General features: G+C 40.9%; 35 protein-coding genes and 1 long non-coding RNA gene across 60 annotated transcripts; 14 read left to right on the top strand and 22 right to left on the bottom strand.

Moving 5' to 3' along the window:
- Window positions 1-22,441: 22,441 nt before the first annotated feature.
- On the bottom strand, window positions 22,442-115,159 carry LOC311023901 (uncharacterized protein). Of its 3 annotated transcripts, none has more exons than XR_014598256.1 (5): window positions 115,034-115,159; window positions 113,175-113,536; window positions 68,316-68,452; window positions 41,166-41,228; window positions 22,442-23,876 (listed from the first exon to the last, which is right to left on the bottom strand). XR_014598256.1 is itself a non-coding variant. In XM_084026012.1 (5 exons), exons 1-5 carry the CDS (start codon window positions 92,753-92,755, stop codon window positions 23,799-23,801), a joined length of 345 nt encoding a protein of 114 aa, XP_083882138.1. In that variant the 5' UTR covers window positions 92,756-92,811; the 3' UTR covers window positions 22,442-23,798. The 3 variants fall into 3 exon arrangements, 2 of the variants coding, with proteins under 2 accessions (XP_083882138.1, XP_083882137.1); XM_084026012.1 differs by lacking the exons at window positions 113,175-113,536; window positions 115,034-115,159 and adding exons at window positions 66,858-66,895; window positions 92,727-92,811; XM_084026011.1 differs by lacking the exon at window positions 113,175-113,536 and having other exon boundaries at window positions 115,034-115,151.
- Window positions 115,160-119,642: 4,483 nt separating this feature from the next.
- sox4b (SRY-box transcription factor 4b) lies at window positions 119,643-124,235 on the bottom strand. The gene has a single exon (XM_084026800.1). The coding sequence runs from the start codon at window positions 123,589-123,591 to the stop codon at window positions 122,326-122,328; it is 1,266 nt and encodes a 421-aa protein (XP_083882926.1). The 5' UTR covers window positions 123,592-124,235; the 3' UTR covers window positions 119,643-122,325.
- Window positions 124,236-208,101: 83,866 nt separating this feature from the next.
- On the bottom strand, window positions 208,102-425,052 carry cdkal1 (CDK5 regulatory subunit associated protein 1-like 1). Its single transcript, XM_084026002.1, has 15 exons — window positions 424,916-425,052; window positions 423,700-423,860; window positions 420,759-420,871; window positions 384,478-384,562; window positions 353,816-353,912; window positions 350,206-350,254; window positions 344,095-344,215; window positions 328,204-328,307; window positions 300,763-300,929; window positions 291,405-291,550; window positions 271,330-271,510; window positions 260,451-260,513; window positions 225,900-225,983; window positions 222,201-222,365; window positions 208,102-209,450 (listed from the first exon to the last, which is right to left on the bottom strand). The coding sequence occupies exons 2-15, from the start codon at window positions 423,852-423,854 to the stop codon at window positions 209,286-209,288; spliced, it is 1,695 nt and encodes a 564-aa protein (XP_083882128.1). The 5' UTR covers window positions 423,855-423,860; window positions 424,916-425,052; the 3' UTR covers window positions 208,102-209,285.
- On the top strand, window positions 407,611-621,985 carry LOC311023896 (tumor necrosis factor receptor superfamily member 11B-like). Of its 2 annotated transcripts, XM_084026005.1 has the most exons (7): window positions 407,611-407,614; window positions 605,300-605,375; window positions 613,996-614,223; window positions 614,685-614,829; window positions 618,451-618,666; window positions 620,316-620,540; window positions 620,625-621,985. In XM_084026005.1, the coding sequence occupies exons 2-7, from the start codon at window positions 605,328-605,330 to the stop codon at window positions 621,017-621,019; spliced, it is 1,257 nt and encodes a 418-aa protein (XP_083882131.1). In that variant the 5' UTR covers window positions 407,611-407,614; window positions 605,300-605,327; the 3' UTR covers window positions 621,020-621,985. The 2 variants fall into 2 exon arrangements, with proteins under 2 accessions (XP_083882131.1, XP_083882130.1); XM_084026004.1 differs by lacking the exon at window positions 407,611-407,614 and having other exon boundaries at window positions 605,227-605,375.
- Window positions 425,297-437,500, bottom strand: LOC311023895 (transcription factor E2F3-like). The gene is made up of 8 exons (XM_084026003.1): window positions 436,951-437,500; window positions 434,723-434,843; window positions 433,534-433,664; window positions 433,111-433,199; window positions 432,290-432,448; window positions 431,982-432,096; window positions 431,228-431,369; window positions 425,297-429,736 (listed from the first exon to the last, which is right to left on the bottom strand). The coding sequence occupies exons 1-8, from the start codon at window positions 437,230-437,232 to the stop codon at window positions 429,438-429,440; spliced, it is 1,338 nt and encodes a 445-aa protein (XP_083882129.1). The 5' UTR covers window positions 437,233-437,500; the 3' UTR covers window positions 425,297-429,437.
- mboat1 (membrane bound O-acyltransferase domain containing 1) lies at window positions 439,133-447,207 on the top strand. The gene is made up of 13 exons (XM_084027991.1): window positions 439,133-439,375; window positions 439,728-439,873; window positions 440,154-440,231; window positions 441,356-441,451; window positions 443,313-443,368; window positions 443,597-443,651; window positions 444,521-444,713; window positions 444,948-445,140; window positions 445,346-445,449; window positions 445,567-445,631; window positions 445,712-445,844; window positions 446,130-446,281; window positions 446,681-447,207. Exons 1-13 carry the CDS (start codon window positions 439,280-439,282, stop codon window positions 446,856-446,858), a joined length of 1,545 nt encoding a protein of 514 aa, XP_083884117.1. The 5' UTR covers window positions 439,133-439,279; the 3' UTR covers window positions 446,859-447,207.
- On the bottom strand, window positions 453,465-483,321 carry LOC311024676 (transmembrane protein 65-like). Its single transcript, XM_084027196.1, has 8 exons — window positions 483,094-483,321; window positions 482,452-482,784; window positions 469,732-469,776; window positions 466,898-466,965; window positions 465,643-465,697; window positions 462,087-462,129; window positions 457,293-457,398; window positions 453,465-456,656 (listed from the first exon to the last, which is right to left on the bottom strand). The coding sequence occupies exons 2-8, from the start codon at window positions 482,747-482,749 to the stop codon at window positions 456,498-456,500; spliced, it is 774 nt and encodes a 257-aa protein (XP_083883322.1). The 5' UTR covers window positions 482,750-482,784; window positions 483,094-483,321; the 3' UTR covers window positions 453,465-456,497.
- On the bottom strand, window positions 484,067-533,183 carry LOC311023892 (protein MTSS 1-like). Of its 6 annotated transcripts, none has more exons than XR_014598251.1 (17): window positions 532,681-533,182; window positions 530,766-530,827; window positions 525,218-525,291; window positions 502,602-502,686; window positions 501,241-501,332; window positions 500,927-501,001; window positions 495,059-495,216; window positions 494,725-494,832; window positions 494,436-494,533; window positions 492,813-493,077; window positions 491,141-491,248; window positions 490,481-490,723; window positions 490,048-490,275; window positions 489,222-489,381; window positions 488,830-489,087; window positions 484,913-487,912; window positions 484,067-484,878 (listed from the first exon to the last, which is right to left on the bottom strand). XR_014598251.1 is itself a non-coding variant. In XM_084026000.1 (16 exons), the coding sequence occupies exons 1-16, from the start codon at window positions 532,750-532,752 to the stop codon at window positions 487,368-487,370; spliced, it is 2,631 nt and encodes an 876-aa protein (XP_083882126.1). In that variant the 5' UTR covers window positions 532,753-533,182; the 3' UTR covers window positions 484,067-487,367. The 6 variants fall into 6 exon arrangements, 1 of the variants encoding a protein (XP_083882126.1); XR_014598252.1 differs by having other exon boundaries at window positions 492,813-492,942; XR_014598250.1 differs by lacking the exon at window positions 490,481-490,723 and having other exon boundaries at window positions 532,681-533,183.
- LOC311023899 (secretagogin-like) lies at window positions 531,719-699,911 on the top strand. Its single transcript, XM_084026009.1, has 12 exons — window positions 531,719-531,722; window positions 689,349-689,431; window positions 689,767-689,837; window positions 693,400-693,492; window positions 695,275-695,364; window positions 695,534-695,590; window positions 695,846-695,923; window positions 696,844-696,899; window positions 697,082-697,127; window positions 697,279-697,338; window positions 698,541-698,609; window positions 699,322-699,911. The coding sequence occupies exons 2-12, from the start codon at window positions 689,362-689,364 to the stop codon at window positions 699,454-699,456; spliced, it is 825 nt and encodes a 274-aa protein (XP_083882135.1). The 5' UTR covers window positions 531,719-531,722; window positions 689,349-689,361; the 3' UTR covers window positions 699,457-699,911.
- On the bottom strand, window positions 534,543-540,455 carry mal2 (mal, T cell differentiation protein 2). Its single transcript, XM_084026357.1, has 4 exons — window positions 540,199-540,455; window positions 539,268-539,438; window positions 536,498-536,698; window positions 534,543-535,994 (listed from the first exon to the last, which is right to left on the bottom strand). Exons 1-4 carry the CDS (start codon window positions 540,313-540,315, stop codon window positions 535,917-535,919), a joined length of 567 nt encoding a protein of 188 aa, XP_083882483.1. The 5' UTR covers window positions 540,316-540,455; the 3' UTR covers window positions 534,543-535,916.
- LOC311023900 (CD209 antigen-like protein C) lies at window positions 542,818-547,924 on the bottom strand. The gene is made up of 4 exons (XM_084026010.1): window positions 547,813-547,924; window positions 547,487-547,561; window positions 547,119-547,337; window positions 542,818-543,355 (listed from the first exon to the last, which is right to left on the bottom strand). Exons 1-4 carry the CDS (start codon window positions 547,916-547,918, stop codon window positions 542,979-542,981), a joined length of 777 nt encoding a protein of 258 aa, XP_083882136.1. The 5' UTR covers window positions 547,919-547,924; the 3' UTR covers window positions 542,818-542,978.
- On the bottom strand, window positions 549,505-562,908 carry colec10 (collectin sub-family member 10 (C-type lectin)). Its single transcript, XM_084026008.1, has 8 exons — window positions 562,672-562,908; window positions 559,597-559,668; window positions 555,061-555,132; window positions 553,227-553,280; window positions 552,355-552,450; window positions 551,507-551,718; window positions 550,021-551,317; window positions 549,505-549,789 (listed from the first exon to the last, which is right to left on the bottom strand). The coding sequence occupies exons 1-7, from the start codon at window positions 562,769-562,771 to the stop codon at window positions 551,048-551,050; spliced, it is 876 nt and encodes a 291-aa protein (XP_083882134.1). The 5' UTR covers window positions 562,772-562,908; the 3' UTR covers window positions 549,505-549,789; window positions 550,021-551,047.
- On the top strand, window positions 624,751-627,052 carry LOC311024275 (tumor necrosis factor receptor superfamily member 6B-like). Its single transcript, XM_084026601.1, has 5 exons — window positions 624,751-624,837; window positions 625,542-625,908; window positions 626,007-626,186; window positions 626,283-626,364; window positions 626,454-627,052. The coding sequence occupies exons 1-5, from the start codon at window positions 624,820-624,822 to the stop codon at window positions 626,653-626,655; spliced, it is 849 nt and encodes a 282-aa protein (XP_083882727.1). The 5' UTR covers window positions 624,751-624,819; the 3' UTR covers window positions 626,656-627,052.
- LOC311024580 (F-actin-uncapping protein LRRC16A-like) lies at window positions 627,680-689,083 on the top strand. 2 transcript variants are annotated; one of them, XM_084027043.1, is made up of 39 exons: window positions 627,680-628,032; window positions 632,405-632,502; window positions 649,006-649,056; window positions 654,822-654,881; window positions 656,185-656,306; window positions 657,105-657,202; window positions 657,413-657,483; window positions 657,812-657,885; window positions 658,118-658,193; window positions 661,429-661,517; window positions 661,675-661,769; window positions 662,312-662,398; window positions 663,851-663,954; window positions 664,738-664,815; window positions 665,348-665,424; window positions 666,277-666,381; window positions 666,749-666,818; window positions 668,134-668,215; window positions 668,362-668,461; window positions 668,730-668,784; window positions 674,525-674,697; window positions 675,048-675,116; window positions 676,691-676,784; window positions 676,914-677,012; window positions 677,137-677,265; window positions 677,388-677,519; window positions 677,992-678,167; window positions 678,289-678,376; window positions 678,475-678,615; window positions 679,715-679,732; window positions 680,429-680,495; window positions 681,353-681,579; window positions 681,681-681,790; window positions 681,916-682,221; window positions 682,308-682,518; window positions 683,678-683,714; window positions 683,847-684,116; window positions 684,223-684,372; window positions 685,322-689,083. In XM_084027043.1, exons 1-39 carry the CDS (start codon window positions 627,993-627,995, stop codon window positions 685,489-685,491), a joined length of 4,299 nt encoding a protein of 1,432 aa, XP_083883169.1. In that variant the 5' UTR covers window positions 627,680-627,992; the 3' UTR covers window positions 685,492-689,083. The 2 variants fall into 2 exon arrangements, with proteins under 2 accessions (XP_083883169.1, XP_083883170.1); XM_084027044.1 differs by lacking the exon at window positions 679,715-679,732 and having other exon boundaries at window positions 627,682-628,032.
- A 13,100-nt stretch (window positions 699,912-713,011) lies between the features above and the next one.
- Window positions 713,012-716,669, top strand: LOC311024370 (CCN family member 3-like). Its single transcript, XM_084026743.1, has 5 exons — window positions 713,012-713,198; window positions 713,685-713,913; window positions 714,073-714,327; window positions 714,742-714,971; window positions 715,081-716,669. Exons 1-5 carry the CDS (start codon window positions 713,151-713,153, stop codon window positions 715,372-715,374), a joined length of 1,056 nt encoding a protein of 351 aa, XP_083882869.1. The 5' UTR covers window positions 713,012-713,150; the 3' UTR covers window positions 715,375-716,669.
- Window positions 716,670-718,357: 1,688 nt separating this feature from the next.
- LOC311024233 (zinc-binding protein A33-like) lies at window positions 718,358-722,158 on the bottom strand. Of its 2 annotated transcripts, none has more exons than XM_084026551.1 (2): window positions 722,057-722,158; window positions 718,358-719,954 (listed from the first exon to the last, which is right to left on the bottom strand). In XM_084026551.1, exons 1-2 carry the CDS (start codon window positions 722,097-722,099, stop codon window positions 718,717-718,719), a joined length of 1,281 nt encoding a protein of 426 aa, XP_083882677.1. In that variant the 5' UTR covers window positions 722,100-722,158; the 3' UTR covers window positions 718,358-718,716. The 2 variants fall into 2 exon arrangements, with proteins under 2 accessions (XP_083882677.1, XP_083882678.1); XM_084026552.1 differs by lacking the exon at window positions 722,057-722,158 and adding an exon at window positions 720,124-720,430.
- Window positions 722,159-725,387: 3,229 nt separating this feature from the next.
- Window positions 725,388-755,204, top strand: sntb1 (syntrophin, basic 1). Its single transcript, XM_084027079.1, has 8 exons — window positions 725,388-726,155; window positions 736,494-736,749; window positions 742,082-742,199; window positions 742,326-742,415; window positions 744,365-744,501; window positions 745,343-745,539; window positions 751,726-751,955; window positions 753,643-755,204. Exons 1-8 carry the CDS (start codon window positions 725,609-725,611, stop codon window positions 753,733-753,735), a joined length of 1,668 nt encoding a protein of 555 aa, XP_083883205.1. The 5' UTR covers window positions 725,388-725,608; the 3' UTR covers window positions 753,736-755,204.
- Window positions 755,205-778,262: 23,058 nt separating this feature from the next.
- On the bottom strand, window positions 778,263-803,797 carry mtbp (MDM2 binding protein). The gene is made up of 23 exons (XM_084026694.1): window positions 803,629-803,797; window positions 803,281-803,364; window positions 802,232-802,305; window positions 801,472-801,614; window positions 801,098-801,156; window positions 800,055-800,199; window positions 799,343-799,457; window positions 796,513-796,629; window positions 791,359-791,453; window positions 791,078-791,144; window positions 790,829-790,946; window positions 790,211-790,393; window positions 788,335-788,448; window positions 786,466-786,624; window positions 785,042-785,135; window positions 784,077-784,235; window positions 783,455-783,550; window positions 781,899-782,162; window positions 781,639-781,757; window positions 781,282-781,394; window positions 779,522-779,635; window positions 778,879-778,944; window positions 778,263-778,791 (listed from the first exon to the last, which is right to left on the bottom strand). Exons 1-23 carry the CDS (start codon window positions 803,693-803,695, stop codon window positions 778,753-778,755), a joined length of 2,604 nt encoding a protein of 867 aa, XP_083882820.1. The 5' UTR covers window positions 803,696-803,797; the 3' UTR covers window positions 778,263-778,752.
- Window positions 803,798-804,003: 206 nt separating this feature from the next.
- On the bottom strand, window positions 804,004-815,244 carry zfat (zinc finger and AT hook domain containing). Of its 5 annotated transcripts, none has more exons than XM_084027973.1 (24): window positions 815,079-815,244; window positions 813,964-814,122; window positions 813,424-813,594; window positions 812,999-813,124; window positions 812,694-812,804; window positions 812,432-812,554; window positions 812,247-812,320; window positions 811,773-811,858; window positions 811,509-811,607; window positions 811,106-811,254; window positions 810,598-810,689; window positions 810,258-810,406; window positions 809,324-810,173; window positions 808,588-808,714; window positions 808,240-808,472; window positions 807,960-808,041; window positions 807,694-807,813; window positions 806,605-806,778; window positions 806,408-806,496; window positions 805,951-806,089; window positions 805,739-805,845; window positions 805,100-805,187; window positions 804,863-804,960; window positions 804,004-804,466 (listed from the first exon to the last, which is right to left on the bottom strand). In XM_084027973.1, the coding sequence occupies exons 1-24, from the start codon at window positions 815,095-815,097 to the stop codon at window positions 804,266-804,268; spliced, it is 3,666 nt and encodes a 1,221-aa protein (XP_083884099.1). In that variant the 5' UTR covers window positions 815,098-815,244; the 3' UTR covers window positions 804,004-804,265. The 5 variants fall into 5 exon arrangements, with proteins under 5 accessions (XP_083884099.1, XP_083884100.1, XP_083884101.1 ...); XM_084027974.1 differs by having other exon boundaries at window positions 811,509-811,604; XM_084027975.1 differs by having other exon boundaries at window positions 811,773-811,843.
- Window positions 815,245-816,801: 1,557 nt separating this feature from the next.
- On the bottom strand, window positions 816,802-825,543 carry LOC311025085 (protein tyrosine phosphatase type IVA 3). 2 transcript variants are annotated; one of them, XM_084027795.1, is made up of 7 exons: window positions 825,093-825,543; window positions 822,529-823,014; window positions 819,809-819,946; window positions 819,550-819,642; window positions 819,314-819,444; window positions 818,941-819,015; window positions 816,802-818,604 (listed from the first exon to the last, which is right to left on the bottom strand). In XM_084027795.1, the coding sequence occupies exons 3-7, from the start codon at window positions 819,902-819,904 to the stop codon at window positions 818,487-818,489; spliced, it is 513 nt and encodes a 170-aa protein (XP_083883921.1). In that variant the 5' UTR covers window positions 819,905-819,946; window positions 822,529-823,014; window positions 825,093-825,543; the 3' UTR covers window positions 816,802-818,486. The 2 variants fall into 2 exon arrangements, with proteins under 2 accessions (XP_083883921.1, XP_083883922.1); XM_084027796.1 differs by lacking the exon at window positions 825,093-825,543 and adding an exon at window positions 824,619-824,749.
- A 9,234-nt stretch (window positions 825,544-834,777) lies between these two features.
- LOC311024197 (protein NDRG1-like) lies at window positions 834,778-839,072 on the top strand. The gene is made up of 12 exons (XM_084026500.1): window positions 834,778-834,995; window positions 835,190-835,295; window positions 835,730-835,850; window positions 835,975-836,037; window positions 836,154-836,214; window positions 836,564-836,650; window positions 836,816-836,872; window positions 836,975-837,141; window positions 837,323-837,422; window positions 837,657-837,692; window positions 837,798-837,849; window positions 838,001-839,072. The coding sequence occupies exons 1-12, from the start codon at window positions 834,945-834,947 to the stop codon at window positions 838,228-838,230; spliced, it is 1,131 nt and encodes a 376-aa protein (XP_083882626.1). The 5' UTR covers window positions 834,778-834,944; the 3' UTR covers window positions 838,231-839,072.
- Window positions 839,073-841,904: 2,832 nt separating this feature from the next.
- LOC311024572 (focal adhesion kinase 1-like) lies at window positions 841,905-902,000 on the top strand. Of its 8 annotated transcripts, none has more exons than XM_084027033.1 (35): window positions 841,905-842,209; window positions 849,737-849,763; window positions 862,763-863,049; window positions 863,150-863,316; window positions 865,685-865,772; window positions 866,263-866,342; window positions 866,542-866,604; window positions 866,715-866,769; window positions 867,093-867,233; window positions 867,652-867,729; window positions 869,574-869,681; window positions 870,164-870,281; window positions 870,605-870,635; window positions 871,048-871,118; window positions 871,545-871,562; window positions 872,258-872,314; window positions 874,107-874,127; window positions 875,694-875,791; window positions 876,077-876,161; window positions 876,314-876,414; window positions 876,859-876,974; window positions 877,394-877,494; window positions 877,670-877,759; window positions 877,927-878,131; window positions 884,427-884,538; window positions 890,530-890,607; window positions 890,944-891,132; window positions 891,786-891,911; window positions 894,847-894,909; window positions 896,275-896,314; window positions 897,172-897,275; window positions 898,658-898,813; window positions 899,279-899,359; window positions 899,526-899,611; window positions 899,768-902,000. In XM_084027033.1, exons 3-35 carry the CDS (start codon window positions 862,807-862,809, stop codon window positions 899,892-899,894), a joined length of 3,297 nt encoding a protein of 1,098 aa, XP_083883159.1. In that variant the 5' UTR covers window positions 841,905-842,209; window positions 849,737-849,763; window positions 862,763-862,806; the 3' UTR covers window positions 899,895-902,000. The 8 variants fall into 8 exon arrangements, with proteins under 8 accessions (XP_083883159.1, XP_083883154.1, XP_083883157.1 ...); XM_084027028.1 differs by lacking the exon at window positions 841,905-842,209 and adding an exon at window positions 843,858-843,990; XM_084027031.1 differs by lacking the exons at window positions 841,905-842,209; window positions 874,107-874,127 and adding an exon at window positions 843,858-843,990.
- Window positions 850,451-851,634, bottom strand: LOC311024152. The gene is made up of 3 exons (XR_014598276.1): window positions 851,610-851,634; window positions 851,270-851,435; window positions 850,451-851,081 (listed from the first exon to the last, which is right to left on the bottom strand). It is a non-coding gene; the product is annotated as an uncharacterized lncRNA (long non-coding RNA).
- A 3,020-nt stretch (window positions 902,001-905,020) lies between the features above and the next one.
- LOC311024792 (lipid scramblase CLPTM1L-like) lies at window positions 905,021-911,993 on the bottom strand. Its single transcript, XM_084027373.1, has 17 exons — window positions 911,625-911,993; window positions 911,125-911,216; window positions 910,852-911,029; window positions 910,602-910,729; window positions 909,959-910,037; window positions 909,743-909,860; window positions 909,518-909,612; window positions 909,270-909,354; window positions 908,967-909,067; window positions 908,817-908,876; window positions 908,654-908,704; window positions 908,475-908,557; window positions 908,252-908,286; window positions 906,239-906,294; window positions 906,078-906,122; window positions 905,838-905,971; window positions 905,021-905,733 (listed from the first exon to the last, which is right to left on the bottom strand). Exons 1-17 carry the CDS (start codon window positions 911,823-911,825, stop codon window positions 905,667-905,669), a joined length of 1,608 nt encoding a protein of 535 aa, XP_083883499.1. The 5' UTR covers window positions 911,826-911,993; the 3' UTR covers window positions 905,021-905,666.
- Window positions 911,994-913,252: 1,259 nt separating this feature from the next.
- On the top strand, window positions 913,253-924,909 carry mrs2 (magnesium transporter MRS2). The gene is made up of 12 exons (XM_084027724.1): window positions 913,253-914,063; window positions 914,177-914,235; window positions 914,419-914,455; window positions 914,648-914,760; window positions 919,929-920,090; window positions 920,210-920,340; window positions 920,607-920,723; window positions 921,729-921,798; window positions 922,078-922,160; window positions 922,825-922,942; window positions 923,166-923,279; window positions 923,392-924,909. The coding sequence occupies exons 1-12, from the start codon at window positions 913,721-913,723 to the stop codon at window positions 923,443-923,445; spliced, it is 1,401 nt and encodes a 466-aa protein (XP_083883850.1). The 5' UTR covers window positions 913,253-913,720; the 3' UTR covers window positions 923,446-924,909.
- On the bottom strand, window positions 917,149-919,580 carry LOC311025050 (integrin beta-PS-like). Its single transcript, XM_084027725.1, has 6 exons — window positions 919,486-919,580; window positions 918,591-918,848; window positions 918,231-918,441; window positions 918,021-918,156; window positions 917,516-917,822; window positions 917,149-917,407 (listed from the first exon to the last, which is right to left on the bottom strand). Exons 2-6 carry the CDS (start codon window positions 918,845-918,847, stop codon window positions 917,164-917,166), a joined length of 1,155 nt encoding a protein of 384 aa, XP_083883851.1. The 5' UTR covers window position 918,848; window positions 919,486-919,580; the 3' UTR covers window positions 917,149-917,163.
- A 972-nt stretch (window positions 924,910-925,881) lies between the features above and the next one.
- On the top strand, window positions 925,882-935,131 carry LOC311025136 (uncharacterized protein). Its single transcript, XM_084027881.1, has 5 exons — window positions 925,882-926,166; window positions 931,193-931,325; window positions 932,351-932,574; window positions 932,984-933,284; window positions 933,383-935,131. Exons 1-5 carry the CDS (start codon window positions 926,107-926,109, stop codon window positions 933,544-933,546), a joined length of 882 nt encoding a protein of 293 aa, XP_083884007.1. The 5' UTR covers window positions 925,882-926,106; the 3' UTR covers window positions 933,547-935,131.
- Window positions 935,132-937,645: 2,514 nt separating this feature from the next.
- LOC311024573 (carboxypeptidase Q-like) lies at window positions 937,646-952,138 on the top strand. Of its 2 annotated transcripts, none has more exons than XM_084027035.1 (11): window positions 937,646-937,797; window positions 937,928-938,048; window positions 938,646-938,861; window positions 939,142-939,258; window positions 939,360-939,567; window positions 939,648-939,855; window positions 943,378-943,489; window positions 944,102-944,193; window positions 944,540-944,635; window positions 945,287-945,392; window positions 950,187-952,138. In XM_084027035.1, exons 2-11 carry the CDS (start codon window positions 937,928-937,930, stop codon window positions 950,396-950,398), a joined length of 1,488 nt encoding a protein of 495 aa, XP_083883161.1. In that variant the 5' UTR covers window positions 937,646-937,797; the 3' UTR covers window positions 950,399-952,138. The 2 variants fall into 2 exon arrangements, with proteins under 2 accessions (XP_083883161.1, XP_083883162.1); XM_084027036.1 differs by having other exon boundaries at window positions 937,650-937,668.
- Window positions 947,394-949,653, bottom strand: LOC311024577 (uncharacterized protein). Its single transcript, XM_084027040.1, has 3 exons — window positions 949,244-949,653; window positions 948,412-948,532; window positions 947,394-948,279 (listed from the first exon to the last, which is right to left on the bottom strand). The coding sequence occupies exons 1-3, from the start codon at window positions 949,496-949,498 to the stop codon at window positions 948,131-948,133; spliced, it is 525 nt and encodes a 174-aa protein (XP_083883166.1). The 5' UTR covers window positions 949,499-949,653; the 3' UTR covers window positions 947,394-948,130.
- Window positions 952,139-954,290: 2,152 nt separating the features above from the next.
- On the bottom strand, window positions 954,291-956,133 carry LOC311024574 (sister chromatid cohesion protein DCC1-like). Its single transcript, XM_084027037.1, has 6 exons — window positions 956,044-956,133; window positions 955,703-955,841; window positions 955,511-955,563; window positions 955,221-955,375; window positions 954,645-954,793; window positions 954,291-954,472 (listed from the first exon to the last, which is right to left on the bottom strand). Exons 1-6 carry the CDS (start codon window positions 956,126-956,128, stop codon window positions 954,361-954,363), a joined length of 693 nt encoding a protein of 230 aa, XP_083883163.1. The 5' UTR covers window positions 956,129-956,133; the 3' UTR covers window positions 954,291-954,360.
- Window positions 956,134-958,370: 2,237 nt separating this feature from the next.
- Window positions 958,371-960,998, top strand: LOC311024811 (large ribosomal subunit protein uL13m-like; the record flags this gene model as incomplete). The annotated part of the gene is made up of 4 exons (XM_084027391.1): window positions 958,371-958,491; window positions 958,855-958,948; window positions 959,479-959,539; window positions 960,837-960,998. Exons 1-4 carry the CDS (start codon window positions 958,413-958,415, stop codon window positions 960,996-960,998), a joined length of 396 nt encoding a protein of 131 aa, XP_083883517.1. The 5' UTR covers window positions 958,371-958,412.
- A 1,558-nt stretch (window positions 960,999-962,556) lies between these two features.
- Window positions 962,557-964,862, bottom strand: LOC311024068 (uncharacterized protein). Its single transcript, XM_084026265.1, has 3 exons — window positions 964,408-964,862; window positions 963,567-963,687; window positions 962,557-963,434 (listed from the first exon to the last, which is right to left on the bottom strand). Exons 1-3 carry the CDS (start codon window positions 964,660-964,662, stop codon window positions 963,286-963,288), a joined length of 525 nt encoding a protein of 174 aa, XP_083882391.1. The 5' UTR covers window positions 964,663-964,862; the 3' UTR covers window positions 962,557-963,285.
- A 3,921-nt stretch (window positions 964,863-968,783) lies between these two features.
- On the bottom strand, window positions 968,784-972,508 carry LOC311024120 (sister chromatid cohesion protein DCC1-like). The gene is made up of 9 exons (XM_084026385.1): window positions 972,189-972,508; window positions 971,683-971,851; window positions 971,440-971,574; window positions 970,729-970,819; window positions 970,389-970,527; window positions 970,196-970,248; window positions 969,906-970,060; window positions 969,329-969,477; window positions 968,784-969,160 (listed from the first exon to the last, which is right to left on the bottom strand). The coding sequence occupies exons 1-9, from the start codon at window positions 972,356-972,358 to the stop codon at window positions 969,049-969,051; spliced, it is 1,173 nt and encodes a 390-aa protein (XP_083882511.1). The 5' UTR covers window positions 972,359-972,508; the 3' UTR covers window positions 968,784-969,048.
- A 127-nt stretch (window positions 972,509-972,635) lies between these two features.
- On the top strand, window positions 972,636-981,861 carry mrpl13 (mitochondrial ribosomal protein L13). Its single transcript, XM_084027039.1, has 7 exons — window positions 972,636-972,747; window positions 974,784-974,907; window positions 975,272-975,365; window positions 975,707-975,767; window positions 977,048-977,134; window positions 978,167-978,288; window positions 981,363-981,861. Exons 1-7 carry the CDS (start codon window positions 972,721-972,723, stop codon window positions 981,385-981,387), a joined length of 540 nt encoding a protein of 179 aa, XP_083883165.1. The 5' UTR covers window positions 972,636-972,720; the 3' UTR covers window positions 981,388-981,861.
- Window positions 981,862-984,008: 2,147 nt separating this feature from the next.
- LOC311024386 (collagen alpha-1(XIV) chain-like) lies at window positions 984,009-1,098,962 on the bottom strand. Its single transcript, XM_084026760.1, has 48 exons — window positions 1,098,801-1,098,962; window positions 1,097,123-1,097,238; window positions 1,087,199-1,087,315; window positions 1,080,866-1,081,009; window positions 1,079,238-1,079,333; window positions 1,063,729-1,063,884; window positions 1,063,494-1,063,613; window positions 1,063,080-1,063,244; window positions 1,061,920-1,062,084; window positions 1,060,625-1,060,776; window positions 1,059,625-1,059,754; window positions 1,059,219-1,059,364; window positions 1,058,945-1,059,074; window positions 1,058,561-1,058,700; window positions 1,057,919-1,058,045; window positions 1,056,618-1,056,757; window positions 1,054,558-1,054,690; window positions 1,054,112-1,054,147; window positions 1,052,512-1,052,654; window positions 1,050,502-1,050,634; window positions 1,048,578-1,048,700; window positions 1,046,315-1,046,464; window positions 1,043,271-1,043,387; window positions 1,040,220-1,040,366; window positions 1,038,930-1,039,004; window positions 1,036,355-1,036,494; window positions 1,033,807-1,033,930; window positions 1,028,113-1,028,256; window positions 1,027,659-1,027,823; window positions 1,027,462-1,027,500; window positions 1,027,115-1,027,253; window positions 1,024,598-1,024,740; window positions 1,023,578-1,023,687; window positions 1,017,278-1,017,436; window positions 1,015,439-1,015,516; window positions 1,014,634-1,014,720; window positions 1,011,049-1,011,102; window positions 1,008,421-1,008,516; window positions 1,007,196-1,007,249; window positions 1,000,866-1,000,919; window positions 997,277-997,330; window positions 997,075-997,146; window positions 994,344-994,379; window positions 992,841-992,907; window positions 992,449-992,640; window positions 990,114-990,191; window positions 988,817-988,972; window positions 984,009-985,225 (listed from the first exon to the last, which is right to left on the bottom strand). Exons 2-48 carry the CDS (start codon window positions 1,097,214-1,097,216, stop codon window positions 985,197-985,199), a joined length of 5,349 nt encoding a protein of 1,782 aa, XP_083882886.1. The 5' UTR covers window positions 1,097,217-1,097,238; window positions 1,098,801-1,098,962; the 3' UTR covers window positions 984,009-985,196.
- Window positions 1,098,963-1,106,451: 7,489 nt separating this feature from the next.
- Window positions 1,106,452-1,131,266, bottom strand: deptor (DEP domain containing MTOR-interacting protein). Of its 2 annotated transcripts, none has more exons than XM_084026768.1 (10): window positions 1,130,957-1,131,266; window positions 1,130,594-1,130,686; window positions 1,126,943-1,127,121; window positions 1,126,401-1,126,524; window positions 1,120,237-1,120,418; window positions 1,116,651-1,116,833; window positions 1,115,716-1,115,853; window positions 1,113,919-1,113,989; window positions 1,113,651-1,113,755; window positions 1,106,452-1,109,757 (listed from the first exon to the last, which is right to left on the bottom strand). In XM_084026768.1, exons 1-10 carry the CDS (start codon window positions 1,130,968-1,130,970, stop codon window positions 1,109,635-1,109,637), a joined length of 1,212 nt encoding a protein of 403 aa, XP_083882894.1. In that variant the 5' UTR covers window positions 1,130,971-1,131,266; the 3' UTR covers window positions 1,106,452-1,109,634. The 2 variants fall into 2 exon arrangements, with proteins under 2 accessions (XP_083882894.1, XP_083882895.1); XM_084026769.1 differs by having other exon boundaries at window positions 1,130,594-1,130,683.
- Between the last annotated feature and the right edge of the window lie 1,309 nt (window positions 1,131,267-1,132,575).

Raw genomic sequence — 1,132,575 nt, 5'->3', positions numbered from 1 at the left:
TGATGCTTCCTTGTCATTGTATCCAGGACACATGTCTTCCTCAGATCAGTGTGTCATCATGTGCATTGAGTGTATTTAAAATGGAAGGTTGTATTATGCAAAAGCAATAAGACTATGATCAGCTACGACAATGGCATTTTTCTCACAACAAAATTACACTCATAATCTTCAGTTAAGTCAGTAATGGTATATGATTTATTATTACAACAGTAAAATAGTTGTTGTTATTTATTCATACACTGTTTACAGTCAAACATCGCCGACATAAATACATCAGGACGCTCTGCAAAACATGGAGGCAATTAACAGGGATCATATTCATTTTTAATATACTTCTGTCTTTGAGTTGATATCAGTAGAACAGTTATGATTAGGCGCAACAGTATACACACTACTTACATAACCTCTATTTTGCATTCTCCTTGCATTAGTATGATATTGACGACTGTCATAACATTAGTTATAATTTTTCATGTGCCTCAGAACAATTATTTATTCATTAGAACACTGCATTAATTAACCATATTCGCTGTTAGAATTTTAAGAACTGGTGGAGTTTACATAATGATAATTAAAACCATTTATCTCTCCCTGTCTATTGCTCATTCAATATTCGTCATAGTCATAATTCCCATTATTTCTCTTTTAATCGCAGACTTTTTTCCCCTATAAATTTTAAATTCTTCTCTTTCTCCCTCTCACTCATTTTCTCTTCATTGTATCGGGAATATGTTCACGCACCAGGCCAGCTGTTGACATGCTATATCATAGAGTGTTTATAAGGAGCAGACATGTTTATGATGGATTGAGGTGTGTGGTTCTATGTTCCACCCATATCGTATTGTATCTGTAATGTGAAGCAGATTTTTTTTACCAAAAAGACTCCACTGCTGCAATGGACAATAGAATTAGTTGTGGTGAATTAGGTGTGTCCAAACATTTTGCTTCCCATGTTCAGCCAAATGAGTATACATTGGTATAACTCAAAAAGCAAGACTCATTCTGAACATACTTGTCTGAGAATATATCAGTGTAATGGTACAAAATGACAAAATTAAATTCAGATTTTCAGGTGTGGTTACTAATGGGAAGTCCCACTGGTGTAAAGGTGAGACATTGAAGGTCAAAAGAAAACCATGTGGAGGCTTCAAAGGTCACTATGAACAGTGTCTCTGAATAGTTGGATGCTTGTGACTTTGCAAATGCCAAATCTGTGGTTATGATTGGATTGGCAGTAGTCAATTCACATAGTGGGCCAGGGTCATGGCAAGAGAAAAAGACAGGTTGACAGGTTACAAATACTCCATTGTGTTGTTTAGCTGCAGTAATTGATATGTTTAGATTAACCATCAAACAACTGTTGCTGATGACAGGCCGGTGAATATGGTTTAGTACTTGGTGGAGACCAAAGCAAAGCTAAAATGAGTGAATGTTGGAAATACTCCTCCAAATGAAAGATGATGCTGCTGTGTGTGGTGAATGTATTCATAGGTAACTCTTGCACTTATTGGAGTGGCCAAAAACACATTTAATGCAGGTTTGGGAGCAAAATGTGCTCATAAAATCAGAAGGCCGAGACAAAACGGGACCAATGTAAGAATGAATTGAAATCTAGACTCTAAATTAGTGAAAACATGTTAAGTTAGTCACAGTTGCTGCATGCTGTCTTGTGAGACCGCTTCGACACAAAGTGTCATAGCATACAAAATGACAGATGTGTGCCTTTAACCCCCTGAAGTATAATTGTGGACAGGAAGTTGGGTGGGATTTATTACCTCTCATCTACAATTGATGAATGCCTTCCCGTCTCCTGTCAAACACAAACCTTGTCCTAAAACGAGACTCTATTGGAAATATTTTAACATGCTGGCATCTCTATACTTATATCTTGATGAATTAAACAGCCCTACGCATGTGTCTCCTGTAACAGTTTCATGACAGCTACATGACATATAATCAAGAAGAGCGTGGCATACTTCATGTCAGCCCTCATACAGTATTTATGAAAAGGCATTCTGTTTGGGACTGGAGCTTCAATTTATTAAGTAAATATTACCTTGCTAAGTGGAGTGGAACCATGTTAGAATTGTTTTGTGTTGACAAAAAGATGCAATTGATGATGAAGCATACTGACCTTCCCCGCCCAAGATGCGCACACACACACACACACACACACACACACACACACACACACACACACACACACACACACACACACACACACACACACACACTTACAGAGGCTCCACTTGGAGAGAAAAAGTTGATGTTGATAACTTGCATAATGAGTGCATCAATATTAAAAAGGTTAATGCCATATTCCCATTTGACATTTTACTTGCTAAATATTCACCATCCTGGATTTGGAGAGCTTACTTCCATATGAATATGAGGTTATTGAAAAATACATTCCAGCTTCCAGTCATGACTGATATCACAGAGAATCCACATATTAACTAATAAAAAAAAATGGAACCCAAAACAGAAACTTTGGTCTTAATCAAAAAAGCCTTCGTTACTTATTCCGCTCCATGGCTGATAGTGACGTTTCCCTGAATGTAATTAAGCTTGAGCCTGTAAGGATAAAAAGTAAGCTTGTTAATACGTTCTGGGAGTAATGAAAAAAAGAAATACAAAGAATAAAACACACACAAGTACAGCCTCCATTTATTGCTTTAGAAATGATATTGGATCTAATAACCCAGAGCTGTGAGACCACATAGCAGGCTATCATTACGCCAAAAAAATCCCACCTGGCAACTGAAGGATAGAGGGAGAGAGAAGACAGAGGTGAAGGGATGAAGAGAGAGGGATTAAGAGGTGGAGGATGAGGAAAAGGGGTGAACAAGTGAAGAGAAGAATTTGTATAAGAAGGGGAAGCAGAAATCGGTTGGGACGGTGAAAAAGAACAGATAACACAACGGAATCAATAATCCACAAGACATCCTGTTGTCTTTGTATTTCACTCCAACTAAGAAATCTTAATTAAACCAATGAGCGCAAATTGCACCAAGCAGAGGAGCCGGCGCTGGGAATGATTAATAAGCTGTTACCAACCACAATGTGTTTATTAACTTCCATCGATTGCTAAGGTCAAATCCTTTCAGCGTTAAGTGAAGATTATTGAGAAGTATGGAGTTATTCAGTCGTTATGATATTCATAAACTGCACTTTTAACAAATTGAACAAAAGCAGCTCTGCAAATGTACTCCACAGCAATTTGACATGTTTCTCATTAAAATATCAGCTTTCCCCGACTTGTTGCAACAACCTATTTTTTCCTCAGCATTATAACATTTCATTACTACTAATTATACAATAAAAACATTTTAATGAGAAAATCCATGGCTTCTTTTTAATGGATTTTTTTTTCATCTCCATGTCTATGGATTTAGGCCACCCACTTGATGTTTTATTTTGCAGTGAGTACAGAAAACTCAAGCAATTATTCAATCTACTAGTTCATGACCTCCGCTTCTCCAACTGCCACGCTTTAACTCTGAGTTCATGCAGTTCATTCAAAAGATAATCCTCACTTCAAACAAGCCTAGGCTTCCCGCAGACAGCCCTTGAAAACACTCCGTCACAAGCCTCCTGCTCTTCCTCATCATCATCATCATCATCATCATCATCATCATCATCATCATCACCACTCGTAACTACATGCACACGTTCAGTCATGCACACATACAACCTCCCTGTCGCCCAGAAACTTAGCTTCATGCACACAAGATACAAGTGCAAATCTCCATATGAGCGCTGCAAAACAGCAGTTTGTGCATCTTAACGATGCCTAAAAATGAGCACCCACACTGACACATGCGGCCACAGGCGCGTGGCACTCCTCTTTTGAAACTACATATGTTCTTGGCTACAAGAAAGAGAGAGAAGGCAAAAATGGGGGCAGGGGAGCAATCTCTTCAGCAGCACCAGAGTCTTTACAGTGAGTCACGGTGAAGTCGTCTGGAGAGAGATGGAATATCCTACCGAGCATGGATCGTGGTAATTGCCTCTGTGTCTGTGTATAGGATAGATAGAAAGAAAAAGAAAAATTATGTGTGTGTGTATGTGTTGCCAACACCACCTCTAGGCTGAACTGATGAGCTCATTATTTTTGCTCCCAGAACCCCCTCCAGTCTCTGGAAACAGCAACACACAGCGGTGCTCCCTGTCAGTGTGTGTGCAGGACGATGGCCTTTCCCTTGGAGTTCCGCCTCTGAACTATTTATTGTAAAAGTGATAGGGATAAAGAGAGGTGAGAGATGTAGAAAGTGAAAAAGAGACAAGCGGGGAGAAAAAGACGAGCGAGACAGGGAGGGAGAGCTCCGGTCACGTCATCGACCAATGAGAGTTGAAAGATACTATGTGCCTGTGGATGATTTAAACATGCCATATCAGACACCAACATTTTATCTTTCACCAAGATTGTGCCAGAGAGGATCGTAAACTTTGAAGATTAAATTACAGCTGTTGACAAAAGCTGTGTCAGATCTTTGTGATGCAGTGTTTTCCCTGCTTTGCCTCTGCTCGAATAATAAAATAAGAATCCTCATCACCGATCCAACATGAAAGAAAAAATGCATAATAAAATTGTAATTCAATTATAATTTTGTTTTCAGTGGAGAAATAAGTCAATATTTTTTTTGTCTCAGGCAACACATTTTAATACTCACATGACGCTGGGATTTAGCAGTGATAGCCTACAAGAAAGTATCTTTTGCCTTTAAAGTGTGACTCATGCAGTGCCTGATGAAATCTGTTTTACTGTGTGCTGTGATTTGAAATGAATCATGTCATGATTATAGTGTACATGAAGGGAATCATGTAAAATCCCCAAAACACAGACATATATGTGTAAGAAATGTAAAATAAGTATACCTTGCAGTGAATAAATAAGCCTACCTTGGTACCTCTTGGTTAACGTATAGATTTTCATGTCGGACAGCTAGAAGTTTGCTGTCTCACACAGCCAGCAGGCTGATATATGAAGTAAATCCCCAAATGACTGCTGTATAATTAGCATTTCAACCTTCTGAGTTAGATTAGGGAGTTGCATATGCATGCACCAACACAAACACACACACACACATTCACACGGGATCAGCTCCCTATCATTTTGATAATTAATGCCAATATAATAAAAGGCAGGACGTCTAAATTTAAGACTCTGGGCAAGACAGTCATCATATGGCAAAATTAAGCTGCGTGATACAAAACACACACACACACACACACACCCAGCTGTGCTTTCATGTGGTCTGAATTTGGCAATGGCACTGTTTGTGTATCCAACTGTGTGTTCAGTTGATTCAGTTCAGTCTAACTGGAATTTACAGTTTTATTCCATCTTTGTTTATTTGTGCATGCCGATGGTTGATTTTATTCCATCTTCTTTAATTTATAGGACTTTTCTTTACTCAACAAGCTCAGCTCGGATCAAATCAGCTGAGCTGCTTTCATAATTTTCTTTATCAGATGTGTGCGTGTGTTGTGTGTGTGTGTGTGTAACTTAATCCCAGACAGCATGTTTATAATTAACAGCATGATAAACTCTACTGTGTTCAAATGTAATTAACACCACTAGTCATCTCTCATATCAGAAAATAACACAGAGGCGTGAGCAGGGTGGACGTGTGCTCCATCATATAAACCGAATTTTCTCTGTAATCACATTTGGAAAAATAAAAAAATTCCATCCGAGCATCTGTCCTCTCATTCAAAAACCAATCTATCAATCTACATTGATATCTATTTGCTAATTTTGCCTTTTCCTCTGCCACCATCTACATTCGTTTGTTCCTTGACTTTAAAGACAAATGTGTCTCATTTTTGCCACCGTCAAAAGGTCAAAGGTCATCCGGAGAACAGTTTACTGGTGATCTGAAATGCTCCACATCTCCCATTTGACGGGCATCAGTGAGCACAGCATTGGACCTGTTTGAGTTAAAACAACTAATATGAATTACATTAAGATGCTTGATGTCGAAAACCAGTTCTCCCTTCAGGTACATTCATCAGTACGTAGAGGTGTTCTGTTACAAAGCCTGTTTATTATTGAGGGGAAAGTGCTAACGTCAGATGTTCAGTTTATGAATGCTATCATTCATCGTCTAGAGTCTGGTTCACATAGTCCCTCTGTGGGCCTTGTGATTACATCAAACGTGTCTGTCATAGCCTGGCCCTGAGAAAAGCAGGGTGGGAGGAGACAGCGGTTTTGCACTCGGTTAGAATGGATAGAAAGGGAATTCCTGACAAAAAATGTGAACACACCTAAAATGATTTGGCTGATTCAGTCATGACGAAGAGTTTGATAACGTCCTCGGAGATACGGACGCCGCTGTCGTGTAATGAATGGCAGTTTAACATTCCATCCGGCCACATGTGCTAGTGAAGAAAACCAACATTGTACAGTAGTTGCAAGAGATTGCGATGGTACATTAGGAAAAATGTTGGCAGGCAACGAGCTAATCATCGCTTTGTTGGAGAAGAAGAAAGTGGTAAAAAACCTGACACGGCGCACGTTCACCATATTTCTTCTGTGACATCAGCTGCTAAACTTGTTTTCTGCTTGCAGCATCGCAACTTCCAGCCCTGAGTTGCCACAATGTCAAATAATCTGGTAGAATAATTTATAGTTTACTGGTAAACATGCCACAGTGGATGTATCATGGTCCCAGATCTTCACTTTAATGATGATGTGGCGACAATATCCAGTCCTATTTTTCCTTTGGGCTCGTATACACCAGACTCTCTGTACGTGTCTGGCCTCGTCAGCAGCTGGAGCTGCAAGCCTCATTTACCAGATTCAGATCAGGTATGTTGCGCCACAGTTTAACTGCTGCAAAATACAGGAAAATAAAGAAAGATAGCATCTGAACTAAGAACAAACCAATAAAAATGTCCCCTTGCCGTGGCCATTACTCTGTTGTATAAGGCTTTGAAATAAAGCCAACGGTATTAAGAATTAAGATATTGCCAGGTCAAAAGTTGCTTGCAAAGCAGTTTTAGCTCAGATAAGAGCTGCCTTTTCATTTAGGTCTCACGTAAAGTAGGAATAGATAACAAGGAGGGGGTGCAGGCTACACTGTAGGTGAAGATAATGACAGACAGAGGGGAGAGCGTAAAGTCAAATATACATTAGTAACATGCAGGTGGATGTTGTTGTTTTCAGCTGGAGTGGTAAAGCGCAAAATTAAATATTTCAAATGGGTGATAAATGGGAAGGAGTTGTCGGCCCTATTTAGCGAAGCCCCATCTGTATTACAGTATGTTACACAACAGAAGTGGAATGAAGGTCCTCTGACTGGAGGCTGGGGCAGAGAGAGGACAGAGAATTGGATAGAGTTCGTGCCTGACAGCATGGGAAAACGGCAGGGGGAGGAGACTGAGGGCCAGAAGGGCAAAGCGATGCAAGATTGAAACGAAAGAAAGAAAAGGGACAATGACGGTGGAAAAGGCAGGAATCATCTGCATTGTGGGAAAGTGGGGTTGAGCTGGCTGTGTCCAGCCGTGGCTAAACTGACATGTGTGGGGGCAGTAAATATATCTGCTTCCCGTGACAGAGCTGGTTGGCTCTGCTTCGCTGCAGGATCAAGCTGCTCACTGGCTTGTAAAGCCAGCATCCTGGAGTAAAAAATAACAATGCTGGTTTTGTGGCATAACATTTAAATAACATATATGTTTAATAGTTTTTTTTATATGACCACTACAACAACAACAACAAAAGTATATTAATCAAATATTTGAATCAACACAATCATTCTGTTCTATGGCTGGTTATCACAAATGTGAAAGGAACTAAAAGGTGTCCGCAATACAGCAACATCTAAATGATTGAACTGTATTCTGTCCATTTTTGAGAGTTTAACAAGATTAATATAACTTTTCATTAATTTTTCATGTTTGTAAACAAGAAGCTACTAATAGCAGCCAGTTGGTTACTTAGCTGGGAAACAGCTACCAGCCACTTTATAGCTCGCTTTATAGTTATAATGTGTTTGTTTCTGTTTGTGTACAAAAGCAGGAGCATCTACAAGGTGTGTTCTTATGTGTTTGGCTTGGCCTAGTCTCTTTGTCTAAGTCAGCTAACCAGCTGGCTGTAGTTTCCCATTTACCTTCACCCCTTAAGATTGGCATCAATCTCCTCCTATAACACACAGCAATAAAGTGAATAAGCACATTTCCAAAAATCTCGATCTGTTCCTTTCAAGGTGCTAAAATGCCTCGTCATGCCAGGTGTCTGACCCTGCTTATTGGTCCAAATGCTCTTTGCTGACACCCAAAAGACTCATAGCAAAATAATAGAAAAAATAAGAAAAAAATAAGAAAAAAAAGTGAAAATACAGGCAGATGGGCAGGTTCTGTGTGGATACAGACACACTTGGAGTGTAAGTGAGAAAAGAAAGATTATTATTTGTGCATGAAACTGTAATTGAACACCATTAAATAAGTTTTAGTACCATGATATCAGTGTTTCAACTGCTCCTATAGGCACTACAGTACCGCAAACTTGCAGGATCACAGCCTGTACAGTGTTAGGACCATATGGCCTAAATGCTGTAATTATTATACATAGAAGTGAACATGCAGGTCTCAGTATCTATAGTCGTTTTAACTGAGGGATTATTTTGTGTAAATTGTCTATGAGTAAGTCTATTATTATTATATTCCAAACTTTTTTGGAGGCACATGCTCAACATAAGTAATGCAGAGACAGCCAGATAGAGTTACAGATGTTTTATGATGTGAGAGACAGAGGAGGGAGACAGTGAGCCAGCTTCAACCAGTGGGGGAAGAGAGGAGAGAGACGCAACAATAGACGAGGCTCACGTTCAGTCAAGTGTCATATTCAAAGCTCATCTATTAGTTTGAATTATGACATCCCGCTGCACATCTCATCATTGCTTTGACCAGCAAAGAAGCTATTGAGTACGGAGAGGTGAGTTAGAGACAAGACACAGCACACACATCATCGAAAGTTATATGGCCGAGGATTGTTTTACACAAATCTGCGTCTTCAGCTTAGAAGGTGGGGCCAAAAGAGAGTGTTTGTGTGTGTGTGTGTGTGTTTGTGTGTGTGTGTGTGTGTGTGTGTGTTGTCACATGACTGATGCAGCCAATCAGAAAACTGTGATTCAGGTTCACCGCTAAGTTTACTGGGTCAAAACAGATGTGAGGAGAAGGAGGGAGCACATGCGATAGAGGAAGGGAGGGAAAAGAGAAGCATGCATTGTGAACCAGTAAAATGTATTCTCTCTCTTTTTGCACAATGTTTCTGTCAATCTTCGATTTTTTCCCTCTTCTTTTTATCACCGTCTTTCTGCGTTCACATTTTGTCCTTGTTCGCCCTTTTGCAATAAATGTTTTATTGTATTGCAGCATTTCCCCCTTGCTGACCAGGCCCCGTGTTCTAAATATATCTGTTCCCTCGGGTTTTATTAATGCAGTTCCTTAAATACTCAACTAATGCACTGGAATCCACAAGCAAATAAACAACTATTTGGCAGAGAACTGTTTTAAATGTGTGTGACTTTACATACAATCAATGAGGTAGATAAAAAAATGTTCCTTCCAGCTAAAACTCTTCGCTGTTTCTTTGAATCCAGGTCCCAGGTGGTTCAAAGTTAAACACTTTGGGAATCTCTGGATTCAGAGGTTGTTAAAAATCTAAATGCAGTTATCATTGACAGCACAAAGTGTGTTATTATCATGTCTTAATCTCAATCATTTTGTCCACCTTTTCCTCTTTGCTTCTTACTTCTTTCCCTGTGCCTGTTATTACTGTCGTCACTCCTTTGCCTCTCATTCTCACACAAAGTAATTTTCTTCCTTTATTCTTGCATCTTTGTTGTTCTTTCCTCTCCCTTTCTTTCTTTAAGTGGTCTATGTCTATAACAGTATTTAAGAAGTCAGTGAGGATGGAGGATGAGTATTTCTGTCAAGTTTTAAGATTTTAGATACGAATATGCACAGGAGTCATTTGAGGCATGCTTTAGCTGAGATCCTGCTATTTTCTATTTCCTTAACATGGCTTGTGAAAATGGGATGAAACTATACTGCATGGGGAGGGGAGGGGGGGAGGGGGGGGCAATAGGCATAAGAACACTAGATGAAACAGAGAGAGATGCTGTATGGGGACGATAGAAATCACAGGGAGAGAGATCAAGAGTAAAATATAAAAAGAGCAGGAGACAGTGAGAAACACAAACAAGGGAAATAATAATAGGCTAAGGCAGCTGAGAGATACGAATGAAATGTGAAATGGAGGCTTGATTGGGATGAAAATGAGATGACACAAATGAGACGGAGAGGAAGAGAATTGATACGGCATTTACTGACAACACAAAGAATGCCACACACATTCCTTCATAAACAATTTAACCATATCTCCCATACAACACACACCCTTAAGTTATTCCGCACCATATGCTTGTCCCATTTACTTATGGTTTCACATGCAAGCAGTGCTGTGGCTATAATTTAAGAATAATTTGTTCCTGCTGTTTCATATGCCCATATCTTATTGCTACCCATATGGCCAAGCAGCGTGGCATTCAGTTTACATACAGTGTGCCTCTATTTCCAACATCTCCATCAGATAACATTCAGCACAATCACGCTCGATATTGGACTGGCCATTCTTTCCCTCATAGCACAATGTTTTTCTGATTACCATCAGAGGCAATATGGGCCACCGCAATTCACTTGCAAATGTGGCATGTATAAGACTGCATTATGCTTTTATTGGCATCTGAAAACATTTCTAATATAAGGACAGACACGGGGGGGAAGAATAAGAAGGCACTGTGCTGGGTGCAGCCTTCAATAATACAATTTTGTGTTCCGCAGCAGCAGAAGACTCCCTCCTGTGCTGCACATATACTGCACTGGCCTGTCAAACAGGCTTTTATTATGAGAGACAGGGAGGGAGAGAGCGTCTGAGACAGCAGGAACAATTACAGTATTATTTGGGGTTTGGTTATTTCCTGGCACCCTGGAAGATGCAAGCTGGTGTGCATGGTGGGGTTTGTCTTTGTTTATACTGTTTGTGCTTCACTCAGATAAAAATTATTAAAAAAAAGAAAACAGGAAATGCATCCGTAATATTAGATGGAATTTGTCCGCTTGATTTAACCTAAAGTGATAGACGTCAACAGCAAACTCTCTGCAAGGTATAACTCTGTTTAGTCCACCAGATAACAAAATATTCTGAGTACAACATGGATGTGGCATTGATGTGGTACATTACAGCAAACATGGTTCATTAGGTTTGTTTACTTCCCCAACTATTTCTGTGCAATCACATGTTGTTTGGAGGACCAAAACAACAGGTGCAACAGAAAATCTGACTTCTTCTTTTCTTTCTGCTTGATTTAGGCTAATTGATTATACTGATCCAATACTGAACTCAAGCCCAGAATTTATGTAATGGAAGCAGTTCATCTTCAATTTGTTATTTGACGTAAATGAAGTAGGAAATCCTCACAGTGCCTCCTGGCTATAGACCAGCCAGGTCCTCAGAGGTCCAGCTAGTCTGGTCAGTGGGTGTTTATTGGCTGCCAACAACAATGTGGTCCAAGAAGCAGGTTTAACTGAATTGTCTGCTACTTTACTGAGTAAATCCAGAAGGATTTTTACATCTGTTCAGGTCCCTGATTTGAGCGAGTGCCACACTTTTACTAAAAAAAGCAAAATATCTCAGTAAATGTAATTCTTGGACAAGGCCATTTTGGAACAGCTGCTGAGCTGTTTGTCACATAGTGTCAATAGTTCTGGGGGGACCATGTTATTCAGTGCTTTATAACCATTGGAATGGCTGAAGGCTGGAAGGCCACATAATCCATCACTTGCAAAATGAGGGTATAATCTGCAAGGATTTAATGCTAACAACAACAATGGGGTTAACATACAGATCCTCGTGTCAACAGATTGTAATACATAACCAGGCCATAAAATAGACAGAATTTTAGTCAGCTCTCGGACCTTAAAAAATATCTGTTAATAGCTACACAAGGTATGCAGCTGTAAACAAAATAAGCTTCCCTTTCAATATATTGCTATGTTGACAAGGTATTAACAAGGTGACCTCTACGTTGACGGCCATGTTAAATGTTATCAGCATTCAATTGCTGACACAGATGCTGTGAACCTGGCAAAAGCCATGCGATGAGAGAATGAAAAGGTTGGTCTAATAAAAAATAATGAGCTGCCTCAGTTGCTTGCATATGAGCCATAAGCGACTGATATCGTTAACATTTGTCAGCTAAACATGACACTTCTTCATATCAATAACGTTTCAATTCAATAGGGAACTAAATAATTAGCCCCAAAACAAAACAAATCACATTTACCTGACCTTAGAGCTCGCAGGCAGTAAACCGCGAGGAAACACTGAAGCGTTATTGGCTGATTGCGTCAACAACATTTGCAACAGACTGGCTTCAATTGTATGAAAGCAACAGTCCTCCTCAAAAGTTGGTGAGCTGCAAGTAATACTAAACTTATGCGTAATCTATTTTTGAATATGTGTGCAAATTGCATCTCAGTATACAAGTTGTTTTTAAGAATGGAACAAAGCAATTAAGATTGTATTTCTATGCAACACCATGTTTGGGTGTCAACACAGAAAAGTTGAAACACTGTGGTTGGTAATTAGTGTGATTTGAAATATTATAACTTGCATTTATACCAGCTGTTACAGCCACCAATCATCCAGACACAACTGTCAAGTGCATTAATGTCACAGCAGAGTTCATTACCCAAGATGTAAGTCAATGGAAAGTAATTTGCCGAGCCCATAAGGATTTCAGCTGTGACACATTGTTCGATGTTCCCTACTGTTATTACTTTACCAAATATGAAATGACACAATAATTATGAGGTAAAAGACTGGCAGCTTTAATTAGAGGTTATATTCAGCCATATGGAGTGAACAATTAAATAACTACTGTCATTTCATATCCAAGGTAATTAAAACATCAAACAATGTTTCACAGTCAAAATACTGAGAATGCAGAGAATCACAGACAATACACCAGAGGAGGAGCTCAAATGGCAAATGGCATTTTTGTTCTGTGTAATTCAGACACCCAGTGAACTTCTGTAGACCTATCTAGTGTAGATGTATAGGTCTATTCATTATTAAATCATTTTTACACATGGTGATCGTACATGATGTGATATAACATGAATTCATCTGAATCATTATTATATATAATAAGTTATTTGAAGAAAGGCAATCATGTGGCCACTTAACAAGACAAGAAACAAAAAAACATTAATGAGCTAATAGAGCTTTTGCACTGCAGACATGTGGGCTACCATATCGGGAAAAGCCCGACTCCTCAGTAAGTGACGCAGGAGCGGCAGTGCCCCCTTGTAGAGGTCTCTGCCTGTGCTTATAGATCTAGGGTTACTATATTGTAACCTTACACAACCTTATAGTAATTCACGCCCTGCCACATCCACCTCAACCAACTAACGGGTAGTCACCGCAGCCCACCTACTTCTTGGCGGCCCAGGCATTACCCCACAGAGGTCTTTGCTATGGCGTATAGACACAGTGCACATCACATTGGTGTGTAAACAAGCGCTGGGAGGGTTCAGGTGCAACAGACCAACACACGCCCAGTCCTTTGTACAAGTCATGTGTCGCCCCTGTGAGCACAGACCCCAAAAAGAGCCCAACATAAGCCAACAAGAGATAAAACGATATGAACTATATCATCAACCCTCATCCCACTGAACAGAGCCCTTGACACTACTTTGCCATGTGTCGTGTGTGCCCAGACCATGGTCGTAGTGTCCTGACCCACACCATCCCCAAAGCAGACAAACTATGCGTCTGATGGGGGCTGTGCATTAATGTGCCAATACAAGCACTCGCCAGGGGAGCTGCTTAAGTTCTTGGGGACAAAGGAGGGATTAGATCAGAGCATATTCATGTTAATACAAGATGCTGTTAAGACAATAAGGTGTAGCAGATCTATTATAAACAGCAAAAATGATCCTCTCTAACTGCATTACTGCAATATAGTGGTGGTTGGTTACTGAGCAGGCTTATACATACCCTCCAATCTTGGCTTCCAGCCTCTTCTCCATCATTATTCCCTGTATGTATAATGCAAATGCAAAGTTCTAGCAAAATGGAAGCGCACGTATGAAAAGGCCAAGCTGAGCTGGAGGCAGCCCAGGCGGAGGCCAGATCTATGAGCACTGCACAGTTTTAAATAAAGAACTCCTATCAGGAGGCTTAAGGTCAATTAGAGATCCTGAAGAGGGCGAACAAGAAGCAACAGTGTACATCAAGCACATTCTTTCTGTGGTTAACATGCAACTGTATGTTCACGGAATCTAGAATATAACACACTTGAATTCAATGCTTCCCCTTCTATATGAACAGATTTAATGTAGGTGCTCAAAGTAACTCACTGCTGCATTCAGTCCTGTTTAGGTTACTAACATCAGCTTTGAAAGGCTACACAGGTAAACAGTAAATCCAAGGAGAAAAACTAGGAAATTGTCTTTACTGATATGACACTGCCTACAAGGCTCATATCATATCAATTAATTTATGTCTGCATATGAAAAAATAACTAGATGCATGCTATGATACACAAGGCATGAAAGAAGGGTTGTTTTACTTACCATCAGTTACCCGGCATGCTACATGGCGTACTTTCAATTATTTGGATAGCATTCAATCATGACAGAGAGAAAAATAAAAAGGCTATTCTTGATAAATAATATCACCGTCTGCTAGTTCTGTCTTTGTGTTAGAGTCAAACATTATGGGGAAAAGAGTATTACCAAGTATCGCATCATAAAAAAGCAACTCTTGTTAATATTTTTAAAGTGTCTTCGTATAATTACTTAACATTTCCTTTTAGTATGACAAAATAGCTTATAGTATCTTGCAGGTTTCTTCTACTTTCATTTACTTTAACATGTTAGAAAACAAAGACTTACCTGTGTTGTACAGTAATCAAATGGTTTCAGTACACTGCAGTATTATAGGGACTGAATTCTAACAAGAAAGACATTTACTTTTGCCTGATTGTTTTGTCGCTGACAGATGGCAATGTGCTATCAGTGTCAATGGAATATGCATAACACAGACCCAATGTGTTGGGAATGTTTAATGCACTGCAAACGAAACAAAAATAATCTCAATAATTACTTTGATTTATAAAAATATAACACAATGTCAGCAAATCATAACATTTGAACTGTGTGTACGGTATCGCCTCCCTGCTGCAGTTCACCAGATTGATTTATTGAATTAGTCTGCGATATTTTAAGTTCCTTGACAAGGTTACCCCGTAAGCATGAAGAGTCCAACATTCTATGTGTTCAGCTTCAGCTGAACATAGAGGTCAAGAGTGAGGCTGACAGGAAGTTGGCAGAGAAGGATGAGGAGATGGAACAAATTAAGAGGAATAGCCAAAGGGTGATCGACTCCATGCTGAGCATCCTGAACTCTGTGGTGAGGAGCAGGAACAATGCTGTGAGAATCAAGAAGGAGATGGAGGTAGACATGAATAGCATGAAGATTCAACTGAGCCAAGTCAATTGCCAGGCTGTCAAGGCCCAGAAACAAGCTCAGAGTGGGTTATGGGTCGTTGACTCAACAGTAAAGACACCATTTGGGTTACCCCTTCTCTATTTTTTTTGATTATTTGTTTTTTGTTTCATTGTTTGTTTGTTTTTTGTAAGGCTACCTTACTGTACGGAAGCAAGTGAAAAAACATTGTAGGCTATTACTACAATAAACGTGCAGATATTTGTATGTTCAGATGATTATGGCTGCATTTCTTTGCAAGCCAGGGACCAAATATTAAGTTACAACAAGTCACATTTGGAGACATGTTTTCAACTATTCTGCAGATATTTTTGCAATACTGATCAGGTGTAAAGGATGTACATCTCTTTACTACTAATGTAGTTCTGTGCCATTAGTAAGTATAACAATACAGAGGAAATACCCAGATGGCCATGACCACAATGCTGATAAAATTGCCATTTTATTCATTATTCTGGTTAGTGTGCACAGTTGTGAATACAACCTCCTGCAAATGGAGAGGTGATTTTGTTTGTGATTCTTCTCATCACACGGGGGGACCAAAGGGCCAAAAATAATCCAAAAACCAGTGCAATCATCTAATAGCAGTGGAGCTTTTAACTGAGAGAGTGGAAACTGAGCCACAGCAGTGGCACTAAACTGCACAGGCTGATTGTGGGCTTGATTTTAAATTACATGACTTCAATTAAGTGGGGTGATGTATAGGATCTTAACTCTCCAAGCCAGACATTCGGCAGGAACGATACCTGCAACAACACAGAGGCAGTGATGAAACTTACCTTCAGGCTGCGCTGTAGGAGTGAACAACAGAGGAAGCATCCATTTCTGTCTGTGGCAGGTACACACAAAGACACCCACACTCAGTACAGCACACAACATACTGACATTGATTGGTACACAGGCACAAACACACAGGCACACACTCAATAGGTGGTCTGACAGAAGTGGTTTATTGTGCATGAATGCTCCTCAAATTTCACTATGTTGCATCAGCCAGCCAACTGTGTTTTTGCTAAATTAGTTTGCCCTCGTTTCCTAGAGCAAATGAAACAGTGGAGTATGCAGTGTAAATGACATTTAGATCTCACATTTAAAGTGAAACATCTCTGTGCAAAATTAAGATATATTGTGTTTTTTAGGGTTACATCCCCTGTCATTTCCCACTTACTCTTTTTCCTCTCCCTCTAATGTCTTTGATATATTTTTAATAATATAAAGCAAAACACATTTTATACAGAAAATATAGGGAGTAGTTTATCTGGAACATTTTAGCATGGGTTGTTAAAGGGGAACATTTTATATTCGCCAGACATGAGTTTACTACATCTGCTTACAACAGCTTCATCATAATCATAACAACCAGCAACCTTTTGTTTTGATGAATTAACACCAAAGACTTGAAATGTTGTGGTTGATCATTTTTTATGCAAGTTTTATCGTTCAGTTGATGCAGCTTTGTGGACTGTATTTTTTTAAGTATTGCCATTGTGTGCCCTGTTAGCGTTGTTAGCACTGACAGCTCAGTCATCGTCATGTTGAGAGCCATGTGGAGGCACTAGAACATCTCTGAATTTTGAATTTAGCACCTTTAACATTATTTGGCAAGTAACAAAAGTACCAGCATTACATTCATCTTGTCTATAAATATAAATACAGCAGGTTCTTAGAGATTCCTTAAAAAACGTACCCTTTAATGTAAATATAATTCTAATAATAATCATGCCTGGAAATGCATCTTCCGCTAGGTGGGCAAACTAGTCGGAAAACACTTTCCGCATTAGTCTGATTGTGCAATTATGGTGATGAGACTTTGGCCCATTGTCAGCCTCTGACAAGCGCTTGGTTTGTTTAACTAATTAAATGATTAATCATTTCATTACTTATTCATTTATTTGTTCATATATTTGCCTATCTCATCAGTCATTCATTGAGTCAGATAATGTGATACATAGACTTTATCACCATCATAAATAAATTATACTTTTGGGGCATGATAAGTCAACGGTTCAGTCATGACAAATTAATAGTTCTCACATCTGACCGTGGCCATTTGGCCTTATGCACATAGATCAGGTGAGATTAGCCATCTCCCTACTTTCTGTTGACAAAGAGTCAGATCTGCAGATGGGGGGAATCACATACATTTGACTCCCAAGTATAAAAGTATAAAACAGGCCTTGTTATGTCTTGCAACTACAAGGGGTGGCTACACACACATTTCACCCCTGTCATCTTTTATTCAGTCGTGGAAAAGCATGTTGCAACCGCATAACAACGTTGTATTCCATGTCAAGCAGCCAGATCATGAGTGGGCAGTTCAAGAGGAGATCCAAGGCAAACAAATCAATGAAAATGGTATGTTGTTATTGACAACTGTAATATGCATGACATATTTACTTTGTGGAGCAGCATCAGTGGACTTCAGCTCCGTAAATGCATCTCGTCTGAGGTCTTTAAAACCTCTAGCAAAATGTATTCACCGGTTTAACACAAATCAGTCATATCAAATAATGCATAAACCCAAAGTAACAAGCACACTTTTCTGTCTACCAAAGCCGTGCGTTGTGCCTCAAAAACCAGTGTGGTTCTTGCATCTATGTATTTTATCAAACGGCTCTTGTTCTTGGGTGTAGATGATAGCTGGCAGCGTAAATGTTTCATCATTTTTTCCTGCCTCCTGTCTTAATAATACAAAAAAACAGGTTTTCTTTTTCAGTCTTAGAGAAGGCAGAAAAGCAGCTGCTTGTGTGCATGCTGAGGTACACGCATATGTATATGCACATCCTACACACACATCCACACGTGTGCACCCACTGCAGGCCTGTCAGGCCTCGTTTCTTCGCTGAAGTTACAGTGTGTCTTTCATCATGGTTAAGAGAATGTGTGCAGGGCATAGTGACAGTTTCACATACGCAGCCACTGAATTAGGCCCATCCCTGCTGGTATTTTTAGGTATCGAAAAAAACATTTTTTTTAACACTGAATTTGTCTGCTAGTAACTTTGGGCAGCAGTGTCCTTGTATCATATTAATCCATTCTCACATTGTACTGAACACTCTTTCTTCTGCGGGGTGCTGGGTTGTTTTGTTCTCGTCTGCTCTTGTCTGCAACCGCTTTGGTGTAGATTGTTTGTTTTTGTAATTTTATGTTCTATTGGATTCTATTTTACGATAAAGGTAAATGTGTACTACTGTAACAGTTACATACAATGCCAGAATCCAGCCTCCCGCCCTTCACAGATATTTATAACTCTTTTGACAGTTTTTTTCCAACAGAACCTGTCTTCGAGGCAGATGGTATAGTAAAACTTGTGGTGAATTTTTTGCTTTCTCGTGTCACTTTTCTCCCTTCAGATCTGCTGTGTTTGATTTCCTTGAGTTGTGTGTTCTATTTTAAGGTGTTCAGTTGCTTTTCTCTTCCATCCTGCTTTCCTATCGCCTGCTCTTCTCTTTAGTGCCACCGCTGCATCACATTTGTCTATTCTGACCTTCCTGTTATTTGCTGCGTTTTTAGCGTCTCAGTATCAGGTGCAGTGAGTGACAGTTATTGGTCTGGTGTTAGTGGCTCAGGCGTTACCTCCCTTTAAGGCTGATCTCATTTCCTGCACGCTTCCTCTGTGGGGTTAACGGTTGGCAGGCTCATACACATCCTGTCTGAGGTACATGCTGTAGGAGGGAAAACAAAGTAGGAGCCATTGCTGTCATGGGAGCTAACAAGTGGAGGGAAGCATGTGTACTCTGGCATTTCACAGCATAATGTCCAATTAAGCCAATTGATTACAGATGTCATAAAACACTATGGAGCTATGATGATCATAAGTCTTCCTTAATTGTCCCCTAAAACCTGTCATTTCTCATTCTTGCTTCTCCTTCCCACAGTGGTTATGTGCCTGAGCCTTAGTTGAGCAGGAAAAGTGCAGGTAACATAATGTTTGCTTGATTATATGAGAGTTGTTATCTAATTTTGTAATCAAGCGTTCAACTGTGTACATCAACTGTGTAGTGTTTAGAACTTGGAGGGGAAAACGTGCATTTTCAAGTAAGTTATTTGTAGAGAGCTAACACTGATGCCATTAATTAATTTAGCTTGCACTGTCTAATGGCTTGAGAAGCCCATCCAAATGTTTTAGCCCAAGTGAAATTAACCTATTGTTGTATGTTGTTTTGAGAGGCTGTAGCTTAAGTGGAAAAAGCAGTGGGAAAATAGACGGTGCAGAGCAGACTGATGATGTTCCTCCAAGAACAGAAGGTACACACACTAGTGGTGGTAATGTTTCCCATGTTGTGTTGACGTTTGAAAATAGAATTGGGTCTTAAAACCTGTATCTCTTCAGAAGACATGATGAACATAAGTTGTAGGATTATTGCGTTAGTAGACTTTTCTAGAACGTATGTTTGCCCTACTTTGAGTCACTGTGTGTGCCAGACATATGGAACTCTGTGTTCTACCTCACAGGTACTGTTCAACTAAATGTTATTAATAAGTAAGTTATAAGAAGCAGGGACGTCACATAATATTAAACATGTCTACTCACTTCGACTACAAAACATGCTGCTCCTGTTTTTTTTCTTGAAGCTGATTCTACATCTGAAGCTCAATTCATGAACCAGATAGCGGCTTGCGAGAATAAGACCGGATGTTGGACAGAGCTCAACACAGAGGTTTTATGCTCTGTTCCCTCTTCCGAAATCTCTTTCTCAATGGTTGATAGAATGACTGTGAAGCCGGCCTAGACTGACAGAAAGTGTGACAAACTGCCTTAGAAAATAATACAATCCCTTTACCTGGCATTAGGTCCATACCACATAATGACTGAAATCAACTGAGTGACAAATGATTTATTAAATATTTGATTTAATAAAACTCAACTCTATACAGTTCCTACGGAATAACATTCATAGACAAGTCAAACCTTTTTACCCTTACCATGCAATTCCATACCATCCAATATGTATGGGCTCATTTTAGTTAACTTTCAATCAACCCAATGTGTGATTCAGACATTTATGATCACTTGTGAGGGCCGTTAAAGGAAAGCTCAGCTCAGACCTCCTTCCTGTTTTGTGTTTACTAGTGAGACTTTAATGTTATATATCATCAGAGCCCTGTACAGTGCAATATACCATTTGCACTATAATGGTATGTCCCAAAGTCTTTGATTTTCCTGTCTGGCAGACTGACTGGGGGCCCAGAGCAGAGGGAAAGGAAGTGTGATAAACTGTCTATGGAAAACATAGGGGGCCCCTGTCTGACCACTGTATCTGGGGTTAGTAACCACAGACAAAGATGGAGGGAAGCAGATAGGGAGACTGTTCACTGCAAGGGTGTATTGGGCCGACCCAGCTCTGGATTCTATGTGTTGTTTTTTCAATAAAGAAAAGACGCATTTCCTTCCTTATGACTGGTTTAAACACACGTTAAATAGTCACACACGCACACACTTTGTGTGTGCAGAAATGCATGGTTCCCTGAGGATGAAAACTAGTGACAATGGCGGTCCCCTGTCTTTTAATTTCCACTAGAGCCACCAGCAGGTAAAAATTCATCACTTATCCTGTGAAATTAGCCTACCTCGAAATCTACAATGTATGACATGAAATTTGTTTTTGATTATGTATCCTAAAGACGTTTCTGTTGAGCTCCTAGTGTGGTTGACATTTGTGGATTTCAGTTTGATGTCTTGACAACTATGGGATTGACTGCCATGTAATTTGAAACAAACATGCATGACTAATGCAACCACCATCAGTCTCAGCTGAAAGCATGTCTACACGCTAAAATATGCACATAACATGAGCATTTTTGGTATTGTCATTGTGATTGATGTTAGCATTTTGCTCAAAAGCCTCTTCAAAGCATGCCTAGCAACCACTAGCATTGCTATAAGCACTTAGTCTTATTTTTATTAGCCTATGTTAAATCATCAAAACTACAACAACATCTCAGCTTTAAGAGCTATAACAAAAAGTGGTCACCAAATATAATTATTACCTGATGTATGAGCAAAAATATGGTCAATAAGATATTGCAAATGAAAAGACTTTTGTCATGAAAATATGTGATGTTAAATTAAAGAAAATAAGTAAGTCAGATCAGTTTGGACTGAAAAGTCAAAAAAAGGAAACCACATAATTGCAGATTGTAAGTACACCTATTATTACTGTTGAGAGGTGGTTTCTATCCAGGGCTGTTGGGGGGTGCGAGGCCCTGTGCCCATGACATGATAAGCCCTTCTCCTTGACATGCATACGCATGAATCACCGACACATAGCTATTCTAGTTTTAGTCTGGCCCAGCTCAATGAGGTTTCCATGAGGGGTCTTCAGGGGGCAAATTTTTGCCTTGCGTTACTCGCACAAGTACGAAACAAAGCCGAGAGGGGGGGGGGGGGGGGGGGGGGCAAAATTCAGAGAAAATAGTAGCACATTTTTAAGAGAAAAAAAATCACAAATTTAGAAGATTATAAAGTTGCAAATAAACAAGAAAAAAGTTGTAAATTTACAAGATTATAGAGTCGCAAATTTACTAGAAAAAAAGTTGCAGATTTACGTTCACATAGTTAGTTGTATGCAATGAGACTTGTTTATTTTTATGAAATCCTACTAGAAAATGATTTCTAATGTCGAACATGTACATATAGCTGATAGAAACAAGCCTCATGCTATACTATACAATGAATCAATGAACACCCACAGCATGACAATTTGGCCCATTTCAATAAAATCAACAATAACCATGAACAGCCATCACCCTAAGGGCCTGAGGCGTTGTCACAAGTTGTGATATATTAATTAGAAAAATATATGCGTAGCTGCTAGGCCAGCATAAATGTCCGTTGTGTCCATGATAGCATCGTCATTTACGGTACAAAAATACTAAAGCAAGCTGACAAAGCACAATAATTTAATCAGAATACATTTCCGACTTTTTTCCTCATAAATTTGCAATTTTTTTCTCTGAATATTGTCCCCCCTTTCTATTTTTCCTACAATGGCCCTAACACACCAACGTAGTGGAAGTCCCAGATACGCCCGGAAACCAAACATCGTCTTGACTGAGTTCATAACATCACCCAGAGGTACTGAAATTCACTGAGCTGTGTGTAGAGAAAATACAGGCAGAGGGCGGGCTGTCTGCAAATACAGACTCCACCACACACTTGGTGGGTGATTAGTGGTGATTTATGGGGATTATTTTTGTTATCAGTCTATATATTGAAATTGTTGCTTTTAATACCTTTGGCCACTAGGTTGACAGTTCGATCCCCTGCTCCTCCTGTCAAGTGTCCCTGAGTGAGACACTGAACCCTTAAGTTTCTCCCTTGGCACTTCACAACAGCTCCCTGTTCCTAAATGCCATTCGGCCAAGAACAGCCATAAAAAGAGGCTTAAGAAGACTTTAACTCAATAATTTAAAACATCTTTGCATTTATGGCACATTGCTCTCTTTGCATCTCAAGTCTCAAACGGCATTACCACCTGCAGCAAGCCACTTAACTATTAGCTAAAGGGCTTTGAAGCACACATGTGGAGGAGAGGTACTCCATACAGTGCATCATTCTTACACTGCTAGATTCTCATAACTGTAGTCCCATGTGTTCACGAGTCTGTTGAGTAACCATTCCACTTCTTTATTCAACCTTATATTACAGAGATTTCTTTGCATAACAATACAATATCCATTAATAATCTAATACAAGCGGAATGCTGTACATATACTGTGACATTAGATCTCTTACAATCTGGGACTATTTCTCCACAGAGCTTTACATATTGCATGAGTACATGTCCTGACCAAATTGTGATCATTTGTTCCGAACAGACTCAGTGGATTCACATGAATATGTAATTGTACCAGACATTAGGGTTGTCAAAGCTGTGTAACATGGTGGATCCTGAGATGCATACATTGTCCTGACCGCATGTTCTCACATGTACATACATGAGAAACAGCCAAGGAGAGCACGGACAGGATTGAAATCACACAATACAATGCTTACACAGTTAGTAGCAAACCATAATGCATTTTTAAGTTATTTACAGTGGTAAATGTGGAAATGTAACATTCGAGAACCCTTGGTGGTTTCAACTTCTAATTTGGACTCCAAAGTCACAGATATTTCCAATATATTTAAAGTTGAATACTTGAGTCGCAGTCGAAGGAGTTACGTGACAACAGACATTCAGATGTTACCATAAATGTGACAAATAGGCATAATTTACTGTTCGATCCATCCGGCTGTTTTCCTCTTTATCGTCATTTTCTTCTCCATTTTCATGCAGCATTCTTTGCAGATCTGCATGATAAAACACAGAGAGAGAGAGCAAGAGAGAGAGAGAGAGAGAGAGAGAGAGAGAGAGAGCAAGCATATACAAAGATGAATTCATGTAAATATGAATGCATGACTCTCATATAATGCAATGCAAGACAATGGTGGTTTAATTACAGTAGACCTAACAACTAGAAGAAAAGAACAACAACAGAGTCTAAGAGACTCTAGCGGTCCCTAGAGGTTGTGCTGCTCTTTACATCAGCAACAGCAAAACCGTAACCACCTGACTGCCATCCTCAGCAGCCTGCACTGTTGCTTTTGGACTGAAAGCCTTAAACAAAGGACCAACTTGGCCTGTAGGGGATCTGCAGCTCATGGTCTGTCTGTCTGAGAGTCCCACATGGTGCCTTCACTGTTAAACATTATCAAACAGTGCACATACTTGTATTGCATCTGCTCTAAAGACCATTATCTAGAGACAGGAGTTCTCCAAGATAAAGACTTTTGCTATTCTGGGAAACTCAACATGGGATCTTTACTCAGCATGTTACAAAGTGTAAAGCCTGTGTCTGAATCTCTCTATGTGAAATGAAATGAAAATGGCCTCATAAATCATCACTATTTAATACTATATCATTAAGCAGGAACTGACATATAAATCACTACAAAGTCTATAATATCCTCAGGGGGTTTGCACTGTCAGGCTGTCTGTCTACCAACATGTCAGTCTGGCAGACTGTACGTCTGGATCACTGTTATTATGAAAATCATCACATTTAAAAGGCTATGGTATTTTAAATATCCAAAATTGAAAGGTAGTGTCTTCCCGGATATGTTTTACGTACAGTGTATTTTTAGACTGGAGGATATACTGACTACATATGTGTGTCTTACTTATAAATTCCATGTAAACCATGTGAGTGGAACTAAATACAAATAATCAATAACATATAGAGCATATAGATACAGACTTACAAATGGAAATGGAACTTGAAGGTGAAGTAACTCTTAACAGCAAACATGATTAGTCTGGTAGTGAACTACAGCATCATCTGAAGAGGACTCATGGCCAAATATGGTGGTTTAAGATTATATTTTGGAAGTCATCAAACCTAAATAGAGTCAGGTATTAGAGATGTATGCTTAGAACAGCAAATTAGACCAAATTACCCAGCAGACATGTTTTTCATACGTCGGTCAGTCAGACAGTGTATCAGCATGTGTAGTTGTGACTCACCATAACAAATCTGGAGTTTCACACACAAACACAAACGCAAAAAAAATGGCCTACTTTAATGTGCAAAAACGTATAAATAGCCTGTTTATTCTTGTCGTCAAAATGAACAATTGTTCACAGTTCATTGTAACGGCCTATCTTATCAAACGTGAAAAATCCTCAGCTTTTATCGGAATTGTGACGCAACAATACGGCAGAGTGAATTTTATTGTCCAGAAAATGTGTGCATGGTCATCTCAGTACAAGCTTTGTTCATCATCTTTGTGGTCCCACGGGACCAAGAATAGCCCGACACATGGTTTCTTACTCACATGAGTGTAAACAAGCAGAAACAATAGCAGGCACCAATCCACACAACAACAAGTCAGCTCATGCAATGATGAAGTGAAGAGGAGAGAGGGACAATAATAAGTGTGTGTAGAAAAAAAAAGATGTCTAGTGACGGGAAACCTTAAAGACGTTAAAAATAAGCCTGCCTCTTCCCCTACATTCCATTTTCACTACCCCAATCTGCTCTTTTTCAACTCATTTTGCTGCCTCACTTTCTCTACACCCCCCCTTCAATTCTTTCTTTCTGTCAGTCTCTGTCTCTGCCTCTCTCTCTCTCTCTCTCTCTCTCTCTTTCTCTCTCTCTCTCTCTCTCTCTCTCTCTCTCTCCCTCTCCCTGTCTCTGCCTATGAGCAGACAGGCAGAGACAGGGAGACTGTTGTTGTGCTTGCAGTCTGACACTATCAACTCATAAATCCCTGTCAACAGCTTGTATGCCCCCCCCCCCCTCTCTCTCTCCCCTCCCTCCCTCTCTCCCTCAACAGTTAAAGGAGTGGAGGAACCCAATGACCTGCCTGTGGGGGTTTGACTGGCACAGCCACACAGACAGACACATACGCGTCTCGGTAAAAGAAACACATACAGAGGTATGGATGTGCGACAGACAGACAGACAGACAGACTGTGCGACAGACAGACAGACAGACAGACAGACAGACAGACAGACAGACAGACAGACAGACCGACAGACAGACAGAGGCATGTTTTTATGATTCCACCTCCCTCTGTCTCCTTGTCTCTCTTTCTCCCTGTCTTTCCCCCAGGCGATGTTTGCCGGCAGACAGTCATCACTGACAAGTGCTTCCTGTGGTTGGGGGTAAACACCTGGGTAATGAGGCCACGCTGCACAGCAAAGCCCCCTCCCCTCACTGCACGTGACACATGCAGGCATATAGGGGCACACATAGTCATGCATTCACATACATGCACAGCAATCTTGCAGAAACACAAGCACAGACGTGCATGCACATAAACACACACACACACACACACACACACACACACACACACAGACAGCCACACATGCTCGGCTCACACTGCCAAACAAGCAGTGAGCCAACCCAGCCATGTCAGCCAAAACTCAATACCCAGACTGACTGCAGTGTTGAAGGCACGCTGTAGTGAGCCGAGGTGAGGGGGAACCAACCGAAGTCGAGCTTCTTCCTCTCCTTCACCGTAACTAATGGTTTATTCTCCAAACTTAGAAACAAATCCCGCTCAGAGTGTTGTCAGTGGGAAGTTAAGTTTGAACAGTTTGCAGTACGTCTAAATATCCTGACTGACTGCAATGCACAGTTGTGCTGGGGTGAAGAGAGCTACTGCAGTGAAGGTAGAGCTGTCAGTCTGACTGCAGTGTTGTCAGTAATGCTGGGGGAGGGGGGGGGACCTCTTAGCCTTATGTCCCTTATGACATGATAATCAATCTATAAGTGGCAACATAGGGAACTTAATATGAAGTTATAATGTTTTTGTCACACATCTGCCCTTTTACTCATCTTTTGTATTCTAGGCTAAAACATCCCCGGTATGCGTACTGGACACACAAATATGATACTGATATCAATCTTCTCATGTGACTGTGGATTTGAAACACAGTATGCTCTTCTAAAGCTCTTCTTTTCTTCTTCATATCCCTCTCATTTGTTGGAAAAAAAATCTTTATTCTGCTCTTGTTCTGTACAATGTACTGTTATCCAAACCAAGTAGCTTCACAACAGAATTATATCTCTCTCTTCCACTGCCTGAAAATACTGTGTACATATCAAAGCATCAAGAGTGTTCCGTGTCGAAAGCACTACAGTTCAAGTGATTCACTCAAGAGTCATCGCATTGTGTTATCTGTGGACAGTACGGCGCAGCCTGCATCGTATGTGTCATGAGAACAACAGGGAAGCCTGCAGTGAATCATCAGCCCTGCCAGAGTGAGCAGACAGCTAGAAAAGCCTTGGAGCACTTCAAAGTTTTGCAGAGGTTTTACTGTCCAACGGATCTCAGTAAGGTTTTTGTGTTAAGCATTACTAACTTTGGCAAAACACTTTGTATACTGTATGTACTTCTGTGTGCACACATGTGGCAATGTCTCCATGTGTGTGTGTGTGTGTGTGTGTGTGTGTGTGTGTGTGTGTGTGTGTGTGTGTGTGTGTGTGGCCCACACATGTCTTTGCCTGCAAAGGAAATGGCTGACAGTGAAAAATGTGACCAATTCTAATTTTAATTGCCAATGAAAAAGAAGGCCTCAATATTTATGGGTTCTGTCCAATGAATTGACGAGAAGGGTTTAGGCATGAAAGCATATTCCTTATCACAATTAAAAAGTGCTTTAACATGACTGCAGCCCTTTGAAGTTTGATTAGCAGTAATATTGGACAGATCAGCCCTGGCTTCGAACAATGGAAACTGAATGGGAAAATATATGATTTAACAGAGCCAAAGGTAATGCTTCCCTTCCGTTGTCTCTTTTTTTTCCCCCCTTGAATTAGCCCCATGCTATTTTTTTTATTTTTTATAGATTTTCTTGTGTGGAACCATTTTTTTCTTTCTTTTCAACATTAAATTACTTCACGTGTACATGAAAAAATATGCTTGGAGTCCAACCTAGGGACTTGATTGGAGGGATCAAAGAAGAAAGGAACAGAAAAACTAATTTGACAGCCCAGTTTGGGATCCTTTTTTAAAGCATTTGAAGCCTGGAGTGAGAGAAAAATATCTTTCTGGTTGTACATAAGGCAGAGCTGCTGAAGGACTCACAATGAGTTTTGATAGCATCTTGATTGTGAGGATCTTACACCATATAGAAACTGTGTGTACAGGCCATCTACACATACAAACATAGGGAAAGATACATTCAGACAAATACAAATGTGTAATTCCACCAGTCCTTACATAAGGGCATATAAACCCATGGGAAGTCACTGGGCCGCAACAGAGAGCTGTGTAATTAGATAGAATAAGAGGAGACATAAAGAGAGAGAAAGAGAGAGATAGCCTAACCCCAGGCACAGAAACGGAGAGAGAGAGAGAGAGAGAGAGAGAGAGAGAGAGAGAGAGAGAGGGAAGGAAAGGTGACAAGGTTGAGAAAAATCCTCCCATGTTAACCCAAAAGAGAAAAAAGAGAGGAACTCGGAGGGCAAAACAGCAAACAGAGAGCAGCTGCTGAGGATTTATGTGCTGTAAATAATTCATGTAATCAGCTGTAGGAGCAGAGAGACGGAGGCACAGACAATAAGATGGAGAGATGAGCAAAGACAGACAGGTATTGTACATTGTAATAGAGAGAGAAAGAGAGAATGTAACACTTATCCTGTTGTCCTGTCTAGACAGGTGATCCCCCCCTCCCTGAAACTCTCTCTGCCACACCTGAAAACACAATAACTGCGTTTATATGTATTATTCTCCAGTTTCATGCACAGTTTCAGATTTCTGCTTCCACGTTATGAACGCCAACCAATTGAAACTGTATCTCCTTTGAACTGGTTGTCTGTTGGACATAATGCTAGGACTTTACTAGTCCTCTTAAAGGCTTGTGTATGTGTCTATAACCGGATGAGTGTATAAGCCCTATGAAGACACCTAAATGTTTAATTTCAAATACTATTGCATGTGTTAGCGCCAACTACTGGAGGCCTACATGGTGCTTGTGCAGTAACGTGTGGGAGTGTGCAAAGAAGGTACAGTGTTGCTGTTTCAGAGCAAAATGTTTCACACTTCTGGTGTTTACTGAAAGAACATCAGTGAGCTATACTTCCTGGTATGGCTGGGTGCACAGGCCTCCAGTTTTGACTTTTACCACACACCACAACTCAGTGAGAAATGAAACACAATGGCTGACTCCACTAATAATTTATATATGTACTTATTGTAAGTCGCTTTGGACAAAAGCGTCTGCTAAATGACCTAAATGTAAATGTAAATATATGTATATACTGTTTCGTATGCTGATTACAAATATCCCTGCAGGCAATATTCTGAATATTTTCATTGAAGCTGAAATGATATAGAGTGCAAAACCCCAACAGCAAACATATTACATATGTAACAGCAATTACATAGTAATTACAGCTCTCTCTGAGTTTTCTTCAGGTTGGGTAAATGCATGTATGAGAGCCATATTTAATGTATGTATTATCAAACCTTGTGTAGAATTAATCAAACTGTCTTCTTCTAATATATTATTTAGTCTCTCACTCGCAGCGCATCTGTGCAAAGATCTGACGGTTGTGGCGGAAGTGTTTTAAATCATAAGATTTGGGCTAAGATACAAGTTTTTAAGGAAGTACTGAGCATATGACTGTATAAATGACACACAGGTTATACTTTTCCGTTTACTTCAATTCATCAAGAGCGTTACTTCCTTTCCCGCCCTTTTTGGGGATTACTGTTTACCGTTGAGTCATGCGAGAAAAACTTTTCTTCAAATATTCAAGGAAACACATGATGATTTCTAAAAAAGCAACATAAACATGTACAAAATGCCATTCCAGGTAAAAAAATATATCTTTTTTTTTAACCAGTCACATCTGATTAGATAGTCTGACTCCTAAATTATGTCATCACTTATCTTTCTCTCCCCAAATTCACCCTCCACTATAAAAATATGGTATACAGATTAAATCATTAAGAAACACATGCGAATAACAAACTCATTGCACTCATTCTTTGCTCAGTTACACACTCTTGACGCCCAGGAGCTTTTCGAGAAGATGCTGATCAACAAATTCTCATGGGTTTGGTGGACTGGACCAGAGCCAGTGGAAATTGCAAACAAACACTGGAGCTGCTGACTCTGACGCGAGTGCAAACAACCTCAAAGCCCTCGTTCTCACACATCACATCTGTGTGTGAGATTGTGTATGTGTGGATGTGCGTGGAAGAAAGTGGTAGAAAGTGAGAAAGCGATTGCGTGCGTGTGACTGTAAGGCCTAGAAGGCGTTTCAAAGGCATTACAGCATGAGATTTATGAGGGCATTCGCAGTAACACTGGCAATTAAACAAAGATCTCAGCTCCTGTCAAAAGTTCATATTAGGTCTTACTGTGGCGAGAGTGTAGGAGGGGGGAGAGAGAGAGAGTGTGTGTGAGGGAATAGGGGTAAAGAAGGAGGTGAGACTGGCGGGCCAAAGAGAAACACAAAGACATTGAGAAAAAGAGCCAGAGAGTAGAGGACACAAACAGAATTATTTCAGAAAAAGGGGGGAGAGAGAAACCTCCTATGACAGGCCAAAGGCGAGAAAGGACACAACCAACAATTCAAAGAGCAACCAGAGAGAAACTGTTACCAGCTCTCCCCTAACCTCCCATCTCTCCGCCCCATGGTTTCAGCAGCCAAGCCCTCACCACATTATGGGCCCTGGACTTTTTTTTTTTTTTATAATGGCTGGGTGTGTTCTGATCCTGCACTAAAGTCATCTGCAGTTAAATCCCATTCCTAATTAGTGGTGGGAACCAAAATGAAAAAAGGGAACTAAGGAGATCGGTTGAGGAACAATTAAACATCAGTGAGGGAAAAATATTTCACATCATTGGGCGTGATGATGCCACATAAGGCCCATAATTTGTACTGATGATGTGAATTTCAACTGATGATGATCACCTAAGGTGAGTCTACTTAATACAGTATAGTTGCAGCTTAAAGGCAGAGTAGGTAATTTGGAAAAACCATAGAGACTTTGACTTTGAATGCATTCCCAAACCGAGAAAGTCCCGCCCCCTTCATTCAGACCTCTGTTCACAGCCGCTCCACTAGAACTCCACATGAGGGCTCGAGATGGTCAGAGTGCAATCAGGAAGTAAGCATTGACAGACAGTCCAATTACTTTCTCCGGCCCAACTTTTTTGATTGGACAGGGGTTTAACAGTCCTGCCATGGCCACAGATGGCATTTTTTATTTATTTATTTTTTATGTCAGAACATTTAATTCATTAATTGCTATTGGTATGTTACAAGGATTTCAAATAATATGACAGAAAGTGTTTCTGAATAGAATCACCTACTCAACCTTTAAACTTCAAAATGTCTATCAAGGTAATGCTTATTTCACATAAAACTAAATATAGGGAGGAACATCAGTGGAATGCATCAACTGAATCTTAGCTTTGTAACAATGTTGAAACTTGTTTTCTATTAGGAAGTCTTGCAAAGGTTGAATACAATGTGGGGCGATACTGATGCAGGAATCACTATTTTTAGAAAGCGCTGACATTTTTAGTGAATTTCAATGCTTCCCAAGGTCCTATTGCAGAACATAAAGCTGTGGGGTGTGTGGGACCACTTCAAACAGAATGTCCCAATCAAAACGGGTTGTCTAATGACTAAAAAAAAAAAGCTAGTCATCAGAATTCCTGTAACAACTGGAGATTGGGAGTTTTCTGCTAACAGATGTGGTGAGCAATGCTTTGAAGTCGAGAAACGTGTCGAAAAACATAGAGTAATCGTATTGTAACGTGCAGTACATGATGTCAAATGGCATTCCTTTTTCTTAATTCAGATCACATTTTGGTCGTAAGTATGTGTTCTTTCTTACAGCAGATAAAACACACTGAGAACCATATGCACACTGGCCTGTACAGGGAGCTGATGTGAATAATCTTAGGAATGACAAATGTAGAGGTGTCAGTGATGAAGTATGCCATTTTAATTGTATGTTTATAGACTGGCATACATGGAACTGAGAGATCAGTAAATTATGTGAGGATTAAAGGTTCCACTTTTAATGAGATGTAGTGGTATAAAACCGAAATAGGAAAATTCACACTTATTCACACAGACACTGTTTTAATTGAGTATCTGTATCTGTAAAAAACACTTTCACTGAGTGCTGAGAAGCATCTCATTCTTCAAAAGTGCAACATTACAACTTTAGAGCATATGATTGAGGAATTGCCTCCATGTGGCTCTCAACATGGCCATGGCTGAGCCGGCAAGAGTTTCTGAGTTGTTAACCTACCGTACATACTCAAATGTCCCACAATGCAGAGCGTCTGGGTGCCTGGAGAACAGATTTTGAACCAGGCAAATGCTGTTAATATATCGTTTTATGACATTTGGTTTTGTTTTCATGCAAGGAAATAAAAGTGGAGATTGCCAATATGTGGTCAGTTTATCCAAATATTTGTTTGGAACCTAGATGCAATCGTTTACAGGGATGTGACAGAGCCTTGAAACTGGTGCAACCATTGCATGAGCATACTTCAGTGTGAACATTCTGGTAAAATAAAATGCATAACAACAGGATAGCAACTAATATACCCAGATTTCTCAGTTCACAGTACACTCACAATATTCTACCTTTTATTGTGGTTGCTGCCCAAACAGCGTAGATCTACTGACACTATGATGGGATTAATATCACATTATTCCATTGTGTGTGGGCTCTGAGATCAACATATGCCCAGGCAGCAAAACCTAACAGAACATGTGTTCATTTGCTTTGAAATTTGCACCGTTCACTTACAACCACTCACGTATTTCTTTATTTCTTCATTAGACACTCGTTATGACTGAAACCTTCTTCATAGGTTGGATTTTGTACCATGACAAACGGAGCTAAAAACATCATGGAACCAACCATGGAAACGATAGAAAAAATAAAAATTAATTGACTGTTACAAATGTAATGTTTTGTTTCATTACCACTGGATTTACTTTTTTTGTAGCAAAATACTAAAATGTTGACTGACTGCACATCTCTGTACTTTAAAATGTATGTTTTCATCTCAGGCACATTTGAGCTTGTGACACTGTTAATTCAAAAGCAGGCTGTAGGATGCGGCACAGTAATGCAGGAATCTGTCGGTCTGCTGCAGACAGTGGCAGCAAACTCATGTCTGTCTCATATTAACTGACCTATGCTGGTAGCATGGATTTAGCTTTTAAATGATTGTGAGGCAACATAATCAGTTTGTAATTATGGGTCGCTGTTGGTCCTGAAGTAAAATTCATCACATTACTTGTCTTTTCTTGCTGCTCCCTCTCTCTGTCTGATAGTTTTCTCTCTCTACGCGAATGCTCTTGTCAACACAGTATTTCTCAGTGTCATGTTAGAAGCCAAATGTGCTGACTCGCAGCACGGTCGTGATGTCAACACGCTGGAATGCGTCTCCATCTCTAGAGGGGGTGGAAGGGCGAGTGTATATTTGATTGATTGACAGGTGGCGAGTCAGGCCACTGAGTGGTGGAATGTGTTCTGAAAGAAAGCAGAGAGGGGGGAGGGGGGGGATTATGACTGATTGACGGTACCCACTGAGCAATTAGAGTGAGATTAATTGGTCGGTTGTCACTTCATTGGACCGTTATTAGCCTAGCCGCTCCTCTGTGGAAACCATTTAAATGTGAGCTAATTGGCGTAATTGTTCTGAAGACGACAGAACTCCTGTGGTATTACAGAACACACTTCCTCGGTGGGTTAACAATGAACTAAATGGTAATTGATCAAGTGTTGCAATTCAGAGAGTGGAGGCAGCCGCAGTGAGAGAAAGTGATGAAAGACAGCAGGAAGGGAGAAAGGAATAAAAGAAATACTGTGTGTGTGCACGTGTGTTTGTCTGTGTGTAGAATATGAGTGTGGATGTTCGAACAGCATGAAGTTGAGGTCATGGAAACTTAACCGCCTGTGTATTTTGGCCTGTGGATTAGCCAGGACATGCCTCCACTGGCTGGAATGCTTCACATACACACACACACACACACACACACACACACACACACATGAGGGCAGTGTTTGAAATGACCTTGTGAGGCTACTTCTATAAACCAGTTAAAAAGTTGATAGGATTTAAAAATGATCCATCCAAAGCATTAACACACATCACATCATATATTCTTGGAGCTGAAGCTCATTTTGTATTTATGATGTTACTAACTCACACACTTTAAATGCTGATACTGCCTTTTAATATTTAAATGTGTGTTAAACATTTGATAAATTGTGTATAATTAATGCAATGCTTCCTACAATGTTGTTTGAAAAAAAAAACCTGAGCATATATTTTTAAACCTCCCATATCTATATTTATTTTAGCTTGCCAGAGAATATTTACGCTGTGCAACATGCATATCAGGGAAGATCAGGAGGAGTCAGCCTCCAAAATAGGCTGTCATGGAGATTAGAAGTCAGATCAGATCAACAGCATTCAGGATTTTGCCCGAGTTTGCAATACGATTCATTAAAAAACATCAAATTATGTGACAAAGTGATAGATTGTTTTTCAGAGATGTGACATAAACCAATTAAGGAAAGTGTCTTTTTTTTCAAAATCTCCAAGATGATCAGCACGATAAACAAGCAGAAAAGCAGAAAATGTATTCACTTACATCCGCTGCTGAAAGGGGATGTTTCATAACTCCAGGTAAAGCAGCTTCTGTGCTGTGTTTACAACCAAAGTCAGACTGTTTCCAGAGATTCTGATGATCTAAAGAAGGTGCTGGGTGACAGCACATGCGTCAAACATTGTATCCAAGAGATGCAACTGAAGTGCTAAAATAAGTGCTGAGGACTGACAAGACTTCTACCAACAGTTCTTTTTATATAAAAATCTTCTCTTCAAACAACTATTTCAGCTTTGCATTCATCCTTCAGACTTACACATTTGCAAGACACGGAGCTAACTGGGTCCTTAGTTGAGTATGACTTAAAACCAAGTGTGACATGTTTCTAAATACATGTCTCTTAATGGGCCATATTGATACAGGATTACCAGGTAGGTGTGGGCAATGAAACCACTTAATTAGGTTTTCGTAAAACATCATGGTTAAAAAATAAAACAACACTTTGGGACAACACCGGTCTCGAACACTGCTCTCCTGGTTGAAAGTCCCGTGTTTGTTTGACCCACCCTCCCTGTGTGTGTTTTTTTCTTGAGTCTTTATACTATAATCACACATCCAAAGCATTTTCTCTGAATGTCTAATAGCAATAGATGCTCTCATACAGACATTGAAGGGTGCCTTGTGCATTGATATCAGACACACAGATACCAGACTGTTTTCTCTCATTTTTTGAGTAATTAATTAATTGATTACTGTCAAGATGTAGTGAGAATTTAAGCATATAACAAAATATTTTTTTAAAACAAAACCAACCCTTACATTAAGGGACTCTAAATTGCTGAACGTGTTTCCTGTCGAGTACTGAACGTCCCCTAGAAAGATTTTTTTTAAATTCACCCACCACCTGGAACGAATTACAGTAGGTTACAGTTGGACATATCTTTTCCCCAGTGCACAGGAAATGGCTTATTTCTCCTGAGTAGACCCTGCCCCAGCTAGGGAAGTGGCTAACCACATGAAGCTAGTGTGATCCGCCTGTTTACACACAATAATTTGCACAGGTGAGGGAGGCTGGGATGAATAGAGCAGAGCCTTGTTTAGTCCACCACCACTGGGGAATGGAGGTCCTTTGGAAAAAATTCTGAATTCATTTCATTCATTAATCCCAGCCTAAGATCTGTTCAGGTTTTAAATCACACGTGTAAAACAAATATTCTTACACAGATTTAAAAATAGAGTGTGGGATCTGTATTTTAAGTTTAATGATGCATGGTTGTGGAACTGTAGCTTAAAGTAACTTGGCAATATTAAAATTGCCTCTGGCAACATCTGTGAAATAAGGCAGTTACCACTTTCACCTTTTGTCCAATGAGTGAAATAATAGAGGTTGCTCAGAAGTACGAAGCCCTTGTCCCTTCAAATCAAAATATTTCTATTTTTGAGTTTGCTTTTTCCCCCATACTGTATGTCTGTGCAGATTTTAACCAGCTGTTCCAGACATATCAGCTGGATTGGACTGGAAATGAACCATTCTATAGCATGCATCCAACTATATTCCATCTGAGTAAATAAGTCCCATTCGAGTTGTGGAAAATAATCTTTTTTTGCAAAGGTAATTTCTCTCATGGAGCTATTTCAATCCTTGCCTTGTTTCTTTTCATGGCTTTTTCCTGTGGACAAGTGGTCAAGTGTGTTCATCTGGTCTGTTGTGCAGACTGCAAGACTCGTGATAATGTCGCGGAGCCGTCGCTGGCAGGGTGAAGATGCACAAAAGTGTCAGTCTGACCCAGTCGAATCGGCCTCGCAGCGACACTAAAAAGACAGACAAACACTTGTGAACACACTGGCACCCCTCCTGCAGCTCCTAATCATCCTTATATTTTGAGAGAGCAAAGAGCCTGGTTTCTAATCTTTCGTCTTCAACGTGTTCACAGTCAAATTCCATATATCTTTTTAGTCTGCAGCCCTTTAAATGCTATTGTAAACATATATATCTTCATTCTGCCTCTGTGATCTCCATCCTTTCATTCGCTCACTTGATTTCCATTATCTGAAGTTGCTAAAGTTCTCTGTCCATCTTTCACCTGTCCTCTGTCTCTCCATCCCTCCTCAAGGTTACTTTACTCCGACTTACTTATTCTTAATAACCTCCCATCCATCCACACTTCCTCCTGTGGATTTGCCTCTGTTACGAGGTTATTCAGACTTGTTTACAACTCCCCCGCCCGCTCCCTTCCTCCGATCCATCATTCGTCCATCATCATTGCTGATCGTCCATCACCGGTGCAGCCGTTCCGCCCTCTTTTTTCATCCGTCTTTAGTAGTGTTTATGCCTGCTTGACTCTCAGCCACGCTGTTTACTGACCGTCCTTGCTTTTTTTTTCGGACCACTCTCCTTCAACTCTTCAGCCTGTCCTATTTATTATAACTTCTTTCATCCTTTTCAATCCATCCATCCGTCACTACACTTTTTTGAAGCTTGCTATCTATAAAAATCACTACTTTCTCTTTCTTTCTTTCTTTCCATCCCTCCATCCAGCTCTTTCACCTTTGCAGAAAGTTAGGACACTATAATAAAGCTGCCTCTTTCATCATTGCTCTCTTCCTCCCCGCTTCTCTCTCTCTGTCTCTCTGTCTCTCTCTCTCTCTCTCTCTCTCTCTCTCTCTCTCTCCCTCCATCTATATATCTATCTATCTTAAACCAGTTATTTTAAGTTGTTTGGGTTTGTTTATCGAGCAATCCTCATCTTATCATCCCTTATTCCCTGTCGGCCCGGTTCTCCGTCCATCCCGTCTCCCCCTATCCACGTCTCTACTCTAACAGTTCATTTGCAGACTGTAAGCAGCTCCCTCTTTCTAAGATCATACACAGTCAAACGTTGTGGTCGATGCTTATTTATCTGCTAAGATGAAAGGCTGCTTAATAAATAAATAAATAAATATGACCACAACAAACCAGGCCAGACAGTCAACACCACCCCACACGATGGGACGGTGTGTGTGTGTGTGTGTGTCTGGGGGGGGGGGGGGGGGGGTGAACATATGCACCCACCACCCGGACAGCCGTCCATCCCACACTTCAGAATTTATTTTCTTCAGCTTTATTTATGCAGCGATTCCCTTCCGAAATCCGACGTTCACCCGTTCCTCTGACTGACCAGCTATCCTCGGTTTCTTTCTCAATAGTGTTGAATTTCATAAAACTGTAGCAAAAGACAGGCTGAGCGGCAGCAGGAATGAAAAAGACACACGGTTCAGGTAATAACAAGATTTTGCCTCAGTCGGTTTTGATTTGAGAAAAGGAAGAGTGTGTCAGAGAAACAGCAGGCACTCTCCTGTCTCGATTCCGTGCCAGATTTTTTTTGGAGAGAAGCGAGAGAAGGATAGAGACGCAGGAATGAAAGGAGAGGAGGGAGGAAAAAAAGCTGAACAAAGAGAGATGGAGACAGTGAATCACACCCCGTGCCAATAAAATGAAGTGAACTGACACAAAGAGACGGAGATACCATTGAGAAAACGAGTGCACTACAGAGGGAGACAGGGGAAGGGAGATGGAAAGGGGCGAGTGGGAGGGTATTACCAGTGAATGAATTTTTAATAGCATTGAGATCAGCCGTACCAAAAGCTTAAACAGAAATAAATGCCATGCCTACATAATTTAAAGCTATTTTATATATATAAAAAATGTATCTAGTATGTTTATTTCTTGTATCAGGATGGTTCTTAATCAGTCAGCAAACATGACAGTGTGCCAGTGTACCTGACACCACAGACAGGCAGGGACAGGCAGGCTTATGGGCAAATACAGCATCGCATGTCACTAACACCACGCACTCGCAGCCAGCTGATTACCCCAGGTGTCTGTATTCACACATGAGGAGCATTTGAATATTAAACTCCTCCAAAAACATGTGTCAGCCCTCGCCCGTCTGTCTGTCACCCTGCAACGCCCTGACAATAGCACAAGCACAATTAATGTAAAGCTGGGTGGATGTGCCAATTTACCCCCAATTTCCTGCTTACAGAATCCGACTTTTCCTTTCAAACGTGTATTTTTTTAGCATAATATATGAGGCGTGCCATTTTCCCTGCCAAAACGCATCTCCATATCAACGAGGGGTGTCCCAATTTGCCCATTTTGAAGCACATCCCAATCCCGTGCTGACTGTGAAACATTGTAATTTTAGCAGCTGTATTCAAATGTGCACAGCCACATGAAAAAGAGCACATTATATTTTGACGCTCACATTACATTTTCTTAGAATTATGTTTTCTTTCAGCACGTATATTTTTAAAAGAATGTTCTGAGGACATTCTTGCTTTCTTACAATGTCCAGGATTTGCTTTTGTGCAAGAGAATGGCCGAATACTAGGCAAGCTGGGAATCTTTGTATACAACTTCATTATTTTCTTTTTCTTCATTCTGCCAAAAGATACATTTGTCCATTTTGATTTGTATCAAAGTTGCACCGAACGGAGCCTGTGTGTTGATGTTTGCTCAAGTAAAAATGCAGAGTGATGTGATTAAACGTTCTGTACTGATGATTTCAATGTCCGTTCTTCATAATATAAGTATCAACTGACTACGGATATGCAATATTAATGATAGTCAACCTTATTGTTCCTATGTAAAGGCATTTCTCCCTCATCTAGTCTGTTTTATGTGACACTTTTCCCTCCCTCAGAAATCTGTATCGTCAGATCTTGCATGATGATAATATCAACATAGCATGATGCATAGTTTATTCAAAAAGACCCGTATAAAAAGATGTAAATAACTCTTCCATTGCTGATAGTAATTGCTTTCTGTGAGGCTGGAAGCTGTCAACAAGGAAGAATGCAAAACAAAAAAAACAACAACCAAAATAAATAATGGAGGCCTTATGAGTCAGTGGGGTGTCAAGAAAAGGGAAACAGGTATTCAGAAGCCTAAATCTGTAATAATCGCCTAAATTTTACCTCAGATTTTATTCCTTGTGTTTGTTTGTGTTGCACAATAATTGCATTGGTGGAAGTTGTTATTCAGTGTGCCTTTGAAGCAGCAGCTCATTTGTTTAGAATCAAACTTCCCAAGATAGTAAATTCTTGTGGAGTAGGTGGAATGAAATTGTGTGAACGCTGTCGTACAAGCACGCTGATTTTATTCACACTAATGGGCTTCGCAAACTTAAAAATGAAGAAACATTCATTCATTCACAGTGTGCCTGTGCATGTTTTTGTTCATCCACAGAATTAATGTAAGCGTGTATGTTCAAGTTAGCAGCGATTCTCTATTTCTCAAAGTTGAAGTAGAGCCAAAAGCAGAATGAGACCGAATGACAAGTCATATAAATGATGGAATTCAATCAATTTTTGAAGGGCAGGTTTGTCGGTGCGATTTTAATAAGTAAAACGGCTCAGCAGCCACTGCGAGTTTGGGTTTGGTTATTGTATTCTCGTTCCCAGGGAGATGAAATCATAATGCACCACACTGACCTTGTGCACAATATAATGAATCCAACTCTATTTAATTAACATACAATACTTCTGTAATCACAACAGCTGTCAGGTTTGTGGAACGGAAGAAAGACGCGAGACGGAGGAGAGAACGACTAAAAGAAAGATAGAGTGCACTTCTGTAAGCTTGCCTTTGTTTGTCCCATGGTTCTGCTTAAATCGAGGATTCTATTGTTGCCTTCAGGAATGATAAACACTAAACAGCTCTCTTTTCCCTCTCCCTCGCTGTACGCAGCCGTTCATCCATTCAACAAGATTTCCCTACTCTGCTGCAAAAGTTCTTTGGGCCAATCTCCCTCTCTCTCCCTTTGTTTCTGCCTGACTGTTGGCCTCTTCCCTTCCTTTCTCTCTTTCACTCTCCTTCGTGGACCCTGAATTACGTACTGACGTATTCTATATATTACCATGAGCCTTACTTAACTTAATTCGCTTAGCAGATTAACGTCATTATACTTGTATATTCACCTTAATAACCGCCATGGTGAAAGTAACAAAACATAGCAGTAATTAAGTAATAACAGGGCTTGCTAATCAACATCAAGCCATGCTGCATTCTGGGTCTTTGAGGGGCTAATCCGCCATATTTGTTGGCAGCGGATGTTTGTTTGCATATGAAGCAGAGCATACAGAGGGAAACTGTACGGTGGTAACACATTTAACAATATCATACAGAGGCAATAGTATTCCTTCCTGCACCTACTCCTATTATCAAGGGCACTCACAATGACTCAAATTAAAAGTCCCCATTAATCCGACAGTGTAATTCCTATTCAGCCTGAGTGTGGATTAGAGAACAGTGAGACCCTGTGTTGGTGGTCACTGGTGTATAACACCTCATAAAGATAATATGTTGTGTGTGCGTGCATGCGTGTGTCTCTCGCTGTGCCGGTGGTCAGCATTGTATCGCACAGAAAGCTTGTGCGTGTGTTTGGGGGGGGGGGGGGGGGGTGTACAAGTGGATAATGTGCTTCTTTTCTTCCTTTGTGGTTACCTGGTGAAGGGGAAAATCCCTGTGAGGTGGTCTTCTTGCAATGTGGACGACATAGAAGGGGGCCTGTAACAGAGGAAACAGTGAATTAATAAAAAATAAGCCCCCCCTGAGTAGAACACTATTTCAAGTCAGACGGCTCAGATTGAGGAGGGGAGAGTTCTAATGGATAAAGCAACGGAGGGACCAAATATGGGGACACTTCATTTACATTTTGTCTCTTTGTCCACCACATAGTCATATACTCATTCAGAGGGCTTATTTGGAGCCATCCACCCCCCAAATAAGCCTCTCTATTCTGACTCCAAATTGCCATTTTTCTTTTTTTCATTTTACAGGACACTTTTTTGTCAGTCACCCTCCCTCCTCACCCTCTCTCCAGCAACTCATCATGTTGGTCACACCGTGTGCTTTATTCCTATGCACAGTACCCCCAAAGTATCTATAAAATCCTAATTCCATGCCCCGCAGAGAAAAAAGAGAGCAAATGCACTTCTTGACCCCACCACATCTCATTCCCTGAGATCATTCGTTAAACGCAAATTGGAAGTGGTGGGCAAGGAAACGCAGATGGCGAATGGGAAACTGAAACAGTAATAATAATAAACATTTATATCCCTCTGTTGCTGTATGGGAAAATCTATACTGTACAGCCTTCATACAATCATGAAAAGATATCGGTGGGAGATGCACGGCTGCACAGCTCTCACTGGAGCTCGGAATGAATGTATTCATCATGCACTGTTGTTGCATCCCAAATGGGGACAATCTTAAAAGGTGGTCCTAAACATAAAAACAGTTTATCTTCATTTGAAGCAATGATGCATAGGGATGTGTGTGTGTGTGTGTGTGTGTGTGTGTGTGTGTGTGTGTGTGTGTGTGTGTGTGTGTGTGTGTGTGTGTGTGTGTGTGTGTGTGTGTGTGAGTGTGTGTGCGTGTGTGTGCATCTAAGAGATGTACAGTATATATTCATGGCTGACTTTTATAGTCACGAAAACGAGGCCCACTGGTCTACAGAAGCAAACACGCAGATATTATTCCATTTCATCACCACAAGCTTATGAGACGGTAAAGCCGAGTGTTGATAGTTTATTACGAACCATCCACCAAGTCAAGTGTGTGTGGTCAGAACTGAACCCTAAGCATACTCATTCATCTGTAGTAGTATGACGATGTGTGTTATTCTGCTTTTATTGCCAGCAGATAATGGTACAGAAATGTTTTTATTCAACTCTTTTGTAAATGGTTAAGTAAAAAAAAAAAAAAAAAAAGAAGTAAATTAACTTTATGTTCTTTTCATTTAAGTGGACTATCATCATTTTATCTGTTTCAAACTTTATACACACGTCAGCAACACCAAACCCGGAAAGCAAAATTAATGTTTTTGATTTGGAAATGGAACAATTTGCTGTTACTGAAGTCCCACTCGCTTGCTAAGCTGTCGCTTGCACCCCTGAGATGCATTGCTTGTGGAGTGGCACCAATATCTTCCCATTAGATCAGCAGTTCTTGCGAGCAATGCGTCATTTTGCTACTGCAGCCGTTTATCCATTTTTGCAGGCCTGCTGGAATGTTTCCCCCGGCACCACCAAACCAAAGGATTTTTCAGGGAAATTCCTGCTGTATTAATGCAAGATACGTGTAACCTAGTCATGCTGTAAAAAGCATGGGTGGGCATGCACAAAGTGTCAGGTACAGTGCAGAACAAAAATCTCCTAATCCTCTAACTCTTTGCTATTCATTATTATTTCACAGGGCAGCCTTCCCAAATACATATGGCCCCTACCCTCGCTCAGCCCAGTCTGCCAAGCTCCAACTCAGGGTTTGATGTTCCTCCAACATCCAACAGGGTATGATTATTTCATTCCTTTTTTAACATAAAGCATCAATTATTCAACCTTTGCTGGACCAGATTTGATTTTTTTTTTTAACAAAAATGACTGTGTGTGTGTGTGTGCATCCACATATCTAAGGGGAGACTGAATATAAAATGTTCGGCTAAGATAATACCTCATGCCTTCGATGATTGATGGATGGTGAAGGGGTGGAGTAGAAGAAGGGGAAAAAATGCAAGTACTCTGGAATAAGTGATGACTGCATTAGCATAGGATGGCAAATGCTCCTTTCGTTCCAGGATAAATTGCCTTCTCGTTCTCAAGGCAAACCGTCCGCACAACAACAAGTGTAACTGTGACAGTGTGTGTGAGTGAGTGTGTGTGCGATAGTGTGTCTGTGTGTGTGTGCTGTGGACTTTCCCTTTACTGATTCTGCTGGATTTGTAGTAGCATTGCATCAAGCACAAGAAAAGATTAGATTATTATACATTGCCACCTCGAGGTTTTTGCAATGCAGTTAAGTCATTTCAAATAACCAACGGGTAGCAATAGTAAACTTTTACTATATAAATTATACTAAGCCCTAAAAGTTATAACTTTGTCCCTAAAGCATTTCATTGTCAAATTAATTAGCTTGCGATGCACCAGCTTCTCATTAATTCATACCTTTACAAAAATGATTCCTTTATCCTTTGGCCTCATTTCTTCCTTCACTCCCCCTTTCTCTCTCTCCTTCTCCCTCTCTGTCTCTCTCCCCTTGCCATTCCTCTCCTCTCCTTACATCCTCATCTCGACTAATGAGCCCACTTAAATCTATGCCAAAACACAAACAGCGAGAGGAGAAGAAATAGGTACAGTGCTTACTGGAAGCTCTGTTTGTTAAAGGATTCATCATGTGAGCTGTTTTCAATAAATAATAAATGCAAACGCTGACTTTTTGTCTGCAGACGAGACTTCGGGACATGAATTATGCATTGTTATTCCTGGATAGGGCAATACAGGGACAGCATGGTAGTGTAATGTTGTGCGTGTATCCTGGTGAACACTGTGAATGCGGTTTCTGAGGCTTACAATCACGGGCACTTATGTGGACACAACTCACTGTGATTACGCCTCGTAAGACATTGTTTTGTGTGCAAATGATGTAAGCGATCCGAACCTGGAGGCTCCTGGAGGCCCATTTTTTTGACTTTGTGTTCACACTGACTCAAAAGGATCACAAACTGCACCGCTGAATTATTAGTGGTAGTTTATCTTATGCTAATCGAGTCGCTTGATTGGTCAGATGATGAAGAGCAGGATGTGTGTGTGTGTGGGTTCTCACCCGTTTGTCCTGTGTGTGTGGGTGGTGGCCCTCCCAGCACATTTGTGTTTACAGTATTTTTTTTTTTCCATTTGATCTCTACTCTCTCCCTTCTCTCCTCTTTTTCCTGCTGTTTCCTACTCTGTAATCATTATAACAACAAAGGAAGCTGCGCTCCCGCTAGACAGTGGAAAGGTTCCACTGGAAATGCTAAAATGCATGTGTGTGTGTGTGTTTTTTTTTTTTTTTTTTTTTCTCGGTCTGTTGTCACAGGGGGAACATGAGTGGAAAAACTTGATTGAAAATCAGGAAAAAAGGGAATAATTACAAAGAGGAGAAAGACACCCATCCACCCGCGACAGCAATCATCAGTGATCTCTGCTGTCATTTCATTCCATGGTAAATAATTCATCAAACGAAACAAAGGGGAAACAAATATGCAAATAAATCCCGAAAAGGCCAGTAACATCGGCCTACCGCCACATGGGAAGAATAGTAGTGGATTATTATCACGGCAGGTTATGACTGTGATGAATCTGAATTCCTCATGTTTCATCTACCTTGACAGTACTGAAGTCACGCATGCACAGAGAAAGAAGAAAAAACCTAGAGGGATTTGAGGGTTTGATTGAGGAGGGAGGGATGGAGGGATTAAGGACAAGGGGAATGGAGGGATTGAGGGAGGGGGAAGGAGTGGCAGGGAAGAGGGGTAGCCGACATTGGAGGGAAGAAGAAAGAGATTTGGAAGGGAGGGAAGGAGGGAGGGAAGCTTTTGAGGGTGTATTCGACAGTACTGTGAAAGGTAGCCATCAAGAGCTTTGATGAAAAGTGCAGGCCTTCTAAAGCTTAGGAGTGACAGCATATGATTTGGTCAAAGCATGAAGCTTTTCAAAGGTAGACATTCTCGCTCCCCTGTTCGTTTCTTGCAGGTTCAGTGTAACTTTTGGGGCTGAGCTCTGGCAAAATTCCAAATTGGTCTGACAGATTGACTGCATGTGGCATTGTCCCTGTGACTTACGAGCCGTAGGGCGGCTGGAAATGTAGACATCCCGCAATAAAGGGGAATTACATGTAATGTTTCAAAACTGTCGGAGATCAGCAGTCATGCTGAAAGCCACATTTTTTTTAATTGAGGAAGTGACAGAAGATGCAATATTTTGTACGCTTAATACCTCATTATCATTGCCCTTGGTTTTTTTTAGCCACACAAAAGTGCTTAATAAAAGAAGCTATGCATGGAATAATTCGGCGTGTGATTGACACAGTCCAAAAGCATGTCTGTGAAAACATTCAGCCGCCCTGACTTCTTCCAAAAACCCATTTTTAATTCATTTCAAAGCAAGGAAAGCACTGCATTTAGCAGATTTTACACGTTATGAAATCATCTTTTTCCAACCCTCATGCTAGAAAAACAAACCCTTATGGATGTTATATGCGTTTCCTGCTTTTGGCAACACCTGAACACACAGCCACTGCTGTGCCAATTGCCACCTAGTTTTCTTGGAGTGGAGCTTGAGGCTTATTAGTAGTTTGGCTCTGTAGCAGCAATATGGACAGGCTTTCTGAGCCAACAGTCGTTAAAACGGAGGGTTGAGGTTTACAGTCTCAGGTCAGTGGTAAGAGGCAGCCTATCAGATGATACCAGTGTGTCATTTTCACACTCACACACACACACACACACAAATTACATTATGTTGGAAATAGCATGCAATTTAACACCTACGCACAAAGACGGACAAACACACTCATGATACTGCTCTTTACATGTAAAAGCATGCATGTGCACAAAATTGAACACGCATGCCTGTGAGGCTCTTGTCTGATAATGGTGTCTAGTTCACTCTCTCTCTCTCTCTCACACACACACACACAGAGAGAGAGAGACAGATAATAGTATCTAATTTAGGCCCTCATATCTGTCGAGTTCTCCAGAGGACTAGACCTCATCAGGAATATATTGGTGACCTACATACTACAGTAGGAACACACAGACAGACAGAGACACACACACACACACACACACACACACACCGACATAACTGCAAATGCTTCTATACTGGGACACAGACATCTACAGTACAGGCATCTGCAGCACATGCATGCATGCAATTACAGGCACAGAGACGTTGCTGTACACTCCGGGTATAACTAAGCCACCACAATCAGATATGCACGGACATGCAGGCGTGTAAACATGTCCATGTGCTGCAGATGTGTCTTGGGCCCAATCCACAACACATACAGACATAATGTATGCAGGAAAAGATGCACTCCCACATCTTCCTTGAAAGGTCTCCAAGATATATTGAGAAATATATCATGAAATGAGATGAGTCTTTCATTCTTATTATATTTGCTTGTTACCAACTTTTTTTCAAACTTTTTCTTTTCTTGGCCCACCACCACCCCCCCACTTTTCAAACTTTAAAGTATGATTAAAGGGCACCTACGTTATATATATATATGCATCATATAAGGTCTACGACCAAGTAAGTTCACACTGAAGATCTTTCACTACTTCAATTTGACAGTGATTCACAGGCGCAACCAACTCTTGCTAGCTTCTTCTCCATTTAGGATTCTAGGTAGGAAAAACATGCCTGAATTCTGTGTTCAGTGCCTTTCCACTTTAAGTGGATCATTGGCAGATCTGCCCAGAGCAGATCTGTGATACAGTAAGAGCACCATGTGGCTGGTGCAGAGGACTGGAATCGCTGTATCTGTGCTGTATTATGCATTCTGTTGGCAGCAGACAGACCTCCAGTCATCATTCATCATTCATGGGCATCGTCTGTCAGCTTCACAGTCTACTAAATGGCCGAGAGGACCTGACAGAGAGTGAAAGAGACAAAATCTCAACAAAACACACCAGAAGACCTGACTCATACACAGTTATCCCCACTCCAAACACCTAGACGGAGAGTACGTCAGAGGACACTGACCAAGAGACAAGAGAGTGAAATATGAGATGACATGACAGGGAATATATGAAGGATTCTTATTGCTTTGTTCATATGGGTCGCAATATCTTTTCATGACCCTGTGTCATGGTGGGAGCAAAACTATATTCACTGGACGTTAAAGAGATGTTGAGAGCCCCTGCTTATATATATCTGCCAACGGGTGGAGGCATATGCTGACATTTATGAGTGACTGTCTGCTCAACACCACGTTTATAAATGGCGAAAAGAACCTGACAAACACAGTAGTGGTGGTGGCGGCTACGTATAGAGGAGAAGGAAATCTGGTTTCAACCAGGACCGATCTAGAAATAGCCATTTGAACCAGCATGGAAACACTTGAACTATTTTCGTGTTTATGGGTGGCGAGAGGGACTTGGCTCGAAGAGGACCTGACTCATACGTATCTTTGTCCTTACTTAACACAGCAAACACATAATGGCAGATTTGGGAGCTGGTGTTGGACCACAGCTGATGGAGTACTCGCTCACTGCAAATACAATTCAAGGAGACACACCGTCCCATGCATAGTGTATTCACAATAAGTTGCAGTAGATTCTGTTTGGATTCATGTCCTTTAAAAAATACCAACTATGGATGGGGTTTCATGACTCAGACAAAAAAATTATTAGATGTGTATAAACGGCTATTAAAGTCCCAGTGATATGGATATAAAATAGTCTTTACCATCTGTACTGTGACATATTCCCCAGTGAAACAGAATATTAGATGTACAAGAGGGATTTCAATCAATCCCTTTGCATTTGATTCAACCGCTAAAAGGTAGGCAGGCATAGAATGTAGCATAATATAGAGATACAGAGGTTAAATGGTTAAAAAAAGGCATGTTTCATTTCAACTCGACTTTACCCCCTTTATCTGACTCATCGCACATGCAGGGTCGTTCGGAAATGTTTCACAAAACTCTAATTTCTCGGTTCATGTTAACTGAAGTCGGGGACGTTCCTGCAAAAAGGTCGATCCTGATTCCCTCACAGAATGAGCCTTGAAGGCAGCACCTTTTACTGATTGTGTAATTATCTGCTGCCTTTGTGAATTGGACTCTAATTGAAGGCAGATTTTGTGCACAAATTGAATGAAATTTGTGCTGCGCATTGATGTCCATAAATCTGGCCCTGAGAAGCAGGAAAGTTTGAAAGTTTGAACTCGAGCTAATTTAGATGTTTGTTGTGATTTGAATCTCGGACAGACTCACGCAAGGAAGTTACAAAATTGTTAACTTTAGTTATTGTGCAGGCAAAAACATAAAAGCTAAGTTGCTCAAAGCAACATGACTCTTCGCTTCATACAGGATTGCAGGAACCAATAGAACTAGAGCATAAGAGTAGAACAGTTAACACAGCAGTCTGCAAATTCGGATTACGCCACAATATAACAGGCTGGAGAAAGAAAACACGTATACAGTATTTCTTATTCACAATCCAAATAAGAATACAATTTCACCAAAGCTGTAAATAACTTACTCCAGACTTTATGACCTTGCCAAAAAAAAAAAAAATGAATAGCGTTTTCTTCTTTGGGGGGAACATGGACATGCAGGGCAGAAACTCACTTTGTCTCCTGCTGCCTCGAGGCAAGACGGGAAGAAGACAAATCATCAGTGAACCTGCACTTAGCTGTCTTGCTGCTATACAGTAGAGATTTACACTATAAGTTGGTGTAGAAACTCTAGCAGTTGAGTGTTATGTGCACACGGCGTCTTTGTTACCTGTGCCATGGAAGTTTTTAGACTTTGAATTTAAATTAAATTGGTTTGAAGTGATTGTTTTCTTGGTGAGAATCGTCATTTTTCACCAATTCATATCTTTAGCCCCAGCTTTTCCCCTTGTTCCACCATGAGGTTGGTTTTCAGTGAAATGCCTTGATGAAGATAAGATCTTAACTGTCCAATACTTTGGTTTATGAGCAATACATTAAAAACAAATGGCATTCACACAAGCTTTACTTGTGTTGCTTTGCATGGTAACACCCTAAATGACAATGCTAAACATGGTAAACATTATACCTGCTGAACATTAGCATGCTAGCATTGCCAGTGTGAGCATTTAGCTGCTGCTAAGTAGATTTTCACAGAGCTTCTAGCCTGGCTGGAGATTCTTAGTCAGTTTTTCGTTTCTATCTCAAGCCAAACAATTTCTAGGGGTTTGGCATTGAGCACAACTGCTATTCAGCATTCTTCCCACATATTTGATTTGATTTGAGTTAAGAACTTGATTCATTTATCTGGATGTACTTGAGGATTTTGAGGATTGAGGCAATCTTCAGTGTATATCACTATATGTACTTTGGTGCAGATTTATACATGTTAATAGTTACTATAGTTAATTTTTATTGTGTTTCATTTACATTACATTTACATTTAGGACATTTAGCAGATGCTCTTGTCCAAATCGACTTACAATAAGTACGTTTCCCTGCATATATACAGATAATTATTCATTTGTTTTATCGTATTGCATATTTCACTTCTTCATTTTATTCCTTTATCTACAACTTCCTTTTGTGAATGCTTTAGCACAAATGTAACCTGCCATGCCAATTAGGCAAGTTGGAATTGGGAGGGAAAAAAATTAGAGAGGTTGTGCAGTGTTATGATGATGATATTACTCAATTGCATGCTGTTATTTTCCCAAAATGAGACAGAAAGTGGCAAATGTAAAGGGACAGAGAACGGTAGACTGACAGACAGACACAGGGTGCGATGAGGGCGAGTGGAACAGACAGCGTTACCGAATCACACATTCAGTGTGCGCTACCAAAGAGCTGAGCCACTGTTATGTAAACCAGGATGAAACATTCATGAGCACAGCATCATCTCACTCTCAACCCGTTGGGAAAGTGCAATGAATGACCCATATGGTGGCTTGGCTACTATCTGAAACTCATCTATGGCAAGGGGGAACACTTTGAAAGGTTCAATACGAAAAAGGCTCACATCAAACCCAGAGAGACGGACAGATGTGTGCGAGGGTATAAAAGGGGAAACCTTTATTGGCATGAATGGAAAGGATCCTATGTTGCCAGAGCAACTTAGGTTATATTCAAAACCTTGAGGAAAAAGCTGGAGAGGGGTGTTTGGGGGTGAAGGGAGAAGAGGAAGAAGAGAAAAGGGGGAGGGGGGGTATAGACTGTAAAGAGGAAGGGGGGGACAAGGAGGCAGGGATTAGGCAATAAAAAGACAGATGAGATCAAGAGATAGCTCTGACACGCTCAGGCAGCATATGCTTTATGTAAGCCTGGCAGCACACACACACACACACACACACATGCATCACGTTGTGATGTGGTTAGCTGTGACTTTGTCTCTGACTGGGTGTATATATGAGATGTTTCGAAAGGGGAGCTGTACTGTAGGAAGTTGTGCCAGCTCCCCAACACCACACCCCACCATCATGAGGAGAAGGGGACTTAGTGGGCTTTGGGCTTCTGTTGTGGTCGCTTTAATTCTCTCCCTCTCTTTTTTTCCTGTCTCTGACTCTCACTCTATCCCAGTCTATGCTGTCTGTCTGTTGCTCGGTCCAACGCTCTGCTTCACTTTGGCTGTTTCTCCGTCGTTTCTTCTCTCCATGCCCATCGATCTTACTCTCCTCCTTAACCCCTTAACGCCTTCTAAGAGGCAATACACGTCCACAATGTGCATTTGTAGCGATCTAACAGTGCAACGTCTGCATTCAAAGAGGCAGCGTAAATGTCTCCAGCTCAGCAACATAAGAAGCACTTTAAAAGCCTTGTGACAGTGTGTACAGTGTCGAACACTTATCGAGTGTGAGATTTTTTTGGGGAAAAGTCAGATCTGTGCCACAAAGGGTTAAAGAACCTGATCTTTTAGTCATGTGGAGGCCTAAGTGTTGTAACATGAACACAGGAGGAGTTTAGATTATGACTGTAATAAGTATAAGAACCTCCTGCCAGATAAACCGCACCGCTCTGTAATCATAAGGTGGTGGGCTTCATTGAGGTTTAGGGCTTCAGTTGTGGTCGCTTTGTACTTCACTGCTTTTCTTCTTTCTTTCTTTTTTTTCCGGGATTATCATGACATTCACTCAGCATTTCTCCATCAGTCAACCTCTGTGTCTCTCTCACCCCCTCCATTCCTGTTTCTTTCTCCTACAGAGTGTGATTTCAATATCCTTTAATGACTTGAATATGGTATGTACAATAACCAGAGCTACATTTTTGCCCTTTGATTTCCTCAGACTTATAACTGCTCTTATAGTTCCTTCCCTGCTCCCTCCTCCTCTTTCTGTTCTTACATAAACCTTGCTCTGACTGAAGAAAAAGAAAAAAAAAACGTAACTTAAAAGACATGTCATCCTGCCTTCTGTGTCACTATAGCCATGCAGGCGGGATCTTGAGATCTGATTGATCAAACATCCACACACAGAGCCACAGGTACACACACACCCACAGAGAGCCCTGGGTGCACTTAAATGCACATGGACCCCAACAACTGATTTTCTGCCTCTATAAGCACACACGCATACTCTTGCCATCCACCACCACACCCCATTCTGCTCCTTTTTTCCTAAACCTCAAACACCCACACATTGCCTCTTGATTCAATTAAACCACAGTCAAGTCTGGATTGTGACATATACCCCACGGAGGGAAGTGGGAAATGCGTGTGCATGGTGGGTTTTTCCGTGTGAATCAGAAAACTTCACCCATCTCCTTTGCCATGGCCCTTCCTGCTCATTGCTGTAATGGATAAGCGACCTTTGACCCTCTAATGCATTCGATGCCTGTCTTCCACTGCTGCTCCCTGTGTTTCTTTTCCCCTCCATCTTCTGTGTTTTTTGTTCCTTCCTGCCCGTCCGTCTATATGTCTGTCTCACTCAGTCTCTCTTCCCTAATGAGACAGGGACCGTTCTCCCCATGGGGAAAGAGGTCACAGCCCCTGACACACACACACACACACACAGATTAGCATACAGACGTAGACTGCACACATGCATACACATGCAGATAGGACACATGCAGACATGCATATATCCATGCAGATAAAAGGACAAACCCCCACTACCACCACCGCCACACACGCGCCGCATACACAGACACATGCACACGCTGACCCAGAAATCCCATCTCTATTATGCAGAACATCAGTTAGCTGATGGTGGAGCTGATTATGCAGCTACCCTCTGCTAGCCCACAACTCCCTGTTGGATATCTGCCTTTAAAACCCCAATCCCAAATGTCTTTTTAGCATATCAATAGAGAATTATATATTCATAAACAGTAGGACTTGCATACATATAGCTTCTCACAACTTTCTCATCTCATCATGTCACACCATGATCCTATTTTTAAAAAAAAAGACAAATTTAAGCAAACATTAAAGCATCCAAAAGTAACGTTGAGCTGTCACACTGATGTAAATATTAGAGAGGTCCCCCATCATGATGTGTTTCTCTTTCTGTTAGCATACATTCTATAAATATTGGATAAGCACGTTCAGTTATGTTTCTTTCAAAATAAATAATGAAAAATGTTGGTTATTGGTCAACTCACCCATTAAATAATTAACAGATCCTTAATTACCCACAGCGAGAAGCAACAAATAAGCATGCACTATGTCCAGTAATAGCAGGTGATTGGCATTTCACAAGTAAGGAAAAGGAGAACATTTCAAGCTGTATGGTAAGTAATGTTGCTCTATCAGAGAAAATGTTACGGGAGTGAAGATTTGAATATTCCAACGCTTGAAAGGGATGGTGACTTGCCTGGTTAAACAAAAACTGAAACTGAGAACATTTTGATCCTAAAAATAAGTACATACAATTTCAGTAGAGTAGGTAAGTGAGCTACTGCATGAGTCCTGAGGAACACTGCTGCAATCCCTGACCTCTGATTTCCCTCTGTGGGCTGAAGCGCAGCAGGAAGCACAGGTCGACCACTGATGTTTAGAAGTGTCAAAGTCTCCAGCTGTCCTTGGTTAGACATTGCAGATACAGAAATGTGGTCAGACCTGCGTGGCAGTGTGTTGTCGTCAGTGTGCAAGTGTGTAGGACAATCTCAATTAATGTAGTTGAGCATTTCAGATAACTTTTTGATCGATTCAAAAAGTATGCTATGGAGCATTGTGTTCTGTATTGCAGTGACAAAGCATCAGATTTTGACCTCCGACTGTAAGTATAATTATTTGCTAATTATATTATAGTATATTATTGTGAAAATATCCATGGGACGATGTTTCTGTGTTTAGTAATATTGTAGTAATGTGATCTTCCAGTGCAGAAAGGACCCTTCCAGTCATTGTCCTCTCTCACTCTTTTCATTCACCACTGGCAAATTTGAACTTCTCAAAGGTCCTTTTTCTTACTTTGAATATTCTTAATGTCCCATCTAACTTAGCATATTGAGTGTTGAAGAGTTGTTGTGGCAAATCAGAGGGTAAAGGGCCTGATTTTGATAGTTTCAGAATCCAAAAACCTCACAGTCATTCTAAGTTCTTAGTTCTTAGTTCTTAGTTCTTAGTTCGGAAGCCTCCGGTAGAATGTGAACCAGTAAGCAGTATCACAGAAATTAACTAGAGATCACTCTAAAAATACTTAAGCTCGACTGGGACCCAGAGGGCTGGCTTTATAGATCTGTGTACTGCAGGACTGAGGAGTGGTGACCCCAGCAAAGATTGCTTGCTAAGCAAACAGGCAAAGTAACCTGGCTCTACGGGTGCGTGTCCACACATGCAAGTGTGTGTACATACACCATATGGTTGTGTGTTTATCTGCATATGTGCCTTAGCATATCTACCTATCTGTGTGTGTGTGTGCGTGTGAGAGAGAGAGAGAGAGAGCTGAGAATGTGATCCGTGTTGCATGGTCATTGATAATGCCATGCATTGCCATTCTGCATGTTTTAGCTTGGTAATTGAAAGGCCATCTGTGGTCTACTGGGGAGGTTTAGTAAAGGGTAAACCACGAGGCTCATTATTTTAGGAGCGGGTGGTCCTTGGAGGCCAAAACAGATTAGTTTGTGTCCAGTTTAACCTTCAGAAAACTCAATTACTGTAGGTGCAGGCGTGTGCATGTGCAGTATTCATGCGTACGCTTCAGGAGTTTGTGCACACTTGCATACATGTTCTCAAACAACAGCCATAAAACAAAGTCAAGCTGACCTGTGGTCCTGGGTAGACAAAACCAGCTCCCACTTTGTCAAGCAGACAACATTGTTTTAGGGAAATATTTGTCCAACAGCACCACAGCGAAGACAATTGATTGCACATAGTGAGTGTGTATGTGCTGGTCTGCTCGGTCCATAAACACGGACACAGACATGACCTGCATGTCTCAGCAGTTTCCTGTGTAAGCCGAGCTGTGTGTGTGTGTGTGTGTGTGTGTTTGCGCGTGTCCCCATGGTTCTCCCGTCACTCCTCAGGCCTGCAGAGCAAAGCCTTCCACTCTATTAGCGTGTCTCGATGTCTGCCCACCAGCACATGTGTATCTGCCTTTACATGTATGTGTGTTTCCATCTGTCTCCTGTCACCAGCAGTCCTCTCCGCACCATTAAGACCTGTTAAGATCAAGGGTCATTTCTCCAGAGGTCAAAGTTCACCCTTCAAAAGGTGAAAAGCCACCAGGGTCAAGTCTGGTGTGAGGTGACATTGAACAAGCGCACAGCTGAAGGCTTGACAACTAACACCTTTGGGAACTTAGGGAACGGCCCATGTGGGCGGCTGACAGTATATTCAATATAAAGACGTACTACAGTTCTCTTTTATAGGTAAAGTGGCATGGGAAACTACCCAGAGATAAGTGGTTACTGAACAAAGAAACAATAATAATCAATGCCTTATGGTTGACAGTAGGATATAAAGCCCCTTGTGGGTAGTATTTGAATGTCTTTCACTTGAGCAACTCTGGTTGGTAGTATCAAAAAACATACAATGTATGCACAAAGATCCAACCTTGATGGTGTACCTTTTGGACTTTCTACAAACCAAAAGGTACACCATCAAAATTACTGCTATAAGATATGCTTTATTATTGGCCAAATGATTGTTGGAATTTGCTGTAGATGCTAAATATGCTGTATCCTATAGAAGGATGTTATAAGGACAATAAACATCTCCATAAGGGAGAATGAGTGAGAAGTGACTGAGAGAGATGACTCATTTAGAAACGTCTCGTGTCAGTCTGTGTTGAAACGCAGACTTGAAAGAGCAGGAAGTCTAAGTTCACCCTGGAATTACGGATAGGGGCTGTGTGGCTTACATACACAGACATCCGTTAACATCCACACACAAACGCACCCGCACGCTCGCGCACGCACTGTCCAGACAAATATCTCACCCGTGCACCAAGTCAACCCATTCACCCAACCCCGGCGGTTAAAAACAAAGTTTTCCCCTCCAACTAAACTCAAGTCTGACCATAATTGAGTCTGCGCTTTCAAGTGTTTTTATTTAATTCCACTTCACTGCAGTATTTTTTATTGTTTTTACTTTGTTTTCTATACTGCTGCGCTTTGTTTTACTGTGTGTTTCAATGTTTGATACCTTGGGAATAGAAGGGAAATAAATGTCACCATACGCCGATACATTCTTTTATTTATGTTTTATTTTCAAGCCTCTCGCGATGATATTTGCTGCTACGCCTTTTGGGATATTTACAGTGATCATGTGATGGCAATGCAACATCAACGCTTATGTCTCTATTGTTGATTCATCATCAGTGGCTACAGTTGCACAGGCAAAGGTCTCGGGGTTTGGAAACGATGTATCTGAGAGATGAGATAAGAAGTAATTGTCAGTCATTAATGTAGTAAAAAAAAAAGATACTGACAATTATACATCCTTCTTTTACACATAAATTCTGACATACCACAAATGGACATACAGTATATGGACATAACAAACTGGATCCTCCATAGACTAGTGCTACTGCCCAGTATGCAGAGGCGTATACAAAGCTGTGACAGGCATAATGAGGCCTAATATAAAGGACTGGCTAGATGTTATCACAAAAGAATGAAGTAATGTAATCCAGCAGGGAAAGAACGAGGACCAGACCTGCTGTTTTCTTCTCCTTTATTGTATTGGCAGGGAAGGGACCTTGGTTGCCAAGGCAATATTTTTTTTTTTTTATCATTTGGGGTAATTTTCTTGAATGAACAAAAGCCTGGTCCATCCAGTAATCAATAAACGGCAATGCTATTGGCAGTAGTAAAAAAAATACCTTCAATCACAGTTGAACTTCGTTCTCCATTTCTGACACTGTGTGTGGCTGTCTCTCTCTCTCTCTCGCTCTCTCTCTCTCTCTACTTTTATCTCTGCATTCTTTATGTTTGCCCTGTTAAAGCCCCATTGATGACATTATATAAAATGAATATAAACAGATGTGCAGGGGATACCTGTTGAAATATGGGCTATAATAGGGATTCATCTTGTTCAAGTGAGACCTCTTTTATTCCTGGGAGCAGAAACTATCCTGGCACCTTGACTTGTTTATAAGGTACAACTTCAGCTCCAGTCGCTGAACCTTATTGTACATATTTCAAGCAACACTAAATACAACAAAGAGAAATATGCCTATGGGTTCCCAAGTTGAACGCTTTAATGGCATTGATAATTATTTTGCAAAAGAACACCTTTTATGTTAGTCGACATTAAAATGAGTCATATGTTTCACAGAGACTTGGCTGGTGCTGCTTCTGTGTGCGGATGTGGCGGAGTGGAGACTCTGGCGTGAAGGGGAGGAGGCGGCATGATGAATAATGCATAAACTAGACAGAGGAAACAGAGTTCAGCTTTGCTCTGCTGTTCCCAGTGCGTAAACACACACACACAGTCTCTCAGCCGTCTGCTTCGGAGCAGCAGCAGACAGCTGCTATGTTCACATTTTGGAGATTGTAACGCAATTCATATTTTTCTCATTAATGGTGTATCATTTCATTCATCTACAACCCATCCGCGATTCATTTTGAACATAAATCTTTTTGGCCTGACCCACCACAGTCCGCCAATCTCCAAGGCACAAGTTGAGCTGATGGGATGACGTTGTATGATTTTATGTCACAAATGAATTGATTGATTGATAACAAAATAGGCAGCTTGGACTTAGCTGCAAGGAATATGAGTACAGAACAGCTTAATGGAAGTGACATTTGGCTATTTTTCATTGTAGTAATACGCATATTCTGTAAAGCTAAGAGTCTTTATTCTTTATTGTGTATGTACTCTTTTTTTCGAGTACGCTAGGTTTTTTTACCGTCTTCCCGTGATTATATTTCCCAGTGAAACAGGAAATAGTTTGGATGTGCATTCCCGGGAATTCTGCTTCCCTGGATTGAAAACTATAAAGTAGGATACCAGATGCCTCTACTTATTATTTGTGTCAATAGTATATCTGAGGCATGTTTGATCAATTTGGTGCACATTCCTTGATAGGCCAGTCCTTTTGTTCTAACCTGAACCACTCTTATTGGTGAAACTGTTAAACCTCTGAATTTACTCCCAGCCCACACAAACACAAACCCCTCAAACACCAGAGTGTGTATGAGTGTGTGTGGGTGTGCATATGTATGAATGTGTGTCCATCTTCCCTCCAGTTGAACAGGATGTGGGAGGTCAAATGAGGGGGGCAAAGGTCAAAGCCTGACTAAATAATTAGCAGATACTCTGCGCACGCACACACACACACACACACACCAGTCCACAAATGCATGCACACACACACAGCCGTCCACAAATGCACGCGCACACACACTAGTCCACAAATGCACGCGCACACACACACCAGTCCACAAATGCATGCGCACACACAGCTTCAAAACTATATGGGTTGTTATTTTTGAAACGTCTGGACAGTGTCTTCCTCTGTGACCCCCTTAGCTTGTGCCCACACCTTCACCTATGCACAAACACACACTTGAACATGCTCTGTTTCTCCCCCTGTCTCACTGGCACTCACCCACCCTCACACACACACACACACACACACACACATAATATCCTAGACTAAGCGCTTGTCCCACTGACAGGCTATCAGTCAGGAAACAGAGGGGAGAAAAGGAGACGAGACCAAGAGCGAGAGGCAGGGTGGCTAGATATAGCCTGTCAGTCACAAAAGGTCAAGGGTCGCACTGAAAGCCCATTGACATGTATGCACATACGCACATAGGTTTGTGCACACACACACACACACACAGTGTTCATCAAAACAAGGTCACAAGTGGGGGGCAGACAGCTGGCTAAGTTTACAGAGAGAAAGAAAGAGAGCAGACAGCTGGTTAGTTTTACTAGCGTCTGCCCTTTAAATAGACTGGAAGAAAGTTTAAAGAGGGCACAAGTGAATGTTTACAGCAGGGCAAAGAGGTGCAAGCACTTATTTCAATTGTTCTGGATGAATATGATATTAGTAACATGCCTTCGGGAATTCATGAGCATACTGAAAGGGAATAATGGGATCAACAAAAATGAGGGACCCAGTAATGTAATTGGAGGTTAAACTTTTTGTCTTGATATTTTTGCCACACAACTTAGCTTCTCTTTTTTTTTTTCTGGCATCCTTTTTCTAACTGTTAAAAGAGAGAGGAAGGATGCAGGTAGAACAAACACACTGTGCCATATCCTCTGTTTTTCACATCATATCACTGTGGTACATCATGCAGATTAGTGTAGACTGGTACACACCAACTCACCTCCTGTCTCCTGTCCTTAATTAGCCCCATAATGAGAAGGCATAAGCAAAGAGAGCTGGGCAGAAAAAACACACACACACACACACACACACACACACACACAGGCATGGGTTTATCTGCACAATCACACAAACACATACACAGAGACGGCATGGCCTGCTGGTCAGGTATTTGTGCTCACAAGCTCTAGGCCAAGACAAATTAGACCTGTATTGTCTGTGGCTGCAGGAGAACGTAATTGATTCGTCATAATTGACAACTGATTTTTGTCAGTGTACGCTGTGTAGCCCTGTTGCCACAAGATGCCAGAAGAAAACAAGCAGATGATTTGAATATTTTTTATTGAATTGTACTGGTTGGGTAACTTCTGTGGAATATACACTTGCAAATGATAGTAGCAAATATGGATTTGTTTGAAAATGTCCGTAAGCCACTTTGCATTTGTTTTGTTTACCCAGTAGGATTTATTTTCATGGAGAAGCACTTTCACCTGCAGGGACCCCACATGGGGCCCCCCTGAAGGATGAAAAAGATAATGCGCTCATTCATTGCAAAACAAAAAGAAAAAAGCCAGGCCAGACCGAACAACATGGGTGGTCAAGGTAGAGCGGCCAGGTGGGTTAAAAAGGAGGACCCGAGGAAAGGGGAATCGAGTGGAGCGTGTGGTCAACACAGCGGGAAACCCAGTGGTCATTTCACCCATGGACACACACGTACACACACCAATTGATAGACTTACTGATAAAATGAAAGATGCATGGTTATCCAAACAGGGAGACAAACAGCGAGACAGGCACGGCTACAGTCGCACACACACATACACACACGCTCACACACACAGACAGACAAACTGGTCAACCTGGCCAGACAGGCTTTGCTTTGCCTGCGGGGATGATCAAGGGTAAGCTGGGATACACGGTGATTTGTCTTATTAATGTTGCGCTGTCTAGGTCATAAAAATTGCTTCTTTCTCACAACTCATGTAAGAGTAATGCTTTCCTTGTGATTTTATATTATCATCTCATCTTCCAGCCGCGCCATTGATCATTTGTGTGTCTCGGAAAGGTGAATAATAAGTGAAGGTTTGTGTGTTTAAAAATTCAACACAACATTATAGTGTATGAAAGTCCACACGCTGGATGCGATGTAGGTATAGGAATAGGTTTTAAGTGAATATGAATGCAATGCTAGGGTTAATATTTCATTTGCAGGATCACTTATATTTTTCATAAGGCTGTGTCAAGTACACTACAAAAGCCATCCATCTCACAAGTAATTTCATCGCACATTCAGCCTTCAAGTCTGTGTGGGACCATTTTCAATGCCACGACTGCCCACAACACAGTTTCTAATAAAACTCAGCCCCGTCCCACAGGACAAATAAGACACATAGCATTATGGATGTTTTTAATCTAAAGAAATGCTAATGTAGTTACTCAGCTGTTTACAAAGAAACCTTTAGAGGACTTATTAGATGCCTTAAAGACAAAAAAACCCACCTTGCACTTGAACTTAAATTTCACACAAATTATTATGCATCATGTCCTTATTTCTCAAAGTTCCTGTTGTTTGCAATGCCAATAAATACAAACCAGATCTGGGATCATTAGATTCAGATGGCAATTGTTAGTTTCACTGTTATCAAAATAAAATCATCTACACAATATTCAAAGTAGTTTGCTTATCAGATTTGGATGAATAAAGTTTATAGTTAGGCCAAGTCATAATGGTCCTTACGATTATGCTATTCATGTAAAGGAGATGATGATGCTGATGGCACACTTCCACATAATGTTGGTGCAGTTCATATCTACCTGCACAACGTTTGTTTCGATCTCGTAGCTCTCTAATTTCTACCAGATGAGTGAAATAACAACACAGGTTATGTTTCTGTAAGAAATAGAAAGTATTACAAACAATCAAATGTGTTTGTTTGCAGTTGCAAGATAAAACAAAAACACTCTAGAAGTCTTCCTGTTTGTTCGGACAGAAAGTAAAGTCAATGGGAAGAAATACAATTATTCGCCCAAAATTCACTTTCCCCTGGGCTTTACCAATCTGCTATATAAACATTGAGAGATGGTAAAGAACAGGAGAGAGAAAGGAAAATAACAGAAAGAACCAGAGTTTCTGGTGTGTTGTTGAGTTAAGAGCCTCGGCATTAGATAAATAATAATACATTTTATTTATAGTGCCCTTTTCATCCGAAGATTTTAAAGAGCTACAGGTTAAAAGCAGTTTTGTTGAAAATAAAATAAAAAAAATAATAGGCAAAACATATTTTTCTTTAATGTTTTTTTTAAACATCTAAGAGGGGGAAGCAAACGTTTTGCAAGAAAGAAATGTCTTAAGACCTTTTTTAAACAGTCAGCAGATTGTGGTGCCCTCAAGGTGTCAGGGAGGGCATTCCACAGGCGTGGGGCAGCAGCACAGAAGGCCCTAACTCCCATGGTCTTAAGTCTGGTTCTGCGTATAGGGAGTGGGTGGAGCGAGCGTGTTGTGTTTTGTGGTTTGAGAAGTTCTTTGAGGTAAGGGGGGCATGTCAATGGATACATTGGTGTGTGAGGAGGGAAACCCTATACTCTAACCTGGTAGAGACAGGAAGCCAGTGAAGTGAATGGAGGATTTGGGAGATGCAGGCTCTTGTTCGGGATCCCGATGAGAAGTGCGTTCCAGTAGTCCAGGCTGGAGGAGATAAAGGCATGGGACAGTGTTTTCTGCGTCTGAGAGGGAGAGAATGGGGCCGAGTTTATAAATGTTGCGGAGGTGATAGAAGGAGGTCTTGCAGAGGTGGTTGGTATGGGATTCAAAAATGAGTTGGGGGTCCATTTTTAACCCAAGATTTGTGACTGCTGATGAGAGAGGGACATTTGAGCCAGAAAAGGTGATGCTGGTTATGGCTGATGATTTGGTCTGGTGAGAGAGCCGACCAGGTTCTTGGTTGTTCAGTTGCAAACAAAGACAAACGGTTCAGTGTGCAAATGATGCTAACCCAAAATGTCCTTCTCTTTCTGTCTGAACAAACTTTTAAACTCCATAATCCTTAACAAATGTGAATCTACATTAACTGTAAAAACACTCAAAGTGGCCTTGACTGTGTATATGGTTGTATTCACTGTGTGTGTATTTACAGCTCCGTATCTACAAATCAAATACTGCTCATTGCATTCCTTCTGGATGCGTGCTAAATGTCTACAATGGCCAGCGGTGCACTTGTTTGTGTAATGTTTACCCGTTCTCAAAGCCTCTCTTATTCTGTACGCCTACTTTCATCTAATTCCATCCGCAGCTGCTTTACCTGAAAAGAAATCACTTGGAAATACACCGCAACATCCGAGCTAGATCAGCACAGCAGAGCACTGTTATCTGCATATTCATGTTCATCTGAGCTCGACTATAATAGTGCATTATTACGATGGTGGTGTGACAATACAATCTGATGGCAGTGAAAGCTCCACCCAACCACGCTGGGAGCGGAGAGATTTCATGCAAACGCCTTCTCTCTTGCTAAACCAGGCGAAGGGAAATGACGCCTTGCACAATGGCTCTGTTGTATTATTAGCCCCCCTCGGAGGACGCTACAATTGTCGGATCAGACTCCGAAAAAAAAAGAGGAAAGTAAGTCTGGGAAAATATCAGCTTCCTGTCCGTGACTTCAGGGTTTAGCATGAGTAAGTGTTTGCTGCCTTTTTCTCGCCGCTTCACACACTTTTTGACCCTGTTTCTCTCTCTCTCTCTCTCTCTCTCTCTCTCTCTCTCTCTCTCTCTCTCGACTTGGCTAGCTCCTTGTTTACTCAGATCAAACTTGTTAGGGGGAAAGCCAAGTGAGTTTACAAGAACACATGCGCACAGACACACACCAATCAAAATTAGCCAGCATCGAGGCCCCACAACACATTACTGTGAAAGCACCAACTGCACCAGATTCTCAATCGCATACAGTACACCAGAGATTATTGCTGTAATTTATGTTGACATAAATAAATCATCTGTGTGTGTGCGTGTGTGTGTGTGTGTCTGTGAGTGTGTGTGCGTGGGCGCACATGGGAGATGAGATGGAAAGGAAGGCTGAGGAGTGGAATGAGAGACAGCCTGTACTTCATTTATTCTAATTATTATTTGCTCTAATGGTCAGATTGGGTTTCCGAGGAGCTCTTCTTAGCCTCCAACGCTCAGTGGGAGCGACGAGCACGGAAATAAAAGAGAGAGTGAGAGGAAATACCAGGACGTCTCCTTGAGCAGCACACGCTGTCTGTCTGACCTCAACTGAACTCAACTCAACTGCAACAGTAGTCTCGCAGCTCATGATGTGGAGCTGGAGGAGAGCAACAGAGAGGGGAGGGAGGGGGAGAAACAAACTTGCTAAACATGTTCCTGGTGAAGAGGCGAAACCTGAATCCAACCCCTCCATTAAACTGCTGTAAAGACGCTTGATAAAATGGATACAACTCGTTCAAAAAGCAAAATTATACAAATGCTCAATTGGGAATACATTTTTTTTATAGACACATCGTGACTAACTGCACGGACAGCAATGACAATACATTCTTATCCCGACTCGTCACAAAGTGATGCTTGGATCAGAAGCTTTGGTGCCACTTTCTAACCACTATGGTCACAGTAAACATGTGGTTAATGTTTTTAGGCAACCAAACCATTTAGTTTAGTAAAAACAAACACCGGTCTCTAACACAGGTCTCCTGTGTTAGAGACTCCTGTCTCCTGTTTGAATGTCCTGTGTTTGTGTGGGGAAACTATATTCAAATCTAATTGTGTGTGTTTATGACTGAGTCACGTTGTAACAAATAATCCCCCATCATTTTCTCAATTTGTATTGTGGCATACTGTATTCATATCATGTTTGTATAATTTTGTGTTCATTTCAGAGATGGGAGTTACAGCACGCAGACTGATTACATTAATGATTCGCTGTTATCTCTTTCAAATAGCTGTTCTTCTGTTGCCGAACTTGAAGTTGTACAGCTTGACATTTTTGTCTCTTGGAAAGCCAATGAGGCATATTTTAAGTTAAAAAAAAATCTAGATTTGAAAGATATGAAGAGATATAGAAGGACAGAGGGATGTCAAGGTAGTAAGAGAGAAACCCATGAGGAAAATAAAGATGGAGGGGAACAAAAAGAGTTGAGATTCACAGTTAGGGAATGAAACAGGGGGAGGATGGAGTGATTGAAGGGCAAGGAGGGAGGGAGAAAGATAAGGAAGGAAAAAGGAGAGTGGGTGTTCATAAGCGCGAGACACGGTAAGGGAAATGATGGAGTTGGCTCCGGAGAGCAAAGGTAGGGAAGGGGAATGATGAGTTTGGAAGAAGAGTTCAGCAAAGGCCCTGGATCCAATCAAAAGGCTGTTTTTGATTCTGTTTTCCATTTCACCTAAAATAATGTTTCAATAGTCGCTTGCTCATAGCTAAGCATCAACCTTGGTCTTTGAATGGGTGCTCGTTTTGAGCATAACACTTCTCTGTGGCCCCAGATGAACTGTGTGCAGCTGTATTGGGGAATCAAGCGTTGAAGGATTAGCTAACCTTGTTTCACTCCCAAGAAGAATTTTTCACACTTTCGGAGATGTAGTTTAGATTCTTGGAACAGAACAGAGCTAGCTTTTCATTGTGTGAATATTTAGTAAGGGAGCCCTGCATCAGTGAACCCGTTTTATTTATTTTTTATGAACTGACTGATCAATGTTATGTTTACATTGATTGTTAAGTAACAAATATTGGTTGGTTAACTTAAAACCGACATGCCACCATAAGTAAAATCAAAAACAATGGTAATGTATAATACTTTAATAGGTTTTGATCTGAAATATAGACTTGAAATATAGTATATAGAATATATTACACAATAAATGTATCTTTAAAAACAATTGAAATCAATGAAGAGTAAAAGAATGAGAAAAAGGTGCAGAATGTTATTTACTTTGCATCACCTATATCCTGAGGACACACAAATTCAAACCCTGAAAAATGTTTCTCAAACTTTTTAAAATGATATTCAAACAAGCTGCATTTTTTGACAGCCCACTGTTGATTTGGGGGTCTACTTCTCCTTCAAAGCTTAAAAATGATGCTATGGGACACTGATGTAAAAGCTAGGTGGTGCACTGGTAGCAACCGTCATAAATATAGGATGTATTACTACAACAAATAATAACTGAAATTTCAGCTCGGCCCACAGAAATCCACACAAGAGATAAAATATTGATTAGGATCGATATAGAGAGCGTGAGTGGTACAGAAAAACAGAAAAACATGGAGTTCTACAAACTAGGTCTTGGTCTCACTGGTAGCGGTGTTTACAAGAACTGAGCAAGAGGCACATTGCAAAAACAAACTGCACGCTTGTACAGTACCGCGTGGTCACTCTTCATCGCGAAGCACATACAGACGTGTCCCACAGGCGCCGCATGGTCACATTAAATGTGCACGGTGAAACAGGCATGTGTGCAAAACTCCTCAGAGAAAAACTTCTCCTTCAAAGACAGACCAGAAATGCTCAACAGCGGCAGAGCACATGCACATAACTTTTTTGTACGGGCACAAATGTGAACTTTCTCAAACATAAAATTACACATTAAGCCACTAACAAATACAGAACAAAACCTGCATGTATCGAGCTCCTCGGGAACTCATACATATATACATAAAGGTTCTCACATGCACACACGTGCAGCGCGGCTGTCGGCCTCCCACATGCAGGGTTTGTGACGCAGAGGAAAAGTCATTAGATCTGCACTTCCTCTCCAAACAGAAGAGAAAGAAGAAAAGGACGCCTTGCATGAAACGCACAGGAAATGTGTGGGTGACTGCCTGTGTGTGTGTGTGTCTGTGTGTGTGTGTGTGTGTGTGAGTGTGTGTGTGTGTGTGTGTGTGTGTGTGTGTGTGTGTGTCCATTTGTGCACATGCATGTGTATGCCCCTAGGGCTGGCGACCAGTGCCTTGTAATTGCTTGCCTTTGATTGCTTTCATTGAGTAGATTACAGCCAATTAGAATGCAGAGCTAAGTGTTGGCCTGCTCAGCAGACAAAAGGTGATCTTGTGGGTTCAGCGTTTGTCCAAAGCTTCTCCACCTAATTTCCAGATTAAGACGTGACTGAATTATTCTAAACTGGAGAGTTCCCACTCTAGTTATGTAATGACCAATGCTTTGTTGGGATAATCATTATTGTAAATCTTCAGCATCAAAGGTGGATGGGCATTATTCTGTATCGGACAAAATGGGCTTGACACATTATTCATTTCAGGCTTCAGCTGACGAGTTTCATTTCTCCCTTCGCGGAGATCCAAACAGTTGGCAGCTTCTGCGTTTTTTATGGAACTCATGGTTCTTATTGTGTAACACGTTGTTTCACATAGAAGGGTGTGTGTGTGTTTCATGTCTTCCTACATGAGTTATCATTTTTACATAACATCCAAACCAGCACTTCCTTCTGTTTCTGCCTGTGCGCAGGTGCATGCTTATCTGCATATCCTCAGTCAATATTCTGTGTGTACTGTGTGTGTGTCTGTGTACAAGAAGTTAAGTTGAATAGACGTGTGTTTATAGAGAGTCAAAGAGGACAGAAGGAACAGAAACAGGAGCTCAGGAAATCCTAAGCAACAGAGACGGGAAGAGGCAGAGGGTGAATCCCGGGGTTTGGACATCTGCTGAAGCTTCAGGAAACTCAATCACTTCATGGCTGAAGGTCTTACCTGTCCACACTAATTCATGCCAACATCCAGTACACACACATGCACAGGCACACACACACACACACACACACAGAAAATGTCGTGAAAACAACATAAGCACGTGAAGGACAGCTTTTCTGACTTCCATGAGGAAGAGCAGTCCCCCACACAAACACAAACCTACACACACACAAACACACATCTACACACACTGGATTTATTTGAACACTGCATCTCATCACTGCCTACCTTTGCCATGAACATCTGTCTCCTCAGCAGGATCCGAACTGTGCACACACACACACACACACACACACACACACACACATACACACACACACACACACACATGCATGCACACACAATATTTATTTCTCTCTCTCTCTCTCTCTCTCTCTCTCTCTCTCACACACACACACACACACACACACACACACACACACACACACACACACTCCTGTCAAAATAAATGACTAAATTTGGCCCAGTCCTCGTGTGTTACTGGTTCAGTATTTTATCACTGTCTGTTTTTCCACACACACATTTAGCCAGAGCCATGCAGCATAACTGAAACATCCTCTCTGGTTTGTGTGTTTACCTGTTTTTTTATGTATTGGAAACAGAACTATCCATGTTAGTTTAATACCGATTCCTTGTGCAAAAACAAACCACATTATGTTGTTTCCCGTAAGATTCTCTGGGGTGTATCTTTTTTTGCCGCAAAAAGTGGCTCAGGTGTTGTTTATTGGCACGTGAAAAGGAAAAAAGGTCTGTGCGTGCAAAGTTCTCTGAATATTTCACACAGAATCGGAAATCCCCACACACAACATATGCAGGTGTTACTAGCTGCAATCTCTAGCTTTTGAGCTTCAGGGTAAACAGTTTGCATTACTCTCTTCAAAAGAACAGTTTCAGTGTTTTGGGTTCTAATCTTTCAAACAGGTGTGTCTCCCGTCGCATGTTGTTGCTGTATACTAGTTATTATGTTTCTTCAACCACCATAAATCTAAATGTACAATAAATGTTTGTCCCCAAAATGCATGGCAACCATATCTACAACAAGTTGAGTGTAAATTGGATACTACAGTGAGGGGAAAGTTCATTGCCATGTGCAAAAGAAGAAAATTGACAATTTCATTGTCAAACATGGATTTGTGGCTTAATAAAATGAATAGGTCAACAATTTCCTCAAAAAGTAAACAATCCATGCAAAAACAAATGGTTTGCCAGCATCATTTTCAACTTTTTGTGAACTTCAGTAGCTATATGTCAGTTGTCAGCTGTTGACTGTGGGAAACTGCACATACAGAGTAGGTGGATGCATAATGAAGGGGAAGTGCCAGTAAAGGTAACCCTCTGTTGCAATTTCCCTTCCGTCAGTTACTTTGAAAAGTTTCCTAATTTCCAGTCCAGTGAATACAGTAGCTGTCCACCTTGCAATGTTTTTTTTTATTTATTTACTTTACTTCTTATTCCTCACGTTAGGGTCTGGTGGAAAAAAATAGAAATTTGCTCCCATTTAATTTAACCTGTGTTGTTCTTTATCAGGGTTTTCTCTAAAACAATGCTACATTACAAATGCATTATTAGTATGGTTTTAATGCATCTAATTACGTTGTAAATGCAGGGAACACAGTAGCTGTAATTGGAAAAGATATTAGTGTACTGTATATTGCCAGTAAAAAACACATTAACTTAGTGCCTTACCTTGGCAATCCAATTCCCCTGTACATTCCCATTGAAGAGGTCTGGAGCCAGTGAGGATTCCTCCAGTGTTAATTAAACCATCTGTCTTGTAGAGAATTAAGGTCGTGATCTCCCAGACCTCACCACTCCCACACTCCCTGAGAAGAAAAGAGAGAAGAAAAGAGACTTAATGAAGGAATAAAAGGATGAAATGACTTAATGAACTGCCTAACGAGGCCTGCGGCCGTTTAATAAGGGCTTATTAAAGCTCAATTAGAGCAATAATCCAGCTTGTTGGGAGTCAGTCAGTGTTGACTTGTGGCTGATTGTGTTTTTATGGTTACTGCATAAACAAGGAAGCATTGTCATTCCACAGGAAGGAAGGCAAGTGTGTGTGTGTGTGTGTGTGTGTGTGTGTGTGTGTGTGTGAGGGAGGTCTGGTCACATGCTTCAGTCCGATGCAAAAACTCTCACATCTCCTCCTCAACAACAGAACCCAAAGCAGATCTAAATATAAATATGGACTAAACATTTTTGCTCCGTGGATGTCAAGGTAGCTGTCATATACCTTCACACCTCTCTGTGACAGCTGGAGCCCAAAGCACCACACCCAGTTTCACAGATCATGTTTTTCCGATCTGATAGCAGGAAGTTACTTTGTGGACCATTTTCACAGATGAGTCACGTGTAACCCAAATGATTCAGCCGGCAGACTTCTGGCTGATTTAAAACACAATACACAATGTCTCCTCTGTTGACATCATCGTGACTCGCGTGAGTCCAAGACCAAGCTGTATTGTGCCTAAGGACACATCTAAAGCGAGTGCATGCAGCACACTTTAAGCTCCAGGTTTTCATCGTTCAGAGGATGATGCCATCACCCCTTAGAGGACTGAGTCAACCTTATAGCATGTTATATCCTAAACCACTCTCATTACTATAGCTCCTCTGAGTCATTTTATATCCGTGATTCAGATTTGTAATGCCCGCAGGCCCTTGTAGCGGTTAGCAATAACCAGAGGTCCCAGCAATGAAAGAGGTTACTCATCCTCCCCCCTGATCATGTGAGAACCCACCAGATGACCCTGTCAAACAATACGATGTCCTGACCCATACAATATGTTTATGACATTCAAATCATCAAATTGGATGTCAAATGTGGCCACCCAGCGCTGTATGTAACAGGATTGGTATCCGGTAGGTTGGTATATATAAAGCAGGCCAGGAGCAATAAATGTCGAGGACACCAGCATGTAACCTGTGAATTTACCAGCAGGTCCTAATGATCAGGACTTGTAGATCAAGATGCCGGCACCTTCTCAATCATACCGACCCATAAAGCTAATGGTTGTGATTCAATATTTAAATGCAATCAGCGTTTTGATCCAGTACCAAAGCGTTAGTCGCATAAATGACATAATCATTTATTGAAATAGTGTGCCACTCGGTTGGCGTGAATAGCAGCAAGGGTGACTCCATCAAGTCTTACCTCTCTATTCCCTGATGTCTCATAGCTATTTTTACAAATCCACTTCAAGACAAACACTAAAAGTAAAATGAGCTATTGAGACTGGAGTCTCATGAAAAAACTTGATTTGACTTTCTTCATCAAGGCCGAAGCGGGGATCCCTCTAAACCCCTTCAATACTTGGAGTCATCGTCTAGTGGTCACTAGAGGAACTGCAGTGAGGAAGTCGTATAATACGGCATGCATTTCTGACACAATTTCCTGCAGTTTATACTATATATATGACTCAGATGGCTGGCACATGTATATTCTGATTAAAATGTCTTTGATGAAATCAATAAAAATGCCAGGCATGGGAAGTCACTGTGGAAGCAATATGCATGTGTACTCACTCCTACACACCACACAGTGACACGTTAACTGATGCATATTGCTATTGCTGGATTTAAACAAGATGACAACAGATAGCTGCCAGCTCTCTGAGAAGGCGCACCACTTTGATTTTAGTGTGTGTGTGTGTGTGTGTGTGTCTCGGATATTTTGGGCATTTGGCATGTTTTTTTACCACAAAGTATCTCTCTCATTCTCTCTCTCTCTGTCTCTCTCTGTCTCTCTCTCTCTCTCTCTCTCTCTCTCTCTCTCTCTCTCTCTCTCTCTCTCTCTCTCTCTCTCAGGAACTTGCTGACAGCTATATTAACAAACACAAACCTTTCACACCTTTCTAGCGCTGCGGTCATCATTTCCCACCATGCTGTCACTTTCAGGGTGCTAATCCACTGGAGGAGTTCTACACACACACATACACACACACACACACATACACACACACACACACCACTACTTAAATCAGTTAGCGTTTCTTGATCCAGCAGGATTTAATTCCTTTTGCCTGCAGCACTTTTGATTTTAGTTAAACACAGCTGAATGAGTCCATCAATCACTTATGGCAGATGAATTCCCGATTCCAAGTTTCACTAATTTACTTCCTGCAATCAAAAACATTTGGAGAGTGGAGGAGGCCAAGTACTCTGTGTTCAGATCCAATCATGTTGGGTTTAAGGCTTTTAACCTTTAAGCGCTCCAATGTGGTTATGCTTTTTCAAATGCTTTCAAGCTTCTTACTTCCCAATCTTTATATCAGTTTCACCTTTTAAACATATGATCCCAGAGTCTGGGAATTATGTCATTTAACCCAAGGGCAGACTGAAGTCACCTTCCAGAGGGTTATTAACTGATTTTAGACATTACAGCATAGATACAGTTGGAAGTTTGCACAGAGAAGTATGACAGCATTTCACAAGGATTGTTTGAACCCTTTACAGTCACAGTTCATGGAGCGTGTCTCTGGCAAGTCTGCTGCTCTGCTAAAATACTTCAATCCCCTCCATTTATTTCCAGAACGCCAAACAGCTGACAATTTCCCTGCAGAAGGGCCAACGATTTCCATTGTTGTCATACATCTCCCCTCTTCCAGACATATGCCAATTTAATGTCAGAAGATGAGGGATGCCAGTTATTGTTCTGCAGCATGAGAATGATGTCAACTTTCCTACAGGGCCTTTTCTGTGAGCTGTAGACAGGGAAGCAGCTGACGATTCCTGCGAAGATGCCAACACATCACATCATTTACAGAACTACTTCCCTGCTCTTCAGCTCAGTCAGTCGTACCCTGGAGAGTTAGAGAGGGGGGGTAATGATGTCATCTTTCCAACAGGGCTCTAAATCTCAGCATTATGATGCTCATGCGTTGAGCTCTGGAAGATAATCATGATGATAATGGTGATGGTGGTGGTGGTTAAAGCTGTGGCGATGATGATGATGGTGCCGGTCAGTGCAGTGGTCATGGTGGTGATGACAATGACTGTGTAATCTTCCCTAAAGCCTTTTCCCGTTTAGTTGAAAAACATGAGCAGTTCACCACTTCTCACCTGCTAGTGCTGTAGCGGAAAAAACGGTGCTCATATGACTTCATCTGATTTATCTCTTCTAATAAAAAGAAAATCCTTGTTGAGTGGTGGAGGAGGCACCACTACACATAAAACCCTAATGTTGATTTTAATATCATCAATGTAACAAAAACAGTAGGGGAAATTAGGCTTACTTTATTATAACATGATGTTATAATTATGTCACCTGAAAATCAGGTATAAAATGTCTTAAATGTTTTAAAACAAACTCAAATTAGAGTGAAAGGATTGTAATATGAATGGGTGAATAAAACATGTTTGCTTTAAGATTGATATAACACAGGAAACAATTACATTGTGTTATCTATTTACTGAAAACACTAAAACCTGAGCTGGGACGCAGAGTCCCACCTCTCTCACTCTCAATTGCTCAGTTGATATAATGAAGGCAACTAAATAGGCCGATCTAATGTCATTACTGGTGTTTTGCTGAAAAGAGTCCTCATGTTTATGAGCAGTTTAAGCTCCACTGCTGAATAGGCCGTCCGTCCTCTGTTGCCCCACTCAGCAGCACTGAAGAGACGCTGTGCTCATTGTTTGTATTACCGTCAAAAGCAATTACTTCAACATGCTGAAGTTTCTAATGTGAGCGAACAACATATCATCATGAGCCCATGCAGACAAAGTGTAGCCAACATTGTTTCCATTGTGTTCAATCTTTTTAAGATTGACGATTCCCTGCTATTTTCCAGTCCCGCCCCGTGTGTTGGTTTTAAACTATAAATTATCTTCCTCTGCCACTGGGCTTCTTGCTCATTATGGCTAAACTGATAACATATGCAGGGAACCTTTTCACTGTTAAACATTTCAACACTAAACAGCTGACTGGGCCAGAGCTTTTAAAGGGCTCGCACATGCAAAAATCAATTTGAAGCCAAGAATCAATTTCTTCAGCCAAGCCGAGGTAAAACACATCGATACGGGCCAGGTTGTCTACATTGTTTTTGTAGTGTAAAGGATGTTACTGTTGCAGGGCTGAGAGGTCCACAGGTCCTGCTGGAATTAAACTCGAACATACAGTCTGATTCAGAGATGGGAGTACACCTTTTGCTTCAGTGTATAGTTTTGCACCTTTGCAAAAGGTGGAGAGAAGAGTCATTTTTTTAACAGTTTCTGGGCATTTTTTTTTATCTCCATTTGTTTCCATTGGTCTCAGTTGTTTCTCTCCCATTTCCTACGTTTTCAGTCACACCCTTGTGTGTTAAGTTATATCTAGTTTTACACAGGGCATGATGTCATTCTGCCTGCGGGGCTTTCCCACATTCATGGCTCAGCTGATAACACATGTGGTGGAGAACTGTTAAAACACATGGGTGTGTAGCAGTTTTAAACTCCTAACCCATGTCAACCTTCCCTGAGAAACCGAGCGAGGAGGGGCTTTGGCAAAGAAAACAGGTCCCCCCCCCCCTTTTTTCCCCTCCCACCAGCAACCATCAGCTTGAAAGCTCATCTAGATTGTGATTACCTTGGCTGAATATTATAACCCAGCCCATGCTGTTTCAGGCAGGCTACAGCTGTGCTCCACTCTATAAAAAAACAAACCAAAATCGTTTCATAACCCTTCCCTTTACCTTTTGCTGATTTACAGTCTACACGCTCCAGTCAAGCAAATGTACAGGAGCGCAGGGCCTTTAAAATGGCCTGAGTGAGGCTGTTGAATTCCACATACCGGGGTGCCTGAGAGTTGTTTGACATCAGTGGAGGTTGTGGTTGCTCACTTGATCCACACTGCTGTGCAAACCAAACACTACTTCACCAACAGCCCAGTGCAAAGTCAGATGCTTTCACTCAGTTAATCTGTGCTGTGAGTCAGGGACACACAAGTAGACTCTACATACATCTGACTCACCAAACAGATCTTTTGTGGTTCTGCAGCATGCTGGTACCTCTGTGTCAAACACTGTAGACCTAAACACAGTATTGTGCTGAGAATAGCAAGTATAGTTTCATGCCGCTGTACAAAATGAAAAAAGATGAATACAGAGTTTAGCTGTGTGTGTGTGTGTGTGTGTGTGTGTGTGTGTGTGTGTATGTGTATGTGTGTCTGCGTGGGTGTAAGGGAGGGAAGGATACTCGTCCCACTGGGGCACTCACAGGATAAGCTCAGCTGATACGGCCCCTCGGGAGGAAGTTGGACTTGTTTATGAAGGAAATGACATCATGGGCTTGGGTCAGACAATGACCTCATGCTGACAAGATAGAGAGGTGGCTGAGTGCACCAAGTTTATTTTTAAGCCTTTAAAAGTTGAGCGTTCAGTATTTTGTCAATGGCTAACAGCAACACTTGCTGATTTTACACTGATTGTTTTAATGTCAGATTAATTGTCTGTCTTGTGTACTGGACTTGAGCAAATATTGGATGTAAAAACATCGGTCTTGTGTCTTCAGTGCAGTACTGAGACTGTGGAGTCTCAAATCTACATTGTGTTACAAGAGAGAGTGTGACAAAAAGACAGAAAATGATCTGTTGTCTCAACAAACATCCCCAAGCATTAATGCGACAGGTGGTAACAATTCATTAGCACTGTGGGATATTGTTCAACCAATGTGTGTCAAAACATCAGATCTCTGATGTTACTGGCGGATTGGGATAATGAGCACAAGCAAAAGAAAATTAAAAATATATTCCATTCAAATTTCAGAGTTTGAATAAGACCTGGGATGGAATTTCAATGAATGTCGAGGCAGAACATTTTAATTTTCTTGGACAACCTCAACTCCCAAGAGATTTGGATAAACAAGATTTTGCGGGAAGTAAAAATTGTTAAAAGATAAGCAACCTATTTCTGTTTCTGTATTATTCATGTCTTTCTTTTCCCTTTCAATGTTGCTGTTCCAAGCCTATTCACTTACACAGGGGACCATTTCGACTTTCCAAAATAATATTCTGTTGCTCTGCACTTTCTATAAACTGCTCTGTGCTGAACTCTAATTGTCCCTGGGATTGGGACCGAGTGATTGAAAATTAAAAAAAAAAAATCCTTCAAGCCAAAATGTGACTGGAGGGGGTTTGGAGGAGCTGTCGGACCTCCCAGGAGTAGAGCTGGACTAAAGCCCCATAACAAAGCTCGCTGCCGGGTTAAGGATCTTAGAATATGCCCTGGATTGTGGAGCCAGAGAGCCAGAACATACCCAGGGACAGTGGTGGAAAACTAATACTGATGTTGGCCAAAGGGAGATACTGAGTTGTGTGAGAGACAGTTTGTTCAGCGTTGTTGGTATAATGACAGAATTCAGAGGATGAAAAATAATGGATTTTAACAGGGGGAGTTTGCTCTTAGCTAACAGTTAGTTTATAATGCTGTTTTTCCTGCATTTGTCCATGAGTGGTGGGCAAACATAATTAGAAATGATAACCACTGCTAAAATAAACAAAAAAATATATTAGATGGCCCATTTTCTGCTAGAATAGCTCCAGTGTTTTAGAAATCATAAATTCCAATATGTGGCAGAGTAACTGGCAAAGTGATGAATACTTAAAATGAAGCATAGATGATGAGTCATGTTTTGTGGCAAAAAGAACAGAACCAATAGGTTTCAGTTTATAAATACACTCAAAGTAATTTCAGTCGAATCCTAATGGATTAATGGTATGATATTTAGCCACATTGTCACCATTGTTGCTGTTTGTAAACACAACATTCAATCCTCCTCTCCAGCTCAATAAGCGAGCAAGAGAGAGACAGAGAGAGCACAGTGGTAATCAAGGTTGAAGAGGGAGAATGGCGTTAGTGAGAACAAAGCCATCAGTCAGAAGCATAAACTTTTTTTTTCATTACCAAGGTTACATTCTTAAGCACATATAAACATCCCGCAAGGTGTCGGATTTTGAATGAATGCAGCCCAAGGCTTCATCCTGTTGTGGACTGTCTGCTCTCTCTGTCTGTTTTAGGCCTGTATTAGGGGAGATTAGGGGAAGATTGTGGTTTTTGTTTAATGGGGAGAGAGTCAGCAATGACTTGAAGCAAGAAACACGAGATTCCACCAAAACCAAACGTTTGACGCGTTTTAATCAAAGTGCATTTGTTGCCTAAACTTGACCACAGGCAGCTGTCAAAGTCCTTTGCCTTCCATGTTTTTATTGCATTTTTATTATAATAATGGCACTACGGGACCAGCAGTATACACTTTGTTCTTATGGCAATGTGCCAGCCATTCACAGTAAGGTTACGGCAGGTTCAGGTGGATCCACCAAAACAATACATTCAAGACAGAATTTAATCAGTCAATCAATCCTCATAATTCTTGGGCTGCACCGCAGTGTTCATAGCATGGAGGTTGCTAGGGGTGGAGAAGAAATATGTGTGACTAGAAACTGTATTTAAATCATATTTGAACATTTGGGTTGAAAAACTGAATCTGAAATTTAAATTTATTATTTTAGAACTGAATTCCAATATTCTGTAGTGTGTATTTATATCAAAAAATGGATCAAAATTAGCTTTCAATTTCTATGTTCCAAGCCAACAATGTTTTTGGCAGAAAAACAACAGTTTGTAGGATGCAGAAGAATTATAATGCAGGCTGTTGAGGAAGAGCGATCTGAGGGCAGATTCTGACAACTCCGGTCCATTAACCGATGTTTATTTTGATAGTTGGTTTATTGGATTAGATCCAAAATGGCGAAAATGGGAAAATTACTTTGATTTCCATTTGGTCCATCTGTCGCCAGGAGATTACAACGTCGGGAGGAGAGCATGTGGCAGCGCCGGAGACTTACCTTCCGTTAGCGGCTATAGACATTTAAATTCAACCAACACCAGGATCACACTCCATTGCTCTACCTCAAGGACGTTTTAAAATTAATTTTAATGCAGTTACTCAGTTGAGCAATTTATATACAAATGATTCAATTTCTAGTGACACATATTCCTGCCCATATGTTTCTTCTTAAAGTTGCATACCTATAAATGTTTCAGCCAATCCATTGTATTTCAGTGTATTTCTTATGGAAACGTTTTCAAAGGCCTGTCAAGAACGATCTCTCCAGGTCCGACGACAAAGAAGTCGAGTGAGTTAATTTACACAAACAGAATGGTCCCATCTGGCCTGATTAACATATTACATTGCTAATGCTAACTTTTAATGGTGTGATCATCTCACCCGCTCATTTTCACTGAATTCTTAATACAAAATTTGCATATTAGAACAACATATTGTCTCTCACTAGCCCTGGGGCCCGATGCAAGGTGGTGTCAGTTCCATTTTTGTCTTAAGCTGCAGTTTGAACAGTGTACATTTGTGTTCACTTAAACACTCTGAGGGGGAAAAAAGTTCACGTGTCCCTGGACAAGAATCTAATTTGATTAATTGCCTGTTTGACATAATTGTCTGTCAAACCATCAATACATTGCGAATGAGTTTTCTCAGAGTATACAGAACATTAATGTATATCGAGGTGAGTTGATTTAATTCACTATATGTTGTGTCCAATGTGGCCACTTGTATCAAAATGCAGTGTAAGTAAACTAAAATGGCATCAATTTTGCTCTCCTAAGCATTTTTTTTCAAATCAGCAACGATTTAAATTCTTGTTCTTTAACTTTCCACGAAAAGTATGATGTGAAATTTGATATGTAATCATTGAAATGCATGCAGCACAGACTGCAGTCTCGCCGATCCGCCCCCTACACACACACACACACACACACAAACCAAATTACTGTCCTCTGCAGAATCTGTCGCACTAATAAGTCATATAGTGTCTCTTCATGCAAGGGAGAGGAAACATAAAATAAAAATGCAAACGCCGGCAACAGCCTTTTAATGTTGCTATAAATCAAGAAGGACCATCAAAGGTAGCTGGTAGCTGTAGTGAAATAACTGCCTCTGTTAGCAGCACACACACTCACGCACATACACACACACACACACACACGCACATACACACACACACACATGAGAGATGGGTGGACAGAAAGATCAAATCATATGTACATTCAAGAAAAAAGGCTCAAAAGTTCATATTCCCCTTGAAGGAAGGATCGATCTCCTCCCACATATAAGATAATTCCTAGAATGAAAACATATACAGACAGTGTGTTACCTCAGCTAGCATGTCCTCGAAAATAACACACGGTATAGATAAGAGCTTTGATGAGTGTTTATTACCCTCAGTCACATACACACAGGCGTCAGACCACCATCGGAGGCAGTAATAACCCTGGCTAGCCTTCTTTTGAGCCCAGAGAGAGAGATAGAGAGAGGGAGAAGGAGATAGGAGGGCTGAAGACAGGTGGGGAGGGGGGAGGAGGGAGCCGGCATATTTCACCTCCATTCACCTGCTGACATGGTCTCTCAAAGAAACCTTTCATTAGACCTTCAGAACAGTCAGCTTAGTCTGTCCAATGCCGTCAATTTAGCTGTCATATTACACCGGCTCAGTCTCTGCTCTTTCATCTCGGGGATTTTTCATCTCATGATTTTCATACGGGAGGATTGGCAACAGAGGTTGAATGTGCGGAAAAAAGCCTCAGAAGTCGAACCATCTAATACATCAGTTAAGTGATTTAAGGTTTGCATGGTTAACCTGCACATACATGAATCCACCCTAGCAGGAGGAAAAAAGTGCTTAAGGAAGTAACACCTTGAAAGAGAGTCAGTCTTTCAGCAATTCATCACTTTTTTTTCCAAAGGTGATTTTGCATTACTTAAGCTTTTATCATTCAGGCAGAGTTGATGGAATAAAATGTGTTACTCATAGCAACATGGCTTAAACCACTTCTGCAGGCAGTGTTTCCTTCAATGTGTTTCGGGGCTTAAAAATGGGCCATGACCCATATTTTATTCAAATTTTCTCAGCACTTTTTTTGGGGGGGGAGGGTTTCAGGTTGACAAAGAGCTAAACAGCCACAGATTATAACAGTTTTGAACAAACTCTTTTTTTGGATTCGGGTAGGGCGAGGCTTGGGCTTTCTTGGCGTCGAGCTTTGCTTGCAGATATGTGCGGTTAACATATGGGATCTCAATGGGTCCTTTCAGAAGGTGATAATTTAGCCTGCCAACACCTCTTCTGAATCATTAACTTCAGGGAAAGTTAGCCACGCCGGCTTATTTTCTGACATAGTGAGGGAAGTGAGGGAGAACGGGAGATACAGGGAGCGAGAGAGACCCTCAAAGCTCTCACCTTAAAATAGAAAACATCAATAACATTCTGATGTTGATGTAAGACTTGAGGGGATTGGCTGGTTTCACTTTCCACGGAACAAGCTCAAACTATGCTCCTGCCTCTCTCAGGGTTTCAGGCCACCCACAGATCATATAGAGACTCTCTATAACTCAACAGCCTAAAGAGTGGTGTCAGCAACTTCTCATACCATCCTGTTGCCTCCCTCTTTGACTATGTCTGATTTATACGGCCAGTAATGGAGTACGCAACAGAACCACCTATGGACATATCAACTCTCAGGATCTGCTACACAGCTATTCATATTTAAGCTAGTTTTGCTTCATCTTCCCCTTCCAGGCTTCAGTTTTCTAGGCCCTGACACGTTTGTAACTATGACCGTGTTGTTGGTGAGCAGACCTTATAATCTAGAGACACCATAAAACCCCACTGTTTTACTTTCTTCACGAAGAACAGCTTTGCATACAGAAGCCTTAATACATAGTCACTCCGACAGATCAACGTATATGTTTAATACTGCAAAAAATGTACTGTAGGGTTACACCTGGACCTGGATGGAAGTTTTGCATGTTGTTAGTCTGTGGTATGAAAACAAACATTATTACGAAGAAAGAGAAATAAAGTGTGTATCAGTGATAGTAATAGCCTTCTTAGTTGGGGGTTGGAGTCAATATTAGGGTGAGTTTGAACTTTTTCTGTTGCATTATTACTTTTGTATTAAATCAGTCGCATGAATAAACAACAGTATAATTGCGGTCAGAGCACGAGCACAAACTTCAATCTCAAGTAATTACTACCCATGTTAAGATATTGTTGTCAAAAAGCAAAAAGTCAGTTAAGGGTTATATTGTGACACCATCTACCTCTCCAAGCTGCAGTGCTGCTGTAGTTAAGCTTGACCTTTGACCTCAATAAGAACAGAGTATGAGCATAGGGATCAATAAAGCATCAAAATACAACTGTTACAACACATTCAAACATGAGGCTTCTTTAAAAGGAGCCTTACAGACTGGTGATCTCTGTGTGTCTGAGAATTTATGATGTCATCCAATACAGCACTACTCCTTCTTATAGGCTTTAATACAGGTGTGACAACTGCGATAACGTAAACACAACAGAGATACATCACCCAGTAATGTGTTTTTGTTCATACCCCCATTCCTGTATTTTGATTTATGTTATTGTCCCTGCAATTTCCAGTGATGTGACTATTTTCTCTTGATGCTATGAAGTATCAGTGTGTTTTCTTTCTGCCAAAGACACTGAAACTACTTGTCTTCATGGAGGGACCAGCTAGCGAAATTCACACTAAAGAAAGTATCATTCTGCAATGTCATTTGTTTCTGTTTAGACAAACGTGATCAAATTGGAGTCGTCCACGGTGGGACGAGCACAATCTGGGTCATGAAAGGTCACAGTGTGTCCACAAAACCACACAGAGATGCATAAATAGACAAACAAAAACACACGTACACATGCAGACCGACGCGCAGAAACACACACAGTTCGGCCACCCAGGTTGAGCGAGATAAATGGAAACTTCAACCGTGTTTATAACCTAACTCTGGATTATAGGGTAGACGAGGAGAGAGAGAGAGGGGGGGGGGGGAGAGAGAGAGGGAGAGAGGGGTGGGGGGGAGTTTCAGTTGCTCAGCTGTAAATAATTAAGATTTAGCCCTCCCCTACTTGCTCTCTCCTGCCCTCTCTCTATCCCACACACTCACACGCACACACACACACACACACACACACGCACACACGCACACACACGCACACACACACACACACACGCACACACGCACACACACACACACACACACACACACACACACACAACAACAACAACAACCTCTATCATCTTTATCATAACTTCCCCTCCTGATACATATTAGTTGTCGATTTTACAGAGAACAAGCACAGCAGGCTTATCTTGTTAAAACACAAGGTGTGTGTGTGTGTGTGTGTGTGTGTGTGTCTGCGGTTACTGAGCTGTGTCAGGTAGAAAGGAATGGCTGGTTCCACCACTGCTGACAAACACAAGCAAGCACTCACACGCATGTTCTCCTCTCTTCGGGTCATGGAGTTTTCGACGGTGACCTCAGGAGCTAAAAATGGGCTCCTTTAATTACTTTGGCGAAATTTCCACCCGAAGTTACATGCAAGGTAATACTAGTAAAGCTTGCCCAGGCTGCAAAGTCATAGACGTGGGGCAGGGTGACTGACACTGGAGGTCAGTAACCCAACACAATCCTTTTCTGGCTGCAACCAAAAAATAATAATAATTTAGAAAAGTTTGAAAGCCACCGTGCGTTCAAGTCAGCTGCAAACCATTTACTGCGTACTTCAGACTAGCTGCCAAGTCTTAAACAGCATGTCTTATTGGCAGAGCTGACACACAGCTGAAAGCCTTATACATGAAAGACATACTGTACAAGGCCGCGAGGCCCATAAAAGCATTTATAGTGTGAACAAAGCTGGGAAGGTTACTTTCAGAATGTAATCTATTACATATAAAAGTTAACCTGCTTAACAAAACACAGAACTACTTTAAGTCTTGGAAGATAATCAGAGACCCCAAAATGAACCCACTCAAAATGATTCTCCACACGACAAATACCGACATGTTTTAATGAGCCTGCGGGCCAGGATCAGGGAAACAGAAGGGATGTAGATGTAGTGCGGTGATCGCACTTGAAAATGATCTGATTTTACTACTAGCTTTGAATGTAGCCTTGCTTTGCTGCTTGTTTTGGAAGATGTTTCTATTTTTTTAAAAAGGCAAAAACCAAACTCAAACCAAACCAATATAAACTACACCCACCTAGCAATTAACACACACAAACACACACAACACACACACACACACACACACACACCATTGCTGTTTCCTGAGTAGCCTGCCAAACGATGCATGTCCCGAGCCAAGGATATGCACTGCAAGGGGTTAAGGGTTCAGCGCATATCAGATGTGCATTTCACTAGAAACATTAAAATACACACGTGCAAACACTCACACACAAATACATCCAATCTCATGGTAGTTGTCCTTTTGACCCCTAAAAAAGGCAAAGGGTCATGAACTCTCAAAACTTTAAAGACTCGGACATGGGAATCAAGTATCATTAATGCTGATTCAAAAGCTAACTTTCATCTTTATTTCCTGTCCACTGTATTTTTTTTTTTAACTTTACTTTCTTCGTCCATGATGTTTTTCCCATCCAAGACACGGAAATACACAATATTTCACCATTTTCCTTTTTTCTCTTTCTGCTTCCTATTTTTCTCATCTGTTTTGCTGATGCCTCCTTTATCTTTTCCCCCTGTCCTCTCTTTAAGTACAGAGATCAAATAATGTTCAATATATTGACTCTCCAAAGATATAAAAATGAACGCTGAACACGAAAGAGAGTAACAGCGGAAAAACACAGGTGTAACTCATTACATCAGCAATTGGTTTAGGTATGCAGAGCACAACGAGGGCGCTGTAAGTGGCAAACCTAAATTTACTGCAGCAATTATTAATGGTATTTATTTATTTTATTTAAGTTAGAATGTCTGCTGTAAGAAAGGCTCTTTGAGAAAACGTTCCTATGAAATCCATTAAATAAATTAGAACACCTCTAATAGTGTAAGACTCCCCGAATGCACCATCAGACAACAACAAGAAACTATTCAATATCTGTAAACAGCTGAGTTCGAGAGCAGAATCCACACACTGGAACTATGGAAATATGGAAATATGTAGAGTATTTGATGAATTATATTCCATTCTCATCAGGAAGGTGCATTTGTAGACAAAAATCAACTTTGCTAGACTCGAAGTAGCAGAATACCTGGACGCTAACTGAACATAAACTGAGAAACACATGATACTGACTGTTGTGGAAATGGCCTCTTCCCCAGAGAGGACGTGCAGTGCGTTCACCGAGCTAAATTGCCTTTTACATTGCAAACATAACAAAAATAATAGACTCCTCCATAATGTGGTCGCAGCCATATAAAAAAACATACCTCCAGTACGAGACAGGGAGTTTACTATTATGTAACTCTGTGTGACCAACATCGACGTAGAGGACTACTGATTCAATGAGCACAGAAAAACATAATTTCTACAAATCTGTCTTTCCAACTGGTCAAATGCCAATGCACGAAAAATGACACTAAGACTATGACGCTTTAGGTAGCCCCCTAGTGGCAGGTTTTGGCTTGGCAGGGAGGCCGTGCCAGTTCCCACCCATGTTACAGGAATGGTGTCTTTTCAAAATAAACTTCTGTCTTCACAGGAAGCTGTTAGTTGCTCTAAGCTCCTAATAATAATGGGTAGGTTTAAACTGTTAGCGGTGCTTCGGTATCAGACACCGATGGGCACCGACCAAGCATCGGCATTTGACGATATGTGAGTGCAAATGTATCATGAGTTTCTGAGCCCACCATGTATTCTTGTCCTCTATCGTTTTGTTTTGCTCCGCTTGATGCAGTCAAAGGAGAGGAAGATGACAGGAAGCAAAGGGAGAAAGAGAGTGTTCAGCTTGATGGAGCTTCATCTTGACAGACGTTGCCTTCAATGGAGAGAGGGGGGGGGGGGGCGAGAGCAGGACCCAGCGGTCAGGGTTGGCACTGGGCGGCCAACTGTGTCAAATGACTGACCTTCCTGAAAACCTCTCAAATGACCAGCTTTTTCTTGCTGCCATCCAGTCTCTCTCTCTCTCTCTCTCTCTCTCTCTCTCTCTCTCTCTCTCTCTCTCTCTCTCTCTCTCTCTCTCTCTCATATCTCCCCCTCTATCGGTTCCTCCCTTTTTACCCCATCTCTCTATCTTCTCCTCCCCCTCCACCTTCATTCATCCCATCCATCTATCTGTATCCACACCCCCTTTCCTCCCATCTTGCCATAAGTCTAACCTTTGCAATGTCAAGTCCTTACTTTTTCATTACGTTTCCACAATAGACCTCATGCCCATTTCACTCTTTGTCAGGCGCGACAGTAATGATTACAATCTCAATCTCCTAAATGCCCTCGTGCAGGACTTACTTATTTTAATTTATAACCTTTAATTTCGCTCTCAGTCGCCATAACATTTCCTTTTGTCCACAACAAAACGACTGTTATGTTCACAAAGATGTATAATGGGCCTTATCATTGCAAATAATGAAAATGCTTCACTTTGCCCTTTTACCACATCTAATGCCTTGTTGTAATCATTTTGATTAAAACCATTTTCGATAACCGGGTAATTCACAGTAATGTTTGGGGGTCTATTAGAGGCAAATCGACCCCAACTCTGCTTCTTTGAATCCAGATGCATCTTGTTTGAATAGAAATCCACTCTAAAGAGGAATTTTCACAATGTTGAAGTTTAATAAAAAAACAATGACCAATGTAGTCCGCTAATAAAAAACACATGTAAACAAAAGCTCACAGGCATTATATCCCATGGGTGTGTCCACCAATCGCTGCGTGTCTTAACAAAGTGTCATTAAGCAAACCACTGAAACTGGTACTTGTTCACAACAAATTTTAAAAGAATGTGTCATAATAGCGGCAAACAATTAAGTGAAAAGGAAGTTGACTCAGGTTTAATGTGATCGAGTCTTGGGTCTCTTTTTTTCCCACTTTGGACAATTGCACTCAGTCAAAAAAAGCTGAATCTAATATGAAGTATGTTGGGACAGAATGTGAAGTGGTTTCAGCGTGTGCTTTCTCGCTAAGAGGTGTTTTAAGTGCACCAAAATGAATCATTATAACTGTCAGCGACACCTCTTGCCACATCTGGCCGAAACGGATCCTCTTTTTTTCCCCCGCTCCCCTTATCTCTGCTATAGCTAACCTTATCTCACCAGCGGGGCCCCCATACAGACACACGAATGACCATATATCAGTGGCACCAAAGTGGACAAACACACACAATACACACATATCATGTGCGTTAATGGTGCTGGACTCGATCTTTTTCTATTTGCAGTGAAAGACACGCCACATTCAAGGGGGGGGGGGGGCTTTTTCACCGATGAAATGAAAGGCTCATGTTGCAGTGATCTGTCAAAGCAAGCAAAGGTTCATCGGTGGGTCAGACTACCGGGGGATTTTTTTGTTCCCTCTCAAATTACATAGTGGAAGTGAGAAATAGAAGCAGAGGAAGGGGGTGATGCTAGACAGCTGAGGCATAGAGAAAACGGTTGATACACTTAAAGGACGGCTTCAAAAAAAGTTCCATATTCATGAAACTTAGTTTGCATGTTTTTGTTGCCAAAATACTTTTGCCACATGTTAAAGTAACGTTAATGCACGGAGCCTCGCGTTGTAAAAGATGTCATAGAGTTCACAGAGAAAGTAGTTTAGCAAGACTGCGAGGCAGAAAAAGAGGCAGCGAGGGAAGAAAGAGACACCAGGTGGATGAAAGGTCAGTGGGGCAGGGCCAACATCAAGGCAATATCTAGCTGTACAATTCTCCCTCTCTTTCGCCATCATATCTGTATCACTCCCCATAGCTCTCTGGTCCCCCTCTCATCCTGTTACTCTCTATTGCCTTGTCCTCTTCACTGGATCTTGCGCTCTTTCCCACTACTCCTGTTTCAAACGCATACACAAGCTCCAGAGTCAGTTCAATCACCAGCTGAAATGACCGTAGGCACTGAGAGAGACGGGGAAGGCATTGTGTGTGGGGGTCGGGGGGGTAAGGAGACACAGAAAGAGAGGTGAGCTATGACAGACACAGAGGGGAGCGAATGGGAAAAGGAGACAGGCAGAGAGGGGGACTCTCTCATCCAATGGAAGTTGGGGTTAAAAAGTCGAAGGCATCATAAGCGTCAAAGGCAGACTACAGAGGCCATTCTTCTGCTGTCGTCTTCTTTTTTTTCAAATACAAGGCCGTCGTGTAAGACTGAGTTATGGTTAATTCCTGGAGAGTAAAAATGTTCCTCGTCTATCCATTGAGCAATAGAGGACAGACGCACAGCACATTTCTAATGCTTCCAAAGTAAATCGGAATTTGAAAAATCCTTTTAATATTCATGCATGCAACGGCGGGGCTTTGAATGGATTGTGAATGCTTATGCTGTATTCGCTCTCGCAAGATTGAGCCACCACCACAACGGCTGCACACAACACTACTATGGAAATTCTCACCACTATAAAACAGCTTGTTGTTGGTCATTTTGACTGACTGCAGGTTTAAAAATGCTCAAACACAGATATAACCACATTAGCAATGATTTAAATATGAACCTACCAACCCAAAAGTTAGCACTTGCATGTTGCTAAGCAACAGCCACTTGTTTAGCTACTGTTCAAGGACTTTGCTGAGAGGGGGGTAAATGCATTTAAATCTTATTTATTAAAAGGAAAATGTCAGTTGTGCCCTTTGTTATTGCCCCAATCTATTACCACAATTTCATCTGAGCAACAAGCCTTGCAAGGTTTTTCTTTAAATTTTTAGAGCAGCTAAGAGCTAGTCGATAAAATACATATTATTCAATTAACTATCCAGGAAATAAGTGATTGTTTCCATATGAAAGCTAAGAGCATTTTCAGCATGACAGTAAAAGTAAAATAGGAGAAAACAGTAAAAGACATCAAACCACAGCTTTAAAACATTACCACAGGGAAAATACTGAGGAAACAGTTTCCCATTTTACCTATCACTTCTAACATCCATATAACATCTGACAAAGCTGAACTGCCATAAAAAAATAATCTAGAGGGAAATAAAAGATAAGTGGGCCGGAGCACCATGAAAATGAATACATTTCTCTCTGCACTGTTACTCGGGGAAAATGAGTCGGGATAGGGAGGTGGCACATTTAGGAGTTATAAACAACTCCCATAGAGATCACAGAGATTACACAGACAAAACCAGAAGCGTTGAGGGTGGAAATCACAGAGCACAACCAGAATAAAAAAGGAGAACGTACAAGGAGATAAAAAACAATGTGAGGAAAAACAACAAGATCCAGCTTACAAACAGACAAGTGGATAGAAGCAGAAAAATATACGAGCCCGTACTTGAGGATAATTCTGACACTGATGGGAGGAAGGAGATGTAAGAGACCTGCTAAGAGGGGAGAGGCAAACTGAATGAGAGAAACACAGATGGATGAGATTGTTGAAATTTTGGTTGCACACAAAAATGTGCTACGGCTGTGGCAGACATGAGCATAATAATATGTGCCCCCCCCCCCCCCCCACTTGGGATGTACTGTTATCACCAGGCAACAACCTCTGGCTCTGAGAAGTGAAGCCAAAGCAGAAGTGCCTTAAACTTGCATTCTTTCTAATGGCCAGCAGAGGGTGTCTCACCGGAATCGTGTTTTTGCTCTGCTTGGATTTTCTGTTGATAACGATTGATTTTCTTTTGTCTCTTTGTCTGCTCAGCCATGTTGGCTATCAGTGCTCATGCTAACTAAAGTATATTAGTATACATATATCCCATATTTGGAACAACAAATGTAATAGCCTACAAGATCTGTCAAATAACAAACTAAATGGCAGAACTAATGGGAATTTATGCAGTTTATGACTATTCAAATCTTCAGATTTTGCCAACAATACCACATATTAAAATTGTGTTATATACTCGTGAGCAGATTCCATCAGTGTATCCATTTACTTTACAGGCACCATGTAAGGGTTTCTAGAAACACACTAACACTGTACTGTAACCCATCCCGGTATGTAGAGCCTTCTTTAATTAAAAAAAAAAAAAAAAAACACTTTCATTGTCACCTACAACACCTCCCTCAAAAAAAAAAAAGAAAGTCAAATCAGAAATGAAGAGAGCTGTGAATGAGAATCTCCCTTGTGAGATTTGCAGACTGTTATTTTCACTGAGATTTGTTCTGTTGTGTTTCTCCAGTAGGCTGTTGAGTGCTGTAGCAGGGGGATAGTCACGCCAGAACTGCTTTGTATGAATAACATTTCATGTGCAATAATCTGTGGCTTTCTTGTCACAAAATAACAGACAGACACTCTCTCTCTCTCTCTCTCTCTCTCTATCTCTCTCTCTCACACACACACACACACACACACACACACATACACTTACGCATACACACACACTGAGTTGAATAATGGCCTCAACAATCACACATTTTCTCACTTGCTCTCTCTCTCTCTCGCTTTCTCGCACACACCCTAGCAACAGAGACAGACCCAAATTAAAGAATTTGTGGGGTTCACCATAGCAACTGATTGACCAAACCAAAATGTTATAATGGAGGCATTTCCTATAAATAAATGTCTGTTTTTGCTTTCTTTGTCTTCTTTCATGCATATGAGAGTTTTTTTCTCCACCCGTCAGAAATTGTATAAAAGTGACATTCTCTGACATTCTAACTGAAATAAATGTGAGTTTTATACAATTTGTCAGTTGATATTCCTCCTTCTGTCTCTCTGCGCTCTCCTGTCCCCGTTTCTGTCACTCCGCCTGCACTGTGAAATGAGTAGATGAATGCTCAATCTTTGAGTCTGTCAAAATCTATATTAAAGTAAGAACTTTGACATTTTGATATAAATAAATATCAGTTTAGCAACACTGTATTGCTGACAAGATTGCAGATAATAATCACTCAACATGCACACTTACTTCTTAAAAGTAAGAGATGGAAGTGAAGTAAAGCAGATAGAGAGACTGGAAACAGAATGAGAGAGCTACAGGCAGACAGACAGAGAGCTGATGAGAAATGAGGTGGAATGGCCACTTGATGCAAACATTGTGGATGTGTTGGAACTGCCAGCATTACTAAGAGAAAGACTTTTATTTAACCTACTTGTACATGCCAACCTGTTCCACTGACACGCAGATACATGCTAACCTGTGAAGCCAAACCACGGCTACAATAAGACAGCTTTTTAGCTGTAAATGTTCACATCTTTTGTCAAATGAGACCCAATAAGTTTCCACCAAACTGTGCCCACTCCACAAAACAAAAACCTATTCAGAGAGAGATCGTTTAAACCCAATAAATAAACTAATCTGACCCAAAATATTATGCTACGGCTAGTTGTAGTGACTAGCAGTAGTCGCTAGCTTGTTCCTTGACCAATATCTAACGAATGGGCAATCTTGTTATATATTTACGAAATATCTATTAACCTTTATTTGCATATTGAGGGTTGAGAAACCAAATTAATAAATGTTCCTCCATTTGGGCAGCAAACTAATAACCTGGAGGTCTGACATCACACAGGCAGAAATATATTGTTCTGCATGGTACACATTTTTGGTGGGTAATGGCTTTAAATGTCAAGTCCTCCACTCTAGTTTAAGAGTTGGCCACTTTTTCAAACTGTAAAGAACTATGATGTCATATTAAATTGTAGCCTTTTTGGCCCCGTGACAAATGTTGACAAGCTGCTTTTCCACTTAGTCAATAATAAATCAAATTAAAATGGGAGTCAAATTTCTATATTGAATTAAAAAAAATCCATTACAGAGATTCAGTTACCTGCTGTGCGTGAACAATCAGATTTCTCACTTGCTCTTTAATGTATTTGCACCTTTCATCAACAACAAAACAAACAGGCTGCCAAAATCTCACTTCCCTTACTAACGAATGAATACAAATAAATGTCACAGTACTTTGAATAAGTCATTAAGAACACATAAATGAGCAAGTGTAGAGATACATTTTTCACAACAAAGTTATGAATATTATATTCCAAAATCTGACAATAAATCCCCCTAAATCCTACACAATAGACCTTTAAAAGTAGGCCTATTGATCCCTCAACAGGTCATTGTTGTGTGTGTGTGTCAGTGTGTTTGTGTTTATGTGTTCCTCACACAAGGGCTTGTCAACCCTCGTAAATAAGGATCACAATATAGATGCACTGTGACAATGAAATGCCATTTAAGCTTTTCTTTGAATTATGCAGATATTTTGTACGGACGTGTAATTAATGGTAGTCAGTTAACACAGTGATATGATAATCATCAGTGGTTGACATGATTAATAAAAAAGAACGGAGGCGCTCATAAAAATGATGTCTGATTCTTTAATGAAATTAAATCTCAGTGAGATAAAACAATGTTGGCAATGAAGTAAGTGTGATGGATATAAGGGTGAAAGAAAGGGGGAACCAATGACACAAGTAGAGAAAACAACACATCCACAGGAGGTTATAGGCAATAAAACCACTTCGTTACGTTTAGGAAAAGACATTAACTTGACGGACTAACGACATGACTAACTAGTGACAATCAAGTCATGTGACTAATGACTGATACGAGAAAATGTCAATTTTACTTTAAGTTTCACATGTGACACGAACAGTGGCCTCCTGGACAGAAGTCCTGTGTTTGTTTCTGCCTGATTTCATGCATTTGGTGCAACAGCAGGGTGGTAAAAAAAAAAAAAAAAAATTGAGACAGTGAACACAATGAGGCTGAAAAAAACAAACTAAAACATGGAGGTAGAGAATGCAGTAAAAGCCTGCATTTGTACCAAACCATTCTAATCTGTAAATATGACCAAAGTCATTATCGTATTGGCACATTCAATGAATCGTGACACACAAGTCAGGTTACTTTCTAACTAGGACTTGGCACGCACCTCCCGTTCCTTCGTCAACACAGATCATAACATGGCATCAGCTGAGACACGTCGAGAGCACACACACCCATCATACACCCATGCCCACGAGTTACGATACTATCACACTGTTCCGAACGTGCTTCACACCTTGTCACAGTCTACCTGATTTGCGGGTTTCTCAGCCTTACAGTCAGGTCATGCAGCCGCACCGTGACATACTTGTAACACCAGTTTTTAAAAACTGTTAATGGGGATGTGAACTCCTGGTCAACTGGTGCCACATGTCTGTGTGTGCGAACAGCACCCTGGAACAAGATTAAGAGACATGTTCAGACTTGTCTGGGATGATGCCAAAATGGGCAAGGTTGATCACCAATCTCCAATCTAGACACTTTAGAAACTTAAGAGCCAGAAGTAAAAATGTATCACAAGGACTTTACTTCAGAGTTAACTTAAAATTTACAAAAAATCTCCCATCCCTCCCTCTGTTAGAAGTGATGTCAGTATTAGAAACTGGGGTAATGATGACCAATGAGGTGATCAAGGTGTCAAGGATGTGTCCCATGAGAGGCATAAAGCCTTCCCTCCACACATATGGAGCTATTTACATGGAACAGGTGGTGGGGCAGTGAAGACCGAAGAGTCTGACACACACCCGTGCACACTGTCTCGTTATCTCCACTCTCAGTTAATTTATGGTCCAACATCAAACATTAGAAAACGTCCCTGACACCTACATATCATAGAAGAAAGGAACGAGATGGATGGAGGCTGACTAACAGCTGTATAGCAATTTACAGCTCTCATCAGATTAGACAAAACAATAGGGCACAAGGCCGCTGTTTGGTGACCAGGTTACCGCATGCCGTTACCGCATGGCGCAGGTGCACAAGTGGAGAAGAAGGGGTTTCCCACAGCTGTTGGTTTATGACTTATAATTACTGTCATAACCATAACTGTCATTAAACACCACATAGCCTCATTGCAGTGCGTGTGCTTGCCGCACTGTCAGAGAGCTTTTTTTGTTTGTTTTATTATTTCCTTTTGTTTACTTCGTTTGTTCATTTCCTGGCTCTCGTTTTGTGACTCAAGGCTTGTCTTTGTCCCGTCACTTCTGAAAAGAAGCGATGAGGCAGAAGAATGAACGGATGGGTGGATGGATGCACGGATGGACATGGGCATCTTTGTAAGGTTTATCACATTTAAAGCTCATATTCCAATCTTTTTTTTCTTTTTTTCATTGGCTTTCTCTTGCCTCTCTCTCTCTACCTCTCTGCCTCCGCTTTCAATTTGTCAACTTTAAAATCAATATGAATCTAACCAAATGTAAAAACAACCATACCATGAATGCATATTTCACCAATGTCATTCCCCCTCTTATTTAAGCCACTCCGAAGCCGCCGCCACCACAGGAATGACATCCCTTGTTGGGATTCTGTCACATCAACCCAGCAGATTTGAATGCTAAACCCATTAGCCAAGCATCACTCACAGTCAGAGCTGGCGATGATAAATAACCCAACCAGAGAAATCTGATTAGCAGAGTCGGAGGCAGGGGATCTGAGGGAATGAGTAACAGCAATGTCTGCGTTATCAGGCCTCAGTCAGATTGGAAATCACACACCGAGAAAACATGAAATGTTCATCTGCAGCGGGTTGTGTCGGCTGTTTTCCTAAATCATGGGTTGGGACACGAAATTGGGTCTTTGGTGGGTTGCAATTAAATGAAAGCTGAACTTTGCGGGGCATGTTGCTAAGCTCTGACATGCCGGAATCAAGGATCTGCACAACAAATGCTGGTTAATAGGTATATTTTTTTATGCTGGAAGAAACTGTGAGGTTTTTTTTTGGGTGGTACGTTTGCCTCGAGGCTGAGGCTGTGCTTGAGTGAATCATTCACATTCACCTGACACCCAAATACACTGTTTGTGTGCCGTCTTGAACCTGGTTTACTATTTTCATCCTGCTCTACGATCAATAAAACTGGAGCGTGATGGTTTATTATTCATCGTATTTTGTTGATATCTGCTTTATGGCAAACAGTTGACCTCGAAGAAAAACAAAAATGAAGGGCACGAGTATGTGTTTTGGAGATTAAACGGAGGGTTTACAACAGATTTCATAAGCCATTCTTTCATGACACACTCTTGGCATGTGAAGACAAAGTTTGGCAAACAGGGAAATGCTTCAAGAACAACACAGAAATGTGAAGCGCTCATTCCACATTAAGAACTCCCAAAGAATTATTTATTCATTATTTGTTGTTGCTGTTAATATTTGAAACAGTTTTGGCAGATAATTATAACAACATAATTTGTAGGTCAATGTGCTGTTTGTCTTACCTCCTCTGGTTTTCAGAGTAGACAGTCATGCTCCACTGGATATACAAGGACTGCCATCAGGTGTGTTTTGACTCACCGCACTCACCAAATTCCCACCAGGGAGTGGCCTCCCAAGCTGATTTATGAGCTGTTTTTAAGTATGGGTTCACTGAGGCAGTGTGAACCGTAACATCTTAAATATTTATATGCAACAAAGTAGACCTCTTCACTCTAGGAAGTTGTGCTGTGTTTTTATACGTTTGTGCTGAAAGTTCACTATGTTAATCTTAATATGCGTTGGTGTAATGTTCCTTCATGCTGTCCAAATGCAAGTTCAACTAGAGTATTTTTTTTAAAGAAATAATTTGACATGTGAACATACAATTCATCATTCAAGACTATGGGAAGTATGGTCTTTGTCCGAGGTAGAGCAATTCACATACCAGCACCTCTACACCTCACTATGTTGTACCTCATAGTCTTTTACACAAACAGAAATGTAAAAGGTATAATTGTATTTTCTTGTGTAAGTCTTCTGCCCTAGGAAAAGCGATTATAATGTATGCATGAGAAGTGCTATTAGTTCAACTTTGGTCTGTTTCGAGCCACATTTCCTCGCACCGTCACACTAAAAAGGTCAACCTGGACTCAGCATGCAACATCTCAATGAGGCAATCGATTCAAACCCCTTAACCTGGTCACTCGGGTCAGATATACACATTTACATTCATTATAGTTACCCTTAAGGCCAAACTGAATTCAATTACATAATTTGGCACTATGCAGCGATTAAATCTGTGGCCAAGATAATTCAGTGCAAATGAAGGCGTTTTAATCTTGTTAATATCATAAATGAGTTTCAGGTTCAAATAAGTCGATGTAATGAACGGCCACCGGCTCAGAAACACAGTTTTGTTTCTTCACTTTGAATCTAATGACCTAGCACGGGTATTTTAATCTAATGGTGAGTGTACAGCAAAGCGCAAGGACACACATTATGATACACAATTACAATAACATTTGATTGCATATCATTAGCGAGATTTCCCCCGCTGCAGCCACATGAACACATCCAACATCAAACCATCAGTCCTGGTTAATTATTAAGAGCAAATTCAATTTACCCTCAGCAGTTCACTGACAAGCCCATATACCTTCTAAACTCAGCCACTTATAGCTTGCATAAGCATTCCCTGTGACAAACAATTACACAAACACACACACATGCACACATACATCGATTGACCTTTCCCGCTGAGTGTTATTAATACATGCAGGTCATATTAAGAAAGGTTAACGAGCAGTAAGGCCAGCACGGCTCACATGGAATACAAACAAGAGCTGTAGACTCCTCACCCTACATGGATGAGAGAGGGGTTCACGTGACTTTTGGTAAGGAATTCATATTAATGCAACAGAATGTTTAATGGTTTCAAGAAGAAATGTCCAGCATTTGTATTGGGTTCAAGCCATTAATGCAGAAAGATGCAGAGGCAAGTCTGTCCTGAGATTAGTCCTGAGAACATCCATCCATCCATTGTCTACCGCTTATCCTGTAGGCTATTCAGGGTCGCAGGGGGGCTAAAGCCAATCCCAGCTGTCATTGGGCGAAGGCAGGGTACACCCTGGACATGACGCCAGTCTATCACAGGGCCGACATGTAGAGACAAACAACCATTCACGCTCACATTCACACCTATGGGCAATTTAGAGTCATCAATGAACCTATCCCCATCCTGCATGTCTTTGGACTGTGGGAGGAAGCCGGAGAACCTGGAGAGAACCCACGCTTACACGGGGAGAACATGCAAACTCCACACAGAAGGAACCCAGGCTGACCCGGGAATCGAACCCAGGGCCCTCTTGCTGTGAGGCGAGAGTGCTACCCACTACACCACCGTGCAGCCCGTCCTGAGAACAGTCCTGAGAAAAGTCCTGAGATTAGTCCTGAGATTGTCCAGAGACTAGTCCTGAGATTAGTCCTGAGAAAAGTCCTGAGATTAGTCCTGAGAAAAATCCTGAGATTAGTCCTGAGAAAAATCCTGAGATTAGTCCTGAGAAAAGTCCTGAGATTAGTCCTGAGATTAGTCCTGAGAAAAGTCCTGAGACTAGTCCAGAGACTAGTCCAGAGAAAAGTCCTGAGATTAGTCCTGAGACTAGTCCAGAGACTAGTCCTGATACTAGTCCTGAGAAAAGTCCTGATATTAGTCCAGAGACTAGTCCTAAGAGAAATCCTGAGATTAGTCCATATACTAGTCCTGAGAAAAGTCCAGAGATTAGTCCAGAGACTAGTCCTGAGAAAGGTCCTGAGATGAGTCCTGAGATTAGTCCAGAGACACCAGTCCTGAGAAAAGTCCTGAGATTAGTCCTGAGAAAAGTCCTGAGATTAGTCCTGAAATTAGTCCTGAGATTAGTCCTGAGATGAGTCCTGAGATTAGTCCTGACAACCGTTTTGGGACAGACATGCATGATTCTCTCTTTTTCCGTTTGGAAGTTTTGACCAAGTCAGCGGCAGTTGAGCATCTTTAAATATCCTCTATCGTATGGAGACTATTTCATCAGTCAGATGAGACATAACTATATAAACCAAAGAGTTGCTATAACTTTTTTTTTAGGTTTTTCTATATCTGGGTCTTACAGGGTTAATGTCAAAAGATGACCAGTACAGAACGTGCATGTTGCTACACTGTGCGTCATCTAGGAAAGTACAGCACTGGGAAAAACCATATGTGGTTGCACCGAAAACACACGATATACATCACAAATAATATGAAGTTGCTTTCTTTCTTTCTTGCACGTCCAGAAAAATGTCCAGTCACTCGGTACATGGACATCCAGAAAAATATCTCTTCATCGCCACATCATAGCGTGTCCTTGTGGCTCAAAGCTTTAATGGTCCTGGAAATTACTTAAAAAAGTCACAAAAATAAATGTAAGTAACAAATGACTTGGAACACCCCTGCTCTCTCTCTCTCTCTCTCTCTCTCTCTCTCTCTCTCTCTCTCTCTCTCTCTCTCTCTCTCTCTCTCTCTCTCTCTCCTGCCTCTCTCTCTCTCTCTCTCCCTCTCTAACTGGGTCAGTGTGATGATGGTGTCAGTGTCTGGACTCAGCAGCAGCATATTTGCATCAGTCATCCCAACTAGACCGTGAAGAGAAGGATTTCCCTGCTCTGAGTCAGTGAAATATACCCTCATAAAACCCTGCTGGACTGAAAAGAGGCCCGAGGAAAACTTGGATCCATTTAATGGGCTTGACTTCAGGCTCTTTGCTCTTGGAAATGCAGATAATTTGTAAGTGGAAAGTAACATCCTGAGAGAGCAAAACTTCACATAATGATGCTTTATAAGGCATGTAGACGTCATTCTTAGGGTTTCTTATGGATGACTTATTTTGAAGGATGGATGACACATTAACCAATTGAAGAATCTGATTACTGAAATCATATGCAGCCATATCTAATAGGGATGCAACAATACAGTTAGCCCACAGTTCAATGCGTACCTCGGTTCTTGGGGTACGGTTTCGGTTCTGTTTCGGCACACATTTTGTGCGCAGGAGAAAAAAAATTGCTATTTATATATTAAAAAATTTAAAAATCTTTATTTTGCTTATAAACGAAAGTTTTTTTTTACATATTCAAGTGTATTGTATAATAAAATAAATACATATTTTAAAAAATGCAACACTTTAAAATGCAAGTGCGTCTTAGCCTTGACAACTGGTATAAAAGGGGGTTAAACAAAAGTAAATGTATTTGAAATATGTACATATTTAAAACATAAAGTCACTGTTTTAAATAAATATATCTGTACATATAAAGACACTATTGTAAATATAAATACCATTTAACATAAAGTCACTGTTTTAAATAAAAATACCTGTACTTCAGTAGCATATGAGTATGTGTTCTTCTTCTCCCACTTCGACATTGCGTTAGTGCTGAAAAGTGTGCGCGATGGCAGTGTAGCGCGCATTTTCCTGCACCGGTAGAATCGGCTTGTTGGAAGGCCTCAGCAAAAGACAACTGTTTTTAACTGACGGTGTTACCTGCTCAGCCGTCCTGCTTCCAGGATGTTGGATATTTAGTCGGCAGGGAGGCGTTTCCCTGCTACGTTCAAGTGCTCCTCTAAAGCTCCGACATAGCCAATTCAGAGAGAAAAATAAGGATGGATAAGTGAAATTACATGAAATGTTATTGCAAAACCCAAAATACCTCAATTCACAAGTGTGTATTGAACCGTGCATGGCGTACCGTACGGTTCAATATTATATTGAGAACCGTTGCATCCCTAATATCTAAATACTGTGCTCCTGTTCCTGTATTTACATTTGAATGAAATAAGAAAATCATGAGCACAAGATTTCCTTAAATGCTGAGACACCAGGACGACCCTCTGGTGTGCTTTAAGGATGGATAAAAACTCAGCCGTGCAGTCTATGTTACCAAATGCATCCTTTAATTGGGCCTGCTCGACCAAATTTAGAAGAGTGTGGTAAATTAAAACAACAAAAAAACAAAAAAAACAATTCCGTGTTATAATCAGCCTCGGGACATCCTTGAAAATGTGTCTGCGATTGCAACTTTGTGGCTTAATTAATTGAAGAGTCTGGCTTGTCAGGTCATATTAAAGTAGCTTGGGATGCTATTACAATATTGTGATGAGGCTGGAAGGTGGTTAATTAAAGCCACTGTGAGAGCTGAGCGTAACTCACGTGCCGCATCTTCAGTTGCAGGAAGCCATGTTGGTTCTCACCTCGCCGACCACGAGGTCATGCATCGTGTCTTGAATAAAACACAACTGTGTTCATTATTCAAGTTTGCTTGATGGAAATGTTTAACAATGTGTAGTGTGATACTGTTGACTGAAGTCTGTTTTCATTCGTGGTTATCATTTAGTCATTTGTGCTTTCATGGAAAGTGAACAGTATAGGGAGGACTGACAGGGAAAAACGACAATGGACAAGTACAAACAGTAAGACAGAGATAAAAGTCCGTCTGACTCATCACCTCACTGACAGTCCCTCCCCACTCCCTCGTTCTCACCCCAACATATCTCCCCCTCTGTCTCTGAAGTCTTTGATTATTACTCCTCTAAACTGATGTGTTTTTTTCCTCTGGACATGGTTCAGCTGAGGGTCAGCTAGCTTGGGCCAGGATCCTTTATCCTGAGCTCACTCTCAGGTTAACTTTCAACTAGAAAGAAAAAACCGTATTACTTTCACTGTTCATCTCCCCTCTTCCTCCTCACTGCCCATAAGTGCTGTTGATAAACCCACTTTAGAGTTCACTGGTCTATCACAAAGACATTACCCACCCCCACCCACACACACACACACACACATACCCATCGCAGTACCTGACTGTTTAAATGCCACACTGATAACCAATCTGGAAACAAATACTCCTTGCAGCCTCTCCGATATGAATGTTAACTTGTGATTAGCAGGATGCAACGGACTCACACACAGAGACCGTGACACACAAAATGCAAGCGTACCACACTTATTCTTGTCATTATCAGAGCAGGCAGCCGCTCACAGCCTCAGACTCCACTAAGTGCCCCGGACAAATAACGAAATACTTAGTAGGGACGAAACTGGTCTCACTCACACACACAGACGCAGACACACAAACACATTTGATCTGTGGTACCACTTGCTGTGCAAAAAAAGGACAGTTCTCCTGCCAAGGCGACATGCTGTTGGCGAACGCTGCGAGAGGCTGTCGTGGAGTCTTCTGCTCACTTAGCACTTCACACACAGTCTGTCATTCTCTGTGTTACTCACTCAGCAAAAGCATGAAGTGGGCGCTGGTGAGTTTTGTAGCGACTGTCCAAAAAAACACAGTCCAGGATAACCTGGAAGGAAAGTAAAAGAATCGAGTCTAAGTTTCGAGGCTTGGCTGGTTCAACGCCAGAGTTTTCCGAATGAGCTCAGCCTGAAGCCAGCGGGTTAGAGGATCCCCCCTCGAGAGGACGCTTGATAGCTGATGAATGACTCCCGCAGGTAACACAACATTTCAGCTGCACATTTTTTTTTTTTCACACCGGCTTGCCAAGTGCATGAAATGTTGTATGGCGTTAACCACAAGGGGGCCACTAATACAGTGTGAATGACTTCCCCCCTCCCTTAACTTCACCGTAGCACACAGTTAGCCATGTGTTTAGATTAAAAATGTCCATATGGAAAAGTCACACACGCACGCACACATACGCCACACTCACATATGTCCAGACATCCTTCACTTCCTTTCTCCCCTACTATGTTCATCGTGCTGACACAAATACACCCCTCACCCACTCACACATGCACACACACACACACACACACACACACACACACACACACACACACACATGGAGACACACATGGAGACACACACACAGACATCAAACATCACTTCTCCTGGCATGCCCACAAAGAGTCACAAATTACCCCACCCTCCCCCCTACACACACACACACACACACACACACACAACTGCCTCCTTATGAGAGAAACACTTGATGTTGGCCAACTACAGTGAACAACTGTGTGTGTGTGTGTGTGTGTGTGTGTGTGTGTGTGTGTGTGTGTGTGTGTGTGTGTGTGTGTGTGTGTGTGTGGTGCCTGCTGTCCGACTGACATCATGCACTGTATGTGTGTGTGAAAGTCAGAGACGCAGCAAGTGTATTTTTGTGCACTCACTGATGCTAATCTTTAACTTTTAGTCCAATGATCCAATCTCTCTCTGTGTCACACACACACACACACACACACACACACACACACACACACACACACACACACACGCACACACACAAACAGCCACCACTAAACCCCTACTATTTCTGAGCATGCGGTTGTGCCAACAGTCAAGGGCACAACACACACGCCGCACGCACAATAAACACAGTGTGACATCACTTTCACCACAGGCATTTTGACAACACCTCACACCGCTCAGCGCTGCTCTGCCAAAGCCTCTCTCAGGTATCTCTCACCGCCTTAATGTGGGTGATGACAGCATGCAATTGGAAGTTCAGTCGCTATTAACGTTGTGTTAATGCCTTCACACCATCATCTGTATCTTTAATCTGACTGATTTAGGGGAGTTTGTATTGAAGAAGCCATTGTGTCACATTTGTAAATGACAGCAGTTGAGCCCAGAGAAGCATTGTCAAAGGTCAATCTGTGTTTTCATCTGTTATGAGCCTAATATTGGGAGTAATAGGAATATGATCACAGCCATGATGAAAGTGGAATGGAGGGCCCTGTGTCTTAGTTTGTAAACATACAATGAGTAAGCTTTCAGTTGTTGTTGTTCATATTTGTTACAGGAATAAAATCACTTCAACAAATACAATGAAAAATGACAGAAAACACAAATCCCCCCGAGGGCAGCTTAGACTGGAGATTAAGTGCTTATGGGCTTTCATGGATATGTGCGTGCTGAAAAGTCAAAATATTTCACCAAAATGAGGAGGTGTTCTAAGCATCAGGCATCAGTCTGATCTGCTGTCCTGTTTTTTCTCCGAATGACCGATGAACTTGATCCAGCGTGTCAGGAAGGCCTCCAACAGACACACAGACCAACTGACCTGAAACAATTAAGACTGAGTCCTGTCACTTTCTGCCCCCAGCAGTGTCAGTCAAGTATCCACTCAAACACACGCACAAACAGTATAATTCAATTACATTTATTTAATAAGTGATTTGTTATTTTCAGATTTTAGAGCACGAACTGGGGCAAGAAATAAAAAGTGAAAGAAGAAACTCCACAGCGAGAAATATTTGCATATTGTGTTTACTGTGACAAAAAATAACCAAAAATGACTAACCAATAAATGACATTCCATCAAACAAATCTTGCATAATTCTGCGTAAAATCTTATTATAACTAATGTCACACTGAAGCTCACTGAACACAGTTCACGTTCGGCAACAAATGTTCAAACATATGTACCATTCTCTCAGTTACATGAGTTCCTGGATGAAGTTATATAATAATAAATTGAAAGACAGCTTTAGGTCCATACGTTGCCCTCAAGACAAAGTTGAATAAAGGGTAAATGTATATGGAAACATGTACATAAAAGAAATGCAGGCAGCTTCCCAGATGTGATTAATGAAGTGAGAGTCTGAGTCGACCCCTCTGACCTGCACCGTGGCCGTATAGGACTAGAGCCACGGAGCCCCGAGGCAGTGTGCATGTTTGTGTGTGTAAATGGCTGAATGAGAGAAAGATGTGTGTGTGTGTGTGTGTGTGTGTGTGTGTGTGTGTGTGTGTGTGTGTTGTGTGTGTGTGTGTGTGTGTGTGTGTGTGTGTGTGTGTGTGTGTGTGTGTGTGCGTGTCTCATTTTATGTGTGTTTATGCATATGCAGACGTTCATGTCTGCAAGTGTGTCTGTGTGTGCACTCAAAGCAACATACCCTGAGGCTGTGACAGACGGACTCTAAACCACGTTACCCACACACCCCACTGCCTCGCTTAATAGTGCATGAGATAAGAACATTTGGACTTCAAAATAGCCCCCTCAACCCACCACCACCACTCACTCCTCCATGGGAAATTGAGTTTTATGGCTCCCCAGATTAAGACAATGGCTTCGACGGTTTGGACTGCTGAAAGGAAATTCCACGTCAACAACTGAGTGGGTTGACTGGGAAACCTAATATTAACGCTCAACTATGTGGGATGGGTGAAACCGGGCGCTTGCGTATGCACGCAGTGGTGATCACATACGAGGCAGGCCTGTAGGTAAACAGACACCGAGTTGCACAGATGCACAGGCAGATACATTGCACACATGAACATGAACACATGGACGTGAAGGGACACATGCACAAGGGCAAAGCAACGTCACGTTACATAACGACTCATCCACCGAGATTTACTGTACATAATATAAACATAATATTAGGTCCAGCCGCTCTTCCCATCATATCAACAGATCAGGTTTGGTCTGTATGAGAGGTAGTAAAGTATGTTGAAAGTAAGCACATTTTGTTGAAATAACACCAGGGGACAATTCCATGTGTACAGAGTCCGGTTAGAGCCAGAAAGCTGCGACTTTACAATCTGCTATAGGCCGCCTAACATTTAAAGGGGAACTATGTCCATTTTCAAAATTCATACATGTTATCCATATGGTTTAAAACAGTCCAAAAATATTAGCTAACATGAACGACTCAAGTGCAAGAGTGAGACATTCTCAGTTCCCCATCCATTGTCTATGGAGCTGCTCCAGACTTTACACTTCATGACATCACAAGTTTGACACTTCCTTCTTTTTGAGAGAGTAGCTCATGTTACAAATATTGATTGACCTGCCCCAGGCCAGTGAAACAACATATTGGAATTCTAAATGTAGTTCGTGTTCTCCTTTTAAACTGCACCTCTCCTGTCTGAGATCCTGGTTTAATCATCCTCAGGCAGTTAGAGTGTGGTAGCCCGAAGAATGTAACTCAAAACTCCAAAAGTAATAAATGAGCGTTCTTCCGATGCGAGTTAGAGGTAATCCGAGGAGTGGAACCTTCTGAAGCGGTAAACTCTCACAGGGATCAGGTGAACACGTGTGACTCTGCAAGACAGTGAATGAAAGAGAGAGAAACAGCACTTTTAAAAGGCCCCTCAAATGATGAGAAGACATTTATGCTCAAGTGCAGTGCAGACGGAGGGAGATGGAGAGAGTGGGAGGAAGAGGCAGACAGAGACACGCAGCCAGACACGAACAGAGAGGAAGAGATAGAAACAGACACTCAGCCAGCCAGAGATCAAGATATATAGTGAGGGTGAGAGAGAGAAACAGACAGGCGTCCCGACCGGGACAGGCGGACTGCATTGGCACGAGGAAACGTAAAGTGCAAATACTGAAAGACAGCAATGCGTACCAGCATGTAACAGAGAGAGAGAGAGAGAGAGAGAGAGAGGCAGGAGGTGGAGAGAGACCAAGTGTACGTAGAGGCCAGAGAAGAAGTGACAGAGGAGGTGTGTGAGCGAGAGCTTGAGATGATGAGAGAGACGTACACACTGAGTGATAGAGAGTGCATAACTCAGCAGGGATTCTCACATGCGTGTAAGGACACAGTCCAACAGACAAAAGAAATACTCCACATGACAAGGACAACTTGTCTGGCTTCCACACTCTCTAAGCTTGAGACTGTGAAACGGGCTGTAAAACGTCCTGTCAGATGACCAGCCTTCCACGCTGTAAAAGATGACAGCATAGGCAACTTTGTTGTGTTGATCGAGTTCGTCCAAGGACCTTACAAAGGGGCTGCTCTAACTTACGCTGAGACTGTGTCCCAGAATGCACTCTATTTTAAGAAATAATAATGCCACTTAGTGCGGTATTTTCATCAAATGGGATGGTTTTGTTGTTTTTTTGCTGTCTGACTATATTTTTAGATCCTTTGGAAGCTCCTGGGACGGATGAGTCAGCACAAAATGACAGCATATCATCAGTGTATCAGACTTAGATACCGAGTTCCCACAGAGACAAGAATAATACAGGCCCTTGTCTAAATATCTGGAGTCGCCCTTTCAAGTGAATGCAAATTGGTACCTGAAGTTCCGAGGAGTATTGTTAACGTGTGTGGCCAGCGTGGCTGCTGTCATCGCCAGATTTGCATTTCTGTCCAGCATCATTTCCGTCAGCGTGGAGCCGAGTGAACTGTCAATGAACTGAGGAGGCTGGCTCAGTGTGTCTACTGTGGCACAACAACATCTCACTGTGTGTGTGTGTGTGTGTGTGTGATAGAGAAACTCAGACAGAAATAATAAGTCAGAGAAAGAGATAAAGAGGCAGAAAGGAGGAGGAGACGGAGGAGGCAAGGGAGATAAAAAAAAGATGGAACAAATGACAAAAACATAGTAAGAAAGGGAGCAAAATGGAGGGAGAGTGTGTTGGAGAGAAGGTGTAAACGCCTATTTGCGAGCAACCTTTGTGTCTGCGCGCTTTCATTCTGAATATCTGTGTGTCTGAGTGGCCGCAGTTCACTGTGTCAGCAGCTCTCATTACCACACACAGCTGAGGACATCAGAGCGCATACTTAGTGGCTGGTAAAGCAGTATCTCTCTCTCTCTCTCTCTCTCTCTCTCTCTCTCTCTCTCTCTCTCTCTCTCTCTCTCTCTCAATCTAAAAAACAAACATAGGCAGCACAGAAGCCGAGACACACACAACAAACAGCAGGAAAAAAAAGAGGCTCACAAATGAACATGGAATCACTGATGCACATTAAACACTTGCACAAGCACACGCACACACACACACACACACACACACACACACACACACACACACATGCGCGTGTGTAAACCTTGGACGAGGCTGGAAGTGGATTATCTACCCAACCCAACTGAAAAGTAGTCTGACTGGTGCACAGGGATTAACTTGGTATGCAAAAGAATATTCAAATGAATCTGAATTTAATTTTTTGCCAAAACGAGGCCAGTCAGGTTCCTGTAGGCTGCCTGAGGTGGCGATGTGAAGGCAGGTAATTTGGAATAACATTAAATGAGTCATATTAACGGACAATTAAGTCGCATGTGAACATTCTTAAATCCCTCGAGGCCAATTAAGGTGTTTGGATGGGTCCGCTTCAATTTAGAAAGAGAGCAAATTAGTCCTGTTCACAAGTTATTAGCCTGAATGTAACAGTTACACTAGTTCCATGGGGGTGTCTACTTGAGAATTGCATTGCTATAATTAGTCGTGATTAAGTAAACAGTACATGTGTATGTAATAGGGAGTTTCTCGCCATTTTCTGGTTTCTGAGTGAGGACAACGTGCCGACAGATTACAGGGTCACTCTCAAGTCTATCCTGTGACGTCCATCTGAAAGCTAACACTGCCTGTCTGTCGGAGAGTACAGGCTAATGCATTATTGAAAGCATGACTCATGCTTACTCAACTCATTTCTCTGCTCAAGGTGACGCTTTGACCTTGTCTGGAATGAAATGTGTGTCCACTGTGATTCAGCACTGGTTGGTTAGTCTTAATAAAAGCAGTGGCTTAGCTGAGGTGTTGTGGACATTGCCACAGGCTATATCGAGCAAACACTGTGTGTGGGACAGCTTGTGTGTGCGATAAATTTAGTGTGTGAGATTGTCAGCGGGTCACACACACCGACTGTACAGTACGTGTACTTTGACTCAGACTCTAATTTTATTCAGCAAGGACATTTACAAGCACCACGGATTTGACCTTGTGAGCTGGCGCTGGCAACGCAGCGTAGTGCACAATGGCTAACGGCTGACGCATAGTAATTAGATGCATAATAATGAGCGCAGGGCATGACTTGGCCTTATTCAGCCACATTCCCACCAGAGAGTACGCACTGACTTTGTGTGAAAAAATCCATATTAATATGTCAGTCTTTATTCTCAATTGGATCTTTTATATTGTCTGCTTGAAGTTGCAATCTGCATTAAGTATGCAGATTATTTTAAATCGCTCTCAAATTAAATTCAAACTTTTATTCCACTGTGCAATGCCATGTTTTATAAGACATTTGGCCTTCATCCAGCAGTGTTCAGCATACAGGCTATATCCAGCATGGAGCTATTGTACTACATTATTGAGAGAGCGGAGCATTTACTTGGGCTTATTCAGTCCATTTCCAGGCACTCAGATTATGCCTCGCACTGGACTGGAAAATCATGTCAGTGCAGATGCTTACGGGAAGGCTTTCATAGTCTGATGCATAATCTGCCTCCAGGAAACCCAACTTTTTTTTACATTAAGCATCACATGGCTATAAATGGCAGAGCCATACAGGAAGGTTCTCAGACATGAATGATCTCCGATGCAGATTATTAAAAGAAACGTGACAATCTCTGTTCAATTTTGAGTCATTTAGCATTAGCATTATCAGCAAAATGAGCATCTGAAAAGGGAAGACGATTCAAATGGTCCGTGAACATGAAGAGCTCTGAGGACAAAAAAAAACAACAAACGTAGAGTTACAGAATGTGTAAAGCAGCATGTATGATCTAATTCGAATCAATCCTGGTCCAGTCGACATGTATTTAGGGTGTTGTCTGGCTGCTATTATCGGCTGTCTTCATGTGATAAGTTATCTCTCCAAGAGACAGATGTAGCAATGAGTAAGACGATGCAGAGATCTTAATCCCACACTATTTGTATGGTAGGTGATAGGTATTCCTGCAGAATTGTTTGTGTGCTTAAGCAAAGGAAGAAAGGGATTTGTGCTGCATCCACAACAGCACAGACTGGGACAGTTAAAAGTCTGATATCTCAGCTAGTGTTATGGGACATAATGTGATTTATCACACCATATCCAGGTAAGCTCAAAGATATCTCCATCAGAACAGATCTGATTCAGCGATAGTCAACCAAAGTGCACAGTCCCCACAAGGTGGTAAGATGTTAGCAGAAAAAAAAGTACGATACCAGATAATATTTTGGATTATTACTTGTCTTGACTTTCACTGCCTTGACCGTGGCACGCATATAGCATGAAGCATCACATAAATACACACACAAATATAACACGAGATATTCAAGTCAAAATTCCCTTGCTTAAATACATATGTCACCTCGCTGTAATCTGACAGCTGTATCCAAACAAGATTACAGCTAATCGCAATACCTCCAGGGAAATCGCTCTGAGCTCTCAAATAGCCGCATTACCTTGGATTAGCATTATACAATATCAATGTTCAACATGTGTTTTATGTTTACTTTTTTTAAGATGTTAGAGGGAGGAATTAATTCACACATTCAGTAAGTAAGTACAATATCTTGTGCCTTAATCCCTCTATAAAATATTTGCTATTTTGCTGTGATCTTTTTTTTGTTTGGCAATGTAAATACACTGTCGCCCATAAAGTTGGAATATTTTGTTTTCAGACACAATCCTCGGTTTATTCCTATTTAAATGCATCACTTTTGACCAGATGCAATGATTACATTATGTGTCCCAATAACCCAGGTGAAATAATTAATTAATTCATAACATTTGTTTGATGCTGGATAAGACAAGACATTTGCAAATTATTCCAACTTCATGGGCGACCCGATATATTAAATAATTACGGTCATATTCTCAGGAAATCACAGGATTCTAGTTTCAAACACAAATTAAATTTTTTTTGCTTTGATTTTTTTTTTTTTTTTTCAGTTTACAGACTATGGCTGGCAGGCCCTTTAGTTTGTGCTTAAAGGTGCTAAAAATGTAAAATGATTTTCTATGTAAAGGTGGCCTGAGAAGAGAATGACATCATTCTCCCTGTGTGTGTTGTAATCCAAGCTTCTCCATGTTTTATTTACATCACTGGGCCGCCCGTGCATGCATGTTAGTGCACGAATCCCAGTGTGTGTGCCCCATTGGCTGGCTAATCCCCACCACTCTGCAAGGTGCACATGCATCATCACAAAAGCCTACAGCACCCACCCTCTGGTTCCCCCTGAGGTCAACACTGTAAGCTCTGTAACTGTTGCTGTTGTCTGCAACATCCGTACCATTAGCACCCCATAGCTGTTAGCCACTGGCTCAGTCGTCGCCATGTTGAGGGCCATGTGGAGGGCCATGTGGAGGCAATCCCCCAATCATAGATATGCTCTGAAATTTGGATATTCTCTGGAATCTTTAACTGATGTGTCTGGCAGTGAAGGCATGTTATGCTGATGCAGAGAAACATTACTTTCTGGCTGCCAGAAATGTGGAAAGGATGACACAGCATTGCTAAATATGTGTTTACAAGTAGAAAGAGGATGTAAGCAGTCCCCTCCTGTCTTAACTCAGCTTTGCTTTCCCTAAATGATATACAACCTGGAAAAGTGATGCTCATGTTGGGTCTGCTTCATTCAACTTTGCTCTCTAAACCCTCCAGCCAAAGCATAACTTCTCTTCACTTGTTGTGGTCTAACACCAAAACACATCAATTCGCTTTGAGACATGGTTGATTTTAATAAGGCTGCACAGACAGAGTACATGACCCAGAGTTCTTTTCCTCAATGAGACACAACATGAACTTTCCTTGCTTCTGGTTCTCAAATTGGTAAACACAGCAGATATTCATGGAAAACTACTTCAGATTTCTCCACATCTATCCACTAAGGACTAAAGAATTAGAAAAGCCTTTCCACTGAAATGACCTATGATGAGCTTAATGCATATCTTCACAATCACACAATCACTTCTCAAATGGATCATCTTAGATATATGGTAGATATATAGCAAGGCCAACAAAAGGCTTCCAGATGATGCATAAGCACAGACGGGCATGACCATGTCAAAGTTGGTGTTGTTTGCCAGAAATGTAATTCTGAAAATGATTTCCTCAGTCTTTATTGAACCACCAAAATCACAATTAAATGGAGGCAGTACTGGCGTGTGTGTGTGTGTGTGTGTGTGTGTGTGTGTGTGTGTGTGTGTGTGTGTGTGTGTGTGTGTGTGTGTGTGTGTGTGTGTGTGTGTGTGTGTGTGTGTGTGTGTGAAATCACTGCTCCTTAATCTCCTAACTATCAGACCACAACAGATTTGTCTGTGATAGAAATCCTGGTCTACACGTGTGTCTGTCTGTCAAGCAGGCAAGTCTGTCTTCATATGAGTGTAGTTGGTCTGTCTGTTCCCATGTGTGTATTCCTGATGCATGGCCGTCCGTGTGTGTGTGTGTGTGTGTGTGTGTGTGTGTGTGTGTGTGTGTGTGTGTGTGTGTGTGTGTGTGTGTGTGCGTGTGAGGAGCAGATTTAGCCTTTGATAAAACCCCAGTCTTTAGAGGGATTATCAGTCCATCCCCAGACAGCAACATGCTGTGCATTTATGGTGGTAATAAGTTGACCTGTAATAGACAGACAACTGGCTAAAGCTCTTATTGGAAATTGTGTCCCTATATCTACACCTGGGCGAGGATGAGAAGAAAGCAATATCTTCAGGGGAGGTTAGACCCGCTGCACAACACACCACGTGAGCTCCCATCCAGTGAATTTTGATTTCCCGCACACCTTTATGGCTCTCCCGAATGATTTGTCATGCCATTGTCTGCCGTTCAGTTTTGACTTCACTAACATCCCAGAGGGCAAATGGGCAGCAGGCAGAAAAGCACACAATGTGGCACAAAACAAGGAATTAACATTTAAACCCAAACATAAAAGAACTAAATAGCAATCTGCATGACAAAGCCTCATACTTATTTTTCCTCAGAGATCGAAATCAGCACCGTCCCGCACTAAAAGCAATAACAATGTCTTTAGCTGGATTTCACTCATTGTGCCATTATTTAACATCATTCGCCCAGCTATTTCTCATTGCGTGATTTGGATATTTCAAAAGGTCACATGATGGTGGATGGCGGTTGAATGGTTTTTGGGTCAAAGTGCTAAAATAAAACTGGACGACTATTATTTGCCAAAGCAAACCTTGTGTTGAGCTCATATCTCATTAACATGTTACCTATCTGGCAACAAAAAAAAATATTTGTTGTAACGGATAAAGAAGCTTGTACAGTCAGACGTACCCCACTCCATCATGGTGAGGGAATTACTACAAACTGAAGAGAGACAGATATAAAGAGCATTATAAAGCTTACTATGTGTCTTAGGATTGTGCTTTTCCTCTCTCTTTCCATCGCACTTCTCGACTTCTTCCTCCTGCCTCCTCTCTTCCCTGCCCATCATTCACCCCAATGTCTCTTCTCCTTGCTCCATCTCCCTTTGTCCCCTCTCTATCTCGCCCCCCTTTCCTTCAAATGCTTCTGCCTCGTGCGCAGTCATAGAGAAATAATGTATTCTTGTCGTCCCCCCCCCCAGTGCCGCCACGTATTAGCATGCCAGCAGAGCATGTTAACTTATCTCGCGGCTACAGGCACCGAGTGGTAAAACTAAGCTCTGATAGTTTGCAACAGGATGACCACAGAATGCCTGTAGCTCGGAGAATTAGGACTGTCATCGCAATTAGCGATGGTGGGCCTAATGTTTTACTGCACTGAAATTTACTCTACTGTACTCACAGTGTCGTGCGCCATATGACTCGATGGTCTGTGCACAAAGGGGAACGTCCACCCCAAAATCAGCTGGGAAGGAAAATTATTATCATCATCTCATCTTTATCAACAGAGTCTCTTTTTTTGTGAAGCACCACACACATATCTGTTGAGCGGCTGTTCCACTTTGAGGTTCCGGCTCGAAACGCATCAGTCCCTCCGTCCGTGCTCGTAACAGAGCAGCAAACATACATGTCGAACTGCGGAAATGGCTCGAGTTCAATGAAGCGCACTGTAAACGTGTACAGCAATGGGTCAAATGCTGCAACAACAGTTTGGAACTTAACTGGTATTTGTTGTCAATTTATTGTTTGATGAACCAGATAAATCTGATGTATGCATCCATGTAATATAATGATTTAACGTACTGCCCACAAGCTATATGCAATGAGTGGTAAAACTAAACCCGATGCTTCATGAGGGCCGACCACAGGATGTCTGAGAGAATTAGGCTTACGGTAGTGATTGGTTACTCTAGGCCTAATGTTCAGGCCTATCCTAGTCTAATGCAATTTGAATAACATCAGGCCGGCCCGCAGGCATTCCATGCACTACAGAAATAAAGGATAACGCAGACTAGGATGCGTTGCTGTCTGTAGGATTGGTGTCAATTTAATATGTTGCTCCAACGCAGCAATATGCTTTGTGGTCCTAATCAGACTCCACCAGATAAAAAGAGAATGAAGTACTTTATATTAATGCAATAGCAAATACAGATGGGATGAGAGATTATGGGGACACAGATTTAGTTGTGCATATGCTGCAGAGATGGAGATGGTGTGAAACCATTGCCCGTTTTAATGAGCATTCCAGCTTAGAGGGATATTGAGACTCCAGAGCTGGAAGATGCCACAGATTGCTCTGCAAATGTTGTCCCCAGTAACTCAATGGATTAGGTTTAGAAGCTCAACTCCCACTGGGACGTCTGTACAAAAAAATAAAAAAAATAATGCATTCTCGACCAAATGGCAAAAACTGCACTGTACTTGATAATAGCATTACAGATAAGCAATGTAATTAAGCTGCGCATAGTGGAGCATACTGTATTGTAGCGGAAACCATGCCTGTGCGATGCCTATTAAGAGCTCAGCGCTGGGCTTGTCACAATGATTAGTTATGCTAAAGCTGATGTTTCTGTTTTACTCACAAGTTCATTAACCGGGTAGTGGACTGAATCCACACGTGTAATCCACAGGTAGGCCGAATAGTAGGGCAGAATGGTTGGAGGGCTCCAAATGTATTAAGCACTTTATTTGCACTTTCACATTAAAGGAAAAAGCCAGAATTACACACATATATTATTCTTACACAGAGCTACCATGCAAGAAGTTGACATTTGTAAAAAAAAATATATATATATATATGCGCTTAACAGTGCAGACAATCATTCAATTCTATAGTCCATATTGCATATGCAATTACGTTTACAACAATGAAGCAAGAAAGGTGAAATTCAAGAGTTACTGAAGCAGTAATTAAGTTAATTTTCTCTCTCTCTCTCTCTCTCTCTCTCTCTCTCTCTCTCTCTCTCTCTCTCTCTCTCATCCTCTGGCCCTACTTCCTGTATGTATGCATGACTCATCAGCACCCATACTCTACCACTGCCCTACATCTGTCCCACCTGACTGACCCACATTTCCACTGATCCATCATTTACAGACTGTGACCTAAGCCTGTTCCATGAGAGCAGCAGGAGGCCGTTTTCCCCACGTCTCCAAGCTCTACTGTTCAAAATGTACTGCCTCATCAAAAAGAGAGAACATCAGTGGGGTCAGCGTACTCCTTCAATCATTTGAATTCATCAGTCTGTGTGTTGTAATTTAAGTCTAATGCTTCAATGGCTAATGTGTTCGCAATGTAAGCAAAGAAAATGCCTCTTCGCCCCTCGTGTTGTTCTTATGCTTACAGAGATTAACCAGCTACTTCTGTGCAGACATGGTATTACCGTAACATCAGCACACACAGCCAAGAGCAACATCTCTGTTCCTCTGCCTCTCTCTGCAGCAGAGTACGGCGTGGTGAAAATGTGATGCTGCAGGACCATGTGGGCTGCCATGCACAGACGCTGGAGGCGGAGCTTGGATGCCGACAAACACCACCGCATGCTCTCATTGGCTCCCAATGACATCATTGATAAGGAGTGTGTCTTGTGGCCCCCCCCCATCACACCACTATTGTATAAGCACAGGTGAAAGGAGCTGCTTGCATCTCTCATGCTCATGACTATTTTCTTTCAATAATGAAGATTAAGCACGCTTGCCCAAATTAAGCGCTGAGTATGTAGAGGCAGAATGAAACGTCTTAATTTTAATTAAGCTCGTTCAACCCTGTTCTGCCCTCTGAGTGTACGAAAGGACTTTGAGGAAACATTTCTCTGACTGGGGTCAATTGAACAAGCTGTAGTTATATCATAACTCAGATGGCATGTAACACAGAAGAACTGATTATGAACAAATTAATTTGGCCAAACATTGCATTGGGTAATTCAAATCTGCAGAAACAGAAACGTTAAACACAATGAAGTTGTATAGAATAGAGGATCAGTCAGGAAATTGTAAACTATCTTCTCAATGAAAAAGGTTTATGTAGTAATTTGCTAATCTATCATTAATTATCAATCTTCGATAATCAGCATTTTATTGCATTCTAAATGTCTATACAAGTGAAATTGAGAAATGAAATTCAAATCCAGGTTGTCATCAAAACTGCTTGTATTAACTTATTTTCTGGGGAACGACTAACGACTGACACAATGCGATACACCGTTGAATGATGGAACCAGATAATGGTTTTTCTCTTAACTACCACAGGTTAGAGCAGAGGTCTTCAACGTTTTTCAGGCCAAGGACCCCCTATTGGCTTATAGTGACATGGTGCATGTATAAAAGTACTTTGTAATGATGTATGTATGCTAAGCCATTAAAATAATAATTATTGAGGGAGTCGTATATTTATAGAACATATCTTAATTGTATATTGGCTTTTCTACACCACAATTCAACAACTAGAAAGGTTTATATTGCTTATATTATAGGGTGTTTTCATGTTAATGTGTATTATTGGGCATATTTTTATTTTTGGAAGAAAAACAGTACGGGACCAAATAATTCCAGGGACCCCCACCTGCAGTAACTCTGCAGACCCCAGGGGAGTCACGGGCCCCTTGTTGAAGATCTCTGGGTTTGAGGGTAAATCAACTTTGATCCAAGTTATGGCAAGTGTACCATAAATAGCAACGTATAGGGGCAACACAGCCTACTAAAACTCAACTAATATGGGAGAAATAAATGTGGTGTGTGTGTGTGTGTGTGTGTGTGTGTGTGTGTGTGTGTGTGTGTGTGTGTGTGTGTGTGTGTGTGTGTGTGTGTGCGCATGGAGGGTTGCTGGTCACTTCTTCACTTCTAAGTGTGCAAGAAAGCCCTATGAACAAGGAGTTGAACAAGTGCCACATCCCAGTACAAAGTAATAATATCACCTACCCATGCGAGGATCATAAATGCAATATCCTGCTCTCCCAGTGACTTTGGGCTGAGACGTTGTCTTGTGGAGAGACAAACTACACATGTTTTATAATCCTCAAAGTGTCTCCATGAGTTTCAGATTTCCAAGCGTGCCTGAAATGCATCCCGCCTGGCACTCCTGAGGTTTAAATCCGTATGAGATGAGTCTTCACCTACTCCAAAAGAAGAGAAAAAACTGCACAGTCTCTTAATCCTCCTCTGTGTCTCAAAAGCAGCTTGATAGGTGACTCTGTGCGTCTTCCATGTGATTTCCACATTTTCTTTCCTTAACCTCCAACTGGAGAAAACGCTTTGCCGGTTAATCTGGTGCTAGAATCCACCTAAGGACAGATCACGGAGGAGTAAAGGAACAAAAGAAAGAATGAAAGTGTAGTTAAAACTTCATGTAAGTGCAAAAGGGATTTGATTATTGCTGAAACTGGTAAATGAAATAAAAACAAAATGATACATTCTTTGATAAATGATACAGAGCCAAGTTACACTTGCGTTACAGTTACGCTGTGCTGTGTTAAAGTTGGTATGAGTGGTATGAGCTGGAAAAACAAACATGTCTGAAACCAAATGTTTTACAGAATACAAAACTCATTTTGATTTATAGAACGAATAAATCCTAAATAAAGTGCAGATTGTCTCATGTCGCCTAATAAAAAGTGAAAGGGTAGGGCTACTATACAATGGAATGCAGCAAATTCAAACAAGTTGTTTGGCCACACCTTCACATGATGAAGAAAGTTTTTGTTTTAAATCATGTAAACTGCATTTGTTATGTTTTAGACACTAAATAAAAAGTCAAAGTGAAACTATCAAATACACATTTAGTAGTTAGTAACTAGGCATATTTATCTTGCTGCATATGGGTTTTATATATTTTAAAGAAAGGGGGAATAAAAGCTTATTCTGCACTTCGGAGATTAAACAACTACGTTCAAAAAATATTTTTTTTATCCCGCTAAAATAATTTCAGGAGTTAAAAAAGTTGTTTCCTTGTGGATTTGCGCTCCTTTCTGCTGGCTTTCTTTGTAAGGACAGAGAACAAAGGAGCCTTTACTGTAACAAAGAAGCTGCAGCGACTTATACCTGTTGCTCTGTTTCCAATCAACTACAGCAAGTTTCTTGGTGCTTTTCGAGACGAACCTAGTTGCCCTTATCTTTTTCTGTCTCCAAACATCACCCCTTATTCGTGCAACAAGTTTAATTCTGTGTCACCGTTTGCTTTCTTGGGGACTTTACACCTGATTGCATTGTTCTGAATTCCCTCAGTGCACTGGCAACTTCGCAGTCCCAACGAACGCCTCTGTCACCAAACTGCAGCACGAGGAGGGGAAAGTATTTACAAACTGTGTGAACTAATTCTGCTCACTTTGTCTGTCTTTCCAGCGTGCGTAAATAAAAAAGGTCCTTTTCTCCGCAAACTTCTGACAGGCGGTTGCTTTGTCTTGTGCGTCGCAACATCCCCAAGAGACAAAAATACGGCGGCGGCACAAACTCCATCTCACCTCCACTAGGGCTCACTGACTATTCATTCTAACTATCCTAATGTTGAGTATTATTCAGCGTTATGAAGATGCGTGCCTGAGCATCCCCTCAAGTTCTCCCCCCAAAGCGCCCCGCATCAGACAAAGGAAAAGGGGACCGCTCCTCTGGCTCTCTCTCTCCTCGCTGCCTCTGATTCTCTATGTCTCTCTCCCCCTCTCTCTCCCTCTCCTGCTTTGTGCTCAAGTTTGAGCGCTGACGCACCAAGTACAGCAGCAACTTTTAACTGGAAATAAATTCGAAAATCACTCCGGGGCTGCAAGCGAAGGCAGAAGGCAACTCACCTGCGGCTGTTCGGCTGTGCGCGCGTCGCCGTGCGTCGTGGAAAAAGTTTGAGAGGGCACATCTAGCTTTGTGTTGTGGAGTCCCCCTTTGTCTACACGTGTGATAGATGGATGGGGCTCCTTTTGGCCGCGCCTAGTTCATTTCGCTCTCCAAAGAGTCCCGCCCTCTCAAAGTCAAACAACTATATGCACACAACAGTGTGGACGGACTGTGGATCTGTCTGATCGCTAACAAGCGACTGCCGTGGCTCGTTGTTTGTTTCAGATGTGTTATTTATTTATTTATGTATTTATTTTAAGCTCACCAACTTGATCGCCTCACCTTTTTTTACCAGTCAATTAAGCAATTAAGCTTCATGCATCTCTGACATGAAATATGTATTTATTTTAACTTCAATTGATTTTTATTTTATTCATTTTTTTTCTTTCTTTTTTTTTACGTTGTGCGTCCACTCACCTGATAACATCTTGCAGGGTTCTCCCTTTGATAAGTCTCTCTCTCTCTCTCTCTCTCTCTCTCTCTCTCTCTCTCTCTCTCTCTCTCTCTCTCTCTCTCTCTCTCTCTTCTTTTATTCTAGTGGATACTAAAAGTGACACTTAAAGCCCTCTTTGCTTCATCATTTCGTTCTGTTTTTCTGTCTTTTCTCATCCGTTTGGTGTCAAGTGCAGCCTTCCCTAAAACTTTGCTGGCTGCACCGCTGAGACGACCATTGTGTCTGGACAGCAGCAGCATGGGAACAAAGGAGCAGACAAAAGAGTCTCATTGGTTTTTCAATGCACAGAGTGGCACGTAAATATAAATAATGGCAAGGCTGCTAAGGTGAAACCTCTCCCACTGAAAAAGCATAATGTGGAGTCAGAGTAGGCCTCTGGGGGTTTTATGTTTTTACAATGTTACTGGAATGTTTCGCCAACTGGGGATTACAATAATGTATTTATTAAGGAACTTAATTTCCCTCCATTCATTTGATTGTTTTAATTATATATAACTATCACGGTTTGAATCCACTCCATCCAGACGTAGCGTTATTAGTTGTTTTTTAATTATCATTCCATTCTATTATTAACACCTGCTGCTGATTTCCGAGAGAATTCTGATTTGCTTGCTAAAATGTGTTTGAACTGAGGAAAACAGGTAAGAATCTTTAGGTTTTTGTATGAAAAATAGAGACAGATTGTCTGTCAGAGTTGTAGATGTATCCCCCAGGTGTAAATAGTAGCACAAGGTGATGATAGAGGCAGTCAGTGGGGGGGGGGGCAGAACCAGTCTTCTAATAACAAACCAGACAAACAGGAACTTGTCTGCGACTTCCAGTGTGCGTGATGTTTCTGTTTGGGGCACAACTCAGATATGTGGAGAGAGACGGACAGGTGAAGAAAACTAGAAAAGTAAAGTTAACAGACACCACCACCGTGTCCTCCATTCATATACCAGACAGAGAGAAATAAATCATGAAAAGGGATTGGTACTGTGGTGTGAGGCGAAAACAACAGAAACACAAACACGTGGTGCTGTCTAGTGCAAACCAACAACAACAAAAAGATATTGGAAAGAAGCTTTAAAAAATGTATAAAACAGAGAGATGGGAGAAATAGTCATGCCGTCACCAGCACCACAACACCATCCACCCCCTCTGGGCTGAGCGCAGAGCAGCTACCTACACAGACAGGCAGATGATACAGGCATGCCTCTCTCAGCCCCCTCAGGCGGAGCTCTTATCCTCCCTGCTGTGGTTTTACTGGGCCACTGACTCCAGCAGTCAGCCTGCTCTGCTCTCCTCTGCTCTGCCCTGCATGGTGCTGCCTGCATATCTCCCACTGCGGAGTCAGCTGAGCCAGGCATGAGACTACACACTGAACTGGCTACATACAGCTTAGACGAGCCTAACACACACACACACACACAGAGAAGTGCTGCATCCGAGGATATTTCTCCTTGCGTGATACATATTTATTACAGGGTGTTAAGAAATGAAGTAATATACGCTGGGTGTTGCAAAATGCATATGACTGCCAGCTGAAAAGACAGTGTTTATGTCCTGTGTAAAGTCCGTCATTACACACGGCCAATTAGGCTGAGAATAAATGCATATATCTGCATATTGGTGTGATGCTGCTAGGGGTTTACTTGTAGCAGCTTCATCAAATCCCTTATAGATTGATGCACTAGGACACACTTTATTCCCTCTGCTTCTTGCAGACGTCTACCGAACATTGATTGTGCTGTACAAAATACAGACATTCACATGTGTGAATCAGAACTCAAGGCTAATTCCTCGACATGATATTGTATATGGTGAATGAAGCGAGCCTGATTTGGACAATGCATTTTTTTTTTATGGAATACAAACTACACATCTTGTTACTTAACTACTCGTTACACACAAGCAAATCATCTAATTTGGCATGCACAAGAGTAAGTATTTAAATGACACTGGTGGAAACGGCTTGCCACGTACATTACATAACGTAGTGAGATTTTTAATGAACACGTGCTCGCTATCTCAATGTAATTTTGCATCCAATTACAACATTAAAAATGCAAAGCTCTGTGAACTGAAACAACCACTGGATGTGTATGTGCAGTCAATGACTAGTAACAGCTAAAGCACCTGTAATTTCACAAAACTAATTAAGCTATTGCACAATAGAAAACACAACATAATGGTACTGCTTTAAGGAAGTCACACATGATGCACTACATAATACGTCCTGCAAGGTTCCCACTGCATGCTAAAGATTCCTTGAGGCTAAATTGTCACATGGTTTGTTGTTTTATAACACGAATCCTTCCAGCAAAGGAACAACAACTTAAAAGAAATACGTTTGCTCATGTGTCTGCATTCAGTGTCTGGTCTTACTGCAGGGATACCCATTACAGGTGGTTCAATTTTATGCATAGAATTTCAACCAGATCCATACACACGCGCACACACATACTGTAGACAGACAGACATGCTCGTCAGCTATGCTGGAGGGCCCTTGGCTGACTGCTGCTAAACCAGCCCTTCCCCCACCATAAGGGTCTGTCTGGGAGAGGGGGAAGGGAAATCATGACCGTCTGAACACCAGACAGCCAGCATACAGCACAACGGGGCTGGAATAAAAGAGAATCAGCTTCCTGGGGGATGAAGCCAAAGACAATTTACCTTTTGGACTGATAATTGTGTATTCGCCAATAAACAGCCTTTATTGCAGCCATTCCTTATCATTCAGCCAATTAAAGTGACCCCTCGTATGTCGTGCTTTTATTAATGATGCAAATGAGCAAGATTTTTATTCTTCGGCCGGAATACATTTCAGGCAATTAGACAAACTTAAGCAGGCAACATAATTGGCTACTCCAGAAGCACATTAGTAATGAAACAGTGCTGTTAGTCATGGGATGGTGGTGAAAATGTTCACCTTCATCACTTCATAATCTGTTTAATGTGGCCTCTAGGTGAATGTCTACTCGACCTGTACAATGAACACACGTGTTAATAGTAGTCTTGTGGAGCTGTCTGGTCAGTACAGGTTAGCCTGCCGGGTTGGCTTCTTCTTCTGTAGATGAGTACTAGGGGCGGATGCAGGCAGTATATGTACATCTGCAGGTATAGGCTTATGCACACACTGTGATTGTTTTTGCAAAATATCAAGCTGCATCCATTGCTATTCATTGTGTTGTTTTACACTTGTAGAGACTCATGTGAATTTAAGAATTGATCATTTGTCATTTGTTGGGATTTTTGAAGACACACATGGCAGGTTAATGAATGTGCTTCAGTGTTGTTGGGATTACAATGTGTACATTTTCTAAGTCTAAACTATGTCCTGTTATATGACCTGTTATATTTAATCTTCATAGTGGGAGATAAAGTTACATTTTGAAAGCATGACATAGACTTAAGCCTTATGGGGTCTTTACATGAAAACCTACCAAATGTATGTCACGATAGGGTTAAAGTAATCTCATTGATTTGTTCTGTCTTGGTCTATTTGAATGCATATATTTCTTGGCTTCAGAGTGCAGTTTGTCCTAAGCTTCCCAAAGGCTTTGCAGCATCAAGTCCATGCATCCTAAGTCTGTTGAACGGAGAGCCCGCTGTAAAAGTCTCAAAAGCAGTCCTGCCTATTGTAGTGTAACTGGGAATGAATGTGCTGTGCGGGCGCTTTTTCATAGCTCAGTGATGAGCTTTCCAAGAGCTTGGTGGAGTCGTCTGGCCATTCATGCTCAATGTAGAAAAAGTTGTTGTGTTGCATACCGGATAAACGTTTTAAGAAGGATGTGCAGACAATGACAATTGCTACTGACTTAAAATGTCACTTTTCCATAGATGGAGAGCTTTGCAAAACATTTTTTTATTAACTTTATGGCTAGTCCATGTTTGGAACCAATCCATAGTGAGTTTAAAGCAGGTGTGGTAAACTGGCTTTGAGGGGCTTGTGTGTTCTTTGAATACTGTCCTTTTAATATATATTTTGGTAAGCATTGCCAAAGAATCAATGACATGCTAATCAATGCACAAAGCTGATAGTGATATGAAACTAAACTGTGTATGCAAACGTGTCACTTTTTACATACCATTGAGTCAAAGAGAGATCGAAAGAATCAAGAAAAGAGGTGTAGTTTCAGTTCCAGCTGATATTTATTTCCTTCCTTGAAAAAGTTCTGTACACAAGTTTATATCAACAATCTGACAGGCAGTGAATGGACACAATTTAGCTGGCATGAGTTTCCCCCCTCCCTTTTCTCCGAGTCTCAAAAAAAAGGGTGGTTCCTTTGTTTATGGCATGATTAGAGACATTAAATGATAATTCTACACAGCATATTGCACAGGATGGATGAAAAATAAAGTCAATATATTTAAAAATGCTTTCATATATATATAAAAAAAGAGTCCTGAACTGACCACCTTAAATGTAAGTAAGGATGTGTAAAAGATAGCAGTTCTAGACAGTGCCTGTCCTTGATAGCAACAACGTACATAAACACACAATCTTTTTGCTTTATGATACAGTCAAATATACAAAGATCGAGTTCACGTTTCATCATTTTTCCTCATTTTTTCATTTTTTTCTGAAAAACACAACAGCTAATAACCTGAATCTGAAATACAAATGCTATTCACCATGCCATAAAGTTACTAAAACAATTATTAGCTAATAGTTAGCCGACAAGTAGAAAAGATTATATATTCAAATACAATGAGAAACGCAGAACAAGTAGGTGTTGCGGAACTCAAGTCAGAAATTTGAATATGCTTGATGTTATCATCCTTGTTGTTTGCTTGCTGTATGGATAGCCGCTTCAATCCAGAGGCTGATTGGCAAATGTGACATCACTTAATGAAAACATCAAGAAATAAATCAAATTTAAAGCTACAATCTCCTCATGTGTTGTCGTAGGCAAGATATCAGACGGGAAATGCAAAACAAAAACAAAGAAAACAAGTGGCTGCTTAAGATATGTGATGCTGTTAAACCCACGTGGTCCACAGGAATAGCCTCTCGAAATAATGCATTCCTGTATCTTTAAGGAGCCTCCAGACTGGCACTGTAAACGTAGAAGGTAGGCAGATACAAAGGCTGGTGCTGCGTTCAAGTGCTGTCGGGGAAAAAAAATTGCAATTGCACCCTTGTAACTGGGTGATTAATTATACCATGTCTTCACTGACATGTTCGGGGATTAGACGTCAAGGAAGTCTTGTCACTTTGTGCTGGTAAAAGTCAAAGAATGTTTGCCAGATTTGTGAATTAAAACATCAATTGCACACCTGCTTATTAGCATCTCCTCTGCTTGGGTCACACAAAAAAATACCTTGGTGCCATTAGTTTCTGAAAATCAAACAATGGGCACCACAGTGATAGTAGGTCTATTTTGCTGGTTGTTCTTACAAAAACATTTGAACAGGCGATTAAAAAACAATTCACAAGCACGAGCTTTACCGTGAGCACTTGAAGGCAGCATGAAAACCAGCCTGCCGGGTTATTAAAATTAGGAAATCCAATACAGCTGTATTAGTAGGCTACACACACCGATTGTTGACTCCCCCATTTTCTATATAGATTTGTACAAAAATACACTGAGAAAATAATCAAACTGTTCCTCTCTTTTAAGTGTCCAAAAAAGTGTGTCCATTTAAATATAAAATGAAATCAAAAGTTGTGTGTTATTAAAACTCTAGCCCTTCGCCTGAGAAGGAAATGTGACAGACATAGACAAACAACGGTGTAAGAAAAAGAAACAGGACTAGATCATGTGTACAAGAAATAAAAAAAGAAATGATCAAGTCGAAAATGCTTGGCCCAGTATATAAATACAACATCCCATATAAAATGGCATCTGAATACATGTACAAAACAAAGCTCAGAGGATGAAAAAAAGAACCGGTGAGGATTTCTCTATAGCTATCATCTGAAATGAAAGACGTTTGGTCCTGAATCGCAGAGAACACGTGTAGTATAAAGTTCAGCACAGATTTGAAGTTGCGTTTGAGTCCTGAAGTTTGAAAAAATTACAACAGCTGGTGATTGTTTCAATGTCCTTTTTTTGAAAAAAAGAGAGAAGAACCGAAGGCGAGCGCCACCTATCCATTTAAATAACCCTAATACTAGTTTTCAAACTGCTCGACAGTCTCACAGAAAATCTCAGCACAAGGAACAAAGTAGGCTATCATGCTTAACGTGTTTTTTTGCTTTTGAGAAAAAAAAATTCAACTTTAAAAAACAAACATCGACCCACCTCGGTTTTCCTTTTTAAAAAAATCCCTCTGGGTGACACCACAATAAAAAAGTCATTTTTTATGTACCTTTTAGTGGTGAAGTTCACTTGGCGGTTGGTAAAAAAAAAAGTTGTGAAATGTCCCTTTTTCTTTTTTCTTTTCTTTTTTTTTTTTAATCAGCAACGACATTGATTAAGTGAACGGCGGACCGCATAACGTGCAAATCAATCACAGTTAAGTTGTTCAGTTCAAAAACAGTTCGGAACCGAGCTGTCGGGAACCCCCCACACCAGACGGTCTCGCATCGTCCCCCCTCCTCGTGTCTGCGCTCCACTTGTGTGGTTGAACCGAGTCCCCGGTCCACGCATCCAAACAACAAACAAGCAAGTTGCTCGCTTTTAAAGTTGAGCTTCCCGGGGGTTTGCAGGTCTCGAGAAGGGACTTGGACTAGTCTCAGTGGGGTTTTAATAGTCTGGACTCAAACTATGTACGCCCACCGTCCCAGGAACTCTTGTTTCTGCTTGTGGTCATATTTCAGCTCACAGGAAAGGTTACCTGTCGCGTTTTTGCCTTTTTTTCTTGCCTCGCTCAGTACGTGAACACCAGATTGGAGATGGTGGACTCCAGCCAGTCCCCGGAGATCATCTCGCTGACTTCGGGCGTGCAGTAGTCGGGGAACTCGAAATGGGAGCCACCGGAGCCGGACTCAAAGTTCAAATCCAAGTCCCTGTCCAGCGCCGAGGAGCCGAAGCTCCCCAGCGACATGCTGTCGAAGCTGGGACTCGGGTTGATGTCGAGCAAGTCGTCCTCGAACTCTTCGTCTTCCGAGGAAGAGGAGGAGGACGAGTGGGACGAGGCGGAGGAGTGCGAGCCGGAGGGGGTCGGCGAGGAAGCCCGCCGACTGCTGCTGCTGCTGTACGTGTGCCCGCCGTGGCGCTCCGAAGGCCCGCCCACGCTGCCGCCGCTGCTGCCGGGAGACTCGGCTCCGTCCTCTCTGCCGCTGGCCGCGTCCTCGTACAGGCTCAGCGGGTCGCTGGAGTCCGCCGAGCTGCTCAGCGTCGGGCTGGCCGGGACCACGACCGAGGACGCGGGGCTCACGCTCAAGTTGGCGCCGCCGCTCCCGAACACGTACACCCGCTTGGGCTTCTTGCCGTCCGGTATCTGCTTGGCCGCCGACGAGACGGTTTTGGACTTGTAGAGGGAGTTGTGGTGGTGGTGCTCTGACGTGTGCTCAGAGGCAAACGGTGATGCTTTGGTGCTGCTACTGCTGCTGCTCCCGAAAAGTGATTTGTGGGGTCTGCTGCTGCTGGGGGATTTGGATCCGCTCTTCCTGGAAGATGAGGACGTCTTAGTGCTGGTGTTGTTGGAGCTACTGTTGAGTTTCTCCGCCTTGTCCCCGTTGGTGCCGGGCTTGGAGGCGCTCGATTTCACCTTCTTCCTCGGCCGGTACTTGTAGTCGGGATAGTCCGCCATGTGCTTGAGCCTGAGCCGCTCCGCCTCCCGGATGAAGGGGATCTTGTCGCTGTCTCTGAGGAGCTTCCACCGCTTCCCCAGCCTCTTGGAGATCTCCGCGTTGTGCATGTCCGGGGACTGCTCCATGATCTTCCTCCTCTCAATCTGCGACCACACCATGAACGCGTTCATGGGTCTCTTGATGTGGCCGCTGGGCGTCTTGCACCACGCCGGGTTCTCTCCCAGCTTGTCCCCGGCGGTCGAAGACGCCGCGGAGCCCGGGGAGAGAGGCGAGGCGGCCGGGTCCAGGTCCATACACGCCCCGGAGTCGGAGCTCGAGTCCCCGCTGAAAAAGGAGAGCGCCTCGGCGGTGCTCTCCGTGTGGCTCATTTTCTGCACCATGCTGCCCAAGTTATACACAGAGGGAGAGCGGTGTGCTGGCTCTTTCTCTCTCTCCCCTGTCTCTCTCTCTCTCTCTCTCCTTGGTCCTCCGGTTCACTTTAAAGCAAACTCAGCTCTTTTCTCCCTCTCTTCACAGTTTGAGCTGAGTTTTTAGAGAGAAAAAACGCGCAAGAAACAAGTCACTCCTGAGATGTGCAGTAAACTCGGAACAGTTCAGTCCAGTGAAGCCTTCAAAAGGCTAGATGTGTAGAAAAAGAAAAAAAAAAGTTTAATTTCCAGGCTCTGTGGGTGATAAGACAACACGGGCTGCACTGAAATGCCCTGTTATCTGCCTCTCAGTCTCTCTTCCTTCTGTTATAAAAAAAAAACAAGTCAGCCGTGTGGTGGCTGAGCGCAGTCTATGCAGCTGCGGAGCGCAGACTGAGTGCCACACTGTGCGCTCGGGCACTTACGAAGGGCTCCCGAGTGCAGCGCGTACGGTGAGTGCTTGTCTCTGCATCGGCTCTGTCCCCTCTCCTAGAAACAAAAGCCATGCATGCTGGGGAGGAAAAAAAGGAACCTAGAGTTACACTGTCCGCCTTCCATCTGCAGACCTGCAGTCGAGTTTCAAGCAGCCCTCCAGTCCCGGCCCCCCTTTGCTTGTATTTATCCCTTCCCGGAGATACAACGGCGATAAAAATCCACCAATCGGACGCTGTCGCTACCCTGCCTCAGCGCCAAACTCACGCCCCGCTCGGCTCTGATTGGCCAAAAATGGAATCTAATAATAATCAGCGCGTGCAATGAGGAGCCTCGTGTCTGACCTCATTCCAGAATACAACAAGAAACTTCAATTTTTTTAAGAGACACTGGCTTGTGTTATGGAACCCCCTTTTTTTCTATTTTTTTGCTCTCTTACCACCAGCCCATGTGTATGACATTAACATATAGCTATATGGGAAGCGGAGTGTACTTTACCATAAGGAAACTTTAACACGGAGGACACTTTGTACCGCTGTGTTGCCCGGGTAATGCTGAATATATAAAAAATATTTAATTATTTTTTTTCTGTGTTGCTGTTATGAATGGTGCACACCTGTATAATAGCGAACAGAGAGAACCTGGAGCCGGACCACTTGCCAGTGCAATGCAGCTGATGTAATCATGCAACTAAGCATTACCTGTGATGTTTACAGTAAAGACACGCACAGTGAAACCCAAAGATCTACCTTTTATGACACAATGTTTTTGTTTTTCTCTGACGTACTGCGTATTCTAAAAACAGTGCTCACTTATAGGAAGGATTTGGTAATTGTTTTTAATCTTTTTAATGGTTTCAGGTGATCGCTGCCCGACGTCTCGCGCGTTGGATGCGAAACGAGAGCATGTTCAACAGTTGAGCCTTTCTTAGCGAGGCGCTTCACAAACAGGGAAATGTCTCTGAGACACATCATGAACGTTAAGCTGGTGTGAGAAAAGACTCTAAACCGAGTGTGCTCTGCGCTTTCAACCCAGCCACCCCCTCTCTCTCTCCCTCTCTCTCTCTCTAGGAGGCGGGGGTTGGGCGGTCCTTTGTCACATAACACAAATCGAACCAACCCTCTCCAGCACACCAGACAGAGAAAAGAGAGGGAGGCGAAGGAGCAGGCGGCGGTGTGTGCACGCTGCCTCTGCCAACACGCACACACGCAGACGCACACGCGCGCGCGCCTCTAAACTGACAACCGGCGCACTTTTCCGATCAGTGACACTAACAGGAACGGGTGACAGAAAAAAAAATGCGCAAACGTTATCCATTTTACGCACGGACGAAAACCTAAGTTAGTAAAAAGCAAAATGATGTAGTAAATAGTTTTGTTTTTTTAAATCACAGCTGAAAAGTCAACAGGAGACCCTAGTCATGTTTTTATTGTTGTTGGTAGTAATGACCCACACCCTTATGTAGTAAACACCTGTCGTCGCCGATCTGTGTTTCCTTTCCAACAAAAATAATGAGCAGTTGATTCCACGTTTAAACCGATGAAGGAGAGATGAGGTGGGATAGAAGCAGGCAGGCTGCGGTGCGCTGTTGGACGGTCGCTAGATGGCGTCGCAGAGCCGGACTCAGCTCGGCTGTGATGCAGAGAAGTTAGGGAAGGTAACAGAGATCAGACCGAGCATCCAAAACGGTTACCACGGGTGAATTACATAATGTCTCTGTGCGATGGAGAGGCATCCGAGCGATGCTGTTGTGCAGCGTATGTATGAATGAAAGTATGAATGCATGACAGTGAGGAGGGAGAGCATGCGGTGAAATATAGGAGAATTAAAGAACTTTGAAGTTGGTAAAAATAAAAAAAATCAGTTCCGTTTACAATCACTCACCAGTGTAATGATTTCAACTTCCAACAGAGCACGTTTCTGCACACGAGAAGGGCATCAACATATGAAATGAATTGGAAAGTGTGTGTGTGTGCGTGTGTGTGTGTGTGTGTGTGTGATGTTCTGTGTCTAAATGAAAGGAGAGTCAGAGGTGACTTGGATCACCGCTGGGAAATTAGTATGAAAGTATAGTCACCAATGTTGCTGGATGCATTTCACTGGGTACAATTATATTCAATATGGCCTCATATCTGCAGTGCATCCAAGTAAAGCAACGGGTAATTGGGCTCCAATTTGTGTGTTCATGGAGCAGAACTGCAATGGAAATAAGAATGTTAACTCATAAACTCACACCGCTCCTCAATGCCATTATAATAAGGAACCGCAAGGAAAACGTTAGTGTGTGTACGTCTGTGCTATAGAAGTGGCACGCTTTGGCGGAATACCATAGAAGTTCAGGAAATATTTTAAATCACACAAGGAGGATTAAAAAGATGCAGCACACATTTAGACCTCAAACATCTAAATGGGAATATGTTTATTCCAGTATGCACACTGTAAATCTGTGACTCTGATATCTTCAAATATCTTACATCACATTCTTCTTCGTTGCTTTTTTACTCTCCAACAAAGTCTTAGCAACTCAGTGCACCTGGAGTGACAGCTGGCAGGCTCTTTAAGCAAACACCTTATTCAGTACCTTGAGCAGGTGTCCGCTGTTCTATTATATTCTATACCACAACCCAAAGATAAACAAGACCTTTCACCTGCTTTTGGCCTCATAGTTAACTTGAATACACATGTCTTTTTTTTCTTGGCTTCCCGTACTTCTATGTCTCTCTTTCTTTCTCCCTCTCTCAGTGCACACATTAGTATGCCACGCACACACACAGACACACACACACATGTATGCACACACACACACACACACACACGCACACACACACACACACACACACACACACACACACGCACACACACACACGACCTGAAAGGATAAGTAGTGCATTCAAACTTTCCTCTCGCTTTCTCTGTCTCTCTCTTTTACTGCCATTGTTCCAGTGAGGTGCAGCTGCCACGCGAGTTGAAGTGGGTCGCGTGCCAACCCTAATCTCAACAGGTGTTCATTTGGATGCCCCCCCCCCCGACACTCCCCACTCTTCTTCTTTTCTTTGTCTGTCCTCTCTCTCTCTCTCTCTCTCTCTCTCAAACCCCCACCCCTGCACTTCACTTTACTTACTTCTCCAGTTCTCCTCCTCCCAATTTCAAATTAGCTTTACAAGAACCACCATAATTAAGTTCACGTCTGCCAAAGCGGGTTGAGGTTTATAACGCAAGCATCAATTTGTAAGAAAATAAATGCACGTTACAATACTAAATACACTTAGCATACACTATACCACATAGAACTAAAGTTCTGAACAACATACAAAGGGTTAGTTCGAACACATAATCAACTTATTTAAATTAACCGATAAATGTCATGATGATAATGATGATGAGGACCATCAACTCAAAAAGAGGGGGCACATTTTGAAGGATGTCAGTCCAGTTTCATGCTTTTCCTTCAAGCTGAGAAATATTCTGCCCCTTGTATGGCAAAGTCTACAACATTTTTAAAATATATTATTATCAAAGCCAGTTCTTCAAGTAACTAAAATCACATTTTGTTTTGGTCTGAGAGTGTGTGAACTCTTGGTGTGTTGGTTTTATTTTGTTAAGGAACTTGAACTGTCTGTCTTCATACAGGCTGTAGTAAAGCAGGGAGCCTTCCTCCCTCTCTGATCTCTCTCGCTCTCTTCCCTCTCTCTGCCTCTACTCACCGTCTCTCATTCACTCCCCTGTCCCTGCTCTCTGCCTCTCGCCTCGGTTTAGCTCGGCGTGTTTTATTGGCATGAATGTTAGATGAACAGCGTTTGCCAAAGCAGCCCCATCTCTCTTTCTTTTCTCTCCCCGTCTCCCTCTCAAGATAAATCTGATCTGAGGTCATCTGTTATTCAGAACACTGACACCATATGGTCAGCCACCCACTCAGAGTACATCCAGTCAGTTTCATGAAAACTTAAAATCTTCCCATATTAAATATTGATGGAGCTGTATATTGACCGGCTGTCACAAACCCTACTTAGAGTTTAGCCTGCCAGAACTTTGAATCATAAGTAGCAGATCCATTACAAAATATGTTGACCTTAACAAGTCAACTTTTTAAAAGACATTGCTAAAAAAAACAAGGGTTATATGCAGACATAAGTAAAATATAAGATAGAAATGCAAGAAAGATGAAAAAACACTGCTTTGTGAAAAAAACTTTAATATAAAGTAAATGTTTTCCAATGTGCTTGTCAGCCTTGACAAAAAAACTTACTAATTCACATGAACAATTATGATTCTGCTCTACCATATCATGCTGTTCATCACAGCCACAGCAGGTCGACCTCTTTTGCAATTAAAACTAGGATGCTTCAGGCACTACCTTGGTCCAACCCGTTAAATAGAAATAAGCATTTTGTGCAAATGGACTGTCCTAAGGGCTGTCAGTGATGAAAAAAACCCAGGGAAAGTTTTAATTGTTTACGATTTTTTTTTTTTTTTATGGAACTGATTGAAGTCTATGTCCCCATTCATCCCACGGATGTCAGCATCTCTGCCACTGCTGATTATTTCCACTGTATTAACTGTCAGACTGTATAACATACCAAGACATACAGCAACATGCCAGTTTGATGTACACACATGCATGGGTATTTTCCGGCAGCTTGATGTTGGTCGTGCAAGTGTGAATTAAGATAACCTACAGATCTGGTGTGTAAAATCACACTTCATCTCACATCCAGAGAAAAAGAAGGTTTTCATATATGAAGATGGCAGTGGAATTAGGGATGCTGGTGAGAATCCAAAGTCTTTACTCTGCCTTCATAACAGCCAATGGAATTTAAGAAAATAATTTTTGGAGAGGCGTATGTGGATGCACCTTCACCAATGGGGTATACTTGTGGAAAGTATACTGCTAACCGGTTGGATGTCAAACACTGACTCCAAAATTGCAATGGGTAATTGGATAACTCCCTACTGGGAGGGGGGGGGGGGACTCTTGAAAACATTTTGTCCCCACATCACAATCGAGCCCACAGCATGTATCCTCAAACTAAAGTACTTAGAATGAAGCTCTTTGATTTATTATATTTTCACTGTCATCAAAGTCAATGTTAACAACACAGTCTTTTACAACCCTATAACAGACAGATGGCTGGTTACTGTATATATGAAATGTATTTATTCAGTCCCATTTCTAAAGCTTTGTTTGAACAGGTGTTTTCAGGCACAGATACAGACAAAGATGCAGACATAAATACGCACAAAAGAACACGCACACACACGCACACACACACACGCACACACACACACACACACACACACACACACACACACACTCAGCAGTCAAAGTCTTATCTTATCCAGAAAGAGCAGCTGCAAAGTGTGACCCTAGCTTAGCTGTTAATGATTGGTAGTGTGTATTTGGGAGTGTGTGTGCGTGTGTGTGTGTGTTATTTCACCCCCCACCATCACTCCTCTTTCTCAACTGACAAGAGCTCATTATTAGTGGTCTAGCTTTGATTTGTGAAGTTCAGCAAGGTGAATTTGAACATCTGTCGCATTTCAAGGTTGTTTCTTTAGGGGAGTGTAAACACGGGTGGGGGGCTAAACTAGTAAGGTAGTGTTTAAACAGAATACACACACACACACACACACACACACACACGTTCAGTAGATAAATGTGTGACTAACCATTACGTATGATCCAAGCAGTTTTATATTTGCACAATGAGGTCTCGTGATGTCATTGATTCACTTTGAGAACATATAATTACGTGAAAAATCACTGCTGAATATTTAAAAACTGAGTTTGGAAAACCCAGAGAGATCTTTTTCTTTTTGAAGTCATCGTCGAACGGAAAAAGTCCCGCCCCCTTCGTTCAGACCTCTGTTCAAAGCCGCCCTCCGAGAATGCCAAACAAGTGCTTGAGATCAGCAAAGGGCGTGCAATCAGGAAGTATTGACAGACAGGCAGGCCGTCCAATTATTTTCTCTGGCCCGACTGTTTTGATTGGACAGAATTTTTTCAGTCCTGCCATGGCCACAGAAGACTTTTTTTTAAAATGTTTTATGTCAGATCATTTCATTTATTCATTGCTATGGGTATGTTATGAGGATTTCAAGTAATATAACACAAAGTGTTTCTGAATAGAATGACCAACCCAACCTTTAAAGGACTTAAAAAAGCATCAGTTATCATATTGCAAGTACAATATCATGTAATTGATCGTGTGTATAACTGAAATGTTTGATCCTGAAGCATTGACACTAGGACACAATACAACAGGCTGTAATATGGTGTAAAATGCTCAGGGTGAGAACAAAGGAGTAAAACTCTCATCATCCTGAGAGTTAACAATGCTGCGCAATTCATGTGGCACATACAGGTTAAAGTCCTTATGAAATCTGACCCCCATGTGGAAAGTGCCACAGCGTGAGGCGTCATGTTCTCACATTGCAGTAAATGAATGGTCATTGCAGCCGCTACTTCAATCTGCCACATACAGTTGTAGAGTGGCTCAAATCAGGAGTGAATGCGTGAGCGGTTGGTTGTGTGTGTGTGTGTGTGCCGCTGTTTGCATACACCCAAGTTTATCTGCACATGAATGTGTTAATGTTTGTGTGGGTGGGCAGATGTGTCAAGTCTGCAACGCGCTGCATGTTTGTGCATGTACATCTGTGTGTATTTACATATATAAATTTGTGTGTGTGTGTGTGTGTGTGTGTGTGTGTGTGTGTGTGTGTGTGTGTTTGACCGCATGTGTGTGTCCAGTCAGAGGTGACCAGTTGTCACTGAGCTCTGACAGAAACCAGGTATCAGAGCGACATGGTGTCACCTTGTCTCATCCAACCTTTACTCTCGGGAGCCTGTCCGTGTGTGTGTGTGTGTGTGTGTGTGTGTGTGTCTGTGTGTGTGTGTGTGTGTGTGTCATAACTCTCTCTCGAGACCCCTCCTAACCCACCTGAGGCAGACTGCATGGATGACACACACGGTAGGGTCCCAGGAGTGAACCTCAGGTGATGAGGCGGCAGCATGTGTGTGTGGTTCACAGCTCTCCTGAGATCCACTACCTCCTTTAGAGAATGGATTACACACACACACACACACACACACACACACACACACACACACACACACACACACACACGCACACGCACACGGTTTTGACTTAATGAAGGTTGAACTCTGCTCTTCCAGGGGCTCGATGGTGCAGTCAGTCAATATCAGGGTCAGGTTTAAAGGAAGAGGGGGGAGTTTGAGTTAATACAACTTAAAATTGTGGATGAATTGTCATTCTCATGACTTCCTGACTGAGGGTCTGAGAGACACAGAACCAGACGAGCATATTTGCCATCATGTTGGTGCTACAGATAGGAGCGCAATACTCTAAAAAACAGTCTGCTGAGTTACAGAATTCAACAAACTCAATAACACTGTCATACATTTTTAATACGTTTGTTTTACAAAGCTCCACCATTGGTTTACCGTTGTTGACATTTTATTGACAAAGCACATATAATATGCACTGTCAAATATACAAAAAGATCAGGGACCATACCTACTCACAAGACATCCACTGGTGGAGGATAGGGGAAACTCCTGAGAGAAGTCTGAGGCATACTCAGACCTTCACAATCTATCGAATGCTGTAGGAAATGTGCCTCATCGCATCAGTATGGTGGAAAAATACAAGAATGTAATGAAAATAGTTTGCTTTGCCAATGAACTGTCAGTGAGCATTATTCCTCAAACCCAAAATCAATATAATCACAATATAAAATACTTTTAAAAAGCTTGTGTCATGGTCATCAATGGTTTACCTGTAAAACTTCTACAATTTTATTTGATACATACTGTATACTGCATATTGTGGTGGGCCTAACTGCTGGAGGAACTTTGGTTACAGTTGCTCCCCCACCCTTCTTTCTTTTGATTTTTACCTGCCTAACTCTGAGCCTGATTCCCCACAATATATAAATATATTTGTTTAATTTGTTGACTTAAATGTTGATTTAATTAAATTCCTAATTTTATGTTAAGGTTCTCTATATATTATTCATATTATGGTGGCAAAACGATTTGCATGTAAAGCTATGGTGGAGTAATGTCTACCAGAGTTGCTTCACATCTGTTTAATATGAGCTTGTCCCTGCTTCGTTTACATAGCCAGGCTGGCCATGCCTGCCTTTTAGTGCATGTCCGTGCATGTGAGCATGCCCCACTGGTTGGCTGCTGCTCTACACTGCTCATACAGCACTTACAGGTGACAACACCGTCCCAACCGATGTGTGGTGCAGAAGCATAGCAACCACGCTTGGATTCCCCTTCAGGTAAACTGTGTAAACACTATTGCTGTTGTTTGCAACGCTAGCACTGTTGGCACCATTAGCTGCAAGCAGCCGACTCATACTATGTTGAGCCGTCCGAAGGCGATCTTTCAGACGATCTCTTAAATTGAGAGCATACCTATGAATTTGACTTGACTTAAAAAAAAATGTAAAAAAAAAATGTGTTTGCAATTTGAAAATGTAATCTAACCTCATCCAATCTAGTTCCTCTTTTCACAGCCGTATTTTCTTTCACTTTCCCTGACTGGTGACCGGTAACCAGTTAATGTACACATAGTGAGTAAATCAACTCAGAAACACAATGTCATTCATAGCAATGAGGGAAATCACATTCTCCCAGTCAAGTTGCACTATTTGTGAATACAAACTGTTATGAGCATTAAGAAGGACTCCTCGTGGTAAGTTAAGACACTTAATAATATAGCCCAGGGCTGAATGTATGTGTATGGTGTGAATTTGACTAATTAGCAGTACCTGAACTTGTGTATCTCCTGTAAATATGATGCATTATGTTTAAAAGCAATTAGTATCCTTCATATTTTAGATTTGTCATTATTTCTCATGAGCTGTTCTGTGAAATTAGACTAATACATATCAAATATTTTAGTTAGTTTGCTTTTGGAGTTTGCTGTTGTGGATTTCAGTAACAAGGATGGATATGATTTCTATTCTCTCTCTTCCAACATATTAGAAACATATTGGACGTAATCTATCCCCTTTCCAGCAGAGTGACAAAGTGCCTTCTCACCAATTACTGACTGCCATCTCCCTCTTCACACCTGGCAGGCAGAGGATGTGGCTGACAACGTGTAGTGTGAGTGACAGAGAGGGAGAGGGGGAGGCGAGAAAAGGAAAAAAAAAATGGGCACTGAGAGCCACACAGACGGATTAAGTCAGAGAGAGGTTTTAAAGAGGTTGTCACTTGTGCTTACGTTTCCTCAGTCTTCATCAGGTGAATGACACATCTTCATCTCTGTGATATCACAGTGTTGTTCTATAGTTATCCCTCTAATCCCTCTCCCAGAACCCTTCTCCTCTATCAGAAATGTTTGCATTGAAACGTTTAAGTACAATATCGTGATTCAGCCTCAAAGTTTAAATTCAAAATGTTCTCACATGTTGGATTTCACATGGATTTTCACATTAAATAAATGGAACCGTAGTAACATGATCACAAAATATTAATACAAAAAGGAATTATATGTCTGAAAGCATGAAGTGCTTGAAAACTAATACTCAAATCATTACACATACGCAGCAATTTGAAGTGTAGTTGGGTGTTAGAGTCCTGCAAAATATGCCTAAACTACAGAGGTGCCTCCCAGTTCAGGATGCACACACTTTACACAAGGCCTCCCTTTCACTGGCTTCAGCCTTGGAGGTGCAGAACGGCACCCTCACTAAATCTCAGCAGGGAGGAAGACAGAAAACAAGAGTTTACAGATATGAACAGAGATATGAACTAGTTAGAAAGTTAAAGAGAGAAGGAAAAATCACCTCCCTTTGTGAAACACACTATGTGCCGAACGTAGAGAGCAACAGGTTAAAACTGGTTTGAAAAAAAGTTGTGACAGAACATCAAGACAAGAGAAGATGTAACAAAGGAGGAAAAACAGCTCACCATCCTTCAGAATAGACTTTTGATGTAGTAAAATGACAAGATTGGTGCCTGGAAGGAGGACAACTGTAGGAGGAGAGCAGCCTTCGAAAAAGACATAAAAGAGGTTGAGGTCGAGTGGGCCACCAAGCTAAAGGAAGTGGGAAAAGAAGGTGAGCTATAGCTTCAAGAGACAATGAGAGAAAAGGAGGCTGAGATTCGACAGGCCGCTAAACAAGAGTGAAGCATCTGCAGACCTTGGCCATGCTGAGTGTGAAGGAGGAACAGTGAGAAGCCGTGGAAGGACAAATACCAGCACCAGTCTGGAGGAGGGCTTCAGAATGGAGCTTGGTGTGAAGGAGCGTCAAGGAGCTGGAATAATGGCTCATCAACCAGAATTGATATAGAGGCCAAGCAAGGATGAGGAGGAGATAAAACCCCCGATAGTGCAGGAAAATCAGCTACAGGTACGTTGCTTCATCTTTTACATTGGAAGAATGGTTTGCTGAATTATAGCAGCATGTCTATAGATAACTTCAGAACTAGCCTTCGGGAAGTGAAATACATATACTTCCATTCTCTTTTCTGGGTGCATCTTTTTGACAAGTCCAATGATACCACACGCACCCTCAAATGCATGTTTACTCAGTGAGGATGCAAACCAGGCACTACTGTGTCTAATCTCTAGTACACAAAAGTAGGGGATAACAAAATAGAAAATGTGTTATAAGCTAATATATACCTGAGACCATTCAATATATATATATTTTTTCATTCCATTGTAGTATTTGCCCTGCTGCTCAGTGACAGAACTCATTGTTATGGACAGCACGTGAGACATGCCGCATGCAATTTATTACATTTGCTATAATAAAAATTAGGATTATAAATAATGTATTTAAGTTGTTTTGAACAGCTACTCAAATAGCTCAAATGAACTCATGTAGAAACCATGAGAGGGCTGAACAGAGTCTTATATTATTCAGTCTTATACTAGTCCTTGCACCTATAGAGCTGTGTTGAAAGACAAGTGGAAAATGTAAGCATTCTTCCCCTCAGAAAAGTTGAGGAAGAGAAGAGAGATGAGAGGAAAATAACAGGTTTTGCCTCAATGGTAGGTCTGTGACTTCCTCTTCAACTTCTTTCTTTCCCCGTCTCTCCATAGTGGAGCCTTTGGAATCAAGGGCAAAGCAATTTATTTGTTATTTCACAGAGACGAGCAGGCAGCCATAGTCGTGTTTCTTAGAACCGGCTCTTTCCATCTTTTGAAATAAGGTCATTTAAAAATGGCCACCAAGATCATGCAGTATTATCAAAAAGTTACTCTTAAATGGTTGAAATAGCTGACGGGGAGGGAAGGTGCAGCGTTCTGTGGTCCTGAGTGAAACACGCGCATTTTTGCTCTCGGCCTGGTTCAAACACCTCCGTATGTGACATGTTCATTCATCTGTAGAATAATTAAGTGTTTATCAATTAACAGGAATAAAGAGGCATCTGCTGAAGCAAAGCAACATCTGCTTCTGAGCCAGGTAAACACTGGTCCATAGGCGAAGGTGCACTGTGAACACACGTGGTCTTCTCTGTAGAATAAACTCTACTATAATCGCTTGAGTCATGAATTTGAACAGTGTGTGTGTATGTGTGTGTGTGTGTGTGTGTGTGTGTGTGTGTGTTTATGACAGTGATTGATAGTTGATTGATGGCCTCAGCTGATTGCTGTACTACAACACCGCAGCCGGCCAGCCGGCTACACACACTCACACGCACACACACACACACTCACACACACACAAACACTTTTCTGCCAGTCTGCCACCACAGAGTTAGCAACAGTCTGCGTTTTGCCTCCCTCACTTCTCCAAGCCAGTCGCTCTGCACTGCGGCAGGCAGGGGAAGCAGACACACACTCTCACACACACACACACACACTCACACACACACGCTCTTCTCTGCTCCACTCCCATATTTTTTGGAAGGGAACAGACGAGGAGCGAGCAAAAGCAAGACAGCACTGCGTTTTTCGTGTTTTTCGAACGGAGAGCGGCTGCAAAAAATCCAGCAGGCGTTTCAGGGATTTGGGTTTTCCTTGTCTCGTGCCGAAAGTTGTTTCAAAGAGATTCGGAGTATCGTCATCACGAAGAGGAATATGCATAACTCGACCTGCCAGCCCCCCAAAAAAGGCATGCACACAAAGTGGGAAGAAAGAAAAGGAGACTTGGAACTATGTGGTTGGATTTTTGGAAGGGAGCAAACACGCAATGGTCCGACGGGCTTTATTTTTGGATGGGAGTGAGATGGCAGGAGTGATGCCAAAGGTTTCTCCCTGCTCCTCGATGAAAACCCTCTCGCTACAGATGACCCCTTTAGTCTCTGACCATCCTCAGTCTCCACCTGCCTGCTGCCGCCGATAAAGCGAAGGAAATCTCCATCTCCATCTCTCATTCCAGGATATAGATGCAGCCGGGCCTTGCGATTTTGCGGATTCTGCACTCTCCATATGCAATATAAATCAAGTCCAGTACAGCGGCATCCAGCTAGGCGAGCGGTCCAGCAACCGGCACCCAGCTCGGAGAAATTGCAGCCCCAGTGGAAGAGAAGGAGAGGCAGGGAACGATGGATTTAATGAATGGAGAGAGAGAGAGAGATAGAGGGAGGCTTCCAGACAGGGTGACCTACATTCAACACTGTCTGGAGTTAAAGACAGACTGAGAGTGAGACGGAGAGAGAGAGAGAGAGAGAGAGAGAGAGAGAGAGAGAGAGAGAGATGCATGAAGAGAGAGAGATGCATGAAGAGAGAGAGAGAGAGAGAGAGAGAGAGAGATGCATGAAGAGAGAGAGAGAGAGAGAGAGAGAGAGAGAGAGAGAGAGAGAGAGAGAGATGCATGAAGAGAGCCAGAGTGAAAGCGAAGGGAAAAGATAGCAGTAAAGAAATAGGAAAACCGGAGAAGAGAGGGTTACAAAAACAAAGAGAAAGAGAAAAGGCAGAGAGAGGCAGCTGATCCTCAGCCGACATCATCCATTTCTCATCCTGTGCATCCTGTCTTTTGGCTTTTCCTAATTTCACTCGATGCCTCTTTTCCTCCCTTCCTCTTCACATCTCCCCCGTTCTCCTTCTACCTGCTGTTCTGCCTCCTTTCCCCCCCTCAATCTCCTACCATTAATCAACCATTGTCTGGGATGTCTGGGGGAATGCAGCCGCCTGTGGTGTAACCTCAGTCTGGGGAACGCAAACAGGCAGAGAAATAATCATTGAGGATATTCACTTTTCACACTTTTGTTGTTTTTTTCTCTTCTTGTGCTCCTTATCTTCCTCTACAAGCTATGTTTCCTTTGTCTCTTCATCTCCCATTGCTTGCTTCTTCTCTCCTCCACTTGTCCCCCCTCCCTCTTCTCTCTGCATCCCCTTATTTTACCCTCTTTCCTCCATGTCCAACCACCCCATAACTGCCTCCCCATCCGCATTTATCTCTTTCCTCCTTCCTCCTCCTCTTCCTCTGTCAGCATTTATCTATTGCTGGGTAGCTCTAACAGTATTTTTATGGTGGATTACTTTGTCTAGCTGCATGCTGTTATCTAGCGTCACTGGAGGGGAAGAACAGTACAAAAGCAGCAGCAGCGGCTCTATCTGTCTATCTGTCTGTGAGCCTGACTGGTGAGCTAAGCTTCATATCTATCTGATTGCATTTTGGATGGAAAGCTGTCTGTCTGAAAGCTAGTGGCTGACAAACAGGTTCTCGCAGCTTTTTCTTGCTGAACGTTCGATTCAAGTGCGTCTGCCTGCCTGACTGAGCATTTGTCCGTCTGGCTGGATGGGTTTTACACCGTTACCTACAGCAAGGTATCAGACCGACTTATGGATGGCTTTGTTATCTTCCTGTCTTGTCTATATATCTACGTGTGATTTTTTTGCATACAAGCCCAAATATTGAGGATGTTATTGCCTGCTACTATCTTCCTCCTCCACCCTTGTCTTTCCTATAGCTTTTACCACTCTTTCTTCTCCCTCCCTCCTTCACACGCCATCCCTTCCCTCCACTTCCATGTCAGTCCTCAGGGATCAGTGTTGAGGGCATGAGAGGGGATTGCAGTTGAAGGAGAGGAAATGACATGGGTAATGGAAGAGGACACACAGGCACCTGTCAGGGAAAATCAAGGGTGGAGAAGGGGAGTGCATGAATTACTCATGAGACAGAATTACGCTGCTTTCACCGTTTTGAATAAGCTTGATCAGAATCATGTGTTTCCCAAAAAGTCTTCAAAAAGAGAAATTTCTGTTTTTTTCACGCCCCTTATTTCTGACTTTTAGCAGCATTCATTTAGCAGAAATGTAATTTCAGAAATCATTGAGATATTATCGCTGGTTTGATTTCCAATTGTGTATACCCTTGTGCTTCTCCATAAAATGAAGACTGATATAGTATTTCATAGATTTTTTTTTTTATAAATGACATAGTTTACAGGGGATGTCATTTCATTGCATGTTTATTGGTCTCAAATGAATACAATGGCCAACACCAACATGCGGTACTACTACATGGCCATCCACTAATGCGTTCTTGTTCCAATGTGTCAAATAACGCAGCTCGCTCAGCGCTAAAGCTTCAAACTCAGACTTTCTACATGCACCTTAAGCATCACTTCTGCACATTTCAGTAACGGCCCATCAATGTGCACTTGTTGCATAGGCCTACATAGTATCTAAATAAACCTTCGTCTTCACAGGAGCTAGGATTTGGCAACAAAGCCACTTACTTAGGCTGAGGAAAAGAACGCTGTTGACTTGAATAACTAACAACTGCGTCACAAAATGTCAACATTTGCTTTGAGTTTCACACGGGCCCAAAATGGCAGTCTCTCTGTTTGTTTGACCCAACCTGGCCTGTTTGGCCCCTCCTTCCCTCTGTGTGTGGACTATCTCACTTTACATGATGTTGCTTTGCCCATAATGCAGCAGGTGGGTGCATCACATATACATGCTCACACGCTAAAGGAGCGTTGGCGTCGTATGCCAAGGAGCACGCAACAAACGTTGCATTATTTGATGCCTTGGCAGTGAGAACAGGTTGAACCCACACACATAGAGAGTGTGAGCATTTATATTCATATGAAGTTGTTAATAAGTATTAGTCATTTGCACCTCCTGAAAATTCCTGATGTCCTAACGTTACTGGTGCAGGAGTTATATATTCACCATTGCAGCATTCATGTATTCACTCCTCTCTGTGGTCAGCACAGAGCACACGTTGCCCTGCCTCCACATCTCTGATCTGGAATTGTGTTTGAGAAATGTGAATTGATGTGAATTTTTAAATGGAGTGCTCTTCTCCCCTTCTTGTTGCACGGTAGTCTCCGAAATCATCGCTAACTCCTCGCCTCCACTCGCCGTAACCCTGACAGATACTCGCTCGCCTCGGTTGACAAGCTTGTTTAGGCCACTGTGCTCTTTCTATATCAACATAATAAGGTTGACCTTTACATAAACATGCGTCCAATGAACTAGTAGCATCCCCCCCACTTCTCCACACTGCCATCTTCCCACATTATATGACAGGTCCATTATTTGTAAATGGCAACTACACAGTACATCCCCTTGCTTTAAGCCACTTACAGTGAATCACATCTCTTTGTGTATGGTGTTTGCTGTCTTTCGATGTGTCAGAATTCCCCACCATTGTATGCATTAACATGTCTACCTTCTCACTTGTATCTTATATGCTGTGAAACCTGGTTTTTAAATGTCTCTAAAGTCATGGACACATTGAAGAAAAAGCTTCACGATTGTAGTTATTTCAACATTATACAGTGCATTATCAGTGGTTGTCAGGAGTACACGGCAAACAATACCAGCTGTCAATTGGAGTACAAAAAGTGCTGCAAAACTGCAGTATTTTGTAGGTGATGGTGAATGCACTCTGCTTTGCACCCTCTTAAAGTAAATGCCATCTATTTGTGGAATGGCGTGAGTGAGGTACTCTAGTGCTGTTTTTTATTTATTTATTTATTTTTTGCATCCTCACTTTGTGGCTCTATGTGGTACCTTGCAAAGTATTTTGACATTGACATAACAATGACATTTTCTCAGTGAATAGTGGATGCCTTTTTTTTTACCTTCCCTTTGCAGCCTTTTTCTATGTCTTCTTTGTAGCAAAAGTTAAAGTGGGACCCGAGATACAGAAAAAATAAAACACACTGTATGGAGCATGTTTGTAGCAAAACACTGCTGCCAAGCAACCACCTAACTGTTTGAAGATATCAGGGAATGATTCAAGCCCAAAAAGCTAGAAAACATTCTTCAAGAACAATTAAAAAGTAGTGTCAGAAGCATTCATTTCATTCTCTTTGGGAAGCTTTTGTGTCAATCAAACTGTCGGCTGCCTGTTTCTTTTTAAAATAGCAAGTTGTTGAAACCATCAAGTTTGTTCAAAAGGTAGATTCCCAGATATAATATAATGGTAGATATAATGGAAGACATATCCACATCCCCAAAATTTAAAATGGTTGAATCCTAATGCATCAATGTCGTGATACATGCCGTGAACCAGTTTTAAACTATAAAGTATGGTTGACATGTCGTAGGTCAATATGATTTTTCTATTTCCATAGACCTTTAAGAGACAAATTTGCATTTCATTTCACATTTTTCAGAGAGTCATTAAATGTTTTTCAGTTTTGTTATTAGTGACATAAGGAGGACATACATTTTGTATTATGTTTAATTAAATCTACGATGAATAAAGCAAAAATGTTCCTCTCTTTCATCAGTCACGTTTTTCGCTTAAGCTGCATTTTCTCCCGGTGTTTGATACTTCTCTATTGTCAGCAGGTGGTCAAGTGTTTAATATTAAATCTTCATCATATTATTTTCCATCTCTCTCCTCTACGTATAATAAACCAAATGTCCCTCTTAATCGTATTCTTCCTGCTCAGACATGCGAGCGGAGATTGTTTTATTATGTGAAATGTTAGACTGTGACAAGCTTCTTCACACCAAATCAGAGGGGTTATTCTAAATGTATTTCAAATGAAGACAAAGTGAGAAAATCATCTTTTAAGCAACTGTTAGATCCCCTTCTGCTGTCTTCTGATTCTCCTGTCATATTTGTGAAAGACCTGCATCTGCTGTGTGAATAACGACGGCACAGTCACTTTGGTCCAGAGCTATGAATTGATGTCTGACATATTAAACAGAGCAAAAATAATAATAATTGATCTTTTTTACTGAGGTCTTATACATTTCCTTTATACAACAGAGCCCAAGCATTAAAGCTCTTGGGCTATTATATTAAGCCATTAGATTTTAATCAAATTTGTCTTCAATTAAGAGTCAATACTTCCAATGACGTGATCGCTGAATCGCAGTGTACCAGGTAAGTGGTTGTTTGCTCAATTCTGCAGACAACCAAGCGTATCCAATATCAATCGTCTTTCTCATCTAATTTGATCAATTTGTTTTTTTAATGGGTAAATGAGAAGAATTGTACCAAGAACCTGTCTCCAGATCTGTGAAAAATGCAATCAATTAAAACAATTTGACAACGTGCACAATTTTGTCAGTGATGTATTTGTCCTTACTCTGCTGCACACAAAGACAAGAGCGAAAGCGGGGCGGCGGTGAGAGCGTGTCACATATCCTGACGAGATCAAACGGCTCTTTATAATCATGTCATGAATGCCCCATAACAACTGTAATTATGACATTTCGGAAAACATCACACTTCCTTGCCTGAAAGACCTTTTTTTCACATTGGTGATTGTTGCTTCCCGAACGAAACCTCCACTGCATTCAAACTAGTACGCCACTAATGCAGACACGTATTTGTAAAAGAGAAAAAAACCTGTTTCTTAAAGATTCTCTATGCCATAAGTAATTAAAAAGCTTGCAGGTGATTGTTATGACTGTTTGTGCAGCGTCTCTCTATTCCAGAAGGTGAGGAGCGGGTTTCATGTAACAGACAGGTCCAACCAGCTTTAAACCACTGACTCAAGCCAGCGACTCACACACATTATGTTGTGTCAACAGACAAAGAGATAGCACATTTAAACTCAAAGGGAAAAATCATACACACACACACACACACACACACACACACACACACACACACACACAGGCAGCTCATGTTCTGATTGGCATGGACACACTGAACTGTGTGCGACACATCACAGGTCTGTTTGTTCACTGAAGTTCAGTTTAACTGATGCAACTGCTGCATTCTTGAGAACTGGAACATCTAAATTAATTCTCCTTCGAAAGTCTATGCCTATGTAATGTAACCATTTAGTCTTTGTCAAAATATTTTAACACAGTACAGATAAATACAAGATTTTTTTTTTTTTAATTACCAGATTAGTAGTGTAGCCCATACAGGTAGATTTTAAATTGTGCCTAATATGTTTGCAATGCCGATCACAATAAACATTACTGGTTAATGTATGCTTAATTGTTCGAGGATGTATGTGTGTGTGTGTGTGTGTGTGTGTGTGTGTGTGTGTGTGTGTGTGTGTGTGTATGCTGGTGTGTGAGCATGCAGGTAGGTAGACGGTTGATGTATTTATTTATCTTTCTCTTAGAGGGCGTGTGTGTCTGTGTTTGCCTGCTTGCCGTGCCTGCCTTCTTTTATCGCTTCTTATGAGCACAATCAGTGTGAATACAGCTGCACGCTGACACATTGCATCCCGGGGCCACTGGCAGAGCATCAGCACACAAATGGAATGCAAACATTCAGTATAACATACATTAATGATACACAATCTGACTTAAAGACACACACGTAAGCATAAGCGTATTCCTGTGAGGAGCCTACGTAGAAAGACTGACTGTTGAGAGGTGAGTTGGGATACAAGTCATGCTTGTGGGTGCACTGCACCAAAAGTACAAACACAGATTAAAAACCACACAAACAGCCTGAAAAACAACATGATCACACACAAGGGTGGTTGGGCAGGTTCACGGAGTTCGCCCTCTCTGGCATATTTTGTATACGCTCACAAAGTGTGTTGTTCTTTCTCACATACAGCAGGGTTTATCCTCTTAAAACGCCCATGCAATGCGAACATCAACACAGCACACACCGGCTTTCATGGCCAACCACACACACACACACACACGCGCGCGCACAGGCACATTACTCTCCCAGACAGTCTCATATGGACTCATTAGGGGCCAGTCTATCGCCACCTGTGCAAGGTAGGGCCCAACGGGCCGGCTTTGACACTGCCAACGGACAGGAACTGTGCAGGGAATACACACACACACACACACACACACACACACACACACACACACACACACACAGGTGTAGGGTATCACGAACGCATATGGACACACATAAGCATGTGCACAAATACAAGACAGATACACACTCATTCTTGGAGGCAGGCATGGACAGCTCAGGGACACTGTGTGCACTAGCTTGAGACTAACAATAGAGAGACTTTACCCACTGATGTAAGAGTTTTTCTGAAGACACTCTTGTCACTGAAATGTCTAATTATCGCCCTTATAGCACAATTATTTAGGAAACATGTTTGTTATGTCTGATCTTATGACAAGAAAACCAACTTTTGAACTGCTGTCCCATTTACTTACATTTAGATGGAGCCAGTTTTACCACCTAAAGGTCTAGAATAGTCTATAGTACACCAAGAACTCTGTTTGGATATATGGAGTTGGAGTTCTTCGTCTTGAATCACCCACAACCATGTGGGGAAATACAACACATTTTAATGCAAATCAATGATGAATTCAATTTTATTAAGACATTTAAACTTTAAATCAGCTACCAGTGATGATGCCTCAAATATAGCTGAACTTTTCAGCTCTTTTGTTTAGTTTGTTAACTTAATTGTGGGATTTTTAAAACCTTCCGATTTATTTTTGTTCTGCAATGTAAATTAGACATTAGACAAAAGCACATGTACTTAAAATCCTGTCTGTCTCTGTCTGGCCTTGTGCCAAACCATAAGAAAAGATGGAGATGGCAGTTGGGGGAGATAATGATTAGAGAGCATGAGCACGGGTACGGAAATAATAGAACAGAAGCAATGCAAGATGATGAAATGATAAAGGACCACAGGCTGGTACATGAAGAATTTAACAGGAGCGCAGATCCAAAAGAGAACATTCTGTTTCAGTCCTTTTTCATTGGTTACCCGCTGTTCTTCTTCATTAAAGGAAGGATCGCGGGCAATCAGTTGTGTCAGTGATCCCCCAGGATCCCTAGCTCTGGGAAAACTGTGATCCAGGCTACCATATATGCGAAACCCTCGACAGTCACCGTCCTAGACTTCTTACCAGGGGACATGATCGACCTGCTCAAGGGGTTTATGTGTGTGTGTGTGTGTGTGTGTGTGTGTGTGTGTGTGTGTGTGTTTGTTTGTGTGTGTGCGTGCGTGTGTGTGTGTGTGTGTGTGTGAATACTCCCATTGGCACTATCGAGCGTCAAAAAGTAACTCCCAGGGTGCCTCTCGATCTACCTGCATTAAAGGGTGTGTGTGTGAGATGAGGATGGGGGGGATAGGCTGGGTGGGGTGGAAGTGTGTGTGTGTGTGTGTGTGTGTGTGTGTGTGTGTGTGTGTGCGTGTGTACTGTATGAGACAGGCCCTCCCTGGAAACAGATGGTCCTGTTACCATAGTGCTGCTTATCAGGCTGATTGCTGAATTATGGCTGAGGTTAGGGGAAGTGGCCCTGTGTTGGATTTGGATTTTGTCCATTTTAAACACAATATATAGTTGTTTGTACAGTAGTTAGTATGCAAGTGGCAGCAGCAGCAGCACTTGTGAGCCTACCACGTTATCATAGCAACTGCATGTCTCTGTCACATCCAAAAGATCTATTCCAGTGTGTTAGGAGCTTTAGTGTCTGTTCTACATTTATACCATGGCCTTAATGAAACTTCTAACCACAGATGGGTAAGAGCATGAGTTCAAGCCGAGCACCGAAGTCCATCAGCTGCTTGGCTATCAGCTGTAGTCGTAACATTCAATCGTTGTTCATACAGGTGAATAGCATAACCTCCCTTAACCACCCCCATCCTTATGTGCCGAGCATCTGCTTCCGTTGAATGAACCAAATCAACTAAGGTGCTCTTCTCAGCGCGGCTCTGTGGTTCAATGTAAAAGTTTGTTAGGTCACCGCAACTGAAATTTAATTATGTGCATGCCGATACAGCATTTACATTTTAAATGTTTTGTTTTTTTAATTCGACACGTTCTTTGCTCCGCTAAGTGCTTTCGGTGTCTTCTTCGTCATCTATAATAATAAATCTCTTCAACCAAAAGTGACATTTGTGTACGTATGTCCCTCCAGATTTAAAATCATACTTCAGCCAAGCTACGGCAAACCAAAGTTACACATTTTCACAGCTATATTCTGTGAAACAAACTTCAAATTATCACTTTGTACACCCATGAAACGGGTAATTCTTGTATCCACATACAAGACAACGACTCAGAGACTCCTGCTGTGTCCATTGAACACCACTGTGACTACTGTTGTAGCTGTGCTTCCCGTATCCTATATATTAGTGTCTGTTGTGTTTCCGTCCAGGGGGAATATTGTACTTTTGGCAAAATCCTGCGCTCACTGGCACCCCTCAGGAGCGCATGTTCCACCAGCTCAGTCCACGTTGAGACTGTAATCACTGTACAACTATTTTAAACTTACCAACTCTACAACCTATTTGAAAGACTACACATATGAATGGTTGCATCTATAAGCCTTGCAATATGTATTTCTGGGGGTTTAAACATGTTATAGGTTGCAGCCTATTAAAACGCCCATCGGTGAAATATACATCAGTCTGTCAGGCCTCCGCTACAATGTGCAGACTCTCTGGCGCTGCCCACCACCCCTTCAGAATAGAGTGACCCTTCAACCAAGTTGCTCACAGCGTGAACGCCGAGTTACATGTTGTTAATGACCTGTCAAGGTCATGTTCTACTTTGAGCTGTTTCTCCGTGTTTCCACACTTCTCGGGGGGCACAGCATTCATACTTCATCACAGTAGGTCACAGCCACACGGCTCCCCACTGTATTGCAGAGGGTTACACCTTCCTATCCCCTGTCAAGGTAAAAACTTTAACCATTCACATATGCATGCCGATGTGTCTTCTCACACACACACACAGCCTAATAATAGCCTAACCTTTATGCTGGATCAGTTACTGATGTCTCGGGATATTTCATCATGTTGAAGCAAGGTGAAAGATCTCGTTCTCTCGTTTCCGGCTGCTCTCCCTCTTTTGCTTTGGCTCTGTCTCCCCCCCGCTACAATCCACCCCCACCCCCACCAAACTGGCCTTTATCGGTGAACTTTGCTTGACCCTCTCCCACTAATCTGCCACACTCTAGGGAAGCCAGCGTCAAAATTCAGAGCTTTAATAGAGTCTGGGAGCTAAGGGCTCGAGTAACACAGAGTTAAGGGAATAAGAGATGGCTGCTCGTAGCATGGCTAATGCCAGGCTCTGTGAAATACCAGCTTTCATCAACTTGTCTGAAGGTGAAAGATACCTTGTCATTTTCATCATGAGTGAAGTCAATTTCTCTTGTGTCTTTTTTGTGTTAAAGCTGTTCTCATTAATGTATCTCAGTCATTCACTGTCTGTTTCATCACTTTACTTGACTCCTTTTCACTCCTTTCCGTCTCTCTTTTTTTCCAACCTATCTCCTTTTTCTTCAGACCTGTCCAGAATTATCATTGTAAAATGCAAAAAAAAAAAAAAATACAAATGGATGATGTCCATACTTTTCCGTTTGCACCTGTGCCAATAAAGTCCATTCTAAACATAGCCAGCAGACTGAAAGCAACGCAGTTCACGCCATGTTTTTGTATTTTCACGCATTTAAATCAATTTAAATCCAGTACTTTCACACTCAGCTACCTGGCACGTTTTCCAGGTTTTGCAGGGGCCTGTTTTAAATAATCGACAGGGTTCCACTCAAACTTCCACAACTTTGACACAGACGTCTTTCCGCCACAGAGGGCAAACACATGCATGGTGGTATACTTCAGCAGGAAAGTCTCACCTCATCCTTACACACTTTATGCCATCTTCTTTCCATCTCTTGTTCCCTCTGAGCTGCTCCCTTTCATTAGACGCCAACTACCAGAGTCAGAGTGCGGGTTGGCGGAGATGGATGAGAGGGAGAGAGGGACAAAGAAAGGAGACAGGAATGAAGGGAAAGATGGTTCTCAAATAAAGAAGCTATTTATTGCTGCTTCCTGTTTTTTGTTTTTTTTTAAATAAAACTTCACCTCAATGACAAGATATTTATCACAAGAAGTGATAAATATGTGATCATACATTTGACTCATGCTATTTTAGAAGCTTTTCTTTATTTTATCTATTAACATGCAACCTTGGACATCTTAATCATTGTGCAAATAAATAAATTAAACAAATTGGAACTGCACTTATCGGTTTCACAAGGTCTAGAAAGTTGCCTTCTATTGAGTTCATTTTTATGTATTATAATTAAGAGGCAGAGGTCAGTCAAATGATGAGACGTGGACAACAAAAGGCATTTTCTTCACCATAGACTATTGAAACATCATGTTTTTCTTCCCCACTGATTCCGCTTTCACCTTTTGACCTCCAGCATATTTACCTGAAGAAAACAGATAGGCTACATTCTTTAAAAAAATGTGTATGAAAAACCTTTGTGAAACAATTTCTTTCTTTTCAGCCCTTTAAGATGGACGTTAAGATTTTTTTCACATTTTCATGCGGTTCTGCCATCGCGTTTTTTTCCCGGACCATTTCCACATAAATGTCCTTCAAATCACAATATCCCTTCAATGGGTCCAGTTAAAAATCAATTTCTAACTCTTGTGTGTTTCTTGTAGATTTTTTATTTTTTGGGGGGGGGGGAGTGCGACCAACACGTCATCAGCATCATCTTGAAAATGTAACTTCCTGCAAGTGAGGCAGGTTTTCACATCAGTAATTTCAATTAATCAAGGCAAAAAGGGGCAGATTAATGCTGCTTGAGTTTGGGACAATGGGATGCTACTCTGACTTTCCAATTTATACTGCACACTGATGCAAACTTGTACTATTATTATCATCCTGTTCTTTGTAAGATTATTTATCAAAAGGAGGCCCGAGGGAGAAAAGGTTTGCCATAATAAAAAAAAGAAAAAGACAAGACGATAAATATGTACACACAAGAGACCTTAGATGCGCCTCAGCAGGGTCAGAAATCATTGGCATTTTTCAAGGGTTTGCTGTTATTTCGCACCACTGGACGTGAGAAACTCCAAATGTGTAATGCTGGTACCCTCCTTTAAACATTCATGCAAATAAAATCTGGAAAGCTTGGTACAGTCTAATTTGCAGCTGAAAAGCTTTTAATTGTGCGTATCAACAAGGTGCTTGTGTGCCCCTGTACATGTGTATGTACATGTGTGTGATGTCCTGGTGCATTGCCAGGGACTCGGTCATTAGCATCCTGCCTACGCACACACACACTAAGAGCCAATATCAAACACAAATCCAAATGCAGACACACACACATGCACCACCAGCCAACACCCTGACACACATCCGTTATGCCTCCTCCACTGAACACACATTGTTCCTCCCATTTACACACATCCTGCAAATACACACACACAGACACACACACACGCACACTCATCCCATTCAATTTCACACATGTCAGGGGAGACTCCCAACCAGGCAGTCATATTAAACCAGCTCATTATTTATGCAAGGGGAGAGATTGCCAGTCCCCGGTTCGCCTCATAAAATGTTAATATATTCATCGGGAAATTGTAGTCTTTTAATCTGCCCCACCAGAAAAAACACTTATCTGCCACTACAGCACCGTGTTTTACAGTAGTTCTCTCTTTCCTTCGACCCACTCTCCTTCTATATCTCTGTTTCTCATTCCCTACCTCTCTTTCCTCCTCCATCCCAGCAGTAGCTGGTAGAGATCATGTATGACATTTGGGATGCTAATTATTTTTGTCTTCATCGTATTTTAATCATCAAAAATTAAGATTTAGAATGTCATTGCTTCGCACTGAAATTTTCTCTCAAATGTTTAGCTAGTGAGAGAGATTTATTACACCAATATTCAGGAGTGTTTTTGTTTTAGCTAAAAAAATAACAAAAGATGTGTTTGGGAATGGAACAGTAATGATACTCTGTTTATATTGTATTTTTAATATTATTGTTAAACTGATTGAGATCAGTACATTATTCTAGACAACTTGAGGTATATTTTGATCAAAATCAGGGTTATTATTGTTAAGTTATTCTCCCTGTTTTTTTCTGTTCTTTTCTCTCCCCATTTCTATCGCTGGCAGAAAAAAATATCGCCACTCCTCCTGTTTTATTAAAAAGAAAAAACATTTATATCACCTTAAATGAAGCAGTGCTGAAAATTACCTCGGTTGCTATGCAACGGCAGCATCCTTGCAAAGCCCTGTCATTTCCCAAGCCAAACTAATATCCCATAATAACCTGAAATAAGCCCTCTGCTGTGTGTGTGTGTGTGTGTGTGTGTGTGTGTGTGTGTGTGTGTGCGTGTGTGTGTGTGTGTGTGTGTGTGTGTGCGTGTGCGTGTGTGTGTGTGTGTGTTTGAAAGACAGAGAGAGAGAGAGAGTCCCTCTGTCTGTCTGCATGAATATTGTACTTACATGTGTCCTCATATCTGTGTTCATGTCTGTACATAACAATGATAGCATAGCTGCCTGTATGCCTGATTACGTTGAGGTCAATCCGAAAGAAAAATGCAACGTGAAGCTGTGAGAATGCAAGACAGAAACAACTGCACTACAACTACACTCATCAACACAAACAATAACACTCTGACTTCGGTGTCAACTGATCTGGGCTATCAGTATCTGCAGCTGAGATTTGTCATAATAACATGTTGAGAGCTATGACAAGTTTTTGCATGTGTGCCATTTGCAGGACGATAACTTGCACCGCCAGCAACATAAGAATAAAAACGATGGCAGCTCTCACAGGTTTTTGGGGTAGGATAATGTTACATAAGTATCGTGCCATAATAGTAATTTTTATGTCCAATATTATTGAGGCTGTTTTTTTAGAGTTGTTGCTTAATGTGGGCCTATTTCTAATGTTGTTTTGTTGTTGTTGTGTTATATTGTAAGGTTTTTCTTTAAATATATCCAAACATGATGTGCCCTATTTTTACTGTATAAGTCAAATTCCGTGGAGGTCCCGCGTTCCAAAGCTTATGTGTATTTTTAAAAGGCATTAAGTGATCAAAATGATTTCCATGCATGAAAAGCATTTGCACTCTGCGTTTTTGTTATGTGCTGCCTGGAATAAATGTATTAGCAATCACATTTAAACACGTGGTCATGAAAGATAGGCATATAAACCTGCTCCATTTTCTGAAATAGATGAACAGCAACTGTAGGTCAAAGACAAGTCAGGGTTTAAAAGAAACCTTTATTCCTTCATCCAGCATGTATGCTGTTTGTTAATAGGATATTTGACCAGTGTATATTCAAATCCAATATTCCTCCCTCAGTGGGAAAAAAAGGAAAGAGTGCCCTGAAGTGATTATAGTGTAGTTTCTCTCAGAGAACGTGTCTGACCCTAAGAAAAATGCACAGGACATAATCAAATAGAAAAGATGTCTTTTGATGTTCTGCTTTATCTGCTTTATGGTGAAAGTAAATGACTTAATGCTGGAAGAAATGCATTCAAAAAGACTGCTTTGACAAAGGCAGAGTTCACGCTAATAAAAACAGAAGAAATAAAGTATAGCTGAGAGAGAAAAACATATTTAAGTGATCACTTAAGGCAAGTCACTTCTATATGTTAAAAATGTCTTGTCTGTATGTCCTGCAGGAGTTTGGCCTTTCACTTCAGCACACGTTTTGCCACAGTAAGGGAACAACAGGAAGTGTCAACCTTAACTATTCTGATAAAGATGCAATTAATATTCAAATCTGGACTTTTCATTTAGGCTAATGTGGACCAACCACAACCTGTGCAAATATCTGAGTTTGGCATATCAATACCACCCCTATAGACCTAGAAGTTAAAACTTCTTACAAAAAGTAAACCTTTCCTATTTTACGTCGACCAAATAATAATAATAATAATAATAATAATAATAATAATTATTATTATTATTATTATTATTATTATTATTATTATTATTATTATTATTATTATTATCATCAGTATAACCCTCTGATGTAGTTCTTTTTAATCCCACTAACATTAAATCTTGAGTATACCCCTTTAGTGTTTTATTTTCCTTGAAGCAAGTGATGGTTTTAACAAATCGGTTTTAAAAAACTGTTCTGAAAGTGTCTTTAACTTTTGCATTGTTTTTCTTTTGCTATTGAAGGCCTTCCAATACACAGGAAAAGCATTCTGCGACATGACAGCCTCCTTTTTGCCAAAACTGCCGATCCATGAGTTTTCAAAGAAGTGACAACAACATCAAGCCAACAAGAATGTTTTGTACAGGTATGGGCTTTCCTGTTTGAATCCAACCATGTATAACGACAACAACAACAACAACAACAACAACAACAACAACACATTTGGCTTTTAAAACTCTTAATGATTTAATTCCAAATTGCACACTGAGTACAAACTTCAGTCTAAACTTTCTTCAAAAGAAACGACGTTGGCCCTGACAGCATGTAACAGCCTGACCTTCTGTACTTTCCAAATATCAAAAGATTAATTTCAACACCCATTCATTCACTTTCACACATTAATATAACACATTCCCTGGTACAATAGGCCAACATACAAACACACGCAGATGGCAGGCGCTGGGACCAATCCAACGCATGTGTGTGAATGTGTGTGTGGGTGTGTGTGTGTGTGTGTGACTGTGGCTGTAGGAGGTTGACAGGCAGCGTGTCTGTGATTGTATGTCCAGTCCAATTCTGTCCATGCCTGCCTATTATAGGAGGCTTAACAGTCAAGCAACATGGCTGTGTGGGATTCTGTGAGTGTATTTGTGTGTGTGTGTGTGTGTGTGTGTGTGTGTGTGTGTGTGTGTGTGTGTGTGTGTGTGTGTGTGTGTGTGTTTGTGTGTGTGTGTATGTGTGCGTTAAAACAGGGCAACACATGCAAACATGTGTATTTACGTGTATTAACTGTAAGAACGTCTGTGTGCAAAGGCAGAGACAGATACAGAAACAGGCTTTACTCAGTTACTCAGTATTTCTGGCACGCTGATAAAGCTCTTGAAGCCATCAGAGTGAATAATATCCAACAGACCGGGAAGGCCTGCTTAGATTCTCCAGCCAGCCCTCTCTGGTTTGATAAGATTGTGTTAGCCACCACCTCGCGCCGCCTCAGACTTCAAACAGTTACATATTGCTCTGGAAATTGTCGCGGGGAGCGCGTCAGGCAGATAAATTCATTTCTGATCTTACATCTAGCTCAATGTATTTATAGTCGCGCCAGCCAGCCAGCCAGCAAGGCAGCAAGTGTGTGTGTGTGTGTGTGTGTGTGTGTGTGTGTGTGTGTGTTGGGGGGGGGGGGGGGGGGGGGGGGGGGGGGGTACAGCTGGAGTGAAATAAGAGAGATGGGGAGTGAGATGCATGAAGGAATGAGTGGTAGTAGTTTTAATCATGAGAGCTCTCCTCTCTCCTCTTCTCTTTTCCAGTACCTACTTCTCCTCTTGCCCCCCCCCTTCAGGATCTCAAGTCATGAATGAGTATGTGCCCACATGGTCCCAGCAGCATGCAAGAGAAGAGTATATTTGGTTTGGATCTGAGGTGTGAAACCTGCACACCAACAGCTCAGGTAAAAAAGCATCTCGTAGCCTCATCAGCCAGATGAGTCTTGCAGATTGATCACACCGCACAACACATCTGGCCTTGGCCTCGCTCCCCCTATCAAGTTCCTTTTATAGGAGAAGATTATGTTTCTCGTTTTACTACTAGACTGCTAGCTCTGTTTGAGGTGGGGAAAAGAGCACAGTGGGAGAACCCGAGCACACATTTGTGTCTCAACTGGTTGAACCCGAGGAAAAACAAATCCCTTGACATGCAACAGTGTATCACCATCTCGTATATTTATGGAAGAAATCGGTTTTTTGCTCTTTCATTTGCCCGAAACATGATGGCTTAAAGGTTCTCTGTAGAATATGCAGAGCATTAATATTGCATCACAATTTGTAATTATAGTACAGATATAGTGGAGTTATGTCTAATTGAGCAGAGAATGAAGTCTCTCTCCCTGCTGTATTCAGAGCTTCTCTGTGCTGTAACTACATATAGCCAGGCCGGCCACGTGTGCCTTTTACTGTATGTGAGTGCATGTGAGCATGCTGCACCGGCTAGCTCGCTGCCTCTGCACTCATACAGTAGTTACAGCTGATAACAGAGCTCTGTCCCCTCAGGATACTGCTAGCTCTCCCACCACTGTTGCCATCGTGTGCACTGTTGGCACAGACAAACTTGTTCATGCGTATATTCTCAGTAGGTTAGATTACTGTAATGGTCTCTTTACAAATCAATCAGGCAGCTGCTCATCCGGAGCGCTGCCGCCAGAGTCCTGACCAACAGGAAAATGGACCACATCACACCTGTCCTTAAATCACTGCATGGCTTCCTGTGTGTAAAAGGATAGATTTTCATTATGAAGCATCCAGACCCCACAGGTCAGCTGGGAGAGGTTAATTCAGGGTTCCCAGGATCAGGACCTGAAGACATTATTGTTTACTGCAGCTTTCTCAGAAGTGCATCTATTTCTCCTGCTTGTTTTATTGTTTCTTTAAATCACCCTTTTACTGTTTTTATTCTATTTAAATTTGATACTTGTGTATGTTTACTGTCTTTTCTATACATGTATATCTCTGCCTCTGTAAAGCACTTTGAATTACCTCGTGTATGAATGGTGCTAAACTTGCCTTGCTTTGTTATTATGTTATGTTAGCTGTGAGCCGCCGGCTCAGTCGTGGCGACGTTAAGAGCCGCATGGAGGCAATATATATGCCCTGAATTTCGAATTTAGTACCTTTAATGTTTAGTTGCAGCTGTGCTCATCTACACTTGATCATGAAAAATTAAAATTGAATGTCTGTGGATAGAATTCACAACCCTGCATATGGGAAATAAGTTACATAACATTGCTTGATATATCACGTTCTGTTTTTTCACACCAGGCAGCAACACTGAGTGAAATCAAGAACAGGTACCAAAGCAGCTTCTAACACAAGCCTCGTCTGGATCATAAGAACACCGTAGAGTAACATTTACTGACCAATTGAGCCTCATCAATACTTTCCATTAGTGATCTAAATAAAAAAAAAAAACTGTATCTACAGCATCAACATGAAATGAACCACGTTTTTATTTCAGCCTGTGTCACGATTCAGTCCTATTTTCAAAGTGTAGACATGCATGTACTTTTTTTAGGTTTAATTTCCTTTTTTTTTTCTTTTTTTTTTGCAACATCTGCAGAAAGACAGAATCTCATCGCTCTCTGCTCCACCATGTTTTAACAAGGTCACACGATCAGTGATAGAAGAAACAGGCTTCCATTATGAAAAAAACAGACATCATTGACAGCATGTCTCACAGCTGTGCGGTGTGTGTGTGTGTGTGTGTGTGTGTGTGTGTGTACATACACGTTCACCTCATCAGGTGGTTATGGTGTTCTCACGGCGCTCTGCGCTGACACCCCTGCTAACTTCCTGCCTCTAAGTATTTTTAGTCCTGCTGTTTAACCTCCGCAGTCTCGCTCTTGCACACACATCACAATCTCTTATATTCAGACGAAACATCATGTTTACCTCCCCAAGCCCCTCAGCCTACTCAGTTATACAGACATTAATTTTGACTGTCTTTCACATTCTTGGCAAGACCTGCGAAAAAGCCTTTTACCAAATGGAAAAGCCCTGCCCTCTCTCCTTCGCTCAGCAGCGGATGCATGATGACATTTTTATGGTCATTATTCTTCCACCTCCGGGCGGACTTTAGAGGCAATCAGCAAGGGGACAGTAGTTGACCGCTGCATCTGAGTGGATGTAATGTAAGTGAGAAGGGAGAGATAACACAACTTGCCTTTATTCTGAGTTAAAGTCCAGCTTGTTGAGTTGTGTGTGTTGCTTTAAACTTTATAGTGCTGCTTTATACGCAGAGGAAGGGTTTATTAAACTGGGACTGTGGGACTCCAAATGTGAAATGCAGATGTTTCTGAGGAGCAGAAAAGTCTTTAAGATGTGCAGCTTTCCGGCAGCGGTGATTGTTCAGCGGTGGAATCGAGATTACAAAATTAGACATTTAGACAAAATGTGAGAGAGAAAACGCCTTCCTAAAAAGGTCAGCGGTCACTTCTCTGTGTCTGACTCAACAATAAATATCTATTCATTTAATGAATATAAAATTAGTCACTGTATTTCTTAAGATAGAAGGAACCAAAGGATCACTGATATGTATGTGTCATCAGCCGGAGCATGAAGCAGATACCGAGTCCTGTTAAATTGTCTGGTGTCCACCTCGGTAATCCTTTATCAACTAGTGTGATGAAACATTGTCTCATTCAGATTTGCTGGGAAGACAGTGCTTGCAGCTGCAGTCATATATAGAATGAGAATGTGAGAGTGGGTGTCGAGCTGACAGCCTCCAGGACAGACAGTGACAGTTATGTCTCTGCAATACAGCTGCAAACGCTCACTTGCTCGGTAGCAATGACACCTCGACCTTTTCAACATCGGATGTTATCCCAGCAGTGCAGGTGACAGCACAAGTCAAGTGATAAGTCAGGCAAGCAGCCCACTGTATAGGTCTAATGAAGGAATTAATGAATGTTTTATTAAGGTGAGCTACAGTGCTGCAGTGCTGACAGCTAGAAGACGGACCATGCTGAGAAAACGTAACGCTGCCTCTAATTAACTCTTTTGACTTTGTCTGTGGACTTTTACACTTGTACAATGCTCACGGATAACTGTAGTTAGCCTATGCAGTATATAACAGTGATATGCACTAAAATATACACTAACAGAATTGTTGGGGGGGGAGGGGATTTTTTTTTCATTGAAATATTGTGTGGTGCAACCATGAATCATGTTGATGTTACATCCGATATCCTGTGATGATCTTTTAGGTCTGGTACATGTACATCTAGAACTTGCATGGAAAAAAACAACAACTTGAGTGATAGTTGTGGTCTTAAATATCTTGAATAATAAGATTTAAAGCCTTGCACTCTATGTACTGTGCAGGCAGGCTGTTGCAAATGAAAGTCTAACTCCACCACTGTCTGTCTCTTTGTCCTCATCAGCACTTATTGGGTTTGAAATGTAACCCTTAGTTTCCTGCCAATCATTAAAATTAACATAAATCATTTTGCAATCAATTTCACAGTACAAACAGTGCCAAAGACTCCATTAACAAGACTGTCTGAAATATCTATATTTTTGAAAAGCATAATGTGAGGCATTGGACGAACACTTAGCAGTTTATTCAAATATCTTTTTTTTATCATAGGTATGCAAGCTGTTCCTACGTGCTGGCCCGATGGGGCTGGGGGCCATGCAATGCAATGCAATGCAATGCAGTGTGGCTCCCAGTAACAACATCGCAAAGATTTTTATCATTAGGGGTCCAAGCCTGAGGCAGCTAGGGGCCAAGCAATGCAACAATGTGCTGTTTTTTTTTCTTCACTGCAGCTAAAAAGGGAATTTTACATTTACGAAAGCTGATATAACCTTTAACATCTTAACCCACATAAATGAAGGGTTTAAAAATCTGCAGCACAGAAGCGGTTGGACCAATACTGTGCAAAAGACACATGGGAGCAGGGCAGCGCGCCTTCAGGCTGCTCATCTAGAGATTGGGCATGTCGCCGAATTTTTCACAGCAAAAATAGACAGTGAAAATGATCTGTTGAAGGCTGGCACCAGCAGTATAAGCATATGAGCCACAGCAGTTCAACGGCTGAGACGACCTGGAATGATAGTTGCTTGTCCGTAACCATCAGAAGTCAATGTGGGAAAGAGACATCGTTTTTGTATTTCCTTCTTCTTTTTTAATTGTAGCTCAAACTATAGGTGTGAATAGCAACACATGAATATGTCATCAACATTTTAGTAACAACAGCATAGGAGTAGTGATGAAATTGTGTTTTGTAAGAATAAAAAAGTGGTACACAATATAAGCCTTTATAACTGGCTAAATGCTGGCAGTATGTTCTCCATGACCCATGGCCTAATCTAAAAACAGATTGAATAACAATTGAACTGAAAAAAAACAAAAAACATAAATGCATTTTACAGGGACTGAAGGTATGAGTACATGCTGGAGATGGAATTGTCTATATCACTTCTGGCATAAAAAATATTTTCATTAAGTTTTATTGGTGGCTCACAGAGTAAGAGTAAGAGGAAACAAGCCAAAGCAAACCTGTGAGTGAGACTCTGTTATTGTCTCACTTTCTGGATTCTTTCTTTCTGTCTCTCTCACTGAGCTCACTTTGGCAATCGACCCTTCGCAAACTCCTGCCTCCCACCGCTGCTCCATGCAACAGTCAGAACCTTCACGGAGCCCACACTGTCACTGCACTCCCTGAAGGTTATATCTAAAACCATGAAAAGAAGCAGACAGAGGTCTATGGGACCAGGAGCCAGTTAGTTGTCGGACCCTGGTCCGAGCTGGACGATTTGACTTAGCAAAGGGTCAATTGCAGATCTTATTTTAGCTTTGTGTCAATTGCCATTTTATTTATAAGGAACCGTTCGGGATTTATGGAATGGACCACCGGAGGAAATTGGGGGGGGGGGGGGGGGGGGGGGGCAGTGTCGGTTATGTCTTAATATTCTTTGTTGAGGGGTCAGTCAGTCAAGCAAACAGAAACATTTCAAATATATATATATACATTCATGTTTTAAAGTTATATTTTCTTATATTGCGGGAGGACAGCGTAAGAGTGAAAGGGCCGACATGCTTTAAAAGAAGGCCGCAGGGCAGATTCTAACCCGGGACCGCTGCAGGGAGCCTCGGTACATGGGGCAGTACCACCAAGCTATCAGCACATTCATTTAATCAATCAGACCTACTAGTGCTCTTATGATGGGGCAGTTATATTATACGACTATTAACTTACGCATTCGCACAGTCGGCCAGTTTTTGCAACTGGAGCAGATGTTCGTCACACGATGTTCTTGATGTGAAATATTAATAACTGACCATTCGTCACTCAATTTGTGACATATTTAATTAATAAGTTGGGGGGGGGGGGGTTCATATTAATTCTGCCATGTCAATTGCAGGGTCATGTTAAAATAAATTATATCGCCCGGGGTGTAATGCATAAAGTGATCAGAGGTCCGAAAATCCCAACGGTGGGTCGTCTAAAAAACGAACAGTCCCTAACCTCGAGACTTGTCTCTAAGTTTTGAGTCAATAGATTTAAGTCCTTAAACCTCACATAGTTCAAAATAATCTGTTCTGGCCACACAGTGCAAACATTAGAAATTACAACTGACTAAGATTTCACGATCCAACCGATGGTCATGTAGTTTATCCCCAGCATTAAGGTATCTCCCATGCAAATAATACATGCACACATGCTATGAGGCCTGTCTTCTCTCTGCTGTTGTCTGATTCCCCGCCCATGCACATGCTGTCTGTTTAAGTGGAATATATATCCACAGATGAGCCACATAATTGATGTGTAAATATTAAAAAGTGATGGACGGGGTGTAGTGTGACAGTATTGGGGGGTGGGGTTCCAGGATGTCCGACAGAGGTCGTTAATCAGGTAATGTGTGCATGTGATGGATCGCATTAGTGATGTGAATGAGTTAGAAGTGCAGATGCAAAAAGACAGTCGGATGTGTTATCAGGTTGTGCCGAGTCATCACGGTGAAGCATGTAACAACACTTTTGAGCTAATTGCCGTGTTTAGCGTCAACTTTTGTAAAGGCAGCTAGATGTCTCCTTTTTCTGACTGCAGAATGCTTTACTTGTCTCGTACTGATGAAGAATTATGGGGAAATGGTCAATAATTCATCCTTTTCATTCTGTTTCTCTGTGCCATTTTTCTCACACTGTCTGTTACTCCCTTTTTTCAGATTTTTACATTTTCAATCTTGTTTCGAATCTCGTTTCTGACTCTGAGGCATAATTTAATTTGACTTTTTTTATTAAAGGGAAGATATTATCCCTGGTGGCAGGGACCACAAGGGGTGGTGTCTAATATAAGAATAAAATAAAAATAAAACAAAATGTGTATCCCACACATAAATACAGCATCAGTACTCCTACTTCCCACAGCTACCTTTCTTCCCTCTATTAATTTCTCCATATTTCTCCTCTTTCCCTCATTTAATCCGACATCCTCTCTGTCAAAAAGAGAGGAAGAGAAGACAAAATGCAGCGTTATTAATAAACCAGAATTCATTCATTTATTCCTTTCCTCCCTCTTAGTCTATACTATCACCCTCTCTACGATTCATCCTACACCCCTTTTCATTCAGGAGAAATTTGATAAAAGAGATACTGGATCATGGATCGTATAGATATGAGATGCAGCCTTTAATCATACTGATGTTAAAGAGATTATCTACTGGAAGCAGTGTCTATCTATCTTGGTGTTATCTAACACTACCCCACTTAGCATGCTGATAGCGCGCAAAAGGATTTGAATAATATTGAAGCTGACATCCATACACCAAGAAACCTGATGTTACAATATTGCATGTATGCAAATATGTATTTGCATACATACTGCAGGTCGTGCTGTAAAATATGGCCAGAGGAAAAAGATTGATTAGAAAAATAAGCTCGTAAAAGTTGGGTATGTGCTGGTGTCCAGCTTTGACCTATAAGAAATGTCATTAAATTCATTTTTTATTGGTAAACGGAGAATTTGTCATTAACTCATCTGTTTAAGTTAGGAGCCATGCTAACATAATGGTTTCATAAAGCAGTCTTACAGTAATACTAATGCAGCTCTATTCATTTTTTCATTGTTTCACAAAGGAAACAGTGCTCAAATCTTATAAAAGGTCAAGTGTATGAAAGATTCAGTCAAAAATGCAGTGTTTTAAAGTAAGCAAATCAGAAGAAACGTATTAAAGCATATGTTCTGTCTTTAATATATCTCTTCTGTTAAAAAATATTATACTGTACTTAGTAAAAATAAAAACGTGTACAATAAAGAGAATAGAAGAGAAAAAAGAGAAGAGAGAATTTAATAATAAACCTTGCATTATTAATAAGAGCATCATTATGGCTGCTTAACAATGAAGCATCCATAAAAGGACCTGAGTCATTACTGTGTCTGTACTGACGCCCATGAAAAGGACTTAAATTAGGGGTGGGCCATATGGCCAAAATCTTCTATCACAATATTGGTCACTTCATACCTCCATACAGTATAAATATCAAAATGTTTCTGGTAATTCTATACATATTTAGTCAATATAATGGTTTTGAGTAGCGAAAATATATAAACCTTGAATGAATCTGGTGCTATCATAAATAGTAACATGAGATTCAGGTATTGATATGTGAAATGGAGATAAAGGTTCAATATCTCATTTATAGTATTGTAGAAAGTTGCTTTACATGAGGCCTGAAGCGATTACTGGAAATGTCAGTGTTACAAGGCATGATGGTGTAAAGGAAGAGAAAATATGAAAGGAAAACGACAGAAAGTGGTGCCTTAATCACTCACTCATTCCTCTCTCTGATTCTCCCTCTCTCTTTCTCTCTCTGTGTGCCTTCAGAGACGCTTTAGTCACTATAATCCGCTGAGCGTTGCTTTAATCACATCTTCGTGGGTCTCCACTTTTTAATTAAGGCCCGTGTTTCAGCTCATTTCACTGCGCATATTTAGCGAGCCGGTGGGACGCCGAGGCATTCATCAGACAGACAGTCTAACAGAACAGCATCAGGCCGCTCCTGAGCACGGATTTTAAAGATACTGATTGGGTTTTGAACTGAGGGCAGACGAAAGCACACACACAATTATAGACACGAAAAGATAATTGCATAAACTCTTATCTTAAATACATTTCCACGGGTTGCAGATCAGTTTTTTCCCACCCATTTTTACATACACAATGCATTGATTGCAGAACTTAAAGGGCACCTCTGACTCTTGGCTCTTTCAAACAACACAATTAAACATAGTCTCCGAATAAAATCCTCTGGATATTTATATCGTACCACTGATGTTACTTTAATAAAAAAATTTTATTATTTATTCCTGATTTAGTTTTTTTTAGGTACGACAGCGTATTACTACGATGGTGTATTAGGGCCACTGTAGGAAAAAAAAACGGAGCCAAGAGAGGTGGGCAATATAAATAGAGTTGCAAATTTGCACTTTAAACTCTTTTTTTTATACAATTAAGAATCTTGCCTCCCTCTCTCACCTCCGTTTCCTTTATTCACGTGCACATAAAGCCGATATAAACAAGTTGCTTGGATCCGCCAACACCGGTGTTTGTCGTTGCTATGCCAACAAGTGAAAGCTACTACTAGCATTTACTCCAACTGACTGATCAATAAACACCCATAAGATGACAATTTGTCCCATATAAAATCAACAATAACCATCAACAGCCATCAGCCTAAGGACCTTAGCAAAGCGTCACACGTTGTGATGTATTAATTAGAAAAATAAATGCGACATTCATTTATTTAGCTAGCATAAATGCCGGTTGTTAGCATCGTAATCAATTTGCAACTTTTTTTCTCAGAACATTGCCCACCTCTCTCGGTTAAGAGAGAGCCCTAAAACGTTGTCGTGTTCTAACTCAAATGTTATTAATTTAATTACTGCATATCTTAATTTTGAAAAATAAAATGGTGAGTCCCCCTGCACACTGAGTAGTGTCATCGAATGCTGCACAAGCAAAGGGCAGATTGACAAACACAAAGAAGCACATGGACGTGCCTCCGCAAGCATATGCATCTGCACAAACATGATCTCGGGCTTATTTCCATTTCTTAACTTCCCAGAATTCCATATTGCCGCTTTATTCCCCTATACTCACACTGCCCTTTTAGTCTCTTTATCTCTCTTTGTCGCACACACAAGCACACGCACACGCACACACACACACACACACACACACACACACACACACACACACTCACATCTCCACCCATTGCTCCATCAGTGATCATCACACAGTCTTCCATTAACTTCGCAGCAAGGGGTTTTCCATCTCCCTCAGATTGCTCTTGTTTGTCATCCTAAGCTCTGCCTTCAATCATGTTTGCCCACGCCTTTACAGCACATTGCCCGTTTAATTGGATTGAGAACCCCATTTTGAATATGTAAGAGCAGGAGCTGCATAATAATCAGAAATATTCAAATGAAGGACAGTGCTGTTAATTGACATTTCTGAATGCATTTGAAAGGACAGGGTTGGGTTTTTTGTATGGAGGGTAATGATGTTGGCTTTGTAAGAGGTTTGTTACAGAGTGAAATCAGATGAGAAAATAAAACGTGTAATCAGAATTTTTCATCTTAAATGGAATCTATCACAGTTTTTTTTTTCGATTGCTAAACGACAGCGGGCACAACTGCAGCAAAACTCTCACTACAGTCTGCACAGCAGCAGTTCATGTGGACCAAACTCTAAAAAAACGCTTGTTTTTCATTTCTTGAACACAGTTTTCAAAACTCTCTACACTTCTCTCCTGGCTTTAACCACAATCTGCACAACTCTGTGGATTTACAGCTTTTTGTTCACATGCTAAACACACCGCTGCCAAAACTGTAAACCTCACATTCAAAACAGGATGATTTCAGCCTGGTGACTTTCAAACACTGATGAACTCAATTTTAGCTGAAAGCCGAAGCAGGTGTCTTGTTTTAGATGAGTTAGTGAACATATATAGATATAGGGAAAGAGAAGAAAGACTTTTTTAGGAAATGGACCAAGGAAGACAGGTTGGTGGAGGGAGAAGAGAGACAGGAAGACAGGTTGGTGGAGGGAGAAGAGTGGCAGGGAGACAGGTTGGTGGAGGGAGATGAGAGACAGGGAGACAGGTTGGTGGAGGGAGAAGAGTGACAGGGAGACAGGTTGGTGGAGGGAGAAGAGAGACAGGGAGACAGGTTGGTGGAGGGAGAAGAGTGGCAGGGAGACAGGTTGGTGGAGGGAGAAGAGTGGCAGGGAGACAGGTTGGTGGAGGGAGAAGAGAGACAGGGAGACAGGTTGGTGGAGGGAGAAGAGAGACAGGGAGACAGGTTGGTGGAGAGTAGAGTGGCAGGGAGACAGGTTGGTGGAGGGAGAAGAGTGGCAGGGAGACAGGTTGGTGGAGGGAGAGGAGTGGCAGGGAGACAGGTTTGTGGAGGGAGAAGAGTGGCAGGGAGACAGGTTGGTGGAGAGTAGAGTGGCAGGGAGACAGGTTGGTGGAGGGAGAAGAGAGACAGGGAGCGTGCTGCGGAGGAAGACCTAGAAAAAGGGAAAGAGCTGTAACTTCCAATGAAATGCAGGCCACACTTATAGACCATGCTGTGGATCCTGGTCTCTCATTGACAGAGGGGGGTTGAGGGTGCAACCCAAACTCAATATATTTTTACAATAAGACCCGAAGGCGGCAGAGGAAGGATATGTTCAGATGCCAAAAAATGCTGTTGTTGACATGGTTGTTTTCAAAAATAGCATTAGTAAATTACTAGCAAAACAAAAAAATATATATCTATTGAAGCAAACTGCTGATTTTCATTCCTTCTATAAAACTGGTATGTTATAAAATTAAAATGCTCATGGGAAAGAATTGCACTCTTTTCTTGAAACAAAATATTGATTTGTGTGAAGTCACTGAAATTATTCAATCTGTAAATTGATTCAAGATTATTCAAGTGTCTAACTTGTGTGTTGGTGTGTGATGGCAGTGTTTTTCTGAGTCATGACGATGGTTCACAGTGTTCCCTGCACTGAGCCGGTTTTGCAGGTGATGTGAACTGTCTAGCTCAGGTTATTGTTGTCAGACTGTGGTTAGAGTTTTGCACATGTAGCTGCAGTTGTGCTCACTGTCGTTTAGCAATCGAAAAAAAAACTGTAACACAGCACTTTAAAATGTAGTCTGGGATGAGATCAAACATTATTGATTAGCATGAGCAAATCAGGTCATTGCCACAGAAAGTGAGCGTGAGCATAAGAGCGCAAGGAACAGATATTGGAATGAAAACAGATTGTAAAAAATAAGCCATACAACTGCAATAAGGATATAATAGAACAATAAAGCAAAGTATAATAGTTGTCTGTTTATACTGTGTACAAAACTGTTACTAACAAATTACTATGTCAACTATTTAGCTAAAACATATGGGAAGGGGAATTACTGAACTTAAAGAAAAATATATGCTGTTTTTCACCTCCATACAATATGCTATACTATGTATATATATACACTCAACAAAAATATAAACGCAACACTTTTGTTTTTGCTCCCATTTTTCATGAGATGGACTTAAAGATCTAAAATTCATTCCAGATACACAATATTACCATTTCTCTCAAACATTGTTCACAAATCAGTCTAAATGTGTGATAGTGAGCACTTCTGCTTTGCTGAGATAATCCATCCCACCTCACAGGTGTGCCACATCAAGATGCTGATCTGACATCATGATTAGTGCACATGTGTGCCTTAGACTGTCCACAATAAAAGGCCACCCTGAAATGTGCATTTTTTTGCTTTATTGGGGGTCTGGGAACTCAGAACCAGTCAGTATCTGGTGTGACCACCATTTGCCTCATGCAGTGCAACACATCTTCTTCGCATAGAGTTTATTAGATTGTCAATTGTGGCCTGTGGAATGTTGGTCCACTCCTCTTCAATGGCGGTGCAAAGTTGCTGGATATTAGTGGGAACTGGTACACGCTGTCGTATACGCCGGTCAAGCACATCCCAAACATGCTCAATGGGTGACATGTCCGGTGAGTATGCTGGCCATGCAAGAACTGGGACATTTTCAGCTTCCAAGAATTGTGTACAGATCCTTGCAACATGGGGCCGTGCATTATCTTGCTGAAACATGAGGTGATGTTCATGGATGTATGGCACAACAATGGGCCTCAGGATCTCATCACGGTATCTCTGTGCATTCAAAATGCCATCAATAAAATGCACCTGTGTTCTTCGTCCATAACAGATGCCTGCCCATACCATAACCCCACCACCACCATGGGCCACTCGATCCACAACATTGACATCAGCAAAGCGCTCACCCACACGACGCCACACACGCTGTCTGCCATCTGCCCTGAACAATGTAAACCGAGATTCATCCGTGAAGAGAACACCTCTCCAACGTGCCAGACGCCATCGAATGTGAGCATTTGCCCACTCAAGTCTGTTACGGCGAGGAGCTGGAGTCAGGTCAAGACCCCGATGAGGACGACGAGCATGCAGTTGAGCTTCCCTGAGACGGTTTCTGACAGTTTGTGCAGAAATTGTTTGGTTATGCAAACCAATTGTTTCAGCAGCTGTCTGAGTGGCTGGTCTCAGACGATCTTGGAGGTGAACCTGCTGGATGTGGAGGTCCTGGGCTGGTGTGGTTACACGTGGTCTGCGGTTGTGAGGCCGGTTGGATGTACTGCCATATTCTCTGAAACGCCTTTGGAGACGGCTTATGGTGGAGAAATGAACATTCAATGCACGAGCAACAGATCTGGTTGACATTCCTACTGTCAGCATGCCAATTGCACGCTCCCTCAATGCTTGTGGCATCTGTGGCATTTTGCTGTGAGACAAAACTGCACATTTCAGAGTGGCCTTTTATTGTGGGCAGTATAAGGTACACCTGTGCACTAATCATGATGTCAGATCAGCATCTTGATGTGGCACACCTGTGAGGTGGGATGGATTATCTCCGCAAAGCAGAAGTGCTCACTATCACACATTTAGACAGATTTGTGAACAATGTTTGAGAGAAATGGTAATATTGTGTATCTGGAATGAATTTTAGATCTTTAAGTCCATCTCATGAAAAATGGGAGCAAAAACAAAAGTGTTGCGTTTATATTTTTGTTGAGTGTATATATATATATATATATATATATATATATATATATTTCTTCTGTTCTGTCAATGGCTGAATGTTAATTATTGACGTTCTTAAGAAGGCTGAACATTGACATTCTTTACATCAGCGGCATGTTTGAGTCGATGGGTTTAAGGTCAGGTCCATGGAGTCAGAGTTCACGCCAGAGTGAGATGAGACCACGCTTTGCTGAATAATATGTCGCTGTATTCACTGGAGGTGAACTAAACAGTTCCCACTAAATGTCCCAAAGGGTAATGGCCTGTGGTAAGGAAAACAGCCCCATTACGTGGTGAGGAAGCAGATCGGATGGATGGATGGATGGATGGATGGATGGATGGATGGATGGAAAAGAAGGATGTAATATTTTGATGTTGCAGTGAATCGGCTGACAACAACGAAGGCATTATATTTGATCCCCACCCCGGCTGACAAAGAGCTGATACCTGCAAAGTGGATGGAGCTGCAAAGCATGGGTCCATCCCATGTGTTTTGAGATCAAACACCTGGAATGGTGATTAGAGATTCACGTTGTAACGAGACCACATGCGTAGACCTTGAGAGAGACGTGTACGTCTGTACGAACACCTGCTGCCTATTGCTGTAATTACAGAACACCAAATACGTCGTTTGCTGTATTGTTTTATCCACCAAGTGCTCTTCCTGCAATAGGAAAGCTGTGGAATGTATTGATAGGAGGAGGAAGGCAGTTGGAGTGAGCAAATCAGAGAGATAGATAAAGGGTAAACTGAGAGATGGTAAAGGCTCAAACGGAGAGCGTATGCAGACAGCATAAAAGCAGTGACTTATAACAAAGTGACAGAGTTCAAAGCAGGGCCGAGTCCTCTTGTCTCATCATTGCTCCTGTCATGCGTGCATGCGCGCAGACACACACACACATGCGCACACACATGCGCACACACATGCGCACACACATGCGCACACACACACACACACACACACACAATGGCTGACAGAGAAAAGGGTGATTCCATTTCTCTGAGCTGACATAAAGATCAGTGTTCCGTGGCTCAGGGGGCCTACTGAGCGCGCTCACTGTCGGCTCCGACACTTCCCGGCACTGCTGCCTCCGGGACAAGAAGACCCTGCCTCTCATGCTCGCTCACACACACACACACACACAAAAATGGAATCCACAAGACAAAAAGGCATTTTTTGTGTATGCACGTGTGCTGCAATCTCCCCTTGAGTGTGCACCTGTGTGTGTGTGTGTGTGTGTGTGTGTGTGTGTGTGTGTGTGTGTGTGTGTGTGTGTGTGTGTGTGCGTGTGCACACTTCCAAACTAAAGGCGAAGTATGTGTGTGTGTCCGTGTATGCTCGGGTGCATGAGTGTGTATGACACTGCCCTTCTGCCTCATCGGCAAATGCCAGCAAGGAGCAATGTGTCAGTATAATGTGCAAATGCCAGTCATGATAAGGGAGAAGGGCAATTACCACTAGGGGCTTTGGAGTAAGACAGCTTAAAGAAAAAAGTTTAAAAAAAAGAAAAAAGACTTAAACATTTAGGTTTGTATTAATCAGATGTACTCTTCAGTCTATAAAACCTGATTTAAACAAACAAGATTATTGAGAGTGAAACTGGCACAGCCTGTTAGAAGCTGAGCTAGTCCCCATAATTGCAACGGTTACCCTATCGAGTGCCCTTCAGCAGGACTCTCCTGTATGTAGGTTTCATGTATGAATGCCCTGGAAATGAATACTAAACTGACGAGACATGTGCAACTGCTGTACTGAGGGAGAATGGGCAGAAACAAGTATATTCAGGACTGAAGGCTGAAAAGGCATTTCATTGACTCCAATCTGCTTCCAGCTTTGTAAGAGATTCACTTTCATTTGCAGATATTTAAGATCAAATTTCCCCAGTGAGAAATGTGACTGGACCTTTGATTTTATGTTACCACAGGGACATCCAATGTAAATCTGTTTCCAGTGGGGATATCCTGTTAGGCTGTCTCAATAAAAAAAAAAGAAAACATCAAGTACAAGGTCACTGCTTCTAGCCCTGTAATATGTTTATGCTTATGGTCCCAGTGATGCCTATTATGCAACACACAAGACGGTCCGCCGGTACTTTGCTGTGCTCCAAAACTATGAAAGAAATGTTCAGAAAAACTTGTGAATGTATTTTCAATTAAAATTCAATTATATTCATAGTGTCATATCATAACAAATAGTTAACTCAGGACACGTTTCCAGGGGGCTCATGATTTTTTAAGTCAATGCATTTCAAAATCCCAACATCACCCAGAAGCATTACAGCATAGCAATACTACCTTAAAAGATTTCACTTCTCTAATGATCATAAATGCAGCCTATTTAAGAAGCAGAAACTTTATGTTAACCTGAATAGAACTGTTTGTTTTGTTTATTCTTAAACATATGCATCGCCTCTGCTTGTAACAGGAAAATATAGCATTCTGTTTGAAACATCTCAGGTCAAAGGACTTCACACATGAGGTGCTTTTAGGCTCGTTGTTTATCAACATACTTACCAAAGAATGTATGCAAGGCTTTTAGAGTAACTACGGCGAGGTCTCACATTTCTTTGAATGCACAATTCTCCCAGTACAGATCACACAATGCAGCAGCAGATTTGCTCCGTGCTGTAAATGTCGGTGTATCGGTCTCCCTGCACATTTGCATCCACCTGCATGTATGAAAAATTGTCTCTATGTCTATATGTTTATCTGTGTGTGAATGCATGACCATAGAATGTGCAAACACATATCAAACAGGATTGGGGTCACCAGTGTAATGAGCTTTGTTGTCCCCACATGGTCACTGGGTATCGGTAAAGGCCTGAACAGACACGGACACGGACACAGACACACACAGACACACACACATACACACACACACACAGACAGACAGGTCCCCCTGGAGCAGCGTACATATAGGCGACATGTTGGCACTGATGAGGGCAGACAGCTCGCCCCCTACACATAGACAGGCCCAGACAGGATGGCATGGTGCCAGCAGCAGCTAAGAGGTCTGTGTTTGTTTGCGTGTGCATGTGTGTGTGTGTGTGTGTGTGTGTGTGTGTGTCTGCTCTGCCCGCCTCAAGTGTCCTGCTGAGAGGTGGGCTCCATGATATAAACAAACAAGTACGAGCAAATAGGAGATGGGAGAAATGGAAAGAAAGGGGGAAACAGAGTGAATGTTTATGTTATGTTATATATTATAGTGTCTCTTATATATTTTTTAGTGTACATTTTTATTCCAGTCCTTTTTCTCTTTTTTATTACATGTTTATTGTATGCACCAAACACAACCAAGACAAATTCCTTGCAAGTGAAAACTTACTTTGGCAATAAACCTGATTCTGATTCTGAAACATAAATATCCATTTCTGGTTTGGGGGTTTCTATGAATTCATCGATCTCTCTTTCTTCCCACTTAGTGTCTCTTTCCTATGAACATGAAAAAGTGCAAAAAAAGAAAACTGAGAGAAAATGAAGACGGGCTCTTTGTGCCAGGTCAATTCACAAGTCAAGCACCTTCTCTCAACCATATGCTTTATGGTTGAGAGAAGGTCTCCTGTGTGTGTGTGTGTGTGTGTGTGTGTGTGTAGGCAGTCTCCTAGATCCCACACCTCTGTAGGTGTAAATGAGACTCAGACAGCAGGCAGGGGCCTTCTTCTTCCTAAGACAGAGCGAAAGAGCAAACAAGGGAGAAGACTGACATTCTGTCCCTTTAAAGTGCTTTCCTCACATACACACCTCAAGCAGGACGACGCACACACACACACACACACACACCTACGTACTGTACGTGAACCACACAGACCCCTGTTGTTCACGGCGGTAGCTAGTTATGCTAATATGTCTCCTCACTAAGACTGTCAAGGCGTGGAACAGGATTAGCATAAAGTTGATTTCAAAGGGATCACTTACACACACACAGAGAAAGAGAGAGAGAGAGAGAGAGAGAGAGAGAGAGAGAGAGAGAGAGAGAGAGAGAGAGAGAGGCATCTGGGTTATTTAAAATAATCACTCTTCAGACTGAGTAGGAGTAATCAGTGTACATGTATGATGTGTATGTAAAAGCAATGTCTGCAATAATGACATTGTGAGCCTATACCTTCAAGTCATTTGCATTTTTTCCTGAATTAGGAGTCAAAGGGCAGACGTAATATTGGATTAAAATAAAACAGACAAACTTCCTAAAGAATGTATACTTGAAGCTCACATTTGCAAAAAAAAAAATAGCAGGCAGCTGACAGGAAAAAAACACCACAGTTTAATTTGCACTTCAACACCCTATAGCTGCATTTTGTGTTAACACGAGGCAGATGTAAGTTTTTCAAGCCTGACTACGTAAACACACCTCAACATAAAATTTCATGGAGTTATGCTACTTTGGACAGGGCTTGCACACAAGCTGCAAGCAACAGAAACAGGTTTCTGCATTATGTGCAAAAACCTGAATAAAAACGTTTTGAAAAAAACAGGACATGACATTAAGTGTAGCCCCTATTTAAAATACCACACAGCTTCTTATTCTATTTTTTTCTTTTCTTTTTTTTTGAGCGTGTGGTGAGCGCATTGAGTTTAGCAAGGTGAATACTTGAGTTGAACCTGGAGCGATATTGAGTGGAAATGAACTTTTATGTAATCCTGCTTTAAAATATGGGAGATTTGCTATCAGCAAATGTTGATTAATAGCCCTCGCATAACAACCATTTTGGCTATTTTCCTAAATCCTTATTCCAAAGCACATATTTTGATTTCTAATGCTTTCTTTACTTTTCAACTTTTATTCAAACTTAACTAAGTTGGTCACGCACTGGATAAAACAATGAATCTCTGTTATTATAGAACAGTAAACATCTTCTCTCTTTTTTCATTCAATTCATTTGAATGAACATTTGATTGAAAGACATAAATGTAGACTTCCTATGAAAAAGGAGCGATACACGATTCATGGAAAGAAACACCTACAGCAATTACTGTGAATGTGAGAAATACTCATAAATGAGTATTAATGATCTCTCTCGCTGTCACATACACAATGTAATCAACGTATACAGTAGAAACTCTATGTATATTATTGAAAAGCTATATAGTGCCACACTTCAAATCTCATTCAAGCCTTAACACAAATGCGTGTGGTGGGAAATGTGCGTTCAAAGCCGAATTAAATGGCATACAGCTTCTTCTACCTAAATCACAAGTCCATTAATTATCTCCTTCTTCAGACGTGTGTTGCGTGAAGACAAAGCATGGACGCGAGTGTGCACACATGCACACATTCACACTCGCACACAAAGCGGCCACACTGCGGGGCTATCGGCTCCGGTACACCATCGTGGGTTTCATCAGATGTTTCACTTGTTTTTTTTTTCTCTCCCTCTGTTTTCACTTTCCCGGCGTCTATGGGAAACGACAGATGGATGGAGAGGAGGGGAGAGCAAGGGGAGGGAGGAAGGGGAGGGAGGGGGTGGAAAAGAGAACCGACGGTGGTTTCTTCTTTCCCTTCTTTCTTTTTTGAATCTAAACTAAATCTGAATTCTGCGCTGCCATATGCTGACCTGCAGAGGAATGCGCCATATGCTCAGAGATTCATCAGCAGCACTGGAGGCAAACAGTGAATGAGACGAATTATAAAGTAAATTCAAAGAGCACTGCCAGAGAGACCTTCGTGCTGTAGCGGCGCTGCCGAGCGTGGCGGTGAAACTGTGAAAAGGTTTTCATGAAGTGATGCAGCAGGCGGGCGGGGATTAATGTGTGAGATTAAACTTTGAATATATGGCCTTGCGCACAACTGTCAAGGTGAATATGTGAAGTATTAGAATAAAGCAAGGCCTGCAGATGCTCCAGTAAATGATGTATAAAAATGGACTAAGTGATGCCTGCAGTGGCTCCGGGACATGATGTTGAGGAACACCTTGAATTCTCCACCTTCATTCTCAAAACACTGCTGCTTTACATCCACACGTTTGTGTCAGTGTGGAATGGTATAGCTTTCATCCTTTTATGGATCCATCTGGAGTATTTGATATCTGACTTAAGCTGGGATATGTTTTAGCTCCCCACATTCTGTTTTTTATTGGAGATGAGACATACATATCAGCTTAATAAAAAAAAAAGCCAGTGCTAAATATAATAGCGCTAATCTAGCCTACACTTTACTGCTAAGAGCAAAGATTTTTGTCCTTCAAAGTTGTTCACTTTATTGTGGTGTTATTGATGGAGCATGATTGATTTCCAGCCGTGTGTGATGATGTCACTGCTCTGAATTGCTTTCCAAGTAAATACAGCTGTCTCTGAAAAAAAAAAACTGCTCATCTCAGGAACTGGAAGCATAAAAGATTTTTAGCGCACGTGAATAGTAATATATAGCAATTCAAAATGTAAGAACCGCGTAATCAAACGGTCATTGAAACTAAAATACATATTTATTTTTTCTTTTGAACCATCTTTGACTTCTCTCTTTGGCCCAGGCCTCGAGCAAAAAACAGTGCACTGAGAAAAACATATGGAAAAATACGCTGTTATATTCAATTATATGTGCCTCTTTCGGATGCAAGTTTTCAAAGATGTTTCCACATTTGTGGAAATACAGAAATAGTATGAAATACATATACTTTGGAAGAAAAAAGAAAAAAAAATGTGAATTTCAAAAGGAGGTTTTTCAAATCAACTGCAGTGAGTAGGGGGATGCCCCAAAGGCCTCGCCTTGATCGAGGGTGGATGAAAATGCACAGAGCTGGTATTTTGGTCCTCTCTCTCTCTCTCTCTCTCTCTCTCTCTCTCTCTCTCTCACTCTCTCTCTCTCTCTCTCACACACACACACACACACACACACACACACACACACACACACACACACACACACACACACGGTCAGGCAGAGTGATATGGGGGGCTCTCCCCACAGATGTGATGGGGGATCATTTGTGTGCATGTGGTGAATGAGCACCCCCCCAACCCCACACACACACACACAAACAGACAGCCTGGGCCCTGCCTGTCTGCCACGGGTGTCAGTACATCTAAAAGGTCTCAACATAAATGGGATTAATGCAGTCTCTCTCCCATCGGCAATCATTAAGCATTCTGTTTAAAGCGCAAACACACGCAAAATAAACGCACTTCCACTCTCCCCTGTTGCAGTAAATTATTCAAAGAAGAAAAAAAATTAAAGGAAAGAGAAAAAGAGAGAGAAGCTGAGATGGGGGGTCGGAGGGGGGGATACGAGCGACTCCTCTGAGGGGGGGAGGTGTGGTGGATAGGAGAGACAGATAAATAATAATGCAAGAGGAAAGAGGGAGAACATGAAAGAATTGTTTTAGAGCCGAGAATCCTAAAAGGCAAGCGGCTTTGTCACTCAGGAGCGATGCCCGCTTTCTCTCTCACTCCGTTTTCTTCTGCCTTTGCCATTTCTCCTTTTTCTCACCCGTCATCCCTCTCATTCTCTCCTGACACGTTCCTCCCTCCTTCTTCAACGTTCTCCTCCCACCTCCCTCCCAGTCGAAATCCCTGCTTGCTGCTTGCCATACGTTAATAACTATTTACTTCCCACTGAGAGCAATTAGGCTAAGAGGGCTTATTTTCCTCTTCTTTCATATTGTTGAACTTTTGAAACTGGGCATATAGTTTGAAGTCCGTGTTTGGAGGCCTTAACTTCTGTAGATAGAACATTGGTAGTTTGGCTCCCTCTTGCAAATACAACATTAGGTAATGGGACGAGATATAAAGACCAGAAAAAGGCTTTGTGATATTTTGAATTACATTTCTTCCAAAAAAAAAGTTTAATTAAGGTACAAGAGATTGTCTATGTGGGGTTCTTAATTGGTGCTAATAGAAAGAGAAGTATTCGTTTGACAGCATGGTTCTTCTATCCGTTTACTGTACAATAAACAGAATCAGGATGCAGTTTATTTGCCCACTAAATGGAAGCCTTTTTTCTTCCATGCCATCTTTGCCCTAACACTGTACAGCGTGGCAATTGGGAGGTTTTCTTAAAGTTAAAAGCCTCTGGCTTAATGAAATGCTGTGCGATGTGTCCATAATAATCAAATCAAAGTGATTAAATACCTCGGCTATTCAAAGCAGAGCATTTATCGGCTTACTTCATGAGCTGCGGTAGCATTGCTTGTATAGGCCAGGCCCTTCAACCAGACTCAATGAGTGTGAACAATAAAGGAGACATGAAGAATACTCTCGGATGGAATCAACATTGCTTGTCAAAAGGAAAATGAATCGTATGTTTGATGAATTGAACGTCACCTCGTTAAAATGTGAATACACACGCTTCCATAACTATTTTTTCCTCACCTTTAATGAAACTGCTTTCAGGAACAGAATTCCATTCATGCCTGTCTGATTTTGTTCCGTCACCTTTGCGCTTTACATATTCATGTGTAAAAATAAGAAAAGTGTTCTCACTTATTCAATGTGTCTAAAGCTAACATAAAGCTGAATGTCCTTATTCAAATGTTTTTCCTCACTTCTGTCTTCTTCTATTCATTCATTTGGATATGTTGAATAAAGCCATAATCACTTTCGTTTTGCCATCTCAAATGAAAATCAATAAAACAAAAGTCTGACAAGAGATTGGGTTTTAGAAATACCAGTGGAAGCGCAAACACTTCAGTTTGACCGTTTATTTTCTACATGGTATATTTTTACTGGTGCTTCGTCAATGGCTCGTTTACATGTTCCTTCCTCTTCACTTTCTGTTACCGAAGGGCATAATCTGAGCTCAGAAACAAAACAAAAGTGTTATTTTTTCAATTATTTTCAACCAATCTCATGCAGTATTAGGCCCATCATCATTTTGAACAATAAAAACACATGTACAATGAGGCTGTATTGATAGTATTTAAGGTATTACAGTGCAGTGCAATCATCTTCTCTGCTTCAAACAGACTAGGGGTGTCGTTTAGGCTTCAGAAAAGATCAGAACATATGTAAAATAAGTGTGCACTTTAAGTAGGGAATTTCAGGAAGATCCTACTTTATGGTACTTTAGGGTTCATTAATTCCTTAATTAGTCAAGCATCTCTCTGAGATTAACATATTACCTAAAAATGTATTAACTGACATAAAATGTATTTAGGCCTAGTAACATCAAACTCATTCAAATCTGCTGTCTCAAAATGTCCTTTTATTTTAGGGTATTTTCTTTTAAAGTATCTTTCTGGTTGCGAGAACAAGTCTTCAACATGTTGGTGCAATTACTGAATAAAACCTGATCAGTTGAAGTGAATTAAACAATTGTGCAACAAATTACAACCTTGTTATCATGACATATACAACACGTATAACTATTGGCATAAAATAATGGCTACGATTTAACTCAACATGTTAACCCAAATCAGTCTTCAGCTGAAGAGTAAAAGTCAAGGGGGAATGAGGTCAAAACTTTCTTCACACTATTAAACATGTTCTCAACTCATCATAACAGATCAAGTAAAGAATATTTTGAATTTATTTTAATCTTTTATCCACAATTGAATGTGTCTTATCTGCTCCAAAGGAATGAAGGTGGCTAACCTAGGCTCACCCCCTCTTTAGTCCCTTGCTTCATAAATCAGTTCGAGTGTCCTGCTTTTACCACAGTGTTGTCGTTTAAATAAATCATTTTTATTTGAAGTATTCATCTATTGTTCCAGCACGTGTGCAGCAAGTATTTAGTAGCACTAATTTAATATCTTTACATTTGAGATCAATCTCAAAATGAAATTCTGTGAACTTCTGAAACTGTTGTTGTGAGCGCTCCATTGCTGTGGTTGTTTCCATGGTGCTGAACTGACCCAGAAGTAACTTCTTTGCTTTTTCCTGTTATCTGGCATCGTTTGTGTGATCTTGCAAAAATCTATCTTTTCAACCAACCATGTCTCTTCCAGGCACTCTGTAGCAGAGACATGTTAGCGATAATGCATCCGATGTAAATTAATTAGTTGAAAAAGCAGAAAAATATATATAATATCCTCCCCCAGTTTGTATTGTGTTTTTATTGTTGTATATACTCTTCACTACTCTCCTTTTTCTGCTTCTTTTTTAAAAATGATTTCCCCTCCTTTTGTGGGGAATCTTGTCCATATACTGTAGCCTACTGTATCTCCTCCCGTCCGTCTTTTCCCCTCCTCCTATCATCAAAGGGAATTAACAAGTAGACATTCTGATTAACTTCACATGTCATATAAAGCCACATTGATATAATACATAAAAATAATTCACACTTTTTTTTCCCAATTAGCTACGACTTTGCTGTGGTTAATTACATTTCTCTTGGCTCAGAAGCGAGATAGAACAAGACTTCTAAGTGTAGATATATATACACCACTTATCTGTGCAACAGTGATTTATGAAGCCTTGAGATGAAACGGCAGAACTCTTGAGCAATAATTCTGCTAGTACATGGTTTGTATTCAGATTATTTAAATGTATGCATCTTACAGGTCAAATTAACGAGTTACAAATAAGTTGTTTGTGGATATTTTTGAGTATTTTTCAAAGTCAGTATTTCAACTTATACTAAAGTTAGTTTTAACAAAAGAAAACCATTCATGGCATGTGTACACCCATCTGTTGCTGATTAAATTATTTGTTTTTAAATGATCAACAGATTTTGTAGAAAATCTGTTAAATGCTTCTAATTCAAATATCTGTATATGATCTTCTTTGAAGCTCTTCCTTTTTCAGTTCATTATTTGAGATGTATATTACGCAACATTTATTTATTATACACATCTATTTTGGGGTGGGGAGTAACTAAGTAACTTTTACTTTAAGTACTCTTTAATTGAGCTACTACGTGTACTGTATTTTTTTACGAAAGTACTACTCGTACTAATTAGATTTCAATCAAGTAACTGTACTTTTATTTTAGGAGGACATTTCAGTACTCTTTACACCTCTGGCATTTTGTCAACAAGTGCTTCTCACAAGGTGAATTGATTTTTTTTTTTTTTTATGGCTACAGCTTTACATGGTTATCATTGTATTCTATGAAAAGGCCTGTACGTTTGTAAGCATATAAGTGTTGATCCAGTTCAAACATTTTGTCACATGACAGTTATGTCATCTCTGCTCTCTCTGGTCTCGCAACACCATAGACTGTCAAATCAATCAGGAAAATCATGAAAGTAACCCCAGAGTTGGAAAAAAAAGAAGTATACATTGAGTAAAGGAAGCCTTGTGAGCCCTGTCCATGACAACTCGAGTCTCCAGCCATGAGCTTTGATGAAATATAGTTCAAGGGATGGGGGGCTATAACATCCATACCTTCTTCTCATCTCTATCTCTCTTCTCTTTCGCCTTCTTTTCATTCATAAGTAATGGTACACAGTAAGACTCATCAATAACCTAAAGCACTCCTCTGTGAAAAAGTATCATGCACATAAATGTTATCATTACCCCCAATATATAGCACTAGACGGTATCATATATCAGTGGTATCTGTGTGCAGGCACGCATGTTTGTGCTTGTGTGTGAGAGAGCCAGAGGAAGAGAGAGAGAGCCAATGAGCCATGAATGAAGTTATTTTCATGTATATTGTATTGTAAATGCATACATTCCCAGGGGTAAACATGGCGAATGTGTAGATTTCTTTGTTAATGCGAGTGGAAAATCTTACTCACAGTGGCTCAGGGCTTTTTTCACCCTCTTTACCACATTTGTTATGACATTGGGTCAATGTGACAGTTTGCTCCAAAGCATTGTTTGATTCATCAGATTTCATTAGGATACGGACCCTAAACTGGTTGGTTTAAACTTATGCTAAGTAAGTAAGTTATATCTTGTTGGCACAAATTGGCTCTATATTATATTCTTCCTTCACAAATGTGATGGTGTGATTATGGCACACACTGGACACAGGGCTATCACTTTTTATTACTTTTACTGAACTGAAACCAGAAAAGTGACACCATTGATTATTTGTTAAAACACTTCACACTGGCGAACAGTAATTTTGGCGGAACATTATCCTTCATTTGGCTCCATGTCTGCGGCCCCCATTCACTCTCTTTTTGGTCTTCACCAATTTGTGAGGGAAATATCTGGCATTTACCTGCCAAAAGTTCTGTTATGAAAACCAGATAGGTGCAAACAGTGTCGGTCATCTATTTGGTGCTGAGCAAGTAGTAATGTGCAGTAGGTTTTTAGAGCTTGTTTAGATACTTGTCCTTGAAGCTGAGGCGAGCTGCAGATTCATTAATTCTCAGTCACTCGTACAGTTCTTCACAACGAGGGACTCTTTTCATTTACATTTACGGCACTTTTCACATTGTCATTATGATTTAAAAAATATTTTGTTACATTTTCCTGAAAAGCAATCTGTTTTTGTATAAATATCAATGTAGCAAAGATGGCAGAACTTTGATATGGTTATGCCTTCAAAAATGGAAGGAGGTTGGGGTGCATCATCGGCATAGGTATTATGTCCTTTGTAATTTATTTTATTTTGAGACAGGGACAATGCACAATAATACATTAATGTCTATGGGGGGGATTGGATTGAATGCAGCAGACTGATGCTAGTTTTCTGTTTCTGCCCAACAATCAACCATGTTTTATTTGAACCACATTAATAAAACATTCTTCATCCATCAGCAAGGGATCTTTATGCCTTAATCAAACCTTAATGATAACCAATTTTGACATTTATATATATATTTCTTGTAAAAACAGCAACTTGACACACTCCAGTAAATGTTTTCACAGCATATTGATGTGAAACTATGATACGTCTATGCTATTTGTTTTAATGGGTCCTTCCTTCATAGTGGAAAATGATGCAGCCTTTTGCATTCAAGATCATTGTCAACTCACTAGGGGGTGAAAAAATCTTAAACACTGATTCTTGTTGATGTGTCCTTGAGCAAGACACTGGATGGCCTGCCTCTGGGATGGCACCATTAACTTAATTAAATGTTCATCATCCTGTTAAAACATGTACATGTATGCACCTCTCAGAAACATATCTGTAATTACAAGGCCACTTAACATGACCAGTGAGCACTCTAAATTCTCAAGGAAAAAAAAAGAAACTTAAAAATAATACCATTTCCCTTTCATCCGCTGCCTTTTGTGAGCATTAGAGAATGTAAGTTCACAGGGTTCACATTAGCCGTCATGGTGGTCGGGGGGTTAGAATCAGAGAGAGTACTTTGAACATATTAATTAATAATCCATGGCTTGGTTATTAGTGTATGAGGGATTTCTGGCCCCTATTACTGTAGATGAGAAGAACCAGAGGCCAACATGGGTAGGGATGAAGGAAGATGACCCATCGCTTCTCAACTCTTAACGCATTAAAACTAAATGACTACATTTGGTTCTTTAAGTCTGTGGTCAAAGTTTTTTTCAGGAGCTCATGGACTTTTGGCTAAAACTAGAGTTTTCTGAATATAAGTTCTTAAAGTCTGCTTTTACCCAAGTACAAGTTTATCTTCCGTGTCTAGTCAAAGATAACATTCTTAAATTAAGGTGAAATCCTGACTTCTCTCGTCCCATCAATTTGCTATGACTATCGAGCATTTTAATTAATACATTATTCGATAAAGTTTCTATCAGATATGTAAGCCTTAATAAGCTTTCGCGATCTAAAAGCACCTCATCCTTACACTGCACAAACTGAACACAAATCTTGTAAGAAATCATCAAATGCAGTCCATTACCCACACATCACATGGAAAAACACCTTGAAGCCACCACGCCAGTATAGCCAATTTAATTTCCATACGCTTATGCTAATTACCATGAAATAATCAAGCTAATTTAGAAAGATGCAAATGTGTTTGAGGTTGGGTTCATTAGTTAAGGGGGCTAGTGCATGTGTGTGTTTATGAGTGAGAGAAAGAGAGGTGGGTTTCATTAGTGAGGGGCCCTAATGTGTGTGGAGATGAAAGCTAGGAAGTAAAGGAGAGAAGAATTGTGAATATGTGGTCATTCACATGTTCTCTGAAAACGCATGGAAAACCCCAGCCGTGCTGCTTTCATCCTTTTTCTTCTCAGGTGCTTGGGAGGTTGCGCTCCTGTCATGCATGCCGTCACTAAGCAACCTAAACCTGTGTGTTGTGATGAAGGTGATGATGATGAAGTTGTGGTAATTTAGCAGTAAGACTCACTGAATGAGTAAAGTCAGAACATGGATTTCCAACTATTTACATCCCGCACAATAGCTTTACTGCCTGATTTGTCCATGTCAATTTGCCTGACTTTTCAGATGTAGTGACGTCCTTGGATAGAAAGGGTGTAGCAAGTAAAATAGTCAGTGGAACCTATTGTAAATCTCTGTGCTAAAGTGGTTAACTTTTCGATATATTTAATGTATTTACGAAAAAGAAGAAACAAATACCTTCCAGCTAAAATTGGTTGGTCCTCGTCACATGGCATGCAGTGTGAGTTGCAGTGTTCTAAAAGTTGTCTGATTTTCGCCTTCCACGCATCAACATTGAGGACAATGGATTTGTGGGCGTAGAAAACATGGCAGGTACAGTGTCTTTAGTGTCAAAAGCGCATATGCACATATTCTTTCTCTGTTTTTTTTTCTTCTTTTTTTTCTAATAGACAGAATTTGCACATAAATGTATTTTCTGAATCTGTTCAAATCAGTCTCATACCATTATATCACACAAGGACAGATCTTTTGCAGTTTCTATCTTAGACTTGTAAGATGAGACTTGTAGCTATTAATTAAACATTGTCATACCATAACCCTGCTTCACTAAGAAGCTGGAGTCTCGCATAACACACAAACACCTTTTCTGCAATTATTCAGATTGCAGTAGAGCCACTGTGCGTTCAAACACATACATGCATGCACACATTCAGATACACATACAGTACATATTGTCACATACACACACATACAGACGTACTCTGCCTGGTCCCTTAAGGCCAGGCTTCGGTGCCACTGAAGGTTGTAGCAATTAAAAACATCATCCTCCAGTTGTGACAAACATGATGAATTTGTACCACCAGTGCAGTAAGGCATAACTCCTACAACCCACAATATGTCACTTTTTTCTCTCTCTTCTGATGCTTTGCTGTGAAATGATATAAAAAATAGAAAAATACTTTTACATTTTTGTATTTTAACAAGGTTGTTTACTTTCATGCTGACGGAAAATTACGTTTATCGTAACACCAACTGGCCGGCAATTGTTTAACGGTTGGATTATAGAAGTACCTTGTTTTAAAAACAATCTGTTACAACCTGGCTCAAAAGGCTGCAACAAAGATGGAAAATCAGTTTAAAATGGATAAATCTGCATATTTTTAAAAATCAAAAACAAAAAATTTAACATTAAGCCTCTTGGGGTGGTGCATCAGCAGATACATACGATTGCCATTTCAGTGACAATTTAGATGGCAGATTTAAAAGACCACTTGACTAGTTACTTATTATAAACTGTATATAACTGGTAAGTAGCACAATAAACAAGCAACCACTTGTCAACTCAAAGTCATGTTGAGGCTCAAACATAGCTGAAAATGGTCAATTCCTTTAGAATCATTGTCTCAATGTGGACACAAATGCCCAGGTCATCTCCAGGTTCTCAGAGCTATTTAAATGATCACACACAGTGTTTGTCTTGACCATCTGAAAATGACTGACATCCATGAAGGAGATGAGAGTGGTTGAAATGCCTGAAGGCATCGCTTTCTGTCTCTCTTTCCTCCCACTGGCCTCTTGCATGGTCGCTGGTCTGTTTGATGGTAAACAGCAGAACAAAAGGAAAAAAGGAATGCGGGCGAGCTTCAGAAGCTGCACTTCAGTAGGCCTACAAGATTCTCAATGACTGCCGTCTCAATTTGTTTTGTTAAGAGGGCGCACATTATGATGCTGAGAGTGTGTGTATATGGATGAATGTCTGTGTTATTCTACTTGCTGTTTTAACTGCAAGACACCACACAACAACAAGCCTCTCCCATACATAGGGCTGCAGCAATAAACACATCACCGGCGTATTAAGAGGTGCATCGTTGAGCCCATCACCGCTATACCATAGTACACTGTCTTTTTTTTTTTTTTTTTAATCTCTCCAGACGCGAATAAGAAAACCTTCTAAACACCCAAGTCTCTGTACAGACCATGAACATCATCTAACAATCTAACAATTGCATCACGTCATCGTAACCTTTTGGTCCTGACCAATCAAATCAATCCAGAACACGGACACAAAGGAGAAGCAGTTAACCAGTCTGAGGTAAAAGAAGACGTGATGCTCCCATACCAATGAGATGTTTTCCACTTGCCTGGTGGCTGATTACCAAGTATCATCTATACTTGTATCGAAATTAGCCAGAAAGTAAATTAGTAAATGTTGCATTCAAATAAAAGTGACCAATCGCAATTCAGTTCAGTTTTATTCATACTGTAATATCATACCAGAGACACATTTGACTAAGGTCTCTGGTGCCACTAAAGGTGACTCTTTATACACATTTGGGTGTATAATCAATATTTCTGTGAGTGTTATGATTAGCATAACATCATCAAAAATTCTATTAGAAGTGTCATTACTGCAAATGTAATGGTGATCCGTTGATGGCAACCCCATCGTCCCCTTCAGATTGGAATAAATCATCAGTCTAAAAATCTTCTCCCTAATGCAACCCATCGTTAAACAATCAGAGCTTGTTAAGCCCCTTGTTTGTTAATCAAGCACTTGCTTGTTAACTGGGAGATGAGATAATAGACCTCTAGTGTGTGTATATAATTTTGGGGGCTGTCTATCTGCCTGATTGTTTATTGCTTTTAAATTCCAGGCTCTGCCGCAAAGGCTTTTTCTAATTGGTTTGTTTGCATTGCCTTGCAGCACTGATGGAGTTTGACTCAGTCAGGAGTTGGATGTGTTTTCCAATCTGTCGTTTTATCTGTCTCCTAAAAAATCCTCTGTTTCCTGTGATATCACAGTGCTTGGTTGTGTTTTGGATAAAAAATTAACCTGCTGCAAGGTGCTTACAGTGAGACAATTCTGTTGGATTTCATGCTCTCTTTTGCTCAATTTCCCCTAATCTCTTGTTTATTTCTCCCGTGTTTCCATTGACGTGAACATTTTAATCTGACAGCCTGTATTTTATTGTGCAGTGATTTTAAACATGAACTCCAAATTGTGTTGATGAGTCTATCACATGACGGTGTTGTACACTGGCTATTCAGCTTTGATGTAAAAATACCTCTTGTTGGTAAGGTAAATGAGTGTGCATGTTATTACAAAAGAAATATTCTGCAATCCACATAGATTATCAACCTCCACTACGCTAACATCAAAGGTTGAGAAAGCCTTCACTTTGTGCGTCAGCCTACATAGGCTAACCATAAATCCTGAATCCTAAAACAAGGAAGGGTTTAGGGGAACGTAAGTCCCTTTTTAGAGAGGAAACATTGCTGACAAATCCTTGTCAATGAATGAATCAAACCTGATCAGTCTGGATTTTATTAGCATTATCTAATATGCTTTTTAACAGAGAGACAGAGGCAAATGGAGAGGGAACGAGAACGCATGTTTTTCTTGGTTTTTGAAATAATTTCATTCTGAGCCAATGGACAAACAAGTTGCTTCTGTTAAGATGCTTTGAGGCCTAAACTGGCTGAATGGTTGCATGAGAGTGTTTTGATGTTGCAGCAGGTAATTCATGCCGTATTGGCCTAAAGCCGGCCACAGAGCTATGCCAGATGATAAATAACATGGATTTAGTCAATGATGTCTGTTCTTGTCAGCAAAGCCTTTTTCTCTCTCGCTCAGGATTTTATTTTTCTAGGAGGCTCTTAGAGGAAAATTGTCATGTTTTCATGTCAAAGGCGGGCTTTTATCTGTTTGTTTTCCAGGGTGCTTAAAGTTGTTTACTGTGCCAGGGGGGCTTTCAGTCTGTGTGTGTGTGTGTGGTGTGTGTGTGTGTGTGTGTGTGTGTGTGTGTGTGTGTGTGTGTGTGTGTGTGTGTGTCTGTGTATTTGTGAGAGTGTGTGATAGAAACACCTCACCATGGATGATGCAAGACGGAGGAAGAAACTCGACATCTAAGCCTTAATGTATCACTCTATCAAGTACAGAAATGCAGGACAAAATTTAGCAATGGCCAACTTATCTTTGATCACGAAAAGCTACTATTGATTCTCAGCCAAATGTTGACATGAAATGAGTCAAACGTGCAGATGACCTTTATGAGTCTCCCAGAGCAGAGAAGGGGCAAGGTACAAAAGCTGGCAGAGTATGTGGTGGAAATTATTCCTCCTTGACATTTCAGGGACCTCGGCCCATCGGTTTTTAACATTCCAGTCCAGACACCATGAGAAAATGTCACCTTTTTATTTACTTGAGGGAATACACCAATTAAATGTGACTTTAAGGCCAGGCCATGATAGCTCTTCTCTACCACTGCCATGGTGGCTCATGAGCCAACACACACTCACACACGGACACAAGCATGCACACTCTAGAAATGTGTCCTCATCATTTCAGTGACATTTTAAATAACGCTGATGCTTGACCTTGTTGAGTTAACCTTTCTTACACAGGCAATTTAGAATTATTCTCTGTAGCTTTCTGAACTAACCGCATTGACCTGTGGAACCAAGGTTAGCCTTTTGTATGTTCGAGTGAATGGCCGGTTTTCACCTGTAAGCTGTCCTGGTTACAGCTTTCAGTGCAAACTCAACTGGGACAGCAAGTGGTGTACATTCCTCTATATTCCTATTTAAGTGAGTCATGTTGGGACAGGGTATCTGAGAAATAAACCCCTCTCCCATTTCATCCACTCATGTATAGTCAAATTAAGCAGTGATGCATTTCCTCGTAACATCATTTTTTTTTAAACTACAACAAAAAACCCTTCTTCTGAGAACACCGCATGCTGGTAGTAATGGGCCCAGGTTACGTACTCACGCAAAAAAAAAATCACAAGTAAATTATTCTGAAGAGAAAAATTCCCAATCAGATTTTCAGTGGGAGAAAAAAAGGTAAAAAGGTATTAGATGATTAGTTTAGAATCTAATCATCTAATATCGTTTTACCTTTTTAGAATCTAATCTAATCATTAGATGATTAGGTGAGAAGATTATGTGGCACCACATGATGTGAAACGAGCACATACACAAAAAATAGCAGGATATGTCTTAGATGTGGCTTTGTAATTAAAATAAGTCACATATCTGTGTCACATCATGGCGATGGTAGCTGGATCACCCCTACTGGCATACATCTGTGACTACAAGGCAAAGAAATTAGTCTTAGTCCCGCCTTTTTGACAGCTTCATCGTGGATCTATATTGTTTAAATGACAGTGTAAATTCTATTCTAAATTCTATCTTATTTAGAGTCATGTCACCTTCATGATCAGAATAACGTAGCAACGTAACCACGTGTAATCACAGAAGAGTGAGAGGATCATAGAGACACACGCTATTCCTATAATGTTGATATAATCATTCTGATTATGGTCCTATTGGGCCAAAGGTTCTTGACAGTAGAGATGCAGCTTTTCTGGCAGTTGCAGTGCAGTTATGCACTACAAGAGAGAAATAATAATAATAATAATAATAATAATAATAATAATAATAATAATAATAATAATAATAATAATAATAATAATAATCTGTTTGTTATATCAAAAACATTCCTCTTTATAAAATGATTGTGTTGTGTGATACATAACCCAGTTATCAAAAATATCACTTCATGCCAAATAAAAATGATTAATTCTTCAGCGGCAAGAAATTCAAAGATTAATAATAATTAGACATTAGCACACAGAAGACACAGAACCCATGGCCATTATCTCAGTGACAATGAAGCATTTTGAGAACATCCTACGCAGTCATATCCTTGCCAAGTTTCCAGTTTCACTTCAGTTTACTTGACTGGTTCAATCAGCAAACCCTGTGGAATAGTGACTTGATGTAAAAAATGTACAACTTTATGCAAGAAACAGCAGATCAAAAATAACTGATGCAATGGATTAAATTGGACAGGAAATGTCTCTGAAGCAGGGGATCTTCATCTCTCCCCCCTCCTTCCCTCCCCCATAACGCCCCTCTCTCTGTAATTAGCGATTTTCAGTATTTCCAGCAATGTTTTCATCAGTGTATAGCTCTGCTAGCCTCGGCTGAGAGAGAGGAAGAATGAAGCGGGGGGGTGGGGTGGGGGTCCTCTGTGACTGTTAATAGTTCTCATCTCTCCCCTGGACTCTCCTTTAATTGCTCTGCTCTGCCTGCAGGGTCATCATTACTCTGATCAAGTGCAACTCTGTTTTTCACTGCTTTTCATGAATATCATTTTCCAAAACAACTGCTTTGAGGTTTCTCAGGCAGGAGATCAAATTAGATCACCTACCCCTATGTAAATGTAAGAGTGTTCTTGGCATTAGCAGGACACAATGTCTTTCATATGCAGGGCTTTCAAGTCTTCAACAAATCTGACAACTAAAACACTTTGAAGTATGTTTTTCTTGTTTTCTTGCTTTAATCAAGCAAAACGCCCTCTGAGGTTTTGACAGTGAGTGGTCAGAGAGCATAGATTAGTTCGGCAACTAAGTGAGATTGTTGAAGGTCCCGAAATCCTCATATTTGTATCTTCCTGGTAAAATGGAGCTTAGTTCCCCTGGTCCTCCTTTCTAATTGCTCTGCTCCGTCTCTCTGGTTATTATTGCTCTGATCAAGTGCAGCTATGTTTTGAGAGCTGTTTTGTGAGCACATTTTGTATAATAGTCCTGGTCTTCCAGCATAACGGGGGTTTGAAGTCCACAATGATTGGGCAAATTATTACAAAAGTGTATTTGGGGAACGCAAGCATAGAGCAAGAAGGGGAATGAAATAGCTCACCCTCTAAGTGAGGATATAGTGTTGAATCTTGGAAAAGGATACAGATAAAGCACACATTGATTTGGGGAAGTAAAAATGTAAAGATGTGTGGCAAATCAAGAGTACACATTGGGCCCTAGTTTCGTAGACCAGGCGCAGTCAGCTTTCAGCGCACCTGCGCCGCGCCGACGGGGTGTGTCCGCCTGGACTTTGCAAGTTTCGTGGCTCGCGTCTCGCGCAGGCTCGCGCGCAGCGCAGCTCGCGCAGGCTCACCTCCCGTCTCGCCCACCGGCGCAAGTGGGAAAGAGGGAGGAGAAGAAGGCGTGAGTGGGAGACGAGGAGGAGACGAGGCGTGGACTGGGATTAATACAGCCGATTCAGATCTTCACCAATCAAATGAGCTCCTCTCCTCGCCTTTAATGCGTTAGGGGAGGTTCAGTGTAAGTTCCGTCACTTGACAACCCGATGACAGAAGCAGCGCCGGCGCTCCCACCACGCTCATCACGCGCTGTGCGCGCGTATCATAATAATAACAATGCCGATATTATAAAAAACAGGAGAGAGAGAGGGAGATGTTTTGGTCCGAGAGGCGGAGTTTCCGTTACGCGTGCAATCCGCCTTTGATCTGACGTCAGATGTGACGGGACAATCTATATAGATATAAATTCACGTGTTGATTCAATGAGTTGCATTAAATAGTGTTTGTTGTGATTATTTATTGCATTTAAATGTGCCTGGAACTGTGGAAACCTGCCTGTGAGGTCTCGGTGACGTGTGCGCACTGCGCGCCGGTCCGCCAAACTTCCGATCCGCCAGCTGTGATTCGCATTGAATCAATGGACTTTATTTACGCCTTGCGCCTTGCGCCGAAAGTAGACCAGGTCGGAGCTGGCGAGCTTTCAGCGCAGTCTCGGCGAGGCTTTTTGCCACGAAACTTCCGCTACGCCAAGCTGAATCTGTGACGCCTCCCCCTGCTGCGCCGCCACACCCATCTTGGCGCAGGCGATCTACCAAACTGCCAAACTGACGGTGCGCAAGGCTGCGCGGGTCGAAACTTGCACTGCGCCGGCTGCGCCACCCTGCGCCGCCCTGCGCTGGTCTACGAAACTAGGGCCCATTGTGTCTATTTTCCATTCGTATCTTGAGGGAAGCTGGTTAATAAAATACATTGAAAACATTTTCTTCAAATGAGAGATGAGGCAAAAAAGAAATTCACATACAAAAGATAAAAGTCACTTTCTGTACAAAATCTCCACCACCTTCCACACGGTGAATTTATACAATGTGGGGCTAAGGTGTAGCTCATAAGTGCACTTGCTCTTGTCATTCAAAGTTATGCATTTAGACGAACATCACCTATTGATTGCTTCCAGATGAATAATGTCAACTCTTGACATTTAAGATTTTCTATATCGACAGAAAGGTTGTAATGTTTAGGTAGAGGTGCCATATTTGAAACATCTAACAGATGGTATTTGACATTTTTTCAAATATGTTAACTTGATAAAGATCTTTGGATACAGGAGGGAGCAAGGAGGCATAATCTTTAACAGTAGTATCTTTACAGCAGGCATATATTTAGCCATGTGAAAAATGCCATCAAGTATCATTTAAAGTATTAGAATAAATGTTCATATCTTAACCTTATCCTAATTAATTTAGTATTTAGAAACAGCAGAAGCGCCAATGTGCCTGAAAGGAAAAGTCCCTCTCTCCCTCTGTTGTTTGACAATGGTTAGTCAATTAGGCAATCGCTGTGTAGTATGCAATCTGTTCAGGAGTTGTCAAATAAACAAATGGATCTTCAAAAATAGAGAGGTTTATCCCTTACTTCCATTCCTTGGGTGTTTTCTAATTTGTATTGTCTCACCAGTGTGGTGGTTCTTCATGCAGATTTCAATGAGGAGGCTTAACACTCCTAGAAACTTCATACCATCTCCAGAAACAAACTGTCTGGCCAGCTTTTCCCTTTGGATTTAGTTTCATCTGGTGCACATTAAACCAGATAAACAAAGCAAACATATTTCAACCGTTTCACTTTCAAACTACTTCCTTAAAATGAGCACCATGTGGAACAATTTGTTCATGAAATCAGCTCTCAGCCTGTAAATAATATCATCCAAAGCAGAAATATAAACGATAAAAGTAGTCCAGGTTAATATTGAAAATTGGTTTTACTCGTTACACTCGATTACACTATAATTTATCATCACCCTTGTAGCTTGTTCAGGGTATTTTGGGTATCAATGTCACGTTTGTGGAATTAAAAAAAAGAAAAACATTACTGACCAAGTAGTGACTGGATGCCAGTGGGGAAATAATAAATACCTTCTTCTGCCAAAGACCAAACTGCTTTAATTATCAAATGATTGTGGACCCAAAGCACCTCCATTCTTGGCTTGGCTGAATAAGCTTTGTAACAATATTGTCAAATGTACTTCTTCTGGGTATCAGAGGCCGTCTCTTGCCTATGATTCAACTCAGTAATGTGGTTCCAAAAAGTACGCTTTACATCCAATTTTCTTGGACTACTCAGTCTAGCAGCCTGCAGGCAGGCCAATCAAAGCAGAGGATTCTGTAATGATTGCATAGCTGTTGAAACAATGTGTTATGCAATGTCTGAAATACAGGAAAGACATGCAAGGCAGAGTTGTCTTTTTACTCCCAAAATAACATAGAAAGAAACACCCATTTTCGATTTCTATTATTGAACAATGATATCTGGATTCAGCCCCATATTCACATGTAGAGGTGAGCTCGTATAATAATAAACTCATGAATGTCACGGAATCTGTAATTGTATAATGTAAGATAAGTGTGGGTTAAACTGTTCTCACTGATATGAAGAAATAATTCACACATAGGGCATGGTATATCAACGTGGGCTATTTTCTCATAATGAGACACAAGCATTAATACTTAGCCTATACAATAAACATCATGACCCACTCCTTATAAAGTTGTATGAATTTAATTGGCTTTCTGATTGTATGTGGATGTTTGTGAGTGTGTGCCTGTGTGCCTGTGTGTACATGCATAGAAGGTTAAATAATCTAAAATAGCATTTTCTTCCACTTACTTTCCACCTAAATCCTGTTAGGATTGTAATTATTAATCAAAGGTATCATGCTGTGAAGGAGGCCCTGTCTCTTGCCCTCTAATAAACACAGCAAATAGATAATTCCTAGTGGATTTTGCAAGGAGCCTCGCTTTGCAAACGGCGGATTGTTAAGATAATCATGAATAAACACAAGGAAAATCTGCAATGTGTGAAAACATTGTTGAATTTTGAGATAAACAATTGTATGTATTAGCTATACATTTCTCATGTCAGCATGGTTTGATTCAGAAGCAGATAAGAATTGAAAATTGTAACTATAACTCGGCTAAACGTTGTTTATCGAGCAGCAACAGCAATGTGTACAACGGCAAAATCGCTTTAGAAATTCATTGACATATCAGCAGAGCCAGCATTATGAGCAGAGAAACTGACGTGATATAGAGCAAGATAGTCCACACAACAAGACTTTCACCTAGGAGACCCCTGTTCATGTCCCCTATGAAATAATAAGTAATAAATAATGAGTTAACATTTCTTTTCTTTTTTTGACATGTCAGTTACGTGACTCACTCACTTAATGCCGGCTTTTGCTAACCATCTATGAATACAATTATATTTCTCGCAATTTGTTTATTACGTGAAAAAAAATGACTTTTCTGGTTTTGCCCCCAGATCGCAAGCATTTGTCAATTTAATTAAATTGAATTTAAAATTACTTTCTCTTCTCTTTTTTACTTGGACTGCTACTTTGTCACTGTTTGAGCTGCCAGCCCAAACCTGTGATATTGTGTAGTTTTAACCCACAGTTTTTGGGTTCGACCTGCACATCACTAATGTAACAACTGAACATCTTCTCGGTTTTTCCTGTATTTTGAAGGTTTGCATAATTTAATAGGTTTTAAATCAATTATTGTTGACATAATTGATTTAGGCTTTTATTAAGGTGTGATTTGATTATTTTGGGGGGTCTTGTAGCTTTTGTGTTGTTGTTTCATTTTGTGAGTTAGGTGCCTAATGAAGGTCTATGAATGAAACGTTGCATTTTCTTCGTGTGTAGGCATTTAATCTACACTGCAATAGGTGAATAGGTCAAATTTGAAATCCACAGCAAAGCGCTTCTGTGAGCATGCTTCATCATCGTGCTCATAAAATGGACTGGTATTTATAATCTCTGGAAAAATCACAACTAAGATGTTCTTCATCTTTGGCAAAGCTTACAATTACAATTAATTATCTGTATTTTTCTTGAGCACACATACATACACACACATTATACCCACAGAGGGATCCCAAAGAAAGGATGTCAATAAATCAAAATTTGAATTGAATCTGCCAATCAGATCACTCCCCCCGGTCAATCCGCCAGTCATATTGGTTTTTAGGAGGTCAGGGTTCATTCAGCAGAATCCTATCTTGTCAATATATCACAGTTTAGTCTCTAGTCAGCATCTGGTGTGTGTGCGTGTTTTCCCGGCAGACGTGCCATCGGCCCTGTTTCCACAACAAATGTGTGTACAATCCAACGGGGAAGAAAGTCAGTCTATTGATCCAAAGCAAGGGAGGCATCAAAAGATCTATATGAGAAAGAGCTGAAAGAGAGGGCTAAGAGTATGAACATCTCTGTGTGCGTGTGTGTGTGTGTGTGTGTGTGTGTGTGTGTGTGTGTGTGTGTGTGTGTGTGTGTGTGTGTGTGTGTGTGTGTGTGTGTGAGAGAGAAAGAGATCACAGATTTCATACATGTTTTATTAGGTAATATTTTTTTGTGTATTGATTTTCTGTACATTGGAGAGGCTCCAAATACTTTTTTACAAGTATCAGAAAATGGAATAGAATATCTTACCACTTCCCAGATTATTGAATTATTAAATATTTTGTCTACAAAAAAACACAATGTCTTTGCTTTACATTTTACCCTCAGAAGAAAAAAAATACTGTAAACGCAACTACAGCAACATTTGTTATTGTGATTTGGTTGGCTGAGGGAATTAAAGATGCTGTAAAGCCCTGGCAGCACACACACATACAGATAGATCCTGGGCTGAGTGACTTGCCAAATCTCAACACGGGCCCTGTGCCTAAAAGTGTGTGCATGTGTGTGTGTGTGCGTGTGTGTGTGTGTGTGTGCGTGAGCGAGAAAGAGAGATTGTGGGCATAATACAGTGAACATTTGGAAAAGGCCACCACATGTACCAAAACAACATTTCAATTACCATTCTGTTACATCAACCAGGTTTCAATCTCTCCCTCAACTAATACACACACAGACAGACACACACACACACACACACACACACACACACACACACACACACACACACACACACACACACACTCACCCACCCACAGCAGCTTCTTCTATGCATCCTGTTTGTGACAAAAAACACAAAAAGAAAATGTGGCCCATTATGTTCATGGCTAGAGTCAGATGAAACATTGAAAGACAAGATGAATAGAAGCAGACATGTAGAGAGAACCTTGACTTACCTGAGCTCCCGAAGTTATTTTGATTGCCAAACGGCTCCATTAAGAGCATTTGTAAGGCAGTGCGTTGCTGTGAAAAGTCCCTTGTTTATTGAAGACAATGAAAGCACAGCTATTAGTCTGATTCACATTTCAGAAAGGGACAAAACACAGCAACAACCAGGGACAGCAAGACCTTAAATAACTTACCCCAAAACGACCATGTCTGTATTAATTACTCACCCCGTGTTACCTTGGATCCTTGAAGAAAATATTGTTTTTCGTGCGTGCATTTGTGATTAATGAGAAAACTGACAGAAAAAAAAGTCTTCATGAATTGAAGCAGATGGGAGTCGTGTTTACAACAGCAATCAAAACATCTGTTTAAAAACCCTCACACAAGTCAGTGCAGTACTGTTAATCTCATTTATGCAATCTATTTACAAAGTTGAAGTAATGAATCACGTAATAATTGGACTTCTTGTATGCAAGTTTAAGGCACTTCTGCATGGGCTTCACTTTTCAGAACTGGATGTTGCCGCCATGGTTGCATTTAAGGCTGTACAACCAGTTATGAGAATATGCATAAATAATGAATTTGGTAAGGGTAGTTTGTCCCCAGAGGATGATTAGTTTTTTATCTGTCTACCTTCTGACTTATCTTCTAGCACCATCATGAGATCAAAACTGTTCCTTTCACAGATATGTTTTTGACAGTGTATCTCAAAAACTACTGGACGGCAGAGAGATAATACATGACATGTAATATGCGTGGATGGATATGAATTCCCTTAGAACTTTTCTTTCACAACATGGAAAAAATCTGTTTTTGTGTATTTGTGTCCAGTCTCTAGCACATTCATCACCAATTATATAGTTATTCACTGGTCCTTAGCTGACTCCATCTGTTGACTGTCAACTGATGCAATAGGAGGCAACTCACACTGTCTATATTTATACGCAGCCCGGTCTCTCTCTCTCTCTCTCTCTCTCTCTCTCTCTCTCACACTCACACACGCACACACACACACACACACACACACACACACACACACACACACACACACACACACACACACACACACACACACACACGGACATTTAGTGTCCCAAAGGAATTCATTGTTGTGTTCCGAGTGAACAATGCATAAGAACTTGTTATAATGATAATACATTGAATGGAATTCTAGGCCAGCATCATGCAGGCATTTTTTTAAATCCATATCAAAGATGCTGCATGTCCCACGCATGTGTGTGTGTGTGTGTGTGTGTGTGTGTGTGTGTGTGTGTGTGTGTGTGTGTGTGTGCGTGTGTGTGTGTGACTAAGTATACATGTGATTATGTGTGTGTTTCTCTCTGTCTTCCTATCTGCTTTTCGTTTAACCTATTTAGAGAACTGGCTATGTAGACCTCCTCCCTCTTGCCTACTAATTCATCTTCCATACAGATGACACTAACAGTCCTGGGTACAATATGGCTTAAAACTGGCACATGGCGAGGGCACGCTGGGTCAAAACAAGACAAACACACAAGCGCACACACGTACAAAAGGGGATGGCAGACGGGACAGCGGTAGTGCATCTGCTCTTTAATTAAAATGAGAGGGGGGCCCACAGACAAGACCTGAATCAGAATGGGACCCATGTGTGCGCACTCACACAGACATGTACACACACACACACACACACACACACAGACCTCTGCCGTTTGTCCGTGAGGTCCACACTGAAAAGGTGAGAGACAGATGGAAGGAAATATAGAAATATAGAAAGAAATACACAAAGAAGACAGATCATGAAGGGCATCATAAATGAAATGGGAATCGGTGGTATAAGTAGAAATATATTCAACACAAAAATCTGAAAGATACTTATTTCCTTCTTACAATAATGTTACAATAAGTGGATTGAGGTCAGCATAGTGTACTGAAGAGTAGCTCCAGAGCTGGAGATGTTCACAGGAATCCTTAACAGTCTGGGTGTTAATGACCAGAAAACCGCAAATGTCTGCTGGTTGAAATTCAATATATCTCCTCCACACCACCACTCATATAGAAAGGACAGGAACTGCGAAGGCATGGACTGTAGATCCTCATATTTGAAAGACTCATGGCAGAACACTAACACACTAGAGAAATCTAGGCTTAATGATTTGGTATGGAGCAGTAATCTCAGGGAATAAGGGAGTAATCTGAACATTTCAGTGGGCTGACATGAAAACATCAATCTACTGTTGTTTTGGTCTTTGAATCAAATCTCTCTTTAGGTCTCTGTCTTCCCCCTCTCGTCTTGATCTGTTTTAGACAAAAAGACACCTTCATATAATGCTTTCAAAACTGTACAATATGCAGAAAAGCCTCAATGCCTTTATCGGGTGGATACCAGTAGGCAAATATTGTAAAAGTAAAACAGACAAAGACAATATTACAAAAGAAACGACTGAAATGAACTAGAGATGAAAATGGAGATAGAGTATTTAAGATGATTTCATCTGTGAGATCGTGCTCATGTTGAACGTTACTGGCGTGTTTCAATTCATGCATCAAAGACACAGTTAACAGCCAAAGTGTGGTTATGTTGTTTAAAGGCAGCATAATGCAGCCCCTGATATACTGTATCACACAACGGTACATCGGATGTGTATTCGTGTAAACGCTTCCCTGCTGGAGTGTGTGCGCTAACGTGCGCTGTGCGTGTGCAGCTGAGTCCATAGGGTCTCTCTGGGGAACGTCTCCCTGGAAGAGAGTCAAACAGAGTGAGCAGGACCCCATATATCTACCGTGACTAACAGGATTAAACCTGACTGGGTAGGGAGACAGATAAAAAAAAGTGGGGTGGGGGCCATGAGAGAGAGAGAGAGAGAGAGCAAGCGGAAGAAATCAAGTTCTTTTTTGTAACGATAAGAGGAAGAGAGAAGTAGAAAAAGAATGAAGTTATGAGAATCAAGAAGAGGTGTGCATGAGGAGGAGGAGGAGGAGGCCCATATGGAGGGAAATGATCAGTCTGGTCAAGCCGATGGGGAAAGCAGTGTCTGTGCCCTTTTATTTGAGCATATATATGCACCCAGAATGTGGTTTGTGTAAACATATGACTGCAGTTCCTTCTTCTACATGGAAGAGTGATGTTCCCTCCATTAGCACTGCGGGGCATATATTCACCTAACTCCTCCCCAGAGCAATTTAAGAACAATTTAGAAAAGCTTTCACACTTTAATGCCTTTAAAACTACTGAGCATTAAAAGACACACACACACACACACACACGCACATAGACACGTGCTACAGGGAGCATGAAACCAGAAAGCACAGGTCAGCAAGATGTGCTGTTACTAATCGTACGGCATCTATTAGATTAATATTTAATGATATTACGAGAAAGAGGGAGAGAGAAGGAGAAAGAGAGAGAGAGGGAGGGAAATATGAAGCCTGTTTTTCCGGCAGCATCCCATGCTGGGTAAAATATGTTTTCCATAAGCTTGTCCTCTGCAAAGTGTGAGCCCCGCTCAGTTGGGTTTATACATTAACACCCTGCAAAAACTCATTTACCACAAGCACTGCAATCTCACTTAAGACAACATTTGGAGATGTTATATTGCATGATGCGGTTTGGAGGCTACCAAATCTTGTGGGAGTGTTTCGATTATATTTCTGCAGGGATTTAATGCCCTAAAATCTGTTGTAAATGTGAGATTTTGCTCCAAGAAGTGCAAAAATGAATCGGATTTGCTTAGCAGTGCATTTAGTAGTCGTTACTACATTACAGGTCCCATGGGTGAGACTGGTGAGACAGATGGTGAAAATCAAAATAACTGATCAGACAGGAGAGCATGATTTCCCAAAATGCTGCTCACTTATGAAAGTACATCAGCTCTGTCAGTAAAACCTCACAGGAGTTTAGGAGTTATGAGTTTATCTAAATGAAAACAACACTAAGTTACCCAAAATGTTAAGGTTCTCATTGCATATTCACTGGACAATAAAAACGATTTTTTTTAAAAAGAAAGAATAATCTCGAAGAGGGCACCCCTGATTCCAGTGGTGTGACATCCACTCTGCTAAAGAGCCCTACAGGTTAGAGGAGAGGGCTTCAACTGGTTCCCGAGGACAGCTTTAAAAATGCAGATGAAAGTGAATGAGGGGTGACCTAGTCAACCGTGCTCAAGTCCCACGTCGGTGTAAAGCAGTGAGAGGCAAGTAAGTGGAGAAGAGCGGCAGCAATTTCCGCTCCCTGCTCGAAGCATCCTGTAATCACTCTGCTCCCAGGTGCTGTAGGATTTCTATCTGCTGTTCCCCACTCTGGGTTTTTTTCCTCTCTTTTTCTTCTGCCCATGCAGAGAAGCAACCTGTTGGCTCCGTAGCATGGCTTGAAACAGGTTCAGTTTGTCACATCAATGGTAACAAAGTGTGAATGCTGCCCTGCAGTTGCTCTACGGGCTATTAGAAAGTCAAGCAAATATGTAGATTCACCTTCAGCAGCAAAGACACTGCTCAAGTGTGAAATGTATCACCTTGAGTGAAAAGTTTGCTCTTCTCCCAAATTGCTCACCACCATCACTCCCATAATGTACAGAGACAGTATCAAAACGGAGGAGGCCAGGAGGAAAAGAGTAACTCAGTTTCAGCTCCTGATAAGCCTGATCTGTCATGAAAACAGTGTATGGAGGAGAATGTCTGCACTGTCAGTGAGGGAACACATCCATGGGCTGTTCCTGTTGGCTATGGACGTGTGTGTGATGTGCAATAGCAAACCATTTATTCCATTCAGAGAAATAAAGCCAGTCAAAATATTCTGTTGATGATGCAGCTATTTGCCTCAAACTCAGCTCCAAGCTAAATCATGCCGCTCCACTTTGCAGCGCTCTCACAATCGGATTTTTTTTTTTTTTTTTTTTAGCAAAAAGTATATAAAAGTAAATTCAGGATTAAAAAAATAAGTCAAATACATGTCATGAGTGTTAAGACGTAATCCACGCCGTTACTATGAATGCTGCAGTCCAAGTGAAGTCAGAACATAAGTGTCTGGTTCTGATTTAATATCTATCTAATATTTAATATCTAAGTAAATCAGTTGATGGAAATCTGATATGTAGGAATCCTTCATTGGACAGCGGACGTAAGTGACCGTGCTCTGCAGTGCCTAGATGTGAATGTGACCCAGAGAGTTGGTGTAATAAAACCAAGCGTGCTCAGTTGACTTTCCCTGGATGACTAAAGGTTGATACCCTATAAACGCTGATGACTGATACAAACACTCAGAGAGATTATAGAGCGCTTGTAGGCTACACAGTATGCAGCCAGGAATCTGAGAGAGGAACTGGAGAGTGGAGATACTATTATAATGGGAATAAATCAAGCTGCACTCTGGGGCTTGAAAAATGAAACCTGACGTGGGCCATAAATCTTGAGGGATGTAAATAAAACAGGACCAGAAATTAGATACTAGAACTTCCATATTAGATGACAGTGCAATAGCGCCTCAAAGATGCTCTTGTATTTACCTAAGAAAAAAAATCTACAAATGGCTACCATGCTCCAAGAAAGAGGATGATAGAAGATAGAGGGAGAAAAAGATTTAAAGAGAGCAAAGGAAAGGGGCAAAAAGACAGATTAATGCAGACAGTAGACAGCATGAGAGAGAAGGAGAGAAAAAGACAGGGATTATGGGTACTTTTCTTTTGCAGCCTCATCACAAACAAATAAGCCGATCATCAAGCCAGGCAATTAATATTCAAGGAATTAGTTTTCTTTTTTAAAGGAGGAGTTGGGGGGGGAGACGGGGGGGTCGGATTTAGATTCTTTTCCCCCTTTTGCTGCACGAGGATCCATTTTGTGAGCTTAGGCTATAAACAGCTTGAAATCACTTTGACAGCCTGCTCTATCTCATGGAATACACACACAGAAATACATACACACACATACCACGGGGGATTTTAATTTCAACCTGTGAAATTGTAATTGCCTCTTCTGTTAAAGGCAGAGGATTGTGGGAGAACGGAGTACAAACTTCCAAGTATCAGTACCGCCAGTCAGACAGTTTATTTTTCATTTAGTTTACATTTCTTATCCATTTATTGATTCATTCATAATTTTTTGGTTTTTACTGGTTGTAATTTACTTGTTTTCCATTCTTTCCCCTTCCTCTTCTGCTTTCTCTCTCTCTGTGCCTATCCTCTTCTCTCTCACTCTCTCCTGTGCTAAGATCTGTTTGCCTCAAAATGATGGGGCGAGCCGGCAGAGCTGACATTAAATTAACTGGAGCTGTCAAGAAAGAAGAAGGGCGGCCAGGAGAGGAAGAGAAAACGAGCGCAGGCAAAAGAGGAAGAAAGTAAAGGGGAAATGAACAAGGACGAGAGAACGAGTGATAAAAGAGGTAAAAACACACCACGGGGCGAAAACCCCCATGACACAAAAATGTGATGAACATTTCTTAGGGGCACTTGGATGCCATCATTATTTTTCTTCTTTTGTTCCTTTTTTATTTCTGACTCTCTCGCTACGAGGCTGCCCGCGTGAATTACTTCTCAACTCTGTACGTGTGATTGTTGTTCTGCAACGTGTCGGGAGCGACCGCCTGGCTGTCAGCAAAAGCCACATTCACCCTCGGAAACAAAAAGGAAAAAGCTTCCAAAGCAGGAGGCAGAATAGACATGAAAGGCCTGCACGCGTGCGTAATTAGTTGTGATATTAAGTCATTTCTAACCTGTGACAGCTCTACTCACTCACTGAGACACACACAAACACGACGAGGTGAAGAGGTGCCTATTATATAACAGCCCCTCTTATCAGGCCTTTACAGAAAAAGGTACTTTAGGTGTATGACTGTGTGTGTGTGTGTGTGTGCGTGTGTGTGTGTGTGCACACATTTGTGTGGCTCTCCACAGGGTAAAGAGAGGGCAGGTACATTCATATTCATTCTGTTAAATTTGTAAAGGCATCTTTTTCTCTCCATTACAGCCTTCTCTACAGACATTTTTCTGACCCCAAAACAAAGTTTTTTCCAAAATGACCAGCAGAGTGTAAATCTCATAAAGGGTTCTTGTGTTGCAGTGTGTGCAGGGTTATGCATTTTAAACATCACTATAGCCCATTTTACAGCGCATCTGTCATTAACCTTTATTCATGTTCAATTTGTCTGACAACACTGTGGCCATGACATAATGGTTTGGTCGGCAGAGCTGTCTGTTCAACTTCCTACCATGTTGGCTATCATGTGCAGTTTTGTAGTAGCCAAGTGAAAGAGGGCGGAGAAGATATTCATGTTGTTCAGGTGTCTATCTGTGGACTGATGTCTCCAAAAAAACAACGAGCAGCGTTTTAAATATGTCCTAATGCAGACGTAGTCTTAAAGCATACTGGCAAAAACTGGCAATAAATGAGGAATGAAGAGATGAAAGAGAGATAGAGACAGATGAGAGAGGAAGAGGAAGACATATGTCAAATGTAGCAAGGGGGAAAAAATAGGAAGACGAAGATGAATGATGAAGTGGGGGGGGGGGGAGAAATTATGGCCTGCCGCTGCTGTTACGTAATATGCTGCATTGCAAAAACCTAGTGATCGTTGCTTCTCTCACATGAACAAGGCTGAGAGGATCATCAGGGTGGATTGGAAAGCCTGAGTAAGGTTAGGAAGAGTCATGTTTTACACAGAGAAGCAGAGCTATAAATTTGTCAAGTTGATGAGATAGAGAGAGGGTGTTAAGTTCCTGATCTGTCAGGAATCATGAAGGCTTGCTGCCTGCTCAACAGTGGCCTGGTGGTCATGTTCAGTCCTGATTGGTCTATTGGCCTCTATATTGGTCTATGGTATTTCAATTTGCTGGCGTTGGTTTATCCCAGCATGTGGCTTGCTATAAATGATGAGGTTAGTACCTAAATATCTTTAATTGGTGTCGTTATTTCACTGTCATTTCTCAATTTTATGGTGAAGTTTTTTTTCATAATTTCATATTTTTGTCAATCATTTTAACTTAAATGGTCAGACTGGGCCAAGTGTCCAATACTTGCTCTAGCACTTTATTTAAAACTTTATTTAAAAAAACTGTAATAATGACTTGCAAAAGAGCTTTCAAAGTAGTTCCTACTTACAATTCCCTCACTGTGTTCTGGCAGCATCACATCACAGACCTCATGTTAACTAGACCGAGCAATAAGCAGGCGACAGTTTCGCACAAACACAAACTTTTCCCACACTTGACTGGACAAACCTGCTACACATGGTGGGCCGTCCTGTTCAAACTTTCCAGGTTGAAAGTGGAGTTTTTCCCCAATGAACAACTAAAATAAGCAAAACGTAGTTATGCACTGGCAGAATAATGCTAGAGCCTATTTTCATTCATTGTTTGTCATGTAGAAGACTGTCAGCAGATGAGTCACTTCTCCACACTGATGTAGTGAGTTGGTCTCTGTGAGGCTTATCTGTACTCGGCCTATCAGAAGAATGATCCCTCCAAAAAAAACAACAACCTGTAGGTTTGTAAAAGTTCAAGTGGACAAAAACATCAAATAAGTTTTATTGTAACATTTTCACATGATGCAAGTTATCAACAATTGACTCCTCTAGTCCTGAAAAGGCCACGTTTGACTGTACTTCAAGCTGTGCGACGTGTCTTCTATTGGTGCTGGTTGTCATTTCTCGGTCTCTGCAAGTACTTTTATGGCTCTTTCTCATGTAATAATTCTCTTCCCGCCTCATGTTCACATATCTTCCTCTTCCTTTCCTATCGGTCATTTCTAATTAGCAGCCAATAGATTAGTTCCACCATCTTTTACAGCATCTGCTTACCCTGAGTGTCTGTCTTTATAATTCAATCAAAAATAGTCAACAGACTCCTTCCAAAAATCCAAACATGACTTTCCATTAATTTCTTTCTACATTTTCTACATTTTATGACAAGGTCATATCACAATATCAGAGGCGGGCATAGTTGCCTCAGGCCACATCGTGAATGAATGTAAATACAAGCAGGTTGTGTCAAAGTATTAAGATGCAGTTAGGTAGAGGGGATCGATCGATCTATCTATCTATCATTTTTTTTTTTCTTCCAGGCAACATAACATTATATTTGGCCCAACGGCTGTCTTGGCTCTGTTGCTTCTTGGTTACAAAGTCCATCCAAAGCCAGTTTGACCAATGGGATGCAGCCAAGGGAACATGTGTTCCTTGTGTTGTGTTGTGTTCAACATCAATAACTTGTATAGTACTTCAATGCAGACAACAACATGCTAACATGCTCACAACAAGGATGCTAAAATGTTGACTTTTCACAGGTGTAATGTTAACTATGGTCACTATAATGTTAACTATGGTCACTATCTTAGTATCATATTTGCATGTCACTAATTAGCACAACATACAGCTGAGGCTGTTAGGAATAACATTATAGGTTGGTCATAAACCAAAATTTTACTTCTTTGACAGTAATCGGTTAGAACTCAGAGATTACTAGCTTGATGGTAATATGGATGGACATGGATGCATGTATTACATTTTAAGGCAATCCATTCAGTAGTCAATATATTTAAACTAAAACCACATATGTGTAACTCTCAGTGAAGGCAATGTTTGCATCATCTGGGAACCATGAATGTCTATAATGTTGTAGATATTGAAATATTTCACTAGGATATTATTTTGTGTGCAAGTCTACTGCTAAGGGATCACAATCGTCATTAGGATTCATCCTCTTGGCACCATAAACACATTTACTTATTTGTATGTCTCCATCATAGTGGTGAAGACTTTTTACAAAAACAACCCAGAAAAGTCAATCATGGTGGCGCTGGAGGAAAATTGATGATATTGGATGGATGTTAGTCGCTTCAAACTGCTCAAATGCATGATTTTTTCACTAAAGATATCAGGGCATAGCACTTATCGAAAATCTGATCTGTTAAGAATACTCTGAAAACACAAGAACCTGACCCAGCCTTAGATAATAACTCTCTCTTAGTTTATCTGGGAAGGTTGCCATTAAACATTAGCAATATATTTATGTAAATGAGCATTGTTTCACGCACACAGGAACACTTCACCATGGCAACAAAGCAGCCCTCGGGAGTCTCATGCATTGTACAGTTATTTCCATGACAACATCATTAAAAGTGTCATGGCTACCGTCTAATCAAATCAAGCAAAGCAGCCATGAGACCTCAAGGTTACTTCTCACCTTTGTTGTATTTCTTGTTAAAATAGATGCAATTACAGCTGTTAGATTAAAAATTGGGACAAAACTACTTAAATGGTTCATTAAGCCAAAACCTGCTAAATGCCTTTCATTGCGGTAATGACAAAAGTTTCCTTTCACGGTAACTTTTTTGACACTTCTTAAATGTGACTTGTCTTGCCAACATCTCTTTCTGCTGTGAACTTCTCTCTGAAAGGAGACTATGTGAAGTTCAAGAGGATGGTGAAAACTCTACATCAAGTACCCATGATTCCTGACAGTTTGTCCATGAACCTCTAACATACGGGATTTGGATACAGTGACTCAAGTCAGTTCAGGATTACTTCACAAACACTCCATTTTTTTATTTTTGATTCAACAATTGAATTCACTTATTATGCAGACAATACATAACTGAGACAAATAAAGTGCTAAGAGAGATTAGAGCAAGCATTTCCCTAAAGCTAAACCGATAGTTATGTCTTTAAAACTGTCTTCAAACTAATAACAACTTTAAACACAAAGTAAGATTGCGGTGCTGCCATGTCTCTGTGTGGTTTTTAAAGAGTGTTCAAGAACAATGCTGCTGTAGAGCTAAAATATTGACTCTGGTCCCTCGTCCCACTGGTGAATACAAACACCCTTAACTGCTCAAAGTCAAAGATGTATAAGCCCATCAAACACACGCACACACATCACACAAAACCCCACATACACACACACGCACACACGCACACACGCATAAAGACATGCACGCTAAAATAGAACTGGCAAGCCACCAAGACACTCAATAGAGCCAATCTCTCCCTCACACGGCAGACTATGAATTCCCAGTTTGCTTTGCAGCGACAACGGAGTGTATATATATGTGTGTGTATATATGTGTGTGTGTGTGTGTAGATAAAAACGCAGCAATCACTGAATGCAGGCACAAGGGCCACCAAACTAAATGCTTGGACGAAGCTGGCATAAAGGACACCCCCCCCCCACCACCACACACACACACACACACACACATGATTAGGAATGGATATGCTTGCCAAGTCATTTCCCCTCTGTTCCAGAAGGCACTGAAGTGCTTAGCACACAGTGAACAGACCTCAGCCTATAGAAATGGAAAGACAGAGTGAAACAGAGAAAAAAAGAGGGAAGGGTGGGAGGTGGAGACAGAAAGCATCAAAGCATGTTGGTCACCAAAATTGCAAAAATTAATTGGTCACGCCCATGTGGGTTTGCATTTGCATCCACCAATTGCACTTGAGCCGAGTTGAAGGGAATTAGAAGCCTTTGTTTCCCCCAAATTTTAGGTTAATGTTTCAGTGCAAATATTTCGTGATCATAATCTTTCCAGCTGCCACTTCAATTTACAGCATGGGTATACGACCGTTTACAATACTGTGTTCACTTCCAGTTAAATTTACAAGCTGTTCCAGTGCCATTACAAAACATCATTTTAACAGCTGCAGTATAAATGCATGATTTAATAAACGTATATTTACAAGGTGAGCAGAATTGACCTAAACATGACATAAGGCAGATGTTCTCCTGACAAGGGACTTGAGCAAATAAAAGTTTGTCAGTAAAATATATATTATGTGCATACCCTCGTCTATATATTAAATGTTTGTCAGTATGCCATCAGATGAGAAGTGTCAATAAGAATGGAAATATGCGATACATTAGAGCTTCATACACAAAAACCACTGATTCATATTCTCCTAAGAATTCTTCATCATACCATATGTTCAATGTATAAGGTCGAAGTAGCATGTATTGAACGCTGTATATGTAAACGTATATGTAGTGTGTGTGTGTGCTAATTAAGACACACACACACACACATTATTAACAGATATTGCTTCAGCCAGGCCTTGTGTCAGTCACTGCTGTTACTGGTTTTCTGCCCCGGGGCTAAGTAGACCTCCTGTACTCCAGTCTCACACACACACACACACACACACACACACACACACACACACACACACACACACACACACACACACACACACACACACACACACACACACACACACACACACACACACACACACACACACACACACACACACACACAGGCGCTCAGCACAGTATTTTCATACTTTGTCAGTGACTGCATCCTACGTCAATTAACGTCAGTGCTAAAATAAATGCGATGTGAAAGCTCTGGTCCTGTAAATAATTTAATTGCACCTTCAACATTATTGTCTATGTAATCTATCAAGCTGCTGAAGCTTTGAATGACACCTAGTTAGAAGTTGGTACATTTTGGAGCTAAATCACACAGAGGAGAAAAAAAATGAAAGTGATGATATTTTTAACGGAACCATTTTGATACATGACGAATGACACCATTGTAAATTGACTGGGCTAAGTTGGGCTGAACTTGACAAATATCAACATTGTAATCATGTCAGATTTTCTCTCCATACATGCTGAAAAAAGTTATATGACCAGAAAACAAACCTCATCAAGCCTGGGAAGATAAATGTTGCTTTCATCTGCACATTTCTGTACATTTCAGTTTATTTATTTATTTTCTAACATTTTTGACAGTTCAGTCAAAAATAGTAGCCTGAAACCCAGACATCCACTTTAAAAGAAAGCAGCTACGCTGAAAATTGGGGATGTACGGTAGCCTATTTATTTGTTTTATTGCCGAACGTTAAATTATTGGTATCATTTCTGATATTGAAGATTCAATTTACTCCATACAACACACACTTTATGTGATGTGTTGTCCAATATAGAGATATCCAGACAAACACACAAGCAGACTATTAGTTAAGTGGTGCAGAAGTTACTGGGGAATTTACTTCGTTAAGCTGAAATGAAAAGGTCACTGCCTGAGATGGTGGCTAATGAGAAGCTCTGTCAGAGACCTCATGGTAGCTAATGTCAAGACCCTCTGTATCAACTACACTCATGCCAATTGTTGGCATCAATTCAATGGTCTACCAATGAATGTGCACTTCGTGAGTATTTGACAAAGCATTTATTTCAGTACTCATTTTCTGCTAAATTTAAGCTACATTTAATTGTCTTTCCTGAACTTCTGATCAGCTCAGCATGAAGGATGATTACCAAGCTTGGATGTCATACATGCAATAGTTTACTCCACTGGTGGTGCAGGTACTGGGTCCTGACGGCTCAGATCTGACACTCATACACTGGTCCAAACACTTCTTTCATTTGCATGACGACTGTGGAGTGATCAAACACACCCTCATTTAAATGCAACAAATCCGGCTGTGAATCAATAAAATATCTGCATTATGTGGTTCTATGGGTGTCTTATGTGAAGCTGTATTCAGGTGAGTTTTTAAGGGATTGGATCACATTTTGCATAACACTATATTTGCGTCAGATAACACATACATTCTTATATTGTATCAACAGACAACATCACCAGCTTACGTTGACTTTAGATTTGAGAAAATACATCACTGCCAACTGTATTTTTCTATAAAAAATGAGCCAAAAAAGTCACATTAACAGATTGATTAGTGAAAAGTGTCTCCATATATTTCAGGCTGTGTCTCAGTTGTCGGGTCATCCACTAATCTAAAAGGTTTGATGCATGTCAAAGTGTCCTTGGTCAAGATACTGAACCCCAAAATTGCTCCCGTAGGCTGTCCCATCACCGTGTGAGTGTGTGTGAATGATTCCAATCTGATGAGCAGGTGATACTTTGTATGGCAGCCTCTGCCATCAGTGCATGAATGTGTGTGAATGGGTGAATATTGACATGCTGTGCACAGAGCCTTTAGTGGTCGGAAGACTAGAGGGAAAGAAAGTCCATTTTGCAATTTGGCTCATTGTGAAAGCTGACTTTATATTTGTAATTTGATAATTCTGAATTTAGGCTGATGTTCATTTGTATCTGTTGTTTTAGAACTTGTTGCCTACAGCAGCATTGTGACTGGTGGTCACAGACCGTAGTCACAGAAACCTAATCTTGTTGCATGCATCCATCCCTCTGCTTATGCAATATACCTATGTTACACACCGAAATATTATTGCGGCTCATGTCATATGGATTGTCTTGTTTTGTGTTTTCTACAAATCATTACATCCACATGACAAAGATATCATAACAGGCACAAATTCATTGTTGGATCTAACAATTTGGAATATACAGGACTGACGTATAGCGGCACTTCCACATTTGAAAATGCATGAGAGATATTTATTTATGTGTTTGTAAAATACATACGCTAATTGGTATAACTATTGTTATAATCTGACTTCTATAAAACAAAATCTGTCCAACCCCCAGAACAGGCTCACTGTCATCTTTTCTTTAGCTTTACACACAATACAGTAGTACATGGTCTCAAAACATGAACGCCCTTCTTTGTTTAACAATACCTGCGATCTTATGCAATTTAAAACACTTAAAACAATGAAATGAAAGATAAGAAATAACACAAGCAAGCACATTAGTGTTCAACCTCCCTTACATTTGTCTTGTGTCCAAAGTCGCTCCGTTTCGCATCAAAAGGACGTCACAGTGTCAATGACAAATTGACAACAGCTGCAACTAAGACAAAAATTCAGAAACTCTTGCTTTTATTAGAACCAAGTGAAGTGAATGATGCAAAGTGAATAATGATCTCCTTTCCATGGTTCCCACCTCAATATTTCATAGTAAGTGATGATCTCCCAAACATAAAGGGTGTCGTTGCATCCATATTTCATTGGAGAACAATGCAGTGTAACTGACATACACAGTGAGGAAATGTGCTTACAAAGCATCAAAAGAACTGTCACACAGTATGGATGGCTGCAGAATAATATAGGGCACTGCTGGCTGGATGTAACAAGCTGCATAGCTACACGCATCATTTGATCACATAATACAAAGCTAGTGTGTATGTCTGTGTGTGAGACACGCTTCATTTGATCGGGTAATATAAAGCTTTGCTGCCTCTGTCTGTGTGCAAGTTTGCTTGACGTGCATCATTTGCACACATATACTAAAAAATTGCAGTATGCTATGTGTGTGTGTGTGAGACATGCGCAAGAAGGGGAAAAGCCTGGTTACATGCATGTATCTTTGTCAACAGAATGTGTGACATGAATCATATACTTAGATAATACAAAGCTCGTGTGTGTGTGTTTGTGTGTGTGTGTGTGTGTGTGCTACAAATAGTGGTATGTCTAATAACAGAGCTTTCTGAATGAGAGAGTGATGAGTCCCGTCACTCCTGAAACACACACACACACGCACGCATGCTGGCTTTCTGTTAAATTAAGCAGGAGGAAACTACAGACACTACATCAGACAGCACGAGCATGTACACACACACACACACACACACACACACACCTTCTGACACAGGAACAAGCTCACAAACAAGCTGAAAGAGACGAGGAATATATGCAGGGCATGTGTACAAGCACACGCAGATGAAATTGCAGACAAGCTGACAGAGACACGTGCCAGTGCAATGCGACACATAAATTGGGGCATGCATTATTAACTGTCGGAAATTTCAGAGCACATGTTGCGATCGTTGTACCTCAAAACGGAAAGACTTTAGAGAGAAACACAAACAGACTCCATGCATGACAATAACCGAGCTATTCGGAGCACTGTTCAGGGACATGGGACTCTCCCATATTCATTCTATAGGGACTTATTCAAAACTAAAAAATGTTTGCCGTCAATAATTCAATCAATCAGCAAGCAATTTCACACATGACAAAATGCATTTGTCTTTTATTAAACTCTTTAAAACCGAAACCAAAAATGTCCGACTCAATGACTCAGACTATGTTTTCACCACAAGTAGCCCACATATAAATTACAGTACTCGTACTGCAAACAATAACGAGCATCTAGCAATGCTTACAGTTTTGGGCACATTTGCCCCCACTTAATTTGCCTTCATTATATCAGAGATGGATAATAAAACTAAAAACATGACACAACCTTTTAAAATAAAAGAGCCCACACTGGGTGTGTGGTGTTGTTTAGGACAAAATGATGAGTCAGTTACGTTTTAACGAATCAGATAAGATAAGGGTAAGACAAACATTAATTCCAATTGACTGTGTTGCATTTTGGCTCATACATCAAACAATGTAAAGAATAACATGTTAAAACAACGTCAAAATCAGAAAGAAGTTTGTTGCAAAGATCCGAAAATAAACTGCGTTTTTCTTATTCAAAAATAAATACTTTGAAATGAAGCTTTAACAAGGGTATTATACACATCCTTTCCACGGAATAAAAGCACAATTCAACGTATCGAAATTAGGATGGACAACTCTATAACTCACAATACCAAAATAGAAAATTCATGAGAACTCTCATGAACTCTCAATTTCAGCATCTTTAGACTTGTGCAGAAGACCAGAATATGTTTTCCACTAAATATCAACTAATTGAATTGTGCTTCATTTTTCTGCGAAACTGTTACATAAACCAGTATTATCCAGAACACGTCCTTACCAGTTTATGGACAATGTCAGGCTGCAGTCATCAGTGGATAATAGACAAAGCAAAGCATTTTCCTGAAACACTTGTTCAACAAAAAATGTTCAACATGAAACAGAATATGTACTTCTATTAAGTTCCTAATGAAGTTGAGTGTTCCTTGTGTTATTTTTACTGAAAAGGGCTGTGTAAAAGAGTTGTCTAAGGTCTGTGAAGAATGTTGACCTGTCATTGCCCATGTCAGAAGACACCAACATCACTTTGTTTGGACCAAACTGAGTAAAAACACTGTGAAGTGGTCACTTCTTTTTTCTTTGGACTCATTTAAAATTGAATAAGAACATGGGGAGTATGTTACAAGGGATCTATGGTGGCTTCTATAATGTCACTGTCCTCTCTCTTCTGCATCGTTTTCTAGTTTGCAGTTGCTCCATCAGTAAAGTTTCTCTACAATGAAGGCCAAAATGGCTGCTGCCAGAGTGAGCCCAATTCCCAGCGTCTTCAGTACTTCCCTGTCCAGACTGTAAGAGCCGATGAATGAAACCGAAGTAGAAGTCAAAGAAGAAGCAGGACCTTGGATGCCATTGGCCATCTGTTCCTGTGGGGGGAAATATAGAGAAGGGAAGTCACATTAGACTGAGATCAAGAAAGGTAGAGATTTCACTTTTCATCACTTTTTTCAATAAAGATGATTTGAGGTTTGAGTAGATTCACTACTGGGATCTTATTGACTCACCCGCCTCAGTTTGTCTCAGGTGAATTGTTGTATCGCTTAAGCTACAGTAAGTTTTTGTTATTGGGATTACTTTTGGGTGAAATACTCTGAGTGAGCAGATTTCTGCCTAAAGTCTGTGAAGGCAGTTTTTTCCTCGCCACTGCTGTGCTGTAACGCTTGCTCTTGGGTGATGTTGAAATTCATTGACTGTAAAAATCATGAGCGTGTTGACGTCCTTAAGTGACACATACATGCACATTTGACAGAACAAGCTAAACTATCGCAGACAGAACATTTTGTAACAGAAATATCACATATTTATAACAGTAATGAGCTGCTCAATTAGCTGATTAAATTTGTTTGATTTAATATATTTTCTGTTGTTGAATTTAGTGCACATTTAAACAACTGTAAACATAAAAATTAGCTACAATTAAATCACCAATAAAATGTTTTTTGGCAGCACAGGACAAATGGGTTCTTTTGGGGGTTTAAAATGAGCAACTTCAAATATCATGGGACAAATCTGGTTGTGGAGACTAAAGAGTTGAAAAAATCGAATATAATAGAATCTTAATATCTCTTTTGAGTTTATGTGAATATTCCTTTGTGTGCAAACACACAGACTGGCCCCGTCTTGCCTTCTCCCACACACAGCACACAGCACAAGTCATGTCCATTATTCATAATTAGGGGATCATGTTTAGATTAAATCAACTGGCCACAGTCACAAATCAAACGGCGAGACTTGACAGCAAAGTGGCCGGTGATCCAACGCATCAAATGTCTGTAATCAGGGAGTTCTCTTTAGGCGTAATGTGTTGGACCACTAAAAAGGCATCCACCACTGAACGGATGTGACAGTGAAAGATTGGAAAGAGCCATGGTGAGAAGAGTGGAACAGGAGAAAAAGATAAACTGTCCAGAGGAGGGGAAGATGAAGACCAAATTCAGATTGTGTGTTTTTTGTTTTTTATTTTGCCACATCGTTCAAACAAATCACAGTCTACTCAGCCCTTGGTTCTTCATAAAACAGCCATTGTGTGAGGTGGTATATGACCACCCTTCATGCATCATTGCCACTGATCATTATTAGAAATAAATCTATTGATGCCACTTGATATTAAGATCTTGCATCATTTAAGCAAGCAAAGAGGAATTACAGAGCTTTATCATTTCCTACACTTTCCTCTCTCTCTCTTGTCCTCTAAGCTTGTGTCTCTCTTCATCTGCATTCTCTCTAAACTCCTTTCCTTTTGAAATTACCAACACAATAATAAACTGAATTTTAAATCTGCTGCTTATTTCGATATTTTGTGGATGGAAGCATTTGTAAAACGAGCGATTGGCTTATGCAAATGACTGCATTTCAATTATGATGCCATTATCTCTGTGTACAGCAGTTAATGCAGTTTTGTAGTGATTCAATTATGACAGAGTGCTGTCTATTGAATCAAGCTGATGTTGAGGACTGCACAGTGCACTGTGATATAGTTATATAGGTGAGCTTGGAGAGACATGAGAAAATAAGACGTAGCTTACAATGTTAGCAGAGCCGAAGCAAGACGATGACTGTGACAGAGCTCAAGTTAATCTTTCAGCAGCACGTTTTCATGTTGCTTTGAAACAAGGTTTCTATAGCGAGTATCACTTCACATAACATTGCTTCCTACAGCAACACTGATAATTCAGTCAGAATGTACCAAAAGCAAAGACTGCTTTGGGCTGAATTTGAGGAGTTTGTGTCTTTGGCATGCTGCCAATAGTTAAACAGGATGCATATGAGCACACGATGCTGCTTATTGAAACAACACGGAAAGCATTTGTGATAAAAGACCAGATCAAAAACAAGCTGTCAGTTTTCAGTTGTTAATGATGTTCAATATAATTCAGATGGAAACACTGAATGCTATTTCTCCCTGACCTCCACACTACCTCATTGATTATCATTCCGTTTGATTACACATTAATCTAGTTTCATCTTCATGTCAGAAAGTACGGACCTGAAGTACACTTTCAAGCAAAGCCAATTGATTACTTAATAATAAATAATTCTACACAAGATGTGACTCTTTTAATTTAAGCATTAAACAAATTGGATAGGAGAACCAACACATGTCAACATTTCTGAGTGGAGTGGAAATCGATCTGCATGACCTTGTGGTGGAGCCTATATGTCTCCTCCGGCATGACAGTTGGCAAAATTCCTTAACACCAGGAAGGTAGATTATACGGGGCGATATTGAGTAATTGATCAGCGGCCTTCAAGGATAACCTTTAATCAAGTTCACTAGGGATAACTGTAAGAGGTTTGGCTTTGATATTTACCACAGGAAGATTGACCCCCCCCCCCCAAGTATCTCCAAGTCTTGTTAGACGACCTTCTGTCTCATCTGTATCTCTTTCCTCTTTCGATTGCCTGGAGAGGAAAACTCAATTTTTCTTTCATCCTCCATATGTTTTCCCTCAACCAATATTATCTTTAGTTTACTATCTTATATAGTTGAAAAGTTTCTATAGGAAGGAATTTCAGAAAAAGTCCGAAACATACTAGAAAAGTTTGCAATTGGAGAGCATTTGTATGCACGCTGCACTTTTGACCTATGCTTAAGAGTATTCCTGCATTCATATGGAATCAGGCTGACAACACCTCCTGAACACCACGGGAAAAACTGATAGTCCAGTGGACGGCAACACATAGCCCGCAGGTTATGTTGCTATAGTGATGAATGAAATGTACTAAATAAAATTATTCTGTGTCTTTTATTATTATTTTACGCAATTATTCCATCAATGCATGCAGCTATAAAATACAGCTTTCTGGTAATATTCTAGAGGACGGGCTAAATTATTTCAGATTTTTGGATGTTAATGCCGTCTAATGATCTTGTCCACTAAAATATCCAGTTTGCTATTTACTCTCTGCCCGATTCCATCTGAATGCAGCATTTGACAGATTTTGTGGAGTACAAATACATCGTAACGGAGAATTTGTGCACGCCTACACGTGTTGCATTCACATGGCTGTGTGTACAAGCAGCTGCACAGCATCTGTACTCTCTCTCCTCCACCCGCTCCCTGTCCTCTTTGATGCTTGTGAACGCCACCTTGCCACCCACACTTCTACTCACCATTGTCGCTGAATTGTTTCCTCTGTTACCACAAACAATGGAGGATGGATAATGTGACCGGCGACGCCTACGTGACACATCTATAAGTCACTTACAGTAACTTTAGACAATAGATGGAAGAAGAATCAGTAACAGGTCTGGCTGATGTAACATCATTGGTGGACTCCCGAATGGCAAAACTGATACGCTGTTTTGATGCTTGGAAAACAATGCTTCTTTGGGTGTATGGGGTCACACATGTCAAGTCTGTCATAGTACATGTGCTACTTGTTACTGAGCTTGTGAAAAAAAAGTTCAGTACTATACAGCTACTTCTACTCTTGTTTAATGTTCATTCATGAGAGTGTAAGAAAAAAGAAAAGTAGTTTTTCCATCATTCATAACTTAAACTAAACAGGAATGAGTCACAGAGAAAAGCTGCCTGTAAAGCCATCAATAAAATGCACTTGGTAGTTCAAACTGTGTTTCCTGCTTACTGCAGGAAGAATGGGAACAAGATGCATATTTAATGGAAACAGACAAAAAGAAAAATAGATTAAGAGCAAAGGTATGGTGAAATAGAAAAAAAAGTGTCAAAAACATTATCTTTCTCTAAATTGGGAGGCCAAGTATACGACCTTCCTTTCTGTCCACCTATTTATCTGTCTCTCTGCAGGTGTCTTTTAACAACGGGGTGCCAGGCGAGAGACTGAATAGCACAGTCTAAAATCTATTACTAGTAGGGAGGATAAGTGAAAATCCAAGTGCCAGTAGGTGCGTGTCAGCACAGTGGGAGAGAGGGGAGGAGAGGAGAAAACTGAGAAGAAATGAGGGAAGGGGGCAGGAAAAGATGAGAGATGTGGCTTTCAATGGTAGTTCACCACCTGCGAGCTGGCACGCTGAGTTTGTGCATATGTCTGAGAAAGAGAGCTGGCATTTGTGAGTGACTGTGTATACATGTAGGCCTGTGGTGGATAATTTCTGTCTGCTCACAGCGGTAGGGCAAAAATAATCCTCCTGAAAATCATCATCAACACTATACTAGCGGTAAAGATTGGCTAGCACAGCTAGATACCTTTTCCCTCGAGGCCGAGGCCTCTCAAATGACTCTGTCTTAAAAAAAACTCCAATTCCTTTAAAAAAAAAAGTCTGTCTGGGTGTTGGGTGCAGTCTCCATCACACACAGTGACATGCACAACACATCACGAGAGCCAGAAAGCACAATACACAGTGGTCACATTTCTCACATGATCCTCACCAGCTGTCAGCGTCGCTCCAGACACACAGAGACCATGGAAGAGGTTAGTTAGTGTCCTTATGTGTGTGTGCACGCTTGTTTTTGTGTGCCTAAACAGATCCTGTAACAGGCTCCTTAGTCACGGGTGATTTGACAAAGCCATAGTGACAATCACAATGAGCTGCAGCTGTATTTTCAACTGGATAGAGAGATGGAAGGGACAATAGGAGTGATTACAAATATAATTTCTGATACAAATAAATGTTGTTGCCTACGGAACTCAAAAAGAGCAGTGAGGCTCAGTGGGGAACTTGAGTCATGTTCTCTGTCTCACTTCCTCTTTCTCATCACACTCAACACTAAAACATCCTCCTGTAAACATGTTGTCAAGTTACACCTCTTTCACAGTGTTTCTTCATGCCACACGTGTATGCATTTATGTTGATTTAATGCACAAGTTAACTTGCAGAAACGTTTACTAAGCACACATCACTTTCTATATATACAGCAAACGATCAACGGAAAGGTTAATTGTCATTGGAATCTAGGTTTGATTTTCAGAATAAAATAATTTGCCAGTAGATTATATGTGGTTTGCACAGACTCGTTCACCCCTTATCTAACAGAAAGAGCAGAATTACAGCCAACAGATGTAATAAACCCTTCAGTACATCCAAGTGTCTGCAGGCCATGGGAGTGGAAATCAATATCACCAGGTCTATCTATCATAAAACAATCACAAAGTAAGAAATATCTTTCTTGGGTGAAAGCAACTGTTTTCTTACGGCTATTTAATGTGGTGTTACTGTGGTATGTCACCACTTTGAACTGTGGACTGCAGTCAGTAGCACTGGTGCTCAAGCCAGACAAGTGTTTTTGTTGCTTTGAAAGCAAGAGCAATGGTTGTGTGTCCAATTCACAGGTATTTGAAGACAATGACATACGATAGATCTGCACATCACAGCATATCGTACCTTTAATTGACAACCAAGTCCGTTATCACCTGCATTCTATGCAAAAGCCTGACCCATCTCAAAAGGTTTGGCACACTAAAGCCCAAACCAACTTCAATCACTGTACTGTTCAGAACATTGGGGCAGGATCATAAAAAAAATCTCTCTCTCGCGTAAACACACACAAAAAAAGGTCAGTGTAATATGGAAAAGGCATGAAAGCCGACTATTTGAACACACACACACACACACACACACACACACACACACACACACACACACACACACAGTCAGACCAATTATTCCTCCCACAGAAAAAGGAAAATGTCTCCTGATATCTCAGCCGCATTGTATCTTTGCCTGTAAGTAAAGAAAGGAAGAGGCCTGAGGTGGTTGTTAGACAACTAAGGACATATTTCAGATTTAATTTGATGTCATACGATACACCATTACATTAAGTAACTTGCCGTTTAAAGTGCTTTAAGCAGCAAGTTCAATCTGTGTCTTGGGAGTCATTCCAGGTAATGTGTCTCAGGTGATTAAGAAGCAAGGTGTTTTCCTGAGCCTGGGATTAGAGAGGGCAGATTACATTTCTCAGGTGGATCCCAACACTGAAGACAAATTTAGGTGAGCAAAGACATTCCTGTAGCCTATTGTTGTGGACACCATTAGCATGATTAAAGACTGGTAAAAGTGTTATAAAGTAAAAGCCTGCAATAAATTGTTGGAAGGGCCTAATTCAGTCACACATCAGCACAGGGGAATGCCCAATAAGTAGTCCAACAAACAGATCCCCAAGTCTTTCTTCTTGGTTGCTTAACCAAATAGCAGAAGGGACAGGATGTTAAACCCTGCAACCTAACAGGCACGTGCAGACTTGATGCCCAAAGTGCCCTTTTGTCAAAGGTATTTTTTTTTGTAAGTGTGCGTGTGTGTGAAAGTCTGTCTGTGTGGCCCAAAATAATAATAAATAAAGCAAAATAATAATAATTTAGATCTACCTTGGTCGGTCACATGATCCACAATGTGCCCTCACTCTGCTATTTCTGCCCAGACATGCCCTGCTGCTAATGCTAATCTGCTGGAGACCACTGCTAGGCTCGTGAAACCGAAGAAGACCCGAGGGAGTAAACAACTGGTCCGGTGAGTAGGTTTTGCAGCGGTATTCGTTTGTGCACGGTGTATTCTTGCAAGATGACGAAGTTAAGTGAGCAATGAGCATCCTCTGTGTCGTCCAGCACACACCTCTCACAAGTTATAGCCGCTAATTAACCACACACAGCGTGCTGTGGAGGAAAAGTATCCAGGGTTTTTTTTTTGTTTCTGTCTATTTCTCTTGTCATGGGCAAAGTGCATTAGAGAGATATCATGTTATTTTACTGTCAAGCTGTTTTTTGTTTCATGAGACATAGACTGTTATTTCACTAAAACTATGCAAAATGCATATTCACATAATGTTGGAATATTACAGTATAAATACAACAATAATAGAAGATTTTCTCAACCTCTCATTTAAACATATCAGTACTTGTTTGTTTATAACATTTACACACAAATTAAATATAATATGCACACAAATTATACAACTTTTAGAACCTTGCTGTCTAGCAGTGTGTGTATGTGTGTGTGTGTGTGTGTGTGTGTGTGTGTGTGTGTGTGTGTGTGTGTGTGTGTGTGTGTGTGTGTGTGTGTGTGTGTTTTATGAGGATCAGATTGTGGTTTAACGAGCTGTGGACATTATATGGTATGTTGTGATTCCATGTTACATTCATTATGAATATGGTTGCTACCATTAAACTGGTTATATTGCAGAGTATGTTTCTGTATGGTGTTTCAAATTCATACTCATATGCCCCCTTTTAACTTTGAGCACCTGCCCCTCCAAAGGTCTCTGCACGGCCCTGCAACCTAATGCAACCAAGGCTCAGGGTACGCCTGAGGGGTTAGCAGGTAACAATACCCAAGGGGTAATCCAATGCCTATACAGTTAATCACCTGAAGCCAGCACGGGTTACTTGAAAAAGGCCACTTAAAGCTGAGCCGTAGGTCATAGGTTTTATAAGTTTTAATATCTCTGTTTTCACAGCATGGGTTGTAAATTAAACATATCTTCTCTTTCAGTCTAAACTGCTTAGACATATTTCAACAAATCTGCAGCTGAAATTCTGTTGAGATTGCATATTGGGCTTAAACAGTGTTACTACATGTCATGTCCATTGACAACAGCAGCCAGCTAGCTTACATAAACCTCTGCGAAGTTTACCAAAATGGCTTTGTTTTTTTTTTTTTAGATAGTTTGTTTGTATACATTTTGTCCATATTCAATAAACATTACGGAATGTATCTGAAAATGCTTGTCAATGTTTGTAATGGCAGTGTAATGGCATTTGGCCCAACGTCTGTCTTGGCTCTGTTGTGATTGACAGCTCAGAGGGCAGAATCAAAGGAGGTCAACGACTGGCTGAAGTTTACAAGGGCCCAATCTGAGTACAATAACATGGAAGAAAAGCAGCAACATACAACCCCAAAAATAACAAACTAACTAACTAACTAACTAACTAACTAACTAACTAACTAACTAACTAACTAACTAACTAACATCTCTTTTACCTAAGTTCTTTGTTATGTATAAATTGTGTGCGTGGTTTTAACGCAAACTTAGATAAAGGGGCATTTAAAACCCTCAGACATTTTAAATAAACAAAACAGAATGCCATTTGACATGTTACATGATACTGAAAATAGATGGCTGTTTTGATGGGTTAACATGTATTCCTTTGTTACTGTGACTTTCAGTCTTCAAGTATACACAAAACGCAGGCCGTGCTAATACAATTTGACATGCTAAATGAAATGCTTAAAATAGCTGCGCCTGCTTTTTTGAAGGCAAACCAAATTATTTGCTACGAGAGTAAACAAAGTCATGCAAAGGCCAAACACAATCTTTTGACATTTTGACAAAAAAAAAAAAAAAAAAAAGATTTGAGAGGATTAACTGTATCCCAACCAGAAAAGACGGCCTAATCTTTGATTTCTGTTATTTTCCCTGACAATACAGATGACAACACGATGTGTGCATAACGCAACATCAAAGTAACAATCCATAACAGTTGCATGTCAATGCAGAGCAGTTCAATTGTTTGGGGTGAAATACAGATTTTTTTGGGATTGTTATGCTGCTGTGTTTGTGTGTTTTATCTACATGATGATTATGTGTGTACAGCCACAGTCTCGCTTAGCCTGCAGCTAACAGTTCACCAATGAACCTGTAGTGTATGTTAGTGTGTGTCTGTGTTAATGTACTTAAAGCATTATGATGCAAAATACCAGCAATCCTACCCACTCTAAGTACTCAAATATACAAAGATACAATTATAAATTGACCATATCCATGCAACGTCTGTTTTTATATTTTTCCACACATTTATGCCAAACAAGTGAAATACACACACACACACACACACACACACACGAGATGGATGAACTGTTTAAGACTGAATTGGGTGCACGGAAGAGCAAGAGCTAAAAGGAAGAAAGGTAATGAGAAACATAATGAAATGGGACACAAATAGACAGAAAACCACAATGACAGAAAGCAAGAAGGAAAGAAACAGAGATGTAAAGAAAAAGAAAGGAAGCCACAAGGAAGGCTGAAAAGAAAGGCAAGAAAGCTGAGATCCGTCCAGTGGTGGTAAATTTGTGGTCGTAGAGGGACATTGTTCCTTACTCATATTCCTCTCCCAGCTCTCTCCATTTTCTATTCTGTCTTTCATACCAACTGTCAATTTTCTGCCTGGTGAAAGGGACAGAGACGTTTTCTTCTCTTTCCTCCTATTCTCTCGGTCTCGCTGAGAAAGTATGCTGTGAAAAGAACTGATTATTGGGTGGCACTCAAGCTGCTTTTCTGCTTCCTGATCTCTCAGTCTACCTTGCTCCCTCACTTTCACTCGTTTCATTTTTCGACCTCACACGCACGCATATACACACACACCTCCTCCTCTTCTATCATTTAATTTCATCTGAGGATGAGGACTGGTGAAGATACTTTCTCTTTTTCTTCCCCTCCACCGTGCTGTTGAGTGCTTTCTCTGCTATTGTGCCCCACTAAAAGACTCATTACTGTCCTTCCCCTTCTGGGGAAAGTGCTGTTTCTGTGAATGAAGGGCTGACAGACGGAGAGATAGAGAGCGAGTACGAAAGGGAAACAGAAGAAGAGATGTCATTCATGCCAATAAAAGCAAATTTCTCTTTCTCTAAAACCTTGGTCTTGTTTCATGGAATGGAATGGCGAAAACACCGAGACCTTTTTAAAGAACGTGTCGCTCTGGACAAAGGAATGGATATTGGGCTGCACATGGACAAAGAACAGTGTGTTGTAACATCACTATGAATCCATCCTCACTACCCCTCCATCCATCCATTCATAATTCCTGCACCTGTCAATATATTCACACATCCATGCATCCATTCATCTGCTCATCCATCAGTTGTGTGCATCTAAACCATGCTGTCTCACATCCTTGCATCCATATCTATCTGTCCACTTGCAGGTCCGTCCTTCCAAAGCCATCCAGACAAGCTTCCCTGTGTCACTCACTTTTCTATAAATGCATCCATCTATCCATCCAGCCACATTGCCTTATTCCTACACACATCAGTATGGATGCAGGCTGGTGTGCAATCATCTCCCCCCCATCTCAGAAATGAGAGATCTCTCACTTTATTCCTTTTTTTTTTTAACAAATGGACATTACGGACCATACTTGGTCCCTCTACCTATCCAATCACCCACTTATCTCCCCCTCTCTTTTTCTCACGTTCTCTTATGACACTCCTGTGCATCTTAGATGAAAACGACAAAACTCAGACGCTGTCCTTCTATCAGCTTCTCAGCTATCATGCACCTCATCATGCAATCTCTCTCCTCCTGGTCCTTTATCGTTCTGTTTTTCTCTCACTCTCCACCAAAAGACTGTAATTATAGACTCTGCTGCAAGACATGGGGGTGAGCATCTATCTGCCTTACCCTTATCATTCATTCATCTCATACACACATTCAGCTCAGTATGTGGTGGATTCGCAGAGACTCATAGAAAATAAATGATCTTCAAATATGTATAGGCCAGGCTGCAGTGTGTGTGTGTGTGTGTGTGTGTGTGTGCACAAATGCATATCCTTAGATATGTGTGTGTACATGTGTATGCCAGAGCCAGATTGAACTGAATGTGTGTATGCACGTGTATATTTTCAATCACATCTCTTCACTTATAATAATAATAATAATACATGTAGATTCTGGACACATGGCCGTCAAGGACATCACCTGTACCAGAGTGTTGTATTAGTCTCTGTGTTGCTAGCAAATAGTGCAGTGTTTCCAAGCCATTAGGTCACTTATCTATTAGCACTGTGCTTCACTGCCACTCTGGTGTCATTAAAAGCTAACAATGCTGGTCAAGGACTACAGATTCCAGATCATCAGCAGCATCATTGCAGCTCACTTCATATAACAATATGTTAATTGACAATATGCTGCGGACAGCAGAGACACGGATTCAGTATTTTAATCAAAGACACAAAGAGCCAAAGTTAATTTTATACTCCCCCCAAAACCTCAAAGCACCAGGCATGGAGTGTGAAACAGACACAAAATGAGTTGGTCTATCATTTTAAACACATCTTTCTTTCAAATTCTAGATCTCTACATGGACTCTCCTCTACAGCACTTTGAGGGTGAGAGACACAGAATGTGCGTAACAGTACCAAGAGTTTGACGTGTGTGTCAACCTATGTGCAAGAGTGTGAATGCGTTGTTACGTCAACCCAAGACACATGAAGGCATGGGCATGTTGTGTAAGATCGCCGGAGAATGAGAGAGCGTGAGTGTGGGGGAATGTAAATGCATGCAGGCATGTGTGCTGGATGGGCTGCAGACTTTATGAGGCAACTAGTTTTACAACGTCTAGTCCCCGCTGCTGAACTTTTCATAGCTGAGTGACGTGTTGCTTGGCTTGCTGTGAAACCTTTTTCTTTCTTTTTTATCATATTCTCTGCTATCCATCTCTGTCTCTGCTTGCTTTCCTCTTCATCATTGCTCCCCTCTCCCTCTCTCATGTCTCTGTCTGTTCCTTTCTTCCCCTCCCTCTCTGTCTGGCAGTAAAGGCTGATGGAGTGTGAAATTAGAAAGTGTATCATATTCTGCTCTGTGGCTCCATGTCCTGAGCTATAAGCTACAGCTAGTCGGAGTGAAAAATAACATGCAGTGAAACAGATACATTAACATGGTGTTTGTGTGCGTGTATGTATGTGTTGGTGTGTGTGCATGTGTGTGTGCGTGTGTGTGCAAAAGGAAGACTGAGGACAGTTTAGCCAGCCAGTTTATCTTAAATTACTTATCTCATGCCTGATACACTGGGGCTTTTCCATAATCTGTAGAAGCGAGAATGGATTAAAAATGTGGACACACACACACACACACACACACACCCCTTATTCATTTGCTGACTGAAGCAAATTTGAATAGCCTGTTATAAAGACAACTTTTATAGTTCTGATAAGAAAAGAACACACAGTGAGGGTTGACAGATGTAGGATAGATTCTCTCATTACCTGGAAAAGCCAGGTACACATGGTACACACCTGCACACTCACACAGACACACACGGGAAACTGATTTAAAGTTGCTAAATATAGCCTGCGCTGAACTCTTCACTCATGTCAGCAAGACAAAGTGACTTAATATTAGAGGTGTAACAAATTAATACTAGAGTCAGACATATGGCTGCACTGACAGACAACCACAGATGCAAACAAAATGCAGTGTGAAATTAAATTGAAATGAGTCAGTGAACTTGGGATTTGGGCATTGACTGTAAAGTTACAGAGAGCAACAACCAACCAAAGGTGAATAACGCCAGCAGCTAAAACGACTTCCAAGGCATCCTGGCCCCTAAATCTAACAAAATATGTGGAAAAAGCCAAATGAAGTTGGATGACAGTGTCTTTGGAAGTTGGATGACAGTGTCTTTGGAACCATAACAGAAAAATGAACCTGCTCCAAAACTTCTGTATATAGCAAAATATGGTCCTGGAGACACCAGGATGCAGCATCCACTATAAAAGCGTTATTTTAATTGACTTGATAGCATCACACACACACACACACACACACACACACACACACACACACACACACACACACACACACACACACACACACACACACACACACACACACACACACACACACACTTAAATGTACTGTAGCATTGAATTGGGAACATGCAATTCACGGTGTTTATTTAAGTATGTATGCATCTTCCTGTGTGTTTACCTGCATCAGGCCAGACACCTCTCCTTTCTGAAGTGGTGTGGCGATGGAAGGAGTGAAGGGCTCACTCTCTTCTACTGGTCGGCCTTTCAGGAAGTGTTTTCCTGCCTCGTAGATGTCCACCTCAATCATCTTCCCTTTGAACTCAGGCCTCTTAGGCACCAGCACCTGCAAACCAAACATTATATCTGATGTCACTTCACATTTTTAAAAGAGAACCACAATGACACATTATTCCACTTTAGGGATTTCATTCATTGTAGCAGTGACCGTTTTATTCACCAAATGTGACATTCATCCAGCAACTTCCTGTCATTCCCCTAGAAAGGTAGACAACCATCCATTCCACCAAATAATCATCCCTCTGCATATTTCACCACATCTGACAATTACATTTTCAATTATCTGCTGCTCAAAAGTGTTTTCCCCATTGCCCCCCCACATTGTTATTTTGCTAGTCTCTGCATGCATTCAAAAAAAAGACAGGGCTGAGTGTTTTCCGTTTCATTTATGGAAGCCCTCAAGGTCAAAAACTACGGCAACAGCTGTGAGATAAACCACTGGGATTTTGCGTGTTTGTCTTATTATTTCACCATGGCAACAATAAATCACGGCTGAAAGCAGCAGGAAGGAAGAGAAAACAAAGAGTTATAATGATGGCCTAGTGTGAAATGGAATTTGTTCTTAATGACATCAGCCCTGTAAATAAAGATCACATGCAAATGGTTTTACTTTCAAAAAATATTTTCAAACAAACCACAAAGTTGACTGATTAACAATGATGTATGCTGATCGCTGTTAGATTACTGATTTACTTCTTTCCCCCAGCTCTTGCTTCAGCGTCAATGTCTACTGTAAACATTAATAGAAAGACTGGTGTTGTGATTATTAGTGGGATTTAAAACCATTTTCAAAACTAAAGTAAGGGTTTTCTTTCATAACAGCCTATGATATATTTATATTTTCCATGTGAAAGAAAAAGGCTCCCCCTTAGTATATGAATGATCACCTTATGATTTAATAAGTGATATTATCCTTTCTGAAATAGACATGAGCAGACATCGCTCTGCTCTGGCATTTATTCAGGAAACAGTTATCAAATTGTTAATCAAAAATAACAAGATGATAAGTAATAATTTGATAATAATGTGATAATTTATTACATCTAGGATCAGCAGTAGAATAGCAACCTTGGAGCTGTTGAGGATTCGATGTCTTGCCCAAGTACACTTCAGCAGGGTGACTGCATGCTGGCTCAGATCATATGGTGGTCTGTCTAACTATTACACGACTCTGCAGGACTGAGGTCCTGACTGGGCATGTGAACTGGTGGAGGGAGTGTCACTGCCGTGATGGCAGGACTAAGCCTGGCTCAGTGTTAATCTGTCAGTCTTTCTCCAGCTGGTGGAATATGATAGCCAGACAGACACACAGCCACACAGCCAGCGCCACACCTGCCTAATCAACGCACCTGCTGCTCGACACTCTGACCACTGTGAGGGTGTAGATGTGTATGTAGGCAGTCAGCAACCAGGTTGAGAGCAGAGAGGTAAAGCAGCAGGGCTGTGGGGGAGGAAGGTGAGTGTGTGTGTGTGTGTGTGTGTGTGTGTGTGTGTGTAGGTGAGGGTCATTTGAGGCCCATTACAGGGTGATTAAATGATGAAAGAGCTTGTCTGATTTCATTGGGAACCACCCCCCCTCCCCCCCTTCCGACTTCCTCAATCAGCCATGGACGCGGGCGCGCACACACACACACACACACACACACACACACACACACGCACACGCACACACGCAGGTGGGTTGGGTGCCTATTATACCCGTCAAGATAGATATCCATCTGATGGTGTAAAAGTGAAACTAGGCCATTTGTTCACGCTCACACCTCTCTCTACCTAGTTCCCGACTTCCCTCCGCCCACCCACCCCATCTCCACCTCTTTCAGTCCCCTTTCTCCACTCCCACTACTCTTTTCATTTCTTTCCTGATCCTTGACTTCCCCATATTTCTCCCTCAACCACCTAATCTTTCCGATTGAACCGCTGTATTTTTTGCTTTTCTCTTACTCCCTTATTAAACTTAATTATAATTACCTACAAACATTGATCTTTGTACTGGAGTGTAAAACTATACTATACTATCTAAATATGTTATACTGTCTTACCACATCATATACTATATTCCTACTTTGCTATATTAATACAGATGACACTAAATATCATTACATGATTACAGGATATATTATTCTGCTCTACACTGTTACTCCTATGTATATATGTATATAAATATATATATACATATATATTTAGAATGTTGTTATCCAGAGTGATGTACAGTGAAGTTAAACCTTTAAGTTTCAAGTGTGATCGCATTATCGCACTAAAAAAAGGAATATTAAGTTCTTAAAAATGACAGGTGGTTGCCATAATACAACTTGCGCTGTGAGTCAGACCCTTTGAAATGCATATCTTCATGTGTATGTACTGTATGTGTCTGCGTGCCCTGTGGATGGAGACATACAGTATACATGATACGGGGGTGTATCTCGGGGGGACAGATTCAGGAACATATTGGTACATAGTGTTTCCTTGTTCTTTTTTCAAGTCGGAGCGTGATTTAGGAGTACATGATTTAGGAGTACATGCCAAATACTTAATGTCCAAAAAAAAAAGTGGGAGAGGGAAAACATCAAACATGTCATCGTGCTTTCCTCTTGAGCACAGTCAACCGACACACATGACATACATGCCCGCATATGCACAAATGCACACATTCACGAAGGAGTGTGCACATGAACCGAGTGACACTTGTAACTTAAGTTTATAGCCTGCAGAAGGAGGTGCAAAGGAGGAGGGAAGGTGGGGAGGAGAGGAAAGTGGAAGGGAGGAAAAATTATTACCATCCTCTGCCCTCCCTGCTAATAAAAAGCATAACTTCAAACATGTTTCTGATGATGGTTAAAGCAGGAGGAAATTGATTTATTTGAAGATGTTTTAAAGTGAATTTTTCACAGGTTGAGAGAGGGTCTTTGAAGCCACACGGATGTGTGTGTGTGTGTGTGTGTGTGTGTGTGTGTGTGTGTGTATGTATGTTAACTGTGTGTGTAGGATGGAATGTTCATGTCTTTAGGGCTGACCTTAATGTTAGTACAGTAAAAAAAAAAAGAAGCAAAAAGTACCGCCGCTATCAGACGCCAAATGCTCTCATGACCACCGCAGGCTATGTGTGTGTATTTGTGAGTATGTGTGAAGTTATAGCTAACCTACTTTAGTCAATACAAGCTTAAGCCTCTGACACCTGCTGTGAGTACTCTGTGACATGCAAAGCAAAGCGTCTGACCTGATTTACTAAGTGTGAAAATGAGGGAGGGTTGGATTAGCTTCACATACGGCAAAATTTTCATCAAACAGAGATTAACTTAGCTTTTTCACTCTATGTTTTTGATGATGGATAGATGGGATAAACTATTTTAGGATTCGATGCAAAAACAAATATCCAGCTCCAATCAACTGCGTATGCTGATATCCATAACAGCGAGGGCAATTCAGCTTGATTCTAAGTTTGATCACCCAATGTTGGATAACAACTAATAAAAATTAACTAAAAAAAATGTAATACAATACACAAGTAAACACCACCAGTACTTTTTTCCCTGTTAAGTTTCTTTTTTTCTTTGTTAAAGCATTTTAGAAATGTTCTTACCTGTTCGTAGAACTTGTTGTGAGACACATAGTATTGGGCATCAAACGACTCCTCTGTCACCAACACATGTTGCCTCTCCCCAACCTACACAGTGAGAGAGAAACCATTTCTAAGACAACCAATATCAAACGCATACACATTTATTAACTAATGAAACATCACACTGTAAAACAATATTGCAAATAGTTTTTATCCATATACATGGCCATCTGTGTGTGTGTGTGTGTGTGTGTGTGTGTGATTGTGTATATCATAAGCCATAGACTGAACATTTGAAAACAAACAGGCAAAACAACAGTTTCATAATAACACTGAAAACCATTTTAGACCCTCACTTGTCTCTTTTCTATCTGCATCTGTCTCTGGTTATTTTAGTCTGATTACATCAGTCAAACGTTTTCTGGATAATGAAATCCTTTTGAGTCAGAAAGGCTGCATATTTACTTAAAAACAACAAGATTAGAGGGGAAAGTGATATGTATTTTCATTTATTTGTAGCATTTCATATTCTTGCCAACATTTTTGCTAGAAACGTGTTAGAAATGAGTGTTACTTGCTTCAACCGAGCTGACAGAAACATCTTGTTTCATTGCATATTTAAACATCTTCAAATTCCATCTGCTGACACACATTCCTGATGTAATGTGACTTATAATATGCTTTACTTAGTTTACATACAATATGAGTATCTACTGCACATACACAAGCACTGACTATGAGTTTACTGTTATTGTTGCACATGCTGTGTATATGGGCTGGGTGTCTTTTTAGGTTTTAAGTCAACAGAAGCGTGCAGCCTCGATCATACAATATGCTTCTATTCATCAAGATCCCGAATCCATCAAAGTTTTGCTCTTACATGTTTTTTTCTGTTGGTGCAGTTCAGTATTTAATTACAAACTCAAGGTTCCTGAGACACTTCAGTGTTAGCACTTTGGCTGAGGGGGAGGTGATTACTATGAAACTTTGGTCTTTACAAAAAAGAAGACTTGAAAAAAAAAAACTAGGCTATAAAGGACACAATTACAATCAAACACTACAACATGGCCTCCGAAATTTTGTATGACAGAAATGTTGTTGACTCAAAGGAGAGGATGAAGAGTTCATTCAAATTACTGCATGAGTATTTTGACAATTCATTTTTGTCAAATATTTGACTGTGCTTCATGGATCCATGTGCATTTAATTTTAAATTGCTGTAAATCATTATTTTGTTAACATGGTCTTATGCTTAATCCCCTGTACTGGCCTAACTGATAGACAATTTTATGTCAGGTGTATTTACCACATTCAAATCAGCTGAAAAATAGTGTACTGACTGATATGCATTGCATTTTTTGCAATTTTTTTTTGCAATTGCAATTGTCCTGTCGGCTCATGGGCAGTATTTGCATTTTAACTCAGTCAGTGATGAGCTCTGTACTGTAAAACTGTGCTGACTGATCATTTCCTTCGCAATATGTCAGAGCCTTAGAAGTCGTGGCTCTGACACATTGCTCTGGGTGTTTCCATTTTTGCAGACACCCATCTTCTGTTCTCTTCTCTTCCCTCCTTCCCATCCTTATCATTTTGCTTCCATCCCTCTCTCCTATCTCGGGGCATTTTCTTTGTTGTTCATACCTCTCTTCCTTCCACTATAACTCCCCCTCATCCCTCTCTCTCTCTCTCTTTTTACTGATTTTACTGTGTGTGTGTGCGTTTGTGTTAGAACACAGACAGCACCTGCCCAGGCATGCTGACAGACTTAAAAAGAGACCAAATAAATCACTGTTTCTTGCAAACAGAGCAATTTCCAAAAGAGGGTGGAAAAAAAAATATCCTTTGAACATTATTATTGGATGGCGAACATTTGATTTGGGCCTTTTGTTTGCTCCTTTGGATTGAAGACAGATGTCACTGCTGTGAGGCTGAAATCCTCAGCCCACGAACAAAGACTATTGCACAGTATTCACGATTTAAGGGAAATATATTGTCTTTTAAAAAACCCTTAAAATACAGAGAACTTGCCTATAAACATTTTATGATTCTGTTAACCATCATTGTTTTGTTTTTTTAAGTTATCCTCATTTTCCTCTGGTGACAGATAAATCACCCTGGAGAACACTTTCTTCTTAGAATCTCTCTCTCAATTCAGTTCTACAGCAAACATGCAGACCAGTGCTCATCTAAAGTTTAGGTAAAACGTGGTCGGTACGAGTCATTTAGCTCTCAACCTTTCATTTAGTTTTCAGTTTTACACTGTGCACCAGAAGAGAGATCTGGATGAACTGAGAATTTGTATGGATCCGCCTGACTTAATAATACCACTAATAAATAATCCACCCCTAAACAACCAGCGAGGAGCTATGATCTGGGATTACAGTTTATCCTCATATGTTGATTGGACTGTGAAATAAGAGGATCATCATGCATGAACACACCTCAGCACAGACCAGTGACTCATATGTCTATGTAGAGAATTCAGTAAATATAAAGTTCATGGGCTGCACACACTTCTGTGTACCACACCATGAGCTGTGTGCATTTGTGTGTGTTGGTTGTTGCTTGCATACCTGCTTATGAGAGTCTGCGTTTCGATTTGCATTTACTCCAGCTATTGAAACACGTCACAGAATACCAAACAAGCCACGTTGTGTATGTCTTTGCACAGGGAGTCGTTATTTACTTCACTCTCCAGAGAATAACAACCCGTGATACACAGCAGATCCACTACAGATTTGTGGGATAATAAGTTTAATTGATCATTAAGTATTTATCATTATCATAACTAGGATTATAGGAGAACTGTGGATTTGAATTGTATTAAACCTTTTTCGTTACACAAATAAAGGAGCAATTCGCTTGTTCATTGCATAAAAATTGCTTGCTGCATCGGTGCCCCCCCCCCCTTTTTAAACCATGGAGCCCCACTATGTTTCTAAACAGGCTGAAAAGCAACCAGACTGTTGCATGGGATTAATTCTGAGGAGCAAATAGTCAGTGTCAAAGGAAACAAACAACAAATGAAGACTAAAAATAGACTGATTACGCACACCTGCTGTGATGCCAATGTGACTATGCCGAACAAAGGATATTAAAATGTAGTAAATAATTTACAGAAATGTCAATTCCGAACGTCCTTTTGCATGATGATAGTCTTAATACAACGGCAGCCACATTCAAACCCATGATGCCAAACACACATCATGTCTCTACGATGAGCACAGACTACATTATCTTAACCTATTATGAAAATGGAATGCATTACATGCTTACTCCCTTTAAAACTCACAGTAAATCATTAGATAAAGATGATATATTACATATAGTGATATAATATAACAAAGTATAGCATTTTTTTTTACATTTATCCATTTGGCTCAAGACAAATGGGACAATGCGTCAAGTTAATAATACAACGTGTCCATGGATGTACAGTGTAACACCAATCAAAGCACGAACGATGGCGCCTTGTCTGAATAAAACTTGGTTTTCATTGGCTATAGGTGTTCTCAGATCTTGCTATGTAGATTTAATCACCCCATACTGCTGTGTCATAACTACATAACTTAAAATAACAATCAGCGGGACATTTTAAGTCCCCCTGTTTAGCATTCATAAGCAGTATATAAACATTAATAGATGATTTATAAAATGCCATCCAATGAGTCAATCATTGTAGTTAAGACCTCGGATAACCATCCTAACGATGAGTCCCAAAGAAACCTCAAAATGTTATTTTAGTAACACAAGTCCTCTGTTTCGTGACTATTTTTTGCCAAACTACATCAAAGTAATTTTATTTGTAGATTTCTTTCTCCTGAATGGTGTTGTTTGTTACAGCAAAAAAACAACAACAAAAAAAAACTAAACTTTTATCCCCAACCGGTTTCCAGCTTTTCATCATCAGTACAGTTTACAGCAGTGTTTGCCAATACACAGCCGTGTGTGAACCGTACCCCCCACTGTTAAGCACTGGCTAGCAGGCTTATGCAACACCAGAGCTTCTTTCTCCCACTCATTGTACATTTATGTATCACTGTCTCTTACTCTGACCTAATCATTTGTATTTTAAAAATGAACAATCAGCATCCCACCCACAAGTACACAAATAAATAAATAGTAAATAAAATAAATAAACACACACACACACACACACACACACACACACACACACACACAACCTGCTGTAGCCCCTTTTGGAAATAGATTTTGTTTTGTTGCTGGCTAAACAATCGTTGCATGGAGTGATTTAACAGGGCTAAAGAGAGATGCTCTGATCTTTTGGAGGTTCTCTTTGAATAAGCTTCTTGAAAAAGCCCCCCCCCCCCGTTGGTCTGGGTATTTTGTTTTACCCTCAAAGTCAAAACCAAAGTAAAGGAGAGTCAAACTTTTCAGTGTTTGCTACAAAGACTGAGGGGATTAAGGGTGGCTTTGGTTCAATGTTTGTGGGAACAAATGTAAAATCAACACAGATCAAAGTTATACAAATTAACTATATGGAACAATGCGTATTATGAGTATGAGTATTATTAAGTAATACACTAAAACACGAAGAAAAAAGGCAGAGCCACATCGACATATTATGACATGGACATTTTAATTTGAAGAAGGTTAAAAGAAAATAATAAACTGAAAAAGAAGATCTTGAAGTAAATAAAAATTATTTGACCTCTGCCAAGCAGCCTAGATGAATCACACACATTTACACAGACTTGACTTATTAATACTGTAGTACTTTCTCCAGTTGAAAATATGGCACCACGTCTGTCTCTTCATGCAATGCACTCCACTGTCTTTTACATTACCCTCCAATATCTTTGTTCCCAATACTTATCAGGTATCTGGGTTTACATGCTAATATGTCTGAGGAAATGGGCACTTTGGCAGCCAGCAGGCTGACTCACTGTCTACCTGCCATGTTAACCACTGCTGTGGCATTTACAATCTGATACCACTGGCTCCAACAGTCTATGATGTCAGATTAGTAATGATGTTTAAATTATTGGTGACCACTACAAAAGACATGAAGAGTAATTCATGGTTTTGGTTAATACAACGCATTTGAATTGTTGATTAGACAAGGGTATATATAAGAGTGCAAAAAGAAGGAAATACTGCAGTTCATGAAAAATCTACTTCACTTTGAGAAACAATAGGTTAGAGATTTCAGTGGTGACAGAATGCAAACAGTGGAACAAAAGCAAGTTTGCAAGTGGTTCAGCTTTGACCAGACCCAGACAGACAGACAGGCAGGCAGACAGACACTCCTGCCAGTGAGATAAGTGGACTACAGAGTCATGAAGTACTCTCTGAAAGGCACATGGTATCTTTATCCAAACACCTCAGAAAGAGCAGTGGGTGTGTTTGATAGAGAGTGGGAACATATTTCTGATGTTTGTTATGGCAATCCAACTCAAAATCCATCCACTGACCTGAAACGTAATACGTGTGTTCATGTACATTCTAGTGTAATCTAGTGTGTAAGTCATTGAATAGAAACATTTTTTCATGACCTTACTCGGGGCCTTCCATAACATATACAAGTAGCACCATTATCACCAGTGCATTTTTCATGGTTCTTTACTTTAGGTGAACATATATTCAAGGTTTTGTATTGTCATACTTCATTTGCCACTTTGGATCTAAAGAATTTATCAGCAGCTAACATGACTTTTTACGACCTTCCACAAGTTTCGCAGTCTCTTTATTTAAGCATATCTTAATAGCCCTAGTTTTACAGAACAACTTCCAGGCAGTCAAAGATCAAGGTGCTTTCTACTCCATGGATTCTGATTGTCAGAATGGAGACTCAATGAAAATAAAGTTTGTGTAGAGGAGATGTTGATGAATAAGAAAGGAGAAGACAAACAAGGTACAATATGAACCTTGGCTGAAAAAGGGTGCTGCAGGGATGAAGTATTTTTGTAGGCCAACGCAGACGTTAGCATTGCACTTTCTCGACAAAAAGCCAATGTGATTACTTTTATTGGGTTATTTCAGAAAATAAGCTCTGTGGCAAACATGTTTATAATACTTACGTGTTTTGCTCAACAAAATACAAATGACACCACTTTTATGACTTTTGGAGTATAAATGCAATCGGCAGAAGTAAGGAGCTTATACTATAAACAAACTCAGGCTAAAGGCACACTAGCTTTCAGCCAGATGATGTTTAGTGGTCTCCTTTAGCCACTTGTTAGCAACCGCCTCTTCTAAAACACATAAAGCTTCAAAATTCATGAGAGGGTATTTACTGACGTATTTTATGTCGTAGAACAAAACTTTAAAATCCCTTAAGCTTGTGTTAGCCACAGAATTTATTTCAGGCATCTAATTAAAAACCCATTCCAAAAAACCCAATGACTTCGAGACGAGGGAGAGAGAGAGAGAAACTAACAACAACAAAACACAAGTGGAGCAAAATGTGAACAGAGATGAAGCTTCATACCTACAGACAAAGATCCCAACACACAACTATACTGAGCATCTCTTAGGGTGTTTAATAACAATTACCCTGTCATACCTCACTCAATACACACTGGGCCTCACTAGGTCTGTGTGTGTGTGTCTTGAGGCTATACACCAGACCTCTTATGCTTTCTTGACTTTCGTAACCATCCCCGCCCTCTCGCTCTCTCTGAACAGGGCTGGTGAAATGTGAGAGGTTTTTGCCAGGAAAGAACACTGTGCACCTGCATGAAAACTACAACCCCCTTCAGGCCTTCTCCAGCATTCCCTAAGCCTCACACACGCACAAGCTAAAATAAAAAAAACAAAACACAAAAATGGTTAAAAACCATTTGCTGCTGATTCCAAGAAAGCAAGAATCAGAAGATAGATATAAGATGCAAGTGAATGACAGACAGTGACCTACAGAGGTTGTACCCACAAAGCAGACTTTCCAAGAATGAAGAACGGTGCTCTTACTATCCTAAAACCAAACAGAGCACTGTGTTTGGTTTTCAGAAATGCTGAGGTCACAAAACTTACTTGGGCAAACAAGGACTTTCCAAGAAATGACATGGAGTGGAAGAAAGAATGGCAAGCATGTGAAGGTTTGTATAACAACAACAATGGGAAACTACTAGATATGTCGCAAGCCTTTTTCAGTGTTGGTGCAGGTTTGGTCTTCAGTGGCAGCTCCGATAACCAATTCTAAAACATTCTCACGGTACTCACTAAATATGTTGACTAAAACCATAAAAAGGGAAACTTCATCCAAAAAGGCAATGCAATGCACTTTTCTCCAGCATATCTTTATCTAGTTTTATTTTGTGTGATTTAATAAGTAACTTTCTCTGTATGTCAAAGTGGTACAGTAGATATGACTGCATTCGTTGTATCTCCCTCACTAAGTTAAAAAAAATGTAACATACAATAAAGTATTAAGCCTACTGTAATCCATGGAGAAAAACTTCAGAGAATTCTATTTTCTACCCGTACTACCACCTATCATTAAAACATTGGGGAATCACAAGGAGCACACTGTGCACTGCAGTCTGTGAGAATATGGAAGGTAACACGTCTCATACATCAGGGTTGCAATACCTTCATTGGTAAACCAATGTGGATGTTAAATTAAAAAGAAGTGGAATCAACACTTTATGGTCAATCTGGTCGTTTCATGTAATATCCAATGTCCCGAGTCATCATCAGCCGAATACTGCACACACAGTATAACAACGGGTACATTACAGCTAAAAAATATACGATATTGTTGTAGGCTTTTTTTAAATAGGACACCTTGCTGATTCATGTGTTACCATTTTTACAACCTGAAGATCATTATACTAATGTGCTCTGTATCTCTTTGACACGACTGAATCTATGTATACGAAACATACCAAATCAGACGCACTTGATTGCCTCATCAATTTCAGCTATCCAGCAGAAAAGACAGTCTATTCTGCCACCAGTGACACATCTAGTTTGTCAAAGGAGATGGATGGATCTCTCTCTCACACACATAGACATAGACACACACACAGGCCTATGACAGTGGCCTGTAGGCTGTTTAGTGTCTCAGATGCTGGAATGAATCACATCAAAAAAGAGACATGGCAGAAAACACAGAATGAAAGCCTCAGAAACATTAGTTACCTGATGTGTGTATACACCCCCCCAAATACACACATACATTTATCATATGCAAAAGTATTTTAAAAATACAACAAAGTTCTACAATAAAAGATGTAGTTGGAACTTCTCCAAGTTGTCTTACATCAATTAATCTAATAAGTAGGAAAAAACAGACAATGCAATATTATGCTACAGACACCTGTCTGCCCCAAAAAAAGAAAATATACAAACAACAACAAGGTTTCATGTATGTCACCTTTCACTATAGAAGATACCGCAGATCTCACCTCCTGACAGACCATGTAAATAATGCCCTTTGGCCCTCAGGTTCTATACTCTAAAGCACTAATCATGTGTTTCTTTCCTCTGCTGGAATGGTTAAAATTGATATCATATCTCATGAAGCCAGAGCGATTGGAAATCGTGAAAACATTCCATACTCTTTATTTATTCATCTACTGGGGTGCTTGTTTGACAGTACGCACGCGTGTGTGTGTGTGTGTGTGTGTCTGAGGTGGGTGTGGGGATCAAGCCCTTGGCATTACAGCATCTATGTCTGAAATTGTGTGGGTTAGCAACTGCAGCATCAATCAGAGCTCAGCTGTGATTGTCAGGCTGATTGTCCGTTGTGGGCCTGGAGGCCTTGGTGTGTGTAATTTGTGTGCGTATGCGTGTGTAAGACACACAAAGAGCAAGCATGAGAAAATGCATGTGTAATGCACATATTATACATCCACATTAATCTATAATTGCAGTTGAAACTAATGCCTTGGCAATAGTAGTATGATTATGATTATCACTGGAGGCCATACCTGAAGACACAACAAATCATACATGCATAAGAAAGTCTATCTAGCGAACGCGTCTGATTGCTGTTCAAGGCTAGCCCTCCAGTCGTTTTATAAGAATGAGAGAAATGTATGTATGTGTTTTGATAAGGGAGGGAGAAAAAATGAGCTGCAAGGCCATCCCAGTGGCTGTGTGGGATAAGGCGAGGATCATGCACTCCTAATGTCTGATTGGGTTAAAAGCCGGCTCATGACCTATGATGCATGTATCTCCACCTCCATCTCCACCATAAAGGTGATTGGAAAGTTGGTTGGAAAACTGATAAGGCTGAGAGAATTGTGTGTGCTTCCAAGAGGAGCAGGAAGGGGGGAAAGCAGTCCCGTCAATGTAACAGACTACAACTGCTTTTCCAAGTGAAAAAGTTGGTGGATGTACAATATTATGTTAAGAAGGAAAACAGCTACCCCCTTCAAATGCAAAATCCTCTATTATTCACATTCTGCAGTGCAGTCTCCAATCTAGACAGTCAGTGGAAGCACATGCATGGGTGTGATGTAGTGGATGGACACACAACACATGCAACAACTTAACCCTAAAGTTGAGTGACAAAATGTAGGGATCAAGCCAATCTGCCAATATTCAACCTGAACGATTTAGTTAAATGTTGATTAAATATCAATCAGACACATTGACATAACATATACATCCCACTAAATCTGACATTCCATATTTTCCACTTCTGTATGACGACGCCCTCAATATCAGCGTTATCAGCTGTAACCACCGCATGAGTAGTACAGAGTGGCCGCTATGGGTTAACCTGTGCGGTACACTCACATACACTAGAGAAGCTTTGCTCAGGAAGACATTAGAAGAAAGAAGAAAACCTTTGTTTGCTGCGATATTATTGCTCTGAAAATCACATTTAGAATATTAAAAACAGTAGATGTTTTTCTTACAAATCTGTATTTCTTGTTGCATTTTTGTCTTTCAGATGACTGTAGCATTCTTTTCAACTGAACAAGAAATAAAACGAGTTCAGTCCATGTCAACCAATGTCAAGGAAGCCCTTAATAGCTCTCATCGTTTACCACATACAACCCTCTTTTCTCTCTCTTATGCGTACAGAACAAAGACAGGGGATTGAAGTGTTCTGTGATGTAGAGTGTTCACTCTTGAATGCTCTACTTTTTGGTTCCCTTCATGGGCAGCTATTTGTGTGTCAGTGTGTATTTGTGTGGGCACGCATAGCTCAGCATGCTTGTGTCCTCTTCATATGTCCCGCTGATGGTACATTCTGAAGTGGTGCAATGATGGACTGTCAAGTACTCTGCTGTATTTTCTCTTTCCGACTCACTCAGGTACCCAAGGACAAGAAAACAACACAGACCAAGGGCATATAGAACAGAAGAAAAATAGGAGGGGCGATTTGATTTTCTTCATGCATTTGATTTCTTCTTCCAGCTTTATCATGATCACTCTGATTTCCATTTGGTACTTCTGCTTTATTAGACAGTAACCACAGCTGAGTGGAGGTCTGTGGTGCGGGAGGAAACACGGTTTTAATTTCGGTTCAAACACACAAAACAGCAATAACGTGTGAGCAAACAATCCCATTCAATCGGGGTAAGTATATGTAATATTCTGATAAGATCATTGTAAATAGCTTTAAAAACATCCAGAAATTCACCTAAATTAGATTTCTTATTGTTTGAATTTGAACATGGTTGTTACAAACGCTTGTTTAGACAGTGGACACTGGTACAGCACCACTCTCTTGTTATCCCGCACTGGAGAACAACGGCATAGTATGTTAAGAACCGGTGCTGTCTTTCCTGTAGTAGCAGGAAAAATGCCAAGAAAGTGAAAGTGAGGTAGTGCAAGATACACGTAAACAAGGATATGACATATTTACTCCAGGGTAACTGAAATTCAGACTAGCCACCATGGGACATAGCCACTCTATGATTGGTCTGACTATACGGGACAAAAAGAAGAGGCCGAATGAGAAAATGCTGACAGAAGATCTTGATCCAAGGAAAGGGACACTGATGAAATGTTAAATTCCTACACGTAGAAGTGAGCAGAAAGAAAAGTAGACGAAATAACTCTGCAAAGCCTTGAGCTATTACTGGTATAGATGCAGTACAGCAGGAGAGAACATTGGGGTGGAAAGCACTGACAGTATCACATGTATATATATATACGAAAGGTCACATAGCAAGGGAAGCATGAAATCCACAGAATGTAGTTCCCTATGGGGAGACGGCAAACTTGATGTGACAAAAAATAATGTATACTGAAAGGCAAGTCACCCAAAAGGCATTTTGACCATTCTGGCACGTTCAGCAAGAAAAGACAAGTAACACCCACAGATTGCTTGCATGTCAGTAGCTTACACCAGACGGACAGAAGCGCCTTCATTAAATTTCATGTGTCTACCACCTCTAATGATTCCTCCGAGATATCCCCACAATATGCATATCACCACAACAGACCTGCTTGTATTTCCTCTCGAATAGATTTCCTCCTTCACTCTATTTTACTTTTTCTTGGGTTTGCCGCCTTTCTTTTGTTGTGTTTCTCTCTCTGTGCTATATATTAGTTTCACTCACATTTTAATGTGAAATACACCCATCCCAGAGTGCCTTCATAGCCGCGTGGTATGGCACACTACTGCAATGACCTGGGTTCGATTCCAGCTTTTGGACCATTGTTGCACGTCATACCTTTCTCCCTCCCTTTATTTCCAGTCTCTGTCTCTAAAACTGTCAAATTAAATGCAAAACCATTTTAAGATAAAGTATATAGATCCTTTGTAAATATATAATCACCCATCCCAAAAATAATAGTAAACATATTATAAACCCTAAATCAGTTCCAATTAGTCACTTTGATCCATATTTTATCATTAAACCTATTGTACCTTAAGAGCTATGTAACACACTGAATCTAATGCAGCCTAGCAATCTTCAAATCTTCCTTATTCCACATCAAATGCGCTGCATTTAGAGTGTTACATGCACTGGATTCATCTTGCTAACGTGAATATAACCGAAAAGCTTGTTTTTTGTATTAGTGAATCAAAGCCATCAGAGTACACAGGGGGCAACATGATTAGAATGCTGAAGCACTTTCATGTCAAGGTTAAGAGCCATGCATTTACTTAAACCTTTACACGCTCTCACAGCGACAGAAATGCATCATAGGTCGAATATGCTCTTTAAGTTAAATAGTAAATACATCGTGGAGGTTGCAGAATAAGTACAGTATGTCATGAATGTGTTTATGTGAATGATAAACACTGAGTGAATGGAGGAAAAAAGAGATGAATTTAGTCTGTTCAATGGCCACAGGGTCTGAAAGAGTTGACAAACCAACACTGATGTGTGTGTGTGTGTGCTTATTAGCCACTGTATGGACAATGTGTTCATATAGCATGAAGTGAAGGCTGTAGATTGAATCTATGTATGTGTCCGACAGAAAAGGAATGTGACACGATGGCGGGGAAACATGTAAGCTATGCACATAATGTGCAGACAATGTGCAGTTTGGAAACTGGCAACCCAAAAGGTCTTCCGTCTTCTGAGGGTGGGAACGGGATTCCCATCAAATCATATAAAGAATAATCTACTGTCATGACCATGTAATTTGCTAAAATGTCCCACTCTGTCTAGGTTGAGAGGAGGTTAATGTAGTATGACCGTTGGCCACAGGCTCAATGAGCGCTGACACAAACCCACAGTGATGTATGCGTGCTTACTGGCCAATGTATGGACAAAGTGCATGATATGCAGGCTTTCGTATATATGTATGTGTCTAAGATGCAGGTAATGGGTCTGGACAGTTGGAGAGAATACTGACGTTTATTATGTATCCTATTGGTTTAATCTACATAGAAAGAAAGACAGAGAGGCAATAAGGATAAGAAAAGATGAGATGCACATGCAAGATCGCTTGGCAGATTCTAACTTCATCAACTTAAACGTGCTCAGACTGGACACTCGTGATTTTTTGAAAAGGCTTTTTCTCTAATACCATCCAGCAGTTGGCCTTATCGTTCACTTATATTTAGCATATAGAAGTCATGCACTACTTGAATTGTGTATACTGTATACAAATATATTCAAAAGTAAAAGTCATGTTGAGTACAAAACTAAGGAAATATTAGTAATAATCTCATTTATTCTGGTCAATTCAAGCAAAACTCCACTTGTCCCTCTGGCTTGAGTCTATTCATCTTTTTCAAAGACTCAATCTTCCTCACCCAAAGTGATACAGAAACATCAGGTCCTGCAAAAGCCAATCAGCTCGCAGAAAGTAATCAAGTGCATTATCTTACTGAATCCTTGTTTCATCCTTTCCTTTCAGTCTCTCCCTACATAGATGAAAATATGAGACTGAGATTAATTTAAATAAAAATTAAAAAATTACAAAAATTAAAAAACTCGAAACGGACAAGTCAAAATTCTCATAAGTCAGTTTCCTTCAGCAAGATGAGGCTTGAATGAGCAAATGGCTCACAAAGGGGCCAATATTAGCACTTCAATGGTGTTGATTGATTTGCGGTGGTGGATGGGTGGGGGGGATCCTTTTGAATTGACTCAAAGAGCACACGTGCACGCTTGCACACGCAAAGGCACACGCACACACACACACACACACACACACACACACTCAGACATAATGAACATTAATCAAAGGGAGCAGGTAGTAATCAGACAGAGCTTTAAGAGGGTAGCCTGCTAGTGCACAGCTGTGCCATTCAAACCAACAGTCATCAGAAGCAGACAGGAAAAAAAGCTCAATCCCTCAGCATTCACTCAAGACCTGTAAAGCTCACATGTAGCTAAAAGCCAGGATACTATCATAATATTAATCGTGTTCACTATAAGGGTCTATTAAACCAATTAAAAAATGCACAAAGTATCTGTTGGTTCTAATGAAAGCATGAGCGTGAGCTCACTATTTTAATGGTCACTGCGATGACATAACAGCAGTATAAAATAGGTAAAGTGGCCGCTGTATGTATTGATTTCTACGAGAGTCAATATCCAACAGTATTTCAAACCGACAAAATGACAGAGATGCAAAACTGTGAAGAAAGTAGTCAGTGAAAGAGTGTGAATTTCCAGCACAGAAACATGACAAATCAAATGCAAATCCAAGTGCAAGTTGTGTGTGTGTGGATGAGACATGGGACATGTTGGCAGGCCGAGCCGGCTCTCATTGTGAGCTAATGGCACACATGCAAATGAGGGTCTGATCTGAATGGCTTTAACATCATTTGAATATGCATTATACCAGCCGGTGTCTTTGTGTGTAGTCTCTTCTGAATGTGACTCTGCGTGTGTGTCTGTGCCGTTTGACTTTTTGTGCACTGCCTTGACTTCGCCTCCCTGAATGTGTGTGCATTTTGGGAGGCTGATTTTGCATATAGTAAGCTCTGATCTGCTGTTTAAACAAACAGGGATACAGGGACCAATATGACAGGCCTATACTTGTGTCCAAATCTACGGTTTCAATACTGTGAATGAGCTTTTCCAAATGGCAGGTAAAGAGGGAGTGCTTCATATAGTGCTTTGTGTGTTTTTCTGTGTGAGCGTGTGCATGTACGCAAATGTTTTTGTGTGCAACACAGAAAAACTGATTGCTTCAGTGTGTGTTGTCTCTTGTTACTGTGTGTTTTTGGTGCAGCAGATGCCAGGCCCTCGGGTGGCATATGGCTGAGAGGCAAGGCCAGTGTCTGTGTGTTGTGTGTTTGTCCATGTGTGTGACAAGTCACACGGCTGGGGCTTGAGTAGGTTTTGAACCTTCATCCAAAATTAGACCCTCTATATTCATCAACTCTGACACACGCGCCTCCATGTTTGGCACGGAGGGCGTCGCTAATTCGTAGACAGAGCAGACATTTGGAGCTACTGTACTCATCAACACAAACCCATATAGAAATAAGCACACGGAAAATACAACCTCCTTCCTGAACAGAAACACGCAGATAATACACAAAGATATGCGTGGACAAATCATAAACTAAAAAGTTTTTGCATGTAGCAGCACAACGGTATTTTATGTCAAGGCAAATATGTTGCATACTCGTATTGTATACTTTTCTAATTGGAAGCTCATTCTTTTCACAGATGAATAAATGTGACATGTGAAGGACTCATGCACTCTTTGAATAAAAGGCTACTCTTTATGGGTGCAGATGCTGAAAGAGGACCGTAAACCACTAAGTAGAGAGCATCATTCAATATGATGACAAAACATGACCTGTAGCCTGGACCAAGATAGGGGTCAGCAGTTAATGTGTTGGTCCAGTGGCGGTTCAGGGAAGCAGTCTACTCTGCAGCTACTACAACAATGACAGATGATGTGACACTTCATTATGTATGTATTGCTCATTACCCCTCTCTAAAGTTGGACAGTTGATGCTGTGGCTATGGATATGGTTGTTGCTTGGACTAGTTAATGCATGAACCAGACTTGTGATCAAATGTCTCTACATAATGTATATATGGAAACCTGTGCTTAAGACTGACTTCCGCAGTTTAAAACAATATTAACAAGCTTTTAAGGCCACAAGAGGCTGCTGGGTTGTGACCTTGTTTGTCAAAGCAGATACATTTTTCCCTCTACTCACATCTCTTAATAGGCACTGAATGAAACATATCAACTGGCATATTTGCCTGTGGTTAACTTGATACATAAACAAGCTTACTGTATGTACCCAATAAAAGCCAATGGCACTTTTGCCAACTCCATACGCTGGCCTGCTAATGGGCACACGCTGTCATGCTCTAATGTCAGCAGCCATTTACCCATAAACAGGTCAAAGCAAATGAAAATGATTCCATACTACATTCGATTAATAAACTAGCTTATGTCCTCCACAAGTCCTCCACACAGTTCTCAATTTAATCCATACTTGCCAGCAAAGGTTATTCACTCATATATGGTACATTAGATACATAAACAACTTGTGTCCTCAATAAAGACCTGAGGCATTCCATGCACCACTCTGGAAAGTGTTATTTACTCGTGAAATAAGCTACCATATCACATAATGTTCTAGCTAGTGGAGCCACTGAATGACTTTTGACTTGTTCTAAGGCCTGAAAACAAATACTAAAAATCATGTGAACCGACACACACATAACACACGATGTGCTCTGTAAGAGCCTGAAGCACAGCTGTACGATGCCAATCAGGTACAACTTTAGTGTAGGCAGCATTGTAGGCCAAAGGGAAAAATGATTATTTAATGAAATAAAAAGGAACATATGCCATGTACAGTAAAACCATTACACACTGCTTGCAAACACTGATTCCCACAGTTAGAAATGTATAAAACAACAATGTAACAATGTAACAGACAAACTGATTTTCTTTCTGTATGAACAAAAAATCAAAGAGAAATAATATGTAATAAGTAAACAAACTTTATTATGAATACATTAGGAATGTAGTAAACAATTTATATTACTACTTTACTCAGACAAAACACTTGTTTCTATTTTGTATAAAGCAGCAGTATGAATACAGAAAACAAAAGTGAAGGAACAGTTAAGCAAGAATGCATTGGGATTTCAAGCACGGCTACATCTTCAAATGCATGAAAGAAATGAGCCACACATCCTCAACAAAAGCCTTAAGCGCTGGTTGTCAATGCAAACTAAGGTTATTCACATTTTATATATGCCACATTGGATAAACAAACGTGGAGAAGCCCAAAAGCACAGTTATCATGTCCACAAATAACGCCGTTCATTCACATTATCTACTGAACAACTTAAGCCAAACACAACTGACAATTTACCCCACAGTTAGTAAATAACTGTGCCCTTAATACTTCAATGAACTATCATATAGCTGGTGCCAGATGTGTAGAAGGTAACGCACTTATCAGAGGACACGTAGTTATCCTATAGTCCACACTGTTGTTGCCGATGGGGAATTAAATGCATTGGTTGTGTCTTCGCTCAACTTTAGCTGGAGGACTTGTTGTCACTACATGTGTCGTCCTGATGAAAAAACACTCTCCAAACAATGTGATTACAATGTGGCCTCGCAGTGACTTGTACACATACCGCCTCAGAGTACGGCAGTCACAACACACTGAAAACTCTCTCACACACACACACACACACACACACACACACACACACACACACACACACACACACACACACAGTGTGGAAAGGCAAAGCTTAGTGTCAAAGGCACATCAACCACGCCGTGCACAGTGATACGGACTGCATAGACGCACACCACAGACACCTCAAAACACACACACACACACACACACACACACACACACACACACACACACACACACACACACACACACACACACACACACACACACACACACACACACACACACACACACACACACACACACACACACACACACACACACACACAACCCAAAAAATCGAAGGGTTGAGAAGATTCACACAAAACGATGCACATACATCTCCAGACACGCACACAAAAAGAGCTGTAGGGATCCGTTGACTTAATTTGTTTATGCGAGAGTTCCTGGAAAAGATTGTGCTCAAGGCAGCGCATCCCTTCTGCATGAGAAGAGATGGCTGGCCCTGGTCTGCCTCTCCTTTTATTTCTGCCTTTCGTTTTCATGTGTTGCCATTCTGCATCTATGACAGGCATTCATACAGGCCTACCTCCAACATGAACTGTAGCCTCCGTTTATCCTTCTCTCTTTTGTTTGACATTTTTTCTATTCTCGTGCCCTCTTTGCAATGCGTCATTACATCTCTGAGGAAATGCAAGGTCTATGGAAGAGACAGGGAGGACAAACACACACAGACACGTCTTACGCTACACAGATCCTGTACATAGAAATTCAAGGACATTATATGGGAATTGAGGCAGATTGAGGCAATCGGGATCCCAGCATAAACAGATTCAGCAATGTTACAGCTAGAGCACATACATGTTGGGTCACAAAGAGGTCACTGAAGCATTATAAGGAACCACCATGACCTTTTTCCACACTAACTGGCAACCCCAAAGACTCTTGACCGCTGACTACGCAGAGATACCACGTGATACGTCGTTATTCATTTGGCTCACAAGCCGTGCTAGAAGCCGCAGCCACACATCTACAAAACATTAATTACGGGCCAACAACATTTTTTTAAAATTATTAATTCACAATCAAAATTTTGATTTTTGATACTTTTGATTCTGCACCTTTCTAAAAGCTATGTACAGTAGATGTATTTTCTTAAATTATTCGTTTACATTACAATGTTATCAATATGACCTTTAACTAAATCCAAATGTGTGCGATTTGTTTTCTTTCTCTTACTTCTGTCCAAAATGTATTTCTATTTGTTTCAACATGCAAAGCACACTGTGAACTAACATTAACTAACTCTAATAGAAATATAACATTCAAACCATCGCTTGGACATACTTCAAATAACACACACACGCACACGCACACACACACACACACACACACACACACACACACACACACACACACACACACACAGGTGGCCATTAAGCATTTGATCCTCCCTGGTTTCTTTCAACAGAAGCATCATGTCATCGAGTTGTCTTACAAGCCCTCAGGGCACTGCTTCCTTTCAAAGCTGGACTTATTTTAACAATATGACAGAAACAACTAGAGACAGATAGAGATATAGTAGATTAAAGAGAAGGAGACCTAAACAGGGAGGGAGAGAGAAAGAGAGAGTCCAGCTCATTTTAAATGGGTGCGGGGTCTGCAATGCTTCCGATAGTTCATTTATGCAAAATATGTAAATGATTATGTTAATATGGTAAAGAAAGTATGAGGGAGGAAATGAGTGAAAAAACTACAGTCCTGGTCTGAATGACCAAGAAAACCTTTCCCTTATAAAGAGGGTCTGACCACTGCTCCTCCTCCATGAAGTGAACACAGGAGTTTTGGGTAGTTTAGTCAATAATTAAAATGCAGATTCTCTACTGTTTTACAAGCTATGAGCAACGATGCCCACTACAATTAGTGGGCATCGTTGCTCAAGTGGTTAAGCCACAGAGATTCATAGTATGCTTTAACTGACAGCAGTTATTTTCAGCGCTTGAGCTGATGCTCCGTTCGTGCTACTAATTACAGTTTGGAATACAGTATTTATTTAGGAGTGAAAAAAAACATGAATTTGAGGGTTGAAGGACAAAATAATTTTGCACTGGCATAGCCAAACAGACTGGTGCCACATAGATACAAACAGTTGGCCAGTTAAATCACGAGATCAGAGATGAGATGAGATGAAGCGTGAAAGAGCACAAGTATTAAAACCCTCAATTACCTTATACTTTGGTTCAAATAGCACTATTATTGTGCACAATAAGCGACCAAAAGAGTCGCTTTGACTAAGAAACAGACAAATAATGCAAAGGCTTGAGCCTCACCTGTGCCCATTCACCTTTTTAAAGGCATGAAATACAAACAGGGAGGAATAAAAACAAGCTTCTCTAGTCAGAAGAAAGAGAAATCCCTGGTGCTTTTTTTTGCTGTTTAATGGGCTTATAGTCCACTTTTTCCAATGGCAAGACTTCAAACAATGAACTGTAACTCACTTCAACAAGTCTGGGCTTTCACGTATCAACACTCAGAGAGAAGAGCAGCATGGCGGCTTTAGAAAGAAAGGAAGGAAGATGAGCAAAGTGATAAAAAAGGACAGAAGTAGAGAGCGCTAGTTTTCAATCACTCAAGATGACAGACTTTTGACCAAAATTATACAGACTTCTGAAGGTGAGAGGAGAAAAAATGTAGGAAGATGACAGGGGGAGAAAGATTGCTCAAGAATAAAAAGGCACAGGGGCCATGAGCTGCTCTCACTGACTTACAGCAAACTTCAACATCAGGGAGGAAAAACATTTGACTGCTCTTGAGATTGACAGGCCCATCTGCTTTCCACCACATATATACTGTCTTTTCACCACAGCATGTGTTATTGCAACACACTGTCTATACATCTTCAAAACAAGCTGACGATACATCAAATGCTGTTATACACTGATGCAATTCTGCACTACAACTGTGATGTACAATACACGACAATTAGAAAGGATATAAACAAACCATCAACTGATCAAATCAACATATACTCAAACAATTGTTATTGTACAGTGTTTAACGTATGCATTCTCACCAGTTTGATCTTCAGTAATATGATGTATGATGTGAAATTCGTGTCAGCCTAACAAAGATGGGTTCATTTATTTTAGGTAGATTCATCTTCCTTATGTGATGTGATAATGCCTAGTTAATTAACTGGTAATTACTGGCAAAAAAAGAAGTAAAACAAACAAAGAAGAAACATGATTTGAAGGCTTTGATTGGTGCTATTAGGAGTAATGTACAGCAATGAGCAGGTGGGGAATTCAGTCTCAAGAGAAAACCCTTGTTGGTCCCAATAAGACTTAACTTTTTACCTATTTAATCTAAACCATCCAGAAGAAAAACACCTTCCAGGTGGATGTTTCCATGTGGCATTTCATGGTTTTCCCATGACTGATTTGCCACAGCCTTTCCATCCCTGCCCCACCTCACGGTGCCTGTTAATTATAGCTATTTATTAGCCCCAAACCACTAATTAACAGGCCTTCAGCACAACAAGCAAACACGCTAATCTATATGCAGCACATTGAAAGATGACTCCACCGAAGAATATATACGAAAAAGGAATACCATGGCCACTCGTGAATTGGTGTCAAAGTTGAAAAGGGCCTTTGTTTACTTTTCTGCGATCTGATTCCATAAATATTCAGTTAATTTTTTTTTCCTCAGGTGTTTGTTTGCGTTCTTTTGTCTCACTTTTTACCCTTCAGTGTGTTGAGGCTCTAGACAATTTCTCCCTTTATCTTTCAGTGTTTGTCTCCTTTATTCTCCAAATCTGCACAGGGTGTTTTGAGAGAGCAGTGAATAATGATTTTGTTCCATTCACATCACTCTTACTGCAGTGCTATGGTAGCAACAAGGAACTGACAAAACAGCTTTCCCTGCAATCAAACACAGTTACAATACATTTCTCTCAATATAATCCAGACAAATTATATGCAGTTCTAGAAATCATCAAATGGATGGATGGAACTGCATTTATATAGCGCCTTTCTAGCTAACTAGAATGATTCACTAATGGAAGAGGAGCTGCCTGTACATCAGGATCTAACTCATTCATACGCCGATGGCACAATTTGGGGTTCAGTGTCTGCCCAAGGATACTTCGGCATGTAGACTGGAGGAGCCGGGATTCAAACCGCCAGTCTTCCCATTGGAGGAAACTCGTTCTACCTCTGAGACACAGCCGCCCATCAGCCAAGCATGTTTCACATTTTAATCATGGAAAATGTCTTATGTTGAAAAATAAAATCTAAAATCACACAAGGCAGAAATTGATACAAACTACAACTAATGTGATGTATCAATGGATGTATCAATCATAATCAGTCCCTTAAAATCATGACTTAATAACTTTCTCTCTCACTAAAGAATACATATGATTGATTTACAACAGTTTTGTTGTTCAATTTGAGCTCCAGCTTGGTTGACTGCAGTTTTATGTTTGCGCCTAAATGTTTGTGTAGACACAAAGCTGGTTTATTGATTAGCTGTCACCAGCAGATGTATAGTTCTGCAGTGGTGTTACTGGTGGATATCTAGAGAGCACTGAAACATGTCAGGCAGTGATGCTTCTTTTCTTTGTTTGTTTAACATTGTAACTGAAAGAGAGGAAGCTTTCTTTATCTGTTTAGGAATTATAACGTCTTACGTATTAGAGCTATCAAAGACAATCAAAATTACATGGCAATTATTACCAAAGACCAGAGTCTTTCAGACAAACTGCTCTGTGAGACCACTGAAATGGTTAATGGAGCAGAAGCATGTTTTAATGTAAGAAAGCAACAGCAGCGGCCTCTGCCCTACATACACACCTGCAGTACAGTGACATTACGTTGAACCGTAAATTAGACGTTAGAGTACAAATCAATCACATCAAACAACTGACTCAAGATGCACAGAAACTAAAGACAATCCTACAACTGTTAATGGATAAAAATAAATACTTTATACCTTTCTCAAAGATGTCAGGATGAGACAACTTGGGAATAACTCTTGTCACACAAACTCAAACAAAGAACTTAACGAGGCAAAAAAGCACAACAAACACACTGGCTGTCACTATTTTTACTCTCTTTATTTCAACTTCTAAATTATTTACACACACACACACACACACACGCACACAAGACGCCTGCAGTCAGTTAATGTATCACTTTTGGCCCCCTACTGTGCCCCAGTTTTTGTAACTCGGCTATAATGAGAATAAAGCCTTTACAGTAGTGATCCCACATTTGGCCCTTTACACACAGCTCATTTACAGGGCCATGTGTGCAGTGTGCTTTGTCTTAGAACATGTGCGTGTGTGTTTGAGCGTAAAGTTACTATTCTCCAAGTCTTGCAACATGTTGACAAGCACATGAAAAACCAGAAACAGGCAAAAGAGAACTTTTCAGTACACTTTACTTGCTTGCTATTCATCCATCTGAATTGCTTTTGAGAAATAGTTTGTAAAGATGTCTGCCTTCTTTCAAATACAATGGAACTATATGGCACTTGGCTTGTGGTTGGAACCTCTATGATTGGATTCAGCTTATTGCTGTTACAGAAACTGTGGCATAAAAATGATTGTTTGAAGGCAAACATTTTCAGCAAAATTAATGTGCCATGAGCATGTTTCTTCATGAATGGCTATTATTTTTGGTTAAGAGGAAAATGATTATGTGCAACCTTCATTTTTCAGGAATCAATGAGCAGCAACAAAAAGTATGTTTCTCAAATAGATTCTCTGTTGAAATACATTTGTTAGATTGGTTCTTGACGATCATCATACCATCCCTAATGTAAACACGCTGCATGCACAGAGTCACTTTGTGATTCTTGCTCTCTGCGAGAGAGGGTGTGGTTAGCTGGGGACTGCTGACTCAACAGATAGAAGGCAGATGTGGAATTAAAAGTGTTAGTATCATCTTGTGGCTTCCCACATGGATGAAGAGATAGATCGGTCTACCAAACTCTGGAAAAAAACACTCTTTTTTGGGGGGAAGAACAACAGTGCAGGGTTTAACAACTCATGCAATGTCAGTGCCATGGAAACGGTGGTCTTTTTTTAAGAGTACACTTAGTAATAATTAAACAATTATATTCCTCACTAGCAAACGGACTGGGTTAGTCAGAAAGCCAAAAAATAACTGATTTAACAAAACTGACTTGTTTATTTTTTGAAATCATGGATGGAAATAAGCACTTCAGCTTCTACTGGGTTAAGTAAATCAATATGGAAAAAACAGACATCCATTTAACATGTTGTATGACCCCTTTGGAGGAATACTTGATTTCTTTGTTTCCGTGATTAACCTGTAGATGTACATTACTCAAGATAAAAGCACTGCAACTTTCAAGTAAAATCAATAAGTAAACACAAGATTTCAAATGGTGTTAACATGTAATTTACAATAGAAGATAAGCTTGTTAAATGAGAAGCTAAAGTAGCTAACAAAGGTACGTGTGTGGTTAACATTTATCAAGGCAAAGTGATTAAACCTACAGAGATTGGCTGAGTAAGTCCTCTGTAACACACACACACACACACCTCTCTCTCTCTCTCTCTCTCTCTCTCTCTCTCTCTCTCTCTCTCTCTCTCTCTCTCTCTCTCTCTCTCTCTCTCTCTCTCTCTCCCTCCCTTTTGGACTGCACATCAGTGTAAAAGAGATTAAGGGGAATTAGGGGAATAAGGTGATATTTTTCTGAATTCATATGCAGAATCTGTAGGCAACAGGAACAATATGGTTCTGGTTTCCATTCGCGTCTACTAGGTCTACTAGTGTAGTACTAGCCAATCATGTTTGAGCAGGCCTTGGTTGAATGCAGGCCTTGGTTTGCTCTCCACAGTCCATGTGTAGAGCAAAGGAGGCGGTTGAAATGCAATCTTGGAACTCACTGGCTATTGTCTGACAATGATTTTGCTTTTGATTGGTTTAAAATTAGCTTGTAAACTGGCAACTTCTGAAACAATCAGGTTGTGCACGTCGTCACACATATTGTCTCAACTCCACCTCCAGTCTGTATGTCAAGTTGTTAATGGGACTGTAAACAACGAGCACCACACGGAAAAGGAAGCCATAGCCTGGATACAACGGCTCCACAGAAATATAGTCCCTTGCCCCTGGAGGCTTATCAGTTCTCTGACCGATGGGATTCGGAGATTGGGAATAACAGAAGGCAGAAAGGTGGAATGAAAGAAAGAAAAGTCCGAACATAGGTAGCCTCAAACCATGCATCTGAATTTCCATATAGATTGTAGAGGGCTTTCGTTGAATCAGGCTTCGAACATTCCTAATGACAGACTATGTTAAGCAATCAAGCACAGACGAACAATTACTAGCGCTGATAAAGCTGCATAAATGCATACGTAAAAACACATATTTTACAACATTTGCATGCTCACACACAGTGAGGTCCAATTGTAGGCAAAAAAAGAGAAACAACTCACAGTCATGGCAAACATGCTATCTGTACTGCATAGACACACGCACATACACAAAGACGCACAGCGTACACATTCTGTATAATCAGCTCAAGGATGTGCAAGTAGTTGAAGTTCCACTAAGCCCAGGTATGCGTTCACAGGCCCAATAGGGAAAAAAGGTTTCATAAATTTAAGTAATTTATTATAGAAAATGCTCATTACACATATTAGGTTTTCATAAATGTGCCACTTTAATCTGCAGAATTTTTTTTTCTCTCGTAAAACCATGACTTCAATTCAGAATTTCACCCTAATATACATTGCAAAAAAAGAACCTATTGACCATTAAAAAAAGATATATTATTCCATACCCTATATGACTGATTTTTTTTGAGAATCCTCTTAGCCAGCAAGCAGCTGTAGAATATAGAAGGCAATGCACGCACAACAAAGACATCTTTCCAAATTATGCTGGCTGAATTGGTGGACTATTGACTGATTCGGGAAGCATTCACACTCCTGCCTAGGAAACCATTTAGCAACACATACCCTACTACCTCTGCCTCATTCATTTCTCTTTCCCTTTCTCTCGCCCTTCCCACACACACACACACACACACACACACACACACACACACACACACACACACACACACACACACACACACGCACACACACACACACACACACACACACACACACACACACACTCCCTCCCCTAGCCCTTCCATTCAGATGTCAGTCACATAACATGCTGTTTTCCTCTGGCCTGCTGTTATGTGCATGTGTGCGCGCGCTTGTGTGTGTGTGTGTGTACCTGTCTGATGTGTGTGAATAACACACAGGCTGATGCCTTTGGCCCAACAAATGGAAGCAATCAACAAGCCATTACAGCACGCACTCACTTTGAGAAACACGGATTGTGAGTGAGGGAGCGAAAGAGCAGATCTTTTCTTGGGATTTTATTATATAGGAGAAAAAGATATTTCAACAAAAGCACGCCAACTGAGCCATTTAGATTTCTTAAAATGTCATTTCAGCCCTTCCACATTTCCCTATTCAAGTCGGTTTTACTAAGTGAACTTGTAAAACTGTTCTTATGCTAGCAAAGAAGATTTACAACAACAATATCCCTTTGCTTTTTCCTTTTTGGCTACACAACCTTGGGACTATGAAAGGCTGGGTACTCACTAATGTTTTCAGCAGCAACCTCCATTACTGTGACTAGGTTAAAGTTTCCATAAAACACACACTTTGCAGATTAAAGAAAGAACGACCACATAACCTAATATGCTATATGCTGAAATGGAAGTGCCCTGGATTTCAACAGGAATGTCTTCCTGTTTTGTTAAGGTGCAGCACTTCTTGTGTCGTAATTGTATTGCAATTCTATTCATTTATACAAACACACACACACACACACACACACACACACACACACACACACACACACACACACACACACACACACACACACACACACACACAGTGACTTTTCAGAAACTGTTGGCTCCACACTTTCTGTTTGTGTAGACTAGAGAGGGATGCAAGTGAATAAAAACAACATTTTAAACACAATCTTATCATGGTCCACACTTCAGCCACTTTCACAACAGACAGCAATTCTTTGGCATCTATAGGGCTGCTTAAGTAATCAATTCCCAGTATTACAGTGTTTTAAGTATAAAGCATTATAATGCCGCTAAGTATGGGCCTGGAAACCACTTAAAGCAGCAGTAGGAGTCTGGGTTGTGTCTGAATTATGTAAGCCCTTGACATATATTAATATATCTATCAACGGACCTGGGAATACTTAAAAGGCAATTTTTTGGCACCAAATGGACTTAATAGTAATTATAGAGGTTCACGTGTTTCTACTGGAACCATACATGTTAATGTGTTCTGCAAGTCCCTGTTGTGTAACCTTGACAGATTGGGAACATGCATACATGGCCATAGCCCTATACTGTACAGTAGCCGGTGAAAACTGTGTCTTTGGCAAGCAGCATTGCAATGTGGGTGGAATATCAGTGTATAGACACACTTGTAGACCCACACATACACAGATGTCTCATTCTATTTGGTCAATTTATGTTGCCTTTGAACAAACAGGAGGTGCAATATTATCTTGCCCACTAAGATATCATACATATCTTAAGCCTTGATATGAGCCGGCGTGGAATCGTGCAGAGGAAATGTTTAGCTCTTTTGTAGTTTAACGCAAAGCTCCTCTCGTTCAGGATTTTCTCTGCCCATCCACGTCTATGTAGTCAGATATGCATGAACAGGTGGAAACCTACTGCAAAGAACGTCAGTAAAGAGTCATATCCGATAGCGTGGGGACACCCGTGACCCTCGTGGATATGATGAGCAATTATGCTTTAGCCTACCTAAAGCCACGGAGGAAATTATCTGTTAAACTTATGTTTTTCATCATCAACTTTGTCATGGAAAGATCCTCTCAATGTTCACTCACCAGACCACAGACCTTCTCTCCTTTCAATTAAAATACTAGAGAGAAAAAAATAGCTAGAGTTCCTGGGAAAGGGAGCTCTGTAACGAACAGAAGAAAAGTACAGCATATTGACAACACATATGATCACACAACAGCTAATTTTAGGGCTTAAAGTGGCAGTCTGTGTTTTCTTTTCTTTTTAAAGGTTTTATTTAGATGTCCTAACATATGCATTATATACACTTCCCACATGAACAAAACAAAGACAATGAACGCAGCAAAACAAGACGGCAAAATAAATATAAAATACTTGTAACATAAATGAATCCAGTCTTTGAATGTTGTTCATTTCCATTGGTAAAGACGATCCTTTATGCTTCAATGATTAAAATAAAAGCAATAGAATCAGGGACTCTGACCAATTTACTATCATGCGAAAAACACATGCACACACACACATTTGAGTGCAAAAGCTTTCAATAGCTATTAGCTTTATCATCTTTTCCATTTTCAAATAAATATTTATGTACTGTAGTGCTCAAGGAAATAATTTGGATATTCAGTGGCTGAGTATACATTTCTATCAGTTTATGTACTCTATACCTCAATGTAAACCAGCTTAATGCTACATTTTGAAGAGCTATCCAAAATAGTTCCATAAAGAAATATTTTTTTTCAGAATTGATATCTGCTCGCTCAAAATGCTCTCAATTATTCTCCATGTTGCAGGTTTTTAAAGTTGAAATACATGGCTGTGCCCAGTGAAAGCATGCATTCTCCCAAAGAAAAAGCTGCAGCTAGGAGAAACCCACCCACGATCCACTAAATTGTGGTTATATTTTAGACAGAGACCCAACAAAGTGCTGCTCTAACTCAAACTCCAACTGCAAATTGGACATAGCTTATCACAGCAGTACAACTAGGATGCACAAACACTTCCGAGAGTAAAAGGACCTGGAGTGCTTTGTGAAGACGATCATGCCCCATGTTTAATGCAATTCTGGCACCATTTGCTGTTAAGGTCATGTAACATTACATCATGCATTGTTGTTAATCAGCTTCTACCGTTTACTTTAAATGCCATGAATAACTGAGAATATGGATTTAACGAATGTTACAGACTGTTGTTACAATCTGTCGACCATTTTAATTATTTCCCATGCCCAAAATGACGCAAAAAAAAAAAAAAAAAAAAAACATTCGATTATATTAACTGCATATTACTCCAGAGATTAAATCAGTCCATGTCGTAACCATTTTAAGTTAAATTAAAAATACAGATTCTCCAGTTCAGGAAAAGGGTTGCTATGACGTATAGCTATTCAATTAATCAATGTGTCAACGCCATCGTTTTGATTTTTTTTTTTTTTTAACGATCAGGCATCTGACAAATTGGGTCTATTATTTCTTATTTGTTTGTTTTTAATAGATGATTTAAAAAATACATAGAAATAAATATTTTGGGTTAATATTGTTAGATTACTCAATTAATTAATTACTCTGTAATACCATGGAGTAGGCCACGCTTGAGTGGCAATATGATATAATTATGGATCCATATACACGGGATACCAGGGTATTTAGAAATCCCGACAGTATCAGCTTCAATACCGTCATGAATACAGACGCTCCACTTTCTATGACGCTCTATTGATGTGATTGATTGTTGTGCAAAGCATGCCCCTGCAGAATTCCGTCTCTACTGGTTCCATAATCAGAGAGAGAGATGGCGACTTGCGTTAGGTTTCAGACCTCTGCTTCTGTTTGGGAGTATTATGGGTTCGAGTGTGCAGGCGAGACACAGCGACAGACAGAGAAAGTGCCAGTGGTCGCGTTGACCGAATGTATTCTGTCATTGAAATGTATTTAACGACAGAAAAATTCTGAGGCCGTCCGTCATGTTGACGTACTGGAGGCCTTGAAGCACGTCTGTGACGACTCCACAGCTGCGCCTCCAGTGCAGAAAGAGTGCATGCTGCGGGACTTCCTCCCGGTGATACGAGTGCCTGCAGGGTCAGGAAACCCAAGTTCCAAGATTCTGGTCCGGTCTATAGTGTGGCAGCAGAGTGTGTTCAGCCTTTAGAACATTCAAATCTGTCCAAGGCAAATCTGTTAGAATTTGATCTGCTTTCTTTTGTGTTGATATGAAAAGTGACCACACGGTTGGTGTTACATCTCAATTCATCCACTGCCGTGTGTCGCTGTCTCAATCCCCACTCCACAACTCAAAATTTATTACATATACTTTTTTTTTTACACAACAAAACATTCTGCTTCAATCCATATTTTTTTTCACTGTCAAAAACGCTTGCTGCCACACACACACTGGAGCCTTGCAACTGTATTAGCAGACATTCAAAGCTTCATTTGAAAACCTCAATAGAAGCTGAGCCACTGTGTTGTTTCCCATTTAAGAGCCAAGGCTGTTTATGAACACCAGATTTTTATTTTTTTTTGTGCAAACACAGAATAGACATCTTGCGGATTCTGAGGAGATATTGACAAAAAAGACCTTTAGATTGGTCTTATTATATGTTTTTTTAATCACCACAAATACATATCTGTTGCTGATTGTCACTTATAGCACATCTGCTGAGAACTGATAGAGATGCACATGCAAATATTTACATAATTTACGACATTTCCAGACTGTATAAGAGCCATGCTGAAACAGAGAAGGACCGAGCAAAATAATCCATTTCACAGAAGAGACGGAGAAAATAGCGAGAAAATAGATCAACACAACCAAGATTTCTGTCTCCTATTATTTTCCTCCTTCCACCCTGTTTCTCTTGCCCTAACTACTCAGTTAATTAACAGAAGAGGAGAAAAAAGTAAGGCAAGCAAATGTCAAGTTTGACAAAGATGAAGGTTCCTTTCTCACAACAATGCAAAACAACTGCAGCTTGAAAAAAAATGAATTCTACAAAATAAAAGTAATTAAAATTGCCAAAAGGGAAAAAGAGCGGAATACTAATTGTTCAGTTTAGCAACGTGCACAAAATATGAAAAAAAAAAAATCTGTTGCGAAGAGAGAATTGTTCGACTAATTAACATTTTTTCTTTTTCTTCTTCAAGTGATAAATGATAATGTCAACTTCTATGAGGCAAACTGGGATTTCGGAATAACTTAAGGGGGAAAGTTTATTGAGTGTAATTAAGTGTTTTATTTTCTGCAAATGCCGTCTCTCTTGTTAGTCTTTCATTATCAGCCTTTCATTTACAGTAGCTACCTCCCATTATTTCCAGCCTCCAGTTTTCTATGCCTCTCCCGGCGTGTCTTTCGTGGCTGGGCAGGTGCAATGGGCCATGTTGACAGCTTGTCCCTCCTCTCTTGCCGCAAGGAAAACTGTCACCCTGTCATTCAGGCCTATGAACATAGCATGGGAAATGTATGCAAGTGTCTGTGTGTGCTCTCAGGAGACTATGACAGTGTGGGGAGAGAGGGGAGAGGGGCTTTATTAGCTCTGCCAGAAACAGCTGAATGCACGGACACTCACACACACGTTGAGTTTGCTGAGAATGACTAAAGCGTGATGGGAGTTTCACAACCTCAACCTGTGAAGGGCAAAGCCCTCAGGGAGCAAAACTTTAGACCAGATGACACGGCGAAGCAGCAAGTGGAGAGAATTCTCTGTGTCGAGTGTGTTCACACACCTTTTCTCACTCCACACATGCACATATTTGCACAGGAGAATAAACTCTAGTGACTTAGACACACAAACAGCAGCATGCCAGTAACACTGTGTATCACTCTCTCACTGGATCCCACTGATGAAAACAAAAAGGAATAATTACTGGTGATGCGAACACAAGCAGGGCCTCTAGGTGAGAGAAACATGACTTGAGACTGTTAAATTGCTGCTTAAAATCTGCCAACTGAATGGCGAACAGCCCTTGTGTAGCAACTTAAAACTCAGCTGTTGTAAAGTTGAAAAATATTGGCTGTACTGGATGTGAACGAAGAAATAGCAGTTGATATCACCATTTCAAGTTCAAGTTTCAGACGTGTAGTAAATGGTTGATTCTAGGGGTGTAATGCTAGACTTATTCTCACTGGAAAATTTGCAGCACAGGCTGTTGGGTTCGGTATGCGACATCCTTTAGATGCACCCTGTGATCCAAACAGCTGTTTCTATCTAATACTCGCACATGCGGAATAGAAAACTTGAGTTTTACCTGGAAAGTTTTGGCAGCCCGCGTGTTGTTGTCAGCCATAGCATGCTAGATGGTATTGCGTAGTTAATTAAGCTCAGTGGATCACATTTAATTTAGGATGGCATCGGCTGAACACGATTATGATTGTAACGAAACAAAAACGGACTGAATTGCGGGCCTTCTCCCCACAGTAGCCTCCCAGTAACACCGAATCATAAAGTCAAAGTCAGGGGAAATGGGTTACATTCTGTGGTTTATTTTTGTTATTTATTTATTTTTTATACACAATATGCCATAATTTCAATGCATTAACTGTTAAAAAAAGTAAAAGCACGTGCAAAATATTTATTATTTTCAAAATAAATGAAAAAAAGTTATTTTCTTTGTATTCCTTATTCCTTAGTCACCGAAAAACCTGAACCGTGAATGTTGTGTTCCGTGACACCCCAGTTGATACTAGTACCAATACACGCTTATGCTTTCTTATTCTACTATTTGAGCCTAAAACTCTGTCTTGGGACCAGAATAGGATGCAGACCTGTACATGTCAAAACTATACAAGACTTGTTTTAAGGGTGAGGCAGCACCACTCATGTGGGACTCAGGCAGCAAAAAACAAGCAAAAATCTGTATTTCAAAACAAAACACAAGACTCCAACATGGCTCAGTGGTTTACACAGTCAAGGCCCAGAGAGTCTGTGTGTAGTCTGTGCATGTAGGTGTGTGTGTGTGTGTGTGTGTCCGGTGTAGGGCATTGGCCCTAGACATAGTGGTGCTCCGCCAGCTTTCTGCCTACTGGTCATTTCATTTCTGATGGATGGTCCTTGTTCAGCACCATCTGGCTATAGGATATTTCACATTAATCATCACAAACACACACGCAAAGGCACGAACACACACACACACACACACACACACACACTTTTGTCTCTTTAACATACAGTTGATGCACCGGATGATGAGTACAATTGACTACATGTAAATGAGCACACAAGAACAAAAAAAAATGTACCTCAGACATATAGTCACAACACGGTTTAAGAGAAAGAAATGAAGCCGGGGAAAGAAAGAAAGAAAGAAAGAAAGAAAGAAAGAAAGATTCTAATTGACAGCCTATTTTCATTTGCGCTTTAGCTAGCCATTTTGCACATTAGTGATTCAGAGCTAGCCACCGGAGATTAAGAATCAACCATGGGACAAAAAAACCCAATTAGTCCATTTAAAAACATTGTTTCATTCCGTTGGTAGCCTGGAGCTATGTGGCAATAAGCCCTCCCTAACTCACCACCCCCACCCTGACTCAGTTTTTATTAATGACCTTTTCATACCTATAGGAGGATGCAAATTAACAATAATGGCTGTAAATGCACCAGTTTCTCCCTTCCCTCTACATCTACAAACTGCCTCTCTCCCTCTGTCTTCATCTCTCTGTTCCTATCACACACACAACCCCACCCCCTACACACACACACACTTGTTAGTAAACACATAATATCCTTACATAAACTGTAAGCTGAAAGGCCAGACACCCCAGGGAATTTAACGTAAGATGAGGGACATTATCAGACTTCATTTATTTCTATCTAACGGCTATATGGGCTTAATACAAGCTTATTTGCCTCAACATTTGCAACGTGTATGGACATGGGCAAGGACAGGCAGAAATGTGGTTGATCTATGTGGAAGCATGCTTGACATTAGATCTGTTATCATTAAATCATGTCTGACGGCTATCTGGGTTTGTAAAGCAAGGGGATTTATTTGCACATCTACTAGGCTATCAGATACCATATAGTAGAATGGGATTCATTTTGACACTGTATCCCCAAAATACCGTGAACTAGGCAAGGTCATCAGTACATTAGTTTAAATTGTATTCTACCAGGGTTTAATAACATATGATGTTGTGGAGCAGCATATCAGAGCAGAGGAATCACTTTTTTCAGTAGCAATTTTATTATCCAATGAATTTGCATTTTATATTTCGACAGCTGTTAGCAATATGGTGCTTTACATCAGGGGGGCAAGATGCAATGTGTTGAATATATAGTAAAAAATATCACTTTTAAAGAAAAACATGTATTCTGTTTTTTTTATGAATGAATGTCTAATATTGTTTTCTGTGAAAGGGCCTGTCTGAAGGTCTGGGGCTCTGAATATGGCTGTTTCATCTTTAGCCTTAACTTTGGGATGGACAGAGGTTTTGTCCCTGACAATCTCAAGCTGCACACTGACTCAGAGTGAATTAAAAGGTATGAGAACTGGCGAGACGATGCAGTGTCTTTAAACTGGTACTTCACAGGAGATCCCCCCCCCCCCCCCACGTATGCTCTGTATTATCACTAAGATACAGAATATGCACACAGATTAAAATTGAACAAGTGGGTTGTATCATTGTTCAATCACATTTGTGAGATGGAGAAGGTCAGCAAAGCGGGTTCTGCACAGTACACTCACACAGCTGGTTCATCAATTCCCTTGGGAATCATACTTGATGAGAAAGCATGCCCACAAATACTAAGTATCTGATTTTCATGCAAACGTGTTAATGCATTATAAAGATATTCTCTACTAACTTTGCTCAAATCACTTTCCCTGCGTGTGTGAATGTGTATCTTTTAGTGTGTGTGTGTGTGTGTGTGTGTGTTTTGGTGTGTGGGAGGCAAAGACCAATGCCTGCCACAGTGAAAACGTGATCTCTCTCATATCCTTTTAATTAGTGTGTAACACGTAACAACACCATCACAGGCACAAACTCCTCTAGAGGTATGAATTAAAAAAAGAACTGTGGCTAAGTCACTAGCATCCCCTCCGCGGCAGACCACAGCCTTCCTCGTACACTCTTTTGCTTTATGTCTCGTCAAGTATTCGTTGACCATCGTTCTTTACATGATCCAAATGGATTTGGTTTCATGTCTAATGTGTCAAAATACAACTACTCTGTTTCATGACTGGAGAAAAAAATGTGTTTCAGAAGGACATCTTTATCTAAGAACACACACACACTGCTGTCACAAGGCTCTCATCATCATAAGCATGCCTGAAGAAAGACATGTTCAGTCTGCTGTCAGATGTTAACCTCATAATGGATGGGCCCGTACACACACACACACACACATATCTACACAAACATAAAACTAAAGAGATTAATCTCCACCTTCAGAATTCAATCTCTCCCTCTCCCTCTCTCACACACACACACACACACACACACACACACACACACACACACACACACACACACACACACACACACACAGTCACAATGTTTAAGCTGTCCTCATCCACTAGATTGCTGACGAGAAGTGTCCATCTTGAGGAGACAGCAAACTCAACACATAAAGACAATATAATGATCACATCCTTTCTATGTCAAGTGAAAGCTTCTGGTTAAGAGGTGATTTAAGCGGAATATTCAGGACTCTCACCATTCATACATAGGCAGTTGCAAAGAGAAAATTAAGGAGCAGCACATTTTAAGGGCATTTGAGGCAGATAGACAAATACAAAAACATAAGAGGGAAGTGAAATATGTCTTACCTTGTGGTCATAAGGGTTGTAAGAGTGGAAGAGTTGTGACAGCTCTTTAGTCCTCTGCTTCTTCTGTAGACAATCAAACAGATATAAAATAGATGTTAAGTTTAAAAGCCACTCACATATTGCATGAATAATACAGTTGAAAAGACCAATACAAAGAGAAGAGGCTTGATTATCACATGATTTAGATTCAATTATAGGTTGTATATAGTTAAACCTATTCATCTAGATGGAGAAAATGTCCCATTCAGTAGTGACGTTCCATGTGTGCAAACGACTCTTCGCCCCATCAATGATCATTTGAATGTGACTCCTACTAAGATTTCCTTTCTTGATTTATTTATTTTGTATGTAATGTTGCTACCATTTGTAACACTTTACAAATGCATTGTGAAATGTTCACTGACCCTGAAAAGTGAATCATATAATGTTGCTTACCCTGATCATGATTTATATACTATATACATTTTTCACACCTTGCCTACAACACTAATGATCTAAAATGAAGTTGTTTGGCATTTTCTCATCCATGTCTTGAATCTGCCATATGCGGGGGTTTTTTCTATCTAGAAGGGAAAACAATGCATAAGGCATAAATATTGACACATTGTGCAGTTTCACTCATGTTAACTTATTGGGTCATTTAAACAGAAGGGGGTAAATCACTATAGATGAACATCGCCTACAGTTTTTAATTAAATCTCTAAAATATGGATTGAGCAGAAGAGAAAAATATTTCTCATTTTATTCTCCCTCAAAGTCTGGCCTTAACCTTGCATGTCCTTAATGTGTAATGAGATGCATAAGCGTGAGACACGGCTGTTTGATGTGTGGCAGTTGTTAATGCCATCAGTTACATGAGGCCGATGCAGTTACAAAGAGTGCTAATTAGCTCGCTGATTAGGCCATGTCTGGCTAAGGGGGAGGATATACGGATATGCTACTGTAGCTTAAGGCATTCATTGCTATGCTCTCCTCTCTTCCCTCCCTCCATCTTTTCAGTGTATGTAAAGGGCTGCATTCAATGACCTTAGGCCAGTTCGTACTTATGGAGCAGAATCCCTACAAGTCACTCTGCTATCACATACAGGGCTCATTATAGTGTGACAGTCAAATGCAGCTTGAGGATGTGGGAAAGAGTTTGATGGCTGCAGAGAAGAAAGGGGAAACTATGTATATGTAAAGATACGTGGTCAAGTTGACAAAGATGTTGTTCTCTGTGAGGCCCATCCTCTCATCATTCCTTACCCTACTTTCTATTTCTTCCAACTGTGTATCTCGTCGCTTCCTTTTCTTTCACACTTTGCATTTCTTCTTGCACATTCTCCGTTCACCCAAGGCTCTTGGGCGTATACAATCCTGTAATCATTGGCCCTGTCCGTCGACCATCCTCTCACTCGTGTTTTCAGCAGATTCCCTCTCGCTCTCGCTGCCAAAAGGCTCTCCAGAAACTCCAAATCCTCCTTTCTCTTGTTTTCTTTGCCTTTCCACGCATCCCTCAGGGCTCTACCTCTCACTCGCTCTATGTTTTTCTCCAGTGAGGGAAAACTTGTACTAATCATTCTGTCTCCACTTTCTCACCCACTCTCCCCCTTATAAGTCTGTCCCTGCACATGCTCTCTCTGCCTGGAGAGCCTTAGGTGAGAGCGATTCTCTCATTATTGCTCTTCAACACCATTTTCTCTCCTCCTTCCATCCCTTCATCACTCTCAGCATCACTCTGTATTCGGTGATGCTCAGCTGTGTGTGTGTGTGTGTGTGTGTGTGCGTGTGTGTGTGTGTGCAACTGTAAGTCAGATGTAACAGCAGGTAAGGATTTCTCAACCCCCAATGAGCTCCCAGTAGAATTTATCCACACACAGACACATGCCTAAAAAAAAAAAACATACCACAAGCACACATACCAACTTGTGCTAGCATACTGACTCACGAGCACACACGCACACACACACACACACACACACACACACACACACACACACACACACACACACACACACACACACACACACACACACACACACACACACACACACACACACACACACACACACACACACACCCTGTAAGAAAAGACAGCGGTGTGAGGACATATGAAAGGTAATTCAAAAGCAAATATGAAGACAGAAGGAAACTGAAGGGGGCAAAACAGGTGATGAGAGAGAGAGAGAGAGAGAGAGAGAGAGAGAGAGAGAGAGAGAGAGAGAGAGAGAGAGAGAGAGAGATTCATTTTATCCTCCCCTACCATAAACAAATTACAATTACTTGTAAGCATAATGTCTTGTAGTTTTCTAAAATGACTGGACACAAAAAATCTGGGTTATATTAGTTTAAACTTTACAAATTGATGCACTTACTGTCCACTACTCTGATATAACAAACATAATTGGTCAATACTACTACTTTTGCACACAAACAATTACATTGTACAGCATGTACATCATGTAAGACCACCATGGAAATGTCAATGATTCAGGCAGTTGTGCCGCCTGTCAGCAAATCACCTATTGCATTTTTAATTCTAAGAGCTTTATGAGTATGCTGCACAAAAGTGTCTTTCTACAGGTATGTTTGTGTGTGTGTGTGCGCGGTTCATCAACCAGAGAAGTTAATCTAGCATGCCATCAGGGTTGTGTTAGAGACAACCCGGCAATGCAAAGCCCCTGTGTGTGTGTCTGTGGACCTGTCACCGTGGTGATGATGAACGATGGTTGTTACTATTACGTCCATCTGTTGTTGCCACCAGAGACGGATGCTACGTCTAACGGGAAGTGACATTACATGGATGTATACACTTGTATTCATACAGACTCCAAACACATCGAGTAGCGGTGTAGACAGGAGCACTCCCTGCTGCCAATAACACACAAAAAATAATACGCTTCATAAAAACACTGCTGTGCAACATAAAACTATTTCATGTAAAATATCTGAACAATGGCGTGAAGCTCCGAGGCAAGATATGCAATTCTTGAGTGTTATTACCTTGATTAAGCAATGATGTCTTGAAAATTAATTCATAACATTTTAAGAGTAGTATTAAGTCAAAATCACCAGCAGCTAAAGACAAAAAATCTAAAACTGTGCTCACCAATGATTGAACTTATAGTCAGTACATAAAAGATATGTATGTGTATGCAATTAAGAATGTTGTTGGTATCAGTTCTGGGAGATGACAAACACAAACACACTCTAAAATAAAATCCAAAGGTTTTATGTTTGTGTTTTTCAGAGAAAGACTCCCTGGCCGTAGGCAGTAGAAGGGTGTGTGTGTGTGTGTGTATATCAGCAAGTACATGTATGTCAGTATGCCCGAGTGTGTTGTGGGGCAAGGTAACAGTGATCTTGCCTTAGTCTGCACTGTGCGAGCCTCTGGTTCACCAGTATATGCCCATTTGTCTTTCCCTAATGACAGACAGATGTTGGTGCTATAGAGCCTACACCCACGGCGCGTGAATATTACCGCAAGAAAAACCTTTGGGATAATATGTGTGTGGTTGTGTCCTTTTTTAAACCTCCTAAAGGCATCACAACGAGAGTGGCCACAATGGTGATGCACTCTCTGTATGTGTTATTGTGTGTGACCGTTCTCTCTCTGCAGAGGTCAGTAGACGTAACTCAAACTATGTTGATCTGCGTCAAATCTGCTGCATGTTCTGTTAAGTAAGGCAAACTGTAAATTGTTAATACAGACAGAGGAAGACCTAATATTTGATTTTGCTTCCCGAATCAAGATCAAGCAATGTGATATGCTAAATGGTTACAACAATAGGATCATGTGTGAGCTATGTTGAGACTACTACAAAGTAATGGCGCAATTCTCTAACAACACACATGCAGATAATTAAATCAGTAAAATAGTGATGACACTCATCAAGCATCTTAATAACTGTGCACTATGAAACATGGTTTCAGTTGAGTGCTTTTCCAAAAATAAATCCAATCAAAAACCCCAACTGTGTCTGATAGACCAAAGTTAAATTATTGGGGGAAATGTACGATTATTTCTAAAATGCTACTTTTTCATCCTCAGATCTACCTGGATGCCACCATTTTTAAATCCAGCACAACACCGTCACTGCCAGCCCCTCCAACAAGTTCAAATTGTAAAGTAAACTGGCGACTTATTCATGTTTAAAAAACTGCTTTCGAATGCAGAAAGCAAAACTGTGATCATTAAAATGCAGTGCGCTATCCCTTCCGTTATTAGTGTAGTGGGCTCACATTAATCAAGTGCAGGCCAACCTGGCCCCAGACAGCAAGTTAACCATTAACTCAACCTTACCTGTTAGACTGCCTTTAGTCAAGTGTTATTATCTCCCCTGATACGTGTATGAGAGAGTAAGTGTCTGCATTTGACACAGATAGGGAATAAAACCATGCACGGCGTGCCTGTGTCTGTGTGTGTCCATGCGAGTGTTTGTGTGTGTGTCCAGGCGTAGATAAATGATGGTAAGGCTCAAAGATGGAGCTACTAGTGGCTGGCCAGCTGCTTCACTTTGACAGCTGCCACGCTGGTGCCTTGTGGGTAATGGAGTTCTTAACCAATCACAACCAGGGGAAATTAAAAACACTGTCCCACTAGAATAGCTAATCTCCCTCTCTATCACTTTTCTTCCCACTTTCGCTCCAGCAGCTGCTCATTCTTAACTCCTCCTTGCATACCAATGGGCATCCCAACACACGCACACACACACACACGCACACACACACACACACCTCCACTCAGCAAGTCCATTTATCAAGGCTAAGTTCCAGTCACCTGGGGATGATTATGGAGATCCAAGCTAATAGCATTCACATCCCTTTATTCTCTCCGTGCTACCTTCTCTCCCTCCATCCCTGTGGTCCCCTATTCTTTCCATCTGCCTCTGCTCTCCCCTCCATCATGGGTTCTCTCATACATCATCTATTACAATAGGTAATAAGTTAGACCTACAGATAGCTCTAAACACCTGGACCACATCGCAGCTGGACCCTCTCCCGCTCTATAAGGTTTTTCTGCTCAATTTACTGAGACAAATATGTTTGAGTGTTTTTCTATTCATATGTGTTCATGCTATAATTGGAAATCAGGCTGCATAAGCAAAAATATGTATTTTCACAGTAACATCATCAAAATCGAAAGTTCAGTATATGATAAAAATGTATCAATTTGTTACTTTCTAGGAAGACTGTATTGTCGCCACCTCACCAGGCAACTACATGCTCAAGTAAGTTTTGATTGTTTTGATATTCATGTAGTGGAAGTCCCAGATATGCTGGGAAACTAAACACCATCCTGGCTGGGTTCATAACATCCTCCAGAGGTGCTTGATACATTTCAACAAGTTGTACTGTATCTAGCAAGCCACACGCCGGCTGGTTGACCACAACTGTATGAACCCAATACACACAATTTTGCTGCGACTTAATTGCAATAAACACATAAAAAGGATGCCGAAATAACTATATAATGATGCTGATTTGTAAAAATTCATGCTATGTTAGGTCTGTGGGCAAGACAACAAACAACTTTTCAAATTCTTGCTCTTTGAATGGAGTTCAGCTCAATCAAGGCTAGTTTATAAATTGTAGCTCCTTCATCAACACTCAACATAACATCATCTAGGCATGAATACGGCAGCGACCTCCTTTGTACCATAGACGAACATGCATTTATACACACAGTTTCACCGATCTCTGAACAAATATGATGTATTGTTGTGGTGCCCACAGACAGCTACAATATATATATATATATATATATAATTTATTTTTTCCCCTTCATTTGTGATTCAGCTTTCACAACACCGCGTCCTGCAAATTTCTCGCTTGAGTTGAAATATTTCAACTTGTGTGAATGCACAGATGACGCAATTATCACTTATTCGCATCATTCACGTTGGCCGGCATCGATTCGCATCTTTACATTGATTTTGTGTGCACCATGCAAAAAGTTCACAATAGGTGTGAACACACTATAAGGCTCGGGCCTAAAGGTGGAATTATACTTTAATAACAGAACAGAAGATTGTCAATGATCAAACTCATCTACAGTTTTCCAGAACATTTACGGCACGGATGAACCTTCCTCAAACCCCCTTCAATTCCTTTTATCTTTTCCTGCCCATTACCCTGAACACACACTATTCAATACTGACAGTCTGACTCTTTGTATTCTGGAGAATGGGGTGTATTGACAGCTCAATTGACCAGCTCATCATACAAAATGTCCACTGCTGTCAACACATTAGATCCCTTGGACATGCCTAACCACCTCATACCAAAGGGTCACCGCTAGACACGTCTCAATGGTACAATGACCTCCACGTACTTTTAAGTTCAAAAACACCCTAGACCCATCTATAATGCAAAGTACAGTACATTGAGGAACAGTCAACCACTGAAAACAGTGTTTCAGTACTAGAATCTAAATTAATGATATTTGGTGAGTCTGAAAATCTACTTTACCGCTTAAAAACGTAAAAAAAATAAAATGTAATTAAAAATGTAAATAAATATGTCTAATATTATAAGAATGGGTAACTATCTGCACTTGCTTTTAAAGGGCAGTGTGCTGAATGTGTAAGGTTAGTGTGCCTTAGACAAAGACCACCAGCTTCAACACAGCCAAAAGGTTAGACTGACATCCTCACCCACATCAGCTGTTACATTTAGTAGGTGAGCACTCATCAATCATAGCCAAAATAATCACTATTGTTGCATTGGGCATGTTGGAAGTCCCAGATATGTCAACCATCCTGTCTGGGTTCAATTACATGTCTAAGGGATTGGGAGGGCATGTCCCTGTAGCTGTTTGCATGCATCTCCATTTCCTTTCCAGCTTTTCTTCCTATCCTCCGCACTTCCTTACCTTCTCTCCCTCTCTCTCTGGCCACCTTCCATCTCTGCTTCCCACTCCATCTAGTTCTCCATCCATCCCTCCTGTGGCTATTCAACACAGTTGTGTTCCAGACAAACCATCTGGTGCACTTTATTAATGGCTGACCCTACATGGCCTGGACGTCGCCTAGCTGCCACCTCTCGCGGTGTGTGTGTATCTGTCTGTGTGTATGTGTGCAAGAACAGGTGCATGCTGACTGATGATGTGATGTTGTGGGCAGCCTTAACCACCGAAGCAGGTGTACTGGTTACAAGGTTCCTAACATATTACTCTGACTCTCTCTTTCTCTCTCACCTTTTTCTATTCTCTGTCAAGCAGAAGTATACTCACAATTAACTTGAATTTAAACATTAGGATGATCATTATTAGAAACTAATAAGTTAATAAAAATGCAGTTGTTCAAGAAAACAAAGTCACCTTTTTGTTTCCTGTGCATTTCAGATAATTTGCAATGCACTTTATTATGCTTTATTATTATCATCAACACAAACCTCACAGTCATTAAATAAACAATAAAATTGGTTAACAAAATAATTCCATATGAACCAAAAAAAGGCATTTTGGCAATGAAAGGTTTCCATGGGAACCAGCAATATGCTCCATTCTGACAATCAAAGCGCTACTTGTGGAAATGTTGGATAGATGTGTGTTGACATCTAACCGCTGACAATAAAAAAGTAGGATGACACAGATGGAGGAGAAAGAAATAAAGAAGAGGAGAAAAAGCGTTGGAAGCAGTGATGTGGTTGTCTGGGGATTGATCCCTCGAAGACTCACTTTGCTTCTCCTCAGAGAATGATGAGATAGGAGGGACGAGGGAAAAAGAGAATGACTTATGAAGACGCTCCACTTGAAAGAGATGTGTCAACACTTTGATGGTAAAGACTGAGAGAGTGCAAATGCAAGACATATAGCATAATGTAGTGGGTCAAACTAAAGAAAAAAGGCCAAGGAAAAACATTTCAGTATCATGTAGCATGTGTGATTTGGTAAAGAAGATTCAATAATAGGAGAACTGTTCCATTGTGTTGCATACAAATGTTTTTCAACATCTTGGGAATGGGATGCTTATATTTAGTTAATGTGATACAATGTGATTAAATGTTGATCTAGGTAATGATGAAGAAAGCAACTACGCATAAACCTAAGCAGTAATTATTTCGGCTTATTTGGCATAACGGAATAGACAAAGAGCAGAATGTATTAATTATTCATTATTATTGGATAATTATTATTTTTATTATTATTATTATTATTATTATTATGTATTGTGTATCAATATATTCTCAATGATATACAGTACATAATGAGTATACATTACAATTTATTATCCATGTTCATAACCTACACTGCTGGTTAATTTCCACTTTATATTATATATATATATATATATACTTTAAAATTACATCATAGATGGCTGTGGCTCTGTTGGAGAACGATGTAGCTGAGAAACCCATGAGACAAAAGGTTAAAAAAAAACAACAACAAAAAAACACTGAAGCTGCTGATGTGATTCTTTCTCATTTACTCTCTCTCTCTCTCTCTCTCTCTCTCTTACACACACTCTTCTTAACAATTGTGACTTCATTAGTCACTGATTATTTCATTTGGCAGTTGACTGAGAGAGATACAAAGAAACAGTATCTATCAGGAGTTGTGCAACACTAATGGAGTAGCAACAACCAAAGACAGTGTGTCAAAGTCACTGGGCTCTACTAATGAACTGAAGATATTAGCTCCAAGAAACCTGTCTTTTGTTGAAATCGATGGAAAATAGTTCTAATAATAATTCTGTCTTGAAATACTTAGATTTAGTCAATTTCTCCTCGAGAAAGTTTGAATCGTGATCCCAAAATTCCACTTCTCTTTGTGTCAATGATATGATATGATAATAATAATATTTAATTGAAGGTAATATTTAGCTTTAAGTTGGATTTCCTCTTAATTCCCTGATTTCATACTGAATGTGTAGCATGTGTATGTACACACACACACACACACACACACACACACACACACACAGCAAGAGAGTAAAAATATATCAAAATAAACTATGGACGTTACAACCAGTATAGACAGCGGAATGTGTGTGCTATGAATAATGGATGCAAATTACTAATACTTTTGGTAGATAGCTCATTACTTTTTAATTACATGAGTAGTGTTGTTTTAACACAGGTCATGTACTGATTGTGTTTACAGCTGCTGGAAGTAGGAGGTGGGCCACAATGGATATATTTTAGGGATAATCTGTTTTCAGTCTTTTAATGTAATGATACTGCATTCTATGAACCGTTGTATATACCTTGGACAACATTGCATATTTCTACTAAAAACTAACATCTAACAACTGCATTGTTGCTTTTTAATTCTGATATATTGTACATATTTTGAAATAATTATTTTCCTATCGTTATTTTGTCATGCAAGACTTGCTTTTAATTTAATTAAAATTTACTCAAACTGTTTATTTTATGCACAGATGTAAGTGAAAATCTCCTTGGCAATACACTTTGATTTTTTTTTATAGTGTAGCCCATAACAATAATGTTATTGATGACATACAACATATTATTGTATATATACTCCTCAGTAACTGCAGTCATTTTTGATATTTGAGTTACTAATTATACACATAACTCTATAATAATACTAATTAGTGTAGGATATGTTGAAAAGTAGTTGAAAAATGTCAGGTTATTGTGTCGAAAAAAACCCCAGTATATTTTGCTTGGAAATGCCATAGTATAGCATACGTCTTAAAAAGTTAGTTTAGTATATTGAAAAAAGTCAGTATATTTAGAAGAGATGTTCTTGAAAATCACAGCATAGTATGCCGAAAATAGTCATGATAGAAACCATAGTTGATGGAAGCCATATAGTATGTCGAGAAAAGTCCGGTGGCCCTAAGTAAGAGTCAAAATATGCCGCAAACCAGAGCATTTAGATAGATCCTTGTTTGCGGCTTAATGCCGCAACGGTGTCTGTGTTTAGATAGCACCCCGTCATCGGCCGTGTGACATGGGACAATGAGTGTCGGAAATTAGCTCGATTCATCAAAACAACTATGAAAGGTGAATGTTTGCTCGTCTCGCATATTTACACGACTCTTCAACTGCAGGCAAAGTTGCTGTGTATCATAAACATGTCGATGCTTATAACCGAGGCCTCGTAAGAGCCCCTACCGGAGTATTATCTTCTTCAGATCTACGCTTTGAGCTTGTTTACTCCGCCAGCGGCGTGTCGCTCTGGTAACACGTCTTTACTACATCACATCTTTTCTGCCTCGGGTGCTTGGAAGATTTAGATAGAACGCCGTATCGCCTTGTCGTGCCACTGATGCGTTTCTGTGACTACCTCCGTTGCCGTCTCAGAGGCCTAATATTCTGGCAATCTAAAAGGGGCTATAGTATAGTATGTCGAGAAAAGTTACTCAGACAAGGACCTAACGCTTGTTTCTATTTTTTCGCTCTTACTTTATCGGCAATGATATGTTGTGGTTTCTTTCTTTTGACAAATGTACTTATTGTAAGTCGCTTTGGACAAAAGCGTCTACTAAATGTCCTAAATGTAAAATGCAACTGTAAGTCATGGTATAGTATGTTGAAAAATGTCCCAAAAAAGCAATATTATAGTATGTTGAAAAAAGTCTAAAGACTATAAGGAATGTATAGGACCCTGACCAGGATTCAAAATAGTTTAGTTCATCCTTGATTGGTAATATTGCCAGTGTCTAACAATGAGCCAACAACATTTTGTGAGTTTACAAAACTCACAATAATGGCAATAAAGTTATTGTCTGTTAAAGGGTCTCATTTAAACATACTGTGTTTTGTCAATTGTCTGTTCAGGTAAAGTTAATTGTGATAACAATGTGACCACATCATGGCATCATCCTGTGTAGAACTTTTACACATGAGTAGCTAAATTTAGCCCAAATCAGATACGTCAGACGACTAGTAGTAAAGGAGTCTCCGTCTCCTTGTCCACACTCACCACATGTGCTGGTATTTGTTCCATCTTGGCGGCAGGTGTACCCGGTCTGGGGTAGAACTGATTGATGAATAGACTGGGGAATCGGTAGAGTTTCACCAAGTCTACTGTCTCTTCGAAGTCTTCCGCAGTCTCACCAGGAAACCCGCAGATTAAATCTGTAGCAATGGTTACACCCGGGACCCTAAAAGAGTGACAGAGAGACAGCCTTTTATCAAGCCATACATCTAAGTTTTTTATTCTGTCCATGAAACTATTTTGGAAAAGTGGTGAAAACTTAACGTAGCTTAACTTCTGGTGTTGCAACGAAATAAGCTGAACCTTGAAGCTTGCGATGGGATCACACCAACTACAACCATCTTAGAAACTAGTTTTATATTCATTTTTCTATACACCTGTAAACTGCATCTTGCGACACTTGTGACACCATCACAGTGACAAAATCTGTCCACATACAGACAGAAAACCCTTCTACAGCATTTGGTTCAGCAAATTTCAATCTTCCCACGGTTGATACGTGCCTTTGAAAAAAGATGTGAATCACCATACCATTAAAAAAGCCTAAAGCCTTTCCCCATGGACTCATTTTGCCAATCAAATCCTGATTAGCAATCTCTGCGACCAATCATTAGCTATTGATTATTGACCCGCTGGCTCATTGGATTAATCACAGCCACTAGGTTGTGGGAATAGATTCATCGATTTGTTCTATGCATTTTGTTTGAATTGACAGCAGTTGGACGGCTTGCAAAATAATTCCAAGGATACAATTATCATTGCCTGCCAGAAAACCATAGTATATACTTGACATTCCAAGGAAATGTATGATGTTTTGAGATGTTGGAATATATGTCAATGATAACACTTGATCCCAGAGGCATTTGACATAATCACTGACAACTAAAGTAGCTGTAAATCACCATAAAGGGCTATACTATATGATAATTCTGCAGGACACAACATTATTCTGAGCAGCAGAGTTCAAATTATTTGCGACAAGTTGGCTCTTCAATTGCCTGTTTTTTGAGTATGCTAGTGTTTTGCTCGAGTAGGAATCGTATCCACTCATTCAATAATTGGAAATAACTTTCAATACAAGCAAGCAAAGCCATTTCTACCATGCTCTCTACCAAACATCTAAATGAAGAGGAATAGGACAGATATTGAAGCCTTTCAATGTAACACGTAATGTGTTATATGGCAAACTGTCTGCTACAAGAAGCTATGATGTCATTGGTAACAGCAAACTGAACAGATTTCCATTGGAACACATTTGCTTGGAATGGAAGAGGAAGGCCATCATGACTGGGTAAACAAGCAATCACAAGTAAGTTGGGCATGCTTCTCTCTCTTCACCCACTCCTTCTCTCCTCACTCATTTATAAACAAGCACCTACTTGCACAAGACAAAGAAAAATCAATGGAATAAAAAGAATGCATTTGAAGAATATTCTATCTCTTGTTGATAAGAGAAACATTTTAAGACATTTGGCTAAGAAACAAACACACAAACATATTAAGCGACAGACCGACAGAGAGAAAGACAGCTCAACAAAGACATTAAGAAAAGAGTGGAACGGACATTTTTTTCTGCAATCGACAACATGATGCATCTTTAATCACATTAACTTCCCGCATCTGCAACCCCATGATAACCTCTGACCTATTGATGAGTTACGATTGGCTTATGGTAATTAATATTAACCAATGGCCTGCAGGCACAGGCATCCTTGACCTCTAAGATTTGCCTAACAATTACCCTATGGAAAAGTAAAACTAAATAAATTAAAAACTAAAATCTGAGCATGGAATGGTTAAATGGATGAATAAATGAATAATTTTCTATTTGTGATTAAAATTCTTGAATCCCCCCAAGCAGTGGTTCTAAACCCCCTGACAGTTTTACACAAAATACATGGTTTTAATCCTTTACTTTGTTAGGTAAACAAAGGACTGTTTGCACCCTGTAGGCTTCCTACGATTATTAATCAAGTAAAGCAGCCTGAAAACAGAAAGATAGCTCATTTCTTTGGAGCCAAGATTCCCGACTGTGTTGATGCATACCCATATTATGCTCATCAGTAGGTAACAGTTTGTAGGTGTGTGGATTAAATCCAGATTTGGAGAAATTTTGTATAACCTATGGGATCTAAAAACAAAAAACACTCTTCTCCTACAGGGATGAAAAGAAAGTTTGAATAATCTTGCATTATTTATTATTATTTTTACATATATACTATATATATATATATATATATATATATATATATATATATATATATATATATATATATATACTTCCCCAAGCTATTTCATTAATGATAGTAGGAGGGAAAGTAAATCAAATTAGCAATGTAAACAAGAGATCCATCTGTTGCATTTCCCCAAGGCTTTTATATCCAATTTGCAATGGTCCTTAAGTCATAGTAGTATGCCTTAGTATACTATAGCCAGTATCTCCTTTTCATGAAGCAATATTAAAAACATCATTAACGTAAAAAAGTACAATTCAGGCCAGGGGTACAAAGTAACACATGGAAATAGAACAATGAAAGCAAGAGCAGGGAGAGAAACTGGCTTTTGTGGATTTTTCTTAAGGTGGAGGCTGAGAGGGGGTAAAAACAAACATGTATGCACACGCTGCCATTTTGACACTTCTGTCTTTCCCAGATCTAAAGGTGATGGCGGGGCGATGTGTGATACTAATGAAGAAGAACCACACTGATACTCTCCTTGTTAAAATGAGATAGGAGAAACATACCTTGTTACTGTTCACCTTTCAAAAGGAGAATGTGCAAGTAACAGAGAGAGGCATCGCTAAACAGACAGAAAGGGAGACACTCAAGAAAGACGACAGATTAAATGTTAGCTCAACTAGCTTTCAATTAAAGCGATGTAGGGATAAGGCTATTCTTAAAGCTCCAAAACTTCAAAACAGGGCTAACCTGGGATGAACTTTTGTTACAAGGTACAGGACATTTTAACAGTAGATGGGATTTTTGGATGATTTTTAGTTTCCATCCACCACTTTCTGCATCGCATTTCGATTTCAAATGTCAGAAAAAGGTCTTTAACATTTTAATTGATTATATTGTGTTCAGTGGAGCACAGATAGTTTTAACTGCAACATTTAAATTACAGTGTAAAAGCTTGCATAAATACACTACTCTAATTTTGCCCCATTGAATGAGGACATATCTGAAAATACACACGTTAGATAAATTAGTTATCTAACCAACCTGGGATAACTGGATGCAGAGGTACAAAAACAGCCACTGACAGAGCAAGATTGGTCTCTTTGGTGTGTGAAAAGTAGATAAGCAGATAGGATCTGCCAAATTAGATAATATCTGGTATGTCAAACCAGGAGAAATAATTAACAACAATTAGTATTGATTAGAGAATGATAGAGTAAGAAAGAAAGAAAGAAAGAAAGAAAGAAAGAAAGAAATAATTTGTATGTATGGGAAAATGTAGCTCTACATTTTACAGGCAGCAGTGAAATGAATATCAATAATTTATTTAGTATTCATCACTTTTATTGCCTCTCCAAATAGCAGAGTTAAATGCTTGCTAAATGACTGTTTATAAAAGCTACGTGTAATTAGTTCTTTGTTTAACAATATCTGAGACTATGACTGATCTGTTTAAATGGAAGGTGAGTAAACGACTCAATGATGAGGCAGAAGGAGGAGGGACCCACTTTTATCAAAAGGTAGCAGACATCCACTAACCACGTGACATGCTGCACTTCCTGTAGCTACCTCAGAAAAAAAAAAAGACAATAAAGCCTCGAAATTAAAAAAGAGATAAGGCGGGAGAATAGGTTTGTGTGTGTGCTTTGTTCCTGTCATTTCTCCTGCTGCCCGATGGAAGAGAGACCACATCCCTTAAGACAGTAGCCTCCATTAGCCATAATGTGCTTCCAGTCCGAGATACCATTTACACAGGGAGAATGTGTTCATAGGAAACTAAAGTCTTTTAATTAAACTGACGATAAGCACATAGTCCCCCATCTGCCTCAATGAATTGAATTCATCTTCACAAATCTCAGCATTGTCTTCAGCACAATTATCAACTCTTTGTTTGCAGAGGCCCTCATACTTGCATACATGTGTACGAGTTTCCATATGCATACAGCCATCCGCTTCATCATACATTCAAAATATGTGCATGTGTATGCAAGCGTGTTTGCACACCAGATGCCTGCGAGTGGCCCCCGTGATAAGATGAAGGCGAGACCATTGGTACAGAAGAACCCTGGAAAAAAAGACAGCAAGGGGGAAAAAAGAGACGATTGTGGCTCGGTGGTGTAGAGAAGAAGGAGACGGGTGGAGGGTTGGAAGGATGAGAGTGGAAGAAAGACAATCTGGGAAAGTAAATATTTACCTATTCATCTGTCGGAAAGAGACCATGCATCCCATCTGTGCTGCAGTGAGTTAGCTGTGTGTGTGTGTTCTCTGAAATGATAATGTGTAGCACGGCGGGGCCGCTGTAGCGTAGGAGTCGGACAGTGAAGGGAAAGAGAGACATGGTAGGGAGGAGAGGGAGGAAGAGATGAGGATGGAAAAGAGATGTGTTGTGGGGAGATTTGTTGTCAAATGTAAAAAAAAAAAAAAAAAAAAAACTTTGGGAAGTTGCTGTCTTAAGGAAACTCAGCTCGTAAGAAAAAAAATCACATTTACAAGTAATCTGACAGCTTTGCAGCAGCAGCTGGTAGAAGAGTGAAAATGAATTCTGCTTGAAGATCACAGAGCTAAAACAATTATCTTAAAATCAGACATAATCAAAGCTTGCATGGAGACGTGCAGGGGAGTTTTCTCATAGGGGCAATTTGTCCACTCAAATATCAACATTCAGGAAAGCTCGAAGGCAGTTTGGCACTCTCACCTTTAGACCGCCTTCGTACATTAATCCATCTCCAAGTCAGTAAATTGTAAAATAAAACAAATTAGAAACATGCACTTCATTGTTACATTGCCAGATTTGGGCTGCACAATAGTGGAAACAAACTGACAATATTTGTAATATTTTTTTTGGTCTGTGATATATATTGCAATGTAAAGAAAACAAACATTTTAATGCTAAATTTGTAAGTTAAATGCATGCACTTTAAATGCATGCAGCAAAATTAAGTCGGCAACATTGCCGCAGACCCCCTTGCACACGGCGAGACCTGCCCCTAATGATCAAATCAATTCCTCCTGTGAATTATGCAGCGGCATAACGTTTCTTCAAAATGCTGCCAATGATTCAGGGGCGTTCAACTTCTACTAGGTCTCACTTAAAATGCCTGTGTGGAAAAATGAAGTTGGCTTTAAAAATCAGATATTATCTACAGAGCTGTCTGACAAAATGAACTTGACCCACTTCAGTCTGTGAACTATCCTGAAACTAAAAACATCTGCCATCAACAGACACATTCACCTCATCAAACCCCTCTCCAATACGCGACATACACAACAGAACGGTTTGAAAGGTCACCCATATCTTCGTGTGCAGCGACTTATTAACGTTTCTTCTGAAGATGTGATCAAAACCTCGAGAGCATGCACACAGAAACATCACGTCGTATTCTTAATGCTCATCATTACTGCTGCCTGAAATACATTTAATGGCAAATTGTCTGTGAAGTTCAACACACAGTTGTGACTTGCATTGTGGTATCCAGGTCAGTCCTTTCATGGTCTGTCATCTGGGTTTGCGTCTGTTTTTCGCTTTACTTTGACGTGTGGCTTACTGACCTCACCTTCATGTTTTTTCTTCTTCTTCTTTGCTGTGAGATTGGTATACTTTTAACGTATTTCTTTATCATGTAAACTAATGAAATGAAAAACATATTCACCCAGTATCATTTATCTAACAGAAACTATTCCTTCTTTAAGGAGAGACGGAAGAAACCTAAGAAAGGACAACGAGGGGCACTTGTGAGGAGTGTGAGTAATCACTCAGACACTTAAGTGTTTGATTTAGCCGTGGCAGCTGGAGGTAATGGCACTGTCATGTAGCGGCTCAATTTACAGGGAGAGTGAGAAAGAGAAAGCGGTCTGCTTGGTTATCACTCACTTTCCTCAACCACTTTCACCATCGAGGATGAAGGAAGGGACTGTCAGAACTGGTTGAGGAGCTGCCAGGTGACAGGCCAGATAACAGGAGGATTTCAGACAGATTAAAGCTGCACAGCCACACAATGCTTCTCTCCGTGGCTCCAATCAGTGACTAAAATGACTTTGGATGAGAGTTGCCATAACCTAAAAACACTTTGAAGAACTAGTATTGTTCACGGTATGCATTATAAAGGTTCATATTCATAAACAGAGATATCTGCAATGCTTAAACAGCTTCCAATGGTTATTTTTCTTACACTCGGGTGAAAACCACAAACACACAAGCAGGCAGTGCTATGTTAAATGCCCTGACCATGACAGCAGTCTTGAGTTAACAACAGCCTTAGCTACATGGGTTGCTGCTAAAGGGGATTGATGAAATTCAGTTTTGAATATTTGCAAAAATAGCCATCAAAAATGTGAGGGGTTCATTTAATCAGTATGTTTTTATTTTTATTTTTTTTAAATAATACTTCTATCCTTTTCTTTCCATAACGACTGATATTAGATAAAAGTCCAAACAGGGTGTGCAAACACGTTGGCTATGCAGTTACTCCACTAACAGAATGCCAAGTAATTTATCTCTAAACCTGCGGTGCAAAATAACCTCTGTCTTTCTACGTAGCAGGTCATTTGTAAAGATCGAGGTGGCTGCTGCAGAATGAATGGAGAGCCAAGTAAATAATGATCCCGCTGGAGTCATCAGTAAACTTTATCATTTAATGAAACAGCCCGAACACAGCAGAGCAGAACTGCAGTTCAATTTAACACACACACACTTACACATGCAGACACACACATACTTCATTAGCCTTGGAGAAGGGTAATGAGAACACACACATACACATTTCATTAGTCTGAGGGAGGAGGAATAGGAGAGCGCACACACCGAAAATCCATTCACTCACTCACACACACACAGTTATTTTATACACACACATACATACCACACACACACACACAGTATATATGCCTATGCCTAAGAAGGGGCTGCAGTTCAAAGGCATGACACTCGTGACTGTCTAGCCAGGCGTTAAATGGACTGTCCCTTTGCACTTTATTTCAATTTAATTCAACCTTCATTGGCATACAGTACCCGCAGTATGTGATTCATCATTCCATCCAGCTTGTTGACCTGACCTGCACAGATATGGATAACATCAAAGCGCCGGGTAAATGCTGGACATAAAAGCCTTACCCGAATCGAATAAATGCTGGGTTCGCTTTGAGTGTAGGCTCTCTGTTCTCTCCATCAAGCTGCACATCCGCAGCCAGCGGACACTATAGCTAATGACATAAATGTTGAAACAAGTACTGTAGTTCTGCTGTAGTTCTCTTTTCTAAAGAGGGAGATATAAGTGAATGTTTCAAAATGCTAACAAAAAGATGAGTAATTAAAAGTGATGGGGACGACTACCCCTCTATCAAAACGTATTCTCGGAATTTAAAGGGACCGCTTTGTTTGGCCAATATTATAAATGCTTCTTAGTTCAGGGCTGTTAGTTGACCAATGTGTTCAGATCAGCTTGCTCACAACAGAAGAAGAGAAGCCTTGAGCTCTCATGCTGAAGCTGTCCAGCTGATAAGGAGGCATAACGGACTAGTTGGCTACAGTCCATCTCAATGTTAGACAAATTAAATCAAAGAAATGAAATGTTGAGAGCAGTAGCAAAAGAAAAGTGTTAACACTGTGTTATATTGAAGAGACTTTTGATTTATGTTGAAGTTGGTTGTTTTCCGTTAGATCTCTAATTAACTGACTAATTATTTTCAACTAACTAATCATTTTATGAATCATTAGGCGGATAGTCACTAGAGCCCAAGCCGGCATCATATGGGCTTTTCTTGAGAGTGAGGAAGAACCTGTCAGGGAAAATCAATTAGCGCCCCTTCAATGTGCGATTTGTCTGGTAAAATGAGCTACATCAGAATGACTTTGATAGATTCGACAGGAAAATCAGTTAAAAGCTGGTAACATAATCTGGCATCAATAAGACTGTTTAGTTAGAAACACTCCTCTCACAGTCTTACTGTCGAGGGTTAGAGATCCAACTATGAATGAAACCTCATAAAAAGCCTGAGGAACAGTAATAACTGAACTGCAACGGTATGTGTAAGAGGGAGTTTATTCACCAACAGTGCTAAACATTACTTAACCTTCAAGCTTACTAGTTTGGCGGCAAATTCCCCTCCTTGTAGAGGAGGAACAGTGTGCAGGAATTTTAAAAACACGCACAAACACAACGCAAAGCCACCGACAATGAGATTATAGTCCATCAACAGTGAGTGAAACGTTGGAGAAGAAAATGAGCTTTGAAAGGCAGGGTGACTCAAACACTGAGAGAGAAAGATGATATGAGAGTGACGGAGGGACGGACAGGTGAGTCAGACAGTGAAACATGACTGTGTTCTTACATGCACCCGAGTATCAGCTGACCTTATGAATGTGTGCATTGGGAACGTGGAAAGTTACTGCACTGCTTTGTCTCATGACTTTCTGTTTGAGAGAGCTTGTTCACTTTTACCACCACACCAACTAGCTCACCTGATGGTTTCCACACAGACTTCACCACAGGTGTGTCGTACCAGTTTGCACATGTGCAGTACCGACAGGCCAGGAGGTACGGGATCGGGTAGCAAGCGGCACGTGTTGTAATTCTAAAACCGTGATTAAAAAGTATTTGGGAAGTTTTGAAATCAGAGGGAGAGCAACCTCACTGAACAACACGAGGCTCCAGGTGAATCCAATCTCATGCGGTTTCAGTTTGCACTTTGCGGACTGCAGGTGGGAAACAAGGCAATGCACTTTCCCATACTAGTCCGCAATTACTTGTTCAAGGGAAAGAGAAAAACAAATATATTAAGCAAATACAGAAAATGCGTAACAAGTGAGGAAACTGTGGCAACTCAAACATAACCTCAGTCCTTCAGGAGCACAGATAACCTTGAGGCTCATGAGTCAAACCCACATAAAAGCATTTCATTGATAAAAATGACAATGATAAACTACAGTCAGTTAGCAAGGGACAATATTGACTGACCACTTCTGTGATGTCTGACATACTTCCCATTTGTCACGAAAAGGACAAACTGACAAAGAGAAACAAAGAAAGAAACCAGAGTGGAGAATATCTTCACAACAATGTTAACGGTGTGTTTTGGCTTTAAATTAAACGGGGTCAAGAGTATTGTTGTTCTTTCTAAATTATTCTTGCCAGGTGTGTTTTTGGGCTGGACTATTTTGCCACCTGCATTTTGAGGCCCCTGGGAGGCATAGAGTTTCACTGCTGCTCTGACATGTTTTGAAGATGTGTGACAGGGAGAGTTTGTTTTTAATGCACTGGTATCGGAACGGTAGGCAAGTTCAGGTATCGGAATGGGTATCGGGGAGGAAAAGATTGTACCAGAACATCTCTAATGTCAGAGCAGTCGTGGTCCTGCATTTGAGTATCTGTGTGTTACAATCTTTGCAAAGACAGGAAGGATAGGTATTAAGGTCTGTGAGGCCTAATAATAAATTAAAAGTACTTAATGAAGGAAAACTAAACTCCTGTAATTATAGTGAAGCTGTATTTATCCTGTGTGAGTATGTGTTTGCGGTTTGTGGGGAGGAAATGTAGCATAATCCAGAGGAAGTTTCAGTGAGACAAGGATGTGTTGGGAACTGCAAGAGTAATTATCTACAAGTCGCTTCTCTTTCCACACACACACACACACACACACACACACACACACACACACACACACACACACACACACACACACACACACACACACACACACACACACACACACACACACACCTCGGTTTCAGCTCGTTGTGAAGTTAATGACTTGTTCTCTGCTGGTTTCCTGTTGTTTAAATGGAGCCAATTCACAACACTAGACTTGTTGACACACACAGCCAGGTATGTGGGCAGGAAGGCTCTCTCCTTCTTTCACTGCTTCCTGGATTAAATCACGTCTATACACACACTCACATATCACAACAGGCAGCATAAACAAGCAGACAGTGATATATGGTATTCCCATACCTATCTGGAGGGAAATCCTGTTTATATATGTTTTACTATTCAGGCTAGGAAGATCATTTCATTTTATTAGTTTCATGTGTGTGGGAGGGGGCTGGGCTACGGAAACACACGGTTGATGTAGAAATACTGTTGAAAAGAAGAAAGGAAAACGTGTGCAGACTAATTGGCCAGATAGATGTTAAGTAATAAGCATGACACTTACTGTCCAAACAAACTGAGCAGGTAACTTCTGATGGAGTTGGTAACGGGTTTCATTGCTATGATATCTTTAACAACATTCATTAGCATTAGCAAGCATTGCTCTTGATGCCGTGCAAGTAGACAATCAAGTATATTCAGGACCCGCAGACAGCATGTAACCAAATGACTCGAGAGTCAACATATAAGCGGTCGACACTGTTGTGTTACACACCACGCCACTTTTGCTCCCACGATGCTGCCATGCCATCTAACGTCACCCGTGCTGGTATAATGCCGGGGCAGCATTAAGTCGGCGTTGTTTAGTTCAGTGTTAAAAAAGTCGATCATCTTAACGGCAGCATTGCTGAATCTCTGTGACAAAGGGGCTCATAAGAGGTGGAGGTGGGCATGTGCTGTTAAAAACATGATGGAAGAAAGTCTACAATGGCAGTGGCCTTGATGGAAAAAAAAAATCTTAAACTGTCCTGATGTCCACATGTGTTCAACTCTACCAAGCAAGGTAAATGGGGAGGTGAAAACATGCACACTGCTGACTGGTGAGTTTAAAACACTCAGGTGGGAATGTTTATGTCTTTGAGACGTTCCCTGTGCATGTGATGACTAAACCAGGCAGATGCATGGCTAAATACGGGTTTGAAATCAAAGAACGAGAGTCGGAACACACACAGAAACCCTCACTGCTTCATTTAGTTTATGTGCTGAATCATCAGCTGGAGGGAAAGGAGAGGAGAAAGAGATATGGACAAGTCCCACCTGTGTGACAGGTTAACGCAGCAAACCTGTCTCACGCACCGCTCTCTCTTCCCGCCTCTCTTTCCCTCTCTTCTTGCCCTCTCTTTTTTCTCCCCGCTTGTCTCTTTTTTTGAGGGGTTTTTGTTTCCTTCCAATGGCCTCAAGGCAGCTGCCACCCCTCCCACTAACTATTCCAGTGAAACATTAGCCCCGGCTGATACCTTAAACCTTTAAGTGTGTGAGTGCATGTGTGTAAACTAATGATGGCATCTCTTCAACAACAAAACGAGCAACAACAAAGCGCAAGACTGGCTCCACGCTGCATACACACAGACACGGTTTAGTCACGCCACTGATGCATGTGTCCTGCTGTAACCCAGGAAGGTTTGATATAACCCTGTCACTCCTCGTGACTAATAGAGATGACTAACACATGTATACACACACACACGCACACACACACACACAAATACAACCGTCCTGGAGCCATTTGGAGAAACATTTGCTAGACTCCAGGGAGACTTAGAGACACACGCAGACAGACAGTTGATCATCAACACATATCAACAGTCACGGCGTCACTCAGCCAAGACATTGGACATTGCAACACATGAGCAACGCTTAAAAATGCCCTTAATTCCAGGACTCTTTTGTGAGTAAGCGATTGAAAATAAAACACAGGATTAAGTCCCTGTATGAAGTAGTTATTTGTATTTTATAACTCACTACAAGTAAGTTACAGCTAAAGGAGATGTGATCATATTTTCCATCAACATTAATTCACATCGCCAAAAAGACCCTGGCAGGCGTTTCACATGGAACTGTGCTTAAGGAAGCCGAATCTAATTGTCATGGTCACAGCAAAATGCCAACCTTCAAGTAATTCAATGTGACTTCAAAATCTTTTAATCAGTACACATCTGTATAGCGTGCTGTACACATCTAAAAACACAGCTGACAAACTTTGCTTTCATTGCTTTGACATGTATATGATTTCCAATTATGCCATCTCTAAAAGAGATGCATAGCTGTCCACCACCTGTAATCACAGGGCTGTGTAATAAAACCAAATTTAAGGTTAACTATTTCAATATTTTGTCCATGTGTTGGTGTGTATGTAAAAGGGACAACAAATTAGAAAAGTGGTTCAGCATTGAGCAAGAACTCTGCAGACGGCATCTTCTCACAGAACGCAATGTATTCCATCAGCGAGAGCTGGCGTCGTCATTTGCATCAACAAACGGTGCCGTGACAAGCTCCGATTCTTATTTTAAGTGTCTGACATTATGGAAAGAGTTTTGCTCAAGGAAAAGGCTTGTTCTGTAATCTAGCGAGATGACGTGTTGCCAGGAGACAAACATGGAAACGTGAGTACCAGCTGGGGAGAGTTTGTTGATTCGGAAGTGCAGAAAGCATCGCTCAGTGTTATCTAAAATATTTTCAATGTCAAGGCCGAATATTTGAATTATTTCAACAATGTGGATGAGGTCTTTGAAATCGATGGCAGCTGTATTCATTTGAGCCAGAGCATACAGAAGAAGAGCTCCTCGAAATTGAAAAGCAGACAAGAGTGTGTGTGTGTGTGTGTGTGTGTATGTGTGTGTTTGGGGGATGGGGGGGATTGAACCAGCTCCTGCAAGGACTCAGGATATTGGTGTTGTCCCTGTGGGTGCTGTAACCCCATGCCCACAGAGGAAGAATGCTGAAAAAGTATATTCCGATTCCACGACACTTTTCCTTGAGCGAGACTTGGACACAATAACAAATGGACGGGATCAAGCAAAATTAAGGGAAAAGAATGTTTTATTTCTCTAGGTTCCTTTCCATCATGCTGTCAGACGCTGGAAACAAACTGAGCCTGTCAGTGGCAAATTAAGCCCTTTTTACTGGACGTAATGTTACACTGACGCTATGTTATTGCCCTTGCGGCTTATTTTGCAGCTGCCGGTAACAGCATTCAATAATGGACCAATTTTGATTGTTGTCCCCATTAGTCACTTAGACAACACATGAGAAAATAGGGTCCAGGTTGAAAAACTAATTCCATTCTCTCCATGTCGGGACGTTAAAGACAAGGTACTTTTAGTTGCACCCTTGAGATGAAAACATGCTATCATGAAACAACATTGCCGCAATAGTCAGACACTGTTTAGAATAAGGGCACATTGGTTCGGGATGCTAATTAGCCGATGACAGCTTTATAACCAACCAATAATATAATAATAATATTAGCTCTATGATTCATCAGGGTGTTTGTGGTAAAATGTCCTCTTCACTTAGATAAGAGCGAGTCTCTTTAAAGCTAAGCTAATAATGTGTTGACAATCCAGAGACTACCTATCTCTCTGTTGATGTGCGTGAATGTAACAATAGTTTTCGAATAAACTATTTCTGGCGGAGAAAAGAGACTCACCTCACAACTTTCTCTGATGTCTTTTTATTTTGCAGCTACATGATTTTTTTAATACAAGAGGACATAAGAGACAGGATGCCATATTGCTTTATGCTATGTTAGAGGTCAGAGTGAGTTAATTTATATCATTATGCAAGACTTAACAAGAAACCCATGAAAGCAAACGTAAATATTGTACACATCTTAAAGGCTGAAACCAACTAAGTGGAATAAAACACAGCAGATCGGTGACCAAATGCTCAAACGGAGATCAAATTAGGAGTGCTGGGTTCCTATAGGTCATGTTGGAGATCAGGGGTCACTCTACTGGTCAGCTGCTGAGATCACACAGATTAATCACCTGTTGACCTACCCAAGTCCTCATTCCTTCGGGACCATAACTGTAACAACTCCACAGCTGTTGCAGCTGGACATACCGTCAACATTTTGCAAACCTCAACAATAAAGTGAATAAGAAAACTGCTTTGCGGTCGAGTGTTTGCTTCACGATATTATTGATGCTCTCCCTCTTGCGTGTGAGAGTGTTTCCTTTGAGAGCAGGACCTCTCTGGCCTGAGATTGAAAGGGTTTTCAGAGGTCAGGAACACATAACCTCCAGGGAAACCACAGACGGTTTGAGGCCGTTCAATGCCTGGCCCTCCCCTATCATCTATCCCTTCCTGGTAACATGATGGCTTATACCCCCCTCCCTTCTGCTCAATCCAACTAACCCTAAAGTTCAACATTAATATTGCCAGATTTGGCTCCTCTGCACATATGCACAACCAATCCCCAACCCCCAGATGCATTACTATACTTTTCCAGGCGTTTCATCTCTGGCCCCAGTGAATCAAAGACACTTAATCCTTGAGAGTAGTTGAGGGAGCAGCAGCCCAGATATTATAGCAAACTACTAAACAACTGCGGGAGATCCTCTAGCCATTTTCGCTCACTCTTTAACAGCCTTATTCCACCATAACAGGATTTTCTCCATACATCATTGCATAAAGACTGTACTTCATTATGTGATTTTAATTGATAGAACCAGAGAGAAAGGGGTGTAAAAAATATGGTCTGTGTTGGCAGACGAGGACAAATTATCCATTTTAATGAACTAATTATTTTACTGATTGTTTGAATTATGCATGGCACAAATACAATTCTGTTAAAACAACTTGAAAAATTAGTTATGTCATTCAAAGAGTATATTTAATGTATTTTGTCTCTCTGTGGACATGGATGGTTTCAGTATTATAACTTGCATTGTGAACGAAGTTAAATCTTAGGGAACAATGGAATAATACATATTCAAATAATGTCATGTCCTGGGATGGAAGAAAACCTGCAATGGATGAAGGAATGACGCGGATGAATGACTGTAGCAATCGAGAGAGGGTCAATAATGTTCAAACATGCAATGTGCCCCGAGTCGAACCTAATCAATTACGCCGAAAGCGTTTTGTTTCATAGTGGTGATTTCATCGTTTTCCACCACATTCAAAGTAGGAACAAACCAGTGTCTTTCATTATGACCACAGTATTAAGCTGTTCATCTACACATACTTCAATAAGGGTCAGTGAAGCCTTGGTTTGCCATTAACTTTGATAAGTGTGAATGAGCTTCCAGTGACAGCTGATATGTGCATTCAACCTTCAACAGACCTTTAATCTCCATACATGTTTAAGCGAGGGACAAATCAAACTGTTCGAACACGCTCTCATCTGGTCATCAGTGTGAAAAATTAACTTGTCTCCTCTCGTTCTCTTTTCTCCCTAGCGTGCAGCATTCGGTTGGTTTCTGGCAAAATTGCAAATATATACTTAATTACTGTGAATTCGATTTGTTTTACTTTCCACAGCTGGAAACTTGCAGCATTGTTCTACAGAAGACCATGGCAATTTGTCATGCTGTAATCTTTTCCAGTTGTTTTGATGGAACCATTTTTTTTTTTTTTTTTTTTTTTGGTAATGGTAATATTTAGTGCTTCATGATTCAGGAAAAGAAACGCATTTCACAGCATTTCTGCCTGCAGGAAATAACATAGAGTAAAAGGCTACCTTTGACTCAGTGAGCATTGCCTTAAGTTCATAATGGAGTTGAAGATCCTCAGCCATGTCAAGGATGGAGGTCTGATGTGTGTCTGCATGTATGTGTGTGCTGGATTTCTCTGATAAGGAGGGCTAGAGGCGTTTGAACCCTCATGACCTCTGCAGTGTTGATGGCATTAAGCTCTTTGTAAAGAGAAATACATTTGTCTTCTCCTGTGTGTGTCAGATAAGCTCTGACCTCACACATACCTGCACACGGTCCTGTCTGCCACATTCTTAGAGGTGAACTTTACATGGCTTAACAAAGGACTAATTGTGAGAATCTGCATTACAGTCACTTGTGAGTCTGGCTCCCTCTCACCCACACCCACACCCCACACACACACACACACACACACACACATACACACACACACACACACACACACACACACACACACACACACACACACACACACACACACACACACACACACACACACACACACACACACACACACACACACACACACACACAAAAACACTTCACTTGTCACCTCAAGTTGTTCCGGTTTGCATGAGTGCACCAGCGTGAAAAGTAGAGTGAATCAGTGAAAACACTGTATGACATGCACACACTCAGACAGCATGGTGTGGGGCCTTCTAATCCACGCTAAGTGTACGGAAGGGAACAAGAGAAACAACGACAAAGTTAGAGACAGGCCGATGTAGCCTGTGACTTAAGGAAAGGATAGCAGAAGAAAAGATTAACCATAGGTTCAGCAAAAGAGACAGATCACTGGACATAATAGTAACAATACTACTACTACTACTACTACTACTACTAATAATAATAATAATAATAATAATAATAATAATAATAATAATAGCAACCGGTATCCGTATTCAAGTCCGTATTAAAATTCATATTTCCATCATTCAACGAGAAGTTGCCAAACGATCTTCAATGAACCAATTATGCTGTTGTTAAAACATCCATATTAAAAAGACAAATAAATAAAGAGCTGTGACACTGGACATTTTCAAGTAAAAGTGTGGAATTGACAAAGTCCACTGAAAAGGTTTGGGGAAGAAATGCCTTGCTCAACAGGAATCAAACATGTAGAAACTACGACTTCACCTTCAAAATTCAACTTTTTACAAGCTTACATCTGAAGGCAACGACACACAAACAGAGACACTTGTAGTGTTCCGAGATATTTAACATGCCTTTCTTTTCATCTCCATCCATCACCTCCTATAAGCTCCTGAAAGAACCTTATCTCAGGACTAAGTGCTTTTAAAATACTTCCCTGAACAAAAAAAACACCAAAAAAAAAGAGCGTTTGGTACTCTGTTTATGTTTCACACACAGAAACACTCACATATAGTTGTCCGAGGTTCTGACCCCCCTCCCGGACCCTGAACTGCACCCCAGCTATTACTGCTGCAGCCAAATGGGTCAGACAACTAAATGTGTGCTGGTATTGATTTCGGCCAATCGACATCACCCGTGTGTGTGTGTGTGTGTGTTTAAGTAACAGAAGCCAGGAATTGGGTAACCGTGCAGACATACAAAGACTCACACAAAAGGGCAGCCAGACAGTTTATATAAACAGGATCTTGTTACGTTCTACCCTGCGTGTGGCGAGCTTGCATGCGTTTCTGTGTGTATGGTCTCTCTCTGCCTCTCTTGACCATTTGCCACAGTAAGTTAAGATTCTGGCCGGATCAGTGTCACTGTGTTTGAATTTCCATTGATTACTTAAAAGTAAATAAGGGGAGATGGGGTTAGGGAGGTCTACTCCAGGCTAAAACAGCTGAAAGCCAAAAAAGCAATAGAGTATACAGACACACACAAAAAGATATGCATCTGAGTCGGTGTTAAAGTAAACACAGTGGTATCACTCCTCATCTCGACCCCTTCAGGAGGAACTTAAAAGGGAAGGTTTAAAGGAATGGCGAAGCCTTCAACTCTAGTGGAGGACATGCTGGGCCCAGTCGGGCGCTTTTAATGCCAGAAGATATATGTGAGTGATGAGAGGAAGATGGACAGACAGACACTATAGCAATTTCAAGTTATGGACCTGTCACCCACTCAAAGACACACACACACACACACACACACACACACACACACACACACACACACACACACACACACACACACACACACACACACACACACACACACACACACACACACACACACACACACACACACACAGAAGACAAATACTTGAACATGAAGACCGACTAGTAAAAAGATGACGGCTGCAGAGAGTAAAACAAGTGCTAGCAAACTAAAAGCAGAACTTGTAAGATCAAAGAAACTCATATATAAAAGAGTAAAATAGGATTAAAAAAACACACAGGCATACTAGCTTTTATGTAACATTTTAAACATGATTAATCATTCAAATACCACACAAACATTCTCTGTCTGTGCATATAGTTAAATGCACAGAGCTAGATAGCATTACAGTGACCTAAATACGAGTCAACGAGATTCACATTTTATATCAAGCCTGTCTTGACCGTTGACATACATGAAGCAGCTATATGCAATCTATTGATTGCTGCAGTATATGTATCTCATCTGCTCAGAGCAAACTATGTTGACAAAATGACTTTAATCCACAACATCAAAAGACTTATATGTGGAGGTATAGATATTAATATCTAAGATTTGTACACATGAACCACAGCAACGTAATTCCACAGAGAAAAGTGCACAATGATTAAACAGTATCCAATGTGCAGAATAAGGAATACTCATGATTATCTGGATATTGATGAGTGAATCCATGTCCATCCTCTTTTTGATTTAGTTCCTAAAACAAGTACTTACTCTCCCCCCCTCAATGTTTCTGTAAATCTCTTACATATATAATCAAATGTAGCAGAAATACCTTATACTGCACTAATCTCAAAGCATGCATTGTGTCATTTAATTCCGGGAAAAAGGATTATGTCCTTAAAAATAAGAGGTTATCATCTGGCAACAGCAATAACATGCTTAAACATACATCTGCACACATGAAGATCTTTCTTCTATATCACACAATAATACCTACGTAGAGATTCAAGGCAGTAATGGGACCCAACCTCATTTTAATATGAATCCCTTCATAGCGTATTATCATGGCATCAATTTTCTATTTATTCACCATCCCTGACGTGCACTGCCATAATTAATCAGACTCAAATTCCATGTCAGATTATCTTTCATACAGTTAAAGATTAAGTTTGCATCAATTCTTCTCTTTGGTGCCATGTCAGAGGTCAAATCCATGCATTATGTGCATGTTTCAGAATTGTGTATTTTATTTCTCTAATCCATATCAGGAATGTACATGTTTAGCTCCGTGTGGGGGCCAGTGAGGATATTTTTAGAAGACCATAGCTTGAATACAGTGTCTCAGGAATCAAGGCTCAAATATACAAACAGTGCTGCAGTCAGTTCTCCATGTTTGAAATATATAACATTGTAAAACAATATCCTCAGTTATAAAAAAAAAAGAAGGTGCGTAGGATCCACACTTAATAAGGTACGCCAAAAAATATTCTGATTTCTAAAACGCCTGCCAGTGCACAAATTCCTTTTGCAAATCCCAAATCAACTTGGAAATGTGTGCATGTGGATCAGCCTCGTATCCCGCCCTCTGCACGCCCACATTCGACCATATATAGTCAATGCAAAGCACCTTGTGAATGTCTATGCTTAGAAATGATTAGAAATGAGCCTGATGATCATGGGTTCTTCATGGTGAATCACGGCAGCTACCCAGAGGAAGAATGAGAAAAGGACTATTTTCTTACACAGAAATTGAGGTGCTTGTGGGTGAGGTGGTTCATGAACACTCATTCCTTCCTAATCCTTCCCATCACTTATCTAACAGTAACATTGCATCTATCAAGCAGCATTACACAAAGCAAGGCTCACCACAGTATCTTTATGTTAAGAGCAATCAGACTGATTGTTCTACGTTTCATATTTTCAAGATGCAAATGTTGCATCCCATATTGCAGTGGCTATATAAGGAACTAAGAACAATAGGACAAATATGATGACAGAGATACAGTTTGCATAACCACAAAAAAATCTAATCAAAATAAGCATTCACTCACATCTCAGTATGAATATTAATCTCCAAGAAAACCAGATAGCCAGAGTGAATAGGAAGACAATAAAAGAGCAATGCTAGTAAGAGCCGGTGAGACGTCGGCATTCTCGCCACGTTCATAGATCGTAGTCAAACATGCACACACACTCTCACTCACACACACACCGTCACTCAGACACACTCTCTCTCTCTCTCTCTCTCTCTCTCTCTCTCTCTCTCTCTCTCTCTCTCACACACACACACACACACACACACACACACACACACACACACACACACACACACACACACACACACACACACACACACACACACACACTAATCAGTCATTTATAAAGGTTATTCACAAAGATATGCTAAATAAATGAAGTGAGATTTTCTTTAAAAACACACACATGGTGTCATCAGGAGACATTCCAACATCATGAGTCCATTAGGACTCCATATCCTGTCTTACCTCTCTTTGAGGAAGTCCACCACTTTTTTGAAGTCATCAATGCAATACTCTCTCTTCATGTCCATCAGGACGCTGTCTGAGGCCGACTGCACTGGAACATGAAGGAAGCCATAGACGCGGGGATGATTCAATATCTTAGCCATCTCCTAATGAGATACCAGGAAAAGAGAGAGAGGGAATAAAAAGAGATGGGAAGACAAGAAAACGTAGAAATAAAGAGTAAGTTTGTTTCATGTTTGGAGCGGAAGGGCAATCGGGGTGAACACGCATGAATTTTCCTGCATGTCATTATGTCTGTTTCTCATCTCTTCACTGAAAATGAGTGATAACAGATAGAAAATTGATAACTTTCCTAAGTTAACATTTTTTCTCACAACTACTCAAATCGTTTTTTGACACAGTGACAGTGAATCTTTAGTTAAATCAAAAATGTATGTTACAAGGCATAGACTTTCTACTAACATCATGTTAGGCCTGTTCGATTAATCAATTTTAAATTGTAATCACGATTATGTAGTTAGGACAATGTTAAAAACGTGAAAATCGTAAAATCGATTTTTTAGTTAAGTTAAAGTTCTGCAATTTATTCATTCATTTTTGTTTAATGGACACACCTTAAGATACATGTGAAAGTGAGGTTTTTCTCTTAATCCCAAAGGGATTGTTTTTTGTTTTTTTTTTGTTTACAAGAGGTCTACAAGAAGATAACATGGAGCAAAGACAGATGGCAAACGTTCATTAATTGTTCTTTATATTAATCCCTTGAGGGATTCTTTATTTAATAAGAGCAAGGTTTGCACTCACACCCCAATGGGGAAATTATTTGCAAAATGTTCAATAAAAAACAGCATATTTGAAATAATTTCTTTGCCTTTTGTCATTTTACAAAATAGTCGTAATCGTAATTGAAAATCGGATTTTGAGAGAAGAAAATCAGGATTTTATTTTTGGGCAAAATCGAACAGCCCTACATCATATCAATCTATATCGTGTAGAATATTAAATATAACAGTCAAACATGCTGGCACCATGTTACAACACTGATGGCCTGAAAACAAGTCTTTCTGTTTTATCTCAATGGAACTACTACATATAAATCAACATGGAACAGACATTTGGAAACTCCTCACCTTGGGAAATCTGTACTTATGGTATTGTCACTTAGTAATACTAAAATTATTTATAATGTCTTAAAATGGTGGTTTTCTGTTGACTGATTAAATATTCATTAGCAGTTATTACACTAAATATGGACAAAAGGGCCGACTTTCTGAACAAGCATCCCATAAAAAGTTGCTAAATCTGAGCCCCTCATTGGGGTTTCACCTACATGTACAACATGTGATAGGCAGATGTAACATAGAGACATAAAAAGCCTCTTGGAGGTATTCCCAAAACCCAACAGGAAGTCAACCAATATGTGCCCATAAGGGTCCGGTCCCGATAAATGCTAAAGCCACGCCCCTTTACTCCAACCTGCACCTTTCATAAGCCATATCTACACATATGTGGGAGGCATCATTGCACTCGGCAGAGAGTTGCTATTTCATCGGTGTGGGTTATCCCCGTCCCCTTTCAGAGTCCCTGCACCGTTTTTCTGAGATACTTGTGGGAGGCATCATTGCACTTGACAGAGTTCTGGATTCGTCTTTGGCGGTTTTCCGCACCCCTACACTTCAGCCCCGCCCTTTTCAGTGCTCATGAACCATTTGTCGTGCACTCTTGTGGGAGGCATCATTACACTCAGCTTTGTGCCTGGCCACTTTGATCGACATCCTGCCGGTAACCCCAACATGCATGAATGTGTGAGGGATTACTGCTGTTAGCAGCTTTAATTTTCTATGTCTCACATATTGAAAATAAAAGCAACTCGGAGAATTGATCCATTAAACTCATGGCTGGGTTTCCTGTTTTTTTTTTTTTTGCTGTTCTCTATTCCTTCCTTTCATTTCCTCAGTGAAATAACTGGAGAGACCACAGATGTCAGATTTTTCTGATGGACATAATCAGGATGCTATAATTACTATGCTAATCACCACACAAGAAAGTGGAAAAAGCGATGGGAGGAAGAAATGATTTAATGATTTCCTAGAAGAATACACTGATTGCAGTCCATCCTCTCAATTAAGATCTATTGTAGAATTCCCTACTTCACACACACACACACACACACACACACACACACACACACACACACACACACACACACACACACACACACACACACACACACACACACACACACACACACACACACACACACACACACACAGCTCAGTTGCAGCGCACCACAGGGGGCTGACCACTAGAAGCTCCAAATTAGAAAGAATTAATTTGGTTAGAAAATGGAGCTTGATTGGTGACAGAAATCAGCTTGCTGCATGTGTGTTTGAGATAAAGGCTGAAAGAAAAGTGTATTTTTCCTATCGACGGTAAAATAATGGTAGAGTTATTATGTGCCAATGTCTTACTTCTAAGTTCTTTTGACTTACTCTGGTGATTATGGTCTTCTTCTCTCGGTGTAGATACTTTATTGAGTGCATTTTAAAATCCAGGTGTGGAGCCTGTTATACTCCAAAAATACAGACAGTAATGGTCTGTGTGGTTTTAGCCATATACTGTAGATGCTTGTACTTTTTCTGTGTATGTGCCTTTTCAAAAAATATTTAAAGCTTAACACTTTTACCTTTGGTTTCAACTTTTAAAGTCTGCACTTATCATAAATCATTAACACAGTTGATATTATATGCTAGTACAGTGAATTTGTAATATGGCGCTCCATTGTGATTATGTCTATTAGCTACCAGCAAGGTCTGCTTGATGATGATTTACCTGCAGGGCAAATTAAGTACATTTAAATAAAGCCACATTAATGTCCTGTTGAATTAAGCAGTCTCTTTATGACAGTTGAGAGCTGAATTTGTGTCTGTAATAATAATTAAAAAAATGTAAAAAATACTGTCTGTTTCAGTATACATTTCAATGCAAAGCACATTGAGTTTACTATAAATAAAGTTGCTTTGTCCTGCCTTGCCTTTTAGTTTATAGCTTGATACAGTGAAGATTATTGTGTCGTGATATGCTGCTCCAGTCTCATTAGATTCACTGACAATTATAACTCCCCAAAGACTGCAGCGGAGCCCACAGCTTGTGTGTGTGTATGCTTGAATGTGTGTCGCAAGGGTGAACGGGGTCTCAACAGATGGCATGTCAGTTTGGGAAGCAGGACACTGCTGATGACAAATTGGGATTAATCTATAAGGGGAGGACTTTTCATTCACACAAGCCATTTATCTTGTGTGCCTCTGTCTGACAGAGAAGCCCATCCTCCAATGATTATACAGTGCACTGATATCAATCTCTCTGGTAACTGATCCCTTTGGAGTTGAGGCCTTTACAATGTTTGACTGGTGCTGACAGACAGTTTAGTGATACTGAAGTGCAAATGATGCTGTGTTGAAGATATCGCTCAGCAGTGCCCAGTGGCAAAAATGTAAGCGCTGCTTTAATGCCTTCGCTCCTGGCTGGATAAACTACCCTGCTCAAAGTAGAATTCAACAAGCTTAAACAAATCAATCAACAATTGGTGCAAGTGCTCTTTTTTTATCAGTCTCGACAGTGTTTAAAAGCAGTATAATATTGTTTCTCGCTTTCTGCCACTTTCTCCTTCCCCCCCTGGGCCTCTCTCTCCCATTCACACAAAGACACACAATCTTTTCATCTCTGGTTGATCAGCTCAGATAAACACAAACCAGAAAGGACATATCTTAACCGGCTTAGCTCAAAGGATCCAATATCTACCCCCTCAAATCAGATATGACTGAAAAGAAGATATATGGAAAAAAAGAGAGCGAGCGCAGATAAAAGGTGGTCTGGCTCCGAGCAGCCTCAGTGAGGAAGAACACCCTTTCACTCCCCTCTAAACTCCGGAGGAATAGTCTGTATGAGGATTTTGTTGATTACACTGCTGTCATGTATTTGCTGTTAATCAGTCTCTTCTCCCTTTTTTGTTTGTTTTCAGAGCAGTGAACGTGTGCTCTGTGTGAGTTTCCCCATACGTTTACCCCCTACGTGTATCTGTGTTGTAGCTGGTGGAGTACTGATTATTAAAACAAATTAAATTAATTTTGACCGACACTATAAAGCAGGGATGTCAATACTGAAGGAAAAAAGAAACAAATAATGAAAGAGGGTATAACTCGATGCTACAACCTAAATCACAGAGAAATCATAATCCAAACTGATTTACCCGTAAAACAGACATTGTTCAAATATCATTCACTTTGAATTTACATGTATGTTGATCTTAAAAAAATGTTGTGTTTAATTAACTGTTTTGTAATTATTCTAAATGGGTTTTGAGTGTGTACTACACAAAATGTCTTGAGTGCGGTGTTGATGAACACTTTTGTCTCAGGAGGCAAAAAATATGTAATACATTTTTTTAGTTACAACTTCATGCCATGCGTCAATTCAATATTAGCTAAAAGAGAAACAACTGCTAAAGTATTGTGGCGTCCATATTGGCATATGGTGCATACTTTTAAGTATCCGTATACGATGACACATTGGCGATTGCCTTGCAACAACAAACACAAATTGATTCCCCCGTGTGCCAGCAGGCAGACAGATCGGGTCACAGTCTGGTTCACATGAATGTTCTACAGCGAGACCGGAATAAGTAGCACCCAACTGCATTCACACACGCTCACAGACATGTACACAAACCCAATAGAGTATTAGCGGGGTTCACCCAGGGGAGTCTGTAGAGGAAATGATTCTACCAGCCATTCCCAGGATAATAAGTCGGGTCCCCATGCGTGTGCACTGACACACAAACACAGTCGGTGGGAACTGTATTCAGCATCAGATAGACAAAGTAAGCTCCCATTGGTATTAAACATTTCAAACACAGAAGATGTTGGATTTTCCTTAGAGGGTACACCAAGTCCCTCACACAGTGCAGATTAATTTTTGTGCATGGTGAAGTAAAAGGGAGCATTTAGCATTTGAATGTCACATTGCATTGACTGTTGTGAGCTAGAAATAAAGGATAACCATACTATTAAGCATCTTCACATTTTTCATATTGTTTCCTCATTATAAAATATTCTCAAAGTGTGTTTCCGATGACTTAAATAGTGAAAACTAAAATGCAAAAAACAACGATATGCATAAATGTTTCCTATGGCTGTGAATCACATTAACCGATGCAGATAATTCAGTTTACTCTATCGTCATTATTGCTGTCTTAATTATTTTTGCCCCCCCTCAAAAAAAGATTTAACAAAAGGCACAACAAAGATCTGCTTTGCATAGGCAGCGAGCTTTTAAATTTCCATCCTTCAGAACTCATAATTCACCACAATAATTCAGAAAAAACATAATTTACTGCAGCAAGTCAGGACTCATAATTTAAAGGGACATCGGGACAGCTTTACTATGAGTATTCATTTGGTGTCGGGTCCCTCACACAATGCTACATTAGGTCTCTAATGTGAAGAGGCTCCCAAAGGCTTCATTAAAATGAAAATGGTCTGAGAGGGTGTGTCTAAGTGTGTGCCCATACAGCTGTGATTGGGTGCACATCTGAGAGTGAAGGTGAGAGATAGTATGTCTCTCTCTCCCCGTCAGTGTGTTCATGTGTGTGAATGCTTTTGTCCAGAGAAAATATCAGCTGACGCAGAGGTTGGAGCTTTCACTTCGTTACAGGTATTTGGTGGCTTGTCAGCGTTACGAAGGCCCCGGTGCTCCTCCATCAAACAGTCACAAGTCTCTCAACATCTCTGGAAAGTAAATATTTAAATGCAACAAAGCCATTTCATGAAAAGCTAAAAATAAAATGTAAAAAAAATGATAATCTGCGCGGTGCCATGTCATAGCCAGAAAACATTTATCCAGTTAACTTTCACATGGTCAAAAACAAAACACCTGACACAAACAAAACAACCCAATTCCTGTTCTTTGTCACAGGAAATGCAAAACACTCATTCACATTTTGTGATATGGCGACATTTCATCTGAAGTTTCCTTGATATTTTCTTTGCACCAACAAGAAGAAGAGCCAAGGAGGGAAGCACACTGCTCTTTTTCTGACTGTGTTTACAAGATCCTATTTTTGAATTAATAATTTTGGTCAAATAAAGCTCAGCCAAATGTTACATAAGATCATTCTAAGCTCACGGTTTCAAACCACGGTTTCACAGAGCTTACTGTGGAGAGATTGTCAATGGGATGTCTGATGTATCTCTAGTCAAACTGGAAAGGGCTCTCTAGAGGATATGGTTAATGGACAACTACTATTTCACTCATTCCAGCCTGACTGATTGCAGCGTACGAGGAGGCTACTTTCACACCTCATTTACCAAGTCTGCTAGCATGCTAGATTCAATCACACACACGCACGGCCACGCACACACACCTTGAACGATGAGATGACCCATGCTGCAGTTTTGACAGCAGCTTATCTATTTATTGACAGGTGGATGGACGGATGGATAGGCAGACGGACGAATGGAACAGTAAAAATGCTGAATTTACAAATGTAAAGTCTAAAGAGAAAAATATAAAAGTAACAGTTTTACTTGCAACTACTCAAGTAAAACTGTCCACTGCTGGCACGATGCAATCAACCAAAATGTCAGAGACAAGTGGCCCATGAGAAGAGATTGGGGCCTTTAACTGCTCCAATCAGCAAATGGTGCTATGAGGCTGTCAGAGGAAAAAAAACAGGCTGCACATAAGAAGCAATTGTGTATTCTCGTGTGACAGAGGGAGATAGTGCAAAAGCCTTGGTATGAGTGAGTATGTGGGAGAGAGTGTGATCTTTCAGTGGGAAGTGGAGAGGTTACTTGGCCTTTTCAGCTTCAATCACGGCCATTCGGTATAAGAGATGCTGGTGTTCTTTCGAAAGAAAGACGGCAGAATATAATTTGGCCTTTACTTCAGATGAAGGCTAAATCTACTTCAGAGATCTGACCTTAATCCTCATCACACTCTTGTTATTGCTGCCATTACCACCAACATGAGGACTTTAAAGGTGGGGGAAGATGGGAAAAAAATGACACAGTGAGAAGAAGAATATGAAAAAATTCAACAAAGAACGAAGTGGGAAGGACTAAAAAATAAAAAGAAGGCCGGGTGGGGAGGCTAAATCAAAGAGGAAGAAATGAGAGTTTTAGGAGTTTGGGAGTTTTAAAAGGATGTGCTTTTTTCTAGCAAGATTCTCTGTGTGTGTTGAGCCCACAATCATTGACAATATATAGAAAGTTTATACAGCAAGTAGGACTGGAAGGAAAAAAAGCAAAGTGTGTGGAGAGGCGGGGTGGCAGGGGAGGAGAGAAAAGAGAGGAAAGCATTAAGGGTAAATGGGGGACAGGAGCAACAAAGACAACGATAAGTTAAAGAAGAACACTCTTATCTTTCCTTATGTAGGTTAATTGACTGAGGAATTAAAGCAAAAGAGATATAATTCAATTCAATGCATGGACGTTAACAATGAAAGGGCCGGTAGCATATGAAATGATTCTTAACGTACACACACACACATACACACACACACACCGAGAAAGAGAGACCAAGCTACACTGTAGTGTGTCTTCTCAGTATATTTCTAATTATCAGTTAATTGTTATTCCCTATCATTAGGAGGGTGGTTTTTTAATTGTAATGTAGCCAAGCAGAAAACCTACCTATACATGTGGGGGACAATTAGCCACCTCCATTAACCCCTGGTTAATTACAACCTCCATTGCTGCTTCCCACAGCACTTTCCCACTCCTTTTAGCCCTCATCTTTATCCCCGGGCCTTCATCCCCATTTCTTTTCCCCCCATTTCTGCCCTCATTTCATCCATCTATTATCTAGGATCTTCCTTGATTGTTTGATTCAAAAATCCATCTGTTGTGAACCTCACATTTGTTTTCTTCTTTTTATTAAATACTGTTTTCTAGGTTACCATCGCCCTATTTCAGCCTATGTCCTCCATGTCTTTATATTTCCCCCCTCTATTCTTTCCAACTGTTTTTCTCAGGAATGGGACTGGGAATGCTCTTCGGCAAGCACAACTGTAGTAATATATTGTTAAAAACCAGAAACACTAGAGACATCAGGAGAGCAAATCCCTGACTTTTGTCCATTTTACCTAAAATGTTCCTTTTTCAAATACACTCTTTTCTTGCAATCATATTTATTTGACTTCTTAAGTCACTACTTGGATTATAGAAACAAATATATATTAAAAAAAACACCCTCCCTCTATTTTGTATATTATACTGAAGTAAAAATATGAATAATAACAACAATAATAATAATGATTATATTTAAAATCAGTTCCCTTGTTGCACTCTATACTTACATGCATATTTAAGAACCAGACACAACTCTGCCCAACACTCTCTCTACACACCCCAGGATAAATCAATGTACTTGGATTTGGTTCAGCAGAATTCACAGGCCTCTCCCTAACAGTGACAGAATGGACGAGACCCTGAGGTTCATTACTACACAGAGCTGCGGTCAGTGACCTTATGTTACACAGCAACATTTCAAATCACAGCAACCAATAACAGTCGTGCTACAAACGTGAGTTCAAGAAGGTCCTGCTCTAAGTGCAATGTGTCTTCACGGGCAGAGCGTGGCCAACCCTGGAATAATGGAGACGAATGAAGGCAATATTTCCAAAACATATCTTCTCTGTACCTAACGCACCTTACTGTTATTCAGTTTTCTCTCTTAATTTATTTGTTTTTCTGAAAGCAGAGAGACCGGACATGCCTATCGTCCATTTATGGAGGAAAATGATGATAACATGGTAAAAAAAAATGTATTTAAATAACAGAAAATGTATGTCTGACAGACAGCGACGGGCATGCAGACAACTCTCACTGACAGAGAGAGAGAGAGAGAGAGAGAGAGAGAGAGCGGTAGAATGAAAAGAGAGAGAGAGAGCGAAAGAGAGAGAGGGATAACAATGTCCATTGTTCCATTAGGGAGGACAATAATGACTGATAAAATGAGGTTGCTAAAGAGGACACAATGGTCCTTAATTGACTCATTAGGGTGAGAAGAGAATGAACTGCACTAATGAATGGAGTGTGGGCGCTGCAGCTAAACTGCTTGGTAAGCAAAACAGAAAGGGATTTAGTTTATTAAATCTAGGCAAAGCAATATTATTTGTTCACAGAAAGGGATCGTACAATAGTACAAGAGACTACAGGGACAAAAAAAAAAGGTGAAAAGGAAACTCTCCGGGGTACTTTAGCTTTTAGTTAATATTTTAGTTCTATTTTATCTGTGATGCATTATTATCTCTAACGGTAGTTCTGGGTGAAATGTGGGCACTGTGTACTGTTCATACCTCGAGGTGTTCCAGGATATACGGTGGGTTGGTCATACCGAGCCTCAGCATGGCCCCTTCAGGAATCTCCTCCACCAATCTCCACAGCAAGGTGGGCAGGTCGGTCCCGATGTCTCTACCATACGCTCCTGTGTCTTCACTGGTCAACCAGATCTCACACACTCCCTCTGGAAAGAGACAAGAGGCACAAACATACATTAGATATGCTTAATAACTCAATCTCTCTTTGCAGAGTGATGATAGCATTTTCACATCAATGCATCTCCTTTTTTTTTGTCAGTTAATATGGTGAGTTGCATTTTGCAGACATTTTTCATATGGTATGATTCCTGAAACAAACTGCTCACTTTATTTGAAATGAGCAATCATTCCTACATACTGAAGTGTGGCTCATCCAACTCCTTACAGGTGCTGGTGCTATAGTTCTGGTATGCAGCAACACACAGTATGTTCAGGGGCAGGAAATGCGAGCATGGCTGATATAGAATTTAACACCTGCAAAAAAAGGCTGCCTACATTCATTCTCCCACGTCTTATACGGTGAGACATACTTATAATACCCACGGAGGCATTCGTTACTCTGACTAGCTGCTGTTACACTTAAGGGAATCTCACATCTGTACTTCATTAGAGATTCACCATTATCTGGAACCTCCCACTGTGAATGAAAAGCCAGTAGACTGATATCTGAGACGCTATTTGATTCAGACCTCTGTTTTGATGGTCAAATTAACAGGGTAGGCCAATACAGCTTTCAACAGTTAATAGCAACAGTTAATATTTTCAATATACTTCACAGTTATGCATGCTGTTAACACATCCCATTTGGATTTCTGTCTCTGCTGTAGCTGATACAAATATGTTGGACTTTAAAGACACAAGTATAGTATATTAGCCTTCCTTCCTCTTTTGTATAAAGCCAAACTTACACATTTTTTCCCCCGAATAATTACTGTACCTGAATGCTTGTTTGTTTAGTTGTTGTTTTTTTACTGATAATACAATTTGATTTCTTCAGTTTTCAGCTATTATCAGAACACTCCAAAACATATTTCCAGTCTTATCCCTGAGAATAGGCTGATCAATATACAGGTAGGATATTTTATCATGTCTTACCACATTGGCCTGCCCAAGTGGCATTGCTCCCCTACCATCACAGCAGCTTCTCAAATATTATAATTGCATTACCTTCAGCAGTCTCTTGTTGCTACAGCCTAAATGCTCCAAGGCTTTGGCAGAACCCAGCTCATGACAGTCACTGACAAGTATTAAAAATACCCGTCCTTTAAATGTGCATTCCAGGAGTGTGAAGGTCACATACAGCAGGAAGGGCCGATCCACCGGCTTCATGCTAAATTAGAGAAACGCTCACTGCTAGAGCTTAATGATCTAACTGTCATTTGGCTGTAGGTCTGGAAATGGTTGAGTGTCTGCTTAAGCTATGTGTTACGACGTATCATGTCATGCAGGCACACAAAAATATATTTGCACTCGCAGGGGCACAAGCTCAAGTACACACAGATGCAGACGTACACACAGAAAACCACCCAACCTTCATTATCATTAGCAGGGACAGACCGAGAGATGCATGTGGTCATTCTTACAGTAAAGATGTTTGGCTAATTGGACTGTTTTGTGTGTGTGTGTGTGTGTGTGTGTGTGTGTGTGTGTGTGTGTTTGTAAAACTGTTTTAAAAGGCATAGGCCAAACAGATTAAAGATTATGACAGTATAATTGTTCGGAGTGAAAGAGTTTCCAAAGCTCATCATCGTTGGCATTAAGACGCACTAATGATTTTTGGAGGCAGCCATGTCTAAAAGCACCATCAAAAACACCCATCAATCACACGTGATCAGATCTCAAGGCTAACACACACTATACAAGAATGCATTCAAGATATTATTTTCATTTACTTTAGTATGCAATTAATTAAAAGCGTATCTCACCTTGCTCAAATGCCCAGAAATAGCCTGATTCATTAAAGGAATAACACCTAAAATATGTATTAGCTTGTTAAATTTTTTTTAGTTTGAATGTTTTCTTTGAGCAACGTGAAGGGAGGTTCACAGACAAAAATAGGAGTTAGCAGTCAACTGTGGGCCACTTAAGAGTGACGCATGAGATCAAGCTCTATACAAAGACATATCATCATCAGCTACAATTAATCCATAAATAACGTGTGTCTCTGTTTAGCAACATTAATGTAGTTGATTTTTTTACCGTCAAATTGTTCATCTTTTAAGCCCGAAGGAGGGTGGTGACAGTGAATTCCCAGGGCAGCTAATGTTAGCTCATTTGGGCTGAATTATACCAATCCCTCTGCCAAGGCCTAACACCCTCGCATCATATGCATTCCAGGAGTGAATGTATTCCTATACCCACTATACCAGCAGCATCACTTTCCATGTCACAGCCATGTCCAAGAATAATACTGGCCAAGTGGTCCCTAAGTACGAGGCATTACATTGGCCTAGGAGCTAAATCGGTTCCTTCCAAAACAACATTCCTACGATTCCACACGCATAATGCTGCCAAGCTAGCAGGCTTGGTGCGGGCTGCTATTGAATGCATCTTGTGATTCCTGTGTTAATTGTGTTTTCAACAGGGTGATGCTTTGGAAAAGTCTCAGGTGTTTACTCAAGGCCAGCATCATACATAGATCTCCTGATAAACTCAATAACCTGCCTAGTAATTTGCCCCTTCGGTGTGCTTCTCTTCTCCCTTTGTATCAGGTGAACCAATGGTGTTATTGTTGGCCAAAGAGAGAGAGGGAGGGAGAGAGAGAGAAAGAGAGGGTGGCTCGTTCGGCAGGAAATGTTAGCTTGCTCTCCCTTCTCTATCTGCTCTGACACACACTACACAGCTGCTTCCTCTGGTTTTAGTATGTGCACAGTAGAGAGAGGTCACTGTGGTGCAAGATAACTACAAAACAACTCATCACCACTGGAGTACACTGCAGAGAGAACCGTATATATTTAATATTGTGCTGCAAATGATGAATGAAGGCATTTTCACAAATGCCCAACAGTTGAAGCCAACACCATATTATGAAAACCTGATATTTTCTTCTTTTTAATTGAAGGTGCAGGTCTAGATGATGGTTAGCTGACACTAGCCTTAAACTTAACTTAACTCAACTTAAGGAGTTTTTCATATAACAAATTCATATAAAGTTACTGTTGATGACTGAAAAATTAAACCCTGTATCCCTTGAAATAATAATCAGCAAGTTTCCACTTTGCTTGGACCCTTAACCTAAACCGTTTTTTTCCACGACACCTTGTGATGTAGTTTGATGTCAGAGCGGTTGTAAACAAGGGTGGAGAGCAGCATACTTTCCCTAAAAGCTGTTAACATTCACTGAACTCTGACACAGCAGTGTAAACACAGCACAGGGAGGAGTGAACAAAACGGCAGACGTTAACAGGGCAGAACAGGAAGATATTAAAGATGAATATGGAAAAAAGAGTGGAACCTGCACTGCTTGTGGTTTGAGCTTGCATGGGCGGGACTATAGATGGGGAGGGAGGGGGGGCAGAGAGAGAGAGAGAGAGAGAGAGAGAGAGAGAGAGATAGGGGGAGAGAGATGGCACACAAACACACACTAGTGGAAACAACTGTGCGTGTGCCTAAGCTGTATATGTCAGTGTCACACCATCTGACAAATACAATATGCAACAATCATCACCCCAACTCTCTGCCAAATATTTGTTTGCTATGCATTGTCACTGGGCATCTGGGGGAATCCACCCCCACCCCCCGAGGAAAAATGCTCTTTTTATATGCTTTTTATGTAACTGGGCACCATACTTACATTTAAAAGTGCATGTGTTAATAATTGAAAATATATACGACACACAAATGAATGCATCAATATAGAATAAAATAAAACAATACATATTCTTCTGCATAATTAATACTTTTACTTTTGGTTCTTTTAGATTCTGATACTATATTTTGAATGCAGGACTATTACTTGTAACATAGTATTTTACACTGTAGTATTACTACTTTACTACTAAATATTTAAATTTGTTCCCCTCGTCTCGTCTTTCGCTCTCCATCATCAGCTGTCTGTCTGTCTGTCATCTTCCTGCCTGCCTACGTGATAAATTCTATGTGATTTAAATGTACACTTTTATCTTGTTGTACACATCCATGAGTCAATGAGCAAAAAGGTAAAAAAAACAAAACAAAAACAAACAAACAATCTAAGAAAATGTGTTTTTGAATATCTTTGGCCTCGGCTCAACTTGATCCAAGTGACCAGGATGGAAGAAAACAGGTGGCTTTGGTTTGTTATACCAACTAAACCAGTTCAGACGGACCAATTTGGGTTATTATGCATTCATATAAAGACCTGAATTCAGTCATACAGGCAGTTAAAATTTAACCTTTACAAAGAAAAACTTGAAATGATGAAATTCTGTGTTGACGGCAAACAAAGGTTGAATATATTCATCGTTACAAATATGATGTAGTTTCCAAGTTGCCTATAAACTGCAGCGCTTAAAGTCAAACTAACATATACTGTGGCAGAACTCCATATAGCATTATACTGTTTACACATATAGCGTCTTATGGTTCTCCTCCTCTGGATGAAAGGATGGGAAGAGTGGGAGGAGAAAATTGATGAGGACTTTGAAGCAGTTGCTTTGAAGAAGCATGACAGAACCAATTGATTCAGGTGATTGGGAGCTTTAGCAAAAGCTACTGTTGGAAATGGAAGAGGGCTCTATAGTCATAAATGAGACGCACAAGTGGCCCAACATGACCACACATTTTCATGTCATGCTTGTTTTTAATAGTTGGTACATTCTGGCTCTGATATCCCATACATTCATACACATGCATTGCTTACATTGCTTACAAATTGTCAAGCTGACTGCTGACTTTATATTTAACCTGGAATTAAAATAATTGTTTTATTTGATTTTTTGTAATGGACATGGACAAAATAGAAAAAAAAATGGTGAACTGGATAGTGCTCCAACACTAATTATGAGACTTTTGACGGTGATTGTACATGTGCAACTTTTCAGGGATTTTTTATTTATTTTTTTTTTTTTTTACACTTGACCAATGTTGACTATTTTGTAAAGATTTCGATTCCAGGTTCTAAGGAAAAAAAAAAAAAAAAAAAAATATATATATATATATATATATATATATATATATATATATATATATATATATATTAGGGGGGTGAATGTGTTTGCAAGGCATGGCTGATTCAAATCACAATTCATATAGGTTTTATTCTGAAAGATGGTCACTGTGTTATTGGTATGGATGTCTTTATATTAAAATTAAACAAAATCCCCTTGACATTGCTTTACACTCCTCTGTAATGAAATATGCTTGCTTTGGGTGGAACAGCAGCAAAGTTATTAGCCTACTAGGCACAAAGACTATGATATGGTGTGATGTCGAAAAACAAAACACTGTTTTTACATAAATATTTCTATAAAATGTTTGCTTAACAAGCCCTCAAACGGACGACTACCACTGCCTCCTTAACAAGCATTTTAATCACACTTGTGGCAGGAAGCACTGTCATTGACATTAGTGTAAACAAGTGTTCGCAACGAGCGTAAACACATTTGATCATTTCGTTCTCTCAGCCATGTCCGATGTGTTTGTTTTGGCTGCGTATTTTAAGACTGTTTGTGTGACCAACCTGCTGCACAGACACCGGCTCTACTTCCACCATGGTTTTTTTCACGTTTTTTTAGGGCTCAGGTTGCACTACTTCATCATGTATATGTATATACCCCCAAAATACACAACTACATTCATGCAGCAGTGCATGTCTAGCACTAGCGTTTCCATGCATGTGTGTTACGGCCTAAGTCTGTACTGTATGCGCATTGTGACCATGAATACACAAACTGCAATCGCTACCCTACACATATGGGTTCAGTATTCCTATTTATCTTAATCTTCTTGGCGTGATATACATTCTGATTGGCTGCCACAGGCCATAATGTTTAACAGATTAGAGATTAGATGATCCTATTAAACTGCATTAAATCCCTATTTTCCATAACACAAGTCAACACTGAGCGAGAGGGAAACAGTTCAAGCATGGTTCAAGCTTATCATTAACGTGTTGGTTTTTCAACTTTCAACCAAACTACAGTTTTAGTACACAGTAATGTAACACCCTGATAGTCTGGATATATATCTGGTGCCCCTGCTAATATACCTTAAAATATACCATGTGCACACACCCGTTCATGCATCATTGCAGCTTAATGTATACAACATGCTTAGCTATGTGTTGCTTTGTGTCATGGAACATAAGGATTTAATGCAGTGTAATAGGATCGTCTTCATGTGTATTAATCTGCAATCTATTACACATTACCCCCGCAACCAATCAACATGTGCATGACCGTATGTAAAGCAATAAAAGCTTAGATCCCTTTGAGCATATTTACTCTTTCACTCAATGACCTAAGAGATGTCATGAAATACTGTGTAATGCATTGACTGTAATAATGTTATTCTTTAAGCTCATGTAGTATTAATATATTCATCCGACAACCTTAAAACCAAGAAAATAAATACCTCATTATGCGACTGGAAAATGTTACATCGACACAGCAGGTTGCATGTCTCTGGTTAGAGAGTGGAATGAACTCAGAGCTGGCACACTGGAGTCAACTTTCAAAATGCACATATTTTCATGCATTGTAATCAAAAGCAGATATCCAGTAGTGAACATCTGTTTTGCAGTTGATGATACAAATTAACAGCAGGGTTACAAACAGCTATAGTATGATCTGGAGCAGGTGAGACTCAAAGTATGAGTGTAAATATGTTCTGAGTGGGTATATTTTTTGTTGCATGCTATTTTTTGTCTTTAGTGCATTTTACTGTCATTACTGTTTTTCTTTTCATTATATACAATTCTCTGCAACACAAATGATTGCCCAAAAAGCCCATTTGTGTGTTATGCGTAGGGTAAAGGGTGGATTTATTACTCAGAGTACATTTATTGGATAAGTTTATCACTGTACCAATTATCTGTACATTTTACTATATTGCTGATCATCATATTCACACTCTTCATCATACCCCTAAGCTAATTTCCAATGGCAAAGCGAATAAAAAAATTAAACAAGTGACATATTATGATGTTAGGTTATTAGGGCCATTTGCGGAGACAGTGCAAGGATAAATGTTCTGAATATATGTGCAGCGTTGGAAAAAAAAATCTTAACAAAAAAAAGTCTTAGTAGATGAGGGAAGTTAAAAATGACGTAATGCTGCAGCAAAGACTGTTAAGTGGTTGGTGACTTGCACTGCCTACTGCAATACATACCCTTCTAAAATGAAAAACTGAGACAGGCATGAATTGTTGCTTTGAGCAATCAATTAATTTGGCCAACATATGTATCAACGTAATATGTATAAGACAATAAATTAATGTGCTTTTTGCCTTGCAACAAGCACACATAAAGCATTGTACTTCATACAATAAATACCATATTAATTTGAACAAAAGCCTTTTCAAAAAAGGATTAAGTTCATCATCTCATGGAGAACACACACGTGCACGCGCGCACACACACACACACACACACACACACACCCCTCATCTCTATAGAACCATGAATGTACAGAGCCATTGACTGGAAGGCCAATCTGACCTTCAGCCAGCCGCTGCTCTGTCCTCCCCCATCAGCCAATCCCCTCTGGCTGTCTGCCTCCACAGTAAACCTCCCATACACCAGGATGCAGTAATAAACATGCGGTGATATCAAAAACAGCAACTTGATAAATTAAACAAATTTGGACGGATATAGATTAAAATATCATGAGGTTGGATAAAGGAGAAAATATTGAGGAGAAGAAGAATGAAGCAGACATGTTGCATGGTTTTTAAGTCATTTCTGCAAGTGTTGGAATAGATGCACTTATCTTATTCGCATAGCAATGAATCATTTGTTATTGTCAGTATCACATGAACAATAACTGAATCCGCTAGTGCTTGTTATAAATTGCAACATGAAAATTTAAACAGACACTTTATTTCATTTAATACTTACTTACTTACTTCCCTGGTTTGTCTGTCTTACCATTTAAAGGTTTACTGAAATAGAGTCGTTCAACTAGAACATAGAGTTTTCATTCTGTGAATACTATCCACCCCTGCATGATGTATGACTGACTTTAGCTGTCATAAAATAATAATGACAGCTTGCCCAATATGAAGAACTTCTTCAAAGATTGCCATTTTTTAGATTTGTATTCAACACCTCTCACTGAAAGTATTTGCTCCTTTGATCCACAGGCATATAGGAAATAAACATCTTCACACATGCATCAGCATAGTAATACACTTATACACACACACAAGTCCTCCTTCAATCCCTGATGCACAAACTCACACGCGTGTACACACTATAACCCATGCACAAACACCACACAGTTTAATTGCAGTAATTAAGCAGCTTAATTTAGAGCAACAACTGTTGATGTGGCGCGTGGGTGTCTTGGCAGGTAGCATCAACATCAGGGATTAATCCAACACTCACATTTGTATATGCAAATATTCTCTCCCAGGCATGTTTACACTAAATACCGTGCACGTACATCCGCACATGTGCATGCACGCTGCATTATGCGCGTGCAACGTGTACATGTTGATGTGCATGCACGCGTGCATGTGTGTGGCTTTAATGAACAACTTACACAATCCCTTAAACAAAAACATGTCAGCTTTAACCTACTTTCACATACTTTCTAAACTACAGGCATGGCCTTCTGTGCACGCCTGTGCATGAGATGGGATGTCAGGAGACATCAAAGGATGTATGTGTGTGTGTGTACGTGCACATGTGATGTATGTGGTACATAAGAAAACATGCCATGGCATATATGGGTCAGACATATTGTATAGATATATCAAAAGTAATTGGCAGAAGGCTTCCATGTACTGTGAGTGAACTGTATATATATATATATATATATATATATATATATATATATATATATATATATATATATATATTAATGTGTTGGGAATAATTGGGAAATAATTTGTATCACCTCTTTCATCTTGTGTGTGTGTGTGTGTGTGTGTGTGTGTGTGTCTGTCTGTTGTCAAAGAGGCATCTTGTGAAGCTTCCAAAGCAGATGGACTGCTGCATATAAGAGGAAAGGGGATCTTTAGGGACCAAAACGAGATCTTGTTCTGCCCTAGTGCTGCAAGCCAAGGGTACTTCCTGTAAACTCAGAGGAGTTAGAGTGAACTGATGGGCAGAGAAAGACTGAAGCCGACAATAACAATAAATTACTGATGCTCTGCTACTGATTTTTGAGTCTGACTACCTTTTATCTAATATAGATTAAATAATATATTACGATGTGTTCACATGCACTGATGCAAGCCTTATGTGTGTCGTAATATGTGTGATGATGTATGTAAAACAGGCAATCAGGTCGAGGCCCGTTTGGGCTAGAGCAGTGTGAGTGCAAGCCAGCTGGGGACCCCCTTTTGGGGGGGAACCGAGGCACGGTAAATGGCCCTGGTTTGAGTGTGCTCTAAATGTCCTAAATGTGTTAGCCCCGTGACAGTCTGGCAATCTTACCACATAGTGGCTCGCCTCTCGCTCAGTGCATGCTGGGATGTCCACCAGCCCCTGCCATCCTGAACAGGACAAGCGGGTCTATACATTGGATGGGTCCCGCAATAGGAGAAATAAGCCTTTAATATATGCTGGTTTGCCACCTCTAGTGTATTCAGATTGCATTCTATCAGCAGGAGGTAACTGTGTATTACAGTAGGGTAGAGTAATCCTTACCTGTGCAAGCATAACTATTACAAAAACAACATCCCACGAGCAGATGAAGAAAGTACGGACACAGTATGGATAATGAATAACAAACAGGAGATAATAAGTGGTCTAGATGGTGTAAGAGCTCTTTACAGAGAAGGATACTTTGAGTGAGATTAATGTCATGATTTGTTTTTTTGGCAATAAACAGGCTTTGTTATCTGCTATTATTAATAAATGCTCTCATTACTGTCACTTAACAGCCAATATAATCAATTAAACATGATACTGTAGAAGACTGGGTTGTCACAACAGGTCAAATGCATCTGTTAATACACTGAATGTGAATGACAACTGACCCTGAACTGAAAGAAAGAGAATATCTATCAAATCATCACAATTGAAAGGATGTGACTGCAAATTCACTCGCCTAAATGATTTCAATCAAACTGAATATCAAAATTGTCAGCTGTCAATCTACTTAATCAAATCCTTTTAGCACTTATTGATGTGTTTGAAAATAAGAAAATCTCTCAGTGCGTCACTGCAAATGATATCATTGTATGAAGCAGGGGTTGTCTATCAAACAGGGATTATCCATTCTGTCTTGAGATTTGACCCAATGTTCGTCTATCAAGATAATGAACTTGTACTCTACGTCATTAAAAGCACATGAGTTGAGCCAAGGGGGAAGATGGATGGTTGATTGGCTGCGTGGATTAGAGGGCAGGGAGTCTGAGACACGGGGGGTGGGGTGGGGGGGTGTCAAAGGAAGCTACGAGGGGCAGATCTCATTTCTGTATGCTTCAGAGACCCCAAGAACCGCAAGGCACTAAGGGCATTACACACACACACACACACACACACACACACACACACACACACACACACACACACACACACACACGTTTCAACATTGAGATTACATATGGAAATGAGTTCCTATTAAAAAGTCATTGAGTTGGTAATGGTTAATATCAGCTGTCAAAGAAGTCAACAGTGGACACACACACACACACACACACACACACACACACACACACACACACACACACACACACACACACACACACACACACACACTCACAAATACATCCATAAAAATGTATGATGACAAATATTCTCACAGACACACAACACACACGACGCTATGGTTAGTTATTAATCAGACATAATAAGGTCTGACTCTTTCTAATTCAAGGCTGTTGACCTAATTTCTATACATGGTGTGTGTATGTGCATGCACTCGCCTGTGTGCTTGTGCAGCCACTAATTTGATAAATAATAATACATCTGGTCAGTATTTATGCAAATGTATTCATGACCCACCAGCAGGCATCCTGTTTGTGTTTGTTAATTCATTTAGCCTGTGTGTGTGTGTGTGTGTGTGTGTGTGTGTGTGTGTGTGTGTGTGTGTGTGTGTGTGTGTGTGTGTGTGTGTGAGAGAGAGAGAGAGAGACATCCGTGTGCATATGGCTATTTGGAATTAATACTGTAGAATGCCGTGACAAACTTTAAATGAACCTTGCTAGATCATTAAGTTAGTGAGTGACCCTATAATGTGCGGTGTGTGTGCATAACTGTATTTGGAAATTTGCACATGTAATTGCATGTTGTGTGTTAATTTAGTCAGTGCCTCTGTAAACATTATCTTATTATGTAAATATTAGTATTTTATGTAAACATATGGGATACTTTCTGCATTAAAGCTTTGGACTAATGACAGGTTGTTTACCGAGTTAACAAGCGGAGGGACAGATAGGCCATACGCATCCTTCCTCTTGCTACCTTCCCTTTCCTTTTCAACTCTTGGTCTTCTCCCACTCCACACTGCAACACCACGTTATCATAGAAACTATGACACCGAGGACTCCGCATCTGTTCAACCCACATCAGACGAGCTCACAGGTCACTCGTAAAGATCTCATTGTCAGTTGGAAAACACTTGGCTTAATGGCCTACACGATGCTTGCATAATTAAATATCTTAAACAGCAAGGATTCACTTATTTAAAAGCAAAATACTTGTAATGCAGGTCAATTATTGATGCGTTGTACATATACATACACAGACACATTAAAGTGTGGAACTTGTTTAGTGCTACATGAGCATATTAAACACAGAGCAAAGATAAATACATACAGCACAGTTCCTCAACAATGGGATAGAGAGGCAGTAGTTAAAGGAGGTGGGAAAGGAGAAGGAAAAAGGAGCAACAAACCAAGAGAGAAAGTGCTGAGAGCTTATAAAAGGTGTTGACACTGGTTGATTTATGTCAGCTGCAAACACTCAAGTCACAATAAATGGGATGTTTGCCACTCTCAGGTACCGACACAGGAACACACCATCACCCTGTCACATGCATCCTTCATAGCAATTTCAGTCCCTAAACGGAACAGAAATGTGTGCTAATTGACGACCTGGTTTAGTGAATGAGGGGCAAGCTTTTTGGGCTGCGTGAGTGCAGGTATGATGTGTTTCATGATGTGATGGATCTCTCTTGGCAGTAAATGCTACTACTGCTGAGATTAAAAGCTAAAGAGCCAAGTATTGTACTACCACAACTCTAAACAATAGGCAAGGGGTTTAACCGGAAAGCGGAGTCCTGCCTGACTGACACACACACACACACACACACACACACACACACACACACACACACACACACACACACACACACACACACACACACACACACACACACACACACACACACACACACACACACACAAACAGAAAAACGCACATGCAGTGGGGGTCGAACGGAATCAGGCATAGGGTTTTCTGCAAAGTGACAGATGTGGCGACAGGCCATCCAGTCAGGCAGAAACACTCAACAGCTTCTTCAGCTGAACACCGGGAGTGACGTTCACTCTCAGGCTATAGAGAGAAACGTGTCAGCACGGTCCCACAACCAAGCAAACAGCAAGATATACAAACACTGATGATCACAAGGAGTTACTATAATGTACAAAACATTTCCAACTAGGGCTGAACGATTTAAAAAATAATAGAAAAGGGGATTGAAATTATTTTGATTGATACTACAATTACGATATGATTTGCGATATCACAGGGAAGGATCCTTTTTACATAATGATCCTTATTTGCATTAAAATAAAACATTCAAACGATTACGGTGCCCATTTTGTAGGGATTCATACCAAAAAAAGATACTTTCTTAGAATATGATGAATGCCAGGACTAGCCAACACTCCAACATTTAATTTAAAATGGTATTTGTACGGACATTCAGCCTTCAATGAATGTTGCACCTGCAGCGATTTAATAAAATTGTTATTAATTGTGCATAAGCAAATTTAGGTTTACTTTTATCGTTTAGCCAGACATTTTCACTTTAGAGAATATTGATCAATTGGTGTTACTATTCCAATATTTGATGAAATAAAAAACACCGTGCCGGACTCACTAAAGCTAAATGTGTAATACCGCAAGAGGGAAGCAGAAAGGAGTAGACAGAGAAATGCATGCTGAAGACATGCCCTCACATGTCCTAACATGTACCAAGCATGTACCTAACCATGAAAGAGTGTGTGTGTGTGTGTGTGTGTGTGTGTGTGTGTGTGTGTGTGTGTGTGTGTGTGTGTGTGTGTGTGTGTGTGTAAGCACGCTTACATGTCAGGCTGACAGGATTCTCTTCCTTGTAGATGGAAACTATTTCCCTTTTTAACTGTGTATATTATGCATATTATATATGACCAAAGAGTGTGTGTCCGTCAACAATGTTAAATGTTCTTCCTACTGAACACCAATCGACTCCTTTCTCTTATTTCTGTTAGACATTCCTTAATTCTCCTCTTTACGTCTTATTTTTTAGATTGCTGTCTTCTCCTGCAGCCATTTACATTCTCTGTTCAGGCTCTGCATATTTTAATTTGATTGTTTCCCTGCTTCGATCCATCTGTTAACTCTCCTATCTGTCAAACATGTCCACCATGTCAATGTAGTATAAAACTAAAAAGAAAGTGCTTTACATTCCTTCTGTTGTACAAGACAATCCATTCCAACCATATGCCATACCCCATGCAGAAAACCAATACGAATTCTAAAATATTAAGAAAAAATGGCCTCCCAAAATATAGCTTTATCCACAGATGAGGATTGACATTGATAATCTAGATTAAAATGCATTATAACAAACAGTAAAACAATAGTTTTTGTGACAGAGAAACAATCAAATGTAATAAGTCAATACATGACAATTTACTCAACTTTCTTTTTTGTCCGTACTGCCTCACATCACACTGGCATTATACAGATTGTTCGGCCATGCACTCACACCATAACTTCCCATTTCACGTCACACCGAAGGTGAGCGTTGTGGTTTGGACCGGCCTTGAAATAGAATCCCGAGGTTATTGTGGTACCGATGGTTATATTGCATGATGTGTACTCATCTACCAAAATACTCTAGATTCTTAATTTTTTTTAACTGGAAATAAAGAGTTCTTAATTTTCACCTTAGGCCTGCTAAAATATAATTATCCTCAAATTAAAAGTATATTCAGGCTGTAGAGTAGCACATGTAGTAACCCTACACCTGTTTGGTGTGGTTGACAATGCCAGCTCCCCACCCACCTACTTCATTTGCATGTTGTGCATGAACATGCCATCCGATAACTCTGCAGACAAAACATACACGAGTATACATGGACTCATTATTTTGATTGCATATTGGATGCAGATCAGATTGTAATGTACGATCCAAATATCAAAGGTCTTCAGAAACAAACTGTACAACTTTAAAACTAGTTACAGTTTGGAAACAATGATACAACTTGAAGCTGCATTAATTAATGTATGTCTCAGCTACAATAATTTATCAACAGATGCAGAATGTAAGATTTACAAAACAGATAAACCTATTGGAGCCAACTGTAGAATAATAAATGCATTGATGAGCAGTGTCCTCTTACAACATTCCCACAATCCCATACGTTTTACTTAGAGGCAGTATATAATGAAGTGTAAAGGCATGAAGCTACTTTCAATAGTTCAGAAGGATAAATATAAAATATGCATGCTATAATGATATGTTGCCATCATTCTGTAATGTTGTCACATTAATATGATCACAAAATGCTAATAAAACACATTGTTTCTGAAGGATGGAGATATATAGACTTTATATACAATATATAAAAACTTTGATTAAGCTACCAATCAATGCTGTGGACAAGTCATTCTGTTTGTTCAGTGTGGTCACCTGACCTTTTTAAAACCAATCATTTCCAAAGCAAAACACATCTCATCTCCCAAGGTTATTGTCTTTATTATTATTGTTGTCATATGTGCACATACCAAGGAGATTAATGTGCATTTGAAAAGTGAATTATTTTCTAGTTGTGTATGAGACAAAAACAATATTTAGATTGCAGTTTCAAGAAACAAGGTTTGTTTGTCAAGGGGCAATGCCAAGTACAACCTGAAGCACAGAGAGAGTTTGAGTTTTAAACAGTTAGAGGGAACATTTACTAGAGGACATGTTCCGTAGTTTCCAGCATTTGCAAAACATTTCTCAGAGTAAGTGTCTGTCTGTGTGTAGTGTGTTTGTGCATCAGCTGTCGCCCCCGTAGCCCCTTCATGTCACCCAACACCAGGGGCTCGTGGCTGTGGCCACGGGTGGTCCACTATGTGAGAACTGGTTCCTGGAGGGGGCGTGAAGAGACCCCCTGATGGTATCAAAATATATACCACAGGGGACAAACACACAAAGGCAACAAGCAAGCATGCACACACAAACACTGTACAGCGCTGCATATTACACCCAAAGCATGCGGGTGTCTTTTTCTAGATATACACGCAGACATTTTTGCAAAATTATGCATGTTTCATAATTTATTTCATTCCTATGGGTTCCCAACACAAGATTGATTAGGATGTTTGAACAGCAAGGGCCATGATTAAAATGCATTTGCAGGGTGTTTCTGAAAATAAAAATAAATGAACGGTCTAGCTTAAGGTCAGTCTGATAAATAATACAAAAAAACAACACAAATAAGTTTGTGGGTGTACAGTTTTTTTTCAAAGTCAGCAGCAATTATTTGGAAATGTGTTGTCTTCTGTATGAGGACAGTGAAATAAAAAAATAGTTCCCTGACCACTGGGTAAATGTTTTTTTTCTGTAAGAGAAAGATAATCTGGTCTTCTTGTTCTGGAGTTAAAGAACTCCCACTGTGGTGTTACTGCTACTAACGTTATGTCTCTGGCAGTAAAGGACGCTTTGTTCAGACCTGGCATTGACGTGCATCTGGGTGATCAAATCACAAGTGGACAGCTTCAAGTACAGGTGTGAATGACAAAAGACGTACTACTACAAATTGAGATTCGATTGCTCGGAGGAGGTGGTATGGGCACGCGGCCAGTTTCTGTAAAAAATTCACAGAAACCATGCGCTTGAAGATCCATCATCACTGAATTGAATGTCATGAAATAGAACCAATAAGAATGGTCAAAGTTGTCAAATTGACATTTAAGTGTGTTGATTGATTCACAACACAAAAAACATTCCACCTTAAAAGTTGCCAATAATTGCACGTTGAATTAAAAGTTGTTTTATCAGTCTATAACTAGCCAACATCTTCATTTGTTCAGCACAGGTAAGAATGTAATATTTAAAAACACCAACTGATTACAAACGACTCACAGGTAATTTGCAGATGGAAATGATGTATGTTTATTTGTATGTAGAGCGGCGGGTAAGTGAGTCCAATCACAAGTGGTCACCTGGGACGCGAGTGGAGACATATTCTATTAACAGGTTTATTTTTGGCAGAAAGTTTTGTAACGTTGCAGTATGCTGCAAACTATTAACCTGAAAGCATTGTATTGAGCATTACCTTCGGGCTATCCTAACACACAACAACCTAACTAAATAAGCTATGACAAATGATGTCTGCCCCACTATAAAAAAATAATGTCTTGGTGTGTTTGACTGCTGGCCAGTCTGAGTAATTAGGTAAAATGAATACATTCATTAATTTATAAATATTTGTTGATGTATTTTAGTGCCTAAAGCCTTTCACAGTGAGACTGACACACACATTGGTGTTAAGTTATTTCTACATATGTGATGCTGTGTGTCTTGAGAAATTAAGTTGGGTTTACATAAGCAAAGATTTTATCTATCTGTGTAAATCTAACAATAAGACAAAGGTAACAAGATCACACAAAAAAAAAGAATTGAGATAGAAGAGACAGGAAGAGGAAGCATGTGAGAAAATGTTAAAGACTAAAAGGAGACCGATAATACAAAAAGGTGATTAAGTTAGAGAGATGTAAGCAGAAAGATGAGAATGTGAGGGAGATGGAATTGATTGAAAAACGAGAGAAGTTCAAAGAAGGGGAAGCCGTAATGACAGCGGGAAAGAGAGCAGGTACAAGTCTGACGGGTAGAATCATCATGGGGAGGGAAGTGATGGAATGGATTCATGCAGAAAGCTGACAAATGCAAAAGCAAAGGTGGGTAAGTCTCATAATGTTGTAGATTGAACAGGACTAAATAAGCTGAATATCTGTTGGACTTCCCATTCCTCGGGGATATCCTCGTGAAAAAAAAAAAAAAAAAAAAGGGAAAAAAAACTTGCTTAATAAGGTTACTACACTTTTTTCAAGACTTAAAATATAGATTAAGCTAAATATATTTTAACAATGTACAACTGTGGCTTCCTTCTCATTCGCTATCAGTCTCGCTCCTCGGGCTTTCATTAGTCACCCTCTTTTGATTCATCCCTCTTTTACATCTAATTAGTCGTGTTGATTACAACATTGATGTGAGGTTCAAGTTAATCACAGGTAGAATAACCAATTAATGTTGATGTGTATGTTAAATAGGTGTGATGTATGCAGTAAAAGATAGGAGGCCAGTACAGAATAAACCAGAACAGAGAAAATTAGTTCAACTTTGGCTTGTGTTGACTATAGGGGTCAAATTGAAATTAATTTCCTTTGAACCAAATATACTACATGTGTTTATAAATAGCACTCAAAAGAGTCAGAGGCATTTGTTTCTGAAAAACATTTCAAAATATATCGACTTGAAGTTTGAACCACTGACCGATCATCAACACATTTTTAAGAAGCTTACATGACTGACTTTAGTGACTGGCTGCATATTTCCCTCAAGAGTTGGTGGAGACCAAAACAGAGCTAAGAAAAACAAGAGAGAGTTCAAATTGGACCTAAATTCATCAGGTGGCCAGAAACACTCCAGATGAATGCTCAGGTTGGTTTGGCCTAATGAGTTATTGGGGTTATAATTTGTTAATATTGTGTTTACAGCTTGCTCTGCTGCCCCCAATGAACCGGCCAAAAGAATCAATACAAAGATGGACGTGTTGAATGTTATTAGATTGGATTGTAATAAATACGGGCCAAGAGGCAGGATTATGTGTACCTGAAATATGTGTCAACGAAACCTATCGGAGAGGCGACAGGAGCATTCAAATGTGGAAGGTTTATTGCCACTCAGGTTATCATACTGTGCTACTAAAATAAGACAATGAATAACCTATTCTTATCATCTGCCTCTTGCTGATCCAAATCAGTCTTTGCAGAAATTCACAGTACACAAACATGCCACATGGCAGAAACTAAATCCTCGCAGGTATCTTAAGGGCATTTCTTTGTGACACTGCCAAAAAAGCTGAAAGGGTTGAAACAAGGGACTGTGTAGATTAAGTGGCCCAATTAATCTCTCCTCCTCCAGCCTCCCAAGCTTCAAGTCTAGACATCAAAGGAGACAAAAACGTGAAGACTTGAGCTTGAGCTTTAGTCATTTAGTTGTTGTGTTTTTCTCCCCTCACACTTGTGTGTGTTCCATGACTCATTGACTTATTGAGTAAGTAGAATTACAGGTTATGAACCAGTCAGGGCAGAGACCAAAGGCTTCCTTGTGTTCCTGGAGGATATGAAAACTTTATGTATCAGAAGTGTTTTTTTAAGATATATCGTTCCAAACGTGAATGTGAAAAGCAATCAAAGAAGCCGTGCAGAAAGACAGAATGGTACAGGATAGGGTGGGTGGTGTACATAGAAAATTATGGTTGCTTAGAATATCACCCCATGACTTGAGGGAAACATAATTATGTCCCTCCCTTTTCACTGAATAGAATGTAACAATATGAAAACTTTTTTTTTTCAACTGGGTTGGCACATAAAAATATATCATAACGGCATTGGAAAATAATTGTGGAAATTGATTCTTTGTGGGGCAATTGTGACCAATATTTGCTTTCCTACAGTAACAAAGAAGATGATAGACATTTGTTTTTGTATCTTTTATGACGTACAAAGACTAACAAGGAGGATGCTGGTATGTAAACAACAGAGCAGTAGTGTGCTTAACAGTTTGGGGAAGGGAACACACATACACAGTGGTGTTTTGGGAGGAAGAAATAAAAGCCAAATGTGAGTCAGAGGACTTGCAGCAGTTAAACATTTTAACAGAAGCCTGCTCTTAGTGTGTGTGAGAGAGAGAGACAGAGAGAGGGAGAGAGAGAGGGGGGGTCTGTGTGTAAAGCCATACTGACAACAAGGCCAGTGAGTCGAGCACATGGTCTGGGTGAGAATCTAAGTGTCCTACTGCCACCTATTGACTGAAGATGGTATTGCTCTCCCCTCCCCCACACAGGGTTGTGGAGCAATAAATACAGTAGTGCACATGGTCTTTTTGTGAGAATAGACTAAAAGAAAGCATGAAAAAGAAGGGGCAGGAAATAAAAATAAAATGGGAAGAAAGGGAAGAAACACGTTTAATGGAGAGAGAAACTTATATTAAGACTCTCTTCCGTCTTTCTTTCAGTACCCAGAAAACAATTTAAAAATCTGTACAGTACATATTCAACTATTGTTATGGGCCATTTTTGTTTTCTGTTCTTCAGCTGTTTTAATTACTCATTAAATATGCCCCATGCTATTAATTCTCCATCATGTATCTGTTGCTTTTGTGTAACACGTCACTGTTCTCCAGGTCACTGAAAGTATGATTTCTACAGTGAGAAAAGACCCCGATACAAAAACATTGAGCTATAATTCCATATATTCCACACAGAAATTTATAGAGCAATTAGATTTGATGTAGTTCTCCCACACTGTAGTAAAGACTGCGTATGGAGTTTGAGATTTAGTATCATGCTATTACATATATACAGTAAATAGTACAGCATAGTAAAATGGTACATTAAAACAGCAGCCCTATATGGTAAAGTATACAGATGTTGTTTCTTAGAGTAATAAACAGCAGTAAACTATGTACACAGCTCGGGATATACTGTGTATTTAGCAGTATAACAGAATAGCGAACATTTAGTAGCACTAAAGGTATATAGAACATGCAGGGGACATACAGCATGGTGTTTATCAAAGGCTTACAATGTATTGTGATATTGTGAAGTGGAGAAGGGAGTGAAGAGAGGTGTGGACACAAGTTCACAGAGGACAGAGCAGATGGTGTCTGCTGGACTTACACAATCACACACACACACACACACACTGGTGACATAATAGCAGCATGCCAGGTGTGCAGTTGGTGGCCTGCAGTCTGGCATTGACTGTGACTGTGTGTGTGTGTGTGTGTGTGTGTGTGTGTGTGTGTGTGTGTGTGTGTGTGTGTGTGTGTGTGTGTGTGTGTGTGTGTGTGTGAGTCAGCGTGTGCGTATCCCGTGCTCTCTTTGTGTGAAATTGGGCCCCCTATTCACTAGTCGCTGCTGCCAGCTTGGCACTAAATCACAGGACAAGGCGGTACACGCGCACAAACACACATGCATGCACACGCACCACCCACCCTCTGTTGCCTTTTTGTCCAGCCTATCGAGAGAATAAAAAGAGGTCAAACAAGACAGAGGCATAGAAGCAAATGAAGGACGACGGCAGTTTAGTTGAACTTTAAGAGGAAGAGACAAAAAAAGTTATTTAATATGGACAGAACAGAGACAAGTGTCTCAGTGTCTGTCGTCCCACCAGTGAGCTGACTCAAACTAAACACACACACACACACACACACACACGCACACACACACACACACACACACACAGCATCATGGCCATGCATAATGAGTTGGTGGAGGTGAGACTGCAGCTGGGATGTCCAGACCTTGCCTCAAGAGTGCTTGATGAAACACTGTGTGTGAGTGTGTGTGTGTGTGAGTGTGTGTGTGTGTGTGTGTGTGTGTGAGTGAGTGTGTGTGTGTGTGAGAGTGTGTGTGTGCATGTGCATCTATCATAAATGCTCGTTTATGACCTGAGTGAGTGCTCAAAGCCAAACGAACAAAATAGCTCTGAAATCAAGGTAGTGACAACAATGACACAACCGATTAAATATTTTAAGACGGGGAGGTACAGAGAAAGACAGAAAGATACAAGCAGACAGGGAGGTGGAGAAGAGCACAAACTGAAGGTTGCTCTACTCTCAATCGAGGCAACCTTGAATGAGAAATATAACCTGTACACAACTGATTTTCAATTTGCAACCTGCCAGGGTAGACATACCACACCACTGACCTGCAGTGGTGTGGTATGTCAACCTACAACAAATACTGCCAGTACACGGAGGACAAATTGTCAGAACGTTTTGCAAGCTTCTTGGATCTTTGGTCTCTATCCTGACATAACATAAATACAATTATAAAAGACGTTTTTGAAAAAGAAGACGCCATATCTACTACCACCAAGTTTCACAGCAAGAAAAGCCCGGGCCGAACTAATAGATACTAGACACAAGAAATCTTTCCTGCCACAAGCCATCACATTCCACAATAACTCCCTCACCTCTGTCTGACAGAGAAAACTTTATTTTCACAGTAATAGGTTTTGTTCATTTATTGTATAGTTTGCTGTATTTATACACTGAATATATCTTCTTTTTGCCACTGAGCCAGCATGCACAACAGAGGGCCACGCCACTGGAACACCCGAACTGAATGGAGTCGTGATTAGTGTCATTAATTACACCTGCGTTTAACAAGTCAAAATGTGTGTTGTGAAAAAGCCCCACAGAGGGTGACCACTGAAGCAATGAATGTAAGTGGATTTTCTCTGGGATTGTGTTATTAGAAATAATAATAATGTGTCATTTGACAAATGCTATGATACACACAAAGTCCAGACTCTTCTCTGTTCTGGTCCTCAGTGGTGGAACGTACTCCCGACCAATGTCAGGACAGCAGAGTCACTTGCCATCTTTTGAAAAAGGCTCAAGACTCAACTGTTCAGACTTCACCTTGACTCTGCATAAAAACAAAGCATATTCTTACCTATAGCACTTTGATCATAGCACTGTTGTTCTTAAGGTATCGTTGCTGAACAGCTACTCAGACGAGGACCTAACACTCGTTTCAAAAAGACAAATGTACTTACTATAAGTCGCTTTGCACAAAAGCGTCTGCTAAATGCTCTAAATGTAAATATACACACACAAATTACAAAAAAAACTGTATTCATTCGATTTTGACAGAGAAAAATAGTTTAGTATTAAAGATCAACTCAAGATCGGTCCACATCTCCCTGCTGAACTACAAGATTTTTACCAAAGAAGTCTGAGACCAAAGACTCACAGTGTTCAATAAGTTGATAAAGAATTAAACACCATGAGCGCAGAAGTACCAAGAAGCTCCTCGCATTCTGTTGGAAAGGCCTACTTGTTACACAGAATCCTGCTGCCAGCACAGCCTGTCTTCTGTACAGACCATTTATTTGGATGTTTAACAAAACTATACGAGTTGCATTGGAGGCTTCCTGCAAACTCATTTGTAGTTCGGGTTGTACAAGTGGAAAGAAAACCCTTAATGGTTTACAGAGAATTGTATTTGTGTAATGCTCAATGCATGGAACTGCACAGCGATAGCTAAATGAATTAAGTCAAGTAACAAAATACTTGTTATCAGTTCTTGCTGCTTCGCTAGCGGTCACATATGCTCGAACTGTGGTGACTGAAGTCTGTTTCGAGTTTATTGGCTCCACAAAAGCCTAGATTCTGAGAAACTGTTGCTGGAGTCTGAAGCATTTCTCAGAGCAGGAGAGCACACATGGAGAAACTTCTGTCTGTGTGAAAAATATCAGCAACTTATCGGCCTGGAGGAGATTCAGAAAATCCATTTTTAGCTTCTCCACGAGAGCTTTCCCAGAGGATAATGAATTTGACTGCTTCCACACACAGGAAATGTGTGTTAGCGCTTGCATGCTCAGCAGTTTTCCACATGGCCTTTCCAATAGACAGCACTTTGATGGCGGTGACTCAACTATGATCAATGTGCTCCTATCAATACTCCAACCCTCTGCTTGTCTGCCTCTGTGTCTCCATTTCAACTCTTGCTCACCGCTCAATCAATGAACCAAATAAACTTGATTTAATTGGCTTACCTTGACTTATTTTACTTGAAAATGTGTACAATTCACATTAACCCTTGTGCAAACATTTCATATGTAGAAAAAAAACAATAATGTAACAACTACTGAAAATCTGAAAATCTGTGAAATTACACACGGCATTGCCTTTTCTCTGTTGCTGTGAGGACTGACTGTCCTCAGAGGGTTGATTTACCTTTCTACTCATCATGATCTTACTTGGAATTAAAATGTAGCCACTAAGCTTTCAGTTGAACACCCCACCTGGAGGAACCACTGACCCACTGAGGATAAGTCTTGGCAAATTCTGGCAGCCTTGACCGCCCCTGTGTCACATAGCGGCAGCAGCAGAGGTAAACAGGAGCTGACGCCTGACACAGATGTTGTAGCTAGCCAACAAGCTAGTCCACATATCTGTCCGTCTATCTGTGGCTATCTGTCATATGTCATCGACTTGGTGCCAGACAACTAAGCAGTGTCATTTCTGCTAATATCTGTATTTGACACTGATTCCATCACTCATGTGGAAATGAGAGGGGGGAAAAACAGATCATATATGTGAATAGTCAATTTGCCTGAAGTGTATGATGCTCTAATAAAAAAAAAGACTGAAAGAATTTGTCATAAATCAATTGATTATATTGTCAGTTTCATGTGCAACAAAAACATACATTTGCATAAGGGAGAAAAGCACCGCCAAGGTCTAGAAAATAAGCTGATGATACTAGGTTTCTGTTGTGTGTTGCCATTATGCCAACGCTCGCTAAAGCCCCAAATTCAAGCTGCGCCGTGATCGCTAAGACCCATGTTGCACACTAATGTAGTATGCCATGTGGTATTGATAGCAGCGGGTCTGTATCTAGATGGGGACATTTCAAAAACACCCTACTGACAGTTTAAAATGACAAGGCGACAGCCACAGTGGGGGCTGGAGGACCACAACAAAAATACACGGCCCTGGCACCTTGCTCTGTCTGACTGGCTCTATGTCTCCTGTCACATTCCCACAGGTTAAAGTCATTTTAAAGATGATTTGAATGATGCCCTGAATAGACCATTTCTAATCAAAAATAAAATAAAATATATTTTTAAATAAATATATTTTTGCATCAATGGGCAGTACAGAAACCAACTATAATAATAAAAAAAATATATATTTATTATATTTGAGCCTGGTAAAGCAGTAATAACCATCAGAAACATGCCATGTCAAGCATGTAGGCCTACAGTGTACACTGTGCTTGTATTGGAACTAAATATTCATCCCCAGACAGACACACACCCACGCTTAATTATAGGCTTGGTCACACATCATCACATGACTAGTGACGGCAGCATTTGGTAGAATTTATTTTAGATACTGTTATGCTCATGATTTCAAATCACCGCTCTCCTGTGAGGAGTATTTTGGTCCAAAACTGTGTGAGGTCTGCTGTTGCCCTACAGGTTTTTGCAGCCTGTCCATTGCAGCAGATGGACCTCGTTGACGGGAGACAGGCCTCATATCACAGATCCAACCCTGTCAGTTCAGCTAATGCACTGACAAAGGGACTGTTTTTTTCTTTTCTTTTTTGGGTGGGGTGGGGTGTGGGGGGGGGGTGGGGTGTGGGGGGGGGGGGGGGGGGGGGGGGTTAACACACAAAGTCAAATAAGACCCCGGTCTGTGTTCACCCAGAGCTCCACAATGGCTGATGAAATTGTTGACAACAGCGCTGCTGGGTCAAGTTCAGCGTTGCGATACTCATTTTTTTGTATCGATTATTTTCTGAGTACCCATTTTATTGACAAGTAAAGACCCACGAGGAGCTTAATTGATACCAAACTGCCGATTATGTTCTGTCACTGCATCTATGCAGAATCATTCACCAGATCATGATACATCTTAGAATAGAGACATTTCCACATGTCTACAGTTTGGTACAAACACGCAAGTCCAATACTTTGGCTCCTGGTTGCCACTAATGCTGCAATCCACAAATGGACAGAGAGACGAAAGGAGGACAGAGGACAACGGCAAGGGAGTGAGGAATTAAAGGGCCATGAGAAAACGACAGGAGAGCAACAGAAGACATGAAAGACAGACGGGGCATGAAGGCAGAGTTTAGAGGACCAGAGGAAAGTGAGGAGGAGAATAATCTTTGGTTTGTTTGTGGATGGATAGAGGTTGTTTACCTACTGTACTTACCTCATGGAGATGATGCTCTTCCATCTCCGGAATTGCTCACCCAGCGGAATACGGTTAAATATTTCTCTACTTTTTAAAGATAAACACTTCTTCACACACAGACCAACCCACACTCAATCACTGTTTCTCAGCATGACTGTCACACACACAACTATGCGTAAGAACCCACACACTCCCCACCCATACACACCCACCACCTTGTCATTTCCTATGACATCCCTAGCCTCCATTACCTGCATACATTAACAAACCTCTCGGATGTTAAAAATTATACATTCATACATTTGAATAATTCAGATTATTTTAAAAGCTGTGCACTCACTCCCTTTTTTTCCAGATGGAAAGTGAGCTATTTACCTCAAATCGCATTTGAATAAATCTCATAAATCCTTTCAAAGTTCCATGGGATAAACCAATCAAATATCCACCCCCCCACCCCACGCTGGCTGACTAGCCAATCAAAATTAGCATTCATACTTGCAGCCTTTTTTATTCAAAAGACATCAAATAGCAAATCAAATTGCAGGACTTATTTGTGAGGCTCAATTTGCTTTGAGATAAGAAGAAGGTGGCTAATAGAGAAAAGGGGGCATTACCGCAGCAATATAATGTTAATCCAAACCTGACAAAAATAGTTGATGGGGTAAATAGCTGGTCGATGACGATTTGTTCAACAAATATAATATATGTCACGGACAAAATTATTATGCGTTTGAGAATACAAATACATGGTCAAAACAAATCACTAAACTAGGTTGGAGAACTGAGTAAACTAGAAAGAAGCTTGGAAAAGTGGTTCTGTATAAACAGATAAAACTGAACAGCAAGAAAAAGTTTTTAAAGATTCAAGTATACTTGGGTTGGCCTGAATCCACCAGAGAGCAGTGGATAGTGAAACCTCATCTCACTTCTCTCTCAATACCCATCTGTGTCACTGTTTTATTCCAACTGTCTGTAAATCATGACATGCGGTAGCCTCCAGCTTCCTTTTTCCCTGTTTTGAAAACAACAACTAACCGTCTCTGACACTCATGTTTCCTGTGTTTTAACGGATTACACACGCACACACACACACACCCTTTATATCTGATCTCCAGACTCAAGTTCCCACTATGTGTTCCAGAAATACGGGTAACCGATGCCAAGTCTACAAGGAGTTATACGAGTACATGTTGGTTTTGTGACTAATGTCTAATGTCATGTATTTTTGCATTCATTTATGTAATGAATATTGTCTAGGTTGCCATGGAGGCTGAAGCTGAATTTTACAATGGGTATGTATTTATGACCATTTACAAAAAAAGGCAGCACCTAAATGTTGACATTACAGGGCAATAATACATGTGTAACTGTCTGATAACAGTATGACCTGCAACAAGTGCAGAGGGCAGATGCATCTTCACCCTGCATACCACCACTAAGTGCACACACACACACACACACACACACACACGCAAAAGGTTGAAGCAGCTGGTGAGTTTGCCCTTGACCGCCCACCCCCAGGCCCTGCAGTGGCATGGATGCAGCTGTTTTAAAGAGTTCTGGATGGGATTTAGAAAGCCATGTCCTTGTCAAGGGTATGTTCTTGTTTTTCATTACCAAGATATAAACAGAGTCTGTGTTCAGACGACAGTAGCACTGCTTCAAAAAACAAAAACAAAAAAACAAGTTAATGAGACCACTAGGTTTGGAGGACTGCATTGCCAATAACTCCTTCACTGTGATTATTGTGTCTATGACGACAATAAAAATAATGTCAACATAATTCTTTACATTGCAGCTGCAATCCTGCCTCAAAAGGATTTAAATGGTTGTGGAGAATCTTCACATATGTTGCAACCCAACACTAAACTTCCGCGTTGAAATTGAGTTTTTTTTTTATTGGACACAAAAAAATGGCAACAAACAGTAACAACACAGTGACCACAGTGACATTTAAATCATTAATAACTGTGTCAGTTGTGTTATTGTGACAGCATGAATCTCTAGATTGCTTGCTGCCTCAAAGCCTTCAAAAGTTCACAAACCAAACAAGCTCCACCTTTAGCGACTGCAACACTAAAGTGATTAAAGCATGTGTGAGAGATGATGAGATGATGTACTCACCCTGGAAAGACTGCTTGGCTCTCTCCACTAGCTCCTCGATGGGATAGCTGGCCAGGTCTCCTCTGGCATGCTTAGTCTTACAGTAGGTGCATGCATTCAGACACCTAGACACAGAAACAGACATGTAGGGAGGGATGATGAGAAAAAAACAGTCAGGGATGGATACAGAGAGCACTATACTAAACGTATTGTATATACTATATAAATTGAGCACAGAAAATGTACTATATGTCTGCCAAGGCATTCAAACAGGCCAATATGTACAAATATTGTGAACATGTGGCTACAACTGGCGAGATATACACAAGTGAAAAGCTAATTTAACTTTTGTTATTCATAATATGTTTACTTCTTGCACTGCACTTGTCTGGCGATTAACTGAACAACATGATTATTTATTTGCTTTTGATTATCTAAAGTGTAAATAATTTATAATATATAATAAAAAAAAAAACACATTCTCACTGAACTGAAGAGTGGAAATAAGAGAGACTGGGGAGAACATAGTGAGTGCACAGATGGATAGAATAAACTTTTATTGCTTTTTTTTTGATGACATCTATTCATGCACACAATCCCAATAGAGCAGACACTGGAGAAGAAAGCAGGGAGTCAAAACTGTCCTTTCTCTCCTAAACTGTTTATAAGGACTCCAGCTAGCTCCAAAATAACCGTGGACAGCTGTCTCCCAGACCGAGGCGAGCAGTGGAAAGATTAGACTGAATACATTGTTTTGTTTTACAGAAAGTAGAGAAGCTTAATTCAAATTGACCGTGAAAGGGGAGGCAGAACGACCATGAAGCAGAAAAAAATTAAAATAGAAAAAAAAAAACATTAGAAATACTGCCTTATACCAGATCCAGAAGCATGGCATGTTATAAACTCTAGGGGAGTCTTTGTTCAAGATGAAGGGGGCTTTTATTCAAACGTCTGTAAATCACTACAGAAAAGAAGAAGGCGGGACACTGTTCATAGGGCTTTTAGTATTTACTCCATTAGGGTTTCATTTCTGACCCCTAATTTGTCATACTGGGTTAAAAGTATACACTATTGTTACCAAAGTGTTGACGTAAATGTCTGGCAACGACTGTAGTTTGTTATATATAATATATATTCCTTTAAGTAAAATACAGCATGTCAAGTGGTGTTTACACTAAAAGCAACAAAACTTACCATACTGTGACTAATATTGGACCACATTCCAACTTCTCAAGACAAACAACATGATCATCTATTAACACAGCACCATTAAGGCACGCTTTTGACACAGATTAAAGATCAAAAGCCCCAGTTTCTCTTAAATAAAAGTGTGACAATGTTCACATTTGTGTTTTGTGGGATTTATACACTCAAGTGCAATGACTAAAATGTCTAACTAATGGTTAATAACCGTTAAATGTTGTGATGCAAGGCAACTATGAGACTATGAAATCAGACAATTGTAGATAACAGGCCTAAACCCTTTATCTGTCCCTGACAGATTCATGGAGACATAACGGGGCTTCCCAAGAAGCTCGGCACAAACAGACCAACAACACAGAACTCTAGTGTTGACTCGGGTAATGTTGTAATGGAGAGACCATCAGTGTATCCTATTTTCTCATAAGCTTCCAGTACACATTAAATTAAGTCTTGAAGATGCTATGAGAAGAAGGCGAGACACTACAGAGTTGAGACAGACGATCTGGTTTGCAGGTAATGTTATGAAGTCCGTTTTAGGATAATAGTGTTAAAGGTTGAGTAGGTAATTCGATTCAGAAACCCTTTCTGTTGTGTTACTTGACATCCTCTTAACATACCGATGTTGAATGAATACATTAAATGCTCCGATATAAACTTTTTTTTTTAAATGTCATCTGTGGTCCTGGCAGGACTGAAAAAACTAGGGCCGGAGAAAATAATTGGACGACCTGCCTGTCTGTCAATACTTACTTCCTGATTGCGTGCAGTCTGCCGATCACGAGTACTCGTTTTCGTTCTGGGGGAGCGGCTTTGAACAGCAGTCTGAATGAAGGGGTGGGATTTTTTCGGTTTGGCAATGCGTTCAAAGTCAAAATCTCTGTGGTTTTTCCAAATGAACAACTCAACCTTTAAAGTTCTATTTAAAATGCATCGCTCAGAAAGGTTAGTTGGGGCTACTCTTCTTGTAACGCTTCACATTCAGTTACACGATCACATTCAGGGTGATGCTTAGTTTTACCACAGTCTGCTCCTGAGCAGAGGATCCATTCGTCACTGCATTTACTGGACTGTGAAAGACCGACAAACTTCAAGTGCCCACCGAAACACCTGCAGTATCTTTACAATCATTTTGAAAAGCAAACAACAATGCCGGGGACATTTTTGTAATGCCACCAAAGATAAAAGAGATAAACAAAAGACAATATAGGTATCTATCCATATACCCATCCATATCACCCTCTCAGGGTATTACTTATCGGAGTTGAGGGCACTAAGGATGGCAGCTAGGTCACAGGACCAAGCTGTGGAGAAAACACAGACAGATGGGGCCCTGCATGTGCCCCCCCCTCCACACACACACACACACACACACACACACACACACACACACACACACACACACACACACACACACACACACACACACACACACACACACACACCACCAGGGGGTCCATCCATCTTAATGTGATCAGGCCCAGCTGAGTGGATCACACCAACATTAATCTCAAGAGACAGTCAGTGGCCTGCTTGTGTGTGTGTGTGTGTGTGTGTGTGTGTGCATGTTTGCATCAATTATGTGTATGTGTGTGAGTGTGCTGCTGCTGAACATTTGTCCAGTATCACAACAACGTATTAGCAGTTTCGACCTCACCATCAGCCTAAACAAACTGAGACAACTAGTCAGCACTGTTAGACTGACAGTGACTGAAGGAGAGGAGTGGTGTCACTATCTCTGACTCACACACGCACGCACGTACACACACACACACACACACACACACACACACACACACACACACACACACACACACACACGCACACGCACGCTCTTGCTCGCTGTGTATTGTTGCAAGGTGTGCTGGGTTAGAGTTACTTAAATTCTGAAGTGCTTTACGATCCGTCTTCCTGACGACAAGACGAGAAAGATCAGCGATTGTCATTCAATCAAAGTTTATTCCACCCAGCAACAAGGAATAAGTTAAAAGATTTGCCAAAATTACACAGTGATTTTTACATTTTGTTTCAGGCATGGAAATTAAGCAGTTTAGTACAAAAACAGTCAACACCATCTGTAGTGTAAAAGATATATATATATATATATATATATATATATATATATATATAGATTATATAGAATTATAACAAAATAGTTCTCCTTATCAAGCCTCCATCCTTTCCTTCCTTTGTTTCTGTTCTCTTCGCCTTCTGTTTGGTCCCAGTTAATTAAACCACAGAGGTAGCAGTAGTACCTGACAACAGTGTAGTTCATCAATGTGTTACAATGAGAGAGGCCACCTCCCCAGTGTGTGTGTCTGCGCGTGCGTGCATGTGTGTATAAGAGTGAGAGACTATTGTGTGGTTGCATCCTTGAAAAGGTAACAAAGAAAGGAAAGCCCTGAGGTTCCTCTATACATTTGTAAACCTCCCTTGTGCAACATCAGACAGACCCGGAGATAGTTTGGCAAGTAAAGGTTTTGTCAATGATAAGCATTTAGGCTCTCCACATTAATTAGAAAACTGCTCAATGCATAAACAATTTGGGCCATGTGTGCGTTTACGCAAAAATGTGTGTATGTTCAAGGGGTTTTGTATTGTGCAGGCTTAAAGATGTAATTATGAAAACAAAGCTGAAAATGTGAGGGAAAATCTGAGCACTTTGAAAATTGTAAAGTACGATTATTCAACGCACTTATCGTTGAGACTGGGAGTGGGGTGAGGTGGGTGCAAACAAAGTCTTAAAACTGCTATTGAATGAAACAAAGCCTCAAGCCTGTACGTTTACTGTTTGTGTCATCTCAAAGTCAAAGTGGAGGTTGCAAAATGATGTGAAGTCAAGGAACAAAGAATGCTGAGACAATGGAGTTAAGAAATTAGGAGCAATGAATGGAGGATTATTAGTTATTCAGAGAAAGGTTGGCAGCTAAACCTTACCCTAAATATACCCTTGATACACACCAATAAATGGTTGCATTCAAGTTGCATAGGAGCTTTGCATGCTCACCAATGAGCTTGTGTAACTTTATAAACACAATATGCCTCATCTCTTAGGGGCTCTAATTTTAAACCACAATCAGGATTTGGGATGAAATTGTGTGTATCGCTCATTGTGGAGCTTGGCTTTCTTTGTGTTATGTAAAGAAATACCATTACTACACCCATTACAGAAAAACAGAAAAGAAATGTAACTTTGTGAGAAACCAGAGAAAAGATGCATGATGTGTTGAAGAAATAATATCAATATATCTGCCTTGTGTCGATGTAATTAGATGAGAATATGAATTGTGGGGATATGGGACATCGTCATGTATATACCTGTGAGCATGCCAGAGTGTCATGCCATAACCTGATGGATGACACAACATTCCCAAATTGGGCAAATGAAAGATGTTATATAATCTGAAGTAAAACCCACTGATTTGGTTTTAATAATAAAAAACAACACCACCAACACAATGACTGGCTGCACAACACTGAAGATGAATCAAACAGAATATGTTATGAGGGTTTTTGAGTTTCAATATATTTATGAGAGATGGCACATTGACTACAGAGAAGCCGATTCCCACTACAAAACAAAGGGTTTTACGTGATCATCTGAAGACTTTTAGTCAAGAATTTAAGTTGAGAAATGGTTCGACTGTTGTTGAGTTGGGTTCTGTCCTTCCAACAAGCAGCTCTGGTAAGACTGAGAAATAGCTAAACACACGATTCCTATCACCATTATCTCAAATAATATTGTTTTTGTATTATTGCGAGTGGTGGAAATGTGCGTGCTTCTTTTCTTTTCATCTGTGAAGAGACCAGTGTGTGTATGAGTGCGTGTCTTGGCGCAGCTGGGGCCGGTTCTTCCCAGCGTTCAATCCAGTTTGTGTGACCTCTTGAATTCTGTTATTTAGTCGCGTTCCCAGAGCTGCACACTGAAACAGCTTTGTCTCTCTGCGTGTTTTTTTTATATAAAAATGTGTCACATGCTGACCTTAGATACAGCACGTGTATGTGTGTGGAACCACAAGCCCATGTCTACATAGGAACTGTGAGTGTTTTCCCAACTTCTTGTTTTGTCTATAGACAGACCTCGAGACAGTTTGTACTAGATCACTCAGCCCATTGTTACTGCATAAGAATGGTGCGATGTTTGTTTATTGTGAACCACTAGACATGCTGATAAAAGTGGTGCAGGAGCTGTTTTTAAGTTAGACTTGCAGGCTAACTGATTCACTGCTTAGCCAGCTGATTATCTATCTAATTGCTGCCTGCATGCCTTTTCTGTCCACTTTACTCTGAAATCGTTGCCTTCAACCTGCTTGACTGACACACTGACTTTACTGACGCACTCACCAATTACTGATTCACTGACAGACAACTGAAGTCACCGCAAGACTGAGTGACGCATGCAACTGAATAAACCACGCCTTTGACTTGTGACTGACTGGAGCACTGGCCAAGTAGGTGGAAAGGGTATCTGCAGGTATTAAATACATTAATTTAAGGGTTAATGAGGTCTAGGGTTAATAGGTTTGTTGGGTACTATATCATTGACTGAGTACCTCTTCACAGGGTTGATCGAATACATGGCTCTACACATAATAAGCGCAGTGGCAAGGTGTCACATAGGTCTGACTAGCATGTGCCAGAGAGCAGTACGTGCCACTGCCAAGAATGTAGTATGATATTCACAGTGGCATCACCGTACAGTAAGCTGTCATCTCATTGGTTGCACACTGCAAAGCCAGCAGCTGCTAGCACTTTGGCTAGCCATGACAACTGAGCAGCAGAGCCACCAGGGGCAGCACTACTACAATGTTCTCTTTTTTCCTTTCTTTATTATTAAATTAATTAATTAAATTATTGCTTATAATGATGATGTTGCCTTATTGACTGAAGCATAGTGAAGATGGCTGCAGTTGGGCCTCGCAGAACATCATAACGGGAAAAAATGACGGCTGATAATCGTGACATTATTCAAGTATGGCTGGGCGATATGACCTATAAATAATATTGCAATATTTAAGGTAAAATCGCAATACAACCTATATATCGCAATACTTTTAAATCCGTTGGCGCATACAATCACACCACTACGTTTATTGTAGTAGTCGAAGTAGTAGTAATTAGAAACCCTACACCACCACCTAGTGGTTAGAAATGAGGATCTGATGCAAATATCCATTCCATTGAAACAGTTCCGTTTTATGGATGTCACCCATTACTCCATGATTCTTGACTGGGTTTTACGGGACAGTCACCGACACCCCTATGTGGGCGTGACCGACTGTAACTGTTCCTACGCAAGCACCAAAACACTACAAACCTGTGTAACACTTGTGATACCTATTCCGATCCTTGTGCTGTGGGTATCGGATACCTATTCCAATCCTTGTGCTGTGGGTATCGGCCGATACAGAGTACCCATACCGATACTAACATGTTTAAAAAAAAAAGAATAGAAAAAGATCATACTACGCCTGTATGACTGTGATATGATCATTGTATAAGGCCTTTGTAAAACATGAATGAATAAAGCAACTGGAGGCCATTTATTTTAAATAGAACAGTATAAAACAGTAGTGCAACAGCAACTTAACTAAATAAATATAGGAATAATTATTAAAACAAATAAAGTGTAGCCACCATATTGCTAGATACAGTGCAACCGTTTTAAGAGCGGCGAAGAACTGTGTCAAAGCTAAAGGAGCTAGCCAGTAAATAAATTCCTATTTCTAATAAATTACGTGGTATCGGATCGGTGCCTGGACTCCAGTACTCGCCGATACCGATGCCAGCATTTTCGGCAGTATCGGAGGCATTTCCGATCCTGGTATTGGAATCGGAACAACTCTAGTGGGAGGTTGTGCTGTTGTTCAGCTAGCACTTCACTAGCAGTTGGTAAACGCACACTTAGTCGTAGAAGACATTATATTGCAGCTTGTTATTTAGCTCCAACACACATCATGTAATTGATTGTCAAGGTAAAAACCCTGAGATCAATAAAGTCAAGAGGGTCCGACGTAAGTGCCAGCGTTTCCTGTTAAAATCCAATGCACTGGCAACAATACAACACAACAATGTGACGTCGCCCCAAATGATTTGACTGTGCTGCATGTGTAAAACATTCCTATAGACAGAAGGACAAGCTCCATGCTTGAGTCATCGAAATACAAGCTCATCTCTGGGTTGATGTTTCTGTCTCCACGACTGCCTCTTGGAAGGACACGTGTGTGTGCATTTGTGTGTGTGTGTGTGTGTGTAAACTGTGTTTGCTTGTGACACACTGGGGCTAATTCAGTTACTCAGGGGTTCTGTAGTGTAATGCCTTGTAATGACACACAATCTCATTTTGTCCAAGGAGACACATCAATCTTTTGGATTTACTGTGGGGAGCAAAGTCTCTCCTGGTGAGTGAGTAGGAAGAAGAGTGGATGTGTGTGTGTGTGTGTGTGTGTGTGTGTGTGTGTGTGTGTGTGTGTGTGTGTGTGTGTGTGTGTGTGTGTGTGTGTGTGTGTCTCAGGCATGCATTTGTGTGTTAAGCAGTGGGGAAGAGGGAAATGGAATAATATGTTCAGACCAGTGGAGCTGAAAACTACCCATACATTGGTTGATAAACAGCAAGAAAGGCCATCACGGTACATAGCAAGAAGAGGTGTGTGTGTGTGTGTGTGTGTGTGTGTGTGTGTGTGTGTGTGTGTGTGTGTGTGTGTGTGTGTGTGTGTGTGTGTGGTGGGGGGCATGCCTGCATATGATCATGTGTGTCAGCAATGAAATAGAAAAATGGGAATTTCTTTGTGGAGGTGTGTGCGTTTGTATGTGTGCTAAAGTGCTAAATCAAAAGGGATTGTGGGTATAGTGTGCGTCCATGCATTCCCACAATCCTACACACATATGTACGTGATCAGAAACCTTTGTGTAAACACCCTTCACTCCTCTGTAACTCTACTTTTCTGAAGCACATCAGCACTTTTGTTGGTGCTTCACAAGATTCATTTTCACTTCTTCTCCTCAGGAAGAAAAAAACAACACAGGACAGAAAAGATGAGATCATTGGCCAATGATCAATAAAATGAAAATGCAGTCAAGTAGAGCAGTGTAACGCGGCTTATGTAATTGCTTTTAAGTTGAGGGAGCGATATGGACAGATGATCTGATATCGCATGAAGCCAAGTGGTGGTGATATTCCAGTCTGAAAGGAAGTCTCAAGTCAGAGCAGACATACCTACTTTGATTGTTGGGTAAAGTGTGTGTGTGTGTGTGTGTGTGTGTGTGTGTGTGTGTGTGTGTGTGTGTGTGTGTGTGTGTGTGTGTGAGAGAGAGAAAGAGGGGGAAAAAAGAGACTCCTTGTGTGTCTCTTTGTAGCAACTCAGGCAAAAACTGTCTCCTCGTCCTCATAGGCCAGAGAAATTCAAATTACAAAAGAGCACACAGGCCTGATTCAATTAGGTTTTAATTCTGCTAATGACTTCCCATCTCCACCCGTTTCTCCCTGCGTCGCTGTACCACACTCCCCTTTCTCTTTCAAGCAGAGACTTTTTTTATTGCAAAATTCTTTAATTCTTTATTATAAAGGGTGTCTTTGTTTACCTCCACCACTTCAAGGCCCCTGCCATCAAAAACAATGTGCCGAGTTCAACGGATCTCCAAACAGAAATGGTTGCTAAGAGGGCTAAGACAAGAATCCAGCAGTGGACGAGCTGGGCTATGCCGAATTCATTTCTGATTGAGATTGAGTAAGTGAAGTGCAACTATCAGGTGATGGAGACGGTAACTCGTGTGCTGAAAAGCATGAAAGAATCCCAGTATGATAATAGTCAATACAAGCAAAGCTAGGAGTGAACAACGATATTAAGTGTAAAGTCGGCTGGATCCAACAGTCGCAGAAGAAACAGATGTGGTATCGTGAGGAGATTCCTGATGTCCCTTCAAGAAAAGAAAAGATATTTTGATGAACCAAAAGAAAAACAAACACTGTGGATCAGTTGTCTCCAACCCTCTCTGTTAGTAAACACATTTTTGGTTACCTCACAGGAGGAATTCACTTATAACATCTGATTTTAAAGCATCTAAAGTGCATTTTACTGTGTAAGAAATAAATACTTTAAAAGAGGATGGGGGGGGGGGGGGGTAATGGAACAATTCAATATGTATAAAAGCTGTATCGTCTCTCTGGAGCTGCCTTCACACCGTTTCAAAAGACTTCATAAAAGTGGAAAAACATGGCCAAAAAACACACAGTGTCCTCAACTCCTCTCCTGTTACAGGAGCATTACTGCTGAAAGCCAATAAAGGAAGCATCTGACCTAAAATCAATGAAATACCTCATTACTGTCTGCATTTAGCCTCTTAAGAATCCGGACATTAATTTTGGCCCTGCCATGTCACTTAGGGACACATCAGGTCAGGTACAGGAGTCATAAAACACTGTTCTCCCAACCTCTTCATTAAGGTAGCGAGTGCAGCGCTGGCATGCGGGACGTTACTGATGTGTTTGTGGCTTCACAGGCGAGTTCTAACTTTGGCCGTCTGCGACCTCATATGTACTGCCTCTCTCAGCTGGCTCAAGCTCTGGTCACAATGGTTAACACACGTCTATGTAAAAGGTCAGCACAGAGGTTGATAAGAGCTATTATTCCAGTGTGGAGAGAGTGGACGGGGAAGTTTTGGCAGCCAGACACAAATCACAGGAAACAGGCAGCTAACAAACTGGGGCCCTATCGGCTAATACAAACATATTTAAAAAGCATGCTAACACATCAGCAGGCAGACATTTTTCACTCGGACTCTATCGGCTTTGTTTAGATAGCTTGTATGCACGCTTGTGTTTATTTTTGCGACGCTGATTATTAGTGATTATAGAAATCAAGGATTTGGCAAGGGATAAAGGTCTGTGAGAAATGAGCCCGTGCCTATTCAAATCATTTTTGATTTTAGCCGGGCACAGAAATTAATAGAACAGCAAATGACACAAAAAGTAATTTTTAAAAAAGGTATTTAATATCTTTTCAAAAAACCCAACAATGGCATCGTGCATTATTCAACATGGCTTAATGGCCAGATTAAATTAGCTTTCCGTGAAGCAGATAAATATGTTACTATTAGTGTCGGAAGGTGAAAAAAGGGAAACAGCGGAATTGAATAGAAGCAGCTGAACAAAAGAAAGAGGATAAGATACTGTATGGGCCCCAAGGTTATCTTTTATACTCCCTGGATAGGTGAGGCCAGTAACTCAAACAGTAAGACATCTCCACCCTCCAGTAAAAAAAAAAAAAAACAGGACTGTTGAAATTATGTATTAAATCGTTCAATGTTTTCTTTTATTCAAGAGATGGCAGCGTCTCTATTTGTCAGCCTGTCCTCAGTTTAACCCTGAAAGCATTTGAAGGAGAATGATGTGCAAGAGATGGGCGGCTGAGGAAAACATTAACCAAAAAGAAGCAAAAATATTTTCATAGTATCATAAAAAGGTTAATAAAAATAAGAACACAGATTCCGATGGAAACCGTTTGGGAATGATACATCGAAAATATTTGCGTTAAGCCATTATGGTGTAATATTTACACAGTTTCACAGCAGCACAGGTCTCCACATCATTAATTTAACTTCTAACTATATATATCTGCCAATGCAGCAAACAAACATCAAAGCAACAGACAGCCTGCCAGCAATGTCTCATTCCTGTTCGAGAGCACTCGCAAACCACAAGAAGACGACTTCCAGTGCCTATTCCCTCTGTGTCATCCCGTCTACCTGCCAGCCTGGAGGACACGAATGATGAAGCTGGTTATTAGTTTGGGGTTAGAGCGGAGGATCATTAACATCTGACTTTAAGCACATTGCAATAACAATAACGGAGATTATGACCGGCAAAAATGTAACTAAATAGAGAACAGGGAAGAGACAGATAATGAAATGAAATGAGCTGTAACTGTGGAACAAAGGGCTTTCTTTAAATGCCTGGAGTCTAATGGCATTGGTTCACACAAACAGCAACAAACACACACACGAGTTTAATGAACCATTCTGACTAGCTGTAAATTCCTTGTTTATGATGCTGCAGCATCACGATTCAACTTGTTCACAAAGGGGCTTTTACTGTCATTGACAACACACACACACACACACACACACACACACACACACACACACACACACACACACACACACACACACACACACACACACACACACACACACACACACACACACAGATATACATAGAGCAAGAAGGGACCGTTAGTGTAGCCTGGGGCAAAACACACACACACACACACACACCAGCTTCCCCAACGTATCAACCGCACAAAAACTGGGACACGAAACAGAGCAGAGTGAAATCTTTTTTCCAGTCTGAGGCTGTATAAAAAATGAACTATGCCCTCAGGGTTATCAGTTTGCATAAAGAAGCTATGGAAGAAACAACACGAGAAACAATCCAAAACTAAACGCTGGCTACTGGAACATAAGCCAATTAAAAAGCACAAGCCCAAATTCAGCTGCTGGAGTCAACATGAGGGCCACGAGTGGCTAGAGGAAACGACTGATTCAATGCCAAGTTGAAAAACACCACTAGTGTGTGCATTTCCAGCATTTCTCTCATGTTCTCTTTTCATCGACAACTATTCCTTCGACTGCTTCACCGTTCTCATTGGCCATTCAATATACACATACACCACCATTGTGGCAAAGCCAAACTTCAGAGGCTTACCTTCATCAACAGCTGTAGAAAATCAATCTTAACTTTATACGGCCTAAAACCTTGGCAGTGATTGATTGTTTGATTATAGTACATTTTCTGTCTATTCGCCTTCAGAGGCCTGTTAACTTTCCCGGTATTCAAGGTCCCTGGAAGGATGGAGTTATTATGCTGTTTGGATGTCTATTCATGGTGTTGCAAATGAAAGGCTGGTGGAATTTTTACTCAAAAATGTTTGAGATTGGATTGATTTTACGATATTTCATGGTCTGTTCAACAATCGTGATTATAAAAGTGATACATTTTAAATAGATTGATTTTCATTGAATGGAAGGCAGCAAACGATCACAGACACTGCTAAATTTGATTAGTACACGCAATACATGTTGTTTATATCTGAATCAACAATTATACAATAATTGTCCTTGGCATTCATAATATTTATGTAACACTTACTGTGTCTGCGAGAAAATTCATTCATCAAACTGAAATCCCCAAAACAAACAAAACATTGGAACAAAGTTGCTGACAATCGATATTTGTAATAATAACATTGGTGCAAGATGCGCATTTTTTCCTGAGCCTTCAAAGAAAAAAATCTGGGATTTTGCTCATTAATGTGTCAAGTAAAGATGACTCAAAATAACTGTCCTAATGGCCCAGGAGAAACCTGCCATTGTTCCTTTAATATAAAGCCAGAGGGCATCTGAGGACGAGCTGGACTATGCCAAATTCATTTCTGATGGGGATAAAATTAACTGGGTGAGGGAAAAAAGCCTATCTAATTTGGATTTAATAGGTTCAGATTAAATTAATATGCAACTTAATGAAACCAATATTGTGAATCAATTTCAACATGAAATTAAATTTTCATAGGTAGTCCCAGGTGAAACTCTACACCAGGCTGTTGTTAGGATTTGAACTAATAAAGTGAAGGGGGTGAAACAATGGTTCATCTGTCAGATGCAGAATGAACTTAATGTGTGCAGAGTCATTTGAAATGAGTAAATGGGTTTTATTCAAGAATATGAATGTTGGGATGACCACAGTTTATAAACAAAGAGAAAAGGTTTGGTTTGAGGTTTTTTTTCTGTACGTTTAAAACGTTTTGAATTTAAATTCTATTCTGCTTGTTGTGGATCTACTAGAATGAATATCACTGAAATCAGCAACATGCTTGATGACATACCTCATTTAAAAAAGCATTAATAATGCTCAAGCAAGAAAAAGACTATACGGGTTGTACTTCTAAATGCTCACACCAGCATGCAAAAATACTCTAATGTCTATACATTTACCATGTTTTATCACTATATAGAGAGAAAAAGTATAAGTTAACTGTATTTAAATGATGTTAATATTTGATGCCCCTTAAATCATTTGAGCTTCAATGCTTTTCAAGGATGTGCAAATAACCTGTGGAAGCACCCCAGCATGACATTGACTTGACATTTGGTTAGAAAACAAAGGAATGTATCCCACATGTTCACAAGAAAAGACTAACCAGCAACGAGAGACATTAAGGGCCACACACACACTACAAAGTAAAAGTCACAAATGGTCTCTTCTGACGCAGAGGCAGTCTGGAGAGCGAGTGCAACTGATGTTGTGCATGTGTGTGTGTGTGTGTGTGTGTGTGTGTGTGTGTGTGTGTCTGTGTCAAACAAAGGTCTCTCTGTTTCTGCAGTTGACAAATGTCACCAATGATGTCACTACTACCTCAGAGGAATATTTAAAACAGATTATCTAAAAACAGATAAAGAGCTCATTCTCTTCATTTCCATTAGTGCACACACACACACACACACACACACACACACACTAAGAGAAAATATGTCAAATTAGTGACACCATGACTGACCAACACATTAAGCTCGGATTTCCAGTAACACTAGAGTCCTTTGCAAGAGATTTGTGAACAGCAGCTTCACCCAGTCAACATGTGTGTTATCCCTCGGCCTCCAAAGCGACTGCCAGTGAAAAGAGTAAAAACAAAGGGATTTATTTGTAGCCAGCCTGACCCTTTTGAAAAACAACAGCGAGTTCATTTGGAGCAGATCCACGACCCCCTGCTAGGGGGGAGGCTGACGAGGGACTGACATCTGTACACATAAAACTGGACACATCCAGGCTGGAAGGCCCACAAAAAAACACACACACTAAGACATAAGGTACACAAGCAAGTAAGACAAATAATCACTCTGTTGTGATTCGATAATGATCAAAACACAGAGGGAAGGGGAACCGAGCGCGACTGAATTCCATTTACCAACAATTATCAAAATGACACACCGAGGTGGTGAGAGAGAAACAAACAGTATGCCTGCATGTGTTGTAGCCATTTATAACAACAGCACCAGCCAGCAATAAACCAATCATATAAGACTGGTGGCCATTCTAGGAAATGTTTTACAGTTGATCATTTGGTGCTAATCAGAAGTGCTACTCCATCTGAAAAATGATTAGTGAACCAGTTGGATTTCCAGTTTTTCCTAGCGTATTACATGTAGGGTCGTCTAAGAGGCTTTAGTCACTGATCTAGGACACAGACTGTTAGGGAAGCACTAGCTGGATTTTGAAAGAATGAGTCTTTGAACTTACTGAGAATACTGAGATATTTTATAGAATGAGTTTAGAAAATAATAGATACTGTGAAGCATGGTTTTGTTATCACCAGACAATGTCATAATGAACCTACTGCATCACTAGCAAACCCAAAATAACCATAAAAATCCCTAAAAGCCCTACTCTAGTACTATCCATCCATCCATCCATTTTCTACCGCTTATCCTGTATTTTAGGGTCACGGGGGGGTACTCTAGTACTAAAACAGTGAAATTAAATAATATGTCAGCCTTCTCGTTGGTTAATCACTATGTTACATGGACAAGAGGCAATTAGCCAGGAAGGTTCAAAAACAAGTTAAATGTTGAAACCCCCAAACCGACGGCAACAGATGTTCATACAGCATGCTCAAATAAATAGATGTTGTAATGTCTCGAACTTGGAGATGATGATTAGCAACAGCTTACGCCTTGACCAAATTGTGTGTCAACAAAAGAATATAATTCAAACCAAGAAAGCTCTAATGCCGTAGAACACTAGTGTGATGTCTACGAGTTATTTACTTCCTCGCTTTGTGAGCCAAGCCATTAGTGTACAGACATTAAAGACGTGCAGGAGGATGATTGATGGATCATCATCAGTGGAGGTCCAGCACAGTGAAATTAGTCTGTCGTAACCCTTTTTAACTAGCCCACTGAGAATACTGCACATGGGATGGTAGAGACGCACACATCTGTAAACAACATGAAATTAGCCCATAAAAATGCGGCTGTACATGTGGGTGTCGGTGTGAGTGTCCGTGCATCTGCACACATGAACTTGGTCAAGTTCATCTACCTATCCATCCATCTGTCCATATATTTCAGTATTTACCTACAACACATACATTTAGTTATCCATCTACACTACAGAATCCGATTTGACTGTTTGTTAAACATTATTGTTTATGGTAAAATATCACAAAACCAGAAATAACAGAAGTACACTCAAACAAGCGCACTGCCAGCAACCTAACAGGCTAAACAACAAAGACCTGACATCACAGCTATGATGGGAAAAGCTGACAAAAGGAAGGTGGTTTACGTAAGTAACTGTATGTGATAAGTTATTTTACCTTGTTTCACGAGTCAAATGGAAGCTGAGACAAAAGGTCTACCTGTTGGGTTTTCTATTACATTTGCATTTGAAGAATAAATAGCACTACACCCCCCCCCCCCCCCCCGAGCAAACCATGTGAAATTGATAAAATTAGAAGCACAGAGGGCTTCTGTTTAAGTGCTTGTACACAGAGAGAGAGAGAGAGAGAGAGAGAGAGAGGGAGAGAGAGAGAGAGAGAGAGAGAGAGAGACCAGCACACACACCATAAACTGGAATGGCAGGGAGACAGTGAAATTGAATTAACAGTTAAAACTGAATATTTTATGAGCGGTGTCTCCGTTTGTGTGTCTGTTTCCTACCCAGTGTTAATGGAGATGATTTCAATGAGAGGGTTCTTCCTGATCTTGGGCAGGTCCAGTCTAGCTCCTCCCAGCCTCCGGCCTCCATCTTTCTTCTGACCCAACAGACGAACTGAGTGGCCTTAAAAAAAAAAAACATCCCTTCAATACACATTCCTTCTCAGACAGACAAATTAACATAGTCACTGAAGAAAGCCACATCTGTGTCTTCCGTTCACAGAGGAACCAGAGAGGATGTGACATGTACAACGTTAGCGCTGTGTGGCGTAGTAAATAGGCGTCGGTAATATGATTTAGCTCTAGTGCACCAAAACAACAATGAAAGGTGAACTTTTGCTCGTCATGCACATCTACATGACATTTCAAGCCCAAGCAAAGTTGCTGCGCATCATATACAGCATGTTGATGCAAACAATGGTGTTCCATGTTTTTCCATTCAACATTATGAGCTTTTTAAATCTTGCGGTGGTGTCGCGCATGTAACACGTCTTCAAAACGCCACCTTCTGTTCCGGCTCCCCGGCTCGCTGCATTCACAAGGAGGTCGTAACGATTCTGACATCCCTTTCCATCTCAGTACATTTTACAATGAAAAAAATACTCCCGCAACGAAAAGGCAGTGTAAAAGGGGCTTATCATAGTCACATTTTCTCTGTAGTTTACTTGTTGCACTACGTGTGGATGGCTGCACGGATGTAGGCATTGGCCTGTTAAAGATGTAGACGTTAAATATACTAGCTGCCCCGTTTAAATTGCAAAAATCTGAATTACTCTGCCCAACAACAGCTAGAGAGGATTATTGACATGGTTCATGAATACAAATAAAAGTAGATTGACATTGGGAAGATTGGGAAGAGGCAAGAACATGACAAAGTAAACTCCACTGATATTACCCAGTTAATCGAGGTAGAAACATGCGGGTTAGGCCGGGCTACTCTAAAACTAGTATCACTTAGTAGATATTGCACTGTGTTACAGAAGAAAATGAAAATCCACAGCAGCGTCAAATAGCTAATAGCAAGGGATGTCCAGACGTTGGTGTTCACAAATGGGATGCAGTAGTCTCTCCTCCTCTCCAGCCATCTAATAGGCTACCAGCTTGAGGCTGTGTGAGATGGAGGCGTTGAGGGATGGAATTGTCTTCCTGTTTTCATCCGCTTTACATGGGTCTCCTGGGAGGGTGGGCTCAGGGCAGGAAGCATAGCTATCAATTGGTAGATAAAAATGACAATCTGCCCCAGTGGAGGACAAAGAGCCAATCGGTGAGGCGTGACTGGTCGTAATATCCCAGTACAAGCTAGGAAATTAGAAAACTTCCCTCGTGAAAAACAGCTGGGACTTAAAGCACATTCAGCCATACTTTCTTCTAGCTAGCTATCAATCAGTGTTTCCACCTTTGGTCATGAAACATGGATTTAAAATGCATGCATGCACCAATATTCTTCCCTCCGTAACCATCGCTCCATCTGTTGACTGATTGATCAATTCATCCATACATTTATACCCTCTTGAACATCTAAGTTTGACATTCCCACCTGCTCCTGCTGCTGCACCTGCTGCTATAAACATGTTATCAGAAGCGCCTTCAACTAGTGTACTACATAGGAGAGAAAGTTGAGCAAAGCAATCAACTATCCAAAGTGCATGAGCCTAAACATGGGGTTCAACAATGGACAATTCACATTTTGGAGATGTGTAGCTTCACTGGCTGAAACAAAGCCACACGGTAAATAACATTTTGGTAAATGTAGGCATGTGGTAAATTCTTTGAAATTCACATTTTTTCTAGATTGTTGACAATATACATCTGTTTCTGATTGTTTTAGCTGAAGGAAACAGTCACTTGCACCTAATTGCATACACAATACTTGTCAGGAGAAAGCAATTACCAGTGTGGCGCTGGATTTCCAGATGCTTTGTTTACAAATTACGAGACTGTCCCTTCTTATAAAACTTGGAAATTGTCATTCTTTTCTGGTCCCTAAAAACTGCACAAGTCCCCTTTCAATGTGACTGCCAGCCAAGACTCAAGGAATAATCTCACGACTAGCATGGAATCATTCCAGGAATGAACCCAAAGCCAAATTCAATTTCAGGGCCTAGGGGACCATGAATGGGAAGCATGACATAAAATATCTAAGTTCCCGAAGAAAACCGAAGAATGCTGCCCTATTTGTCATCTCAATTACAGAGTTTAGCGAGGCCAACTGCTGTGATGGGCAACCCCGCACAGAGACACACATCACCCTACCCTATATACCACATTTTATAGTGACTGACTGCCCTCCTCTGTTCCCTCCTGTGTTTTTCCAATATCGCTCTCCTTTGTTCTTTTCTCTCCTTCATAAATACAAAACGACATAAATCCTTCTATCCACTCATAACGGCCCATTACAACATGCTAGAGAAAAGGAGGGAGGGAAGGAAAGGATAGATGGATGGAAAGGTAGATGAATGGACGGCTGGATGATGATAGAAAAAAAAAATACATCACAGATGAAAGATGTATAGGATAGCCAGATGGATGGTTGGATCAGAGAGGTAGGGAGCTAAAAGATTGACCTGTTGACCTGTGTCTGATGTCTCATAAGTGGTGGGTCTTGTTGTGCTCCCCAGTTTGATTGTAAAGCAGCAGGCAGGATCGGGGGATGGGGGAAAGAAGGGACAAAGGTGGAAGATGGGGAGGACAGGAAGGGCGTAATGCTTGTCATTTATCCCCTCAGTATACCGACAGATTATTAGATATGTAGGAATGTCCTTGAAAAAACTGTTCCGTTTCTTGCTACGTGTCAGTTAAATAAATTCTGGTGGGAAATGTCTCAGATCAAATGCATTACTTAGGAATTCTACACTGTACCTCAATGCCAACATCTCAAAAGAGCATCACTTTAAAGTCCCATATATGAGGCTTTGAAGTTCGACTACGGCAAGCTTTTGTCACTTTCAGATCGGAGGCCAGTGAGCATTAAAAGACGATGTTCAGAAAACCTTCAGATGACTTAAAATGTAAGTCCTTCCGGTTCTTCATTTCCTGTCTCTTTCAATTCAGCCATGTGTTTGTACTCATGCTTTGTTTGTTCATCATTTATACAATCAAACAGATTGTTTATCCTCGTGAATAAAAATCAGAGGTTATATGGATGCTATATAACCTCTGATCTGTAGCTAAGTAAATACATTACCCTGTCGAACCTTTCCTGCCCTATTTCTGTCTCACACACACACACACACACCCACACACACACACACACACACACACACACTAAATCTAAACCGTTTCTAAAAGATAAAAGAATATCAGGTGAAATAGTATCATCCATGGCTATAATCTCAGTGAAAGAAGATCAATATTAGGAGGCCAATAAAAAAAACGAAGCCATCAAAACGGCCCGTATAAAGAAAGAACTACCGCAGTTATTTATTAATGGTGCAAAGATCACACTTTAGAGGGAGTCGGCATTGCTTTAAGAGTGGAAACATGAATAAAACATTGTCTAGCCTTTGTTTACATGTTTTTCTCAATACAAAAATATGAAATCTTTTTTATCTATTTTACTCTTCAAATAATCAATTGTCATTGTGGTGTGGTCTGTTGAGCATCACTGAGAGATGTGAGATCTGTGTAGTTACCCTTGCAATAATGTGCATCTATGTTTGTCGTTAATTCGTTCTCTTCCCTTCACAGATCAATCACCACAAGATCGGGAGCTGCAATGTGCATGACTGTATACATGTTAAGTACTATGTGCATACTCAGCAAACCAACCTGAGATAACTGAATGATAAAAATGCCCAGCCTTTTACAACAGGCAGTAACTTGAGCTTCATGTTACGTAGATGCACTATGATTAAAAGCGGTTTTACAGTAGTGAAATACCGTTATGGAGTGACAGTTTATGAGTTCTGTTTGAGCCGGGATCCAAACTGAATACATACTCTCACACCTCAAGAAACAACCTCATAAAAGCATACAAGTACTCTTGTCATGTGGAAAACAGACCTGCAAGCAATTTTGGTGCGGCAAAGAACTGCGTCTATTAGCAGTTCATTGAAGTAAGTATTTTAGTAGCCATTACGAAAGGCAAATCCCCGAGCTTAAAGGTTTATGCCCAGGCCTCCAAGCTGAAATAACAGCTCTTGGTTTATATGAGGTCATAAAGAACTGTAATGATACTGGGGGAAATTAGTTTCTATGGAGGGAGTAAAGGAGGGAGAGGAAGGGGAGGTAAGGAGGACAGACGGGATGGAACAGGTCAGTGAGAAGGCAGTGGGACGGGGAAGAAAGGAGGGGAACAGATCAAAAGATCCGGGAGGAAGTGGGAAAGGGAAGAAAAAGGAAAGAATGAGCAAATCATAGAGATGACGAGAGGGGAATGAAAGTCACAGTGTACATATGTGAGTGTGTGTGTGTGTGTGTGTGTAAAGGATTTAGGGTTGATGACACATTGTAAAATTAAGCCTCAGTTCAGCTGTCCTTCATTAGAGTGAAGCCTGCAGTGCAAACTATGTCTCTCTCTCCCTCCCTCTCTCTCGCTCTCTCTCTCTCTCTCTCTCCTTTACTAGAGAACAGCTGGAGGTGTATGACAGCTTGACTGGACACTCATACAGTAAACTCTGACTGACCTTCATTAAACAGTTAAGAGACGTGGTTCACTAACCGTTTAAATGGATGACCTAATCACTGCCATGTGAGTTTTATCTTGTCCAAAGTGAGCCTCTCCGACAGAGAAGACCACTTAACAAGCTACTCATACATCTAAAAGCAACACTGATGACTTCTCTTTTAAATACACAGCATCAATTAAACAGCAATGCGGTCAAAAATAATTGTTGGAATTCATTTGGTTTTGTGACATTAAAGGTCCCATATTATGAAAAACAGGTTTTCTCTGGTCTCTACACCTATAAACTGGTCCTCCCTGAGCCTGTCAACTCCCAGGATAAGGAAACAAGCCACTCCTGCATGGTCTCTGCAGCCCACCCACTGGTAAAATGGTGCTCGTACAGGCTGTTCAGATTCAGCTCCCGTCAATACGTAACGAAAGGTGTCATTTGCATAGGCCGAACTCCTCTGTGCGATGATAGGAGATATCTGAGAGGGGGCGTTCATTACCAAGGTGAAGTTTGGTGTGTCCTGCGGTGAGATAGCAGAGACAGCAGTGTTTCACAATGTCGTCGCTCAGAGCTAGACACGCAGATTGCTCTGTGTTTGATTGTACAAATCAACTTAAGTGCTTATATTCTGTCCCAGCTCCAGAAGAACAGAAGACACAGTGGTTGCATTTGATTTTTAATGACAATGTGCCGGCTAAGGTCCGTGTTAGCTTGTATGTGTGTGCTAACTACTTCACACCAGACTGCTTCAGTAACGAGGGTCAGTACAAAGCTGGCTTTGCCTCGACACTGACCCTCATAAAAGGATCTGCCCCGACCATACAGGACCCAGCAACTTCACCTGAGCCACATAGGCGAGCCATAGCGATACATCCACCGTAAACATTAGCACATGCTGCGGCTAGCGTAAGCAGCATCGTCTCCGTCGCTCTCCAAGTAGGCGATGACAGACGGAGCTCATTAGCATTTAAAGGTGCAGACACAGAACCAGCCTGTTCTCAGCAAGAGCTCATTTGAGCAACTATTAGACAGCTGAAATTCAGGACCATGGATGGGTTTGGGGCAAAGCATTTTGAAAACAGTGTTGTTGGACCTCTGACAGCTGTGTGAAATTAATGAAAAACTGTATCATATGGGACCTTTAACCATCCTTGAGAAACACAGTACATCAAGTCACAACTCATATACATCTTTGTACTTTAAACAATACTGAATCTTCTAATCATCTAGCTGGTAATTTATTATTGACAACGGCTCAGAATGAAATGTTAAAATATTAATTGTGTGAAGCAGACATCAAGTCACAAAGCCATTATTATTTGATCATATGCTATTCTACAGAAATTCTTCGTCCCTGCATTTTATCAATAAGTAGAATACTTTACTGGAAATCATTCACACATTTCCTGTCCCGACAATGAAAGGACTCTCGTTCATACATTCATTAGATGATCAATGCGTTACCGCTTATTGACTCATACAATGTGTGTTAAAATACCTTTAACAGCCTCGTCCACTACTTCCACCACTCGATCAATCTGTTGGACCTGAAATACAGACGGACACACATGGGAAAGGTTTATTGATGCTGACAAACCAAGTCCAGGCAGTTAAGCAAAAGCCCGATATTGACAACCCACAAACGCACACATAGAGATCCGCAGTAAAACAAGTCTGGCACGTAAATATGCACAAGACGATAAGCACTATGCACACAGACAAACAAAAGTACAACCTGATCAATCACACCAACTTTTGTCCAGCCAGGATTAAGTGATATAGATTTCCTAAATGCCACATGGTCTATGTGGCTGCAGCACTACTGTGTATTTACAGAGACAAAGTCTGGCGGTGGGATTTTATGGAAGACAACCACAAGGCAGAAACAGGAAGAGGTACTGTCGAGAGGGCGGCGGACAAACGAGTATATAGGTAACAATAAGCATAAGCATAAACAGCGCATCCTTAGATTGTGAGGGAACGAATAAAACTGAATAATGTTATGATCAGGCATAAGTTATTCTGTCAGAAAATCCTGCAGCTCTGCAAAGGGGGACTCTTTAACACCACTATTTCATGTGGCTTGACAATTAGGCGAGAAAAGGCTTATTAGGTGGTAGTACATTCTACTGAATATAAAACTGATTCTAAAAATCTACCATCGTTCCACAATAACCTGGGAGGAAAGGGAGAGAGAGGGGGATGAAGAGAGAATACAGAAGTATAAAAAGAGGGAAAAATGCCTCTGCCATTATTTCTCCTTTCATTCCTACAAGTGTCCCTTCCACCACTGATTTGCTCACTTTCTCTATTCTTATAGATCTCTCTCTAGCCCTTGGCACCTTTCAATGCATCCAGGCCCATTACCCAGAGTAACCCTTCTTCCAACACACTCACACAGATGCACACTCTGCCTAGTAGAGAGCAGTTATATGCATGTTGCACACTGAGAACAACCTATTTTCTTTTAATGGCGAGGCAATCTGTGTTCATTCAGAGGAGCAGCGGGTGTCCCCACTCACAGTTAGAGTTGGTTATTGTGGTTCACATTTTAGCAATTAATTCAGATGTCACGTCTCAACTGTGGCCCTCCTTCATACACCTGGAATATTGTTTGAATAAGGGAAAAATATCACCCATACTTTCAGTAGAACTATGCTTCTGTTGAATGTCAAGGAACATATAAATGCACTCCATCTCGTCATTCACAAGTGGGCTATTTGACAAAAGGTGCAATTACGTCCTCTACGTATGGAGCGGACAGAAGCACACCAAGACACCAACCATATACAGGCCAGAACACCAGTATATGAATAACATAACACTATGGTTGAGAGAAATGTCTGGCTTATGGACAAAGGAAGAACATTATATAATAATGGAGGCAAAACATCTATTAAGCATTTAAAAGGCACAACATTTGAAATTCAGAACATTAATAGAGCAACAAAGGACTATTTGTTCTAGAAAGACATATCTTTGTTCTAGAAAGATATAACCTGGCATTCTGAGCACAGATGAAGTTACTCTCCCTCTGTGTGTTATAATAGGAGCTTCTCTGAACATTACACCTACAATAAGCAACATGAGGTGCATATCATTTGTGAGTAGTTTGACTCAAATATAATGGAATATTTTAGCAATATTTACTAACGTTGCCTAACACCCAAGGCATAAATACATGTTAAGAGGCCGGTGTGCTTCCAACGTGTACATGTGGTTGGTGTGTGTGTGTGTTTGTGCGTGTGTGCAGATGTGGCATGTCTAGTTCAGAGACGTGAAACACCGTAGTCTTTCATGACTGACTGTACCTTACACACAATACCCTGTCATTCTTTTCACAGCAACTTCAGACAGGAAAACAAAATAGAAAAATAGACATAAAAGCCGACACACGGGTCAATTAAACTGAATAAATTCAACAGGAAGCACTTTTATATTTTAACTACACCCCTTATCTAGCCGTTAGTGTAATCAATATATACAAATTCACGTCTGGGCATTTGCATCTGATTTGCATAAACCACCAACTGTCACCCTCATTGTGTGGTTGATTGTAACTACCAAGGATACACAAGGGGAGTGTGCACACGCATATACCTCCGTCTGTGGTTGTTATCGTGTGTGCCTGGTCATGCATGCGCCCATAGGGTGTGTGTGTGTGTGTGTGTGTGTGTGTGTGTGTGTGTGTGTATCAATGCATAATCCAATCTACTCATGACAATGAAAGGACCGACAGTGGTAAACTTCCCAGATGTTTCTGCCTCCGCCTGAAGGCTATTACATATACAAGCCTGTTTATCTGAATGTAATTATATTATACATACATGCCACTTGATTTGAATGTAATTAATTTACATGGTGGCACGTTTTCTTAAATGAAATTACATAATTTATAGTAAAGTATATTTAACTTACCATTTGAGACACCTCCCCTGACCTGAGTCCATTATTTTTTAAGACAGTGTCAGTATTCAACATTGGATGTTGGACTATTTGATTTATCACCATGTTTCAAAGAGGCAGGTGTTCTTTTACGCAAGCAGATAAATCCAACATTTAGTGAAATTAAGATTGTAGTTTTCTGTTGTGATTTCGAAGGCAAAGCTTGGTTCTCTGTGAGCATGCAGTGAACAAACGGATGCACACATATATGATACATTTCAATTAGCTAGCTCTATGCTTTCTTAGGCGGGCAGGAGTCATTTACGCCTCCTAAACATGTTTTTTTAATCACTGGTACAGTTTGCATTACACATTGCTCTACTTAAAAGGCCCATTTTAACCACTTTACATTGTTTATTTATGTTTGAATTTTGCAAGGATTGGACTAAAGATTGGAGAGGATGTTGCAGGATCCTTAAAAGTAGCAGCAGATAGGGGAAAAACCTAACTATAAACATCATGAATTATTGAATGAGGAAAACTAATTTAGCTGTTAAATAGTGATAACCTTGACATATCTTTTTAGATTCCTCCTGTGATTACTGAGGTGAAACAGATTTTCATTTTCAATATCACAGTTTGTCATACAAACTATTCATACCTGCACTACAGGGTTATGAGTGGAAATGTAACAGCTTAGGGACAGCCATCCAAAAGAACCAAAAGCCAAAATCATTTGTTTTAGTAGACTAGATAATAAATCTACCTATAAGGATGTTGTGTTTCTCCCCCTCCTGTTAAATGTGCTTATTTCTGTGACTCCCCTGATGAGGGACAGACTGGCAAAGCCACCTTTAAAGAAAGATAAACAGAAAAGCCAGTTCATGTTGCGGTTCCAAAGAGAAGTGAAAGAGGTTTTCACATCATTCTCCACACATCAAGATTCCCCACAGCACAGAAACTGAGAAAAACGAACATGAAACAATCTTGTAAATGTCGGTGGCTAAACTTTTATCAATTAATTATAAAAGGTTAATTCAAAAGGTGTTGATATTGGTGTTCCAGCCATCAGTATGTCTGATGCAAAAAAGTTTGTCTATTAGACACAAATGAAGGGAAACGTAGACATGCCTTACATGCTGTATGAACACAAGCCTTACATAACTGTGATTTTGCCTTTCATACAAGTAAGTCAAAGCATACAATCACACACATATACACACCCCAATGATGCTGAGTCCTTTCAGGTAGTCCATCCTTGGCTGAGCCTGGGGAACACAACCCGCTACAACCACCTTTTTCTGCTGTTCCTGGGCTTTTCTGTACAAACAGACAACGATAAGTGGGGATTAACATCAGTACATAATATGGCATTTTTGCACCAACAGTTTGCATCATTCGTTTTTGGTTTGACCAAGTAAAAATGAGTACTGTCCCAAATATATTCCAGGCTTCCTCATGTGACCAAGTGTGGGCATGTCAAATGGGAACTTCGCTAAAACATCTCTCAAGCTGAAATATTCCAATTGCAATATTCAACGGCAGTAGTGCTACACTTTTAAAATGAAACTTGCTCTTCTGAAATAAACACTCAAAGGGTACTCGAATATTTATTTTCCTTAGCCATTAATGAAGATATAATGGCTTGAATGGGCTGAAAAGCACAGACATAAATTAATGAATAGCCTTAAATGATGGAGGCTGTCTGCATTCTGTATCAAATATAAACACACCTAAGAAGCAATATCAATTGGTAGAGGTTGACTCTATTTGCTGTCTGCAATCATCTGTATTAAGAGGAAATAAGCCATAAAACATCACTGAAACTTTAGTTTCACAAGGCCACATGGTTGTACATCAAGTAGCAGATGAAGTACTGAAATAGTTCTATGTCAGTATTGGTCTGTGAGAGACAGGGATACAATGTTACCCGCCTGTGAAGGATTCCTTTTTTTGTTTTCCCTGGCGGTTTGTAAGCTATTCCCTCCTGAAATGTAGCGATCCCCATGTTCAAGGTTGGTTTGTCTTTATAGCAAACAGAGCAGTATGGCAGGGATTTATGGAAATCCTGTTTTAAGATGAAAACTATTAATTCTGTTATGGTGTACAATTGAGATGGGTTGTGTCCTCCTGGCCCACTGTTGAATCTATATAAATGTCTGTCTTTCACAACACAAGGTCTCAGAAATAATGGGTGGTAGCTTTAGTCAACAAACAATGTCATCAATCAGCCCAAACCCTACAATTGTATCCTTATACATATAGGCAATGTTTTTAATAGCCGTAGTATAATGAGAAGGAAGTCATCATAAGGTTGATGTTGATAGGATGAAGGAGAAACCACATATCTGCAATCCCAACTTCAATAATCTGAAAAGAAAGCTGCCATAGGATCGAGGAGCAGCAATGCTTTATTCTTAATTTACCGAATGTTAACCAAATAATTAGCATGGCTTTGTTTCAATGATAAAAAAACAGAGTATTGAGTATGGAGCATAGAGGCCCATATTAGCACAGCACAGCCTCCTGGCTCTGTAATCCCCTTGGAGCTGGACAAGATGATGTGCATTAATCTAATTAGTGAAGTATGTTTTGCAGAAAGATCTGCTGTACAGTACATGCTGCAATTAATACATGGTTAATACATACATACATACATTATATGCACCCATGTGCGCATGTGCAGGGGTGAGACAGAGTGACAGAAAAAGTGTCAGACTGACTACTGTGACAAGTATGACAGTGAAACAATAGGTAAAACATGAAAGGAGACACAAGATAAATTAATAACATTGCTTTCTTACAAAATGTCAATGTCTGCTGATGACAAAGAAAACACAACAGAGTCAAACCTGGGATTTCATAACCCTATAGTGAGTGTCAAATATTTACAACATTCATGAACAGTTAGACACGGCGTGCGGTGTTCATTAGCAAGTGAGCAGGCACTGATATTATATATTTACTATGACTTATAAACAGAAATGAAAAGTAGCACAGGAATCAGGTCTTCAAGATGATTTGAATTAAAAAGGCTAGACAGATATAGTGAAGCGAACCACGGTGTGTGTGTGTGTGTGTGTGTGTGTGTGTGTGTGTGTGTGTGTGTGTGTGTGTGTGTGTGTGTGTGTGTGTGTGTGTGTGTGTTTGACTGCGTGTGCCTGTGGATCTATGCAAGTCTTTATGTCACCTCCAGTTAGTGGCAGTGAGATTTGAGACACTCGGTCTGTCTGACAAAAGCTTTTGGAAGAGCTGCCCAGACTCTGCCATAAATCTTTAATAATGAAGCCTCCTGACAGCTGGAGCAGGAGAGAAAGGGAGGGATGGGGAGGGGGGGGCATGTAAGTGAGGGAGGAATCGGGGGGCGGAGGACAGAGGAGGAGCAACGAAACTGGATACAAACTGTCAGTTGCGTTTTAATTCAGACTATGTTTGTATTCTTCAGCAAAACAAAGAGAGCGTGGTGGAGGGTGTGTGCGAGGCAGAGCGAGAGAAAAGTGAAAAGTGAAGGTAGACAAGTGAAGTCAAAGCCAGCTTACATTGTCATGCGAATGAGGAAGGGAGGGTGAGATGAAAGCTAAAGTTGGCAAGAGATGAGCGGGTAAAGGGAAATGTTTTTTTTTAAAAACATTATTTGATTAGTTCGATCTGTTTGTATTATTCATAGTTATTCATAGTTTTAGTGACTATTCTCGTCTTTAGTTCTCAATCTAACGCGGCATACAAGTGTTGAGCAGGTAACAACAAATCAATTAAAATCGCTAAAAAGATGAAACCTGAACAAAGAAGAAAGCCTGTTGGATGATGCCTTGCCACGGACAAAACTGTTTCAACAGCACATTCAGAGAAACAACACTTCAACTGATCTTCAGAAATACACATTTTTATTGTACGTGTAAATAGACTGATTTAATCCACTGACCTTTGACCCTTATTATAGAGTGTAACAAATCATATCCATGCCACCATGACTGTCTTTTCTGGGGTTTAATCATATTTTTTTTTAAAAGATGGAATTGGGGAGGGATTTGACAGTAGACTATTATATTAGTAAATAATGAAATCAGATGGACGTAAGCGTTCAAGATTGGGTGAATTGAGACAGAGGAAGACAAAAAAGGGGATATTGTCTGCTTAGAGTAGCTTATTCTCCCGTCACTGTTCCTCATAAAGGACTCACAGGCAGCACCGCACACACTCACAGTAGGGGTGCGTCTGCATAATTCACACCGTCTCTTGCCAAAATGCGCCAAACGTTCCTTTAATGCGCTACTCGCTCCCCGCCCACAGACTCGGAGCCATGGCTGACACAGCGAGTAAGCAGACAGCGCCTGAGCCGTCGCCTCAGCGCCCCAGGGGGAACAGGCCAATCACGTCGCGCACAGTTCGTGGATGGCATGAGATGGAATGGGATTATGCGATGCAGTTGCCGTGGTGATACTTTTGAGCTTGATCGAGCGCTCGCTGCCAGTGACCCGGACCAGAGCAGATGCCCCCTGAGATCAGAGGACGAGGTGTGTGTGTTTGTGTGTGTGTGTGTGTGTGTGTGTGTGTGTGTGTGTGTGCACACAAGTTTCCTTGGCTTCCTTGGCACCTCGCCCTAAATCTCTACGGCCCCCTGTCAACTCTGTTACTGCTCTCCATAGCCTCAAGACCACACACACGCACCCACACACTGGGTCCAAACACCCACATGCTCTGAACATACTGTACATACACATGCCAATGGTCACAGAGGCGATGGCAAAAGCACACAGTAGTTCATGCATACATGTATGACCTTTGTGGTATGTATGTATGGTCGGGATGAAGTGATGTACATCCTGGTTTTTAACAGCTGAGTGGACACAGTGAATCAGACAAATTAGAGCAGACTCCATGTCCAATGGAATTGATCAGGTTGACTTGGAGAAGCCCCTTGCTGTAGATATGACATTGAAATAACTCTAGGCATTAAGTTGTGCCACATTGCATGACCTATATAAGGGCCTCTTCAACTTTCTCACAATAAAACTTGAAGTGAAAGAGAGGCCCTTACTTTGTGGATTATGGCAAGTCTCGTATAGCGCCATTCACGTCCGCAACCGAAATGTAGTGACATCATCATATAAATGAACCACGAATGTTTCACATCCCAAAAGTGTCTGTGTTATAAACTATGATGATCTTTATTATTATAGTGATTAGTGTATTATGTAAACAGAAATATTTAATCTGCTGGGCACTAGTCCTGATTAATTGTTTCCCACTGTGTTCATGGTGCCTGGTGTTCCAATGAAAAGTTAATACGTTGTTCTGAACACAGGTCCGATACTTTGTGTTATATTTCCACTAACAGAATATAAATTATAGAAAAACCAATGTCTCTTTTTAAGTTTTCTCTTAAGTTCTGGAATCTCAAAGTTTTGTCAAACATCCCAAAAATGCTAAAAGCTTAGCATTCCATAGGTCTCTTTGTGTGTGTGTGTGTGTGTGTGTGTGTGTGTGTGTGTGTGTGTGTGTGTGTGTGTGTGTGTGTGTGTGTGTGTGTCCTCTCAATGACTCTCCCTGCTGCTAAACACCCTTAGCCCGAAACAGATAACATGGAGGCGGGGGAGATGAGTTCACTACACACACATAGAGAACACACATGCTCCTTAACAAACGTATGTCGCTGATGGGTCATGCTGGTGAGAGTAATGAGGAAAGGTTGTGTAACTGAGCTTTACATCTACCTTGTTTTTTAGCGTTACGGTCCGTTTGCTGCTTAACACAATTACCTATGTCAATGACCCATCCTGTTACATTAAAATACAATCTAGTATAACAGTAAAAGTAACATATTTTCATGAGATCCAAACTTTCCCTATCCTTTATCTCTTTCCCCTACCCCATATTTCCCCTCCTCTGTATTTCCCCTGTCCTTGCTCCTCAGTTTCTTCCCTCATCCTTTCATCTGCACACCCGACAGTTTTCTGGCTGAGTTGACAGCAAGCCATCCAATCAGCACACTCCTGACCTGTCTACATTAGCATAAGCAGCAAGGGGCAAGGTTAAGTACCCATCAAGCCTCAGTAATTAAGATGTAAGCTGGTGTGTCCATGAGAGAGAGAGAGAGAGAGAGATTGTGTGTGTGTGTGTGTGTGTGTGTGTGTGTGTGTGTGTGTGTGTGTGTGTGTGTGTGTGTGTGTGTGTGTGTGTGTGTGTGTGTGTGTGTGTGTGTGTGTGTGTGTGTGTTAAGTGTGGGAGAAAGAGAAATGTGGTGGAAATCAGTTTATGATCACCTGATGAGAAATAAGAATACAACTCCTAACAGCGCTTTTAGTAATTTATTCTATAAAGAGTCCAAAAACAGGCTAGCAGTCGCTACAGACAGACTGTAAACAGACAAAGTCTAATAAGTCAAAGCCCTCGCAAACAGGGTGTCCAAGCGGACCGCATCACCGACATACAGCTTCAGAGCAAACTATCTGGCCAGATAGGGGCAGACTCCTTAAGAGTCTGACCAAGTCTTCAGTCTTGAGAAGGGCTTTTTATACAGTTGTTTGTGATGTGTCATCAGAAAGCATTGTTCCGTTGTTTGTATAGACGGAGAACTTTGTCCAGAATGAACCACTCATCAGTGTCTAAAGATCCATATTGACTTGCCAGCTGTGCTGGTGTCACAAGATGCATTTCACAACTCATGTAACACATGACATGACATAAGTGCAGAATACAGGTTACCTCATGACACACATGGAATAGTATGAGTTAAAACTACTCAAACTACTAATTATACTATAATGAACTACTAAATGAAAAATTCCCATCACAAGAAAAACACTAAATGTACTTATTCGTCCACTTAACATATTCCTCACTTCCAGAAACCACCCTGTTACACAACAATGCAATCTCTGGGTTGTTCCAGTTCAATTCCACAATGGCTACTACAATCCATTTACTTACTTCTACATATGTTTTTTCTATTTTTATTCATTTTTTATTTTCATGTGCTTTTTTTCTCTTCTAACAGCAGGCAGTGCATCTCCATCACTGACTGAGAGCTCAGAGTGAGTGGATGTGGAGAGAGCACTGATGGAGAATGCAGCTTCTCCTCTGTGAATAAGTGCACTGCAAAACTTTACTAAAACAACTGTCAAAATACAAACAGTATAAATAAAACAGCAGTTAACTGTGGGCCTTTGGGATCTGACTGCAGACAAACTTAGCCTAAATGAAAGCTGTTAATGTACTACACCAGGGGCCTCTCGGCGATGTAGCTGAGGGAGTCAGAGAGGAAAAAGTAATGCCCAAGACTGATAGGCAGGAGACCCTCACATGATCATCCTTATAAATGTGTTAAAAGGAGAGAGATCAGAGAAAAGCTGATGGTCAAGGATATAGACTGCAGATAACATGACAAATGAAGTGGAAGAAGAGCCGCTAAAGTCGGCTCATCAATCCCACTGTGTGTTAGCCGCCAGTATATACAGTAACCATAGTTACCTAATACAGTTTGGATCTCCAGCATCAAAGACCAGCACTGTGTCCGATGGTCTAACAACCACCTTCTACAAGTGAAAATGCCCTAGATATACCTGGTTTTCATTAGGATACCCTGTCTATGAATTTGAAGAATGCTACAGGACAATGAACAGAGAAGGGAATCACTAGCTTAGGTTGTGTAAAAGGGAAATGCATATTGAATTAACAAAAGTGCTCTTAGTGTAAAACCTTAAAACTCCTTCACACAAAAGCTATCATTATATTACTTTTTTGCAAAATAAATCCATCCCTCTGGGGCGACAAAGGAAAATCTCCCAAATAAAAATCAAGGTAATTGTTTTTAATAGTTTTATCAATATGCGGCAGTGAACATAAATCAAAATTGATATTTTGAAAATGTCATTGTAAATGTGCCATGGAGTAGCTTAACATCTAATTTGTACCTGTGTTCATATAAGAACATACAAAAGAAAGTCAGACCGTGAAGTATGCACCAAAATACAGAGAGGGAGTGGAATATGTCAGGAGGGAACGAGACAAAAGGGAGTGAGGACTGGTGATGAGTTAAAAGGAAGGGGGAAAAAAACTGCCAAAGAACACATCTTCATCACCAAGAGGGGAGAGGAAGGATGACAACAGGACTCAAAAGGAAATGAAGGGGGAGGACGAGAGCTCGGAGGCTGTGAAGGAGGATTGTGATTGAGGGATGAGAGAGGGGTTTGAGAAGTAAAGCTGCAGAATCCCCTGGGATCTCACACACACACACACACACACACACACACACACACACACACACACAGAGACTGCTTTTGTGTTTCATAGGATATCAAGAGCTGATGCCCATAAGGAGGCACTGAATGAGAGAAAAGCTTAAATTAAAGGGAAAAAACAGCTGAAAGCCAAAGGAAGGAAAACAAGGTAAGAAATGGAGAATGCAAGAGACGGGTTGTCTAACTTAATCAATATGAGATAATTACATGAAAGCAGGTCTATAAAAGTGAGTTGTGGTAAGTGATGTTAAAGACAATATAGATTTGAACAGCCTAAGCACCTAAGACAAAGCAGACAAGACCTTGCAAAGGCCTGATTGCCTCTCTTGACACGTTGTTTTCAATCTACATTTTTAAAGACCTGGTATCAGAAAGATCAACAACCACAACTATAACCATGGCCGAACATCTTGGTAACAGACGTATAGAAGGGTGAGGGACGACTTGTTTTCCACAATTATTACAAACATGGCTTATAAAGGCATTCACGTTGAAGTTGTGTTTTACAGGATATAGGCAATCTGTTGACCAATCAATATACCTATAACATTGTTAGTTTATGGCTAGCTCACATGGCCTTCGGGTATATCAGAGATAGGATGCAGCCCAATTGTCAACATGGGTCTAGTAAAGGCAAGTCTGAGGAAATGCAAGGCTTTCAGATGATGGCCTTGTAAAAAAAAAAAAAAAAAAAAACTCACACACCTGCCCAGTGCTGTGAAATGGATGACATCTGTCTTGTAAAAATGAGTTGAATGTGTGATAAATATTGCATTACTGCAAATGAGTTGTATTCGCCGCTTCAATGGTTTATAATAAAGAAAATGCTTATAAAAAAAAGGCAGGAGCAATGGCAAAGGCCCTCACAAACAGTCAGACACGCAAATGTGCAGGGAATTGCATTAGATGAGCACTTGACTAAACCACGAGCTGGGGAACCCCCAAGCTGAATCCGAGGAAGACTGAGATGAGTCTCATTTCCAATGCAAAGACTTTCTATAGGAGGGGCTGTTATGGCACAATACTGTGGGAGGAACCCCTCAGCCTGGGGCTGTTGTAGAGAGACAACGGCTGGTTTGAGATTTTAATATGAGAAAACAAACACTCTCACAGATATATGGAACTAAATGTTCACTGTCAAGTTGTTACCAGAAGGTTAGTGTTTTAAAAAATGAACCAGCAGTCATTTCCAAACACAGAATCATGTGCTTATTAGAAAAAAAATGTCAGCAGGAAGTTGGTTTGTAAAAATGGAACAAAAGTGTGCATTGTTTCAGCAGAGATCAGTCTAAGGCAGATCAGAGAGGGTTTGTGCTTTCAATAAACAACCTAAATTCAGATATTTTATTTCTCCTCTTTTTTTTGTTTACCCTTTTTTGTTAAAAACACACACACAGCTAGTATCTGGAACAGACAGTTAGCAGTTGTGTGTTAGTGTGGCAGCTTTAGTCTCACACTAAACAGGTCAGGTCACAGGGCACACACAGACATTTATCATTCACAGCCACAGCCACTCCCCACGAGGCCTTTAGCCTCTGTGTGAATCAATCTGAAAACACATGAGCATGTGTGCAGGCATACTTTTTTTCTGGTGGTGATAAAGAATGTGTATGTACTGTGTGTGTGTGTGTGTGTGTGTGTGTGTGTGTGTGCATCTGTACAATTACTGTACTGTTATTTAGATCCAGAAGTGGAGACACGGGGGAAATCCTTGCTAGCAGAGGTGAAAGGACAAATTATTGGTTGAATGAATCCACACAAAATTAGTCCAAGCATAAACAATCATGATTGGTTTAAAGGTCATCAATTATTACAAGCAAGGGTTTGGAAATGTGGAACCACACATGCTCAGTGACCTGGAAGGCATCAACCATCTTTGCAAATCATGTTTCCCCTTCAGCCTACAAAAAGTTAAATTAATTACATAATTCTTACAAGCCGGAATTGCAAAGCAGTATCCTATCATAACTAATAACATTGATAATTTGTTCCAAAAACTCACAAAAATGTTGAAGTAAGATTTGATGGTTGTCCCGTCTGTTATGTTATGAATGAAAACATATATGCATGTTATAGTTAATCTTTCTGGGAAGATTTCCTCTGGTGTGAATGTTTATATTGGACTACATGCAAAGGGCACAGAGGTTGTTTTATTTGCACTATGTCACTTAAAGGCCACAAAAGCATTGCTGGGATAAACATCTCAAAAACGTCACTGTGGCTCAAGACCTTAAACAAGTACAATGTGATTTTGTTGAAGCGAGAAACAGTGTCATTTAATGTTACTGTAACGACAGATATGAGAACCAAGTCTGTATTGTATCTATATTGTCAACTGTATACAAAAGCCAAAAGATCCATACTTTACTTTAGTTGCATCATAGTAACATTCATTTCCAATGGACACTGATGGCAGGGGACTACAACTCAAGCAGCACCAAACCATGATATCTTCTTTTAATGGTTAATTCATTAGCCTAACTTGGGTGGTCTGTTCACTGAGGACAAAGCATCCTTTCTAAGACATTTTCTATTATAATCTACAAACAATGTTGTATGTTGTAGCTCCTGCATAACATACACAATTAGTCAGTCTGGAGGTTAGCTTCACTCCAGTATTCCTTTTCTTATATTCATCTAACACATCACAACCTCGTTGTTTTCTAATCCACTCCCCATGGCTGTCACAGCTGTAATAAATGTCCTTTCCATGTTAAATTATTAGTTAAAAGACAATGAATAAAGACATTACAAAATAAAGTTGAGATCATTTAAATGTTCAAATTACAAGAATTGATGTGGTTTAAACATATGTTGTGTGTTTCAGTGTATTTCCTGAAGTATGTCTGTGTTTATTCCTTTGTACTTCCATGAATGTGTATTGCATGTATTTTACACATCAATGTATACGAGTCGGTGCACTGCAAGTTATTTATGCTTTGTGAGCATGCATGTGAAAGCAGATATGTGAGTGCATGTACGTACAGCACGTGCGTTAGGGGGGTCTCATTATAGAGCTAAGAAGTCTAAGCATCTATTCAGCCTGTTAATTTCCCAGGCTGATGTCTTCTCCCCTACACAGCCTGAAGTGGCTCCACAGTGGCTCATCAGTCCCTCTAAAAGGCCTCCTCATTTAACCACAGTGCCTTATTTATTCTAAATAACATTCCTTGAAAAGCCAAGGATGCAGTGTGCACAAAGCCAACTGTCTGATTAAATTGCTATGCAGGACCCCTTACTTGGTAAAAATTAATTTATGGAATGTATAAAAGAGAATTTTTCCCCCCCTTACACACGCACTCTTCTCATCTGAGTCGACACCAATTAAAAGGAAGGTTCAAGGCACGGTTCATTACAATTAGAAAAGAGGAGAGAGAGGAAGAGGGACGGATTGTTGGAAGAGAAAAGGCTTTACAGAACGAGGTGATTTTCAAAATACATTTGGCTCGTTAGAGGGATGGTGAATATTTTTACTCATTGGGGATGAATAGAGCTGCCTCAGCCTCTTTTGTTGGACCACAGTTAGTTCATGTCTCTCCTTTTCACACTTTCAGTCAGTCAAGCTCATGTTCAATAAAGATCCACGTCCTGTGGTCTAAAACACACCTACGTGTTTTATTAAATCTGACTTCGAAAGTTTCAATAATTATATAAAAACAACTTTGTATTTAAAAACTGACCATTCAGTTTCTGTGTCGGATATAGGCACAGATTTAAATCTACCGATGACAAACCAGATTCCATGACTGAAATATGTTGAAAGGCTTATTTTAACAGCACGTGCCCTGCATCCAAAGCTTTTTTCATGCTATTTACACTTACAGTAATTAATGCAATGTGTAAATATCTCAATATCGCATTTTATAGCAAAACATTTAGTTTGATTTTGCCCAAACAAGCTTCTTTACTCAACAAGCTATAATAAAAAAAAAAATCATTAAGTAGTGCATCTTTTTAGTTTGGACTGCAATGATGAAGCGCTCAAAGAAAAGTGTAAGATTAAGTGAATAAAGTAAAATGTACTACATAAAGTTTGCAACACTCTCAGCAAGACATGCACACACAACAATTTAATCACAAGTCACTGCTAAACCCCAGATATATTCAGGCAGCCATGGAATGCACAGTAGCCTATATGCCACATGTGGCCTGATTCCCCGCAGCAATATTCCTTCTTTCCATATCCAGCTGTCTGTTTGTTTACAGCACCTCAGAGGTTAAGGACTGCCCCGGGTACATTAAGCCACCGACCCACCAACCCCATGCCTTAGAGACGTTGGCATCTTGCTGCGTAGGTTTCCGTGCATCCATCATTCTTATTCTTATTATGCTTATATACGTACCTATAGCAAACTTGTAAGCCTCAGGCTTGTGTCACTCCAAATATTGTTTGGTGAAATAGCTTCTTGGCTAGATTGCAGTATCCTGTCCATCTGCTCTTTCAGTCAAATTAGAAACAAGTCCTCCTGCATGAACTGCAATAGATTTTGATGACAACAACATGAAGCATGGCATGTATGTTCATGTCCGCAGGGATAATGCAGACTATATATTCATATTTTCCTGAAAATAAGACATGTTCTGATCACGGGAATCTCTGAAAATTGATTTTTTTTTTTTAGTATAACGTCAGCTAATGTTAAAACATGAAGGAATATTTCAGTCGACACTAGAGCTGCAGCTATCGAATATTTTTGTAATCGAGTAATCTACAGATTATTCCATCGATTAATCAGCTAAAAAAATCAACATTGTATATAGTTCCCATATACACTGTTAATATCTTAACACATTCGGTCAATGGCTCAGACCGTAGTGATTCATCTCTGTATGCTGTGGGGAAAAACCATTACGCTCCACACAAACAGACCAGCTGAATGTTAGGAGCACCGGTGCAACCAAGGAACATATTTAGCCGCACTTCACTGAATTCTGGTCGCAGTCTGGAGACTGGCTTCCTCAAAAACGGTCCGTGTGGAACACTGATCCCTGCGCTGAGCAGGCCGCATAATGCAGAGATAGGAATTCAACGAAGCTTCTAGGCAGAGTTTTTGCCTCGACCAGTTTTTTGTAATCGAGTTACTCGAGTAATCGTTTCAGCCCTAGTCGACACAAAATCCAATAAGGTAAATATGCATAAACCTATGAGTTCCCTACTTGACTTGATGTACGTATCAGCCTATTTAGTTTATGCTTACAACGTAACCTACGAAATAAATACACATTAAAACACAAATACCTATACAAACTCAAATGTACATTGTTTTAAGTTAATTTTCGTCTGGCCTTAGCCCCGATTTAATAATCACCTGACATAGAATGTGACCTCTTTACATTCTTCATCCTCCATCCATGTATTTAAGTTTCTCTCTTTCTGCTTCTTGAAGTTGACCAACCCTTCATGTTGTCATCTGTTTCCTACTCCTATCCTTTCTCTTCCACTCTGTGCATCGCTCCTGAAATTCCCCCTCAGGACTTAAGCATAAGGCATACAAAGGTCAAAACATCTTACTGTCATCTTGCATGACTTAATGTATATCAAGCACGTCTCTACATGGAATCTGGATGTGACATCCATTGAGAGAGACTTTGAAAGAGTGTTTGTATCCTCATCTGTGTGTATGTGTTACTGCAAAGTTGATCAACTAATTCTGCTGTCACTTGTCAGCCTGAAGGCACATAGAGAATGAACACACTTGGTCAGAGGGAGAGAATGTCATCTTTCATAACTTGTAGCTACTATCAAGTATCTCAGCAGCTAAGTAATTTCCAGGTCAGTGCTTTTTTTTTTTAAGTTAAAACTAACCGGAAAAACCCTCCACAGTTCAAAAGGACACACACACACACGCATTGGCCTTTTCTCTCTCACATTCTAGCACTATTAATAAATAATTAGTCATGTAAAAACAGATTATTGAAAGAGACGTTGAAGACAACTATGTCAACCTGTGTGTGTGTGTGTGTGTGTGTGTGTGTGTGTGTGTGTGTGTGTGTGTGTGTGTGTGTGTGTGTGTGTGTGTGTGTGTGTGTGTGTGTGTGTGTGTGTGTGAGAGAGAGTATATGGGGCATATGCATCTGTGTAATGTGTTTGCCCAAGTTTGTTGTGTTCACAGTGTAGGCCTGTTTGTCTGTTGGTGAATAGATTCTGGCTGATCAGGTTTCGGTGTAACAGGGTTTGGTTCAGTGTCATATCTCTGTGTAACTAAATATACTTGATAGGAACATGGCAGCTGGTATCCTGGCTGTTACGCACATACACACCTGCCTCCTGGGTCTGAGTCAGTCTCTCGGGCTTTCTCCCCCTCAAACAAATACACGCACACTCTGAATCGGAATATTACAGCCTCCCTTATTTCAAAGATAATGTGTGTCAAACTAGCCCAAGCACGAAAAGCAAAGATGACCAAGCCCGAGTTGTAGTTAGTTTTAAGTTCCTGAGACGTGGTTATTACACGTCTCCGTCCTGAGTGAATAAATGGCTGGATTTCTACAGAGGAGCATGAGAACGTATCCTGACTGGAAACATTACAAACTGGCATGGGATGTGCACTACCCAGGAGGGCAGAAGTAGAACGGACTTTAGAACAGCTTCTATCCTCGGGCTCCTTCATATATTCTCCACACTGTATATAAACTAGTTTTTGTGTTTGTATTTTCTTATGAGGCAAAATTAGACTACAAACTGTATTTGGTTGCACATTGATCCTTGTAACCTTGTAACAAGAAAGAGAATACCTTTCTTGTCTTTCATGTCACTGAGACAGTTTGATTTGAATCGAGAGCGAGAGAGAGAGAGAGAGAGAGAGAGAGAGAGAGAGAGAGAGTGAGTGAAAGAGATAAAGACATAGATAGAGAGATGGAACAGCTGGTGCTCCGTGTGTGTGTGTGTGTGTGTGTGTGTGTGTGTGTGCGCATGCATGCGTAAGGGGGGGGGAGAGAGAGAGAGAGAGAGAGAGAGAGAGAGAGAGAGAGAGAGAGAGAGAGAGAGAGAGAGAGAAAGAGAGAGAGAGAGAGAGAGAGAGATACTGTACAGGTGCACAGAGGGTCAGTGAAGTACGCTCCGTGTGTGTGTGTGCGCGTGTGTGTGTGTGCGCGTGCGTGAGGGAGAGAGCGAGAGAGAGAGAGACTGTACAGGTGAACAGAGGGTCAGTGAAGTACTCTCCATATGCCATCTGTCAGATCAGCAACATACTGACATTTCACTTTTTCCTTTCAGGCCACCAGACAGGGATATCAATCTGTCCACTTACGGAGATTGTGAATCACTTACAGCTGCTTTGGTGCAAATTAAACTGATAACAGGTGCAACGGAGAGGCGAAAGTAAGACAACCACCCAAAAGGGAATGGTGTTGATGTGGTGGCCACAGACTGCTGCTCTCTCATTCTCCTTCCAGACTGATTCTTCTCCAGTTGTGTGTTAAGCTTGTGTCCTTGTCACTTATCATGAGGTGGTACCTGCAGCTGGTCAGGCTGCACAGGTAGTCCAGCTCCACACATCTACACATAAACTGTACATACAGTAGCAAGAAGCTTTGCTGTGTCTCCCAGCACAGTCTCAAGGGCATGGAGGAGTTACATGGTTATATATGTTGATTAATATACCCATTAAAAGTTTGACCCATGATATAGATCTCCCTTCATCATTCAAAATGTGTGTAAAAAATATATGTAAAAAAATATGTATCAAGAATCAAGGAACAGACTTCACCCTACTCTTACATGAGCTCATTTAAACAAGAAAACTTCTCAGTTACTTCAGCAGTGAACTGAGCTTTACTCCCTTCATCTCCACCCAGCTCCCAATCTGTTTTGTTATCCCTCCCATCCTCATCATTCTCTCTCTGCCTCTGTTACAATGGGAGTCCTAATGAGCCGGTAATGAGATTCACAGTCTTCTTCTGAATCAGATTAGAGTGAATTATGTATGAAGCCTTTAAATCATTGCTTTAAAATTACACATGTGGCCTTTGTAGCAACATGACACCCATGAGCTTTTACAAACTGACAGGTTTTGTTTTACAGACAATTTTAGCACCGATTTTCTAGTGAAACAATAGGAAATGCACTACAATTGTAAAGTTTGTGCAAGGGTGCAAACATGGAGAGAAAATAGGCGCGGAGGGATATGATGGACAGAGAAAGGCAATGGCGTGACCTTGTGAAAGCCTGTCATCACATGCTGGGAGAAAAATTACCTGCAAGAGATAGCCAGAGCACCTGAAAACACATCAACATCCACCTCTCTCTTCCCTCTAGCTCCTTCAATATCTCTTTAACTACTCCCAAATGAGGAATATCTTACATGCTTGAAATAAAAAAAAAACTCAATTAAACTGGAATAGAAATGACTCTGGTGGGTCCTTTGCCTTCCTAATTGGGTGCAAAATAGCCCTACTCTCGTTTACTCCTACATTTCATCCATATTTTTATCTCTTTTCTCAATTCTTCCTTCCTCTCCTCCACTGTAATTTGTCTCCATTTATCTCACATTATGTCTTTAGCTGCAAATTATATCTACTGTGCCTTAATGCCGAAAGAATTAAGAATAGCACTGCCAAGGCATCAAGGTCATCAGTTTTGCATTAAATGTTTTGCATGCTAAGAGCACACTAACATGCTGTCAAATGTAAGTGAGTGAGCGAGGATGAGAGATATGCAATGTTTCCTTTTCTACTTCTCACCATGTTTCATCTAAGTAGCGTCTAAGTCTAGACTCCGGGAGGTCTATTGATCAACCAAGCAGAATAGAACTGACATAGTACAAGTCTTAACTCTAAAAAAAAAACTTGTAAAAAGAGCACTTCGGTCTCTTTTCTGTGTCTTAGTGTCTAATTGTCCAGCTACAGATTCATTAACCAAAAGCTACTGTCAGACTTCCGTTGCACAAGCAAATTTAAGGTACAACCTTTCGGAGGTCTCGGCTCAAAGCAGATTCAGGAGTAGAAGATGGTTTCTACAACAGTCAAGTCCTGGTAAAAAGCCAAGACTGTAATGATGATGCGATAAATGTTGTGCTGCGTTTCATTCATGTGCAAAAATGTCAAGAGAAAACCTTGCTGAAAATGTCTGCAATAACACTGTGAAACAGTTAGATTTGTCTTAGTGTTGTACTTTTGGTCCTCATAATGGACATCATTCATTTATTTTGATATGTAATATTTTTCTATAAATATTTGTATTCATTCAATGGTTAACGCGTCAAAATAGCACATTTACTTGCAGATACTCTTCATATGGATAAATATGAATTGGATTTTATGGCACCAGACAGCACTGAAGCACCGGATTTCACACGACACATTTCTAGTCGGAACTCCAGCTCTACGTATTTTTCTCCGTCCCTCTCACTGATTTATCTTGATGATATCCCCCACTCATATCCTACTTGTGCTCTATCAGCAGAGTTCATCTTTTTCTTCTATTTTTGCATACAATTAATTAAAGGTGGGATTCTGATGTCCAATCCATAGCAGGAAATTAACTTCCTTGCCTACTGACCACAGAACTGTTACCGTAAAAATGGAGCAAGGCTGGTTTCCCTAACCAGCAGAAAAAATACTGACAGCTGGTCCCCCCCCAACGGCATGTTGGAGTTGCTCAAGAAATTAAATAATAGGGACCCGTAAAATGTTAATGGTAAAAGAGCGAACAGTGAGGTAGGATGCAGGTGTAGGTAAGAATTTGTGAATTTAATCAAGCCCAAGTGTGCATTTGTGTCTGTCCTAATATCTCTCCTGTCACAATAGTGGCAAGAAGAGTCCTGGGAGAGTGCAATAAGCCCTCCCACATGCCTGAAGGCGAAAAGACACACTCACATAGGCGCAAAGGCACACAGGCGGTGGTTATCAAGGGAAATAACTTTGTACCAATTGGATTTATTGATCACTTTCTGCAGCTCATATCATAGGAGTACTGTGCACCACTAAACTCACTTTTATAATCTGTAAAATGCTACTTTAAAACATTCAAATACCCCTTAAAAAACAAAAGGAGCTGAACAACTACTTTGATGAAGCTTTCAAGGACTACTTTATGAGCCAATGCAAGCATGTCGGGAAAAGTATTATGTAAAAAGTAGAATGTTTATCTACACATTTCTGAGGTATGAGTGATCAAAATGGCATCTGCATAAAATATGCATAAAATATGTAATACAAATAATCTCTATCAGTGATCCGAGTCAAACATCCATCCATCCATCCATCCATTTTCTACCGCTTATCCTGTATTTTAGGGTCACGGGGGGGCTGGAGCCGATCCCAGCTGTCATTGGGCGAAGGCAGGGTACACCCTGGACAGGACGCCAGTCTATCACAGGGCCAACATGTAGAGACAGACAACCATTCATGCTCACATTCACACCTACGGGCAATTTAGAGCCGAGTCAAACAAACATATTGTAATGATATTTGGGTAATTTACTGGTGGGTCATGTACGTATTTAAGCACAGACACGGTGAGGTGATCCATCACTAGCTGAGGAGAGAATGACCTCCAAAACCTTTTATATGACCTCTGACCTCTTTAACATGACCCTTCATAGAGGTCATTGTAGATTTATCAAACATAATGAGCATTACAACCACCATCAGTCACTAATGTTCCCCTCTTTCCCAAGGAAACTATAATAAGCCAAATAAAAACACTGTCTTCTCAGCTTCCTGCAGAGACCTCCAGTCTCAACATATTCCACTCTTTTCTTATTACAGTTGGCAATGTCTCACAATCGTGCACTCCTGCCCTGCTGCTTCACTCTTTATCTTTTCCTTTTACCTCCATCTCCAATTCCCCGTGCTCGTCCTCGCCACATGTTGTACCACAGTGAGTTCAAGACAGTCCCGGATGCCTGATAGGAAATTGGTGTGATCTACCTGCCCATGGGTAAAATGCATTGCTGTGACATGAGTGTGACATGCTGGTGATTTGTTTAGGTGGATTTTTGGTGTTATTGATTCAACCTTCATCCCTTATGGGAGGATTGAGGACTGCTGCATTCCTGTAGCTACAACTCTGTGGGAACAAACTAGCATATAACCCAACCTAGCACAAAGCAGGTCGGGTTCGGGAAGTCACTTCTACGTCATGGTGAAGTGTCTCCACGCTTTTCCACATACATACACATGAGAGACTTGAGCTTTAAATAAAATGAAATGGCAAAGTCTGGAATCACAAGGATCCTACTATTACCGTATTTTGAAATGTAAAGCCTCTTCTATCCTCGTCCAGCTGTTCAATTCGAGTTTCTGTGGCATCCTCATCTCTTAATAAGACATCAGTGTTTCCTGAGAAGTGTGAGAATCGCGTGACAAGTCCGTCAAACCCCCCACTGAGGGATTTAGCACCCCTCCATTCCATTAAAGCTCATACAACATGGAGACTGATTTGCCAGAAGGAGAGAAAACAGTTAACATGAAACACTGGTAATCCTCTCATATCACAGTGAGCTGATGTACACACTGCTATATCTTCTTTCTTTCTCCTTTTCTGCCAGTCTCAGATGTATATATTTTAATATAAGTGACACAGATGTTGTTTTAACAATAAAACAGCTCATAAATATTACATCAATTCTGTAACTCATCACATTGTGCTGCTGTTTAGCCAACTGTATTTAAATGTAGCACCTGGGCAATATTGATGACGATATACAATAAACAACATAACAAATCACATTATTTTGACATAAGTTGCACGTTAGTGACATTTTCTTTCATGCAGGAATATCAGGGATATGTTCCCTCTCTACACTGCAAACACACACAACCATTCACTGTTTCCTCTCCACAAGTCAATTATAGATGGCTGGTCCCATTTCCAGTCCCATCCTTTCACACATATTTCAAGCCGTAATCTAAAACTGCAGTATGAGACACCAAGGTAGAATATGGACCTACACTTTGGCTTTTATTCTAATCTGATTGGCTTGATTGTTGCATGAGATTTTTCATTCTCTTAAAATGATTAAAGTAGAAATGTCACTTGCAGAATTCATAAAAGGTGATGACCCGGCTTTCCTTCTTTTCCTGACCATATATTACTTCCTATGTTTTACCCTTATCTCAGTCATATTCCTATGGAAGTTGAAATGGCCAACATGAACACAGAGCCCTTTCCATCTCCTCAACCAAACTCAAACTCAGAATGCCAAATTTAACTTGAAATTCAACTATGGAAACCCTTTTACTTGCATGCATCATGGGTAAAAAAAATGCCTGTTATCTTCAATCCTTTATTAACTTGGCCTCTTTTGACTTAAATCCACAAATCAGGGATCAGCGAAAAGGCTGGTTGCCCAGTAGGGTGCCTTAAGAGCCCAGCCGTCTGGACGGATGAAAGGCGGGAGTTGTTTGTGATTGCTGTTAAGGACGATATTATAAGGACAGCTACTATGCCACAGGCTGTGATTATGCCGCCATTTATTTCAGGGACCAGTTATGTACACACATTCCTAGAGTAACACAACAAAATATGGACACTAAAGAATATCAGTTTGTTTAGGAAAGCTTAGGATGCCCCACAGTGCAGTATTTAATGTAAAATAGTCTACATTTCTGACAAAAAAGGCTAAAGCTAAACCCTGATTACAGTCAAAAACATGGATTGCTGATGGATGAATTCATCATTGATTGTAAATAGCAAGTCCTAAATAGGTTCAATGTATCTGTACAGCCCACATCTAAAAAAAAAATTGTTAAAAGGCCATCAGCAACATCATAATTATCCATTATCTTAAAATCCCAGAGGTCGCCTTAATTTTAAAAAACTAAGATGATGTGGATGTTTGCACTCTCCCCTTCCTAAGGACATTTTTCAAATGCATCTATAGGTGGCTGTTCATAGTTGTGCAAATCTACCAATAGTGGTACGCACAAGTATACACATAAAGAGACAAAGGGCAAAAAACAGAATCAAGGCAGGAGCCAAAGGAAAGTCATGTTTAACAAGATCCATTTGGATGGTGGGAGAGGCGGTTGGCTCAGACCTTCAGTCCTGTACTGTGAGCACACACACACACACACACACACACACACACACACACACACACACACACACACACACACACACACACACACACACACACACACACACACACACACACACACACACACACACACACACACACACACACACACACACACACACACACACACACACAAAGACAGAATTGGATACCAGAGCACCATACTGTGCTGAGACCTGCATTCAAACCCTCTTTGTAGAACAGATGTGACAGGTTGTTTGTGTGGGGAATTCAGCAACACATACACCCACACCCACAATATACCCTGTATGCAAACATCAAAATGCACATACAAATGTGGCATAGAATGGAATAAATGACAAAATATATGAACCAAAGTAACTTAAAGACAATCGGGCGTTGGCCCGGACACGGAACCTGTCTGAAACATTCACTTTTCAACAGATCCTAGGACGCATACTGGTCCTCTAATAATCTCCATAACTGGCAACCCTCTGACTGCATCATAATGGGAGTGTGTTTGCATTTCTTCAAGGCATATTTAAAAATAACGTGGAGTCCGGTAGTTAGGCTTCCTAATAGGATCTCTGTGAACGTGTTCAAGCGGAAGATAAGGTACCACAAAACCATGTGTACACACTATCATGGGGTCGTCATGTCCTAGCACCAACAGATAAATACACAAATAACATTTCACTTAATTATATAGCTTATTCTATGCATACTGTACTTTGATTATAGTAAAGTAACTCTCTTAAGTATGTTAAGATGTGAAATTGCAGTTGCCTCCCTACAGTAATCAAACGTTTCAATCGCATGCTCAGACGGCAAAGATTCCCCTGTACTTGTGCTATAATTATGCAGTGTCCATATTAATGTTCTGCATCTATGGTGACTAGATAATGGCAGAACAACCTATGACATTACATTACTAGAGTCATATAAAATACTTTTAACCTGCTGTGAAAATACAGACATAATACCTGGTCTTTCAGCCAATAGAAGCTGATAAAAGTCAAGTTAGTTAGGCACGGGGATTTAAACATTAGCCTTTCATCACATTACCTTCATCCCTTCTGATGCCTGCTTTTCCTCTCACCTGAGACATCTGATAAACACGCTTATAAAAAGCTAAGACTGTTACCTACTTTCACCATTCTTTGCACAAAATTGGGTCTGACTGTTGTTGTTGTGGGTGAATGTCTTAAGCTAGGCGGAGACAAAAGTGCAATAGTCTAGCCTGACAGCAGGTCAATTATTTTAAAAGGATAAGGCTGCTGGGTCTGGAATGCTGGATACCTGGTTATTGCTAAGAGTCCTGTTAACAGGTTCATTTTAATGTGAGTTAGATCAAAGCTGGAGCTACTCTGGATGGGAGGATAGAGCCAGTGAACTTCCAGTGCTGCAGTCAGGTTAACTATCCAGGTAAATGTTCCTGGCAGGCACCTCTCCCTCTTGATCAGCAAACAGAACTAACACCTTTAAAAGCTATTCAAAGCTGTTGAATAACAAAGACTCAGCACAGTTTACACTCCGGGAGCTTGATGAATAAACAACACAAAATACTTGCCTGTGAATATTTGGCATCAAAACTATTCATACTGGCAGCGATGCTTAATTGTGGCAGTTGCAAAACTTTTTTAATAAAAAGGTTTAAATAGATTTGTGCAGTCAGAGGACCAAATATTGTGGTCTTCTTGATCAGCTTCTGGCAGTCTGTCTGCGGTAAACTGTTGTCACTTAAGCTACTGTAGGCTATTTTATTGAGTTTCCTTTTAGCAAAAAGCTCCGAATGGATTTGAGGTCCCCTCTGGTGTATGTGTCTAGGGCTTTCCTAGTGAATGGTAAGAACAGAACGAGTGGATCTGGTATGCACTGCCTGTGTCAAGGATGAAAGGAGTAATAAAGTTTGCCATCTTGGTATTCTCTATTTAGCAGGGATGCCAGGGTTACGGCCCGCGGGCCGGACCCGGCCCGCCTATACGTCACATCCGGCCTGCGGGTGATAAGGGGAGAATATTTTTTTTTTACTATTATTTTATCTATTTAAAAAAAAATATATATATATACCGTAAATCCTCTAATACTGGCCTGTATTCTATTACCGGCCAGTCACATTGGCCGGGGCAAGTGTCGACAGGCAGCGTTATTTCCACCCTTCCCATTCATTGTCAGGTTCGCGTCGCAAAGATTTTGGCTGAGTTCTATATTAAAGGATTTACGGTATGCCCTGCAATGCATTCGACTCACGGCGAGTGTGGAGAGACGGTGCGCCGCTGCCTCCCGCAAAGCTCTCGAAAATCTTTTAAACTGAATGTTGTCCATGTAAAATAAAGACAGATTCAGCAACTGCATAGCTTATTTCTCGCTTAAAATGTTTTCAGAAACACGTTTCGGTGAACTATTGTCGTAAAATAACAAAGTTTTCAAACGAGCCGCCATGTTGGTCGGTTTAAAATCCGGGAGCAGACCGGAAAGCGATCGTCCAATCAGGTGCAGCCATGTAGTGTGCACGTGATTGTATGAAGGAGAGCGCCTGTCAATCATCTTCCTTTGTAATGTATGTAATTTAGGCCTCATTGTGAGGCTATTTTGGTGCCAATGCAATTTCTTTTTGATGTGTAGGCCTTCATGAATAATTTCAAATAGCTACCTATCCATGTGTTGAGTCAATGTTTAGCCTTTTCAGTCCGAAAGTGTAATCCGGCCCCCTGAGGTCTCACTTGAAAAAAATCTGGCCCCCTGTCCAATTTCACCCTGGCATCCCTGCTATAAAGCCTCCGTATCGTTGTACACTATGGTCAATGTTTTGAATTTCCATTTCACACAATGCGATTGGTTTGCAGTGAAAGAGCTAACACTGTTCACTGCAAATGAATCGCACGGAAAACATTCCCGCAGTGTTAATGGTAATACAACAATGGGATTAGAAGTTAAGTCATGAAATATCTTACAGACAGACGAAGATGACGACAGGCAAACACACAGTGGCATGCAATACACAGAAGTATACTTCTATAATAGCTTCTGTACATCTGTAGGGAGCACAGTGTCGACTCTCAAGGTCTCAGTCTTTAAAATGAATAAATCACAAAACTGACAGGGAGGTATGGGTGAAAAAAATGGGAAATAATGCTCGTTTTGGCGACTCACTTCATACTAAATCACATGCCACCTTAAGGGAATTCATCTAACCATCACAAGAACAAAATAGTCCATAACAAGGCAGAGTAGAACTCACTTCTGTGTATGTTGAATGGCACGCACAGAGGTAAAGTCAGTAACCCTGTTCAATTGTGACATGACTACAGGCCATCACTGTGACAACCATTAGACTTTTAGAGCTGGTTTTCTCTATTATGTAATAAATAACAATGAATTAAATTAAATTCAGCTCAAGGAAAATGGAACCGTACAGAAAGACAAAATAACCAATTTAAATGATAAAACCAAACATTTAATTCCGTCACACCGGAGACAAAACACTATATTTTGTGCAGTCTAACTATGCAGATGAAGGTGTTGAAAGCAAGTCCATGTACGGTCCAGCACCGGCCTTGGTGTGGTTCTCAATATAGTCCTGGCCTCCGCTCTCCTACACACCCTTCAACTCTCCTCTCTGTCTCTATTTTCCCTCAGTGTCAGTCTGTCTGTCTCTACTATTTTTGTGGCTGCATGTTCCCCAAATGTAGGCTAATGCCCTGCAGAACTGACAGATTAAATGCCAATCCCTAGGTTGTACCAAAACCAGCCCCAGGCAGCAAGCTCTGTAAGTGTCTCTGTCTGCGTGCGTGCATGCCTGTGTGTGTGTGTGTGTGTGTGTGTGTGTGTGTGTGTGTGTGTGTGTCCGTCCAGCAGCTACAAATCCATGCGTGTGTGTCTGTTTGACTGGCTGAACACAGACATAAAACAACTGCCCTTAGTAAACAACTGTAAAGGTCACTGCAGATTCCAGATTGTTTATACCTCGCTGTCATGTCCTGATGAAAAGGAAACATTTCTGGCCTTAATGTCAGCCACTTTCCGTGTGTCAGATAATCCTAAAACAACATGCTGTAAGGCCAAAATAAACAGCACTATGCATTTTAAGTCCTGTAAAAAGAAAACGCGTCACTTGACCACAAAGCAATGTAAGACTTTTGACCGATGCTTGGAAGAGCAAATAGACTAATATATATTTATGTGCGGATGTGACAGCGCTCATGGTTTTCAGAGGTCAGTCCTTGATCTGTTATTAATGGAGCAGCTCAGGTTTCGTCATTTGAAATATTTTTGTCATCTGCGGTGTGCAGCCTCAGCTCTATGAATTGTAGGTTTAGGAAAGAGATGCTAATGTTTTGAGACACAGGCGAAAAAATTAGGACTGTGGATTAAAAACATTTCTAGGTGCTTTTTCACCTTAATGATTTTATTTGCCAAACATGACCTTTGCTTCCGCTAAATATATGGTCAGAAATCAATTACATCAAAGCACGACCAAAGTCTGTGGACATTACACTAATCCACAGATGCAGCCAAGGGCTAGAATGCATATTAAACACCTGTAACTGTATAACGAATACACACACACACACACACATTTTAAATATTTATTTATGCCCACATATAAAGAAGTACAAGGGTTCTTGCACAAGGGACATAAACACTGCCAGTGCAGTTGACAATGGAAGACGGTCAGACACAAAACGCCTGGGCAGCTGAACGCAGTTACATACAAAATGACCTACAGGTCAGATAGAAAACAGACATTTAAGGATACAAAAAACAACGTCTCCTCCAGATTGAACGGCTACCAATAATAACTGAGACTGAGCAGTACCTGGCCAACTGTTTAGCTCTTCTTTTAGGGAGGCCGGCCATCTGAAGGCCCCTCACAACCAACTTATGCGCATGCCCCAGACTACCAAATATAAAGACTAGAAGTTTACACCTGTAGCCTAGCTGAGAGATGGTCTGCTTCAGCTGCTGATATTTCAGCACTTTGGTCAGAAAGGCCTCCTCTAGGCTGTAATCAAAGGTACAGCCGACCTCCAGAATGACACACACACACACACACACACACACACACACTTTGGACTTCTTCCAAGAGTTCAATCTGTGTGTTGTGTGTCCCTTTTCAATTAAGAACATAATAGTTTTTCTTTCTCAGGGTTGGTTCATGAATATCAAAATTATATTGAAATGAATGTAAATATAATGTGGGAATTGGCGAATTTTGAAAACACCAACTCCGAGTTGGATTCTAATTCATTAAGCATACATTCCCTTGATCATACAAATTACTAGAGACAGCCAAGTGGAGAAACCCAAAACAAACACACACATACACCCACAAACACAGAGCGGTTTAATTACATGCTGTTGAGCAACTGTTTCTTTAATGCATTCTGCGTTCATTGATTTGAGGGGTCTCTGACATTGAATTATGCTATAGATTTTGGCATTTCGAAGGCACACACATGCACACCCAAATATCCATACTAATTGCCTTTTTAGCATTCCGAAGCTGCTCTATTAGGGATTTATGCTGCTGAGTGCGTTCCTACTGAAGGAGTGAACAGCAGGGCAAAGTATGTTATCACCCTAAAAAAGAAGCTGGAAAGAATCCCATCTCCCACATATGTCGACTGCCCCTGCATGCTAAACAAACTGATTCACGCCGCTTCATTTCAAAATGGGGAGGGCAACAGTTTAGAGGAGTACAACACAGCATAAAGGAATTAATAAGTGAACAAATTAAAAGTACTGCACTGACACAATCCTGAACCTGATCCAAGTGTCCTTGAGCAAGACACAAATGTCTGGGGTCACTATAGATTTGACCTCATCCAATGTAAAACTCACAGGAGCTTAGTTCTGCTCAAATAACGAAAAAACAGCACAGAAATGCACACACACACACACACACACACACACACACACACACACACACACAGAGACAGAGAGAGAGAGAGAGAGAGAGAGAGAGAGAGAGAGAGAGAATGCAGATTAAAAAGTAACCTTACATTTTCAGCTTCAGGACCAATCAATATTTGTTGAGTGAACATATAAAAAAAACACGTAAAAAAATTGTTGAGTGAACATATACACTCCATATGCATATCTGCAAGCATTCTTTCACTGGGTAAGCACGCACGCACGCACACACACACACACACACACACACACACACACACACACACACACACACACACACACACACACACACACACACACACACACACACACACACACACACACACACACACACACACACACACACACACACACACACACAGAGCCTGGGCATCCATCCACCTGACAAACCCCATACACACAAAAACACAAATACAACTTCTCATCCCACACACTTGGCATGGATGCCAACTAAGCCCCAGTTCTCCAGAAGTAATAAACCGTCTTTTCACTGCGTCTCTCCAAACCATGATAGAAGACTGCTGAAAGCCCCTGTGCTTCCATTTTAAACCCCTCAACTCATTTACTAGGACACTGATTGTTACTTCTGTGACCATGCGCGCGTGTTGGTTGTACACAATGTCCCCTATGCAACTGCCATGGGGATTATTTGTTTTACACACTAACGTACACACACACATTAGTAAAATGGGACAGCATGACAATACAGTGTTTTTAACATTCACAGTGCCGCATTAATTCTGTAAGTATAGCTAAGAAAACAGCTGAACACGGCTTGGTTTCCCAACATTTGTGCAACTTGAAAAAAATCTGTATTTTCATTTCAGGCAGATCTTTTCTTTCTTTCCTTCAGGCTGGTCTGACCAATCTCCTATCGTATTAACTTGGTGCTGTGATAAACTGAAACAGTATGACTAATAATGTCAGAATAGCAAGCTGAGCACCACAGGGAAGTTTGTTGCTTAACATGCAGTGTGATCGCCTCCTTACTTCTCCAAATAGAGGAGTCAGACAGGTGAGACATACACACGTCACACTAGCAGATGACATTCAAGGTTAATACATCATTACCCATGACAGCCATATCCAATAGACAAACACACCTCCACCCTTTAGATGTGGAGAACTTCTTGATAGGATGCAATATTGCAATAAAAGCCAGGAATTAATATAGGAAATAACTTAGATATGAAAAACTTAAATTGAAAAATTCTAGTAATTCATCAAATTAAGTCACTATATACCGTTCATATTAAATAGAGTGATAGAAATATGAATAATAAAAACATCAGTTATGAATTACTATTAATAAATGAACTGCTTCATGAAAAAAGTGCATCATCCACGTGATACTATAGTGTAAACAACACTGTGCTGGAAGCAGAATCTTTACAATCCTGCTTAACAGGGTTATATAAATTAATTTTACTGATCTGTTATGGCCATGGTGTACAATCAGTAGCTTCTGGCTTAGGAGAGGTATCAATGCACATAACATTGTTGTTTTTCTTCTCAGGTGGAACTTATCTCGTCTGTAACGAGCTAAACTGCTATCAAATCCCCCCCCACACACACACACACACACACACACACACACACACACTGTACTTTTTTAAATAATCGCTGAATAAATGTAGAGCCTTTTTTTGGGATCACTAGATATGGGGCCCCCTAGCGTGTAAATGTATATGTGTGTTTGTGGTACCAGGAGGTGCAGTCATAACGGCCAGCGTGTGACTCAGCGCGAGGCAGCCCGTGTGCCTGCCTCCTTCACTCATTTTTTCTCTTTGGCCATCTGATGAAGGGAAGCCAAAAAAAACTGAGGGAATAAAAAAAACTTAAGTGGGCATTTGGAGTTGCTTTGATCTCAAACCCCCTCATTTTGAGTCTCCATCATGCAAGCAGTGATGAAGTGATGAAAGGCAAAAAAAACTTCCTCACATTATCCTGTCTGTGTGTGTGTGTGTGTGTGTGTGTGCGTGTGTGTGTGTAGGTCCCTCCCCATGAATAGAGCATTAATTGCATTAGCATTACAGCTGGGTGATTTCCAGTCACAGAAAAACTCTTGCATGAACAAAGAAGACATTTACAAAGTCCTAAACTGTGTTATTATTTTGTGCATTTCCTCGCATAGAAATTGGCATGACAGAAAGAGTGAAAGAAAAAGTGAGCATGAGGAGACGACTGAAGCAGAAAGACAGGAAGATTGCACTGAGGAAGTTGGCCAAGTGAAACTGTCCACTTCAAAACTACATTTTTTTTGCATTTAGCTTAAAAAGCAAATAATCTATAAGGGCCAACCAATTACTAAGCCTAGACTTTGTCTATTCAAACATGTCAGATAACAGCGCAGCAGCTCTGACGTTACTGAGACGTTTTGAAGTTGCCCAAATGTACACACAACTCTGTAGAACGGAACGCTCTTTCCTGTTATTTTTCTTTTTGCTAGAATAAGCCAGAGCAATATGGAGTCTCCCTTTATTCATTGTGGATAAATAGATTATTGCCATTTATTGAAGATTATTTTCTCAATTGATTTGTCTATAAATGTCCAACAATGTATAAATACACAACCACAATTTCAAGGCAAAGTATTTAAATTGACCAACCCAAAGACAAGTGATTCACCATTAACAGCAAATGTTTGGCCTTTTTTGCTTTAAGTGACAATCCTCAAATCATAGTTGTATTCTGTTAAAATCAGCTATAAATATGATCAGCTAATCAATTAATCAGTGAAGTTTTAAATCAGAGAACTTAAAGAAAGATAGATAAAATAAGAGGTTAGGTATGTGACCACATATACCGGTACTCACATTTTTCATTTGTGATGTTAATTAAAAATGCAATTATTAAAAAAAAATAGCGTAGCAAAACAAATTAGAATTGTATAATATTTTTAAAAAAATAGGAAATTCAAAGCCTACCAAAACTATATCATTGGTGGTCTACTTTAATTTGAGCATAATTGGCTATATAAGCCACGTGTGTTGTGTTGGACTTTAGCAACAGTTGCCAGTCCAGATGTGTGTTAACATGCAGTTCCTCTAATGGCCTCTAGAGACAAGCTCAAGTTAATTATCTGGATTTTGCATCACTTCTGACAATGTTAATTAATTAAGATTTTACAGGAAAATTGATGTCTAATTTTCCACCTCATGCAGGGGTGGAGTGTTTAAAAATGTATCTGCTAATAGGGATTACAGTCAAAATTAAGGATGGACCAATTCCACTTCATTACAATTCTAACAATAACTTTGAACACATATTGTATCTTTATCAGCTATTGCTCACTTTCTGACTAACAAATTAAAAATCGAACGCGATGCTGTTGTTGACATAACATTAAACGTTATGTTTTCCTGAAAAAAACAGCAGAGTTTGCATTAGGGATGTTAATAATGAACCGTTCAACTGTGCTAGAAATATATAAAATAATAATTAAGCTAAGCAAGTCTCAGGAACAGCTTTTCAAAGGAGAATAGCGCTGGTCCACCTTAATGGTCAGCCCACCTTAAGTGCTACATCAGGGCTAAACGTCTTCACTTAAATTATAAGCTGGCTGACAACAAGACAGGAATGTATCGTGTGTCTCCTCAAGCGTCGTGAGGAGTTGTAGCATTTATTCACGATAAATAACTTACGCGCGCGCACACACGCGCGCACACACACACACACACACACACACACACACACACACACACACACACACACACACACACACACACACACACACACACACACACACACAGCTGTAATGTTACTGCAGTCACACACTCTCCCTCTCCGTCTCTACTGGACACTCACTAACATTATGTCGCACTCGCAGCAATGCATTGGTGGAAACCCTGACAGATGATGCCAGACAGACACACAGCTGACAACTTCACAGCTAAATTAATTAATGTGGTGGAGAATTACTAGGCACTGTTTGGCCTGTTTGGCGCACGTAGTGCAGCTGGCGATAAATGACGGTTTTAACATGTTTGTGCATCACATTATTGTTGCAGCTGGGCGGCTTATTAGGCTCAATAACACGAGGTAAATGCCACATTGCCTTAGTGGAATCAGGTGCTGTTATATCAGAGTAGTATAAGTATAAGAGCACAGTATCGGACCAGATACTGCATCCCTAGGCAAAATGCTTTAAAATGTTAACTCTTATTTGACGGCATGTGATTTCTGCTCACAGTACATAAAGAACCAGAGTACTGGGCGGAAGTCTAACCATGTTCAATTGCAAAATGTTGATTTCCACAAACAGTCACCCACTGACTCAGTTCTCTCTCACAAGCACACAAGCATACACCCGCCAGGTGTTCGTGTGCCCCGGATGGATGGAAATTAATCAAAATGCAAAACAGTTTCTAGCTTAATTTCTCTGTGTTTATGCAAATCTCTCTCTCACTCTCCCTCCCTCTGTGTGACGTGTCAACAGTGCAGTGAGAGACCAGCAGAACTGTGAGTAGGTGGAAAGTGACATGGGGCAACAAGCTGAAAACATGTACCACATGTACACAAACACGTACACACAAAGTGTGTACTCTATGGCAAAAACTGGATGAAAACAGCAACAACAAAATGACTTGTTTCTGGCTACAACGGCAGTGGTACCAAGAAAATTACGTTTTAAAATAACTTATGATAACTTATGATAATCCAGATCTAAATGTACCGTCTCAAGACCAGAACTTTTTGCATGGAACATACGAAGCCTTTGTTTGTTCATTTTGTGTTTGTCCTTACTTGATTGAGTTCCTGAAGTGGTCCTCTGCAGGGTTTTTCACAGTGCAGCTGTTGAGCACCCACAGGTCTGCGTCTGTTGGGTTATCTATAGACGGAGACGATGTAAATGTTTAGTGCATGACTTCATATAGAAAACCAATCAACAGATACAAATAGTATAATTTAGTATTCAGCATAGCATTTTACTAAGCAGCAGAAAGTCACACCCAAATCATCCATCCTATATCAGTCATTTTAACCAGTCTTATGGAGTGTCTCAACTATCGGCCAGAATTTGAATTTTATGTAATAAAAAAAACAACCCATGGTGAAAATTCTCAAAAACAGGTTAACATTCAGGTTACTTAAACTAAGAGGGTCATTTAAATAATTTTTAATTGACACACAGAGCAGTGCATTGCTTTTTGTGATGATAAGCTTGGCTTCTATTCAAGACGATGGTGGCAAGCTTTACATGTCACAGCGGCGGTGGGGAGCTTGAAGCCTACTCGTTTACCTCACACTAATCCCGATATTTCACTTACAATGACTTGATACCGCACACACACACACAGTTTACGAACCAAGGAGAACGCCACTCATTGAATTATTAATATGAGACACAACTAAAGTTAAAAGTCTTCACTCATCTTCTTATTCTGATGGAACAATCAATATCTTAGTTGAAATTGTAGATTTAGATGCAACATTGCTTCAATAAATTTAATTTAAAAATGTATAGTGCCAGTTATCTAAGACAAAAAAGACCAATAGGACAATACATAGGGAAGAAAAAAAAAGTCCTTACAACTTTTCATTCACAATGTTTAGACATTTAGGTTATATTGCATGTTTAAATGTTTTAGGGGACTTTTCACCAGTTGTCGATGGCGTGGATATAGAAACTGTAAAACGTGAAAAGTAAACAGCAGTCGTTAGGGGGTGAGCTTGCTGATCATCTCTGACAGTAAACAAGACTTCATGTATATGTAATAATGTGAGTCACACTGGTAGGAAATGAATCATGTGTTGGCTTTGGGTTTGTCTGCCTGTAATCAACATTTTCCCATACACATACTATGAAACGTGTGTGAGAATAAGTTCAGCTGGCAAAGGGTGCCCATTATGCCTACCTCTATCTGTCTAGGCAACACACGCACACGCACACACACACACACACACACACACACACACACACACACACACACACACACACACACACACACACTAGTGGGAGTGGTCTCAGCTGTGTGGTTGCTGCCTCCTCTCTGTCCCGAGGGAGGCTTTCCAGACCAACAATAACAAGCTCTCCATCAATTTACACACAAACACACACGTACACAAAAACACACTCAAGACAGATACAAACATCTGCAAAACAATCCTATCTACAGAGTCAGCACAACTTACCAGCACACAAATAGAAAGTGCAGAATTAATTTTTTTATGGTGCAAATGTTTTTTTTTTTTTTTTTTTTTTTTTTAATATTTAACTTAACCCTTGTATTGTCTTCACTTTTGGGACCCTCTGGTATCCCTCATATTTGGGGTAATCAATGCTGATATAAATATACTTCATAACCATTAACATAATCTATTCATCTCAATTTCAAACAATAAAAATCACATTTAATGTTTAATGATTGCAGTCAGTTGCTACAGAACACAATTAACAATGGAAGTGTGATTCTGATTTTTGTCATAAGGTTATAATTTATGTTAAAAATCCACTATACTCCAGACTTGGGTGTCATAAATCATGCAATAATTCCAGCACAATATTAAATAGTGCTTCCATAATTGGTGGGATCATCCACCGTTCCCATGCCTCCCCATGACATAAGTTAAACAACTAGCTCTAGTTCACATGATTTTTAAATCTTTGTTTTTCGTCACTGAAGCAAGGCAGCCATGGACACTGTCCAAATGTCCATACGAATGACTTATTTTCTGGTATTTGTAGCTTTAAACCTCTACGGCCTTTTCAGTCTAGGTAACTACTGCAGCAGCTCTTTCTGATCCAGCACAAGATCAGCAGAACAGATACACAAAAATATGACAGTCCATCCCCTTGAGATGGCAAAATGTTGACATGACAGCAGAAACCCCACACCTCCCACCGTTGCCACCCCGGCTGCCAGTGAATTGGAGGTCAAAGTCATCACCAGGCATTGAAATGACATCTGCTGCTTCTCAGACAGAAGGCTTTTTTGAGGTGTAATCTCAAGACAAAAAACCACAACACTGTCACAGAGGCCACTGTCAACAACTGAAACTTTCATCTTGCATTGGGTTTGGGGTTTACAGCTTGAATCATTTTTTTTTTTTTAAGATATTTTTCATTTCATTTTGTGTGGCGGTGTCTTCAAAGTAGTTCAGAGTCACTTGTGCTGCAGCCAGGACCCGGGGGCTACAGCTGTGGTGCAAGACCTTCTGTGGATGATTGTGTTTGTTTAAAAATGCTCGAATTGATGGGGTAAACACAAAGAGAGAAATCTGACCTCACACACAAGGGAGCTGAGTGTGTTTGTTTTAGCGAGCCTAAGACAAAGAGACACAATTCTGACAGGAAATAGCAGCTACAGAGGAAATATTAAAAGTGTGACGGTGAATGGATGTGTGCTAGCCGGTGACATTGTCCCACGTTTGCTGTTGCAGGGACACCAAGTGGTTGAAGACATGAGTGAAAGGAGATAAAAAAAAAAGACAGTTTAACACTAAATCAATACATTGATTGAAATGTGCCCAGGATCTGGTTTAAATAAAAGGGAAGACCAATAATTATGACAGGGACTATTAAGCACACTTTCCAGTCTCCTGTGATTTAAATACCATTATCAGAGACAGTTAACATTACTTATTTCCCTGTCTAGCCATTCAATCACAACAGTACCAAATGGAATAGCAAAATAGTGCTGTTGTAAGCCACATTTCCTTGTTATTTAAGTATGTATTTGTCTCAATACATGGAGATGGGTTGCAAATTTTATTCAAAATGCAAGAAAAAAAACTCAACTGTGATTGAGTGGGTGGGTTTTCTTGAACTCTAGTTGGGCCTGATGGTAGAACCAGGACCTTGCAGGCAAATAACTTTTGCTGTGCCGTCTAATTTTCAGACAGTGCCAGCGATGTCTAATGATGCATTACAGGAACGTTACGCTGAGGTGAATTAAAAGCCGAGTGGGAAAGCAAACGCTGACATTGATTGGTCCGAAATGACACAAGAAATCATACATCTCCACAGTTGCCACCGCAAATTACTGCCTAGAGACACTCTTATTCCTCCATGAAAATCCGTTAGAGGAATAACACCACAGTCTATGGACTGCACTGACAATGGCTGTCACAATCTCAGTGACAGCTGCTTCTGCTGAGAGAACTTTATCTAATTTGAAACTTATCAAGCCATAACCACAATCATCCATGTATCAAAAATACATTAGCAGCAACCCAGACTCGGCACAGCAGTGGTAATAATATAATAACGTGCAATGTTATGAAAATGCAAAACAGTGACTAAAAGCCAAATATTCATAGGTTTCATTTTTTTAAATAGTGTGCAGTTTAGTCATGAATAAACTAGTGCATAATGGCAGCGGACAGTGAAACTCTTAGATGCTGACGATCTGCTGTCAAAATGTTGAAAGTCTAGAATAGATTATTAACTTTTATGGAACATGTTAAGTTATTAATTCATGAGCCTCAGTGTGTGCTTTTCTGTTCATCTCTCCATCAGTGTGGGAAAGTGGAGTAACCTTCGATGACTCAGCATTTAAGCACACATAAATTCCTACCACACAAAGAAATGCTGTTATCAGGAAATCTGTGGAAAGTTACATTTGCATAAGATTTGCATAGGTATGGAGAGGCAGCCAGTAACAGAAGGAGGGATTTGGTTATTTTTGCAAATCATGACCATCCAGCAATTATGTGAGAGGTTGTTAGTACAGAATGTGCAAAAAAAACTGTTGACTAATCTTTTATCTGATGAAGAAAAGGCCCAGAGGGTAAGACAAGCATCCTGGTATGTGTGGGTGTGTGTATGTGTGTGTGTGTGTGTGTGTGTACGTGTGTGTGTGTGTGTGTGTGTGTGTGTGTGTGTGTGTGTGTGTGTGTGTGTGTGTGAGGGAGAGAGAGAGAGAGAGAGAGATAGAGAGAGCATAAATATCCTTGTATGTTAATGTGTTGCAAAATGTGTCTACATTATCCCCGTATGAAACCGGCTCTAACATTGACAGCTTTGGGGACTGGGAACACACACTGCTCTTATATCTATGAGATGTAAAATGAAGTATCCATTAAAGAAAAGTGTATGTCAAATGTCATGTAAAATAAAACATAGCAAAGCAACTGTTGATAGTTCTTTACCTGTGTTTTATTAACTTAGTTCAGTCAGGAAACAATAGATATGACGATTTTACCAGCTCTAATGATTTGAGATGACTTATTTATTTATTAATTATTTATTATGACAAAATTATTGCCTTGGCACTATTGCAGAACTTCTCATACAAAAGCAATTTAATGAGGCATTTCTTTTTTAAATAATTTTAGTTTGTCAGATTACACACGCACACACACACACACACACACACACAATAATGACACTATTTCACTCAGTCTGCAGCCCACAGATGAAAAGCCTGTTTTATATTTTATCCAATACAAGAAATATATTCCATTTGACCACAACAGCTGACCCCCAAATAAATTGTTTTCTTGATGTGTGTGTGTGTGTGTGTGTGTGTGTGTGTGTGTGTGTGTGTGTGTGTGTGTGTGTGTGTGTGTGTGTGTGTGTGTGTGCGTGTGTGTGTTTTCAATAAGGAAAATAAGGAATTCCACCACTCTCAAACAGTTGACCCCATGATACACAAAAGGAAAATGACCTGTGTGTGCGTGGGTGTATTGAAGTGCACCATAACATATTCTTTTAAAATATCCCCACCAACTGACCCAAATTATTAAATCGAATCCATGAGGTTTGTTCCTGTGTGTGTGTGTGTGTGTGTGTATGTGTGTGTGTGTGTGTCACCCTACATCATTCATCCTGCAACCAAATCATATAAGAGAGACTGGAATATTGGAGAGGCAACACCTGGGGTCAGTGTGTGTGTGTGTGTGTGTGTGTGTGTGTGTGTGTGTGTGTGTGTGTGTGTGTGTGTGTGTGTGTGTGTGTGTGTGTGTGTGTGTGTGAAACCATATACACAAGGTTATACATAACACATTTCAATCACACTACTCCCTATGGAGATGAAGGGAAATTGTTACGGGAGCAGGTGCATGGATGAAATAAGTAAGGATGGCAAGATGGACAAAAAAGACAGAAAGAGTGAGCCCAAGGATCAGATGGCTGCTTATGTATACAAACAGAAAGACAACAAAAAGATGTAAGGAATAGGTAGAACAGACAGACACTGAAGAGGGCCATCCTGAGAGAGTATAGAGAACTGAGTGTGAAGCGGAGACAAGTGACAGTCAATACCAGAATGGGATATAAGGACGACCAACATGTTGGCAGAGTGTTTTTGGGAAAAAATACATTTGAACACATCATGATAACAATATAAAATACCTTCACCCAATGGTCATTTTTCTGAATCGAGCTTGACCGTATCATAACATAACAAGGCAGATGCGGAAGTGCCTTAAACCTGCAGTCTTTCTCATAGGCAGCAGGGGGTGACTCCTCTGATTTTATTGAAGAAGGAAATGAGCAAACATCTCACACAATAGTTTTTGTTGTCATTGGCTCGTTTATCATTCCTTGCTTCTTCTGGTCACAAAAAAAGAGCACCGCCAGAAAAAAAACAAGATGGTGATAGCCAAATGCCAAACTCAAGGCTTCAAAACCATTGGAAGAGGTCACAATTACTACTACTTGTACACAGCCTGTCAATGTAACTCTGTACTTTAGCTCTGTCATTTTGTCAAGCAGGACTGTGTGGCTGCCCACTGGCTGCTAACAGCTAAGCCAAGTTTGTTGATTTCCTGTTTCCTGTTGATTGCAACATGTGTGGTTCACAAAGTAGTATAATCAGGGAAGCATTCCATTTTTTTCTGGATGATGGTACTAGCCCTGTTCCCTGGTACTGGCAGTACCTGCAGTACTTCAGAAAATCAAGCAGAAATATGTTTTCAATATTGACATTGACTTGGTAATGAAGTATCAGTTCTCGTGGTATCCCTACCCACAGGTGTGTGCAGCACCACACAGAAAAATGGAGAGGGGGCTCAGCTGCAGGCTCAGAAAGCAGAGAAACACGTAAACAATAACAGACAGTATGGGAATATGGTCATTTCCCTGAACTCCCCATGTACCCATCCAATGTATGCAGATGTGCCAATCCACAAAACAAATATGTCAACTGTAAATCACCTTTTACTGTAAAAGGAAAAAACAACTTTTCATACTTCAGTGATAACAGTATTTTTCAGACATGGAATATAGCACAGCCTGTCACAGGATTATGTAGCATACTGAGCACAATTAAAAGCATAGCAAGTGAATTTTGAGTACTCTGGGTGCAGGAGTCTGACTCCACTAGCTAGCTGCGAGCTTTCAATGTGAAATGTGCATGTTCTCCCCTGAATGTGATATGTGTTTGCCTATATGTGTTAGCACAATGTGTGTTAGACCTACCAAGTATGAGAGCTGGGAGCCCACATGTGACTCCACACAGGATAGTTAACGGATGGAGGGACTATTTTGTGTCGTACAGCACCGGCATGTAGAAATGAAGAGGAAAGAAGAACGTGTTTGAATCACCTTACTGCAAGTCAAAAGTCAACTGATGGGAAGAGCAGCACACACAACTAAATATCTGACCTGTTAAGTTCATAGTACAATATATAGCTGATCTTCAGAGTAAAGGCATGACACATAACCTATCAATCTCTAGGGGGTGGAACAAGCACAGGTCGGACGCAAATCTTACTGAAGAAAGAAAATCAGAACATTGTACCTCCTACTGTTACTTTAGGCTACATGCAATACAAAGTTTGATCTAGCCATGGCTATATCAATATTAAATCAATGACCAGGAGTAGCGCCATAATATACACTACATTCTGTAAAGTTGTAGATCAACATACAGCCCACGAATGAATAACACAAAAAAGTAACCCTAATACGCTATTTTTAAGCCAATAAAAGCCTTTTTTTCAACTACAATAACATTGGCTTTCTCTGAGAAAGTTCTCAAAGCACAGAGTAATATTTAGACCCCAACTATCTAAATACAAGGTACTGAGTCGCCATAGGTTGATCTACAGAGTCAACCAAGGACAGAGTGCCATTTTTTTCTCTAAAATGAGAGGAATACGTTTCCAAAGTAAAGATGGTTGTCAGAGTTGTTTCAAATAACAGTATTTTACAGGAAACGCCGCAGCGTAAAAAGGTAGGCAGAGGCATGTTGGGACTTAAGAACAGATGCGTGTAATCCTTATAGTGTCGTTAAACTCCGATCAGCATGCACATACCTGCCATTTTACCACAACATTCTAAAACCACCATCATTCTTTTACTCACTCTTTTGCCCCAGAGGTAACTTCTTTTTCTTTAATCTATTCGCCATTTCACCCACATTACCCAAACTCTATATTTCCTCTCCTCTACCATCTCATTTAACCACCATACATAACACCCACTCACTCCTTTGCCCCCGCTTTCCGATGCCATTTGGAAACATCCAGTTGTCACCACGTTCTCATCTTTCCCCATTCCTTCCACATATCAAAAGTCTCTAATTCTCTTTTTTTCCTTGTGTGCCTTCCATTTCTACTGCACCATCCATCCTCAAAATTTGACCTCAGGCCTTTCCTTTTCATTTTGTCCCACTCCAGGTTAAAATGAGGGTCCTCAGCCGATGAACATTTTTAGTCAGATGATCCTTAACGATAATTCCTTTGTATGAGTTTGCAGTGGAAGAACGCAAGGCAGTTGTGTTCTCCTAGAAAAAAAGTGTATTTACTTTAACAAATCCTCATGCACTGCATACATTTTAAGGTGATAAAATATTTCCTAAGGCAATCAACTTGTCCCATAATTTAACCATTTGATTTGCAGAGAGTTTTGGACAACAATTAGTTTGACCGTTTCATTGGTGAGAACATTAAAATGACTTGTGATGCATTCAAAATGCATCAAAATGAAAAGATGGATAATTAATGAGTGTTTACTGTCAAACCTATCTACTAATAACTTTCTAAGTAAAAAAGAATACAGTATGTCATGCATCTCTTTTGACTTCTGTTTGCGATGCTGAATGTACAAACACACTTCTATAGATAGTGTATTGTTTTGCAAAGGCTTAATATAACACATTCATCTCAGTAATTGGCACTGTGATCTAAATAATTAAAGACTTGTGTTGATGTGATTGCAATCTAAAATGAAACTGCAATCTTGCTTTCTAGCACTGTGGAGCTCCCACGGTGATTACTCTGCAAACAGATTTGTTTTCTCCCTGCCAGGAGAGTACTTAGCATTTCTAGCTCTCAATGATCCAGCATCCTGTTTGGAGATTTCAGGCAGTTCAGGGAAGTTCACTGCAGTCAGATCTTGTATATTTATGTAGGAAATGGAACTCTGGAGACTCTCTGCTTTCCAAGCAACATAAACCTTTCATACAGGCTCCTTTAATTATCTCTCCTGATGATGGGTATATCATATATAACCCCACTTTCACTGCTATCGCTGAGGCTACAGTATCATATTTTCCTTTTCTGAGAGGCCTACTTAACAAGTTGCCAAACTTTTCCCTCGCCAGCTAAACATACACTGTGTAAGTTATCCGATCTGTCCCTAGTGGAGACGAGCAGGTAGATGTAAGCTATACAGGCATATCTAACTGAACAGAAGAACAAGGCAACAAAACCAAATAGAAATAGTTATCTGTACTTGCGGTACAGTAGTTCTCAATCAAATTTGTATAACATTTTCCATATGGCTTGGCTCCACTCTCTCTAAGTCCATGCAGTCATTTCCCCAGACTATTTCAAATAAAACAAAGTATCTGAGCGATTGAGATGTGCAGATTTTCCAGACCGGAGAAACAGATCTATGCTGTCTCTGATTTCCCTCTGGTCTTCAGCCCTGGTAGATGATATATGAGGGCAAAGGCAGAGATGTCTGGGTGTGTATATAAAATTGTGTGCCTGCACAGTGTAAGTATGTGAATGAGTGAGTGAGAAAGAGTGAGACGGAAACAGAGACAGAGAGAGAGAGAGAGAGAGAGAGAGAGAGAGAGAGAGAGAGAGAGGCCCTTGGGGTCAATTTGATGCTTCTGGTGCTTCACACAGACCACATCATGACCCACTTTCCACCCCATCCCACACACCCCCACGTGCACAAATACATGATGCATGCAGACACAACACACACACACACACACACACACACACACACACACACACACACACACACACACACACACACACACACACACACACACACACACACACACACACACACACACCTTGTTATTTCTGTCTTCTACCCTCCATCCATTCCACACTCAAAACACATCATCTTTCCTCCTCCACTAACCCCATCTCTCATCTTACTCACACACACAAAACACACAGGACATGCTGACCTTGGGATACAGTGCTGTGCGGTTTATCGGGGTAAGCATGCTGGAGCAAAGGGGTGGCTTTGGGGTGAATGGACACACTTGACTGAGCTAACAAGGCCTGTCTGGCCTTATTGGCTGATTGGCTGAATGGACAGCTAGATGCCAGTCAGACTGGCTTGGAGGACAGGTGGACTGGAAGGCAGGGTGGGGCAGCGACCCACTCACTCAAGTGTTGTGCAGCACAATCAAGTCATATATTAATGCTCCCTTCCAGACACCTCAGAAGTCAGAAATGTCTGACCTCCTACAGAAAAAAGAAGTTGTTCCTCCATGTGAACGTGGGGAAACCCATCTGCTCTGACTTCACGAAGAAGCAATTGTTTGACATCACATGACAATGGAAGTGCACATTGTAAATTAATACATACTAAAACCGGTTCTGCATGTAAATTGATGTTGAATTTTATCGCCCTGTTATAAATTAGCTTCGGGTAAATCTCTGAATGTTATCTTGTCTGCACAAAAGTTATTGGTAAAAACGTTAAAAATGCCAAATAACGGGCCGGCCGGTGGCGCAGTGGTTAGGGCAGCCTATGAACAGAGGCTCAATGTCCTCGAAGCGGTGATCCCGGGTTCGACTCCCGGCCTGGCGATCAGCTTCCCGCATGTCTTCTCCCTCTCTCTCCCTGTTTCCACACTGTCTCTATAAAATAATAAAAGGCTTGAGCGGCGCTCTAGCCTAAAAAATAATCTTTAAAAAAAAAAAGCCAAATAACATGGTGTGGCTTAAAAGGCTGAGAGTTCAGTTGTGTGAACACATTTCATAGAAACATCAGTTTGTTACAGCCAGCCATGGTTTTTGTCTATTTTTCTCGTTGTTCACCTGGAACACAAAAAGGTCTAATGGGAATATTTAATTATTAACAGCAGCAGCATTGCAAACAGGTAATTTGATCATTGTGCTGATAAACATTGACGAGCATTTTTGGTACATTTATAATTCCACATCAATACTTGGGGGTCACAATGACAGCATGTTCATTCTCAAATGACGATGGAGAACTTTTCCTCAAAACTACATATCCCCATAGCACTCAAGCAAGGACAAACAAACAAACCATTATGCTATCAACCTGCCACATGTCTCATATCTTTTATATCTGGAGTTAAAGCACCAATACATAAATTGAAGCACTGACAGCATTGACAATTTATTACACCCACACAGTCTCCATTATGATAAGACACAGAGGGCACTGACAAACTGGCCCAAATGTAAAGGCTACACTCACTCGCGCATGCATGCATGCACACACGTGCACACTGTCATTTCCCCCAAGCTCCTGTGAGAGTGGGTGTGTGACGAGTGACAAGTTGGGCATGTTTGATCGGAACAACAAGACAGATTCCCAGCTGACAACATTTATGTCTAAAAGGTTCCCTCTCCTTGGGGAGTGTGTGTGTGTGTGTGTGTGTGTGTGTGTGTGTGTGTGTGCGTGCGTGCCTCTGTACCATTGCTTCACTGACGTGGCAAATCGTGAATGGGCCTTAGAGGACTTACGAGTTTCACCTCCAATCACATTTTACAAGTGAGCTCTCACACACACACACACACACACACAGGCCTTGGGGTTTTGGCGGTTGGTCTATCAGTCTAGCAGGGGGAGCAACCACTCAGCCGTGGATGACAATGCAATCAACTGTCATTAGAGGGATGACACACACACACACACACACACACACACACACACACACACACACACACACACACACACACACACACACACACACACACACACACACACACACACACACACACACACACACACACACACACACACACACACACACCTGTCAGTCACAAGTGGGGAAAACTGTACACATGTAAAATTCCACTGGCTGAATGACAAACTCCTCATATCTAGATCTTGCAAGGGGAGAAGCACATCAACATCATTCAAGCTGCTGAAACAATCAGTGAATTAATCTTGACCGAAAAATAAACTGTAACTGAGAATTTGCTCACATTTTGCACTGTAGATGGGACAAGACATCTGAAGACAGAACCCAGGATTCATTGAAAATGAGAATCATCATTAGTTGCAGCCCTGGACATAACTCATGTAGCTACACTACACTTTCAACAAAAACACCACATCTTTCATCCTCATCCGCAGTTAATCATCTGAGGCAACTACAGAGCAACACCAGTACAGAACTGGAACTGGGTGCCTCAGAGACCCAGTATCACTGCAGGGTTGGAGCGATAATTCTTTGTGTATTGGTGCTTATCCTGCTTGTTTTATTTATTTATTTTTATTCTTGCTGGTGATATATAGATATAGTTGGGATGGTCATAAAACCTGAACTCCCGTAGCTGTGCTGCTAGGGCACGGGATGTTTCCATACATTTTATTTCTATTTATTTAAAGGTCATTCATTTTCAATTGTATTACTACAAACGTTACTACATACTACAAATGTTCACTTTGTCTTGAGTAAAAAAGCAGGAACCCATTCTAAACAAAAGTCTACATCTCATTAGAAAGATAAAGATTGCACAGCATGCTGCAGTTAGGCCATTTAATCCATCTAATCAAACATTTTCTGACTAAAATACGTTTTTGGCTAAAGAGGTTGAGCTGACAATTAAAAAAATCCAAAAGGTTGTTCTGTGTATGATTTGTTCATTCAGCTGTTTTTAAGCATTTTAAATTTGGCCAGAAAATAATGCATTAAGTGATTGGTAATACTAACGTAACTTGTGCATATTTCATTTTCTTACAATTGTAATAACACACAAAATGAATGATCACAAAACAAGTTAAGAAAGTAAAACGGCTCTTTACACTGTAGTGTATTCAAATTTGTCAACTCTGGACAGTCGTTCCAAAAAGCTTAGTTTTCAGGAGTGGAAAACTTAATACGGATATAAACTCAAAATGGGGAGAAAGGACGTATTTTCAAAATGCATCCGGATTAGTGTGGACATCATCTAAGTTGTCATTTTTTAACCGCTCCTTTCTTTTCTTTCTCCCATACACACAGCTCAGCAAATACACCAGACTGCATTCCTCTCAGACTCACTGGGGGCCTTGACGGCATCTTTCCAACATATCAGCTTAGTTAAGTGGCAGAAATTCACAGCACCGGTTCTTGTAGCATGTGCATAATCTACTGTCTCTTCTCACAGACAGATATGGCAGCGAGCGTGAGCGTGGCTGTGTGTTGGTTTGTACTAAGAAGCGGGGAGGGTATGCCAAGTTAGGCACAGCAGGGGCTCACTAGCGCCAACAGCTTGACAACATCTTAGAAACATCTATTCAGCTAGGATTTCTCTCCTGTCCTTAACAACTCTGAGCTCATTTCAGTTACTGGGAAGAGTCAGCCCGACGCATAGAGGCAGAGAGAGATACAAAGAGGAGATGGATGGCGGGCTGAGAGTCGAGGAATCAAGAGAAGGAAGCTGAGAAAGATGGAGGTGACGCAGTAGTGGATATCGATGTCACACTGAGGAAACTGCCCCACCGGTTAACACACTTGTGACATCGCAGGTGCTCGCAACTACACCGGACATTTTACAAAAAATGATATGCATCGTTGGCGCTCCATATCTGTAGAGCGCTTACTTTGCACTTTCACATAGGATGGCTGTGTGTCCGGCCTCTCCGGTTGAGCTTCGGCTGCGTTTCCTCCGGATGCTGCCAACTTCAAAGTTTACAGATTGCCTCACCAACGTAATCAGGGTTCCCTGTTAGCATTGAGTTTAATTCTGAAATATTATCAAAAAGGCCCTTTTGCTTTTCACTTTGAGGCCAAATCCTCCAGCAGTGTCTTGTTGGTCAGCTCTCCTTAAGCTCGTCATGTGATGAGTGAAATCTGGCACCTGCTACTCTGTGCCGTCACTCTAATGATGTATATAGCAGACTCTTACAGTTCATAATTGTTTTAGTCGTCCATAAGTATTTTCCAAATTAAGAGTTCTTATTTGATGAATATGGGTGCCGGTACACAAAAATGAACTAAATGGCTTTTATTTCTTTGGAGATACAAAGTTGGAGGCAGAGGCTGAGTTTGAGGAAAGAAAAGGAAAAGAGGAGCATGGAGGGACAATGGTAAGAATGCAGGGAAACAGACAGAAATAGAACAAATCAAGGGTGCGCAAAGGAGAGACCTAGCATTAGAAGAGCAAGTGGGGGTATCTCAGTGAAAAATAGCAGGCGAGCTCAGCTGAAAGTGGAGCAGGAATGATGAATGCTATGAGACAAGTCAACTGCTAATTTGGATGGCAGAGGTTTGCTTCTACAGGGCAAGGGGCTGGAGTCAATCTGTCTCCCTTACATCCGATCATAGAGACACAGTGGGTGCACCTGGGTCCAGACAAGTCCCCCTCCCTTTGACTAAAAATAGTGGGGATAAGCCAACTGCATGTCTGCCTACACTGAGCAACTTTAAGGTACATTTTTCCGTTGGACCTGTGTCTACAATCTACTAGAATATATGATTAATATATTGTTAAAACCAGTAAACTGTGGCACTTCTGGTAATTAAAATGGTATTGAAGAGTGTGCGAGTGGACTGGAGAAGTAAATACATTCCAAGCTATTAAGTTTCAAAGCAATCACTACTTAAGAATATAGGCCGGCTTTGTCGGGCACATATGGATTGTATATGGGGGAAAATGTACAACAGAGGAAAATAACGATACACATCTGGCTGTGGATTCCCTGTGATTTTAAATGTGCATTAAGTGTGATTTATCGAGGTGCACACAGGAAGGGGATGGAAACCAGACCTAAATAGATTTTTGCCATTACACGTCTCACCTTGCATAGATAGGATGATTTGAAGCCTCAGGTTCATGCAGTAATTGGGGCCAATCACTAGTCTGCAGCTCAGACAGAAAACCATTATGATCATCAGTGCAGGCATGAAAAGATATTTTACGCAGTGAGAGAGGGATTATTGGAGTCAAGGGCGCAAGAGTCAGTGTGTCTGAGAGAAAGAAGGGCCTGGAAGGTTACTGACTGACAGAGTAATATACCAATGATTTCACTTTTACCACACACCTCAGAGTGAAACATGGCAGACTCTTTCACCTTCTAGACGGAGGCCAGTGTAATTGCCTTCTCATTATTAACACAATATGACTGTCCACATGTGAAGTTGGTCAGGTTGGGGACAGAGAAAGTCTGAACTGGCTTACTAAAATTGAGTGGTCACATGGTCCAGAAACAGACAGGAAGCGATAAAAGTAATTTCACATATGGAAATGGATCTTCAAATGTTTGACCACTTCACATTACAACCTACATGTTTACGTGAAATTGAAATACATTTTTACAACGAAAATAAAAAAATACATGTTTGAGTAGTGAAACATTTGTTGATCAGAGTACATTTCTGATCTTCTGTGGGTTCCAAATATTAAATTCCAATAAAAAAACATTGTTTTGAGATTGGTTTCACATGTAAATGCTTTCTAGCCTATTATTCCTTCCAGCTCTTGGACACACCATAAATAAATCTGATTATATAACGTTTAAACTATGGTTATAAGGGCTCACTAAAACTATTGGATTATGTTAAGTGAGTAAAGAAAATAAAAATGAAAGTAATTTTGCAAACCTATTTCTCACACTGGAGGAGTGTGTTTTTATGCATGTGTGTACCTCCATCTGCGTGAGAGAGTGCATCTCTCTGTGCCTCAAACTAACTGACAAAATCATGCACGCCATGATAACCACAGTCAGTTCCCCATTTCACAACAGTAACAGAATAGGCAAATATTGACACACTATTTCTCTGACATTAAAAATGTGATTATATTTGCTGTTTGCCCTAGGAGATGGCAGTTTATATTCAATGAGGTGTATGCCCCTCTGTCTGTCTGTCTGTGTGTGTGTGTGTGTGTGTGTGTGTGTGTGGGGGGGGGGGGGGGGTACATGTTGAATTTAAAGTAAAAAAACAGGCCATGGGAAGAATATGCGTCAATTTGCTGTGTACACAAAAGAATGTGTTAGCACAGTGTGAGGTATCCGGATCTGGAAGTGTGTGTGTGTGTGTGTGTGTGTCTGTCTGTCTGTGTGTCTGCCTGTCTGTCTCTGTGTGTGTGTGTGTCTGTCTGTCTGTCTCTCTCTCTCTCTCTGTGTGTGTGTGTGTGTGTGTGTGCCCGTCATTAAATGCCTCCCGCCTGTCACCTGCAAGAGAGACAAAGAAAAAGAGAAACAGAAAGGTAAAGAAAAAAGTAGGAGCCACCTGTATGTAAAAGCTCACCTGTCCTGGGAAATATGACACAATAATAACAGAAATAAAAGTGAACTGATGGCAGATGAAACTTTAACCTTCATAAAAGTTGAACTGGTAGCCAAGAGGGGCTGGGACTTGTGGTCATTACAGAGAGAATCAAAGATGCACTATTGGTTGTTGATGTTCTTACTTCAGACATACACTGGAAATAACAGTTGGTCTCAGCCGGAGATGTCCGAGTGTCTCTACTTAAATTCCAGTGCATATTGACATATTCACTCACACAACCAACAAATCCTGATTAGATAAAGGGGAATTAGCCAATTGTGAGTTGTCTTCATTCCACTAAACATAACAGCGGTGGCTGTTGCAGACACACCTGGTGGAGATCAGGGCCCGGTTTCCCGAAGCCTTCTTAAAGCCTTCTTAACGCTACGTCATTTGTAACCCCTACTTAGAGTTCCTACTTAAAGGCTCGGTTATGCTTCCGCGTAGTGATCACAAAATGGCCATGCAGTTGCTGGGAGACCGTGATGGTTCTGCGTTGGGTTTACGTGTCGAAATGCAATTCAATGCCACACCGGTAAAGGGCGCTATGTTTTTTGTAAAGACTGACCGACCGACCGAGACTCTTGACGTATATCGTCGTTAGCCTCGTTATAGCCTATTTGTTTACTTTCCGGCTTTAAACATCCACAATTTTTCAGAACTTGGTGTTTTATTTCTTTGTGCAAAAGCGACAAGGTGCAAACAATAAAACGAGGTGAAAACAATAAAAGTAGCCTATTAAAAGTTTAAATGGCGGTGTTTATGAGTGGAAACCGGAAAGCAGTCTCCAGCGGATGTAGTTAGCGGACCAATCACAGCCAATGCCGCTGCGTTGGTGTTGCGTTGGTGTTGCATCGCCTCGACGCGCGTCTAGGATTTTTGGGAGGTGCACGTCAGGCCCTTGCGTTGGACGTAAGGGGGGTCCGCAAGGACGTAAGGGGTCCGCAAGCCCCCTTGCGTTGTGTCGACGCGGAAGCATAACTTGGGCTAAACATTTTGCGTGTTTCCCGAAACGTTCTTTGCTACGAATCTCTTTTGTACGTCACACGTTGGTAAGAGTGGTCTGGAGCACTCTTAGAGCCTTCTTAGCTCTACCGTAGTGATGTTTCAGCTCCTGACGCTAGTTGCCGCCACTGTACAGTAATCCAGAAATCCCCGCTGCGCATGGAACTGCACATTGCCAGTGTTGTATTTCACGAATGGTTTTAAGTCATTCATGAAGAAAATAATAATAAAATACGTATGCATTTCATCACAAGGCTAAGCTTTACCTCAACCTCAAAAGTAGCCTAGGTATATTACAGTGTCAAAGTCAAGGCATGCACAATCCTGCAAGCAATTTGGGAAATTGGCACGTCGTCAAACAATTCAAAAATGTCATAAATGGACGCCGGTGACGGTTGTGAACGGTGGCAAAACTGTGGCAGCGATACAACGTATCCTCGTGCTGAACCAAAGACGTCACCGTCCTCGGAGCCGTTGGAATACATAATTTTCATAAGGATCAACTTCAATCCCATGGATATATTGACCGACGCGGCTATATTGCATAAGTTTCGACTACAACGGCAACAAATACACATGTAATTAAGGCTGTAATTGGCTCAATCTCCTCCGCTGTTTCTATATTTATTATATCTTTTTTTTAAATCAGTACATGGTAGTATGTTCGACCATGGTTAAATAAATGTTTAGGCCTAGAAGGATTTCTAGCAATGTTTTATTCGCAAACACTGCAATAGCCTACATTTTATAATATAGTGCTGTTATGCACCTGCGCATGAAATGGAAAATCGAACTCTGAGCAATCGATTTCAGCACTTTCTTTCTGGACAGCGCCGTGTACGTATGACGTAAGGAGTGTTTCTTAAGAAGACTCCTAAGAGACCGTTCGGGAACCACGACTATAGAGGTAAACAACTTTGGTAAGTCATAACGTAGGAGTCTTCGTAGCGCGCTAAGAGTGGACGTTATGGGGAAACCAGGCCCTGCACTCTACTTATGTTCTAGTTTAGCATATACCCCTTCCCTGTGGTCGCCTGTTACAGTTTGAGTAGTTTGTTTATCAACTGAAGGAAAGAAGGGGGAGCGCAATGGAGAGCAACCTACCTACCTACTGCTAGCCAAAGTCAGTCTAACCAATTCCTTATGAACAGTTAAAGATCCCATATGATACTGTTTTTCATCAATTTCATCCAAGGTCCAACAACCCTGTTTTCGATATGCATTGTCCCAAACCCATCCATGGTCCTGAATTTCAGCTGTCTAAAAGTTGCTCAAATGAGCTCTACTGAGAACAGGCTGGTTCTGTGTCTGCACCTTTAAATGCTAATGAGCTCCGGCTGTCATTGCCTACTTGGAGAGAGACGGAGACGATGCTGCTTACGCTAGCGGAGCATGCGGCAATGTTTACGGTGGATGTATGGCTATGACTCGCCTATGTGGCTCAGGTTAAGTTGCTGGGTCCCGTATGGTCCGGACAGATCCTTTTACGAGGGTCAGTGTGGAGGTAAAGCCAGCTTTGTACTGGCCCTCGTTACCAAAGCAGTCCGATGTGAAGTGGTTAGATACACACATACAAGCTAACACGAACCTTACACAGCACATAAAAAATGAAAACGCAAAAGACCAGACCCGGACCGTCGTGCACGGCGCTGCGTCGGACACGCGTGCCCCCGGGTTCCGTCCGACCGGAGGCAGCAGTGAAGACGCACCACAGCGCGTGAGACAGAGGGAGGATTGTCTGCAGCTTCAACCGCACCGGGATTTATTCACGAAGCACCAGCCGGATCACCCAGCGCCACAACCGGTAAGTCGAGCTGCGCTCTCCCCACTGTGTTGCGAAACGCCCCCTCTCAGATATCACCTATCATCATGCAGAGGAGTTTGGTCTATGCAAATGACTCCTTTCATTACGTAACAACAGGAGCTGAATCTGAACAGCCTGTAGGAGCACCGTTGTACCAGTGGGTGGGCTGCAGAGACCATGCAGGAGTGGCTTGTTTTCCCTCATCTTGGGAGATGACAGGCTCAGGGAGGACCAGTTTATAGGTGTAGAGACCAGAGAATACCTGTTTTTCATAATATGGGACCTTTAATAGCCAAATGTAATGTTGATTAGCTTCTTTGGTTAATCATATCTCTAAAAATGCAAATGGATATCAATATAGAACAGTTGTTTTCGCTTAAAATGGAGAACTTACAAAACAAAGGCACTTTCGATCAATGCTGTTAGGATAGGAAGGGATAATGGATTGTGGGAAGATACGCAACCACAGACATAATGTATCAACTGCATGTCAATAATAATTGTGTCCATGCAAAAGCAGTTTGCATTAAGAGCATGTTACCTGGTTTTGCAGCTAATAACCCAGTCGCATATTTACGCTCCACATGTAAAGCGTCCTAATTCGATTAATAGTAATAATTAGACCTCCCTCCACTTTTTTATATCTGGGTGGAATTGAAACAATTTGGGTCATCTGGCCCCTTATTCCCAGATCCAAGCTACGGGACATGCAAATCAGATGCAAATGCCACAGAAGAAGAAAAACTAGTTATGGGCCCGGCTAATAAATACTGAATTTAGCCTCTTGGCATTCCAAAAACAGTCAGTTGGGGGTTCGTATGCAAATGGTATGCAAATAGCCCAGACGCAGTGAGCTTTTATTTTGCTGAACCTGAGAACATAGGGAGGTTTCCTGGTGGCTTAGCAAGCCAAGGCACATAACATGTAGTTATGATGTTGCAGGTTTGAAGCCTGCTCATGTTGCCATCCCCAGACAACTATCACACACTCAAGAGGAGGTAGAAATAATAGAAGTGCGGGATGGAAGACAGGAGAAAAGATGTACAATACATTAGATGAGGAGGAAGAAGAAAGGGTAAGACAAGGATAATGGGAGGCATGGCATGTAATTTCAAAAGTAAACCCCAGACACTGTTGGCTGCTGATGAGAGGATCAACGTGGAGACGGAGGCAGAGGGGGAAAAGACTGTCAGAGTAAGAGATACTATTTGATTTTGCAGAGGGAGGTAAGACAAACAAAAAGGGAGAAAGGTTGAATGTGAGCTCAAAAAGACAAGGATGAGAAAGAAGAAAGGAGCTGATGACTTTGAGACCGAAGTAAAAACAAGACAAGTTGGAAAGAAATCAGAAAGATACACAATGAGAGACAGGGAGGCACAAGAGACAGAGATATTTTAGAGGAAAGTGTCTGTGAGAGTGCTCAATGAAAATGTAGGGAAAACCTGCTATTGAGATGGGGAGAAAAGCTGGATACACACAAAGTTTGCTGATCTAGCTCGTTTATAAAAAGAAGGGGGGGCTACATGTAGCAAATTAATCTGAAGGAAACGCATTGTGCTCGCACAACACATGATAAGCTTAGTGGACCAACTTGTTCCACTGGCAATGCCTCCTCAAATTACATGCATCATTGGCAAACGCACACACACACACACACGCTGCTACGTCTCCACCTGCCATTCAACCACATTAGAAATGATCACTATAATGTTCTTAATTGAAACCCAGTGCCTTGAACACATCAACTGATCTCTCTGCCTGCAATGCCACCACATTCAAAATTAAAACTACAAAGCTCTTCATCACAGCCTCTATTCTGCCACACACACACACACACACACACACACACACACACACACACACACACACACACACACACACACACACACACACACACACACACACACACACACACACACACACACACACACACACACACACACACACACACACACACACACACACACACACAGCTGATGTGCTTAGCAGTGAGGAGGGAAAGGAATGTGGATGTTGGCGGGTAGACTGGTGATTAGAGAAGCTGAGAATATTTAGACCATAGACTCATACAAATTGTTAGTCTGGCAGACAACCTTTGAATGCATCTGCATGCATCAATCAATTAGGGTGGTCCTTTTTTGAGCTTCTACATGTTGGACTACTTTTGTGATTGTAAGAACCATGAATACACCTGTGAAGATAGGATGTGTTCACACACATGTGTATAAGGGTATAGTACACAAGGATACCAAATGGGCATATGTGTTCACACACATGTGTATAAGGGTATAGTACACAAGGATACCAAATGGGCATTATGAATGACGCAATGGGGGACTCCACATGACATAAATAATCAAGAGCCTATCCTAACGAAAGACCAAAATTAAAAGCTAAAACACCTCCCTAAGATGTGTATTTAACTACAACTGTGTTATTTGGCTGATTGTACCCGTTAGCCTATACTAAAATAATATACATACATAGTCAGTTTTATTTCCTGTCACTCTCCTATGGGTGTGTTCTAGTATATATTACTTCTAACTGCTATGCCTCATTAAAAATGCATTCTCGATCTTGCCATTTCCAAGCCAGCTTCTTATTTTAACAAGAAAATTGCAGTATTTATTAAAATCGGACTTGAGAAATTACAACAGGCATTTCAATTGATAATACAATGCAACTGTTGGAAGTGTTTTAATATCACAAAGCTGCTGACAGCATTGTGTGTGTACCCATCTTTTTGTGCATCTGTACATGCTTGCTTGCATGTCTGCCTCCATGCATCTGTTCATGAATACATTAGCTAGGTGGGGCGGACATGAAGCCAAATCCCAGAGAATTTGCCTCCTAATTAATAAATCATTACAAAATGGAACAATTTATAGTGTTTTCCATTGTAAATAATTTATGTCTTTGTTCATAGTCAGTGGTGTAATAATCGGTCCGTTTTTCCCCGGGACAAAAAAAATAAATTAAAAAACAAAAAGATGGAAATAATAGGACAAAATGGGAGGAAGATCTGCATAACATATACAAATAAGTGGCCTAAAAATTGTTAGTCAAGGAAAATTACAGAGCAGGGGAGTGGGGGTTGCGCACGCACACTCTCCCTTCTAACAAATTCCATTGAAAACAGATGGCATCAGATTTATCTGATGTCCCGTCACTGTCTTTTTATATGCTAATCCAGCTCCAACACACATCCGTGTCTCTTTAATCAGATACCAGGTCAGATGCTAAATCAAGCTGAGACAATCAAGCTGATAGCGTATTACAATACACTTAGACTGGTAGTCTGACACCAACGTATCAATAGAGTTAACATAGCAAGGGTGATGTTGCTTTCGAGACTTAAAGTATGCTGGTAAATTGGAAAAAGTGTTTCTGCAACACTGCACCACAGCTGAATGTTTTAGCACCATGACATACTTTCTTTGTATAATGTTGACTTATCAATATTTGCCCATATCACTCAAACAGCATTGGCACAGCAGGAGCACCGTCGTTTTCTGGTCAACTCATTTGCATAGTACAAAGGGTTGTTTGCACAAAACTAACATTACCAAAAGTTGATCTACAAGTAGTTTCCAGGCATTGTTTTTCACATCACATACTTTGCACATCATGTAGTAATCGGATTGAGCAACATGATTATATTTTTGGCAACGATGAAACGCCCAACATGTAAAATTTCACCACTGAAGACCAACTTGTTCCCCGTGTAGATGTCTAATGGACATACTGAGACCAGCGTGACCATAGCTTGGGCTTTAAATCACGCTGTCTTTATATGTACACAATGATACATGAGGAACAAAGAAAAGGAGTACAGTGAGCTAAATGAAACGCACGTAATGAATATTGTTCATCTACTTTAAAAGCAGCAACAGATATGTGTGGGGCCGATTACTCTCTAATCATGTATGGATCTCCTCAAGCTTAAATGACCTATTTTCAAGGCCATTTTCAAGGTATGCAGTCCAAGGACAGATAAAATGTTGAGATCATTTCATTTGTCAAGTCAGCATACCGAAGCATGACTAATATGTGACCAAAAACAGGCAGAAATCTAGGCTTGTCATAACAGTTCTGGTCAACCATTGATCAACTATCAACCACAGTATCATGATGACAGGGGAGATTTATTCAAACCACAACTGTAAAATAGGGAACACAACAAAAAGGTTGAACCAGTCAAAGTCACAGTCACACTCACACACACACACACACACACACAGAAGAGTCAGCAGGGGCCTTGTGAGGACAGATTTATCGAGTTCATCCTTGGAAACCACACATACACACACAGTAATCATCAGATCAGATCAGATATCAAAAGGCAGTGTCTGTCTGGAAGATTAGAAGAGCCATCTGTCCGCCATGTGGAAATCCTCGGATTATCAATAAACTTCACACACTTCTGTATGTGCATATATATGTGTACTTGTGTTTGATCCAGCCACTGAGTACGGGATGTAAATTAGAGAGAGAGAGAGAGAGAGAGGGAGGAACAGATGTGCAGAATAAACAACTAAACTAAAAATACAAATAACCACTTCTCCTTTTGGTTGACCTTATCGTTTTATTTTAGATTGAAACCAACAAATCCACATTTTCACTTCCACAAGCATTCATTTTGCAACACAAATAGACACAAACAGACAGCCTGGAAATTAATTGTGGCCACACTTAATGCTTAATCAATACATCGCCATCGATCTATTTCCTGGCTAAACATCACCTGTATTTACTCTGTTAACTGTATAGATCTATACTGCTAATAGAACCCCAGTATGAGAAAGGAGAGTAAGCTTCAATAAGAGCCGCAAAGAAAGAAAGTACAAAAAGACAAAATTCCGAAAAAGTGGTTGACTAGATGGAAAATGAGGAAAAGTTTCAGGCAGATTCAAGCGTAATTATTGCTCGTCTACACTATGACTTGCCGAGTGGACAGAAGACAAGCCATTAGGTTTGTAACCTGGCGAAGACCACACACTGTTCACAATTTATCTCTGGTCAAGCAAGGTCCTGCCGATGCTTTCAGTCAAGGCGTCTTTTCTGCTCGGTGATCAAGGTTGCTTTCCCGATGATGATTCAAATTAAACCCACTGGTCGAATCATCCGCAGCTTTTAAATCCACTCTATCAAATACCTGTGCTGTCACATGGAAGTGCACATAGCTGATTCATTTATATGTATGAAGGAGAGATCAGACAGACACATGTAGAATACATTTATTACAAAGGACAGAAGTGCGCACACAACCAAGCACGCTCGCCGCCTTGTTTTAAAACACTTGTGAGGACCCCTGAATTCTTTAACCTATCCAAGTATTCCCTTATTCCTTTGTTCAAATGCAATGACTGGTCCTTACAAACACTCATGAATTCATACGACACTCAAACACTCATGCTCACACTTTTCTCTCCTCACTCACAGGTAGGCAAAGCTTTCATTTCAGCAGGAGGCCTCATATGAACGTGGACACACAGCGCTCCAGGTCACCCCTGCTTTCCATTACAGCGGGTGGTCAGCGAGTAATGGCGCTGATGGCTGAACAGTGGACACTCAGACGGAAAGCAGAGGTTATCATCCAAAACAACACAAAAAAGGGCCAAGGGAAAGAGAGGGAGACAGAAAAGCCTCAAAGGGGGCCTTGAAAAGTCATTTACCACATGTCCTTGAACACCCAACTTCTTTGCTTTTTATCCAATTTCACCCACACACTTTCTCCACCCACACCAACAGCCTTGCACGCCACGTTAATTAGTAATGTCTTTCAAGCTTTCATTTCCTCCTCATGAGGGAAATTACATTTGTTTTCCTTGTTGAGTCAAGATGACAGGGCAAACAAAGGACGAATTAAAAGTGAGGAAGAGTAAAAAGTCTTCAGCTTGTAAAATAAACAGTCAGGCTAATTATTCAAAAAAGAAAAGCAACAATGAGTTGTCAAATGTCAAAGAATATAGATAATGTTGCTTTGATATTTTTAGCTCTACTGTCAAGGAGACCGACGTGATATTGTGCCGTTTGTCCCCCAAGAGAGGAAAGCTAAGTGAGTCCCTGACATCACTCAACCGTATAAAAGCACTGACATTTTGAAATTAGGGACGTTTGTTTGTCAAATTATGTGAATAAAATTCAATTTGTCCTGTGGTGGCCCAAATTAACCCATTGTTTGCCGTGTCCTATCCGACACAGCATCTTGCAACTCAACTTCATAGCTCAAAGTTGAAGGTGGCTGAAGAAAGTAGAAGAAAGAAAAGTGAAGAAATATTTTATTGCACAGAAACTGAGGCCCTAGTTTACATTGTCCACCATGATGGAACATGCCTCACAACTACAGCAACAGGTAGATGAGGCGATATTCTATGAGTTACATTAACAACTTTTGCGTTGCCCACGGTACAGCTCAAGTTGAAATGCAGTGGTTAAATGCCTTGATAAATGGCACCTGATGCACCGCGTTGAAGGGGCGGGAAAGCATGACTTGGTGATGGAGATGTTGGTCTGATATTTGAACCGTCAGTCTTTATGCCATAAGCTTTACTATTTTGCTATCAAATTGCATCTGCTGTCAGAAATTGTCATCTCCCTTTGATTTAAGGCTCAACACTTGTGAGCAAAACCTGGCTTCACGGCTCATCCCTTTTCTAGACAACCTCCTACCCTCCTTGTTTCTTAGACCCTCCCTTCCTCGATCCACTCCACCCCCAAGCCTTTCCCCTCGGCTCTTGCCTTATCCCATTACTCACATCCCCTCCATGATATTCCCATTATATCCCTTCAAGGTATTCCCGATCCCTGTGGAATGCAGGCGGTATTCCTGGGATAGCAGGGGGTTGCCTGGCTGGCTGGCTTCAGCTGGGAATAGGGAATAAGCTTCCTTCCTCTTGAGGAAAGAAGAAACTCCTAGCCAGCTTCTCCCTTCATTTATCTGCAGCTTTCTTCATCAGAGAAAGCACAAATGAATGAACAGTTATTCTTGCAGCCATTCTTCTCTCTCCCCTACCTTTTGCTCTTCTTTCTGGTTTGAGAGACAAGGGTGAGATCTCACCACTGAGGAATCAATTTGTTCTGTCTTCTGCTATTTCTCAGAGGAACAAGGAGCTGACTTGCCTACATATGGGAAGTGCTACTAGGAATAAGGAAGTTCATCCTTTCCTTGGAGAAATGAGTGCCAAGGAGGAATAATCCTCATCACTTACTAACACTTGTGGGCATCACATTAACCATTTTGTGTTTTAACAATTAGTAATGTGGCGGTAAAAAATGCCAAAACAGGGTGATATTAATAACTCCCTCCACTCCGATGACATTTTCTCTCCCACCAGGTGAGTTTGCGATGCTGTCAAAATCCCTGACCTAAATGTAATCAATAGATTAGATTGACCACTGATCCTTCCTTTCCTCAAGTCATCCCGTTTCTTTCGTCTCCTTTATCCATAGTTCCCTCAAGGGAATCTTAAGGCATGAATGGCTAGGGTCCTTAATCCCATGGCCTCTAATGGTTACTGGGTGCCTACATATGGGTCACCTTGTAGGATCTCACACACACACACACACACACGGATCCCTCTAATCTCTTGGCCTCTAAATGGTTACACTTGACTGCCTAGACTCATGGGTCCATTTGTAGGACCTTAGACACATTCAACAGCCTTTGAAACTGTGTGTGTGTGTGTGTGTGTGTGTGTGTGTGTGTGTGTGTGTGTGTGTGTGTGTGTGTGTGTGTGTGTGTGTGTGTGTGTGTGTGTGTGTGTGTGTGTGTGTGTGTGTGTGTGTGTGTGTGTGTGCGCGCGTGTGAGAGAGAGAGAGAGAGAGAGAGAGACAAAGACAGTATGTTTTACAGAAATGAAGAGAGCTATTCCATTATCATTTTAACAGTATTGCTCTGTTCAAGCCACACATACATTAATACAAAAACGATTAGTCCTATTAGTCCTATGCACTAATGTCGGGACTTGAATTATAATAATTTCCATTGTCAATTCAGACAAAGTACTTATGGAGATAAAAAATAAAAAAAAGTAAAACATGCCATTCAGCAGTTACGTTTTGTGATCGCAAAATCGCCATAATAAGACACCCGTTATGCCAAATGATAATTGTATTATTCAAAATTGTTTAAACCTCACCACACTAGTATTTACATATCCATACTGCTTAGCCTGTCTACCTGTCAAATGTCTGCTCTGAACATGAGGGTATTATATTTATTTATTATTTTTTATTTAAGTACATGCAGGGATGAAAATGCCTTTCAATGTCTGGACCCATGTAGATTCAGTTTCTAGTGTAGTTTCTAGTAGTCATTTTCCTACTATACCATTTCAACTGATTCATATCATTTGCTGCCAACTTACCATTTCCCATTTGCTTAACCTCCCTTTCCCCCCTTATCGCTCTGTCGTCTCTCATTCCTCAAACCAATCCCCTCTTGTCTCTTTACCTTTCTTCAATCTGGTTTCCGTCCACCTCTCCATTTCTGGAGATTTCCTAGCGTCTAGTTCATTTTTCCTGGCAGCATTTTGCCCTCCCTGTTCACCTCCATTTGCTTTGGCTGATTTTGGCTTCAAATGCATGTGCATCTCTCGGCTGTACCCTTCATCCCAGCACCCACCTCCCCTCCCCACGGACTTTTCCTCTCATCTTTCCTCACATCGCTTTGCCCTTCACTCATTTCCATCTCCCTTTCCCTCTCTCAGTCAGCAATGTGACACACATAGTCGTGAGATAGTGGAAAGACAGAGCGAGCATACAGTCTTTTTCAAGCTTTTCAGAATGATGGCCGTCTCTCACACACTTTCTCTATGCAATATCAATTTCCACTATGTCTGCAACTGTGTGTGGGAAGAGCGATCGTGTGTGTATGAGCAGGATGTCTGCGCTAACGCGTGTGTGTGTATATATGTGAGAGGTGGAGTCAGAGAGAACATTGTAAGTTTCCATTGGCTGTATCATCGCGGCGTGTAATGTTGCGTAGCACACAGTCAGCCAATAAGAAGGTCCTCACACACTCCGTTTTATGAATGAGACGGCATGTATGCGAAGTACACACAGTCTCAGAGTGAGAATACGCTACAGTGATGCAATACAATCACACAGAGCAATAGAAGCGCTCGTAACTCGGATGCAGTACGAGCTGAATCAGAACAGTTCAACAATGGTTCAGCTTAAATATCTAAATCCTGTCAATTAAATATCCTGGAAAATGGATATAAATTGGGAAAAAAATGTGAAATGCCACTATATTTCTATAAAACGTACAAATACAACAAGTGTTTTTCTTCCTTTATTTTAAATGTATGATGAAATGAAAGCATATTTAATACATTCTAATCCAAAGCCAATGTATTTCATATCAACCATGATTTCAAAGCCGTTCGTAGTCTAATTGGCACTGTAAACATTAACATTGTGTGCGACACCTCTGGCATTTTCTACCAACAGCACCTGTAATACTTGCTCATCAATAACGCTCATCAAAACATCCTCTCTCTGAAAGCCATATCCTCCAACCGTCTGTGTCCAAACCAGGAACTGAGAACGCCTCATTTGGCTGACATTGTGTGCTGGGGAGTCATTTCGCCTAACCAGTATGTAAAATCATAACTGAAGTGCTGTGTGTGAGGCAGGCTGGCAGTGAAGACATTGGGAGGGGAGGAGAGCAGCCAAAAACAATCAAAATATCCTAGTGTGACTTTCCATGAAGGGTGTGTGAGTGTCTGAGTGTGGATGCATGCGCATGAGTGCGCGCCCATACACGAGTACACACGCCTTTCTATGAAGTCACTATTCGGCACATTGCTCTGCTGCTGTGTGTGGTTCTTTTTGTTATCAGTGTGTTATCATGAGTAAACAGTGCCCTCTTTAGGTGGACAAAGGAACTGCTCAGGATTAACCACGCTGAACAAACAGGCAGTCTAACGAGAATGGAGACAATGAAAGCAGAGAGGAGAAGTGACACAGGTTGTTTCATTGAAGTAAAACAGAATGAGACAGAAAACAAACGGGATATTTTCTTCAGATTGTTCACGATTAGTAAATATTATATATGTCCGATCTTTTATAACAGAATGGGTGAACTGGCTGCAGCCACAGTTTAAACACGAGGCAAAAAAAGACTTCTTTATTATTAAATAATAATGTACAAACCAAGATGCTCTCCAACTAATCTGTCACCAATATTTTTCTTTAAACCTACAACCCGTTCTTATTCAACTAGGCAAGTCAACAAGGCTCTTGTTAGGTAAAAGTCTACACGATGTCTTACAGTATTACATTATTGATTTCAGGTTAATTAACAGTGTTAACTAAAAGGATAGGTATATTATATTGATAAATAATGAATACATAACATCATGTGTAGCCTTCAAGGACTAAAAGTTACAACTTTTAAAACTATGAATGAGAATGCAGAGCATGTTTTTTCAGAAGGATGACCTCATCCTGATACTGCAGAGATCCATTCTTTCAACAAAAAGTGATTCCAGTGAGCCAAGGCTGCCACCTAGAGGCCACCGTAAGAACTGCTACTACGGCACACAAAAGTGATGTCATAGTTTAAGAAAGAAAGAGTTGGAGAGGAAGATGAAAGGGGGACGGGCAGTGGGTGTGAAAGAGAGAACAGGCAGGAAAAATGAGCGGGAGGGAGAGAAGGTGATGTCATGTTTTAAGAGCTGCGGAAGCATTCTTTGTCCAAACTCTTCCGTTAAACTCTGCAGATCGACACTACGGATATGAACAACAGACACGACAGAGGTGTCATTCTGATATTAATAGGATATCATCATATGAACGACAAAATAGTCATAACATTGACTCGCAAATTGTAATGATCAACCTACTCAAAGTCCTAATTTTCAGTCTGGCCACATACTAGACACGACATCCTTCAGAAGCCCAATTCAGTCCTTGTCATTCCTGTCTATTCCACTCTCCCCAATACACTCCCAACAATTTCATGCCATTCTAGACAATTGCATTGCATTCCATACTATACCATTCAAAACAATCACTGCCTCTCCTGAGTGTAATCTCCTGTGATTCTGGCCATGACAGGCAATTTCTTTTTCCAACAACCTCACAGTGAAAAACAGTGAGCAAAGATACACACACCCAAAAGGAGAGGTGGAGATAGTAAGAAAAACAAAGAGGTGATGTAGGAGGAAAGAGACAGAAGAAGGGACAAGGAAGCCAAGAAAAAGGAAAAAAGAAGAAAAACAGAGAAGCGGGAGACGGACATCAAACTAATCCTTTAGCTTTAGCAGTGAAACACTGACCTTTAAAGTATTTTGATGAGAGGGGGAGTGAGAGGGAAACAACAAGGCAGGAGGACAGAGAGTGTATTCTCAAGCTTCATCTGTGAAGGGTATAGGCATATCTGAGCTACATAGTGGGATAAAGCCGTATTAACTCAAGTGGTAAATAAGGGAGGACTGCTCTTTACCTAAGCCGCTCCTGAGGGCTAATGCAGACAGAGAAATGCACACACTACTCATGAAACCTGTTTACCAATAGTAAACATATTGGGCCATAACTTTAACCTTTGTCATCCATGGCCATGTTGTGAGAGCTGTGCTATGATCACAACCTGAATAGAACCAGGCTTGAAGAAAGATACACACAGATAAACACAGACTGCAGCACCTCATCAGGGTGTATTCCAGAAAAGCAGGTTTTGCTAAAACTCTGAGTTTGTTATCCCTGAGAAGAGGGATACTGAGTTTTCCATTCCAGAAAGAGAGCAAATTTAATCTTTGGGTCAGTTACCATGGTAACCGACTGTGAAATTAACTTTTGTGGAAACAATTGTGGAAAAATGGGACGTCCTTTCCTCATCAACCAAATAGATATGAAAGAAAATGTGATTCTAGCAGCCTCACGTCGGGTGAGGATTTTGCTTATTTAGTAGATTTTACCGTTTTTCCTCACAAGTTATCAGTTATCTAAACAATATTCTCCTACTTACATTTTCAACATTTCATATTGCGGGCATAATCCCTGACCTGAACAGATTCTTTGTATAGCCCTTAGATTTTTTGCAACCGAGAATGTTCTGAAATGTTGAAGGACATTTCTGTGTTGAAATATCCACTGATATTTACTGTTTAATATGTGAAATATGATTAAAAACATATGCTTTAGTGTTCTTATTTGTGCAATATTTGAATGCTTAATTTTCAACTGCAGCCACATTCTTTGTGTGCCTGTGAGATGGCACCTACAGTATCAATTATCAAATGGTTATTTTTTTTTATTTAGCGAACCACGGGAATTTAACCCGTCACCTGCGTTGCGAACCATTACACAACAGTTTTATTAAGCTGCATATTTGAAAAGGAAATGTTATCAAGTTTTTGATCAATCGACTGCAGCTATTTTGCTGCGTTTTCTAAGGATGAGCTCATTTCTCCATAAACACTCAGTAATATCTCTAACTCTCTCCTGGTTGCCATGGTAAATCATAGTATCACCATTCCATTGATAATGGCTTTGTAGAGCCGGCAGGCATGTGTGGAACTGAGAGAAACATACTCGTAGTTGATTGAACTAATTCAGAACAGCTGTTCAGGAACCAAAAGTTGGTCAACTCAGAGTTCGGTTCAGAGTTTGTTAAAGCGGCTTTCTGGAATACATCCCAGGTATACAATATCCCCATCAAGACACGAAGCCTGATCACACTCTCCTGCAAATGCATGCAAGTCATACAAACTATATGCAAAGGTAACCTAAAAGCCATTTAAAACAACTAAAATTGCAACTGTGACACATTTTTCTTTTGACCCATCGCCTGTTTCTGGGTTGAAAACGGTTGACGATTCCCTTCAAGTGTATTTCTCACAGGCATACACACACAAACTGATGTGTTTGATCTTGAAAAAATGATGGATGCCAAACAGGCTCAAAAAGGATCAATACATTTAAAATTATGTGCTGTTCATTTGATAATAATAATGACTAAAAGGAGTGATTCTATTGAACAAATATTCATACTATTATTTGGGATTACTTCCACTAAACTAAAACACAATTAAACCGCACTAATATTTGCTGAATACTTTCTGGAATACAGGATCTCCGTGTGGTCACTGCATGGTACTACTTTAAGGAGAGGAGGACACAGAAACAAACCTAATCCGGAGATTACAAAAATTCAATATCCATAACAGCATGCCTTAACCTCATTACCTTAGAGTGTATTACATTACGACGTCTTCGTTCTGAAATGTGTCTTTATCTGCCGAGGACCTTCAGACAACAGGAGAAACTATGTACTGTAATCAGATTCTGAGACAGATGTATTTCTCATACAGAAATCAGTGGGAATACAAAACAACAAACTAAAAACAGGTCTCCCTGCACTCCGCCACCGTTCCACTAAATTCAGGGTTTTTCCCCCAATCACAATAAGATCATATCGTGATCGTGATGCATCACCACACCTGTGATGATTCCCGCCTCTAGTGTCTTCATGGAAAACACAATTTCATCGCCAATGTTGCACTTTCCGGCATTTTTAGCGGCGGTAGTATTACATTGATGTGGTGGGGCTGTATCGTAATCAGCATAATGAACCGGGAAAGGCATTGCCAAAACTACCAAAGAGGAAGAAAAGTGAGAGCCAGTGTTAAACATGGAAAAGTATGTGACTGACTGAATGACTGAGTCAGTGATCAGATTACACCTTCGGACCTTTGCACAGAAGGTGCATCGCTGGTAACGTCTTTGCCACCGCAGCAAAAATAAAAGTCACTAAAGAAAAGAAAACAATTCACATCAATCATATGGAACATGGGAAGCTGATGGTGATTATTAGTCTCCCATTCCAATGGTTAAATATAGTTTTATATCGCCAGCTGGCGTTAATGATGTGTGCCTGAATGCCATATTGTACTGTGACTACAGTACAATGTGGCTTTTTGTAACACCATGTATGGTACAGGACAGTACACATGAACGTGTGTGTACATGATCAGGATGGTACCGCCTCATTTTTAACGATTTTGTGGCATCTGCTATAACGACTCGGCTGCCAAGGCCCTCTGGAGAAAATTCTTAAAGCAAAGAAAGGTGGGAAGGACAAAGAGATTATTTCATGCAAAGATAATGAAGATCATCTATCTCAGTCTCCCCCTGCTTTGTCTGTGTCAGTCGTTCTCACTTGTGCAAACACACACACAGTAAATCCCTGATGAAAGGCCCCTGGTAAGTCTGGCTTCCATGCAAAAAAACATGCAAAATGTAAGATGAAAGGTAGTACAAAGACAAAGTCAAGCTTTGTATAACAATCTGTAATCTGACTCCTGTCAACTTTGGTGCATCACTCAGGATAAAACATTATCAATTAATTAGAAAGTGTGCTACTCTGGCTCTGATGCAGCCACATGTCTCCGTCTGCAGGATGTCCTGCCCACCAAATAATATAAGGTTGGTCAGTCGATCCCTAGACTTAGCCATGATGAAGAATATCTCCTTAAACTTAATAAAGAAGTGACTTTAACCCAAAACATCCATAAATAAGTTGTATAAGATATAATATATATAATAACCAATCATCCTAAACAAAGCAATGTAATGAAGCAGATTTACTTTCAAACAGTGACTGGTGACAATTTTGGAAGGCACTTTTAAATGATATTTTGCTGCTGAGGGGGGCACTTAAGAGAACAGATGTTCTTCTTTATGTTTTTTTTATATTTACAAATAACAACAAACACTAGATTCAACTAAATAATAATAATAAATAATACTTGACAATGATGCTGACATTCAGTGATTACAGATTTAACAACTCTATAAACCACCTTGACAGAAAAAAAGAAAGTCTTATATAAGTTATATCCTGAAATATACTGAAATTGAAAAAATAAGTTCTCAAAGAGGCTGTTATATGTTAACGAGCCACGGTGACATGCAGTTAGTAGGGATGCAACAGTTCTCAATATAATATTGAACCGTATGGTACGCCATGCACGGTTCAATACGCACTTTTGAATTGAGGTATTTTTTTCAGTTTTGCAATAAAATTTCATGTTTCCATGCTTTCATTTCTCTCTGAATTGGCTATGTCTGAGCTTTAGAGGAGCACTTGAACGCAGCATGTGTTTACAAGCTGCGGATGGGGAAGCGCCTCCCTGCCGAGTAAATATCCAATGTCCTGGAAGCAGGATGGCTGAGCAGATAACACCATCAGTTAAAAAACACTTGTCTCTTGCTGATGCCTTCCAACAAGCCTATTCTACCGGTGCAGAAAAACACAACATAACAAGTGCAGTGGGAACGTTTATTGCAAAAGAGCCATCATTTCAGACCGATTGTTCAGGAGTATGCCGACTTCTATTGAGTGGTATTATCATCCTTGCATTCTGTGCCTCTCCTTAGCGGCTGAAGAACCAAATAACCTCAAACGGCTACAGTATGTAGTCGTAGGATCCGGCTGGTGTGGTTTTAGAGTGGCCACGAAAGATCCGTCCACTGCTGTGTCTCTTTCTGACGCCTCTCCCTGACTGCCAGTGCTGCTTCCTGGTCTCTGTCTGACCCCTGAGCTGCCCTCTCCCTGCTCTGTCTATTGCAATACACACAAACAATATGCACAAATACATTTTAGAGCAGAAATAAAAAGAGTAGTTGTGAAATAGCTGTGGATATTAATCTCAGAGTCACTCTGATCCTATAGACATTTCTTTAGCCAGTTATAATCTCTCCTCACCTGTCTCGGACTGATGGTCAGTGCTGCTGCCTGCTCTCTGTCCTGACCCTGTGAGCTGATCTCTCCCTGCTCTGTCTATTGCAATTATATAGATTAAAAAAATATATGCAAAACACATGTTTTGTGTAGAATTGAGAAAAGTAGTTGTGAAATAGCTGTGGAAATAAATCTCTTATGCTATAGATATATTTTCTCAGCTAATTATTATCTCTCCTCACCTGTGAAGCCCCTGCATGACTGTCAGTGCCTTCTTCTCCACCCTGCTTTCTATTGTAGCAATAAATGTTTGTTTTTAATCTGCAAAGTAATAGTGAGCACAAATTATGAGCAGAAACAAATAAATGGGTCTATTCCTGGCTCAGGTTATTTTAGGAAAAGTCAGGAACTTAGAAATGTAGGGGTTGTATTTTAACAGTCAGCCTTCATGTATTTGTAAAAAGCATGGGGGACCCCCTTGCCAGGTCTCGTGTTAACTGAGCTATACTGGCATCTAATTCATTTGACATATTTAGCAAACATTATCAACAGGCAACAGCATTATTCAACTTACACAGTTCGGTTTGAAGAAAGAGTGCAAGGTTTTCTGCCTCTTGCTGGCTGGTTTACTGAACATTATTACAACAACAGCGCTGCCAGCGAATGTCTCAATTGTGTGGCTATCGGTCTGCCGCCGTCTATTCATGGTGCATTTAAGGACAGCTCGGAAAAACGTATTACAACATCTAACAAATGTGCTACGCGCCTGGCCATCGCGCACATTTCAGCACTAACGTAATTCCCGAACACCGAGATAACTCTTGACACAGAGTTATCTCACTGTCCACTGTATGTCGGAGTGGGAGATGAAGAGCGCAGTACTCCAAACCCATCCCCTGCATGAAAGTCATATAAAGCTACTTTAGCACAGGTATTTTTATTTAAAAACGGTGACTTTATGTTTAATGGTACTTTTATATAAAACAGTGACTTTGTTTATTTCAAATATGTACATTTACTTTTGAAATTATTTAACTCCCTCTTATCCAGTCGACAAGGCTAAGATGTACTTTTGCATTTGAAAGTGTTACAGTGTTATTTTTTTTAATATACTTTTATTTTATCATAAAATACACCTGGATGTGTCTGAATGTAAAAAAAATAGATTTGCTTATAAGCAAAATAAAGAAAACATTTTATAATATATAAATAGCAATTTTTTTTTGTCCTTATGCAATCAAATGTACGTACCGAGGTACTTATTGAACCTTAACGAGGTACGTATTGAACCGTGGGCTAACTGTATTGTTGCATCCCTAGCAGGTAGTCACACTGTTCTATTCTGCCGTCTCCCATTGCATCAGTGTGCCGTTTCTCAACTGGCACCACATCATAAACTCGATCCCACTGAATTCTGGGAAAGATACCAGGTGAGGTTGGTTCTCAGTGGTCTTCTTGAGCTTGTAAAGCTTGGGCCGGCTTGTAAACTTTCCTCTCAAGTTGGGTACAAATTCCACCTCGTTCTTAAGGCTAAGCAAACTCCAAGCATTTAACATTAATCTTTAACCAAATACATTTGCTCGGCCGGGTTTGTTGAGGCTCGGAGGCTCAATTAAGAACCAAAAGAGTCTCCGACTGGAATAACACACAAGGTGCAGCTTACTTACAAAGCAACACTGCCCCCTTGTGTTTAACAAGAATAATGACATCAGTTCCATTGACACCTAAATTACACAATTGTATCACTGCAGACTTTCATTCATCGAGTTACTATGAATAGATATTAGTAGAATACTAAGAGGGATGGATGTGATGTATTTTAGACTGATGGATTGAATGTGACATTCTGGTAGTATTGCATATGTATTCACTGACCTCAAATGTCAACGGACTTAATACAAACGGCCACAAGTAAACAATCTCTTACCAGTCATCGTGTATCCGCTGGCAGCTAGCTGTCCGGCCATGTACTCTCCATCTGAGTTGTTATGACTGCAGCCCCACGTTTTCATCCAGATTTTTTGGGTGCCAGGAATCAAACTAAAAATGAACAACAATGAAATATGTTTGTGTTATATGATGCATGGGAATGAAAAAGAAATCTAAATAAATATCTAAAACAAATTTAAATCTTTTTAAATCTGTCATGGATCGAAAGATGATGGATGATTAAACTTGCCAACGTTATCCCACGTGTAGCGTCTGTAGGGACAGACTGTTAAGGTGCTTTCACACCTAACCTGTTTGATTTAGGCTGGTTGGACCAAACTCTGGTGCAGAACAAACAATGAGACTGCTTCCATGCATGCTCTGGTGTGGTGCATGCAGTATGAAAGGAAAGTGGACAAACCACAGAATGTAGTGATATGGATAAGATATCATATATGATATTATACATCTACCATGAGGCCTTGTTTTTCTCCTATTTGTACTCGTCCATTATCGTTCATGACATACGAGGTCCAGTGACAACCTCAACTAACAAAGCTCACATCAAGTATCTCTTCATAAGTTCATTGAGTTTCTGGCTGTGACCAGAATATGGTTTTCCCAACACGCTCATGTATCCGTGATGATAGACTATGGGTCATTCCGTGTCATTTCATCAAATTTCTGAAAATCTTCCCACCTGAACATCTCAGAATGTCCTGAAAAAATTCAAGTACAAAGACACACTTGTTAATAGGACTAATCCAAAATATTAGGTCTCCACTATCAATAGTTTTCTCATGAAACATCATTGAATGAAGGGTAGTTTAGACATTTAGACAGTTTTTGGCATCATGCTCTGAAAAGCCATTTTTAAACAGCAATATCTGGAAAACTATCTCACCTGTGGCCTTCAAGATTTTTACAGAGTATATCTGTTACTAATAGCCTCCAGACATGGAATATCAGGGATGTAGCTCAATGATAACCTAGTATGGTAGGTACTTAAAATGAGGCTTGTTGAAATAAAGTAGTACATTTGAAGGATGGCTGAGCTCCCATTTTTGCAGATAAAAGACTTCTATCACTTCTGCCTCTATCTCTGGTGTTAGCTTAAACATTCTACAAAATATGGTCTCTCTCAGATGATTAGTTTCACAGATATTAAGGCTCAAAAATGGAAGTAAACACATCTTTGCCCAACTTCAGAGTCATATTCCAAAAAACTGACAACACGTATCAGGTCCAAACTTACTTTTTTTGAAAGATCATATTCTTGTTAAAATCATATTAAAAAATCGGGAGGGTGTTTTGCCTCATTTTGTCGCAGTGATTTTTTAAAATCCTGATATTGGTGGGGTTTTTGTGTCCGTTTTTGGTACTGCATGTCTTAATATCCTACAAGTAAACATCACAGCAGGGCAATTCACATGTGTTTTTTACCATATACCAAAGACTTACATGTGCCTAAATGCTACTGATAAATTTAGCCTTACGAAAACATTAAAATGTAGCACAGTTGTAGTTACAGAGGCAATACGTCCTTGAATGTGAGTTAAACATGGTGAAAGCAGCTTTTAATGTCTTAAACCATGAACAAACACAGCATAATATTGAAGACTGTCTAGTCTTTGGTAAATGGTAAAAAACACATTTGAATTGCCCTCCTGTGATGTTTACTGGTAGGCTATTAGGACATGCAGTACCAAAAACCAGCCACAAAAACCCCACCAATATCAGGATTTTAAAAAAATCACTGCGACAAAATGAGGCAAAACACCCTCCTCATTTTTTGATATGATTTTAACAAGAATATGATCTTTCAAATAAAGTAAGTTTGGACCAGATACTTGTTGTCAGTTTTTTGGAATATGACTCTGAAGTTGGGCAAAGATGTGTTAACTTCCATTTTTGAGCCTTAATATCTGTGAAACTAATAATCTAAGAGAGACCATATTTTGTAGAATGTTTAAGCTAACACCAGAGATAGAGGCAGAAGTGATAGAAGTCTTTTATCTGTAAAAATGGGAGCTCAGCCACTCTTCAAATGTACTACTTTATTTCAACAAGCCTCATTTTAAGTACCTACCATACTAGGTTATCATTGAGCTACACCCCTGATATTCCATGTCTGGAGGCTATTAGTAACAGATATACACTGTAGATATTTTGAAGGCCAAAGGTGAGATAGTTTTCCTGATAATGTCGTTTAAAAATGGCTTTTCAGAGTATGATGCCAAAAACCGTCTAAACTACCCTTCATTCAATGACGTTTCATGAGAAAACTGTTGACAGTAGAGACCTAATATTTTGGATTAGTCCTATTAACAAGTGTGTCTTTGTACTCAAAATTTTTCAGGACATTCTGAGATGGTCAGGTGGGAGGCATTTGATGAAATGACACGGAATGACCCCTATGACAACCACCATATCCAATCAATGGGTTACCAGACCACATGGCTTCATGTTTACATAAATTGGCGCATGTCTGCATGAAGATAAAATGGACCAGGATTAAGTAACGTTACAGTCCTTCTTTTCCAAATAAAAGAAAAAATAATAAATCAGCTCTGCAATGTTTGTTTTAATTCTTCTTCGACTATACTGACTGAAATAAACCGATAAACTCTTAAACATGATCATTTCATTTTTATCTTCATGGGAATTTTTCAGTTTTTATTCAGTTTTAATGGAGAAATATTAAAATATCATAGTCAACATACCACCCCACATGTATCACATTCACAATCAAGTTGATTAACTAAAAATCTTGAAATGAATACAGACTGGTATTAAAACATGCAGGTATTTGAACTCAGGGTAGTCTATTGTTAGTTTGACAACTACCTATCATCATCCTAAAGCATACAGCATACTGGCATTATCACAATAAACTCACATCCTGGAATACTGTACCACTATTTTAATATTTGACATACCTGTCAGCTTGGAGCTCCTCGTGGCTCAGCTCTTTTTTCTTCCTGGACCTCGGTATGATACTCTTTCTAGCAGATTGTCTCTCGTGAGGAGTAGGGTCGCTAGAAGACACCATGTCCTCAATGTCTTCAATCAGAGAGTCACAGGCGGACGGCATGATGGTCTGAAAATCAGACAGAGCCAGGATCAGCACAGCATTATTATATAGCCCGTCTGTCATATAGTTGAGACCCAGTGCCCACTTGTCATTACATTGATGTAATAGGGCCATTAACTTACTGTACTTACTAACAGTGAGCATGAATGCTATGCTTCAAATTAGCAGCATAAAATGAAAAGATGTAACATCATGTTGAGATGGCATAGTAGTTTTAGATAAATCGGCTGATTATTTTCTCAATTAGTCAATGAAAGGGTGGTCAATGTTGTTAAATACAACAACAAAAAAAGTCATATTGGATAATGCTGTTTGTGGTGACGACATGAACTAATTTTGTAAAGAAAGACGTTGCTTTTTTGAAATTGGACCTAAACTGTAGAGCATCCATAAACTACATGATCCATGAATGACTTCCTCGTGACAATTAGAGCAGAGGAGCAGTGTCTACTGACACACCTGCTTTAATTAGCCTTTCCAATACACAAATACGCTTTTGCCCACACATTGAGATCGTGTTATTGCTTCTCATTCTGCTAGTTGTCTGTGTAAAAATGTGTTTCATTATTCAATTGAAAGCATATGTCATTGTCAATATGCCCAAGACCAAATAAAAGCCATCAAGCTACATGAGCAGCAGTAAAAAGAAGGGAAAAAATACCAGGCATGCTGCACCTGTGATGTTTGTATACTTGCCTTTTTAACTGGACTTAAATACTTATACAATCACCGAAAACCCCTCTAACTAACTAACGAGCATCGTACATGCTAACTGTTAATGAAATATCGACTGAATAACTACGTTAAAGTAGCCAACCCAACTGATGTTGCGCGACTTTCACCTATGAGCTAACCGCATGGGCTCGAACGCTGGTCAATGCATACGAGAAACCCCTGAGAAACAGTCTAGTTTAACAGATAGCGAGCAACCTGTAGTTTTATTTAGATGGGTAACATGAGCAAGTTAGCTGTTAGCTTGGCTAACATCATTAGCTAGCCACTGCCCACGTGCCCTTATTTTGCACAGTAAGACCCCTTGTGATATCGTAAAAATACCTTACCTGGAACGCAATGCAGTTAACAGTTTTGACAGACGCGAATTCCGAGCAAAAGAGTTTTTAGTAATTGAAAATCGTGTAATTTACACCATCAAAACAGTTATCACAACCCTCAGACCGCCATACTTGTGCGTAGTTACGGTGGGGGAAGAGGGACAAACCAGACACGCGCGTGTTTAACGCGAGTACAGACACTATTTGCGCCCGTGCAATTTGAAGCAGCGATGTTTGGTTCTTCTAATATATAGGCTTGGGTTTGTAAATCATGCCTTTAAAGTTTCTGCTGTCCTGTCTTATACAGAGGAATAAATGCTGATTTACCATGTATTTACTTTTGACTACAGTGCAACGTCATCAATAAAGACAGAAAACATTTCATCCCATATTCATATTGCCTTTATTTAAATTTTCAATTACAAACAACCAGAGTACAAAAAAACAAATTCATTTACCCCTCCCCTCAAACAAATACAATTCAACGTCCTAATTTGACAGATGTTAAAGAAACTTGTATAACTGAATAACAAACATAAAAAAAACATCAAATTAGTTCACCATAAACATTCAACAGCACACCGATACTTTCAACCATGCGTTCGAATTTCGTTGTGATATGACAGCTGTAATTAGTGGAAACAGGCAGCAATTTTAACATTTTTCAGTCGATTCTTTCCTATGAAAAAACGGTTCACGTATCCTTTACAGAATATTTACTAATCAGTGTATTGTATTTGGTAACAGCTTAAGAATGACCATAGGAAAACAGGAGGGACAACATTGCTGTTTCAATCTTCACTATAGTTAACGCCACATTTTTGCCTAATGACACTATTCTGTAAGGTCTAATACATCAGAATCACGCATTAGAAATTAAAGAGCTGTATTTTAAGTCACCCATAATACATTTTCAGACTCACCGGCAATGACATTAGCTTAAGCGGTGCATTAAAATCTTTAACATTCCATTAGAAAACCTATGGAAAGGTACAATCTTTCCCAAAAAAATCATAGCTCCATCATGTAAAAGTGGATAAAATATTTGGACCAGATTCTGGTCACTTGAAATAGATGGAGGAAAATATAATTTCCAATGTAAATCTCAGATTTAGAAAATAGAACTGTGGTAAATTAATTAAATGGGGAAAAATATGGAGTTTGATTTTTCCATAAATACATATTAAATACACTGATATAAATATGCCTATATGGAGATTGTTTGTCAATCAGAGCATTTCTGTGTATTCAAGTCAAGTTTCACACACTCATGGCTGCAGCACTTATTAAAATAATGTATGCTGACTAAGAAAAAGTGTTTTCTCCTCAACTGAATGGATTACTTCAACATTAGTTCATGTTTATGGTTTTGATTTTACATTGTTGTTTCAACAGGCTTCAATATGCTCCATGACAAAAACATTGGCAGAAAAGCAAAAAAAAAAAAAAGTCTCACAAACTCCCTCACATCATTCCAAAGTAAAACGGACACACGGTGTCACAGAAGCAAATCCCCCATACACTGCAGCAGAGGACACATATCACTGATCCTGGTTCAGGCGTGTATACAGACATAGCAATGGCTCCTAACGGCCAGTAAAGGGCAGATAGGCTAGCAGTGGATGTACAACATTTTGGGACGAAGAGACGAAAACAAGAACTAAATAACTTATGGGGGAAAACAAGATCGAAAAAAACTAAAATGAGAAAAAAAATATTGCAATATTAAATGTTGTCCGCTTTTCTACCCATCAAATAAGTAATCCAATATTCAAATTTAAGATGCAACAGCATGAGACTGACTTAAGAGCAAAAAGGCATACTCATATCAGGGCATGAGTGGAATCTCGCACATATCAAAAGTGAAAAGTGCGATGCAATATCCAACATCGCATCTAAATAATACGAGGGTCATTTCTATGACAAAGGGGAATTAGACTCATACACACCATGGCATTTACCTCTATGCCCTATCACTATTGTCCAACATTAAGTGAGAGGTAGCCTACAGTACCTTGTGCACTGAAAATTTTAGAAAACTGTACATCAATTTACACATGGCAGGCTTACTCTAGCAAGCTTGATCTTGGACATAACTCACACATGCTGTACACACAATTACTCAAGCACACATCAATCAGGTCAGGGGAAGTTTACACAAACAGCAGCAATATCACCTGCAGCCGCAGGTTCCTCTACATTAAAAGCCAGGGTCTCATACACAATGTCTGCATTTTCCTATCAGGGCTGTCGCCAAACAAGACTATTATAAGTGAACGGCGATGGTCTTCCAAGTGCCAAAACAGAAACACATCCCTATAGCTAAGTTCACCAAGGACTTGAGCTGGCTTTTCTTGATCAACCACTGTTTGAAGACTCCGTGGCCCAAGACAACAGTATTAACAGGCCTAGTATGAGACGCTGCTTGTTGCACTGAATTCGCTCAATTTACCAAAGAGGGTCAATTTGGAATATTCCCACCCCTCATTTTGAAAATATGGTGGTTATGGAGGAAAAAAGGCCCCTCATTGCATGCTGAACCCTACATTAGTGGCTATCTGGCCCCTCGATGTTCTGGTGGCCGTGATATTATTAGTAATTTCTACAGCATTAAAAATAATTAAAATCCAACACATATTAAACCTAAAAAGACAAATACAAGACCACCTCGTCTCCTTCACTGCTTTAAGTACACACCCAGTAGGCCGTGGGCATCGATAAGTGGTTCAAAGTTCAATTGTATGATCAAACCACTGTGCAACATCACAGCACATAGTCTAATTGAGGAGGCATCGGGGTAAGTTTGGTTATGGCAGCTTCTGCTGATGAAGATGGAGGGGATATGTAAAAATCAGCAAGAAAGTGGAAGTTTGGGTCCTGATTTCACAAAGTATCAATAAGAGTATGAGTTAGAGTAGTATGACATTCACGTTTGCATAATGTATGCCAACGTGCAAGGCTTCTACAAGTACATCAGGGGTTTTGCTTAACCCCACATACCCCAGGTGTGATGGCTTTTTTTGTTTGTTTGTAAGAACACGGGTCACACAAAGTTAAACATCCCATATCTGTTCCAATGTTGAACATTTTTGTATTCATCTAACTCTAACGTTCTACTATGTGTAAAAATATGAGGCTACCCACTTGATCAGTAGATAACAGGCTGATCACATGAGGAGATAAAGATCCCTTCTTAGATCCACCAACTAAATCCATTTAAATATGGAGGAGGATATAGCACAAAGAGAGAAATTGTGTGCATGGGGATCAAACTAATTACTAGCCATAAAGCATACTGTAAGCATTTTGTACACTTAAAATGTACATTTCTCCTTTTAGAACAATTAGAGTACACACTCTTATTTGCATTGCAATTTTATGATTTCCTTTTCAATTTGATAATTATGAAATTAGCACTCGAAAAGAGTATAGGAACTTCTTGTCAACCCTCAATACATCTAAATAGTGCTTAAATGTACTAAATATTCATCATAACTTTATTATTATAAGACCAAATAGCACAATGGTTAACCTGACATTTATCTGAGCAGGCAGAGAGACAAGAGCAGGAGACCAAAACCTCCGCCTTCCGATCCCAACCATTGAATAAAAACAACTGTAGACACGAATGCTTTGTATCAAAATGGCTGTTTGATTTTTTTTTTTATATATATATACTCAATTTAAATTTCTAAAATGTTCTACATTTGAAACACACAAAATGCCTGTTAACAGTCAGAAATAGGAGCCTTCGTTCACAGATCATTGGCGTAAAAGAATGCAATGATTAGCCCCCACAGCACTTGGTATGAACACATTTAGAGGAATTTTGACAGCCGACCAGAAACTGCATTACCTGGCAAGAACAGGACCAGGTTGACCGGTTTGGTGTATTCCCAGACACATATTTACAAGCCCGTCAAATATTTGCAGAATCCTTCAAGATTTAACCTCTAAACAGGCCTTTGTTCTTCCCTGCCCTGGGCCAGTCTCCCAATGGTTTATGGGTAATCGTATCTGTGCATTTGAGGCGCATTCAGACATTAGGTTTTATGCTAAACACAACCAAATCGGCCGTGATGTGTGCAATGCCAGGTGGTTTGGGGGCCTTGCCTTTCAAGCTATTTTGTCTTGTTGGGCTCTGTGTAGTGGCGTGAACCTTGCGTCATACAGAGGTGGATATCCTTCCCCTCCCCATTTATACTTGACCAAATAGATAGGCTTTTGGATGTCGCCCAGCTGCACTGGAAGCGTTACGCAGCCTGAGCCAAAGAGTTACTGATATGTCTTCACACTGACCAGTCTTATCTTTGAAATGAAATCACGCAAGGCCGTTTATCACTCACACCATGAGACCATGGACTTTAGTCTCTCTGGGACTGAAAAAAGGCCTTGTTGATTCCTTTCCATCTGTTCAGAATTGGTTTCCACTAACTACACAGTCAGTCACAGGCATCAAAACCCTCGCTGGTTCTCTTTTCTCCCTCTCTCTCTCTCTCCCATGCACTTCATTTGAATTTGTTACCTAATGCTAGCTGCACAGGAGATCATCCAGGCCAAGAGAGGGCATTTTATCAAAGTCACAGGCGTCAAACAAGTCGCTGATTCCCTGGTCATCTCCCAAACCTAAAAGGTAGTCGTCTTGGTCCAGAAGAGGAGGCCCGAGGTTTAAGAAAGGCCCCAGGGACGAAGGGATCTGGTCTTCTGTTTGCTGGAGAAGACTGGTGTACGGGGACGAGATGGGGGAGAGAGTAGTAACAGAGACGGCTGCTGAGGAAGAGGAAGGCGGTGCCAGCGAGGGGATGGATGAAGTGGTCGTGCAGTTGGGACCTGTGAAAGAAAATGGAGTCAAATAGTTAATATCTCTGCATAGCCAAGGAACCACAACAAGACTGTGTAGGCCAACAAGAGCCAAGTTAACCAGTGTTACTGTGCAAATTACAATCAGTACGACTGTGACTTTCTATTCACATCAACTTTGTTATGCTCTATTTAAAAGCCTCAGGAACTGTTCCAACTTTGTGGACATATTTGTTTGTATTGGGGTCTAAAAACAAATCCATACCTCTTTACAGCCAGAGTAATGGCAAAACCAATCAGTCACTAAATAAAAATGTAGCACAGACGAGGGGTCTAATTTACAAAACAGTGTGGGATTCAGACTAAATATTTGTGTACAGAAAAATGCTGCTTACACCTGCCAGTGAGCTATTTCCTTTTCTAAATCCCAAATCAACTTGGAAATGTGTACACATGGATCAGCATCATATCCTGCCCCCTACATGCCCACATTCAACCATATATAGGCAATGCAAAGCACGATTGTTTGTGCATAGAAATGAGCCTGATTATGAGTGTTCTTTATGTTGAATTACTGCAACGAGAGGAAGATTCAGAAAAATATTTTTTAGACAGAAATCAAGGTGCTTGTGGGTGAGGCGCCCCCTGACCACTAGTTCCCCAATTCTTCCATCCACATAGTCCCGATAGTAACATTGCAGCTGTCATGTAGCATAACCACCGCAATATGTATATGTTTACAGCACACCTGGATACCATTTCAATGTATTTAATTAAGTTTTGTTATGGTGAACTTGGCTGGCATTATGATCATAATGGGGATATGGAGTGTGTGCAATAACGGTGACTGGCTTTATTCCCACACTTCGGGCCATACAGGCACTAAATAACTGTCAGTTTGTTTGTATACAGCAGGCCTATCAGCAGGCCGATCAGTTGTGTTAACAAATATACAATTTAAACCCTGAATTGAAAAGAACGGACATTTTGCCACAAGAAATCCTTCATTTTCAGTGTGAAAAGAGGCTTTTTTCTATTATGATCTGTGCATTTTCAGTGTGAATGCACACGGATAATAGAAATAAAACAGTATGACACTAACAGACACGGAGCAGCAGCAAGTTATTTAGACCAATAGGGTGAAAGTATGAAATATACACAAATCGTGCATGCTCTCTGTCTATCAGAAAACATCTGGATACTGTTCTTGATGCATATTTGGGTTTCATAGCACCCTGAAACTAACTAATTAATTTTTCAATTACAATATTTTTTCATGGTCCCTCAAATTTGGTCTCTCGCTCTCTAAAAAGGTAAAAACCGGGATGCACACAGTACTTTGATTTTAGTTATTTTACATATTTTCCAATTTAAAGATGCTTATGGAATGGTCACACTGCTGGTAGTAAAGTGTGATATGAAGTGAAATCTAATGTGAGAGAAATCATTATTTAATTTAAAAAAAATCTGGCTTCTATGTGCCAGAAAGTGTGAGTGCCAAAGATCCCCGCAGAAACAAACCTTGAAGGACTTTGAGGAAAGGCGAGTTCCCATTGATGTCCATACTGCCGTTTTTCACAGGACTCCTCGGGTCATTCTCCTCATCGGGGCACAGCAGGACTTCTATAGGACCCTTGGTGCTGGTCAGATGGATGGACAAACTCTGGAAAGGGGAATAAATCATGAGTTTAGGTTAAAAAAAAATTAAAGATTGAACACAAGTCTCTTTTCTACGTGCATTCAACTTGTTAAGTTATATAAACTTGATGTACTACATTATGCAGTAGTCCATGACAGTACCTTAGTCACTGTCCTCCCTGAATGTCTGATAAAACATATCAGAAGCGTCGACTCTAGAGTCAACTAAACAAGCATCAACCTCTGCAGCTGGTGCATTTATGTTGGACAAAATGATTAACCAGATTCCTGCAATACTTTGCACTTTCAAAATTTGCATAGTGCAAAAGCTTTGTGCAGCTGTCTCATTTAGAAGGCAAAGTGATGCCAACATTTAAAGAAATATGACTGTTTAGCATCTTGCACTGAGTCAAAAATGATTTGATATCAATATGTTTATCCAACACAGCGTTCAGTCCAGGACAAATGAGTCTGCTTAGTAAAGGCTGGAAGCAGAGAAACGCAATTTCTCACTTTGTTATGAACCCCATGCAGACAGGGTCATTAATCCAGACTAGTATGCCCCAGACCCAGTGCATATTATAAAATATTCATATTACTATAAGGTCAGATCCAGCTCGTGTGTTTTTGTGCATACCTCATCAGGGTCTGGTACTTCAAGTTTGGTGTCTGTGGGCGCTTTCACTACAATAACAGTCTGGTCTCTGAGGTTTCCCAGCTGCTTGATGTCTTGGTATGTTACATATGCATATGTGCAGACGACAAGGGTTAAAGAAATAAGAAATTATCGGTACATGTCAATACTAAACATACAAGCATGTGCAGGCGAGAAAATACTCGCTGTATGAGCGCACACCTCCAAAACACATTAGCGATGGCTAAAATAAAGTAGCCGAGAATCATTTGAACTTTTGGATGACACGTCAACCGGCAACAAAAGGATATTTCTGGTTGCTTTGCAAATCGCTCATGTGTCTCATATCCAGGCTGCATCTCTGGATTAGCTGTTCGAGTCTCTGCTCTTCTTCTCCCAGTGCAGAAACTTCCGCTGTTAGTCTCTGTCTCTGGCTCAGTGCCCCCTCTACTTCCAACAGACTACAGCCCCTGTGTGAGAGAGAAGAGGTAATAAGGAGATTTAGTGCCGACTCAGGTGCTTCACTTGGCCCGATATCAAATGTATCTCATTCATGGGTTCACATATTTGGTAAAATATCTTAAAATAATCGAATCCGTTTTTTTTAATTGCCATTTATGGTGGGGTGGGTATACCACAGATTTGTGCTTCAATGTGGCCTCTTTCCTGTGAGCAGATACTGCAGAGAATATTAATATTATGTTGTATTTTCAACGGGCAGAAAAATCACAGCAACGAAGGTCTGCATTACAAGAATAACAAACTAAAATATGTTGAGTGCTAAATGCTTTCTCACAGTGATTTGACAACACAGCAATTTGTCTGTGGGCATTTCCAAGTTAGGTGACTGATATGGATAGAATTTATTTTTGCAACATCTAAATTTAGGCCAACCACATCATATCCAAGATGGGGGGGGGGGGGGGGGGGGGGATCAACACCAAGCCATAACTACAAAAGCACACAAAACAGTACATCTTATATCAATCATAACCTCTTTCCACACCAACCCAAGATACATTTTGTAAAAGTTTTTAACTACAAATAGACAGTCACAAGATGGAGGTGCAGGAAGCAGAACATACTCTTAAAAAGATGGAAACCATGCATTTGAGTGATAGTGACCACTTACATCCACTGAATGTTGTTCTTCGATTTCTTCTTGATGAGATGAATGCCTTCTAGTACATTGGTGATGTCATACAGGCGCCGTTTCTGAACCTGAATGTAGAGGACATAAGCTATCCAGTTAGTGGTTGATTTAAATGTGTAAATAAGCGATTGTAGCAAAAAAAAACAATCACCTAACACCAATGAATGAAACATGTAAAGCATGGAAACATTTTTTCAATGCTTTGAGCAGATACATTCACTTTAGATGTCCCCTATACATGTCGTATCCCTCCCTTTTATATTTTTTGGCACCAACACTTAGAATTGTTCAGTTTCAAAGGCAATCACTAACAACATTTAAAGAAGAGTACAACTGTACCAGCAACATCCCTTCTTTTCCTGAGTAACGTATGAGCCCTTTCCTGTTTGGATATGAAATTACCTGTAAGGTTTCAGCGGCGAGGTTGAGGTCCAAGACGCCATCAGAAGACTGAGCCAGAAGGTCCACAAACTTCTTTGTCAACAGGCCCAGGGAGGTGTCGTACCGAGTCTTCTCTGGTGGAGACTTGGGTGCTGTGGTGGAGGAAGAGTAGTCGGAACAGATAAATGAAGGAGAAAAGGACAATGCATTTCATCTTTAAGCTGATGTTCGATTTTTGCAAAGTGAAAATTAGAAATCCTAATAAAAGTTGTACTTGGTTGGAGGAAGCCCAAGTAAAATGGGTTTGTCTATAATGTGAAAGAGTCAACACCATCACAAGACTCCTATAGTCAAAATTCAAAAACCAGCAGTGGAAAAAGCAGGTGTTGGAAATTATTACTGTACAATTTAACCAACCACACTGCAATACATCCTCATTAAACAGATCATTGATGAAGATTCAACTTTGTGGCCATTTTAGGAAAAGCAGCGTCTTGCTATGGATACAGTACTGGTTTAATTCAAGTGCATTGCAATGTTCGGAAAACTGAAACTGTGTTGGTTTTGTTCTTCCTATCAGGAAATGTTGTGTGCAAATGACTCAGTCCATCATAATCACAAGCTACACTAAAGGCCGAGGAACAACTGGGAGTTAACTTGAACTCTGAAAAATCCCCAGCTGGTAATATTTTACGTAAACCAACGAGTTAGAGATTTGCAAGCAATTAGGAAGAAAGTATGAATTTGTAGAGTTTGTATGCAGTACATACGTGCAAAAAACAACAACGTAATATTTCTGATGTCTGAGCATTCTGCACGTCGGCTCCACTATGTCTTGCTAAGTGAAATTACAATTACTAAGGATTACAATTAGAAGTTTTGTTGTATGACATGCCACTTAGACATTAGGTGTCAAATACATTACAATACATTTTAAATGACTGCTGTACCAAGAAAATAGAAACCACAAGGTATTACTAAAAGTATTCCTACTACTGTTGTTGATGCTACTACTACAGTGCTATGGTATTTAGCCTATTATCCTCATACATTAAAAGTAAAATGGCCCTGGTTCTACTCTATTGCACTTAGAGTGAGTATGTCTCGAGCATCATGTTCAACTCAATGAGAATCTTTTGTTCTGATAACTACATGAGCTAGCTACGTCAAGGCTGTTTCTGTGTATGAAACTTGGCGGAGGGTTTCTTACTTCTGGGTGTCTTTAGCCGTGCCCCATTGGCCACCGTAGTCCCTCCTCTGCCTCTTGGAGTCCTGACTGGTTCCGACTGGTATTGGTGGTCTGAATCATCGAGCGCCAGCCGCCTTTTGGCCTAGTGGAACAAAAATATATAGGGTTAACATCAACCATGGCCATTCAGGTCATTGAGCAGGCAACTCATCTTTGTGATGCCAAAGGCAACATTACTTCCATCTAATGTCTGTTGTGCATCCACAACAATCTAAACATGCAACAAATACAAATAATGATGGCAATGAAAAAAGTTTAAAAATTGATGACAATGGTAGAGAAATGACAACGTTAGGCTCCTTTTGGTCACAGGATTTATGAGGATATTGTTTTTGTTGTCTTGGGATGTGTAAAATAAGTGGGTGGGACTTTTTCTGACGCCATTGCCAACAGCAAACCCACATAGCTCAAGTGTGAGTCACACCTATGGGGTTGATCACATTGCTGCACAGTAATGTCAAAGAAAGCCAATACTAGTATACTTACAAAACCATATATCGCCATAAGTTATACTTTGAACTTTAAATATTTCCAAAAAGGAGCCACGACTACTCTCCAAGACCGTTAAAATCCATACATTTTCTGTACCCCATTCACAGATTAATCACATCGAAACAATAATGCTATTTCTGTACAGCAGTTTTGGGAGTTTATTGCCAATTCGGATATACATCAGCATTTGGACAGATTGCCCACATCAACCTGTCAGAATCTAGGTATTCTCCTGTAGCGCTGGCGTAGCATGACACAAGTCAAGTTGTGTTCATAGCAGACATTTAAAGCTGCGGTCTGCCTCATCAAACGCCGTAGTAGGCTACGGAACGCCATGTATAAGAGCTTTTAGGCTCTTATAAATCTCAGTTCATTTATGCAGCAGAGCTTTAGTCACATGTTTCTTCAGTGAAAGCTGAATACTATCTGTTCTGATCACCAGCCTCAATTGGCATTTTAGTGATCATACTGTTCAATGTCTCTTCAACCAGGGAACCTTTTAGACTTCTGTGTTGGCGAGACTATCTGGTTTTAGAGACAAGCACCGGGGTCTACTGCATGTCCCTCTGAACCCCATGCAGAGGGGCTTGTGTCAATTAACAGACACCATATCACACATGTAGATATATGATAATGCAGTGTAATAAATCTCATATGTAATACTTAACCCATCCCATGTCTGAGAAAGAATAATATGCCCTCTGTTGACAGTCAAAATGTCAGCCATTTTATATCAGCAAGCAGCTCCCCTCACCCCCTGCCTGCTCATGGCTACAGCCTGAGATACAGGGGCTGGTTTACTTCATGAAAGATGTATAACCACGAAAAAACCAACACCCTGAATGCTAGTGAAACAATTTTTCTCGTGTTGTTCGTGCAGGTTGAGAACACAGGAAACGTGTAATCACTTCTACAGCGACAAACTCCAGTTTCACTTTACTTTGCATGAAAGGCACCATAGCGTTACACTTTATTCACAGACAGGAGGGAGACAAAAACACTTGTTTAAAACATATTAAGAGCAAGGCCGAGAGCGACTAAAGCTGTCCTCAAAATCAATACTGCTAACGTTACTAGCCTCGAAAGCTAACACATTTCCAAGCTTCATCCAAGTTGGCTTGCATCTTCAGAGACGACTGTGGAGAAACACATCGAGTAGTTTCAAAACTGAAGTGAAGCTTCAGCTACGTTTAACCCCCGTATCTTTGCGAGTTTAGCCACTCGTGTCTTGTTAGAAAGCTAAAAGAAATGAGGTAAATAAGAGCCAAGCAGCCCAACAGTCTACCCCCAACCCCCCAAATTAGGGCACCAACGGCAGCCACTAGGCCACCGCTAACGTTACTCATCTCTTACCAATATTTCCATCTGGCTGCAAAAGGGGTGAAGCGGACTCAAAAGCACCGTGAAGTTAGCATAGCACGCTGTTAGATGACAGGTCTACGTTTCTGTGGGCGCAAAACTAACTTAAACTCGACGTTTGTGGCCAACGTGCCACTCAAAATCAACCCACTTGGGTAACTTAGCTAGCGGTAGTTAGTTAGCCACCTCGCTGGATTGAGGGAATGCCCTGGCTAAGCAGCTAACGTTAGCTGCTCGAACAACAAGCTCGGCTAGCCTAGCAAGCTAACATTTTGTAGCGTTTTTGTGGCTAGTTGTAGCAAGCTAAACATGTTGAAACGAGCTGTGTGGATGATTACCGGCGGTCTCCCCAGACTGGGTCGTTGTCCCGGTCCGTTTGCTGCAGCTTGTTGTGGAGTGGTGTAAATGCTGTTTATCAGAGGCTCGGATAAGCACACACTTGATGTCTGTGTAACGTTGCAAGGCGGTGGGGTGGTTATTATTTGGATATACGTAGCGTTGGCTTGACCGGGGTTTAAACGATCCGTGAGAGTTGTTAATATTATATTATTGTCCAGAGGAGAGCCCCCGACCCCCGCTAAAATCACTTTGTCCGGAGCCGAGGAGATCCCTCTTCTCATCTTGCGTATTCAGGGTAACCCCTTTCTTGTCTCTGTACTTTCGAGTACGTATTGCTGTTAATCCGCCGCAATGGTTACAAAAATAATCAGACCGAAGTGAAGATGACAGTCCGATTCATCGTCTTTTGTAAAGTATTTTTCCTTAGGAAAGTGCATTTAGGCAGATGCAACGGATTAAAAAGTAGCGCAACTCTCGCTTCACCCGTCTAGAAATGGCTTCAGGAAACGGCCTGATGAATGAAGGGATACGGTTTACGCGCTCAAGAGCCCTCCCGCGAAACTCAGATTTCCCGGGAAAATTTCAAACATAATTTACATACTAGACGCTACTGGTCGTTCGTAGACGTGCCCCCGCCCATATTACAGCCGCAGTGGCCAATGGTAGGCCGAGATTCGGTGCGCCACGTGTTCATTGGCAGTTGTAAACAGGCAGCGTCACCTGACACACCTTGCACGTTCTCTGACAGGACGCTAGGTGGCGAAAGTGACCAGTTGTGTGCTGAGTGAAATTTTCAGCACTTGATGTTTGAGCCACTTTCTTAACTTGATGTTTTTGGGCCCCTGTATGTTATGATAATATTATCTTGACCTCCTCTAATACAGCAGGTAGCTGCAGCAATATAATGTTTATTTAATTTGAAAGTTAAAGAAATTAAAAATAAATAAACCGTTGCCCGTTCTTTGTTTCTGGTCAGTCTGGTCTAATTTATATATATATATATATATATATATATCAACATAAAATATATGTGATTTAAAATACATTTTAAATACAGAATTCTAAATACGGGAAAACGCCACTGGTCCTACTTTATCAATTCAATTCAATTCAATTTTATTTATTTATAAGGCACCTTTCATACAGGGAATGCAACACAAAGTGCCGTACAGAAAATACAAATTTAGAAAATAAAAACAACGCAACAACAACAATAAAAACAACAACAACAGAAAGAAAGACCCGACCCCCCCACCCGGAACACACTCGCACACTCACACTAACATGCACACAACTCAGGTATGGACACCACGCACACACACGCACACACACACACACCCCCACGCACTGCATTGGCTAAAACTGTAGAGACATGGCTCGGCACTGAGACATCGGTGAGTGAAAGGCCATCCACACCATGAGGGACTCTGGTTCCCGTCAGTCGACGGTAAAAGAGATAAAATAATGTAAAATAGAACAAGATAGCAGTAATAAAATAAATTGATTAAAAACTAGATAAAAAGCTAAATAGGATAGCTAAATAGGATAGGATAGAATAAAATCAGTATAAACTACTAAAATAAGCAAACTTAAAATAATAGATTAAAACTTGGGGAATAAAATAGCAGACTTAAAATAATAGAAGGCTAATTAAAAGCCAGACTAAACTCATTATCAACTCATGTTGCCTGAAAGTGAGCCTGAATAACACCGGAAGTAAGAGGAAATATTGTCATACGTTTATTATACGTGCATATAATGTCCTGGTTTAACCTAAATGTGCGTGCACTGGATACGTTTCTTGTCATATTCTCACACGATGCAGTTTACACTCCCACTATTGAAAGTTACACTTTTGTAGGTGTGATATTATATGAACACAAAATCAAAATGTGCGTGGAAATCAGTGTAGGTTTTGCTAAAATACACCTTTTACAGTGGAGGAATTGTGAGTACCGGTTGTTCCTTAGATATGCAGTCCAAAATGTCGCAATTTGTTTTCTGTTATTACAAATGCTATAACACTAAAACCTGTGCACGTTTTCTCATTCGGCTTTTATTTTGAAATCAGAAACCGATATAGCTGTATGTAGCTTTCGGTCTGTCGCTGCCTGACTTGACTGGTGCTGAGTCTGAGCGCATAGAGGAGGAGGGGGAGCCGGGAGTGCCATGTCCGGTCTGTCATACTTTGACTGGCTCCAAGTGTAGCAAGCAATGTGTTTATTTCACAGTAAATAGAGCAAGTAGTTAGCTAAAAAAAAATTAAGAAAAAAAGTCGTAAAATTCAACTGAGAACATTGAGGCGTCGCGACAGAAAATCGACGTAGGATGGGCGAGCGGGCGGACGCTGCGTTTAACTTTAAAACCACTGGATCCAAGTGGCTGCTGCCTGTTAGTGAATACTTGGGTTTTCCTCTGGATCAGGTAGGCGATCTGTCATCACGAACCACAAGCCAGTGGGGCTATTAAGGAGTTAAGAAATAAGCATTTCCAAAGTTGTGAATGTCACTCTGTGTTATGTCAATCTGAACTAATTGGGCTGCAAGCAGGACGCGCCTCGGAGGGCGAGAAAACGCGCCGACAACCTAGACGCAATACATTATATATAGATGACATAAAGGGTCTGATAAACGATAATATACATCCACGCTCCTGACTTTCCTCCACTCTCCCTGCTGTTCTCCCTGCGTTTCAATTCCCCATCCGACATGATCAAAACGGGTCAGTGTGTTGAGCACGTGTGGACACTCATTCCGATCTCTTATCTCCCACACAGGTGAATTTTTTGGCGTGCCAGCTGTTTGCTCTGGCCGCCGCCTTCTGGTTCCGTCTCTACCTCAGTCCTAGCCATGCCAACCCCCTGGTCAGGCACGCCGTGGCCACTCTCCTCGGCATTGCCTTTCTCATCTTCTGCTTTGGATGGTACTGTATGATGCTGTCAGCTCTCACAGACCATTTTCTCTTCATTCAGCGTTGAGCATTGCTGATACTTCATCAGTGAGCCTGTTAGACAACAAGGGTGCACAGGAAGGAGAGGAGACATGTTTGTGGTGGCTTTTGATTTCAGTAACACGCACTGCTTCAAATCACAGACATGCAGCCCACTTCAATTTAAAAAACAAATATAAAGAACCCTGTGTTGTTCAAAGAATAGTAGAAGTGATGCACATTTTCAAAATGCGTGCGTGTTCCTTGCCTGCAGGTACTCGGTTCACATCCTGACAGTGGTGTTTGCAAGCTACGTGATCGTCATCAAGGCCGACGTCAACAATGTGCACAGGTTAGTGTTGGTTTTCATGTCATTCAAACGGGAACTCACATCAAAAGTCTGGGATAAAGTCAAGTCTTGGAGTCTAAATGTTGTATTATAAAATGTATCGTGAAATGTTATGCCACTGGGGTGACCTTTGTGATGTGTAATCATATCAAATATGGAATTAAGTGCATTCTTTAGTGCTTTGTGTGCAATCAACTCAGTCTTGTTGTGAACAACCGTTACTCTATACTTCTGGTTATGGACAAACAAAAATTTGCTCCAAAGTAAAGAAGTTGCTACAAGAGCTGTTTTTAGACCAGACTGACCCGTGTGTCTGTCATCATGCTGACAGACCGGCGACAACAGCATCACACCATTTCTCAAATGGTGGTGCAATTCTGTCTACTGTTGCCTTCAAGTACAACTTGTCAGGCAAGATCAGCTTTGACGCGATTGCGTCATAGGTGCATGTTCTGTGCAGTGTGCGGATAGTTTAGCCAGGATAATGGTAATTTTATTGAAAATTGATTTGTTGCAGTGAGGCACTTTTGGACATTTCCATCTGAAAAACATTTGTTGCTCATCTCTTGGAATTTACCCAATCATTTACTTCCTCCCACACATTCCAACCCCGCCCCATTATCTGCCTGTGGCCTGAGCTAAAGAGGGTTATTGAAACAAACTAATGTAAAACATGTCAGATAAAAGGCAACCAGACAGGCCAGCCTGACCAGTCTGTTTAGAGACTTCCCAACTGTGTGTGTGTGTGTGTGTGTGTGTATTTCTTGCAACATGAAAGAGGTCAGGTTGCCCTGGTATTTGCTCGTAAAGGGATGACCTGCACGGGCGGGAAGATTAAACCGGTGTTGTTCTACACGTGGAAGTGAAATGCAATGTAAACTGTCTTGTTAAACAACCACATCAGACGTCTCCTCGTCAACGGCACAGGGTGAAAGGAGGTAACGCACGACTCTCCGGTGCACACCCACAAACCCGAGTTATCACTCTGATACGGGAATATGTCAATATTTGTGACTTAAAGGGTTAGTAGTTAAAGAAATGTCTTACTCAACCAAGATATTAAAACTGATATCGCCTGCATCTTAATTGTATTGTATCATTTAAATGTCTTATTTCTCCACATCCAGGTACTCCATGGTGACAGCTATGGGTTACCTGACGGTGTGCCAAGTGAGCAGAGTCTTCATCTATAACTATGGAGTTTTGTCCACTGACTTCTCCGGGTAAGAGACATGCAATGACTCGTCTCCGTCTCTCTCTCTCTCTCTCTCTCTCTCTCTCTCTCTGTCACACCCTCACGGCATATTAGTCACTTCCTTTCTGCTGTTATCAGTTAACGCTTCCAAACTGTGTCGTACCTGCTTATACATTCGCCACAGCCTTGTGTAAATACAGCGCCACAGATTAAAGCGCAGCTCTGTGTATTTTTCAGTTTGACATTGCCCAGCCAGGTAGAGCTGAGGTAGCCGCCGCCTCCTGGCAACGGTGCCTTTTTTTGTGTGAGAAAAACGGCTGCTTCTTTAGGAGATGCGGTTGCTTTGATAAAGACGGTTATGCAGACTAATATTTAACTAAAGAGCTCTAAATGCATGTGTTTTGTCATGTTATTACCCAATTATTGGAATGGTACCAGATTAAGTGGACCATCTTGTTTTACGTGTGTTCAAAAGGCGGTAGCTTTTCCCCCCCAGTTCTGGTGTGGATGAAACTGCTGGCAGCCTCACTCGCTCTCCGCATGACTTTGGCGATGATTGCGCAGGCCTGTGAGTCAGCCATGGTTTGGTTATATTGAATTAGAGCCAGCGTTTCTAAGCTTTCATATCGGACAGATGAATGGTTGTGGATCACAGATGGTGTCCATATGTGTAGCTACTTACTCAGGATCTAATCGTCTAATGCCAAAGGAAATACTTCAAAATACTCAGTGGGCGTATTCTTCTTTTGGGAGTATGACACATCCATTTAATCTGCTATACTGTAAGTTGTGTGGCTTTCCCTGTTGGAGGACGCCAGACACAGCTTATCTAGAGCTCGTCTCTAAAGTCTGCGTGCTATTCTTCTATTTTTCACGAGGTATTTCCATTTGCTGGTCTTTTCTGAGTTTGAGTTTCCACATTGCCAACTTTAGTGTCTGCATGGAAAAAACAGAGTGTGACGGCTACAGCGGTGGTGAGTTGCACATACTGGCTGCCACCCTGAAAATATTTCTGGCAGCCAACTGCCAACTCTCATTGAGCTGGCACTACCAGCCGCTCAGCCCCTCTCTGCCTCGGTTTTCCATGCTGCCCTCACAATGTAACCCAGTCACACACAGGAACCAGTGTGTGTGTCTGTGAGAGAGAGAGACAGACAGGGAGAGAGAGATAGTGCCTTTGTGGTGAGGTGGTGTGAAACTAGTCTGTTAGGCCGACTGTACAGGCCCCTCCAGCCTCCCTTCCAGCCCTCCGTTAATATCTACAAACGCACTGAAACACAATCATGACTTATTGCACACATATCTATAGTCGTACTGTATAATGTATTGTTCTTATGCGTGAAAGTGTCTGAAGCACCAATTTTAAAAGTGCAAGGTACAGTACAATTTACTGTGCATCACATTGGAAATAAATGTGAAAATCTACAGTATTTGATGGAAATCTTCTTTTACGATATTAATCGGTGTAATCGACTTTCCTACATTTCTTTGGAACACTGTTAGCTCCTCAAAATGGCTTTTCAACTGTGGGCTAGTTGGAGGAATTAGAGATGTAAATGAATTGCATTTGATTCATAAGTGACCTGACGTGACACTGCTGGAAGAATGAAGCGATTCACAGGGAAAATGCATTATGGAGTCTCGCTAAGATGCTCAGAAGCCATTTGCATGGCTTTTTCACTAAAACGTGCTGCTGGTCAAACATGCTGCTCTCGACTTTAAAACATTAAAACCAGAATCTCTGCATTAGAAACTTCATCAAAATGGCCCACTTATATCAGGCTGGGAGGCTAAAAACACTAGAATGCTGCTAGAAGATCATCCCTACGTACTTGTACTTGCTGTAAATCAGAATTCATTATTAGCTACCGTTATTTGTTTCTGCCCAGGCCTCTGATGATAGTAACGCAGAAGATAACCACACTGGCTTTTCAGCTCCATGATGGTAAGGCAGACACACACACACACACATGCACACACACACACACACACACACACACAAATATTGCAAAGCATATGATAGTGGTTGCAACATGCTCCCCCAGTTCCTTAACTTTAAGACATTTTGACGTGGTATAGGAAAAGCAGCCATCGCTAATTTGATCATTTGGTGAAAAGTAGCAAAATGAAAGCTTCCAAGTAAGTTATGATGACATCATCCCGTGTTTTGCAGGTACGTGTAAAAAACCAGAACAACTGACCCCGGAGCAGAGACTTCTGGCTATAAAGTAAGTGTTTTATTGTGGTAAGTGTGAAACATCAGGGGATGAACTTTTTTAGATACAAGTCAGAGCAAGTCCTGTGAATAACGCTAATGTTTTTCCTACTGAATGAAGCAGATTTTATTTTAAAGCCGACCTTTGAGATGCACATAGTTTACAATGTAAGGTTGATACGTATCAAAGTCCCCGTCAAAGGACGCATGCACAGATGGTTGCGTCTGGCTTAACACCTTTAAAGAATAAATAATTGTTTCTTTCCCTTTAGCCACGAAGGACAATGACAAGGAGATGCAATCATGGTGAATAGTTTATTCATGGTAAAAGCATGCTGGGAACTTAGAAAGCATCATTTTGCATGGAAAATATTACATTTGCATGCATGTGGAACCATCGGTGTACCATGCACGTCATTTTAAGTTTTTAAATCTTAAAATAAATGAGAATAAAATGTGTCAAAAAATTATCATAAAGCAAATACAGGTTTGGCTATCACTAACATTTTATTGGTCCTGATTTTACATTCAGCTCAGTGAATCAAAATGTTTCTTTTAGGAATCAATTAGCTAATTGAAGCCGGTTTATTTCATGATTTCCTGGTTCTACAGTATTCAGAACTGTTTGCAATCCATAACCAGTTCTCAATGCCCAACGCTAGTGCCTTAAACTGCTGACAACAAGAGGAACCGTATCCGAAGCGAATCCAGAACTTTCAGATTGTCATGTGTAAGACTTTAAAAAGTCACTCTTTGTCATTTAAATTGAACGTATCATAGTTTCGTCTGCCAAGCAATACTACAGGTTTGCAGAACTGGTATAAAAGGGGTTCTCCGTTTTGTTTGAAACCATTTCTCCTATTGTATTTCTCCTGTCTACAGTGGGAGGCCTTCTCTTATCGAGTACCTGAGTTACAATCTGAACTTCCTGAGTGTTTTGGTGGGACCCTGCAGTAACTATAAGGAATACACAGACTTCATAGAGGGCCGACACATCAGCAGGAGGCTGAGGCAGCACTCTGGGACATGTAATGGGCAGAACGGCTATGATAAGACACCGGACCCGTCCCCTCTGGTATGTTCATGCATGCACATCTGGCTGCTGCTTACTCTTTTGGTTGTACTTAATGGCACATTAACAGTACATTCTGCCTGTATAGACCCCAGTACTCCTACTTTCATTTGTGTATTCAGTGATACTTTTCCAGTCAAATCAGGAGTCTGATGCTTCAGTTTTTGCACCTCGTCCTCCTGCTTCAGTCTTGGATCTAAAACATCGTCTAGCTCATCAATCATGTTTTCTCTGCAGAACGCTGTCTGTCGGAAATTGCTGGTGTGCTGCGGGTGCATGCTGTTCTTCCTCACTGTGACGCGGTCCTTGCCGATAATGTACAACGTGGACCCCCACTTTGTCAGCCAAGCCCCCTTCCTCACAAGGCTCACCTACGCTTTCTTCTCAATACAAGCAGCAAGGCCCAAATTCTACTTCGCCTGGACACTCGGTGAGCACTGTGTGTGTGTGTGTGTGTGTGTGTGTGTGTGTGTGTGTGTGTGTGTGTGTGTGTGTGTGTGTGTGTGTGTGTGTGTGTGTGTGTGTGTGTTAGTTGTAGTTAGCCAATTGTCGGCTGGGAATTTGATGGGAACATTAGCTACATTGTTATTGCCATGGAGGTCATGTGATTTTATCTTTTTGTTCTGTCCTGTCAGCTGATGCAGTGAACAACGCTGCAGGTTATGGTTTCTTGGGGATGGATGAAAATGGAAAGCCATCTTGGGACCTCATCTCCAACCTCAACATCTTGAGGATTGAGGTAGCCTTGATTTAAAACACAGAAAAAGAAATGTTTGTCACAGTCCTGCAATGACTTACTTAACAAAATTACTATTACGTGGTTATTGTTATTTATTGTTTTTTTTGTTTTTGTTAGACCGCAACCAGCTTCAAAACATTCATAGACAACTGGAATATTCGAACAGGAATATGGCTGAAAACGTAAGTGCTCATGCACGCTGTGAGAAAACTTTCCATTTCCCAAACCCTTTGAATATGTTTAATTGGTCTCATCTCCCCAGGGTGTGTTATGACCGAGCCCCCAAGCACAGGTTGGCGTTGACCTTTATCCTGTCTGCCCTGTGGCACGGTGTTTACCCGGGGTACTATTTCACCTTTATCACTGCCATCCCCATCACCATGGCAGCACGAGCTGTGAGTACACTTTTTAATGTTGAAACTAGAAATATACTTGTATATGAAGCTTTAGTTGGCACTCTCCTGTATGTGAGGTAGAGTTGGTTGAGCATCTCCATCTTCACAGAAAAACCAGTAAATCCACCTGATTGATCTGTTGATGAAAGTAGAAAAGCATCATATAAAACGCACAAATGTTCGTTTTTAGTATCTCCATTCATACAATCAAGGAACACATTTGTGTAACTTAACTGGGTTAGTTGAATACATCAACCTATCACTGGTGTGATTCTCACCCGACAGGTACGGAAGTCTGTTCGCCACCACTTTCTGGGCTTCAGAGGCCTGAAGCTTGGTTACGACGGCTTAACTTGGGCAGCCACCCAGTTGGCCATCTGCTACACTGTTATGCCGTTTCTACTTCTTGCAGTGGAGCCCACTTTGGTTTATTACAGGTAAGTAATTCTCATATTTAATCCTCTAATCCTCCCTAAGCCCCATTCATGCTAAATCAAAATGTCAGAACATGGTGCCAGACAATAATGTGACCCCTTCAAATGTCTTGTGTTGCCCAGTCAACAGTCTAAAAGCAAAATTTAATTTAGTTTCATCATAGAAGAATACTGAGAAAACCAGGAAATATACCCATTTAAGAATTTGAAAAAAAAATTCTGGCATTGTCTCATCAATTCATCGTTGCTTTAATTAGGCTTTAAGTAGATGTGCTTTCTACTAGCTGACAATATTTAGCTGAGTTTCAGTCGAGTTGAGCCCCATAATAATTCTTATTTTAGATTACATTTCCTGCTGAGCAACATCAATGACAAACATTGCACTCTGGTTTTTCCTCCTAGGTCTATGTACTTCCACGTTCACATCATCAGCATTCTGGCTGCGATCGCCCTGCATCTGAAGCACAAACCCGGTGAACCCTCGGCCACCACCAAAACATGTTCCTCCTCCTCCTTCCCGTCTCCGTGCTCAGCTCAGTGCCAGCCTGTTCACTCCAACAACAATGACAAAGTAGACTGAAAACCCCTTCTTCACGTTCTTTGTACTCTACTCTTAGTCGAGGGTTTTCTCTCAAAGACAAGTGGATATCCCTAAAGGACATTCAGCCAACATAACATGGGAAAACGGTATTTATTTTTTGGTGGGACAATACAATGCATCCTGTGGCACTGGGTGTACATGGGGAGAGCTTCTCTGCCGTATCGTAAGATTAACAAGATCAGAACCCGATTCTGATTCTGAGACCACACATCAAACAAGCACAGCAGGCAGACTGGCAAGACAAACATTTACTGAGGGAAGGTCTCTGGTACCACCACCACCAGAACGCTGGCCTCCTTCCCCTCCCCCCTCCAACTGCCCCCCCCCCCCCCCCCACTCTCCTCCTCTTTCCCCTCCTCAATGCCCATCTCAACACCAGCCTGCTCGCTCCGACAACAATGCAACAGTGTGAAGAGAGAAAGGAGGCTCACTTTCTCTCCTGTCCTCTATCTCCGCTGTCCTGCCGATTGGTGGAATCTAAGCCAGCACAGTGGGAGAGCAGCACACAAATACCAGGACAGACACACACACACACACACACACACACACACACACACACACACACACAATATGCACATATTCTCTCTTAGACATGCTCGTACTTGGTCACACTCGGGTGAATACAAAGGCTGCTCTTGTGTGGCCACAACAAAAGAGCATACCGAGAGGAGAGAGAGCCCTTATACTGTATGTGTGTGTGTGTGTGTGTGTGTGTGTGTGTGTGTGTGTGTGTGTGTGTGTGTACTTTGTCATGAAAAACTGTAGACTATGTTGGTGTTTCTGCCACTGTTAGTTTGCCCTGGCTGGGTGGAACGACACTTGAAATACCAATTAGGCCACGCGGATCTCAAAATGTCCAGTGAAACTTTGACTGTCGGAGTCTCTTAAGGCTGGAGGGCAGCTCCTCCAGGTGACCATCGGACATTCCTGGGCTTCATGCCCCTCGAAAAATCAAAGGAAAAGCTAACAAATATTTAGCTTTTGGAAAGGTGCTGTATTACAGCAGCAAGCTTCTGCTCAAGTCGTTTTGCATTGCACAATTGTAATGGTGAAATGGTGCGATATGAGCACACGTTGATGTTAACAGTTGAAAGCAAAAGCATGTGATTTTCAATAATGTCATGTGGTCAGTTAGCCTATTTTCTCTTCATGTGCAGAAGCAGTAGGGAGTATCATAGCGACGTATTTCTCAGCGTGTTTGTACTTTTCTCATGTGAACGGTGCTGGTTGCCTATCATGATGTACAGTAACTGACTCAAAAGCTGTGGTGAAACTGAGAAGAAATACACTTGAAGTTTGTTAATAATTTCACACTTGAAGAATAAAAAATTTGAGCCTAAAGAGGAATTTTAAGAAATGAAATGTATTTCTTCTCAGTAGGAGCACGAAGCCTTTTTTCGTTCCGTGGTTCTTAGCGAGGAAGAACTCGAAGACTGTCGATTTAACGGAGCCTGTCAGCAGCTGCAGGTGGATTTAACAGAGACATCTACTGGTTGTTTGTTCTCTCTGAACTCTGCTGAGTTAAGCAAGGAAGGTAAGCCAATTTGGACGCTGCGGCATCTCCCAATGCAACTTCATGCACACTCTGAGGAGAAAGCATTCCCCCCACTGATATTATCCTCAACACAATTCACAATTTATTTTCTCATCATGCTTTTACTTCCGCACAATCAGAGTTGGTGAATCAGAAGGTGATTCTCATGATTAGACATGAGCTGAGCATGGTGCGAACAAAAAGGTATTTTTAAATAATAATAATAATAATAATAATTATTATTATTATTATTATTATTATTATTATTATTATTATTATTATTATTATTATTATATAATTCTGTTTTATTTTGAAGAAATTATCACTCATGTGAGGTTTGGGAGCAATGGGAGTTTTGAAAGTGATATTTGGTTATTAACGGTGCTATCTGCTGCAAGCTAGCATGTTAGCTTTTAGCAACATTTATGGGTTGGTTATAATAAGGTGTGCTAACAATGCTAACAAGTTGCAAAGCAAGATATTTTTTTGGTTGTGTAAGGAAGAAAATATTGGACGTGAAGTGTCAGGCTGTCCTTTTAAATACATTATAGAGGGAACATAATGCAAATGCAATATCTTTCTTTGGCCGGATGTTTGTATTTCTCGTTTTGGAAACACAATACTAATGCATTTTTTCACCTGCTTTAGAATTTAATCTAACCGTTTTAACTACAGGAAAAAACTTGTATTTTGGGTGTTGACTAAACCGTCTGATTTTTAAAAAAAAAACCTTTAAAGTCTCAGATGAGAGCAAGTTTATAAAAAAAAACAAAAAACAAAAAAAACACAATGACCAGAAGTTTGGGACAGAGATTACATCGGTGTCAAATAAAAATCACAATCTTAGCTTTGCTGTGACAAGAACCCAGTTCACAGTGTTGACATGAGCGGTAGCATATGTTGAATTTAAATCAGTTATTAAATGAATACCACATTGTTCAATTTTTTCAAGGAAACATGAAGGGGGGCGGTGCCCCATGATTAGAATAAATCAATTTCTAATGAAATGTTTTGTATTTTGGGTCATTTTGGAGCAGAGATTGCAATATTGTGTTGATTATTTTAATGTTGAACTGCACGTTAGTGCCTCACATGGAGTTAAGTAAGTGTCGTAATGAGACCTGTAGACTTAACAAGAGGCCTGAAGTTATAAATATTTACTATACTCTGATGTTAACAGTTAATAATATAGATGTTGCCTGTGTGTGTGTGTGTGTGTGTGTGTGTGTGTGTGTGTGTGTGTGTGTGTGTGTGTGTGTGTGTGTGTGTGTGTGTAAAAAGCCTACATGGAACTCGCTGTAACCTTAAATTGTGCTTTTGTTTTCAATAATATGTTCATGACACTGTAGAGTTTACATGGCTTTGATGAGAATGAGCCGCGATTTGAATGATTAATTATAAAGGTATTTTTGTATGTTTTTTTTTTCCAGATGTGTGGGTGAGTGCATTATAGTATTGCTTGTAAGGAGGAAAAGTGTGAGCGGTATAAAACGATTTGAGTAACAAATAAAGCTCCAGTGAAACACATTTTTATTTGTTACAGAATGATAAATCATTACGAAGACAAACATGTCATCTTTTTTGTATTCTGACTGTCTTATAAGTAAAACCTCTATTTAATAACTCCAGTGAGTCTGATTTGTTTTCTATCTTGACTCTCTCTCTCAGTTACAGCCTCATATCAAACCCTCTCTATGCGACGCCTGTCCCATGCCGTTTCATCCCCAATGAAGCTCTCAAAGAGGCTGCCTTTCTGTCCCTTGTGTCACCTGTCTGTTCCCCTCTGATACGGATGTGTGTGTGTGTGTGTGTGTGTGTGTGTGTGTGTGTGTGTGTGTGTGTGTGTGTGTGTGTGTGTGTGTGTGTGCGCACACATTGTGTTTTGAACCAATCTGAGCTCACAGACAACTAATGGCAGCCAGGGGGAGAAGAAAACAAGCAACAACAAAATATGTAAATCGCTGCAATGCTGGAGTATGTTCCATGTAAGATCTTTAGAGAGGACATCGTCATCTAAAACTGACAGTTTCTTTTACTTATAAGAAAATGTGGAGAAATACAGGCGACAAGTCAGTAAGCAGATGGGCTTCTGGAGGGACGATGTAAGGTAAGAGAATATGTCACATATGCTGTCGGTGTACTAATAATAATAAAGTGCTCTCTTTGTACACACAGCTTCAGTAAGTCTGTTGTTTTGGAGCTGGAAGACACACTTGACCTTGTTACGCCAAAAAGCAAGAGCTAATTTTATTCCTATTGGATTCCTACTCTTCATCAAATAAACAATATCGCTCTGCTTGCTTGATGCAATAATAAAAGACAATTTATTCGTCCATCGTTTGCAAAATAACACATTTTCCCCCTGCATATTTTTGCCCCTTGTAATATGATGCGTTCCATTTGCATTTGCTTTCAATTCAGCAGATGATGTTTCCATAACGGTGCAGTAGCAGCAGTGTATTCAGAGAATTGAGAGACAAATGTGGTGATGACACACATATATTATCAAAATGCCATGTGAAGCGTAGGCTTATTATAACTATATAAACCCGCTGATTCAATAGCTCAAATCAAACAATGCATAACTCACAACCAAAATTCATTAAATCCTCCATAGAACCCAAGTCAAAATCACATTCAAAGGATTCTCGATTCACGATCATTTCACAGCAGAGGTGTGTGTGTGTGTGTGTGTGTGTGTGTGTGTGTGTGTGTGTGATGTGTGTGTGAGTGTGTGTGTGTGTGTGTGTGTGTGTGTGTGTGTGTGATGTGTGTGTGAGTGTGTGTGTGTGTGTGTGTGTGTGTGTGTGTGTGTGTGTGTGTGTGTGTGTGAGTGTGTGTGGACGCTGAGTCCAGGGGAACTGTCTGTATTGTCCTTCAGAAAAGGGGCAGTGTTGTTCAGTTTAGTCCAGGTGTGTATGCTTTTGATAGGGGCTTAATGTCTGACGAAGTTACGAGGCTGAGGGGTGTGTGTGTGTGTGTGTGTGTGTGTGTGTGTGTGTGAGAGAGTGTGTGTATGTGTGTGTGTGTGTGTGTGTGTGTGTATGTGTATGTGTTTGTGTGTGTGTGTGTGTGTGTGTGTGTGATTGAAAGAGTTTTTGTGTGGGTGGGAGGCCAGTTAACAGGGAGCCTAGAGAGTGCTGAGACTTTGCTCAATTAGGCCGAATCCAGACCAAGATGACCACAACTGGAACCGAGTGTGCTGTAGGCCGAACCATGATCCCCAAAGCTCACTCCAGGAACAGATCATCATCCACAGTCTTTTCATCTTGGGCCTCGGAAGTTCAGTCAATCCCGTCTGCTCTTATTTCTATTTTTACTATTTATGTAGCAAAGATACACAGAAAAGGGGATCAACTTCCAGGCGTCTCTCTTTTCCTCTCACTCCTGTCTGTCCTCTTCCACTCTGTCTTTGTTGGACTCTTCTCCTCCTGCAGCTCACAGGTGTCTCTACTAATCACCTCCCTTCCCCCACTTTCCTTTCCACTTCCTGTTTCCCTGTGTGGTCATTTGCTGGCTGGCTGCTACACATGGACACAGCCATTCTACGTTTCTAACATCATTAACGTATTCAATGGTTGTGATGAAAGACTAGAGAACCCAAACACAATCCAATATTCTCACCATCAATTTAAACGCAGTGCCAGCAGATGATCAGTTATTCGGACAAATGTCTGGTCAAACATGATCACCGCTGCATCATATGATGTCTTCGATTGAATATTTGCAAAACATTCAGTTAAAGTAAAATCTTACAACTATCAAATGCCTTCACAAGCAGGAGATCACACAGTACAAATGCAGTTTTTTTGTTATGGATAACCGTAACATATTAATGTAATTCAACTCCATAAATTCAGGTTGGTTGGAACGTTTACCCTACGAATATCATATCACCTGATAAATTACAGAGCAAGACTAGATAGATACAAAAAAGTTTAATTCAACATTATATCTTCTTCTAGTCAATGAATGTCAGCAGCCAATATAACTATTTTAATCTTTTGGTAAAAAAAAGAGAAGAAGAAGAACTCTGAACTTTCTGTGAAATAAGTTAGAACCTTGAGATATTGTAAGGCTCACCCACAGGTGTTTTCACTCAATCCGCCTATTAGACCTCCTCCCGTCCCCAGAAGCAAGCCGAAATCAACACCAATGTATTCAATACAGATGTACAGTAAATCTGCCTCAGTCTGTATAATAAGTTGTTGTTCAAGCATGTATTTAAAGTAAACTATCAAATGTCATGCCTTTGAATCAAACTTACACAACAACCAAACAAATCAACAAATACATTTTTAGATACACGACGGGGCCCATTAACTAAAACGTATATTGTGATGATGCAGACAGTCGTGGGAAAGTCCACATCAGGCCAGATGTTTGCAGCCAGGCGATACATGTTAAATGACAGCAGATCAATTTAGAAAAAACATCACACGGAAGCAGACTCCTATTCTCTACTCCATGTGTTCCTTTATATTGTATTTCCTCTAATTAATCCTTTGAATTGATCTCTTCTTACATAGAACACATCCTGATTGATACTGTGAAAATAGCACTGACAGAAAGCAATAATTATTTATTTTAGCACCATGCAATAAAGTCATCCACGCTGTCACACAGATGACACAAAAGCACAGGAGGGAATCCGGTTTTTAACCCATGTCACGCAGATTCCATCTCATTGCTTTTAAATGGATTCACCCTCGTCGGGAGAGCGAGAGAAATATGTCTGTGCAGCAGAGATTAGACCAAACCGGTGTGATTGAAGCTGAGCACATTTATGATTGGTAAGTTTTAACTTGTGTTGGATTGCTGAGAAAACTTTGCAACTTTCCAGCCAAAGCACAGTGGGAGAACTCAAACCCCATGATGGCTAAATGAAAACCAATTTCCAACCGATTTCTTAGTTCCTGCAAAGTTGAAGCTTCAGTGGTTTTGATGCAACAGCAGCCGTTCGTTGCTCTAAAAATGCAGCAGGAATTTGGCCAATGCAGATGAAACTCACACCGCATTAGAGGAAATCACAAGGATTGGTGGATCCTCTGGAGAACATGAATGTCTGTACAGAATTGTGATGGATCGACTGACAGTTTAACATACAGCTAAAACTCCAGGACTGTTGTTTTATTTTGTGGTTTTGAGAAAGACGAGAGAAGCCATCATCCGAACTAGAGTTTTGGATGATCTGGACACACTGTGTCAACTAAGACGTACAATATGGTTTACAAATACTAGACCACGTTCTATGAACTGTAGGACGTCGACATAATGAAGACTCAAATTCCCTTGACTTGACTCCTGTCAGTCAAATATCTCCAACCAGCAAAGCTCCAAATATTCTGAACTCAAATCTCCGTAAAAACAAAAAGCAAAAATCGTTTCATATGACTTTGAATTTCTTGCATTTGTATCAACAAAATGAACAGGCAGCCAGTTTACAGTAAACATTTCAGCAGAAATCAAATCAAATCAGGTCTTAAGTATAAACTCACAACCTACAACATACTTCACACACCAGGGAGGCGACTCATGAAGAATGATTTAATGTGCTTTTTTTAGTCATCTTTGATTTATCATTCCTCCGTTTTTCAAAGATAAAATGACATCAATTCAAGATAATTTATACACTTTGAGATTTTGTGAACTGTAATCTTTTTTTTTTATCATTTTCCTCCCAGTAACACAAATCAATTCAGTGATGCAGAGCAGCGTCGAAGTTCAGGTCAAAGTATTTTGACATAGAGATTATATTTTCTTATTATCTTACCATGACTGACATTGCACCAAAGACAGTCTTAAAGCACTGAGACGAAAGTCAAAGAGGAGGCAAATTTCTGCTATTATGAGATACTATTATCATCATCACATGTTCTTCATCAAGCAGACTTTCCCAGCACATTCTGATCCTTGTAGGATCCACATGCTGTCCAGATCTCCACACTGAAAAGCCTCAGCAGTCCCATTTACAACTATCGATGACTCAAAAGTGCTTTGCGACTGTTTCGACAGCCATAAAACATATACTTTTCTAATCACAGCAATCAAAAATGAATTAAAGAGATACTTGTGTTTTATCACCTCCTGTTTCTTATCCTGTTGTAATGCAGAAAATCCTCAAGGTTTTGTTTTATGATTCTTACACAGTAAATACGTACAATAGGGTTTTTTTTATTAGCAGCGCATGCAAGGTGAAAATCAAGCAATCAGATCAAAAAATTCTAACTACATAAATACGTTCAATTCTTTTCTTCATTGTTATCACTGTTTAGGATCATTGTTACCCACAAAATAAATAAGTAGAACAATCTGATACAGGGTTAATCTCCAGAGCATGTTTAGGTTTAGTTATGGGCTGTAACACAGAGCGATCGGTTGCAGGTCCTTCTTATCGAAACATTTGTTCTGACTAATATTATTTATTCTGTCCTTTGAGATAAAGAGAATACACAGTGCAAACATACATGAATACATGTCTGAATATTCTAACAAAAATTAGTACAATTTCCATTCAGTGACCCGTGGCTGCTTCCTTTCATTTCAACTTCCAAATAGATTAAGCACCATAAACAACAGTCCTCAGTTCTAATGATGAGATGAGCGATCTGTGAAAAGCAGGTGACAAACAAAACTCTTCAAAAGGTAAGTTAAGAAGACGGTGATGACTAAATTAAGACTTTGATGGAAGCTAGATCCTTTCAGCCTTCATGTTCCGTGGCTTAGATTACTTAGTTTGCATGTCGAATTAAGAACAATAATTATAGTAAAACATATAGTCAGGGGAACTTAGTGGCTGGACATTGAGGGGTTTGAATAGTAAACAGGAAATGCAAACTAGCAACTTCCTTTTAATTTTAGCCAACAGAGGGCAGCAGAGCAGAGGCAATATAATAGAGCTTCACAGGGGAGAAGATTGTGTGGTCCTGTTAAAAAGCAGTAACTGCTTTTTCACAGAATGGAAACCATCATTATCTCATTTACTGTGAAGCCAAATTAAAACTCTCCACTGGGCTGGAAGAAGGGCTCCATAACACGAACAAGACCAGAGGCCTGCTGCTATCTCACCATGCATGGGCAGGGTGGTGGACTTCAGATGCAGGATGCAAGGAGATACATCGTGTAGTATTGGAGCCAGAGGCTCGGTGTATAAGTGTCAGCTGGTTCAGTGTCAGCGTCTCTTATCTTTCGGCCAGAGATACTCTCTGCTTCCTCCTCCCTTTGCCTCTCTGTATCTCTCTCCTTCCTCAACTCTTCAGAGAAAAGTAACAAACTCACTCTTTAAAAGGTCGCCATGGGGAACGTGGGAGACTTTCGGTCATCATCACACAGGTAATAAAGTTGACCAACAAAAAAAACAAACATAAAAATCTTAAAAAGTAAAGAAGCAGCTAGCGGGTGGTATATATTTAACCACCTGCTCTAGCTAAAAGCAGCTGCCTAGTCGTCACGGAGTGTGAATGAAGCGGGCGGGCGGGACTTTTTAAGACCTGACATCATCAAAAGGCAGACATGCTTGTAAAACGGAAAGAGTAATGGACTTGATGCTTGACTTGATGATCTCCATATGGAAAAGTGACCCTTTCTCCTTGGCTCATCACCCTGAACAACTCATTAGGATTTAGGTTAACACTGCTGCCATGCGTCTCCATTAGTTATCAGGATTTCTGACAATATATAAGAAACCTGCGGTGTCAAAATGCCATGTATGATATTTGTTTTTAGCTCTGAAAGTGTGTGCGTTTTAGACAGATAGGTTTCAGCTCGTGTGGATCAGTCAAGTCAAGGTGGGGTCACGATGCAATAGTTGGAGTAGCAGCAGTCCAATGAATCGACCATTCCTTGTTTCTCCAAGAGACGGTCTAGTCCCTGTGCTTAAGTTCAAAGACTACAATCAAATAATATCTAGAATCCTCTTCACAATACCGTTTGACTGGGCCTCGCCAAGTAAAGTACCCGACGATGACTAGGCTGTAACGGGTTCAATAACATTTCCACACACTCCAGTCCACCAGACAATCAGTCCCAGTTTAAAATATTCTGATGGATTCCAAATAGTATTTGTCTCTGGCGAGATGAAAGTTTCAGTTTTTGCTGCTCTCTGTTGGAGCAGGTGGTGGTTGTGTTTTCTCCTTCGCCTCCTTTGCCTCCTTCTGGGCTTCTTTCTTCTCATCGTCGTCCTTGAAGAAGAAAAGGGGAAACATGCCGAGGATGCAGCCGATGCCAACCCCAATGGCTTTGCCCTGCACAGATGGAGAAGTGCGAAAATATTACTGGCAAAACACACTTTTAAATAATCCACAGGATAAAGTTCAGCTTTACAGATCTGTTGTCTCCCGTTTCTAAGCTTCGAACATTTTACCTTTTAATCAAGAGGTTCTTGTTCTATTAAAAACAAGAAAGCTTCATCGTCATTTTATTGTACATGTCTTTAATGCGGCACTTCTCATTCCACGAAGAGCCTTTTAGCACTCGACTAATCACTCCACGTAATTACAGCTTATTATGTTTCACACTTCAGGAGTCACGGCGTATTAAAACTCATCCCTGTGTTCCCGTGGTCACTGGTCAAACCCCTGACCTGGTGTGATGGTGCATGCAGTCGGCAAAAAAAAGGGAATCCCTCAAATGTTATGCTGCAGGTTCATTAATATTCACTCTGACTGTTTTTACTGAGTGTTCATTAGTCTGCTAGGATTCTGTGCTTCTCACACACACACACACACACACACACACACACACACACACACACACACACACACACACACACACACACACACACACACACACACACAAAGTGGGACAAGCGTCTAGATTTAGCGAGAGAGCGGCGTCTCGGTTGAGGTGTGAGGGTTTGAGTGTGATGTGATGATACTGACTGCGTGTGAGCTGACTCTGGTCTGCCACATGTCAGCCTGTTTTGGGCTTAAGTCGGGAATCTGCATCCCCAGCCGATACGCCAAGGCCTCCACATAACCTGCCAGCCTGAAGAGGAAAAAGAGACGGGCAGGAGAAAGAAGAATCAAAATGACAGTAAACGCACAAACTTGTAATCTGTGACCCATGGACAGAAGGTCTGAGATGATGAATTATCTTTTCATTTGGTCATGTGAACAATTTTGACATTTCACAAGATGGAAAAACCTGTTCAAGCAGAGCAGAGGGATGAGGATCAGCAATAGAAGCATGTGATAGACTCAATTCAATATGAAGTCAGTGTGCTCCGACATGTGACACATCAAGTATAAACACTGCATACACTGTGAGTCTAAGCTTCACATTTTTTTCAAATGTAAAGACAAATAAAGTAAAAAGAAATATTATTAACACTCTGCAAACACCCACCGGCATATTACAATTGTGTTCAGACTGTAATTCATACATAAATTTAATTTACAACCACTAATTCATGTTTGTTTTGTCTCCTTCAGATGTTCTTCCACATTTGCATGTCGTGATCCATTAAACCACATGAAGTAATGACCCAAGTAATCTACAAACAATGACAAACAAAGTAAATCAGCAGATGAACGTTGCAGTCTGCGACTTGTTTACGCCATCTGTCATAAAACCAGTCGGACTTCAAATGTCAGCTCTAATAACGGAAAGCGAGAGACTCCAACGTGCATAAACGGAAGCACTCTTGGGTGCTTTACACATATGATGGAACGAAGACAGATTGCAGCAGATAAAGAAGAGTGTTCACTGAGTAACAGATGCATCATTAGAAACTCATCCATCAAAACCTGTTTATTTCAACAGTAAAGTGGTTTTGTCCCATGAAGTGCCCTGAATAACGGATAACTGAAGCCACAATTTATTTTTTTGCTATTTATACAGTAGATATAAATACATACTGTAGATATAACTATTTAAATATAATTATGCATGTGATGTTTAATTATTTTTCAATGGATTTCAGTTTAGTTTAGTTCAACATAGAATAAAAATCGAATGATATCTGTGAGGAAATTGGGACACAACTAGATTCAGCCAAAGGAATGAACATAAATAACACACATGTACTGTACTTTCAGTATAAAAGGCCTTTAGAGTAGACGAAAAATGATTGAACCCTCCAACTGCAGCTACAACGTTTAGACTAATTTAAATAATGAATAATAATAAAGCTCTCCTTTCTCTCACACGCCCAGTTGCAATTAATGCCTCGCAATAATCGGATCACAACCTTGTTTAAGGATATGCATTATGTAATCATATATCAACTGAAGTATTAAAGGTGTTAAAACTAGAAGACATGGCAAGTTTTGAATTGTGCTTTCTTGGTGCATATTGCCAAACACATTTGAACTGAAATAACCACCAAGTTATTCTTTCCCACAAACAACCTGAGGCCCTCGGGGTCTCCGAGAGTCCGGGGTGTTATGACCAATAAATATCTATAAAAGTGTTGGGAGAGCTCGAGCAGCTACAGTGTGAGGAAATACATTTCCGCCAATATTTTGACCCAGGTCTTGTTCAGTCACCGGCACTAACAGATTCCCAGTTCACTGCACATTCAAATAAGCTGCAGCCTGAGCTGCCGAGTCGGGGGAGTGATATAGCAAATGGCATATTTGGGAGTAAGATAAGGAGACAAGCAGAGGAAGCCGGTGCTTATGTGTGTTGAGGTGCATGATGGCTACAGCCTTTCATCACAGTAAAACAGAAATAGTACAAATAGTAGGGTTCTAGGGAGAGATTTTGTTTTTCAGTTCTTATCATTACAGATGATGGGCTGTATGATAATAGATCCAAACGGATCATGAGGACGATAATAATGCAGCAGGCAATCACCGATCCAAAACACTGACTTTTCAGGACTGGAGAAGGCTGAAACTAGACCAGGCTGCACCAGAAGCTATAAAAACTTTGTTGAAACAACAACTGAACAACTGAAAGGTTACAACGCTAAACTACAGTTGTGTTTCCAAATGGTGATTGGACGGTCATTACAGAAACCTTTCTTTTAGTTTTAAGACAAGCAAACGAGACTTTCTCTAAGGGGACCAATGAATTAGCACCATCTGTTAATCCTCGATGTTGAAACCTAATTGAATGTGTTTGTCATATACCCACATGAATGTGACCTCTGCAGTTATCCTCGGCACTAAGATGCAGAGGGCTGCTGTAAAGCGCCCGGGGAGCAATAAGGGGTTCAATATCTGACTCAAGGACATTTCAACATGCAGACAGTAGGAGCCAGGGATCAAACCGCCAACTTGGTGTATAAAAGACGACCCGCTCTACCCATGAGTCACAGCCGACACACTAATGAGGCAAAAAGGCAGATATTTAAATATATCAATATCCCAGCACATCAGACAGTAATACAGACATGACATCACAGCGAACAAACTTGGGATTTTATTCCTTAGAGCCCACTAATGTGCGATTGCTATAATGCTTTACCGGCTGTCTTGTCTGCCCCAGAAAGTCACTAATGCATAATGTCCATAAGGAACACAAGCAGAGACTAAGCTGGGCAAGAGGAAGCATCCGCAGGCTGAACGGCCACAATGACTCATGATCTAAATTATGGACTTCAACTCGGTTCAGATGCAGCACGCAGGAAAATCTTACACATTCACCCGAGCATGAACCCCGACACACACACACACACGCACACACACACACACACACACACACACACACACACACACACACACACACACACACACACACACACACACACACACACACACACACACACACACACACACACACTTGGTTAAGGAAGACAGGCATTGAGTGGGATGTTTTACAAACAATCACTGCAACGTAATCACTACGATATTGACCGAAGAGACTCTGGAGGAACACGCTGACAGCTCAATTTATTTGTGCTGTTTGAGTACACAACAGAAAAAAATCACATTTGCAGAGAAGCTGCTGCCTTTGACTGTAACTGGGAGTCCTCGTGGGCCAGCTGGCTAATGTGCACATGAACCTGTCGTTCTATAGTCATCCCTCTATCCATCAGCTCCTATTATAGGTAATACACTACAGGTTTACATACTTGTGTGTCTAAAAGATGTTGGTTTACATCTATTGAAATATAAAAAAAAAACACTGATGATGACAGTCTCCACAAAAGGAAGTATTCACATTTTTTAACTGAATGAAATGGAAAAGGTTTTCTTCCAGGAAATGTAAACGTAAGGTAGTTGAGGTTCCCATTTCAATCAATCTCTCGAGCTTTTAATATGGCTCCTTTAGGCAGGAGAGAACGATCTAACTGAACATCATTACACCTACAGTAGACTGTTGGATCTTGATTCTCTTCCAAAATAATTGCAGTGAGAAAGTAATCCGGGGCCAACTCCAGGAAACAAACTGCAACAAGTTTCCAGTAAAGAGACATCTGGAGTCTCCTCATCTGTCAGCCGCTCACAAAGGTACCTACAATCCCAACGGTAAGTCTGCTGCGCCGCACTTCAACTCAACTGCTACTAAGTGCCGCGGAGTCCCAGAGTAATCTAAAGCACAGGTTTAATGGTGCGTACGGTTTAGAAATGAACACAAGCTGCAATGCAAATGTTGAAGTGAAGGGAGGACACGTGCAGGAGCTCCACTGACACGCAATAGCAGACAAACAGCCTTCACATTCACTGGTGTAAATCCATCAAAATAAAAAAAAATGCCTCTCCTGTCGGGCCTAATCGAGTCTCACCTTGACAAAGTGGCCACAAGGGGCTCTACTTCCTATTATGATTGAGTGGCACACTCACAGACGCTCACACACACACAGTGTGTCCACTGAGACCTTTACAAAACACAACAACAATGTAGCTAAATCGGAGCATAGACAACAGCACAGTCTTGTCTAGAAGCTCACCTGTTTTTGCTCCGTGTATTTAAATGAAAGAGGTTAATAATCTGCTGTATCACTACTAATCTCTGAAAAACAACCACCTAGCTGGAGGCCTCTTCTATTACTGGAAGTATTATGGATGCTGATTATGGTCCATGTGGCCACTAGGTGGCTCTGAAGTGGATGGTAGTCATGATTCAACTGACTGAACCAATGATTCCAGGATCCAAGACACAACTTTATTTCCTCCAGACTTCCACTTCTGATGGATCATTATGCTTTTACTGAGGAAACCTGCACACGACTGTGGCAGTTGTTGTTCTGACTCAGTTTACTTCATAATTTTGCAGGAAGAGAGAAAAACTTCAGTTGGAACAAAATAAAAATGAAAATTAAGGAAAAAAAGATCCAAACAATACACTTGAATCCTGGCTTGCATTAATGAAGCAACTCATTACATGAAAAAGTCAGTCCACGACTGGTAATGAGAACCAGAATTATAATATGTGATTAGTGCAAAGATACAAACCCAGAATTTACATAGATACATTACTGATTGAGAAAATGTTCCTGATCAGACTTGGTCTTGAAGACCATAAATAGATAATGAAGCATAAAATCCCTCTAGAACAACAACATTCAATCTATTTCCAGTACTATTAAATAAAGGAGGAGCATACTGCACAAATGTTCTTTCACAACATTGCATCAAATTACTTTGGTAAACAATCTATTTGAAATACGTCAAACTGCAGGAAGTGTCTCATGCCCTCTATTAATAACTAGATTCAAAACATACATTTTTTTACATGAGGTGTGATGTCGGGCTGCATTGCCCTCTATATTCATAAATTCTTACCCTAGTCCTGCCAGATCAGACACCAGGTTGCCAAGGGCAGCAGCTGCAGCGAGAGGAGAAAGAGACATGATTATGGGTTGTATGGAGGGCGGCCAAAATGTACAAGACACAGAATATAATTTTTATTATATTTGAAACAGTAAAATGGACACAGCTGCAGCTAGACAGCCCACTCAGAGGAATTAACCCGAAGTCACCTGCTAAATTAATTCCCCTTAATATAAATATACAGAAGGAATGTTAGGAAGAGAATGTGGGTGTAGTGGAGGTAGTTATGAAGCGTGATATTAAGCCCCATAAGTAAGCCTCATAATCTTTTCTAAACATAAAAAAACTGCAAATGTGGGTATTTTTTATTTTTTTTACAATAACCATATACTGCTTATTTTTGTTGTTTTTGCACGGGATATAACAAACAACTGCAGGGAATTATTGGCTCTTGAAGGAGGTTTAGCGCTGCAATGCTGACACCCACACTGCCTTTATCTCGCTCCCTGAGCCAAATAACTTCCGCTGTAAACCGGAGCAGTAGAGCTGACTAATGACCTGACTGGCAGGAGCGGACCAGCGTGTCCTCGTCCTCAAGTCGGGAGATGCTGTGTTAAAGAATTTGATTGTACCTTCCTGTTAGTAGTGACTCCTAAAAGAGAATAAAGTCTGTGCTGTGCTCTTGTTCTCTGCTGTCCGTGACCCTGATTATTGCTGCAGCTGCTGCAGCGACACGGACACCCTCAAGGCAATGGAGGGAAAAAAAGCATCAGCACCATCTCTGCTCAGAAACAATCTCATCCATCCTTGGCAGGAGGTCTTAGGAGCTTCAATCCAACGGTCCTCCTGCTACTGTAGCAGCAATGTAACAACATATAATGTACCAAAACAAATCACCCACAGGGTGTGCACCAACATTATAAGCCGCTCTGTGCTGAGATTTAGGAATGTGTTGTTACTGTGTGTCCCAGCAGGCCAATAACCTTGCTGAATAAGGTCTCGCCTCCCTGCTGGAACGAAGCACAGGTTTGAGGTGTGTGTGTGTGTGTGTGTGTGTGTGTGTGTGTGTCAAACTTTTTTTTGCAATGTAATGTTATATTTAGAAGTTATATTAACATGTGACAAATGATGCACCAATGTAATGTATTTTTTGTCAAATTGAACTGTCTAGCTGCAGCAAACACTGAAACATGTCTTCTTCATATTCCCTATCCTATGGAGGATGACACTACTGACACACATTATCTCTCTTTGCTGTTGCATTTGTGATTGCCCAATAGATTACAGAAGAAATATTGTTTACACAGAAAACATGTAGCATAATGTGCTGTCATTACACACCGTACCTTGTACAAGCCCCCGAGGAGGCTGATCTAATGGAGAGCCTATCATTCTTGATTATGTGGTCAAGCGATCAAATTTAATTAGAAGCCAAGGTCGGCTGTCTGCCTTTAATTCACTGCTCTCTCAGCTTCTCGCCATGCATTACATCAACTCCACCTCCACAGGGCGGCGAGAGGTGCAATCACACTCTCACACCAAAACAAATAGCTCTGAAGCAGTTCCAAAGATATCGACAAGCAAGTAGCCGACACTGTAGCAACATTCATTGAGTGATAAAAGCATTGTGATTCGCCCAGCACGCTCGCTAATTAGCAAAAACAAAGATGCTGGTTTGAAAATGGGTTTGGTTTGGCTGAGTTTGGGCAAAAGGGAAATATGCAAGAGACTTTTTAATGAATGCAACCATTTTTCACAGAGACTTTCGAGACCTGCAGCAAAATCAGAGATACTCCCTGCATGTGTATTATACACCGGCAGCTATTGGTGGATAATTGGGCTGTTATTACTCAATTAAGGAAACTGGTCTTAAATCAAACCAGTAGAAGATAGAGGGAAAGATGTGAAGAAAAATAACCTGGAAGCATTTATTCAGTCTGTTGTGTTAATAGGATGCTATTAAAAGCTGCAAAGCTGTTTTAAAATCATATTAATGCAATATAAATACGAGAACCTAGAATTGTTCAAACGTGTGGGGATCCGCTCCAGGAAGAGCCTTAATTACCTGAGTTTTCATTCTTAATGGATATATTCCTATTTTGAGGTTTTTAGGTCATTTCCTGGGTTTACTGGCCCAGCTCAGCAGCAGACCATATCGAGTGTTGCAGCGTTCGTCTTCATCGTGCCAGCCGAGCCAGAGAACGTGTGATTGGTGGACTTGACTGCAGACTTGACACAAGTGCTAAATCACTCTGGACTGGGCCAGATAACTGCAGCCTTGTGATTTACACACCAGCACGTATCCCCATTGTAGCAGGAATGAGAAGCACTACCACTGCTGTGAAAATGGAGCCTGAGTGATCGAAACTAGGTTGAGAAAAGAACAGAAACTCTTTCTGTTTTTGGGCTGTGTGGCCGTGGGTTGTAGTTCCCTACATTTTTCTCAAATCACTCATTTACGGGGTTTGTCCTGCAGCTAGAGCTCACTGTCGGATCTCTTTATGCCGCTCAGAGAGTGGAAGTATAGCAGCTGTTAAACTACTATGGCTTTTCTGAAAAGGGGATTTGCACACAAAGGAGAAAATGTTCATTTAATTTAACATTTTCACCTTTGTGTGTAAATCCCATCGGGCCTGGAGTTGCTCCTCAAAATCCGAATCATCCATTCAGTGTAGGAGTTGCAGAATAAAAATGAACAAATGCATATTTAAATTGGCATTACTGGCATTGAATTGTAAATCTAGAAGTGCAGGATAAAGTGGAAAGCTTGTTTGACACAATAAGCACCTCAAAGTCTTTACACCCAAATCCATGGGCCCGTGTTTTAGTCTGCAGCTCTCCAGTGTAAAGAAATGCTTCAGGCTGCTCTGTGAGAGTTTCAACTTTGACCTCTCGAAGGCTGTGAGACAATTTGATCTTTTACAGCCGGGGCTGAGAGCAGCACACTGTTGGATTGTGGATTGTGTGGTCACAGGATTTGCCAGAAGATACAGCAATAGCTGTTTTTTACCAGCCTAAAACATGTAAATAAGCAACAGTGCTCCTGCTTCATTACATGCAGTTTAATGTCACATCAACTCAGTTTCTACCTGAAACGCTGAACAGGAAATGGTGGTAACATTTAAATGTGATGTATGATTATATGCATTAGAATCATTATCGAGGTCAGCCAGTCTCTCTCTCTCCTTTCCTTTCTCTAATATTATTCCACTAAAAATCTGTGTCACAGTAGTGTTGAAATTGTGACTTTATCATCAAAGTTTCATGATGAGACTGGGTCGACACTTCAATTGAAAATGCCTCCGTCTCTTTTGGTTTTAAAGAGTTGAGCGTCCGCTATGATTTGGCAAACCATCACTCTAATTAGGAAGTAGACAGGGAGTGTCAGAACCGTAACCGAGTCAGAGGTAAGCATTTGCTTGAAGATGTTTTGCCGAAACATGAGCAATTCATCGATGAATAGTAAAAGTGGAAATATGCTTGTGGAGAAACAAACAAAAATGATATGTATCAAAAATATAAATATGATTAGATATTAGGTTACATTAGGATCATGTGATTCCCTTACCTGCCATAGTTGAAATGCCAAGGACCACCCCGATGGATAACTCAATGTGTGTTCCCTGGGAGAAAGACATTATTGTTAATTTATAAGACAGGAAAGCATTCAATGTATTTCCATCATTCTTTAATATTAACCATCACTGCAAGCTGAGGGATCATAATCCAGAGATGACTCCTAAATTGAGACTAACTCTGAGTCACCACAAGAGGGAAATGTATGGTCTTTGATGTCATTATGTTTTTAACTGGATGGCAACTTCCCTGTTTAATGTCTTATTATATTGACTATACATCTATCTATTCTTTACTTTTTAAATTAAAAATTCAGATCCAAAATACTTCTACAGCATTTTAGCTTTTAGAAAGTCTGAGTCTATAATCTCAAAATCTACAACAGACTTTTATTGGAAGCTACCAATGGCTTTTTTTAAATGTCAAACAGTCAATGGTAGCTTCAAAAAGTCTACTTGTAGCTTTTCAGATTCTCAAGGAAGCGTTGTGTCTGTGAGTTAAAGGTTTCCTGGCATCTGTGCAGAGCTTTTATGGAAATCCGGCTGAGATCTTCAGGCAGGCTGCATTAGTTCCTCTCACATTAAATGCATTGAAAGAAGTACAGCCTGACCTTTATGAAAAAAATACCATTTGACTTAATGCATAAACATTACTCCAGCCTAAAAGCCTGATTATATTGATTTCAATGATTTTATGAAGAGAAGCAGATAAATAAATATTGTGTATTATATCTGCGTATTCTTCCTCTTTTGGTTATTTTCTGGTTTCTTGTGCATATTTTACTCTTCCATCTCCTTGTAGGCCTCCATAAGAATTCATCATCTCTGTGTTAAAAATAACCCAGCGCTGAAAGCACACTTTGAATTAAGTTGGAAACATATTTTACTCTTCCTTCTTTGAGCAGAATAAAACCGTTCCGCTGGGTTTAGGCTCAATAAGGAGGGGGGAGGCTGTGGCAGGAAAATTACTAAAACATTGTATTGTGTTGAAAAAGAAAAGGAAGGACTCTGAGAAACAACGACTGAGAGAATACAGGAACGATAGAGAGATACAAACACAGCAGCTTCAAACAAAAATAAAAAAGATGGATTTTTCTCCTTCACCTGCCATCCAAAGCTCCCTACAACATTATGAGTACATGCAACTCATGCTTTGTGCACGGTTTGATTTCCCCCGTGGAGTGAGTAACCGTCTACACCCACTGAGCTGCAGGGGAACACAGCTCTGCAGGACGCCGACACACTTACAGCAACAATCATGATGCAGTTGTCCAGGAACCCGAAGCCAACGAAAGGGATTGCATTGTGCAGCAGAACTGCAAAAAATAACAAACAAACAATAAATCTCCAGCAGACAACACAGCACGTATGCAGACTGGGTTTATGTCTACAGTGATAAATAACATAATTGAGCCTTGCGGAGCAAACAAAGAGAGATATGGGAACACTAGTTTACGAGACATAAAACACCCCTGTGCTCAGAAGATATGCTAATGCTGTGAAGCTGCTTTTGGGGGATGCTTGAAATATAGTGAAGATGGGAAAACAAAAAGTTATTAATTCATGCATATTTTTCAACATGATGCTGTAACAGATTGAAATGTGGAAGCATTTTACAAAAGCAGTGTTTAGTTTATTCTATATTCTTAATACAACTACGGACAGAAAACATATTAATAACACCCCAAAATGATTTAATAATGGGTTATCACATCATTTTTATCAATGGTAGAAGTCTTTTCCCAAACTGGGTTTCATCCTTGAAATAAAAAAAACGAACTCATCCTTTATTTTTTTTTGTGTTAATAGTGTCATAAATATCAAACAGCTCCATTTCCAGACCAAAGAGACCATCTGAATGTAAATTCTGCACAGAGTTATGTATTTGTGTGTGTGTGTGTGTGTGTGTAGACAAGTCACACGGTGTAATACACAGTTGGTGCAGTGAATTTGAAATGTCACAAAAAGCCCCAGGAGGGTTCCATCTATTCTAGATGAAGTTCAAGTAAAGTTCGATCCAGTTCAAATAAATGATCTGCAGAGAGGTGCCTACTTAAAGCATAATCACTGCTGATTAAAACTTTTCAATCACGCTGCCGGAGGCAAAAACTACTCAGTCATATCTTAAACACGGACTTTAGTTTTCACCGGGGCAATTTTGATTGAACTTCGAAGAGCTACTCCATCTCTTAGTGTTTAACAAACTACAAGTCTTTCTTGAGTGAAGCAATTCAGTGACAAGAGGGAGGCTATGACTGCATTTTAAACATCCAGCACAGCTTCTTCTTCTTTTTTTTAGATGCTCATGAACTGAACTTCAAAGTGTCCGTACAGCTTTAATAATGACGGGGATCAAGATGAAGATTTTTAATTTTCCAACTAGAACCCCTTATCACCCCCAGACTCGGCTGGAAATTGAAAGTCGATTCCTCTGGCTATATTAGTTCCAATTAATGCACTTTTTTATTTATTTTTTTTGGCTTTATGTAAAGCTGTTTGGGGAACATTTTTCAGTTTTGGTGCAGAAACTGTGATGAAAGAGGCATCCTAGAACACATCTTGTTGTCTGCTATTCAGTCCTCTTCTGTGCAGGTTCCTAACCCGAGCTCTGCTCTTGGTGCTCTTCATTTGGATCACATTGAACTACTGTACCTAATGTTATTTAATGAGATTTAGAGCTCTAGAGAGTCAAGTCTAAACCTCAGAAGTATCAGTTATAAGGATTGTTGAATGTTCAATTCATCTGTTTTTATGAAAATCCTTGACTTTTTCCATAGAAGTCATCCACACTCCACTCACAGTAAGAGAAAGCAAGGTAACATTCAGGGAACACAAAGACGTTGCTGTCTGGAGAAAAATCACAGGTGCTGTGTTTGATGCTGTTGCTCCTGCTTCCTATTTTAAAGTTGCAGTGTTTTCTTTATTGGAGGGCCAGAGCAGGAAAAACAGCATTTCAGGACAAGAGAAGCACTGAGCTTTAGAGGGGAGACTCCTCACGTGATGTCTCTGTCTTTACTTGTGTTCAAACATATAGAAACACAAGTTGATATGAACTGTATTGGTTAACCAGCCGCCGTTCCATCCTCTCAGCAGGAGGAGAGAGATGGGAGGTCATGTCAGTAACTGAGCAGTGCAGAGTGAAGCCTGCAGCTTTTAGTGGAGTGTGTGCAGGTGGATTACGTATGTGTGGGTGTGGGGACTTCCAGTTGCAATGAGATCTGCACACGCTATGGAGTGGAACTTCATTACAAGTGAAATGTATTTTTGGTAACATGATGGATTTTTTTTCTTCCTATCTTTGCTTTATGTGATAATTAACTGATGGATATTTTTTTATGTTCCCTGCTTTTCTTTTTTGTTGCATTTTTATGTTTCTTGTGTTTCTTTTTTTTTTAAATATCAGTTAATGTCTATTTATGAGTGTTCATGGAGTGCAGCAAGGCTATTAGTAGAAGCAAATTGGGATCTTATAAACCATAAACATAAATCAATACATTTATTATAAATAAAAGGTCATTAGCTGCCTAGATAAGCAACTGGACTGTTACTGTACAGCAGGTGGAGCACAAGTAGTCTGTTTGCAGTCTAGTCTGGACTCTTCGTTGTCTTGCTTGTGTGTGTGTGTGTGTGTGTGTGTGTGTGTGTGTGTGTGTGTGTGTGTGTGTGTGCGTGCTAACTGTGATGGACTCTCAAACACATGGCCGAGCATGACGGGGTAGCTCAATATTGTGTGAAAATGATGAATTACAGTTTATAATTTCCTCTCATCTTCCTCGTATAACCCTGTTAACCAGGTTCATGTACAGTATGATTGTGCTTCCTTTTTGAGACACCATGGAAACAAAGGATCAACAATGAACCAAATAGGACCTGCTCATTGATTTAGACAACATTTATAAATATTCCCAGTTCATTGTCAGTTAAATGTCAATCCAGGCAGTCATGCATGATTATTAAGCATTTCTTCTAATCAATACACTCATTCAATTGCCCGTCTACAAAAATAAAAAGGGTAAAATACACAAAGAAGCATCTCAAGACTCTAAATTCTGAGACACAGATAAAGAAATGAGATTTCTCACCATATCTTAGCTCTGCTGAAGTCGGTGGTGCAACTTCCAGCTGCCCTGGAAATGAAGAGAGGATGTGTTATAAAGCATCTGCATCTATATGGCCTGTTTTTCTATGGAGGGGAAAAGTCAGGATTAAATGTCAGACAGTTCTTAAATGGCAAAGCCTTTCAGCCAGGACCTTTTAAACACAGAGAGGCAGTGTAGGGAGAGAAGGGAGAGAAGGGAGAGAGGGGAGGACATTTTAGCAATGTGTCAGGAGAGATGAAAGGGAGCGACGGAGAGGAGCAAAGACCACCTCCCTCGGTGACAGACACAGATGAGGGCAAAAGTCAAATAAAAAAATGATAATTCTGCTGCCAATCAGGCCTTAGGGGAAGTCTGCTGGTCCAGTGATTTTAACTGGTGTGTGTGCGTGTGTGTGTGTGTGTGTGTGTGTGTGTGTGGTGACTGAACAGACAGAAAGAGGTCAAAGGTGTGAGAGATATTTGTTTTCCTGTCGCAATCGCAATTTGGACACTAAAGCTAATGGAAAACTGTTAAAGAGCTATCCATCTGTGACGAGAGTTTGAAGAACAAAGTAAGTGTCGGACTGGAAATGCCACATTAACACGGTCACCGAAGTGTGGCGTAAACACCTTCCTTAAAAACAAGGGATAACTGCTTTGGTTTTAAAGGGGCAGTGTGTAGGATTTACTGCCATAGAGGGTGCAGATTGCATCAGCTCGCCCCTCACTTTACATGACTGTCCAGACCCTTTCTGGGCTACTGAAGCAACATGGCGGTGCAACATGGTGGACTCTGTGAAGCGGACTCACTATAGATGCGGGTGATTATACACTCATGAAAAAAAAATAGTTATGGATATTAAATTCCATTTCTGCCAATAAATTCCATTAAATCCTACACACTGTTCCTTTAAGACTGAATAATTGATAGATAACTTCCTTCAGGCTCTGTGAAATTTAACTTGTTTTTCTAACATGATGAAGTCTCCATCACTTACAGATGCTGCTGCAGCACTGCGGGGGAAACCAGATCAGAGCAGATTAAGCCAGAAGTGTGACCAGAAAAACATTTACATATTCTCATTATAATACCACAGCGCATTACACTTCCATTGACATTTTCAGACTCCTCGTTGTTCTCTGGATCACACGCTTGGTCGAACATCCTTACAGTCAAGAGCCCTCTCATGTTATACATTTATAAAGAAAACTATACCAAACTACTTCACATCTCTTCTCTGATTTATATCTAGAAACTACGGTTCCAGTGACTACGTAACCTTAGACATCCCTCATGTACTGATGTTGGCAGGACTGGTTTCAGGTACTACGCACCTTTTAAATGGAACAAACTGCCCTCAGACTAGCATTCCCCTTGGAGATTTAAAGGGTATTCTAGGATTCTTGTTTTGCGTCCCTGTGAATATTTCTTGTTCTCGGACCTCGCTTGGAAAATAGATATTGATCTCAATTATATAAATTAAATAATGAATTAAAACTCAGGCAGCAGCATAAAAAAAACAAACATCTGCCTCCATCCTGTCTGCTGGCCCCGCCCCTTTCCAACTCCTCCTCGCTTCCTCCTTTACTTTCAGGACTCCGTGTCACATTACCAGCTTCGTGCTACAGTCTTCGGTTCAACCCTCGTCTCATGTTTCTGAAATGACGACGGACAACTGTTCGCCCCTTTCATCAGCAAGAGAGTAGAAAAAAACAAAAAAAACAACCCTGCTGACACATTCACAGAGACGCACGCACCAACATATGCTCACCATCATTGCTTACACACTGCCTCCAGCTTCAGCAGCACCTTGTGCATGGTGAAATACTGTCTGCTTCCAATTCCCTCCTGAACATTAACTCATTTCACAGGATTTAGGGGAAAAAATCCTCTCAGCTACAAAAGCAAAACATATCAAACCACGAGACAGGAACAAGCTGGCAGAGGTGAAGATCCCACACACTGAAGACGGATGTCTTCGGCAATCAATTACCAGAACACATTTCTTTCCATTTATTACCCATCCATGGGTTGTTCTAGGATTTAATTAAAGGCTTCCGATGGTCCTCCTGTGCTCATGTGTGAGTTGATGCAGCGAGTCTTCTGTGGTTATCAACCGCATTAAAAGTTTTCTCACTGAAACTTGCCTCCGGAAAGCTGATGCTGAATTGTTCTCAGCTGTTGTAAGATGTGTAAGAATTTAGGAATGAGAGAGTGTCACTAACCAACGGCACCATACCTGGGATCAAGAAATGAACCAATGCAACACATCAATGTGGCTCATATCAGGAGCCTGCTGCTATTTTCCCCATCACTTAAAAAGAATGAGGCCAAGGGAAAATGCGGCTGAGCCACCGTCTCATCACATTAAATATTTCCATTAACAAGATTGCAGAATCTCTTTTTCTCTCCCAATCCACCGGACTTCCTCCAGCTATTTATTAGAACTGTGATAGCTGACATGGCTGCTTATTGCCCCCAGAACTCCTCCGGTACAAAGTATTGATTGCATTGTATCTGAAATCCCTCAGAGTCGCTGTCCTTAGAGAATTCGATTGCAACAGACAGGGGAGGTGACGACATTTAAGGGGCTGTGACAAGTAGCTAACCGGGAGCATGATTAAATACCGTAGCAGCCATGTTTAATTCTTCTCAAACCTTTTCTCATCTTCAATCCACATCCTGCAGAATCACCTGTACTCTGTGTCTACTTTTGAAGAGTTACCATATATATATATTTATGCTGTTACAAAGTCTGATTCAGACTACACGATATCAGACCAATTCTAGCCTTGTGTCCGTGTGAGTTGGAATCGAGGAAATGGAGGAAAAATGTATTGAACTATGGCAACATCACCCCCCACTCTTTGATGTTTCAAGACCGAAATAGCAGAGGTACGTCAGCAATCTGCTGAGCATCAATGACATCACACTCATCGTGTGAATTGACCAGCACAGATGGGTCGGGGATCAAAGTGTAATCACAGCCAAGTCTCGACAACACTTTATGACTCTCGAATTAGACTCACATCGAGGTGCTCATTGCCAGAACATTTAAATATTGAAGTCGGGGAACGGGAGATTTTTCAGATTGACTTTGTTGGTTTATTCCCTCCTAAACTGCTTGCTGCTCTGAAATAGTCTGTTTGAAGAAGCAGCGCTATTTGATTGTTTGAAGGCGAGGTTAAAGTCCCACGTTCATGTCTTTGTTTTGCTGACAAATGCTTCATCCCACACTTTGTCTCTTGGTGTCGGTACAGTCTGAAATTGAAGTGTGAACAGCGTTTTGGAAATTGGAGAAATTGGCCAGCGAAGGAAGCGAAAAGCTAAGTTCTTTCTCATCAAAACAAAGTTATGATGAATACATGTCTGCAAGTCCATTTAGTCGCCTCTATGGAAATGATAAATAGAGGCGTATGATTTTCTGCAGATTCAGGTGTGAGTGTTACATCGGTAGAGACCATCAGATTATAAGTATATTGTGTGCGAATTCAAATCAGCAAACGGGAACAATAGAAGCCGATAGCTATTCATCAACCGCACGGCAACTTGCTATTCTCCGATGATTTATGAGAAGAAAAGAGCAAATTTCACAGAACACAGAATGTGGGTCAACACGTCAGGGACAGTAAGACAATGGGGGGAAAGTATGTTTGTAGCAGACCGTTTTAGGATGCAGTTCATTTGTTCTAGATCGGGTGATTAGATTTAGAATCTTGAGCGCTCTAATGCAGTTGAGTCCACGTTAAGCGTGATTTGCATACAAACATTCATTTGGAGGAAAGCCTCTATTTCTGTTTATCTGCCCCCCTTAACGTGTCTGGAGGACTTCTGAAGGCCACATCACAAATTAAAAGGCTCTGTCCGCTGAGGGGAAATGATAAGTATGCCACCAGTAAATACTGAATTAATGAATTGGTATATAACTGGGGGAAGAAAAATCACAGCACTGGGAAATGACGCCACACAAAGTGAAGCCTAAGGCGTAGCTGATTTGCAGCAAAGCCCCCCCTTGTGAGTTCAGTGCACTATGTTTAGCAGGTAGACAAATGTACACACACAGTATTCCCACAGTGCCAATTAAGGTAGCTGTGTAGGGCCTGAAACAAAACACAGAAACAGACCCTGAATCCTTAAAACCATCCCCCCTGACAAACGGCAAACCACTAGCGACAGCAGAAAAAGAAGAACATAGCATTGTTTCCTCTCGCCGTTAAAGTTGGCACCCAGTCAGTAGGAACAAATGACAAAGACAAGACGAGAAAAAAGAAACATTTATAATTCAGCAATAGGCTGCCTAAAAGACTCAGAGAGCCTCACATAAAAACTGCAGTTTACAATGAGTTCCCCTGTGTTTTCTGGCAAAACACACACAGATATGGTTCCTGGGGGACGATACAATTCACAAGAATGGTTACGACCAAAAACAACATAATAATAATAACACTTTTTTATGTATAAAACTTCCTCCCATGATGAATGTGAGGCGGGCTGACAGACTCACGTTCACAGTAATGGTTTTCAGTGCTGCTGGGGACAAAAGTGAAGCTGCTCTTCTATCATCCGTGCAAGTTAATTGCAGTTAACTAGATGCACCTGGCGTCGCGCATGTCAGCCATTGGTCATTAACAGCCAGCGGTACAAACACATGCACAGGTGTTTCACGTATTTGCACTAATTACAACCTCTGGAGGTCTGTTCAGGCATCTTCCTGCGGCATGCTGCAATGATTTCAATATCAGTTAGGGGAAGGGACGGTTGCTTAAACAGGGCGGCGTTGGCACGAACTACAGTGATGCAGTCAGCTTCATCTTTCAGATTGTGCAGGGCCATTTGCAATTTGCTATATCCAGGTGGTTTCGGCCCTGTAGAAGACGTTTACCTACCATACTGCTGGTAAACTACATATTGTACTGAACCTGCTGCATAAGTCCAGGACTTGAGTCAGCACTTTCTGTTTCCTGGACCAGGATTGTATCAGTTGGGACACACCCACTCTTATAGAGTTGACCTATAGAGTGAACGTATCTGTCCTACATTCAAACCTGAAACGTTTAATTTTGGAAGCTAGTGCAGATCAAACAGAGCTGTGAAGGAGAGTGAATACTGGATGGAAATATGACACATCCTTCAATATGTCTTTGAGGCCAAGTCAAGTCAATTTTCTAACTAAACTCAAAGTCTTACAAAGCAGTAAATACAGAGCTTGACAGGAACACAAACCTTAATAACCTTCTATTACCTGCTATAAATTGCTGACTTCAGTCTTGTGGGACTGCAGTGGAATCAGCAGCCATGGTGACTGTGTAGCAAGGTCAGTTACAGAAGCCTCTGGGGGGCCCAGGTACAAACCAAGGAGAAAGCTGGGAGGTGAGATGTGTACCGTAGTGTGTTTTGGTACATCTCATAGAAGTGTCAGAGGGAGGGACAGCATGGGAGTTGTGAGATTAGAGGAAGAAGAGGGTGAGTGAGGAGACGACAGAGCAAAAGAAATCAAGGAGTTTGAAGGTGACAAAAGAATGGGTTTGGCTTCAGAGGTCAGAGTATCTAATGAAAAATACAGAAAATGATCCACCCCTGTCTGTTATGCTCTCAAGATCATGACCTCCTGATTGAATGGGCAGGACGACAAAAACAAACACCACCTTGAATACCAAACACATCCCGTTGGGCATAATAATATTAGCTGGGCTCCTGTAGTTGCCGCATAATTTGATTCATGTCTTGATCCATCTGTCTATGTTTCACAAGAACGAACTGTCATATGTAGCAACCCCCATCTTTCATATCTTCTGAATCATACAATTATAATTGGTGCCACATTGACAACTGGACAATAGCCAATAGATACAGAGCTCAACTAAGACACGCCCACGCCCACACCGGAGGGGAAAACAACACATTGACTTTGTATTGTGGCTCCTTGTCACTCATCTTTGTCTGCTAGCAAACAAAATAAAAATGTCTAAAAGCCAGAAATAAGTTAATGTAAGCTGCCAAAAAAAAAAAGAAAAAAAGAGGAGTTTATTGCAGAAAATAAAGTGAAATGTTGAAGCTTTTACGCTCAGGCCTGACTAACATTAGCTTTTTACTTCTGGCGATTGCATTCACACGTCACTTGGTGAACAAAAGATGTAAGTATCATAAATGTTTGTTTTCTACAATAATCCAAAATACAATTAAAAAAAATTCCAATTGACTTTTTTGTCGAGGGAACAAAACAATGATGTCATCTTCCTGCCGACAATCAGCTAGCTTCCGAGCTTGAGCCTTTCATTCTGATCCTCTGTAATACAAACTGTCTTCCTTACCACCAGCAGCCTCTCTCTCTCTCTCTCTCTCTCTCTCTCTCTCTCTCTCTCTCTCTCATAACATCATCATCATCATCACTCTGCTTATTTGTTTCTTCATCATCGGAGATAGCAGGCATCATATTATGTTTTGGGGTTCGGCAGCCGCTGCAGTTGAAAAAAGTTTCCAATAAAAATCCACTCTCCCCTTCCACACGGAGGTTGATGAGTCATTAATGGGCAGCAGCTCTGTTGCTGGCAGCAAGTCAATAAATACACACGGCGTGTTATTACTGTCGCGTGTGATGAATGGTGTGTGTTTTCTGTTCACAAATGACCAGAAATATGTCACAGCAATAGAATCGACTATCTGGCTCGTTATTAACTCGAGTAGCGATTCGGAGAGAATGACTGTTGCCGTTTAGAAAGTCAAGTAACAGCATGACGGCAACATCACAACGGTGCAACAGGCAAATGTCCGACGCCGCTGATGACTGTTGGTTCACACCAGACTGGAGAGTCCCTTGTTTTAGTGCATTGTCCCAGCAGGTAAAATGTCCCTGTGGACTCACATTACGCAGCAGTGGGTCTGAATTAGCATGGAAATAGGACTGGATGAGCAAAGTTGCTCTCCTTTGTCCGTTGGTTCGGGCGAGAAGGCTATAATTTGAAAGGAGGTGAGAGAGGATATGGCGTCTCACTTTCAACATATAAAGTGGTCTATAACATCACAGGGTACTGTGAAAGCAATGCATTGAGCTCAGAAAATATGATGGCTCCCTTTGAAATACATGAACCTGAGGAGAGTATGAAAGCTTTGATCCTTCATTACACCTGCTGAATGTGGTTCAATACACGTTTAGGATGAAGACGAATTTGAAAGGGAAAGAAGAAAGGAAAAGACGGTTTGATAGGATTAGGGTGACGGAGGTGAAAAGTAATAAAGAACATCCAGACATCCATCCCCCCCACCCTTCATCTCGCTTCTCTTTCTCCTCTTCTGCATCTCCAGTCACCTTCCCCCTACAGTATACTTCTCCATGCTAGGAGCCACGGAGGGGAACTGCTTCCATCTCGTCTCCTCTCACGTTTTCCTTCTCACCAGCAGGCCTGTGGGAAAGCCACGTTAGTGTCGAGGATGTCACTGAGTCACCCGCTAGCTGATAATCACGGAGGCCAGATGGAGCAGAAGGACCGCCGGTCGCTCATTCAGTCATCGATCTGCTCCATTGCCATCTTTCTTCTCACCTCTCCTTTCCCTCATCTCTACTTTCTACTCATCTCTATGTTGTTCTCATCTTTACTTTCCCTCACCTCTACTTTCTTCTCATCTCTACTTTCTTCTCACCTCTCCTTTCCCTTATCTCAACTTTCTTCTCACCTCTACTTTCCCTTATATCTACTTTTCCTCATCTCTACTTTCTTCTTATCTCTACTTTCTTCTCCACCAGATTCTGTGAACGCGCCCGTGTCTTCTCTCATCGATAAACAGCATGGAGTACACGCTACACAGAGGTAGGCTGGCTAACTTACTCATCGATAGCAACTGCTAACGTCATGTAGCGTATGCCTAGCTTGAGGTGTGTGCCTGTGATATTGTAACATGCGTGAGGGGGGAGGTGGGATCTGTGGCGTGTGCACAAACTGTGAACTGCGCTGAGTGGACAGGATGATATGGGCGCGGTGGATTTTTGCAAAACAAACAACAGGCTCTACGTGCACGTAGAGGCACGTTTTTTTTCTAAAACCGGATGATTTATGTTGTTCTATGGGAGCATAGTGTCGGTTTCAGTGAATACGATCAAAAAAATGTTGCCGACTGCGACTTTCATTTGTATCTCTTTCTTTGCATCTCTACTTTCCATTATCTCTACATTCTTCTCATCTCTACTTTCCATTATCTCTACATTCTTCTCATCTCTACTTTCCTTTATCTCTACATTCTTCTCATCTCTACTTTCCTTTACCTCTACATTTTTCTCATCTCTACTTTCTTCTAATCTCTACTTTCCTTTATCTCTACTTTCTTCTCACCTCTACTTTCCTTTATCTCTACTTTCTTCTCACCTCTACTTTCCTTTATCTCTACTTTCTTCTAATCTCTACTTTCCTTTATCTCTACTTTCTCCTCACCTCTACTTTCTTCACATCTTTACTTTCTTCTCATCCAAGTGGACAGATTATGTGATTTAGTGACAGAATTTTCCCTCCAGCAAGTCGTTTAATTTCAACCACTACTCAAACATCGACGTGTATATAACAGACACATTAGTTGCTGTGCTTGATTTCAAACATGCATACAAAATGATAAAATAACGATGTTCTTATGTTCAGTAAATGTGATTTTGATTTGGTGAAAATGAATTAATGAAAGTGAAGTTAATATCCTCATCATATCTAGTGGACGCTCTTTTATTTCCTCTCTCTCTCTCTGTCATTGTTATACCCTCACAATGAAAAATCCACGAGAGCAATATCTACTGTATTAGCTATCTGATAATTAATTGTCTTATTACTCCAAATATTAATATTTCTTTGGTGCAAATGAATAATGAATAATAATCACTAATCTGGTGTCTGAGAGTGTTATAATCTTAAATGTGACCATTATAATCATCATCAAAATCCTGCTGTAGGTCAGAGAGGTCATCCAGCTGTGCTTCAGGGTGAGTATTATTCTAAACTGTTATTTCAATGAATAAAATCACAAAATATCTTTGATGCATCTCAGTTCATGTCTCTGAAACGCTCTATGTTGACATTTTGTTGATGTCACAAGCTCGGTTGTTCTTTCTGTCTTGAGGCAAACTAAAAAATTGTCCTAGAAGACTATTAAATATTTATACACTGTTGCCCATAAAGTTTGAATTTTGTTTTCAGACACACTCCTCTGTTTATTCCTATTTCAATGCATCAGTAATAACTTTTGACCAGGTACAAAGACTACATTATGTGTCACAATTATCCAGGTGAAATGAATTCATGCATAACTTTTGTTTGGTGCTATAAAAGACAAGACATGCAAATGACTCCAACTTTGATGTGTAGAGGTGATGTGTATCCTCTCAGTCTTCCAACACTCTTCAGATTACTGCATTTACAGCACTCTATGCACCATGACTCTGAGATGTAACAACAAACAAACCTCACAAGTTCACTGTTCTACTGAGTCTGCAGTCCTCCTCAGCTCAGAGTCTGAGAAATACAGAGTCTTTCAGGATCTTTCAACTCTGTGTTTTGATTTCACAGCTTTATTGTTCTGGCTGATTCACTTGTTTCCATCTCCAGCAACCGGCTGTTTTCAGCAAAAACCCTCTGATAAACAGATTGTATGCTACGTAGCAAACACCAAACAGCACACAGACAAAGTTAGCAGCTAGCTGGTGATGAACATAGTGGATTATGAATTAGCTAAAGAGGCAGAACCAAGTCAGAATTATCGGAAATATATTCTGCAAGAAATCCAGATGATGTGTAAATATATTAATTTAATCATTAATATTATTCAAGAGCAAAATGCAGAGTAAATGTGAATTAATTCAGTGAACATGGTGAAAAACAGCATGGCCTTCTTCCTGCACGTGACCCCATTAACCCCGATGACCGGCCAGCACAGAGATATGTCAGCGAGTCTCAGGCACAAACACACATCCACTTTTTCCTCACCATTCAGCAAACCTGCATATAAACATCAGGGAAATAAGGGTTTTCCCTCTGGCTAGAGAGATGATGGCTGCTGGCCTGTCTAAAAAAATCAATCTCTCAGCGGGCAAAACAGTGAGAGAGCGTGTCGAGCGGTCCAGCATTCACTGATTCAGCTCATCGGCGGGCCCGCACATACAGTAGGTAAGACAATCCCCAGGGTTTTTATAGCGTGAAGGTGAGGATGCTAGCGAGCTCCAGCCAGGCAGGAACCATAGCTGAGAGCAGAGGAAATGAATCCCCTCAGAAGTCACATTATTCTCTCATCTTTGGTTGAGGAAATATCAAGTTGTAAATCAACCCAGCAATGTCAATCTATTTGGTTGTTGTTGATAGAAAACCACCTCAGGCCCTCTGGTGAATTTCACAGGAAGGATGGAAGCTCTAAATATGTCTCTAAAGGTCATAATCTCTCCATTTTCATGCCACGCTGCGCGTCCGCTTTTTTAAAGAAGCATGATATTCTCTGATAAGCGCAACAATATCAAGCTCATGAGGGATTTAGCGCGGATTGCTCGGTGTAGATATTGCGCAGGGAATGCTTGCAGCATGTGGTCAGGATGCAATCAGCCACATCTGATGGGGAAAGATGATGTGCTATTAGGAGCTCCGATCGTGGACAATCTCACTGAAATGCCTCGTAATGATGGTCGGCTTCAATTTTGTGTCCGTTCCCCAGAGTGTGGATACAGAGTTGGAACCAGGCATTCCAAGTCAGGTGATTGACAAACTTTCTGTTTATTTTTCTTTTTTTTTATAGAAAACTCAATATCTTCTGTGCAATGAGGGAAACAATTTAATTGGAATTGAACAGGGTCAAATCCTCTTGGGCAATAAATATGGCTAAAGGTGAGAACACCAAATAGCAGTGGCCTGTTAATAAAACAGCACTGTTTATCTGTGTGGTAATGTAACCGCTAGATCACACTGTCAAGCTTCACAGCCATCGTCTTCACCGCCATCGCCACCATCCCTGTAATCACGTTTAACATCATTATCACTGACAAAACTACTTCTGCAGCCAAACATGTTCTGGCAGCCAGCAGAAGCATCACTATTTGATCATATATGGAGAGAAGGGACCGACTGCTATGACCCAATCAATCATGTAAGGAATCAATACCTTCACAGACAGCAGCATGCTTCCCTCCCCCTGTTATATTTATGTTTTTCACGCATGATTGTATCGAGTGATTTATGACACGCAAAGAAAAAAAACACTTCTTTATGTTTTTTCCTCCCCTAATCCTCTTTTGGCGAGGTAAAAAAAACAACAAAACCAAGCAGAACGATGGAAATTGTTGGTCTTAAAACAGACAAACAGATGGAAATTTTCAAGCCACAGTGTCAGGCATGCTTTTATTAACAACGGCAGTCTGGGCTGTTATTTGTGCACGCCGTTGCTAATTGTTATGTAGAGCCTCGTGTGCAGAGAAGAAACAGTACACACACACCATATTAACAGCAACGATGCATGTACGTTCAACATTCAGCAGTCTGACGCTATAGTTTACAGGAGCCTATATAGTACAGGGAGAGTCCAGCAGTGGTACTCATAAAATAAGAACAATCAAATTGTTGAGAGATTAGGGATTATTCTTACTTAGAACCTTCTGATACCAGGAATTTTTCAAGCTACCCTGCAGGGTTGGGAATCATTTGTCCATCATGAGACACTAGAATAAACAAAGCTCCACTGAAAACTCCACTTACTCCCCCACAACCCTGCAGAAACAAACAGGGTTTCATCCAAAATTCAAGGGCTCAGTGCAACGAAGCAGATATTTTAATCAATTTCAATATTAATGTTAATATATTAATATTATTTTCACTTAAGAAGTGAAAAGAGCATTGAGAATATTTTCTTTTTCTTTTTTTCTACGACAGTAGAGTTGCATTGCTCATTCAAATCCAATATCCAGCACTTTGGCAGGGAATGAAAAGCAAAGTCATTAGAGAATAATATGAGTTGAGTAAAGAGAGAAATATGGAGGGTGACGGGAGCTCAGAAGAGCACGCCACCAGAGAGAACCTCATGTTCTGCAGAGCATCTTCATCATCACTCACATCTATCCTCTATTCCCTTCTGTCATTTATTAATCGACCCACTTCCTTTTTATCTGCAGTCTCTTTTTATCGGTTCCTCCACTAGTCTCATCATTTCATTCTTACGATCCGTGTAACCGAACTAGTGATTTACTTTTGAAAAAAAAAAATGTGATACTGAACTGAAACATCCGAGTGTCCGTACAATTCATCACGACTCTACTAGTAGGTAGCGTGATACTGTATGCTACCCCCTACTGACAAAATGTGTGAAAGATGCTCATGGAATAGATATAGTAGTTATAATGGTGGCACACTGTATTGATCCTTACCAGTCTTGCAATTTTTTAAATTTTCCGTTACCCACCAGGAGACTAAAATCAAAGCTCTTAACCACACTAAAGGTTACTTCATTTTACAGCTGTAAACTGGAAGAGTAGCTCACGTCAGTAGTGATTACACTGATATGAATATCTAACTCCAGAGTTAACTGCTTGTCATTACTATCCAGTGAGTGATATGATGCAAAAACCAAATACCACCAATAATACGCATTTTATGATAGGATATTATGTCCAATGTTGTATATTATCACTTGTATTGTTTAAAAAGGATGGCTGAACTGTATAGCCATGCTGTATGCCACTTAATATGAACACATTGAATGCTTTACTGCATCACCTACCTTGAGCTATGGCTATGGACTCGAACCTGTGCAGTTCTCGCAGCAAACAGGTTCGCTCAGACGGATGGAGAGTATAAATAAACTCCTTGGCTCCCCGTGGAGAGTTGAGCGGCTCCACCGGCTCTTTCAGCGGGTGTGTGCCAAGGTTACACCGCTGCATCAGCATGGAGAGAGGAGGCTCCGAGGCGAACCGTGTTATAACGGGTGTTTGGTGGTTGCCGAGTCCGCCTGTGGCCAACCCAGTCCCGGCTCTCAGAGAGAGGGCGGGCCGTAGGACTCTCCGCAGGCTGGGCAGCATCGCTGGGATGGAGGGTAGAGAAATGCGCCGGGAACCTGATGGCGAACAACATAACAGGGCCTATTTAGGTCAGGCTACCACTTTCATCCCCAAAACACGTGACTTGCCGCTTATTAAAATCGTCTTTTGCAATCATTTTAAACAACCGCTGCAACGATGTCGCGATAACACCCGCGCGGAGACAGCTTGGGTTATTTAAGGACAAAAACGGCCAACACGATAACAACTACTAGATATTTTCACAACATAGTGACTCGGCCCATTTCAAACGCCCTTCTGGGAGAACAAAAAGTAGGAAAAGATGCGACAGCTGTCCGAAAATCAACTTGTCTCGTCGGACGCACCTCAGTCGACGCTCCGCTGTCCCGTCCAGCAACCTCCGCAGGGAACCTCGAAGCTGATCCGCCGCTCGCCTCTTGTTTCTCTACAGCAGCCGCTCGCAACCCCGGTCCGCTAACTCACTAGCAGGCTGTAGCATTCGTACAAATCACATATTTGCGGAGCGTAGATCCCGGCTGGTGTAACCTCTGGCTGACAGGATGGTGTGGGGAGGATGGGAGGGCACTTCGGCGGCCAGCAAGCCCCAGAATATTTTCCAATAGCAGCGCAGCTTTCCTCCGTGCGTAAGCGTGACGGCACAGGGAGGACGCACGCACATCCAGCAGCCTATACACGAGGACAGGAACAGCCAGTTGTGTGCCTGTAATACTACAGAACGGCTGAAAAAATACGATTCATTAATCCTGCATGTTTCCTAATTCTAATTGGCGAAATGTGTGGTAACTAGTGATATTTGAGCTACTCAGCCAGACTAAGGTCCACACCCCAGGAAAGTATGACACCATGTGGAAGCTATTCGTAAAATAGGAAGCCTGTGCACGAGGAAAGAGGAAAAAGGCGTTTGTTTTACTCAAAAGGGCCTTCTGTGCGAGTGTAGGAGACTAGACGCCTCAGGATGGGGGGAGGGAGCGACGAGAGCTCCCCCTGGTGGCCAAAACCAAGCACATCATCCGTTTACATCCTAATCGAAGGTAGTGAAGGCGTTAACCAGCCCATATAACTTCTGTTCAGTTATTGTTGAAACTGTATACATGACAATGTTTCCCACCCGCCCAATTTACAGACAGGGTCAGTGTAAAGCTTTTGTCAGAAGCAAAACATTGAATACACGACTCATTGTGCGAAAAGTTCAGTAATAAATGCGAGATTAATAAATAGATAAATAAATAAATACATAAGTATTCGGGGGTGGTTGTTTGATATGCTTGATACACAGAGGTTGCACATTGGTACATGCAAGAAGTCAGTGAGCCAAAGCAAAATTTATATTTTTTTATTATATTGCTAAAGCTGTCATTACACAAAAAAAATAACAACCTTTTACTTCTTGAAACAAACTGCATCATAGCCTGTTGAACTGTACAGGGACAGACAGAGAGGTCAACTCTCCTTGGAGGGAATATAAGCTAAAAACTAAACTAGAAACCAGGTTTGATTGTACTTTCAAACCCTCGCAAACTATAAACGTCTTATTCATAGGATATACTGGCATTTGGTAACTCTGATATAATATACATTTATGCTAACAATTTAAATATGTTGATAATATACGTTTTAGACAGGTGGACGGCCAGAAAAAAAAATATCAACAATATCAAGAAGTGAATGCTGGGTTTCCAGAAACATCTAAGCAGTAGCACTATCTTTGTTCTGTAGAAATTAAACAGCACAGGGTTATTTTGTACGCAAGTGGTTTGTGGTGCACAGAGATGATATATTTGCTTTTCAAATCATTAATAATCCCTTCTTTCGCTTTCATTTCTTCTATTGTACATTTGAATTACAATAAAAACACAGGACACTCGTCTAAAATATTGAAACAAAGTGGATTTTCATGCTTAGATGTCTTTGGAAAACGCAGGTCAGATTTAGCCAGACAATGTGGGCAGTGTGCCGTTTGGTCAAACCTTATACGACAGAATACCGACCAAATAAACTGTTCAATATCATTTTACCTGAAATAACTGGGGTACAAATATTTACATTTTAAATACCCCAAGGGGAAGCTAAAAAGTTTGCCTGTCATCATCTGTTCCAGCAAACTTCCTATCAGGGCCGTTATCGGTCCACTCTCAGGTCATCACTGCAAAATGTGCGCTAAACAGAAACGTTCATTTCTACAAATGATAAAATGATGATTCTGGAAAACTATATTCTGAAGAAAATACACTGTCTTGACGGAACTGAAACTGGTCTGGACTCAGCCCTGCATCATGCAAATACCATTTGTCCAAAAATGTGAACCCACATTAAAACCAAAACTTGTTTATATGTTTTATATACATGTTTCTGACTTCTAAATGTTAGAGGAACACTTCGCTGCTGTTCACATTTAAACCAGCCAGCATTTATGCAATTATTAAAATGCATATGTGTGTGAAATATAGGACTTAAATGAAGTGTAGCGGGACGGTATGAACATTTCACTGATGAAACAACAATTCATCAGATACGACATGCATGAATAGAGGAAACAACTTACTCTGATATCTTATATATGTATAAAAATAGGTTGAGAAAAAAAGATTTAAAGATAGTGAAGAAGAAAATAAATAGAAATTGTGAGAGTTCTTGGACTAACCTGTAAAAGCTTAATAACATTTACATCGTCATACATCTTAGTAGCCATGGTCTCACAGTGCTTGAACTGAAATGGAAATTAAAATACAGGCTTTGCCTAAGGGATACTAGTTGGCTTCAGCCTAAAGTCTTACAACGCTAACGTCTGAGGAAATCTCATATCTTATCGTCCAGAAAAAACTGAATATTTAAAATTGTACCTATGGTGACGTGACTCTTAAATTATACAATGATTTAGGTGTGATTTCATAATCTTTAGGGTAACAAAAACTATAGGTAGTGTCACCACCAGAATTGGAGTTGACAGATGCAAAAGCACATGAGCATGCACGCCACATGCGTTTCAAAGGCAATAAAAAGTTAAATATAACAGCAACTAGACAGAACGGGAAAAGCAGTATGGCAATACCAATTACAGCTTTCTACTCATAACTTTCAAAACATCAAAAATATTTGCCCTCACAAACTTCTAGAAAATGTTGAATAGTATACACACATTTCATTTACATTGAGTTTTGACATGGCACATCTGTACCTGGACATATATTTGTAATTTGATGAGCAATCAATGTGCAGAAGGTTGCAGTTTGGCTAATAAATGATAGAAAAAGAAGGGCTAATATATAAAGGCTATATGTATATATATACACATACATACATACACACATATATATGTATATATACATATACAAAAGGTAATGTGGGATGGATGATCACTGTATGGAATCAAGAAGCGTGAAACTTAATGATTGTGGCACCGTGGAGGAAATGCAGAGAGCGAGAAGCAGCAACACACTCCTCAGCAACAGAGACGTGCAAAATGATTTACAAATCATGTCAATACAAAAACAACTAAAACAGGACATAGCTTGTAGTGTCTGTTAATGGCACGGCATCAACCATGTGACGCTTGAGTCACAATGTCGTCTTGCACAACTTTGACTTCGGGCTGCAACACGAAACCAGTTTGTTTCCTTCTTGAGGACCTCTCTGTATTGGTCACACCTCTGGACGTCTCACGTATTTCCGTAGTTGAACTGTGAGTGGAAGACGACGCAGCACCTTCCGACAGACATCACGGTGTCCCCCCAAGTAAGCAGCCAATGCAATTCAGGAGGTGTGAAATGTTGCAGTCTACAGCGCACCATGAGCCATTGCGTTTGGAGTGCGTCTGAATATTGCTCTCTTAATGCTGTGAAGTACTTGCATTGGTTATTGGGCTCCTTCTGCCAAGTCACGAGGCAGTTACAATGCTAATTTGTCCCACGACGGTAGAACGCACTCCCCAAACACTGAGAGGTTGCAGATTATACACAGTGTCTTTCTACACTGAGACGAGGCAGACTCACTGTCCTTCAGGAGGAATATTCAATGCATGTGTATGTGAAATATGTCTTCACTGTCCTCTTAAGGAAATAAACATACTGTGTGGTAATGCTACTCTGGCTGTAACAAAAGACAAACTCATGTTTCACACTGTCATAACAGCTGTGGGCTCGGATTTGCAAAAACATTTTAGTGCTTAAGCCAAAAACCTTAATTTGAGGATCTAATTTCTTAGATCTTGTCCTTAAACTCATAAAAGGCTTGTATAATTACTCTTAAGAACTTACAAGGATTGACCACAAGGAGGCCTTTGTTCCACTTCAGATCCAAACCAATATTTTACAAACCTGGCTTTACATTATTTCTGAGGCATCACAAGCCAAATCAGAAAATGTGAACCTGAACAATAACATATTTTCTATACTGAGTCATTACAGATGGCTTCTGCAGTGAGGGATTCTCACAGCTGATAATTTACAGAATGAGAAAGGCAACATGTAGGACAGGTGTGGTAAATTTCTCATACTAGCACAAGAAGCCTTTTGATTCTGGACGTTGCGTTTCTATCAGCAACTTTTTTTCCACAGCTTTTGACCTCATGTTCGAACACAACGAGGGGAGGGCCTGAGCTCTCGTTTCTTGTGTCATGCCATCATGCGATGCGTGGTGCGGAGCGGTCGTTGGTGAGGGTCCTCTTGAGCTTGACCCCCTTGCGGATGGCCACAAGCATGTTACCTCCTAATTCTTCTCCTGCCTCCTGCCCTCCTCCCTCCTGGCCTATCTCAGTGTGAAGGTGCTGCTGGTTGGCCAGGGGTACAGTTGGAGGATTGGTTGTAGCCTGACCACTCCAGGACATCATCGGTAGCGTGCCAGCATCCTGCCCTGATACAAATGTTGGAAAATCCGGTCTCTCTTCTCCTCTTCCTCCTCCCACCTCCTCTGCACTTCTGCTCCCATTAACTGCTCCAGACATATCGGGCACCGTAGGGATTTTCACTGGGATGACAGGTGTACGAATAGGGATGGGGCCTGTGCCCACAGCCGAGCCTGACCGGCGGCTGGAAGGTTTCGAAGAGGGGGTGCGGCGGATTGTGGCAACCCCAGGGGTGACAATAACTGGACCGTGGCCTGTAGAATAGGAGCCAGAGGCATTATGGGAGCTGGATCCAGAATAAAATCCCTGATTTGAACAGGAGCCTGCAGTGATAAAACACAAATGATCATTTGAAAATGTTTTACTATTAATAAAAGGCATTTCAGTATATTATAGGGCCTTTGTAATCAAGGACATAATAAGAAATAAGAAAACAATAAAAAACAACATGAAGTTTTACATTTATTAGTTATTCCTACATGATATTTTACACATACATCAAGGAAGTAAAACTGGAAATATGTAAGTTTTTTAGTGCTGTCAACATTAACGCGTTAATCTTTGCTTTAATTATGAAATATTTAACGCGTTAATTTTTTTAACGAAATTAACGCAGCTGTGTTTTGTATTTCCCGTGGCGGCTGACGTAAGACCTATGACGATGTGTGCCGCAAAGCCGTTAGCCATCGTTTATTTTATTTTTTTAATTATCCCAGTAATTTGTCTGCGTGAGAAACACTAGATGTGCTGCTTTGTCCTCTGACAATGTAAACAGACTGGTCTGTCTCAGTAACGGGCTGAATGTAAAGGAGGACTAAGCTGACTTGTTGTTCTATGGAGTGAAAAGGATTTATCATTCTGACTTCACAGCAGAATATTTACTTGTTCTTTTTTCCATATTTGCATGTTCTATTGTGGACCTTTTTGAAATGTTCTGTTAGTGCATATAAGAAATATGCCTTTTTCAAGCTGACAGTCAATTTTGATGGCCTTGATGGTTTCTTTCTGCTATTTAACAATAGTATTTGAATTTAAATACTTCCTTTGTATTGATTTTACATAAATTCCATCATTTTGCATTTAAATATCCATCATAACATACTTTATTCTTAAGAAGAAAGAAAGCGATTAATTGCGATTAATTACGGCAAATTGTGCGATTAATTAGTTAATTTTTTTTAATCGATTGACAGCACTAAAGTTTTTACATCCAATTGTGTGCAGTGCAGTGTGTACCTACCTGTAGGGGTTGGAGGATAACCCCCAGTGTGGACAGGTGTGGGGGGATAGGGTCCTGCAGAGTAGGCCCCCTGTCCATGGTAAGGCGTCTGCGTGCTGGGCAGGCCGGCTGTGGAGGCCGGCCGTTTGCTCTGGAACATGAGTCGGTAGGACTGACTAATGTCACTGTTTCTGGGGATGGTGGAGGACTTGTCAAAGTCAGAGTGCTGCTGCTCAGGCTCCTGATCTCCGGCCATTGAGAAATAGTCATAGTCTGATACTGGAAAAAACAAATAGACAGCTTAACAAAGAGGATGTATGCTATGATAGTAGAGTATAGACTAGAGGAAGAGAAGGAGTTGAGCAGTGTACTTAAAAGTGGTGATCATCGGATTCTAGATTCAAGAGTGTTACCTTGTGATGGTATTGTGTCCTCAGAGCAGCAGGGTGTGTTGGTCTGTGTGCTGTAGCCACTGGAACACTGGATGGAGTCCCTACTGGACCTCTGGGTGTCCAGCTCAAGACCTCTGGCCAGAGCCAGAGCCAGTTCCTCATGGGCCTCAATATCAGCAGCCTGGAGCAATCACCAAATGAAAAAAACATTTGGTAAGACCATAAAGTCTCACTGACTGGATACAGCCAGGCACAACTCATTAAAGTCATTAAAATCATTAGGTACGACTCATGAAAGTCATAAAATGGGAACATAAAATGGTGGGAGGATCATTCATGTGGTCTAAATGCTAGCTGAATGTGAGGATGCCTGGAACTTAAGCAACACAGGCAAATGACCTATGTCAATGAGTTTTAGTCCTGTATTGGCAGAATTAAAAGGAAATTTAATGTTTGCCAAGTACTCATGTTTTCAAGCACAAAGACAAGACAGAATGTGTCAAATCATAAGGAATCCTTTAGATCCAACAACATAAACCAGCAAAATGTAAATCAGATGGATCAAAGATTAATGGAGCCAAGACTAGTATTCAGGCTTACAGCAAACTTCTCACAGGTTGCTGTAATGAACAGTGACTTATTAACACTACAAAAGTCTATTTGGTTCCAGAGTCTAAAGGGAGAATTGGAGGAAGGTAATAATACATACAAAGCTAAACAAAATTAAGAAGCATAGCACAAAAGTCAATATTTGCAATAAATAACAAAAGGATGAATGCCCGGCTTAAAGCCAGATTGGCCAAATGAAGGCAGGGCAGGTTTGGATGAGACAGAGACTAAATCTGACCTTGAGCGGTGCAGCCAACACAGTTCTGTGTTTCTCCTCCACTGATGCTGAGGTTTGTAGTGCAGCTGGAGCTGGCACTGAGGTGGATGTCAAGGCAGGGCCTGAGAAACGGTTGCTATCATGACTCACACTACCATGACTGTCCACTACGGCTGGGACCTCCTTGTCTTTCTTCCTCCTGAGTGTGTTGACCATGGGCCCGTCATAAGGACCTGGCTTAGCCCAGTCCTGGAAAGAAAGACATGTCAGGCATCGTTGTACTTCACGTTTTTTATGTGCTTTTGATGAGCACCTCAAAATCTCTGTCCCTTATTTTCAGCTGCAGTATAAAAGAAGCAAACTGATGAACAACAACATGGAAAAAATGAGCATGCATGTTGAACAAAAAAGGATGAGAACAAGTTGATCATCGAGAGCCGAGTGATGAACAAACCTTCCAACTGGGGACCCGTGATGAAGGCACCATGGAGCCCAACGTGCAGTTGAGAGGTTGGTCTGGCAGCAAGGCCGAGGCGGGACGTGACCATGAGCGAGTGGGGCAGGAGGACGTGGTGTATGATGAGGTGGAAGGAGGGAAGAAGGGAAAGGCGGTGCCTGACCCTGAGCCCAAACTTCCCCCATTGCTATGCATGTAGGGGGAGCTGGCTGGACTGTAGTGGTCAAAGCCATTGGACAACTGGATGTGTGCACATCGGTGGGAGGAGGGACGATAACAGAAACCAACGAAACAGAGCAAACACACAATGGGATAAATTACTGAAATGATACACAGTGGGAAATAAAAACAGACCACATAACTGAGAAGAAATCATTCAAAAAGGAACGCAAAAATAATAAAGAATCCATATTGATCATGTTCACACAGAACAAAGGAAATGGTCACAAATGCCGAACTGAATGAAAACTGGAGAAACTGATGCACATGCCGGAGAGTTTGGAGGCTTCTTTGAAATGTCTGCGATACACTTAAGTCGATGCAGTGTATAGCCAAGTTTGAAGTTAAGTATGAGGAAGCTGTGGCCCGTGTAATGCTGATACAACACAGACGTTTATGTGAAACAGGGGTGAGGTTTATGGTGGATGAGTGTTTCACCTGGTCAGTAGAGTGCTGAGGTGCACTAGCAGCAGCTAGAGGAGAGGGGCAGCTGCAGTCACTGTGGAGCTTCCCAGCCTCTGATACCTCAGAGGAACTGGTGCAAGCCTGGAACAGCGAGGGCAGCAGCAAGCAGGCAGTTGGATTAGACCAGAGGGAGGAGAGGGGGAGGGGGAGGGGGAAGGGGGGTGATGACAGACAGAGGGGAAGAATTGCAAAGACAGACATGTCAGCAGGTAGAAAGAGAGAAGCAGAGAGAAGCAGTTTGTTAAAGGGCGCAGGCAACTTTTCCACAGTTCTCAGCAGTTAGTAAGGAGGACAGCCAACTGTCTATAGAGGCTGTAGAGAAGGTGCACTGGGAGTAATACAAGCATTATTTGCATGGACATCAGCAGTGTTGGAACGTATTTAAAAATGGAAGCACAGGCAGAGTTCTGCTTCTTTAGGATGTTGGAAGTATCCTCACAAATTCAACATGTGTGACGCATGGTATTCCTAGTAGTCCAGGTTACTTTATCAACATTAAACTTGGAATTTCATTACATACATTTGCAAAATGAGAGAAATAGAGACAATATAGAGAGAGCACTGCCACACTTCTAGTGGTGATTGACAGGAATTTATTTTGTACAGGTCTAAACAACGCTTTGTTTTTTGGAAAAATTCTACTAATTATATATGCCTATGGGGAAATAATCTTTTTTCATGCTGCTGTGTAGAATGGGAATAGGAGAACATCACCCTCCATAAAGGTGGATATTTAAAATGGATGAAAATATAGGGGATTCCACACTAAGTGAAACCATGGCCTGGCCTTAGTGACCCTTGGATAAGGAATAAGCCCATTTAAGCCCCGTTTAGCCGCAAGACTGTTCTTTTTTAAACACAAACTACAGTTATTACACCAAGAATGAGTCCATGAGCGGGTTGCTTCTAGGTCTATTCTGTAATTGGGTCAGATATGGACTTGCCAAACCACCTACACTACATCATAAAAACTTGGAGTCTAGATATACCAATGTGTTCTGGACAGGGGAACTCTGGTTGCTGGCTTGCTCACAAAATGTCAGCCAGTGCAGCCACTTCTCATGGTTGATCTCAAACCACAAACCCCAAGCAGATAATCCTCTGGACGATCACATTGATAATTATCTGAAACCTTGTGTCAGATGGTTGGATAAATCTGACAGAATGAGACCTTCTGATAGAGACACACTCTCACGGCCTGTAAAAATATACTGTTGACACTGTAATATGTCATCTTACTGTGATACATTTAATGAAAATACAACACACAGCCTGCTCAAGCCAAACCACAGTCTGTCACAGCGGTCGACTCTTTAATAGCAGGATGGGGCTGACCTGTTTTGCCCTGGGCTAGAATGGAGGCAGACTAATTTCCTGAGCATTTATGGCATCATAATGCAGTAAAATGACTTCACCATGATTACATACACTAACTGCTGCCAGCTAACTGCCTCTCATAGTGGCTAGGGAGATGTGTGAGAAACGAGTTGTGTGGATTGCCGGTCTGGGGTTTTCTCTCCGTCTCTGACTAGAATGACTTGTAAATAATACAGCATATGTGATTTTTATAGTCTTGTTTCAACCATATGTACATACTTGGAGGCAAAATGATGGTTACGTGTGGGCAGCTTAGGGTTTTTCTTACCTTTGTTTCAGCGGCCATGGGCGAGGAGGATTTGCACGATGTGTATTGGTCGTGTGATGAAGAAATGAAGCCTGAGTCGTGGGAGGAGATACTAGAGAGCCGGGCGGGGGCCTGCTGGGGTAGCGTGGAGCTACGGTACCGATGGCGAGGGTGATGGTGGTGGAAGAGATGGTGTGAGGAAGAGGAGGAAGAAGAGGAGGAAGGAGAATGAGAGTGAGAGCCACTGGATCCCCTGGAGTCACTACTGTTAACGCTGTTCAGACTACTGTGAAAGGGGAAGGAGTGATGGATAAGGGGAGGACCAGAGGAAGGTGACAGGTGGGATAAAGAGAATCAAGTGCACCCAAAGGCATGGATTGAAGAATGAAGGTTTGATAAGAAAGATAAAAAGGAATAAAAGGGAGGGAATGAAGGCAGGGGATTGGGGAGAGACAGGGTGGGAAACAATTAACACAGCAAACCAAGATGCAGCAGGCAGTGACTTAGGCCAATCCAGTCAAACAAAAAAAATCAAAACAAACCAACATAAGAGGCGTGAAACCATAATGACAATAATTAAAGGCAGGAAATCACTGGATTTCATGCCATTGAAAATATTAACACAGGGCACTCATGAAAAGCAAATACAGTATAACCTCTTTGTCTAATTACAGACTTCAATGCTACAATTTGTGTATCTGAAGCAGATATAAAAATGGTATATTGCAAAATCGGGACTATGAAAAATACATACAATATGTACCAAATCATGAACAAACTTGACAATAAAATGCATAAGAACAAGACAATATAATAGCTTCAAGTACTTTAAATGAGTGACAATTATAAATCGCAAAGCATTAAAATCATAAAAGTGGCAGTCTCATGATGATTTGTGAATTCAAAAATCAACCATCTGAGGATCAAGAAAAAATGGCTTGTTGTGGACTACTTAAACGACTCCGCTATAGAGAGTTTAAAAGGAAAAGCCTTTAAATTGTGAAATCCAAGTTTTGATTCAATCACAGAAAACCCACAATCCCAAAATTGACAAATGCAAAGCAATACACAACCCAGGCATATCATAGCATTTCTTTCTTTGGACCAGAATAGTTCAGGGGAAATAAATCATTGGGAGACGCACATAAAGCAGGGAGGACAGGCAGTAGAAGACATGGTCTGAACAGCTACTAATCAGAAAGTAGGCTTTGTTGTCAATTCTTCAATATTCTCTTACCATTAATGCTTATTTTGTAATGAATTAATTGACTCACTATCACTTACAAAGAGAGGAGATGAAGCAGAGATTAAGAGAAAATCAGAATAAGAATATTGTTGAACTACTCTACACTGACCACTGGGTGGCAGAAAAATATTGGGCAACACAAGTTTTTCTCCATGACCATGTTCCCTACCACGGTGATATAAGCTATTTCTATAAGCATCAAAAGGCTCTACAGGACACATTTGCAGATCACTAGATCACTAGATCCTATGTGTATAAATGTCATGCTATAATATATTCTCTAACATGACCAAATAATACATTGTATGCCATTCCATCTCCTCATTCCTCAGTTATCAGAAATGGATGATCAAAAGAGCTGGATCAAATGAGTCCTGTGATTGACCGTAGGAGCATACCTGCACATGCTAGACTTCCTTGACATGGTGGTGCTGGGGGATGAGGGCGGCGTTTGATAAGACCAACCATAGTCTGAGCCTTTAAGGTCCAAGATCACCTGAGAGGGAGCAAAATATCAGTCATATGTCGTACTTGTGAAGAGGCATGGCTCTAACCACAGCTATATTTAATGCAAGGAAGATAACATCCCTTGAAAAAAAACCAAATCATACAGGACAGAAACAGTATGTATGGTGACAGTGGGATGAAAGTCAAATGCTCAAGTCTCATGTTTATATTTTTCCTCACCTGTTCACTAGCAGGGGGAAGCTTGTGCGGGTCAGAGGTCAGGGCTTTGAGGTCATCAGAGATAGCCTGGAGATGGGTGACCTCTCCCAACAAAGACATCTCCTCATCCTAAAAGAGAGAGCAGGGTGATAGAATGAGCTCTCATTCTAGAGTTTACACAGCAGTGAAAAATGTGCTCTTCAGGAAGCAGGATGGACAACAAAGAATAGCAGTGTGATGAAGAAGAGGGCATGAACATGCACCTTTCCAGTCATAGGGATTAAACAAAAAGCAAAGACACTGTGGAGTGAGGTGACTTTCTCTGATTTCTCTCTTTCTCCCCCAACGTACTCACCACTACAGGCCGCAGCATGGCTACGAAACAGCAGAACCTCTGTCTATCCTCGATGAGAGCCTTCCTCAGGGCCTGCTTCTCAGTCTCTTCCAACAGAATGTATTTATCACTGACATCCTGCATGGCACTGTCCAACTGGGGTTGGATATCACCACGACCTTTAGAAACCAAACAGACACACAAAATTAATATAAACATTAAAACAGATATTAAATTATTGCCAACTCACAATGAAACACACAATTGGTCCATTTACTATTTTACAATGTTTAAAAATCAAGGTACTGAGATCCATTTTACCAGTGAACAGACCAAACACTCCCTTTACCTTCCTACACAACATAAAGACTAGAAGGAATAGTTATGCTTCTCTTACTTCTGCCATACATGTTAATCTTTTCATCGCGGACGTTGCTATTGTCAGCATTTGAATGTCCCACTGCTTTTTGGCTCTCACCTCTGCATGAAGAGCCACTCTTGACATGGAGTGTTTCCTGTTACTTGTTATCTACTTTAGGCTAATCCGTTCCTCGACTTGGACTTCAATGCCTTATGCCGAGATAGCCAAAAACGGAGAACTTCTTAATCTCTCCGTTACTCTTTGACAAGCACGGTTTATAGAAAGGGTTAAGAGAGAATGTGCTTTCATGAATGACAAGTGTGCAAGGTATCCTAAGACCATCTGGTCCTTCTGCTGCCTATATGCGTCTTTGAATATACATATGTAAATCCAGGAAGGACTTAGGGCAATTACAGTCCCAAGGTGATAATGTTGTTCAACATTGTGGGTATTTGTGCTGCCTGTCACGTGCGGTTGCATGTATTTCTGTGGGTGAGTCTGCGATTTATAAGAGAGGATACCCTGAAGCCAAAGCAAGCCCTCTTGAGTTCTCTAAGGAGGCAGGAAGGCTGGCGACTGCCCAAGATGACATACAGTGGGCCTCAAAGGCATTATCTAACTACTTGACACACGCACACGCACACGCACACGCACACACACACACACACACACACACACACACACACACACAGATATATCAAGGTTAAACCCACAGTGAACAACTCTGTGGTCTTTCCGTCTGCTCTTGCATCTGGGCAAAGATAATAAACAGGCGTCCTTAGTTGGCATTTGACGTGCGGCTCCATAACATGCAAATCAGTAGTAAAGAAATGCAGATAGAGTTACGCAGGCAAATCATCTTCGCCTCAAATGTAAAACGATGCGGTGCGCTTTCCTCTCTGACAAGTCAGTGCAGTCTATACATGCATGTGGGAAGCTCCGTTTCCACAGCTTTATTTCTCCATCACACCACACCGCAATAGAAATTAAAATAAGGGCTTCTAGCACACACAGAGTTGCTGTAAAACCACACTCACTTTACTGTTATTTAGCACTATTACCACTAACACAACAGCTGACATTACTGAGAACTGACTAAATGTTTGGATCAATCAAACGCAGTGTGAATGTTGATATCGGGTAAAAAATGACACATTACTCTTAACTATGTATTGTGGTGGATTTAAGACAGTTTGTACTCAAAGGGCAATTACACAAGACTGTTTTTTTTTTTCATTCTTCCACTGAGTTTCCATATGGAGGGAATCCATTTATCAAGCCTGGTTTGGTGACTGTAATGCTGAGAGGAATGTGAGTTATGTGTGCACTTAAGGCGGTTCCTATTATATTACACTATGGAGACCATGATGGAGTAGGTGCAGTCTCTATCTTCAGTCTCATATAGATCCAAAGGCTACTTTTTGAGTAGAAAAATATACAATTACATTGCACAAGGTTTTGTGGAGAGCTGGCAGAATAACTGAGCCTGAGCGGAGTGAGACAGGCCTCAGTCATTAAGTCTTGTCTCCACTGCAGGACTAAACTCATTATTAATCACTTTCCTCCAGGAAAAAAATCATCATCTTTTTCCAACTCTTTGCCTAGGAAATTTGAATCAGGGCTGACATTTCAAATAATGTTTTAACAGTAGTTTATAAGCACCTGGTCAACTGTGATTGAAAGTTAAAACTACATTATTTATACCTGCCATGACAACAAGAGATACTTTGAGTGAATGTAACCTCTGCTGTAATGTTCAGGGATATATGTTGAGTAACATATCCGTTCCCTGTTAACATTTTCTCCATTTAAGACGAAAAAACATGTAAAAGATACTATGTAGTCACGAGAGAGAGAGAGAGAGAGAGAGAGAGAGAGAGAGAGAGAGAGAGAGAGAGAGAGAGAGAGAGAGAGAGAGAGAGAGAGAGAGAGAGAGAGAGAGAGAGAGAGAGATGATACCAGCACCACCCTACAAAAAGAGGAAAATACAGGCAGAGGGAAGGTTCTCTGTGGATACAGACAACACCATACACTTCCAGTGAGTTATAAGTGATGATTAAGAGGGATTATTTTTGTATCGTTTTTTTTTTAGGAAATTGGTACATATTATACTTTTACAATTTAGGCAAGTATTAGTAGCTTTTCATGTCCAAAAACCAGTGATGCTGTTGTATCTCCTATCTAAAGCGAGAGAGTATACTGTATTCTGGTTTTCTCCCACTAGATCAAGACTTGGCAGACTGTATTCTCAACAAAACCATAGTGGGTTTGGAAAGACGCTACTGTAAGTTGAGGCTTTTTGTCTGAGAAAGATGGAAAGCCCAATATTTTCTTTGTTGCCGTTTTGTAAGTGCCCATGGATATACTGAGCAGTGCTAAACATCATCACAATCATCTGATTTCATTGAGGCTCCCTGAGTAACATTCAAGTTTATCCCTTTAAAAGTTAATCTCAAGGTCATCAATTCCAAATATGCATACGCTCGTGAGTCGTGATACTAGGTCATGTGGAAACTTAACATAAAGGCAACATATTATGAACTACTTTCAACTAAAACACGTAATTGCAGGGACACACACACACACGCAGATAGACAAACACACTGAGACAAAGCAGGCACATCCTGGCATGAGATGTTAACTTGTGGTAAGCAGAGGAGTTATTAGTGCTGAACTGAAAACATTCCCATTGTCTGTGCCATAACTTGTGCATCTGTACTTGTGCAACTATGTGAATGGCACGGCCTTGATTGCTACTTCCTCTTTCTCTCCAACCACAGACGGACACTGAGGGTCATCGGAGGTCAATGGGCACTGACATCATTGTAAACAAATCCACCCTGAAACATATTCCACAAGGGCCCTTAGTGTTTAATTAAGGACTATTAGTGTCTGTGACACATAAATCTTTTGGATTCACACCCTAAGGCTGAGTCTGACTAGACGATAACATACGGTTGATGCACTTTACCAGTCAATTCAGACTCATCACATTATTAGGTTTTGTAGGTTACGATGCAACAGCCGGGGCCAGCAAGGAGAAGAAGTTCTGATATGGGTTGGGTTGAAAGACAAAGGGGACTCTCTTGAAGTGATGCAGACAAACAAATTATTGCTTGTACTCAAAATACTGTGCAGCACGTGTTCAGTAGACAAGTAGTTACAATGATTCCTTTTATCAGCTTTGCTGGGTTGTACAATTTATGAGAACGTTTTAGGTTAAAGACATTAAAATCGAATCTCAGATATCGGACTGATATTCTATGGTTGTTTTGACTAAAGTCAGCTTGCCAGCAAGGTGGGGGCCTGCACAGTCTCCACACATGTAGATTCATGTGCATGAACACAGAAATGAGTTTAGTTTCTTCAGCTTTCACATGACCAATGATTACATTACATTATGTTGCAGTCACAGGCTGTTACTTAGCAAGGCTAGGGTCTCAGGTCAGAAAAACACCCTCACAAGACACATATCAACACATAAGATATATGCTCGCCAACACAAGGAGACAGGTAGGGCTGTTATTTGTGTGCATTAATGGAATGCTCTGCCTTTAAGGAGCATGACTACAACTAGTATTTTGTACACTTGACTGAAATGTTGGGTGTATTTGTGTCATACAGAGGTCAGAGAGTATGTTAAGTTGTATTTGCTCACATGTGGGGGATTTATAGAAAACAAGGAAAGTAATATTGAGTATCCCACAATTGACCATAATCTGATGTCCAACTGGTTGCGTTAGGTGAACTATGGGGAGGAACTCTTCCCTGCCTAAAATATTAAAATACCTATCTAACCTACATTTAAATAACAAAAAGATTTCTGAATCATCCGCTCTGAATTACTTTTCATTTACAATTCTTCAGTGTGGACAGGTTGCAGTCAAAAGAATGGAACTCAAAAAAGCATTTCAAGCATAACAATTTCATCAAATTAGCATTTTGTGGCCACAATTCCTTTTATTGGTTTGTTGAGCAAAGGTGTAAAAACCTCTGGATCTCAAGTCTATTAATGCCTCTGCCTCATCTACTTTCCTCTCTTCCTTCTTCTGACCAGAGAATGTTTTTTCTATTACTGTGATACAGATTCATTGGAGAAATTCTCTTTTCTATTTAAACACTTAAGTGGGTAAGCCAAAAGCCTCAGTTATGGAGCGAACATTGGTTTCTTGTTCAATCTCCTTTTCAAGAACACGTCACTACTCCAGGTGGTAAACAACTCTGACCTAAAACTACAGACAGTGTATGAGAGGAGCCATAAGAAACAAATGAGAGTAGATAGAAGAGGCAACACTTTAAAACCTCTAGGGGTAAAGTAAAAACCTTTAGGGGACCACATCTTCAGAGACTATATATTTTATCTAGCCAATAAAGAGTGGCAACATTAAATCATAAACTGAATGTAGACGAGAGTTGCCATATCTGAGGAAGAAAATGCCAATATTTAGCAGCATCCACAGAAATGTAGTCTTTGCATAACACTCAATATCTATGGTGGCTCCTTCACAGTGCAAATACAAATGCCTAAGCAACAACCTGGACAATGTGTCTATTCCACAAACAGACTTACCCAGATTATCAGCTGCAGTGCAGCATAAGGAGAAGGATGGTATCAGAACGACATGGGGACAGGGAGAGGAAAAAGATCCAAGTCAACTGAAAGAGTGCCAGCACTTAATACTAATGCATCACCTAAAGGTGCAGTTGCCTGTTAAAAGCATCCAAGACAATGCACCAACATCTTTTTAAAGAAATACCACTATCAAGTGTTTCCCAACCAGTATCAGATGATACTTTATGCATTTATGCAAAACCAGGTGAATGGTAATCAAATTCATGCAGGCAGTAGGGGGATGACACAAGCCTTCAGTATTAGTAATATATTAATATTTGTTAGGCCGTTTAAAGTTAAATGTACTGCATTGTAGGAGTAAGTCAAACTGCTGATGTTTTCTTCTTTCATACACTTTTCTTGTACTTTTTCCTGATCACCCGTAGACATTTTGGATGTGAGACACCCACCTATTCAAACCTCTAATAATCAACATCCCTAAACATACTGTAAGAATATTTATCTAATTCCTTTTTTGTGTCTCTTGGTAGGTGAATGCGTATGTAGAACATGAGCCAAGAGAACTGTAGAAGGAAAAAGCCCCTGCCCTCTCACTGTGAGTGTTTACCATGTAAGGTGATGTTTAGCCTGACTAGATCTGCACAAGACTAATCAGTGAGTACAAGCTTCTTCATATAAACAATAAGGACAGTTTCCCATTTTCTTATTTGAAATACAAGCCGGCATTTTTCATCACAAGTTTCTTTATCTGAACTCTTTCATGATTTAAATAATCTGAATGATCTATTATTCCTGAAGTTGTATTCATGCCAATAAAGGTATTTAATCCAGTACAGCATAGATCAAACTAAACTAATATACTACCAAAGTTCAGATGCATATTACTGTTTATCCTTTGAGTAAATACTCAAGTTTTGTGCTGAATTTCGTGATGATTTTTATTTTATTTTTTTACCTTTCTTTGCTTTCTTTTGAAGTTTCAGCGTGTCTGATGACTTCCTCTTGATTTCCTGCCGGGCTCTTTTATACTCTGGTTCAGGTGGACAAGGGGAAAAAGTAAACTGTGTGAACATGTTAAGTTAAGGTACAATAAAGTGTTTCGTACTCTTGCAATTTACTGTGGGAGAGAATAATAAACAAACAAGCTGAATGTAAAACCTGGGCCTTTACACTGCTTTAAAATGTTGAAGAGTGATCTTAATGTCAAAGTTTATTTCTGGATTAGTATGTTAAGTTATATTCTCATGTGATAACATTAGTTTATCCTACCTTTAGCATGGTCCTTGTCCAAAATGTTGACTCCTCTTTTCCACTCCTCGATCTGTTCTTGTAGAGGGTTCATCAGTCCCTCCAGGAAGGCCCTGTGGAAACACCAGGACACGTCTAATCGAAGATCTGAATTCAACTTCATCCGTTAATCCTTTCAAGAGGATTCAAGGCTAACCTTTTAAAATGTAAACATATCACAATTGGAATTAATCTAAAACATTAACAGCTTGGCTTTACAACTTTCATAAATTATGTGTAAGTTTTACTGACCAATCATATGACTGAACAATCTATAACATTTAAAATATCCTGCTCTGCAGGGTATGTCAGTATATCTGTCACCTGATTATAAAGTTGCAGACAGACCCTCAGACTTAAAAATCATTAGGTCTGGTTTGACTTTCTATCCATACACTGCATGGTCCTGTCTGTCAATCATTAACGGGCAAAGAGAAAGGGGAAAAAAACAGACTGAGAGAAGAAAAAGTCTGCCCATGTCTGACTGTGCGTCACAGGAGGAAGTAAGAAGCTTGCGCAGTCATGTCTGTCAATCATTATCCAACTGTGTCAGTCTTGTATTTCAGATGTATTTGTGAGTGTGTTGAAGAGGCTGTGAGTATCAGAGGTAGGCAGCTGCAGGCTAACTGCATGAAACTAAAATTAGACTTCTCCCTCTTGCAGACATTTCTCCAAAGTGTGTGTGTGTGTGTGTGGTGACCACAGCCCCCCTGTGTACAGCCCCTGCTATGGAGATCCAAGTGGAATCTCTACTGAAATGCCAACTGAAATAAGAGAGCCCCTTGTCGAGAGGGAGAGAGAGAGAAGGAGAGAGAGAGTGACATGTAGTGTGTATGAGTGACAACACTGAAACATTACAGATGCTTGCATTGTCAGACAAATTGTCTCTTGACTAGCATTCCACTACATGGGGCATTCTCACCCACACACGCGCAAAATGTCAAGACATGGAAGATATGGTGAGATAATTTGAATGCAGCCCATTTTATTGGGAGTTGCACTGTTAGGGAAATGGTTAGGGTGGAAGTGAAGTGAGTTACTAACGCGGGAAACACTACAAAAGTACATTTATATCTTTGAAAATTTGAAAAGCTGCTAACAATTTTTTGTCAAAACTCAAAAATGACATTATAAGCAAATGTTGCATCATTTGAAAGTTGGAAGGGTTTTAGTGTGTGTGTAGAGGCGAGGTTTATGGGACATAATGAAGATCCCAGCCAATCGTTCAGCAGAATTGCACAAGAGAGTAATTCCAGATCCTGTATGTGGGTAAATATCAGTAGTAGTGTGGTTAGGAAGAAACAAAGAAAGAGCACACCGATACAGTATGTAATGTTGCTTACATGGAGAACTGTTTCAGCTTAGCCTCTATGCTGCGATGTCTCATACACATCCTGGTCAATGCTGATCCAATGTCTTTGGTCCCACCTGAAAGACACAAAATTACAAATTAATACTATTTAGTTAATGACACAGATTTCCATGAAAGTGAAAATAATAGATCCAGAATGATCCACTATTTGACTGAGACACTAAATATGGTATTTGTATTAATTGTCTGAATTGAATGATCATTAAATGAAAATTTGTAATAAACAGTGATCAATTTTGAGTCAACTTACCATTTCTTAGGCTACAGATGGATCATTTAGCAGTACCTCTAAATATTATACATTACTGGTGAAAACCCTTTAGTACAGCACTAAAATACAAAAAAATACACTCATCAGAATATTAAAATACATAAACTTAAATTCTGTAGTAATTTATTATAATGTAAAAAAAAATGCAACAGAAAATGTACAACAATTCATGGTACTTCTTGAAGCTATGAATGTAAAGCAGTATGGTAAGTATACTAAAGTATACACAAGTCAGAAAATGTTAATTAACTAACCATATACTAGACTGAGAGTGACTTTGCTGCTGGATAAAAAGAGATGGCTTGACTTTTTTAACTCACTGACCCCCCTCTTTCCACTGTGGAAATCAGCGGGAAACACTGAGTTATGAATTGCACTTATATATTCAGGTCAAGAGGAGGGCCGGGAAGTTGCAGCTAGAGCCCTGTAAATGTGCTTGAGGCAAGTGTCAGTTTCCTTCACACAGGCTAGCTAGCTGTCCGCTGGAAGCCCTCAGGCACTACAGTTAAGCAGGGACTTGACGTTGATTGACAGAACTATTGTCTGGCTTCTCAGTATGACTAGTCTGTATCTCTGTGGGGTTGAAGCACTACTGTGTGTGTGTGTGTGTGTGTGTGTGTGTGTGTGTGTGTGTGTGTGTGTGTGTGTGTGTGTGTGTGTGTATGTGTGTGTGTGTGTGTGTGTGTGTGTCTGTGAGAGAGAGAGAGAGAGAGATGGTGGGGGCACAGAGATCTTGTATAAACCTGTGTGAGTCCTTGCAACATTCTGTTCTGTGTACCAGAAGCAGAAAGATTCTCTCTCAGTTTGAGTGTGCATAGTGTGTGTGTGTGTGTGTGTGTGTTAGAGACAGTTTGGTTGCGATGATCTGATGTGAAGTGTGAATCCCCTCCAACAGAGCAAGCCATTCTGCTGTCAGCACAGTCCTGGCTGCATGCAGAGACACACACATGGAGAGGTCACTCACTCACACTCACTCACCACAATACACAAACACACACTGTCTTAAATTGTCTTTTACTATGTCAGAGGCTGGACAAAACAGATGCAAACGGCTGCTGATTTGGCCTACAACAATCACTCCTGGTGATTGGGGTGGTGCAAAAGAAAATATATCCTCTAAACAGGAAATCCTCACAGAACAGGAGGAAAGAATAAACTGAGATAGCGCCAGCCAAGCAAAATTACAGTAGTTAAGAAAAACAACATATTTGTGAAAATATGTGTGACATCTCCCACTGTATTTAAGACTTTCCTTCAACTATTATTGTGAGATTGTTGAAGCGACCCTATGTGAACCGTGTATCTTAGACTGAGCTGGAGTGGGGAAAAGATGGGCGCAAAGTTTGGAGCATATGTTCTGAATTACTGCTGAAATTCTAAATTCCACAGAATCACGTGTGAAGAAATGTTAACTAGACAAAATATTTTCTTGTGCATACATATGCCTAAATTGAAACAAGTTCCATGGATACCGGGAATCAATTGTTTATTGTCGTTGAATCGCAGTAAGACAAGTTTTGTGTTGAATCTCCTCTGCTTCTGTCTCTTCAACTGAGCTGTGTCTGACTGCTAGACTGAACCAAATTCATCAGCGTGCCAAAATATCTACCCTCGTCTCTACTCCAATACTAAGCCAGTGGAACAACCTCTGTAGTTGTTAGTCTTGGTCACTTCCAGACAATCTTTGTCTGTCCTGCTGTTCTAATAGACTACAATTAGCTCACTGTGTTATCGATTGCTTGGTAAAAAGAAGGCAAAGCAGAAATGAAAGCAACACAGAATTAAATGATTCTAGATGGCAAATTACAACTTTCTCATACCTTTCACAAATGCATCATTTAATGTCAGTCTCACTGAGCCCATTATGTCCTGGACATTTTCCCTCTATCCATTCATTTATCCACTTTTTACTGTGCATGCTTGTTATTGCAGAGGGTGTGGCTACTTCATGACATAAAAGACCTTTCTGTTATACAGCACCATAATGCTCACTCATTGCTGCATTGACTTGTTTAGTCATCCTATCCATCCATCTGCCCATCTCACCCTTACTATGACTGCTTGTTTTTCTAGAGGGTGTGGCTGATAGCTGCCAGAGTGTCACAAGGAGGCCACACAGCCAAAGAAGTAGGATTTAGTGCTGGCAAATGTTTTTCATTCGAAGGGCACTGTAGAGTTTTAGCCTGTGTAGTCAAAGAAGAGTTTGGTTTCAGTTGATTATTCTTATGCCAAGACTAAGCCACACTCTTTGACTTGATATCATGCAAATATGAGAACCAAATTATGCTCTTGGCTGTATACACAGATGTGCTGTTACGGATGTGATAGAAAGATTTAACTCATTTTATTGCACTACCATCATTTCCATATGAATAGAGTTCTACTGAATGGCACATTTCCTTTCACAGGATCATATTTGAAAAGAAAGTCTCTCTCAAGACGTGGATATGGCAAAAGAACTCCCATGCCATGAGCCTAAACGGGCAAGTCCAGGTAAACTAGTTGCAACTTAAACAGTTTACACCATGATAATCATGAGAAAAACCTTTTGTTGAATACAAATAATTCAGCAATACCACATATTTGATGTGACAGACTTATGTTTTGCCCTCTCACAGCAGGTAGCTAGTCAGTGTGGCCTCTGCCATGGCTGCCAGTTACCATGGAAACAGTGTATGCAAGTATGTCTGTGTATTGTGTGTGCCTGCAACACTCTGACTTCGGCTCCAATAGTGTTACAATGTTAGGACCCTTTTGGGACCTGTAGGACAAATTCAATATTTTTTTCTGCATTTTCTGATGGTACAATGGTCTAATAATCCAATGTAAAATATGCGACTCTTGTATTTGATTGAGCATATTTTTGCCATATTGTTATAGTGAAATTGTTAGCAATAATATTTCAACCATATCTATTGCAGCCATTACAAGCTCATACATCACATGTGGTCAAAATAAGTCTTAAGGTCAAAGAGGATACAAGGGCCAATTTGCCCTGTTTGTGGAAAGTCTGTTTCTCTCCAGATGAATTTGGCTATAACACACATCGTCTACTCTGTCTAGCTCCGGGTGACCCCTGGATAGAAATAGCTCCATTGGCAGCTCCAGTTGTCAACCACACACAGTGACACACACAAAACCAAGCTTCAATTGCTTCACGGAGCAGCCATACCGCTCTGTGTGTGTGTGTGTGTGTGTGTGGTAGCATATCTGGCTGTCAGTAGAAATAGCTGCCGTGTGAGATGGTTGTTTCGGAGGATTGTAATTATCCCTGCTCCGCAAACACACCATTCAAAAAACACACACATGCACTTACACTATGAGCGTTGACTGTTTGGTGCATCTGTGTATGAATTATGCTAAACGGATATCTTTCTTTGCTAAAACCTAGTGAGCAAGTAGGCAGCACTAGTATCTTTGAACAAAACATTTGGTTAGTGTTTAAAAAGAACACCAACCGTCCTAGGCCGAGCCAATCAAAGATGTCCCACAGTAGAGGGAGTATATAGCAGGCTATAAAGTCAATGGTTTGTCTAGCAGCTGTTTATTAATTGTCTGTCAGGCTGTGGTACTGAGAAACCACTACTCATATATCCCTATTAAAGATGTGTGTCTCGGGCAGTGATCCTTCAGCTTTCTATGGGAACTAGTGTCTCAATGTTTTATAGGGATATTTGTGACAGAGATGATAGTTTTCTGTCAGTGTGTGTGTGAGAGAGTGAGGGTATTGCAGTTTGATGTTGAGCTGCCAAGTCTGTCTCTGTCCCCGACCTCATTCCAGACTGTTCCTTGGAATGTCACACTATGCTGACAAAGAGTGTGTGTGTCTGTGTGCATTTAGCATTTTGTAAGAAAGTAGAAAGGGGACTTCCAAAGGACAGTGGATTAAAGGCTTCATGTATTAATGTATTGGAAACGTATCAGAAATGTGCATTTATTAATAGCTCTCATTATGATGCGTAGCCTGTATAGTTCTATAATATAGACATCCTGTGAGTGTGGACATTATTTTTTTCCACTAGTCTTGCAATTAACTCCAAATTGAGAATTCCAGCTATCAATTTAATGGTATTTCCCTCTGTATGTGACCCAAACTACAAACTATGCAGTCTGAAATGCCTGACTGTTGTTATTACAACTAAGATATTTTCTTTTAACCTGCCATATTTGTATGTTCTATGCAAAAATACATAGTTCAAAAAGGATACTAATGTATAAATCCTGTGGTTTGCTTTTCCTCAATATGATCCATAGTTCATTTCTGGTACACACACACAGAAGAAAGTGTGAAACACACTGAGCCACTCTGCATCTTGACACAGATCTCAGCCGGTCATTAGAGGATGGAGGGAAAGCTGATATGAAGAGAGAAACATGAGTGATTGAGGTAGGAGGAGAGTGGAAAGAAGGGAGGGAATGGTCAGAAAAGTTAAATGTCTACAGTAAATAATCATATAAAAAGGACAGAAAAGGGAACAAAACACTTCAGGGCAAAAGGGGAGAAGGGAAATGGAGAAAGAGAGGGTGAATTGGCAAGGGTAGTTTAGACATGAAGATCAGAGAGGCTTTCTGGCCAAAACCAACTCTGTAGGGCACCAGATGGTCTCTGTTAACTACGGGCCAGTGGTTACACTGATAAGAGAGTGGGACCATACAGCTGGATACAGACACACGCATGCAGACGCTCACCCAGCTGGACAGAGGTAAGGAGATCTGTTCACTAGCTAATTAGAGGGCTGGAGAAAACACCAAAGCTACATCCACACTAAGCCGTTTAAATTTAAGAACGCATCTTTTCATTTAGCTGGCCTCCAATCGAACACAGCTAGGGGGATTCACACCAAAAAATGAGCGGTGACATTATTTCAAAATGTTGATGTACATTTGCATGGCTTCATGCTAAGTAGCAGTAATATTAAAATACCAAGATTTCATTGTCAACAATTTACACTGCTGATTACACAATATTGTTTTCAGTTGCCTGTATTTCTTGTCAGACCACGGCAACTATTACAATGACAGTCTTGACTGGAAAAGTGCAAGAGAAACATAGAATTACGTCAAATTAAAAATTCATACTATTTTAGGTGCCTGCCAACAGAATCAAAACCAATTCAATGTGCTACTCTGTGTAAAATGATTGAGGGTTCCGATCTTTCTCAGACTGCTCATGTATGACGTCTTGGAAAACATACCACGCACACTTAGCTGAGGAGTTGGCATGTCCAGATGGAGCCACCCAAATAACACACAGGCTAGAATTTCATTCATCGATGTTTATTGCTGCCCTTGTCAGTCAGGTAGTTTACTGTACGTAGTTTACTATTGCATTTTTCAATAAACGACAAACTAAGTGGGTGATTGTACTACTATGAAGGAGATATGTGGGGCTAAGAATCTGCATGGCGTCCAAAGTCAAGGGCTTATTATAGTCTGCTCTAATAGTTGGCCTTGGGAATGAAGCTCTCCTCTTCATTCATCAATAGCTGCTGACAGAAAGTCAGCTTGCCCTGTCTACCCACACACATACACTCGACAGTCAGCAAGTCTCGCCTCAATGGGCACCAACACATGCAAATGTGTGGGCAAGAACACACACACACACACACACACACACACACACACACACACACACACACACACACACACACACACACACACACACACACACACACACACACACACACACACACACACACACACACACACACACACACACACACACACACACACACACACACACACACACACACACACACACGCTACAGTGTGGCCACTGCTGACACACAAAAACTCTGGACTGTCTGACTACGTCTCCCAACAGCTGTCATCCAAAGACAGGAGAAGGAAAAAGAAGAGAGCACAGGTGTTGAGAAGAAAACAGTAAATTGATGAGGACTATGTTAAGATACTGTAAAAATTATGTAAGTGTACAATTGGAAAAAAGGTTTACCTGTATTGAGACATAGTTTGGTTGATAGGTGATAAAGCTGTGTAATAAGAAATGATTATTATATATCATTAATTAATTAATGCTGTATCCACTGATTTAACTTTGTACTCTTTAGGAACCTCTTGTGACAGGTTATAGCTTTGTATGGTAATAGCACAATTTACTTTGTGTGGGAAATTAGATAAAGTATAAACACCAGTGTGAAGCAGAAACTAAAACATTCACATTGGTTAAAATGTGCTGACATTAACCATGATGGCAAAAAGAATGACATCAAAAGAACCAGTACTGAATCTGTAACATCAGCACTGGTAAAGTATAACAATATTTTCATTTGCATGACGGCTCTGTAGCTTAGTGACAACATATATCAACACTGGTTATGGGCCAACAAGGTTATAACACTGACTGCAATTTATTCTACGAGGATATTCAAAATCCGCATTGTTCAAAACAACCAATAGAGACTAATTGTAAACTGTAGTTGTTAATGTGTGTCAGTGTGCCACTGCATTGCAGTGAAATGCACCCTGAATAGTAATGCATGAGACTCCCCGGCCTTACCCTTGTCTCCTTCACATTGCTCTCTGCTCCTGAAGGCTGTTACTCCCCTCCTCTCTCCTCATGTGCTTCTATTTTTCCCTCCATTTCTGCTCTGATCTCGTTTTTTCTTTCTTTTTCTCTCTGCTTGCCCTCCCAATTTACAACACTATTCTCATCCCTTCCTTCCTCCATCTTGCAACTCACATCTCTCTTCCTCGCTTCTCACCACCTGCCTGCACTCCTCCACTCTATTCTGTCATCTCCCAATCGGTGCGGAAAGTACGAGAAGCGTAAAGATTCATTACAGGGACAAATGAGTGATGTATAAAGAGATTATTTAGAAATGTGGCACTTTTAAAGAAACCTTAGAGATTAGTAATGGTTAAAGCCTTCATAATGATGAATGGTGTACAACATTACACCAAACACAAATACAAAATATTTGTGTTGACATAATGCTGACTGCAAAATCGAGAAAAATGTGAAGAAACGAAAAACAAGGGGAAACATGTATATACACTGTATGTCGATTTTTAGTTCAAATAAAGGCAAAGAGAGAATATAGATGATATAGAGGAGTAATTTGAGTGTGCCAGTATTTATGTAGGTCTGTGTACTTCTGCCGTGTGAATGCTAATGAGGTCTTGAGGTCGCGGATAAACAAGAAAAGATAGCTGACAAGTGCACCTATTGCTCTGTGTGCCTCCGTCTTTGCCATTTGGATGCTTACCGAGCTACTGTTTCTCTAGATCCCTTTTCTGTTATTCTCCTCCTCTTTCACTCTGTCTGTCTGAAAGCACTGTGGTATGAATAGATACTAAAGCAATGGATGGGAACCAATTAGGTTTAGAAGAAATCTCTTCTACAAAATGTCACCATCCTTTTTCCTGTCACACTGTGGTGCGCTGCGTGAGTCAGTTTACACATCCGCTGCTGAATATTCAGTCCATATTGACAGAGAAAAGGTGACTTCCATTTGCCCGGTGGGCTACATCATCACTAAAACTTTCAAAATGATGCATCAGAGATCTCTCACTGGAACAATGACATGGGTAATACATCTAGCATATTTTGGGGTGCCAATTCTTACATACAGATGCTTATGAAGAATGTATCTTTCCAATGCATTGGTGTCTATTATTGCACTGCTGCTATTCTATAATGGTTGCCAAACACCTTAGGTAGTGTCTGTTTAATAAAAGTAGATTCAAAAAGTAAATGTTTGGATAAAGTATGGCTGTTAAGACTTAAAGCATTATTTCATTAATTGAGGTAAGAACTAAATGAGGATGACTTCAGCCCAGGCATTACAAAGCATCTCCATTGAAGATGTCGGAGGTCTGCTGGTGTCTACAGTGTGAGTCTTCAGACTTTCATCGAATGGCATGAAGTAAATATCCTTGCCAGGGAAAGTAAACAGTATGGCACTTCTGCATGGAGACAAATTGTTAAGCAGAGGAGTACTCTATGGTAGTGGGATCTCACATGCTGCCCAACAGGAGAGAGTAATAGAAATGATTGAGAATGAGTACACAAGAAAAGTACCAGGGTGGTCCCTGGACAGAAATCCTAAGATAACAAACCGTCTCCAGGCAGACTTGATATATGGTAATTTATGCTGCTGACTTACTGTACTTTTACAGTGCTATGTCATAACTGCACATGTGGCCTCAGCTGCAGATCACAATGCAAATGTAGGTCATGGAGGAATTTCATCCCCCCCTCTCTCCTTATTCTACTGTATTCCTTTGATTTCGTCTTTGAAGCTGTTCTCTCTCTGGTCTAGTTGTTCTCTATTGTATACTCCAATCTTTCTGGGTTCAGTTTAGATTTGTTTTCTCTCTTTCTGCTTTCTTTATGCATTGGCTTAGTCCTCTGTTCCCACCCCTGGTCTCTGTCAATAGTACCATAATGTTAACACGGTGCCTGAGTTAATCCAGTCCGTAAGCAGTTGGCCAGTTCAATGAACGGTCAAAGTGAGGACAGAAATAAATGCTCCAAGTGAAGCAGAGAATATCCCATGGGAAAGTACATGATGGAAATGCATTTTGGCACATCCTTGCAAATCCCATTTCTACTGACTGAGTGAGAAATGTGAAAAAAATACTTGCAACAACATATTAAATGTCAAACATCACTCATCTTAATAATAAAAACCCTGCACGGTCCCTATTATCTCGATATTTTCCATATACAGTAGCAGTTAACATCTGATTACCGCTAGGTCTTCAGAGCTGCATGTTGAGGGACACAGTTAGTTATTGGATCTTAAGTGGAATTATGGACAATGTGTATTTAGGCAAAATGCACGCGCTGTGGCATGCACAGATACAAATACACAGGTTTTTGATGTTATGCTAAATCCAAGGCCAGTGGACTTTGAGACAACATGAATCAACACAGGTGGCATTGCATTTCTGCTTGATCAGCATTCAAGAAATCAGATGATGTGAGAACAATTAATCAGTTGTTGTAATAGAACTGGCAATATGGTGCTTAATTTACTGATAGCCAGTGCCAGCATACTATTGTACGCAGCATGTAACAGCTCAACAGCATTTAAAAGTCTGCTGCACACAATATAACAGTACAAGAGGGTTTAAGCTTAAGATGACCAGAGAGAAACAGAGAAAGAAAGAGAACAAGAGAGAGAATAGATTATGCCAGAGCCCAGCTCTTTTCTTGGGTGCCCCACTTTCTCTCTAATCTTCCTTTCTGGTCTGACACACATTCCACAGACAGACAGACAGAAAGGATTTACTAGGACCTCTACCAATGAACTGAATGCATTGCTTTTTGGTTAGAGTATTGCCATCATTATGGGGTCTTTGCAGAACTGAGAAGGAGTAGCTATGATAACTGCAATTTAAAACAATGAAACCACGGACCCCAATAAATTTAAAAGCCACATTTATAATCACATATTTCTAAATGCACTGGACAAATGAGACACTGTTTGGTCAGTACAGACCAGCATTACATCAGCATATGGTCAGAACTCGCAAAAAGTCAGATGTCGTTGTTAATCATTTGCAGTGAAGAGGACAGGGTATCATATTTCCACTGGAACAACTGAACAAAGTGAAGCCTGAGTCATGGGGTCTGAGTCACGTACATCATGCCTGCATTATTACATTACTGCCTTACTAAATTGCAGACAGGTTTTAGGTCCAAATATCACCTACGTAGGTCTGAACCAAATATAACCTTAAAAAATATGAGGATACAAGGATATGAATGCAAAATGTTTGATGTGCATGGACAGGTGGAAACCTGCTGCACAGAAGCCCGGCGAAGGGCCGTGTCTGGCTGTGTAACATCGCTTTGGCCGTGCAGACACTCCATGACAACACCTTCTATCCATGTTAATGCTATTATGAACAGCTGTTGTTGGGAACAGGGAGAAATGATAAACGATAGAAACAAAAGAAATACGGATCATCACTCAATAAGTCAAGATATAATAATCTTAGCGACAATTATTGGATTAGTGGATGGTTGAACCTTCCTACTGCAGTTTAAGGCCCAAAATTAAAATTGACATCAAAGCAATTAAGAGGAAACATCAAAATTAGACCTTCAGCAATGAAGACGATATTTAATGAAAGTGACTTTCAAAAGTGTAATAAAACGATGAACCTTTGGTTGTTCAGGGGAAATGCATCCCTAAACACACTATACTTGTTATTAGAAACAATACAGCAGTCTGAGGTATAATTAACAGACACATGAAAGCAACTTGCCACTTAGCAAACAGGGTACCAAATGTGTACGTGAATGTGCCTGTGACCTTTCCTTTCGCTGTAGGGAGAAAGACTGGGAGGCCTTGAGTCTGGGAGATACTGGTGATAATTTAAACCAGACACACACTTGAGAGACTGAACTGTTTGTCAGTACAACACAACACTGCCTTGTTTGCAATAATGACCACCAGATTACATCTACCATGTGTGTGTCTGAGCCTTTGCATGCATATATGGCATATATACAGTATGTGTGTGTGTGTGTGTGTGTGTGTGTGTGTGTGTGTGTGTGTGTGTGTGTGTGTGTGTGTGTGTGCACTTGAGTATGTCTAAGTGCCCTCTATACTGTCAAATAGTTAGGGACATTCTCCACCCTCCACTCTGTCGCCCCACATCCATCCGCCCGCCCGTGCGCACACACACACATAAGGCCGCACTCTTCACACAAACACATCATTCATTCAGAGTGTTTTATGGAGTGTCTATGGGATGATAGGGAACAATCCAGACACTGAAAGCTAACTGAGTCAAACCTCTGACTGACTAACTTGAATGGACAGAACATAATCATTACTTATCTATCTATCAACCAAAACAATGGCTGTATTATCTCACACATTCAATGATAAACTCACACATATTAGATCTATTTAAAGGACGCCAGGCAACATGCTTGTTCAGCACTTTCATCACAATCATTATTCCGAAATGTTTTAAAAACCCTTTAGCTTAAAATTATTACTGAAATATTAATTAGAATTTATGCACAGTATGAGGTCACCTTAGATTATTCTAACAGAATAAAGTTTTTCCAGTGACTGAGAAGGATTAAATGAGGTAACACTTGGTCCAAGTTCACCTTAATGGTCATGATGCAGCAGATGGCTCTCCTGCCCAGTCACACAACAAGCACGGATGGTATCCCACTGTGCATACGTGTGAGAGAATTACTTTCTGATCAAAAAATATGTTAAGCATCTAATCTAAAAGCTAAAGTATGTTGTGCATTTACAGCTGGAGTGCATTGAATGCCATTATTGGCCAAACTGATTAAATCAGTTGACTTTAGTTGCTGTGGCACTCTATGTTGCTGATGATGTTGTTGTCACAGAATGGCTGTGTATGCATCGGGTCCTGACAACCTGGACACAGACAGATGGTGAGGGTGAAGATACAGAGGAGAGGAGGACGGGAGAGGAAACAAAATGAGAACAAAAACAAGGTGAGAAAGTGGGGGAGACTATGGAGAGATAGGAAGGGAACAGAGGAAAGCAGACAGGCAACCTTTAATGTCTTTGCTTCTTGGGAAAGTAAACAGGTACTTTTGACAAGGGGAACGGGAAACAAGTTACGTCAGCAGGCTTCCAAAGTCTTCTTCAACATAAAAATCAATGCATTTAGAGGTAAACCTTCAAGACACAAAGTTAGACCGGATTAATCCTCTGAGCCAAGACAGTATTTGGTCTCTAACCAAGGCCTTGGGAAGGCAGAGCACTGCTTCTTGGAGTGTAAGCTATGAAATGCAGTGAGTCTGTAAGTGCATGCATGGAGGTATAGAACAAAAGCTGACTGTGTTGGGTCACAGCCTGTCTGCTGGGATGTGGTCATGTGTTAATGTGTTCGATGTTTACTTTTACAGAGATAGAAACCTAAAATTAGCACGCACAGTCACAACACATACACTTGTGAGGTAGACACAAAAAGACGCACGTAGGCCCGTGCTTTTAGGTAGACAAATTAGTATACACACGCAGTCAGCAGACAGATGAAATTACATGCACACACTTAGAACACTTGTGTGTTTGGAGGAAACTCGTCCAGACTGTCTTCAATTTCAGGAACACACACAGACACACACAGACAGACAGACAAGATGTTATCAGCCCAGGGATTAAATATCACTTCATATAAGTGGTGAATATTTAGGAAATACCAACAATGGAGATCAAACAGTAATGGCCATAATACATGTAAAAAATACAACACAATTGTCTGTTGTTTTTGTTGAGTGTTTTCTTTGTCATGGACAATGGCAGGACATTTTTAAGCAGGCCACCAATGTCAGGTTTCACAAGTATTCCAATATATTGAGGTCAAATCCCTCGAGACAACTGACGCCAAGGCTTCCTCAAACCAAATATAAACAAGTCCGCCAATGTGTTTTTTTCCCACCAAAAAGGAGTATCAATTTGGCAACTTGCTTAATAAAGGCCTATCAAAGCACCTCATCTTTTAATCCTTTTGTTGCTGTGCTTTTATATAACGTTACAAGTTTTGCCAGATTGCACCCCAAATTTATATCATTTAACTACAAAGGAAAAAAACAACAACATACATTCGAAAAATACAAAAGACAAAAAAAAAAGGAATTACTTTGAAGTTCTTTTGCCAAAGAAATGCTGTATGAATTTGGCTTTGCACACATGTCAGATGTTCCAAATCCAAAGCTCACTGGTCTAACCGGGTTCATGTTCAAACAAAAACAGAGAGCAAACAGTGCTAAAATCCACAAACACTTGTGTGGCCATACAATGAAGGCACGCACAGTCAAGTGTAAAGTGGATTCTCTGATTGCTTTCTGGGGAAACTCAAAAGGTGTTTGGCCTACACTGTGTCTCAAAAACATGTTCATCCCCTCTCTCTCTCCTAGAGAGAGAATGCCCTTTTTGTTTCACACATACAAACACACATTTTTTTTGCTTAATTAAATGACAAGGGCATTTTGGAGCCCAACTCTGAGTTTGCAATGTCAGTGGACAGATGTTGGTATTTAAGCAGATGTTTGCAGCTAGATTTTTCAAAGACACTTCCTTATATTTTCTCTGCTATTGTGTTTTATGGTCTACCATCAAATGTGACATAAAGCTTTTTGGCCTATAAATTGGTGCTTAAATTCTGCTAAAACAGCAGAAGGAAAGACGAGCACAAAATCAGACTGATGAATTTGAGAGGGCTACAAAAATGCAGTTTAGCCAGATTATTGGGTTCCTACTTATGCTCTATATGTGTGCTTGTGCACACAAGGTTCTACAAGCTTGAATAAGTCTGTGAGTCTATACGCGAGTCTGTGTTTATGACCCATTAACTAATTTAATTGATGGTTCCAGTGATCTGTAAGATTCCCAGGATGGGGTTTGGGTGAACAGAAAGGAACAGAGGGTGGATTGAGAGGTAACAAGCTCGTCCAGGGGATGGGATCTAGGTCTGAGCTGGGCAGAGGACAGGAAATGTACTAGGCCAGGCTGGTCTTGGACTTAAACTGGGAAAAGAGGACAGAGCCCTGTCAGAGAGGGCATTGAGACATTGGGTTAGTTCAGGATCTAAAGCTGCTCTGTAACAGAGGCCAAGCCACGAACTGAGAGGGCCAAAGAGGAAAGGGACTGATTTTTTTTCTTTTCGTGGAGTTGTATGGGGGTCTGTCCATGGCAGAGCACACAAAGCCTGCTTAGAGAAATGAGCAAAATACAAACAGACTTTGACTGAAAACTGCTCCACAAAAGTCTTGAGTTTAGTGTATGCCAAGTTTGTTTTAGAAAGCCAGTGTGTCCGTAACAGTTCAACAGAGATTGTTGCTTCTGTCGTGGAGCCTCTCAAGTAAAAGTACGTCTGCATGCACGTAAAACTTGCTGGATTATCAAGCGTTACTGTGAGCAGCTCAAAAGGAAAGGGTCACGATGAAACCTGAATTTCTTTACTTTAACTATAACAGACTGGATGTGTTCTACTTCACAGTAATTATATGGCCCAGCGTCACTCAGTAAAAGGGGATGAGAGGGCAGGAACAGAGGCCTCATTGAGAAACAGGGCATGCATATGTACACACTCAGAGACAAGAATACGTGTAGCATGTGTAACACACACACACACACACACACACACACACACACACACACACACACACACACACACACACACACACACACACACACACACACACACACACACACACACACACACACACACACACACACACACACACACACACACACACACACACACACACACACACACACAATCAAACACACTATTTCTCACTTCTCTCTGACTCATTCAGACTCAAAGATTAGATTACAGAGATCTACAGTATCTAGTTTATGTATACACTAATTACCAACACTTCCACTTATAATCGTCAAAGTATCACTTACCGAGACTAAAAACTTAAAAAGAGTGATAATACGTGAATGTTATCTATGCCTGTAATAGTAAGAGGCATAGATAACAGATAACAGCTTCTACCCTGCATTAGCAGAGGCACCAAGTGAATTAGCAGAGTTACCAAGTGAATGACCAGATGACTGAAATGGTAGGTAAATCTTCACAGACATCTGGGCTGTACAGCCCAACTTACCCTGGATATCTGCTAAACACAGCAACACAGCGTGGGCAACTATTTTACAATATGCATCTGTTGTCTGTGAGTTTTCATTTACCCTTTTTTCTGTTTCAGAGATATGTTATTTCAAAATGTACAAATAATACACTGCAGTTCAAATTGAAGAACATACGGTACGCACCTAAATTGGAAGTTATTTTCAGGGGCTGAACTCCTTGTAGGCACACAAGGGCCTCAGTGGAACTAAGCTATTCCATAAGGAGGGGCGGCATTGATGTTAATGGGAGATGTTATACAATGGGCTGAAGCTAGGCAGTGTATAGAGGTCAGAAAGATGTAGAACAGCTTACTTTGTCACAACTAGAAGCAAGCTGGAAAAAATGGAGTAATGAGAAAACTTGGCAAGGGTAATTGAACATGTGTACCGGTATAGTAAACACTGGATTATTTTTACAGGATTGATTACTTTCATAAAAAAAACACAACTATTCCCAGTATTCACGATTATTCGTTCATTGTGAGAAAAAAAGCTAATTTACTGGAGATTTTTATCTGTGATTTAGCATCAGACCAAGTACAACACACCTTGAGCATCTCAATTCCATAACCCCCATCCTCTGCCTCTCCACATCTACTGAGAGACAAATCATTACATTTTTATAAATACTGCATCTTACGCTGACATACTGGGCTGCTTCCAGTCAACATAATAGTGATGTTTATGTATGTTGATATTTTGTTTTTCACCAATAAAGCAGTGAGATAGTCTTCCTGTAATAAATACAAATTAAAAATAGGTGCAGTCACACAGGGACAGACACCAGGGTAACAAAGAAGAAAACCCGATAAGATAATGATTTGGCTCCCGCTCCCGGATGTGCTGTGGAAAAGTGAAGAAGATTTTGTTGGAACAATAGTTTATCTGACATCCAGCAGGAAAAGTGAACTGCAGTCAGTGAGCTGCAGGCTGTAAAGCCTCGCTAACATGCTCAATCCACAGAGCCCTGAAGCTATGCTACCGCTAATACACAGGGCCCTATTCCCCAATGGATTCAAAGTTTTATAACACAGAAATATCCGAATAGCACCAATTTTAATAAAGCACTCCACGTGGGCCTCAGCAAAAAACCCATCAAGTGTGAAGTAGATTGGATGAGTGGTTCTTGAAATAAGTGGAGACCACACAGAGAGACAGGGATTCCTTGCTTTACGATTAGATGAAAACATGACTGCAATAATTACAACCATGGGCAGCATTCAACTGATGATGATTCATTCATTATCCTTGCTCAAAACAATCTCAATAACTGGATAGGTGACTAGAGGATTCAAGCAATTAAACATGTTTGTACAACACATTAACCTTTTTAGGTCTAGATCTAACAGGCTTCTACATGCTGGCTCTGTGGCAGGTGTCTATGTCATTTCTGCAGAGCCAGACGTGTCCAAACAGACTCAACACTAGAGCTGCTGACAGAGCCCCTGGGATTAATAAACTATAAACAGGCACACACACGCATGCACGCACACACACACGCACGCACGCACACACACACGCACGCACGCACACACAGTCGACACACTGTGACATACTAACATACTGTATATGAACACACACAAATACTCACTCTACATGCTCAGACAGTGTCCTGGCAGCTGCCAACCAACATGCGACACAGCTTTGGTTATTTTTATAACTGTGAACAAAATATTATGCTATGGGTGGTGTGAGAAATCTGTTGTTGCGTGTACGTGAATGCAGTTTTTTTGAACATACAATAAACATGACCATGGTTTTCAACGTCTCTGAGATTTAAAGACGGGTCAATGGAAGCCTCAAACAAGCCATCTAATTATGTCTCAAACAGGTAAATACTCACTCTACATAAAAGGGATGTCTAGTAACCTTAGGTCGGTCATAATGAACTTCGACTTAATAGAAGTTAACAGCCCTTCAGAATATACTTTTATATAATTGTCTGTTTCTTGTCCAACTATATGCACATCTTGGAAACGGTCAAAATTACATTACCATATTATTTTTAACATCTGCTCTGCTTGTCTGGTCTGACCTCATCTCACTGTGAAGCCTGGTTGCAATCAGCTGTTTCACCATGGCTGACTCGAAAAAAGAAATCTCACTACTCACCCACTCAGTCACTCTCACACTCACTTGGTGAATGGAATACCACAAAGAGGTAGCATTGAACACAGAAACACACACACACGTTAAAAAAACTGCATACACACAGGCATGCAGAAACAGACACATACACAAACCTATTATAAGCAGAAGGAAACTATGATGAAAGTATAATTTGATATAACAGGGGGAAGAGGATCTACATGGAAAATGACGAAACAAGAGAAAGGATTATTATTTCCCTTCTCTTCTGCTTCAGTGTCTGCTCTCTCTTTATCCATCTCTCTTCACAAAATTCAATAGGATCCACAGTGAATTCACATTTTGAGGGAGATGATAATGAGGTAAGGGAATTATTGACTCTATGTGAGCCATGCTGCTCATTTAACTGGATTAGTTTAACCAAAATGAAGATGAACCGATTCCTACAAATGCTAAAAGTGTGTCTTTAACTACATTTTAAGTACTTCAATGTTTCCATTTTAGAATGGAGCCCTATGCAGGATGGCTATGCGTGTCAGGGGCAAGAATAGTTGCGTGATCAAATCATAGCACCGTCATCTGAAAGCTAATTGAATTGTGAGATAACTAAAGATCCCCTATTCCAATGCTTGAAGCATCACATTTTCACTTTCAGCAAATTCACAGACACTTCTTGGTAACACAGCTTTTTTGTAAATCCCCTGGACTTGATATCTGACTATCAAATAACACCCAAAAAGTGTTTAATCACATGAGTTTGAATCTAATAGAGCCATTCTACCTATAAGAGCAAACAATGGCACACCGCTTTGAGGCAGAAGCAACACTGTCTGTTTGTCTGTTTCGCCTCTATGGACAGGTTCATGGTTGGATAATAGATAGAACAGAGTACACAAGGTAAAAAGAAAGGCCATCCATAACAAGAAAGAGAAGAAAGGGCTGCAAAAAGTGGCAAAAGTAGATGGTAGAAAGTGTGACAGATTAACAAGGATAAAATGAGAGACCCAAAAGGAATGTATTCTTGAATTCAGTTCCTCAGTTATTGAGTGAGAGGATCTGTGTGAAGACAGCGAACAAACCAAATTTAAAGAGACTTGACGATGTGGCCTAATCTTCTGTCACAAGAATTGCTGCAGGCAAGACAACTCTTACCATGTTAAGTCTAAAAATTCAACAAGTTCCTGTCATGGATAAAGAAAGGTGTTTGTTAAACATTTTTGGAAAAGGCTGTTGTTGATATGACACAGTGACATAAAACACTACGCATACAAACACTAAAATCGATCTCTCTTTCCAAAAAGATCTCTTCTCAGCCCTTTTTATTCCGTCAAGAATGCTTTACAATTACATTTCGTTTTTAAGGTGATATTTTGGTTTGTGTGCTAATGTTGTTTTTCTCACCTCTACAGCACAAACATTATTCAGGGCTTGGAGCTGACATTGTGAACTAGCTTAAATGATTAACCGGTGTTGAAAGTGTGATCAGGTCACTTCTTGAGAAACTTGCTTCAGAAAAGCCAGACAACAAGTGTTTTAGACCATTCTGAAAAAAAGGTAATTTTGCCAACGCTAAGCTGTCGATACTCATAACCTACAGTTGAAATACACAAAGTTACAAAAACAAAAGAGGAAGACAGAAAACTGATGAATAAATTTAGACAGGAATAGGATATATGATGATGATCGGGACATGGGCAGCTTAATTTGAAGGGTTGAAAAAGTAACAATAAACCCTGACATTCTAAGAAAAAAAAACTGAAAAAGTATTTCTCAGGTAACATAGAAAGAAAAAAAACGATGTAGCCGTTTAAAACACAGCTGGTAAACAAGTCGAAATGAGAGGCACTGGGGAGATGCCAAAGCACACTCCAAAGTACTTTATCAGACTGAGAGAACAAGGCAAAGTGAACCTGTTGTACACTGAGTCCAAATCTGAACAGACCCCAATAGAGCAGAACAAAGCAAAAACAGGTGGTTTTGGCTGTGAATGTGCACATTTAAAACTAAATACAAAATAAATAAATAAATAAATACATATTTGCTGTATATATTCAATGTCAGCTCCATTAGACTCTGAATTGTTGAATACAATAGTGAAAAAGAAGGTCTTGTGGGGAAACTCAAGTCTTTCTTTTAATCAAACTACTCTTGGCATTCCAGTTATTGAATGCCAGGCTGTAAACTATTAAGCTGGACTTTACAATTCTTGAGAATCATTTTTGTACTACAAATCAATCCTTGCTTCTTAACCCTCGTTTATTTTCTATCCCCGACTATTCTGTCATTTTTAACCTGGTCCATGTAATCCAAAAGCTGGCCCAGTATCCCAAGTTTGCAGGATGTATCCTCTGTTCATCTTTATGAATACATCTGGTTTTCACAAATTAGTTATAAACACAAACAACATGCAACAGCTGATCATTTTATGAAGCTACAGACTCGTTGGACTGTTTCCAAAACTCATTCAAAGGTTTTTACGACACCACAGGGATTAGCTCATATAATGAGCATTTGCTGGTGTTTACACTGGAAGATTCTTTCACAATCCCGGTGTGTTTTGCATGGAACTATAGTATTACTGCTGACAAATGCTTATCAGCATAAATTAACATGTATATTTTATTCAACAGCCACTTGCATTAATTAAGATAAGAATGGTTATATTGTGGTGTACTTGGTTTGGAAATATTGGCTATTACACGAGGAAGAGTGAAAATAGATAAATGGGTCAACTAGCTTCACCTGAATCAAATGATGACATACACAATAATATCAAGGATGTAACAAGGACACAATCTTTGAAAATACAACTCCTGATTAGGAATGAGAGAGCAACTCCAACAGCCTGTCAACACTGATAATGACATTGTGTGAGTTACATTCTAATTTGATAACAGTGGAACTAAATATTCTTGCCAGGAAGATATGAAAAAAGTCATGAATAGGCCATAGGTGTTTACATTTTTATAAATAAAAGAGAAACCTTGGGCAAAGTTAAAGCTCCTGTTAATTAGGTGTTTTCACGTTACTTTAGTGTCTTTTAATAGCCTGAACTAAATAAATCATTGAGGTATTTTGGAAGAGTTGTTTGAAGAGTCTGAACTCACCTTTCACATATTTAACCTATGACATAAATTAAACAACTGCTGTGGTGAGCTAAACAGATCACGAATGGGGTTTCAAAATACTGGGAGGCCAAAATTCATGTTGGGAGTTTTTGGATCCACTGAGGAAAATTACTTTCTTTTCTAGACTTTGTTCTTTAGCAAAAGCCTAACAATGACAGTGATGTAACAAAGCTCTTTGATACAAACCCTGGTGGCATGAATGGCAAATAGTCCTGTATTCTGTTGGTATTCAAGACTTGAAATGTATTCAAGGAATGGAGTGAAAACATCTTATGCAGTGTTGGTATAAGACAGATGGGTCAAATTCATGACTTGCTTGGGGTTGCCGATGTCATAATTGGAAAATAATGTTTAATTACTACTTAATCATGTCCAGGTTTGATCTATGCTGGGAACTGAGTGAACTGAAAATGAACTGATCTTTAAATATAAAGTACAACCAGAAAAAAACTCCTTATAAGATGTTTGGTATGCACATTTCACATAAATGCCCAAGCAGAAACAACATTGCAGTCCAAGGTTCAAGTTTGGAAAAAAGTGTCTTTTAAGCTTCTGATCATGCTGCTTCAGTGATACGACTGATAAAAGAGTCCCAGGGTAACTTTCATCTAAACACCTATAAACATAACTGCTGTCACATATCAAAGTCTAGAGATCAACCCTTGGATTTTTATGAGCTCCCATCACTGCCAATATCTTTAAGGTTCTACAACAGTCCAACCATTTTCAAAGGCAGCCGAAAGATGTTTCTCCTGATTGAGAGACCAAATAACCTTTAACAAGCATTGTCAAATTCCTGGTTACTTTTATATTTGTGCGCCTTTATTATCATCATCATAGAGGAGCATTAATAGTTGGTGGGTTGTATGGTGTGGTGGATGGCTCTTTCCTTTTTCACTTCAGTGGAGACACAGGAGGACAAGAAGCAAGGAGATAGAGAAAGATAGAAAGGATGAAGGAAAGAAGTCATCATCGTGTATAATGTGGTCTCAATAGCCTCTGGCTAATCATGATGAGCAAACAGAAAATGGTGCATCTCTCAGGACTAGCTAATATCTGATCTAGACACAAAACCATGCAGATGCTCATAAACATCAAAGCTACTGTAGCAAGCATACACACAGAGACCCACATGAGCCATGGTGTATGTTGCTCTTCTGCTTTGAAGGTGAACAATACAGTAAGATGATATCTTCACTGAGACGTGGAGGCTACCCCGGGCACGTCTAGAGGTCCTTTCCATCTGAATAAACTGTTTTATACAGTAGATGCCAACACAGCAGTTTGGTTTCGTGAAAATGACTCCTCTGTAAAATGGATAAACCAATTATAATGTTTTTAAAAAGATTTCATGGACTATTGTGGGACTATTCATGGACAATTGTGGCCTCAAATTATATAAAATTTGTCATGCATCTGAGCTACCAGAAACCACAAAAAATGATATTGTTTTATTTCTAGTATCTTCAAGTTAACTTGAGAGGTAATGGAAAACATTTTCTTTCAGACTCAACTCTGCTGCTTTAAAGCAACTGTGCAGAAACCAAGACAAACATGTGGTGACCTTACAGTGTACCTCACCAGTCTGAGGAAGAAGGTTAGGAAAACATTATCTGTATTCCAGGTAATCAAGCCTCATTATAATACCTTGGTACGATTATCATGTGGACAGGTTATCTATCTGTGATACATATAGCAATATGTCAGCCAATATATCACATTATCCATACTTGCCAACTGTACAGCGAAGCCAGAGCAACAGAGCACAAAAATGATAACGGTGTCACAGGATAGTGCTAACCTAAGATATAATATGTAGAGAATGGGGAGAGAAAGTGATGAAAGAGCAGATGAAAGATGACGCAACACTCTTCAGCTGGCTGAATCCGACTCCTTCCCAGCAAACATTTCTCTTTCTCTCTGAAGAAAATGGGGTGATGAATGTCTGTGCCGGTGTCAGTTCCTATTAATAGTATTAATAGTATTGAGCAGGGCTCAAAGTTTCAAAGCTAGAGAGGGATGAAATCTCTCACTCTCTCTTGTTTCCCCTTTCATATGCATACAGAGTTGAAGCAGACTACTGGAGAGTACAGATGTAGCAGAGGTGGAGTATATGTGGGGGTAGGGGGCAAAAAGCAGGGGAAAGGAAGTGGGGGCAGATATTGAAGACAAAGCCAGCAGCAGAGCTTCAAACAGAATAGTGACGGATTCGCTACCCATACGATAAAGCAAACAACCCACAGAACATCTTGGCTCAGTGTGGTGAACAACTGGACGTGCACAGTGAGGCTACACAGACAGACATACTGACACATAGGTGCCCAGACACACATACTGTTTAACAGTGAGTTAACTCATTTAACCCTGCCTGTGCTACACGGTGTCTATCAAGACTGAAAAGGACACCTTTAAGAGAGCAGGAGTAGTGTTGCAGCAGAAGGCCACTATTCATACACGCAAGTATATAACTATGTGTGCATATTCCTACCTCGTGAGTTAGTAGCCAAGTCAGCCACTTTCTGAAAGGCATCGAGGAAAGCCGCCACAGCAACCACCGTCGCCCTAGGGGGAAAGAAGAAGACAGTGATTCAGTATGAAGTAGTAAAGTAATAAGTAAATAAAATAGTAAGCATAACTTTGATTCAGTGTTCAAGGCTACACACTGATCAACTGGTGGCTGATCAACTTCAGCAATTACACACAAGTGTTGGCAGGCAAAGACATAAACTGATCAGATGAACACGTAACAGAACTTCTTTGAAAGATAGAGAAAACCTTTCTTTTTGCATGTGTATGCACATATGCGATGATGAAACTTGTGATGCATTTGAAATTGTAATTGCGTAGGATAGTGTCTGTACATGGAAGTAAATTCAAACCTAAACATTCCCTGCTGTGCGAGGAATGTCAACGTCTGCCGCTAGAATTTGTCCGGCTCAGCAGAGCAGCTCTTGAGCCGAATTTGCTGCACTTACAGGTCAATGAAAGGATGTGGGATCTAGTCTGTTGCTCTAAAATGGAAAAAGGGCTTGTGGGAAGTTCACAACTCATACCTGCTTCTGTCATCTTGTATGGTGTACCAAGTATTTATAAATTGCAGTAGAAAATAATACTTAAATTCAATCTGTCATGAAAAAAAGGAGTGGAAGCTTGGTGTAAGATTACTTTCTGTTTTACTCATTACAGACACCATCTTGCTGGTATCCCGACAACATGGCAAAAGGTCGTCTCATTGGCTGTTGCTGACTGGGTAACTGGCAAATACTGAGTCACCTACTTTGGAAACAACAGCCCTCTCGTGATTAAGATCACAGGTATGGAGATGACCCTCTTGGTATGTGTATGCATGTGTGCACATGCATGTGATTACTGATCTCCTTAACAAAGACAAGACTACCTACCAGTCACGCATGCTAAAAAAAGAAAAAAAGAAAATGAATAATTACCTTTCCAAAGTACGATCGGCCAAAAGAGCATGTTTGTTCTAACCCTGAATACCTTCATTTGTAAACACTTGTAATCTTCCACAGCCCAACAGAAAACCATCATAAGTCAACTTGGGAAATTCCATAAACAGTCCAGAGAGGTATCTTTCACAACTGGGCAAAACAATAGCTGAATATTGGTTGATGTGGAAGTACGAATATGTTTTTAATTTATGTGTATCTAAAGAAACATGCCAGGCAATGGCAGGAGTGCTCCTGATACATACCCACTGGGGTGGGTTGATATTCTTGTATCAGGGGAATGTATCAGTTTTACTAATCAAAGTCTGTTCACAGATCTTGGGGAGTACTACTTTATATGTGAGGCATTGAGGCAGCAGTGGATGAGGCTGAACACGGCAATTTTGAAAAGAATCTGGGGGTGTGGAGTTAGAAAGAAGACCTTACCAGACCTCTGTAGCCCGCTCTTAATCTCTGCTTGAGAAGAGCGGCTAAGGTCTACATTAGCCACACAACACACCCATATCTCTGACCAAACCGTTGGCAGTTGAGTGGCAATGTGGGTAACGTAGGCGCCAGGTTTGGACAATGAAGAAGAATGCATGAAATAAAAAAAGATAACATCTCTGGTTCTGCAGCATCAATTTTGGTGCTTTTTAAAAACTGTCTATTGTGAATGCAACAATGTTATACAAGTGCAGTGCTAAATTGGTGGAGTCGTTTTTTTGATGCAATTCTTTTGGGCAACCCAGGACCAGTGCAAACCACAGAACCACTGTGTTGTGCACTCTCAAAATGACTAACGTAAGGAAAAGATTTAAAATAGACTGAAGGTTTATTGTTCTTAGAATGTGCTTCTAATACTGAGTGGCACAGTACATTTACAGTATTTCCTCAACTGTAAAGAGTATTAAAGTGGTTTGTTTAAATATTTGTGTGAATATCTCAGAAAAGCTACAAGCTTGTAAGAAAGATAACAGAACAGAATGCAACTGATCAACAAGCCTAATCCAAAATGTTGTTTCAGGCCTAAATATTCCTCTACATTAGACTGAGGTCTTAGCATTCAGTTTATGCCAGAACCTCCTTTATCACTCAAAAACTTCATATAATTGGCTAATAAGTGCGGTGTTGTTGCAGAGCTGACCAGAAGATCCATGGGTGTGTCCTGCAAATGGAAAAGGAAACATGCGTGCAGGCACACACAGATTCCTTTCTATTTAAAGCCCAGTGCAGCCACCAGAGCAACCTCCAACTGATATCTGGCTCCACTAATTTATACCATGTACACATTTGCCTGAGGATTATACTTTACATGCACTTGCAGCAGAGTTTTGTTCAGGCAAGTTTAATTTATTAATCCAAAACAGGTTTGTGTGGGAAGTGGTTTTAACAGGAGCGTACTTTTAGTATCAATGGCTCCAGCCCAGCACAATGTGCACAAGTTTACAATTACAAGCCATGATCATCTGCTGTAATCTGTTCCATGTTTATACGAGATAAATGCCAAACCATTAAACCAGTTCACTACATTTTCAACTGCTATCACTACGACTTTGGAGAGGCTGTCAACAAAAGAGGGGGAAATCTAATATACAACAAAACATTCTAAATATTTTTTTAAATTGTCTGGCTCAATTGAGAGTGAAATTAGGTAAACTCCTAACAAATAAATAAATACTAAGTTGCACTAAAGGCAAAATAATCAGGTTTTTATTTCAGTTCCGACTGTAAGCCAAAAAAGGCAAAAGATTTCTGTGGCTGTAGAAAAATTGCTACAAGCCTTCGGCACTGCACAATGCTCAAACAATGACCAGCCTGCTGGCCTTAAAATCTGCAAACACCCCAGTCCTGGAGTCAAGACAAATGACTTTAACATCTATTCCACAAGGCCTTGGCCAATCTAAACTCCCCATAGACCCTGGCGTAGTAAAGCAGAGTGCTCTTTCTGACAATGATATATTCAGCACTGCTGCCCCCATCTATTCTTAGATCAACAGAAACTGGAATGTAACTGTAGTAAATCTGAATTATAGAAATAGGTTGAGTTCAACTCCACTTGTTTGACACAACATACCAAAAGTCATGACAGGATAGTGGGCTTTGAGTGCGCCCTTTTTAATCTTTTTGTCCACAGTCTAAACCTTTTAGGGCTCCTAGTTGAGCCCAAAAACGTTTTAAAACCATACAGTTCAGAAGCTGAATTTGAAGGTTTGAGGTGGTCCGTTTCTTCATAAAATCAACTTCTGAAGCAGAAGGAGGGAGGCCTGTGTGTACCCTGAGCTCTGCAGCTGCATCAACCATGATCCACTAAGCAGACCAAACACTGACAAGTTAAAAGAGGACTGTGATTAGAAATCAGCTAGCCTATATTCCACCCTGCCCTCTTTCTTCAAAGCTGTTATGTGCACTTGCATGTGTGTGTGTGTGTGTGTGTGTGTGTGTGTGTGTGTGTGTGTGTGTGTGTGTGAGAGAGAGAGAGAGATGGTGGCTTAAAACCAGAATGGGCTGCAAAACACCATATTTGGACCAAAAGATGACAGAACAGGCCCAACACTGTAATTGGTTGATTTCCTAGTTGCTTTGTGAGAGGGGAGCGGAGGGTCTAAATTACAGAGTAGTTTGCCGTAGGACGTCATTACACAGACAGACATATGCCGCCCGCTACCACTACTGGATAGTCACTTATCCAGCCCGGGGAGGGAAGGTGGGTGTACTTGTGTTTTACTATGTGTGTGTGTGTGTGTGTGTGTGTGTGTGTGTGTGTGTGTGTGCGTGTGTGTGTGTGTGTGTGCGTGCGTGTGTGTGTGTATCCTTCTATGTAGCCAAGTCCCCAAGCAGATTAAAGAAGTATTTGGGTAGGGGGTTATGTACTAGTCGAAAGGGCTAGTCTTGGTGTGAAGGAAGATAGTCAGATACACTCGTAGCCACGATACAAAAACAGATTTCATTATTTTACAGTGTTTTGTTTCATCAAAACATTGGTTAATTATTTAATCATTTTCTGCATCCTGGCTAGGAGCGTGCGATTATCTTTTTCTTCACACGTCTGTACTTTCATCGTGGTCAGCACCTCTCCAATACTGGTGTGTTCCTCCTCTCTCTAATTCTGAAGGGGCTAGTGTGGCCAACGTTTTAGTTGCTGGAGACAGGCTTCAAAGCAGACAAAAAAAGCCTTATTTGTAGGTCACCATGAGCAAGCCCAGATAGCAGCACTCTTATTAGCTCTACAGCAGCAAGGGCATCGTTACAGACAACCATATGCCACAACTACTGCAACCTCGAGTGTAAGCCAAGCTTTATCGGGCAAAAGCTAGCCTAAAATACTGATACACGGTCAATCTTTCTCTTACACTCCTCAAATCCTGTAAAGAAGGAACTGGGAGCAGTATTTGATTAATCCTAATAGAGCAGAAAAGTGTAATGTGATGCTGTAAATTTACAAAATGGCAAGTACAGGAGAGCGATTATACATTCAAACAGTTACATATTAGACAAAAGGCAACTTTTCACAAGCACCGTCATCAATAAGCTGCTACTAACCTACTATGAGTGGATAAAAGGATTTCACTGACATACTGTAGGTTCAACTCACCTTTTCACCAGGACAATTACTGGTAGATATGTTATTTTATCATTGCCCTGGTACCCAGACACAGTCATCTTACTGTCAAACAACCAGTCATTAGCAACAAGGCCACAAATACTCCCCAGAGCTTTAGCATGGCAGGGTCACATATTTAACCCCTGCATGATGGAGACACTTGAATAACATATCACCATTAATCAGCCTTAATACTGAGAAAATGGAATAAGGGGACAGTGAGTGGCCCCTGGAAAGTATTATTAAGTCCTTGAGCCTTTATACAACTGTCACTATTAGTCTTTCTCAGGACACGTGGACACTTAAATGGCTAGAAAACTGCCATGCATTGTTAATCAAAGAATCATTTAGACCACGGGACATCCACATTTACAGTACTTGCTGGACAATAAGCTTTTATTTCAGCTGTCACAAATTGTTTGTCTCCTGACACGTGTCCACTTAAAACCAACTAGGTGAAGTGGCTAGGATTGGCATCCATTGTTAGCAAAAGATTTGGAATAATTTTGACAGGAGGTGTGCAGATTTATAGCATCAGAAATACAAATTAAATCAGGCTTAAAGACGACTGAATTAGGGGAGAAGGACACATAATGACCTCTGGACAATATTGTGAAGAGATTGGACTTTTATGTAGACTGTCATTGCTTGTTACTGTAACGACACGTTGACACTTTAAAACTTCCTCAGAAGGGAATTGACACTGACAACTGTACTTACAAATGTAAAAGCCCATATAGAGTACAACATCAGTGGATAGCATTTTTGGTGTATAGGTGAGTCATGGGGGTTATAAGAAATGTTATGCAACAATCATAGTGGTATGTCCCTATAGTCAGGAAATGTTGTAGTCAAAATATATTGAATCAAATTAATGCATGTTTCCATCCACTACTGTAATGTAAATTGGAATAGTATCCTAAGAGTGTCCTCTTATTTAGAGAAAAATACAAATATGTTGTATGTGTACATAAACATCGTCTCACCTGAGCTGCGACTGCAGTTTGCCAGCCTTGGTGATAAAGTCCTCCCAAATAGGGTAGCTGCTCTGTGGGGGGAAAAACAAACACAAAATGACACAATCGCCAGAACAGCTTTCACAATTCTGACAGTTACATAACCATTCGATCATCATGACGACAAACTGATGCCTCACCTCACCTGCAGGGCTAAACTGAACTAATCCGGTTATATCGCCCTAAAAAAAAATAACATTAGACCTGATGGAATAACGGATGAATAATTGTTCAGCAGAGTCGTATTCAACTAAAGATCACAAAGTTTGGTTTGAACAGAAAATAACTTAAAAATCCCTTCCAAATGTTCAACTTTGCCAGCTGGCTTTAAGTTTGCTCCTATTTTGTTTAACATTATACGTTATCTGCTAATGGGAGAATAGAATAGACACCGTCATGTCCTGCATGGGATGGGTAGCAAAATGGGTCACTGGCCTCTTTTGGAAAGATCCCCACACAACAAGAGCATTAATGCATGGTATAATGAGCCTGGTTCCCGATGGGAACCCAATTCAGGTCCTGGGCTGAAAATAGTTGAGGAGCCTTCTATCGAAAACCATCGCAGGGAACTGGTGGCCTCATGCATCGACGTAGTAAGCCGGCACCAAAAGATGTGATGAATATCCCATGAGCACATGTTTGTCACTGATGTGCCACTAGTTTCAGGGGTCTGTGGAATGTCATGCTATGCTGTCAAACATTACACCCAACAACCAACTCAACTCTCAGTACCTTCTTTCTTTCACTCTTATCTCCCCGACATCACTTTTTTCGACATCTGTGCCACTTTTTGTCACTTATCTCTGCTCTCTCTCTCTAAAGCGGCCACCGCCATCAGCTCAAACACTCCAGCACCACGACAAAAAAAAAGGGGAGCTCCTTCTGCATTTCTCCTTTCATTTCTTATTCGTCTTGTCGACAGCTTCGGTTTAGCGAGCTGTCACTTTAGTTTTCGAGTATACACAACCCCATCTGTAGCACTCGATAGGAAATAGACATGACTGGAAATGTGTGTAGGGAGAGACAAAACAAACACACTATGCATTTGGATATTTTCACAGGATTTTACAGGCAGCATAGTTGCCAGACAGTTAAGAGAATTTGGAAAAATGAACTACCCTAGTCAAGTGAGACATGGGACACTGAGAAGTGCTGAATGTGAAATATTCACAACAAACTTTGTTTAGTCCAGCAGATGGATGGATGGATGGATGGCCATTTGACCTACACATGTCAAAGCCTTCAGACCCTGCGGGTACTTTTCTATCCTGACAGCTACATTCCCAGAATTCCTTCCGGCAAATACAACAGCTGGGGAATTACTAATTGTCTCATCGACCAAGCTGTAAGAGATGGCAAAAAAAAAAAAATAGCTGCCCTGGTTTTGATATTGCTGCGTTAATTTCAACCTGGAACAAACGGACGTAAAAAAAAAAAATAGGAGGATGTGTCTTTTTCAATAGAGTACAATGGAAGGGTTGGAGAAGAGTGCATTATAATATAATAGAATTAGCTAGCTACCGCAAAACGGAACTGTAGGTAGCAACACTACACACTAAAAGCTACGGACCGAGCTATCATGACGTTGGAATTAATGCCTCAAATGTACTTAACTCCACTGCATGTATTTATCGCCGTCTACGGTTGGTACGGAATTCAGTTTGGTTCCAAAGTGTGACGCAAAGTTACCGGCGAACGTTACATTGCCGTTTGTTTGACCGAACGTAACTATTAACGTTAGCTAGGTCATCTGTTGGAGGAAAGCCCCATTAAGGTTAACGTAGACAGATGTTTAGGAGGAAATGTAGCTGGCTGGGTGAGATTAGTTCGCTAAACAGCTGTAGGGTAGCGTGGGTTGCGCGTTGCGAAGTTCGTTTGTCTTTACCTTCATGTCTCCGATAACAGTTTGGAAGAGTCCTCCAAGCGCGCTGCATTCCTTCTCGATAACAGCCTCCATTTTCAGGACCAACTCCAGTGGTCAGTCCGGACTCAGTGAGCCGCTTTTTTTCAGTTGGCCACCTCCTCTCTCCGGGAAAAAAAAAACAAATACTCCCAAAAATATGAACACAAAGCCCGCGTGTAAGATTCTGTTGTTCCGGAATCGGCGAACGACAACTTTTAAGTCAAAGACGTAAAGAAAACACAGCTCGGCTCTGCCGCTCGGGTGCACCGTTTACTTCAAATCAAAAGAAGCTGTTGGGACGAGAGAGACATTTAAATCCCCCTCTCCCCTCCACGCCGCCTCGTTCATACCCATGGCCGGGCCGTGAAGATATTCTTCGGCAATGTGCAGGTCGAAACTAGAAAAAATCCCAACGTTAGGCTGGCAACGTTATTTCGTATTTTGACAGGTAAATGCCGACGCGCACGGTTGTTCTTCCTGCCTTCTCAACACTGACTGAGAGAGAGGGAGAGGAAAAAAACGAGAGGAGAAACAAGCATCAAGTCTCCGACCGATCAAGGAAAAACTATACATTTCCGGTTTACTATTCTACACCAAAATAAAACATTTGATTAATGGAAGCTTCAAAGTGATGAAGGGACAAGGGAGACAATTATATGCAATATTCTGGAAATGGAAAGTTAGGCAATTAGCATTTGACTGAAGTTAGGAACACAGTTATCCTAGACTCTCAAAGGGGCAGTTGTTGTATCACAATTCACAAACAGCAGTGTGTGAATGTAACACAAATCAAACATAAAAAAGCCTGACGAGAAAGTGTTTTCACTTTTTTTTTTTTTTTTACTTTACTCTTACATTTTTAAAACTTGGTTGTGACTTATTGTGAAAGAATACACACGATACTTCCGGTATTATTCTGTCTAACTTGACTCATGATGGGAGACGAAGGTGAGCAATAGTGAATGCGCGCAGGGGAAGTAAAGTGCGTTCATAGGTTGTCTGATGTTTTTTTCATTAGCACCGCAGAAAACAACGCTAAAACAGCGGCTGGATGTATGGGCTAAATTACTTTTGTTATTCAGATAACAAAGTATTTGCTTACCTGTGCAGCATGATATAAGCTAAGCAAAAATATTGTACAGCACCACCACTTGTTTTGTTGATTCAACATTTTACTATTTATGTATAAACATTGGCTAAATATTGGAAGGTTGAGCAGTTGTAGATAACGGGCGACATCTAGTGGCTGCCATTAAAAATTACCACAACAAATTAATGCAGGGCGTTCAACAGTAACATGATGTTATAAAAACGTTAGTCATCCAAATAAAGAAAATAATGATGTTATAATTGCAGCTGTTTTTTTTTGTTTTTTTTATTGTGTAAAGGGCTATAGAAAATTAAACCGTAACTGTTACTAGCGCCGACCTTTGTCAGACTCTTCCACATTAGCCTGACAAACTTCTCAGCAGCAAATGATATACATGTATTATGCACTAAAACTATAGAGGTCAAAATCTCTGCTATGGAAGCAATTGCAAGAAGTTGTCTGCTCAAACCCCATCAACAATCTCTAGTCTTGTCATAAAATACAGGGTCACCTTTAGTCAAAGGGAAATTGCTGACTTGGTCAAGCGTGCAACCTGAGGAATCATGTGGGAAACAATACCGCCTAGGTAGGGACACTGTTGTAGGTCCAAGTATATCCGTCAAGCCCATATGGATAGGAATTGAAATGTTGACTTTGGCGACTCCTAGTGGTAGCATAAAAAAATCGCACCGTGGCAGCTACCAATGCACCCTCTAATGATATAAAAGACAACAGCTTCTTTTTCTTCAAAACCTTTATTTCTGTAGTTCTAGAATTAATGCATTTAAAATGTCAAAAATAGTGAGCAGGTGTCAAAAAATATAAATCAAAAACTATTTTTGAATTAATTACACATAACAGCCTATTGCAAACAAAATCATACAGTAAATACAACTAATAAATCATATCGCATGATAGTTATTGATTTAGGATTTTTATGATGCATCAATTCAGTTACAATGAGGGTCAAACCCCATAGACACACTACAATACATACTTAAATTATGCATCAGTAGATAAAGATCACTGTTTGAAATACAGTAGCTGACAAAAGCCTTTTTTCTGTATTGAGGATTCGATTAAATGATTAGTTTAAAGTCGAACTCAACAGTGACAAATTTATTCAAATGATATTTATCAGTAGTCACACTGGAGTTAACCACACAGGACAGCACTCAAACAGTTTAAAAAGTCACAGATATTATTATTATTATTATTATAAGATATATTATGTACAATAGTTCAAATATTGTTAAAAACATGTCAAGTCGGATAATACAGTTTGATAAAAAAGCTCACAAGAAATTTAAACTTTGAAATTCAATCATCAGATCAACTTACATTTTAAATAGTGGCCACAGAAAAATGTAACGACAGTCAGTCGCGTTAAAGCTAGAGTGAGTTGACAGCTCCTTAGCACCAAGGTAACTGGACGACAGCGAAAACAATCATGTTGCCTTTTAGGCTTTGTCAAACAAATTGCGCCATCTAGTTAAAATGTGTTCTGCTGTGAATAACCTGTCAGCAACAAGCACATGTTTTTCTGGGAAATATGTCCCTCCAATAAGGATGTGACTCAGGAAATGGGGCAATATTAAAATCTTTCAAAAATAATTGCACCATCACGTTAATATTCTGCTCTGCATAGCCTATGAGCAACATACATGGGCATGTCGTTGTGGTATCTGAAATGGGAAATATTCCCTCCAATGAGGATGTTACTCAGGAAATGGGGCAATATTTGTATGATTAACGAAGTGGGCAAAAAGAACAAAAGACAAAGCCATAACTCTCACAAGCATTGCTTACATCTTGCAAAAGTACTCAAATCAAATACAAGGTTATGTTAACAGCTGAACCGCTATTCTTCAGCCCCGTCCTCAAAATATCTTGAAATCCAAGTTTGAATCTACCCGAATCAAATCCTTTCATTATCTCATAAGAGAGTATTATTTTTCAGAAACATACAATTTGTCAACTATGTTTTTCTTTTGACGATGGAAGTTTCCCATCAGGAAAGAACAAAACTAAACAGCAGTGTGGAAAATGGAGTTTTGAGTGGAGAGGCTAATATTTCTAATACATGCTGAAGTCACGTAGCAGTTATGAAACTAGTTTGTGCTGGTTTTCAAGGTTGCATCCTCCACCTTTTGAAGCCCATCACCATACTGCAGCTGTAGCATAGTGTCACCACAAATGCAAATATCTGCGATAAAAAAAGGACAAAAGAGGGGAGGGAGAGAGAGAGAGAGATAGAGAGAGAGAGAGCAAAGAAAACGGTCGGTAAGAAAAACCCAGATTGTTTTAACTCACATGTGCTTAGTACAACTTCATTAGCTTTCATTACATTGCGAGTTCCAACAGCCTTATCGCAAGATGTCTTTGTTCTTCTAATCAGCAGCTACGAAGACCTACCTTAACCTCGCGTTACCCGACATAACCTGCTATATTCCTGTCAAAGAGAAGCTAGCACTTGTATCAGACTGTTTTATGAGCTGGCAGCAATAGGCAAACACGCAATAATCTGTATATTTTATGACCTTTCACATAATGAATAGGTGCATGCAATTATTTAAACCCCCCGATAAGACAGAGACAGAAGTTTAGGGAGCAGGGACATGAGTGCATTATGATACTTTATATTAAAAATGTGCAAATTATGCATGCTCTGTGTTGCAGGATTCATCTGAAAAGATATATGGCACTCACCGTGGCTGCCACATTAATACTGTATTGCTTGTCATTCAGGACTGTGAATATATTGCCCCGAGGGTAGGTTATACACATGACAGTGTCAGTGCTGTTAGGCAGTGGCTTGATGTAGGCTCCTCCATTGGCTGCCGTAGTCGCTGCCTCCAACACAAAGGCGGCAAAGTAGAAAACCAAAGCTATAAAATGGTAAATCACATCCTGAGGGAAAAAGAAGAGACAATGTGTTGGAAGTAAAAACAAGAAAAAGTTAAAACGTGACTTTTATCCCATTCAGTAATTCAGTCAGAGAAATAGCTGCAGTGGTGGCTGAAGCTACGTGGACTTTAGCATTGACATAACCGAGCAGGCTCTCTCTCACAGAAGGAAGCTTTCACATCAATTATAAAGCACAACACTGAGACACATCAAACAGGGCAAAGGAAAGAACCAGGGAATACAATCACAGTGAAAAGCTGAAGATTGAATATTGAACATCCTTTTAAGAAAGAAATAGGTGGACAGACACAGAGGGAGAGGGAGAGGCCGTGTCACAGAGTCACGAAGGTTAATGAGAGTTTGTGTTGTCGACTCTGCCGGCCTGGCGGGAGTACAGGCAGGCCTTTGTTGCTTTTTGGTGTGAGCTCATCATCCCTGTCACTCATTGTTCGACCGAAAACAAACAACCCCTCAAGCCCGGCTACTCCTGGGAGCAGGGCCTGGGTCCGAGGCAAGGCTGGTTCTGTCCGAGAGCCCAGAAATAGCATAGAGTACACTACAATGACATAACACGGCACAGGATCTCACTTTCTTTCTTGTATTATGGATATATTTATAGTAGTTAATGCACTAATGGAAGATGGGAAATATGCAAATTTAATGTTTATGCTTGAAAACTGTTCATCAATTAAAGTTGTCGATGGATTGGATCGTTGCAGCTCTATTTCACTGTTGTGTTATGTTATGTATGCACATTTCCACGTTAAATCCTGACCCAAGTAGCTCGACTCAACTAGCTCAAATGAAAAATGCCACAGTTGGACTCTCAGGGATCACCAACAGCTTTCAAAATGTACAAGTTTATAGCCTAAAGTTGGCATTATGATGCAACTTCTAAAAAGAGAGAGCCAGCTTCTAACGATTCAAAAGATTTGTTCGTACGCCATTCACTGTAACAACTCGTCTGCGGCCTACACCGCTGGCACCTGATCAGTCCGAACATGGAAATAAAAGTTGCCAGTAGACATTATTCTGTTTAATTTAGATCGTTAAAATGTTTGAGTCATGTTCAGATGAGGAAGTGTAACTGCTTATGCTGCAATTATTGGCAAAAAGCTTTATGTGATCCAACACGAGAGCTAATACATAAATGATCTGCCTCAGTGTGCAGTTAGATTATTACACTGAAGGAAACATTTTTACGACTTTAGTGAGCACCTGTTTTAAATAATCCCTCCAGTTATTGTTATAGAGGTTATACAATCCTAAAATGAGTCTATAGTCTAGATTATTATGTGTCTTTTTTCTGTGACAAACATGACATTTAAAAAAAAAGTTTTAGAACAATGACAGACACACACCCACATCACTGATGCATGAAATCTAAGATTTCACACGTTGCTGTGAGTAATAATAATGTCACAATACCTCAAACGTGAATCTGTGAGGCCACACTTGCCGTGTGGTGGTGAGTGAAATGTGAAATCACGAGTGAATTTTTTTTTGTTCCTCAAAGTGGAAACTACATAATAGCTACAATGAAAAGTAGACTTCAAAATATTATGCATATAATGGATATCAGCTTTTATTTCCATACATTAAAATCAATAATCTACAATAGAGTTACTAAAACCAGCCATGTATTAGACTATGACATTAATGTGCTTTGGTACCGTTGGCTAACTTCCATAAAGCATTCGATGCTTGATTTGTTGACAGTTTATAGCGCGAGTTGATTTGAAATACTGCTATGAGACCAACTTTGAGTTTTGCCACTGAACCATACCTCTGACTTTTACACCCACAAAATAAACAGTTGCTGCCATGACAACATTATCAAACACTGGCAGACGTCTTAAGACGGTTCCCTGAGGAGTTGTAGACCTCTGGTAGAGCTACGGCATGTTCTTTCTATGAGTGGCTCCCTCGTGTTGTTCATGCCATGCATGCGTGTAGACGTGGGCACACATGCAGCAAACTTCTAGCAAACATGCATGTAAACAATACTGCATTTGAAATAACTTAAAAACTGTTTGATGATCAGTTTTGCTCGAGTTTGGCCCAACATCCATTAACCAGTGAAATGCAAGAGGCCTTTTCATTTTAATCTGACTCAATGAACTCCAGCGCATTCACAACGCTATGCATTTAGAGGTGCTGATATTTTAATGTGTATTGCCGTTTGCTGCATGGTTATGGCTGCTCTGATTGATCAGCCACTGATCGTTACCAGCTAATGTTCATTCTAAACGGTTTGAGTGGCGGTCTCCATGCCATGTCAAGGCCAATTAAGAAGAGGTGGCGCATCAGTCGTGAATTGACACGTTTTCCGTACTCACCTGCTCACCTCACCCGCTCCCACATGCTCCTTAATTCCAGTTGGTTAACATGAGCACCAAGAGGAAGCTATTAATTAACCCACAGACCGACATGCATAACCGGTCTAAATGTTCTCAGTGGTCAACTGATTATCACACACAATGCATTTTGGTGAGTAACACTGATTCAGGGAGGATGACTGAATGGATGGAAAGACGTCCTAGCCTGAAAAGTTCACTTATCTACAGCTCACCAAGAAATTCCAGTCAGCGTTGACGCGGTCGGCGAGGCCAGTGACGAGGAACGTGAGGTAGGCGGAGGAGAGGAAGAAGGTGGTGAGGGAGACAAACATCACCCAACCCTGCAGCAGAGGCACGGGCACATTGGAGGAAGCCACCAGGATCCATACCAGACCACCAAATAACTGGGGACAAAATCAAACACTCATAACTGGGGACAAAATCAAACACTCATATTGGTCATTATGTCTCAGTGGACACATTTCTGTCATTACAGCTATTTATGACGCACTGAGGAGACATCAGATATAATAACCACATATATCTTTACCGGTAAGGGGTATTGTACTTTTCAATACTCAATGTAGTACTGAGCCATACCCCTCTGTTTGCCAAATCTAAAATCTGCATGCCTCTCTGAAAGGAAATCTTTGGCCGGCTGTGTCTCACAGGTGCATCGAGAATCAAGGATCCAAGGCAGAGTCACTGTTATGTTTGATATGGTTAAACGACACCGTTCCCATCTGAAGGCCTACCTATGCAGGACGCAGCTGCAAAGAGATAAGCATTCAAATCATAGCAAGTTTAGATAGCATGTAAAGACACTTATATTGTGCTATTCACTAGCATTTGTCAGGCCAACAACACTGACTGGACTAATGCAACAGGTGTTCTGACCCCGTCTTGGAGACATGGCTCGAGGCCACATGCCCTTGATCTGGCTGGCAAGCGAAAGCAACAAAAAAAAGAACGGCCTCAAGCCTCAGTCCGCACAGCACAGAGCAAAGACCTACAACTTAGAAGTCGCACGGGACTTGAACAACACAGGAGGCCATTAATTATTAATAGAGACTTCAGCTTTTGCAGAGAAGCCTACTTCAAGAATACAACATAAATCATGTATCTACTAATAATAATAAAAAAAACAACTATATCGAAACTTACAATTTCTACACAGACGAGGGCTCCAGAGTAAGTTCTCAACACCTCCAGTCCCAAAGGAAGAGAAATGGTTGGCGCTGGAAACGAGGTGGCAGCGGGATTAGCGGCTGGTTCCGACATCTCTGTATCTCCCTCTCTCTCGGCTCTCTGACTCCCCCTCTCCTCTGGCTCTCACCCTCCGTCTCCCACTACACGGACTCCGTTCAACAAAGGACGGGAGCAGCGGGGGGAAATTCCTCCGGCGTCGAGTGTCCCCCAAACAGGTCGGACAGGTGCAGGTGCCACTCCCTGGAAACCCAACGCTGCATTCAGGGACCTCGCGGAAAGCTCCTACATTCCCACATCCGTTTTATAAATCCCATGTGTAACGTGTGAGAAATGATGGGATACAAGGATTTAAGAGGTTTTAATTGATTGTGATGGTCACTTGAATACATAGAGTAAGACTCAATACAACTCACAAATTAAAAACAACTGCTTCTAAAGATCATAATCCGTGGGCAAACTACTTTTTTAAATTATCATAGCATTCTATAATATAGTATGATTATACTATTATTCACTCTTTAAGAATGGTGATCACGCTCAGATATTGTACTTATACTCCACTACACCACAGCTTCAGCTTGTATTGCTTTTTCTGATTATTGTTTGCCATACCCTTCCTAAAATGTCTCCAAATGTGGGGATTTTGATTAGAAATTGTCTGATAAATCCATGAAGTGTTCCTTTATGGGTTGAGAAAATGATCCTACTTCCAAACTAAATAAACCATTAAAGCCTGTTGGATCAGCTGGAACATGCTGGAACAAATCTGAAACCTGTTTTTTAATTACCTACATACATTTGATGAACATGTGACGATCTCACAATATGATGCAGATTAAACTATCTAACAGTATATAGAGTACCGGTAGTTTAAATTAAAACAACCACATCTACAGCAGTTAAAGGCAACATGCACATTCATGCAAAAGTCATCTGAATCCAAAAACATCATAGCAGTTTAACACTGTAAGGGACCATTTTACTGCATTACTTTTAACATACTTAAAACATACGTGGGTTTTGAATGCAAGACTTTTACTTGTAGATGAGTATTTTTTACAGTGTGGTATTTACTTTACTTAATGATCTGAACACCAGCTGCTTATATGAGCAACACTGGCAGGATGAAGCCAATAAAATGTGGACGAGTCATATAACTTAGATAAGAATTCATTTATAGGTAGAAGTTGCAGTACAATAGAGGGAGGCTATAAATACCCATTACCCCTAATGAACGACTAACAGTTATATTTTCATGTCTGTCCAGACGACCCATGAACTGACACGAATGTGTATTAATTTGAATGCCAATGAATAGATTTTTGGCAGAATAAACCTGCTGTCTGCATCAGACGTTGGTGAGGTAGTACATCAATTATGTCATAGAAGACATCAGGGTGTGTTTATAATGATGGAACACCACAGACGGATCACTCCTTTACTCCTCCTTTATACGTTTTTTTATGCTCTCCACGCCCTTAAAGTAAATTCTAGATAACTCATGTAAACTAATTGTTCACATTATAGAGGCACATGCTCATCCTGTAGTTCTGGTAAATCCAACGCCAACGGAGGGCAGGTGTTTTTTTTTAACTTTTTTACACTTGGGAGACTCACAATAAGTTTATTGTGGTGAATAAAGGGATACCTAATGATTTTTGATAATTGTATTTAAGTGCAAAATGCAAAGTGATACCAGTATGCTACCATGGTAGGTTAAAGCATATTTTGCTGATTATGGTATTATTGTGAATCGCCAGGTAATCCAGACATAACATTTTAATATAATCCGATGCCTAGACACCACACAGCTCAGAAACATTAATGAGAGCATAAAAAATAACATAGTTGGAGTCCTGAGTGTCGTGTCATTGATTTCTTTTTTAACACTTAGAAACAACACTGTGCACTGATTAACCTCCTCGGTGCAGGAGAAAATGAGTTTGAAAAGTAAATATTAGCTTAAAGCTTTGAGTTAACAGAGGAGGGAGGATAACTTATTTCCAAAAGGAAATAAGCAACAAACACCACAAAAAATATGGATCTGAAACATTAGGTGTATTTTTTTTGGGGGGGGGGGGGGGGGGGGGGGGGGGGGGGGGGGTTTGTTGTTGTGTTTTTAGATCAAATGGTAAAAGTGCTTTGTTACATCAGTTGGAAAAAAATGTCTTCTAAGCCACAGTTAATGTTTAGCTAGGACGTGGCTTATGTGAACCAATGTTGATGTAACCTCTTAAAGGGCACTGAGCTTTGTTCACTTCAGTGTGGCTGGAAGTCAGAATCCATACGACCAACATTAGACCCCTGCATCCTTCTTTTGTGCTAATCTGCTGATTCTCAAGTTTTTTTCAATGAGGCATTCTTCAGACTTTGGGAGATTTAAATGAGAAAATTGCGAAATATAAAAGGAGTCAATCCATGGTTCTATTTTCCAGGTTTTCATTGTTTATTTTTCAGTGGAAGAAAACATTAAGAAGATACAACATTGCGCGTTACACTTTTTTGTGTGTTGCTTTGAATAACTATTAATTCATAAAAGCAGGAACAGAACATGTAATGTGAAGATTAAAAAAAAAAAAATGGACAAATCACATTTACATTTTTGCTTTTTAGTTCAGAAAATACATTCGAAAAATAAACCCTAAAGTGAAAGTATATTTGACACTAGGGTAACTATCATCAGATTATAAAAAAAAGAAAACCCGGGGGCATCAACTGAAAGACAAAAAAGGACCTCAATCCTCACACACCCATGAATATTTTCTATCACAAACCACGTCATTGAATTTCTTTGAAGAACGTATGATCTCAACACAATCCTCATTGTTTCTATTATTGGGCTCCCCCTCTTTCCAGAATTCATCAGATGTAAAATCGGTCCCATCGACCCACTTCCACTTTTTCTCTTCCTCTTTGTCAGAGAGACCGATCCAGATAAGTGAATACACTTTGCTGACAAAAGTAATCTCTTCTATTGTGGTTACAATCGCCAGGTCTGCTCCTCTCTCTTTACAGTCTTTTCTGCTGTTGTCCCAGGATTTAGTCGTTCCTTGAGGAGAGAAATAGTAGCACTTGTCTCCGAATGGTTTCCATCCTTGGTGGCAAGATTTTCCTAGAGACAGCAGTACAAGTGTATTTTAGGTTTTGTGTTCCTGAAACTGTTTTAAGCTAAGATTTGGGGAAGCAGGGAACAAGCTTTGTGAGCTTAAACGACCAGTGTTACTACAGGCAGCCGGACTTTAACAACAAGTGCACCCAGAACCTGCTTCTAGCTTTGGATGCAGACGTGATTTGATATCAATGCACAAACTGCAATGGCCTTTATTAGAGTAAATTTAGATAAAATAACCAACACTGTGATTTGCACAAGGTTGAATGACCTAAACCTGCAGCAACTTAACAGTCTCATAGTGTTTGCATACCGTTTCAACACAAATGGCAGTGAACGGTAGTCTGGTTTTCACCATACTAAGGTCAATCTTTTAAGATTGAACATTAGTCTGGGGAAGCTGCGCTTTGTTTCTACTGCTCAAGAGGCGGGATCAATGGGCATCGTTCAAATGACTCCGTACGCAATTGGATAGTCCTACAACCAATCAGAGCGTGCCAGGAGAGAATGGCCATTTCTGATTGGAGCCAAAGATTCTGGCAATGTAACAGCGAAAGTAAGCCTGAGGGTGTCCAGCCTAAACTGCCGAGCGAAATCCAAATTTCCCGGAAGTTCAGGCAGGGTTCACCCAGCCTAAGTGAACGGTGGTTAAAACAGTTAAACTACTAAAGTATACACTGCAGACACTGATGCACACAATATGTGTTGAAGATGGGAAATCTCTGCTAATGGAGTGAAGTCAGAATTAGACATCCCATTAAGACGAGGCTCTCAAAGTTTGAAAGTACGATCTTTCAATGTGTCCACCTTTTTCGTTTTAAAACGAGACGTAAAGCGATAAGGTCTTAAATTTGCACTTGCGGACTGATGCTATGGTTTCATGTCAAATTCAAAAAGTCAAAATGGAAATTAATAAACAGCTTTGTTCTTGTGTGTGTTGCTTCTGTTAATACCACCACTACTGTTAATGCTACTACTGGTATACCATACTACCAACACCAAATGCAGTTGGAACCCAAGGGCCTGGGCTGCACGAGATTTCTGCCTAAAAGCCTATTAAGGCAGTTTTTTCTCGCCACTGTCGCTGTAACGCTTGCCCCTGGGTGTTATTGGGACTTTGAAATTGTGTTGACTCTTGAAATTTTGAGCGTATTCTAGTCCTGCTCAATGTGTTAAGTGTCCTGAGATGACTTCTGTTGTGATTTGACACTATAAATAAAATTGAATTGAATTGAAGAGGAGTTTGGATATTCTTCCTATTCGCAATTGGCATTTCTGATATCCACAAGGTTATCCTTCCTCGGAAAAATGACATCACATTTCATGCGGAGGTTGTATTTGTCTTTTCAGATATCCACAATTGCATTTGTGATATCTCGAGTGAACATTGTGGATACAGTGCCTTGAAAAAGTATTCATACCCCTTGAACTTTTTCACATTTTGTCACTCTACAACCCCAAACTTAAATGTATTTTATTGAGATTTTATGTGATAGACCAACACAAAGTAACACATAATTGTGAAGTGGAACGAAAATGATACATGGTTTACAAAAATTTAAGCAAATAAAAATCTGAAAAGTGTGGTGTGCATTTGTATTCAGCCCCCCTGTGTCAATACTTTGTAAAGCCACCTTTCGCTGCAATTACAGCTGCAAGTCTTTTGGGGTATGTCTCTACCAGCTTTGCACATCTAGAGACTGAAATTTTTGCCCATTCTTCTTTGCAAAATAGCTCAAGCTCAACCAGATTGGATGGAGAGCGTCTGTGAGCAGAAACTTTCAAGTCTTGCAGAGATTCTCAATTGGATTTAGGTCTGGACTTTGACTGGGCCATTCTAACACATGAATATTCTTTGATCTAAACCATTCCATTGTAGCTCTGGCTGTATGTTTAGGGTCATTGTCTTGCTGGAAGGTGAATCTCCTTCCCAGTCTCAAGTCTTTTGCAGCCTCCAACAGGTTTTCTTCCAGGATAGCCCTGTATTTAGCTCCATCCATCCTCCCATCAACTCTGACCAGCTTCCCTGTCCCTGCTGAAGAAAAGCATCCCCACAGCATGAGGCTGCCACCACCATGTTTCACAGTGGGGATGGTGTGTTCAGGGTGATGAGCAGTGTTACTTTTCCGCCACACATAGCGCTTTGCATTCAGGCCAAAAAGTTCAACTTTGGTCTCGTCTGACCAGAGCACCTTCTTCCACATGTTTGCTGTGTCCCCAACATGGCTTGTGGCGGGACTTCTTATGTCTGTTTTTCAACAATGGCTTTCTTCTTGCTACTCTTCCATAAAGGCCAGATTTGTGGAGTACACAACTTATAGTTGTCCTGTGGACAGATTCTCCCACCTGAGCTGTGGATTTCTGCAACTCCTCCAGAGTGAACATGGGCCTCTTGGCAGCTCCTCTCACTAGTGCTCTCCTCGCTCAGTCTGTCAGTTTAGGTGGATGGCCATGTCTTGGTAGGTTAGCAGTTGTGGCATACTTCTTCCATTTTTGGATGATGGATTGAACAGTGCTCTTTGAGATGTTCAAAGCTTTGGATATTTTTTTGTAACCTAACCCTGCTTTAAACTTCTCCACAACGTTTTCCCTGACCTGTCTGGTGAGTTCCTTGGTCTTCATGAAGCTCTTTGTTGACTAGTGTTCTCTAACAAAGCACTGAGGCCTTCACAGAACAGTTGTATTTATACTGATACTAAATTACACACAGGTGGACTCTATTAACTAATTAGGTGACTTCTGAAGGCAACTGATTGCACTGCATTTTATTTAGGGGTATCAGAGTAGAGGGGGCTGAATACAAATGCACACCACACTTTTCAGATTTTTATTTGCTTAAATTTTTGTAAATCATGTATCATTTTCATTCCACTTCACAATTATGTGTTACTTTGTGTTGGTCTATCACATACAATCTCAATAAAATACATTTAAGTTTGTGGTTGTAGAGTGACAAAATGTGAAAAAGTTCAAGGGGTATGAATACTTTTTCAAGGCACTGTATATGCAATATAATTCCTTCCTGGAAGAACTCACATTTCAGATACCGTATCTACAAACGCAACGGTTGCCAGTCGTAATTGTATTCAGATATCCATATTGTACTTTTAAATATCCAACGGGATTGCTGGTGTTAACTTCCATAAATCCAACAGAGCAGGACAGGTTTAGGAATGTTTGCCTTTCCTCTAATATGTCTGCGTCTTCCACACAGGAAGTGCTGTCATCAACGACACTTCTTCCATAATATTGATTCTCTATAATGTGTTAACACAAAGACCAAGCGTCAGTGTGTTGCAAAGACTCCCAAGCTCCAGTGTCATGCAGTGAGCCTGCACTCGGTTCAATATTTCCTACAGGACCGCAAACCATATTGTAGTTGTAGTTAGAATTTACAGTTGTACGGATTATCTTTCACTTTGGTGCAAGCAGCCTGCTGTTTACATAACGTTGACTTCGAAAGTTGCTATTTTGGATACAAGACTGTTGTCTGTGACATTCAGTAGTTTTGTTTAACAAGAGGCAGCACGAGACATTTAAGACCAGTTGGATTCAGCGAGGCGAACAATTGAATGGATGACCTTAAATTACTTAGTTAGAATTACTAATCTCATTATCCCTTGTGTTTAATGGAGTACGCTTCTAGCCACTCAAGTCTCTTGCCATTTGATAATGAACCTCTATCTTGTTCTGTTTCCTTTCTTAGCAGTGAATCCAAATCAAAGAAGACTACAGTCGAGATAGTTAGTTCAAGGCCATTTCTTACCCGTTTTGTTGAGAGTCAATCCGTTGACCTCCTCTTGCAGCTTATCTCGACTTGCAGCCAAAGCTTGGTATTGGCTCTGCAGCGCCTCCATCTCTTTTGTCAGGTTGCGGTTATTAATCTGCAGTTGGTCCCGCTCATCTATCAGAGAGTCTTTGTCTATACTCAGGCTGTAGATCAGGGTTTCACATTTTGAGTCTCGATGACTGATAGCACTGGAAACTGCAACAAGTGAGAAAGCGTGAATTCTAAGTGATCACTGCTATAGCGAGTTAAACCAAAACGGATTTGCTGATTGACTTTGAGTGTTCAATTGGAGTTTATTTTTTGCTGTGTACTTATTGTGATTGTTAAGGCAGTGCTGTACTTACTGTGGGCCACCACGCCTAAGATCAAAATCAGCAGAAGAAACCCCAGACACACTGCAGCAGCTCCAATCCACCACACTGATCCACACAATGTTCACAATGAGGAAAAACACAAATAAACAATCCAGATGGGCCATTTAGCTCAATGGTACAATTAGCAGTAAGTTGTCCCTATGTAGCTAGAAATGCTACATCATATAGAAAGAACTTTGAATTGCCTTGTTGTTGAAAGGTGCTATAGAAATACAGTTGCCTTGCCTTGCCTACTATTCTGACAGTGAGTGTTATACTGAATATTGGCAAGAACGTGGTTAGAAGTGTATTCTTACCAGACAGTTGAGGTCGCCATCCATACGTCCATCTGTTGCCAGTAGCCATCAGGTTCACACTATCTTCCCCAACCTCCCCTGACTTGCTGCCCATTGCCACTGACATCTGCCAAATTTGTGGTCAGAGTGTCTGTGCTGTGTCAGTTGTTTTAAGCTTCGATGAGTTGCTGACAGTGCAAAGACAAATGGGTGTGGAGGATATGTTCGTTTTTTGTTGAAGAAAACCCCTTGGCTTGGACTTTCATTTCAAGCAAAACACTGAGAATTATTTTCCTATTAGTTGTGAATTACAATAATCTTTTGTTGAGATTACTTGCACATCCATTGCGTCCACCATTATAACTTCACAATTGTATGCTTGTAATTGTGCATCGGTGTACAGCAGCAGTGTATTTTAAGCGATGACTTAGTTTCTTTTATTTGTGTCAGGATTGTGGACGGAGCCTTTAAGAATGGCATAGTGACACAATAGTCAGCAAAACTCTTACTTCCTGTTTACATAACAGGATGTTAGCCTGTGATTGGACAATTGTCCCTATTATAAGAAATGGATATTTTATCACTTTCCAAACCATTAACAACAACCCCTTCAGGACTAAACGTTAACACTGCAACTTTTATGCTTAAATGTTTGAAAGATTATTGATGCTAGTGGGTTGTAAGGAGACAGCATTATTAGGTCAAAGTGTTTTAATGAAGTATCATTTTTTTCTTTAATATGAAGCCATCAGCATGTCCCCATCTAGAGGCCCAAAGGTGCACACCATGTAGTCATTTAGAAAGTTAAATAATCACATTTCCTAAAAATAGTTGGAAGTTGACAACTTCCCCCAAAAAAGGAGGAAGTATTTCTTTGGTTGGGGAAATAGAGAAAAGGCCTTTGAGTGTGGACAGTTTATACGATTTCATCATCATGTTATCAAGGTGAAAATCCTCCAGTTTTAACTACCATAATCGAATTAAGCCCAGACAGGAACTAGAATTTTTTTTTTTAACCTGTTATCCTGTGCACTTTGCATCTTGCAAGGTATTTTTGTGATTGGTGTCTGCCTGGGACAAAATCAATCAAAACTAATTCCACTGGGAAAAAAGGAGGAAAATAACAAAGATGACTGCTAAGTTATCTTCTAGTATAAATGCATACACAGTGTGCTGTTAGCAATCGTTAGCGAACACATAGAGCTTGTATAGATTGCAGTGAAAATCGAATCATACAAACACTCAGCTTTTTTGTTGTGTGCGAAGCTAACTGAGCACCGAACTGGTACGCCAGGTTTGTTTGCCAACAGTGCAGGCTTACAGTTGCTCACTGAATTACATGTTTCTTCCTCACATTATATTAGAATTAGAATGAACTCATTGGAATTTCTATGGTAAAAAAATATCCAGTCAAAAAAGACATAGTTCTTCAGTATTCAACAATACAATATGATAATAATAGTGAGACCACTAACACAAATTGAACACAAATTTATGTTTAGATTTTCCTAATTGTACTTTTACTCTCTATTTGTGTGGCTTGCTATTTGCAATCATGCTTTGTTTAGTAAAACTGCGTTTATGTTTCGTTCTTGTTTGGAGGAAGATTTTATATGGTCAAACTCTCAATATACACTTTTTAATTATATGAAGAAATCATCTGATAACTGTTTATTGATCTTCATATTTCATTAATGTTATGTTATATCAGATCAGAGAAGTTATCCATAACAGGTACAATGTGTTTCACATACACGTGTAACTCAGTGACACTTCCCCATTCTCAAAACTGCATTTTTCTTCACTGACAGGCTTATTCAGTTGAATCAGGCATTCGCCCATGAAGTCATCTTCGCCATTCAAACCTCCGTCTTCGTCCCAGACCTCGATCTTCAGGACGTCGCTTTGGGCATTCTTGAAGACAAACCACTGTTTAAACACAGCGGTCTGCTTGTTGTCAATGACTGGGCTCGTCCTCGTTACATTGCCAACCGTCATCTACATTGAATTAAAGTAGATATAATTTATTTTTAGAACAGCAGTGACACAATGAAACAAACATTATTGCTCCACTCATTTCCCCATGCTTGTATTTCAAGGTCATTTTACAGCTTTTTGTTCTCAAAACTGATCGGCCTTATAAAACATTAATGATCTTTCAACTCGCCCATTATCACCTGCAAACTACGACTACTTACTCACTCATGTAAAGAGATGGAGATGTCCTACCTTAACATACGTGTCTGGGAGAGAGAAAAAATCTCCACCACGTAGATAGGACGAATTCAGAAAGACATTTGCAGTTTTTCCTTTGCGTTCATCGTTGGTGGCTTCAGAATGGAAGAATGCGATCAACAGCATGGAAGCAACACAAGCAGCACCCTTCATCCTCACTCTTCACTTCGTCGCCTGAACGTGGGAGACAGAGAGCGAGACGGCTGTGCAGACAGGTAGAAGCTGTAATGTCATCTGCCAAAGAGATGGAGGGCAGGGCGTATGTGGGTATGACAAGCTCCGATGATTTGCGTAGAACAGCGTGCACACTTACTTGGGTGAAGGGAACACAAATCAAGGTGCAAGAGTTTGAATGATATGCCTTCAGTGGGACTTTTCATAGGTCCTTCCTCATTCTTTAGACATTTCATTTTACAGCTAAAATCTAATTTTATTCCAAGAAATGTAATTTGAGGTGTGATAACTGTAAGAAATCATGAAGTTAGTACTGTTTGCTTTCGTGCAGGTGTTCGCCTAAAGCAAGATCACAAGTTCGAAACTAAGATGAGAATTCAAAGGCAATACTGGTTTGGTTATTAAACCTGTAAATTAAAATCCAGTCCCCAGCCAGCAGTGTTGCAGAATTTGCACACCTGAGCTTAAAAAACAATACAAACCAACTTGCACAGACCGCTTTGCTAACCAAACTATTTGTATCGCTTGTTCTATATAAACTAGAGCTTCAACAATCAGCTGATTCAGTTTATTTTAACCAAGAATCCATGAGAGACAGTGGATAAAAAGGCTTCCCAAGTGAATCAAATGCACAAATACAAGCATTCGATGACATTAGGAAGACGGGAAAAGCTTAGATGATCGGCTGTCTGTGATGGGTAACGCCCCTGCTTCATTATTTAAGGAAAGCAACATTATGTGATTATGCAGGCACAATTTATTTAATTTTTTTTTAATAATATAAATTGCCAATTCAACACAACAAACGTCTATCTCTTTTGCATGGACGTCTAAATGTTTCATTGACTTATGACGATGCTAAGGCAGGCGTCATCGTTCCTTCTCCTCGTCCTCCTCCTCCTCCTCCACCACCTCTTCTCCTGCTCTTCGGGAACTCGCAGATGAAAAACATGGTGGCTTCACACTCCACGTGACTCCATGTCCCAGTGCTGAGCAGCTCCACACAGCCTGAGTTTGTGGTGGGAGATTGTGTGGAGACGAGCTCCTCCTCTTGGCTCCAAGCAGCAAAACCCTGCAGAGGACTGAAGTCTGCATAAACATGACCGCTTGTTCCATTCTTATTAAAAAAAAACACACACACACAGAGAGAGAGAGAGAGAGAGAGGGGGGGGGGGGGATAATTAGAGACCCTAGATACTCATCCTCCTTAAGAAAACGATGGCAAAAGGGGACAAAAGTACCAAAAGTGTGTGTGTGTGTGTGTGTGTGTGTGTGTGTCCTCATGCATCTGATGGGGATCACTCACTGTGTCCTTGCTTTGAGCCTGCACTCCTATATAAACTCCTGTCAGTCCTGCCTGCCTGACGTAGTCTGCCATTAGAAGGTTGGCGTTGCTGGTTTTTGGCATGGCCAGGCTGCCTCCTCTCAGCTTGCAATTCATTGAAGCATCTCTGAACCTCTTGGGCTCCTTCACCAGCAGGTAGTACCTCTCTTCTGTTTCCTTCAGCCCCAAGATGACTGCAGGGGACAGGGCGAAGGGTTAAAGGTCTTCACAAGTATGGTTATTTATTTTTTCCATCACAATCAACGAAAATGTTTTCTAAAATGTATATTTAAAGTAAAAAACATCAAAGAAACTACACAAAAAGATGTATTTAGTAAAAAAAAAAAAAAAAAAGGATAAAATGTAATAAAACAAAGAAACAAAACAGGTAAAACAAAACCAGTGGGGCAGTGTGATGTGCCATTGACACTTTTCAAACATTGTTATGGGTGTTTTATCTGTGTACCATAAGTTTTTGCATCAAGTTCACCCACATGACTGGCAGGGCATTGATGGTACATATAAATAAATAAATAAATAAATAATATATAGAAATAGAAATAAGGACATATATTTAGATATATTTAGATATATTACTACATATTTTTTATATTAAGAAATGCAACAATGTAAGGGAAGGGAATATGAAGAAAAAGAAAAAGGAAACAAAGAAAGACTAAATATTAGGTAGCAAAACATCATGTTTCTTCTTATATGGCCTAAATATTATGAACTCAATACAGCGTTTCCCTTTTTATCTTGAGCTGCATGTTATAGTCTCCCTGTTAACCCATATATAATTTATATCTATCAAACCCCTCAGCGCTCACCGTTCTTCACAAACTTGACAGCGTTCCTCAGCTTGCCTACATTGATGTCCAGCTGTCCAACAACCTTCCTGTACCTGCCGCAGTCACATGTTGTACCTGGTGGATTAAACCAATCATCACATGATTTGAGTGTGTACAGATTTTCATAGCACCTTCCTGCATCCTGACTGTGACAAAACGGCACCACGGTATATTAGTGTCAGACTTTACAGTGGAGCACCACTTTGTATATGCTTTGAAAGAGTTGACACGTCCTGCTGCACGGCAAAACCCATCTCCACCCCAGCCTTGGGTTATTTTCATTCAACAACCAAAGGACTTTTATGATATGTACACAGGATAATCAGAACATGGTAGAATGGTGACATTTTTCTTAAGCCTGTGGCCATCAGCCAGCGTTTGGTATCGTGGTGATGCTCTGCCAGGTTTATTCTGCAACCGTCATCTCCTCTTGCTTGCCGCAGGGCTGTTTGCATTCAGCCTCGTTTTCAGCAAGTGAAACACATGATCATGTGGATTGAGGTCAGACAATTCCAGTGTTTTGACCCTAAAAAAAGCTCCTTGTTTGCCTGGTCTGTATGTTTAAGACCATTGTCCTGCTGCCGGGTCATAAAATCAGGGGATTATTGTATCTATAAAATGTGCCACAACATTTTTAAAAATAAAGGTCAGCATTTCAACCTCATCGAGATAATTTTATTTCAATTCCCGTGTGCTGGAGTACACGACCAAAACTCTGTCTAGACTGGTTATTTTATGAATGTAAAATTGCTGCATCATCACCATCATGTTTGTCTGAGAGGAGCAGAATGTCTGGTATTGTCATATAGGATTTGAAAAAAGCAATGTCTGCATGCTGTAGACTCACTCACCTGGTTTCCCTTTTAGACCAGAGGCCCCCTTCAAGCCTGTATCACCATGGTTACCTACAGAGCAGTAGAAATCACGTGTGGGACAATGCTAGCATCCTGGTAATTCACTTTTTCTTGTTTTCAATCACTTACAATAACACTCTACTATCTACCTACTGATAATTCAACATGCTTCTTGTGTTTTTAGACAACATTGTGATGCAGTTACAACAGATTACCACCAGATGGCTGTATCATACATAAAACATTTTCAACATGGCTGCACACAGGTAGAGAGTTACTCAGGTCAAATTTTGACCTTTTGTCAGCCAGATTTAATTGTTCCAAATAAATCTCAACATGATCACACACATCGTTTTTGATATATAGAGATGTGGGTCAATTGTAACTTTTGTGTGTAAATGTTATTCAGAACATATTCACTTATTCTACTGAGGAAACTAAGTGTGTTTTTGGGGAAGTGGGCTGTGAATAGGCTGGTTTTATATGAGGAAATATCCTACCTGTACAATCTGATCAGCCTGACTGGCTTTTGTGATGGAATAAACACTGTGAATAGTCAACATTTCTGTACTCCGCTGCCAGGATAGACGCCCAGGGGGTTATTAAGACAAAATGCTACCAGACAGGCAGTGTCCCCTTTGGAGGCATAAAGTAAAATTCAACCCAAACAGTCCTGCTGTAGTTAGATGGTTGGTTTTCCACATTACAAACTTTACCTGGCTTCAGATCGTTGCTCTTTTGCCTAAGGAAATCGTAAGCCCCATAACCACTAATAATAACCAGAAATATCCGGAGCATTGTAGCAGTTATAAAGGGACACTAGCTCATGTATCATAATAACCCTTACTGTATCTTGAATGAATGCCAATTTCAATAAGGTAGGCAAAGAAATTAAACCGATTTTCTGTGAGTGAGCCTGTAACATGCAATTCAGTTAAAGAGTTGCAGAATTTCAGTTTGTGATTCTACTAACACCGACATTTCCCTAAAAGTGTGTGTTTTTTCTTCTTCTCTAGGTGTTTTATGAGCTACAAGCGCTCAGGATCAAGAGAAATCCAAACCTGTGACCTCACTCCATTGCCTGAGATGGCTGATGCACAGCCACTTTCCTGTAAGTGTATTAAACATAATGAATACTGAGAAAAGTGAATGCCTAGAGAGGCAGGGGAACACGACTGCTCATAAAAATAAAAATAAAGATAGAAATAGTTTCAGCCACCCTGGGCTAAGCAGCTGTATGACCTCATACTGTAGGCTTATGGTTTCTTCTATCTTTGTATGGGATCTAAAACATAAAAGAATGGGCAAACATTCCTCCTTGTGTGTATGGGACTTATTATGTTTGCCGATTTGTGCAGAAATGTCCATTCTACTTATTTTAATATTTTGAGATTATGATTATGGAGCTGCAGTCCAGGCTGAGGAGGAGTTCAGGAAACTATAATTCTTCTTTAAGGCAATTATAAAGACATTAAAATCCTGTAGAAACCTCACAGCTACATTTTTGACATTTTTTAGCCTGTTGTTGACGACTACAGACACGCTGAAAAGTGTCACAACCTTCAGTTAAGGACACATTTAGACACGCGACAGTCCTTCAATCTTTCTCTCATTTTGTAAATATGTTTTTTTCCCACAGGACACTGAGGATGGGAGATTATTCCCTAGTTGCACTGTCCCATTTGATTTATTGTGGACAATCTATATGAATTGATGCTAATGAAACCAAAACATCTATGTTTACAGAGCATGGGGTTGATTGTAGAAAATGATAGAGAAGGAGACAGTTTTTTTTAAAAAGTGCTCATAGAAATATTTGAGTTTTTGTTACCTTTGTCTCCAAAAGGCCCCATCTTTCCTATGTGGCCCACCTCTCCTTCAAGCCCCATCTCTCCTAAGGCTCCTGAGGAGGAGAGAGGAGGACGAATATAAGGAGAGGATTCAAGGTATTTGAAACATTGTTAAGAAATCTCATCAGCTCTTTGAGATTATGACTCTCCAATACAGAGTGCATAATATACAGAATAGTAAACACAATACGCATCATTTTATAGCCTAATCAATAAAAGTGCATGCTCTCAGAGATTGCGAGCCCTGGGGCTTTTCACCCCCAAAAAACGCTGCATGGTTCGGTTCCAATCGATACTGTTATTGCTATTATTATTATGCCATTCAAATAATTTAGAGGGAGAAATGCTGATTGATTATGGGCACAATCTAAAGTTTTCTTTGTTGAGAGGCTCTTTGTGGAGTGAAGACAGTCTGTTTGAAAGTGTGCATTGGTGCAGGTTTGGCTGTTTTTGTCAAACTGGAGGAAATGCATGCATTTATTATTTATGTAGCCTACATCATTTTGTTACTCTCTGTTTATTTGATTCATGTATAAAGTTTGTAACCAACAATGATCTGGAGGATCTGATTACTCTCATCTGTCACTCCACAAGCCTATTATGGCTGCTCTCGTTAGGTATTAAAAGAGAATATCTGAGTGTGGGAGAGAGAGATTGTGTGTGTGTGTGTGTGTGTGTGTGTGTGTGTGTGTGTGTGTGTGTGTGTGTGTGTGTGCGTGTGTGTGTGTGTGTGTGTGTGTGTGTGTGTGTGTGTGTGTGTGTGTGTGTGTGTGTGTGTCTGTGTGTGTGCGGGAACTACTCAGAAGACTGAGGCTTTCTGCCAGCACTTGAATGAGTATTTCCTCAGGAAACTATTCAACTGGAAATTGATGGGGTTTGAAATACTTAGTGACACATTAGAGGGATTTGACACACACACACACACACACACACACACACACACACACACACACACACACACACACACACACACACACACACACCTATTCACTACCATTTCCCACTTTCTCATGTTGGTTTTCTACTCGATGATTTGTGAGGCATGTTGGCAGAGGCTGTGAGGTCTTATGGATTGTGTGAGGTCTGGTGGACTCGGTGAAGCTCTGGTCTATGGGAAATTTCACCATTTCACTGAAATCTGAGTGCAAATTTTGTGTAATTTTCAGTGTGAATGCCTGAGAAACACCATCACAAAGTCAATATTTTGTCAGCCTAGGAGCGATTGTGAACCGTGATTATAGGTTTGTTTTTGCTATATGACGACATTGAATCTGTTGGTGTCTTGTTATTCCTTCTGTGTCTATAAAAGTTGATTAATGTTGTTTTCACATGTGCTTATACTTGCCAGTTAAACCGTCCATCTAAACATCCAGATAACAGTCCTCGCTATCACTGCACTGACTCTTTATCATGGCCAACCCCTCCAACCGGTTTAACGTCTGGATTCTCCAGCTGCTGGAGGATAAAGGAGGCGAAGGCCACATTTTTCATTCTAATCATTCAGCCTTAAGCCATTTCAACGCTCAGTGGACTAAATGTTTTTTAAGGCTTAATAAACCAAAGATACAGGAGATTAAAATACTAAGCAGATCATTTATTACAAATGTTTGCCCAAAGAAAATACGCAAATAAAATACCGGTGTTTCTGCTTTCTGGAGTGAAGGAAAGACAGCTGGGTCACATGAAATTAATTAAAGCCTTGAGGCAGATTTTCCATTTGTTGTACATATAGAGTTCCCTGCTAGCTGTCCCAACAGCAAGAATTACGAACCTTTACGTAACACCTAACTCCGTCCGTAACAATGACTTTCCCGCCTACATTTTACCAGCAGTTTTACAGTAAGTAAAGCCCAATTAACAACTGCAGAAATCCAGCACCACAGTTTGTTGACGTTAATAGGCTTGGAGCAACAAATTGTTTTTGTTGCCCACCAGAGCATTCGGTCATGTATTCCCTTTTTAACATTCCAAAATTAATCAACTGCTTCCTGTAAAACGGCCTAAGTTAAGCAAGGGGAACACATGCGTCATCTGTTGAGCCGTTGGCATATAACTGCAGAAACAAAGTCATCACAGGAACCTGCGTTCATCCTGCACTAAGCATACACACACAGAAACCATAATGATTGGGTTTGCTATACTGTTGAAAAATATCCGTAAAGTTGAAAAGTTGAAAAAAGTTCACATATATATATAGACACACACACACACTTTTCTTTCTCTCCACAATTTTGGAAAAGACTCAAGCAGTCCTGGCATGTGTCTCTCAAATCACATTGTGTGGACAGACGTGTGTGTCTGTTGTTGTTATTATCGAATAAAACAAACATATCTGAAGAGCAAGAGGGCAGCCAGCAACCAGTGCTTTTATGCAGTGTGTGTGTGTGTGTGTGTGTGTGTGCATATACAATTATGCATTGTGTCTGTACGTGTGCTTGCCTTGTGTGTGTATCGTCATGGTATGTATGGCTCAGTGTGTGTGTGTGTGTGTGTGTGTGTGTGCATGCTGACATCTGTGTATATCGTATGGCCGGTTGGCTGGCCAGCTAGTCTACCAGCCAGTTGGAACACATATGGCGAAGCGGGACGCCACTGCTCTCCTCAGCAGCAATTAACACGTCTGCTTCCTGCACAGATACACAGCAGTGTAGGTCTGTCTGTCTGTCTGTCTGTCTGTCTGTCTGTCTGTGTGTCTGTCTGTGTGTCTGTCTGTCTGTCTGTCTGTCTGTCTGTCTCAAGCAGGAAAAAGCAAAAACTGCTGCCAGGGCAAAGTCACACAGGCTGTCTGGAAGCTCACAGTACAGAAAGTAAGCCGTGATGGTCTGTCCAGCTTACAGAAGCAATTTAAATTATAGTTGAGTTAGAGACATTGAAGTCAGACTTTATACTGTTGTTATTACTCCACTTGCAGTGGACTTTATCACTTGTTCCACATGCTGCAAGGATGGTAATAAAAACAGAACAGAACACTAGCAAAAGCACAGGTGTAAAAAAAAAAATAACATTCTCATGGCTTGGTGGGATACTTGATTATACAAAGTCATCCCAAATCTCATCAGTAACACCTGCGCAGAGTTGAACTTCAATGCACTGTGTGTGTTCGGGTTCTACTCGTCTTCTACTTGAGGAATTTTAAGTCTGATTCCTCTGTGACTCACAGTTAACCCAGGTTAGTGTGGGTGCCCTGAAAACAGACCCGGAGTCACTGTGATTATGCTAATGTTTGTGCACTGCATCATCTTCAACCGCAGTCTGATAACAAACCCAACGTTGTTTTATTTGGATGATAAAACGCTGGCCCCAAAGTGGAACGCCACCACTTTCACAGATCAGACTGTTTACACGTCTTGGGGACTACATATGGGAAAAACAGTCTTTTGGGGTGATGCCATTTGAGTCAGCGTCATTTGGGGTTAAAGACTACAAGTTTGAAAATGGAAAGAAAAAAAAGTGTTTCCGTGGAGTTTGAAAGAAATGGACTTACCAGACTTCTCTAGCCCGCTCCTTGAGGTCAGAGGCTCAGTGCTACATTAGCTGCTGCTAGCATGACACACTCGAATCTCTGACCCAACTGCAGTCGAGAATACCATTATGGGTATTGTGGGTACTCTTTTATCGGGGAACTGTGTGATGTTTTTGTCCTACTTTACCATTGCCAGCTTTAAAGTGATGGTTCGGAGTAAAATGCACATGAGGTAATTTCCACCATGACATCCAGCCAAATACCCCTTCGGAAGCATTTTTAGCGATGGTCAGCATTGGTCAAGATAGCCGCTATGAGCCAAATGGCTTTGTACTAGCGCTTTGGTACTGGGGGTATATCTCGTAAATTACCTCACTGCATGGAATGTTCCAAACTTCTGCAGTAGTACACATAGGGTCTGTACTCACAAAACGAGGCATTTGAAAGTTTGTAAGTACACCAGGAGTTTATTTAAAAGAACACTTGCCTGATAGCTTCTATCCTCGGCTGCTATGCTACCACAGCGTAGACGCCACTTCCGTGTTTATCCAGCCGATGCCGTGACGCGAGTTTCACGCGAGAGTATGAAAAAGTTTCGCTAAATGTTTATAAATGCTTGTATTATCAGGTCAACACATTTTTATAAATGCTTGTATTATCAGGTCAACACTTGTTAACCTGATAATACAAGCATTTATAAAAATGTGTTGACCTGATAATACAAGCATTTATAATTGTTTTCTTTTTTTCTTTTAAATAAACTCCTGGTGTACGTACAAACTTTAAAATGCCTCGTTTTGTGAGTACGGACCCTATGTGTACTACTGCAGAAGTTTGGTAACATTCCATGCATTATTAGTGGGGTAATTTACGAGATATACCCCTTGTACCATAGCGCTAGCACTAAATGCTGACCATCGCTAAAAATGCTTCCGAGGGGGTATTTGGCTGGATGTCATGGTGGAAATTACCTAGGGTGCATTTCACTCCGAACCATCACTTTAAGCAGCCCTTTTCTCACAATATAGAGTATTTACAACAGATGGACGGATACCTGGAAGTCCTGGTGGTCCATTCTTTCCCAGTTTTCCCTGATCCCCCTCATCTCCAATCTCACCTTGGTCTCCTGAATTAAAAGGGAAAGACAGAAGACAGGATGCAAGTCATATGCGTAACGCTTCCCATTGTGTTTCATGCACAATTCTGTTCAGAAGAGGCCTTTGCAGCAGCATGCTTGCTCAGCCAGTATGCCAGGGATTACATCTGCATATTCCCACTCACTGCTGGCACGGAGGGAATAGTGAAACTATCACAGGACGATGATCCATTATCAAAACTAACATTTGGCCGAGGACTAATGCAGCATGAGTGAGTGTTTGTGTAGGAGATTTAATGCAGGCCCGGTTGTGGGTTTGGGTGCACTACGACTGTAAGGTTCAGTTTGTTTATAAAATCTTCATATTCCCTTTTAATCTATGTTCATCCAAGTGTGTGTCATTACCGAAAAGGCTCACTCATTTAAAGTGTTGGTGACATCACATAGTTTTTCGAGTTGAAAGCGTAAGTGAGCATAGAGGGAATTTCTCCAGTGGGTCCACTCTTTAAAGAGCTGTTGGCAAGAAATCTTGAGAGATTTCAGAGTGTCTATGAGAGCCGGAGCCCCAGTTGTTGATGCCAACAGCACTTTATATCTTGTTAAGTACTGGGCTTTAAAATGAAGGATTGTAACAAACTCCCTCCATTAGACTGGAGGAGTACTTAAGACATTTATTATTCAAATCTGCAGGCTGTAGACATTTTCAAGTGATCTAAATCACCGCAATTTCAAGTGTTTCTGCCAAATTGTTTCCTTTTCTGGACTACTGAATTGAAACCATGCACAGTTAAATCACTAACACGCCTTGCTCGTGTGATTAAGGTGTCACATCACAGAGAGATTTGTGAGTAAAAGCAAACTTTTCTGAAAGGAACCAATGTGTTTTGACATTCTCATTTCTCAATATAAAATAAAGTGCCGGTAAATCTATTTTGAAATCCTGAAGGCACAAGTTCCAGTAAATGCAATAAAAGTATGTTTATTGGAAAAGTGAAAATAAATAAGCACAGTTGTGTGGACCTTTTTTTTGTCAGGGTATGATACATAGAAAAATGGACGTCCGACACCCACTCAAATACGCAGACGTGAGACACAGACGGACTGTGGTCAGCAGTGTATCTGGGATGAGTCTTGTACAAATAATCAGTTCAGTTTAGTGGCAGCTGTCTAAATACACAAGGTCACAATGGGTCTTTCTTACTAGAACAGAAAATTCTGTGGAAAGCCGACAAAATACTCCCTTCCTTGTGAGTTTTTCTATTTTACCCATGTTACAAACGACAACAACATTATTTGAACAAAACGAATACACCTTTTTCTATTTTCAAGAACTGTAAATTCAAATAAATGTTTGGTTTTTTGCTTTTTCACTTGTCTCAGTTCCTGCATGTGGACTGCTGCAGTAACTTTTGCTCTAACTTTCACTAAAACCAAAACTAAAACTCCATTTCGGTAGCGTGAATGTGCTTAAAAACAGTGCTTAAGTGTATATTTTATTAGTTCTGTCTGTCTGTCTGAATCAGCAGGGGAACAAGCTACTGGATGTCGTAAACTGGAAAGCACACACAGGGAGGCATTCCCTCCAAAAGCCTATGGGGTAGCAGACTGAGGCTCATAAACTACAGGACATTACATGCTTGCTACCTTTATCATCAGCTCAGTAAACGCTGAAGCACATTAGAGGTGTTTCCTCAGAAGTTTCCATTTGACGAATGTACACATATTGGCATTAACATTGTGAGGATATTTAGGCAAGGCAAGGCAAGGCAACTTTATTTGTATAGCACATTTCATACACAAGGCAGACTCAAAGTGCTTCACATCATAAAACAAAGTGAGAAGAAAAAGAAAAAAAATAGAAGAATTAAAAGAATATAATAAAAAAAAAATTTAAAAAAAAATTAAAAATGCATTACAGAAAGAAAATAGAATAAAAACATATTTGCAATAATTAAAAACAGTGCAGACATTAAAAGATTTAGAAGCTATGGTGAACATAACAGATTTCAGTCTAGTTTTAAAAGTGGTCAGAGTTGGGGCAAGTCTTACATCTTCAGGAAGTTTATTCCAGCCATTTGTTGCATAGTGACTAAATGATGCTCTCCCGTGATTGTTGTTTACTCTGGGAATCACTAACAGATTGGTCTCAGAAGATCTTAGTGGTCTAGAAGGCTTATGTAGTGGGAGCATATCAGTGATATACTTCGGTCCTAGACCATGTAGTGATTTATATGTGAGCAGGAGGATTTTGAAATCAGTCCTCTGACATACAGGGAGCCAATGTAAGGATTTAAGAATTGGTGTAATGTGCTCACATTTTTTGGTCTTTGTAAGAACTCTAGCAGCAGCGTTCTGAACAAGCTGTAGCTGCCTGACAGTTTTTTTCGGAAGACCTGCAAGGAGACCATTACAGTAGTCTAGCCTACTAGTAATAAAGGCATGTACAAGTTTTTCTAAGTCTTGAGCTGACATGAGCCCTCTAAGTCTTGCTACATTTTTTAGGTGATAGTAGGCTGATTTTGTTACTGATTTAACGTGACTGTCGAAATGTAAATCAGAATCCATAATAACCCCAAGATTTCTGGCTTTGTTTGAGGTTTTCAGGGACAGAGAGTGAAGGTGTTGAATTACTTTAAACCTTTCTTTTTTAGCACCAAAAACAATTATCTCAGTTTTATCCTCATTTAGTTGTAGGAAGTTTTGGCACATCCAGTCTTTGACTTGCTCAATGCACTGGCACAGAAGATCTATGGGGCGATAGTCGTTTGGTGATAGTGCTACATAGATTTGGGTGTCATCGGCATAGCAATGGTGGTCAATGTTATGTTATAATGTTATTATTTTGCATGATTTAGTTAAATACATTTACCATGAAGCCATAAGCATACATTGTCTTATCTCCAAAAGTATGAATGAACAATAGTCAAGATTATTAACACCCAAGAACCCAAATAGAAGATACAGCATGTATTCATATATGGGGATTTATTCGTCTTTCATCAAACTCACAGCACATTCGGGGAGGTGCCTTACCTTTAGCTCCAGGTAGGAGGGCATTGCTGCAGACTTCTGTCGAGGCGGAGATGCAGTTGAACACGGCTGCAGACACACAGAGCACCAACAGTCCCATCATCTCCCAATCATCACCAACTAGTGAAGAAGACTCTGATTTTCAGATTTGCAGGAAGCTGTTAGCAACAAAGCATTGGCTGAGTATCCCATGAGCCAGTCGGCACCGACCACAGCTTCAGTTCACCACTAATGAGCTAAGATACTATGGAGGGTCAGAACAGAGCAATGCTGTTGTTTATAGAAAGCACATTTCTCACACACACACACACACACACACACACACACACACACACACACACACACACACACACACACACACACACACAAACACACACGCACACACACTTGTTTATAGAGGCTTATCACTTACTTGTCATAATGTCAAACAACACATAACAGAGTACTGCATTACTGCATGTCTTGCCCCTTTGAATTTGAAACTGTGTATGATTATACGTTCTGTTTATAACATCATTTAAATGGATACCATATTGGAGATAAATGGGGGAATAGCAGTCGGGGACAAATACAATTGAATGTGTTTGTTTTTTATGAATTATGTTAAATCATTTTCAAGTAAAACAGTACAAGGAATGGTATTTATGGTCACAGAGGTTGGATCCAAAACCACTGTCTTTTTGCTGCCTATCATTCATCATTTCACTTGAGTGTACTAAAATATATTGACTAAATATTTTATACTGCCCTCAAATACTCCCACAGTGGAGTGAGTAATACAAATACATATTTAGGCTGAATGGAGAATGCACAGTATGTAATATTTAACATGTAAAAAGCCACTGGGATGTTTTCCTATCAACATGAAGGGAGCAGCACCTCTGGGCCTCTCTTCTTTTCTTTAACTCATCCTCCCACCCTTCAGACCACAAACCATTTAGTGGGAGAGGATTATGCTCTCGCTCTCTCTCTCTCTCTCTCTCTCTCTCTCTCTCTCTCTCTCTCTCTCTCTCTCTCTCTCTCTCTCTCTCTCTCTCTCACACACACACACACAGAAACAAAAACACAGACGTATATTATGCACATGCACACCTAGACATGCCCACAAACACATGAAACACAAAAAAGCGCACAAAAAACTAAAAGACATAAACACACACACAGATTCTTGCATAATTGCATCCTCTGGTTTGTCACTATGTGATGAAAACCTACAGGGATTAGAGGGTTTGGAGGCCTCGGAGGGACAGAGTGAAAGGAGCGAGTACCGCTGGTAGAAAATGAGAAAAGAGACGGAGAGAGGAGGAAGAATGAGACACGGTCAGCGAAGAAGTCACAGCAAAGAGAAGAGACAGAGCAAAGACCAGAGAGGGATAGCAAGTGAAGAAGGGAGTGTGGTCGGAGCCACATGTCTTGGCTCAAACAGGAATTTCCTTATTGAAGAGTTATGCTTCCTGGGATGTCTGAAGCGCTCCATCAGTACGGCAGGTCACTAGGGGCGTTAGTGTGCTCGCTTCTTTGAAGAACAGGGAAGGGCTGATGTTATCAAGACTATTAATTGGGGAAAAAACAGGGAGATTCATTTTAATCAGACGTGGGCTGTTGTTCCCTGAGTTGGCACGATGTCACTTTGAAAAGAAGCCATTTGAGGAGTTTTAAAAGGTTTGCTGCCTTTATTGTGGTTGGCCTCTTGTGATGTTATTTGTATTTACAGACAGAAATCTTTCAAATACGCACTGTTGGCGGGGAAACGACAACACGTTTTTCTGCTTACGGTTACAACTTATTACAACCGTGCAAATGCTGCACCCTTCAAAGAAAATACATATTTCACAAAATATAGGCCTGTTACACAGTTGGACACGTCAAAGACATTAATCAGATGTTGTTGCTGATTGTTGTTTAACACACACACACACACACACAGTCTTGACACTCGATATCAGTTAGTCTCACAAAAGTTTATTTTGGCTTCTACCACTATTTGCTCGAAGCGTCAAAGTCTATATCGCTTCTGCTCAGGAATTTGTTGATGAAGCCTGTGTATTTTTGGTATTTTGGTAGATCTGACTTTCTGTGTTACTGAGGATAACTGGCAAGTCGGTCAATTACAGTTCAAAAGAAACAGCTAATGCCAACAGCAGGCATTTGTGTAGCCTGCAATGTACAATAAGAGGCATAGGCCAGCAGCTGACAATACCCATTCAAACTAAAATGGGTACATTGAGTGAACCAAAGTTTGCTCAAAAAACCCCAAAACAACAGCCTTCAAAATGCTAAAATGTTCTGCAGAGTTGTGTGTTTAATTCTCAGGAGGAGACAACTTTCACATATAGAAGAAGTCCAGTGATCCATTGTTAATATAAAAATGGTATTTAAAGCCAACACGGAAATTAGGAGTTTTAGTTTGACTTTCTATATAATATTCAAGGTCATATTGGATGCTGTTTAAGACACAACATAATGGATCATAGCATGCAGAAATAACTAATATCCAAACTGTCCAGTCCAAAATCACAGAGGAATGCCTTCAGAGCACTCTATTCTAGGTCAACATCACATTTTAGCATCAACCAGCCATTCTCCTAACCTAAATGACCTCATTACTGGTTGAAATAAGAAAAAATAATTGCCTCCGTGGTTATAGATTTATCAGAAGCATTTGCTTTTGCAAAGATAACCCTCTGTTGGCCTATGAAGTTGATGCTGTTGCCCGGTTTTTGAATGCTCCACAGTAGGCGGCCGAGGAGGAGAGACCCACAGCACACACAGACACACCGCGAGGAGAGACCGAGGCGAGAACTGTGGTTGTGGTCCATGCGTCATTTTCATGCAAGGACACTTTCAGTTGAAGTGTTTGTTTGTGCGTGAAGTAATACGAGACTGGGAACTGGCATTATCCGCGTTAAACACTTAATGAGCTGTGAGAACAAACGCAGTTTCCTGCTGACGTGCAGATAGGCAATTCTTGAAGCAGTTCCCCAATCTGTTCTGGGTTACGGAGATGTGATATCAACAAGCTGCTATCTCCAACCAGATTTACCATTTTCCCCTCAGGTTTGTCAGAGAGGATCACAATACTCACCACTGCATTCTATGCGATATTGGCTGGCCTTTTCTGTCAGAGACGTAATAACCACTGATGCTTATTTATTTACAAAGCCATAATTGGAGAATTGCCTTCGTATATGTCATCTTTACTGCTCTGGCAGTGCGGCCTGCACTTAACATGCTCGGTTGATCCCTGTGGCAGAACTGATTTTGGAGAAGAACAGAAAACTGCCTTTGCTGTTAGAGCAGAAATCTCATGGAAAAGTCTACAATGTCAACTAAAAATCTAAACACAGCTCGATAGCTTTAACAGCATACATATTAACCGTTCTAAATGTGTGTCCGTATATCTCCGTCACGTTGTCTCTGGATATGACCTGATAACAGGGCTTTGCTATAGAAGGGACTTTCTCTGGTACGCCGTTTCAGTCAAGCTCTGTGAAAGTGCAGCATTATTACTCAGTATGCGCAACACACACACACACATGCACATGCACACACACACACACACACACACACACACACACACACACACACACACGCACAAACACAAACACAAACATTCTCACACACACACACACACACACACACGCACACACACACACACACACACGCACAAACACAAACACAAACATTCTCACACACACACACACACACACACACGCACACACACACACACACACACACACACACACAAACACAAACACGCGCACAAACAAACACAAACACACACATGCAGGAAACAACCCTGCTATCCTGATGGCTAATTGTTTACATGTGGTTTAGATTGCGTTCTCTAATTAAGAATGTGATTCACACTCCTGGATCGAGGGTTGACTCCATAGTGGTAACCACACCACAAAACAGCCTCGTTTTCTCTGCTGCTAAAAACCCCTTTTACAGCACTGGAAGCACCATTTGCAGCATGAACTGCCCACATGTGTGTGTCAGTGACAAATCGGTCAACGGCAACTTTGGCAAATAAAATGTTTACCTAACCTCTGCTCTGAACCACATTCATTTACTGTTGAGTGTGAGTGTCACAGTTACGGCTGTGGAAGTGACTGCGCTGCCTGAGTTTCCTGGTATTTGACTGGAGAATCGGGCACAGACACAGCCCTTTCCCGGGACAGCAGCAAGGCACGCAATACATGCTGTGACAGCCGAAGTCACACTGTGTTGTGACTCTTTGTTTTTTATGATTTAATTTTTCTGAGGAAGTGAGTCACAGGATTTTCATCAACATGGGGATAAACCTCACCGGGAATCAATTACAATTTTATTTCAGTCATGTTTACTTCAGCACTTGATCTTCTGTGTGCCCTGATGACTTCACAAGCAGTCCAACAAGAACATTGGTGGTCTTGGTAATACTGGTAATATGAAAATACTGGGATTGTACAGAAACTTGAGGTTACCTACAGTTACATATTAATGGCTTTTCCAAAGGGGGTTTTCTTGACTTTGATATTTCTATTTCATGTCCTTACAAGGCATGCATAATGGATAAAGATGCTGCTTACCCTATAATGATTGTTTGCAGGCCCTGTTTGGCTTGGATGGAAAAAATGTAAAAGAGTAACAGAATCATCCATATCATAATATTGATTAATGTAAGAAGCATTTTTCTCCAAAATAAAATTCCCAATGTGACACATTTTAAAGCACCTTTGAAAGTACCTCAATTAATCCCATTTCAAGCAGTAAATAAACATATCAGCAGGAGTTGGGCCAGCCTGACACACCAAACTTTACTGTACTAACCAATAGTGGAAAGACCCTCTCAGTGGTCAGAACAACACACTCACTTCCCAACTTCCATCTCATGAAACACTCCTACAGGACAATTTCCCCCTTTTTACTCATTGAGATTGCTTTGAAAGACAAATAAAAGAAACCATACTCCGACATAAAACTTTGTAATGAATCTCACAGAATATTTGCTGTTGCCGCCGCTAGCAAAACAACATCATGTCTGGGCCGGGTGTGAATATCGCTGGCATCACTCAGCAGGCTTGCTGGTTCATTAAAGCAGAGATTAAGTAATGTCTATGCCGAGGTATAAAACTACCAACCGTAACCAAGTATACAGTCATTCTTGATTTTACACCGACTCTCATCTGGTGGTTGGTGACATTAGGCAGATGTAGCCTATCCCAGTCCACAGTCAGTACAACCTGGAGATAGCCGAAAGTCGGATAATTGGTCTATTACACAGCCAGAAGAAAAGATAAAGGAGTTCTACATGCTGGTGAGCAAAAAACAGACAGCTGGTTATGCCTTTCAAACTGAAAGCACATTTCCTGAAGACCTCCGTGCGTCAAGCAGAAACATCTAAATGTTCCTCAGAGAGCACTATTGGAAAGCATTAAGATCAGTCCAATCTGTAAAGTAGCCTCGGTTAATTACGTGCACATGGAGTAAAGCAAGGTGGTCATGAGTATAGTGCTTGTGGTGGTTCACTTCATGTGTTTTGGGCAATCCTACCTGACCAAAATTATATCTGGGAAGACCTTCACACACACAGAGACACACACACACACACACACATACACAAACCACAGATTCCCACACGACTTTCTGAAAAAAATCATGAATTGGAAACAGGTCTCTTTAAATACTAATTTGCTGATAACTCCCACAATACAACTGTGTGCTCTTCAGGAATACAAGAACAGAGACTGGAAAGGACACAAATGCATAGACTTGTAGTCAAGACCGCCTAAACCGAGACCAAGACACTACCAAGACCAGACAGTATCAAGACCAAGACACTACCAAGACCAAGACCAAGACAGACCAAGTCAAGACCAAGACCAGTTCAGCTCGAGACCGAGACCGAGACCGAGACCAAAAAAAAAAGTTGTTTTTGCCATTTTGCATGAGTTGTAGAACATAAGCACCATATTGGGTTCAGCTGCTTAGTATATGAGAAATGTATTATTTCAACTACAGGCACAATAATACAGTGACAGTACATGTCTTGTGTGTGAACTCACTATAAATGTTTTCATCAATTGACTAAAAATCTAATATGTGTAGCAATTGCATGACCACACCGTACTACACTATTTGAGGATTGACTCTTGAGTGCTGTTAAGGACTGACATGACTATAGTCCTAAAGTCATCTAACAAAATAACAAGCCCCCAACACCACCCTGCACCTTAAAAAAAAAAGTCTAATGAATTGGAAATATGTCACCAATTTAAATTGTCCTTAATTTGTAGATAAAATGTTAATTCTAAATATTATTATATTATAACATCAGCATCACTGAAATGGCATAGGCCATTGCCCACTGGCAAACAATCTCTTTATGGTCTGTAAAACCGAACCTGATGACTGACGAATTCGCCGACATTTTGCGTCCTCCTTCATAGATCTTGACCGTGCTTCAGAGGCTTCAGAGGGGGGAGGGGGGAGGAGGAGGGAGGGGAAGCGTGAGAGGACAAGCGCCGCCGTCTGTGTCACAAAATGTATGTGATTGGTACTTGAAGGGGGCGTATAATGATAGCTGTATTTAAAAAAAAAACTGTCCTTGCCTGCCTGGATAGGTTACATTCCCTTCGAGACCGCGCTGCCAGTCCGAGACATTGCGAGACCGAGAGACCCGAGACCGAGACAAGACCGAGACCAAAGACTGTCGAGGCCGTGACAAGACCAAGACCACGAAAAAGCGGTCTTGAGACCGGTCTCGAGACCAAGACCGGTCTCGAGAACTACAAGTCTACAAATGCACTGTATGATTCCACATCATTTTACTTGACAACAAACCTGAACAAAGTGAGACACATCAGCTGTTTGAAAACAAAAGCAGACAATAGCCGAGGATATTCTGCTTGATCTCTATTAAACAGAAACATGCTGATCTACTCTATGAGGATGTCGGTTTATCAAGCTGTTGAAAGAGTCCTCTGCTAAACTTCATACATGTGCAGACACATTAAATGACTGACTCAAAGTAAATTGTTACTATTACTGAATTACTGAAGGGACCTCCTTGGCACAGTCCCAGGGGCCCAAAGCATCAAGCCCCCCCTGACCTTCACCTACAAAATGTCAGCGACCAGGAAGTGACTCAAAATGACCACAAAACTACAAACAAGCAAAACAGAGACTCACAACCCAAAAGGGCCAGACAATGACAAGGACACGCAACTAGAAAGAGACATAAAGCCACATAGAGGAGCGTAACAATTCGAAAAAGACACAGACCAACTACAAAGAGACACAAAGTTACAACAAGGAGAAACACCACCACAGAGTGATGCATAACAGAGGCACTAAACAAAAACAAAATGAGGCTGAACAACTATAAAGTCTGTGAGAGGTGGTGGGGCCTTTTGCATGTCCGTGCCCGGGGCCATCATGGCTTTGGTGCTATTATTCATCTCAGAAATATGGTGCAAATAGTGTCAGAAACCCCCCCTTTATTTGGGTAGTTATTTGCCAATTCAATTCATACAATTTAAAATGTTATCTAGCTGCAACTGAACTGCAGATTGAGGTCTCAAAGATAGACTTCTTATTTGACCTTGTTTAAATAAGTGGGAAAACAAAGAAAATGCCAGAATAAACTATTCATTCAGGTCTTCTCATTGTTGAGACCAGTTACACATAGAAAAATCTTCGAAGAATTTGATGGTTGAGGGTGTGTTGGCAGATGGCCAAGTTCAACAATTTCAGAAAAAACAATTGTATTTAGCTAAAATATACAGGTAACGACATTGTATGACCGCAGATGTATTACATTTCACTTTAACACTATATTGACACAGCGTTGGTTCATGCTCTCATATCACACATGCAGCATCAATACAGATGGGTCCTCTGAAATCCATGCTATGTTAAAGAGTATACCTGCTTGAAGCTGAGCGGGTAACATTGTTCCTCCCCATTTAAACCAGTGGATTTGTTTGACATGGAAACAGTGCGATGGAAAGTAATGGCGTTGTGGTCGGGGTGATGGATGGGTGTTTACATCTGCCTTAAACTCTGCTGACTTTGGTTCAATCTTCAGCTCTTCCAGGAAGTATTTCACTGAAAGACATTTCATTTTAAGGCAAAAGTTAGTCTTATTTAACCATGACCGATGGTTTCCCCCAAGCTAAAATAAACGGTTAGATTTTATTGCTTTGACCTCACCCTCACCTTAAGTTGGAAGTTACCAATATTTCACCTGCTTGTCATCTACAGCATGTGACCCTGGTGAAAATGAAGTGACATATTCAGTGTAATAGTTACATCATGTTCACAGCTCATAATCTGAGTTCCAGTTTGTTCGCATGCCATGACATCCAATAGGACTGTGTGGAACAGACCTGTTCCAGTGTATCAAATGACTTTGAATGGTCACAGTAGTAAAATGTAACCAGCTATTCAAATGAAGGGGGAGGAAAAAAAGCCCCCCAAAAAAGCACTTTAACTATTTATGCCGTTAAAACTGTGCTGAGCAAAGGTTATTTCCCCGTTTTTAAGAATGATGCTTTTCTTCCAACAACTTGTCCTGTTCGGTTGTAGTTGCATAACAAGTTTGTTTACTTGACAAAAATGTTTGCATTCATCTTGCTGTCTGCATTTCTCTTCGGCATTGTGCTACATGGCTCTTGATCAAACCAAGATTCTGGACACAGTTTTACCCTCTGGACAGAACATTTACACTCAAGGGAAATCACAAGCAGAAACTCGTGCTATACTTGTGCCTTTTCATGTCTGCAAAAATATTCTGTGCATTTTTGTTTGATAAAATGTGAGTCATTCCATATGCTACTTATTTCTTTATCAAACACTATAATGTTACAGAGATAGAAGTTCAGTAGTTTTGTCACTTCTCCCATGTTGCCTGTTTTTTTTTTACTCTTTATTCTGTTCCGATGCATGAAACTGATACTTCTGAGTTCCAAAAACAGTAAAAGTCGAGTAAGCGCCTCTGTATCTGCGAGTGCGTCTGTGAGAATGTCTTGTTAAAATCATCGTATCATGCCGTACTGATCTGAGACCTGATGGGATATTTGACATGCTTCCCTGAACACTATAAATGGACACTTTAAGAGTTTAAGTTTAAAAATGCCCTCCATATTTAGAAGGGAGTTGGCACTCACCACTCTGGCTGGAGAAGCTGTATCTGTGAAGAGGCGAGGTGATTACGAGACGGGTTAATAAAGCAGATTCATGGTGGATAGACCGGAAGGCAGGCAGACAGATAAATAATAATGGAGACATTTTACATCACAGGAGAAGATAAACACACTCACTTATCCCTCATTATCACCTTTGTGCTATTAGACCTGGCACGGAACTCACTGGTTTTGTTTTCAACAGCCTTGCTACAACTGATTCAAAACAGCCTTTCGGTGAATGTTTAAATATGAGCTCGGTTTTAAAATCTTCGGAGATTTGTGTTTTCTGTTGGAAAAGGGTCAGCTAGTCTTCTTCTCAAACTAGAAATAGCTGTTTATTTCAAACTATTCCCTAGTCGTCTTGAGGGAAATGCGTTTGGAAGGCACAGTGAAGACAGTGCCAACATGAGACCCTATTCCAGTAACAAATCAAGCCTATCACATCATTTTCTCCTCCTTAACAACAAACAGTGTGGCAATACTCTCTAATACTATCAACACACACTCAGACACGACTACATTCACCCTTATGAGAAAATGTAGAAATCTTTTAATCAAAATCTGATCTTGCCAAAATGATAAACCCCTTGTAATGTAACCTAAGGAGTTAAGACACTTATTTGGATCAATCGATTGTGCAAACGCCTTTATCTCACTCTCGATGACACATTGGATTAGATAGGGAGCTGTAAGCCGCAAATTGTCGTGTGCAAGTAGCTGGCAATGTTAAATAATATGACTCAGATGGGTGTTGAGAAAACCACCTCTTGAGTCCTCACCGTTTCTCACGACTCCACCTTACAGCTTTGGATGTCACGCTGTTTTTATAGTATACCTCAGCCAGACCTGTGGTTGCACTTAAATATAAAAAATCCTTCCTGTTCTCCATGATTGACTTAAGCTCAAATTCCCACTCCCGTGTGTGTCTGAACTACACCTTAAAGTTTGGAAATAACATCTACATAAGAAGAATTAATAACCTGGGAATCAACTAAAGCTGAACACACATCCTATTGTGCTAAATTGTTTCCTCCACCAATTTATCAATACCTCAAAGTTCAACAAATGCAGACTGAACTAAAGCAATTGGATCCGGGGTATTTTCCCATAACAAGCATGAATATTAATAAAGGTATGTGTATTTATGATGTTTTATTGAAGTGACCCACCTCATCTATCATACAATAGGCAATAACTTCCTTGACTCATTCGTTTTTTGAGGAGAAAAGCGCCAAAATCATATTTAAAAAGTATTCAATAGCAGTGCATATATCAATTGCTGCTACACTGTAACCTACATTTTTGAATTATACTTTTTTTAACTGCTTTAATTTGATAAAAAAAGATCTGGTTTAGTATGGAAAAGAAAAATATAAGTATTTACAGGTCTAAATGTTTTAATAGACCCGCAAAATTCTATACGCGTGACTGTGGACACAGTCACACTTTGAGGATGTTGCTAACCACTGATGTTTACTTTACATTCTGTAATCTAGAATGAACACCAGACAACGCAGGCTGCCGGAGACACAGACAGATTTAGTGCTAATCACCTTTTCAGTCGTTGGATAAAGTGATTAAAAGAACAAACTGCATCTTTCTTCCTTGTCAGATTGTCTTGTGTGAGCTTGTGCTGATCATCTTTAGGGCCACTTACTTCAGCAACGCAATATATTCTTGTAGCCTATTTTTTTTCTTTAAAACATATATAACAAAAGCAAGATCATTTTGCAATATTTGGATCCAGTTAGTGCTTTTGTACAAATCCAAATTTTGTTCAGCACACGGAATAACTATTAATTTTAATGGTACTTTTGGTTATTTTATCCAGCCAATTAGTCATTTTGGTCATTTTAATAGTAGTTTAAACACAGCCCACATAGAGTTTGATGGAATAAACAGAAAATAAGATGATGGAAAACCTTGAATGGTACATTCATGTCACTGTGGACAGGTTCGTCTTCTGGAGAATTCCCCTTGCTCCTTTGAACACGTTGTGAAAGTGGTTTGGTTGCAGTTTAAAAGCTTCCCGGTCTTCTGCATCATTGTCTTGGCAGCGCGGCCTGTTTGTCTCATGCTGAGTCTTTGGAGGGTGACCGAACAATTGATTTCAAAATCAATGTCTGTCTGATGCACACTTGCCGAAATGCACAAACGCAGACACATGTGCAACCACTTCCTACAGTGGAACTGCAAGGTGACCTCAGCTCTCCTTGTTGTTTACATCTCTGCATGAACTTAAGGTCAGAGACATAATTGCTTTAAACTAAGTGCTCGCGTGTGTGTGACGCCGCCTTGCATATGCTGCATCACTTTGGAACGGGGATTGTGTATGTCCTCGGAAATATGCCACATGAACATCTGGTTAAAAAGCAAATATATCGTAATGACGAGTGGTTGCAGCTTCCTTTCCACTGTAAACCAAAGTAAACTAATTAAAGCAAAAACAAAATAAACAAATTTCTCCTCCCAAAATTCAAGACTTTAAAATGACAAGATACACCTCTGGATGTTCAGCGATTTATGCTGCTCTGTGATTTCTTAGTATAAGAAAATGAAAGTTTTAGAGGAGGTTGCTAGAAGTCCTTGGACTCAAACAGAGATTTTCATTTTTATGGCTTTTTCTTCACAGCATAAATCACTGACACAGAAAATTTAATTTGTGGTGGATGACTTATGGAATGACAACAGAAGGCTGGAGCGACTTTTGAAGGCTGAGGTTGGAGCCACGAGTGTTGCTTTAGGCAGGGCTGGTCCTGCGTGTGTGTGTGTGTGTGTGTGTGTGTGTGTGTGTGTGTGTGTGTGTGTATTCTCTGTCTGGATTCAGAGTTACAACAGCAGCCATAATCGTTAATCAGATTCACCTTACTGCTGTATAATCAACACAAACAATATTTATCTCTGTATTGATGGCTATTGAAAATGAATATAGTGCAAATCTATACTGGCCAGGCAAGCAGCAGTCTGTATCACAGTTTGTACTATGATGTGTGGCCTGAGATCATAATGTGGTTTCAAACTGCTGCTTCATATAAGGGTCCTCATCACTCTGCCGTTTGCTCTTTCATTCACCCTGTAGATTTGACCATCAAGTACATTTTTAAATTGTGGAAAGAGGAAAAAGAGGGTGGAAAGGCAAATAGATCATATAATAGACATATGCATTTACTGAGAGGTAGATTTATGTTACCAACCTGACTGGTTTTTCAACAAGTGTAGGGATCAGAAAAAATAGAAGGCGTGTATGATTTACATGCTATTTAATCTTGATATTCTTATTACCTTGGTATAATTAGTATTTTCTGTAAATACTTAAGTTAGTGTGGAAAGAGTTCACTTCAAATACCAATAACATATGCACAATGCATAAAGATCAACAATATGCGTGTTTGTGAATGCTTGATATGGATTAAGTTGAAGTCGTCATAAAGTTTTCTGAAAGAGGGGATTTGGGGAAAAACTTCACTTATTTCTTTACAAAAAAGGGAATTGTCTTAAACTCACCTGCCAAAAAGGAACCACTTATAGTGTTTTCTTTTGGTTTGCAGGAGTGTGTTTGAGGCTCAGTGCATTTGGTTCTGCTGTCTGTCCTTTTTATTCCTGAAGACAGAGAGCTGTTACATAAACAAATATTTTTCTAAGTTAAGATAACACGGATCTTCTATTATTTTTGCTGTTATTCCAAATAGAATTATTTCCTTTGCTTTCATTTTGTTCTTCCTTATTTTCTGGTTGAGGTGGGGAAACGTTGTCTTGACTGCAGAGAAAAGAAGTGGCATGAATCAGCATTAAGTTGTCCTGTGTCTCACAACATAAAGGAAGGGTGCTTTAAATTGTTGTTTTTTTAATATAAAAATGAGGCAACAGTTTGAAAGCATTTTTTAAAAGTTCGGGGAACTTCTGCAAATGTTGAGTTTGTTCAACTTACTCATATTAATTTTACTGTAAGTGGAAAAAATGAGTAGCGCGAGAAATTTGAGTTGGTTAAACTTAATAATATGCATTTGACGTAAGATTTGATTAAATTAAATTAAAACAATGTAGTATGGTACAGTCATGGAGATGTACTCAAATGTATTTGAATGACTTTCAAAACAAATCTCGCTTTGAAGGAGAGTATTCAGTCTAAGAACTTGACAGAACCAATTAAAGACAGTCTGCAGACATCATAAGCATCCATTAACTCATCATATTTCTCCTCCTGTGTTTCCATGTCTCATTCCCATGTTTCCTATTACTCTCCTGAAATTTCAGAAAATGAGCCTAATGACTAAAAATTAAGGATTATGTGAAGCAGGCATTACTAAAGGCTGTAGTTTGACACTGCCATGGAAAGTCTAAGTGTCATATAAATATAAATGTGTCTTCCAACTCTGACATGGCTTCAGTGTTAAAGTCATGGGTTCCACTGAACATTTTAGTTTCTCATTTAATATGACAAAAACCCATTCACTTGACAAGTTGGTAAGCAGCCTCTTTAATTGGCAGCGACTCTCTGCCAGCTGAAATGACAACCGTCTGGTATTTTTTATCAGCTGAAGCTAAACTGAGTTTGTAGAAAACATCTGCGCCTAATTGTTTAATGCTTCCAGATGAATGTATGAAGAGAACTTGATTCTCTTCATACATTCATTAGAGGTGTGGCCCAAATCATTCCCATGAATGTTGCTCAGTGATTGATATTCATACACATTTTTTGGTCAAAATTCACATTGACATTCATGGTGTTGTTTGATTCACAACATCAATTCACAAAAACAAAGCTGCCAGTAGCCTTTGAGTGGTGCAGTAAATTAAATATTTTCTTCCTTCAGTCTATAGCTAGCTAACTGCCTCATTGGCTTGGCACAAGAAAGTAAAGTAAATCATTCACGCTCAAACTGATTAAAAGCCACAGCGATTTTTGGTCTTCGCAAACGAAATTACGTACGCATGGATTTGCATGTAGAGCGGGGAAGTGAGATCCCGTCCAAAGTGGCCACTTGAGACGCATGTGGAGACGCATTTTAATACCAGCTGTGAAGTGACGCATTTAAAACTGTCCACTCCACTGATCGGATCACCCAAGACGCGCGTTAATGCCAGGTCTGAACAGGGCTTCGGCTGAGGGTGTCGTCTTCAGTTCCTTGGCTCGGAGCCACGATGGCGAATTTACTTTTCTCCAGAGATTTGACGGGCTTGATAGGTCATCACAGACAGCTTGCGTAATTATTGTGATGTGCTCATCTCATCTGTGCTCTTTGCTATCCTCTTTCCATCACCCTGCTGGCTCGGATTTCAGATTCCCAGACTAGTGCTTGTCTTTGCCTTTAATGTTGTCAAAATGCGTGTCTGCAACACTGTGAGAGCCAGCTCTTTCCGGAGTGTCGCGGTCCCCACCCACCAGCACATAATGCCACCAGTAATAACCCGTAGAACGTCTCCTGTCCATAGGGCCTCTTACACTACAGAGGCCAAGCTTGCTTTCCCGTTGTAGTAACGTTTAAACTGTATATTTTAAGAAGTTCACACTGAAATCAACCTTCCCACAAACGCACCTTTTCTGTCTATCTGTGCATATTTCACTGTCTGCGTAATCCCCACCGCATCTAAACAGAAGTGACACCTCTGACTGCATTTCACTTCATTCTCACTATTTCTCTCCTTCTTCTCCCTCCACCCAAACAGTGATGACAGCAAGTCACTTACAGATGAAAGTTTGCGTATATCCTCTTTCCCCGGGGCTTATGGTGGAACATATGATACGGCAAATAGCAGGAAGGGAGGGGTAAGGCAGGAAAAATGAAAAAAAAAAGCGGATTGGGATGGATGATTGATTTTATGGAACATTGGAGCCGTCGTATAAATGTTCATTTATGGTGTCGGTTTTGAGTTTGGGATTATACTGCTGTCTATTAGGACAATTTTGCACCCTTGAATACTCACTGTTCCTCTTAAAACAATCATTGCAGATTGCACAATACCAGTCACCAGTTTACATTGTTTGGGTACTATTTTAAGAGAAAATAAAGAAGGGCGAGGACATCAGGAACAGCTCTTGAAATGTGCTTTATTATGACTATATTATTTATTTTGTATTATGGTGTGTTTCTTAATGACTGAAAACTATAAATACGTCTGCAGCGGATAAAAATTGATTTTCATATCCTCAGATGGATGTGTCATATTTTACACATAGGCGTGTGCTGTTTGACGGAGAAACATCTTGAGGTACTTTTCACCACAACATGTGGTAATGGGATTTTTGCAGATAAATCTTTGTCACATGCTGTGCTGAAAGTTCTCACCACCTGAAGAAAACTGGTCCAGTTTGAAAAGCTCAGCTGAAAAACTGCTTTTGGCATCGTCTCTTTGAAAATGTTCCACATGATTTATCACTGTTGAACGTAAATTTATATTACATCTTTTTGACAGTTTCACAATTGGCTTCTATTTTCTCACTGCGCTGAAATTTGGAACTTGTTTTCAAGACTCAAACTCATCGTCAATTTTCTTTGTCATTCAGTCAGTAAATTTGCATTCTATGCAAATATACTACCGTATATATTATTCATTATTCATTTCCCAGTAGAATTTGTATTGACAAAACACAGTTTGGCTTCTCTGGAAGTTAACAAAGTCAAGCCATAGGACAACAAAATAACTTTCTTCCATTCATTCTGTCTCTCTCTATCATGTTCCCACGTCCCCACTTTTCCTGCAGCACTTATTTTCATTTCTCCTGCCAGGCTCTCCTTCTCTTCTTGTCTGATGGGCTAAATCTGCCACTGTCCTGTTGGAGAAATAAACACAGAGCCAAAGCAAAAGCAGCAGGACAGAGAGCGACTGTGTCTTCGTCTCACTGGTTCTGATGAGACGAGCAGACAGAGGGCTGGCAACAGTATAGTGAGGTTCTCTCTGGGAGAACGGGACCGTGAGGACGAAAACATTAGGTTGTCAAAACAGACCAGAGAGGTCACTCGAGATGCTCGGGGACAAATACAACCTTGCTCCAGCGAAAAGCAAAAACAGGAGGAGATGAACCCGGCGAGCCAGTGGCAGAAGTTATTCATCTGAGAAAAGCTTTGAGTCAGAGTTTTGACTTGAAATTTTAACCGTCTGCCCTTTCTGAGAGGAGAAATATAAACTTTAAAGAGCAACTGCACACTTAAACTTGTTTGTTTTTTTAAGCTATAAATGATATGACTGTACTGCAATGATTGATGGTGTTCAAATCTGCACTCCATGGTTGAAAATGGCTCCAAACACTTTCTACTACTAACCAGTCCAGGTCTTGCAAGGCCAATTCTGCAGTAGTTTGGGACTGATCTACATCATCAAATAAAAGAATGTTAACGTCCTCTAATTAGACGCCCTTGATTTTTCCTCATTTAGTGGCTGGCTAATGAGCTTGCTATGGTTAGCTTGCTAATTCCACCATGTTTTCATGCTAACGTTACAATGGTTACGAGCCGAATAGCAAGCTGCTGGGTCCCTGGTCCCGGTCGATCACAGCTGGGAGGAGAGCAGACGCCTCTCCGGAGATGGAGGTGATAATGTTCATACTGGTTTAATTCAAGCTGCTGTAGCCGTAGCAGTCCGTCTCTGCCCTTGGCATAGGCTGTATAGGCAAATGTGAGGGGCAACGTCATCTATAGGAGGTGTATTAGGCTCACATTATGAGAGGTTAATGAGGGTGCAGTTGCCTGGAGTAGTTTGGCGAGTACCAATACAATCAGATGAACATAATATCGGACCTGATATTGGTATCAGTGCATCACTACTATGATTTCTTTGAAAAATATGTTTAATTCAGCTGACTAACCATTTTCTCGGAAGTATTGGTTCAAATGGAATAGATAGGCGGGGTTGCAGCTCTGCAACAACAATCAATCTTTGTTTCCAGTATTCAGGGAATAACGTGATGTTTCATCGAAAACCCATCAAATGCATCTGGTTCACTGACCACTTTCATGTGTTGAACAACTAGGGATGAATTCATTCTGGAACTTGAAGTCCTGCCGTGCAACAACTGAACCTGGTTTTGGTCATTAGCAGCATGATCAAGTCCCACCCTTGCACAGATTCATGGTCTTCATTTAGAACAAGGATCATTGCTTTGGGGCAAAAACTACTTGTAATACTTGCCCCAATACATCATATTTGACTGGGGTTTCAGGGTTTCAGAGCCTGTTAATCTGGGTAGCCACAGTAGCTTGGAACCCTATTGATATTTATCATGGTCGCGTGTCTGGAGGCCGAGCAGATTGCCACTAGTCGGTGGATGTGAGTCACAAAAATGAGCCAGCGGTTGATGATGTTCTGGATCAGAAATAATCCATGACAGGAGCAGGAACGTCTAGCAGGTGAAATAACAAGCTCCGGTGAATCACACAGCTCACATGAATTGAGTGTGGATATTGTAATAGTGCGAAATCCGGCCTGGACGGTGAGTGACTTTGAGGGGGGAGAATATTTTGCATTGATGAGAAAACGAGTACGTGCAAATGTTACAGTTGACCACACACACACACACACACACACACACACACACGGACATACAGTGACCCATTCATTGGGGTCTGCGGAGTCTGGAAACTCCCCTGTCACAGCCAAACACACACACACACACACACACACGCACACACACACACACACACACACACACACACACACACACGCACACACACACAGACACATGCAGTATACGCTGTAAAACTGTGAGAAACACATAACCAGTTGGCCTGCTGATTTCTGTCTGTCACATTTCATATACTTAAAGAAATTAGCAACTTCGATAAATCTGTTGGATTTTTCTTGTCTAACATGCAAAGCTTCATTTAATATTATGGGTCTGCTTTCGCGCCATCTAAATCACGGAGGCTGGGGATTGCCTTTGGCTAATTGTCATGTTGTATGTTTTTGTATTTTTGGCTGAATTTGATATATTCGTGGGTGTGGTAGGTTTTTGCACTTTGCAAAAAACATGTAAGGGAAAGTTCAGTGTTATTTAAAAAAAGGCCTAATTCATAAACCAGAGTAAGAAGGTGTAAATCATCCATCAGGAAACGAAAAAAGGTATGGTTTTTATTTTTAATCATAAATTACTCCTGAAATTCAGAGCTTAGAAGTGTTTTCTTGACTACGCCTCAGGAAATGTTCATTTGTATTAATGGACAACTCTCCCATATTGCTAAAAACTGAACTTTAATGTTAATGTTGGCCTGCTGCACTTTTAGTGTGGGAAGTTGGAATGAAAACAGTAGTGGTCATAAGGCCTCCAGCCTCTGTGCATATATAGCCTTTAATAAGAAATTGTTTTGGACTTACCATCTCTCCGGTCGGCTGTCCAAAGCACTAAGAATAAAATAAATCAAACACAACATAATGATGAAATAAACAAATGATAATAAATGTGGTGGGAATAACTTTAATAACTATTTGCCATATAAAATTGGCTCTTTTTCACTTTAACTCTAGCAGTTTTGTTTCCCGAAAACCACAGAAGTAAGAAGGTAATCAGTACGGATCATCATCATCTCCACACAATATCATCATCATCATCATCATCATCATCATAGGAAATAAAGCTCTCTGTTTTTCCCCCTATTTCCTGTCTTTAATTACATTCCTAAAGTAATTTTTGGTCCTTGATAGAGATAAGAGCCACTATTCTACTCACGAGGGGTTTCTGCGCCAATGCACACACCTTTATATGACTGTAAAACCTTACATTACATAGAGGCCAGTCCAAGTACAGTAAGAACTTATATTTCCTCAACATTTCCCGTAACTGTCTTGAGGGAAAAAAACTATGGTGCTCTTCCAATTGACCCAATGAAACTGGACCGGTAGCATGATTAGAGCTTTGACTTCGGACGTCTAATTTGGCGGCTCCTTGATGTGATGGCAGAATAAAGACAGTGAGAGGAGAGGAGAAGAGAGGAGGGCTTAAAAGTGAAGAGGAGGAAATTGGAACATTGTGTGACCACAGAAAGGCCATAGATGGTTTTAATATGCCCCACTAAAAAGAAGGGGAAAGCCAGAAAAACAAAAGGGGGTTTCGGCAGTGCCTCTTTCGCAAGCGCGCTGGCCAGCTGCTCAGGCAGGGCGCAGGGTGAGTGGGGTGTGTCACACACATGGAGGCTGCAGGAATGTGATTTCCCCACTCACTTTCTGCTCTCCTCCCCAAATCAAATGATCTGGATCCAACTCTCCGATCCTGACAGCTTCTTTTCTGGAATCAGAAGAGTGACTATTTGTTTCATCTTTGAAATTGTGTCTGTGAGACATTTCTCACCACAAAATCACACAAAACAGGTAGATCTAATAAACAGGAGCCCACCATCCCACATCATCAGCGTAGAGCAGTACATTGAGGCTTAAATGTGTTTTTTTTCTTAGTTGTAAGTAGGTGTTAGCAGTAATTTCTGATGTGCCCAATTCGTCACACAGCTACTCAGGTCGACTTACTATGAAGACATTTAAAAAAGAACAGGCATGACTATGACAAGTTAACTATCATGATGGATCACAAAGCCACATAAACTGCCTTACATCCGAGAATACACACAGAAACCGGGTAAATTAAGAAAATATTCCTGTCTTTCTTTAGCTATTTCAATCATATTACGCTCCCTCAGAAAAATAGAGTTAATTACTAAAACAGAAACTTGGAAAGAAATTACCCAGTGGCAGGAATCAGGGACATCTAAACCACATTTTAGGAGGGACAAGGATCTACTGCGAAGCAGACACACAAACCCACACAGACATATACTGTACACACACTGACCTAAGCCTACATACATGCACAGAAACACACACGGAGATCACAACATTTGCAGAAAACCCCCAAAGGAACACACATGGCGCTCGCATGACATGGACATAAGGAGTTATATACACACGTGTTCGCATACAGCCACTGGCATTGCACGTTCCAGGATGTGTGTGTCCGACATTTACCAGAAACCGTATTAACAATAAGAACTCTAACAAGATGATTATATGATTATTACTGTCCTGGCCTGGGAGGGAGTTCAAATCGATGAAAGTGCAGCAGTGGTTAGAAGGAAAATGACATGACATGAAAGGTTCAGGGAGGAGTCCTGGCCGGCCTTGAAAGGCTTTTACATTTTTCTTTAAATCTCAAAGATTTTCTGATCTTTAAAGACAGGGAAGACAGGCCTGACCTTAAAGGAGACTCACAGACCAGTATATCTCAGTATTTACCGGTAGTGTCCCCACAATAAAACCAGAATAAAACCAGGGGAAAACTTTAATACAGTGTGTTCCCGGTGACCTTAGTTCAACACAGCTCACAACTTTCAGCACACACAATAAACGCCTTTATGTCTCTTTTTCTTTTCTCTTGAGCCGTCTACTAAAACAGGTTGTTTGCATCACACGCGCGAAGTGAAGTTCTTGACATGGCTTTCCCTCGGGCAACAACCTTACACACTATTGCTCAATTCTTACACTTCTTTACCTCATTCAAACTTTTGCTTTTACAGTAATCCCAGATATCCAGATCATCAAAGGCAGTTTTGTCATTGTTTCAATTTCACTGAATCTTGCCGCAGGACACAAGGCTTGATAGATGATTTAAGATCACCATTGACCATTTGAACCAACATCCACACGCAGACCCGTTTTCCAGATGTTCATTGATAAACTAAGGACCCGATTTGGCCAATCCGCTCCCACCGGACCACAATACTCAGCCATCTGAATGGGAGCATGACAGAGTGGCCTTCTCCCCAAACCTCACCGCTGCTTTGAACCTCTAGAAGGTTTAGAGAGAGGCTTAGGAGCTCGGCTCATAATATGGTTACTGGTTAGCCACCAGCAACCACACTCTGTTCTCTGATGTTCCCTTCAGAGGCTCATTGCAGCTGGCTGATGGTCGAGGCTTGGCTGAGCACATCTCTTTGTACTGTGGCAGGTTGCAAAAAAGCAGGGAATGTCCCTTCATTGAATTCTTGCCCCCCTGGAGCTCATGTCTCTCAAAAGAATGAAGCAATTGCAACCTTAGACAAATGAACTGTGACTGATGCTGTTGGATTGGGTGACGGTTGCGTGATTAATCCAAACATCCATGTCCTTCACAGCAGAAATGGGTTCGGTTAAACTCTGCCACCAGAATGATGGTGGGAGGGCACCGCATATAATAATGACCAGAAATCTATAATTAAATGTTCATGTAAGTTTCTTTCAGCTGAGGAAGCTGGATTTCACACTGTAAATTGCCCATAGGTGTTAATGTATTTCTCTGTTTATGTGGTGTTAGACTGGGAGGCCTGTCCAGGGTGTTTTCCTGCCTTTTCCCCACATCGTTCTGGGAAGGCTCCAGCCCCTTCAATTTGATCTGTCCAAAAATGGACGGATGTTACGCTTTGTTCGAGGGGAATTTTCCCCTTGTGTTACTTGTACAAGTTTGACAGTGGGATTATTTGTTTTTATTCTCGTCACTCGCACCAAAGAGGAGGGGGGGCAGATACCAATGTTTCATCAACCATTGACAAAATAACTCCTGCTGCTGCTTTGTACATGTTGTAAAGTCCCAGATATGTCGAATACCAAACGCCAGGTTTACTACAGCAGAAGGATTTTGCTGTGATTTAGTTGCGATAAGCAGATAAAAAGGATGCCAAAAGAACAACATAACAATGCCAATTTTTTAACGTCTGAATTCTTGCTTTGTCTGTAATGACAAGCAAAAAACGTGAAAAAAATGCTTGTTTTCCGAACTGAGTTTGGATCAGTGCTGAGCTATGATAACATTGTATATGTTCTCTCAATACTCAAAATGTCATCTGGGCATTAATAGGGCAGTGACATTATTGTTTTTACAAAAGACAGAGGCTATGGTTTATGTACGTTATCACGTCATTCACGCCACGTGGAGTCTATTCACATCTTTGCATGGGCTTTGTACATTATTGTGCCACCTGAACGCAACCATGAGAATGTTTTTGAATAATTTTGAATAATTATATTTGAAATAAAATAATTAATTGTGTACAGTGAAGATTTGAGTTGAGTTCATAGGTGGAGAGTTACTCTTGGTAACGCAGGAAAGTTGTCTTAGCAACCATTTCACCAATCGCTAAACTTAGCCTACTGACAAGCTGGATAGTCGTTGCCAACAACAACAAAAGAACATTGGTAATTAGGTTACAAATAAGCTGTATGCTAAACTAAGCATCATCACTCTCTCTGCCCCCATCAGTCTGTGAGCCCTCCTCCCTTGATCCTACACCACCGGCACCACAACCAGAGATGTCGGCCTTTCTTAATGGCCCATAGCCAAAATTGCCAAGCCCAGCTTCACCAGTCATTTTGACTGATAGCTCTAGACCAGAGCAAGAACCCAGGCAAAGTGCCACAGTGCTGGATGACCTCAGTGATAACATGGCACAACCATGTAAAACAGGCAGCCATACAGCATAATGACGTCAGCCTCAAAGTTCTGAAAAATGAACAGGAAAATCAAGCTACTATGCCCTGGATAATCTGAGCAATGAAAGAGTCAGGAAAGTGTTTAAAAATGTAGCTACTCACCTGGTTAAGAGGAAAAGTCTGGACTTGAGTGTTGTTGATGCGGTCCGTGGTGCCCAGCTGCTGGAGGAGATGCCAAGTGTGCTGACAAAACTCATATTCGGTAATCTATTCTGTATTTTCATTTAATGAAGTAATGTCACCTCCTACGAAAGGAAAACTTCACCTCCAAAATCATTTTTTGTAAGAGTTACCCTGTGTTACCTTGAATTCTTGAAGAAAACTGTTTTTCTTGCATGCCTCCAAGGTGAACCAAGGACTAAACAGAGAATAGACTTGATAAACAACAGCAAGCTTATATCATCTGTTTGAAAACTCTCACACATGCATCTGCGCTAAAACCTCACTATTTAAAACACTTCGGACTCGCACAGACAAGTAGCGTGCCTGCACAAGCATGATAAGTGTTTTAAGGTTAAACATGACTGGTACTATTTAAATGAGCTGGAAGATGTTTGATGAAATCAAACCGAGTGGAAGAAAACAAACGGAATCAAGCTCAGCCTGGTTCTGTGGGTCTGGCTACCAATCTGGTGAATAAGACAACAGGAACAGGGACCGGTTAACATCACAGCGTGAAAATTGAAGCCACAGAGAAACCTGTGATTCACACAATAAATATGTGGCGTCTCACTCCAGTCATACACCAAGGATATCCTGCACTGTTTGGTCCATTGACAGAAGAGATGGGACACTTTCACACCAGTGAGTCTATGTTAGTGAATCATGCCACTTGGTGAACTTTGTGCTTTCACACCCTGGAGGAACCACGCCCTAACACACATATTGTAGGCTGTGTTCAGCCGTATTGCTATGATCATTTTGGTTTCAGTTGAAAGACTGACCACTCCCTCTCACTTCATATCCTTCATTAAATATCTCACTGGTGACTCGCGTGTTTGTCACAGCAGCAGTGGTCTTGTTAAAGCTTGGCAAGATATAAATATACTTATTGGAGAGTTCACATGCGGATGTCTCCTCCTGGGCTACAGAGAGTTGTCCCACCTTAGTGAAAGCAGACTCACTCTGTTTCTCTTGGCTCCGTACTGGCTACAGTTGCTGAAGTGGTGTGACTTTCGACTAGTCCTGTTTGTAATTTTAATGTAGCTTACAGCTCAGAAGCTAAGAGGTGGGGTCACGTATGTTGAGTATGTATGGGTGAACACCTAAGCTTAATTGTGTGGGAAATCCTACTGTGAGGGACCTACCAATGGAATAGTATGTCCAATAACTGTATTTAGCGTTGATATTTCAGCTGGATTTTGTGAACTGTGGCCAGGATGCATGTTAAACAAGATAACTGTCACACTGAGACTGTGGCAAAGTGAGTTAAACCAGGCTTTTTGACAAATAATTATTGATCAAACTCACAGTAAACAAGCAACATGTAAGCAGTATACATGGCCAAAACATGGAACCGCCTGAGCATATTTTTTCATCAATATAAGTGGAAGACATTCAGTTGGAAAGGAAGTTCAAAGGAGACCAGAAATATGCATATAAGCCTTATGGTTCACAAGCTATTCCTGATTCAATTTGGGTATGTTATTTTAGGTGTGTTGTGTTATTTCTTCTAGGGCTAATACTATGGCTTAGTCAAAACTTCAAATTGAAATGTTTTTTTCATTTAAGTCCCAAGTCAGGCCTTCATGAAGTAGAATACCATGTACATATCAAGACAAGTCTACTTTTTTATGGCAACAGTCCAATTAAATTCTCAAGACTTAAATCTAGGTTCTGCAGCTGACAGTGTTTACAGTCCCTGTATACAGAAATTCATTATGCATAAGGCCTACACCCATAGGCACAATCGTACCAAAAAAACTTGTCCCTACTAGATATTTGTTTCAAAATAAAACCAATCACCTTGGTACCCCTTTACGCCTGATACCGACACACACTGAGCCCCCCCTCTAACATCTGTATGAGAGGCACCAGGTTTTCAAGCAACTCCAATGTAAACCCATCTGTGTCTTTATTAGACGGGCAGAGCAACTGACGTAGAATAAAGAGCGAGAAATTCTGTGCAGAGCCCAGGAGGCCGCTGTTTTTGTCCTAGCTAACCTACACTAAGTTTGTGTAACAAAGAGACACTGACACATCCTAAACTGACTAGATTGGTACCTAGAGCGGCATAGTTTAAAGTGCAGGGCCCCTGACCAAGCCTCTGTATTTGATGAGCACTAATCCCTCTGATGAAAGGCTGTTCTCTAATAATGCTGCATCCTTTCTTGCCTCAAGATTCAGACAATGAGGTGCCGTGAGTCAAGCTTCCCCTGGCCGGAGGTGAGCTGTAGAGAGAAGTGTGACAGCATCCCGTATCATCATAAAACAGCAGCCTTGTTTGATGGACTTAGTAAACTTGCATGCCTAGTAACAAATTGAGAACAAAACACTCGTCCATGTTTATAACAGATACCAGGGGAAATGTTCTCCAAGCCTGCGCCCTAAAAAGATACAACAAGGCAGCAAATATGACAAACATGCAGTAAACTGTGGAATAGTGTGAAACGAGGTGGGTCAGATTGAGGGCATTAAAGGCAGGATTGTGTTGGAAAAGTGGGCTGGGTGGGTGGTTGTTGGCTGGGGCTTGACCTGGTATGTGAGAGGATCAGCTGGAGGTGTGTCCACATGAGAAGTATTGCAGCTCTGCCTAAGCAGGTTATTGCATGAGACTGCATGTGATCACACACTGTTCAAGCACAATTTGAACACTGAATTATTTAGCACAGATTTGACGATGGTGATGATGATGGACCCAATCTGCTTCCTGTTAACATGTCTGAAATGATTAGATCCAAATATTAATGTAGTTATTATATTAAGACAAACCATTGTATTAATGGCTAAAAAGCACCAAGTCTCAGAACCTTCGTCATTGTTTGGAGAATATGTAGTTCTGCTACATGATCACATAGACATCCAGAAATGGAGCTCAAACTAGCTCATGTCATTGTGCAACCTACTGCATGCAGATATCTAAAAACAGTATGTGGGTTTGTATCAATCAAGATGGAAATGAAGCTGAATCCGCTCCAAAGAAAAAAACAAACCCTTATTTGCAACAAGTCTTTGTTAAGCACAGATTGCAAGTGAAAAGAAGGCATCATCATCATGTCATTTTCGATCAATTTTAGCAATTCGCTGCCTCTCCAGACACTGCAAATATGAATTGAGTCCAATATTGAATTCAGCCCTCTATTTAACCTTTGCTAAACATTGAAATGCTTCATAAATCACATACAAATGTCGGTTCCTGCTGGAGGCTCAGGCTTCTTAGTCAAGAGTTTGGGGGATTCTTCAGGGGAGGCAAGACCTAATTAAGCTTTCCCACCCAGATTTCCAAACTAGATAACATCTTTCACAGTCATTAGCTACGCCAAACACTGTTCTACATCTGTTGCTTCTGTCCGCCACGACTCCAATCTTGCAAAGCCAGAACTCAGTTTAATCAAACTCACATACTGAGTAAAACATCTTTCGCAGCCATTGGAACTGACTGTGAGTTTGAAGAATCCTGCCTTAGGGAAGCAACACTTCAGTTTTCTCCTGTTGGGGTAAAACTGACGCTCTGTGGTTCAGTTTTATTGGTTTGTAGTACACGCAGCTGCCATTATGTGATCTAGGCCACACAGCGCTGCCAGCTTTTACAGTAGCAAACCCTTGTTTAATCACCTATTAGCCTACACAAGCTAACTCTACCACTATTTTTGCAAGTTATGAGCTATCGTGCCAGCCAGTGCCAACACTGTGCTTTATGGAACCAAGCTGAACTGCCTATTATAAAGGCTGAGGCTTTTGAGGCATTGTGTTTAGGGCTGCATCAGCAACACCATGCTACTGTTTTTCTTTGAGTAACTGTGTGTTTGTCTATGTAAGCATGTATTGTTGCACTATTCTCTGACACGTGTCTTTCTTGAGAGGAAAAAAACGTAAAACATTTGTTTGGAGAAAAAGAAAAAGGTCGTTGAGTTATTTCAGTCCGGACCAAAGAAGGAGTGACGTGACATCCAAATAGACACACAGCTAGTGTGGCTAAAAACATGGACGTCAACAACATAAAATAAAAAGGTATCGTGACCAAAGATATTTTTTTCTCATTTAAACTCTAAGCTGTTGTCCCCAGGAAAAACAGTGTTTCCAATATATTGTCATTTTAGAGTTTTCCATGACGCTTGAATGAACACACTGCTTTGCTACCAGAAAAGAATTAATAGCTGCTTACTGTGGTTATTCCCTTGTAATTATTTACACATGATGCATTGCAGCTAATAAAGGTCCTTCTAACTACAAGAACCTCTGCCAACCATTACAGCAGCGGACCTCACCTCACTGTTTATTCACTCCTGACACGTAAGTGCTCTCCACCACTCTACCACCCATTGCTTAGCATTACCAGCAGAGGCACTGGTCTGGCCCACACACCACTTCATGACCAGTCTGTTCTCCTGGCTGGCCCACACTGCCTTCCCAGCACCGCGCCACTGTGTGATTCCACTGGGGAACATTCATTTATGTTTCCTATCGCCTTTGAATGTGGAAATAAATAGTTTCCGACCAGACGGGGATCACTAAGCTTCTTTTTAGAGGCATCACCAGAGCGTTGCTGATTTTGGCCTCTGCGGCTACATTTACACTGGAACAAAAAATCAGATTCTTAACGGTTTCTATCACAGACATGTTATGTGACAAGATGACCCAATATAATGAATCCTGCTGGAAGCTTCCTTACTCGTTTCTCACCCAGGCCTGTTTTGACATCACTTCTGTGAACAAAAAGCCAAAAACATTGTTTTTCCAGTATAAATACACCAATAACCTCTAAGCTCATACAGTGAATTTGATGACAATTGCCAACATTAATTTCTATAGCTCTTATTACACTTGCACATGATGCTATGTATTTTCCCAACGTCATTCGTGTTCTGTGTGCGGTTCAGGGAGATGACAGGATAGATGGTTAAATAACATTACACAGATTGACCACAATAGGAATGTATTGAATAACCTCAAATTGTCCCTGGACTCCATAAAATGACGTGTCTGACCTACTGTACGTTGAGAAAGTATGTTGCAACTAGAAAGGCAAATTAAGGGAAATACCCCAAAATAGCTGTCTGTTATTCACGGCCTTCAACCCAGAGAGAGAAAAGAACAACTGTTTGATTGGTGTGGATATACATTTGGCTGGATATTAGGGCCATGGGGTGAAAAGGAGATTCATTTGGCAAGTTCATGAGAAAAATCTGTGAGATTATAGTAGGCTAATGCATTTACGAGAAGAAAAGTTGGGAAAATAGTGTTGTGCAAAACCGTAGTGATGAAAAAATGCATTTTGGGATCATCCTCATCAAACCACAGATGCCACCATTAAACACGGTGGTTAGCAGAGTGCTAACCCGAGCAGCAGAGTGCAACATATTTTATATTTTAGGAGACTCTATTCATAGATCCATTGACGTCAGTTGATTGGGAGCCGGGTTGCAGCAGCGGCACACCAACCAGGGTATTCCAGACGTCCAGCAAGTGACAGTTGGGCACAGTCCCTAGAAAAAGCATGTGTAACTATGGCAACGCAATGTGCACAGAGTCTTCTCAATGGTTGGTTTTAGACACAAGCCTTCTCGGAGTGAGAGATATAAGTTGTTTGTCTCTACTTCCTGTTTCTTCTACAATATTAGTATGAATTCATGATCATAGAAGAACACAGAAAGAACATGAAATAAAATGTTTCTTGTAGGACCTCTGCCTTACTCAGAGGCATTCCTGACCATAATCACATTACTTGTGGAGAAATTAAATTTAGATGGCTGGCGTTACCACAGTGTTACACTTCACTATTTTTCCAAGGATTTTTCTCATAGATTTCTGACTTTATGGTCCCATAAATTTGCGGGGGGTTTCCCGTAAATGTATTTTTATTTTATTTATACATTTTTATTTCAAATGTATTCTCAGAGGGCATCCAAGTTTATATCTCATAATGTTTTGGCCATGATAATGCATCATATATAGAAGAATTGTGGAAATATTGTTAAAACATTGTAATCCTTCAAATTTTATTTTTTAGATGTTTTCAAAAGTTTAGTCCGCAACTTTGCCACAACCAATTTGAATGGCTTGGAAAGACATTTTGGATTGATGGAGAAAGAAACCCAGAGGCAATATTAATTCGCATTTGTAATGGAATCCAAATTAAAAAGATGTATTCTGAATATATGGACACATTTTAACTTCAAGGTCACAGATAACTAGCAGGACATTTACAAACAATTCGGGACGATCCAAACATGCACACCCTTTGAACACATCTGATGTCATTAAAAACATAAAGTCTGGATAAGCTCAAGTGATAAAAACATAATTTCGTTTTTTAGTTCCTACATTTTAGACATTTGATTATATCAGGTTAATCTAGTTTCAGTCAGGAAAGTTGAAGACAATTTAGTTAGTACAATTCATTATTTGTGTGCTTTTTGTTTTTGTTGTCATGTGTGCTATATATCATATTGATTTATTATATATATTTTCATCAAGTTTTCACCACTGTAGTATTCGTTGTGCCTTAGGTTTTCTTGTCCCTCGCCTTGACTTGATAATGCATTAAATGATGAGGCCTTTCTCTCATAGAAAAGCTGTTATTAATATATTTAATGTTTGCTCTGTTCTATTCAAGTGACAGTGAGCAAGCACACAAAAGGACCATGAAACGAAAGCAGCTAAATGGAATTCAGCCATCATTAATTGTATTTTTCCGCCTATTCTTTTAAACACCTGCCATCCATGGAAAAGTCCCATATACAATGTAATACAGGAAGGTTGAATCATTCGCACGAAGGTTGAAATGTGAGACACTGTACTCACCACCTTCATTCAGTTCAGACAATGGAATATTTCTAGTAATAAGCCTGTGACAAATAACCCAAAACACGTGTCCTAAAATAAATAAATAATTAAAAGAGCCTGGACATCTGGAAATGAACAAAGCTGAAAATGTTGCATTGACTAAATAATACACCAAAGCTATTAAAGCTGCCCCATCACACCCTGTCCCAGTTCAAAGTACTGCGTAACAAACATGCGCATCTTAAAGTAACGATGAAAGGTTTTAATGGCTAAAAGCCTAAAGCAGATTCTCTTAGTGTGACAGAGTTGAAGCAGGTTGTAGCACCACCTACAACCTGCTTCAAGGTATCAGATGAAAAGGAACGTGACGAATCTAACGTCATCCAATGGGAGCTGAAAGATGTGTGACTCTGCCACTAATGAAAACAATAAAATCCACATTTTTGTCCGTATACAAATGTGGATTCAATCCAGAAGACTTTTGCATTTAGCTTAATTTTTGTTAGGTGAGGAGAGAGGTGCACATGCCTAGACCACCACGAGCAGCTGGCTTTTTTGATACGTTGCCAAAGTCGGATATTTTCAAATGCTTTTCATGGATTTTAAATATAATTTCATTAATTGTATTTATTACGATGATGCCGGCAGAGCGGTCCTTGTATTGGTCTCACTTTTTGACCATTGAATACTCAAGGTCAGATGAATAATGACTGGACCATGTTTTTGTTTGTGTCTCCCGTCTTATCAGTGAAATGCTGTTCCTTCCAAGAGATCAACTTTAAAACAGGTGGTGTTCACATCTGCTGTTAATTATCAATAATTATCAACAGCGTTCAAAGTAATTCAAGTAAATAACAGCAATTAGACAAAACAACTGACCAAAGTAGGACCGAGAGACGAGGTCGGCTGTGTCCCCACTCTTTCACACATGCATACACCACGGTTTGTAGTCTTCCTGGCAGGCAGCTGTTCTGGTGATGATTTCCATCCCACCTCTTTTTTCTGGCCTAAGAGGTCATTTCTCATTTGTGTGTGTGTGTGTGTGTGTGTGTGTGTGTGTGTGTGTGTGTAAATGTCCCTGCCCTGCATAGATGCTTTCAGGTCCTCCTGTTCTTTTAACAGAACAGTATGGTATTCCCTTTTTCTCTTCATGTGGTCGTGATGACGCTTCCAAGAAAGCGGCGCGGGGGTAGAGTTTGGCCAGAGCGTGACCATCCGCAGACCACTGCTGTGGTCGTGGGAGAGGGAGACCTTGCTGAAAAGAAAACCTCCCGCGGTTGGATGGGGCGCAGCCTAAAAAAAATTCTCCTCCTGACAACCTCTATTTAACAAACATGGCACAGTGAAGGCCAAAAGGGACACATTCATTGATATAACCCTTACACATCTCAGAGTTGAAATCTACACGTCAGATTCATTTTTCTTGTAGATTTTTTCCCTCAAATTCCTTTGCCATCTCTCTTTTTGTTCCTCTCTCATTTTGTGGCAATGTTACATCAGTGCACCTATCAATTAGTCTCTCCTGAAGGATTCAACGGTTTCCTCTGTCTGTGCCATTTCCAGTCAGACCCCAGCTTAGACAAATATGGTTTTCAACGCCCTTTTACTGGTAATGAACCCATCAGTAGATTTAGCTCACACGCAATTTAACATGAATATCCCTCAATGAAAAAAATAATGAATGAAAGCGTGTGTCTATCTGTCTGTGCATTTCAGTACAATCCACCAGTGTACTGCATTCATATCGCAATGGGATGCCATACAATTAGCCTGAGCATAAGTGTTTCTCATCAGAAAAGCAAACAAGTATAATTGGTTGTAAATGAGGAAGGATGACTGGGAGTCCTGTGCTGGCCCCCCAAGTCTCCTAAATTTATATTGGTAAGATAAGCAAACGAAATCAAGATGGGAAACCGTAATTTAAGGTTTTTGTATTTTTACAACCTGAGTCTTGTTTTGCTCACAGTTGCAATGTTTATCCCACCACCTTGATAGCTGAAATTTTATGGAAAGTGATTGCTAGAAGTCAGTCCAACAAGGCAAGCAGCACAGTCTGATTACCCCCTATTACTGTTTGTTTTGGAGAGAAAAAATATATTTCATCCCACAATGTCCATTATACATGTTCATTTGCAATCTCCTGGTTGACTACTAGAGTTTCCTGACTGGACTCCTTTATTGATTGTCCTGGCACAGAAAGCACTGGAGAATCACAGTGAGCTTGACTCCTGCTGTGTTGCCTCCATCGATGAGGTGGTGGAGCAGGGCCTGGCCAGACAATGCACTGAGCTCTGGTTGGGTTGATTTAATTAGGATTAACATTTAACTTCATCGCCCATCATCCACATAAAGAACGTCCTTGCTACATGTACATTTACCAACATGGCGACTTTATATTGTGTATCCTTCTTCTTCTCTTTCTGCATTTTTGGCGCCAGCATCTGGCAGGCTCAATGTAGGTGAGAGCCACCTTCTTCATAATATGCAACCGATTAACAGGACAAATGACAACCTGACATGCTGCCGGGTTCCTGGATATGAGCAATTAAGTTGAAAGTAAAATGTCATAAGCTGATAAATTGACTTAAGCTGTAGACATGTCATTGGGTGGTTTCATAAATAATGTTTAAATATGAAATTGTAAGTACCATCATAACTTTTGTCAGCTGATTCCTGGTTAACAACATTGGATTACGTTATCCACAGTTTTTTTTTATTAGGTGTGTAACTCACTTAATGTTAGGTATTATGCTTCTGTTGGAATCCCTGTTGCAATATCCGACACCTCATTGTTCTATTAAATGTCTCGTTTTGTGAGCTCAGAAAAGACTCAGACGCCTACCCATTTATACTATTGCTGCAGTAAAAACTGTTGTATGCTGTTTTATTTAGCAAAATAAACACTTTAAAAAAACATATTGTGTTTTGGTTGCTTCTCTTTTCATTTCTGAGCGATCCCATAAACAGTATACTATGTAAATTCTGCCTGCTAATAAAACTATACAAATGTAAACCTTTGTATATGTAAGAATGTGTATCTCATCTCTTTGTGGTCCAAGGACAGAAGTTGTTGTATGCTGCACCATCTGGACAGGACCATCTCGGTTCCTGACATAATAATAATCACGTTGATAATATGAAAGACTGCTTTATGCTTTAGTGCTTTTCCTATTTATTTAGGGATTTAAAGGGATGATGAGGAATGCAGAAGCACATGCTTTCTTCATTCAGTGACACAGAATTGAATGTCTCAAGTTTCTCAATCGATAAGAGGTCAACATTAATGAGGGTAACAAATGTGGGCCAAAAGTTCAAACAGTGGTGAATAATTACACACAAACTGTTGTTTGTGTGTAATTATGGTGTGTGTGTCCCTCCTCCACACACACCATCACCTCAACACGTTTACTTCCCCTCTGTGACCGTCTGTATCACCCCTTACCCACTGACTGCATGCACAGCACACGCGCCCACCCACACACACACTACCCAACACACACTTGCATGCAGACATGCAGGCAGACCATTCCCTTGAGCAGAGCTACAGTAAGTGCCCAGTGCTGGGAAAGCCTAGTGGCCTGCATGCCAGTGGCATCCTGGTGAGAGAGCAGGAAAACATGCTGCTGTTTCAGAGGCCGCTGGCCTGTTTGTCATCTTTTCCAAGGTAACCGGAGACTGCAGGAGATTAAGCCAGTGGAAAATACTCACAGAGATAATGATGGAAAAAGACAACAAAGCGAAAATGTAGGACTCAAGTGGAAACCCCATTGCCAGGTCTTGATTAAGTCATTTTTGAAGAAGCATACTTCACAATAAATTTAAAAAAAAATGTAGCTTTGAGATAGCCAGAAAGGGAAAGCACAGCAGAAATGCCTGCGGTTTCTATAAATGACTTAATTAAACCACATTAATGATGTTTTCAACCTAGTCTTGTTCAATAAATCATAGCATGAAAGATCTCCCTGCCTGCCCGGAACAATTGCAGCTCTACTACTGAAACCTATCGAGGATGCAAAGAAACCCAACAAACAAACAACATTCTGTGATTTCTAGAAGCCCGTTAAATGTGGGGTTTGGCTCAAGGCTTTGGCCTTACTTGAGCCCCAGAGCTTTGGAACAGCTGCTGGAGGAGTTCAGGTTCACTGGCTGTGTATCTGTTACATTTATTTGTGGCTTTTTATTTGATTTTGTTCAATTTTAGCGATGCTAGCTGCATGGCTGTATATAGCAATTTTGGTTGGTTTCCCATTATGTTCGTGGCTGAAATATCTCAACTATTGGATGAATTGCCATGAAATCTGGTACACATATTTATTTGCCCCTCAGGATCAATTGTAATAACTTTAGACTATTCAGGTTGTCCAATACATTGGTGTCTTGTTAACGAGTCTGGCCAAAGTGATGATGACACATGCATTAAATATACTTTATACACATCACGTCATAAAAACTACAATATAGTGTATTATAAGCCATTCATATGTTTGTATGCTGCTTATAAATTCTAATTATCAGGACATATTACTTGATCAACAGCTTATAACCATGCGAAGAGAGGTGCTTAACGTTCTGGTCACGTACTACGTTACTTAAAAATGGTACATTTACTCAGTTTTTCCTCACACACGGCGCTCCAAAGGTCCTCTTTTTCTGCCTTGGGGAATATCTGGTCTGGTTTTGGGGAGTTCCAATATTCCTTAATGAAACAGAAATATTCCAAAAATATGTGTCAGATATGAGGCCTGCAGCCAAAATCTACTTCCTCTTTCTTTATGGTGCTTTATTTTTACTCTGGTTATTTTATGGAGGTGTAACTGAGGTCACCAGGGGTGAGGCCTTGTAGGATACACTGTGAACACAGTAGTTGCCCAGTGAGACCATCTTTACTTTGGGCGCACGCCACTGTAGATTGTGGCCAGTGAGTAAGAACTTCTTTTCCACGCGCTCCTTTGGGACAGTAAACATTCAGCACAAACACACATTCAGCGCTCCTCTAATGAAAAGCATTAGACAAACAGGGAAGCCGGCTGCTGCCTCTTTCTTTTGACTTTCCCTGGCTGTCACTTGTCCCCTGCCGGTAGTAAATCAATTAAAGTTTTGTTGCTATTTGAGATGCCTCTGGCTGTTTCCCAGTAGAGGATTGTCTATAAAACATTTCATTCATTCTTAAAGACTGAACACACTGTAGTCCTCTCTCTGCTGAGAGCTGTGCACCTGACTGTATAGAGCTCATAAATATCCCTGCTTTTAGCTTGAATCTAAATTCCTATTGGTGCATAGTTCACGGTCTACTTCACAGCAAAGTTTATAACGGCCAAGAGTTTCAATATCACATTTTCCATTGAAAACAATACAAGTGTTGTTTCAGCAACATCATCTTCTATCTACTTCAGTTACGCAATCTCTTTCTCTCTGTGTTTCTGCCTTTTGCCTGATAAGCCGTGATTCTGAAACACACTGTTGGCACTCACGTTGTTTAATATGCTGCACTGCCAGGAAGCCCTTATTAGCTTATCACCCAGTGGTAGGAATGTGAAATATATCTCATTTCAACTATTACAGTCAGGCAGTGCACGCCAGGGAATGTCAAGGTCAACTAGAAACAGGAGGACCAGACTGAAGTAAATTCAGTTGAATAAACGGAACAAATGCAGCATTTACTTAGAAGCCACTGCTACAGAGTAGGCTTGTCTTTAACATGAAAATAACAGTAAACAGTAGTAAACTTTATTTTTGTCTCTGTTGTGTGGGAGTTTTTCTTGGAGCAGTAATATGAGTGTGCTGCTGAATGATATGAATAGTCTTCTGGTCACAAAAATGGATGTATTGTTCCAAAGTTGTAATTCGCCAATCAAGTTTATTATTTAGAATGAAACATTAATTGTGGTTAATCAATCATTACATTTAGGGTAATGGATCGGTTGTAGGGGCTCACATGATAACTCTCATACTCTCATGTCTCTACTTGATTCAGATGTAGTAAATGTTTATGTCCTGCTCAGCCTTTCAGTTTCTTTGTGTTTGTGTTAAATTCACAAGGTGACGATGAATGCATGAATATGGCTTGCGATAATAGTCTTAGTCTAAGGGTTAGACTGTAAAACTTAAACTTCAGGGGGGAGCCGCCAACCCTGTGATTAAAAGAAAACCCGCTACGCCACCTAATCCACTGCTGCCCACACACACCTTTAACCTAATGCTATCGGGATGCAAACATGCTAACAAATCGTTAACATGGCAATGCTAAGCAGGCACAGTATAATGTTTACCATGTTCATCATTTCAGCTCATCACGGCGCTAACATTAGCTAATTAGCACTAAGCTGAGGCTCATTCCTGTCATCATGTCGTTAGTTTTGCAGGTGATTCATAATAAAGCAAAGAATTGAGCAAATCTAAATTTTGAGGTAATGACAGCGCTTATAGATACATCTCGGTTGTGACCTATGTGGTACTTTAAAAGACAGGCCCAAAATGCTATAATACCACATCATGTACCTGATGAAGTGTTTGGTTCATGTAAGAAGCTACATAGTCCTCAGAGTGCTGTAAAAGTGACACCTCTCCATCAGAAAGGCATGCAAATGTCTTCTGCTCTGACAATATGCCTTGTTGCACGCATCACTCTCAACACCACAGTTCATAGGCCGGGAAGAGTTTCCCCTAAATCCTTTTAAGAAACCTCACCAGAGAAAACAAGGTGACCACATCAGCTGCCGTGGAAGTCCAGGGATCCCTGTGCTGTTATTTCTACTCTCAGGGTCACATGTGACTCACTGCTTTGACTGGCTCCACTTCCAACACCAGGCACAAGGTCTGCTCAAACCCTCATCCCTTTTTCATGCCTGTCTCTCCGTTTCTCTCTGCTACCACTTCCACTTCACACTCTCTCAATATGTATCTCATGGGCCTTCATCAGAAACACCACTACATCATTCTCACTCGCCCTTCCTCTCGTCTTCGTTCTACCCGCCTCTCGCCTCCATGCGTACACATTCTCTCTGGGTATCTTCGCCACATATTGATAATTTAAGTATCCTGTTGAGGCTTTTTCATCAGTTAGCAAAATAAAGACTTGTCCACTGTGATTTCCATCTGAGGGGCCCAGGCAGTGAGAGATATAACATATCCTGAAATAAGAACTCTGAGGTGGACCGCAGGAAGCTGGAGAGGAGAATACGAGAAGGTCAAGAACCTTAACAAGGCAACATGCTTCTTCTCTGTCTGTACAACAACACAGATTAAAGTGATGTGGCCTGGGTTTCCTGAAAACCCTTTGCACTAAGGTCACCTTATAGCCCAGTGACTTACAATAGAACTAAACTGACCTCTAAAGAAAAGGCATTGCATTTAGTGGATGGATGTGGTGTGTTGTTCGAGCTGTTTCATAGCTGCTATCAAACCAATTTACACCTTTAGATAGGCAACCACAACTGAAGAATCATTTTATAATGCAATATTTTTTTAATCGTGTGTGTAGGATTACAGATGAAGTAGTTGAGTCAGTGTCTCAAGTACAACTGAATTGGATTTTTAAGGAAATTAGGGTCGCATCAGTACATTACAGACTTTATAAAACTAATAATTCCAACAATTAAAGGCTTATGTGATTCTTTATATTTATCCTTGTTGAAAGGAGTTGCTGTTCGTCTTCGTTAGCCGCTCTGTTACCTCCGGATCTGTGCTGTTTGGGCCGCAACAGAAATAATCAGTAGGATATCGCAAATGTGATACATAATGTACGTTCATATCCTCCCTGTGCTTGGATAGTATTGTAAGGCAATATATGATTGTTAGTCTGTGTTATTTATTATCCCCTTGGGGACAATAAAATAACCTAACCTAACCTAACCTATTATGATTATTATTGTTTTTAATTTAGGCACATTGCACAAACAATGAAGACTATTGTGAATAATAATAGTAAATCAATCAATTTATTTGGCCTCTTGACATGGAAAATGGGCAGTATGAGAAGAAAAGGAGCCTCATTTCCCTGAATGAATGATGAATGAATAATGAATGAATAATTTCCGGCCTTGTATGAATGCAGGACCTGTGCAGGAAGTCCAAGAGGGTGAAGCAGTCTGGAAATGCGGGAGGTGTGATGTGGCCGTTTGTTTGTGTTCAGGAAGCGCACAACTACATTTTTTAAACAAAAAACAAATAGGGGCTTCACTGAAAGCAAAATTGTTTAATTTTACCCCTCCGAACATCAGGTCTCTCCAAAAAACAAAATTCTTGTTCACTATTATGCTGTCTGTGATTTCAAAATCTGTAATTTACAATTGTCATTTTAGTTTTTATTTTGCACTGATGGTGATTTAACCTAATGACATAACCTCGGCATACATATGATGATAGCTTAGTTTGTCCTGAAAACAATAATTATGAACATTTATTTAAAACATGATTGTGCATTTCAGGTTTGGTGTTATACATACATTATTGAAAAAAAAAATGATACCAGGTGGACCAACATTTTTAAAGAAATAAAAGGGCTTACACCTGAGTAAACTGTGAATTGAAGTGTACATTAGTTAAATATGCAAAGGCATTTTGACCAAGACAGAAATGCGAGATGGAAGAAATCTTGAGAATGTTCAGAGCGAGCAGTAACAGTAACCATGAACTGGCCTTCAAGAGTTACTACCACAGGCATGTCAGATATGGAGGTTCAATGAGGACCCTAATAAAAATCATGCTCACATCAGCTCTTGGAGAGTTCACGATGAGTTAAAAACGAATGTACTTTTACGTTGCTATAATACAATCGCTCTCTTTCTCTCTTTGAAGTTTACCTTACAATTTGCTTTATTTGCATGTATGGGAACAAGCCTTTGTTACTCGCTGTGTCTTTCATCTTTCACTGGGTCAGGTCACCATCAACACAACAAGAGTTATCAGTTCCCTTTTCCATTCATACGTTTATGAGATCTGTTATGGAAATAAGTGGGTCTCCCAACACAATGGTGGTTACCATGCGGACAGATAATACTGTACATACACAGAAGGTATCATGGATCTGAGCCATAACAGGCAACGAGATCAACATGTAAAAGCAACACAAAGAACTAATCTCGACATCTCTGCAGCTGAATGTGAAATTTTAATCAGGACTCCATCACTCGCCGTTGGAGTTACATTGTGAACGGTTTAATGCTTGGTAGACAGAAAGCTGTGGCACATGGCTCATAAGTACCAATACAGTACACACACAATGGCAGAGGAGGTCAACAATTAACCTTAAATACATTTTGACTGGGTATTCAAAATAAATCAAAGTGTAGTATTTTGTTGACAGGCACCAAAACCAGCAACCCATTTCTGGACATGGTGAGTCAGCAAGTCGCTTTTTTTATTTAAATGTGTGTCTGTTTGCACGTCGCATCTGGTTTACCTCATAGCACTCACCCTGCAGACCTTACCGCCAGCTAACTCGTCATCAGTGTGCATCGTGTCACTGTTTATGTCTGTCTGTCTGTGTGTGTGTGTGTGTGTGTGTGTGTGTGTGTGTGTGTGTGTGTGAGTGAGAGAGAGCTTCCACTCCACTATTGTTGCGGTGTATCCTAACCTCCACCCAGAAAGATGTGTGTATTTTTCTTTGTTGCATTTACACGTGTGTGTGTGTGTGTGTGAGTGTGTGTGAGTATATGTGTGTGTGTGTGTGTGTGTGTGTGTGTGTGTGTGTGTGTGTCACAGTCATCCTGTGGTGAGTTGTGACCTTACCACTAAGACTTCCCTAGCATGCTTGGGAGACCTGTAGGTGGTTGAGGGTGTATTTTCTCCAATGACGTTGAGAGTGTGTGTGCTTCTACGTCAGCGGGCCGTGACATTTGGTCATCATTTGGCCTCTGCATGACGGCGAGCGGCTACAAAAAGACGAATGGAAAAGCACATTAGATTTGGAAGCTTTGCCATTAAAGGTCTTGTCTCAGGATCATGTGTTGAGATCACAGTGTGGGAGTGCCCTTTTGTTCCTATGTCAGTTGTCCAGTACCCATTATGTATTTAGACCTCAATGTGGGAGTTTTCTCTTTGGTTGAAACCTTGTATTGAACTACTGTATAGTAACGTGTATTTTTTGGAACGCGGTAAGATATTAAACAGACGTCTGGAGGGACAGAAGACCAACATTTGAACAAGTTCCAAACCCCGAAAAGTCACTGGAAAATGTAACTGGATTAGCCCATTGGCCCTTCAGAAAGTGTGTGTGTGTGTGTGTGTGTGTGTGTGTGTGTGTGTGTTGATGGAGTTGTTAATACCCAGAGTGCACAAACTTGTGTCACCTTGGAAGACTTGATATCTGAGGAACTGACTTGACGGAGCCCCGCGACCCTGAATACAGGATAAGCGGTAGACATTGGATGGATGGATGGATGACTTGACGGGAAAGAGCAAAAATGACTGAAACTCTTGACCTGGGAAAGAAGTCAATTGTAAGTGAAGTTCCACTTGCTAGTTTTTTTTCTGGAGCTATCAGCCAGATTTAATGATGGATCTTGCTCGCTAGACATCAGGTGACCAAAGTATTGAACTTCAATCACATGATTTACATTCTTATTGTATGTCGGTACTGTACTTCTATGTCCGGTACCCTAGAGAGACGAGACCTGTGTTCCTCTAAAGGGGATGCTGAATACAGATAACAAGTGTTTGTACACTGCTCAAAAACATTAAGGGAACATTTAAACATCACTGTATAACACTAAGTCAGTTAAACTTCAGGGATATCAATCTGTTCATTCAGGAAGCACAATTGATTGTGAATCAGTTTCACAGGTACAATGGAGAGGCAAAAGCAAGAAAACCCCAAAAGTTTCCTTTCTGACTGATTCTTCTTTGTGTCCCTGTCACTACTTGTAGCATGAGGCGGTAACTGCAGACCAATCAGGTTGCAGCTCCTCCAAGATGGCACATCCATACATGAGGTCACAAGAAGGTTTGCTGAGTCTCCCAGGACAGTCTCAAGAGCCTAAAGGAGAAACCAGGAGACCAGATGTTACAGAGCTGGACATCAACTGAGCACCAGGACCGGTATCTGCTCCTTTGTGTGAGGAGGAACAGGAGGAGCACTGCCAGAGCCTCCAGCAGGCTACCGGTGTTCATTTTTCTGACCAAACTGCTCAGAAACAGACTCCATGAGAATGGCATGAGGGCCCGGTGTCCTCTAGTTGGACCTGGTCTCTCAGCCTAACACAGTGTGGCTCCATTGGAATTCGCCAGAGAAATCCAGAGTTGTCAGGTCAGCTATTGACGCTCGTTCTCTTTACAGATAGAGCAGGTTCACACTGAGCACATGACAGGCCTGAAAGAGTCTGGAGACGCTGCCGTTAACGTTATGCTGCCTGTCATCATCATCCAGCATGACTGGTTTGGTGAAAGCACATCCTTGGAGGGTCGCACAGTCTTACATGTCATAGCCAAAGGTACCCTGACTGCTGCTAGGTACCGGGATGAAGTCCTCCCTTAAGCTTACCCTGGGTTCCTCCTGGTGCAGTGGGCCCTGGGTTCCTCCTGGTGCAATGGGCCCTGGGTTCCTCCTGGTGCAATGGACCCTGGGTTCCGGTGCAGTGGACCCTGGGTTCCTCCTGGTGCAGTGGGCCCTTGGTTCCTCCTGGTGCAGGAGGCCCTGGATCCTCCTGGTGCAGTGGGCCCTGGGTTCCTCCTGGTGCAGTGGGCCCTGGGTTCCTCCTGGTGCAGGACCAGCCTGGCCTCATGTGGCCAGAGTGTGTTGCAGTTCCTGAATGATGAAGGCATTCATCCCATTAATTGGCCCTCACGTTTCCCTGACCAAAATCCAATTGAGCACCTTTGGGATGTTATGTATCGACTGATCGTACCACAGACTGTCAAGGAGCTCACTGATGCCCTGATCCAGGTCTGGGAGGAGATTCACCAGGACACCATCCACTGACTCATCAGCAGCATGCCCAGACATTGTCAGGAGAGAATATATGCACGCGAGGGCCAAACACATTACTGAGTCACATGATGAGTTGCCGTGATGAAATTCAAACAAGTTGGATCAGCCTGTGATTTAAATGTTTCACTCTGATTTGCGGTGTGATTTTGACTCCAGCCCTCAATCGGTTGATGAATTTGGTTTCCATTGACCGCTGTCACGTCATTTTGTTCTCGACAAAATATACAAAAGAGCATCAGTAATATCAAGATCTGATCTGAAGATTGAATTGTTCCCTTCATTTTTTTGAGCAGAGTATTGTACAGTATAGACAGTTGTAATACGTTGTGGGACAGTTATCTCTCAAACAAACTGTAGATTTCCTTGCAAGACAGTATTTTAATCTTTGACTATTATGGCTCAAGTTTCTGAAACAGTTCTTCTCAGCACATGTGCGGTGTTGTTTCCAACTTCCACCAGCAGATGTTCAAATAAGCCCGTCTTATGTAATGATGTGGGCTGGTCCAAATAAACAGCTGTCAATCATATATATGTACATGCTGTCAAAACAGGACTCAAAACATCCATCCTGGAAAATGGTTCTTGATTCACACTGATTAAAACTTGAAATGTTAGACTGGGTGTTAAACACATTTACATCAGGCATATGGAAGGAGTTGATGGAACTGCCCTAAACTATTTGTCCCATTTGATTGTATGTAAATATTTGTATAGGTTAAAACGTGTCTGAACTGAACTGAATGAATCCGCATCATCTGATTATTATTGCTCTTTGTTTTGCTCCCTTTGGTGTCGCCCACCATTCATTTCTTTGCGTAATCACAACGCAACTCATGAGGATGCAACACTTTTATTTTTAGGACCGACCGGGGAGAGAGAGAGAGGGAGAGAGAGAGAGAGAGAGAGAGAGAGAGAGAGAGAGAGAGAGAGAGAGAGAGAGAGAGAGAGAGAGAACACAAAGACAGACAGAGAGAGGGCTGTACGCTGGATAACGAGGTGGGTGGGCACATGCTCTCCCCCTCTACTCTCTCTCTCTCTCTCTCTCTCTCTCTCTCTCTCTCTCTCTCTCTCTCTCTCTCTCTCTCTCTCTCTCTCTCTCTGTAGCCTACTGTATAAGTACAGACCTGTGATGGAGACCCCATCACACCGTAGTTCACTTTTACGCAGTGGAGATGAGCGCTCGGATAGCGAAATCCAACCCGGCCATGAAACTGATAGTGGTGAGTAAACAAGCCTCTCTGCAGCTCTCCTTCTCCCGATCTGATCCGCTGGAGCACAGGGACGCTTCTGACCGACGGAGGATCTTTTTGTTTTTGCGAGACATGGATTATTATTATTATTATTATTATTATTAATATTGCGCTACACGCGGTTTCCGATACTTGGTAGTCTGTTGCGTATGGTCGCTCGTCTTAATCCAGATATCCCCCGCCAAAATAAAGCAAGGTATTCGCTATTCACGTGTCAGTGCCCCTCTGCACAGCGTGCGTCCGCGTAGGTATTGTGATGTTTCATTTATCACAGGGGCCAATAATCAGTGACACTGTGGTGGCAAGTGATCATGGTCGGGCTTACTTACAGCATCACTGGTATTGAGAACAAACCAGTATGATATCATGTGAGAGATGTTATAGTTCATATTCAGACCGTTTGACAGTACCTGTTTTACATGGAGAAACAATGCATCCACTATTCAGTAGCTTTGTGTTGGGAATGTAGGGAAAATACACCTTAACCCAGTTAATGAAGGTTAACAGATGTATTATGTACAGGGTAACACCTGACAATATAATGCCATCCCATAGTGCAGCCCTGCAACATACGCCTGTGCAGGTAATATGAAGTTTAGTCGAGATTATGTGGAGACATATTGTCAGCTGTTTGTGTGTGATGTGCTCCTGTAGTAGTAGACATGCAATATATTGCCTCTTAGGACTTCATGGTGATGAGATCTTTTTAAGATGAATAAATGGAAATGATTCCCTTTTGGAAAATGGAATGGAACAGTGTTTGTATTGGAGGTTGTTTGCTTTTGATGATTAAACCCTCGCAAACCCACAAAATGGACCTGCAAACAAGATTGAAGATTTCCATCAATGAGCGACCGTTTACTCTAGGTCAAATTTCATTGCTTTTTTCTGTGGCACGTTTGAAATTAATGAAACCTAAACCTCTCATAACAGCGTAGCGTGCTGCCAGATGCTGTTTATTGTGAGTTTGACATCACATTTGTTTGTTCTACAAAGCTTTCAGGGGATTTTAAATTTTGGCCTGCAGCACAGGAGAATTTTTTTTTTTTTTTTTTTTTGTCGTTTTGCATGTGGCGCTGTGTCGGCGCCTTTGCAGGTTTTGCATATGTTCATGTACAGATGTGTATCAGGACAGAAAAAGATCATACGAGCTACTAAACACTGGAGCCACTATCTCTCCTCGTGCTCTGCGTGTGTGATTGTTTGTGTGTGCGTGAGAAAGAGGGAGAGATCCTACGTGAGGTGTGTTTGTAAGATGTGTTGTGTCTTTGTGTGTAAAGTAGGCGTTCAAGGCAGTTAACGTACACACAAACGTGTGTGTGTGTGTGTGTGTGTGCACATGTAGTCTTCTTCATGCCACCATTTAATGTGATATCATCCAGTATTTATTTCTAACACAGCACAACCTGCACTCCCCAATGTACCTTAAATAGGCAACTACTTTGTTCTCACTATATCTGACGTAGTGTTGTTGTGTTTATCCATCATTCAGTTAGTCAGTCAGTCAGTCATCTGGCCGGCCATGCAAGCATCTATTTAGCCAACAAATGAGTCAGACAGCCAACCACAACAGTCCCAACTGTCAGCATGCAGCCAATAAATCAATCTGCACCCTTCCAGTTCGCCGGGCCCCCGCGACCCAGACACTTACTGTGTCTGTAAGTAATTCTATGTTAAAAGGGACACTCTGCAATTCAGGGCTCAAAACATTGTTTTGGCTTCCAAGTCCAGCGGTAAAGGCGCCTCCTGCACCTGCGTGCTCTTCCTGTTCTCCTGCATGCTTCTGACTCATGTGGCTGCATTCTGTCTGCTGCTGAAACACACTTTTCGTTTGGGTCCTTGCCTGGGATGATGTCAGTGGAACAGACTGGACAACTTAATGCATGTTATGTTGCACCGCAGTCTCACAGCAATTTGTGAAACAGTCATGAAATTTAAGACTAATGATTCGCGTACAGGGACGCAAATTTTCCACTTGTTCTAGTTGCTCTAAACTTTAAAACAAACATATTTCAATCGGAAGTCTTATTCGTGTCACTCAGGAGATCATTATGCTACAAAACAAATGTTAGGTTTGGGCAACGAAACCACTTAGTCAGGTTTAGGAAGAGAATCATGGTTGAGCTTAAAATAACTAGTAACTAGTATGCGGTATATCATACTATAATTAGGTTTAGGCAACAATACGAACGTGAGGTTCACTTTGGGACGTGCATTGTGGGACATCGGAGTGGTGGTTGAAAGTCCTGTGTTATTGGACTCATCCGCCTCCCCACCCAGCGTGAACAGTCTTTCTCAATATTTAATACTACATCACCAGCTGTGCTCATTGCATCACATATGTGGTGCGTTTAATTAATGTGGAAAAGGATCCTATTTGACTTTCCATTGTCATGTTCTCGTGCTGAGTGATACGAAAAAATTTCATTAATTAGAAATAGCATTTCGTAACTATTTCACAAACTCCCCCAAGGCTGGGTTGTGTGTTGTCAGTCAGTTTGTTTTTGTCCAGTTTCAAAATGTAAAACAGCAGTGAAGAAGTGAGGTTCAGTGGAGCACAACAATGCAACTGAGGAGTCCTGTCTGTCCAAGCAGCCAATCAGACAGCTAGCCAGCCTGCATGTCAACAAGCCGTCCTCCTAATCCAGCCGCTAATCCCCATTATCTCCCTCTGTGGTTATCTAGCATCTACGCTGCCTTTATCTTTACACCTCTTCTCCTTCACTCTCTGTTGTGGCCGTTGGCATTAGCTGCACCAACTTCCCTAAACCTGGCTGCAGGTTTACACGTAGACAGGAGAAGCTACAGAGAGGCCACTTGGCCAAACCGACTCAAACACTGGAGAAAGGGTGAGGAAGTGAGTGTGTGTGTGTGTGTGTGTGTGTGTGTGTGTGTGTGTGTGGGGGGGGGGGTACAGGATCAACAAACACAGCACAAACGTTTATTCAGAAACCAACGATTACCTTTGGAAGTTGCTTCCGCACACCTAACTTCCCTTTTTCCATCAACAGTAGCACTGATAGCAGAAGTGTGTGTGTGTGTGTGTGTGTGTAGGACGGAGTGATTATCAGATACAAAGAGCAGAAAGAGAGTATGCAAAAGAGATGCAGCGGTTAATGTCACAATCACACACTGATCTCCATCTTTAGTTTATTGTAACTGTGTGAGTCATGTTAACAACAGCAGGACAGATCTGATGCAAATTTCTGGAGTGAATCTGGAGTCATATGTTTCAACAACCGTTCCATTTATTTAGCTTAAACATATTTGCCGGTAAAAAACCCTTCATGTAAAAGCTTGCTTAAGTAAAACTACAGTGTTATCAGAAAAATGTTGATATAAAAAGTAAAAATGACATTAAAGCCTAGCTTTTTACACAGTAGTAAGTGGTTTAGTCCAGTGGCTCGCTGCCTATAAGGGTCACAATATAAATGTCGTCTTGCTACACAAATTTAACTGCATTTGTTTGAACTTTTGTGACTTCCTTGCTTTTTTGTAAAATATTCCATGATTTGACCTCTTTAGGGCTTAAACTGTCTTTTAAATGAATCCATGTGAGAAGTTTAAAAAGGAAAATCTATCCCTCGCTGGTGAAACTTAACAGAAGTTAGACATCTGTGTGACCAGGAGACCCGACCAGACACTGTTGTTTGTTTTTTGTTTTTTTGTGAGAAGTTGCTGGTTTCATATTTTCCAGTGCATCATGAGCTTATCATATTTGCTTTAATAGAAAAGATTAATCTGTTTAGTTATTAAATATACAATGTGGTGACTAGAAGCTGGACAATTTCCTTCTGTATTAGTTTCCAATGAGTCAGTCTCAATTCCTGGACTGAATGTAAAAATCCTTCTGGCTTCAGCAATCGACATTAGGGCTTCAATTAACGATCATAATCGGCAAATTATTTGAATCAATCAAAAATTACCCTACAATTGACCGAAGTCCATTAAATCCAGAAAACATAACATCTGTACAACAGCAGACTGACTGGCTTCGATTAATTGATCATACAATATTAAACTCCTGACCGAATTGCATATGTTAAACATGTGCTCAAGCTCATGAATAACTGAATTTATTATGAATAACTGTGATGATAGTCTGTGTGCAGCATGGTAGCGTGTTTCTCTCTGTCTATGTATGAGCGGGGAAAGACAGAGTCCATATTCACAGGACACACACACACACACACACACACACACGTATATATACACAAGAGCTGGAATCCCCCCTCAGACCACCTGTGTTCTACAGTTAACTGAAGCCATGTGCCTGGTGGATAAGCTGGTGTAGTGTGGTTTGGTCCCTTTGTGTCATGGCACTGACCTCGGGCTATGCAAACTCTGAGTCTACTCTTTCTTTGCATTTCCGTTTGCTTCACATTCATCGCTGCAGCCAATCTGTTCTGGAGGCGTTATAGAAATATTTCCACTAACAACAGAAAAGGAGGACATATTAACGGATCCAAAATGTAATTGTGATTCGCTGAATTTGGTCTGGTTGTTGTCGGATTGTAAGTCCTCGAATTCCTGGAACATTTTTATTATTTTTCAAACCTTTCATATCAAAACAAATGAAAATATATCTCCCTTTCCCATATTCTTTTTTATTGTGCATACACATTATGCTGCAGTATTTACTGTATTGTCAGTGCAATGCCTCTGAAGAAGAGTGTTTGGCTACAATTCATATTTATCCAATTGTTTTTTAGCCATGTGTGTAAAATCAATAAGCCTGTTATTGCCCCGTGTGTTCATGCTACTCTCTTTATAAGCTCATATGGAAGGCATGCATTCTCATTTCAAATCTATTTCTGTCAGGTGTCTAAACTCCAGTAATTATACTACTAAAGCCCGTCTGTCATGCAGCGCTCAAAGTGCCTGCTTCACCCAAAGCACTGGATATAATTGACAACAGACAGGTCATGGAGAAACAAAAACCCCTCAGAAGTCTTAAGAAAGCCCGTCTAGCCAAAGGCCTGGCGATATCTCTGGAATTATATCATTGAGTGTCAGAGATATTACACGTGCGCCCATAGTGACGGATAAACACACTGTGAAAAACTAACGTTGCTCACTAAAACATCATCTCACAGACAATAACATAGAACTTGCCTGTTAAACGCGATCCATCTCCTTGATCCAGGAAGGCCTTGTCTATCACGTACCCTTGTGCTGTTGTTTGTTTGATTCCAGAGGATAAAATCTGTTAAAATGCAAATATTCTCTATTATAAAACTGGTAGATATCATCTTTACGCTGCATAAACACAAGGTTTTATTTCAGCTCACTTCAAGTGGGATTTACTGGCATTTATCACATAAGAAAAGCGTATCAGATGAGGCCTGATTCCACCAGTATAATATATGGTGTTTTTATGAGTTTTATGAGAATTATTATTCAGAGGAAGGCAACAGGGAGCTTTTTCCAACAAGCAGCTTCGCACACAGCTCTCATCAGTTACAATCATTTACATAGCAGCTGCCCTGCCTTGCTCAGGGGCATCCTGCTCAGGCAGAACGTTATCATTACCTTCATCCATCCTTTCCCCTCCGTTGGCTGCGCTCCATGTAGGATATGCCTCTCGCTGAGCTTCACTCTGATGATGTCAACAGTGTAATTACGGCTGTCAGTGGCCCCGAACTGCTGTGTAATTTGGGTTTCCAGCGGTCGTCCGTGATGTCGTCAGATGGCCGCTTCTAAGGCGACAAGGAGGGTGAAAAGTTCAATATCTCTTTTAGCTGCTGATAGACGGATTCACGCACACCACAGGACATCTTCCCAATAAGTTAGTTCTCTGAAAAGTTGACAGTTTTTCTTTTTCCTTGGTAGCAGAGAGCTACTGTACGGGCAGGTTTGTAAAAGTGATGTGAAGTGTTTCATAGCTGGAAAACAGATAAGTTGAACTTGAGACACTGGACATTGTCCAGTTTTTCATCTAAAACATTTTATATGCATGTCAGATAGCCTTCAGATGTGGCTGGAATTGATTTGATTATAAAAGGCTTTGATTTCTTGTTCAGGTTTAAATTAGAAAGGAGAAAAGAGTGAATAACAGGCACCACTGGTATAATGCTGGACAAATGTAGTACAATTGTTAGATCGGATCATAAAGACGAGATCTCATACAACATCTCTGAGCATGAATATGCTATCGTTTTATTTACCCCCTGGATTGCTCTCAATGGCTTTGCACTGTACTGTATTCAATATTGTAGCTGGAGTGCAGCCAAACTACCGTGCTGTATGGAGGATATGAAAAGCAACAGAAACCTGAGGACTTCCACATGTGCTCGCGTTCATCGGCGCTCACGACTGAAGATTGACTGCCAGTAAACTCGATCCGAATCGAACCCAAGTAACCGTACCTGTCAGCCCCTCCGCCCTTTCGGAATTGATTGGATGTGGTCACTCGGCTTAATAGTGTGTATATACACTTCTTAATTTGAGAAGCAAGACTATGATTATGGGTTGGATTCCCGCTGGGGCCACCCATACTACAAACAAACAGATGCAGCCGTGGTACTGCTCAGCGAGTCGCCGCGGATGAAAGCCTTCCACCAAATGTTTTGCTCAGAGCTCCATAGGTTTTTACCGGGAAAACCGCCGTGCTCGCCAGGCTGTTTGAAGCTTAGGTTTCTATTATGGTGCGTCAAACCCATTCATCTATTTTTACTATCTTTTTCAATGACCTCAATTGCAAAAGGAAACAGAAATAGAAGGACCTGCACATTTCTTTTCCGTTTCTGGTAAATGTATCATTTCAGGTTGCTAACTCCTTAAACATGAGTAATGCTCAAAACAGAAACATGTGTACAGTGTAATACATGGTTAAGTGAAAACATACATCTAGTTACACTTATACATGCAGAACAACACAATATATTCAGTAATACATGGCAGATGGGGAAGACGTGTCTGAATGCACACCGTCTCTTCCACAAACACACACATGAGGATTTCTGGCGAAAATATTTCTGTAACGAAATATTTTGTAATATAACAGTGAATAACAAATTTACATGTGCACACAAACACACACTGAAAATACCACTCTTTCCCTCTCATTTTTTTGAGTTAAGTTTCACACACACACTTACATATTGTTATATTGAGCTTTGTGGTTGCAAGTTTAAAGGTAAATGGGGAAAAGTACAAATACACACACGCAGGAAGGAGATCAATGGTGTGTCGCGGTAGATTGGCGAACAGAGTGGGAGAGTGTTTTGTATTCTGGTGGTGAATGGGGAAAGCCCAGTAACCTCCAACAGTTCTCTTTATGAACAGCAGCCAGGAGAGGAGACCGCAGAGCACAGACCAACACTGAGGAAGACAATAATTGGACATGAACGCCGACAAACATGCACACATGCAGCCTGCACGCGTGCACTCCTGCACGCACATGCATGGATGTTTGGTAGTTGTTTGTTGTATGGATTCATTCATTTCTGAAGATGCACACGCAAACGTGGTGGAAAGCAGAAAACCACATACAAGCAAACCCACAGACAACACGAGGACGACCTATTGTTAGGTTGTCCAAGCAGTGAGGATGTATCCCGGCCAACGGGAAAGTCCACAGAGCCAATGGCTGAGGGACTGCGGGGTGGAAGCAGCCAGATGTGTGACATCTGGTCTGCATGTGGCCTCAGCCAGCTGCATGGCTGCATGTCAAACATGCTCACCAACCGATATCTTGGATTTTAGGCCAAAAGCTTTTCGGTCCCTGCTCGAATGATGATGCATGGGCTTGTTTTTGAGGCAATAGTTACACATGTCCGTCTCTGAAGCCTCGCTAGCAGCCACCCACTTTACAGTGTGTCCATATGGATTCAGGGGGGGGGGGGGTGGTACATGGGTGTGGTGTGCTGTTGCTCCAGGGCGGTATTAAACTCTTGTACATCAGCGTTGAATCACGTCAGATGCTTTTCAGCAACAAAGCAGCCCATCTGACAGAGCTGCTGACAGGGGTAGGAGACTGCTGGTGAGGTCAGAGAACACAGGGCTGCACCATTATTGTCTGCAGTCCAGTGTCATACACTTTGGTTTTCATTTATTATGTGCAGAATCCTGGCATGACTGAAACATCAGAATTCTTTGGAAAATCGTTAAGAGTTTGAAAAGCAGTGCCAAAAATGCAATGAAACAAATGTGATCTCTTAATCAAACTGATAGTTTGGGTAAAATGATGCTCACAGCATTTAGCATCAGGATTTGAGGGCATGACAAAGGGAGGATATTTCCACAAAAACACAGGGATTAAAAATTGTTGAAAATGTTGAAAATGTTGCCCCTGTGAAGTAATCCCTATCAATGAAACTGCTGCAGAATGTTCTCCTCTAAGTCCCTGCAGCTCTCTATAAAGCACAGGAAATCACTTTAGCACTGTGTGTCCACCAGGAGCCTCAACTTTACAGCTCTGACCATTCTTTCAACTCTTCCTTACTGGAAATTTGGGGTTTTGGAGTGCTCCAAAATGTAGAAGTATTTGAACCTTAAGCCAAAGAGGAGCTGTGCACGAGATGGGTTTCATTAGAGATTTTGTCACAGCTGCGGACTCAGTATTAAACCCACCTTCTTTCTCTTGCAGCTCTTCACAGCTTCTCTTTCCTGGGCATTCCAGCAGCCGGCCGTACCGCCAAAATACCAGTACCGCGACCCTGTGACATCTGACCTCCTGCTGTGCGACCAGTGCCCTCCTGGCACGGCCGTGAAACGACACTGCACCGCTGACACACCCACCGAGTGCCAGGCCTGTCCTGAGAGGCATTTTGCTGAGAACTGGCACTGGGGGGATACGTGTCAATACTGCACTTCGGTATGTACCAGGCCAAAAGCTTTACCAAAGGTTCTCTTTGGTTTTTCTCTTAGTACCTACTCTGTAGTGTAGGAATTTGAGAAACACCAACATACAACCAAATCTGTGCTCATATCATGGTCAGGAATTCCACTAAAGTCCAATATTCCTTGGATGAGTTTGTCTACTCCTGGAGTATGCTGCTTGACTTTATGGTTTGTTTACATTTTGGAAAAGCAAAAAAAAAAAAAAAAGAAGAAAAGTCTTTACTTTAGCTGAATTTAAAGTTTCCATGTGCCCATTGCAGTAGTGATCGATGTTTCCCTCTTCACCGCTCTTGACAAATTATGTAATATGTATTGTTAACTCAAGGGGGACCCCTTGAGGTGTGTTTTCATGCCTATTCCAGTATGCATGTTAACAGCTGCTTATGAAGCAGCAGCACCGTTTCAATGGGTGTGACCGTGGTTTGTTGTGTTTAGGTGTGCAAAGAGAGGCAGCTTGTGAAGCAGCAATGCAACAGCACGCACGATCAGCTGTGTGAATGCGCTCCTGGCTTCTACCTAGTGGTCGAGTTCTGCATCACACACAGCACCTGCTCACCTGGCTTGGGAGTGACAGCATTAGGTAAGACTGAGATTAACATTAAGACTTGTGTTATTATTATGACTATAACGTAGTTTTACTGGCAGACTGCCTTCGTTTTCAGAAGATATTTAATAAAGAAAACGGTCGGTTATTTTGCCGGTTTCCCGCCTCTCCGGTCAGCGTGTTAATTAGATTTGTGTCCTTACTTAAACCAGAGGAAATTGGGAATTCAGAGTTCAATGAATAAACATCCTATTGCCTCAATGTTATCACTTAAACCTAAGAACTCCAGTAGGTATGTGTTTCCAGTGCCACTGTATATCTTATCTCTGCTTTTCTTCTCTTCTCGTGCTTTAGTCTGTCCACTGTCTCACTGTCTTTATGTCATCTTCTTCTGATTCTATGAATCACATCTGTTCCAGATGCAGGTGTCTCTCTTCACAAAGAAACTTTTCTTTTAAACCTCTGATTCTGACTCATTCTCAGAACTGCACTCACTATCTGTCCGCCTATCATTCACACACCGACACAGGTGCAAACACAGAGTTTGATTTGAACCTGAATTCATTTATTCGTGGGCCATCGTGCAGCTTTTATGTACTGCTTTTGATTTCAAGCTTTACGTCCTCATATCATGTACAGAACCTTAGCTGTAATTACAACACATTGTTTATAATTTAATTAGTTTTATGAGTGAGGGAATCTTTAACTACTTATTCATGCGAGTTCCATTAACATTTCAATATTCTCTCCTTCTTCTACCCCTTGACTATACCCTACCTGGTTATATTAGATCATACATTGTGGCTATTACCAGAGATAATACTAAATTGCTCATATGTTCGACAGTATTGTCAACTTTAAAGACATCAATTTGAATACATAAAAATCTCATTCCTGTCTGCAGGAGTATCAGACAGCGTTCGTTTAAGTAACACTGACTTTCCTGCCCTTAAAACTTTAAATTGCACTCACATTACTCTATTATGACATATCTATCTCTACTCAGAGACATTTCCTGCAAAGTAGTTCATCACTTGTTCCCTTTCGTACATTCTTATGTATATTTGACATCATAATAAAAGAGGGAACACTAAAAGGGCAAAACCTTCCTCCGTATTCCTGAAGATGCTCTTCCTCTTTGAATTCACTGCAGCTTGTTAGGGCAATCTCTAATATTGTGGTTACCATGCAACTGTATCTGCTTAGTCATTGTGTAAAAATATTATACCTAGCTTGAGAAGATTTTTGTTCTAAGCTGCTGTTTGAGTCCCAACAAAAACTTAGAAAGTCCCTTCGGCACTCAAATCTATGCACTGGAGCCTATCATGCTCATCAATGAGAGAAGTTTTACTAAACGGACTGGAATTCCATCCGTGTCTCTCCAGAGAGAAAAACTGTCCCTCAAATTGACAGAAATATTTGGGGGTAACATTTTATCATACCTCCTCATTTTCCCCAGAATACAGCATCATCAAAATGCAGCTCATTGCCATGGTGGATATCTGACCTGCTGTTCCTTGCAGATTCCTTCCTTTGTGCGTCAGCAGTGATTGTTGGCCACTTAATGAGAGGTTGATGCTGAATTTTAACATTCCAGTGAACAGAATCTGATATTTCTCCTGGAACCACAGTACAAATTGGCGCTGCGCTTCTCATGACTTCATCTGAGACACATGACCAGAATCCAGCGGCTGCATAGATGAAACAACATTTTCCGTGGATTCTGGTTATCATCTGACACTCGTAGCGCTGACACAGCTATAAAGTCGAGACATTTTCCGTGGATTACAATCGGACCGAAAAGTCTAATGACGCTCTGCAGACATGACACAGCATTTCAGGGGATTCCCCACTTTGAAGTAGAAGGACAGACTTACATGGATTATGCAACACCTCAAGTTGTGAATGAGGCCTTTAAACTATACGGGATGTAAGAAACCCAGTGGTTCAGTCTCCCAACAACACACGCCTATCAGGACTCCATTCCTTTTAACCTCTCTCTCCTTTTCTGTTTCCAGTTGTGATTCTTTCATTTTGAGACGTTCTAGCTGCTTTATCTGTGTTTTTGGAAACTGATTCTGTCGGGATAGATTAGGAAACAGTGGTACAATAAATAACCAACAAAGTAATTATTATATTATATATTATTATTAATTAATGAAACAACACCAGAAATGTTTTCCTTCATGGTAGGACTGCAACAATCATTGTCATTATAAATCAATCTGGTGAGTCAAAAAAGATTGAGCAAATGTCAATAAATAGCTAGTTTTTTTTTTACTAGAATTGAAGCTTTATTTAACCAGGTAAGTCCCACTGGGGGTGGAAAGCTTTTCTCAAGGGAAACCTGGCCACGATACCAGCATCAAAAGTTGTAGACAAAATAAAGCCAGACTTAAAGAAAATTGTAATATCAAAATAAAGCTAAAAGTAGGCTTAGAACTAGGGCTGAGTCATTTACCATAGATTTTACAATAATCTTGAATTTGCTTAACTATTAAGTTTAAAATATCCTAAGGCAAAAAAGCAGCAACTCTTCATAATATAAAAATGAAGAATTTTTTTAATCTATGCATTTCTCGCCAACTCAGCAAATGAATATACATCATGGTGAAAGTAGAGCTAGTAGCACCTGTGCTTTAGATGACGTTATATCTCACGATCATGCATACTCTGCATTGACAGGAAATTCTGAGAAAAAAAAAAAACCAAAAGCTTAATGCCAGCATAGGAAACCATATCAGCGCTCGACTTGCACATTGTCGCACTGTACATGCTTCGTCATCAGCGGCGCAGGAAACATTAGCACGTCGCTGTATGCGTATCAGCTAGTGGTTTTCGTGTTTTAATACTAAACGGTGAAACCCTGACACGATAGAGGGAAACTAATCAAAAGGTCAAATCTGATATAGGAACACTTTGTTCTGCTCCCACGCACTTTCAGTTCTATGCACTACAGATAGAAATAAAAGAGGATGTGATTACAACACTAGTTCCACTACTTACACATCATTATATCTTCATACATGCTGCGTGTCATACAAGCGGACCCGAAGTTCCCACCGTTTACCGTCATCATGGTGTGGTTAGATGGTGTTATATAAAAAAAAAAAATGTCACTGCCAATGAGAACAAATATTTAAAATGTGAACCGATAAATGATTACATCATAACGGCGACCCACGAAGAGATGAAATCATCTCACAAAATAAAAATAAAGAGATTTTTATAGAATCTCTGATATAATTAGTCAACAAGGTGTAACATCATCTGGTAAAAAATACTCACATGCATTATGAAGTCATCGTGAGATTTTTATACATTTACATTTTTGTCAGTCACTCTGAAAAATCAGCTGACCGATGACATATCTCCCCATTCGAAACTAAGGAGGTGGTGGATGTGTAAGGTGGATATGAGTCATTCTCGGAATCGCAGTCATATGCACAGCCAGGTCGTCACATGACGTTGTGGTTCCTGGAAGCACATCCTCATGATGTCTTTGCTCAGCTGCACTTCATGAGAGAGGTCACATTCACATGCTGAGATTTGTCAAATTAAAGCTGTGAATCTTTTGAAATGAAAGGGCATAAAATCTGTCACCGTCATGTTTCCGTTCATAAAATGAACATGTGTCCGCGTGCGTGTCTCCTCCAGGTACACCGGTCAGTGACACCGCGTGCGAACCCTGTCCCGCTGGCCATTTCTCCAGCAGCGACTCCTCCCACGAGGCATGTCAGCCGCACAGAAACTGCTCTGACTTGGGCTTGAAGACAGTGAGATGGGGCACGTCCGCTTCAAACAGCGTCTGTGGCCCTCAGGACAAGACGGCGACGCTGGAGTGCTCTCAGCATCACACTTTGTGCCACACGGGTAAGACACTGGAGTGGAGTTCAACAATAGGAATTGTATGGCAGGTTTCAGAGTGGAATCAGGGGAGAGATTGTTTGCACGGTGTATACAGCGTGCATACACACACACACACACACACACACACATACACGCATGTGATGGTGTTTTTGAACTAACCTCAATTGTCAACAACTGAAAATCAGACAGAGCTGAATTATTTCAGACATGCAGTCATTTTCATTCCTGAATGTAGGGGATTTCCTCGGTCAGGTTGGTCGTCCGGATTCCATTCTCTTCTAAATTCTTGAAAACCGGCACCGGAGAGAGGAGTCAAAGCGAAGGGTTGCCTGGGATATTTATGCCACTACTGTCATAATGACCCCATGATGGATCAATTACTCCGTTCACCGTTACATTCCCAAACTACAACAGAGGAAGCCGAGTCGGGCGCAGAGAGACGCGAGACGAGCTGACGAGTCTTTTGTTGCTCAGACTTAAACTATGTCAGATGTTGCCAATTAATTTGACAGGGGAAGCCTCAAATATGACAGTGGATTCCCAGAGCCTGAGAAACCACACAGTCACTGAAGAGCACATACAGACCCTGGCACACTCATGCATACTGTGTACCACACTTCGAAGGAAACACACAAAGCTGTTGTCCCTCGGGGAGGGTGATGCTCTCCTCAAACATTCATTCACAAATTGTCTTCTTGCGGACTACACAACCACAAATTGTCCGCAGCAGATCCTGGAACAGTTTAGCAGGGTTTTTTTCTTTTTACAAAAAATGGGAAATTAAAAGCATTTGGGATTCCCAAAGCTGCTACGTGATTTTGAAGAAACCACCAGGACGTCAGTGTCAATTACAGAGCAAGTTGCGCTTAAATGATCCAGACATCAGAGAAACAACGTTAATATCCTCTTCACATTAAACTCAACCATACGACACTGACGTTGGTTTTTGCTAAATGGGTGTGTTTTTTATTTTATTTCCTGGTGCCCCTCACGGTTTGCAAGGCAATCAGAAACCATTTCCGCACGTATAAGAATACAGAAATGCTTCGTCATTTAAGACATATGAGAGTTAGAATTTCATGTCGGCAGTTTCACATCACGGCAGCCGTGACGGTTCTGCGTCATGTGAAAGCCCTGCCCTCGGCAATAATACATCTGTGAGGAAGACCCAGGAGCCACATGGTCAACCAATGTAAAGCACATCACGACGAAATAGTGTAGGTGTTCGTGTGACTCAGAAGCAAAGCAGCGCAGCATGTTTCAGTACCGCTCACCTCGACTCACGTCAGTTCAACATGCTGCTCTGGTTGCTTTGGTGCAGAGCACCACAGATGGGCTCAGTTTGTTGGACTGATGTCAGTGGTGGGTCTGTGCTGTCGACAGAAGGAGCAAATCCTTTTTCCTGTTGTGGTCAAATTACAAACCGACAGTCCGGACACACACACACACAAACACACACACACACACACACACACTCACACTCACACACATAATGCAATCAGAATGTCTAAATATCACCTGTGAACCATGAAAGAAACCTCTGTGAACAATACATTTTGAGTGACTTGGTCATCGGCCTAATTGTATAACGTGTTCACTTGGATGGAGATTTTTATTGTATGATGATGTCTTTCTCTTACAATTCATTCCAGATGTGACCCTGTGTGAGGAGGCCGTGTTCCAGTCTCTCTCCTCCCTCCGACTGTCCTCGGTGCCACTGGAGCGGCTGTTAGAGAGTCTTCCCGGGCAGAGGGTGGATCGCAAGAGCCTGGAGAGACTGAAGAAGGCCTGCTCTCCCCAGCAGCAGGTCCTCCAGCTGCTGAGGCTGTGGAGGGAGCAGAACAAAGACAAGGACAAGATGTATGGCATCATACAAGGTATGGAAAAATAGCTTTCGTTTGAGCCACTTCTAAGTAAGAGTCCTGGATTTGTGTATTAACAGTCGCACTCTCTTCCTCCAGGTGTGAACCACTGTGAGAGGAAAGTCTCCCGCTGCAACGGCCTAAAAAACATCACTCTAGATGACCTCCTAAAGGTCACCAACAGCCTGCCGGGTGTCAAAGTTCAGCAGGAGGACGTCCGGGCCGTGGTCTCTGCTTGCCTGCCCAGGCAGTACATCCTGCAGCTTCTTCACCTCTGGAAGACGGCAAACTACGACCTGGATCTAGCCAAAGGTCTGGCTCACAGTCTGAGGGTGCTGCGCGGCCAGGGGGCGCCACGCTATCTGCTGAAAGGCCTGAAGAAGATCAGTCGCATCATAGGAACCACCTCCGCGCACAAGATGTACGAGAAGATGTTTGTTAGTATGCTCCACGATGAGTCGTGTTTTAAGGCTCATAAGCCATTAAATGAATAGGAATATGTGCCATCTACAGCATAAACAGACACTAAAGCTTTGTCAGAGAAAAGGACACAAACGCATAAAGACACACGCTTAGTGAGGAGGGGGATAAATGTATGTGAAAGAGTAACAGACGTGGGTAAAATGATAATGTCAGGGTTTTTAAGATGTCATCAAATGATATCAAGCTATTCATATAGTGTCTAACTGTAAAACTAGGGCAACAAGGGAAGGTGGAATCTTCTTTGTCTCTCTGATTTTCTAGCAAAGCCCTCTGCCAAAATAAGGACGTTTTGATCATAACTTCACCCTCAGTCTACAGTATCTGTCTGCAGTGATGAATCTAGTACGCCTTAAAAGAAAGAAAGGAAAAAACTATCACACATCTGTGTACTCCAGGCAGGCCAGAACGAAAAAGAAAAAGAAAAAAAAAGAAAACACTTTTTGACCGGAGTCTGTGAAAAATGAAAAACTATTTAAGATGTAAATAACACTATTTTATGGGAGAAAGGCTGGCAGATGTCGTGTTTTTATTATTTTTGCTTTCTCGGTGATTGAGAGGAAGGATTTGGTTTCATAATGAAATACATGTATTTTCTACAGTTTTCCTTTGTTTGTGGGTTTGTTGTGGACTGCTGGCAAGTAAAGCTCATCTGATTTTTTTTAAATTGTCAGCTTTATGAATGTACAAAGGAGTGCAATTGTGTTCTATTTAAAAAATAATAATTTTACTTTCTGAGTATGTAAAGGCTTGTTTTTATTACTTTATGAGAAATACTGGATTCCAAATGCTGCAAGTTCATGGAGTGATATTTGTTTTATATTTTGTTTTATCACGTTTATTATTATTAAATGTATGATCTTTATTGTATATACCGTATGCCTGACTGTTCTTCTCTAAGCTTGTGTAACTTGTGAGCACTAATGTCAAATGATCTGATTAAAATCAGTTTGTAAAAAAAAATAAGCAACTGGATTTGACCAATGAGTGCAACAGTTTCATTTTTAACAGCTGCTCTTAATAAATGATATGATGACAGGGTTGCACCCAGGGAGTGGCCTTAGGAAAATAATCTGCCTGGTCAGATGCAGGAGCTTCTTTCTTTTGTAAGTAGCCTTTCATAGTTACAATTTAAAGAATGGAAGCTTTATGGTGTTATACTGTGTTGTGATTAGTAGTGTAGGTCTATTTTTATTTTTAACTTAAAATTTAAACCCAAAAGAAGACACTGTAATGTTAATAATTAAAGTGAATATGAATAGTGGAGATAGAAATGGTAAATTAATGCTACTTCAGCCACTTGACATCACATTGCTTCAGTTTGTAAACGTGTCTTTCATTCACACAAAATGCATATTATGAATCACACTTGTGTTGAGTCATTGGTGGGTGCGGTGCAGTATTTATGGTTATGTTAACGCCGTCTTAAAAGGTATCGTGAGGGACTTTTAACTGACTCACTGACTAATATGGATGCCTCTTTATGACCTAAATGACTGATAGTGATTCTTAATGCTTGACATGGTGAGAGCTCCGTGGACGGCAGCAGCAGTAGCTCCTCCTCTGGCCAGGAACACAGTCTGGCTTTGCCTGGAGCCAACACCGCCACCACGCTGCTGAAGGCTCAGGCCCTATGGCTGGACCAGCCGGAGGGAAGGGGGGCACAGGAGACCTAAGCCAGGACTGTGCGGGGCAAACTGTCAGACCTTGCTGCAGTAAAATGAGGTACTTTCTAAAGGGAATCTGGTGCTCGGAAACACTACTGCTTTTGTTTCTCCGAATCAACAGAAAATAAAAGTTATTCGCAGTAGTAAGTAAAGAAAATTCCATCCATGTCCAGTATCATATTTTCTATGGGTGAGGAAAGAAAGAGCTCAAAACCCAATTGTATGTCATGGATATGGATGGAAGTGCTGGCAGGCCTGATTTACTCTGAATCCTCCTCAGAGGAAACTTCAATCATCCAAATTTCTCCTTCTAGTTCTGAAACATCTTCTTACACTCTTTTTTTTTTTACCTGGGTTTGACCCACCACACACTCATCATTCATATGTTTACATCTCACTACCAACAGTATTACATTCGACTACCAATAAACACAGACCAAGTTGAGAAATGAAGCTAATTTTCTTCGATGGGAAAAGGGTTTTTTACAGAACCTTAATGTGAGGTATCATTTAGGCACCCGCAGTAAAACAAAACTCTACCCATTGCAGCGCTGTTTCCAAAGTAAGCAGTGTTGAGAATGGAAATTAATTATTGGCCTTTTGGATCTAAACTCCAAAGTCTACTTACTAGCTTTTCTGAGCATTCAACCACATCTTGCTCCAAAAGCTGGTAAGTAGACCTCTGAGTCCATAATGAACACGGACACCATTGTTTCTCAGTGTAACATACGAGATCACAGCATTATAATGGGTGCGCCAACTTTAGTCACTCACTTCCCCCTCAGAGCTGCCTACTGGACTCCAGCTGCTATTAAAGCATACGTTTTCAACGTGCTTCCTCACTTTAACTGCAACAACCTGCATCGTATTTTATACAACAGCTGTACGTGTTCTGTTGCTTATTGCATCTTTTATTACTGGTCTGATGTGATGTAATGGGACTTGATGAGTTCCATGAAAGGCACTAATAGAAAGTGTAACTATGTATTAAGGAAGTCACCAAATTGAATGTAAAAGAGAAATAAAGTGTGCCTTTCCTCAACTCAATTTGACCCTCAGCATGATTGTATTATGTGTCATATTCTGTGGAAACAGGAGCAGAGAGAGACTGGAAGAGACTTGTTTGACTTCCAGTATGTTCAAACAAAATCTTAACAATTGCTTAATCTGCCACTTTTTCATTTTTCATTGTATCCGTATTCTGTGACTCATTGATTCACCGTGACAGGAAATGTGACTTTTTGGCATGTTGAGATATTTGAGGTCATTTTTTAACAATCAGCTAGTGGAAATACACCAAAGAACATATTCTAGGTCTTTTTTTTTTAGTTAGATTTACCAAAAATGAACAGTTTCAAAAGAGCCATGAGCTTTAATTTGATCACAGAAACTATGTTAATTTCTTTAGATAAATACAGATTTCATGTACTGTACTATTAAACAACTAATTTTAAAAAGTTGTATAAGCTTTTAATTTATAAAAGCTTAATGTAGGCACTGGGAAATGAAGAATGTAGAATACACATTTGTGATATATGACAGAGGTATGTTAGGTTTTTAGATTTATTTTATCATCAATATCGTGCACAATATTAGTGGAAATGTCTTTTCCTCATCTAAAATCTGAGGATTCAAACATTTATTTTTAATCATATAAGATTTCATTGATCTTAAAAGAAAATATATTCAAGGTAAATGCAGACCTGACACTGATTTCAGGTGTCAATGAGTCTAGCGAGACAGAAAATATCATGAGAGACAACAAGGGGAATCATTGTAATTATATAGACTGACTATTAGAAACCTATGCCAGCAGATATTTGGGTGTCAAATTTGCCAAAATCTAAATAAATTACATTGAATGAGAAGCTGGAGATATCCTATACAGCCTGTATATGAGTAAAAAAAACTCAGACGCAGAGAAACTTTTAATTAGATACTTCCCAAAAGCTTTTTTTTTTTTTTATCACGTATGTCTAGCTTGCGTGTCAAAAATTCAAAATAACTGCAAGTGGAAGATATTTGACATTTGAAACCGATTTTACAACTCAATAAACCAAAACCGCACGCCCGCCCACGCAGGTTCCCTACTGTATAAAAAAGTCACTGATGCTACGGTCAAACACACTTCTGACAGAAGCGGTGACATGCACATCATCACAATGGTGAGTAGTCAACAGCCGTCTGATTCTATCCAGACAGACATGGTGATAAGTGATGCTTTAGACGATGTTATGGAGATTAGTAAAAAATTATCATCAGATGTGGAGGCACTAAAGAATTTGGACATGACTTTTTAAGGCTTTATGTAAATTGGTAAGCGGTCAAACTTTATTTTCACAAAGGAAAAATACCCATATATATGCATAATTTTTGTTTTAATGGTTTCCTTGATGATGGAGTAACACTGTATCACTCTCACCAGGGAGCTGTAGCAGATATCATAATGTATATTTGTCTAACAACCGTTGTTTGTGTTTTATCATAGAGAGACATAACAAGTCATTATTACTCTGAGGGGTTACAGGTTGGCTGCCTTATTGCTGCAGATCTGACATCTCCTTCATCTTACATCATCTTCTTCTCAGACAAACATGTATCAGATTATATGATGAGGCTAAGGAACGAATCTGATGTGATCTAACGTGTTGTATGACAGCAGTATCACTCTAAACGCAAAATATTCCTGGTTTTGATCATTTCTTATAATATTTGTACTGTATCCCTTTAGAAAAGAGGAAAAACGATAGTAATAAGTAGTAGTAATAATAAAAAGTACAACAATAAAATAATAATAATAAACATTACATGGCTGTATGAAAACACAGAGACTAAGCTTACTAACATGTCATGCTGCTCGTCTCCTCAGCTCATTTTACCGGTGCTGCTGCTGCTCTCTGCAGTGGAATCCACCCCCACCTTTGAGTACCAGGACTCCTCCGGGGAAACCCTCGTCTGTGACAAGTGTCCACCCGGCACGCACATGGCCGCGTACTGCACCGCCGCCACGCCCACCGTGTGCGCGCCTTGCAGAAGCCACCACTTCACCGAGTTGTGGAACTACCTGCCCAAGTGCCTCTACTGCCAGAACGTCTGCACCGAGAACCAGGATGTGGTGACGGAGTGCGCGGCGACCAGCGACCGCGTCTGCCGGTGCAAAGCAGGCTTCTACTCGATCAGCGACTTCTGCATGAGACACTCGGAGTGCGGGGCCGGGCAGGGTGTTAAAACCAAAGGTATTCAACAGGGGGAGTTAAAGATAGTTGCTCTATTGTTGATGGGAGATGAATGGAAGTGAAACTCTGACCCAAAACGCGTTGTTGTTTTCTTTTAGGAACGTCAGAAATGAACACTGTTTGTGAAACGTGTACCGGGGGCTACTTCTCCTCCTCATCCTCTGCGCTGAAGCCGTGCGTAAAACATCAGGAATGCGCAGGCGGACAAATTGCGCTCCTCAACGGCACAACCAGCCACGACACCATGTGTGGCTCCTGTGAGGATCTGGCCAACGGAGGTGTGTGTGTGTGTGTGTACTTGTACTCTGGTAAATGTTTGGAACGACACATGATAATCTGGAAACTCACGCGGTAAACATTTCTTTCTTTCTCAGGTGAGACGCTCAGGACATTCTTCTCAGGATTCTTCAGAATGCACAAAATACGCGGGACTAAATTGAGGAAGTTTATTGCCAGGTGAGTCTATAGGTTCGCCGCGTTTAATCTCTTTTCGACTCCTCCCTTCACTTTATATTCACTAATGAGCCACCGTCTCCCCCCTACAGCACCATGAATACGGAGGAGGCGACCCTCCCCAAACAGAGGGGTGCTCTCATGGATCATTTCAGAGCGTGGCTGGCGCACGCTCCAGAGGAGCAGCTGAAGAAACTGCTGAAGGCTGCACCGCTCCGCTGCATCACAGACAAGCTGGAGACGATACTCAATGCGATTCAGCAGCAGAGCCCAAACTGTAGTTTATTACTGTAAGATGTTTAGATGTAAACTGACAGCGTCCATGGCGCATTCAGCATAGCACAACCAATATACCTCTTTCTCTTATTTGGCTTTTTTGGCCATTTGACAACACGTATTGGACGTTTTTTTTTCATTTGCAAGGTCATTTGAGGCATGGATTGCCTCAAATTAAAGCTGTTAAAACAAAAGTATTTTGTATGTATCTTTAACTTAAGTCAGACTATTTAATTCAGATGAAGGAGGACAGGTGACTAAGCTTTACATGTATTAAATGCAAATACTGGATTGATAAAATGACATAGGGGAGCTATAACTGGAATACATGTTACCATGGAAATGTATGAATGTAAGTTTTGTACAATTTTGCGATATCAAAGTGCAGCTGAATAAAGTTTACCTCTTAACTGAGCATGTCTGTGATTTTACCAAATCACCACAAGGTGTCGCCATCTTCCCTTTTTTTAAATCTTTGGTCACTGCAAACAAACATTTGAACATGATTAATATATTGATATACTTTCTTCAAAACAAGCAACATGCAGTCTGTTTCTCTCTTGATTCGGCATAAACCATTAGAATATCTTCTCTTTGAGCGCATTTTAAAATAGATAGTTTAAAAAAAAAAAAAAAAATGTGTATTTGAAGATCCAGGAGGAGAAAGTTAACTTATTTCACAAAAAACACTCTTGCAATATTTGTTACTGCTAATTTCTGAAATATTCAAATAGTATTTGACCTATAGGTTAGCTATAGCAGGCCCGTATGTATCTCTAATGTGTTCTCTATATTATTATTTATCCATTTGTGCTTGGTAGATTATTCATGCACCCCCCTCATTAATATCGGGCTGACGCCGCCACCACCGCCCCCCTGCGCCACGCCACACACCGCCCCGGCATCGCATCGGCTCCCTGGCTGTCGCATCACCGAGCGGGGAGGGGCCCCGGTCTCCACTATTGGCTGCTCGGCTACTGTACCACCGACAGCTTTACGGTAAGGCCACGGCCACACAGACGACGTGCGTGAGCTGCGGTCGTTTCGTCTCCTAGAAGCGCAGACTCTGCCGGGTTTCAACATGATTTTGAGAAGACCATAGCGGGTTTTTCCCCTTAATCTTTCCCGGCATACAAACCTTGGCACCCCGTTCAAACCGAGAGGAGATGCACCCGGAGAAACGCGGATACATTGTCCGGACACCGCGGGAGGAGGAGAGGAGCATGTAACCGGGAGAAACGCACCGGCGGCGGCGGCACCACCTGACACTATCCCTCCCTCTCACTCACTCTCCCCGTTTCTTGTGTTGACTGAACTCTTCTCGTTGTTTTTTTTGGATATTATCTTCAGCAAAAATGAGCGAAGAAGTATCGGAGGTCCCCAAAGAGCTTCTGGGTAAGAATGGATGATGTGTAGCCACGCGTCGGGACGGAACAATCACGGATGCTGCCTCGATCATGTGCATGTGCTCCTCGGGGACTTTAATTAAGGACAAATACATTTCATTCATACAACAGGGCCATGGTGTGGCCGAGGCAGAATAGTAACGCAGTCATCTGCTGTGGTGTTGCGAGTGTCCAGCGTTCCCTACAGCAGCAGTTCTGTTGTCATTACAGTGATTAATGGTCAAACATGCGTCTGCACGCGCTATTAACAGGCTGTTAATGATAATAATAATCTCCTTGAAAGGAGACTGTAAAGGCTTTAGCTGCAGTGAAGCCTGACGCTATGTACACACTGTGAGGTGCCCTGCTGATGCAGTGTGGACTACAGCCTATATTTGGAAGAAAAGCTGGAGAGGTCAGATGCGAGTTGCCAGACTGTTTCTCCCTCACTGACCTGGGTCCACTCTCACACATATCTGGCCTGGAGTTTTGGACCCAGCCGGTGAAGTCTGCCATGCTTCTTGTGCTATATTTGTACTGACTGTGGACATATACCTTTAACAGTCCTCCAGCATGTTTGGCTCAAGCTCAGGGTCTCTTTGTTTGGCAAAGTAGCTCAGTTTTTAACACCTTGGTGCAATGTTGGACAAGCACACACACACACACACACACACACACACGCCCACATGCACACACACACAAAGCTACAATGTCCTTTTGGCTCGGGTTATTCCTATAAATACTGCAGAGCGTAGATGAGGCTTCAAGGTAAATGCTGGGTCATGTAATCACTTGGTCAGGCATGCGTTTATTCACCGACTCACAGACTGTTTTCGGCTTATTCTACTCTATTAAAGCATCTGTGCTACCATTAATCTTCTTACACTCTCACACAACCATCATACGTTTGTTTCTGTGTTGTGTTGTCTGGCCTCGTTTGAGCTCTAACAACGTGAGCAGGAGCAGATGCTAGAAGATAAAAGTCTGTTCCTTTTGTCAGTTTGATGTGGGGATTTAACCTCTTATTGTTAACGTGTACATACCATAGTACGTACGTATGTATAAAGATTTAGCTGCCCCCCCTTAGGTAACTTAAAGGTTGTTAAATCGTCTTATTCCTCTCCGTTTGACAGCATCACATGCTGTATGATCTGTATCAGCTCATTCCAGCTCTTCATTGAAGCCACATGATGTTTACAACGAGCAAAATATTCAAACCAAAGGCTCGATATGTATTTTATGGCTGCACCTCTGCATCAAAATAGACATTCTCTCTCCGCTAATGATATTATGTGCTCCCAAGGCTTAGCTTAGTTTGTACTCAGTCATATTATATAATATCCATTTATTGAATGCTGGCATACCTACTGAGTGGTATTATATCGTTGGACAGCTGTGGTTCGTTTACATACCTCTGCTTTCACGCTAATGTTGATGAGCGGTGTTCACCATTCTAACCAGCTGAGCCAACCGAGACCGCCGGCCTCGTGGTCGCTGCTGTTGTCAATTTATCGTTACCAACTACATCATTGATTTTGCGGTTGTTTGTTACAAACAGAGATGTCATAGAATTCTCAATGATTTCATCAGTCCAGTGGATTCGCTTTAAAAGGCATCTTTGACGATGGTAATCTATACAAATATGAAGAGTATCCTTTAGTGCATTTCTATTCTGACATCCTACGGTACAATGAGACATTTGATTTTCACAGATATCATCCGTTTCAACTTGTGTCCGTTCGCAGTGACTCACTCCAAATTGGTCTCTAATAACACGTCAAACAAGAAAACCTGTTTAAACACAGTGTTTTTCTGATTCTGTTAGAAACACAGGTTCTCACTCCATCTCCAGTCATCCCCCACTTTTCAAGAGTCTTCCTCATTCTGGCTGACTCATTTTCCCAACGCTGCACACTTAACAGAAGGAATGTGGATCGTCATGATCCTAATGCCACGCGGTGTTGTCGTCTGGATGAGTTTATAACCACTCATTGTTTGAAACATTCACTGGTGCCGGTGATTCAGAGTCATACGCGATCCCACTTGGCATCCATGTTTTCAGTGAGATGCTGCAGACGAGTTACAGAACCAACAACATGCACACATTCAGAAACTGCAGTGTTTGTGTCCCAACTAAAAATATAGTTTATGGAAGGAGAAGACAAAGGAGAGAAACAGACACCAAACTAGTTTGAATGAAGTCTGGGAAACATTTCCATCCTGGCATAAATAATAATAATAAATTCAGCCGATACAAACAGTCTGGTCTTCATCTCTGTGATCCTGTCGGCCGTCATTCAACTTAACTTGCTCGTGACAACAAAACAACAACAAATGTTAGCTGCTGTATTTCTATTTTTATTTGCTTGATTGTTGATAGATAATGAAAGACACATTTTTTTCTGGTTTCTAATCACTTCTCTGTGTTATTATTAGTTTGACTATTATTTATATGATCGTACAGCAAACAAGTAAATGTTTGCCGCAAGCAACTCTTTAGAGTGAAAGAGCTCATCTGTGACATCATCAACACACACATCTGCATGGCTGCGGGTCAATGAATGTGAGACTCACTTCATGGGCTTGTAAATTGTTTGTCGGAGCCTTTTACAAGGCCAGAGGTCCCCCAGTTCCCCACCTTCCACACGAGCCCCGACTGACATGAACTGTAGCGTGACCGCGTGCCCGTGCCTTGACTGCCTCATTTGAACCACAGAGCAGCTAGCTAGCAAAAGGTCCACTCCTGTCACAGCTTTAATGAATGAGCAGAACAACTGAATTACTAGAAAAATGATAAATGAGAGTCTGCGGGGAGATGTTTTCGTCTGGAATCAAAACCGGCCATGTTCATTAAAACATACTAGGTTTGGTTTTGTGTCGAGATATCTCTGACTTATTGGGTGTCTGCGGCTTTTAGTAGGAAATGGTGCACGTTTTCCATGGAGTTTAGTTAGTATGGCTGGCAGGTGAATCACTTTGCCATTTCCCTAATTATTAATTTCACTTTGATGTGATGACGGGTTGTGGAAGCGAGGAGGAGGCACACATGGCAGCGCAGATGTACACCCACAGACCCGCGGTCTGTCTCAGGCACGTGGGCACAGACGAGATCAGTACGGAGACGCAGATGACCCAGATCTGCTCTCTGAACCAGTTTCCTGACAGGGGAGGTGACGGCTAGGTGTAAACAATCAATCCCAACAGCCGAACACACTCAGCCCTTTGCTCTGTGTGTAAGTATTGATATATTTAGAGATTAATTAAACATTATATTGTCCAATAACTAAGTTTAGGACCAAATACCTGCAAACTTAATGACATTCCAACCAGCTACAGTTGCTTATTTTTTGTGTTAATGCTAATTAGTAAATGTCAGCATGATAACTTTGTTGTTGTGAACATGTTAGCATGCTAGCATTTAGCTCAAAACACCATCACCTCACAGAGCTGCTAGCATGGCTTTCACCAGACGAAATGTATTTCTTCTTATTTTTGGTATTTTTGTCATGCAATTCTATAAACGAAAGTTAATAACTATTAACAGAACTAGTTAATTCACTGTTGATCAAACTCATATTTTCAGCACAGTAGCATTGTATCTCTATATTATAGATAAGAACGTATGTGAGGTCGTTTTTGTCGATTATGAAAAGTTCATATCACGATTATCCCAGCCAACATAATTGCTATTCACAATAGTATCATGATAATCATGAAAATGTGCTTAAAACTCTTAAAATGCCACTAAAACAGACTGGAATAATGACATTGAGTTTATTTATTTATTTTTTTGTATAAATCAGGCTCTATTTTTTCACTTCTCTACCATGATAGTGAGCCAGACATCTTGCTCAAGTCACTTTTGACAATATTTACGATCATCCTGATAATGGAAATGCTATACTATCGATCATTCCGAGTGTTTTTTTTTTTTATTCCAAAGTGCAATTAAAATCCTATATCGTCATCCCCATCCCCAGTGAGGACATGCACACTGCTAGTTCAGTATTTTCTATGTGTGCACATTTGATGTCAGAATTACTGGTGACGGTTTCACATTTCACCGCAAATGTGCCTCGATCTGACAAAAGGAACCAGTCCTCAGAAGAGGGATTCATGATGCACAAACTGGAAAAAAAAAGATGATTTCCACCCTTGATGTGTTACAACGTATACATTTTTCATCAATGTTCTTTTCTGATCAGTGGATATGGAGAATTATTCTCCCCCCTATGGCAAAAATGCACTAATCTGAGCTCTGCTGTAGAAGGCAATATGTTGAAAATCTGACTCAGATCAGGTTTGCGATACGATTTTGTGTGAAACCGCCTACAAAAGTTTTTTTGTAACCTCTTATTTCCTCTCTCATCTTCTCTGCACAGAGAGCGTGAGGGATGCAGTGGGGAGGAAGGTGAAGCTGTCGCTAAGGAGGAGAGTCAAACTGGAGATCAAAGCAGACAAGACGGAGAACAGAGTATTGGTGAGTGAACTCCTGCTGCTTTCCAGCTACTTCTTCATTAAGGGGAGCACAATCTCTGCCTGTCCTTTTCTCCCACGTTACTCTGCTCTCGTATGTACAGATTTCATTTGAGAACATCAAACCCTCCCTGTTTTCATCTCTCCTTGTAAGACGTTCATTATTTAAACCGTTGCATTGTCACGCTGTCTGTTCAAGTTCAGTTATACTTTGATCTCTGGGAGTAATTTCCTGGAAATCAAAGTGAGAGCGAAACAGCATCACCTTGAACATCTCCTGTCTCATTTAGTTTGAACATCGGTCATCGTAGAAATGTCCTAATAGGAAAATTGCAAAAGCGGTTTTCCATAAAGCATCATTATCTTTCAGTTTTGCTGCTCCCGTTCACTTTAATTTGAACCAGCATCCTTAGATGCACGTTTTCATTTCTAAGAAGGTTTCGTAACGTACTGCCTTTATGCTTCGTTGTGCAACTTTCTTTGTGCTATAAGTTTGCAAGTTGAACACGAAAGTGTTGCACCAGATCTGAATAAATAATGATCTATTGCAATTTGATGAATCAGACTCAAATGTGGAAATGAGCCATGGATTACAGTAAGTTACACTAGACTGAACCTTTAGCCTATTTTATTTTACATATTGGCACCATTGAGATTATGCAGAATTAGCTATGAGCTGTTGTTGCTTGCAGTGTACCCATTGGTTTACAGACAACTATGATGATTGATTCGATACTGAAGAAACTTAAAAAAATATGGTGATTATCAGGCATGTTCTGGAGTTATGAGGAGGGTAGTTTTTGGGTGATTTTTGGACTCTTTTTGTAAGGATAATGATATCCTTGGAAAGTGTACACCACACTAGAGATCAGACGGATCAGCCCCCAGTGTGCCTATTGGCCAGGTGGAAATAGCAGCTCAGGCCATTAACTGCTGGCCACGGAGCAGTTAATCCACTGAACGCTAAATAATTTATCCCTGGATGATCATTAAAATGCATATTGCTTCTTTCAGGGCTTAAACCAGATAAAAAAAATAATAAAGTTGAGAAGGAAAAGTTCAGTCAGTATATCACTATCCGAGAAGTGTCCATAAACTTTGATGGTTGAATCACAATTCTTTCATTTGCTGTGAATGAATCTCCCCAAATATTTAATAAGCATGACTCTGGGTGGGAATGACAGGAGGCTTTTAGTTACACAACTCTCAGTAGAATAAGAAGCTTTTAGTTTTACAGCTCTCTGTGGAATAGACAAAAAGAAATGAAGGGGTTGAAGAGAAACTTTTTAAAAGCTTTGTGAAAAGGCCTGCACAGCCAGGTTATCTGCTTTAGGATCAGATACTGTGTGACATTAACAGAACTATCAGCCAGACACCTTTTTTACTTTATCCAGTCATTTGTAGTTAGAGGGAGGTGAGGTAGAAATGATGAGCTTCACCTTCACATTTTCTTGTACTCGCTAAATGATCTGGGACCATGCTGAGGTGGGAAGCAGCAGGAGAGAGAGAGAGAGAGAGAGAGAGAGAGAGAGAGAGAGAGAGAGATCCTATGCAAGATCAGTGTCAGTGTTATAGCAGCATGTGGACATTTACAGCAACATTCATTTAAAGCTCTGTGAGGATTATTTTATCATAGTAAAATATCCAATTATACTATTCACCAGTGTTTTAATGAACTAAAATACAAAAGCTTGACTTTAAGGATGTTGAAGGAGGTTTTTAGTATTCAGTGTGTGTTTCTGGTTCCCCACTGATCTGCCAAAGCAAGACAGCACGTTTTTTTTTCTATAATCGAGACCAGTCAAGTGTTTGGTGTGGGGCTAACTCTCCTGACGTGGTTATGACAACAGCAATCTCATCATGTGGGAGCTGGAAACAGAGCCTACAGTAGTGCACGTATACTCACACACAGAACAATGCAAAGAAGTGGGAGTCGGTACTGGGATGGGAGGAATTCCAGTGGAGTGGTTCTGGTATTTCATCCAGACGCATGAGTATGAGAATGACTCGGTGAGTTTGTGTCAACGCTCTGCTTGACCAGACTGAACAAATAAGCCACTGTTTGTTGATCTACAGAAAAACACAGTTTGAGAGGCCAACTACACAGGAAGTGGCTCAGTGAGAAAACAAACATGTGATGGACTTGTAGCCTGTGAGTGATGGTATCGAATGTTATCATGATGAAAGGACAATATACGTACAGACTGAGATCAGATGTTGTAATGTATCTTGGCTGCACAGGGAAAACAGTTTCAAGTGTTTTTGAGAAGTCACGTTGCTGTAAATGTGGCAGTTTTCTTTTCTTTTTCTTCTATAGTCCCTGGATGGATGTGACTAGTAGCACTGCTGTCTGCTGGAGAGTAATCAGTAATCTTGTGACTAATCTTGCTGCCTGCTTCCTGTTGCTGAGTGGAACACACACCTGTGAGTGTGGCATTCAATCTGTGAACTTCAGACAAAATGACTCTAATAACAACAGTGTGTGTCCACCACTCTGACATCATGCTATAATGTCATAATATTAATGCCTGGTGCATACGTTTTTTGAAATTGTTTGCATGGTGTTTAATTATAAATCACCTCAAATGTCAAACACACAACCGATCTATCTCCTATTGTGATTCACAGTCCAGTTTTGATGTTTTCCGTATCATTGAAATTCTCTTGTCAGCCACATACAGCAGAGTTTTCTTTAGACAATGCAGGGCATCTTACCACAGTGTACACTACACCTACTTTACAATGAAGGGAGGAATATGGTTGTTTCCACTATCAATTTGCCCGTCTGTCAAAAACACACAAGGCTCTTGCCTTTTTCCCGCGGAGCTTTGCTCAGGAGTGGAGCTGCCCGAGGCGTCTCTTAAGCACACAACAGCCTGATAGATACAGTCATCTCCCTTGCTTTGAAGACCGAGGGATGAAGGAGGTAGAGAGAATAGCATCAATCCATCAAACACCCCGTGGAAAAGGCGAGGGGAGGATGGAGACGGAGGGAGAGGGCATACTATACAGGGCAGGGATCAGTATGTGAGGAGGAAAAAGTCAAATATCACACTGTGAACTGTAAAGCTTTGCAGTGTGACGGACAAACATCATCAATGACAAAGTGTGAAACTGGAAGGAATAAAGGTATACGAGAAAACACTATTACAATACACTAATAGTTTGCCATTGCTATGTAAAATCATTCAATATGCATATTTATTATGAAACTAGAACAGCTTGCCGCCCGAAATGTTTTCACACCAAGAGATCACAAAGCTTTATTTTGTCTCGCTATTACTCACGAAGCAGTGTTACTCATTCACAGATCTTTGGCTCCTATTTAAATCCACAAAACTGGAGGGTTGGCCTTGTGTCCGCCTTCCTCTTCATCTCCTGTGTGAATAAAAGAAAGTGTGTGTGTGTGTGTGTCTGTGTGTGTGCCTGTGTGTGTGTGTGTGTGCGTGCATGTGTGTGTGTGCGCGTGTGTGTGCGTGTTTGTCCAAGCCAGAGACTGTCACCACTAGTTAACTGCTTTATAGCATCTCAATGTTTGCTTTGTGTGTGGGAGTGGCACTAACACAGCACAAAGCTGCTACACATCAACAACATTAGATCTAGAGCAGCAAAGATTTTAATCTTACTTTTTTTTCCCACTTTCAAGATGATAGCGAGCCAATATCTGGGTCCAGGTTGTCAGCATTCACGCGTGTTGTTTAACTGCTGGTTGTAAATCAGAATGGGTCCCACCTCCTAAACACAGCCCTTTGATTCGGTTTTCTGTAACATGTTTGACTCCACATGTTTACATTGCATTCCAGAGAGTAACCTGTCACGCAGTCGTGCCAATCCTAACCTTGTTAAGATGGTTGTCACATGTTTACAAAGAAACCGTATGTAGCGAACCAGAGAAATAGTGAGTAAAGTTAGTCTTTTCTTCAGTCACACTGTATTTTCCTCCACTTCTCTGCCTCACGTGTCTTGATTTGGACCTAGATTGTCTTGACCACACATTTGCAAACACCAGCCTTCATCATTTCACTGATTCTATTTTACTGAGGAATGATTCAATAGTAGGTAAAGTCTAACAAAATGATAGAACACGCCATTATGAAAGCACATTTAAGCCTTACTAATTGCACCTCACTGCAATTTCAAGGCAGTGCAAATAATGTGCGTTTGTTAACGCTGATATATCTGAGACAGTTTAAATGTAGCTTGATGTTGTCCCAGGATGGAACATGTTTTATAAGTCATGCTTACATCTGGGGAAAGACCAAAGCCCAGAATCTCATCCAGCTCGTCTTTCCCGCCATCCTTCCCTCCTTTTCATTAAGCTGGAGGTCTGTCATTAGGGCCAGTGACGAAATGGAAATGAGCCAGTTGTGCACTCCCTGATCATCACCTGTAAAGTCCTCTCATGGGAGCTTGCTCCGGTATCTTTTGCTGTGGTGTGAAAACCTCTTCCTTCAAGGCTGCGGAGCAAGTATCACCACATTTGAGATTCCCTTTGATAACAGACTATGATATTCAGTCTTTGCTGTGGGCTGTTGAAGTTTTTCTTTTTTCTTCATACAAAAGTTTTTTGCTGTGACTGTTGGATCTGGTCGGTTATTCACTATATGTTCACTAATAGTGAAGAGCTGGAAAATAATTAGGAGATAGATTTGTATTGTTATTGATCTAGTTTACAGTTAGAATGTTTTGTTGCATCTTTGTATGGAATGAACGTCACTCTTTCAATGGAGAGTTTACAATTCTGTGGAAAGCAACTATAACATTGTTTGTTCAGGTGCCTTTAAAATGTAAAGCAACTTCATCGTTAACCTTTCTTCCCTTCCTCGTATCCTTTTTTCCAACGTCATTCAGTGGGTGTTTATATTTCGGGCTTTGTCGTTAGAACAGAGTCTGACGTAAACCACGGTGGCCTTTTTGCTGTCATTGTTGAGGTCGGGGATTATTTTGCATACACATTGCATGTGGACCTTTGCTCAATGGAGTTACAAAAATACTGTTCTTTGTCCTTTAATGGAAGTTCAACTCGAGTTCCAACAGTCATAATGTTGTTTGGCACATCATCATTGTGTCCATTCTGTTTTTCCTGCCTAATGCTGTGGTGATTATTAACATAATTGCGGTGCCATTCAGTGCTAACCAGGCAGAACAACCGTGTCCAACAGGTCACCGTGTCCCTGCTGAGAACATACCGTACGACAGTGTAATGATTTATGTTTTGACCCAGATCAGACTAATGCAGTTATACTTACAAACGCAATTTGAATGGGATGTTTTACACAATGATGAAGAGGATGAAGCTGAAACAGAAAAACTAATAATGTTTTACACTAGAAGGTAATAATCCAGGTTTGCTCAATACTGTTATATAGACCAAGTAACAAACTAAAAAAGGATGCATGTATTGTTGCTGGTGGCATCGTGACAAAATTATTTATTTGGTTTTCTCTTAACCTCTATATGATTAAATGAAAGTGTCCAAAGTGATGCGTTCCTAGGTCTTGATTTGTCAGAAAAACGTATGATAGCAAACAGAATATCAGCAAATCTTCACATGAGAGAAGCAGATGTTTTCGATGTAGCTGCTGAATTAATCAACTAATTGATTTTAAAATGCCCTATATTATCTCTCAAAATTAAAAATCCATTACTTGGCATTTAGTGTTTTTGGATGACTTATTAAGTAATCCACATTACCACAACACCTATCAACAATTTAGCATTTCCAGTCCAATGTGTGCGAGAACATATAAGCACCAACACAGAAAGGTCCCGTTGAGGATTGAATCCACCTTCTTGAAAGGAGATGACAGTGTAAGGTATAGTTCAGTCCAGCTGGAAGACGAAGGGGGATTCGTTTCCTCCCTCCTACAGCTCAAAATATGTATAGTATATACTTAAAAGTGTCCTCTGTCTAAAATAAAGACATTAGCGTGCACTTCTTAACTCATTTAAATAGGATGAACAATCCTAGAACCCACTTCACAGTGGACGGATTTTCTGTGTCACTCCACGGCCAATTCGACTCGAGCTGTCTTTCATAGCTTGAATGCAGATGCTAGTTTAGGTTAGTCAGTCTAATTTTAGCACACTGAGCATCCACAACATGCTATCAGACAGTTATTTTCAGCCTCTTTGTGAGTGGTTTGGTTTCTGTAAAGTGCTGGGACGGACTCAGCTGAATGAGCCGGTGAAGTAGTCTAACTCTTGTGTTCTGTGGTGGACCAGGACCACACAGCCAAGGACTGTCTCTCAGCTAGACAGGGTGGACGATGCAGCAAAAATGTCATCAATGTTTGTTTTTTTTAACACGGTTCATTTTTAAGACAATTTTGCAACTAAATTTTCCCTAAAAAACATATAGCCCCATGTTACTCCCCACACTTGGGCAGCCCTACGAGGTGAACACTCTGACCCAAATAAGCCACTGAAGACGACGGGGTATTGTCACGGATTTGAGAGGCAGCAAGACTGACAGTCCCCATGCCAGAAGTGAAAGAGGAGAGCAAGACATGCAAGGAGAGAAGAGCTGAGGCACAAGGCATTTAACAAATGAGACCTCCTTGCCTCGGAGCCATCATTTTAATTTAATTTTAATGCAAAGTCAATTAAATTTGACATGGAGGCGCAGCTGCTTCAGATGGCCATTGTTTTGCTACACGGCTGTATTTTATGACCTCTGTCAGAAGAGCGTAACAATGTTCATGACAAAAATGTTTTGATGCTATAGATAATGATGCAAATGACTATTTATGTTTTTGTGTGAAGCACTACAAATATGTATATGAAAAAAACTATACAAAGTACTATACAAATAAAGATCACATATATGTGTACTTGTTAGGCTGTATGCTAAAATATATCATATAAAATATGGCTAAATACACAGATCAAAAGGACTCCACTCAGGATTTACACACAAAAATAAGAAATGAATGCCTTCCTGAAAGTCAAGAACGAAAGAGGGCATAATGGACAGCCATGCATAAAATGCTCTGCATCAGCCAACATGGCCTCAGCAGTGCACGCTAGCTTTGCTCGCTAGTTTGCTCGCTAGTTTGCTCGCTAGTTTGCTTTGAAACTTTTCATTGTTTTAGATTTATGCATGAAATTATCCCTTAAGGTCTAAAGTGGAAAAATATCAATATATTCACTTGTTTTAAATCACTTTAAAAAGTAAACAGAATGAAGAAGAATGTCCCAGCATCGAGAATGAAAAGATTAGTACAACAATACATAACTAACACTTCAAGAAATGTAGGGAAATTAATATAAATAATACAACACCGGAAATATTGCCATGTCCCTTTAAAAAATAAAAGTCTCACCTAAATCCACATCAAATTTTACAAGAATGTATATTGCCTTTGAATTATTTAGCACAACAGATTTCATTTTTATAGCTGTATATTCATTTAAAACGACCAAAAGGCTTACAAGGGTGTAAATGTATCATGTAACCCGTTGTTCATATTGTGTGAGTGAAGAAACACACTCAGTCTGGTTGTTCTCAGAGTCTCAGGTTGAACACACTCATTATGTCCTTTAGTCTGTTCACTCACTGTCACTGTTTTACAGGCTGACTATCACTCAGTCTCACTCGTGTTGTATTGCTCGTCTCTCCACCAAGCCAAGATTATTATTTTATATATATAGAAAGGCTTAGCGTGTTCCCAGCCCACAATGCTCTACAAAAGCCTCCCTGGAGAGACATTAACCAGCCTCACAACCTGGCGTCGTGCAAGCCCCGCCCACTGTCATTCATCTTCATCATCGCGTAGGTCAGGGTCATTGTCACTAAGACGGCCTTAGTAATATAATTGACCCTGCCCCAGGTCGTTGGCTTGATAGGTTTGGTTCTTGTAATCTCATAGTAATGTCTGGTTTCAAACACTGGATCACATGCGTTACTTCATGGAGCTCTTTTTGACGATTAATAATGTCATTAGTTTGATGTTTTTAAGTTTGATGAACGTTCAAAGTCTCCATGTGAACATGCTGAACTGGTCTGACTGGTCGCGTCCCTTGTGACTGTATTGTTTGGTCATATTGTGGGAAAAGTGGCTCTTGGGTGTTATAATGCAATGGCCTGGTTGGTACAGTGTCAGCTCGCTCTGATTGGATGTAATTGAATGAGGTTTGTAGGTCACATACAGCAGTCAGCATTGATTGGTTGATAATTACATTTGTGCACTATGTCATAGTAAACAGCCACAAAAGCAATCAGGCCTCATCAATGCGATGTTTTCTGTCAAAACACTGAAGTGATAAGAATAATGCATTAGAAAATGATCCTCTTCCTTCCGCCTGTACAATGAGTCTGTAAAGCCACGTATTCAGGATTTATTCAGACTGCGTTTCAAACCAGATCAATACCGATCAGAGGAGCATGGAAGTATGTGTATCACATTAGACGGTCCATCTCTGCCTCCAAGGACTCTGTCACAGACATTTTCCAGCGTGCATGCAGCTATTTTTCAGCAGAACGACTGCGCTGACTTCTCCACCAGCGCTCTCATATGCTTTTGCTGCATGGCTGGTTTTTATGGCGTCCTTGCAGTGGATGTTGCATTACTGTTTTTATTGTTGCCTTCTGCAGACTGCGAACCTTGTACCATTTTCCTCCATTGACCTAATTTTTATCATTAGTTTTATATTATTTTTTGCCAATTTTACATCCAACATACAAAGCTTATGGTGGGTTGAATCCCATACAACAGAGCACAAAGTAAATACCTCCCCCCTTTACCCTCCCTGTTCACTGTGTTCTGGGTCTTTGTGCGCAATCATGTGTGTCCATGTTCCCGTGTGGGTGCGCTCATCATGAGTGGGGATTTTGACGGATCAGCAATATGTTGAACTGGGTATTGAGTTTTACGACCGTGCCTCCATGAAATATTACACATTTTACTCAACACTGGGGGACACTTATGTCTATAAGTCACCTTCTGTGCTTAATTTGGGAGATACAATCTTTTTCAGGATCTGCCAAATTAATGTAATGCAATCAATGTAGGTGCTTTCCCCATTCTCAGGTTTTCTTTTTTCTCATTCCTGAAATGCACAACCTCCCAATTGAGTCTTTACAGGAAAACCAGCGTTGGTTTTACTTCATCTACATTTTGAGATTATTTGACTTCGATCGCATACATCTAACCATGGGAGGACATTTGGTTCACTTTGGGGGAAGCTGCGCTCAGCACTGCGTGTGTAAGTATGTGCGTTATTGGCTCCGACTGATGTTGTGTACCCACTCCAGGGGAAGGGAAGCCGTGGGTAGTGCCAGCACCAGCCCAGAATGAAATCCCCTTACTCCTCCCTCCTCCCCTCTCCCTGTTCTGCCTTTGTCTCAGCCATTCCTTTCTTCTTCCTCTCTCTGTCATACCTGTGTACCTCTCTCTCCCTGACAAAGCACTGTACTTCACTTTGAGGAGGTTTTCCACTTTGCGTTTCTTTATTACTGGACTTGTAAAAAAAATAAAAATAAAATAAGATGTCCACCTCTGCTCTGCTTTCCTTTTTTCTGTCTCACTCTATTACCCTTGTGCTCTACAGTGATATCCCATTTACCCAGAAACCTTGGCTCACCACCACATAGCTACACACCCACACACACACTCCTCCTCCCCATTGTGTCTGGCTGGCATGCTGATGAATGAATGAGCCCTTGTGATTATTCCTTATCTCTGTAACCTAAACACACACACAGAGGGGGACGCCCTGCAGGCTGACACAGTTCTACGAGATACCCCACCCTATCACTCCACCAGAGTCCAGTTTTTAAAAAACCTGATATGTATCCAGTGTGAAAGGCGTTTCTGCCAACCTGGCCTATAATCCTAAAAGCACAATCATTGTATCCCTCTTCTCTGCCCTGCCCTTTGAATGCTTGATCAGCCTCTGTTGTTTTGTGTGAGACACATTTGGGAGGTTGACTGAAGCTTGTTAGTGAGGCACTGATACACAGGCAACCTATAGAGATTATGTACATTTGTAACATGCATTAAACTGCTGTTATTAATTGAAAGAAATTCAGTAAAAAAAAAATGATTTAGTTTTCACTCAGACGACTATTTGAAAGCGGCTGTTAATTTTATGGACTCAAAAATGATTTTAATTGCACATTATATGTCTCATTTATTATTCAACACAATGTGCATATTCACAGACACTTTGTATTCTGACTGAAAACAGTAGCGATTAAAAAAAAAAAAGTAGTAAAGCATGAAATTTAACATCATCAGACGCCACATTTATTCATGCCTCAGCTCGCTGCAGCTGTGGTCTGACAAGACCAGCCAATCAGATCCGTTCAGGAAGTACCAGTGTCGGCCGCCTTTGTTCCCCGCCACACTCATCTCCTCAGCACTAAAACACATTATGATGAGCAGGGCAGTGATAAAAGAAAATTGGTGTTTCTCTTAATTCGCTGCTTGGCTGCTGGTGCAGTGTGGGGAGAATTTGCACTGGTGAGAATGGTTTGCTCCAAAATGGGCTATCCATATTTAAATAAAATGTATCCTGAATTAGTAGCATGGCTATCTGGGGCCTCTTTTTTTGAAAATATTGCATTATCAAGCATTTGTGCTGCCTAAGCGATGAGTGCCATTTTCTTTGTGTGTAAAGCATTCTTTAAATATTTGGACTAAGCTGACGTCTTTACTTTCCTATAAGGATGCTGCAGACAGACCACCACACTGTCCCGTGCTTGTTGTGTCAGATGGTGTTATACTGTTTTAAAGAAGGGTCCACACAATCGTATCGGGATTTTTTGTCTTGTCTGAGACTGCAGAAAGAAGAGCAGGCTGTGCATCATGTTAGCTGTTCTATCCCTGATCCGTGATGTAAGGAGTACTACATGCTAACATTGTGCTGTGGTTTTGGCACAGAGTCTGCAGACGTTACAGGACTAGACCTCAGCTGCACTGTCAGCAGCTCGTCTTGGCTGAGAGAATCAATGTATTATGAATGAAACGATTCCTCTGCCTGGGTTTACAGGGGTTAGAAGGCTTTATTTGTGAAAACAGTTTAAGGTCAAGTTGGCTTCAGAGCAGTTTCCAACATTGTGATCTCTCCCGTGTCAGCCCGATTTAGGTCATTTCTCCGTTTTCCCTCTGTAACATCTCAGATAAGTGGTTATCTTTGGCTTCGGAGCCAATTCCCAAAGCAGGCATACGGCAGGATTAACCGTTTTAATATGTGCTCAGGGTCGTTCTCGGGATGTTTTCACAGATTTGATGACGTCTATGTGTAAGGAACAGTTCTGAGACTGCTAGATGTTAGTTAAAACTTAATACAAGATGCTGTTGATGTTAAACTAACCTGTGTGAGTTTCTATCTTGGAAAAAAGACGAATTTACATGCAGAACTGTCTCTGTTTTAGTCCTGCCTCCAAAAGAGGTCTTCGTGAAACTGACGTGGGTACAGACTTAGAAATCCGACAAGCAAAAGTACATTTTCAAAAAGGAGAGAAAGTTGATCCAAAGGAAACCTGAGAATAATAACATCCGATCCCAAATGTTGCAAACCGAAACGTATACCCTAATAAAGAGAAAACAGTTAAACCGGCAGCATGATGTACAGTATTTCTGTTCTGTGGAGTATAGCTTGTTAAAGTTAAAGCGGGACTCGGGAGGGTGTGTGTGTCTTACTTCTACTCCATTGTTCAGATACACACCTTTGAATACATTTACCCACACACCACACCACACGTACAAGCATATTAGTTCAAAATTTACTGTACTGTAGAAGAAAACAGGAAGATGGTAAGAGAGGAAAAAACACAAGAGAGAAATAAGAGAAAAACTACTTCAGGTTACACTTTAGAGTCTGTATGTCTGATGACTGTACCACATGTACAGTATGCATGACGCAGTCTGCCTAGCATCCAATATGAGATAAGGAAGACAGAGAGCAAGAACATGGAGGTAGAAAAAAAACACACTCAACACTCCACATTAGATCCATTCCACAGCATAAAGTCTCATATACAACAAAATGGGACATCATGATCCTTTTTAACAATTTGGAACCTTCTGTAATTGTATAGTTGAATTATGATTTTAGGCAATTGAAAAACGATACTGCTAGAGAGCATAGGGCTAAAGAAGGAGGAGGACATTAGGAGATTAAGCAGTGGGAGGGAAAAGCACAGAAGTGCAGGAAAATGGGAGAGAAATGCCGATTGATTTCAGTGTATTAAAAGCTAAGATGCGATCGTCCGAGCAGCATTAGTTTTAACAGAGATGAAACGGCTTTTAAACACTTCCCTTCATTAAATACCTCCCCCTCTGATTGGATTTAAATCTTGGCCTCCTTGTCAGCAAAATGGCACTTAGAATCTATTAAGTCATTTCGCTTTGCCCTTCATCGGCCTCTCCTTCTCTCGCCGTCTCACGCTCCGTCTCTCTGGTGTCCAATTTGCTTGTCTCAATGGCTGATCTCTCTCTCTGTCTCTCGCCCTCTCTCTCTCTCTTTTGTTCTGTTGGTCTCTTTTTCTGCAAAGCCCTAAATATACTCTGATCCTACCGTGCTGCGTTGACAGTTTCGTTTTGCAGCCAGCGTATCATGACTCATTAATGTTACACAGACACACATGCAGGACATGCCGGCATTAGTTATGCAATAAAGGGTCTGCGTCAGCAGCAGTGTGGGGATGAATGTAATGTACCAGGGTTTTATTTCCAACCGCACTATTTGTATTAGTGATATAACAGCCGTTTATGTTCCAATCCCAATAAATCTATGGGTTGTTTGTGTGATTATTTGTTTTTGAAAAACAAATACGGTCAAGTGATTCAATAACTAGTTGTTTCACCACCAACTCTTATCCTTTTTGTACTTTTTTTTATTTCACAGCATCTTTGTCTGTACAGTTTATTACAGTTTAAAGGAATCGGTGAACATTGGGAACTCTGCCTATTCAATTTCTTGCCAGGAATTGAATGAGAAGATGGATACCACTCTCTTTTCTGTCCTTTAATTAGACGGTTAGCGTATTTTAGCATTCTGTCAGGGAGCAGGATAAAAAAAAAAATCCTTGCCTTGCTCTGTTTAAGGGTATAATCCAACAAATAACGCCCCATAAAACCACAGTTTGTCAGTTTTTAACAGTTGAGTGTTTGTACTGGTTAAACAGATCATGTGTTAATCAGTGGGCTTGTAGGTGGATTTGGTGACCTGTCGATAGGGAAGCCCCGATACCAGTATCTGGTCTCAGGGTCTATTCTGTGCTCATGTACTCATACTTGTAAAACTACTCCAATACAATCGCACCAGATACCACTAAGGCAACGTGATGTTCACCTCTCGTTAGTTGAGCCCAATAAGCCACTCAGCTGCAACAATAACAAACATACACCACATCAATTAATTTAGCTGTGAAGTTGTCAGCTGTGTGTCCGTCGGGCATCCTATGTCAGGGTTCTTGTCAGCCAGCTGATAATTAATGTGAAGACAGTAAGCCCCGAAGTTAGCAACAACGCTGGCTGACCTTTAAGGTTGATTCTCTGACAAACTGCTCCTGAGTCTTGTTTAGCTTGTTGTTTTTTTACTAGGTCTTTTAACCGATAGCATGGTATAGTTAATTATTAACATCCCTACTTCAAACTAGGCCTTGTTTGTATCAAGTAAACAACAAACTTTGGATTTTAAAATGTCAGGAAGTTATTGTGAAACTGTAATGTTATTATTAAATAATAGGTACTCAGTATTGGCAAGTACTGAAATGTTAGTACTAGGACTTGGTCTGAACAAAAGTGGTATCGGTGCATCCGTACCTGTGGAAAGAGCCAGGCTAGCTGAGTTAACCATCTCCTGGCTGCAGCTTAATATTTGACCGACAGATATCTGAATGGTTTTAATAATCCTGTCTAATTATTGACAATAAAAGGGGCATTTTTCCAGAGTTTTTAAAGACATTGCTCTCTCTCTCTCTCACCCAAATGAATAGATGTGAAACAGCGTGTTGGATAGATATAATATAGCGTGAATGCACCCCCCAGACATGATGGATTAATAAAAGCATTTTCAGTGGGGGTAGATTTCCTGTGGCTGAGTGGTGCCACAGCTGAATGACTGCAGATGAAACACTTCTCTGTGTGTGCTTCGGGTCCTACAGAGATTCAGCATAACTGTAGGCCAGCGTGGATGTTGTTTAAGGGGGTGAAAACTCATTGACATTCTCAAGCAAGGCTTGGCACTGTAGCAGTCTTTCATGTGCTAGAGAGTGTCTATCAGTGTGTGTGTGTGTGTGTGTGTGTGTGTGTGTGTGTAGTATGGGCTAGCCGTTGCCATAGTAACACAATGTGTGAGAGTGTGCACATTTGAGTTGCGTGAGTTTTGGAGGGTAGTGGATGACAGTTGGACTGGAGAAAAGATAATCTGGGAATGGTCCTGTAATGTGAATGGATGTGGTGCGTGGATGTGTGCTTGTGTGTGAACAAGGAGAAATTACTGTGTATTGTATATTCAGTTAAGTTAATAAGATGATTATTCATCAATTCAGTCTGTGTAGGCCGTGTCGAAGAAATTCTGTAACAGAGCCGTGTGTATGTGTGTATGTGTGTGTGTGTGTGTGTGTGTGTGTGTGTGTGTATGTGTGTGTGTGTGTAATACACAGAGAGACTAATAGCAGATGCTCTCTGGTCTTGTAGACATGCTCGAATGCTGCTGCCATCTGGTTGGCTGAGTGGAGCTGAAGGCGGGAAGGTGGTTGGTGTGAAATCATTGGCTAATGTGAAGGCTTAAGGCTTTAAATCCACTTAAGACAGAGCAGAGAGAGAGATAGGAGGGCAGTTACAGAGAGGGGGGGGAGTGTTATGGCTTTGTCCACTCACGAGGGCAGATGGAGAGAGCCTGGGCAGAGTGCAGAGGGGCGGTCATGCGTTGACAGGAGGAGGATGGGCGGATATTAAAAAAAAACTGAAGAAAAATCCAACATAAATCAGAGTATGTTTCAAAACTGCTTGAACAAGTTATAGGTGCATAAGTGGCCTGTAATGTCTTTGTTGATTATAATTATTATGAATTTTTATTTCATATTATTTTCAGACATTGCTGATTGCTGCTCGAGTCAGATTAATCAGCTCTTATTAGGCCACTGCAACAATGTATAATTGCACTTCCATTAAGTAGAGCCGCATGAGTAATTACATTTTTTTAAATGATCAAAATAAATGCACCAGAGGTTGAGATATCCTGACTTTCAGTCTCCTGCTATAGGTCCAAAATAACACTCATTACATCATCAGGGAGCTAAATGTTACAATAAGTGATGAAAGAGAGCTTGTGTACAGAAATGCAGCCGTGGTGACTGGTGCTCTTTAGGAGGTTATCTTTGTTCAGAGTCCTGCCTGTCCGTCTCCATCACATCAAACAGACTCTGCCTGTGGAGCCGAGCTACAAAGGGCGAGGACACACTGCCATCCTTTTTCTTTTCTTTTTTTTACATCTTTCAAAAATATTGTGACAGTTTAAACTTTCCTTAATCTTGTTTTCTCTCTTCACCTCCTTTTCTTTCCTTCACGCCAGTCAATGTTTATCTGTTGGTAATGCTCCCCATCCCTGCTTTTCCTCCAACCTCTGATCAGTCTTTCTGCTCCCTCACATCTCCCTGCTTTCAGGTTTTCATTTCCTCCCTTGCCTTTACATGCTTCATCTACTCTAAATTCAGCTTTTTCCCCCCCTTTCTCCATTTGATCCTTATGTTCTCTGTTTAATCCACTGGTATTTTCTCTTCCTTTGAGGCCGTTACCCTTCATTGTTAAATGGTAGCGTTGGAAACCAACAGGCCTAAGTTTCTTATCTTTAGAGCTGTAAGGTGGTGTCCAGCATACTACAGACTGAAAGGAAAGACAGAGATGGCTTGAGAAGAATTTAAAGGGTAATGCTTATGAACCACGATGCAATATAGAGACTTCAACATACTTCAGGTCTCAGGTACACGAGTTGTGCAAATGATCCCTATAACAGTAGCACATTCAATGGCAGCCATCCCGATAAACTAGAATAATGAGACACTTCAAGGCTGCACGTCCGGATATGAATGTCAAGTTTATGCATTCCAGTTATACCTCTTCAAGCCTTGACTTTTCCTTCACATCGCAGCAACAGAAGCGAGCTCCGTCCTCAGCATGTGCTCTAATTAACATTTGCAGCCGGCGTCCAGGTTGCTCAGCACGCAGAAACGGCACAAATAAGAAAAATACACCAACCTATATTGGGCTCACCCAGCAGACAGGGGGTGGTCAAATAAAAAGAAAGGCATCTCAGTGTCCTGTCGAAATAAATGTCTGTCTGTGTTTGCTTTCAAGTGGAGAGGAATATTTCTCCTCGTTGTCGTGTTCTTTTCTTACTTTTCATACTGACGGAGATGTTTTAGAGTCACAAGTATTTCCATCTGTGTGAGTCAACAGGCCAGCTCTCTGTCCTCTTTGTCATTTCCTTGTTCTTGTTGGTCAGAGTGTCTATTTACAGCTACATACTCATTATTCTCTGTTCTCTCCCTCAGGCCCTTGCGTCTCACCGAGCCTACCTCTTAACAGCACGTATTCCCACCAAGGTAAGAGCAGCAACTCTGCGGAATTCTACATTTCTTCCAGACATAACCACGACAACCAGTAGAAACAAATGATAGATTAGGTCAGCAAAATTATTGTTTTACAGGTCAGCTGCTTGAAAGTAAAATCATCACAAATTACAACGTTAGAAAATACCCAACACAATCTTTGATTGTCGCCATAGTTCGGTATCAATTGAAACATTTTCTAAAACCAGTTTTTGCAGTTGGCTTGTGACAGGCTCAGTTTAGTTGTTTAATTATCCTCTGAAGTCTTGTTTCCTTCTTCAACCGTTATGATTTAAACTTACTCCCAGTTAGCTTCTCTGTTTGTGCTGCAGAGTGGATTAAGGCTGGTGTTGTAGCGCTGCGTGTGCCTGCTTAAATGGCAGTTGTACAGCTGCTTGACATGCCTTTGTTTTTTAAGAACTTGCAACAGTGGTCCCATAATACAGCACAGATGGCAACTGTTAGCACCATCACCAGCAATGAAACATCTGTCATCATCGCCACCAGCATCATTTTCACCTCTGCAACAAGAAAACCAGCAGTGAAGTAATAAAGTGCAGATGTTCACTCAAACTTTCCAGCAGCACCGGTTCCACAACTATTACTATCTCTGCTGCCAATATTAAACTTCACAGACTTCAGCTTCTGTCTTGTGACCCACTGGGTCTGGTCCCCTAGCTTTTAAAAACATGCCCAGGGTGCTGGGACTTGATCCAGGACCCGGAAACCCTGAGCTTGGATAACTGGATATAAAAATGGGCTTGTCATACCCAGTTGCCATGGAAATGCAGATGTTCAAAAACATTTTTTCTGAGCCTTTTATAGGCTTAAAAGTTATTGACCTTGGGAATTGAAGTCGAAAAAATAATCAGAAGGTGCTTTAAAGCCAAGTTCATGCTACACAACTTTCAATGTAGTCAGATTGCTGAACTGTTCACACACAACTAATTGTCTAGTTATCAGGAGGTTTTCACACCAACAACAAGGCCACAACTTATAAGACCTTTCACCAGGAGGAATGTCTGGTCTTCCACATATGTGTCATTGGCACACGTATCACAAAATAGCCCAGTTCCCATGTACTAACTATTTATAGCATGTTTCCTCTTGGGGCAACAATAACTTTGGTCTTTTGTCACAAATTCAAAACCTACAGTAAAGTTTGTATTGTTAAAGGTGACCCCTCCCTCAGGTTTCCCCTCAACCCCCGTATTGTGCTCTCATTGGCTGTAGCTAACTCCCCCACAGGTCCAGGCATTTAGCCCGCTAGATATCTGGGATGCGTCTGTTATGCTTCGGTGAGCCTCTTGAGCAGTTTACACATTTGCGAGCGCCACGAAAACGCAGATTTGCCTCTGATCTGGGTCTTCTATCGAGGAGTAGAAAATCCGATCTGATTGATTGTGAGTTCAGTAGTAGAAAAACATCACAAAACATCCCATGATCAGACTATACACACACACACACACACACACACACACACACACACACACACACAAACAGATAAGCCACAAGATATCATAACGACATCTCTTGTACCAGGTCCAGGAAATACTTACAATTGCCCTTCAAAAAGCTGTATGCTTCCCGGTCAAAAGATTGCCCCCAGGGACAGTTTTAGGTGATTGATTGTTGCTTGAAAAGCAATGTATTGGTTTACTGGGAGTGGAAGAGGTCATAAAGAACACTGTTTCACGTGACGCCTTATGTTTCCAGTGTTATGAGCTGCAGGTTCAACATCTGTTTATTCAGCAGCCTCTGCATCTGTTTTCTATCCCTGTGCTCTCTTCCGACTTGGAGGGATTACATAAACACCTGCTTTACGAAGAACTTACCTCCTCAACATCCCTCCTCTCCTCAACTATGTTGTAGTACCCCTTTGAGAGTAGTTATTGGACTTGTAAGGTTAAGGTTTTTTAGACATGAATTGCTGAAGGATGAAGTAGGTCTGTCTGACTGTCTTGTTTATCCATAGTGAAAGCAAAATCCCTCCTCTGTTGACTTTCAGAAAACCTCCATCCCCTTCTTATCTGGCTCTGCTTAGCCAGATTACAACTACGGCTCACCTTTTTTTCCCTTTCAGCCATTTGTTCAGCTTTCTCACTGTCATCCGTCCAACAATCCAGATTGCTTCCTGCTCTTTTTATCCTTCAGTTGGGAAAAACGTCCTTTTATCGATCTGGTTTTCTTCCACAACTCACCACTGTGCCAAAAGTTACAGGAACAACCTACAATGTATAAAATCTAATTCAATCTAATAGATTTGATCTTTTAAGTTTGTTTTTGGCAAGGTACTCTCTGCAACAATCTGCACATGTTTAGTTGTAAAAAAAGATCTCATTGCAAATCCCCAGAATAAAAAATAATGATTTGAAAATGCCCAAAACTGAAATATATAGTTTCCAAAGGTATATAAAGAAAAAACAGAAGCATCAAATCCTCTCACAAGAGAAGCTGCCAATCCAGTTTGCTTTTACTGCATACTGTCATTTTTGAAAGATGAAGCTTGCCAACATCCATTTTAAAAGCCGACTGTTACAGTATTTCTCCTTCTATAGATTTTTTTAAAATGTGAAATCTATATCACAGCGGATATGAGTCAGCTGCAAATGAAGATTAGCCTCTGCTCACTGGTCCAACGCATGAGCTATTGGCTGTAATACGTATATTGACTGTATTAAGTTAAATGTTCTGGTTAAAATCTGTTTTCATCAAATTTAAGCTGAGGCAGTGTTGGGTGTTGCTTCAGGCTTCTGGCCATCTGATTGTGTTGTAAGCGATGGTTTGATTCATCATATATAAGATGCATCTCTGTCTGGAATCCCAGAGATCCATTGAAATCACACAAGAGGAGAATCACTAGGAGAGGATTTCATCAGTAACGGTCTTCTGAGCCGAAGGCTTAAATTCTAAAGTAAATGTGTGACGGCAGCAGTAAACCCTCAGTTAAACACTTCACTATGTATCTTTCATCTCCCTGTAGCGCTCTCCTGCTCTTCTCAGTGGGTTTTTCTGTGTGTGTGTGTGTGTGTGTGTGTGTGTGTGTGTGTGTGTGTGTGTGTGTGTGTGTGTGTGTGTGTGTGTGTGTGTGTGTGTGCGCCTCCGATTGATGGTTTGGCTCCTCTTGAGAAGCTGCAGGGCCTTCCAGTCTGTCAGCGTCTCCTCACAAACATGCACACATGTCTCACACCATAAACACGTCGCTCCTTCCCATTCCCTTCTTTTCTTTCTCTGTAGCCCCTCTTTGCTGTATATTTTACATACCTGTACACTCTGAGTTTATCTCCATTTGCTTTCTGCTTTATGTCAGAAGCATGGGAGTTTAGAAACTAAAATATCAGACATACCAACCATTAAATAATGGAAACGTCTCATAGAAACTTGACATTCCGTTTATAAATCCGACCCTTTGCAACAAGGTCCTAATGTCCACAAGGTCTGATCTTAAAACCAATCTCTGTACATCAACACATCCTCTGCATGAACACATTGAGGTTTCTATGAACATACAACAAAAAGACGAGTGGAGGAGAGTGGTTAAAGTGACAGACGGACAGTGAACGAATGAGTGAACGATGCAGTGACTCTGGCATTCAGTTTCCTCCCTGCACCTCCCAGCATGAGGTCTTGCCATTGGCTGGAGCTCATATCAGCATGCTCACTTATCATTGGTTGGCGCTCACTTTGGTATGCTATCATGCCATTTACTGGCTGTATAAAACCGATTTGGGCATGTTCACGGCATACTCTAACATCCAGCAAATGAATTGCAATACACAAATCGACACAATATATAATGCTGTATTACTTGTACTTGTAGTAGCACACTGACTTAATGAGTGAGTATGTAATGAGACATACGTAGTATACCGTTTTACAGGAAGTGGCTCCCTATAAAATGAAATGAAATTGATCTGCAACACCATTTTCTAATTCTACAGTAAACACTGAGCAAATGGACACACCTCTATAGTGATCTGGAACTTGAAAATACATTTACAGCATAATTGACAACAAATTGTGTGTACATTTTTGCCCCAGTAGTGTGCCTTGATTGATCTGCAACCATTTTACCTGCTCCATCTGTGTTTTGATGATATTTTTTATTTGCATTGCATTCAGGATGATACCTTATGGCAAAATTATTTAGTAAATGTCAGATATACAGTAGCAATTACCTAAAGTTTGCTAAAATTAGCCACCATATTGTAAGCTATGGCCGTAAAGGATAAAGTAAGGCTGTAAGAATCTAAAGCCTTTTGATTAAAAAAGCCCACAATTACATTATGGGATGGAAATAATGGTCTGTGTGTGTGCATGTTTACAATGGTCCAACAATTGTGGTTGGCGATTGTGAAATTATTTCTAGCTTGTAGACTGAACATGAATGAGTCACCACAAGCAGTGGTGAAATAAACACACACACACACACACACACACACTCACACGCACACACACTGCAGTCAGACAGTAGACAGGCAGTCTGCTTATCCTCTCCATCCTCTCATCTCTGAGCCAAGCCTCAGGAACACTGAACCCACCTGGAATAGTCTGGCCTTGCTGCCTGGCCTGCCCTCAGGCACTCTACTGTTTGTCTGTGTTTCACAAAAAGAAAGAGATGGAGTGCGGGAAAACTGTGTGCTCCATATACAGTTGTAGGCATTTGTATTGACAGGTTCCCCCCTCTCTCACATTAAAGGAGATCTGTCCTTTTAGGCTTGGAACAGCAGGCTGCTGCTTTTCTTTGTCCTGAAATGCTATGAAAGAAATAGAAAACGTGACTTGTTTCACAAACTTGTTTTTGCAAAGTCTGTCTTTGGGATATGAATAGAGAAATGAAGCAGAGGCCTTTTTCTGTTTACTATCAGTGTACTATTTGGATTCAGACAATTCAGGGAGACAGATTGAAAACACTTAAGAAAAGAATGGTTGAGAGAGTGGACATAATACATTCTTTGAGCCTACAAAAGTGTGTAATGTCGCCCAGAAAGAACCTGTAAATGTGTGAGTCAGTGCTCTAGTTGTCTGCACATGGGGCAAAAAGAACGAAGAAAAAAGAAATGACTGCAATCCTACCTATTCATTATGGAGCAGGCATATTTTTACACAACATTCCTTAGACAGACAGTCACTGACTGTTGTTATTATTAGGTACAATTATCCCACATACACAGCATACATACTGCACAGACACTATAGAAGAAGTGAGCAGTCACTGTGATGTCACCCATCAGTTAGTAGGCCGACGTTTTCAAGCCTCGAATTTGGTGTTTTGGCCGCCGCCATCGTGGTTTTATTGCAACCAGATGTGACACGAGAGGGTAGAGCAAGTACAACCAAATGCTGAACAATGTAAAAACAATGCATTTTTAGTTGACCGAAAATGAAAACATACTCAATCTCAAAGTAGCCACGTCCTAAAGCATTCCATCTTTATCGCCATAATTTACTAAATGAAACATCATGCATCATGAATCTGACTTATTTTTGCAACCAGAGAAGTCACCCCTTTCTGACTAGGAAGAAAGAATGAAGGTTTAAGGGGAATTTATTCAAATATTTACAACCGCAGCTTTTCATTCTCTAACAATAATAATAATAACAATATTAATAATAATAATCATAATGAACTCATAACTCCGATAATTCTTTAATATCGCTTTCTTTGCCCCTTCTCTGACCTTTAGGATGTTATGAAGTCATGCCTATGTCTGACAGAGTTTATGTATTTTAATGGTGGTTTTGTGCTCTTTTTGTAGGTGGAACACTCCTTTAATTACCTGGAGATCCAGGGGATTGCTTGTAACAAGCCTACACAGGTACAGTACCAAAACTAACAGTGTCCAGCACACTCTGAGGGCATTTAAGGTTTCACATTTTACAAAATACACTTACTTGCTTTCTTGCTGAGAAAAAGAGAAAGAGAAAAATAAATTGTCAGCCTCTCTCCCTCTAAATTACCTCACTCTACGGCAAGCAACTGTGCTTTATATATGGTCATCTATACATTTATATTAGTGTGCAGATGAAAGAAACAATGTGTTGATTTTTAAATATTTGTTAACATTGAACTGGTTCAAGTTATTTCCCCCTATTTCTAGTCTATATATTTAGCTAACAATAGGTCCACACTCAACACACATGGAGAGTGGTATCAATCCTCTCACCTAACTCTTAGCAAGAAAGCAGATCAATGTATTTTCCAAAATACAACTATTCCTTTAAATTGTTCTTTACCAGGTGAAACAGGTTCGACTCTTGCATGTAATAGTGTAATGCACTGGAGCAGGACGAACGATTTACTGAAACACCTGAACCCAACTTCCCCAGTTTAAAGACAGCGCCTGTAATCACAACATATTTATATTACAGTCGCCACACGGTAGACTGAAGTGAGAGGATGGAAATCAGCATTTGCAAGTATAATCCTTAAAAATGTATGAGACACCAAAAACATATCTGGGTCCAGAAACGATGTTTCCCGTCTGGGAAGAGCTTCCATTTGGCTTTTTGACCAGTGCTGGCCAGCTGTCAGTCAACAGGATCTACATACAAAATATGATAATCCATCATTAACCACAGAGTTTCTGCAGCTGAACCTCTCTCCCACTCATCTCCACAGATGTCAGTCCTCTTAATATCTTGACTGATGGTCTCCGATGTTTAATAAGAATCAGCAAGGATTATGTTAATTTTGGCCTATAAAGGAGCCATGTATCACCTTACATCAGCATATGCATAACTGCGGTGCTGAAGTGGTTCGCCTGTCTTGGTAAATGTCTTTATAGCTTCACTTCTCTCAAGACAAAGATGTGGGCTGCTATGTGGTTGAGTGGATGGAAGGATGTGTTGGTTTATTCTTATTAATTATATTATTGCTGGGTAGATTCGATGGAGTAGACGAGCAGAAAAGCGGAATAGTAGGATAAAAACATATAGATAGACACATAATGCATTCAGGTTGTATCCTTTCACTGCCAATAAACTAATAGTTTAAGGTAGATTTTTATTTCGACTCAGTGAAGAAAACTGGATGACTTAATCTTAATAAGAAGAACTGTGGTTGAAGTGGGTTGAGGTGCATGCTGGTGTGCATCACTAATTAATAATGTGTGGTTTCAGCTGTTTATAGAGTACGAGCGTGGCTCCTTCTCTCTGAAGCTACTGTCTACTGAAGAGGTCAATGAGGTGGTCGCTCACATAGGAAACTGTCTGCTCAGGATATGTCCCGGTCTACCACCTAGGTGAGTTCCACCATTATATGTGTGTGGTTGTATGCAACAGTTCATGTGGTTTTTAATGGATTTATTTAAATATGTCAATCATGTGAAGAGATTTGAATAAATCCTTATTATGATGTAGTTACTCCATCTGACAGTATATCTATTATACATCTTTTAGTTTGTCTGCACACTCACATTTTGATGTTGCATCACACATTGGATGTCTTTGTTGAATTATGCTTTAAAAAAAACAAAAAAAAATGCTTAAAATGCCCAGAGTTTAACCAGGTGCAACAGACCCAGATAAGATATGATCTTTAATAGTCACTGTGGTTCAATCTAATCTACAGCATTCTGTATTTGATCTCCAAAAAAAAAAACTATGCAACATCTCACCTCATAATGCAGATGTGAATATCATTCAATGTTTTGTTGAGAACAGGAAGCATGACAGTTAATGCAGAAATGATTACAGATGTAAAACCATAAACGTTCATGACTTTGTCTTGTAAACAGAACAAAGACTTTGACTTGACAGAGAGGCTGACGTTTGTATGTTTGAGCTGCAGTCGATTTAATGCTGCATTGATTTAGATTTTTCTACATTAGACATTACATGTTTTGTTTATGTAAATTGGGTTACTATTAAGAGTACTCAGCAACGTCCTTCTTTCTCCATGGCCACTGACAAGTAAGAAAGTAGCGTGAACCTGCTTGTTGGAAAGTCTTTCAAAGGGATTATGGGATTTTGAGCATTTCTCCAGACTATTTGGGAAATGTAGAAACTAAATGATGTTTTAATCTGTCTTATCTTCTCAGTAAAGTGATGAAGAAGCTCTGCATGGAGCCTCCAGACAGGCTGACCTCTCTGCAGACTCTATGGGAGAACAACAAGCCTGCGGAGCCCGGACCTTGTGGTATGAATCTGTGACTCTAGAGTTTTTACTGTGTGCTCCTTCATCCCTGAAATGATGAATGATGTGTGTCCATAGTGATTTCACATCAGCGCTATTTAAAGCATTTGAATGGAAATTATTGTAGTTTCATATTCCAAACACATTTTTACTGAATCCACATCCCACAGCTCTGTCATACTTTTGTTGTGTCCGCTCTCTCTTCCCGCCTAGGTGGGTTTTCTCCGATGTACAGATGTGTTTGTGACTGGTTGGGGCTGCCGTACAAAGAAGAGGTCCAGTGGGTCAGTAGTATTTGCATTCTTTTGTGCAGTGGCACCGCATTGACAGATTCTGGTTCAACTGTGCATCAGTGCTGTTGGCTGCATGACATAAAACGGCATGGATCCCTTTGATAAATAGGACAGCCACAACAGTATGAATATAGCACCCGTCTGCCTCATATCTTTAGATTTCTTAAGATCTTTTTTCAAGGTCTTGCTCCTTCTTGTCCAAAATGAAATGACTCTTTCTGTACTGTGTATGTTTCATCTGCTCAGTGCACGTTGTGTTTGAATACGACTCATCAAGAAATTGCTAACAGACATGTTTGTCAACATGGTAACTTCCCAGGATGTGGACACCATCTATTTGACACAAGACACCAGAGAACTCAACCTGCAGGACTTCAGCCATCTGGAGAACAGGTGAGTGTTGGCACAGGAAAGTAAGAGATAATAATATAATAATGATTGCACCAATATGAGGCCATGTGGCTGAAAACATTTGTAGAAATAAAGAAAAATAATAATTAAGAGGTCTGTGGTCTGACAAGATTTATTTTCTACGTAGAACATTGCTGAAGTCACCACTAAATGAAGGTCATACTGATGAAGAACACTATTTAGTTGTAGCTATGACCTTTTCTTTCCCCCTCAGGGATCTGGTGGCTATAATAGCAGTCCTGGAGTTTAACCAGTGGTTCACCAAGCTCTCCACCAAGGACTACAAACTGGTTAGTACCCCCTTTCCTGAAAACCCTGCTCTCGCTCGCTAATCATGTCTGCTCGGATTTTACATACTTGTACATTGTGTTGGCTGAAATAATGACAATGTTATTCTGCTACCACAAAACGGCAAAATAATCCAGATATAATCCCTTTTAGAGTTAAGTAGTGAGGAGTATCACTACTTAAAATGGATGAGTGTGTCTCTCCTTGTCTACTTTCTTGTCAGTTTGTCCTCTCGATTCCTGTCACATTTATTAAGCTCCTGTTTCTCACTTCCTTACTGCACTGGTGCAGCACTAGTAGTAGTAGTAGTAGCAGTAGCAGTAGTAGCAGTAGTACTACTAGGTGTTTATTATCTTAGTTTAGCATATTACATGCTAACATTTGCTAAAAAAAGTTTTGAGCATGGACTAAAGCAGCTGACTAGGATGGCCTGACAAACCAATCAGCAGTCTGGCATTACTGTGTTATGGTTGTTCAAAACTGGCATGTAATTAAAGGTCATCATTTTAAAATCTAGTTATAATGAAACTTGGATGATGGATCTAAGTTGGTCCAAAAAGCTGCCTACATTTTGCTATGTGCTTATTATTTCTGTGTCTTCCTATAGCATAGATTTAGCATAGATTCTACCTTTGCCTAACTAGTCTGTATTTATCTGGCTGTGCATGTTTCTCCCTTTGTTTCCTCGATCTCTTCCTCCGGTCTGTTGACTGAGGATCAGTCCAATGTTCTCGTGTGATAAGACTCTTAATCTTGACGAGACAAAGAGGCTCAATGTCTCAAGCTGTTGCCCCCCTGCAGCACTCCATTACGAACTCTCCATCTCAAGGCTTTGCTCAGTCTCACCAATTACCACACGCAGCAAACAATTATCTCACGCCTCCGTCACAGACAATTCCTTTTGTATTGATTTTGAAAATCCTGCCCCTCACCGTGCCATGTTCATATTCAGGCTCAAATTCTCACCCAGGCACATGTGCACCAACGTGTGTCCTTCCAGACCCAGATTACTGTGTATTATAATGGACCTTCAGGCCCCTGCGTTGGGAAGGTTTCAGCACGTGTATTAAAATGATTTAAAGTGTGTTACTTGAGTGCTTTCGGTGAAGCTATAGATGGTATTTCTTGTATTTTGGACTATGTTGTGTTTGTCGTGCAAAGAGGCAGATTTTGTGTGCGTATTTGGCCGCCGTTTATTGCAACAGAAACTCCTTTTTTGTTTAAGGAAACGTCAATCTTGTTTTCCCATTGTTATGTGTGTGCATGTTTATACCGTGATAATGGAGAATCAAGGGGTGCATGGATGTGCTCTGAAGCGTGATTTTGAGTTATTTTTGATCCTGCGCCAGTGGAAAGATTAGCAATTTAGTAAGATGAATAAGAAGGGAACAGAGAGTGACAGAGAAAAGGTGACGACAGCAAACAGAGCTGTGAGACAGAAAGACAAAGGTAGTGGAGAGGTCAGTGGACAGAATGAATGGGTGAGATGCCAGATAAATAAGGAAATGAGTCAGAAGCTATCAGGAAAGAGGGATCAGATCTAAAGAAGGAAGCCAGAGCAGGAGATAGACTGAAGAGGAACTAGACATTTCCAGCTTGGGAAAGTAGACGCCAAATCTATCAGCATGTGAAAGTTCAACTCAAGGGCAAGACCGAGCCTGAGAGACTGCATCTGTGTAACTGTGTGCAGCTGCACAGAGAAGTATCTAAAAGAAATGTCATAATGAAGGAAAAGCAGAGAAGCAGTTAGTGAGATGTGAAACATTAAATGCATGAGCCTCAGGCTTAAATTACAGTGTAACCATCTCAATCAAACAGATAAGTAAGCTGAATACACACTCACACACACACAAACACACACACACACACGGCTATCACAGCGAGGGATTATGCTGCTCATACTCAGTTCAATCAGGCTGTTTGTCTTGTGGTGTAATCAAGATGCTGGGCCGAAAATGAGAGAGGAGGAGACGAGGAGAGCACAGGGGTGGTGAGGACTGCCCTCCTGATTACCTCATGATCACACAGCATGCGTGTGCATGGACATGTGTGATGTAGTTCAGCAGGACGGAGGGTCAGAACAGCACAGCATGACGAGGCTCTTGTTAACGGGTGGTAAATGGTGCTGACAGTGTCACTGTGCTGTCCCCGATTGTTTTATTGTGAAAATAATCCCCCCCGCTATAATCGTCTCTCCTCTTTTTCTCCATATCATCCCTCTCCTTTTTCTGCATTATGCGTCATCCCTCGCTGCCCTCCATCATTCTTATTCCCCTTCTTTAATACTCACAGTTTCACAGAGTAAACGTGTGAACAACAGTTCCTTTCTTCTATTTCTCTCTCTCTCTCCCGTTGTCTCTCCATTACCCCTCTCTCCTTTTCTCCCGTCTGTCTCTCCCGCCTCACTGTAGATAACAGTGTCGCCAGTGTTTTGGCCACACTGAGGCTGCTGGTAGAGAGAAACAGGGCCTTGTAGCATAAATGTCAAAAATACAATAAAAACAACCAAACAATGGTCCAGTAAGGTGCTGCTTTTGTGATGGAAAATATTAGTGTTGTGAATTTGCATAGAACCATTTGAATTACTGCTGTAAGGCAAACAGGATGTGCGTTAGTCTACATGGAGTATGACGCAGCACATAGTGAACTGGGTCAGTGAACATCTAGGTAGGACATGGACGTCCAACTGTTGAATTTTTAATTTTTGTCTAAATATGAGTGCCTTTGCTCCCCAGACACTCTATCCTGCAGTGTTGAGGCTACAGAAGCGAGACAACTTGTCTCCCTCTGAAGTGTCTCCAGTCTCTCCTTGTCACGCATACATGCTCTTAAGCAAAAGAGACACAAGTCACTTTTTTTTTTTACATCTGCAGTGTAGTTTGAATTAACAAAAATTAACCAGAGTACTTTCACAGCATTTTGCACAAGAACACTTGTGGGAATCATGTGCCCCAAAAGAACATTTCTGTGTCATTCCTATGACCTTGAATGTTTCAATCCAGGCTTTGCTGCTCTGGATAGAAGGGTTAATTACTAGCCACTGTTTTATCAAGCACAAATACAAAAGCTATGGTACATTTAGGTGTTTTGCCTTGTTTAAATTATACCACCTGCAAAATTATGTATTACAAAAGTTATTCCTGACATGTGTGTGTGTGTGTGTGTGTGTGTGTGTGTGTGTGTGTGTGTGTGTGTGTGTGTGTGTGTGTGTGTGTGTGTGTGTGTGTGTGTCTTCAGTCTGCAGATGTGTGTGAGCAGATCCTTCGGGTTGTGTCTCGCTCCAGTCGACTGGAAGAGTTGGTTCTGGACAACGCAGGACTCAAAATGTGAGATTATGTAAACTATTAAAAGGGGAAACACACCAATTTCACACTTTTTTTTTACACTACATGAACCTACTGGCAGAGCTTTGTCAAGTGTGATAAAATGACTGAAGTGTAAAAACTAGATCTTGAAGCCTCCATGACCTTTCACACTCTACAGTGATTTTGCCCAGAAGCTAGCTGCTGCCCTGGCCCACAACCCCAGCTCAGGACTCACCACCATTAATCTTGCCAACAACCCGCTGGAGGACAGAGGTATGATATCTGCTATTATTCTGTGGGTGTTCCGTACTGTGTTCTTAATGGCTCTGTTCTACATCTGCAAAGGTAATTCTACCACCAAAGTGATTGATGCATTCAACATTCAGATTTCGCTTGCCAACTCTTAAAAGCAACATTGTATCCTATACACACCACAGCCTGTCCCAAGGATAGAGTATGATAATATTGACCGTTTACATTCACTTGTTACAGTGCGGTGAGGACAACAAGTTTAATATGTCATCATATATCTTGAAGCCTCTCTATCCAGAACACATGAATTAAAGATATTCCACCAAATATTCAGGCAGTGGCATGTAAACCTACGACAGATTCCTGGGTTTACAATTCTCATGTAAAAGGTACCACAATGATCTGACAAACATGCCATATTCTTTTTGATGTTCACGATCTCTCATATTCCTGTGATAGACATTTAAAGGTTGTTTATGTCTATAGATATGTTTTGTGTGTTCACTATGATGTCACTATGAGGAGAATCATTGTCGTTTTCCATTTACTGTCCCTTGCTGCAGGAATCTCCTCCCTGGGTGCTCAGTTTGCCAAACTTCGTATGGGGCTCAAGCATTTAAACTTCTCCAAAACCTCACTATCACCCAAAGGTATTTGATGTCTTCTGTTTACAGTTCTTAAAACAGTGGATAACCTTTGAAAACATTGAAAATATGCTTGGCATAATAAAAAAATGTGATCAGATGTCTTTCCTGTTTGACTTTTGATTTATGTTCTCCCTAACGACCAAGTGCAAACAACATCTTCCACTAATAGGATCAAACCTCCCACTGCGGTGCTAATGACACTGAATTATATCACTATTAACACTGTGAGTGAGAGAGAGGGACAAAGAGCAATATGTGTTTGTAATGAAGACAACCATATGCATGTGTTTCATTTGCATAAATGCTGCTTACTAGACCACTTCAATCAGTAGAGCCCTAACCTTTTGGCAAGCTGCAAAATCCTTCTGCACTAATGGCCTTTAATGAAATGCTATCAAGGGGCCGATTGTTTTTATGCCAAAAAAAAAAAAAACGCTGGGGATTTTTTGTAATTCTTGTCATCATTTCTAGATTAAATGTAACCATTGTCAACAATCACATGCAGCAGAAATATTTTCTTGGCTCTCATCAAATGTAAAGGGCAGTCTGTAAACATGCTCTGCTTTAAGGCAATCAATAAAGAGCCATCATTCTTTACAATGTAGGGTTAGTGAAAGTGTAAACTAGCTGCAGGCCCAATCTATAATCTAGACCTCCAAAGCCCCCAATGATTAGAGCAAAGGTGGAGGATTAAGTCATTTTCACCTTTTCTAGCACTGATTTTATTTAGTGAAGCAGATTCACCATTTGATCTTTTCAATTTTGATTTCTGTTGAATGTAACTACAATATGTTGAATATTTGCATTTATTGCGGATATCTTGAATATGTGTCGTCTCCCTTAATCGTCTGTATCATTTCTGTGTATCACATCATCACTCCTCCATTTTCAACTCTTCTCAGCTGTTCTGTTGACAGTCACACCTTGATTTACTGCTCGTTCACGTGTCAGCCATGTGACAGCCTCGACACGGGTCAATGGCTCTATGCAGACGATGATGATATCATTGCAATAACACACACACACACACACACACACACACACACACACACACACACACACACACACACACACACACACACACACACACACACAGACTTTCTGTCTCTTAAATACATCCTAGACATTTGAACGATAGCAACACCTCATGATGCTTGAGAGTGGAGTCGTGTTTTTATAATAAAAAAATGATTTTATGTATTTTCCTATTATTTAAAAAAGGAGAACATCTCATCCTCAACATTGCTTGACCCTGAAAAAGGCGTATCATTACATGAACACAATCATGAGGAGGCATGCTCTTTTCACTCTCCGTTCTGATGCCATGCTTTCCTGTCTTCACCCACTGTTCATTTCCTCTGCTATTTCCTTCAATATGCTGTCAAAACATCAAGTGGAGATTTGAGGGTTGTGATAATGCTGATATTGCAGTGTGTGTGTGTGTGTGTGTTGTAGGGGTGAACAGCCTTTGTCAGTCACTGAGTGCCAACCCATCCATCCCCAGCAGCCTGGTCCATCTGGACCTCTCAGGGAATGTCCTCCGAGGAGACGACATGCAGGTCTGATCCATCTTAGAGCTCCTAGCAATAACGCTCATTGATTGAAACTGTTCGATGCTGCTGTGGTGTGGAGGGACCTTTTCTGACCATTATAAATCCGTTAGCATGTCTCTCAGTTGGAGAGCATCGACTCAGGAAATTCTAAATCTTTCTAGTGCACGAAAACAGGGATGTAGGAGAGACTCTCTGCTGTGGGCTCACACATCAGTCTAGTCTAATAGACACAATCACACACATCACAGTGATGTACTGTGTTTAAAACTAGACAACAAATCATGATCCTTACAGACACAGAGGTTTGTATCACCTTTCGACCAAAACGCTGCAGTGCAATAGTTTGACATTTTGGGAAATATTTGATTTTTGGCCAACAGTAACATGAGAAGACTGAAGCCCCTCTCAAGTCTGTACAGTAAATATGAAGCTTGCACCAGTTGGTTAACTTAGTTTAGCGCAAGCACTGCAAACAGCTGACCTCTAAAGTGAAATTATTTACTGGAGTCCAGGAAGTTACTGCATCCTGCCAAGAAATATTCCAGCACATGACAAGATTTGAAATTATGGAAAATGATGAATAAGCACAGGAAAGGGAAAGAAGGATAATAAACAAGAAAACATGACGGAAAATACCTAACAAAAGCTAAATAAATTCTGTTTAAGAGGACCTTATTAGTTAGCATTTCTCACTATGGTCAACAACACATCAGTCTGCTAACACACTGCATTCTCCAGAAGATTCTTCTCTTTTGTATCAATGTGTGTTATATTTTGCTTTCCATTTAGCATTTCTACCACTTCCTGGCTCAACCCAACAGCCTGGCAACCCTTGACCTCTCCAACACTGATTGCTCCTTGGACCAGGTGAGTCAGGAGAAGGAACACTGATATGATATCCTGCCTATTAAAAAACAATCGATAAGGAGATATACATGATGGATGACATATTTTTAACAAAACAGACCCTACAGAATGAGAGAATAATGTTATGTAAACACAAGGCATGCAATTCCGGTTGGCCCTCATTATGCTGTAATGTAAGATGAAGTGGCAGCCATGAATATCTGTGTTGCAGGGAATGCAATCCAGTTGTATACACCCACTCAATCTGTGGTGCCAGGCGCGGCTTGTGAAGTGATCTGAATGCCGTATGTCATGCATTGATGTGGGTCTAAGAGCCAAATACAGCTTATTGATTAGTCTGAGATGTAGCCAGCTGTCGGCCTGTCACTGAACATATTGATTAGCTCCTAAATCATATTTTGTCTCACACATACAGCCACGTCTAAACACAGATGCAACACCTTCTCTTTTCCAAGTACAGCAGCAACAACTCAACAATCCTCGAGTTAATGCTGCCCATATGTTGTGGTAACACATTCTGTATGTTTTCCAGGTTTGCTCGGCCCTGCTGCGAGGCTCGGTCGAACACCTCTCTGTTCTAAACGTGTCAAAGAGTGTCTTCCCTCACAGGTAAGACCTCATCTGGATTGTACTTACAATGTCTGTTGAACAAGAATGCATTTCCCAAATACTATCACAGGTGAGATGACACCTGTAATTATTCCCTTAAAAGGCAGATTTGACCTGAAATAACAGACTTGTTACAGCAGTTCTTTTTAACCAAAGCTTCAGTCTGTATGTTGGTGTCTGACACCTGCTGGTGATAACGTGTAATTGCAGACGAGATGAAATTCAGGATGACACGAGTGTATGTACGTTTGTATCTGGTTGGTGTGTGTGTGTGTGCGTGTGTGTGTGTGTGTGTGTGTGTGTGTGTGTGTGTGTGTGTGTGTGTGTGTGTGTGTGTGTGTGTGTGTGTGGCTTGTGCAGATCTCATGTGTAACAGATGGGTGGTGGGTGGAGTTTTCTTCCCATTATTATCTCTCGTTCCAGTGTGCCTCGAGGGAGTTGAGGACTTCATCAAGGGGAGAGAGGGGGGGGGGGGGGGCAGAGGATGGTAGGGGTGGGGGGGGTGGGGGGGTGGGGGGGGTGGGGGGGTGGCGGAGGGTAGATAGAAGGAAGATGTGCAGAGAAAAAGTGGGAGAGGAGGAAGCATTTGGAGAGAAGAAGAGAACATCAGTGTAGGAGACTTGGAAGGAAAAAAAAAGGGAATTGAATATGCACATACAGTGGCAGAAGCAGACACGAGTTACACAGAAGTGGGAATTATCCTTTGGGAGAGTCTCAGGTCATCATTGAGTCTTTTCTAGTGTTGGATCAATATAACAAAAAAAAATGTCTGAAACGTTGATGAAATGTATTTCAAGTTATTGGTCCATCCATCTGGCATTATTTCATTTCCTGCTCTCTTTGTGTTTGTAGGAAAGGCAAAGAGGTGCCGCCGTCATTTAAGCACTTCTTCAGCAGCGCCATGTCTCTGAGCTCTATCAACGTGTCAGGAACCAAACTACCGCCAGAGGCCCTCAAGTACGACTCATTCACTTTTAATGTGTCTCACGAGCTTCTGACCCACATTCTCTGTGATTGTACATGTTGTTCCTCATCTCCTTATATTACCTCCTGATTTAAATATATATATTTTTAGAGTCTTTATCACAGTGCTTATCAGCGTATAATATACTGCCTATTTCACAGTGAGGAGCTCTATTTGCACTAACTGGGACAGTTGAGTTTATGGGGTTTTTTATTACTAGTATCCAGAGTTGGGATATTGGCAGTGGCAAAAATACATCATTAATAAATGTAATGAAAAGGAACTTTTCAAAATTCAAACCTATATCACTTAATACCTTTAAAATTATTATTTTAACTGCCTACAATGATAATGTTTTAGAGCTCTCCTGCTTGGCCTGGCCAGTAACCTCAATCTAAAGGATGTGTCTCTTGACCTCAGCTGCTGTGAGGTAAGTGATACACGTTTTCCCTCATAAATCATTTCATTTAAAGATATATTTTATAATTTGTGCATTTGTACCCGGCTCATGAGGGATCACTGTCTCGGCGCTGCACTGAAATGTGCCAGCTGCAGAGCCGAAGCCCCTAACATTTAATAACTAAATGCATTCACAACAGAGATCTTTCCAAAGCAGTTGTAGAAAAGACTAGACCTAGATCCCACAGCTGTAGTTACATTAAAAGCTCTGCGACGCTCACAATGCTGGTAAATCTCTTCAGTAAGTAGGTAACGCACAATGCTGCAGAATACATTGTAAGCCTCAGTTATCAAAAGACTGTGGTCTTTTGATTGGCCAGGGTTTTCGGGGGGCACTGGTTTTGTTTTGTATTCCTTTATTCTTTCTGTATCTAGCATTAGCAGCATTTGTGTAATTGCCTTTGACAGTTAAAGTTTAGAGGGTGTGGTTTTTAATAATTTGGAGGTAACACTCATCCTATGCAATCAGCTTTTTAGGATCCACTCCAAAACCATTTGACAGGCCAGTGACACTGTTAAGAGGCTGCATAATGGAATACTTGGCAGACTGCAGTCGGGGGTGGAGGGGGAGAGAAGAACGGGGGTGGTGGGGGGGTGTTAGTTTCCGTCCCTAATTGTTTCACGCACGCACACACACACACACACACAAGCACACACACGTGCGCACACACACACACACACACACACACACACACACACACACACCAGCTCCTCGCCCACATCTCCCCTGCTCGAGCACAGAATGACAGCTCGCTGCAGATTCAATGGGATAGCTAAAGATAACACAAGAACACAAATTGCACAGGAAATCTAATTCGAGATTCCCATAGAAATCTTCCCAAACTGCGGGGGAAATTATGTGTTCTGTCCTCTTTTTTGAGGTCTTAATGAACTGTTTGGTAGAGGCAGCCCAAAACTGGCGTGGAGCGGGCTGACATGTGAAATGGATGTCTATGACTTCTGTAGAGTGTGTTTGTGCTAATGCGTGCATCACTGTTGAGAACAGAAGTATGATCATTAAGCATCTGTGTGTTTTGTTGCTGGTAATTGTTGGCATGGCTCTGACATGCTGTTTTCTCCCCCTAATGCTTCTGTAAGCTTGGCCATTGTGTAAGTACAAATGTGCTCACTTCTAATAATAATGTCTCATTCCTCCTCATTTTTATCTGCACGTCTGTTTGAGCAGATGCTTTATTTTATTTTTTTGTGCTGATCATTCTTCTTGGGGTCCATGTGTGTGTGTGTGTGCGTGTAGCTGTTTAAAATGTTCCCTCCTGTCTTCCCAGTTGCGGTCAGGAGGTTCTCAGATCCTTGAAGGTTGTATTGCTGAGATCCCAAACATCTCCAGCCTAGACATCTCTGACAACGGTGAGGTGGCACTCTCCTTGCATGTTGTCCATGAAATTACTTTTCAACCTTAAGCTGAATACTGCACGTCCTCCTCAGCATGTAACTACCAACATCAATTAAGACCAGTCAACCTTATAGTTTCTAATCTATTCCTCTACCTCCAGGCCTGGACTCAGACCTATTGACTCTGCTGGTGTGGCTGGCCAAGAACCGATCCATCAGACACCTGTCTCTGGGCAAGAACTTCAACAACATCAAATCCAAGTAAGAACACTCTAAAAGGACTCCACCTGTAGATGCCAGTTACAATCCAACATAACACAACACAAATAGACAGCAGGGTTTTCTTCCCGAAACAGTTATTGTCCACTATACCTTTAACTGTAGAAGTAGGGGGTTTGGGATGACCAGAGATTGACAAAGTGTTGTATTCAAGATGGAATTGCACAGAATAATCTAGAAACCGTATATTCTATAGTTTTCATCACGTTTTCCTCAATTTTTCTTCCTTTATTTTTTCCGGCTGACTTAGAAACCTGGCTCCAGTGTTGGACAGCCTGGTACATATGATTCAGGAAGAGGAGTCGGTGAGTTTTTAAATTCCTTTCATAGCTGGCTTTTGTGAGGGACGGTAGATAAATATTGACCGAGAACGTCCTCCAAACTAGGGATGTTAATTATAAACTGTTAACAAGCAATAAGAGAGTTGACGTTCATTATGTTACTGATGACTTCATACTAATGGCCATGGACATGCTTTCTCTCTCGGCACTGACTGAAACACTGATAGAAAGTGCCAGGCAGACACACAGCTGAGAACCTTGCAGCTAAACTAATTGATGCTCTTACTAGGATGTATGTGTCAACAACAATGCACGCAACACTGTGGCTGCTAACTGCTGCAGACGGGTGAATTGGAATGCCTGTTTTGCACAAATACAGCAGATGGCAATATGATACAATCAAGGTCTACACCGGTCTTTTAGCAGTTAATAACCGGTGTACGGGGGGTGGCTATCAGTCAGAAAAAGAAAATCACTGAACCTCCACCAGCTGCTCGGCAAGTGACCTATGACCCCCCCATCGGAGGGTGGTGTGAATATTGTCACCCTACAGTGATCAATAAAGGATAACATTAAACTGTGTGGTTTACGAGAGGTCCAACAGCACTAAGGGAACCCACCACAGTACGGTTCATCATGGAAACGACTTGAGAGATTATGATGAAGTATTTAAACTGACAAAAGATAACCTTTCATAATTAAAAATTCTTCTCTTCTTTCTATTCAGAAATCAAAATGTACCCAGAGACGATCACTGTCTAAAGGGGGAGTTATTTACATATTATATGATGCTCCGTACGCTGTCATTTTCTACTTTTGCACAGTATACTTTTGCAGTAAAAAAAAAAGGGATCTTCTTCAGGTTCTAGCTATCTCTCTTCCTTTCTGTCCCTCAATCCATCTCACTCATTTTTTTTTTTTTTATCTCCATCAACATCATGGGAGCTGTAACAGATTTTGGCCTGGTGTCTGCCCTTTTTTCTCTCCCTTGGAGGCAGATGTGCTAGATTGATGATCCTTTTGAGCCTGATTGGTGCTGGATTGGTCTCTCAGTGCTTGTAGTGCTGTGTGTGTGTGTGTGTGTGTGTGTGTGTGTGTGTGTGTGTGTGTGTGTGTGTGTGTGTGTGTGTGTGTGTGTGTGTGTGTGTGTGTATGAAGGTAAATCAATGTCAAAACACTTAGAAAGATGCGCAGCAGCGTGTGTGTGAACGCATGGTTATTTGTTATGCGTGCGTGCGTGCGTGCGTTGTCGTGCGCAGGTTGTATGTCACGCGTAACAAGAAGCTGCGTACATATGATGTACGCAGCTGACATATGATCTGCTGTGCGCACCTACTCCGCGTAACTTGAACGCGTAATGTAGTTGGCCTGTTCATTTCAGTCAGCCAGGGGAGGCAACTACATTACGCGTTCAAGTTACGCGGAGTAGGTGCGCACAGCAGATCAATTCTGGCCGCGCAGCATCAGAATCTGCGACCGCACGTGCGTGTGAACGCGTAACAACATTTGTCAAACAGTGAGAGACAGACGTGCGCACGCTGCTTCATATGTACGCAGCTTCTTGTTACGCGTGACAGAGTCTGCGCACGTCGTTTCCGCATACATGTGAGCGCCTGACAAAAATGTTCAATTATCTTCATGCGAGCGTTAATGCGTGCGTTCGCTAAAAAACGCATGAATGTTACGCGTAGTTACTCCGCGTAATGTGATCACAGGCGTGCAGCAGCCATCACGCGTGAACGTGCGCGTGAACGCGTGACCATTATAAGTCAATGAGGAAACTACATTACACGTCAGGCGCTGTGTGCTGCACAGGCGTCAAAGCACGCAGGTGTGACGCGTTCAGTTGATAGTTGCGCAAGTAATATGAAACGATTCTGACGCCATAGTGTGTGTGTGTGTGTGTGTGTGTGTGTGTGCGCGTGTGTGTGTGTGTGTGTGTGTGTCATTCATTATGTGCATGAGAAGATAGTGTTGTGAATGAGCTGGTTATCTGACTGTGCAGGTTGGATACAAAGAGAAAAGGAAAGGAGATAGAAACGTTATGTACTGAGAAAGTGATATGCAGAGGTTAAAGGTTCATTAGGGGCAGATATGTGACAGAGAAGCTAGTTTTTGTAGCTTACATAGGACAGCTGATGGGTCTGGGGACTATTCTGAATTGGCGAAGGGGCGACGGTATTAGACCCACTCCCTCCCCAGGGCCTGGGGCTGGATAAAGGAGGATAACCACTGCCAGAAAGGAACATTAAAGACAGAAAACAAAGCGAAAATATAAAAAATGGTTGGATCATCAACCATCCCTCTCGGGAAAATGTCCTAATTTTTTTTCTCCTTTCAACAAATGCTCCTCTACACTCGCATAGACACTCACAGAAACCTTACACAACAGACAGCACTGTCGCTGTGTGTTGTTTTGTGTTTCAGAGAATAATTATGTCACAATATTGATAAAAAAGTAAAGCTCCAGCCAGCAACTGGTTAGCTTAGCTTAGCATAATGACTGGAAAACAGTGGCTGTCCAACAGTACCTAAACCTGGACTATTTCTTGGTCAGTGAAAAACGTAAATATCACAAGCAAAAGGTTTAAGAAGATGCAGTTAAGGACTATGAATCGTGTGAATGGGGAAATCGCTGAAAAGATGAACTCTACACTCCCAATTTCTCCAACGTGTCTGTAAAAGAGTCATCAGAAAAAACACTGTCATCCTCCACCATGATATTGTGAACTGTAGTGGAGAGTTAGGTTGCTTTATTGCTGCATACACACGCTTAATATATAAATGGGTTTTATCCGAATAAACACAGTTAATTATTTTACAGACATTCATTCAGAAGATCAATTCATCTCTCCTTTAAGGTCCCTTATATTTTTGTGTCTTGGGTTACAATTTCTCATTGTCTTGGCTTTATTAAACAAGGCATGTATGCATACGCAGGGTAATGATTACACAATTGTAGTGATTAATGAGGACTGAGAATCCGAGCTGCTGAAAGTAATTTATTTCAGCCATGGGAAGGGATGGGACTTGTAATTATCTTTGCAGGCACAGTATGCAGATGTTGCCTTTGTATAGTTCCTTCTTCTATGTTTACTGCTACAACCTGATGGTATTTGTGTCGGGAAGGACATTTTTTTTTTTTTTTTGCCGTTAGAATCCCAATGATGGGGATCTTGTTTTCTACTTTACATAAGTGGAATATGAGTTATTGCAGCTAGTGGTTCATAAACTTTCACCTATTTAAATTTGCATGTTTAATGTTTCTTGTATGCCCCGCAGGAGCACATGCAGGTAGTAAATGTGTCTTTCTGCATCCTCAGACAAGACATAAAAAAGTAATGTTCTGCCTTTGAAACCATGTTGATACCATTCCTCCACACATATATTACTGCTCAAAATCTGTCAATAAAATACCCCTCACTTCATCACTCTCCTTCAAAGACAAAAGCTTCATTCAAAAGGAATTCATCATCCTCATTCAGACTTCACCGGGAGTGTTTTTTGCAGCGCTGCTCTATTTTTGCATCTGTGTTCAGGGATGACATCCACTATGTTTATCCACATGGAGACAAATCAAATACATTTTGTCCTGTTGGAGAGGCCTCACAGGAAGGAACAGTAAATCCAACAATATTAGTTATTAAAAGAAATCATTGCACCATTCCCACCCAACAACATAGTATCTTCTATATTTGTGCTGTAGTTCATAGATTGAATGCAGACGTGATGAGAACTAATGCTACATTCATGCTACTTTCTACTTTTATGATACTACATGTCAGAGGGATATAATGTACTTTTTCCTTCACTACATGTATGGCAGCTATAATAAGTAGTTACTTTGCAGTTTGTAGTATCTGGTCAGTTCAACGTTCAGTTGAACAACAACACATTCTAGTTGGGACTTAACTTTACCCAGATGTTGCATGAGTGAAGGTGTAAGGAATGGTTAGGTTTAGGAAGAAGATGAGAAGAGGCCTAGTTGTAAATTAAGCTCATCTGTCTGATGAGGCCCTGAGACATAAATTAGTGATGTCTCTCTTTGCGTGTGCGTTACACACCAGCTACAGGAAATAAAGCCCATATAAGGGAGTAACTAAGTATCATTTTGCCGCCGAAATGGCTGAGCAAAACATGACCTTATAAGTACAAAATATAGCTTTAGGATGGAGTGCCTGGCAACCTCTGTCTTCCACTGGAGAGGAAGAGGATGAATTTACTAAGGATGAGTGAGAAGAAGGCCGATCAGGAAGCAGAGGGCTTTAAAAGACAGACATGTGACAGGGAGAGTTGGCTTGATATCTGTTTAAATAAAGATCATTCTCATTCCACCTGCCTGACTCATTTATCACCAATCTACACATCGGAGTTTGCCTAAGAAACCACAAGTTTAAGATTTTGAAAACCTTTAGTGAGCATATAAAATAACAAACCATATCCAGCTAGGATGAACAGTTATGTAATAGAATATATGAGATAGAATAATATAATAATGGACTGAACATTAACAGAGCCCAGTTTGGCTCAACTGGTAAAATAAAATGTAGTAAAAGCAAATGATGAAAAGAACTTAAATTTAATATTAAAAAAAATGTAACAAAAAGTTCAAAAGGTCTGGGGTCATTGGATGTTCCTGATTTGTTGTTGAGTGGAGCCGATGTACCACTTTTAGCTCTAAATTCGTTGTAAAATTGTGCTTGGGTCAAATACTACAATAAGGACTGACAGGGATGTCTAGACACTCGGCCAGTTAGGCCCTACCAATTTGCATTTGATGTGAATGTAGCCTAGCATGATTGTGTTTTGTAAAGATGGCCCATAGAGTCTCCAGCTGTGTAAATGGCATGCATCATAGAGCAGCTCAAATCTGGTGAACAGACGGGCGCTGTTGGACATTTGTAAGCCCTTGTATCACTCACACATCACAAAGAAATCCACTTGATCCAGTGCTGAATTTTTCATTTGACCCTGTGGAGTGCCCTGATTTGAATGATAATACCAGTGACATTTTGAAGTCGTCTCTGGCAAGTCCACTTGATCCTCTGATAAATGTTTAATTGGGGTTTGCCCTTTGAGTCACCAGACCCTCAGGAAAATAACATTTTTATAATAACTTATTTTTTACAAAAGACGAAGTTTGAAGGCCATTTGGAAAAAATAAGATTCACTGAAAAAAAAACTAGATGTTATACCTGGCAATGAAAATAGTCAGGCTTAAATGTAGGTAATAAGTGAATCACTGTAAATACTGAATGTGTGGAAAATATGCTTTTTTGTATTATTTTGATGAGAGTTTGTATGCTCACACTTTCTCCAAGGAAGTGTGAAAATTAAGCTCAATAAATAGAAGACACATGGAAACCATGCATACATGGACAGTAGAATATCAAAGGACAATTTGGCAGGACAAGCTGGCACTGTTTAAAGGAATATTAATGCTCTCAACAATACATTACAATAGCTTTTGTTAAAGCTGGTAGTGATATACAACAAGGACCAAGACAGCTTTTTTTTTTAAATGTTTGCTGTTGCTGCCAAAGCTAAATATACTGAGAATTGGATGGCAGCTCATCAACTCTGGCTCTATCGAACAGTCTGCATGTGGTACATAAACCGAAGTCTGTCCTGCTTTGCTAAGACAGCAACAAACACATCAGATATAACAGTCATAACATGTATTTAACGCCTTCTTCTGGTAATATTAACACACCTCCTCCTTTCTAACACACACATCTTCCTCCCTCACCTCTTCCCTCCCCAGCCCCTCACCTCCTTGTCTCTAGCAGACTCCAGACTGAAGAGTGACCTGACCATCGTCCTGAACGCGCTTGGCAGCAACTCCTCACTCACCAGGTTAGACATCAGTGGGAATGCCATGGGGGACATGGGAGCCAAGATGTTGGCCAAGGCACTACAGATCAACTCCAAACTCAGGTGAGTACGCGCTGGCTGATGGCTGGCATGATTAGCAATCATAAATAACAGCAGATGAACAGAGATCAACTTGAAATGCAACACTGAATCAGGTCGGGGGGGGGGGGGAATACAGTGCAGTTAGATGTACATAAGTTCCCTTATATGCGGTCCTATATGCACTGAAACACATGTAAATTACTATTTTTTTTAAATCACTTCAAAAAAAGGGAAGAAATTAAGTGCGACTGCATCTCGCACCTGTGTCATTTAACACAGTGTCATATTGCCTCTTAGTTGTCAGTAGATGGCAACTTAAATGTTGCAGATCATGTCACTCAGCTTGTCTCACAGTGTGTTTGTCTGTGCAGAACTGTGATGTGGGATAGGAACAGCACCAGCCCTCAGGGTCTTCAGGATGTAGCAGCTGCTCTGGAAAAGTAAGTAACTCTATCTGCATCTGCGTGTGTGTGTGTGTGTGTGTGTGTGTGTGTGTGTGTGTGTGTGTGTGTGTGTGTGTGACTGTATGCAGATGAGTGTCTGCTTGTGTTCTACAGCTCTAAATTAAATTCAAAGTATATGTTACAGTGCACATCTATTCTAACAGTATACATGGCATGAAAGCTGCTGAAGGGATGGATGTGTGGTGCAGCCCACACATCCGTGTGTCATTGGGCTTTCTGAGCAGGAGGAAACCTTGAGGTGTGTTTAGACAGGAAGACAACGAGAGAGGATGAGAGGAAGTAAACCAGAGTGTGACAAACGCAGGGAATGTAACAACAGAGAAGCAATGGTGGAAGAAAAGATGCTGAGGAAGGGAAAGGAAGAGAGAAGAGAAAATATCAAGAGAGCAAAAGTATGAGTCGAGTCTGATTAAATCAAACTTCCGTCTACTGTTTGAATGTTCAATATTCTGTGTGTGTGTGTGTGTGTGTGTGTGTGTGTGTGTGTGATGACACAAGCAGCTCACTAAATTTGCTTCTGGGACACATCTGTACATCCACTTCTCTTTTCATCTTCTCTCTCTCTGTTTATCATATTCTCCCAGCAGTACAGCTACCAATTTCCCCTCTGAGTCTCTGTGTTACTTTATTGAAATGAAATGGTTTTTTTTCTTGATTCTGTTTTCTATTCTGTTCAGCAGTGTGTGCGTGTGTGTGTGTGTGTGTGTGTGTGTGTGTGTGTGTGCGCGATGTTAGGGATTTCAAGACTTAACCTTGGTGTTGAAGAAATTGGTAGGAAAAAGTGTCATTCTTCACGAGCATACAGATAATCAAAGAATGGAGAAGGATATAAGCAGATTAATCAGTAATGAAAATAGCTGTTAGCTGCAGCTACTGTTTGACATTAAAACAGCATTCTTGTTGTAAGTGATCCTATATAAAGATGGTGATGGAGGGAGAAGTCCGTAGGACGCATGTACAGCTCGCAGATATGCCAGTTCAAGAGACAAGGGAAGAAAGCAGATGCCGTCATACAGACGTCAAATCTGTATGAGTAGGACGGCATCTCCTGGCATGGCGCTGGCAAGTCAGGCATGTTTGAGTAAAGATGAATCAGTTCACCTCTGAGATGGCCCTCATTTTCATCTCTCTGCCTTACTACTGTGTCTTCATTTCTATCTCCCGTCATTCCTTCTTTCTCCCACACCCGAATATGAATATTAATACTGCCTGGTGACCTCTATTTCAAGATCACTAACCTCTCTACTGGTGCCAGTTCAAGGCTCCGCGATAGACCAATGTGAGAATAGGTGAGGGGCCGGGCCACATGTACTGCTGTCTCCACCACACGCACGCTACATGCTGATTGAACCAGGGCATATTACTGTTTATGTTATGGTTCAGTAAGCCTAATGGCAGCAAGATGACCTTGAAGTAAATGAAATATTCAGATGAATCGCTTTTCTTCTGTGTTATGAAATGCTGTGTTTGCCCCTCTGTCTGTCAATCTTCCCTTCCTCGATGATGTGAACCGATTGAAATAATATGTCCCCTGGCTGTGTGTCCATTAGGAACTTCACCATTCGTTTCATGCCCATCCCCATCATCGATGCCTCGCAGGCTCTGAAGGCCAGCCCCGAGAAGACAGAGGACGCTCTGCTAAAGGTATGTGAATTATTCTCACTCATTCTGCCAGCTGTCCTGTAATAATGTTATAGGTTTTTAAATACTGATATGTTTTTTAATGATCACGTTGGCTCTTATCATGGCAGTGGCTTTGTGTTTTCCTTCCAGATTGAGAATTATCTGTACAGGAACCACGAAACCAGAAAATACCTACAGGAACAGGCCTATCGGCTGCAGCAGGGCATCGTGACCACAACAACACAACAGGTGTTAGAGAGCATATTAATGCATAAATGTTAATGTAAATCAGCACCACAGAGAAGAGTGACGTGCCACAGAACTGAAAATGCTAAAATAGAATTGAATTGCATATCTTGTTTTTGTCTTGCAGATGATCGACAGGATCTGTGTGAAGGTGCAGGACCACCTGAACTCTTTGAGGAACTCTGAGACAGACGCCATCTTGGAAGACGTCAGGTCAGCAGAAAACCTCATCAAAGACGCCAGGAACTCTAAAACGGTGAGGATACGCACATTACACGCACATGTCTCGTTGGTGCATGTGTATTTGGAGGTCAGTCGCCTACATCTTTTCTTGGATTCTTATATTTATCCCATGTCCTCCGCTCTGCATCTCCCCAGCTGCTCCCGAACCTCTACCACCTAGGATCCGCTTCCAGAGAGGAGGTGAACAGCTCGTCAGTGGGACCCATCCAGGAGAAACTGGAGTCTATGGCTGGGGAGGTGACTAACGTCATGGACCAACAACTACAGGTAAGGTTATTTTGCTCAGGCAATGATAGAACAAATGGTCCAACTATGAATTGCAGCCGCTAAAAAAGGACACTTAAAAAATATTTGAAGTCAGTTTTGCCAAATATCTTAAATTGAAAACTGCCAAGGGTTCAAAATAGATCACCTACAGTATTTATGGTTTACATGGTCTAGGTTTGTAATAAATAGAGTGAAAACTAGAAAAAAGGCACCACCTACAGGCAGTGAAAAGAATGGAAAATACTAAGATATAAAAATCTAAGTTATAACGTGCTTTACGCAAAAATATGCAAAATATAAATGTTTTAACAAAAGAAGTAATGATAATACTTTCAGATAAAATGAAAACAATTACTTAATATAGATGTTCCTTTGAAGTTGGAGTTTTTGTCAGGCAGAAGTCGCTTTGATCAAACCCTTTATCATAAACAGATATTCATATCCATCCATCTCTCATGTTCACTCGTTGCAGACTCTGTTGGAGTCAATGATGGATGCCGCAGAGTCTCTGTGTCCCCATGTGCTGAAGAGGAGTAGTCTTCGTCCTGAGCTAATGAAGGCCAGCTCAGCCAAGATGGTCGTACCCAAAAGCTTTGTCACCAAAACCCTCCTGGAGCAGTCTGGGGTGGATATTATCAACAAGATCAGGTGTGTGTTCTGAATAGTATGATTTATATTTACATGTAACAAATCACGGAGCTCTTTCTGTGGTTAGGTTTGCTTCTGCCTTGCTTTGCTACCTGACGGTCACTCTCTTTCTCTGTGACAGTGAGGTGAAGCTGAGTCTAGCGTCCTTCCTGTCCGATCGCATTGTTGATGAGATTTTGGAGGCTCTTTCCAGTTCTCAACTCACTCTGGTAATTTAAGTCAACAGAGCTCTCAAATGGCTCATCGATTCATTAACAATGGCTAGTCTCGTCACTTCTTGTGCTAAAATGTTCTCTCTTCGTTCCAGGCGGACCACCTGGTGCGGCGAGGTCGCCCGTTGGTGCAGCAGGGGTCGGTGGATCTGGACATCCCGGAGGAAAAGATTCCTAAACGGGCTTCCACTGAGATACTAGAGGCTGAGAGGCTGGAGGATCTAGAGACATGCATGGTAAGTTTGGGCGGATTACAGATATGCTTGTGTGTACAACATACACCTGGTTGGTTACAGTAAGTAACTGTAGCTGTGATTTAGGGCTGTCCTCCACTGAAGAAAATCTTACTTGGATAACACTTCTGCACAATGAATCGCACAAAAGAACACAATCTAAATTTGAACAAATCAGTCGATCTCTAGATCTAAACAAATCCCTGGATCTCGAGATCTAACCAAATCACTCGATCTCTAGATCTAAGCAAATCACCCAACCTCTAGATCTAAGCAAATCACTCGACCTCTAGATCTAAGCAAATCACTCGACCTCTAGATCTAAACAATCACTCGATCTCTAGATCTAAACAAATCACTCGATCTCTAGATCTAAGCAAATCACCCGATCTAAACAAATCACTCGATCTCTAGATCTAAACAAATCCCTCGATCTCTAGATCTAAACAAATCCCTCAACCTCTAGATCTAAACAAATCCCTCGATCTCTAGATCTAAGCAAATCCCTCGATCTCTAGATCTAAACAAATCCCTCAATCTCTAGATCTAAACAAATCACTCGATCTCTAGATCTAAACAAATCCCTCAACCTCTAGATCTAAACAAATCCCTCGATCTCTAGATCTAAACAAATCATTCGATCTCGACAGCCCAATTAGTCAACGAATCGAGCCTGACCATTTATGTATGTGAATAAGTTCACCTCTAAAATGAGCAAATTTGAAATAAGCAAAGAAATAAAGGTTTCTGAATCCCCACCACTGTTCAGGATTTATTCAACCTTTGGTAAAATGTCAAGGGTCTTGAGACGAGGAATGGCAGCTTTTCTTTTTTACTATGTTTTATGTCTATCTGTTGTAGAAAAGAAGTGTTGATGTTCTTCTGTCTCTGGTCTCGTCCGTTTCTCTTGTGTCTTACCCGGCTTTTCATCTTATATCCCTCTCTGTCCTACTTCCCTCTACTTCCTCCTCTTTTACATGAACAGGGTACACCAGCTATCTCTTTCATTTGTGTGTTAGGCTTCGGTGTGTGTTGTCTTTCCTCCTCTTCAATCTTCTTTTCCTCTGTTCTTCCTTCTCTTTCCATCTTTTGCTCCATGGAGATTTTGTGCTGCACCAGTGTAAGTAATTCTGGACTGTCCCTCTATACTCTCCTTTCAATACATGTTCTTTTCGTCTCACCGTTATTTCTCGTTCCTGTCTGTTCACTGTGCCTGCCTGCTTCATGGTTCTCTGTGCTGGAGCTCTGTCTAACACACACAGCCTCGTGTTTTTACATAGTTGATCCTGATTATTTGTTTTAAAGCTAGTGCAGAAAAACTACAATATTAGTATTGTAGCACGCTTTTGTCGATCACTCACTCACCGAATTATTTAACATTGTGACACTGACATTATTTCTCTTAATGCATTCAGCCACATTGCACTGCTCCTGTACTCTCAATGCACCATGTCATCACAACCTTGTAAATGTGGATCACAGTACAATATAATTGTAGTATCATTCTTGTATATATATATGTAGATATCTGTCTAACTCTAGCACACATTTAAACCACCATGATGTTTGGTCTGAGTGCAAACTGGCAGACTATGATATGTAATGTAGTAACAAATACGAGGTGGACAGAATCCCAAATAGGAAACCACAGTCCAACAGTTAGAGTTGATAGAGTTTATGATATTTGTTCATTCATTTGATCACCCAGGATGTTTAAGTTTTCAGGAACATGAGTTATCAAACTTAAAACTGGTGTGAGTGATAGAAATTACATGCTTTGGCAAACATCTTATCTGATTAAGTGCACCTCTTTCAGATGACCCCTAAATCCAAGAGGAAGAGCATCCACAGCAGAATGCTTCGGCCGGTGTCTCGTGCCTTTGGTAAGCAGTTTATTATATATGATTTGCTTATATTTCATAAGACATTGTGTTGTATTGTGTGTTGTAATACAATCAAACAGTACATCGTCTTTCTGCTTTATACAATAAAAAGCTTATGGATTAGGGTGACTGGTTTAATAAGAGATTCACCAATTGCATTTTGCTTAGACAATTTTTTAAAAAAATTTAAAAGTCTGACCTCCCGTTTCAGATTTGATTTCTAAACACTACAATTGACGGCAACGCTCCAAATTCACATTTTTCACCAGCATTCGGGAAAAAAATAAGTTAGTGTAAACCGTCAAAACATTCTAAATGTTACCATATCACTCTATTGTTTGTGTCTATAGTGGTTTCTTGCATATAACACACAATTGAAAGGATTAGGAAATAAAATATTTAGATTTAAATACGAAAAAATAGTGTTATTAGTTTAAACAATGCATTAGAAAATGCTTAGGGGTATTGTTAGCAGGTTAAACAAGTCATAATTCCCTCTCTAATATCATTGCTGTGAACACATCGGCTTCAAACAACTGTATTCGAGTTTCTTGCCAAAATACCAAATTAAAAACATCATGATGGCACTAAATTACCTCCATATGATACTTATTTTTACTGAACAGCTTGAAAGTGCCAACACAATTAGCTCTGTTATAAGCAAGACGTGTGAAGGAGAGACCCCGTGCTGTTGGCAGATGAGCCGGTCACTGTGATCACAGTCCTTCTACATTATTTCAAACGTGCAGTTGAAAAAATGCAGTTTTATGTCTTCTTCATTCGCTGAAGAACGTCTGTGGACTTCAACATTCAATGTAAATCTACAATGAACCTCCTAATGACTGTCCCACTTACAGAGATGGAGTTTGACCTGGACAAAGCCCTGGAAGACGTCCCCGTCCATGTGGAGGACACTTCAACTTCATCTCAAACTCCACCTACTCCGTCTCAGGCCCTGCCCAAGCTGGAGCACCGACCACCAGGAGTGATGGTGGAGTTGCCATCTGAGGAGGAAAAAAAGCTTCAGCACTTCACCAAACTGCGACCCCGTCGGAACAAGAAAAAGCATTCCAGCAAAGTACCTGTGAGTGAAGCTCAGCAGCTTTGCATGGATTTTTCAGGTTCAGTTCAACACATTGGTTCATTCCCAGACATGGTACCAGAATCTTTAACTTCCTCTTTCAGCAAATAAACACTGCTCCACCTCAGGATGGCGAGCAGAATGGCCTCATGGGAAGGGTGGATGAGGGCGTGGACGAGTTCTTTTCGACAAAAGTCACCAGGATGGATTCCAAGTAAGGATTATGCTTCATTTATAGTTTTCTCGTGAAGGTTTTCATATGGCCAGTAAATATGCGTAAATGCATATTATTGCACTAAATCTCTTAAGCTTATTTGAGAACGTTCTGTTTCCTCTCAGACGTTCCAAGAGTTCAGACTCTCACGATGGAGAGAAGAAGAAGAGTAAAGGAGGATTCCTCAATCTCATCAAACGTTCTTCCAAATCTGACAAAGCAGATAAATCTGATAAATCAGACAAATCAGATAAGTCCGAAAAAAGTCAGGTGCCGACCCCAGCTTTGGGTAAGTCGGAGAAAAACCATGCAGCCCACGCAGCTTCAGGTACATCATCAGCCTCTGCAGCCATGATACCCGCTCCCATCCCTGAGGAGCCCTCCTCACCAAAGGTGGCAGTAAAGAGCCCAGGACCTGAGACAAAATCCAGGTATAGTCAAAATTTTTTCTCTAACAGAACAGACTCAATATGCCTGTCTGGCCCCAATTCTCTAATAATTCCTGTCTGTACTGCAGAGACGCCTCCAGCCGCTCGCAGCCCACAGACTACAGCAGCAGCTCAGACCGCTCAGAGGAGCTGAGGACGCCAGACTCCATGGACGAGCCGTGGGAGTGTTCGGATGGCCGGGGCAGCCCTCAGGGAGGCAGGCGGTACCCAGGATTGCAGTTGATGGGCAGCGGCCTCCTGGCAGAAATGAAGGCCAAGCAGGAGAGGAGAGCACACAAGGTGAGGTGTTGTGATTTCAAAAAGCACCGGGGTAACAAGAAAGAACGGAATGGAAGAGACGCCACCATGTAGGATGAGTCTTGATGACTTGATGATTGTGCTCCCCAATATGAAATACAGCATATCCTGCACCTACAACATTTGTGTAGGTCTTTGTTAATACGTTAATAAACTATTTCAGCTCAGTAATTCCCGCTCTTGCAGATTCAAAAGTTTAGTGATTACCTTTGGATTCACGTCTAGACCTTCACCTGCAGATCTGGGACTGTAAACTCCATTATTCAAGCTGTATTTAATGACAAATTTATATACCGTAATCTATGTTTGCTATTTCTGATAATTAATGTCAAAATAGCATGACGGTTAAATGATAAAACAAAAGTGTTATGGTTTTATAGTTGTATGTGAGTGAGATGGATAGATGCTTCTTTAAATGAGGACAACATCCGATTTAAGGGAGAAAACACAAAATAGGAAACACACACACACACACACACACACAGATATCTTAAACTACAAGTGCTCTGTTCTACATCGACCTGTCCATTTTTCCTCAAATGCAAAAAAGTAAAAAAAAAAAAAATTACAGATTCAAGGAAAGCAGAATTAGTGAAATAACACCCCAGAGTTTAATAAGGGCAATAATTATGTTTTGTATACTATTTGTGTTAGCACCTGTAAATGTGTTCATGTATAATAATAGGTCCCTAACTCTGCAGTCGCTGCACTACGATGTGTTTGTGTGTGCAATAAGAGGTTTATGGTGTTTGAAGCATTAGGGTTTTTTCTGACCTTGTATCAGTGACACTAAAGCTTCTCCCGCCATCTGCTTGTTCTGGCTGGCTTCCAGGTGTCTGTGTGTGTGTGTGTGTGTGTGTGTGTGAGTGAGAGAGATAGAGATTACTTCATACAAAGCTTGGGTATGTGGGCATTTTCTAACACAATGGCGCCCCCTTCTGTTTGGATGTTGCTTGGTAGTGGACATTCAGTATTAAAGTACTGCACTTCCATCTATCACTGTAACAATAAAACGTTTACACTTATTATAAAATTGACTGCAAAAACTAAGTGATCCATTAAAAGAAAAAATCTATATTTGATTAGCTTTCTGCATTTATGTATATACTGATGCAATACTGTGTCCTTGTGTCTCCTCTAGTCTTCCAGCCCTGACAGGCCTGAGAGCAATGCAACAAGTAAGTGCTTTTATCTGTTCACATGGACATGTTTTGGAGTCTGGTTTAATACCAACACAGACCATGAAACACATTATGTGCATAGTATCAATTTTTCTTTTAATGTTTTAATTTGTGTGTGTGTGTCAACAGCCAAGCCTCAGCCCAGCAATTCAGAAAGCAGGTCCCCGAGTGGCTCAATCAACAAATCAGACGCTCCGACTGGTTCACCAGAGAAGACCCCTCCTCGTGGCGAGACCAAGCCTGACCTGGCCCCTCGTCTCCGGGCTACGTCCTCCTCAAGTTCCCCTGGGGGACCAATAAGTCCCAAACCACCGGTGCCACAGGGAGCGAAGCCTGCCTTGGCCAGCCGACCCACCATCCCACAGAAGCCGAGGACCAGCAGTACCAGCAAGAGCATAGGTACAAGCACAGGATCTGATTGACACACTGTTTCGTTTTTAATCTCTCTCTATGACAGATGTGTTTTGAGCTTATATAATTTGTTTTCTGATCATTTTCTTGACAGATGAAAGCTCGGATTCCCCCAGCAGTGGCAGCATGTCTCCTAAGGTCACAGTTCATCCTCAAACGCTGAAGAGGGCAGTGTCGGAGAAAGACAAAGATGGCCAGACCAGTCTGCAATTAGGGGGCTCTGCAAACAAAACCACTCAGGATGGTGCGTCGCAAAGTCTCTCTGTCAAAATCTATTATAGCATTTCCATGTAGATTTTCAAATGCTATGAACTCAACAGCTGATCAAAAACTTTAAACAGTCATCTTCTTACAAACATATTGGCCTACTTCCCCTAAAACCTGTCCGTTGGCGAGAGCAGATTCCCCGTAGATACACTGATGGATGTTTGATGTTGGATATGTGACAGGCAGCCTGGCAGCTTGATGACTTTTATCCAGCTTTGCTCCCTCCATCTGATGTTTTTATACATGATGTCTGTACTTTGGTCTCCTTTTCTTCTCTCTTCCCTTTTTGTTTACTGTATGTGTTCAGTGACGCCCTCTAGGGCCTGTCAGAGTATGTATCTGAGTCATGTTCATGAGCATAATTCCTGCTCCGAGGCAAATGAGAATTCCTTATGAAACCATTGGCTGCTTGTTTTCTCTCTCTTTCTTTTGTTGATCCTCGATAGAAGTTTGATCAAATTATTGTTGTTTTTTTCGATATGCAAAGTGAATTATTCCATCTGTGGAGGGGGGCAATTTTTTTGTCTGCCGAGTACAGCAACAGCAAGCTCACAGCCTCAGCACCATTAGAAGGCACTTAAACAACACCAACTTTTTTTAAAACAAATATATTTTGATAAAAATGTGTTCCTCATATTTTGTAAGAATCATTGTTGGACATGAGTGCCTTCAGGAGATGGGTTTTATAAAAAAAAAACTTAAAAAACAAGGACTGGCACGTTGCTAGTTTTTAATCATGCAGTCCTTTGCACTGTTTTTTTATACTGTATCAGCTTGGAGCACGTGTTCAGCACATGTGCCGTTGATTGCTAGCCTACAGCTTGTAGCATACACCAAATTGGCGTTACACGGACATCCGTGCAGAGCCCCAGCTTTTTTCCCCATAAGCATTGCCAACACTTACCGTCATCTTCTCTCTCTTTTAGTGAGGGCGTCCGACTCCGTTAAGCGGCCCAGCCGTCTCCGTACCAATTCTGAGGATCATGGCTCCTTCAAAACCAAGGACCGATCTCCGAACCGAGACAAGGAAAAGGCAGCGGGCAAGAAGTCCTCAGACTCTGGGGAGGAGGCAGACAAAGACTTTATTTTAATATGAGTAAGACAAACTCACAGCAAAACCTGCTTACAAGACTCACGTGTTTTCCTTTAGAAAGGGGGAATATAAGCATTAATGGATATGGTTTCATTTATATTAGAGTTTGCACCTGTAGGTTCTGTCTGACTGCAAAGTATGTTTGGCTGGCAGGAAGACCTGCTCTAGTATCAGGCAATACACCATTTCAAATTAAAGTTTGGTTATCTATAATATGATAAAATTATTGATATTAACACATGGGGGAATATCCTCAGTATTTTTTTCAGTCACATCATGTCACATGATAAACCAAACTGTGCTAAGTCTCCTAAGAGCTTCCTTCTCACAAACAGCCTTTTCTCCTTTTTTCATTCCTACTCTCTGCTTGTCAGGTGAAAATCTCATGTCTCAAAAAGAAATTATCTTTCAGGATTTGAGTAAATAGTTCCTTGGGTGATCAAGAGTATTCAGACTATGACTACTGAAGCCTGAATGAAGTTTGTAAAACAAAAAAAAAACAAAACAGAAAAAAAGACGTTTTCAGGAAGCAGCTGACTTCGTGCAAAAGACAGAGGAAGAGACTGTGAAACTATGAGTGTACATTGAGAAAAAATCTTTCTGTGACTAACAATTTAACGTCTTGTCGCCATTCGTTACAGTAGCTTATCTCCCAGGGACCAAACACATGTAACAATTATACCAAGATCACTGTACTGTACTTGAACTCACACATACAACCAGACCAGGACCCAATGGCATTGTTTTCCTCCTTCAATATATTTGTATAGATTTTCTATATGCTATTTTCAGTACGAGCAAGTTACTTTTCTCCAGACTTAGGAGGTGACTGAAGCCATTATGCAATTCATGTTTTTTTTTCAGGAAAATACAGGTTTCGCTGAGAATCTCAGCCCACCAGAAATCAGAAATTCACGTTTGATGTAGCTTGCCGAACAGCAAAACTACAAGTCACTCAGAGGACACTAACTGAACTGAAGGATAGCTACAGAGATCAAACATCTCGACTGAATTGTGTGGGAGAGCTGGAGTGACCATATGAAGTGTTGCTTTGAGAGGACTATGGTACACTTTAACTTCACTGACAACCAATCAATAAGGCTTCAGCACTGTTAACTAACACTGTTCTCTGTGTGAAGACACTGTGGAGAAAAAAAAAACACTTTTTCTTGTTGTTGGGGAAATAGTGCCTGTCAAAAAGTAATAGTGATAATGTCATAGTGCAATACAGAGGTACATCATAAACATGTCTGTAGTGTTTTTTGGTTAAAACTAAACTAAACTAAACTTCTAGCTGGTTCTCCTCAGAACAAAATGACAATTTTAAGCATTACTGTGGCATGCAAACTCACTTGTGATAACACTCACTGATTTAGATTTCCCTGTTGTGCTGATGGTCTGATGAAAGCAAAGAACTTACTAAAAAAGAGGGATGTCATATATAATCTGCTTGAAAAGTAACATGGAAGTTAATGGCATGTGCTTCCCCATTTTCCCAAAATAACCTCTTCAGTCTGTTCTTTGTGTGAAAGCGGGACACTGAGGGAACTCCAGCCTTCAAACACTTCTGACTAAAACTTCAGGGCTTTCAAATTCAGTTCACGTTCGCTTCAGTTTGTGCAAAGACAATGTTTTGAACTTCAAACTGTAAAGGAATTGCATTTGTTAAAAAAAAAGAGAGAAAACAGTGCCTGAAGTGAAAGTGCACTGAGGGTAGCTAGGCTATTCTGTATGTAGCATTTTCAGAACCTGAATGCTACACCACCACCACCACCACAATAGCTCTCAGGCCAATTCCTCTCATTTTTACAGAGAATAAAACCCCTTTTCACATTGCTACAAAGTCACCAAATTGATGATCACAATAAAAAATCATTAATTGACAAAATATAAATAAAAAGCAAGTGAGATTTTTGGATACCTCTATTTACAGTTTGTATCCTTAGCATTGTATTTTTTTATTAGATGAAAAAGCCATGCAGTTGTACTTATATTGGTTGGTATGGACAATAAACCTTTGTTTGCATTAAATCATGCTGCATTCATGTCATATTGGAGTTACTATAATAACCAGGCAACATGTAGATGTCATTAACAACCAAGTCGTAATTATGACTGAGAAACATGGATTCTTCTTAAAGGGAAATCAAATATGATTGCCTCACACCACTCCACCATTCAAGGAAAATAATCCAACATTGAATGAATATGATGATGTATTATCTATCCACATTATTTTTGACCCCTTATCCATCAACTTTGCAATCATACAAAGTGATGACAGAAATGCTTGCATGCCATAGACATGGTAGTCTGTCCCATTTCTACCATCATCCGATATGATATGAACGCAGCATTAAACAATAAATACCTGTTTGTGAGTTCTTACTAATGTTTCATTATAGCAACATTAACCACTGTGGAAATACGTTTTCTTTTGACTATCTAGTTTTGGTGCCAAACTGTGGTCCAGTATTAATATTAAATGTGCACCAGACCTCATTCCTTATGCGCAATGTGAAAGGGGCAAAACTTGTTGCACTGTACAAGAGTCAGGGCTAAAGGTCTTGCTGGTGCACCTTTTCCTATGGTGTCTATTGATGTCTTTTTGTAGGATTGTGACAAGATTCTGCTTCTTTGTCACTAATCACGCCTCGAACATAACACGGCTCCTGCTGTAAATAGTTAATCTATCACTGATTTTAACAACAGCTTCAATTTACAGTCTCAGTCCCAACACTCGTTTTGTTTGTAAAAGTTGTTCCAGGACACTGAAAAAAAATACCACTACTTACAAATGTGGCTGTGTGCTGCATTCTGTACTTTCCTGATGCAAGGAAATCATATGGAGACCAGATTCTCTCTGTTTGTTTTCTGTTTGGGATTTCAGAAGCAGCTGGCTTTGTTTCTGTCGAGATGTATGACGACTGATCCGTTCAATGCTGAAACCACTTCATTTCTGTCGGTGCATGGAGGGGAGAAAGTGAAAATAACCAGTAGCGTTGAGTCTTGACTCTTGAATCTACATGTGTGTGACTGCATGATGTGGCTTTGAGTTGTACTGTATGTATATATGTGCTTTCATACATGTAGGAGTGTGCATGTGTATATATGTATGTGTAATATACGTACATGTAATATACACTGTGATACATTCACACACCTATGGGAACACAGATAAACCTATACTCTTTTGGTACTAAGTACACTACTATACTAGGGGTTTGTTTGTAACTTATTTGGAATAAATTTAAAAAAAACAGTGGCCGGTGATGTCTTTGATCCTTTGTCGTTTTCCCTTCATATGTACATTGTGTTCATAAATGTAGAAATTAATTATTTGTATGTATTAATTTGTTATTACATGTAATCAAGTCAATGTTACTTTCAGAATGATTAAAAAAAAAAGAAATGATGCAGAGCAATGACCGTTTTCCTTGAGCTGGGAAATTAAGTGACATGTTTGCTCATGATCAGTCTTGTTATGATATTTGTTGCATTTTGTCATGGGTTGATATGTTTCACAAAGTTATTCTGTTAGTGTTGGACATTTCGTCATGCCGATATTAACATTGATTAAAATAATTTTACAGGCTTCAAAATCTCTTTGTTGTCTTTTTTTGTACCTTCTGATCCTCTTTGCAGTGTAACAATATCACCACCAGATGGCAGATATAATACTACCTCTTTCTCTCTCTCTCTCTTTCCCACACACACACACCTCCCTCGACCAGAGGAGGTGTGGTTTTTACGAAGTCAGAAAATGCATATTTCAACCAAGCAGGCAACTGAACAGTGCAACATATTGTCCCCTCAGTTCCCGTTTTTTACCTGTTAAAGTTGACAGCTTATACTTTGCCTCTCTTTATTAAAATGGACAGTGCTTTTGATAACCTGGATGCAGCTGGTTTCCTTGAAATCTGGCAACACTTCGATGCAGATGGTGAGGACAGTTAATGACATGTTTATATATTTTTACTCCATCTACCTTAAACAGATAGGACATTAGTTTAAAATGTATCTTCTGCTGTTATTAGTCATTAGACAGAAAAGTACGTCCTAATTTGTTATGACAAATTGTGAGTCCTGGTTAATTGAAATGAGTTAGTTAATACTGGTGTCATCGCAAATTAACTATGTTATGTCAACTCTAATTATGTGGATTTAGTAGTGACTTCCCAGTAAGTTTTCAGTCGGTATTTACATTTTGAGGAACATTTATGCATTCTTCACTGATCTGTGATCTGAGGATTTGTACAACATGGTTCTTTTTGACAGATAATGGCTACATTGAGGGCAAAGAGCTTGACGACTTTTTCCGCCACATGATGAAGAGACTGGCTCCACAGGTAAGACAGATGGATAGATAGTTTATTTTCATTGTGTAGTGTGTGTGAAGGAGAGTTCCTGCAGCAGTCAGACTCTACAATCAGCACTGCTCTCGCTGAACACACACACACCCTGAATACAGGATGAGCGGTTGATGATGGATGGATGGATGGATGGATGGATATAATAATTTATAAAGTAAACTTTGGATGAATTGATCCATAACTTGTGATGACAGCAATGCAATGTAGTGCATGTCAAGGGCAGCTGACCAGGCACTACTACTACATTTGATGCTACTATACTTTGTCATCTACACTCACCGGCCACTATGTACACCTGTTCAACTGCTCATCATCACAAATAGAGTCAAGACAATCTGCTGACTGCAAACCAGGCAGCATCACAATGACGGAGAAATGCAGTTAAAGTGGGATTTTCATGCACAACCCTCTTCGGGGTATAATTGTCTGAAAAGGGAAAATTTCAGTGAGCGGCGGTTGTCTGGGTGAAAATTACTTGTTGATAGCAGAGGCAATGTCGAGGCTGGTTTGACCTAATAGAAAGGCAACAGTTACTCAAACGACCGACTGCGTAATGCTATTCTGCAGAATGAATCAACGCACACATGCATGCACAGTATGTGACAATACTTGAATAATAGTCTAAATAATGTACATTACTCTTTACTGCCTATGAGTTAATAATTTATTTTGAATTTTGCCTTTAAATTCAACGTTCTGAATACAATGGTACATCCTTTTCTCATATTTAGGTTAATTATTTCATGCATGACACGGTCAAGATTAAATCTTGAATCTGCTTCATCGAAACACATCTGGTTATTTGCTGTGTGGGCAGCTGAACCTCTATGCAGTTATCTGGAAGGGTGGGGTGACTGTAACGATGCAAGATGCAACACAATTAAAGAGCTCTGGCTTCTGTCAAAGGAAAAGTTCCTGACCAGTTATGATGGAGAAGCAAATGGGTGTAGGACTATTAGTACACGTTTCAGTGTGTTTGCTTGTGTAATTGAGCTTCCTTGGATACTAATGGCGTTGCACTCATACAGACCACTGACCACAGGTCACTTTGTCTCTCTGATGTTTGCTCTCCATCATAAATGCCCTCAGGATAAGTGCTTGTGTGTATTTCTCATGGCACATTAATTCTATTATGTTCTATTCAGCCACTGAGTGATATTAACCGCATGGTGCCTTTCTGTCTTGTATTCACAAATTTCAATTTATTGCTCAAATGTAACCAAATTAATTTCCATGTGATAAACTGGAAGTTTAATATATCAGTAAAAACCTGAACACACAAGTGTGTTATGCATAGTTCATCAAGTCCAACATTGATACAGACGTTAACAATGTCTGCTTAGCAACAGGAGATAACTGGCGCCAAACATGATAGATAGTCATAGAACGTGTCAGATAGAAAGCCAATGCTGAAGAGAAATAGATGTCTTTCTGTAATGAGCAAGGATCTGGCACCTGCTAGTCTGCGGACTGTGTGCCCTGCACTGCATGGAATGATGCTATCAGCATCATAGATCATTAGGTTTCTATAGTTACAGTACAGTGATGGGGATTTGCAAAGAGATACTGGAAAAGTACCTCCTAAATATGTTGAAATAACAATATAACAATAACAATTTTCTTGTTTCAAGCTTCTGTCTGAGCTTTCTTTGAGAACGCATGTGGTCTGCACAGGAAAAGGAAATTTAAGCATGCAACATATCTCAAATTATCCTTAGTTAAGATCTGCTAGAGAAATGCATCAGGTTTCATAGACTAATCAAGTTTAGAGATGTTTTAGATATTTCACTTCTTAACAGTAAACTGCTTGATGCAGTCAAAGGTAGTCAAGTCAATACCTCATTCACTTGAAATGTATCAAAGACACAAATTCATGACACTGTGTTTTAGAAATGCCTCATCTTGGATGAAAAGTCATGTAGGCAAGTGTTTATGGTACAACGAACCCCACATTTTGTTCTGTGCATTAGAATTACACCAAGGACGTGTAGTCAGCTGCATAAAGGCTCTATAAACACCCTGCGGTTGAGAAACCGAACCTTGAGAGAAGAAAATAGTAGATCAAAGGAGTATCCATGGTGACATTGCTTAAAATAACTGTGACTCAGCCAGTCCTTCAATATTATTCTTTTCCAATATGTGGTTTAACCCTCTGAGACTCACTGGATCGCCGACATAAAATAGCGGATTCAGTCTATCAGATAAAATTAGAAAACCTAAGGAATCGATTGATACCAACCATGTCATGCTAACTTGTCAGGAAGGGATTTGAAAAACACTCCAAAGTTAGGCTACATTTTGGCAAGTGAAAACTGGCATGGCAATATTCAAAGATGTCCCATAACCTTTCCTCAAGAAGTGAATAGAAATGACTGCTATGGTCCAAGTGTCCCATTTGAAGATGTCCACTTGATGATAATTGCATGTAGTTTTGGGCATGTGTGTAAAGGGGAGACTCACTCAAGATATGGAATGAAAATGAGTGCTACGGATACACACCACTCTTTATCATAAGGTGGGAACGTCTATGAAAGGGAGAGTGAGGATATCTTTAAAGAGGAGACCCTTAGGTAATAACAGAATCTGTTTTTTAGGCAGTTTAGGACATGCAGTATAAATGTGTTGATTTCTTGTATTTTCTCCTATCGACAATGGTGTTATTTGAATAGTTCTGCATACTGGGATAGAATTAAATAAAGTGGGTATTAATGGGAAGCAGAGACTCCGATGAGCCCAATTCCATCCATGTGTGATGATGGTGGTGTTCCCATAGTAGACGTTCCATTGTAGTGGGTATTCTGTTTTAAACTTGATGTCACTGGTTAAATGACCTCATCGATAATCACAGCATCATGAAACTTTACAACCACAAACTACAGACCGTGGTATTCAGAGGAAGGCTTTCTTAAGTAGATTGACAATAAGTGGGTTTGTCAACAGTTTTAACAACAAAAGTGCTCGCCATCCCATCACCGAAAAATGCAATTCTTGCAGAAATCACAGCTCAACTTCTTCTGTGGTGTTCCTCAAAGTCTTGGTGTCCTAACATGGAATTTTGGAGGGATTTTTGATCGTTTTGATCAATTCATGAGTGGAAGAAAAATTTTCAATTGAGCAATGGAGCTGATTGGGCGAAGGCGGGGTACACCCTGGACAGATCGCCAGTCTATCACAGGGCTAGCACCACATCTCTGAAAAAATTATAACAATAAACATATTTCTGCAAAAACCTACGAGACAAATGAGGATAGCCATCATGTACTTTAATCATAATGTCCTCAGACATTTTACATTTAATTTCCATTTCTTATGTATGACTGGAACTTGACACACACACACACACACACACACACACACACACACACACACACACACACACTGCATCTCAAATACATTTTCAGGTTTCCAGCTTTCAGATGATATAGACAGCTTCCATGTAGTATCTACTGTTGACCTGATATCTCGTCCTAAAGACTGTCTGCCTCTGAATCAATGTAAAATAAGCAATGTATCATGTTAATCTAATATGTCTCCACAGGAGGAAGTGACTGAAGAGCGACTCCAGAGGCTGAAGCAAAGGTTTATGTCCGCCTATGATGTCACTGCTGATGGGAAACTACAGATTCAGGAGGTACGACATACAATGTCTTATAATCACTTCCTCGTTGACTTGACAATTATGTCCTTCATATTTAAAGTTGGATATGAAACAGTGAGAAAAGGTCAAGTGCTGATTTATAAAATTCTCCTCCATATAAAGGAGGAGAATACTGACTTTATACTGCTATGATTCTTGCTTGCAATTAATTAAGGTGGATTGTATTGATTACATTCAACTTGAATGAGAATTCAACAGGTGGCTGTTTCCCAGAAATGTAAAGACCTATTTTGATGACATTGCTTTTTCAGTCTGCACTCACACTTGATGTAGCTGTAAAAACGTGTACACATAACAGGCCAATCACGTAATGCATTGCACCCACAGAACCCAAATGATTTGGCTTTTACTCAGGCTGAAAATAAAATCAATACATGCCTGCCACTTACACTGATGGCTCATGGCTGATGCAGGAACAGTGTGGTCAAACCTCTTTGTAGCAACAAGCCCTGAAGGCCAGGGATGCACCAAGCCCACTTTTTCTTTCCTGATTTGCTAGCCATGCTCTCTTTTGTCCAAATGTAAAATCTATATACCTCACTGTTTGGAACTCATTGGGACATTTACTATGTGACTTCATGAATGTAGCCAATAGCAGGAACACTCATTATAAATTAAAATAACAAAGAAACGGTGGGCCTATAGACAATATAGCCTATACTTCACAGTACAAATAGTACAACTTGCATTGCTATTTCCCCTTGTACTGACATCTCTGCTCTACTAATAACATGAAAAAGGAAGTGAGCAAGCCTATCACAAGGCGATAGTATCCTGTGAGATAGCCACATTAAATGCTGTTACTCTTCTAGTTTAGTATCATGACTCATCTGTTAGACAGTGTTCACTTACTTTCAGACATTAAAAATGGGGGCATATGCCCTATTTGCCATGTTTCTTTCCTGGACAGCTCCTTAGGAGTTGGCATCACAGTTGGTGCACTGCGCTTTTCTGACTGGGCGGTTCTACGGTACAGCTTTGTGAACCGAATGGCCGCACTCTGATCTTGCATTATAATTAGATTGATGATGGGGGCCAGTTTAATCTGCTAATGGAGGGCTGATATATTCTAGAAGGACCGACATGACAGGAGCAACATGAAGTGGAGACTAACAAGGAGGAGCTGGTGTGGTCCTGCTTATCCAAAGGACAATAAAACAAATTCCTATGGGTACATTATATGTACCCATGCAGCTAGTTTTAATTTGCAGTAGGGATGCACCAATACCAGCATGGGTGTGTAAAGTGGAGCGTCCCTTGTTTGCAGGAGTTACACGATATCTACATTTACATTTAGGGCATTTAGTAGAAGCTTTCATCCAAAGTGACTTACAATAAGTATATTTGTTGGAAGAAAGTGCAAAAGTATATCGCTATTAGTGACAATAAGATTTTTTTTTTTTTTTTTAATCTGCAGCTGAGACTTCTGCTGCACCTTATTAACACAACAAGGAGAATGGAAATCTAAAGTCTCTTTCTATATACAGCGTCCCAGCTAATCAGGAGAATCCACAAATCTCCCTGTTAATTGGATTCATGTCTTTCGTACATAATAGATTTGATAAAAACTAACCCTCGATCTGATCAAAATTACCATACCAGACTAGATTGAACTGTTGTATGACTGCTGCAAACTCTGTGGTAACTGTCACGCTTTCCAAGAATAAAATGGAGATGTGTTAATGAATGGAAAGGCTCATAGGATGACATTATCCAAACACTGCTCTCTGCTCTGCCCTCGGTCCTGTTTACCAGTTGGCCAATATGATCCTCCCTGAAGCGGAGAACTTCCTGTTAGTTTTCCGCAGAGAAGCTCCTCTGGACAACAGTGTTGACTTCATAAAGGTAAAGTAAATATCATTATGAAATGTGACTACTGCAATGTGTCAATTTGTATTTTTTTTTTTTTTTTTTTTTTGAGTGCGAGTGTCGAATTACAACTAGTTTAAAATCACCCTTAACCACTGAATATTGTGTACATATTTGCTAGTTTGTCTTGTGCTGCCTACTGTAGATCTGGAGGAAGTACGATGTTGACTGCAGCGGTTACATCTCAGCTCGGGAGCTCAAGGTAAGATCGTCAGTGCAAACACACAGCAGAACACATCTCTTTTAGAGGAACAGCCTTCAGCGGTCGCATTGGCAGAGAATGACTAACCATCAACCACTTCCTGTTGAGTCATACACTGAGATGTCTCTCTTAGAGTAATCAATAATTAAGTATTTTTTTTTTTCAAATGACTTAAGAGAATTGTGTGTAATTGTGCATCACCCACTGGATGTGACCTTTTTGTTGTTTGATTATGTGATTAACCTTTTATCTTAGGATTTCCTGAAAGATCTGTTCCAAAAAAATCAAAAGGATGTGTCATCTGATAAACTGGAGGAGTACACAGACACAATGGTAGAAATACAACACACTCATGTACACAAACAGAGGGCTCTGTTGTATCTACTGTATTTAGTGGTTTTGTGTACAATTTAGAGGTCGTGTGCAAGTGCTAGTGGGAAGTGGGAAAACACATATGCCCCAGCAGTCATCAAAACATTAGTATTGAGGATGGCGTTGAGGACGTTGTTTTTTGGAATCTGCATGAGACTGAAATGATTTAAGTAGCTGCAATCAGCCATTGTGCTGAATCAAAGTATTACTCAGAGAAATGCTGCAGCTTTCTAAAGACAGCGAAACGGAAGGCAGCTTGTATTATTTATCTGCCTGTCTCCTCGAGCTAGCTATGTGGAAACCCAGAGTCTCACATAGCCTGTTCCTACTATTTAATAGAATTCAATTTGGAAATGTCAGATCTAATGAGTCACAGTTGGCGTGAAAACACAACCAGAAACAGTACAGACAGTAGGCATGGGACGATATGGAAATTGAAACGGTTATCCTGGCCAAAATAATTGCCATTCAAGATAATATCCCAATAATTATCAAAATATGTTTCGTACTCTTAAAACGGAACAAAGACATATTGGCCTCACTTTACAGTTTGTGAAGGAACTAATATTTTTTATTGCACCACAGATAAAATCAAATAATCGTTAATATGATCATGAATCATTAGGTCTCCCTGCATAAATAAATTGCAAAAATGTATTTTTGTACTGTGTATTTTTAAAAGAAGATAATAACAAGCTAGACAGCTTTTTCCAAGTCACTCGTGATGATATTTAAGATTACTCTGATAATGGGAATTCAGCAGGATCGATTATTGTGAGTGTTGTTTTATCTCGATGGGCGATCGTCCCATCCCTTCCAGACAGAGAAATTCACTATCGTTAAGTTCTGTTTCTCACACATTACACGTTTTGTTTTTGCAGATGAAAATCTTTGACAAAAACAAGGATGGCTGTTTGGATTTGAATGACTTGGCAAGGTATTTTTCAAAGAGCAGGAAAAATATATATTCTTAAAAGCCCCTTTAATGTTACATTTACAATTACACTAGTTGGATAGCAATAAAGGAGAGATTTATCACATTTTGCCAACCAACATCTCAAAACGTACTGCTTTGTTTAGCCAGTTTGCATCCTAAAAAAATATTTCTTCCTCAATTAGGATATTGGCTTTAGAGGAGAATTTCCTGCTACAGTTCCAGATGGATGTAAGTGTATATTTATTTACCTTGTTATTTAATATTTGACAGATGAAAACACGAGTAAATCATGTTGCAACAGTTGTGTTGTGATATTTTGTATCCAATTACTCTCAATCCATTTCTAAATATTTGACAACTCCCCTCTTCTTTTCCAAAGGCCTGCAGTAAAGAGGAGAGAAAGAGTGACTTTGAGAAGATCTTTAACCACTATGATGTTGTAAGTACAATATCCCAGTGGGTGGGACACAGATGATGACTTCCATTCCATAATGGCAGGTCCAGCAGGAAACTATGTGAAAAATTGGGACTGTTAACACAGCAAGCTTCTGGTCAGAAGGTCACAGGTTTAAATCCTCAGCAAGTCTGCATCCTATGTTGAGGAGCAGGACAGCGAACAATCAGCCTCAAAAATGTCCTTTAGAAGGCATACATGGACAAAGCAGCCCCCTGGGCCTCCAAAGCTGCCCAATAGCTACGTGTATTACTGTCTTAGCAACATTTCCATCTCCAATTAACACTCTCAAATTGCATAATGTGTGTGGGACTTGGTACAGCAACAGTGAATCAAATTAGTTTCCTTACTCCTGTAATGATACATAATAAGATAAAATCCCCATTATGTTGTCAAGTCACTCTCTGGGAGGACAAGTTAACTATCAGATCCATTCAAGATTCAGCACCAGATAGAAGAAAATTAATCCCATCAGGAGTCCCTGATAAACTTCCCCTATTCTCTATAATCACGTTCATGACCTTGTCTGGATTGTCAAGTAGTGCATGTAGGCGTAATGGCTCATGTGGAATATTTTTATTCAACCTGCACTTACTTTAATGTTAGGAGAAGCTTTGCGATAAGTGTCCTGTGGTCAATGCTTCAATCTAAATAAAACTTTAAGTAATAAGCAAAATAGTGAGGTGGACTAATGTGGGGGGGACAATTTAAGGGAGGGGGAGGGGGGTCTGGGGGACTCAGCTAATTCACAACTGAAAGTGAAACTGCAAAAAGCGCCAAGTGGATAGACAGATGCGCTGACTTTTGACGTTTTGACTTGCTGACTTATCCCACCCCCATATGGGTCCGACGCCTGTGCTTGCAGTAACAGCACAGCAAGGTGGTACCTTTTCCATGTTTTGCAAAAGATGCCACACATTTATTCATCGTGAAGATCGTAAATGTACAAATAGTTATATATTTTAAATGCCCTATTTTGAAAAAAAAAAAAATTATTATAAAGCAACTATACAATGTGTAGACAATTATAAAAATTTGACATCAATCCCAGATTATTTCTGGTTGTAGTGGATGCGAGTAAAATCAGACAGAGGGTAAGGACAGGTACATTCAGACAGACAGAGAAAACATTTTTAAATACAGACTCCTCCTTTCTGTCTTTTCTCTTCTCCTTATTTCCTGTTCAGAGTAAGACAGGGGCGCTGGAGGGTCCCGAGGTGGACGGCTTTGTCAAAGACATGATGGAGCTAGTCAGGGTAAGACACTATGCTGCCGTTTGTTTGTATGCTTTCTAATATACTCAGATATAACAGACAATAATTTCAGTCAATTACACACTGATATCAATTTATCAAGTAAACTGAATTTTGGATTGGTGGTCATAAAATCATGTTCATCATCACAAAATCATCAGAACATATCAGAAAAATATAAATTTACCACGTTTGAAAATATATTAGTCTGTTGGACAAAAAATATTTTTAAACAAAAATGTTCGATCTCATGCTCTTGATTCTACAACTTTCTCTATGGAGTTAGAGGATACTTAAATCTCGTCTTCTCCGTGATTTAACATGCTTGATTAAAAAGTGTATAAACAAAGTACATACACTTTCTCAACACCTAAACATCTGAAAACCAGATGAAGGGGTTATTTCCTTCTGCCTCCACATGAATGTAATTACATAATTATTCAGACATTGAACAAAAACTTTTTTTTTTAAATCACGATACATAGGTAAACTGACCCCCCCACCCCTTCTGTTCACACAATGTGATGCCACGTCTGATTTGAAGATCAAACTGAATTGTAATTGAAAACTGATGATTTTCTTTGTTAAAAGTACATTTCTAAGGAGAAGTTTAACACGATGTTAATTAAGTTTGATGGGTGTCAAACTGTCTAAAGGCTTTGATTGTTAGCTGTACGTATAACGCCTCCCTTCCTCTCTCTACTGTTCTTTCCAGCCAAATCTCACGAGCCTCGAGTTGGACAAGCTGCGAGGGATTCTGCTGCGTCACTGTGATGCCAACAAGGACGGAAAGATCCAGAGAAATGAGCTGGCTCTGTGTCTGGGAGTCAAACCTAACATTAGTTGTTAGAGAGCTGTATTATTATGAGATTGTACGAGGAAACAATGACTGTGTTTTTGTTGTATACACAACAGTGGTAGGATGATTTGTTTTGATCAAATAGTCATAAAGAGTTATTTGATCCTGAAAATTCTGGAAACACAATTTGAAAAATCAATTGAATTACTGTAGATCTGAGATTTGAAATGGCGGTGTTTCTTGTGCATGTTCTTGGCCAAAAGAAAATAATATGATGTGAATGTTTATATTAAAGCTCAGTCATTTTAGCTAAAAAACAGTGTATGTGGTATATAGTTTGTTAGTCAGTAAAGATGTTTTTGAAAATGTAGGTTTTCTTCACTTAATTTGATGCTGGGGTTTGTTGGTCATTTGCATGTTTATCTGCTAAAGAAGGCTGAAGTGCAGTATGTTGTTGTTATGTGAATATAACTGGCTGCAGAGAAAATAAAGCAATGACGACAAGTGATGAGCATGTTAGTTTTTGTGTTCTTTTTTGTAATAATGGCTCTTTTAAATAAATACAACTCTTATAGCTATCAGAGGCAGGATTTTAACTTTCATTCATATGATTAGTAGGCTTGGACCGATTTTAAAATGTTTAAACCAGTTTGATATTGAGCCAAAACCAGACCGGACTGGTATACCGACTTTAAGCACTAGGTGTCACACTTGCCACAGCAGCCCCTCCCGAGTGAAACATTAGGCTTTTTTTACACATAAGATTTTGCCGCAATCACGAAAAGGAGAGTCAAAAATATGCCGCGATTGCACCGTTAATAGACCTTTGCTTAGCGGCGTTATGCCGTATTACAAAGCATCCCGGCTTTGCGGAACCAACAGCGCCATCGGACGTAAGACGTATTAAATGAGAGTCAGAAATCTGATTAGCTGGAGGCTTCAAAACAACTATGAACGGTGAACTCGTTGCTTGCTCGTCTTGCATATTTACATGACTCCTCAACCGCAAGCGAAGTTGCTGTGCATCTTATACACAATGGTGGCCTTGTACGAGCAAAGTTACCGGCTTGTTATCTTCTTCGGATCTACGTTCTCAGCTTGTTAAATGGTGGCATGTCGACTAGTAACACATTTTTAAAGTGTTGAAGTAAACAAAGACATGGTTCACGTGCACATCTTCCCCTCCACCTCGACTGAAATGTGATCTCTGTGATGCCAGCATTGGCTCACTTGGCAGTGGGCGGGCACACATCGTGCACCGGCCACCTCAGACACTCACGGTGGCTCCGTTAGTCCATTCATAAATAAACACAATATTATGTTAATCACTTGTCATTATTGCTGCTTATTACTAATGCAATACAAGTTGGATTTAGTGCCGTAACACCGTCGGCACAGGTTGCTGATGTTTGAAATTTTCCAGAACGTGTCATAAGGACAAATGCCAGTTCAACCAGTTTCCATGAATTAAACCGGTTTAGCCCCGTACACCGAACCGGACCAGTGAAACCGGAAAGTATTAGTCTCATTCTAAAATCTTTTCATTTTATAGTAAAAATCTTAAATGTATCATTAAAAACAATCTGCAACATTATTGTAATGTATTTCCCGTAAAAGTTTGAATTATTATGAATTATGAATAAATAAATGACTCAAAACTATAAGCTGACTTTTAAATGCTTTTTAAAAAAGCATTCCTTCATTAATTGTCATCAGATTGTACTGTGTGATGACTGGTTGTGTTCAAATGGCAGAAAGGAATTACAATAGAATGGGATTTCACATAAATAAATAATGAGAATTTATGCAGAAGATATTTCAAGACAATGAAGCAAGCAATGAGGGAAGGGAACTAGAGTACGATATAACTGTGACATCTCATGTAAGCTTGGTAAAGATATTTACTAGAGATGTAGAGGTCGACTGAGGCCTCAACATTTGAACTGAACGGTTTCATCCCATCATCTAAGACAACACTCGCCGACAGGGCGAGTCTGTTTGTTATGTGGCAGCCAGAGAATGAAAACCAGCTTGGTTAAGTAGATGGAAACCCTTCCAGCCACTAAAAGGGAACTAATGATGCAGACCTAAAAGCCTCACTCTGCCTCAGACCAACCGACTGCCCTTTGAGTCTCCATTTGAACAAAGCTGTAATGTCTGGTTTGATCTGAACGTTATCTCTCTTACTGCGTGTGTGTGTGTGTGTGTGTGTGTGTGTGTGTGTGTGTGTGTGTATTATTCAAACAATGAGACACATCTACAAATATTAAACTACAAAGAAAAGGAGACTTAGTGTGTTTATGTATAGTAAATAGATACACTTGTGTAAGTGTTTGCATGTGTGTATTGTGCTTTACAGTGAAGGGCTTATGATTGTGTGCATTTGTGTGGGCAGAGCAGCTGCACAGCTGCTGCAAAACAAACAGTTTTGGCTGAAAGGTTAATCCCAGACTACAAGTGTAACAGTTATTGTAGAGAAGCAGCCGGGAACTTCAATAAAATAACATCTGATCATTAGAGCTGCACAACATATATAAATACTCGTTTAAAGAGAACACAATACTCTTTAAACAATACCTTGATTTTTTTTTTGCTATTGGTCAATCATGTAAGAACTAATTTATCAATTACTATGAAGATTATTGTTTAAATTCCTCATTTATCTAGAACAAAATAAATCTCAAAATGTGTCGAAATGATATTTCAATATTAAATTGAATCACCTCAAGAATTGCTGTGACAGCCAGATTAATTTAATCACCATATGCCATAACAACCCTTTCCCTGAACTGGAGAATCAGTGTTGTACTCAAGTATAAACTTAAAATGGAGAAGATTATTCATAGATATTAACACACAACACTATTTTTTCTCACCACACTGTTTCCCTCCTGTTTACTCCTGTTGTGTGTCCTATTTCATTTTTGGATACCTATCTCACAAACCATTTATGTTCATCCATATTGATGCGGTAAGTAGGATCGTAAAGTGTACGATTTCATTTCACAAAGGGATAGCTACGTGGCTGGAATCTTTGGCATAGAGAACGTCAAATTGGTGAGTTCAATGTCTTTCCCTCCCTATCCGCCTGTCTTGTATCATGGACAAAGAGCAGATATGTTGCATTATATATTGAGTGATAACCTTTGTGGGTAGAAATAAAGTGAAAACGGTTTAGTTATAACATGGATTGTCGGCTTGCCACAAAATCAGTTGTTCACTGGGCCAAAAAAGGGTTAGCCCTAGGGATGCAAATTATCGAGTAATTCATTAATCGATAGTTGTTTCATCTTATCGATCGATGATCGATTAATTGTTAAGCGGCAATTCTTCTGATAAGCTGAATTTACCTCTGAATAGGTTTCATCTACTGTATACGTAACATCAAATGCTATCTTCCTTATGATATAAAGAAAAATGCAAATCAGATTTTGAATAATTTCATTTTAATGCATCAATTTGGGGAATTTCCATCCATCCATCCATACCGCTTATAATTTGGGGAATTTTGAGAACCAAAATATGAAATATCGTTTCCTGACCAATTTCTTACAAACTGCTGGTACTGATACAAATGTTGACATACTAAATGGGGTTGAGGAGTTTAAGCATTCAAGAAAAGATTTTTTTTAAAATGACTTAAACACAGTGCTGAGCCTTTAAACTATTAGTTTATTATGACTATTATTATTATTAATAATAATAATAATAATAATAATAATAATAATAATAATAATAATAATATAAGTGGGTGACTATTCCTCAGCCGTCCTTGGTGTTTTGGTTTTGACTGAAGCCTCGTTCACATACGTCGCCACTCGCCCATCTCTGAGCGACAGCTGTCAATGAATGTGAATGTGTTCTAGTGGAATGTGGTCAGGACAGGCGATGCGATGTGGGCGGGGACGGAGAGAAAATAATGTAACTTTCTGCGATGCGAGTGAAGCGAGTACCAATCGGAATGTAGAATAGAGATGATTGACAGTTGACGTCAACAGAGAGTTCCACAGAGATGTGCGGCTTGAACTAGCCGTCGGCGGCAGTTTTTTTTTTTTTTTGCCAGCGAGTAAGCGAGTGACGAGCGAGTAGCGACGTATGTGAACGGGGCTATACGCGCCGTCACACTCGCCAGCTGAGGGGGGGTCGGCGCGGGGGACGCCTCGCCATGGCAACGGGGGAAAACAGAACGTTGATGAGCCAAACCAGCCGCGAGGATTCCCCCTTATAATAGGCGCTGCTGCCCTCCTGTTTAGGCCTATCATTAGAGCCGCTAGTTAAGTCCATTTGCCTTGATAAATAATTTTGGGCGAACATCGAGACTATGGCGGCCGAAATTAGACTACGGCGGTGCGCCATAATGTGTGGGAAACACCACTTCCCGTTTGTCTTGTTGTTGTCGTCAGAGCCCTGCTTCGCTTGTGTTCGCGCATGTGCGTCAAGTACGCCTGACGTCAAGAGTGCCCTCACGTGGACTGGCGGGGAATTACGTGTTCAAAACGCAATTAATTGCAATTCATTTATTTTAATCGAGTAATATCTTATCGACAATTAATCGATAATCGATTAATTGTTTGCATCCCTAGTTAGCCCACATGTTCTAACCCTATCGTCATTAAGAATAATACCTTGAGGTTTTTGGAGTCTTTAATGGAATGGAGAGCCCCTTGGTGACGAAGAAATCTCTGATATAGTCTACATTGCAAAGTGTAATTCAAAGTCTCTCATGCATTTATGTCTGGAGCTCACTGAGTGGCCAAAGATGAATCTGTCAACTTCTAAGCCAAAGTAACCATTATTTCTGACTTATTTTCAAATTGTTGAATTCTGTTCAAATTGTTTTCAATGTTGCAGCATGAGGAAATATGTCATGTGATCTGTTATGCTGATTAATAAGGGAGAGAGAAAGAGAGAGAGAGAGAGAGAGAGAGAGAGAGAGAGAGAGAGAGAGAGAGAGAGAGAGAGAGAGAGAGCATAATTTACAGTTCATATTGCTTAATGCTGCCATCTAGTGCTCATAGTGCAGCTTTGCAGTCAGTGAATTAAATATTTAGATCCAAATGAATAATATAGTAAGTACAATGAGAGTAATAACAAACAACTTCGATGTAGGGCAGAGTCTCTCCCTACAGCTGTAAACATGGAAAATGATCTGCAGATCTTTTTTGAAGTGTATTTTCTTGCACTAGCTGCTCAAATAAGCATTATCAACTCCAGGAACTGTGGTACTCTGGAATTAACAGGAGGCTGAACGTGTTAACTTGTGCTCATACCTGTAACTAAAATATAGCTGCCTTCAGCTCTACACTTGAGTTGGTAAAGTTCACTTTCTTCCCCATGAGATGGTACTATTCCTCATAAAAATGTGTTGTTATAGCCATGATTACAAAATAGTTGCATGAAGCTGGTATGCGCTTGTCCGTGCTCAGCTGAAACCAATTAAGAGTTCAATTTATAAAAGGCCAAGGCCCCAGGCTCCTCGGAGGACACACCACTGACCCTACTTTTCTTTCTTCTTCTTCTTTTCTTCTCAGGCAAGAACATTCTCACTAAGTAAACAACAAATAAGAAAGATGTTGTAAATTGTAACCCTTAAAAGTCCCTTCTTTAAGGTTGCGTTTCTGTCCCTCTCCTAGGTGAAATCCAACATTCCCATTCCTAAAATGCCAACTCCCTGAATTGTAAACATAATTCACAATGTATGGATCTGCCAGGTCACTGGTGGCCATGGTTTCAGCCGAGCACCTCAACGACCTTTACAAAAGAAGGACAGTCAGAGTCAAGAGCTCATTGAAATTTGTGCAAGAAATTTCAATTATCTTTTATCCTAAATCAAGTGAAAATGGCACAAAGAATATAGACAGAAACAATTTGACTGGGTCTACAACCAACCGTCTTCCAACAAGTGGTTGTCTGAAATTGCATTTTTATTATTATTTTTAAATTGCACCAAATTCAATTTGCCTGCTGTGGGTTATAGTCTCATTTTGGATGTTTCAAATGTTCGGTAGAAGAAAACAATGAAAAGAGGTAATTGCAAATACACAATATGACTTTTGTACCTTGAGTTTTTCTTCTATTATATTTATAAAAAGGAGAAGCCTTCCATAAGAAAATGTTTTACAATCTGCTCCGAGAAAGGAGCAATAACAAGAGACATTGAGATCTAAGGGTGCTAACAATTCCTTTCTTTTTTCTCCTAATAACCGTAGTCCATGTACGTCACAGCACGTCAACACTTTACAATATGTAAACCGAGTAAAAGGGACCTTTATTTGGAATGGTGTTGGGCAAATAATGCTAAATGTCTAGTTGTAGTGTTTTTAAGTGTGACACTGTCTCTTAACATGCGTCACATTCCATACAAAGTGGACTCCCTCGTGTGGTTACAAACATTGTAGATTTACAACCAAGCAAACCAGCTCACAGCCGTGGAACTTGTGAAAATGTGACAGCCAATGAGTGAAAGCAGCTCAGGACTCGACATTAGCACTTGCCCAGGGCAAGTAAACTGTTCCACAAATGGAAACTGGGTCGCAGGGCAGTGTTCCAGCATGACAATGACCCCAAACACACCTCCAAGACGACCACTGCTTTACTGAAGAGGCTGAGGGTAAAGGTGATGGACTGGCCAAGCATGTCTCCAGACTTGAACCCAATAGAACATCTTTGGGGGATCCTCAAGCGGAAGGTGGAGGTGCGCAAAGTCTCAAATATCCGCCAGCTCCGCGACGTCGTCATGGAGGAGTGGAAGAGCATTCCAGTGGCAACGTGTGAGGCTCTGGTAAACTCCATGCCCAGGAGAGTAAAGGCAGTTCTGGATAATAATGGTGGCCACACAAAATATTGACAGTTGACATGTTGTATGTTAATATTGACAACTTTCACTAAGGGGTGTCCTCACTTTTGTTGCCAGGGGTTTAGATATTAATGGCTATATTTTGAGTTATTTTGAGGGGGAAATAAATTAACTCTGTTATATAAGCTGCACACAGACTACTTTTCATTGTGTCAAAGTGTCATTTTGTCAGTGTTGTCCCATGAAAAGATATACTTAAATATCTGCAGAAATGCGAGGGGTGTACTCACTTTTGTGATACACTGTACATGCTCCAAACAGTGAACTGAACATACTATGTTTTCATGCCAAAATGATTATGCATTTCAAGTAAGTTTTGTATTTATTTCAAACTATTTGGCAACAAATATTGATATGAACATTACGACCCACGTCCAAAAATCCAAAATTCAAGACTTCCAGGATGAAATGTTTGCGTTTCATCTTTCCAGTCAGACCTCCCTGGGTTTACTCTGTTTTTGGTGCTCTCTGTGCACTGCTAAAAATAATACCTGCAAAAATGTGGCCATAAATTGGAATATTTGTGTTTGTGTTCATAAGAGATCCCCCCAAGGGGCAGCCATGTGCTCAGTTATTCAACCAAGTAGGAAGTTTAAACAAACAACACACTCCGTCCATGGTGGCAAACTGTGACAAACAGTGTGAACACTCAACAGGGTGTTCTGTCAAAGAAGCTGAGTAACTGAGTTTGTTAGCTTGTGACCATAGACACCAAGATATGTGAAGAATACTTTCTTCTATCTCACTTTGTTAAAACAATACAGGAAAAAAAGCATGATTAAACTGGACAATTCGGTTTTCGCCAATCTCCAAAACATCAATACAGAGCTGGCCAAGGAGAGTACTCAGGACACCACCTTCTTCTGGCATGAACACCAATATATCTGCAAGGAGCTCATTTCACCCAATATAAAAGCAGCTATTAATTTTTGTTCTTATGAAGTAGTTCATGAGCAAATAAAGTAAAAGTTAAAAAATGGCTAATGTCTCTAAATCCTTGTAGATATTGCTGAACCTACTGACAAGAATAACACAAGGCACACTGTACTAAGGGAAGCAACAGTGACCCATTTCAATTACAATGTAAAATACTGTACAACACCACAAACTACAGAGTCTCTCTAAAAAAACACATCAGTCCTTGCTCTTCCAGGTTTAGAGGTTACAGGTTTTCTGACAGAACACAAAGCCTTTGACATCCTCATAAAATGCATCCTGAGATTTTTCCACAGTGCACAATTTATTAGTGGAAGCTCCTTATTGCATCCATCCCCAGCCACTCAGCCATAAAGCACATCTGCCTCCGTCTTGGTGTCTCAGCTCATGTATAATGGCGTGAGGCAAATAATAAACCCCGAGTGAGAAATTTGTGGTGGCCTCCCAAGCTGCTTAACCCACTGCCTGAGCAAATTGAAAGTATGGGGAGCACTAAAGTTCACCCGTTAATCTATAGAGGAAGTGATGTGAACCGATGATGTGCATGGGAGAAAGTAAAGTACAGAAATGGGTCAGAGGGAGGAATAGAAAGGAAAAGTCAAACCACTTTTTTTTTTTTTTTTTTACTTTTTCACCTCTCTCTGAACCCAACCAGAGCCTGCTATGAACTCAAAGTCGAATACAAACAGTCTCCAAAAAAATCCCTGTCGCAACATCTGCAATGCTTTAACTCACTGGTTGTATATCCCATTTAGCCGATTTTTAAGTCTAAAAACACAGGCGGTGATTAAAATTCCTTTCAGTAGATATCATATGTTCTTTAAGCCAGCAATAGTGTGCTGTGGAGTTACATACCTAAGGACTGGAAGCCAATGTTTAATGATCTGAAAAAAACAAAACAATATTTTGACTGAAGGAAATGCTGTTTTAGCCATGTGGAATAATTCCAGCTATTTGTCTGAGTTTCCTTTGGAAGAGCACTGATCAAATCCACTCTGATCCCTGGTGCTCAATCACTTTGATTTACTCCACACATGATGCATTCTGCGGCGTACACGGTGCAGAGGATGAGGGAGACCGTTTACCCAGAGTGAACTTTATATGTTCAGTTATACTGTTTATGAAACCAAAGGAAAATATGATGTCATGTAGGAAATAAGCAGCTTTTCTGCCATGTCGTGTATGTAATGGCGAGACAGTCCTTAAAAACAATCTGTGCTTCATTATATCACTGAAAGTCATTTTGGCCAAATTTGCACTATACTTCACAATCGTTTTTATGTTCAAAATATGACTCGTTTACAGTTAAGCCACAGTAAAGATATCAAAACAAAGCATTCAAGTACAAGGTTGAAATACATCTTCAGGCTGGGTATAAATGCTAAATACTGATTCTGATTTCGATACTTTGTGTGAATGAAAACCTCATAGCCTAATTAGTAGATTCAACATGTTTCTAATAATGACAGTTATGTAAACAGTTCATCATTGTGAATGACAAGAGGTATTAGTTAATTGTTAAACAAACATGTTGTAAATGACTTTTCCAAATATGTATTAGTCACTTTTCTAAAACCGCATTAAACGGCACTTATTTAAAAAGAAAATATGTCCCATTAAGAGGAAGTGCTCACTCCAGAGAGATGGCAATTTAGAATTGCCTTAAAAAGCATATACTTTATAGTAGGAATGTCAGGCCTGTTTATTAGGGAATAAAAGTAATTTACATTAATAAGTGGATATGCAAAGGAGGACTAAAACAACCCTGCCTCACCATGTCGTCTGCTCCCGAGGGATCCATTACTGCTCCCAGAATGGAGCTCCAGCCGGGGGACAGGGCGGGGCACAGTCCTGACAGATTACCATAATTATGTTAATTTAACAGTAATAATATGGTGGATCCCCAGGACTAGATGTAATGTAGTCCATTACACATATCTTGTTCTTGATTTTTTTAATTCGAGAAGTGATACTTTTGATTCTGCACCTTTCTAAAAGCTCTGTGGATGTTTTTTTTTTTGTCATTTACATAAAAATGTTATCAATAGGACCTTTAAACATGAGATCTCAGACGTTGCTGCTCGTCCACCAAGAGTAACTGGCCTTTTGTATTAAGGATGACTTAATCAGTGAATTCATTTTCATCTCTTTTGTCTGAATAGTTTTACCTCTTCCGAGTTATCTGTACCTGAACTAAAATTGTGGCTGGCTGCAAGCATGGATCCAGGAATTAATATATTCCTCCAGGTTCTGTGGACAAAATAATTACTAAAAACCCTGAAGAGAAGAGAATAATGAATATGAATGCTACTGCATTGGATTCATCAGGAAAGGGCCTAAACAGGGAAGAGGAACGAGAGAAAGAAGATCCTCCACCGACTGCGCCACGACGACTGTTACTGTATGATTTGACGCAAAAACTTTAATTGATGTTGGACCGTCAGTGTAAACTCTGACGATGAGCTCTCTGCGGTGGCGTCGACTGTGTGGCCCGACCACTTGGCAAAAAGCTTGATGCCCTACAGCAGAGTCCAACAACAGCTAGCAAGCCGACGAGCCGGCTGTCTGTTAGTACAAGGCTTTTACTGTGCAATCCGTCATTGTTTAGAAAAGGGTCAGACTTCAATTTAAAGTGGAACTGAAATGTTTCCTACCACAGCAGGATGAAGGGTATTTAGCGAGTAAACAAAAGATTAGTGTGAAAAATACACAACGTGTAAAATCTCAACAGCCACTGGTCCGGTCACAGACCCCCCCTGGACAAAGACGCAGGGACAACATTGAAGCAGGCCTGTCTACTGCACGTCAGTTTGCCCATTCTTCCTTCTCTGTTTGAGGCCAGCAGCCTGATTTCCTTCCAAGCCTCCATCTGTCTGTTTTCTTCCATATGTTGCTCTCTAGAGTGGAAATATTTCAGATACGATTAATGTGCGTATGTAGACTTCCACCACATTCCTGGAAGACATCACACGTTCCACACTGTGCCAAGCAGTCACGCAGTAAAAAAGTTGATAGCATTATATTTTCCAGGATGGAAATTTAAGCCACAACTTAATCATTACTAACTTTCAGATTGCAAATCCAAAAGGAGATAGTCTGAGAAGCAAATTATGGGAAAACAAGAAGAGAGACGGAAGAAAATAATTGTTCAAGGGAATTAGAATCAATAAATCAAACATATTTTAGAATGAAAAACATGATGGCCAATCCATATATCCAGCAGCTGTGAAAATTGTATATGTATATAATATTTGATTTGTCACCCTCTTCGGCACCAACATAGGGGCAGAACTCGCTTAAAAAGACCAAAGCAGAAGCAATAAAAGGAGCAGAAATCCACACGGAGTCAGCAAACACAACCACCCTGTGAAATTTAACATTCTTCAACTTCTTCTAGCAAACTATTTGAACAGCACTGAATCAAGATTTTGGCATTTCTATCTACTGCTTGCTGGACCCACTTTCATTCAGAAAGTAGATCTCAACCTCAATGTCTTTCCCCTTTTTTACCAACTGGATGGCAGATCTGTGTTTGGAGGTGATATCTTTCACTGATGAAGGAAGAAAGTTGGGAGGAACTTGCATATAATTGTTATCCAAAACAGCAGGCAAGATGTGGCGGATTGTTTCTAGGTCACATATTTGAGATATTTGACTTTGCTGAAAGCAAAATATTCCCATAGCAACAGACAACAAATACTGCAACACATTAAATTGTAGTAGTGGGTGTAACCAAATGGTCCATGCCAAGTAAAAAGAAGAGGAAATGTAGAACATTGCACTGCTTTAACACATTCGTTTATATTCTCTAAAAGGAACTACTTTACACACAATGTATTAGTTCAACTTCAAATGATGTGCTCTGGATTTCTCACACTAAGTATTATCATCAGCTCCTCGTTCAACCCACACAAATCTTCATGTATCATTCTGCTAATTGGACATGACCGACTGTCCTCCTACCTTCAACCTGAGCAGGTGGTGCAGCCATCCAGTATGAATGAACAACTGACCCACTGCCCACAGACCTTAAATACATTTAAGCATACTTATCTATACAGTGATGCAAGGCCGCAAAGACATGGTTTTTGATGATTTTACACACAACTACATGAGGGAAACACAAACTCCAGCTTCTCTAATGGCCACTCCCTGTATATAATAACACAGATGCACAACAACAACAACAACAACAACAACAACAACAACAACAACAACAACATGATGTATTTTCCATCCAAATCCCAGTAGTTTTCAACCAATTTCAATGCTGGATAAAGTACATATTGACAGCTGCAAGTCCTAAATGACTCTTGAAAACAAAGGAAAGCATTTAGTCAAAACAAAACCTTATTAAACTATCAATAAACATTACCACAGTAGCAAAACAAGCAGTCTCACCTTGATAAGCACGTGTTTTGCTGCTCTTCTTTCAACAGAAGCATCCACAATGACGGGACTCGTCTCCCTATTATAGATCATTGTTTAGACCAAACGTCCCAACTTGTAAAACGAGGCTCCCAAGCTAGCTTTACGCTAGCAGTTGACTTAACTTGCATCTATCGTTACGTTGTGTCAGCTAGTTCCCAGCTTGTCCACATAATGCAGTCTTATTGCTGCCTTTCCTTTGACGTTAGCTAGCTACAACTAGCATGCCTCGGGAAAATAAAAGCATGAGTATGAGGAACTCCTAATCTGAAGCCAATATGTGTATTTGTATGTGCTTGGAGCCCCCGCCTGATTCAACATAACGATTCTGGTGCTTTAACTTCTATTTGGGGGGGGGGGGGGGGGGGGGGGATCAATCTGCAGTTTGTGTCGTTGTGTTTTTCAACTTTACCACTGGAGGGCGCCAAAGTGCAACATGAACAAACTAAACATATTGCTAGGTTGTGTTTTATCATCTGCCTCTTTAAAACGTTAACTAAATTACCAATTGTGTAATGGTTTCTTCATGATATCATGTAACAAACTATCATAGGTTAATGTCCAGCTAACATGGATACAATCACACACATGAGGCATAAATGTATATTTAACGATTGTTTCATTCCGTTGTCGTACTATCACACTCACAAACATACTCCTCTCACCCCCAAATGTCTAAAAAACTTACATACAAACACATTTCGGTTCTGCCCCCCTTGTGTTCAGGAATCCAGTCAGCTTCACCCCATCTCCATCCATGCAGCTCTGCTCGAAATAAACTATAACACATCTCTGACCAGATGTTTTGACCACAGTGTCTGTCCCCCCACTGATCCAAGCTACTGATGGACCAAAGTTTCCACTGTGTAGCTATTTTGGGAAGCAGTAAAAATCCTACAGGGAATAAGAGGGTTTTCCACAGTGACCTCCCAAGTAGGGTTCGGCGAGAGAGGTCAAAGTGTCACCACCCACTGCAGGGGAACCCTCATGCTATTTGAAACACAGTGCAAAGGGAGTCCCCAGTAAAGATATTTCAACAGGAAAGAGTATACAGAGAGTACATTAATAACAAACTGGCTGATAAATGTAAAAGTAAATAATTTACAATTATAAGAAAATTAATTACATAAAAAACTAATTAAACATACATTATATATTAATTTATGATATATAAATTATATCATTAAGCAGAATGTTAAATTAATCTATCTGTGTGTTTGTGGTATGCTCTTTGACAGGATCTCACAATAAAATGTGACTCTGATCTTGCTCCAACACTCTGGGCGATCCCTCCAACATTCCTTCCTGTTTGTCGTCATGGTGCCCGCAGGACCGCTCCGGTATATAAGGTCCTCCTTTCCTGGAGTCCTGAGCCAGAACGACAAAGAGATCACAACCTTCTGCTACACACAGCCAGAGAGGAGGAAGGATTCAGCCCCGAACCAAAGGACTCAAATCAGCTCCAATAAAGACAAACACCTTTTAGACTGCAGATATTTTTCACTCTGCTTTATTTAACAGGAAGATGTGTAATCTGCCAGAGAGAGCTCTTTTTGTCTTCATTGCAACTCAGGTAGGCATTACAACAGTTTCATTTAGATACTGTTTTATATGGTAATATTTTTTATGAAGAGAAGAGTATTTTATTTTATAAACAAAACTTTTTTCACAGTGGAAGATCTTGGATTATTTTTCAGACATGAATTAAAATGAGAAGATATCAATGCAAAGCTATTTATGTCATTTTCACAGATGATGTCTTAATTTGCTTACATTGCTAAATTGGAAACTATGTTTTTCGCCACCTTTCACTATTTTACTGAAATCATTGTATTCTATTCTCGAATGCTCCCTTATTAATTTATAAGATATGAAAAAGTAACATCCCTTTAAAATGTTTACTAGCTTTGGTATCTTGTAAAAATTAGGATGAGGACTTTTAACTTTTGCTAAAAACATATTTTTGTACTTAACATTTAATCCCCATTTGCTAAGAAGTAGACTAGTCATTTTGGTTGGACAACATGTAAATAAACAATTCATTTTGTCTCCCACCCAGGTGTTTACAACAGTCTGGTCCCAGGCGTGTCCTCGGAGATGCCAGTGCCCTAAGGAGCCCCCCATGTGTCTCCCCGGGGTGCCTTTGATCCTGGACGACTGTGCCTGCTGTCTGGTGTGTGCCCGTCAGAAAGGCCAAGTCTGCTCTGAGATGAACCCCTGTGATACACGGAAAGGCCTACAGTGTGAATACAGCACCGACGTCCACAAGAGGACCGGCGTCTGTGCCGGTGAGTGAGCAATGACCCTCCCAATCATTGTATGCAGGACGTCCTGTGGATGGTGGATGCTCTGCTAGTGCAAACATGGACCCTGACTGCACTTGTTGTGAAAGGTAGATGTTAAAAAAAATCACAATAAAAGACACCTATATTGTCTCTTTCCTCCAGCTCATGAAGGGGATGTGTGTGTCCTGGACGGTTCTGTCTATCGTAACGGCCAGACCTTCTTCCCCAGCTGTAAGTATCAGTGTGTGTGCCGCGATGGGCAGATCGCCTGCGTGCCGCGCTGCAACGTGGACGTGATGCTGCCCGGGCCGGACTGCCCCACGCCACGCAGGGTCCAGGTGCCCGGAGAGTGCTGCGAGAAGTGGGTGTGCGAGCCCCCGGCGGAGGCCAGTGCACTGGTCGGCTTTGCCATGGCGGGTGAGTAGACTGGAAGCAGGGTGGGGTGGGAAGAGATGGACCATATATGCAGACAGACACGTACAATCACCCATTCACTGAAGTGTGAGACACAAGGTTGAAAAGGTTATGTACATCTCTCTGACCTAGCAGGGTTAGGAAGCCAAACACAAGAGAGGAAAGAGGGACGTTGAGGAGAGAAAAGAGACAATGTTGTCACTTCAGTCTGGAATGTGAAACAGCAATGTAATGCATCACTCTGCAGTCAGTTGAAGCCAATACAGCGTCATGTCACCTTTAGGTTTTCTACATCCTCGGATTGGTCACTTTCAAGTTTCAACTGAACACCTTAGTCCACTTTTTAAGTTTTTATTTGTACGAGATGACGCAGTTGTTTCTTTCTCTAATCAACTGTCTGCCTGTGTGTCCCTTCAGCCTATCGTCGGGAGGAAACGGTGAGCTTTGACGGTTGGGACCCCAGCCTGAACTGCATTGAGCAGACCACAGAGTGGGGCGCCTGCTCTCAGACCTGTGGCACGGGGCTGTCCACCCGGGTCACCAATAAGAACCGTCGGTGTGAGATGGTGAAGCAGAGCCGACTGTGTATGATCAGACCCTGTGACGACCAGCAGGTCCAGACACAGCTGATGCAGCTCGCACAGAAGGTAGTTTTTTTGGGACATCTTGGATTTGAATGAATCTAAAGAACGCCATTCATTGGTTTCTGGAGAGATATCATACACATTCATTCAGTGATTCTTTTTCTCCTCGCAGAGAGGCAGCAAGTGTCAGAGGATGCTGAGGAGCGACACAGCCGTCCACCTGTCCTATAAGAACTGCACCAGCGTCCAGGCCTACAAGCCGCGCTACTGTGGCTCCTGCACAGACGGCCGCTGCTGCACCCCCCACAGAACCAAGACCGCCCTGGTGGAGTTCCAGTGTTCCAACGGTAAAACCACCAGGAGACCGGTCATGGTGATCCTGACCTGCGCCTGCCACAGCCACTGCCCCCGAGACAACGCTGTGTGGCAGTCATCAGAGCTGGGCTACAGCGGTTACAGGTCATAAGGTCACTCTCGAGGGAAAACAGCTTTCCATCCACTTTAAAGCACGAGTTGCATTAACTCGAAATGTTAGATTGAAACAAATCTGTGACATATCCACAGTGAAAATAATATTATATCTGCTTATTGTAGAATCATACTTGTGTTCATCAAATCCTGTGGACAAATACGTTTTTTCTTCACTATTGTTGAGTAGAATCAAAGCACTTAAAGCTTGTGATGAACTGATTCTCTCCACTTCTGCAGATTTGATGGAGCAAACTTCCAAAAGTTCACAAGAGGCTTTGGTTGGGCGGTTGTGTGGATGGTTAACTTATAAACAGCCTCTATTCGAGAGGTCAAATAGTATGAAGGTGTACAGTTACAGGGTAGTGCTGACATACAGGAGTGTCATGGTTGCTTGAATGCTTCAGGAAGCGGTTATACGAGGAGGAAAACTTCCGCAATGTAAGGAAGAAAGGAGCTCCTATTTTAGACTGTACTGTGACACTTTTGACACCTTAATATAGAAAAAAAAAAACGATTGTAAACTGTAATCCCATTACTTTCACATTGATAGAAATAGGAAATGCAGCACTGAGCTAGAGGGAAATAAAAGTGGGCTGTTACCTTGGCACTGCCATGGAAATCTTTTAACTACGGGACACATTTTTTGAATAACTAGACTGTGTGATTTGACCCGGTCCAAAGAGAGGTCACTGCCATGACTTAGTGTCATTTCTAACATCTACCTACTGGTCCCCCTGTTTGTAAAATGCTTATTGTCAATGTACCCATCAATAAATGCAAATGTGTGTGTTTTTTTTATTTTTTTTAGTAGTGCGCCTAAAAAACAGCTATTTTTTATAAAGACAAAAGTTTTGTAAATACTTGCTGCATAGCTTGTTTGATGGAGTGTGTATCAAATACACAGCTTTAAAATCGGTAACAATGTAATCTTGAATTGTATATATTGACATGTGGTATTGTTTTTGCTTACTACTTGAATTATACTTCACACTGCTTGTTGCTGTCTGAATCATACTGCAAAAATCAGCATTTATAAATAAATGTGTATTTTTTGTATCTTTTTTTTATTATTATATTCAACACTCAAATCATTCCATGCAATTTGTTGGGCTGACAAAGAGAGTTTGTTAGATGATGAGATGATTAGTGTTTAAATGAGATGAAGCTTGGATGAAGTGAAGGAATTACCTCTAAGATTTTAAACTGATGATAATAGAGGAAAACGGTGAAAATATATATTATGGATAGGACCTGAAACTATTAGTAAATGAGAATCTTTTTAAATGAAGTTGCATTAAACTTTATTTTTCCTACAACTGGCTTCTCATGTAGTTTTATGTGATGCTGATAATGGCCCTACATCACACCGTGTTGTTAATGTTGTTGTTAATGGTATCATGGATGTGTTCAGGTCAGTCAATGCAATGTTACCTAATACCAATAATATGGCCGCTCTACATAAAAACTGGAGACATATTATGAAAGTAAAATAATATAAAAACAACCAACAAATATATGTATCCACATAAGAATCAAATACTGATTTCTCTTCTCACACATAGACCATAATCCCCTTTCCTGAGCTTTTCAAACATCTGCATTTGGGATAAACTTCTTCATCTGGATTCCATTTTCCCCAGAAGTCCCCAAACCCCCATAGCCCCGTTCACAGTGGGTGGCGACCTTTTGACCTCTCCCCTGAACCCCACCAGGAAAGTCAGCGTGGAAAAAACCCGGTTATCCCCTGTGGGAATCGCTGCTGCTTCCTTAAATAGCTCCACACTGGAAAGTTCAGCTCATCAGTAGCTTGAATCGACGAGGGGGGGGGGGGCATCTGACACTGTGGTCGACACATCTGGTTGCAGCCGTGTTATGGTGTCTGCTGAGGTGTGTGTTAATGTCACATGTCGGTTATGTTTGTGGATTTAAGATTCCAAGCTTATCCTCGTGTTGCATTCTCTTTATATACGAAAGTAAAGAACAAGCTGAACACTGAATGCAAAAAAGGATGGAGCATTTGTTTTTACACTTACAATTTCTTTAAGCTTGTTCAAATTCTTGGGCTGCTCCCTCTGCCTTGCTGTACCACATGAATAAAATATCTCAGCAACAGATTGGTCTCGTATGAACGCTGACTACAAGCCATTCTCCTCGCATTTATTCAACGTACTCTACTTAGGCATGTTTTGATTCAATGCTGCTGACAGTTTGTTGTCAAAGAATGACAGACGTCAGCGCCTGGCTGTGTACTGTGTTTTTATTACACTGCTCTTTCCAAAGTCTCCCTCTCGCTCTCTGCTGCTACTCTGTGAGACGACATTTAGAGATCTGACGTTCAAAGTGCTGTACCTGACAAACCTGTCCTTCTACAAACCATTTTGTAGAAGGGTGGAAATTCCTGAACCCCAGGGATAAAATTGTAATGTAAAAATAAAAACAATGTAACGCAAACCGTCTCCATCCTCCAGAGCAATTCCATTCATTTCCCATTGATTTGTGATTTGTGGTACTTTGAGCTAAATGCTAACTTGCTATAATGATTATTAAATTCACAAGTAATTAGTCAGAAACAATGTGACATATTGAAAAAAATTGTAAGAGATACATGAGTGTATGTAACAAATTTGGCAAGCCAATGAATAAAATCTCTATTTTGTAAGTTTTTCTAAATTGTTTACGGACCTTTCCGAAAGCCTCATATTCTCAGACCTCTACACACAACTCCAAAACACACAAACACACACACACACACACACACACACACACACACACACACACACACACACACACACACACACTTCTAAGAGTGGTGCAATTCTGGTGCAAATTGTTTGTGTTTTGTGGAACAGCAATCTGAGTATGAAGCAGGAAACAAGTTTGTATTTTAGCAGAATTGTTTCAGTGAGGGGTACATGAGTTACAGGTTGTCATTGTGTCTCAAGTACCAGTATTGGTGTGGAAACCATTGAGGAACACTGGAATTGAATGGGGAGTGTGTGGGCTTTGGTTGCATGAAGGGTAAGTAGATCACTCCCTCTAGTGGTTTATTTGAATAATTCCTCTGTAACTATTTTCTCTACTCTGATCGTGAAGGTGAAATCACACTCCGTTCAACACTTTAGGTGACTGTACTTTACAAACACTAAATGTTCAGAATGGGTGATTCATTTCAGAAATGACTACCAGCATCTTTCATAGAGAAACATTAAAATGTATTAGAATAAACATCTAAAACATCAATTGTCATTTAAACATATTGTATATTAACCTTTATTTGATTTGTTTTTATTTGTACACATGATTAAGTGACTGGAAGGAGATGTTTTCATTTCATGATTTAAAAAACTTTTGTTGTAAATGCAATCCAAAAAAAAGGGACTAATAGCAAGAGAACGAGAATACAACGAAAGAAGAATATGGTATCTGGAAGTTGTGACCATGCTTTCATCATATGAACCTTGTATTGCAGCCTCTGTGCCCAGCTGTCATCCTCTGGCCTGGAGCTGCAGAAAAAGTAAATCATCTCATTGAATTTGCAGTCTGTAAAAGAGAAGGCCTGGATCCCAGTGTCTGCGTCGTAGAAGGACACCAATCCACTATCATAGTCTACCAACACCACAACTCTCTCTGGTTTTCTTATCAGGAAGAGGTGGTTAGGGGTATCATGACAATCCTCGCAGTACTTCTCAGTTCCCAACCTTATGACCCAGTTTCCATTCCCGGGGTTAGGTATGAATGTCCTCCTCCCACGCATCGGCTCTCTGACGTCTCCTAAATCCCAGCTGGGGCTCCTTTCAGCCTGAACCTCGCGGTAGTATCTTCCTGCAGGAAAGTCCTTGTGTTGAATACACCAAATGAGAGTGTCTTGCTTTTGATTCGATACCACACCGCTTGGCATCGCTCCATCTTTGCCTTTCCTCCTGGCCGCTTTCATCTTCTGAGCCCTCTTTCCACACCTATGTTTCATTTCTGGTACTTCCACCTTTTTCTTCCCCTTTTGAGTCCTCTTCTCAACACACGCTTTCTCTAACGGGACAGTATCATGAGCGCTATGTTCTGTACACAGGACACACACAGTTGTTTGGTCATTCCTGCAGAAGAGCTCCAACATCCGGTTGTGCTTCTTGCATATTTGGTCCTCCAGGTTATGCACAGGATGAGTCAGCTTGTGTCTCTTCAAAGATGCAACTCTCCGATGGGGCTCGAGGTGCGTCTCACAATAGGACGTCAAGCACACCAAACAGGTTTTAGAGGCTTTGATCTTGATGCCGAGGCAGCAGTCACATGGCACCTGGCCCGGTTTGACTGGGGAATCACTGTCAGCTACTGCCTGTTGTTTCTTAAAATTCTCCACGACTTCCCGGAACCCGGTGTTGATACACAGTTTGAGCCCCTTGTTGAACTTCTCGTTGCACAGCGGACACTGATACTGCTCTTTTCCCTCCGAGTGCCTGTTGATACACACTTTGCAGAAGTTGTGTCCGCATGGGACAGAAACAGGCTCGGTGAAAACATCGAGGCAGATTGAACACAGGAACTGATCTTCTGACAGGAAACTGCTGGACGTGGCCATATCTAGAACAGAGGAGAGGTTTTAAAGCTTAGAACCGTTTGTTTGTGCTGCTGCTGCTAGCCATTTTATGAAAAAAAATGTGCAAAGTTCATTACATGTAATACGTAGCTATATGAATACACAACAATATCAGAATATTATCAATATGTCAACAGAGGAGTTGAACTGTACCTTATTGGATAATCTGCCCTGCTGTTTGTCCTTGTATGCAAATGGTAGAATCGATCTGTGTTCAACAAAGTTTCCTTTCTCTATAAGTGATGCAATGATGCTCCTCCTCCCCTGACTCAACCATCTGCTCTACTCTATTAACCCCTTATGACATGTAATGCCATTAAAAGCATAATTTCGCCTAATATGGCGTATAAATAACCCTTTATTACTACTTCCTGTAGTCACTTCAGTCAGTTTTATGTGCCAAAGTGTAATTGAAGAATAATCTCTGCAGCATTCTTTCTTCAGTAAAAGTGCTTTTTAGTTTCTGCATTTAATCTTTACGATGGAGTGGAAAGAAGCTTGAATGTGCCTGCAAGTTTACACAAAGCTGTATTTAAAGCAACTACTTGTGGATCATATTTGTTTACTTGGATAGAAATAGGTCACATTTTAGAAACTCTATCCATCCACGAGGGTCGGGTCACAGTGGCAGCAGGCTAAGCAGGGCATTTCAGGCGTCCCTCTCCCCAGCAACGCTCACCAGCTCCTCCTAGGGGATCCCCAGCCGCTCCCAGGCCAGCCGGGATATAATCCCTCCATCCTGGGTCTGCCCCCGGGACTCCGCCCATTCGGACACGCCCAGAAAACCTCCCGATGGGAGGCGTCCAGGAGGCAATCAGATGCCTGAACCACCTCAGCTGGCTCCTTTCGGCACAGAGGAGCAGCCGCTCGACTCCTCCCTCATGACTGAGCTCCTCCCCCTCTCTCTAAGACTGAGCCCAGCCACCCTACGGAGGGCACACATCCCGGCCGCTTGTTCTTTCGGTTACTACCCAAAGCTGATGACCACAGGTGAGGGTTGGAACATAGATTGACTGGTAAATTGTGCCACGACAGTGTGGTACAGAGCCTGCAATACTGCTGACGCCGCACCAATCCGCCTGTCAATCTCATGCTTCCTTCTTCCCTCACTCATCATGAACAAGATCCCGTGAACTCCTTGAAGGAAAGTATTATTTTTTTCTTGTGTAAATTGTTCCACAAAAACAATGTTTGTGTTGTCATTTGTTCATACTAACTTTGAATATGAAACACTGTGTTTTTCCTACTTTGCATAAGTGAAGATAAAGGGATTGTTTTTAAAAGGGGGCTCGGGCAGTATGACATTATGCGGGTAAGTATGACACTGACATGTTCTGGCAAGAGCAGCATCTTTGCATAATTTGTTTTTGTTTTTTTTAGTCTGCCAGGACTCTGTGGATCCCTCTCTGTCCTGCAGTGCTCCCATTGTTTCCCACCATTCAGCTCCATCCGACTGCCACGCCTACTTGCATATACCTGCTCTAAATCCCCCCATCAGCTCCCTGTGAATAATAATAATAATAATAATAATAATAATAATAATAATAATAATAATAATAATAAACTTTAGTCCATATAACAAAACATACAGTATAAATAGCAAGCTATTGCACCAATAGGTCAAACAGGTCAAAGTGGAAGGGAATGTGAGAGGAGCGAGGAGAATGGGTGAATGGATAGAAGGGCAGAAGAAGAAGAAGAAGAAGAAGAAGAAGAAGAAGAAGAAGAAGAAGAAGAAGAAGAAGAAGAAGAAATGAGAATGTAACAAGTATGTAGTCAATAGGCTACAACACTTCTCTACATCCGGCATGAAGCAGCAATGCATACATTGCAACACATCTGTCACATTCAGCCCCAGCCAACCCCTCCTATAAATTCCTCAGTTGACTATTTGTTTCACAAACGTTTCGTACCAAATCCGATGTTGGCAATCGGCCTGTGGAGGTTGTTTTACAAAGATTGACAGTTGGTGGCGGGAAGAAACAAAAAAAAGTGTTCCAATGTGCCAACAAATGCAAGAAAGTGAAAGTGAAGATAGCGAGCAAGTAACAATGGAGGGTAAACAACGCAGAAATAATAAGCTCACCTCGGCAGTGTGGCCCAATACCAATGTCCTTGCTCGTTCCCATTAAGTCCCTGAAGGTCACATCGTCAGGTGCGTGAGGGCTCGCTCTCTGACTTTTTGAGCCACTTTCCGTAAGTCAGCATCGATGCTGACTTTGCCCTGAGGGAATTACCCACAGTTCATAGCGTTGCGACGTTTAACACTGGGTTACCAGGGGAAGCCCGGAGGAATTAAAAGGTAAACAAAGAGGACGGCGCATGTGTGGAATATTACATTTACACAGAAACATTAACATTAAAGATTTAATATGGAGCATAACACTCTTGAAATCATAGGAATGTCATCATAGGCCACACACCTGGTTTAATCATCAACCAGTTATTTGAATGTAGCTTATTGAAGCTGTTTAAACTAAAACAAGTAGGCTAAATAAATTAATTTGACCATTAGTTAATGTCTGGCCTGGGATGATAAGATCCTGGAAGACGTTCAAATCAGGCTATGAAATATGTCAAATAAAAACCAACACTTTTACTTGCTTATGCAACTTACTGTCATGCATCAACACTTAATATGTTAAAACAGTGATCGTCTAATCTATTAGATGCTCCAAAGGACTCACTGCTGTGACTTATCTGAAGGTAACTAATTACTACTACCAGTAGTGACGCTGACTTAGTTAACACTTGAAAACAATCTCCTTATATCCATGTATGTGGCGCTCTCGTGTGTAAAAAGTGCACGCAGTGTTGGACGCTACGTGGAATGGAGTTCTTTTACTGGCGTTCCCTCAATGAACAAGTGGAATGGAGTGCTCTACATCACCCGGGAAGTTAACATTGAAGTGAAGGAAAAACAACCAGAACTACAATCATTTAGGCCAATAATGACAAATAATATTATTTATTGAAGTCATATTCTTGCTTCTGTTTGTGTTGAAAACAAATAAATAAAAAGCCAAATTATTTGGGTGGGCTTGGGAACAATTTAGGGTATCCCCAGCCCCCCTAAAATAGGCCAAAGGAATATTTCTCTCACCTTATCTCTGATAAATACATTTTCCTAAATCGGTTGCAGTGCTCTTGAGCAAAAGACTTAACTCTCTTAACTACTCCAGAAAGCCAGTTCATAGACTCATAATACGAACCCCATGTGTAATTATGGGACTGTGTGTACGCATAACTCTGTCTGCAGCTGCTCCCTGTTGCATTGTCTAGGGCTGACTGAGGATTAAAAAAAGATTCATTAAAAACCTTTAAATACCATTACCTTTAATAAGGTTGCATTCTCTGTTTGCTGGTTTTGAAGGCCATTACCACAACAAAGAATGTACATTTAATCTCATGGCTCATTTCCATATAAAAGTAAAAATCAATAGACGCTCCTACACCTCATTAAACCAAAGTATTCTTAGGATTTCTGTTTTAGTCTCTTTCTCAAAATAAACCACCTCTTTTGTGCAGCTCAGTAGTAATGATCCATTGTAGTTTAGTGAGGAAGCTTGACTCCTTCATTGTAGGCATGCATGTACTATATATTCCTCTGAATACACAATTTGCTTAATTGTGACACATACACAGAAATATATAATATTAATCATAACATTAGATAATGCCCTTATTTCGTCTTAATTTTAGCTCATTATAATAAACTAGGCCCAGGTGCTGTTGCTCAGTAACAGAACATATAGAGGTCATTTTCGCTTTACATCCATAACCTGTGGACATAAATATGAAATCAACTAGAAGCATTACGGGGCAAACAATGTGACCTTTCCATATGCTTCCTCACCCCTCCTCCATTTGTTGGACTCCCCAAAGAAGAAAACCTCTTTGAATCTTGGCTGCACACTATTTGAAGTGAACCAATTAATTTAATTGACATAACTCAACCTGCAGCAGCTTTATTATTAAAAAAAAAAAAAAAGCTGCATATGAAACATTAGTCATTCATGATAACAAAATGCCTTAAAGATGTGTCAGAGTCCTATCTTTTTAAATTTAAATGTACACGTTGGGTTTCTGTTGTGTTTCTAGAATATAATTATACAGATTAATCTCAATGGCACCATGGGAGGAAAATTGTCTTTGTACTGTATAACCAATAAGACAACAACCAGCGAAATGAATAAAATAACACAATAATACAATCACAAATCAACATTAGTACAGAAATACGAGTGCAAAGGTTAATATAACCAAATTAAAATCTCCCAGCATGAAGATATATATACTCTGTTTATTGTTGTTATTTTATTTACCAGTGGGGCTTCCTCTCGGTTGTAGTAGCTTCGTGCCTGTTCAGACGTTCACCCTCGCAGACATGAATTTAAAGTATCACCAGTAGGTGTCGCGGCTACATTGCTTCTCGCTCAGCGTGAGGCCGTTTCTTACTGACAGCAGCATGTCACGCTGTTAAAAAGAAAATTAATATTTATGGATCTAAGTGTTGCTACATCCAAAAGGCTGTAAATCCTATGCACTTCAAGTGTTCATTGAAGTCACTCACAGCAGCTGCTTGGCTTTTTTTGTCTGCCTGATATCATCATGTGGCTGACTGACGCTGCATCGTGACTTTTGTCTCCCTGTCAGTCAGTCTCGCAGCGGCTCCGGGCTTTGTGGTGATGATAGCACTAGTTGCGCCCCCCACCGGTCTGAGTTTGCTCATCTGAACTCTCACGAGCCTGCAAGATTGACGGGACCTGCGGTCATCCCATCGGAACAATAATCCATATAATAACAATAAGAATAGAGATGGAGAGCAAAGCCTCGGAGGGGTGCTCTTTCAGAGCTGTCAGTCCCGTAACAAAACGCTCTCTTTCTCTCGGAAACATCAAAACAGGCACAGGCGCATTCCTGCACGCGCGCCACTGCTGCTCTCACCCCTATGGCACCCCTGCACGCGCGTACTGGTCTCACGTCTGCAGCGTGAACGCGTCCAGCAGCAGGAAGGGGTCTCTGGGGGAATTTGAAGACTACAAACTTCTAGTTGTGTTTGAGATTATTCTACTTATTTGGGAACATGTTTTAAAATAGCTGCAATAATAATATATATATATTTTTCAAGTCCAGTTTTCTGTCACCGTTTCGGCTCCACTTGGCCCAGTGACTCACAAAACACAATTATGGTTTTATTCACAAAAGACACCCATGTTTTAACATTACTACATCCTTTGTAATGTAGTCTAACATGCGTTAACATGAAAGGCTAAATATGTTTATTCTCGTTCAACTCTGCTTCAATTGTCACGTCACAAACGTTGAGGGGGAAATGATGAACACATTTTCATTTTGCATGCAGGATCTGGAGATGGGATCGGCAGACGGCGGGGGGGAGCAAACTCCACCCAGCAGATAGGAGATCTCGGGCAGGCGGAGCGGGGGAGCAGCTTGCTCCGAGAGGGCTCGCGCTGGTCGGACGGGACGCTCGACTAGTCCCGCGGAAAACTTAAGAGGGGCAAAGTCCAGCCTGAGCGCGAGGCGGACGGAGTGGACGTGGACGCGTGGGAGCGTGCTGGGAACACACACACACAAAAAAAAAATCACATGTCATTTTAAAAGACATGCTCCAAAGATGGCGGTGGTAATAGCGACGGGAGTTTCAGGTGCCTCCGGACTACGGAAAAGTGGATTTGTGGAGGTTTTGGTGCGCGAACGGTGGCACAAAGTTTTGGTCAACTTGAACGAGGAAGCGCTCACGTTGAGCTGCGAGGAGAGCTGCGTTGGCGACCATGTGAACGACAATGTCAACTCCAACGGCGTCACCAACGGATCCTACCTTGACAACAACAACGCCAACTCCAACAACGGACCCCCGACCGTGCGCACCGCCTTCACGGACCTCCCGGAGCGAGTTCCGGAGGCGATCGCCAACAGAAAGCGGTGCGTCAAGGTGACCAAGCAGGAGGTCGGAGGACTCGGGATCAGCATCAAGGGTGGGAAGGAGAATAAGATGCCCATCCTGATAAGTAAGATATTCAAGGGGCTCGCGGCAGACCAGACCCAGGCTCTGTACGTCGGGGACGCCATCCTGTCCGTGAACGGCGGGGACCTGCGGGACGCGACCCACGACGAGGCTGTGCAGGCGCTGAAGCGGGCCGGGAAAGAGGTGACACTGGAAGGTAGGCAGGCTGGGCAGACTGTGTGTGAGAGGGTGACAGAAACCATGTTGGACCCAAAGGTGAATGAGAGGGGTGGGTCAGGGAATCCTAAACTTCTTCCATACTGCAAGTATGACCCAATTAATTTTGACAAAGACAAGATTAGGTGTTATTGTAGGGAGCCCACATATGAGTGTTTGTATTAATATATTATAGGGAAGGACTGGACAGCATATCTTGGGGAAATAGGAGTCCTATATATCACCAGACTCAAAGATCCCTAAGGGAACTCCAGAGCTACATGCAACCCTCATCCTTCAGGGAGGGAGACATGTCTGTAAGACTGGGAGTTTATCCTCCCTAGTGGCTTCCGATACTGGCTGTTTGATGCATGCCATCCAGAGTGCTGCAAGTTTTGTCTCCTACCCGCCAGTTGATTCACTTAGCTTCCCATAGCGAATCCCTCCCTGATTAGAGGGAAAGCAGCAGGGCTCTGAGCGTAGACGCCTGCATGACAAACCTCTGCTGTAGATGTCATTTTCTTTTCATTTAAGAAAGGAGTTACCAGTTAATAGCAAGAGCGAATAAAGACAAGTGTTGTTATTGCACCAGTCTATAATATTCATATCTCATTTGATCTAATGTCACAATTTGTCACCAAACAGACTCCCAGGCTGTTAAACTGAACCAAAACTTTTCGTAGTTGCAAATTTAGTCAATTTGCAGCACTCTACTTAATTGTGCAACTTTGCAGGAAGCCCTAGATGTATTCCATATTTGGGTGAGGGACCAGGTGACCGACCGTGTGCCTTTTTGCATAAAACAACAGTTCAGATTTTGAAGGAAACAGTTATTATGCAATCAGAGGTGCCATGGGAGAATTATGCAAGGTCAAACTCATATGGTCTCTCTTCCCCTCACCCTCAAACAAATCCAGCTCTATGTTCCTTCAAGTGTATCTCTCACACACACACACACACACACACACACACACACACACTCTGCATATGTAAAAGGCATACACACTTGCTTTCAACTCACTCCAGCAGTGCAGACAAGTTGTTATGTTGTGCAGTTGTTTTGGGGGTTTTTTGCCAAGTGAAGAGGAAAATTAGCTCGATGGCAGGCAGATTCCATTCTGAAGAATGAACATCATTTTACCCCCCTAACACACACACATACACACACACACACACACACACACACACACACACACACATGAGTACGCAATCACTAATACACTTACATTCACACAGCGGAAATGTGCGCGTTACTGAGTGTTTTATTCATGTTCCTGTGAGGACTCTTGGACTCAAGACAGTAAGAACAAAGTGTCTCTCACTCACTCACTCTTGCACGAGCACACACACACACACACTCACACACTCACACACACACACACACACACACACACACACACACACACACACACACACACAATCACACACTCACACACGCACACACACTCACACACGCACACACACGCACACATATGTGAGGTATGGTGATGGTCCTTCCCAGGGGGACACAGGGGCTACACTGCAGAGGAAAAAGCAGGTCCCAGCTGAAAACTTACTGAGATAAGAAAGAAAGGGAGAGGGAATGGAGCAGGCTAAGGAAGAAGAGATGGGGGGGAGGGGGTGTAGCTGAAATGTGAATTTAATGGGGAAAGTGCTGTGAGGGAGAGAGATAGAAAGAGACGGAACAGAAGGAGAGCTAACGAGGGAGACTAAGAGGCTGATATAAAGACGACAGCCAGAGTTAACTTAAGATTAATACAGAGACAGAAGTTCACCACAACTGCAATTTAACAGATAATTTGCATTTGCCAAAGCAGTGACACATAGAGGAATAGCACAAAGTGACAAATTGGGTTTTTTAGGGGATTCGTGGATCTCTGGGGGCGTGAAAGGTGCTTAAAGGGTAACCCAGCACGTTGACTGATAATTTATTTCCTTTTTTTTATTCCTGAGTGTAAGCCAGCCTCTAAGATGTGAAAGACAAAGACTGTGTTATACGAGGAAGAAGGAGATGAGGAGCAAAAATCGGACTCAATTGTTAGGAGAGCTACTGCATGTCTCATGGGAGAGGGGCGTTGCATGCAGTGTGTATGCGAGAGACCTCACACGTGCATCTGTACATTTTACGGTATAGAACTGGCAAGCTATTTTAGAAATTCATCAGCAAGATGGACAACAAATCCAGCTCAAATAGGCAGCGACCGCTCACTCCAGATCGACCCGGCGGTCAGGAGCACAGTGCAAGTCCCCATGTCAGAGTGCATCCGCTTTTGTGAAAGTGGCCCCTGAGCAAGACGCCGGCTCTCTGCTGGTTCTATTCTGTGGCTCGGCATGCGGTCTGACATGTCAAAAGTAAATGTCCCTATAGGGGATCGATCAGGATTCTGTAGCTCGTAGTGCTGCGAAGCTCCTAGCAACCACGGCCACCGTGTAGGTGCAGCGAAGGATTGGTTATGCACAAATAATGCACTTCAATTGCAAACAGATGGAATATGATACATAATATACAGGTAGCGCCTAGTACAGAAGTCACGCCAGAGATGGTGAGTTAGAGTTAAGTGGCCTAACGAGGTCCACCTGGAGCAGCGGCTCCTCAGTTCACCTTGGGTCATTTCATTAGTGTGTGTTGCAGACATGTTGACGTATTATAAGGAAAGAACACAACAGCAGCAAACAACGAAATGAATGATGGCTGAATTCCGTGCAGCCGCTTTGATTTCAGGTTCCTGTTATTGTTCACGCTGGCTCGCTGTCACTCATTGGAACACTTGAATAGGACGAAGCCACGGTGCTGGTGCTGCTATGACAGGTCAACGTGCCTGCTGTGAGAAAGGCCGATTGGCAACGCAACCTGGTCCCCTGCAGCAGAACAGCAGCAGGCCACACGCCGTGTGCGCTTGAAACAAGATGCTGAATGGTCCAACGGTGTCTGAAAGTCGGAGGGGGTTGCCTCCAATGATTTCTTTGACAAGCTTCATGCAGCGATTGGCCTTTTTCACAGCAGACACTTTGAATTGTCATTGCAGGAAAAAGCACAGGTGTTACTAATAACGCTAACAATGACTCTGCTCCATGCAAGCATCCCAGTAAGCCAAGACAAGACCCCCCAAACTGAATTCGACCATCATTGATTTTATTTTACTCCTGTGCTTGTCCTACGACACGTGGCGTGTCTAGAAAAAAAGGACGAGAGAAAGTATGCGACATTTGTCAGAAAGACATGCAAACAAGTGTCCTTAGTTAGCAGCACCTGCCTTCACGTGGCATCAGCCCATAGAAAACCTGTGAGGTGGACTGGATGTGAACTCTTTACCTGCCGGTGCTAAACATCTTCATAAATCCCCGATGCAGGAATGACAGAACTTTACAGGTGTTTCTGTGGCCAAAAGAGGCACACAATGATAAAGTATTTTAATATTCACAGCTGTGGTTGAACTGTTTTGTTTTCCTTGCATTGTCCTTTTTTGTAGTATTGTTTTGGATAATGATGATTGAAAACACAGTCCGACCATGGGGGTGTTAAGTATATTTTCCCTTCGGCACAACAATTCCTTTTGAGAAAATTAAATTCACTTGTGTTTTATAATTAAAACGGGATGCATAAATCATTTCCATATTTAGATTAAAAAGCATTTGAGAGCCAGAAGGAGATGTCTACCCCGCACAAGGAGAGGTCAGATTATTTATTTAGGACATTTATGTATTATGCCGATTGTACCTGAACAAAGACTTCCCATGGTTGGCTCATTGCTGCTAAGAGGCTAATTTGATTTTCACAGACCTCGGAGTAGTAGAGAATTTGCTTTGCGGTTGCTGTGTAGGCAGCTTGAGGGTAAAGCTACATGTGTAAGGCAAAAACAATAATCATTTTCAACAGTTAATGACCTAAGTGTAACCTATAACGTACCACAGCCTACTTAATGAGAGCTTCTCAGCCTAGGAAATAAAACCTGGAAGAGGTCAATAGTTAGCAGGACATGCTAATGTTTGTAGCGTACATTAGAGCACACAAACACACTGTTTATTCAAAGCCTTACACTTTTGTTTTTAGGGTTTGAAATTGTTCATTTCAAAATGCTTCGAAAAAAGGATCAAACCTTAACTTTTGTAACTATGCCTTAAACGAATGCAACAAAAAACCAAACACTTTTTACAAGCACAACAAAATTCTTACATCAAACTCCTGCAATTAATCCTTGTTACTGTAATTATTTTTTTTTTATTTTTTTTCAATAACACAAACAAATATTCTATTGATTAATGTCCTTTAATTCTACTTTTCAATGTGTTTCTTGTTGTAAAAACCTGCAATGGAAAAAAAATAAGCTGTATATATTTTTTCTTAAGCCTCTCTATGTTCTGTGTTCATTGGAGTGTGAGCAGATGTACTGGGCTGGAACAATCTTTCACACAAGTCTGTATGTGAAAACATAAAATATAGTATAGGAAACAAAGTATTAAAGACAGCAGTGCTTTTTACATCAGTGTCAGCTTTAAAAGACTCATTCAAATGGTGCATGGGAGTCACATTTTGTTGCACAAATGCTTTTTTAGAAAAAAGGATTGTTTGTTTTTTGATTGCAGAGTTTCACTTTGACACAGAGTGAGATGTTTATCTCAAAGAGTTGTGTCTTATTTGCCTTGTGTGTAGAATTTCAACACATTGAGCAAAAAAAGGGGTGTGTAAGCAGTTGTTGCAAAACACTGTAAATGCTGCATATTGCTCATACAACCTACCACACATCTGATGTGGAGAAATCCAAAGGGACGATTGCAAAGCTACTCTGTGAGTAGGCAATGATCATTTTGGTCAAAATGGATAAATATGATGGAGAATAGTAGGATAAAACACAAAGGCAAGTCCAAAAAGCCTAAAAGCAGAATAAGTGAGGAACTGAAAGTCAGAATACAAAACAAAACCAAAAACATCTGCCACACTTCAGCAGACAGGAAATGATTCAGTGTCCTGTAAGCTCCCCTGTTGATCCCTAACAAGCCGTACCTGTCATCACCTGACATCTGGATGGGTATGTCTGCAGGCCGTTCGTGACAGTCAGCAGCGGGATGTCCGTGTGTATACATGCATGGCTGTTATCATGTTAAGTCACAGTCAGTGTATGTGGTCGGATGTGCTAAGTACGTGTGTGTGTGTGTGTGTGTGTGTGTGTGTGTGTGTGTCTGAGAGAGAGATTAATAAAGGGAGAAAGTCTGTGTTGTGTGTCTACCATCTGTTGGTGTCATCTCCTGCACCAGCGTTTGTGGAGTCTGACTCAGATAGCGGATGATTATAACAATAGGAGCGTTGCATTATTGTTGTGGTGACGATAATAGATTACATCATTCGTTCCTCTGTGAGTGTTTATGCAGCCAAAAAACAAATGCTGAGTCAGAGAGTCAAAGTTCATCTTTTTGTGGGACATCAGTGTAGATGAACAGCCTTCGTAAAAACACGTCTTCTGAGTAACTGTGGTAGTTTATGTTGCCATTTATGGAAATAATTGAACATGTTTTCCTCGCACTGGTTTAAAGTTGTTAATAAAGATTTCACTCTTTTTTAAAGAGTAAGTAGTTGTATATGCTGACATTAGGAATAATTGCCACTGTGTGCTTTGGTTCTCGTGAACATACATTGAGGAAGTGTGTAGGTTTGTGTTTAAATCTAGATGAGCAGAAGTGGAGAATATAAGACTTGGGCTATGAGACTGATGCGCTTAACATTTTTGACGACATGTACAGAGCGGAGTCATCGTCAGTTTGACAGCCTTCTTCGTGACAAAAACATGGCCTCCTGTAACAGAGAAGTAAGGTGATTAAGTCGAGGGTTCATGCTGATGGGTTTCTTTGATTCACGAGAGGAAAATGGACAATTTAAGGAGCAAAATGGAAAACTAGTGTCAGATTCAGGACCTGCTTCAACTGCTTTCCACTCTGACCAGAAAACATCTCCGAAAAAACAATGAATTCGTATTGTGGTCACATTTAAAGATATTGGACATTGTGCAAAACATTGTCAACAGCAGCTTTAGTACAAAATAATCTCTGCCGGTGAAATGTAAATCCTAATGCACATGTAATGACAGAGAGTAGAAGACTGACAATGTGCGCAAATCTGAGAAATATTGTTGAAACTGAACTTATTTTTCTGAAGACAAATCAGGCTCATGTTTTGTAAATCAATTGTTCATTAATTGTGAACATTTTCAGAATGTACTTGCACTTAAAGAAAGGGTGAAAACTTGGAGGTGTTATTTGTAGATTATAACGCAATGTTTTACTGGTCCACTAATGGGCTTTATGTGGCGCATGAACTGAAATGAATTTGACATCCCTTTGAGAAAGTAAAGAAATGAAATATAAGGTACTCATTTCTTAACAAAAAAAGCAGTTTAATATATTAGGGTTATTTTAAGGCTCTTTTAAAATGCACATATTGTCATAATGTAGTGGTTGGTTGTTTATTTCCTTTAATCTACAAGTTGGTGCCCCCTCAACTTTCTAAAATATTACATTTTGGCTTGATTAGTGTCCTTCTCATGTAAATATTTCCTCCCTCTTGTTGCGTTACAAGCTTGCAGAGAGTTAGTAACTGCTCGATGTCGAGTTCAGAGTCCAGTGTCGGTGAGTAATTCTGCCTACGCACATTTCAATTTTCCTTGTCTAATTCCTTCTATAAAAAGGGCCTTGAGTTGCTGCTCGTAGTTCGGTTGAGGCGACATTTGAACTCTTTGCGATATTGGTCCAAATCTTACAAAAAGATGCCTTGAGGCTGGATTTGTAAAGGCCTTTTGTGCCGCTGTAGTATCCAGCTACCTACTCAGTGCCGACAAGGAGTAAAAGCCTTCATTTGGCAATCAGAGGAGCCGTTTGCTTCTTTTCTACCTCTTTGCCCTGCTTTGTTCTCTCTCCAGCTTCTACCAGCATTGAACAGTCTGCTTTCTCTCCCACAGGCTTAATGAGAGACGCTTTCTTTTTTCCCCTTTAGTGCGTTTTCTCACCAAATACAAATCCCCATATTAGGCATATGGTAGAAAGCCTGATGACTTGGGACCTCATTAAATACTGTTAAGGACCATTAAGTGAAAAAAAGCACAATTAAGCTGATATAGTAATTACACCTTGTGGTACAGAGCGGAGTGTGTGCACAAACGTGCATGTTGAGGAATGTGAGCGTGTGCGTATTCTTGTGTAACTGAACACTTGTGAAGAAGTGAACTGCCTCAATGGAAAATGAGCAAGTGAACGGGGCTGAGTGCAGTTGTAAAATCAGTGACCGCTTTTTAAATAATCATGAATGGACGCATTTTTTTTTTTTTTTTTTAACGGTGAGTTGAACAGCTGGTCTTTGGTGAAGCATAACCATTCAGACATCTGCATCGCAACTAACAGCAAGCCACTGTTTCTAAACGAAGTGGAGAGTGGGAGTCACAATGGGGGGGAGAGAGAGAGTCAGTTGCGTCTGTGTGTGCGTGCTCTCACTTCGTCTCGAGCGCCAGCCAAAAAAAATGGAAAACTTAAATCAGACAGATGGGGAAGGGCATTTGGATTGTGGATCTCTTGGTTTGACTTACGTAACTGCTGCTTTTAAATGAAGCCCCGAGCAGCGTGAGCCCCATCCTCTTCCAAGTTCTTATCGTGCTTTTGAGGTTATTTTGCAGAGCTGGCCACGTTGCTGCTGTAATGGAATAGAAATACGACGCAAGGGAATGAACACACATTTAAACACTTCCAGTGTAATGATCACACGGACTCCACCCCATTTATTTTCCCCTCCGGTGGAAACAGTTACAGCTCTATTTCTGGGCGCAGTGACGCTGGTCCATGAGTTTACATTTCCTCCCTCCAGACTCCCACTGTAAATGTTAGCTGAAGACAAATCACCCACTAAACATTATGTTTGTGTAATAGCTGCATTTGATTTATTTTCAGTTTAGTCGGCTCGCAAAGTGGACTGTAAATAACCCAAGCCTATAAAATGCCTTTGTCCTGATTAGACCTGCCACTAATGATCATTTATTAGTATTAATTCATTGATTACTGCTTTAAAATGTTCTTCAAACTGCCTGCTTTGTCCGACCAAGATTCCAAAACCTAAAGAAATTAGAATGACAGTGAAATAAAGCAGAGAAAAGCACAACATTTTACATCCTGAAACCAGCATTTGTAATTTTTGCTTGATAAATTACTCAAACATCTAATCAATTATAGACGACATCGTTATCAATGGGATTGTGACGTTAATTGTTTCAGTGCTACTTTTCATCCTGTTTTTGCTCTGTCCCTTAGTTAGTATCAAACGAGGCCATGCAAAGTCTCACGCCAGATTTATAGTCGATGCAAGAAGTTAATGGGAGTCCTCTGGAGTCGGAAGGTTTTGATTTATAATTCAGTGGCAGATTTCTCCCTTTGATAGCACCCCTGCAACACGAGACAGATGTATTGTACTTGTTATGTTGCATCATGCATTATTTATATTCCGAAAGGCAACTCAATGTTCTTTCATTAACTATAACTATAAATTAAGCTTAGCAAAGCTTTACGTTCAATGATCAGTTAATCATTTAACTGACTATGTTTGCTACTGTTTTCCATCATCATAAAATGAAGAAGTCCATTTGATAACGGCAGTCTTATAAAATGCTTACTGGTAAACATGCACACACACACACACACATATACGTACACACACTTGGGAGATCTAAGGTATTTGTCGCGTTCCCTTGCAGCTTCGTCATGCTTTGCATCACAGAAGATGCGTCAGACACTGTTGGTGAATATCTTTGTACTAAGTCTACCTCAAATTTGAAAACCTCGTCCTATGTGTGCCTTCGTGTCACTGCAGCCTCATTAATGCACGGCTCTTAACAAACATGACAAGACACGGTTGTCATCATCAAGCTGCGGCCGATTGGATCTTCCCCGTCTATTGAATTTACTCGTATTGTACCTTGTTGCGATGCATTTTAACAAATGGATTTCTCAGTGCTCTAATCTGATTACGCTGTGTGGGTTATCCCGCCGCGTAATTGGATCACGTCGTCGCCGCAGGTCCGTTGAGGACAGTCTCGCTGCATCACCCCCGTCACCTCCTCCGTGTGATGTGTCAGCCTGTCATCTCTCCTCTACAGGTTTGGCAGTGAGGCTCGTTACAAAAGTCTCACAGGGGTCCGTCGTGCTTCTTCCAAGAATAGTTCACTTGCTGGATTACAAATGCCACCAGCCATATGCCAATTATACGCGCTTGTACAGTGGGATATGCCAATTAAACATCCAGGGCATACCGAGGATTCAGAACACTCAGGACGTAGAAAAGCGTGCTGAGCAGCCACTTTATCTCTGCCTCTCTATTTCCGTCTTTCACTGAAACATGTGTCCCGTCTTCTCTTTGCGCCTCAATCCTAAAAACACGGGGAATTCAAAATACTTGTCAAGCTACTGATGGAGTTTGACATTTACAAGTAAAGCGTTCTGTTTTCACCAGTTGGAGACGGGGGCGTCTGAGGTGCAGCATCAGCTCCGTGTGGCTGTCATATCAGGAAAGTGTTTGAGGCTGTGGGGTTATAGTTCAGTGTTTTTTGGGGGGCCGTGCCTCTGCCTGTAGCAGCAAACACGGGGTGTGAATCATCAGCGCGGTTAACAGCATGAGTTCATTACACCCCGAGTCTGTTTCTGGCTATCAGCATTGTGACATTTGCTGAGATCATTTCAAATTGACAGCAGAGAGCGGCCAACTGTGCCAGCTCATCGGAAATTAATCACTCGATCAACCGCGTTTCCTGCTGTCTGACAAGCCGTTTCATGCGCGTGCAACAAGCTGTACACTAATGTATTCTGATGTTAATGATGGACTTAAAGAACACACACTCTTTCATGCGAACCTGAACCAGCTATCGAACAGAATACATACACTTCTTGAGTTCAAGCGTCATTTCTACACAGAGATTACACTGATAATGAAACCGTTTCTATTTCTGCTGCCTGTCCCCACATCCTGTTACAGAGACGAGCTATCTTCATCAGTGTGAGCCTTTATTAATCAGAACTGTCGTGTCTGATATTGTGAATGTGGTCCACAACAAAAGACATCAAACAAAGATTCTACTCTAGATATGAATTGGCCTCTGTGTTAAATGATGTTAAAACAACGACGATGCAGAGAGAATTCTATTAATGTGATTGTTTTGCCTTTTTGATATAATTTGGGCAGTTGTGTTATATAGGTGCATCACATGAATAAGTATAAATACATAATGATGCAGATTAATTTGCAAAATAAAGTGAAAGTGTGCTACTTCCATGTCTCTCTGTATTCTGAAAATCTCTGTCTTCATTTTCTGCCCAGTGAAGTACATGCGCGAGGCCACGCCGTACGTCAAAAAGGGCTCCCCCGTGTCAGAGATCGGCTGGGAAACCCCCCCTCCGGAGTCTCCTCGTCTCGGCAGCCCCACCATCACCTCGTCCTCCTCCTCCTCCTCCTCATCTGAGCTTCCCAGCTCTCCCACCCAACCCTCCCTGTCTCTGCAGGGCGACAGGAGGTGCATTCCACTCAAGATGTGTTGCGTAACTCGAGCCATGACCACGCCAGACCCCGAGAACAGGTAGGTGGTGAGACAAACACACACACACACACACACACACACACACACACGTATCCTCATTCTTGAGCTGAGGGAGCTTCTTCATTTTCAGCCTCTGTTATATATTATCTGTCTGCTCCTCTTCTTTGTTGGCTGACTAATGACTAATGGTTCATGGATTAATTCACAAAGTTCAGGCAGCTAACTCAACTCAATGTTTTTAAAGATTTACATCTTCGGTAGGAACCAGTGGGTGTAAGTATCGACAGACCGACAGCCAGGTTGTTGGTTTTGATGTTAAAGTACACTATTTAGAAAATACAGAATATGACTAACTGTCTAAACTAGCTCAGAGGCTTTGCTTCGATATCGTCACGCTCCAAAGTTCAACTTCAAAACCACCCAAAAGATGATCACCTTAACGACCCAAAGGAAAATCAGAGAGAATGGAAACGTCTTCCCGCTGTGTCTGAAGCCGCCTTCTGCTATCCTGAAGGGATTACCCAACACTGTTGTCTCTGTTTTAGTCCGTTTTTCTTAAAGACAGACATTTGAAATGACTCTGATCATTCTCGGTCAGCGGGGGGGGGGGGGGGTCCGTTAGGAGGTGCCATCAAGTTAATTGGTTGCTAATATGACAATGGCCCAATCAAACAGCATGGGGGCAGACAGAGATTTACTGTTTCAACATGTTTGGTATCCCAGCCTGTGGAAGTGTGCTCTCTGTTTCTCTCTTCTCACCATGTTGTCTCTCTTTCCTGCTTGGCTTTTTGTTTTGCCGTCGCTGTCTCTCTGGTGTTTTTCCACTCTTTCCTACTTGTTTGTGTTTTTCCATCCCTTTTGTCTCCTCGCTGTCCTCTCCTTTCTTTCCCTTGCTGCTCTGTGTTGCCAACTTTCTCTGTTTAATCAATTCTCTCCTTCTTACTCCACCCTCTTCCCATTATTGCCCCTCTTGATTTATTTCCCTTTTCTCTCTCTCTCTACACTCCTCAGCGACTCTCCATCCTTGCGTCCCTCCACTCGTGTGCGTCCTCTGCATATGTATGTTTTTTTGGAAAAGTGTGAGATAGTTGAACCTCACTAAACTTCAAAGCTCCAGACAATTGAGGCAACATGAAAGTCAAGTCGTATCAGCGAGCGGTGACTTCAAAGTCCCTCCGTCTGTATAGACGACGTTAGGCAGCTCATCGCTGCGAGTGTAAAATGTAAATGCTAACACGCACAAACAGTCAATAAAGAAATAGGTGTAAACAAAATGAAAAATGAGGACGCCATCCACAGATGGCAGACGGTTCTCTGTTCGAGATTTAGATTTGAAAACTTCAAATGATGACCTGGATCACATTATGTAGATCTTTTCTTGCCTTTTTTCTTTTTTTTTACGAAGCATCTTTTTGAAGATCTTAAAGGAACAATTACTTACACTCTCCTTTCTGATGCTAAGCTTAATTAGCCTATCTTTTCATGAAGACTGGATGCAGGCAGAAAGTGTATTCTTCAAAATGTCCAACTACATTGAGATCTCTGCGTCGAGATCTGCTTTTCAAAGCAGGATCCACATTCAGGGGACTGATTAAGTATTAAACCTTTAAAGAGCCCAATAGAGTTGAACATTGACTTTGTTGGTCATAGCTTTGACTTTATTGGCCAGCAGTTATACAAGGAATTGGGGTCAATAACTCATCTTGTCACAAGGTGAGTTTTTGCTTTCCACAGATAACACAGTGTTTTATGGTTTGACAAAGCTGGCCAAATTTACCTTGACCAGTGTGTGTTTTTTTTCTTTTCATCAAGGTCCTTCTTCATCCTGCCAGCCAGAATAAATCCCCCTTTGACTCACATGTAAATATTTAGTAAATGTTTAAATGGAAGGGCACCCAAGTTGAATCTGGCTTGTTTTTCTTTTCCATGAAACCCACATTTGTGCTGAAAAGTTCTCAGCCTCGCAGTGTTTAAATGAGCATCAGATAAAGTTGGCAGGGCACGAAGGACTAAACCTACTCTGTTTTTCTTATTTTGGGTTTCAGAGCTGAAATGGTTTAAGAGGCTTTATGTTAAGTGACAGCGAAGTCTGGTTTATCTTTTTATACTTGTCTCAGTGCATTGTTGCTTCCCTCTGAGGGTTTCTCCCTTTATTTCAGCAGATGCTGTTTAAACTGCGTAGAAGCCTGAGAGGACAGACAGGAATGCTTTGAGAAAAGGCAGAGCACGTACATAAATGTGAAGAGATGATAAAAGACAAGGAAAGTAAAAGTTAGGGAGAAGAGCATGCAAGACTCGGTTTTTATTTTTACTTTGTAAGGCTCTGAAGACATTGCCCTCACCTTGCTGTAACAGACTGTAAAAGGGCATACGAAATCAAACCTTTTGGGAGATTGGTGACAGATTCAATTAAACAATGACAGGATTACACTCTTATCATTTATAGTATGGATTAAAAATGTTATGAGAAGACACAGGATGAGAGGAAGTGAGGAGGGGCGGAGTAGAAAAGGGAAATAAATTGAGAAAGAACAGGAAAGGCGGAGATGAGCAAAGATAAGGAAAAGGAGAAGGGAGAGATGAAAAGAGACAAGAGAAGAAAGGGAATTTGTTCCTAAAATGGATGAACTATATCTTCACTATTCTTTCACTATTAATCTGTGTCATTACAGAGACCTCATTGAAAAGCCTGCGGTGTGAATGTGCGAGACTTGGATATAAACATGCATGGCTTTGTAAAAGGAGGAAATGACTCCTGGCAGAACCAGCATGGTTCCTCACAGCTTGACCGTTTTTCAACAGCATCTCTGTTTCACCTTGATATGTTTTTAAAGGATGAGGACTTAACACCTTGAGTCCTATTCTCAGCTACTGTAGGTCAGGTGTGTGCCTGCATACTATATAAGTAGATAACCTCTCACTCGAGTACCCTTATGCCTCCTGCTGACCTCATAAATAATCATCAAAGCAGAGTACCTTTTTGTAATCCGTGTGTCATTGCATATTTTACCTGAAAAATCTGCAGCTCACGTAGCCAGGAGGAAGTCCAAGAGTCACGGTCAAATGGCATTTTACAGTTAACCTGTGTGGCAAAATTAGATATTCATTCGAGTTAGTGAAAGACTGGGATTGCAACATCTGTAAAGTGAAACTATGTGGAGGATTCATAAAGCAAACGTGGAGACGTTCATTCTGAATCAGAGCAGTATGGCCAAGAGCAGCGAGTGGTCACTCACGTTACAGCTAAATGTCCAAGGAACAATGCTGCCAATTCCTCAATCCACTAAAATAACAGGCCCAGATGGGATGGCTATCCTTCCATGCAACTGTACACAGAGAGCTGTAAAGGTAGTCAAATGCTGCCATATAACCACATGGACATAAAAATGATCAGTGTTACGAGATAGTTAGTGAGAGAGAAGGTTTACTTAAAGTTTGTGTACTAAACATGAAGCATAAAGCGTCACCCTACAAAGAGGAAGTAATAGCTTTAAAATAATAGGAAAGCCTTTATCTCTACTTCCATGAAAGCAACAACAACAAAAAAAACATTCAAGACCAGCATCTAGTTTTGACTTCTAAGTAAATTAATTAATAATACAGCAACAGGCAGCACAACCTAACAATTCAAATTATGAGGGCAATGCATTGCTTATGTAAAAAAAAAGGTTGCATAGATTGTAGCGTACCTGCAGCTGACTACAACGTGGTCATGAAGAATTGCCATGAAAGACTTTCCAAAACTTGAGACTTGAAACATAAAACCAGCTCTGAACGAAGCCTGTTGTATGTGTGCAGCAACCATTCCTCCATGTTGAGTCATCTGGATTTAAGGCAGGGGTGTGCCAAAACAATCAATTTGATGGAAATCCAATCATGTGTTGTTGTTCTCTGTGGTCATCCGTGACACACCGCTTGTTTTGCTATATCTGTATTTTTCATGGATGTTTTTCGGATATTTTGCCTCTCAAACATTTCTTTCATGCAAATGTTGTGTGCAAACGGAGTTCATTCATGCAGAGTTCATGCGCTGCAGAATCTGTATGCTGGAACAGACCTACAGCATTAAGCTTGAATACATATTTGCTATATATAGTGCTAATCCTGTGAGAACAACTACCCTTTGATCAAGTAAGAGATTGATCTTCATTCAGGCAGGATTTATATAATTCCAAGTATATCTCTGGGTCATGCAGTCAATGTGCTGTTCTCCCAGTGATCCCCCATGTTAATGCATTGTGTCATGCATGCAAGAAATGGGTAATTTAGCCCCCGAGCCAGACCACGTCTTGGCCAGAAAATGGCAGATAATGCCTCCTCTCGGTCCGTTTGTTGCTGAAACAAACACCCTCCTTAAAGAACCTCCTTTATCAAACGCACATCTGGCCTCCTCTTCCTCCCCTCTCTGCCCTCCCCCTGGCCTGTCCCTAATCAACTTGCATTTTACAGGCAGCATTTTCTATTTTTAACCCAGAGAAACACCTGGAGCAGATCTAGACGGTCTCTCCCTCCTCCGGGGGTTTGATGGAAGAGCGGATTCATCACATTCACGAGGGGCTTTTCCAGGTCCCGAGTGTATACTGCATAAATAAAGAAAGCTGCAAAGAAAGCATGTTTGCAGAGTTGAAGCCACCCTGGTTTTGGAGTAGTTGCTAATTTCAACCACTGGTAGCACGTGGACAATGAAGTGCAGCGAACAGAGATGCTAAACACGTTCAGAGTCGGTGGTAAACTCGTGGCCAAATCTCAGCATGAGGCACACACTGAACAATCGTTTACCACGTCTTGTCGTCCTTTCCTTCACCGAGACGAACACCCCCACATGGTTCGGATGCTACAACATGAAGTGCACTGCTTTGTGCTCTCTAAAGGCTGCAACCTGCGCCTTTTTTAAATTCATATTCATTGAGCACACAATCAAAGAGACGTTCAATGAGATCGAGAAGCATCCCACAAATCCATTTCTCTGGAGCCTAGAAATACTCCCCTATGATTCAAGGAGATTAGCTGTAGCGGGAAGACAGCACTGTGTCGTGCGGCCCGCGGAGGATGCGTGAGCAATGTCTGTTTCATATTTTGAATTGAAGCGAATAAACTCAAATTTCAATGCACTTTATGTCATTGTTCTGACCGAGTGCCCACTTTCAAGTGGATGAGACAAACGAGCATCTGCTGAGACTGGAATGGATTACATTTGGTTTCTAAAACTGACTTGGGATTAAATTGAGTCCAATTGGGTCTGCCCGATAAGGCTAGCGATACATTTTCAATATTCACAAATGAATTTATTCATCCACGGCTGTGAAGCACAAAAGGCCAACGATAAAAGAGAGGTTAAAGCTGTTTTAACTTTTCTTATCTCCTCCTCCAGACAACTGGAGCTGCACTCCCCCGACGCCAGGCACACTGTGGTGCTGCGGTGCTCAGACCAACCATCTGCTCTGTCCTGGTTCTCTGCCATGCACTCCGTCACATCCACGCTGACACAGGTATTCCTTTGATTTCACTGATTAACAGGGAATTCTCATCTACGTATTAGAATTAGATATTTCGATGAAGCGGCCATGATTGGATGCTCTGAATCTAATGCGTCCTGAACGATCTTCCCACCACAGCGGGCGCTGGCAGAGGTCATCCAGAACACAGCCAAGACGGGGGTCGCTGGCAGCAAAGAGATACGACACCTGGGATGGCTGGCAGGGAAGGTAGGAGAGTGTGTGTGTGTGTGTGTGTGTGTGTGTGTGTGTGTGTGTGTGTGTGTGTGTGTGTGTGTGTGTGTGTGTGTGTGTGTGTGTGTGTGTGTGTGTGTGTGTGTGTGTGTGTGTGTGTGTGTGTGTGTGTGTGTGTGACATCCATGCTTCTAGATTTCTCACATTTTAATGGGGTACCTTCCCTCTTATTATCATGTTGTGACTATGGTGTGTAGCTTCATGTGCTCTTTGTGAGGAGCAGTTCTACGCCTCAAAGGTGGGGGCATTTTGGGAAAATTAGGGCACATACTTTCATCTTCAAAGAAATGTTTAAAGATTAAAACTGGATTTTAGCATATATTATTTTGTGTCCACAGCTGTGAAACATGACATGATAGAAGATATGTGGTACAGATTTTTCACATCTTGTTTTTAAGGTGCATCACTTCTGTCTTATTTATTCATTGATTAATTGCATTTAAATATTTATTTTTATTTTCTGCTTATCTAATAATAACAACAGGGTTAAGGTTAGAATTAGGTTTTGATTTTCTCTGAGCTCAGAGGCGCATTATGGCAATCAGAGTATAGAATAGCAAGTGTGTGTGTGTGTGTGTGTGTGTGTGTGTGTGTGTGTGTTTGCATTGTGAATATCTGCTTTACAAAGACCTGCACACTTCTTTGAAATCCCTAAGCATGTACACACACAGGTAAAGCTTCATTCTCTTTTTTCATACAAAGGCACAAACACATGTGCAAACATATAGACATTACACACACACACACACACACACACACACACACACACACACACACACACACACACACACATCCATACCTGTATAATTTAGTTCCAGTATTTGATCCCTCAAATGCAGTACAATACTGTTACTTAGCAACATATTCTCACTATGTTAATAAGCTGACCCATGACCCTTTAAATCCCGCGATATGATTGGCTGAGGCAGAAATTCAAAGAGCAGCTTAGGATTCCACGGCTGGGCTGCAGATAAGCGCTTATAATGAGAATAGTTATGGAGCATTGTGAAATGAAATACAGGGGTGTGTGTGTGTGTGTGTGTGTGTGTGTGTGTGTGTGTGTGTGTGTGTGTGTGTGTGTGTGTGTGTGTGTGTGTGCGTGCTCCAAGTTAAGAGATTAACAGTGTGTGTTCTGTGTTTGCTCGTTAGGAGTGACGGGTGGGCGAGGGGGCACAGAATGCATAGAAAGTGTACCTGCACCTGCATACCAGCCATCTTTATTTCTACCCTCTTCCCCACTGGTTACACCCAACACAGTGAAGGAACACATTCCTAGTGAAGGTGTAGAGCAGCTTTGTAACAGATCATATGAGATCATTTTTGGAGCGTTGTGACGTGAAATATGACCGAGAGACGGATGGAAAGAGTTGAAGACTGGTCTATACGCAGAATACTTTGAGTCTTTTACATATTAAACATGCACACTATCCCTCTCTCTGACACTGCATTAGTCCCATGAAGCCAGCTCACAGGCAAACCACCATTGGTAATACTGATGAAATACTGACTTTCATCTAACGATGTCAGTATCTGTCACAAATATAAGAGGGCATAGCAACATCAAATCCTGCTGCATCTGATTTATTAAGGTTTGCTTGATTCAAATTCAGCATGAGCAGCCTTGTATTGATTGGTTCAATTAATTTATCTTTTACAGCCCCACAAAGACCTGTTATTATTCTAAAAAATGAATGCTTGATACTTTTCTGGGCTGCTGATCTGACTTGGTAATCATTTTTTAAGTTATTACTTCAGGCTCTGGTAATTTGTGCACTTAACAGCTTTTTTGTTGAAATGTTTTTTTTTTTTTTCCATCTCAATACAGCAGATGCCTGATGACCCCGCGCAGGATGAGCGGTTATACAAACTGGATGAATGATGGATACAACCTTCCCTGTCTCATTGCTGATGTGTTTGTGTTGCAGACAGAGAGCGAGAAGCAGAGCTGGAAGCCGGTGCTGATGATGGTGACAGAGAAAGACCTTCTGCTCTATGAGAGTCTACCGCTAGGCAAGGAGGCCTGGCAGAGTCCTGCACACACATATCCACTTTTAGCAACGCGGTAGGTCCACCTAGACATCACACATACACACACACGCCAGTCACACCATGAAATATTACAACATTTTATGGAAACTATTGTTACAGTAATGATTCTAAAAGCATTACTAAATGTGATATCTATAAAACAATGGTATTCCTTCAACACCATGGCAAACAATAGGCCAAACTACAATACCACTCTATTTTAGCAACATTTAGCTCATTTTTGCTAAGCATGTTAATCTGTTAAATCAGGACGCTGAATATGTTAAACAACACAAAACACCAGCATGTTAGCATTTTCATTGTGAGCCCCTCATTCACTCATTCACTCTTCCCAATATAATAGACCCCCAATTGCCTCAAAGAGCCACCAGTGTGTCTCTTCAAAGAGCACAACGATGCTTTTAGTTACAACTTTGTTTCAACAAGTTTAGCTAAAAAATTAATTGTTGTCGCTCGATGATGAAGTTTAGGGATCAACGTCAGTAATTGGGTTTCATAGCAATCCATGGAATAGACCAAGGTGGTGAACCAACACTGCCATCCCTTTGATTTCAGACTTAGCATTAGTGTTGTTGCTTTTGAAGCCATTTTGCAAAGCTTTTTGATGTGTCTTTTGTTTCATGCCTCTGTTGGCTCAGTAAACAACAAATCTGCGCTTTGATAATGGTTTTGACCACCTGCAGTTATGTAACTCTGCTCGAGATGCGATTGTTTTGGTGTGAAAACTCCTAAACGAGGGGGAAAAATGTCACAAGAAAGTGTTATCATCAAAGAAATGTTCTTTGTTATAATGACAGAAATGTCTTCTCCCCTCCGTAAACTACATGACGGTTTATGTGTGTGTGTTTATCCAGTCTGGTCCACTCCGGCCCTGACCGGGGGTCGCCTCACTCTGGCACGGAACTGTTTTTCGCCACTCGGACTGGGACGCGACTCGGCATCGAGACTCATCTGTTTCGGGCCGAGACTACCAAGGATCTCTCCCTGTGGACCAGACACATAGTCAACGGATGTCACGCCTCGGCCGAGATGATCCGAGAAGTCACGACGAGTGAGTGCTTAATACGTAACACATAAACATTTGGATAACTCCAAAGACCTTTAAAAACACACGTCACGCTATGACGAAAGACGGGGACTCACACAAACACGTAGCTGCGTGTGGAGCGGAGTGACGCATCCTCAGACGTGTTCAGGGAGACTTAAGAGTTCCACTGCCTGAGGTCAAATAAAAGAGAAAATGTATCTATACACTGAGATAGGAGAGGGTTGGTGATATAATTTGACAGCCATATGGAAGATGTGGACAAAGCATGTGCTATTTATAGAAAGGAATGCTATTCTAGTGTGCGTGTGCGTACGTGTGTGTGTGTGTTATTTGGCTTAGGGTTCGGGGCCGTCCAGGGAATTCCAACAGAATACCCTCCCTCTTTCCCTCTTTCCCTCTCTCTCTCTCTATCTCCCTCTCTCTCTCTCTCTCTCCCACTCTCTCTCACTCTCTCTCTCTCTCTCTCTCTCTCTCTCCATCTCCCTCTAAGCACATAATGTCCTGGGAACTGCACGTCTCCCCCGGGTCCCCCTACTCTCTACATCTATGATAGCACTGTGCTAAATAAAGTTCCTCCACTCATATATGAAACTGCATGTTTCCAGCAGCCAATGATACACCACTATAACACTACATTTTTGTCATCGGTGTTTTGTCTCCTAAATGCCATCCCCACCCACTAATCCAGGCGCTACGCTGCGGTTGGCATAGCAAGGCTTCGTTGGCACCTGCAGAGCTCCGTTTGAATGTCACACTCCCAAGGTGTTCGATAATAATCGCATTTTGTGTGTCACGGTGGTCAGTGAGGGCATTTGAATCTTAAAGGACATTTAATTGCATAACTATTCTAATAAACTCTAAGTATTGACACAGTCTAGCTTAAGCAGATGGAAATGAAGGGCCCTGCACACATATGGTACACCCACACAGGTAATTTCACTTATTTTGGATGATTACAGCTCTTCACTGTGGTGTGTGGGATTGTGCAGACTGTGTTTGATGAGCATCGTCCTTATTAAGAGCTTTGTGAATATTACACCTTTAATCGTTCTTGTTGGCGCATGGCACCCAATGACTGCATGTAATTGTCTTCCCACCATCAACTTGAGCAGAGGTCTAATGAGCTGGGATAAGTGAACCACATCTGTGCCTTTCAAACTTGTGTTAACTGATCATCTATGGCCACTTCAGGGAGCAGATATGGAGCAGCATAAGCATTGATTATCATTTTTTTGCATGGATTAAATGCCTAATGCTACACTGCACTTCACAGACTGGCACACGACTTGATATAGCTATAGCTTTCGCTGTTTGCCTTTTGATTTTGGAAAGGAAGCATATGGAGGATTTTTAAAGCAAAAACACCACCTGCTGCATCAGAAAGCAACGCTGATGAGAACCAAAGCAGTAAAGACGCGGCAAAACAATAAGATCAAAGATGTTGAAATGATTCACAAAGGTCCGTTGATCTGTTGTTAATTTCTACAGCCATGTTAGTAGCTAGTATTCATCCTCTGGGGACTATGAATGTCTGTACAATATGTCAAGACAATCAACTCAGTAGTTTTTGAGGTATTTGGACTGACAGACTGACATCACCTCCATCGAGCCATGCTGCTACACTGGGTGAAAATATAGTTTTATATTTAGGATATAGGTCAACGACGCAGGTCAGAAGAATGGAGAAAGATGAGAATGATTTTGAATCTGTTTTGCTCAGAAATGAATTTTCTGTCCGAAATGGATCCCCTCACTTTTCCTGAAACAGATTGATGTTAGCACCGAGCCCTCGCTTTCTTGTTATGGGAGTAGAAAAGTAATTTACACTTCCCCAAGAAGGAGTGTGATAATGCATACAAAGCGCATTCACTCATTTTTCAGCAGTTGCCACCTGAGTCGTCGTCGCACTGACCTTGTCATCTTTTCATCTGTTACATTCTGATAAATCATTGTGATGGTTTATTCGCTGTCAAGGCCCGTGATAAAGATTTGCTCTGAAGATAGATTAACTCTCAATCACTCGATGGGCAGCGGGCCATTCTTAGAGGGTCTTTAAAAAGGGAAAGTCATTTGTTTGACTCCAAAATCAAATTTCACAGGCGCTTGGCCTGCAGTCATTCTGTTATTATTAAGCCCAAGGTGACTCAAACTTTTCAAAGGTTATATTGATGTTTAAACAATTAGTTGTTGTCCCCCAGGTTCAAACCCTGCTTATGTTTGTCCCCGTCTTCTATTGCTTGTCTCACTTCACTGGACTCTTAGTCAACCTATCAAGAGTCAATAATCACAGACTATATATTGTTTCATGTATATCAGTAGATCTAGCAGATGGATTTGGTGCAGTTGTCATGGTATCACTGATTCTTTTTGAGCACTTTAAGAAAAAGGGCTTTAATTTGCTTTCTTGCAGTTGCTCTTTAAGCTACAGCCAGCTGTTGGTCACCTTAGTTTAGCTACCGTGCCTTATATTCCCAGCACGGGTAAAGCTCACTAATTAATGGTGGTTCTCTTTTGTTTAATCTGTAAACAAAGCCTCAAATCCGCCATGGTGCGACAGGGGTTGTGTGCACAGTCTTATTGCACGAAAAAAAAAACCAGGAAATCAAAATGAACCTTTTGTTGACTTTGTTTTCTCAACTGCTGCGTCCAAGATCAAGCATACATTACATACACAAAGATCATTTCAGAACCAGCTGTGTGTTTATCCGTTTGGAGGTTTAAATGTTCGCTTCCCCGCCCTCCTGCTGCACACCCACAACCGTCTCATTAATGCTGTCGTCAGAGGTGACAGCAGTAAAATTATCTTAGACGTTGATGGGGTCTCCTTAATGAACAGGTAAACAGCTTAATGCCTTGGAGCAATTAAAACAATTACCTCAGTTGGAAGTTTGGTGTGACGGGGGGGTGTGTGCAAAATATGAAGTATTTTACTGGCTTTTAATGCGATTTATAAGTTTAAAACAAATGACATGAATGCTGTGCCGTAATAACCTTATAGCTTTTGCACTCATTAGTGGTAATTAGTGTCTCCCTCCTCTCTCACAGCCTCTCTATGTCCCTCGTTCATTCAGTTCCTCTCTCTGCTCTTCCTTCTGTCTTTTCCACTCAGTTTCAAAGGGCTTTGTGTGTGTGTGTGTGTGTGTGTGTGTGTGTGTGTGTGTGTGTGTGTGTGTGTGTGTGTGTGTGTGTGTGTGTGTGTGTGTGTGTGTGTGTGTGTGTGTGTGTGTGTTGTATTCTGATGCAGATCAAGGCTCTCAGGTGAAAGAGTAGAGTTTCAAGGTCTAATTTTCACTCCCCAACACAACAGAGACCCGGGACTCTTTGCCCCATTTACAACTGTTATGCCATTTGGGAGACGTTTGTTCTGCCAGATTGTTTATACATCATTAGAATAATGTTACACATTATGAGACTCATTTTTCATCATGAATGGGATGTCTTCGGGGTTCTGGGGATATTACACTCTGCATTTGACTGTGTGTGTGTGTGTGTGTGTGTGTGTGTGTGTGTGTGTGTGTGTGTGTGTGTGTGTGTGTGTGTGTGTGTGTGTGTGTGTGTGTGAGCCTCATTTATTTGATTCACAGTGACCCTCTTATCCACATTATTTCCTGAAGTTGTTATCAAGACACTTGTGTTGTTTTAGTGCGTTTTCCAGTTGATAAGGAGAGGAACATGTAATGTACTGCTCTGCCCCCGACACAGCTACTGTTGGCGCCTTACTAGTCGCAACGTCTCACCTGATGAGTGTCGTTTGAAGCCAACATAGCTTCTGAGCTACCTCTATCTAAGAATATGTACAATATACAGTATATAGAGTACACCCCCTGGATAATGAATACAAGGACATCAAATGTCAAAAATGTAGCACATGCTGTGAGGAGGCAGAAGATGCAACAGAAAACGTACTTATTTATAAACATGAGGCAGAATATGAGAAACACCTCTCAACATAATACAGTCCAGGACAACAACACCACTAGCTATGATCTGAATGCGTCACAGAAAATTGAAGAAACAATGGAAAAAAACAAACTGAATATTATGGGCTTCATAAAAGTCAACTTTATGGCGGAGCATTTGTACTTCATTTTACGAGATTGTACTGGTGCACCAGCTGCATGAATATGATTGGACGTCAGTCAGCTGATCTTCAAAGCCGCGACAACTACGCCCCACTTATCATTTTTGAGACCGTGCCCCACCCGTTGACATGAATGAATAAATGTGACTTTTTTTACATCGGTGCGCCTGTGATTTGGCCTCCGACTCTATGCTGGTGGTCTCGTGCTTCTTTGTAAACTCCCACATTAAACAGCTAATTACCACCCCTTTTCACAGCTGACAACTGCTACTAATTGGCAGTCGACCTAATATGACCCACCCTCTTAGCACCGTTTGTAACCGTTTCATTTCAGAGTGACACTGCTTTCTCATTATTTTATCTCTTTGCTGAAACGGCGAGGAAACGGAAAAGCTTTCCAAAAAAAGTTCAAATGTGCGGAACCCGGTGAGATGCCAAGAAATCGAAACAATAACGAAACCAAGCGTACATTTTTATGACTTGGTAACATTGCTGTGCAGTGCAACCAAATGTGCTACTCTGTGTAGGGTAATCTAAACTCACAATAACTATTTGACTTTGACCATATCTGGTGTGTGTGTGTGTGTGTGTGGGTGTGTTACTGTGTACATATTTGCCAACCTTGGTTTCATAATCGCCCTCAGCCAAAGAGTAGAACAAGGAGGGGATTTAGGTGTTTATCGGGTGATTAGCGTGGTTTCACTGAAGACACAACACAGAGAGCATATATATATATATATTTGTGTGTAAACACACATGCAGATATTCTGCAGCTCACAGAGAGAGAAGACACACTCAAGCATCTATATGACTCCTTCACAAGTCAGCAAGATAGAAAAAACATTCCCTTTCCTCACCAGCTTAGAGGCATTGCTAAAACACACACACTCACACACGTCATATGTACAACCTTGCAAACACACACTCCCCTCCCTGTATTACACACATCCTGCTCAGGCAGTCAGTAAACAATGAAAAGATAACAACTCCTCGCTCACCGTCTCTTTGTCAGACAAACATTGTGCTCGATACATCAGGTGTCATCAAGAGAGAGAGAGGAGCTTATTCTGTAAAGTTTTCAGCGGGAGGGGGTGGGGGGGGGGGGGGGCTGTCAGGGCACTGAAACATAACACTAAATGCAGCTGGATCACACTGTGCGGAGACGGGACAGGTTTGTCATTAAAGCAGAGGAAAGTGATGCTCCAATTGGGAGAGTTGATAAAGATAGCGCACTCTGCTTTCAGGCAGACACATGCTGTGAGTAGAGCGGGAGAGAAAGTGATGACAAATGATGAAGAACTGCTAAATGACTCTTTGCCTTCAGAGGGTTGGTCTCCACGTGTAGAAGAGACGGGAATATAGTTAAAAAAAGTTAGAAGGTTGGGCTTTGACTACATGGCAAAAGTGTACGATATATTTTAATAAGAAGAGCCTAAATCTACTCTCAGTTACTTACTTACTTAGCTTAACTAATATTGTTTTAGAGGTGCCTCTAATATTTAGTCTGAGAATTAGCCGACCTCCGACCACAGAACATTGACAGCAGCAAATTACACCAATACGTATAATCAACACAGTTTAACTTTTCTGTCATATACGTTTTTACAAAATAAATGATTTGGGACAAACTGTAATTAAAAACGAATAAAACAAGCAGTTTATGTTTGTTTTTGATGAGCTGAATGCCACTTGAAACAATGACCGTATCAGTGACATTGATCTTTTTCATATTTATCATAAAGAATATTAAAGAACGTTGTACAAACATCCAACCTGGCAACATAATAACACATTAAGTCACATTAGTCACATTAATCATACTGAATCCCTTAAAGTAAAGAGGAAAGAAGCTTCTCCAACAGAGATTAAATATACATTTTGAAGTCTGCAATATGAATTATAAGATGAACTGCTGCATAAAAGTCTGTGATTTAGAGTCTAACTTTTACCTTTCGTTGTAAAGACTTGTTTTATAAAGCTCATGCCAGGTGATTCATATTCGGACATGAACTCTTCATTCTGTCATCTAACAGGATAAAACGAGAGGGTTTGTTCAGGAGTATCTTATTGGCTGACAATGGAAAGTTAAGATGTGTTTAATCTTCCAGGTTGTCTATACCAGAGTCAGGAGTGCCGGCTGGTGATTCACTACGAACAAGGCTTCTCTGTGCTGGCTGACCCCAAACTTGGAGACGGGGAGAATGGGGAGGAGCTCGGAGCTCGGACCCCCACCAGGCCCCGGCTGCTCCTCTCCTACCCCTACGAAAAGCTAAGGATGTCCTCAGACGACGGCGTTCGCATGCTCTTGCTTGACTTTGGAGGGAAGGAGGGGGAGATTGTGAGTTTTTCCCGTTTTAAATGTTTGTTTTGATGCACACAAAACGTAACAAGATGAGGATGAAGCTTATTTGGACAAAGACGCTATGCTGTTAACGAGTCCAAATCCACACACCAATTTTTCACGCGTGCCTTTGGTCAGTTCGTGTATCGGCCAACAGACCTTGGGCGACCTATTTGAGCTGCTGGTCACAGCTAAAAAACAATATTCAATATCGAGCTTACTTGGCTGTGGTGGCTCAGGACAATAACTAGAACATGCTCATACCCGATCTCGAGGGGTTTCGGGGGGCCTTCTGGGAAATAAAGCTACACACAAGTGGGAGTACAAGAAAGTGCCACAGCAGAAAGTAAATTACAGCACTTCATCATAAAAGAGATGCGTCACACATACGTATTTCTTTTTCTTTTAAATGCAGCCTGCCTGCCACTTACTGTGAGAGTTTTAATCTGTTTACACCAGTCAGCTCCCTGGATGGGAGTTCAGGTGGATCGTGTTTCCGGGGCCACCCTGAAAATTCAATACATAATCTATTTATTACTTCCATTTTTAGCCTCTTGGATTTTATTTGACAATACTGATATGAATATTAATGTTGGTGTTGGAGGATGAGCTAGAGTAACTCTTTATTATTACCCTCCCAGGGCACTTTAACAAACTGTTTTACCCCAGAAAAACAACATCGATGTTTCATCATTCATAAGGCCATAGCACTGTTACTTTCTGTATGCTGGGGGGGGAAGTGACACTAAAAACCTAAAATATTTACTCTCCAGGCTTATGGCTCATTTAGGAATTGGAAACGTGTATTATTGTCTGTATAACAGTCTGCATACAGCTCTGTTTATAACTTCTGTCAGATACACTACGTGTTTCACGGCTCGGATGCTGCTGAAGGCAAATAAGCAAAGACTTTGGAGCTTTGATTCAAAAACCCTCTGTTGGCTACCTTAGCAGAACAGATTTTAGTGTTGTAGAATATCTCAATCCCAACAGTCATAGACGAGGCTTTATAAAAAAAAATCCCAGGACACTTGCGGATGTGGCTGATGGCTCATTAGCTCAACGGTGGGAAGTGGAATCGGCTTTTTTCAAAGTGTTGACTATGCTGTCATTAGTTGGCAGGGTCTCTGCAAATCTAATTGTGTCACAGCAAGACAAAACAAGCTCACAATGACAATGTTACTTAGCAGGTACAATATTTACCATCTCAGTTTAGAGTGTTAGCATGGTAATATTTGCTCATTAGCAATAAAAACAAAGTACAACTGAGGGTGACAAGAATGTCATATTTACAAGTATTTGGTTGTAAACCGAAGTGTTTGGAGCGTGGGATGAAAAGTCGAGGGTACACCAGAGTAACGGTTCACCCTGAGGGGGCGTGGCTTGTGCCAAATCTCACAAAGTAGTTGAGACATTTCACTCGACAACTTTTAGCTGAACAATGTCAGCCTGCTAAAAACAACTCCATTTATCACAATATTATAAACAATATTTCTGCAAACCGGTAATGATCTAGGTCCACTCATAATTCATTAATAGATTTTCTGGAAATGGTACTTCAGTCCTCCAATTTATAGGTTAAGTCTCATTCTTTAACGATGATTTAACAGATTTATCTCTCCTCTTTACTCCCGTAATGTTTTTGCTTTATTCTGTTTTCTGTTCTTTTCCCTTCCTCCTCCAGCAACTGGACCTCCACTCGTGTCCGAAACCCATCGTCTTCATCCTCCACTCCTTCCTCTCTGCTAAGATCTCCCGCCTGGGTCTGGTGGCCTGACCTCTCTAAAGGAACATTTCATCCTCTTTTGAAAACAGAAATCCACCTCGTTTCTCCACCTCTCTGCAGCCCGCATGCAGTACTATACCACATCAACCTGCTAAAGTCAGGGACCCAAGCTGCCTGAATGTAGCCTCCATCTGGAAATGTACCGTTTTTTGGGGGGGTCTCCAACTCCAAGTTAAGGAAACACTGGAGAAACCAACACAGGTGGGTTTTGCTTTTAGTGAAATGGACAGATTTTGGGGGAGGGGTAAGGACTCACTTAAGGACTGCAGGGACTGAAGTGTTGACTGAAGAACCACAGAAGAAAACCTGGACTGGGCTAAAAGCAGAGGGACGATATATACAGCACAGACAGAGGGGCACGGATTGGGCATTACTGTCACGTCCAGGATTGGAAGGTCTGGACATGGGCGGCACGGAGGAGATGAATTCACTTTTAATTGAATCAAAATGTAATAGCAAACTGCCTTCCATTTACCAATCATATCATTTATTTGCCATTAGCTCTGAAAGGCCATTCTGAATTTTACTTGGTCATTTTTCTTCACTAAAACTCTTGACACACTGTGGACAAACTTTTTGCATTTGTCGTTGTTAGCGTCCTCTTGAATTGTCTTGTCGGCATTCATCATTGAAAATCAAGTTTCCCACAATGTGACCACTGACTCAAATTCATGTTACAGCTTTCGTTTAGCAGCTTGCGTACTATGACCATTAGGTGGTCAAAGTATTTCAGTGTATGACTGAGTCTAATGTCTTTAAATATATATAAAAAACTTGATTCAGGCGGCATTTGCTCTACTGATCTCTACCTTCTAATATTGAATTTATGAAAACTGAATTTCAATCATATGGCGCCACAATCGCCCCATTAAGCATTCCTCGCCTTTCATGATTGCAAGGCAGCCACAATAGGAGCCTTCAGTCCAGCTTTGGTTCCCGCAGCAGCAAGTGCAGGTCAAGCCTGTACACGGCGTTGTCTTTGACGTGGCTCGCTGCCGGGTCTTTCCTCGTGCCTTCAGATGACTGAGAATCAGAATTTTGAAAGAAAAGTAATCACGGAGAATCACAGGATGCAGCAACAGCGTGACTTCTATTATGGCTACTTTACAATAGGTTATGAGCACAGTAATATTCAACCAGTAGGTATTTTGTGTTTGCTCTCCAGTGACCATGCACACACCAATCAACAATGATTTACACATTGTATTCCACCCGCTCGACGGATCAGCATGAACCGTTTTGTAGTTACTGAGGCATTGTACCACTCTTCTTTTTTTTTTTTTTTCAGTCAAAAATCCAGCACTTACTGATAACCTCAAGTGAAGAGAAGCTCTTTGAGTACAGGCTGCTTTGATATGTAGAATACTCTGATGCCTTCGACAGCTACTGTACTGTCACTCAGAATGACGAAGTCTAGTTTTTAACTCAAACAGTGCACATAAATCATGTATTTAACAAAAGCGACGTGGTGGGTTGGTTTTTATTGTCTTCACTTGTTGTTTATTCATCTCTCATCAACAGCAAATACAAATCAACAGAAGAAGATGAAAATGTTTCATTCTATCATATTGAAATGTAAATGAATCTAAATGTGTTCTTAATAGAAGGATATTAGACTTTTCCCTTCTTCTACTTTCAGAACTGAAATGAACCTTGATGTAGACTGCAGTATTTTATCTTTGGGGATGAAAGGTGGCGTACTCATTTACTGCCAATTAGTTTAGCTTGGTTTGGGAATCGATTTTATTGATCAGCTCATCTTGAGAGTAATTGAGTTGAAAGCAATGCTTAACGCAATCGTAACACTTAGACATTGTTTACTTGGCTGCTAGGTAATGAGCTGGCATCCTCTCTCTCTCTCACACACACACAGATGGATGGACACATTCATGTAATCGAGGGTAAGGTGTTTAGAGCTCAAACGCGGTCATAACTCCCGACATTGTTTACTAGTTGACATTGTTTACTGGCAGACTTTCCCACCTTTTCTCCACCTCTTTGTGTTCATCGCTTTTCTCTTCTGTTCAGATTGTTATTGAATCAAGTCAGTGACTCCCAGTGGGACACTTAAAGTCTGCAGATAGCAATTGTTGCATCATGTGAAAGAAAAACACAAAGAACTCTCCAGACCACCATCCCACTGAGAGCCGAGCTGTGTTTGTGTCAGTCTTGAGAGCTAAAAAGTGTTACTGATGAAATTTTGACACACACACACACACACACACAATTGCATGACTACGAATAGCCAGCTTTCGCATTGGGAGAGTTTGACAGAGAGCCACATTGACTTTGACTGTCAGCTTTTCATTTTGAGGGGCTGGACTGGTGCCAGATCAATTAGCAATGAGCCTTAAACAGTGTGTGTGGGCGGACGCACACACACACATCATGTGGTCATGTGCCACACAGTAGGTAGTTCTTTCAGTGACATGCAAATACAGTCCACTAAGCTGTTTCTGTTTGCTCTTGTGTGTGTGTGTGTGTGTGTGTGTGTGTGTGTGTGTGTGTGTGTGTGTGTGTGTGTGTGTGTGTGTGTGTGTGTGTGTGTGTGTGTGAAAAGGGTCTCTGAATGAAAATCTCTTTTTTTTTGGGCTGAGTTTCCTGTTGCATTCCTCTGCTGTGGCAGGTCCTCACAGGTTCTGGACGCTGTGTTCTCTGGGTTGCACAAGAGCCTGTGCTCGTCTACATGTTGGACAGTTTGCATAAAAATGGTGGGTAGTGGGGGAGCGAGGGAGCCGGGTGGGCCAGACAAGAGGAAAGATAAAGCCAAAACGAGTTTCAACGATATGTTGTTGGGAACCATCGTCCAGTTCCTGAGTGTAAATTGTCACCAACAAGTTTTCTGAAAGTGAAACGTCCATTTAGTGTTTATTGCAGTGTTGTTATAAATAAAAGAAATCTTGGGATGGATTGAGAAAGGGTGAGATGAGCGCCGACTCATCCACATGTCACTCCTGCACGGAACTCCTTATGTGGCATGGGGGAAATAAAAAAATACATTTGAATAAAACCCTCCCAGCAATGACAGGAAACCTACTACATGCTGTGTTCCAGGTAGTGTACTGTGCTTCAGTTCGTAGGAAGCAAGATTCAGGTGCACAGTGCAGGTGGTCCTCGCCCACATCGTCAAACATCACAGACAAATCCTCGAACTGTATGGACTCATCCTCCTCATCCTGACCCAATCCACAAAGGATTCCTCAAAGTTTTCAGTCAAGGTACACTAAACCTTTCCCTCAATGTGATGTGAATCACATATTGCGGTTGACAGTAGCTGCAATAACACTCCTGTTATCGCAGCCCGGGGCTGCAGACGTCCAGAGTAAGTAAATTTCCTCAATCAACTTGCAAGTCATGCCTAAAAAGCTGTGACACACTGGGCTCTGAACAAACACAACTGTCTTGCTCAAGCTGTCAGTGCTTGAGTCATGCAGTTGGACTCTTTCAGGGCATGAAGCACACCTCCTGCAGCTAGCCAGGCCACACAGCACTTTTGCTCACTTTATAAGATATTTTAAGAGGTATGTAACAACAAATTAAGTTATAACACCACAATATGTAGTAAGTCAACAAAATGAAGTATTAACATACTCATAATAATACATAATAAACAGCTTGAATGCAGTACCGGTATGTACATCAGCATTCTGTGAAAAATGACATGAAAGAACATAACCAGCCAAAATGGATGTCTTATAATTAAACTACCGAGCGTCATAGTTGACTCTGCCACATAAAAGCAGCAAGAAGCTCAGCTTTTTTTTTTTATCATCTTCGATGATCCTGTCAAAACCTCATTCATGCCTTTTATTTCTACCAGGGTCGACGACTGCAGTGGGCTTCAACGTATTCAAAGTGCAGCTGCTGAAGTGCTTTCATGGACCAGAGGATTCGACCACAGCACCTGATTGTTGAGTCCCTACACTGGCTTCCTGTTAGCCACAGAGTTAACGCAATGCAGCATGTTTATAAAAATCAATAGATGGAGTGGGAGAAAAATACATTAGAGACGTGTTTAACAAAATTACACTCCTGCCAGGCCTCTCAGGTCAAGTGGGAGTAGGCTGCTATGCCTATTGTCAGGGCTACACTTAGTGAAGAAACCTTTAGTCTCACTGTCGAACTTTAGAGAGCCTGACCTTCAACACTTTTGAATCAGGACTTAAAAAAATAAAAGCACTGTTCACGGATGCGTTTAGTTTTGTTGAGTAATTTGAGTTTGATTGAACAAATATTCATTTTCTTTTCATTCTTATCTTCATCGCCAGTGAAGGACTATGGCTGAGGCATTAGCATTCATTGGAATTGTGTTTTTGACCACCAAACAAATGCAAATCCAATATTCACCCTCTGTTGTTGCTGTTTTGAAGCTAAATACATACACTTTGTTCACCAGCCGTTCACTAACTCCATCTGTGTGCCGGTGCTGGACACATAGCATATAGTCAGTATCTGCCTTTTTTGGGTAACAATATCACTCCAAAAAAACACTTTTCACATTAAAGTATGTCATTTATTTTAAGACAAAATACAAAGCTTAGAAAAATGACTGAATCATGTTTATTTCAAATTGGTCTGCCACAAAAATGAAATAAGTCAATATCAGATGCTCGAGCAAGCAAACAGCCACATTCCTAATGTTATTAAAGTAAGCAGAGACAATGAGATGATTTTTTATTTGAAACTGAATCCTGATGCTTCAACAGCTTTTTGTTGCTGTATAAAGGCTACAGCGAGCAGCTGGTTTGCTTAGCTTAGCTCAAAGAAATGGAGAGAGACAGTGAGCCCGGCTCTGTAAGCAACAGCCACACAGCCAGCAGACAGTGTTACTTGCTGCCAGCAATAAAAATGTCCAGAATATGACTCCCCGTAAAAAATGTCAAATCACTTGTATGGATCCAATAAACAAGGCATAACATGTCAAATAGTAAGATTTACTGGCAACCATGCTCGTGGTACTTGTCTCCTCAGCTAAATCTCCACTATATACTGAATACGAATATCTCCCAAAATGTAACTATTCCTTTAACTGTCCAACTGTTATTAGCCTATGGTAGTTGTTTTTAAAGTGTTTTTATAACATACAATTGAAATTTTAAAAATATGATAAGAGCCCAACACATCCTACTGATTGTGCCTTTAAAGGTCCCATATTATGAAAAACAGGTTTTCTCTGGTCTCTACACCTATAAACTGGTCCTCCCTGAGCCTGTCAACTCCCAGAATGAGGAAAACAAGCGACTCCTGCATGGTCTCTGCAGCCCACCCACTGGTAAAACGGTGCTCCTACAGGCTGTTCAGATTCAGCTCCTGTTGTTACGTAATGAAAGGAGTCATTTGGGCCACTGACCCTCGTTAAAGGATCTGTCCCAACCATACGGGACCCAGGAACTTCACCTGAATCACATAGGAGAGCCATAGCAATACATCCATCGTAAATATTAGCACATGCTGCCGCTAGCGTCAGCAGCATCATCTAGCGGCTCTCCAAGTAGGCGTTGAGAGACGGAGCTCATTAGCATTTAAAGGTGCAGGTACAGCAACAGCCTGTTCTCAGCAGAGCTCATTTGAGCAACTTTTAGACAGCTGAAATTCAGGACCACGGATGGGTTTGGGGCAATGCATATCGAATCCAGTGTTGTTGGACCTCTGACAGCTGTGTGAAATTGATGAAAATCAGTATAATATGGCACCTTTAAATATAACAATACAATATTAAATAAACAATGGTCAGACGTTTAAAATGAATCAGATTTTTACCCTCATTCTTTATTGAATTGACGTGAAAGGAGAGAGAGATCTATTTTTCTGTGGGATATAAACACTGTGAGATATAAAATTAAACAAATCATGCTCTTGCGTAAATGTAACACACAGTTTTGCAGTTTTGTCATTTGTGAGAATTAGATTTACTAACTTCATATTGGAAATTAAGTATCAACAACTCGATTAGGGACGTGCTCAGTAGTCATAACTTAACTGGAAAGGGCATACAAATGAGCAATTATTTTTCTTTTGTCTCAACTCCAGCTGTCTGTGAGAACATAAATACATCCATGGACAGCTTAAGTTCGTCCCTTGAGTCCCACCCTAATAACTGGCCAACCTCCAGAGAATATAAATTCCTGGATGTCCTGGGCCAAGGTGGCTTCGGAAAGGTGTTCAAATGTGTGAACCGAGGCACTCAAGAGATCGCGGCCATAAAGATTGGCAAATGGAACCTACGACAAGAGGTAAGACACTGTTTTTTTTTTAAAGTTGGGGTGGTTAAAGTGCGAATGGTTATGATAACAACAACGCTGCATTGGTATAGTGTCCCAGACCACGTCCCTATTGTTGAGGAGGGCGAGTTAGTCATGTGTGTGAACATATCAGCTGCCCTGTCATGTGTACCCAGGCATCTGTGCTGAAAGATCTCATGGACAACAACATGTACAAGTACAACATCATCAAGTTTCATGGCAAGTTGAACGTAAGTGGGAGGACCGGTCTGGTGTTTGAGGTGTTGGACATCAGCCTTCAGGACTACCTATTGGATTTAAAGGGTCCCATGCGTCTGGAGGACATTCGTACCGTCATCCAACAGGTAAACTAACTGTCAGTTTCCAACTGTGGTCCACATTTTGTAACTTTTTTCATTGAATAACTATTCTTCCTCAGTTTCCTGAACAAAAATGTTCTATTAACTTATTTTCTATCTTAATAATGTTATTATTATTACTTGCAGATGGCGACAGCATTCAATGCTCTAAAGAGGATCGGCGTGATCCATACTGATGTGAAAATCGACAACATCATGATGGTGGATCACGTGAAACAGCCGTTCAGGGTGAAACTTATTGACTTAGGCTTGGCGATTTACAGATCTGAAGCCAAGCCCGGCAAGGCCGCCAAAACACTTTTATATCGGTAATAAGAAGCACTGATTGATTTTGGAACGGAGAACTTTGAGTTCAGGGCCACATACTTACTCCTGTGAAAACATTGTACCGATGCTCTCATTTAGTTAGTAACTCTGAGTTAAGTTTTGCTTTGATTACTAAATAAAATATAACATTGTTTCTCATTTCACTCATTGCTTTTCAGGTCTCCAGAAATTATTTTGAGACTCCCATTTTCTGAGGCCATAGACATGTGGTCACTGGGCGTTGTGATGGGGATCATGGTGTTTGGCTTTATGCTCTTCCCCGGGAAAAGTAACCACGATGCAGTGAGTAATTTGACTAGAACAGGATTATGCTGCTTTCTACACTGTTCTCCCTAAAAGGCCAGCATCAGCTTGTTTAGAGGTTGTTAAGAGTTTTTTTTAAGCAAGACGGTAAATCATGAATTTAGGGGTGTAAAGGCCTAAATTTGATATATATGTACCCTTTTTCCATCTTTTTTAAAAGTACATCTTTATAAACTGATCTTTACTTTTAGCTTGTGTTTGATTCTTTTTTTTTTTTAGTACAGTTTTTTCAAGATGACACTCATTTGCTATGAATGGTTATGTTATGATTATGGGGCTATTTATTATTTATAATTAACCACAGCAATTCTTCATAACAATGAGAGAAAGTTGGCATTCCTATTGAATTTATAATGTGTTTTGTCTCCAGCTACGATACTTCATTGACCTCCTGGGTCCACGCCTACCATCTTCTTGATGCTAGTTGTAAATCAAAGGTGTTTTTCAAGAAAACAGATTCCAATCAGTGGATACTGATGGTATAACACCCATTCTTTCACTTTTCCAATAGTTAATTCATGTTTACCTTCCTTCACTTAAGATTTAGCCGTTTCAGCTAAATGTATTGACATAATACGTTCAACCTTCTTTTAGACATCTAAGGATGACAGAGGATCAAATTCCACCACAGAGTGCAGGTTGTACACCTTCCGTTCTCTGGACGAAGCAAAGACGTTAGGTGGTTAAGTAGGCGGTTGACAGCTGCTGAAAAGTGACTTTCATTCATTGTCTTTTTGGGGATTTAGAACCACCGTTTCAATTGTCCAATTATTTTCCAAACTAGATACGTGTGGAGAAAGGCAACGAGTTAGAAGCCGATGAGAGGGGGGAGTTCATTGAGCTTTTGAAGGAAATGCTCAACTAGGATGGGAAAGAGAGGATTACCCCTGAAGGTATTCTCAACCACCCGTTTATTACCCACAGCTACCTCAACAGAAGCTCCCACCTCAGTGCCTGGTAAGTGTGTTTCTGCTTGCGTGCGCTCTTATGCCACACAATAGTAATGACAAAGCAGGAATCCTGTGTGTGGGCCATAAACATAACAGTGTGACTTCATGCTTTGATCAGCAGCCAGGCCCAGCACAGGACCAACGAGGACTCAGAGGAAAGCCAGGACAACGATGACAGGTAGGCGTTGACTCATTCCTCACTCACAAAGCAAGGAGTGGCGGGGCGGTGCTCCCACGCAATCAATGCTGTTTATTGGCTTTGTGATCAATGAAATGTCATTTAATTATATGTTTTGATTCAACAGTCACTGGCTGTCGTCTGGTGTCAAAGTTCAGCCTGCAGTCCTCACAAACAGAATTTACCTGGGAGATGCATCGTATCTGGACAGTGAAATGAGGTACCATTATTTGCACATGACATTCCTACGACGGCTTATTAGGGCCACTGTCGGGGGGGGGAAACCGGAGCCGAGATAGGTGGGCAATATTCTGAGAAAAAAAGTCACAAATGTGTTTAAAGTGGCAAATTTGCTAGTTTTAAAGTATTTTATTGTGATGCTAACAACCGGCATTTATGCTAGCTAACTTCCCATAAATGTCACTTTTATCTTTCTAATTATTCCATCCCAACCTGTGACAACGCTTTGCTAAGGTCCTTAGGGTGATAGCTGTTGATGACTATTGTTGGTTAATTTTATATGGGCCAAATTGTCATTCATGGGAAGTTAGCTAGCATAAATGCCGGTTGTTAGCATCCTAATAAATTTAGCAAATGTGCAACTTTTTTATCAGAATATTGCCCACCTCTCTCGGCTCCGTTTTTTTTTACATGATGATTGAAATACATTTATTTTAAGTTTAAGATTTCATGGTGAACAGGATTAATAAACTAACTCTGTATGCATTCATATTGTGGCGACACGGGGGTTGTTCCTATTGTTACGTATGAGATCTGTTGCCAACAACGCCACCTTGGGTTAGGGCCCAAGGACCCATACTAAGGATCACTAGCACACTAAAGGACACAGGTTCGTTTGCTCAGGGAGGGCAGGAGACGGAGTTCAATGATTACACAAAGGTTTTATTGATTGTAATAATTATTTAAAATCACAAGGCTCGGCTCATAACCAAAAAGAAGCCCAACTGAGAAGGGGGTTGCAGGCTGAGGCTTACCGACTGGAAGAGGGGTCAACAGGGGGAAGGTGTAATCCAGAACAAAAAGAAGAGCACCCCACTCACACAGCAAAAACGTGATGTGCACACCAAGAAAATCTTAAACGAGGATCACACGCACAAGGGGATCACCATCACCCAAGGGGACCACCACCACCACCGTCGGCCTTCAGCTCTAGGGGGAAGAAAGGATAACACGATTAAAAGGGCTCAAAGTAAAAGAAAAACAAACAAACAAACAAACAAATCAACCAACAAATGAGAGTATTAATTTCAATTAATAAATCAACTAAACAAAAGAAAAAGGAAATTAAAGAGTCTCTGGCCAGAGATACCAACTCAATTAATCAATTGAAACAAATAAATCCCTGATGAAACTAAATTACCATAAATTCCCCCAAACAAACCAATTAATTACCCAAACAAAACAATAAGCAACCAAACTACTAAGAAATTACCCAAAAGAAATTATACCATTATTCAAATGATAAACAAAACAATTAAACCGAACCTTGGTCACACACACACACACACACGCACACGCACGCGCACACACACACACACACGCACACACACGCAGTCCAAATAGGGGGCTGCGAGTCCTGACAAAGCTCGTAACGTCCCACACGAGCAACAGCCAGGACCCCGAACCAAACCAGCGAAGCAGCAGCGGGCTAGTAGCGAAGCAGCGGTGGCAACGTAGCCGCAGCGGGCTGGCAGCGAAGCGGCGGTGGCAACGTAGCCGCAGCGGGCTGGCAGCGAAGCGGCGGTGGCAACGTAGCCGTGGCACCTTACGTCACGCTAGCGTCCAAAAACCCCAGTTCAATCCAGTCACTTAGCGTCCCTTCTAAAGAGGGAGAGGCGTGAAAAGGGTCGGCGTGGCAGGGGAGACGGCCACCACGCACCATGCGACCAGCAGACTATGTTCCGGTCAGCAGCAGTCAACGACCCCAGTATATCGCCCCAATTGCGATAGAAACGCCGGATCTATAAAAGAGTTATGGTTAAACGAAACGCACATGAATATACATCAACAGCACGCTAAGGTGCGCCTACCTGTACTCCGATGTGAGCGACGAATACAACGACCCCAGTATATCGCCCCAATTGCGATAGAAACGCCGGATCTATAAAAGAGTTATGGTTAAACGAAACGCACATGACTATACATCAACAGCACGCTAAAGGTGCGCCTACCTGTACTCCGATGTGAGCGACGAATACAACGACCCGGAAGTGGGCGGGCCGAAGAGGCAGGAAGCGAGAGGTCATGGGGAAAAACACAGCCTACCTTTATCCCCTCAGTTAGAGCAACAATTGGCTAATAAGCCAGAGAGGGCGTGGTGCAGCAGACCCCAGGGTTCAATATGGCAGTGGTGCCTCCTACCACTACAATCCACCCTCCCCATTTTCATCGTCGACCCGACGATGCTCCTTAAATAAGGATCCCAACTCTAAGACCACGGTCTAAAGAAAGCAGAGACAGCATTTGACTGAACGGCTGAAGGCCCAGCCTGAACAACCTCATTGGTGGGCCTAGGTAAGCGATGGAGGTTTGAGTGTTGGCCAGCTGTCGATCGGGCTGTCCGTCGCCTGACGGCTTCCTCATTCCCTGGAGGAAAGACTGCTTGGGGAGCGGTGCTGACTGAAGGTGGCTGTACCGTCGACAGGGCAGGAAGTGCTAAGGGCAATGGTGCCGTATGCAGCACAGCAGTGTCGCTACTCCCAGAAAAGGGAGCAGCCAAAGGGGCTGAAAGAGCAGAAGGCAACCGAACTGTCGAGGCAACAGGTGTCACCGAAGCAGGGACCAGTTGGACTCTTCCAGCAAGGTGACCACTTGGTGGGGGAACAGTATCCCTCACCACAGCCATCAAGTCCTCGTCATCAGATGAGCTCTCAGATGCTGCAGGCCGGTCAAGCGAGATGGAAAGAGGAGCAGAGGTGTCGCCTGTAGCAACCGTCTCAACTATGACCTTTAGCAGTGTTCGATGTACCCGTTTGACCTTGGCCAGGTCGACCTCTGGTGCAACTGTATACACCGCACCATTGCCGTGGGGGGCTTTAATCACCCGATGCACCACATGATTCCACTTATCCTGGATCTTATGACGACCCGTCCAACCAAACTGCTTTAACAACACCGACTGGCCCACCACAAGCGGCTCTGACCGGACAAACCGATCATGGTTTTCCTTCCGACGTTGGGCTGCCTCCTTCAGCCTGTCCCTGACGCCTTCAAAAGCCAAGTGTAGCCGGGTCTGATGCTCCCGAACCCAGTCGTTTACTGTCCCCCCAACAGGATCCTGCACTCTCCCCAGCAAGAAGTCAACAGGGAGCCTTGCCTCTCGTCCAAACATGAGGAAAAACGGCGATTCCCCGGTGGAATGGTGCGGAGTGGTGTTGTAAGCATGCAGTACCTGAGGTAGACAAGAGTGCCATTCACGCTTTCGAGAAGTAGGCAGAGTGCGCAGCAAGTCATGAAGAGTGCGATTGAAACGCTCACACTGACCGTTACCTGCAGGATGGTACGGTGTGGTGCGAGATTTTTCAATGTTGTAAAAACTGCACAACTGTTTAATGAGCGCACTCTCGAAATTGCGACCCTGGTCGGAATGAATGCGCGCTGGCACACCAAACTTCGAGAACCACTCTGAGACGAGCACTTGTGCCACTGTAGAGGCGCGCTGGTCACGAGTGGGAATGGCAAGAGTGTATTTGCTGAAAACATCAGTCAATACGAGGACATTCTCCAGCCCGTTATGGGTTGGTTCGAGCAGGGTGAAGTCCATTGCCAGGATTTCATTAGGCTCTGACGCAAGCAGATGTCCCATGAAGCTACGAACTGGTGGCCCGGAGTCCTTAGCCACTTGGCACCGCTCACAAGCTTGACACCAGCGCCTCACATCATATGACATCCCCGGCCAATAGCACCGCTGCCTGAGCAATTCCAAAGTCCTGCCTACACCCTGGTGGCCATGGTTTTGATGGACCTCCATGAGGACTTTGTCCTTTAACGCAGCAGGTAAGAGCACCTGGAGGCCCGCTTCCCCCCCATCGGAGCGAGATACTTGGCGGTATACCACTCCAGCCTGTTCAAGCAAACGGCCCCACTGCTTGAGGAGCGCCAAAGCTTGTGGGGATAACCGCTTGCGTTCCTCATGATTTGGGTATCGTTTCTGCTGCCAAAACACAAGAACTTCCTGGGTCACGGGGTCAACTCGCTGAAGTTCTCCGATGTCCGCAGGCAAATGCTGAGGCAAGGCCTGGACAGCAGCCTGACAGGCAGTGGGCCCCCGGACCTGGAGAGCCTGTTTCAAGGGCTGAGGAAGTGATGTTCCCGAGATGATCGTTTCCAGATCTACAGTTCTGGGTGGATGCAAGCGAGACAGCGCATCCGCGTTTGTGTTACTCTTGCCAGAGCGATAACGGAGCTCAAAATTGAATGACGCAAGTTGGGCTACCCAACGTTGCTCAAGGGCTCCAAGTTTAGCCGATGACAGGTGGCTAAGCGGATTATTGTCCGTGAAGACAATACATTTGTGGCCAAGCAAGTACTCACGAAATTTGTCCGTCATAGCCCATTTCAGTGCCAAAAACTCCAGCTTCATAGAGCTGTAATTGGCTGGATTTCGCTCGGTCGGTCTGAGACTTCGGCTGGCAAATGCTATAGGCCGAACTTTTCCTTCCTGCTCCTGCGAGAGCACGGCACCCAAGCCTCCATGACTTGCGTCGACTTCCAAGATGAACGGAAGCGAAAAGTCGGCATATGCAAGGACCGGAGCTGTGGTGAGCTTGGTTTTTAAAGCTTCAAAGCTCTGCTGATGTCCTTCTGTCCACTTTTCAGAAACCCGGTGTTCCAACCGCTTGGACTTGGATCCCACAAGCTCGGCGACAAGACGATGTAAAGGGGCAGCCAACTTGGCAAAGCCCTCGACGAAGCGACGATAGTAACTGGCGAACCCAAGAAAGGACCGAAGCTCCAAGATGGTAGTTGGGGGCTGCCAATTAGCTACCACGTCAACCTTGCTTGGGTCAGTGGAAACACCCTCAGCCGAAATGATGTGGCCCAAATAACACACCTCTTGTCGGAAGAATGAACACTTGGACAGCTTTGCCTTCAGGCCTTCATGTTGTAACCGCTGTAGAACCACTTCCAGCCGCTCAAGATGTTGTTGAAAGGTGGAGGAGAAGACCACAATGTCATCAAGATACAGGAGTAACGACTGACATTGCTGATCTCCAAAAACCCGTTGCATGAGTCGCTGAAAGGTGCTGGGTGCATTACACAACCCGAAGGGCATGCGATTCCATTCGAAAAGTCCAAAAGGAGTACAAAATGCGGTCTTGGGTCGGTCGGCCTCTGCCACGGGGACCTGATTGTACCCGCTGGCTAAATCCAAAGTGGAAAACCAGCGGGCACCAGTGAGTGCATCCAGTGATTCCTCTATCCGAGGAAGAGGAAATGCGTCTTTTCGGGTCCTGTTGTTAAGTTGCCGGTAGTCAACGCACAAGCGCAGGCTACCATCCTTCTTTTTGACCAACACAATTGGTGAAGCAAACGGACTGCAGCTCTCCCGAATGACCTGCGCATCAAGCAGCTGGTTGATGTGTTCTTTGACCACTTCATATTCAGAGGGTGGAATACGCCGATAACGCTGACGGATGGGAGTGTCATCGATAAGTGGGATTTCATGTGTTATTAGGTTTGTGCAACCCAGGTCGCCGTCGTGAGAAGAAAAGACAGGAGCGTATTTCCAAAGAAGACGTCGGGCTCCTTCCTGCTCTTCAGCAGACCAAGCAGACAAATCAACTGCCTCTATTTGATCTTGCAGCATAGGAAGCACAGCCTGGGATGCAACGGTGGCAAGGTAAGATGGAACCTCCTTAACACCAGAAGGTAAGCTCACCACACAAACCTCACGCAAAGCACCAACCTCTGTACGAGGGTAAAGCAACACATCAGAAGTGCCCACATTTACAACCGGTATATACACAGTTCCTCCTTCAACTTGAACCAGTGCTGGGGACGCCAGCAGGCCAGCAGGAAGACCCCGATCCAAGGGCTCAAAAAGCACAGTAGTCCCAGAATACTGGGCAGAACAGGTGGCTGGAACGAGCTGCATAGTGCCACCAGAGATACGGCAAGCTTTCTTGCCTCGCAGCTTGACCTTGCCAATAACATCAGAAGGAGAAGTCAGAGAGGCTCGATGACATCTCTGCAATGCCTGCACCACGGACTTTGGTGCTTCCGTGACGGTGGGCAAATTGAACAGGGCAGAGCCATGTTCGCCGAACAAGGTGCTATAGCATCTTCGTAAGATGTTCATCCCTAAGACACCTGGAGCCGGAGGAGATGCATCAGCCGGAGGGTCCTTGACAACCAGTAGCCCACACCCTGGCAAAGTCCTACCACAGAGTTTGACTTCGAGCTCTAAGTAGCCAAGGTATGGGATGGGCAATCCATTGGCCGCCTGAAGCTGAAGCCAGTGGCAAGACTGAAGTTTCTCTTGGTCCCAAGTCTCAAAGTGCTGTCGGAAAAAGCTTTCTCTGACAGTGGACACCATGGACCCGGTGTCCACTAAGCAAGGAACCCTTACTCCCCCCATAACTACATCCATGTGTGGACAAGAACTGATTAACTTAGTCTCTCCCCCATCCCTTAACATAACTGGTGAGCCAGTGGCAGCTCCCCTCGAACTTTGGCTCCTCTGTTCGACGGGCGCTAGTTTTCCGAATGCTGAGCGGGATCCCGGCGAGAAGCTGGCCGCGAAAAAGCAGAAACTGAAGGTTGAGGGGGGGCACGGCCCCCTCTGCACTCCCTGGCGAAGTGGCCGGGCTGCTGACACCGCCGGCATATTACCGGACCACGGTAAGGAGAATGATTACGCTGCTGATTGATCTGCAGCTGAGCAAGAGTTTCTGTGAGACGGTTAAGCTGTTCCTGTTGAAGCTTCAGCATTGATTTCACCTCCTGCAGCTCTGAAGCCTGGGGTGGGCCAGCCACGGAAGAAGCAGTCTGGACACCACACTGCAAGCCCATTGTTGAAGGAACTGAGTGACTTCGGCCCCGCCCACCCCCTGGCAATCCCTCTCGCTCCCACCTAATTGCCTCTGCCCGAGCATCCAGCAGAGAGACTGTAGGCTGCCTGCGTACGAGTTGCTTTAATTCACGGCGAAGGGAACCATCAATAACGTTTTCAATAAACTGATCGCGCAACAAAACATCAGCATTTGGCATCTCACTAGGAGCGCTTTGTTTCACCGCAGACATCAAACTCATTAACGCAAGGGAGAACTCTTGAAGAGTCTCCCCATCTTGCTGTCGCCTCGAGAAAAACGCCTCTTGTAAAGCAACGTACGAGTCGGAAGAACCATACAGCTCTCGCAGAACCGCAATAACTCTAGCTGGATCACTTCTATCCGCAGTGGGGCGATATTTTATTTCTTCACGCGCCTCTCCCTCTAAATGGTCAAACAGAAAGAACGCTTGATCAAATATGGACAGGTGGCGAGCCCTCATGCAAGCTTGAGCTTCCTCAATCCACTCCTCTAGCCCAATACCTAATCTACCCCTAAACACTGGACACTTCCTATCTCGGGGTACAAGGACCAGCCGCTCTGTTACGGGAGCGGTAGAAGTGAATGGTACTGGAAGAGGTTGAGCAGGAATGAAGGGCGCAGCACTAGGACCAGGCACAGCCGCAGCCTGTTCCTGCTGCAACCCGTCATTCTCAGCCCTCAACTGGGCCACCAAATCCCTCAAATCTTGTAGCTCTCCCTCCATTTTTTTTGCACTATAACTAAGCTATGAGCACTAATGCTACGGCTACAAGAAAACAATGGACTCACCGCTGGTTCGCCTTAAGCTGCAGTTCATTCACACACACACAGGCAATCTGAAAACCAAAAAGACAAAAAGGGAAAAAATAGGACATAGAACACACGTCTCCGCCTCCACTGAGGGAATCCTGCCGACAACGCCAAGTTTGTGGCGACACGGGGGTTGTTCCTATTGTTACGTATGAGATCTGTTGCCAACAACGCCACCTTGGGTTAGGGCCCAAGGACCCATACTAAGGATCACTAGCACACTAAAGGACACAGGTTCGTTTGCTCAGGGAGGGCAGGAGACGGAGTTCAATGATTACACAAAGGTTTTATTGATTGTAATAATTATTTAAAATCACAAGGCTCGGCTCATAACCAAAAAGAAGCCCAACTGAGAAGGGGGTTGCAGGCTGAGGCTTACCGACTGGAAGAGGGGTCAACAGGGGGAAGGTGTAATCCAGAACAAAAAGAAGAGCACCCCACTCACACAGCAAAAACGTGATGTGCACACCAAGAAAATCTTAAACGAGGATCACACGCACAAGGGGATCACCATCACCCAAGGGGACCACCACCACCACCGTCGGCCTTCAGCTCTAGGGGGAAGAAAGGATAACACGATTAAAAGGGCTCAAAGTAAAAGAAAAACAAACAAACAAACAAACAAATCAACCAACAAATGAGAGTATTAATTTCAATTAATAAATCAACTAAACAAAAGAAAAAGGAAATTAAAGAGTCTCTGGCCAGAGATACCAACTCAATTAATCAATTGAAACAAATAAATCCCTGATGAAACTAAATTACCATAAATTCCCCCAAACAAACCAATTAATTACCCAAACAAAACAATAAGCAACCAAACTACTAAGAAATTACCCAAAAGAAATTATACCATTATTCAAATGATAAACAAAACAATTAAACCGAACCTTGGTCACACACACACACACACACGCACACGCACGCGCACACACACACACACACGCACACACACGCAGTCCAAATAGGGGGCTGCGAGTCCTGACAAAGCTCGTAACGTCCCACACGAGCAACAGCCAGGACCCCGAACCAAACCAGCGAAGCAGCAGCGGGCTAGTAGCGAAGCAGCGGTGGCAACGTAGCCGCAGCGGGCTGGCAGCGAAGCGGCGGTGGCAACGTAGCCGCAGCGGGCTGGCAGCGAAGCGGCGGTGGCAACGTAGCCGTGGCACCTTACGTCACGCTAGCGTCCAAAAACCCCAGTTCAATCCAGTCACTTAGCGTCCCTTCTAAAGAGGGAGAGGCGTGAAAAGGGTCGGCGTGGCAGGGGAGACGGCCACCACGCACCATGCGACCAGCAGACTATGTTCCGGTCAGCAGCAGTCAACGACCCCAGTATATCGCCCCAATTGCGATAGAAACGCCGGATCTATAAAAGCGTTATGGTTAAACGAAACGCACATGAATATACATCAACAGCACGCTAAGGTGCGCCTACCTGTACTCCGATGTGAGCGACGAATACAACGACCCCAGTATATCGCCCCAATTGCGATAGAAACGCCGGATCTATAAAAGAGTTATGGTTAAACGAAACGCACATGACTATACATCAACAGCACGCTAAAGGTGCGCCTACCTGTACTCCGATGTGAGCGACGAATACAACGACCCGGAAGTGGGCGGGCCGAAGAGGCAGGAAGCGAGAGGTCATGGGGAAAAACACAGCCTACCTTTATCCCCTCAGTTAGAGCAACAATTGGCTAATAAGCCAGAGAGGGCGTGGTGCAGCAGACCCCAGGGTTCAATATGGCAGTGGTGCCTCCTACCACTACAATCTGTTTAGTCCTCATCCTGCTCCAGCTCCTGCTGCCGACAACGCAGGCCGTTCTCCCACCACCTCTGGTATGAAAAATGTAAAAAATGTCATATTGTTGTTTGATCTGGGGATGATTGAGGTATTTAATATTGATAGATTTCCAGGCAAGGAGGAGAAAAAACGCTTCTCCTCCTGGATGAAAGGGGAACTCTGCTCTTGCTGCCTGGACGACACGCAGGAGCAAAGATCTAGATGAAATATAACCTTGTTTTACTGAGCCATAAAAGAGCTAGTTTGTGATGCTCATACAAAATCATCTCATTTGAATTAGACACATAAAGGAAGACCGTTTTATTTCACTTAATATCATCAAAATGCCACATTATGCTCGTTTTACCAATGTGGCCATGGACCACGTCGCATGTCCAATGTGATACCTGGACTGATAACTCAGCAAGCACAACTAGGCTTTGGTGTGTTACACACAAGCACATTCACAATGAATCGGTTGGACAAAAGGCACACTTTGTCGGCACTGCAAGAGAAAGAAACTGGGTCATCTCCTCACTCTGCCCTGTTATTATCAGTTAACGTACAAGAAGAGGATGAGTAACCTTCCCGGCAACATAAACCCACTGCACAGAAACACCCACAGGAAGACACACCGTCTTACATTTGAGGATAAAAGGCATGTTTGTGGAGCGATGTCGCTGCACTGACCGTCCCACTTAAAAAGCGGCGTATACCTCAAGCTCTGTTACTCTCAAAAACACGTAACCTACACACACACACGCAGCCTGGAATCATCAAACTATGAACCCCTCCTCCTGTGTTTACTGCCTGTACACAGCCTCTCCTTCGCTCTCACACACACACACGGAAAGACAAAGTACCGGTCTCTGGGAACCTGATGATAAAAGAGATGTGGGTTGAGGAAGGGGTGTGTGTGAGAGAGAGACAGGAATGTTTCATGATGCCTCTGCCAAGTCCCTACAATACCCCTGAATGCACCCCCCATCTGTCTCTCACACACACACACACACACACACATATATACACACACACACACACACACACACACACACACACACACACACACACACACACACACACACACAGTGTTCTTTGTGCTCTCCTCTGTCCTGTGAACCTGTAGCAAGCTGTCATGAAACTGGTGCCTTTTAAGCAGTGACTTTTTTAAGTTTAAACACTATGGGAACATCATGTCATTGCGAGATTATTTGATCAGCAGAGCAGGATGTGGACTGGACCTGTGTGTCGGTCAGAGGATACATTCCTTCCGTCTCATAGGAGACATATTCCACACTTTTGCTCTTTATGGTGACTATTACTGTCAAACGTATGAAAACGATGAGTGAGAGGGAGGCAGGCATGAGAATATACAAAAAACTTCAGAGAGACAATATCTGATCTGATACAAAGAGAAAGCCGAAGCTTTGAGGGACCCAACAGAAGTTAATGGATATATTATTGATATTGTAAAACTTATTTTACTCCTATTGCTATTCTGGACATCAGAACCATAAATATCATAAATCATTAACTAAATTATTTTACACTGGTGTTAGTATTACTTCTTACACACTTTATACAAAAGAATGTCAAGTACAACTGATAAAGTTTTATCTTATCTTAACTTTATAAGCAATAATGTTACAACTTGCCTCCTAGGTGGTCAATAAAACCATTTGATGCTGCTTCAAATGTTTTCCAAGTACTGTTATTACATTCATTGATATAGCGACTAGTGACTGCAGCAACAGCATCTGCTGCAAGTGTCATACTGTCTCATGACCATAACAACATGGCTACATGTGACACCATTTAAATGAGGCCATAATTACTTTATTATGACACGATGATTTTTTTTTTTAACAAGGGCCGGTGATAGACCATCAAAGGAACCCAAAGAAAATTGAGTAGTTAATTAGTAGTTGAGAGCTGCCCTGTGGGAGAACGTCTGGCATTAATAACACGTTGTTGTGGTGAACCCGGTAGTCGATGATGTTTTGGAACCTGAAATAAAAACACAGCATCGCATGAAGACATTTAGCGTGTTTACTTATGTGCGAAAGGAGCAGAAATAACTTGTTAATAAAGATGCATACTGAGGCTGATGAGGAGGGGAACACATGTGCAGCAGCTCTTAATCCCGTAGGAATACAATGGACACATATAGTAAACTACTTCCTCATACTCAACTTCCATAGAAGGGAACCAGGCCAAACACCATGATCGCCATCGCAGTCTTAGAGACCAGAAGTCTACGTCCTCAACTTCTGGAGCCTTGAACGTGGAAGAAAAAGTTTATATGAAATGATGAACTACATTTTTTAATAATCACAAACCTTAACAGTTACTAACAAAATGTTTCAGGTTGCGCTCTCCTCCCCTGCTGAACGCAGCCTGAGCCGAGCCTCTATTGAATATTTGCTTCAACTTCCTTCAACCGAATGTCCTTGTCCATGGTCTCCCCGAACTCCCCCCAGACTGCGTATTTTTTGCTTTGGTAGCCAAAGCAGCTGCAGGTCGTCTTAAGGTGACATCATGTCGAGGTGTTGATTCATTGGAGGCAAGGCAAGGCAAGGCAATTTATTTGTATAGCACCTTTCAACAACAGGGCAATTCAAAGTGCTTTGGAGAGGATCTGCAAGTTATGATGACGATAAAAGTAACATTAATGTAACACAAAGTGCTTTAAATCATGAACACAGAAATAAAATACAGCAATAATAGGATAACACAAGTTGAAGATCAGAAATACAATTCATATGCGAGAGCAGTTTAAAACTGACACAGCTTTTAGTGTTGCCTTGGAAACCAAACCTGTCGGATGACAGACAGCTCTGATGTCCTGTCGACACATCGGGGCCCCGTCTCTTGTAAATATAGATGTTCAGGCTGATGTCCAGCATCTGGAACAACAGACACTCCGACATCCAGAGTCCACCGTAAAACTTGATGTGTCACGTCGTCACGCTCAGGCCGGTCCAGTATCCTCTCAGAGGAAGGTTTTGGCACAGTTGGGTGTTGGCTGTGCCGGCTAAATGGCAATCAGGGTTGTAATTTCAATTTAATGGCTGCACATTTTCATTAAGTCTTATAAAAAAGTTGATTTTGTAACCAAAATGAGTCACTCATCTGTACAAAATCCCCTTCTCATACAGAAACTAAATGAAGACACACACATTTCCTATAATCTGTTCAGCACTAATTACTGCTCTATAAAATGTACAAACACTCTCTTGGGAAAGTTTACAGTCAAACAGCAACATGGCTCCCTCAAGAAAACGTCAGTGCCTTTCCAAGTTTTTCATTGTAACACTCAGTTACTGAAATGATCCTGCATCAATCCACACAAACTCATAGTGTGCAGGGAGGTAGCTAACATTTAAAGACACAGAGGTCATGTTCTCTGTTGCATTTCTGAGAATTTGGGGAGTTTAGTCATGGATAAAGGATAGATATAAGAGAAATGGAAAGACACAAGTGATGTGGGTGATTTGAGACTGATATACAATGCAAGGGGGAATTACGCACCTTCCCCAAATGACATAACCTCATAAATATAAAGAGAAACAATAAAAAAAAACACTTGAAAGCACTAAAGGTAGATTTATGTATATAATAGTGACAGTGCAGTAGCAATTGATAAACTCATGACCTCTGTGTTTCTAAATCCTGGCGTGGGCTGAAACTCAGCAAGTTAGTAAAGGGAACAACAGGAACAGGTTCCTGGAAAATCCAGACTTATTTGGAAGTAAAAATGGATAAAAAAAACGGATGTTGTTTGGAATATAAAAAAAGAGAAAAGTACAAATGTCTTGGTTGACAAATTTAAATTGCGTTATTATCAATAAACTCATATGGCGATGAAGGGCTTTACAGATGGGCCATGCAATCAGGTAGATAACAATGAAATACCGTACCACATGAATTAGCTCTTCAGCACATAAAACTGATCCGAGGAACTACACTCACACACTGAATACGCCTTTTACACCGGCTGTCATGGAGTCAGATGCATCTCCTCACACATTAGATTGTTTCCCCGGTGAACAAGCAACGGAGTGAAAACTTCCTCACACTTTGAATTTGTCTCTCGCTCTCTCTGTGCATGTTCCCTGGAGTCCCTGTGCTTTCTTGTCTAGCAGGTCTCCCCAGACCGTGGTGGAACCTGATCCGGACTGCACCGATGCTGTGGTCTTGTTTGACTCTTGACCGCTAGTATTTTTAAGCGGCTGACTATTGATTAAAGAAATTGACTAAAACCTGCATACTGTTACTAACTGGACTCCTCCCGGGATTAGTCCTGGGAGTCTGGCTATGCTTTCTGGTCCAGCAGAGTCCACTGAGGTCCTGACCGATGCGGACTAACTGGCCTGATGCTGGAAACACCACATTGTAGCTCAACTACTCCTGTTTTTTGGTCTACGTCGACATGGTTGGGATGGATCCATCTCAGCGTGGCTGTGCCTGCTGCCATGGACTACTACTGTTGATACTACTGCTACTGTTAATACTACCGCTACTATACTACTACCAACACCAAATGCAGTTGGAACCCAAGGGCCTGAGCTGTACGAGATTTCTGCCTAAAAGCCTATTAAGGCAGTTTTTTCTCGCCACTGTCGCTGTAACGCTTGCTCCTGGGTGATGTTGGGTCTTTGAAAATGTGGTGACTCATGAGGATATTCTAGTCCTGCTCAATGTGTAAAGTGTCCTGAGATAACTTCTGTTGAGATACTGACACTATAAATAAAATTGAATTGAAACACAGGAAATAACATAGAAGACCGTCTTTTCCTCTGCATCCTCTCCTTCCCTCATCAGTTGTATGAAACGGCTTCGGCCCATTTGTCCCAGGAACAGGAACCTCCCACGGCCATTAATAACATTTATTTTACATGTTCCAACAAGCAGCAGAGACAACAGATGGTCACCTCATCTATTCGTAGCTATATTCATTTAATGGGCCCACGGAACATCTCCGTAAATCATTTAGGGTCCTGGAATTAAAGCCAAGAAACGATGTCTACTGCAGGACTTGGTTGTGGTTTAAGTGTGCAACAGAAATACTAGTGGTGTTGTTCCTGTCTTTCTTTGAAATTAGTATATCTGACTTTGCCATGACTTGAATCAGACAATGTTTTAGTAAGGAACAAAAAATCTAAATGTTACCAGTATCATTTTATACCAAGGACTAGTGATAAGTGACACCATTTGCAGTCTTCATCTGCACAGCCTGATACTATTTTCCTTTTCTGGTCATTTTGTATCGAGGCTTTTACGTGTGACGCAGATGCACAATACAATCTAAACTGCATCATCTCCTCCTGTTGGGCCACAGCGATACAAGCAGCACATGAAGATAATATAACACGTACTATCTGCACTCACCCTGACAGGCAGCGGTGCTCCCACACACTGATGGATACCACACTCCCTCCATCCCCACAAAAACAGTGACATTAAGGCATTGGAAGTACTGCCTGACACTAAGACAGTACTTTTTCACAGTACTGGGAGTCACCTTGAACTCAGTACCTACTAATGTAATGTAATAAGTCGAGTACCTTCTGTACATTTGTAGTTTCTTAATCATTTCCAACATGTTTCTCAGAAAGAGCTTGCAATTTGATACATTTAGCAAAAACAGAGACAGTGCTCAATTGGTATATACTTGCAATGATATATTTCATGATGTGTTTTAGTCAGCAAAAGGTGTCTACACACGATTTAAAAAAATATAGAGAATAAAGTTTCCTTTATGATTTGCTTGGATTGAAATAGAGTAGGTAATTCCTATTTTCCCTACAATTAGTACCAAACCAAAATCATATTATTCCCGTTAATTGAACGTCCACCAGCTATGCTGACCGTATTTGGTTTCTTGTGCATAATCACGAAGCAGTCTTTGTCAAGTCGGTAATTTATGTCGGTAATACAATGCCAAGTCGGAGTAAAACTATCTGCTGCTATCGATGTTAAGCTTTCAACTTCAAGTGGATCACTTCAGGCCGTTTTGGCATGGAAGAGATTTTTTGTTGTTGTTGCCAGAACCCTGTAGCCAGCTCCTCTCGGAGAAAGGACGACACGGTGCCAGCAGTGGAAACGACTGGCTGGAAGTTTTGTATCTCATTACGGGGATCCAGAACTCTTAGCAGTGTTCCTCGTCTGTGCGAGAGCAAAGTCTAACCATCAGTGATAATCAGCGCTGCATTATGCACTGCTCGTGGCTTTGTTTTCAGTGTCGGAATAACAGCTACCATCCAGACTGGGCTGTTAGCTGTCACCACTGATAATCTAATACATATTTCTTAATGACAACACACACAGTAAACAGCCTCAGTCCTTTTACACACACACACACACACACACACACACACACACACACACACACACACACACACACACACACACACACACACACACACACACACACACACACACACACACACACACACACACACACCTAAAGGTTAGAATGCAGTTATGAAGTTACTTAATGCAAAAATTAAGAAAAAGACGAAAACACTTTATTGTGTTACAAACAGTAAAAAGATAAAACATGTAGATTCATAGAACCATAAAATGAGTATGCCATACAATTACCATAGTAAACGAACGATAGGATTTAAAATCAGGTTTGCAAATAGCTACAAAGAAAAGACGACTGCAACCTGAAGTCGACGTCTAGAGACGTACAAAGCCGGTTGATTTCTCTCTCAGTGTGTTTCTTCTCCAAGCCTCTGGAGCAGCAGGAGTATATCAGAATAGATGTGTGCAAACACAATATAAAAACAACAATCTGAGCTTCTGATAAAAATTAAATAAAAGGGATCAAGCTCATTAAAACAGGCTTAATGTAACAATTTAAAACTAATCAAGAAGGCTTAAAAAGCACACTCTTAAAAATGTGAGGTAATGTTATACAAGTTGCAGTTATTTAAAGATGGAAACCTCTTTGACCTCCAAAATCACATGTAAAATCACTTTTATCTCACTTATTTCTTCTCACTCTTCTCCAACACCCAGTCAGCAACCTACAACAAGGGGAAAAAAACTTTTAGTAGATTAAGGTTTGGTAGAGCTAAACCGAGTAGACAACCATTGGTGTTTGGTGGCGTTACCTGTTTAACGTTGCTGCTGGCGGCCTTCTTCATCTCGTCATGCAGACCCCGAGATGTCTTCAGATCCTGGGATCAAACAACAGAGGAGGAGATCACTCATCCTGACGCAGAGAGCTAAACCCACCTTACATCATACAGATCAAACATTTTAAGACAAAGTTAAACACATTTGTCTGAGGGAGAGGACTTCAATAGAACAGAGTGAGAGAAACGTTAAAGATAAATACCTCTAAAATATACTTGAGTATTTTATAAATGTATGTGACAGCCATGCTTGATACTTTTGGGTTGTTTACATACAAACCCTTGAAATCTACAGACCACAGATTCATCACAGGAATAAATGACATGTAGGCAAAAGAAGTCGGAGGCAAACATTTTACTTGTTGTACATTACACTGTTGTATTACTACTTTCATTTAAATAAAGGATCTGACTATTTCTTCCACCGCTGTTCCAACTGATTACAATTTACAAGGAGACACAAAAGGAAAGAGATGAAAATGTTGTGAGAATCTATAACAAAACACAACATATCATCAAAATTGCAGCACACATGCCCTGGATGTATAGAAGCATACAAAGAAAGAAACTGGGAAAGAGAGTTCAGCGCTGACTGTGTGTGGGCATTAAAAGGACTAACCTTGAGATAAAATTTTGAGATATCAAACAGTCTTTTGCTGCAGGCCCCAAAGCACTCATGCTCGGCAGTGATCCCGTGGTGCTTGAGTGTTTTAGCCACTACCTCCTGCAGCATCTGAGGACATAAAAGACAAACCAAATGCAGTTTTATATTAGCAGAACTGTGAAAACATTCAATCTAATTGTGTTTATTCCCTAACCACCGGACGCTAATCCCGTTCAGAAAAACTAATTTTAGCAAGGCTCCCCCCTTTTTAAGGGGGAGGGACGTCAAAATGTCTCGACTTTGGAGGATGTTCTTCCACAGAAATGCGCAACTTCAACATGCAAATATTTTACTGGTAACTTTCAACAGGGAAAACACAACCCTGAAATAGATAGATCTGCCTTTAATCTTGTCAATGTGACTGTTCTGAGGGGAAAACGATAAATTATTGTGAGGAATCATCTGTGCCACTCAGTCTCCTGAGGAGAAAGGCAGCTTTTAATCTCTGTCCCGAATAAACTGCTATCATTATTTCTGAACAGGGCTAACTGTTCTTTCCTATACTTGGGTTTGGATGATAAGCCTGTTTGCATAGTAATCAGAAATCAGAACGAGTCAAGGTCGGGGATGCAGATTGTGAGCTGAACGTGGGACAGAAGAAACAGTGTGAAGGCGTGTGTGTGTGTGTCTGTCTCTGTCATTGCACACTGTACTGTACAAATAAGGAAAAGGGAAAAGACGAGAGAGAAGTGTGTGTGTGTGTGTGTGTGTGTGTGTGTGTGTGTGTTCAGGCAGGCAGCGGGTCTAAATGACATGATAACAGTGTAGTTGTTATAAGGCGGCCCACACATTCACAGTGATCCAATAGAAAACATTAAACATTTATCTTTACTGGAGCCGGAGCTTTTGTACAATCTGTTGTAGAATGACTGAGTGTGTGTGTGTGTGTGTGTGTGTGTGTGTGTGTGTGTGTGTGTGTGTGTGTGTGTGTGTGTGTGTGTGTGTGTGTGTGTCTCAAGTATGTGAATAACACAATCCCATGCTTTCAAACTTAGAAAGTAGAAACGGTAAAAGGCGATCCTTTTTGTAGTCATTGTTTAACGGGTGAATATTACAGGAAAACTATGGCTCGTAACTTGGGTTATATTTTTTGTGGCCCCAGTTGTGATAACATTTTATTTATATATATATATATATGTATCATGAGGAACGTCACCAGTAGGCGAGAGAGCATGCACTTTACATAACAAACAAAGAGCAAACTTGCAGCTTCAGGAACAGGGACTCTGGTTATACTATTCACGTTAATCCTATTATATTTCAACCATGTTTACCAGGATTTCTTTCGGTCACAATAATCGTAGCATGAACATTTTTGGCATGTTGCTGGCATGTTCCTGATCATAACTGACAGAGCTCCAAAAAGAAAACCCATTTCAAATTGTCGATCACATACTAATTGGTGTGGGAAATGGAGTATTATGGCCCCCTTGTCAATGGCCACTGCCTACAAGCAAGAACCTTTAACCACCTCACATGTAGGGGAAACTTTCATGCAGGTCATGTATGAATCAAAAATCTTATATCTCAAAAATCCTGAGTAAGTGCTTTCAATTGCTTTCCACAAGCATGTGAGCTTTACATGTCACCATGAGGACTTAACAGTTACATTTAGATTACTTATTTAGCATGAATGATAGGGAATAATAACTAAAGAAATGTTTCTTTTTAAAAAGCAAGTCATCCCTTTAAACATAAGACACACAAACACTCACCCTGTTGTGTTTCTGGGAGCGCGACTCTTTGGAAGACTGGTCCTCTGTTTTTTCATCCCGCGTCTTCAGCTGCTGAGGTTTAGGTTTGTCAGCAGAAGGAAGAGTCACCAAACCTGGGTATTAATGTCAGGAACATTAACAATAAGGCACTACCATGCTGACAGCACAAATCATTGTGACTTCATTTCACAGTCTATGTAATGGTGTGCAGACTTCCTCATGCATATTTGCCAGTTCTGAAGCACCTTACAGCATATTGAGTGTTGTTTCTCAGATAGTCTGATCAATAACATCATGCACTGACCTCCTGAAAAGTGGGATCACTAGTCCCCCCTTTCCATTGTCTTTTTGCTTTACCTGAGGCTGTGGACTGGGCTCTCCTTGGCTGTTGTCGTAGCGACCTAATGACAGGGTGAGTCCCACTGCTGCTGCTGCTCTGAGAACAGAGGGACTCACTGCTCTCTGACTTCACCAGCCTGGATCATTCAGACCAAAACACAAAGATGCAAACATGGTAAGCATTACTTACACCCAACAGAACTTGTACCGCAACTGCAACCCCAACATCCACCCGCTTGTTTGCCACGAACATAGAGCAACAAACACCATCACTGTACCTCTTGCGAGGATGACCTCCGATCATTTCCGTGTCCCACGATCTTCGCTTGAGTCGCGCTACGTCGGCGTTCTGCAGAGTCTCTCCGTCAGGCACGCTTCCTGGTTCGGACATCACGGCAGGGGAGGGGGCGGGGCTGAGGGCGAAGGGGAGAGCACAGGGCTCCTTGGAGCAGGTGGTTTGTGTCTCGTACCGGATCAGACGGGACTGGAGTTTTACAAAGGCCTGGTCCCGGTCCAGGGACCTCTGGTTGTCCAGGCAGAATCTAGGTAATAAATAATAAAATAGTAAATAAATAATGGAGTAATGATGTGGCATTGTTGCCGTCTGTGCTTCTGCTGATCATAATACATTTTTCATACACTATATTGCCAAAAGTATTCACACACCCATCCAAATAATTTAAATCTGGTGTTCCAATCACTTCCATGGCCACAGGTGTATAAAAGAAAGCACCTGTGAAAGAATGGGTCGCTCTCAGGAGCTCAGTGAATTCCAGCGTGGGACTGTGATAGGATGTCACCTGTGCAACAAGTCTAGTCGTGAAACTTCTTCGCTCCTAAATATTCCACAGTCAACTGTCAGTGGGATTAGAACAAAGTGGAAATGATGTGGAACAACAGCAACTCAGCCAAGAAGTGGTAGGCCACGTAAAATGATGGAGCGGGGTCAGCGGATGCTGAGGTGCATAGTGTTCAGAGGTCACCAACTTTCTGCAGAGTCAATCGCTACAGACCTCCAAACTTCATGTGGCCTTCAGATTAGCTCAAGAACAGTGTAGAGAGCTTCATGGAATGGGTTTCCATGGCGATCAGCTGCATCCAAGCCATACATCGGCAAGTGTAATGCAAAGCGTCGGATGCAGTGGTGTAAAGCACGCCGCCACTGAACTCTAGAGCAGTGGATACACGTTCTCTGTGACCAATCACGCTTCTCCATCTGGCAATCTGATGGACGAGTCTGGGTTTGGCGGTTGCCAGGACAACGGTACTTGTCCTGCATTGTGCCACGTGTAAAGTTTGGTGGAGGAGGATTATGGTGTGGGGTTGTTCTTCAGGAGCTGGGCTTGGCCCCTTAGTTCCAGTGAAAGGAACTCTGAATGCTTCAGCGTACCAAGAGATGTTGGACAATTCCATGCTCCCAACTTTGTGGAACAGTTTGGGGACGGCCCCTTCCTGTTCCTACATGACTGTGCACCAGTGCACAAAGCAAGGTCCATAAAGACATGGATGAGAGAGTTTGGTGTGGATGAACTTGACTGCCTTCCCGTCCAACATCAGTGTGTTACCTCATGAATACGCTTCTGGAAGAATGGACAAAAAGTCCCATAAACACACTCTTCAACCTCGTAAAAAGCCTTCCCAGAAGAGTTGAAGCTGTTATAGCTGTAAAGAGTGGACCAACATCATATTAAACCCTATGGATTAAGAATGGGATGTCACTTAAGTTCATATGCAAGTCAAGGCAGGTGAGCGAATACTTTTGGCGATATAGTGTAGCTGCCTGTATTGTAAAATATCAGTGCAGCTGAAGAGTCGCTGGATAATAGATACTTACTCTATGCCATGATAATGTGATGCCGAGGCTTTGTTGAAGGGCATGTGGCTGATTCTCCTTGGGGAAAGGTCCGGTGACAACTGAAACGCATTCATACTGAGGAGAGAGAGAGGAGGAGGAGGAGGGAGGGAGAGAGAAAACAAATATTTCTCTCTTCTTTAAACCTCAAATACAAATTGAGCTCATTAAACCACACAGTTGGGCCTGCCAGAATTATTAGCACTAACTGATGACTGCTTCGTGTCAGAATGATGATCACTTCCAACCCAATTCAATCATTTTCCCACAAAGACCACTGTAGCAGGCTAATGATCGTAATTACGGCCTCATTAAGAGTCATTCATAACGATGCTAAAACAACCGATACCATTTACCTGACTGCAGTATGTGGAAGTCCATTTGTAAATCTGTATTTTTTTTTTTGTACCAAGTAATTTGTCTTGTTACGTGACCGTCTACATGCGAGTTGCTGTCAGCCGGTTACATCTGTCCTATCTGTTGTCTGCTTGTAATTATGTCTACATCAGTCTACATGATTTCTCTCTATGTGTGTGAAAGGCTATATTTATATAAGCTTGAGTTCAGTGCAATTCATGGAGCCAGAAAAGATGAGTGAACCTACCCTCTATTGATCGCCAGTAGTTGCAGCTCCCCAGTAGGCAGGCCGTCAGATGTGAAATGTTTTAGAAGTTCTCTGGCGTCCAGTAATGCAGACGAGCTCTTCTGACTGTCTTTAGGACCCAGCAGACTGTCACTGGAGCCGGGACCTAACAGACCAAATCTAACACACACACACACACACACACACACACACACACACACACAAAATGTACTGTAGATTAAATAAAGTATATTAGGAACATGGAGTTGTCATGTCGATTTAAACCTCATTTAAGGATTCAAGGATGATTTACTGTCATGCAGCACAGGGTTGCACAACGAAAGATAAAACTCTATCCCATTTGCTTCACAAGACAAAACAGTTGTGCATTTTTGGAATTAGCATCATTGATGATCGTCATTGAAACAGCTGCAACAAATACAATTCTCCAGGCGTATAATATGGTCGGCATCTTGATGTTAAAAATTCAACATCAGGGAAACTTTGTCCATCAACTTTGACTATGACTGAGCACCAAGCATCATTGATGTAAACACAGAGTCTGCCTCCTCTCATCCCGACCTATCTGTCAAGTGCAGCTTGATCCATGGTAATGCCAGGTATCTGTAACCACATGTGCACAGCAGGTTCCGATCTCCTGTTGCAGACTAAGCCTGAAGTCTTATCTCATCCGTCATATTTTCCCCACATCCGGACATCAGACAGCCAGGAGCAGGCTGGGTCGTAAAGTAGACGCTTAGATCCCCATCTCGGCTCTTCTCCCGGGACAGTCGACTCCGCTTTTGGTAGCATTTGATGCGGCAGGTCTGGCTGGATGGTCAGAAGATGCCGTGGGCAGTGATCATCGCTAGGTCCGCTGTGCTTTATTGATGGTGTTGAGTGTATCTCTTTCATATGCTATATGTGCTCCAGTAATAAAGATCAAAAGACAACAAATTAAAATTACGAGGAGAAAAAAAAAGTACCTCCTCTTCTGTCGCCTCCTCTGTAGGTTCTCTATGTTGTGGAGGACGCTCCTCTCAGGCCAGTCAGACTGCAGGTGGGAAATGGTCTGAAAACCTACGATGAAGAAACATCAATGCTTTAACTGGACAGAGTTGTTGTTCCCACTGATAATTTGGTAAATTACTTTCAAGCGAGAACCAACCATCAATGTGGGTCACACATGAAAAACTTTATTTGTCTACATGAAAATATGAGTAGTCTTCTTTCTGTTAAAAGTCACAGCGTGCTTCCCACTGTGAAAAAACTATGGACACAAAAGTATACTGTGCCCCGAAATCAGCATACTCCTAAATGCCCCTTCAAGCCACCAACCCCTAGATGGGTGATTAAGGCTTGAGTTGTCTCATATGGACATGCTTAAAATTCCTAGTAATGCTCGGCTTCAGACGCTTTAAAACTGTTTGGCACTGCTTGACCGAAAAGCTGCAGCTCACAGTAGTGGATGCCATGAAAAAGGTCATCAATCATTATTAAATGCTGATGAATGAGAATGTACAGCACCTTAACGGAAAGAGAGTTCCCCACAGCTGGTAAGACATTATTAAGGCAGAAAGAGTTGATGCAGAGGCAACATAAGCACTAGATATTTCATGACGGATTGCAAAATGTATCCCAACTTGCAACAGGTCAACAAATCTCAGCAGACAGATGAAAACTATCAGTACGTTTCTTGTTTTTGGAGCGGTCAGGAAGGTTGCATGTTATGTCAAGCACAGAAATGTGATGAAACTGTATATGGCAGGTTTACCGATGAGACGCCCGTGTTTCATGTGCAGTAATGTCCTGAGCTTGTATGAGTTATAAGAAGAGACAGAAGCTCTCCACCAGTGGTTTGAAAGCCCGCAAACAGCCATTCACACTTCAAGAGATAAGAGATGTGGATACACGAATGCAAAAGAGATTCCTGAAGGACTGCAGTGCTGTAAACAACTTTCCCATCAGAGCAGAGGGTGAGCAAGGATTACAGGAAAAGTGTTCAAATGTTCGTCTCTACATGTTTATATCTGTCATCACTCCTATCGTTTGAAGCTTACTGGCTTCACCACATGGAGACCTAAATACATATAAATGGTGTAACACATGAAATGGGCAGGGATTCCCACAAAGATGAAGCCATGATCTAAATTACTTTGACTGTTTTTTCAAGAAATGCTACTACTTGGTCCATTCCAATATTTTGTTATCTGTTGTTTGTTTTCTTATTCGACACATTCAACAATAACTGAAGCAAATAGATGTAAGGAGTCTGTGAGTGGTTGTGTTTCATTGTTACAGAGAAAGATTAACCAGCCCACTCACACACGTCCACTGTGTATTTACCGACCGTAGCTTCAGAAATACGTGAACATACTGTTGTTTTTTTCGTCTCTTTCTTAGTTCATACCTGTGCTCTGGGCGGCTGTGCCCTCCTGCTCGTCTGTCAGACAGGTGGCAGCGGAAGGCAGAGTGGACTCAATCATCCTCAGATACTGCTCCCTGGCTAGACTCAGAATGACCTTCAACTCATTGGTGGGTACTGAGGTTGAGGCTTCTTCTTTCTGTCCTGGAGACACAAACAGACGCTGGTTTTCATTCTGGACACATTTCAGACTTTTGGCTGGACTAACTTTTTACTACTACTCTACAGCGCACTAGTAAGATTCCTGCATCAACAAGAGCAGATGTGGTTCCTCTCTAAAGTAGCCCCAGTATGTTTCTCCAGCTTTAAAGATGTTGTATTTTTACATTAAAATCTGATGCATCTTTTGCAGTGGAACAGCAAACACTCTCACACTCTCGCTGGCCATGTTTAAGAAGTGGCCAAATGGGAGATGAAGGCTGATGAAATGATTAAAGGGCATTTTTTAAATATGGATTTATTATTAAGCAACAAATGAAAGTTCACTCTTGCCATAAATAATAAATGTATGTCTATCCATGTATATTTAAAATTGAATCATTTCATGTATTTTCCTTGAGATTTAAAACTTGTATAAGTATTAATTTATTATCTTTAGTGTTTTTAATATGTGTCAACAAAATTTGCACATTGCCATGGGTGTGACAGGGCAATTAAAACGCTTCATATGATCAGAAAAACCTCTAGGAATCTTGAGTGCAATAGCTAACTTTTGCCAGTTACAAGGACACGCCTTTCCCCCAATTTAATGCCAAGTCAGAATATATTGCAATGAATTTCATTAAAGGTCTGTGGTCTGTCAGGGCTCTTCATTCTGCTCACGGCCTTTTCAAAGAACAGACCTATTGCTTTTCCCAAAGTCTGAAGAATTTCACTCCACTTCATTTAATCTGGCTCCACTCCACTGGTGTTTCACTATCTTCCCCTGCCAAGGGGACATTAGGAGTGTCTGTAAAATAATGATATTTCAACAGTCTTTCTGTGCAGCAGCCTGTGCTGAGGACTGGTGAGAGCTCAAACCGACGACAGTTCAGGAAGCCCCAACAGTTGATACACACAAGCAAAAGCACACACTCTAAAAGACTGACATTGCAGTTTCCAAATTTCTAGTTTTATCAAAACAATACAAAACCCAAAGTTGTTTGATTCAATTATGACATAAGAAAGCAAATCTTCAATATTTGACACCTTGACATGAAATATAACTGAAATTATTAATCATCAAAATAGTTGCAAATTTCTCTTTTTCTAGATTGACTGCACGGTTAACCAACTGGTTCTTTTAGACCCTAAAACTGTGTGCCATGAAGCAAAAAGTATGATGTGTTCAATCATCCATGAAATGGATTTATACATCGTGTGTTGATCCCCAAACCATGCAGACTCAGATTTAATATTACATGTAGTCACAATATGTTGTGTCAGGGTTTGACATGGATCAAATATTCCCCATCACACTGTTGACATGATTGTTGAAGAGTGTGCAGGGTTGATTAGGTTTATGTCTGTCAACATAAAGTAAAAACATACCTTTTATTTTTGCATGTCAAACAATGTTCCTGACCATTTTCTCTATTCTCTATCCTTCTTGGGGGTAAAATACTTTGATTTACATATTTTAAGCAAAGTGAAGCTGTTCTGAGAGCTTGTCTTGGTTATTATCACACATCAGCATGGAAGCAGTTAATAAAAGCACATTGTTAGCATTCATTTACAAAAGAACAGTGATTAAATCTGACTTCAACTGTGTGCAGAAATCTTCTGTGTACATAATGTTCAACCTCCTTTTCATCCCTAGAATTGATTTCTGCAATTTCTTTTCCATTTCAGGAGCTCTTTAAACGTGGTACTTACTGAGATATTCTTTGAGTACCAGTGTCTGGACCCGGGTCACCATCCTCTCTCTCTTCAGCAGGCCGGCTCCTTGAAGGCAGGGAAGAGTGCAGAGGATGCTGCCCACATCTCGTCCTGGTCAAAGAGAGAGGATCATTAGATCATTTGTGTATTGTTTGGAGAGGAACTCATAGAGCGTGTCTCAAGTGGGATCAGAAGGGGCACTGGAGAGTTCAAGGGCTGCTCCATCGATTTTACACAAAAAGGTCTGTTCAAATGACATATTTGGCAGAAACTCTTCAAGTCTCTAAAAAATAATAATAAAATGAAACAATCTGAGAGAGGAACCAATATTATTACTTATTTTTCATTTATTGCAACCCATTTTAAAGCATCATAAGGTAAAAATGTCGGGGACCACTAGATTAGGTAACAATAATAGACGAACTGACGCTCCAATAATTTGCAGTAAACTCATGGTTGATTAATTAAATCTGTAACCCCTTTGTTGGCAAAACAAAACAGCATTGAAACGTTGTGAAGTACAGGACACCACAAAGATATATTGAATATTTCATGCTTTTTTGTTCAGGTGCAACAACCCTCAGGTGTGCATTTTCTTTCATTTTTATTCAAAACTCTGCTGTCATTGCAGAAGTCGAGGCACCTTACATACTCTTGCGCTACATTTGAAAGTGTTTGAAAAATGTCTCCTGAAGGTTGCATAAAATGTTAACAACAGCAGGAATTCTCAGGAGGAAACACCGGAGCAGGTCTCTTGAATATCATATGTAGCCCAAGAACAATGAAGGACTTTCATCAGGAAAGGAGGTTTTTTTTTTGTTTAGAGAACAAAACAAACAACAAAGTGATATTCACTCCTCCGTTCTTCTAGTCAGCCATAACCAGTTTAGGTTCAATCATCCATCCAGCTTATCCCACATTCCTCTACACATCACTCCCTTCCTCCTCACCGCCTCTCTCTCTCGGTCAATACACCCATCTCTTTCTCACACATTTCTCCTTGATTAATTGTCTTTATTTTACTTTGATTTATTTCAAATCCTTAAGAGAACACTCACAACTTTCCATTGCTGTGAGAGAGGCGGGTAGTGTGGAGGAGAAACACTGAAGATAATACAGGTGAGCCTGATGAACAATGACATCTTCTGTCAGTGATGCCAGAAGGGCTTCGACTCGAATCAAGCTAAGGAGCTGCCGAAGACAAAACTGGACACTTGAAAGGCTTTTCTTTACAACATGGCAGAAAACAAATAACTGCTAAATGTTCCCACATCTCCAAATATTGGCAAACTTTTGGGGTTTTAACCCAAGGCGTGCCTCCCAGGGCTTGTTGAAAGTCCTCAGCATCAAAATGTGTACACCTGCTTATCCGAGTCATCGCTTAAGTCAATCTGAGCACACAGGCATGATACAAATATTTTAGATTCAGTGCGCCCAACACTTTCAGGGGACATCATTATTTCTGATCATGGCCATCGCAGATAAAAGCTCCATAAAACACTTAGACATTTTAGAAAAAAGATTCTCCTCACAACCCCAAAGCTTTTCTTCAGCATCAAAGCAATGCAGTGATAGTTGTCGGTACATCCGCAATGACATGGCAAACAGGAATTACAAATAACTAATTCAGCGTCCTTTTAATGATGCACAATATATTATTTTTCCATGTCCAATCAATGTTTATTTGACATTTTGTCCATCTGTCTCTGACTTTCTCAAACAAACAGGTCCAAGATGCTGTTATACACACACACACACACACACACACACACACACACACACACAACACACACACACACACACACACACACACACACACACACAACACACAACACACAACACACACACACACAAATGTGACAACATAATATACCTGATGATGACAGAGACCTCTTTCTCAGCAACCCTGAGACGGTTGCCATGGCAGCGGCTCCATTTATCTGACTGTTTGAGTGCACCATCCTGACCCTGCAGCCTCCAAACCCCTCGTCGTCGTCTGAGCCCTGAACCAACAGGAGGTAGTGAGCACTCTCACCTTTCACTTCTACATCAGGCACTGCATGGTACGGAAAAAGAAAAAGAGAGATTACATTCGAAGTTAATCCACGACAAAAGAGGGATTTCACTTCATATTTTACAAACTTTTTTTTTAACAATTATTTACTGTTTTAATATCTGCTGCATGCTCCATGTGATTTTTTTACATTTATTATTTATCCTATGGTTAGACAAATGTTTATGCATTTATAAATGATTCGCCCATGCAATTCTTCTAGAGGTGGCTAAAAAGACAATTAAATAGATGAAAATATTACGGACTGCCACTTTAAAGGTCTCCAATTTCCTAAAAGGTATGTTTTTTCCAAATTGATTCTGTCCCACTTTAGAGTCTGCTTCCCAAATGGACTATATCAGTATAGTCATAGTTTGTGTTTATTTTCGTGTTGAAGGTGGTTTTGGCTTATGTCTGTCATGTCATTTACAGTCTTACCAGGTAATGACTTTGGTCTCCTGGCTATAGACTCTCTCCAGCGCTGGGAGCTGAGTTGGCTGGCTGCGGGCTGAACGATGGGGGTGATTATACAGGAGAGGCTGAACAACGCTCCAACCTGCAGACAGAAACATAGTTTATAAACATACACACTCACACAGTCAGCGAGCAGAGTTTGAATGGAATTAACTTACTTATTAAGTCACTAGAGGCTTTTACCAATATGTGTACATATAAGAAGACCGGTACCTTTCCATGCAGCGACCTCAACTGGTCCAACAGAAGTTTAGCTTTCATCGACTTCCCAGACAGGCTTCTGTTTGTTGGTGGTGAAGGAACAATACAATATAGGGGAGACGGTGCAACCAAACACCTTCTGAGAGACTAACATCCTTAGAGGGCTGTAGTAAAAAAACAGTACAAGCTGCATTACGTAACCTTTATTCAATCAGGTGATCACAAGCATATTCAAATGTGTGGATTAAGAATCTAGGTTGTTTTGTGACGTAAACACACAGAAATGAGGATACAGTTCAAACTGGGTTGTAGACATCAGAAAGCTGGGTAGGTCTGACAGATTAACCAGTTGAATCAAATCTAAAACTGGTGCGTAGTAATGGAAGACCTGTGAATGTAGAGCAGAGAGACAGAAAGTGATGGAGGAGAGAAAGAACAAACAAAGAATGAAATGAGGAAACAACCAAACAAACAGAGAAGAGGATCAAGAAAAAACAACAGCATTATTTAACAAACAGAACATCATCGAAAAAGACAAAAAAAAAAAAAAAATCACAGTGGTTTGTAAGGCAACAGCTTCAGGAGTTGGAGACCATCCAGCAGTTGAAAGACTAAGGCCTTGAGCATGATGCTGAACCTCAACCAGCTCAGAGGTGATGCTGTATAACCAACCCTGAAATCCTCGGTTTCAACTGGATTTGGACTTCCAGTGGAAGTGTCAGCACGTGTGTGTGTGTGTGTGTGTGTGTGTGTGTGTGTGTGTGTGTGTGTGTGTGTGTGTGTGTGTGTGTGTGTGTGTGTGCGCGCGCGCGCAGAAAGTAGCTGCAACTAATACTTATTTTCAGTATCAATTAATCCATCCATTTGTTCTTTTTACCTTTGAGTTGTTTGGTTGATAATAATCGATTTACAGTCATATTAAACAGAAGACAAATAATTTAAATTTGATCAAATGTTAAATTTCTGTTGATTAACTTTATGCTGACCATCTTACTGATTATTACTAAGCACCTTAAACACCAACAACCTTAATACTAGAGGTGGGGAAAAATGTATTTTCAACAAGAATCTAAATATTGTACAGATGAGCAGTAATCCTTCACAACAAATCAACGTTGCGTTAAGCATTGTGTGATTTGTTGAATATAAATAAATAATCCCACAGCCAGTTTTACAGTGTTGTTGTGTATAATTTTTTTTTTTTTTAAATAAATGATTAAACAGCAGGTAGTCTAACATCAGCGATTTTATTTATGTAACAGGACGTTTTTTTTCTTTTGTTTTTTTAGAACTAGTACTTGTTGTTCTTGAAGTTACTGAGAATTAAGAAATACTTAAAACTATTCATTTGTGCATGTTCTGCACGTATAAAATCCGTAGCTTTGCCTGCATTTATCCGATTGTTAAATCAGTTATGTGTTCAAAAATAAAATCCTTATGAAATTATACACACTTCACTCTGAATTCATGCCACAATATGCGACACCACCATTATTTGTAATGGTTTAGAATTGCACACATCTCTAAACCAAATGCGTTTGCACATTTCCACACGACTCCTCCATCACTGCAAAAGTGGCTTCATTCGCTGTTGTGTGTGCTTTTCCTTTGCAGGAACATATTATCCTTATCGTAGATTGTAATCTTCTCTCGCAGAGCAGCGTTCAACAGTAAGTGCTGTTCATGGGCATGGACGTTAGAATGCAATTTTGTGGCCAGGAGACTATTTCAATCCTAAAAGAGAGTGCAATGTGAATGCCCTTTCCCTTCCAGGGTTGAGGCACTTTTAAAAAGGACACTCCAGAGAGAGGATAAATGTCACCATTTGAATATGCTATAGGGTAGCTGGATCTGTGTGGGAGAACATTAACTATTAATAAAAAGCTTTTCTGATAAACAGATCACTAGATAATTAAATTAAAAGAATGAAAACGTTGACAGTGATTCAGAGGAATTTCCTCAAGATGTTTTGAAAATGTGTAGAATGAATGTATGATCCCTCTTGGAGAAACATGTCCCTTTTCTCTATCAATTTTGCACTTGAATTCTTAAAGCAAAACAATTTTCGGCCTTTTTAGCATCATTGTAGAATAATAGGCTTGTTAGTATCATTAGTACAGGGTGCGACACTGCATTTTCTTAGCAAGCTGTACCCAGCATGCCATTACATAATGCAGTGTGTCCCGTAGATCTTATAATAAGAAGTTGATTGAATGAAGCTACATTCTGATTCCATTTTATTTTTAGACTGTAGATAAAGACTTGTGTTCTGTACAAAGGAAGTGCCTATTATTCTATATCTGTGCTTGTATTAGGTTGCAGAGTTGTGGGCATTACATCGTGCTGAAAATAAATAAGTGGGACTGTACAGGAAGTACTCTGATTTATATGCATTTCATCTACTGCACACAGAATCTCAATATACAACCTTCTTTCTTGAATTACAAACATATGCTGTAAGCATGCCTCTACTTCATTCCTTCACTGTTTGTGTGTGTGTGTGTGTTCATGTGTGTTTGTGTGTTAGTAATTATCACAACAGTTACTCCTGACAGTGAGGAGGCCTAATAGTTTTTGTGTGCGCATAGTTTAGATTTTACAGTCAGTTATCCCAGCAGAGCAGAGATGTGATAGTTTTGTTGTCCTCAGGTTTTTTCTCATTGTGTGCCAAGACAATCACCACCATCTGCTTCTCTGTACACAGATCTTATGAGATCACACACACACACACACACACACACACACACACACACACACACACACACACACACACACACACACACACACACACACACACACACACACACACACACACACACACACACACACACACACACACACACACACAAAACTTGCTGCCACTCAGTAACACTACTTTTGTCTGAAGAGCTAATGACTCTTTTTTAGTATTTCTTTAATGTGTACAACAGACCATTTTAACCAACTGTCATTAATGCAAATGCTAATAAAGACCGCCTATGTGTACGCCATAGACGCCCAAACAGGCCATAACTTCTTGGACGGAGCTTCTGTGTGGTTTTATTGTTGTGGATGTTTATCTTCCTTAAGTGAACTCATTACAGAACCATATACGATACCAACCATTATAAAAGACCTCGTCTAAGACAGATGTACTCTCGACACAAACACAGCTTTTACATAAACAAACATATTCTCCATAGAAAAGAATGCGCACGCGGTGTGTGCGCGCGCGCACACACACAAAGTTTCAAAAGACCTTAAACCATTATTTGACTAATTAAGCAATCGATAAAAAAATAAACTAGAATGCAATTATTTTTAAGTGATTAATTAATCAACAACACCAGCAGCTCTCTGCATCAGGCACAATGAGGCTTTGACCTAAAAGCTAACGTCAGCATGCTAACTGACATGCCGACACTGAGCAGGTGACGTCATCCATTAATTGTGACTTAGTTTAGTTTGCAATAAAGCAAACATTTGCTAATTAACACTAAAACATAGGAGCAAAATGGTGGACCGACCACCACTGGCATCCCTAAAGCTATGCTGCTAACAATGTCAGAAGTCCCCTCGCACCAGGCTTCTCCAATGTGATCATGGCAAACTAATCATTTTGTGGTTTTGGACGTCAGCATGGACTCTTGGAAAATCTTTTTCACTATTTTGGGGTTTATTTTATTGAGCAGGTGATTCCTTTATAAATCAAAGAAAAACGGTAGAATCATGATGATGAAATTAATAATACAGGCCTAATAATCTCTTTGAAGGAGACCAACATATCTTATGCACAACAGTCACTTGTAGCACTCAGCCGCAGTATTTTAGAGCTCTATGATCGCTGGGTTCAATTTCAATTTAGAAAACTGAAATATAAATGTAAAAAAAAAATGCAATGACACTGTATGTGTTTATAATACATAAGAGCTTACAGGAGCACTTTTGACATCGCTCACATGAATCACGTACTATCAAACCACGGAGATTAACTGAGGCTGCACGTTGGGCGGATGGAGATATCACAGCGAGCTGACAGCTCACTCTAGTTTCTCAGTGATCCGTATCATCTCGAGACAAATAACTCTGAAAACTTCCCTTAAAAAATGTGGAATGCAAAATCTGATGAAAAAGGAAAAGCTCACAATTGAATAGTGAAATCATGGTGAAACATGGATGGATGAAAAACAAGTGCAAAATCTAGGAAGCACGACTGCAGCAGACAGATTAAGTTAAACCCTTGGGCATCGGCTCTCTGTGATGAAATGATAAATCTATATTTGAATACAGTTTTCTGGCTACAAGGTCATCAGAGGTACAAGAGGTCAGCGCTCATTTGCCAGATAAAAATATATTTGATTTAACTGACTGATTCTGTCACAGGTTCCTCAATGTGATTAAAGGGCAACCAGGAAGAACTCCTCTCCGCCTAGCCACCAGAAATCATTAGGAGATTGCACGGCTCATTCAACTCTCTAGCTTGGAGGTAAGACAAGGCTTGAACTGGGGTTAAAGGAGCACTTCTCCCCGTAGTGGAAATCCAGTCATTATCTACTCAACGTGCTGTCAATCAAAACCATCCCTTAAGTTTAGGAAAATGAACACGGACATAATTCCATAATCGTCTTCTTGGGAGCTCAACAAACTCAAACAAAATTATATTTTCTAAACAGGATTTTCTCACTGATAACATTTGGCTCGAGTGCAGGGCCTACAGCACTCTGGCAGAAGACTCTGCTTGCTAGTCGGGCAACTCCTGGCACACTGGAGAAAATGTGTCAAAGAGGAAGAAATAATGAGGTGAACAATTGGACTTTTGAAACGGCAACAAAACCCATGCATTTTGCTGCCTGAGGTGCTAGTGAAGTGAAAGGAGATGCAGCAATGACAGGCTGGTTCCAGGTCTGTTGTTGTGCCCACTGAGCAGGAGAAACATTAAACCGAAATGAGATGAACATGGGTTGTTTTAAGTGAACTTACAGAAATAATAATAAAATTTCTTAGTTAATTGTGAAAAGAAAGAAGTACCCTGTGAAGTATTCTTGTTTGCATTCAGTATTGAATAAATGTGTTTAATGTGTTTCCTTCCTTATTCCAAATTCCGCATTGTTTACATTAACGTTTACTTACTAGTCGTCTCATACTTTCCTTTCCCTTGTTGGTGCATTCTTTGCATTTTGATCAGCTAAATGGTTTGAGACTAAAGGCAGCATGTGAATCGTACCACAGATGTAAATGTCCACCGATGATACGGAGCCATTTAACGATATATAGCACCAATAATGTTCAGTCTTATTATCAGGCTATCGCTGTCACACACTTGAACAGTCAAAGACGGACACATTCTCATTTCAGTATGAATCATTCCCCTGAGTAAGGCTGTGGAGATCTGAGGTTTCATGAGCTCAGGGGTAAAGGGTCAGATTAAACAATGAGACAGTGAGGGGGTACTGAAGACCGAGACTCACCTCAGACTGCAGTTTGTGGTCTGTAGTGGGGTAGGGAGCTTGCAAGAGACCGGTCCCCGATACGTGATGCACTGGAGAGCGCAGAGAAAAGCCATCGAAGCGGAGCTCCGACGCATGCTGAAGCAAACGGGAGAGGAACGCAGGAGAGAAAAGGTCACATGGCGGAAAGTTATTTTAGTCTGTGATAAACAATGTTATGGTCTATCATGCAGCCATCTGGTGTTTGTTCTTAAATTAACTCACAAAAATAGTTGTTTGCTTTGTCTCATTGCGGTATGATTAATGAGATAAACACACACACACACACATCGATGTTGTTATGCTATGTTATTGCACAGCTGTAAAGTGGCAGGAGTTGTTCTCAGACATGCTTTTATTCCTTTGGGAATTCTCCTTTGTTCCACCGCTCGCCAATTGTGAAGTTTTTACTGACTGACTGCTGGAGCCCGCGCTCTTCTGAAGGCAGCAACTTAGAAAAGGTCACTTTTGTGAAGGAGAAGCTGCACGCTTGCCTCGGCATGCTCAAAGCTCGATAGACACAGCGGAGATGACTGGAGAAAACTTCTGTCAAGCGTACAATGGTGTAGCCATTTGACTAAAACAAAAAATTCAACCGGCCTGCAACTTTACTCGAGATGCTGCGTTTAAATTGCTCCACTGCTTGCATAAGGTCTGCAACAAACAAACTTCCGTGTGTGTGTGTGTGTGTGTGTGTGTGTGTGTGTGTGTGTGTGTGTGTGTGTGTGTGTGTGTGTGTGTGTGTGTGTGTGTGTGTGTGTGTGTGTGTGTGTGTGTGTGTCTGTATATTAAAACATTTTTGGGTTATGTTAAACATGAAATATAGGACAGTTTCGAGATACGTCAGTCATACATTTTTTAGAAACAAGTTGATCATCATTTAAAATTATCAGAAAATGGCAAAAGAAACCATCAGTCAGGTTAAAAAAAGACAATATCACACATTAAGGGAAACAGATGTTGATTCTCCACAGAGAAACGTGAAAGAAGTACATTGCATGGCCAAACGTGAGTGGACACCTGGACTTTACAACATTATATTACATTACAGACATTACAACAAGTTATTGTTGAACATCTCATTCTATGAGATATATGGTTGACATGTGGTCAATGGGCATTGATATGCTGCTATAACAGACTCCACTCTTCTGGGCAGATTTAGGAGCACAGCTGCAGGAATTTGTCTCGAGATCTTTCCTGAGGCATTCCAGTCTATCCCAAAGGTGATGGATGGATTGGGTTGAGGTCAGGGCTCCGTATAGGCCAGTCAATCAGGCTATTTCTTTATGGACCTGGCTTGTTGAAACAGGAACAGGCCTTCCCCAAACTCTTGTTGGAATCACACTATCGTCTAAACAGTGATTCTCAACAACCAGGCTTTGATAGTGTATCTTGATTGGATACCTCTGTTTTCTTATTGTTAAGCCACTGTGATGTTTGAGCATGATGTGAATGATATGTGCAGTTTGCTTTCACATTCATAAACTTAAATCTCTGGAAATGTGGTGTGGAAACTTGAAGCCTGCAGTGAAGATTAAGTCTTGGGAGGTCTATCGGAGGATGAAGTTAGGCCAATATTGGTTTTATCCAAGTGTACTTTTACACTTCAAATTCCTCAGACAGTAAAGAGACCTGCATGTCAAAAACACCAGCACTGTCCTTTAAATGCCGACAGAAACGGCCCAGAGCCGTTTTCCAACACTTGTCCTAAGTCCTAAACAATCAACTACAGCTGACTTACTGGGTAGCGAGGTCTAGTCAGAGTGGAGCTGGGATGGGCCAGGTTGACTCTTTTCCATTTCCCATGACCCCCACAGTGACCTCCAGTAATACCTCTAAACTCATTCAGCAGCAGAGAGAGATTTATCTCCCACAGAGTCAAAAATTCACGTAATTGAAAAGAAAATATGTGAAAATGTACCCTATGGCTCTGTGTGCACTGCATGAGTAATTTCACATGAAAAAGATAAAAGAACACACACTGAGGCGTGAATCAGGTCTCCATGATTAGCCCTGGTACAGATGGTTCTTAAAGAAACGCCGCCGTCGTCTCGCACTGAGCCAAGCTAGCTGTGCTAGCAGCGTACAGAGAACACTGCTCATGATAAAAAGCCCTGGGCGAGCAAGCGGCTGAGTAAAAAAGGACACCACTTTGTCCCTCATGCCCTCTACAGTACTTGGCCAGCATACACAGAGACTCACAGTTGATGAGACAAAAGAAGTCCTTTGTCTAAACAGCTAGTACCGCACACACAACTTTTTCTTTCACTGCTGCTTTTAAATGACCACCCACAGTACTTCAGAAGTGTACACGGATTCATACAAGTTAACGCAATTCTTTATTCAAATCATTACTTTCATCTCTTCGGCACGCAAAACAGCTGATACCCACATGCACATTTTCATTAACATTCTTGTTCGTGACAAATAGCTTCATCATACTGCCGAGTCATGCACATATTAATCACATACACATACAAACACAGCCTCCTTCAAAATCATTATTCTTCCTCCCTCTAATAAGCCAGCCATTTTTTGGCCTGCTCAGAGTCCTGTATTACCAATAAGCCTCTCTTCTGTGTTTGTAACCATTACCAAAAAAAATTAACAAACAGCATTTCAATAGGGCTTCGCTGCCCGACATTGTCGGCGCTCGGGCCCTAATAATATTGCTGGTGCTGTTCTCCTGCTGTATGATATAAAGGTTCAACTGAGATATTTTTCTCCATCTTTCTACATTAAGTGAAGAAGATAAAATACAAAAGAACGCATGCTACATGTTTCTTCCACTCACTCCTGAGGTCCTTACCTTCTTCTCTCTGATAACAAGGCTGCCCCTCCATACCTCCCTATGGTCCATACAGCTGTGGAGCTCATCAGGCTCCACTAGACCAGCATTCAGGTAGGATGCTGCTTTCTGCCATCTGGGCAAGAAAAAAAAAGAAAAAAATAATCACTAAATGACCAGTGCTTTGGGAACTTTTATTGATTCCTTCGGGGAAAAAAGAAGTCTTGATTCATATTAAATCTCCCATTTAAACAGGTAGTCAGGTACAACAGCAATAAACTGTTAAGCTATTTTATTAAAATGACAGGTTTGGTAGAAATATTCCTCAGATTATTCAAGCATTTTTGTAAATGTTCTCTCATTTACTCTTTAACTCCCCCTAGTGCTAAACTGGGAACATTTCACCCATAATAACATCTGTAAATTTGCACAATACTGCTGCATTTTGAGCCAGTGTTGCAATTTCTCATCAGATTTTCATGTTCGCCCTACCACCATGTCAAACATGGTCATCATGTGTGTGTGTGTGTGTGTGTGTGTGTGTGTGTGTGTGTGTGTGTGTGTGTGTGTGTGTGTGTGCAGCCCAATGGATGGACAGATATCCTGTAAATACAATTAGGAAGGTTCTTATGCTAGCGTCTTTGCATATTAGAAACCCAGTTTCAATGTGTGTTCTTCATTTTCTTTGTGCAGCTCAAGAAATGTAATGCATGCGTGTTTTTCATCTCCTCACCCAGTGGTGTGCTGTGTGACTACAGTGATCTTAGCAGCATGCCAGCAGGACATATGTTTGAGGGCTCCCAGCAGAGGCAGCAGGTCTTTAATAGGCGGGGACTGCTCTGCAGAGCCCAACACCAGCACATCTAATAAGGCTTTACCTGAGGGGGGAAACGGGACAAAGCAAAGAGGAATTCATTAGACATTGTTGTCTTCCTTTGTGTCTCGCCAGGATTTCATGTGGGGTCAATAAGCAGCTGATTGTTCCACTGACACCATCTTTTTAACAAAACATTGCTTGTGTGCAATTCTAAATATAAAGATCTGTATGGAAGAATGTAGTGACTCCAGCTCCTCTGGGCAGCTAAGGATGGAGGGGGACTGTTCCTGAACCCCCGCTGAGGTTTTGTGCTCAGAAATGCTATTTAAGAAAGTGAATATGAAGGCAAGTGAAGGTGAATATCACTTCAGGAGGTAGACTTGCAAAGAAGTAGTCAGGGAAGAGAAGAAAGGTATTCCATCATCCCCAGTGGTGAGTGCATATTCATGAAGTAGAGTAGGCCACCTTTTCTACAAGGCTGCAGCAGGCTGATTTTCAAAACCTAATTGCTTGAAATTGGACTGGATCCCTGTCACACAGCTGAGGAGTTTGGCTTCAGTAATGAGGTTTTAATTCCTTATTATTGGAAGCTTTTGGCAACAACAAAACTCTAACTTGAGACATTGTTTTGTGCAGCAGACTATCGTCTTGCTCTGTTGCCCTATCACTAAACCAGACCTTTGTTGTTCCCCTCATTAAAGCAAACGGAGGAAATTGGCAAGCTGCACTTTACAGAAAACCACAACAGCCAAAAGCGCCTGAGAAATAGTGGAAGCATTTTGAATTTAATACCAAATTTAGAAAGATTGTGCCTTCAATTTAATTGGAATAAGTTTAATGTTCGCACTTGTTCACTCTTGACAGCCCCACTGATTGAGAACAGAGTTTACATCGACACAAAATGATAACACAAGTAAGGAAAGTTAGGAAAGTGAGTGCTATTAGTTGGTCAACAGTACCTGGAGGTGGTAGCTTGTCTATCAGCAGATGCAGTCCTTCTGCAGCCTCCTCTAACAGCCTGATCAATAAAGACATTCAGATCAGATCACAAAGATTTGCAGGCCCACTGGACAAAATGCAACATTTGGGGAAAATTTTAATAATAAATGTTAATATTTCTTCAACTGGACAAAAAAAGAAAATTAATTTATAAAATATAAAATAGTTTCTCTCCATTTACTTCTTAGGAGGGGGAGTTCAGTACTATCAATGATATAGTTTTTCATTTCAGATGAATACGTATTATGAGCTCATAGAAGACTCAGGCACATAGCTGCAACACCAAGCAGAAACAACAAACATGCTTATTTATATAATATCATCTGTCACTCACTCTGTCAGTGCTGGCTGTGCAGCGTTTTGGTCCGGTGCCTCCTGATTACTCAGAGAGCTGAGACATGACTCCACAGCGGTGGGCTTCTCCTCGTCGGTTTTCTGATGGCCTGTTCCCAACTCTTCCCAGTCTGAGCTGCAAAACTACGATAGACTTGCTTTGTAAATTTGTGATTTTGACGGGACAAAATGCAGCCTATCATGGCTTTAGCAATTTCTATGAAAAATACTTTGCACCCGTACTTGACAGTGCTCAAAGATAAACAAACATAACTGAGTTTACGTGTTGTATTGTAGAATTATTAAAGCAGTGGTATGTACAGTATTGTACCTCTATCTGTAAACCTGATAAGGTGAGTAAAGGTCAGCACATTCACATCCCATTTTACTTCTTCAAACTTATTTTCTAGGATTGTCAAAAAGGTTGTGCTGCAAGGGCAAAACTTATAAAGCAATACTTTCCAAATATATACTATAACCTTGGAGATTCAGAGTCATATCAGTTTAGCAGTGAGAGGATTCATATTGTTGGTTTATATGTGCAGGAGCTCTCCATATGATCAGGACCACAAAGTGACAAAACGTGGTCGGACTTAATTGTGTGTCTGATAACTGATTTATTTATTATTTGAAACACCTTTTCTGAGATACTTGTATGGATGACAGAGTAATTTCCTGCATCACAATTGAAAAAGCCTGTATGCACATGTATAGACAGTGTGCCCAGCTCCTTGCAACATAAACCATGATAAACATCTCACCTGTGTAACATCTTGGCATGCCTGAACAGCAAAGTACCACTTCTGACCTGATGGGCTGCCGCTGAGGGAACAAGCTGGGAAACATGCATAGGGAGGACAGGGGTGAGGAAAGGTGTGGAATGACAACAGCTTCTATGTGGAGGTCAGACAGGGTGAAAGATGCCAATAGATGTGAGTAGAACCATCTCCAGCTCAACACGACAAAGACAAACGAGCTGATCGTGGATCTGCGGAGGGAAAAGGCGACAGAGAACCTTGTTTCACTGGACTGGGCTAAGAACACTGAGGCCCTCTACAAGAAGGGCCAGAACAGTCTCTATTTGGAGGCTGAAGTCCTCCAACATCTGCCAGACAACAATGAGGATGTTTATGAGTCAGTGGTGACAGTCCTGTTTGCCGGTATGTGAGAGGGTAACGGACGCCGACAGACTCAACAAACTGATCCACAAGACCAGTGATGTTGTCTGGTTGGAGCTGAACTCCCTGATGATGATGGTGTCAGATAGAAGAAAGTTCAAGCAACTTGTCATCTTGGACAATGTCTCCCAGCTACTCCATGACGTGCTGGGTCAAACACTGGAGCACATCGGTGCAAGACTCATTCCACCAAGACGCTCCACAGGAAGTCATTCCCCCCTGTGGCCATCAAACTTCTCATCTCCTCCCTCAGAGTATCAGACACTCCGAGTCAATAAACTTCTTTCACCCTATCATGTCTGACTACTCTTTGCGTATTGATGATTAATCCGCACAATAACTAACTATATTCTTAATAATTATTCCAAAATATTCCATTCCTTTTTAATAAACTTAATAGATCCCACTTCTCAGCATGTTTTATTTAGTTATTAACACTGTGATTGTCCTGTGTGTGGGTGGGTGTGGGTGTGTGTGTGTGTGTGTGTGTGTGTGTGTGTGTGTCTGTGTGTGTGTGTGTCTGTGTGTCTGTGCCTGATGCACATATTTCTTGTATTACTCATTCCCCGTTTACTATAGTAAATAACGAGAAACGCACAACTGTGACATATTTTGTAGCCTTATATAAATACCTGGAAACAGAGAAATCCCTCTCACTGATTCCTGAGTTGAGATGTCCACAAGTTTGTCGTGTATGTCCTTTACTGGCTCCAGACCTGTGAACAATGACAATCCACAAGTCAGGTTTCATCACTACCAGACTACTATTACATAAGCCAAGTTATTCAAGTATTTTTACTGTAACGTTAGGTTTTGTTGAATGTTACCAAACAAACACTGTTACAAATGTAATCTAGATAATACTTAACTATTAACGTTATGTGAGGATGTGGATGGGCTACGTTAAGTGTCTTGACAGGTTTTTAGGGCAACTAAACAACTAAACTCGAGTTAGCATCGTGGACGTTAGCAAAACTTACACGTATACTCTTCAGCCAGGTCGTCGTCAGTTTGGCAAAAGGATATAGCCAACACGTACCGGTCCATATCGTCTTAGCATTCGTATTTTGACGACTAATCTTTCCTTGAGGTGAAATGTCGGTCAATTATGAACAACAACCTTCCGCGCACTGTCAAATTTCCCACCGGTTGTTCTTCTTCTTCTTCCGTCATCTGTACTATTTACTGGCGTTTGTCAACGGACCACATAACGCACCATCGCCACCTACTGGACTGAGACTGAACTGCCACATTAAACTGCGACTGCTATTCCGAAATCTCTGCGCAGACGCATCATTAAGTTGGAGATTTGTTTTTAGAAAATGAAACCACTCTGGTGCATTGATCACTTCAGGACATTTTATTTAAATATAATTTGCAAGTACAAAATATGTCACATAATCACACAAAAAAGTATTGCACTTATGGTTTTCATGATTACCAAGTGTCTGAAAAATAAATCTGATGAAGGAAATTCTAACAATGACAGGGAAACATTCGCTGAATCTTGATTGTATTGCCTATTAATACATTGTATATTACTTTTGTAAATCTAGGGATCTGTAGATCTGATCCCTCAACACTGATGGATTAACAGATGCTGAAATGCAAGCATTACTAGTTGATTTCTACAGTGTGTTCCTGGACGTAGACAATGTAGTGGTGTGTGTTTTCTCCCTGAGTGAGGACTGTCAGAGCCTCCAAGCCATGTGCGTCCTCCACCACCATCACCTGGTTACCGGTTATACCCCCCTCTGCATTCACCACCATCAGCTGGTTGGTGCACTCTCCGACTTCCTGCTCGTCAGCGACCTGCAACTTCAGCCACAACGAAACATCAACATTACGTCGTAACCAGTGTTCGAGCTGAGCTCCCATAGAGAGAGGACTGGCTCTCATGAATGCAGTTAACTCAAATATCTGTGGGGGTCTCTGAAAATACAGCAGCATTTAATCATTTTAATTAATTAAATTTTTTAATTACAAATAAAGCTATTTTCCCTTCCACATACGGAGTAATATTGACGTTAAAGATAAATAGCTTGACATAATGAAAAATTGCACAAAGTTTGTAGCCTGGGCTGGGCTGTGTCCACAAACAAAACAAAAATAAATTAAAAAAATAAACTTTTGGAGACCTCCACAGAGATTAAATTATTACTCTAAGCCAGCTTGTAAGCACTCATTATTTCCTGAGAATGTGATGTTGTTTACCTGTTGTACGACGGTAACGGTGCCTGGAGCCATGGCAACCATAGAGGTGACTGCATCGTGAGTCTCTGAACTGAATTCGGTGATCTGCTGGATATCGACTGAACATGAAAGATGCATTTATTGTAATGTGTCACAAAGTACATATGTAATCACTTCCCCCGATTATCAGCAAAGGAGAAATAAAAAAAAAATGTCTGTGGGTTTGTCTGTATCTATGTTTATCACTGCTGCTTTTACCGTTGTCCTGCAGGGCTGCTACAGGTACTTCTGTCAGCTGCTCCTCTTCCTCCACAGGCACATATTGGGCCTCTAATGTCTCCCCCACCTGGATATTCACACAGATTGTATTATCCTGAAAAAAACACTGATGCTTTGATCAATAAAAATAATTGTTACTTAAACTATACGTTTGTCAGTGGTTTTCCTGCTTCTGATATTTTGCCAGCAGTTTCTAAATCAGAATTCAAATTTTTCATGACAATAAATCGGAACAGAAACAAGACAAAGAGTGTCCATCTGTTCTAGCAGCTCTGTGTGGCTGGACTTTGGGCACAGTGTTGCCTTGAGCTTAATGCTAATATAAGCATGCTAACATGCTCATAATAATAATGCTATTACCAGATTTACCATCTACTATTACCATCTTAGTTTAGCATGCTAACAGTTGCCAGTTAGCAGTTAACACATAGTACAGATGAGGCTAATGGGAATGACATTCGTTTTGCAACATTTTGGACAAAATGAAATTTTTACCTGATGATGACCCTATCATTCGTCCCGATGGGACCATGAATGTAATGAATGTACTCTACCAAAACGTATGCCAATCCATCAACTAGATGTTAAGTATTTCACTGAATAGTGAATACTGTTTACCTCCCAGGTGCCATCCACCACTTTCAGGCTGTGTTTGCTCTTCAGGTGGCGGTTCAGCTCCCACTTGGTGCCATAAACAAACTCACATTCAGGACACTTCATACCTCCTGGACACGGGCACACACAAACATCCGTGTTAGGTCATGCTGCTGTACACACCTTTAGTTCTGCGCTGCTACAGGGCTCAAGTAATATTAAATGTGAGATCAGACCTTGCTGTTTCAGAGCATCAGGGTTAGGCACTCCTGGTCCGGCATTCTGATATTTCTGATCTGGATGTTTCATGTTGTAATGTCGCTTCAGTGGACCAGCGATGTTACAGGAGTAGTGGCAGTGGGCACAGCGAAATGGCTACACAGATGGACAAATACAAATAAATGCAAATGAAATATCTGTAAGACAAGACTACTTTTGACATGAATATTTCTGTCAAAACAATGACATGACATCTGGAGCTTGTGTTAAAGTGCCTGTTAGCCCATGAGCAAGTAGGGTTGGTCGGTTCCATTTGAGGAAAATAATGCTTCTTGTGATTTTTGGCATGGTTTTGATTGCTAGAGTTAGAAAATACAGTATGGGATAGTTTTGCATCACTGGTAGCTGTATCTGTGCCAAAAATCACCGGCGGCCCAGATTGGGGTTCCTGGTTTAGGGACTATTTATTCTTACCTTAAACTCAGCGTGTTGCTCCATGTGTCTGAGCAAGGAAGTTCTGGAGACTGAAGTGAAGCCGCACTCCGAACATGGAAACCGCTTCCCTGAACAAACCCCAAAAACAATTGTCCTTGTATATTACCATTGTCAAGCAGAATACTTATAACATACAATAATCAATTATAACATGGACGAAAATACATAATACACACCTTCATCGGTGTGGCTCAGTCTGTGGCTTTTGAGCGTGACTTTAGATTTGAACTTTTTCCCACACAGATCACACAGGTGCCGTCTCTCCGTGTTGTGTCGGTTCATGTGAGTCTTCAGGTTGCTCCTACTGCGGCCCGCGTAGTCACACACAGTGCAGACGTACGGCTTCAAACCTGCACACACAGACGCACAAAGAACAACCACATGAGACAGCAACAAAAGGCTAAAAACTTAAACCTTTTTTATATAGCTAAGGGATAAACAATTGTGGGGAAACCAGATGGTATTTGCTGAGGTGTGCTACGTTGTATGAAAGCACCTGAACACTGCTCCAGATGAGATGGACCTTTTGGTAATAAAACATTTGTAATCTAATCATTTATAATAATAAAGTCAATCCACTATCTTGTGAGTGATATATGCCTTCAAGGTGAGTGTTTTGTGGGCACCGCCAGCGGTAAGCTAGGAAGTGTAGCAAAATCTGAAGTAACAAGGAGAGAGTGGCAGAAAGAATGAAGAAAACAAAGCCAGGCTCAGCCTCACGACAGATGCTTTCAGGTAAACAGCTCATCAAGGTAAGTTAGTGTATAAGCACAGGCTGAGGGGAAAGGAGCAGACTTACAATTCACCTCCTCCAAACAAACAGCTAATATGGACAGGGTTTAAGTTTTAATCCACTTCAGCTGAGCAATCACACATTCATTAGCAGTGATTTTATGAGTCTCATATTACTCATTAGATTCCCAGATGAACGTGTCTCATAACTTTTGTGTAACTTCTGCCCATCTTCATTGCCAGATTTCTATTCTTTTCATCTTTGAGATAACACCAGCAGCATACAAGTAGACAATCGTCTCATTATTTCACACATAATTTGACCAGCAGGCTTATTTACTCCTACAACATGTGCAATGTGTTTTCAGTCCATCCTCCTGGAGGGCTGCCAGGAGGAAAGGGAGACAGATGGAAGCTGAGCTCGCTCAGTAATCAGGCGGTGAAATACGGTGTGCGGACGCTTCGTGGGCGGAGTGGTGTTTCTCCACACGTGTGCTGCGTGTTTGGTTTGCCTGTGTGGAGGAATATCACACCTTGGTGAGCCCAGATGTGCCGCTGAAAGTCACTGCTGTTCTTGAGGAAGTAGGAGTCACAGTAGGGGCACTTCTCTGCACGCTGCACTATCAGTCCTTTACCCTGCACAGGTAGTGTGTCTGCCCAACACACACATGCAAAAGCTATTTATTTCATACAGTAAGCATGGTGGAAAATGAAAATATGATAACAAAAAAATACAGGTTTTAAATTGTTTTTCAGAGGACAAATATTAAGAGCTCTGGTATATTTGTGTATTCTTTACCGGGGTGGGATGTTTTGATGTGCTGTTTTAGTCTGTGCTCTGGGCAGCTGTGCTGGCAGACAGGACAAGTCACCGTCTTACTCTGAAAACAACAGCAAGACAAAGACATTAAGACAAATCTCACCAAGAGAAATCAAGAGTCAATGTTTGCCTGCAGATACATCACATTAATGCAAATCAACTAAAATGTTGATCAAACATGTAAAGTTTCATTGAGGTAAACAAGTACAATTTTTAATTTTAATTTGAGTTTGTTTCCTGTCAGTCGGGGGCTGGTTACCTGTTCCAGGTGCGTCTTCAAATGGGCCTGAAGTTTGTATTTGTCAGGAGTGGCGTATTTACAGCCGGGACTGGAACAAGGCAGCAGCAGGCCGCTGTGCTTCTGGATCTGGTGCCGCTTCAAAGAGCTTTTGGTGATAGACGAGTAGCTACACTTTGAACAGTAATGCGAGTGCTCCTTGGTGTGTGTGCGTACATGGACGTTGTAGTGGACTTTGTACCAGAACAGTTTTCCTGTGCAGCAAAGAAAATAGACGCTATTCAACACTCGACTCAAACGCCCAATTTAACTAAATAAATAACAGGACAAAACATAACCGGCATCCTCAAGAGGGTTTCATCATCTCACCACAGTATTGACATTCCAGGTCACCGTAGATTTTCCTGAGCCGCCGGAAAGACTCCATATTGAGCCGAGCCTTCTGAAGGGATGAGAACACCTGCTGAAACGCACTCTGATGGAAGACTTCCGACACCTGTCCACAGAAAACAAAGAACAAGTCAGACGCCGAGGAGCAAAGCTGCCACCTCAGCAGAAGATGAAAAGATTAGAATTAGAATTCCTCTAAGATGAGTTATGTATTTCAGACAAATAAATGTATTAATAATTGATGTCGTCTGATTAAATAAGCAGACTACATCATAATCTTTATTGAGTGCATCATTGCCTCTCATCATTCCTTCTATACATACAGAAGATCATTACTTTTTGCTCATGCCAAAATAAAAGTCTTGTAATGTAAAAGATCATAGAGGCACTTATTACTGGCTTTTTAGTCAAAGTATTTTGATAATTGATTAATCATTAAGATCCTTTTTAAGTAAAACATTCCAACATTCTTGTTTGAGCTTCTAAAATGTGAAATTCTTTGCTTAATCATTATATTTAATTCAATCTTTGGGTTTTGGTTTGTTGGTTGGACAAAATAATAATGAAAACAACATTACATTTACATTTACATTTAGGTCATTTAGCAGACGCTTTTGTCCAAAGTGACTTACAATAAGTACATTTGTCAAATTTGTCATTAGTGGCAGTCCTAATCAAAAGGACTGTCCTTCTTGAGTGTCTGTAATTCATTTACCGTTTCTGAGTGGGGAGTTTGAGAATCTTCCCCTGGAGGTGCTGATGGTATTTGTGTGTTCTCATCAGCCGGAGGGGTGTTTTCTTGCGTCCTGGTCTCCAAAAGAGGGGTGTGACTGCTCTCTTGTGATGAAAAAGTCGTATCATCTCCAGCTGTAAGGGTGCATGTGCCCGTCGTGTTTTCCTGCGGCTTCTCCCCAGCTGTCGCTTCATCCTGTTTGTCAGAGGGAGCGATGGTTTCTATAGAAATAGCTTGATGGAGCCGTTCTTGGGAGTCTTGTTGTCCACCTCCGTTTTCTACTTCTCCATCTTTCCCCTGTACTACTTCGGCGCTTTCACCCTGAGATATAACTTGCTCTTTTTCTTTCTCCCCAACTTGCCAATCCTCCCCCCCGACACCATTTCTTCTATCCTCCTCACACGTCCTCTCATCTTCATGCTGCTGCTCTATCCTGAGCTCTTCCTTCATCCCGTTCTCCGGAGCTTCCGTCTCCTCATCCCCCCACATGCCTCCTCCGGGCTGTATCAGATAGTAACTGTTGCTGATACAGTCGGTGAAGGTCTGCTCCTGGTCCAGCTCAGGGTGAGACTCTTTCAAGTGACTCTTCAGTCTCTGCGAGCTGACAAACTTCCCATCACACACACAGCACACGTATAGGAAGAGGTGTTTCCTGACGTGAGCAGCAAGGGTGGCCATCTTGGTTGCAGCATGGTCACAGATGAGGCAGGCAAAGGGGCGCTGGGGCCCATGGATCAATAGGTGGCGCTCCCTCTCCAGCTGGTTCTTGAAGCGTCGGTTACAGGTGGGACAATGGTACAGGAGCTGTCTGAGGCCCTGGCGAGTCTTTAACCTGGACGAGATAAAGCGGTTAGAAGGGCTGGTGTGTTGGATGGGAGACAGGGAGGTGAAATGATGCAGCGACTATAGATCAAACCTCAGTTGTTGGTAGTTCTGGTACACAGCAGGGTCTTTCAGGTTATGCCGTTTATCCATGTGTTTCAGCAGGTTCTTTACATCTGAGTATTTTTTCTCGCAGAAGCTGCAGTGCTGCTTCACCTTCATGTGAACTCGCTCTATGTGGACCTGCATAATCAGAGACACAGCATTACAGCTGCAACTTGACAAACAGTGCTGCAGCACTGTGAACATTTAATCCAATCTATCTGGATGTAGAAACCAGAATCAAAACACAAATATTGTAATAATAATACAAATTATAAGGATAAAACAATGCTACGATTTATATCAATGGGAGTAATTAAGTTATAAAACACCTTGAGGTGTCCTGGGCTGAGGCAGTTGAAAGGACAGTGTGGACAGCTGAACTTCTCTCCTGTGTGTTTCCTCAGGTGAACGTTCAGGTTGGCTTTGAAGGGAAACGTAAGGTAAGTAAGCAGCTTTCACAGGAATTTAAATTAATGTGCGATTTAAATATTGATGGAATTACCCTTTACTGCTATATGTTACACAAATACTTATCCTTCTAATAAGTTTTGTTTGTTTCCAACTATTGTTCTAACTCACACAGGCTCCGCCCTCTACTGGACTCTATGGGTAATACTCTCCTCCGATCAAGAGCATGCATTCACTCAATGAAAATTTGCAGAAGCATAGGCATGAAGTGCATACTTGAATACACGAGAACACAAACCCACATTATAAATGTAAAAACTTGCTGGAAATCTTACAAATGGGAACATTATATGATTTAAATGATTCAGTCTCACTTTGGATAATCAAGCTAAAATAATTTCTTTGTTTCCCTTGTGAGCCTGGATTTACCTTTAATAGCTGATGCGTAGTCACAGTGTGGACACTGGAATGGTTTCTCCTGGGTGTGCGTCCTGAGGTGGGCGACCAGTGAGTGTCTGAATTTAAAGATCTTGTTACAGAACTCGCAGGCGAAGATTTTCAACTGGCTCTGAAGTAAACTTGGAAGACAAAGAGAAACAATATTACATTTCCAAGTTGACTAATAGCATTGTAGTTGCTATTGTGGCGAAGGAGATTGTTGTTGATGTTGCTAAAACGTTTTTCACCTTGCTTTAGGTAAGATAAGTACATTACCAATAAGGAATCACTAAATAACTTATAACTCCAAAAACAGGGAAAACAAAATCAAACATCTCTTTTCTGTTATACTGTAAGATTACAACCAGATTTATTTACAATATCCATACAGTACTTGGTTGCATCTTGCTTGATAGAATATTCCTGGAAGCCTCTGCTGGCTGCTGCTGCTGTTGTTGTTGTTGTTGTTGTGGTGGACGAAGGGTTCAGACTGCTGACAGGAGATGACACTGATGGATCAGACTGCTACAAGAACAAACTAGCAGCACCGATGTACTCTCACATTTTATAAACAACCTTACTAACAATCCATTATTATGGCCATCAATTATCAAGCTGAGAGAATAATAGGAGAGATGGATATTTCCCATTATGTTACCTTGGCTGCTGATCTGTGTTAGAGTTACTGTCGCAGGCAGTGGCTTCACTTGTAAGGTCCTGTGACTGACTCTGGAAAACCGCAGACTGACAAATTAGATAAACAAATCCATTAAATATTGGGAATCACAGATCAGACCAAATCAATTAAATATTAGATTATAAGGTAACACACACATTATATCACAGAATCAACACATTCCACAAACTCATTGGAAATGCTTAAACAATTCCAAAAATAAAATGTTGTTTTTGAACTAACATTCTTGTGTAATTATGAACCCAGTGGTCAGTAGAACCACAACACAGCAGGTTACATGGTAGTAACTGGGAATACTGGGACACAGTTTCTGAAAAAAAAGTGTAATTTTTCCACACTTATGAGCACCACAAATAACATCCAAACTGTATGCCAGGCAAGTTACTACAAGGGGTGAGTGAAAAATATTTACATATATATATATTTTGTGGTTACCTGAGGTTGAACCTGGATGTCCGAAGACTCCGTTTCTCTAGAATTATCCTCGACTGGAACCATTTTAGAAACACCTGTTCAATTAAAGATAATTGATCATTCTTATCAGTATGTCTTCTGCTGCAGTCGAGTCAGCTGTTATCCAAATCATAAAAGTAAACATAAAAAGGCTCTTGAAGACAAACCTGGAAGTGTTTTATCTTCTGTCAGAACAACACTGATGACTGACTTTTTGTTTCCCGTTACTATGCCTCCTTCTTTGGAGGCGCGGCTTCGGTTGGCTCTTGGGTGTCTGAAGCCGCCTACATCTGCAAGCAGAGAACAAGAACAGTCAGACAGCTAGGATCATTAATCTTTCACAATAAAGTAGTGATTTAAAGCAGCAATTAGATGTTCATCCTACCGTCCATTTCTTTTGAAGAAACCATGTCCTGACCTTAAACTCACCTTTTTCTCTCACAAGCCCTGGTCTTGCTGCGTTTTGTTGCGTCTGGTTTGGATCTGACCCGCCAGGATCCAAACTCCCAGAATCCTTGATTCCTGCTACACCACAGCTCACTGAAAATTATTATTAGGTCTGTTAATCACAATCACCTGAATTGCAAAGTAAAATAAATGGACCCCCCCCCCAACAACTGTAGTTAATGCTGAGGAATTTAATAATCCAAACATGTTCCCTCAGGTCACCCCAACTTTGAATGCCTCTTTGGCACACATTCATTTTGCTTTTGCTGATTGGTTTCACTCATTACCATTCTCCTCTTCGTCGTCCTCCGCCTCCTCTTTCAGGCAGATGTGTTTGAGTATCTGTCGTCTGTTGCTGAACGAGCGATGGCAGTCTCGACATTCCAGCCCCGATATCCCTTCATGGTTTTTGCCTAGCAGAGGGCGAAAAAACAAATGCATTTTGTGAAGCATATTTACAAAAGTCACTGGCAACAACACATTTATTTGAGGGAAAAAACTCATGACTAAAATGCCTACAAATAAATGTAGTGACGGGTAAATTAGTCCTTAAACCAGGCAAAATCCAGTTCTCCTAAACCACTGGCAGCACTTGTCAGTTCAACTGCCTGTCCATTGTCACTCAAAGTAAGCATCTTCTTGCAGTGGTACTCCTATCTACTGCTTGAAAAAGGACAAATTATGGGATGCATATAAATTAACACCATATTACCTTGTAATGAGCTACATTGTCTCTCTCCATCCTCATTATTATTCCTTTCTTCTTCTCTTGGAATATTATCCTCTGGAGAATGGGGAGTGTTGTCCTTGCTCTCTGTTAAATCTGGGCGGGACTTCTTCGTAGAGCCTTTCGGTCGTCCTCTTTTCCGCTTCACGGGGCTCTCTGTGGGCAAACAAGATACAAATTTATACACACATATATATATATATATACACACACACACACACATACATATACACATGTACATTTTTAATGTCCCAAATACAATCAAATTTTTTCTTTTTAATTATCCACATTTGTTTTAGCTTGGCATTGTCATGGTATTCTAATTAACTTTGACTTGACTACCATTCCATGACAATGAATACAATACTGTATTAGACTCAAGCCCCTATCAAAAACATTGTACAACAAAGTCCAATTCATCCTCAACTTAGTGAACGTAGTGATAATTATTATGAAATAGTATATGTGGTTTGTTTTTTTACATGATTTTGTCAAAGTAATCCTGGCAGTGACACATTATCTGACCTGCCAGTGTCTCCACAGCCTCTCCTGCAAGAGGCTGCAGAGAAATGATGATGTCATCAGGAGGCTCCTGCTGGGCGTGCAGCTGGGAGCAATGGTCCAACAGCTGAGAGCGACTGGGAGAGAAGAGGTTGCACAGCCGACACATGAACACTGAACCAACTGGGAAGACACGGAGACGAAACGTGGCAGGGGGAAACAAGCAGAGTAATCGTTAGAGAGATTCATGTCATTATCCTGCTTTAAAACAATGGAGCAACTTTTCCAGTCATTTTATCCTCATCCTGATACTCCATACTTAGTTTGTATAGATGTCAATGTTAAATGGAAGAAAACAAGGGAAATGGAAGGGAAGGAATGTGCGACATTCTGTTGGTTGTCTGTGGTTCGATGATAGGTGTTGGAGGATGGTTTGTTTGCAGGAACATTTTATGATAAATAAAGATTCTTTAAAAAGTCGTTTGGTTTCTACTGTTTCACAATCCGCATTTAACAGAGCAGACTGTATGGGCTCATTAACATAATAGCAAGACTAACTAACATTGAAGGGTATATTACTAAACCAATTACTAAGGTATGTATCAACAATTTATCAGCAATGTTCGAGTTTATGTATTTAATATGGATGTTAACTCATAATGTGGGACATCAGCTTGAATGTACAGTAGCATCGGACAGACACATCCAGCTCTTCTGTCCATCCACCGTTATCTTGAGCGTGTTAATGTTTTAAAACTGATCTATTTTGTTTTTTTTTTGTGAAAAAAGAATCATGGGAAATATCAGCTAGCGTTGATGTAAGGTGCTGTGTTGATGCGTTTCCTTTCTAAATAACATCGATGATCTGTCTCCACTTCTTCCGTTATTAATATTAATATAACGCTCAACTGACACTTTGTGTCTTCAGTTAGCTGACGACTGTGACGGACTCCGTGGACTACTTCATTGCAGAACAAATGTATCTATAACGTATACAGCGAGAATAGAAAATACAACACTGCGAACATCAGCACAGGCACAAGTTTTAAAGTAAACACGCCAGTTTACTTTCATTTGGCCCAAACTAACATGAAGACCAGACAAACATATTCGAGTTGAAGCTAGCTAATATTTCTTACCTGTTTTTTGTCCATCCATTTCTCCAGGATGCAAACAACAAAAGCACACTAATTTATCGATGAATTTCAGGCATCGTACAGCTAAATATAATAACTAAATTTTGATTTTAGAGTCTAATTTCATATTACGCACGTTGAAATTTCTGTCGAATCTGCCACACAAGTCCTTTCAAGCAGCGGAAGTGGACCAGACCCAATAATCCTGCTTCAGGGAGAGCAGCGCCCTCTGTGGCAGGATGACTATACTGCGGCCGATGACTTGTAAATTCAGCTTTCCCTCAAAGAAACCCATTTAACCAGGGATTTTTTTCATAAACATCTTTAATTTGGGAGAAATATAGTGCGTCTCAGAGTGATTCTTGTTCCAATATAACATTTATGGTGGTTACATGGTGCAACAACACAGGCCATATGAAAAACAGGTTGTGTAACACATGCTGTGGGTAATGGGAGACTGCTATAGCAACATTGGAATCTTAAGATAATATCCATCCATCCATCCATTGTCTACCGATTATCCTGTATTCAGGGTCACGGGATCTTAAGATAATATTACAGCCAAAATAAAAAAAATAATCACAAGGTTATCATAAGGCAATAACTGATTTGAGAAAAGGCTACCAAATGATTTCACAAAAATGGAGATACAGAATAAGCACGACAATTCTTTTAGGTGGCTATAGGTTGAGTTATCCTTTAAGGCCATAAAGTCCTCCTACGTGGCTTAAAACAGGTCATTAGTATCACCATCAAGCACTCACAAGCAAACTCATGATTAGATTGTGAGCACAAGTGAAATTGTTATGGTAACAACAGGGACCGAACCCAAACGCAAGACACAGAACTCGGTAAAGCAGTTTTACAATTAATATTAATTTGTGACATGGTGAATAAATGTGCAGATGTGGGGAGGGGTGCTGACAAATCCAGGAATCCCACGTGGTTTGGTGTAGGTGGCAAGAGAATCAGAGCCTTTGTTTGGCATCCCCACGTGTAATGGGTCACCACGCAGTCAGTCTCCAACTGGGAGACCAGTTCAGGGAGCAAGGAACTCACAACTGGGACTGGCGAGGCGACAGTCAGGCAGGTACAGCAGGTAGGAGGTGGAATGGCTGAATCAACAAACGCTCTTGTTGATATTACGCTCTGGCAATGAGGGGCTGGAAAGCCAGAGGCTTTATAGTGTGGGTCTGAATGTGGAAATGAGTTTCACCTGGTGCTGCCTAGAGAGGATGAGCCACACCCACACACAGAGAACACAGATGGGTGGTGGGGGAGAAACAGGAGGATCATACAGAAATGTGTGCAAACTCAAAACTTGTACAACTACAATTTAATGAGGCAGGTTATTATCAATGCATAAATGCAAGTTACTTATGTTTTTCCACAGTGAGCATGAAACTGGTTTGGTGAAGCTTCATACTGAAATCATGATTTTAGATGCCCGTCCACTGTTGTAATACCACAGTAAACTGTTCATCATCAAGCTCATGTGCTGAACATATCGTCCATTAGTAGCAAAAATAGTGTTTTTTATTATAGAGCTAGTAAAGTGGTAATAAACCAATAATTCAATTAGCTGTTTCCCACTGTATGCTGTACTGTATGCAACTGTAACCAATGCCTTGCTTTTACCTAGTTTGTGTATATTTTGTAATGATGATTCAGCAGAATAGAACTTAATACATACAGGCACACAGCAATAAAGACAGAGGAGATCATGAACGCCTATTAAAATATAGCGACAATGACAAAACCTTTATTAACAGTGCAAGAATTTACAGACATTAGACATTTGTTTCTACATTCAAAAACTGTCAGCTCAGGCCAATCGCAATGGTTAACAATGGCTAAAGACTACAAAACGCTCACACACACACGCACTCACACACACACACACGCACACAGTCAAACAAACACCCGCGCACACACACACATCGCACAAGGAAAGTAAACTGTAGAATAGGTTTTCAGGTAAAGATGGTATTTTCTCTTTTCGATCTGCTTCTTTTAAACCCTCTGCTCTCATTTCTTTGTTATGAGTTGTTTATGACATCAGATGATGGGGAGACTATCACTATAACCTACCAATCCATAAGAAAAATGTACCCATGATCATCAGCAGAAACTGAAGCCGTTGGTTATCATGCATCATTCAGCAACAATACAAATGAATAATTAAACACCTCACAAGAAAATATATAGACGATGTAACCTAGTCTAAATGACGCACAGCAATATTTGTGCTAAGATTAGAACAATATTTAAATTTTCCCACACATCATCCACGGACTAAAATTGAGCGACTGTGCCATCAACGCCTTGACAAATGGACATACAAAAATATTTGTAATACCTGCAGTGATTTGATTTTCTTTGCAACTTTTTATAGTCAATGATTTGGAGTTTTTTTTTTTTTTTACCCCAACCTAGGTGAATAATAGTGATAACCAGAGATATCTCATTTATTATTATTTACAACTCATTTACATAAATCTGTCATTTTAGAATGTGTTTAATGTATTATTGTAAAATGATTGTATTATTGTAAAATCATTAACATTTCGTTTTCTTATGTTATACTTACTTTAGCTGTATGCTGAAAAAGAGGTTTCCTTATATGGGTGTCAGTAAACAGAGCACAATATAATGCACACACTGATCATGTAAACACATTGACAACTTCAGCACAATGAAGTAATCTTAAAACAGCAATTGTGACAAAACCAAATGAAGGCTTTATGTATACCAAACTGCAGACACCAACAGAGAGGGTCACGCTAATGTACAGTGAAAACACTGTGTGTTATGTTCTCGTCTCCCAGCATTGTTTAAAAGTGTCGAGGGTTTTTCATGCCATAAAACAATTTCAAAGAAACACTCACAGAAATACTGCATGCCATTTTATACCTTGATAATGGTGAAGTTTAAACATATTGAATATCTGTACAAATTCATGAAACTTCAAGATTTTCACAAAATATCCGATATGATAGGTCACTACGTCAGGTATACATCATAATAAATCAGCGACACCGAATCCGTCCAAAGGTGCACACAAATGGTTTTGTTCTGTTGAAAATTTCAACATGATTCATGAGCCTAAACACATTATCCCTCCTCCATATTTGCCATCTTCCTTCACTGTTATCTATATTATATAGCAAGCGTGCCAGTAAAATAATCAAGAAATCCTCACAAACAAGGGAACAAGATAAAACTGCTGTCCAAGGGTACACACGGGCCAATAGATCCTGTATATGTATTTCATGTTTGTGACAGTGACACAAGGCTTGAGTGGTCGGATTCCTGAGAGCATTTGTTGAGGTCTACTAGATGTCTAAGTGTGTGCGCGTGCACGTGTGTGTGCGTGTGCACGTGTGTGCGTGTGTGCACGTGTGTGCGTGTTCACATTGTGCAACACTTGTTCTTGTGCGCTTGGGAGTCTTTGAAGCGGAGTCTGTGCTTGGATCGATATTTCTCCAGGTAGGTTAGCTGTTTGCTGTTGATGGCTCCACGGCGCTTCCTGAAACACACATATGATGGAAATGAATGGTGCAACCCTTCTTGATTACTTTCATGGCACAATCCAGATCTAGATTTAATTGGCTCCTCAGTGTGCTTTCCTATCTGCCACATTGTCTTCTTTGATACCACCACCAGATGGCAGCAAAGAAAGTCAATTTCAAGTGCATACATCGTGTTTGTGGTGCAGGTGTATTCCCAAACCATGTTAAACACTTTACACATTACACAAAGCGTCCTTGTGTACAGTATATCAAAATAAGTTTCATTCAATGTTAATAAATTGCTCTTACATCATGACATTTGCTATTTCTGCATGACGGGGATGTAAACTCACTGTCTGATTAGCTGAATAGCATCTTCATATTTCATCCCGCTCTCGATCAGAGCCAGAGCAACGAGCACAGGAGCCCTGTATGCATGCATAAACCCACAAACACACACAGTCATGTGTCGAGTCTGATGTCTGAGTTTAATCACAACAGTTCAGCATCTTTAAAAAGGGTTCAGGAATGCTGGATAATAGAACGAACAGCTATTGTTTTTATGCTGAATTTCATCACTTTTGCAAACAAGAATCATGTGTGTGAAGTGTATTTTGTGTGGTGGTGTGTGTGCATCACCCTCTCATGGAATCAGTTCAGATACAATAAGGTGTATAAGGTGCGTGTCTTTTCTTTGTTTGTTTGCTTGCTTGGTGTGTGTCTCACCTCCCCAATCCAGCCACACAGTGAACGGCCACGCAGCATCCTGGCTCCTCCTGAAACTTCTTCTTCAGCAGACTCAACCAATCATCTACCAGCTTACTGGGGGGCGGGGCTCCATCGTCAAACGGCCAATCCTGAAAGAAAAGAGTTGCTGTACCTCTGGCACTCTGTTTGGTCATAGATGAGTGTAAATGTACATGTATGTGTACGTGTGCGTGTGCGTGTGCTTGTGCACTCACCACCACATTAATGCCGTCTTTCTCCAATGGTGTTTTATCATAGGTGATGTCACAGACTCGAACAACTGTGGTGGCACCGAAGCGCTTCAGGTCCTGAAAGGGACGACAAAAGAAGATGATTTTCACAACGAGGCCAAAATACAAGTAGCTCAATTCATTTCAGTTAAAATGTGTCAACGTTGTTTCCGTTTCCAACAACAGATGCAGGTTATACATATATGAAGCGCTCTCTGAACACACACACATGCACTCCTCTTACCTCTATGAAGGAGCTGAGTGTGATGTCTGTGGGGTTGTGTGTGATGAGGAATCTCATGTTCTTGTGGGACAGTTCCACTGGAGCTGGACGGTTCATGGTGGCCAGCGTGACCTTTGATATCCCAGGATGACCTGCGACCTTCGATGACAGGGAGAAATGTAGGCTACATTATATGACCAAAAATCAAAAGGTGTCAAAAATATTTGTACAATATTTGCTTCAGCTCCCGAGCCATTTGCATATAAATCACAAAAAAATGACCTCAAAGTTATGTGTTATGCTGACTTCAACCATTGCAGTTGGTCAGGTTTGTCTTTATTTTCCCACTTAGCAACACAACCGTCTCTTTGAAATCAATATTTCCTTTTTCATGGAAGATATGTCGCAGCTGATTTCTTTCTACCTCCTTCATTTTCATGGTCCTATAATTGTTCATGCTGGATCACTGACACACTGTTTAAAGACTAACTGGGACATTTGGATCAAACAGAGCTACCATTATTTTTGCTTTTCCTACTGTGAAAGTGTCTGCTGTGGAAAAAGAGATCCATTCAGCACAACCGTGTCTCCCCCCCAGGGTGCATTTCTGAAAATGTTTTTTAAAATGTAACCAAACCTGTACTTTTGCATCTCAAGATTCTTCACAAGATCACATATTTACAGTCCTTTTATGTGAGTCTCACAAAAAAACAGAGTGAAAACAGGTACATCTAGCAAAGGGACGATTTGTCAAAGAGGAATGCAACACTGCCGTCAAAAGGTCCTACACACACACAGGTGTTTTCACTTACTTTCTTGATTACACCTCATCTCAACACTGTGGGTGGCTGCAGAATGCAAATGATTGACATCTCCCTCAAGCTTTGGTCACACCCTTAAGGCGGGACAACATAAGTTACATCCTATTAGACGCGATCTGTAGGCTATCTGTAGATTGCGACCACGTTCACATTTATTTATAGTTATTTGTAAATAACTGGGAATCAGAATCAGAATAATTTAGTAATCCCCCGGGAAGTTATACAGCTGCAGTTGCTCCATAAGAGTCAGGAAAGTCAAAGTCAAATAAGTAAAAAAAAAAATCTATAGTATAAAATAATGTCAATAAATATAAGTAATGTATGAACATAATGTATGTATATAAAACACTATATATGTATAGTAGTGTATCTGCTGTTGAGGTAGCAGTATCATGTAATCTAGTGCAGATAAGTAAAGCTTGACAGTTCTACTATATTTAATGTGTGTGCGTTTCTGGTGGGTTTTTTTTATTTTATTGTCGTGATGATTATTATTATTACCAACCACATGAGATATGTTTTTGTTAACAGATTTAACTTTACATGAGACTAACAGCACACGATATAGCGTTAAATATTACTTTTTCTACTAAACGTGCCGTGTGTTGTCAAACCTAAGAGCCAATCAGCTCTTAGATGAGGCGAGAGCCGGGCGATTCCCATCATGCCCCGGGTCTTGCAATCGGTTGAGAGCAACTGCGGCACCCGGCTCCAAAAACTGCGGCCACCTGTATCTCGTGGTTAGGGTTAGGGATTATCGTTGCCAACGTGTTCATGACGACAGAGCAAGACGGGATCAAGTCGGACACGAAACTAACCGGCATGCATTGTCTGGCGATCACCGGCGATCGATTCTGCGCAGGCCTGGCTCATCTTCAACGAGCCTACTGACATGTCCTTGCAGGGTAAGTACAGGTGTAATTACTAAGATTAATAATGGCCCTGTTCCATTTAGGTGGGCCAGGGCCCCGGTGTTGTGCAGCTCACTCACTGTAATACTCATAAGCACCTGTGTCTGTCTTCTCTGCTATGACATGTCAGAAGTGGCTGCTGTGAAAAGGCCCTAGACAGAAGCTGCATTGAGTTTGGACCACACAGCAGTCCCATCAGAGCTCTGCCCGACTTCATCCTGGTCTCATCAGCTGGAGTAACTGAAAACACCTGTCTGGGTTTGCTAAGAGGGATGAAAGATGTTCATATATTTCCTAATCATGGATTTATGAATGCATTTTTACTGACAAAGGCACATTATAAAGCAAAATACATGAATGCTAAATGAAACCCAGTATTAGTATGTTGTATACTGGATGTAAAACAAAAACAAATATGACTCGATGATGTCTGTCAATGGAGCAGCTCTTTAGAATGTCCCTCGTGGCCTGGCACTGCTCTTGCTCTCGTATCCAAAAAGATAACAGGGATGTGAATGGATGGAATTTTAATTTCAATTCTTTTAATCAGGGAAGCCTCACATTCGCCAAGTCTCACACACTATTTTAGTAACTGATAGGAGCTATTTGGGTGAAATCCTTGTCTCCATGTGCAAGTAAACAACTGGATAAACGACATCAGGGATGACTTGAGGCATATCTATGTGACTTAAGAAACTTCTCATTGCCGATACTGCATATTCATAAACCTGTAGCAGAAAAACAGCCGCAGGTTTATATTTTCGTGACAGGGCTCTGGTTGTACAACAAATACGGCTTTGTCAATGCAACTTGAGAATGATGATGGTGATATTATTTCAATGCTAGGCCTGAGACATGAAATAATTATTGTAAATACATCTTACAGCCCTGGAAAGGCAAAGGCTGATTTCAGTTCAACTGACTAAAAAACTACCACAAAATCCTAAAACCATGTCGGAACAATATGCAGGAAATAAAAGTGTTGCTCAGGTGACCAGTCGCCCCTCACCTTTAGCTCCAGCTGTAGCAGATGGCTGCTGTGTATTCAATTTATATCAGGTCTTCAGGTGACTCCTGTCGCGTGTTGAATGTCCTGTTGGGAGAATGTTTATAGCCCTTAAGGTATTTCCCAATTCTGAGGTCCTGTTGTCTTGAGTTCTACTCCATCAGTGAGTACAGGAAGCTACAGTGTGTCAGCTCTCTCTGTGTCCGTCTCTCTGTTTTCTCTCTCTGATTGTCACTGCTTCAGTCCTTCTATCTTTCTCTTTTTGTTTCTCAGTAGCTCTCTCCTTCCTTCTCGATCCAGTTAGCTTCCAGTGTCGAGGATCCACGTGTTACCCCATCAGCTGGCTGGTTCCGAGGGCAAGGGCCGATGGTCTTTCAGGTTTCAGGGTCGTAGGCCTGCATGGTGGAGCTTCATCCCAGATAGGCCCTAAATGTGTTGGGCGTGGCAGTAGTCACCACTTTGTCGCACAAACTCCATCAACCAGCAGTTCTAAAGTAGAAGACATACAGGCAAAGTTAAACTCTTTGAATAATCAGCTTTCAGAAAACAGTCATGAAAATTGTTCTAATTGAATTTCAATAATTTAGCATTTGTTCCTGTGTAACAAACACAATATCTACAAAAGCAGCCCATATTGTATGGCAAAGACTACTAATGGCTTCATCGGTAATATGGAGGCCAACAGTAGGGAAGCTAATGGCACATAGATAAACATGCAAAAAGACATTATTATGAGCATATATACCAATTTCTCAATTGAACCCACAAAATTATTATATTGTAGCCTGTCTATCACTCGTGCACCTAAATTATTTAAAATCATATTTAAACATAACAATCCCAACTGCAGCTTCATGCGTTATTGGTTCAGTGTATTTGTATCTTTGGATGGGATTTGTTAGAAAAGGAGGAACACTTGGAAATTAAAATGCAGTTTCTTCAAAAGTCAACAAGTTCAATGCTAAATGTAGGCCAGCAACAATTTGAAAGGAAACTTTGTTGTTTCACCCAAGGCAGGAAAACAAACAAATGCTGATTATCTCTCTCTCTCTCATGTGCCCAAACATCCAGACAAACAACAAGGGAAGTCCAGAGGTACTCTGGGTAATCCGTCCTCACCTCTTCATCTCAGCTCCAACAATACACACACACGCTCTCTCTTCATAATCACATGCCGACTTACTCACTAACTCTCCCAGAAGAGTGCAGTCTATTCCAGGTTGTTGACTATCTATTATTAGGAATTTATCCCGTGTTACCACTAATCAGGATAGAGGTCGATTATTTTCCATAATACAGAGTCTAGAAAGAACATCTACTTAACTGCGTTTCATAGAGATTACTTTTATGTTTTTACAGCGTCACGTAACACAACGGAAATAAATCTCCACGAGACACACGGGATGAAAGCATATTGTATCACAAAGAGCGACAGGACAGAAGGCCCGGTGACAGACGAGACAAGCGATGACTTCACTGCAACTGAGATACAGACGAGGTGTGAGAAGCTACATGCATCTCAACACATAACATGGTTGAACACTAACTCTTCACAAGCACTGCGGTCATTTTAGGGCATTTTAGACATCTAAAGGCCAGTGACTTCATATAAAAACATCATAAGAAAGCAGAAAGGGGCATAAGGGAAACGGCTAGACGGTAGCAGTAATTCCAATTAAAACTGTTTGGCAGATCCTCCCTGTTACCTCAGTGCGCAAGGTTTGCAAAAACAGGTGTGTCGTCTGGCTGCCTGTCCGTTTCCCTGCCACAGGCTGGGTCAGGACCCAAAGAAGTTAAAAATGGATCTCCACATTATTTTAGAGCCGCGTTAGGTTGCCAAAATGTATCGACAGCGTGTGCAAAGTGAGACTGCATAGTACGCTTGCAGGTTAGTTGTAAAGACGACGACGAGGCAGGTTAGTAGTAACCTCAATTAGGATAAATCTTGTTACAGCACATTCAATTCACTCCAGTTGACAACCACACACCTCTGCAGCAAGCCGCTCCTCTCTCAAGTCACTCTGAAAAAAAGATGTGCTAAACGCCTAATCTGGAGTTTGTTTCTGTCACATGACATAGCCGCCCCCCCTTACCTCAGTGGACAGCTTGGCTGCTGAACAGGAAAATCCACAGTTAGTCCCGCCAAAGCATGCAGCGGTCCTACAACCGTGTGAGTGCTGACCTACAACCAGCTGACTGCCTGTTATAGTAAACCCCTGTAGACACTGAATACCTGCAGCTGTATTTATAGCTGTATCTATACCAGCAGCTCATTCTATGACACACCACATTTATTTTGTGGAAGCAACAGGCTGCAATGCTAACACCCCTGTCTTCTCACTCAGAACTGTGAAGAACTTGTTTATGTCTCTATTAACACTACTGTGGAAATTCATTTCTCCGTCATTTTGATCATGCACTTGTTATTTTGTCACATTGAGTTATTGTTCTTAAAAGTTACAAAATGTGTTGTAACAGGGTGCCAGTTTCAGGAATGTTCCCTCATATACCATTTTATCATGAAAACAGCAACAAAACAAATATATCTTTAACAAGTTTGTCCTTACCTGCTGTTCAATGTCGTCACCAACCACATCAGGCTAAACATCAGTTCTTCTGCCTCTTTGTCACAGTAAAGTCCACCTTATTTTAGTCTTTTCTTTCTGCCTCGAGAAGCTGCAGTGTCTGGTAGTCAACCACCAGAAAATGAAGTCTTTGTGCAACAATCTGTTGCTCTGCCCCCACTATTTACACTGAACTCTCGCTGTCCCTCCTGGCCTTTCGGTAACCGCTGCGCCGTCTGCACTGTACGTGCCGGTTTGTGGCTCTACCTTGCTGTAGCAGTGCAGTGTGCTGGGTTGAGGATCTGCTGTGAGCTGGTCTAATCAGGCTGAGCAGCCATCTGACCCTGACAGCCCTGTCACTACCAGAACACTCTACAGTTAATGCTCTTAGAGGGAGAGGAGAAGAGCCTCACACCCTCCTCCTCCTTTTCATCCACTTGACTCCCCTTTCCTCTCCCCTGTTCCAGGGTAAAGAAGAGGTGCTTCCCCCCCCCCCTCTCTTCTTCTCTCCTCACCCTTCCTATAGGCTGGTCCTCACAAGGCTCATTGAAGGAAGTGTGCAGTCTCACATACAGCTCAGTGCACAGTAACAAAATAAGTGTATAATAAGTGTTTTACGTTCATTTTTCTCTCAAATGTTACCGGAAAAGTTTGTGAAATTGGAGGTCCAACGAGTTGTTTCTGCCATGACACGTCTGTCTGGACCTTGTTTTCCTTCCCTCCCTCTCTCCCCCCTTTCCCTCCCCGTACCAACTAAAAATAGACGGTCCTTTGAGCTACCAGACAGATTGGTCAAGTAAAACCTTTGAGTCTCAGTTCATGGAATTCATTTTCTCCTTAACTGACAATAGTCTCAAGTTTGTTTGTGTCCCCACAGCCAAACTAATGTACTGTAGTTGCCACAGTGCATCAGACAAAGTGCTTGTCTAAAAATTTAGCAAAAATAGGCGAAATTTAATTTTGCTTTTTTTTTTTTAAACCTAAGTCTATTGTCGAAGGCTCCTAAAACAGCAAGAAAGATGTAGCGTTGTGTTTTTCGCTTGTCCAATTTGTTTACAAGGTTATGGTATGGATATGGAAGCGCAGGGAGTCACAAGGTAGTCATACGCACAGACTACTTAAAGCGGAACAGGCAGGGGCCTCACCTCACTATCAATCACTTTGAGTAGACGGAGCTTAAAAAACACCTCTTACTGGCTAAAATTAGCTAAAACACTTGACTTTCCAGTTCATCACGTTCACATTTGAATGTTCAGGATCGTGACTTTGTGTATTTGCTCTCAGCACTGGAGCTGTTTGTTGCATGCAGTATGGAGAGTATTCAGCTTGGTCCAGTGTTATCTCACTTATCTTATGGTGACCTGTCACTTTTTATTTTGGTTCCGTGTAAATATAGCCACGGTGATCAGCAGGTTCCAAACACGCAGTGAATAAAAGAAGAAGAAGACTTTGCCATGATGTCCTTGATTTTGACTGTAAACATCTAATCACAGAATAGAGGTGCATGTGTCGTTCATACACCGTACAGCCGTATGTTACACCTATTAAAGCACAGGTGTCATCAGCATGCGTGTAATTACAGTCAAGAGTGACAGGAATGCGGGTTGGGGGGTAGATGCATGGCACGCAACAAAAGGTTTAATGTGTTGCAGCATGTGACCAAAAAGCCAATTTAGATTGTTCAGACTATCAACCTGCGTCACACATAATCAGTATGACTGACCGACTGCAGTGTTTTAAAAATTAAACAATTTTAAAAACTAGAATGGTGCCTCAGATGTGTTTTTCCCTCACATGTTTCACCCAACAGGCTCCCATTGTAGTCTTTGCAGACGTCTGCACTGGGGCTGTGCAGGCGCACGTCACAGCTCACTGGCGTCACCACGACTTCAAGTCTACTGAGCAAACTATTTCCCCACATTGTGTCTCTGGCCGCAGATCAGTGGGTGAGCGGCGACGGCGGCGAAGCAGTCAGCAGTGTGCGTAGTGCCGTTGGCCGTTAGCGACAGTGATGTTCCCAGTTGTGTGTGTGCTGGTACTTCCTTTAACTGTTAGCTGATAGCCAAATACACCATCCAAAGCAATACAAATTAGCAAATTGCTTTCCTCCATTGTGTTTCCATTGGCGGCAGAATGGCGGCGATGCACTCAGCTGTGATATCACTAGCGACCCTTCATCAGTCAATGGCAGTGTCAAACAGGCAATAAAAGGTGTTTTGGGAAAGTGTGAGTCACTGCAACCACGAGAGGTATTAGTTTGGTGCAGCATTATGAGATAAGCCTTGGACAGACTCAAAGAAACACACACTCACTCACGCACACAAACAATCTCATAGCCTTGTATCCTAGGTCTAAAATTGTTCCTGTAGTGGAGAGCTTGAATATTTATGACACAAAAATGTAATCACACATTTTCATGAGATTTGAATACACATTCGGTAATTCAGGATATCTTATATTTTGTTGTGTTAAAAGAGTTTTATGTCAAAAATGTCGATAGATCCTTTGTTGCAGTTAATGTGATATGATGTATTCCTGCTGAACACATCATGTCAGGCGTGGACTTGGAAACAGGAGGTGAGGACCCAAATGCAGTTCCAAAAAAAAGATTTAAATAATAAACTAAATACAAAACAAAATATAAGACAAAAAACAAAGTATCAAACCAGGAAGACCACAAGGCAAAAAAAACGACCGTCAAAAGAAACACTTACGAAAGAATGCCAGAACACAAAGGGACACGGGAGGCAGGTAGAAAAAAAATCCAGAGACATGACGTGGTGCAGCATGCAGGGGTAACAGACGACAATGAACCAACAACAAGACAGGGGAAACACACAGACTATATACACAGGGAGCCAGGGAGCTGACGAGGAACAGGTGAAACACATTAGGGCAGGTATGGTAATCAACACGAGATGGTCGGGGAGTCAAGACAGCGGAAACAACAAGGACCAGGAAGTACAAGACAGGAAATCACACTGAGGACAAAATTACAAAATAAAACAGGGAATCAAAAGGAAAACACAGATCATGACACATCACACGGTTTTCTGTGGCATACTATTGATGTTGTACAAAAACAGAACTTTTGACCAACTTAGTCCAGACTTCTTGTGTGATATTTGATCAAATTTGAAGTCTGGAAAAACATTATCCGTGTTTTGGACAGTGGGATGTTTGTTGCATCAGGACTGATCCACCCAGAGCAAATCAACCTGAATGTTTGGCATTGAAATGAATTTATTCAATTATTTTTGAACTTTTGAATAAAAACAATAGGGACATCCTCCTTCTGTCTACTTGTTGAAAATACACATACAATTCCTCTCAAGGATCTCCATTTGATCCTCCTGAGGAACAGTCAGCTCCAGCGTGACTATCTGTTTTCATTCTACAAACAGGAGTGCACTGGCCTGAGCAGGGTTGCTGCAATGGTTTCTGGAAATGTGAGCTGACACCCTGTAGGTCAACCCTCAGCTGGCAGTCTTGTGCTTTTGACAGAGCCTAAAGGACACTTGGGCGCCGACCGTGGTGTCATGAAAGCAATGGGCTGACCTGTAAAGACTTAAGAATGCTTCTACCACAGCCTCGACAAAATGTCAAGGAAGTGTTCCGGCCTTATCTTTACATAACAAACATTGCTAATGGTAACCCGCACGGTAATTGTGCATCCTTATGCTCCGGCTCGGCAGTCGAAGCTGGACAAAAGCAGCAACTAAGATTTATTACGTTGTTTTCTTATTCAGTGGAACAACTCTGGCAGTGGTATGACATGACACTTATTTCATATTTTGTCAAAGTGTGTGTGTGTGTGTGTGTGTGTGTGTGTGTGTGTGTGTGTGTGTGTGTGTGTGCATGTGCATGCATGTGCGTGCATGCATGTGTGTGTGTGTGTGTGTGTGTGTGTGTGTGTGTGTGTGTGTGTGTGTGCATGTATTTTAAAAATCCAAAATGGGAATGTTGTCATAAAAGTGCTCAAAATCACCAAATGTGTGTAGGAATTTGTCAGGGTGACTCTTTTAATATAAAAGCAAAATTATGATTTTCGCAGCTGCCAAAGTTCAAGAGGATTGCTGGAGGGAAAAGTCAACAATGACACAAACATAAATAGAACACCTGATTCTCTTTGGAAAGCTATTCTTGACGTTGTGATTGCTACTTAAACCTCCTATTACCGCCTTTATACTCTAATCTGGCATCAACAGCTTCCCGTCTCCCTCTGTTGTATTTGTGTCTGATGAACTCAGACATACCCTTCAGTATAAATAAATGTCTGACCTACAATGATATAACATATTTATCCAACAGCCAGTTTATTATACAATATCCTTTAGTAAAAGACTACAGAGTGAAAATACTCCAATTCAATTAAAAATCTCAAATTCAAAACCTTACTTAAATAAAAGTACATAATTGAAACTTTTCATTTTATGTTTTTTGGGATTATTACCGCTGCATTGATGTGTATGTTGTGTTACTGCTGCAGATTGTTGTGCTGATTTAATCACTTTACATAGTGGTGTATAGTTTAATCTACAGCAATGCATCACATTATATAAGATCATCATGTTTGATGTGTCACCATCCTCTAAAAGTCAACTTTTCACAAGCTCAGTGAAGTTTTCATATTTGAAGCGATGCATGTTCCAGCTGACCCAACGCTTTTTTAATACTTTATTTATCTTAAGAAGGGGGTTAGGAGAGTTTCCCCAACCCATAAAGGAACATTTCATCCTTCAAGTTATCAACAGAAATCCAATTAATTTCTGGGTTTTCACTGGACAGGATGAAAATTGTAATCTGAAAAGTAACTAAAACTGTCACACAGATGTAATGGAGTAAAAAGTACATGTGATATTTGCCTCTGAGATGTAGTAGATGTTAGTAGAAGTACATAAAAGGGAAATTCTCAAGTAAAATACAAGTACCTCAAATTTGTTCTTACTTTGTACTTACATTACATACTGCTAGTACTACTGCTACTACAGTAATGTCTTTTATCTTACAAAGCAATCACAGTTGGTAATTCCTTGTTAATTGTCCTTCGTTAGCTGCAATCTTCTCAGAAATAAGGTTAATCTTTGATAAATCCACCCCTGACTACTGACATCCATATACGTTTCCGTGTCATTCAGTCCTGATGAATGACTGAAATGGTGTTGAACCATGTTGATATATACGATTACACAGTGCATCGCCTCCCCAGGACTAGTTTGTAATTCTGTCCCTCAGGCACACAGTGTGAAATACTCTGTAATCCCCAGAGCAACTAAAAAGAAACTGGATATGAAAAGGAAGCAGTTTTATATTTATTTCATTTTCAAGTCGATTTTAATTATTTCTAAATAGTGCACAATCGGACAACGTTTGATCACAGGTTTATCATAGGGGATGTGCCATTGCTGCAGGTGCATCGTGATGACAGCCTCTCATTGGCCAGGAGGATGTGGTGGTGGAGAAGCAGCAATACGGTGCTTGTTAGAGCAAATTATATTTCAGGGGCTTCCTACTTTGAGTCATGCTAATGTTATGAAGTTCAGCTAGATTACTTGAGGAAACAAATGACTGTGTGTCAGTGTCACAACAGCATATCAGTTTGTAGTCACTGCAGTACACCTGGTTGCAGGTGGACGGGTCTCTGAAGGTCCCTATATGATACCAGACAAGACAAGACAATATGATACCATGCAATACAATGCAGTGTAAATAGATGTAAGACATTATTATTATTTATATCAATGGTTCCCATCCTAGGTGCAAGGAAATAAATCAGAAGAGTCACATAACCATTACCAAGATAGGAAACCAAAAAAAACAACATCTATCGTAGGAAAAATTACATACATCTTTAATATTTTCTATTTATTTTACATGTGAATCATTTAAGGCCTCTTAAACAAAATCAAATAAAACAAAAAAAAAAGTTGAAAACCTCTGGGGAGATTTAATGGATCAAATGTTTGAGCCTAAAATCCACGGCAAAACTCCTACTCGGCCTCAATCCACGTATTCTAGCCAGATCATGACAATAGACATGCTGTACCCTCGCTGATCATACCATACAAGATAGTGTGGAAAAGGCCTGTGTTCGTGTACATTGACACACACACACACACACACACACACACATACACAGGTTGAGAGAAAATCCTACACATACAAAATAACACGCCCACACACACAAGCAACAACAAACACACACACACACACACGCACACACACACACACACACACACAGACACGCACACACAGTCAAGCATGTGGCAAGCGGCAGCAGCTGCTGTGTGTATAATTAGAGTGTTTTGAAAGCTGAGAGTTGGCCAGCAGGACTTTCACCTGCAGACTGAAGAGTTACCATGACAACCAGCTGTCAGCATGACAATATACTTTACTGTACCAGCTACATTATATGTATAATGTATTCTGTCTCTCACACGGCACAGACAATAACCCACGAGCAGGAGACCTGGGAAGTTGCTTATCAACACTTGTGAGTGAAGGATCACTTCACCGCACGCCCAGATTTCTGGCTTTCCATCTCACCGTCCATCCCGTCTGGTTTGAAACAGACACACCCAGATTCAAAACAGATCCAAGTGACTTCCTTTAATATCTTGTTGAATGTTGTTAATGTCAGACTATCAAATTCAAGCTGTGTGGAAGTGCCAAGTACAAAGTAATTTATCACAGTTCAGCAGCTGCTTACACACTTGTTTTCATTTCTGCAACAAAATGCTTCTCACAAACACCATTTCAATGACTCTTTCAAAGCAGCAACAGCACTAGTTTGTACAAAACAGTACTTTGTATACTATACTATATTTGTAATTTTCACATACAGGATTCTGTGAACGTTTGTTCCAGTCCAGTTTATCTCCTCATTATTTCAATGGACACAAAAATACAAAGAGGTCAGAAAAATCAATAGAATGTGTTACTGTATGTACAGTTACTGAAAGAAAAATAAGAACAGTAATACTAATAACACATTTTATTGTAAGGGATGATGGACAGTTTATCGATCCCGTCTTCTGTCTGTACACTTATAATAAAAAATACATTTTATTTATAGGCGCCTTTCTTAGCACTCAAGGACAGCATACAATAGAATACAATCAAAGAGATAAAAAACAAGATAAAAGACAAAAATAAAAACAATGGAAAAGTCATCCCTGGTCCCCTTCTTTTTTCTCTTCCTCCTCCTCCTCCTCTTCCTCCTCCTCCTCCTCTCATTCTCACTGCTTCAACTTAGACCGATTAATGTTCAATGAGGGTTTAAGGGAATTCATGTGTGATTGTTGCATGTATAGGTTTTCCCAATGATCGTAAGAGATTTCCTTCTTGAATGTGTGTGTCGAATGTAACTGTGTTATATTTTGCAAGAAGTGTGTTGCAAACAAAGTGCGAAGCAGAAAATGTGTTGTTTTTTTAGTGCCTTTGTTTAAAGCGGTTCCAAACAGGTTTGATGCTTTTCTCTAAGCCCGAAGGTTAGTCAGGTGAAAAACAAAGCAAGGTGTTGACATTCTGACCCTCGTCATGCTGCCAGGAGAAGAGCTGCATCAAGAAAGCCGACATTCTATCTCCATCTAGTGGAAATGACACAAAGGTGCTGCTGCAAGCCTGAGTGATGCTGGAATCTGACACACTATATTTATTGAAAAGGAACATTTTTAGATTAATTTCAGCTTCAAATGGCTATTTAATGAGGGTGAGGTTTGTAAAAAGTACTTTCAGTGTTAACATTTGACTACATGCATAACTTCCTAACAGCAGAGGTTTTTGGTGATAACTGATGTAGGCTGCATTATCCTGAGAGACGACACATGTTCTATGAAACATACAAAAATCTGATCATGCAGCATGACGGGGACAATCTCTTAGGTGTGTTGTAGGCTCCACCTAAGGCCTTTTGACATGTCACAGTAAAATAACCGGTTTAATAGATCAATTTAACTGTCAGAATGCATACTGTAAAGAATGTGATCAAATGGCAGTATTTCTTTCATTAAATAGCAATTCTGATCTTAATCGAATTGGCTGAAATTCCATGTGCAGACAGAAAAATATGGATGGAATTATTGAAAGCACACACAAAATATGGGCCAGTGGTCAACGGTGAAATAGGCTAGCAGGTCAAAGCTTAGTCAGGGTTAGGACGATGTTAAAATGGCTTCAGGCTGAGTCGGACCCATCTGCTGTCTTCTGCTCTTCAGCCACCGCTAAATGGATTAAACCTGCTGCACACACAGCTCCCATCTAGCTGTGTGTGCGTGTGTTCAAGGCAGTGGTGGCATTACGTCTTTTTAAAGAAGGTGGTCACGGCGCAGTCTGCTGTGTTTCCGCTCAGCCAGCTGTTACCGTCTGCAGTTTCATCCTCCTGCTGCTGGCTAGACCCCAATCCCACGTCTTAATACATTTTAGGGAGTCTAGGGAATATTATTTTATGCCAGTGAGAAGAACTGTTGTACATGCAAAGTTAGTCCCAATGATGAGGATTCAGTGTTTTTGATCAGGGCTACACGGCTGAGGGGATAGCACTCATTCATTAACCCACCCTGATTTTCTGCAGATAATCCCTAAACCTTTGATCCACTGCCTTCATAAGGGAAACATCATTTAATTTCAAGCAATTTAATTTCCCTGGACAATGCTTAGATGTGTGTTTACTCTACCTAATAGCACACTATCTTAATACATCTGTAGATAAAAGAGAAAGTAGTAGTCAATCATCAGCCACACACTTGATACGGCTTTAGCTGTAAATCAAGGCTTCATGTTTTATTTTGTTTGAATTGTATAGAAAACATTGGAAACCATGACAAATAACTACACAAACCCATTTATTTTTAGTTATCAACTATGACATTCAATGATACACTCAGACTATTATTTCTATTGAAGAATGTTTCCATATCATAGACTATTGAATTCAATTAAAAAAAAAGGTAAAAATTAAGTTAGAAACAAGTAAAAGAGTAGGCCTACAAGGTTAGACTAGCATTAAAACACTTGTAGGATGTTGGATTAAATAGTGCTGAGTAAGAGCAAGCCAAAATGAAGCTAATGTGCTAGTTTGTGGAGGGTCAAGGTTAACGGAACTGCAAGGAGCTGAATGTTGTCGCTGTGAGGAACAGATGGTACGCTCAGATTAGACAGCTGACCTGCCCACAGCTTGGCTGAACGTCTTGTGATTCCACTGACAGAACAAAATAACAAGCTTTACCTGTGATTTTAATGTATGTTCCCATCAGTTAAGTTTATTACTGATGCATTTAGTTAGATTAATGTATCTTTGTAACAGTAGTTTGGTTGTTTGATTGTTCTGGTCGTCAGTAGATTTGACTTGTTGCCCGTGTGACGTAAGAAGACATTATTCAAAGCTGATTTTAAGAGAAAATAAGTTTGATAAGTGTATAGAAGCAAATTTCATGAGTATCTATCGTGACAGCTGGATATCAAACTATCTCAAGATGCATGACACCTTCACAGTGTGTTTTGTTCATGTAAGATGTCCTCCTTAATTCCCTGTAGAAAGCCAGCGCTGTCTCTGGGGGAATGCAGCAGCCTGGGGTCAGATTAAATCAGTAAGCGGCCAGTTGGCCACGTGTGAGCCAGGATGGAGTTAGAGCTTAGAGACAGATCAGTGTGGGAGGGTATATAAACCAGCTCAAACAAACAGTCTGCACACACATACAAAGTGCTGTAGCTCTGAGGTTGCCTGGCGACACAAGAAAGGAGAAAAAGTAATTAGCTTCAATCTTGACGTGACATCAAAGATCAACGCAGGACATCTGTTCTGCCTCTGCTGCACATCACTTTATCTCCATCGTGGATTACTCTGCATCAGCAGCCATGGTACTGGAGGAGAACGAGCCTGACTGCGTCTTTGAGCCCCACATCACTGTGAGTATCCCAGAGGGCTTAACTTAGCCTTGCAGCTAGACTCAATGCTACAAGTGTAATCCTTGTGCAAAGTTGAATGACTTTTACCTCGACAGCAGTACTTGGTTTCAGATCAAACGTGTGAATCTTCAGCCACACGCAAGCAGCAGCATCTATGAACTATCTGGATGTTTGATTGAATCTGTTTGTTGTAGGAGGAGCACGTAGAGACTCACTATGGGAACGTCCACTGCATCATGACAGGAACTCCCAGGGCAAACCACCCCGTCCTCCTGACATTTCATGAAGTTGGACTGAACCGTAAGTCCCTGCAATAGCATGGCATTTGTAATGTTTGTAACCTGTGTACAGATATACGTGGAGATGGTAATCCCTGCTGTAAAAGGGATTGATACCTTAATATAAATTAAGATTTTTACAACATCGTTTTGTTTATCTCAGCTAAGCTGAAAACTAGATTTCCTCTGGATTTGTATCTGAAAAAAATACAGCTTGCTGGTCCATTATGTAAAACCACAAACCACGTTTGCATAGATGAATCAAATCCACTTTTTCTTGTATTTTATATCCTCACATTTTATATCTAACATTTTGAATAATCTGTATTTCAATTCCCTCTATAAACACTAATCTGATATATGTATTATTTCTTATTTTCTTGCGTAATGTTTTCTGGTATTTTTATCACTTCACTTTAACCATGTTTACATATTTTTTGTCCTTCCTTCTCATAGACAAGTCGTGTTTTGAGAGGCTGTTCAATCATGAGGATATGCAGGAAATCATCAGACATTTACCTGTTTGTCATGTTGAAGCACCAGGACAACACGAGGGAGCCAAAACTCTGCATGCTGCGTCAGTACACTGTCTTTATTAGCGTACTCTTTATTTGCATTTAATGCAGTAATTCTATTGTTATTCTATTAAATTGAGTGAATCCCACACCTGCTGATGGTTATGTTGACTTTTGACCCCTCAGATATACCTACCCTTCCATGGACCAGCTGTCTGAAGCACTGCCTGCTGTCCTCAAACACTTTGGGTGAGTTAATCTGACACTTAACAAATATTTCTTAGTTGGCCATTTCATTAAAGGTCAGAATATAATAACGGCTCACAAGGATTTACCTCAGTTTTGACCTCTTGACTGCTTTGCAGGTTGAAGAGGGTGATTGGAATGGGAGTTGGAGCTGGAGCCTACATCCTGTCGAAGTTCGCTGTGAGTTCAAATCTCGTCTCTAAATCCCATTTGAAGTTGACACAGACAGAGAGAGAGAACGTAGTTTGACACCTAATTTGACAAAATATTAAGTTGAAATCTTCACTTAGCACAGTTCTGAGTGTACATGTGGGGCATATATGCAAATCAGATGTATGCCAATTATTTCTCAGATCCTTCCTATGCAAAGCAACACCAATACAATATGAATGTCCCCTAAGACGAGTGGAATTTATAAACGTACTCCAAAACTAAAGGAGAGAACTGCTGAATTAAAACAGGCATTTAAGTGTAAATGAGTGGTTGAAGTCGTATCTCTAATCTTCCTTCTGTGTTTGCGTGTGTGCAGCTGAACCACCCAGATATGGTGGACGGTTTGGTTCTGATCAACATCAACCCCAACGCTGAAGGACTAATGGATTCTGTTGCAAGCAAGGTGAGCAGTGTGTGCTGTGGTTCCCCGCCCGGCGTATTAAATAAGATCACTTTAAATCAATACACCCTGTATTGATGAATATCAGCTTGTGTTTGTCTCTCTGTGAGATGTAAAAATATCTGAATGTAGCTGAATGTGTGAATCGTGTGTATGTTTTGTATATAGCTCACCGAATGGACCCACACGCTCCCCGACTCAGTCATCACACATTTGTTTGGAAAGGTACTTTTCAGGCTTATTCAGTTGGCACGATAAGTGGAAACATCTTTTTAAATAAAAAACCTTGACTATCAAATATCAAGTACTGCCTCACTGATTTTGCAGGATGAGATCGAGACCAACCATGACCTCATAGCTACGTACCGTCACCACATCACGACAACCATGAACCAGTCCAACGTGAGCCAGTTCTTCCGCTCCTACAACAACCGCAATGCTCTGGAGGTGGAGAGGCCTGTTCCTGGAGGAAACATCAATGCCAGGACGTTCAAGTGAGTACAAACGTTGACCCTTAAAGATGGCTTACAGCATTTTCTAAATGAATAGTCTGTTATTTTTTCTTCTCATGGTTATAATGCCGTTGTTCATGGCAAGAAGTAGAAAGCATCGTCATTGCATGCAGAGTGTCTGACTGTTTCCGCCTGCCTCACCTGCCTGTCTGTTGCTCTACAGGTGCTCCACTCTGCTGGTTGTGGGAGATAATTCTCCAGCTGTGGAGGCTGTGGTCGACTGCAACTCTAAACTCGACCCCACCAAGACCACACTGCTCAAGGTAACCGAAGCACTGATTGACAAAATGAAGCAAACAACCAAATAATTCATGTTTTAAAAAGTGAGCAAACCTTGGGCAACACATAGTCAAGGCTGTAAACCTGGCAAGAACTATTAGTGATCGCTTATTGTCACATAACGACTTTTAATTAATTCAACTGAAAGCCCATTAGCCTAACACCAGATATAGATTTTAAAGCAGCCTACAACTGACCTTTGCACTTTGCTCCTCCAGATGGCGGACTGTGGAGGACTTCCTCAGGTGGACCAGGTAGGCTTTGACATTTTAATTAGCTATATTGCTGGCAATATTGTGGAATCTGCACTCCCGATTGGTTGGAAATATATTCAGTACTTTTCATCTTTCTCTCAACAGCCAGCCAAAGTGATTGAAGCCTTGAAATACTTCATCCAGGGCATGGGATACTGTAAGTCACTATTATGTAACCCTCAACTATCTTGGTTATCCTCTAATATTTCGCATTACAACATGTATAAATACTGTAGGTTGAACAAATATTGTGGAAAACATTGATTGAGGCTCATGCAGAAACAAACTCATCTCTCCACGTGCTCCAGTGTCCAGTGCCAGCATGACCAGGCTTCGTTCACGGACGACCTCCAGCTCCAGCATCTCCTCCTTCGACGGCTCTCGGAGCCGCGCGCACACCAACGAGCTGCAGCGAGTCCGAACGCACTCGCGCGGCACCGAGGAGAAGCGCGCGCGCTCGCACACCGACGTCGCCATGGACTGCACTTCCCACAGCACCGCCCACTCCACGTCAAAGTCCGGCGAAGTGGCATGCTAAGCGCACTCCGCACTACATCGCATGCACTTTAATCAAAGCTTACCTCATCGTAGCTACCCAGACAGCTGCTCTCTGTCATGCCCTTTCATCTGCACTACAGCTGAGAGGTCACAGGTCAAACCTCCATGTGAGCTATCCTTCTGCATCTCTAGTCTTTCATCAATGTTACCACTTTTCCTGCTTCTCTCTTGATATTATTCTCTCCATCCTGCTTCTCTCACCTCTCTGAACTGTTACTGTATGTCTCTACCTCTGTAGCCTTCTTTACTATGTGCTTTTTTTCTGAGTGTCCCTGCTTATGTCCTTGTCTACTTTCCTTTATTTTATCTCCTCACTGATGATTGCTCTTCATCTGTCATAATATACACTACACAAGGAAATCATGAAAACTGAAACACATTCTATGTACTATGTAATGCAAATCTCAGGTGTGTATTCATGCAATTAATATAATTAAAATAAAGATACAGCATTTCAGTGTAAAAATTGGATGTTCATAACCAATGTGTATTGAAGATATGCAACTGTGACAGCTGTGTGTTTCACTGCAGGAATGTGTTATGGATATAAGATTTAGATCACAAATAGTTTGTTTGTTGTTTTAAATTGGACTGGCTTTGGGAATTTTGTGTAAAAATCAAGTCATATTATTATTGTACAGGAATATTACATTCAATTCAATCATTAAAACAGGTTACTTCATGTAGGTATCTTTTGTGCTATCAGTAATTAAACATTTTATTGTAAATAATGATCTAGCTGGTCCTCATTTATTGTAACTTATTGTGAACTAGTTGCTGTACGACTACAAAATGTTGGCTTTAAATGACAAAAACAACTACAAAATATTGTCCATAGAACTGCTATTCACAAATGTGGTTGATTGAATTGATTTGAATAAAAAAGACAACATTTTTTCCAGTTCTGCTGCTTTGATTATGAATTGATGTACTCTTTTTTAAATAAATATATATATATATATATATACCAAGGGTTGAAAGCTGGAACAGATGTGGAAGGTCAAGGCTAGCATGGTCCCCGTGGTAGTGGGGGCACTTGGGGCAGTAACCCCCAAACTGGGAAAGTGGCTCCAACAGATTCCAGGAACAACATCTGAAGCCTCAGTCCAGAAGAGTGCAGTCCTAGGAACAGCCAAGATACTGCGCAGAACCCTCAAACTCCCAGGACCCGAGGTTGAGGATGACACAGATACCACCCCACCAGGGGTGAGAAGGAGATTTATATATATATATATATATATATATATATATATATATATATATATATATATATATATATATATATATATATATAAATCTCCTTCTTCTGTGTTCATAGTGTACCTCTCAAATGTGTCCACTAGATGGAGCGATATAACCTCTTCTTGTTTCTCTTTCGCTCAGTCACGCAACACATTATGTAGCCAAACAGCAGCCTCTGATTGTTTTTTAACATTGCTCACCTGGAGCTAATATTAAATAGCAGTTTCTGATTGCCTTTTAATATTACTCACCTGGAGCTAATCATGATATCTCTTATGGTTCATATTAAGGTTTGTCTTTTTGCAGAGGGCTGGATTAAAATGTAATATAGGATCATAATTTGTTTCTAAATCCTGTTTTTCCATCACTGAGCATGGTCCCTCACATAGCCACGTAAAAAATTCGTCCTTTTATTTTTATTTGCTAATGACGATCCTGTTTTCATTTTTAGACACCTCTTGCCATAAATAGTATAATAGTGAAAACAAGAAATGGACAAAATAAAACTGGGAGTGTTTGACCAAATCATCCCAAACTGCTTTAATAGCACGCTTCCCCTTTTTTAATCTGGCAACTGATTGTTATGCTATGTCAGTGTGCCTCTATTTGTTTAAAGAATATTGAGAAGATGAATAAAAAGTTGAGAAATTTAAATTCCTATTTCCCCCTCGCCTCTGAAGCCAATAAAACTATTGCATAAAGCTGCATCTATGCGACACACAACATCCGCTATACAGTGGGGTTTTAACTACATAGAGTAAAAGGGGGGCTGTGATCTGCAAAAAGACTCAAGGTTGATTTACCCTTTCCTTTTTCACCTACTGTTTAATTACATTAATTTTACATGAAACATAATATGTTTTTCCCAACAGCTGCCAAGCTGTGTGACTGCCACAAATGTAAATGTGAGCTATGCTGCCGGCCCAGCAGTCACAGTGTATGACGCCATGAGTTTTAATCCAGCTAAGTGTCTCGCTCCCTTGTGCCATAATTTGCATCACTCTTCTGTTTGGATAAAAATAATCTTTGAAATGAGTGTGTGTCTGGCATTTGTGTGTGTGTGTGGATATTAGCTGCATGCATGAATGTACTGTATGTGTAGGCGGGACTCTGTGTGGGCCCGTCAGTAGATGGATTGTTTTGGGGCTGCGACTGTGAGACAGTGGAGACACACAGACCCGATGCAACACAATGGCATTCAGCATCAAAGTCATTATTTTGTTTGTGAGTGTGTGTGTGTGTGTGTGTGTGTGTGTGTGTGTGTGTGTGTATGTGTGTGTGCATGCACATGCATGTGTTTGGGGAGCATCTTTATTTCAAAGCTTCTTTTGTTTGGCTTACATTATGATTCTGTTATGAATAATGTATGACAGAAATCTCTAAAGAGTTCATTTAAACATGAGACACTCGCTCCAGCACGACACTGGGCTCTCCTATCTTGTGTTACCCATTACTTCACTGTGCTTTGGCATAGCTGCATCACAAACACACTAGACCCTGCAGGTTTCCATCCACTTTGGTAGACATTTGTGATTATGAGGTGGATTTGACGACTGCCCTTCCAGCTCAGTGATTAACCCGCCCAAAGTGGGTCTGAAAAGGGGAGATCAGTTTAATTTGAGCCTCAATCAGTAACAAATATCGCATAGTGAGATAATTACTATTTTGTTCATAAATGTTACCACCACTTTTATCTCCTTACCTACAGCAAGGCTGCTATGATCACTGATTGCAACTCAGTTTAGACAACTTTTTTAATCAACTCCATCCCAGATGAGGCAAAAATCCATTATTGTGTCGTTTATTGTGAAAGAACACTCACTCACTCTTCCCAAATACACACAAAACTAAAAAAGTAAAGTCAAAAAAATGAATTTCTCTGTAAGTGTAATGTGGTTTTGGTGTCCTATGGGTATTTATTTAATTTGTTCTGTGATCAGCATTGGTTTATTAGGATATTTCTGGCTTGTGGGTCAGTTGTGGACCCCTGGCTTTGTTCAAATTGATAGCAATTTATTCACAAAAAGCGATGATTAGATACAGAGTCCATCCATCGTCTACCGCTTATCCTGTATTCAGGGTCTGGATCCGATCCCAGCTGACATTAGGGTGAAGGGTACACCTGGACAGGATGCCAGTCTATCACAGGGTGATTATTAGATATTATAATATTATTTTCTGGTGTTGCTTAACTTGTTACAACAATACATACTAATTACCCACTGCTTAACAACTCAGTTATTGTCAATTTGACCACATACTGTAAAGTAATTTGAGAATATGGGGATTTTAATGAATGTAGAGCTTTACACACCATGACATCATTTGACAAGACACATGGGGGAGGGCACAGTGAAATCAGGGTTTTCACATTTACACATTTGGGGACCCTTGCAGTGTTGGACTGGACACGTAGGGCCCCTCTCCTCCTGTCAGTGAGCCCAGCCAGCTGCAGCCATGTTGGAAAAACTCAGGCTCCAGCGGCGGGGGCAGCAGCAGCGGTGCTAACAGCTAGCGTCAGTGGACACCGACTACCGGGCACGGCGCTGTTGAGGACAAAAACAGACAGGGAGAGGGGCTCATAACGGAGAGATACAGCCACCAAGCCGGCTCCGCTACCCGTGGGTTCATACATTTATAAAACCCAAACTTACCGGCTGGAAAAGGTGGACGGTGCTAAGGAGAGTAGGTGCGGCCGGGCTCCAGGGCTAAAGCGGGTGAGTATCGATCCTTCTGGAGGAGGGGGGCGGATTAAATGGGAATAGCCCACCGTTAGCCGAGTTAGCTTAGCATTAAAGGGGGGTTATACACACACGCACACAGACAATGGGGTTGACGCGAAGGTAATACGCGGGGGTGTGTTGATATGAACTTGTATCCAGATTAATGGTGAATTATCGTGGACTGAATGTGAAGAAATAGTGGTCGTTTTGACACCGCGGAGTCATTTGTATTCCTAACAGACAGACAGACAGTGGTGCAGTGGCCGAAAACACCCTCTCTGTTTTCTCCGGCTAGGTGCAAAGGTCCAAGCCGAGGAGGTTTTCTGTCATGCAGAGCAATAAAACATCCGTGTTTCCATGAATAACGTGTTGCTCAGACTGAGACTGATTGTTGAAAGCAACGGTTTTGAGACAAAGGGGGGGCAGGTCGTACTAACCTGTACGTCTCAAGTGCTTTTGAGTTGCTTGCTTTGCCTTGTCAACCACAATACTGTACACACACTTATTACTGTGTGCTAGGCCGAGCGACATGTATTCATATTTGAACCGGGCACAAATCACCCCCCTTTGCAGGCTTGTTGGGATTTAAAGTATTTTGGATGCAATGTCAACATTTACAGAACTAAACGTGGTGAGGGATACTGGTGCCCAGCAGCTCAGTGCATGTGATTTTGCGAGTTTTTCTTTTTGGGTTTCAGTGGTTTTGGGAGTCAAAGCTGCCCTGTCATGCCTTCTACAGATTTCCGTCCCTTTTCCCATCTTGTTTCCTGCCTTTATGTGTCTGTTGCCCCATATTATCTCCCCTTGCTGTCAAGGACCCCAAAAGTCCTCAAATATTTTCACAAGGTTGTGGACAAAAAAACAACAACAATGTTTGACATTGAATGGCAACTGGCTGAGAACATATTAAAATTAAACTTGAATACAAGCCTGCCAAGGCTGGTATGGGTTAACTTTCAAGTAAATAAACTCACAATGAGATTAAATTCTATGAACGATGGAGCATCTACTTTCAGCCATTCCTGGAAAAGCGCTATCACAGCATTTAAAGAAGTCCGTACCTTTCCAATGGATCACTCCACACTGTAAATATTATTGAAAGCCCAGTCAGTGTTTGCTAGATTGCATAGCAGATATACAAAAACCTGACTCGTGGATATCAGTAATGTCGTACTATCTGTCTTTGCACGTGTGATTCAAGTTGAAGTGACTGTTTATTGTGTACATATGAATCGTCTTTCTCACTTCAATTACATTTGCCGGGAGATATCATCATGCACTTGTTATTCACACAACCGATGAAGGAGGGCTCTCATTCTGCTGTGGCTTTGTTTCTCTTCTGCCTCTGTCTCTCCTCCTTGCCTTCTCTCCCATTACTTCCACTAATCTGAAGAGGCAGGGATGTGGAAAGAAACATTGAGGATGTTGGATCAATCTTTACACTCGTCTGTTTGCAGCAAGGAAAAGATAAAGCTGAGAGACAGAGTAGTGGATAAGATGGCAAGCGAAGTAGCGGGGAAGACGATTAGAAATGAGAGCTTAGGAGAAGGAGGCAGCTGTTTGGAAATGAAACCCGGCCCCCAGGTGTGTCAGTCTGAAACAATCAGTGGGTGGGTGTTTTCCCTCTCCTATAAGTGACAGCATACAGTACAACTAGGAAGTGGAGAGGCAGAAAAGGAACACATACAGACGTCTGCGATTTAGCAGAGGTTCGGTCCTCTGTGTAGCGACTGCCAACATGCAGTTCTGGGATTTCCTGGGCTGCACCAATGGAGGTATGAACATACAGTCATACTTATGGCTTGGGAAACGTGTTGGGCTGTGAGTGGTGTATGGGTGGACTAGTGTATGGGTGCTCTGTGCTCGGCAGGTAGAGGGGGAATGGTAGGCTGAGGGCTGGAAAGGAATTTGTGCTGCTCACCGCTGTGCAAGCAGTTGCATGTGAAAACCTCACAAACAGGTAGAGTGTGGAGCACAAACAACGACGCTGAAGGCTCTGTTTTTCTTTTGATAAACCTGGTTGGTTGAATCTTAAAACATATTTGACAAACAAATAAATTGGCATGAATCATTTGTATCTGTTGCCCTTCAGGATTTTGTTTGCTAGGCTGGCCTTAACGAAACATGTGAAATTAAATGTACTGTCCATATGGAGTATTCATTATTTTTCACTTGTTTACCTGCCATTTGTTTCTGTTATATGATTGGTGGACAATTTTAAATTATGTAATGGAAAATTGCATTTCTGGTATTTCTATGACTGTTTTAACTTACATTATATTGTATTCCTATAATAACTACTTTAACTAACATGATTTAAACACTATCTGGACTCTTGTCTGTGTGCCTGACATGCTCTGTTCCACCAACGTAAAGATGGAGGATAACAACGACAGCTACCACTGCACTTATTACTATTGCTCCACTATTGCAATTGTCACACAATGCAAAAGACTGACGGCTGTGATTTAACAACCTGTCTATTCATAGGAAGCGTTTGATTATAGGTAAGATGAGCTTTGAATGTACCATCCTCATAGTATTCTGTTTTTTGTGTTCCCTCACCAGTTATTTTTTAAAGTCATCATGCAAATCTACGCCTGCTTTCACACAAGCAGAAAAGGTGTATATTTTACATTCAGATTTGTCTGTTGTTTACCACATGGTGAAGCTACTTGTAATTAGACCTTCTTGACTCTTTTGGGGCAAAGCTGGTCAGACCTACATCACAAAGAGTTAAACATCAGATTTCTGTTTCTGTGTAAACGCAACTGAACTACCACAGGCTACAGCTATCAAATATCACTTTTCTTGTCCATAGGGCTATACGTAAGAAGTGCTACTGACAGCTGCTGTTAGTGAACAATTTAAAAGAAAAAAAGACACATCTGACAATTGATACGTCGTAGAGGATGTGTAAGATGTGTTAAAAGGTAAACAGCTCTGGCTTTAATAACCATGTTAACAAACCCACATTAATGTCTACTCAGTTGAATACAGATAGTCCTCAGAAATAGTGTTTGTGTCTGTTATAGTAAGCATATAAAAACTTAACTAATCTTAATCTATCAAGTATGTAAAAGCCTTATGACCTCAGTTAAGTTGTGTTGTCTGGTGTGTTGCATCTATTGTGGTTTGTTTATTGTGCTGTATTGAATTCCGGGACAGTTCTACCTCGAACACCCATCCTGTGCCCCGGGCCATGTTTTCTGCTATTGCATAAATGGCCATAGCTCAGATACCTGATGGGTTGTGTCATATTCTTTCAATGCTAGATCTTGATTTTATTATATACCGGTTGAGTCCATGTTTGTTAGAGCTTTACTTTTTTCATATAGCACAGTGGCAGGCTGTCTGTTAAGACCAGTGAAAGTATGACTAGAAGCATGTGCTCCTGCTGTGTCATCATCAGCATTCCCTGTTTGCATCCATAGCTCACTGTTTGCTCCGAACTTATTCAGTGTGTTCAGCAGCAGTCCCTGTCAGATACTGTGATTTTTAAATAACTTGTACTACACCTCATGGAAAATATTAATTTGCTATTTCCTATATCTGACGTATACCTTTAGGCTGGGCAACATGGAAAAGATCAGTATCACAATAATTAGATCACCTGCCTCTTAAATCCATATATAGCACTGGTGTGAATGTCAGGTTTTCTGGTAGTTGATATTCAACACTGGGCTGCATGATAATGGGAAGTCAAACTCAGCATTTCAGAGATCAATATGGGGTAAATCTGACTAATACAAATAACAATGATTGCCGTTAATTGATGAATATCAATATTGTCCAGATCTAACCTCCCTTTTATCCATATTGTTTTTGATGGATCAACACCTTTCCTTAGCTTGCATTTTACTATATTTAGCATTTTCTCAGAACTGCATCTAAAAGTTGTGATAAGGGCAGAAGCAGCCCTTTTTAAACAGCTGATATATATTACCAGTGTGGATAAACATGAGCAGGTCTGGGTTCATTTAAAATTGGACTGATGTTTACACTTATGAGGTTGTTTAAGTGTGCTGATGCAAAATCAAGTGAACCGTAAGTGATTTGAAAGCTAAAAAAAGACATATTAATCCACGGCGGGACAACTCTGGCAGTTAAATGTTAGCCTATATCAAAGTTGTTTGAATCTTTTCTCTGTTAGTACCAGAACTTATTTTTTTTATATCTGACAGCAATCGCAATGTTTCTTAGTAGCTTACATTGAGAAATATTTGTATAAAAACATACAGCGAAAACATAGTGTGTAATATCTGAATCCTCAGTTCCTGAAAGGAGATGTTACGCTTCTGACGCCAGAGACACAGTGGTGTGGATCAATATCTTTGTGAATGTCTGAATGTTAACTTTGGTGCAGTGCACTGCACACTGATGTAGAGCCAAGAAACTGCCTGTAGAAAAGGCTTGTTTGTGTAAAGAAATTGTCATTGTATATAATGAAACTAATACATCAGTGAATTCAGATGAGAACAACAGGACATTAAGGGGGAGACTGAGTGCATGCTGGAGTCCTGCCCTTTAAAACGATTGACTTTAAACAACACCTAAAACATTTACTGTTCAAATAATGCAACTCACAAACAAATCATTGAGTTGTTCTGTGTCATTATTAATTTGATATACACTTCATAACATTTCATTGAAATAGGAAAGCTAACAGGGTTGGGATCTTATAGCTGGTCCCAAATACCTGGTTTTAAGAGAGAAGTATGTGGTTCTGTGTATTTGTTGTTTAGAGTAAAATAAAAAAGGTGAATGATATTGAGCTGTAGATGAACAGATGTGAGGGATTTTACAAACTTTGTTAAGGATGTATACTATGTGCCGCTGAACTCTTTATCCCATGAAACTGAGCATGCAGCTTCATTTGCTTGTGCATACATAGTGTAAGCAAATCAACCTTCAGGATGGACAAATGAATGAACAAAATGTTTTGGTGACATCAGCCCATCTAACTGCTGCCAAAATACAAAAATACTGATTGATACCAGAGCCCTGGCTAGAATCAGACCATTCTCTGTCTTACTTACTTATCTCTGCAGTTGTCTCAATACTACAATTTTGTTTTTATTACTACTTAAAATGACAGCTACTTCATTAAAACTGTAGCTGCTGCCGTGGTGACTTTATTCTACACTTGATGTTGCTCAGTTGTACTCCGTGTATTCCGACTGCCGATCCGCACAGAGCGGCTGCAAAAAGGCTGTTGTTGTTTTCTTGATGAGAACGGAGTTGTGCAATTCCGTTAGCATGGTGGCAACCATAGCGTAGCCTCTGTGGTTTACAGCCAGAGGCAATAGTTTTCTACTTTTGAGTGGGAGAGGGAATGGGAAAAGGCTGAGAGCGTGAGGGGGGAACTGTGATAGAGTGGGAGGGAGAAGCTCTGTGGAGTGTTTATGCACGTGAAAAAATGTTTTAAGCGGCTCTAGTGACAGATGCTTCAGTACGGTTTTAATAACAGGTTCTAGTGTTTGTTATTTGTGCATGTGAAAGATTAACGTTGGGTTTTAAGCTAGGTAATTTCTAGCAACATTGAGAAAATGTCTCAGAGGTTTGTTTGAAACCAGAAAAGGCAAATGTCTTTAATAAAATCTGTACGTGAGATGATGTGCATGCTATCGAATATACACTGGCACAGGCAGCTGTATTTGGAAAATGTGTGGGCAATATTTCAGGGCAATACTGTTTCAACATTCTATTCATAAGTATATTTTCAACACCATTTCAATACATGCTTAAGCCCTTTTCTACTGAATGCACTGCCAGTCCTGGCTCCAGAGTGTGTCACTGCCTTAATGTTACATTCATCACGAGGGAATTTTACACTCAATTTTACACATTGATGGAGAGGGAGAATATTGCCAGGATTGGTGTTGTATTGCTTTTTGTTAATAGCATCCTACTTGTAGCCAAACGTTTTTGGATATAACTCTGCCAGGAACAAATTGGATTATGTGATTATAGGAAATTATGTGAAGAGTCGGAACACACACTAAGCAGCAGCGAGTCAAACCAAGCAAAATGTAAAAACCCAAATGTTACATATAGTTGTATATTATTGTGAAATTGCCCTAAACTGTGTCCCAATTCTTTACTACATTTGTGTCCTTGCCTGATTATGAGTTCGTACTTTGTTTGCACGAGAAAAGTCAGTAAAGTAAAGAGATGTCAGTGTTGATACTAAATTTACTTGATTTCAGAATATGCTATACTGATAGATTGTAGTGACTCATGCATAATGGAAACTAAAGGGCCATTGTGTAGCATTTCGGGGAAACTACTAGCAGCAATTAAATATAATATTCATGACTTTGTTTTTAGAAGTGTATAATCACCTGAAATTAAGAATCGTTGCGTTTCATTATCTCAAAATGAGCCCTTCACATCTAGTCACGCCCATTCCGGTGAGCCCCCTTAATTCAGGAAAAATATGTACATCCGTCAACGGCGAGAGACAAATCATTTTTATTCCATTTGAACAGCAAGTCATAAAAGTTGCTTTGTGGTATGGTTGTCATAATATAATTTAGTTTTTGCATCATATTGCTAATTTTGGTGTCATTTTTATGTGAGATTGTAAAGAGTGAAACGTTTCGGGTGAGTAGAAGGTGACATGAAAGTGGTTATGAAACAGATTTGAGAGTTGAATGAGGCCAGTGGGTGAAGTTATTACAGTATTGCAACAGAGCAGATAATATATTCTGCCAAGTCATGATTCTCACCTCGCTCCGACTGTCTGGAATGTAGCTCATATTAAATCCTCCTGCTGCATTAGAGCTGCTGCACAGTCACTGGTTGGTCAGTGCTGACATGTTAACCAGTGGATGTGCTTAGTTTTATTAGATATTGACTCCCGTCAGTCAAATAAACATTGCATTCAATTGGACAGTTGGACTTTCCAAGAAATGAAAGTCCTCTTTGCTCTTTGATATATTTGTTGGATAAAATCCTTTGTCATTCAGTTAACAGCAAATTAATTAGGATCATTTTGATATTTAATTAAGAGAAGCTTATGAAATTGGAGTTAAGGTGGAATACAATTTATATGAAGTAGCTTGATATCATACATACAGGTAGATGCAAGTTATCTGCATGTATGTGAGACAAATCTGTGCCTATCAAGTGTTTGATAATTGAAGGTTGGTTAGCAGTTGAATGGACACCTAATTGCAAAAAGGTCAGGGTCAAGAAGAAACCCCACATTCTTGTTGACCCATATAGAGTAGATGTCAGGTTTAAGTCACTGCAGTTTGTGGGGTCTTAAAACCATCAGAAACAAGCTGAAAAATGTCTCGTTGTACTATAGGATGTCAGAATAGTGATTTTAAATCTTCATTTCTATAGAAAATAGTTGTAAAAGAATGATACATATTCTTTTGAGATTTTGGTGCTCATATGTGCCACCAGTTCAGCTCCGCCCACAAATTACACTGTTTATACAAACCCAAAAAAGTCCATGTAAGTAAATGTTTTTCTCTCTCTCTCCTTTCCCCTCACCTTTTTTTCTTTCAGATATTTCCAGAATATCATACTACAGTGGTGAGTAATAATTGATTTTCTTTTAAATACAGGCGATATTAACATCTACTACTAAATGATTAGTGCACAATGCATACCTGTAGGTTTGTGTGTGCAGTGTGTATGAATTATTGCATCAAACTTGCATTGTAGAGGTTACCTTGCACCTTTATCAAATAAAATGTTTTGTTTTTGATCAGAATTTGGTGCCTGACATGAACAGACATAATCTAAACCAGTCAATGGAAATGACCGTGGTTCTTTCAATTTGCTTTATTTTGGGGTAAGAGAAATCCACCTTTCAATTTGATCTTTTACGAAGCATGATGTTCTTTGGTTTTAGTCTTGATTCACACCTGTCATTACCTAGCAGAGCAAAAATAATTTCATAGGTATAGATAAGACATTCAATGGCCCTTCGCACACGTGTCTCTCTCTATGGCTGTTGCTAGGTAACGGTTGATCTTATGTTTTCAAGAAGCATCCTGTATACTTGAAACTGAGAACTTGTCATTCCTGCAAAGGACAGAATCATAATTTACATTTCTTGACCCTAACTTTAGCAAGCCTCCAGTAGGAGACGTATTGCCAAAATTGAGGTTAAGATTAAGACTGACCTAAATGTATAATGAGATGAGATGATGCACTGCAAAATTTTACGCTGTGAATTCACAATAAATTATTGGATAAATTTTGCATGACTTTCACAGTAAGGATTACAACAATATATTGTAAATTAAGTCACAGCAATTTACTGTGATTTCAGTATTGTGATATTACAATGCATTGTTGTAAAAGCACAACTGTATACTGTAACTTTACAGCTTCTATGGCAACGCAATTACTGTGATATTACAGTACATTACTGGGGAATTACAACCTTTTGCTGTACATCATTACAACAAGGCCCTGTACTTTTACTGTGAATTCACAATAAATTATTGGATAAATTTTGCATGACTTTCACGGTAAGGATTACAGCAATTTACTGTGATTTCAGTCTTGTGATATTACAATGCATTGTTGTAAAAGAACAAACAACTCTGAGGTAAAGTCAATGTTAGCCCAATGGCATATTTATTAACAAATAAATATTTTTCAACATACAGCAAATGTCAAGAAATTCAAGAATACAAGAAATTCAACTTCCTAGTCAAACTTTCCAAAGCAATCTTAAAATGCAGATAAATTGTGCAGAAACTTGCGAGTGAACTACCTGTCTCACTATGATGGCCACTCAAAGTCAATAGGTTTCCTCAAAAGGGCGTTTGCATGAGGGTTCATTGTTGTCCGCTTCTTGGTCTTTGAGCCTCTTCCAGGATTGATGCCCAGGAAGCACCTGTTAATAAGCAAAGATAGTTTCAGTTTTAAATAGATTTATGGATGAGTTCGCGAGATCAGGATGGTCTCACCAGGCTAGCCTCAGGTACCTCCATTGTCAGCAATTTAGAACTCAAGATAATCATTGAGTTGGAAGCCTGTACTATAATGTGAATTACAAGGTTAAAAGAGATCTTTATACAATACCTTTGAATGAACTCCAGCGTCGCCGATCCAGCAGCAGGATACTCGAGGTTGAAGACTGAATAGCTGCTGAAGAAAGCAGCTACTCCGTGTAAAAACAAAGGGTGTGGGCCCATCACGACATGTCCCTCGATGGATATCAGCCATCCAGAGGGCTTCATCATGTCACCTGAAAATGAATAGATACAACATCATGTGTTATGAGCACTTTGAGATCTGCTTCAGATACAAAGGGCTATACAAATGTAATTTGTTATCATTATTTATTGTGGTGATGTAGATTTCTAGAATCAAAACAAAATACTGAGTTAGAAATGTTGATACTAGATCCAAGTAACATTACCTTGAATGATCAAGCAGGAGGTGCTAGGGCATTCTGGAGTACTGATGTCCACAGCAGTGGCACATGGCTGTAACATAGTAACACACAATAGCATGGATTTAACATTAAAGGATAAATATTGTTCATTGGTCAGAGGTAGTAAATCATACAAGGTAATAAATGGCGTCTAATGTAATCACTCATTTTACATTTTAAATATTTGAATAAAAAATCTTTACATTTCAAGGATGCGTCAGGTGGTAGAGCTGATGGGTCAGGTGGTAGAGCTGATGGGTCAGCTGGTAGAGCTGATGGGTCAGGTTGGTAGAGCTGGTGGTATAGGCCCAGCAGCCTGCAGGTAGGACCTCTGCTTCCTAAACATGAATTTGCAGTCCTGTGTGTTTTCTGTAGCAGTCAGGCACCCCACACTAGTAATAATAGGGGGCATTAGTATGCTGTTTTGTGTGCTGAACGAAGTTATACACATTCTCATACACATGCTCACATCCAACCAATTTACAGTGGAACATTGTGGTGCATTTTAACTCGTCACCTACCTGATCTATTTACCTGATAGCCTGACACTGAACAGGATGGTTAGCCTGGCCATCTGATGACCTGGAAAAAAGAAAAAGGAGAAATTACACAAAGGCAACCAACAATATGAATTTCAGTTTGAATGCAGATTATGATCATGAGTATGTTGTAAAAAACATGATCTGTACATAAATGTAATGGACATTTTTGGAGTTACATCACCTGTGTACGGCAATATTATCCCTAGCTGAAACTTGACCAAGAGCAAAAGCGTTTTTGCAGAATAGTAGCCTATCCATGCATGGCGAGCAGCTGGTCTATGTGGAATATCTCTAACGATGCAGGGAGCCGCTATATTCCCCATAGACTAGCTAGTCATTAGCCTGCTTAGATCGGCTATCGTTCGGCAAAACCGCTTTTGCTCTGGAGTCAAAAACGAACGCGAAAGTAAGTGAAAAAGTTCGTGCTTAATGTCGCTACGTGTACTCTACAGTGCGTTATGTTCGGCCACGTAGCCCCGGTTTGATATGAAGCTGAACTGGAGGATGCGGGTGTATTGTTAGCTTCGGCTAACACGGGTAACCCACTGTCTCGGTGCGGAAAGACCACTCACGAGAGGAGAATAGTGACGGCGACGTTACGCTAATATGCAGCAAAACACTTCCATGTACCCCCGCACACGCTAACCCAGAACAGACCAGCCCCGCGAGCGAACATGACGACAACAGTACCAGTAACAGTCCGGAACGAAAAGACATCCGAGTGGAAACAACGGCCCGCTACGGACCAGTTCGGCTTCAAATCAAACCTGGGCTACATGGTCTAACCATATAACACACTGAAAAGTACACGTAGCGACATTAAACACGAACTTCTTCACTTTCTTTCCCGTTCGTTTTCCTTCTTATTTCTCTCTCGTCTTATTGTTCTTATCTCACGTAGCAAATCGTTGCTAATCGTGCTAGCAGCCGTTTGCTAGCTAGTATTATTACTACTGCTATTAGCAAATGCTGTGAGATAACGTTCAACAATTTCGGGCACTTGCTAACAAAATATGAACTGTGTCATGCGAATAACGTTCATGTGAAAGTAAATATTATCATCATATTAAATAACATGGGTGTAAGTGCTGCAAACAGAGTTATCCATGCTGCTCACCTTCTCCATTCAGCCGGGATGAGAAGAGGGAAACCGCCGCGTCTTCAGTTCAAACCAAGTTCGGTTATGTCATGTGACTTCCCAGGATAGTTCAATACAGTATTTCACTGTTGAATGCTGTGAAATCCTTGCATTTTTTTACTGTGTTGCTGTGATATTACAAATCTTGTTGTGATATAACAGGGGTTTTTTGATTGCAGGATTTTACTGTAACATTAGAGTTAGATGCTGTAAAATCCAAAGATACTGTAGTTTTTACAGGTATTCATTGGGATATTACAGGGGAACTAAATTACAACAAGTTACTGTAAAATAATACTGTTAATTATTGTGAAATGCTGGTAATTTCTAACAGTGTGGTTTCTAACTTTGCCAGAAAGTAACTGTAGCATGGCATGCAGTGTGCAGATGGGGTAAACTTAACATCTGTGGGCCATAACAGCACTGGGAATACTAAGTCCTGCTGATATGGATCACAGGTTCATCTGGGCTCACAACTTGGCTGTGGCATTTAAGCACCGCTTGTGGTTTAATTCCAGTAAATCAATAAAGATGTAGGCTACGTGAGTGATTTAAAAAAAAAGTGGACTAATTCTATTAATTTATAAGATGAACAGAATCCAAAACCCTGTAATTATTTAGTGTCAAACAGTGAAATGCATGTTTCAGTGTCAGAGTCGAGTGAGGCCTGGTGAAATTGTCTTTTTGTGTACATGTTTTATTGGTGCTGAGGTCAATTTATGGTATTATCAATTTGCTGCTTATTATCAATTCATTAAATGTATGTTGTGGATCCTAGCATTTCATTACCGGTAAACATGTTTCTTGTTGAGAATGTCAAAAAAGTATAACATACACTATGTTTAAGTCCTTGAGTGACAGTAGTAATTATGACTGCAGCAAAGGAGGAAGTCAGGTGGCATTGATTTAAGGTCATAAATGCATTTTGATTTTGTAATGATTTTGAAGGGCCCATACAAAATATTGTTCCTGTTCCTGTTAGTCAGGTCAGAAATGCTTACATATTCTTCAGGCCAGTTACAGTTATTATTATTAAATAATTGAATATACACCTACATGCTGTACATCAGTTTGTGTCACAAAAGAATCACAATGGAAGTGTTTTGCAGCTGCAAGCTCAGCTAGAAAGTGTTCAGGTTCATCTGGCACGTCAGAGGACTTGAATGTCAGAGTGCTTTATTGCCTTTGAAGAGCTTGCATGCTGCAGGAGCCGATGAAATATGTTTGGAGAGGGGAAGAGACGACGGAGAGTGAGGACAGAGGGCAGTAGAGATCTGCTAAGGGCAGTAGAGACAGACAGGCAGACCGACAGACAGACACGGAGGGATAATGAAAATGAAGCAGAAGGCGGGGGGGTTGTAAGGGATCAAACAGTGGAATGTATGTTTTTCGTGGCTAAACTTTAATCCTGTTAAAACCGTGTGTGTGTGTGTTGGTGTTCATGTGAGTGCCTGTTTATTAGATGTAGTGTTGATTAAGAGTGTGGTCCTATTTGCATATTTATAAGTACTGTTCTATCAGGCACTTTGCCTACTTTCCACTGCATCAAGTCCAAATTACAATATTTTCTCCTCCTGCCTCTCCCCTTCTCTGCCCTACACACACACACACACACACACACACACACACACACACACACACACACCCTCACACACACACACTCGCCCTCCCTGCGTCTGCCTGTTAGCGTTTTCGCAGCGTGGTCACAGCAGCCTATACCGAAAACACAGCATAGGAGAAACACTTGGCCCACACACACACACACACACACACACACACACACACACACACACACACACACACACAGACATATGTAAAGCTTTCCCCACATAACTCTTTCACTGTATAGCCTCTTTGGTGCACTCATTTCGACTGTTCAAGGATTGCGCTGCATGTACTGTGTGTGTGTGTGTGTGTGTGTGTGTGTGTGTGTGTGTGTGTGTGTGTGTGGCTGCGGCTGTGTGTCTCAGAGAGAGAGAGAGAGAGAGAGAGAGAGAGAAGGGGGGGAGATATGATGCTGTGGTGTATTTGCCCTTCCGCTGCTCCAGAAGAAAGCCTTCAAAAGCCAGGCCGAGCAACGCACAGCTGACCGACTTCGAAACGGATTTACTCCATCAATTTCTTTTTCAAACCCACTCCGACAACTTCTGTTCATAGTCGTTCTCCCATCCTGGCTTTGCATCTCTTTTTGCTCCACCTTTCCCTTCAGGTCACTGTCACTTTATGTCTCTCTCTCTCTCTCCCTCTCTCTCTCTCTGACATCAGACACCTGCTTCGACCTGGTTAACTCCTGCAGGCTCAGAGCATTGTGAGAAAGCTTTGGATGATGGGAGGCTCAGCTTCTCCCTGGGGTTTCTCCACTTTCTCTCTTCACCCTGCACTCTTTATTTCTTCTTCTTTCCCTTTCTAACGGATATTTTGTTTTCAATTATTTCTTTAGTTTTTGATCATTCTGTTCTCGTTCAACTCTTTCTGAAGTCTCTCCCATCTCGTCTTCCTTCTTCTGCCTTCATTCATCTTCCTCTTGCTTTCCTTTTTCCCGTCTGCGTCGGTCACTCTACGTACCTCTCCTTCACTATGCTCTATTTCTCTACGCCCCTCTTTGCCCTACATTTTTGTCCCTTTTGTTGCTGATGCCAGTTTCTCTTCTCGTCTTCCTCCCATCCGTGTTACCATCTCCTTTGGACAACATTGTGGATTTATAGAACAAAACTGCTCCCTTTCGTGGAAAATGGTACTTTGGTGTAATTAGATGGAGTCGTACTTTGCCAGCAAAGAATATCATTGTTATTTTGTAACCTGGATGTTTGACATACAATGCTAGAATATGCGACTTAAGATTCATGGCTGCAGGGAACCCACCTTCTTTGAATTTCACATCAAGGATTGATTCATTGGATCAGCAGCTCCAGATGGAAGACCAGAATTTGATATTTTGTGAGGATTTATTCAAGCGCAGGATGGCCTAATGGGGAAAAATAAACCCCCAGCCACAGAAGCCAGATTTGAATTTCTGTTTAGGGAAGCTTCCACCCCGCTGAAGTTTCCTCGAGCATCTTACTGAATCCTCTCCACGCACAAGCGCTCTACCTCCCTGAAGTGAAGGGGGGGAAGGACTTCCTTATAGGGATCATTGCATATCAGATAGCACAATGGTTGTGGTATTTTGCTGGGTTAAAGGTCATGACATGTATTGGAAGGAGTGATTACTGAAAACTAGACCCTAAGCCACTTCCTCAATTCCTGAAGTAATATGATGTTTCAGCAAGCTATGGGAGAGAGTGACTGGCAGTCTTGTGATCAGTAGCTTGGATTACTGTACAGGATACACTACTTTAATTTTTTTGTCGTCTTTCAGTTGTTTGCATCATTTGTTTTTTGTTGCAGAAGAAGGTCTGAGTTCCCGATTAGAAGCCTATTTGGACCTGTATCTCTGTGTGATTTAAATCTCTATCAACTGGCTTGGACCCTGACGATAGCTGTCTAGTGTAACGGCTTCTATAGACCGTAACGGACTGGTATATTGGTATATTCACTACCTCCTGTTGAGATACTTGCTGTGTCATCAGGTTTGACAGTACAAAAGATATTTGACATCCTCTGTTTCCTCTTACTGGGCTCTATTCTTTTCTGGAGTTACTTAGAGCCCTGGGACACTGGCTTCGATTGATTTTTCTCTATTCATTTTCCTGTGGCTATCTTGTGAGGTGGCTAGAATGGAAATGATCACCCCTGTAACCAATGGCAGCCTAAGTACCAGCACAACAGGTCTCAATATTCATCTTTTTTAAGGGACATTTTAGGATACCTATATTTATGTTTCCTTGGCCTATTTAAATGTATATTCCAGGAATTTTTCATAGTTGCGAAAAGCCAGGTTAGAATCCGTCCAAGCCCTAGCCTCTATGCAGCTTTCTGGGCCCAGCAGGTTTGTCTGGGCCCTGTGGCCAGACCTTGAACAGCCCCTACAAAACAAATGGAGAACAGCGGCTGCATCCCTCTCTGCTGGAGCAAGGGGGCCTGCATCTACGCACAGCACCCCCTACCAAGTATGTACTAATACGTGTATTAATCACCTATAGCATATAGTTGGCTATGTGCTTGTGAATTTAACTAAATCATTGTGATTAATGATCCATATCATTTGGTATCATTCTCCACGTGGTATCATTATTTACAATGAAATAGAATAGTCATGGTCATGAAATTCCATTGTCTGTTTACCATCCCTCACTCAGCTGGTTCAATTTCACTTAATGTAGCAATGCTTTATGAAGTCTGAATTAGACTGGTTTGTGTAATTCATCACACTGGGCTTTTGATTGTAACTAAATTCTGTCTTCTGTTTCACCTGTCTGTTAATATTTATGACTGATGATGTCCAGCTGCAGTTATGACTAAGAACTCATAACCAGCTCGACCAATATTACAATATTGAACAGTCATACCTATGTATTTAGATATATAACCAATGTTTAGACTTTTTGCGCATCCTTGGCAAAAGGGAGGATGTGGTAATGTGGGGGAAGGAGGAGGGCGGAGGAAATTGTTTGAGGATGTGAGAAAGATGAGAGGGGAGAAGGAAGGGAAGTTGGTTCAATAGGACGGGAGGATCAAATGGATATGTGAAGGCAGGAACTAAAGGACTGTCAGCGTGAGATGAGTAACTGGAGGAGATTAAGAGAGAGGGAAGAAGAAAAGAGTTGCAGAGGAAGGGGGCAAAGGATGGAGAGAGAAGGTTACAGGAGATTTGGCATATGAGGTGTGAAAATGGGAAGATGAAGATGAAGGCTTTGGAAAGACTAAAGAGATAAAGACATGGGTAAATGTTAAGAATGAAGAAGAGAACGGTTTGGTAAAAAAAGAAAGAGGGGCCTCGGCTCCCCCAGGATTGTGCTAACCCCAGTAACCCAGTTACAGTTAGTCGAGGAGATAAACCGTCCTTCAGCTGCTGCTCCTGCAGGACAGGGCTCAACTCCAGCCTTCTTTGGTTTTACAGGCTGGCTGTCAGTCACTGGAGCCCCACTGAGAGAGGGGGTGGTGGGCCTGGCAGCCGCCTGCTCCCCTCCTGGCTGCCTGCATGGCCTAGTTGATTGGATTCCTCTCTTATTCTCTATTTGAGTGTGTGAGGGCATGCATGTGGGGATTTGGTGCACTTATGTTGAGTAAAAATTGGTGCAGTGAGAAATGGCTTCATTTGCCTATTATGTGTAGTGCACCTATTTTTAAAACAGTAATTTATCTATTATGAGATCCATATTTTGTAGTGACCCAAAACTAGTTTTTGCAAGGTATTTGAGTCGGTTAACTAAACGACAGCTTTTTGTAATATAAGGGCTGTTGAGGTCTATGGTAGGTATGGTAATGAGTTGTTTTGATGGCATAATCCCAAAAGACGCAGTGCTGTTTAGAAGTCAACCTGAAGTTCCCATGCTGGGTAATATAAGAAATTGGTCGGTCATCCACAAACTGATGCTTAGGCTTTATGTCCACCATGTCAGTGACATCTGCTCATAATTTCAGTTATATTGCAGACAAACCAATTGTTACCAACAGACTAGTAATAATTTACCACAAGTATTTTCTTCAGCCTCACCTCTCAGTACATTATGTAGATCCAGTTGTATACTGGCTATGTTAACAATGACCCCTTTTCATGAATGCTACTGAAAAACAGGTAAACATACTACATTATGTGTGATGTAACAGTATTTACAGCACAAAGTAGTTGTAGTATGCACCAAGGCAACTATGTAGGTTGCCTCCATCTCTAATCGGATTTTATGAAGCTGTGTCTAGTATTTAGGTTAGGTTAAGGTGTGTGTGTGCGTGCATGTGGTCGGTCGGTGAGTGTGACTGTGATTTTGTGTCACTATACGGTTTTGTCTCGGTGTATGCAGAGGTGTGTTACAACAATGTAGTGCCTAATATCTAATCTGATTAGTGACTGACCGAGGCAGCAGCAGCTGGCTGACTGGTTTGTGATTTTGTAGCTCCTCTGGTGCAACTGCTTCTATTCCAAACGAGATGCAGTCAAATAATGTCCTCAATACATTTTTTAGCGTGCCCCTCTGAGATGACTACAGAGTAGCTGTTGTAACAAGTGATGGTATGCTGTGCACATCACAACTCACGCACATTCTGGACAGTTTTCCACAGAGCATGTTTTCATATCGACACATTCATTTCCAACAGTAGAGCAAATATAGTTGTACTGAATTTAAAATAATGTATTAGTGCCAACATAGTTTATTGTATATTTTTTCTGTTAGACTATTTGCAAGAAACACCAAAATGTTCTGATGTCATCGATCTTGTATCCACCGCACACAAACCTGGCCTCTCACACAGTACGCTGAAATGACACAAGAGCAAGGGCATGGTGCTATATCAGCAACAGACAATGGTCAGTGTGTGGGATTTCTGCTGTAGCCAGGTTTGGAATCCTTAAATCAATCAGTAACAGGTCCAGGTAATCTCACAGGCCAGAAGCTTAGGTATTTTAGGGGTCTATTATCGTATATTGTAACTCCAGCAAATATAGTTCAAATGTTTCATATTTCAATATTCATTCAAATATAGTGCTGATCTTCACTAAAATTGTTCGAAAACGATATTGTAATTTGTGGTATCGTTCATGATTTGAAGCATTCCCCACCAATATTAGAACCATAGAACCAATCTGTTCTATATAATAGAACTGTAGAAATGTTGAAATCTCTGTAGCCATTGAAGAGATGGAGGGCTATAAATTCATTGCACTGCAAAGATGATGGTATATTGGGATTATAGCAGAAATACACTCATTAGGGATTGTAACAAATCCCCTAAAAATCCTGTAGTATCATAGCCACTGCAGTGTCATTTTAATTGGATGATGATAGTAATACTGTATAAGAGGGACATTTGTAATCTGATCTTCACTAATCTGTTGTAGTAAAGCCTTGGGGTTCTGTTGAGTATGAAGCCATGGATGTGGCCATCCACTTATTCACACCAACAGGATGAGCTCACTTTAAAATAAGCACACATTCATCACTTCTTCATCTTCTGAACCAAAACAATGTCACTCTCGTCTCTCCTCTTTTCGGAACACAGATATTTTAGATATTTTAACCAACCAACCTTTTCTTGACAGGTGAATATTTTCGGTTTTCTTGCAGTTGCACAAAAATAAGATACTTCCAGGCTGGTTATATGCAAATGTAGTGAGTCAAAGTTTCAATCCAGCAATGATTTTCCCTAGGATCTACAAACCAAATAATAAACTGTAAACACTTTTCGAAACAGGATTACAAAGTGCAAACCCAACATGTACATGTACAGTACATCAATTGGAAATTAAGAAGATTTGCGACAACAGATGATTGATTCATAGGACAATTAAACAACAAACATAAATAACGAAGAAAAGAAAAGTGTAATGACATGAAGAAAATAAATTAAAGGTTTTCATAATTTAACAAAGGAAAAAGAAAACTAGCAATGCCTCTCCATAGACACACGATGTAGTAATGTTTATTGGACACACACACACACACACACACACACACACACACACACACACACACACACACACACACACACACACACACACACACACTATTGATACAGCACATTTTTACAAGAGAGTGCTGAGTCAAAATATCGTATACATAATGTCCTCCTTTACACACACACACACACACACACAAGGTCATGTACTTCAGCGTGTGTCTTTAAGAGGCAACTGTAGGTCAAGCTGTCAAAAGTGCTGAACCAACTTTCCCTGGATCAGTCGCAATGTTTCTGTCTCTTTCTTTCTCCCTCCATTCCAAGTGACCTGACTATGACCTGAACACAACACAGAAAAATGCTGCATATAGTGATGTGATATTACCGGAGGGGGTTTTTTTGCTTCCTACTGGCCGTTCAGAGCGGTAGTCAAACGACCAGCGGCGACAGTAACAGAAACTGAAAACGCAGCTTGTCAGTTGGATTCATTGTCTCCATATTCAGATGATTAAATACGTTGCCACGTATAAAGAAGCCGATTTTTCAATATTAAATGAACCTGGTAGATGATGATGATGCAGATCACATGTTGGACAGGTCCTTTGGAAAAGTATTTAGTTGCAGATTACATCCCCAATACTGGAAATGAGCCATGAAATCAGATTTGGTTTACTTCTCTTTTTGTGACCACATGACAACCAGAATTCACAGTCAGCTGAAACCAGTCACCGTAGTGAGGATGACTCACCAAAGCCTGCAGGGATATCCAGGAAGTGACGCAGGAAGCAGCAGAGTGCGTGTCTCGTACAAGGAAAAGATATGTTCAGATGAACCTTCAGCAGAAACGACCTTTAACGAGGGTGAATGCATGAAAGAGAGAACGAGGAATAATCTGTGGAAATGGATTGTTGGCGCTTGACTGGAAACGTCTGCTTTGTTCAGCACTGCAGTATGAAAAAGCAATCCTGCTGTAGTCTATACTGTAGTAAATGTGAAGCAAGCTATTGTTGTGATTCTGTGTGTTTGCCTGTAAAATGATTATTAACGATATTTCAGTAAGAATTCATCCTGCTTTTTAGGCTGCAGCCCACACACAGCCATTTAGTATTCAAGTGTCTACCTGGCTGCTGCTGCCACTTAACACCAGTATGCCCACAACAATTTACTAATCCTCCCAGAGCAGAACATAGCGTGTCAAGCCAGATTTTAGAAACCACCATCTTGAAAACTGCAGCCTAGCAGCCATGCCACTGGTTCACAGAGACTCTGCTATGGCTTGCCTTGGACATGTTGGCCGCTGCAGGTAGGACTGAATGACTAGTCCTAGTGTTGGAGTGGCTTACTGAATAACTGCCTGGTTGATTTAGCAGGTGGCGGTCCAGTTTGACCACAGTGTTTCCCACATATATTTTATTTATTTGAACTCATCTGATTTATTGAGTTGTGAGTCCATGAGGCCCTTCTAAAGAGACCTTGTGTCAGTGTTTTGCTGGTTTATTCATTGACTCTGACTGAATATTTGACTGACTTTGGTCACCTAACTGAGACTGGTTCAGTGTTGCTGTGCTACCACAGCCTCTCCTCTCTTCTCGCTCTCGCTCTCCTTGAGTGAGAGTGGATTTGCAGGAGTCCTTTTACATCTGTGTGATTATTAATGTAGCCTGTTTTGTGTCATGACAAATGTATGGAGTGCATTACGAATGAGTTGTGTTAGTGAATGTAAGGCTGCTTGAGTGGGTGTTTTACTGTGTCAGCTATTCTTTCAGTGGTGCGCTTCAACGGGTTGATTAAGCAATTATATTTACATACTGTAATCACCTTTTTGTCCCGTTGATTTTAATTCTCCTCGACTGGGTGCTCCGTTTACCAAAAGAGATCAACCTATTTCCATGGAAGATACAAGACGTGTTGATATTTATGAATTATAAAGTCACATCTTGACCTCCGTCCCCTCTGTTTTTCAGAATATGACAGCCAGTTAGCCCCAGCAGGAGCATCTGAATCAGGCATGGCATCCTCTTCCTACTTGGAACCAAACCTCAATCACTCTGCAGCGGGTGTTTGCGGGGTTAAATCCCGGTCTGGGATGCCTGGTGGTACCGGTGTTGGTACCAGCGGTTCTGCTGGAGGCCTTGAGCGGCCCTCAGGCTCCATGGACCGGGTTCTGAAGATCTTCCATTATTTTGAGACAAACAGCGAACCATGCACCTGGGCTAGTAATATCAGGCATGGAGATGCTACAGATGTCAGGGTAAGACACGTAAACATTTCTTACTTTTCTAGCCCTCCATCGTCATCATTTCCCTGATTCTTCTGTTTATCTTTGCTCATACTTCCATTTGTTTCAACAGGGTGTTATCCAGAAGATAGCAGAGATCCACAAATTGCGCTGTGTGTCCTCTCTGGGCCTCCGTCTGACCCATCTGCACTCTGATGCACTCCATTGGTTACACCCTGATTTGGGCGTGTGTCATGTGCGTGAGAAATATGAGAAACAGCACCCCCAGGAGGAGTGGAGGTAGAGTCACGACAAGATTCAATGTTTTACACTCACTGTCAGATTCCTCTCCTCATGTCTTCGCTTGTTTCACGTTTTCTATAAAGCATACTAGAGCTAGCGGTGGATTGATACTTTAAACTTATCGTTATCAAGATGGCACCCTCCTTCCTTAATGTTATGCTAATATCAAACAATATCAACATAACGTCACTTCATTCTCCTCAGAGGCAGACAAGAACATGATCATTACCACAAACACCTAAACCTACCTCATTAATACCCAATTGGGCTGTCCAGGAACTACACTTATTTAAGCTAAAAGCTTCAGTTACCTAAAATATGGTCCCAATGAAGCCATTTTATATTTTCAATAAACTTCAAACATACTCAAGTGAACTACTGTATACAGGCAGTAAATACTGCAACCAAGTATTTAATATTGATCCCTTTTGCCTGTTTTGATTTTCTTGACATTTGAAAGTCCTCATATAATGTGTTTCCTCATTCATACACACAACGAATAATGTTAACCAAAAATGAAAATGGTCACGGTGGCTGCACATGACCTACATGCAATGGGCCGTTGTTGCTGGTGTTTTTGGTTTATTTGCTGCCTATTATTAAACTACATTATAGAGCCTTAGTCTTCCCACTTATTTGTTTCAGTAGCCTAATATGCCTTGAAGTGGGATGTGCTCTGTTTGATAAAGGGAAATGAGCAGCTAGTTATTTGAAAGCAGCTCTGTCTAATTTGCGCCTACACTCAAACTATGCGGGCGCTTAACCGTCTTCAGCAGATATTGTTAACAGCTCTCCTTAAAATTCAGTCCTTCCTCCTGCAGTTGATGTGTTACACCAGAAATCATTAAAATTTGAATGAGTTAAAGTTGTCCACATCACTAACATGCAGCCAAGCAGCTCTGCCAGTTGTTGCAGCTTTGCCTCGCAGGGCGGCAGAGCTGCAAGCCCAGAGGAGCTTCTGCTGCCGCCACGCTATTGTTAGAACAGCAGAAGTAGCCGAGGGGACAGACTGACTATCTCACTCTTCTCTCGCTCCCTTGCGTGTTTCTCCTCTGTCTCGTGTGTTCACGGTCGCTCTATTTTGCTTTGATCTTTCTGCATCCCTCTTTCTCTCATCCTTCACATCTGTGTTTTCATTCTTATCCCCCTCTCTTTTTTCTCCATTTTCTCTCTCGTCACACTCTCCTTTTGGTTCATTCATTATAGAGCAGGGATGTTTTATTAATTTTTCGTCAACCTTGATTTACTTTGTTATTGAACTACAGGCCTGTCGCATTACAGCAGCTTGGAACTCACTACTCTCCTGACCCATTTCTCTCCACTGTAGTCACTGCAATATGTCAGTCATAAAATAATACGTCGCTATAAACGATGATGGCCCATCTGGGTACTTCTGTGGCACAGTTAACTGGCAAGTGTAACAGCTGGGATCTGCGTATGCTTTATGGTATTACAAGGTTATCACTTTCAGTTAGTTCACTGCCAGCGAAATATTACATTGTGTTTTATTCTGCCACCAGACGGTAATAAAGTGAGTAAAAACGGCATCTTCCAACTTCAACACTTTGTTTCAAGCCCGTGTTGGCAAACAGCCACTCTGCTGAGGTGACTTTGACAAATACGTTGGAATCCACGGCTCAAAGCGCGATTACATAGCTCACATCTATCTTAACCCTCCTATAAAAGTAGAGCAAAAATAATTGAAGAAAATAGTGCAAGAAACAAGCACAAGAAACTCCTCCAAACCCTCAATGTGACGTGCATAACCATGAGCAGTTTCTAGCTTCATAAAGCAAAACATGTGAAGCAGAGCTGATGATAAACTACATATCTATAGTTGTTGTTTTTTCATTATCCGTAAATGGAAGTGGAATTCTTTGTAATTAGGAAGATGTTGTTGAGTCAATGGTATCCGCTCACATAACCATGTTTGTTATCCAAGTCTTTGACATTTGCAGGTCAGATGCACACAAACTGTATTTAAACCATAAATGATTTGGTTTAGAAATTCTCAAGGCTTACCTTTTTTTTTTTTTCAAATCTCTCAAAATGTTATGGAGAATTTTGTTGTCACATTGTCAGATTTCACACTTTTGAAAACGGTTCATAACTTGTTTTTCTGTGAATGTCTATGTGTGCCAGTGAATAACACTGCATTCATTATATAAATGATGCTCCAGGCATTCTCTAGTATACCTCAAACTGGACCAGAGTGGGAGAGTAAAAATGTATTGAGGTCTGTGTATCTGCCAGCTGTATGTATGAACATACATTGCATTTGGATGCTGCCGGTTATTTAGTTCTCTGTGTTGGTGTTTTATCTCTGACTATATGTATGGATATTTAATAGTTTTTGTCCTTCTAGGTATGAGTTGCGGATGCGGTACCTTCCTAAAGGTTACCTCAGCCATTTCTCTGAAGACAAACCATCTCTTAACTACCTCTATCACCAGGTGAGGCAACAATGCAGGATCCTATAATACCCTCCTTGTAAAATAATACTAAATAAAAACACAATTAGCTTTGATTTTCCTCATCCAGTTCTGTCATACATCTGCTCTGTCACTTCTTTCCTGTCACTTTTACATCCAACGAGGCCAACATAACTTTTCTGCTCTTACATGGGACTATGGTATAACTTTATCTTTACAGCAGTTTTGTAATTCAAATATTGGGATTCATTCACAAATATCTTCCTAAGATTTTCTTCTCTGTACTAAGAAATGTCTACATCGGAAACTAAAGGAAATTAAGTAACCACTTATTTTACACAAACATGTCAGCATTCAAGTGTGCTATCGAGTATGCAAAGATTCTGGTCTCGCCTAAAAACAAAACCCAAATAAGAAAACACTGGTAATGGTCACAATCTTTATTAGAATCTTAGAAATGTCTTCTTCATAACTGTTTGTGAATGAGGCTCGTTGCACTGTGTTTCTACAGGTAAAGAGTGACTACATGCAACATATAGCTGATCAGGTAGATCAAGACGTTGCTCTGAAACTGGGCTGTTTGGAAATTAGGTGAGAACCACACACACACACACACACACACACACACATTAGTTCTAATGCCGCAAGCATGACAAAAATAAAACAAGCTTAATCTGTTTATTCAGAAGAAGTTCTTGAATATTAGTCAGTGCTTATATCAGAGGATTTTAACAAAAATCTATTGATGACCTTTTAATATGATTTTTCCTTCTCTCTCTGAATTATACAGGAGGTTCTTCAGAGAGATGCCAGGCAACGCCCTGGATAAGAAATCCAATTATGAACTTCTAGAGTAAGACTGATTTTATCTGGCCCCCACTGTAAACCACATTCCCTCTAATTTAGATTTAGTTGTTATGATTTAGTATTCAGGGATGAATGTTTTGATTCTGTTATTCTTAGGAAAGATGTTGGTTTGAGAAGGTTCTTCCCCAAAAGCCTGCTGGACTCTCTCAAGGTGAGGCTTAACAAGTGTTATCTAGTACACTTTAATCTCCCTGACTAACTGGTCAGGGTCTCGTTCTTTCTGACTCTTAGTCCTGCTTAGTCTGCTGGATGAGCTACTGGTTATTTGCCTGACGACAAGCTGACTGGCAGGCAGACTAACTTGATGACTGAATGGATCTCTGGCTGAATGTCTAATAATTGGATTGTCTGGAATTAAGTTAAACATCCTGTTGTCACTCACAGTGTGCTTTGTCATTTCTTGGCTCTGAACCAACTATCTCTGAGAAAGACTTAACCCTTGAAAATGTGTTTTTTTCTCTCCCACTCTATCAGGCGAAGACTCTTCGTAAGCAGATCCAGCAGACCTTTAAGCAGTTTGCTAACCTCAACGATGAGCAGAGCATCCACAAGTTCTTCGAGATACTATCTCCCATCTACCGCTTTGACAAAGAGTGCTTCAAATGTGCTCTGGGGGTAGGGCAACACTTGATTCATAAAGACACAATGTGTAATATGCAAATGTGAATGATTAAATCCATTCATACATTTTCCAGACCTGAAAATTCATACCTACTTCGGAGGTTGCCCCATTCACAGGATAGAAAACATACAGAGTGGAGTGTTATCTTTAAGTTAATGGCTTTTCAGAACTATACAAAGTAATACTGCAATTGCAGTTTTTTTCTTAGAGGCATTTCACGTCAAAAGTAGTGAAAACAGATGAAAACATTGAATTGTTTTATTCTGTCAATATTACATTTTTTGCCAGTATTGTAGTGGCAAAACAACTTAAGTGGAAATGAAAAGGGCTGTTTACTTACTAAAACTGATGATATAATGAAATGTGACATTTATTCTAATCCTATTGTTCTCCCACTGTTTTCCTCTCCAGTCTAGTTGGATAATATCAGTGGAGTTAGCTATTGGACCAGAAGAAGGAATCAGCTACCTCACAGATAAGGGCTCAATGGTGAGTGTGCACTTAGACAACTCATCTCACCAGGTCTAACTTTAACCATCTTCAGTCCTCTGTGAAAGTGAAACTGTTTCAAAATTAACTTTATTTCACATTTTTTTCGTGATTGCTTACACACTAGAATTTGGCTCATTGTGTCGAAACTCAACACACAAATAAGATGCACCTCTTGGGGATAAAAATCTCACTTCTATGTCAAAGTGAAACTCTGCAATCAAAACACGAACAATCCTTTTTCAAAATGGCATTTTTGCAACAAAATGTGACTCCCATGCACCATTTAAATTGCGATTTTAAAGCTGACACTGTCTTTAATAGTTTAGTTTACTGTAGTACATTTTTAAATTACTCAGACAGACTTCTGTTAAAGATTGTTGCAATACAGTACATCTGCTCACACTCCAATGAACACAGAGACATGCTTGGTGGTTGGTGGTGGTTTTTTACAACAAAAGCACAAAGAAAAGTAGAACAGGACAGTTATCAATACAACATGTTACTGTATGTGCTGTAACTGAAACAAAAATAATTATAGTAAAAAATAAAAAGCAGTATTGTAAGGGTTGGTGGATGGTTTATGGGTCAGGCACCATCAACTCGTCCACATCACAAGAAATGTCATCCCTGGTGACTTCTTTGACCTCCTCCTCTCACCGTCTCCATGTTTTTTCACAAAGAGATGAGCTTACCTGTGGTCTATTTGTAGTGCTAAATAATCCCTCTTTATTTATTCAGACCCTTCCCTCTGCCTGTATTTTCTCTTTTCTTTTTCTTTTGCCTTGTTCAGGACTGTTCTGGGCGTCAGCAAAAACATTTTAGACCCACTAGTAAACTAATAAGCAGGGTGTACAGGCCGTCATCGTTTCCAAGTCAAACACTGCTCTCTCTCTCTCTCTCTCTCTCTCTCTCTCTCTCTCTCTCTCTCTCTCTCTCTCTCTCTCTTTAATTAAAGGTTAATTGTGAAAGCTGTTTTGACAAACAGCAACTGACTGTATACTAACTGTATGTATTCCAGCTCAAAGATGATCCACTTCAGTATTTTTTTAAACATGAGAAGGCTTTCAGCACTACTACATACTGCATTAGTGTTGTAGTCTTACACATGCTTTTAATTTGAAGGCAAGAATCCACCATACTGCCCTCTAGTGCCTTCCCTCTCCAGTAGACAGCTTGTCTCTTGCTTTCCCACTTGCACAAGTTGAAATTAGTTTTAAAGTAGTTTTAGAATAGATTTCATTCGTCACATACACACAGGTACATACTAGGAATCTGAGCTCTGCATTTACCTCATTCTAAACATTTAGGAGCGGGGGGCTGATGTGAAGCACCCGGGGAGCGAGTGTCTCGCCCATGCATACCATCAGAGCTCGGGATCAAACTGCCAACTTTGTGGTTAAAGGACGAGCTGCTGTTCCCACTGAGCTACTGCCACCCTGTTTTTGTCACAAAACAGATTATATCACCTGGAAAAAAGCCCTATGTGTGGTATCACCAGGTGATTATGAGATCTGCACAGCTACATTAAGGAAATGCTGGCTGCAATGACAACTCAAAATGTAGCAAACAACTACACATTAGTTATTATATTTCAACTTAACGATGAAATATAATAATTTAGACCAATAATGACTGTGAAAATGTCTTAAATTAATTTAATAACATGCTCATGGACCGTGCCTATGATTCCTGTAGTTGGCATTGTTGTAGTTAAAAATAGAAACACAGGAGTAACTGGTATCATGGAAGATATGTCTCAATGTGCATTTGTGCATGAAAGACCTACCGTTATTTTCTTTTAATATTTCTGCGTATCTGTCTGTGTTTCTTGGTCTCTGCAGCCGACACACTTAGCTAACTTTAACCAGGTGCAGTCCATCCAGTACTCTCCTTTGGAAGAGAAGGACAGGAAAGGCATGTTGCAGCTCAACGTAGCAGGAGCTCCAGAGGTGAAAACACGCGCACCTTGCATCATTTTTTCCTGACCTTTCCATTACAGCGTGATTCTTTATGAAACATTACCGCCTGTTTAAGGGATATTATTTGCAGTAATACCTAATATTGTATTTATGAATTTATTGAAATAGCATCTACTTGTTTAACATTTTATTTTCAGTTAAAAATCTGAAAAGATGCAGGGAAAAAAGAAACAGCACATGGGGAGGGTGGAGGCGGGTGTTGCCATATGCACTTGAGTGTCGGCGTGTGTGTGTGTGTGTGTGTTTGCAGCAGGCTTTACGAGTGGAAAAGCATGTGTGCATCAGTGCTAGAGTATGTGTGTAGGGATGTGTGTGTGCGCGTAAGACCCAATGTGTATATGTGCACTGAAAGAAGACGCTACCCCTAATAAAGCTCTCATTGTGTCACTGTGAAGCAACACTCTGTCCCACTAACCCTGTGTATGTGTGTGTCCATTTGTGTGTGTGCGTAGCCCCTCACAGTCACCACCGCATTGCTGACTACGGCAGAAAACATGGCCGACTTGATTGACGGATACTGCCGGCTCGTCTCCTTAGCTACTCACTCCTTCATTGTCAGAGTTCACAAAGGTAGGACGTGCAACTACTTTCACATTTATTTTGTGTTCATTATACACTTAATGTTGATTGTGATCATTTTAAAGTTGTTTGGACGGTTGGTAAGAGCAAAGAAAAAATATAGTTTCTGCTATAAATAGTAGAACTCGATGTTGCCAGCCATCTTTCAGTCTGATTATGGCTGATGAGGCTTCACGCTTGTCACTTTGAATAACCAGCCGATGTTTTAGCTCGACTTTTCTAAAAATAGATGTGTCTACAAAGAAACTGTTACATTGATGCGATTCTAACTCCAGTCCGTTCTGAGTCTAATTCATGCGTTTGTCTATCTGCAGAGGGGGATAGAGCTCTGCCGTCCATCCCCAAGTAAGTCAACAGACGCCTCTTGTCTCATTAGTTGCTTCATGAAGTAAAAACATGGTGTCACAGTTTCCTGTGAGACATAGAGGAGGTTAAGTCAGGGTTCATCATCCAATGTCTTTGCTTTAACGAGCACGACTTTGTGTTGTTTTAGTTGTTTTTAATGGTTCCACTCATTTTATTTTCCACAGCTTGTGCTGACAAGAGCTGTATTTTTTCAGTCCTTGCATTGGCCACATATTATTCTTTGTAAGATAGACATGTGTTTTTTATTTTCTAATGCTCATCATCGTAAAGCAACACATGTGACAGGATGTGGGAGGATTCTCCATTCTTCTGCTTGCACTACTATCTTCATAGCTGGAAACTTTGGGCTAATGTGAAACCAAAAAACGGATTTTTATCATCTCTTGTCCAGAGTTTCAAATCATGAGAGGCGGATGGAAAAACGGATGGACGGAGTACGGACCCGAGCTGTTTGTGTCTCAGGTATAAATCCCTGTCTCACGTTCTCCTTTTCCTGTTGGTCTGTTTCTCCCCCGTTGATTTTCCTGTCTGTCGGCTGCTCTAAATGTCATGAATGACAGTGCCTGCTAACAGTTAGATAAAGGGTTCATAGATATGTGTGTGTGTACCCTGTTCCCTCTATAAAGCCTCATCTGTGTGTGCAGTGAAGAGTCCTTGTCTCGCCAGATGTCCCAATGGAGAGCTTTAGTCACTGTCGCTCTTCCTCTGCTGTGACTGTCTACTGACCTCTGACTAACTCACAGTTACACAGAATTAAATGAAAATGACCTTGAATATAGTATCTAAGCATGAAATAGTCTCTGTGACCTTATTTGTCTTTTCTATTAACACTAAAACGAACGCTTCTTTCCCCCTCTGTGTGTTTCCTGCTGCATGTGGCTTCTAAAGGTCACACTAGTGGCGATGGTAAACAACATTTTTTCTATTAACAGTCCTAAATTAGTAACTCAGTGGAATTCCTGCTCTGTTTCTACATTTGGCGTACAGTATGTGTGCTGTGGATCTCTGTATCTGCCTCTAACTGTTTTGGCCTTATCCATGACTCAACCTGTTATTCTTCAACTTGTTTCTATGGAAAGAATGAACATTTCCACCACTCCCCTTTCCTATCCTCTGGGTCTGTCTCTTTCTCCCTTTCTTTCTCTCTATTCTGCTCTTTGTCCCACATTCCTCGTGTGCAGCTGTATCGTACATGAACGTTTAAATTGTTGTGCATGTGTTTATAATCGGATTTGGTGACGACCTTAAGGAAAGGTACATCTATCTGATGATGGTGTGTTTCTGTTACTGTTGCCATTTTCATTTGTTTTTTAATTGCATGCATTGATATGATTTGTTTAATTGTTATATTGGTGGTGGTGGGTTGAAGTATTCTGCAGTATTTAATAAAAAGAAATTCAGGTAATACAATGCATTTTGATATTGAAAACGGGACTTTTGTTTTGTGTTGTGTGAGTTGTTATTTGGACGCTGCCTGGGTGACTCATCTTGATGTTTCAAAGTGGAGTATTTTATGTGGTCCGTCTTTTGTGTATCACCAACTGAGAATTAATGTTTCATGTTTCTCTTTTCCCCCTCCCCACTTTGCTCCGGCTCTGCAGAAACGGACGACTATGCCGAGATCATAGATGAAGAGGACACATATACCATGCCTTCAAGTAAGTAACAACACAGGCACACAACCGTCAGCAGCTAACGTGAAGTGGAGAAACAGGGTGACAGGTCGTTATTGTGCGTGTGCGTGTGCGTGTGCGTGTGCGTGTGTGTGTGTGTGTGTGTGTGTGTGTGTGTGTGTGTGTGTGTGTGTGTGTGTGTGTGTGTGCGTGTGCGTGTGCGTGTGCGTGTGCGTGTGTGTGTGCTCTGCTGATTGGTGAACCTCTTGCGACTTGCACAGCATTACAGTCTTTGCATGCAAGTTCATTTGTTTGCAGGTGGAAAGGTTGCCAAGGTAACGGAGAGAAGGTGAAAGGTAGCCTTATCTCGAGCCTGCGTGTCTCTCTGACTCCTCTTCCGTATAGTGTATTTAAAACATCATCAACTGATAATTTAACACAATAACTAATATATTATTTAATCAAGTGATTGGCATTGTGAACTGTGGAGAAGCCCAATCCGTATTCTAGAGAGCATATTGAAATGCTGTATCATTATTCTCTGCCATACAGCAGGATTTAACATGGGACCTAATTATAAATCTGCTCAGGCTTCAGCTTTGAATCAAACTCTTCACATTGTGGATAAAAGGATGTCGACTTGAATAAATCTACATTTTCCATGGTTACATGTAGCAATCCTATATCAAAGGGTTAACCACTTGAACCATATACTGTTTGTAAATTGATAGGTCTTTAATCTGTAATCCTTTCTTTGTGTCAAGCTTCTTCAGATTGCTTTGAAACATTTTCTTGACTCAATGTTTACTGTATTACTGTAAACATTTCACAAGTGCCTCCATCTCCTGCTAATCACGATTATGATCTGTGTTCATCTTGACGGTTAAGTTAGGGTAGAGGTTAATCTGGCTCCTATAGGATGTCTCTTCATCGGTATCTGAAAACATGAAGAGGGCCTGCTGTGCTGCTGCTGCCTCCGACTGTTGCTCATAATAAGATCACTGCAACGTTTAGTTGTAATGCTACAGAGGCAGCATTTAGAGGCAGTCGAGATGAGCGATATTTAACTTAACGCATGATGGGGAAAGGAGCTTGGACGTTAAGTGAACTATTTTTACTGACAATATTCCCCATTTAACCTGCCTCAAAATGTTGCCTGGGAATCACCAGCATAAGTTGTTCCATGCAGCCAAATTTCAACAAGGCTTTGAGTTTTTCCTCAGAAATGATAGCTTTCACCAAAGCCCTGTGGGACAGTTGAAAACACACAAATGCATACAGAGACAGGGGCTGAATGTCTACACTGAACATCTTTGTATCCGTTATGCTAGTCTTTTAAATATGTTGCATGACTGTCTCAGAAATGTAAATGTATGATTCAGTAAGGAGTTATTTAGATCAATACTAGAGTCACGGTGACATTTAGCAGTTTATGTCCGGGTTTCAGTGTTTGGTTTTGTTAAACAGCAGGTTGCCAAGCAATGAAAGGGGTCCATTTGGTTTTTAAGTTGTATTTGCATAAATAGATGCACCTTTTCTGAACTGTTGAAGCTTGTTCGGGGGACCGATGGTGTGCATGCTTGTTGCTTACTTTTGCTCTTTGTATGAACACAACAAACATGAATCTTCTTCCAGCAAAATAAGAACAAGTTGTTTTATATGATATGGGACACATTAGGGATACCTATGTAGTCGCTGACATACAGTCCCTCCAACTTAACTGCACCACTGTCACACCTACAATCATGGCAATTGTTAAAGACTGATGTCAAACTTTATGGATCTCTGTACTCACAGCTAGTTATTTCTGTCTCCTATCACTAACCCATTTTCCCAGAATACTATGGACTAGATCAAGGTAATGATTGGAACGTACCATAAGTCTGGTTGTGTTGTGATGGCTCTTTGATTTGGTGGTTTTTGTGATCCTTATTTTATGTTTGCCTGCAACTTTAAATTAAAACTGAGTTTATTCCAGTACATTTACCCTGTTGATTTGAGCACCCACTGTTGATGTTTGACGTGCTGTTTTCGGCTAATATAAAGGTAACGTCAGCATAGAACCAGGTTGTTGGACGAGGATCTTGTGTATTTTTAATATTCCAGTTGTTTGAGCTTTTTTTTTAAACAAACTAAACAGTTCTTGCAGAATGATACAAGTTGTTTAAAACCATTTACTGTTCAGGGTAAAAACGACATGGCAACAGATCAAAAGTATTTGATATAGTGTTTAACCAGGCAAGTGTTTTACTTGGGAGCAAGTTCCTTTTTACAACTTTGGCCTGAAGGAGGAAGAGCAGTAAAAGGGAAGGTTTTAAATAGATACAGTTTAAACCAAACCGCTTACAAACAGGGTAATCCCACTCCATTGTTTAAACATAGTGATCGAGTTTTCTAAGATCAGTTTACATGGGTGACATTTAGATGAACGGCGCACAAGCATTAATTATGGTGAACTGTACGTTGTTGTTACTATAAGTTGCAACCTCATTTAGTCTTTTTCCCACTGCAGACCTTTTATTGCCCAGCGTAGTTGTCTCTAAAGGTCCCACACTGGACATTTCACAACTATAAACAGCATAAAAGTGAAATCTGAGAAATCTAAATCCTGTATGCTCATGTGTACTATATCCATATGCTGATTACATGGACAAAGTCAGGTCAACAGTGTGATCAAACCACCAGCCACACAACAGCCAACTGTTCACACACCTTTTGAACATTATTTTCTTAAAACCGAAAAAAAAAGTACAGAAGAAAATTCACTAACTGTAATAACAAAGATACAAATGTATCTTGGATCAAGCAAATGTACCGCCAATTATGTCTCAACATTATACAATCCACCTGACTTTATCCATATTGCATTTGAGATGATGTAGAAATTCATGTTCATTCAAATTCATACGTACATGGAGTGTTTAATTGACTGTTCATCTGTGTTACATGGCATGTCTGGCTGTAGTTTGGTGGTGCAGTTGTTGCATGTTGTTGACACTGAGCTATGCTGTTATATGCTATAAAACCAAGCTTGTCAGAGTAGGACGGTGGATTAACTTTATTCATCTGGAAAGCCAGGATTATTAAATTTGAATAGTCAAGAAGGCACCACATTATGTTGCACACATGAAATGTATAAGTCTACACCGCCTGGTCGGGTCTATTTCCAGAGCTGTGTCTTCTTTAAATGGTAACTGTGTCACATTTGCATAATTTACTGGAAGAATATTCTCAAAGTTGATAATCAACAGAATCAGCTGTACATTAATCTGCACACTCCAGATTACGCTGACAAGTTTGGTAATGCAATGCCTGGCTATGAATTGTGGGTACTGATGTGAAGGTCTTTTCTGTTTTGTGTGTCTGTATCTGTGTGTGTGTGTGTGTGTGTGTGTGTTCATGTCGATGTTTATTTTGAATATAGCACGGGACTATGAGATTCAGCGAGATCGTATCGAGTTAGGACGCTGCATAGGTGAGGGTCAGTTTGGGGACGTCCACCAAGGAGTCTACATCAGCCCGGTATGTAAAGTAGTCTCTCTCTCTCTCTCTCTCTCTCTCTCTCTCTCTCTCTCTCTCTCTCTTTGAAGCTAGATTCAAAAGAATAAACTGTACTTACACACTGCAGTTATTGCACATAAACTGTATGTAACAGCCACTCAATAACAACTCATAATTACATTTTAATAGAAGATGTACAAATATTTAATATTCTCAGTTTCTTCTAAAGGCCTTTTTAAAGTTAGCTGAACATAAGATGCATCTGTTGTAATGCTGATCATGTTTTTGTTGGATCTCTTTTTGAAGGAGAACCCTGCCCTTTCTGTGGCAGTGAAGACGTGTAAAAACTCAACTTCGGACAGCGTCAGGGAAAAGTTTCTCCAAGAAGCATGTAAGTGTCTTCTAATTGTAGTGTGTTTCCAAAATGTGACCTGCCACCAATTATTCACTCTCAAGAGCATATAGCCCTGTTTTGTAAAGAAAAACTTTGTGACCCACCACCCTTGAACTGACCCACCACCCCTCCTCCTTCTTCCCCTGCAGTGACCATGCGTCAGTTTGACCACCCCCACATTGTGAAGCTGATGGGAGTCATCACAGATAATCCAGTCTGGATCATCATGGAGCTTTGCACACTCGGAGAGGTAGGGTACTGATAAGAAGTTGTATACGGGTGTACAGTATATCTTCCAGTTTACATGGCACTGTGCATGTGTTAAAAAACGTATTAAACCAATTAAATTATTAAATTATTTTGGTTGTCTATAGTATGTCAATACTAGTTCATTATTTTAACTGTATTTTTCTGAGCTGTGTTGACTGCAAACTTTAGTGAACACTGTCTTCTTGTAGCATGAAACAACAATATTTGAATGCGTAGGAACAAAAATCCAGCTTTTTATTTATTTTTTGATTAACTGTTGTTCCTATTTCCACTCCTCCATCTCCATTTCTGCTTCTATTTCTCTACTTCTCCTGATTTCTTTCATCATTTTTATCTTCTTTTTTTTTTATCGTCAAATTGTTGCGGTCCGCCACTCTCTCACATCCCTTCTGTCTGTGTTATTTGTTCTCTCCTTCCTCCATAGTTACGGTCATTTCTCCAGGTGAGGAAGTACAGTCTAGACTTGGCCACTCTCATCTTGTACTCGTACCAGCTCAGCACAGCACTTGCATATCTGGAGAGCAAGCGCTTCGTACACAGGTATGTATAAGGGTCTCCCAAACCCCAATGTACCAGAATATTTTAAGATTATAAAAGTTAATGTTCCACTACGAAGAGTAATACCAGTAGTTCTGTCCAGAGCAAAATAAAATTACATATGAAATTCCCGATCAATTACTCAATGATGAAATAATATAATTTTTTGACGACCAATACATATTTTCTGTAAACCACAGCTTAGCGTTGACACCTACTGTAATAATTACAATGAAAAATGTTTGTCCTGCTTAAAAAAGGTGGACAAATTGTGTGTGAAAGTAGTGATCTTATCATGCTTTTGATCCAGAAGCTACATGAGAGATGTAAATTATGAGTTCATATTTCTTGTCAGGTAGATAAACCTGAGGAAATGTCAAAGTGTGTCGGATTTCTTCTCATTTTGGATTTGTCCACCTCAGGGACATCGCAGCACGGAATGTGTTGGTGTCCACAGTCGACTGTGTAAAACTTGGGGACTTTGGTTTGTCTCGATACATGGAAGATAGCTCTTATTACAAAGGTAAATATAATTCCTCTATTCAAGCACAGTGTTCCCATTAATGCACACTTCACCGTCTCCTTTAACTGTCTTTGGTCTGTAACACATGGAGGAAATCACCATGTATTATTATCCATTGTACTGACATGAACTGATCATTAAAGTGTAACGCAGCTCTCTTGATTTCTCTTCTCAGCATCTAAAGGCAAACTGCCTATTAAATGGATGGCTCCAGAATCCATCAACTTCAGACGATTTACCACAGCCAGTGACGTCTGGATGTTCGGTAAGTTTAAGTCTGTTGTTTCCTCCCTTTCTTCATTTCTTTATCAGTTTTGTCCTGTTGTTTTGAATTATAAGTCCGCCTCTGTTTTATTCTCTGCCTTTTGCAGCATTTAAGAGCCAATAGCTCTCTCTTAGTCTCATAGTGACCGACTTTTTCTGTTTCCATAGGCGTCTGTATGTGGGAGATCCTAATGTTCGGCATCAAGCCTTTCCAGGGTGTGAAGAACAACGACGTCATCGGCAGGATAGAGAATGGCGAGCGACTTGCGATGCCCCCTCAGTGCCCTCCAACTCTCTACAGCTTGATGACAAAGTGTTGGTCGTATGATCCCAGCAAGAGGCCACGCTTCACTGAACTCAAAACACAACTGAGGTACTAAATGTTGTTTGAGTGTTTTTGTGTGTCTCTGGAAGTTTGAGCTATTTGGAAGTCAGTGTCTTGCTCAAGGAGACAAACCCCCAATGCTCTTAGCTTGAGTGTGATGTGAGAATGTTTGATTATCATAATCACCACCAGGAGAATCATGTGATCGCTGCGTGGAGATCTGCACTCTACTGATTTCTTGTTATTTGTACATGCTTTACCTCAGGTAGAGAAGAATAATATAAATGTTTTAAGTGCAGTGGGCTTTTTTCGTCCCTCATAGTAAGCCTTGGTTGTGATGCATTGAGTGAAAGCAGCTTGAGGAATAATGTGACTTGTGGGAAAAAGTTTCAGTGCCACATTTTTTCATTCCTCAGATTGAATTTACGTATAGAAATTAAAAAAAATAATGTTTTTACTGACCGATTCATTGGTTGGCTGATTAAATCAGATGATATTTGCCAGATATCTCTATCATATGGTGGCAGTTATAAAAACGAATATGGAAAGTGTTGCTAGAGTGTCATTACAAGTTTGTCCAGCAGAGTGCACTGCTACATATACCAGCCTTATAACCTAGAATTACCGAGAACACGATGGAAATGCAACCTCTCTTTGCTCTAAAACACACGGTGAGTGCAAAGCTTCGGCCTAGGAGAGAAACTAGTGCAACAGTAAAGACTGCCCACAATGAGCTGGAATGAAACAAATGCACATTAATAAGGTTATATTAACTTTTTTTTTTTTTTGAGGCAATGGTAAGAGACACACTGAATATTAGACTTCTTTTACTCCATTATATAGTAATCGGCATCAACCCCAAAGATCCCATATCTAGTGTTGTAGTTTTTACCGAGACAGCATCGGAATAAATCAAAATATTTTCAAAAATCCACCTTCGGGATTTTTAAGTTGAATTTGTGAGATTTGATTAATGTGCATGTTTTTCTACGCTAATTTCCCAGTCATAGTTTTGATAAAGAAATGTGCCACAGTAAATTATATTTTACACAAGAAGTTTCCTTACACCTTCCTAACAGCAGGTGTCACTGTCTTTATAAGTCATTTTAATCCATCAGGATGAATGGAGCAGACAGAGAGCTAGGCTAAAAATTAGACATCTATTATGAAGGATCATCGTTTACCATTAGGATACATGTCATTGATATATAACTGTCACTCCAAGCCAAATGGACGTCTATGGATAAACAAGTTTATCCCTTATTTTGAATACATTTTATAAATATCCCAAACATACAGATTTTGACTGCAGTTATTGCATATGAAGTATTATATTTTGCCCATACGTTATTTGAAGCTGTGTCATAATAAGTACAACCTTGAAGTATTTAGAGAGTGCAACCTGAAAGTCAGTACTTTATTATCAGATTGATTGTTCATCTTTCGGTACAGAGCCAGACCAAAATACTTCACACAGACTGCACTTTACCTCCTGTTTGGGCTGATGACATCATGGTTGGCATGGTAACAGAGATATAATGATGGCAGAGACAGATTAGATGAGAAATCTCAGTCACGCCTTGACTCCCTGTTAAATGATATATCAGTGCCTTGTTACTAGCTTTGCCTGGAGACAGATTTGCAAAGAGAATGATGATATCTATCACAATATCCTGGACATGTTGTTATCAGATAAGGCAGAGCTAGACAGCACAGTACGCAATTCAAAGACTTGCTGCGTAAGTATATCATCACTGTGATATTCCCCTTTAAACCGGATGGGTCTGGCATGTCATGAAAAAGATGTACCGAGAATTGCACTCACAAGATGGACAACTTAAGCAAAAACCTTTCATTTAAATACCAACAACATTGGGGCGCACTGTCAGTCATCATGTGCCAAGGGGAGAGGAAAATAACTCCATAAATCTGACATGTTTGTTGATTTATGCCATGCATTGTAGGGTTACAGTATGTGATTAAAATGAATGCTAATCATAGGATGCTAGAGAGATCATCCCTAGCTCTCAGATCTTCATCCACTAAAACAGGCAAACCAACCAATTGTGCTTGATAAGACGGTTTGCTCTGCTTTGTGTAACAGAATTGGGACTCCTGTCAGGACAGCGATACATTATTTGCTTAAATCGAAGACCTTTCTCCCGACAGCCAGGGAAACTAAAGTGTGTGAGGTGATTTTTAAAAGGTTGTTAAAGCATTTTCAAAGGCAGAATTGAATGACAGTAGGTACTATTTCCATGTCTTTTTCATGCCTTAGAGGTATGTCGGGGTACAGTAGGAGTCGAGCTTGGTTTCCAGTCACAATGACTCAACATTTCATAATCATTCAGACATGAACAGACCCGCAGCGTGTTGGAAATGACGCTTCAGCCGATGTCAAGTGCGGAAGAAAACTCTTCAGATCCAATTCTATGGCTGGTTCAGATGAGGTTTAATCACTTTTTTATTTTTTAAAGGACTGCTTAAAAAAAGTGCAAACTGAAACTTTACAGTAAAAACAGCCGATGAATATTATTTATAACACATATTTCACATGCATTTCCCATTCATTGTATGTAATATGAGTCTCAAGGCCCTCAGAAGGTTTGGTTTTAGACGATGAATACATGAGGTTTATCTTAGTTTACACTTCCCACATCTGTTAGAATTTGGGCTTTCTCATTTTTACACAGGTTAATGCACGCAAGATGTTTCCCCCTTTATCCATATTATCAACTGTATATAATATACATATTAGAAGTTTTAACATAGTTTTAGGTGCTTATGTGAACACAAGTAGAGCAACACAAGGAGCACAGCGACATGCACACTCTCTCTGCTTCCCTGTTCTCTTTCTCTCTCACACACAGAAACAGGAAAATAAGAGCGCATATTTAACACCTGTGGTTTTATGGGTTTGCTTAAAATCAGCATGACTCACACCTTAAATTCCACCACGATTACACTTCCAATGTTCTCAATGTCAGCTTTCCACTATTCCCCCCAATTCTACTCCTCGTACGCTCTCTTTGAGTCCTTTTCAAACTCCACTTTTTGTGATCATCTTCATCCTCTCCTCTTCCATCCTATCATTGTGTCCTCCTGATCACACTTTCTTATTGTGGCTCCAAAATAAGAGCGCTTGCCCCCCTCATCATGGAGATCCGCTCGTTAGTTAAACAAATGTAATGTGTTTTTGGTTGAATGTTTTAACGGGCTAAAAACTCAACGTGGGAAAGTACATGTGAACTGTAATGCAGTGCAAATCAGACAAAATTAAGACATTTAATCATTTAACATTTATTTAAATTAACTGATATGTGATATGTTGGCATGCAGAAATAGTGAGGAACCCTCATCCAATGTCTTGGAAACCAAGTCAATATTGACCATGTTCACTGTGGTCACTGGCTATTAATAGGGGAAAGTTATGCCATATAAGGTTATACAATTTGGTTTACATTCAGTCTGGCCAGCTTTTATATCATAATATCAATTATAGGTCTCTCCTGCCAAATATGCAGCTCTCAGCTACTACAGTTTTCCTAGACGGTGGACTAACGTGTGTGTGTGTGTGTGTGTGTGTGTGTGTGTGTGTGTGTGTGTGTGTGTGTGTGTGTGTGTGTGTGTGTGTGTGTGTGTGTGTGTGTGTGTGTGTGTGTGTGTGTGTGTGTGTTTACACAGTGGGCAGCTGCCAAGAGCTACTGCTTTCCAGAACACAGAGAGAGAGAGAGAGAGAGAGAGAATAGACAAAGAAGGAGGGAAAAGGCAAGCAGAACTACTGCAGTGCTGTATTCCCATAGTCAAAACTAGCGGATCAAGACTCCTTATCCTCAGATCATGCTATTCTGATTGTTAACTCTATGTTTGGGGGAGGACTGTAGTCTGTAGTCTTGTGGGGTTCTGTTCAGCTGGAACGAGGCACATTTGAGTCATCCTGCCAGTCATCAAGTTGTGCATTTTATCCTTATCGCGTTGCTGGGATCTTCTGCGGGTATTCCTGTTGATCTTTAGTAGTATATCAGTGCTGAGTGCCACTGGCCTATCATCATATTAGTGTTTACAGCATCCTCCTTAAAGGGTTTAACTGGATATACTCTATTACTATTAGATTGGCCTCTTCTTAAGGTAAAGTATCATCTCTTCTACGTGCCTTTCTGTCTCATCAGGCTTTCTAAATGTCGTGGAGTCATTCAGCCTATAATAGAATGACTACCTTATTTTCCTTTGACAAAACTTTATGTGTGTGCTGTATTCAGTGGATGCTACTGTATGTATGGGTTCAATCCAAAGCTATTTATGAGCAGCCATTTTTGTATGCTTCTTAAACTTTAACACTGGTAGATTGTTTGACAGTCCTCCACTGATCCTCCGGAAGAAATTAGTTTCTTTGCATGTAAAGTGGGAATCCTGCTTGTTTCCAGGAATGACATAACCTTTTTGTGCCTGTTGTACCCCATTGTGAAATCAGAGGATTGAGCCTCTGTGTGATCATTGTTGCGATGATCCATCTACAGAATTTGATGAGAGCTAGATAGTTTATGATCTATATGAACGCTTTGGCGTGACAGAAAGCCTCAAGTTGTCCGGTTTAAATGCTGCTTGGTTCCCATCTATAGCGGTTGTACTGCAGCTCTCAGGTGAGAAGAATGTGAAGAGTGAAGCAGGGCAGTGCTGAAAAGTCCCAAGATTGTGCAGTGGGCCCAGCCTGAGTAAATAATCTAAACAGGCCTTGTTATTCCAGGTGCTGTGGTGTAGGTGGGGGTGGAGACGGTCAGCGTTGATGTTGCCAGGTGCTGATGTTATTGTCGCCACACATATTCATGTGTGATGTCATTTACTGTTAAACTGTGAGGCGAGGTTGGCACAATTATTCATGACTGGTTTCATGTGGATCAACGTCTCATGACTTGGCAATATTACTTATACCTGCTAGTAAATACCATGTCTTGACTTGAAGATGCAACTAAAAATCAACTGTGATTTAAAAATACAAACGAAACCGAAATTATGTATTAAATACTTGATATTTTAATCAATAATTCATGTGATTTAATAACTCAAAGTAGTTATTTAAGAAAATATCTTTTATCTGTTCAAAGCAGTTGATGTTTAAGCCAGTATTCAGTTTGCTGGATTGGTTTTTACAGGTTGATATTTGAGTATTTTGGTACTGATATCGGTGTTGAAAAGTGTTTGAGTGTGTGTGTTGTGATGGAAAAGAAGACCTGACAGGAGACTGATTTAGACAGGTGCAAGGGCAAACACGCATACAGCCGGCAGGAGACAACAGAACAGGAGGGTGATGATGTTACTAGAAATAGCACGTACCCCTGTCGACAGAAGGAGAGCAGAGAGAGTGTGACTGCGTGTGTCCGATTGTTCGACCAGTCGGGTTTTCTGTTTTGTGGAACCGTCAACTCTTCAGCGGCAGCTCCTTCCTCTGGGAATCTGGGTTTGGTTCAGCAGCAGTTTTCCCAGGGAACAGGTCAGTAGGGATCATTCTAGTGAGTAAATTCAATGCGGTATCTTTTGCTACATTCAAGCTAAAAAAAAAATCAGATTTAGGGCGTGGAATGTTGCTTAGCATCCAAGTGACTCAATTTAATCTTAAGTAATATTACTCATAAATTTGCTACTTTAGTTTGTGTAATAGTTTGAGTCAAACAGATGGCATCAGTTAGTGTCAATATTACTCATATTTTAAATGAGGTCACCACCTTAATGTGTCTACGAGTTGAAAAGAAAGGTTCAATGAATATACAGTGATGGGTAAACGTTGAAGCGTTGGCTGACACTGAAAATGAAGATGTTGCATTATAATGTGACCTTCCCAGCGCTATTGCAACATGGACGGAGAAATCCATTTGACACTGGTTTGAATAGTTTTTATTATTGTATGACTGTGTTGTCTTACTGAATATCACCTGAGTTTTAATGGTAGTAAAAGACTGAGCAATAAAACATTTAAAAATTGATTTTTTTCTTCTTCTTATGATTTTAGTATTTTTTTGTTTGTTTGTGTGTGTGTGTGTGTGTGTGTGTGTGTGTGTGTGTGTGTGTGTTTGGGGTTGTCAGTTTGTTTTAATATTTCTAGGCAGCAGAAAACCACTTGAGCTGAAAGTTCAGTTTTAAAAGTTTAATGCCATATGTTAATTTGTTCATTGTACTAGAGATGGTGGCAGGGACAACAATGTCTACTTATTTATCAGCGTTCTTTCTTCCTTCCTGTCTGCGCTGGATTAAATGAGGCGACACTTCAGCAAAAACAAACAAAGATATCAGGACATTAGGACATTTTTTTGTCTAACATGGTCTTGTGTTTCTTTTTCCTTGTTCCCAGCACTATATTGGAGGAGGAGAAGCTCCAGCAGAAGGAAAGGAGCAGGATGGAGATGAGGAGACAGGTCACTGTTTCTTGGGACTCTGGAGGGTCTGATGAAGCACCACCAAAAGTAAGGCACTACTACACCATATGTGTTTGTGTCTCCGTCTGTCTCTCTATTTGTGCAGCAGGTGTAGTAATAAAGAGGTGGAATATCTGTGTTTCTGCTGTTTGCAGTGAGAGGGACTGATTATTTAGCATTTCTGATATGCTTTCATGTGGAATTAGTGATATATTTTGTTTCTTCCTTGCTGCATAAAACATGATTCTTAGTGGCCACTTAGGAAACGATATGCAAATACAGCACCATAGACAATGTGACTTTTTTCAACTTTTGCACCTGTTTTTGATGATTTGTTGCATCTGAAAAGCAGCTTTTTTTGTCAGTTTGCAGGTATTTCTTCCCAGTGTGACCCCCTGTGATGGGCAGGTTGATATCACAGTCTAGTAGATTAGATTCTGGGTTTGTTTGTGCCCCTTTCCACATTTTTTTTATAACAAAGTGTTCCTTTCAGGTTTGTAAATATTAAATATTTAGTTTTTACAAATATGACATTACTCCCCACCCCCACTAGTACCATCCTACCTCACAGCTTGTTGCCCCAGCTGTTGGCTGCTTTACCCTCACTTACTGCCCCCCCCCTCCCCCCGCTCCCCTGCTGTTAGCATCTGTTAACTGCTTCTTTTGGTTACAACTAAAGCCATATGTCTTGAAACAGTAGTTCATAAGATATTTGTTACTTTTACGCCATCAGCAATGCAGTTGGCCTATCCGTAATTTAAATTTATTTGCAGATATTAGTGAATGCTGCATTCATTTAATTGACAACAAATGGAATTTTCATGTTTTGCTGGGAAGTAAAAGTCTTTTCACTACATTTAAGCTCGTCAGCAGTCGCTGTATGGCTTTGGTTACAGTGCATATTTCTGTCTGTGCTTCGGCTCATCCCTGTCTGTCTCACCTGTCTGCTACATATCTGTATCTCCTATGATACCCTTTTTATTTCCATTTGTCCGTCTCTACCTGTATCTTTCTGTCTGCAGCCCAGTCGCCGTCCCTCCCTGCAGCCCACCTTCAGTCTGGATTGTCTGTCTGCTCCTTCGCCTCACCACCATTGCCATCAAAACCAGCGCTTTGCCTCACAGCTTTCCCTTTGCCTCGGAAACCCTCATCCTTTGTCTCCCTTCACCTCTTCTCCCCTAGCCACTCCTCCACTCTTTTCATCATCTCTGCGATTTCCCCATCACAATTCCTCTTCTCCCAAACTTCAGCCTCAATTATGTCCTACTTTCTACAATTGCTCTATCTCTCATCACAGCACTGAGTTCAAATCTGAATCCAAAGCCAGCTTGTCCCTACAGTCTCATGCAAACTTCTACTCTCCCCCTCACACCAGCTCAGAGAGCCTGTCCAATGGCAGCTGCCCTCACAAGACAAATCCCCCTACTAACGGCCACCTGCTCTGTTCATCCCAGTCAAAGTTGAACAATTCACACTCCCATCCTTGGCAGTTTTCCCCGCTCCTTTACCAGTCTAGTCCTAACCTTAACTCTCTTCCCGGCAGTGTGTCAAATATTTGTCCCCACATTCTCCAAAACATCCAGCCCAAGTCAAATCCTAATCCTAGAGGCCTGCTGTTGCGCAGTTTTCACCCTGGATGCCAAACTAATCCCAGTACCCCATTACAACCTGCCTCTGACCCCCAGCACCAACACCCTGCTGTGCAGTCATGTGGAAGGCCCTCGCTGGTCTCCCCGGCCCCCCTCACTACTCCACACACAGAGAGATCCCTCCCAGTACCCTCTGCTTGCACTCTCTCCTCCACTCCCCACAACCCAACTGGTCGAATGCCAAACCTCTCTGTAACCAGCAATGCACCTTCTCCCTTCCCCTGCTCTGAAAGACACATGTCCAGACCCTTGAAGGCAGGTGGTGTACTGTTAAACCGCACTCAAGCTGTTTATTTTAATAACTAATACTAACGTGCGTCTTTGTCCAAAATAAACGTTGCAACATTCAGGATTGTGGCCCCTTTGGTGAGGTCAAGGAAAGGTCAGTCAGCACAGAGAATAACAGTGTATTGAATTGTATTGAAAACTGGGATATGAAATAGTGACTTAAAGAATTAGAAGAACTGAAACTTAAACCTGATTTTCTTTCTTTTAAATAAAAGGATTTGAGAAATCACAGTGCCAAGAACAAATATGCCACCCATGAATAACATGACAATAGACAGTAACATCACCAGCAAAAACGCTATAACGTATTTTAATGTGTCAAAATTAAAACGTCCCTTTTCTTCCTGTATGTCCGCGTCATGCCGACCCAGGTAAAGTAAGCCCTGTGTCGGCTACACATCTTGAAAAATGTTGCAACATTTGTTTGATGAATGGATTCACAAACTCACTTCAGTCTGGATGTCATTACTCATAACTGAGTGCACTGTTTTTTGATTCAACGCCTTCCCACACCAGTGACTGAATGAGCATGTTTATACTTGGCATGATTCATTTATGTTGGACATGCTGTTGATCGTCCTCTGTTGTGAATGAATGTAGTGACAGATATTTGTGTTTTGAAGGCAGGTATTGTGTTGATGTGTCCTCAGGTTATTGCACTGTATTTTTAGTCTGGTCAGGATGCCTGTTATAAATCCTAAATCCCTCGGCTCATAGCAGTCAGACCCATCAAACAGTCGTGGGATTTAATATTATATACTTTACATTCAAAGTAAGGAAACGTTTACAGAATTAACATAAAAAATCCTGTGGTCATCTTTTAAATGTCCCTGGAATTAAAATGATTATTATTTTTTTTACATTAGGTGGAACCCAAAGTCCAGAACTAATGCTGTTATTTAATACAACATTTCCGCTCCCCAGGTCTCAGTCATATTCAAGAGGAAAGAGCTTCAACTGTAACATACAGTGTAATTCCATTATAATGCTGTGGGGCTGAATTCTGTACTGAATTCAGTCGTGTTGATTTATTTATTAATATACTGCAGGAGTTTGTAAGAATGTGTGAAGCCTTTGATTTAGACAGTAACTATAAATACACACAGAGCTCAGGTCTGTCTCTACTCTACTCTACTAAGCCTGTTTACACAGAGCTGGCCCTCGGTCACCTTGACCTAGCTGTTGGGTGCTACTACCCATGACCTTGTTTTGGTAGGGTTTTTTTGTCCTCCGGCTGAGTTTTAACATCAGCTTACCTCCTACATGGAGGCTTCTGCTCAGAATTCTGACTTTCAATGCTTTAAAACGCGCGCTTTCATATAAAAAAAACAACAAAACAAAACAGAAAAAGCTGTCAGTCAATCTTCTGTTTGGCCCTCAGCTGGTCGACAGGTCACTAGTTAAATCTTTACAACAGCCAGAACAAATTCCTGTTGTAAGCATGTTTTTCTTACACTGTGACCCTTAAGGTGATAGATGAGTCTATGTGGGAGTCTATGAATTGTGCCCCCGGAGTGATTCATGGAGTAAAAAGAAAATCTTAATTACATTGTGCTGCTCAGCATACCTAAAATTCTTCCTGGAGTTATGTCGTAGGTCTACATGATAGCAACACTGGTATGTGTCTCAAAACATGTTCACTTTAAAAGGAATCCCAATTGCAGCGTGTCCACAATGTGCTGCCCTGCAATTGTTGCATTTTTGTAATTGCACAATCTGCTTCCAAGCTAAAGATAATCATTTTAAAAAACGAATGTGACACAGATTGACATGATGTTCTTTTTTTTGTCAATCTCCATGTTTCAAATGATTCTTCTTACAAACAGAAAAGGGACATTGCATGCTCTTATTAAAGTATTATATGTTATCTCATAACATTTTCCAACACAGTCATACACATAGTTTTTTATCAGATACAAAGTTTTAGCAAACAATTTGCACATTTATTTCTTAAAGGAGTCATCACCTGGAAATCGCAATTTCTCTTGTTAAACATGCATATCTGTGTTTGACCTCAGTTGAAACTTGCCTGAAAGGCTGGAGTTTGAAAGTGGCGCCGTTTTTTCGCTTCTGCTCTTTTTCCGAACAGGAATAGCACACAAGGGTGTGCATTCCTAAAGCACGAGATTTTGATTCTGCGCCTTCGGTGACGTCACCGTGGCGGCTACTTGCATAAGCCCACCCCTCTTTCACCACCCAACCCCGCCCCGTCCGCTACCTGAAATCGCCGAAGCGCCGCCATTATGTTTTGGAGTCTGCATGCAGGCAAGCCCCCCCGGCTCTGTCCTTCCTGCGGCGAATCAACGCGCGCCTCATTACATATTATACAATGCACATCCGGACCAGTCAAAACCTCGCGCGTAATCTCGCGTGATAAAATCGCGGTACGAAAAAGGGTCAGAACAAGCTCAATGATTGATTAAAATTTTTTTTTTTTTTTCTAATAAGTTTTACGAATTGATCCAAAGCGATCCAAGGGGGGCTGGATACGTATAAAACCAGGTGATGACTCCTTTAAGAGGTTTCAGATTCTCCAAAAAGGGGGATCTCTAATAGAACTATAAGAAAAGCAGAAACGGTCGTGATTCTCTTGGCCTGCAGGCAGCACTAGTTTCAACGTGTCAGCTTATTTTCCTTGCCAGTAGATGGTACACGTTGATATATCGGTTGGAGTAAACTGCTGCTGCTATCACTTGTTTTGTCTATTAGTGGCAAGTTGGCACTGTAGCTCTGCAGTTGGATCGACTGGCCTTGTTTATTTATTTGGTCATGTGTCATTTAATGTAAATATTCATTCAACAGTCTCCAGATAGTAACCAATGTCTCTCTGCCACTGGTTCAACTATCCTGTCTCATTAACATCACCTTCCAGAGTCTGTCTGTCTGTTGTTCCTGTGTTTATCTTTCCGTTTTTAACCTCCCCGGGGAAACCTCCCTCCACATGGATCGGCTCCCACAGGGCTGTGAATGTGTTCAAATTCCCGAGATATAATTTTGCTGTTGTTGAGGAACCCTGTGTCCATCCATGTGTGAGCATGTCCACAACATGCTGTAGCTTTCCCTGTCTGTCTGCCGGTCTGAGAGTTTTTAGAGCTCCTGATTTGTCTCGTCCTCAGTTTCTTTGTCTTGTCTACTTCTCTTTGTCCTTCCTCCCTCCCTTCCTGCTGTTTTGCCTTTCTCTTTCCTCCTCTCCGATCCTCCCCGTCATTCTTTGCTGTCTGTTTCCTTCCCTATGTGTCTTGTCTTGCTGTCGGAGGTGTGGTCCAGAGAAAGCTACTATGAGAGACTGTGGAAGGTAGAGGTTACAACACTGCTGTGCTAGAAATGAATTCTGTGTTAGCGAGGTTTAAATCATTAAAGACAAATGTCTCCATTCTAAGAGGGGACGTCGTTCATCAACTTTCAACAGCTTCATCTCAACAAATCACAAGAAACCAAGAGAAGAATGAAGGCCGCGGGTTCACCAAGCACTTCTGTTTTTAGCTGCTAGCGCCCAGCGAAGGCATAGACAAGAGTAGAGAGAAGTAACAGACTCTCTCTCCTCAACTAAATTCTGTTCATTTAGCCGGCAGCAGTCAGCAGAAGTTCAGATAAAAGAGTCTTGTTTCTCAAACGGAAAATATTTACACTTTATTTTTCGACCTTTTCAACAACAATACATCCTCTTCTTTCCAAATGAGAAAAAAAGAAACAGTGCTTGAAATAGAAGTCTTTGGTGAACTTGCAGCCATAACTGGTGTGCACACCTGCATCACATCTAACCAGAGATCCCAGTGACCAGTAGACTAGCAACATAACATAGTTTATTCTCTATGATTTTATTATAGGGACTGTAGTTTGTGCCAGTTCAACTAACAGCTTGCTGGACTTGCAGCCCAGTGGGTGTTCCCCATTTTGATTGACAGCTAACCCAGCCACACAAACAGCTCCGAGGGGTTTGTGTGTTGATTGTCTGAATGTCCCGGTGTCTTGTCTTTTAACGCTCAATTAGGGGAAAAGATGAACAAGCATTGTAACTGTATTTTTATGTCTCCCCCTGTCTTTCTATTCCTCAACCTCTATCCCTCTCTTCACCTTTGACTGTCTCTCTGTATGTCTGTAGCCGAGTCGACCAGGCTATCCTAGTCCTCGCTCCAGTGAAGGTTTTTACCCCAGTCCCCAACATCCTGGGCACTACCAGGTACGCAGACAAACTCCACTGACTAACCTTTTGCTGCTGGTTTGCTTGATATATAGTTACATGACTGTGATTTTAGACAGTCTGCATCAGTTTGGGGCTACAGACAAAGACATGATTATTATATTATTAAGTATTTGTATGGCACATTTCCCAGAATGAAGGGTGTCAACTTAGCTTCAGTCACAAAGATAATTAAAGAAAGAATTTACACATTTAAGAGGAAATAAATGATATAATATACAAGCACAAATGAAAGGGATGAAGGCATGTTTAGAGAAATGAAATGGAGTACTGGTAACAGACTAACAGTGTGACCTTTTCTCTGTCCTGGATCAGATGGCAGGGTACCCCGGCCCTCACACGCTCCCCTCGGTGCCCAGCGCCCTGTACCCCCCACAGGCTGCGATGCTGGACACACACCACGCCCACACGCACCCTCGCCACCATGTCCACACACACTCGCACGCACAGCACCTTCCCCATCCACATGGGCACGACATGGCACTGTGGGGCTCTGCAATGGAGGTAGGAGACCTGGTTTACACTCATACACACACACACACACACGCACACACATACACACAGGTAAGTCAGGACAGAACTGAAACACGTACACATCTATGCTATTTGTTATGGACATGTAACGTGTCCAGTCGCACTCACTTTTGTTCAAAATCATTTTAAAACATTTTCAGAAATCATTTTTTAAAAAGTATACGGTCTCAAGATCAAGGCAAATTCAACACTGAGTGGTAAAATATTTTAAGATTCCAACATTTTTGTTGGTTGGGGCTATTTGACAAAATCCTAGTAGAATAGCATTTGTCGCCTGGCGGCCTGAACAGACGGACTACTCTTTGAGGACGTATCATTAAAAAAAAAAACATAATACATAACGAGTCCAGTCCAAACATTTACACTGTAATCCAGGACAGAAACCAATGGCACAATGACACCCAATATTTTTAGTGTGTGTCCATTGTCTCAGTTCAGGCTCTCATCAGTTTGGTGTCTGTGTCTGTCTGTCTGTCTGTGTGTGTCTGTGGGTGTGTGGGCACATGTTTTTCTTTCATCTGTGACACGTGGATGTGTCTTTGTGTTGGTATGCATGTTTGTTGTAATGCTTGATTTTTGTTGCATGTTTGTGTGTCTGTGTGTGTGTCTGTGTGTGTGTGTAGGACAGGGCAGTAGACATGCAGCAGTGTGTAGGCCAGCAGTGCCTGTTAATGGAAGAACAGCTGATGATACAACAACACCAGATGGAGGAGGACCAGAGGTGGCTGGAGCAGGAGGAAAGGCTGCTGGTAACACACACACACACGTTGGAAAATAGACTCACAGACACAGTTGGTACTCGTAACAGCACATTTAACTGATGTTCTTTCTTATCAGCTTGATATTCGCCATGATAGAAACATACAACAAATCAAATCTATTTTGTATTTCAGAGGCAAATAAACAAAGGTTTAATGATATATTTCTGCAAGTTAATATAAGACCTGGATTTTCTAATTTGACTTCAAATAAACTTTAACTCCAGTTTAATCCTAAACATCATAAACCAATGGAATGTACATATATATCTGCATAACCAGGAATATTTCACTGCAGAAAAGTAGAATGTAGAAAAATAGCTATTTTTAAGACCCCTTAGTCCCTTTATTGAGTGATGTTGATGTGCGTGGTACCGTGTGTTATTGTTACCTGTAATCCAAAACTTTCTCATTTCGTTGCACTCTTTGACTTGTCAGTGGTGTTGTTGATGGGTTTTTTTCAGATCCATGTTGCATGTTGTTGTGTGTGTGTTTTTTTTTTTTTTTTTTTTTTTTAATGGACTCTCTGAAATTCATCCTAATTAAGGACAAACGCATAGAGATAGATTTAATAAATGTAAAAAACAAAATATCTCATAAGTTGGATCCATAGGCTAATTAGCTCTCAAATTATTTCATTCATTATTCAGAATAATGATCGCAGCCATAATTATATTCATGCCCAGCTGAAGTATTTTTGAAGTAAAAACACTGTGGCGCGTGCTCCTGGGTGATGATGGGACTCTGAAATTCATTGACTTGTAAAATCATGAGCATGTTCTAGTTGTGCTCGATGTGAAAAGTCAGATAACTTGAGTTGTGATAATAAATAGAAATATATAATTAAAATTGGAATTAATTTAACTAGAGACCAACTACAGTTACTTATAAACACTTTAAATGGATTGTGTAATTCTCAGCACGGTTGACTTCAGCTGTTCATGGCCCATATTATATTAACATAGCATATGCTGAATACATAAATATGTACGGAAGAAAAATGCATCTTTCTTGCTCACTTATCATCTTGGGTACTTCTGTACTTCCTGTTCCTTACTTTGTATTGACGAATTACCCTCCTGCCTAGAGAGAAATCATTACCACCTCCCTGTGTGTTGCCGTACTGTAAGCAGCGGAGTACAACCTGAGTTAATCAACAGTGAAGTCATTAAGACTGACTTACTATTCAGGTTAAAACCTGCACACACCCAAAGATAAATGATCAAATAAATGCAGTGTTTGTTGCTGTTTAATAGAGCAAGTGTGAAAAAGAATCTTTCTGATGGAGACTCTGACATAAAGACATGGGGGTGTGAAGGAGGACTGTCATGTAGGAAGCATATTTCTGTGAACACTAATTGAAGGAGCGGTCTGGGGTTTTTGCTCAAGAATGTGTGTGTGTGTGTGTGTGTGTGTGTGTGTGTGTGTGTGTGTGTGTGTGTGTGTGTGTGTGTGTGTGTGTGTGTGTGTGTGTGTGTGTGTGTGTGTGAAAGAGAGAGTGTTTGTAGGCAGGTGTGGCCTGTGTGAATTCCATGCTAATGATAGGCTTAGACAATCTGACAGCCCAGTCAACAGTCTGTCTTTGACCCACAACCACTAACTGACAACACACAAGATTACTGAAAAGCTGGGGAGGCGTTTGTGTGTGTGTGTGTGTGTGTGTGTGTGTGTGTGTGTGTGTGTGTGTGTGTGTGTGTGTGTGTGTGTGTGTGTGTGTGTGTGTTGGAGTCTGGCTGGTTTTTATAACACCGTCTCTTCAGGGAGGGGCGAGAGAGAGGGTGGAGAGAAAGGGAGGGGGGGGGGGGGGAAGCAGAATGGTTTGGGAAAGAAGGGTAGACGTGCTCACACAACGACGGGTTATTGGCAGCGTGCTCCATCCCTCCTCCTCCTCCTCCTCTCCTTCCTCCTCTCCTTGCCGAGTCATATATAAGTGTGCTGGAGGCATGTAGCTGGAGTTTAATCTGAATTGTTGTCTCTTGATAACACTGGCACAGAGTAGTAGACGGGCAGGCAGACAGCTTTATAGATACAATACGATCAGAACCAGATAGCAACACAGACACAACAACTCAAACCACTTGGACACAAACGATTCATCAGACAACTTTGATGAACTCGAGGGCAATGCTGGTCTTCAAATCCTGTCTTGGAAAGCTGGTAGGCAGGGATGGGTGTGGGGGTTGTATGTGTAGGGCTGTTTGTGTACGGTTTTATTTTGCTTTATATTGCAGCAGCAGCAATGCAATTTCGGGGTTCGAAAAGTTATCAGAAAAGTTGTGCTTGAATTTGTAAAAGTCCTGCAGCGTTGTACAATGTGTTCCTATTTTTACTGGATGGATGTGAGTGATCTTTCTGTCTTTTTTTATGTGAACTTGCTGCTGTGATTCACTCATTCATTTCAAGATTTAAGATTAAACTTGCATTTGGAGAGTTGGAGTCACTTTCACTGTGGACTGATCAGAATATAAACTCATCACTCACTTACTTATTACAGGGTGCTTATCGTCGTGTATTCCTCCTTTAAAATGACTGTATACGGCAGTTCTTTGATGGGAAATGATAAAATAAATAAAAAAGCAAATCAGTCCTACAGGTTTAAGTGACTGAAGTAGTTTGCACTTTATAATGCACCAGTGTTATGACAGCATGTGATTTAAGGCTGATTTCTCATCATGAAAGGGTGTTTGTGTCAGCGAATCAAAATCCAATACTGTTTGTTACGGCACAAACAGAAAATCAACGTGACTTACTGTGAATGCAGAACTTGTCTCTGAATCTGTTCGGAAACCAGCCCAGAACTTAGTGTTATACTACTATAAATATGCATGAATTTCATCACTGTTGATGTGTGGAGGTATCATTTTTATGTTGTTTTTGTATGTGTGTGTGTGTGTGTGTGTGTGTGTGTGTGTGTGTGTGTGTTTAGAAACCAGACTCGAGAAGTTCTAGAGGAAGTCTGGACAGAGACGACAGTGGACTCCAACCGCCGGTAAATTGCTTTCTACAGCCTTCATACGTCTCACTGCTAGTTGGTGTTATCGTGCATGCAGCAGGACGATGGCAGTGGTTCACAGGCTGCATTCCTTTAAAAAATGATGTATTTCTCCTGAATGTACTGCTTATTTTTCGGAACCTGAACTTGAACCACACATTGTGGTTGGACTCACTGGAATTGGCTGCATCATGATGTGTGTTTTGATTAAGCTGAGAGGGGATTGATCCAGGGACAGGAAGTGAGCTGTCGGCGGTGGGGTCAACAATGAGGGGTCACCGGATTCCCACAACATTGCAAGTTATAAATAGAGTGCTTTTGCAAGGAAACAAGTAGCCTTCTTTATTCATGTGTCTGTGTCGGTGTTGCTCACGGTAATCAGAGAGCAGAAATGAGAAACATTCCCTTCTGTCAGCATTCTCAAACGTGAGGAATGGCTGCTTTCTTTGTCATGTAGTTTCACCTTTGGTCCTGATGGAGCAACAATTTGTTCAATCAAGAATATCATCATGTGGTGTAACTCTGAAATGGCAGATGCACATTTCCACACAGTAAAACATAATGGTGGTTACATGTTGTTGAGACCTTTAACATGTTTTAACACAGGCGTTATTGAAAGATAACTCTATCACTCGTTCCCTCCTTTTTTTTAGACAAGAAACTGGACTCGTCTTGTCTTTCTCTAAGCCTTTCTGTGATTAAATTTCTTAAATTATGTTAACTTTTCAATGCCAGCAGAGGTTGTCTTCACAGGCTGATGTTGCCATGGGCGAGATATTTCTGTCTCTGTAATTCATCTCTCTGCTTGTTCTCCTCCCATCGAATGGCTGTGGTCTGTGGTGGCAAAGTGTGTGTGTGTGTGTGTGTGTGTGTGTGTGTGTGTGTGTGTGTGTGTGTGTGTGTGTGTGTGTGTGTGTGTGTGTGTGTGTGTGTGTGTGTGTGTGTGTGTGTGTGTGTGTGTGTGTGTGTGTCCACACACTGATGGCTTTCCAAGCCCTCTGTAATGTTTCACACACAAATAGAGATTCGGTATATATGTTATATTATTTATTTTATATGTCGTTTACTGCAGGGTTTTATCTGGTTTTGACACTCACAAAGGAAGTGCTTTTTGTTGTTGTTATCCCTGTTACTGAATACTCTTGTTAACATTAGTAACACAGTGCGAGACCACACACCACCCAAACCAGAACAAGGTCTTTGACTAGAGACGAGTGTGTGTTTTACAAATTGAGACGCTGTGTCATGTGACATGTGAATTAAATAGCTTTTTTGCCTGTGAAGTTCTAATTTCCTGTGAAGCTTGTGATTCGGTGTGTGACTGCACTTTCTAAGCCAATGTTTTCTTGTTTGTTTGTGCAGACAGGAAACCAGCACATATACCAGCCCGTTGGCAAATCAGGTAATAGACTGTAACCGTCTCTAATTACACAGAGCCGCTATTGTTTGAATCTCTTCTTCTCTTCTCTCGTCTCTTTCTGTCTCCCAAAGGATGAAGTTTACACATGTGCCATTACATAGCTGCATTTAGCTCCAGCTCGCCCTCTGAAGTGTCAGTCTGTGTTTGTCAGTGAGTTTACAGTCTGAAGCCACAACATGACAGATCTGATTGGGAGCTCTGCAGCCAGTGAGCAAACCAACCTGTGTTTACACAGAATCAGACAGGCTGTCAAGCTCAATATGCTGCTCGGAGCGTGAATGTGCACAAGCAGATGAATGCAGGGAAATGAGATCCAGTTTTACATCTGGAGGATTTTGAAAAGCCGTTTACATCTTTTAGACGGTGTACTTTTTTTTCGTTTTCTTCCCCTTCTGGTTTCATCATTGAATTCTTTGTTGTCATGTTGAGCTGAAACAATTTGTGGATTCATCAATCTAGAGAGAATGGATCGACATAATGTTTTGATCATGGCGTAACTGTTTCAGATGTTTAAATAAGGAAAAATGCCAAATGGCTTTACTTATTGTCTGTGTTTTATATACTTTTGGATTTAATATATTAGTATTTTAGACTCTTAATCAGACTAAACAATACTTTAATGATGTCACGTTTTAAATAACTATTAATCAGTAATGAAAATGATCTTTACCTGGAGCCCCACACTGATGACGATACTGATATCAGTTGTTAGGGTACTCTGGTCCCTCAGCAAGAGCTGCTGAAGAATGTAAAAGTACAATTTGTCTGGAACTTGTATATACGAGACTGTACATCTTTGTGGAGAAATCATTTTCATTTTTATATGTTGTTTCCTGCAGAGCATGCAGCTCCCCCAAAGAAACCCCCTCGACCCGGGGCCCAGGGCCAAGTGGGCAGTCTGGCCTGTCTAAATACTGGAGACAGTTATAACGATGGAGTCAAGGTACAGACAGACAGTGACACGCATGAACCCAAATAAAAATACATGCATGCATACGTGCTAATAAAACATACATAGACAAGGAACAATTATACAGGCTGCATGTGTAAAATGCTCTAATATTTTTCTTTTATCTTCTTTTCCTTTGGCTGCTCTCTCCTCTCCCCCCCTCCTCTCCTCTCCCTCCTCTCCCTCCTCTCCCTCCTCCTCTCCCCTCTCCTCCTCCTGCACTCTGCCTTACGTTCGACCTCTAGCCCTGGCGGGTAAGCAGCACACTGTCTGTGTGTGTTTACTGTTCGTCTTGTCTGCTAGTTGATCACAACCACGCTCATTTGATTCCTTCTTCCAATCACTTCTTTGGTTTCTCTCTCTTCATTATTTTTATAAAACACAAAAACAGTCACTCCACTCTGCAGTTGCCTTCGCTGGGCAGATAACCAGTCAAGTTTCTTGTTTCTACGGCCTTTTCCCCTCAAAACTAACGTCCAAATCTACATCGTCGTGTTTGTTGTCTTTTACTTACAGTATTAACTCTTTATCACGCTGAAAAATATTTTACTTTAATCACACATGGAATGATGCACTAATAAAGCAGTTTTCTAGGCTAGGGTGAAAAACGGTGTCACTGCAAAATATATTTGATGAAAAGAAGAGGGATCCCTCCTCTGTTGTTTTGGTTTTTGTTTCCTTTTTTTCCCATTTAAAGGGTTTTTCATCATAATTAGAAGGTGTCATTTGTTGTACGGATTGTAGCGCTCTTTGAGACAGTTTTGTGGTTTTGACATGACATTATAAACTCCTTTTAGCTTTTCTCACGTCAAACACAATCTGCCAGCTTTCTGGCCATAATGTATGCAAGGCTCAGGGCTCTAGTGTCTTTGTGTCTTAGTAGTCTCTTTGACAGCAGTGTGTTACCGTGACTAGAAAACGTGTTTATTTTACTATTAATTATACAAATAATTAAGGCTCAAGCCAGGCCAGGAATTAAATTGGCATGTTAATTATATATTTTATCCGATGTGTTACTTCCATCTAGTGGCCAAAATAGAGAACTACATGTAACATTTTCTTTTTGGAACAGATCTATAAACATTACATTCATTCATTTACTCATTTTCACATTCACCTTAAGGTCAATGTGTTCTTTGTAAGTACAGCACTCAACTGTTTAAGTTATTTAAAAAACTGTGTTGGCACCAGATGTACAGATCACGCAGCATTTACACATTTTCACAGGCTCATATTTATCATCATAACCATTGCCTCGTTTACCATGTGTCGTTGCCGGGTCTCGCTGCCCAGCCCCCACACAGACCTGTAGGTCATCGTTCAGTCTGCCCGTCACTCATTGCTTTTTTTTTTTTTGTTGTGCTCTCACGGTTCAGCTGCAGCCCCAAGAGATAAGCCCGCCCCCCACGGCCAATCTGGACCGCTCCAACGACAAGGTGTACGAGAACGTGACAGGATTGGTCAAAGCTGTGATCGAGATGTCGAGCAAGATTCAACCAGCTCCTCCGGAGGAATACGTTCCCATGGTCAAGGTAGCCGAGGCACTGATTCGTGTTTGTGTGTGTTCCTGTTCTGTTTATACGGCTTCATGTTATTATCTCTTGACCACGGTGACACCATGTTTTAATTAACACTGCACAGCTCTTCAGAGGGCTGGAGTTTAATATTCCTTCTTCCCAGTGAATAATTTGTGATTCATCCGTTAACCAGACTCCACAGATCTGACCTTTTAACCTCAGCAGATGTTGCTTTTCATTGTGGGGATTTAGTAATTGAAGTCTCCTTTTGGCTTATATTTATATTTTATTTCTCCAAGCTGGTCTGTGTTGGAATTATTATGTATGTAATTCTTATCTAAATCTGGTGTTTTGTAAATCATTTAATCAAATGTGTTTGTAATTCTACATGTGTACACAGTATATGATTAATGTCATGTAAATGTATATTCTGTATAATCTTGAACCTATACTGAACAATACGCTCTACGTGTGTTTCAGGATGTGGGTCTCGCACTGAGGACGTTATTGGCCACAGTGGATGAGACTCTACCACAACTTCCAGCCAGTACACACCGAGAGGTAAAAACACACACTGACACGTGTTTTTATCATTTGTCTTAAATAGTGTGGAATCACTTCATATCTTTTCTTATCATTAAACGTTGCTAAAGGATTTTCGGTGACACTATCGGTTGGTGTTGGTATTTAATCCTACCAGATATTTAATGCTCTGTTTTTCACACAGATCGAGATGGCACAGAAACTCCTGAACTCTGACTTGGCAGAGCTGATTGGGAAGATGAAGTTAGCCCAACAATATGTGATGACCAGGTAGGTTCATGAAAATAAATATAGAAATAATGTATTTTATTACAGGTTCTTGTATTTATTTAGTGGATACAGTCAATCACACTCACATGCACGTTATTATACCATATTTCAGAATTGTATAAGTAATGTGTGCGTGTTTGCTTTCTGCTCCGCCAGCCTCCAGCAGGACTATAAGAAGCAGATGTTGACAGCGGCTCACGCGCTTGCAGTCGATGCCAAGAACCTGTTGGATGTCATCGACCAATCACGTCTCAAGATGATGTCCCAGTCCCGTCCGCACTAGCCCCACGACAGCCCAGCTGACCAACGGCATCGTTCTGGTTTACAGAGAATTAAAGTGACGTCATGATATGTGAGCCGACTGCTTCACGTCAAAGGAGAAAACGACGGCTCTGATATTTTGATAACAGTCTGTGAAGAATCATTAGATGTTGAATCCCGTGTAAGCCTTCGGTTGTCTCTCCACCACTGTGACTCTCCCAATACAAGAACAGAGCAAAACACTTCCTGAATCAGGGACTTGGCAGCTTCTCTCTCTTTGGACTGTAATATAGTGATAAGAGGAGGAAAAGCAAAGAGGATGAGTGATGATATTTAAACTGTGGGCATAGACCTGAGATGAGTCCGGGTTTAAAAGGCTTTAAACCCTCAGACAGAAACACCACAGCAGTAGGATCTGGGACTGTTGACATCAGGATTCGTCTTAGCGGGATAACACTTTGAAGCAAAGCCATCGCAAACCTGATCAGACGTGCGTTCGATCCGTAACATATCTGCATGAAACGTCACTGTGGGAATGGACTTAAACACCAGCCAGCGTCCACCATCAGTGCTTCAGTTGATGTCATGTTTCGTCACCCCTGGATGTGAACTTTGCCTCCACATCGCCATGGTTTCTTTTGCACGGGGCGGCTCAAACCACATATTATCTAAGCTCTGGTCCCGTGCGGTGCTTTGAGTGGATGCTTCGACAAGGACATTCACAGTGAAGACGGCGTCGGTTTGGTTTGGAGAAGCAGCCTCCCACACATCGCTCCTCCCATATCTCTCTTCCATCCATTCCTGTTTTCCCTCCGTCTCACCACGTTTTATTTATAGACTCAGAAATTGCAGAGGAGGAGACGGAGGGCAAGACGGGTATTAAAACTCGAGGACAGTCGAGCGCCGGCCTGCTGCCTGGAGCCGGACCGGCCGGCTGCCTTTCTATATGAGACTCACTTTTCTTTCCTTTTGTTGTCACTGTTCTTCTCCTTCATGAAGTCTTCCTCAGCTCCTCTCTGAGCCGGTTTTTAAGACTCCAAATGTGAAGAATCCAACTCTGTCTGGGTGAACGCCGCAGACAGGAATATCCCAACACGCACTCAGATTAGTTTACTCCTTGTATCGGCTGGCTCCATGTTTTTTTTTTTTTTTTTTTTGTGTTGTTTCAGCAGTTCCAATCATCCTCTTTACTGCAAACTTGGAATACAAGCAGATATTCAATCCCAGCACTGACTCTCATGAGCAAAAACAAAACAAACATTAAACCAGAAGGTGGATTTTGAGGATTCAGTCAGAGCGACTGGATATTTCCTACCACAGAAGAAGAAAAGGATATCATGTCTCAGACTGGTCACTGAGCTTGAACCCATTTCTGTGAGGACAGTGTCTCGCCACCGTTCTTCCTACTACACCCACTGTCCTAATATCGTTCAGCTGTACCTCATACAGCACGGGTGTCACGCCTTTAACTGTCTCCTCACCCGCTCACAAAGTAAAACGACTGGGAACACAAACAAACCTCACCACTGGAACCTCTGTGCTTTGAGTTCCAGTTTCTGTCAGGTGTAACTCTTTAACTATGTCCCTCCCAACAACGGTCCCCAGGGAAACCAACACACACATGAAATGTGGAGCCACACGACTGGAACTTGTCTCACGGACACAAAACACTGAACTGAAAATACAGAAGCTCACACGTGTTAATAGTGACACCACATGGAATATGACATACTGCTATATGAAATATACTGGTGACTGTACTAGTATAGCATGATATACTGGTATGGAGAAGAGCATATTTGCACAGCACAAAAAAATATCCTCACTTTTTTTTTTTTACCCTATTTCACCCAGATTTGATTTCCAGGTTTAGCCAGCAATGAAACGATCAACCATCTGGGTTTTATAGGGATTTAAAAAAAATGTAAAAAACAATCTATTTTATCCTGTTGTTGCGTAAATCTGCTCATGTTGGTATATTGTAAGCTATACTGGTGTGAATCACTGGTGAATTGTACAGAACTAGTACTAGTAAACACTGGTTTTTATTTTGTCTTCTGGGCTAAATCAGCCACCTTGTCAAATAGGAGGAAAAATGAAATAAAAAAGAATGACTAAACGGAAATCAGATTTATTTTAAAGCATTTCATTTCAGGTAATATTCCTAATACCTACAGTCAAAAGCAGCAGTGTGTGTGTGTGTGTGTGTGTGTGTGTGTGTGTGTGTGTGTGTGTGTGTGTGTGTGTGTGTGTGTGTGTGTGTGTGTGTGTGTGTGTGTGTGTGTGTGTGTGTGTGTGTGTGTGAATGGACTGAAGTTACACAAGTTAAAGCTGTTGCAGGAGTCGACGAGGTTTCTGTTTCCAGCTTCTTTGTGGCCTGACTGACTGACACACAACTTCTCTGTAACTTTCATGAATCTGAAACACACACACACACACACACGGGTATCAGAGTGAGTTATTTTGGACTAAAATCCTATATTTTCTGACATTTTAGTGCTTTTATTGAATAAAGAAAGACGTATAGAACCAAATCCATTATGACTCCAATAAATAAACAAGACCTACTTTAGTGATGCTTTTAGATTCAGACCTTTTGTTTAAATACCGGCTCCCAAAACTCTGCAGTGACATTCCTGACCAGTGATATGACCTGATACTTTGTTTTCATTCACACCTCAGATGTTGACGACAGTCCAGCGATGGCTGACATTCATTGGTGTTGTTGTTGTATTCTTCATTGGTGGCAGAAGGACTGCGGACGTAGCAACGCAGTGACAAAATTATATAAAATCAGTGCATGATTTTAAGTACACAACATATAGTAAGTCCATTGACAGAAAAAAAAACATTGGTTTATGTTCAGAGGACTAAGTTAGGGAAAGAATATTGACACTTTTGGATATTTAGCACATCAGTGTTTTAACATCTTTGGCTTCTGTTTTTATAGAGGTTCTTCTCCATTTAGTTGTTCACTCAGTCACTTGTTTTAGGTCATGATGTCATGTAGTCACAATTGTCTTGGAGAATGTGAGAATCTTAATGACGTTAAGACCAAGCTCTCACTCAGTTATCGGGGTCTGAGCATAAAGGAAGTCAGTTCTAGAAATACAGAAGTGTTTATCTATAAAAGTCATAATTAAAAAAAACCCAGACTAGAAAGACATAATTGTCAAAACATGTCTGCCTTGCTTCTTTAATTCTAAAGAGCATTGAAAAGGAGGCTGCATGCTGTTCCTCCCATTCAGTTTGTTATTCTGCTCACTTATGTCACCAAGGTGATGCAGCACAATAACAAACATGCACATTAAACGTTTAAAACACCTCCAGATTCATTATGATGGCAAAAATGACCATCATTAAAGCATTTCTGTTGTGCCCGAATATACGGAGAATAAATTAACCTTTTGTCTTGTTGCATATTTTCGGTATTAATCATCAGCCACTTAAGAGGAGCACCAGGTCAAGCAGCATCTTCATGTCAGGTATCACAGGAACCTCCGCTGTGTGTGTGTGTTGTGTGTGTGTGTGTGTGTGTGTGTGTGTGTGTGTGTGTGTGTGTGTGTGTGTGTCTCGTGGAGAGTCCAAATCATGACTTTGTGGGCACTGAACGAGCGGATGACTTTGTCCACACAAAACTCATTAGTACTCTTCTAAAGTACAGTATGTACCCTGTTGTACCCTCTGCTGTCATGAAACATTGACCACATTCGGTCCTCTCTGTCCTGCTGTTGATACAGACACGTCTGAGCTGTAGTCGCTCCCCTCCACATGCTCATGGACTCTAATCTCTCAACCCGTGTCGTTTCACCCACAAAAATCTAGGTTTTATGTGAATTGGTGTTGGTAAGGCTATTAAAAACCATACATGTAGAGTGGTGGAGACCAAAAATACATTATTACTTACATTCATTTGGTGGATAAAAATTAAAGCTTGCTCTCTTAAATAAGCAACCAGACCAGAAAAATCTGTTATTGCAGGTTTAAAAATGTACATAAAAAAAATTAGCAGAAATAATTTTTCAGCCCAAAGATACAAATGTTTATTAAAGCTACATCCCTCATTTTTTTTCTTTCAACGACCTTCCACTTCCTCTTGAAAACATGGCAGCTCTACATTACCAAACATCCCATCAAAATAAATGAGATCTTGCTACTTAGAAAAGACAACATTTAAAAAGTAAAACAAAATTTCATATAATCAATGCGTGCTCACTAGATGAATATGTGGATTTAAAAAAATATTTGAACTTTAAGAAATTCTCAGAATGATTTGTGTCATCCTCATATCTGTCATGTCACATGTGTCCAGTGTTAACAGAGGAATGCTTCAACACAGATTACAATTTTCTGTCAATTAACATTTATTTCCTGACACCAAACGTGAATGGTGAGGATATTTGTTTTCCCATTACGTAATAAGACACACACACACAATGCATCTATGAAACTCTCATAACAGAAACCATCAGGCAATTGCCATAAAAACAGTCTGCTTTCTGTGTTGATTTGTCTCCTGACACATACATGCACAGCAATCCATACATACGGGCTTGCATAAACCTTGAAGCAAGTTACATTTTTTATTTTATTTCATATAAAAAAAAAACAAGCAGGTTGCTTCACCAAGACAATGAAAAATAAAAAAAGATTTAAAAAAGCATTCAATGTTTGTAAATTATTTTCAGGCTCAAGCAGTTCAGTCAGCAAAGATGCAAAAATGAGCAGAGATCAGCGTAATACAAGTACAATAAAAAGCTTGACAAAATAGTTCATTTCCAGTGCTGTGTACATAAATGTTTCTAATACTAGTGATGCTGAAAGGGAACAGACTGCTGCTTCCGTTAAGCAGCTATACTGTATGTTGTAAGTCAAAATGCATTGCAGGGATTTCATGGACGCATGCCATCGGGATGTTTGCAGACACTTTTTATATCTCCACACTGCAAAGTCAACCTTTATAAAATAACTATACAGTTCAGTGCAACTAATTTGATGTGTAATACATGAGGTCAAACATTAAGGATGGCAAAAAATACTTTATCTATATTAACAGGTAGCTTGTACCCTCCGCCTACAATACAACCTGATAACCTTCAACCACTTAAACACAAGTCATTCATTTATTACATATTCTGGATGAATATTTTAGTTTATACAAGGGCAGAGCTTCATATAGCATGTTGTGCCTTATCTTAGAAGGTGGCCCAGCTTCAATGAAGTGCATGAACAAACAAACAGTACAGAATATACTGAATGTGTATAAATATGTACAAAATATGTTAAAAGGTCAACTTTAAAGGGAGAATCGTGGAAGCGTTTTCAGCCGTATGAAAGTAAAGTTGAGTGAGTCAAGCATGAAGTCTAAGTCTAACTGCAATAGATTATTGATGTTTTATCATGGAACTCTATTTGGGGTTAAAGGCTACATCCTTTACAGTGCAAACCCCCCCGTATGTGTACATAAAGAGCAGAACCGAGTGTGCACAGCACGACTGCTGATACGATGCCGTGGATATTCTTCTTGCATAACGTGCAGTAGAGAGTGTCTGTGGAGTAAAGGGGAAGCTTCATCCGTACCGAGCACAAAGCACCAGCACCGTGAGTGTACAGCAGTGACGAGTCAGAGGCATAAAGGCTGATCTTGGATCAGTTTGAAGCTGCTGTGGTGCACATGGCCGCGTGTCCTGCCCGAGCTTCCAATTCACATCTTCAACGTTGTTTCGAAAAGGTTTTTTTTTTTGTGAGTGCATTTGTTTTTTAAAAAGGGGAAGGAGAGGAGTTTGTCTTTTCCTCATTGAGTCTTTAGTTTCTTGCTGTGGGTCCCCGACTCTCGCCTTCTGGCCTTGTGGGCGTAACGCCTGTGGAGATATCAAATATATATGCATTAAGTCAAACTCAGTGTTTACGTGCGTGCGTGTATGTGTGTGTATGTGTGTGTGTGTGTGTGCATGTAGTGTCCTGCCTTCGCTGGTAGAGGTAGAGGAAGAAGAGGAGCTCATCTCTGAAGCAGGAAAGTTGATGGGAGGAGGAGAAGGAGCCAGAAGAGGAGAGAAAGGAGGCACAGGAGCACAGGTCTGAGATCAGTGTGTTCACTCCCTGGTGGAGAGGGAGAGAGAGAGAGAGAGACCAAAGAATAAAGACAATCTGCTCTCGGCTATGCAAAGTGTGTCACTGTTAGTGTGTGTGACATCATCACACTCACTCTGTACATTAACACCGTCCCTTGCAGGTGGCTCACAGACTTCAGCTGATCCGGAGGAAGGAGTGGAGAAACACGGAGAGGCGGCAGAAGTTAGACATTCACGTAACTCAGCACTGTAATCAGATGATTTGGTAATTCAAACACTTGTAGACAGGACAGACCTTGTGGTTGATGAAGAGCTGCGGGGCCATAGAAAGGAAGCCAAAGGCATACACTCCTGTAAACACAGCGGTTAATATAAAAGTAATGCATCAGCTTAAGTTAACAAGGAAAACTGACAAGAATTTAATTAAGTACATTTTAAAACTGGTCTGGGAAGAGTTCGGGGAGGCCATGGAGGATGACTATCGGTCGGCCTCGAGGAAATTCTGGCAAACCATCCGGCGCCTCAGGAAGGGGAAGCAGCCCTCCACCAACACTGTTTACGGTGGAGGTGGGGAGCTGCTGACTTCGACTGGGGATATCGTCGGGCGGTGGAAGGAATACTTCGAGGATCTCCTCAATCCCACTGACACGTCTTCCATTGAGGAAGCAGAGGCTGGAGACTCGGAGGTTCATCCACCCATTACCCGGGCTGAAGTCACCGAGGTAGTTAAGAAGCTCCCCGGTGGCAAGGCACCGGGGGTGGATGAGATCCGCCCTGAGTACCTCAAGTCTCTGGATGTTGTGGGGCTGTCTTGGTTGACACGTCTCTGCAACATCGCGTGGCAGTCGGGGACAGTGCCTCTGGACTGGCAGACCGGGGTGGTGGTCCCTCTATTCAAAAAAGGGGACCGGAGGGTGTGTTCCAACTATCGGGGGATCACACTTCTCAGCCTCCCCAGGAAAGTCTATTCCAGGGTACTGGAGAGGAGAATTCGGCCGTTAGTCGAACCTCGGATTCAGGAGGAACAATGCGGTTTTCGTCCTGGCCGTGGAACACTGGACCAGCTCTATACCCTCCGCAGGGTGCTCGAGGGTTCATGGGAGTTTGCCCAACCAGTCCACATGTGTTTTGTGGAATTGGCGAAGGCATTCGACCGTGTCCATCGTGGCATTCTGTGGGAGGTACTTCGGGAGTACGGGGTCGGGGGCCCTCTGCTAAGGGCTGTTCGGTCCCTGTATGACCGGGGCAGGAGCTTGGTTCGCATTGCCGGCAGTAAGTCAGACCTGTTCCAGGTGCATGTTGGACTCCGGCAGGGCTGCCCTTTGTCACCGGTTCTGTTCATTATTTTTATGGACAGGATTTCTAGGCGCAGCCGTGGGCCGGAGGGGATCTGGTTCAGGAGCCACTGGATTTCATCCCTGCTTTTTGCGGACGATGTGGTCTTGTTGGCTCCTTCGAGCCAGGACCTCCAGCATGTCCTGGGGCGGTTTGCAGCCGAGTGTGAAGCAGCCGGGATGAGGATTAGCACCTCCAAATCTGAGGCCATGGTTCTCGACCAGAAAAAGGTGGCTTGCTCCCTCCAGGTCGGGGGGGAGTTCCTGCCTCAAGTGGAGGAGTTTAAGTATCTTGGGGTCTTGTTCACGAGTGAGGGAAGGATGGAACGTGAGATTGACAGGCGGATCGGTGCAGCGGCTGCAGTAATGCGGTCGTTGTATCGGTCCGTCGTGGTAAAGAGAGAGCTGAGCCGAAAGGCGAAGCTCTCAATTTACCGGTCAATCTACGTTCCTACCCTCACCTATGGTCATGAACTTTGGGTCATGACCGAAAGAATAAGATCCCGGATACAAGCGGCCGAAATGAGCTTCCTCCGCAGGGTGGCGGGGCGCTCCCTTAGAGATAGGGTGAGGAGCTCCGTCACACGGGAGGAGCTCGGAGTAGAGGCGCTGCTCCTCCACATCGAGAGGAGCCAGTTGAGGTGGCTCGGGCATCTGTATCGGATGCCCCCTGGACGCCTCCCTCGGGAGGTGTTCCAGGCATGCCCCACCGGGAGGAGACCCCGAGGAAGACCCAGGACACGCTGGAGTGACTATGTCACCCGTCTGGCCTGGGAACGCCTTGGGGTCCTCCCGGAGGAGCTGGGGGAAGTGTCCGGGGAGAGGGAAGTCTGGGCGTCCCTGCTCAGGCAGCTGCCCCCGCGACCCGGTCCCGGATAAGCGGAAGAAAATGGATGGAAACTGGTCTGTTAGCAAATCAACCAATGAATCATACAGATTAGTATTTATTTTTTTTCTACTGAAAGTCAACTCACCAGTCACCAGGGTGTTGACCAACCAGGAATAGTAACTGTCAACATAATACAATTATATTACTGTTAATATATAATGTAGTAGCTGCTGTACAAAATAAAATATACACTTTAAAATATATATATAGATATATATTTTTTTTTATTGTTGATGTTACAAGCGGGCTGCACAAATGAATGTGTGACATTTGGCTGCACTGTTTAAAGCTACTTGGCAAAATCTCACCTTTTTTGGCGCAAGTAGGCCAGCGAGAAAATAGCTCCGCTGATACACAGAGGATAGACCAAGTAGGACAAGTATCTGGACGCCTGGAGAGAAAACCACAATATATTCAACTTAATATGAAGACTGGCAGAGTATAAAATCAGAGCTCTAACATATGATGGAAAAAGAAACAGACATACCTGTGTGTCATATTCCACTGTCCTTCTTTCTTCCTCATCCGGCTTTTTTAACTAAACCGTAAGAGAGGAGGCAGACTTAGGTTAGAAAGACATCAAAGTACGGTTTATTAAACCACAACTTTACTCCACACATGTTATCAGTTGGTCAATTGGCCATACTCACATGGAGCTTGGAGCTTTTCCATTGAAAGTGGATCTTAAACACCGTAAACACCTTCCATACCTGGCGATATAACAGGACAGTGGGTTAAAACTGTCCGCCGTGACCTTTACTTGACCATTTCTCTTGGAGGAGGCCGAATATAGTAAATACCTCTACACATGCTCCCAGTCCAACGGGGAGCAGCACCAGTAGACTGGTCTCCTCTAGCAGATGGAGGAAGATCAGCAGAGTGCTGAGACAACGCCACAGAACTACAAACAGAGAGGGAAGACACCAGAGGAACAGTTAGACCCTAGCGTCGACCATTTTCCTGTATGTTTACTGTATGTCACTTACAGCAAAACTACAATCTAATGTTGTTCATAATTGCCAGTAAGCCCTCCTATGTTGACTGAAAACTGCATGTGCAAGAAAACCATTGTAAACTGAAGCTTGTTTGATTTAATGCTTTACCTGACTTCCTGGATATTCCTGCCATGGTCTTCTTTTTTCTCCATGAGCTGAAGTCGTTTTTGAGAGCCAAGAATTCACAGATGAGCTGTAGAAAACCACAGACGTGGAGAATAAACATACATTTAACTTTACAATGCTTCCTTTGCAATATGCCAGAGTTGCCCTTATGACAAACTACTCTACATATAATCATGAGAGTATGGGTATGGGTAGGGTATGGTATTTGTTTTGGTGTTGAGTAATCTTACTTGTAGAGCTGTGATGAGTGCAGTCAACACTAACAGGTAGAGGTTGGAGTCCACCAACGTTTCTTTAATCTCATCTATGTTCTCCTCTGTGAAGCCTAGAAAAACACCAAGATCGGTATCAAAGGACTTCGTTTAGGTCGATCCCCTGACTGTGTGATATTAAAAGCCACAAGCTGAAATGTGTACTTGGTCATATAGTGCACATCTCTTCTCTTATTAGCCTACCAAACTGTCGCAGGGAATAAACCACGTCCTGCAGATGCACCCAGAACCTGAACCCCCTTAAAGAGATTCCCTCGTAGGACACAGTCAGAGGGAGCTGAACTGTGCTGCTGCTGATCTTCTGTGAATGTACAGACAGACAGATGTAAGACCCTTTCATCCAAAACCTGGTCATTATTAGACGAGGCGAGTTACACTTTGTGTGCAAAGACGTCCTACCAGCAGGTCTCTGACTCTGAAACTGAGCTCGTTAACCAGCAGCAGAGGGAGGTAGACCATCTGTCGGCCGTCCTGAGAGCTACGAGGAGAAACAGGAAGACAGTTTAATCTAAACACCGGATTCAGTGTGAAAGAATGTAAACATACTTTTAAATGGTTTACTCAGTGCCAGGATTGGTGTTTATTTACTATCTAAATTAGTTTAACATTTGATAAAAGGGCCAATCCGCCACTCGCAAGTGTAGTTCAGAGTAGCATTCGTCCTGGCATTTGTTGGCTTGTCGTTTGTGAGAAATAAACTATAGTTTGATCCAAATCAATGATTTTTTCTGATTTTGTTCTAATCTTTGCTTCCCTTGTTAGTTACTAACGTTTATTTCCTGATTCTTAACGTTATTCAAATAAATGAATCGGAGGAGAAGTTACAGTGTCTATTTGACAAATAGGGTTGTAAAAAAAGAAAGGTTGGGAACCACTGATATATACGATGTTAGTGTGGTATTTACAGGATATACGGTACAGGGTGTGAAATAGATGCTTTAAGAAGATCACATCTTTCCTGACTCGAACGCTGGAGTACAATAAAGCAGGAGTCTTCATGCAGCACTTTCGGCTTTGACCTCCAAAGCCCCACGTGACTTACACTCTCATGTAGCGCCGCACATCACTGGGAAGCCCCGCCTTGTTGAAGGTGAAGTCCTCTGACATCATCGTGATTGACAGGTGAGGTCTCCAGTGGGATACACGGTTCTCCGGTCTGGGACTCGGCCTCTAATGGAGCCACGAAAGTAATAATCATTTGCAGCAAAGCCGCGTGTCGAAGTCTACTGTAAAGGTGACACAGTGGCTTAAAAAACCAATACGACTATGATGGATATCGTATTACATGTTACCTTCTGCGTGTCTCTCCGCCCCTCTGTGTGTGTGGGAGCAATGTAGGTGGTGAGCTGAGCTGCGTAGTGGACCTCTCTGCCGTCCTCCAGAGGCGAAACGCCAGCTTTGTGAACGTACACGACTGCATACAGAGTGCCATTAGCCCGAGTCTGCTCTGGCAGAGAGACATTAACCTGCCTACGGAGAGAGAGAGAGGGAGAGAGGGGTATACGTACCCTCAATAAACAAACAGTGACCAGTGTAAAGCAACATTGGACTCACTACAAACCCACCTCTCAAATGTGGAGTGTGGGTCAAACGGGTCTATTTTTACAGCGAGGTTGAGTTGGCTGTTGTCTGGCACGAGGCAGGTGAAGACACTCATCTGGATTAAAAGCAATAGAGAAGAATTTTTTTTTCATTTCACAAAATAAAAACCCGACTGTTTTCTAAATATGTGTCGGCTCTACATGGGGATCTCATGTAAATCACTTCAGCCTGGCAAACACATCATCTCTTTATAATTAAAATACCACTTTCATCTGAAAAAAACAACTAAAGGCCAAAACCAAAAGTTATTTATTTAAATGCAGACAGGACATGCTTTGCCAAGAGTTTTATGCTGAGCAGTAGACCACTGGCTATTAATCAGTTTTGTTACTCTGAATGTAATGATCAGGCCCATGCAGTATAATGTCCCGAGCTGGATCTTGCAGACATGTCATTTTTAGCAGGCTGTCCCCTATTTTTCCGTGTGCTCTAAGGATGAAGGAATAGGGAACAGAGGCCTAACCTGTAGCCGGGGTCTTGCTTTCAGGTAGGAGGTGATGCAGTGCTCTCCCGGGCTTCCATCGCAGGGTTTAGTGTTGAGGAAGCCGTACAGCAGCCAGGCGGTGTGGAGCATGTAAACCACGAAGACCCCGAGCAGCAGTTTACCGACGGAGCTCCGGTTACTGCTGCCGTCCGCCGGCTTGGACTGACACGATGGTAACATGGCAGCTACTGATCACAAAACAACAGCGAAAAGAATAAAATATAAAAATAAAAAAATAAATGTTCGTGGTCCCGTTTGAGGAGGAGCCGTTTATAACCGGATGAAGTCAACACAATAAAATCACCACGCTTCCTCCCTGCCACAGCATCCTTCGGTTATCGGTGATGCTGATGCTGATGCTGACAACAACCTCAGCGGCTGCGCGTGCGCCTAGTCTGCGTCCTCGCGCTCAGGTTATTGTTCCGGGTTGTTCCCAGTTTTCGAGAGGAGTATTTGCTGTAAGTTTAATGCTATCCCCAGGAATGTGTTGCAACTTCTTCTTGGTTATACAACTGATCATTATAGGACAGCTCCTATAAACAATATTTTTCTGGGGAATGTTGATATCACAACTCACAAATGTACAAATAAATACATCAGGAACCTTTTGATAAATGTATCTATTCCTTCTGCTATTTTTTTGTTTGGAAATCTCTTTATAAAGATGTGAATTGGAAAAAAATGTGGTTGATTAGTAATAAATTTTGTCTGAATAACAAGATCAAGGAAGTATCTTACAAAATTATAAAATATTTCCAGCAAAAAAAACACTAGAAAGATTTAAACTTGATATTGAGTATTCCTGTGATATCTGTGCTTTGTTTGATGAATCTATAACACATTTATTTTTTCATTGTTTATATTGTCAAATGTTTTGGTTAAATGTACAAAAGTTTATTGAAAACAAAACTGGACATTCACTAGAACTACATGAAAAGGACATTTTGTTTTACGTTGAAAATAACAAAATGGAAAATGATTTTATTTTTTTTGTACAACTTGTTTTATATTTAGGTAAATTTCACATACATAAAAAAAATGGACTAACAGCAAACCAAATGTTACACTTTTTTTGCAGGAATCTTATCAATACAGCACCGACCAATGGACTTCAATTACCAAAGGCTTTAAAAACAAACTCTATTTTGCACAAGTTTTTATTTAATTAATATGTTTGTTTTTTCTCTTTCTCTCTCTTTGTATATTTATACCTTTATTTATTTTCTCTCTTCCCCTGGCTCGACAGTTTTTGATATGTATAATAATTATTAATAAAGTTTAAAGTTTTTTTTTGCTGTAAGTCAGTTCAGACAGGACATCATGAAATTTTTTTTTTTTTGAGGAAACAACAACAATTATTTGTCTGATTTTTGTTTTTTTCTCAGTGTGCCTACATTTAGGCCAACAAACTACAAAACGGATCGGTATTTCTCCATAATTCCAGGCAAGTAGAGGGAGCTTTGAAACACATTTAGAGTGAAGAGATGGAGAGAGAACTTTTTTGTAGTCCGAGTGATCTTCTTCATTAAAGACGATCTTTGGCAGCCGGTTCCTGTCGTCACCGCGGTGCATTGTGGTTTGTGCTCTTGCCTCTGCCCTCTTGTTTGCTAGTTGTATCTCCTTCCAACATGCTAGATTTGAAAACTTGTTTTGGGACTAAAACACAGCCTAAACTGTTGGTTCATGAAAGTCCGTAGTTAGCGACAGGTAACTTGACTTGTGTCACTCGTGTCTTCGTTTTCTGTCACGAATTGTAAACGATAACTTAACTAAGTCTTTAAATAACTAGCATTACTTACATGCTGCACAGCACACTAGAAGACATTGTAAGAAGAGGAAAAAGTAAGACGACACACACTCATTAGCATCGCAGGAGGCTACGCGAACCTATATTTACTTTGACTATATTTGTATTTCTTGAACTGTCACTCTGCGGATATGGTCTGCCTCGTCCAAACAACCAACTGACAAACGACTCGAGGTGTAGCGATGATCCACATCAGATCACCTACACTTGCATTCCCTTCTTTTCTCCACCGTCGTTCCCCGCTGGTGTGTGTTTTCTTCGTGCGGAGATGAAGCTACACAGGCTGCTGCTGGCCGGCTGTGTGAACTGTACAAGGATGTATCTGCCATTCGCTGGGAACTTTTATCCGAAGCGCCTTTCCTGTTCTCTCGTTTCTCTCCCCTCGAGGACGTGTGGGACCAGAGTCCCCACCTTCTGCAGCGCCCGTTCCCTGCTCCACCGACTGAAAGACGCTGTGCCACTTGGAAGTAGAAAGGTGGGATTGTGCAGCAGGGGTTTCAGTGGTGTCGGTTCAAATGCTCTCTGCGGCCAAACACTGTCAAGATGTCAACCCAGAGGGTCTCAGTCTGCTGCGGCGAGAAAGCTGCTACAAGGAGGTGCAACATGGCCTTGTAAGAACCAGAAATAATATGCATTCTTGATTTGACCTCCTCTTTATTGGTGTATTCAAGGAGGAAATGTGTTTAGTTTACATGTGGTTTAACGTTGTCTTTTCTTTGGACAGTGTCGTTAATCCGCCACAGAGTGACAGAAGTGTCCAGTGTGTCTCCATCTTTTGTAGTGGTAAGGAGTTGTAGCGCAGTCAGTGAAAACCATTTGAGTAGTAACTACTACTATAGTACTGTCCACTGGCAAGTTACTTTTGGAGAAGCTGATACATTAGAATACATTAAACCTGTTGTTAGTTTGAATTACTGTGATTGCTAAAGATAGCTGATCAGTTTTTTTTGTTTGTATATTTCACAGATGAATTTTGACACAGAGGGAAATGTCACATCATTTGGTAAGTGTTGGAAAATAAATGTTATTAATCTTTGATGCTGTGACCATCCTGTTATGGGTGGTGTTTGCTCCCTGGCTCCGTTGTGTTTGTTGTCCTACTACAACAATGTTTTTTGCTGAAAGCAGTAGATATGTTATTTACCTGTTATTGATTCAAACATATTAACTCCTCCTCCTCCTTGTTGTTCTACAGAGAAGAAGAAAACGGAGCTTTGTCAGGAGCTAAGTCTTCAGGCCAGAGATCTTCGCTTTCAGCACAGTACCAGCATCATAGCTAGAAACAACTGCATTATCATACGGATGCAGGTATGTTCCCTTTCTCTTGTATAAACATGCTTTGTGATTGAGGAGACGTGTCTGTTGTCACCTAAATCTAGATAATCTTTGATCTGGCTTTTGATTAGCAAAAATGTTATCACCATAAATCTAAGCCAAACTATTTTCTTTCATGGCCACCAATAAGAGTTCTGCAGAAACCCAAAATAATAATAATAAAAAAAGTATAGACGAGGCTCAACTAGCAACGAGACAGTATACTATACATCTTAACAGAAACCTGTCTTCATCACAACATCGATCTTGTGTCAACAGTAGGGTTGGGCATCGTTTGGATTTTACCGATTCCGATCCCGATCCCGATCATCTGTTTCGATTCCTGTTCTAAACGATTCTCGATTCTGATTCTTTGAGGTGCAGGTCAACAGGTCCAGTGTTGCCACAGTTACTTTGAAAAAGTAATCTGACTACTGACTACTGACTACTACTTTAAAAAGTAACTTAGTTAAGTTACTGACTACTTGATTTAAAAAGTAACTAAGTTAGATTACAAGTTACTTTATTAGTTACATTCAACAGCTGCATCAGACTACCGATTTTGCCAATACTCACTTTATTGATGTGCTTTTTTAACAGTAACATCAACAATGTATCCATTTTAAGTTGCACTTGAAAACTATGTCCTGATAGAAAATACATGTTTTTATATAAAAAAAAATAAAGACAGTCTTTCTTGACTTCACTTAACTTAAATAATTGTTTGCATATTGTAATGGCAGTAACATCATGACTCAACATCAACTCAAGTATGAGCGGCGTGATGACGAAGGGAGGGGGCGGGGCCAGCAAGCAGCAAGACATTTCTCCACTAAACACTCAAGAGAGACTCCGCTCGCATTTCAGCACAAACTGAGTTAGCAGGAGCTCCGTGAAATCGAGAACTCGTCTTGTTTATTCACACGCTGCGCCTTTTCACCGTCACCGGGCGGGACCTGCTCGTTTAATGTGGTTGTGCCATGCTGTGACTCTAAATGTTTAGAGGCAATAGTAGCGCGGACTACTCGTTACTGATCGTTCTATCGCGGAGTCTCCGCACGCCGGGCGGAGTAACGGTTCCGGAACCGGAGGTTAGGAACCGGTTCCTATTTGGAACCGGATCTCGATGCCCAACCCTAGTCAACAGTGACATCATATATCAAATGATGATGTTGTGGTCACAAAGACAATAAAATCATCCCCTAACCTGAAAGATTGAATACATTTAGAGGTGAGGGCCCTATCTGGAGCCCAAAAACACACCTGGTCAGCTGACAAGGAAGCATACAGCTTCACTAGAGCAAGACTGAAAGCTGTAATCAAAATGACAAAGCGGAGGCATCAAGAACATTAAGATATGTTGCAGATGATCCAGAATGTCATAGTCCACAAAAACAGGAGAGTCCCTGTCATGTTTAGGCCACCCTGCCAGAGGAGCTGAACAACTTTTATGCTCACTTATCCCCAACCTTGCATTCAGAGCTGGCAGATCCACAGAGGATGTCGTCTCCACTGCCCTCCAATCAGCCCTCACCCATCATGCAATTAACAACACTTGCATCATAATTTTGTTTGTTGATTTCGGTTTCAGCTGAATCAACACTATAATATCCACGGAACCGATAGGTAAACTTAGCACTCTACTGTATTAGACTTTCTCATAAACAGACCCCAGGCATTTCGGATTGGAAGCCACACCTCCTTCATTCACCGGAGCCCCCCAGGGCTATGTACTTAGCCACCTCCTGCTGTACACACACGACTGCTGACATCGACATGAAGAGAACTTCTTTCCTCAGGCTAATTCATCCTCCACCATCCACATATAGTATTTTCTCATGTCGCAACAGACATGATGCCACCAAAAGATGATACAGTGCAGTAAAATATAGAAAACCTTTATTTCATCAAGGCATCATATCATCACATCGTTTAAACATTTCTTTATTTAGCTAATTAAATTGCATGCATGGATTTATTACAAACATGTGAAGCTGATGTGGACCAGTAGTTACATCAGAATCAGGGAAAATGTTTACTTAATTGGGACCCTTTTTGTCACACATTACTCCCCTTACTGGTAGATCCTTTCTTCAGTACATGAGGACATTCCATAGCCCGCACCACGGTCGACTGTCCTCCAAAAGGCGTGCAGGAGAAGATGTAGAAGAAGCAAGAGTCAACCCGGCTCATTGTTTTACAAAATGCAAAAGGTTCTCCCGGTGGAGGCATATCATTTTCGGTCTCCACCACTGTCCCGGTGAGTGAGACTAAACACGCCCAAAATGGCACGTCACAGCTCACACCTGATGATGAGTGAGAGAAAGCAGTCAATTCAAGACCTATAATATGTCCAAGGCAAGTTAAACTAATAGTTTAGTTGCATTATGATGGATATCATTTACGTTTTATCCTGCAACCATGTATTAAAAAGCAATCAGTTTTCACCTCACAGGTCGGGCCAGTGTATGGTACATCGCATTTACATTTTCCACACTGACACATCCCTCTATCGTTACACAGCTTGAGGTTATTTGCCATACAGGAAGCCGTTTCCATGGAGCAGCTGCAGCTTTCGCCTGTCCAGTTGTCATCACAAATGCAGTGTCCACATTCGCACGTCCCATGGGCTCCACATATTCTGTTAGATAAGAAATGTAGTCTTTTTAATCTAACTCTGTTTCTTTAATTAAGCAGTATTTAAAGGGAAGACAATAGCACATGGTTTACTAATAATCACGTGTCATACCTGCCGTTGTGGTATGGACAGTCAAAGTTGCTGCACTCGCAAAATTGCCCGCTGTATCTTTCTTTTGGGTTTTCTCGCTTCTCACAATCACAGAATCCCTCCACGCATTTTCCCCTACCGCTGCACGCCGGGGCATTCGGGCCTTGGTGACAGAAGTCCTCGCTTTGTGAAAAAAATGAGTGGTTGTCGTTCTGGCACTGTGGTCCAGTGTAAGGCTCGTTGCACTCACACTGGCCACACACCAGAGCCCCATGGCCACTGCAGCCATGGCTGTTTTCCTCACGGTTTCTTGTGCACTCACACTGACCTGGAAAACAAATTTTATTAAATTTTTTTTCAACAAGCTGCTTCTCACATTATAGTATATAAATGCCTGCCTTTTCAGCAGCATGCCGATTTAAAAAAAAAAAAAAAACATTTTATCATATTGTATGATATGAGGCTTTCAGATGCTCTGCTTTTTGACCGTTTATTTACTGTAGCATGGCTCCGAAGTCACACTCACACTCCAGGGTTATCTCTAACTTCACACTCTGTGAAAAGCCTCTGGGTGTGATGTGGACGGGCCAAGGCCCAGTTCTGTTCTGCTCCTGGTTTGAGTCATCCTTCTCACTGGGACACTGGGCAGCCTCAACATTCACCTTGAGAAAAGAACATTGTTATTATAATAATGATTTGCATTTCCTTATGTCCTTATATCTTATTCTTTACTGACCTGTACGACCAGAGGATTTCCATTCACGATGCTATCGAATGTGATGTTGACTACCCCGGGCACATGGCTGGTGTCCATGGTCAGCTCTGTGATAGGCTGGTCTGTAGGCATGGTGATGGTGAGAGGGAAGGACTGGCTCACACCTGGTCTCAAATTTAGGGAGAGCTCCTGGGGTTGGAGAAACAAGGCCTTGGAATATGCTGGATTGGTGCTGCTGAAGAAGAGCAATACCTTTAAAAGTTGGACTGGTATTGACCAAATAATGACACTCTAATCTAGCACTAGTATCATATCAGTTTGGGGTGATTTGATGCACGTCTGAGCTTGGATCACAGTGGATCTTTGAGCCTGGATCCTTACCTGCTGTCATTCTTGACAACCAGCAATCTGCCCTCAGGGTTATAAATGTAACTTTTGTGACAGCCTGCTCTCCTCAGCCCTTTCAAGGTACGACAGCGGATGTTAGAGTTGGGGGCGGTGCACCAGGCACACGCCGGGCCAGATTGGATACATTCCTCACAGTTGGAGGCAGATACGGGACATGTTTGTTTTTTTGCCCAGCTGGGAAACAGCAGAACCACAAGCAGGAAACAACACCCAAACAGCTTCACAGACATCCTGCAATTAGAATAGCAGTGGCATGTACTTAAAAGTAGTCATTTACATAATCGATAAATAAATGTGAAGGTAAGAAAGTAAAAAAATATAATACAGTTGTATATTCTTGGGAAATGAATTAACTAAAAAAAATTGTTTCCTCTCATTTTCTGTATTTTTCTTTTCTCCTGTGACCTATTTGTCTTATTTGTACATGGATGCTTACAATTAAAATTAAGGAGACACAAACACGAGCAAAATTAGTTGAATCATTTGACTTTACTAGAGTGCTAAATGGTGAAGATGCAGGTCTGGAATCAAGCTTGTACTTCATTACACGTTTTGCATCTTAATTAACAGCTCACTATACTACTATATGCATACATATCTCTTTCCTGACGAGGATAGAAACCATTTCAATTATTTGTCTTAAACTGGAAAAAAAACCTACCACACCTGATAGACAAACAAATAAACAAACTTCAATAGGACTGTAATAGTAAGTGCATGCTGCAACCCTAACCCGAACATGGTACTGTCCTTTTTCTTTACTTTCCCCCCTTTTGTCTAACGGCATGATACGTAATTCTCTGGTTATGTCATTTTATATGTGCTAAATAAATTAAAACACAGATACAGAGCAGTGCTGGTACGTTACCTGTCTTTCGTGCTGTAGTTCAGTAATATATTGACTGGGTGAGAATGCTGCTGAAGACCCAGGATGTAGAACTGGCTTTTTATAAGCAAACCGAAGTGTATTTCTAGTGGATAAGAGTTTTTCAGGTCACTCACTACAAATATTTAAAGATCAGAGTCCACTATTGGGACTGCAGTCTTCATACACTAACCGTAGTCCTGCATACATAACAGTATATGCACACGCTGAGCACAAACGCTTGCTCACCTAAACATTAAATATAGATTCAACTTATAATAAGACATACATCTCTGTGGCTGCAAAACATTTAATTATTGTAAATCTTGAAAGCTTGAAATATAGATGTTCTGAAAGTATTTGGATCTGATAACGGGATCAGAATGCATGTTTCAGGGTTTTCTAGTGAGGCTAACTTCTCCCCTCATCCCTCTGCTTCTCCACAGTCTTTGAAAGCCATCCTCACCCCGCAGTCCCTGTTGGTGTTGGATTTTCGTGGATTTGGGTTGGACCGTTGGTTGGTACTGGAACTGGCCCCTCAGCTAGCATCACAGTCACACACTCTGCCCTTCGAGTTCAGAGCAATGGAGGCCATCCTGCAGTACAAGGTAGCAGATGAGAGAAACACTCTTTTTTTTTTCTCTCTTTTGCCCAAAGCCTGCCCATAAATTGAGGACATGCGTGAGGCTCTGCTCATGCATAAACGTGTCTTTGTGTATTCATATAGGTAAACAGCCTACAAGCTCAGCTGAATCTTGTCGAGCCAATAATATTGGACATATTGGAATTCATGGTGGATCCTAAAATTCTGTCCGTTGACAGAAGTAAACTACATATACTGCTACAGAACAGCAAGAGGTAAAGCACACAACCACATACATTTAAATGCTCTGAGGATATTAGCATCAAGATTGCAATGCATTTCTAAATCATGAGGAGGTCAGCATCTCTCCGACTAGAAATAGTTCCTTCTTTAACGATTACTTTTATAAAGCTTCATTAATCATGTTTCATACTGTGAAATTGTTTTATTTCATGTGTCTTCTTGGCCATAATATTTAAAAATTCCCACCTTTGTTTCGTTCTGTCTCGCTCAGTTCTTTTCCTGACTATTCCTCCTACAGCTTATCAGAGTTGGAGACGGACATCAAAGTCTTTAAGGATACCCTGTTGAAGATTTTGGATGAGGACGAGATCATTGAAGAACTCTGTCTGACCAAGTGGACAGACCCAAGAGTTTTGTAAGTTACGTGTGTACTAACAAACACTGTGTATGTGTATATTTTCAAATGAACCTCTTTTTCCCCTCTTTAACTACTTTTTTCTGACAATTGAAACCCAATATGTAGAAAGCAATGCACAAAATAATCCTTATCTTTGCTACAAATATAGACTTAAACATGTGATGATGGTGTCGAAATACAAAATATAAATTGACGATAAAGCATTCATAGTTCACCAGATAGATAGAAAGACATTTTGACAAAATCAACTAAAATAAAAGCAAATAACTATTGTTAAACATTATCAATTCAATTCACCATATCATCATTGCAATGGCTTTCAACTGAGAAGTTCGACAATCTTTTTTTTGGCAACTTATTTAGCTGCCCCGGGGTCTTAAATGGCAGCTGGCTGTTTTTTCAGGGTAATATCCTTTCACATCCATCTTCATGTAATGTCCTGACTTGATATCTTGGTGTAAACATGTAATAGGCCTTTAATACATGTGGCTGCAAAATAAGATAAGATCAGATAATCCTTCATTAGTGCCATGGTGGGGAAATTTACAGGATTACAGCAGCAAAGAGGATCATGCAACAACAACGAGGCAGAATAGAACAAATATTATTATTAAGTAAACGGTAAAAAAAAAGATATAAAAATATAAATTGCAGACAAACTGAGTTCACATTTTGCACATAGAATATATGAGCTGTTGATATCGCACTGGATATTGATATTATTGGTATTGCACACTAGATAATGAGTCAATGAAGGAATGAGTAGATGGTTGACAGTTATTGATATGTGCGGTCTACTGGGTGCAATGTTCATTCTCTGATCAGATGTTTCTTACAGTTTAATTGAATACTTCTGGAGGTCCACCTCTCTCTGTGTCCCACCTCAATTCTTTACCGTCCTTTCTGTTCTGTTCTCAGTACAGCTAAAATATGTTTTTCACAATATAATATTCCACAATATAAGTAATTTGATTTTGATTGATACATGTTTGCCTTTTCTAGTGAGGAAAGCAGTTTGGGTATCGACCACGCTGAGGAGATGGAACTGTTATTGGAGAATTATTATATGCAGGTAATTGAAAATGTTACACTTTTCCTTAAGTATATTAAAACATGTAAGTCATTAAAATAAAGTTTTGTTCAACATCCAACAACATGTAATACATGTAAGTTAATATTGACTTCTTGAAAGTTTAAGCCCTAACATTTATGCTTACTTGCACCTTTATTGTGATGTTGACCTGTCCACTTGTTTTGTTTGTTGTATAATATTAAAAGCACACAACGTTAAATGTCGTCTACACGTAATGCATAGTGGTTGTGTTGAGTGATCATGAACTGCTCAATACAGGCTGAGGAGCTGGGGAACAAGACCAGAGAGCTGAAAGGGCTGATAGACGACTCCGAAAATGTCATCTTCATCAATCTGGACAGGTACACACACACACACACACACACACACACACACACATATTAGGTGTAGAGTACATATACATACTTCTAGATAGTAGCAAGTCATATTTAATTAGCCCAATTGTATTCTATGTAGAATAGTTATTTTGTCTAAAATGCATATTCCCCTGTCTTCCTCCCTTCCTATGCTAACAACATATCCAATCCTCATTTTGTGCAATAATTGGTTCAAAAGTTTATTTGAAGCTAATAAGTTGTCAGCAGTCTCAGTGATACCAGTCAAGTCGGGGTCTTCCAAAGTTACAACAGTTTTAGTACAAAATTCCCCTTTTGTGTTTCCCTGGGCAGCATTTCCACGCTAAGCTGCAGTGAATGGATAGTCACTGGACTGCGGAAGCTTCACGTCAAATACACAAATACATTTTTGCACAAAACAAACTATATGAGCAGCAAGCAAAAACTGCTTCCGTGTACACAGGCAAGGCAAGGCTATTTTATTTGTATAGCACCTTTCAACAACAAGGTGTTTCAAAGTGCCTTACATAAAACATTAAAAAGACAATGACTATTGTTTTAAGATGGACATGAAACATCGGGAACCTTGAATACTTTTAGTTGACACATTTAAGTCCCCTTGAAACAAAATGACTCTCTGTCTCTACATGTGCTGTCTGTTTTCTTCCAGCCATCGTAATGTGATGATGCGCCTGAGTCTGCAGCTGGCGATGGGTACCTTCTCCCTGACCTTATTCGGTCTGATAGGCGTCGCCTTCGGGATGAATTTGGACTCGACCTTCGAAGACGTGAGGCAGCTTTTTTGCTTAAGAATCTAGAACATCTAGAGTTTGACAAATGTGTTTGCTGTTTAAAACTTCTCAAATAAGAAGATATGTCGGACATTTTTAAGCCTTCTAGTGTTTCTGCATTGTCTGTGTATTCATTAATTTTGGTGTATGTGTCTGTATGTGCACTGCACATTTTTGCTTTATACCCACGTATCCTGACACAGTCTATGTTCATTACCAGGACCCTCGTATTTTCTGGATGGTAACGGGCTTCATGTTCTTGGGCAGCGGGCTGATATGGAGACGACTGCTGTCATTTCTGGGACGACATCTAGAACCTTCAGTACCCCCTCTAGTAATACACACACACACACACGCACGCACACACACACACTAATGCCAGGTTAGAGATCAAAGAGGGGTTAAAGACCAAGTCTTAAGTGTCATATCTCCTGTTTGTGATACAGATCCCTCAAGTTTGGAAGAGGAATCTGAAAGCATCAGACGTCAAGGTCAGATGATGACTGAACCCTGCAGAATGCCACAGACCTCCTCCAGACTCTGTAACATGAGGGATGATTATTTCATCACCTTGGATCTCCTGAATTCTATACGAAGGCTGGAAATGTTATTTTTCGTAACACACCTCATTGTTCTACTCTGCCATGGCTTAAGCAGTGGACTGCATTCAAATGTCCGGAGGCTCGGATGTGTTGTGTGCTCCTGTGATCCCTACATTTAACGTTCGATTTTGCGTTTATTGCAGATACTGTATTGTAAGTCTTCATATCTGATTATATGAATGGGATTGGCACAGAGTATTGCTCTGTCAGCTGTCTGAGCAGTGCATGACTGTGTGGCCGAGTGGCAGCATTGAAACTAAAACAGATAACAAACCCATTAATATGACCATCTATCATGAACTTGTGTGTTCCTTCATTTAATAGGGGAAAAAAGTGCAAAAGGTGTATTTAAATTAACGTGAACGAGTTTATTTAAATGAATGTGAACCAAATGAATGTGTAATATATAGGGAAAATTCACAGTGTTATTTCCTCTATGCTATGTATTTGCCTTTATTCAGCTGTGTGTTTACAGCGTGCAACAATAACAAGATTAATTATTTCTGGAAGACAATAATGTCTTCCAGAAATAATCAATCAGATGATAAATTTATATCTGATGTGACTGTCAATATAACTGATTAAAACCTGCGATAAACAGGACGCATTTTCAGGCAGGTAACAATGGCTGTCTCATGTTTTTACTGTGAGTGTCTCAAAGTGACATTTGCCAAAAAATGAAATGGTCTGAAAACATGAGGGATTTTCCAGAGACTGTAAGCGGTTATTGGCTGAGTACCTTTTCCTACTTGTCTGAAAGTTATTGCTCTTCAAGATGTTAAAGGTGGAACCCCAATTAAACCAAGTCAAAACCTTCTGAATGCTTTGATACTGTTGACATGCCGCCACATCATACATCCTGGCAGCCCATGCCTTACAGCAGTAGTTTCCAAGCTGGGCTTAAGAATACCTTCTAGGTCAACAAAAATAACCGGATGGGTCTTGAGAAGATTTACAGGACATGAAAGGAAAATATGTATATTTTTTAAAAATCCCTGTAATCCTAGTTTTATAGAATTTTATAATTGTACCTCTTTGTTTGAACTTGTCAAAGCTGATAGACATATACAACATGATGAGGGATCATAAGTAGATTTGGCTTCATTTTCACTGGTCACAAGACCAAAATGTTGAAACTGCACTGCCTTATTGTACTTATTTTTTATAACAAACCCAACCAAGGCCTCACAGTTTCCCTGTTCAAAGCATTATATTTAATGCATATTAAAACAATATTGAGTGTTCTTTGATTTTGTCCCTTTTTTGAAAAATCACCTTGGGGTCTTATTCGTATTTTCTATTGCTGACCAACAACAAGGAAAGATTCTTCAAAGTGAAAAAACTACACATAGAAAAAAAATACAAATAAAAAATTGTCTCCAGTTACAGGTTTTGACAATAAAGTGTCAAAAGGATCCCAATTGCATCTACTGAAAAAAGTTGTTTAATAAAAATGAAATCGTTCTAATTTTAGTGGGACAAAATGTCAACATATCTTTCTTAGTATGTGTTTCTTGCAGAAGTGTGGACTTTTGGAAGTCAGTAGATGACTGCAAATACAAAAAGTGATGTTTCAAGTCACAGATGTTGAACATTTGTTAATGGTTAAGTTTTCTGGTACAAAGAAAGCAAACCTATTCAAATAGTCCTTTTTTGTTTTTAATATTTCAGTTTCGTGTGTGTGTTGCATTTTGCTGTCATGTCTGTTCATCTGCACTAGATGGTGTAATATCCTACATTTTAAAAATCCACTTTACCAGCTGATGCTTCTCTACACCCTGCAGTGGCAGCACACGCTGGTCAATCCCTTATCTCAGGTATAAAAGGAGTGAAATAAAAACAGTATGGGGTGCGTATATGTTTATTGAATTCCATGTATTTAATAAAATGCTGCCATGTGTGAGTAGAAATTTGATGATTTTGACTACCTCTGAGCTATCGCATACATCACTTGACGTCTTACTTGTGCTTGCAGCTTCATCTAGGCTACCATAAGTTACTCATTTACGAATTTATTGTATACGTTTTAATAATCTTTGTCATCTTTTTTAAAGAGAAACTGCTGCATTTCTCGCGTTTTAGCTTCCCCCCAACACAAAGGTGTCCATTAAGTAAGACAGCAGCAGTATCTTCAGCCTAGTGTTAGAATTTTTTCATACAACATACATGATAACACTTGTTACAAGACATCCTAACCTACAGTAACTAACGAGTTAACTGTTTCCCTGAGTGTGTCTATATCTGGTATCTATGGTCTCCATGGAGACACGCCCCCAGCGTACCTTCTTCAATGGACATCACGCCGTGCTGACGTCACTTTGGAGCCACGCTGCAGTGCCAGTCCAAACAACTTTTCCAGAGGAACTCCACGCAGCAGCGCAGCGCGTTCGGTCGTCTATCGAAGCCCTGAGATTTAAAGTTAGACGAAAACACCAGCTGCAAACGGGACAAGGAATTAGCGGAACGACCTGATTTTGTTTTTGACTATTTCTGATTTAGTTTTTTTTCTTACCATACATATTCATCCCATTCAGCTGTCGTCTCTTTTTGGAAGTTAACATGAGGAATCTGCGGTTGTTGTTCCTCGTCGGGCTGGCGACTGGGTTTATCAGTGAACAAGTAAGTAGCTTTTTTATGTCTGTTTTCTTTAAGTATAACTACCGTTGTATAAAAGCTGTATGTGAAATCTATTTTTGTGGACGTCTTTTTATCCCTACAAAAAAAGACAGGAATTAGCCGTTGAGGTACATTTAGAAAATGCGTTCCTCCGTAACGTTTAATTTTGTTCAGTTGGCATTTCTGTTTGTGTTTTCTCCACCCGGTCTCTGGTCGTTGTAGCCTTTTAATTTAGATTATTTTTCTTAATAAAGACCACCCTCTTTACTTGATACACCTGGACGGATGGACGTGAAAATAAACACGGTGGCTGTTTTTAGGCATAAGCTAATGGTATCTTCCAGGAAGTAGCCTAACCGCGTCTACATTCATTAGAGATGTGTTAAACTACAGAGAGGTTAGCGAGGGTTTTACTGGTATTCAGCCACAGACTGTGTTCAAGCCAAGTTCAGCCTGCGTCCAGTCGGTGTCAAGTTCACACAGGGCCAAAGTCTGTTCAGCCTGGAGCTCGCAGCTTTGTCATTTAAACCCAAACCTCCCAAACGTGGCCGGAATTTCCCAAACACACAGGTTTTATGTCTTTCTATTTGAGAGGAGGTGCTGTTTCAGCAAATTATGAACGTTAACGGGGATTAAAAAAAATGTTAAGTATGATGAAAAATCCTGACCTGACCTGACAAGTCGGACTAGTCCTTAACTAAATCCTTCCCCCTCTTCCCCTTCCTGTGTGTGTGTGTGTGTGTGTGTGTGTGTGTGTGTGTGTGTGTGTGTGTGTGTGTGTGTGTGTGTGTGTGTGTGTGTGTGTGTGTGTGTGTGTGTGTGTGTGTGTGTGTGTCCTGTGTGTCCTGTGTGTCCTGTGTGTCCTGTGTGTGTGTGGGGAGCTCCAAGCTGGAAAACACCTGGAAATGACAAGCACAAAAATATTCTGGGCTCATAATTTATTCGCTGTGAAAGTACCAAATGAGAGACGGGGAATGTTACTGTATATTGTGAATGGAAGAGAGCTGAAACCTTAAACAGTGGATAAATACTGAAAGAGTTGGGAATGAATACAGTTTAATGTATCCCCCTCCCCATTAGGCCCCATGAGTTTTAATCTGAGAACCTGTATACAGATGTGATGAACTGCTAAAACTGTGCTTTTATCATCCTGTAATGAATGTTATATTCTGCCCTACACACATTTTAATCGATTCCCTGTTTCCTGCCACTAATACACAGACTCCGGTCCTAAATTGAAGGGTGTGATGGTTTACGGTGTATATTCAGAGTGTGGCTGTAGAATTACTGGTTAGTCAGTCAGTGACGTTGCACATGTCTGAAGGATGAACGTTGAAGTTTTTGTCATTTTCTGGATGGGTGACTCATAATGAGTCCCACCGGGCTTGTCCAGGCAGGCATACATTTGCGTGGGTTACACAACCAACCATAGAAGGCAAGAGGAAGTGTGCGACAACTCCTCTCTATTAGTGGTGATTTTCACAGTGTGGCTGAAACACTCGGATGACAGAAAGACCAAATAAAACAAAAATGATGTAATGATTAAAATACATGAATGTCATAACAGTAGGTTGACATCAATGTAGAAGTTTTCTACAGTCTATCGGAAGTTTCGTGTGATCTCAGTTTATCAATCGTACAGTATTAGTCACAACACTGTTCTCATCCTGTCTGTCTAACGGCATCGGATTTCTATGATTTGTTTGGGGGACTTTGTTGGTTGTAAGTCTGATGTTTAAAGTAGAACCAGCACTAACTAGACTCTTAACTTTTGCCAAATGGACTAGGACCGTAAATTTGGGGTCAGCAGATTCAAATAACTGTGATGCATATTAAGGACGTCATAATTTCCTCAACGTGTACATAATAGAAGATATTGTCTTTCTTTTATATCCATGTCTTTCTGTATAATCAAACATAAGTCAGTCCAGGCCAAAGGAGTTGTAATGGAAAGCTTACTAATATGTTGACCCTGATTTGGCCCCTAATACTTTCCTTATCAAATATATTTGCCTTTTGTGAAGCCTTTGGTGACCATAACGGCTGTTAACTAAACATACACATTTGGCGTTGAGGGAGTCAAACATTTTATGACTCGTAGCTTTGGTCAAACATACACCCCCGCCATCACTGTGTTGTGTTCTGCTGCTGCTGCTATCTAGATGGTGATGATAGGTCTGCTTTTGTTCTTTTGGCTGTTACACAACCTCACTCTAGACCTGACCACTCTCTCATTATTGGTGTCTTCCATTTCATTGTGGAACCAGTTTACTGTAAAAGCTATTAATCCAGCAGAAACAAAATATATTAGGGCTGTTCCTCGAACAAGGAAATGATTTGTCGACCAACACTTTTGTTGCCAACCAATCAATTTTGTTGACAAATTGATTGGTTGATGGAAACAACAGATCTGTAAAATTGAGAATCACACAGAAACACCGCTCTTAATCTTGTATTTACCAGAGATGTGCTCATAGGTTTCTTGGAAATAAAGTGGATTCAGCATGAAATAAGACCAAAACAACTTATAATAACAATAATAATAGTCTAAGAGGGGGCAGCCGTAAAAATGGATTTGTTGATAACGAGATATGGTAATGACCTGCCCCAAACACACTATATTTCACTTATTGCATGTCTATGGTGTGTTTTATCACTGCAACCTGGCTGTTTCCAGAAAAGTGTGTGTGTGTGTGTGTGTGCGTGTGTGTGTGCGTGCTCTCCAGATGTGTGATACTCTGACTGACTGAGTCCAGTCTTCCAGTAAGCCTAATGCATAACTTAGTTTCTGGTAAGAAGGACGGGCAGAGAAAGTGACAACTGATTTATTTTTGTGTTTGAGAACAATCAATTTGGCTATCAACAGAAAATGATTGTCCTTGGAATTTGTGGACTTCACTATGTTCTGCAATGTAATAATAATTGTTAGCTGCTGCCTGACTGGGACCGCTCATATCAAAGGAGTGCTTGGAAATAATGCAATTGTTATCAATGTGATATTTAAGCACAATTTTCTGTTTTTATGTCCCTTACACAAACCTCTGTTTGACCCCTGTTCTGTGAGTCTACTACAATTTGTAAAGTGTTAGTTTTACATGTTTTTACAATCTACTGCATACCAGTGAGACGCAGTACACTGATCATAATGTTTCATTCATTTATGTATGATTGTGTTCATCTACCATATTGTCATATTTATTGACATAGTATATTCTGGCTTATGTTGATAATTATAATGGTAAATAATGCCATTCAATAATTTCAACCATACAGCCTAGCCCTATATTACTGTGTACATGAGGGATTTTGTTTAAAGTACATGGATGTGCTGTGTTTGATAATCAGCTCAGCAGCACCTAAGGTGGTAGTAGTTGTACTAGTAGTAGTATTATTAGTTGTAGTTGTTGTTGTTGTTGTTCGGTCAAAAAAGAGCTCTGCTCATTTCAGCATGGAGTGCTTCTTTCACTGGGACAATCACTGTTTAGAGTAAGTGCAATGTCTGCAGCAGTTTGCAGCATTTCTAGCTTTGTGTGTTTGTGTTTCGTTTTGACAAGAACAGCATCTGTGTTTGTAATCCCCGGTTAAAAAACACCAAGAATGCAAGATCCCCTTCTGCTATTTTAGTACTCCCTTGCATCGGGAGACTCTGCTGTCTTTGAATATTTGATGGTTATGCTTTTGTGTTGGACCCGTTTCACCACGACGTGAACATAACATCCGGTTAATCTCATAATGGTTTTCTCTTGTTACATCTGAGGTAGCTGGAATAAAAAATAAATACATCTGATATCTGTGGAGTCACCAAGGACAGTGAGCAGACAATTTTGTCTTGATCTACGGTAGTTTACTGATACCAAAAATATACTTTGGTCTGCAGGTATAGAACAACTACACACATTTCAGATCTTTATCACTTCTTGCGTGGCTTCTCACTTAGGTACACTGCTGAATGAAAGGCTGGTGTTGGCACACGAACACTCATGCTATAGAATTGATTTATACTTTTACCTCACTCGAGTGTGAATATTTATTGCACTAAAATAGCCTCCTCCCTTGTTACACCAGCACCTGTTTTATGAGAAACAAACAGTACTGTCCCTGTCTCCCTCTCTCTCTCCCTTCCTTTCTTCAGTCTCCCTCCTTTCTCCCTCTCTCAGCACCTGTGTTAGTGGAAGCATAGTATACATACCAGACATATTTCAGGTCTCAATGGGCCATATTCATCCGTGCCTGTGCGTGTGTGCGTGCGTCCATGTGTGTGTGTGTGTGTGTGTGTCTGACTGTCTTACTACTAACATCTGCTGAGCCATTCCTAGCTCTCTCAGGCTCTCTTTGGATTTCAGACTCATTGTTAAGTTGCTTTCTTTAAATTATGTGTTTTTCCAGTCAGCCGCAGCCGTTAGTTACATTACCGTCTTTCTAAAGTTATCATCTTATTTGGTTCTGCTTCAGACATTGTGGCAGTTATATTTCAACAAGCTGGCCAATAACTTAATCTATTGAAGTACCTCATTTATTTTGTTGGAGCCAAGTTTCTAGTGTCAAACTAGGATTTAGATGAGGAGAAAAAAACTTTTGGTTTTCACGACATTCCTCTTGTGTAGTATTTTTTTACTGTTATATATGAAATGTTTTTCTCTCTCTCTCTCTCTCTCTCTCTTTGTGCGTGTGTGTGTGTGTGTGTCCACTTCTCTGTTCTGTTCCCTTTAAATCGGCTTTATCTCCCCCTCAAGCACACTTACTGTATATCTCTGCAGTCTCCGTGCATGCTGCGAAAGGATGCAATACACACACTATGGTAAAACTCACAGAGACCATTAAACGCTCTGGCATATTTTGCCAGCATAGGTCACTGGCTGTGAGAGGTATTGTCTTACTCCTCAACTAGGACGTTCACATGCTTTCAATTAGTGGTGAATTCTGCAAGTGTGGATAAGGGAGATCTACGTGTCTCCTCTCCTTTTCTCTTTGTTAGTGTTTCTCTCCCTCGCTTGAATCATGATATCTGGAATTATTTTCTCTCTTCCAGCTCTTTGTCTCCTCCCAGACAACCCTTTCCACGACAGATGACCTGTATTTAGAGGGCAGAACGTCGGGTGACCTCCCTATCGATGATGAAGATGGCGATGAAGACATCTCAGGCTCTGGATCCGGAGACTACAGTAAGAAGACCACTGTCTTTATTGTTTAGCTTTAACATTTGTATTAATGGAAGTCATTTTTTGCAACATCACCATTCTAGTTTAAGTAGTTGAATATATAAATGAAGGGTTCTCAAACACATCATTATATTTGTTGAGTGAATTTAACACAGAGAAAACTAATCTTGTGGGCTTTGGGTTTTTCTTTTTCAAATCATGACTTAACCCATCCAGGGCCCCGTTTCCCAAAATCATCTAGACTTACACTTGGACTGAGATCATTATATCTTAAGTGCTTTTGGGAAACAGGCCCAGATTTCTGTCTGCAAATTCCCCTACATTCCTCCCCCTACATGCAGTTAGTTGTACAAAAGTTTTCCCCATCTCACAGTGTGTTTCCTAATCTACTGCTATTACTACTAATCTCCTCATCTGCAAACGTCGGACAAATAAGCAACACATACACTCTAGACACAAGTACTACATTCAGACACAGAAGCAGTCAGATGCCAGATGTTTGTCCTGAGGTGATGGGGAGTTAACCAGGTGAGATTTTATTGGAAGCATACTGATGTAACTCATGATACTCTTTGCCTCCATTATCAATGACTCACCTTGCTCAAAGTGGATGATGTGTCAGTGTGATCACCATATAGTCTAAAATGTGGTTTATGAATTCCAGTAAGTTTTAAAGCTCACAGATTGCATTCCCCCTCTGTGTAAAAGGAACTGATTAATGAACATCCCGAGGGCACATTTCAACATTGCGTCATTATCCGATTAAAACCATGCATCTACAAAATGTGAACTTTTCATGAGCTAAGAAAAACCGCACTGGTTTAAGCATATTAACCCATAAAGGAACACTTAATCCTTATCTGAAAAAAATGTGGATGCAGTTTTTTTTTATATATATATATGAGCTGATAGGCACAGAGAAATCAATGCAACCATTGCTTTTACTCCACAGTCAGTACGAGTGCTAGGTTGAAAGGAAACTCACTCACATTTGTTAGAATTTGTGCTGATTGTTTCCTTTATCTCAGCTTTCAGCAACATCACAGATAAAGAGGAGACTCACAGGAGGTCCTTCAACTTCTCTCAAACCACGGTCTCTAAAGAAATGAGTCCAACTCAACCAGAGCCGTCATCGACCTCTCCTCCCATCCCATCAACCACAGCAGCAGACAGCCTGGACCCATCAAGCAAAGTGAACGACAACACAGAGACGACACCATTCATATTACCTAATGGGAACAACAGTGATGAGGTAGAATATTGGTTTTGCTTTTATACCAATCCTTATCTCAAAGTTAAAAACATTTTTCTGACTTGAATCCCGAGATAAACCATCAGTAATATAGACTTTTATAAACTGTCAAGAAATGTCTTTGGACATTTTTAATGATTTACAGACTTAGATCCAATTGGTTCCTACAGATGTGAGAGATCAACAGTGCAAAGCTCTTCCAAGAATATATCCAAGCTTTATGCATTTTTACTTATAATTTGAGATGAGAGTTGTTAGTGAGTGAGACTGCTATAAACATACATTCTTCTGTACTATATGGTGGTGACCAGAAAGTATTCAAAACCAAATTATGCCTTCAAAGTTTTTTTTCAGCCCTACTTTGTTATGCAGTCCATCGTGCATTTAAATAATGAATATATTCCTCCAGGTGGCAGACCCAACGGCTGATTTGTCCACACAGAGTACCAGCACCAGCTCCACCAGCATGCCTCCTAGTGAAACTACTGCATCCAAAGTCGGCATCACTGTAATAAATGATACTGATGAGGACAACAGTCTGGATAGATGGGAGGCATCAACACCCAAAAACACTGGAGATGAGGTCCTGCTAAAAGAGCTTGAAAATGAGATTGTCGCCAAAGATGGCCGAGGCAGCAAAATATATGAGATGGACTCTCCTGAAGAGGTGACCTCAGAGAACATGTGGGAGAGGACGGAAGTGCTGGCAGGTAAGGACAGATCTCTGTCTATGTTTAAGATTTAGATTTTTGATGAATACATTATATATTGTGAAACATATGCACCATTTCCCTTCTGCCCTGTCCAGCGGTGATAGCATGCGGTGTGGTTGGATTCCTCTTTGCTGTGTTCCTGCTCCTCCTCCTCGCCTACCGTATGAAGAAGAAGGACGAGGGTAGCTACGACCTGGGAGACACCAAAGTTTCCTCAACAGCCTATCACCCAGCACCCACCAAGGAGTTCTACGCCTGAACTGATCAACAAGGACATTAAATGGAGTCTATCCCCTCCCAATCAGGACTAAGAATGGATCTATAAACAACTGATTCCTCTGGATGAAATCAAGCACCTCTGTTCTTCTTCACTGCTGTCACCATTGTCCCCCCATCTTTTCTACCTTCCCCATTTCACATCTCACTATATGTTCAGTGGTTGTGAATAAGAGGTCACAAGAGAACAAATAAGACTATTAAAATGCATTCCTATCAATCCATTCTGGGCCAGGAGTCAAAGACATTAAATCCACATCCTAAATTTCAAGAAAGGAGTTTTCTAGAGATGGACCACTGATGTTCTAGTCTAGGAAAGTATTGAAAACACTGTGCCTTTAGCCCCACATTACTTCTCTAAGCTGAACCATACTGGGCTAGACTTGGTTCTACATTATGGACGGATTGATTGTCCCATTTAGCAACCTGAACTGTCCCAGCTCGGCTTAACAGTACGAAGTTCACAGAAACATATGAATAGCCTTAACGCATTTTGAATGCTGTTAATTGAAATGGTACTACACATGGCCTTCAAAAATGTTAACCTTTTCCCCCTTTAGTTAAGGTCAAATGTACTAATTGTTACCATTTCTCATTGTTACATTTCATTTTCTGTATGATTTCTTCAATGAATTTTTTTTTTCTTGTTGTGAGGAATGATGTTTTTTCATGAGCTGTCCAGTATTGATATGAGAGATTTTGTTACTCTGTAGGTACGCATTTGTGTTGTTTTCTCACCGATATTTGACATTTATACAACTGACCAAATATAAATGTGCTTTAATTGCCTTTTGTAAACCTTTCTTTAGTAGCTTTTTTCTATTTGTTTTGATGTTTAAAGATTCCCATAAGCCATTTTAAAAAGAGATTTCATTTTTGTTTTAGTTGTATTCATTCAGTGGTAGCTTCATGAAGGCCCCCAACATCCAACATTAGCAATATTATCAGGCCTATTTTATTTTGTGACTGAGTGCAGCAAGCACATGGAACAAGATTGCTAAGGTATAGCCAAGGCTAATGACTATATTTAGAAACCGTAGATGTGACCAATGTTTTTTTCCTTTCTGATGTAAACTGTATGAAGCTACAACAGTTTGAACTTAAAGGGACAGTGACTTGTAACCGACAGGACTGTCCCGAGTCAGTAATTTATTTACTATTTACAAAATATTTTAGTTGCGATGTAAGATAATGTAAGCTTGTCAGGTTTTAAATGCCTTAAAATGTTTCTTAATTCTCAGTATTTACCTCAACCAGCCAACCAAAGGAGCTTGGGAGCTTCTAGAGACGCTTAGAGCTTCATACAGGAGGCAGTTAACAGCAACAACAGGGCGGTGTTACCCTTTTTAAGCAATTTTTGTGACTTTTAACAGTTTGATTCTCTTTGTGAGGAGTAATGTCAGTGAAAGTTGATAAGTGAGGCTACATTTTCTGTCATTTACTTCATTGTATTTACATATAATTACAAAATCCATAATAGAAAATTCTATATTAAAGCAATTCTAGATTGTATGAATGCAAACTCAAACTACCTATTCACCATGGCTGGAATAAACGAGATGATTTTATGACTAAGCCACTGTGATTTACTGTTGAAAGTGTGACATTTGCTGGGCACTTGAATCCTCTGTGCCTCACAATACATTGGTTAAATTCATTTACAGTTGCTTTGACCTTTGAACTGTACACAACCTCAACTGGGATTTTTCTGTTCCAGTGTGGTTTAGATAAAATGCTGCCAACAGAAAGGTCTGACATCATCCCTACTCATAGGACAACGAGTTGGCACTTGCTTCACATGACGACGCAATACTACGCAATAACCGTTCTCCTCTAGGAAATCTATAAATGTATACAGTTTGTTGATGATACCATTAGTGCATATGTATTAATTTATACTTGCTATGACTATAATCCAGGTTAATATGTCAGTGATGAATTGGGATTGTACAGTATGCACTCATGATAAAGCCTCTGTACCTACTTGTTTCATACATATTTGTATAATAAGTGTATTCACAAGCCAAGGTTCAATTCATTTTCAATTTCATAATCAATTTGTCAAGCTTTTGAATTTTCAAAACAATTAAAGGAGAATAATACTTTCTTTTGTAAATATATTGAAGCTTTAATTTTAATTTCGTCGAAATTGAATATGAATTGACTGTAGCCTTGATTTTAACAAATAAACACCTACACAATGTTGGAGACCAGCAGGAAAATCAGCTTTCAGATGAAATTGTGATATGCGTATGCGACAATAGAGGATTGTGTTGCTGAAATGGCTGATCTTATGAGGTTCACTACTGCATAAAAGATGTGGCTTTAATGCAATTCTAAAACTGTCTTCTTGTCATTTTTGGCTTTGGGCATCGGTTTGAATGTAAGAGTGTTTGTTCCTTTGCTCTCATACACACACATCCACCATGACACAAGACTGATGTGTTCACTGAACATCTTGTGTGCTAATATTAAACCACCTAGAGTCCCTCTTATTTTCTGTCTTTTCCCTTTCATCTCCCTTTCTATCTATCGTTCTCTTACACGTACACAACATCCGTGTAATTTTTGCCTTAATTGTATGTGTCTATATGCTACTTTGGAACTTCTTTGTTGTATTCACTCTGAAAAAGGCCAAATCAAGTCCAGATTCTTTAGAAGCCCTCTAATCATCCTACAGAAATGCATGGTGTGTAATGAGCTACTGGTTATGACACGTGTTGAGGCGTGTTTTTCCTAGATTGAAAGGTCAGCTGCAGGTGAAAGCACTGGTAGCTTTTGTTCCACATGTTTGCATAGTAGTGCAGAAAAATAGTTCCTCTCAGGCTCAAGCAACGTCCTCTTAGTATATGCCAAAAATAGTTTTCAAACCACTGTGTTAAACCAAGCCAGCAGCATGTGAATGGAGCCAAATTGTTTCTATGTTTTTTAAAAACAAACTTGATGATGCAGAGAAGCAAACACAAATGGCAGAGGCTGGTGGGAAAACAGGAAGACTCTGGATGTCATATATCATGTAAAGAGCAATGGCTGAAAAACTGCAGTAGCCTATATAAGTTCACAAATAAAGCAATATTTCAAGGTAGTAGTATACTACTACTATAGTAGTAGTATTACATTTACATTAAGGTCATTTAGCAGACGCTTTTGTCCAAAGCGACTTACAATAAGTACATTTGTCAAAAGAAGGAAACAAAGAAACCACAACGTATCATTGCCGATAAAGTAAGAGCTAAAAATAGAACAAGTGTTAGGTCCTCATCTGAGTAAAGTAGTACCTTAAGAGCAACAGTGCTACGATCAGAGTGCTATAGGTAAGGGTTGTTTTTAGTGTAGTAGTATAGTGTAAAAAATACTTTAAAGATAATTTGTTTTCAAATAATATGAGAATAAAGGCAGGCAGCATGAATAAGACATGACTATTAAATAGTCAAACTGTAAACAATACCCTTCATATATCCAGCTGTGTGGCTCTGCAGCAGCACTTGATACTCGTCTATCCATGATCACATCACACAACTATACTAATGAGAGTACAATGTTCCCTCAGAAATGTCACTCTTTTGGAAGAAAGCCCACTCCAAAACTTGAGATGTACTGGGATTGTATTTGGAACTTGATTTAGTTTTGTCTGTCTGCATTTTGGTCAAAGTACCACTAATAATGAAACAACACCTACACAGAATGTCAGGCGTGAAGCGGAAGCCTAATTATTGAATGATTACTGTCACTGTTTAAGAGCCGAGTTTTGAGAGTCGTCATGATTTTGTTTTTGTTTTGTTTTTTTGATTTTTGAAGTTTTTGTGTGCTTTAATAATACTGGCCTGTATATTGTATGACACATGCTTTTGTAATGACTAGTATCTGAATAGACCAATTCAAATAAATTAGTACAATTTACTACATAAACATGAATGTGTTTAGCGGATAAATTAGTATTTAAAAAGGTGTTTGTACTACTATATTTTACTGCTACACGATTATAGAGAGTGAGCTCTTATTCTGAAAACAGTCGGACCGGAAATAATGGTACGGCTATCACTAGCACGGAAACGGTGTTTATTCTTTTAAGAGGAGTTCCTCCGGTCTTCTAACGCCAACAGAGGTACTAGCTTGGCGACGTTAACCCTGGCGGTGTATCTGAATGGCTCAGCTTCCTAAAGTAACGCTGTAACGTTAGCATACTCTGCTCTCAGTGCCACACGTTTCATCATCGTCGGTGCCAAGAACGAAAGTAATGTCACTATGCTACAGTGTTGTGGTTTACACAGCATTACCTTTTTGTTGCTTTACTGGTGTTAATCTACTTTGGAAAGTATAATGTCATGGCTATTAATCACGTGGGTGTTTCGATCTCTCCACAGATGGCTCGGGAAGGCGGACTGCTCTTCCTCCTCCAGCTCTTCATGCTGTCATCTCTGTGTGACTGTAAGCCTCACTCTGTTGGCTCCATGAGGTTAATGTCTAATCACACTGCAAGGAAAGGTGAGCCGAACCCCGCTACCTCCAGACATGTAGGAAAGCATGTAGGCCTAGCTTTGCTGGGAATTACGTGGTTTCACCAAACTCTTTGCAAGCCTGTCCTGTCTAACAGGTGCAACACAACTAACTGGAAAATAGGTGAACTGTTAATGGAGCCCAGTCTGAACACACCCAGTCTTGAGGCAATATAAGTCAATGGGCTGTATAATATTGGGTAAAAACCCACAACAACAACAAAAACAACAGTAAAACGCAAATGTAAAACAAGAATGATAAATACCTATCCTGTGATTCTTGCTTCTCTCTTTTGTGATATATTAGAAAACAACCACATACCAGTCAATTTATTGATAGTTTGATTGATATGCAGCGTAGCGTATGCTCAGTTTAATTACACCGGATTTATACCTCTTCCTTGATCCATTATTCATACTTGTTTTTGGGACAGGTCTTTGTACGAGCCTTGAATTATGTGTAAATAAAATTATTTAAAAAAGTGCTGTGTCTGTAAACTGTATCTAAGTGAGAAAACCACAATACATTTACTTGCATATTCTTATATAAACCCTTCCTTTTCCCTGTGTTTCTGTGTGAACCCAGTCTCAGACATAGCCACAGAGGTAGCAGGCTATGCCAGTGTGGCCAAACGGATCATTGACCTGGCCGTGTCCGGAGCTGCACAGAACCGCTCTTACAGACGGCTGGCCGACTTCACCGACACCATAGGGAACCGTGTCAGTGGCTCACACAACCTGGAGATGGCTATCAAATACATGCACAATGCTATGACACAGGATGGCTTGGACGTGCATTTAGGTCAGTAAGCCTTGTTATCTGTCTCGCTTGGATGCGGGATGTGAAAGGTGTGCAATGAGGATACATTGTTTAAGAATAAGGGGTTTTTGAGAGCTTTATCATAGGAAACTGGTTCTTCAGAACTGAAGAAGCCTATTGGATCTGCAAAAAACTAAAGCACGTCCAGTTGCCTACGAAAAAGCTTTCAAGGACTCACTGAGAACCTTCATAGCCAGATTAAGGGATCTCTTGCAGCAAGTGTAACAGAGGTTTTGAAGTTGTTTTTGTGTTTGTTCCCCAGAGCCAGTCAAAATCCCACATTGGGTGAGAGGGAAGGAGAGTGCAGAGATGATTGCTCCCAGGGGCAAGAGTCTGGCTATACTGGGACTGGGTAGCAGTGTAGGGACACCACCTGAGGGTAAAGACTATATGATAAAAAAAAATATTTTAAAGCCTGTCATCTAGCACCTGACATCCAGCTCCCTTTAACTCCTCCATTTCTCACTCTTATCCGTCAAGGTATCGAGGCAGCGGTGTTGGTGGTTCAGTCTTTTGAGGAACTGAAGCGTAGAGCCAGCGAGGCCATCGGGAGGATTGTGGTGTTTAACCAACCATTTGTCAGCTACGGGGAGACGGTGGCTTACCGTGCTTTTGGCGCCTCCGAGGCGGCCAAAGTGGGCGCTGTAGCCACACTCATTCGATCTATTACTCCATTCTCTATTAACAGGTATCCATCTATCTATCTAGAAAAATGTATGAAAATATATCTGGTGTAATGAGGGTTGAATGACAAGATCGTCTCTCTAGTCCCCACACAGGATTGCAGGACTATCAAGATGGAGTGAGGCACATCCCTTCAGCCTGTATCACTGTGGAGGACGCTGAGCTGATGTGGCGTATGGCACAGAGAGGGCAGAGGATTGTGGTCAGACTCACGATGGGAGCCACGACTCTACCGGACGCCGACTCCTTCAACACAGTGGCCGAGATAACAGGCTGGCAACACCCTGAGCAGGTAGACCTCTCGCTCGCATCACAGACACATGCATGACTTATTCATCTTTTCATTCAACGGCCTCGCCTTTCCAGTCTTTCAATGTTGGGGCAAACCTATGTGGGTTGGCCTTCCACATGCATTGTATGGGAGAGAAACACTCTTATTATTATGTTCTTGTACCTCTCTCTCTCTCTCTGTGTGTGTGTGTGTGTGTGTGTGTGTGTGTGTGTGTGTGTGTGTGTGTGTGTGTGTGTGTGTGTGTGTGTGTGTGTGTGTGTGTGTGTGTGTGTGTGTGTGTGTGTGTGTGTGTGTGTGTGTGTGTGTGTGTGTGTGTGTGTGTGTGTGTGTGTGTGTGTGTGTGAGAAGGTATTAATCAGCAGAAAGACAGCATTGTGTAAACAAACTATTAATCTGAATGCTTCCTGTTTTCAGGAATGCCCAAACGTTGGCTATATGAAACTATATAAATCACATTATAAATCACAGCATTTTTTTTCTATGGTGAAGAGTTGAAACAACTCAACAAAAATGACAGGCCTGCTGAAACGAAGCTACCCTATTATGGTACATAAATAGAGAGCGAATATATAGAGTTGTGATTTGTGAACGCATGTAAATGTAAACATGCTGAACGATGAATCTACTTTTTGCCTGTACTGCAACACTGCAATCATTCTTAGCATTTGTTTTTAATTGTTGGATTTAGTAAAACGAGTTCGCTGACCTTTAAATGGGATGAAAAAATAATTTGAGTCGAGCATGCACTGCACAGAGTGAACACATGCTCTGCAGTGCAGCGCAGTGTCACACAATCCTTAGCACACATGTGGGTAAGGACTCAGACACGTTTAGCAGGTAGAACCTGAGAAACGGACAAGGTGCTGCTAATCTCCAAATGCATGCCTCTCAGTTTGTAGAGGAGGCAGCATGACGGACAAAAGGCTTGCGTCATTCAGGGAACACGGCTGAAACGGTACAGCGGGTTCAAGGTAGCAGATGTGCAGCAGGATATGTAAAGCTTAGCTGCACTGGTTTGTGAAGATGAGGGTGAAACAGAACTGCAACATGTTAAGAAAACAACAGAGAAGCTTCTCATCAGACTTCACCACACTGAATTATGTTATGTAGGTCATATATAGGGGAAAGTTTCCTCAAGCATGTTGTTGTTAAGGAAGTGTGTGTGTGTGTGTTTGCATTTGGGACAGAGGCGTCAGTGCCTGTGATATCTGACGAGACATATTTTGTTGGCAGATGAAGGTTGACGGTCTTTGCATTGGGAATTTCCCATGCAGGATTCTGCCCACGAACTGTAAACACTGTCTCCCTAGCAGCTCCCTCTGGAGCCTGCACATGCACTGAAAAACCAGCCAGCAAACTGGAATAAGAGGAACATCGGCGACGTAAACTGTTACTATTCTGATCTGGGAACCAACATTTGGTCTCTTATTATAAAAAAGGGAAATTAAACACATGGTTGACATCATTTCTGGCTCTGTGACTTTGTGCTCCAGCTGGAAGAAGTGGTTGTGGTTAGAGAGAGAGAGAGAGAGTGTGTGTGTGTGTGTGTGTGTGTGTGTGTGTGTGTGTGTGTGTGTGTGTGTGTGTGTGTGTGTGTGTGTGTGTGTGTGTGTGTGTGTGTGTGTGTGTGTGTGTGTGTGTGTGTGTGTGTGTGTGTGTGTGTGTGTGTGTGTGTGTGTGTGTGTGTGTGTGTGTGTGTGTGTGTGTGTGTGTGTGTGTGTGTGTGTGTGTGTGTGTGTGTGTGTGTGTGCGCCCACGTTCATAGAGAGATGTACATTTGAGGTCTAGTGAGTCATTTCCACAGTTTAGCCTCTCAGACTCATATGATGAGTTGCTAGGACTTTACCACCCACTCAACTCCCATATTTTTTTCATGAAATGGCCTTTTTGAATCTAAAATGCCCTGATGTAGGCTTTCTGTTTATAGTTACGGCTCAAACACATAAAGACCATAAATGTCAGTGTGTATTGGCTAAACATCTTTTCCCCCACTTTGTTGATTTCTCTCGATTTAGGCTTGTAAACTACAACATATTTTAGTTGTTTCTGTCAACACACTTTACAAAGCAGCCATAATCGCTGATATTTCAACACTGCAGGAGGGCCGAATTACTCCAAGATCACTGTGTTTATGAGCAAATTCCAACTCAAAGTCTCCATTGTAAAATCACTGATGCATGTCGTAAGCTGGGATAAACCCTTAGAGAAACATGCACGTTTGAGGAGGGTGATTTAGAGGTAGATATTTCTGGTATTGCAAGACCATGTCAGTGATTCATGGATCTTCCACACAGCACGTCTGTGTGTCTCTGTACTAAATCTTTATGTGTGTGTCTCATATTCCCAGCTGATGTATTTTCTTCGTCATGCTAAAAACATTTAAGGGTGTAGAGTCAACTTCCCATTTTACCACAGTTATTACTATTATTATTTTTACGTACATTGCTGGCACCTTCAGTTTATAGCAAATGAAAATATTTAATGAAAGTTGTAATTTATATCAAAACTAAGAGTCGACACTCAAGCTAGTGGCTCTTTTCGGCTCTACTTAGCATTTAGTTCAGTGTACCAATATATCTAACGTCAGCATGCTACCATGCACCCAATGGTGATACTAATTAATTGACCGTCAGCCCCACCTATTCATATGACGCTTAGGCCTTTATTTCACACACCATGCCTGACGTTTACTAGAGTCCTAATCTTCTGTGAGAAAAGGACATTCTATCTGATGATGTCACATACATGATGGGGTTCGGCCCACAGAGCACATCTTCTGTCTTTTCAAATGCAGCAAACCTGTTCTAGTGCAGTAAGGGAGTTGAGCAGTCAAATTCATATCTATACTATCTTAAGATTTTAGAAGTGAATCTTATTTTTAGCCAGACAGAATATATGTATTGTAACTAAGTACTTTGTGGGGGATATTGGGAGTTGCTTCATCCATTTTCATACTTCAGCAAACATTAAAGCATTGAGTCGGAAGATATTTTGTCAAAGATTATTGAGGGAGAGTCAGACCTTGAGCGGTCAGGAGATGAGGAGGAAGAGAGAAAGAGTAGAGCAGATTAAAACATTTTTTTAAAATTGGTTTCCATTGATCAAATGGGAAATGATTGAAATGAAAATTCATTAGTTGTTGAAAAAGATGGACCCTATGTCCACTCCAATCTAAAAATCTAAATATAAAAACCCCTTTTCCTACAGGTCTCATGTATGCTTCCATATATATGTATTAGCATTTCTGTTGTATAAAAACAGCAACCCGTTCTCTTTATTTAATTGAATGTGTGGCCTGCTGGGATAACCTGGAACATCAGGTCAGGATCAGTCCTCTGACAGGAATCCTGTGTTTGTTGTCCTGTTTTTGTGAGCCTGTTTTTTGTCCTTGTTGATGACAAAAAGTCAATTTGAGGCATAACATGTTGATCTGTACTTTAATAAAATGTAAAAAGACATGGATCAGAGCGTCATCTGATACTCTCTTATGTCAACTTATGTCTCATTTCTATGTTCTGCTAGGTTGTCTTACTGAGTGGCCATTTGGACAGTTGGGATGTTGGCCAAGGTGCCATGGATGACGGAGGTGGAGCCATGATTTCCTGGGAGGCCCTGTCACTCATTAAAGACTTGGGTAATATAGACACAGACACACTGTATAAACACACACATATATATACGGTGTATTATACCAAGCAGGTGAACTTGCAGATAAAGAAACATTTACATGCTGTAGAAATTGGTAAAAGAGTATACAGATGGCAGAAAGCTTACACAAGCTCCAAAACAAACAAATTCAAGTAAATGATTTACTCTATTATCTAGATTTCAGCAACATGTTTGCCTTACTGAGACAACAGTCTTCTTTTAAACAAGAGACAAGACCAAAAGAGTACATCTCCAACAGTCAGGGGAGCAATGTATAAAAACAACATTTTCTATATTAATAATAATTATTATTATTTATAATGCGCTTTTCCGGATATTTTAAGACACGTTACAAGGGGGGAAACAACAAATATAAAACAATTAATAGCCAAAGTGTTCAGTAGACAGTATTAAAAACATGATGCAGAGTGGAGTTGCTGACGGTGAGGCAGAAGTTGGAACAGGTTTTGGTGATGGATTTTGGACCGATGATGATGATGATGTCTGATTTGTCGAGGTTGAGGAAGTTGGCTTGCATCCACGTGTTGGCTGTAATCTCTCTCTTTCTGTTTTATATGGTCTATTTATTGGTTTGCAGGTTTGCGTCCAAGGAGAACCCTGCGGACGGTGCTGTGGACAGCTGAGGAGCAAGGTGGAGTCGGAGCGCAGCAGTACTTTAATCTACACAAGGTACTGTCCTGCTAGTAAGAAGCAGGAAAGTATAGAGTGCAGAAATGTAGGAACATCTTTGTGCCAAGGATCTGCCTACCAGGCCATGATCCATAATAAACTACACGCTTAAAAACAGAGATACAGGTTTATTGCATCTTTTTTAACCAAAAAGAACCCCATGAAATACCCAGTTCTTACACAATAGGAACATAATAGCAACTCCTAGTGGTTGGTAGACTGTATGATTCACCTGACCTGAGGTTGTTTTATTTATTTGATGTCTGTCCATGCTCTCTCTCTCTCTCTTTTCACCCCTTTTATCTGATCCTTCTCCTTCCCCTCTCTACTTTCTCTCCCCACCCAGGTGAACATGTCCAACTTTGACCTGGTCATGGAGTCTGACTTGGGGACATTCACCCCAGTGGCTCTGCAGTTTACTGGCAGTGATGCAGCGCGGAAGGTGGGATTTAACACACTCCACTGTTACACAATCATCAGTATTTAATAAGGCTTAAAAGTCAGACTTTAGATCCTGGAAAGTTTAGTCCAATGAATGTGTTTACCTGCATTTCCTTCATCGACTTCCTGCTTCATATTACACCTATAGTCCTACCGTTGCTTCCTGACATTGAACTTGAACCATTTAACCTCACTTGTCTCTGTTAAATCACATGTAAAGGCAGATAATCCATTCTTCAAAGGATAGCTCACCACAAAATCCAAAATACATTTTTACTTACCCGGTTACTCAAGATAATGGGAAGTAAGAACTACAAACTGAACTGAAACTGCTCACAACAATATGTGTGGATGACCGTCGGTAACTGGATCATGATTACTGTAGAGACATTGCTGTTGAGTTTTTTAAGTGTATTTGCCATTCAAGTCCCATTATATTGGAATAGAAGGCAGACATCTATCTTGCTGACCTCTCTCCAAAACATGTTAACAGTTTGGCGTCTGTATTACATAGGACATATCAAGTAAAAACAACAAAATACATCTTGGAATTACAATATTTTAAATAACATTGAGTCATGTTTGAAAACCGCTGTCATGCAACGGACTGTGTGATGAGCTGAGAAGCACTAAGCTCTTTCTATATCAACAGGTGATGGCAGAGGTGGTCAAACTGTTGGCTCCCATTAATACGACCAAACTGGAGACACATGGAGAAGGGACAGACATCTCACCGTGGATGCGGGCAGGAGTACCAGGTCGGTTGAGTCAATAGGTCTTATCTGTCTGTGTGCAAGTAGCAGCAAATGTTCACGGTGAGATGAGCACAATGAAAATACACATAGTGTCTGTCAAACTCAGACACACTTGAAATATGAAGGCACTCATACGTAACCTCATTTCTGTGGTTCGGGTCTTAATACACTCTCATTTCTTGTGAAAGTGCTGTGCACACACGATCACATCCTCATTGATGAACAAAGAACTTAGCACCACATAGAATAGGGAAGCGGGGGATATTCACTTTAAGTGGAAATTCTTAAAAATCTCAAGTGAAACTTACTTCTAGTTTAGCAGGTAGGATGAACGACTGTGTGAAGTCGTAATATTATAGTTACATTTTGACAGGTTTTTGCTGCTAGTAAAAACAGATTTAACTCTTCCCAATGCTGTGCCGTAAACGGGCTGCGATGTAGTCACTCGGGGGAACTCCTCCCTGTTGAATTATGTCCACTTATAAAGTGCTTGTTTATTCCACTGACAGGCTCAGATTGTTATTATAAGTCTCTCTGACATCACTATGGAAAGGACATCTCACATTATTCTTCTGAGAGTTGGAGAGAGGAGGTTGGTTGTGTTGGAGTACAGATAGATTTGATAGCTTAGTATTATCTAAAAGATGTTCAATGTCGTGGCCGATTTCAGCAATGTGGATACGAGGTGATGCTTAACATGAGACTCCTCTGAGGGAGACAGAAATAGAAAGAAAAGAGAAAGAAAAACATTTTATTTCTCTGTGGCGGCCCCTTCCATAATGTTGACAGACTGATATTAATAATCTGAGCCTGTCAGTCGCAAAAACAATTTAAAAAATTGCTCCAAGTTGAAAAATACAGAAGTCGCCCAAACATCTCCTCTGTCTAGGTTTTGTAGACAGCGGGGATGTTTGGGCGACTTCTGTATTTTTCAACTTGGATGTAAAACTGCCTCCGTCTACAAAATCACATTATACAGACATTGTGGTATAACTTTAAGTCGCCGCAAAAACAACTATTTAAACGTTTCAGCACTAAAAAGTTCCTGTTTTTTGTTTTTTTATTCAAATTTGTATTGAAATTGGAGTACATTATACAGCACACCATACATACATCATATTTTTTCTTTTTAAATAAAAATAAATAATAAAAGTTCCTGTTTTAAAGCATTGACGAGGAGGAGAGTGTGCTGCGTGGGCAGAGTAGAGTACAGTAGAGTAATGTCTGCACAGGGAGTGGAGAAAACACTTTTAGATGCACTCAAAGAGCACCATTTCAGTTTGACGTAGATAATTGTAAAACCCATCACACAAGTTGACAATTTTCTGTAGTTGGGCACCTTGTTCTTTAATACATGATGTCATAAAATATAAATACGTTTTCAGCAGTCATAATTGTTCCATTCACTGATCTGAGTCAGCAGCTCCTTTCCATAAAGAGACTTTGGAAAAGTAAAACCGCTCCTAAGCCACGACAGTGACACACAGTCCTGTTGAATCCTCTGTTCATAGCTGACACATTGGTAATACACATGGTTCCCACAGTATCTATTTGAGTTCATGTTAATCGAGAGACAACATTTTGATGAAAGCATTAAGGATAACAGTGATTTATTCCTGATAGTTTGTTGATTTAACCTCAAGGCAGGAAGGCATTGCTGATAAAGTAGGAGCCTGTCGGGTAAAAGTTTAAAACATAAGAGCTGAGCCGGTTCCTTTTTAAATAGTCAATTAAGTAACGTGGTTTGTCCTGTATGTTCATGCACAGCAAACAACACAACTGTTCGTATAATGGCTTTTTACAGATGCCTTCCTCTTTCATTATAATCCCAACAGTCTTGCCAGCCAAACGTTTTCAGCATTATGCTTTTTTTTAAATAAGGGCTCTGAGATTCTCTTCTTGGACTGTGGGAACAGATTATAGGTCTGTAAATACTAAAAATACTAATAAATATCTAAAAACAATACTAATAAATAAGGAATCAAATAGAAATAACAGCACATAATCAGTATAACAGAACTTTATTTTATTACAACACATCTACTGAACATGTTTAAATGTTTTCTTATAAAAAGACAATGAAAATAACCTCTATACATAGCTAGTTGAATAATGAAATGATCGGATCCAGAATTTAAAAGGCTGCAGTTTATCAGTCGACATGGAAATTACAGTTTTATGCTGACCTGCCTACAATCATTCTGGCACACATCACCAGGAGCTTCACACAAAAGCTACATTATAACACGTGGAAATGTCTTTTCACGTTATAGTTATTGTTTCTACACGTCAAATACTGTAATTGGACCAATATGGTATAGAAGAGAGAAACTGAAACTTCCTGTCAAAACCTGTCCTGCACATCTACTGTCTGGAATTGTTATCAACTCAAGTGTTTTCACCTGATCCACTCGTTGATTTTAAGGTATCGTTCCTTGTTTCGCAGTGATAAACTTTACCAAGCCATAGCAGTACCTCATTTTAAAGGCTTTTTGATCGTGAGAATAGTCCTTTTGGTAGAGATTATATGTCCAAACATCTTTTTTACTCAGAAATACATTGTGGTATAACATGTAGAACAGGAACTGAATAAAAGAACACAAACATTTGAACCTTCAGCCGGTCAGACAACACATCTCCACATTTAAAGCATCGACCGAACAGTATGATTAGTTGCCTAAAGACGTTCATTTAGCTTTTATTTAACAGAAAAAGGACTGACAGAGTTGAGTCCTCTGGCATTATGGAGGCCCTTCCTCGTCGTCTGTAATTCGAGGTCTCTTGGCCGGTCTCCTTACTATCGTTGGTTCTAGGAACAGTAGAGGGCTGTCCAAGGGGAAGGTGCAGGTGAACATGCCACAATCTTTGCTCTGCACTTTCACCTGGGTAGCTTCAGCGCACAGGAGAAGAAACTAGTCATTCTGCCAGTTATGTCTAGAGTGGCTAAATGAATCAGCACACTTACAATTATAGTGAGCAAAAACTAAACAAAAGTGAGTATATGATATGTCGGACTACAAACCTGTACTTCGAAAGGGATTTTGCAGAGTTTTCTTGGATAGCTGTGTGCCGACCGATCTTCTGACTGGAGGGTCCGTCTGGGAGGCGACATCTCTTACACCAGGGAGACCGCCACCGCTGCCCTAAACAGCAGCACATCCATCCATCACAAATATCATTTCCAAGAACGGCTAAAATATTGAGTTTAATGCGGGTTGGGTTAAAAGAAATGTGTTACATAAAATGAGTGGATAGTATTGTAAAATAAACTTATAGCAGTAGATGTTATTGTGATTGTAGGTAGAGTTGTAATTCAAACATAAAATGTATCATCAATCTTAAAAGATGGTATCATCTTAAATGGCTAGTTTGACCTATTCTCATAGCTCATACGTTACCATGATTAGGCTTATGAGGACACTCCGTTACAGCAGCCCATTGACTCCTAAAACATGCTTAGGGTAGGTTATTTCATGTATGTATGTCGGTTGTCAGGTTCTTTAATGGTCTGTACTTTTGGAGGTGCCTGCTCTTTTCCAAATATACTAATTTCCTGGTTTCATTTCCCCCAGTCGTACCACTATGAGACGCTGGGAGACTGACGGAGCTTCCTTTTTCTGATGGAGCCGTATCACGGCCCCTCTAATGTTCACTTCAGTGGCGAATTTAAAGGGCGTTAGGTTGGCGGACACTGGTTGGGAGGGGGGGAATCAAATGGACGGAAGTGTAGTGTAACGAGTTGACTATCATGAATGCGATCCGACAATCTCCGAAGCCGGATGTAAGTCAACTGCTGCAGTTAAAAGTCTGCATGTCCTTATTTCGCGTGTTGTTGGTTAGAAAGCCTCGCTCACCTGCGTCACCACTCTTGAAGGGGTAGGGACGGCATCAGCGTTCAGGAGAAGCTGCTTTTTGAATCCCATTTCCACCTCTGCATAGTTGGAGAAACACTCGCGCGTAAAGTGGAGGTTGCAAACGTAAATGGCAGCGGTGGACAGGTCGGTCCGACCCAACGCGAGCAGCCAGCGATGCAGCGTCTCTCTATTGGCCGGCAAAGAGTGCAATCCCTCCGTGCTGTTACACTCGGGGTACGAGCACTTCCGGCCCATGTTTGATAGCTCTACGGGGATTAGTTCACCAAGCTAAAAACAAACGAACTCCAACTTGTGTCTTTGACGGTTGGCAAACCAGTTAATTTTGCTTTACCGCCACCTACTGGACTGTAGTGTCAGATTTGCTATATATATATATTATATAAAAAAAAAACGTTTGTCAAAACCATGATCTTCAGCGCACACCACGATCTCGTTTTCTGGCGGGCAGGAAGTTTGGAAGTACGCTGAGGTACGACGTCAAAATAGGACCGGGTAGAAACTGCGATTCGACGGAAACTTAAAGGGGAAATCCGGTGTAAATGGATTTTGCTAAGCATGATAGCGAGTTCGAAATAATGTTCGTTGGTGAGCAAAACAACGCGAATCCGAGTCTAAAATAGCCTGTTTTTAGTCGATGCTTCCAAAATGCTCAACACAAGATTCTCAGTATCTAGGAACTTCTTGTTTTCCACATGCTGGGATCACACTAGGCAAAAAATCTTTGGTGAGTTATTATTAAAAGTCATATAACCACTCCTTGTATTAGTCATGTTCCTCTTCCACAGAAATGTCTTAGAGGATTACACCAGATGTAATATTTCAGAGGTGTATGCTTTGATTACAGAATTGTTGGTTGGTTAGTTTTTTCAAATGTAATGTTCAGCTTGTAACCTATCTATTCTTTTCTCCATGTCTCATCCAGGTGCTAGCCTCCATGTGGCAGACGGTCGATACTTTTGGTTCCACCACAGCGAAGGCGATACCATGACCGTTCAGGACCCTGGGGACATGAACCTCTGCTCAGCATTGTGGGCTGTGGTTGCCTATGTCGTTGCTGACCTACAGGACATGTTGCCCAGGTTGCCAATAAGCACACAGGAGGCTGAGCCCCCAGTGAGCAGGAAAACAGGATGATCACTGTTTAAGTGAACGCTAATTTACAAAATGCACTGTAAAATCCAGCTTTTTTTTCAAAGAAAAAATGTAGATTGAATGGTCTGAGTTAAGACATCATTGTTTACAAATTTAATGCAAATCGTCCTCTGGTAACTGGGTGCATTTGAGAGATGAATAAAAGAGATCAAGTGGCCTCTGTATTTATTAACCACTAGATGTTGCATGATATCAGAACAAAATCTATTTTAGTTGAACAATAGTAAATTAAAGCTTGAACAAGTTTTTACAATATAATAGTAAACACAATATGTGATTATGCTACATAATGGTCTTGTGATTTTTAAGAGAAAAGAGCACATTTTTCTGAGAAGAAGAGAAAATGTGCTTTTTCAAGTGAAAAGGCAAATTCTCAAATGCTGACTGACTGAGACAAGATAAAAAAAACGAGAATAGTGGACTTGCCCAGGTACTGTTTGTCTTAATGCCCAAATATAATGTGCTGCAAATTCAAATAAGCAACAACTATGACACAGCAGTGTGTCAAAATTAGTTACATTTACAGTGTTAAAGTGATAACAACCTCACATTGAACTGTTTTTCTTTTAATCTGTTTTTGTGCTTTTTGATTGTCAAGATAGGTATGAAATATTACAATTCCTGCATCCCGCTTAACTGCATATTTTTTTCCTGATGCCACATTAACAGGATGTTCTGTAATATTTTTTACACAAAAGAAAATAATGCAGTGTTGTAATATAATCTATAAAATATGAATCATTGCTTCTTACTGACCCTCCCACCTGCTCTTCTGCTGTAATCATTTGATTGATGCTGAGACAAACACTTTCCATGGAAAGGAGAAAGCGGAATGGAGAAGAGCAGAGATCATACGAGTGGAGGAAGTAAAGAGAATTCATCATTTTGGGGGCACCAACGCAACCGATACAAAACACTCCCGCACAGCTCGGATCTCCCTGCCCAATGAACTGATAAGTCAGCACTCCTGAAGGGTGATGTCAAGTTGAGTCAGCCAGATAAAGTGGATTTGGAAACACATGTGCGTGAGTAGGTGCGTCTGTGTTGAAACAAGCCCGTCTGTTGAGCTTGTCTCGTGCCTATAACACTGATTCACACACAGGCAGTTATGTTAGCGAAGAAACACACAGTCTGTGGATGTTTAACATGAGTCACACGCACATGCACCGGCAACACGAATGGCAGTAACGAACCATCGCGACCCAATTCACAATAGGTCTCATCTATAACTCGTAAGAGCAAATATATGTGTAAATGGATGATTCCTGACATTTTAGCATCACCTTGTATTATCTTGGATAAGATAAACCAGCCATTTTGAAGAGATATACAAATCACAACTTTGTTTTATGTATTCATTATTGAAAATATAAGCAATGTTCAATACTAGGCTACAATTATCAGAACAATACTAACATTCAGGCTCCCTTATGTGGATCAAAGCTATACTGTAAATGTAAACTTTGACTATGGAAGAACTTTATTTTACAACTAAGTGAGGGTGGCATAGTTGAAGTTTAACAAATATTTCACTATTGATTAATCCACTGGATATTTAGCCGAGAGAGAAATAGAAATGTCCACAGCCGACTGACATCTTATGTCTTCTCTTATGTCAGTTTACTATCATAGAAGTCAAAGAAAACAAGAAAATATTCACTTTTGAAAAGCTGGTGTTAATTTGTCAATATTCAATGATTAAAGTATATATATTTTTTCATCTGTCAGTCAACTAATTGTTTCAGCTCCATTCAGTCTGCAGAAACCTGATGGGTTTCAACAACTAAGCAGGTCAGTGAATCTAAATGTATTTGTGTGACATGTGAATGACCTCTTGTTCTCTGAAACTAATTCTGATTTGAAGGCAGTACACAATAAACAGTGTAACTATCAGCCAGCACATACTGTATTATGAAGCTTGTACTGAATATCAGCAGATGCCTCCACCTTGTGGACAACCTCCAGTGCAGCACCTGGTTAGTTCATGTTTCTATTTGTTTGTGTGATAAATTGTCCAACTTGGGTTAATTAATGACAATCAAAACATGTAATCATATTATGAAAACCTTTTATTACCAACAAAGCATCTTTACAGACAAAACAAAATTGAAATAAGGATCATGTTTGGTGTAAATGACGAAATGTAACATTTTAATTTTAAGTGTTTTTTCCTCTTTAACTAAACACTTCACAAACTCACTACATATTAAGATGTTAAGGAGACATATTATGCTCCTTTCTGCTTGTTGACATGGGTCTTTGATGTCTAAATGGAATGATAGTAACATGCTTGGGTCGAAAAAACCCACGGATTGAGCACAGCAGGGTTCTCAACATACCAGTTTCACAGCCCTGCTTTCAGCGGCCGGATTCAGTGACTTTCCCTTTAAATGCTAATGAGCTAATGCGTGCGCCGCCCAAACGGTCTTGGCACCGCCCACCTCTTCCTGCCGGGCGTAAGACGTGAGGACGCCATTTTGTAACCATAACAACGGTTGATTCGGGGGAGAAATGGCTGCCGGTCAACAAACTGCGGTGCAACCTTACCTGTTCGAGCCGGAGACCGACCCAGAACAAGAAGAGGCTCCAGAAGAAAGTCAGCAGCCAAGATTGAACATGGATGTTTCTCAGTGGTTAGTAGTTAAGTTTGTCACCGTCCGTGAACTCCTGACAACGCTACAGCTGTAGTTGCATGTAAACAAACACACAGCCATTTAGCACAACATGCTAAGTAATGAACATAGCTAGCTTGTCGGGAATAAAAGACCATTTTATACCGTGTCCTCTGCGTGTTCACGGCGAAACAGTAGCTCACCGTCCGCGAATTACTAAGACCAATTAAAACAATCTTCCCTGCGTGTTCACAGCGGAACAATAGCTCACCGTCCGCGAACAACAGAGACATTTCACCCGTCTCCTCGCCATGTTCATGGCCGAGCAGGGGTTCAAGGCCGGTTCGAAGCGATACAATCTCAATGTCCTAATTCATTTTCTCAAGTCACCGTCATGTTTTAAAAGAATGCTGATATGACAAATTAACGTTTGGTAACATTAACACTATAGTGAATCCGACTGCCAGTAAGCACAACGTTGAACACTTCACATGTAATGTTAGCTCAGCCTCATTCGGCTAACACGACGGTTAGCATTAGCTCATGTGCTAAATGACCAAAGTAACACAAACTATACTGTTTTTGTAAATACTTACAGTTGCAACATCTGTGGCGTCGGCACGGACAGTGGGTATGGATCCATCTTTTAGGAGCAGTCTTGTTGCCAATCCAGCGGTATACTGTCCGTGGTTGGAGAAACAGTCCGATGTGAAGTGATTCGCACAGACCAGGACATTTTTGCTCAATGACGCTGGGACGTTTCCCTGGTAAACAAAATTTAGCCACTTCGCTTTTAAATCCTCTTTGTTTGGGAGGCGATGTAGCGACATATGAGGACCCGTGCATCCGATGACAGAGCAGCAGTGCTTGGCTTTCGGCTTGTACATGGTGGCGGTTAGGCTGTCGAGTACAAGTGAAGCGAGTAAGAAAAAATGGCGGATCCTTGTTCAGGTAGCCGGCGTAATGTGGGCGGGGATATGCCATGAATATGCAATGACTATGCAAGAATATGCAAAAGACCGGATTGTGACGTCACAATACGGTCAAAATCCAAACGGCTCGTTTAGAGACTAAATTCCTGACTCTGCCAGTTACTAAATATTGACTTAGTTGTCAAAACTCATGTTTAAGGGGTCGGGAGACACCCCGGATACGCAAATATACAAACTAAAGCAAGGAAAAAGTCAGTTTTGCATAATATGTCCCCTATTATATATTATATTATATTATAAATGAATTTTTAAGGCCAACCATTTTAAAAATATTTTTTATTCATTACGAAGGTCTCTCATAAACAACATAACCACATTCATTTGCAAAGGTAAATTAAATTCAGGTAGCCACAGGCCTTCTGGAGTTAAAGACCTTGATCCCATTTTGAACTGAAGAACGAGCATATTTGGTCAGTAGAGCTCCAGTGGTCTGTTTCTCTCCACACAGGTCCCTGAATGAGAAGTATTACAGATTATAATCCATCATGATCGCCAAAGCAATCGTGTTCAGTTTCTGCAGTAATGTCAACAAAACTCATTTGTGTGCATTTATTTAACATAAAAGGTAAGGTAATTGACATGATTATTCTTTCATTAAACATTAGGATAATGGATGACACCTACTGTATGTACGGCGTGATGTCGTCTTCCGTCCATTTCTCTCTGAGAGTGAAGAGGTAGTTAAAGCGCTCCAGTGTGTCTTCAGGGAGATCCTCCACCCGCAGCAGGCAGATGGTCTCTGGGCGAGAGGCACGGTCCACCAGGGCGACACTCTGGAAGATTAACAACTCCATCAGCACTGACTCTGATTCTTACCGACTCCTTGAGTTGGTTACAATGAGCATATCCAAACAGCTGCAGCAATTCACTCTTTTATTTATATATATGTTAAAAAAAAGAGCACGATTATGTCAGGCTGAGTCCGTGTAGATCAGAGGTAGATAGAATCTGAATCTTCAAGAAATGCAAATTGGCTTGAAATAGAAACACTTAGATTATAATAAGAGAATTGATTTTAATTGATTCTTGGTTCCTACTTTGGTCCACTTTATAAAGAATACATTGAATGATTGTGCCGTTTTATAACAAAAAACAGTATGATGCTGCATGTTTGAGTTGAAGATGTGTTTGAGGTGTGAAAAGGTGTGTACATTTCCATCTCTTTTTTAAAAGAAGTACATAAGAGAGGTACAGGCTAACCTTTAGTTGGTCTAGGCTTGTGCTCATGCCCTCTGGGACGCTCTGCTGCCAGACTTCCTGAAACTCTCTCAGGTTGAACTTGACAGCATTCTGCAGCAGCAGTAGCGCAGTGCCCCGACATACTTTATCCTCATGCAGTGCATAAAAAACTTTGTCTGTGTACAGGAAGGAAGACGGAGATGTTGGTACTGTGTAGTTTCATAGTGACATTGTTGTGTGGAATGAAGTTTACTCATTTAAATTGAAGGTTTCAAATGAAAGTTCAGTCTCCACAGATTGTTTTTCTTTACCGTTTTCAGTATAGCGTTTCCCATAGCTGTTCAAGCAGTGCTCAATCATCTCTCTGAAAGAGAGAAGAGAAGTTGAAGGAACCCGGCTAACCATCAATATGAAGACGTTGTCAATATCTCATTTGCTGTTACTTTGTAGTTTTTTGTTTCCTAGGCCTCAACACCAGTTAAAATGAACTGTCCTTAACTTACTTGGGCTCCAGTGGAGACAATTCTTCCAGACTGGTTTGGAGGGGAACCTTGTTGAAGGACCAAGACTCAGAATCTACTAGTTGAGTCACATGACCGAGCAGCTTCATTTCATAATCAAAGTCCAGCACACGCCAGTAGCCTGAAAGACAGAAAATACACTCCCTCTTGACATCTGCTAAGAATAGAGAGACTGTATTTTTAAAAAGTATCTTCCTTGCACTGTAGCACCCAGGAGCACTACCTTGACAATAATGTTTAACCTTTTTGGTACTTTTTAGCTAAAGTAATTTTGACAATTAATATGCACGTAGTTATTATTAAAAAAAAATGTCACTGTTCACCATTTATCTGACAGGCGTGGATGGTGTTTAAGTGGGTCTCTAGCTCCTCTTCACTGGCTTGGATCCTGTCCAACAGATCCTGCATTGTGTACTGGTAACAGAGGAACGCACACACACTTACTAGCAGCTACAATACAAAAGATGGGAACATTAAACATTCAAAATGTAACCGTCATCTTAGTGCTACACTCAAATGTATCGTTTGAAAGCAGCCAATAAGCCCCAATTGTGACTACACATTGTACAGTTACTTTAAGTGCTGTTACTTGTGTCTCACTCGTTGACCGTTATTTGTGTTTATGTTGGATAATTTAAGGCATATATGCAGTTAGCTAACGTGCGTTGCTAGCGACCACGGTGTGTGATATGAGTGGACATCCGTGTAACGGCTAACGGTATTTGGTAATGTTACCAGTGGGCATTAACGCCATTGTTTACAGAAAGCTTTATGGTCGATATTGTTTCTTGACAGCTTCGGGAAACATTCACAGGTCTTTCATATTAGCTGCCTAAATACCCGTAGCGATTTGATCAATTGTCAATTTTCATTGATATAATATTAGAGTTGGCGCTACTTGTCCACAAACGCGGCCCATTACCGATGGAACAGCCCCGTATGTAGTATCAGCCTAGCCGCAAACCCAGCCACATACTGGGCTGTGTTGGGGAACGCGCCTTCTGCGGCTTGGCGTGAACAAAAAAGCACGTTGGTAGATGGCTGTTGTTGGCCTGGCAAAATAAACTCGATCCAATGGTTTCTGACGCTTTCTTTTTTTTGGGAATATTAAACAAGGGTGAGTTCCCTTCACACCCGTAGAAGCACTTTCTGCGAGACATACTGGACCAAAATACCAAATATTGATGAGTATTTCTGAGCTGAGCGTTCAAAAACACTTCTGAACGGATGGGCGTGCTGAGGCTGCAGCAGATCACCACGAGCTGACGTCAGCGTGTCTTGAAAGTAGAAAAACAAACAGTATTCACTGCGTGAATATCTATCATTAATCAATTATATACACATATATATGCATGCACATATGTACATATACACTATATTGCCAAAAGTATTCGCTCACCTGCCTTGACTCTCATATGAACTTAAGTGGCATCCAATTCTTAATCCATAGGGTTTAATATGATGTCGGTCCACTCTTTACAGCTATAACAGCTTCAACTCGGAAGGCTTTCCACGAGGTTGAAGAGTGTGTTTATGGGACTTTTTGACCATTCTTCCTGAAGCATATTTGTGAGGTCACACACTGATGTTGGACAGGAAGGCCTGTCTCTCAGTCTCCACTCTAATTCATCCCAAAGGTGTTCTATCGGGTTGAAGTCAGGACTCTGTGCAGTCAAGTTCATCCACACCAAACTCTCTCCTCCATGTCTTTATGGACCTTGCTTTGTGCACTGGTGCACAGTCATGTTGGAACAGGAAGGGGCCGTCCCCAAACTGTTCCACAAAGTTGGGAGCATGGAATTGTCCAACATCTCTTGATAAGCTGAAACATTCAGAGTTCCTTTCACTGGAACTAAGGGGCCAAGCCCAGCTCCTGAAAAACAACCCAACACCATAATCCTCCCTCCACCCAACTTTACACGTGGCACAATGCAGTCAGACAAGTACCGTTGTCCTGGCAACCGCCAAACCCAGACTCGTCCATCAGATAACCAGATGGAGAAGCGTGATTGGTCCCTCCAGAGAACGTCTCCACTGCTCTAGAGTCCAGTGGCGGCGTGCTTTACACCACTGCATCTGACGCTTTGCATTGCACTGTTCTTGAGCTAATCTGAAGGCCACATTGGAGGTCCACAAGGCCGTTTGGAGGTCTGTAGTGGTTGACTCTGCAGAAAGTTGGCGACCTCTGCACACTATGCACCTCAGCATCCGCTGACCCCGCTCCATCATTTTACGTGGCCTACCACTTCTTGGCTGAGTTGCTGTTGTTCCAAATCTCTTCCACTTTGTTATAATCCCACTGACAGTTGACTGTGGAATATTTAGGAGCGAGGAAGTTTCACGACTGGACTTGTTGCACAGGTGACATCCTATAACAGTACCACGCTGGAATTCACTGAGCTCCTGAGAGCGACCCATTCTTTCACAGATGTTTGTAGAAACAGTCTGCATGCCTAGGTGCTTGCTATTATACACCTGTGGCCATGGAAGTGATTGGAACATCAGATTTCAATTATTTGGATGGGTGTGTGAATACTTTTGGCAATTGGCTAATTAGATATTTACCAGTTGAACAGGTCTACCTGATGAGTGTATATCTCTATAGATACAGATAGATGGATGTATACATTTTCTCTTCTTCTTTCAGCAATGGGCGACCTTTGCCCGTTCCTGGTTCTTGATTGATGCCAGAATGCAGCCTCCTGGGAAAATTGCGACCATGTGTGCTGTAAGATTACAGGGGAAACACAAGCCCATCTACCATGCACTGAGTGAGTAGGAGTAAAATCTGTCACAGATATAAATCAAAGTCACATGCAACAATCCAACTTTAATACAACTCCTACCCTATGAATAATCTACTGTTTTTTTCTATTATTAAGTCACAACCCACCCTTAGTTAAAGGTTGTTGTGGCATGGAACAGCCACAAGATGGCAGTAGGGAATAGCATTTTTGGTAATATTTTATAAAGTAAAGTTCTCAGGATACTCTTTGTTGGTCAAGTACACTAACCACTATTTTGGTGTTATCATGTGCATACCAGCTGTGTCTATACTTCCCTCTCTTAAAATGAATTATTTTCATAATTTGTTACCAAATCTGGAAATAAACATCCTTTGAACATCTTCACAGGTGACATTGGGGACCATGTAATAGTAATAAACACCAAACACATAGCTTTCTCCGGAAACAAATGGGAGCAGAAAGTGTATTCATCGCACACGGGGTAAGTGCAGACTACATGTTATACTTCACTTCCCATGTCTCTTTTTCTGTTTTTTTTCTTCTACATTTTTCTTTGTTATTCAATGTTTATGAACCATGAAGAAAATGTTTCAAGAAATGCATACCTTGCTGTCTTTGAAGCAAATTTCTACCTAGGGATCGATACATTTCTGAATGGTTAGAGTTGTGTTGTATTTTTATTCGAGACCCATAGATTATTTGGAATAAATAATCGATTTTCCTCTGCATGATACATATACATAAGCGGTTGTTAACTCTTTATGGTTTGCTCACAGGGAGAACTGCATTAGATGCTCTAATATCCCTTGACTGCTGAAAAACAGTTAAAATCTACTCCCAACTTTTTAAAATATATTCATCAATTGTGTTTAATAGAATATAATATTGTTTGTCAGGTATACCGTCATTTATATATCTTTCAGCAGTTAGTTTCAGGCATATTAAAGGTGTCATATCATCTGATACATTCATAGAAACAAGGGCTGACTGAGCTTGTCTTTTTCTCTAAAGGTATCCAGGTGGATTCAAACAAGTTACAGCTGCCCAGCTGCACCAAAAAGACCCCAAAGCTGTAAGTGTTGTCAAGTTATATTCTCCATTTTCTTTGTATTATTTAGAGAGAATTCTAAAATCTCAGATGTCCCACTGCCACATTACTTACTGTATGTAAGATTTAAGCCGCATTCTTGAGATGAGTCTCATTTCTTTGTCTGCCACATGCTGTGAAGAGCAGGTGTTTCATGGTTTGACATTTATCCCTTCATATGTGCTGCTCGTGCATATTAATGTGAAGTGCAGAGAACAGGGATTAAACAGCAGTGGATTTCCACTGGTGATGGTTGGTTCGCTGAAACTCGGTACAAGAATGTCAGTTCAAGGATAACTCCTGGGGTTTCTGTTGTGTTGCATATTCATGGATTCAGGGTTAGGAACTCTTCATTATGTTACATATTCAGGGTTAATCACATTCAGAACTTGATGTGACCTACATACTGTACTTGATGAACCACTGGTTATTGATATCTGTGTTACAAACCTTGAAGGCTTTGTCATAAGAGAGAATACCATCTTGCAATTGTACGTACTCACCAGAACGACGACTGTGTATTAATCCACACCTGAAAATCATCTCTAACAGTGTAGGACGTGATTTAGCCCTTTTAAATTATGAAACTATATAATTGTGACCATATTGTAAGTGATGAATGAGATGGATTGTTTGCATCAGTCTATACATTTAAGGAAATTGTTGCATATTATTTGACTTATTTGACTAACTATTTCCCTGCCCAATCCATATTGTACAATATGCAGAAATCCTATTCAGAGGAAAAAAAGGGGAGTTTAACCTGAAGGCTGTAATAAAAATACCCTAAAATGCTCTTGTCATGTGGGAAACACTAAACGCAGGTGAATGATCTGCACTGGTTTTGTTGTTGGCAAAACCAGGAGACATTTACTCCTCTTGGCTCTTTCTTGATGAAGGTTTTAGTCCAGCCGGAGACCACAGACATGTGTCCTGATAGTGATTAAGTTAAAATGTAGTGTGGAGGGTTGGCGAACGCAGAGGGAGAAACAGAGTTGGATGGATGAAGGATTTGTCAGCACAGCCTCTCTCCAACATCTCTCCAATATCCGTCCAATATCTCAGTCCAGTAACTCTCCAAGTCAAATTCACATTTGTGCAACCAGCCTCAAATAGCAAAAAAAATATGGTTTTGGAAGCAAATGTGAGGGAAAAGTCTGCAAGGTTGCTCTAAAAACTGGCTTTTCTTTTTCTTTTCTTTCTTTACATTTTTTTTAAATGTTCTATAAGCAACGGTAAGCTGATTGAATGTCAAACTTTTCAATGTGCTTCTTCTCACCAGATTGTGAAGTTGGCAGTTTACGGCATGCTGCCAAGGAATCTGCACCGCCGCACCATGATGCAGCGAATACACATTTTTCCTGATGATGTAAGTTCAGTTTCTCCTTATATTTCCGAGCTGATGAGTATTCAGCGTGCACCGATATCATTTTACAAATACTGACACAAAAGAACGAACCAGTTTTAATCATCCTTCATCCAGGTCACCTTTACAATTTATATAATTCCATTACTACACATTTATGTGTATAGATGAACATGATTGCTGCCCTTGATGGAAGAGAGTATTGGTCCTTTTCTTCACCTACATTGTCTCAGTTGTATGTTTGTCCACTCACTGCCCTTGTCAGCGTTGTTTTCAGTGGCAGCAAGGAGCGGTTTTCTGTGGAAAAACTCAAAAAGCCCTCTGTACACTACCAGATCAGCACTAAACAGCACAGGTAGCAACTACCAGGCATCATTGATGCAGTGATCTGCAGGCACTTGGCCGCATTAAATTGTGTTTTAAAATGATTTTGGCAAGAACCACCAGCGTCACACATCACAGCTTCTGAAATTTATTTAAACAAAAAAGTACTCGACAGGCTGTTAATTGACCTGGGCGGTCTGCCCAAGTATTGACTGGAGGTAATTTGTATCCATGCGAGGGAAAAATGTTATTAATTTGAGGCATTGGAAAGAAATTTAATCTTTTGGCCTGTTGGCCTGTTTTGTAATACTTTTAAGTTTTTGGAGTCAGAAGTTCGAGGTGAGGAGAGTCAGACAGACGTGTTTTATGTTGGTCTGGACTTGAACTCTTCCATCAGAGATGTGCAGTGTGCATCCCTAATTGCATCCTTCTTTTTAAATAAAAATAAATAATAAAAGTTCCTGTTTTAAAGCATTGACGAGGAGGAGAGTGTGCTGCGTGGGCAGAGTAGAGTACAGTAGAGTAATGTCTGCACAGGGAGTGGAGAAAACACTTTTAGATGCACTCAAAGAGCACCATTTCAGTTTGACGTAGATAATTGTAAAACCCATCGCACAAGTTGATAATTTTCTGTAGTTGGGCACCTTGTTCTGTAATACATGATGTCATAAAATATAAATACATTTTCAGCAGTCATAATTGTTCCATTCACTGATCTGAGTCAGCAGCTCCTTTCCATAAAGAGACTTTGGAAAAGTAAAACCGCTCCTAAGCCACGACAGTGACACACAGTCCTGTTGAATCCTCTGTTCATAGCTGACACATTGGTAATACACATGGTTCCCACAGTATCTATTTGAGTTCATGTTAATCGAGAGACAACATTTTGATGAAAGCATTAAGGATAACAGTGATTTATTCCTGATAATTTGTTGATTTGACTTCAAGGCAGGAAGGCATTGCTGATAAAGTAGGAGCCTGTCGGGTAAAAGTTTAAAACATAAGAGCTGAGCCGGTTCCTTTTTAAATAGTCAATTAAGGAACGTGGTTTGTCCTGTATGTTCATGCTCAGCAGACAACAACACAACTGTTCGTATAATGGCTTTTTACAGATGCCTTCCTCTTTCATTATAATCCCAACAGTCTTGCCAGCCAAACGTTTTCAGCATTATGCTTTTTTTTAAATAAGGGCTCTGAGATTCTCTTCTTGGACCGTGGGAACAGATTATAGGTCTGTAAATACTAAAAATACTAATAAATATCTAAACACAATACTAATAAATAAGGAATCAAATAGAAATAACAGCACATAATCAGTATAACAGAACTTTATTTTATTACAACACATCTACTGAACATGTTTAAATGTTTTCTTATAAAAAGACAATGAAAATAACCTCTATACATAGCTAGTTGAATAATGAAATGATCGGATCCAGAATTTAAAAGGCTGCAGTTTATCAGTCGACATGGAAATTACAGTTTTATGCTGACCTGCCTACAATCATTCTGGCACACATCACCAGGAGCTTCACACAAAAGCTACATTATAACACGTGGAAATGTCTTTTCACGTTATAGTTATTGTTTCTACACGTCAAATACTGTAATTGGACCAATATGGTATAGAAGAGAGAAACTGAAACTTCCTGTCAAAACCTGTCCTGCACATCTACTGTCTGGAATTGTTATCAACTCAAGTGTTTTCACCTGATCCACTCGTTGATTTTAAGGTATCGTTCCTTGTTTCGCAGTGATAAACTTTACCAAGCCATAGCAGTACCTCATTTTAAAGGCTTTTTGATCGTGAGAATAGTCCTTTTGGTAGAGATTATATGTCCAAACATCTTTTTTACTCAGAAATACATTGTGGTATAACATGTAGAACAGGAACTGAATAAAAGAACACAAACATTTGAACCTTCAGCCGGTCAGACAACACATTTAAAGCATCGACCGAACAGTATGATTAGTTGCCTAAAGACGTTCATTTAGCTTTTATTTAACAGAAAAAGGACTGACAGAGTTGAGTCCTCTGGCATTATGGAGGCCCTTCCTCGTCGTCTGTAATTCGAGGTCTCTTGGCCGGTCTCCTTACTATCGTTGGTTCTAGGAACAGTAGAGGGCTGTCCAAGGGGAAGGTGCAGGTGAACATGCCACAATCTTTGCTCTGCACTTTCACCTGGGTAGCTTCAGCGCACAGGAGAAGAAACTAGTCATTCTGCCAGTTATGTCTAGAGTGGCTAAATGAATCAGCACACTTACAATTATAGTGAGCAAAAACTAAACAAAAGTGAGTATATGATATGTCGGACTACAAACCTGTACTTCGAAAGGGATTTTGCAGAGTTTTCTTGGATAGCTGTGTGCCGACCGATCTTCTGACTGGAGGGTCCGTCTGGGAGGCGACATCTCTTACACCAGGGAGACCGCCACCGCTGCCCTAAACAGCAGCACTTAATGCATCCATCCATCACAAATATCATTTCCAAGAACGGCTAAAATATTTAGAGTTTTATGCGGGTTGGGTTAAAAGAAATGTGTTACATAAAATGAGTGGATAGTATTGCAAAAATAAACTTATAGCAATAGATGTTATTGTGATTGTAGGTAGAGTTGTAATTCAAACATAAAATGTATCATCAATCTTAAAAGATGGTATCATCTTAAATGGCTAGTTTGACCTATTCTCATAGCTCATACGTTACCATGATTAGGCTTATGAGGATACTCCCTTACAGCAGCCCATTGACTCCTAAAACATGCTTAGGGTAGGTTATTTCATGTATGTATGTCGGTTGTCGGGTTCTTTAATGGTCTATACTTTTGGAGGTGCCTGCTCTTTTCCAAATATAATCATTTCCTGGTTTCATTTCCCCCAGTCGTACCACTACGAGACGCTGGGAGACTGACGGAGCTTCCTTTTTCTGATGGAGTCGTATCACGGCCCCTCTAATGTTCACTTCAGTGGCAAATTCGAGGGCGTTAGGTTGGCGGACACTGGTTGGGAGGGGGGGAATCAAATGGACGGAAGTGTAGTGTAACGAGTTGACTATCATGAATGCGATCCGACAATCTCCGAAGCCGGATGTAAGTCAACTGATGCAGTTAAACGTCTGCATGTCCTTATTTCGCGTGTTGTTGGTTAGAAAGCCTCGCTCACCTGCGTCACCACTCTTGAAGGGGTAGGGACGGCATCAGCGTTCAGGAGAAGCTGCTTTTTGAATCCCATTTCCACCTCTGCATAGTTGGAGAAACACTCGCGCGTAAAGTGGAGGTTGCAAACGTAAATGGCAGCGGTGGACAGGTCGGTCCGACCCAACGCGAGCAGCCAGCGATGCAGCGTCTCTCTATTGGCCGGCAAAGAGTGCAATCCCTCCGCGCTGTTACACTCGGGGTACGAGCACTTCCGGCCCATGTTTGATAGCTCTACGGGAATTAGTTCACCAAGCTAAAAACAAACGAACTCCAGCTTGTGTCTTTGACGGTTGGCAAACCAGTTAATTTTGCTTCACCGCCACCTACTGGACTGTAGTGTCAGATTTGCTATATATATATATATATTATATAAAAAAAACGTTTGTCAAAACCATGATCTTCAGCGCACACCACGATCTCGTTTTCTGGCGGTCAGGAAGTTTGGAAGTACGCTGAGGTACGACGTCAAAATAGGACCGGGTAGAAACTGCGATTCGACTTTCGGGATTTGCACCTTCAGCAAAATGCATTTAATTAAACGAGTACAATATTTATAACATAAGCACACACTTACACTCTCTGGCGGGCACGTAATGCCGGTGGTCGTGATGGTGGCAGCCGCTGTCCGCGGGAAGAAGAGGGTCGATGGCGGGCACGTAATGCCGGTGGTCGTGATGGTGGCCGCCGCTGTCCGCGGGAAGAAGAGGGTCGATGGCGGGCACGTAATGCCGGTGGTCGTGATGGTGGCAGCCGCTGACGGCGGGAAGAAGAGGGTCGGTGGCGGGCACATATTGCCGGTGGTCGTGATGGTGTCAGCCGCTGTCTGTGGGAAGGAGACGGTCGGTGGCGGGCACATAATGCCGGTGGCCGTGATGCTGGCAGCCGCGGACGGCGGGCACATATTGCCGGTGGTCGTGATGGTGGCAGCCGCTGTCGGTGGGAAGGAGACGGTCGCTGGTGGGCACATAATGGCGGTGGTCGTGATGGTGGCACTTGCTGTCGGCTGGACGGGAGGATGCAAGCCGGGGACGGAGAGGGTCGGTTCGGCCCCACTGACCAGCATCAACGGACTATTCAGAAATCCAGACTTTACCTGGTGATAGTTGCTGTAACTATCGGGGGTAAAGTGGACACTGCAGAGACGGGTGTTGGTGGTGATTTTGAACTCTCCACAGCTCCTCTTGACAAAATCGATCCACCGTTTCCTTAGGTTGTCGTTGGTAGGAAACTTAAATAAGCTAACTGAGCCATTACCCTGCACACTGTGGCATCCAGGAAAGATGCAAGAGCGACTTGGAGGAGACATGACTGGTTAGCTGACTGGTTGACTGGTTAGCTAGCTGCAAACTATAGTAAGCGATGCTAGAGACTCGAGACGAGAGCGAGCGGGAAAACCACCGAAGCTAGTGCGCTGAACGTAAGATGGCGCAGCAGGGCGGGGTTTATGCTAATGATAGCCGCGTTACGTAACGCGGCTATGCTTAGCTGACCCGCCCATTAAATCCTGGACACAGAAATGTAGAAAAACAGTTTGGCAGCCTAGCTCCATAATTACATTCTAAATGGTTGAATGACTTTTTACATGTTTTAAGGGAATACATTTATGACCTATTTAATGTGTTTAGAAGAAAATGGCTGAATTTGCTTTACACGGTCTTTAAAGGGGAAATCCGGTGTAAATGGATTTTGCTTAGCATGATAGCGAGTTCGAAATAATGTGCGTTGGGGAGCAAAACAACGCGAATCCGAGTCTAAACTAGCCTGTTTTTAGTCGATGCTTCTAAAATGCTCGACACAAGATTCTTAGTATCTAGTAACTTCTTGTTTTCCACATGCTGGGATCACACTAGGCCAAAAGCTTTGATGAGTTATTATTAAAAGTCATATAACCACTCCTTGTATTAGTCATGTTCCTCTTCCACAGAAATGTCTTGGAGGATTACACCAGATGTAATATTTCAGAGGTGTAACGCTTTGAGTGCAGAATTGTTGGTTGGTTAGTTTTTCAAATGTAATGTTCAGCTTGTAACCTATCTATTCGTTTCTCCATGTCTCATCCAGGTGCTAGCCTCCATGTGGCAGACGGTCGATACTTTTGGTTCCACCACAGCGAAGGCGATACCATGACCGTTCAGGACCCTGGGGACATGAACCTCTGCTCAGCATTGTGGGCCGTGGTTGCCTATGTCGTTGCTGACCTACAGGACATGTTGCCCAGGTAGCCAATAAGCACACAGGAGGCTGAGCCCCCAGTGAGCAGGAAAACAGGATGATCACTGTTAAGTGAACGCTAATTTACAAAATGCACTGTAAAATCCAGCTTTTTTTTCAAAGAAAAAATGTAGATTGAATGGTCTGAGTTAAGACATCATTGTTTACAAATTTAATGCAAATCGTCCTCTGGTAACTGGGTGCATTTGAGAGATGAATAAAAGAGATCAAGTGGCCTCTGTATTTATTAACCACTAGATGTTGCATGATATCAGAACAAAATCTATTTTAGTTGAACAATAGTAAATTAAAGCTTGAACAAGTTTTTACAATATAATCGTAAACACAATATGTGATTATGCTACATAATGGTCTTGTGATTTTTAAGAGAAAAGAGCACATTTTTCTGAGAAGAAGAGAAAATTTGCTTTTTCAAGTGAAAAGGCAAATTCTCAAATGCTGACTGACTGAGACAAGATAAAAAAAACGAGAATAGTGGACTTGCCCAGGTGCTGTTTGTCTTAATGCCCAAATATAATGTGCTGCAAATTCAAATAAGCAACAACTATGACACAGCAGTGTGTCAAAATTAGTTACATTTACAGTGTTAAAGTGATAACAACCTCACATTGAACTGTTTTTCTTTTAATCTGTTTTTGTGCTTTTTGATTGTCAAGATAGGTATGAAATATTACAATTCCTGCATCCCGCTTAACTGCATATTTTTTTCCTGATGCCACATTAACAGGATGTTCTGTAATATTTTTTACACAAAAGAAAATAATGCAGTGTTGTAATATAATCTATAAAATATGAATCATTGCTTCTTACTGACCCTCCCACCTGCTCTTCTGCTGTAATCATTTGATTGATGCTGAGACAAACACTTTCCATGGAAAGGAGAAAGCGGAATGGAGAAGAGCAGAGATCATACGAGTGGAGGAAGTAAAGAGAATTCATCATTTTGGGGGCACCAACGCAACCGATACAAAACACTCCCGCACAGCTCGGATCTCCCTGCCCAATGAACTGATAAGTCAGCACTCCTGAAGGGTGATGTCAAGTTGAGTCAGCCAGATAAAGTGGATTTGGAAACACATGTGTGTGAGTAGGTGCGTCTGTGTTGAAACAAGCCCGTCTGTTGAGCTTGTCTCGTGCCTATAACACTGATTCACACACAGGCAGTTATGTTAGCGAAGAAACACACAGTCTGTGGATGTTTAACATGAGTCACACGCACATGCACCGGCAACACGAATGGCAGTAACGAACCATCGCGACCCAATTCACAATAGGTCTCATCTATAACTCGTAAGAGCAAATATATGTGTAAATGGATGATTCCTGACATTTTAGCATCACCTTGTATTATCTTGGATAAGATAAACCAGCCATTTTGAAGAGATATACAAATCACAACTTTGTTTTATGTATTCATTATTGAAAATATAAGCAATGTTCAATACTAGGCTACAATTATCAGAACAATACTAACATTCAGGCTCCCTTATGTGGATCAAAGCTATACTGTAAATGTAAACTTTGACTATGGAAGAACTTTATTTTACAACTAAGTGAGGGTGGCATAGTTGAAGTTTAACAAATATTTCACTATTGATTAATCCACTGGATATTTAGCCGAGAGAGAAATAGAAATGTCCACAGCCGACTGACATCTTATGTCTTCTCTTATGTCAGTTTACTATCATAGAAGTCAAAGAAAACAAGAAAATATTCACTTTTGAAAAGCTGGTGTTAATTTGTCAATATTCAATGATTAAAGTATATATATTTTTTCATCTGTCAGTCAACTAATTATTTCAGCTCCATTCAGTCTGCAGAAACCTGATGGGTTTCAACAACTAAGCAGGTCAGTGAATCTAAATGTATTTGTGTGACATGTGAATGACCTCTTGTTCTCTGAAACTAATTCTGATTTGAAGGCAGTACACAATAAACAGTGTAACTATCAGCCAGCACATACTGTATTATGAAGCTTGTACTGAATATCAGCAGATGCCTCCACCTTGTGGACAACCTCCAGTGCAGCACCTGGTTAGTTCATGTTTCCATTTGTTTGTGTGATAAATTGTCCAACTTGGGTTAATTAATGACAATCAAAACATGTAATCATATTATGAAAACCTTTTATTACCAACAAAGCATCTTTACAGACAAAACAACATTGAAATAAGGATCATGTTTGGTGTAAATGACGAAATGTAACATTTTAATTTTAAGTGTTTTTCCTCTTTAACTAAACACTTCACAAACTCACTACATATTAAGATGTTAATGAATTTTTAAGGCCAACCATTTTAAACATCTTTTTTATTCATTACGAAGGTCACTCATAAACAACATAACTACATTCATTTGCAAAGGTAAATTAAATTCAGGTAGCCACAGGCCTTCTGGAGTTAAAGACCTTGATCCCATTTTGAACTGAAGAACGTGCATATTTGGTCAGTAGAGCTCCAGTGGTCTGTTTCTCTCCACACAGGTCCCTGAATGAGAAGTATTACAGATTATAATCCATCATGATCGCCAAAGCAATCGTGTTCAGTTTCTGCAGTAATGTCAACAAAACTCATTTGTGTGCATTTATTTAACATAAAAGGTAAGGTAATTGACATGATTATTCTTTCATTAAACATTAGGATAATGACACCTACTGTATGTACGGCGTGATGTCGTCTTCCGTCCATTTCTCTCTGAGAGTGAAGAGGTAGTTAAAGCGCTCCAGTGTGTCTTCAGGGAGATCCTCCACCCGCAGCAGGCAGATGGTCTCTGGGCGAGAGGCACGGTCCACCAGGGCGACACTCTGGAAGATTAACAACTCCATCAGCACTGACTCTGATTCTTACCGACTCCTTGAGTTGGTTACAATGAGCATATCCAAACAGCTGCAGCAATTCACTCTTTTATTTATATATATGTTAAAAAAAAAGAGCACGATTATGTCAGGCTGAGTCCGTGTAGATCAGAGGTAGATAGAATCTGAATCTTCAAGAAATGCAAATTGGCTTGAAATAGAAACACTTAGATTATAATAAGAGAATTGATCTTAATTGATTCTTGGTTCCTACTTTGGTCCACTTTATAAAGAATACATTGAATGATTGTGCCGTTTTATAACAAAAAACAGTATGATGCTGCATGTTTGTGTTGAAGATGTGTTTGAGGTGTGAAAAGGTGTGTACATTTCCATCTCTTTTTGAAAAGAAGTACATAAGAGAGGTACAGGCTAACCTTTAGTTGGTCTAGGCTTGTGCTCATGCCCTCTGGGACGCTCTGCTGCCAGACTTCCTGAAACTCTCTCAGGTTGAACTTGACAGCATTCTGCAGCAGCAGTAGCGCAGTGCCCCGACATACTTTATCCTCATGCAGTGCATAAAAAACTTTGTCTGTATACAGGAAGGAAGACGGAGATGTTGGTACTGTGTAGTTTCATAGTGACATTGTTGTGTGGAATGAAGTTTACACATTTAAATTGAAGGTTTCAAATGAAAGTTCAGTCTCCACAGATTGTTTTTCTTTACCGTTTTCAGTATAGCGTTTCCCATAGCTGTTCAAGCAGTGCTCAATCATCTCTCTGAAAGAGAGAAGAGAAGTTGAAGGAACCCGGCTAAGCATCTATTATGAAGACGTTGTCAATATCTCATTTGCTGTTACTTTGTAGTTTTTTGTTTCCTAGGCCTCAACACCAGTTAAAATGAACTGTCCTTAACTTACTTGGGCTCCAGTGGAGACAATTCTTCCAGACTCGTTTGGAGGGGAACCTTGTTGAAGGACCAAGACTCAGAATCTACCAGTTGAGTCACATGACCGAGCAGCTTCATTTCATAATCAAAGTCCAGCACACGCCAGTAGCCTGAAAGACAGAAAATACACTCCCTCTTGACATCTGCTAAGAATAGAGAGACTGTATTTTTAAAAAGTATCTTCCTTGCACTGTAGCACCCAGGAGCACTACCTTGACAATAATGTTTAACCTTTTTGGTACTTTTTAGCTAAAGTAATTTTGACAATTAATATGCACGTAGTTATTATTTTAAAAAATGTCACTGTTCACCATTTATCTGACAGGCGTGGATGGTGTTTAAGTGGGTCTCTAGCTCCTCTTCACTGGCTTGGATCCTGTCCAACAGATCCTGCATTGTGTACTGGTAACAGAGGAACACACACACTTACTAGCAGCTACAATACAAAAGATGGGAACATTAAACATTCAAAATGTAACCGTCATCTTAGTGCTACACTCAAATGTATCGTTTGAAAGCAATAAAGTTCCAATAAGCCCCAATTGTGACTACAATACAATAACCTGTATTATAACCAGGTTATATTATTAGCAACAGTTCAGGTGGACAGTGGTACTGCAGGGCTAAAGGCTTCCAAAACAAAAACACAGAAAATTATAATAAACCCAGATTAAGTTACTTTTATTGAGAAACACTTTAAAATTATATTTAAAAATGTGGATTATGTGTTTTGCTGGATTACAGGAGACGCTTGCATAGATTTAGAAAATATGGCAAGTCTAATTTTATCTGTATATTTGGTCACGTTATTTTCTTGTGTTTTGAACAGAGCTCTGCTGATACAGACACCAGTTCAGTGGGAGAGAACAGCCAGAGATCAGCTTGCTTATATATTTTTTTCCAACTTAATTTGTTGCCCCCATCCTTTTAGTAAGTGCTAGCTAAATCCCAGGACCTTTTTATGTTTGGACTGCTGCAAAGTTAAAACCATAGACTGTATGTACTGTAGGCTATGTATTTACCCTGTTTTCTGTATTCTCCTCCTGTCCTCCTAAAGCAGGCCCCTCGTAAGGATTCTCCATTAAAACCTTCTTCAGTTTCTTCAGTTTAGGACGCTGTTTCTTCAGTTCCCAGTAGCTGTTACAAAATCCCCAGATCTGCAACAAAAGTAGGATATTGATAATTGTCATAAATGCATTTAACCACTATGCGTTTGTGTGAGTGTTACAGCATACCACGCAGGTATGACTGGGACATTTCCATACCTGAGTGTGCACTACGTGGGAGCTTTCCAGGCTGTCATTGAGTTGCTCTGGTGTTTCGCATTCTGGTAGAAATAACAGCATGTTGGATGTGTCGGCTATTTTTAGATCATAGGTCTTGTCACTGCTACAGAGCACTGCACGCTCATCTGTATCCCCTCGAATCACTAGACTGGAAAGGGGGGGATAAATGTTAGTTCCCATTTATCAATTACATATATTTTATTTTATTATATTTTTACATTTACATATATCCTGATTATGCATCTTGTGCATTTACCCTGCACATCAGTTTTACTTATGTTCAGCCACATTAATAATCTAAGTTACACAAGAAAAACGGGAAGACCTCATACCAGGTTTAAAATAATTATAAACACTTATTATTAATTAAATCTACATACCAAAAAGTGACAATCAACAATCAAACATCGACTTTACTCCGTGTTTCACCACATACTCGGACTACAGTGTTAGGCACATTAATTGACATGATTTTACTACCGTACCTTTGCCCAGCTTCTATGTGTTTGCACAGTGTTTCGTCCAGCTCCATGAGGCAGTAGTCTGCAGAAGAAACGTTTTCCCCGAAAGACAGGCAATGAATGGTTTTCTGTAGATCTTCCTCGTTCAGCTTGGCGATCTGCAGAGTGGCCTGAACCTCCTCCAAACTTCTCATTTTGGCTCAGACGGAAGGTTGGATCGATAACGTTTAAATTCAACCACGTTTGAATCGTGAAACTAACAGTCAAAAAGTATCCTTTTTCTCAAGCACGAAACCAAACTAATTATTCAAACTAGTGTAGTGATGTGACTTCCGAAACGGGCGTGTCGGCGGCCGAAACGTTTTCTCGCGGGAAGGAAGTTTGGTAAATACGTCGATGTACGACGTCAAAGTAGGACCGGGTGGAAACTACGATTCGAAGGAAGTAGTCGAGTCTCATATCTTGTTTCCACCGGGAGAAAATAACACACGGACCGGCACACTTGAGTTCAGTTGGGGGTCAAATGTTGTGAGGATGTACTGTCAGTTTCATTGAAATGTCAAGTTTCTCCAGATCTGCCCAGGTAACCGTACACATTATACAGTAACGTTACGTGCTGTTACTTGTGTCTCACTCGTTGACCGTTATTTGTGTTTATGTTGGATAATTTAAGGCATATATGCAGTTAGCTAACGTGCGTTGCTAGCGACCAAGGTGTGTGATATGAGTGGACATCCGTGTAACGGCTAACGGTATTTGGTAATGTTACCAGTGGGCATTAACGCCATTGTTTACAGAAAGCTTTATGGTCGATATTGTTTCTCGACAGCTTCGGGAAACATTCACAGGTCTTTCATATTAGCTGCCTAAATACCCGTAGCGATTTGATCAATTGTCAATTTTCATTGATATAATATTAGAGTTGGCGCTGCTTGTCCCCAAACGCGGCCCATTACCGATGGAACAGCCCCGTATGTAGTATCAGCCTAGCCGCAAACCCAGCCACATACTGGGCTGTGTTGGGGAACGCGCCTTCTGCGGCGTGGCGTGAACAAAAAAGCACGTTGGTAGATGGTTGTTGTTGGCCTGGCAAAATAAACTCCAATGGTTTCTGACGCTTTCTTTTTTTTGGGAATATTAAACAAGGGTGAGTTCCCTTCACACCCGTAAAAGCACTTTCTGCGAGACATACTGGACCAAGATACCAAACATTGATGAGTATTTCTGAGCTGAGCGTTCAAAAACACTTCTGAACGGAAGGGCGTGCTGAGGCTGCAGCAGATCACCACGAGCTGACGTCAGCGTGTCTTGAAAGTAGAAAAACAAACAGTATTCACTGCGTGAATATATATCATTTATCAATTATATACACATATATATGCATGCACATATGTACATATACACTATATTGCCAAAAGTATTCGCTCACCTGCCTCGACTCGCATATGAACTTAAGTGACATCCGATTCTTAATCCATAGGGTTTAATATGATGTCGGTCCACTCTTTGCAGCTAAAACAGCTTCAACTCTTCTGGGAAGGCTTTCCATGAGGTTGAAGAGTGTGTTTATGGGACTTTTTGACCATTCTTCCAGAAGTGTATTTGTGAGGTCACACACTGATGTTGGACGGGAAGGCCTGTCTCTCAGTCTCCATTCCAATTCATCCCAAAGGTGTTCTATCGGGTTGAAGTCAGGACTCTGTGCAGACCAGTCAAGTTCATCCACACCAAACTCTCTCCTTCATGTCTTTATGGACCTTGCTTTCATGTCATGTTGGAACAGGAAGGGGCCGTCCCCAAACTGTTCCACAAAGTTGGGAGCATGGAATTGTCCAACATCTCTTGGTATGCTGAAGCATTCAGAGAGACCACACCATAATCCCCCTCCACCCAACTTTACACGTGGCACAATGCAGTCAGACAAGTACCGTTGTCCTGGCAACCACCAAACCCAGACTCGTCCATCAGATAACCAGATGGCGAAGCGTGATTGGTCACAGAGAACGTCTCCACTGCTCTAGAGTTCAGTGGCGGCGTGCTTTACACCACTGCATCTGACGCTTTGCATTACACTGTTCTTGAGCTAATCTGAAGGCCACATTGGAGGTCCACAAGGCCGTTTGGAGGTCTTTAGCTATTGACTCTCCAGAAAGTTGGCGACCTCTGCACACTATGCACCTCAGCATCCGCTGACCCCGCTCCATCATTTTACGTGGCCTACCACTTCTTGGCTGAGTTGCTGTTGTTCCAAATCTCTTCCACTTTGTTATAATCCCACTGACAGTTGAGTGTGGAATATTTAGGGGCGAGGACATTTTACAACTGTTGCACAGGTGACATCCTATAACAGTACCACGCTGGAATTCACTGAGCTCCTGAGAGCGATCCATTCTTTCACAGATGTTTGTAGAAACAGTCTGCATGCCTAGGTGCTTGCTATATTACACCTGTGGCCATGGAAGTGATTAGAACATCAGATTTAAATTATTTGGATGGGTGTGTGAATACCTTTGGCAATTGGCTAATTAGATATTTACCAGTTGAACAGGTCTACCTGATGAGTGTATATCTCTATAGATACAGATAGATGGATGTATACATTTTCTCTTGTTCTTTCAGCAATGGGCGACCTTTGCTCGTTCCTGGTTCTTGATTGATGCCAGAATGCAGCCTCCTGGGAAAATTGCGACCATGTGTGCTGTAAGATTACAGGGGAAACACAAGCCCATCTACCATGCACTGAGTGAGTAGGAGTAAAATCTGTCACAGATATAAATTAAAGTCACATGCAACAATCTAACTTAAATACAACTCCTACCCTATGAATAAACTACTGTTTTTTTCTATTATTAAGTCACAACCCACCCTTAGTTAAAGGTTGTTGTGGCATGGAACAGCCACAAGATGGCAGTAGGGAATAGCATTTTTGGTAATATTTTATAAAGTAAAGTTCTCAGGATACTCTTTGTTGGTTAAGGTAAACTAACCACTATTTTGGTGTTATCATGTGCATACCAGCTGTGTCTATACTTCCCTCTCTTAAAATGAATTATTTTCATAATTTGTTACCAAATCTGGAAATAAACATCCTTTGAACATCTTCACAGGTGACATTGGGGACCATGTAATAGTAATAAACACCAAACACATAGCTTTCTCCGGAAACAAATGGGAGCAGAAAGTGTATTCATCGCACACGGGGTAAGTGCAGACTACATGTTATACTTCACTTCCCATGTCTCTTTTTCTGTTTTTTTTTTTCTACATTTTTCTTTGTTATTCAATGTTTATGAACCATGAAGAAAATGTTTCAAGAAATGCATACCTCGGTGTCTTTGTAGCAAATTTCTACCTAGGGATCGATACATTTCTGAATGGTTAGAGTTGTGTTGTATTTTTATTTGAGACCCATAGGTTATTTGGAATAAATAATCGATTTTCCTCTGCATGATACATATACATAAGCGGTTGTTAGTTCTTTATGGTTCATTTGATACATTCATAGAAACAAGGGCTGACTGAGCTTGTCTTTTTCTCTAAAGGTATCCAGGTGGATTCAAACAAGTTACAGCTGCCCAGCTGCACCAAAAAGACCCCAAAGCTGTAAGTGTTGTCAAGTAATATTCTCCATTTTCTTTGTATTATTTAGAGAGAATTCTAAAATCTCAGATGTATCACTGCCACATTACTTACTGTATGTAAGATTTAAGCCGCATTCTTGGGATGAGTCTCATTTCTTTGTCTGCCACATGCTGTGAAGAGCAGGTGTTTCATGGTTTGACATTTATCCCTTCATATGTGCTGCTCGTGCATATTAATGTGAAGTGCAGAGAACAGGGATTAAACAGCAGTGGATTTCCACTGGTGATGGTTGGTTCGCTGAAACTCGGTACAAGAATGTCAGTTCAAGGATAACTCCTGGGGTTTCTGTTGTGTTGCATATTCATGGATTCAGGGTTAGGAACTCTTCATTATGTTACATATTCAGGGTTAATCACATTCAGAACCTGTGACCTACATACTGTACTTGATGAACCACTGGTTATTGATATCTGTGTTACAAACCTTGAAGGCTTTGTCATAAGAGAGAATACCATCCTGCAACTGTACACACTCACCAGAACGACGACTGTGTATTAATCCACACCTGAAAATCATCTCTAACAGTGTAGGACGTGATTTAGATACCGGTAATTTAAATTATGAAACTATATAATTGTGACCATATTGTAAGTCATGAATGAGATGGATTGTTTGCATCAGTCTATACATTTAAGGAAATTGTTGCATATTATTTGACTAACTATTTCCCTGCCCAATCCATATTGTACAATATGCAGAAATCCTATTCAGAGGAAAAAAAGGGGAGTTTAACCTGAAGGCTGTAATAAAAATACCCTAAAATGCTCTTGTCATGTGGGAAACACTAAACGCAGGTGAATGATCTGCACTGGTTTTGTTGTTGGCAAAACCAGGAGACATTTACTCCTCTTGGCTCTTTCTTGATGAAGGTTTTAGTCCAGCCGGAGACCACAGACATGTGTCCTGATAGTGATTAAGTTAAAATGTAGTGTGGAGGGTTGGCGAACGCAGAGGGAGAAACAGAGTTGGACGGATGAAGGATTTGTCAGCACAGCCTCTCTCCAACATCTCTCCAATATCCGTCCAATATCTCAGTCCAGTAACTCTCCAAGTCAAATTCACATTTGTGCAACCAGCCTCAAATAGCAAAAAAAATATGGTTTTGGAAGCAAATGTGAGGGAAAAGTCTGCAAGGTTGCTCTAAAAACTGGCTTTTCTTTCTTTACATTTTTTTTAAATGTTCTATAAGCAACGGTAAGCTGATTGAATGTCAACCTTTTCAATGTGCTTCTTCTCACCAGATTGTGAAGTTGGCAGTTTACGGCATGCTGCCAAGGAATCTGCACCGCCGCACCATGATGCAGCGATTACACATTTTTCCTGATGATGTAAGTTCAGTTTCTCCTTATATTTCCGAGCTGATGAGTATTCAGACAGCCGGTATTATTGAAGACAAGACAGAGTGCACCTTATGAGGAGGCGTGCACCGATATCATTTTACAAATACTGACACAAAAGAACGAACCAGTTTTAATCATCCTTCATCCAGGTCACCTTTACAATTTATATAAATCCATTACTACACATTTATGTGTATAGATGATTGTTGCCCTCGATGGAAGAGAGTATTGGTCCTTTTCTTCACCTACATTGTCTCAGTTGTATGTTTGTCCTCTCACTGCCCTTGTCAGCGTTGTTTTCAGTGGCAGCAAGGAGCGGTTTTCTGTGGAAAAACTCAAAAAGCCCTCTGTACACTACCAGATCAGCACTAAACAGCACAGGTAGCAACTACCAGGCATCATTGATGCAGTGATCTGCAGGCACTTGGCTGTATTCAATTGTATTTTAAAATGATTTTGGCAAGAACCACCAGCGTCACACATCACAGCTTCTGAAATTAATTTAAACAAAAAAGTACTCGACAGGCTGTTAATTGACCTGGGCGGTCTGCCCAAGTATTGACTGGAGGTAATTTGTATCCATGCGATGGAAAAATGTTATTAATTTGAGGCATTGGAAAGAAATTTTATCTTTTGGCCTGTTGGCCTGTTTTGTAATACTTTTAAGTTTTTGGAGTCAGAAGTTCGAGGTGAGGAGAGTCAGACAGACGTGTTTTATGTTGGTCCGGACTTGAACTCTTCCATCAGAGATGTGCAGTGTGCATCCCTAATTGTAAGCAAATGGGCTTCCTGAGCCTCGTGACTATCTGCAGTCTCATTTAGGATTCAGAGCAGGTCGGGTAGGTCTTATGAGTGTTTTGGAAGGCGGAAATGGAACCTCCTTCTTTATCCTCATCTGCTTTTTCAAGTTATCTCGTTTCAGTTCTATTTCCTGTCTCATTCCCTTTTGTCCTTGAATGTCTTTTTCTGCTCACATTTTATTTTTTAATTTCAACGTCTCCTCCGTCCACCCCTCGCTAGGAGCTGCCTGAAGATATTCAAGCCAACCTGACCGAGGAGCTGCCGCAGCCCAGAGAAATCCCCAGGAAACTCAACGAGTACACGCAGGAGGAGATGGACGCCTTCCCCAGGCTGTGGACGCCGTATGTAGAAACACACACACACACACACACACACACACACACACACACACACACACACACACACACAGTGTCGCTGTCTATACATGCTAATACAGATGGGAGGCTATGAATGCAGTATCTCCTGTATAACACACAAAACTGAACATTGACTAATCTTCCCTTTTAAAGACATTTGGGGTGTGTCTTTGTGTTGAGTGGTCTAATGAGAGTCATACTCACTATTTGTATTCAACTGGCTGAACTAAACACCAAATGCAGAGTGAACCTAAGGTCCTGGGCTGCACAAGATTTCTACCTAAAAGCTTTGTGTCATTCCTGGTCATTTTGTCCACAATAATAAGTAACACACACAAAAAACGTGTTTGCAATGATGAAGAACAACCAAAAGGGGGCGATGTTGATCTAAGTACTACATCACATTTCTACCTCTTCACACTCTCTTGGTCGGCTACAGTAGCTGTCATAAACCAGCATTAGATGGTATTACATTATTTGGAATATTTCAGTTCGTCATGCTGTATATCTCTAAAATGACTATTGAAAACCTGTCTGAGATAAACGCATATTTTTTACTTCACATTCAGAAGAAACACCGATTTTAAATATCTGTCAGCAGATTGTGAAGATTCCAACAGAATGGTGCACTTGACTTTGGAGGAGAGCCACATGTTAGTGTCGCCGCCCATTAACCAGTGCAGGACACGCAGTCTTTATCTTAATGAGTATGCAGGGATTGAATACTCGTATATTGCCTTAGACCTCGTCACAGCAGTGAACATTGCAGGTGCTTTAACACAGCTCTATTTACATGGTTTTACTACGCAATGTGTACATTAATAGGTCCAGTACAAACGCTTGCAAACTCCTTTTATGCTGCCAGTTTCACTCAATCATGCAGGAAAAAATAAGATGCAACGTTTTTCATTGGAAACATGTGTCTGTGGTGTTATGGGTGTCAGCCAACAGAGTTGTCAGTATGTGACATGAGGCACAGAGAACAATGACTGCCTGTTTGACGAGCAGCTACTCGATGAATCGAATTTTTTATTTGCTATGTATCAATATTTTTAGGCGCTTTGTTGTGCTCTGATTGTTACATACTGGATTGCCTTGTGAGCCTCCCTGAAACACTTTATAAAATAAGGCTGTTGTATTTTACACGAGAGGTGATTCGATATAACCTCTAAGCTTGTGGTCTGTTGATGTACATCAGCAGTTGTATTGTCTAACAGAAACTTTCGACAGGTTTACTGAGAGCATTCCCTCTTCCACCTGCTCAGCACTAATGTCCACCCACCCATCTATCCAAACATCCCCTAGCTCTTCCATTAGTTGGTCATCGTCATCAGCAGGAGGAGTCACCCAACACCCAGGTCCACTGGTTGTCTTTATTTGAACTGCTCAGAGGTTTTTACTGCTGGTTAGCTCATAAAAAAAAAGATAAAAGTAGTCGAGGATAAAGTTTAACACTTTGTGACTCAACGTTGGTGTAATATACAGTCTATACACCTGAACTCATCAGCATGAATCAATATTTCTATTTCACACAGTAACTACCCAGTTAACAAGACCACTGTGAACCCCAGCTATGTAAATCTATATGTGATGCATGCAATTTTGTTTTTGCATTGTTTAATATGCTAAGTAATGACCATATGGACAGAAGGTGTATAAGGATATCAGGACATTTCTATAGTCGGTTCACCCATATAACAAAAAACAATTTTCTTACCTTATTTTTCAACGTAAGTTATTCAGCCATGCAGATAGCTTGGGATTTATATGTTCTATATTGTCTGCCTCCAATACAATGTAGGTGAATGGGGGTCTGTTACTCAAATTATTCAGAACTATGAGATTGAATAGCAACATATTGTTCAATAAATCATGTCCCACTTACCCTGGAAAATCCAGAAAAAATCACTTTCTACTAAATAAATAGTCCCAATTAAAACTGGACAGCATATTCTGTACGTTATCCAGGGACATTGACATAGTTTCTTGAAAATGGAGTTTTCTAAATGTTGTGTTTTTGATGTGGTGAAGCACAAAATGTCTTGAACCGCCATTGTATTTGGGTGACAGCAGACATCACACTCTCAAAATCTGAACAACTAAAACCAAATCTGCTTGGCTAGTTACCACAAGAGGCAACTGATACCTGCCGACACCATTTCAATGTGGTAAACCCTCCGTTTGGTACTCATAGTACATTTGAACAAAACATAACCCACATTTGGTTTTAATTTATTAAGGGAAAACAGTGAACCCACACGGAGGGCGCTGATCCAAGAACAGTCTTCATTCAGTTATTGTCCTCCTGTGTGTTTGTGAGCGTGCCTCGTACAGACATGTATAGCGTGTCTGCATTAAGTTCAGCACTGCTGTCAGAGTTTGAGTGCGTGGTGATAAATGGGCCCCTTCTTATTGTTGACTGGACCAATCTCCTCAGCCAATCAGTGGGTGTTCTCAGGCCTGTCGCCGTGTGGTCACCAAGGTCAATCCATGTTAATTTAAGCGATGGGCCATAGCAGCGTTAATATTCACTCACACCCTGTCTTATTCGTTTTACTGATTTTGTGTGTGCGTGTGTGTGCGGAGGTCATCCAGGGTGATTCAATTGTTACCTTTTATTAAACACAGTTAATATTCTCTTGGAAGGCCTCGAAAAAGAAGAGGAAGATTATCACAGTCTCTCTCTCTCTCTCTCACACACACACACACACACACACACACACACACACACACACACACACACACACACACACACACACACACACAGTGTTCAGCACAAAGAGAATCAACAACATAAACATACTGCTGTAGTTGATAACATTTTTTTACTTACGTACTTACCAACACAGCATGCCCTGATAATATCTGTCTGCAGCAATCTGCTCAAAATTAAAGCAAAAAACCCCAAAACAGAGGAGGCTGTATCTGGTCTCATTTTGAAAAGGAAAAAAAATGATAAGATCTGTGTGGTTTCTAACCTGTCAGTTTTCTCTGTTTTTCAGTGTAATCAGATATTATTTCCCCCCGTACTAAAGGATTGTGTTGTGTTTTCTCTGCAGACCCGAAGACTACAAGATGAAATGAAACCGAGGCTGCCCAACGTGACCAAAACTTTTTTCCACATTAATGCAACACCGAAAGCAGCAGTATCCTCAATTATATTTGTCTGTTCAGATGAAACATTACGAAAACAGTCAAATTCAGTTAATCCAGGAAACGGCACTGGCTTTTATAAAATCCAAACCTGGCATCCTCTTTAAACAATATACCTCTGCGTCAGTCGTATTCTGTGATCAGAGAAGAGATCAGATCAGATCTGGCCCACAAAAAATGACATCTGTTAGAGCAGATATCGCCTCTGAAGGTTTGTTGGTTCACGATGAAACCAGTGAATGTGTCGCTATAACAACATTCAGGCTGTCAGTTTGGTTTCAGTTGAAAATGTTTTGTCAGAAAATCCAGAGTTTTTTTTGTCTTGTGTTACAAATGTCCAGTGAGTTGTTAAAGTGTAAATGAATTTTGTTTATGTGAGTTATAAAATAGGCTAATAAACAATTTAATAAACCTGTGCTTGTCAAGTAGTGTTTTTACATAAATGTTAAATCTAGTTAAACTTTCCATGTCATCGAAGTTAAACAAAACACATTTTGTAGTCTCATTACAGATTTATTGGTTATAAAAGCAAACAAAATACAAAATAAATAGTTTAAGGGGTGTGGTGGAGAGACACATTCTTTATTAAATCTGTTCAAGTTTGACAGTTTCAATCTAAACTAGGCCAGGGCCAGCTCCCAGCTTAACTTTTCGTTACTTTAGGGCTTGCAGTGCAGGGAGGGTAAAGTTTACACCTATTGGTTCCACCCAGAGGCAGCTGACTGTCCAAGTCTCATTCCAGCAAGAGGTCAGAGGTCAACCATTGAGAAAACAGCTTCCACAGTGAGCAGGCCCAACTTTGCATAAGATCAATAAACGAATCAAACAGATGCAACGACACAAGACACAAACGACACACATTTGTCTCCACAAGTATTAAAATCCAGAACTGACCTGAGGTCTGTACTATGAAGGTTTAAGGTTTAACCCTGGGTTTTCAGCCCTACAATTGGGGTTTACTTTTTTCTGGGGTAGATCACCATGGTAACTTATGCTGAACACAAAAACCTCGTACAAAAGCACTAGCCTACTGACCAATCAAAACTCGGGCTGTGGATTGTGAGATAACATTATGCAAATGTAAAGAAGTTAAAGTCATAATCCAGACTAAAAGTAACAATATATATGCCAAATGCAGAAGGACACCAGGCACAAAACAAAAAAATCACCGACTGTGAATTTGTAAATGAATAGGCATATAATATCACTGCCCCATACCAGAACTTGTATGTATGCTGTGGATGGTTTTTACATAAGCCTTCTTACTGCCTTGAATTGTTTTTATATTCATGCTATTATTTATTTATTAAGTCTCTTTCACACCACCAGGGTTGCAGCTAAAGGAATGATGCTAAAATTGTCCTAAATACAATAATTTCTCCAAAAGGAATTCATAAAGTCTCTTCTATTCTTCCATTCTGTAGAAATATAATCCAAGCAAACATCCAAATGTTGTATTTGTCTAATATTATGGTTTGTAAAAAAAAAATGCTGCTCTTACTCAATGTGATAGGTCACATGCTTTAGTTTTTATGTGAACGCACTCGTAGCCAGATTGAGAAACCCCGGGTTGATTATCACGGTTGTAGTGAGGTTGCGGTTGTCAGGAGGATTAGTTAAACCAAATAACCTCTGACCTCAGTATGTTGAACTCACTTCGTAGTTCAGGCCTCTGGTCAGTATTTTAACGAGTAGCAACAACAGAAGTAAATATCACAACACAAAGTGTGATGGCATAAGGACTTGACTCTGAATAAAAAATATAATTTAAAAAAAGTAATACATTTGATTGTGTTCCCAAGAGTTAAAACAATAATAAACTTAACAGAAATGTGATGCTTCTACAGTCAGTTTTACACTGTAGGGGGAAAATCACTTTTTCAATATTCCTTAACACACGCCAGGGAACTGTGATTCATCGTTATAAAAAAGCAGCCTGTACAAAAGTTGCTAGCTCAACGTCCTCTGTTGCAATTGTACAATAATCTAGCTTGTTACAATACAACCAAAACAAGATGCACATGTCCAGTTACACACTCAATGTTGGCTCAAAGGAGACATGCAGCTTCACACAAAAAGAAGGGTTTAGTCCTGAAATGAGCTTTGAGATGGGAGGAAGCAGGTCTTACCTTTACATCACCACTGGACGATGTTTACATAGATCAGGCACTTTTCGGGACCCCCTTTTTACAGAGATATCATACAAGAGTCCACAGAGCTATTTACATTGTTTCACCAGGTGGAGAAAACCACGGGATGCACAGGGGGGTGGGGGCTCTCACCACAGTGTCAGATGGGAATGAAATGTGTCCAGGTATGAATATCAGTATATGTGTTGTACCGTGCGGGGCTCAAGCACTTGGTGAGTCCATCCTTCCTCTAAAGTCCTCCTTCCTCATTCACCCGACGACGTCACGTGAAAACCTCCTGGCGACGCCCGGCGACCTCACCTCCGTGTCATCAGAGTGGGCGTGGCTTGAGCGGTAGCCATTGGCCTGTTGCGATTGCTGTTGGGGGTAGTACTGGCTGGGGTAGCCACGGTAATAGGGGTCCTGCTCTTCCTCTCCCTCCTCCTCTTCCTCCTCGTCTTCGCCTCCTTGGTCGTTGTTGTAAGCCACCGCAGCAGGGTTGTACGGCCGATTGTAGGGCTGGTAGCCACCGTGAGGCAGGGGTTGGACTGGGGTTGTGGGAATATTTCAAGTCAGTTTGAGTGAATGTGTCTGGATCAGTGCCGCTAACATAAAACCACCACTGCATGGAACATGGAGCAGAGTTAAGGCTTGTTTTGGGACTACAACCACCTGAAATGCCACCACTGTCACTTAACAGCAATAAGGAGGTACGGTGCTACTAGTATGTTACAAAACAAGCTGTACGGGCAGATTTGGGTCCAAAAGGTTTGGTTAAGGAGGAAGTGGATTAAAGAATTTTAAGAAAAACCTGTTTTTTACCCCCATATTGCCTGGACATGTGGGTCACATTAGGGGGAACATTTTGCACAGTTTACAATACATAAGATGTACAGATAGAGGGTTTGTACAGTTATAAATGCAGCCAATCAGCATCAAAGCAATTCATCACTATTTAGCTGATCCGTCAGGCTTTGAATGATGAGATTAGCTTCGAAGAGAATTCAGCTCGAAGCGGAGGCTTGTTGCAGCAAACCATTGTGTGCACCAGCATTTGTTGACAGATGGCAGTGAGATCAGTGGTGGTGATCGTCGCAGCAGCATTATGGGGGTTTGTTTGGTCTTCTGGGAGGGTAGGCTAATCCATTTTTGTCTCAGAGACTGTCAAATGATGAAGCAACCAGAATAATGATCCAATTCCATCAAGAATGTTAACAAAGTAGAAATAATCCAGTTTCCATTCATGATAAGGAACCACAGAGCATTGTGTGCATAAAGACTGAAAACCAGAGACAGAAAGTTTACTAAAATGATCCAAATTGTCTTTTAACTTTAAATGGGCTGTTAGATTTTTTTTTACAGAAAATTCTGTAAAACTGAAATGTTGGTTGCAAAACTAATCCAGATACTATCTCTGGTTGAATAAAAAAATGCAAGGATTAGAGGTTAAACCAGGGTAAGGAGTAATTAATTAATTAATTAATTAATTATCCATCTCAAGAAATATTGAAGCCTTGAAGGAATAATTTCCTCAGTTTTTAGTGTTATGTACAGAGCACAGAGGGAGGAGCGGAGGCAGGTGAGGAGAGGAGGATGGTTGGAGAATGCTCCTCAGTAATCATTCCCATAGTCCTGTTGAACTTCAGTCAGAAAGAGAAAAAGACAGAGGGAGGGGAACACAGAGAGAGGAGATGTTAAACCTCATATCAGGAGGAAAACCCAACGACACCAAGGAGTTTAACTTCTGAGACTGTTGGAATCTGCTTCTGTCTTTTAAAGGAAGAAAATATAGATACACCCCGGGCGGTACTTACTTTGTTCAAAAAAATAGTAATATGTTCAAATAAACTGTTAGAAAGAGGGGAGAATGTGTGAGATCTCTATTTCTCTTTCTGTGCACGAGAAAGTAAGAATAAAGATTTTCCAACACAGAAATCAGTCGCACAACAGGAGTGGACAGAGTATACCCACAAATAACATGCCTTGTGGGTAATACTGAAATAATGTTAGGTCAGATATTAATGTTTTACCACTTAAAATATCCACTTTTTTCGACATACTATACTATGACTTTTTATGACTTTTTTTGACATGCTATACTATGACTTTTTTCGACATACTATATTATGACTTTTTGACATGCTATACTATGACTTTTTTCGACATACTATATTATGACTTTTTGACAAGCTATACTATGACTTTTTTCGACATACTATATTATGACTTTTTGACATGCTATACTATGACTTTTTTCGACATACTATATTATGACTTTTTGACATACTATACTATGACTTTTTTCGACATACTATATTATGACTTTTTGACATGCTATACTATGACTTTTTTTGACATACTATATTATGACTTTTTGACATACTATACTATGACTTTTTTCGACATACTATACTATTACTTTTTTCAACATACTATATTATGACTTTTTATGGACATACTATATTATGACTTTTTTTGACATGCTATACTATGACTTTTTTCGACATACTATATTATGACTTTTTATGGACATAATATACTATGACTTTTTTCGACATACTATATTATGACTTTTTATGGACATACTATACTATGACTTTTTTCGACATACTATATTATATTATGACTTTTTTCGACATGCTATACTATGACTTTTTTCGACATGCTATACTATGACTTTTTGACATGTTATACTATGACTTTTTTATGATTTTTATCGACATACTATATTATGACATTTTTATGACTTTTATCGACATACTATATAATTACTTTTTTATGACTTTTTTCGACATACTATATTATGACTTTTTTTGACTATACTATAACTTTTTTCGACATAACATATTATGACTTTTTATGGACATACTATACTATGACTTGTTTCGACATACTATATTATGACTTTTTTCGACATACTATATTATGACTTTTTTTGACATACTATACTATGACTTTTTTCAACATACTATATTATGACTTTTTTCGACATGCTATACTATTACTTTTTTCGACATGCTATACTATGACTTTTTTATGATTTTTATCGACATACTAAATTATGACATTTTTATGACTTTTATCGACATACTATATTATGACATTTTTATGACTTTTATTGACATACTATATTATTACTTTTTTATGACTTTTATCGACATACTATACTATGACTTTTTTCGACATATTATACTATGACTTGTTTCAACATACTATAATATGACTTTTTTCGACATACTATACTATGACTTTTTTCAACATACTATATTATGACTTTTTTCGACATGCTATACTATGACTTTTTATGATTTTTATCGACATACTAAATTATGACATTTTTATTACTTTTATCGACATACTATATTATGACATTTTTATGACTTTTATTGACATACTTTATTATTACTTTTTTATGACTTTTATCAACATACTATTCTATGACTTTTTTCGACATATTATACTATGACTAGTCTTGTTTCAACATACTATAATATGACTTTTTTCGACATACTATACTATGACTTGTTTCAACATACTATAATATGACTTTTTTCGACATACTATACTATGACTTGTTTCAACATACTATAATATGACTTTTCTCAACAAACTATACTATGACCTTTTCCTGAAATTTTTTGACATGCTATACTATTAATGTTTTATGACTTTTATTGACATTCTATACTATGACTTTTTTAGACATACTGTACTATGATTTTTTTGTTGACATACTAAACTGACATTTTTTCCACATACTACACTATGATTTGTTTTTACAGAATAAAATATGCCTCACTGAACCATAGTGTTCTTTGACATACTGTGCTATGAGTGTGCTTTAGCTCACTGGGTATAGTGCTTGCTGTGATATTGTATTCACTGGACAGGTGGTTAAAATCCAGGGCAGGTACCTTTCTGACTTTCACGTGTCTTCCCTGTATCACCAACTACCATAGCAGCAATTACTTTGTATGGTACTGTTGAATTTTCTATCCTTATGACCTTTTATGAAATCTTTCCATATACTATCCTATCACTTTTTTCGTGACTATGAAAAGTAATATGTTGAGTATGCATAGTATGTTGAAAAAAGTCAGGAAAAAAGAAATAGTATTGTCTGTTGAAAAAAGTCCAGAGAAAAGTCATAGCATAGCGTGTAAAAAAAGAAATCTGGAAAAAACGTCATAGTATAGTGTGTTGAGAATATCAGGCAAGTGACTCTTAGTCATAAACCCCAAAAAGTCATAGACCTCCAAAATTAAGTAATGTCTTATCCATCAACCATTATTAGCAGATGATGTTTTATTATTCCTGACACGACCCAAAACTATGGAACCATATGAATATTAAAATGTGTGTGTGTGTGTGTGTCAGAATGTGCAAAATATGCTGAGTGTACAGCATATTTTATTACATCTCAATATAGACAAATGGCTTTGGTCAGTGGCACAATTAAGTGTTAATCTATCAGCGTGGACATGAATGTATAAACTTCACAGTGGAACAACAACAAAAGCAAGATCACGCTCAAATTCGCTGAGAGGTTTTTGAGAACAATAACTATGCTACAGCTGTCTGTCTCTGTAAAAACAATATTTCAGTGTTTTATACTTGTAAAATTGGTTTATTAGATGGAAAGACTGGGCAGGGTAACTGTTTATGTCGATAAATTTGCAAATATAACAATAAAACACATGTCTAAATGAATCCTAGTAACACTGATGGTTGCTCCGAACATGTTTTTTCAAAGTGTAAAATGACGAAATAAACTAAATGCTCTGTTGCAAAAGGACACACCAATAAAATCTGAACCCAGAGCAGAGAATGTTTTTGTTAAGCTTGGATAGTTTGACTTCTTTTGGGAAAGTAGTCCAAATTTTATTTTTGTTTGAATAACCAGAGCCTGATTTATGATGTATATGCATGCTAGCTTTTTCTGTCATGGCCCTTTTTGGAAACTGGAAAAAAATAGAAATCATAACAAAATTACCAAGAACACATTTCTTTCAATAATTTCTGTTTCGAGATGCCTTCTACAGTATGCTGAAGGCTTGCTCATAGGAGAAGTTATAATTGTTCAAAACACTGCACTGTAACCAAATAATGTCCTTTTATTGGCTCACACTTATACTATTGTGTTTTTTTTTTTTTAATTCTCATAATTGCTAATTAAAGGGGTTAATGTATGTGTTACAAATGCTGAAATGATGCAACTCAATGATGTTTACCTCCGACGTTGTACCCCAGACAGGAGTTCTGGTCACAATATCCTGGTGGGCCTGCTGGTCCTGTGGCACCTGGATTCCCCGACCTCCCCGGTGTTCCCTGGTTACCAGGCCGACCAGGGGGCCCCTGGCTGCCTGTCCGTCCTTCACCTGGAAGGCCTGAGGATGTAGGAAAAGTTTGTGTTAAAAGATGGATGAGTACACCAAGTCAATCTGCAAAACGACTGGGCCAGTGTGTTGCCTGGTGCGAGGGAACAAAGATGGGAAATAACCCCTTCAACCTCTTCTCAATCCCTCCCTTTGCTGCTTTGACAACATTGCCGAAAAGACATGATTGTCATTCCTGGATGAGGGAGATGATAGTCAATGTCCTGAGGGCAGGAACGGGAATAGTGTAGTTCTTAGTCAGAGGCTTCTGTTTTGTGTACACGCAAGAGAACGTGCTCCATCAGGGCTCACTTCAGCAGTCAGACAAAATATGAAATCAATATTTTGAGGGTTGTTTCTTTTGCCAAGAGCTAAAATTATCATCCTACACGGGTAGGAACATTGAATAAAGATGGGTAGAGCTCTACCCTGTCCCTTTCCCTCTGGAAATATTCCCCTTTTCATATATTGAAGTTTTTACCTTTTTTTTTTTAACAGGTAATGATCATAGAAAAGTTTCCGGGGAGTTTTGTCAGCCTGTTCTGTGAGTATTGATCGCACAGTAAACAGAAAATCCCATCACTGACATATTTTCATAACACAAACTCCAAGCTCCACATACTACACAGAGAAATCAATACAGCAATTATATAAACATATATTCATGGTCGAAAACCTCTACTTGCTTTTCTCAGACAGGGAGATTTAACAGAGCATAGTGCAGATCCAAAACATATTAAGTATATATACTTAGTTACTTAAGTATATATATAAGTAACTATATTACGACAATATTTGAAACAATTTGGGTTTTGTTTAGAGTGAACACAAAATAAAACATTACACATATGATTGCACAAATACTCTAAGATTAATACAAATGATAATTTTTGATCTTTTAAATTTGTATCATGATGAAATCATATATCGTAATACACAACTGTCATACAAACTGATAATAACCATGACCTATAACAGGATAGAAGATTTTGATCATATCGCCAGCATTAAGAATGACATAAAATGATCATAATTTGAAGCAGTTACAACACCCCTACATGTTATTTGAACAACAAGACTCGAGAGAATGGATACAGTTGGTTTACATTATTGAGCATGTTTAGAAATTAGTGTAAGTTTGTAAGAATCTTACCTGGAGGTCCAGATTGTCCTCGAGGTCCCTGAATCCCAACTCCTTGACTCCCTCTTTCTCCCTTTTCTCCCGACAGACCTGGAAATATACACAGTTCAAAGAAATTCCCCTTTTTGGTGCACAAACAGCTCCATTTTGAGGTCCTTGCTCATGCTACTTTACACTACTCCTATCTATGTTATAGATGTAATAATCTTATCAAATATAATGCATTTTCAAAGGTTATACCAGTGGTCCAGTTTTGGCTTATGACCCCTTTAGAGTTATGAGCAGTTCCATCAGAGAGAGATGTCCACTCGAAACCTCTCACATTGTTTCATTTAAAAAACAGTTTAAGGTTCAAAGATATAAAATTATCCAATATTTTGCAAAAAAGCAAAGTCCAGAAATGAATCCATATTTGTCAAGCAAAACTTTATTTCTCATGAATCATCTCTGGACCCTTCAGATTTATCTTGTGACCCTTTGGGGGCTTGGCCCCTAATTTGGGAATTAACAGAATAAACTACCCAATTGGAACGTAGTTTACAATCGTAAAATGCTACATACAGATTGTTGCATCAGTATTAACAATGTAATCATGTAAATATGCCACAGACAGAGGCCATATTGTTCAGGATGAGTCATTTTACTTTTGATATTTCAAGTACATTTTGCAGTAAATAGGCAAAGTATGAAGTCATTTTATACTGCGTTGTTGATAATTTTACTGAAGAAAAGTTTCTGAAAAATTCTTCCACCACCTTCTATTCTAATCATTAGTTGCAAATTTTTGGAGAAACATGTCAGAAATTATACGTGGAAGGTCTGTCAAATAAAATGTTCGTTAAACCCAGACTTGGCTCTGCACTGCTGTCCAGCTGTGTGAATGACCTAATGGATACACTCTACACTCTCATATTAGAGAACCACACAAAACTGATGATCTGCAGATTTAATTTCCTACTGCTTTTATGACTGCCTTAATCAACTGCATCGGGAAGGAGGAAGCAAGCACAGTGGGGCTGAGAAGAAAACATTTTACATCGACGACTTTGTATGTGGACTATAAATGGTTTAATTTTGTCGAACCTGATCACAGTTTGTTCCTGAAGCTGGTATCAGCCTTACGTGGATCACCTGTCTTAATAACAACACATTTCCATAAGCCTGTCATACATCTTTTTTTTGTAATATTTGACCTACTCTGCTTTCAGTTAGGCTTATAAAACAAAGTATGTGTGCATGTGTGTGGTGGCTGCAGATCACAAACATTATTGGGGAGAATAAAGGGTCTGAGCCACTGGAGACGAGGGAGCTATGCTGGACATTTCCTGACAGCCGCTCTCTACTTTCCTGACCCTCGGTATGTGCATATGTGGATCTGGGTTGCATGTTTTAGTGATGAAGACGGAGCCTCATAAAGGCTGTTTCTCCACTCAGGGCTCGTGGCAGGGGAATGACCGCATGGATATTGAAGTTACCGTCTTCTGGCCTGGACTGAACCTAGCGGGAGCTCTGTCCCTGCGTGGCAGTGAGTCAGGGTGTAGGCCAGACCATAAAAAGTAGCAAACAAGTAGCCGGCTTGACACTTCAACTGGATCAAATTTTCTGCACACTGCCTTCACCAGCTGGACACTCACATAAACATTTATCACTAAACCAGAGCTTTATACAGTCACTTCACAATGAAAATCTTTGTCCAAATAACTGACTATGTTACTCAATCGGAGGACAGACACAGAACATGTCACTGAAAAAGAAATTGATGAAATCAGCTCCAACGTTTTACATCTATGTTTAGTGTTGAAAAACATTTTCATATGTTCTACATACATTGTTTTCATGTTTTTTTTTATATATTCATGATCAATCAATAAAATTAATGATCTGACAAAAAAAGAAGATTTTTTTTTTAATAATTTAAAAAATGTCATTTGGCACTCATTGCCCGTCACTTGTGTCTTCAACAAGCTGCTACCTTGAAAGCTGTGAGTACTAACAACAACTGTGTTCATTGTTTGCCTTCATTATGATATGTTTATGTTCATAATGCACATTAGTCATTCTTGGAGCTAGTGCTAAGGCTAGCAAATTATTATTTTTTCCGTACATTTTATTCTTATTTTCTAGTGAATTCTACTGACAATTATGAGTTCAGTTCAGACTATCAACTGCAGGCTAATAAACACACGTTTGTAACTCTTTCTGATGCTAATATAAACAATAGAATGCAGTTATGTGTCTTGACTCAACCCAAACAGTGAAGGGCAGATGATGGATTGTGGTCGGTCTGTTGATCTAAGTATGGAAGGTCATACATATATCTGTAGTACAGTACATCTTCCTGTCTCACCTCTCTCTCCTGATCGCCCGTTCTGGCCGCTGGCACCAGGGAAGCCTGGCCTGCCGGATGACCCTTGCTCTCCCTGGGGTCCTGGGAGCCCTCTCCTACCCGGCTCTCCGGGTGGTCCGGGTACTGTTCGGACTGACACCGATGACTGGACGGGGATCTGGTTCAATATTGAGTTATAGCGAGACAAGTGGCCTGAAGGAGGTAGAGGAAGTGAATGGTTTGAAAATATTTAAAATGTCCTTTTTGGACATTTTTTTATTTTTTTTTATTTTACATAATATTTTATGACAAGAAAACGTGAAATCAGTAGAGGTCAGAAGAAACATTTTCAGCAAGGACATTGTACTTAATAACATGCTGGTGTTATTGTGTAGATATCCTTGATTACTCACTCTGGATGAGCTGCTCGCACACTTGCCGTGCAATGGCACGCACAGCAGCTTGGGTTTGCACATCACCCTGAAGAACAAACACGAAGCTCTCATGGTTTGATATTATACAACCACACAGTATATATATATATATATATATATATATATATATATATATATATATATATATATAGCTCACAAAGTATTTGTAAAGTAAATATAAATAAAATGTAATTTACAAAATATGTGGGCACAACCTTGATGACTATATATCCACTTTATGGGTGTTGTGAAATCTGACTTCAGTTGCTTTTTTATTGGAGACTTAACTTGATGCATGGAGAGCCGTAATGAATATCTAACTTTGTTTTAGTGACCTGAAAAAAAGAGCTGTAATTGAGTTACTGATCACTTAAAAACATGTCTAACTGTGAAAGCAAATGGCTTAAATTGAAACTGCTAGTTTTTCAACTCTATACCTCACAGTTCAGTTAATTGTCAAAATGAGTAGACAGCTCATTAAACAGTTGAATAATCTCCTGTAGCTCTCAAAGTTCTCAAAAGGTTGAAAAAAATAACCCTGATGATGTCATATTGATGTCATTGGGATTTGACTTCAAATTGCTATCAGAAAGCTGGCATTAAAATGGGAGTTGAGGGCTTTGTAAGTGGGCATTTAGGAGACAAGAGGAGGGTCTAATTAAAAAGTTGCTGTAGCGTTGCATCATGGGAAGTGTGTATATTTTCATTTCAAGTTGTTTAATCGGCACTAGACTCTTATTGGTTTAGCATAATGAGTAGAAACTTGACTTTTAACAGCCACACATGAATCAAAAAGGTCTCACTGATAAAATGATGTTTACAATGAAACCAACATCTTTTGATTTGTACTAATCATCATCATCATACAATAATGTGATGGGTAAGTTATAACCATGTATTGCTTAAATATATTAGGGAAAAGGTGTTGGAGTAAACTTACTTTTCCCACATTCAATTATTGCTGTTTAAATCACTGTGAAATGGATTTTAGGGTAGATGCTCACAACACGATCCCTAAGAGATTCTAACCAGCTTCATTAACTGGGCCACCCCACAAAAAAAAAAAACATAAGAAGTTCCTGTGATGATTTGTTAAGAGACATTCACGTTGAGTCTTCTAATGAAAAATATACAGTTGATAAAATGGGGGCAGAAACATGAATTACAGGTTGAATTCAAGTTGGCAAACTGCGTGTCTCTGAAGCCCTCGGCAGTGATGGCCTTGCCACCGTGTCATATTTGAACCACGAACACTAGTTTGATTTGGTTCCCTCTAAACGAGGCTGAGGGAGTGAAAAGGAGAACTCGAGCAAACAGTGAATGTGTACTGGAGGGTTATTCGGTTTCTTCAAAAACAAAAGTGTGAAGCGACAGTGATTAATAGTCTTCAGTTTTACTAACAAAATTTCCGCTGCATGATGCAGCAGTAAAATGTGATTTCCTCTCCACACCGGTTTTAAATGTGGCAGTGTAATGACTTACTCTTTCTCCCTTATCGCCTTTGGTACCAGCAGGACCCTGCAACATAAAAGTACAGGAGTAAACATTTGGGGGAGTAATGGGGGTGGGGACATTAATGTCCCCACCCCCATTACTCTACATCTCTCTGCTGTTCTTTATGCCTCTTCCTCACACACTCACACACACACACACACACACACACACACACACACACACACACACACACACACACACACACACACACACACACACACACACACACACACACACACACACACACACACAGCAGCTGGTATATATTTAAATTTGTGTCCAGGTTCTTTGTGTCCTAAAGACAGTGCACACGTAAGCATGTGTCCTCAAACCGAGAGCAACTCTGTGCCTTGGACAGGCTCCTTTCCTGCTACTGCCAACACTGTAAAACGCAGAGATGCATATCTGATCACAACACACAAAAACCTGCCAAGCGCATAAAGTCGCTCAATGCATATCACAGTGTAACGCATTGTGGTCCAGAGGCAACATGAAATACAACTATTTCCTGGCCACCGGACCATGTGCCGATATGATGAATATCAGTTTGATGTTGTTACAGCTTTTATATAAAAGTTTGTTTATCTTTGGGGGAACATGTCCTTGACCACCAACTGACTGGCTGGCCGTTCGCTGACTGGGTTGGTGGATAGAGACGTGTGTGCAGACTCGCTATGTCAGAAATACGTGCACGATATTGCAGATGATAGAAAGGCCTTGCCAACATTCGACACAGCCGCTGAATTGGAGTGCAGGACTCCACAATAAAAGTCCTCTCCTGGACCTCCTCTGTGTGTCTGTCTGGATCTCCTGAGTCTTCCTGGGCATATACGCTACATTTCTGCTGTCTTATCGGGGTGATCGAACTGAGATGGAGCCAAAGTAAGGGTCTATGGAATATTATTCATACAAACCTGATTTCTCCTATTATTTTATCAAAAGTATATCTTCCCATAGTGCCCTTTACACGCACGAGTCCATCCAAAGTACAGAGTCAGTGTTTTTTAACTCAAAATGTTTTACAGTTATTCCACAGAAGGAAGTACGTTTATGATGGCTTTCCTCTCACACAGCACTTGAGTCTCAAAAAGATTGTTGCTTTTTTTTCTTTTGTAACTGGCAAACATAAGATGGCTTTCTACCAAGTCAAGCAATATAAATTAAAAAACCCTCAGGTGGTGGAGTCACTGGAAACCACATTCAGACACAGCATTTTGTCCAGATCAGACACACACTCTTGGACTCACTGCTACACGATCAGGTCATCATCAACAATATGAGAGAGTTGAGAGGCCAGCTGTATTTACAGAGGTATATGAAACTAAATGTAATCACCAATCCAAAGTCTTTCTGCTGCAATCTGCAGAGGACATCTGTCACATCTGCCTTCTCAATTGTTTGACAACTTGGACCAATGGACCACTTTGCAGAGCTACAAATAAAATCTGTTTTGTTCTGCTTCCTATTATGAAGTTTTATGAATATAAAGCTTGATATATAGAGCATAATAGTTCCAGATGAATCAATGAATCACATCATTCCTGAGACTTATCTTGTCTTGGGTATAAAACCACTGTCCTTCAGAACATTTCTCAGTGCAGTGGGACAGACATGCAGCACGTTTGTGCTCAGAGTGACTCACATCTTAAAATCAGCTGAAACACGATGAAACAAAATGCAAACCTTTCCCTGCAGATTTAAATGGCTGCTAGTTAAGATTAAAAAAACACAAACAGTGTCTTGCAGCAGAAACCTGGCGAAGGGTTGCAGGCAGAGGAACAGGGAATGAATCATCAATTCAATGATGAGCTGAAGTTTAAAACTAAAAGTTTAAGACGTTTAAGAGAATACTGCTCTTTTTTTTTGTCTGTGTGTGTTTTCACTCCATGTGCATACATTCATATGGGGTGTCTGTCTCCTACGTCTCAGAGATGAAGCAGATGTGATCTCTCACTGTGTGTGTGTGTGTGTGTGTGTGTGTCAGGGGAGAGAGAGAGACTCAGTCAGTGATTTATAGCTCTGCCTCTCTGAGCCAAACTTTGCTGCTGGCCTGCAGAGCTGACCCAAGACAAGATTAGCTGTCACCGACATCACAGTATCATCTGTTCCTGTTAACATTACACAGAGTTTGGAACCCAACATCTTCTCCCCCGTGCTTGTGTTGTGTCACAGGGCTTATTAAACTGACTTACTGTACTTGAGAGTCAATGTTGAACCTTCATATTTTGATTTTCAAAAGATTAATCATCAACATTATGGGATTTGTCTTAATATTCTAAAGAGATAAGCCGCATTAGCAAGACTAACTTCTGACTAGATGATACGCGTGTTATCATGAGGATGTGTCCAATAATAACAGGCTGTTTCTAGTCAGGAGAAGGTGAAAAAAAAGAAGAATAAACAATGTGGAAAGCATGAGCTCCTTGTCAGTGTTGGAACCAAACCACAATGATATTTACATCTAAACAAAGCTGTGACGTCGGGATGCAGCTCTGAGATTGTTGTTCTTCTGTAAGTTTGGGGAGGCATGATGGGAGAAAACCAAAGGAGGAATCCAAAGGAGGAAGAAATGGAGAGGCCATGTCCTTTTTTCATTGGTCATTCAGATAAGTGATGTCAAACTCTCTCCAGTGGACTTCACATGCATTTCTCATGTTGAGTTCTTGTGTCTCATAATCAGTATCACACACTCTTAAAAAAATGAAACATGTTCACTCACATTGAGTCCTTGATCTCCTTGGGACCCTGCTGACCCACTAGGTCCTGGAGCTCCTGGGGCACCCGGGCCTCCCTGAGAGAAAGACAGGAGATAAAAGAAAATAGACAAAGAAGGCGACAAGTAGCAGAAGGTTCAGTCAGGCATGTATCGGGGTGAGCTGACAGACAAAAGGATTTAGCGAATATTAAGAGAAGACACTTACACCTGGTCCAGGAGGTCCTTGTTGTCCCTGTGGTCCATTATTACCCGTCAGACCCTGAGAATCGCAGATGAAATCACTCAGCGTATTAAATATTTAGCTGCACTTTCATAATTGTAGGTTGAACTCTGTTTTGCACAGGCCCTTTCTGAAAGGCCTGAGGAATTTCCTGCGAGTCACCAGACTAAACCGACAGTAAGTTACTTTCTAATACAATAACATCCATGCGACTGATGGAAACTAATTCAGTAGCTGTCGGATGGCAGATGTCCATACTCGCAGTCTGCCAACGACGGCCTCCAGTCAAACCTTTGCGTTTGGCTTTACTTTTAGTGAGTTCATATACAACACAGGTACATTCTTCCTTACAGTTGGGTTTTTTCACAATCTGTAGTTAAGCTTCCTCAAGGTGTTTTAAGCCATCTCTGCCATATAATGTCTTCTCCATGACGCTGTGGTTTGACTAGGAAAGTGAACCTTTAACTTTAGGAGCCCATTCATAGCGATCGCATGTCAATTCTGTATAGGGTCTGGTTTGTTAAGCTATGACATATAATAACATGATACATAATAACTTGATGATGGCTTTGATGTATCTCAATATTTATAGGGTGTTCAAATTGAACAAATTTTGTGTTATTAAATCACATTTTCAGATCGTCCTGGAAAAGAGTTTAACCTGAGGTCCAGTTAATCCTTTCATTTTAGCTTGGACGTCTGAAGTTACATTGTGGTCACACGTTGAGGCTGATGCCCTTACAACATGGACGCACTATTCAGCTTAACCTTTGAAAGGGTACAAAACCATGAATAGAACATACAGAGCTATTTCATAAGCTTGGAAAACCTGGAAAGAGCATTAAAAATAACTTAATTTGTTATTTTCTTTTATTTCTAAGTATATATTCTGGACATGTGTGCATTGCTTGTAAAGTTTTTCTAATCCTCTTCCCCTCTTTGCCTTAAAAATGGGTTTTGTAAGGCAAAGGCACAGCAGGAAATTCCTCTGTGGCGTTACACCCTAAATGCTCCCCACAACCGCTAAAGCATCAAGCTTTGTTCAATTCTCGCGGGGATTTCTACCTTCCCAATAAATATATCAAAACCAAGTGTTTGACTGCCCAACAAAATCTGCATTTATTAAATAATAATACATGCGTGAGCTTCTCTGAAAAGATTAGCCAGAATGACATCAGAAAGCCGCTCTGGGAGAGTCAATCTCGTGTCACACAGTAAACACTCGCCCTGGCAAATCCAGTAATGGGACTCTGGAGGAGACCTTATTTCCTCTCAATATTCAAGTCACAAAATGTCTTTTTACAGTATTTTTACTGTGAATACTTTCAAAATGGAGAACAAAAAAATATCAAAACCTTCCATTGTGAAGCAACGAGAGTCAGCCTAGTGTTTTGCTGTAAACTTCAAACCTCATTAGGTCAGGTTCATGCAAATGTATCACTGGTGTTATATTCCAAGCTGCAACAGGTTTACAGCCATTGGAGTGAAGCTACTGATACTTTTGTATGCATGCTGAAATACCCACCAACAAAGATCAGGTTCTTACTGTGTCAACAATTCCACTCTATTAATCCAATTGAACTTTTTAAAATGATTTGCAAAGAGCTCTTTGAGGTGTACTCCAGTAAAAATATTGATGAGAACTGCACCCTCTCAGTGTTGGAGAATTAACATGTCATCAGTTTATCTTGAATAATAAAGTTGGGAGTTATGAAAGGAGCATGCTTTTATGAGCCTGTATCTTGAGGGGAAAAAGCCAGATCTACTCAGTTTGGTAACGATTTGAAAAAGTTTTAAAGTTCTCTCATGTAAGCATTAATGACAAGAAAAAGATTTATAGATTTCCGTGATCCATTTCACTCGACCCAGGAGACAGTTGGTGTTGCTTCAACCGATGTAACTGACTGCTGCAGTGCAGTCTTTGCCAGGCTTCTTTTGGCTTTTATACACCTAACAAAAAGTTTTTGCAGGGTTTATGCCCAGTGGACGAGAGTAATGCTGGCAACTTTTACTCGACAAAGGTCTATCGCTACGCTTTGTACACACTGGAGGATACAGACTAGGACTCGTGCCCTCAAATGGACACACTTTGATATGAATATATGTGTTTGTAGATGGAAATATTCAGATATCATAACATATCATCATCAAAACTGCAACGCTTCCCATGTGATGGGTACAGACAAACCCCACAGGCTGTAGACAGTTCCCCCAGTAATCATATCTTCAGAAATCTCTTTTAGAAATTCCATAATTAATGTAATTTAACAATTTTATGATTGTTATTTGGCACCTTTAATCAAACCAAAAAGGGATTGTGACTTAACGTTCCAGTGTGCTTGATTTAGTGTCATCTCGCGGTGAGGATGCACATCCTGTTCCAAAAGCCACCGAGCGCAAAACCATGGTAACACTGTGGTGTCTTTCAGGACCTTGGCCTCGCCTCCCTTAGGAGCAATGAAATTTAGATGACGGCCAGCGGTACTAATGTTTTAACACTCTGCGGCTCACGTTACAGCAGTTTCCCAAGTGTGTAGGAGATACGGTGGTCTTCAGGTAACATGAAAACGAGAAAGACCCTCTCCTGAGCCATTGCTTGGTTTTATCTTTCTGGACTACTGCAGAAAAGTGGCGGTGCAACATGGCGGACTGTGTGAAGAGGCTCATCCTCAGACAACAAAACAATTCTTCAGGTGATTACACACTAAAACGTATGAATATTATATTCCATTAATCAAAACATATTCACTTAAATCCAACACACTGGACCTTTGATGCTTTTCTTGCTGAACATCCATGAAATCCAAACCTATCTGGCAGTGTGAGAAGAAACCCCGGTAAAACACAATTTTCCTGAAGGAAATCACATGACAAGCCTGAAAACTATGTTCTGAAAACTACCACTGAAGGGATGATGGTCTGGACCCCGGTCAGCTGACAAAGAGACAGCAGATGGATTATGTGTGGAGTCTTTCACCTCCCCAGGAGCCGGGCCAGGAGCTGAAACTCTTGTAATATTACATATTTGGATAAAACCACTTCTTTCTGCTTGTCGACACATTGTGCACTGGCAGCATTACTCTTTTGGCATTTGCAGCCCAGTTGGGTATTTTAGGGCTTGAGTCGTCAACTGCAGTTACTACTCTACTGTTTTCTAGGGGAAGACTTGGATGGCTTTATGAAGAGATATTGAACATTATATACTGTAAACGGCTGGAAAAGTACCATAATACCACAAATATATTCAAAAGACTTGAAAACCAATTTTGTGCAAACCTAAGCCTTTTTCATATATTAAAGCATCCTCTTCAACTTGTAATTATGGTGTCAAAAGATATATATGCTTGTGTTTTTATATGCAATTTAACTCAGAAACGAAAAAGTGGTCCAGTATATCAAGATAGACAATATAAGTCATATAGTGTATGTAGATGAGGACATGAATGTCTAACTCCAGTAGATATATGAATCTATATTATTATCACTATATTATGGTGTATATCCATGATATCCACACTGTGTCAGTAACAGAGGTACTAATAAGTAATAGAGGTAATGTCAGTGTATTTCTTACCCTTGCACCTGGAGGGCCTTCTCTACCAGGGGAGCCCGAGCTTCCAGGAACACCCTAAACAAAACACAAACACAGCAGACTGTTGTAACATACTATCTAGCACGTCAGTGGACATGTATTGAAGATATGAAACTCAGAAAAGTAGAATTTAAAATGCTAATGTGGAGTTTTCTGTGACAGCAATTGAAAATGAATGAATGTTTTTTCCTTTAAATAAGGTTTTTGACTTGTTGATTCATCTTACCACTTACTTATTTAGCCATTACAGTCATTTCATCTGCCAAATCCCATACAGTATAACATGGAACGTCTTTAAATGCATACACACACCCAAAGGTCAAAAATGATAATGGTTTGCTGTCTTCTTTGACGATGTTTTGACAGCAGTAGCCATTAATGTGATTTGCGGGGAAGAACCAGCTTCTAACCCTCGGGGTACAGGACAGTCTCTATATCATCAGGCCGCCCTGCTGCTCCATCTCTTGCCCCATTTCCCCTTCATCCACCTCTCTGCAGGTCAGTGCACACAGCCCATTCCAAAATACAGTCATGGATTAAGTGTTGCGGTGATTTATATCCGCACTTCAGTATTAGTGGAGGAGAGCTCATAAAACAGGACAGTTAACACTGTAAAAGGCCCCACAAATTACAGGCCGGGGTCGCAGAGGACAGGCCGCTTGTGATTTATGACGCGCTGTTGTTTAGATGTTGGCTCGTGTGCATTCTCCCAAGATGTTTGCAACAATATCTCTCCTGCGGCTTTCACCTGTATCTAAAAACTTCAACACGTACACACAAGGAGCAGGGAGGCAAGCCGGTGCATCAACCCACTTCAAGAATTGTACAGAAATCACGACTGTAAACTAAGAATAATCAAGAAAAAAGAAACTTGATTTAGAGACCACCTGTAGTAAGTTCATTTGCACAGGAAAAAATCAATAATAAATAATCAATAATTCTGGGCTCAGATGTTACACTTTTTGAAGAATACATTAATAAAGATTTATGACAATATGATAGTAAAGTGTTTATGTACAGCTTACTTGTGCTAAATGAGCAGGTCAAAATAAAGTGCTCCCTTTTTTTTTGCTGCATGCCAGAATAAAAACAAGTCGATCTAGAATGAAGATCCAGAGGGAGACCAAGTTTAACTGATCCCCATATCCCTCTCAGACAAAAAACAATGCTTATATGATAATACACACATATACTCACACTGATAAACAAAATGAAAGTGATTAAGATTAGAATGACAGACAAACGTATATATAAACACATCCTCTTTGCTATTCATTGCAGCTGCATTTGTTACTGTCACATTTAAACAGAAGCGGAGGGGACGCTGATGACAAGGTTACGTTGTATTTACTGCAGCAACAAAGGGGGGGGGGGGGGGGGGGGGGGGGGGAGAAAAAGAGGAAAAGGGAAAGAGTGAGCGCGAGAGGTAATTGATGTTTTAGAGTTGTGATATTCTCTGTGGTCCCTCGTATATTACAACAGGGCCCTGGAAGCTACAATCCCCCCACTGAGACACACACACACACACACACACACACACACACACACACACACACACACACACACACACACACACATTCATATTCCTCTCTCTGACAAAACACATTATTACTTGGTAACATAGTGCGGCACGGGGCAGCCCTGCCAGCTTTTATTAATAGGACTATGCAGGCGGAGAGAGAGAGAGAGAGAGCTAGATAGTGCTGCATCAGGACGCGTTGCAGCTCTGCAAGCGGCTTCAGAGACTAGTCTCTCCTCACGAAAACGGTTATTGTTTATCCCTTTCTTATAAAAAACTGTGAAAATTACACAGGTGTGGTAGAACTTCAGAAACACAATGAGTCTGATTCATCAACTCACAAGTCTCTCATCAAAAGAAAGTAATTCAAAGTAGTCCACAAAACAGGTAATACAAATGGATCAAAACCCAGAGAGAACTCATTTTAATCACCAGGCACAACATTTCCAGCATCAGCATAACAACAAATTGTCTTTCCAGCTGCGTCTGTCAAAAACTGTTTGTTTATCTGTGTGCACTTACAGATCGATGTATCAGCCTGACAAGACCTGTGATCGGCAGATTGAAGCAGCGACTGTAACAACTCTGGTGTGAAAAAAAAGAAAAGTAATAGTACACCTTATAGGAGCTGTCTCTCAAAAGCAAAACTTTTGCACTGTCAGCTCCACACGGAGATCTCGACTGCAGCTAAATCTGGTTGTAATGAATTTAAAATGAGTTTATCTACTTGCTTTGCTATCCCTGTACCGATCACAGTTACCGTAGCTTATCCCAGGATGCAGCGAGTGGAAGTTCAGTGCATCGCAGGGCGTATAAAGACAGAAAAGAGGAAACGAAACGATCAGGACCTTCTATCTATGAGCTTAGGCGCTAACTGCCGACACAAGCATTGCCAACTAACTGAGCACATGTTGATTGCCCCAAAATCAAGTAATCGAGTAAGCACCTCCGCTCTGTGACATCCTCCAGTCAATCTGGGCTGAGACCCATAATGGAATCCACCATCTTACTCAATTTGTTGTAATCCTCAGACAACACAGCAATGGACAAGACGTACTGATGCGCCAAGATAAATGCTGTGCTTGTAGAAGGATTCCTCATCGTCAGAGCAAACATATTTGTAGGACATGATGCTGCAGGATGTACTTTGACTCGTCGGCTGTGATGCAGCTGAAAGAGCTCACACATCCAAAAAAATCACTTCATGTAAATTCAGCTAAATCAATGTCTGGCCTCTACAGTAAGAGGATGACAGGAAAGTAGCTCAGCGAGGACAGAGTATGCACTATATCTGCTGTTGTATCCTTGATATAAGCTCTAAAGGATATCTTTGATGATAATGAGGTAAAAAGCCAAGACAGTAAAATTGATTGAGAAGAATTAGGAAAATGATCTGGCAGGGAGCCGTCTGCTACAAAACGAGTCAATTATTATTCCACAAGTGCTGTTAAAGTAAAAGACTGCCTTATGAGATACTGCAAGATATACAATATGCCCTATTAGCCCAGCAAACTATCATTTATCACTATAATGGGCATTAACACAAATTGTTACCGTAGTAGGCCAAATCATAGTAACCTGAATTGTGCTGTGTGATGGCTGTATCATGTTGTGTCATGATGCTTTACATCATCACATTTTATGACGTTACCTCAACGATGCCTTTGATATTGAACTCTCTAGTCTAGTTGGAATAAAGTACCACAGACTCAAGCCCCCAAACTCTGGATGGACTTAAAGGCTCCACACAGCCGTGGTGCACCCTCACAGGCCATTTCACTTCATCATCATCTTCTTATTGCACCTGTAAAGGTGAGACGACTTACTAAGTGAGTTGAGTGTGGTGACCTGCACTTTCCAGCACAGCTCTACTCGACTTCAACCAGGTCTAATGAAGCAGGACAACCGACAGCTGTGAGGGTGTGCAAGCCTGAAAGTACGAGGCAGACCAGAGCTACTATTTGTAGCAGCAACATGTGTGTGTTGTTTCCAGGAATGGATCGGAAAAAGCTAGGTTAATGATAGAGGTTTCCTTGAACACATTTTTAATTTCTGGTACAGAAACCCTGAAACATTGGCTCTTTCCTTGCTGCTGCACAGGGCTCTCAGTACAACTCCATTAAACTAATTCAGTATTACCTCTGATTGGTTCACTGCTCGATAATAGAGACGCTGGTAATGATTATTCACATCTCAATGATTCCATTAGGCTGATGTGCATGCATGTGTGTCAGCAACAAAACACACACACACACACACACACGCACGCACACACGCACGCACACACACACTACAGCTACTTGAACCTTCATCTTCCCCCCAATCAGAGCACCTTAATCCAGAGGCTGAGACCACCGAGGTGAACCACAGAACGCCAGTATTAATCTCAATAGTCTCAATATGCACAATATGACATATTTAGTTTACTTATTTGACTAAATATATCTTACTCTCATTGCTATTTTATTTTGCACTGGTTTTAGTATTATGTCTTATACCCTTCTACTATATTGCTCTTTTGTTATTCTTCTGTTGTACTCTTTTGATCAATCTCTGGCACGAATATATTTCCTTGGGGGATTAATAAAGTTCTGTCCTATCTTATCTTACCTTGTCTTATATCCTCCCTCTAACTCTCCTGGTTTTCCACTTTCACTAAACTGCACAATAAATCATAACTGTTGTTAACAATTGTTACAATACAGACTTTGAACTGGACAGTAATAAAACTGCATGCGATCAACTTTGCATTAAGATAAACATAGTTTTGTGTTGGCCCTTTACTTTTAATAAAACAAGAATAACCAGAAATATAGTGGATGCGTCGTGCATGACGGTCCGGGTCTGGTCTTTTGCGTTTCATTTTTGATGACAATGTGCCGGCTAAGGTCCGTGTTAGCTTGTATGTGTGTGCTAACCACTTCACACCGGACTGCTTCAGTAACGAGGGTCAGTACAAAGCTGGCTTTGCATCGACACTGACCCTCGTAAAAGGATCTGTCTCAACCGTACGGGACCCAGCAACTTCACCTGAGACACATAGGCGAGCCATAGCGATACATCCATGTAAACATTGGCACATGCTGCGGCTAGCGTAAGTGGCATCGTCTCCAAGTAGGCGATGACAGACGGAGCTCATTAGCATTTAAAGGTGCAGACACAGAACCAGCCTGTTCTCAGTAGAGCTCATTTGAGCAAATATTAGACAGCTGAAATTCAGGATCACGGATGGGTTTGGGGCAATGCATATCGAAAACAGTGTTGTTGGACCTCTGACAGCTGTGTGGAATTGATGAAAAACAGTATAATATGGGACCTTTAAATAACATCCGTTTTCATGACTTGATAAACTAAATTACGATGGAGAAGTTTCAGGTTTAGGTTTATTGCATTGATTTCTCTGATTAAAATAAGGCTTTACTGGCTTTCAGTCAGTCCTACATTTTCAAACCTTTTTCCGAACCTTACGGCTTCTGAAGATACTCTCTTGTGCTCTTGGGTTGTTGTTTTATTAATTCCCAGTTTGGTTTCTGTGTTTGTTCCTTGTTGGATTTCTTGCCTGTTTCCTACATGACATACCGGTTTGTCCCAGTTATTTTTTCTTTTTTTTGGGGGGGGGGGGGGTATTTTTATTTCCTTTGCACTTTCTATTCCCGCTTCAGTTTTTGTTCCCCCCTCGGTTTTCTTTTGCCTTTTGTTTTTGAGCTCACTTTTTGTTTAATTTACCTGCCTGCCTTCGTGTCTGCATCTGCGTCCTCTTTTGTATTCCACAAACGTGAGACGATCTCTGCCTTTAAGGCAGTGTGGATGAATAAATTAATTTTTCATTCTATGGCACCAAGAAATACTGCTATTCATTAACAAGTCAACAACTATAGACCATCTTCCGATCCGTCAAATCAGGCCAGGAGTGTAAAGTGGTAAAAAAGAAAGTACCCCACTTCCTTGCTCCTACTTACAGCCCCCTCCTCGGACCACACCCATCTTTAAACTCGGCCTTCATTTGATCTCAACTGTACATTTGTGATTGATATTGCATAGTTGCCACTCTATCACAATCACATAACCTGTCTATAGACAGACAAACAGAAATATAAATACCCTCATCTCATATCATATTTTGCCATGATGACACACACACACACACACACACACACACACACACACACACACACACACACACACACACACACACACACACACACACACACACACACACAAAATGTGTCCATAAGAAAAATTATTTCCATTTACTTGGCTAAATAATTTACAGGCCATTTTTTTTTACAAAGAGTTAACAAATGACTGTAAGTTGGTGGTCCTAATATATGTACTCATTAGAGAAGATAGTCAAATTGTTCAAACACAAGAAAAATAATGGAAAATGGATTGAAGTTACAGAACACGCCTTTATAAGGCAACAAGTCTCATTTCTGTGAGCCTGCGGGCCGTGGTACCTCAGTGATAATGGATATAGGACTCATTTGTATTCTCCACACAAACACACAGAGGAGAGCAATTTATAAACACAGGCTTTCTCTCTCTCTCTCTCTCTCACACACACACACACACACACACACACACACACACACACACACACACACACACACACACAGCTTTGTAATAACCCAATACAACTTAGCTCCTTTCGTCAAGACAAAACCAGTGGGAGAAATTGGAAAAGAGTTGCCCCTCTGGGTTCTGCTGTGTGATGTTGGGAATCACAACACACACTTCACCTCTGAATCTACTCTAATGTCATTTCTTTTTAATTTGGGGACTTGTTGTCTTACCATTTGTCCGACTGGGCCGATCTCTCCTCTTTCTCCCTTCTCCCCAGCAGGACCCTGTAAAAAAAAAACAAAGTCATTACCAGTGGTCACACCGACAGCTAGCTGGTCTGGAAAAACCAACATCAGTTATCTGAACAAGATGCTGGGCCACCACACGTCCCCAGAACAGCTTCAGCGTGCTTTGGACAAGATCCTTCAAGTGTCTGGAAGTCTATTTGAGGCAGACGTCAACATTTATCAGTTTATAGTGGCAGATGGTTGACAGCTCAATGCTAAATCCATGTTTAATTGCACACATTTTGTGACCTTACGGGAGACAGGTGGCAGAGAAATGGCAAACAGCACACTGACTGTGTTTTCATCATAATTCAATGCAGCAGCGACGCTTGGCACAGAAATATTTCAATTCTTTCTCCATTCTAATTTCCATCTAACATCACAGAGAGAATAAGCATCAGAGAATAAGCATACTTCTAAAAATGTTAAATTATGCCTTTCAACTATTTAATATCAGTGCATTCTATGTACTCTACTGAGTTGGCCATTAGATTTAAGATAATAATACGATATGTTGTTTGTTTTTCTGGGACAACACAACACACCAGATAACACATTATCATCGTCTGATCAGAGTGAGTGTTCTGAAGTAGCTCAAAAATAATATTGCTGGTGTATTCAAGGTAAGTTTGTGACGGTCAAAAGAAAGTCAGGAAAAGTCAGTTGTGTTGTGTTTATTTATGGCCTCAGAGACGATAAGCCTCGTAGGTAGTAGCACTCAAGAGGTTTTGTCTTAAAAATTCTAATTCAAAATTCAAAGATAAGTAGAAGAGAATGGAGCCTTTTTGATGCCGCCGTGTTTGTTGATATGTATATATGTGCATGCTGCAATTTATATTTTTCAGTGGGGTTTTTTTTCAACCATGTTATGCATTCTCTGTATTCTCTCTCATACTTTTTATCTTATTTTATCAAGGGTGTTTTATTTTCCATCGTACTTTCCCCGATTATATATTCATTCTATATATATTTTCCCTTATTGGTAAAACTTTGTGCTTGTTTTCTTATATGAAAGGTGCCAAATATAGTGAATTATTATTATTAGAGCCACTTTTGATTGTTTTGAGATTGGAAGGTAAAGCATGCTTACAATATCATTATTTTATCAAGTAACGAGGAAGAGGAAATGTCTTGAAAACACACCTGAAAAATAAAGCACAAGTCTTACCTGAGGTCCCTGAATAGAGAGACCACTAGGCCCCTGAGGACCAGGCGGTCCGGATGGTCCAGAAGGGCCAATCTCTCCCAATGGCCCTTGAGGTCCCTGTGAAAACATAATAACATAACATAATAGATTTCAGTGTTTCAAAGTTAATTTTTAAAAGTTAACTCAACTTTTAAGCAATATGGATGACCAGTATTGTGAATTGTCGTTCAACTGTGAAACAGAAATGATTGAACTTCTGTGTGACGATGCTTCACCTCATGACTTTATGATATAATATGTAGGGCACTTTAATGACGTGGTCTATAGGTCTATAGTAATGTTGAGGCGTTCTGTTGTTGGTGTTGTCGGTGGTGTTATAGATGTCTGTTTATCATCTGACGTTTTTGGCACATGATGAATTTCAATGAGGAATAATACATAAACACACATATACACACTTTAAAGACTCTTCAAAGCCTCAACAGCTCATTAATACCACATAGTCATGAGATGGATTTGAATCATTAAACAAATGCTTCATTAACAGCAATATGGAACTTAAGAAACACTTATAACAACATTACAGTTAGATTTACTTTCCAGAAAGATATAAATATTAAAACATATTACATGAGCATTACAATTCCAGGTTGTAAAAACAAAAATCAAAATTGAATTATTTATTACATGACGTGTTGTATATGTCGCTGAGGTAATGGATATGTGCCCCATTCCTCAAAGGCTGCACCTACTCAACACATAAAATGTCCATTAAGTTAAGAACTCCAAATTCTGGTCAACATCATCACTTTGTGCTCGGGGGGCTTCTTGCTACCACCGACTGCTTCTGAGTGCCGGTGAGATCTACTACAGGAAATAGATGCAGACACTTGTCCATCCATCTTTAATCAGCTTACGCCAGGTTTTCCTGGCAGTTTATTTGATCCATGTGTATGAGCCCCAGACAGAGTTCCTGCAGTGGGACTCAGAAAAGAGGAATTCCTGCAAACCGCCACTGATTCACAACATTCGCTTGGCTCAACAGCCACGGAAGCCAAAGTAATCTTCACCCCGGCTGTATTTATTGTTTTACTGTTTAACCTAATAGTTATTGGCGTCATCCATGCAAACAATCACAGAAAATTTGGATCATATTAGATTAATGCAAACATGGTGCCGAACTACTTGAAGGGATTCATCATTTTACAGATGACTAAAATGAAATTACTTTTACAATAACCGAATGTTATTTCCCATTTATCAGTGGTTACACTGTAACGAGTAAAGTACCCAATTTGATTAGTGAGAATGAATAAGGATGGATTCATGGAGGAGCTGGTCTCATACAACAGGATAGTATTCAAATAAACTTGGCAGTAGCTGCAGAGGTACGAATACTGCTGAGCTAACACCAGTATGATTTGGCAGGCATGTTCAGTATTATTATTATTATATATATGTGTGTAGAGTAGGTGTGTGCCAGCAGGACAGAAAACCACATCTCAGTCCAAAACTAACGTAATTGCACCCATCAAATATAACACATATGGCCTGTGCTAAAAAAAGACTTGCATGAGTGTGATCCTGCCTTTGTTTCACTGTTGAAATGTGCTAAGTTTTAAGTTCTGGGTGGGCCACTTCATGAACCTCACTCGATATGCCGTCACTCAACTAGGTCAACGTGGGACATATGGTTGAGATAAACAAGCTTATTTTCTTGATTGACAGCCCTGCATGTCCAGGCAGTAGTGACAGGACCCCTGCTGCTTCTTTCAAAAAAAGAAAGGCTTCAAAACATATTTTCTTAAACGTAAGACGAAATTACAAACATGGGAACTGGCTCAGTATGATCAGCATTGAAAAATATCCAACAGCACCAGACCTTGTACTGACTGCCACAGCTGGTTGGTTTGTAAGGGTTTGGAACAGATTGCCATTGCAAAATCGTAGCAGATGCAAACTTGACAGTTAATCATTCATTAATAGTCCTAGACAGGGTTTGCTGGAAGTGTGTCTTTAAGGATCGGATGGTAAAAATGACGATAAGAGCCCGCCTCATGTCTGAGGCCAAAAGGAAGATGAGGTAGCCTGGAAAACTGATAGAGGGCTTTCCAAAATGACCACTTTTTCAGCCCAAGGGTGCTTTACATTGACTGGAGGATGGAGTGGGCTGAAAAGACTCTTTGTTTGTGCCTCGGGGGCATTGCTTGCTCACCACAGACTTCACCCTTTTATTCGCTAATCGGGATGGGGGCTGCTCTGTCCCAGGAGGTAGAGGTTTGGACCAGCGTGTTGAGATTATGAGTAAAATGTATAATAAATAAGATCGTGGCCAATCTTGTGGGCTCCCCATTATTTTCATTGAGGAACAGGGTGGGGTGTATTTGCTTCCAGTTGCAAACCGATCCCCCCTCATGTAAAGTTCACCCTGATTGAACTCTGAATCGTGAAATCATGATGCTCTCAAGCATCCCACCAATTAAAGAAATCCAGCCTGACAAGTCCATTACCATGGGGCTGCGTCTCCTTCCCCGGTTGGGAACATGTGACGCGACCAAAGGTTGCACGACTGAAATTATTTGCGACTAATTATGTGCTGAAGGTTTTGCAAGTTTAAATAGTGGTTGAAATGAAGTGGATTTTACTGACCACGACTCCTGCCTCCCCTCTGTCTCCTCTGGCTCCTCTTGTGCCTGGACCGCCCTGAAACACAAGCCAAACACACGCTGTAAAAACAACACGTTCGCATGTTGTGCGCCTAGAAATAGAGAGACGTCTGAGAAACACGCCTCTCCATCCCTCGGACTCCAAAAAATGGAAACTGCAGTTCATTTTAAAAGATGTGATAAAAGGCTAGGTCTTTATTATGAATGGATTATGAATTTGACGGACAGAGGCCAACGCTCATCTGTGCTGTAAACTGCCCCTCTGAGTTCTGGAGCCGTAAACCTCGGGCTGACCCCGATAGCCACGAGGTTTATCCGGGGACAAGCTGCACACATCTGCTAATCATCGGCTCATTTGGGATACATCCTCTTCCTGTGTTTGCTTAAATAGGCCTCTCCTGGGAACTAGGGGTGACTAGGTAGTTCCTACAGTATTTAGCCAGAGGGGGACAGGAGGGATGTTTACATGAAGTGGGAGGAATATGAGAGGAGACACACAGATGTGGTTAAACCCAAATTGTTGACCCAAGATTTAGGTTTGATGGTTTGCTTTACCATTCAGGAGTCATCAGCTCACCCCTCATCAGCTTCCATCAACAGTAGTGCTGGGAAAGGCCGGCCAGTAGGCCAGGATTAAGGACCATGTGGAGTACGTGTGGGATGTGAAAATTGAAATAAGGTGGAAGGAAGAACACATCCTTGAAATTCTCCTTTTGGTAGCAAAGCGAGAGAAATACAGGCATGGAACTGCAGTACTTTTGATTCAAATGCAACTATTGCTCAATTGTAAATTCAATTCAAAATGATTGATTGTTTTCATCAAATCCGCATTTTGTCTCTGAAAGCTTTCAATGCATTTTGCAAAAAATGTGAATCCAAGCCTGGTTCAGGCAAACATGAAGGGAAACCGAAATTAGCCTCCAACAGCAGCGATACTGTGATACGTAACTGTGTTTGGATTTTTCATGGGCCTTTAAAGGAGCATCACTATGATCATTTAACTGACCGATTTAATGACAAAGGTGAATATAAATTTTTTTGAAACAATGCTTTGTCTGTCGAACAGCGTGGGCACAATTCAATCTCAGCCAACGGAGATGGCAGGCAGCACCAGCCTTGTTTATCTAAATGTCAGATTGATTACTGAGTGATATTTGGTATCGAGCCAAGTCGGTGCCAAATCAGGCGGCACAGATTGCAATTCAGTTGGGGCAATCAATATTATTTCAAACATGACTCAAAGAAGAAAACGCTGGAGAGGTCTGCTGCTGTGCCAGTTTGGAAAAGACATGCGACTGACAGTGAACAGAAATACATAAATTACTCTCAGGAAGGAAAAACAGAGTAGATCGAAGTGGAGAGCAGACTTCTGTTCAGATTGCCAAAATACACTCTTCTTTGTGTAGATATACTTTATACTACTGTATATACTACTATACAGAGTATGTACTGTATATACAGGAATGTTTTCAGCTCCAATGTTCTCTGATAACGATCAGATGGCGTTTCTTAATCCTTCTTAATAATTCTTTGCTGTCATCTGCCTTCCAGTCGTCTTTTCATGGCAGTATTTAGACATGGCATCAGGTATCCCTGTAGATCCAGGTATTTATTTACCTTTCTCCACCCTCCTTGGTTCATCAGAGTGAGCCAAGTCTCAGCAGCACAACAACAAATGTTTATACCGAAATCTCTGTTTTCACAGTCTGTTAGGATTTGAGAGTTTTGCCGTATGTGTGAAGCTTTTCTTCCACGGGGGGTACACTACATACATTGTGCTAACAACCATTATAGTGTGTTAACAAGTGGAATGGTGCTGCCTTTTCATCTTCCCTCAAAACTCCACATAGCGTGCCATTTTAGCACAAATGTGGCTATGATTTTGCCGTCAAACTATTCATCTACGCCCATATGCCACAGTTAAGATGTGATTTAAGAAACCCATTTACTGCGAGAGAAACAGACAGAGGGAGACACGGGCACAAAGACAGTGGCTTATAGTGATAATAAAAAAAAGAGAAAGAGAAAAGAGCCTGAGGCGTGTGGATGAAGTGGAGGTAGGAGAGAAGACGAGGGACAGAAAGACAATGAAGAGTTGAAAGCTTTGCAGGACTGCTATTGATCCGGTTTGGAGAAGAGAGATGAAAAACCCCACGGGAAAAAAACTCTTTACTTTTTAAGTCATAAATAAATATATATTGAAGAAAAGAAAAGATTAGATTAGATTAAATTTCACGACAATGTCTTCAAATCGAGCTCAAACCGTAATTTAAATGCAATTCTTGAACTGTGTGTATGTAACTCGCATAAGAAATAAGGAACGCTTTGGTGGCACATTTTTCACGAGTTGGGATTTGACATTTGCCTGTAGTTCATGTTTCTGGTATAAAGACATGAAATGTTAACGAGGAACACGGACAAACGCAAAAAGAGAGGAAGAAAGCTAGCAAGGAGAGCTGTGGCCTGTGGACACAACCCTACAGAAGAGTAAGTGGATCTGGCTCGTCGGACAGGGACGACGATTGGGGGGATTGTAATCGGCTGTGATAAATGGAATCGCCATATAATTACTTTCTCAAACTATACTGATGTTGATCCACACCCCTCCCCCATGCCCCCGCTACCCAGGAGGGGAGACAGAGACAAAGGGGGAGAATTTAAGAAGGGAGAGAAAATGACAGAAAACAAGAGAGAGACGGAGGGGGGGGAGGATGAGAAAAGGGAATGGAAAATGCATAATGTGAGAAGAGAGAGAGAAAGAAGAAAAAGAATATAGGTCTCGGGCTGTAAATGAGCACATTTGCTCTCCTCTCTCAGCCTCTATCAGGTTTTACCTCCTGCTGCGTGAGACGAATACAGCTTCTCCACAAGCTCATTCCCTTCTCTTCTCCCACCCCGATGAATTAAAACCGTAGGAAGACAGTGGCCGAGAGACTTTTGGATATAATGTGTCTTTGTGGTGGTGAACACTGTTGGTCAGGTACAGATGGGTCACTGCCATTAACGTTTGTATCTTTCTTAAAAAAGATCTTTACTAAGGTATTTTGTTTTGTTGTTTTCTGTGTTTTTTATGCCAAATCTCTCCTTGAAGGTAAAGAATTGAACTGAACTGGATTACACATTGATTTCCCTTCGTCTCATTCATCTGGAAATTCAACAATAACAAATTAACTTTTTAACATAGCTGTCAATGTGGCTGTCTGACCGAAATCTACCGGCAGTTTCCATTATTCCACAAACACTTCTGGAATAAAGACCACTTCTTCGCGAGAGTCTAGACAGTCAAAGTGAATAACTGATATATTCACTCTCCAAATGGAAGAGTCTGTTAATAAACGCATCGTGGTATTCATACCATAAATAACAGTAGAAAAGAGACAGAGCAGAAAAGGAAATGCCAAGAGAAGGAGGGAGGTATATCTATAAAGAGTTCCACACCATAAAAGACAGCAATAGACTGGAAAGGATGGGCATTATAATGCATTGAACACCAGAGTCTGAATAAGAAAGTGAATAAAAGATTAACGAATGAATGAATGAATGAATGAGTGAGTGAGTGAGCTCTTACAGGGGGTCCTGAAGGTCCCGGAGGTCCTTTGCTGTCCTGGGAGCAGGTACAGGCATGAGGCATGGAGGGGCACTGCTCCTCAACTCTCTAAAAACACACGGAAATACGTTGAGTGAACACTTGGTCTGGTTTCAGGCGAGACGTGAGCCTCATCGTGTAAAACTTCACCTGCGTACATCTCCAGCTATCCAGCCAACAAGATAACGATAGTAAAACACGCTCATCGTTCAGGTCTTTGACTCCCTACTGTCAGCTGCTTCATACAAAACAAATCAATGTTTGCTTGGTCCCCATGACTACTGAAATAGAATAAACTGCACATTATGGGGTTGTATAACACAGGGAGTGTTTCTAATACACTTGGCCCCTCATATGCTGTGTATAGGCTGGATAAAACATTAGGACGTCATTAATGCAATCCAATACCACTGCTTACTATGGGAACAATTAATCAAAACTTGTTCTGAATGTAAAATAAAAGCATCTCAAAAACATTGCTTTAATGGGTTCCATCAATATACTGTGATGTATCTAACTAATGGGTATCTCAGTGTATCTGCATGTTGCGTGGGTATGTTTTATGCCTGGGCTACTAACTGATAATCTTTGCTCTTATACAGGCACGTTCACACTTTTCTGTCACATGAATGAAATGACATACCTGATCTCAGGCACTATGAACGGCAGCATTTATTCACCATTCATAGACATTTCAAGTAATTTAGCCGTGATTCTGGTTTTATCATAACTGAATTTGATCGTAAACAATTATCACTTTATTATATGCATTTGGAAAGTTTCTTACCAACGCTGGCAGCTCGCAGCACTTATCTCTGCTGGCCCAGGATGTACTGCAGATGATGTCAAACATCTGGAGCTGAAACTGTAAACACGGACACACACATTAATACTACAACAGTATCATCAGTAACAGTGGCAACATTACAAATGGACTAATAACGAAGGTACTGATGTGGTTCTGTGGTGTTTCTGTGTCGATGAGAAACAAAGGCAGAGACAGTTCGTCTGCTCTAATGAGCAGCTCAACGTGTTGGCAGAAGTCTGGCCGAAAGCTTCAACAAACAAAATGAATGATCAGGAGGCTCCAGTTGTCTTGAACTATAGAGCAGGCTGTACATTAGGTCATCGGCTTGTCTCTGATTTAAAGTTAATCACCAGGACTGAAGAAACATTTCTAACCGTCCCGATGTGTCCTTCCCCAAAGATCCATATCAAATAAAGAGACATTTATATCACAAGCACAGCTCAAACTATGGAAAAATCTAACTTAGAATGAATGACCGTGAAACTGTTTTATCTAGGAAATTAATACACACAGACACAAACACACAATTTCAAAATTGGATGAGATTCACTTAAGTACAGATAGGATCTTAGATAAGAAAGGTGCAGAAGTCCCACTTTTAAAATCACCAAAGGACTCATCTCAGTCAAATGCTATATCTAAAAATATATGACAATCTAAGGAAATGTAGGTCAAATGTTTTTAATTACTTAAGGGTGAAGGTCTGTGTGAGACAGTATTATCCTGATTAGATGCAGTCCTTCTAGTACAGCTCCACAGGGGGTCTTAAAAAGCCTGGCAGTCTTAGTCAAACAGACTTACTGTGATCAGTTTGAGGTTTTGACCCAGATTCATAGAAATGCCATCACAAAAAGTCACAACTGTCATTAAATAATTGTATTTTTTCATGTCGATGTACTGTCACTTTTTCTAATCCTCTAAATCAACTCTTCTCCTGAAAATCCACACGCTCAGCTGTCATCATGAACGGGCCAAACACTCCCAAATGAGTCTGTGGAGCCTAAAACAAAGTAGTTCTTCAACTAAAGACTTCACAGCTAAAAGTACAGACGGTAAAACAGTTTAAACTGGCGCCAGGTAAAACCACCATTATGGTTTGGCTTCCTAACAGATTGCTTTCTGCCAGGACCTTTCCAAACATGACAGACACGACATATTTTTGAATCAATAACCATTACTGACCAGTGAAGGACAATCTCGGTGATAAGTAAAGAAATGTCATTTAATGTCATAAAAACTGCTTTGCGCAGCATTTTCCAGTTGATCATTTTCTTTTAGCTAAAAAGTATAAATTGACAAATAGCGGCGCTCAGTATTCCCAGAAGCATGCGGGGCATCTCACCTTCTCCCCTGCCTGCGTGTGCCAAAAGGTTTTTGTGTGCTTGTGTTACTTATTGAGTGGAGCACAGCCAGAAAAGTATAAGTCAAGCACCTTTTACATTTCCACTTGCAATAAATAAAATAAACTCCCTGAGTGACTCACTAAAATGGTTTTGTGATATTAATGGTTGTCATTTTAGAGGTCACAATGGCTGAGGCGCACACACCTCGCTGACCGATCATTGCTCATGGGACGATTACAACCGCCAGATTTGATTTACCCAAACTTTAATTTACTTTTCTTGAACTCTGGTTTGCTGCTGTGGGAGAAACTATTAAAAACCATGAATATGTGAGAAGAGTTTATGAAATAAATTCTGCCCCTGATAACCGTCCTACACTGTCTGAAGGGTTCCTATGAGAACATACATCAACATACATGTTTGCAATCACCCTCTTTTCAGAAAGCACTCAACAAAGACAAGAAATCATACTGACTGAAGCGGATCTGTCCCGTCTGCCTCTGGACCGAACCATCCTTCCAAGGATCTCCACTCCATCGGTGGTAATGTTACCAGCAGCACTGATGGATTTCTCCCCGGCCACAGAACAATCCAGCACCACCTTCACAGCCGTCTTGCTGACGGTTACATGGAGCTGTATAGGAGAGAGAGAATACAGTGCATAAGATTGGAATTTCCCAAACTACAGCTGACAGCTGTGGTGCAGATAAGAAAGGTGAAAATGTCTGTTTAATCTGTATTACCCATTATAATGTCTCATGTCATGTAATATCATGTTTATATCAGGTCTTGTATCCGTCATCAGCCAGATAACACAGCGTCTTGTGTGTGTGCACCGGTAACAAGACGCCACATCTTCACCCACTAATCACAATGACAGCAAATTTGTGTGGTTTTTTTTTAATAAAGGCAGGTTAAAAGCGTCTGAGTGCCCGTGAGCTCAAACCTCCTTCGAGGAAACTGCCGCCAGTGCCGTGAACTGTGAAATTCATCCGGTCACATGGTTAATGAGCAAAGAGGGAGCTGCGCCCCGGCGAAGGATGGTAATAAAACAGGCTATTAGCGGCCGCGTGTTTCACCACTATGGGAGGTTTTCTATCACTCTCTCACACCCTCAATAAAAAAATGCATGCGCTGTAAGTTGGAGGAAGATGAATGCACGTGTGCGGCACACACCTCTCTACACGTGCACATACAGTAACAAGCTGCAGCTAATGTGGAGTTAGACAAAGTTCATATTCAAGTGTCAGGGCCCATTCCTGGGACGACTCCTTCATAATGACTTTCTGCTCTCATCCTCCATTCTGCACACTTCACCGGGCATGGTGTGTGTGTGTGTGTGTGTGTGTGTGTGTGTGTGTGTGTGTGTGTGTGTGTGTGTGTGTGTGTGTGTGTGTGTGTGTGTGTGTGTTTTGAAGATGGAAGTCACTCTCCTTCAGGCTATCTGGTTCCTCCATTTACTCCAGCAGAAACTCAGACTTATTTTCAATCTGGAGGAAGTTTATTCTTGAAAATTGACTATTCGAACCATTGCTCTTTTACGGAATTGTTAACATTTTTATAAAGATAAACTACTTTCATTACATGCAAGTCAAATGTATTCTCTTTTCAAAAGAATATGAATTCATATTTTATATTGTATATGTTTTATTGAATGCAGGTTTAATGATGGATAAAACTTCTCCCTTTGTTCCTTTGTACCCTTTAAGGTCGACAAAACAAATGAAAAAAGCCCTGACCACACACAAAAAAAATGATAATAAAATATGAGTAAGATAATGTTTTTTCTCCTGGCAGGTCAGGTGGCCCACAGGAAACTACAGGACCCATCCACAGCTAGCGCTCCTGCCAGCACAAGATGAATTAGCCTTTCAGATGCAGTCTAATATGTATCTTCCTTGAATATAAAACACCTCATTTGTTTGTGTCTCGCTGTCAGCAGATGTTTTATTATTTTCTTTATCAGAATTTATTTTCCTTATCATTTCTTTCAACAAATAACTTATATTCTCTTTGTCATGCTGGACATGTGACTTTGAATAACAACTCTGCTGTACTTTCATAGCAAAAACCCCAAAACACTGAGCTATCGCACGATCTTTCTGAATGTAAACGTCAAAACAAGGAGAAAAAAAACAAACAATGTTCTTAATGCAACATTTTACACCACTTGGACTTTCTTGAATAGTTGTACGGCCTGGGTTTATTTATCTCTCAACACAGAATTACTTTATGTCATAGGACAATGAAAACAATGGTCATATTTTATGGCAGATCCCGATAGACGAAAGAGCAAAGGATTTCAAGGATCATCATTATCTCACCAAATGTGAAAGAAGAGGTGAGGGAAGAAGAGAAGAGCAGAAGAAAGAGAAAGACATGGATGAAACTAGGGAGACACATTAAGAAATGAGACGTAGAATCAGCATATTCACTTATCTCACCTCTTGATATCTTTTAAACACAGAATGTCACAAAGTGTCCTGGTATAATGATGGAGCTGGAAAACTGGCACGCAGACAAATCCACATACACACTTAAATTGTTATGGCACTTTTTAAACATGGTGTGTGAGATAATGTGCGTTGAAGTAGATGAGGCTATCAGTATTTCTGCCGACTCGGCAGTCTCTGACATGCACTTACATTATGCCTGAAAGTGAAAGTGTGCTTTTTGTATGTGAACGGCTCCTCGTGATGTTTTTAAGAATGTGCTGGATGTTTCGGGAGTTTACATCCATGGAGGCGCACACACACAGAAAAAGAGAGTTTTCACATTTCCTGTCCTCTCTGGTCAGCAATATTTGCATAACCAACCCCTAAAAATGCTGTTTTCAATCCAATGGATAAAAATGTATAACTAATTATCCACAAACTAAGAAGCTACTATTCGTGTGATTCTGACTTCCTGTTAAAGGGAAACTTTGGGACTTTTCAACTTGGATGTTTTTCCCCATGTTTTTGTGTCTAAGCAACTAAAGGCAACACCGATTGTTGAAAAGCAGCCAGCAGTTGTGAAATGGGCTACAATGTAATCCTATGCGGCACCATCAATGTACATCCAGTGGCAGTGTTTGTTTTTGCCACTGACAGGCTCAGATTGTTATTATATGATAGCATATTGAAAGGATCCTGAAGAAATAAAAACATCTCGTTGTGAAATCTGGTGAGAGAGTCAGACCTCATCCACATTGTTAAAATCAGCTAAATATTCAGCCATGACATTGAGAATCTTTAGGTAACAATTCGCTACACTTTCTGCCCTCCAACAGCCTCAACAAACTCTGATAATACCGGCTCTTCTCTCTCCAACTCTCACTCATATCTCCACCATTATCTGCTGGCAAAGTCACACGAGACAATAACAAACAGAATGGATCAAGCGAAAAGTAACGAAAAAGCTCCGCGACTGCTGGCTGCAGCGCTCTCACTCAATACTGGACACAACACAGTCAGTACAGAAAATGGTGTCCTCATTAGTCACCTGGACACAAAAATATGGGAAAATAGGGTCCAGGTTGAGACACAGAGAGCAGGTCTTTCTCACGCCAAGTTACACCACCTTGTTTCTACAGCAGCCCAGGATGGACAAACCAGACACTCTCTAGCGAGAGCCTTTCACATTTTCATCGGGCACCACAGTTCTCCGACACACCTGTAAAACTGTGGTCGGGTCCCAGAGTGGATCCCCGTTGTCTGACTTCAGTTGCTCCTGAATTAGTGTTATTGTGGTGATCGGCAATCACACTGCTAGATACCCCCAAATCCTGCACACTGTCCTTTTAAGCACGGATGCATTGTTATATAAGGGGAAAAGGAGACATTGAAACAAGGTTCATCACAGCTGGAGACATTTCATAATGCAGCTGCCTTGGTTTTCTTTACACTGAAGTCACTAAAGAAACAAGGTTAGCTCTATATCTAAGCCTCTTATATTCGTGGAAACTATTTAATGATGGATATGTTTTAAGGACTTTTTTCCCAGGCAATTCATAACTATATAACATACACAAAACTAATGAGTCTTGCTTTAAATGCTAGTGCATATGGCACTAATATTGTACATCCAGACACAGGCCAAAATAAACTTCATTTTCAATATTCATAATTGTTGAGGTGTGCTTGCGTCAGGGTGTCCCCATCCTGGAGAGCCTTGGTAGCTGAGTGATGTCATACGACCACAAAGGCCCAGGTTTGATTCCGGCCTCGGACCTCCGTTGCATGTCATACCACAGTGTTTCCCTTCCAATGATCCAACATATTTCTTCACCATTTTGCCAAAGTCTAATTCCTCACACTTAATCAGTCTCCTAAAGTCAAAATCCAGAAAAACTGGACTCATTTATTGTACTTTCCTACCCATTAATAACACAACTGTACTGTCGGTCTGCAGTTGAATACACACAAGCTCAGAGACACAATTTGAGAAGTCTCTAAAGTCATAGAATATGGAAATATTCTAAAGGTACGGATTTAACACATTTCACCTTGCAGTGTGTACATCTATCTGGATTATTCATCACGCTGTGAATCGTCAGGAGAACAGATTCAACCACCGTATTACTTTGTCAGCCACATAACACCATCTCATCTCGTCTTTTCCTTTCACAAACAAACGCAGCCTCAGTCATCCCAAATCTGTCCCTCCAACAGACACAACACATTTTATTTATAGTCACTGCTCCATTATCACTTCTTCTTGTCCCTTTCCAAGCAGCTACCAACTGTTACGGAAACAGCTTTATAATGATCATTTATGGGCAAATTTATAAGCTGTGAATTTTGAGTTTTGACTCAGAAAGCTGGTGCAAATGTCCTGAGAGTACATTTTTTACAGCACACAAGGACAGCTTTAAGTGCTCTCTAATATTTTTAATGTGAGGCATTTAATCATTTTTGGGAGAAAGAGAAATGGTGTTTATGCACTTGGAGTGTATAATGGCTCTAAGCAATAGTCTACTCTCTCCGTTTTTCTATTTTTCAGGCTGTATTCCTCGTCGAGTCTAAAGCTCACTGTCGTATCTATTTCTTCCTCTCGCTCTTTTTTCTCCCTCCTCCACCAGTTTCTGTTTTTTCAGCTTCTCTCACTCTGCATGTTCTTGTGATTTGCTGAGCGTTGACAGAGCCTGCTGGGTGCTCCAGCTTTCACACAAGGTGTCTTCATATGGTAATCCCTTTATTACAGACACACACACATGCACATGCACATGGACGCTCCTCTTATTTACTTGTCATCCTGTCTAAGCGGAGACAAACAGTTCCTCTGGCCAGGCAGTCTTACGCATCTGTTCCCCCTCTCAACATTGTCATGTTCTCCAGCAGCAAGGTGCAAAACAATGGAGGAGACAAAACAGGCACAGAGGATGATGGACAGCTACTCTCTGACATTTTGAGAATAGAGTTGGTGTTGGTTTCAGGAAATAAAATAAACAACAGCAGCTCTACAGCAAGAAAACAAATAGTGTCTACAAAAACTTAGCTTGGACTTAATTGTCAAGTTAAACACTGTATAAATGTGACAAAACAATACATGCAAAAAGTGGTTCATTCAACACATCCACCAAGACAAAAGAATTGACTATTATTCAGCAAGTTGTGATTATTATTATTATTATTATTATTATGATGTTTTGGATAAAGTTGATATTTCATGTCAAAGTGTTCTTCAATGTGAATTTGTCATTCACTAGGCCTGCATCGGCCACACCACTGTCATTATTTATTCGGTTGAGGCATTTGCATCCCAATTTATTCTTATTTATTCTTTCCCCAAAACACTTTCTCATCTCAAGTGAGCTGAAAATGGTCTTTTATTGAGGGAAAGTAAAAATTTGCCAGTTCCATTGAGTCTGACTAATTTGACGCAGCATCATTTACAAACATACATTTGGATACAACCCAGGTGATTGAGGGGAATATGAAATGTCTTTGTCAGAGAATCTGTTGGGTGGACAAACGAATATCTTCTCTAATGGCCTCAGTGTGAGGGCCCCATGCAAGTAATCATGGATACTAACTATCACACCTTTCAGAGATCGTTGCCTTTTCTTATGATGCACTCACTTCTATGGTGATCAAAGCCTGGTCTATAGTGTGTAATGTACAAAAAATATTAAGTAATAAATAAATGTCAATGATGTGAAGGTCAAAATGTAAAAAAAAAAATAAGAAAAAAAGAGTAATCATCATGGGAGACCTCCAATGAATCTGCAAATTCACTCCCACACCGTACACTCCACTAGAAAGACTGAAATAAAATTAGTGTAGAAAAGGCAGTGGAGCGTTGGAGGGAGCGACAGAAGAGGAAGTAGGGCTATCATCACCTACACACACACACACACACACACACACTCATCACAGCTGTTGACAGGTCAAGAGAAAAGTTCCAGCCTGAAAGTCGCAGGAAAACCAACCAACCGGCTCTGCCACTTCAAAACCATCCAAATACAAAAACTCATTTGGGATTCTTTTTCAACAGCTTGTCATTAAGCCGCCTGCATAACTTTTGTCTATATTGAAATTATGTTTTTCTTTCAACGTGAACCTGATATCCAATACAAACGTACACTGGCATACACTGTGGGACCAGCTCTCTGAGTATAGTACCTATAGTACCTACCTAGTACCAGTAGCCTGGATCATGTTACACTTTTGATTATTACAGTAATTCCATTCCAATTTGTTTCCTTCAAAACTGCTCACACATTCTGATCATCAGCTCAAAACCTCCACCTAATTTCTGACGCTGTAAAACAGAAGCAGGCCCATCGACTCACCTTGTGGAAGCTGCCATGGAAGATTTTTCTGATTTCAGCTCCTTCAAAGGCAACGGTCTGGAAGTCTCCTTTGTAGTCATAATTGAAGAACGTCAAGGTCTTTCCAGTGTCTGTGGGGGGACGGACAGGGCAGGTGATGACGGTGGATGGAAAAGGTTGATGTTCACATTAAAGTAGAAACTTTTTAGACTCACTATTAGACTCCAATAAAGATCTGATTTAGCTACAACAGTTTAACGGCTGGACAACCCTAGCAACTTGATATGTGTGCAAATCTGCTGTTTGTCTGCATTCAGAAAATATAAATTCATTTTATTATTGTAAAAATGTAAACTTCCTCAGATGTAATTTTATCTGATTAATATAACAATTCCATTTTTATTTCATTGTGGCACAGGCACACAATCCCTGCCATCTTTAATTTGAGAAACCCTGTCATATCATTTTGTATCAAGACTAACATCCTTCTCCATAGTCCAATAATATATGTATATAACTCATATAACTATGAGGTTCCCAATGTCAGTGGAAACTAAGGTCTGAGATTGTCACACTATTGCTGCTTCTGTCTCTGTAATGTAAAATATGAAAAGCAGAAAAATAGTCTTTAGATCACTACATAGAGATTATTGAGTAAGAATTTGGATTAATTTCGTTTTTTCTGCATTTTCTGTATAATTATCAAACCTGCATTTGTCTCAACTTTCAGCCCATGAAACATTTCACCACGAGTTCAGGATTCAGGGAAAGGGTCAAACGGGAAAGCAGAGCAACACAAAAAGACTTTTCCCCTGTAACTTCCTCCAGAAACGTCTGGGCATCCCAACATGATCCATTCCATCTGGTAATATAATCCCCACAGCAGGTCAGGGGTCTGGCCTGGGTCTCCTCCAAGTCGGTGTCCCAACCTCCTCTTTTTGGAGACACGGGGACTGAAGGAGCTTCAAACTGTGATGTGTTGTTATAACGCAGGTGAGACAAAGACAAAGATGAGCAACAGCTCAAATGATTCAAGCTTACTGTCCAGGATTATTCCCACCAATGGCTCGTTGTCCTTGCTGAGGATTTCCCACAATGCAAAGGGCTCCTGCGAGGTCTCAGGAAGTAGGCGGAGCATCATAGAAATGGTGTAGTCAGAGGGTAAGCCTTCAGGATGGAGGTATCTGGTATACACATTAAAGCACGGGCACACACACACACACACACACACACACACACACACACACACACACACACACACACACACACACATAGATGGTGAGCATCGCTATGCCCTAAAGGCATGCATCCACTAGGCGTCACTTTCAAAGTACCGTCGTCTCTTTCCAGCTCTTGTGAACGCTCTCAGAGTGCTTTCGGCTGCTTCAGACTTTACTTCTTCAAGTGCCAGCCTCGTTTTGATCTCGGAGCCGAGCCTTTTGTGTGCAGCTGCCTTCGAGCACTTCAGGTTAAAATTATCTCAGCTTCAACTTTTCAGAGGGCTCATCAACGTCACTGTTCACAGACTGAACAATCACACGAGTTAAAGCTGAAAACCAGTGAAAACCAAGAAGAAAAGCTCCAAAATGACAACATGAGAGAAAGAAAGACTTTACGGGGGCACGTTTGAAGCCGCTGAATGCTGCTGTTAAGTGTTTGTATGAATGGGTTTTATGCTTGAATAGTTCCATGTGATATAGATGGAAGGTAAACCTTAACAACTCTAATCTGTACCTGCAAGCAGCTTAGAGACATTTTGTCATTGATTTGTTTCCTGCATCTGTTAAAGCCTCTTAATTACTTGCGGTCACAGTTTGAATCTGCAATTTGCTACCCTTTTGAAATGCAGAAGTTGAAAGCTTAATGAAAGCCGGTGACATGACCTGAGCATCTTTAATCTTATAATGACACTGAGCAACTGGTATAATCAAACTAGACGCTACAACGGCTCTGGTAACAGAATTCAGGAGATGTACAGTTTGATCTACAACGTATTTCCATGTGTGAGAAGCAGACCATCAATAGTAGCCTGGGTTAGTGTGGGGGGTCCTCTGATGCTCATATCAGAGTCTGTTTCATGGGAAACTACAGGGCATTTCATGTGCAGTAAATATTCATTCGTTTATTAATAATTTTATCTATGTGTTTTAGTTTTGTATAAACTGTAGAGCTTGCAGAAGTGCACTATGTGACATCAGAGATGCAGTTTTTTGGGGGGGAAACACAATTCTATAATTGTGCTTTGAGGCCTTAAAAGAGAATGATCTGAAATTGCCATTTTAATTGGCAGTAGTAATTGCAGGGATTAGTGGAAACTGCACAATTAATCATTTATAACTGCAATAATCTGCCTCTGCTTTGAGCTTTCAGTACATTTCGTACTGAACTGCATTTTATGTACCATACATATAGAAACAGTCTTGCTCTAATATTATTTGAACACTCAGAATAACAACAAACAAATTCCAAGCTCTCGTTGACAGCCTTCTGTGGTTGTTAGCATTGAGGGCAAGAAATAGCAAGTCCAACACAGCCAAGGTGCTTTGTTGGACTTGAGACCTTGTGTCCTAAAAGATGAAGGGACAACTGAAAGTTACTTTCATGGCTGTGACATTTTTCTGGGAGGCTGTGTGTACTGCTGGCTGATAATTCAATGTCCTGCTGACAGTCACTTCTCCCTGTTTCCAGGGAAGAAGTCAGAGTCATTTAGCAAGCGGACATATAAACAGCAGAGTAGAATATAACTTTAGGTGAAGTAGAAGCAGTCAACTGGCACTGAAAAAAAGATGGATTCTGAATCACCTTATTCACAACCTTGTGTATTCGTTCTCATCTTGCAAAAGTGATCTTAATTAACAAATAAAAGTGGCACTTCGTCTGCTATCACTTCTTTTGTATTCCAATGTAAAGCAAGTTTATGGATGTAAAACCATGACTTGATCAATAGTTTCTTGGCTGCTTTGGGGTTAATGTTAAAGTTAAGTTGCATTTACGAGTTGTTTTAAGATGACAGAAGAAAGGAAAACTCCATCAATGACAACGGCTTAATTGTGAATTTGTAAAGCTTAATTGCATCATCGATGCAAAGTCAAAACATCATCTTTAAGATACGTTCTCATTTTGTAATTGGCATGGCACGTAATGCCAGTAATATATTGTCAAATCATATTTTAGTTGCTTTTTGTGAGTTGATATAAACATAACTGACTGTGTTAAATCATAATGACATCATCACCTACCGATCATGGCAGACTTTGTGATATCAAAAAAATATTTGAATGTGGTCCGAAGAATCACCATATTGTATTGTAAAGACGTTTGTGCTAAATTGTGTGTTTGGTTAAAAGAGAACACGAGTGACGATGAAGAGTAGGAGGCGAGGATGTAGCTGCACAGCAGCACAATAAAGAATCCAACTCATTATCAGATGACGGCTATGATGTATAATCCTTTTAGATCACCGGCTGAATTTCTCAAAAACTATCTAAACAGCGCTTTTGCAAACATTCACTGTAAACCCTGTTTTCAGAGTCCCCCCCTCCGAGGGTCCATACTCACTTGGTGGGCTGCGACACCAGGGCGTCGCTGTGTAATCTGTAGCAGGGGAAGCTGTTGAATGAACCCGGCTCCAGAGAAACTCCGGGGATGGTGCTGTACTCCTTCTCTACTAAGCCAAACTTCTCCATCATATGGAAACCTGCAAGAGAAAACTCATCATTACCTTCATCCTCATCTCCATCAGCATCTTCCTCCTCCTCCTCGTGATCACAGTAATTACAATCATTACCGCCACCATAGTGGGCACCGACATTATGTTATTACCGTCATCATAATTAGCTTTTGATCATAGTTTGATACACTGTGGACCTGTGTGACTATACAGGATATTATACATGTTAGCTTACCTGCCATTGTGTTACCACTCATCAAAACAGATGGACAAGCTGAAAGAGAGAAGAGTTCATCCTTAATATTTTTAGCTCTCTTTGTTTCTCCATTCCTTCTCTAAATATCTCTCCACCGACAAACACTGTGACTTTTCTTTCTGAACTCCTCCGGGTCTCTCTCTCTGTGTTTTTAACACAAGGCGGTGGTTACTCACTGGCGGTGGCAGCCTCACACACAAACGTAATGAGCTGCTCTTCGATTTTTTTCACGGCATCCAAATCGTCCACAAAGAAGACGTGTCTGTCGTTGGGCTTGCTGGCAATGTTCACCAGCTCCCCGTAGTCCGCGTCCGCAAAGCCGATGGCGAAGATGATATAGCCTGAGTTCAACGGGAGAATTCATTACAAGTTTAACGTCGGTGAAATGGGTGAAGTGGAGTAATGTAACACACTGTTGCCGTTATGGGTTTTACACGAATGGTTGGAGAGTCTGATATCCTAGAACAGTATAATGTTACACACAGTACATAAAGCATCCAGGAATTGAGAGGGAGAATAGGGATCTGTCCCCGACCGACACACACAACTTACCTTATCAAGGTCAGCCAATCACAAACTGTACATCGAATGATTTTTTGTGTGTGTGTGTTTGGTCTATAAAATAGCTACCGTCCATCTGCATCTCCTTCGACACTTTGTTGACATCATCCTGCGAACGTCCATCCGTGAGAACAACGAGGACTTTAGGAACGGCCCGTCTAGCTCCGGCTTCTGGGGTGAAAATAGACTCCTTCACGTGTTTGATGGCCCGACCTGATGAAGACAAAAGAAAACCTTGTGATTTAACACCCATAACAGTGTTTCTGCATGTTTTTAAGCCCATGCAACCATTCATATTTAATATTAATGCCATCGGTTTTTTTAAGCACACCATAGTGTTTGAGATGTTGTGTTTATTTTTACTTTAAATACTTTAATAAGGTAATTAATCAGCTGTTTCCAATAAACTTCACAATCACTGGCTTATTCACAGCTGTGCGGCTGATAACGTCCAATCACAATCATGCATGTGAACAGCGCATATTAAACCTGACGCTTATCATTGTTCCTCTACTGCTTACATTTATGCTTTCACAATTTGCTGACGTACTTCTCTCCACCACCGCAGCCTCTTTATGATATTTCGTTTTGTTGATTTAACTAAGATTTAACGTTCATGTGTTTATTAGGAGAGGATTAGCTCTGTGGAATCCCCGTGGCTGCTCAGATGAGAGCTCCCACATAGCACAGCCTCTTCTGCCAAATCTTACTGTATAAACATTTGTTACAAATCATCATATCCTTGACGTTAGTGTCTCTGACTAAAATATAACAAGTCTCAGAAAGATAGCAGCTGCCAAGTCACTTTTTTTATTATCTAACTCAGAACATGTTCAAGTCTCTGTAAGATCTCATGTCGTAGCGAAATTAATGTATAGTTGTTCCTTTATGTAATGCTTCCACCATCTTCTCCATCTTCTGACATGAAGCTTTATTTCTTTTGGCAGAGAGAAATACATGCTTGGTAATTTAAAGTTATTGAGAGCATGGATGTCATCATTAGCAGTCTAAAAATAATCCTCTTCTCCCCCTCCAGCATGGGTGTAAATGATTGTGACCTTTGGTAACATTTTAATGTGCTTACTAATTAAAAAAACAAGCATTCTTTATTCATCCACCGACATTAATGAAATACAATTTCAAGCCCATGATAATTACATGACAATCAAAAAGCTCCTGAAACCAGATCCAGGCCTAGTTGCCAATAACATTTTAAAATATGGCAGAAGACCGACAATGTCGATGTATTTCAGTGAGACATGAACACTAAGAGATGAGACAAAGATGGAAATGTCAAAATCTAGTCTGTCAAATAATTAAAATGAGATGAACCTTTGACAGTGTGCCTGTTACTTGCTAATAGACTTAATCAGTCAAAAATATCTGTGTCGACAGCTTTAGAAGGTTTCAGGACCCACCCACAACAAAGCAGCCATGGTGAATTTAATGAAGACCTTCAAAAAACAAATATGTTCTTTCTGTCGATCTATTTGCCTCCAGACAGCTCTGAATGTTGACAATGACAAACTCTGAACTGATAAAGGATGGTCATTATTGTTACTCAGCAACTATAAACAAAGTAAAGTCACTTAAAAATAACAGAGAACCTGACCTGCAATGTATCATTCATGACTTTAAATGTGTGTGCAAAAGTATTCATTGTGTGCATGGAAACCACTCCCCTGGTCATCAGGTAGGTCATTCTTATTTAATCCATACTGTCCACCATGATTTGCATTAATACCTCAAAAAGCTCATCTACTCATCTTCCCATTATGTTTTTTTTAATAATTAAATTGACAATCACTGTCATTAATCCTCCTAAATCCCTCTGTCCTTCAACTCTCTCTCCTCTCACTCCTTTTGTGTGTTCAAGATTGTGTCCTTACGAGAGGTGCTGAGTATCAGGGAACTTTCCAATAAAATCAAGACTAGATGAAGCAGAAAATGGTCCTTTAAGTTGACCAAATGAGTATTGTCCTTGTGAGAGTGTGTGGTGCAAACGGCTCTATATGTGTCTCCCAATTTCTAAAACCAAAACCCTCAGACCACATCACTGCCAACGCCTCCTCCTTTCTTCCCCACAGAGCTGTCAGCGGTGACAAACGATAGAGTGCTTGACCTGTAAAGTGTTGTGTTATCAGATATCTTCTAGTGATACATCTGTTTCTATACTGTCCCCTGATCACGCTGGACTGGACTGGAATTACCGCAGCTAGCCAGGCATGAAGTGAGACACGGGACAGAGATGGCGAGAGGGGATGAAACAGAGGAGAAGGGTGGGTGGGAAAGGCAATGAGAAAGACGAAAGAGGTCAGAACGGGAAGGGCGGGTATGAAAGGGTGAAACAAAAACAGAAACATGTCAGTGGATCTTGGGTTGAAAAACCCATCATCAATCAGTGATCCATCACTTTCTGTGAGAAAAGTAATCCATATGAGTTTGGATTAGGCCTCCTGTCAGGCTACAGTTTTCTCGCTTTCACTTAAGAAAGGGAAACAATAAGAGAACACAAAGGTATGAGAGCATGTCTCCTGTTGTAGCATCTGAAGCGTCGGTGCAAACTAATAGCATCAGGGACATTTTCTCCCTGCTCTTATTCTGGCTGCAGGTGATGTATGACCAGGAGGAGATTGTGGTATTAGATCTGGATTATTATGAACAGAGAGCTATAAAACCCTCTAATCTTACTGTAAATTCCTAAGAAAATAAATGTGGACAATCAAATGCATTATTGAGAATATACAATGGATTTTGAATGGGTCTCACTGGCTTTTATAGTCAGCGAAACGCATTCATGAGCCATTCATACAACCATTCCTGGACTCATAAAAGACTTATAAACCTTGGAAATTAAGTGAGGGTCTCACTCAAATGCATTACAGCTGAAGAAGTTGGACTGGCTTCTAATGATAGGACAAAGCCAATCATGTCTCGGATAATGTAATGTGTGAATATATTACTGAATAATTAAGGATTAAAAGTAGCATACTTCAGCATCTTCACAAACACACACACGAACATGGAAATATTCACATTTGCCAACAAGCACACATTTATTCATAATTCCTCCACTGGATATACTGTACAAGCAGAGCCAGGGATTAGCACAATAACTCATATACTGCATGATAATTATTAATCTCAACAAACACACATATGCACTATACACGCTACAGTGTGGGATAAGGACTACTTCAGCTGCAGCTACATTAAATCAATCATTCACCAAGCAAGTCAGAGGCTCTCTAATACCTTAATGAATAAATGCATAGAGAAAAGCCAAATCCCAGAATATCGGCATCAACACTCTGGATCCTCAACATGCTCATCCCTCCTCACTATGAGAGGATATAGTTGACTGTAAGGTCTGAAACAAGGCAGCATAAAATGGATAAAGAAGAAAGACTTATGACTAGCTTGCATAGAAGGACATATAAACTATAAACTATAAACTAAGATAGCCTCCCTCCTCTTTGGTGGCTGACCAAGAAAGCCGGGTTAGTGGGCAGCTGTCGAATGTGAAACGGTGAGTAAATGTGATCCAGGTTGTTTCCTAAAATAAGCAGGATTAAGACAACTGGATCTACTGTCCAAAATGCTCTCTGAAGAAGACAATAGCTTTGTAACCTTACTGTGGATGTATACATCATTTTGAACATAATCTAAAATACATTTTCCACGTGTTTGCTTGACTTGAGGGTTATAGGACAGAGCTTTCAAGTAAGCTAGGCATTTTTAGTAAAGCATTAAACAAACGGCATTAAAGCTGTGGGGTTTCTTGTTAGCCAGCAGTTGTATCCTCACCCATATATCTGCCAGAGGCTCAGGGTTAAACAGGCACAATGTTCGATCTTTTTTTATTTGAGGGCTTTGGGGGATTTCGACCCAGTGTGGGGTCCTGATGGGTCTTTGAGGATAAGTTGAGGTTTAAGAATGAAAAAAAGGGGAATATTTGGGGTTTGGAACACAAACGTCTGGTTGTAATGCAAGTCTCAGTCCTAAAATCCAGAGAAACGACTGATCTATCTCCAAATAGACCGGAGGAGTAAGATGTATGTAAGGAGGTTTAGGTACCGAGTGCAGAGCTGAGTTTGTATAGTTTAATATTCATATAGTTTAGCATGAAGATTCAATTAGGAGGGCAAAATATTAAACCAAAACTAGAGTAGCACATGAATCTTGTACAATTCTACCCTGAAGTATCTTTAAAAATAAATATATATATATTATTATGTATTGTGAATATAAAGAAATAAACAACAAGCTGTGGGTGTCTCAGGTGGAAATAGGACAGACTGAAGAATAGGCATGATGTGTGAGCTGCTGAAGAGGATTAATTCAACGCTGATGTGCGGCTTGTATGTGTGCATGTGTGGGTGAGAGACACAGAGAAAAGGGGGAGACATTGTGATGCTGAGCATTAGCCCAATCTAGTGAGAGCTGGCTGCCCCCTCATTCTCATTGTGTGGGGAAGATGAAATTTCATGGTTTATTTTCTGTTCTGCTGTAGACCACAGGCACACGCACACACACACACACACACACACACACACACACACACACACACACACACACACACACACACACACACACACACACACACACACACACACACACACACACACACACACACGCACACCGCCCTGTCAGCTAAAACACCACCTGTGTCCACCTTTTAAACTATATGATATACAGTAGATGCAGGTATGGAGAGGAAATGGAGAGAAGATAGAGGATGAAAAAAGAGGAATACTGAGAGGAAAAGAGGTGAACACTGAAAAGGGAGAAGAAGAGCTTTGAAGGAAAACAGGGAGGCAATAAAGCGAGCGAGGAGAGAACACTGGGAGTTTGGCAGGAGAGATGAAGAGATGGAGGAAGAAGGGGGAGGAAGGGATAAGTGTGATCAGACGATAGTGCCATCAGCCCCGGAGCTAATAACAAAACTCAAGGACACAATTACCCCGTACAGACACTGAGCCATGGGCTGAGACTTTTGGGTGAGTTAAAGTCCTCTGACAACCAGCATTACCTGTAAAGCCACGTCGACACTTAGGGGTGACATAAATTCACCTCGTGTGAAGCACAGCTGGACATTTCCACATGAACTTTACAACAGATTCACATCCCCAAATAGGCTTGGTATACATCCTCACCCTACTGTCTGTCCTTTGTGTGACAGTTTTAACGAGTGTCCTGGAATTGGTGAAAACTGTCAGTTTCACAGAGAAATTTACCATTTCACAACATAACTTTGCTTATCAAGATCGTTCTGGGAAATAGATTTCTTAGTCCGTCCTTGACCTTCAAAATAGCATTTGTGACAAAACAATTTCACCAAAAGGTCAGCGTCAGCAGCTGATCTGGAGTTGTGATAGAATCACACAATGTTTCTCAACAAATGGAAGTTAATGACATTTTGGACAAAACAAGCAAAGGCTCCACATCAGCTTCTAATGGACCTTCTGGTGAGAATGTTTAGTTAACTGTTGCTTCCAAAATGCACTTTCAATCTCAAGCCATCGGGGAAGGAGAAGTCCTCAATGTGCTCCAAAAATATGTTAAACTTTAACATCTAAATCAACTCCCTTTAAAAATGGGCAAACTGTGCAAATGTGTGATACAGTTGAAAGCTAGAGCAGCTTCCAACGGTGCTCTGCTCCGGTTGTTTCATACACAGTTTGAGGTCAATTTTGACTAAAACATCTGAATGGACTCGTCTTGTCGTATTGCATGAACCGTTAAACAACACACTGCTCCGACCTGTCTTGGTGTTTCCTCCCTTGTATCTGATCTTCTGAATAGCTTCCAACAGCGCTTCCTTGTTGCCATGGGAATTCAGCTGGAATTCCGTCCGAGCGTCGTCACTGAACTGAGCGATGGCCACCTGCGACGAGGCAGAGACAGATGGGAGATAAGTGAAATACGTTCAAATCATATGTCAAATCAGATGATACCGCCTTAAATCCCCATCTGCTGGAACCCTGCTGTTTCAAACGTGCCTTGAAGGAATAGTTCACACAAAAAATGAAAACTCAGTTATCATTTGCAAACACGCCTGTCAGTTACGACGCCACGCTGAGGCATGTGATCGTACATGATCCTGCTAAATGAAAATCAAGAAGGCGCTGTACTCCAAACAGGTCATGAGGTAAAAATGTCTGCGCTTTTGGGTGCACAAACGTCTTCATATGTCATCATCAGCCACGATATCTGCATTTACCCTCAACAGCAACAACAGTATCAAACAGATGCTGCTTTTGTTTGCTGAAGAAAACACTGCAATTGCAAAAGTAAATACTGTAATTCAACTGTGCGTCAAGTGCAAGAAGCCCAACTGTAACGCTGTCGTGGTTTAATGTTTAGGTTTAATGGGTGCAGTAACAGGTTTTCACCTTTTTTTCAACCTGAGCAATGCTGGTGGTGATAATATAAACTGAATTGGAATACTTTGGTATATATTTATATAATCTGAGCTCAAATCAATCTAATTGGCTTACTGTTAGAGGGCAGAACAACCTCTAGACTGCTAATGGTGCTGTTGTTGGCTCAGGGCGGCCTACATTAACCAGCCAACTCTCTCTTTACTGTACGGCCAACTCTCTCACATTACAGCCGGCGTTTTAGCTCTCGGTAGCCTAGTGCCAGAGGGTTATGGGGCGCACCGAGGGTAGCAAACGCCGTAACAGCAGACATTACGCAAATGAAAGAAAAAGCACCTCTGCAGTGTGACAAATGAAGCAGCTGAGCTCTGCTGACATAGTGGGGGTGGGGCATGCAGGCAAGAAGCACAAAGAAATTAGTTCACAATGACGATAGAGAATTACAATCTCACATTAGAGCCTGCTATTATGAAAGTGATACATGAGAAACACTATGAGGCAAATTAAATGGTAATATTCATTGTAGATATGTGATTAAAGTATTGCTCATGGTGGATTTTATTAATCACCATCTCAACTTTATTCCACCTTTTCATGCCTAGAATCTGAAAAAATGTATTACAACCACCACTTCTGCCAGAAAAGTGAGGTTTCATAACACAAAACACAATGGCAGCAAATTAGTTAATCAAATACTGCGCAGCAACAAGTCTGAACAAAAGTCTTTCCAGAAAGTAAAGATTGACTCACTCGGGGTTTAACTTCTGTAGGTGCAAGCCTGGACATGCTGATGTTTCAGGGGACAGCTAAAGAACATTTGGTAAAGTTCTGCTCCTAAGCATCGTTTCAGAATCAATTCAGGCCAACAGTAGAAGCCTTCTTTAAACAGGGAATGAGCAAGGAACAAAAGCATGAACAGTAATCTCAGATAAAGACTCATTATTTGGGGTAGTATCTGTTACGTCCATAATTTCTATTTCGGTCCACAAACAAAAGATAGAAGGGATAGCTCACAGGGTCCAGAAAGAAAGCTGCAGGTCTTTTGATTCAGATTCTGTTAAGTCACTCTCCACCTTTTAATTATGGACGTCCAGCATCCTGCCTCCATTATTCCTTTATCTACTGAATGAAAGTCTGTTCTAAATAAATATGAAAGGATATTGAAGCTCTGTCCACCCTTTCGGCTCTGCAGAACCGGTGAAAGTCAAGTCTGGTTTGCAAAATATGAAATATGAGGGAAAAGGGGATGAAGTAGTTGGCTGGAGCAGAAGTGTTGGGAAGCAGTGGGTTGTTGGACATATGTGAGTTTTATTATGCATTAGACACCATGCTGTGCTTGTTAAACATCCCCCATAGAATGCAGAATATTCAGGGGTTTTTGCAATGTAACGTGTTTGGGGAGGATTATCCCACATTTATATACATTTGAATGTGAACAAATGTATTATTTTTCACATCATTCTCTCGGGTTCTTTAGATCTGCAGATAACACTATGATACGTTTTTTTTATGACATAATTGTTATGGTTTTATGCATGGTTACTTTTGGATATTTCCCCATCAAACTTTACATTCAATTTCCAGTGAGCATGCATTTCTCAGAGAGAACTAATTAAAAAGTGAATGAACAGAAATGAAAAGCCTTAGGCATATTTGTATTTCTGTTGGGTAACTTATGGTATTGTATGGACTTCAATACAGTCATTTTCACTTGACAAAGACATTTAGTCAGACGCAAGAACCCCTAGAGGTAATAAATGTGAATACCAGCGCTCTTGTAACATTTCATATGCAGAAATCTTTCCCCATGTAATGATGCATTTGGGGAACGGGGAGTACGGTACAAGCATACAAGTAAAACCTGTTTAATTCTTTGAGAATGTCCTCGAGGTAAAAGAAAATGACTTAGATATGGTGATATGACTGACCTGGGTGCCATCTGGTCCAATCAGATCCAGTGATCCCATGGTGCTGTAGAGGAATCGTGTGATCTTCATGAAGTTGTCGTCTCCGATGGACCAGGAACCATCCACCAGGAACGCCAGGTCAGCTTTGGCCTCCTTGCACACTAGATGGACAGGAGAGTTAGATAGATTTTGTCAGCACATACTTTGTCTCTGCATTTGAAAAACGTAATTTCATAAAGAATGAAGGTCTGCGGAGGACAAAGCATAACATGAATGTTAACTGGCTTCCTAATATATTCAGACTCCGAGTAAATATGCTTTGTATGAAGCACTGCAAATAGAGTTCCACTGCAAAAGGGTAAATATGCAAAAGCTGGGTCTTCAGATTCATTTGCACACTATAAAGTTTATAAGATTAAAAGTATACTGCACACTTAAAAATTCACACCAGAAAAATGTGCTGTATATCCAGTGTGTTTGTGTATTTTTTCCTGCATCCGTAAGCTGCTCATTAATATTCCTGCTCAGCAGTGACTCCTCTTTTATTCTGCTCAGGTTCCTAAATGACTCCCAGTAGCCTTATCTGTATTGCAGTAAAGTTGTTTTGTGGTTTAAGATTTTAAACTCCAGCTTGTTGCTTATGTGTAATAGTTGTTTTAATTCTAAATGCAACAAAATAAACCGAGAGGAAAAAGTGAAATCAGACAAAAGTCCACAGGTGTAATTGTTTTTCCTTAGAGGTTAATGCTATTATTGTATCTTTTTTTTTAAATGTTCAGAAGTGGAGCTCTCATGCTGGTCAGAAATGTCAAGTTAAAGGTCAACTGGAGAAAGTTTTGATTACACGGTTTTACGTGGCTGATTCCAATAAAAGCTTTGATATTACTGAATCCTTCCATCTGCAGTCTCGCCATCATGTTCCCTCTATCATTGCTTTTATAATACAGCATGACTTTTTCTCACTTTTTCCTGTCTGTTGCTTCCGATGTGTCATTATTCTCTCCATCTGTCTACTCCACTCTACTTTCTGACGGCAGCCTTGTTTTTCTTATCCTGCCCTTCACTTTGTTTCATTCTCTGTTGTTAGTGTCTGCCTCTCTTCCACTTACAGACACGTGAGCACCGTTGCGTCCTCTAAGCCGTATTTGTGGTTCTGTCCTGAGTTAAAGGTCAAATTTAGGAATTATAGAGAGGAGGACGCTATTTTCCAAATTGGGCACTCATCCACTCCAGCACAACTGGCCACCCACCTACCCTACGCTCTGCTAGCTGCTTACTTTTACTTCCTTCAGCTTTGCCTGTCATATCTGATGTTTCTTTTGGCCAAAATGTCTCTCTGTACCCTGGCCCCTGGTATTGCCAAGGCATTTAGAGTTCGCTGGTCAGGCGGCAGATCACTTTACTTCTTTATATCAGACGCTGGCCAGCCCGTGCCTTGGGCTTGGGTCATCTACACCCTTTAACCCCCCCTTCCCCCCCTGGTAAAGAACGCCTGTCAGACGGGATCAGCAGGTGTGTCGTTTACGTCCGTGGAATCTGTGGTGCCCTTTTACCTGAGTCCACCAGACAGGAACAGAGGAAGACACACCGGGGGTGGAGGGTCGTAGTGTAGTAACCCCTCTGTTCCTAGACTTTTTCAACAGCTGGAATGTTCTGCCTGTCTTATGTCATGAGTTATACTATTTGTATTTCCTTTAATATCCTATAAAGATTTGATAAACATTCATAAGGCAAATGTTTTCATGTAGCTTCCTGGGTAAATATGTAGAGTGTTACTGTTAACATTCTGCATGATAGCATTTATAGCTTGGTATTTATCCAACATGTACATTCTGTAGAATCATGTCAATCACAGCTGTATGATGGAGCCAGTATAGCCTGTTTTGCACTGAGGTGCAGGCTGGGTGGAAGTGATCATATTGGGTCTGCTGGACCGGAGGTTATAAGCTAATTAACCAGGATTAGAGTAGCATTTTTTTAGTTTGGCACAAGCTGCAGCACACAGTGGTCAGCGTGTGGTTCAAACAATAAAGACATTGTGGAATAAAGTAAACGTCTCATAGATTTCCCTGTGTTTTTTTTTACTTTCCCTTTTTTGCTTACCTTTAATGGAACCTCGCTGATTTAAGAGCACCCCTAAACTTCCTTCCGGGTCATTGTTGATATTTTGAAACTAAACACAATTGACAGCTGTGTAACGAGTACAGAGTGAGTGACATAACAAAATGTGCTCTTTTCAAAGGAAACTGTTTCGTTTCCTGTTTCAAAATCATGCCAGAGCAGTATGGCTTGCTTTGGCGACTGCAGAATTTATTATTATTTTATTGAAAAGCAAAACTCCTGCTTTGAATATTTACAGTTTCCTACATGGCAAATGTTTATAGATTTTAATCGCAAGCCCTTTATCTGTAAGTATATTTATAGCAAGTACCTGCCAATCAAAACCTTGATAATTTGACATCCACTTTAATTGCATCAAAGGAAATACATGCAATCACATATTGGGAAGAAGCCATTACTACCAACACTGACATTACAAATACTGCATGTATCCATTCCGGCACATTAATGAGTGTGTTTTTGTGTTGGTTGTCACCTTCTTTAGCAGGTGGGATGGTGGGAGGGGCCTCTGTGGTGGGGGGTTCAGTGGGAGCTTGAGTGGGCGCTGGCACTGGGAACGAACACATACATGAAAACACACAACAACACAACAAGACAAGGTCATCCATCCGTAGTGACAACACAACATCAATAAGATGGCTAATCCTCTTCCTCGCTCCGACAGCTGAGTTGTGGAACCTTCCAGAGAAAAGATTTTGTTGTGAAATCTGTATTTACGATCTAGATGTGCACATGAGAAATCCAGCTGCAGTTATCAGACTTTATCTTCCTATTTTCTTTCTATATCTCTCTTTTCCCTTCCCTCTGGAAGTTGGGGGCAGTAAGAGTACAATTTTCATCAGTTTAGTGTCTGTCTGACTATTCTTTAGAAACAAAACAGCCCGCAGGTTAACATATGCCAAGACAAAGCAGTGGGTTCTGTCAAACCAGGGGACAGCGAGTGAATCCTACTTTCTTCACAAAAGTAGATAGAATTATCTCGACAAATATTTCAACAGCTTCAAGGGTAACTTGACAAAAGTGAGCATTAGTCAGAGATTTGTGTGATTCAATCATGACCTTTGCTTTTTGTTGAAGTGAGACTGTGGGAACGTCATGGAACAATAAACATAGTGGAGTTTCTGGGCTTAAGGAGACATTTACTCTTTACTCTCTCCACACTAAAGACAGTTACGGACACAATGTGGGCACTCTGTGAGAGTAACAAGACATTTATACATGTTACTAATTTTGAGGTACATTTACCTTATTAAATACGTTTTTATTTAATATATATATATATATTGTATTACTTGTCAGACATATATCGGATGTTATCATCTTATAAAATAGCATGTAATGTTATGGAATAAATTACCCCATTTTTGCTCCAATTTGCATGTTATTTTGCATTATTCACTTTTGATATTCAAAAACATTTTCCTCCTGGTTAAGCATTTCAACTATTCTTTATTTGTCTCTGTTGTGAGGAGCAAATTGTGGAGCTTCTTGTTGAATTTAGTCCACAGATGTCAAACAGTGCATGTGCATCTGGTTCAGCTCCTCGGCTGACCGATGAACGGCAACAGCAGCCTCTGTGTTCTCAGAGAGAGAGAGACAGGAAGAGAGAGAGAGACAGGAATACTACTGTAGGCCGTATAGAAAGCTCAAAAGACATGTTGATAAAATATGGAAATAAATGGGATGAAAATTCCAATTAGCAGCTTTGGACCTGACTTAAAAGGCGCACATGAGAACATTATGGTGTACAAGATTTGCAACATACGTGTCATGTCAGTGATGGAAACAGAAGGTCCCTCCATTGCCTGCATCAGCGTATGAATGCTGATCTGGTACTGACTGCTGGGAGTGAGGTCATAGAAGCACTGTCGGGAAGCACCACCTCCCAGGCTCACTTCCTGCATCTGACCATCTGCAAGTAAAGAGCAAAACAAAAAAATTATTTGAATCAAATTCAGATCAAACAAGCTCAAAATCCCCCTCAAGCTCCTGTCGCAGGAGACTTCAACACATTCACTTTTCCTCTTTTTCAGCCATGTTCTGTGTCACATTCAAGTATGGAAGATACAAAATAAACAATTTCTTTCAGAGGGGTTGGGTAGTTGAATCATTCATATACTAAATATATAAATAAATCTGAATACACTTTTTGTTTACTAATTTATAAAAAAAAAAATTCACAAAACCAAGTTAAACTAGATTGTTAAGCATCAAACTCAACCAAACTGGCAGATTTATCACATATTCTGTAGTCAAATCCACAGCAGGAAAACATAATTATATCCCATTCAAATGAAAATAAGTATTGATTTCTTTCCTCTGGTTGAATTCCTTTGTACTGCAGACTGCAAAACACTTTCACAAACCTTGAGTGCTTATTTTAACAAGCCAATGAGGGAACGAATCACGGGGAAAACAAACAAAGAGAATTTGTATCGGTGGCCAAAAGGAGAGAACTGGAAACTGTTAGTGCACATACACATGCATTAAGAGCAGCCATTTGTTAGTTTCATTAGTCTAATTCTATTTCCTAATGTGTCTCTCATCTCGGTGAGTGACAAATTCACTCCTCCTCCACACAGGTACTTAGCCATAGATAACAAAGTTTTGGGAAACAGCTGTCAGACACAGAGAGTGCACTTTTCTATCTGAGAAGGTGTTTAAGCAGCTGCTTGGCTCGGCGTGGATTAAAACAAATCTCCAGCTCCAATATCCAGTGGCTCCTCAGGCAGGAGGGAGGAGAGACCGAGATGAATAGAGAAGTAAGGGAGCAAAGGAAGTTGAAAGAGGGGAATCTTTCTCCTTTTTTTCTGACAGTAAACAGGAGGAAAATATCTACACAATCACTTCTTGTGCATGTTTCCTTCGAATAGAAGGAAATCTACTGAAGCCCTGTCAGGAAAATCCATTTTAACAGAGCAAACATTTGGTTTACGGCTTTTCACCCCAGAAGACCCAAAATGAAATGATTTAAAATCAATATATTAAATAATAATATATAAAATAGTACTATCTTTAGATTTATGTTGTTAGTATTTAAACTTGTGACCAAATCCTTTTTCAAAATGCTCAACCGATGATCCAAGACAAAGTTAATTTCTTTCACTTTTTGCAGATTATTTTTTGTGGTCCAAGAGAAAAACAACGTAAAGAAATTGTTTAACGCTTATTTGCTTTTTTCAAAGAAGGTTAAGAATATCGCTACCACACTCACAACGTGGTATTGATCTTGTCATGTAGCTATCAGAAAAAGAAGTATGCATATTTGTTCCCAAAATATCCATCTACTCCTAGTCAAGCTAATCTCTCTTTAGAAATAACACTTCAATTACAGACAACAGGATTACAAGGAAGCTTGTTTACCCAGAAATAGCCACAGTTGCTTGTTTTAACCACAGCTTGAACAACTTCCAGACTACATTATTAAATACATTGCATGACATTTTATTGTGTCAAAGAAATAATAGAGGCAAAACATCTTTCTGCAACATTATATTGTACAGAGCTGTCTGCTCTAACAGTGGTCTCACTGAAGTGAAGGAGGGAGGCTGCATGCATCGTTGCAGAATACCTCATCTACCAGACATGAATGCAAGAAGTAATGTTTTTAATATCAACTCAAAGCAGAAGACTTACTTCCTGTTTTGCAATGAGGTATTTGTGTAAGCGAAAATCCATCAACATGCTGTCTAGATAAAAAGATTTTCTCATTGGACAGATAAATATGAAAAAGATTGTGCACAAATCTGACAGAATCATGCTGTATTGCGATAATGCAAACACGCAGGCTGCTATACAGAACGCTATCTCTATTTCTCTGTTGAAACAGTGACCTCATTCTTAACATTCTTCAGAGTTTAGATTTGATATGAACCTCGGCTGCACAAGCAACTGCCCTGTGAGGACAAATAAAAGCAAAACTTTAACTTGATTGGACGAGCTCAAAAATACTCTCTTGTTGACGGGACATATGGTAGAATGGATCTATTACAATGTTTAAATATTTTAGACACTGGATTCATGAATGAGGTTTAGATCGATTCTTTCGTTTGCTAACTGATTTATTTACAATATATTTGGTGGATAATTTACCTAATTTCTTTCTTTCTTTTCCCTGTTTTTGTTAATGTGGTTGCCGTTTGCCCTTCAGGGCCACCGTAGTAACCAACACACGTAACCATCACACACACCCAACCAACCACAGAGTCCTGAGATGACCGGTCTAAAGCAGAGGAGACATTTTCCCAAGGATGGACTGTGAATCAAAAAGGAATTATATGATGAATTCAGAGTTCAATCCAGCCACCGCACTAAATTTCACATCTCAAGTAATACATTTATGGATGGATTGTGTTCCAGTCACTAAGCTGGCAAAACTTTTGCTTCTAACAACGTGGAGCGTTGAAACACGTTGGACTGACTGAAGGTGTACGCCGAAATGTTGCTGAGAACAGCTGTCAACGGTGTGACCGCACATGGAGACAAGGCGCACCGCTCATATCCAAAAAAAGGTATTCTGAATTAAACTTCTGTCTGGAGTTATTTTGTTTTTTTCTTTTTTTGGGGGGACCTGCAGTTAAAAGGTACGATTCATACTTCAGCAAGCTGATGAGGTGTGACTTAATTTGAATTCAAAACAGGTGACGCAATCAGGTTACTGCTTGTCTGGTGACACATTCAAAAAACAACTCGTAAAAGCACAAAATCACCACCACCTTTGAGAATGAAGATGAGGAGCGACACACATACACGGATCACCACATAAACACTGGTGGGAAATTAACTTATAAGGTCTCGCGAGGGTTAATGTACTTACTGAGTGTAGACTGTATGGAGACTCTGTATAACGTGGCGTGTAGGAGAGGCTGCCATTGGACACACAGGCTGTTGGCACGTACCTGGTAGGTGGCCAAGCCGGAGACACCGAGGAACACTACAGATAGACACACAGGCAGATAAAACAATGACAGAAAGATACATTATACATTTAAATGGCTTATTACACTGAATTGGAAATCATTATGTAATAACTTCATGGTATGTAATAATGTGTCACTACAACGAATGTTCACAACTATACATTTGTGGTAGTACTTGAGCAGCCCCTCATTGCTATTCTGATGTTGTTATACAGTGTTGTTATATGAAGTTGAAATGGTGGAACTCTATACTGACAGTTCAGGTTAACGTATTCAGCTGTAGATGATAGAACAGATCCCGAGTTAGTCAGGCTGTTTCACTGTCTTGTGAAGACGCAACAAGGCATGATGCAGCAAAATGCAAAACACCAGTCTCTCACTCTCTCTCTCTGTCTCTCACTCTCTCTCTCTCTGTCTCTCACTCTCTCTCTCTCTCTCTCTCTCTCTCTCGTAAGCAGAATTTGCTGATTGTAGAAAATAAACTTGGTTCTAGCACAAGTAAATGTAGATTTTATAGGGGGACCATATGGTTCCATAGGTGACTTCACCTACAGTATGTCAGGCTGACAGTTTGCAAAAAAAATCCACTTGACAGGAGCAATAAGTATCAACTATTTGGGCTTGGATGCCATCACTGCACATGCATGCTGGCAAACTAACATCTTTTACTTCCCTCAATGTACAGACTGTAGGTTTGTTTGTTTTATTCCACACTTTTTCTTTTTAGAAAAAGTTTGAGTGTATTTCCTGTTTTGAAGGACATCCGTGACACGTCTCCCTCCCACTTTTGTCTGCAGCAATAATTAAACACTTGAAAGGTGTTTTGAAGTACATTACCAGGCATTCATGTAAGGTTAATAGGAGAGAATACACATAGAAACTAGGACAAATAAGGATACAGAGGAGGTGGTAACTATATTAATTATCTAAAGGTCACAATAGGATATAAATAATAGTGGGCCATATGGAGATACTGCAACCAGTCAGAGCATACCTGTGTGTCTAAGTGTGTGGGAGAAAGTGTGAGAGCTGAAGTTGTCAGATGTGAAGCCTTATGCCTTCCCAACCTCCACACCCTCAGTTAGTTTCTTACTTCTTACTTCTGCGTGTTTCTCCTCATGTAATCTTTTCACGGTTGTTTCCATGGTTGTGTTAATTCTACAAAGTTTCTTGAGACCAGATTGACCGAGCACCCGTCACTGGTCTCATTTCTACAGTACAGCTGAAGTGCCAGCAGCTCAATACAATCCGCACACAACTTCATTTGGGGGAAACAGGTTCATTTCATTCAATGGCCCCCAAGGTACCAATAATTACCTTTTTATACTACATGCTAGTATGTGTAATTTATTGGTGTAAACATGCCAGCTGGCTCCCAAGGTAAGGTTGCAACTAATGTCCGTGTACCCAGGGAAATATGTTACAGTGTCTCCCTTATTAGAATGACAAATGACTGAATGTATCCCCCTTAATAATTCCTCCAGTGGAAAGTACAAATATGGACAGTGAATTTAAATACACCCTGTGCAATATAGGAAAATCTGATACATCTGAAATGTATCAGTGAGCTGCGATTGCTTCTGTCAGACAGAGAATATGTAACAGAACTAGAACAGTGTGGTGGAGAATATCTCAAATTCAAAAATGTAGATGAAGTAATTATACATACAGATTATTTTTGCACTGTATATGCGGCTTACGAAGAGCCAAGAAGGTCTTATTAAATTTGGTGATGTGGACATGGAGGCCCACACTTCAAGTGTCACATTGCCATTTAAATGTGGAAGGCTGATCAATTTGCATGTCAATGCCTCAAATTTAATCTTTATCTTCTTATGAAAGCGTCTTTCATTATGAGAACTGTAGCGACAGGAAGGCGTGAGGGGTTTGTCACTCATCCTACAGTTGGATGATTAAAGAACAGATTATGGATGACATCACTGCAGCACACATTAATAAAAAAAATGTATGAAAAAATGTTAATTGCTGACGATTAATCCCTCTACATTTAGTAGTTAAAGTTTATTTCTCAGTTTTTTTCTAATACATTTATAAATTGAATCGAAATCTCTTTTTGCTGTGTACATTAATGTGCATGAGAAATTCATGAGCTATTAAAATTGATGTTTGCTTTCATCCCAATTGATGCTCCGCCATCTGAATTGTCCCTTCTTGCCAATCACACAGTAAGCCCAAAGAAAACACTAGATTTTTAAAGTGAATAATGATACAGCAGTTTTATGGAAAAAAAAACACAGACCAGAACAAAAGACAACATACATATTTGGGGATAGATAGTGACACGGCACTGAGAGCCCGTCACAGCGGTTTAGAAAAGGAATAGGCATATAAATGCATGCGTAGACGTCTCTACACTGCACGCGCTCTTCTCTCTCGCTCTCCATCAACAGTCAATGTCGCTCTCTCTCTCACTTCCTCCCTCACTGAGCGTCTATTTATTTTAGGTGTGAGAGGTGTTAGAGCCCTCATTAGGTCTTACTGAACCTCCTGATACCAAATCTATATGCAAAAAGGATCGTTCTCACTAGCTCACTGGGAAATATTAATATCCGTCTGTCTATCTGTCTGTTTGCTAAAGTCTCAGTGGAAATTAGAGTGCGTGGTATCAGCAGGCAGTTAATATGCATGTTGTTCCTGCTTCCCTCAAACTAGTTTTTCCGCGGCTGCGAGCCCCTCCCTCCCGCAGTCACACTTTACTTTGAGACAAATTTAGACCGAAAACTGAAGGTGACACATGTTTATTATTAACCTCAGCGACGTGTCTCAGCAAACAGTGTGATCGCCCCATCTGCTTACAATCATGCCAATACAATAAAGGCATTCAAATGAAGGAAAACGTGAAGAATTTGAATCCACAATCAGATAGAACACCTAACTCTGAGAACTCAGTGTGAGTAGTCTGTATGACCAGGATGCTTACGTGTCTTGGCGTTCACCAGCAGCGGTTCACTTTGTCCTGCAGGGTAGGAAGCCGTCACTTGGACACTGTACTCGGTGCCACTTAGTAGATTCAGGAGCAGCATGGAGTTCAAATCTTCACCCGCTGTTGTCTCCGAAACTGGTCCTGGAACTGAGCGAGAGACATTCACATGTTTGCATGTATTACATTCTCCAAACACATCTGTTGGTCCTTTCTTCTAAATGTAGCTCAGGTTCAAAGTGACCACACAGGCAACAATGATTATATTAGAATGACTTACATGGAAAATGTGCCACCTTTAATATGTGTCTTTAATCTGTTGATCTCTGCATCTGACGCTGTTCTATCACAGTGGAGGATGAACTGCAGGCTAGTTCAGCTTGTATTCATTCTTTTTGCTTGGATTTTTCTATGGCAAACTAGTGCATTTTCAACAGCACAGTGTGGGGAGGAGGTTATGTATGAGAATACATTTCAGGGTGTTTTGGGTGACTCGTTTACTCAGCCATATTCATTCGAGCCACAGTGGCTGATGAAATGCGGCTCAAGCGGGAAGGATATGACCTGCTGGCGGGGTATGACATCGGGTGCGTCACCGAACTACATTGTAAGCTGTTGCTGAGTTGCCTCTTAGTGAATTAATGAGTGAATTCAAGTTGGTTGCTTTTATTGTGAAATGTAAAAAATGGAAGCTGTAATGCACTGCCGATGACAATGTGGAGAATAAAGAGTTGTTGTCGTCGTTTTTGTTCACCCTTTGGAATACAGAGCCTCCATATTTTTTTTTATTTCCTGCATACGTTTAGGCCTCATAACCATCACCTACACCAGTTTTGGCTGGTTGTCAGTAGCTAGCGTGCAATGCATGCGGGTGCTCGGCTCTGAGCAGAAGAACATCCACATACAATGAAGCAAATTTTCCCATTATGTATTTTTCCTTATCGTACATTTGATAATGAGACTTAATAGCCTTACACTGCAATACGACGACAACAATGTCCTATTTCTATTTTCATGTTTTCTACATGGATCAAGGATGGGGATTTGGACATGCAGCTTCAGCCATAGATACACACATACATGTACAATGAACCCACTCATACAGAGCTGAACTATGACAGTGTTTCCATCCCTACTGTAAACAGTAGACGGCTTTACAAAGATACACACACACACACACACACACACACACACACACACACACACACACACACACACACACACACACACACACACACACACACACACTCCTCTTAGATATAAAAGTAACAAACTTAGCTCAGCTTTTCCAAAAAAACTACTACAAAGTGGTTTGCAAAAAACAATCCATTTAAAAAAAGGAACAAAACCATTAAGAAAAAAAAACATGAATGAAGGAGGAACAGCAATTATCTTTACGACTCACCACCCACAGGAATACTGCTGAACAGAAAACACGGCGGGTGTATTTGTGGAGGTATGCATGTATTTGATGTCTTTGCTTCATGACGTGGGTTTAAGTTTATATTCATTATATTGTAGCTACATATCAGTAAGTGTAGACATTCGCACACATGCACACACTATTCTTCCATCCATGTACCAACATTCTCACAGTCAAAGCGTGGTGAAATTAATTTCCCTTCAACTCAATACATGAAATTAGATTAATGCAGCCTGTCTGCTTGAAGCGGGATCCTCAAAGACACAGTAATTGTGTTTAGATGACTAAAAACAGACAGGAAACTATAAAGACTGGAGCCTTGGAAGGATGAAACAATTAGCACTAGAGAAAGCAGAACAGTGAAAATGGCCTTTTGATGATGCTTCAAGACAAATAAACGCGGAAGGCTAATATTTTATTTCAGCTCTGGATCACTGACGTTTTCTTTTACGCCTCCAGCATCTCGTTTAAACGAGAGAAAAAAAGGCAGGAGTAACTATCAGGGAAGCCAAAACAGTCTGAGAGCTGTTTGTTTTTCAGCAACGACGTGGGTCGTCCCATAAGCAGATTAGTATGTTTGGATGAGCCTGTGTCGCAGGGCAAAGCGCACCCTACGTTTATACAACGCTGCTGTGTTTGACAACGAACAGCTGCGCTTCAATGTGTGTGTGTGTGTGTGTGTGTGTCCACAATCCCTATATTTAACAGGCCATCCCCAAGGGTAAATTTAAGTATTATTACTTGACCATACAAATAATATTAGAATCAGTGTGTGTGTGTGTGTGTGTGTGTGTGTGTGTGTGTGTGTGTGTGTGTGTGTGCGTGTGTGTGTGTGTATACCATAGATGGGCTGGTAGACAATCCTGTAGCCCCCTGTAGGAGACTGAGGAGGATCCCAGGTGACCCTGAAGCGGTTGTACCACTCATCTGACACACGTAGGTTTCCAGGAGACAAGAGGGGCACTGTCAATACACAAAGTCAGAGTATAAGTACTTTTCAGAACTTGACTTAAAGGGGCCCTTTGGAGCTTCGTTGTAAACAAACAAAAGTTACGTTTACTCACCAAAATGCATTGTGGCTAACAAACGAGTCATGTGCATGACGTAATATTCATAAGCCTGCTTTGTTAACATCAATGTTATCTATCTTACATTCCTCTCCGTCTCGGCCTTTATTGGAATATTGCAACATATCTTGGCATCTTACTACAGTGTGTTTATAACTGGAATAGTGTGAAACGACTGGTTGGACTGTGTATCACCTCACTGGCTGACTTGCACGTGCTTCCTTGTGTTTGTGATCAAGATCAACAAAAAGAACGCCCACTATAGAAAAACAGCTCCGTGGAACTACAAGACGTAGATAGATTTAAATTTTAATAAATTGCATGTCATTGTGTGTTTGGGCTGGGTAACACTTTAAAGTTTTTTATACTAGTGAGAGAATTTCTCATTTGAAAAAGAAGCCAAACTCATGTTTGTATAAATGTTGAGCAGCCACACAAGACATTTGACTAAATGAAATACAGGTTAAAATTGTCAACATTTTTAAATCACTCTGAAATACGAAAAGGCCGGCAAGATGGAAACGTATAATTCATATTATTGAATGATTTGGCCATTTATCTTGATTAATCAATTAATAGTCCAGTCTATAAAATGTCAGACAAAAGTACAAAATGACTATCAAGGTCAAAAGGTGCAATTTAAAAATCGTTTTCTGTCTATTAAAAGTTCAATAACCAAAGATATTCAATTTACAAAAATGTGTACAGAAAAGATCAAAACAATCCAAAATGATAAAACAAAGATGTTGCTTGATTTTGTGTCAACATCAGTTTGAAGAGGCGTTTGATGCCAGCTTTTCACACTTGACAGTTTTTAATTCTGAACTATAGATTCATCTTGGTCAGCACCATAAAAGTATCAAGGTTTGATATCCAGCCTTAAAATGACTAATGACTTTTGTTCCTTGTCTTTTTTTGCCGGCACACTGTTGATATATGCTTTAATTTCTGTATATCCTTTACCACAGTGAAATATGAATCATTGTATTATTATTTGTCTAAACAGTGACAGGATTGGTTGAATTTGAGTTATCATAAGATTGAAAATTCCTACAGACCCTGATTCAGGAGAGAAGACAGAGAACCAGCCGTACCATACATCATGTACGCCTGGGTTCTGATTTATGACTACGCTGCTTTCCACACTGAGAAGGGATTTCTATTTGCAATGTGGCGAGCTATTAGAGCACCCTCATCTAATAAGATGACATATTCCCTCTGACATTTCAATTCTTTGTACAACAAGGAGACAATCACTAATGCTCATAAGAGGCAATCAGGAGAATGGTTGAGAAAATCAATTAGCTCTGGGTAAAATAATTTAATTGGCGCATTAATGAAAAACGCTGCTGTAATTATGAACAGCCCGCATTAAGACAATCAAGAACGCATCAGTATTCGTTGTTGCTTTAATTCACAATCTCCTTGGCAAATGAACAAGAAATTAATGCAATGCAAATGCACATTAAGCTCAATGCACTCAAATACATTTGAATTTGCTTTCTGTTTTGTCAGACGCGTTCTTCTAAACTGGGAGCTGCTTCTTTGTATCATGAAAATCTAGAAACGGAGAGTTGACCCTGGTGCCAATAATTCATTGTGTGTGTGTGTGTGTGTGTGTGTGTGTGTGTGTGTGTGTGTGTGTGTGTGTGTGTGTGTGTGTGTGTGTGTGTGTGTTGAGGGTGTGTAATGCTTACGTGTGGCACCCAGCGCAGAGACACTGATGCCATCTTGTCCGTCACCGTACACAGGTGTGACAATCACTTTATACTGGGTGTCTGATGATAAAGGCTGAAGCACTGCTCTCCTCAGACCACCAGGAACTAGCACCTACACACACACACACACACACACACACACACACACACACACACACACACACACACACACACACACACACACACACACACACAGACATATTATATTTACATACATTAAGGGAACATCTGAAAGTGCAGTACGGGAGCTGTTAAGAAATTATGAGTTCTGCTGTCTTGGGACAAACCTGCACACATAACAAGTCAAAATCACACAGGCATGTGTTCCTGTGCATGCACGCACGCACACACGCACACACACACACAAACTAGGATGCATGCACCACAACAGAGTCTGTTGCTCTGCTGCCTTACAGGGACATTTGGAGGTAAAATTTAAGGCCAGGCTTAATTAGGTGAAACAGAGAGTGCTTGTAGAATGCTACATATACCTTCAGGGAATTGAACCACAACTGTCCAAGAATTCTGTTCACTCCAGTTTAGTCAATAAAGTCAGTTTAGGCCAACAGTGAGGTGAAAAGGGGCTGAGAAAAACCCATTAGGCTACTGCTGTTTTAATGTGTGAAAGTTTGGGTCCTCCTCTGCTTCTTTGTTCAAGTTTTAAAGTATTACTTCGTATAAATAACTCTTTATCAAGAAATGTCAAAGTGCCCTGCAAAAATTATACTTGATGAGTCTGACGTTGCCATTTTTAGATTAAATCAAGATGAGGTTTGCTCAGTCATCATGCAACTGCAGAAGTCAAAACATTATTCATCCATTATTCTGAGCACTATTATCCATGTTTAAAAGTAGAGCTTTACAGTTCTCCTGTTTTTAAATGAACTCTCTCTTTTACAAACCACAACATTATTATTGTTCATCTGCCTTCCAAAACAAGACTTTAACATGAACTACAACGGAGGGATTCATTTTCCTTTATGCTAGCATATGCTCTATACTAGCAGCACTGATCCCCAGCCTGTGTCATCAAGAGAGAGGGCCAGGTAAATCTCTCACAGCCAATGAGATGGGAGGAGCTGTCCACTCTTTGTGTGGTGCTGAAACACCTGCCAGTGTCCGAGCAGGACGGCATACACACACATCAGACGTTTTGAAATACACAAATAAACATATAAACACTCAACGAGCTTATGAAACGCAAATCCACATTCAAATGCAACCAAACTTTTAGAGAGAGGCGACCTGCGAACAACCCTTCTTTATCAGCCAGTGGACAGGTTTAAACCTTTTCTCCCATTTTTGTGTTTAGCTGTTGTTCTTTTTTTCCACCTCCCTCTGTTTCTTTTGCTCTTTTCTCTGCTGCCCTCCATCTCTGCTCCCAGTGAGGTAAATGGCTGCTGAAAAGATAATGGAATGTCTTCTGGCTTGGCCTGGCCACTCCATCTTCTACGGGTCTGACACCAACGTTGGGAAATTAAAACAGGGGGCACGGGGGAGAGAGTGAGAGGGGAGGGAAGTAAGGGAAGGTAGTCAGAAGACAGGAGGGAAGGAACAGAGAGAAAGATGGAGGGCTGGAAGGAGAGAGAAAGTGTTTGTGGGGTTGTTATCAGGGTCAGTCCATGGTACTGAGCTCAAGGGCTCTTACCACAGAGGAATCGGGAGGGAGAGGGGACCGGGACAACAACTGTAATCAGTTTTTGGATTGGAGCAGATGACCCGACACTGACCGCTGCAGTCTCATCCATTCGGCTGGAGGTGTGAAATAACAAATGCTCTTCCTCCAAAAATAACTTCAGTGTTGTCCAGTTCACATAATCCATGTTCACAACTCACCAGGGAAGAGGTTTGTGTGTGCTGAGGTGCAAGTGTGTGAGAGCTACAAATGCCAAAAGTTGCACAGGAACTAAGGAGGGAGACAACTATTGACTGAGATGTAAAATAAAGCTGATAAAACAGAGATTATTTATGAATGATTGATGAACTCACAGACTCCTCTTTGCGGTCGCCTCTTAGGCCGGCGTAGGAGACCCTGTAGCTTTCCACGTGGGGGTCCTCCAGCTCCCATGATGCCTCTAAGCTCTGGGTGGTCTCGTCACTCAGCAGAAGGTTTCTCACAGCCTGACGTGCCACTGCAACACCACATCACAGACAAGGGTTACTGAACACAGTTACTGTAGGATTTAGAAGACATGACTTTACACAAGACCTCGACTGAGGTTACATTTTCTCCACACTAAATGTGGTTCAGCAAATTGTGGATTAGAGAAAGTCATAATGACTGTATGCTAAAAGAAAATCATAACAGCTGCTGTGAGTACCAACTTGCTAATGTTGCAGTAAAAGCTGCAGGAGCATTTTATTTTCTCAATATACTACCTAGAGTTTGAAACAGTGTGTTTGTGTTTCATTAGTCCTGATAGCGACTTTAAACCAAGCAGACTTGCTTTAAGGCCCTAAGCAGTCCATGAGAATCAGTCTGAGGACTCCATAAATAATGCAGCTTAAAACTACAAGCCTTAATGAAATAAACAACTGAGGCAACTTTTAGCCAGCCACAACTTGTGACTTTCATAGCAACATGCGGACTTTTAAACAATCTGCATTGTTTTAAGTTTCCAGGAAAGTGAGCACAGAATTAAAAATAAAGGAGAAATGTTGCCATAATGCGTTTTTTAAAGCCCGAGTGGAGAAACTGCTCCGACTTGATTAGTTGCGAGCCTGTTCCTCATACGAAGTACAATCCAGATGGTTTCTGGGACGCCTCTGAGGTAATGAAGTTTGAACTATACTCTCTGGGTAAAGCCAACTCAGTAAACACGGTTATAAAATCACAAACTTTTTGTTTCCTGCTGGAGAACGGAATTAATGTTTCGGTTTTGGCATTCTTAACTTTAGTGAGAACAGACAGGAGCGGAGCGTTTCCACTCCAGCTGTCAGTGAGTGTTTTAACGTGGACATGAAGGACCAGCTTATCATATTCAGAATATTGTGTTTACATGAGCACAGAGAAATTGTGTTTTTCATATTCCGCATGATGTGTACCCGATAAATACCAGTAACTAGATTACTGATTACTGCATTCTATTTAAGCAACTATGTGATGTTTACAAAAACTGACCAGAGCACAGAGAAAGAATATTAAACACCACGTTGTACTATTACTACTACTGGACAATTTAAAAAATACCAAATACCAAAAAATAACTGTTCATTTTCACACACACACACACACACACACACACTAGAAGAGCCTTTCATATATATTTCAGTGGCATTAGGCTTTCTAGACAGATGCCTTGACTTGAATCATGATTAAAATTCGGCTGCCTTGTCTGAAAGATTTTTTTTTTTCAAAGCCAGTTTCACTTGAGCTTAACATGCTGCCTACTGGACACATGCAAGCAAAGGTGTTTAAAGCAAAACTCTAGAGGTTATAATATTACAAAAATAAGTTTAAAATATAAGATTTCAGCACACAATTTCAATCCAGCATGACATATGCAATCATATAACTTCTTCTCAAGTTATTGCGTGGCCATTATTATAAATGTGCAACATTGAGTGTGATGCTTTGTGCACTTCTTACCTGCGGTTGTTGTTGCAATTGTCGTCGTCAAGGCCACTGGAAAAATAAATCAGCATAAATCAGATAAAATATCTCATCAACAACTCTCTGTATCAATAACTACAGTAATTAGACAGAAATACATAACAAATCATTGACGGGAAAATAGATTTTCTTTTTCTGAATTAAGCCGCAGCAAACAAATCGATGCAAATGAGCTCATGCAGAGCCACGCTTTGAACTCAGAAATGGTAATGTTGTGATCCTAAAAGGCGAGGTGATTGGACTGGTGGGTTACTCTCAGCACTGCAGTGAAGAGCGTCAGGAAGGTCGCAGGCTTAAACAGCATCGGTGATACCAAGGAGAGGTTAGCTTATGAACCTTCTCTCAAGTATTGTATTGATGAGATGAAGCAAATGACTGAGTTATTAACATCAGGAGCCGTACACGCTGTCAATGTCACTTACATGTGGTCTCTATCACAGAGACCGTGTCACTCTCGGATTCATCTTTGAATATAGCCGTCAACATGACTTCGTACTCAGTCGACGGAGTCAGCCCGCTCAGGATGTATGAGTTATCACTTCCAATCAAGATCACCTACAGAAGAGAAACACACACTGACATCTTAGTCTCGTATTACCTTCAACATCCAAGAACATCTTCATTCCACAAAAAAAAAAAACATTGCAAAGATGTTGTTTTTTTGTCATGTTGTGTCATTATTTGCATGTCAACATTTAGGTCACATTCTTGTTTTTTGTACTTTTATTTGTTGTGTCTATGTCTGTGAGAAGAAAATAAATAGTAGGAGTTAAATGTGATAATATTTTGGGTGTTAACCAACAGTCTGACATGATTATTTATAATATAAATAACACCAGACAAGGTCACTGAGTTCTAGTAGAGAAAGCTGCTGAAAACATAAAATAACAAGTCGCCTCAGTGCTCATGATTTCTGGCAAGAAAACAGCAGGAAATGGTGGTTGATATTTTCTCTGTTACTTATTTGTGATTTTGTTTGTAATACTGTGTTAAATAGATGATGCATCGTAAAAATGTATTTGATCTTCCTGTAAAAGTACTTACTATACTCGTTGTGTAATATGTTGTGTTAAACAAAACACTATTTGAATAAAGATATCATCAACAACTGCTGCAGATGTCTAAATGAGCGCTGCAATTTGTCCAACACAGAAATGAGGCAGACCCAAAGATAAACACACAGAGGTTATCAAAAGTACAGCTCGTTTCCACGGAAAGCAACACTGAAATTGGAATTTACTGTTACTGACATAATAACCATATTATGTGCAAGAATTAATTTATTTACAGAGCCATTTCAGGCACAGTTACATGCAAATTCCAGCACTGGGAACAACCATTTATGCTTTCCCATGAGGCTCCGTGTCTTCAGTGATTCATTCTATCACTTTTCTTTTTACATTTCCTTCCATTTAGTGAGATCAATGACCTTATTTTACAGCATTCTCCTTTGTGGTATTTGCCTATTAAATAGTGGAGTCTAACAGATATTGTATTGATTAACAAAGAGTACAAAACAAATCCCAACCCAAAATCTGCTTTCAAAAATGGTATCAGGATGTTAGTGAAACAAATGAAAGGATGAGGAGCACTGATATAATATACTCTTATCATGGAGGCTAAGATTATTATAAAGGTCTAATCTTTCAGTCTGTTTGTGTGTTCTTGTGGCTGTTCGACTCTATTATGTGTAATCTCCTCTCAGATATAACAATACATGTATATATATATATATATATATATATATATATATATATATATATATATATATATACATATGAAAAGTATGTGGGTGAGAGACAGAGAAAAGTGGTGTTTGTGCTGGTAGAATTACCAGCCCACCTCTCCAACTCCCCAGAGTGTTATTTTCAGCTCTGATGACTCTCAGCTAAACACACACATGCAAACAAACACACACAGACACACACACACAGACACACAGACACACACACACACACACACACACACACAAACAAACTCTTCCTGACCAAAGGGCTCTATCACGGCCGCCCAGCTGTCTCTAAAGCCCAGATCATGGAAATAAAACACCCAAGCCATTAATTTCTAGATTTATTCAGCTTTTATGTATACTCAGCCATGCCAGGGGTTTCACCAGCTATCAGTGGTGTAGTAAAGCTTTATGCAAGTCTATAGAGTATCGGCTCCCCTTTATCTGAGCATACCGAGTGCAGCCACTTCTTCCTCTGGAAAAAGAGATAATATGTGGTCCCCAGGCTAAATGAAAAAAAAAAATCAAAAATCCATGCAGGTTATTTCTGTTTTGATGCCAAATCATAAGTTGCTGTAATATCTGTCAGCTTGAGAAAGTTAAGTTTGTTGAGAGCTCATAGCTGCGCCAAGGACTCACACTTAAAGTGTCATAGTGTTGTCAACAAGATCTGTGAGGATTATCTTTTTACTGTCACATTTCACTTGTGGGTAAAACAAACACCTTCACATGCCGTGTGTTGTTGGTACTGACCTCCTTCGTGTCGCCACCTGTGAACGGAGCCCAGGAGAGTCTGTAGAGGACAATGTCATTGGCCGAGTGATCCCAGCTGACCTGGAAGCTGTCTGTGTCGACATCATTAGCGCGTAGATCCAAAGGGCCAGGCACTGGAGCTGAGAGGTGGACAGAGGGTTCATTTTTGCATTTTTTTTTCTTCTTCTTTTTTTTTTTTTTTTACCTTAACTGTCATTTGCATACACTTTCTTATACCGTTCTTGTTTCCACTCTTTACTAGTGTTTCCCCATGATTCCTCCCTCTAAGCAGCACATCCCCTGCATTATTTGGACAATAGAAAAGAGCAAGAAAGGAAGCTTGGCTGGCATTACAACTGCACTGCTTGATGCAACTTTCAGGAAATATTGCTTGAAACATTCACTGCTGCGGTGTAACCACGCTCATCAGGATTCTTATTCTAACACAAACATTAGCTTTTCGTTGTCGTTGAATATTTGTTTTCCCAAATACCTCCAGCTACAAAGAACTGAACATCCACTCTGGTTGCACCAAGCCAGGGTAAGGTGGCACACGTTTAGCAATCATCTAAACAAGAACACTTTTGGTGTCAACTCTCACCATGCAGGTTCCCATCATCCCCCACATCTCCACTCAAAAACGTTTAAAGCGCGGACACATCTGTGAGTTATTTCAGGAAGCACCCTTTCTTAAAGCTGGTCCAGTTAACAACGTTTGCCAGGAGATAAATAATAAAATCAGCATAGCCCTTTGGAGTGAGAAGTTTAATAGTTGCTTGCCAGAAATACATTTCTTTCAGCTGACTCAGCACTGGAGCCAAAACTGCTTGTTGCTTAAAGGGATAGTCCGACCAATCGATATCTGTAAGTGTGACGGAATAGTAAGGGACAGCGAAATGAACTTTTAATGTGACTGGGCTATTATGCCGAGGTGTAAATGAGATGGGCAGAATGCCAAAGTAGCAGAAGGACCAGTCAGGGTAATAAAATCCAACACTGTTTGGCACTGAGAGAAAAAAATGGTTTGGCTTCTAATGGTATTAGTCCAACTATCTCCAGGAGATTGAGACAAAATTGCTCTCAACAGAGAATGGTGATGGGGAAATGTCAAAGACCAAACGTGGAAGACAAATTGGACTACAAAACAAAAAAACAATTGAAATGTATTGAAAATGTACTTGATAATTACCACTGGTGCCAACATTGATTATTTACATCTCTCCGTATTTTAATTCAGTTCCAAACAGACTAAAAAACTGTAGTGTCCTCTAACGTGTCCTTACAGTAAAAGAGCAACTTACTGGTAGTGAATCCGTCTGTGAGCGGCTCTGATCGGCCCTCAGCATACAGGGCGGAGATGGCCACCGAGTACTCCATCAGAGACGTCAACTCACTGAGATCATAAGAGTTCACAGGACCCACCTCCACCTGCACAACACAGAGACACATCCACACAAAACCCAGTTCAGTCACAGTCAAATAAAAGCCACACATATTATTATTCATGCAACCACTCTGTATTTCTGTATTACTTGTAATGATTTCTTCTGGTTCTTGCTGTTTGCAGTTACACCAAGGCAATGTACTCCCGTACGTGGATATTTTAGTTGATCTAATTTACGCTCATGCACATGTACACAAAACCACACTTCACTCCTTTCTAATTTTAATTTCTGTGTGTTTTCCAAGACCGTTTATATCAGAGCTCAATACTCATTCTAGTGTGACCTTCATATGAAGAACAATCCCTTTAATCTCCTCTTTGTTCCATCCTTCCTTGCTCTTTTTTTCACTTTTTCTCGTCTCTTCTCATACAGACACGGATGCTCACGGATACAAAAGCTGTCAAATATAATCACATCTAAAAGATTATGTCTGAAAAACATCAAATTATTGAGTCACACGTCTTGTGTGCGTGCACGCCCACACACACACACACACACCTCCTCTGCGATTAGTCCGTCTGTCTTGACCCACACGATGCGGTAACCTTTAACTCCTATGGGCACCGGGTCCCAGCTGATGTGGGCAGAGTTGTGAGTGATGTCAGAGAACTGGAGGTTGCTGGGAGGACTCAGTGGTACTGAGAGAGAGAGAGAGAGAGAGAGAGAGAGAGAGAGAGAGAGAGAGAGAGAGAGAGAGAGAGAGAGAGAGAGAGAGAGAGAGTTAGCAATACTTCATGACATTGTTGGAAAAGAGAAATCTTATCTGAACCTTACTTCTCCGAGGCCTGTTTGAGATTTGTTTTTACATCCGAGATTCGATTTAAATTTAGGTGAAGGTTCAGAACGAGGCCCGCCTTGAGGGCAGCATTTAAAAATACTCACATGTAGTTTGCTGGTTTGTAATAGGGTCACTGGCCTCCTCCCCATACATGGCGTAAACAGTGACGGTGTATTCGGTGTGAGGGGTCAACCCATCCAGCTCCAGCTCCGTCACTGCATCCGACACCTTGACCTGCAGGGAAAACACAAATTATTTTAAAAAGAAAAGTAAAGACTCAGCTGCCGATTTACTGTTTAAGACTATGAGTTGACTAAGCATCGTTCTATTCAATATAGTTTTTGTTCTCTTATTCTGTCTTTTCTTAGCTTTCACTACCTCCTTCTCATCCAAGTCTCCAACATCGGTAAGCGGTGCATACAGCAGCATGTAGCCAGAAACTCCATCCACACTGTCCCATCTTGCTTTCATGGCGCTGTGAGTCACATCAAACAGCTGGAGGGCCGTCACTGTGGGAAGGGCCACTACAAACACATACAAACACACACAAACACACAGACCAGTCCAATCAAGGGGGAATCATACTAGTAAACCAAGTCTTTACAGTTGGTATTGAAAACCCTCGCCTCGTTTTCCTGCATTGATCTTCCTGTATCACGAGGGCATCATTTTCAATATGTCTGGCTTCCATAACTCAAACCTTTAAGCCATTTGTATCAACAAGCCTTCTAAGTGTTTAACTGAAGCATTGTTAATTATTGGCGTGTGTGAAAAATAAACTTACAGGTTGTTTCTGATCCTCTGAGAGCTTCACTTGCCTCGTTTGCGTACACAGCAAACACGGCCAGCTGGTACTCGGTGAGGGAGCCGAGATGCTGTAAAACCGCTGAAGTCTCACTGCCGTCCACCACTGCCTGGGGTTCAGGAGCGAGAGTGGGGAGGAGGATGTGAAAGATGGGTGGAAGGGGGCATAGGAGGGATGGGGTGCAGAAATAGATAGAAAAAAAGAGAAGGGAGGGTTCGGAGGACAAAGAATGGCAGGGAAAATGGAAAGTAGGGCAGTGAAATGGGGAAGATGAAAGTGACAAACGGAAGGGGGAGAGAGAGAGAGAAAGAGAATGTTCAAGGAGGGGAAACAATCGATTTATGCAACGGGATAAAGCGTACATTTCTAAAGCGAAATCTGTATGGATGACAGTTGTGATAGAGATTAGGTCCAGGATGAGCCAGCTGGAAAGGCCTCCGCACATGTGGCTCCAGAACATCTGGTCCCTGTAAACCCATGCTAAGCAAAAGATTTAATGGTTTCTTTCTGTGGTCAAATGATCTGGAAAAATCAAGCAGGTGACTGGAAGAGCCAGGGTATAATTTCTAGCGGGCCTTCCTCGCCTGCGAGGATGTTCAGGGGAGTTGTGAATAGAAGGGATGAGAGCGAGAGGTATGGATGAATGATACCACAGCATCTCGGGGAAAACGGAACCATAGGTCCTTGCCGAGGACTGCAGATACAATAACTCCCATCGGTGTAGTAAATATGATGGAAACCCAGAGCATACCCAGCCTAACCCCCCTCTCTGTCCCACTGAGTCCCTTGACCTCAGTAGGACTTTTATTTAAGGTCTTGGTTCTGCTTGTGTAGCTGTCAGATAGAAATGAACTGCAATGGCTGCTTGCAATGACATGGGTATTTCTTATTCCTCAGCATTTCCTCATTAAACACATTCAGTAATAATAAATAATAAAAATATAAATGTGTTCTCCATAAAAAAAAAGAAGGTATTTACCTCTTGTGGTTCTCCTCCGCTAGCAGGATAATAAACCACTCTGTATTTCTCTACGTTTCCAGGAGCGTGGCTCCATGAAACCCTGAAGCTCCGGGCTGTGACTTCGGATGTCACCAGCTCAAGCGGTGCTCCCGTCTTCTCTGGTACATGTTCTGAAGAAGTGAAAGGAGAGGAGAAGAAAACCCATGACCATGAGATTACATACAGTGACTCCCAGCGAGCAACTTTTCAGAAGAAACACTCACATGTATTGAGGATCAAGAGATGGTGAAATATAATGAAACCACATTTCTGTTGTCATCTGAAGACACCGTCTTTATTGTTTTTCCATCCTGCATCTTTATTCCCATTGAAATTAAAACGTGTAAGGACAAAGGGAGACAAATAGGAGCAGGATGGATAAAGAGAAATAATCCAATTTTTGACCAGGACATCATTTCTATTTAGATATGGATGTATGACTTCATGACTTATATGAGATAATCTTACCCAATTGAATAACTTCCAAATAAAGCCAAACCCATCACTCAAGCAAATAGTTAACTTCACTGCTAAAAAAGGTATCTTAACCTCATTTGCGTTAGTGTTATCTCTCGCTTGCATGGACTTAATGTTTTTATGCACTAATGCATCTCTGTGTGAAGGAGGGGAAGGAGCCAGGGTTTGACTTCTCTGACTGTCACAATTACTTCTGTCACTTTTAATGTCCGGGTGTGCAGTATACCAGTTATTATCAGTCATCGGAGTCATGTTCGGCCACATCATTGCTTTTGCTATTCCATTTTTAACACGATACAAACACCCACGTTTTGGTTTAGCCAACACACTTCCTGGTTATGGTTACGTAGCAACCACCTTTCGGTTTCATTGCAGTATTTCTTGCTTTTCATTGTGGCGCCCATGTTAACAGGTTAGAGCAGGAACCCAACATGTTGCAACCATTTCTTTTAAGTTTAATGTAATTCTCATTTCAGCTATGGTGAAAGTGGTGGAAAAAAACTACCAAGAACTTAAACGTAATAAAACAGTAAATATATATATTCTTTATTGCCGATATCCAGGTTGCTCAGCAACACTGTTCCCTCACAACTCAAGACAACAGCATGGCTCTAACTACGTATTACTCTGAATGAATCACATCCCATTTACATTACGAGGCAGCGTCCTCCTCCCAAAACATGTGCAGGTCCAAGCAACAATCTGTTGCCAGTAGAATGAAGTATCCTTTTAATTTTGTAGTACTGTAATATAATACCGCTACAGCCATCTTCTTTTCTAATACACCCGGTCCTTACTCAGTTTGATGTCCTTGTCTTGCTGCTCCACTTGTTCACACACAGTCTTGGTCAAACCTTCTACAATGGAACTCATGATGTTGAAGTCGGCCACGTTGTAGACGTGAGTGGTGTCCGGCTCCGAGGCGATGGAGAGCAGCTCATTCTCATCAGCATTCTTAACACCTGCCAAAGGAAACATACAACTGTCACCGTTACATATATAAAGACACCACCAGTGTTAGACGTCCGACTGTAACCCAGAATTCATTTTTTTGTCTGTAATGGCCTGCAAAATCCAGATACATTTAAGAGCCTCCTCCTCACCAACAAAGCCCTTTGAGGCTTATTCATGACAACAAAAACATTAGATCTCCTGCTTCATCACAGCTTTCATGGTACCAGTCCATGCCTGTCATCTCAGCTTCCCAGTGTCAGGTCAACTGTGGGAACACGGCCTGTCCAGTATATAGAGCTGTTCTATCAATTCTGCATAAAGATTCATTCAATTTCAGTTTACACAGACTGCAGTACTCTGGAACTAAACTTAGTAAGATGATTGCATCAGTTTCTACCACGTGAGATTAATGTGGTGCTGCCGAAGGACTACTATCACCCTCTGGCACTGTCCAGTGCTGTAATTTATGGGGTGACATATTTAATTGGATTTCCAAACTATGAACTAAACATTCTGCCAGACTGTAATTTGGCAAGGTTTGGCTGCTCTGACAGGACGAGGTCCCTTCCCTATCATCAAAAGCAGCCTGTCAAGGCAGAAATCTCCATCGTCCCCATGTTTCGGGAAATAGTCCAACAAAATGCTTCCTATTGATATGCAGCAGATTCGTTGAAGCAAATGCAAGACTATATACTGAAGGTGTAGAAGTAATTTCTGACATTGCTTGACTGTATAACTCCTGAGCTCTGCCACTATGTTGTATTTTATTTGGTGCAAACTCTGTCTTATCCTGCATACTGACTAAGTGTGTTTTATTTTTTATTTTTAACCGTTGACCCTCCTAGCACAAGGAGCAGTCTCCAGTTTAATTGTAAAAAAGACAAAATGAAATTATTTTAACAAAACGTCATTGACATTAAAGAGACAGGAAGTGATTTTAACTCAAATGTGACCCTTCCTAAGACTGACTGTATTTACAGGTGTGTGTCACGTCCTTTCTCACCAATAGCAAACAGCTCCACCCCCGCATTTCGCAGGCTCTCTGCAGGAGGTATGACATCGTCCTGGGACTTCCCGTCTGTGATGAGGATCCCGATCTTAGGTATACCAACCCGTGAGCCAGCCTCGGGCTTGAAGCAGTTCTCCATGATATAACTCAACGCAAGGCCTGAAAAGAGACGGAGGAAGAACGAGAAAAGAGAGTTGAATGATGAAGACAGAGGCAGAGGGACCAGGGTGCATGGCAGGAGAAAGTCAGAAAAATACATCTAAGACAGGGGGGAAAGGGTGTGGTGGGAGCAATATGGAAGAATAAGCATGTGTTCGGAGCAAAGACAAAATAAGGAAGGGAAATAGAAAAACACTGGTTTGGGTTGCCTCAAACAACACTACTGGCAGTATCGGTGAAATCCAGCACCTGTGAGAGTGTTTCCTCCTTTGTAGGGCAGGTTCTTAACGGCGTCAATGACGGCATCCTTCGTGGAGAACGCATTTAGATGCCACTCTATCCTGGGATCACCACTGTACTGAGCCAGACCTGCAATCAGGCACGTACCCACACACACACACACACACACACACACACATTTAGACACCCAACAAGCACATATTTTTAAAAATCTGACAAATATCTGGATATATAGGTGACCCACCTATCCTTGTTTTATCAATGCCAACATCAAAAGCATTGACCAGATTTTCCAAGAACATGCGTACGAGCCGGAAGTTGAGGCGACCGATACTCCAGGAGCCGTCCACCAGGATCACGATGTCTGCGATGGCCTCAGTGTAGCAGACAAACTGATCAACTGCAATAGAGAAACAGGAAAGACTGACATGAATTTTAAAATGACCACAGTCAGGGACAAACAAACAGAATAAAGGAGCCATTACTGGGTTATTGAAGAGATAAGCACAGTGAAAACATAATGCTGTTGTTGTGCATGTTTCTCCACCAGAAAACACAATAAATGCACACCTTGAGTCTGCAGGTTTCAGACGGCCTTTATTGAACAAAACATGTAATAGCCAGAAAGAAAATCATATTGAAATAGACTATTTCCATTGCAGACAGCACAATGACACAATTGAAAACACTGCATATTGAGATCCTCCTTTGGTGTTTTTTTTCTTGGACTTTATCTCAAAACAAGTTGTTGGAAACAAGATTTTCATTTCAAAGACAGTTTGAAAGGGAAATCTACACCTAAAACCTCCCACCTGAAAAAAATGGTGAGGATAGATATGAGTCAATAATGCAGACACACGCACACTTTCATTAGTTCATCTATCATAATTCCATAACTACTTATCTTGTCATCCCGCTGTTTGATACCATATAAATGAATATACAGCCACTTTACATAAATGCTTTACCATATCTGTCTACAAAAGAAACAGTGAATCATTCAGAGCCTGCTGATCATGCTGGACTTTTGTGTCTAAATGAAGACAGGCGATAAAGGAGAATGCTGACTGTACAAAATTACAATTAGCACTGTTTTATTTTTGTTCACAAACGTATGTAGAGATTACAGAGTGGAAAGATACCATATGAGTCAATGTAGATAATCCAACTGCTGCTGTTAATATTCACCAACATCAATCCAAACTGTGTTTAAAAAAACAAAACAAAATCTCTGTGCAGAGAGAAAGGTTTGATTTCTCTCAATACTCACTATATACATACAACAGATGTTAGTTATGAGGATCAGGTGCATACTGGGTAATTGCAATGCCCTGTGAGTCTCTGGGTCTTCGTTTCAATTTTGTTCCCCCTTTGTTGCTCTCGCTGCACACTGTCATCCATAAACTGTAACATGATCTGAAATAAGATGTTAGGATGAAGATGCCAGCACACCAGGGTGATGTTGTAGACACTAATAGTGTGTGCTTGGTCTGCTGTGGTGCACCCTGCGCCAGCTGCACCCAGGGGAGAAGCATTACTGGAAAAACAGAAGCCTGTTGTGCACCGGGGGGATATCTTCACTTTTTCCCAAAATAAGTAAAGCTATTTCGTAGCAAAGGGAAGAACTTCCTATCCAGTTTTAAAGTATTTGTCAGAAACAAAATAGATGAGACTTGCTGTATTTTGGCATTCATCTATTGTGTTTTTCACTGAAAACACACCTAACATTTGCTGGACCACTCGTGCGATCATGTGTGGGACCCTGTCAGGCCAACACCATCTCATGATTGAAATTCAGAAAAAGACACATTGTGCAACGACAAAGCCGCGCAGGAATTTGCTTCGAGAAGTGATTTTCCAGACAGAGGCTTCTGTCTGCCGTCTGTGTGTGTCTGTCGGTCTCTTTGAACCGTCCATCTGCTACAGATGGCTGACAGAGGAGACGAGAGGAGGGAAGACAACAAGGTCAAGGGAGAGCTGGTGGCAATCCTTCATTTGCAAATACATAGCATGACAGACTGAGGAGCTATTATAAAACACTCTTTGGTTAACGTTTTAGAAAAAGGAGAGAAGACGATGAAAATATCTTTCAGGTGGTCACAGGGCTGTTTATTTGGCCAAAATGTCACATTTTTTCTAAAGAGGAAGGAGCACTCTTTTAAACAACCTACTGTATGCGATGCCCATTAGAGGGGTCTTAACTGGAATGGAGAGAATTGTTTTAATTACTCAACTATCCCACTGAAAAGTTCAAGCCTGTTCTGAGTTTCAGCTGATAGGCCAAAGAGAGAAAGATGATTCTTTGTCGATGTTAAACTTCTTACAAAAACAAAACAAAACAAGCATGACCTTTAAAGAAACTCTTTAGGAATAGAAAGAAAGGACCATGACTAAGCACTGGGAAGGCTTCTCTTAAAGTGATACACACAAAGAATAGCCGAGGAGCGATTCTATCATATGAAGTGAGAGACATCCATGGGGGTGTTATAGTAACTGCTGTTGACACTGTGGGTAAACAGAGAGATGAGGAACTTAATGGTAACCAGAAAAAAAGTGTGGGATACTGTGCAATGTTGAAAAGCCATCAAGACGGCCGGAGGAGGTGGTAAACAGAGGATTAGAGGGTTGTAATTACAGCTAATCACAACGCGCCGTCATTCCCTAGTCTGTTGGTGGCAGAGCGGTGAGAACGTCTTTCAACTAACATTGGTGTTTTACATATTATCACTGCTGGTGTCTGTAAACTGTCACTTCAGTTGAAAATCAAGGGTCATTTTTTTCCTCGAAGAAATCATGTGTTGCCATTCATATACGTGGAAAGCTCTCTTTTTGAAGTCGTTCATTTCAAGCAAGATGTCATGTAGGATTTTTTCTTATTACAAATGTCCTCATCAGTTCCATGTCCTCCTATAATGAAACACTTCACCCAACTGTACAATCTATCTGAATCAAATTTGGAAATCCACTGACACATTTTAAAATGAAATTTCTTCGGTGTTTTGGAAAATGATCCTCTATCACATCAGAATGACTTCGGCAATCATGTTGAAGATAGACAGACACAGAGATAAAGTTGCGGGAGACGGAGGGATGCACAACAGAATGGTGTTTCCCCCCAAACAATGGATGTGAGTGAGAATACATCCAGTATCTCAGCACTGTAGCTGCTATTGAATTGAACGTCTCTGCTCCGTCTGAGTGCCAGACAATAGCCGGCTTGTCAAAGGACCCTCTGCTTCTTCTAAGCACCATCTGCTTCTCTTCTATTCCTCATCGCTACCTCTTTCCCCCCCTTTTCCCGTCCCGCCTAACGCCTTTGCTGCGGGTCAAAGTGCGATTACTGGGAGACAGTGGGGAACAGTGTTTCTGTGCATAAGAAGACGGTTTGAAAGGAAAAGAAGGGAAACAAACGAAGCAGGATGAAAGAAAAACAGACAGACTACACTGTATTTGGGTTTGATGAAATACCGCAGCTATATTGACAGAAACTGCAGTGCCAAGTCAGAAGGATTAGTCAATCAAGTGCTGAAAGTCCTCAGTTTTTAAACCCTTTAATGGTAGAGACGTCACAGTTCAGACCGAGGATAAAGGGACACTTGTCAACAATGTGTGATTGAGTAATTTTCCAAACCTCTGTATCTGAATAACATTTAACAACTTTTTTAGTTCCACCATCTACTGATGGTTTTCACTGTAATATATAGTGTGAGTGAGATAGATATGACTTGCAATGTAATAATGCATTTTACTGCGACTATGATCGTTGTTTTCAACCGCTGTTTCTCAAATGCAAACTGCAGCCACTTTCCTGCAGGTTTAACCAGAAACACTCGGTTTCAAGACATTTACACGTAGAAGCACACATTCACTCCGCTGAGGTTTACAGGGTGAGTTAATAATTACATTAGCAGTGACTCTTATGTTCAGGTGAGTTAACTATGACAATGTGACAGTGAGTCACCATGCACAGTACCAGGACCTTTACACCGAAGCAGCTGGATTAAATGGAGATATTATAGCTAATAGTCATTTTTACACCTGTGCTTAATCGACTGTGACCTGGCCAAATATAATTTGTAAGAAAAGGCTCATGGGCCTATTTCACAGATGGTATTTTCACTCATCATAGTAGGAAGTGCACATGTGTTACTAGACTCTTTACACAGCAGCTGTTTCGACATATACAAGGTAAACAAAGACGTAATTGATCAAATTGATCATGTCAATGCCATTCAAGTGAGCCAGCATGCACAATACTAGGGCCAAAATGAATGTGATTAATTACATCCGTGTAATGCATGAAAAGGGCCTCTTATAATACTAATGATGACTTTTTATGTTATATTCAAGTCAACATGTCTTCCATGAAAAAGGTCTATTCTGAGCTGGCACGAGTAGCTAGAAGCAACAGGTTTGCTGTTGAAAAGAGTCAGAGCTGTTACATTATTCCTGTGATGCTGGAATAATCATTAAAGAGAGAAAAGGTAAAATGATGCAGAAGCTTTGTTGTTAAGCAGGCAAGGAAGATGTGGGAGATGGAATAGTGCCAGGTCCTCACACACACTGACCGTTGGTGCACGTTGGCACTGAAGGACAGACTGAGCAAAGACAAAACGGCACGGCTCACACAGAAAAGGTTAACCAGTCCCGTACAGCGGCCTCAAACATAATGTCATCAAGCTGAATCGGCAGATTGGTGTCCATGTCTCTGCATTCACTGATTGTGAACCATGAGGTTGGCTGAACTCCATCTGAACCTATTTTGCATAGAAGCACGTGATTAGCAAAGGTGCCGCCATCACCGAACCTATTGATATGTGATTACACAACTGGGCGAGCACCGCGATTAGACAGACCGTCCACCTTCTGTCCACGAGAGAGTGAAAGATCACACAAGGGGGGGTGGCTCCTAGACAATTATTAAATTAACTTGTGTGGGAATGTAGAAATGCGTATTAGAAAACGGGAGTTTAACAATGGAGGCCACTGTTCTAGCAGAGCAAAGACAGACAGACAACAAGGACGGGGAACAGAAGGGGGTGCTATGACAGAGAGAGATGATATAGACAAATAGGCTTAGTCACAGTTAGTAGTAGTAAATCTTGAACAATAATGAAGCACATGGATGTTTAAATACATGCACATATAGGCTACATGTTATCACCAAACGGGCCAGATTTATACAGCAAATCAGATTGCTTTTTAATCTCCTGTTCCTGGAAGTAACACACACACACGCAGACACACAAGCACACAAGCATATGGTTGTAGTCGGAAGAATACTGTTACAATACACAAACAAGTAAATACACAGACTTACACAACACATAAAAAACACACAATTTATCTAGTTTAGAAAATTGTTCGTCCCTCTCCCTCCTCGCTCTCTCTCTGTTCGTATTAACATTAACAGTAGTTCTTGATTTATGGCTGACCTCTATGTAGCCAGGAATCAGACGGAGTGTGCTGTCATTTCAATCTCTCTCTAGTTAAGTTTTATTTCCCCCGCCACTGTGATTGTGTTTCAGTGTCTGGAATTAACATTGAGAAGAGTGACAGGCATGCAGATAGATGACGGCCGCAGCGACTGTCCCGTCATTAGCGAGAACCTTTCAGCGTATTCTCTCCGAAAATGTGTGATTCCTTCATGAACCTGCTTTCATAATAGCACTTCACCTCCAGGATAAGGGTTATTCATTGCAAAATAATAGGACATTCATTCCCAAATAGTTTAACACAAGTTGATACGCTTGATTTTGATGTATTAATCCACTCAGCATCAAAATGCACTTCAGTGCGATGATGAAATGGAATATTATACAGTGGGCGATCTGCCTCTTTTATGGTCAACCCCGTAGCATGATTTCTCGATATATAATTTCAGAATGAATAGTAATACGATATATTCCTCCAGGCTGCTGTTTATCATGTAGAACCTAATGTTTCAATAAAAGCAATTTCCTTTAGGTTGTAGAGAAAATGTCCACTTTAAATCAATATAGTCTGGTCCTTTCCACCTCATCTGCTCATGTGTGGATGTGCTTGCTGAGTGCTCTGCCACACAGAGATGAAAATGTAGATGGCATTTGAAAAAACAGACAGTGAAGTGAAAAACTGTTTTCCATATCATGACATATTCACCTGTTAACCAAATGGTCCAAAGAATAGGGCTGAAGGATTTTGGAAAAATATCAAATTACAATTTATTTAATTTTTTACAAATATTGCAATCACAAAATAATTTGTGATATTAGAGGGGATTATATATATTTTTTAATTATTGTAATTTTAATTTAAATAAATATTTAATTGATTTATTGCGGGGATCTGTACCAACCAAAGATGTCCTCAAAAGCCTGTATATATGATGCGTAGGCCAGGAGATCTCATCAGCATGACAATATTACATTTAAAGTGGAATTAAGCACATTTTGACTGCAACAAATATTGCGCTTCCTGTGATTTTAAAACTGCAGTTGGTCATATGGCAATTTTTAACACTTTTTGATCAAATGTGCAGCTCTAGCAATGAAGAGACAAATGTCTTGTAATTTCAAAATTATATTATTTTCATTATTTCTTTTTGCAGCTTTCTACAATTAACTTGCTAGTATTCATTGTCAAGATCATATGATATGATCCAAAAATACTGACAGAATACAAAATACTTAATAGACCTTGAGATTGTGAAAGGCGAGAATTATTTTGTCAAATGCTGTTTTCAAAGTCAATAATTAATTTTAATGCTGAAGTATTAAGTCAACAAACAAAGTGCACGGGAACATGGGTTTTCAAACATTTCCAATTCAAGTACTGAAAACTTCCATAACAGCTACTAAATGCATGTCAAGGTGACAAGATTATTTGACAAAATCTTGAAAATAGTGGCAGGAGCGATACACCAGTAAAACAAAGATCTGACATTGCTTGGAAACACACTTTTATTCTGAAATAAAAATGTAGCAGCTGCAGTGGTTAAAATAGTACCACCATCTCAAACCTGAGCATGAACCCAGAGAGCGGTTTCAGCCCAACTAGAGCAGGCTGTTTCTCCCAATAAACACTGGTGGCACACAAGGGCTTGAAAAACAAGTTGTTCTTTGTTTTATTGGCTTGTTTATTCAATCAAGAGACAGGAGGCGGATTGATACACCTGTCGTTTGCTCAGTGGCCCTCAAAGCAACTCAAACAAACTCAGCCAAGCGCAAACATTCATATTCATCTGTGAAACCTGTGGGCCTATGAGAGGGAGAGAGAGAGAGAGAGAGAGAGAGTATCTTTGTGTAAGTTGTGGGATCCAGTGGGTTTTAAGGTGTAATCCGACAGCTGGTTTTAGGCGGTTTGTGTCGTTCCACTAGAGACCTTTCCCTGCTTGGCCTCCTGATCTTTAATCCACCGTCTTGTTCTGTTCCACTTGACTGAATACACAGACGTTCTGACAGAACAAACTCCTGATGTATGCTGAAAGCAAAACATGGCCTATCTCTGCCCCCTGAGCCTGTCGCTCCATCTCCACCTGTCTGTCTCTCTCTGCCTTGCTTTTCTCTTTCTGTTTGTCTTCCTCTAATCTCTCTGTCTGGCACGCGCGCACACACACACACACACACACACACACACACACACACACACACACACACACACACACACACACACACACACACACACACCTGTTGAACTATGTGGGGTTTCTATTTCGAAATTTGAGTTCCTCTTATCGCGTCTGGTTATTTTTTAGCTCCATGCACACATTGTAAGATCTCTGGAGATGGGTGTGGCTCTCAAACTAGACTTGTTTGTGTCACTATTCAACACGTGCTTACTTATTAACTTACTTATTAACTCTGCGGGAGGGATCGGTTACCAGCCCACCCTGTTTCTATGTAATAGTTAGTAAAGTGAACTATGTATTTATTTGTATATATAATCAATTTAAGGGAAGGTACGATACAAAACAAGTAAACATAAAGGAAATTGTTATTATGAGCCATTGAAAAATGGCAGCTATGACTATGCAATATTCCACAAATGATGCAATATCAATTCAATGCATAAAGGGTATAGAGGAGAGGTGGCTAATACAGGTGTCATATAGTTCAGAGCTATAAAACATAAGAATAGAAAATAAACAGCGGGACAGCAGAGGAGAAAAAATATTAAAAAAACATTTAAATTACAGCAAATTAAGGCATCCAAGGTATATTTAGGTTCTAAATGAGTCACTTTTAATGACACATCCAGTCAAGCTCAATATTGTGTTTCTCCAATCTGTTTCTTGTAACCTAATGCCATTGTAGTCAATGTATGTGAAAGATAAACGTTTTGTAAAAGGTTGCTGTTGTGTGCCTCCTTAAAAAGCTCCTTTCTGGTTAAACTACATGCGTGCCAAAGAGACGTTGCTTGGACCGCAGCCAACAAATTGTGCAGTGTGATTTGAACTTCTATTTGTGACCATGAAGAGGGAGAGAAGAGGTTTGGATGGAGGAAATCAGGGAAGAAGTGTCTGCTAATTCTTCTAATTGACCTCTGTGATCCTCGCCACTAATGACCGAAATACATCGGCACATTCACATAACCGATATCGTAAAATAAGCTCAACTCAGCCTGGCTAGCGCAGAAACCACACACTCACATCCAAACAAGCAATGACTGATCTACTCCCAAATCTCCCAACGCACATCCAACGTGAGTGAGGATGATATTCCTGAGTTCCTCTGAACAGGAAGAATTCAGCAGCTGGTAAATGTCCAAAACAAAATGTAAAACACAACTAGCCATGATGGAAAAAGCGTCAAGCAGGACGAGACAAATGGAGACGGAATGTGCATCTCTGGAGGTCATTTACCTGAGTTCACGCTGTGTCGGCTCACTTTTTCACTTGGGCTTTATTTTAATACTTTCTCTTTAAATACTTTCTCTAACGCTCCCCTTACTTTGCCCTTCACACCGCACATCAGCTCAGATGGAAACTGCACATTTTCACATCATTTGTGAATAACATTGACGACATCAATTTTCAATTTCTCTGAGCCGTTCATGCTGTTTATCCGTGACACACACATCCGGCTCTTTTTGGCTCTCAAATGGATGGAAGTGATGTAACGTTGAGGGGCATTCAGAAGGAACTAATAGCATCATTTGCCAGCTAGTTTGTCAGCCTGCACTTGACGGAGGAGCTGCATACATTCACTGTATTTGTTTTATTTCGTTTGTGGTATCGGTGCTTGGCTTACTCACTCTGTCTCGCAGGCTATTCCTCACAACTCTCTGGCCACAAACCTTCTGACATCCTGAGGAGCCACTGAGCTTCACACCAACCGAATAGGAGGCTAGGAATTACATTACATTCGGGGCAAAATGCACAATGACAGAGGACGTCATTCTGGCAGCTAATGGGGCAATAAACAAAGCAAGGCACACATGCTGACCAACTCACACATGCACAGAGTTGGATCGTTAAAACTGGGAATTACGATGTGATAAATATGGCAGGATGAACACACACACACACACACACACACACACACACACACACACACACACACACACACACACACTAATCTAGAGAGTGCCACAGCTGAAATAAATGATAATGTTAGGAATTAAAGTTGGCTATAAATATGGAAACCCCGCTCTCCAGGTGTGTTTGTTACCCTCCACAGATGGGACGGATACTAGAGGACGCTCTCCGTCACTTTCGCGATCGGGGTGGTGAATGTAATTGGCCTCAGGTTCAACTTTAACCGTCCCCTGGGTTCATCCTGTGTGTGTCTGCCTGTGTGAGCGCTGGTTTTAAAGCTTCAGTCATAGAAAGAGGAGGGGAACACGCGGCTCACGTCCTATTAAGTAGTTTTTGTTATTGGAAAATGCACTGTAGCAAGCAGGAAAGAAGAGGCTTTTCTTCCCTTGGTTGCTCAATGATTTCCACTTGTTTGTGTATGCCGCTGTCCTGTGATCGCTTAATGTACAAAAGCCAAAACAAAAGCAAGTCGGCCGTATAATGAGAGGATTTGTACCGATACCAAAGTTGATCCAGTTAAGTGACTTTAATTTAAGTGAAGGCGAGTACAATAAAGGAAATGAGACATGAAAACAGAATGCGCTGCAATATAGTTCCAATCAAAGTTATAGTGAAACACGTTTAGCCTGGGCCGCGTGACGACTAACCACCTGTGGTGAGAAAACAGAATTTGCAGCTTGAAACTTCAATTACACAAACCGGTGCTCATTTACAGTATCTCTTAGATCTTTATGATCCGCAGGGCAACAATCATGTGTTGGACTACTGGAGGCTGCTGACCGCTGTTTGTAACAACTCCAGTCGTGGACTACATACACACAGATGTCCTCTGATCTAAAATCACGCAGCTGTCCAAATAACGGCTATTCTTTTTGAGGAAACATTGTTTAGGGCCAATTTCCAATGAAACGCATTACTGTCTTGCACGGGGGACCCCTGATGGATTTGCTCATATTTTGAGCAAAAGACAGATATTTATTGTAAAATGGCTTCAAATTTCTTAGTGACTTTATTATGGAACCAGCAGTACTGGTTAACTGCTAATACAGTAGATAAAGGAACAACAATTTATGGTTTTCAAATGTATGATTTGAAGGGTAAATGATAAATATAATTTGTGTTGTACCATTTATAATAATACAAAATTTAAAAAACACAGCAGACAGAAAGAGAGAGGGATGATAAGCACAATACATCAAGGCCTTGAACAAAAATATTGTGTTTGTCATTACTTTCCATTATCGCAATGACATGCCTGTGCTAACATGCTGAGATTTACCCCATTCAATTTAGCCTGTTGCTTAACAGCACTAAACACAAACAAATGTGCAATGGAGGCTGATGGGAATATCAATACATTTGCAAGCATTCAGCCATAACCCAAACAAATAAACAATTTAAATGTGGACCTGATAATGGCAACAGATGAAAAAGGCAAAGCATCACCAAACTCATTTGGATTCTGTGTATTCACTACTTGTTGAGACATTTCACTCAAAACCACAAATGTGAACCGTATTGTGGTGGAGAAACAGTCAGGGGATTCATATGAATATGTAACAAAATGTATTGGAAATCTATCAGTAGCTGTCAAGGCGTTTAATTAAAAAGCAAACTGTGGCGCTTGATGAAGCTTCAAGGAAGCGAACAAAGAAGAAAACCTCCTGAACCAACGTCCCATGAGTAAAAGCTTTAAACACTAGTCGCTGTTTGCATGTCTCAGTCCAAAATGGAAAGACTAGACTGAAGTATGAATGTTAAGCAATAAAACCAACTTTTAATAATACAGCCAGTTGATTGAGGAGTCCAGAGAGACTCTTTTGTTGGCAGAACTGATAGAAACGAATGGAAAGCACTCCAGCTGACACATTGCTGACATTTTCTTTTCATTCATTACCTTTTTTTATTCTGACATAAATGTGAATCTATGTGTATCACTGGTGACGTGGTGGGAACAGAAATGAGACCAAATGGATTTGGGTTGGTTTTTTTCCTGCCCAAACGTTGAAGATACAGCAAACAAAGACAGCGTACTCTTAATGAAGCAACTCAGTCACTATAATGATACCGACCCATGAATGATCACACACATACAATTTCAACCTAACCACCCCTTTACCCCCCTTGCTCGGACCATGCCCATCTCTAAAGTCCACTTTGATTTAAATCTCAACTACGCGTACACAAAGAATAACTCATAGCACTTTATGTAACAGTAGTGAATTACTATGGCTCCGTCTGCATCACAAATTTCCAAAATGAATCTGGTTTGCAGTCTTCTATGATTTGAGTGTTATTCCTATCCTGTCTAGTAGTCGAGATTTTTAAAGCATGGTAGCATGCCAAGGTATTTATGCTGCTTTTCTCTCCAGACAATGATGCGGCGAAAAAGAAAAAAAAGAAGTCAGACACTTCCACTCAGAAACTGATATTCAAGGAGAAAAGGAATTCTCTGCACATCTTCCAGCAGCGAGCAGCTGAATCCGGTGCTCAGATCATTCATTGATTTGGAGGCGGTAAAAAATGCTACTGTCCTCTCTGCAAACTGAGATTGGACCCGGGAGTCCCTGACCGATGATTCGAATAATCTACTTTTAGGGTGCAGAACCATAAATGACAAATCTGGTATCAGTTTCACATCAATATGGGAAAGCTGGACAGACTCCAGGGTACAAACCAAGGTGGAATAACCCTGTAAAACCTTTCCTGTTTGCTCAGTCAGACTCAGTCAATGACACCCCAAGAGCAGACAGAAAATTAGTTTCATTTCAAGCTCCTGGAACGGACAGTCTGTGTTTAGTTCGGGGCAGCCTGTGCTTAGGCCCTGCAAGACGTGGTTATGTCATTTGTAGAGTTTCTTTAGAAGAAAAAGAAGGTGGCTAAGCTAGTTATTTTACTGAGTGCAGAGGAAGTTTCATGAGACTTCCTTTAGCTAATGGCCCTTTGCCTTCTACTTCCAAACAAATCCCAGCAACTTCCAACTGACCTACTTCGATGTTCACAGACACACACGCACCAGGAAGCTTTTGATATCTGCATCAAAAGACGACAAACTTAATTTAGCTACATGTTGTTTCTCATTTCCTTTTGCAAATCTGTATGTCGGGGAAAATTCACATCATTACAGTTGGTGACATCAGTTTGCAATCACAATCTAATTTCTATTATAATAAAAAAGGATTGAGAGTGAAGCACTACAATTTCTCTGCAAATACCAAATAATGACAGGTGTGATCCGTGCACATAAAAGGCAGCGTGCACACCAAAAGACAACTGACTTGTCTGATGTCTGCGCGGCCCCAACACACACCCACCTTCACACGTCAGCGAGGGTCAGGACTGTGAGCCAGCTGTGAATGAAAGGTTTTGTGAACAACCCACCCCAACATAAAAGCGAGCTGATTACTACTGTGGAACAAAGCGGTGCTGGACCGGCATCACTAATGCAGACACAAACACACACACAGAGGGAGACTTCACACGGCAACATCTCTTTGGAGCGCTGTGGGACGTCGGTATTATCGCTGTGGAGCATAAAGACGCACACGGAGAGTCAGATAGGGAGGCAGAGAAGGAGAAGCAGTCGCACGTTACAGTGCAACATAAAAGGGCCGGCCTCAGCAGTGACACATTATCACCATCGCTGTAGTACACAAAGCTTCATACACACACATGCACGCTACATTCACACATTTTATTGAAGCACAGCAGGATATTATCATAATCCCCAATAGGAGCGAAGCAGAACACCAATCAAGGTCACCTCTGCTGCAGTGAATGGTGAGCGCCTCTGATAACAGCAGACTGAAGGAAATCCATCTTTTAATATACTGACAGGAAGAAGGGGAGGACGGCATGAAACAAAGAAGAAAAAACATCAATGGTCTAAACCTGCGTCTGTGTGTGTGTGTGTGTGTGTGTTTGAGAGAGAGAGAGAGAGAGAGAGAGAGAGAGAGAGAGAGAGAGAGAGAGAGAGAATCCTTACAGTTTTTCATTAGTTTTTGTTTTTCGTAAAGTTGCCGTTTCGGTTACAGTTTTATTTTGTGAATATGTGCGAGGCAGGCAGGTTTATCGTGCTTGCCCACATTTTTGTAACCAGACCCGGCTGAGAGGTACGGCTGTGAATTTCTAAACAATGAAATTTAACAACAACAGCCTCCGTGTCGCTCAGTGTGGTTGAAGAAAGCACAATTCAAAAGAAATTAAATTTGGTGCTTCAAAACTAAGAGCACGTAACTTGTGATGGATTTTATTGATTTATGACCTGGTATGAATTACCTGAATTAATCAGTCAGTGGGAGCAGAAAACAAATCTAATGAAATTCCCATCTCTGGTAAAACAACAAAGCCTATTCTCTCCAAAGTATCAAATACATTATTGAAAACATGTCATTGTGCATTACAGGTCAGTATTTTCCAGTGATATGAAAAATCGAAACTTATCTTTTTTGTATAATAATAATAATAATAATACATTTATTTTGTATAGCGCTTTTCAAAGGATCTCAAAGACACTTTACATATACGGTTAAAAATCAATACATTTAAAACAAGTACTATTACAAACAGGGAGGCTACAAGTGAGTGCATTAAAACAAGCAGGCTATTCTTAAGAAATAAGTTAAAAAGATGTACTGTGAAGTTATAAAAAGTTATATAAAGTTATAAAGTTATAAGTTATATGATAATCACACATAATTTATTGTGAATTCAATACTTTTCCATAGCCAGGTGGTATACAGGTTAATACCTAACCACAAGCACTTCAAGCGTTTCCAGAGAATGCACTCAATATGAAATTTGCCTTGATTTACTATCGAAGTGTTTTAATCTTCACCCAAGAAACAATTAATTATGTATTCACAGATGCAAAGTGTCTATAAATAAGCTTTATAACATAGTTAATTTTAGTTAATTGCTCAGCGATGCTCTCTCTCTCTCTCTCTCTCTCTCTCTCTCTCTCTCTCTCTCTCTCTCTCTCTCTCTCTCTCTCTCTCTCTCTCTCTCTCTCTGTGCATGTCTCTCTTGCTCCATCAGCAAATATGAAGAACACATCTAGCAAGAGGGAAATTATATTGTGCAAATAATATATAAGGGTTATAGACCATAAAACTTATGACACATAGTATAAAGTTAACTTGAGAATGGACTTCTTTACACCATATTCCATAATCACAACTTCCTGAATGCGGTTCTTTCACTGCCCCATGATAAATGATCACCCTGCACACACAAAAAAATGGCAGTCATAAGCAGAAGTGCTTAAATAATAAGCCCCCTAGCAACAAGTAATGAGGTCCTGTCTTTGTGTATCCGTTAGGCTTGAAAACAAGTGTTAAACTGTCTCATCAAGTGACTTTTCTTCTAAAAAAAAAATAGAAAAAACCCCCCCAAGCATCATTCTGGTCTGAGACTCCAAATTATCACCTTAATCTTTCTGTATTACACAGCACACACAGAAAACCATGTTGCACAGTCAATTATGAGATACATACCAAAGATTCCCCAATGAACTCAGTTAACGTAAAGCAATCAACAGCAGATGCATAGACCAAAATGAAAAAGAACGCATTATTTTCTTCTCCCGCTTTTCAGTCCAGGCTGAAATATTAAGCAATTAAATATGACGACGTTAATGCTCCCGAACTGAAAGAACATTTTGGCTTCAGTAACAAACAGAGAGAAAAACCAGACGGTCTTGTTGGGGAGGAGAGCTCAAATTAACAAGCAACAGCACACAAGTTAACAATGTGGGTCACTCATCACCTAAGAGCAGGAGTCACAGTCACTTCACTCAGCATTGCGTTACGCTTAAGAGTCTCCACAAACCACCACTGTGAATGATTCACCATGGAGGCATAGATGGTTTTGGCCTCCTTTACGCTCGCTCGGTGGGTAAGTAGACCACCAGACCGATGTCTGTCTGGGTATTGCTTTAAAAGGTGGATTCTGCTGGTAACCGGTCGAGCACAAATGCTGCATGAGGGAAACATTTCACAGTCGGATCCAACTGGACCCGGGTAGACACCAGACACATCATTTTGACTTTCTGATCTATGGAGCTGGTGTTTAAGACAACACCAATGGCTGTTTTTTCCTCCTTCCAAACGTCACCATGGCAACTGACTGGAGGACTCTTTAAACGGCGCAATTCATTTTATTATACGTTCATGTGAGCACAGGATTTGTATATGGCCTCCTCTCCTGGAAACAGTGTTTGTGTGCGTTTGTCCTACCTCCAGAGATCTCGTTGGCATCCTCGGGAGGTACAAGTGACTCAGTCAGACTCTCTGGCTTAGTCCTGTCTTCTCCATCACTCTCACCTCTTTCAGCTGCAGCAGATACAACACATTAATCACAAGTTAGCAGAAACCCACAGAATTACTTGAGAGAGTCCTTTCTCTGTCTGGGTCTACACATACCGACAAGGAAAGCACATAGGTTGATACAGAGATTAGGGAAGAGATGTAATTAAAATAGAGTAGAGTGGAATATGTTGGGGGAAAGTAGAGCGCATTAGAGCAAAGTTGAGTGCAGCATTACGGAGAGGAGAAAGCAGAGAATAGGTTAGAAGAAACAAGAGTAGAGGAAACTGGAGGAAACCAGAGGAGAGGAGCAGTGTCAAGGATAATAGAGGAGCAGAGTAGAGTAGTGAAGACCATAACGGTGTAGAGCAGAGGTCTTCAACGTTTCTCAGGACAAGGTCCCCATGTCCCACATATCATAACGTGTTTCTTATTAAACCGGGCCAATAACAACGTGTAGTGCAGCCTAGAGTGCTAGAATAATGTATGAATAATGATGTATGTATTTAATGCTAAGCCATTAAAATAATAACTGTTGACAGATTCATACTATAATTCTATATCGGCATTTCTATATCAAAATTTCACAACATTTAACAAATAGGAAGATTAATATTTTTGTTTTAATAACAACTATTTGAATCTGGGTGTATTTTGGGACATATTTTAATATTTGGAGACCCCCTGCAGTAACTCTGCGGACCCCCTCGGGTTGCGGACCCCCTGTTGAAGATCTCTGGTGTAGAGTATGACAGGGCGTACCCACCAAACGCGATGAACGCGATTTAATCGCGCGACAAATGAAATCGCGTCGCGCTAGACGCTCCAGTTTTGACGCCGGTCCAATATGCCAAAAAACGCCTCATCGCGGCATCGCGGCATCGCGGCATCGCGTCGCGCGACGAGCCCGCCCAAACAACAACATTTCTTCAGCCATTTCATTCTCTCGTCGATCATGGCTGAGATAACCACCATCGCTGCACTGTATCTACTCTGGAGAAGTTCCCAGCTTCGTCTGCGGGCTAGGCGCCGACGTCGGTTCTGGGTGCATGCTACCCTACGGAGGCGGCGTGAGCGTATAGCTCTGGGTGAGCGGTCACGGCGACTATCAGTGTCTCCTCCATCTTCTTCACTGGAGCGGCAAGCCGGCAAAAAGCGAGGGAACACCAGGACGTCCGTACGTCAGCACGTCGGTGACGATCTCAACGCTGATAGGCTGTCGCGGCGCGTCTTCACGCGAATTCGCCGCAAAAGTTCAATTATTTCAACTCGAGCGATGGCGCGATGGCGCGATGAAGCGATGGCGCGATGAAGCGATGGCGCGATGAAGCGATTTTTCGCGTCCATCGCGTCCATCGCGCCGCACTATCGCGTCCATCGCGTCGCCCGGCGCGATGAAGCGTCTAATCGCGTCTTTGCATTGACTTTACATGTTATCTTGTCGCGCGATGAAGTTTCATCGCGTTTGGTGGGTACGCCCTGTAAGACGAGAACAGAGCATGGGGGAAGTACATGCACAGTTAAATACAGTAGAGTAGAAGTAAAATGCATGAACGCACCTTTATGTCTTCCCTGAAGAGGTCTGCTCTGCTCGCTGCCCCTGACACTGATGACACTGACGGTGTAGTCCTTAGAGGCGCTGTAATCCGTTATCAACACTTTCGTGTCAGATTTAGATATGATGATCTCCCTCTGCTGACCACCTAGACAGAGACAGAAGAAGAAGAAGAGAGGCAAGGGCAAGGGTTAGACTCATGGATATGTTTGATTCAGTGTTTTTCATTTCTTGTTGCTGAAGTTACTTTTTAGTATTCTCACAACGAGAGGAAATAAAATGAATTCAGCAGAAGCGCTGATTGACATTGTGCTTTTTCTGTCAAGGCCAAGTTTCAAGGTTAGAAAATTAGATTTTATAGTGGATCTATTTGTGGCGTGCATGTCTTTGTGAAGAGCATATGTCTTTAAAAAACAAATGCTGAAATGACAAAAAATACATAACCTCTCCAAAACCAAGACATTTTGTGGTCCAAATTTAATAACATTTTTTTACTATGTTAGTGGATTTTAGTTTTAGATTTTGACGTTCGGAAAATAAAACTTGTCCCCTCCTTCGTATTTGACCACCAGGTCACATCATCAACCCATTTTAATTTTGACCCCGCAATCAATGCTGCCATCAATAAGGTGTGTGTGTGCTTCCTCAGCTCTTCTGTCCCTTGTGCCTGCAGACTGATGATTAATGACGCCTTTAGGGAAGAGAGATAAATCCTACTGAAGGGGACAGCAGGTCAGAGGAGGTAACTGCAGGGCTCAGTGTTCACATCACAAACCGTAACCCTAGTCTGTGCCGAGGAACATCACTACTGTCAATCAGCCGCATACCTGGGCTCAAAGTGGAGCGTGGGTACAAAACAGAGTAAATGTTACAGTTTTCCTAGACATAAACACCCCTCTTTAAACGTTTTCATTTCCTTGCCTTAATAGAGCTCATCATCAGGACTGAAATAGATTTATTAGGTGATCATTTACATTTTTCACAGTGGGCATTTTTGGCTCGTCACAGTCACAGAGAAGCACTAACTGATGACATTAAAAACCGACTGCATTCCGTTTACTGGAGTTCCAGGTTGCTGTTATTGTAAATGCAGGCTCACTGTCATGGCTTATACACCTGACTGAACTGAACCATGGTTAAGGAAATGTGTTTCACCTGTGTTGATTTCCGACTATGACAAGTGAAAAAGGTCTATAGCGAGGGATCAACCTGCAGTCCCACGCTTAATCTTTGTGATGGAAAAAAAACCCAGCCTCATTATTTTCTACACTGAGTGCGTGAATCCTGCTCTCTCATTTCCATGTGAGGCTGGGAGCCAAACCTGACACCTAACGTGAAGCGTGAGGTGCTAAATAGTTCAACATCAGAGGATAGGTTTGTTCACTTTCTTGCCAAGAGTAGATGAAAGATTGATATGGCTATCGTGTCTCTATGCTAAATATTCTCTCAAAAGCATACCTGCATCCCACAAAAGCTCAATAATAAAAGTGGTGTTATATCATACACACAAAGAGAAATGTAAAATTGGAGATTTATTGATTGAGAGGGACTCGCATGCCTTTTCTTGCCAAGACGCAGTTTTGCATCTCTACTGGTTACCTGGCAAACTTGAGCAGCTTGTGCTGAGAAATGACTTCACCAGGCCAAGAAGTCGTTTTAGCAATAACCTCGCCATGAAACCACAAAGCCCCATTTTTACATGTCTGTTTATGTAAGGATTAAACAAATGGGGTACAACGTCAGCTAGGGAGCTCCAGAGGTGAACTTTGGACAGATTTCAGGCTTTCACTTTTTACGCTAAGCTCTCCGACTACAGGCTCTGGCTCCGTAGTGCAAAGACATGAGTGGCACGGCTCTTTTCATCTCACTCCTGACAAGAAAAACAAACACACATATTTCCTTAAAAATGTTCCTCTATTCCTCTAAATAAGTTGAAAGTCTTCAGTCATTCAAACATAAGTGTTGATCAAATTTGTTTCCATGATATCGAAAACAGTTTGCAGTTTGCTGGAAAACCCATTTAAAATCACCATCATCTCTCCATATTTGGTTTAATTAGGTGGATTTTGGAATAGTGTGAGAAACAACTGATGCTTGACCCATTTTTTAAACTGTTGTCACATTCATTTTCATCCAGAATAAATACACTGTTCAAAAAGATTAAGGGAACGCTTATTCATCACATTATAACACCAAGTCGGTTAAACTTCAGCGAGATCAATCTGTCCATTTAGGAAGCACAAGCGATAGTGACTCAGTTTCACCTGCTTTGGTGCAAATGAAAGTGACAAGAGGTGCAACGGAGAGGTAAAGGCTTGGTGGCTTTGCAGTTGCTCACTCCTCATCCTTCCTGACTGATTCTTCTCTGGGTTTGTGTTCACCTAATGTCCTTTTCATGTAACCGTGACCGTTGTGACCGTGACCGTTGCTACGTGGTTATACTGTATAAAAAGTTGGCTTAAATCTCATTACATTCTGCTCAACAAGAATGCGTCATCATGAATGCAAAACAGGCCTGGCACAGCCATCAGGAAGCACGTCATGCCGTGCTGTTTCTTCTTTAAAGTGGCCAGAAAAACAGGCATTTAAGTCACCAGGAAAAACACTATAATAATGCCACAAGTTTAGCTGAAATTACACAAAGATCTACACACAAGTACACAATGTAGGCAAAAGGAGAGAGGGAATAATAAAATAAAACTTGTATAACTGGACTTCATAACACCCAGTCTCCTCGACCATCAAACGTGGTTTGATCGAAACCAAATCTCTCCAGCTGGTCCAGAATGCGTGTTCTGACTTAAACTAGAAGAAGGGATCACATTTCTCCTGTATTAGCTTCTCTGCACTGGCTCATGGTAAAATCTAGAATAGAATTTAAAATCCTTCTCCTCACTTACAAGGCTCTTAATGGTCAGGCACCATCATATCTTAAAGAGCTCATTAAACCCCACTGTCCTGCTAGAGCACTACGCTCTCAGAATAAAGGGTTACTTGTAGTTCCTAAAGTCTCCAAAAGTAGAACAGGGACCAGAGCTTTCATTCAAGCTCCTCTTCTCTGGAACCATCTTCCGGTTCTGGTTCGGGAGGCAGACACTGTTCCCACATTTAAGAATAGGCTTAAAACTTTTCTCTTTGACAACACTTAGGGCTGGCTCAGGTTTGCCTTGAACCAGCTCTTAGTTATGCTGCTATAGGGCTAGACTGCCGTGCCGGGGGATTTATAGTGACACACTGAGTCTCTCTCTCTCTCCCTCTCTTTCCCTCTCTTTCCCTCTCTCTGTGTATGTTCCCTGGAGTCCCTGTGCTTTCTTGTCTAGCAGGTCTCCCTGGACCGTGGTGGAACCTGATCCGGACTGCACCGATGCTGTGGTCTTGTTTGACCCTTGACCGCCAGTATTTTTAAGGCGGTTGACTATTGATTAAAGAAATTGACTAAAACCTGCATCTCTACTGTTACTAACTCGACTCCTCCCGGGATTACTCCCGGGAGTCTGGCTATGCTTTCTGGTCCAGCAGAGTCCGCTGAGGTCCTGACCGATGCAGACTGCTAACTGGCCTGATGATGGAAACACCACATTGTAGCTCAACTACTCCTGCTTTTTGGTCTACGGCTAAATGGTTGGGATGGATCCATCTCAGCGTGGCTGTGCCTGCTGCCATGGACGACTACTGTTGATACTATTGCTTCTGTTAATACTACCACTACCGCTAATGCTACTACTACTACTATACTACTCCCAACACCAAATGCAGTTGGAACCCAAGGGCCTGGGCTGCACGAGATAACTCTCTAAATGCCTATGAAGGCATTTTTTTCTCGCCACTGTCGCTGTAACGCTTGCTCCATGGTGATGTTGGGACTTTGAAATGTATTAACTCTGAAAATCATGAGCATATTCTAGTCCTGCTCAATGTATCAAGTGTCCTGAGATAACTTCTGTTGTGATATGACACTATAAATACAATTGAATTGAATTAAACACTCCTCAGTCTTTCTCTGTTTTCTTTATTTTCTGAGGCAAACTTTTGCCAACGTTACTTCTCACCAACCCTCGGGTAATTTGTGGGTGTTTCTTGGCCCCAATCCCAAAGTCCACACTCACAGACTCACTGACTTTGAGGCGCTTTCACACAAATTCCGTTGAGGGGTTTAGTTCTTTAGTTGCTGTCCCATTTGTGTTTATGCCATTTCAAGCCCTCGCAGCCTCTCACACTCAACCATTTACCAGTTGACAGGTAAGTCCCTGAGGGTTCAAGAGCATAATTTTGGGTATGACAGTCCCGAATGGGGCTACCTGTTGCATTGCAGTCCCAGTCAGGCTGATGTTCTCCAGCGGTTGTGTTTTTTTTTCTGAGGGGCCAAAAGAAGTCACTAATTTCCATCCAACAAGTAACAGTTTACTGGAGCAACTATCAAATGTTAAAAGAGCCTGGGCGGAGTTGATGGGCAAATGAAAACTTGTTTACACCAAGTTAGTAATGCTGCGATGGGTTGGACAGTCAGTCTATAAAACAATGGTTATGGTTAAAACGTTTTATAATGGTGAAGTAAATTGCATGTGTTTCTGCTGTCTAATTAGTTAATACCTCTGTAAATCTGCATATTCTCCTGCACTGTCGCCAGAAATACGACAACCTCAGAGATCACAGCTGGTTTCTGCACCACTTCTTGTACCTTCCAACGCTGAAAGGCAAACTTTCCAATACCCAAGTTATTCCTCTAACAATAAGTCTGCACGTCTAATTTACTGCATACAGTAAAAAACTGAACACTTTCTTTCTGCTGGGTTTGGCTTTATCTTCGCTGAGATTTGAGTAAATATAGACATCTGGCACTGATACATACACAACACAGACACAACCCACACTATTTGAATTTCAACATTTTTGGCAGGCTATTGAGCGGACTATTAAGGGCTTATTTTAGTTTTGTGCACAGTCATTGCATAGAGAATAAAGCTCCTGAACAGAAAACCGCAAGTTAAAACCATTTTGATGCAATAAGATGTGGGTTACTTTATCAACAACGGTAGATAATGGGGTGAAATTGATTGATATGTTTAGGCATTTAGCGAAAAAATCCAGCCAGTCATTTTAGTTGGCAAAAATTCATCATCTGCTTCAACCTAAAACCTGAATTATTTTCCACTTGCACTTTAGTTATGAGGAGAAAAGGGATATTATGTTGAGTCAAAAGGTAAGCTGCCACTCTGACAGCTCCTTTTGTGATTAAAAAAAAAAGCTTTTTTGTTCTCAACAAAAGGACTCCAGCCAGTGTTGACAAGCTTTACCATGGTGTTGTTTACCTCATCTGACTCTGACGGGATATCAGGACACAGGAGAGTCATTTGTGTCTTCGTCCTCCTACATTGTGTGAGGACAATGTGAAAGACCTTCTTTTTTTTTATTGCATTTGCTGAATGTCATTGAGCTACCGCCACACTCCTCCCTGAGAGGAAGTGGCCATGAATTTCAGTTTTCTGTTCTCTTCTCAGCTGATCGGAGACAGCGAGAAATTGTCAGACGAGGCGTTTCTCCCAAAGGGTTGTTTTGCGAGAGACAAGTTTTATGATACGGAATGCTTATTCAGTCCTACTTATTCATGTTTACAACGGCTGCAAAAGAATCGTCCACAGTGTTCGGCACAGCATTACTCCAACAAAGGTAGAAGGATGAAATGCTGTGAAGGCAGTTGCACTCCAGTTACATGATGGAGGAGACAACAATGGTAATTTGGGTGATTACTGACTGTGCATGCCCAGAAAGAAACAAGGTCGTGCCCCGGTGTTTGTGCAATGGTCGTCTGGCAACAGGCGCAGGGTTAAAGAGGGATGCCAGGCGTCAATCATGCACACAACTCCCTACAGTGATAATGGAGTATAATGTTGAGAGAATGACTCCTATAGCCGTCCCTGTCTGTCATCTTTCTAATTGCTTCAGTTTACATCCGGTGAGTCAGACTAGTCCCGGACTGAACTCCATCATGACTCAGTGTACGTCCTGCTATCCTGTCTACCTCATCAGTCCCATTTTCAAACCTGCTGACAGGCTCCACACACAGCAAAAGCATTCCTTTGTCTCAATCTTGGCAGAGTTGCAGGACAAACTTGGAGTCCTCCACATCTGTGTGAGCCCTTCAAAGGACTTTTGATAAGAAGTAAATTACATAATCCTTCCTGACAGACCGAAAAAATCCAAGTCATAATGGGATCCTCCCCCCATTAAAGCGTAAGTTAAAGTCCCACTTCTTTGGCATGGAAACATTTCTTTAAGCGTGTGTGTGTGTGTGTGTGTGTGTGTGTGTGTGTGTGTGTGTGTGTGGCAAACATCCTACCTGGTGTACTGCTGTAGAGGAATAGATAGCTATCGAAGTCTCCTTTGGGCTCCCTCCATGTAACAAGGAGTTTGCTTGAGCTCAGCACTTTGAAACGAAGCCGCCTCGGAACTGGAACTGGAAAACAATCAACCACAATTAAATCAGCTTCAATAAAAATGTTGATAAATGAAATTGACGATCAAAAAGTTTGCCGCCACCAGTCCACATGTGTTGACGTGACACAGAACTCAGTGGTTAAACCCAGAAACCACTGCAAAGATCAGAAAATACACCCCAAAAAGCCAGAAATCAAAATGACTCAAATAGGAAATGAATAAATGGATGGACAGAAGTATACAGAAAGAGCTGAGCAAATTTCAGTTTTGAAGTTCCTGTATCCATGAGTGCAAAGCATAAAGAAGCAGGTCGACATGGCATACAGCTCAGCTTCAGCTCAAAACAGCATGAAAAAGGTTTTTTAAAAAAGGCACAGATTTAGAAGAAAACCATTTCCAGTCAAATTATCTTCATAAGATGTATTCCAAGGACAAGTGGCCCGAGGAGGGATACTTTAAATTTCCGTCACAAATGAGTGAGGAGAAGTTTTTGCCAATGTGCGAGTGTTCATGTCTAATCTGTACAACATCACAGAGAAAAAACAGTTTATAGCATCCGCAGCAGATCGCTACACTTTGCAGGCCTCTGTCAATGAAAACAGATCTGATTAAAAACGGTGACGGCAGTCATTCTCTGCGTGAATGTGTGTGTGTGTGTGTGTGTGTGTGTGTGTGTGCGCGAGCGGTGCAGTAATGAGTTCTCACAGTTTTTTAAAGAGTTTAAATAAATGAGGTGAAGAAGTGGAAGAGAATTTGACTGTTTTAGTCTTCAGACAACTGAAGAAAAGAACCGGCAACACGAAGGGCAGCATTGTGGAACAAATTCACCTCAGATGAAAACAAAAGTCGCTGACATAAACGTTATGTCTGCGACACATATCACCATTTCACCATTTTGCTACGGCATCCTAGGTTGTACAAAGAATTTACCTCAAACCAGTGATTTTTCATGTGTTTCTACAAAGTTTCTATAATGTCATGTCATCTGTAAATCTGATGACACTGCCAATGTAAAGTCACTTTACCCGCCAGCACTCTTTGAGAACATGTCAAGGGTCAGCATAGCACTTAATTCTAGACCTCAAGTAGATGGGGTCTCACAAGATTTCTGAGACTGATATATTGATTTTCTTTGTATTTAAAAAATAAAATAAAAATAATAAAATCATTCAAATTGACATGACAATGTGTCTGTGGACACGAAAACCTGTCATTTTCATCGTTGAAGCAATCTATATAAAAAAAGAACTCCAGTGGTTTCTAATAACAATAAATGTAAAATGCCAAAGAAGCCCTTCAGCTATAATAAATAATACATACAATAATGCAAATACATTCAATAGAGTGCTGACATGTAAGGACTGTACATCAGGCATTATAAAGAATATGTGCAGAGAGAAAATGGGTGATATGATGTTGACAAACCTGAGGTGTATTGTGCAGGATTTTCACTCGCTGGTGAGAACAGACCTCCATCTTTCTCAATGGAAAATCCCAATCAGGCATTAATCAGGTGGCACAGCACTTTCCAAAATGCATTGTTGTGGTTTTGTAAGCAGAGAAGTTAGAAATGCTGGACTCATTGTTAATTTCCACATGTTAAATGAAGAGTTAAATGATGATGATGATAAGGATAACTTGTCATGATACAGAGAAAACATTTTAAAATGCAATTTCTGTCCAAAAAAATGATTTCAACCATGACTTTCATTCCAATCATTCTACATTTTTTGTCAAGTTAGGTCCCAAAACTAGAATAATCCAGTCTCAAGTTATAAAAGTTAAAGGACCATACTTGTCTAATTTGGACTTCTTGCCATCAGCAGAGATTTCCCGTCTTCAACACATTTTGTGTGCATCAGTGTATTTAACCACCATTCACTGCCATTCATGTTGAAACGGTGTGTAAAAACACACTTGACTACAAGACTGATAAGTCACTGCGTTTAGGTAATTCAACCTTGTGAAAATCACAGTGTTGTTTATTTGATCTAAAATGACTGTATTACACTAATACAGTTGCTGGGTGCACTTGTTGTTAATGTCCGGCTGCTTCCAGTTTACATAAGTAGCCCGGGTGGAGCTAGCCGGTTATATCAAGATCCACAGTCTCATTTCAACGTATGCAGATCTCAATAACAAACACACTCTCTTTTTACTTTCTGCACAAAGACAAGAGAGCAAGATAAACAGCAAACAACAAACTTGGTTTACGATCTGCAATTCAATGAAGAGAAGAAGATACTGGACAGAAAACAACTTCTATCCCAGTATGAATATGAGGAAGACGTACTGGGAGAAGATGAAAATCATTTATTTTATGTCCTGACTGTTGAGCCGTATCAGGATGAGCCCGAAATTCACACAAGCCTAACTTTCAGCCAATCGTTGACCTTCTTTATACTTTGGTTCCGCCCTGTGAGCTGTCAACAGAACCAAGACAGCCATTAGGCCGAATGTCATGTTATGTAGCCTGAAATAATAGTTTCTGAATTTCAATCTCTAATTTGAGCTAGAAGGAGGATTTTAACGTCAAACGTACATTCTGAAATGTTTACTGAATATGGACAAAATGTAGCAAACTATCTCAAAAATAAATACATTTTGGTAAACATGGTAGAGATTTACATAAACTAGGTGATCGATGCTGTCGATCAAAACTTTAACTTTTCACTGGATATTATACCGCTGTTTCATCAGGACACAGTGCAGCACTTTTCAGTTTAACATTTTGCTCACTCCAAGTTCTCACACCGCACCATATACTCTAAATGCATAGGATGAAATGGTATAATTACACCTCACAATACGGATCTATGAATAATTTAAGTGCCTGATAGAGCTGGTAGATGATTACTCTGGTATCATTTAGTGTGTGCTTGATGTTAGGTGAATTGAGTTGGCAGCCAGGGTACTAATAACCGGGTGAAAATTGCCTTGAATAGCTTCATCGTCACTTTGCATGTCAATGAACACACACACACACACACACACACACACACACACACAGAATTACAATAGAAAACGTATGTTAAAAAAAAACGAATAAGCCAACTATGAGCCTTTTTTATCCTGTAAATGCAATGCAAGGTCTATGAGTTGGAGCCTATTCGAGTCAGTGACAGCAACTATGATTAATGAATATGGACATAATAGCTCCAATGGCTGCGGATGCTGACAGAACATGAGGGTCTCTGATATAAATTACCCTTCGCAAACCGCCACGTCTGTTCTTGTTTACCACCGTACCGCCATAAATATCATCCGAGAGCTCAACGTCTTACACACTGTGTCAGAATCTAAGTGCCAAGACGCTTTAATGAAAGGCATTAGACATCCTCTCACAATACGATGATTTGCCTAAATATTGCAGAGACCCTGGCAAGATAGCTTAAAGTCTCCACACTAAACTTACAGAGCTTAAACCATGTGGTGCAACGGCACATCACACTAACCAGAGCCATTTATCTGAAAGAGTAACACTGCTGGAATCATCGACCCCCCTTCAGCTCCTTGCATAAGCTTCTTGCCAGTTAGTAAATGCAAGGCCAGCCATTGGGCAGAATTTTGGAAACCACTACTTAGCAACACAATTTAAGTCCAATAAATATTCTGAATCACTTAAGTGTCAAACAAAAAATGTATAAACCCAAGGCACCGGAAAATGATTAAAATCCCTTCAAAAGCCATGTTTTACGTGTTCTCATCTCATGCAGCTGAAACTTATTTCAAAATGGGTCTCATTTGAAGTATGAAGGCCTAATCTCTGAAGGGAGTGTGAACTAGAAAAGTCCTTTAACTGGAGGCCCACTGAACTGAAATTATGTGTGTTAGAGCGATACAGGCACAGCTTGATGCCCCATCTTTAAGAAGGGATGACTCTTCCCCGGATTAGCAGCGGCAACACTAGCAGGGTTTCCTAGTAGATGAGTAAATGCTGTCCAATCCTCTGCTTCACTTCCTCTCCTCTCTCCATCCCTCCCCTCGTTCCTCGCCTCTGTTTCGACATCTCTTCTGCAAGCTTCTTCTTCCCATCGGCTGATTTGGCTCACAGTGCCGCTCTACGTTGGTTTCTTCTCGTCCAGTTTACAATCCCCCCCTCTCTTCTTCTTTCTCCCTATTTTTTCTGCTTCGACTCACATCATTTCTTTGTCTTCTCTGAGCGTTCTGGTTTTTCTCAGTCTCTCTTTTCTGTGCCAGCTTCCCTTTTTACATCCATTCTTCTCAATTCTCTCTATCCTCCCATCATCTCTCGCATCTCCTCATCCCTTTTCACCTCCCATTGTTTTCATTTTGTCTTTTCTTTTCCACTCTTCTGCCATACTTACATACCTCTCTCTCTCTCTCTCTCTCTCTTCTTTTCTTCTTCATCCCCTCATTTCTCCAACCCTTTTTAATTCCCTGGTTTCCTCTCCCCAGATTAGCACAGTACTGACTCCACAGTGAGTGTTCAGGCTACAGTAGCATAACTAATACCTAGGATTTATGGATGACAACCGCTGGCTTGCACTGTCACCATAAGATACCGTACTGTACACTGGGGGGGGGGGGGGGGGGGGGGGGGGGTGTAGTGTGTATCAGTGTGTTTGTATGTTTAGTGTCTATCTAGCATTGCAGCATGCGTCATTTGATGAAGCCGCCATCTCGTCGGTACAAGAACTCCTCTGCTCAACGAGATAGCACTTAACCCAAATCCACTCTGGCTTTGTCTTTCCACCTCTCCACTCTCTTCTTTCTTTTTTTTATCTCCTCAGCTGTTTTCATGAAACACTTCACTCTTTTATCACATCTCTTCTGCTCATCCTTGAGTTTAAACGCTCTTCTCTCTCTCCTCCTCTTCCCTTGTCTTCTCTTCTTTATCCTATCTCCCCTCCCCTCCCCCACTTCTGTCCTTTAGTGGCTTAACGCCTCTTTTCTCTTATTCATCGTTTTACCTGTGTAAGTGATGCCACACACACACACACACACACACACACACACACACACACACTGTGCCCACACAATGCTGCAGAGAGATAAGACTGTGTGTGTGTGTGTGTGTGTGTGTGTGTGTGTGTGTGTGTGTGTGTGTGTGTGTGTGTGTGTGTGTGTGTGTGTGTGTGTGTGTGTGTGTGTGTGTGTGTGTGTGTGAAATCTCTCTTAAGGACCAGCTGAATATTACATATTATATGATCCGTCCCCATGTGCAGTCTGGTGAATGAAGACATGATATACTGCATGCCCACCATAAAATACTCAACTAGGTTAACTCTGCATGGAGATGCCTGACATTACAGATGTGAAATATCAGATTCTAGATTCTGCTATCCCAACTATTTTCAGGTCTAGGGTCACTCGTGTGTTCAAAACATACACTGACGTAAGAGTTGCATTCAGTATTTACAGGACGATTTTGTTTATTAAAACATTGGTCAGATTTTGTTCTGTTTGTTTAAAAAATTAAGAAAAATGAAACCCCAGATTTGCCTCACAGATTTCTCCTTAAACAGTTTACTGACGACTTCATGGTTCCAACACGACTCTTTGTGAGTCCTGTAGTTTGGTCACATATAGTGTTGCCATGCAAGAATAGATTTTACCTCCAAATAAAGTCTTTAAAGATGCTTCAACCAATGTTTTTATATTAACACTAAATCAAAAGACTAATTGGGAGATAATATGCATTTCGTTTCAGTTATACAATTACTTTTTAGCTTCCTTCAGCTCAATCTTTTGGTTATAACTGCAATTTTCTCTCTCTCACCACTCTCACATGCAGTTGTTTTCAGTAAAAGAGCTTTAAAACTCTAGTATATATTACCTGCACAGCACTGAAAGCAGCATTTAGCAGCTAAAGAGTCAGATATTTCTCCTGGTGGAGACCAAAACCAGAGTTTTTATATATATTATATTTTAGTTAATATTGGACTGAAATTCATTCAGAGCCAATGACCTGGATCTATAAACGAACAACTGTTTTAACATGTTTAACTTAACTTATGTCAAGAAAACCAGGTCCCAAGCAGCTGATTCACAACCTTGTACTAATAGCTACTCAACCATTAGCCACTTCAGGCTCTGCTTGCGATTCCACTCCTATGCCTACGACGACACTCGAAATGCTCATATCCTATTTCATGCTCTTCAGACAGCAAATACTTAACCTGACACTTATTATTCCCAGCTCCACTGTGGTAACCATACTGTGAAATTTGGATGTAGAGTGAACTGGATATAAAGAGTGATATTATTGTATGTCGTGCAGTATTTTGTTCCTGTGTCAGTGCTGGCGAAAAGCCTCCCATCAAACAGCATAAGCTCATGTTCCCATTCATTACATTTTATTCTGTTTATTCATGATCACAGTAACAAAAGCGCCTCCTGCACAACACAAATATAAATATAACATGCTGGTTCGCCAGCAGTGGAGGTTTGGATAATTTAGCATTTAAAAAAAAGTCCAAACAAGTTCTCTCTCTCTCGTCTCTTTTGGGGTTTTTTTTGTGGCTTCTCTCCTTGTTCATTATGACTGAAACGATTGGCAAACACTCTCAATCATACTAATTCACCAGGCTGCCCTCTAACCACATGCACCCGCCACACAAACACACATCATTATCTCGACGCACACGCAAACCCAAAAACTGCAATATCTTTGTGAATATGTTCTCCAGCACATGGACTGATGTATGTATCCTGAAGCACGGTATTGACTAAATCAAATTACAAAATTGGCAAAATCAATTACAATAATTAACTATGCACACGGTAAACACACACACTTAGCACACAATGCACATTTAACATCTTGAAAACTAATCTAGGGAACAGAACTGACTAGAAATTTAAATGCATAATGAAAACTAAGGCACAACAAAGACAAAGTCTATAACGGTGGCAAACTTTCACCATCAGGCATCTTTCCTCCATCTATCCTGCTTTTGTAACTGCTGTACGGGAAGGCAGCACTTAGTGCCAGGTCACTCCGTGCTCCCTCTGAGGAGTGAGCCGAGAACCAAATTTACATTTCCCTTTTCAATACTTTTCAAGGTAACAGCCAGAGAATACAGCACAACCCACTGTGTTGCAACAGTATCAGAGCTGCTTCCACAGGGAAGTGTATACCCGAAGCTTAACATGTGGTGCAGACTGCACAGTGTGTCCATATTTTGTCCCCTGAAAAATATATTCAGTACATCAAATGTGCGTTAGCAGATACTATTTGTCGGAAATATAATGCTGCTGAATATCTGACTTTTTCTGGGGGGTTCTTTGCCGAAGTGATCTGGATGGCAATGCCTGTCTGTTCACCTGCCACTTAATCTGATTATCACCTGACTGGTTCACGTGGCACCACCAGCACGTCAAAGACTGCAATGATATTTGCTACAGATATTCAATGTTCCAAAGTACATGCTAATGACTTTGTTGATCATGTGACTTTTCCTTTAGTGATATCATCAGGTCAATTCAATTTGTCCAACACTGTGGTTTGTTAACAAATATCTGCAAACATAATAACCTATCTTAATTTGTTTTCCCAGATTGTTTGAAAAAGAATTGCTGACTTGAAGCACAAGATGTCATAGATGGAAATTACATATTACATAATATATTGATCTATTCTTCATTTAATCAGACAGACAGTAAAGTAAATGTGTACTTTATAAGCACATTATATAGGGGACAGGCTAATAAGTTATGTTTTCATTATTTAATTTCAGTATTGTCAAGTAATTTTGGTTCTTCACTTCAAATGTTTCAGTTGTAACTTCTTCAATAATGTTTAAAAGGAAATGTTCCACAATAGTGCATGAAAAAAGGTACATGAATCAGCCACATTTGCAATTTTTTGATTGGGATGAAATCATGCACAAATGGAGTGATATTCTTGGACTGAAATGATCTCAAATAGAGCTTGTTAGGTGTGACTGCCAGATCATTTGCTATGTTAGTCATCGCTTGCAGAGAAAAAAACCCTCCCTGAACTGACTGTGCACTCTTTGGTAGTGGGAGTTCCTGACGATACCCAGACTTTTGTGTTGTATATACAAACATCCTCCATGGGGAGAACACACACTAATCCTCCAACCCAAATCCCCTCTGACCAGATGTTGCAGTTTACAGGGATAGACCAGGCAGAAATTAATGGCTATCACATGCTCCCTAATGAAGGGCTTGAGCAGGGCACGCTCCCGTGGCGTCTGGGAGGTCGTCCATATTCTGCCGTGATTCGCTGGGCTCAAATCCCAGGCTAATTCATGCTGTCACACTTCTCATTTCTGCCTGCCCTACAATAAAAACATGACCGACAGAACCTGGAAATTGGAATAAAAGGTTCGGTGACAAAAGGAAAAATGGGGGGGAGGACAGATACGGGGAAAATAATTATAGAATATCACAGCGAGAAGGATGGAGGGAGAGAACAGAAGAACGACGAGGAAGGTGATGAATACATGAGGGTGGGAGAAGGACAGAAGACAAACCCCTTCCTTCATTTCACAGTCATCGCTGTTTGGTGAGGACCTCCACTGGCAAATAAACGCAAAGCCGCCACACATGGATCCATTCAGGATTGTCATATGTGGATTATTGCATTTCGGAGAGAAGGAGAAAAAAAACTTTAGTTGATGTCTATGTGTGGTGTTCCTTTAAACAAGACCTGCTGCTTGCCTGCTCCTCTAACTCCACATCCTGGAAGGAATGTGAGCTACTGACACACACACACACACACACACACACACACACACACACACACACACACACACACACACACAAACACACACAAACACACACAGCAGGGTCAGCTAAATGTTTAAGTATCCCTTGGGGTCATTTTCATATGATCTCTATCCAGATAACTACAGTAGGTCTGACCCTCTGAACTTCAGAGGCTGCCAGTTGCAAACGCACACTCCTGTTGACTCACACACACAGTTGTAAAAACGCGCACACATACACACACACACACACACACACACACACACACACACACACACACACACACAGACTGCAGTCATAAGATTCGGGAGTGAGACCGGCTTACTGGGTAGTTTGGTTTAAGCTCTGAAGCTAATCAAGTTACTAATATTGTATAAACAGAGAAAAGCAGCAGAGCATCAGAACATCCGAGTCTCATTCAGAAAAATACACAAATCTGTTACGCTATGCTAATAATTCCACATAATGACATAATAACATCTGTTCAACCGGAACTCAAATATGCGTTTCTTGTCGAGCGTGCACCCAAAGTTGTAACATCCATGACCAAAACCAAAATAGACAACCAGCCTGCTTTTTGACAGGGCTCAGCTGGATTAAATCAGGTTTGCAGAGATGAGGTTAATTGCGAGGCAGCCTTATATATTGTGCGGTGCATCGCGCGGTATATCATCACAGCTTGAAGTGCACCGTTACAAAACATTTGTTAAATCTCTTCTGAAGCGTGGCAGCATCAGCAGCAGGGGTTGCGAGCGTTGCCATGCTGCCAAATGGCATGACGATATGATCATGAGCGTCATGTAATCGGATTGGACTGTCTGCACATCGAAAAAGGAGAGACGGCGGAGGGAGGAATGGTGTTTAACAGGGGAGGAGGAGACACGGAGGTCAGGTGAGGGAAGGGGAGAGGGAGATATGGAGATAGAGGAGGGCAAAAAGGTGAGGGGACGAAGGACAGAAGAGAGTGATGATGGGGAACAGATGGGAAGAGGTCCGGTGGCAAAAGTGTGGAGTGGAGGAAGAGTTCAAAGAAAATAAAAGTTGGATGGGGGGGGTATGGGTGTGGAGATGGGGATGAATGAGGGCTGGGAGGGTTAGAAGCTGAGAGAAAGAAGACGGGACTTACCTTGACCCTGTGCCTTCGAGGGGAAATGGGAAACTAGGACCAGCAACACAAGTGGAGCCCACAAGCACCACCTAATCTGCCCCACGGACAACATCCTCACAGCCAGCAGTCTAGACCTGCGCAGAGAGAAGGAAGATTATGGTGAGAAAAAGTTGAAAATGCAACGGACAGAAGGAAAAGCAAAGAAAGAAGGGCAGTCAGAGTCCGAAAGAAAGGGGGGTTTCAGTGGCCAGGAATGCCATTCAGCTGCAGAGAGGCTCTGTGGGTCAAGAAGAACCACCTTGCCCACACAGCCCCAAAACGCTGATCTGGAATCAGTTAACTCCTCTCTAATATCCCCTTTGATACAATAACAGAGCAGTAGTTTGACAGTCTAGACTGACCACAGAGCAGCGGTCGAGCCTTCCTCCCACACAGAGGGCGAAAACAGTGGAGGACGTTGTTTGAGGGGAGAGAGGAGAAGAAATGAACAAAAGCTAACAGGGGGAAAAAAAGATGGAGGACAAACAGTGATAGATAGGAAGGGAGAGAGCCGTTTGATTGACACACCAGTGAGGGAACATTTCACAAGAGCCAATTTTTTTTCCCACCACAAGAGCAAACACAACAGCTCCTGTCTTATTTTTCCTCATCTCATCTCCTCCTTTCACTCCCCTCACTTTTTGTTCTTTGCACCCTCTCTCCCTGCACCTCCTCTACAGGATGCCACTCATTATTACACACCGGGGGTGGACACTGACAGACACACTTATCATGTCTCTGCTTGGGAAACACACTTGCCGACAGTTGTATGAATAAAAAAAAGCACGTGCAAAAAAAAAAAGTTGTTTCAGGATTGACTCATTCTCTGATGTGGGGTAATCCTCTGCGGTGCTGAAATGACGGCCAGCTTCAAATAAGACAATGTCAGAAGGACAGAAATATGACAATGCATGTTGATGAGCAAAAAGGAAGTCTTTTTTTCTTTTCTTTCATAGATCCGCCTCAGGACACGAAGAGGGGAATGAGAAAGATTAAACAGACATGATTCTCTCATTAGTCTCTCTAACACACATACACGCAAATGAGAGTAACACTCTCGTGAGGTCCAATTAAAAAAACGTATCTCTATTTACTCAAGTGATGAAACAAGAAAGCACTTTGCAGCCAAATCTGAATTGCATTAAACCATGCTTTGTGCGCAGTTTGCGTAACTCCCTGTTCCCCGTCCAAAGGACAAACTTGCAACTGGTTAATTGGTTAATGGAAACCAGGGCAAAGGCGCCGCCCTCGCTGAAATTAAGCAGTCTGTGTGCGCTTAATGTGCTTTATAAAGGCTATTTGTGGAACACGGTTAGCAGACAGACTCAAATACATTTAAGCGCACACGCGAGACCGTATACGACTGTCTCACGCACGTCTCGAGCCAAACGCAACCTAAAATGTGTCCACCTGTGAGACTGTACAAGTTTGAATTAACGGACCGCGTGTGCGAGCTTTGTCGTCACTGATCAGTTTAAAGTGCTGCTGGTTTCAACGAAGTCTTGTTTGGGTCAAAACTGTCAGCTTTTCCTGCCCGACGGTGGATTTACAGATAAACTATCACATTATGTGTTTGCGTTCAAACAGCCGGACGCCGCACACCTGAGCCCGACTCGGTCACACACGCACACGCACAATGAATGAAATCGCCTTTTACCTCTCCAGTCATCAATTCAAAGCGCCCTTTTTATCCCCAAAGGAAATCCTCAGAATAACCAAAGAGCTGGGTTCCTCTTTCTTCTTGCTCTTTCCCCCCTGTCTTTCTTTCTCTCACTCCTTCTCTCCGGATACAATTCGGTCAGTCCGGAGTGGGTGTTCACTCCTCGTTATTCAGCCATCCCTCCCTCCAGCTATTCCGCCCTGTCCCGACCCTTTCCTTTTCGCCCCGGTTCATCTGAGAGAGAGAGAGAGAAGGGGGGGGTGGAGACCCAGTGCCGCTGCGCAAAACCTCTGCAGGTTTCAATCCGGCTTCATCCCCCGGGGCCCTTTACGTGCGCCTCCGCGATCTCGGCGAGAATTGTCGTGGGCACACATCCGGAGTCTGGGGCTTTAAAGGATCCACATGGTCCTAACTGAAACTCGGTTTTTCTTACTTCTTTTTTTTTTTTTTACATTTTTTTGAGTGTTTGAGTTGAGCAGAAAAAGTCCGCCTAAAATGATTCGGTGCGCACGGAGCAGGTGCGTGTCAAAGCCCTGCCGCGCCGCGTGCTCCGACGTTAAAGGCACAATGACAGGGCTTTCACCTCCAGGGGTGAGGGTTAGATTTATAAAAATCAATAATCTCACTATAGCTGTAAAGCCATGTCAAACATTTCAAGACACAGTTTCTTTCCACCACGAAAATGTCTTTAAATATCCAAAAGTTGTTTTTTCCCGTAGCCGGTTACAACTGGGAAATGGGGATAAAGCCCATAAACTGCAATTTACTTGTTTCCAACAGAACAGTTATCTGAGGCGACCTGTTGGAAGATTTATTAAATACACTCTGAAGTCATTTTGTCCACCATTGTGATGTTTACATCACATTTAGTTTCTGAAACCAAAGGTTTTGTGGCTGATATTTTTAAGGAATAGTTGTTTAAATCTTGTTCCCATTCTTGCTGAGGGTCAGATGTGAATATGAGACCACTCCGGTGTCTGTCTGTTAAATATGAAGCTACTGTCAGGGCGTGATTAGCTCAGCTTAGCATTAAGACCAGAAACGTGAGGAAACCGCTAGCCTGACTCGCTCCAAAAGTAAAAAAAAAAAAAAAGGAGCAACTCTAAGGCTCATAAATTAACACGCCCTATCTTGTTTGTTCAATCTGTACAGAAATCCAAGTGTTGCAGATTTGTGATGGATTATGTGAGCCAGACTAGCGTTCCTTTATATGTCCACATTCAGAGCATTAAAATAGCAGCAAAAAAACGTGTGCTTGTCTGTGCTTTGTTTACTTTGGTGGCCGATTATTTAAGCATTTTTAGTGTGTGTGAGCGTGCCCCACTGGCTCAATTTATTCATATAGTCCAAAATCACAAATTTGTCTCAGAAGGCTTTACAATCTGTACAATATATGCCGTTCTCTGTCAGGACCCTCGCATCAGATACATTAATAACTTAAAATAAGAATAATAGTAATAATAGTCGGTACTGAGCTGGGCCACGACAGCAGCCAGGTGCACCTACGAGAAAACACAAAGAAGGAAGAAGTCATGTTAGTAATGGGACATTAAGATGAAGAGGGAGACGAGGAGAGAGGAGATCAATGCATCATATCCTGTGAAGGTCTAGGGCTTGAGCAGCAAAACTAGGGGCTGGTCCAAAGTGTGCCTGAGCCAGCCCTAACTATGAGCATCCTCAAAGATGATTTAAGATATGATGGTGCCTCACCATTTGTATTTGGACTTTGTAGGTGAGGAGGAAGATTTAATACTCTTTTCCTAGTTTTTGTCAGTACACAAGACATTGGAGCAGCCTGATAATAAGGCATTGCAATAATCGAGTCTAGAAGTAAATACATGATTCTTTTGATATTGAATTGAAGTGGAATTGGATATATGGCTGGTAACACGTTATAGCTGATAACATGTCAGAGACACTGTTGCCGTCGTTTTCACTGTTAGCTCTGTTAAAGCTCCATTATCTTTGAGCATTCGTCGGCCATGTTGAGAGCCACGAGGAGGCACTGAATTTCAGTTTCGAGCCCCTTTTATACAAATCGAGCATTACATTGTTCCTCTGCTGGTGAAAGACACTTTGTGACTCACCCTGAGGGGCAAAGAATGGGAGTCATGGGAAACAGAGGCTGGTGAAATGTGCCAGTGGCTGGCTGAGTTGAATTGCTGAATAGTTACACTCCAGGTGTGTCCCTGAGGCACACCACACACACACACACACACACACACACACACACACACACACACACACACACACACACACACACACACACACACCTTTGCCAAACAACGGTCCAGATGCCATGAGCACTGTAATCAAGCGGATAAGGATTCTCTGAGCTCCTCCCTCCTTCCTCCTCTTTCGTCCTCCAGCCTCTTCCTCCCTTCCTGTCCGTCTGTTGTCTCTCTCCCGTTCATCTGTTGCCCGTTTGCAGCAGACCACACACCAGAAGAAAACAGCGCTGGCTGCCAGAGTCTACCGGAGGCGTTTTAATAGGTGAAATCAAAGATCACAGCTCTAAGGTCAAATCCGCTGAAATGAACTTGATGTCCAATTATTTTACACCACACTTACTAAAATAGACATTTAAACCAATTGGAAGCATTTTTGGTTTAAATTTGTATTCTGAGTGGCTATGGTCCCAGGTGGCTTTTATTTGACAGCTCCTCTTTAAGGGCACACAGGTCACCGGCCCTAAAGACCTGCCCGATGGATGAACCATGCTGCTTTCCTCCCTGCGGGCCCCTTTTTTTTTTTGGTCATCTATTAATTTTTCTTCTTGATGTCTTCCCTTTGTGTTCCCCTCTTAATCCTTCCCTTTATTATTAAATGTTTTACTTATTTTCCTCTCCCTCTTTCACTCCATTCCTAATGTGTATTCCTCCTCTAGCTTTCCACCATCGCTGTCCACGATGAATAAATGCATCAGTCACATGGTAGAGTTGATCCACAGGTCATTCAGCTCAGTGCCATATGGTCCAACTGTGAAGCCTCAGAAAGTTTTAAAGTCATTTTCACTGCAACAAAATATCTGATTACTGCAGGTTCTTCTCTTTCTTAGTTGTAGCCTAATTGATAGTGTATTCTCATACTGGAGCTGTTCAATACTAAAGTACATAAAACAATAACTCTGCTGACAGCGTGGCATGGAGTAGGGAATCTTCATTTTCACGTTCAGCCATTGTACATAAACTACACCTCAGGAATTAGAAATATGTGTACAGTTTAGATCGTCTGTCGGATGTTACCGCACCGGGGGACTTGGTGGCGAGACGATATAAAAAGTAAAAACTTTGACAGTCAATTAAAGTTGGCCTGACATCGAGAAGGTTTAGGGAAGTGTTACGCATACAAAACACAATTTCTTTAATTAAATTGAAAATGTGTGCGCATCATTTTTTATAAATATTTTGTCCTCCAAGATGCAACTGGTTTGGGGACCTAAGTTGTTATCAGCATCTCAGTCAGGAACCTTTAAACTGATACGTGACTGCTGTTTTCTTCATTTTGGTGACATTGTCGGTTATGATTCCTTTGGTGTTTACGCCGGATAATCATATTGCAACGGTAACAGAGATCAACCTCCACCATATTCTTTTGTATTTCCACTACCTCCCTGTAATTATTACAAAGAAGCCTCTATTGTTGGCTTTGACAAACAAAGAGAGCTTCATTTCCTGTTAGCAGAGGATTTCTCCCAGGATACAGGAACCCCCTCATCTGTGTTTACACAACCACATGTTTAAGCTTCAGCTGAAAGACCGGCGTGTATTTCAAAGTTTTGAGGGAGCAGCTTAATCTCTCCTCAAGTTATTGTTAAGGTTGTCTTCAAAAATGTGACCTGAAAAGAACTGCATCCTGCTGCAATTCAAAAGCTGCACATTCAGTAATGTTTTGTTTACTTTTGTATTTGATGCTTTTAATTGAATCACACACAAATACAGAGAGAGAGAGAGAGAGAGAGAGAAACACACACACACACACACCTGAAGCCTCCTGCCCTGCATTTTTAAGGCAGAGATAACCCTAGGCATGGGGGCTTAGCAACAGTGTCACCGTGTCATTCACACACACACACACACACACACACACACACACACACACACACACACACACTGAGCCGCGTTTAAACCAGCAGAAGAAACATGGTTTGTTGGTTTTATGAGAGCTGGATGAGTTCAAGCAGAGTTGACACATACAAGAGTGGCCCGAACGCACATGAACTCAGACGCAGGACAAACACCTCATGCTGTGACTTTCAACCTTCTTTTTTACCCGCTGAACACACACACACTCTGCTCTGCTCTGCTCTTGAGCACTGTGTTAATAACAAGCAGCAGGTTAATATGAGGGCAGCAGCAGACTGAAGTGACCACAGCCTACTGATTTGGCCAACTAGTCACGGTTATTAGCTGGCTTGTCATCTGGTCCCAGAGTTCCCAGAGGGTTAACCAGACAGCTCTGAAGGTTATTATAGAACCGGTCGTGGTGGGACACGGTAACAGTGTTTTATTAGGACTTTATTAGAGCAGGCAGCTGTTTAATAACTAATGACCAAAGGTATCTGAAACATGCACGCTTGGTTCACTAGAGACATCTAAGTTGCACACAGAAGTTTTTTCGTTTGCTATTTTCAGCCATCCAAGCATGTGGCTCTGGAGACGGCATGTTGGTCTGGGTTGGTCCACCACGATGGTCCAGACTGAAACATCTCAACAACTATTTGATGGATTGGTGGTGCAGACTTTCATAGTCCCATCAAGATGAATTGAAATAACTTTGGTGATACTTTTCCATGTATAATCCAACAACAACTTCAATATGTCCAGTCATTTGGTTTATGACCAAATATCTACAACTAATGACATGAATTAATTAGTAATTAACATTGTGACCATGTTAGCGTGCTGATGCTAGCATTCAGCTCAAATCAAAGTTTGTCCAAATAATCTTACGATGGTCCAACAGGCGCTATGGATGACAGTAGATGGATGAAATAATCAAGTAATGGATAATTGGTAGAATCTTGGTGAAATGCTTAACCAAGAATAAGACTTTCTCTCACATCGTGCACCTGCATCGTAATCCGGCAGCGAAGACAACATCACATGTATTCGTGATTTCCAGTCCCACTATTTACTTGGTAAAATACGTTTTGAAAAGGAAATGCCGGTTGAACAAGAGGTGGCTTCCTGCCAGAGTGGCTAGCCAAATGCACAGAGCTGGCAGCCACAGTCCGAGAAGCATTTGGCTTGTGGCTAACATTTCTGCATGATGCGACTTGTCTTGAGCTTCTCGCCTGCAGGAAAGGAAGGAGAGGGCAGGAGACAATTCACTTGAAAACTCTGTAATCATGCCTCAAAGGCAATCGCTCCATCAGCCTGAGACGGCGCTGAAACATTCCTCTTTTGGAGCCTTTTCTTTCTTTCACGTCTGTTCTCCAGGTAATATTCAAAAAGCTCCATATTTCCCCACATGCGATAACACTGATAACCTTTATTTAATCAAAGCGGTAGTCACACTTATTGGCACTCTGTGTCAAAAAGCTAATTAAACTTGGAAGAATATTGTGTTCCAGTTAATATCATTTCATTTCTTTCTGGTATTACATGATTTGCTCTTCCATAATGTACTGCATGACATAATAAGAAAAAGGGTATGGGAAATAATAATAGCCTGAAACCATTTATTTAATATAACTCAGCAATAAGATAAATATGGCGTACTTTGACAGATTAAGAGACTTTTCAACAACGAATGACAACACGGGAAATGAAAAAAAATTATAGCAGGTTTGTCTGTCTGCTTGATAACATTCACTTATTTAAAAAATGTAATTAAGAAAACACTAATGTGAAGATTAGAGTCAGGCTTGTCGAACACCTGCTTTCTATGCACCTCATATTCTCCTTAACTCTCATATTTTGGCTTCTGTCACCGTCACAAGAGGGATTTTTTTAAGGTGCATCTTGGCTTGCCACGTCTGCATTGGCGTTGCTTTATTTGGACATACTGGGCTTCTCAAGCACAAACATTATTTTTTAATACCACTTGGTGAATGCTTTTATTCCTGGCTTCTCTGAGCGCGTACATTTGTTGGTGCGTTGGCCCCAGTTGGAAGTGAACTACGGTAACGTTGGCAGTGTGACTGTGATGCTGTCTCTATAAACACATTATTCTCTGAGGGCCATGAAAAGAACAAAATTCACTATAAAAAATGCCCACCAAATCTCCAAAAACATCATTACTGTTCACCACACTTGTTCAAACACAAACAGTGAATAATTGAATATAGAATTAGAAACCTACACAATCAGTACAGATTGCATGTAAAGGTTTTGCTGCTTGGCACTTATTCTGTTAGATAAACACATTTTGTAGCCGTTGAATCACTGATGGTTTAAATGTTATACTTCCATCCATCCAGCAGGCTGTCGCTGTGTGTGTGTGTGTGTGTGTGTGTGTGTGTGTGTGTGTGTGTGTGTGTGTGTGTGCAACAGTTTCTCATATGATGTGTGTACATATCACTGTTTACTGAGCAGAAGCACACACAGACAAATAGATGAACGGATGAGGCGACCTGAAGGTTGGTTGTTGAGCTAATCAATGGACGTGTGAATGCAATAAATAGATGGATAGGTTGATGAAAGGTGGAAATGGCCTCATCTGATAAGGCATATTCTAGTTAGCATATCTGTCAGTCTGGATGGGAGAGAGAGAGAGAGAGAGAGAGAGAGAGAGAGAGTGTCACCACAAAATTAAAAAACCTGTGTGGTGTAGGTCAAATTTAATCAATGTATTTGCAACTCACCTAGATTCCTATCATTGTTATCAGATGTGTATGCAATCAGGAATGCCATGGAGGGGAAACCTGTAGACGGGTCGGACAGTTAAGAAGATCATGCAGCTGTGCAGCCAGAATACAAATACCAACAAGATAAATGAGATAAGAGCAGGTATAAATAGACTGGATCAATGACTGTGACCACACATCAACAGTAATCATTTCAGTGTTGGAACTTCTGCGACTGCAGTGTTTCATTCAGTGGATTGAATACACATGCAGACCAAACTAAGCTGGTTCTATTAAATCTATGGGCGCTTGCTGACATTCAATATAATGTCCAAATAAGATTCCACTGGTTGAGATATGGAGGGACTGTGGGGGTGTAGGGTATATACAGTGCAGATTGTGTGCTACAGTATAGCAGCAGCCCCTGCTGGTAGTGTTTTGGTAGTGCATCTAAAAAGAGAGCACCCGTCACAGGTTATGGATTTATTGCAGCCATGAGTTGGGCTCAACCAAACATTTTTCTTGTTTTGGAAAATGTTTATAGGCCTGGAAAAAATATACCGTATTTCATTGGTATAAAATATTCTATTAATAAAAAACACTTTTTCATGAGTTTAGTCGAGTGACTTTGCAGTTTTGGGAAATCACTCCCTTAAGATATGATGGAGCTGTATGTTAGGTCACATCCGTCAGAGTCTTGCTTTATTTCTACTAAAGAGTGATTTTTTTTCCTGACATGCACAGCCAAAACACTCATCAGCAATAAATCAGACCCAAAAGTTAACACGTGAGCCTAAATCATGTCAAATACGTACAAGGACGTCCAACAGTCCTGAAGATGAAATCATGAGCACAGAATAGAATCAGTATGTTTATTAAACACTTAATCAACTGTTTCATACATCAGAATGAGCTTCAGCTGCTTTGTCAAAAACAGACTGTGGTACTGTGAGTTTATATTGTCGTCAAAACCAACATTCAATCCCTGATAGCGGAGAAAATAAACACACTGAATATGTTATGGCCCTCACTTCAGCCTCAGAAGGTGAACATAAAGCATAAAGAATCCCTTTATTTAAACAAGTGAACCAATCAATCACCAAAGCTGAAATATAAAACTGACAATATCAACATCACATTAAAGGAAATTCATTCTGTCAGACCCTGGCTTTAGAAACTGCTGAATTTGAAAGTTGTGTCCAAAAATCACTGATTGTCAACAGAACTGATGCATGATCACCTGGTACAACGATCACTTTCAATAAACAAGGTCAGAGATAAACAGATCTGGGAACAGAACAAGAGATTAGATGACCACGAACCGTGATTAGCAGCAAAATGAGGTTTTAAGGCAAAAATGCTCTCAGGCTTATGATGGTTGAAGCGTCGGTGTTTCAGCCAACTAATGACCAGAACTCCTTCAATACTTTTGAATGCATGTGAAGTGACACTTCTGCATATTTCTATATTTCTACAAACCAGAAACACTTTCAATCTCCTTTACCAGAATCCCATCCCTTCAGACAGATTATTTTCATTTAAAAGAACAAAGTAGAAAACAAGACCCATGCTGAGTGTAGATATCAGCGTTTAAAGACTAACCATATCTCTGCAGTCGACTAATGAAAAACCCTAATAGAAGAATCACTCATGCAGAATAAGTGAATTGTGTTGTGCTGCCAGCTGATTGGAAACATCTCATTAAAGAAATGGGGGAAAGTATCAAAGCATCTTCAAATATGTGTCAAGGGTCCCCATGATATCCTCTCCAAACCCAAAACAACAAGATATCCATGACCTTTGTGTTACATGGCATCACCCAACATGAGTTGAGATCAGTATCCAAGACAAAATGTCATGAATATTTGTCAACTAGGGCATTACCAAAGTTTGTAAAATATTCTAGAATATTTTTTATTAATTTTATATAGTCGAGGATTTGTTGTCCTGTTGTTCTTCTGAAAATGGGGGTTCAGTGCAGAAAAGCATGCTGGGAACAAAGATTGTTTAAGAGCCGACTGTACTTTACTTCTGAAATGATTTGTCGGATAATGCAAGTCAAAGGACTGAAGAAGTGCTTTGGATAGAAGATAATGTTACATAAGCACAGATTTACAGGAATCATGCATTTCACTGCGTACCACATCCAAACACACGGAGTAACAACGATGAGATGCCCACTGAATCACTTCAGAGACTTGGAGGCAGTTTCCTTTGAGATATTGTGTGTGTGTGTGTGTGTGTGTGTGTGTGTGTGTGTGTGTGTGTGTGTGTGTGTGTGTGTGTGTGTGTGTGTGTGTGTGCGTGCGTGCGTGTGTGTGTGTGTGTGTGTGTGTGTTTTCTAAAGTTTGACACAAAGATTTCCTGAATGTAAGAATAGAAAAAAAGTTTACTGCATTTAATTTTAGTCATAATTTCACTTCAGGACTAATCTAAGTGCATATTCAATGAAGCAGGCAGTGTTGTTTCATCTAAAACAAACAAGTAACAGTAGTTATGTATTGTAACTCCAGGTTCCAGAGTAATGGCATAGCCCTAAGAGCCATCACTATTGGCCTATACAATATAGAAACAAGACTTTACTCACTCAGGAGTTAAACATCAATTACAGACACGTGTGTGTGTGTGTGTGTGTGTGTGTGTGTGTGTGTGTGTGTGTGTGTGTGTGTGTGAGAGAGAGAGAGAGCAACATGGGCATCACTTAACCATTCTCTTCTTTTTCTTATTATATATTTTAAATGTGGTCTTCTCATGCTATTATGTCTAAGCACATGGTGGCACAGTCTACAAACACACAATTTATTCGGATGGTATTTTGTAGACAAAATCTATTGATATAAACATCGAGCCTGCTTTAGTCCAGTTTTAATCAAATAATAATAAAGAAATAATTATATTTGGTTTGTGGTTTCACAGGATTGGGAAAAATGCATAAAAAACTGTCTACATATATTTATATGTATATACATATTCAAATTCAAAATTGTATTTTTTATTCAAGAAAACTTTTGTCACTTAAGTGCTTTTGTCACTTTGAATGAAATATGTAATAGTTCAAGTGCTCATGTAGTCATCCTAACCTTTAACCCTTAAAGAATATATCAATACATTTTCAATTGAGTCTACTCTTTGCGAGAAGAAAATCTTTTTAAAGTTTCCAAATTAAAGTTTGTTTGTGCATTAAGTCTTTTCTATTTACATTGTGCCTGTTATGCCATGTCACATACTGCTCATCACTTTATTTTTATTATGTAAACTAACCTAACATCCATGTAAATCTACATGGGCATCAATATATTTGTTATTTTTTTTCCAACAACAAAGGGTAGAAATGTGCCCTTTTACTATTTAACACACTGGTTCTCCAGCAAGGAAAGAAAACCCTGAAACCAGACTTGTGATTTACTATTGTAGTCGTATGAATGCTCCCTCTTTGTGTCTTCCCGTCCCTCCAGCAGAGGGCAGTGTTGAGCCATCAGAAGCTTTGAGTCTGGTGATTGCAAATGAACTAGGGGAAAGGTCACTGAATGTGTCAGGCATGAAATATTCTCAGATATCATTATCTGGTTCTAATGACAAACTTCATGTCTCGTCCTGTAAATACTTGTCATGGTCGGCAAACAGATTGGTGAAACAGCTCTGGTTGCAAACAGAAACGGTGAGCCTCTTCAGCAGAAAAACCTGGAGCCTCTTCATTAAGATCTGAGCGTCCTTGTGGGCACACTGAAGCAGTCGGATCACCATCCGTAGAAATAGTGCCTCTGTTATATGTCCGCATCTAAATCTAAAGAAAAAAATAAAGGACAACCTGCGTGTTGTGTCTACGGGTTGAATCATTGACTTGACTTGAATACCCACATTGTTGAACACACGCCGTCTCCCAGTCATCCACCTTGTCCAAACAATGTTGGCACCGATGGTGCGAGTTGCGCCTGCTGTCTCCGTCGCTGTGGTTTCGAGGTCAAGTATTAAACCTTCTAGTCCCCATGTTACTACCGCACTACTCATCTATGAGGGGTTCGGCTACGGCTCCCCTCAGACTTAAGACTCCTCCATCACCTCCATGACGATTGTCCGGGGTCCGGTTAGGATCAGGTTGCTGACGCTCCGGTAGTCCTGAGCGAGGACGTTCCGTCCGTTCACCGACACCACAAAGTGGCACACCTAAAGAAACGGTGGACAGAGAGGACAGATGAGTTATGCTCTGGATGTTATAAAGTCTCTTTCCCTGGCTAGGATGGTATCAACACAGGCAACATTTAAAACACATCGAACACACAGGGTTTCATACACGTATGCAAAAACATTAAATCCTATAACATTTAAATATTTAGACTAACGGACTAGAAAGTATGCTTAACGATGAGATTAATACCACTGTAAGAAAATATAGAATGGCATCACACTTCCTATTTAACTATCTGCAAAAGTGCAAATAAGCATTTTTCCCAAATGTGGAACTACGTAAATGTTGTTTTTTGTATACGTTGCATAAGGTCCGGGGCCCCGAGGCCCCCGAACAGGTTAAACCAGCCGTGCTGTTGTCCAGAGAGCAGCTCCGAACACTTCAGGACCACGTTTGTAAATGCAACCAACTATTTGTCCACTCAGTGAGCTCACGGAGCCAAAAAGAGGGGAAGCAATCACACTCAAAGCTCCCAATAATAAAGAGAAACAATAAACACTGATAGTGTCGCCCTGCATCAATAAAACCAGGTACAACATAACAGGCACGTTCAGATCACTCCTGTGTCACGCGTGAACCTGAACCCCACCTCCCTGATGGCTCTTTAGCCAGCGCTCCACCTCGGCTGCTCTGACACGGAGGCTCGATGCCTCCGTTCCTGCTGCTGCCGCCGTGGTTTAGCTTGGCTTTTTGCAAAGCTATTTCAGGCACACACTCATACGCAAGCACACTCCCAATTAATTGCAAACGCTGTAAAAGACGAGAGGCCACAGAGAACAAAAGCACATCGTCACTCCGATATGTATATTGCCTATAAATCGACAAAGTGAGTGCTGAGTGATGACGGGGAAAAAACGTTTACAGATGTGTGTCACCTCGACTCAGGAAGCATTTACAGGCAGCGGCTATTTAAACCGCCACTCCCTCACATAAACTGATGTTACATACATGTTACTATTTATCTATTTTCATGGCATTGTTCCAGCCTTGATGCATATTTCATAAAGGACAGATCAGAATAGGCAGATGGCATAAGTGGAAGGAGAGATTAAAAGAGTGATGGAGGAAAGATGAAAAACAATCCCAGACTGTTAATCCTGCAGAGGAGTTTCAGACTCTCACTGTAATTACATCTAAACCTCTGCAGCTTATATCCTACTACTTGCAAAGTCAAGAGTACTCCGGATACTCATTTCTCTCTCCGTTCCACTTTCCCTTTCAACCGCTTTAACTCTCTCCTACTCCAACACTCCCCCCTTCCTTCTCTCCCACTGGTGCGCCTCTCCTTTCAGGCTGTGGGCTTGTTGGTCTTGGCCGAGGCCCAGCTGGACTTAATGTCTCCTTACACTCAGAAAATCACTCTCACCCACAGCAAGCATGAGACAGAAACGGGCACGGGGAGAAGACGTGGAGAGAGAATAAACAGTACGTGGTAAGAAGCCTACGCAGAGATATTCATGCAGCAACAGCGGCTGTATGCAATGGAGAGGATTTGTTCTTCACCAAAATACTGGATGGATGAGGCCATATTTGCATGCATGTCCCTCGAGCAACGAGAAGGCCGGAGGAAAAACAACTGACTGAAGTAGAAACCAAACACACAGTAGGGTTCCCTGGTTGGTTGGGGTTTTAAAGAAATTGTTCCGCTTGTTCAGCTTCTTGCTGAGAATGATGAAGGTTCAAAATCCAGGTTAATAATAATTTAGTATAATGTATTTGTAATTTTGTAAATTGTAAAATGAATTTGGGCGACCAATGCAGGATTAAAGTCAGGATAAAACAGAACCCATTTTTTTTAGCTCACTCATTAGTCTTTTGGTTGCTTGGCAACCACACGGCAACGACAAGACTCCAGGAAGAAGTATTAAGGATAAGAATATTTCCCAAAATGTTGAATCTTTGCTTTCAGAGAGTCAGACTAACAGCTGCTTTGCAGAATGTCTCAGCTGGTCATCATTGTGTGTCTTCAGCACAATCAACGTACTCGAAGATGGGATTAAATGTTCATCTTAAAATGATATTTTATACAAAGTATTTGGAGATTACAACATGCAACAGTTCCTGCTTCATCTAACTTTAAATGTATTAATGTAGGGCATGGTGCAAAAAAATGCAACGGAGCATATTGTTCAGTGCACACACACTAAAGGTCTGCAAACACACATGCAGCACAGTACAGTGGGTTGCACAAATGGACACAAAGATAAACACACACACGCCCTGCTCTACCTGCTGCCGCCCCGTAAAAGTGCAACAGTTACATAAGAGCTTGGATCCATTAGGAGCAGGATGCTGCTGATGTGTGTGTCTGTGGGATGTGGAAAAAAGATACAGAGCAGCAGCGTTTGAAACCCCACTGAGGTCAATAGGTGCAAGTTTCTCCTTTGGCCTTTTGTCTGGACCGCACTGCCAACACCTCACAGCTGGACTGTATGACTGCTTATAATCACACATCGATAAAACCAAACAGGTCTAACCTTCTAGGAACGGCAATGAACTCCTCCTCATAGATAAACTGGGAATGTAATCTACCATGATACTGAGTGAATAGCTCGTACCTAATGTGATTTTCTTTGAGGGGTTTTTGCCTTCAGGACATAATAAACAATGCTACATTTCAGATACATTAAAAAAAAAACACAAATGTTTTGAAATGTGACACATTCCATGATGTCCACACATCAGTCCACCATCAGGTCAACAGAGCTAATTATACACACACACATGCTTTATGAGGCCACATTTATAACAAACTGCCAACCACGACACATGTTTCCATGGCGATAGGCGAACAGTTAACAGTAACACAAGCAGAAGTGATATTATTTCCACGGACTGTTTCCTCTTTCAGCATTAATATTGAAGATCCTGCACCTCATTCCTCATGCTCCACACTCTTCAGCTCACGGCTCTGAGTTAACATCCTTTGATTTGGATGACAGTACGGGGAGAAAGCAACAGTAGCTTTGCAGTTTTTAGCTGAAAAATGATTTGAAATCATTGCATAGATAAAAACCCTGGAGCTCCACATTCATGTTTCCAAAGAGTTGTCTCCTCTGGGTTTCCGTAAAAACACAGATGATACGCAAAGCCTGAGGAAACATTTGAATTTGACTAACTCATAATAATGTTTATCCTTTCAAGTATCCACTGGACATTAGCCACGGTTCATAAATAATTCAAATAACGACTTTTCAAAACACAACTAATGGTTTATGTGCTTAATAACTCTCTGCTCCTATTCCTGGCTTCCTGCTGCTTTTTTATTCTATTGCTGCTCTCGCCTCCTCTCTCCACGTTGTTAAGTCGCCATGCTCTGCATTCCCAGGATTCCTTGCTGCCACTCTGCTTACATACCTTCTTGCCAGCTGCAGAGCCACCATGACCCTGTGTTCCCTCTTTAGGACTGTTTCAGCCCTCACCACTTTCCATGCCTTTACAGCTCCTCTCTGCTCCCGTCCCAACCATCCAACTCATTACAGGATGTTATCCAAGACTCTTTATTCTTTACCTGTTTTTCTCTTGTCTAACACTTCTCTCACAGCCCACTAAATAATAAAACACTATTCAAACTGTCAACTGTCAGTGCAACAACTTAGCAACCAAGCACAGAAGTTGTGATTTCAAATATCATGGGCAAACAGCTAGTATTTATTGTGCCTGTAACATTATTCATTTACAGGCATTGTTCAACGGTGCTGCAGCCTCAACAGATTACATACAGTCCATTTTCATGTAAAACAAAGGCTGCAATACCTCCTCATCTGCAACATTTACGCTCCTTTCCTTAACTCAATGCATGAGGAGATGGAGGGAGCCTTTTAGGGCTCACAGTGCCTTCAGGACTCCACACACGTTTCCTGTCATTTACCTTCATGCCAGCAGCAGCTGCAGGTCCACCAGGGTCCACGGCCTGGATGTGACAGGGTTTGCTGCCTCGCACCACGAAGCCCCAACCTACAGCATCACCTACGATCTGAGCAACAATGAAGACGAAGACATGACACGTTGATACAATGACGTCTCACTGTTTTTAAATGCACATGGTTTGTATTTGACCGAAGCCAAAACCTGCTCATTGTGTGGTTGTAGCCAGTTTTACATATTTATATACTGTTCCCAAAAAGAGTGAGTCGTACAGTGAATGTCTTCTTTAGATAAGGTCCTCCTGGTGTCTGCAGCTCCTCTGGACTCACTTGTCTTTTCAGGACTGTTGGGAGAAACACACAGAGACGCATGTAAAATGTTACTTGGTAACCGTGACAAGCACGCCCGCAAACATGTGCACACACATGTAAACAGGCGCACACACATGTAAACAGGCGCACACACACACACACACACTCGAAAGTGTGGAGAAAGCACTAATGTCAGTCACATGTTAACAGGGCCTGCAGGCTTTGCTGCTTCCTGAAACAGTATAGATTCCCCTCCTCCAACTTCCCCTAACCATTGCTCATTTCAACACGACTCCACGCCACACAGACTTTTGTGTCTGAAAAAAGATCTTAATTTAACTTTATATTCACTCCATTAGTTCAAATGAAGCCAGATGTTGAACGAATCAATGCACAACACGCATACAAACTTGCCCTCACATCAACCGGTCGTATTGAAGACACGTGTGTGTCGAGAATGTGCACCTCTCACTAAAAATGTGTCTATTGTGTAATTAATCACTTAAAGTCATTGCTGACATTCTGCGGTTTAATGTTTGATTATAATCATATTCACATCAGCAGCTGTTTCCACACAGACAGAAAACAACGGCTTGATAAAGATAATATGGGCAAACAAAAATGCTGAAAGTGCTAAAATGACTTGTGTTGAGCCTGAAAGCACAAACCGTGGATACCGTGTGCGTACTGCTCAGTACGTCTCCTTGACAAATCACTTAAGGTCTGTGTAGTACTTCATTCTAATCTGATAAGACAGAGGAAGTGAAGTGAGGCAGACCTTTTCATCCTCTTGATCTGGAAATTTACATAATCTCACCGTGGAAATCCCGATCTGATCAGATCGACAGAACAACTTCTCTTTAATACCTCATCGTCTGCCAGCATCTCTTTTTATCTGTCTGGCTTCATAAGAAAATACCAGAGCTTTGGTTGTTTGAACCTTTTATATTTGTGGATTCCTCGTCTTCCAATCGTGTGACACAAACAATCACTAAGGTTAATGTGAGGTAGAGCGGAGTTTTCTGTGCGTGTTTGTGAGTGTGCCTTCCTTTTCCTGTTCATTGTGTGAGGACTGTGTCAAGGGGGGCCCTGGTGCTACACAGAGGCTCTGTCAAGGACTCTGCTTGGATTAGACACATCAAAGGAAACCTCAAGGTAGCGAAGACACACAAAGCTGAACACTTGGCACACACACAAAGCAGAAACACACACACACACACACACACACAAAGCAGAAACACACACACGCACACACCAGAAACACACACACACACACACACAAAAGGCATCACTTCATCATTCAGATCTCCACGAAATGACATGCACATTTATTACTTGCTACAAGCCGCACATATCGATCACCCTCTGTAGTTAAAATGAGGTATTATTGATTTCTTTAAGTCCAATAAAGTAAAGTTTGTTTTCTAATGAATGGCAGGAGGTGGGTTAAGTCATTTGGGTATAACCTGCTTTAAGTTTTTGTACTTCTATATCTACCAGAAACAATATAGCCTTTTAAATACATCATACATCAATTTTCTGTCACTGATGTCATAAACACCACATGAATAATACAGCGTTCATAAACAGTGTCTTTGAGGCCTATTTTCATGACAAAACATTCTCCATAAAAGCTGACACAAACTAAAATAAAATAAATAAACTAAGTTCACCTCTAGTTTTTCTTGCTGCACATTGAGGCCCTTCACAAACTACACTCTATACATGTATACATTGTGTGTATCCATGTCATCTCACCAGACTTGGGGTTGCAGAGGACAGGTGGGCTGCTGCTGAGCGTAGGACTGCTGCTGTAATAACCGCTGCTGCCACAGCTGCTGCTCATGCTGCTCCGCCGGACTCCGACCACCATCTTGATCTCTTTGGTGGGACTCACTGAGACAGAGAGAGAGACGTGCGAGACCAAAGACAGACAGGAGAAAGCAATGAAGACAGATATAGATTGGAAGTAATACAAACGTTTATTAACTTGTCCTTTTTCTACCTGCAGGTAAATCGTCAGCATTAAAGGTAGGAACCACAGCTGCGTCTTTACATAAAAGCTTTAACTTCATTAATATTCAGAAGACAAATCCCTCATTTAATCCCCCGCAATTAGTACAAGTCAGCACATATGTTTGTTTTTCTACACTAGTTTGCTAATTACAAGCATTTTAAGGTACATCTTTCAATTATGCATGTTTCCCAGAGGAACTCAATGTGAGTCGATGGTGTTCCAAGTTTTTGAGAATCAACGTCTCCAGCAGTAGTTATTAAAATAACCACAGCCAAAGTTGAAGATGGAAAAGTGGACTCTTTATGTTAGTTTTCAGTGAAGCATCTAAATTGCAGCCCTCGTCCAATCATTTTATATCCACGTAAATATCTTTGTGGCCACTAAGGGGGGAACATAGGAATCCACGGCCACAGAGTGAGATTTTTGCTTATTTTTCAGACTGGACTGTGTGACTCAACCTTCATCATGTTCTTCTGTTTAGCAACACAAATAGCTCAACTTATTATCTTCATATTGCAGAAACCACCAAATATTGCGTGTGTGTGTGTCAACAGAAGATAACGCAATAGTCGTTTGAAGGACAAGTAACCTCGGCCTCTCTGTCAACCACACACTGCTACTAATAGCTGGCGTCCTGTATAATATTGAAGTTAGACATGTTCATGGTAGTGTGTACCTGAGAGGAAGCTGGTGTTGCCGCCATCTGAGTTTTGTTTGCGAAGACAAAAGGGGCTGTCGTGACTCTCGGGGATGCTGCGGCTGCGCTCATGAAGAAGTTCGAGCAATCGTCGTCGTCGCCGGAAATTCATCCTGAACTGGTAGAGGAGGGGCCCGTCGACAAAGTGGTGCTTGTTGGTGACTGGTGACAAAGAAAAAATAAATAGACTTTGTTAAAGAGAAATAAGACATGAAGAAAGCAAAAAAACATCATCATGATGGATATTCACTGATTAATTCATCTTGGCTGTGATTCTCTAAACAACCTGAGCAGTCGCTCTCTGTTAAATGAGTTTCTATTCTGTCTGTGAGTCACACCCCTTTAGTCTAACTCTTTATTTTAACAACTAAGAGAATATGTAATAATTATTACCAGGGGTCAGCCAGGCTAAAAAAAACCTTTTCAGACTGAAACTGAACTCAACAAAGCAGCACTAAACAATCTGTACTGAGCTGATCAAACATTACGTGACCTCAGAGAGCGTCGACCTCAGCCGGCCGATAAGACCGGCCGCACTGAGGAGTTACAGTACAGTTTTATTTAAACCACATCGTCCATGTTCAAGTGCTGCTTTTACAGAAGTGTTTGGGTTTTTTTGCTTAAAGAACTGAAAAGTATTTCCTGAACTCAGACGTTTAAAAAGAAAGACAGAATTTTTTGGGGGAAAAATGGAAGATACAGTCCTCAATTTACAGTGGCTCAATTGAACAATTCTTTAAAACAAATTTTATCTACTTTTTTATCAATTGGCCCCTTTTTGGTTATTTTTATCTACTTTGATACTGATCTGTGCCTTTAAGCGTTCAAGTCTCTGGAAGGAATTTCTGTGATGATGCATAAATCAATAGGACAATTATTAGAAGAAATCACAAGAAATGCATAAGCGAGCCCAGCAACCACTCTGCTACATGAATTAAGCTGTATTCAAGCTTGCTTATTTTAACTCATTGAACTGAAGACATTACCTATCTACATACCCTTAGTCCATCCCTCCAGCACCAGTTCCTGTCAGACAGTTACTGTATCCTCACATCTTTAACGGATGTGTATGCTAATCTAGTGGGTTTCCACTGTGTCGGTCATTTAGTTGTTGTTTATCAGCTTTCAGTACAATAGCAAACACACACTGGGCTTGTGGTAAGTCCACATGTGTGTTTGTGGGTGAAAGGCTATTGTCAACCTCACAAAATCCTTTTATAATAGGTGACAAAAGGAAAACACACACTATGGAGCAGCCTTTAGACCCTCCACAATAAACTGACTGAACTACTGTAACACTGCAACGCTAGTTTCTCTTGCTAGTTTTCCATGAACCTGATTTAGAGAGATGTTGTTTCCTGTAGAAAGCCTCACCCAGTACGATTACAGCCTGCTATTGGCCCACTATCTCTGGCACAGTGATACAGCAACCATTCATGTGATTTATATTCTTACATTTCCTTCCAACAATATCTGGAACTTTTACTTTTCGGGCCATATTCAAGCTACTTCTTCCGTTGTCTCGGCTGGTTGGATGCGTGCTGCGGAAAACAGCTGCCATATTGTTTGACCTTAAACAATGATTACCGAACACAATGTGGATCCATCTAGACTCTGAATGAATGAATAAATGAATGAATGTGTGAGCACGACCTCTGCCCAGCAAACAGAGCCGGGACGCAGATAAGATAGTTATCTCTCCGTGTCCAATGTGTTTATAACGCGTTTTTAATGGGAACCGGAAGCCTGTAAACACATGATCAATAAAACTAAACTAGTTTTAAAAACAAAACAAAAAACTCATTTGTAACTAAGGGGTGTATGAGGATATGAAACACTACAAAGTCCACACATAATCCACAGGGAGGATGACACTAAGGCCAGCAGGAAGCAGATCACTCTCTGTATTACATTAACTACAGGAAGTAGCAGCAGTACTTTTATGATGTATTCCTCCTTGTGGACACATACAGTCTGTAATCCACACCAAAGCACTCCCACATGTCAACGCTCAGCTGTGCATTGCACATGCTCAATGCCACAACGTAATGTATTCTGTATTCTATCATACATTCGTTTTTTTTAAACGTCTCTATACATTTTAGATCAAATTAAAAGAATGGAGACATCTGCATATTACTGTGTATTCATATGAAAAATAAATGGAAAGGCCCCATGACTTTGCTGCAGAAAAATAATAATTGAATCAGCCTTGGGGGTGAAGCGCAGACATCGTCGTCAAATTAAATTTCATGCCGTGCGGTGACACAACAGAAACTCATTCAGGATCTACGCCAACCGTAAGAGAAAATCTCAAATGTAAACTCACCGGAGAGCGGAGAATAACGACCATCGTAGGACACGCCTCCCAGGCGGATACACACATGCACACAAACAATAACCTTGTGTGGGTCGGCGGTCAACTCGGTGCTCCGATAATCCCAAATTGGCTGATCAGCTCTCAGACATCACCATCGATATGACCTGTACTGTTGTTCAGATGACTAAAGCATTCAAACAGCTGGTGCTGATTTTGCCTCTAACTGTCCTGATTTAACGAGCGGCTGCAAACACGTTCACACCTGGGAGCTGCATGTTTGACTACACTGCACAAAAGTCAATGAGAAAACGCTGTTACACACAACGCTAGACACGTACTGATGCAGAAAATCTGCTTCTACCCGTTTTCTGATCGCTTTTTGGGGAGTTTTTATTGTTTGGTTTGTGCTACTTTATATTTCTACATTTGAGAAGGAAACACTGTACTTTTTACTTCACTACATTTATCTGACGGCTAGGATTACTCTTTTCCTTTTCACAGTAATATTTTACTGGTTGCTGCAGCAAAGCTGGTAGAGCATTGTGCCGTTTGCTAAATTAATGCAATGTAATAAAATATGATTAAATATGATTTGACAGGTAAAATGAGCTCCAACTTTAACAGCTACATAGACTTAAACATGCTTTTTGAATGCAGGTGTATTTTCAAATAGTGGTATCAGTACTTTTACTCAAGGTCAGAGCACTTCTTCCACCACTGCTAAGAAGATCAGCTGCACCGATCACATAAAACAAGTACATACATGTATATATTTATGGCTCACATATTCACAGATAACCTGATAGCCCTGGCCCCGGCCCTTCAGCCGGTAGGAACTTGTTGACCTTCTTGGCCGTGACATTCAGGTCACATTTTGCTCGTGTTTATTACTCGGTAACATCAGTAACTCCACTCACTCTTGAACGCGGCGCTGAGGCAGGTCAGGTCAGCCATGGGAAACACACAGACTAGTGAAATACAAAACCAGCCAGTGTGACATATAGTCTGGGTCTAGGAGCCCAAAATAAGTTGCAAGGAGTTTTAGGAGCGGACGCAAATGGGTGCTGAACTTTTAAACGTTTTCAGTTTCCCATCTGAGACTGTATTGACCTGTTTTTTGTTGTTGAAGGGCTGAAGTATTTTTTACCTCGATTTTGCATCCACTTAATTGAATGACACAGTAGGCTGTTTAAATTGTGTTCAGGCATAAAGGAACAGGAACCATTTCCCCATCGCCCTCCTCACCGTGCTGGATGATGCCATGTTCAAGAAGCCGCCGTCCCAGATGCTCCGCCTCCTCCCTGGTTGCCATCTCCCCCTCCAGCAGCAGCCAGTCGATGAACTCAGAGGCCACCAGCGCCCGCTCGAAGCTCCCGTCCTCCTCCTCCTCCCTGGTTTGCAACAGGGTGTTTTCTGTGTTCATCAACCTGGAGAGAAGACAGTAGAGTTGTGTTACTTTATTTGGTTAGGAAGCCTAAGAGTGGGGCAGAGGAGGGTGTAGACCTCAAAAGGCAATCTGTAGACTTAGCTTAAAGGGACCCACTCCATTAATGGCAGTTAGAAGACAGGTTTAGCTTTATTTGAACTGTGAATGAATTCAGCAGTTTGAATACATTTAGTTTATTATAAATTGGAGCACTATTTACCAGGTCTGGCTGATGTCTCCATAGCAACAGCAGGCAGGGATCGTGAGCTTTAATAATGTTACGTGTGATGGGATTAAATGTGAGTTTTCACCAATGCAGCAACATTTATGGGCAATAATAACACAACCCTTAAGCACCATTTAATTATCCCACTTAAGTGCAATAAAACGGACATGTGCATCATTGGTGTCAAATCTATCACCAAAACCTCCCATGGCTTCAGCCCCACCATCGACACCAGACACCACAGATCCCCGTCTTCATCACCTCCAGACTGGACTACTGCAACAGCATGTTGTACGGCTCATCACCCAAACTCCTCAATAAACTCCAGTACATTCAAAACTCTGCCACTGACCTTCAAACCCGCTCACCCTCCCGTGACCTCATAACCCCCGTCCTCCAGAACCTCCACGTGTTCCCTCTACCACAAAGCATCCTCCTCATCCTCCTCCTCCTCCTCCTCCTCCTCACTCACAAAGCCCTCCACAACCAGGCCCTGCCCTGCTCCACCACCACACTCCTTCCCATAGCAAAAGCAACATAGTAGAACTATGAAAAGCGCTCTATACGTTTATTGTATTATTATTAAGAGATGCGTTGAGTAAAATGGTGGTTATTGTGAAAAGTACGATCTTTTAAGTGGGAATTTCCAGGAGGGAAAATCCTCCAAACCAGCAGCCCAGCCCATTTCTCCACTCTGTAATCTGCAGAGTCAAAAGCACAAACGGTGCACTCACTGTAACTGTCTGCAGATTAGCACTTCAACCACATGAGTGAAAGTTAACTAGATTCATGTTATTCCTGGAGTCTCACAAACCAAAACTACTTATCAGATGTGTGTGATGACAAGGTAATTACACCAGGAAAAACATATGAGATCTCTTTCACTGACAATAACATAATTTGTGACTTTGTGGACTCAAAGTTCATATAAAATTGTGTTTCACAGCCATAAAGTCCATAAAGTATCTACGAAAACAAACATTTTATTGGTTTTGCTTATAAATGTGTGTCATTCTGAACTGTCTTTATTAGAGGATTACATCAAGCAGGTGGTGTTATCTCTTCTGGATGACACAGACACAGTTGAACATAATAGGTCAGACAAGTACACACATGCACAGATAAGAAATGCTGACTCTCCCCCTATAAACACACATTCACACCCACTTGCACCTAAATACTGTCACCAGAACACTCACATAGTACAGAAATCAGACAGGCAGTGATTAGAAACAATAAGTCTACTGTGATACACCTGAACATGTCTGAACATGTGCTAGCAATGAAGTATATCATCAAGGAGAAAAACCTGTATTTGTTTGCTGTTTTGCACAAACTGCAATCCCACATTCGCTTTAAACGGCTGTCAATCAATCACTCAACAACTCCACACTAGAGCCCGACCGATATATCGGCGGGCCGATATTATCGGCCGATATAAGGCATTTTCCAAACTATCGGTATCTGCATTTATCGGCCTTTATAATTGCCGATAAATAAATACGAAACACCCTCATAGAACTTAACAGAATTTGTCGCCGGTCTTGTTCGAAGTTATATTTATGAAGCTTACCAAGTCTTTTAATACTGATAACTTTGTGTTTGTTTGTTGTTGTTGTGTTTTTGTTCAAAGGACTTTAATTTTTATATCTTGAGTTTGTATTTTTATTTATCAGAACTTGAATATATTTTGATGTTCCTCTGTTCCGTTGTGACAATAAAATAAACAAGTTTATTTTTAAACTGCATTATCATATTATTTTTGTGAAGACTCATAAATAACTACAAATAACTAATGTTAGGGAAATCTGTTAATGTTATGTTACGCGTTTCTGAAATAAAAAAAATAAAAATAAATATCGGCCTATATATTGGAATATCGGATTTTTAAATCAACAAACATTTGTATCGGTATCGGCCTTCAAAATCCTTCATCGGTCGGGCTCTACTTCATACACCAAACAGACTATTGTGGGATTTATGGGAGATTTGTAGGAATTCTAAGGACATTTCATGGAATTAAATTATGGAAAACTAAAAGTTATCAGAGAGTGAATATCTGCAACATCATCCTTTGGATGGAACATTTTAGCACTTCTGGTTAACTTGGATGGGTTTTTGGTTAGATGAGGTTCTGTGGTTAACACAGGTAAAAGAGATTTAAAAAATGTTTGCGACAATAAAAAAAACATCAGTAAATACCCCTCTCATGAATTTTGTAGCTTCTATGTATTTTTAAAAAGAGGCTAAATAGGACTTTTTATATAGTACTAAAACAAACCTGATATACTGTGTCACACAATTTAACAGCGTGTGGGATGCAGAACATTAGTGGCAAAAACCTAAATCAGGTGCAGCTTGTAAAAAGCCAAGAGAAGATGTCCGTCCTCGTTAAACTCGGTCCCAGGGTGCTACTGTACTCCTAAAGTTAAACCCCGGGTTGCGGGGTGAGGTGCACACCCAGGACTGCTTCTTAAGCCCTTCACTCTTCAACACACTAACAGAACGCATTTGTTTGGGTGTCAAATTGTGATAGATGAGGAGCTTTTGTTGGAGGAACACCCCACATTGGAATCACCATACTCTGGTTGGAAGAACATAATGTTCCACGTGGCTGTGTGCACAATGCCATTTAATCCATTCAAACATGTTAAGTCAACAGATTGTGTTATGTTAGCTTAAAAGGATTGACTCAAAGCACAGCTCTTTGAATAATAGCATCTTGAATGCTATGTAGTATAAGCCAGGCGTTAAACTGTACATACAGTGTGTGAATGGCTCACAATAGCTTAAAGTGGGTCAAGGCGAGCTGCCATTACCTGGATATGCACTCAGCGTGGGTGTAAGGTCAGCAGACCTAATGGAGTCGGAGTGGTGCCCACTGAGACTTGGTTGGAAGACCACAAGGCTTTAACCTGCTCTCAGTCACAGGTAGGCAAACATTCAGGGAGTTCCAATGGAAAACATCAGAGCCAGAATCATCTGACCTGGAGGTGTGCAGGTTTACGCAGAGCTCAACCTGAAATGGCCTTCTTGTCATTTAATTCTATTTTGTTGCATTTACTTTACAAGAGGCCCACAGCTCAGTATTATTGAGCAGTAATAACATTTTAAAAAGAAACGTTTGTGCTTCCTATTTTCACTTCCTCTTGGCAAGTTAGAGTCTTCTAAATGAGCATGTTGTCTACATCATCATAAGATGCATACCACAAATTTATTTGTACAGCTCTTAATCTCCGTTACAGTCTCCAAAGGCTCCTTACGGCGACCTTGGAACAATAAATAAAGGGTAACACTGTTTAATGGACTTATCAGAACACATTTACAGTACAGATTAGTGTTTCTTTAAACTTCAATTCCTATAATAACCAAAGACATTCCACCAGGTTTCAGGAAGTCATGTTTGGATCTACTCTCAAGCAGAGACAACAGTGATGACATTACTTCGCTGTTATCAGTTGTAACTTAGCCGTGTGGTTACAAGGACATCTTTTTACTTTTTATCTGTGGAACGCAGGATGAGCCAGTGGTATGTTTAGAAAGTGAAGGTTGTGTTGCTCTCTCTTGCTTTAACACCATGCATCCTATATGTATGTATGTAAGTATGTTTGGATGTATCTGACAGAAAAAAAAAAAGCATGTGGTGGATGTCTGGAATGCAGAAAATGGCCAACAATAATGTCTATGTCTACCGCCTATGCAATCTGCAGTTAATGGGCTGAAACAAGCTAAATGGTTCTTACCAATTTGAGGGGGAGATGCCACAACATTCGCTGGTCTACAGTCTTGAAATCTGGTACACTATAAATGTGATATCTTTGATGTTGGGATTTCAAAGATACCAAACACTTGATTGTGCTCCTTCTAGTTTCTGATCCGTAGCCATTTTCTTATCATGCTTATGTTTCGTCTTCGGGCACATGGAACTACTTTTTTCCTTAAAATAAAATTGGAGTACATATCAAAAACAGCAGTCCTGAAGACTAAATATACTATGATAAGAAACCTCACTTTTCTGCCAAATGGTTTTAACCTAATGTTTCAGCTGTGGGCACAACTGAGGACTGTGGTTCCTGCTGGGACAAAGAGTCACAATCCAAACCGAGGCATTTTCTAGCCTTGAAAAGACACATAGAGCCGGACTGTCTGTCTCTCCCAGTTCTCACACACACACCATTTTCATGTTAAATGTCATGTTAAACTATCTAATTACTGTGAGATATTTCTTTCTGGACCGATGTGGAGGACCAACCTACATCGCCCTTCCTCAGCCACTCCAAGAGCAGAGAAGCAAATATTTGCACTTAGGCTCAATAAACAGTTGGTTTCTTATATGTTGCAAGACTGTTACTTTATCATAAGCATAATCATGGAGCAACTCCAGTTCGCAAGCAAGCAACCACCAGAGCAACCTTGAGGGGTTTTGTGTGTGTGTGTGTGTGTGTGTGTGTGTGTGTGTGTGTGTGTGTGTGTGTGTGTGTGTGTGTGTGTGTGTGTGTGTGTGTGTGTGTGTGTGTCCTGGGCTGCACCATGGTGATTACATAAACACATAGCTTTGAGAGCTGAGACGACAGATGTCTCTCCTTGGACTATTTTTCTTCCTCTTATGCAACTGCCGTGTGTATGTATGTGTGTGTGTGTGTGTGTGTGTGTGTGTGTGTGTGTGTGTGTGTGTGTGTGTGTGTGTGCGTGTGTGCGTGCAGTCGAAGAAACATGAAAAATAGGACATGACATGAAAAAATAGGTCTCTGTTCATAAACGCGTTGTTGTGAATGTGAGAGAGGCACGGATATATTGTTTACTCATGTGGCAAAGAGGTGGCAAGATGTGTGAGCCAGGGCAGGGGAGTCAAGCTCTGTGTGTGTGTGTGTGTGTGTGTGTGTGTGTGTGTGTGTGTGTGTGTGTGTGTGTGTGTGTGTGTGTGTGTGTGTGTGTGTGTGTCTTGATGCCACTGAGAAGAGTGATGATGATGCACAGAAGACTTGGCATTGTTACCATAGAAACAATTAGCCTCCTCACGTTTGGAACAATTGCCTCATGGGTAGAAAGCTGATGACAAACATACACGGGCCCATTAGTGGCGTCCCCTGGCCTCTTCTAAATCCAGCCGGCCTTTCGACAAAAGCTATGAATAATCTTTTGTCAAGATGCTCCCAATGTCTTCTGATTTTCAAATCCCTGCAGGCTTGCATCGCGGTTAGAAAACAGTAAAGATCAATACTATCCTCTCTGTTCTAATGGAACCCCAATCTACCAGCAAGACACATTTACATTTCTGACTGCACTCAAATCAGCATGCAGCCAGCCACTCTCACAAAGACAAAAAACAACGAGGAAGGCAGGAAATCCATGCATGGCACACGCTTTTGGAAAAGTTGAAACAGCATCAGATTGTGAACCGATTGTTCCCTATTCATCACGTCAACAAGATTCACCAGTACCGCCTTTGAGGAGGTAAGCCATGTGTGTTAACAATAATCAGCATCTCGCAGTAAAATACCTCGCCTTGGTCCAAATGTGACAAAATCCGCCTGGCAAACGGCCCCTGCCAAGAAATAGTCGCCAAGACGTAACTGGAATGAAACCCTTGTTTCCAGTTAAGCCAGCTGCTGTTTGTAATTTGACATTCATCATATTCTCATGTACCACATGGCAAGAATCATTCAGGTTCCATTACACAAATATATGAACTGCCACTCAGTTCTGCTCATAGCTCTACGACAAAGATCACATCTGAGCGTTTGTGTGTGTTCATACTTCTCATAGATCCTCTGTCCCCTCATGAAGACTTTGGCTTCGCTGTCCAACGGGAACGTGCCATCGTCTTTGCGGAAGCGATAAAACAGCTTCAGGTCTTTGAACTCCCGGTGCTCGTCACACACTGTAAGCACACACACGCGCACAGAGGGGTTAGTTTGCAGTCATGACCTATAAGCGTGGCTGTCGTCAGTGACGGCACAAGCGTTGCACAATGGGAACATGGGAATTTTTATTCTGTTTGTACGAAGCAGTCAGGAAAATCCAAACATCATTAATCTACAGCTGGGATGAGTTGATATTGAATTGACTTTGTGTAAACTTCCACTTAAGAGGGAGAGAGGCAGCCGACGCTCCGTTTTAAGTGTCTGTGTGTGAAACAGGTAGTGAGACATTAAGTTAGAGGCAACTTGGCTCAAAGACACAAACAATCAATCTGAGAGGCACAGATTGTTCCTAGAAAGTGCCAAGAAAGAAAGAACCAAAGAGAGGGAGGGAGGATAGAGAGAGAACACACACACACACACACGTCTCAGCGTTACCGTGGTGAATGATGCTCTGGTCTAAAAGCTTCTGCATGATCTTGATGGCTGTGTCTCGGTCAGAGGCCTCCTTGTGTTCCATCAGCCAATCAATGACCTCCTTCGCCACAAAGCAGTTTGGGTAGGTTCGCAGGTGGTGCCGCCGATCCTTGATCACCTTCGCCTCATGAAGCCGCAGCCTGCAAGGCAGCAAACAGAGAGATTGATGAGGCTTCTTCGGCATGCTAAACGTCTGGTTTACCAGCAGAAGTCTGTCCGTTTGAAATGTCAATAATAGTTTTATCTATGTCCATATCATAAATCAGTCAATGAGATAATTCTCATGATAGTAGAAAACAGGATTTACCTCGATAACAAACTAAACATTCATATAAGGTCAACTCTATGTTTATGATGTTAGACGGCGTTAATCAGTCCTCTGTCTGCTCGAGGTTAATGCAAAGCATAGCCCTCATTGAGGGCTCAACAGTTAGGGTTGCCATTGGCAACCGATATGCTGTCATCAACAGCTGACGCTGCTGTCATCTCATAGACACAGCATTTCACCAACTCTGTCAAACAAATGGTCAATTTAACATTTCTCTAAAGTTGGGCTGAAAAAAATTGAAAGGGAAAGAACGGATGAACAAGCAGCCGGTGACTTGCTGGGTTTATTTTTGAGGGATCTGTGAAGAAAATAACAACAGCTGCACGGCCGGTATTTTGCATGCCAGAAATTGAGTTAGTTAACCGATAACACAAGACTCCAATTCTGAGAAATGCATCAGATGCCACAAAGAATTGTGTTCGGTTATGACGCTTTTATTTTTTTGTGTCCCATAATGATCTTTATTATTCAAAATATATGATGACTAAAACGGCAACCATATTTTAAGTTTTGGCAACGAACAGCTGATGACAGGTTGCCAGCTTTGCAACCAAGTGTTAAGCTTTGCATCCAAACACAGTCTGCAGGGATTTATAATGCGAATATATTGCATGATGACATGACAATCCACTTATGCTTCTGCAGATGGCCTAGATGCTGGCTTCCCATCATCGGGTGACCTCTTCCTGACCCTGGTGTTTGTGAAACACCCCACCATAGCCTCAGCCAAGCTTCCTGCAGCTAACTAGCTCCACTACATGCTGACTGTGTATAGCTGGCGACCATCACTTTGGATTAGCAGTGACAGCCCTGGTCCAAGAAGCTCAGTAGGACTTTACTTCCACCGAGGTCCAACATCATCCTCCCCTCGCCCTCTGTTCAGCTCCACGAGGTTTCAGTCTCATCTACGCATAAATCATCTCAACTGGAGCCGGAAGGAAAATAATCCATCTCGCTGTTTGGTTACAGGAGACTCGGGTGTCAGACTACACGTTGTATTAGGTCTTTTTAATCTTGCTGTGTAGGTCGCTGGCTGTAAAAGCGTTTCCTAGAGTCGGGGCAGATCAAACAATGAAGCAAGAGTGTTTCTGAGGCTCCGGCTCCCAGCGTGAATATAATGATGCCGAGTCCCAGGCTGCAAACATTCACGAAGTTTCCTTTTCTACCACAGTCTGCCAGGGTGTAACAAACGGCCTATTCACAACTAGGAACTGGTCACAAGCCTTACTACAGCAGCTGCACGTGTCTTTGTGTCATGGTATCTTTGCGTTCCTTTCCGTCAGCTTTTCAGCCCTCGGCCTGAAACAGATCTGCTCGAAGATACCAGCAGTCGACACGATGGGACACAAATGCATGATAAGATATTCCAAAGCAGCCAGCGTACTGTTATCAGTACCGTGTCGCTCATGTTCCATTGGCTTGTGATAAAATGATCAAACAAAAAGGTGTTGATTAGACTGCTTGATTATAAAACCTGCATTGTTTCATTTCAGCTCTAATTTTAGTTTCAAAATTAAATTGACGATGACTTCCTCGCTCCCTCATGTCATCATTTGGTCTGAAATATCAATTCAGACCAGAGGACCCAGCTAAAGCAGGAAGTCAAGGTTAAACACTGAGTCACAGCTAAAGGCAACATGCTCATTCTAAGCATGCATGTTTACCAAAGTTTGACATTTTTTTAATTCTTAATAAACAAGTATCAAGTGTCAGTGTTTTGCAGGTATTTTGTCATAAAATCAAAGTGCTGAAAAAAATATTTTAACCTGATGCAACCTGAGGTGAACAAGAGCTTTCATGGCAATGCATATAATAGTTATTTACATATTTCATTCAAAAGCAAAATTGTCAACCTAATGTTGCCGATACGGGAAATAGCATTAATCCGCTGGAGACCATGAATGTCTGTAAAAAAAGGTCAATGTAATCAATTGAATCAATGTAATCCATCCAATAGTTGTTTGAGATATTTTGGTTTGGACCAATGACATTGCCATTCTAAAAAGGCATGCCGATAGCGAGGCTAAAACAGCTCTCAGACTGATGTCTGTACAATACGCAGAAATAAAGAGATATAGAAGAGAGCGGATGGGCCTTGAATGTCACAACCTCGAGCCCTTTCCCCCACAACAGCAGCATCTCAGAGGACTTGTGGACAGCCAACCCATCGTTCACTGACACTGGCCACACTGCCAGCTGGCAGCCTCAGCATACAGCTGTGCCAGGGACACTGACACACACACACACACACACACACACCCACCCACACCCACACACACACACAGTATACGACGACAGGAAAACACACACCGGTGCTAAGCAAGAGCACACCGAGTATGTGCAGGCACAAATGATTAATCTCTCGAGGCGATGACCAGTGTTACTTTTTATGGTTCTTCAGACGAGAGCAGTGTTACACTGTGTACTTCTGCAGAAACAGAAACAGCATATGAGTTTATCCCACCCAACTGGAAAGCACGATTCTGTGAATTTCCCCTCGTAGTTCAGTGGAGGGGGAGAGGGGGGCTGAAATTCCTGCCATTGGTGCCATGCTTTACCTACTGAGCCTCTATTCATTGCTGGGAGCGTGAGCCAGCGAACACCACCAGCGTATTGGGGCCTTTCTTTACGTACGGTAGGTCAAAGGGTGCAGCATTTCAACAACACTGACAGGGTTAGCGGTACAATTCCCTGGCAGGATGAACGGGCAGGGAATGACAATGATTAGTAGGCTGATCATTCCCTGTGCAGGTCAAAGGGCACTGTATTACCGGAGCAACAGAAATGTCTTGCGTACAGTCCACAAAAAAAAAAAAAACCCTGAACAGCATGCTGCAGAATGTAGACAATGCCTGAGGCTGAAATGTGCATGTTATATAGATGGGGAGCAGCAGCGTGCACAGGGAAGCTCCTGCATGTGTGGATGCCTTTGTTTGGCTGTGTGTGCTGCAGTGGAGCTGAAAGTAGTGCCAGTTCACAGTGAGGGAGTGCTACATGCATGATCATTAACCTGCTTGTCCAGCATACTTACAACACCCACTTGTCTTATTTAGTGTATGTCCTGTCATGTCTTTTATCCTGATTACACCGAGCATGAAAACTGACTACACAATGATTATTTACTTACAGGATTGAGTCATTCTTAGGTATTTCATCATTGGTGTAAAGTTGGTGGTCAGTTTGCAGATGATTCAGATTGTTTTTTTTATTTTTTTATGTCACAGCCTGAATTCTCCCTGCATGCACACCCAGCTGGGTCAGCGGACTGGGTCAGACCGACCTACCTCAGCTGTTCTCCGGTGACGAGCACCTCGGCCAGCCGCTCCAGCTCTGCAGCCTTCTTCTGCATGGTGTTCCCGATGCTGTCCATCTCTCTGCTAACACAAAAGAGGCACAGATCCGGGGTGTGTTTGTTGCCAAATCATCATTCCACACTGACAAAATGCACCAGTCTTTGCAAATGAGTAACAAAGAAAACAAATGACACATATGTATCTGCAGCAGAAGTGTGTGTGCACATATTCTAGCTGACAAACATGCAGGTCATGGGACCAATTGACTGGAAAAACAAAAGCCATGTAAACATCTACGCGGCGATGATGGAAGAAAACAAACAATGCACTGACACCTCGAATTATTTCGCTTACCGTTCGAGTACCATTGAGAGCGGAGTTGGAAAAGTCTATCAATGATCCCTTTGATGAATGAGGAGGGGGAATTATTCCATCCCAGGAAACGTGCAACAACGCAGTCAGTCACAGCCCTGCCCTCAGTGTGCCAGCAAGCTCCATCGGGCCACTTTGAATTCCTCGAAAACCTCCGACACCTCCAGATATCTGCACACGCGTTTTAATGTGCGCGTGCCCCTCGCGGACACCTTCCCGTCCGGTAGCTGTTTTAAATGTAACGCTTGTGAAAACAGTCGAGTGTTCCCTCTCGGCTCCGTTTGTTTGTCACTGACACACCACACCGGACGGATGCACGTTTTCCTCCACGGCGCGGCCAGTGCCCATCCACAAAGCCCCCGCATTGGGAGGACTCTGCTGACGTCACGGGGGGAGTTGACCGGAGGGGCGGGGTTTACGGAGTTACGCGAGGGCGCTCGATTCAATCACCGCGTGGTCGAACAGTTCATCAGCTTTTCTCATTCCCCACTCACCCATCCAGTGATTGGGGGGGTTTGGTTGTGTTTTAGTTTTGCAAAAATGGAAATGATAATTATAAAGTGGTCATTACTACAGTGCAATAAACATAAAAATAGTAATCATTCAGAGTGTGCAACGTTCTGTAACAAAGTTCACTTTAACAAAAGAATGCTAGCCACATTGTGCAACTACATGTCATTTCTATCACAACTGCATTGACTTCTTGACCCAAACTGTAAGAGTTATGCTCTTAATCTCCAGTTCTGATTTTGATCCCATATCATCACAAACATCTGTCTGAGAGCACTCGATCCAACAAAGCTCAAGAAAATACTGTCATGACTCATTGAAATATCCTGATATCGTGAGCAGGTTGTAGATGTACATAAGCAAAGATACGGACTGCCTATGTGCTGCTCAATCGATGTCACTAACTGAGTTGAAACATGGAGATGTGCTTATCTACAGACTCCAATAAAACAGGTAATTGTTAGGATATAATACATAAAGTAAACTTTTTTTCATGAAGGAATGTATAAAGCTTATACCACACCACATGTTTTTAATGTAGTTGCAAATTGTAATCGTTGACACAACTGTTTGCTCACTGGCCTGCTATTTACAACATGACAGGTTTCTGTATGTGTATGATGTGTATGAAGTGAACATAAACCAACGCTTCCCAGATGAAGTCATCTGGCCGTTCATTGGCTCCACTGGCAAGCATGTGTGTGTGTGTGTGTGTGAGAGAGAGTATGTGTGTGCGTGTGTATTCCGCAGAATTGGTGAATGTTCTCATGATTAATAGTGTATAACCTACATTTATAGTAGGCCTATATAAAACCACAACCTGCTGTATGGGTTTGACCTATATAAAGAAGGCCAACACTGCAAAGCTTGAAAATAACCCCCAAAAATATGTCATAAATATAATGGGGCCATTGTGACGTGTTGTCTTCATTCTTTAATAGTGGAAGCTTAGTTTTGAGTTTATTATTATGTATTGATTTAATCGGTCCGTCGGGGTACATTAGTATCTACTGGTAAGAGAGGTCCCTCGAACCCTTTGCAACTAGAAGATTACAGGCTGACTTCCGTTTCTCATCATTAGTTATTAACTA

The sequence above is a fragment of the Eutrigla gurnardus genome (genome assembly GCF_963514095.1).
Source record: "Eutrigla gurnardus genome assembly, chromosome: 14".
Classification (NCBI taxonomy): domain Eukaryota; kingdom Metazoa; phylum Chordata; class Actinopteri; order Perciformes; family Triglidae; genus Eutrigla; species Eutrigla gurnardus.
The sequence above is the reverse complement of the archived record's forward strand: the minus strand, read 5'-3'. Positions and strand labels throughout refer to the sequence as shown.

Bases quoted from the DNA above. Each gene is read 5' to 3' on its own strand.
- LOC311023900 (XM_084026010.1), bottom strand. From the start codon at position 547,918: ATGTCAGTGGCAATGGGCAGCAAGTCAGGGGAGGTTGGGGAAGATAGT. The intron at 547,338-547,486 runs GTAAGTACAGCA...CACTTGTTGCAG, and splicing joins CTTAGGCGTGGTGGCCCACA to TTTCCAGTGCTATCAGTCAT. The intron at 543,356-547,118 runs GTAAGAAATGGC...TGCTGTCTCTAG, and splicing joins ATTGACTCTCAACAAAACGG to GAAAATCTTGCCACCAAGGA.
- mal2 (XM_084026357.1), bottom strand. From the start codon at position 540,315: ATGTCGGAACCAGCCGCTAATCCCGCTGCCACCTCGTTTCCAGCGCCA. The intron at 536,699-539,267 runs GTGAGCTGTAGA...TTTTTCCCTCAG, and splicing joins ACGCTGACTGGAATTTCTTG to GATGTGATTTACCATTTTAT. The intron at 535,995-536,497 runs GTGAGTGCCATA...TTTTTATCGCAG, and splicing joins GTATTAATGTGGCAGCCACG to ATATTTGCATTTGTGGTGAC.
- LOC311023896 (XM_084026005.1), top strand. From the start codon at position 605,328: ATGAGCGCTCGGATAGCGAAATCCAACCCGGCCATGAAACTGATAGTG. The intron at 614,224-614,684 runs GTATGTACCAGG...TGTTGTGTTTAG, and splicing joins CGTGTCAATACTGCACTTCG to GTGTGCAAAGAGAGGCAGCT. The intron at 620,541-620,624 runs GTATGGAAAAAT...CTCTTCCTCCAG, and splicing joins GATGTATGGCATCATACAAG to GTGTGAACCACTGTGAGAGG.
- LOC311024275 (XM_084026601.1), top strand. The intron at 625,909-626,006 runs GTATTCAACAGG...GTTTTCTTTTAG, and splicing joins GCAGGGTGTTAAAACCAAAG to GAACGTCAGAAATGAACACT. The intron at 626,187-626,282 runs GTGTGTGTGTGT...TTTCTTTCTCAG, and splicing joins TGAGGATCTGGCCAACGGAG to GTGAGACGCTCAGGACATTC.
- LOC311024577 (XM_084027040.1), bottom strand. From the start codon at position 949,498: ATGGGCCGGAAGTGCTCGTACCCCGAGTGTAACAGCACGGAGGGATTG. The intron at 948,533-949,243 runs GTGAGCGAGGCT...GCTGCTGTTTAG, and splicing joins CTTCAAGAGTGGTGACGCAG to GGCAGCGGTGGCGGTCTCCC. The intron at 948,280-948,411 runs GTTTGTAGTCCG...TGTGCGCTGAAG, and splicing joins AAATCCCTTTCGAAGTACAG to CTACCCAGGTGAAAGTGCAG.
- LOC311024792 (XM_084027373.1), bottom strand. From the start codon at position 911,825: ATGTTACCATCGTGTCAGTCCAAGCCGGCGGACGGCAGCAGTAACCGG. The intron at 911,217-911,624 runs GTTAGGCCTCTG...CTTTTAATCCAG, and splicing joins AAGCAAGACCCCGGCTACAG to ATGAGTGTCTTCACCTGCCT. The intron at 909,861-909,958 runs GTAGGACGTCTT...GTACATTCACAG, and splicing joins TCAGAGTCAGAGACCTGCTG to AAGATCAGCAGCAGCACAGT.
- sntb1 (XM_084027079.1), top strand. From the start codon at position 725,609: ATGGCGGTGGTAATAGCGACGGGAGTTTCAGGTGCCTCCGGACTACGG. The intron at 736,750-742,081 runs GTAGGTGGTGAG...CTCCTCCTCCAG, and splicing joins ACGCCAGACCCCGAGAACAG to ACAACTGGAGCTGCACTCCC. The intron at 751,956-753,642 runs GTGAGTTTTTCC...TTCCTCCTCCAG, and splicing joins GAGGGAAGGAGGGGGAGATT to CAACTGGACCTCCACTCGTG.
- mrs2 (XM_084027724.1), top strand. From the start codon at position 913,721: ATGAAGCTACACAGGCTGCTGCTGGCCGGCTGTGTGAACTGTACAAGG. The intron at 914,064-914,176 runs GTAAGAACCAGA...TTCTTTGGACAG, and splicing joins AGGAGGTGCAACATGGCCTT to TGTCGTTAATCCGCCACAGA. The intron at 914,456-914,647 runs GTAAGTGTTGGA...GTTGTTCTACAG, and splicing joins GGGAAATGTCACATCATTTG to AGAAGAAGAAAACGGAGCTT.
- mboat1 (XM_084027991.1), top strand. From the start codon at position 439,280: ATGGGCGAGCGGGCGGACGCTGCGTTTAACTTTAAAACCACTGGATCC. The intron at 443,652-444,520 runs GTAAGTGTTTTA...TCCTGTCTACAG, and splicing joins CAGAGACTTCTGGCTATAAA to TGGGAGGCCTTCTCTTATCG. The intron at 445,141-445,345 runs GTGAGCACTGTG...CTGTCCTGTCAG, and splicing joins CTACTTCGCCTGGACACTCG to CTGATGCAGTGAACAACGCT.
- LOC311024120 (XM_084026385.1), bottom strand. From the start codon at position 972,358: ATGAGAAGTTTGGAGGAGGTTCAGGCCACTCTGCAGATCGCCAAGCTG. The intron at 969,478-969,905 runs GTTAGCCTGTAC...TTAATCTTCCAG, and splicing joins CAAGCCTAGACCAACTAAAG to AGTGTCGCCCTGGTGGACCG. The intron at 969,161-969,328 runs GTAGGTGTCATT...CTTCTCATTCAG, and splicing joins GACATCACGCCGTACATACA to GGACCTGTGTGGAGAGAAAC.
- deptor (XM_084026768.1), bottom strand. The intron at 1,120,419-1,126,400 runs GTATGAACACAC...TCTTCTCTCCAG, and splicing joins GGACAGAGGATCTATGAGAA to GTTGATGAACACAGAAAACA. The intron at 1,113,756-1,113,918 runs GTACGACTCACT...ATTGTTGCTCAG, and splicing joins ATCTAAAGAAGACATTCACT to ATCGTAGGTGATGCTGTAGG.
- LOC311024386 (XM_084026760.1), bottom strand. From the start codon at position 1,097,216: ATGTTGTCCGTGGGGCAGATTAGGTGGTGCTTGTGGGCTCCACTTGTG. The intron at 1,050,635-1,052,511 runs GTGAGTTCATCA...GTGTGTGTGTAG, and splicing joins GCGACCGCAAAGAGGAGTCT to GTGCTAGTTCCTGGTGGTCT. The intron at 1,011,103-1,014,633 runs GTAAGAGCTCAC...CTTGTGTTTCAG, and splicing joins CGGGACCTTCAGGACCCCCT to GGCGGTCCAGGCACAAGAGG.
- sox4b (XM_084026800.1), bottom strand. From the start codon at position 123,591: ATGGTGCAGAAAATGAGCCACACGGAGAGCACCGCCGAGGCGCTCTCC.
- LOC311024197 (XM_084026500.1), top strand. From the start codon at position 834,945: ATGGTACTGGAGGAGAACGAGCCTGACTGCGTCTTTGAGCCCCACATC. The intron at 835,296-835,729 runs GTAAGTCCCTGC...TCCTTCTCATAG, and splicing joins TCATGAAGTTGGACTGAACC to ACAAGTCGTGTTTTGAGAGG. The intron at 837,423-837,656 runs GTAACCGAAGCA...TTGCTCCTCCAG, and splicing joins CCAAGACCACACTGCTCAAG to ATGGCGGACTGTGGAGGACT.
- LOC311024572 (XM_084027027.1), top strand. From the start codon at position 857,281: ATGGAGAACAGCGGCTGCATCCCTCTCTGCTGGAGCAAGGGGGCCTGC. The intron at 867,234-867,651 runs GTAGGGCAACAC...TTTCCTCTCCAG, and splicing joins GCTTCAAATGTGCTCTGGGG to TCTAGTTGGATAATATCAGT. The intron at 870,282-870,604 runs GTAGGACGTGCA...GTCTATCTGCAG, and splicing joins CATTGTCAGAGTTCACAAAG to AGGGGGATAGAGCTCTGCCG.
- LOC311025136 (XM_084027881.1), top strand. From the start codon at position 926,107: ATGAGGAATCTGCGGTTGTTGTTCCTCGTCGGGCTGGCGACTGGGTTT. The intron at 932,575-932,983 runs GTAGAATATTGG...ATATTCCTCCAG, and splicing joins ATGGGAACAACAGTGATGAG to GTGGCAGACCCAACGGCTGA. The intron at 933,285-933,382 runs GTAAGGACAGAT...TGCCCTGTCCAG, and splicing joins GAGGACGGAAGTGCTGGCAG to CGGTGATAGCATGCGGTGTG.
- LOC311024580 (XM_084027043.1), top strand. From the start codon at position 627,993: ATGAGCGAAGAAGTATCGGAGGTCCCCAAAGAGCTTCTGG. The intron at 664,816-665,347 runs GTGAGTCAGGAG...TATGTTTTCCAG, and splicing joins CTGATTGCTCCTTGGACCAG to GTTTGCTCGGCCCTGCTGCG. The intron at 666,382-666,748 runs GTACGACTCATT...ATAATGTTTTAG, and splicing joins CTACCGCCAGAGGCCCTCAA to AGCTCTCCTGCTTGGCCTGG.
- LOC311024068 (XM_084026265.1), bottom strand. From the start codon at position 964,662: ATGGGCCGGAAGTGCTCGTACCCCGAGTGTAACAGCGCGGAGGGATTG. The intron at 963,688-964,407 runs GTGAGCGAGGCT...GCTGCTGTTTAG, and splicing joins CTTCAAGAGTGGTGACGCAG to GGCAGCGGTGGCGGTCTCCC. The intron at 963,435-963,566 runs GTTTGTAGTCCG...TGTGCGCTGAAG, and splicing joins AAATCCCTTTCGAAGTACAG to CTACCCAGGTGAAAGTGCAG.
- LOC311023899 (XM_084026009.1), top strand. From the start codon at position 689,362: ATGGACAGTGCTTTTGATAACCTGGATGCAGCTGGTTTCCTTGAAATC. The intron at 689,838-693,399 runs GTAAGACAGATG...ATGTCTCCACAG, and splicing joins TGAAGAGACTGGCTCCACAG to GAGGAAGTGACTGAAGAGCG. The intron at 695,591-695,845 runs GTAAGATCGTCA...CTTTTATCTTAG, and splicing joins TCTCAGCTCGGGAGCTCAAG to GATTTCCTGAAAGATCTGTT.
- LOC311024233 (XM_084026551.1), bottom strand. From the start codon at position 722,099: ATGGGAACGAGCAAGGACATTGGTATTGGGCCACACTGCCGAG. The intron at 719,955-722,056 runs GTGAGCTTATTA...CCTCTGTTCTAG, and splicing joins TATTGGGCCACACTGCCGAG to ATATGGCCACGTCCAGCAGT.
- LOC311023895 (XM_084026003.1), bottom strand. From the start codon at position 437,232: ATGAGAAGAGGGATCTCCTCGGCTCCGGACAAAGTGATTTTAGCGGGG. The intron at 434,844-436,950 runs GTAATCATCCAC...TTGTTCCACTAG, and splicing joins CCAGTCTGGGGAGACCGCCG to GCCAAAAGGCGGCTGGCGCT. The intron at 432,097-432,289 runs ATATCCTTTTGT...TGTCGTCTGCAC, and splicing joins GATTTGCAAAGCAACCAGAA to ATATGCATATGTAACATACC.
- LOC311024573 (XM_084027035.1), top strand. From the start codon at position 937,928: ATGGCTCGGGAAGGCGGACTGCTCTTCCTCCTCCAGCTCTTCATGCTG. The intron at 938,862-939,141 runs GTCAGTAAGCCT...TTTGTTCCCCAG, and splicing joins TGGCTTGGACGTGCATTTAG to AGCCAGTCAAAATCCCACAT. The intron at 939,568-939,647 runs GTATCCATCTAT...TCGTCTCTCTAG, and splicing joins ACTCCATTCTCTATTAACAG to TCCCCACACAGGATTGCAGG.
- mtbp (XM_084026694.1), bottom strand. From the start codon at position 803,695: ATGGACCGGTACGTGTTGGCTATATCCTTTTGCCAAACTGACGACGAC. The intron at 803,365-803,628 runs GTAAGTTTTGCT...CATTGTTCACAG, and splicing joins CCTGGCTGAAGAGTATACGT to GTCTGGAGCCAGTAAAGGAC. The intron at 783,551-784,076 runs GTAGGTTCACTC...CTCTCTCCTCAG, and splicing joins CTACTGGCGATCAATAGAGG to TATGAATGCGTTTCAGTTGT.
- LOC311024676 (XM_084027196.1), bottom strand. From the start codon at position 482,749: ATGCTGCCCAGCCTGCGGAGAGTCCTACGGCCCGCCCTCTCTCTGAGA. The intron at 469,777-482,451 runs GTAGGTGATGCA...CTTCATTTCCAG, and splicing joins GTCCATAGCCATAGCTCAAG to GGCAGCTGGAAGTTGCACCA. The intron at 457,399-462,086 runs GTAAGAATTTAT...TTTCCTCTTCAG, and splicing joins TCTGATCTGGCAGGACTAGG to GCTGGCAGGTTATGTGGAGG.
- cdkal1 (XM_084026002.1), bottom strand. From the start codon at position 423,854: ATGCCGTCCGCCTGTGACTCTCTGATTGAAGACATTGAGGACATGGTG. The intron at 260,514-271,329 runs GTGAGTGTGGAC...GATTGTCTACAG, and splicing joins AACAAATACCAGCACATGTG to AAGAAGCAGAGGACTAAAGA. The intron at 222,366-225,899 runs GTAAGAACATTT...TTTGGTTTGCAG, and splicing joins ACAACAAGTTCTACGAACAG to GTGCTGGTGCCTAAGAGGCC.
- LOC311025050 (XM_084027725.1), bottom strand. From the start codon at position 918,847: ATGTCTGTGAAGCTGTTTGGGTGTTGTTTCCTGCTTGTGGTTCTGCTG. The intron at 918,157-918,230 runs GTCAGTAAAGAA...TCTTTTCTCAAG, and splicing joins GAAATCCTCTGGTCGTACAG to GTGAATGTTGAGGCTGCCCA. The intron at 917,823-918,020 runs GTGAGTGTGACT...TTTGTTTTCCAG, and splicing joins GTTAGAGATAACCCTGGAGT to GTCAGTGTGAGTGCACAAGA.
- zfat (XM_084027973.1), bottom strand. The intron at 811,859-812,246 runs GTAACCACAAAA...CTAATTTGTCAG, and splicing joins ACATCCAGGTTCAACCTCAG to TCTGCGGTTTTCCAGAGTCA. The intron at 811,255-811,508 runs GTACTGTATGGA...TTGTCTTCCAAG, and splicing joins ATCAAGCAAGATGCAACCAA to TTTACTTCAGAGCCAGTTGA.
- LOC311025085 (XM_084027795.1), bottom strand. From the start codon at position 819,904: ATGAACCGTCCAGCTCCAGTGGAACTGTCCCACAAGAACATGAGATTC. The intron at 819,643-819,808 runs GTAAGAGGAGTG...CGTCCCTTTCAG, and splicing joins CACTCAGCTCCTTCATAGAG to GACCTGAAGCGCTTCGGTGC. The intron at 819,016-819,313 runs GTGAGACACACA...GCATGCATACAG, and splicing joins TGTGTGGCTGGATTGGGGAG to GGCTCCTGTGCTCGTTGCTC.
- LOC311024574 (XM_084027037.1), bottom strand. From the start codon at position 956,128: ATGCAGGATCTGTTGGACAGGATCCAAGCCAGTGAAGAGGAGCTAGAG. The intron at 955,842-956,043 runs GTGAACAGTGAC...TCTGTCTTTCAG, and splicing joins CCACGCCTGTCAGATAAATG to GCTACTGGCGTGTGCTGGAC. The intron at 954,794-955,220 runs GTTAGCCTGTAC...TTAATCTTCCAG, and splicing joins CAAGCCTAGACCAACTAAAG to AGTGTCGCCCTGGTGGACCG.
- colec10 (XM_084026008.1), bottom strand. From the start codon at position 562,771: ATGATGGGACTGTTGGTGCTCTGTGTGTCTGCAGCCGTGTTCAACTGC. The intron at 553,281-555,060 runs GTAACAAAAACT...ACTGCTCTGTAG, and splicing joins GGGGCCTTTTGGAGACAAAG to GTAACCATGGTGATACAGGC. The intron at 552,451-553,226 runs GTGAGTGAGTCT...TTAATCCACCAG, and splicing joins TGGTCTAAAAGGGAAACCAG to GTACAACATGTGACTGCGGC.
- mrpl13 (XM_084027039.1), top strand. From the start codon at position 972,721: ATGTCAAGTTTCTCCAGATCTGCCCAG. The intron at 975,366-975,706 runs GTAAGTGCAGAC...TTTTCTCTAAAG, and splicing joins GTGTATTCATCGCACACGGG to GTATCCAGGTGGATTCAAAC. The intron at 978,289-981,362 runs GTATGTAGAAAC...TTTTCTCTGCAG, and splicing joins TTCCCCAGGCTGTGGACGCC to ACCCGAAGACTACAAGATGA.
- LOC311023892 (XM_084026000.1), bottom strand. From the start codon at position 532,752: ATGGAGGCTGTTATCGAGAAGGAATGCAGCGCGCTTGGAGGACTCTTC. The intron at 490,724-491,140 runs GTGAAACACTCA...GCACACATCCAG, and splicing joins CTCAGCACTCTACTGACCAG to TTGTCCAATGGCTTTGACCA. The intron at 489,088-489,221 runs GTAACACTCTTG...TGTTTTTTCCAG, and splicing joins GGACACAATACCATCACAAG to TATCAGACTATGACTATTTC.
- LOC311023901 (XM_084026011.1), bottom strand. From the start codon at position 115,095: ATGTGCCCTCTCAAACTTTTTCCACGACGCACGGCGACGCGCGCACAG. The intron at 41,229-68,315 runs GTAAGGCACTAA...CCTCTGTTACAG, and splicing joins AGGGGAATTGGATTGCCAAG to GCCCCCTTCTATGTCGTCCA. The intron at 23,877-41,165 runs GTAACCACAAAG...TTTATCATGCAG, and splicing joins GGGATTTTCCCCTTCACCAG to ATCTGCAAAGAATGCTGCAT.
- LOC311024370 (XM_084026743.1), top strand. From the start codon at position 713,151: ATGTGTAATCTGCCAGAGAGAGCTCTTTTTGTCTTCATTGCAACTCAG. The intron at 713,914-714,072 runs GTGAGTGAGCAA...TCTTTCCTCCAG, and splicing joins GAGGACCGGCGTCTGTGCCG to CTCATGAAGGGGATGTGTGT. The intron at 714,972-715,080 runs GTAGTTTTTTTG...TTCTCCTCGCAG, and splicing joins TGATGCAGCTCGCACAGAAG to AGAGGCAGCAAGTGTCAGAG.